The 1,132,851-nt window shown below is 37.4% G+C and overlaps 6 protein-coding genes, 1 long non-coding RNA gene, 2 other non-coding genes and 1 pseudogene across 14 annotated transcripts; 6 read left to right on the top strand and 4 right to left on the bottom strand.

Moving 5' to 3' along the window:
* Positions 1-11,624: 11,624 nt before the first annotated feature.
* On the bottom strand, positions 11,625-21,376 carry ENY2 (ENY2 transcription and export complex 2 subunit). 2 transcript variants are annotated; one of them, XM_019942264.3, is made up of 5 exons: positions 21,264-21,376; positions 19,693-19,769; positions 15,851-15,921; positions 14,462-14,536; positions 11,625-11,888 (listed from the first exon to the last, which is right to left on the bottom strand). In XM_019942264.3, the coding sequence occupies exons 2-5, from the start codon at positions 19,758-19,760 to the stop codon at positions 11,812-11,814; spliced, it is 291 nt and encodes a 96-aa protein (XP_019797823.1). In that variant the 5' UTR covers positions 19,761-19,769; positions 21,264-21,376; the 3' UTR covers positions 11,625-11,811. The 2 variants fall into 2 exon arrangements, with proteins under 2 accessions (XP_019797823.1, XP_004327696.1); XM_004327648.3 differs by having other exon boundaries at positions 21,192-21,347.
* A 178-nt stretch (positions 21,377-21,554) lies between these two features.
* Positions 21,555-115,338, top strand: NUDCD1 (NudC domain containing 1). 2 transcript variants are annotated; one of them, XM_033842677.2, is made up of 10 exons: positions 21,557-21,773; positions 31,689-31,843; positions 55,080-55,265; positions 59,092-59,272; positions 62,692-62,874; positions 66,585-66,789; positions 69,892-70,036; positions 74,632-74,757; positions 112,546-112,705; positions 114,719-115,338. In XM_033842677.2, the coding sequence occupies exons 1-10, from the start codon at positions 21,656-21,658 to the stop codon at positions 115,009-115,011; spliced, it is 1,752 nt and encodes a 583-aa protein (XP_033698568.1). In that variant the 5' UTR covers positions 21,557-21,655; the 3' UTR covers positions 115,012-115,338. The 2 variants fall into 2 exon arrangements, with proteins under 2 accessions (XP_033698569.1, XP_033698568.1); XM_033842678.2 differs by lacking the exon at positions 74,632-74,757 and having other exon boundaries at positions 21,555-21,773.
* An 84,651-nt stretch (positions 115,339-199,989) lies between these two features.
* TRHR (thyrotropin releasing hormone receptor) lies at positions 199,990-762,868 on the bottom strand. The gene is made up of 13 exons (XM_033842840.2): positions 762,749-762,868; positions 728,400-728,482; positions 687,678-687,769; positions 561,543-561,660; positions 452,742-452,838; positions 355,176-355,237; positions 317,615-317,780; positions 289,394-289,508; positions 270,264-270,562; positions 255,089-255,182; positions 248,943-249,164; positions 247,520-248,393; positions 199,990-207,332 (listed from the first exon to the last, which is right to left on the bottom strand). Exons 12-13 carry the CDS (start codon positions 248,306-248,308, stop codon positions 206,925-206,927), a joined length of 1,197 nt encoding a protein of 398 aa, XP_033698731.1. The 5' UTR covers positions 248,309-248,393; positions 248,943-249,164; positions 255,089-255,182; positions 270,264-270,562; positions 289,394-289,508; positions 317,615-317,780; positions 355,176-355,237; positions 452,742-452,838; positions 561,543-561,660; positions 687,678-687,769; positions 728,400-728,482; positions 762,749-762,868; the 3' UTR covers positions 199,990-206,924.
* Positions 474,317-476,244, top strand: TMEM74 (transmembrane protein 74). Its single transcript, XM_004328960.3, has one exon. The coding sequence runs from the start codon at positions 474,735-474,737 to the stop codon at positions 475,650-475,652; it is 918 nt and encodes a 305-aa protein (XP_004329008.1). The 5' UTR covers positions 474,317-474,734; the 3' UTR covers positions 475,653-476,244.
* On the top strand, positions 638,429-638,532 carry LOC117308767 (U6 spliceosomal RNA). The gene has a single exon (XR_004522948.1). It is a non-coding gene; the product is annotated as a U6 spliceosomal RNA (small nuclear RNA).
* A 9,458-nt stretch (positions 762,869-772,326) lies between the features above and the next one.
* Positions 772,327-824,724, bottom strand: EMC2 (ER membrane protein complex subunit 2). Of its 2 annotated transcripts, XM_004327916.3 has the most exons (12): positions 824,624-824,724; positions 814,328-814,441; positions 813,747-813,811; positions 811,444-811,529; positions 804,314-804,371; positions 794,568-794,653; positions 794,358-794,417; positions 788,845-788,926; positions 787,917-788,027; positions 785,344-785,448; positions 776,021-776,108; positions 772,327-772,498 (listed from the first exon to the last, which is right to left on the bottom strand). In XM_004327916.3, the coding sequence occupies exons 1-11, from the start codon at positions 824,661-824,663 to the stop codon at positions 776,022-776,024; spliced, it is 894 nt and encodes a 297-aa protein (XP_004327964.1). In that variant the 5' UTR covers positions 824,664-824,724; the 3' UTR covers positions 772,327-772,498; position 776,021. The 2 variants fall into 2 exon arrangements, with proteins under 2 accessions (XP_004327964.1, XP_019797819.1); XM_019942260.2 differs by lacking the exon at positions 785,344-785,448.
* On the top strand, positions 779,750-779,822 carry TRNAR-UCU (transfer RNA arginine (anticodon UCU)). The gene has a single exon. It is a non-coding gene; the product is annotated as a tRNA-Arg (tRNA).
* A 143-nt stretch (positions 824,725-824,867) lies between the features above and the next one.
* LOC117308697 (uncharacterized) lies at positions 824,868-1,037,439 on the top strand. 3 transcript variants are annotated; one of them, XR_012327317.1, is made up of 7 exons: positions 824,868-824,942; positions 843,336-843,408; positions 845,154-845,238; positions 924,041-924,121; positions 945,962-946,131; positions 1,035,499-1,035,593; positions 1,036,892-1,037,439. It is a non-coding gene; the product is annotated as an uncharacterized lncRNA (long non-coding RNA). The 3 variants fall into 3 exon arrangements; XR_004522841.2 differs by having other exon boundaries at positions 1,036,887-1,037,439; XR_012327318.1 differs by having other exon boundaries at positions 843,336-843,444; positions 1,036,887-1,037,439.
* Positions 966,038-966,614, bottom strand: LOC101317353 (AP-3 complex subunit sigma-1 pseudogene; annotated as a pseudogene).
* Positions 1,037,440-1,041,907: 4,468 nt separating the features above from the next.
* EIF3E (eukaryotic translation initiation factor 3 subunit E) lies at positions 1,041,908-1,092,882 on the top strand. The gene is made up of 13 exons (XM_004324052.4): positions 1,041,908-1,042,058; positions 1,048,153-1,048,267; positions 1,049,874-1,049,991; positions 1,053,773-1,053,815; positions 1,054,883-1,054,987; positions 1,060,112-1,060,237; positions 1,060,913-1,061,037; positions 1,074,336-1,074,462; positions 1,075,291-1,075,392; positions 1,076,695-1,076,804; positions 1,091,082-1,091,184; positions 1,091,476-1,091,610; positions 1,092,690-1,092,882. Exons 1-13 carry the CDS (start codon positions 1,041,969-1,041,971, stop codon positions 1,092,726-1,092,728), a joined length of 1,338 nt encoding a protein of 445 aa, XP_004324100.1. The 5' UTR covers positions 1,041,908-1,041,968; the 3' UTR covers positions 1,092,729-1,092,882.
* Positions 1,092,883-1,132,851: the final 39,969 nt, after the last annotated feature.

Below are 1,132,851 nucleotides of genomic sequence, written 5' to 3'. Positions count from 1 at the left end.
AACATTCCACAGTATTTCCTGATCAAGTAAGTGCTGATGGTTTGTAATTTGTCGCTATTGCCCTCTTCCCTCCCTTTTAAAATAAATAGCAAAGAAGGTTGAGTGAGAAAAAAAACACTAGGAAGGAACAAAAATCCAGTGTAGCTGGTGATAGCAAATTGGGGGAAGGTAGCGCGAGATGAGTTTGGAGAGAGAGGCAGGGGCAAGTCAGAAAAGCTTTTAGGACTCAAGTAAGGAGTTGTCCAACTTGAAGTGGAGGTGGGTGACTTGACTGATTCATGTTTCAGAAAATGCTCTGTTGCTGCTACATGTTAAGGGATTAAATTGGAGACGAGAATGGAAATAAGATCAGTTTAGGATGCTATTGTGGTGGTCTAGACTAGAGATAGTGAAGATGGAACTAGAATGGCAGTACTGGAATTGTTGAAAAAGGGGCAGATTCCTGGATATGGGTTGGAGATAGCACTGCTATTAACTTTTGGAATGGATTCACGGGGTAAGGGAAGCCTGGGATGCTCTAGGTTTTGGGTGTTAATGCCTGGTGGATGGTGGTGCCACTTACTATGATGTGGAAAGGCTGGAGGAGGTTCTGCTCTGGGGTAGAAGGTCCATACTCCTGATTTGCCCAACTTGAGCTCAAGGTGCCAATGAGGAGAAGGGTTGCTTAGAGGCTAAGAGTACGTGTTTGGGAGGCAGAGTGCCTGGGCTCCATTCTTCACTCAGCCACTCAGTAGCCGGGAAACCTTGGACAAGCTATTGAACATTTTTATGTAAAATGAGAATAACAGAACTTACCTGATTAGTGTTGTTTTGAGAAGTAAATGACTTAGTAAGTGTAAAATGTTTAGAATAGTCCCTAGCATATCGTAAGCTCTCAACAAATGCTAACTATTCTTACAAACCAAGTGTAAATGTCAAGTAAGTGAACAAATGTGGGAGTTATTCATCAGCATATAGATGGAATTTAAAAACACAAAAATGGCTGAGATCCCTGAGGGCAGATGTTCATGAACTTAGATGGGAAAAAATTACAGCTTTATTTTCACTTTCCTCTAAGTGAAAATTTCCATTTCCTTTAATTATTAATGTAGACAACAAACCACAGTATTGTTATTCCGTATCTGCAACATCAGTATCACCCAAGGAAAGCACAGATATTTTCATATGATATTACAGTTGTTGGAGGTATCTTAAAACATCATTCACGCTCATCGTTACTTAAGGGAATTATTAGACCCACAATAAGACCACACATGACTACACTGTTCCTGTCTCAGACACTTGTGCATTAGTTAATGTGATGGTACACAAAGGCTACAGTGGTGTTATTTTTTAATAGACTATTTTTAGAGTAGTTTTAAGTTCACAAAATAGAATGGGAGGTACAGAAGTTTCCCATATACCCACTGCCCCTCCATATGCAAAGCCTCCCCCGTTATCAACATTCCCCATCAGAGTGGTACATTTGTTACAACTGATGAATCTACATTGATACATTATCACCTGAAGTCCATAGTTCAGGGTTCACCCTTGTACATTCTATGGGTTTGGACAAATTTATAATGACATGTATACACCACTAAAGTTTCATACAGAGTAGTTTCACTGCCCTAAAAATCCTCTGCACTCCTATTCATCCCTCCCTCCCCCAAATCCGTGACAACCACTGACCATTTTACTGTCTCTATAGTTTTGCCGTTTCCAGAGTATCATTTAGTTTGAATCATACAGTATTCAGTCTTTTCAGATTGTTTTCTCTCACTTAGTAATAGGGATTTAAGTTTCTTCTATGTCTTTTCATGGCTTGATAGCTCATTTCTTTTGAGCACCGAATAATCTTCTGTTGTCTGGATGTACCATGGTTTATTTATCCATTCACCTACTGAAGGACATCATGGTTGCTTCCAAGTTTTGGCAGTTATGAATAAAGTAGCTGTAAACATTGGGTGCAGATTTTTTAAATTAATTAATTAACTTATTTATTTATTTTTGGCTGCGTTGGGTCTTCGTTGTTGCGCGCAGGCTTTCTCTAGTTGCGGCGAGCAGGGGTTACTCTTTGTTGTGGTGCGCGGGCTTCTCCTTGCGGTGGCTTCTCTTGTTGCGGAGCACGGGCTCTAGGCGTGTGGGCTTCAGTAGTTGTGGCTCACGGGCTCTAGAGCACAGGCTCAGTAGTTGTGCTGCACGGGCTTAGTTGCTCCGCGGCATGTGGGATCTTCCCGGACCAGGGCTTAAACCCGTGTACCCTGCATTGGCAGATGGATTCTTAACCACTGCACCACCAGGGAAGCCCTTGTGTGCAGATTTTTATAAGAATATAATTTTCTTCTCCTTGGGTAGATACCAAGGAGTGTGATTGCTGGATCATGTGGTAAGAGTATGTTTGGTTTTGTAGGAAACCATCAGACTATCTTCCAGAGTGGCTCTACCATTTTGCATTCCTACCGGGAATGAGTGAGGGCTCCTGTTGTTGCTCCACACCTTCCCCAGCATTTGGTATTGTCAGTGTTCTGGATTTTGGCCATTCTAATAGGTATGTAATGGTATGTCATTATTGTCTTAATCTGCATTTCCCTGATGACACATGATGTAGAACATCTTTTCACATGTTATTTGCCATCTATAGATCTCTGGTGGGGTGTCTATTAAGGATTTTGGCCCATTTTAAAATCAGGTTGTTTGTTTTCTTATTGTGGAATTTTAGGGGTTCCCTGTATATTTTGGATTATAATCCTTTACTGGAAATATTTTTTTGCAAATATTTTCTCCCAGTCTGTGGCTTAACTTTTCATTCTCTTGACAGTGTCTTTTGCAGGGCAGAAATTTTAAATTTGAATGAAGTCCAGTTTATAATTAGTTCTTTTATGGTTTGTGTGCCAACACAGTGTTTTTATTTTTAAAAATTCTTGCAAACAGCAGGCTTTTTCATGCAAGAAAATCTCAAGACAAAGAGCTAGGATACTCCCCAAACTTGGATTTGCCATTTAACAAATTTCTTTTCTCTAACATCCTATAAACTAAAGAGAGACTTTAGTTCAACCATGTGCACTGAAAATGTTCAAGTTGGTTTTTGGACTGGAACAGAAGAGAAATTGTTGGAAGAGGTCAATGAATCAAGAATATGACCATTGGTTGACCCTCAAGATGGACCCAAGCAATCAGAGGCTCCTCAATCCCACCCCTGTCCTTGGAATATATATTCTGCCCACTGTTCCCACAGTGGGAGCCATTTTCAAGGATGCAGCCTTGAGAAGTAAGGTGTTGTTGAGACCATCTGGACTGAATATGTGACTGCACCCCGTTAAGGCCTCCATATACACTTTAAAAAAAGGAGGCAGGTGCAGAAATCTACTTGTCTTGAAGCCACCCAAAATAAGCCTCACATGTAAAGTTCCCTTATTTATTAAACCTTCCACCTACCAATCTGGAGTCATCTGCCTCTTTTTTCAGTCTCTCCTTGCCCTCCATGTATGGGGGCCAGTTTCAAATTTCACCTGGTTAGCTCCCAAGGTTTCAAACCAACAGAAATCTAGGAAAGGTTCTAATGTCAAATGTTTTGATACATTGTAGAATTATGGAAATATCTTAACATTTTGAAACAAGCAATGGAGGAATTAACAGCCTCACCATTCCCCTTGAGTATGCACCTGGAAGAAGAATTCTTATTTTGTGAGTTTCTTTGGAAACTATCAAGGCTGTTGACATGTTGGAAATGGTGAAAAGTTGTTTTATTGCTCTATTTTTTAAAAATTATTTTTCCAAACAAAACTTCAACTGGAAAAAAAGCATTATACTCCTTACATGACTGGTCCCAGCAATGCTTGGTAATATATCTGGTATTGCTACCTTAATGGAATAGGAAGCACCTCATGATGTCATCACTTCTTGTTGTTTTACACAGACACGCACCAGGAATTAAAACTTTTCTTCTAATCTTGGGAGAAGCTTTGCCAACCATCAGAAAAGTCATCAACATTATCCTCTGATAATTCCTCTGAATCATTGCATTTTTAAGAGTGTCAATAAGAGGACCGGGTTAGGAAGTCCATCTTTACCAAATAGTTCACTGGCTTTCCCAGAGAACGAGACCTAGGGGCTTGTTTGAATTAAAGACAGTTGCTTTAGTTTTTCTGAAAGAAAAGAAATTCCGCACTCAATACCTTGAAAAGAATGATTTATCCTTGTGCTGACTCACCTGGCAGTTTTTAATCAGATGAATGAGATATAGCATTCATTTCAAGCCCATTATGGTTTCTACTTTAAAATAAAAAATTGTAAACTCTCTAGGATTAGCAGCTGATTGGGAACACCAGAACAGAGACTGACATCCTTTCCAAACTTTGAAATGCTGGAGAAGGTGCTTTACCCTGAGATGGCTATCAATTTTTCTAAAAAAAGAAATCTATGGACACCTAGGAACTACTGAGGACTCCTTCAGAAGTTACTTCTATCTTGATTGTATTAAAGCTAAACCACAGATCTATAACCCTTTTCTTCCTGATATAAACTATCAAAGATTTTGGGGCTTCCCTGGTGGCACAGTGGTTGAGGATCTGCCTGCCAATGCAGGGGACACGGGTTCGAGCCCTGGTCTGGGAAGATCCCACAGGCCACGGAGCAGCTAGGCCCGTGAGCCACAACTGCTGAGCCTGTGCGTCTGGAGCTTGTGCTCCGCAACAAGAGAGGCCGCGACAGTGAGAGGCCCGCGCACCGCGATGAAGAGTGGCCCCCGCTCGCCGCCAACTAGAGAAAGCCCTTGCACAGAAACGAAGACCCAACACAGCAAAAATAAATACATTAATTAATTTTTTTAAAAAGATTTTGTCCTAGCTTATGACCTTTGATCTTAGAACCAAATCTTATTAGAGTTAAACACAAAAAGCCTTTGAGAATTCTGGTGTTCTTTGAGATAAGATTTTTGGCCTTGCAGAGTAAGGTAAAGAAGCTTTAACTCCATTTGCAAAAATATATATATCTTAACCAATCAAGAGTTTCAATACTTGCAACCATTAAAACAAAAAATTGAAATTGATGGAATGTCCAACATACCATGTATAGATGATGTATATATGTTGTCCTGTTGAATACCATCTCACAATTTAATGTTCTTATACAAGTTAATAAATAACTTGAATAAGCCTTTACACTGATATTTTAAAATAATAATACATGAAGCTTACCTGTGTTTGAAATACATTGCCTTATTTTTGCGTTAATAAAGAGGAATATCATGCATTTATTTGGAAATATCTTATATTTTAGTATAGTTTTCCTGCATAATTCTAATAATTTTATTTTGTGCATTTAAATATATTATTCTGGGAGAGAATTCATAGGCTTCACTTTACTGCTAAAGTAACACAAAAACAGCTAAGAACCCTTGATTTAGGGAGAGTGCAGATAGAGAAAAAACTAAATCACGTGATTAGGATTTGAGAAACTCTTAACAATTAGAGGTCTAGCCGAAGTCAGCAAACAAGACAGAAAGCAGCTGTGAGTTAGGCGGAAAGTCAGATAGTTTTGTAGCTCAGAAATCAAGGAAAGAATGTGTCTGAGGAAGGAGAGTGGTCACTTGTTACGGTGCTGCCAAGAGGTTGATTAAGGTAGTAAGTCTCTCTTGACCTTGACATGAATAGTTTCACTGGAATGTAATTTCCATGAGTGAATGAGTGGCAGGTGAAGAAGTGGAGACAGTACCTAGAGACAACTCAGTGATGCCGCCTTCCTTGCTTTGAATGGGAGCAGAGAAATGGGGCGGTTCCTTGAGGGAGATCTGTGATCAAGGCATGGTTTTTATAAAAGAGGGACACTACTGCGCTAAGTGACTGTGCTGCTAGAGAGAAACTTCTGACGGAAGAGGGGGACAACCACAGGAGGGCAATCATTGAGAAAGAGAGAAGCACAGAGCACAGGCAGAGGAAAGGCTGGATGTGTGGGTGCAGATTCAGGAAGGCTGGTAGTTTTGGTGATGCTGGGTTCTTGTCTGATTGCAGCTGTCCCTTGATAAAGCATAAGGCAGTGTTGTTAGTACAGGGGAGGAGTGTGAAATAAGCATTTCAGGGGGGTGGGAAAATGTATATATTCAATACTAGAAAAGCGTAGGAGAGTTCTTAAGCAGTGAAAAGTGTTCGTTGAGATTTGTGATCATTTCTTCTTTTCAAAATTTTACTTTGAAAAATTTCAAACCTATCTGAAATAAGCATTTACATCCCCTTCTGTTAGATTCACATGTTCTTTCTCTCTCCATATTAAATATATATACATTTCTGTTGTTGAACCCATTGGAGAGTTAGTTACAATGTGACACTTCACCCCTAAATGCTTCACCGTGGAACAAGGTCATTCTACTTGAATACAAATGTAACATTCAGGAATTTTAAGTGCCACAGTTCATGTTTAAAGTTCTCCAATTACCCTAATAATGTTCTTAATAGTTGTTTTATTTCTTTATTTACACATTGCTTTAAATACTAATGCATCTTCATTCTCTTTTAACATAGAATGGTTCCTGACCTTTGTGTCTTTTTTTTTTTTAGTCTTTCATTCTTTCTTGACATTAACATTTTTGAAAAGTTCATGCAAGTTGTTTTTGAGAATGTCGTTATTTTAGAGTGGAACTTACAGAAGGGTTGTGTGATTTTCCTCAACAGAGTTCAGGTGATCAGGTGCACGCAGCGAGGAAGCGCTCAGGGTAACTAGGTTTAAGCACGACTGTGTGTGAGATTAGAAAAAAAGAAGAGAGAAGTTCAGGGTTATTGTATAGGAGTTCTAATGATAAACCATCAAATCTAAGCGGGTAGGGAGGGAAGAGAGAACATGAGGGAGTGATGGATAATAATGATAAAGGGGTCATTAACTGACGAGGTCTCTACAAAGTCTCTGTAAAGTGAAAGAATTGTATCAGGAACATAGGAAATGCAGCTGATCAGTGAAAGCCTCAGTGCTTTTTCATGAAATAGTCTGCCGAAAGCCCGATGTTTATGGATGGGGTAAAATATGGGAGATAGACTGCATACACAAAACTGTTTTATGAGCACCGTTACAAGGAGAAAAGTACAGCATATATATAAGGACTTGTAAAGTCCTTTACCATAACTTTGACTTTGTGTCACACCTCCGAAGAGGAGTGCCCATAATTCCCATACTTTATTATACTCCCAGCATCCCTAGCAGAAAGGAGATGTGTTATTGATAGGCAACTGCACGTAGAACATTTAAGTGACTAATGAAGTCTTTAAGCACAATAGTGGTAGAACTGAGAAGACCAGAGCACTCACTTACATACTGTACTAGCCACACTGAACACTCCCCAAATGACACGATGTGTATCACTACCTAAATCACCCAGTCACACAGTCTGTGGTTTAATGGACATCTCTATTTCAATTACTCTATTTAGTGCCTCTTACCCTGCCAAAGCCCAACTTTGATGTAACTAGCTGCCTAGGAAGGATAAATTCTCAAAGCTGTGCCCTCCACAAGTAATTTTAGAATACAAAGGTATAAAGTAAATGAACGGCATTTATTATCACTTAATTCTGGTGATCCCAGGCACAAAGCCAAAGCATTTATAGATGTGGTAAGTACCAGCTGCTGTACTTGAAACTATTTTATGAGCAACATTGCACCACGAGTGCAGATTCTGCCTGCCTTCATTTGTTGGCTTTCTTCACCACTGTCATCATGAGCCAACGTTCATTGAATGTCCACAGGGTTTGGAACTATATAATGCTCTATTTATGCACATATGTATATTTTTTAACAAAGTTACATAGTAAGAAAAAGGAAAATATGAATATTATTACCTTTTAAAAGGGCGTTCTGAGAGAGGAGCATGACGGAAGATATACTGGAAATTATTTTATTTACATACTGTGCTTCTTTTTTGATAAAATAGCTGAAATAGAATCATTTCAGTTGTGGTGTATGCTATTTAAATCAGTTTGCTGCCTGAATTACTAAATTGGCTTCAGAAAATGATCCCAGTAAAATAATATCTACATTATTATTATTCTTATCCCAGTAAAATAACATCTCAGTGTAGCTTCATCTTAATTTATAGTAGAAGCACATTCTGAGGTCCTCATATTAAGCTTTAATTCAATTACACTTTCATCTTGAAAAAGCTGACTGGCCTGCTTTTGGGCCTGTTGAAATGAGAACACATTTCAGTGAGCCCCAGAGAGGATCAACATACAGGTTTCAAATGCCCCCTGGTGGCTGATAAGCAGAATAACCAAATAAATGTGAAGTCTGGAATAAACAGGTTTTTTAATTCATTTAAAAGAACATGTCAAGAATTTACTGTTTCACACCGAAGATCAAAAGATAAGTGGGATACAGTTTGTGTCATAGTAAAACGAGGGTAAAAAGATAATTTCAACTCATCCTGCTAAGTGCCATTATAGTGATTTTTTTTCTATTCTGATCAAGTTATGCTGGTCTTTATTTTTGTAGGTATTCTCATGGCAATTAATATTATTTATAAATTCCTGAAAAATAAAAGCAGCTATTTTCCACACAAGTGTAATTCATGTATCTAAATAAATCTAGAAGACACATAGTAAATAATTACATATTTTTAGTTTTTCCTAGGAGTAATGTGAATCCATATTGCTTTTTCTGATTACCCAGATTGCTTTTTATAATTATCCTAATAATATTTACAGTTTTAAAAATTATTTTCATTCTTTCCAGGTCAGCATTATCAGATCTGTTGAGCAGATGAGGAAACTGAGGCAGAAGAGTCAGCCTTACCTGATAATTCAGTATAATAGATGAGACCACAGTTCAAATTGTCTGATTGCACCTCTTAGTTTTCTTGGAAGATTCATCCAATGACTTTTGTGTGGTTTCTAATGGTAAATATGAGGGGTTTTTATGGAGTCACTGAGTAACATGAGATAGCCATTTACAAGAAGGGTTAACATACACACACACACATTGGATCATTTCCAACATCAGCTACTGAGCAGCTGTCACAATTCTCTTGAGTTGGATGGAGTCTTTTTTCAAGTTATGAAATGTCCCATATCCAATTACCAATCCCCAGAAAACCCAGGCCCTGGCTTTGCACTGTGCAACCAAATGATACACTTGTGATGCCAGAGCAAAGCGATTACATAAATAATTTACTTAGGTCTTCTTTAATCCTACACAAGAGGAGCTTATGGTAATCTTAATTAGTATTTTACTCACCCAGCACAGTCATGTAACAGTAATCTTCTATTGAATTTCCAACATTGAGCACGAAAGGGTGCAAGATTTTTAAAGAATGTGTTCCTAGTTTACATAAATCAGTGATGTGAGTCAAAATATACACAAAGTCCGTTTATTTAAAAGGTATCAGTGTTCTAGATGCAAACTGTAATTTCTAAGATGTCAAAAAAAACCCTAGAGGTGGTGGGGGAGTTCTCAGCATTATTATTTTAAATCTAGGCTCTTTAGTATTTTGAATTGCTATTACATATTTTTGATTCAGCTATTTTTGTTCCATTTCAAAATATTTTCATAATAACTTGTTTTCCATTTTCTCATATTTGCTTTTGAGCTATTAAAAGTTATTTCTATGAGCAATTTTTGATTCGCTTTCATATACAGTAGTATGAAATAAAAACTACTCATTTTTAACATTTATGTACCATTTAACATTGTTTCCTTTTTGATAATCGGTAGCAGAATGGTGAATATAACTATCATTACTTTGGATCATTGCTTTACAAGAGATGAGGCGAAACAAAAAATTCTTTGGGGTAGTTTTATGATTTTTTTTGTGTGTATCTTGGACTCAAAATTTACATAATTAAGTCTAGTTGGTTCAATGACTACACTTAAACTATAAATTCATCAGAAATATAAAGTTGTATCTCTAGAACATGAACCAAGAATTAACATAAAGGCTTTCCTCAGCTACACTCAATTGTTACCTTCTTTGGTGCTCCTATAATGTTCATTCACTAGTGCATTCATATATTCCTTTGTCCATTCACCCACAAATGAGTATCATACAAAGTAAAAATTAGTCATGTTTCCTTCCCTCCAGGAGATGCATGTTGAAGTTGGAAAACCAGTGTTGAAATTAGGCACAGGTGCTTCTTACCGAAAAACAGTGGTGGGGAATCTAAACCAGAGCAAGAAACATCAGAATATTTCGGCAATGACTCAAGCTGAATTTTGAAGGGCAAGTAGGAATGCCGTAAGTAGAAAGGCTTTCCATTTTCGTGGATTTTCCAATGTATTACAGGTGTAACAACTTGGTACTTTGGGGGCCTCTTTACCCAGAGAAATAAGTAAATGGCAGATCAAGAAGGGCCTAGGTGGTACGGCAGAGCTTGAATTTTACCTTGCAAACTAAGAAGTTATTGAGATATCTCAAGTAGGGGAATAAAATGACCAGGCTTGAATTTTAGTAAGGTCACTTAGGCAATAATATGGAAGATATATTGGAGGAAACACGGAGCAACTGGAGTGCGGAAACATTAAGAGCCGACTGAAGTAATCTGGGCTTGAACTAAGAGGGCCTAAGTTAAGCAGGCAGGGGGACAATTTAGTCTTGCTACACTCAAAATGGTCTTGATCAGCAGCACGAGCATGTTTGAGAAGCTTGCCTGAAATACAGAATCTTGTGCCGTATCCCTTACCTTCAGAATCAGTATTTTAACAAGCTCCTCAGGTAATCTGTATGTCTGGGAGGCACCACACAGTAGGGGCAGTTACTGGAGGAAAAAGAAAATCACTCTCAGGTGGGGTCAGTTTGAGGTGTTTATGGAACATTCAAGGAAGCTGATCCATAGCAGTTGAGTGTATGGATCTGGAGGCTGGGCTGGAGATGCAATTTAACATTTAGCAACCTGTTAGTATTTGAAGCCATGGTCCGACCCAACTTTCCTGGTATCTGCCCAGGAAATTATATCATTAGGCAGAGGGCCCAGAGGGAGCACTAAGAAACACCATTATTTAAAGTTCCATACAGCAAAAGGTATCCACAAGAAACAGAAGGAGCTTCCAGTGATAGGTATAAACAACGTGAGCAGTGGGAAGAGTTCCAAGTGGCCGGATGGTCAACATTCTTGTTTTCCAGCAGAGGTCACATAAGAATACACAAAAGTCCATGGATTTGCCAATCTTGATGTCAGTAAAGCTATGGGTGGAGATTATTTCCCATTAAGTTCTTTCTTGACCTTAGTAAGTGGGGATGCAATTTAGTTTCTGCTTTCAAAGTTCAGATGAGTAGAGTATGTGAGAGGAGCTTGGTATGGAGCCAGTTTGCAAATGTTCTCTCTTCCAATAAGATGGTAAATTCTTTGAGGAATAAGGAAGGCACATAAAGATGAGTAAGACCCGGTCCTAACCCTCAGCGTTTATAACAAATAAGAAATAAGATATCTGTAGTACAAGGTGGGACATATATTATAAAATATTATAGGAATTCAAAAGAGGCATACACTACAACCAAACAATCAGAAGAGGCTGCTTACCTCTCCTCAACTGTTATTACAGAGATTTGCTTACTTAACATTTACATACTTAACACTTAAACTATATTCACTGCTTGACTTTTTCTCTTAACAAATCTGATGAACTATTAATAAAGTCCCATTTATTCCAAAATCCAAGGAAACTTCAAACTCATTCATGAGATATTTATTAAAATAACACATTTAGGGAAAAAAATCAATACAATTGTATACATCATTACTGAAAACTGTATACCATCATACAAAAAAGGATTTTATTTTGGGAAATCAATTCCTAATTTATGGCAAGTTTTACTTTCAGAAATAAAACCACAAAACAACACAATCTAATTCAATCTTAAAGGCTGGCATGCTGAGCAAGGAATGTTCTTATTCTTTGTAGGAGCTCCTTCTTTACACTGTCAGGTACCAGGGCTGAAATATAAAAATAAAAACATAAGAGTAAAGAAGATCCCAATTAATATACGTCAATTTGAGATTTGGTATTTTATTCAGGACTACCAACAAAATAATTTCAAAAGTAACCCTTATGCTTCAATAAAAAAATAAAGAAATTTGAGAAAATAAAGTATATTTGCAATTCATTATTTGAATGAATTATCCAATACCTAAAAATATATTGCACATGTGAAAATTCTGTAAACTAGGAATAGAAAAGGCCTTTTTTAAACAGAGGCTGTAAAAGATTAATGAATTTGATTCAAATGCAACAACTTAATAAGCTTGGTCAAAATTACCGTAAACCAAAACAAAAACTGAGAAAACACTGCTAATCTCTCTACTACACAATTTCTTCAATTTGATATGAAAAAGAGCAGCAGGCTTACAGAAAAATGAGCAAAGGAGATGAAGAAAAGGAGAGGCATATAGTTCTTGAATGTAAAAGGAGTTTAACCTCACAACAAATGAAAATTAAAACCACATTCAGATAGCATGTTTTACCAATGAGACTGGCTAAAATCCAAAGGTCAGTAATGTATATATTGGCAAGACTGAGGGAAAACTGGCCCTCTCATATTAGCTGGTGGGAGAATAAACTGACAAAACATTTTGGGAAAGGTAATTTGGCAATACTGTATTGAAATAAATGCATATACTTGAATGAGCAAAGATGCAAAAGCTTCAACAGTAGCTGTATTTGTTATAGGCTTATTTTTAAAATTTTGAACCATGTAACGGTATTATCTACTCAGAATATTAAACAAAAAATGGGAAAACGGGAGTTCTCTGGTGGCCTAGTGCCTAGGATCCCAGGCTTTCACTGTTGTGTGGCCCGAGTTCAATCCCTGGTTGGGAAACGGAGATCCTGCAAGCCGTGTTGTGGCATGGGAAAAAAAAAAAAAAAGGAAAAAAAGCCCTGCTCTTTGAAATTTAAATTAATATTAAATGTCAATAAATAAATCTACACTATTTTCCCCCTTTTTGGCTACTAAAAATAAGGACAATAGGGAATTAACTATACAGATACTCCTCTTTATAAATTTACTGTAAGCCTGCCTAGAAATAAAGACTACATAATTAATTCAAGTCCACTGCAAATGTGATCATTATGTATGTTAAATATACTTTTAATCAAAATTATGGTGATGGAGAACAGATCAGCTGCCTTGGGGTTAGAGATGTGGTGTGACTATGAAGGAACAGCTTGAAGGGAGTTTTTTAGAGTGAATCTATACATGTGTATAAAGTTCATAGAACTGACACTAAAAAAGGGTCAATTTTACTGTATGTTAATTTAAAAAATAAAAACAAATACCTCTCTTGACAATAAAAAGAACACTATGAAAATAAAAGAAAAGATTTATTTTTACTTCTCTTTTCTTTTTTGCTCATTCTCTAGCAAGGGAGCTACAACGGATTGAAATGTCCAACACACAAGTATTGAAGGAGAAGCAAAGGATGATTTCTACCCTGTTAACAGATTAAGTTTTTAAATGTTAACAGATTAAGCATAAATTACAGAAGAAAAGTAGAAAAAGAAATTACAGAAATTTATTTTAAAACATAAATCCATGGGGATAACAATAAATACTGCTTTTTCCCCCTCCTTTTCCTGAGACATGATTGACCAAAAAAGTCATGTTGTTTAGCTGTAAACAGCCCTAAAAAGATGGCTGGAAAGGACCACGAGATGTTGTCGCTCTTTCCACATGGTAGCAGTTCAGGGGACTAGTATTCCTTAGTAATAATTTTAAAATCATTTACTTTTCACACTTAAAATTCTTTTTACTATTTCTGTGTGAGGAAATAACTAACGGGTCATCTAATTTACCTGCTTCCACTTACAATACAACTCTCCCTCCCCCCACTGACTTCCTCAAATGAAATGATGAAAATAATCTCGTTACACTTAATTATATGATGTAATTCCTGACTTAATACTTATTACATATAAATATTTTGTTAATAGTTTGTTAATATACTACTTCCTCTCTTTCCTTTGGCTTCTCTAAACAAGGTATTAAAGGGAGAAATTAAGAAGGTAGTTGAAGTATGAGTCTTAAATATGAATTACCCTGACCATGAAGTTATGGAGCTACCAAATTCGTAATTAGACATTCAAGAAGACATTTTTGTTTATTTTTAGTAAGGAAAGAGAGCAATGACTCAGGGGCTGGTGTAAAGCTCTGAATTATTAAATATCAGGCTAAAGTTTACAAATCCTAGCTTCAGGTAATATTTGCCTCTACAAAATCCTGTATTATAAAAATGATCTGTTCTAACAACCACATCAACTTACATTTGTGTACTGTTTTAACAGTGCAAAAACGTTTTACACCTCTTACTTGTTTGTTACTCAAGACCATGCACAAAAGTTGGTGAGGCAACTATAACTCTTCCCAAAGAGGAGATGCAAGTACCCACATAATTTTGGAAAGGGTGCTTTTCCTTGTAAAAAGAAAGAAAAGCTGCACCAGCAAAAGAGAGAAAAAAAAATCATGTCTTAGCCCACAATTCCTTTCACACAATTTGTATTCATTCCTTACCTCTGCCTTTTGGTGTGATTTCAGCCACCAAGTCATCAACAGTAACGTGTTCTAGTCCTTTTTCTTTAATTACCTCTTATGCAAAAGCAAAAAACAAATCATATCATTTAAAATCATTATCTGTAAGAAAGATTTTCATAGAGGAAGGGTTAAGATCATGTTTTTAGAGTACAGACTGGTCTTTAAAAAAAAAAAAGAGGACACTTCTTTTTTTTCTTTTCTAATGAAGGTTTATTTCAACCTTAAACACAGTATGTATTCACCAGATCAAAAACATAAAATAATTATAACACTTAGAATGAATCTGAACTGTAAATTCAAATCTAATATTTGTAAAAAACTGGAAACTTACAACTGCACATATCTTATTTCACGATAATCATATCAGCTCTTGAATGTATGGAGGGGAAAAAACTGTAATTTAAGTCTAACTTGTAATTTCACAGCCCCAAATTAAAATATAGAACAACTCCTTCGCTCCTTTCTCTTCTCTAGGCTGGGCCAAAAGAAGGAGAAAGGAGTTTACACTTATTGGACCCCTATTATGTGCTGGGTGCTTTGCATCATTTAATATTCACGATAAGCTGACAGGCTGGGCATTTTTCCCACTTCAGAGGTGAGGCAAGTGAGGCTTAAAGATTAAATAACTCATTCAAACACGACTTGAAATCCAGCTCTAGTCTTACCAGTGAAGGTCTGTATGACCTCAAAGTCTATGCTTTTATTAATTTGGCAAATTGCCTTCTTCCGGTTAATGATATAAATAGTTTCTATTATCATTTGTAGAAACCAATATGAGAATTCATTATAAATATCCAGAATTCCAGCATACCAAAAGCTGAGCCAGAAAGGAAGGAGGCTCATCTTAGTGACACTTGTAATTATATCTAATGGCATAATCATCCATACCTAATTGCAATTTAACAAGCTCCCATTTTATAATTTTAAAAATACACGTAATTTTCTAAGAGCTTTTATAGATGATTTTTTCAAAAATAACACTGTTAAAGATAGGAGATATAATTCCTGTAAGTCTGCCAACCGTAAAGTGCTCAATGTGTTAAGAAAAACAGACTAGGAATAATTAATGTTTCACTTTGAGTAGGCACAGCAAAAAAGGTGGGATTCCATATTCCATGCCAGAGGAAATCTTGCCTCACTTGTTTTAAGAGAAACACAAAGAAAATTTCTAAAAATTAAGGAATAGGTCTACATATTATCACTGAGAGGAGGTAATCTATTACCATCAAGCTTCAATTTTCTATTTGTTTAAAATTATGCTTGAGCACTCCATATATCTTAAAATACTGACTATAATTTTTCTAATGAATTCCAAACCAACACAGTTGAGAGCTATGGAATTAGCTTATCTTCTAAATGAAAGATTACCTTTACAGTGTGCCTTCAACTGATCCTTCCAGCCACATTCAATTAATTTAGCTCTCAGCAACTCTTTGAGGCTGTTGAAAAAGAAGTGTTTCCAAATTAAACTACGATAGTGTTCAAGTGTACAATATCTTAGATAGGAATGCTTGAAGCAAAGCTTCAACTGTTCAATTAAAAATCCCACCTTCCAGTTATAAAACTTTAACCATGGCCTAATCTTGGTTCTACCACTAAAAAGTTCTTTGGTCTTATGCAAGTCATTTAAATGCTGGGCCTCATTTTTGTCATCAGTAAAATTCAATGAAGTGGATGGGGTACAATTCTTCTTAAGAAACCCTACTCTCTGGCCTTCTTACACACTTTCTACTTCCCTCCACCAACAGGAATATTGTGGGTTTTGTACAACTTCAGAAGGGTATTAGTTGAGTTTGAAGCAGCTGTACTTTTGAAATCTTCAAACTCCAAAATCCATTCTTTAACTACAAATTCTTACCCAATAGCTCTCTTATTGCCCCGTTATATATCTAATCTCAGACTTGCCCTTCCCTTTTTCTCATTATCCTTCTAAATTACACATTAACTATGGTATTTCATTAATTCTAAGACTGTGCTTTCCCACATTTTAACAAGTCAGTAATTGGCATGCCTATCATAATTTAATTGGCAGTATTTTCTTTATTCTTAAAGGTTAAAAAAATATTGGTGGGTATTACAACTAATGGCATCATGGGTGCAATAAAATATTTTATCCTTCTGCAATACCTAGTCTTATAAAACCTCAATCTTCAACCTAAATCACCTCATTTCTCAGCTTAAACATGTCAAGTCCCAAACCAAACTGCTTCTTTTTCAGTATTCCTAACATCCACTATGTGACATTTCCATCTAGATGTTTAAGTCATTTAATCGTAACAGGGACAAAACCCAACTCTTGCTTTTCTTCCATCTCAAGCTGTTCTCCTTGTCAGACTGGCCACTCCATTCTTCCGGATCCTCAGGCTAGAAACCTTGGCAGCATCCTTCACTCAGCAATTATTTTTATTTATTTATTATTATTATTTTTCGCGGTACCCGGGCCTCTCACTGTTGTGGCCTCTCCTGTTGCGGAGCACAGGCTCCGGACACGCAGGCTCAGCGGCCATGGCTCACGGGCCCAGCCGCTCCGTGGCATGTGGGATCCTCCTGGACCGGGGCACGAACCTGCGTCCCCTGCATCGGCAGGCGGACTCTCAACCACTGCGCCACCAGGGAAGCCCCACTCAGCAATTTTGATAACACTAACGTCCAACCCATAAGCACATCCTATTGGTTCCAGTTTTAAAATATATACCTGAAATCCAAATGTTTCTCACCACCTCTGCCATTACTACCTAGTTGAAGCCACCATCTTCTCTTGACTGGACTGTTGCCAAAGCCTCCTAACTCATCCCCCTGCTACTTCCCTTGTACACGTCCTTCTCCTCTCACTGCTCAAAACCCTCCAGTGGCTTCCCAATTTACTCAGAATACAATTTCAAGTCCTTACTACAACCTAAATGACCCTGCATGGTCTGCCCCCTCCGAAGCAATGCCTCTGACTTTACTGTTTCCTACACCCAGCTGACTCAGTCTTATTAGTTTCCATGGGTTCCTCAAAATGCCAGGCAAGGGAACTCCCTGGCTGTCCAGTGGTTAGGACTTGGCGCTTTCACTGCTGGAGCCTCGGTTCCATCCCTGGTCCAGGAACTAAGGTCCCACAAGGCACACAAGGAAAAAAAAACGCCAGGAAAGCTACTGTGTCAGGACCATGGCTCTTAAGAGTCCCCTCACTCCCTCATATCCTTTTGATCTCAGTGAAGACTACTTTTTTTTTCTTATCCAAAATAACACACCTGACTATTCTCTGCTTTATTTTTCCTCTAGAACTCATCACCATCTGACATATTACATATTATTTTCTGTCTCCTCCCATTAGAATGTAAGCTGTGTAAAAGAACAGGCTTCATTTTGTTCACTACTATATCTCCAGCACCTAACAGGACATGGCATATGGTAGAAACTCAGTAACTTTAAGCTGCATGAATGAAAACAGATAAAAAAACAGTAATACATAATACCCTACACCCGTTATTGGCAATACTATCCTCTCAGTTTCCCAAGGCACTGTTCTAGAGGCTTTCTTCTTCCTCATTCCTCATGTCAAGGGTTGTTGATTTTACTTAAAAAAAAAAACCTGTAAGTTCTCCTTTCCATTTTTGCTGTTTTCCACTTTTAACCTATTATCTTCTGCAATTTATCTCTAGCCCTTCAAGTCTATCCTCCATACTGCCAAAATAACATTCCTAAAGTGCAAATATGACCTAGTCAGTCCCTTTCTTAGAATTTTTTAATGACTCCCACCACCCAAGGATAAAATCAACAACAGATGTTTTTGCAAACTACCACCTATTTTCCTGCCATTTCTTTGACAGTAAAAACACTCCACAACTCTCGGTGTAAGAAATCCGGGTAGGGCTCTAGCAATGGAAATGTGACCTAGGCAACACTGATTATGAATGGTCTATTACCTTAAGTAGGATGGTAATCTAGCTAGGTCCTTTGCTGAAACTACTAGGAGAACGGTAGTCTCAGGTGGAGAGATGTAAATTTTGAACCGCTAATTTCTGCCACCTTGTGGGTAGTGCCTTCTTGAGAATAAAGCCAACAGAGAGGAAAGCAGAGATGAGAGTCGGAAAGACAGACATGTTCTTGGCAACAATTTTTGAGTGCCTGAAGCACCTTCAAGCCCTAGACTTTTAGTCACACGATCTTATATGGAAATTGGCTGAGCCAGTTACTGAGTTCAGTTTCCTATCATTGTGAATGGAAAGATTTCTGATTATACAAAAGCCACATTTCTCCTGTCCACTGTCTTTCACATTTTAACTGCACAGTTCCCCAGAATATTATCATATTGTAACAAATCTCTTTGACTTTGCATATTCGGTTCCATTTGCCTAGACTGTCCTTTCTCCTTTACCGGGTTGGGGAACTGCGAATCCTTCTTATCCAGCTGAAGTACCACTTCTACTATTCTGTGAGAGCTTTACTGATTACCTTAATCCCCAGGTAGAACTGAGAGATCCCTCTTGTTCCTTATATATATTTCTCTCATACAATTTATCACCCTGCTCCTGGAAGCCTTTTTTGATTCCTTAGACTCTCCTCTGTACTTCCAAACCTGTTCATTCTTCAAATATTTACCTGGCCAATTATGTGCTAGGCACGATGCTCGGTATACAGTAGTATTTCTGCTGTCAAGGAACTCAGATTCTATTGATACAAACTAGCAAAGGAGGTGATTATAATACAAAGTGATTAAATACTATGATGGAACAAGGTATTTGGGAGTTAACAGATTTCTAGAAGAGATGATACTTAAATTAAGACCTGATAATGAGCTAGAATTAGTTAAAGATGGGGGGAAGGAAGAAGAATGTTTCAGAGAGTAGGAATAGCACACATTGCTCTGAGGTTAAGAGAGCTTGGTAACTGAAACTGGTCCATCATGTTGTCTCCCTGTTAAAAAGTGGGTAACATTTTATCTTCAATTGTAGTTATCTGGGTATGTATTTTTCTTCTCCATTAGATTAGACATTTTTTGAGAGAGAGTCACTTCCTGTTCATCTTTGTACATGATCCACTTCCCTCCAAGTCTTGCAATATTGAACAGACCTAAGCATTTTTAACAGATGTTAGGAATTGCTTTTGATAATCTCAATTTTCTGTAATTATTTCCACTGACATCAGTTTTGTTACTTTTTAGATTCTTATAACTGTAATTTAAAGATGTTAAATGTAATTAATTAACACAATCGATTACTTACCGTTCTCTTTCTCCAGTTTCTATCAACTTTTGGTTAATTGCTGCTCTCATCTGCGCATCTTTGTTCATCTTGCTAACCTGAACATCAACATGTATTTTCAGATATAGAACACTTACAAAGCATTTTCTTCTAAATCCTCTCAAGCACCTCAACACATTTAACATTCTGTCTATCAACTGAAGGGGTGATAAATTTCAACAATGTGTTAACAAGGTCCTTACTCCTAATATTATTTACTGCATCCCAAGAAGTCATGATCATGACTTTACAATTTTCTTCCCCCATGTACCCTTTATTAATAAGTCTCTAGATAATGACAATTACTCTAACATTTATTAAACACTTATGTACCTGGAACTGAGCTAACACACTGAGTTTTTAATCTCATTTAATTCCCAGATCTTATTCTTTTATGCAAGTACTATTAACATAGTTTGTATTTTACAGATGAGGAAACTGAGGCACCGAGATAGAAAAGTGGTGAAGGCAGGACTTGAACTCAGGTTCTGTGACCCCAGAAGCCGCAAAATACTTTAACCACACATAATAACTGACTGCTAATCATTTCTGCATCTTAATTAACTGTATTCAAAATTTGGGGGACGCTATATAACCTAAATATCAATAGAAGAGTAAGCACAGTTTGTGAAAAATGAAATTCCTGGGTAAGGATCTGAAGTGCTTTACTTTACTTTCCACTAGTATGTACCCAGAATTACAACTGCCAAACTAGCTTTAAGTATGTGTGTGTGTATATGCTCTTTATCAAAGCTTGCTGGTTGGGTTAAGGAGAAAACAAATACCAAATTAATTCCTAACTTAGAAAATTCTCAGTTTTCAGTAAAAACGGACAACCAAAACGGTGTAAAAAGGACAGGGAGGATAAACTGTAAAACTTGGAATAAGGTAACGTTACTCCACTTATCTGTCACCAACTTGAGACTACTTTTGTTGTCCCCAACCTCGCTCGCCGCCTCTATGAAGACTCAAGACTGGCAGTGAGTTTTCAGAGTTTTTTTTTTTTTTTTTTTTTTTTAATGGAACAGGAAAAAGGAGAGGTTGAGAAGTGACTAGGATATATTTGCTTTTGCAGTTGGAGGCTAACATTTTCAAAATAATACTAAGGTCTAGTCCGTACCATTAGCAGAATACTGAACTTGATCTTGCCTTGGCCCCCAAAATACGGAGAGTGACCTTGGACAAGTCAGTTCTTAAAGGCCTCAGTTTTCTCACTGGTAAAACAAGGGCGCTAGGGGATCCCTCCCAGTTCAGACAGTCTTTGGGAAAACAGAATAGGGCGGAGACAGCGGGAGAGGCGGGAGGGGAGGAGCCAGAAAACAAAGCGAGGACTGGCTTCAGGCCAACTCCGGTAGCACGCCCTGTCGGAGAGCCCTACAGGCCCGCGAGCGCGGGTCGGGGAAGCTAACGAAAGACAGCACATCGAAAGGAGCCTGGGCTGGGCCCGGGTCCCGGCCCTGAGGACCACGGGCATAGCTCACCACCATCACCGCGGGCGAGGGCCGTCCCTTCCCAGCGACGAAATGACCCTTGCGCTGACGACCGTTACCTACCACACTCTTCGGCTGCCCGGACCTAGACCCTCAGTAGCTCGGGCACCTAAGCACACAGAAAGCTAGCACACGCATTTCCGGGGCGGGGTCTCGCCACCCTGCCTATAATGTGAGAATTTAACCAGCGCGGGCCGCCTCCTGGTCGCTCAGCCCTCTGGGTAAGAGAGTCCAGATCCTGCTGTCACACGGGCATTAAGTTCCCTAAAAACTACATATCCCAATATGCAACAGAGCCAACTTCCCCGTGGGCACTACATTACCCAGAAGGGATGTTACGCCGCAGTGTTTTCTGGGATGGGAAGCACGCCGCCTCCCAGCCACGGTAATATGCGTGAAGCGCGGACCTTTCAACCCGAACTTTATTAATTCTCACGCTAGGCCCCCGGAAGGCGATGGAGGTGGCCGCTAATTGCTCCCTGCGGGTGAAGAGACCTCTGTTGGATCCCCGCTTCGAGGGTTATAAGCTTTCCCTCGAGCCACTGCCCTGTTACCAGCTGGAGCTTGACGCAGGTGGGTAGCGGCGGTGCCCCCTAGCACTCTGTTCCTTTCTCCTTTTGGCTTCCGAAACTCGACGCTTCCCGCATTTTCTTCTTTTCTGACTCCGGGTAGCCAGGCGACCGTGGCCTTCCTCACGGCCTGCCGGGCAGGGGTGGACCAGAGTGGCTGGTTCTGGAGAATGATGCCCATCCCCGGCCCCCAGGGGAGCCGCCTTCGAGTGGCTCTGCCGTAGCGGGACCCTGGGCCGGCTCTAGGCTCCGCTGCCCGTGCTCCGGGGTCCTGCATGCGGGTGCTTTCTGGGCTCCGCCCGCCTGTCGGTCCTGGCCTGGCCCCTGCTGCGGAGAGAGCTCAGGGCAGGCTTTCCTCCTGGAGCATTCCCTGTAAACGTGTGCGTTGAGAAGTCACACCTCTTTGGAGGACCTTCTGCTTCTGTTTCCTCTGGCCGAGACCCAGTTCTTAGAAGAGAAACTCCATTGCAGTTAGGAGCGTTTTCAATTACCTACGGGCCGTCAGATTAAGGACTCTATCGTAGATTACATCTCGAGAAATATTTGAGGAAAAGTTGGTTTAGTACCCACACTTCTACTACTTGCTTTGTTTATCTGTAGGTGGCGGGAATATTCATCCTTGTTTTTACAAGGTAAAGAATGGCATTTTTGTTAATGATAAAGAGCTCAAAGATTGCATTTTTAATACACAGCCCTGCTGATTCTGATGCATGTTGTCAGTGGATCACACTTTGAGAAATAATCTAGAGTTAATAAGTTTTATAGAATCAAATACGTGTTTATTCATTTAATATATAAATTATATAAGTTCAGAAATCTCTGTTGAGAGCCTGTTTTATGTTACATGTTGATACAATCAAGATGAATATGACACAGCCAGTAACATAAAAATGCTGTTGTCTAGTTAGGAAGAAAAGTGTAAGCAAATAATTATAAGACAGTAAGACTGTCTTATAATTAGAGATTATATGGGATTATAAGGGATATGTACAAAACATATTGATAACGTTTCAGTATCTTTCCCAAACCAGCCTGGGACATCTGGGAAAGCTTCCAAAAGAAGTTGATATCTAAGTTGAGCTTTAAAGAATAGGTAGTTGATCAGGGTAAGAGAAAATGAGCTTGATGTTTCTTTTCATTCCCTTCCTTTCTCTCTCCCACCCCATATAAATGAATGATACCACCATGTTAGTTAGCCTTGCATTAAAAAACCACCCCAAAACTCAGTGGCTCAAAACAGTAAGCAGTTATTATTGCTTACAAGTCTACAGGTCAGCTAGGTGGTTCTAGTCATGACTGTACTTTCTCATATGTTTGGAGTTTCTCTGGCTGTAGGCTGATTTAAGATGATTTCAGATGGTCTTTATCCTTCAGCATGCTGGCACAGGGTTATTCCAAGAGTCTTGTCTTGAAGAGTTTTTCAAGCTCTGATTGTAGTAAGTGTGCTATTGTCCCTTTGGCCAAAGCAAGTTGTATAATCAAGCTTAGAGTCAATATGGGAAGCTCAAACCAAAGGGCATAATAGGTCCAGGGAAGCATAAAAAATTGGGACTACTAGTGCAGGTTGACATAATTGCTCATGCGAGAGTCACCTTTGGTGTATTTCTTCTCTTTTATCCCCTATTGTTTCTCAGCAAATCTAGTCAGCTCAAAATCTTGACTTCTCCATGCCTCTACCGTTGTGCAAATCCTTGTTATCTCTTACCTGAACTATAGTACCTTCCTGACTAGGCTTCCTGCCTTCGATTTTGGGCTCCTTCATTCCATTCTTTGGAAGGCAGTACTTACAGTTTTTATCGATAACTCTACATTTGTTTGATATCTGTTTCCTCCACTAGACTGTGAGCTCCATGGATACAGCGGTGTTGCTCTTGTGCTTGGCATAGTGGGTACTCCATACATTGAGTGAATGAAGAAGAGAGGTTGTTGAGGTCATTCCATTCATGGGAAGCATGAGCAAAGGGAAAAAATTAGATTGTGTGCAGGGCACTATTGCTGTATTACCTGAGCAAAAAATCTACTGGGAAAATGAGAGGACTTAGGTGAGGGCACGTTTTGTCTTTTGGACTTTATCCTGTGAGTCAGTGTTTCCCAGACTTTTCCATGGGCAATTACAATAAAAATAAAGCTCAGCTGTCATTGATTTACCAACTTTTTAATTTGCTAAGTGCAGGTGTTTCTTAAGAACTGTCACGTACTCACCCACCCTTTCATAAACAAAAGGATATTTTGACACCAAAAAAGCAGGAAGCAGAATCTCACAATAAATAGTCCTCTTAATCGAATACATTAACTTTATGAAAAACTGAGTTGTTCTTTTTTGCCCCTCATTTCACCAGTGTTGGTCTTAGATTCTGTTTGGGATGCACAGGTGGAGGTGATGAGGTGCCATTTAGGGTTTTAAGTGTGGAAGGGAAGTGGCAGGTTTGAGGATTGAATGGTTCACTCCTAGGCTCTGTGGAGATTGAGTTTGGAAGATGAGGGGAATGGAGATGGGGAGACCAGCTTGGAGGCTTTGCAACAGTTCACATGAGGAGCTTTCATTAAGAATTAATTACTTGAGGAGGAGGATGAAGAAGAGGTTAATTCTTTTAAAAACTGCCATTTCTAGAGATATTGTGAGGTGTGATTGAGCTACTTCTCCTGACAGTTTGATTTCTTTTATAACCAACCTAAGGGGTTCATGTTAATTCAGCAGACTGTTGGTGGGCACCTGTGGTGTGTGAAGCTTCCCAGTTGGGATGTGAGAATGAAGATGTGGTGTCTGGTCTCAAATTGCTTGGAGCTTTGAGTTTTATTCTCTTGTCTTAAATGTTATTAAGTTGTTCTGAAACCCCCTATGCTACATAAACAGTAAATGTCACTTTGTCTTTTTCTTTTCCAAAGAACTAAGCAAAAAAACCTTTTGTATAAAATTGTAACTGCCCTTTGAGCCAGCAGTTCCACTTCTGGACATTTATATTTTTTCCCTAGACTCTTCGTTAAGTAAATGTATATATTTTCCTCCTATATTTCACCTAGCTAACTCATACTCTGTTCTTTCATCTTGGTTTACACGTTACTCAGATTCCTTTCTTGACTATCTAGTAAAAATCTATACTATAGAATCTATACAAATTACAATCTGTACTTTTCCACAGTACCTGATTCTTCATAGACTTTATCACACTTTAGCATTTGGTGTTTCTCTGCTATATCCATTTCTCTGCTAAGACTGCTAGTTCTGTATTGAGGGTCCTGTGTCCGTCTTTTTCAGTGTTTCATCTCTGGAGCTGCAGCATGACTGATGAATAATAGAAGATTTTATATCACAACCTAAACAGCTTTATTGAGCTATAACAATAATCTACACATATCTAAGTGTATAGGTTGATAAGTTTTGACATGTGTTCATATACACTCATGAAGTCATCACCACAATCAAGATATTAAACTTAGGGCTTCCCTGGTGGCGCAGTGGTTGAGAGTCCGCCTGCCGATGCAGGGGACACGGGTTCATGCCCCAGTCCGGGAAGGAAGATTCCACAGGCCGTGGAGCGGCTGGGCCCGTGAGCCATGGCTGCTGAGCCTGCGCGTCCGGAGCCTCGGCTCCGCAAAGGGAGAGGCCATAACAGTGAGAGGCCCACCTACCGCAAAAAAAAAAAAAAAAAAAAGATATTAAACTTAGCTACCATCCCCAAAAGTTCCCTTGTGCCTTTCTGTAACTGGCCCTCTGTTCCTCCCTCTCACCTCTCAGTCCCTAAGCCACAACTGCTCTGTCACTGTAGATTCGTTTGTATTTTCTAAAGTATTATATACATAGAATTACACAGTATGTACTTTTTTGTCTGGCTTCTCTTACTCAGCATAATTACTTTGAATTTATTCTTGTTGAATGAGAGAGAGATTTTTAAATCCCTGGCTATAATTGTGGATTTTTCTCTTCTTCCTTGCAGTTCTGTCAGTTTTTGCTTCATACATTTTATGTTGCATAAACATTATTGATTATTATGTTCTCTTGATAAATTGACCACTTTATCATTATGAAAGAACCTTTATATCCTTGGCGATAGTCTGCCCTGAATTCTCCTGTTTGATAGTAAAATAGTCACTTCAGCTTTCTTCTAATTAATGTTACCATAGTGTATACATATATATCTTCCATTCTTTTAACCTATTTTTGTCTTAGTATTTAACATGCATTTCTTTCTTTTTTTAAAATTTATTTTATTGAAGTATAGTTGATTACAATGTTGTGTTGATAACATACATTTCTTTTTGGCAAAAATAGGTCTTTTTTATTCAAACTGATAGTCTTTATCTTGTGATAAGACTTACATTTAATGTGTTTATTGATTTTGTTAGGTTTGGGTCTTTCATCTTGCTGTTGGTAGTCTGTTGGTCCCATTTAGTCTTTGGGAGAATGGAAGTTTCCTGCTTTTCTGCCTTCTTTTGGATTGAGTATTTTTAAATGAATCCATTTTTATCACATTTGTTGGCTTATTAGCTATAGCTCTTTGTTTTGTTATTTTAGGGTTTATAGTATACATCTTTAAATTATTACATGGTGCATTCAAATGGTATTGTACTGTTTCATGTGTAGTATAAGAACTTTACAAAAGTATACTTCCATTTCCTTTATGCTATTGTTGTGCATTTTACTTTTACATATTACTATAAACTTGTAATACATTGTTATTATTTTTGTTTAAATAGTTAATTATCTCTTAAAGAGAAGTAAGAAGTAGAGAAAAAAAATCTTATATATTTACATTTCTGGTGCTCTTCATTCCTTTATGTAGATCCATATTTTTATCTGTATAATTTTCCTCCGCCTGAAGGACTTTTAATATTTCTTGCAGTGTGGGTCTTCTGGTGATTAAATATTTCAGCTTTTGTATGTCTGAAAACATTTTTATTTTGCCTTGATTTTCAAAAGATACTTTTGCTATGTGCGGAATTCTAGGTTAACAGCTTTTTGCTTTCAGTACTTTAAAGATGTTACCCCTTGTCTTATTACTTGTATTGTTTCTGGTGAGAAATTGTATGTTAGCCTTTGTTCTTTTATGCATAATATCTTTTTCTTCTCTGGCTGCTTTTAAGACTTTTCTCTTTCATATTGGTTTAGAGCGGTTTGATTATGTTGTGTGTTGATGTGGTTTTCCTCATGATACTTGTGCTTGGGGTTTGTTGAACTTCCTAGATCCATGGGTTTATAGTTTTCATCAAGTTTGGAAAGTTTTCAGCCATTATTTCTTCCAGTTTTTTTTTTTTTTCCTCTGTTTTCTCCTTTGAGGAATCTAGTTACCCATTTTTGGATTACTGGAAGTTAACCCCAGCTCATCAATGTTCTTTTTATTTTTTTCTGTTTTTTTTTTTAATCTTTCTTTGGGTTTTTTTGTTTTTTTGGCCCTGCTGCACAGCATGCAGGATCTTAGTTCCCCGACCAGAGATTGAACCTGTGCCCCCTGCAGTGAAAGCATGGGAGTTTTAATCACTGGACTACCAGGGGAGTCCCTTAAATCTGTTTTATTTTGGATAGTTTCTATTTTCATGCCTTTAATTTCACTAATCTTTTTTTTGCAATGTCTATTCTGTCATTAATCCCATCTAGTGTATTTTTCATCTTAGCTATTGTAGTTTTCATCTCTGGAAGTTTGACTTAAATGATTTTTAATACCTTTCATGTCTCTGGTTGTCATTTTGAACATTTGGAATGTACTTTAATAAATATTTTAATTTTTTTAATTTAATGTTTCATTAAACATTTTAATGTTTTAATGTTTTAAAACATTTTAATGTTTTGTTCTGCTAATTATAACTTCTGTGTCAGTTATGTGTTGGCTTCTGTCGATTGGGTATTCTCATTGTGGGTTTTGTTTTCTTTCCTCTTTGCATGCCTGGTAATCTTTGGATGCAAAAAGTTGTGGATTTTACCCTATTGAGTGTAAGACGTTTTCGTATCCTTATAAATCTTCTTGAACTTTGTTCTGTGATGCAGTTGAGTTACTTGGATTAATTAGATTAATTCCACGAGGTCTTGCGTTTATGCTTTTTTAGCCTTGTCTGGAGCAATGCTCAGTCTATGGCTGATTATTCCTCACCACTGAGACAAGACCTTTCTGTGTACTCTGCCTATGAATTCGGAGTTTTCTCTGGTCTGCCTAGTGGGAACAGTGACAGCTCCTAGCCTTGTGTGAGTACCCAACACTGTTCCCTCTAATCCGTTCAGGTGGTTCTTTCCCTAGTCTGGGGTAGTTTGCTCAGGCATATGCCATTAGTTCTCTGCTGAATATTTGAGAGAGACTCTCTGCAGATCTCTGGAGTTCTCTCTCTCTATGGCCCTCTCTTCTCTGGTACTCTGTCCGATGAACTGTAGCTGTCTTGGTCTCCCCAGACTTTCAGCTCAGATTCCTCAACCCAGGGAGCTGGTCAGGTTCTACCTCACTTTCCCCTCTTTGTGCTGTGGGCTGGAAACCCACTCATGGCACTAAGCTGGGGCAGTAGTAGAGCTCACCTCATTTGTTTCTCATCTCTTAACGATCACTATCCTTTGTTGCCTGTTGTCTTGTGTCTTGAAAATTATTGTTTCATGTAATTTTGTCTGGTTCATTTTATTTTGTCTTACTGGTTATTTCTGAGGGAGGGATAAATCTGATTACTATTATTCCATCTTGGCTGCTCAATGCATATTTTTAAGGGAAAAATAATTTTATAGAGTAGTAGAGCTAGAAACAAAATTAAAATGGGTTAATGAGGGTAATGAGAAAATGGGAGTGTAGACTGTTTTCTAGAGAAGTTTGAGAAGTACATGGTGGGAGAGAGCTCTGCTTTGAGTGCAGAGCGAAGAAGAGGAAATCTTTTTCATGTGTTTTGAGAGTGGGGAAGTTTTCAGCATATTTAAGTGGAGGAGAAGGGGCCAGTGGAGAGGAGATAACCTGAGGAGAGGCCTAGAAGAGGCAGGAGAGAATGGAATCATAAACAGCTGTGAGAATTAGCCTTGGAAGGGAGAAGAGGAACCGGGAGATTAACACTTACTCTTTTTCTTAGGTGTCACATAGCAAGTACTTCACATAATTTAAACTTGTCAATAATTTCACAGGATAAGTATTATTAACTTTTATTACAGGTGAGGAATCAGGGTAGAAAGTTAGGTAACTTAACCTTAGCCATCAGTGGCTAACCTGACCCTACAGCTCATGCTTTTTCTAATGCACTTTGTGGTCTCTGGGCTGTTTCTTCAGGGCAGGGAGAATAAAAGCTGGCGAAGGTTTAGGCTATAATTGGAATAAAGGGAGAGCAGAGCCATGTAACTTACTTATGTAAGTTTACTATAAAATTCATGCCTACTCTTCTGGAGGAAAATTTGATAGGTCTCCAAATTTCAACCATCCTTTACCTGGATGACTGCAGTAGCTTCCTGGTGGATCTTCCTGGGCTTACTTTACTTTGCTCTGGTCTGTTTTCCATAGGTAGTTATAAGTAACCTTTTTTTAATTTTTTAATTTTTGGCTGCGTTGGGTCTTCGTTGCTGCGCGTGGGCTTTCTCTAGTTGTGGCAAGCGGGGACTACTCTTCATTGCGGCGCGTGGGCTTCTAATTGCAGTGGCTTCTCTTGTTGCAGAGCATGGGCTCTAGGCACGCGGGCTTCAGTAGTTGTGGCATGCAGGCTCAGTAGTTGTGGCTCGCGGGCTGTAGAGCACAGGCTCAGTAGTTGTGGCGTGTGGGCTTAGTTGCTCCGCGGCATGTGGGATCTTCCTGGACCAGGGCTCGAACCCGTGTCCCCTGCACTGGCAGGTGGATTCTTAACCACTGCGCCACCAGGGAAGTCCCTATAAGCAACCTTTTATACATTCGAATCTGGACTTTACTCTCCCGCTTAAAAGTTCTTAAATGAGCTCTTATTACATTGAGTTTATCAACAATGATAAATAAAGGCAAGGCCTTTTGTGATCCAGCTTCTGCCCAGTTCTCTAGCTTTATTCATCTGTTGCCTTTCCTTGTGCAGTTCTCCATGTTGCTCTGTATTTCAGCCAGTCTGGCTGACTTTTAGTTTTTTGAACACAAGTGTTTCCTTCTACTTTCGCCTGCTCTCATTTTGCCTGTGATAAGTAGTGTGTGTGTGTGTGTGTGTGTGTGTGTGTGTGTGTGTGTGTGTGTGTGTGTGTGTGTGTGTGTGTGTGTGTGTGTAGGGATGTTTCTTAAGTTAACTCTACCTTGTCCTTTGTAGCTTGGCTCAAATTTTTTAAAGCCTTCTTTAATCTCCCCAAGTAGATCAGCTTCCAGTGTTATTTGTTCTCACAGTATCCAATAATTTTCCTTTATAACATTTATTACAGTTTAATTATATATTTATTTATTTGACTAACGTCCATTTCCCCACTGGATCATAAGTGTTAAGAAGGTAGATTCTGTGCTCTTTTCTCATCATTGTATCATTTGTGCCTATTAAAATATTTGCTAAATAAATGAATGAATAAATGTAAGTCAGCCAGGCCTCAAGGCAGGTAATAGAAGTACGAACAGGTGAGCATTTGGGGAAAAAAGATGAAAATACTTGCAATCAGAATACAGTAAGGTGAGCTTCATAATTAAGGTAAAATATTGGCCCAGCATAGTCTACTTATGTATCTCCTGTTGGAGCAGAAATTAATTCTAGGTCACTGGTAGCCCTGAACTATAAGTTTCTCTCTACATAGAAGGGAAGGAGGAGTGGGAGGCAGAGATCAGGCTTGGCAGATTTAAAATTACGGAAGCAGGACTTCCCTGGTGGCGCACTGGTTAAGAATCTGCCAGGGTTTGAGCCCTGGTCCAGGAAGATCCCACATGCCACGGAGCAACTAAGCCCGTGCGCCACGACTACTAAGCCCATGCGCCACGACTCCTGAGCCCGCATGCCACAACTACTGAGGCCTGCGCGCCTAGAGCCCGTGCTCTGCAACAAGAGAAGCCACTGCAGTGAGAAGCCCGTGCACCGCCACGAAGAGTAGCCCCCGCTCACCACAACTAGAGAAAGCCCGTGCGCAGCAACGAAGACCCAATGCAGCCAAAAATAAAATAAATAAGCAAATAAATAAATAAAAAGGAAACATAAAATTATGGAAGCAGCTAAGAGAGTAGATCTTAAAAGTTCTTATAACTAGAAGAACAGTTGTAACTATGAGGTGATGTCCGTGTTAAGTAAACTTATTTTGATGATCATTTCACAATAAATACATATATCAAATCATTATGTTGTGTACCTTAAACTTATACAATGTCATATGCCAACTACATCTCACTAAAGCTAGAACAAGGTAAAATAAAGTTATGGAAGCTTCCAGTGCCCTAGTGGAAAAAACACTGTTCTTTAAATAAGAAACCTTGTTTCTGTTCCAGATATGATCACTGTTTTGTTCTGTACTCTTGGGAAAGATGTAGTATAGCATTAGAGAAGTCACCATTTGCACTTACATTTATTTCCATAATTATTTTATGGGATAATAAAAACATTCTCTTTATTTCTTAATGTGTGGTAAAAAATGAATGAGGTGATAGAGGTAGAGCATTTTAAAAAGCACACACTTTATAAAGTGTACTTAATATTTGCCCAGAAAACAGGAAATCTTTCAATTTTATGATTTCTCTGTTCTTTTTATTTATAATTACAAGGAAGAGGTACCTAAAAGAAAAGAGTGTGGTATGAAGAGCTCTATCTCCTCTGGCCACTGTATTCTGAGTTCTGTAAGGGCAGGGGCCTTGTCAGTTTTACTCTCTGTTTATCCTCTACGCACAGTGCCTAGTAGGGGCCCAGAAATTGTTTTTGAAATGAAAAATGTAGTGAATTGTCCTGAGGCCTTGGTAATTAGTATTCTGTGATTTTTTTGCCTTGTTGGCATTCTGCAGAAAAGAACAATCTGAGGCAGAACTCTTGATGTTTGTTTATTTTTCTTATATTTCAGCTGTGGCAGAAGTAAAACTTCGAGATGATCAGTATACACTGGAACACATGCATGCTTTTGGAATGTATAATTACCTACACTGTGATTCATGGTATCAAGACAGTGTCTACTATGTTGATAACCTTGGAAGAATTATGAATTTAACAGTGATGCTGGTAAGAAAAAAATTTGTAATACTAGGATTTTCCAATAAATTTGTTACTTAATTTTCCCTTTTCATCTAATGTCTAGAGAATTGAGGTACACATACCTTTAATATATGGAATCCTATCATCAGTTTATGTAAGACTTCATTTTGTTTAATTCAATTTTAATTTTTCCCCTTATTCCTGTTACTTAAATTTACTTATTCCCCTACACTCCTACCAATAGGCAACTACTCTGATGTGTTGTATATCTCAATATTGATGTAACTGCTTTTTCTATGTGAGTAGCTAATCCTATGACAGTGGATTTATCTGTTTTTTCCTTTTAGTTAATTTTTGCTTTATGTATTTTTAAGTATGTTAATTGGGTGCAGACATTTTATCAATAGGATTGTTCTGTCTGTTATGCAATGTCCTTATAACATTATAAAATATCCCTCTTTATCTCTGGGCTCTGGGAATAATTTGTCTTGAAGTCTTCTGATATTAATATAGCTGTCCTGGCTTTTTTTGTTTGTTTGTTTAATTAGTATTTGTCTTTTTCTTTCCGTTTTCTTTGAATTTGTCAGTGTTGTTATTTTTAAAGTGTGTCTCTTGTAAAGAGCATATAGTTGGGTCTTGTTTTTTATCCAGAATGACAATCTTTGTCCTTTAATTGGCTTAGTACATTTATATTTAATGTCATTACTGATATGGCTGGGTTTATGTTACCATTTGCTAATTCTTTCCATTTTGTCCCATCTGCTCTTTGTTCCTTTGTGTCTCTCTTCCTATCTGTTTTTTTAATTCATCACAGTTTTTCTTTTTAAAAATTTTCTTTCTTAAAATTCCACTTAATTTTCTCTTTTAGCTTTTTATTTAAACCTGTTTGTATTGTTATTATTTTTAATGGTTAATGTAGAGATTGTAGTACTCATCCTTAATTTATCCTACTTTGCCTCCAATTAATGTTATTCCACTTTTAAAAAAATGTAAAAATCTTATGATATTATAATTCCTTTTACTTTTCCATCCTCTGAGCTATTGTCATACATTTTATACTTCTTCATATGTTGTAAGCTTCACAATACATTGTTAATGTATTTGCTTTAAGTAATCAGTGGTCTGTCAGTAGCTTCCTGACTACTCTGCTCCTTTCAGCTTTCCTTTGTGTTGCATCTACAGAATAATCTATCCAGTTTGCTTGTTTAATCTTATTACTTCTCATTTAAATTCCTTAAATATTTCCTTTATGACAAAATCCACACTTATTAATATGTGATTTTAGAATAGATAATGCATTCATGTGATTTAAAAAACAAGAAATTTAAAAAGGTATTTAGTAAAGTCTCTCTGACCCCAGTTTTATCTGTCCTGTGTTCAGTACCCCTTTTCCCTCTGTAACTTCTTCTTATTAGTTTCTTGTATATTCTTCCAGAGGTGGGGTTTTTTGTGTGTGTGTGTTTGTTTGATTTTGATTTTCCTGGCAAGTATAAGCATAAAGTGATGTATTTGTTTAAAAAATACAAACTACTCACCTTGGCAAATGCAGCTTATAATGCCCTTTTCTCCAGCCTTGTCCTTCACCACTTTGTACACTACATTCTAACAATACTAAACTCTTGCAGTTACTGAAACATGCTCTGTATCCTTTTCCCTCCAGCCCTTTTCCCACATAATTTACTCTACCTGAAACATTCTCTCTTACTTGTGTGTCAGGTTGCTTCCCAGTCTTCACTTGAGTTTCAGCTAACTATTTCATCTAGGAGGCTTGATGACGTCCTCCCTTTGTTCCCCCAGGGATATTCAAACCATTGGCTCTCAGATCTGCATGGACTTTGAATTCCTGCTAGGCCAGGGGTTGGCAAACTTCTTCTGCACGGGGCCAGATAATAAATGTTACAGGGTTTATGGACCAGTCTTATGTCACAGGTGCTCAGTTTTGCTGTAGTAATGTGAAAACAGCAGTTCACGATATGTAAACAGTGATTGTGGCTGTGTTCCAGTAAAACTTCATTTGCAAAACCAACAGGCTAATTTGGCTCATGGGCTATAGTTTGCCAACACTTGGTCTAGGCTGTGGGTCTTTCTTATATTTCTGTAATCCTAGCAGCCAGCAGAAGGCTTAATCAGTATGTTTATACAATGGATAACAGTTGTTTAAAGCTTGTTCTTACTCTTTGGAGTTGGCTTTTCATTCTTTTTTTTTTTTTTCCCCTTTGTGGTACGCGGGCCTCTCACTGTTGTGGCCTCTCCCGTTGCGGAGCACAGGCTCCGGACGCACAGGCTCAGCGGCCATGGCTCACGGGCCTAGCCGCTCCGCGGCATGTGGGATCTTTCCGGACCGGGGCACGAACCTGTGTCCCCTGCATCGGCAGGTGGACTCTCAACCACTGCGCCACCAGGGAAGCCCGGCTTTACATTCTTGATAGGATCTTTTTATTCTTCAGGTACAAGTATGAGTCTGGTTTGTTGAGATAATTTTACTGAATAAGAAAGATTTATTTTTCTTCAACAAACATGTATTGAATACTGCTGCATGCTTTGTAGCCACACACACAAATAAACTGATAATGTCACAGCGGAAGTAAGGATAAGATGCAGAAGTAGTATGGAAGAGGAAATAGTTTACTACTATGCATGGCTAGGAGAAGGATGTGGATAGGGTCACATTTTAGAGCCAGAAGCTTGGTTTTATCAGTTCACTCATTGATAATCATGATTTGGGATACTAATTCCAACTTAAATCAAAAGATTGGAAATCTAGAATTAAAGTTCATGACTGCATTTGCAATACTGTAGATAAGCAGTGTGGACTGGTTAGTATATTTTTCTTCTATTGCAGAGTTTCCATAGAAAATAAAATTATTTTATTTATTTATTTATTTTGAGGAGACTATTTACAGCTTTCTTTTTTTAAAATTTTTTAATTTAATTTTATTTACTTTTTATACAGCAGGTTCTTATTACTCATCAGTTTTATACACATCAGTGTATACATGTCAGTCCCAATCGCCCAATTCATTACCCCCCCAACCCCACCCCCATCCCCCTGCGGCTTCCCCCCTTGGTGTCCATACGTTTATTCTCTATATCTGTGTCTCAACTTCTGCCCTGCAAACCACTTCATCTGTACCATTTTTCTAGGTTCCACATACATGCATTAATATATGATATTTGTTTTTCTCTTTCTGACTTGCTTCACTCTGTATGACGGTCTCTAGATCCATCCACGTCTCAACAAATGACCCAATTTTGTTCCTTTTTATGGCTGAGTAATATTCCATAGTATATATATACCACATCTTCTTTATCCATTCGTCTGTCGATGGGCATTTAGGTTGCTTCCATGACCTGGCTATTGTAAATAGTGCTGCAATGAACATTGGGGTACATGTGTCTTTTTGAATTATGGTTTTATCAGGGTATATGCCTAGTAGTGGGGTTGCTGGATCATATGGTAATTCTATTTTTAGTTTTTTAAGGAACTTCCATACTGTTCTCCATAGTGGCTGTGTCAGTTTACATTCCCACCAACACTACAAGAGGGTTCCCTTTTCTCCACACCCTCTCCAGCATTTGTTGTTTGTAGATTTTCTGATGATGCCCATTCTAACTGGTGTGAGCTGATACCTCATTGTAGTTTTGATTTGCATTTCTCTAATAATTAGTGATGTTGAGCAGCTTTTCATGTGCTTCTTGGCCATCTGTATGTCTTCTTTGGAGAAATGTCTGTTTAGGTCTTCTGCCAATTTTTGGATTGGGTTGTTTGTTTCTTTAAAATTGAGCTGCATGAGCTGTTTATATATTTTGGAGATTAATCCTTTGTCCGTTGATTCGTTTGCAAGTATTTTCTCCCATTCTGTGGGTTGTATTTTTGTCTTGTTTATGGTTTCCTTTGCTGTGCAAAAGCTTTGAAGTTTCATTAGGTCCCATTTGTTTATTTTTGTTTTTATTTCCGTTACTCTAGGAGGCGGATCCAAAAAGATCTTGCTGTGATTTATGTCAAAGAGTGTTCTTCCTATGTTTTCCTCTAAGAGTTTTAGAGCGTCGGTCTTACATTTAGGCCTCTGATCGATTTTGAGTCTATTTTTGTGTATGGTGTTAGGGACTGTCCTAATTTCATTCTTTTACATGTAGCTGTCCAGTTTTCCCAGCACCACTTATTGAAGAGACTGTCTTTTCTCCCTTGTATATCCTTGCCTCCTTTGTCTTAGATTAGTTGACCATAGGTGTGTGGGTTTATCTCTGGGCTTTCTATCTTGTTCCATTGATCTATGTTTCTGTTTTTGTGCTAGTACCATATTGTCTTGATTACTGCCTTGATTACTTGATTACTGTATTACTTGATTACTATATTACTTTGTAATATAGTCTGAAGTCAGGGAGTCTGATTCTTCCAGCTCCGTTTTTTTCCCTCAAGAATGCTTTGGCTATTCAGGGTCTTTTGTGTTTCCATATAAATTTTAAGATTTTTTGTTCTAGTTCCGTAAAAAATGCTATTGGTAATTTGATAGGGATTGCATTGAATTTGTAGATTGCTTTGGGTAGTATAGTCATTTTCACAGTATTGATTCTTCCAATCCAAGAACATGGTATATCTCTCCATCTGTTGGTATCATGTTTAATTTCTTTCATCAGTGTTTATAGTTTTCTGCATACAGGTCTTCTGTCTCCCTAGGTAAGTTTATTCTTATGTATTTTAATTTTTTTGTTGCAATGGTAAATGGGAGTGTTTCCTTAATTTCCCTTTCAGATTTTTCATCATTAGTGTATAGGAATGCAAGAGATTTCTGTGCATTAATTTTGTATCCTGCTACTTTACCAAATTCATTGATTAGCTCTAGTAGTTTTCTGGTGGCATCTTTAGGATTCTCTATATATAGTATCATGTCATCTGCAAACAGTGACAGTTTTACTTCTTCTTTTCCAATTTTATTCCTTTTATTTATTTTTCTTCTCTGATTGCCATGGCTAGGACTTCCACAACTATGTTGAATAATAGTGGTGAGAGTGGACATCCTTGTCTTGTTCCTGATCATAGAGGAAATGCTTTCAGTTTTTCACCATTGAGAATGATGTTTGCTGTGGGTTTGTCGTATATGGCCTTTATTATGTTGAGGTACGTTCCCTCTGTGCCCATTTTCTGGAGAGTTTTTATCATAAATGGGTGTTGAATTTTGTCAAAAGCTTTTCTCTGTATTCATTGAGATGATTATATGGTTTTTCTTCTTCAATTTGTTGATATGGTGTATCACATTGATTGATTTCCGTATATTGAAGAATCCTTGCATCCCTGGGATAAATTCCACTTTGTCATGGTGTATGATCCTTTTTTTTTTTTTTTTTTTGTATGATCCTTTTAATGTGTTGTTGAATTCTGTTTGCTAGTCTTTTGTTGATGATTTTTGCATCTATATTCATCAGTGATACTGGTCCGTAAATTTCTTTTTTTGTAGTAAATTTTCTGGTTTTGGTATCAGGGTGATGGTGGCCTCATAGAATGTGTTTGGGAGTGTTCCTTCCTCTGCAATTTTTTTGATGAGTTTGAGAAGGATGGGTGTTAGCTCTTCTCTAAATGTTTGATAGAATTCACCTGTGAAGCCATTGTTTGTTGGAAGATTTTTAATCACAGTTAATTTCATTACTTGTGATTGGTCTGTTCATATTTTCTATTTCTTCCTGGTTCAGTCTTGGAAGGTTATACCTTTCTAAGAATTTGTCCCTTTCTTCCAGGTTGTCCATTTTATTGGCATAGAGTTGCTTGTAGTAGTCTCTTAGTATGCTTTGTATTTTGACGGTGTCTGTTGTAAGTTCTCCTTTTTCATTTCTAATCTTACTGATTTGAGTCCTCTCCCTCTTTTTCTTGATGAGTCTGGCTAATGGTTTATCAATTTTGTTTATTTTCTCAAAGAACTTTAGTTCTTTGAGAAAATAAAGCTTTTAGTTTTATTGATCTTTGCTATTGTTTTGTTTCTATTTCATTTATTTCTGCTCTGATCTTTATGATTTCTTTCCTTCTGCTAACTTTGGGTTTTGTTTGTTCTTCTTTCTCTAGTTCCTTTAGGTGTAAGTTTAGATTGTTTATCTGAATTTTTTCTTGTTTCTTGAGGTAGGCTTGTATAGCTATAAACTTCCCTCTTAGAACTCCTTTTGCTGCATCCCATAGGTTTTGGATCGTCGTGTTTTCATTGTCATTTGTCTCTAGGTATGTTTTTTTTTTTTTTTTTTGCGGTACGCGGGCCTCTCACTGTTGTGGCCTCTCCCGTTGCGGAGCACAGGCTCTGGACGCGCAGGCTCAGCGGCCATGGCTCACGGGCCCAGCCGCTCCGCGGCACGTGGGATCTTCCCGGACCGGGGTACGAACCCGTGTCCCCTGCATCGGCAGGCGCACTCTCAACCACTGCGCCACCAGGGAAGCCCCTCTAGGTATGTTTTGATTTCCTCTTTGATTTCTTCAGTGATCCTGTTGGTTATTTAGTAACATATTGTTTAGCCTCCACGTCTTTGTGTTTTTTACCATTTTTTCCCTGTAATTCATTTCTAATCTTGTAGAGCTGTGGTCAGAAAAGATGCTTGATATGATTTCAATTTTCTTAAATTTACTGAGGCTTGATTTGTGACCCAAGATGTGATCTATCCTGGAGAACGTTCCGTGCACACTTGAGAAGAAAGTGTAATCTGCTGTTTTTGGATGGAATGTCCTATAAATATCAATTAAATCTATGTGGTCTCTTGTGTCATTTAAAGTTTCTGTTTTCTTATTTATTTTCATTTTGGATGATCTGTTCATTGATGTAAGTGAGGTGTTAAAGTCCCCCACTATTATTGTGTTATTGTCGATTTCCTTTTATAGCTGTTAGCAGTTGCCTTATGTATTGAGGTGCTCCTATGTTGGGTGCATATATATTTATAATTGTTACATCTTCTTGGATTGATCCCTTGATCATTATGTAGTGTCCTTCCTTGTCTCTTGTAACATTCTTTATTTTAAAGTGTATTTTATCTGATATGAGAATTGCTACTCCAGCTTTCTTTTGATTTCCATTTGCATGGAATATCTTTTTCCATTCCCTCACTTTCAGTCTGTACGTGTCCCTAGGTCTGAAGTGGGTCTCTTGTAGACAGCATCTATATGGGTCTTGTTTTTGTATCCATTCAGCAAGCTTGTGTCTTTTGGTTGGAGCATTTAATCCATTTATGTTTAAGGTAATTATCGATATGTATGTTCCTATGACCATGTTCTTAATTGTTTTGAGTTTGTTTTTGTAGGTTCTTTTCTTCTCTTGTGTTTCCCACTTAGAGAAGTTCCTTTATCATTTGTTGTAGAGCTGGTTTAGTGGTGCCGAATTCTCTTAGCTTTTGCTTGTCTGTAAAGCTTTGGATTTCTCCATCAAATCTGAATGAGATCCTTGTAGAGTAATCTTGGTTGTAGGTTCTTTCCTTTCATCACCTTAAGTATATCATGCCACTCCCTTGTGGCTTGTAGAGTTTCTGCTGAAAAATCAGCTGTTGACCTTATGGGAGTTCCCTTATATGTTATTTGTCGTTTTTCCCTTGCTGCTTTCAGTAATTTTTCTTTGTCTTTAATTTTTGCCAATTTGATTACTGTGTGTCTTGGTGTGTTTCTCCTTGGGTTTATTCTGTATGGGACTCGCTGTGCTTCCTGGACTTGGGTGGCTATTTCTTTTCCCCTGTTAGGGAAGTTTTCGACTATAATCTCTTCAAATATTTTCTCAGGTCCTCTCTCTCTCTTCTCCTTCTGGGACCCCTATAATGCGAATGTTGTTGCGTTTAATGTTGTCCCAGAGGTCTTTTAGGCTGTCTTCATTTCTTTTCATTCTTTTTTCTTTATTCTGTTCCGCAGCAGTGTATTCCACCCTTCTGTCTGCCAGGTCACTTATCCGTTCTTCTGCCTCAGTTACTCTGCTATTGATTCCTTCTAGTGTAGTTTTCATTTCAGTTATTGTATTGTTCATCTCTGTTTGTTTGTTCTTTAATTCTTCTAGGTCTTTGTTAAACATTTCTTGCATGTTCTCGATCTTTGCCTCCAGCCCTTTTCTGAGGTCCTGGATCATCTTCACTATCTTTATTCTGAACTCTTTTTCTGGAAGGTTGCCTATCTCCACTTCATTTAGTTGTTTTTCTGGGGTTTTATCTTGTTACTTCATCTGGTACATAGCCCTCTGCCTTTTCACATTGTTTGTCTTTCTGTGAATGTGGTTTTTGTTCCACAGGCTGCATGATTATAGTTCTTGCTTCTGCTGTCTGCCCTCTGGTGGGTGAGGCTATCTCAAAATAATTTTATTTGATAGCTTACTTGACATGAATCAGAGCAAAGACTAATATGTCTTTGATTCCTTTTCCTGTCCTATTGTCTAGCTTCTGTGGACACCTTAGAATAATTTGTTATAGTTCCTTATTTGGTTTAGTCTCTATTTGCCTGTCTGTTGACTCATTAAAGACACTAAATACACACACACTCTATATACACTATACACTGGATAGTGTATGCACACAGCCAGATGCCCTATAGACATACATGTGTGCTATATTGCCCATACATGATCATACACATCCATACTCTGCATATGCATAGTTAGTATTTTATTGTGTGTTTTAAATTTAAGGGATTTTACTTTTTTTTTAAGATTCCGTTATATTTTGTTTAGAAAGACAAATCTAAAATCTGGATATTCTTTAAGAATATTTACTTATGGAGCCTAACTCAGTCACATAGTCTAATTTAATACTATTCATTCAACATTCAAAATGTTTATTGAATACTTGCTATATGTTATGCATTATTGTAGGCACTGGGAATGCTGCAGTATACAAAGTAAAGTCTCTTCCAGCTTATTAATTTACAGTAGAATATGAACAGCTTCCTTCCCTCTCTTCCCCAATTTGAACTTAACATTGAAATAACAACCTCTTTTGTATGTTTGTACATGTTCAAAGCAATGTACATCTTCCTAATTATAGTGTACATTTAAATTTGTTTAGTTTCCTGGTAAAATTGGAGAGTTGTGGTTTTTTTTCCTCTTCGAAAGCAATAAGGAAACTATAATTTAGAATGCATGACTTCTGGGAAAGTTTCTAAAAGGTGCATTCTTTCCTAGTTCTCAGTTGTCATTCTCATCCCTGAATTCTTTTAGCACTTCATATGTATTCTCTTTTTAGCAATTGGATTACAAAGTCCTTGAATTATTTAGTCAAAAAGATATAATACCCACTCTAAAAATAGTTTATTAGACCCTCTATCAAAAAGACCTACCATATACCTATATATACCTTTTTTGTTTTTTTCCCCAACTGTTAAGTGACAACTGTATGTTTGAGTGAGAATCCCCTGACCTGAATGTTAGTTTTTGTAAGTTATATCTCCTGGGCTGGCAGGTGTCCTCAGAGAGGAGTCCTCTGGTTTCTTGTCTGAGAAGCATTAAGGCCTGATTTTGGCTTTCTGGGATCCAAAGGAAAGAAAAGAGCTTGTAGTCTCATCTTTTAATATGTGGGGATTTGCTAATTCCTCTGTTTTCTTTCATTGGTGTCCTTTACCCCTGTGCTTAGCTAGGCCTGATGGCCAGAGTCAGTCTAGTTAAAACTTTCATTAGAGAAATCTCCAGTGTTTTGCTAGAGTGGGTAGTTTGTTTTGTTGGGGAGAATTGGCTTTTTTTTTTTTTTTTTACCCAAGAACATGGTATGTCCTTTCATTTATTTAGATCTTCTTTTATGTCCTTAAGTAAGAGTTTTATAGTTTTCCCTTGATCTTATGCTTATTAAGTTTATTCTTGAATATTTTATGGTTTCTGCCTCTCATTAATATAGTTTTTTGTTTTCTTTCCTAGATGCTTATTGATAAACACAATTTGTTGTATAAGCAGTCACCTTATTTGACAATTGAGTAATTTTTACCTACTCCCATTTAGGTTTTCAAAGTACATAGACAGTTCCATCCTTAGCAAAAGGAAATGGTTTTATCTCTCCTTTTCCAGTATTTATGAAAGTAGAAATAACATTCCTGCGTCATTTTATTTTTGTCTTATTGAGGTTAGTAGACAGAACCTCTGAGACAATGTTGAATAATAATGTGGACTGCAAGTATCCCTGTTTAGCTTTTGATTTTAATTGTAATGGCTTTTAAATTAAGAGAATACTTATTGTCAGTTTTAGATAAATAGCTTTTATTGTTCTAAAGTTGCTTCTTTGAGTTTCTGTTTCTTTTTTGGAGTATAATTGCTTTACAATGGTATGTTAGTTTCAGCTTCACAACAAAATGAATCAGTTATGTATATACATATATTCCCATATCTCTTCCCGCTTGCGTCTCCCTCCCTCCCACCCTCCCTATCCCACCCCTCCAGGCAGTCACAAAGCAACGAGCTGATCTCCCTGTGCTATGCGGCTGCTTCCCCCTAGCTATCTACCTTACGTTTGGTAGTGTATATATGTCCATGCCTCTTTATCGCTTTGTCACCGTTTACCCTTCCCCCTCCCCATAGTCTCAAGTCCATTCTCTAGTAAGTCTGTGTCTTTATTCCTGTTTCACCCCTAGGTTTTTCATGACTTTTTTTTTTTTTTTAAATTCCATATATATGTGTTAGCATACGGTATTTGTCTCTCTCTTTCTGACTTACTTCACTCTGTATGACAGACTCTAGGTCTATCCACCTCATTACAAATAGCTCAATTTCGTCTCTTTTTATGGCTGAGTAATATTCCATTGTATATATGTGCCACACCTTCTTTATCCATTCATCCGATGATGGACACTTAGGTTGTTTCCATCTCTGGGCTATTGTAAATAGAGCTGCAATGAACATTTTGGTACATGACTCTTTTTGAATTATGGTTTTCTCAGGGTATATGCCCAGTAGTGGGATTACTGGGTCATATGGTAGTTCTATTTGTAGCTTTTTAAGGAACCTCCATACTGTTCTCCACAGTGGCTGTATCAATTTACATTCCCACCAACAGTGCAAAAGGGTTCCCTTTTCTCCACACCCTCTCCAGCATTTATTGTTTCTAGATTGTTTGATGATGGCTATTCTGACTGGTGTGAAATGATATCTCACTGTAGTTTTGATTTGCATTTCTCTAATGATTAGTGATGTTGAGCATTCTTTCATGTGTTTGTTGGCACTCTGTATATCTTCTTTGGAGAAATGTCTATTTAGGTCTTCTGCCCATTTTTGGATTGGGTTGTTTGTTTTTCTGTTATTAAGCTGCATGAGCTGCTTATAAATTTTGGAGATTAATCCTTTGTCAGTTGCTTCATTTGCAAATATTTTCTCCCATTCTGAGGGTTGTCTTTTGGTCTTCTTTATGGTTTCCTTTGCTGCGCAAAAGCTTTTAAGTTTCATTAGGTCCCATTTGTTTACTTTTGTTTTTATTTCCATTTCTCTATGAGGTGGGTCAAAAAGGACCTTGCTGTGATTTATGTCATAGAGTGTTCTGCCTATGTTTTCCTCTAAGACTTTGATAGTTTCTGGCCTTACATTTAGGTCTTTAATCCATTTTGAGCTTATTTTTGTGTATGGTGTTAGGGAGTGATCTAATCTCATACTTTTACATGTAGCTGTCCCGTTTTCCCAGCACCACTTACTGAAGAGGCTGTCCTTTCTCCACTGTACATTTCTGCCTCCTTTATCAAAGATAAGGTGACCATATGTGCGTGGGTTTATCTCTGGGCTTTCTATCCTGTTCCATTGATCTATCTTTCTGTTTTTGTGCCAGTACCATACTGTCTTGATTACTGTAGCTTTGTAGTATAGTCTGAAGCCAGGGAGCCTGATTCCTCCAGTTCCTTCTTTCGTTCTCAAGATTGCTTTGGCTATTCGGGGTCTTTTGTGTTTCCATACAAATTGCAAAAGTTTTTGTTCTAGTTCTGTGAAAAATGCCAGTGGTAGTTTGATAGGGATTGCATTGAATCTATAGATTGCTTTGGGTAGTAGAGTCATTTTCACAATGTTGATTCTTCCAATCCAAGAACATGGTATATCTCTCCATATATTTGTATCATCTTTAATTTCTTTCATCAGTGTCTTATAATTTTCTGCATACAGATCTTTTGTCTCCTTAGGTAGGTTTATTCCTAGATATTTTATTCTTTTTGTTGCAATGGTAAATGGGAGTGTTTTCTTGATTTCACTTTCAGATTTTTCATCATTAGTATATAGGAATGCCAGAGATTTCTGTGCATTAATTTTGTATCCTGCCACTTTACCAAATTCATTGATTAGCTCTAGTAGTTTTCTGGTAGCATCTTTAGGGTTCTCTATGTATAGGATCATGTCATCTGCAAACAGTGACAGCTTTACTTCTTCTTTTCCGATTTGGATTCCTTTTATTTCCTTTTCTTCTCTGATTGCTGTGGCTAAAACTTCCAAAACTATGTTGACTAAGAGTGGTGAGAGTGGGCAACCTTGTCTTGTTCCTGATCTTAGTGGAAATGCTTTCAGTTTTTCACCATTGAGGATGATGTTTGCTGTGGGCTTGTCATATATGGCCTTTATTATGTTGAGGAAAGTTCCCTCTATGCCTACTTTCTGCAGGGTTTTTATCATAAATGGGTGTTGAATTTTGTCAAAAGCTTTCTCTGCATCTATTGAGATGATCATATGGTTTTTCTCCTTCAGTTTGTTAATATGGTTTATCACATTGATAGATTTGCGTATATTGAAGAATCCTTGCATTCCTGGAATAAACCCCACTTGATCATGGTGTATGATCCTTTTAATGTGCTGTTGGATTCTGTTTGCTAGTATTTTGTTGAGGATTTTTGCATCTATGTTCATCAGTGATATTGGCCTGTAGTTTTCTTTCTTTGTGACATCCTTGTCTGGTTTTGGTATCAAGGTGATGGTGGCCTCGTAGAAGGAATTTGGGAGTGTTCCTCCCTCTGCTATATTTTGGAAGAGTTTGAGAAGGATAGGTGTTAGCTCTTCTCTAAATGTTTGATAGAATTCGCCTGTGAAGCCATCTGGTCCTGGGCTTTTCTTTCTTGGAAGATTTTTAATCACAGTTTCAATTTCAGTGCTTGTGATTGGTCTGTTCATATTTTCTATTTCTTCCTGATTCAGTCTTGGCAGGTTGTGCATTTCTAAGAATTTGTCCATTTCTTCCAGATTGTCCATTTTATTGGCATAGAGTTGCTTGTAGTAATCTCTCATGATCTCTTTTATTTCTGCAGTGTCAGTTGTTACCTCTCCTTTTTCATTTCTAATTCTATTGATTTGAGTCTTCTCCCTTTTTTTCTTGATCAGTCTGGCTAGTGGTTTATCTATTTTGTTTATCTTCTCAAAGAACCAGCTTTTAGTTTTATTGATCTTTGCTATTGTTTCCTTCATTTCTTTTTCATTTATTTCTGATCTGATTTTTATGATTTCTTTCCTTCTGCTAGCTTTGGGGTTTTTTTGTTCTTCTTTCTCTAATTGCTTGAGGTGCAAGGTTAGGTTGTTTATTCGAGATGTTTCCTGCTTCTTAAGGTGGGCTTGTATTGCTATAAACTTCCCCCTTAGAACTGCTTTTGCTGCATCCCACAGGTTTTGGGTCGTTGTGTCTCCATTGTCATTTGTTTCTAGGTATTTTTTGATTTCCTCTTTGATTTCTTCAGTGATCACTTCATTATTAAGTAGTGTATTGTTTAGCCTCCATGTGTTTGTATTTTTTACAGATCTTTTCCTGTAATTGATATCTAGTCTCATGGCGTTGTGGTCAGAAAAGATACTTGATACAATTTCAATTTTCTTAAATTTACCAAGGCTTGATTTGTGACCCAAGATATGATCTATCCTGGAGAATGTTCCATGAGCACTTGAGAAAAATGTGTATTCTGTTGATTTTGGATGGAGTGTCCTATAAATATCAATTAACTCCATCTCGTTTAATGTATCATTTAAAGCTTGTGTTTCCCTATTTATTTTCATTTTGGATGATCTGTCCATTGGTGAAAGTGGGGTGTTAAAGTCCCCTACTATGAATGTGTTACTGTCGATTTCCCCTTTTATGGTTGTCAGTATTTGCCTTATGTATTGAGGTGCACCTATGTTGGGTGCATAAATATTTACAATTGTTATATCTTCCTCTTGGATCGATCCCTTGATCATTATGTAGTGTCCTTCTTTGTCTCTTCTAATAGTCTTTGTTTTAAAGTCTATTTTGTCTGATATGAGAATTGCTACTCCAGCTTTCTTTTGGTTTCCATTTGCATGAAATACCTTTTTCCATCCCCTTACTTTCAGTCTGTATGTGTCTCTAGGTCTGAAGTGGGTCTCTTGTAGACAGCAAATATATGGGTCTTGTTTTTGTATCCATTCAGCCAATCTGTGTCTTTTGGTGGGAGCATTTAGTCCATTTACATTTAAGGTAATTATCGATATGTGTGTTCCTATTCCCATTTTCTTAATTGTTTTGGGTTCGTTATTGTAGGTCCTTTCCTTCTTTTGTGTTTCTTGCCTAGAGAAGTTCCTTTAGCAGTTGTTGTAGAGCTGGTTTGGTGGTGCTGAAGTCTCTCAGCTTTTGCTTGTCTGTAAAGGTTTTAATTTCTCCATCAAATCTGAATGAGATCCTTGCTGGGTAGAGTAATCTTGGTTGCAGGTTTTTCTCCTTCAACACTTTCAATATGTCCTGCCACTCCCTTCTGGCTTGCAGAGTTTCTGCTGAAAGATCAGCTGTTAACCTTATGGGGATTCCCTTGTGTGTTATTTGTTGTTTTTCCCTTGCTGCTTTTAATATGTTTTCTTTGTATTTAATTTTTGACAGTTTGATTAATATGTGTCTTGGCGTATTTCTCCTTGGATTTATCCTGTATGGGACTCTCTGTGCTTCCTGGACTTGATTAACTATTTCCTTTCCCATATTAGGGAAGTTTTCAACTATAATCTCTTCAAATATTTTCTCAGTCCCTTTCTTTTTCTCTTCTTCTTCTGGAACCCCTATAATTCGAATGTTGGTGCGTTTAATGTTGTCCCACAGGTCTCTGAGACTGTCCTCAGTTCTTTTCATTCTTTTTTCTTTATTCTGCTCTGCAGTAGTTATTTCCACTATTTTATCTTCCAGGTCACTTATCCGTTCTTCTGCCTCAGTTATTCTGCTATTGATCCCATCTAGAGTACTTTTAATTTCATTTATTGTGTTGTTCATCGTTGCTTGTTTCATCTTTAGTTCTTCTAGGTCCTTGTTAACTGATTCTTGCAATTTGTCCATTCTATTGTCCATTCTATCTCCAAGATTTTGGATTAACCTTACTATCATTATTCTGAATTCTTTTTCAGGTAGACTGCCTATTTCCTCTTCATTTGTTAGGTCTGGTGGGTTTTTATCTTGCTCCTTCATCTGCTGTGTGTTTTTCTGTCTTTTCATTTTGCTTATCTTACTGTGTTTGGGGTCTCCTTTTTTGCAGGCTGAAGGTTCGTAGTTCCTGTTGTTTTTTGTGTCTGTCCCCAGTGGCTAAGGTTGGTTCAGTGGGTTGTGTAGGCTTCCTGGTGGAGGGTACTAGTGCCTGTGTTCTGGTGGATGAGGCTGGATCTTGTCTTTCTGGTGGGCAGGTCCACGTCTGGTGGTGTGTTTTGGGGTGTCTGTAGACTTATTATGATTTTGGGCAGCCTCTCTGCTAATGGGTGGGGTTGTGTTCCTGTCCTGCTAGTTGTTTGGCATAGGATGTCCAGCACTGTAGCTTGCTGCTCGTTGAGTGAAGCTGGGTGCTGGCGTTGAGATGGAGATCTCTCGGAGATTTTTGCTGTTTGATATTATGTGCAGCTGGGAGGCCTCTTGTGGACCAGTGTCCTGAAGTTGGCTGTCCCACCTCAGAGGCACAGCACTGACTCCTGGCTGCAGCACCAAGAGCCTTTCATCCACAGGGCTCCTTAATTTGGGATGATTCGTTGTCTATTCAGGTATTCCACAGATGCAGGGTATATCAAGTTGATTGTGGAGCTTTAATCCGCTGCTTCTGAGGCTTCTGGGAGAGATTTCCCTTTCTCTTCTTTGTTCTCACAGTTCCCAGGGGCTCAGCTTTGGATTTGGCCCCGCCTGTGCGTGTAGGTCGCCGGAGGGCGTCTGTTCTTTGCTCAGACAGGACGGGGTTAAAGGAGCCGCTGATTCGGAGGCTCTGGCTCACCCAGGCCGGGGGGTAGGGAGGGTCACGGAGTGCGGGGCGGGCCTGCAGCGGCAGAGGCCGGCGTGACGCTGCAGCCTGAGGCGCGCCGTGCGCTCTCCCGGGGGAGCCGTCCCTGGATCCCGGGACCCTGGCAGTGGCGGGCTGCACAGGCTCCCCGGAAGGGCGTGTGGCTAGTGACCTGCGTTCGCACACAGGCCTCCTGGCGGCGGCAGCAGCGGCCCTAGCGTCCCATGTCCGTCTCTGGGCTCCGCACTCTTAGCCGCGGCTCGCGCCCGTCCCTGGAGCTCTCTCAAGCAGCGTTCTTAATCCCCTCTCCTCGTGCACCAGGAAACAAAGAGGGACGTAAAAGTCTCTTGCCTCTTCGGCAGGTCCAGACCCCTCCCCGGACTCTCTCCCGGCCAGCCGCGGCGCACCAACGCCCCGCAGGCTGTGTTTACGCCGCCAACCTCAGTCCTCTCCCGGCGCTCCGACAAAAGCCGGAGCCTCAGCTCCCAGTCCCGCCCGCCCCAGCGGGCGAGCAGACAAGCCTCTCGGCTGGTGAGTGCCGGTCGGCCCGATCCTCTGCGCTGGAATCTGTCCGCTTTGCCCTCCGCACCCCTGTTGCTGTGCTCTCCTCCGCGGCCCCCAAGCTCCCCCACTCCGCCTCCCGAAGTCTCCACCCGCGAAGGGGCTTCCTAGTGTGTGGACACTTTTCCTCCTTCACAGCTCTCTCCCGCTGGTGCAGGACCCGTCCCTATCCTTTTGTCTCTGTTTAGTTTTTTCTTTTGCCCTAACCAGGTACGTGGGGGGTTCCTTGCCTTTTGGGAGGTCTGAGGTCTTCTGCCAGCGTTCAGTAGGTGCTCCGTAGGAGTTGTTCCACGCGTAGATGTATTTTTGGTGTATCTGTGGAGAGGAAGGTGATCTCCGCGTCTTACTCTTCCGCCATCTTCCCGGAAGTCTGAGTTTCTGTTTCTGTTTAATGTTTTTATTATGCCTGCTGAATTTTATTGCATGCCTTTTCAGAACCCACCTATTAATGATTGTGTGCCTTTTATTAATTTGTCAGTGTAGTGAATTAAATTGATATATTGTAGTTTTAAAATTAATTTCGTAATTCCTTAAGTTCCTGGAATAAATTATTTTTGGTTAGAGTGTGTTATTCTTTTGCTACATTATTGGTTTCTATTTGCTGACATTTGTAATATTTGTATTTGTTTTCACAAGTTATATTGGTGTTTGGTTTTGATTTTGTTGATATCTGTCAGATTTTGATTAAAGTTTTTTTCTGGCTTCCTTGAATTGGAGAGCTTTTTGGAACTGGAATAGTTTCAGATTGGAATAATCTGTTATTATTTTTCTGATCAGCAACAAAGGAAATTGACTTGCTCTTTGAACTGTGGTGGTGGCAGATGGAGAGTATTGGCTGCTAGATACTCATTGACTTTTTTTAAAGCAGAAAACAGTTCTAAGATACATTTTATTGTCTGATTTTTTTTTTTTTTTTGAGTCAAAGGCACACATGCACAAATCCCAGAGAGGTTCTTTTCTTGTGGCTGATTTACAAAAATGACCATCCATGTTAATCTGGGCTAAACACTATTGTGGTCAAGATGAAGGCTGTAGGGCCCAAGAAAGGAAATCCACAAGTTGCTTGACCGTTAGGTTTGTCAGGAGCCAGCAGGTGGCAGCAGTTCAACACACAGGTTTATAGAGGCATTACACTTCTAAGTCAGTCTAACTTGTGGTTTACAATTGTTAATTTTAGAGAAATGTCAATTGGGAGGAAGTACAGTTAGGAAGTAGAAAATTCCTTAGGAAAGAAAAATAAATTGTGTTTTAAAATTTGGTTCTTTATTATTTTGTCATTTTATTATGATATTAGGGCTTATTTTAAAGTAATGTGTTCTGTTTCTTAATATTTACGGAATTAATTTTGTCCTAATTTATTTTTCCGTTTATCTGAAAAACTCATGTTTTTGCTACTAAAGAAGAGCGTCATCTTGTGGTGCCTCTTTAAATTGCATGTAAAGATGGAGAGGAGAGTTACTGGATTCCATTTGAAGCATGCATTTGTGAGGTTGCTTGTTAGTCCAGCTCAGTTGTATGCCAATATGTTCTTATCTAGACCTGAATCTAGCTTATTTTCTACAGCTGAATTTATTAATAGGGAGCCAGTAATTTACCTGGTTAAAGAAAAACGAGTGGAGTAAGTTCTTGGAACTGTGTGTGCTTAATGCATTATTGAAAGCTTTGTGGTACATAAAGATGTTACTCAGTCAAATTGCAATTAATTTAAAACACCCTTCCTTAAAGCTTTAGCAAAAAAAAAAAAAAAAAAAAAGGGTGGGGGCAGAAAAAGGAAGACTTTTTTTTTCTTCCAAATAAAATTAATAGTTATTAGTGATAAAAGCCTTTCTCCAGAAAAAGATCACTCCCTTTTAAAAGGGCAAAATTTTAAATGTCAATGTCTAATAATACTAGTAAATGGCATCCTTATTTAATTTAGCTTGACCAGTTTTTTGAATAGTGTTTTCTGTAAATGTACATGTATTAGAAAAATGCTTTGTTAGTTCAGAGCTTGTCTCCTTGTAGTTGTAACTAAGAGATCCCCAAATGGTTTTGAGATGTTTTCATAAATATGTACAGTTTATGAAAACAGTACTTATTTACTGTTTAGTGTCATTTATATACAATATGTGGACATTGAGATTTTTGTATTATGTTTTGTTGACTCAGAAATCTAATTAAAATACTGAGTAATATATTAGCCTGAAAGAAAAACTGAATATGGTAGTTTCGTTCATATTAGGGTTTTTTTTTTTGGCGGGATGGGGAGTTATTCTATAAGTTGCATTGAGTTCTGGGGTATCATTTGTTTAGAAAAACTTGAGAATTGGTTTCTTCTCAAGAAAGTGTGGAATACAGGAAAGACCAGCTTTTGGAGTGTGGTCAACCAAGATTTGAATATTGGCCCTGCCATTTTCTAGCAGTGGAATTCCAGGCAAATTATTTAATCTTTTTGCACAGAGTTCTTTATCTTCTTAAAGTGGGATAATAATTTCAACTTCATAGGGTTTGGAAATAATTAAATGAGATGGCAACAAGTCAAAGCACTTATTTAATACAATACTGTACATTGTAGTCATTCAATAAGTGCTCCATTTATCAATGAAATTTTAATTCATTTGCAATTCACCTGTGAAATGTTAGAATGATTTTCAACAGGTTTGAACATAGTTACGTTAATTTTTTTTTTGGCTGGAGGAAGAAAATGATTGGGTGGGACCAGGACATTATAGATGCACATTACGTAAAGCTTTATTATTAGGACACTGTAAAACTGTTATTGAAGGTTATTCAGAAATAATTTAGTACTCTAATTTACACAAGAAAATATTTTATTGGTACAGTCCATTTAAAATTAAAATGTACTCTTTGAGAATTAGTTTTCAAAAATCAGGAACATTTAGGTTCTTTCACATAAACTATCATATAACTTTAAGATACTGTATGTTTTCTTTTGAATTTTAATTTAATTTTGGCTTTACATTTATAGACTTGAATATCTTAATCATTCTACTAGATATTGCACTCATTTATCTGATAATTAGGTACCTAGCAATCTCAGTTATGTGGAACCTTGTATTTAAAAGAAGATGGCTTAAAGCCACCTTTATAATTGAATATGAAATGAAGAATAGTGGCTTCCTAATAATGCTTCCCTAGATTAGACATAGTGAAGAGCATGTAATGGAGGAGACCACTAGAAACTTTTACTTTGAAACAACTATTCTGAGGAAGAAGTTCCATTTTATTTTATCTTATTCACATCCTTTAATTATGTATATCACACGTAAAGTATTCAATATGGAAAAAAAAACAGTCAAGCAATGTATTTGAAGCAGTAATGGAAAATTCTTCTTTACCCCCAATCTCCCTTACCACCAGTTGCACTTTGATCTCATTTTCCTAATAGTAAATGCTATTAACAGAATAGCACGTGTCTGTCTACAGCTTACTCTGTGCTGTCATATCGCAGTGTTTGTTTCAACGTACATGGATTTATACATATTCTGCATCTTTTTTCCCAGTTATTATCTTGGTGATCTTTTTGATGTATTGTAAATCTACTTCAGTATATTTAACAGTTATTTGGTATTCCAAAGGATGATTATTCCACAGTTAACCATTCCTCTGCCAGTGCTCTCCAGACAGTGATGCCAGGTACACATCTATAGTTGAACACATTGGATTTATTACTTTTCTCAGCAGAGGAGAATGCATACCATGCGGAACCATAGGGTATCTCAGAAGATGTTAGAAAGGACTTATTGTAGGATTGAGCTTATATTAGATGATTTGAGGGGAGGATTTAAGAGACTGGGGCTTTGCTCTGGATTGGATACTGTTAGGAAACTGGATAATTCCATGATGGATATCTTAATAAGTCTTATCCAGAAGGAGGGAAGAAGACTGGGCCAAGGCTCAAGCTGTGGTTAGTAATAGTGGCATGGATTAGGGTCCTGTTTGTAGCTTTGGCAATGTACATGTTTTATCTGTGTTCAGATACCATTACAGGGTGAAGCTGTTTTTGTCTTGTTCTGTTATGGTGACAGAGGTCACACAGCGGCCTTGTCTGATGACGATGTTCTGTGAAGTTGTTTATGCTCATCAGGAGAACATAGCTGTTAGTGTCACCAGCTCATAGCAAAACCAAGGCCTAGCTGATACTACCAGGCTAGCACTGGGATGCCAAGGGCTGCTATTTTCTTACTTACTGTTGATAAATAGCTAGGTTGTATCTTAGTTTTTATTGACACAGCTTTTCATTTTCATCGTTAAAATAAACATTCTCATTATATGGATCTTAGTGTACATGTGCAAGTATTCTTATAATATAAATTCCTAGAAGTGGAATTATATTAAATGGTATATAATGCATGATAAAATTTGATTTATAATCATTGCTGAAAGCCTATACTTATTTCTGTTCCCACCAACAGGGCACCTTAGCCAAGAATAGACATTAACAGTCTGACATTTTTTTTTTCTGGCTAATAGAGATATCTTATTATTTTAATCATATATTTTTTTTACTAGTGAGTTTGAGCATTTTGCTCATTTTTTTTAAAGCCATAGTTTTCCTGTTCATATTCTTTTCCCATTAAAAAAATTTTAATAACCTTGTCTTTCTTGTTGAGTTTTAAGGGTACTTCGTATGTTATAGATATTAGTACTGCTTTATATTTGTGGCAAGTATTTCTCTCTCTACCTCCTATATGTCTTTTATTTACATAGGAAGGCTTTCTCCACCTTGAGATTATTAAAACATTATTAATCTTCTAGCACAGTTATTTTACTTTTCCCTTAAGACATTTATTTTATTAATCTATCTGGAGTAAGGAATATTTTTGTGTAATTTTTTCCCTAAAGGTCCCTAGTGTTCCACTATCATTTGTTGACCAGTCCATTTCCTTCACAATAATTGGAAATACCACATCATGTTCTAAATGCCTACGTAGACATCAGCCTGCAGTAAAATTTCTCTTACTTGACCTTCACTTAACTAACTGGGTTAACTGATATTCTCTATTCTCTTTGAATAACATACTGACTAAAGACCACTGTAAGCTTAATGTTTATTGCCAGTAGGCTACTCAGTACTATGCTGTTACAATTCTGTTTCTGTTAGTTGAGCTTTACATCACTAATACGCAGATTTTGTCATTCTAAAAACTTTATGCCAGCTGTGTTTGTCGTTGCATTTTCATTATTTAATGCAATATTATGTAAATCAGTAAAATATGAGTACAGAAAGAAGGAAAGTTGCTGTTTTAAAGAAAATTGCATGCTTTAGAAAGAAACAGTGGGTCACTAAAAAACTTGAGGCTAATAAGGACATAGTTTAATTTTTTTTAATATGTACATATATTGATCTAAACAGTTCTAGGAGTAGGGAATGAAATACATGAATCAAGGATTATTTTTGTACTGCAGGAAAACCTGTTAACTAAAAACTAAAGCAACAATAAAAAATTAATTGAGGGCTTCCCTGGTGGCACAGTGGTTGAGAATCTGCCTGCCAATGCAGGGGACACGGGTTCGAGCCCTGGTCTGGGAAGATCCCACATGCCGTGGAGCAACTAGGCCCATGAGCCACAACTACTGAGCCTGCGCGTCTGGAGCCTGTGCTCCACAACGGGAGAGGCCGTGATAGTGAGAGAGCCGCGCACCGCAATGAAGAGTGGCCCCCGCTTGCTACAACTAGAGAAAGCCCTCGCACAGAAACGAAGACCCAGCACAGCCAAAACTAAATGAATTAATTAATTTAAAAAAAATTAATTGAATTGAATACAGTTTGGTGTATGAGAGGAAGTTTATTTTCTCAGTTGTAGCCCTTTTTATATATTTTCTTGTAAAACATTTTAATGATGTGTAATCCATCTTACAACTTTATATTGTAAGGACATATACATGATAAAAATGTGTCAACAAAAACCCAAGCTGTTAATAACATAATACAGCATTTTCATACCACAGGAATGTCCGTGTCGGCATTTAGAACATGATGCAGTATTTCCAATTAGTTAAAAATACTGATCATTAATTTTAAACTTAGAAGAATGAAGACTAGATTACTGCATTGTATTAGTTTTCTGCCATATTGCTGTGTAACAACTTACTTCAGAGCTTAGTGACTTGAAACAAATGTTTGTCATCTCACAGTTTCAGTGAGATATCAGAGTGGCTTAGCTGGGTGGTTCTGTTCCAGGGTTTCTCAGAGAATGTAGCCAAGGTGTCAGCCAAGACTGCAGTGATCTGAAGGCTTTACTAGGGCTAAAGTGTACACTCCCAAAATGATGCACTCACAGGGTGCTGGTTTTTGTCAGGAGCCCTCACTTCCTCCTCATGTGTGTCTGCCATGTGCAATCCAAGAGAAAGCAAGATAGAAGATGTAAAGTCTTTTATGACCGAGTCCAAGAAGTCACATACCATCACTTTTATTTCTTCGAAGTGAGTCAGTGGGACAGCTCACACTGAAAGGCAGGGGAATTAGGCACCTACTCTTGAAGAGGAGCGTAACCAGTGCACTGGAGATATTTATTCTGTGTGTGTATGGGTCACAGAGAGGGCGGGATTCATTTATAATGTTTGGTTTCTTTTTAGGACACTGCCTTAGGAAAACCACGAGAGGTGTTTCGACTTCCTACAGATTTGATAGCATATGACAATCGCCTTTGCGCATCCATGCATTTCACATCTTCTACTTGGGTTACCTTGTCAGATGGAACTGGAAGATTGTATCTCATTGGAACGGGTGAACGTGGAAATAGTGCTTCTGAAAAATGGGAGGTGAGGTTTTTTTTTTTCTTCTTTAGACTTAGCAAAGTCTGGAAAGTATATTCAAATTAGAACTTAATGATTTTGAAATAACACTTTTTTAGGGATAGTTTACATGTGACCTCTTGATTTTTATAATATATAATGTTTTGGATATCTTTTTAAGTTAAATTATAAAATGTATACCTTTTATGAAACTGATATATTAGCTATTCCTGTTTTGATCTGGGGTGCGTGCAGTTGTCAAGAATTGCATTTGCTTTTCAGCAAATACCTATTGAGTGTTTTATAAGTGTAAAGCAGTACACTAAGCAATGATGCTGCCACCTTCTTCTTCTTGAAGAGTTGGCCAGAAAATTGCATTGTCATGTCTTTTCTCCTCTACTCTTGTTTTATTTGCTGGTATGTTTAAGGGCCCAGCACACTGCTGCACCACTCTGCTAACTGTCTGGTATGTTTAAACTGGTCAAATAGTAACTATACCAGAGTATTCCCAACTTAGAAAAATATACTGTAGAATAAATAACTATAGTTACGTACCAGTCTCCAAGATGTCATTTTTACTTCAGTTTTTTAAAAACAATGTAACAGACTTAAATCTGAGGGGCAGGTGTTAGGATTTTAATAGTAATAAATATGGAATTATTTTCTCTAGAGCCACAGTTTTTGAAGGTAGAGAAGAATGACACTGAGTTGTGCTAATAAGTACAATGTGATATTGCTACTGTCTAAATCTCAGCAGGTGGCCTTTTGTTCTGGGTAGCTAAAGCGATATAAATTTAATATTTTACATCTTATAAAATATTTTTATCAGACCAATAGATGCCTACAAAGACCAGGCTTTAATTATTTGAGAAAAACCAAGAAAGCCTTAGTGGTTTACCTTTCTTACTAAGTTATACCAAATGCTATACTTCCAAATTGTAGTATGTTCAAAAAACTAAACAAAAAACACAGTAAATTATCAGAACAACAATAGCCTGTTTATAGGGGGCCTTTGTAGTCACCGTTTCAAATAGTTATTGGACATTGTGACATTTTCTGTTCTGGCCTCCAGTAATAACTTTTTTTTTTTTTTTTTCTTGCTGAGGCAATGTGGTATATAGCACAGCTACCTGAAATAGTTGGAGGGAATTTGGAGAATGATGGGCAGGAGAGATATGAATGAGAATTTATCTGTTATCAAGCCGTGTGGATTCTGTTGGTTTTCAGTAGTAAGAAACACACTGACCTTGTTCACCTTCAGATTAAAAATAACACCACATATTCCACCAGAAGGAAATTCATATGGGTTTATATTTCATTTGGTTTCTGCTGTGTATATCTCCTTGGCACATATTAGGCCTTCAATAATATTTTGTAAATGAATTAAAAATTTAAATTCACTCCACATCCTCTTCAGTATTTGTACTATCATAATGAAATCAACACTCTCTGGGGAGGTTGGGGGAGTGGGAAAGGGATGGGACTTGGGCATTACTGAGGTGGGAGGAATACTGAGGGATATTGGTCGCTTTGAGAGAAATAACTCAGTAGAGTTTCGAGACTTTGGGGGAATTCGTGTAAGAGAGGAGGCTAAAGGTGAGCATGACGGGGGCATGGTAGGGCCTAAGGGGGCCAAGCAAGCGTGGTGGTGATGACTCAAATGTAGAAGGAGAAATAAAAGAAAGCAAGGAAGACTGCCTGTTTCCAAATGTGTGGCCTCTAATGTGATGGGGGTGCTCTATATCAACAATATCACAGTTGATTTGCTAGGTTTGTTCAGAAGACTGGAAACTTCAGCCTAAGAATTTTTAAGAGTCCAGACATCTACCTCTCTGGTCTCATGAGAGAGAAAGAAGAGAAGGAAACAGTAAACTGGCTACTTGTGCTTGGCAGAACTTTCAGTTTTTTCTCCCTGTGGTTTATTTCTTCTTGTCCCCCAAACAAAAGCAGAACCCAGTCAACCAACTATAAAAAACCATGTCTGTCATCTCTGTTTTGAGTATTTGAGGTGTTTTTGGTTTTTTATCCCTGCTTATGGAAGACTTTAGAATGGATTTCAAAGCTCTACTATTCGAATAATTTTGGCAGAGTTGCTCAAACACAAAGAGAAAATGATGACATTAAAGCACACTTTTCTTTTTTTTTATTTTCTTTTACTTTTTATTTTGCGGTACGCGGGCCTCTCACTGCTGTGGCCTCCCCCGCTGCAGAGCACAGGCTCCGGACGTGCAGGCCCAGAGGCCATGGCTCATGGGCCCAGCCGCTCCGCGGCACGTGAGATCCTCCCGGACCGGGGCACGAGCCCGTGTCCCCTGCATTGGCAGGCAGACTCTCAACCACTGCACCACCAGGGAAGCCCTTCTTTTATTTTTTATTGAAATATAGTTAACTTACAATGTTTTGTTAGTTTCTGGTATACAGCAAAGTGATTCAGTTTTACATATATATATTCTTTTTCATATTCTTTTCCATTATCGTTTATTACAAGATACTGAATATGTTCCCTATGCTATACAGTAGGATCTTGTTGTTTATCTGTTTTATATATAGTAGTTTGAATCTGCTAATCCCAAACTCCTAATTTATCCCTCTTCCCCTTTGGTAGCCGTAAGTTTGTTTTCTGTGTCTGAGTCTGTTTCTGTTTTGTAAGTAAGTTCATCTGTATCATATTTTAGATTCCACATATAAGTGATGTCATATGGTATTTGTCTGACTTACTTCACTTAGTATGATATTCTCTAGGTCCATCCATGTTGCTGCAGATGGCATTATTTCATTCTTTTTTATGGCTGAGTAGTATTCCATTGTATGTATACCACATCTTCTTTATCCATTCATCTGTCAGTAGACATTTAGATTGCTTCCATGTCTTGGCTATTGTAAATAGTGCTGCTGTGAACATTGGGGTAAAGCACATTTTTCTTTATAAGGCTTTCAGGTAGGAGCTGATATGAGGGGATTCCAGATAATGGGTTTAAAAAGAATAAAAAAGCTAATTTTTGTCTCAGATTAGTATTCAGCTATTTATTTTTTCATTTATTTGAAAAGCTTGTTTAGAAATTAGTCTTAAAACCTCTCCTATTTGGTATTTAATAAAAATATAATAGTCTTTTAGATTATGTGTTTGTCTTATAAAAAGAATTTGATAAGATTTTGTGTGTCTTTGCATAATGCTTTGATTCGCTTTTTAAAAAGGAGCTTCAGTATTTAAATAGCGTTGGTGGAATTATACCTTTTAAATGTAAGTGGGCTCTTTTGTTTTTGAAGAACAAGAAAGTTTTTGTGATTTGTTCTCTAATTCCTTTGACTCTTACCTTTGTAAATTTCCAGAAAACAAAGAAAAACAAACCAAACCAAAAACAAAAGGAAAAAAAACATACACACACCCACTCACAAATACACACGAACTGTATTCAGAAACTAAGAGGAAGAAAGCAGAAATAAATCAGAGATGAGACAGGGGAAGAGATGCAGTAATGCATGTTGACTTGCTCATGTCCTGTACAGAACATTCTTTAAACTTGACAATTCTTTTCTAGAAGATTGCTTTTAATTCCCTTTCTCCTTTAGATGCTGTTTGGATGCCCTGTTGTTTTCTTTGTTTTTAAGCCATGAGTACTGATCAGTTTTTTCTGTTAAACAATTAGATATTTTCCAAAAGTTCTTTCTTCAAGCAATATGGTTTAAACTTGTAAGCTTTATTTAAGGGCTTTTTTCATTTTTGTATCCTTGTAGTAAATATGGATAGTATCCGAGTTATTTGTTGGATTGTCAGAATTCTGTATTTTTCCTCTGTGCCATATACATTCATCTAATACATTTTTGTGAGTGTCATCTTTTTTCTTTTTTGTAGATTATGTTTAATGAAGAGCTTGGAAATCCTTTTATCATAATTCACAGTATCTCATTGCTGAAAGCTGAAGAACATTCGATAGCTACCCTGCTTCTTCGAATAGAGAAAGAGGAATTGGATATGAAAGGAAGTGGTTTCTATGTTTCCTTGGAGTGGGTCACTATTAATAAGAAAAGTAAAGGTAAAACAACAAAAATCTGATCTCTCTGTAGTGGTTGCCGTAATTTAGTAGGTTTTGAAATGCAAAGAAGTTCCTGTAAATGCTATTTGCTTTTTCTTAGGCACTGTGTTATGATTCTGGTATCTGCCACCTGGTGGAATGAATATTTATAGATAGTTTCTCCTTAGGTATGGATTATAAAAAAATAATAATGTGTTTCCATAGTCAGATGTGCCTTTTTGTGTAAAAGGAGACACTATTACATAATTTTGGAATAATTTAAGTGTATATATTTAATATATACAAAAGTATATGTTAATATGTGTATGTGTATGTATATATACACACACACACATACACACACACACACACACACACATAGACACAAGATTTGTTCTTCGAAATATTTAATGTAATTTGTTTTTTCTTTCCAGTGTTGTAGTTTTACCTCTGGAGGAACACAGTAACTGAAAACTTCAGATTACGTGTTAGAAAGTTTCTGTAAAGGGCTAGATGGTAACCATTTGACTTATGTCATAACTACTCAACTATGATGTTGTGGTGCAAGAGCAACCATAGATGAATACATAAATGAATGAGTAAGGCTGTATTCTGGTGTTTATGGACACTGACATTTGAATTTTATATAATTTTTACATGTTTTTAAATATTCTTTTGATTTTTTTGTGATTTAAAAATATAAAATTCATTTTTTGGCTCACAACTTTCTTTTCTTAATATCTCAGTTCCTCTTGTCCCTGAATTACTAACATAATTGTGTTACTTTTTATTTTCCCTGAACATTACAGAGCAGTGTTATATTTCTAAACTCTTTTGAGTGGAACATTTGATAAGTTATATTTTATGGTCAAGTAAGTTTGAAAATGTGGGCATACGATATCTCCATTTCACATTAAGCATATTCAAGTTTCTAGAAATTTTGAGTAGAAAAAATTTAATTTTGACCCAGCATTTCCCAACTCATTTAGCCATGGAATAATTCACTTGAGACCTACTGTTTTCTGTCCCACACATGTTGGGAAAAACCATCCAATAAAATATACAGTGTCTAAGTTTGGGTCTTTAGAGGAAGGTAGGACTCTTTGCTATGAATGTACCTGTGGAGGAAAAATAGGAGTTATTATTTCATTCATGAAATGAAAAGTCTATTCCTAAATATGTATGAAGTGAATGTGTGAATGTAGGTGAGGATTTAGAGAAAAAACACTGACAGATGTTTTAGAACAAATTGTATTATTATGTATGTATATGTGTTACTATGTGTAACTCATGACATTGAGTTATGATTTTTGACTGTTCATTATGAAGCTTACAAGCACTACCCACTGTAATAAAAATTTGTTACCCACAGTAACAATATAAGTAAAGGTACGGACTCAACTGAAATGTTTGGGTACTTTTTAAAGCAAAAAACAAAGACAAAAACCCCTTATTTTCATAGAATAAATTCAGTTAATTTACCAGAAACTCAGAATACAGTTAATTGTTTATATCTTAAAAATTCCAAGCACAGTTATTTATATTTGGTTATAGTAGGCAGATAGATCTATAACTGAATGTGTATAAAAATCATTTCTACCATAAACATATTTCATTTAAAAAAAAACCCTTATCAGTAGCTAGAATGGGAAGAAAATAGTCCACACCACACTTTTTCTGGTATCATCAGTTTGTAGCTTTTTTCAGAAGACACTTATCATATACTGGCTGAGAAAGTAGACAGGCTGGCTGTAGTGAAGGAACGGGTAGTTTTTTCAGAGGTTGATGTTTCAGGTAAGGCAGTCACTTTTATGATTTAGAGCACTGCTCTCCAACAGAAATTTTTCCAAAATGGACGTGTTTATATGTGAGCCACTCAGTGTGATAGCAGGTAGCCATGTGTGGCTTTTGAGCACTTGAAGTGTGGCTAGTGTGACTGAGGCATTGAATTTCAAATTTTACTTAACTTTAATTAAATAGCTACTCTGGCCAGTGGCTACCACTTGGACACCACAATCTAGAACAAATTTCATCAGACCCAGTATTTTTTTTTAACATCTTTATTGGAGTATAATTGCTTTACAGTGGTGTGTTAATTTCTGCTTTATATCAAAGTGAATCAGCTATACATATACATATATCCCCATATCTCCTCCCTCTTGCATCTCCCTCCCACCCTCTAGGTGGTCACAAAGCACCAAGCTGATCTCCCTGTGCTACACGGCTGCTTCCCACTAGCTATCAGTTTTACATTTGGTATTATATATATGTCCATGCCACTCTCTAACTTCATCCCAGCTTACCCTTCGCCCTCCCCATGTCCTCAAGTCCAGTCTCTATGTCTGCATCTTTATTCCTGTCCTGCCCCTAGGTTCATGAGAACCACTTACTTTTTATTCCATATATATGTGTTAGCATACAATATTTGTTTTTCTCTTTCTGACTTACTTCACTCGGTATGACAGACTTTAGGTCCATCCACCTCACTACAAATAACTCAGTTTCGTTTCTTTTTATGGCTGAGTAATATTCCATTGTATATATGTGCCACATCTTCTTTATCCATTCACCTGTCAGTGGACACTTAGGTTGCTTCCATGTCCTGGCTGTTGTAAACAGAGCTGCAGTGAACATTGTGGTACATGCCTCTTTTTGAATTATGGTTTTCTCAGGGTATATGCCCAGTAGTGGGATTGCTGGGTCGTATGGTAGTTCTATTTTTAGTTTTTTAAGGGACCTCCATACTGTTTTCCATAGTGGCTGTATCAATTTTACAGTCCCACCAGCAGTGCAAGAGTGTTCCCTTTTCTCCACACCCTCTCCAGCATCTATTGCTTGTAGATTTTTTGATGATGGCCATTCTGACTGGTGTGAGGTGATACCTCATTGTAGCTTTGATTTGCATTTCTCTAATGATTAGTGATGTTGAGCATCCTTTCATATGTTTGTTGGCAGTCTGTATATCTTCTTTGGAAAAATGTCTGTTTAGGTCTTCTGCCCATTTTTGGATTGGGTTTTTTGTTTTTTTAATATTGAGCTGCATGAGCTGGTAAATTTTGGAGATTAATCCTTTGTCAGTTGTTTCATTAGCAAATATTTTCTCCCATTCTGAGGGTTGTCTTTTCATCTTGTTGATGGTTTCCTTTGCTGTGCAAAAGCTTTTAAGTTTCATTAGGTCCCATTTGTTTATTTTTGTTTTTATTTCCATTTCTCTAGGAGGTGGAGACACAGTATTTTAAAATAGGGATTTATTTACAGAATATTAGGTTGTAAATTTTTTTTATCCTTTTTAAAAAAGGTACCTAATAGTGTGCTTTTTAATAGTACATTTAAAATATTTAGTTCAAATTAGAATTAATATACAAATATATTCAAATATTTTTATTATATAGTTTTTTATTTGTAATTTTTTTGTTCTAAAATGCTTTATTTTCTTACAGATAAAAAAAAATATGAAATTACTAAGCGTAATATTCTCCGTGGAAAGTCAGTGCCCCATTATGCCGCTATTGAGCCCAATGGGAATGGTCTAATGATTGTCTCTTACAAGTCCTTTACATTTGTTCAAGTTGGTCAAAATCTTGAAGAAAGTAAGGATGAAGACATGTCAGAGAAAATCAAAGGTAATTTTACTTCGAATATCCATAGAGCTCCTGTGTAAAATATATCTGATTTGTCCTCCCAGCTAGGTTATGAGTTTTACCAGGTCAAGATAGGTGCTTAATTTTTCTTTATTTTCCTTTATATTTCCCAGAATGGTCTTTTATAAAATATACCACCTAAGTAGTGTGAACTGTTCAATTTAATACTTTTGTAATTACCAAAAATGTTTTTAAAACCTATATATTATCTTACCTGATTAGATATTTAATAAATACTTAATGAATGAATAAACAAATACTAATGTCTACTTGTTGTTGGTGTTTGAAAATCCAGCATATTAGTACTGTCAGTAATAATTTTTAAAAATTAGCTAACCTCTCTTCATTATAGGTGTCCTAATTACACGTTCTTATCTTTCATACTAAACTGAAAGAAGGTTCCTTGGGGGTAGAATCACTAAGTTTTCTCAGTGTTGCATTCATTCATGAATGCATGAGTGAATGAATGAAGGTAATGTTTTAGAATGAAAAGAGTAAAAAGGTCTTTCAGGAGAAATTTATATTTGTATACAAAGAGTACATATTCTTTAAAAGTATTCCAGAGAACATTTTTCTATAATCATTACTGTTTATATTTGTGGTATTTATAGCCAGGGACTAGTATATTTTACTTAACAGAGATTTTCACAATATTTAACAATTATATATATTACTCTTTGAATCTACCCTTTTTATTACTTTAACAACTTAATTATTTAAAATAAAAACTGGTTTCACTATTTTTATAAGTATATTTTTATATACTTTTCCAGGTTTGTAAACATGTACAACTCCAATTATAAGGGTTGTGCTTGGTAGCGTTTTATTTAGCGTCTTGTGATGTTTTTATGTGAGATCCCTTTCTGAATAAATTCTACTATTTTGTCTTAATTATAATGTTAAACTCTCCTAAAGCTTAGCCAGAGCAGCTATCCATATCTCTAGACCACATGCGCTTTAGAACTCCTTTGGTGAGCGATTGTGGAAGAATGAAAGACTGCCTTAATCCTTAGAACCAGTCTGCCTAGTAGCTAGGACCATGTGGTTCCAAGACAGATTTGCAGGCTAGTTGGGACACATCATGTGTTTAAATCACTAGCCACTAGTCCAGTGTTTCTTTTGTTGACATCTCACACTATATTTTGCGTTCCTCCTGAATTCGTTTTTCCCTTTTAGTGTAAACCACAAGTCCCTTCCATTTTTCTGTTTCTTTTCTAATAAATAGCCCTTTCTTGTACCCACTTTCTCTTGGGAAATTTCTTCTGTATTTATTTTATCATTGGACTTTCACAATAAGAAAGGAAAATTGTTCTAATTTTTAAAAATTATGCATAGTTTGTTAATTAGTATGCTTTCTTTTAAGCACTCTTTTGAGTATGTATACCGGTTTCATTTTCTATAAACTTCAAGAGGACTGATATTATCTATTACCCATTTGGTATTGTCATGATATTATAAATAATGATATTTTCTTTGAAGACCTAATACAGTCTGTAGAGATATAGAAAGGTACTCAAAGCAACCAACAATGGAAAAAATTATTTAGGTGTCTGTATAGTTTTGATGGAGAGGAGAGTAAGAAAATTCTGGCTTTCTCTTTAGTCTATGTCCATGGCCTTAATTTATACTAAAAGCTCATGTGATTTTGCAGGTTCCTCGCATCCCCATATCTGGCAGAAATTCTATATTTCATGATTATTATGTATAAACTGCCTTGTTAATGTTTGTGCGAGACGAGGGATGAGTAAAACATTTCTTAGAGAGCTTATAGTATGTCTTTTAAGCTATATTTCAAGCATTTTCAGTAAGTTTTTATTAAAAGTACTTCGAAAGGCAAAAGATAGAGGATCTGAGACTTAAAGGAATGTGATGCAAGTTAGATATTACCCCGAAGTAACAATTTTATCCTAAAAATTCATGCTTTTTTTTTTTTTTTTTTTTTTTGCGGTACGCGGGCCTCTCACTGTTGTGGCCTTTCCCCTTGTGGAGCACAGGCTCCGGACGCACAGGCTTAGCGGCCATGGCTCACAGGCCCAGCTGCTCCGCGGCATGTGGGATCTTCCCGGACCGGGGCATGAACCTGTGTCCCCTGCATTGGCAGGCGGACTCTCAACCACTGTGCCACCAGGGAAGCCCCCCATGCATTTTTTTTAAAATTTATTTTATTTTTGGCTGCGCTGGGTCTTCTGTTGCTGCGTGTGGGCTTTTCTCTAGTGGCGAGCAGGGGCCTCTTGTCTTTGCGGTGTGCGGGCTTCTCATTGCGGTGCCTTCTCCTGTTGCAGAGCACGGGCTCCAGGCGCGTGAGCTTCAGCCGTTGTGGCTCGCAGGCCTCCAGAGTGCAGGCTCAGCAGCTGCGGTGCCTGGGCCCAGTCGCTCCGCAGCATGGGGGATCCTCCCAGACCAGGGCTCAAACTTGTGTCCCCTGCATTGGCAGGCAGATTCTTAACTGCTGCACCACCAGGGAAGCCTGCATGTTTTATATTTATTTCTATATTATCATATTTGTTAAAAGAAAAATTTTAATTTCAGATAAAAGCGACCCTTCCAGGAGACACACCATGCTTATGCTATATCTTTCAGCATATCAAGTACCCCCCCAAGTTTTAACATAAAACCACACAAAAATAAAAGGAGTAATAACCCACATTTAGTGAGAGTTTATAATATATTTAGCTAACAGAATTGATATTAAATGTTTTACATGCATTAACTCATTTAAGTGTCACCAGTCAGTCCTAAGAGGTGTGCAATATTCTGTTACACTGTTTTACAGATTAGAAAAATGAGGATTAGAGGTATAGTTGTGTATCAGAATTATTAAATGGTTGAACCAGGATTCAGACCGTGGACTAGCCAACTCTGGAGCACTAGTTCCTAACAGCCCTGTTATATTCCTTTCTGATGAGTGGATAGACAGATTAATGTTTATGGATGCCATTAAGCAAATATTTATTCATTTTGCATTTAAGCCCTATTTTCCTACTTCCGTGGTGATAGTATGATGGGTCTCAAAGTGTCTCTTTAGTAGATAGCTTTTTAGGAGACAAGCTGAGGAGTTAAGAGAAGGTGATGAAGGCAGGATTCTTTTATTGGGAACTTAGACAAAATATACTGACAGCCCTTGAATTTGCTATGAAATTGCTTTCATGTTGTGAATGAGGTAGAATAGCCAATACCTTTATAAGGAAAATATCTTTTATTTTTGTGTGGACATGTATCCCACCAAATAACAGTAGTCTCCTGTATCACAGAGTTACTATATTGCTCCAGCATTGGCAAATCAAGGCTGTGGTGAAAGTTTCAGACAGGAGTTTATGACATATTTGGTATTCTTTTGAAATCGGAATCCACTGTGTGTGTGTGTGCATGTGCGTGTATAAGAGGAAGAGGGAGAAGTAGGGAAGTAGGGATACTGAGAGGCAGGGAGAGAAGGAATGGGGATGAAAGAGTTGCTATGATTTGTACTTTATGAATGTGTATCTCTTGGAGCATGAGGTAATCCTGGAACAGGAAAATGTCAAGTAAATTGCTACAACTCTTTAAGTGAAAATTCCCCATGGACATCTCTGTGTGTTTGTTCATAATTATTTTTTTGTGAGACGATCACTAGAAAATATGCTAAGATAGGTTTTCTTTTGTATGACCTAGTCTCAGCTTTTTAATTACATAATGCATTTTTCTTTTCCTAAAAGAACCTCTGTATTACTGGCAACAGACTGAAGATGATTTGACAGTAACAATATCGCTTCCAGAAGACTGTACTAAGGAAGACATTCAAATACAGTTTTTGCCTGATCATGTCAACGTTGTGCTGAAGGGTCAGAGGTTTTTGGAAGGAAATCTCTATTCATCTATTGATCATGAAAGCAGTACATGGATAATTAAAGAGAATAATAGGTATTTTTATAGTTTTATTTATATTTAAAATTTTATTTTTTATTATTTCACTTTTTCCTTGTTTTCTTTTTATACTTTTTGCAGTGGTTACATCATAGGGGAATACTACAATAGGTCCATCAGTATTGCTGATTATTTTTCTTAAGATAGATTAAAAATGAAATTACTGTAGTTAAGATTAAAAATACTATTATAGTTATTGTTTACATTATACTGCGTGCTTTTCATTACCAGCTCTGGGTACAATAATAATAATAACAGAAACAATAATAATAATAAATAGGTGAAAGTGGTCATTTATTTAAATTTGTGCTTTTTAAACTTTTTAATAGAAATAATTTTTTTCTATTAACTTTAATTTGCTAATTAGTGGAATGCTACTCTGCAATATGAACCTCAAAAACGTTACGTGGACTGAAAGAAGCCAGAGACAAAAAGTATGCCCTGTGCAATTCCACATAAGTGAAGTTCTAGAACTGGCAGAACTAATCTATGGTGATACAAATCAGAACTGTGGTTACCTCTAGGGTGCAGGAGGATTGACTGGAAAAATGCACAAGGGAACTTCCTGGATGTTTCACTATCTTTATTGGGTTATACGGGCGTATGCATTTGTCAAACAATGAATTCTACACTTAAAATCCATGAATTGCATCTATAAATTACACCTCAGTAAAAAGAATATGTAAATAAAAGGTAAACAAAGGTTGTGTCTTGTAAGACTATAATCCTCTGTCCCAACTACCGTTCCTCTTTGTAAATCTATTGTTCCAGATACTTCATTCCCTAATCATTTGGATTAATAAAATTAGTCTCTTTCATTTTAGATCAAGTCTTAGTAATTATTGAATTCAGTGATGGTTAATGAATGGTGTTAGGCACTTAATTTTTAAAATGGTCAAATTTTGTCAGAAGTGGGTTAAAATTAAATATTTTTATTAAATATAATTCTTGGTTAGTGGTATTTTACCCATCCATGTGAGTCTTGATGTGACTCTGAATTCTGCTAGTCTAAGAAATATATATCTAGTTCAAAATTGTTTTTAAATTAAGCAGATACCCTGAAATCATTTTATTAATGGAGAGATTTGGTGACTTCGTTATACTTTTTAATGTATTATCTTAAAAACTCAATATCTGAAAGGTTCTTTCAAAAATATTTTATATTTCCATATATTCTATTTAAACATATCTTACTAGTGTGTGTGAGAGATGAGGATAGCATTTTTAAATTGGCAAACCAGCTGGAACATACTGCTAAATATAAGTCATCAAGCAGTAACCCAGCCAAGGTTTAGGAGAAGAGCTGGACCTTATGCAAATAGTTTCAGCATTTAACACATGAATATAGACCAGTATTCTTTTTTCATTAAATTTGAGGTGCTTGATTACTATTTTATGTTACAAAAGATAATTACAGTGCTGTGTTGGTGGTATCATTGGTTTAAAAACACATGATCTTTTTGTACTTGATTATATTATTCGTCTCATTTTCAGTAGTTAATGTTCCTTGTAGTTTTGGAAGGATTTGTTAACTAATCTGTAGTTTATTATGTATGGGGCTGTGTGTTCCTTTTTGCTTGGATGATAGGATGTGATTCTAGTTTTAAAATGTAGAAATGCATTTGTGCTAAAAGTAACATTGACTAGATATGCCAATTTAATGATGGTTCATAAATTCTTTATAACTAAAACTGTACGAATTCTAACTTCTTTAGCTAGCAACTGACTAAGAACAGTATTTATGCATTCTGGTCACTAGGTACAAGTTCTTTAATAGTTATTTACATATATTTTTTCAGAGAGGCAGAATAGTGCAGTAGTGAAGAACATGGACTTGGAGCCAGACTGCTTTACTAGCTTGTGACCTTGGCAAGTTACTTAACCTCTCAGTGCTTTCTTTTCTTACTTGTAAAATGGAGATGATAATAGTGCTTACTTTATTTGTTTGTGGTGAGCAGTAAATGAGTTAAAACATGTAAAGTACTTAAGATAGCACCTAGCTTACGGTAAGCATTAGGTAAGTATAAGCTGCTGTCATTATTTTTATTATCATCATTATCACCATCATCATCATCATTCAAGATTAGCTTTCTCCTTAGAAAATGTAACTAAATCTGGGCATTATTGACCATGGTGGTAGTTTTTAATGCTAATGATAGGAACTCATTACATAAGAAAGATATTATTTTGTATAGTCTCTTAAAATACAAGAAGTTTTAGAAAATTTTAAAGTACTGTAATTAATTCATGAGGTAGTGATAATAGCCTTGAAAAAGAATATCTGATAAGTTTGCATGTTCTATTTGATAATTACGATAATAGTTACTATCGTGTTCTTGCAATTGTTTCCTTGCAATTGTGTTCCAGGGCATGGGTTAGTATGGCCCATGTTTATCAGAGATGGCACATGGAAAAGGTTGCTTTGCTGTGAAACAGCTACCACCAACATCACTTTTCTCTGTATTATAGCAACAGCCAGCTTACCTGGATTTCCTTTCCTATTCAAGAGGCACATGGGCAACTCCCTATCCCATGTCCACAGTCTGCCCTGACTCAGCTCTCTCTCCCTTTTCTGCTGCATCAGTCCTTAATCTTAGTGTTCCCCGATGGGTCCTTTTTTATTGATTTAACTAACCTTCCTGATATTTAGGTTAATAATATATTATGGCTACTAGTTTGTGATAATGAAGGTAATTGTTGGCTCCACACACAAAGAGGTACCTTTAGTTATAGGCCCTTTCCAGTTAACTTTATGTGCCCCCCCGACCATTCCCCAGTGAAATAGCTCATAGATTCATGCTGCTTGCATTTTTCTATTACTGAAGATTGGTAACACACAGCACACCTGAACTGCAGCAGTACTTTCTGAGTGGTGTTACTCTTTCCAATCACTCCAGTGGTGCCTTCTTGTCTATTAGATCTATATTGTTTACCCTTGGATGATAGGTTTTCCATCATATGCAGAATGAAAATGAACATGATTTTTGGTAAAACATCCTCTGGACATCAGAGGGGTAATTTCTGTGGAAGATTCTTCTGTTTGGTATTGGTTGTATAGTTGCTTAATGTAACATTACTTTTCTCATCTTAAACTTCTAGCTTGGAGATTTCCTTGATTAAGAAGAATGAAGGACTGACATGGCCAGAGCTAGTGGTCGGTGATAAACAGGGGGAATTTATTAGAGACTCAGCCCAGTGTGCTGCAATAGCTGAACGTTTGATGCATTTGACCTCTGATGAACTGGTAAGCAATTGCAATAGCAGTGTGACTTCCCAAGGATCCAGAAGTATGTTATGTGAGGATTACACCATGTTTTTCAAACATTATTTTGCTTTTCCTAATGTAAGAGACAGATTAGGTATCACTGACTAGTGTTTGAATATGGCTTAAAATTCTAATATATATTCCTTATACTGTGTGAATATATATATGTGTGTGGGCATGTTGTACATATAGGGTGGGTGTGCATGTATGGTTGTATGTATATATGTATCTTTCGCTCTCTCAATATATGTACAGAGAGAAAAAAAGAGATATATAGTTGACACTTGAACAATGCAGTGGTTAGGGGACCAACCCTTGTGCACTCAAAAATCCAAGTATAACTTTACAGTCGGTCCTCTGTATCTCCTGCTCACATCCTCAGATTCAACCAGTTGGGTATTATATATTTCTGTAGTATGTATTTTAAGTGGACCTTTCCAGTTCAGACCCATGTTGTTCAAGTGTCAACTCTATCTCTGTGTATATCTATATTCTCTTTTAGAAGAATTGACTGACCAAAGCTGACAGGGACAAAAATTATGATTTTACCCCCTACCTTGCTAATAATCTACGTGTAGTCATTGAAATTTTCTGGGTGCTCTTAGAATATCACAAGGGGTGTTTGTGTGTATGTGTGTGTATATACATATAAAACATACAGCTGTGAGATTTTTGTTGAGTATGTTCCTACTCTGATAACATTTAAGATAATGTTAAGAATTTGAACAAATTCAGCAATACACCAGAACTTCAGTTATGTTCCTTTACCAAAACATATCAGCAAATTTAAAATGTCTGATTTATTGCCATCTGGAATTATAGCAATGAGGAAGATTATATAAAGAAGTATTTGTACTGTAAGTTAGTTGCATCCTAAGGTAGAAAGGAAAGATTAGAATATTGAAGGTCAATGTCTCTGACAAAAAAAAACATGACCAAAATGGAGAAACCAAGTTTCACATTTTCTAGCATAATGGAAAATTTCAAGAATCCCTGGAATTCATATGTATGACTCTAGAACTTTGATTTCATAGCCCTCTTGTTACAAGCCATGCAGACTGCATTGCTCTGTGTTCATTCAATATTCAGCAAGTATTTATTGTGATAGGGCTCTGGGGATATAATTATAGTGACAGTAGTGGGGGTTTGTTTTGAGATTGTAGATAATTGCTACTAACTGTCTTTTAAACTTGATGATTTCAAATGAATATTCATATATATGAGTAAGTTATTTATGCCTAAACACTAGTGTGGTTGTTACTTTTAAAATAAAAAACAGAATCTTGTCATCTCTAACTGAAGGCAGTTTTGTGTTTTTCAAATCTTTATACTTTTTCTTGCCTTACTGCATTGATTAGAACCTCTAATGCACTGTAAAATAGGAATGGTGAATAGTGAAAGCAGATATTCTTGCCTTATTCATGATCTTGGGGAGAAGACTGAATTTTCACTATTAAGTATGATGGATTCTTTTTATCACTTTGAGGAAATTTCTTCTATTCCTAGTATGCTAAGAGTATTTATCATGATGGTCATGATGTATTATTATTCTTTTTTACATATCACTGGTTTGGTTTACTAATATGTTATTGAAGAGTTTTACATTTATGTTTGTGAGGAATATTGAGGCCTATGGTTTTTGTTTTGTTTTGACTTTTTACTGTCTTTATCTACTTTTGGTATCTGGGTAATGCTGAGTTCATAAAATGAGTAGCGAAGTGTTGCTATCTTCTATTTCTGGAAGAGATTGTGTAGACTTGGCATTATATGTTCTTTAATGTTTAATAGATGTTGCCAGTGAAACTATCTGGACTGGAGTTTTCTTTTTTGAAGGTTTTAAACCATGAATTTAATTTCTTTAATAGTTATAGGATTATTTGGGGCATCTATTTCTATTGACTTTATTTTTCCTTTTTTTTTTCAGTTTCCAATTTCATCCAGACTGTTATTACATTTATTTCTCTCTTTTGCTTGCTTTAGATTTATTTTGCTCTTTTTTGAAGGTGAAATCTTAGATGATTGATTTTTGACCTTTCTCCTTTTCTAATGAAAGCATGTAATGCTATACACTTCCTTCTAAATACTACATTAGCTGCATCCCCAACATTTTCTGCCTGTTTTCTTAATCCCGTTACTGATTGATTTGATTTGATGCTGGATTTCAGTTTTTTGCATGGCTGGTTTATTCTTTGTTTGTTCTTAGTCCTAGGGTGGAACTTTTCATGAATCTCAACTGAAAGTCTGGAATGTTTACCAGGGTTTCTCCTCCTGTGTGGGCCCTGATCTCTAATTTTTGTCTCCCAAGCACTTTGATAATTATCAGAACTCAGCTTTTTAGCCCCTTATCCTCTGCTTTCCACTTGTCTTTTTCAGCTCAGCTTGAAATAACAGATAACTCTAGGAAAGCAACATAGTCTTGGGTTCTCTTTGCTATTCCCTTTTCTCTATAATCTTGTCCTGTTAAATACTGGCTGCTTTGATAGTCCTTAGCTTTTAATTTTTGCCCTCCCATCTCTAACATATGGGTAATTGAAAGGAGAAGGGAGGGAGGAGTGGGGAGGGTGCTTTCTTTTCTGCTGGATGTATATATCTTCTTGAGACACTGTGACAGAATGGCCCGAGCTAATTGCTGGAATTACCTTCTCAGCCAGCCACTGCAACCAGAATTGTTTCATTGGTACTTAGAAAGGAGAAGACAGCCACAGCTACCTGGGGGCTTTCTTTTCTGCTGGATGTGTATATCTTCTTGAGATACTGTGACAAAATGGCCCCAGCTAATTGCTGGAATTACCTTCTCAGCCAGCCACTGCAACCAGAATTGTTTCCATTGATACTTAGAAAGGAGAAGACAACCACAGCTAGCTGGCTCCATGTCCCAGCTGGAAAATGGACAGATTTGATAATGTGTGTAACTTCCAGACATTTAGTTTCACAGACTCTCTGGTCCTTTCACATTAGGTTCTCAGTAACATGACTGCATTTTGGCAAACTAGTTGTGTGGACATTTTATCAGTTGTTATAGAATTGTATTTCTGTTATATGCATGTGAATGTATAACTTATCTTTTAAGTGATCCTTTTTTACTCTTTGAGGGATATAAGACCAAACAGTGATTTTTTCATTCAAACAGTGAACATATTAAAATTACTTTAATGATTCCATTTATCTCTACTTTGGGCATATTTTTCATGATACCTCTGTGTTTTTGTTTGGGTGGATATTTGTGTGTGTGTTTAGTGGTTGTTCTAGAGTTTATAGTATAACATCTTCATCTTATCACCATCTATCCTCAAAATATTATCACTTAACTCATAACTTAAAAACTTTACAGTATATTTCCATTCCATCCTTTGTATTATTTTTGTCACTTTATTTCTATGTTATAAACTTCATGATATGTTATTATTTTAACTTCAGTCGGTCAGTTTTCTTTTAAAGAGATTAAAAATGCAGGGTGAAAAAGCCTTATATTGATCCAAATATTTGTCATTTCCTCTTTTTTACATTCCTTTGTGTTGATTCAGATTGCCATCTGGTGTCATTTTTTTCCTGGCTGAAGAACTTCTTTTGTCATTTCTTGCAATGTAGTTCTGCTGGATAAATTCTTTCAGCTTTTGTTTGTCTGCAGAAATACATGTCTTCCTTGTCTGCAAAAATACTTGAGTTCCTTCTTTTAAAGCTATTTTTGTTAAGGGTGTAAGTCAGTGCTGACGGTTTTTTTCCCTTTCAGAACTTCAAATATACTCCATTGTTTTCTGGCTTGTGTAGTTTCTGATGAGAAGTCAGCTGTCATTTGTAATTTTGTTCCTCTGTCAGTAATGTGATTTTTCCCTCTTGTAACCACTTTTAAGATTTTCTCTTTATTACTTGGAGAATAATTTCGTTTTTCTCATTTTTAGCAATTTCATTGTAATGTGACTTGCTCTGTGTTTTTTTTTTTCTTAATGTTTGTTATGCTTGGGGTTCTTTGACCTTCTTTAATCTGTAGGATTATAGTTTTCATCAAATTTGAAAAAAACTGCCATCATTTCTTCAAAATTTTTTCCATTCTTCTTGCATTCTTCCAAATACTCATATGTTAGACCATTTGATATTGTTCCACAGGTCACTAGGGTTCTCATCTTTTGTGTGTGTTTTATTTTTGTCTTCTCTGCTTCATTTTTAGATAGACTCTATTACTATTTTAGATAGACTGTTACATTTTAGATAGACTCCAACTCACTGGTTGTCTTTTCTTCTGCAATGTCTAATCGGCTGTCAATCCCATCTAATATTGTGTTTTCCATTTCAGATATTGTATTTTCATATCTAGAATTTCAGTTTAGTTCTTTTTTATATCTTCCATATTTCTCAATGTGTTTGTTTTTCTTTACATCTCTGAGTATATAGAACAAGTTTATAATAGCTGTTTTCATATCTTTCTCTGCTGATTCCATCATTCTCTTTTTTGTGTCTGTTTTTAAGTTTTTATTGGTCATGAGTCTGAAATTTAATATTATTGCTGTAATCTTAACATTGTTGAGTATGAAGAAATTCATTCTCTTGTTGTTATTTATTTTCTTTTATGGTCTAAGAATCCAAATCCAGATAAAGGTAAACCTCCTTGTAATGCTCAAGAGTTAGAAGAATGTGATATTTTCTTTGAAGAGAGCTCCAGTTTATGCAGATTTGATGGCAGTACATTAAAAACTACTCATGTGGTAAGTTCTTGATAATGATATTTCTAAAAATTTGTGAATAAATAAAAGTTATTCAGATGAGATGATAATTGATTGACTAAATACTATTTTGCAAAGACAGGTTGATTGTCAGTTACTGGCTGTGACGTAAATTTCTTCACTCCCTAAAGTAGCCATCATTTTATATCGTCATCCCTAATTAAACAATGTTGTATGTTTGGCAGTATTGCATATTGATATCTTTCAGTGGGCTTTTTTTCTGTGCAGTTTTTCTATGTGTAGTTGTGCCTGTAATATATAACAACTTAATATCTGACTTTCCTCTCACTGTCCTTTCCTAACTTTTTTTGGATACTTAACATTTTTTTAACTAATGGCTGGGTATTACAATACTCAAAGGTGTTATAAAAATGAGCATTTTTTTGATTATACCTATGTAGACAAATGAGGTGGAATGGCATAAGACCAGTGGGTAGAAAGAGGTATCATTCAAGCTTGTACCAAAATTACTTACTCTTCTGATTAATTTCTGCATCTGCTTTGCTCTCCTATAACTAACTAACTCCAATAATTTCTAAAAAGCACAGAGATGACATTTTGCTTACCACAGTGTACCTAACACCCACCAAAGGTTCTGATTCTGATAACTGCTTAAAAACATTTTTAGACTGATCTCTTGGTGAGAGTCATAGAAATAGAAATTGTTTCAGGTGCATCTTGGATCTCAAGAAATTTGCATACACTTTTATATTTCCCTTCCTTGTCAATCACTCCTCTAACTGAAGAGTAAACAAAGTTCTTGGTCATATTATTTTATGCAATCTGGGCATTGATCCAAAGCCCAGATGATCAAAGTCGTTAGATTTTTTTAGGCGTTTTGCTTCTTAGATATTGTTTAGTTCTGACATAATCCCATAGATAACTCCATTAATGGTGAGTGAAGAGCCATTACACAATTACTCTTACTTCCTTGGGTTAGATTTTAGAAAATCATTCTTAAGTGTGACTGATGAAAGACTCTTCAATCTGACTAACTGTAGATTATTTATTCTTGAAGAATCTGGCCTTTCTTCCTAAAGTTATAGTCTTAGGAGCTATAACTTTTAGGTACTGTTTCCTGCCTAACTTTTATAGAGAAGACACCTGATCTTAGATGTCATAAAATGTTATTGTTTAAGCTTAGCTCCTCCAAGAATTTCATTTCATTTTAGTATAGCACTACTAAGTAGTACTGATCAAGTAGTTTAATGTTGGTCATTGAGAGGCATCTAGTTAATAATACCTCTCTTTATTTGCTATGTTTAAGCATACTAAAAATTAAAACCAAGGAGTAACAGAAGGGGACCAAAATAAAACATTTATTATTTACAAATTAGGGTACAAAAGCCCCATCTGCTGACTAAATCCTAGAATTTAGCAATAACCTTAGTCACAGGCAGTGCCAAACCAGATCTGGCTGACCCTGGTGGAGCGGTGTAAACATCTTATTCCCTGAGGCCTCTAGCTCCTTAGAGGAAGAAGTTGATACTACTACTTATATACTTATATAAATATATACTCTCTTCTATTTTTCTAAGCTTTGTTGAAGTTCTCACTTTGTTCATTCTTCTCCCAAGCTCAGTGGGCATCTTTATGACCATTATTTTGAACTCTTTATCAGTTAAATCACTTATCTCTGTTTCATTAAGGTCTCTTTCTGAGGTTTTATCTTATTGCTTCCTTTGAAAGACATTCTTCTGTTTCTTCATTTTCCTTGACTTGCTGTGTTGGTTTCTGTCCGTTAAATAAAATAGCCATCTCTCCCAGTTAAAGATGTGGTCTTATATAGGAGATGAACCTTATTGTTCAACTCTGCCCCTAGTTCTTAGTTGCCTCTCAGACTTTGTGATTGTCTGAGCAGCTTTTTTTTTTTTTTGGCTCCCAGTAATTGAGGGTGTGCCAAGACCTGTTAGTGTCCCAAAACGGACGATCTCGGTCAGCACCTGAATTCAGGCTGGTTGGAAGCCAGACCCTCAGGCATCAGGGTTTGAAGTACACAAATGTGTACAGTCCTGTGGGATCACAAACGTAAGTCAGCCCCACTGTCCACCAGAGCCAGATGGTCTAGAGGTATACCCTGGGTGACAGTCGCAAAAATTGAGGCACCAGATGAGTATGCAAGCTCCTTTCCTGGAGATACCAGTGACTTAGAGTAAGGCAGAGGGAATGTGCGAAGATGGCAGTCACTGGCCTCTGTCCACACAGAGCAGCAGCACCTCAGTAAGCCTCTAGGTGTGTGTCACACCAGAAACCTACCACTACTCTGAAGCTTTAGGACAAGCAGAGAGGGTTTTTACACAGAAAGACTGGGGTTGTGTTTCGGTCTGCCATCTCCGTTGAGCCCTATAGTGGTAGTCAGCCAGGAACTGTCTCTAATTGCTATAGTCCCATGGCACCCGGAATGCGAGCCTTACTGGCTACCAGAACCAGGCAATCAGTGAGCATCCCCTGGGCAGAAACCACAAAAATCAGAGCACCAGATGTGTGTACAAGGTTCCCTCTGGGAGATTACTGGTGCTCTGAAGTGAGGCAGAGGAAGAGTGCAAACGATGGCACTTACTTCCTCTCCCTGAAGTATATTTCAGATGTGTGTTGAACTAGATGCTTGCCCCTCCTTCTTGGGAGGAGGTGAGTTAGTATCTTTCTGTCTTGAACCAGTATCTCAACTGAGTTAAATTTGAGGCCAAAGTTTCTTTTTATAATGGTAAGCACTTTTTCTATCATTAGTCATTTTTTATGAATATAAGGCAAAGATTCAGTGAAGTAAAAATGCATAAACATTGATGTTTGGGAATAAGTGGAATGGTAATAACTGGAACAACAATTAAGTACTAAGTCCATCTTCTTTCTGAAGACAGATCTGGGGACTTCCCTGGAGGTCCAGTGAAGGGGGTGCAGGTTCGATCCCTGGTCGGGGAACTAAGATCCCACGTGCTGTGCGGTGTGGCCAAAAAAATAATAATAATTAAAAAAGTAAAAATAAAAAATAAAGACAGATTTGGTAGGTCAGTGTATTGTATGAAAGTCAAGGTCTGTCTGGTCAAATGTAGCTTGTTCAAAAATAGTTTCTTGGTGTACCTAAGAGGATACCAGTTGGCATGTCATTGGGGAAGGGAATGAAGGAGGCTCCAATATTGTGGATATTCAGTGGTACATCCATTTTAGGCATCAGATAGTACTATATGGGTAATTCGTACTCCTTTCTGCAATGTTTACTTCAGATTTATCTTCTTGATTTCATTTGTCATGACGTTGGACAATTTGAAATTACCTGTACATGGAAAGGTCAGTATATGTCCTTAATTTAGAAGAAAAAAAAATACTGTAACAAAAAGGTCAGAACTTTATATTGTAAATGACAGATTTTCCAAAATATAAAATTCCCTGAAAGAAATGTAAATTAGGGTTAGAATTTGGCATTTGGAAAGTAAAATGTTAAATGAATATATGTAGCAGCAGAATAAAAGAGAAATATTAAATTTCAGAAGCGAAGGAGAAAAGTAATAAGATATGATCACTGGGGTGTAAAGCTCAAATCAGAATTTAGATACAGTTGAAGATGAATTATTTTTGCTTTTTTCTAGAGCTGTGTTATCCAAAATATTAGTCACTAGCCACACAGCTTTTGAGCACTTGAAATGTGGCTAGTTTGTTTGAGATGTGCTGTAAGTGTAAAATACACAACCAGATTTTGAAAACTTAGCATGAAAAAAAGAATGTGAAATATATTATTAATAATGACTTTTATATGAATGTTCATGTTGAAATGATAGTTGGTTATGTTTGGTTAAGTAAAATACATTTATTAAAATGAATATATCCCATTTCTCTTTACTTTTTTTTTTCTTTTAACATCTTTTAACATCTTTTTTTTCTTTTAACATCTCTTTACTTTTTTTTTTCTTTTAACATCTTAATTGCTTTACAATGGTGTGTTAGTTTCTGCTTTATAACAAAGTGAATCAGTTATACATATACATATGTTCCCATATCTCTTCCCTCTTGCGTCTCCCTCCCTCCCACCCTCCCTATCCCACCCCTCCAGGCGGTCACAAAGCACCGAGCCGATATCCCTGTGCCATGCGGCTGCTTCCCACTAGCTATCTACCTTACGTTTGTTAGTGTGTCTATGTCCATGACACTCTCTTGCCCTGTCACAGCTCACCCTTCCCCCTCCCCATATCCACAAGTCTGTTTTCCAGTAGGTCTGTGTCTTTATTCCTGTCTTACCCCTAGGTTCTTCATGACATTTTTTTTTCTTCTTAAATTTCATATATATGTGTTAGCATACGGTATTTGTCTTTTTCTTTCTGACTTACTTCACTCTGTATGACAGACTCTAGGTCTATCCACCTCATTAAAAATAGCTCAATTTCGTTTCTTTTTATGGCTGAGTAATATTCCATTGTATATATGTGCCACATCTTCTTTATCCATTCATCCGATGATGGGCACTTAGGTTGTTTCCATCTCCGGGCTATTGTAAATAGAGCTGCAATACTTAAAATTATATATTTGCCTTGCATTTTATTACTGCCAGACAACACTGATTTATAGAGATCAAATTAAATATAGCCTTGAACAATCAAAAGATGATAGGATGTTTTTAAAAAATTACAGTGAATTTTGCATATCAGGTGGTATTCATCATTTACTGCTTAAAACATGAGAATGAAACAGTTGAAAAGAATATTTGTAACTTATAAACTCACTGAGACAGTAAGCAGAGGAAGTACAAACAGGAAATAATTCTTTTAGATTAATGTCACTAAGAAAGGTAGTAGAAATGGCGTGTATTCAGTATACTAATTCCTTCAAAAAGATATTAAGAATTAATATCAAGGATCAGAGTTTATAGAGGAAGGAAGTACATTTAGAAAGTATCTAAATCAGTGGTTCTCAAGCTTTTAAGCTCCTTGAGGTACTGAATTTATAATTTACTTGATTATATCAAACTTGACTATATTAGAAATGAAGCTATATAATAATTTCCCTGCCTTCATGCTCAGAGTAGGTATATATCTCTGTAACAGTGCCTGAAAGTGAGAGGAGACAAATCCTAGTGCTAGTTGTTACTATGGGATGGACCTGAGGCTCACCATTAAGTTGGTGAGGAGGTATTCTCTTCTGGAAGAGTTAGAAACAACCAGAGCACCATTCAGGCAGCTGTCTATGAACCATCTTCCCTGGAAGCAGTCTGCACCCCTCTCCCCAAGTCTTCCTAATTACCAGGCAGTAAAATAGAGGACCATTTGTTGCCTGATTGGCCATACAATTTGGTCAGAGAATTTGCTACCAGTACCCACAGACTTATATAATTGTATAAATTGAACTTTCAAATTGTATAAATTGAACCATAAGGCCCTCATATTTTTTCTTTAAGAGAGCCATGTCTCTATCAGCATCCCATCTTTCTCTCCAAAATCGCAGTGCATTTGAGATTTTTAACTTTCCCATAAACTAGCAAGTTAGCCTGCCATAGTTTCATAGATGCTGGTAAAAGACATGAGACTCTTGGGTCAGAAACAAAGGACAGTTTATTACAGCAGTAATATTAGCTAGAGTATCAACATTTGGACCAATTCCCAGTGTCCCAGTTCCCACAGTGTAATATGGAGATGACCAGAAAGCTTGGCTGACCTTGCTCAGGAGAGAGAGCTTATGTTCATGCCACTGGACAGTAAAAAAAGCCTGCCTTTTGCTGTGGAGGGAGACAGTTTACCTTCCACAGTTGTTTGCTTTAAAAACACCTTGAAGTAGTAGTCTAGAACACATTAGTGCTTCTGCTAGAAAGATGTGCAGAAATGAAAGAGTCCTTAAGATAATTGTCTCCCTGCAAGTTAATGTTCAGGTATCACAGTAATACTGGTGTCATAATGAGTGTGATTCAACTGAAAGCACTTCAGTTTCTTTCAGGGTTATGAGAATATAATGGATAATGTCAATTATTTGTTGCCAGTGGTTATTATTGACATTACCTGTGACGGACCTATTTGAAGTAGTCTTCAATTCCATTTTTACCTTCTGTTCTCTGAAAGGAAAGATAATTTTAGTTGCATATCACATATTTCTTGATTCTTAAAGTTTCTACACAGTTATCAAGCCCTCAGTCCACTAGAATTTAGCCTTTCCCTTGAGATATCAATGAGATTGTTACTTGACTGACAGAATTTTTTCTTAGAATATGAGTTCATATATACTGAGCATCTCTACAGGAAGAAACTCTTCCTAGAAGTTTTTTTTTTTTTTTTTTTAAGGCTTTTTTTTTTGGATGTTGGGGGTAGGAGTTTATTAATTAATTAATTAATTTTTGCTGTGTTGGGTCTTCGTTTCCGTGCGAGGGCTTTCTCTAGTTGTGGCAAGTGGGGGCCACTCTTCATCGCGGTGCGCGGGCCTCTCACTGTCACGGCCTCTCCTGTTGCGGAGCACAGGCTTCAGATGCACAGGCTCAGTAGTTGTGGCTCACGGGCCTAGTTGCTCTGCGGCATGTGGGATCCTCCCAGACCACGGCTCGAACCCGTGTCCCCTGCATTAGCAGGCAGATTCTCAACCACTGCGCCACCAGGGAAGGCCCAGAAGTTTTTGTTTTAGATAGAATATTTAATAAACTTTCATCTAGAATCTTAAAGGACAAGGATATTTTCAGAAACTATCCTAAGTGACAATCCCAGTTGGAAGACCTTTTATCAGACAACCTATGGCTCTTTTCTTTCTTTATTCAGCAGCCTTTTCCCCAGGATGATTGCCCCTCACACACCAGATAAGGGAAATTCCCTTATCTGGGAATTTATAGATACTTGACAGTAATTTATTATTGTCAATTTATAGATACTTGACAATAAATGTAGTTTGTTTGTTTGTTATTATGGACAATAAGCCTAACACAGGAATACAATTAGCCTGATTTGTGACAAGGATAATACTACAATATAGTGGGGAAAAAGATGGTCAAAATAAATGGCTCTTAGTCTGTTAGATATCCATAGGAAAAATAATTTATTGACATTTACATCACACCATATGCAAAAATCAATTACAGATGGATTGCATGTCTAAACATGAAACAGTAATTTAATAAAGCATATAGAGGAAAACAGACATTTTTGCGGCGCAGGTAGAGATCATTTGAACAGGACATGTAAAACACTAACTGTAAAAAAAAGATGTTCAGTTGGATCAAAATTAAAAACATTAAAAACATCTGTTTATCAAAAGATGCCATTATGAGAGTGAAAAAGGAAACTCTTGCAATGAGAAGATATTTGTAATACACGTGTTTGACAAATGGTTCATATCTGGAACAGGGTCAGTAACCGTACTGGTTACCTACAGCCACCTGATTGGTAAAAAAGTTTTATTGGAACACAACCATAGACATTTATTTGTATATTGTCTGTGGCTTCTAATATACTACATCAAGAGAGTTGAATAGTTTTAACAGAGACCATATGGCCTTTAGGCCTGAAATATTTGCCATCTGGCCCTTTGAGTAAAAGTTTGCTGATCCCTTCTTTAGACAGTACTATACTGGCTTGATTCTGTAGCTATGTAGCGAGTCTTGATTTCAGATAGGGTTAGTCTTGATCTCTTTTTTATTTTCCTAAATTGGTTTTGTTTTTGTAAAAACTTTACAATCGGCTTTTCAATTTGTACAAAAACATCTGCTGGGATTGTCATTGGGATTGTGTTTAATTTGTAGGTCAACTTGAGGAGAATTGATATCTTAATAATACTGAGTTGTGTCACTCATGAACATTGTATGTCTCTGTTTATTTAGGTTTCCCTTAATGTTTCCTAGCAATATTTTGAAGCTTTTAGTGTTAAGTTTAACACCAGTATTTCATATTTTGGAAGCTGTTGTAATTAGTATATTTTTTTAATTCCCAATTTGTTTTGTCTTTTACACAGAAATAAGGTTGAGTGACTTTATATTGTAACTTATAAATTCTTGTTCCAGTGCTTTTTTGTAGATACGTCAGTATGTTTATGTACAGGATAATGCCTGTGAATTAAGATAGTTAACATTTCTTTTCAGTCAGTACACCTTTTATTTCTTTGTCTTGTCTTATTGTACTAGGTAGGACATCAGATGCAGCATTGAATTTCATTGATGGGAGCAGAAATCCTTGTCTTATTCCTAGTCTTAGGAAGAAGGATTGAGTGGTTTACCATCAAATACGACGTTAGTTCTAGGGCTTACGTGTATGTTAGGTTGAGGAACTCACTTATAGTCTAGTTTGCTGAGATTTTTATCTTTTTAATCGTGAATGTGTGTTGAATTTAAGTGCTTTTTGGGGCATTTGCTTGATTATATGGATTTTCTTCTTTCTGTTAATATGTTCAGTTTTATCATTTAATTACAAAATTGTAACATGAGCATTATTTTAAGGATTTTTATTTCTATATTCATAAGGGATATTAATCTATGGTTTTCCTGTAACTTCTTCTTTAGATAACAGTAATGCTGTCCTCATACTATGAATTGAGAGGTTTATTTTCTGAAAGAGTTTGTATAGGGTAGATATTATTTGCTCCTTAAATGTTTGGTAAAATTTATCACTGAAATTACCTGTGCTTGGAGATTTTTTGTGGGAAGGGTTTTAGTTACGAATTTAGCTTTGTTAGTAGATACAGAGCCATTCCGATTTTCTCTTTCTTCTTTAGCTTGTGTTGATCGTTGTTGTCCTTCAGGATATTAATCCATTCCATCCAAGTTGTTGAATTATTGCAGAAGTCCTCCAGAATACTCTCTCATTGTCTTTTTAATGTTTGTAGGATTGTAGTAATGGCCCCTCTATTTACCAATTATGGGTTTAATTTACTCCTCTTTTTCTAGTTTCTTAGGTGGAAACATAGGTAATTGATTTGTAGCACCTCTCCTCTGATAAATGCATCTAGAGCTATAGATTTCCATCAAAGTATCACTTAACCTTCATTCCATATATGTCATTTTATTTCAGCTTAACATATTTTCTAATATCCTTTGAGATTTCTTCTTTGACCCATGCTTATTTATAAGGTGGTGTTTTAATTTCCAATTATGTAGGGATTTTTGTGATGTGTGTGTGTGTATACAGGTTTTTTTTTTTTAACTGATTTCTCCTTTAACTTCATTGTGGTTAGGGATAACCAGTCTTTTAAAATTTATGCACACTTGTTTATAGCCGAGTACATACACGGTCTCTGTAGGTATTTTTTCCATATATACTTGAAAATATGTATATGCTGTGGTTGGGTAACCTCAATTTCTGTTTGGTCAAGTTGTATTAGGTTCAATAGCTGAGGTTTTTTTTTTAAAAATTTTTATTTTATATTGGTGTATAATTGATTTTCAGTGTTTTGTGTTAGTTTCAGGTGTACAGCAAAGTGATTCAGTTACACACATACATGTGTCTATTTTTCAAATTCTTTTCCCATTTAGGTTATTATAGAATATTGAGTACAGTTCCCTGTGCTATACAGTAGGTCCTTGTTGGTTATCTATTTTAAATATAGTAGTGTGTATATGTTAATCCCAAACTTCCAATTTATCCCTCCCCCCCCAACCTTTCCCCTTTGGTAAACATAAGTTTGTGAGTCTGTTTCTGTTTTGTAAATAAGTTCACTTGTATCATTTTTTTAGATTCCACATATAAGTGATATCATATGATATTTGTCTTTCTGTGTCTGACCTACTTCACTTAGTATGATAATCCCCAGGTCCATCCATGTTGCTGCAAATGGCATTTCATTCTTTTTAATGGGTGAGTAATATTCCATTGTATATATGTACCACATTTTCTTTATCCATTCATCTGTCAGTGGACATTTAGGTTGCTTCCATATATTGGCTATTGTAAACAACAGTGCAATGAACATTAGGGTGCACGTATCCTTTCGAACCATGGTTTTCTCTGGATATACCCAGGAAAGTGGGATTGCTGGATCATACGATAGCTCTATTTTTAGTTTTTTAAGGAACTTCCATACTGTTCTTCATAGTGGCTATACCAACTTACATTCCCACCAACAGTGTAGGAGGGCTCCCGTTTCTCCACACCCTCTACAGCATTTATTATTTGTAGACTTTTTGATGATGGCCATTCTGACTGGTGTGAGGTTGACACCTCATTGTAGTTTGATTTGTATTTCTCTAATAACTAGCAATATTGAGCATCTTTTCATGTGCCTCTTAGCCATCTGGATGTCTTTTTTTTTTTTCTTTTCTTTTTTGGCTGTACCGCATGGCTTGTGGGACCTTAGTTTCCTGACCACAGATTGAACCCAGGCCCCCAGCAGTGGAAGTGCCAAGTCCTAACCACTGTACCACCAGGGAATTCTCTGTATGTCTTCTTTGGAGAAATGTCTATTTAGATCTTCTGCCCATTTTTTGATTGGGTTGTTTTTTTGATATTGAGCCACATGAGCTGTTTGTAAATTTTGGAGATTAATCCCTTGTCGGTTGCATCGTTTGCAAATATTTTCTCCCATTCTCTGAGCTGTCTTTTCGTTTTGTTTATGGTTTCCTTTGCTGTGAAAAAGTTTTTGAGTTTAATTAGGTCCCGTTTGTTTATTTTTGTTTTTATTTCCATTACTCTAGGAGATGTATCAAAAAAGATATTGCTGCAATTTATGTCAAAGAGTGTTCTGCCTACGTTTTCCTCTGAGAGTTTTACAGTATCCAGTCTTACATTTAGGTCTTCAATCCATTTTGAGTTTATTTTTGTGTATGGTGTTAAGGAATGTTCTGATTTCATTCTTTTACATGTAGCTGTCCAGTTTTCCCAGCACCACTTTTTGAAGAGACTGTCTTTTCTCCATTGTATATTCTTGTCTCCTTTGTTGTGGATTAATTGACCATAGGTGCGTGGGTTTATTTCTGGGCTTTGGTATATCTTTCCATCTGTTTGTGTCATCTTCAGTTTCTTTCATCAGTGTCATAGTTTTCTGAGTACAGGTCTTTTATCTCCTTAGGTAGGTATATTCCTAGGTATTTTATTCTTTTTGATGCAAAGGTAAGTGGTATTGTTTAATTTCTCTTTCCGATCCTTCTTTGTTAGTGTGTAGAAATGCAACAGATTTCTGTGTATTAATTTTGTATCCTGCAACTTTACCGAATTCATGGATGAGCTCTAGTAGTTTTCTGGTAGCATCTTTAGAATTTTCTATGTATAGTATCATGTCATCTGCAAACAGTGACAATTTTACTTCTTTTCCAATTTGGATTTCTTTTATTTCTTTTTCTTTTCTGATTGCCATGGCTAGGACTTGCAAAACTACGTTGAATAAAAGTGGAAAGAGTGGACATCCTTGTCTTGTTCCTGATCATAGAGGAAATTCTTTCAGCTTTTCACCATTGGGTATTGATATTAACTGTAGGTTTGTCATTTATGGCCTTTATTATGTTGAGGCATGTTCCCTCTGTGCCCACTTTCTGGAGAGATTTTATCATAAATGGGTGTTGAATTTTGTCAAAAGCTTTTTCTGCATCTACAGAGATGATCATATGGTTTTTATTCTTCAATTTGTTATTTTGGTTTATCACACTGATTGATTTGCAGATATTGAAAACTCCTTGCATCCCTGGGATAAATCCCACTTGGTCATGGTGTATTATCCTATTAATGTATTGTTTCTAGTTGTGGCCTTTTCTTTTCCACCTAGAGAAGTTCCTTTAGCATTTGTTGCAAAGCTGGTCTGGTGGTCTTGACTTCTGTTAGCTTTTGCTTGTTTGTAAAGCTTTTGACATCTCTATCAAGTCTGAATGAGAGCCTTGCTGGGTAGAGTGTTCTTGGCTGTATGTTCTTCCCTTTCATCACTTTATCGTGGCACTCCCTTCTGGCCTGCAGAGTTTCTGCTGAGAAATCAGCTGATAACCTTATGGGACTTCTCTTTTACATTATTTGTTGCTTTTCCCTTGTTGCTTTTAATTTTTTTTCTGTTTTTAATTTTTGTCAGTTTGATTATTATGTGTCTCAGTAAGTTCCTTCTTGGGTTTATCCTGCCTGGGACTCTCTGTGCTTCCTGGACTTGGGTGACTGTTTCCTTTCCCATGTTAGTGAAGTTTCCAGATATTATCTCTTCAAATATCTTCTCAGGTTCTTTTTCTCTCTTCTCCTTTTGAGACCCCTATAATGTGAATGTTTGTGAGTTTAATGTTGTCCCATAGTTCTGTTCGACTGTCCTCAGTTTTTCTTTATTCTGGTCTGTGGCAGTGATTACCACTGTTCCGTCTTCAAGCTCACTTATCCGTTCTTCTGCCTCATTTATTCTGCTACAGATTACTTCTATTGTATTTTTAATTTCAGTTATTGTATTGTTCATCTCTGTTCTTTATATTTTTTAGCTCTTTGGTAAACATTTCTTGTATCTTCTTGGTCTGTGCCTCCATTCTTTTTCTGATATTTTGGATCATCTTTACTGTCATTATTCTGAATTCTTTTTGGGGTTGACTGTCTCCACTTCACTTAGTTGTTCTTCTGGGGTTTTATCTTGTTCCTTTGTCTGGGACATATTCCTCTGCCGTCTCATTTTATCTAAATTCTTGTGATTGTGGTTTCCATTCTGTAGGCTGCAGGGTTGTAGTTTTTCTTGCTTCTGCTGTCTGCCCCCATCTCGTTGTGCCTTCTTCTTTGTCTTTGGATGTAGGATATCATTTTTGGTAGGTTCCAGTGGTTTTTTTGTTGATGGTTGTTCAGCAGTTATTTTGGTGTTTTTGTGAGAGGAGGTGAGCTTACATCCTCTACTCCACCATCTTGTCTCCACCCAACATTTGACACTCTTGAGCCTCTGAATTCACAGGGGCAGGTGGTCCTCATGGTTGCTGCCGAGTCAGCAGAGTTTGTGGCTGCAGCTCTGCCTCCTCTCAGTTAGTTGAACTTTTAATATCCCTTTTGTCCTTCTCTCTACTTACTACAGTTTCCAGGTGAGGAGGGTTACAATCTTCAACTGTAATTGTGAATTTTAAAGTTTCTCCTTTTAATTTTTAGTCTTGTCAGTCTTCATTCAAGTATTTTGAAGCTGTATAATATTAGGAGCATACACATTTAAGATTTTTTTGTTCTCTAGATGAACTGACCCTTTTATCATTATGAAATGCCTGTTTTTATCTCTGGCTAATACTCCTTGTCATGAAACATACTCTGTTTGATATTAGTGTAACCACAACAGCTTTCTTGTGATTAGTATTTATAGGATTAAATTTTTTCCATCCTTAACCTGCAACACGTCTTAATATTTAAAACATGTTTATTAGTTATCTGTTGCTATATAACCAGTTATCCCAGAACTTAGTGATTTAAAACAGAAACATTTATTATCTCATACTTTTGTGGGTCGGGAATTTGAAAGGCATTTAGCTTGGTGGTTTGGGTTCAGGATATTTCTTACGGTTGTACTCAAGGTGTTGGCCTGGGCTGTAGTCATCTGAAGCTTGACAGGGGCTTCAGGATCCACTTACAAGCTCACTCACGTGGGTGTCGGCAGGAAACCTCAGCTTCTAGCCATGTGAGCCCCTTCATAAGGTTGCTCATGACATGGCCACTGCCTTCCCTTAGAGTGAGTGATCTGAGGAGGGTTGTGGGGAGAACAGAAGTGACCAAGATGGAAATTGTAATGTTTTCTATAACTAGATCTTGGTAGTGATATACTGTTATTTCTTCTATTCTGTTGGCCACACAGGCCCACCCTAGTACATTGTGAGTGGGGAAGACATAAGGCTGTGAATAAAAGAAGGCAGGGATCAAAGGGTGCCACTTTGGTAGCTGGCTATCATAGCCACTGATATGGGCATTGGGGGCACTGGCATACCCATTGTTGCCAATGATTTATGGCCTTCTCACATGCAAAATAGGTACCCTGCAAAGGTCTCTTAAAGTCATATTCTAATATAGCATTCACTCAAAGGCAAGTATATCATCACCTAAATCTTGTCCAGGTATAGATGAGGATCCTTTAAGGACAGCTCCTTGGGTACAGTTGCTCTTGATCTATAGCCCTGTGAACTAAAAGACTAGTTATCTGCACCAGTATATCCAATATAACATGATGGGATAAGCATAGGATTATCACTGTACACATTTCTGTACAAAAGGGGGAATATGGAAGGTACACAGGGGTGACAGGTCCAAAGCAATTCCAAAATCTAGCCAGGCAAAATGTTGGAAGTTTCTCAAGTAAGACTCAACCCTACTCTTATTTGGAAGTGTTTCTCCCTGGCTCTTGGTTCTTTCTTCTGCCCTCTGGGCTCTTGATTCCACCCTTTAGGTCATCTTTCCTTATTCCTGAGAGATTACAGGCATACCTCGTTTTATTGTGCTTTACTTCATTGCACTTCGCAGATATTGCAGTTTTTACAAATTGAAGGTTTATGGCAACCCTGTGTTGAGAAGTATCCTCTAGTTGACTGTTGGCTCTTTTTTTTAGTAACATGCTTAATTGAGGTGGTATTTTAGAACTGACAACTTAAGATTCAGCGTCTGAATTCCTCAGTTTTGATATGCACATGCTTCTGGCCAGGGCAGTAACTATTCCTGGGTGAAGATTGGTGGTTGGGAAGAAGATGGTAGCTATAGAAACTGGCACCTGGAGCTTCCAACAAGCACTGTACAAGCTACCACTATAGTACAAATCTAACCATGGCTGGTGTTCCAAAAAGCCTAAATTTGTCAATACAAGCATACCTCACTTTATTATGCTTTGCTTTGTTGTTCTCAGATATTGCATGTTTTTGTTTTTACAAATTGTAGGTTTGTCACAAGTGTGTGTCAAGCAAGTCTATCAGCAACTTTTTTCCAACAGCGTTTGCTCACCTTGTCTTTCTTTGTCACATTTTGGTGATTCTCACAGTATTTCAGATTTTTCATTATTACGTTTGTTATGGTGATGTGTGATCAGTGATCTTTAACGTTAGCATTGTAACTGTTTTGGGGCACCCACAAACCATGCCCATATCAGATGGCAAACTTAAGAGATAAAGGTGTGTGTTCTGATTGCTCTGCTGATTAGCAGATTAGTGTTTACTGTTCCCCCATCTCTCCCTCTGCTTGGGCCTCCCTATTCTCTGAGACACAATAATATTGAAATTAGGCCAATTAATAACCCTACAGGAGCATCTAAGTGTTCAAGTGAAAGGAAAAATTGCATGTCTATCACTTTAAATCAAAAGCTCGAAATGATTAAGCTAAGTAAGGAAGGCATGTCGAAAGCCAAGATAATCTAAAAGCTAGGCCTCTTGTGCCAGTTAGCCAAGTTGTGAACACAACAAAATGTTCTTGAAGGAAATTAAAAGTACTACTCCAGTGAACACATGAATGGATGTCTAATTATAGTCTAATGGAAGTCCAATTCTCCAGTCTAATTACATGGAGAAAGTTTTAGTGGTCTGGATAGAAGATAAGACCAGTGACAACATTCCCTTAAACCAAAACCTAATCCAAAGCAAGGCCCTACTTTTCTTCAATTCCATAAAGGCTGAGAAAGATGAGGAAGCTGCAGAAGAAAAGTTTGAAACTAGTAGAGATTAGTTCATTAGGTTTAAGGAAAGAAGCCATCTCCATAACATAAAAATGCAAGGTGAAGAAGCAAGTGCTGATGTAGAAGCTGTAGCAAGTTACCCAGCTAAACATTACACAACAGATTTTCAAGGTGAAACAGCCTTATATGGGAAGAAGATAGCTAGAGAGTAGTCAATGCCTGGCTTCAAAGGATAGGCTGACTCTCTTGTTAGGGTGAATGCAGATGGTGACTTTAAGTTGAAGCCAGTGTTTATTTACCATTCCCAAAATTCTAGGGCCCTTGAGAATTATGCTAGATCTCCTCTGGCTGTAAATGAAGCAACAAAGCCTGGATGACAGCACGTCTGTTTACAGCTTGGTTTACTGAATATTTTAAGCCCACTGTTGAGACCTACTGCTCATTGACATTGTACCTGGTCACTTAAGAGGTCCAGTTGAGATGCATGATGAGGTTTATGTTGTTTTCATGCCTGTTAACATAACATCCATTCTGTAGCCTGTGGATCAAGAAGTTGTTTCAACTTTCAAGTCTTATTTAAGAAATACACTTTTTAAGGCTGTAACTGCCATAGATAGTGATTCCTCTGATGGATCTGGGCAAAGTAAATTGAAAACCTTCTAGAAAGAATGCATCATTCTAGATGCCATTAAAAACATCATTATTTGTGGGAAGAGATCAAAATATGAACATTAACAGGAGTTTGGAAGAAGTTGATTCCAACCCTCATGGATAACTTTGAGGGGTTTAAGAATTCAGTGGAGGAAGTCACTGCAGATATGGTGGAAATAGCAAGAGAACTGGAGCCTGAAGATGTAACTGAATTACTGCAATCTAATGATAAAACTTTAATGGGTGACAAGTCACGTACTCCTGGTGAAGATGCTGTCAAGACTGCTGAAATGGCAACAAAGGATGTAGAATATTACTTAGTTGATAAAGCAGTGGCAGGGTTTAAGAGGATTGATTCCAATTTTGAAAGAAGTTCTGTAGGTAAACTGCTGTCAAACAGCACTGCATGCTACAGAGAAATCAGTCGTCCATGAAAGGAAGAGTCAGTTTTTGGCCAACCCAATATTTTTTAAAGTAGGTACATTTATTTTTTCAGACACAGTCTTACTGTGTGCCTAATAGACTGTAGTATAGTGTAGACATAACTTTTATATTCACTGGGAAACCAAAAAACTCGCTTTATTTTGATATTCACTATGTTGCAGTGGTCTGAAACCGAACCTGCAGTGTCTTCAAGGTAGGCTTATACGTGTTTGCACTTTAATAGTTTTCTCAGCCTGTGTTATGGGCTGAATTGTATACCAGCCAAATTCATATGTTGGAATCCTAGCCCCTAGTCCTATCCTAACCTTGAGAATGTGACTATATTTGGAGATAAGACCTTTAAAAGATAATTAAGTTAAAATGAGGCCATTATGGTGGGTCCTAATCCAGTACGGGTTGGTGTCTTTGTTAGTAGAGAAGATAAGGTCACAGATACACATAGGAAGGACCATGTGAAGATAAAGGGAGAGGAGCGCCATCTATAAGCCAAGGAGAAAAGCTTCAGAAGAAACCAACCATGCTAACACCTTGATCTCAGACTTCTAGCCTCCACAACTGTGAGAAAATAAATTTCTGTTGTTTAAGCCATCCAGTCTATAACTAAGTATAGTTATGGCAATGCTAGCAAACGAATATAGCCTACCTCCTGGAACTTGTAGAAATTGCAAGCGTGGGGGGTGGGGGTGGGAATCTAAGGACCACTTTTCATTTTGTGCTATGTCCATTTCAGTCCAAGCTGTTGTTATTCCTGCTGATTTAATTTTCTTAAAATTTTGTGGAGATTCAGTTAATCTTACTAGGATTTACTCCATTATACAAAAGCCACACCCACAATATCTTGTAGATAAGGCCTTTCTCTACCTTGAGTTTCTGTTGAGATTCAGCTGATGAACAATGTCCTTAAGCTATTTAGAAGCCCGTTGTTGGATTAGTGAGGCATACTCTTTAAGTCTTTAGGGAGCCTTTTGTCTGACTGAGTGGTGCTTTCTTTGCACTTTGAGTTCTTTGAGTAAAGAGTTTTACAGTTATACCCTTGCTTTCATCTTTAGATTATGCTTTCCTGAGAGTACCCTGGATGTGATCTTTGCAGAGAAGCCATTTCTTAATTTTAAATTTAATAGGTAGAACAGTATGTGTGTGTGATGACAGAGTCCACAATACATGTGACTTCCTGTAGTCAGCGTTGAATTCTGAGGTTAAACAATGACCAGTAGAAAAAAGACCTACTGGCAAGTAATATTTGTTTCATTTTTGTTGTTTGTGTAGGATAGGATTGTCCATGTTACATCTCTGAAGGCAGTGAGTATCTGATGGGCAGCAGAAAGATTTGGTATACATTTAACACATGGAAACATCAGTCTTAAACCTTTAACCTTAAATCGTAAACTCTAGAATAGGTGAAATTTCAAATTACTCTGCAAAATAGAGTATGTAACCCAGCCTCTGTCTAGCTAATTTTTCTTAAAGGTGTATCTTAATGTATAACTTATTAATATAAACTGTTCATGTAACACTAGCATTGACACAGCTGCATTTAATCCTTATAATTCAGTCTTGGAAGTTTCCATTTTATTTCCCACTTTACAGAGTGAGTTGGCAATTGATTTTTTTTTTTTTTTTTTTTTTTTCGGTACGCGGGCCTCTCACTGTTGTGGCCTCTCCCGTTGCAGAGCACAGGCTCCGGACGCACAGGCTCAGCGGCCATGGCCCACGGGCCCAGCCGCTCCGCGGCATGTGGGATCTTCCCGGACCGGGGCACGAACCCGTGTCCCCTGCATTGGCAGGCGGACTCTCAACCACCTTGCCACCAGGGAAGCCCCGGCAATTGATTTTTATAAACCAATTTTATATTTTGTAGCCACAGTGACCCATTTTAAAATTTTGACTTTGTGTTTTCAAAAAAATTCAAATTTACAGAAAAGTTACAAAAATAACAAACTACTATGTACCTATATTAGTTTTCTGGGACTTGCCGTAACAAAGTACCACAGACTGGATGGCTACACAACAGAAATTTATTTTCTCACAGCTCTGAGGCTAGAAGTCTGAGCAGGGTTGGCTTCTGGAGCCTCTCTCCTTGGCTTGTTAGATAGCTGTCTTCTGCATTTGTCTTCACATAGCCTTCCATCTGTGTATCTGCGTCCTAATCTCCTCTTCGGACACCAATCCTATTGGAATAGGACCTACCCCAATGACCTCATTTTAAATACCTTTTTGAAGGTCTTCTTTCCAAGTATAGTCACATTCTGAGGTGCTGAGGATTGGAACTTCAACATATGAATTTGGGAGGGGATACACCTCAGCCCATAACAGTATTCTTCACTTAGATCTTAGTAACTATAATACTAACATTTGCCAAATTTTTCTGTTTCTCCATTTCTTTTTGTTTAAACATTTAGGAGTAAGTTGAAGATGCCATGCTCTTTTACCCCCAGTACCTCACAAAAATGAAGATATTTTCTTGTAGAACCACAATATAATTCAGGAAATTTAACGTTAGTATATATCAATACTTTCATCTCATATATAGAGTCCATATTCAAATTTTACCAGTTGCTCAAATAATGTACTTCACAGCAATTTCTTTTCCTGATTCAGGGTCCAATCCCATGTCTCATATTGCATTGAGTTGTGGTGTCTGTAGTCTCCTTTAATTTGGAATATTCAATTATGCAGCCTTACGACATTGACTTTATTTTCTACCTTTTATAGACTATGTCCAGTATTTCCTCAAGATCAGATTCTGATTTTACATTTTTGCCAGGAATAATATTACATAAATGATGTTTCCTTTCCAGTGTATCACATTAGGAGGTACTTGGTTGACATCTACTGTTTTCATACTATTGTGGTGTTAAATTGGATTACGTGGTGTCCACCAGATTTCCCTATTTTAAAGTTATCATCTTCCCCTTTGAATTAGTAAGTACTTTGTGTGAAGTTCAAAGTAATCGTCGTAAAGGGCTTAGATTTTGTCATTCCCGTTTCTTTCCTCCCTTTACTGGCTTTCTGTCACATTTAGAATAATGTCTAGGATCCTCACTGTGGTCTACAAGCAGCCTTATGACTCACTGTATTTTGTATATTTTAAATTGAGAGGTCAGGATACACATATAACATGAACATATCTGAAGCAAAGATTTCACAAAACAGTACTATCCTTATTGTACAAGACATATTTTAGTACTCTACTCCATACTATTGTTAGTGAAGTAAAATAGAAAATTCTTTTCTTGATCTACTAAATTGATTTTGCTACCAATGTTGAAACCCATAGTTAAAAATCACTGCCCTCAAGTACTTATTGCCTCTCATTTTTTACCATGTTTTCCCCAGCTTACTTTTCTTAAACCACACTGGCCTTCATGCTATTCCTTGTACTAAACATGCTTCTCCCTGAGGATGTTTGCATTTGTTATTGTCTGAACCTGAAATGTTCTTCCTTTTCTCATTTGTTCCCATACTTTATTCACACCTCTGTTCACATGTTAGCTTCCATCCTTACTAACCTATAGGAACCACAACCCCATTATCTACTCACCTGTTTGCTCTTTTTTTTTTCTCACGGCACCTTCTATTTTCTGGTATGTGTTTCTGTTATCTGTTACATTTATATGTATATATATATATATCCTCCATTAGAATAGTCAGTGAAATTTGATATTAATTATGATACACACAGATAAAGAGCCAACTTGATAATTTTCAAAATGAAAAAAAAAATCAGCGTTTTTTTCCTCATATTTCTAAGTAATATTTTCCTTCTATGGCTTTTATTTAAAAATGTAAGTGCATTTCCCCCCATTTCATTTTACACCACTTAGCTAAGATCTGACATCTTCCTATGCTACAGTCTCTAGTGAGTATTAGGACGTCTTTAATTATATGGTTAACTTTATGAATGGATATTCAAACAAAAATGTAACTCAGGATTTTATAAGACTTTTCTGTAGTTTTCAGACATCAATTTTAGACATATCACACATGTACAACCTAATCAACACAACTTAACTGACCAAACAGAATATATACATATTATCAGCTTCTTAACCTAAATCTCTTAACCTCTTGAGTTTGAGTTTCTTCTTCCATAAAATGGGAATTCTCAGGTAGTGAAGATTCAATAGGATTAAGTAAGGTAGCTGTGAAAAAGTATATATTGATCTCTGTCCAGTTCCTGATACAGAGGTCCTAAAAACTTTGTAATTTCCTAAGTGATAAGAGCACTAAGACCAGGAGCATATTTTGGTGCTTGGTCTTTGATCCCAGTTCCTGACACAGCTCTTAAGTCCCTTGGGATTTCCTGGGTGATAGGCGTGTCCTTTATGCTAATGAGGCGGTACTCTTGGTAAGCTCCTGGATAGCTTCATGATGGGGGCTGGTCACCAGAAAGACCAAGTCATGATTACAAGATTGGAACTTTCAGCAGCAGCCCTCCTCTAACGTCCAGGAAGGGGAGAGGGACTGGAGACTGAGTTAATGATCATGCCTATGTGATGAAATGTCCATAAAAATCCCAAAAGGACAGAGTTTGTAGAACTTCTGGGTTGCTGAACACATGGAGGTACTAGGAGGGTGGCGTGCCTTGCAAGGGAATGGAAGCTCTGTTCCCCTTCCTCAGAAGCTTGCCCTATGCATCTCTTCCATCTGAATGTTCATAGTTATCCTTTATCATATGCTTTTATGGTAAACTTGTAAATATAAGCATTTCCCTGAATTCTGTGAGCCATTTTAGCAAATTATTGAACCCAAGGAGAGTCGTTGAAATTCTTGATATATAGCAGTCAGTTGGAAGTACAGGTGACAACTTGGGATTTGTGATTGGCATCTGAAGTGGGGTGGTAGGGAGAGCAGGGGAGTGGTACTCAGTCTTGTGGGACTGAGCCCTTAACCTGTGTAATCTGATGCTATCTCCAGGTAGATCGTGTCAGAACTGAATTAATTGTAGGACACCCACCTGGTGTCAGAATTGCTGGATGTGTGGAAAACCTACACATCTGGGGTCAGAAATGTTTTGAGTGTGGTGGTATTGTGAGTAAAGGAGAAACACCAGGGAGTGTTTTTCCTTATACAGTAGTAGATGCAGATCAACTCAATACTTCATGCAGAGTAAGAACAGAGTAAATTTTAGTAATTTATTCTACGTACAGAATATGAATTTGGAGTTAAAGTTTCAACTTTTCAATCTGACCTCCAACAGACATGTTATTTATGAATAGATAAAACCTTTTTCTTAATACTACTTTTCAGTTCAGTTTGGTAATAGCAGTGATTAAAGGTTGTTTAAATGTCTTCACTTTGACATATAATCTTCAGAAGTCTTTAATTGCTAAGTGTTCTACAAAGAGAAGAAAAAGACAATCGACTACTTGAAATTCATGTTCCAAAGTTTTCTCTAGAGAATATTTTACTCTAATTGTGATCTTCACTGGTACTTCAAAGATAAACATGAGAATAGAAGAAATGTGGGGTTATATTTTATTTATCAAAGGGTTTATGAATTTAGGAGGTTTTTTTTAAGGCAATAGGTTTTTTTTTTGTAATATATACATAATCGTTTATTTTTTTAACATCTTTATTGGGGTATAATTGCTTTACAATGGTGTGTTAGTTTCTGCTTTGTAACAAAGTGAATAGGTTATACATATACATATGTTCCCATATCTCTTCCCTCTTGTGTCTCCCTCCCTCCCACCCTCCCTATCCAGGCGGTCACAAAGCACCGAGCTGGTCTCCCTGTGCTATGCGGCTGCTTCCCACTAGCTATCTACCTTACGTTTGGTAGTGTATATATGTCCAGGCCTCTCTCTCGCTTTGTCACAGCTCACCCTTCCCCCTCCCCATATCCTCAAGTCCGTTCTCCAGTAGGTCTGTGTCTTTATTCCTGTCTTACCCCTAGGTTCTTCATGACATTTTTTTCCCCTAAATTCCATATATATGTGTTACCATACGGTATTTGTTTTTCTCTTTCTGACTGACTTCACTCTGTATGACAGACTCTAGGTCCATCCACCTCATTACAAATAGCTCAATTTTGTTTCTTTTTATGGCTGAGTAATATTCCATTGTATATATGTGCCACATCTTCTTTATCCATTCATCCGATGATGGGCACTTAGGTTGTCTCCATCTCCGGGCTATCGTAAATAGAGCTGCAGTGAATATTTTGGTACATGACTCTTTTTGAATTATGGTTTTCTCAGGATATATGCCCAGTAGTGGGATTGCTGGGTCATATAGTAGTTCTATTTTTAGTTTTTTTAAGGAACCTCCATACTGTTCTCCATAGTGGCTGTACCAATTCACATTCCCACCAGCAGTGCAGGAGTGTTCCCTTTTCTCCACACCCTCTCCAGCATTTATTGTTTCTAGATTTTTTGATGATGGCCGTTTTGACTGGTGGGAGATGATATCTCATTGTAGTTTCGATTTGCATTTCTCCAATGATTAATGATGTTGAGCATTCTTTCATGTGTTTGTTGGCAGTCTGTATATCTTCTTTGGAAAAAATGTCTATTTAGGTCTTCTGCCCATTTTTGGATTGGGTTGTTTGTTTTTTTGTTATTGAGCTGCATGAGCTGCTTGTAAATTTTGGAAATTAATCCTTTGTCAGTTTAATCCTTTGTCAGTTGCTTCATTTGCAAATATTTTCTCCCATTCTGAGGGTTGTCTTTTGGTCTTGTTTATGGTTTTCTTTGCTGTGCAAAAGCTTTGAAGTTTCATTAGGTCCCATTTGTTTATTTTTGTTTTTATTTCCATTTCTCTAGGAGGTGGGTCAAAAAGGATCTTGCTGTGATTTATGTCATAGAGTGTTCTGCCTATGTTTTCCTCTAAGCGTTTGATAATTTCTGGCCTTACATTTAGGTCTTTAATCCATTTTGAGCTTATTTTTGTGTATGGTGTTAGGGAATGAGCTAATTTCATACTTTTACATGTAGCTGTCCAGTTTTCCCAGCACCACTTATTGAAGAGGCTGTCCTTTCTCCACTGTACATTCCTGCCTCCTTTATCAAAGATAAGATGACCATATGTGCGTGGGTTTATCTCTGGGCTTTCTATCCTATTCCATTGATCTATCTTTCTGTTTTTGTGCCAGTACCATACTGTCTTGATTACTGTAGCTTTGTAGTATAGTCTGAAGTCAGGGAGCCTGATTCCTGCAGCTCCGTTTTTCGTTCTCAAGATTGCTTTGGCTATTCGGGGCCTTTTGTGTTTCCATACAAATTGTGAAATTTTTTGTTTTAGTTCTGTGAAAAATGCCAGTGGTAGTTTGATAGGGATTGCATTGAATCTGTAGATTGCTTTGGGTTGTAGAGTCATTTTCACAATGTTGATTCTTCCAATCCAAGAACACGGTATATCTATCCATCTGTTTGTATCATCTTTAATTTCTTTCATCAGTGTCTTATAATTTTCTGTATACAGGTCTTTTGTCTCCTTAGGTAGGTTTATTCCTAGATATTTTATTCTTTTTGTTGCAATGGTCAATGTGGTAAATGGGAGTGTTTTCTTGATTTCACTTTCAGATTTTTCATCATTAGTGTATAGGAATGCAAGAGATTTCTGTGCATTAATTTTGTATCCTGCAACTTTACGAAATTCATTGATTAACTCTACTAGTTTTCTGGTAGCATCTATGTATAGTATCATGTCATCTGCAAACAGTGACAGCTTTACTACTTCTTTTCCGATTTGGATTCCTTTTATTTCCTTTTCTTCTCTGATTGCTGTGGCTAAAACTTCCAAAACTATATTGAATAAGAGTGGTGAGAGTGGGCAGCCTTGTCTTGTTCCTGATCTTAGTGGAAATGCTTTGTTTTTCACCATTGAGGATGATGTTGGCTGTGGGTTTGTCATATATGGCCTTTATTATGTTGCGGAAAGTTCCCCCTATGCCTACTTTCTGCAGGGTTTTTATCATAAATGGGTGTTGCATTTTGTCAAAAGTTTTCTCTGCATCTATTGAGATGATCGTATGGTTTTTCTCCTTCAATTTGTTAATATGGTTTATCATGTTGATTGATTTGCATATATTGAAGAATCCTTGAATTCCGGGAATAAACCCCACTTGATCATGGTGTATGATCCTTTTAATGTGCTGTTGAATTCTGTTTGCTAGTATTTTGTTGAGGATTTTTGCATCTATGTTCATCAGTGGTATTGGCCTGTAGTTTTCTTTCTCTGTGACATCCTTGTCTGGTTTTGGTATCAAGGTGATGGTGGCCTTGTAGAAGGAATTTGGGAGTGTTCCTCCCTCTGCTATATTTTGGAAGAGTTTGAGGAGGATAGGTGTTAGCTCTTCTCTCAGTGTTTGATAGAATTCGCCTGTGAAGCCATCTGGCCCTGGGCTTTTGAGTGTTGGAAGATTTTTAATCACAGTTTCAATTACAGTGCTTGTAATTGGTCTGTTCATATTTTCTATTTCGTCCTGATTCAGTCTTGGCAGGTTGTGCATTTCTAAGAATTTGTCCATTCCTTCCAGGTTGTCCATTTTATTGGCATAGAGTTGCTTGTAGTAATCTCTCATGATCTTTTGTATTTCTGCAGTGTCAGTTGTTACTTCTCCTTTTGCTATCGGTTCCTTCATTTCTTTTTCATTTATTTCAGATCTGATTTTTATGATTTCTTTCCTTCTGCTGACTTTGGGTTTTTTTTGTTCTTCTTTCTCTAATTGCTTTAGGTGCAAGGTTAGGTTGTTTATTCGAGATGTTTCCTTGTTTCTGAAGGTGGGCTTGTATTGCTATAAACTTCCCTCTTAGAACTGCTTTTGCTGCATCCCATAGGTTTTGGGTTGTCGTGTCTCCATTGTCATTTGTTTCTAGGTATTTTTTTATTTCCTCTTTGATTTCTTTAGTGATCACTTTGTCATTAAGTAGTGTATTGTTTAGCCTCCATGTGTTTGTATTTTTTACAGATCTTTTAGCCTCCATGTGTTTGTATTTTTTACAGATCTTTTAGCCTCCATGTGTTTGTATTTTTTACAGATCTTTTCCTGTAATTGATATCTATTCTCATGGTGTTGTTGTCGGAAAAGATACTTGATACAATTTCAATTTTCTTAAATTTACCAAGGCTTGATTTGTGACCCAAAATATGATCTCTCCTGGAGAATGTTCCATGAGCACTTGAGAAAAATGTGTATTCTGTTGATTTTGGATGGAGTGTCCTATAAAGTTCAATTAAGTCCATCTTGTTTAATGTATCATTTAAAGCTTGTGTTTCCTTATTTATTTTCATTTTGGATGATCTGTCCATTGGTGAAAGTGGTGTGTTAAAGTCCCCTACTATGAATGTGTTACTGTCGATTTCCCCTTTTATGGCTGTTAGTATTTGCCTTATGTATTGAGGTGCTCCTGTGTTGGGTGCATAAATATTTACAATTGTTATATCTTCTTGGATCGATCTCTTGATCATTATGTAGTGTCCTTCTTTGTCTCTTCTAATAGTCTTTATTTTAAAGTCTATTTTGTCTGATAGGAGAATTGCTACTGCAGCTTTCTTTTGGTTTCCATTTGCATGTAATATCTTTTTCCATCCCCTTACTTTCAGTCTGTATGTGTCTCTAGGTCTGAAGTGGGTCTCTTGTAGACAGCAAATATATGGGTCTTGTTTTTGTATCCATTCAGCCAATCTGTGTCTTTTGGTGGGAGCATTTAGTCCATTTACATTTAAGGTCATTATCGATACGTATGGCAATAGGTTATTTATTTGGCATTAACAAAGAATGAGTTTTCCAAATAAATTGTCTAGTATAAATTACTTCTTCTAAGTGCTAAAACTATATTTAGAGCTTTTTTTTAATGGAATCTTACTAAAATTTATTATTTGCCCCAAATCTAATGTAGAGCATTCTGAAGAGAAAGTAACATTTTATAGATTGTCAAATGTCATCAGAGTGAATATTAATTACAATGCTGTATATGTCTATAGTAAAACCATTAGAAGCATTTGAAGTTAAGTTGGGTTCTTTACTCCCACGCTAAGTAGTCTCAGTGTACTCCATTTAAAGATTTCTTCTCTGGTTCTGCATGGTTTGTTTTTGTTCTTTCCACTGCTAATAAGCTATTGGGTATTATGCTTACTTTTGACAGTGTGTGCCCTAAACAGTCATCCTTTTCCTTCTTTCTTATTTGCTGTCGCATTTTGCTTTTGGCTACCAAGTTGTGAACTCAGTCGGATTTTTGGCATCTGTTCTTTTTTTTTTGAAGCATAGTTGATTTCCAGTGTTGTGTTAATTTCTGCTGTACAACAAAGTGAATCAGTTATATATATATTTTTATATTATTTTCTATTGTGGTTTATCCCAGGATGTTGAATATTTTCCCTGTGCTATACAGTAGAACCTTCTTGTTTACCCATTCTATATGTAACAGTTTGCATCTACTAATCCCAAACTCCCAGTCCATCCCTCCCCCACCTGCCTTCCCTCTTGGCAACCACAAGTCTGTTCTATATGTCTGTGAGTCTGTTTCTCTTTTGTAAATAGGATCATTTGTGCCATTTTTTGATTCCACATATAAGTGATATGGTATTTGTCCGCTTATATGATAATTTCTAGATGCATCCATGTTGCTGCAAATGACATTATTTCGTTTTTTTATCTTTTTTTTGTGGTACGTGGGCCTCTCACTATTGTGGCCTCTCCTGTTGTGGAGCACAGGCTCCAGACGCGCAGGCTCAGCGGCCATGGCTCACTGGGCCAGCCGCTCTGCGGCATGTGGGATCCTCCCGGACCGGGGCAGGAACCCATGTCCCCTGCATCAGCAGGCGGACTCTCAACCACTGCGCCACCGGGGAAGCCCCTATTTCGTTCTTTTTTATAGCTGAGTAGTATTCCATTGTATATATATACCACATCTTCTTTATCCATTCATCTGTTGATGGACATTTAGGTTGTTTGCATGTCTTGGCTATTGTGAATATTGCTTCTGTGAACATAGGGGTGCATGTATCTTTTTGAATTACAGTTTTATCTGGATATATGCCCAGGAGTGGGATTGCTGGATCATATGGTAATTGTACTTTAGTTTCCTGAGGAACCTCCATACTGTTTTCCACAGTGGCTGCACCAACTTACATTCCCACCAACAGTGTAGGAGGGTTCCCTTTTCTCCACACCCTCTCCAGCATTTGTTATTTGTAGACTTTTTAATGATGGCCATTCTGAGAAGCATGTGGTGGTACCTCATTGTGGTTTTGATTTGCATTTCTCTAACTAATTAGCGATGTTGTGCATAATTTCATGTGTCTATTGGCCATCCGTATTTCTTCTTTGGAGAAATGTCTCTTTAGGTCTTCTGCCCGTTTTTCAATTGGATTGTTATCTTGTTGTCAAGTTGTATGAACTGCTTGTATATTTTGGAAATTAAGCGCTTGTCTGTTGCATTGTTTGCAAATATTTTCTCCCATTCTGTAGGTTGTCTTTTCGTTTTGTTTATGGTATCCTTTGTTGTGCAAAAACTTATGTTTGATTAGGTCCCATTTGTTTATTTTTGTTCTTATTTCTATTGCCTTGGGAGTCTGACCTAAGAAAACATTGGTATGATTTATGTCAGAGAATGTTTTGCCCATGATCTCTTCTAGGAGTTTTATGGTGCCTTGTCTTATATTTAAGTCTTTAAGAGTTTACTTTTGTGCATGGTGTAAGCGTTTGTTATAACTTCATTGATTTACATGCAACTGTTGAACTTTCCCAGCACCACTTGCTGAAAAGACTTCTTCCCATTTTATATTTTTGCCTCCTTTGTTGAAGATTAATTGGTCATAGGTATGTGGGTTTATTTCTGGGCTCTCTATTCTGTTCCATTGATCCATAGGTCTGTTTTATGTGCCAGTATCACACTGTTTTGATTACTGTAGCTTTGTAGTATTGTCTGAAGTCTGGGGGGTGGTTTATGCCTCCCGCTTTGTTTTTTTTCCTCAGGATTGCTTTGGCAATTCTGGATATTTTATGGTTCCATATAAATTTTAGGATTATTTGTTCTAGTTGTGTGAAAAATGTCATAGGTAATTTGGATTGCTTTGGGTAGTATGGCCATTTTAACAATACTAATTATTCCAATCCAAGAGCATGGGGTATCTTTCCATTTCTTTGAATAATCTGCAGTTTCCTTTGTTAATGTTTTATAGTTCTCAGCATATAAGTCTTTCACCTCCTTGGTGAGGTTTATTCCTAAGTATTTTATTTTGGGGTTGCTATTTTAAAAGGTTTTTTTTTCTTTTATTTTCCCTTTCTGATATTTCATTGTTGGTGTAAAGAAATGCAACCGATTTCTGTATGTTCATCTTGTATCCTGCTACCTTGCTGAATTCATTTATCAGTTCTATTAATTTTTTGTGTGGCGTCTTTAGGGTTTTCTATATATAGTATCATGTCATCTACATATGCTGACAATTTTCCCTCTTCCAATTTGGATACCTTTTATTTCTCTTGTCTGACTGCTGTGGCTAGAACTTCCAATACTATGTAGAATAGAAACGGTGAGAGTGGGCATCCTTGTCTTCCATATTTTTGTGGAATGCTTTCAGCTTTCACTGTTGAGTATTATTTTGACTGTGGGTTTGTTATAATTTTTATTATGTTGAGATATATTCCCTCTGTACCCACTTTGGTAAGAGTCTTTATCATGAATGGATGTTGAATGAATTTTGTCAAATGCTTTCCCTACATCTATTGAGATGATCATGTGGTTTTTGTCTTTTCTTTTGTCCATGTGGTATATCACATTGATTGACTTACATATGTTGAACATCCTTGTGAACTTGGGATGAATCCCACTTGGTCATGGTGTAAGATCTTTTTTATGTGTTGTTGGATTTGGTTTGCTAGTATTTTTTTGAGAATTTTTGCATCTATATTCATCAAAGAAATTGGCCTGTAATTTTCTTTTTTGGTGGTGTCTTTGCTTTTGCTATCAGAATGATAGTGGCTTTGGGAGTGTTCCCTCCTCTTCAGTCTTTTGGGAGAGTTTGAGAAGGATGGGTAAAAGTTCTTTGTATGTTTGGTAGAGTTCGCCTGTGAAGCCATCTGGTCCTAGACTTTTGTTTGTAGATAATTTTTTTTAATTACAGATTCTATTTCACTTCTAGTGATTGGTCTGTTCAAATTGTCTGTTTCTTCTTGATTCAGTTTTGGTGGGCTGTATGTTTCTAGAAAGTTGTCCATTTCTTCTAGGTTGTCGAATTTGTTGGCATATAATTGTTCATAGTATTCTTTTATGGTTTTTTTGTATTTCTGCGGCATCAGTTGAGATTTCTCCTTTTTCATTTCTTATTTTGTTTACCTTTCAAAGAAGCAGCTCTTGGTTTTATTGATTTTTTTTCTATTGTTTTTTAATCTCTTATTTCCTCTCTGATCTTTATTATTTCTTTCCTTCTACTGACTTTAGGTTTTGTTTGTTCTTTTTCTTTTAGGTGGTAGGTTCGGTTTGAGATTTTCCTAGTATTTTGAGAAAGGCCTGTATTGCTATGAACTGCTCTAAGAACTGCTTTTGCTGCATCCCATAGATTTTGTATGGTTGTGTTTTCATTGTCATTTGTCTCCAGATATTTTTTAATTTCCTCATTGACCCGTTGCTTTTTTAGTATGTTGTTTGGTCTCCATGTAATCTTTTTCTCATTTCTTTTTCCATGGTTGATTTCTAGTTTCATGCCATTGTCAAAGATGCTTGAAATAATTTTTATACCAGATTTTGTTTTGCACCCTATTTGGTCAATCTTAGAGAATGTTCCATGTCCACTTGAAAAGAATGTGTATTCTGTGTTTTTTGGATGTAATCCTGAAAATGTCAATTAACTCTAACTGTTCTGTTGTATCATTTAGGATATCTTTGCCTTCTTGATTTTCTGTCTAGAATATCTGTCCATTGATGCGAGTGGGGTGTTAAAGGCTCCTACTATCATTGTATTCCCATCAGTTTCTCCCTTTATGTCTGTTAGTTTTTGTTTTATATACTTGGGTGCTCCTATATTAGGTACATATATGTTGACGAGTGTAAAGAGTGTAAAATCCTTTTTTTTTTAACATCTTTATTGGCGTATAATTGCTTTACAATGGTGTGTTAGTTTCTGCTTTATAACAAAGTGAATCAGTTATACATATACACGTTCCCATTTCTCTTCCCTCCTGCATCTCCCTCCCTCCCACCCCTCCCTATCCCACCCCTCTAGGTGGTCACAAACCACCTTGCTGATCTCCCTGTGCTATGCGGCTGCTTCCTACTAGCTATCCACTTTACGCTTGGCAGTGTATATATGTCCAAGCCACTCTCTCACCTCGTCACAGCCTACCCCTCCCTCTCCACATAGTCCATGCTCTAGTAGGTCTCTGTCCTCTTCTTGTATTGATCCTTTTATCATTATATAGTGTCCTTCTTTGTTTTTATGGCCTTTGTTTTAAAGTCTGTTTTGTCTCATACGAGTATTGCAACCCCTGCTTTCCTGTCATTTCCGTTTGCGTGAAATATCTTTTTCCATCCCCTCACTTTCAATCTGTGTGTGTCCTTTGCCCTAAAGTGGATCTTATGTGTGCAGCACAATGTACGGCTCTTGTTTATTTATCCAGTCTGCCATACAGTGTCTTTTGATTGGAGCATTCAGTCCATTGACATTTCAGGTAATTATTGATAACTATATTTATTGCCATTTAAACTTTGTTTTCCAGTTGATTCTGTTTCTTCTTTGTTTCTTTTTGTTGTTCTTTTTGTGGTTTGATGATTTCCTTTTATTTTATGCTTGTGTCCTTTATTTGGTTTTTGTGAATCTATTGTTATTGATTTGTGATTACCGTGTTTTTTCCAGTATGTTAACACCTTCCAATAGCTGCTTGCTTTAGACTGATAGTCATATAGGCTCAAACACATTCTAAAAAAAAAAACAATCTACATTTTCTTACTCTCCCCCACATTTTATGATTCTGATGTCCTCTTTTACATCTTTATGTTTATCCTTTTGCTGTCCCTTGTGTTTATCATCACTTTCACAAATAGCTTTTTTTTTTCTTTTTGATCTGTATACTGGCTTATTTAAGTGATTTACTTTCCAATTGTGAGCTTCTCTTTCCTATATCTTCTTGCTTCCATTCTATTTAGAGAAGACCTTTCACTATTTCTTTTAGGATAGGTTTAGTATTGCTTTAGTCTTTTGGTTTTTGCTTGACTGAGAAATTCTTTATCTCCCCTATTCTAAATGATAATGTTGCTGGGTAGAGTATTCTAGGTTGCAGATTTTTCTATTTTAAGACTTTGAATTGAACATCTTGTTCTTGATTCTCACAGGTTGATTCTTACAGGTAATTGCCAGATAATGAATAACATCTTATTTCCCTGTTTTGTCTGCTTCAAATTAATGATGATATGTCTTTGTTGTTCTTCAAACATTTTCTTTGCCTTATATTGAGTTTTTTTGTTTCTATAGCATCATACAAAAAGTGCACTTAATTTGAAATGTACTTTTTAATTTTTGCACTTTATTTTCATTCAGTTAATTAACTTATTAGCAAAACTAGTTTGCTTCAGTTTGTAACCTTAATTCTGATTTTCTTTTTTGGACAAAATCCTTTCATCTGGACTTCCAAAGGTTGCAAAGAGCAGAGAAGACCTCTCATTACCTCAAGTCACAGATATTTAGTGTGAACATATGTGGAGACTATAAGAAATAGTGGAAACAATCTCTTTAGATCTCATAGAGAAATAGAAGGTCATTCTGTAAACAAATGCATTTGCAAGTTCGACCTAAAAGAGAAGGGAAACATTGTTTAGAAAATAGCACATAGTTCTGATGACAAGGTAATCTCCTTGTCTCCTGAGAATCAGTCAAGTGTCCCTTGCTGTCTACTGTAGTGCTGCGCCATTATCATCACATCACCATCTTCTTTACTTGCTTCTGCTGCTCATACCTCTGTGATTCACTTCCTACCTCATGATTTCTGCTTTCTGTAGTCTCTCTGGGTATGTCTTTTGCCTCTCTTTCTTATTGGCTGTATGTTTGTGTTTATTGTTCCTTTTTGGCATTTAAGAAGAGGATTTACTGTTTTTGGCCAGCCACCATCCCCTATGGGAAGCACCTGTTCAAGAAAACACTTCAGTCTAACCATTTCATAAATCAATGGATAAAAGATGTTTGCTTTTAAGTTAGTTATCTACTCTGGTAGAAGCCAGGGCGTGGGATCCTACAGTTTGCCTACTTGGGTATATGGAAGCTCTTGTGGATACTGAACTATCACCAGTCTGCTCATTATAAGTGGCTTGCTTTTTAGGCAAGTTTGTGAACAGTGAGCAGGGGACTTCCAGTTCAGTCTAGGGTCTGGAAAGCTGGAAAGAGTGTCACTCCCAGTGTAACAACAAGAGAAGCCTGGATAATCAGTAGAATCATTACTTAAAAAAAAATTTTCAGCGATCTGAGGTTACAGTGCAATCAACTAGCTTGAAATCCAAGGGAAAAACAGGTACCACCAAGGAGAGACTGGATAGGAGAGCTGGTTCATCTGAACATAGGAAGAAGAAAGGATTGCCATATAAGTGGGTAAGGAAAATCCAACAAACTGCTAAAAGCCTAGTGGGGGCTAACAAGAAAGTATAGAACCCATGGGATTTACAGATCCTCTTTATGGACCTTGACCAGGGCCTGATGCGGAAGACGGGGAGCAGGGGAGGAGCCGGACAGGGGGAAAGCCACCCTGGTGATGCAGCATTGGAGGAGGGAAGTATCTTCTGCCGTGAAAGAAGAATGAAGTCCTGCCTGGTTTATTTTCCTTAAGTAGCAAAAGCCTTAAACTGCTGAGGGAACAGCATTAGATCTTATCCTAAGGGCTCAGAAGAAGACCCACGGCAGCCGGGGGAAAATAAAAATAACTTTAAAACACCACTGCTATGCCTGGGGCAGGGGCAGGAAATCAAGGGTAGATTATCAGAATTCTCCTACCACTGGAGATGAGGCAGTATCACTAAAAAGGCCCAAACCCAAGGACACAAGGCCCACTACTGAAGCTGAACCAAGAGAACCCTCTGCCTATATCCTTCCATCCACCATCATCAAGGCTGAGAAGCACCAAGTAACAGGCAATAATAATCTACCACTAGGGAAGGAGTAAGAGCATAGAGAGACTCTGAAATGCGGATGTATGGTGAAGGCCTAAAGTTAGGGGTGGAACAGTGCAGTTGGGGAAAATCCTCCAGCATCTCAGTCCCCACCAGAGTGCAGTGGTGATGCACTGAAGGTAACCATAGCAACAACAGAATTCAAGCTCAGATCAGCCCTTTCTCAACCTCCCTCTGTCATGACCACCCACACGAATGGCCTAGCAGAAGAAATGTGTCCATCACCAGGCATAAATACTGCTTACCTCAGTCTCTACAGTTTTTTACATCCAGTATTCAGTCAAAGGTTACAAGACACACAAAAAGAAGTAAAACACACAAAAAGAAGTAAAAAATATCCTGCTGTCAAGAAACAAGGGGAAACAAACCAGACTCAGAGATGACCCCTATTTTGGAACTGCCAGACAAAGGATTTAAAATAACTGTGGTTAATATGTTAAAGCCTCTAGTAGAAAAGGTGAATAAATTAATACAGAATTTTAGCAGAGAGAAACTGTAAAAGAGTCGATTAAAAATGCTTGAAGTTTAAAAAAAAAAACCCACAGCAACAAGAATGCCTTCAACAAACTCATCAGTATACTCAATACATCTGAGGGGAAAAAAAAATCAGTAACCTTGAAGACTGATTTCAGTTCTGCTAATTTTTACTAACCTAAGAGGGTGGAAGTGGGGTGGGATTAAAAACAAACAAAAAAACAGAGCATCCAAGAGCTGTGGGGCAATATCAGATGGTCTACTATACATCTAGTTGGAATCCCAGAAGGGACATGGAACATTTGCCAAAATAGACCATATTCTGGGCCATAAAATAAATGTCAATAAATTTAAAAGAATAAGAATCATGAACAGAGTGTTCTCTGGCCATAACAGAATTAAATTAGAAATTAATAATAGAAAAATCTGGAAAATCCACAGGTATTTGGAAATTAAATACATTTCTGAATAACCTACGAGTCATAGTGGAACTCACAAAGGAAGTAGGAAATATTTTGAATCGAACGAAAATGAAACAGCACATATGGGATGCAGCTAAAGCAGTGCTTAGAAGGAAATTTATGGCATTACATGTTATATTACAATAGAAAAAGTGTCTCAATTTTATAATTTAAGCTTCCATCTTAAACCAGGAAAAGAAGAGCAAACCAAGTCTAAAGCAAGTAGGAGGAAGGAAACTTTCAAAGAGCAGAAATGAGTGAAACTGAAAATAATGAAACCAATGAAAAGATCAAAATTGGTAAGTCTCTAGGCAGAGTAACCAAGGAAAAAGAACACAAATTACCATATCAGAAATAAAAATGGACATGTCAGGACAAGTCCAAAAGACAGTAAAGTGTAATAATGGGATGTTATAAACAACTCTATTTTCATATATTTGACAATTTAAGTGAAGCTAATTCCTTGAAAGACAAGCATTACCACAGTTCACTGAAAAAGAAACAGATAACCTTAATAGTCTTATATCTGTTAAAGAGACTGAATTTATTGTTAGGAACCTTCTGACAAATCTCCAGACCTAGGATGCTTCACTGGTGTGCTCTACCAAATGAACAAACAATACCAATTCTATACTTCCAGAAAATAGAAGAGGAAGGAATACCTCCCACCTTGTTTTATAAGGCCAGCATTACCCTGATAGCAAAGACATGACAGAAAGGAAAACAGGAAGAAAATTAAAAACCACACCAGTATCCCTCATGAATATAGATCAAAAGTCCTCAGTAAAATATTAGTAAATGAAATCCAGCAGTAAGTAAAAAGGATAATACATCATGACCAAGTAGTGTTTACCCAGGGAATTCAAGGCTGATTCATCAACATTCAAGTATCAATCAACATAATTCAGTGTATCATCAGACTAAAGAAGAAAAATATTTGACCATTCTAGTAGATGCAGAAAAAGAACTGACAAAACTTCGTATCTGTTTATGATAAAAGTGCTTAGCAAACTAGGAGTTGAAGGTGACTGCCTCCTTGAAAAACCTAGTGTTAACATCGTATTTCATGGTAAAAATACTAGAATGCTTTCCCCTAAGATTGGTAACAGGCGGGCTTCCCTGGTGGCGCAGTGGTTGGGAGTCCGCCTGCCAATGGCAGGGGACATGGGTTCGTGCCCGGTCTGGGAGGATCCCACATGCCGCGGAGCGGCTGGGCCCGTGCGCCGTGGCCGCTGAGCCTGCGCATCCGGAGCCTGTGCAAAAAATAGGCAAGGGTGTTTGCCCTCATTACTCCTAGTCAGCATCATGCTGGAGCTCCTAGCTAGTGCAATGAGGCAAGAAAAAGTAGTAAAAGGTATAAAGAATTATCAAGAGGTTTCAGTAACTACCATGAGAAAGATGAAACCATTTTTAGGTGTTATCTTAAAAGCAGTGTTTATCTGCAGTTCCTTTGTCTACTCTTAGCTTGCAACCTTTGAATGGAATTATAAATTTTCCTAACATGGCTGCTGACCAACCTAATAAGTATCATACATCTTAAGTGGTGTAATCTTTTTTATTTATCTGTATGGAATACTTGATTTTAAAATGAAGAATAGGAAGGCTAGAATTTATTAAATGAATATCACACAGTCTCTTACTACATAAAGAAAAAATTATCTCATTTAAAGGGAGTGTTTTATCTCACAGTAAATTATATTTGCAGTTAGTTAGTTCCATCAGACTAGTGTATTATAATTTGTAAAACTTACAGATAATTAGTTTTGAGTATATTTAAAGCATCCCAATCTTATTTGAGGAATAGTGTGTCCACTTTCTGAGGGGCAGATCCACAAACTATTTGCTGAAACATGCATTAATGGAAAGTATAAAACTGAAAGTAATGAGAACACAGTTGAAACTACAGAAAAACTGAATTTGACAATAAAACTTACTGTAAAATGTAATATAAAAGGCCAGTCAGTTGGCAGTGATTTTGAAAATAAACCTCACTTAGCCAGTGTTTATCAGGAGCAAAGGGAGAGAAGAAATAGTCTGTGAACACTGTGTGCCAGCCTGTTCCCCTTCTGCAGAGAACAAGTACCGGCCCCACCCAAAAGCCCTATCCCTTGGCATTGCTGCAGCAACACAAATTAGGTTGCTCTGTCTCTGGATGCTCCTGTGACCAGTAGCCTGTGTGGGAGAGCCACTTCACAGCTTTCCCTATTGAACACAGGTCAGGTCTCCACCTTTAATTTCAACTCAACATTTTATTCTCCAGTCTGCTCTAAAACTCATGGAAGCAATTCATTGTTTATTAAGTGCTATGCATACTTTATGTTTTCTATATTTGATATGATTTTTGTTGGTTTTTAGGCATTTTTAACTCTGATAAACAGCATTTGTAATGAAGAATGTCACTGCAACCTCTTTCCATTAAAAAAAAGTATTCCTATGGATGGAATCCAGTTATGAGCCTCAACCTAATGAGTCTGTAGTAAAATAAGTTCCTTTAGCCATCAATATTGCAATAAAATTATTAACATAATGAACATTCTTGACATTTTATTGTAAATAGACAATACAAAGTCAATAATTTGTAAACAGATCTGCGTTTGAATCCTAGCATTTTGATTTTTCTGTGTAGCCTAGAATAAGTTACTCAAGCTCTCTCAAGTATATTCTTCCATCTATGAAGATAATAGCCTTGTGGGTTATTGATGTTAATATTTATAACGTGTCTGGCACATAGATTGTGCTCATAAATCATAGTAGCTATCGTTGTTCTTGGTAGTTATTATTACAAGTTAGCATTTGTAAACTTCATATTTGTATTCTGTGGTTTAAAAAATATTCTGCCTATAAAATTGGTGCTTTATAGCATGTTGTAAACGAGTTACGAACAGTTGACAAATACTATAGTGTAGTGGTTAAGAACATAGACTCCGGATTCAAATCTCAGCGGCACAACTTACTACCAGGCTGACCATGGGCAAGTTACTTAAATCCTTTGTGCGTCACTTTCCTCAGCTTTAAGACAGACCTAACAATAGCACATTTCTCCCAGGAGCATTATGAAGATTTATTAATCAGTTTTAGGTGTGTAAAAAGTTTAGAACAGTTGTTGACATGTAGTTCTGTGTGTCAGCTGTCATCCGTATTATTATTAATTTGTTGTTGAGTAAATGATTTTTTGTCACTTTTTATTTCAGGTGAATCTTGGAAGCAACCAGTACCTTTTCTCTGTCATAGTGGATCCTAAAGAAATGCCCTGCTTCTGTCTGCGCCATGATGTTGATGCCCTTCTCTGGCAACCACACTCTGGCAACCAAGACGATATGTGGGAGCATATCGCAACTTTCAATGCTTTAGGTATAAGCAAGCTCTTTGACAACTTTTTCCTTTATATTGAAAATTAGTCAATTCTTTTTAAGTTTTTGGGTTTGTTTAAATTTGAGCTGTCCTAAGTATGCTTGGATTGATTTGTGCTATAATTTGGTTGCTTGCACATAGTTGATGAATGTTAGTACTTTTGGAGCAGTAGGACTAATTTGTTTTTATGCTTGTGCAGAAGATCAGCACAGAATAGAAATCAAAGTGGTTATCTAACTGCATGAATCATTCTAATCAGTTATTTGCTTATTCCAACTAAGCTATACAATATCAGAATATGAACAAGGGGCTTGACAGTACCCTACATGGAACTTGTATTCAGGTTTCTTCAGAGTAGTCTTCGGTAATCATGGAATTGCTCTAAGGTAAAGCACATTATGAGACATCTTTCATGGAACTTATGTGAAAAACAGCCATTATAATGAAAAGACTTAGGGAAGATGATGATAAGCAGAAATGAAATTTATTCTGTAGGATAAAAGGGAAAATACTGGTTTTAAAACTAGAGCTTGAAACATTTTGAGCTACATAATTGTAGACTTACGCAATAATTGATTTAATGATAAAATAATACATTAGTATTGTGTGGGAGAAATTTTTTTATATGAATTGACCACAGCTATTGCTTTACTGAAAGGTTATTTTAAACTGCCAGCAGGAAGTAAAATTATGCATTGTGATTGCTGTATATGTACAACCCTAATTGTAGAGGAGATTTTTTTCAATTATCCCTTATAGTTAATAATATGAGCTGTTAAACTGGTAATTCAGACTCCAAATGGATTTTTGTGACCTGAAATAAAGTTTGATTGAATAATTTAGCCACATAATTTCTAGTTCTACTAAAATTCCTGATTTTTTATTCTATTTTTTTCAGTAAGAGGGAAAGCTTTATCTTAATTTTCAGATATTCCTTTTGTATCCCTAAATCCCCTAGTATAATGGAATTCTATTATGCTTGAGTTTAAGTTAAATCAACATTACATTAGATGTGTAGTCTTGAGATGTTATATACATTATTTCGTCAAGATTAGCCTGGAGAGCTAAATCTAGGCTCTCAAATAGGTGTCTGTGTCCTTTCTAATTTTTCCTCCTCAAGCCCTGGCTTAATATTAAAAAACCAGCATTGATCTGCCTGTGCTCAGTGGTTCCTTTGCTCATTCATTGTTTGATGAGGTCTCAATTTACATTAGTGTTATATTTCCTCTCTCACATGTTATAATGTTCAGTAATCATGTCCCAATCTGAAGATTCTAGTTTTTATTTCAGAACATAAATGCTCTTTTAGACTATAAAGATAATTTTTAAAAAGATTATTTCAAAGTTTAATTAGTTTTCAAGGGATATCCCAATGGAATTTTTTAAAATAGATACTTGAATTTTCTTTGAATTTGTAGTGGTCTCAAGGCTCTGCTTCTTCTGAGAGGTGAAGTACAAATCCTGTTACAGTGTTGGTATTTGTGTATAAAAATACCACTAACATTACAGAAATAATGGGAATGCACTGTGCATATTAGTACCTTTGGGGATGGGGTCTGCATTATAACACACTCCTAAAATAACTTTATAATACATCCTATAAACATTTTCCCATTTATTTGATAAGAAGATGCTGTAATGCCACATCTCTGATTGATGTACTCTATTATTTAAAGATATTTTGGCATGTTTTTAGTGTGTTAGATTTTTAATGTTTTAATTATTCATGGAAATTATATAGGAACTATATTGTGCTTTTTTTTGAAGGGATGAAACACTATTTTGTTCCTTAGGAATTAATGCTTTAATTTTGCACCATTTGGGAGAGATTGATTGTGGCTAGTCATTAATGGCTCAGAATTTAACCACTGTTGAGTATCTATGATATATATTTTTATTTAATCCTTTCAATTTATAATAAGATTTATGAACTATTAAATGTTAAGTCACTGTTTTTCCCCTTCTGTTTAATATATAGTTTTTCTCTTTTTTTTGTCTCATATTTCTTGGCAGGCTACGTCCAAGCATCAAAGAGAGACAAAAAATTTTTTGCCTGTGCTCCAAATTACTCTTACGCAGCCCTTTGCGAGTGCCTTCGACGAGTTTTCATCTATCGTCAGCCCACTCCCATGTCCACTGTACTTTACAATAGGAAGGAAGGCAGGCAAGTAGGGCAGGTTGCTAAGCAGCAAGTAGCAAGCCTAGAAACCAGTGATCCTATTTTAGGCTTTCAAGCAACAAATGAGAGATTATTTGTTCTCACTACCAAAAACCTCTTTTTAATAAAGGTAAATACAGAGAATTAATTACTCCAACATGTTGGCTTCTCTGTACTGGAAAAGTATTCAGTGGTAGCCGGAAGGCTGGGCAGTTGTGCTGTAATCTGTTAAGTTTTTATTGTGTTAAAATTATCTTGTATGAATTTATTTTTTAAAGGATATTGGAAATATATTCGAGATTATGAGTCTATAAAAGCTATGGAATGAAGCTGCAAATTTAGAGAAAATTAGCTTCTGTAAAAAATGTAAAGATAGTATTAGCAAGTATAATTAATTTTTTAAAAACAGGCTAGAATCTCATCTTTTATATGAAAGATGTACAATTCATGTTTAAATAAAAATATTTATCATGTATTCTTTGTTCACTGATACAGTTTCTACTTCTTTACCTATAGAATGTATAGGATAATGGTTAAAGTGTTGATTCTTGTAAATACTTTTTAAATGGACTGAATAGCTGGGGTAGAGGGAGAAATATAACAGGTACAGCAGGTCTAGTACTGTTAAAGTTTGCTGAGAGACCTTAAGTGTTTTTTCATATTAAATATAACTTTATTTAACTTTTATCCATTTGGTCTTCCACAGACATAAATAAAGAGAGATGATAAGGTTCTATACGAAGTGTAGCTCTTATCCATTGCCATATAACAAACCACTCCAAAACTCAGTGAATTAAAACAGGATGTTTTATAATTTTTCATGGTTCATTGACTTGACTGTCTCTGGTCTGCATGGCCTTTCCTCCTCCAGTAGGCTAGACCGTGTTTCTTCCCATGACAGAAAAAAACATTACAAGAGGGCAAGCCCTAATGTACAAGAGTTTATCAAGCCTGCACTTGCATCATATTTGCTCATCTTCCATTGAACAAAGCAATTCTAGAGTCAGTGTGAGAGTGGAGTACACAAGGATACAGATAGCAGGTGGTATGATTCACTGGGAGCCATTTATGTAGCAGTCTACCATACAAATTATAATTCATCCTGGTAGTTCTCCTTACATTTCTACAGTTAAGAAAAAAGTAATCCTGTTTGTTTATACATTAAATATGTTTTGCCATGAATTTTAGCTTCTTATATTATTTCCTTGGATTTCTTTTGGTGTGCATTTACCTGGAAAATTGTTTACTTTTATACCATTTTTGTATACTTCTTATATATACTTCATGTTAAATTTTATATTATAATAGGGGAATTGAGACTTTAATATAAGAGGCAGAAAATGAAGAAAAGAGTACAAGATAGGAAACATTTGTTCCTAACATATCTCTTGCCTATCTAGACAAGGGTTTGGCTGAATTAAATTTTAGTGAAAGAAGGAAAAATAAGTTTGAGAGACAGAAAAGGAGGAAAAAGATGGGGATTACATGCATGTTCTAAACACTATGTCAGAAAGCGGTTTCCTGGAGAGAAGTATTGGGACGCTAGATAAAAAGTTGGGAAAAGTCCTGAGAACTGGTAGTGACAGTGGAGTCCTAATGGAACTCTGTTAGTACTAGGAAAGAGGACTAGAGAGCTATCAAGCATCAAGAGATCATGAACACAGAAAAAAAAAAAAAGTATGGCTGAACCAAAAAACAAAACAGTGATATTTGCAGAACTTTTTAGTGTCATTGTAAAATTTAATGAAACAAGACTATTTTGACAGTGAACTATTAAAAGCCTTTGTTATGTGATAGTACATTTACATTTTCTTTAAAATTTACCTCAGAGATCATAAATACCCTCTTAGGGAATTTAAGAAAAATACAGATTAATGTGGTGCTTAATTAACCATATGACAATATATATATATGCAAATTTACATATGGTAATTTCTTTCCTTTGTATATGTGATTTTTAACATGATTAATGTTGAACTGAAACCTATCAGGATAACTAGTCCTAAATATTTTTGCATATTGATCTATGTTAAGAGAGTAACAGGTCTAGAGCAGTGATTCCAAGTAATGTTTTCTTGAAATGTTTCAAGGATTCCACAAATATTTAACTCAGTTTGAATAATGTTCTGAAGAGGTATATACAAGTACTATGAACGTAGTACCTTGTGTTTTGTTGATTTTTTTATCATAAATTATAAATGGGAATTTATAAAACATTTATGATAGTAATAAATAGTATTTTGTGTTTTTCATATGGAGTCATTTAACAATATTCATTATATCAACGTTTAGTAAGCATCAGCTATGTACCATAACATATTTTCAGGGCTAATGATAATACAGTGTTAAGTTAAAGACAGATATTCTAGTGGTTTCCAGGTGAATTTTCTCTTTGAGTAAAGAAGTAGGTGGGGGGTAGGTGGAGTTGCTCTATTAGACATTTAACCAGGTCTGGAACCCATATGAGAACAAACAAAAGAGTTGCCAGTGGGAAGGGTCAGGAAGAGGATAATAAAGTTCAAAAAGTTAACCAAAGAAAAGTATCATAAGGGACTACTATGAACAATTATATGCTAACAACTTTGTAACACAGAAAATGGATAAATTCCTAGAAACATATAACCTATCAAGACTGAATCATGCAGAAATAGAAAATCTTAATAGACTGATTACTAGTAAGGAGTCATAAAAAACCTCCCAACAAACAAAAGACCAGGACCAGATGGCTTGACTGGTGAATTCTACCAAACATTTAAAGAATTAATACCAATTCTTCCCAAACTCTTCCAAATATACAGAAGAGGGAACCCATCCAAACTCATCTGAGGTGGCCAGCATTACCCTGATACCAAAACTATACCAGGAATGCCACAAGTAAAGAAACTTACAGGCCAATATCCCTGATGAACATAGATATTAAAATTCTCAATAAAATATTAGCAAACCAAATTCACAATATATCAAAAGGATTACACACCATGATCAAGTGGGATTTATTATAGGGATGTAAGGATGATTGAATATTTGCTAATCAATGAACGTGATACATCACATTAATTTAGATACAGAAAAAGCATTTGACAAATTTCAACATCCATTTATGATAAAAAGTCTCAACAAAGTGAGTATAGAGGGAACATACCGCAACATAATAAAGGCCGTATATGACAAGCCTACAGCTAACATTATACTCAATGATGAAAAGTGAAATCTTTCCCTCTAAGGTCAGGAACAAGACAAGGATGCCCACTCTCGGCACTTTTATTCAACATAATATTGGAAGTCCCAGCCATAGCAATTAGATGAAACAAAAGGTGTCCAAGTTGGAAAGGAAGAAGTAAAACTCACTATTCACAGATGACATGACTATATATATTAAACACTAAAGACTCCACCAAAAAAACTTAGATCCAATGAATTAGGTAAAGTTGCAGATAAAAAAATCAATATACAAAAATCTGTTGAGTTCCTATACACTAATAACAAACCATCAGAGAAATAAAGCAATCCCATTTACAATTGCATTAAAAAAGAACAAAATACTTACAAATAAATTTAGTCAAGGAGGTGAAAGAAACTGAAGAAGACAAAATAAATACGAAGGCATCCCATGCTCACGGATTGGGAGCAAATGTTACTCAAAGCTATCTACAGCTCTAATGCAATCCCTGTTAAAATTCTAATGGGATTTTTCACAAAAATAGAACAAACCTGAAATTTATATGCAACCACAAAAGACTATAAAAATCCAAAGCAGTCTCTTAAGAAAAACAATGGTGGAGGCATCATGCTCCCTGATTTCAAACTGTATTACAGAGCTATGGTAATCAAAACAGTATGGTATTGGCATAAAAACAGACACAAAGATCACTGAAACAAAATAGCCCAGAAATAAACCCACCCATATATATGGTCAATTAATTTATGACAAGAGTCAATAATATACCAAGGGGAAAGGAAAATTTCTTCAATAAATGGTTTGGCAAAACTGGACATCCACACACAAACGAATGAAAATAGACCACTGTCTTACACTATACACAGTAACTCAAAATGGATTAAAGTCTTGAATGTAAGACCTGAAACCATAAAACTCCTAGAAGAAAACATAGGCAAGTAAGCTCCTTGACATCAGTCTTAGCAATGATTTTTCTTTTTTTTTCTTTTTCTTTTTTGGATCTGACACCAAAAGCAAAGGCAACAAAAGCAAAAATAAACAAGTGGGATTGCATAAAACTAAAAAGCACAGCAAAAGATACCATCAACACAATGAAAAGGCAACCTACTGAATGGGAGAGAATATCTGCAAATCATATCTGATAAAGGGTTAATATCCCAAATAAATAACTTACACAACTCAAAAGTAAAAAAAAAAATCCAATTAAAAAATGAGATCTGAATATTTTTCAAAAGAAGACACAGAGATGGTCAACAGATACATGAAAAGTAGTGCAACATCACTAATCAACAGGGAAATGCAAATCAAGACCACAATGAGATATCACCTCGCACCTATCAGAATGGCTATTATCAAAAAGACAGGAAATAACAAGTGTTGGTAAGGAAGCAGAGAAAAGGGAACCCTTGTGCACTGTTGGTGGAAATGTAAATTGGTGCAGCCACTATGAAAAACAGTATGGAGGCTCCTCAATTAAAAGCAGAACTACCATATGATCCATCAGTTCTACTTGTGGGTATTTATCTGAAGGAAACAAAAACACTAACTCAAAAAGGTATATGTGACCCCATGTTAACAACAGCCAAGATATAAAAACAACCTAAGTGTTCATTGATGGGTGAATAATGGCATATATATATAATTCAGCAATAAAAAGGAAATCTTGCCATTTATGAAAACATGTATGGATTTTGAGGGCATCATGCTAAGCAATATAAGTCAGACAGAGAAATTCAAATGATCTCACTTTTATGTGGAATCTTAAAAACACACACAAACCAAAACCGAACTCATAGATAAAGAGAACGGAATGGTGGTTACCAGCGGTGGGGGTGGGATGGGGTGGGGTGGGGGATTTGAATGGGTGAAGGGAGTCAAAATGTACAAAATTTCATTTATAAAATACATAAGTCATGGGGATGTAATGTACAGCATGGCAACTATAGTTAATACCACACTGCTTATTTGAAATCTGCTAAGAGTAGAACTTAAAAGTTCTCATTATAAGAAAAAAAAATTGTAACTATAGTAACATGTTAACTATCCTTACTATGGTGATCATTTTGCAATATATATAAATATCAAATCATTATGTTGTACACCTGAAACTAATATAGTGTATGTCAATTTAAAAAATGAGCGTGAAAAATAATTATGAAAACAATCTGCAGAATATTTGAGTCACAATTCAGTTGCCACATTAAGAAAAAAAAACAAAAAGGGCCTGAGGGATGATCCTAGGGCAGGCAGGGATAATGGCTGCTGGGGCAGGGCTCTCCAAGGGGTCTTTTCCAAATGGGATCCAGAGATCCCATTTCTTTCTGGCCCCAGCCCACTAGGAAGACAGGTCAGCAATGCACTGTAGCACACGTAAGAACTGCACTTGGTGGTGTGAAGTAAAGGAAGTTAAAGTGCTTAGGGAGCTACCTGTGGACTGGCAGCATTTGGGTCTAGTTCCCGCCTGCCCACCTCCTCATGGTCATATTCCCGCCTTTCTTCACAGGCTGCTATCTAGTTCTGCCTTGTTCTTCCGGATAACCCCCAAAATTTCAAGTGTTGATTAAGGGATCCCTTTTCACCATTTTATATCCAGGGCCTGATACAGGTCTTAATGTGTAATAAGTATTTAATATATGTGTTAAATAACTGATTTTTAAAAAAAAATTAAGAATGGTTAACAATATTAAATAATGCTTTGAAATAATATACAACTATCACATTTCTACATAGCATGGAAATTACAGGCTAAATTATCATTGCACAGGTATTTCTAACATTTGTGATTATCTAGAGATAAGAACAATGGTAAGTTTATGTGTGGCAAATAATAAATAAAATTGGTATTGTATTAGTCATTGATAATGAAGAATATTTTAATTGCTTAGTACTGTGTCTTACTGAACAAGTGATAGTAGTTGAGCTAGTAAAAATTAGGCCTAATGTTGGGATGTTGGAGTAATAAACGAGTGAGAAGTAAGCCCTTCTAAAATTAGTATGAAAGAAAAATAGGCAAAAACGGCCAAGCCAACTAGATACCAAGATATATTATGAAGCAGTAATTACATGAGGTGGTATCATTGAATGAGTAAACAAATACACATTTAATTTCTATTTACTTACTAGAAGGAAATGTTTATAATCTCAAGGTTGAGAAGGCTTCTTTAAGACCCAGAAAGCAAAAATAAATTAAGGAAAAGATTAATGAATTTGATCATTACAAAATGTAAAATTTCTTTATGCCCTCTTCTACTAACAGTGGTAAAAGATAAGCAACAGACTGCGAGATCTTTGCCAGTGCATAGTATATGAGGGAACTACTATCAAAGAGAACTATTAATAATAAAAAAGGAAACAAATCACACGATAGAAAAGCATGCAAAAGAAAGAAAAGTCAATAGGAAAAGAAATAAAGATGGCCAATACAGTTTTTTTTAAATGCCTGGTCTTCCAGGTAATCAGAGAAATAGGTAAAAAATCTTAAGTTTTATAATAGTAAATATTGGCCAGGATATAGGAAAATGGGAACTCTCCTACCCTCTTGCGGGGGGGGGGGGGGGCGGGTATAAATAGGTATATGTGAAGGACACTTGGCAGTATGTTTTTGTTTTTGTTTTTTTTGTTTTTTTGTTTTTTTTTGCTGTACGCGGGCCTCTCACTGTTGTGGCCTCTCCCGTTGCGAAGCACAGGCTCCGGACGCGCAGGCTCAGCGGCCATGGCTCACGGACCCAGCCGCTCCGCAGCATGTGGGATCTTCCCGGACCGGGGCACGAACCTGTGTCCCCTGCATCGGCAGGCGGACTCTCAACCACTGCGCCACCAGGGAAGCCCGGCAGTATGTTTTTATATTAGAATTCTATGTATTAGTGTTTTTTAGGAGAATAGGTTAAATCCCTCTTAATGGGCCTGAAAACTTCCTGACACTCATATGTAAGTCATATTTTTTTTCCTTTTCTCACTGAAGAAAGATGGAGTTAAATTGTAACATATTGGCAATTTACAACAAGATTTGTGTGCTGTTTTCTAAGAAAATAGATACTCCTGCGAAAAGTCTTGGTTCATAAAAACATGTTTTTCTGCTCTTTAATGCATCTATTAGAAAATAAGAGGGAAACACCCCTTAGTGTCTCAAAGGAAATAAGAAAATTGAGATTGAATATCACCTGGGTTCCAAAGATTCTGCTGTGGGAAGGAAATCAAAGGAGCCACCCTTTCACTTTGCTTTCAGCAAGTATTTTGGGTTTAAAAGCAGGCAAGTCATGTTTCAAGAGAAGCAACTTATGATGGATCCATTGCTAGCCACATCCATCCTGAGATTCTGTTCCACCTGTCTCTTTCTCCAGCAGACTAGCCCAAACATGTATTATGGCTACGTATCAGAATGCGAGAAGGCAAGAGCAACTGCACAAGCATTTTTCAAGCTTCTGCTTGTGTCACATTTTTTGATATCATATTGGCCAAAGCAAATCACAGAGTTTATCCCAGAGTCAGAGTGGAGTACTCTGCAAAGTTATGTGGTAAAGACATGAAAATGGACGAGGTGAAAAATTGGAACCATCTTTGAAATCTACCACACATATCCATACTATTTCCCAGCAATATCATAGATTTCTAACCTTCCCCCACCCCGACTTCATGGCACACAGAAAATTATATGGCAGAGTGGGGCAAAAAAATGAAGCTGCTCTTGGCCAGAAGTGACCTTGGCTATCCAAGGGCCTAAATATCTAGGCAGCTGGTACCCTATTTGCAGCACAATGATGTAAAGTCTATAAAGAGGTGTGTGCATACATTGAAAAGACTGCCAATTATAGTTAAGTGCTGTACTCAATTCTCAAAAAAAAAATCAAAATTATTGAAAAAAATTTAATTTAGAAAAATATACTGGGCCATTTAGATCTAAAATCTATAATTATTAATATTTCAAATGTACATATTATCACTGTATCAACGTTTAAAATAAATTTTATTGAGGTATAATTTGCACACAATAAACTGCCCATTTAACATGTACAATTGGATCAGTTTTAATATATTTAATATATATTTTGATTTAAAAGTATTCATCTGTAATAATATGTACATTGTATGTATATTCATATATATGAAACCACCAGTATAAAATTAGTTGGAGTGGCCATATTAATATCACACAAAGTCAATTTCAGACCAAAGAATACTACCAGGGATAAAGAAGATTATGTCATGATAATACAGGGATTAGTCATTTAAGAGGACATAATTCTAAATGTTTATACACCTAAAATAAAGTTTCAAATACAAAAAGACTGATAAAACTGCAGCAATAAACAGGCAAATCAACAATTATAGCTGGAGATTTGAATACCCTTCTTTCAATTATTGATAAAATAAGTAGACAGAAAGTCAGCAAGGATATAGAAAATTCAACTAACACTATCAACAAAGTTGACCTGATTGACATTTACAGAAAACATTACCCAATAACAACAGAATCTATAGATTCAGTGTGATCAGTCAATCCTAGCAGGGACCAAAAACAACGAACAGGTCTTACACCACCTGACTTTAAGGCTTATTGTAAAGCTACAGTAATCAAGTCAATGGACAATGTGGTACTGGCATCAAGATAGACAAATTGATGATCCACAGAACAGAATAGAGTCGAGATACAGATGCATATATGGACATACACGGTCAATTAATTTAGACAAAAATGTGAAGACAATGCAGTGGAGAAAGGGTATCCATTTTTGCCTCTGGGGTAGACTGAATAATGGTTACCCAAAGATACTAAGTTCTAATCCCTATAACCTGTAAATGTTAACTTGTAAAGAAAAAGGGTCTTTGCAGAAGTGATTACGTTAAGGATCTTTAGCTACATTGAGAGATTATTCTGGACTATCTAGGTAGACCCTAAATCCAATTACAGTATCTTTATAAGTGAGAAAGAGATTATAAACACACAGAAGAAGCCATGTGAAGACAGAGGCAGAGACTGGAGTGATGGGTCCACAACCCAATATGCTGACAGCCACCGGAAGTGAGAAGAAGCAAGGAATGGATCTCTCCCAGAACATGGAGAGAGAGGATTGCCCCACTGACACCTTGATTTTAGATTTTTGTCCTCAGAACTATGAGATAATATATTTCTGTTGTTTTAAGTCACAGATATCATGGTAATTTATTAGAGTAGCCATATGAAACTAATAGCCTTATACCCAAAGGAACTCAAAATGGATCACAGATCTAAATGTAAAGCCTGAAACTGTGACACTTCTAGAAGATAACATAAAAGGAAATCTTTGCAAAGATCTCCTTGCAAAGATTTCTTGCATGTAACAAAAAATGTGAGATCCATTGAAGAGAAAGCTGATAAATTGAACTTTGTCAAAATTAAGAAATTATGTTCTTGGAAAGACAGTCTTAAGGAAATGAGAAACAAGCCACAGGCTGGGAGAAACTTCTGCACGCGTATATCTAATAAAGGACTAGTATCCAGAATAAAGAACCCTCAAAACTCATAAGAAAATAATCAAATGAATAAACTTTTTTAAATGGGCCAAGGTATTAAACCCAACATCACATTAAAGAAGATATATGAACTGTAAGTAAGCCCATGGAAATATGCTCATCATTATTAGTTATTAGGAAATTGCAAAATGAAGGCACGAGATATCACTACCCTTCTATTGAAATGCCTCAAATTTAAGACTGACCATACCAAGCTTTGGCAAGGATGTGGAGCATCTGAAATCTCATACACTGCTAGTGGGAGTGTAAAATGGTAGAACCACTTTGGAAAACGGCAAATAGCATTTTCTAAAATGTTAAACTTACATCTACCATATGACCCAGACTTTCCACTTACCCATATTGCTCCCTCATCTGCCATCTTTATTTTTTTCCAGGAAAAATGTAGTTCAGCATGCAACATTAATTGAGTCACTGGAGTCACAAAATGAAGAACTTTCAAGGAAACTATATTCTCAGGTCCTTTACTAAATAGAAAATATGTATTCAGTGTTTTTCTCTGCCTGCAAATATATACCTTACAAGAGGAAAAATGAGAACGGTGAGGCTATCTTAGTGGAGGAACAGGGTAATAAAAGTATGAAGCATATTATTCTACAATGTTGGTAATAGTATGTTCTGCTGGGAGGTTAATTACTGGTGCTTCAGGAAACCAGTTAGAATCAGGTGTGAGAAAAAATAATTGAGAAATCAAGAGCTATGAACAACACCACAAGCTGCTTTGGAAAACAGTCTGACAGTTCCTCAAAAGGTTAAACATAAAGTTACCATACGACCCAGCAATCCCATGCCTAGGTATATACCCAAAAGAAATAAAAACTTGTACACTTATGTTGATGGTAGCAACATTCATAATAGCCAAAAAGCATAAACAACCCAGATGGATGGATGGATAAATAATACGCAATATATCCAAACAACAGAATATTATTCAGCCATAAAAAGAATGAAATACTGATACATGCTACAACATGTATGAACCTTATGCTAAGTAAAAAAAACCAGTCACAACGGGCTATACATTGTATAATTCCATTTCTATGAATAGGCAGATCTAGAGAGATAAAGGAGATTAGTGGTTGCCAAGGACTGGGGGGAAACAGGGAGTGGCTACTAGTGGGTATACATTTTGGGCAGGGGCGGGGGATGATGAAACTGTTCTAAAATTGATTGGGGTGACTGCACAACTCTGTGAGTACACTAAAAATCACTGACTTATATACTTTAAATAAATGGATTGTGTAGTACATCTCAATAAAAAGCTATTATAGAAACAACAACATGAGAGAAATGAAATAAAAGAAAGTCTGTAGTCATCTTCCATGCTAAATATGGATGGATTTTTAAAACAGTTTTGGTATTTTTGCCTTTGGCTTCTTGAAGTATCTTATTTTTAAAGAAATTTGAAAAGATTTTTGGTAGGGAAATTGTTAGAATCAAATTGTTCATGTAATTTTATGGGGGGAAACTGGTTAGATACAGTGGTGATCCCCTCTTGCCAAAAGCTCTCAGCTGGAATACTTTTCCTGTAAAATTAGGAGGAGTTATTTGGATGAAAGCACCCTCTTTATTTTAGTGTTTTTGTTATATTCTACTGATATTTACATTTTATCTAAAACTAGTGGATCTATAAGAAATAATTTAAACCTATTAGCATTTTTGTTCTTGATAACATATAGAGTCTATGAAAACCCACAAAGAATACTACATTTCTGGTTTAGGATCAGAGTCTCCAAAATTACAAGTATTTAACCCTTTATCCTAGAAACAGAACCTATCTCCTGACTTCAAGACCGCAAAAATCCATGGACCATCTAAGTGGTTTTGTCCTTAGAGTAAACTTTGATATGTAAAGTTTTCCTTAACATGTTATAGTTTAAAAATAATATTTCCATTTACTTTGAGTTTATCATTTATATATTTTTGGTAATGAATGACTTAGACCAATAATGAAAACAATCATTGCTTACATGTCCAGAGTCTAGTTGAAAGTCATTGCAGGGGGCCTAGAAGAAATATCACAAATTATATGCAAGGGTATGAGACCTATGAAGGCCCTTTGGATAAGGGAAAAGCATTAGTGAAAACATCCATGCACTGGAGTTTCTCATGATCTAGAACTTCTGGCTTTCTTTCTCTTTTCTTCCTCCCCCTCTTTCTCTACCTATCTTCCTCCTTCCTTTGCTTCTCCTCTTCCTTCTCATTTCTGTCCCTGTCTCTCTGTCTCTCCCCAACCTTCACCCGCCAATGGCAGCCACAGCCTCAGCAAAGTTTCCTCCCTTCTTCACTCACGTACTCATCTGCTGTACACCTGCCAGGAGAGACCCAATATCTAATAGCAAAATCTATCAGCACTAACACAAAAAAATTAAGAGAATGCATTTGACTGCTGGTGTATTAAGTTGATCTCCTTAATACATAAAGACTTACCAGTTTATACCTCTGTTAACAAAGACACTTCTGTTTTATTAAAACATCCTATGTCAAAACCACTGTAAAAAACTAACACTCCTATAGCAGAGGGTGAAGGTCTTAGATAATGAGAGGTGCCTGACATCTGAGCAGAGTACCTGGAAAACTGTTTGAAAGAAGAGGTTGGTGACAAAAGGGCCTGATCTCATAATCACCTAGTCAGCTTTATTTTACACTATGTATGGGAGGAAACTGCTTTCAGTTGATTTTTGTTGTGCATAATTATGAAGATATCTATATCTATAATCCATCTGTTAGTGGTAACGGCTAGAACCTGGCTGTGTTCAGTATCATAGCTATTCTATGTGGGAGATAATTAAATATTCTCCAAAGAGAGAGCCATTTCCCAAGTGTGAGCAAGCTTCAGGTACATTAGTTCATTGTTCAAATATTTCTTGTGTCGCAATTATATGTTTTCGGGTAATTTTGCTACGTGCTGAGGATGATCAAAATGTAAACAGAGATCTTCAAGGAGTTTTGTTTGGTAAAACGAACATGATTTAGAGAATCAGATTTTCCCCAATACTATGCAAAATGGAGACAATAATACATTCCCCAGAGAGTTGTGGTGAGGGTTATATGTTATGCAGAGTGTCTAGTTTTCAATGTGTGCTAGTTTCCTCAAAAGGTTTTATATCTTAAAGAATATACAAGAGATAAGAAATGACTTTGACAGCTTGATATCTGATGTTTAATGAGATTTTTTTTTCCTGTCATTGACTAATGGAGGAGCTCCCAGAAAGAAAACAAAGGTTGCTTTGCTAAGCACCCTACCTGATAGGCCTGGGGGAGCACCTTCTATGAGAGTAGGAGGGCTTGCTGAGGCGTCAGTGTTCAGCAGAACCTCTGTTACCACCATGCACTTCTACTGTCTTCAGGAAATTGTAGAGGGAACTATAGGAAGTTTGGGGCTGGAGAGTAGTGAGATTCAAGCAGTGCTTACAAGTATGTCTAACATACTTCATCTGTAAAAGTATGTAGACAACGGAGAAACTGGAGGCCTGAGACCAGCATGAGGGCCATTAAACTGCAAGAGCTCATGAGAAACTGATCTGGAGTAATGACAGTGGCAATCAAGAAGAGAGGACAGAGAGACCATATTAGAGGACAAGAAAAAGTAGGAAGAACAGTACACATTTTCCTTTTATCACACATTCAGGATTAGGAGTAAGTTGTAGAAGGAATACACCATCTTTAATTTGGGACATGTTAAAAGTCCAACCTTTTGGAACCCTCCTACACTGTTGGTGGGAATGTAAATTGGTGCAGCCACTATGGAAAACAGTATGGAGGTTCCTCAAAAAACTAAAAATAGAGTTGCCACATGATCCTGCAATCTCACTCCTGGGCATATATCCAGAGAAAACTCTAATTTGAAAAGATACGTGCACCCTAGTGTTCATTGCAGCACTATTCACAATAGCCAAGACATGGAAACAATTTAAATGTCGAATGACAGAAGAATGGATAAAGAAGATGTGTTACATATATATATACAATGGAATACTATTCAGCCATAAAAAAGAATGAAATAATGCCATCTGCAGAGCAACATGGATGGACCTAGAGATTATCATACTAAGTGAAATAAGTCAGAAAGAGACAAATACCATATGATATCACTTATATGTGGACTCTAAAATACAACACAAATGAACATATCTACAAAACAGAAACAGACTCACAGACATAGAGAACAGACTTGTGGTTGCCAAGGAGGTGCGGGGGGCAGGGGAGGGACAGAGTGGGAGTGTGGGATTAGCAGATGCAAACTATTATATAGAGAATAGATAAACAACAAGGTCCTACTCTACAGCACAAGGAACTGTATTCAATATCCTGTGATAAACCATAATGGAAAAGAATATGAAAAAGAATGTATATATGTGTATAACAATCACTTTGCTGTACAGTAGAAATTAACACAACACTGTCAATCAACTGTACTTCAATAAAATACTTAAAAAAACTTTTTTAAGTCCAACCTTTTAAATTTCTTTGAATTTTTTCACAAGTTAAGACAGAATTCTCCCTTCAAAAACAAAAAACAAAACTGTGGAATCTTGAAATAGAAGATAGATTAATAGTACTGTCTTAAACTTACACATTTATCTAAATGACAGGTTGACATCTTTGCCTTAATGTTCATAGGAGCCACAGGCATTTCAAAATCCTACTTCTTAAAGGCATTAACAATTACAACTAGTACATACATAGCACCTACTATGTACCAGCCACTGTTCTAGCACTTTACATATTAACTCTTTTCTCACAACAACCCTATTATTATTTCACAGAAGAGGATACTGGGAACAGAAGTTAAGTAGCCTGCCTTAGTTACACATTAGTTCTTCAGCCAGTAAGTGGCAGAGTCTGGATCTGAAACAAGGAAGTATAAACTCTAGCGAGCTTTTAGCAGCCACTTGTTAAATCTGCTTTGCACACACAGGTAGTGACTTGTCCACATACTTCTTGGTGATGTCTTAAGTCATATATGTCTTAAGTTTCTCAGATTTTAAGCAGATGGAGTTGGGACACAATTTATTTCTCATTGTTTTTCTTTTGCTTTTTTTCTTGCTGTTGTCAGTATTCAATATCTTCAGAGACAGAGGCTTTGGGAAAGTAATTAAAAATATTCAAATCAATGGGAACATTTAGAAACTTGTGATTTCACCCCATGCTTGGTGGGGTGGGTCTAGAGAATTTCCACTGTGGTTTCCATAGCAGTGCTTTTGAACTCCTTCCAAATGCATGCTTTTTAATGGCTTCCCCAGTGATGATGAGTTACTGACCCCAGCTGTATGATAATTCCAAATTAGGCCTAAAAGGATTATTACAGTTTGGTACAATGAGAAGAAAAACTGCTATCCATTTGAACAGCCTTCCTTCAGGCAATGCTGTTTTTCATAGTTTTTTGACTTTCTTTTCTCCAAGTTTTGGCTCCTGGTTTTTTTTTTAATGTCACTTGATGTGTTTTAGTTCTCAAGGTATCACTTCAACCTGTGTTGAATCCTGGGCTAAAAGTACTTGTTTACTTACCCAAAGACTTTGTTTTACAAAGATAGCAGCCAGCTAAGCTCCCCGATCCACCCGGTGTCCATGATTCATTCTAACAAAGCAGGAAAGCCTGTTGACCTATTTGCCAAGTGTCTGCTCTGGAGCCAGTTGCAGTGGCAGATTTTTGAGATGCAAGAACTCCTCTGGTAGGGATTTAACTAGTGGTTTCCACTGCATTCCTAGTAAGACTCTGGAATGATGATTCATAAGAATTGAATCATTATAGAAAATTAAAGAAAGGAGTGGTACAGGCCATCTGTCCCTCAGCAAATGTTCTCACTTTGGTGATAACAAATATTGATTCCAGGTCTGACAGCAGCATGAAGGCAAGTATGCCAACTTTTCAAACTGATGTGAAATTAGAAACCAAAGTCAGTTCGCAATCATCAAACACCAAATATAATGGGATGAGTAGGAAATGTTGCTTTTAATAAACAGGAGAATTCAACATTGCCATAAGCACTTTAAGCTGTTTGAAGAGAAGCTTTTGGCAATTGTATTCCCTAATTTCCTCTAAGAATTGTATTGAAAATCACATTAAAAAAAAACCTATTATGTATTGACACTATTATTCTTTTTTCACCCAGAAGGAAGTAATATGCTAAATGACAGCATTCTCTGACTAGTACTGCCAAGCTGGTTTTACCCATTCTGAACTCCAGAATCTTAATTGCAATAGGAATCCTAAAAAGATTCTTTAACTTGGTATATTTATTGTTGTATTAGGATACTAATTACTAATTATCACAAACTTGGTAGCTTAAAACAATACAAACTTACATTAACAGCTCTGGAGGTCAGAAGTCCCAAATGGGTCTCACTGGGCTAAAATCAAGATGTAGAGGAAGATTTGTTTCCTTGACCCTTCCAGCCTGTTGAGTCTGCCTGCTTTCCTTGACTCAGACCCTGTCTCATCTTTAGAGCCAGAAATGGTGGTGCAGATTTTCTCATGCTGCCTTACTCTGACACTGAGCCTTCTTCTGCCTCTCTCTTCCACTTTTTGGTACCCTTTGGATTACACTGGGTCTACCCAGATAATCCAGGATAATCTCCCTATCTTAAAGTCAGCTGATTAAATAACCTTATTTCCATCTGCAGCCATAATGTCTTTGCCTTGTACTCACATACTCACACATTCTGGAGATTAAGATGTGGACATCTTTGGAGGTGGGAGGGGCGCTAATCTACTGCCTACAGCTGTCTACAGTCTCCTACCTAGAGATATAGATTTTTACATCAATATTTTTATTTTATTATTTATTTTTGTTATCCACACACACACACACACACATATATATATATAAAGCAATCTCTATCTTAAATCCTGTTTGAATGAGGCAATGTATAAACAAAAAAATAAAAATGTAAAACTGGTAAAAATATTTCCTATAATTATGATAAAAATTCATATATAAAATGCTCATACACATGGATAATAGAAACCTAAAGATCACCCTCAAATAAACAGGAAGATAGCGGATTAAGCACATTTTGAAACAATTTCTGGAAAACAGAAATTGGAAGTGGGTTGATGATGAAACAGCTAGAGAAGATGATAATTGTAATACACCATGAGAATCCTGCTGAAGATACAGGAGCCAGTTTACCAAAAGAGAACCGCACTGAGGCTGTGGGATCAGATTGGGCAGATTGGGCAGGTGCGACAGTGAACGAGACAAATCTGAGGGATTAATTACATGTCCCTATATGGGTCAACCGTACCTGTAGGTGTCCCTATTCTCTATCCTGCTCATGGAGCAGAAGCAGATGGTATTTTCCAAGGCAAACCATTTGTTGCCTTTTTTTAAGAAGGAAGAAAAAAAAAACTGATTATCTAGAGACAACTAAGACTTCTGGTGAAGATTCTGGACCTTGCAAGAAAAATATTTCTCATTCTAGAAATTGGGCAGATTTGTAGCCTAACAACTGGTTTTCTGATGGCTCACAATGAGGTGTATCATACTAGCTGACATATGCTGAATTTCCTCACTAGAGTTCCAGTCAAAACTTTTCTGCAGGAGTGAAGACCTGGTCAGAAAAGGGAACAAAGACACCCAATATAGAACATCCACAGTAGCAACCTGCCTATCTGTTTTAAAGAAAAATGGACAACTTGCAGTGGCAAAAGTTGTGGTGAGGCTCCATGGAACAATTATAGGAAAAAATTTTCCAGAACCGAAGGAGTCTTCAGGCCAAAGGACCCACCTGTATCCAGGAAAATAAGTGAAGAAAGACCCACACCTAGAGCGTATCATGAACTTTCAGAATACCCAGATTAGATGATGATCCTAAAAACTTCAACGACAAAAACCCACATCACTTACAAGGAATTAAAAGTCATACAGATACTTCCTCCCCGCCGCCGACTATACTAGAGAATAGAAAATAATGGCAAAACATCAAAAATTCTGTCATAAAGTTATTTTCAATCTAGAAATTTGTATCCAACAAATTGTCCATTCAGTGTGAGGGCTGAATATACACATACTTCCTTGCATGTAAGTTCCCAGAAAGTTGAATATTTGCTCAGTACAAATGTAGTCCCACAAGCTGAGAGAATAAACCAAGAGAGGGAAGCATATGAAATACTGAGAATAGTGGGCCCAACAAATAAAGCAATAAGAAGGGTCTCATGAGGTCAGTGTCCCGCAGAGTAAGAGCAAATAGTCCATTTAGGGAAAAAAAGACAGAGGGCACTGAGAGAAAGAGCTTCCTAAAATAAAATCAGTTTGAACTTAGAAAAGGCTCAGAGTCACAGTATGCTAAATACAAATAATGCAAGAGAAAAACTTATGAATAGAATTCCTGAGCAAAATAAAAATTTGGAGAAGAAAGTCAGGGCTCATATGTGATGGTAAGTGATACGTGGTAGGAAGTTAAGCATGTTAACTTTAATCTCCTCTTCAAGTGGCTTAGGTCAAGCTATTGTACTCATGATGGAGGAAACACAATCCAAACACATTACTTGAGTTTTTAATGACAATGTTTGTATAGAAATGTTGTTTATTGGGTCTCAATTTTTAGAGTCAATCTAAAGACAAAGAAGGCTTGACTGTGGTTGCCAGATACACGTAAATATTAACAACCTTGTTGAAGTGTAGCTGAAAGGGCTTCCCTGGTGGCGCAGTGGTTGAGAGTCCGCCTGCCGATGCAGGGGACACGGGTTCGTGCCCTGGTCCGGGAAGATCCCACATGCCATGGAGCGGCTGGGCCCGTGGGCCATGGCCGCTGAGCCTGCGCGTCTGGAGCCTGTGCTCCGTGACGGGAGAGGCCACAACAGTGAGAGGCCCGCGTACCGCAAAAAAAAAAAAAAAAAAAAAAAAAAAAAAAAAAAAAAAAAAAAAAAAATGTGTAGCTGAAAGAGGGTGGGATAGAGAAAGAGGGAGGAAAAAGTTGAGAAATGGCTGAGCGGGGCATGGTGCTAATCTCCTTATCTCACAAAGCAGGGAGTCCATAAGAGATAATGTCAAAAGTATCCGGAGTGTCTATTTTAAATTATCAAGGTAACCAACAGAACAATCAAAAAATAATTGAAGCATGAATAGCATACTTTAGGAGGAAGAATGTAACGGATGCTGTGGTGTCCTACCCAAATCCCTGTAGCCTACCCTGGAGGCCACCACAGCCAGGTCCTGCACACACTGACCTGGTGGCCTCCTATGTCTCTTTCTCTCTGCTGGGATGGGATTGGCCTGCAAGCTGGACAGGCCAGAAGTGCAGGGAAGATGGCACAGGAATAACCCTCAACCAATGAGGATGAGAATCTGTCTTCAATGAGACACCTTCGAGTGGTCCATTTTTAGAGGGTCCCCTGAGATACTGAGCCCAGTTGCCCAGGTAACTCATTAATCCACCTTTCATTGGTTTTTCTCCCTTCTGGGTTACACTTCTCACTCCTTCACTGTGCTTCCCAGAATTGCCTTCCCAAATGAACTACTTGTACATAAATTCTTGTCTCAGGGTCTGTTGTTAGTGGGAACAAAACTAAACTCTAAAATGTGATTCAAATTCTTTTTTTCATACTCAGGAGCTGATATATATTTTCTACAAGAAATGGCAGTTTGAGCATATTATACAGTTACGGTGAAAACCACCAGAACAAATTCAAACAGTAACATTAAAAGAGTTTTTCTAGAGCTTCCCTGGTGGCGCAGTGGTCAGGAATCCCCCTGCCAATGCAGGAAACATGGGTTTGAGCCCTGGTCCAGGAAGATCCCACATGCCGTGGAGCAACTAAGCCCATGTGCCACAACTACTGAAGCCTGTGCTCTAGAGCCCACGAAGCCACAACTACTGATGCCTGCGTTCTACAGGCCGTGAGCCACAACTACTGAGCCCGTGTGCCACAACTACTGAAGCCCGCGCACCTAGAGCCCGTGCTCTGCAACAAGAGAAGCCACCGCAATGAGAAGCCTGAACACCGCAACGAAGAGTAGCCCCTGGTTGCCGCAACTAGAGAAAGCCCACGCGTAGCAACTAAGACCCAACGCAGCCAAAAATAAATAAATAATAAATAAATTTTTTTTTAAAAGAGTTTTTCTCTGATGGACGGAGAGGTGGGATGGGAGACTCTGCTTTTTATTATGCAAGTGGCAAAGGACATGAACAGACCATTTACAAAAGAAGAAAAAGCTAAAACGTGTATAAAGATTTCTCAGCTTCCCTAGTTAATCAAAGAAATATAATGATGAATTATTTTTCACTTATCAATTAGAAAATCTTTAAACACTTGGTAACCAAGTTTACACAGGTAACAAGGGTGAAGCGAAAGGAACACATTTTTTATACAAGATGAAATGAAACAAACACAAGGTAACAGGGATGAAGTGAAACTAGCACTTTTCATACACTGCCAGAGAGATTTTAAACCTACATAATCTTCCTGAGAAAGCAACTGAGTAATTTGGTTAAGAGCTTTAATATTTTTCATAACCTCTAAGTCTGTAATTTCATTTCTTGGGAACAATTCCAGAAGATGAATAAAAAATACAAACATTCATGCATAAAGATGAACTGTCATTTACAGTAGTGAAAACTAAAGTTACCTAAATACTCAAAATTTAGGGGAATTATAAGTAAATTATCATATATTTATATAATAAAATACCATGAAGACATTAAATATGGTCTTGAAGAGTTTATACTCACATAGGAAAATACATCTGCTCTCAAGTGAAGAAGGTAGAATATAAAATTAGATATACTGATAATTTATCTCAAATATCTAAAACTGTATCTACTTTTTACAAAGACAAGAAAAAATGTTATGTAACATGGTAAAATTCGAGCTGGAATCAGACTTTAAAAGAGGACTTTATGAGGAAATTATCTTAAGACATTTGGGGTTGAACTGAAATATCAAGATGTGTAGGTAACAGATAATGGTTAGTAAATTTCTACATATGAGAAAAATGGACTAAAAATGTTTTTTGTATTGCTGAGAAGAGGCCAAGAGAGAATGAGGCCCTGAGGTATATGACATGGCTGTGCCTCAGGACACAGTCTCCACCAAACCTTTAGTACAGTTTCCTAAACTCACACAATATGATTTTTGTGAAGGCCGTCACATTGTGTGCTTTGTTCACGGTGTGGTACAGGTAATACGCAAGGATGCTAGGTCCCAGTCACTGGTGTGGTGGGGATGATGTACACTTCCCAGGAATTAGCTAATGTCTTTGGAAGGGTCATGTGCAGCTGTGGTTTCCACAGATGATGGGTTTGGAAGGGGGTTTAGGAAATTGCACTTATATGGGAATCACCAGACTTACACCTGCATTACAAACCATAACAAGCAAGGACTTTGGTTGTAAGCGACAGAAGCACTTGTTGGAAGGGTCTGAGCTACAGGAACCAGGGCCTGTCTGGGCCTTGGAGTTTGAACTAGAACTTAAACACCATTTACATACACACCCTCTTGGTCCTCTCTCCTCTTCAGCGTATCAGCTTCATTCTCCTCCAGCTCATTGGATTTCTCCATTTGCTGTAATGTGATTGGCAACGGTTTTACATCCTAACAGCTTCGTGATTAGCTTCCATTGGAAGAATCCCAGCAATGGCCTCAGATGGGCTTGACTTGGTTTGTGTGCCCATCTCTTTGCAATCATTGTGGCAAAAAGAGCAAGTTTCTCCAATGGCTCAGCTGTGGAGTGGGAATTAGGCCTGATGCTAGATTACAGGAGGTCAAACAAAGCCCACGGGAGAATTCTGAACCCAGTTTTGTCTTCACAACCCAAACAAGCAAGCAATAAAAAATCCAAGGTTAACACAAAGAGTACAAAAAAATTGTAAATCAGGGCTTCCCTGGTGGCGCAGTGGTTGAGAGTCCGCTTGCCGATGCAGGGGACACGGGCTCGTGCCCCAGTCCGGGAAGCTCCCACATGCCGCAGAGCGGCTGGGCCTGTGAGCCATGGCCGCTGAGCCTGTGCGTCCGGAGCCTGTGCTCCTCAACGGGAGAGGCCACAACAGTGAGAGGCCCGCGTACCGCAAAAAAAAAAAAAAATTGTAAATCAGAATTTAAAGAACTTTCATTTGGCTCCAGGAAAGATAGTTTGAAACTATGGACTGAGACCTATTAACCCATCGGGTTACGGAGATCAGGATACGTGAACACCTGTTCTACAAGCATCCAAGAAGAGTTGCCCACATTACTTAACCTTATAAACCCATACAAGGTAACTTTCTAACATAGACTGACAACCAGAGGATCATGCAATACACATTAATCAGTACATAGGAAATCTGCTAAACAAACCCAATAAACTTCCCTAGCAATTCCACTATTCTTTTTTTTAATTAGTTTCTGCTTTATAACAAAGTGAATCAGTTATACATATATCCCCATATCTCTTCCCTCTTGTGTCTCCCTCCCTCCCACCCTCCGCCTTTATCTCCCTGTGAGACAGCTCATCTTCCCTCCTCTCTCCCTTACCTCCTGTCATCCTCCACAGAAACCCCTTCTCCTGTGCCCTTCCACTTGTCTTCAGGTTCTGCTCTCTGCTGGCAGCAGCTTATCGCATGAACTCATCTGTGTTAATGTGTTAACATCACCCAGGTAACAGAACCTACTGTTGACTACCAGGGATAAATCTCCCTGTATCTAAACTCTGTCCTCCTGGGCTGAATTAGTTTCCTCTAAAAGCCAATGTATTTTTCATTAAAATGCTTGCAAACCCTTCAGGTTATTAGGTTTACGGCAGCCCCATTAAGCAGAACAATAATGATTTATGTAAGAAGTTAGGCCAGGACCTTTGTTTTTTTCAATAAGAAGGTTCATGGTCTACAGCTGCTCTTTTGGGCCCTGTAGTCTTGCATTACAGGAGTGTTTCTGTGTGGCTTAAATCATTTCCCTATTTTGTTTTCCAGGAGGATATCAGTCCTCCTTGGAATTGTTCAAGATTTACAGCCTGGGAAGTCCAGTTATGATGTTCAACCCTCTGCTGAGAGCAACGGGGGCTTTAGATCAGGACGGACTTTGGTAAAACTTCCAGATTTGCCCCTGATGGGCCTTATGACTTTGGGCAAGTCACTTAATGAGTTAAGTTTCCTCGACTGTAAAGGTGGGTAATAATACCTTACTGAGAGTGTTGTCCAGATTAAATAAATACTGAGTGAACTACCCTGCCCGGCTGTGGGGGGCCACTCCTTGCCTTTCCCCTGCCCTGCATCACAAGTGGGTTGACCCCTAAAGACTGCATTTACCAGGTTCCCAGCTGGGGTCAGTCAAGGGGTTGGGGATTATTCAGTGTCTGGGAACCAAGAAATAATAACCAGGTGAGCAGAAACAGCATAAATACTCTTAATTTAAATATATATTGGTGGTATTAAATATCATCTCCCTGAATGGAACATTTAAGAGTATTTCATTTAGCCATATGATGATCAACATTCTATGGGCTCACGAACAGCTCATACAACTCAACAACAAAAAACCAAACCCAATTGAAAAATGGTCAGAAGACCTAAAGAGACATTTCTCCAAAGAAATACAGATGGCCAGCAGGCACATGAAAAGATGCTCAACATCACTAATTATTAGAGATATGCAAATCAAAACTACAATGAGGTAACACTTCACATTGGTCAGAATGGCCATCATTAAAGAATCTACAAATAACAAATGCTGGAGAGGGTGTGGAGAAAAGGGAACCCTCCTACACTGTTGGTGGGAATGTAAGTTGGTACAGCCACTGTGGAAAACAGTATGGAGGTTCCTCAGAAAAACTAAAAATAGAACTACCATAGTATCCAGCAATCCCACTCCTGGGCATATATACAGACAAATCTACAATTCAAATAGATACATGTACCCCTATATTCATAGCAGCACTATTTACAATAGCCACTAAATTGTAAACAGCACTATTTACAATGGAAGCAGCCTAAATGTCCACTGACAGATGAATGGATAAAGAAGATGTGGTGTGTGTACACACACACACACACACACACACACACACACACACACTGGAATACTACTAAGCCATAAAAAAGAATGAAATAATGCCATTTGCAGCAACATGGATGTGACTAGAGATTATCAAACTAAGTGAAGTAAATCAGAAAGAGGAAGACAAATACCATGTGATATTGCTTATGTGTGGAATCTGAAAGATGACACAAATGAACCTATCTATGAAACAGAATCAGGGACATAGAGAATAGACTGGTGGTTGCCAAGGCGGAGGGAGTGGGAGAGGGCTGGAGTGGGAGAGGGTTGGACTGGGAGTTTGGGATTAGCAGATGCAAACTGGTATATACAGAATGGATAAACAACAAGGTCCTACTGTGTAGCACAGGGAACTACAGTCAATATCCTGTGATAAACCATAATGGAAAAGAATATGAAAAAGAATGTATACATATGTATAACTGAGTCACTTTGCTATACAGCAGTAATTAACACAGCATTGTAGTTCAACTATACTTCAATAAAAAATAAATTAATAAAACACTGTGTGGGCTTCATTCACTACTATTATTCTGATGTAGAGGTTGAAGAACTAACAGTTTTTGTTTCCCTACATGACTGCAGCAAGAGATGATATATAATCAAATAGCATGCAATTTCCCCTTTGGCTGATGACCTACCTTCACTTTGCTGGCAGGTGCATCATAGCAATGGGACATGTGGACAAAGAATGTCACCTGCCATTTCAGTAAGCAAAGAATGCTGACCCTAAAGCCATCAGCCATTGCAGCCTTGGGACAGCATTCCCCTTGCGCCACGGGGAATTCAGGATGGAGAAAAACAGGATACTGGTCCTAGTTAAGGTGCATATCAAAGGAATAATTTCAAAAAGCCCCAACTTTTGCATTTTCCCATACACAGAAAAACACTAAAATCATTAACTTGAAATGTCTAGTTTTTCTGTGATTAGCCGTAATTTTTGATGTTCAACTACATGTTTGTTTGTTTGTTTTTTCAAGCAAAAGCTCCTGTATATTCTGGGTTTTCTCTTGCCTCTTTGGAACAGTCCCTCAGAGCTATCTGAAAGGCTGTATTCTGGGCCATAGCCCTCAGTAAGTCCACCAAATAAAACACTTATTCTCAACTTTTAGGCTGTGGGTTTTTTTTTCAGTTGACAGACAGGAACCTATCCGAATGCGTCATTAGCATCTCCACAAAGCCCTGCTTCACTTGTTCTCAGTTAACTGCTTCAACAGCCACCTAAGCTCCCGGGACAGCTACCTCAGAGTCACGGTGGACCCTTCTCATTGTGTTACTCCTACATCCGACTCACTTTGAAAGCATCTTTACAAACGCGTTACAGTCCCCCAGCCACGATCTCAGGCCAGGGGTGTCTCAGTCTCAGCACTACTGAAATTTTGGACTGGCTAATTCTTCCTTGTGGCAGCTTCCTTGTGCATTGTAGGACGTTTAGCAGCAACCCTGGCGTAGTGCCAGGAACACTCCCCACATCATGTAATACAAAACATCTCCAGATACAGCCAAATGTCTTCTTGGGGGACACAACTGCCCCCAGCTAAGAATCAGTCTTAGGCTAGAATCTGGAGACTATTGAGAGAGCCTTTTATCTGAAACCTCTTTTATCTCCCTGTTGTTGGTAGACTGAGTTTAATCTCCAATACAGCATATGAGAGTCTTGACAGCACATAAAACCTTTTGAAAACTAGCCTCCAACCTCTCTGCACCATTTCAGGCAACCTATGCTCTGATCATATTGAAAACAACTCTGTGGATACTCCAGACCCTTCTAGGCCTCAGCACTTTGGCAGAGGTGGTTCCTTCCGTCAGGATGCTTAGTGTGCCTTTCTTTTGGCAAACTCATGCTCATCCCTAAATGCTTGGGTGAAATGTACCTTTGTTACCATTTCCTGATGTCTTTAGGCATAATTACTAACTGTCCCTACTAGCTGAGCTCTATAATTATTCTTAAATGACCCCATCTCCTGGTGACACCTGATGAGTCACAAGCTGGTTTAAGACCTGAGATTCTTCCCTCATAGTTTTGAACTTGGGAACAGAACACATCAATGTCTTTCTGGTGGCTGAAGCTAGACACTATAAAACTTGGAAGTTTTTGTTAGAAAAAACAGGGAGAGAAAAAAAATGACATTGATATGTAGGAAAGAGAGAAAATATCAGGTCCTAAAGAAATTCAAGACCCAGGTTCTAATATTCCTGAAACCCAATGTGTTGGTGAGATCCCAACATTCTTACCATACATCCTCCTTTTTGCTTTCGTTAGCCTGAGTTCAGCTGCTGGTACTTGAGAGCAAGTGTCCTACATGTGGCCTCAGCAGGGCCACTCCCTGACAGAAGAAAAAAAAGAAGAGGCCATTAGTTACTGGTCTCAAAACAAACAAGATCAGAATTTAAGACAGTGACTAAATAAGGTCCTTTCCTTGTCTCACCACGCATATTCAGGCATAGGAGAAAATCTGGAATTTTACTTCAAACACTCACTCTTATTAAACCAGGAGACTTAAAAAAAAATTTTTTTTTGCAAATTCTCCACTATTTAACCTATGAAGTCTCAAGTCAATTGTAAAGGATTTTGTGAAAATTTAAACATTTATCATGACTGGTTTCTAGCTTCTATCTTACCCTTACTCTCCACCCTTTTTTAATATATAAATCTGGCTTATTTCCCCAAGTTGTAACAAAGATGTTTGAACAAAGAACAAGAACATATATTTTCTAACCTCTTCCCACTTTCGCCAATGATTTGGCAATTATAAAATATTTTAATTACTTGTGTTTTGGTAAGGATAAAAGAATGTATGTCAAGATGAATATAGTTCCAATTTAAAAAACAAACTAAAGAAATAGGACATGTGCCCCAAACAATTAAAACCAGTAAAGAGAAACATAATACAGTGTACCCCTTGACACCGATCTGTGGGTTGCCAAGTGAGACGCTGCCTTAAAAAGCAATTTTGCAGGTACTTAACCCATCTACAGTTGGCTCTTGATAGGCCTTTTCTTTACTGCCCAGATAGCAAGGACGGCATATTTCTTAGCTTTTATTCTCCAAGCCGCGTACGGGGCCTGTCTATTCATAGATGTTCAATACATGTCTGCTGAATGATGAGAAACATCCCTGGCTTCTGCCAGCTATGTGGCTTGGTCTATGCCAAGGTTATAGTCATTATCACTCTATTAGCCAAAGGCCAGTTCAGAAAACAGAAACTGTGTTCGATATTTCAAACAGAGGGGATTTAATACAACTAGGGGATTCTGACGTAAGCCAGAGGTAATGTCTCCGGGAAGAAGCCCTTCCACCATTGCCTCCTGGAGCCAGGGAAAAAACTGGGTCCAGTGGGAGTTAGCTTGCATCTCAGAGCAGAGACCAAGAGGAGTTGATCAGACCTTTGAAGAGGGGCACCACCAGTGTGGCAGCCACTAGTAACTCTGAGGGGCCACGACGGGGTTGATTCGGGTAGTGCCAAAGGAAGCCAGAAACGAGAGCAACTGCTACCACTGAAGAAATGCTGAAGGAAATAGGAACAAAGAACAGAAGTCCTGCTCTATTTGTTCCTCCTTCCAACAAACAACCCAATCCAAAAATGGGCAGAAGACCTAAACAGACATTTCTCCAAAGAAGATATACAGATTGCTAACAAACACATGAAAGGATGCTCAACATCACTAATCATTAGAGAAACGCAAATCAAAACCACAATGAGGTATCACCTCACACTGGTCAGAATGGCCATCATCAAAAAAATCTACAAACAATAAATGCTGGAGAGGGTGCGGAGAAAAGGAAACCCTCTTGCACAGTTGGTGGGGATGTAAATTGATACAGCCACTATGGAGAAGAGTATGGAGGTTCCTTAAAAAACTAAAAATAGAACTACCCTACGACCCAGCAATCGCACTACTGGGCATGTACCCTGAGAAAAGCATAATTCAAAAATAGACATGTACCCCAATGTTCATTGCAGCTCTATTTACAATAGCCAGGACATGGAAGCAACCTATGTGTCCACTGACAGATGAATGGATAAAGAAGATGTGGCACATATATACAATGGAATATTACTCAGCCATATAAAGAAATGAAATTGAGTTATTCGTAGTGAGTTGGATGAACCTAGAGTCTGTCATACTGAGTGAAGTCAGTCAGAAAGAGAAAAATAAATACTGTATGCTAACACATATATATGGAATCAAAAAAAATGGCTCTCATGAACCTAGGGGCAGGACAGGAATAAAGATGCAGATGTAGAGAATGGACTTGAGGACACAGGGAGGGGGAAGGGTAAGCTGGGACAAAGTGAGAGAGTGGCATGGACATATATACACTACCTAAATGTAAAATAGATAGCTAGTGGGAAGCAGCCGCATAGCACAGGGAGATCAGCTTGGTGCTTTCTGACCGCTTAGAGGGGTGGGATAGGGAGGGTGGGAGGGAGGCTCAAGAGGGAGGGGATATGGGGATATATGTATACACACAGCTGATTCACTATGTTATACAGCAGAAACTAACCCACCATTGTAAAGCAATTATACTCCAATAAAGGTGTAAAAAAAAAAAAAGATAGTGCATGATCAGTCAATCAAACAAATTAACCACAGACTTTTGCTAAGGTTTTTTGTGTTTAATTGTGTTTAATGTGGTACTGAAGATGAAATTTTAAAGTGACAGCATTCTAATGACCATATTAAATAAATCTTTGTTATAGTGAAAGCTAACTTCATTATAAATGCATTTCATTTCTAGAGGATTTATTATTGCTCCTACTCAGGAAATTATTCTGGCCAGACTCATTTGTCTCCTTTAATCAGGTAGAGAATAAATGATGGCCTAGAATTTTTAATATCAGTAAATCCAATGAATCCTATGCTTTGACAACCCATTCCTAGTCCAATGAAAATTTATGGCCTCAGTGATGATCCTGATGAATTCAGATTCCCTATGTGTCTTTTGAATTACCAAAGGGAAATTAAATGGTATGCCTTATACTTTCTCACACATAAGAGTTTGAGATTTTATAGTTCTTTAAAAATTATTAATCCATGTATACAGTACATAATCATTCCAGAATAAATGGTTGAATAACTAGATCATTCCATTCTGTTACCATAATATATAACCAAGATCATTGTAAAAACAAGAGGATTAAAAACGAGAGGCTTTTCATGCTATCATCATCATAACAGAAAGCAGAAATGTGCTTTAGTAAGATTTAGAATTGAGGTGTTTTGGAAAAAATATTTTTTAGGGCAAGTATTATTCTTTTTCTTACACTCACTATCTCTGTCAACAATTGTTTCTTTTTTTTCACACAAGCTTATCTGAGCCTCAAAAGTGAAAGAAACGAATTGAGAGAAAGAGAATGAGGCCTACTGTGCTGGCCTTTTATCTACTGGACACACAAAGGGAATCTACACAGTAACGTATTTTTTCCTCGAAGAGCTCTTTCATTCTCCTTGCTTCTCTGACCTTCACTAGGTAAACACTTCCCACTCAACTGCCAGCTCTGAGCTCGCTCCTGGGCTCAGGGCCCCCACTCCCAACTGACCAGTGAACATTTAGCTGTTCAACGACCACATTAAAGCTCAGGTGTCTACAGCTGAATCCCCATCCTTCCAACCTAACACTTCAGTGGTACCATGCTCCAGCTTACCCTGACAGGAAACTGCAAATTCACCCCTGAATTCTTCCTATTTCCTCTCACCTCTATCCATTAGTCAGTTGACAATGTTGCTTCTTTAAAAAGTCTTTGGCAGCTTCCTGTTGATGCTGCTTTCATTCTAGTTGCAGCTCTTACCTTGTATGTGAACAGCAACAATAATTTCCCATCTGACCTCCTCGTATTACATGTTTTCCTTCTCCAGACTGTTGTATTACTTCCACCATAATTAATATCCAAAAATAATGCTGGCAGTTTGAGATCAACCAGGATAAATCAGGACCAGAAGGGGTCTGGTGGATCAATGTTGCAGACAGCCAGTGAGAGGTCAAGTTCAAAGAGGCATAGAGTGGGTAGAAAGATCAGTGGGTTTTATAGGTTAAGCGGGGAAGAATTTGAAGCTCAAAGGATTCTTGAGCCAGAAATGATCCGGTGGTCAAGCACCGTTAAGTTCTAGAAAAGGAGGACCTTGAGTCTCAATGTCAAAAATGGTACAAATGACCAGGAAGAATAGCTATTATATCCCAAATGGGTGGCCAGCTCCATTAAGTCTGGAACTATTTGCTAAAGGTGTTGTCACCGTCCCTTCTTATCTAGAGCATACCTCCCATACACAAAGAGCTGTCATCCCACAGCAGAAGGTGTTTGTCTCAGTCCTGTTCACTTCTCACAGCTGCTACTGGATTACCCTGGACCTACTATAACCAAAGAGTAGTGAGAGAACTGGGCATGAACTTTGACCTTAAACAGATTAATTTTGCTGGTTTTACCTAGAGGTTCCCCTGTAGGTGGTAATTCCTAATTCAGTAGCTCTGACTCCAACCTAATTCTCTAGCTCCATCCTGCTATTACGCATCTTTCTGTCTGAATGCTCTCCTACTCTACTTTGTCTGTCAGAGTCTATCATGTTGATCTGGAGTCAGACTGCATGGGTTGAAATCTTTGTTTTACCATTACCTCGCTGTGTGATATGAGAAAATTACTCAACCTAAATTGTAATATCCTCATGCGTGAGAAAGTACCGTTGACCCTTGGAGAACACCGTTTGAACTGCATGGGTTCACTTACATGTGGATTTTTTTTTTTCACTAAATACGTACTACAACACTACACAGTCTGAGGTTGGTTGAATTCCTGGACACAGAACTGTGGATATGGAGGACTGACCGTAAGGTTTTATGTGGATTTTCCACTAAGGGGAGGGTGGGTGCCCCTAACCCTTGCTTTGTTCAAGGGGTAACTGTAATGATAATAGTACCTGCTTCATAGGGGATTTGTATGCGTTAAATGAGACAATAAATGAAAAGCATTTAGTACCTTTCCTGGGACTTACTGATGATGTACATAATAAATGTTAAGCTGATACTATATGCCCAAACTTCAGCCACCTTTCAAAGTCCAAATTAAAATACTACTAGATAATAGACTGCATCAATTAAGAGTGTGGACTCTGGCTTTGCATCCTAGCTCTGCCACTTAAGCTAGACATGTAACTTTGTGCAAATTTCTTCACCTCTGCAAATGGTGATACTACTTCCCACTTCATATGCTTGTTACTGGGCTCAGGTAGAGGCCGAGGTCTGACCACGCAACACGATGCGACTATGCCTGAGAACTGCACATTACTACATTATTAACTAGTGTTATGTGAATTGCTGAATCATAAAAACTGAAAGGGATCAGCAAGATTCTACTGTAAAATGGGAACTGCTAATAGATATTGGATCTGAGGAGGTCCAGATGCACAAGGAAGCTCCATAAGCAGATGGTTCAGACTCACCTGTTTCTATTGCTTTGCTGCCCCTCTCTCAGCGCATATTTTTAGCCTCACAGAGAATTCCCAGGACTAACTCATGAGGGAGGAAAGACATGCGGGCCTGACTTACTGATATACCTGCCTGGGATATGGGCACCAGGCAGGGGTGGATGCTGTTGCGCTACAGCTGCATTTAAGGGAGGCTCCGAAAGACGGTGGTGAAAGGGTACATACATCAAGCTAATAGGCATAACTTTAGGTGAGACCGATTGCTCACTTTGTCTGGAAAGACAGTGCCGGCATCATAGATCCAAACTGACTTGTGGGCAGGAGCTAATGGGCTGACCAGGTGATCAGGCACTTGGAGACACAACTGGAAAATTGAGGATATGGAAAGATAAGTACATAGACCTCTCAGAAGGGCTTCTTTCTCTTCCTGGAGTGAACATTCCAGGATTCCCCAGGATTTAACATGACTTCTCATCTTTCAAAAGGACTATGTTTAGAACCCTGGCGATTCCCTCAAACGCCTGTTAGCTTTCCTCTGTTGGCAGTTCCGCTCAATGGAAAATAGCAACAACCCCAAGCGACAAAACCACCAAGTACTTGGATCCTAAAGGTTACCCTTTCATGTAAAACTCCTTTTGCAGCTGAAGGGCTTGCAGAGGGTAAAAGAAACATGGACTGTGTAGTGGCAGAAGGCAATTTTTGCCTCTTGACCAGCTCTAGGAGTGGTGACTGAAGCAGCTGTCTTATGTTAATTAATAACTTTTTCATTCTACAACCCAATATGAAAACTAGGGTTTTATATTTCAGGTAGTAGTGTAACCAAATTGATATCGACTTATGATGGAAGTTTACTCACCCGGGTTGAAGATAGCAACTTTTCAATTACATAAATGACAAAAGTAGTAGCCAAAGAGCAAAAGCACTTTCATGGGCATCAGCATTTGTTTTTCCGAATCTACACCCTTGTGCCCCCTGTTCTATATCCGAAGAGGCTGACCTGTCCAGGTTATATTCTCAGTCAGAGCTGTAAGTAAGAGAGTCCAAATCCAGTGTTTTATCCACCATATCATACATAGTTGTATCCGCCTGAAGATGCCTTTGTTTTCTCAGCTGAATGATAAGAGACCTAAGTTATTTGTGGTGGAGCAGCTGAGGGACCCAATGTCACTACCCATTAGCTATGCATGCATCTAGTGGCAGTGATTGCCAGGTTCTGCGAGGGTGTCCAGGGGCAGAACTGGTGTATAGCTGTGTCTGGCGGTGATGGCCTGTATCCTTATTCCTGATGCTTAGTGTTCTTGGCCTCTGGGTTCCAGCCTAATTTCCCAACCCGCTCCTCCAGCTTTCTGTCAATTCTCTGAGCCACTAAGTGTCTTTCAAACTGGATGCAATAAACCAATTTTTGTGTTTTAGACCACCAGATACAGCTTATAATTTAACGGTCGAAGGGCAGTGCCAATAAGCAAACGAATACGCAAAAGGAATATCGAAAAAGTGACAATTGTATATAGAAGATTGAAGCAGGTTTATTGAGAGGTTATTTTATATCAGGTGTGTCCTGGGAAGACCTCACTGAAGAGATGACACTTAAGATGAGATCTGAAACATAAGAAGGAACCAGCCATGTGAAGATTATGGGGAAGAACATTCCATAAGGAAGAAGCAGCCACTCAAAGGCCTCAAGGTGGGGAACGAAATCAGCATGTTAAAGCAACCAAAGATAACAGTAATAGGGTCTGAGGAATGAGAAAGAGGGGAGGCCAGGATTATAGGGCTTTATGGGTCACGGTGAGGAGGTTTTTAAAAAGTGTGATGGGGAAAACACTGGAGGGTTTTAAGTGGGAGAGTGATGTGATTGCATTTCTATTTTAAGAACAACCACTTGGGCTACGGTGTGAAGAAAGGATTAAAGGGGGACAAGAGTGGAAACAGGGAGATAATATGAACTAGCATCATAGCCTAATGATCTCTACTCAGAAGGTTCAAGAAAATATAATGAAGGAATTATTTATCGAGAAATGGGGAAATGGGGGAGGTTCAAGTGTTCCAAGGTTCAAGGATTCAAGAAGAATTAAAGATGACTCAGATATCTGGCTCCACCTGAAGTACTGACTTATCACATTTAAGCATAATTATATTAGTATGTTTGTCTTACTAGCTGATTAAGGGCAGAGACTGGATCTTATTTATCACTTTCTATCTAGTTTCTAACCCATTGTCAGAGTGGACACAGAGTAGGAATGAAATAAATACTGCCAAATGAGCCTGTGTGCACTTTGAATAATAACAATAATTAAACAAGTACTCTCATCTAGTTATAGAGGCAAGTAGTAGAGACTGTTTAAATACCGCTTTCTCTTTTGCTTATTTATGCTTCTCCTTTTTCTTTACCTTCATTTGTGTCATTTATTTTTAGATGTAAAATAATTAAATGTAACAGGAGAAAAGAGAATCAGATATTATATGTAGAGTAGGAGCTTCCTTTATCCTTTGCACAAAAGTTTCTGTATTGCTATTTTGCCTTTTTCTTTAGACTGAGAAGAAAATAAAAAGAGATAAAGATGGGGGGTGGAGAGGGAGAAAGGAGCTGTGGGGCTGAAGTATAATCTGAAGTGAAGACAGGCATATAGGGGAGAAAAGAGGAAGGAAAAGGGGGAGCTGGGATGAAGAGATGAGGGCAAGAATAAAGGCCACACACAAGCCCCGTTATCTAACGGGTCCCTTCTCCCCCCAGCCCTGTCTCCCACTCCTTCCCACGATCCATTGCTACTACTACAGTCTACATTTATACCCACCCCACGAACAGTTTAAACACAAAATCCCTAACACACCAAGAACCTCTTGGGTATGTGCAGGTGGTATATCTGGATGAAATGACTACATTAGAACGAACAGCTTTTCAACTTTGGTTTCACAGCTTCAATTTAAATGCTCCTGTTGTGCTTCGTGAGGTCTAAATATAGTCAGCATAGCTGTTCTACAGCTTCTCCATTATTACGTGTAGATTTATCTCCATGAGGGCCATGCTACCAGCTGTCTCCCCTGGGCACCCTGTGGAGGGTATAGTCATGTATATGGGAACAGAGAGAGTCATGCGAGACTGGTAGAAGTGTGAAGGTCATATACAACTAGAACTCCTACAGACCAGAGATGAATCCTTTGCTCCCTTCCCCCACCATTTTGTTCCACTGTAAAAAAAAAAAAAAAAGAAAAAGAAAAAGAGAAAAGGATATTTATAATCCAGGTAACAACGTTAATGGCTGTATTGCTTGACATTCAGTTGTGGAAAAAATATTCTACTCTAGCTATATAGCTAGAATCTACTCTGGCTGAAAATTTATGTAGGAAGAATTTTATTCTAGGGTATCAAATGGCTTAAGAATTGTTGGGTGGGATAAAGCAACACTTTCTATGTTGTGCTTTTAGGAAAGAATCCCAAAGCCCCACACCAAGCTCGGCTTTTAGAAGAGTTGCTGCCTTACTGTTATTAGAGTATTTTTAAGCTTCTTACCCTATGAGTACAGAGGAATGCTCTTCTACCTTCCTCTTCTTCTGCCAGCTCTGTCCTGTGTGTAACCTCTTTGGGGCTGTGTGGCAAGGTAACGCATAGTGGTTTGTGGCTTTGCCTTTGGCTTAGGAAGCAAAACTCTATTTTAGCAATTATCCCTTTATACTGTAATTACCTATTTGTTTTTTGTTTTGTTTTGTTTCATTTTTGCGGTACGCGGGCCTCTCACTGCTGTGGCCTCTCCCGTTGCGGAGCACAGGCTCCGGACGCGCAGGCTCAGCGGCCATGGCTCACGGGCCCAGTCGCTCCGCGGCATGTGGGATCTTCCTGGACCGGGGCACGAACCTGCATCCCCTGCATCGGCAGACGGACTCTCAACCACTGCGCCACCAGGGAAGCCCCCTATTTGTTTTATATATCTCAAATTCCTCACAGATAGTGAATAAATCTTATTTATTTCCTTATCGTCAGCACCTGGAACATAGTGCTCAATATTTGTAGAACACATGAAGAAAGGAATTTTATTTTTGCCATTATTGAAACTATGCACAAGCCTGACCAATATGAAACTGTACAGGCTTGACTCCCTCTCACTTCCTACCAAATGTGCATAGTTATAGTACTGGGTATGCAACAAAATGTTTGATTGTGATGAATGCTATTATACTTAAGGCATGTTGCTAACATTTGCTGCAATAAACAAGGAATGACTACTTAAAAAAAAAAAAGTGTTGCTGCCTTTTCTGTGATCAGGAAGCTGTTGTTTTCAGCCCAAACCACTATTGCTACAGTCAGGATAGCCTACAGTAGGAAGGTGTTGCCACTGCTGCCGGAGATAGAACAATACCACCTCTTAAAATCTGTACTTGTACCTGGAAAGTGGATGCCCGGTATGTATCACTCATGAAGGTAATGACTGGACACTGAAACCTCTTCTAATATAGCCAATGGAAAAACAAACGTCTCCACAATCTGGGTCGACAGCAAACACAAAAGCAACAGGAGCAGAGGAGGAAAGAAGGACGGCGTGCTCCTTACTCCCAGTTTTAGGCAAGTTCACCTTATTTCCGAAACTAAACCACCTCCAGGTCTTTGCAGTGATTTCTTCTATCTGACACCAAAAGTACAGTCAATAAAAGCGAAAACAGACAAGTGGGATTACATGAAACCAAAAGCTTCTACACAGCAAAAGAAACAATCAGTGGAGTAAAAACGCAACCTACAGAATGGAAGAAAACATAAGGGGTTAATATCCAAAAAACGTAAGGAACTATTGCAACTCAATAACAAAAACAAAAACAACAAACCCAGAACACCAAATAACCCAATTTAAAAATGGGCAAAGGACTTGGATAGATATTTCTCCAAAGAAGACATACAAATGGTCATCAGGTGTATGAAAGAGTGCTCGACATCACTAATCATCAGGGAAGTGCAAATTAAAACCACAGTGAGATATAACCCCACGGCTCTTAGGATGGCTATTATTAAAAAAAAAATCCCCTCCCCCTAACAAAAAATAACCAGTGTTGGTGAGGTTGTGGAGAAATTGGAAACTTTGTGCTCTGTTGGTGGGAATGTAAAATGGTGCAGCTGCTATACAAAAAAGGTATGGAGTTCCTTTAAAAATTAAAAATAATTAAAAAGTAAAAATATGATCCAGCAATCCCATTTTGGGATGTTTATCCAAGAGACTTGAAAGTATACTATTACCTTAAAATAGTAATAGCTTAAGGATAATATGTACCATGCATGTTTACAGTGAGTAGTCAATGTGATAAAGCACATAAAGGGCCTAGGACACTTAACGTGCCAGGCACTTACTAAAATAGTAATTGCCTTTTATCCAAGAAATATAGAATTTTTATTCCTTAGAAACTCAAAGCTTTTTGCATGTATCATGTCATCTATTTTCACAAAATCTTTTAGTGCTTACCCATGGACCTAAGACATATGTCTTGTTCACTTTTGAACTCTAGATGTTTGCTAAACATTCATTGAATTAATAAATGCATTAAAAATTGGATAATCAAGGGGAGTTCCCAAGACGGTGGAGCAGAAAGACCCTGAGCTCACCTCCTCTCATGCGCACACCAAAATTACTATTTACACAACAACTATCGATGAAAAAAACTGGAACCTACAAGAAAAGATCTTCTACAACTAAAGATACCATAAAGGAACCACAATGAGATGGGTAGGAGGGTTGGAGTCATGGTATAGTCAAGACTAACACCCCTGGGTGGGTGACCCACAAATGGGAGAATAATTACAATTGCAGAGGTTCTCCCCAAGGAGTGAGGGGTCTGAGCCCCACATTGGGCTCCCCAGCCTAGGAGTCCTGTGCTGGGAAGACAAGACCCCAGAACACATATCTTCAAAGCCCAGCAGGGCTTACTTTCAGGAGACCAAGAGGACCGAGGGAAATAGAGACTCCACTGTTAAAGGATGCATACAGAATCTCACACGTTCCAGGACCCAGGGCAGAAGCAGTGATTTAAAAGGAGCCTGGACCAGTAGGCACATGAAGAGATGCTCATCACTAATTATTAGACATATGCAAATCAAAACCACAATGAGGTATCACCTCACACCAGTCAGAATGGCCGTCATTGAAAAGTCTACAAATAACAAATGCTGGAGAGGGTGTGGAGAAAAGGGAGCCCTCCTACACTGTTGGTGGGAATGTAAGTTGTTGCAGCCACTGTGGAAAACAGCATGGAGGTGCCTCAGAAAACTAAAAATAGAACTACCATATGATCCAGCAATCCCACCCCTGGGCATATACCTGGATAAAATTATAATTCAAAAAGATACATGCACTCCTATGTTCATAGGAGCACTATTCACAATAGCCAAGACATGGCAACAACCTAAATGTCCATTGACAGATGAATGGATAAAGAAGATGTGGTCCATATATACAACGGAATTTACTCAGCCATAAAAGAGAGCAAAATAATGTTATTTGCAGCAACATGGATGCAACTAGAGATTACCATACTAAGTGAAGTCAGTAAGAGAAAGACAAATATCATATGATATCACTTATATGTGGAATCTAAAATATGGCACAAATGAATCTATCTATAAAACAGAAACAGACTCACAGACAGAGAACAGACACATGGTTGCCAAGCGGGGGCGGGGGGAGAGGGAGGGAGGGAGGGAGAGGGATGGACTGGGAGTTGGAGTTTGGGGTTAGTAGATGCAAACTATTACATTTAGAATGGATAAACCAAAAGGTCCTACTGTATAACACAGGGAATTATATCCAATCTCCTGGGATAAACCATGATGGAAAAGAATGTATAAAAGAAAAAGAAAAGAAAAGGAGCCTGGGTCAGACCTACCCGCTGATCTTGGAAAGTCTTGCAGAGAGGCAGGAGGCAACTGGAGCTCACCCTGGGGACATATACACTGGTGGCAGCAACTTGGAGAAAATTGTTCTACCATGTGGGCACTGATGCTGGGAAGCATCATTGTGGAATCTTCCCTCTAGTCTTGTAGCCTCAGAACCCAGCCCTGTCCCTGTCCACCAGTTTGTAGGCACCAATAACGGGATGCCTCAAGCCACGCAACTAAATGGGAGGGGACACAGTCCCACCTAACAAGACCCCCTGATCCCACATTCACCCCTGGACATGGCCCTGCCCACCAGTGCACAGGCACTAGACCTGGGATGCCCAGGAGCCTGCAGCCAGGGACCCTTTAGCTCTAAATTTTATTCCACTTCCCCTACAGAGTTTCATATTAACATATATTATGCTTAAAATTCTTTTATTGATCCCCTATCATACTTGTTTTAAATAAAACTATGTGTATAAATCTAAATTAAAATATTTTATTGGAAGAACTGACATCTTTACAGTACTGAGTCTTCCTATCTATGAATATGGAATATTTCTCCTTTTATTTAGCTCCACTTTGATTTCTTTCATCAGTTTTGTAGTTTTCTTTATGTGAATCTTGTACATATTTTGTTAGATTGATATGTAAGTATTTCACTTTGGGGGTGCTGATGTAAATGGTATTGTGTTTATAATTTCAAATTCCATTTGTTCATTGCTATATATAGAAAAGCAATTGACTTTTGTATATCAACCTTCTATCCTAAAGCCTTGCTATACTTGCTTATTAGTTCCAGAAGTTTTTTTGTTGATTCTTTTGGATTTTCTACATAGATAACCTTGTTATCTGTGAACAAGGACAGTTTTCTTTTTTCTCAATAAATATCCTTTAATTTATTATTATTTTTGTCTTATTGCATTAGGTAGAATTTCTAGTGTGATAGGAAAGGAGTGTTGAGAGGGGACATCCTTGCCTTGTTCCTGATCCTGGCAGGAAAGCTCCTAGTTTTTCACCATTATGTATGATAATAGGTTTTTAATAGATATACTCAAGATGAAGAAGTAGCCTTCTATTCTTAGTTTACTTAGAGTTTTTATCATGAATGTGTGCTGGATTTTGTCAAATGCTTTTTCTGCACCTGTTAATATGATCATGTGACTTTTCTCCTTTAGCTTGTTGATGTGATGGATTACATTAATTGATTTTTAAAAATTGAAGTATAGATGATTTACAGTGTTGTGACATTAACTGATTTTCGTCAATTCCAGTCTTTCATACCTGGAATAAATTCCACTTGTTCATGATGTATAATTCTTTTTATTCATTGATGGATTTGATTTGCTTTTATTGAGGATATTCGTATTCATTTTCATGAGAGATATTGGTGTGTGGTTCCTTTTCTTATAATGTCCTTATCTGATTTTGGTATTAGGATAATACTGACTGCATAGAATGGGTTAAGAATCATTCCCTCTGTTTCTGTCTTCTGAAAGGGATAAGGAACTGGTATAATTTTTTTCTTCAATATTTGACAGAATTCAACAGTGAACTCATCTGGTCTTGGTGTTTTGTTTTGTAAGTTTATTAATTATTCATTCTACTTCTTTAATAGATATAGGCCTATTCAAATTGTCAATTTGTGTGTGTGTGTGTGTGTGTGTTTTAGCAGGCTGCATCTTTCAAGGAATTGGTCCATTTCATCAAGGTTCTTAAACTTGTGGGCAATGTTGTTCATAGTATTCCTTTTATCATTTTTATATCTATGGGGTCTGCAGTGATCACCTCTTTCATTTCTCACACTAGTAATCTGTGTCCTCTCTCTCTAGCTTTTGCTTGTTTAGCCTGGCTAGAAGCTTCTCAATTTTATTGATTCTTTCAAAGATCTGGCTTTTTGATCTTCTGTTTTCAATTGTATTAATTTCTGCTTTAATATTTATTACTTCTTTTCTTCTCCTAGGAAACTAGAAAAAGAGCAAATTAAATCAAAAGTAAGATCTTTCTTTCTAATATATGCATTCAATGCTATAAATTTCCTCTAAGCACTGCTTTTGAGACATTCCACACATTTTCATAAGTCATGTTTCAAAATATTTTCAATTTGTCTTGAGATTTCTTCTTTGATACATTTGTTATTTGTAAGTGTGTCATTTAGACTCCACGTATTTTAGGATTTTTTAGATATCTTTATATTATTGACATTTCTAATTTAATTCCATTGTGGCCTGAAAGCAAGAAAGTATAGGATTTCTATTTTTAAAAATTTGTTAAGATGTGCTTCATGGCTTGAAATGTGGTCTATCTTCATGAATGTTCCATGTGAACTTGAGAAAAATGTCTACTCTGCTGTTGTGAACTTGAGAAAAATATCTACTCTGCTGCTGTTGGATGAAATAGTCCGTAGATGTCATTATATCTAGTTGATTGATGCTGTTGAGTTCAACTATGTCCTTACTGATTGTTTGCCTTCTGATCTATCCATTTTGGATAGAGGGGTGCTGAAGTATACAACTATAATAGTGGATTCATCTATTTCTCCTCACAGTTCTATCAGTTTTTGCCTCATCTAATTTTCACTTTGTTAGAAGAGTAAATGTTAAGGATTGCTATGTCTTCTTGGAAAATTGGCTCCTTTATTATTATGTAATGTCCCTCTTTATCCTTGATAACTTTTCTTGCTTTGAAGTCTGCTCTGTCTGAAATTAATATAGCTACTCTTGCTTTCTTTCGATTAGTGTTAGCATGGTATAGCTTTCTCTATCCATTTACTTTTAATACTTATATGTCTTTATATTTAAAGTGGGCTTTTTGTAGACAACATAACCTTTGGTCTTATTTTTTGATTCACTCTGACAATCTGCCTCTTTTGATTGAGGCATTTAGATCAGTCATTCAAATTAATTATTGATGTATTTGGATTAATATCTGCCATATTTGCTATTATTTTCTATTTGTAGCCCTTGTTCTTTGTTCCTTTTTTGTCTTACACTTTTTCTGCCTTTTAAATTTTTAATCATATGACTGCCTTTCTTTTCCTAGACCATCAGTTATACTTTTTTTAAAAAACTTTTTTTTAGTGGTTGTCTTTGAGTTTGCAATACGCACTTACAACTAATCCAAGTCCATTTTCAAAAAACACTATGCAATTTTACAGTGTGAGTGGCACAGTAAGTACCTTATAACAACAAAATGATCCTTATTCCTTTCTTTCATCTTTTGTATTATTGCTCATTTCACTTATATATAAACCTACATAAACATATGTATATGATTTATAGGTTTAAGTTTCTGACCTGTATTATTTTTATCCTCACTAAAGAACTTCTTTTAACATTTCTTGCAAGGCATGTCTCCTGGCAACAAATTCCCTCAATTTTTGTTTTTTGGAGAAAGTCTATTTCTCCTTCACTTTTTTTTTTTTCCTCCTTCACTTTTGAAGGATAACTTTACAGGGCACAGAATTCTAGATTGGTGGCTTTCTGTTCTCAGCATTTTAAATGTTTCATTCCATTCTCTTCTTGCTTGGTTTCTGAGGAGAAGTTGGATCTAATTTTTATTTTTGCTTCTATGCAAATAAGGTACGTTTTTCCTTCTGGCAAGATTTTTTCTTTACTTTTCTGTAGTTTGAATATGATATGCCTAGGTGTAGTTTCGGGGGTCATTTTTCTTCTTGGTATCCTCTGAACTTCCTGAATCTGGGGTTTGTTTTCTGATATTCATTCAGAGAAATTCTCAGTCATCATTCTTTCAAATAGTTATTCTGTTTCTTTCTCTTTTTCATCTCCAGGTATTCTCATTAAGCATATGTTACACCTTTTGTAGTTGTCCCACAGTTCCTAGATATCCTGTTCTGGTTTTCCCAGTTTTTGTTCTCTTTGCTTTTCAGTTTTGGGGATTTCTCTTGTTTTGGAGAATCTCAAGCTCAGAGATTCTTTCCTCAGTTGTGTCCTTTCTACTAATAAGTCCATCAAAGGCATTTATTTTTTAACATCTTTATTGGAGTATAATTGCTTTACAATGGTGTGTTAGTTTCTGATTTATAACAAAGTGAACCAGTTATACGTATATGTATGTTCCCATATCTCTTCCCTCTTGCGTCTCCCTCCCTCCCACCCTCCCTATCCCACCCCTCTAGGTGGTCACAAACCACGGAGCTGATCTCCCTGTGCTATGAGGCTGCTTCCCACTAGCTATCTATTTTACGTTTGGTAGTATATATATGTCCATGCCACTCTCTCGCTTTGTCACAGCTTACCCTTCCCCCTCCCCATATCCTCAAGTCCATTCTCTAGTAGGTCTGTGTCTTTATTCCCGTCTTACCCCTAGGTTCTTCATGACCTTTTTTTTTTTCTTAGATTCCATATATATGTGTTAGCATATGGTATTTGTTTTTCTCTTTCTGACTTACTTCACTCTGTATGACAGACTCTAGGTCCATCCACCTCACTACAAATAACTCAATTTCCTTTCTTTTTATGGCTGAGTAATATTCCATTGTATATATGTGCCACATCTTCTTTATCCATTCATCTGTTGATGGACACTTAGGTTGCTTCCATGTCCTGGCTATTGTAAATAGAGCTTCAATGAACATTTTGGTACATGACTCTTTTTGAATTATGGTTTTCTCAGGGTACATGCCCAGTAGTGGGATTGCTGGGTCGTATGGTAATTCTATTTTTAGTTTTTTAGGGAACCTCCATACTGTTCTCCATAGTGGCTGTAAGGATTAATCTCCAAAATTTATAAGTAGCTCATGCTGCTCAATAACAAAAAAACAAACAACCCAATCCAAAAATGGGCAGAAGACCTAAATAGACATTTCTCCAAAGAAGACATACAGATTGCCAACAAACACATGAAAGAATGCTCAACATCATTAATCATTAGAGAAATGCAAATCAAAACTACAATGAGGTATCATCTCACACAGGTCAGAATGGCCATCATCAAAAAATCTAGAAACAATAAATGCTGGAGAGGGTGTGGAGAAAAGGGAACACTCTTGCACTGTTGGTGGGAAGGTAAATTGATACAAAGGCATTTTTTATTTCTGTTGTCGTTTTTGATCTCTAGCATTTCTTTTTGGTTATTTCTTAGGATTTCTATCTGCCTTCTTACATTGTCCATCTATTTTTGGGTACTGTTTATCCATTCGAGCTCTTAGCATTTTAATTAATCATAGTTGTTTTATATTCTTAGTCTGATAATTCCAACATCGCTGCCATGTCTGGTTCTGATGCTTACTCTGTATTTTCAAATTGTGGCATTTGCCTTTTAGTATGCCTTGTAATTTTTTCTTGATAGCCAGACAAAAGGTACTGGGTAAAAGGAACTGCCTTTAGGAATGTGATTGTAAGGTGTCAGGGAAAGGAAATGTTCTGTAGTCCTATGATTAGCTCTCAGTCTTTCATTGCCTCTGGACTGTACACTGCCCGAGTCCTTCTCATTCTACCTCCACCTTCTTAGGTAGAACAGGATGACTAGAGCTGGCTGGAGTTGGGTATTTCCTTTTCCCCAGGTCATTTAGGTTCTGATAAAACCTCAGAAGATTAGGCTTTGGTTAAATAGTTTGTCCTGCCTTCTTCTTGTCATGAAGAACGGTGTTTTAACATATTGCAAAATGGTTCATTCTCCTCTCCCTCCATGAGGGGATTTTTCTCAAATATTTACTGTGAAAACCTGGTCAAACTCCTGCAGGAAAAACTCACAAGTGTGGCAGACTCCTCTATGACTGTGTCTCCCTGGTGATTTTTAACTCTCAGACCATCTACTCTAAGCCTCCAGCAATGTGCAATTACAGTTCTGCTTTTCCTACCCTGGCACTGGCTCCCATGGAGGTTTTGGCTCATATGTTTCTGCTCTGGTAAGTTTTGATTCTCTGTGTTTGCCTGTTGCTCTCAATGATTCTGGGGGCAGCAGTTTGCCCTGTGACCTCACTTCTCTTACAGATGTAAGAAGACTTATTGATTTTTCACTTTGTTCAATTTTTTACTTGTTATTATAAAGGAGTGGTGGCTTCCAAGCTCCCTGCATGGAGAACTAGAAACTGGAAGCTATGTGTTACTTTTTTATTATTTAATTTGTATTAATGCAATGTGATGGATAGCTAAAATAAGTAGTTGGGAGGATTACAATAAATCAGACATGGTGTTTTTTTTTTTTTTTTTTATGGTGTGTTTTTAACCTAAATGGGTTTTTAAGCACATATTGTATCAGTTTTGGGGAAGTGTTAAATAAAGAATCGTATATAAATATTCAGAACTCTTTTGATATGATGATAGCATTTTTCTAGGGACCTTACGAAAGAAAAATATTTTTATTGTTAAATTTACCTGGCAACTAACATATAATTATATATTATGTAATAGGGGATAGAAAATATTAACCACTTTATAAGATGAACTAATATACAATTAGAGTAAGTATTTTACGGTCTGATTTGATAAACTACACTTTAATGACCTCACTGAATATTGCACATTAATCTAAAAGAAATCATAAAATCTTTACTTGTGGATGTACTCTCCATAATAACTAGAAAGAATTGAATACTCTTGGAAAATATTCCAGTTACTCCTAAAAGACTCAGCATCACCAAGCTATACTGCTTTGGCAAAAAGGTGCTTTTCTTTTATAAATATTGTGATATCTGAAAAAATTGTCCCTTTATAAAAGCAATTTTTAGCCTTTAGTGTTTCTTAACAATGCTCTCTTCACTTTGTTCTCAGATTCTGTCTCAGGGAGTAATGTATGCTTTGAAAAGAGTCTGGGGAAGGGAAGAGGTGAAGACTGCTTACTCTATTATACATGTAATTTTGGAAAATTCTTACAAGGGCCAACATACCACTATATCTCTAATGCCATATACTTTAGTTTTATCAGACAAAGGAAAACAGGAAGACAGAGTCTTGATTAACCAACAAAGGACACTTTCTACACTATTTCAATTGTCTTTTGCTGGTGCCCTAGATGTTTTTATGCCCCAGAACAATGACATAATTAGATTCAGGATGAGTCATGGGGATGCCTTTCTTATGTAAAGTGGGAGAAGAAAGGGCTATTTTGAAAAGGGAAGTAGGGGAATGGAATCTACCTGATGATAGGAAAAAGTACCCCTGAAAGTTGAGGATCTGAAAAATAGATCCTCTCAAAATTATACCCCAATTGAAGACCACATCTTATACTTCTGTCCCAACCCCACCTTTGTTTGTACCACGGAAATTTTGTTATCTTGACTTTGCTTTCTCAGTATGATATTCCAAACCTGCTCTATATTCTGCTCTGTATATATTAGCTTCATCTTTGAAAAAACAAGGGACAAAAGAGTTAGTTCTAATAATATTCTTCCTCAACAGATAATGGCCATGACCTCATATTCAGGGTCTCTAGCAACACTGCCATCCTTTCTAGTTGTGCAACATGGTGGTCCTTTAAGGGCACCATAGTAGCAACAGGAAACTGCAATATGACCAAATCAGAGTGCTAAGGCAATGACTATAGATTGAGTACTTCTTCTTTAAAAAAAATCATAAAATACATGCACGGGCTTCCCTGGTGGCGCAGTGGTTAAGAATCCACTTGCCAATGCAGGGGACATGGGTTCAAGCCCTGGTCCAAGAAGATTCCACATGCCACGGAGCAACTGAGCCTGTGTGTAACAACTATAGAGCCTGCACTCTAGAGCCCATGAGCCACAATTACTGAGCCTGAGTGCCACAACTACTGAAGCCTGTGCACCTAGAGTCCGTGCTCTGCAACAAGAGAAGCCACTGCAATGAGAAGCCCACGCACAGCAACTAAGGGTAACCCCCGCTCGCCGCAACTAGAGAAAGCCCGCGCGCAGCAACGCAGACCCAAGGCAACCTAAAATAAATAAATAAATAAATAAAATACACGCACATAATAGCAAAATCAGAAAATACAATAAGAAAGAGATATACTGTCACTCAGAAATAACAATATTTTGAAGTGTATCTTTTTTCTATCTCTCCTTATCTATCTAAATAAATTTATCTCTGAAATTATATAATGCAAGATGTTTTAAAATGTAAGTTTTAGCTCTCCAGCTCATTAATAGCATATTTCCACATTAATAAATTCACCTCTACAACATAATCTTTAATGGCTGCAGAATGTCCCATTGTGTGATTGAATCACAATTTAATCAATCAATATACTATAGTTGGATGTTTAAGTTGTTTTCAGTTTTCCACAATTCCAAACATTATGTGATTAACATCTTTGTAGCTAAATCTTCTCATCCTTCCTTAGTTATTTCCTTGGAAATTACTCCTAGAAGAGATAGTTCTGGGTCAATATTTGAGTCTTTTGATACATAACCTCCAGAAAGGTTGTATCAGTATGCACTCCCACAAGTAACATAAGGAAGTCTCCTTACAAAATTATGTGCTTCACTTGAGGAATGCTAACACATCAAGCTTTGGTAAGGAGTGTATATGAGAGGTAAGAGAGTGTGTAAGTTGCATACTGATTCATGTACATGTAAATAATCTTTTTCTAGATGGAAGACTACAGAGACCTTTGTTTTTTCTGCCTTTCTTAGAAGGCTCTTCATGGCTCCTGTATTCATAGGCTTTATAAATAGAGCTTTAAATATCTACTGATTTGTGGCAAACCAGGCAAGATAATTATTCTGCCACACCTGAAAGCATGTCTTGCTCTCAGCATCTGAGTAGTTTGAAACTTTGATCAGCTATACAATCTGCAGAGTCCTGAAGCCTGGCTTATTTTATTTGAAGAAAGTCTGCCAACTAACTTGAAAGTCAGAAAGTAGCAGAGGCAGATTTAGAGAGACAAACTATTTACACATTGCAGAGGAAAACCTGGTTCTGTATTCTGAATCCAATGAATTATTACTGCCTGAAAAAATTCCTACCAATGATGATAATAGACAGGATACTGAGAGAGATTATGAAATTCCTTTTCCTTAAAAGGCACTGAATGATGACTTGAATTGTCATTAATACAGAATTTATTTCTTCCACTGTTATAAATATGTGAAAGGGGCACTATGAAACAAACAATATGAATTGGTAACAAGACTGTCTGATGACAGAACGAGATCAGGGAGGCATATGTGCCATAGAAGAAAGAAAATTGGAATTGTATCTGAACTTAAGTTATTCATTTTTTCCCCACCCATTTAACAAGTACTTGTTGAGTATTTGCTGTGTACCGGAAGTTGAACTAGGTGCTTAAAGACAATAGTGAGCAACAGACACAATCTTATCTTTACAGGGCTTAGGGTTAGGGAGAAAATGGACAACAAAAAGTAAATAAATTTTTAGCTCCAGCAAGAAAAGAGCTTGAAAGTTTTCACTCCCATCATTACAACAATAAAAAGCTGAACAAACTGAACATTCATGACTTTTCTTGGATCCATCAGAGAAATGAAGTCAAGGGCTAGGCGTCATGCTGACATCTGGAGAGACAGGTGAAACTGGAGAGTCACAGCTGAAATCTGCTTACTGAAGCAGAAGTTAACCGGTATGAATGTTTAAATGGTGATTTCGACAAATCATTTAAGCGCATGCAAATCTTCAGGAAATCATTTAGGAAGTCAGCAGGCGAGAGAGCAGTTGGAGTTAGAATCACAGCTCTAACCCTAACTGGCAGTGACTAGGCGGTTTGGCCATGAGTAAGTCACTGACCTTTCCTGCCTCTTAACTTCCTCTCTTGTTAAAGATGCGACATTCAGAACAGAATTCAATTCATAGTTGTCTCTTACAAATATTAAATTTCTACAAATTAGCAATGTTCGTTGTTTCAGAAAATAACCTTGTTGTTTATGTCATAAAAATTGAGAAGTAATTTTCCTGCTTACTAAAGCATCATGTTCTGTTTTGATCTTCGCATTTTAAAGGACGTTTTTAGTGCTGAGAATCAAAACCAATGAGATCTTAAACAGAACCAGTGAGGAAAGCTTAAATGAATTGAAGTCATTTAGCTTACATAAAAAGGAAGATTAAGTGATGATCTGATGACAATTTTTCAATGAAAGAAAAGTTACAGAAAAGGACATAGCTAATTATTCTCTCCTTTCATGAAGGTTTTAATGAGAAGTGGCTTAAATTGCTAGGAAGGAGTTGGGAAGTGTTGTTGACTGTACCTGTGAGGTGTACTAGCATAGATTATAGAATTTTCCATGACCGAAACGTACAGAACTAGGTCAGACAATGATTTGCCTTAAGTATTCTGAATTTTCCTTTGTAAAGACAGGTGATTGGTCCAAAAGGCACCTGGAGGTCTCTTCCAATCCTTTCATTCCGCAGGAGAAGGGATTAGTACCTATTGACTCTTGCTTGGTGACAGCTGCTTTCATAATGTTCCTTAATCCTTACAATAACACTATGAGTTGGGATAATTACTCCTGCTTTAGAGATAACAGACACTTTTCTCCCCATACCCTGGAAGGAGCATCTTTTTGCAGGTGAAGGGAATAACAACTGGGTCCTCAAAACTGGGCATCTGTTTATGTGCATCACCCATCCCGATGGGTGCCTGGTGGGGTCAGCATCTGCTACTGCTGTATCTGCTGACGGTGTAAATTTCCTCCCCAGCCTTCAGTTATCTGGGTACTACCATCTGTGGTAGCCTTATGTCAGTCCTGAGCTTTCTTTCAGTCTACTGTTAATTTTTATGCCCCTCTTGGGACCGAAGAACTGTTAGATCCTTTGCCTTATGGCTTTAGATCTGGAGGAGACTTGGGGGATGCATCAGGTCTGCTTTCTCTCTCCACCTATCCTATACCCATTGCTCCTCTACTGCCTGGTGCTGTTTGGATGCAGGGCTTCTCTCAGAGGTTTGCAGTCTCTTTGGGCTAAGCCCTGGGCAGAAAGGCCATGTCCCCTGTACCCCATGATTCCTCTAAACTGGTCTGCCGTCTGGGATTAGAACGGGGTGGAGAAGTGTGGCAGAGGCTCGGGTGTTTCACAGGCACATATAACTCTTCTGCTTTACTTTTTGAGTTCTTGCCAAATTCCCTTTTCCCCCACAGCCCATAAAAGGTTCTGATCACCTGTCTGGGTGTTAGGAAAGGTATTCTTGTGCCATCACACATTCTTCCCTGCTCTATGTTTTGACTTTTCCAAGCTTTGCTTTTAATCAATAAAGATATGCTTTTAAAATTCCCCCCCGAAGTCCACCAGCAACTGCCCACAGGAAAACCAAGCCACGTAAAATTTATTTTCTCTTTCAATTGCCTGGCTTTTGTAATGGAAAGTTACTGCTTTCAAGACTATTTTGGAAAAAAATTTCCAAATTTGACACTTTTTTTCTTACTTGTTTGCTTTATCTTCTTTCTCCTTGGGCAATAAACCTCAGGTTTATGATCTATGCGTTTTGTTTTAAGTAATTTTGACATAAAAACCTAACAAACATATAGAAGAGTGCAAAAAAAAAGAAAAAGCATACAGCTTGGTGGCTTACTTCAAAGTGATTACTGGTGATACCACCACCTACATCCAGATATAGAGCATTACCTACACCCCAGGAACACAGCCCCCTTCCAGAGACTAGTCCACCTTCAAAGGTCGCCACTGATCCAAATTCTCATACTCTACCTGTTTTCAAATTTTATATAAACGAAATCATGGAGGATGACTTATTTGTGTCTGACTTGTTAGCTCAAATTTACATCTGTGAGGATCACTTCTATTGCTGTGAACAGCAGCAGTGTGTTCATTTTCATTGCTGAATATTCCACTTTGCATGTATATCCCACAGTATGTGTATCCACTTCATTGCTGATGGATAGATTGTTTCCAGTTTTTTAGCTGTTGAAAACAATACTTCTCAAATCACGCTTGCGAATTTCATGTGGCACATGGTCTGCATTTGTCTGTGAATTCTTTGAAGTGATAGTCTTCACCTTTTAATTACAGTGTTAGATACATTATCATTATTTTAATAGCTTCTTATCTTGTCTTCTTGCCTTTTTCTAATGCCTTCCCTATACTATGTTCTTTCTAAAAATCAACTAGATCCTGTCATTTATATTTTTAAACCACTTCAGTTGTGAACTATTGCTCTGGGGTAAATTACAGACTCTACATGGCCCGTAGGGCCTCCTATGATCTGCCTTCCTGCACCTCTTGCTCTGCTCTAGCCAAACCTTGTTCACCTCTCCTAAATGTGCTCTTTCCTCCGCTTTAATCGTTTTCTGTCACCCCTTGTCCATTTCCCTCCCTACCCCTCACCATGATTTCATCTGGCCAACTCCCGCTTATTTCTTAAGTCACAACTTGTCATTTCTGAGACAACACTGAAGGTTGAATTGTCAAATTTGGAGCAGACAACACTCAAGTGAAACATGGGAAAGTCTGAGCCCATCAACAAAACTATCAAAGTCTGTTCTTCTCATATTGGGATGTATATCAGAACATGTGACGTTCTCAGAGGTGTTTGGTGGATATGCACAAAGGGAGCCGTTTCAGTTACGGAACAGCTCCTTTATATAGCCCGTTAATACACAGTTCCATGACACTTCCTAGTGACCTATAAATACCAAGTATAGCGACAATAAGCAAACTTGACAGACCATCTCTTAGAAACGATTCCTCTACTTCCCCCTAGAAAATACCCTTAGGTCTTCACGTTTACAAAGGGATTTGACTGTGGCAACTCTTGCTAGGCATCCCTTAGAGGAAGAAAATAGATTTCAGACTTGCGGTTAATCTTTTCCTTTCCAACCTCTTAACGGAAGCGTTTCCAACACTCTAAGTCTGGACAAGTGTCTCTATTAACGTTTTCATAGTTTCTTGTGTTTCTCCCATCTAAGTGATTTCTGATGTATTGCCCGTAACCCCCTCAATACTATGAATTCCATTGAAATGGGATTATGTACATTTTATTTACTGTTGTATGTCAAATGCCTGGCACCATTGCTGAGACATAGTAAGGCCTCAACAACATTTGTGAATTGCTAAATTGTTTAAATATATCTGCTCTTTTAAAATAAGGTCTTTTGTTTACTCAGTTTGACGTTGGTTTTTAGGCTTGTCTGAATAGTTTATACATAGTTAACGTTGATGAATGATTCTGGCATAGCAGAAAGAAAAAGATGCATGGGTTTCTTGTATAAACCTTGTCATAATAATTAGATATTATATTATCATTGAATATAAGGCATAATACGTCTTTGACCTTTCCAGAGATGTATTATTTATTTCCAGATTTACTTCTGCTGACTTTCTCTGTATTATTGTCTTCCTTTTTTCCATTTTTTCACTCTTCTCCATTTTTCTCCTATTTTTCCATACTCATCTGTTTGCAATTCGTATTTCCTTTCTATCTTTCTTTAAAATCCATTCCTTTTCTTTAGTTTTTGTCACCTCATAGAATTTAAAAAATCAGATTTCTCTGGCATTTGAATTTAAGATTGAAATAGTAAGCTTCCTGTTTGTAGAATTAGTGGTTTAGATCTACCTTTGCTCCACAAAGGCGACCTCCAATTTATCCATAGGTTGACTGATAAGGTTATGATAAGACTGATAAGACTGAAAAGATTATGGGTTCTGGCTATTTCTAAGTTATGCCAAAGCATCTCAGTGAAAAGGGATATATTCACTCATTTACCTGGATTCAAACAATACTTCACTCTAATATAATTCATAATAATAATATTGAGTTTATGTGACAACTGACATTTTCCTGAAACTAAGGCAGCATTCGTGAAGAGACTATTACACTGACTGCTACTGAGTTCTTTTGAATTTGACCCATATACTTTCTTGTGCCATGGAATGGTTCAACTCTGCCGATCCTTTTGCTCTAGCACATTTTTCTATTCCAATTACTGCTAAATCTCTATTCAAATAGCACTTAGAATTTCATTTGGTCTTCACTGAATAACAATGCACCCTTTATGCATTTAGTCCTTATCCCATTAGCCAGTCTTATTAGCAACAATTAAAGTAATACTGTTTGGTGTAAGATGTAATTATAATCATAAACGCAAATATGGGCACTGACATCATACGACAATAGTTAGCAATAAGGTGGTTATCTGGATGTTTTAAAGTAAGTTGATAATAATTTACCTCAGATAATTATTAAAAAGATACACAAAACTCAAAAATTTTATAGAGGGCTCCTGAGCCCTTGAGCCTGTTTTTTGATCCCCAGATGTCCACATCTTTGAGACATCGTAGCTTCTTCCTTGAATTCTTAGACCAATCATTCTCAAAGTTTGCCCCCAAACCAACAACATCTGCATCACCCCAGAATTCATAGAGATGCAATTTCTGGCCTCACACTGAACCTACTAAATCAGCAATATTGTAAGTGGGGCCCAGAAACCTGTGTTTTAGCCTTCCAGGTGATTCTGATGCACACCAGTTTGAGATCACTGTCTTAGACCATGAGGAGATACTATCTGCCCTGGGCTAGAATATAAAAGTAGGGTAGTGTGCTGCACATATTCTAGAAGATGCACATGACTTGCTGTATACGGCATGAATCATTTAAGGAGCAGTATTCAATCTCAATTCTATAGTGGGGCAAGGGTCTTGTAAGTTTAATGCATGAAGAGGGCAGTAATAAAACTAAAATAAAGTTACTATTCTAAGATGGGAAGACCAGGAGCTACTGCTTATCTATGAAGATCAAACTGAGTCAGGAGACAGCAGAGGTCAGAGAGTCTGGAGAGTGTGTGTCAGAGGGAAAAAATGTGAAATCCAAGGATTAAGAGTTCAAAATCGGTGTCTATGGACAAACCAAACTTAGATTCTAAACCAGTTGGAGACAACAGCTGATTGACTTTCTGCTTCCATGGAGAGTTTGGACCAGATAAGACCCTGTTGCTGTGAAAGGACATACCTCTGTTACCCTTAAGCCTTTGGTGTCCTGACAATCATGGTTTAGAGAGAGAGACACTGAAGGCTATTATATGAAATTATATTTGAGAAAGGAAAAGAATCTTAAGATCAACTGCACCCATGTAGCTAGTACCTTATTCAGGATTCAGTGGGAGCTTCACTTCTCCAGGAAGCTTTTCATGATCCTGTAAGGATAGGGTCCTGAGATAAGTACCATGTACTCCATAGTAGCTGAAGTTCTGCTATCCTAGAAATCTCATACTGTAATGTAAGGGTCTTTTACCAACCTGTCCTCTCTAATCACAGTAGATTACGAACTGCATGAGGGACCGTGTAGGAGTTCCCAAGATTCCCCTACCTTTGGAGATTCCTTAGAAATATACAAGAGACTCTTCATATAGACGTACTCATGGCTAAGATTTATTACAACTGTGTAATAAGGAGACACAAAAAGATGCAGGCAAAGTCTGGAGGAACCCATATATAATACATTGAATGAATGAATGTACATGAATTCCTTATGTTGTCTCTATCCCATCAGGGGTCACACAGAATGTGCTCTTCCCCCAGCAATGAAAATGCAGCAAACTGTGTGTGATGTTTCTGCCCAGGGAAGCCCACTAGAGACATGATACCCAGGATTCCTACTGGGCATTGGTTCCATAGGCATGCTCTGCATAGCACATAACAGAATTCCAGACTCTCAGAAAGAAAACACGTGTGCAGCATAAACTCTCTAGCCATAGTCTAGCCCTTATCAGTTCACTGTTGACTGGGAACGTTTGAAAGCCAAGTTTTCAGAGGCCAGACAAGGGTCAACTTTGCAAGGAGGGCTTTCTAAGGACAGCAGTGTGTCAAACCTACTATTATAGCTCTTTCTGCACAAGGACCATATCTGCCGTATTCCCTGCTGTTTTCCCAGCAACTAGCACATTGCCTGAGAACCAGTAAATCTTCAGGAAATACTTGCTAAAGGAATTTTAGACCCATACAGATAAACAACATATTTCTAGAAGCTTTGGCCTGAGTATGGTTGTGTGTATATGCATACACACATGCCTGCATACACACACACACACACACACACACACGGCAAACACTAAAATATGCTTCACAATTTATTGACTGTAAACCTTTCTCAAGAGTAACTTAAGTGCCACAGTGCTATAGAAGATTTGGTTTCTGGATAGTTCGCTATCTGTTTGAGGGTGCAGGTCACTGAGCTCTCTGCTGAACTGTCAGAGAATCTAGGGCCTGGTCCAAGCCTCAGGGCACCCTTTTGTGAGGCCTAGGGGTGGGGGTGGAGTGGATATGCACGAGCATAGGATGGAAGCCATCCTCTCTTCCAACCTATTTTTAGGGGTAATAGGTCTCTTCCTTCTTTCCTTTCTTCCCTCCTTGCCACCTGCCTGCCTGTTAATCTCTCGCTTTTTCTCTAATGCATATGGACACATCAGCTTTGGAGTAAAGTGAGTATCCACCTTTGTTGACCATTAGTTTAAAGGCATCCCTGCCAGGACTCTCCAGTCAAATACCACCAGGAACATGCCTGAAGTTCAAGTTGGATCTATGACTTATTGACATGAGGGAGAAGACAATCCTTGGGGTGTTGCAGTAAAAGCGTGTTAGGTGAAACTTATTATAGGATTTGGGCTTGTGTTAGGTGATTTGGGGAGGGTTTAAAGAAGCAGAATTTTGCTGTTGATTGGATGCTGTGAGGAATCGGGTAACTCTATGATTTAGTATCTTAAAAAATCTTTTTTAGGAGGAGGAAAAATAGAGAACAAAGCCCTAATTGGTAAAGAAGATGCAGTTACTCATATAAACTGGGAGAGGTAGTTTTTTGTGCCTCGGACAGTATTCATGTTTTGTCTGTCTAGACACGATTACAGAATGGTCCTATTTTTGTCTTGATCCATCCTGGTCACAGGGTGGCCTTGTCTGATATTGACATTCTGTGAAATTGTTTATGTTCAACAGTAGAACACCAAGGCCTGGCTGGGAGCATGAGGCCAGCTCCTGGATATCTGCTTTTCTTTCTCTCACCCCCATGGCTGAGCTGGAATTGACGTACGGGGCAACTGATACACTTTTGGGGATGAGGTGAAGAAGCTGTGCTCCTATCAAAAGATAAAAAGTGATGGGATCTACTTAACAGGCCCATGAACTCAGAGCTTAGGAGGGATAAATGTACCAAAAAGAGAGACTTTATAGACAAAGCAATCAACAATTTGATAAGAAATGCAATAAAACTACACTAATGTTACAGATTATTTTGGAGAAGGTGGGAGTCAAAGTTTTCTTCTGTGTTTCTATGCACATAACTCTGCTTTTCCAATTCAAGAGTAAGTTACAGTTCATTTTCTTGTCACTTAATAGTTTGAAAAGTGCTTTACAGGCTGTCATTAGTTTCATTCTCATAGTAACCTTGAGGCAAGTATTAACTTTTTATTATTATTATTATTATTTACAGATTAATAAACTGAAGCTCAGAGAGGTTTAACAGACTTGCCCCAGAACACAGAATTAACTTACAGGAGTGAGTGACAGAGGATTTGACCTCTGATTCTGAATCTCATGCTCTTTCAAAAGAGACACCCAGCTTCCATTGGGGGGACTTCTTCCTTCTCATATAATTTAAATAAGTAGCATCAACACCCTCTTTGAGTCACAATCATAGTGCCAACTTACATAGCACTTCCTGTGATTCAGACATTTTTCTAAGCACTTTATATAAATTACCTCCTTTAATCCTCAACCCTTTGTGTAGATACAGTTGACCCTTGAACAACAGTGGTTTGAACTGCATGGGTCCACTTATAAGTGGATTTTTTTTTCCAGTAGTAAATGCCACAGTACTACGCAATTCCCAGTTGGTTGAATCCGAGGATATGGAATCTCGCATACAGAAGAAACTTGGATACAGAGGACCACTTATAAGTTATATGTGGATTTTCTACTGGTGGAGGGTCAGCACCCTTAAACCTGCTTTGTTCAATGGTCAACTGCTTTCATGTTCCAAAGGATGAAACTGAAGCAGAGAGGATGAAATTAAGGAAGAAAGAGATAACTTGCACAAGGTCATGCAGCTAATAAGGGGCAATGTCGGAACTTAACCCCAGGTAGATGGTTTCCAATGCTCATGACTTTTAACTACTGTGATTTACAGCCACCTGTGCTCTCTCAATTCTTAGCCGGTGGGTGATTAAGTTGCTCTTGGGGTGCAGAAATTATGGATCTAACTGAAGTCTGTTATCCTCCTTTGGCCATCTCCTGTCTTCTAGGGTTCACGCTCCTCAAGAATACCTGCTGCCTTTATTAGCGCTTTCCCACCCATTATTTCTGATGAGAAATATTTTCAACTTGTTTATCTCAATCCTGGCAGGAGGACAGAGAGAGAGGCAGAGAGGGAGAAAGAGAGGGAGAGATGGGGGTGGGAGGGAGGGAGGCAGAGAGAGAGAGGAGAAAAAGAAAAAGGAGGAAGAGGAGAAGGGGGAGGGGAGGGGAGGGAAAGAAAAGAGATCTCCAGGCCTATTTTTTTTTTTGCGGTACGCGAGCCTCTCACTGCTGTGGCCTCCCCCATTGCGGAGCACAGGCTCCGGACGCGCAGGCTCAGCGGCCATGGCTCATGGGCCCAGCCGCTCCGCGTTATGTGGGATCTTCCCAGACTGGGGCATGAACCCGCGTCCCCTGCATCGGCAGGCGGACTCTCAGCCCCTGCGCCACCAGGGAATCCAGGCCTATTTTTGTAATCTCTTGACCTCTTGCCCTTACCCAACTTTTTGCTGAATTTCACAGTCTTTGGTAGTGTCTCTGTTTCAGCTCCATGTTCATTCCTCCACCTTCATGGTGAACCTGACCTTTCTGGTTTGGACTCTGTTCACTAAGATCTGGGCCTGTACTCACTTCCTGCTTCTGCCCCCCAGCTCCAGACCACAGGGTGCACATCCTGGAAATACATCTTTCAAAGTTTCCCCTCCCAGGAGCTATGAGGAATGATCTAGACCCTGGGCCCAAAGATCACCTGTGCCTCAGCTCCTGTGGGGCCTCCAATGCCTTTTGCCTGCAGCAAATCTACCAGCTCTTCCTCCTCTGCTACTAAACTATTCTGAAGAACAGAGTTTATGCCTCAAAAAAAAGAAGTGGTGCCTTTGTGTCACCAGCATATAATTTTCCTGAAGTTACCTGGAGAGGCAGCTTCAAAGATGCTCTACTGTGATAGAGACGAGTGTGTGTAGAAAATAGAGAACTAAGCACTCTTCCTTGACTCTGCTAGTTGTTCTTGTCCTATCTTTGGTAATCCAGGCACTGGAGTGGGGTTGATCAAGTATATAAAGATCAACTCCGTCCTTCCCTGGACAACAGCCAAGTGAAGACTGTTCTGGAATAAGTTTACATGGTCAGCAGTGGAAGGACCAATCAGTTGTGTTACAATGTATCTTAAGAAAGCAACAGGATTTAAGTCTTTCTGTAATATTTCCTTTCTTTATTTTCTGCTAGATGCTATACTAGGAACCTGTGGAAGATAGATATTATTTGGCCTCTGCCATCAAGGGATTTACACTTGAGTGAGAAAAACAGGCACATAAACAAACAGATTACAATATGATGTGATAAGTACAAAAAGGGAATATTGTATAGTTCTAGAAACAGCATACAGGAAGAAGCTATCAGTTCTCTGTATAGGAAGGCTTCCATATGAGGTTGTTTCTAAACTAGGTTTTGAAGGACGAATAGGAGTTGTCCAAAAAAACAAAGGGAAGATATTGGGTAGGAGGAAAGAATTAAAACCAGGATCCTGTTCACAAGTAAAACCATAGAATGAGGACCTACTTCTAACAGTATTATGGACTAAGGTACTATTAGAGGTCTCTCTGCCACAGCAGAACACTTCCAAAATGACATGTTAAGCTCACAGGAAAGTATGGAAAATCTTAAAGGGCCAGATCATAAGAGTGAATGCTGAAATCACAGAAGCAGATGAACACAGACACGGAAGCTGCTGTTGCTCTGGGGATAAAAAGTCTTATTTATAACCCAGAGTTTTATGTACCAAGGACCACTGCGTGGAAAGACTAAGTTTGGGGTATGTGACTCTATGTTAGACAACATCACAGATTGAAAACTGCTGAGAAAAGCAGATGACTAATTCCAGAGATTGTCTTTATATGCAAATCTCTTTGCAATAAAAGTTTCACTGTATGGATAATCAACATAAAATGAAAATGCTGTGTGACTGTTATGAATGTATATTCAAATTTCTGTCTTATGTGATAGTCGATACTTTTGAAATTATATTGCCAAGTATAAGAACTAGAAAATCTGAGAGAATATGACTAAAAGAGGATGAAAATTAGAAAGGTGAGCTAAAAGTAGCCTAACAGTCTAGTCCCCAGTCGCCATCAGGAACTTGGATGGTAATGAATTTATACTTCCCAAGGCCACAGGGTTTTGCTGGGAGTCCAAATCCTTCCGAAAGCTAAGATAAATAGTAGTTCCCAAGACAACTCTCTGAGGCTGTACAAGTGAACCCTTTGAAGAATTTCCATAAAATACAAATGACAGTGGTTAAAATAAGGAGTTATTTAGAACCCACAGAGGAACATAAGTGAAAATAAATGAAATGTTAAAAAGTTATAGAAAGTTGCTGCAGAAGTCATTAAAAGAGGGGGGAGAATACAGTCTTTGAAGGATTTTTGTATTGTCATTGAATGTATGAGTTTCACAATTAACTCTTTTTGAAGAAAGGTATTTATTTGTGCTTGCATTGATTCACTTAATAAACACTGAAAGCCAAGTATGTGCCAGATACCACGTCAAAAGCTGGAGATACGAAAATGAATAGACCTCACCGCCTGCACTTCTGTAATTCCACGGTCTACAGTAGACTACAGTGTGGCCTTCGTGTAACAAATAATTGCAGGGCTGTGAGATAAGTGCTGTAATAAGATATAGTGGTGACACACAGAGCCCGGGGTGGATAATGAGATGGAACATATATTATCTTTTCATCTGGCATGAGCATCTACTTATGGCCGTGATCTTCCTTGCATTTTTAGAGTGGGGGCTGCACCAAGTCAGGGAAGCCCTGGGGGCTTCTGACTCCCTTTCTGAGCTTTATCAGTGAAATTTTATACAAGTTCTATTCCTACCTGTGTATATTTCACGTCTCTGTATACTCTAGCCAATGCATGCACAATGCAACGGCAAAATAAAAATATAAGGAAACAATAAACAAAGACGCCTTCAGGTGTATCAAGGGAATAAATTAAGTGATATGACTTTTAGGGCATGAATCTGTTTTCATTCATAGTATCTTCCTTTTTCTTTGGGGCTGGGGGCACACAGAGAATTATAAAGAAATTACTTTCTCAAGGAGCTGCAGTGTAGAGTGATGATTGAGAGTGTGGGATACAGAACCTACATGGTCTGGGCTCAACTCAGGCAGGGCCACCGACTACTCAGGGACGTCAGGCACAATCTTTAACTTAGCGGGCTTCCCTGGTGGTGCAGTGGTTGAGAGTCCGCCTGCCGATGCAGGGGACACGGGTTCGTGCCCCGGTCCGGGAAGATCCCACATGCTGCGGAGCGGCTGGCCCCTGAGCCTGCGCGTCCAGAGCCTGTGCTCCGCAACGGGAGAGGCCACGACAGTGAGAGGCCCGCATACCGCAAAAAAATAATAATAATAATAATAATAATAACTTAGCACAGCCTTAGTCTGCTCATCTGAAAAATGGGGATGTAATTACAATTTTTTTTCCTTCATAATGTTACTGTGTGGATGCTTGCAAACAGCTTAATATATGTGATGACCATAATGATGAAAAGCCACCCAAGCTACAGGAGTGGGGTCTGGTCAGGGAAACATTTGGTCCGATGGCTTTCAAAGTTTTTAGCATATTAGCATCATGTGGGGCAGGGCTGGCTTCATGGATGTGAACCTGTATGGGGCCTTGTCCAAAGAGGGGCTCCCCCCGTGATTTAATGCTCTGCTGTTGCCATCTTAACACTCTTAAATTTAAACAAGAGTCCTATATTTTCATTTGAAAATGGGCCCTGCAAGTTATGTAGCTGGTCCTGTCTGGTGAGCATTTAAAAATCCCAATGCCTGAGCCCTACCCTGCATCAATTAAGTCAGAATCTCAGAGGCTGGGACCAGAGATGCTTCTCATTTTTTTAAAAGTTCTATAGATGAGTTTTATATGTAACAAAGTTGAGAAACAGTGCCTTGATTTTCTAGTTGATTGCTGGCAGTCTAGGGCAGTTTTTGCCTCTGTGGCCTATGTCACCTTGGTGGGGGAAACTTGTTTTAGGCATAAATTTCTATTGCAAGAGAATTAACATATGTTCCTCAACTTTGAATCATGTCTATTACTACACTGCACACATTAGAACACCCACCAATATAGCTGAGTGATGACTGGTCCTGGAGTCAGACCACAGGAAACTTTCTTTAATCTGTAAAATGGGGCTTAAAATAACACCTATCAATACATCAGACAGTTGTTATGAGAATCAAATAATTCATATTAAATGCGTAACAGAAAGCCTGACACATAATAGGTATTCAATAAATGTGAGCTACTATTAATGTTATAATAATGTTGTTTTGGCTTTATTAGTAACAGGAAACTTTAATGACCTAAAAGATTCCTGTCATGAGAACATCCTTAAGGTACTTGTTTCAAAGTCCACAGTTATTTATTCTTTAGAGTGTACAAGGCATTTAGTCCAAGGAAGTACAGTGGCTTGGGGCAAGCCACATCACAGCACATAAAGGCAAGCTGTGAATAATTTACTCATCCTGCCAAGCTGTCAAATTACTGAAGTTTTCCAAAGCACCATCTGACCTGATTTCTCAGACCACCAACCCCCACGCCCCCTTTACGGAGGACATGGCTAATTGGAAGAGAAAAGACATCCACAACCCTCATGCCCTTTGCACATCAAAACATGCCATCTGTCACCCCATCCTTAGTCACCACCCCAGCCAACAAAATCTCTCCATCATCAATGACTGTACTTAAATTTGTTCCTTAACTATTGATCGTTATTTTTTGTTTATTCTGATATCCTTCATTTTTGATAGTAAGATGACAAAATGGATGCTGCAATACACTTTTAGAGCCGCAAGCACTGCTAAGACGCAGACGGATAGGTTTTTAAGCCTTATAGGGGGATGAGGACAAAAGGAAATATAAATGATATTTCAAGGCATAAACGAACCATAAACTTGCAGCTTTAATTTTGCAGTTTGAAATTTTGTTTTCCTATTTTCCTCCATTTGAAGGATTACTTGGCATTTTGCTAGTACCGCAGAGGGAAAAAATTTATGAATGCCTTTGGTAGAGAATTACAAAGAACTGTGTAAATACTAATTTAATTAGAATTCAGCATGGAAGCCAAAAGCCAGAAATTATTTATCTGCCTGACACCTGGTTGACGTGCTTACTTGGCACGGTGGTTCTTAACCCAGCAGCACTTCAAGATCACTTGGTGAGCTTCAAGGAAATCATACCTAAACTCTGGCTCTTCTTTCGACCAGTTAAATTTGAATCTTTGGGGATGGGGTCTGGGCATCATTTTTTTTTTTTGTCTTTTAAATAGACAATTTTTAAAAAGCAGTTTCAGATTCACAGCAAAACTGAGCAGAAAGTACAGAGAGTTCCCAGCTACCCCTGCCCACCCCCCAACAGCCATCCCCACTATCAACATCCCATGCCACAGTGGTACGTACATTTGTTATAACCGATGAACCTATACTGACACATTGTTATCAAAGCCCACAGTTTACATTACAGTTCACTCTTGGTGTGGACAAATGTTTAATGACATGCATCCAACATTGCAGAATCATACATCACTGCCCTAAACGTACTCAGTGCTCTGCTTATTAATCCCTCTCTCCCCACTAACCCCTGGCAATCCCTGATCTGCTTACTGTCTCCATAGTTTTGCCTTTTCCAAATGTCATATAGTTGGAATCATACTGTATGTAGCCTTTTCAGATTGTTTTCTTTTACTCAGTAATATGCACTTAAGTTTCCTCTATGTCTTTTCATGGCTTGATGGCTCTTTTCTTTTTAGTGCTGAATGATATTCCATTGGCTAGATGTATAGTTTTTTATCTATGCACCTATTGAAAGACGTCTTAATTGCTTCCAAGTTTTGGCAATTAAGAAAAAAGCTGCTATGAACATCTGTGTACGGGTTTTTGTGTGGATGTAAATTTTCAACTCATTTGGGTAAATATTAAGGAGCAAATCGCTGGATCGTATGGTAAGAGCAGGTTTCGTTTCGAAAGAAACTGTCTGTCTTGCAAAGTGGCTGTACCATTTTGCATTCTCACAAGCAATGAATGAGAGTTCCGGTTGCTCTACATCCTCACCATCATTTGGTGTTGTCAGCGCTCTGGACTTTAGCCATTCTAATAGGCGTGTCGCAGTATCTCATTGTTTTCATTTGTATTTCCCCAATGACATACAATGTGAAGCATCTTTTCTATATGCTTATTTGTCATCTGTGTATCTTTTTTGGTGAGGTGTCTATCTGTTCGAGTATTTTGCCTCTTTTTAGATTAGGGTTTTTTTTTTTTTTTAAATCAGGTTCTTATTGCTGAGTTTTAAGAGTTCTTTGTATGTTTTGATAGTCCTTTATCAGATATGTCCTTTGAAAATATTTTCTCCCAGTCTGTGGTTTCTGTCTTCTCTTTCTCCTGATGGAACATCAATTTAAAAAAATCTCCTCTGGTGATTCTCACATGTAACAGGATTAAGAACATGGAGCTCCAGCTAGAAATGTGAGGGATCCTTATAGAACCCTCAAGGGCTACATGCTTTAAGGGTTGAGAAAGTACAAAAGCAATCTTAAAAAACACCCTATTTGATTCTGGTGGGACTGTACCAGTAAGCAAACAATGTTGATGCCTGGTTAAAGAAAAGCACACACAAACATACCTTCAACCACGTAGGAACAAGAACTTCCTCATGCTAAAAGCAAATTCAGAGCTGCTAGTTCCCTGGCCCTGAGGGCATCACAGCAGCAGAACAAAGTCAGTGCAAAACACAGTGTGGCCTCTTTCCTTTCTCACTTTTAGGTTTTCTCCACTTAGCTCAGGCATTTGGAGTTCCCCTTGCACACTTCAGTTAGACCTGAGCCTCCCTGAAAGGCAGCCACACTAGCTGTTCCCAGCGGAGCATGGGGAGTGTTCTTCACTACTGTGTGCAGTGCAGTCCACCCCCACTCACTGCTGTGTTCAGGTCCCTGAGGGACCAGATACTTCCCCCCACAAAAATGAACGTCATCCCACTTCTGAAAGAGACTTCTGCCTTGAATCCCTATCTTTAGAGAACTTCCTGCCTAATATAGAAGAAATTGTAAAGGTCTCCTTTACTCTAATGCCTGAAAGCCTACATCAGTGTAGGACCTGCTTGCGACCTCTGGGGCCCCATCCTGACTCCTGTTCAATTCTGCAACAAAAGAGCCCCCTAAACTACAACGGCAGCTCTTCTACGCTGATGCTATGTGGGAAGCAACTCTAGAAAGGGAGAGAGGAAAGGGGAAAGGACAGAGGTAGAAAGCATTTAATTATTTGGTAACCACTTAGAGTGAGCTACCCAATATAAATAATCCGGATTATGCCTGTGTGAAGTCTCTTCTTCACCCAGTAACCAGTGATCCTTAGTTATATGAGTCAGATCATGTCACCCCTCTTTTCAGAAATCTCCAGTGGTCTCCCAACTCACTAAGAAGAAAGTCCAAAGTCCTTATCATGGTCTACAAGGCTCTATGGGACCTGCACCCCATTGGTTCTGCAACCCTGTCTCCCACTGCTCACTGAGCTTCAACTGCATTGGCCTCCTGGCTATGCTTGGTATGCACCGAGCATCTCAGTTTGTAATTGCTATTCCCTGGGTCTGCAAGGTTCTTCTTCTGGAGGCTGGCATGATCCCTCCCTTCCTTATGGGAGAGACAAGCTGACCCTCCTATTTAAGACATCACCCCATCCACCTCTGTCACTCTCTCTCCCCTTACCCTGCTTTGTATTTCTTCATAGTATTTACATCCCCTTGACACGTCAGAGAGTTTTTGTTTATTGTCTGTCTTCTCCCACTAGAATGCAACCTCCATCAGAGCAGAGGCTTTGTCTTGTCCGCAACTGCATTCCCAGAGCCTAGATTGGTGATTATTAGACCTACATTGGTGTCAAGTAAAGTTTCAGAACATGTGCGGAGGGATCTTTCAAATGACACCCCTTAGCAGAGCCCTTTCTCCAGGACGCTAAGGACAGCTGTCCAACATTTCCACTTGAATGTCTCAGCATGTTAAAAGACTGTAAGCCACAGCAGAGCAAGGACTCTATTGTTTTGCCCACCAGTTTCGCCCCAGCACCCAAGACAATGTGGGTCTATGGCCTGTGCTCACTGTTTGTTGAATGAATGTTCAGAATTGAACACTTTCCCACCAGCCCAGCCATTAACCTGGGAGACAACCTTGATTTCTCCTCATTCTTCATTTTGTACATCAAATCATATGTCAATCCTTGGGGACTGTATCCCATTTACATCTATGAAATATACAGATTTCTCTCTAATCCTATGGCCACTACTCTAGTCTAGACTTCGTAAATCTCTGATTTCCTCTAATTCATTCTTTAGTTGACAGGTTTAAGAATTTTTCTATTAAAGCAGATCTGATCATGCCTTTTTATTATGCTTAAAACTTGTTAAGGACTTCACATTGTGCTCAAGATACAGTCCAAACTCTTCAATATGACTGGCACAGATTGCATGATTAGATCCCTGCTTTGCTCTTTCATATCAAATTCTATACACCAGACACACTGGCCCAAGGCTCTGTCTTAGCTCTGGACCTTTGCACAGGGTGTTCCTGCTGCCTGAAGAGCCTGGTTCTCTTCTCTCCATCCATACAGCTAACTCCTACTCCTGTCTTCACCCCCCTTCGAGATTGGATCATGTGCCTTTGCTGAAGCACCTCCTCAAAACACATGCATTCATTTGTACCCTTGTGAAGGTAAGGGCAGTGTCTAACTAGTTCTCCATTGTGTCACCAGTACTAATCCATCCCTGATACATAGAAATTTACCAAACTTTTTTAAAAAACAGATCTTTATTGGAGTATAATTACTTCACAACACTGTGTTAGTTTCTGTTGCATAACAAAGTGAATCAGTCATATGCATACATACGTCCCCATATCCCCTCCCTCTTGAGCCTCCCTCCCACCCTCCCTATCCCACCCCTCTAGGTGGTCACAGAGCACGGAGCTGATCTCCCTGTGCTATGCTGCTGTATGTTTCTTGCTCAACTGAATCCTGTGTACGCATAGTGATCAGTGTGTGTGGTGGTGAGAAGAGCATGCTGTGTTGTTTAAGTTTAAACATCTAGTATTTAGAGCAAGCCCTGTATTTCCACAATTGTTAGTTTCTTTATATGGACGGGGTAGGGTTCACATATGTATCCCTGTGGCCTAATACTGTGCCTGGCATGTTGTAAATGCTCAGAAAATGTTTGAAAAATGAAGGTTGCATATATTATTGCAGCAGAATTAAAAAAAACACACACTGCACCTCAACTCTGGTAAAAAGGCAAAATAGTGGAAAGAATGAGAGCTCAGACAAAGAAAAAAATTCAGATAATTTTGGTTGCTTTAATGTGGACTCTATTCCTGACTGTAGCAGAAATGGTCTTAATGCCTTAACCACCAAATAATTTCCAGTTTCACCACATTTTCTAAGATATTTGAACTGTTTAAGGGACATGCAGTATGAGTGTGAATGTGATGTTCACAGGATAACAATTAAATACACACACACACAAATTTTGACTCTTAGGTAATATGGTGTAGTGGTTGAGAACCTGAACTTAAGGGGTCAGACAGACTTGGAATAACATACTGATGTGTCATTCCCTACATGTGGGAACTCAGGTAAATTACTTAATCTCCCAAGTCTCAGTGTATTAGACTGTAAAATGGTAATAGTAATACCTAAATTTTAAAATGATGTATTGACAAGAGGGAGGAGATATGGGGATATACGTATATGTATAGCTGATTCACTTTGTTGTAAAACAGAAACTAATACACCACTGTAAAACAATTATACTCCAATAAAGATGTTAAAAAAATAAAAATAAATAAAATGATGTATTGAGATAAATACTGTATATAGCACTTGATATACCAAGCATAAAGTATTTTAGAAATTGTGCCTGATTATTACTAATTATTATTAAAAGATAATCCAATTACCCTTCATGTAATTGAATTCCTACTGAGCAGTAGTTTATCCTTTGCTTCAACAAAGCCCTGAAGCTCTCTAGCCATCCTTTCATCAACACTAACTCACCATAATACCACCCAAACAGGTCTAATATTTTAAGGTTGCAAATGGAATACTGTAGGCCCACTCTTCACTAGTCAACAGAATTTCTGATACAAAAATATCAAAGATTATGCATTCTGGAAGTAGAACTAGGGAACCTCTAGGTGATCTCTCTAATGGAAATAGTCTAAATTTTCAATATAGGGGACATTATGGTGGGAGTTCTGGCTATTTTAATATAAGCCATGGATTAAGACTTGTTTGGAGGCAGGAGGATCAGGTAGCTATTTTATGAACATTCCCTCTGAAGATGAACAGTTAAGAGTGACGCATTGTGCATGAATGACAGGACGCAACACACCATCCTGAACTTTCAGCCTCTTGAGAAAACTGGGGGAAAAACACGAAAATTTTCCATATAAAAATGGAATGCGTTGAATTTTCTGAATCTTAACAGGACAGAGCAAAGAAGCTGACTTGCCAGAAGACTTTCTCCAAGTTTCGAGTAATGAGTCATTTAGAACAAAACATCTGTTGCATCTAGAAATTGACTATTGGGAGCAAAAACATTCACTGGAAAACAGAGAATTTGAACCTATGTCACAAGCAGTTTCACAAATAGTTTCCAAGACTAAAAAAAGAGAATTAGATTCAGCTCTCATGGCTAACAAACCAATATTGTTGCGTCATGCCAATTTTATTGTTTTTGTTCTATTATGAGCACTGATCTTTAAGATTCTCCTGAGACAAACAATCAGAGTGCAATTCTGAATGTCATTCTCATTTGATTACCTGTCATTCAAAACTCTGTTCTCTAAACTTGGCGTGCACATGTATTTGTTCTTCTAAACTATAGTTACATTGAAAATTAGAAGACCAACCTGTCCAAGATTGATTCTCAGTGGCATTATTATGTGATGAAAAGATAGCAGGCTTTGCAGTAAGGTCTAATTTGAATCCTGGCTTGGCCGTTGATGAGCTGTGGGAATTTGGAGTTACTTACCTTCAACTGAATGCAGTTGCCTCATATGTAACATAGGGAACATAATACCTATCTCACAGATTTGTTGTAAAGGACACATGAGTAACCATTGTGCTCATTACAGAGTCGTTTAAATGTTTTCCCTGTAGCTTCCCAAACTCCAGGGCAACTCTCATACAGTCTCCTTATAAATATCCTGGAATGCAGTACAGGGACAAAAAGTGTTTTTGATGGAAAGGCATCTTGCATTGGTCCTTGGACCCCGTGGGTAGCCACTGTCAAATTCTGTTTTCCGATGAAAGGTGTTTCAGAAGGGATCTCATGTACTCGATAATCAGCTTAGAAAAAACCTAAAGTTTATTTACTGTTTCATGGTTCACAGAAAACCGAATAATAAAACACTAATATGCCAGTTGTTTATTGATTGACTTCTATGATCTTGGCCCGTTTTACACATCATTTCAACCTTAAAACAACTGGATTTAGTTTGTATTTTGATCACCCGAAGTAATAGAGGGAAGCCCTGAGATGCAGAGTTGTGCTCACTGAAAGTAAGTGGCAAATTCAGTGTCCGATTCTAAAACTGGGCACTTTCACTTCATCACTCTGCCTCCCCAAATACTAGCATCTTTGGGATATGTAAGTGGTTCAAGATCCAGGATTACTTAACACACCCTACTCAGTATATTCACATTGTAATTTTAGGAATTTGATTTCCTTTGCTCCCTTCTATGTCCTTTTCCAACAACTATAAATTGTTTTTTATTACTTTGAAAATTTGATTCCAATCTGATGTCTAAATAAGCCAAACTTATACATCTAAATTGTATTTCTCCCTGAATTCCTACCTTCCTCCCTCAGGGCCTTCCCCACCTTTTATTCTCCTTCCTTTGGTCATGTCACTCTATTAAATATTACATATGCATTTACAAATACATACATATAGAAATATATCAAAGAACTCCAGATGTCTAGTCAGAAAATGATGCTAAAACAAACATGGCCTCCTTCCCGTTTTACCTATTAACTAGTCCTGGCCATTCCACAGTCGTTTGTAAAATATGGACATGCATCTCTGAACCTGGATCAATGTTTCTTCCATATCTTCTCCATGGTTGGGGCATGTCTGGTCTAGGCCAAGAGTCAAAACTCCTTCTAATTTTAGATGTATACTCTCTAAATGAAAGAAATGCTATCCAGTAAATTGTTTGGCAGTTCTTTTTCTCCTTTTCTTCCTGAGGAAACAGATTACTACCTAACTTGCTTCTATTTGGAAACATTTCACTAGCCATTGAACTAGAGCCTTTGAGGTTTATTCATAACATACCACATGAAGAGTTGGAAAACATTCTGGTTTGATCACCAGAAAAAGCCCAAAGGTGGAAACACTTGCAGAAAGGAAAAGAATGAAGGGTCAACATATATACAAACTAACTGCACTGAAGTGAAATGAAATGAATTCCAATGAAGAATGGATTCCCATGGATATATATGTTCTGGTTCTGAATTAAGTTTTTTAGAGCAAAGGAAACTAACAACCCCTTTTAATGATAATTAAGGAAACTTTTATATAAAAACTTTAAAAAATTAAGACATTAGTTAAAGGAATTTTCTCTTGCCCTTTTCCATGAGAATTTCTGCCTAAAGTAATTTACTTGGCTTACTGTTTCCAAGGCTTCTGATGCTTTATTTGTGTTTGGTTAGAAATCCCCTAAAATTATACACTAAAGAATAAGTATGCTATAAAAGTATATACCTAAAAGTGAATATTAAAGAATATTCTAAAGGATAGGTACTACTCTAAAGGATAGGTACTACTCTAAAGGATAGGTACTACTCTAAAGGATAGGAGAAGGATGATGCTTTAATTCGTAGCATCAACTTATCCTAAAGATGATGGAGGTCATATATGTTACTAGGGTAAAATCCTCAAACACCATATGACACATATACAGTAATACCCCATATTTCAAAAACAGTCCTCAATCTCCCATCTTCTGCTATTGTATCAGATACCATGTATATGTTATAACCCATGCCTCAAGTTTTGGATTAGGAAATACTACCAAAGCACACATGGACAAAACAACAACTAAAACAAACAAAAAAACCCACAACAATATCCAGCCATTTCTTGTTTACAAGGGACTCAGCCAAAGGAAAAAAAGCAGGACACAGAAAGTCTGGAAATAACAAGATACAAAAAATGTACTAGGAAAATATTAACAAAGTAAAAGAGAATGTGGCAATATTAGTAGAGAAAAAATTATATTTCTATGAATTACTATAATGGATCTTTCTGGGATGAGAGTGTTAGATGAGACAAAGAGATATTGCATATTTTAGAAGTAAAAGATTTTATATTAAACAAGTAAATATGACCTATATACATCTAAATGCATAGCTATAAAATATGTAAGGCAAAATATTAGAAATACAAGAAATGGATATACCTACAACTGTTGCAGAAAAATCTAACAAATTTTTCTTAGAAATTAATTGATAAAGAATAAAAAAGTATATAGCAGATATAAATAATTACCAAACTATATTTTCAGTTCATGGATGCAAAGTTCTCTGCATGTTTATTAGATATACAGTCATTTTTTGTATATATGGATATGGAAAGTCTCACTAAGAAAAGAGACTATATACTAGTCCACTAACTAAATAGAAAAATTATTTAAAAAATGGGTATAATAAGGAGTATTTGATCATAATGCAATCAAATTAAATAAAGAAATTTATAGTAAAACTCTAATCACTTAGAAATTTAATCTTTTCTAAATAAATTTTGGCTTGAAAAGGAAATCAAAAAATTAAAATTTACATTGTAACAGAAGACAAATGAGAACATAATTTGAACATAAGTTTCATATGTTCATAAGTTCCATGGCCCTCCTCTGTGTACTCACAGGACCTGGTACTTCCCCCAGAAGCATATCACATCACACATGTACAGGGAGCCCTTGGTTTACTGTTGTATTTCGGTGCCTGGCTCACTGGCTGGCACATCAATAGTTGCTGAAAAAACAAATGAGTTGAAGCAACTGACAAAGGATTAATCTCCAAAATATACAAGCAGCTCATGCAGCTCAATATCAAAAAAACAAACAACCCAATCCAAAAATGGGCAGAAAACCTTAACAGACAATTCTACAAAGAAGATATACAGATTGCCAACAAACACATGAAAGGATGCTCAACATTACTAATCATTCATTACAGAAATGCAAATCAGAACTAAAATGAGGTATCACCTCACACCAGTCAGAATGGCCATCATCAAAAAATCTACAAACAATAAATGCTGGAGAGGGTGTGGAGAAAAGGGAGCCCTCTTGCACTGTTGGTGGGAATGTAAATTGATACAGCCACTGTGGAGAACAGTATGAAGGTTCCTTAAAAAACTAAAAATAGAACTGCCATATGACCCAGCAATCCCACTACTGGATATATACCCTGAGAAAACCATAATTCAAAAAGAGTCACGTACCACAATGTCCACTGCAGCACTATTTACAATAGCCAGGGCAGGGAAGCAACCTAAGTGTCCATGACAGATGAATGGATAAAAAAGATGTGGCACATATATACAATGGAATATTACTCAGCCCTAAAAAGAAATGAAATTGAGTTATTTGTAATGAGGTGGATGGAACTGGAGTCTGTCACACAGTGACTTAAGTTGAAAAGAGAAAAACAAATACCGTATGCTAACACATATATATTGAATCTAAAGGAAAAAAAGCTTCATGAAGAACCTAGGGGCAGGAAAGGAATAATGACACAGACATAGAGAATGGACTTGAGGACATGGGGAGGCAGAAGGGTAAGCTGGGATGAAGTGAGAGAGTATCAATGACATATATATACTACCAAATATAAAATAGATAGCTAGTGGGAAGCAGCTGCATCACAAGGGGAGATCAGCTCGGTGCCTTGTGACCACCTAGAGGGGTGGGATGGGGAGGGTGGGAGGGAGTATAAGAGGGAGGGTATGTGGGGATATATGTATACATATATGTGATTCATTTTGTTATACAGCAGAAACTAACACAACATTGTAAAGCAATTACACTCCTATAAAGGTGTTAAAAAAAAAAGAAAGGAAAGTGCTCCCTGAGAGAGTTTAATAATATGAGCCAAGGTATCTCAAAACCCACTACAGTTAAAATCCCAGGAACAAATCGAAAGAGAAGATAAGAAGGGTTATATACTCCATGCAAGCCTACCTTTTGTTCTAATATAAAAATTCCACTCTTGAGTATATATACGAAAAAATGAAAACACTAATTTGAAAAACTACATGCACCCCAGTGTTCACATCAGCATTATTTACGTTTGCCAAAACAAGAAAGCAACCTATGTTTCCATTAACAGATGAATGGATAAAGAAGATGTGAGATATATACACATATTCATACAACGGAATACTAGTCAGTCATAGAAAAGAATGAAAATTTGCCATTTGCAACAACGTGGATGTAGATGGAGGGTATTCTGCTAAGAAAAATCAGTCAGACAGAGAAAGAGAAATACTGTATGATATCACTTACATGTAGACTCTAAAGATAAACTAGTGAATATAACAAAACAGAAACAGATTCACAGATATAGAGAACAAACTAGTGGTTACCAGTGGGAAGCGAGGAAGAGGGAGGGGCTAGATAGGGGTAAGGGACTGAGAGGTACAAACTACCATGTATAAAATAAATAAGCTACAAGAATATATTGTACAGCACAGGGAATACAGCCAATATTTTATAATAACTATAAATGGAATATAACCTTTAAAAATTGTGAATCACTATGTTGGACACCCAAACTTATAATGTACACCAATTATACCTCAATAAACCCACCCCACACACAAAATATATATATAAATTCCTAACTTGGAAGGCAAGAATTAATATGTTCATTTTATGGCTGAAAATGAAATTAGAGCACTTCAGTGAATGAATAATCTGTGTTGCTTATCTTGCTAAGTAGCATACTAATTTATGGTTTCTTATTGGTGCCCAAACACCAGGAATCATGGGAAGCAGTGTAATGTATTAAAGAAGGATGCTTTTACGTATCTGAAAAACATTCAGGTCAAATTAAGTGAGTAACAGTTCACATGGTAAGAATTAGGTTGTATCAAGAAGTTAGTCAATTTTTCAGGCAGACAGGGTTAATACTGCTAGTGATGGGGTGGGCAGCTATCAACATGCTATGATGGGTCGGGGACAAAAGACCTGCCTGCCCAAAGAGGCTTTTTCTTCCAGCCTTTCTGAAAATCCTCTTGGAGCCACTTGTACTGTCAGTGTCTCCAAGTGGATCTGGCAAATGAATTAATGCCTCATTGGACAGCACGATACCTTAACCTCCTTTATAAAAATGACAATTTATTTTGACATGAGTGTCCGTCTGGTGGATCTAGGGCAAGGGCTCTCCGTGTTCCCAAGGTGATCAGGGATCATCTTGTGACTCAGTTAAGGTAGAGTAACACTCGTAATCTACCGATGATTGATGGTTAAGTGGGAATAAGGGTTCAGTGTCTTAGAATCTAAGTCCTGTCCTTTATTGATTCCTACACCACTTATCCATTCTTTCCTGAAATCTTAGCAATTTTTCTGTTCATTAACATTCTTTGACATTTTCATGCTTGTTCATATTTTGTGCTTTGCCCATAACATTCCCTTTCCTGAAAAATGTATTTTTCAGTTTTTTTCTCTATCTCAAGATTTTACCTATTTTAAGGACCTTTCTTAAATGCTTCCTCCTTTGTAATGGCTGTCCTGATATCTTCAGGAAGAATTTACCATTTATTATATGTGATTCCAAATACTTTGCTGATCGCTAGGTTAAAAAGCTTATTTCAGTGTAGCTGTGCATGTGTCAATTCACAACGGAGGATGGGGGTGGCCTTGACCTTGCACAGTGCACATTGTAGGTGCTCAATAAAAAATTATTACTTAGTAAATGAGCTTTCATTATATAATTCACTGACTCCAGGTGGCATGGGTCGATGACTCGGAGAATGTGTAATCTAAGCTAACTCTCAGGAACTAACACTTGCAGACAGCTTGTATCTGAAGGATTTATAAACTCAAATCATTGCCTCAGATCGCAAAGTCTGATTTAAAAAAACTGGCCTTTGGAGTTCAACAGGCTATGCTCTAATCAGATCATATTCATTCTTCCATTCGGTGAAATGGATTTTAGCTTGAACAATCATTTATTCAATTCTCTGCAGAGTACAGCTTAGACTTAGATATATGCAGGTTATTCTGTCATTCAGGTTTAATTCTGTTTTTGATGCTGGAGGCTGCTGACATAGTGGAGTCCCGGATGGAAACCTAGGCTGCGCACCCACAGAGGGTTCAGGACCAGGTGCATCCAGCCTTGTCTGAATGGCTGACAGTGGGGAGTCACCAGCAACTAATTTTCTGGAGGTTATTTGAAAGCCTCATTGTGAGGAGCTCACCCACAAAGAAGGAAAAGTTACGGAATGAAACCTTGGTGTGAATACAATGTGGCGTTTTGAATTTAGGAGTGTGATTTATGGCTCAACCCTCTTAGCATCAATTAAGTTATCTGTGAACTCAGACCAGAACCATTTTCCTTTTTCATGCTACTTGCATACTGATGACAGAAATAACTGTAGACCTTTAGAAAGTTGCTCTTCCAAGTTGCTCAAAATAAAGAGAAACGCCTGCAATTTCCGAAATGTGTCCAAGTTGCTCAAAATAAAGAGAAACGCCTGCAATTTGCAAAATGTGTAAGCTACTCCCAGGTGATTCTTGGTCCATAGTTTCTCTTTCCTACAGCCTCTTCCTCAGGAAAACAATCTCCCCACATGACTACTAAACCCAGGACTGCTGGCTGACGGCCCTTCAACACACCTTCTTCCTTCCTGCCCAAATCCTGGTTTTGCTCAGCTATCTGTCCCTGCACCACACAGCGCACATGAGTAAGAGGAAACTGACACCATCTCCAGTACCAAGTGTGGATAATAATTAGCCTAAAGGAATCATCACATGGAATTCTCCTGGCAACTATTACTGATGCAGGAGTGGGCTTCTGACTTTAGTTGGCTCAATGAGCTTAAAGTGAAAGACATATTCCTTCCTTGAGAGCAGTGATTTCTCTCTTTCCCCCCCCTTCCCCCTCCCTCCCTCTCCCCCTCCTTCTAGATGTGAACAAGAGACCACATGGCTATAGTCGCTGCTGGCAGCCATCTTAGGACCAAAACAAGAAGGACCATTAGGATAAAGCAAACACTCTATAGACAGCAGAGCAGAAAGACAGAAAAATCTGGGTCTCTGATATTGTAGCTTGAGCCCATGAATCAAATCACCCTGCAGTTTACTGCCATACTTCGTGTTATGCGAAATAATACAGTTCCTTATTGTTTAAGCGTAGACGAGTCATGGCTTCTGTTACTGCAGTTGAAACCATACCAACAGATATATTATGAAAATAGCTAATTATGAAACTGCGAACACAAAATTTTGTGTTGTACTCAAACAAAACTTAAAGTTAACCTGACTCATTTAGTGGTTTACGTAATTGTTATCACACTGCATAATAATTAGATATAAATTATAAACAATGCACACAAATGACTAATTTCCCAGGGAGACGGTGGGAGAAGGTGACATGGAGCAATGAAGAGCTTACCTTATTCAGAACTATGGATGGAAATGTTCTACCCCACTTACTTCTAAGAAAAGGAGCTCCACATACATTTGTGATCAATAATCAGCTCCCAATTGGAAAGGGACTGTTGCTTATTGAGTACTTACTGGAAGACGAGCAGTCTCCTGGGTGCTTTTTATATAGTTGGAGTCATGCAGTCATTGCGAGCAGTAGATGTGGAAGAGTGGCTTAGAACTTGTTCCATTGGGGCACGTGCTGGATGCAGCCAATTTTGAATTGAAAGAGCAGATGGGGTATACATCTTCTCTACTCTGCTTCACCCAAATTCCACACTTGGATTCCCAAGATGACTGTTCTCTTGGCGAAATCAATCTTTCCCAGAGCACAGCCACTTTGCCCCAAGGGGCTGGTTCCAGAGGAACTTCCCGTATCAGCCACATACAGTGTCAGAATCAGCCCTCCCACATAAAACTCTTAGGCCCTGGTGTTAAGGCTGGATCAACAGCTGAAATAGCTACCCTTTTTTGTCAAGGTAAATTTATTTCAGGTGCTGCATTGCTTGTCGATGAAACCTGACTGGCGCAATCCCAGAAAGCCCCATCGGGTCTCACCAAGTTCTGTTCTCAGGAACAGTGTTGGATCTGTGGTCCCTTATTCCCCAGAAGTCCTCTGGGCTCCTAGGTAACGCTTTTGAGATCCTGACTTGATCAAGTTTAAAAAGCACTAATCTAAGAGTGCCTGCTTTCCTACACTTGAACAACCAAGGGGGCTGCACAAGTGATTCAGCACTTTATAAAGGATTGTTAACATTTATATAAAACAACACATATTCAAATTATACACATGTATATGTATGCAAAATCAGATCATTACACAAATGTTCCATATCTTTTTAAAGGTCTCATGGAATTCCATCTATAAGAATACCATAATTTACTAAATCAATCTTCTAACGATGAACTTTTAGATTGTTTCTTTTTTTTCTCTTCTATAAATATTTCCTCACAACACCAAATGCATAAGTTTAAACGTTCCTGGTAACATTTTAAAAAAACTGTTCAAACTGACCTTGGGGAAATCCAGAATCACTGTAAATGAATATGGGGACTATTGTGGAACGTGTCACTAAGTCTACCAGAGAGATTACGAGCCAGAACCACATAGCTGCTCCTTTTCAGGGCAAACGCTACCCGCGTAATGGACCCTCATTCCTCTTCTTTGACCGTTTCCTTGCTGTGTCCTGTTGGGCCCTATTAGCCTCCCACATCTACTTCCTCAGCTTTTCGTGTTTCCTCTGCTCTCCCCCCAGGTGACTCCTGACCAAGGCCTTGCTCCGATTCCGCCAGCCAGGCACTGGGGTGCTTCAGGGAGCCCAGTCCACGGTTCTCTGCTTTCTTCCTCAGCCTTTTTTGGAACTGACAGCTTGCCCCAGCCCAGCTCTCTGTGACCACACGAGGGTTTTAAATTGTTCTGAGTAAGGCAGGAGTTATGGGAAGGCTGAAGAGCAGTGCTGAGGCCGGGTAGTTGAAAACTTAGGGAAAACCCGCCATTGGGCTGCACCCACCGGCCCTGCAAGGCCTGTACTTGCCCAGCTTTAAGACCCAAGAAGGGGCCTGGAACCAGCAACAGAGACATCAGTGGTTTAATGCGTGGGGGAAACTTACGTGTCTGAAGCAAGGTCCTGGAGCGACACCCCCACCGTGTGCAGCTGACCGCGGACAGGACATGGCGGCGTTCTTGGCGTTCTTCGCCGAAGATTGCTAGTTATAGGGGGAATTGACAGCAGGTGGGCTCATTAGTTACCAGGGAAACCAGCAGAGGGGTACGCCCCTTCCGGCCCCTTTGATGAGAACAATCACCAGCTGGGGCCTGGGGCAAGTACTAGGCAAGTCAGTCAAGTGCCTAGGGCTTAGGTGAAGCAGGCACTGGTCGAGAAGGGGATTACAGAGAGCAAGAGAACAGCCATGTTGAGTGGCCTGACCATACACCCACCTTCAGAGCACAGATCCCACTCTTTCCCGAGGTGCCCTTTAGCGATGATATTTGATATTCTACTTTACTTCCTTTTTGCCCCAGGCTAATGTTTCAGCGACTGCACCTGAGCTGCAAGTTTCATTTATTTTTATCTTCTGTTGGTAAGCATCTGGACCCTACATTTTGAGAGGCACTGGCTTCTGATTCTATTAGTCCTTCTAGCCCTCCTTAGAGCTCCTGGAGACCCAGGTGCTTCCCCTGCCTCTGCTCTCGCGGTAATGAAGAGGCCGTGCTGCGCAGTCATTTAGTCATTCATTCATATTCATAGAAAAGCATAAAGACAATTTGCTTAATTACACGGCTTGATGCTGCCATGTGTCTCCCAATTTTCCGTGTGTGGTTTCATCAGTGTAACAGTCACTCTCCATGAATTTAAGACCTTTAATTGCTGGGGAAATTTCTCCAGGAGAAGTAAGATGCAAAGAGGGAAATTGACTTCCAGGATTCCATTTAAAGGATGCTTATTTGACTCTGGTCTTATTGAGGCTGAGATTTGCATGTACAAACCAAAATTAAACTTCTGGTTTGCATTCTTCATTTGCTAATGAAAGTTTGTATTTACCTGCAGGTGAAGATTTAGACCTCACTCTCTCCTGAGATCACTGTGAAAGAAGGGAATGAATAATTGGATGGTCTCTAAAACATGGAGAGAAAAATGCAGGTTTTCACCATAAAATTGAATTACGGGAATCTATCAGTTAATGTTTACAGGTTGTGAGGAAGTAGAGTGTAGCCTCTGTGACTTTCCTCGGAATGCACTGAACAAATCCAGCCGTTCTAGGTTTGTTGGGTAGAATGCTTTGCGATCTCAGTGCAGAGTCTATAGGATTTCAAAACAACAGCTGGGGGGACTTCCCTGGAGGCCTGGATTATTCTCCATTACCATAATGATCAAAACATTTTTTTTTCTTTTAAAAACTCTATATAAGCCTCAGCATATAAAATGTCCTAAAACAAAATAATCCTTTCAGTTATTCTGTTATAAACTGTATGGGTCACTACTTGTGATCCCAAATTAAAATCTGTCCTGTTACTTGGGATAGATTTTTTTATAATAATACACACACACACACACACACACACACACACACACACAAACACATACACAAGATTTTAATAATTTTTATTGGTTTCTGGGACATTTTTCATTCCTACTTTGGTGGTTAATCAGAATTTTAAAACCCGTAACTAAGAGGTTCTTTCTCTTCCCAATAAACACTTGTATTTAAAATATTTAAAACATTGATGATCAAATTCTTCAGACATGTGCCTGCTTTGCTCTGGGAAATACACAATCAACAGTTGGGGCAGCATGTGTTTCTGCTCATCCCATTCCTGAAAAGACACTGAAATTCCCCTTCATGTGAATAGTAATCACAATGTTCAAGTGAGAACATAGGAGCTTAATGTTGGTCAGGTCTGCCTGGTCTTTGAGTCTCTTCAGTCTCCTTTGTAGGGCTGGGGTCACTTGACCTCACTTTGAAAGCTCAGTCTCATTCCAGGCTCTCAAAGAAGTTGTGACTTCAGCTGGGTCTATGTAAACACTTACAGCTCGTGACTGTACTGCTCCACACAGCACCAAGTCACCCACACTTCAGCATGGCTCTGATTATTTACATTGATATTTGTCCAGTTAGATCTCTGAATATCATTAATTTCTTTCAAGTGCTCTCCTTGTCTAAGTCAATAAACAATTATGATGAACTTCCCAGTATCAAGTATATGTACTGTAAGATGTATGCTACCAGTCATGGTGTTGGCACGTTGTAGATGCTCACTACCCATTTGTTGCCTTAAATTGAATTATGTAGATGCCATTTTTCCTAATAGACTGGACTCCCTCTCTGTTTCCACAGATGGATGGACCCTCACCTCAACTTCCTTCTCACAGTGCCTGCTAAATGCAGGAAGCAGTTTTAGTGCTGGGTTCCAATCTCTTTGGGTCTCCTAAGTGCCACTCTATTGATTATGTCATACCAGTAATAAGACATGGTCATATTAATTTTTATAAAATCCCAAACACATGTAACTGATATAAGAAATTAAAGGACAGCAATTCGTACTCATCGTATCCATTGCCATTTCCGATCAGTGAGCAGAAGTACAGTGTGAGGTATAACCTAGGAGAACAATATGAAATGTGGGTAAACTTAGCAAATGCTCAATTTGAAAGAAGCTGTAGTTCACCATTTGGCTTGAGCGGGTTACCAATATGGAAACTGGGGGCTGGTCAGGCTGAAGACCTTCTAAAGAACCTTTTGAAGATGCTCAGAAAGATGAGCATCTTCCACCAGAAGATGAGAGGCTGGCGCTTTTGTCCACTGGTTTTCATCCCTCACTGTCTTAATGTATTAAGATAGTTTTTTAAATTAGTCAAATGGCAAAATTAGGCAAACCTTCTTAACAAAACCACTAGCAAAGCTCATAACTGTCAAACCATAATTCAAGTGCAGGGATTATTTTTGCAAGGAGCTCTTTGAATGTCTCTCACTTGAATCAGTTAGCTTCGTATTTGTTATATAGTAGTATAAACCAGAAAAGCCCCATCCTAACCCCAAATACACACAAACACACTGCCAGATTACAGAATATAGAGAAGCATAAAATAATTAAAAAACCAAACTGACCATAGACAGCCTTCTTCGTTTCATCCATATAACCATACGTTGACTAAAATATATCATTCATCTACTACATGACTTCACAGGTATTATAAAATGGACACTAGTTGACTTCAAGGAGTTTCTAATGACTCTGCCATTGCCAAGGTACCCTCAGAGAAACTCCATCATTGTTGATTAAAACAGTGTTTCAACTTTTACCTCACACTCCAGACCTTGAAAATCACGTCTTATGTCTTCAGCTATTATGGCAGGTGACATGGTTGTGGCAATTTCCAAGGTCTAAGAAAGACTAACTCTTAAACTGAAAAAAAAAAACCTGAAAAAGAGGTGACAATAGCAACAATTAAAATACTTGTTTGTTTGTTTAGCTTCTTAGTACTATTAGCTATGACTGGACAGATGTGTACAGAAACATCTTTAGACAGTATCCCAACAGTCGAAGGGAAGAAATATAATAACAACAACTAAAAGGAAATAAAACAAGGATTAATGAAAATAACTTTTCCAAGTATCATATTGTGTTGGATTTATTGAAAGAAGTTCTTTCAGAATTTAATAACTTCTAATATAGCACAAAATTTATGAATCACAGAAAAAAAAAGTTGTTTCTCTATACTACTCTATACTACCATAAAGGATCCTGTCATTTCAATTCATCTTTTTTCTTCTCAATTTCTCTTATGTAATTTATAAGTATTTAACTCAGCATATAATCATTGCATTTGTAAAATGGAGATAGAAACATCTAAGTATGACCTAGAATGTTTCCCTATGAGATCCAGAATCACCCAAGGACATTAACTCCCTTGAAGTCTATGCTCAAGCCGAGTGGCTTCCCACAGCTTTGAAGAAAGTTGTGAGGCAGAAAAGCAGTCACCTCGGTTTGCTGGAGCTGCGAGGGAAGAAATGTGCATGGAACTGTCCACCACAGCTGTGCTGAAATCACGGAAGCCAAAGAGGAGACGTGATGCAAGTCTCCACAGGTGGCTGCTACCACTGGTTGATTTGCATAGATTCACCTAATATTATCTCACCTTTTATAACAAATCTATCAGCAGAGGTCACAGTTTTGTGGAGTGGATGGAGTGATCACATTTGGTGGATTTTTATCTTATTTTATTTATTTATTTTTATTTCTTAATTTTTTGACAGCACCGCACAACTTGCAGGATCCTAGTTCCCTGACCAGGGATCGAACCAGGGTCCATGGCATTGGAGGCTCAGAGTCCTAACCACTGGACCTCCAGGGAATTCCCTGGTGGATTTTTATGTCAGAGGAAACAATATTAAATCATGAAGCTGAACATAGTTTAAGGTTAGTATAAATAAGTGGATGGTATTTGAGACTGAGGAGATCTAAGACTTTCAGTGTCCACATGCAACTTATACTCTTAGTAGTTATCTGTGGCATAAAATGCTTTCTGTCCATTAAATTTAAACATTTGCTAAACATATTCATTCACATCCATTAACAGATACTTTTGGTGGGTCCATTATGTGCCAGGTAGTGTGCTAGTTGTTGCACTTTACTGACCATGGTGCATGAAAACGTGTCTTCATTGATTTTTATAGCATTTTTAGGAGATTTGGGAAAGAGGAATATGCTATTTGGTAAAACCCCACTAAACTAATGACCTGGGATGGGGGCTGAGGAAAAGTGACATTGCTGAAGGTGCTACCCATCATGATATAAGAACAAATGTTTTGGAAGATAAATAGGGTTAGTGGTGGCAAGGTTGTTTTATTCTTGAATAAAGAGGATTCAAAGAATCCACTGTTGTTCACTCAATGCTGCAGTGCTTCAAATGTTATTTTTTATTTTTCTCATGTTCTCCAAGTATGAAAGAATAAGGTCATTCCAGCAAAGTTTGAGATTTACTTAAGCAGGCATTTTCTTTTACATGGCAAGATGAACTTTATCAAATAGAGTCTGTATACTAGAGCAGTGGCCCCAGGAATAAGCCAAATCCACTTCTACAAGAGCTGAACTTTACAGTCCACGTATTTTTGCCTTGCTTATTCCAGGTAAGTTGGAGATTACTTGGAACTACAAAGGTAATGGAGCAATCTGCTTTTCAATGATACACACAAGTATCTGGGTTTACTTTGCTATTGTTCAAAAAGGGACAGACACCTGAAACAATTACTTCAGTGCTGTCCACACTTCAGCCACTTGTTTAAACCTCATGATTTTTCGTCTTACCTAATATCAACATCAAGCGAACTCATTAACATCATTGACATCGTGAATTTGATGAGCTAGTCATATTTGCTCCAATACACATTAAAATGACTATTGAAATGGAAAACGTCTATCTCTGTGTTACTTATAATCATCTCAAAAAACCACACTGGTACATGTTGGGTGCCACTGGATTAAAATGATGTTCTTCTGACCAAGTGGTTAAGAGTCAAGTTGCACCAAAATGAAATAATTTGGAAGACAAAGGAAACTAAAGAGCCAGTTCTTTCAGTTTGATGCTTTATTGCTCACAATACACATATTGGTACAGACAGTTTCCCACAGCAGAGCACATGATACTGTACTTTCTTAAAGAAGAGTCCTTGTCCCACAAGGACACAGTGATTAATTCCCAAGTGATGAAATGAGTCAGCATACAACTTTCTAAAACTGATAGAAGGAAGCCAACGCATTCAGGAGCACATCAAAAGCAACATGCAAGTCCACGGTGTCGCAAGTAATCTGAAACTAATCACTACTCGCTTTTCAATACAAAGTTAATCTTAAAGCTTAAGTTCATGAAAGGCCTAGGTCCCTGAGCTAGCTCTGATTTCTATGGTTAACATAATTGGATAAATCCAGGGTTGTTAAGGACCCCTGGATAATATACACAGGTATAAATACTTTAAAATATACGGTGATGATAAGATATAGAAACAAAGATATACATGTATATGTATATATACACATATTTTCCACTTCGAAAATTAAGACTATAAGAGTACTTTTGGAATTATAATGCTTATAAGACACATAGTGTACTATATTTTCTATACATAATAAATGAAATATTTAGAAAGTAAATATAGCTGACCTATATGCTTTTTAACTCTATATTCCAGTGTATGGGTGAATATTTCCTCACCAAATACAAGCACAGGTAGGTTCTTGACTTCCTTTACTTTTTCTTTACTTGGAGTTTTATTGGTGGTGGCAAATATTAAAGGACTAGCTGCCTTCCTTAATCTCTCATGAAATGGACATACTTTGGACCCGTATCCATAATGTCCAGAGCCTTGCTCTAATGTTTATTTGTACCTCCCTGACCTCACTCGTCTTATTTCTCCCACATGTATTGTCTTTTCTTTATCTAAATCAAACGTATCCTTGAAAGAAGTCCTGTGTTCTTGACAACGTTATCCTTAATGACTCCAGGCACCAAAGATGTCCCTTTACCTCTGAAGAGTTCAATTGTTTGTAGTCTGAAATCACACAATTTGGCTTCCAGTTATGCATTCTGTATTTCTTATGTTTCTGTGTTAATATGTTATCACGAGATTGTAATCTCCTTGAGGGCAGAGGCAATGCATTAGTCTTGAATTATTAAATTAGGATGTGGAAGTGCTATTGAAATTGTCAAGCACTACACATATGTAAGGAATTGTTCTGACCCTCATCTAGCACACTTAATGTAGTGCCTTTCACTGAGCTGGGAGAACTGTTTAGAAAAATAAAAACCAGATAGAACTAGTTATCTTATTGTGTAGAAAGATTTAGAGGCAAATTGGACATTAGCAGAAAATTAAAAAATATATTAGCTTGCAATTCATTGATTTATTCATACATTTACCAGATACTTAGGGACATCATCCAAGTTTAGATAATTTGTGGAATACAAAGATGAAATAGACTTACTCTCAAGGAGTTTTTCATGTAGTTTGTTTATTAAGAATTATGATAGTAAAGAGCCTTGAAGGTCTACATTGGGGGCTATGACTCAGTGGTTTTCAAGGTATGGTCAGAGGACTCCAGGGATCAAAATTACCTAATAAGAATCTTGGGGCAACGTCAAATAAAGTGCATTTTAAGATAAGCTTCCAGGGCTTCCATGGTGGCGCAGTGGTTGAGAGTTCACCTGCCGATGCAGGGGATGGGTTCGTGCCCCGGTCCGGGAGAGGCCACAACAGTGAGAGGCCCACGCAAAAAAAAAAAAAAAAAAAAAAGATAAGCTTCCAGATAATTCTTACGTATATTAAAGTGGGAGTGATTTATTATTCTTGGCTAAGGTGTAAACATTTAGCCTCCTTACTGGGGCATTTTGTGCCATTTCAGGAATACAGAAAATGTTCTTAATTGTCTTCTAAATTCAGACCTGTGGTTAAGTTCAATCTTATTCTACTGCCATGTTGTGTTTATTTTTCTGTTCTGGAAAGTCTCCATCTTTATCAATATCAGTTCATAACATTCTTGAGAAAGTTCATTCTCTCTTTCTTACAAGTCAGAGAACGACCATATGCACAAAAATTAAGTCCATTATTCTGTGAGGAATGAAATATTCACTTATGGGTGTTGCTTAGAGGCTCAATAAGTTGCAGGAACTCTAGCCAACTCCATTGTTTTTAATCCCATCCTTTTAACTTGTATAACATTCAAAATGCTTTTATTTCCATTATTTCAGTTGAGAGCCTGTAGTACGGACTTGACCCAGATGCTCCTCCACGAGGATATACAGGTGATCATTGTGTGGATTTGCTGTTTATTGGCCATAAAACTGTCTTTTGTTCTCTTGCGATCCAGATTTGACAGTTCGGACAATGTGCTGTCCCAGCTGAACTATTTCATCCAGCTTAATTTTTCCAGACGTAATCTCTAAAATATAAACCAATCACCTCATGTTGGATTTGCCATAAATGTACTTGGTTTAGAATAATGTAAACAAGCCTGACAACACTGTCTACAAACGTTCTTGGCAATTCTTTTCACAGAGATTACTCGAATATTAAAATCAGAACCATATAGATTTAGTTTATATCAGCGTAGTCCATTTGGTTCTAACCGTCTCAGAAACAAAACTATTCCCCAGTGGGCACTCTCGTAAATGAGCTTTTCTGCTGAGTGACTTGAGATTACAGACTAAACATAAAAACAAAATATTACAGGGCTGTATCTGACCTTTCTCCCCCGTGTGATCAATGAAGTTAAAAATTAATCAATATTTCTAATTATAGTTCATAAAATAGAATCATAATACATGAACGATCTTAATTGCTTCTTTAAAACATTTCTTGTAGGGCGCGGTCAGCTAACTGCTACGCGGCAGGAAGCTGAAATAAGCTGAGTCATCCTTCCTGTGGCCACTGCGCTTGCGTAAAGTAGCGACCTATCCGATGCTGGCTCACAAATCGCACCATCGGCGAAAGCCAATCACAGAGCGACACATGTTCTTAATCCCTATATAAGCAGACTGCTATAGGATTGCGGGGTCTTCCTTCCATCTTTCTTCAACCAAGCTGTGCTCCAATAAGGTGTGATACGAGAAGAATCTTGCGTGTGGCGGCTCGTTATTCTGCCGGTCAGAAACGGCTCGCCGCAAGTGGTGCCGAAACCCGGGAACTTCGCGCCCTGCATGGAGGACCGATTCAGAACTCGACACACGGAGTGAACCGTCGGTGAGTAGTCCAGTCAAGATAGCGTATCAGAGAATGAACAAACAGGGACTACGGTAGACAGGCCTGAAAATATGAAAAAAAAAAAAAAAAAAAAAAAAACAAAAGGAAAAGCAAGAAACAGTGCCAGGATTATATCTAATCCTAGATGAGTTTAAGGAATTATATTTGTTTCAACCTGATATCTAATAGAGGGATAAGACGTAAGTTATAAGGCATGACCGCCCCTATAGGAGCCCGCGGAAATTTAAACCGCCGAGGCTTGGGTTTTTCTCAAGGGTCACTGAGTTTATGATTACATGGAGGACCACAACACCTGTGTGGGTACCTCAGTGGCCTTTGTCAAAGGAAAAGCTGGAGGCGGCATCCAAACTAGTGGATGAGCAGTTACAATTAGGGCATTTAGAACCCTCCTAGTCACCCTGGAATAATTAAGAAAAAATTAGGGAAATGGCGTCTTTTCTATTCCTTTGAATAGTCGAGATAAAGCCTCTTGTATGGAGTTGCTTGAACAGGCCTTAGGCGTTTTGATTAAATATTTAGGGAATGGGGGATTGTTTCTTGCTCCCGAGGGAAATTTTTTAGGAGCCTGATCTTAATTCCCCAAGCCAATTGACCCCAGAAGCCCATCAGGCACTTCAAAAGGTAGAACAAGCTATTACAAATGCACAATTAGAACGCTGTGATGATTCTCAACCTGTTTGGATGTGTCCTTTTAATTTAATTTCCACACGCGCTCTAACAAGCTAGACTCTACGACACAGGCTCAAGAGTTTCATAAGCTATATCATGTGTCATCTACAGTCTTAAGAAAAAAATTTAACATTACCAGAGCTTTGGCTAGGAATATTGTGAAGAGTTGTTACCCAAAAGACTGGGGTTAACCCCAGAGGCATTCCAAAAGCTTTGCTCTTTTTTGTCAAAAAATGCAGGTGATTCATATTACAGGCTTGCCCTATAATCCACAAGGCCATGGCCGACGAAAAGCCCAAGGAAGGAGTCAAGACTGAGAACAACGATCATATTAATTTGAAGGTGGCGGGGCAGGATGGTTCTGTGGTGCAGTTTAAGATTAAGAGGCATACACCACTTAGTAAACTAATGAAAGCCTATTGTGAACGACAGGGTTTGTCAATGAGGCAGATCAGCTTAAAGAACTCTTAATAAAACAAAAAGGGGGAATCGCAGAGAACTGTACCCCTAGACAGAGACTTTCACTTGCCTTATTTACCATAAATTTTTTACATTTAAATGATGATAAAGAAACCTCTGCTGAACGCCATGTGGCAACAAACCATAAAAATTATGGCAAAGTGATGTGGAAAGATGTGTTGTCCAATCAATGGAAGGGCCCGGATCGTGTTATTACTCGATCCAGGGGATCTCTTTGTGTCTCCCCACAGGATCAAGATCCGATCTGGGTGCCATCAAGACTGACGAGAATTGTTGAAGAAAACTTCAGAGAAGATGCTGAGCTGGATGTTCCTGATGATTCTTAATCGAAGTCTTTGTATTAGTTGGAATTCCACAAAGGATTATTCAAATTGTGCTTAATCGAAGTCTTTGTATTAGTTGGAATTCCACAAAGGATTATTCAAATTGTGCAACTGAGTGCTGCCGGGCTGGAGTCCGTTGCCTTTGGAGATTTTGCCTCTTGGCTCTCTTCTGCCTTTTCCTTCTTTGGGGAGTGGGTGGGGGTAGGAATCTTTGGAGTCTGCTGCGTATTTGGGATTATGCTGTGTCTCTGGTTGGTCTGTCGTGTGCGCATCAGGGCACATCGAGATAGGGTCCTGCTCACTCAGGCACTTCTGGCTATTAAGGAAGGAGATTCTCCCGCAGCCTGGCTCTCCGCCCTGAATAATTCGAAATGATTGCCCTTGCACAGAGAGGCCTTGTTGCCATTGCACCTCTATAGGGAGTCATCCATTGTCCTGATTGCCCTTGCACAGAGAGGCCTTGTCGCCATTGCACCTCTATAGGGAGTCATCCATTGTCCTGATTGCCCTTGCACAGAGAGGCCTTGTTGCCATTGCACCTCTATAGGGAGTCAGCCATTGTCCTGATTGCCCTTGCACAGAGAGGCCTTGTTGCCATTGCACCTCTATAGGGAATCAGCCATTATTCTGAGTCAGCCTTTGCACCCTGCAGCCCTTGTTGGCATTGCACGCAGGAAGGTGTCTCAGACATGCCAACGGAAAACTGCCCTCGAACAGTGAGCACATCATGAGGTGAACACTTGTACGGGCTACATTCCGCTTGGTGTTCTAATAAATAAAAAAGGGGGAGATGTAGGGCGCGGTCAGCTAACTGCTACGCGGCAGGAAGCTGAAATAAGCTGAGTCATCCTTCCTGTGGCCACTGCGCTTGCGTAAAGTAGCGACCTATCCGATGCTGGCTCACAAATCGCACCATCGGCGAAAGCCAATCACAGAGCGACACATGTTCTTAATCCCTATATAAGCAGACTGCTATAGGATTGCGGGGTCTTCCTTCCATCTTTCTTCAACCAAGCTGTGCTCCAATAAGGTGTGATACGAGAAGAATCTTGCGTGTGGCGGCTCGTTACTCTGCCGGTCAGAAACGGCTCGCCGCAATTTCTGTTTCTAATTCATGTTCTAAATATTGCCAAAATGTTATATCTTGAGATGATATTATATTGATTTAGTTTTTCCTCATTGGATTGTGAAATCCTTAAGAATGGGGAGAGCCTTTTATTTTCTTAAATTTCTGCAATCGTTTTTCACATATGGAGTATTCTTTTATTGGTTTCTCAGTGAAGCTCTGAAATGCCAGACTTCCACTTATCTGTGAGGGAAAAAACATTGAGCAGCTCAACTCTACACATGACTCCCCACCATGAAAATTGGGAGATAAATAGAAACTTTAGAAGCATCAGTTCTTCCACAATTTGAACATGATTTTATGAAACACACAAGTGTTTAGAGCAACTATATATATATACATATATATATATATATATACACACACACACATACATATCACATATATTTGAGAGTACACTTAAGATAGTTCATGTCCAGGTTTAGTCTTGAATAAAGTCACATAAAACTGGCTGCTCTGAGGAAAACCATGTTTGCGGAGGGAGAAGAGTTTGATAGGGGAGGTGGGGAAGGAGAGAAAAATATATTTATTACTACAGAGTGCTGTAAGGCTTCTTCATGTGCATTACTCTAAAAACTTATATTCGCTCAGCCAAATCTTGGTTTTGATGGTTATTTGCTATGGACAACTACAGATAAACAGAAAACACATTGCTAGAGATGTCCATACTCTGCTTTTTCCAAGGAGAACAAGTGACTCCAAATAGTTTAAATAAATGTCCTTTTAGCCTGGATGGACTGGTTGTCTGTGGCTGTTCCACCATTCACATCCAGTTCCCTTACTCCATGATCAAATAGTCCAACCCCTTTGTGAGCTGCACTTGGGAGACATAAGTAATGTTGCATATATTATTTATAGAATTCATAGAGCCATGGGTAAGCTATTTAAAATCTCCTTTTCCTCCCCAAAGTTAATCTTTTCTCTCATGTTTATAGATTTAACGTAGTTTGGAATGATGTAACTCTTATTCTTTAAGAGTAAGTCCATAACCATGTGGACTCAGCTTTACTATGACATACTGTCATTATTACTCCAACACATTCTTCTGAAAATGAAACAATTCAAGTATCTATTTAAGACTTAGTTACACTAACCTAAGTTTTATGGCTATAGTTTTCTTTGACTTAACTAGCTGTTTAGCACAAATCAGCCATGTGTTTGGGTATATCGTCAAGGTGTACTGTTCCATGCATTTGGCCTGTTTAAGAGTGATTACAGAGTTTTCACTTTTCTCATTTCTCTTTAGCGTTTAGAATATTTGTGTTGGAGTGAAGCTCTAGAACTAAACTCATAATACTGATGGAGAAGTCTTAAGAGGAAATTTATGTCTGCTTGTTTTATTCATGATCTGTGCCCTTTACCTAATTACCTCAGGTCCAAGATCTAACCAAAGACACTCAGCAATTAATGAAATTGGAAGTAATAAAATAGCTCAAGGAATTTTATTAAGGGAGGCCTTAATAACATCACTCCGTCAGCAATTTTTAATCTATTTTTCATTTGATGGTTTGTTAACTTTTGATTATTTATGGCAATATTTTATGATTTAGTACAGTGTGATAAAGAATACCTTAAAAAGTTATATTTCTGCTGTGTAAACCCAAATATCTATTGGATATTGCATGGGAACATTTAATTTCATAATGGCATTTGCTTTAGAGTTGAAACGCTATGAACTGTGTTCTTTTGAATTTCCCACGTGGTCTAAAACTAACAGATTATTAGCAAATAACTTTTTAAACATTAAAACAAAAACTGAGCCCATATATTAAATTTCCAAAGGTGGGAAGAGTATATTGTGCTCTGTGTATAACATATAAAACTAATCATAATTTTTTTCAACATCTGATATTACCACTCTGCAAAGAATATTTTTTAAATTATTTAAGCCATCAGGTCACAAGAATTTTAATCAGCATGCTGGCTTATAAAAAGAAAAAAGAAAGACATTTCTTTATTTTCTTTCCCTAATATCTATACAGTTTAGGGAATTAATTCCTGATCCCTGGTCTTATCATGAGAAAATCACAGCTGTAGTGAGACTGTGATGAAGATAATGTTGATTAAGTACCTACCAGCATGCCTGAGACAGAGTAGATGCTCAATGATATCAGTTCTTTTCCATAATGAAAAAAATCTAATATATTCCAATCCTCATGGATAAGCAATTTACACATCCATGTGTATGTACTTGTATGCAACTGCATACGTGCATGTGTGATTTGGGGTTGGGTCACTCTAGTGCTCTATCTATATGATCCCAAAATTAATATTTAATCCAGGATGAAAAGTCAGTTAAAATAGTTTTCTTAGTGTCGTGCATATAGACCTTTAGTGTATTTCCTGTAAGTGTTTGCTTGCATTTGTTTACGGAAACAGTGACAGGATAAGAACGTTTTCATGGAGTAGATGAGGGCAATTTTCACCAAAGCATGTTCGGGACTGAGGTTCTGGGTGGCAGAGTCTCCATGAAGCAGCATTTAAAAACTGAAGTTTGAAAAATAGAGTGATATATTCTTCGTAAAGAAGGTGTTTATGTGGGTAATTATCATTAGCAATTAGGTTTCAGGGAAAAATCCACAAGATAAGTATATACCCTGGAAAGGGAAAATGCCAGTCTATGGGGCACTTAGAAGTACACAGTCCTTTTTGACCCAGTCATTAAAAGTCAGACACAGACCTACTAGAGAACGGACTTGAAGATATGGGGAGGGGGAAGGGTGAGCTGTGACAAAGCGAGAGAGAGATATGGACATATATACACTACCAAACGTAAGGTAGATAGCTAGTGGGAAGCAGCCGCATAGCACAGGGAGATCAGCTCGGTGCTTTGTGACCGCCTGGAGGGGTGGGATAGGGAGGGTAGGAGGGAGATGCAAGAGGGAGGAGATATGGGAACATATGTATATGTATAACTGATTCACTTTGTTATAAAGCAGAAACTAACACACCATGGTAAAGCAATTATACCCCCAATAAAGATGTTAAAAAAAAAAAAAGTCAGTTATTACTGAACCGACACCAAGGACGATTTTTACACTTGGCCAAATCTTAGTAGGTGAGTCGATTGAAAGGGATTAAAGTAGGACCTGACAGATTCACATTCACAACTCTCTAATAATCACTGGAATAGAAGAGCAGGCCTTAGTCATAACTATAAAGAGATATTAATAATGAGATGAAATTAGTTTTAGCTCTATTGGAAATAAAGCCAACAAAATTTTGCATTGCTTTGATTTAGAATCTGTAAACAAAATGTCACAAGCATTTGGAAAAAAAAAAAAGAGAGAGAACCTACAAATGACAAGCAGGCAGGAAGGAAAGACACTTGCAGACAAGTTGAAATCCATAGGCTACCATGCTCAGTGGGGAGTCTTCAGCTGGAAGTGTAATAGTCAGCCTTTGGCTGACTTAGAATAGCAAGTAAGCTTTTGAGAATGTTTCAGACTTTTAGCTAGATTCAGCTAGAAGGATTTGCTTGACATGGCTCAGTAGTTTATAGGATTTTCTTCTCAAATGCTCAAATAGGATTTTCTTCCTGAAAAGTCTCAGAGGAAGAAGTAAAACCTTATTTTAAATACTTGGTCTTGTCTTGGCTACTTTTCAATATTAATTATATGTTAGTATGTATCTTCACAGTTATTCAATCTTGATATTTCTCCTGTCTCACCCATCGTTTAGACGCCTTGCAGAGTACAGAGCTGGATTTATCTAAATATCAAATCTACATGTCTTCTCAGTGAGTAATTTTGGCTATTTTGGGGTTTGGCTATTTACATTAAAGTTGAATGGTGACTCACCATCTACACTTTGTAAGATATAAAAATCAACTCAGAATTTTATAAGCATTATGACTTTTTTTTCATATGGTGAATATATTTGTCTGAAATCTCATTTTTACTCCTCAAATTTTTTTTCTATTTTCCCCTGTAGTTTCAAATATTCATGAAAATAGCACTGTACTTTATTAAAATGAAATGCTAAATGAAAACATTAAAAATTTTCATGTTGCCAAATTACCACATGTATAAATAATTTGGGAGGGGTGAGAAAATACATTTGATAAAGTTATTTTGAATAAGGTAAACTGATGTCTAGATTTTATCTAAACTTCACAGCCCCAGAAAATAAAGTGTCAAATTAAATGGAAAATTTCCACCATTTGGGTCTTCCACAGATCTGCTCAGTTTTTCTATGATATACATTTTCCTGATACGAGAAGGAAGCTGTGAATCATTCTAACGGGTTAAAGTGTCTTGGGGCAGCAGGTTAGAGCACTGGTGAGGACTTTATCTGCTCTGTCGTCTCATACCAGTATTGGCTGTTTCCTCTCTTGGGTTGATAACTGCACAGATTCTCATTTTCTTTATCATCCATTTCCTTCTACTTCATGAATCAACTTTGGCTAATGGTTATTTCAGAAGCCAAGCAGGTGTCATCAAAAGACACTTTCGTGGCAGACAAGTAAGTGTCAGTGACAGTGATGTCATCAAGCTCTGTGCTGAAATGATCTGACTCCTTGATGACGCTGTAATTGAGGGCCACACTGTAGTTAGCCGGCTTCTCCACCGGCTTCTGCTTACAGTTGCAGAGCTTTCTGAAGGCTGCACGGAATTTCTGGGACATGAGATTGTAAATCACTGGGTTGATGGCACTGTTGAGATAAATGCAAATTCTGCAAAAGAGCAAGAACCAATTTTCTTGGAAAGGGCTGGAGAGAAATGAGTTGACAACCACAAGAGTTCTGTAGGGCATCCATAAAAGGGCAAACAGAATGACAACAACTGCCAGCATCTTGGTGACCTGTGGAGAAACAGAAATGCAAAGCAAACACAAATTAAAACAAAACAGAACCGAAACATGAAAATAAAACGACTCCGCCTCTGCCCTCCTCCAGCATTTAGTTCCCAAGATGTAGTCTGAGACAAGGACTTAAGTGTAGGCAGTTTACAGTATTTGGGAGATGAACCCAGGAAGCAGGATTAAAGGCATAGAAGAGAGTGTGAGAGAGGAGGAAAAGCCAAAATACGGTGTGTTTTTGAGACAACTCCCACTGCGGGCAACTGTGGATCAAGTAATGTGTTTCGGGATCATCTGTCCAGAGACAGGGAAGCTGAGGCATTTATCTACTGGCTGCCATCTCCCCTTTGTTGAGAGGTGCCTTAGGGGCTTTAAATGCATGGTACTTCCAAGTTTCACCTACCTGGAAACTCCTAGGGGCTTTAGACAGAACCTTGAGGCAGAGAAGAGGAGAGACAGTCAGGGGACATTGGATACCTGTAGTGCAGTGTTCTCAGCAAGCAGGAACCATCCACAATAGCCATGAAATCATGGCTGAAACCACAGTCTGTCTCAGAGGATGTGACCCAGGGCACCAAAAGTGTCTGCGGTGAACACTAGGACACCTAGGGTCTAATTCCATCTTTACTCACCTTTCCTTCGACAGCAACACTTTACATATTTTAAAATAAGTTTTTAGTATCTATAGTCTCTTACAGAGTTTGACAAATTTCAGCTTCCTCAGTCCAGACTTTCTAGATGTTCTGAACTTGAAAACTACTGCAAATAGAAGGAACTGATACTTCCTCTTTCATCCTTCCCAACCTCTCAGCTGTTTTCCTAAAGCCCTCTCCCCCAGCCTCTATCTTGTTCTGGCATTGAGAGAGATCCTGTTTTTACACAGGGCTTTTAAAAGTTCTTTAGCGTAGAAATAAGGATTCCACAGCTAGATACTCACTCTGTCATTAGTATCTACTATAAATTCAGCTCCTTGTACTTAATCCTGATAATAGAATCCATCTTGCTCTCCTGTGTTAGAATACCTTCCGTTCCCCTCTTAGCACTCCTTCTGATACTGGGGCTCTGTCCTACCCTTAACCATATCTTGTCCACCCCAGGAACTCCCCATGAATCCCACATCGTGGGGGTAATGCTCCCCTCTTGCTGTTATTCTATAGTAACTGCCTTCTTCCGTGGCTCATATCATTTGCTGTAAGACTTCTCACTTAGGGACACACAGAGCCTTTATCGTTTTTTGAACCACTACTATCTTTTTTTGAACAACTCCTACAACTTCTTTGCAATGGCACCTATGAGCTGTCTATCCACCTACTCTCAAGCTACTGTGTTTGCTCTTCTTCCAGGGCCATTTGATCACTTTCTTGAAGTCCTTCCTACCCTCTAAGGATGCGCCCCACGCCCTCCAGCTCTACCTCACTCACCGTTCCCTGAGTGACCACGGTTCATTGTCCTTCTGACTCACCGCCTGTAGGATAATTACATTTTATATTTGGCTTACTGGGGTAGGGAAGTTGTCCAGTGGGAAGATATGATTTTCACATTGGTTCATATAATACCAAGTAAAACATTTCAGAGATTCCTGACTTCTTTCAGAGATAAAGAGGACCTATTCAGACAAGAGGTTAATGGAAGCCTGCTTTTTCAAAGCTGACTTTTAAGATTATGAGTAAATACGTTAATTGATCCTAGGAAACTAAAGGCTTAATTCAGTGATAAATAGTCTGAGCTTTGGAAGGAGCCATAGTAATTATCATCTTCATCGTCACCATCATCACTCACATCCCTGCCTGATTCCACTGCCTCGTACTCCAGGTTCTCTGATATCAGGTCACTGCTTCACACTTACCAACATCCTCTCACTCCTTGCCAAGGACTAAGCATCTTATATTTGAGCCCCTGGTTTGATTTACAATTGGATTGCTAGCATCACATTTGAGTCTTTATAATGGCCCATCATAAAGATATGTAAACATAATCTTATTTAATGCTTTTAATAACTCCGTGTGTAAGCTAGTATTGGTTCCTTTTTGCCTATGAAGAAATTGAGGTTTAGAGGATATATGTGATTTGTCTAAAGACACCTGGCTAGTAAGTGACAGCCATGATTCGAGCTAAGTCTGCTTAAGCCAAAGCCCATGCTCTTTCCTTTATACTTTGCTCTCCCTGTGAAAGTCTTTTGCATTTTCATTAATGATATTTCTACCATGTTACTCCCACATGGTTGCCAAAAACATTTAATCTATTCTAAGTATAATTTCAACATACTTATTGCTGCTTAATTTCTGAACTTAAAGGTTGAATTTTATCTGTTTATTTTCCCCTACTATTTTCAGATGAAACACTGAATTCACATATAATATCTACCTACCTCTTTTTAATTAATGTAAGGGGGCAACTTTCATTGTCTCAAAGAAAAGCAGTCTGTTTCTAGGTTAGTATCTCTGCCATGCGCTTCCACAGGCCCCCATGCATACATTGGCATCACTCCCCAAACTTTTTATTGCAATGAGTTATATTTGTCCACCTGTCCCATAGATGGTGAGCTTCTTCAGGACATGAGTAAAGTTTATTCATTTCTCTTTCCTCAGGTATTTAATACAGTATGTGACATAAGATAGCCCTCAATTAATGTTGAATAAATTCAGGCATGGAAAGAATTATTTCAAAATATGTAATCATGATCCTTTTCTGTTTTTTTTTTTTCATTCAGTGAACATTTATTAAGCACTTGCCATATCCTAGGGACTTTTCTAGATGTTGGGGATTCGAACAGTAAGGCTCTCTCCTCTTTTCATGTTGCTTATATCAATGCATTGTGAAGTCACTGACTTTATACATTAAAAATAAGCAGACTGTGATATATGCCTTGTGATATATATGAGTCCAGGGTTCTGAGGAAGGATTAACTTACTCCACCTGCAGAGAAGGGGAGGCTTCATGAACCTGGTTCCTTTGGAGCTGACCCCTCTTCACTCCATACTCCATCCTGGAGGAGACACCATTCCTCGAGTATTCCTTTTCTGGGTTTTTAATACTCCAACATATTGTTAGAGGATTTTTGCAAACACTTAATTTTTTAATATTAAAAAATCCCTTTTAAATAGAAATTGGTTAATTAGTAAAATGAGTCCTTAATATACTTCAGCTTTTTGTTTAAAATATACATTTTTTAAATGTTAAGGAGATGTTAAAATAAAATAAATGCAGTGATGTTTCTAAGACTGTCCCGGAGGAACATATGTCTCCAGTGGGATAATAGAGAATACATTCAATCTCACTCATAATTATTTTTAGTTAATTCCAAATATCTTTGATTGAGCTTAATCACTTTCTAAAATGTTCCCAAGTTTTTGGTGTAGCCATAGCTTGGATTTTAATAGTTCTTAATACAGGAGCAAATACCTAGAAAGGAAATGTCCTAGAGATTGTCTTCCATACCCAATTAATTTCACTGTTGGTTGCTGAAGTTTTATTTCTGTTGTGGTTCCAAATAAGTGACAAAAATGCAAAGTTGAAAATATCGTTGGGCCATTGTTTTTAGGCATTGACATTTTTACTGGGGAAGTGCACAGGATACAAAATGAGTTGAAAGATTGCTTATTTACAGACGCCTCTGCCCCAGGACCTAAAGGTCTTTGAGAAACAGCATGAAACAATCTTCAGGGGAAAATGATCTTACCATATATATATGTATATAACCATATATTTTTGATTGGGAAGGAATTAATTTACTCATTTACTCTAGGAGATTCATTGGCATTCCTACTGTGTACCAGTCAATGTCCTGGCTGTTGAGGATTCGACAGTGACCCAGAGACACATTGCCAATAGCTTCATGTATCTTATAATCTGATACAATGTGACAAATGCTAGGACGGGAAAGTTTTGGTTCTATGAGAGCCCCCGATCTGGACTTGAGGTTGAGGACTGGTGAGTGAGGATTTGGTCTCAGTGGTAGTTAAGCCGAAGTCTGAAGATAAGGAGAGGCAGGACAAGTGTTACTGCAGAGACTGGGTGTGTGTGACAGTCTGGAGGCATGAGATAGTGGGGCATAGCATGAAGACCAGAAGTAATTTAGTGTGCAAGTTCTGCAGACCATGGAAAGAAGTGGAGCGATCTCTTTTCTCTAGGAAGCTTGTGGAAATCATAACAAAATCCATCATTTTCTGTGGGGTGCTTGGCATTCCTTCTGCTAGGACAGAAGGGGAGATGCAGCTGCCAAAGGGGATGTAGAGTGTTGAGTCCTAAAAGGGTCAGCTCCATGCAGCTAAAAAGTCAACGAAGAAGTAGGCAGCCATTTTTGCAGAGTATATTGAGGGCAAGGAAAAGAGGTCATAAAAATCAGTTGATTAAAACATAGTGTTCAGCTGGAGAAACTGCTTACAGGGATGGCTGAGAAGAGCAGGGTGGGAACAGGAGGGTCTAAGGTGGGCAGGCCCCGTCCTTGGCCACCATGGTGAAGGGTTATCTTTTTCGTGAGTATCAGCTGGGGTATATATAGGGCTTAGAATCAAGCCCTACTATATATATTTTACTCTTTATGATATTTAATTATGTGGAATAAGTGCCATATAGTTCTCACAAGAGAGTTTAATTCAGTCCTCAAAACATCATTTTGTAATCTATAAAATCTCTAGATAAAGACCCTATTCAAGGATTTCTTTTCTTCTTTTAAAGTTTTCTTTAAAAAAGACATGAACTGGGTAGAAGTCTATCTGACTGTTAAGGTTGAGATTACATTTCCCCGAGTGGACACAAGCTCAGTTTTGCATACGTGTGCTGTCGGTAAAAAACCAGAGGCGAACTAGTTTCTCTATTCTAGGCTGCTGAGGAACCTCATTTTACTAACTACTATCTCTAGTACTAGTACTACGACTTTTACTACAAGTTCTAAAGCTATTAGCTAACGTTTGTATATAACCTTTAAAAAGATAGTGTTAGATTTATAGAAAAGTTGCAAAGTTAATACAGAGAGTTTCCAAATACCCTACACCAAAGTCTCCCTATCACTAAGACCTTACGCTAGCATGGTGCATTTCTTTGTCACAATTAATGACTATTCTTACACAGAATTAGTTAACTCCATACTTTATTCAGATTTCATTAGTTTTTCTCTAGTGCCCTTTTTCTGTTCCAGGATCCTATCCAGGATACCACATTATATTTAGTCATTACATCATCTCAGGTTCCTCTGGGCTGTGACAGTTTCTCTAACTTTCCTTATGTTTGATGGTCTTGATAGTTTTGAGGAGAACTGGTTAGGCATTTTATAGAATGTCTTTCAACTTGAGTTTGGATGATGTTTTCCTCATGGTTACAATGAAGTTATGGACTTTTTGGAGGAAGGCCACAGAGGTGAACTGCCGTTTTCAACACAACGTATCAGGGGCGCAGGATATCAACTTGACTTATGACTAATGATGTTAACCTTGTACATTGCTTTATTGAGATATAATTTACATATAATTAAGTTCACCCACTTAAAGTGTTCAATTCAGGTGTTTTTAGTATATCCACAGAGCTGTGCAACCATTACCACAATCTAATTTTAGGACATTTTCATCATCCTGAATAGAAACCCTATACCCATGAGCAGTCACTGTTCACCTTCCCCAGCCCTAGGCAACCACTAATGTACTTTATGTTTCCATAGATTTGCCTATCTGAATATCTCATATAATTGGGATCATGCAGTCTTTTGTGTATGACTAGTGTCTTTCACTTAGTGTAATGTTTTTAACATTCATCCATGTCGCGGCTTATATCAGTACTTCATTTCTTCTAATTGCTGAATGACGTTCCATCCTATGTATATACCACATTTTATTTATCCACTCATTTGGGTGGTTTCCACTTTTTGCCTATAATGATTAATACTGTTATGAACATTGGTGTACAAGTTTTTGTGTGCCTGTATGTTTTTATTTTTCTTGGGTCTATAAGTAAGAGTGGAATTGCCAGGTTGCATATTTCTTTTTAAGTTACAAAGTATTCAAGAATATTAAACATTTAATATTTGATGTAATTCTGAAATAATTCTGATAATTATTACAATGATGCCTAGTAAAAAGTACTAACTGATTTTACAGATCAAGACTCGAGAAAGATAAAGAGTAAAAGACAAAACTAAAATAGTTGGGACAACCCTCTTAGGCTACTCTTGTAACTTGGAGAACAACTACAAGACAGAATAGCATGAATAAGAGGAAATGAGTAGTTTTGGAGAAAAGCATTATTTATTTATACAAATAAAAACTTTAATTTATCAGGCAAGCCTGTTTAGAGTGGGTTCAAGAGAAGATGGGAAAAGTGGATAGTGATTATAAACATATCTTTTGAGTTTTTCTGGGAAAAGCAGTAGAAAAGCAGAAGGGCTGCCAGAGGGGGATGAAGAGTCTATTTTTATAAAGATGAGAGACATCACAGCATGTTTGTTTGCTTAGGGAACAATCCCCATAGACAGGGGAAATCCTATGATCCAGGAGAAAGAGAAAGAAGACAATTGGAAGAACTATGTTCTTGAATAGGGAAGAGTGTCCAGTGCCCAAGTGGTGTGGTTGGCCTCTTCTCAAGTGTAGACACAAAATTACTTTTTCAATATCTGCTTTTCTTTTCTTTTCTTTTTTTGTTCTTAGCCACACTTGATCTAAGCAATCAAGATAATCTGGGAGAAAATGCCACTTTCTTGTGAATACCCTGAATCCTGAATGGAGTCCTGATAGCAGTTAATTGTTTAATTCCTTGGAATTAACAAAGTACTTTCATTGTCCTTAAACCATCTTCTGTTCATGTCCCAGTGAGATCTGTAGGACAGGTGTTATTATTCCCATCTCATTGATGAATGGAAACAGCTCAGAGAAGCAGAGAAATAAGGTCATACACCTCACATATAAATAGCAAAGCTAGTTATTAAACTAAGGTCTGTCAACTCTAAGTCTAGTTTTCTTTCTAGATAATTACAAAAATCAACATATATGGTAAGCTGAAGCCTTCAAATTTGCTGTAACATATATGCAATGGAATATTACTCAGTCATGAGAAAGAATGAAATAATGCCATTTGCAGCCACATGGATGGACCTAGATATTGTCATACTGAGTGAAGTAAGTCAGACACAGAAAGACAAATATATGATATCACTTATATGTGGAATCTAAAAAAAATGGTACAAATGAAATTATTTATAAAACAGAAATAGAGTCATAGATGTAAAAAACAAACAAACATGGTAACTGGGGGGATGTGGGGGGGAGGGATAAATTGGGAGCTTGGGATTGACATATACACACTACTATATATAAAATAGATAATTAATAAGGACCTACTGTATAGCACAGTGAACTCAGTACTCGGTAATGACCTATATGGGAAAAGAATGTAAAAAAGAGTGGATATATGTATATGTATAATTGATTCACTTTGCTGTACAGCAGAAACTAACACAACATTGTGAATCAACTATACTCCAATAAAAAAATGTTTTTGAAGTATTTGGAAAGGATAACATTATCGGCAGGAATCATTGGTAGCCCTGGAATCACATATGATTTTTTGCCCCAAATTGGAGCATTACATTTAGAAAGTACTGATTAGGGAGAAGAAAATTGTCGTATCAAGGCAAATAGGAATCCTTCATACCAATTTCCTAGGGAAAAAACAAAATTTAAAATGTGAAAGTAATAAAATGGAATAAAAAATAAAATGGAAACTTCTTTTTTGGGTTACAGCTCAGTTAACAGTATGCCATTTATGAGGATCTGCTTACATAGAACCTGAGGACATTTTGATTAATTATCAGAGATTGGTTTATTAGTCTGCCTAGGAGGTCATGGAGAATGGTTGATACCTCAGTACTCTGGGAAATTTAGTTGGAATTCTTGTACTGATTCAGAAAAAAAAATTGAGTTTTGATTCTATGTATGATTCAGAAAAAACCCTGTGCCTGGTCATGGGTCCTGCTATTATCTGGACATTCTCCCCTGGGAGATAAATGCTGTGGCATAGTCCTTCTGTGTGTTAGTGAGGGACAAAGTGCAGTGGGCATAGAAGGAGCTGGAACTGGTGTCCAGCATCTTGGTTTCACAATCTACCTCTGAGTTCTGAGGAGATTGGGCAGGTCACATGACTTATGTCTGAATCTCATATTCCGAGCCAGTAAATACACAATCTGGATTCCTCTCAAAAGTCTCTCCAGTTTGAACATTCTGAGAAAATCGAACTTATATGTTATTAATAGTAACACAATATTCAGACATGTTTGTGATCTTTTTCACATAATGGGATTTTGTTATTTGGGGATTATAAGGCCAGGCAAAGGGAAATAACACCGGGAACATATGTATCCCTCAAGATGCTGATGAACTATAGGAAGAGATTCAGTTCCCAATCACAGTGATTGTTGGTAATCATCTTAATTGCTGCATTCAGAGAGGTGATGCAGTTTCTTGAAGTGTTGAAGACATTACTAGAGTTTATATTAATTTCCTGTGGCTATCTAAGAACACAGTGCATCTCTAGACCCAGGACCCTGGTTTCCAGACCAACTATTGTTTCTTTTTTAAAGTTCATTATAGGGCTTCCCTGGTGGCACAGTGGTCAAGAATCCGCCTGCCAATGCAGCGGACACGGGTTCGAGCCCTGGTCCGGGAAGATCCCACATGCCGCAGAGCAACTAAGCCCGAGCGCCACAACTACTGAGCCTGTGCTTAGAGCCCACGAGCCACAATTACTGAGCCCACATGCCACAACTACTGAAGCCCGCGTGCCTAGAGCCCGTGCTCTGCAACAAGAGAAGCCACCACAATGAGAAGCCCACACACTGCAACGAAGAGTAGCCCCTGCTCGCTGCAATTAGAGAAAGCCCGCGTGCAGCAATGAAGACCCAATGCAGCCAAAAATAAAATAAAAAAAAAATAAAGTTCATTATAACTGAAATATTGTTGAAGACATGGAGCTATAGAAAGATATAGAGGTATCACTTTGAGAAGAAAGCAAATAATTAAATCCTTTTTTAGGGGTACTGTCAATTTAAAAACTGAATTTATAGAAGATTTAAAAAGACTAGCCAGACAAGAATTACTTAATAAAATGTACCAAGGCCCATGCAAACCTTTGGCTGTCATTTAGGGGCAGAATATCTAAATTTCAGGGCAATCTGAAAAAGCTTTCTTAGAACTAAAAAGGCAAAGCCATATTACAGGAAGTGACAACCACGTCAGTAAATGTACTCAAAGAATATTTACCACTTTTTTTGTGTGCAGGCCCAGTGGCCACAGCTCACGGGCCCAGCTGCTCCGCAGCATGTGGGATCCTCCCGGACTGGGGCACGAACCCGTGTCCTCTGCATCGGCAGGCGGACTCTTACCACTTTTATGAGTGATCATCAAGAGCATCTTAGGCTAACTTCAGTTTGTAAAGAGGCTCTTTAGCAATATTGGATCCCACATTCTATAATGCTAAAGCTCTGTTTTTGGCTTCATGAACAAAGTAAATGAACAACTAACTTTTGTAGGATTGCATAACAGGTTGGGAGAAGGCCTTTGTATGCATGCCTGTGATATAATAAGTGTTCAATTAACAGCTGAATTATTATTGAGTAAATACTTATTTTTTGCAAATGTTAAAATGTAATTGTGGAGGTCTGTGTGGGTGCAGGGCTCTTTAAATTAGCGAAGTGCTCTAGTTCTTGCACTTCTGACTGGAATGTCCCCATTTTCAGAAGTGTACATCCTTCTGGACACAGTTTGTTGGTTAATGGATATAAAAGTTAGCCTTTAATCTTCTAATGCCACTTTTTGAAGGGTGACAATACATTCTGTGGTTGGAGACTATCCACGTTCTCCTGCATTGCTGCATATTAGCAAAGTGTTCTGTTACCGGGAATGTTTTGCTCTCAGATGGCCTATGATCAATGTGATCGATGTCCTCTTGCATTTTGTTACATCAGTTGAGCCAACTGAAGGAAAAACTTGACTAGACAATTATATAAATCTGAATTTAGCCAAGCTTCTACACTGATTGGGGTGCTCTGGAATTTTCCACTTTCAGCTTGTTCTGCTTTGTTCTGACTTAGTATCTGCACAGGCAGTTTAAAAAAGACAGTTATAATCAATGTGGGGTGCTTCATATCCTGGTGTGAGATCATTGACGGGATTTAAAAATTAATGATGGGGCCAGAAAAGGCCTTGGAATCAACTCAAAGTCAGTTAAAGTATAATAAAAGTGAATAAAGGCTGAGTGGTGACTCACGGTGGAGAGATTGTGGACTGTCATATCCTGTGTTTTGGATTACTTATAGATTTCTTCACAAGAAGCCACACAGGGATGCTAATGCATGGGTTCTTGACTCCACCTGTCAAGTACTATATCTAAATGTTCTATTCAGAACAGCCATTCTGGCAAGAATTCTGAAGTGTTTTCTGGGCTCTACTCTGATTAAAAAAGTCCATAAAAATGTTAGCAGAGGTTCACAGTAGAGAAACTGTGGTTGTATTTGGTGATGCTGAGGAAGGAGAAGTAGTGATTAAGTGAAAAAAATGGTGATACAAGATTTTTCAAGTATAAATTTGTAAGTGTGGTATATCCAGTGAAATTGAAAAAAAATTTTTTCACAATTCTAGGGGTGTTGAGGAAGGTGGACTTGTCCAGCAGAGCTGTTTCTTGAGTGAGACGATGTGGGGACAGAAACCTGGACTCTGTGTCTCAGGGGGGCTTCGTGTGCCAGTAGAGCCACAAGTGGCCACTGCTGTTGGTAAGACACAAGAGCACAGATGAGAGCTGGAGTAACAGGGTGGCATACTTCTGTGCAGAAGACGATGTGACCCTTCTGTTGTGACACGTCCAGGTCTCCAGAATAATCGCTGAGCGTCACCGAAAATACCAAGTGTGAGTCACTTCTTGTGGGACATGGGCAGAGCTCTGCACCCAACTCTGATGTGGGAGGAACCCTCAAAGCTTGTACTTTCTTTCAAGAGCAAAGACAGGCAGAGGCACAGACACATGAAGCGTTAGAAAAAGTGATGGAATGTTGAGCTGTCCCCGTTAGTAGAGCTAGGGTTCAGGGTAAAATTACACCAACAGCTCTCAGGGTAAGAGAGACCCTGAGTGGCCAGCCGTAAGCCTCACTTTCTGAGAATCTCTGAGAATCTGTGTTAGATGGGGACTGTGCAGTATTTCTTAACATGTTTCAATCTAGAATGAAGAAAACTGGATGAAAATGAAAGGTATTCCAATCTAGCAGTGGGAATTGGTAGATGAAGGAGAGAAAGAGAATTAAGATTTATGAAATACTTACTATGTACCAGACAATGTGCTTGGCATTTTCTTCATGATAGCCCTACTTTATCTGCATTTTACAAAGGGTACGACTGATGCTGAGAAATGTCATACGTTAAGGAATAAAGTCACAGTTTAAAAACACGTATAAACATGTATATTTGACTCCAAAGTCTCCTTATCCTCCTTACTATAATACCTTGAATTTGGGGAAGAAATACTTTTTTCCTGAAGTTTGCAAAACCAAAAAGAAAAAAAAACCCCATAAAATGTGCTGCTTAAAGGTTGGAATTGATGAAGGCTGTATGTGCAGGGGAGCAGGGAGAATGAAAAACTAATTTTTAAGGGAACCTTCCTACACTGTTGGTAGGATTGTAAATTGGTGAAGCCATTATGGAAAACAGTACGGACGTTCCTCAAAAAAATAAAAATAGAGTTACCATATGATCCAGCAATCCCAGAAAAGACGAAAACTCTAATTCCAAAAGATACATGCACCCCACTGATCGTAGCAGCGCTATTTACAATAGCCAAGACATGGAAGCAACCTAAATGTCCAATGACAGATGATTGGATAAAGAAGATGTGCTATATATACACAATGGAATACTAATCAGCCATAAAAAAGGATGAAATAATGCCATTTGCAGGAACATGGATGGACCTAGAGATTATCATACTAAGTGAAGTAAGCCAGACAGAGAAAGACAAACACCATGTGTATCACTTACATGTGGAATCTAAAATATGATACAAATGAACTTATTGACAAAACAGAAATAGACTCACAGACATAAAAAGCAAATTTTATGGTTACCAAAGGGGGAAGGGGTGGGGAGGGATAAATTAGGAGTTTGGGATTCGCAGATACAAACTACTATATATAACATAGATAAACAACAAGGTTCTACTGTATAGCACAGGGAACTATATTCAATATCTTGTAATAAACCATAATGGAATAGAATATGAAAAAGAATATATATATATATTTATCAGAATCACTTTGCTGTACACCAGAACTAACACAACATTGTAAATTACTTCAATTTTTACTCCAATTAAAAAAAAGGGCCAAGATGATGTTAAAAAAAAAAAAGAAAGCCTCATTCTTAGTTCAACACAGTGTTTATGTCTCAGCACCTAACAAAGATATTCCCATTCACACTGCAATACTAAGTCCGGACAGAACATATTTTTGGAATGTTTCTGATTTCAAGTTCTTCTGCTAAGAGTAGAAAGTAGCTGTGTGCTAGGTAACATGTGCAGCTGGACTTGAGGATTAGATGCAAAACTTGCTGCAACACTAGCAACTACTGTAGGGTGGAGGTTTCGGTACTGGTTACAGAGACTGATTATTGTGCATGATGAAAGGCTGGCTTCCTTCCTGTGGCTTGGATGTTTTCTTGTTCACAGGAGGAGGATATTTGGAAACATGCTGGGAAGGGAAAAACTCAGCTGGCATACCTGGGATTCAAATTATAATAACATCTCAATTTAGAAAATGAAATGTCAGTCTGAATTCTTTCATGAGCCACGCTGGAACAATGCTGCCGTGGGTTGAATGTCCTATTTAGTCTTTTCTGAGTGTTCGCTCTTCCAGGTAAATTATTGGAGAATGGCTAAGCATGTGGAAAAGCTTGTCTTAATAAGTCTTCCTTTGGTTTCCTTACCTTTGTACCTAGGGTATGTTTAGTTCCTTTGATCATTTTTCTCATTGGAATGAGACCTTAGAAGTTCTGAATGAGGCATCTTGGCTGGCTCTGAGGTGGGAATCCGGTTACTGGCTATCACACATCTATGAAGATACTGTTCCTTTCTGAGGGAGCTATTTCCCAATCTCATCTCTCCCTTGTGCTTCTCTGGCCTCTTACGGGAGACACTGTAGACTGTAATACAGACAAGTGATCCCTCAGCTGCTCACCCACCAGGGGATGGGAAATCAATGAGAATATTTTAAGATGTAGAATATGAATGATGGAGGGGAAGGGAGGTAATCTCTAAATAGCAGTAAAGCTCTCAGGGCTGCCAAACTTTTAGTGGGCATTTAGTTGTCTTGCTTCTAAAGGTCTTGGACAAAGTCCCTTATCATGGGGCTGAGAGCACTTGGGAGGCAGCCAACTCCTTCTCTACCTGTGTCTGTCCCTGGAGAGACAGCCCGTACCATGCTTGGGTCCATCTGGAGTTACAGAGCTAATTTTCTAGCTGTCCCAAAAGAACCCACAGAGACAGCCAAAAATGGGGGAGATACGTTTCTTTCCTTCAGCGAGCCATAAATTCAGCATTTTCACTGAACTTAACTTTCTGATGTGTTAAACATGGGTCTTAGAAGATCTGGTTTGAAATTTTAGCTTCACTAGTCATTACCATTCAAAGCTTTCTGGAGCCTTGGTGTCTGCATTTAATATAGGAAAATATATGTTTGAAGATTATTTGCGAGGAGGACATGAAAACAATACTCTCTAAAAATAGAGAGTAGTGGGTATAAACCCTTCTCTAAGCTCCTTTCATCTCTTCCTGTTTATTTTTTCTGTACTAATAACCACATTCTGAAGAGATCCTGTTGCTTCATTTGGTTCTTTGTTTAGAGTCTCTTTTTTGTCCCTAGAATGATGAGGCCTCCTTGAGGATCCCTGTTCTACCTTACATGCAAGGAACAACGTGAAGGTCTGGTACCGAGTAGGTGCAATAAATGTTCAGGAAAGAAATGAATGTACAAATGAAGAAACAATTCACTAACGCTATTCTAAGTTTTGCTCCCTCCATGGAATTCCACGTGGTTGTCTGATACTTCCAGCCCTAATTGCAAATATCATTCTTATTTTGGGTCTGTTTTCTTTCCTGGTACATAAGATCTTGATGGTGGGAATAACGTGTAGTGCACATTTTTATCTCTAGCCCCTGAGGCAAGGTTTGGCATCAAAAAATGCTTGAAGTTAAAAATTAAAATCAGTGTGTAAAGATTCAGTGTCCAGAAGGGTCATGATAGATCAGACTGAAATTATGTTGAAGAAAAATTTCTGGGGAATAGTCTGTAGAAATAAAGAATTGTTGGATATATTGTTATGAAGAACTTATGAAATGTAAAGAGTTAAAGAGACGCTAACTCAATATGATTTATGCTGAGTTCATTTCCCATTATTGGATGTTGACTGTACTCTGTTAATATATACCAAAGCTTGCCTCCAAAAGATACAAATCTCACTTTACAGCCATTCTTGTTCTGTTCTTATCTGCTGCTGTCAAATTTAGTCATCTGTGGCTTCTCTGTCACTCATGAAACTGTAGAAAACTATTTTTCTAGATATCACTCTGCATCTTAAATTTGTATTTTTAGAGCCTATTGAAATCAAGGATCCTCCCATGTAACAGGCAAAGCATTTTCTTTAGGAGATACGGAGTCAAGTGAAGGCAGGGGATATACTAGCTGCTAACTTAGCCTGCCTGGGATAAGCTTGAACTTTTCTGTTTTGAGTAATTTTGTGGAATTCAAACATATTTATTTAATATGTACTTATCATTTGTTTTTGAACACTTGTCATTTACCAGTGCCTGTACTAAGTATATAATATTTTTACAAACTCTTTTTTTTTTTTTTTTTTTTGGTGGTACGCGGGCCTCTCACCGTTGTGGCCTCTCCCATTGAGGAGCACAGGCTCTGGACGCGCAGGCTCAGCGGCCATGGCTCACAGGCCCAGCCGCTCCGCGGCATGTGGGATCTTCCCGGGCCGGGCACAAACCCGTGTCCCCTGCATCGGCAGGCGGACTCTCAACCACTGCGCCACCAGGGAAGCCCTACAAACTCTTAAATAGGAATAGTTCAGAGGTCAGCAATCTTTTACTATAAAGGGCGAGATAGTAAATATTTTAGCTTTTTTTGGGCCATATAGTCTTTGTCTCAACTACTTAACCTGGCTATTGTAATGCAAAAGCAGCCATAAACAGCACATAAATGACCAGGCATGGTTCTGTTCCATTAAAACTTTATTTAGAAAAACAAGCAGTTGAACAGGATTTGGCCCATGACTGTAGTTTGCCAACCAACTGAAGAGTTGAACTCTTTAAATAAAACAACAAATGGCATATAATGTATTTCAAACTATTGTTGTATTTTATGACTAATTTTTTTCAAGTTCTTCATTTCATTATCAACAGAGCTTACGAGAAACATAAACCAAATAATGCTGGCTTTTAGCTCCTGAACCAAAGTTTTGATTCAAAATTTGATTTCTCTTATGACAGAGTCATGGTTAGCATTACCTCTCTAAAAAACATCACCTAAAAAATGTAATGTTAACGCTGTACTTTCAATAATCCTGGGAGCTACTTTTCTAGAAGATATGGTGCACTCACGGGTGATTAAGTCAGGAGTGTTGCAGAAACCAGTATAGGAGCCAGTTGGAGAAGGTGCATTTACATGTTGATTGGTAGCTGGTCCTCCTGTCCCTAAGCAAGCCAGTCCTTTGGTTTTTATATCAAACCCTCCTAATTTACTAATGTCAAAGACTCTTCTTTTACAACAGTCACTCTGTGCTGGTATCCTGGTCCCACCACTTACCAATTGTTAGACTTGGGCGCTACTGAAACTACTTCTGAGGCTCAGTTTTCTCTTCAGGGAAATGGTGAAAGAAATGTTACCTCCCTCCCAGGGTTTCTGTGTGGAAACATGAGATGATGTAGATCAAGGGCTTATGCTAGGTCTTGGGACATAGCAAATGCTAGAACGGCGAAAGGTATTTTTGAAACTAATAATAGAAAACACTCATTACTTGCTATGCATCAAGTGCTGTTCTAAGGGCTTCATTTACACATTAGCTCATTTAATCTCTACAATAGTATCGTGAGGAAGGTACTATCATCTCCATTTTACAAATGAGGGAACCCATATACCACTTACAAAGGGTAAAACTGGGATTTGATCCAGGCAGTTTGTCCCAATCTGCTCTTTAAGCACTCCGGCTGCCATCGAAAAAATGGAATTCTCTTATCCTGTCCCTAAAAAGGCAACTGACATAGACATTATTTTGTCAGACTTTCTCTTACAGAAATGAAGAGGCCTAATGCTGTATTTGGGTAAAGGAACATTGGTCACAAACCTCTCTCAACCACTGACCCACCTAGAGGTCCCTATTCCCACCACTGGGAAATATCTCAGTTCTGAATTAGAACGTAAAATTCATTTTCTTTTAGAATAAGTGCTATACAAGTTTATGAAATATAATTAAATAGTATCACTAATGCTATACTTCCTGTGCATAAAAGCCAAATGACTAATGTTAAGCCAGCCTGTTTTAACATTTCATCAATGGGAAAAACCCTGTTGTTTCAGGCATTGATTTATAAATGACATTTACTAATGCCTGCATATAGAATCAAAATAACACTGCACTCTGCAAATGGGCTATTTATTTGATATCTCTGACTATCCTATTTAAAAGCATACCCCTCCTATTTCAAGTTTTCATATCCTCATTATCTGCTTAATTTTCCTCTAAAATCTGATACCCTATGTGTGTTTGTTTATATATTATGTGTATTTATTCCCTGGTTCCCACCTACCACTCCCCCTTTAGAATGTAAGGTCTACGGGACAGGGATTTTTGTCTTATTTTTTCATCTCTGTTTCTCAAGGTCTCAACAGTGCCTGGATCATTCAAGCAGGTGTTCAACACATTTTGTGGAATGAATGAATCAATTTAACTGTCACATATACAAGAAGAAGTTCCCCTTTTCTTAGGCAGATAGGCCCACTCTATACCTAATCTCTCAGATACTAGTACCATGGACAGGTATGTGAGGAAGTAGAGTGTAGCGTTGTTATTAGAGGGCTTAGATCAGATGTTAGGATTAAACTCTTTCCCCTCCTATTTTCGACTGGGGGCCCTGAGCTTAATGTTGCTAAACCTCAGACCCCTCACCTATAAAACTGAGATGAGAAAATAATGTCTATGTCAGAGGCAGAAATGAGATGAGATGTGAAAATCCCTGAGAAACATGCCTGGCTCAATGTAGCAAAAGCTCAATAATATTACCTATCAGAAAGGTTAATAAACAACTGACACCTAGGCAAGGGGGACAGACTGCTTGCTTGGTTACATTGGTGGGAGGAAGACAAGGCAAGTGGCATGGGGCATGATTTTAACTGAAGAATCTAAGGTAGCATATTTAAACAGTGACTCTCCACCTGGGGTGGGGAGGCTTTGAGGAGGGTTGTAAGAATCTCTTGGAAGTTTCAGCCTTTTCCGGTAAGCGGCCCGAGGTGACCGCTAAAAATGGTTCACTATTCATTTGACCGAGAAAACCCCACAAAATCATGCGGGTCAAGAGGTTCAAATCTTTGTGCTCACTTTAAGAACACTCATGAAACTGCCCAGGCCATTAAGGGTATGCATATCCGTAAACGGTTTTGTGAATTTTATCCTTGGTAGTCACCATGCTTCAAGTTGTCTTCATGACAAATTATTGGTGTTTTTGAAAGAATAGTTTATATTCCTCCATGTTACTAAATAACTTGACTCTACCCTTAGTATTGGGATTGTACTGAGTCAGTTTAGTTGAGGCAGGAAGATGGCGTTATTGAATAAATAGAATTCTGGTTATAATACCTTTACTCTGTAACTCTTTAAAAGATAGCAGCAGCATCTGAAGGTGGGTCTGCATTAACATCAGTTTGCAAAAATTATTGTGCCTTCCTTAAATGCTACCAAGAGTTTCATAATGCTCATTAAAGATTATTTGAGAAAATTCATACCATCATAGTCTAGAAACTTCTGTCTTTTGGCTGAGTTTAATAGGACCATGAGTTTTCTTTTGGTGCCTCAGTTTTCATGATTTAAAAAAAAAAAGTTCCAGAGTGCATGGATAATTTTCTATTTTAAAGCATGTTTAGAAGGGGACAAGAAGCCTGGTGTGATTTAATAACCTCTTTTGATTAATTATTCTGAGGAAATAGGTGGAGTTGGGGAGGAGCCAGCAACAGAAGCTGTTGTTCATGAGCTTAAGAGCCACCGTGAATAACAGCAGTTTCCCACCTGTCTGAATTTTGGGTCTGCACTGGATTTCGAGTGGCTGGCACAGACTTCTTGAGATGGGAGAGCTCCCCTGAGGAATAAAGAGATATTCTGCGAGATGCTGAAGTGTGAAGAGTAGCACTGATAGAAGAAAGTGTTACTACGTGGAGCCTCTCTGGCTTTTCCCTTTAGCATCTCAAGAGTCTTGGTGAGGCACGGGAAGCTGGTATGCTTTGCATTTGGACAAGAAGGGTCAAGCACCCTTGATCGTGTGGATCCCTATTTATTAAGGGTGTCTGCACCTCATGATACCCTCTTTCTCTGAGATAGAGTCAAGAGCAAAGTTAAAGTAAAGGACTGTGTGCAAAATGGAGTGTGTTGCTTTTGTCCCAAGGCTAATTGCTTTTACGTGTGTTTCCAAAATCCTCTAAAGATAAAGTGGACAAATATCATGTATCACTTATATGTGGAATCTTAAAAAAAAAGGGTACAAATGAACTTACTTACAAAACAGAAGTAGAGTCACATATGTAGAAGACCAACTTACAGTTACCAGGGAATAAGGGGGGGGTGAGGGATAAATTGGGAGACTGGGATTGACATATACATACTACTATATATAAAATAGATAACTAGTAAGAACCTGCTGTATAGCACAGGGAACTCTACTCAGTACTCTGTAATGACCTATATGGGAAAAGAATCAAAAAAAGAAGAGTGGATATATGTATATGTATAACTGATTCATTTTGCTGTACACCTGAATCTAACACAACATTGTAAATCAACTATACTTCAATAAAAATTAAAAAAAATAAAGTGGAAAGAGCCAAGATGTTTGAGGGGAAGGAAAAACAGACTGAACACTAGGCATGTCAGCTGAGGATGCTGATAAAGGAGAGATCTGGCTCTAGGTGGTGAGGAAGGAGTTACTGCCCATGAGCTGGTCCTATTCATGATATTTTTTGAGTAAGGGGTTTATCCAGGCACCTGCCTCCTCTCCATTTGGAGGCAGGGCTCCCCATGGCAATTTTGGCAAATGTAGAAATCCCTGCCCTGTGGCAATGCATCACATCTGATGTGATCCGGCCCTTTGTCCTAAGATCCTTGCCTCAGTGAAGGGGAATGAAGTGCTAAATGTGAAATTGTACCCATTGTGGATGTGTCACTTGCAACAGAAAAGGAAACAACCTTGAGGACAATGAAATGGCTCATCTAAATAGGGCACCACGCATAAAGACCTCTGATTGTCCGAACAAAGTGATGGATTTTCCTAATTTGATGGAGAAGATGTTTACTGGAATAAGTCCCAGAGGAGGTCCACTGAAAGTACTCAGACGTCACTAAGAAATTAGATCGCCTGTAATTTACTACTGCTCCAGTTCATTTTTTCTAAACAGGAATGCGACTGAACACTGTTACCATTCTACCTGTCATCTACTTTTCCCATTTCCCACAACGAACTGCCATGTCCCCTCCCTCTGCCATTGCCCCTTCATTCTCAATCAATATTGTCCATCTTATCACTGAGAAAATAGAGAACAGCTTGTGAGAACTCACCACTTCCTGCCCCAGAACTTAAAACTGATCTGCAACATAGTCATCCTCATCTCTTTTCCTTGTATCTTATTCATTTCCTCTTTCATTCACTCACTTTTCCATTTATTTAACAAACATTTATTGGGTACCTCTATGTGCCAGGCACTGTGCTAGGTGCTAGGTGATGTAAACGGGTCAGTGATTTAGAGACAAACCCTGCTGACAAGGAAAGCAAGGATGCACCCTTTTCTCTCCAAGGCTGACTGCTTTGCCTACACTCTTCATGGTATCCCTTGTTGCATCCTCAGGAACGGTGCTCTCTCCATACTCAGTCTCACTTGTGTATCTACAAATAATTCCTCCCACTCTACCAGCTCTTTCCCATCAGGATTTATACAGGCTCAGGTTTCTTCATCTTAAGAAATAAAATACAAGTAAAACAAACATAAATACCCTGCCCTGTTTCTCACTGTCATTATTGTTCTCTCTCTCATAATCAAGTTTGTTAAGACAGCTGTTTACTCTCACTCTCTTTCCAGTCTTTTTCTGCTTAGAAATTCATTCACCAACTCCATGAGATCCGATTTATTCCCCCCTACACTTTATGGAAATGCTACTCACAAAGGTTACCAACGCATGTTTTAGGTGCTTTTTCAGTTCTTATCTTTTCCTCTTTATTGATCACTATTGAAAGTCCCTTCCTCTGGCTTTTGGGACTCTACTTCTCCTGTTCTTCCTCCTTCCTCTTTGGCAATTTTTTTTTTGCGGTACGCGGGCCTCACTGTTGTGGCCTCTCCCGTTGCGGAGCACAGGCTCCGGACGCGCAGGCTCAGCGGCCATGGCTCACGGGCCCAGCCGCTCCGCGGCATGTGGGATCTTCCCGGACCGGGGCACGAACTCGCCTCCCCTGCATCGGCAGGCGGACTCTCAACCACTGCGCCACCAGGGAAGCCCGCGGCAATTTCTTCTGTTTATTTCATAGGCTGTTCATCCCAGTCTCCCTACAATTCTAGCTACTCCAGGGTTTCCGTTCCATTCCACAAAATTTCTTCCTGTAATTATACTTAATCCGGAGTCTTGCACAAACCTGATTTGTTCTCAGATCTGTATCTCCAGGCCAGATGTTTCTTCTGGGCTCTAATTCTATATTTCTAACTGCACCCATGTATCCTACTGACACTTCAAATACTGCGAAGGCAGAATTGAGTAACATGCTCACCCCCACCCCGTGAAATATGTTCCTCCACCAATTGTCTTCATTTAGGCAAATTACACTCTCCAATTAATAATAACGTTTATTATTTTCATGTTCCAGGTACTCATATGGGCATGAGATTCCAGAATGCAGACTCTCAACTGTCATACCACTTTTTTTCTCAATGGTGCAGGTGTTTGAGTCCTTTCTCTCCCCCTTTCTACACATCTGCATATATCAAATCTATTGATTCTATTCCAGATGTATCTACTTCTTTCTATCCTCACTGCTATTTACCTCATCATGTTAGGCCTTTGCAGAATTACTCCGATTATCTCGCCCATATGGTTGCAGCACTGTCCTAACTAATGCCCTTGACTTTGATCTAATCCTTTGCCTACTGAAAACAGTGATCTTCCTCAAGCGCAAATGTAATTATAATACACCTTGCCTTGCAGTCTTCCAGGGACTTTTCATAGCCTTTAGAATATTGTCCAAATTCTCAGTATCCTAGATTAAGACTTTATTTCCTGGTTTAGTCTCCTCTATTGTTGCCCAGCCTTGATGACCTACTTGCAGTTCTTTGGACTGATTGTGTTCTTTCTGGACTCCTGGTCTTCAACGGTAGAGTCTCCTTTGCATAAACCATCTTCCTTCCCTTCTTCACCTACAAAGCTTCTATTAATTCGCAAGGCTCAATTTAGGAGTCTTCTTTTCCAGAAGACTTTCTTGATGCCCACCTTTCCCCAAGCCATCTAGGTCAGGTAACACTAATCTGTGCTTTTTCCCATGATAACACTTATTCCTTTATGGCTTTAATGATCAGTTTACTTTCATGTTTTTTCCTGTTAGACTGTGACCTTTTTGTCAGCAGGAACTCAGACTTTTTCATTTTTATACCCTAGTGTCTAATACAGTGCCTGACATATAATAGGTTTTCAATTGACTCATAAATGAGTAGGTACGAATTTGTCCTTACTTCCACTATTTTCCCATTCCGTATAAGAATGCACTGGAAGGGACTGTAATAACTGAACAAGGCCATCTTTAATTCCAGGATCATACCTCCACTGTGCACTACAGTTGGTTTATATAAAAGTAGTGACTCGATTGCTCTTAACTTATTCAGAGACTTGTCTAATTGATTTGTAAAGAAATTCCTGGTGGTCCATTCTAGCACTTTATAATATCTAGTCAAATATTTCTCCTGTAGATTCACCCTGAATCTGAGCTTCTTTCTATCTTTCCCAGTAGAAAAGTGCACACTTTTCTCTCACTCTTCCCACCCAGATTTTTCTATATGCATAATATTTCAAATGTTTGCCAAGTAGAATCACTCACAAAGCTGAACCCTTATCAGAGGAAACACGGCAGTGTGTCAATACTGCACTTGGGTCGCTTGACTTTAAAAATGATCTTTGAAAAGTGATGGGGTGCTCTGCATTTACTCTCTTTCCTCTTTCATTCTCATGATCATGCCACCTCGCTCACTGAGTCACTTCCTTATTTTCAAAGCTAAGAGCTGCTGCCTGAGGAAAGTATGCTGAGTTCTCCCATAGTCATAAATCCACATAAGACTCAAACAACAAAGGCACGGAATGGAGAGGCAGAGGATGCTGTACTTACTTGCAGCTACTATAAAATTATGTTCAGGCAATCTATCCAAGAGAGATAGCTTTTGGCTAAAAGTGTTGTTTACAAAAGGTTGCAATATTTTCTTTTCCAACATAATATTATCTATTTTTATTTCAACTAAATATGGATGTCAGGTGTTTTACATTATTCATCCTATCCCATGTGCACATGTATTTAGCCTTGTTTAATTTTCAGAGCTAATTTAATTTTTAGTTTATTCGAGTTCTTTTCAGGTGCCTCCCATGCAGCTCTGAAGAGCTGTGTTTGACTCTGGTGGCAAGGACACGACGCCCCAGTTTTAGATAAATCCACTTATTCATTTAACCGAACCTCCTCGCTCTCCCTGGCTCATTCTTCTTTCTTTACTTTCCCTCCTAACTGGAATCATCCACTACGGCTATGCCTTTGACACTCTGGCTGTTCGAGGACGGGGAAATTGTGTGTGGTGTTTTTTTTTTTTAAATCTGTAGCAAAGAATCCAGTCATCTTCTAGCCTCCTAAATGCAGACATTCCTCCAGAACTAGGTTTTTGTCAGTCTGTCCTTCTATTTTAAAAAATTCAACTCTAGCCAGAGTCCGGATCAAGATGGTGGAGTAGGAAGACCCTGAGCTCACCTCCTCCCAGGGACACACCCAAACTACAACTATATAGAGAACAAGTGTCTCTGAGAACAACCTGAAGACTAGCAGGACAGCATTTCTACAACTAAGGATATAAAGAAAAGGCCACATCGAGATGGGTAAGAGGGGCAGAGATGTGGTCCAGTCAGAACCCACGACCCCAATTCAGTGATCCACACGTGGGAGGGATATCACAACCATGGAATTCCCCTCTGAGGAGCTAGGGGGCTGAGCCTTACACTGGGCTCCTCAGCCCAGGGGTCCTGCACCGGGAAGATGAGCCCCCATAACAGCTGGCTTTGAAATCCAGAGGGCCTGATGGCCCGGAGAGCTGGAGGGCTGTGGAAAACTGAGATTTCACTCTTAAAGGGCTTGCACATAAACTCGTTCCCTCTGAATCCCAGCACAGAGGCAGCAGCTTGAAAAGAACCTGGGTCATATACAAAGGAGAATCATTGACTAACATAAGGGCAGGCACCGGAGGCACAGGTATCTGGCGGCACTTCCTCCGGGGGCGAAAGCACTGGTAGGTGCCAGTTTTCTTTTACTTCCCTTTCACCTAGCTGGCCCAGTGCCGGCGAGTGCCATTTCTGTCACACTCCATCAACCTAGCTAAAACCGCGCTCCCCACCCTGGTGTTCTCTGGGACCCACCTCACTCAACCCACCTGTCCTGGCTGGCCCCTCTGAAGTGGCTCTTGTCCTCCCCAACCTGTCAGGCTATTCTAGCTGGCAAAGTGCCCCTTCAAAGTGGCTTCAGCCACAGGAAGCCAGCCCTACAAATCGATGTACCAGCAGCAATCGAGGTTGGACCTCCCAGCCAGCTGCACTGAGGGCCAGCCCTCATATCAGCATGCCTGCAGCAGTTGCAGACAGGTTTTGTAGACATTTGGGACAGGGACCAGCCCTGTCCACCAGGGAATCTGCAGCAGTTGTGGCTAAGCCACACAGCTAGCTGGCCTGGGAACCGACTCTGTCCACCAAGAGGTCTGCAGCTATCATGGCTCTATCACAGTAGGAGGACATGCACATCCCACACAGGGGATACCCCTGGAGCACCTGCCTCTTTTGACCAGGTGAGATCGTACCATTGAGCTCCACAGAACACCTTCTACATAAGGCCATCCTTTCAAGACTGGGAGACATAGCTGATATATATAATATACAGAAACAAACGCAGAAAGTTAGGCAAAATGAGGAGACAAAGAAATACCTTCCAAATGAAAGAATAAGAAAAAACCTCAGAAAAAGAACTAAATGAAACAGAGATAAGGAATTTACCAGATAAAGAGTTCAAAGTAATAGTGTTGTAAAGATGATTACAACAGGAGTAGAATGGATGAACTCAGTGAGAACTTCAACAAAGAGGTAGAAACTATAAAAAAAAGAACCAATCAGTATTTTTTAGTAACTAACTAGAACTAAAAAATACACTAGAGGGAATAAACAGCTATTTAGAGGATGCAGAAGAATGGATCAGTGTTCTGAAAGACAGGGTAATGGAAATTACCCAATTAGAAGAGCAAAAAGAAAAAAGAATAGTTTAAAAAATAAGGATAGTTTAGAGACCTTTGGAACAACATTAAGTGTACTAACATTCACATTATAGGGGTCCCAGAAGGAGAAAAGAGAGAGAAAAAGACAGAAACCTACTGGAAGAAATTATGGCTGAAAATTCCCTAACCTGTTAAAGGAAACAGACAATCAAATCCAGGAGGCAGAGACACCCAAATGAGGTGAATTGAATGAGACTCACACCAAGACACATTATAGTTAAATTATCAAAAGTTAAAGATAAAGAAAGAATCTTAAAATCAGTAAGAGAAAAAAACTAGTTATGTACAAGAGACTCCCCATAAGTCTAGCAGCTAAATTTTCAAAAGAAATTTTATGGGCCAGAAGGGATTGGCATGATGTATTCAAAGTACTGAAAGAAAGAAAAACTTATAACCAAGAATATTCCACCTTGCAAGGTTACAATTCAGAATTGAAAGAGAGATAAATAGTTTCCCAGAGAAGCAAAAGTTAAAGGAGTTCATCACTACTAAACCAGTCTTACAAGAAATGTTAAAGTACTTCTTTAAACAGAAAAGAAAAAGCCATAACAAGAAACAAAAAAATTATAAAAGGAAAAATTTTACTAGTAAAGGCAAGCATACAATAAATGCAGTGGATCGACTATCTATAAAGCTAGCATGAAGATTGAAAGACAAAAGTAGTAAAAATAATCTATACATAAAATAATTAGTTAAGCAACAAACAAAATAAAAATAGGTAAAATACAATGTAAAAAACATACAATGTGGGGTAGGGGGAGTAGCAAACTGAATTCAACAGTACATTAAAAGGATCATATACCATGATTAAGAGGGATTTATTATTATAGGGATGCAAGGATGATGGTTCAGTATCCAAAAATCAATCAAAATGATATACCATATAAGCAAATTGAAGAATAAAAATCATATAATCACCTTGATAAATGCAGAAAAAGCATTTAACAAAATTCAACATTCATTTATGCTAAAAGCTCTCAACAAAGTGGAAATAGAGAGAATATTACTCAACATAATAAAGGCCATATATGACAACCCACAGTTAACATTATGGTAAAAATCTGAAAATTTTCTTCTAAGATCAAGAACAAGACAGGGATGTCCTCTATCAATAACTACTTTTATTCAACACAGTATTAGAATTCCTAGCCACAGCTATCAGACAAGAAAAGAGATAAAAGTCATCAAATTAGAAAGAAAGAATTAAAACTGCTGCTGTTTTCAGATTATATGGTACTATATATAGAAAATTCTAAGGACTTTAACCCAAAACTATTAGAACTAATAAATGAATTCAGTAAAGTTGCAGGATATAAAATCAATACAGAAATCTGTTGCATTTCTATACACTAATAACAAACTATCAGAAAGAGAAATAAAAAAAACACTCCCACTTACAATTGCATCAAAAAGAATAAAATACTTAGGAATAAGTTTAACCAAGAAGATGAAAGACCTCTACTCTGAAAACTATAAGACACTGATGAAAGAAAATGAAGATGACACAAACTAATGGAAAGATATATAGTGCTCATGGATTGGAATAATTAATATTGATAAAATATACAAAGTAATCTACAGATTAAATGCAATTCCTATCAAAACATCAGTGGCATTTTTCACAGAACTAAAGCAAATAATCCTAAAATTTGTATGGAACCACAGCAGAATGCAAATAGCCAAAGCAATCTTAAGAAACAAAAAGAAAGCTAGAGGTATCACACTCCCTGATTTCAAACTATACTACAAATCTATAGTAATCAAGACTGTATAGTACTGGCACAAAAACAGACACGTAGACCAGTGGAACAAAATAGACAGCCCAGAAATGCACCCACACTTATGTGGTCAATTAAACTACGACAAAAGAGGCAAGAACAAACAGTGGGGAAAAGAAGACCCCTTCAATAAATGGTGTTGGGAGAACCAGACAGCTACATTCAAAAGAATGAAACTGGACCATTTTCTTATACCACATATATATGTTCTTACAGAACAACCTGATTTAAAAAAATGGACAGAGAAGCTGAATAGACATTTTTCAAGGAAGACATAAAGATGGCCAACAGGCACATGAAAAGAAGCTCAACAGCACTGATATGAGGGAAATGCAAATCAAAACCACATTGAGATATCACCTCATACCTGTCACAATGGCTATTATCAAAAAGGCAACAAATAACAAGTGTTGGTGGGCTTCCCTGGTGGCGCAGTGGTTGAGAGTCTGCCTGACAATGCAGGGGACACGGGTTCGAGCCCTGGTCTGGGAGGATCCCACATGCCGCGGGGCAACTGGGCCCGTGAGCCACAGCTACTTAGCCTGCGCGTCTGGAGCCTGTGCTCCGCAACGAGGGAGGCTGTGACAGTGAGAGGCCCGCGCACCGCGTTGAAGAGTGGCCCCTGCTCGCCGCAACTAGAGAGATCCCTCGCACAGAAATTAAGACCCAACACAGCCAGCATAAATAAGTAAATAAGTAAATAAATAAATTTAAAAAAATAACAAGTGTTGTCAAGGATGTGGAGAAAAAGGAACACTGGTGCACAGTTGGTGGGATTATAAATTAGTTCAGCCAGCTTAGAAGACAGTATGGTGGGTCCTCAAAAAATTAAAAATAGAATTACTGTATGATCCAGCAATTCCACTTCTGGTTCTGGGTATTTATCTGAAGAAAACAAAAACACTAATTCCAAAAGATATATGCACCCCTATGTTCATTGAGGCATTATTTACAATAGCCAAGATATGGAAACATAAATATCCATCCACAGATTAATGGATAGAGAATGTGAGATATATATATATATAAAGTATCTATTATATATAATAGAATATTACTCAGCCTTAAAAAAGAATGATGTCTTGCCATTTGCAACACATGGATGGACCTAGAGGGTATTATGCCAAATGAAATAAGTGGGACAGGGAAAGACAAATACTATATGACTTCACTTATACAGGCATACCTCAGAGCTATTGTAGGCTTGGTTCTAGACCATGGCAATAAAGGGAATATCACAATAAAGCGAGTTACATGTATTTTTTGGTTTCCCAGGGCATATAAAATTTGTTTACACTACACTGTAGTCTATTAAGTGTGCAATAGCATTTTGTCTAAAAGAAACCAATATACATACCTTAATTAATTCTTTACTGCTAAAAAATGCTAACCATCATCCAACAACCCAGGGTTGCCACAAAACTTCAATTTGCAAAAATTGCAATACCTGTGAAGTGCAAAAAATGAAGTATGCTTGTGTGTGAAATCTAAAAAAGAAAACAAACAAACAAAAGAAAACAGAAACAGACTCATAGATACAGAGAACAAACTGGTGGTTAGCAAAGGGTAGGGTGGTGGAGTGTCGGGTGAAATAAGTAAAGAGCATTAAGAGGTATAAATTTCCAGTTATAAAAGAAATAAGTTACAGGGATGTAATGTACAGCATAGGAAATATAGTCTGTAATATTGTAACAACTTTGTATGGTGACTGATGGTTACTAGACTTATAGTGGTAATCAATTAATAATGTATGAAAATGTTGAATAACTATGTTGTACATCTGAAATGAATACAATATTGTATGTCAACTGTAGTTCAATAAAAAGGATAGATAAATAAATAAATTCAGCCCTAGTCATATCTTCTTTCCTTGATTCTACTGGTTCACAAATGCACATATCCGATTCTGACTACTCATCAAATTTTTCCAAATCCTAAATACTTACAATGTAAAATTTCCATATCCTCATCTTAAGCTAAAGATTTCTGACAGTGTTTTTAACATCTTTTCCCTTAACATTTCTTTCAACAATTTTGCCATTTTTGGTCTCCTGAAAAAATCTTTGGAGTCATACTTGATCATTCTACCTTTATATCCAGTCTTTACTAGTTTAGTCATTTATCAGTATGTCCCTAGGTGCCATGACAGGCACTGTGGACACAAAAATGAATGGGATAATGTTTCTGCCCTTGTGGGATATACAATCTGGTGGGAGAGACATTTGAACAAATTACTACAGCAATGCGGTGCGCACAGGCCCTCATTTGACCCTCTCATAGGTCATGACGCAGAGCAGGCTTCCTTTTTCTCCATTGGCAGGGATTGGTGTTTGTCCCTCCCATTTGTAGCATTTTGTTCTTGCATCTGTATGGAATGCTCGTGGCAGGGGGAGTATGTACACTGGCTTGGAGGCAGGAAAGAGTGTGGCCAGATAAGGAAACTGCTTGTAGAATGGTATGTGGGGGACAGAAAGGGGATGAGCTTGAGAAAGTAAGTGGGGAGCAGAACATAAATGTCCCAGTGTGCTATGATTGTGACCTTGGATTTAAACCTATAGGGAAAAAGGATATTGGAAGACTTCAGGCAGCATGATGCTGTTATCAAGTTTGCATTTTAGATGATTCTAGCAGCACCCTGGGGGATGAATTGGAAGAGGGCAAATAAGAGGCAGGGAAGTTGGTTAGAATGCTTATGCAACAGTTTGGCGAGGCAGAGAGACCAGCCTCCTGGTCTACAGTGCAGGGAGGACATGAGACTGGAATTAAGGAAGTAGCAATAGAGAGGAGAGGTTGGATGTTGGGGGCAGATTTCAGAGGGAAAAAAATTCCAGGTGCGACAACTTCAGGAGAGTAGAAAGTTTTGAAATAGGCATGAAAAGAGGGAACCGGTGATGGTCCTGTAAATGGATCGGCAGAGGTTAACGAGGGCCCATTGGAAGGGAAACTCCAAGGCTGGGATAGCTGCGCCCTATAGAATGTGATTTCCCTGGTGTTGGTCACCAGCCTGATGACGGGCTTGGGGAAGCAGGTGGTGGTCCTGTGCTTGGTTTTCTGGTCTCACTGTTCCAGCCCCAGTCTGCATGTCCTCCAAATTTATTTCCCATAAACTTTTGGCCCACATCTGACTAATCTCATTACTATTCCTCAGACAGAAAATGCTTTTTAAAATTCTGGGCTTTTTTCTCCTGTTGATAATACTGTCATATCCTTCCCATCTCCCTCCTTTATCTGGAACGACCTCTTTCCTCTCAGTCTCTTTAACCCGGCCCAAACATCCACCTCCAGGAAACTTACTTTAGCCCTCACCAGTCTCACCTTTATTTGATTTTCTCTTGCCCTGTGGTTGAAATGGAGCAGGTGTGCTGGGTCAAAATCCTGGCTTTGCTACAACCAGCAGGTCACTTTGCATTCATTGGCCTCCAGATTCTCTTCTACAGTTAGTTCCTACTTCTCAGGATTGTTGTGAAGATATATTGAGTTAGTTCATATAAACTTAATGTGCTTAATGTATTTCTCTGGGCACATAGCAGAGCTCAAGAAATATTAATTTGATCTTATGAATATGCTGTTAGATCAGCCTGGAAGATCAACCTCTATTATAACCTCTAAACTTTGTTGTTTTGGGAAATCACCAGTCTGTATTTTTTGCTATTTCATGAATAAAGCGGGGTAAATAATATTTTAACTATAGCATATAATTTAAATGTAATAAATAAGCATTTTTAAATGCTTACTATGTACTAAGCATTTCCTCACAGCATCCCTATGAGTGGGTATCATTAGTATCCCATGTTACATTTGAACAAACAAGTATCAAGAAGTAAAATAACGTATTCAAAGTTACAGAGATAGGAAGTAGAATTGAACTTACATTTTTCTGACTCTAGAGCTCATGCTAGACTCTGCCTTCAGGTAGATGTCCAATGTACGGGACCCCTGGCTCTCACTGCAGCCTGAGCTGGGAACTTGAGCTTTTCAGAGAGGTGGGAGGTATGAAGAGTGGGGAGGGCTTTACAGGTGGGAAAAATTACATGAGCAAGGTTGCAAAATCAAATGAGCTTATTATACATGGGAGAATCTGGTGAGACACGCCCACATCTATGCGGAAGGAGTAAAGTTAAGACTTTAAAAAGAACAGTTAAGACTGTTCTTCCTCTTGTATTCTGTGTCATGCTTGCTAACACCACTGCCTGCCCAGTCACTCCAGGTGAGAATCTGGGACTCACTTTAGGAACTTCTTTTTCATTTGCCAGATTAGTAGTTAAATTCCACTGATTTAACTCTTGTATATCCTTCCTAGACTTCTCTACTCTTACGCCCTAATTCAAGTCTTCTTTGCTTTTTGCTCTGATTGCAAAAGCCTCATTTCTGTTTCCCTGGTTATGGGCTGGCTTCATTGTAAAATTTTATGAGTGAAGTTCCCGAAAGTCAAATCCAGTTTGCCACTGTCCTTATTAGAGTTCTTCAGTGGTTCCCTGGTGCCTTAGAACCAGATTTAGTTGCTTTCAGTGGCACACAGGTACTTCCAAGGTCTTACCCTGGGCTCTGCTTGGCTACGTAAATTCTGCTGCTTTCATGTTGGCCTGGAGAACACCTACTCGTTTTTCTAAAGTGAAGTGACTCTTCTCTGTTGAGGGCCTGCTTTCCAGCCTTATGTATGGTGTTCACTCATTCCTCGTTGCCTCTTCTGCGCACTGTGCAACCTAACTTTGTATTTTCCAAGTGTTTTTTTTAAAAAAAATTATAGTTGATGTACAATATTATATAAGTTACAGGTGTACCATATAGTGATTCACAATTTTTAAAGGTTATACTCTATTTATAGTTATTATAAAATATTGTCTATATCCCCTGTGCTGTACAATATATCTTTGTAGATTATTTTATACCTAATAGTTTGTACCTCTTAATCCCCTAACCCTAACTTTCCCCACTCCCTTTTCCTCCCCCCACTGGTAACCACTAGATTGTTCTCTATATCTGTGAGTCTATGTCTTTTTTGTTATATTCACTGATTTGTTTTACTTTTTAGATTCCACATATAACTGATATCATACAGTATTTATCTTTCTCTGTCTGACATATCACTTGGCATAATACCCTCCAAGTCCATCCATGTTGCTGCAAATTTCATTCTTTTTTATGGCTGAGTACTATTCCATTGTATATATGTACCACATCTTCTTTATCCATTCAACTGTTGATGGATGCTTAGGTTGCTTCCATGTCCTGGCTATTGTAAATAATGCTGCAGTGAACATTGAGGTGTATGTATCTTTTCAAATTAGTGTTTTTGTTTTTTCACACCTGTCAGAACGGCTATCATCAAAAAGACCACAAATAACAAATGTTGGTGAGGACGTAGAGAAAAGGAGACCCTTGTGCACTGCTGGTGGGAATGTAAGTTGCTGCAGCCACAGTGGAAAACAGTATGGAGGTTTCTCAAAAAACTAAAAATAGAGCTACCATATGACCTAGCAATTCCACTCCTGGGTATATATCTGAAAAAAACAAAAATACTACCCCAATACTATCACCATTTTTGAATGATGATCTTTTGTATTTTACAAAAATTTCCCATAAGACAGTAATTATTATTGGTTTTCTGGAGTAATGCCTGACATGAAATTGGTGCTCAATAATTGTCTATTAAATTAAAGAAACAATGGATGAAAAAAGCCAGAAAAATGATGAAAAGGTCAGATTTTAGAGGGCTTTGAAAGCCAGTCAGAGGAGATTGGGGATGTTTCTTTTTGAAAGAAGATGATGTGTGCAAATTGTTTTAGGAAAATTAGCAACATAGGAGTGCTCGGATAGTTTATTCTCATCTTAATACTTCTGCTCACACTGTTTCCTTCCTTAAGTTGCCATCCTTCTGCATCTCTGTGCATTCAGTCCAATGTAGCTGTCTCATTGGGGAGGATATCTGAAAGGCTCTTTGGAAAGCCAACAGGATTCTGTACAAAAAGTAAATTATGATTTGAGTCCGCCATGTTTCTAAGTCAGTCTGTTCTGTCTGGAAGGGGGAAATCTTGCTCAAAAGTCTTATCTAGTAACAAACTCACTATCATACTAGCTGGTTGCTAGTTTTTCTGTTTTGGAATTCAAAAGACATTCAATAAAAGACAATAAATTTTAATTAAAATCAGTGAAAGATATGGAATAAATAAACAATAATTTTTCAGGGAGCAAAATAGAGTGTTGGAATTGACTTAGCTCCAAAGTATTCGTGTATGTACTCTTTTACACTTTCATTTATTATGTATGATACACACACAGAGAGAAGTGCACTGATCAGTATTTAACAACTGGCTCTCCACAAAAAAAGGGAGGCACCCTGAAATGTCATATTTGCTGATTTCTGCAGTGTTGGTACTCCAACCATGACCAATTTTAAGCAACTAGTGTGATGTCACTGAACATAGATTTGGGAAGAAATGCTAGCCACCTGCTGTATTGCAAAGCCTGTACTCTTCGGCTGCAACACATGACTATCTATAAACTCTTCTGGGAGCCTGTGACATGCCAAATTCAGTGCTGAGCGCACTGGGGATACGGGCCCTACTCTTACAGATGTTAGTGGCAATGGGAAGACCAACAGGTAACAATTATGATATATAAGAATTACTAAACCAGAAGTATATGCAATGTACTGTGGACACATAGGTAGAATACCTAACACACATGGTTATAGCTAGGCATCCAGTTACATAGATCTGCCTGAGACATTCAGGGAAGGCTTGATGGGATGCATGGGGGGCACCGTTTGATCTGAGACTTGGATGATAACTGAGAGTTTGCCAGATGAAAGGTATTCTGGCTGAGAGAACATAGCAAGTTCAGAGAACTACAAATAATTCAGTATCACCGGAGCATAAAGTCTGAGTTAGGAAAGCCATAAGTGATGAAGCTAAAAACGTATAAAGGAGCCAGGATCTTACTTGTTATGCTAAGATGTTTAAACTCTAGGCCTCCGGGAACTTTAAAGCATTTTAATAACATATCTGTTTGTTAGAGAAACCCCCTAGTAAGAAATGTGCAGAATGATGTGGGGGGACAGAGGAATGGGAGTCAGAGAGGCTTGGTGAGGTGTGTCCTGAAATAGAGCAGGTGAGAAATAGTGAACTAGGACAATGGTAGTGTGACGGAGTAGGTCAAATAATGAGTTATCAGCTAGAGTCACTAGCACTTGACTATTACTTGGATTTGGGGTGAGTATATAGGACAGAAAAGAACTTAGAAGGACTCCTAGATTTGTGGCTTGGGAATCTAAAATAGGAAAGAAAAAAAGAGGTAGGGGTTTACGAAGGAAAAAAGAATGGATTTAGTTTTAGACATATTGGATTTGATGTAATTACACGATGTCCAAAACTCAATTAGGCGTAGGGGTCAGGAAGATGTCTTTGCTAGAGCTGTGTACTAGACTTTCATAGTTGGGAGTTGTAATCATGGGTGTGGGTGTAAGTAGGTAGAGTGACAAAGGTCAAGGATGGGGAGGAGAGATGGGAGTTAGATATAGCAGACCACAATCTGGTTCAGGCTTCCCTCAGTAGACAGTTCACTTTCATTGCTCCACTTCAATGATACTAGACTACTCTCTCCTTGAACGTGTCCAGTCCCTCCCCTATCTATTCCTCTCTTTCTGTTGAACTTTCTTCCTTTTCTCTCTGTCTCCTTATTGCTGCTTTTAGACATTCTGCCCATCTTTACAGGCCCAGATCAATGCCATGTTCTCCACAGAGCTTTCCTCCATTCTCTGCCATTTTGCTTTTCCCCTCATGGAGGCTTCGTTCTCTATTGTAGAACCTAATGGTCTGCTCAGGATTATTTGTGTACATGGCCAATAGTGAGCCCCTTGAAGATGAAGAGTGTGTCTTTCTATATCCCAGTAGCGCCCCCACCTAGGACAGCACTTGGTGCTTTTAGGGTTGTGAATGAATGTTTCATTAAGTTGAGGAGGACAGTGAATATAAAGTGACCTACTGCAAAATTCTGCTTGATGTTGACCTAGCTCTAGCTTTTTACCTTTCACCCTTCCCCCAACTCATAAAAAAAGTAAAGGAGACTAAGAACATGGTAACAGCCCAGACTTAATCTGTCTGGAACTTGGAATATCTGCAATTTGAAGAATTCACAAGAGGCTACGTAAAGAAATATACTTTGTCATTTTCAAGATTAGCTGATTTTAAGGTGTTTTTTGGTGTGTGGTAAAATCAAGAATTCTGTACGAGTGCAGGTTTTTCCTTTTTGTAGGCATACAGGGAAATTTATATTCCTTTACTGGTGAAATTATGTCTCAAAGCTGCAGGCGTAAAATTGGGAATACACAATGTGCGCTCATCTAACCAAAGGACACAAAACATGTAACTGCAGGGCACTTTCACTGAGGCAATTTATGACATACGTAGTTTTTCCTTATATAGGATGTGAATTGGAAAATGGAAAACTTTTCTTTAATAATAAAATAAGATTGCATACTTAGATAACTCTGTGCTAAGTTACAAAAATTGCACTTTTTTCCCATCTAAGAGATCTTTATACTATTAAGGATATAGTTGAACCCAGAAAAATGGAACAAATAAAACAATTAAAAATGAAAGGTGGACCTGTGAAAACAGTACAAAAACAGTCCCAGTAAACTTGAGGAACCTCTGATTTAGGCCTAATGCTGCAGAGTTTAGTATCATTAATACACCCTTCTTTGTTGTTTTTTGTTTTTTGCCGCACCTGCAGCATGCGGGATCTTAGTTTCCCGACCAGGGATGGAACCCGTGCCCCCTGCAGTGGAAGCACAGATTCTTAACCACTGGACTGCCAGGGAAGTACCAATATGCCTTTTAAGATTAATCGTTGATTAAGCTACCCACACGACTTAAGGGACTTTATGTTTTCAAATGTCAGCCCTACTGCCACCATTATGCCTGCTTTCCTTTGTTTCTTAAGTGTCTTTCCTTGTTCAAAATTTCTTCTTTAAAAAGTAGGTAACACTTGAGGCAGGAGTTGGAGGGAGGCAGGGGGAGAAGAGAAAAGACACATTTAAGCCCTTTCTTTAACTGAATTCTTAATTTTCCATGAGCACATCCTACTTGGTTTACTCAAGAGTCAGAGTCAGGAGGCTGCCTAGGGGAGTGGAAGTCACTGAGAAGTAAAGGACTGATGGAAGGGTAGCTGATGGTACAGGAGGGAGGAGAGACCAAAAAAACCCAAAAAAACTCACAAATTTTGTCTGATGCATCTCATCTGATTTGAGTAACTCCATGAGGAATTGTTAGTATCATTTTATTAATGAGAAAACTGCGGCTGAGAAAAACTGACTCACAATCTTATCCATTTTCTTTTACTCTGTGCTATTCTTGAGAAGGTTAATTTCACATTTTGTGTAAAAACAGCATATAAAATTATATATCTGTATATTGACTATAATGATATAAAAAAGATCAAGTGAAAACATGAAAATAAATATGACTAAATGCTAATAAATTGTGGGTTTTGAGAGATGGGGTAAAGGATGCCTTTTTTCTTATTCCTAGTTTTCTGTGTTTTCCATAATACATGACTGCTTTTCTATCATCAGCAGCAGTAACAGCAACAAAAGGCATATATTGCTTTAAAAGGAAAGCTGCCTTTGTCTCTTGGGCTACCAACATTCCTCTAGGAAGGTAGAAGGCTTTTAAGAAATTTGTGTAAACAAAGACTGTTTGGCATTTCAAAGGCTTTTTAAGCCAAACAAAATCCACAATGAAAATTTTGCCATAAACTTGGACTATGTTGCACAGTTTCCCACCAGTTATACTGTAAAAAACAAACAAAAAAGTATGTTAGTGTGACTCAACTGAAAATGAAACTGATAGCCTGATCTGTAAAATATTCTGCATACCCCGTATCCTGTGGAAATAATATATTTGAATTGAATGTGTTTATCCATAGTGTAGTCCTTTACCAAGATATTTCTGCGTCTCCAAAATACTGAAAGATCCAATCAATTCCTTTGAAATATACAGTCAATGATAAAGATATTTTATCTACACAATGCTGAACACCTGAACTGACTGAACAGAGACATATCTTTTGGGAGTGTGTAGATAGAGCTGAAATGGGAAAAATGTGACCATTTAAACCATGCCTCCATTATCATCACAGCCAATTGTAAAGCAAAAGATTTCATCAATCAGATAATTCTTTTGTCTACACAATTCCAAGCCATTATTCTGAGTAATTTGTTTCACTGAATTTACCAAATATTTAGTTGGTTTCCTAAAACATAATTGAATCTGAATAATAGGAAGAAAAAAGATTCTGGTCTGAATTTTCTGCAGAGGGGATATAAGTTAAAAGCAAACAAATGAACGAACAAAAACCCCACACTTGTCCCTTACATATAAATACTCTCTTATTTCTTCTTAAAAAGTAGTTCTTTTAGGCTATGCACATTTGACCTTCATTACTTGGTTAGAAAGACCTGGTCCAGACAGAATATTTATTAAAATGTACATTAAAATTGCCTGAAAGAAAAAACATGCAGAGAAAATATTAGAATAATAGTCCTTGGGTTATAGGAGGTGGAATTAGAACCTTTGGAAGGTTTAAGAAAAGAACCGTTTCGGAAGAGGAAGAGCCAGATCAAAGGGTCACTGACTCTGGACAAAACTGACTCCCCTTCATGGCTCTCATTCCATTCATTGGAGGCACTACCGTTCTTCCAGACTCGGAACCCTGAAGCCACATTGAATTGTTCCCTCTTCATCCTTTGTATCTGATATGTTCACATCTCACCCTCTCTTTCTTTGAAAGCTCTCTCTGGTTCACACCTTACTTTACATTCTCCTGATAGAGAGTCGTACTACTTCATGCCTGAATTACTACCAACAACTTCCAAAGTGGTCCCTCTGCCACAAGTCTCTCAGCCTCCAATCCTGCCTGGTCCACAGCTGTCAGATTTATTGTCCCCAAACATCACTTTCCTCATTGCTGCCGCCTGCTCACCACTCACTTTCTTCATTGTCCCTGCACTAAGTTCAAACTCCTTGCTCTGCCTGATAGCTGGGACTCTCTACAGCCCTTTCCCCTCATTCTCCTTCTCTCTCTCTCTCTCTCTCTCTCTCTCTCTCTCACACACACACACACACACACACACATCAATCCAATCTTACTTTTTGCTGTTCCCCAAAGACTTCATTTTAGTCAACCAAATCACTACATACTATAAAAATCCCCTTCCTGACCCCTTCTCCAAATCCATACCATTCTCATCCCAGCCATGTCCTCTCTGTGTAAAGTGCTGTCCCTCTTGACTTTTACTTTCCAAATTATCCTCATCCTTCCAGAGCCTTCTAAAATGCCACCTCTTCCACGAAGGCTTCTCTGATCCCTCTAGACCCACAATTTCCTTTCTTTTCTCTGAACTCTCCTCCTATCTATAATCAAGACTGAATTACATGACATATTACTTCAATACACTTCTTTTGATTTATATGGCATCCCTTGTTACTCAAGGAGGGTGTTATTGACATTTGTAACAGGGCACTTCATTGTGCAGGGCTGTCTAGCACATTTCAGGTCATTTGGCATCCCAGGCTCCTGATGCTAAGTGACAGGGACATTATTGTGACAACCCCAAATGCTCTGAATACAATTCCAAATGCCCTAATTATTAAAAAGTTCCTTGGAGAAGTTGCTATATCATATACACACCTGCTCAACAAATGATCTTTGTTTAAATGGTGAATGCATATTTTAAAGAATAAATATTTCCCTTACAGTTGCCAACATACTAAAAAAACTCAGAATGACACTAATTAAACATTCAGATGAACCAACACTCTATTTTAGGTGTTTTTCATAAGGTATTTCATTAAACCCTCACGCCAGCCCTGGTTGTTATTTATCCTTATCCTTAAAGATGAGGAAACTGAGGCTCAGAGAGTTCTGCTTACCCAAGGTCATACATCCAAGCTTGATTAGAGCCCTGGCCTTTTAAAGCCCAGGGTATTTGGAGTCAAATCTTTGGCTTTTTCTCTTACCACTCAGCCTCTATAAGGGCAGCCTATTTGTAACAGCTTTGAAATAAGAGTGTGAACGTGTAACACAATTAGCAATTTGAAGCACATTATTAATGCTGATAGGTGCTAATGACTATAATTGAAAGGGAAGATATTAGACCAGACAAACAATTTTTTAGAATTTAAAACAAGGATCTAAATTAGAGTCTAATGAATGAATCTAGTCCTTGACCTTCTTTGCTACAGACATTACCCCATGTTTAGTCTCTAACTGAGAGGTAGGTATTCTTTACTCTCTTATTGTATTCTTTACTCTCTTAATGTTTGTCTTGGCAGATGGCCAACAGATCTCTCTAAGTTTCCCTTAATCAAGTTTTGGGTAATAGATGCCCAATACAAGGCCCAGTAAATATGCCTTGTATTAGGTAGTACTGCTAGACCCGAGCAACAGAAATCTAAGAGCTGACAATATTTGCTCAACTGTTCCCTAGTTGCTCAAGTCTTTTCTATCACCTGGGCATCTTTAATACTAAATGTTATATAAATCAAGTATCATGGTATCATTTAAAATGTTGTATATATTTCTTTCTAGTGACAGTTCCTTATTCATTTCATGCATGTCTAACACACCTACATTTATTAGTAACTTATTTCACTATGTGCCCAATGTCCAATTACAGTTCTTCATATTTCAGCTGATCTAGAGTTTAGGAAGTGATAGTGTGGATGATTCATGTGCTTACTTTAAAAAGTACACTCATGGGCTTCCCTGGTGGCGCAGTGGTTAAGAATCTGCCTGCCGATGCAGGGGACACGGGTTCGTGCACCGGTCCGGGAGGATCCCACATGCCGCGGAGCGGCTAGGCCCGTGAGCCAGGGCCACTGAGCCTGCGCGTCCGGAGCCTGTGCTCCGCAACGGGAGAGGCCACAACAGTGAGAGGCAAAGGCTAACACCAAGCTCAATTTGTTACAAATAATATTGAATTTTTTTAAAATGGAAGTCCTGGTGTTAGCCTTTTATTAGAACATTTCCTGAGCAAAGTGCATTTTGAACTGCTACATGCTGGGACACTTTGTAGGGAGGTGGAAGAGAAGGTAATAGAATCTTTCTCCACTAAGACTAAAAAAAAGAAAAAAGTCAGTAACCCCTTCAGTTTCATTACTGTTTTGACTCATCTTTTTTCAAACTATCTTGTCAAATATTTGTCAGACAATAGAATCCTTAAAAATATCCAGCTGCTCCCTATAGAAGCCAGAAATGGTCTAAATATTTTGATAACATTTCCCAGAGAGGCGCAAACATTTTAAAGGTGGAATTCTAGGGTTTTTGTTATATCTCCTTATATCCTAATAGCATGTGAACTGGTATCTGCTGAAGTGCTATCAACATTTTCCCATCTATTTTTAGATCTTCAGTTGTTTTAGAGGTGGATTTAATATGTAGAGCAGAAGCTTACACTGTGACACATTTGCATGATTGTATTTTAGTTTTACCATTAGCTAAGTAGGGCAAAGTTGATCCCATCTCACAGGGAACTCTCTCCCACATTTCCTCTGTGGACTTGGAGGTTCAGATTTGCTTACCTGCTTCCTTGAAGATACTGTGCTGTTGAAATATCTACTAGAGGTCTTTGAATTCAAATTCTTGGTCTGATGGGTTGAGTCATTTTTCCATGTCTTAGAGTTTTCTTTAGGATCTGAAGGAATGGGATTTAAGAAGAGGATCCTAGCTATGAATCCATAGAGGACAGTGGCCAGGATCATTGGAACAACATAAAAGACACCAAAGTCCATTAGGTAAATAGGTGAGTAGTAATTCCTGGAGATCTTGTAGCCACAGGACACCACAATAGCATCTTTATAGGTGCTAATATTGAGATCCAGCAAGAAGAACCACAGCATACAGTAAATGGATGTGAAAGCCCAGACAAAGATGATGATCTTTTTGGCTCTGGAAAATGTGCAGAGAAACTGGGCTTTGATGGGGTGACAGATTGCTATGTACCTCTCAATGGTAAATGCTGTGATTGAACAAGAGGATGCATTAATGCCCAAGTACTGGAGGTAAGTGATGCAGAGGCATCCAACGTAGCCATAAACCCAGGAACCATAGATACTGTCCGTTATGTTGGGGAGGCCTGCAGCCACCAGGACCATGAGATCAGCTACTGCTAGACTCACCAGGTAGCAGTTTGTGGGCGTCCTCATGTGCTTGGTTCTCATGACCACCAGGACTACCATGATGTTGCCCACGATGCCCAGACCACAAATAATGAGCACAAGTAAGATGGTGACCACTTGGTATTCTAGGGCCACCACGGCTCGAGGCTGAAGCTGGGTTTGGTTCAGTTCACTTACTGTCTCGTTTTCCATCTTTAGTGGCTTGAGGTTTCTCTGAAACACTTCTCAACACATCTTCTTGCTAGTGCCCTGCCTTTATCACAGTGGTTCTCTCCCCCTGTGAAGAATTACAATTCATATTCATTCACAGCATCACCAATTCTGATCAAGTCACAGTCACTTACAGGTAATTCTCCTCTCCTTTCACCTCCCATTTTTCCGCAGTAATAGGGCTCATATGTACTCCCCGAAACTCCTTTTATTGCAACTCTAGTGTAGGATGGAACAACTGTTTTGACTACCTTACCATAAGAGGGACCGGTTTTTTTCTTAATGGAGAAAAATGCTCAAGAAAAGAGACACAGAAAATGCTCCTTGTTTTGAAAGAGTGCTCAATGGAAAAAAAAAAAGAAACAATATCTGCTACCTGAAAAATAAATACAAAGACATCTCTCAGATGCTTGGGAAAAGTACAATGGAGAAGAAAAAGATACGAGGGGGGAAAAAGCCAAGAGGCTCAATGATCAAGCTTGACAGAAAATTAGCATCTGCCTCCTCTGCTCTCAAAGGGTGAGATCCCTTTGCTACAAAATAGCAAGCCTCTGAACCTACCTCTCCCCATGCCCTCTGCCCTGCAGACCCAACAGAGAACAATTTCTTCTCTTACCTTTTCCTCTGTAGCGTTGCCTGCTTTCCCAGGTAGATGAGGCAGTATTAAGCGTGAGTTTCCAACGCTGCAGAAAACCTCGTCTACTTTGTTTGACAGGGAGACTACTTAGCAGTGCTCTGTCTTCAGAACTGCGGTTCTTCTAAACCCTTGCAGCCTTTCCAACTGATGACAGACCATACAGCCGCAGCAGAAGCAGCAGCAGAAGCAGCAGCAGAGAGCCTGTCAAATCGTAGATCGTCCCCTAATGAGAACATGCTCGCTCTCTGTCTCCCCCCGCCCCCCTCCCACACACGCGCAAACACACACACTCACAATGGCAAATGCCAGTCAGTCCTCACTGATTCATAATCTTCTCCCCTTGAAGGATTTACTTTTAAATGTGCTAGTGATACAGTTCTAATCTGGAAGGCTGAAATCACCAGCAAGGGGTCCAGAGGCAGCTGGTCTTATAGTTGTTTATAGTCTAAGTTCTACAGCAACTCCAGTACCCGAGGCAGCCCTGAAATATATTTACACTCCCTGTTTGATAGGACTTGGGGGCGGCAGATCCTTCTCAGTCCAGACACAGCCCTTGAAGCTTGAGATATGTGACTGAGCTGAAATCAACTTCTTTCCCTACTAGGGAAACCCTTAGACTATTTCTCCAGTGAACCAGTGAAATTGACTCCCTCCTCTCATATTATATGAATGGAAAATGAGTTGAAATGGATTTTAAACCATTTCAGCTGCAATCTTCTGAGGCTTATGAAGATTATTTTTTAAAAACCTGTTGGAGCTAAGAACATCAATTTAAACCCACATATGATCTGTGGACTTTGTTTTTCGCCTCTGGCTCTGCGTCACTTACTAGGATCTCTCTAACTGCTCTGGACGCCTCTCCCCTCTTCACCCACCCTGTGGACTGCCAACCAACACGTAGCACCCAGCAATGTTTTGTGTCAATTTACCTCTAGGTGGAAATCTAAACCAGGGCCACTCTGGTAACCGCCTCTGAAACAAAACTTTATAAACGATCTTTTTTAGGAAAGTGTACTTCGGCTTGATTTTTATTTCTCTGAAGTAGCCCATGGGCAAATCTTTATACTTTTTAATGGGATCTCAGAAAATATGTCTTTCCTCTCCAGGCACCAACTGAATACACCAAATGTTAATGTTTGTCTGCTTTTATTTCAGACTGACAACGAATAACAGCCCTTAACTTAATGCCCTATAGAGTGAACAGGTTGATTCTCTACTCTAAGAAGTTTAGATGTTCTTTTTTCTAGAAGATGTCAATGGAAGAATAGATTCGGTGTAGAGAGGACCATGAAGGAATCAGAGTCACATTCAAGGCTAGGTAACAATGGGATGAAGGCGAAGCTTGGATCGTATTGAGTGAATTCCACCCTCTGAACCATCGAGGGCTCCTTGAGTATCTACTTCTCCTTCTAAATCAACCAGAGTTACAAATTAATGACCCATGACTCAGATTCAGGCTTCAGAAATGTATTGTTTGGCCTGCACAATGTAGGCTCAAAGGTAGATTATCGTCTGTCTACCTTTCAATATTGAGAGATTGTATAGTAAATCTGGATTTCTGCCTCTCATAAACATGGAAAGATCTGGCAACCAAGAGTCCATATTCCTGCTAGAAATAATCATCTGAAGCTGAGTAGTGGTTGTGAGTAGCAGTCTGTGGGGGGACAGGATGTGTCCTCTCCTCTTTTCCTCCCTCTTTTCTGGTCACACAGGCCAGCTTCACTCAGTAATCCTGCACACCTGGCCTCTGTGAGTCTTGACTCTTGTATCACATGCAGTTCCTGAGAGAGACAGTGGAGGGTACCAGCCAAATACAAACTCTTTTACCCTGAATAGGATTTCTGCCCACCTTCTAGTTTGTTCCCTCAACTGGTTTAGCAGATTGGGTGCCAGCTTTACTCCTCTCCCTGCCCTAGAGGACAGAGATTACTCTGAACACCTTGTTTCTGGTCGAGTCCTCTGCATTTTGGAATGAAAAGTGCTTTCTAAGGTGAAAGCATTGCCTCCCTACCCCATCCCAACCCCACCACCTCCAATCTGAAAGGCCTCTTCAAAAGTCACACTTCATAAAGCACATCTTCCCCTCTCATTATCCCCAGGATTGTAGTCAGCTTTCAGGCCTTCTGAAGAGACCTTATTTTAAGTCTTGGGTAGTAAACATGAGGGGAGAGAACGTCTACAGTGCTACCTGCCCTGGCAATTCCACCTCCCCCCAAATCTTAGCACATTCTTCAGCATTTCTATGTAAGGACACCATTCTGAGTCTTCAGTTTCGTTGCCTTGGGGCTGGGAAACCATTTCTCCAGGCTTCTTCTCCCCTCCCCTGCCCCCCTTAGGAACAGGATTGGCCTCAGCTTCTGGGCCTATCTGCTGCCTTCCTTCTACTTCCTATTAGCTCTTCTGCTTTCCTTTGAGCTCTGTTGGGCTTAGGGAATCTTAGTTTTTATTTCCCAGCTCTTCATTTTTTTCTTGTGATTTTTTTTTTTTTTTTTTTTTTTTGCTTCTGAGAGAGCATTTGCCTTTTTTCCCCTTTCTTCCTCTCCCAACATAACAATCGTGGCAACAGAATGTGACTGCTGATTTACCGCTGCAGACTGCTGCAGTCTTCATTCTTTTAGCACTTAATTGTTAAGCTCTCACTATGTACCAGGCATCTAGTATATAACATTTTGTTTTTACCTTCAGATAGGTCACGGTGTATTGGGAGAAGCAGACTTATGAACAGTTACAAATATGCATAGATACGTTGAGAGGGCTTAGGTTGTGAAGGGGAAAGCATTTGTGGGCGTAGGCACAACAGACGGAGGGGCCAGTGAGGGCTTCCGCGGCGAGGTCACATCTGAGAACAGTCTTGAAGAAAAGTATAGTTTCTTTTTGAAGGGTGGGATGAGTGAAGATATTCTGACTGGAGGAGATAGAATATATAAGGCCCAGCTGTGTAAAATGGCAAGGATTGTGGGGGTAATTTTCTGGTTCTGCTTTGGCCGTGAGACGTATGAGCTGGTGACCGCGAGGCAGCTTTCAGAGTAATGAGCGCTCCTTTCTGCTCTGACTCACTCCACCCCTGGCTCCTCCTTCCCTCCCCTTTAGCTAGTTCTTTCCTTTCTGGAGAGTACAAACTTCTGCTTTCACCATCCCAGACTTGCCTGTCCCTTATGGTCCTGTCTGTTTTCAAGCTAATTTATGCTCTTTGCAAAATTATATTTTCAAAGTAACTGTGATTTCATAAGGTAGGTTTTTTATTTGTAAAACTCAATCAGATAATATCTAATAAATGCTCCCTAAGTGTAAAGAGCTGCACAGAAATGGACCTAGAGTCTGTCATACAGAGTGAAGTAGGTCAGAAAGAGAAAAACAAATACCGTATGCTAACACATATATATGGGATCTAAGAAAAAAAAATGTCATGAAGAACCTAGGGGTAAGACAGGAATAAAGACACAGACCTACTAGAGAATGGACTTGAGGATATGGGGAGGGGGCAGGGTAAGCAGTGACAAAGCGAGAGAGAGGCATGGACTTATATACACTACCAAATGTAAGGTAGATAGCTAGTGGGAAGCAGCCGCATAGCACAGGGAGATCAGCTTGGTGCTTTGTGACCGCCTGGAGGGGTGGGATAGGGAGGGTGGGAGGGAGACGCAAGAGGGAGGGGAAATGGGGATATATGTATATGTGTAGCTGATTCACTTTGTTATAAAGCAGAAACTAACACACCATTGTAAAGCAATTATATCCCAATAAAGATGTTAAAAAAAAAAAAGAAATAGTGTACAACTAGATTACACTTTACATTTTGGGTTGAGATTTTTTTTTCTCACAATAATATCTTAAATTCTAACCAACTGTGACTTCTATATCTTTTGAGTAATTCTGACTAGAGAGAAATGCATCCTTTGAAAATAGTTCAGTGGCGTCTGTTTTGAAAAAAGGTTGCTAAGTCATGGTTACAGCATGTAGATGGTGCACGAACTTCTCACTGCCCACTTTCAGTTTTGCTCCATTTCCTCTGCCCTTTAGCCAGGCCTTCTCAGTCGTGTGCCACTTGGCTAGCATCAATAAGAATGAGCACCACACTAACAGGCTCCTTTGTAAGAACGCCCTTGGACTCCAAGCTGGGACTCTTTTTTTTTTTTTTGGCCTGGCCTCAGACTTGACCCTCAAGCTTCAGGAAAGATTTAGCACTTCTGCTTCCCACTCTTGGCATTCCCACCCAGAGAGCTTGCTCTTGGTATCTGGCTTTCCCTTTCTTAGTTACCCCAGGAAATCATCTGCTTGGCCAAGTCTCTGTCCCTGAGACACAGTGGCTGACATGATTTTACACAAGAGGAATTCTACAAGAATTCTACATAAGAGGAATTCAGGAAAGCCCTACCCTGGTCTCTGAAGGTGATCTTAGCTGTCTAGGTAGTAGCTGGCTATCAGCTGGTTGTCATGAACCCTTTAGTAGAAAGATGATTATTTATGCTATCAGCATTTCTCAAACGTTAGCGTGCATCTGGATCTCCAGGAGAGCTTGTAAAAACCGTCCCCAAATTACTGTTTCAGTAGCTCTAGGGTGGGACCTGAGTATACGCATTTCTCATAAACTCCAGGTGATGCTGACGCTGCTTGTCTGTGGACCACACTTCGAATAACCTTGTACTATATGATCTAGCTCAGCGGTTCTGGTGTGGGAGGTGGGAGCAATGATGAATCAGAATCACCTAGAGAAAGTTTTAAAAATTTACATATCAGCTTAGCCCTCCTAAGTATTTTGGGTTTTGGTATATGTCCTCAGATTGGACTAGGACCTGAGAAAGAGAGTGGGGCTCTGGACAAAAGCAATTGACTTGCTCTCCTCGGTATCTATCACTCTTTTTCATCTCTACTATCATACCTGGAGCTTGGCTTGGCAGGTGGGGGATTGCTGCGAAAGAGAATATCTATGGTACTGTGGTCAAGTGGCACTGGGGTCAGAGATACTGTAGAGCATCCAGCTAGGTCAGCGGTTTGCAGGACCCAGACCATGGTCAGGAGAGGGCAAAATTTAAGGGGGTGCCCCAAACCTCAGTAATTTATACCATCAATATTTTAATGCAATATTTTTTAAATTAAAGTTTATGCAAAAAAGTCTATGATGAATACAATATCAACTTTTTAAATAAAGACAGTATCAATATTATGAATTTTCCCTTTCCGTCCCTTGTTGAATTTCAGAATCGTCTGGGGAGTTTTAAAAAATATAGATAGTTAGGTCCCTTTCCCAGATATTCTTATTTAATTAGTCAGGAAGCGAAGCCTAACCTTTGGTATGTACAGTGATGATTAAGAACCACTGAGCTACACCAACCAATGTTGGTCTCTGGAGGTGAGGGAGTGGTGGTATGTGGGCGTCCAGGCTGCGGGAGGGCCAGGGAGGTGAGTAAACTAGGTGCGGGTAACCCACCCAGATTTGGAAAGATGACAACAGAAAATGTTGGCAACAGAACACTAGCACAGACTCTGGTTCCTGAGAAAAATTATATAACTATACAGGTTTCTAGATTTAGAAGAGCAGAGTAAGGTACAGCCTATCGAGTTGAGATTCTGACACAGAAACCACAGAAGACTGGGTCACTGGAACTGGGATAGAAGGTTTGGGTTCTGGAAGTAGTAAACAAAGTCAACTCAGGATTTGATGCTAAGTCACCTAGATACTGAACTAAGTATCCTTCAAAATTTCCCTGTTCAGGTGTAAGCTTGGTCACAGAGCTTTGAGTAAAAGAAAGCATTTGGCAAACATTATAGAAAAGGTGTCAAAATTCACTTTCGCTGAAATTTAAATGTTAGCTAGAGAAAACTGTTGGCTGTTGATCAATAAAGAAAAATACTTTATGAAATGGGATTATGAAGTTGTGTTTGGGCTTATTGGAAAAGGTACAGAACCTGAAAGGTAAATAAGTTGTACAGTAATATTGTATATTTTGGGCAAAAAGTGCCCTTCCTTTCTATTTCTCAACCATATATACTCTTATTTTTCCATTCCCTAGTGTCCACATTTCTGGAGAAAATAAGATCTTAGATTTAAAAATGAAGTACAGTAAAAGTCAACCTAAAAATATTTTAAAATGAGAAAGTAGAAACATATATACATAGCTTCTTACCCTCTGCAGTCTGTAGCATTTGTTATCTGGTTGGGTGAAGCATGTTCAGGAAGTGTTAACACCAGTTACAAAAGTTTCCCCAAAGTGTCATGACCTACACAAAAGATTGAAGAATAAGAATTTTAATCAAAACTTCTGAGCTCATAAATTAACTATACTTCAATTAAAAATAAATAAATAAATAAATAAAAAGAAAAAACTTCTGAGCTTCTGATTATTTTGATTTATTGCATGTTTTATGGAACACTAAAGTTATTTTTTAAAAATTCATATAATATTAAAAAGTTACTGTAATTTAGTTATTATAAAATTCCATTTTGTAAGCTGAACATGGCTGACTCTGGCTGCTAGGAATTTGAAGTCCGAATTTGTATCCTTACATAAATGGTTGTGTAAGACTTTATCAATAAAATGTTTTTTTTGCTTACTAAGTCTATCAACTTTGTATTTGACCTTCAGTTCCTCCTCTGCTCTTATTTATTATGTCAGACACACAGATGCAGACACATAACACTGCTTCCCAGATATGTATATATCATTTAAAAAATCAATTTTATCGAGGTACAATTTACATAAAATAAATTCACTTTAAATATAGAGTTTTGTGAGTTATAGCAAATACATATAACTTTGTAGCCATGACCACAATTAAGATACAGAAAACTTCCATCGTCCTAAAATGTTTCCTGTGTTCCTTCCCATGCAATTCTGTATTCCTCAAACAATTCTATGTTCAGGTAAATGTTGCTCAGCTTTCTATCTCTAGACTATATTTATCTTTTGAAGAGTTTCAAATAAGTGGAATTATACAGTACACACTCTTATGCACACATAAATCAGCATAATTTTTTTATATTGACCCATTTTGTTGCCTGAATCAGTAGTTTGTTCCCTTTTATTGCTGCACAACATTCCATCGTATGGCTATACGGATATATCATATTTTATCCAATCGCCTGTTGGTGGATATCTCACTTGTTTTCAGGTTTTGGTTAATATGAGTGAAACTTCTATAAATATGCATGCAAATACAATGTCTGTAAAAACATTCTGCCATTTTTCTTGGATAAGAATTACCAAATTCCAAGCGTGAAAACTGTTGGGACATAAATTTAGTGTATGCTTACATTTTTAAGAAATCACCAAAATGTTTTCCAAAATGATTGCACCATTTTCATACAAATTTACATAATGTTTTGTTTTCATAGAAACCTACATAATGGCTACATATAAAAAATTCAAAGCAGAAAGTAACTGTATACATTTAGGGTGAAGTCTGCTTTATGTATTTGTTTGTCCCCCAGCATGCAGCAGAGAGAATGCATAGAGTATACAGAAAAGGCAGTTCGTGAACAACATGAATTTGTTGTATGAATGAGTGAATTAATTTTCCCAAATGATTGCCTTAAACTTAATTCATAGAACAGATACGCTGAGTAAATGACATAATATATATCAAGCAGTCAGTCCAGTACTTGGCACATAATTAAAGTTTAGTATATTTATTATTCTATAAACACAATGTGTTCATGGAAAATAAAACTGGTATTATTAAATTTGCTAAAACACCACATACCACCTTTAAAATTTCTAAGTTATAAAATATGTCTTGCTGAATCCAATGGGGTTTTTTAGTGGTTTGGCTAAGATATATCTCTGTGGAGATCCTAGTGCCGTATCTCTCTTATTCTTCTAAAACCCAGTAAATGTGAATTATAACATTAAATGTTTTCATGCCTCCATAATTGTTTATTAATTAATTAACAAAATACAAGCATTTGTTCATTCACCATAATTATGTTCATAATGAATGAGGGAATTTGTAGAATTGAAATTCTTACTGACGCCTTCGAAATTACAATTGTGATAGGAAACGTTGAAAAAAATGGCGTGTTTTAGTTGTCAGGAATTGTTGGCTTACATAGTATGCTAAGACAGAAAGGAGAGCACAGAATACTGAAACTGTACATATTTAAAAAAAAAAGAAAAAGGAAAATGAAGACGGTAAGTAGTTAAGAATAAAATCCGGTCACTTAATTATTAGATTGTAGTGGCAGCTGATTATTTGGTGTTACTGATGAAATCATCCAAGCACTGATGTGCAGAAGGGATGCATCTCCCTGAGGAAATGTTTTCGGATCCCCGCATAGGTGGCCCAAACCCTTGGAGAAGGTGGGTGGGGCTTGTTGGGAGTGACGGTGATAGGCAACAGGGGTTTGTTTGAAGGAGATAAGTAAGATCTGCCCAAATCAAAAGTACAGCATCTTAGAGAATCAAAGGCCACCTCAATACCGAAAATTATTTTTTTAAAAATAAAAAGAGGCATTAATGTGGAACAAATTTTCAGTTTGTGACATCGTCATAGTAATTTCCTCTAAGGTGAGATACTTCTGTAGTATTTTGTTACAATGTTTCTTAAACTTTCAGTCTTCTGGGAAATACTTTTCCAAGAAGAATGGCAAGAAAGAAGTGTGGTGAATGAATTAAGGGACAACATTGCAGAGTGATTTCTCACCTTCAGTGTGGAGGTTCATTTGTCAGTCCACCTGCTCATACATTCACACTTGTTAAATGCTGCCTTATTGAGTGCCAGTTATTTGACAGGCTCTCTGCCAGACTCTATAGATAGAAATGTGAATATGAAAAGCACAGAGGAGTTCCCAGCCTGGCAGGGGTGACTTATACAAACTGCCAATTATAATGCAGTGTGTTAGCTGCTATAATTGAGGTATGTACATATTTTTAAAGCTGTAAGGTGTTAGGAGTGACTAATTCTATGTGAAATGGTATGTAGTAAATTCACAAGACCAAGGAGAAGGACTCCTTGGTCCAGGAGAGAAAAAAAGCAATAAAGAGTTGGACAAATGGCCCCTGACCAATCAGCTGGGGTGTAGGGAAGCTACCATGCATAGAAAATTCTCAGTGGACAGCAGTAGGTGCCACGTTCTCCCTGAGGATGTCCCATGGTGAACGCTACTCTATCACACGTGCAGTGCCTGACTCCTCCACCCTTGGACAAACATAGAGCCCAATGCAAAGGCATATACAAAGCCCATGGTTCTTGACAGACTGACTGGGTCTTTCATCCCGGTTCACTTACTGTCTGTGTGACTTTGGTGAGTCATTTAACTTTTCTGCACGTTAATATCTTCATTTGTAAAGTAAGGATAATAATAGTAGCTATCTTATAGGGTTGTGTGTGGGGTTTTTTTAGGATTAAATGAAGTAACACGAGTTAAAATTATTAGAACTATGCCCACACAAGACTGTACTGAGTAAATGTTAATGGCTACTATATTTAGAGGAGAAGAAAAAGACTGTTTTCTAAATCTGCTGATTTAAAAAAAAAATAAATGTATTTATTTATTTTGGCTGCGTTGGGTCTTTGTTGCTGTGCGCAGGCTTTCTCTAGCCGAGGTGAGCGGGGGTTACTCTTTGTTGCGGTGCGCGGGCTTCTCACGTCGGAGGCTTCTCTTGTTGCAGAGCACAGGCTCTAGGCACGTGGGCTTCAGTAGTTGCGGTACATGGGCTCAGTAGTTGTGGCTTGCGGGATCTAGAGCGCAGGCTCAGTAGTTGTGGCTCATGGGCTTAGTTGCTCCACAGTATGTGGGATCTTCCCACGCCAGGGCTCGAACCCGCGACCCCTGCATTGGCAGGCGGATTCTTAACCACTGCACCACCAGGGAAGCCCAAATCTGCTGATTTTTGAGGCATGGTCCTCTGAAGTTGTACCCAGCTAAATTCTTGTTGATTTCAAGAAGTGGCAGGGCTGTCTACAGAAGCTGGATGCTCATCTGTATTACAAAGAAATGACAAACCAAAGACAGGATTCGAATCTATTTAATGATGAAAGGAGTGGAGAGCGTAGCTCCTTTTTTGCTGAACAAATTCTTTTTTGTTTTTTTCAAGAGACAGTGATATTTTATTTTATTTATTTTTTGCATCTCTATTTATTTATTTATTTATATTTAACATCTTTATTGGAGTGTAATTGCTTTACAATGGTGTGTTAGTTTCTGCTTTATAACAAAGTGAATCAGCTACACATATACATATATCTCCATATCTCCTCCCTCTTGCATCTCCCTCCCACCCTCCCTATCCCACCCCTCTAGGTGGTCACAAAGCACCAAGCTGATCTCCCTGTGCTAAGCGGCTGCTTCCCACTAGCTATCTATTTTCCACTTGGTAGTGTATATATGTCCATGCCACTCTCTCACTTCGTCCCAGCTTACCCTTCCCCCTCCCCGTGTCCTCAAGTCCATTCTCTACGTCTGCATCTTTATTCTTGCTCTGCCCCTAGGTTCTTCAGAACCATTTTTTTTAGATTCCATATATATGCATTAGCATACGGTATTTGCTTTTCTCTTTCTGACTTACTTCACTCTGTATGACAGTCTCTAGGTCCATTCATCTCACTACAAATAACTCAATTTCATTTCTTTTTATTGCTGAGTAACATTCCGTTGTATATATGTGCCACATCTTCTTTATCCATTCATCTGTCAATGGACACTTAGGTTGCTTCCATGTCCTGGTTATTGTAAACAGAGCTGCAATGAACATTGTGGTACATGACTCTTTCTGAATTATGGTTTTCTCAGGGTATATGCCCAGTAGTGGCATTGCTGGGTCGTATGGTAGTTCTATTTGTAGTTTTTTAAGGAATCTCCATACTGTTCTCCATAGTGGCTGTATCAATTTACATTCCCACCAACACTGCAAGAGGGTTCCCTTTTCTCCACACCCTCTCCAGCATTTATTGTTTGTAGGTATTTTGATGATGGCCATTCTGACTGGTGTGAGGTGGTACCTCATTGTGGTTTTGATTTGCATTCCTCTGATGATTAGTGATGTTGAGCATCCTCTCATGTGTTTGTTGGCAATCTGTATATCTTCTTTGGAGAAATGTCTATTTAGGTCTTTTGCCCATTTTGGGATTGGGTTGTGTGTTTTTTTGATGTTGAGCTGCATGAGCTGCTTGTAAATTTTGGAGATTAATCCTTTGTCAGTTGCTTCATTTGCAAATATTTTCTTCCATTCTGAGGGTGTCTTTTCATCTTGTTTATGGTTTCCTTTGCTGTGCAAAAGCTTTTAAGTTTCATTAGGTCCCATTTGTTTATTTTTGTTTTTATTTCCATTTCTCTAGGAGGTGGGTCAAAAAGGATCTTGCTGTGATTTATGTCATAGAGTGTTCTGCCTATGTTTTCCTCTAAGAGTTTTATAGTGTCTGGCCTTACATTTAGGTCTTTAATCTATTTTGAGTTTATTTTTGTATATGGTGTTAGGGAGTGTTCTAATTTCATACTTTTACATGTACCTGTCCAGTTTCCCCAGCACCACTTACTGAAGAGGCTGTCTTTTTTCCGTTGTATATTCTTGCCTCCTTTATCAAAAATAAGGTGACCGTATGTGTGTGGGTTTATCTCTGGGCTTTCTATCCTGCTGAAAAAATTCTCGAAGTAAGTCAGAGAGACTAGGATGCCCATTCTTATGACTCCATCTGACTGAGGCTTTATAGTCCCTCTGCCTGTTCTAAAGGGATTCTCCCAAATGACTGATGTTTACCAAGCTCTATCAAATGAGTATTTAAAAAGAGTATGAAATTGCTAAGCATTGTTATCCTCAAACTGCAAGCTGAGATACAATACTGAGTTGTGAAATCAATTTAAAATTTCAGGACAAATTTTTTTTAGATTGCAAATAATATGGGTATTATTTCATAAACTTCTAGTTTCACTTAATTTATATAAGCAATAATATGATGGCAGACGCTGTTCTAAGAACTTTAATGTATAGTAACTCAGTTAATTCTTATAACAATCCTAGGAGATAAAGCTCATTTCCAACTCCATTTTGCAGGTGAGAAAACCAAGGGGTTAAACAACTTCTCAAGGACAGAGAGTTGATATATTCCAGAGCCAGGGTGCAGACCTGGAAGTCTGGCTCTAGATGGTATGAGGTACCTGGTGATAATATACATCTTACCATGGGTATGGGTCAAATGGTTTTGAAAGCCACTGTGATGCAGAGAAGATAGGCAGCCCGCACCATACCAGCATCCCTGGGCGAATGCACTAGCTCTGTAGAATTTCCAACCTCTTGGCAATCACAGCCAGTGTTAATATTCAGGTTACTTCTGAATCTTAGCCAAATGATTTAATCAATTTAAGAATGAAAGAGGAAGGTAAGTGTATGCAAAAGAGTAAGATGTCCAAGTCGTCAAGGGCATGCTTTTAGGGAGAGAAAATGGTGAACTGCTAAGATGTGCAGATTACAAAAAATTCAGTTAATATCCCACACAAAACATTATTTCAGAAAATAAATGTTAACTGTGCACCTTCTTATTCTAAGGATTGTGGGAAGCAAAGATAAGCAGAACAGGGTCCAATGGGCGAGACAAGCAAGCACAAAATCTGAGTTATACTATGACTTGTAAGTTCAACAATAGAAATGAGAAGAAATGCAGTGAGCTTCTCAGCTGTACATAAGAGTGGCCACCAACTTGGCCTGGAGGATGAAAAAAGCTCATGGAGAAGCCAGTCCTGGACCTGAATCTTGAGAGTAGAAGGAGGAGGGAGGATTTCAGGCTGAGGGAAGAATGTGTGTAATAAACTGAAAGGGTGGGAAGGTGGAGCATGTTTCTAGAACTCTGGGTTGTCCCAACTTACTCACTACCATGTTCCCTAGTAATGAGAATGTCTTTGGGAATAAACATTCTATTTTTTTCTACAACATCCTAATATTTGAAGACGCACTGAACCTTGCCAAAATAGCTGTATTCTCCTAGGCTCTATTGCGTGTGCGTAACTGAATACTAATGCAGCTGGAAAAAGAAAATTTCTACAACATTATGCCTGTCCGTAATAAATTCTAGCTGAATCTGCTTACTTAAGGGCTCAGTGTACTTCAAAGATCGAAACTCGATTGACTGATTGATTGCCTTCCGTGGGAGCTGCTGCAGGCAGCAACTTTCCTTGCTGGTCTCAGATTAGGGCAAGTGTTCGCCACCTCTCCAGGGCAGAACAAGTCATGGGAATACCTTCTCCTCATTCTAGACACATGCTTTTAACAACATTTCAACAAGCAACATTAGCTTTTTGAAAACCAGGTTCAGTGTGAAGCGATCCAATGTCATATGAAAAGATAATTGGCTTCATGCTAGGAAGAGCAGGGAGGCAAGCTGTATGTGTAATGGAAAGGAAAGCCTTGAGTGTCCCATAAAAGACTTGAGTGTCCCATAATGAGCCTGGACAATTTACTTCAATTCTCTGAGCCTCAGTTTCTTCATCTATAAAATGAAGATGTTGGAATAATTGACATGTTCTGGTTTTAAATGTTTGATTTTGAGGTTATTTTAGACTCTTGTTGAGAATCAAAAGAAATTATGTTTAAGGTTCAGGTAGCCCAGAGTCATACTCTATTGCCTCTCCTACACCGACATCTTGAGGGAACCAAAATGGAAAAAGTGGGTTTCCTCTCTAAGCTGGACAAAGCTGTCCTCTGGACCTAGGCAGGGAAGTGGGACCCTCTGATTGTGCCCCTGATATTTTATCACGTCTGTAAAACTGCATTTGCTGGCAGCCTACAAGGCTGCTCTGTTTGGGTCTCCTGTGTTGGTTTACCTCAGTGTGGAAAATGCCCAAGTTCTTGTGCATCATACACGTAAGGCCACTAGCTTGCAGAGACTGCAGAGGCTAAAAGCTGCATAAGGGAACAGAGCAGAACAACCCACGTGATGTCAAAGAATCAAGCTCTTGGGGACCTTTAAACCCACCGTACATATGCAGATAAATCCCCTTGAGAGTACAGGGTAGTATCTCCTCTTTGGAGACAATTATTATATTTACTTCCTTGCTTTCTGTTCTTGTGGAATGCACATTAACACAAGAGAAAGCCAGAGCTCTACTGGTCTAATGATGTATATTTTATGGTTCTTTTGTTGAAAGTTCACCTCTTTTATTGGTTGTCTACTTGACTGTGGTTAAGGAAATGCCAAATCCTGCTCCTGTCCTGTTGCTATAGTGATTCCTGAGAGATAAAAGCCAGGCATGAAATATTCAGGGGCAAGTTTTTTTTTTTTTTTTTTTTTTTTTTTTTTTTTTTTGCAGTATGCGGGCCTCTCACTGTTATGGCCTCTCCCGTTGCAGAGCACAGGCTCTGGACACGCAGACTCAGCGGCCATGGCTCACGGGCCTAGCTGCTCCGCGGCATGTGGGATCTTCCCGGACCGGGGCACGAACCCGTGTCCCCTGCATCGGCAGGTGGACTCTCAACCACTGCGCCACCAGGGAAGCCCCAGGGGCAAGTTTTATTAAACTAATGTTTAAATTAAAAATGGATTTTAATTTATTTATTAAAATATTTGAAATTCGGTAATCATGGAAGCTTTACTTTCCAATTTACTTTCCTCTGCCTTTTCCTCCTTGATTGCTGTTTCATGCAAACAGGTGCTTTCAGTGAGTGACTCACTTGTATTTTCTTATTCTCAGGTGAGAATTGCTGGACCACAGTGAAGGCAGTTGAGTGGCTGGATCAGCTGAAGGGACCAGCAATTTTTTTTGCAACAGTTTAACCATCCATTATTTGATGGGAGCAATATAATTAATTTCAAATAAGAGATTTAAAAATACTTCATTCCCTTCCCACTTGAACACTGGCTCAAATGTTTTTAAAGTCTCAATAATTATATTTTGGAAACTTGGTTTTGTTTCTACAATAGTTCCATTTTGTAGAATGCCCTCATCCAGTTTTGCTGGTGTGCCATGCTTCCATTTCTGTCCATACATTTCAAGACAGAATAAGCTAACCTACTGGTGGTAGGTCAGAAATGTGGTACTGTGTCAGGTTCACACACAAGAGCAAAGATTGGAGAATGAAATATCAATAGATGGCGGTAGGTGGAAAGGAAGGCTTGCTTGGACAGTGGGTTGTCACTTGGGTATGGCAAACTTGGAGAATCCTCCCCAGCCCTTTCTTAGTATCGCATAGACCAGGTGTCGGAAAACTTTTTCTGTAAAAGGCCAGAGAATAGATATTTTTGGCTTTGCAGGCCATACCAACCTCTGTTGTAACTGCTCGCTTCCGCCATTGTAGCATGAGAGCAGTCATAGGCAGTATATAAATGAATGAGTGGCTGTGTTCCAATCAAACTTTTCTTTATGAACAATCAAATTTGAATTTCATGTGACTCATGTGTGAATTTCATGTGTCACAAAATATTATACTTCTTTTGATTTTTTTCCCCAACCATTTAAAAATGTAAAAACTATTCTTTGTTTATGGCCACTAAAATAACAGGCAGTGGGCTGATTTGGCCAGCAGGCTGCTGTTTGCTCTCCTCTAGCATAGAATGTTAACCGGGTGGAATCTGGGGTCAGATTGTCAGTCTTTGAATTCTGCACTCTTCCATTCTACCTGTTTTATCTTTTTTTTTTTTTTTTTTGCGGTACGCGGGCCTCTCACTGTTGCGGCCTCTCCCGTTGCGGAGCACAGGCTCCGGACGCGCAGGCTCAGCGGCCATGGCTCACGGGCCCAGCCGCTCCGCGGCATGTGGGATCCTCCCGGACCGGGGCACGAACCCATGTCCCCTGCATCGGCAGGCGGACTCTCAACCACTGTGCCACCAGGGAAGCCCCCTGTTTTATCTTGAGCAGTTAATTTCTCCTTGTCTTGGTTTCTTCATGTATACAGTGAAGTTGGTAATAATACCTACTCGTGGAGTTTTTAAGTTTTAAATAAGGGGATAGATAAGAGCGATTAGAATTCTTCTTAACACAGTAGGAGCTCACTAATAGGAGTAATTATCATCCACAGAGGACCTCAGGGCACTAGGGGAGATGTTCTGTCATGGTGGGACTGGAACAAAGTCAGTCGTAAGATCTGACATGTGTGGAAAAAGCCAGGGTGACTTACAGTGAGAATACGACCACCCCTCCTTTCCTCCGCAGTCACCAAAGCAATACAGGCTGCCTTTTGCCCACCTACCGCCCACCATCTATGGCCTATTTATGATGAATACTTCCCTGTGGAAATGGCTGCTGGTGCTTTGCATGGCTGGTACCTTCTGTCACACAAAATTTAATCATTTTTATTTGCCTTCCACAGCACTTTCTAAGTGTTGGCACGGTCATTTCAGGACTGGTCTCATCATTTCCAGATCTTATGATGGCCATTTTTTATACCTCATAAATCCAGAGAGGCAGATTTTTGCAGAACATCACACAGCTGTTGGGCAGCAGAGAACTGCCTTTCCAGAGTTGTCCATGAAAATACAAAGTTGTCTTTATGATGTTTACTGTTTTCTCTCCTTGTTTTACTGTTCCCATTTATTTTTGGTTCCTGGTCCTTTAGGGGAGCTTAGAGCTAAGGAATATTTGTTTTGAGGGGGAGGAATTTTTAAAATATCTTGAAGTTATCCTTCTGATGATTTTCTTTTTTGATGATTATTTTCAAACCTTGCAAATCAGTTTTCCCCAGAGGCCAAATCATAATCTTAATTAATTTTATTTTAAAGGCACAAGCCATAAGAAGGAATGATGTACCAAAATATTCTAATTTAGGAAAATCCAGGTGGCAATTTGGAGAATTTCGTAATGGAGACCGCTGACGACACTTTTTATTGTTTCTTAAAAATGGTGTCAGACATTTTCTGAGATTGGTGATTTTCATAGGCTTGTGATTCCTATGAAAAATTTTTTAGGTGGATGATTCCCTACTGAGTTGTGTTGTAATTAGTTCTGTTTTTAAAAAACTTAATTATATTATTCATTCATTCAAATCATAAAAACCTGGGCTCTGGAGTCAGCTCTAATCTTGGCCCCATCATTTACTAACTTTGTAACTTTAAATAAGTTATTTAAGCTCCCTTTGCTCAATTTTCTTCTCTGTAAAAAACAGGAGGGTAATAATCACACGCATCTCATAGAATTGTAAAGAATAAAAGTTATAATTCATAAAAATTTCTTAGAATGGTGCCTAGCACAGAATAAGAATTCAAGAAATGTTAACTCTTTTTATTCTTTAATTATTCATTAGGGAGTTCATTTGTCTCTATTATGCTCAGACCTTGACCCTGTTGACCTGAAACAAATAGACTGCCAGATATTTTTCCAGCAAAGATGGGCTTATTCAGGATCAGCAGAGAATTACAATTCAGGGCAAGGCACATGCAAGTCCCCACACAGCAAGGGAAGGAGAACATTTTTATAGAAGGGGAAAAGAAGTTGGGAGGGTTACAGTAAGCATAGAGCCCATGACTTTTCATTGGCCGAGTTGTTGCCAGAAAAGAAGAGTCTTTCCTCTCTCTGTTGGGCTCTGCTATCCTCACAGGGTGTGGGGGGAGCTCTCCCAACTCTATTTTACAGAGGTTTCTGTTTATTACTTTTTTACAGCCCCTTTCACTTACTAGCTGTGTGACCTTGGGCAATTTGCTTTAACTCATAATGAGCATCTTAAATTTTTTTAAGGAAACTTTCTCAACACATCAGATTAACAATTTGAAATAGAAGAAAGAAAGCAAATAATAGGAAAAAAGGAAAATCAGTAGTTGAAATTCATTCAACTCCAAAAACAGTCTTTCATCTAGGATTTGAAAGAATTCTGCTTGTGCATTAATAAAGGTTTCCCTTCTGTCTGATTCAAGCTCATGATATAAATTACTTTCAGGTACTGCTTCTACAATGCTCACAATCAGAAAGAGGGGTTATACACGATGCATAGGCAGGGATATCCTGCCTGAAAGCAAATGTATCCTTTTGAAGAAGAAGGAAACAGCCATGGCCAAGGCCAGCCACCAGAACATTCTACCTGTGAGCATGAGTCACAGAGTGCTTAAACAGACAAGCAAGAACCTACTTGAACTTTTCAAATCCTGGTAATAAAGAAACATACTTTTGGTCAAAGCTAATTTTTTCCATAGCCAGCCACAAGTCTGAATTCACATACTCCTGCAAAACTCCAAATGCAAATGAACATTTCTAGAGCACGTCGACAGTTTCATGGCCAGCATGCTTGATTGGTCTGCTGTCCTGGGCTCTGAGTGGGTCATGGAGCCCAAGGGATCCATCTGCACTGGGGCTTTGTAGGTAGAGCAGATGGCAGTCCTGTTTCTACATGGCGGTTTGGGGATAACTGCTCCTTCTCAATGGGGAATAAAAATAGATTTAGTTAAGTTCAGTAAAGGCTGCAATTAAACAATTTGAAGATCTTTAAACTATCCAATAACTGATCCTACTTTTCCAATTTGTTCCCTCAAACTAAATTTGACCTGTCAGACTGACACAACTTTATGTACATTGGATTACTGAAGAGAGGAAGTAAAATCATTCCAAAGCATAGAGCTTAGACTTCACAGTCCTGAAGGCAAGCTAATGAGGAACTAGAGACTGCCTTTAACTTCTCAATAACTTTTGTCTTCAAAACAGTAATGCTAATTTAGAAATACCTCGTTCTGCTCTTTCTTTACATTATTATTTTTTAAATTTATTTATTTTTGGCTGCATTGGGTCTTTGTTGCTGTGCACGGGCTTTCTCTAGTTGCAGTGAGCGGGGGCTACTCTTCGTTGCGGTGTGCCGGCTTCTCATTGCGATGCCTTCTCTTGTTGAGGAGCATGGGCTCTAGGCACACAGGCTTCAGTAGTTGTGGTGCACGGGCTCAGTAGTTGTGGCTCGCGGGCTCCAGAGCTCAGGCTCAGTAGTTGTGGCACACGGGCTTAGTTGCTCCGCAGCATGTGGGATCTTCCTGGACCAGGGCTCAAACCCGTGTACCCTGCACTGGCAGATGGATTCTTAACCACTGCACCACCAGGGAAGCCCTTTTACATTATTGAGAATCCGTTATTTTTAAAAGACTTAAGACATTAATTATAAAGGTGTTACATTTTTATTTAAAAAAAACTGTAAGTACTTGGTTGTTCAGATTTAACTTAATTGCTTAAGAATATTTTATGAGGTAAAAATAGAAGTTTAAAGTTCATACTTATTTGTTTACCAATACCATATTCCTCTTCTGGTTACTCCCAGGGATTTTATTCTCACAGCTAAAGTTACTTAAACTCTAACTGAAGCCTCAGCCCTGCCTTAGGCCCTATGATGCAGAGCTGGTTTTAGTTTCCCCACTTTGCTGGTAAGAAAACTGAGGCAAGGAGATGGTAAGAAACTCAACCAGGATTGTCCAGCTCACGTGGAGCAGAGCTGGGATTTGAACTTGGATGCTCTGTTCCTGGAGCCTGTGTTCTTAACCACATGCTCTGGGTCTCCCCAATGCCTACCATAGAGAACAGACTCATTCTTTGGGTCCTCCTTTACCCAAGCGGGATGGAAAAAGAAGAAGCACACACGAGAGTGGCAAAAACCCCCACAAAAACAAGGAACAAAAAAATGCCACAGACTCTGTTGAATTCTAAAACATGAGCCCCCAAAATGTTTGGAACTGTAGCAGCCACCATAACTGCCTTCTTCCCCGCGACACTTTGAAGGAGGTGTGGCATTCCCTGGGTTGCATAAACGCCACCCCGTTTGTGAGACGTTAGTCTCACCACACTGTAGTTACATGTCATATATAGGAATCAGAAGGGCTAAATGATGAGCAAATTTTGACAGATCAACTTTCTCTCTCTCTCTTTTCTTAAAATGCTTGAGGGGGAAGGCAGGAAAAGCAAAGACAGAACATTATATTGGTTTCATTAAGGTTTTGCTTTGTCTGGTGTAACATTCTTAATTATGAAGACAAAAAGTGTTTTGATGAAGTGTTTTTGATCAGGTGGATGAATAACTCTCTTTAGTAGGTGGGTAATTCAGGTTTACATGCAGTGATATTAAATAGACACTAATGCTGTGGCCAAAGTCAAGTCTGCATAGCTTCCTCCACTTCTGCTGGTCCTCAGAATTCTTACTAAATTTTTCTTCTCAGGGCCCCTTCTTTCTCTCACTGGAAAAATGCCCACTGGCATTTAATGAACCCCTGTACTCTCCACAACCTGGTTCATATCATGATGGCTTCATGTGGATCTCAACGTGCCACCCAGCCACAGCCCTCTTTGAATCAGTCTCCAGTTCCTAAGGCTGCTGGGTGCCCATGGTCCGCCTGAGCTCTAGCACTCTGCACAGCTTTCAAGTAGTGAACATGTCATGCATATGACTCAGTATTATCTCTACTGCTTCCGCTTAAGAGTTTGAGGACTTTCTTTGTAACATCCATATTGTACGTGTAGTACTTCCAACGTATTTGTGGACGATGTTAAATGAAGTCACCTCCCACAAAATAACTGCTTTAAAGCCCACCATTATATTTGATGATATCCTCATCCCTAGGGAAGAAAGCACTGTCTCGGCTAGTATGATTTGTGTCAGGAGTATTTCTTCTTGGAAATTGTGGCAGATATTGCTGTTTGCTTCCCAACATTCATTTTCCCTTGAGCAATGTACTCAGCTCTGGGCTATAATTCTCAGCTTCTCTTGAAGCTCTGAGATACAAGTGGAAATTGCTTTTCAGAAGTTCTAGGAAAGCTTCAAGAAAGCTACAAGGGATCTGGGAAGTAAGCTCTTGGAATTTTATTTTTTCCTGGAAAGTAAGTGTGATGGTCAGAGATCTAGCAGGCTTCATGGATCATAAAATAACTTTGAAGATGCTAAGACTTACTGAAAGAAAAAGCCTAGGTTTCTGATGATCATGGACAGACCAGCTCTAGACTTCCTACTTTTTTTTGTGAGAAAGAAATAAATTTTTACTTTACTTAAGGCATGACTTTATTTATTTGTTTGTTTGGGTTCAAATTTGCAGACAAATGCATTTATAACCAACAGAGAAGTTAAATGAATATCCAATTACATTTTAAGTGGCACGGAACAGCAAGAAGTTAATGGGAATTCAGTAATACTATCAGTACCTTTATAAAAGAAGGAAACATTGTTCCTCAAGTTTCTAGTCTAAATTAGGGTAGGATTGTTAACAACTGCCAAAATAGGAATGCAACAAGTTGTCATGACCAATTCATTGGAAGATATATGAGGCAGTTTCGTAATGTGTCAACTTGGCCAGGATGAGCTATATTTCTCAGATTCCCTTTTCTGTATACTTCCAGACAGGGTCGGCCACAAGAAAGAACCTTGTAGGATATGTGAGGGCAGAAGTGAAGCCATAGCCATTTCGTAACTTATACAACGTGTCACATACCTGCTAGCTCACCTCATCACCGTGAAGCAGCGGCCAGGCCTGCAACTACTCCGCCTTCCTTTGGATCCTATTTCAGTGCCTCTGAATCCTGGACCAGGTATGTGTGTTTAATTCCATGATGAAAGGCCTGGATTTCTGCAGATACCCACACCATCAAGGTCAGAAGCAACAGGAAATGACACAGGTTTCAGTTCTTCTTCGTGGATTCCAGGATGTGTTTATGAATTCCAGCTCTTTCTGGCTGTCTCCCACTTTATCTCCGTCTTCCCTTCCTGACTGGCTAATGAGCGAACCTCAAGCTGTAACATCAGACGCAAAGACAATAACCTTACAAAGATCACTTAACCAGCTCCCACGGTTGTAGAAGGTCAAATCCCTGTAACAAATCCCTTCATATTATGGGTTCCTCCAGTGGTTCTGTTTAACTGATTGAAGCTTGACTGATGCAATGATATCAATATCATTAGTATCAGCACATTTCCAAAACAGTTTGAAATTTAAGAGGAATAAATAAATGAAAGGTGGACCAATTAGGGATGAAATGCCAAAAATAAAATATAACTAGGCAGAAGCAGAAAAGGAGTCTTGTATGTCATTCTTGATCTCATTAATTAATTCAACAAATATTTATTGGGTGACACATAAATGCCAGACACTTTGCTATGTTCTAAATGAAAATAATAGGCAACAGATTTGGTCCTTGCCAGCCTGGTGCCTGTTCTAGGAACTAGTGATACAGCAATGAACCTAACAAATACCCTTGTCCTCATGGAGTTTACATTCGAGTTGGCTGATGCAACCAATAAACATGTAAATAAATTAATTAAATATGCATATGTCAGATCATAATAAGTGAGACAGAAAAACCAAGTAGAGGTAATAAGCCCTTCATTGCATGGTGGGAAGTGGCAAGGATTTAGAGATAATGTGGGTAAAGTATCTGACCCACAGTAGACCTTTCATAAACTATAGTTATTGTTGTTGGCCTTATTAGAATTGTGGCATGAAGATAAAATATATATATATATATATATATATATATATATGGAATCTAAATAATACAACAAACTAGTGAATATTACAAAAAGGAAGCAGACCCACAGATATAAAGAACAAACTAGTGGTCACTGGCAGGGAGAGGGAAGGAAGGTGGGGCAAGATAGGGCTACGAGAGTAAGAGGTACAAACTATTAGGTAGAAAATAAGCTACAAGGATGTATTGTACAACATGGGAATATAGCCAATATTTTATAATAACTATAAATGGAGTATAACCTTTAAAAATTGCTAATCACTATATTATACACCTATAACTTATATAATATTGTACAGTAACTATATTTCAATTAAAAAAATAAAAAAAGAAGGGGGAAGATGTGATAAAAATCTATGGAATAGGAATCATTAGAACTCAGTACCTGATTACTCTTGATATCTAAGGGCAGACAGAGTAATGGGATTTGAATCCTGGCCTCCAGAATATGAGGGGTTTAAACAAAATAAAGAAATAGTCCTCTTATTGGTAAGATAGTGAAAGAAAAAACTTCATGAATTAGGAGAACTAAACATGATAAAGCAGTCTGGAATGTGGCAAGGAAGAGTGCATATGGGCATAGGGAGGAATGTGCGACCCTCCATAACATAAACCCAGGGTTCGTTGCCGAACCCGGATCTCTGAAGAGCCCTAACGAGAAATTTAAACAAGATGAAAACTGACTGGTTGAGTCACTTTTGTTTGGAGGGACCCAATTCCAAGCCCGTGTAACTTTATGGTCTTCTGATTCTTGGATGATGCTTCTGCTGGTACCTGGACTGGACCATGAAGGGAATCAGGAAGGCAGCCTGGCTGCTGGTGGGGCTCAGGTGAATGATGGACTGCTGGGGCTAATGGAACAACTGTGTGAGACTGGACATGGGCACCAAGCGTTGCACCTGCCTTGCAAGCTTCCCTGCAGCCACTGCACACTCCTTAGAAATCATCCCCATTTGTCCTTAATAAATAAATATACAAGGTAGAAAAAAGCGAGAAGATCTAATTACCATCTTTAAGACACTTATTTTTCCAATGAAGAAAACTGAGTAGTAGGCGCCATGTTGTTAAGAGAATTAAAGAAAATGTTTAGCAATTAATAAAACCAAATGAGATATGATGGGCTTCATTTCAGCAGGAGATATTATAATAATAATTACACTTTCAATAATTGTACAGAGCAGAAAGTCACTGATCATCCCCTTTGTGTGCTGAAAGCTGACTCTCACTGAAGGATTAGTGAGGGACTGAGGAGAGGGTGGGAAAGCAGTGACAGAAGAGACTGGGTAGAGGTGGGGGGTTCTGTCCCAAACTGTCACCATGACCACAGATGATGACAAAGGATATTGTCCGCTTAACTGTCTGAGTGAGATATCCTCAATTACACTCACATTTTTACTGAATTACGTGGAAACCAATTCTTCAGCTTTCTAATGGAGGAAATATTGATGTTCTGGCAACATTTCCTTGCAGAAGACAAGCTATGAAAAGGTTAGGATGAAAACAAAGAATCTTTTGGTTTGGAGCGCTGAGGAATCAAATTAGTAACTCAAATATTCAAAACAGAAGGCCCTGAGACATAGACAGAAGCTGCTTTCATTGACCCTGGTATGCACTTGAAATGTCAAAAGTCCTGATGTTCAAATTGGGGGGAGAAATTATTGAAGACTAAACACATTTAAAACCTGGAAATGATTTGGAATTAAGGTTTTCAACAGAAGAGTCTACTAAGCTTAGATTAGGCCCCTTTCCTGAGTTAAAGGGAGAGACTAAGCATAGTATTCTCTAGGATAGCCTTGCTTGACACCATGATCCTGGACTGCCTCCCCTAAAGCATTTATAATACTCACATAACGCTCCTTGAGGGCAGTAACCACCTTTATTCAATAGCTTGTTCTTAGTGCCTAGTGCTGTGATCGGCTGAAAGTCATAAGAATGGTAAAATACTTTTGAGAATACTTGCTTTGTGCCAGGTATTGCTCTACACTCTTCTCCTGTATCCAACCATGTGGTCTTCATAACAATCCTAGGTAGGAGGTGTTATTATTACTCCCATTTTACAGATGCAGGGTATAGGCAGAGCGAGGCTACACAACTGGCTCAAAGTCATACAACTCATAAAGGGACGGTCAGAAATCTGTTTTCAGAAGCTTGTTGCATACCAGCATATCATCCAGTTTATGGAAATATGGTCAACCTAGAAAAACATCTTTATAAGTATCTGTGAAATGCTCACTGGCGAGAGCAGTACTTAAAATGATCTCTCCTAACTTATCCTTTTTGAACTGAGAAGATATTTGTACTATAAATGTTAAAAGGAGGGTTTTGGGACTCTCATGACAGAGTATTAGAATACCAGAAGAGATGTGAATTCTTACTATTGACTAAACATAAAATAGAGTTGCTTACAGATATGGCTGGATATGAAATATCTGTATGGAAGAACAAAAACTTCATGTATAATACTTCCTTTTAACTTCTGAATTTTAGTAACCATCGTGAATCCATAGGAGCACCATTTAGTACTAAATTTTAAGATCAGAAAAGATAACATGTAAAACTTTCTTCATCAAGATTCTGTCTTCATGACCATTACTACATTTGACCTTTACAACAGCCCTAGTGTAATGAAGACCAATGTTCCAATTTCATTTTATAAATGACAACCTTGAATGTTTGACTGACTTGCTGAAATCACAGAGTGCAAGACAAAACAGGATATTATCTGAAACCTGCAACTCTGAGTCTAAAATCAAATGCCATTTTTACCGCACTTCATTTTCTAATGGTTTGGAATATTTTAAAGACAACTGCAATACATTTGTTCAATATGAATGATGTAGAAATACCAACTGTCCCAGTTTGTCTGGGATCAAGGAGTTCTCTGGACACAGGACTTTCAGTGCTTAAATCTAGAAAGTCTCCAAAAAACTGGGACTACTGGGTTACCTTCTGTAAATCTAATTGTTTATATAATTCAAAAGAAACCAAAACAACAGTTGTTGATTTTAATGGCCATGTGTATTTATAGGGGAAAAAAAGCCATGGAAAGATTAGCATGCCATTCAGTGGGTTGTGACTAAAAGTGAATTAATAAATAAATGAGAATATTATTCACATTAAAAGCTGGAGGGAATAAATGTGGCAAATTGTGAATGCTCGTCTTTCGACTCATTAGAAACACATAATCATAAATTGTAGAAGCACGGAAGAACTTTGAGTAGAGGGAGGTTAGTGACCAGTGAGGTTTGAAATATTGTTCAGAGACAGATGGGATTTTTCTCCTGAGTATTTAGTGAGAGTCTGATGAAGTCTGGAACAAAAACACGGTTTTTCACAATTAAATTGAAAGTATAAATGGAATTTTTATAATTATATTGGTGTGAAGTTGGAGAATTAAACTCACAACTTCTTCAAAATATTAACAATAGCTAACACTGATTGAAAACGTACTCTTGTTCCAGGTATTGCTATAAATATTTTACGTTTAATCCTCAGCACAACTCTGTGAAGGAGATACTGTTCTTATCCCCATGTTATATATGGGGGACTGAGGTACTGTTCTTATCCCCATGTTATATATGGGGGATTGAGGCATATGCAACATACCCAAGACCATGGCAAAACAGGAAGACAAAAACCGAGCCAAAAGGCTCCAGAGTCCATGTGTTTAACCTCTATGCTGCCTCTAGTAAGGGTGTGGCAGAAAGTGGGGTACTTCTGTTTATTTATAGCTCTCCCTTTGAAATCATTTCCAAATATGTAGGAAGTAAAGTAGTTGGGAAGAGCCACAAGGAGGAGGTGTTATTGGAGGGTTAGAGATGGAGTTTGGGAAGTAATATATTGGTGCCAATAGACTGGTGCCTTATTAATGGGAATCTTAGAGGCATTATTCTCCCCTTCCTGTGTTCTCATTAAGCAGAATCTTCCCTTGGGTGGCATTCTCTGAGCTTCCCTAACTCTTGTGTTTTTAGAATACCTAAATAAGATTAGAAGAAAAGGAAACGTCAAATCCACGTGGTAGTTCTACCCCCCACCCCAGTTTTCCTGAGGAAATCTGTAGTTCATTCTGTACTTTATTCTTTTTTAAATGGAATTTTGTTGAGGTAGATTTTCAATAATTGGAATAAGGGAGGGGATTAATGGTTAATTTATTATAGCAATAGCTACATTCCTGTAGAAAGGTATGATATTCAAGATGATGTTTGATATTCGAGTTGAAGGGGAGAAAATGTTCTCTGCCTTTGTGATTATATTGAGACATAGGTGTAAATTTTTTTCTATAGAGTGATATTTAAATGCAAACCTTTATAAACAGAAAAAAATATATTAATTCTGGGTCTCTTCTCTTCAGAATACTTTACATAAACTTTTCTACAGAAACGGGTTATTTCAGACTATTTCCCCGTGACAATAAAGTATCGCCTTTATGCTGAAGGAAAGAAAACTACCGATGTACGAGTACCAGGAGTAAAGTGACTACGTATTCCCAGCCACTAACTTCACGTTTTAAAAAACTTATATAGGACTGGCACTTTGTGGATATGTAAGATAAAGCAGAGGCTTTGGAGTTCGATAGACTTGAATTCAAATTCTGGTTGCTCCTGGCTGTCATTGGTCAAGTTTTTCACCCTAATTTCCTTTACCAGCAAAATGAAGATGATAAAACCAACCTATCTAACTCAAAGAGGTTTGAGAGTTAAACTAAATCATGGAACTAAAAAATCTAATAGATACTAGGCATATATTCATTCCATAGACCTCTTGTGAAGTTCCCTAAAAATCCTAGACTTTTTTTTTTTTTTTGCGGTTTGCGGGCCTCTCACTGTTGTGGCCTCTCCCGTTGCGAAGCACAGGCTCCGGACGCGCAGGCTCAGCGGCCATGGCTCACGGGGCCCAGCCGCTCCGCGGCATGTGGGATCCTCCCGGACTGGGGCACGAACCCGTGTCGCCTGCATTGGCAGGCGGACTCTCAACCACTGTGCCACCAGGAAAGCCCCCTAGACTTTCTTATGGCAAAAAATAGAGCAAAACTGATTAGTATTATTAGTTCGGACAAGTTTGTCAGTTTCCCCTGACTCTGCGCTTAGAATGTGCTGTTCCATCCTTGGACATATGCTAATTTGCTAAAAGAAAATGTGCTTATAGGTTTCAAATAGACTTTGATTCTATCTAATGCTACTTGTGTGATTACAAGTTCAGCCAGGAACTCTGATTTTTAATTGCTTCTTAAGAGCTAGTCAGGAAATATTCTCACATGTGTGTCACACAAACCCAGATCTGGCAAAGTATTAACTTTGCATTAATTACATTAGTATTAATTACATTAGTATTAGTATTGTATTAATTACATTAGTATTAATTACATTAGTCCTGGTAATTAAGGATTTAGCCTGAGAAATTTAAAATTTTTTTACAGTTAAAATATGTGCTCATAGAGTAAAATGAATAAATGTTGGCCTTGACAATTTATCTTCTTGCAAGTTTTTCACAAGTACACCTGAATAAGGCAACAGGGATATAAGGGCAATGGGGAAGGATTAACCCTTTTTTTCTAGTGTACTTTAAAATTAGTATTATTACCCTTAGGTATTCAGATGGAAATGCATGACCTCATATACACTTGTTTTCCCATTTATGTAAACTACCTGGAAAAACTCCCAAAGTACAACTGTTACTAATACATTATATATAATTCCGATTTCCTTCTTTTAAGGGAGATGGTAAATTCTGAGGTCAATTACAAGGAAGTGAATAATGGGTGCCCTTTAGATCTATCTCTTCAGTGTTCCTGTTTTTTTGCTTTTATTCCTGTCCTTTTATATCTTCATTAAAGGCATTTATTATAATTGGACAAATCTAATTGAAATGAAGCTCTCAGAAGCTTTTGTTGCAAGCACAAGAAAAAAAATGTTAATTTTCAGACTGATTAACAATATTCTGAATTACAGAATGATTTTATGAGCTTCCCAACCATGACAACTCAGATAAAGTTACTAAGTTGGGAAAAACTTAGAATACATAATATGTTTCAAATAATTATATTTGCTTATATTCAAAATGGTAGATCTGTTTGTTGTGATACCCCCCAAAGCTGAAATGACATATAGAAGGTGGTTTAATGTTTCATTAACTAGATATTATGACATGCTAGAGAATGCTAACCCAGTCTATGGAAAGGGAAACAATGTATTCACCAGTGTTTTGAGGCAGAATGTCATCTCTAGCTTTCATTCCTTAATCCCCTTATTCTCAAGTCTTGCTAGACTAGACTATTATCAGTTCCTGGAACTCATCATACTTTCTTGTCCTTTTTTTTCTTTTGCATATACTTTTGCATATGCTATTCTCTCTGCTTAGAATAGTCTTTCCCATCCCTGAAATGTCCACATTCCCAGGCTAATACTTTTGTGCATCTATCATTCAATCATTCATTCACTTATTTGATGTTCACGAACAATCCAGCACCAGTGTGTATGCTGGGTGTGGGAGGGAGGCGGTTACAGCCCTGAACAAGACTCTCATGGCTCCTCCCTTCAGGGGATTTACAGCTCTGGCAGAAGGAGATTTCTCCATCCCATTCCCTTCCCGTGTTTCTTCTCAGCTTTGCCCCTAATGGGGAGAGTCTGTTAGCCTAATAATTTTCACATTAAAAAGAAACCTGCATCTGTTCGCCTTATAGATTAATTTACCTAATAGATTAATTTGCCTAAGAGCTCTATAATGAGCCAATAATTCTAAGAGTCCACCATCACCTTCCTGAAAAGGAACCATTCCTGCCTTGACCATCCGTGCACTAAAACGTTTGTGGAGCAGAAACCCTGGGTTGATGTTGAGGAGTAAAAAGCCAAAGTCGGAGACAGAATAGAGCCAAATCCCAGATATTCATCTACTCTCTGAGTTAGAAGTCTCTCCTAAGCGTTATCATTTTACTCTGCTCTCACTATAATGTACTGCCATTTTCTGTCCCTTTGCCCATTTTCCCCACTAAACTTTAAGACCCCTACTAATCTCTGTGTCTTCAGAACGTAGCCCAGAGCTTAGCACATACCAGACACTCAATAAATATTTGTTTAATTAATGAATGAACCAGAGCAGCCACCAGGTATGGCTGTGAAGGTGCCCTGCTGCACAACTGCAGGGGAACCATTCACGTAGACCATAGTGTGAACAGCGCTGACTGGAGTCCTCCATTGTACAACCATATGCCCTGACTCTGGAATGGACTAATACTGTTACTCTCTGCTAAATAGTAATCCATGCTAGTGTGTCTAACTTCAGATACTAAAAGTATTTCATTTTCATTTTTAGTGCTTGGTCATTCATTTAAGTGTGAGGGAAAATAGGAGGGAAAACTTGTCTGTCCATACCACCCTGTAGTCCATAATCTACTTATTTATTGCTGACTTATTGAAAATAAAATGGAATTGAGACTCAGACTTGGGTTTGAGTTAAGACCCCATCACTTAATGGGTAAATGACCACAAGAACATTAATTCTTCAGTCTAAGACTCGGTTTCTTCATTTGTGACAAGAGGACTAAAATATCTAGCTCCCACATTTGTGGTCTAGAGGTCTATCCAACTTATTGTTCTCATCCAACAATCAGCTTTTGGTTTTACTGATATTCTGTATTAACTTTTCTGTTTTCTATTTCATTGATTTCTATTCTTATCTTTATAATTTTCCTTCTTGTGCTTGATTTAATTTGCTCTTTTTTTTTCTATTTCTCAATGTGGAATAGATCACAGATCATTGACTTTAGACCATTCCTACTTGATAAAATTTAACATTCGACGCTCTAAATTTCCCTCTAAGCACTGCTTTAATAGCACCCCACAAAATTTTTTTTTTTTTTACTATGGGTTTGCAAGCAATGAATTCTCTTCATTTTGGCTTGTCTGATAAAGGGTCTTTATTTCCAGTTAATTTCTGAAATAAATTTCTTCTGGGTAAAGAATTCTAGGTTGCAAGTTCATTCTACCTAGAATAAACTAGAGAGAATTCTAGGTTGAAAGGATTTTGTATTTTAAGGATGTCACTAAATTTTCTTCTGTCTTGGATAGTTTCTGATGAGAAGTTTGTTGTAATTCTTATCTTCCTTCTTCTGTATATAATAAGTTTTTCCTCTGGCTGTTTTTAAGATTTTCTACTTATTACCATGTTTTCTTTATGCATACACTCCTTGGGATTTATTTTCTTGGAAATATAGGTTTATAATTTGTAACACATCTATAAAATTTTTGGTTATTATTTCTTAGACAAATGTTTTTGTCTCACCTTCTTTCTCTTCTTTTTCTGGGACTTCAATTACAATGTGTTAGACTACTTGATGTTGTCCTATGCATCTGTTTGTTTTTCATTCCTGTTTTTCTTTCTCTGCCTCATTTTGGAAGGTTGTGTTATTATATTTTCAAGTTCACTGATTTTTTTCTTCTGCACTGTTTAATCTGCTCTTAATCCCACAAAAATATATATAGATAGATAGATTTAATATTTAAAAATACTTTTCTAATAAGTTTGCTGGGGTATTATTTTGGCTAGATTAAAGACAATTGAATAAACCTTGTCCTCAAATAACTATTTTAAAATGGGTGTCTAGGTACTGAAGAAGTTATAGGAGAGTAAAAAGAATATTGAGCTTCAAAGCAGAAAATCTGAATTTTATTCCAAATTTCCTTACTTATTAGCTAAGTGATCTTGAGCAAGTTGCTAGTGACTTCAAGAGCAAGTTACTAATGTTTTCAGTGTGAAAACTATGGTTCAAGCACCTGCCATCTGTTTTGGGGACACAGTTTTATTGGAACACAGCCACGCCCATTAGTTTAAGTATTGTCTATGGCTGCTTTCACGTTATGGCAGCAGATCTGAGTAGTTGTGACACAGACTTAACGGCCCACAATCTCTAAAGTAACTAATCTCTGTCCCATTTTAGAAAAAGTTTACTGACCTTAGCATTAGAGCCTCAGCTTTTTATCTGTAAAATACAAGTGATAGCACCCACATCACTGGGTTGCTGCTAGGATACTTACTGTGCTATACATGTGTGCAAACCTTTAGTACAGTGCTTAGCACATAGACATTGCACATAGCACATAGACAACAAATGCTTGTTAAATCGGAATTTAAAATTTCCATCCCCTCCCAATGGTTGATTTAAAAACTAAGCTATTTTCTTTTCTTTTTTTTTTTTTTTTTTGCTGTAGGCGGGCCTCTCACTTTTGTGGCCTTTCCCGTTGTGGAGCACAGGCTCCGGACGCGCAGGCTCAGTGGCCATGGCTCACGGGCCCAGCCGCTCCGCGGCATGTGGGATCTTCCCAGACCAGGGCAGGAACCCGTGTCCCCTGCATCGGCAGGCGGACTCTCAACCACTGCGCCACCAGGGAAGCCCCAGCTATTTTCTTTTTAACCTTACTTTTATAAGGTGAAACAGTTATCTATCAAAAAGCAAAATTTCACATTTTCCCTTTTAAAAAACTCTGTTATTTGCTTAGTCATCATGACTTTGTCAAACAATATAATCTTTATGCTTCTTTGTCATAAATAATTACAGTAACAATAGGATATTTAAAATTCTGTGGCTGATGCAGTGCTGAACTCCACAGACTTGATACAAATTGAAAGGAAATAGTAGAATATTTCCCAGTTTTTAAATGGTAAAGACCATAATTTTCTTTAAACAGCCGCAAACATAAAAGCCTATAAGTTAAAATTATTGGTGGTTCTTTCTTGAATGACACTGTTAAAGATACAGGAGTATATTTTATTTCTGTTCTTGATGATTAGAAATATATCGTGTGAAAAATGAAATGATAATTTGGAAACAAAAATAAATAGGAATATTCTACATAAGAGACTGTTCCAGCAACTGCATGCTATGTACACTATAATTCTTCGCTACTCATGCCTATTATGGCAAGTAAGTACATAAGGAGAGTCAAGTCACCAGGAAGTATTCCCTCCTTTTAGAACTGCATTTATTAAATTGTTCTCTACTGCAATCATCAGTACATCCTACACTGAAGTAATATATAAGAACATTATTGAACACAGCCTGTCTGATCTTAGGACAATAATCATTGTACTAATCCTGATAAATTGCTGTTTCTAAGTTATGAACCATGTGCATTGAGGAACTGATCAGGTTTGCATTTTCCCATGAACTTGATAGAATGCTCAGGGTCACATTTATGACTCAATTGTGGCAATCATGAGTCTTCATGATGTACATTTTGCATTTTAGTATTCTTCCTGGTTGCATTTTATGTCCTTTGTTTCTTCCTTTTGCTCTGCTTTTATCTGTGCTAAGTATTTTATGTAACCTTGCAAGCCACATTCAATCTTTTCTGGAACAAGATTGGGTATAAATAGATAGGTTATTGGGAAGTAAGTGGGTAGGTTATTTCCCTAAAGTGCTAATATGTCTATTTGGTTCTCTCCTTGAAATACCTTATAAATAACACAACAAAATAACTCTCAGCTTACCACTTGATATATTTTACAATTTGAAGAGAAAGATTTAGTTATATTAGTTGCTTGGATCCCTACACCATACAAAAAGATTAAAATAATTCTGCAACTGATCCTCTGTCTTCTCTAAAGTAAGCCTGTGATTTCAATACCAAATTTTCTTTTAGATGATGTCAACAAGAAGGAATGCTTATGGTCTGTATTTAAACCATTCAGTCATACTAATTTTATTTGCTTGATAAAGATTATTGGAATTGGTTGCATTTTAAAAAGCTTTGCAAGCAGAACTACAAATATATATATATTTCGAAGTACATGACAAACCTTATTTATTAATTAAATAGGTATGTATTGAGCACTATGTGTCAATTACTGTTTGCAGAACTGTGGATACAGAAGTGAACAAGACAAAACTCTTCCCTCATGATACTTCTAAGAACAGCCATATCATAGTAGGGGAGTCTAAGAGTTGAGAAACAAATGGAGCAAATTTATAGTAACATTATCTTATTGATTCTGATCTATGAAGTTTAATACTAAAAAATGCATGGTATTTTAAAAGAGATTTGTTGCCTACCAGGAGAGAAATCATAGAACCCTCATCTGGTTTTGAAGATAGGGTCAGGTAGATCAAGAAGATGAATTTGACTCATACTGGCTTGATTCCCCTGAAAAGCCATTGGCCTGGAAGTGGCATCATGAACTTTTTCTTTAAGGAGGGGACTCACACTTCTCTGGAGGGTGACTACAAAGACAGAATGGAAAATCAACACTGGTAGAAACAAGTACATCCTAGAGTGGGTCAAGGTTGAGGAAACACCTATAAGCAAGGAGTAAAGATAGAAATTGGGGCTAAAGTTTAGTCTAACAGGAGTTAGAGATTGCCAGAGGTTAAAATAGGGCTGTGGCATCAGAAATTGCCGATTGTTAAAAAACGAAACAAAGCCCTTGCACTTATTCATAGTCTACCTGGTGCTTCATGTCTTCTTCCTTTTATTAAACCTGCTCTTCTGTCAGGAATTCTTTTCTCCTCTATCCTTCTAAACTCAGTGAGGCATCATCTTCTCCAGAACCTTCCGTGGTAATCCAGGTTGAATGAGATGCTCTTTATGGGTTCTCATACCACTCTGTACTTACCTCTATTATTTCTTTCACTATCTTACATATGAAATTCTCCTTTGAAGCGTCTGTAGCCCTCATTAGACTAAGAAGTTCTTTGATGGTCTGGACCATAACTTATTTCACTCTCCTTAGTGCCAACGACTTTAGGTGTTAAAAGATTTACTGAGTTAAACTGAACTGAATCAGGCAAGCAGTAAAAAACCACGGAACATGAGGGCACTATAAATATCATGGATCACATACTCAAATACCCTTAGGGTCCGACAGATAATATAAATAAATAAGTACATGCTCTGTTTAAGGCGAACAACTAGTCCAATCCAGACAGTTGTTACCATGTAGGATTGCAGCCCCATATTGCCAGACTGGAGGTTTTGGAGAAGCCAGAAGTCTCCATTTTTTAATATAAACATCCCTATCTTAGATCCTAGTGGCAATAAATTCAGTTTAAAGATTCTTTGGGGGCCAAAACCCTGGCCGTTTCCAGCATGGGACCACCAATGTGTCTCTGCTGGTGATATCTGGTGATATTTCAACCAGGAATTTTTGCTGCAAACTATAAAAAACAACTTTAGATATCTGATACAAAAAAAGGTAAGGAAAAAATTAAATATATTGGAAGGCTAGAAGAGTAGGGATAGACAAAGAATTGGAGGAATAACTAAATAACCAGATTTGAGGCAGGACAGAGCCTGGGTAGTGCTAGGGAATCTTGGAGGCAAAAACTAATGGATACTGGAGTAGCTGGACTCCATCAGGCTTCTATCTGTAACCATGACTTAAATTACAGGTAGGGTTGCCAGACTTAGCAAATAAAAACACTGGACACAAAGTTAAATTTTAATTTCAGATAAACAACCAATAATTTTTAGTATGTCCCATGCAATATTTTATTTTAACAATCCTAATACCAGTAACCAGAGTCTGACTTGCTTAATTTGGGTCACACATCTATCCTTAGCTCCCTAAGTGAAACACCAAGGAACACTGCAAGTCATGGAAGAGGGATAGATTTCTAAAAGAAAATCTGGGTCTTCAACCACAGGAAAGGGCAAGGAATGTTAGGATGTCAAAATGGACCATTCCCTTCCTTCTCATTCTCTCTCCCTCTTTCATCATGACAATTTATAAAATAATAATATTTTATAGTAAAATAATAATTTATAAAATTAGTAAATACTCATTGAACAATCTGCCCTAGCCACCAGGACAAGCACAATTCTAAGTACTAGGAAAACAGCATGAACAAAACAGACACAGATTTATATATTTTCCAAGTCGATTCTGTCTCCATTCTGTTTCACAGAAAAGAAAATCACACATTCTTTGACCCACCTTAAGAGAAGAGTGTAGTAACTTTCAATAAGCTGCAGAAACCTGCCTTTGTCCCACTGTCAAAACAGGTCCTGGGCCTATTTCTGCTGCCTTCCAGATTTCTAGAGACAAAGGTCAGATCTCAGTCCACTGTGTCCCTAATAACAATGGCTCTCTGAGTGTTCTTGTTGAACCCCTCTCCCCAACCGTCTCTCAATCCCTAGACTTGTTTTGAGGGGGCTGGAGCCACCCATCAATCTTACTGAAGGAAGAGGGGTTGGGGCTCAAAAGATGGATTTTGCCGAAGAAACTTCCTCACAAAATCCTCTTTCTCACCTGCACTCTCTTGCACTCTCTTTCATCACCCTTTTGTAAATAAGACTTTGTTTTTAGTGTTGTAAAAGCAGCTTCTGGCTGGCTGTTTCCTGCAAATCTCTGCATATGGTCAGTCTCTAGAGCTATCTCAGTATTTTATGCAACATTTTTGGCCTGCACTCGAAACCAGAATGCCTGGGTTTACATTGGAATCTGAGACCCATGACAATAGCTGTGAGACATTGAACAAGTTACTTGGCCTTTTTGTGCCTCAGTTTCCTCACCTAAAGAATGGGCTTTATAGAAGTTCCTGCCTCATGTCTTTATCATGAGTTTTATAATATGAAAAGTTCTTAGAACACAGCCTGGCCCATTGTAAGCCATTGTTATTTTATAGCCTTTCTCTGGGTCTCGTTTGAAACTTCCAAATTAGCATCTTGTTGCTTTATTCTATTCCCTCTTAACCTTTTTATTCTCTGTCCTTAGACTGATTGGGATTCAAATCCATCCAAGTCATTCATCCATACCTAGGCTTCTGCCGCTGATGACATTCTCACACATAAAAGATTTTTCCTCTTTTCTGCTCACTATGTACAGTTTACATAATTATGAAAAATGAGGCTTTTCATCAAATTTTTCCTAAGTTGTCTGAAAAATCAACTTCTAAACTATTACCAAGCAAGAAAGAGAGTATGGTAATCATTTTTCTCTTTTAGTGGCAGCTAGAAATTAGAGCTTTCTGGGGGAGGAATTTAGTAGTAACTGTCAATGCTGGTTTCTTTATTTTGTCTTTTAAGCAGGTAATTTTTCAGTGATAGTGAGTGACACTTTTGAAGTTATGGTAATTATTTCCTACTATGTTGATGATGGCTGTGAATAATACTCCATTCTCAATTTGTGGCGTATTCAAGGAAACACATCTTTTTTAAATTGCTTTTCTCTGATTTTTCAAGGGTTATAATAGTTGAACTCTGAGTTCACAATAAGATCGTTGGAATCATAATTCAAATAATGTGAAATTGTACCACTGATTTCTTGATGCAAGACCTCTTAAATGACAACATAACAAAATTCAACATTTTACCTACTTAGTAGATTTTGGTTGCCAGAAGAGTACTTAGCATCTTTCCTTACTGAAGGTCTTGGAATCTTTGAATATTCTCCAGTGGAGATCAAGGCAGCTTGTAATTCACAGACTTTAGGTAGGTTTTGTGAGCAGAAAAATTCCCAGCTATAAAAAAAGCAGGAAAACAAATCCTCTAAGGAATTAGAACCTCATCTATCTCAGCAAAAAGAGATTAAAGCTCTTTTTTTTTTTTTTGCGGTACACAGGCCTCTCACTGTTGTGGCCTCTCCCGTTGCGGAGCAACAGGCTCCGGACGCGCAGGCTCAGCGGCCATGGCTCACGGGCCCAGCCGCTCCGCGGCATGTGGGATCTTCCCGGACCGGGGCACGAACCCGTGTCCCCTGCATCGGCAGTCGGACTCTCAACCACTGTGCCACCAGGGAAGCCCAAAGCTCTTTTTGTGAAACAGTTCTTCACATAGTAAAAAAGATTAGCCAAAAGATTTTTTTCTGGATTGTTTTTTATTAACTAAATAACTAGTTTTATGAATTCTTCTTTTCTTGCTTGTTTGAATTTAGTTGGTTCTTTGACTTAATCAAATCTATCGGCTGTTTTGCATTATGAGAACCAACAATTCCTGAATGTATTCCATTAGATGCTGATCTGATGGGATATTCATTCATTCAGTCTTTATTTATTGAGCACCTGCTATGTGTCAGGGATAGTTATGGGGGGTAAAGATGCAAGCAAAACAGAAAAGATCTATGCTCACATCTAGTAGGGCAGAGGTGAAATAAGCAAATAAACGAATAATTCTACATTTTCACGTAGTGAATAGTACTATGAAAAAAAAATAAGATGAGGTAAGGGTCTGAAGGACAGAGAAGGAGCTTATTGTTTTAGCTGCGATGTTTTATATATTAATAGAAAGGTAAAAACTTTCTGAGAAAGTGATACCTGAGTAGCAATCAGAACAGGGTGAATGTGAAAGGCATAGAAATATCTGGGGAAGAGCAGCACAGGCAGAAGAATAGCAATGGGAAGGGTCCTAAGGCAAAAGAGTGGTTGACATATTCCAGAGACAAGGTGGTCAGTGTGGCCCAGGGAGGCATATGTGAGGCAGGTGTTGGTGGAGGCGAGAGACCAGATTGTGCAGGACTTTGTGGACCTCAGTCAGAACTCTGATTTCCATGCTGAGTTGATGTGAAGCCACTGGAGATATTTGAGTGTGTGTGTGTGTGTGTGTGTGTGTGTGTGTGTGTGACATAATTTGATTTATGCTTTAAAAAAGATCCCTTGATCATTAAATAAAAAACATATGGTAGGTTGGGAGTGAGGGGTAGGATATTAATAGTATTTTTTTTTCTTAAGACTTCTGTGGTCAAAAAAGTTTTGGAAACACTACATTAAACAAAGGTAAGAATGAATGGATTCTTAATTCGTAATTAATGGATTCTTAACTCGTAATTAATGGATTGTTAATTCTTTTGTTTTCGGGGAAAACACAAAGGGAGATTAGATGTACAAAGGAGCAGAGTGAAATAACCCGCATCCTTGGGCCCAGTGAGGCTTCCTGCCTTTGCTCAGGAGGTAGAGTCTGGAGCAAACAAAATGAGCACAATGCCGTGGTGGGAGGGCTTTGGAATCAGGCATGCAGCTGTGGAATCCTGACTTTGCCACTTCCTAGGCGTGGGGCTGCCAGTTGCCTTTTTTTACATTTTGAGCCTCTATTTTCTCTTCTAATAAAGAGCTGGTGCTAGCTCCTTGATGGGGCTGTTGTGCAGACCATTCAAGATGATACATATGCAACTCATTTGTCTCTCTCCCTGGGTGGAATCTTGTTTTCACCAGCGTGCCAACTGTGAAGCAAAACTTCACTCTTTACATTCACTAGAGAGAAACCACTCCAGATGTCAGTGAACAATGTGTATTTTACTAAAGATTTGGGGGTACAGTTGAGGTGGGCATTCATGTGGTACAGGACGTAGCATGTCACTCCAAAACTCGCAGTTACTAGTTATCTTCCGCTGAGTGGGTAGAGACTGCTAACTGTAATATTATATCCATACATCCCTTCTTCCTTTTAGCAACAGAAGCCTCCAACTTTCAGTTGAGAACACAGCTGCCCAGCTAGAGATTGTATAATTTTGGCCTCACTTGCATCCAGGTGTGAGTAAGTAACCAAGCCAAGCCTGTGGGGTATGAACAGCAATGATATGTGCAATACCTGGGTCATCTTCTCAGAGTTAAAGCTGCTTGTCTTGGACTCTCTTTCCTATTTCCTGTGACCTAAAGAATACTGACAACCCAAACCACCTTAGAAACTACAACTATTCATCCCTGAACTATTAAGTGGTAGCAAAATAAACCACCTCATTTAAGCCATTATATTTTGAGGTCTTCTTGTTAGAGCAGCTTAGTCTATATTCTAATTATACATAGACCAGTTCTCAGTCTCAGATCTCTCTCTCTCCTCTTATCCTCCAGGGCCTAACTTGCCAGGCTACAGTCTCTCCCCTCCTGGATCTGATGCTCCCGTCTCACTCCCTTTCACTCCTTCTCATGCAGTTCAATTTAACTTTTTTCTATTCCCTTCAAACATCTGTCCCCTATGCATCATTTTTTTTTCTTTCTTTCTTTCTTTTTTTCTGTATACAAGGGGCTCTCCAGTCACTGGGGTGTATCTTCTTCAGAAAGTAGAAGAGGATTATAAATCACAAATGATATTTTCCCATGTTACACATGGAAAACCCTCAAATAGAACCTGGTAGGTAACAGGTGCTCAGTGATGAGTTGTTCCATTTCCCATTTAGGCCTTTTTCTTCTCCAGGAGTTGACGCTAGTCCTGGGACAAACTGGGAAGATTTAAAGATCTACTGTGGTGCTATAACCCTGCTATAGATGAAAACTGAGCCCTGGGAAAGATCCAGATCAGTGATAACCTAAGCCAGGTTTAGACATTTTAGGAATGCTTTGGGTCAAAGAGAACCTTCTCAGCGAATCCTAAACCTGGCTGATAATCTAAAGCTTAAATAATGTACAGATTCCAGGGTCCCACCACTGGAAAATCTGATTCTGTAGGTTTGCTGAAGGGTCAGGAAATTAGTGTTGTTAGCAACCATATCAGGTAATTTTTTTTTTTTTTTGCGGTACGCAGACCTCTCACTCTTGTGGCCTCTCCCATTGTGGAGCACAGGCTCCGGACGCACAGGCTCAGCAGCCATGGCTCACAGACCCAGCCGCTCCGTGGCATGTGGGATCTTCCCGGACCGGGGCACGAACCCGTGTGCCCTGCATCGGCAGGCGGACCCTCAACCACTGCACCACCAGGGAAGCCCCATATCAGGTAATTTTGATGCAGCCATTTAGCTGGTGCATGGACTAAAACTTTAGATATCATGAATCTAGGTCTTTGCAAAACTTTAGGTAGTTCAGGTAATGCTCATTTCCACTACCTTTTCTCCCCTAACTCTCAGCTTCCCTGATAACACTAGAAAAGATTAAACTGATAATTCAGGCATAGGATAAGGAGCCTTAAATTTTTCCAACCACTTCAAACTATGGGCCAGATTCCACTCTCAAGTTCAGTCACATATGGCCAAGGACTACAATGGGTTTTGAGCACATCCGAGTAAGTATCACAATTTGGCTTGGTACACATATAGAAATTGCCAATGAAAGACAAAGAGAGAAGAACAGGAAATGGGAACACATCTGTTTGGAGGCCCAGCTACCTGATATGTTAGCTTTGGCAAACCTTGCATACTTTGTCCTGCCAAAGAAGCTGCTGACAAGGAAAATTGAAACACTGACCTCATATGGCTGGGATCAGTACCAGTAATGCCACTGTACATATTAGGTCTTCAAAACAGTTCCGGAGGTTGATCTGGGGCTCAGCTTGGCAGCCCTCAGCCACACAGATCATTACCTACAATGGAAATTATTCACGTTTATTATCGAGATGATTTATTTTGAAAATGTTCATGGCCTAGAGCTCTAGAACTTGCATACAGAGAATAAATTCAACATTTAAACTAAATACAGCAACTTCCAAACAGAAAAATGGGTAGTAAAATTTCAGAGTCCAAACATTATGCAGCAGATGCTAAAGGTCAGAAGAATGTATTAAAGGGAAAAGTGCCAGGGATCAGGGAATCAGAGGCAAGGAAAAGGCCTTTGGAAGCCCTCTTTCCCACCCTCTTCAAGGAGAGGGATGCCCTCCAAGTCGTCTCCCATTGCTGACCATCTCCCTCACAGTGAAGAAGATGGGAGAAGCTGGAGGCTGCAGAGACAACGTTTAGGGGCCTTCACCACAAGACCAGGTACATAGGATTTTATTCTCTTTGTATATTTTAGTTTTAAGGAACATCAAGAAACACCATTTATAATGTAGAAAGTCTGGGATTTAATCACATTTAACTTACAGGAAGCACTTATACAACCTTCTGATACTACTTTTGGATGTAGCTGTATTGAACTGTCATGAGAACAAGAGTTATTATTCAAAAGGCTCATCCTCTAGATTAGCACAATGTATTATGCAATTTGCCAAGATGTCAGGCATGAGTAAGAAATTACTTGCTCTTGTTCTGACAGAAATATTTTCAAGCACTCTGGATTACCTTCTGGGCCTCAAGTGTTCAGAGAATCCCAACACTTGTCAAGAGATCCGTGCCAATTCAAATTATCCTGTTAGCATGTTTTTGTGACATAGCAGGAGGTCTCAGTTTGGGCAGGAGGAGGGAAAACATATTTGTGTTCTACATGTCTGATGAGCATTTCTTCTGGACAATTCTATAATGTAGACTTTCTTATCTTTATCCCATTCCCCTTGTTTTTCTTCCCTCCCTCACCCTGGATCATGTAACTCATTCCCTAGCAAATTTCCAGTACTAAGGCTTATTGAACCCCTACTTTGTATCAGGTTTTGTACTTGGAAAGTCACACACGTACATTTATTTAATACTTTAAACACCTCTAAGTAAATGATATTGTTCCCATTTTATAGATGGAAGAAATTATTACTGAGAAAGGATATTAACTTGATCAAAATGATGAAACTAGTCAATGTTAGAGCTGTAATTTGAATCTATGTCTTCTAATTCCAAGCCAGTGGTATTTCCTTTATGTTACACTGCTCTTCCATCATTGAAAACAAAAACTTGGAAGTTAAGCACTTGGACTTTTTTTTTTTTTTTTTTTTTTTTTCGGTACGCGGGCCTCTCACTGTTGTGGCCTCTCCCCTTGTGGAGCACAGGCTCTGGATGCGCAGGCTCAGCGGCCATGGCTCACGGGCCCAGCCACTCCGCGGCACGTGGGATCCTTCCGGACCGGGGCACGAACCCATGTCCCCCGCATCGGCAGGCGGACTCCCAACCACTGTGCCACCAGGGAAGCCTGCACTTGGACTTTTGAAGTAAATGAATTCCAGAGCATATCTGAATTCAACTCGATAGAAATGTCATTTGATGAAAGGATTGATATACACAGACCATAGAGTATGGTACTAAATTCAAGTCTTTTTGTTTCACGTCAATTAAGAAGTTTCAGTGAAAAGAACTGTACGAAGTCTGAACCTGAGAGACCATACTCAACTCCCCAGGGGACAATGACACAAAATAAAAAACTTACCTTTACCAACTGGTACCCATGCTAACATGGTCTTAGAAATCCATGTTATGATGGAGCCTCTCAGGTAAAACAGTATTTCCCCCAGTTATAAATTTATTTTAATGGGGAAAGAAATACATTTGTAGTTGTAACACCTACTATTGAGCTCTTGCTCTGACTCTTAAAAGCTATGTAGTTTTGGCTAATCTCAGCATCTCTAAGCCACTGTTTAGAGTTCCCTGTAAAATGGGCATTTATAACACTAGCCAGGCCAATCCTCCTATCCACATTCAATGCTAGATTATACACTCTTTGGATTAGGGACTGTGTTTCTGTGTGTCTAGAAGAGTACTTGGCACAATGGAGGGATCAATTCTTCATTGAATTTATGAAGTTAGGGTAAGTTAATGAATATGAAAGTAACTTGGAAACTATAAAGAGAGTTCAAAGTAATTAGTTTTTTAAATAAACTACTTATTTTAGGATAGTTTTAGATTTTCTAAAAAAAACTGTGAAGATAGTACATAGAGTTCTCATATACCTCCACCTAGTTTCTTCTACATTTATTACAATTAATGAGCCAATACATTATTATTAACTAAAGTACGCATTTTATTAACATTTTCTTAGTTGTTATGTAATGTCCTTTTTCTTGTTCCTTGTTCTAGGATCTCACCCCATGGTACTGCATAACATTTAGCCATTATGACTCTTTAGACTCCTTTTGACGGTGACAGTTCTCAGACTTTGCTTATTTTTGATGACCTTGCCAGCTTTAGGAAGGACTGGGTGAGTATTTTGCAGAATGTCCCTCATCCGGGATTTGTTATAATTAGATTGCGGTTATGCGTTTCGGGGGAAGACTGAAGAGGTGAAGTGTCATCTTCATCACCTCATAGCAAGGGTACGTACTATCGGCACAACTCATCCCTGTTGGTGTTAACCTCGACCACCTGGCTGATGTAGTGTTTGTCAGGTTTTGCCACTGGAAAGTTACTCTTTTTTATCCCCTTTCCATACCGTGTTCTTCGGAAGGAAGTCACTACGAGCAGCCCATACTTAAGTAGTTGGGTGTTACGTTCCATGTCCTTGAGGGTGGAGTATTGACATAATTTATTTGGAATTCTTCTTCATGGGAGATTTGTCTACTCACCCCCACTTATTTATTTATTCAATCATTTATTTATATCAACATAGACTATGGATATTTATTTTATACTTTGGGCTATGATCCAGTACTATTTTATTGTGTTGCTCAAATGTAATTGTAAATTTTACTATTAATATTATTACCAAGAAAAATCTATAGTGGACTAGTATTCTGCTGAATTTTATTTGGTAGCCAGAAAGCTGATGGTGAAGTTCAAGATTTGTGTCTATTTTGTTCATTTCTGTACCTAGTGCATGGCTCATGTGCCTTATTAATACTTTTTGAATTCATATCTGAAATACAGTACTGAGTTACAGCTGTCACTGATTATAAAGATCATGGGTAAAGAGATTTGTCGTTGCAGGATTTATATCCAGGATCACAAATGTTTGGTAGCCACTGAAACAACTTGCAAATGTATCGCTGGACTCCTGAATGTCCTTTCCTGCCCACACCACACTCTCTCATAATTGCAGCTGGAGCAGAAAATGTTACTCTCAGTGAACACCCACTGTGGGTACCATAGAGAAACATCACATGTAACACTGAGAAGGTTCATATATTCTATGAAATTCTCTGTTAACATACAATGACCAGTATGGTTCTCCCCAGCTAGGCTCCAAAGTGGAGTGCAATCACATGGTTGAAATAGCAAGAAGCCTGTGAGAAGAAAGCAAAGTCCTGCTTCTTATCTGCCTTCAAAGCTCCCTTCATCTATCACTTAGAAGCACTCAGTTTGAGTTTGGAGTGGGCGCCTTTGACTGTGTGCCCTGCTATGCTCTGTTAGAGAACGAATCTTGAAGTTCCAACCAGTGCCCGTAGAACAACACAGGCATCAGGTTAAGCGGACTCCATCCCTCTCGTGCTGCTCCACATGGATATCTGTCCACAGTCAGGGACAAGTCCAAGTGTTGGCTTTAATTTATAGTGTCTGGCGGTTTCTACTGCTGGGCTCTTAGCCAGAGCCAAGCTCTCTCCCTCTGTCTGTCTTTATCCATCTCATTCCTCAGTTAATATTTTGAAGTATTCTTCATGAATCCCTAATATGCCTTTTGGAACTTGACTATGATCCTCCCAACATCTGTACCACATTATTTCTAAATCATGATTTTGCCAAATTCTAGTTCTTTCTGGAGCAGAAAAATATGGAGTTGAGTTCTAATTGCATCATTCTTGGGCCAGTCATTAAAACTCTGTGAGCTAATGTCCTTATCTGCATGGAAGATAAAATAATACCTACTTGAACAAGATGGTATGGTGAGGATTAGAATTGATTATATAAAAGGTATTAGCCTACTGCCGGGGCTAAGTAAGTGGTAAATATTTGTTTATCTACAGGTGCACAGGGGGCTTCCCTGGTGGCGCAGTGGTTGAGAGTCCGCCTGCCGATGCAGCGGATATGGGTTCGTGCCCCGGTCCATGAAGATCCCACTATGCCGCGGAGCAGCTGGGTCCATGAGCTATGGCCGCTGGGCCTGTGCGTCCGGAGCCTGTGCTCCGCAATGGGAGAGGCCACAACAGTGAGAGGCCCGCGTACTGCAAAAAAAAAAAAAAAAAAAAGGTGCACAGGGAACTCTTCTCATAGAATAAATGAAATAATACACTAATAAGAAAACCAAGTGGGAAAATGTATTAGAAAATGATTCTGAAGGAATTATACATATCCCTCATTGATGGGAGGTTGAGCAGGTTATTGTGCTGATTGGGTCAGTTTGTATTTATTACTTGAATGCCATTTGTCTGATCATGGCTGGGAACAGTCCAATTAATGAATTCTCTGGGACAGAGGAAAACTGAAGGAGTTGAGACCAGGAACTCAGCTCACCCCCAAATATGGGTCAATAATGGGAATAATGGATTTGATTTTGGAGTTCACCTTAAACCCTGAAATGAATGGAAACAGGCAGCAGAGGCATTGGGGTGGGGGTAGCGGTTGTGTTCAAGGACAGACAGTGAGCCAAAAAACCAAATCTGGGACTCAGGGATATATAAAGGAATACAGAATACAAGGGAAGGAGCTAGGCAAAGTCAAGAACCAAATCTAGTGGTGGTGGGACTGGTCAGGTGACCAAGAGCAGAACTGGAGTCTTGGTATAAAAAGGATTGACTAAGGATTTGCTTTAATTCTAGCCAGTTTCTAAAATAAGCTATCATTTTTAGGGGGTGTATTTTATCAGTTTCCTTTTTCCATACCACTGCATCTGCAAACCTACTCTATTGGCTTGTTTTTCTCCTGCTCTTGAATGAAATTTAAATAGGTTCCGTGGCTTCCATGCTAGTTCTAAAGTGTAACATGAAGAGTCTTAATTTTTAAGATAATAAGCTGTCCGATCTAACCTAATGTTAGAATTTCAAACCTTCCTTCAATTTAAAACTTCTACACTCCATGCCAACCCACCTGTTGGGCTCAGCTCTGGCTAGTGACCTGCAGTGGAGGAGAGGGCATGGTTAGCTGCTTCTCCATCTTTTCCCAAGACTGCTTGGCTGCTTTCTGCTCTCATTCATAATTCTGTATCGAAGGCTGGAAGGGAAGGGAAGGGCTGCAGCACGGAGGAGAAAAGGAGAGGGAGCTTTGGATAAGTATACTTTCATCCATCACTTACGCCTTCCAGGATGTCAGCTACCTAATCATTCTTTCTCGATTGGTGCTTCAGTGAGTATTTGGACGTGTTCTCCTCCTCTGGGGGTCTCTCCAGCAGTTCTCTTGGTGTAGGCAATTCCTCCACAGGCTGGCTGCTCTGTACTGTACCTGGGATCAACATATCCCCCTGGGAGTTTACAGGCTATTCGAGCCCTGCTCCTGTCATAGGGTCCACATCAGTCACATTGTTAGGGAAGTGTAGACAGCTCCAACGGAAGCCCATTTTACTGCAGACTGTGTATCCCTGGCCAGCCTCCCACATTTAGACTTTGATTTTTCTGGAGATCTGTTGCTAAGTCTTAGAGTGGCTCCTTTGAAATCACCCTCATACGGCTTGAGACGGGCAGTGGCAGTGAAGTCTGGCAACAATCTCACAACTCTCCTCTAAGGAAATCATCTCCATGGCTCTTGAAACCAACTTTATCACACGCTTCCCCTTTATATACCCTGGAGATGAGCTCTGGGCTCAGCATCACAAAATTGGAGTCAGAGTCTCTCGGCAGCTCATGCATAGATGGTCAGGTGCTTATTGCTCATGGTGTCTGGAGGTTGGCCAGCGTTCCCAGACCACAAGAAAAGTCACATCTAACATCTGGTTACCCAACCAGAAGCCTCTCTAAAGAATTTTCTTCTTGTGCTGCAGTCTTAGCTGCTGTTCTTGCATTTCCCTGTGGGGATGTTCAAGGGGCTTCACCGCTTCTCACAGTCTAAACTTCTTCTAAGAAGTCGCTACAGCTTCATGGTTAAAAGTACATGGTTTACTTTGAATGTTCAGTTAATAAAACTCTGCCCTTTATTTCTTGATACAAACTGTTTAGATCTCTCTGTGCCATACGTTCAACATTTTTGAATGGCATGATACTTAATGGATTTTTGTGAAGATTAAACGAAACACTGGTTGTAAAGTACTGACCACAGTTCTTTGGAAAATTTGACTTCATGAAATAGATCAGCCTGTTTAAAGGAAGGCTCTTTTTGTGAGGATCTAGGAAGAATTAAAGCAGGGTTCATTTTATGTACTGGAGGTTTTGGTTCAAGAGTACCCTTCTCTAGTAGAACAGAAGCAAAGTCATATTGATATATGTATGGTTCAGATAGTATGTTCTGGTGAAAAATCAAAATAAAGCAGAGATATTTTGACAAATAAGCTTGCTTTATGATATATATATATATATATATGATATATATACATATATATAAAATTATATAATACAATTATATATAATACTACAACCAAATATATATGGTTTTAAATGATCAAATCTTGTCTCTCTACATTTGATGAAGTGTTTGAAGCAATGATAACTAAATGCTGCAAGGCTGCCCCTCTGGGACCTAGTAGGAAATTATCCTGGGAAAACATGGCCTGTGGTTAAATGCATCTGAGTTGAGAGACTGAGAGAAAAGCTTCAGTGTTCATATTTTCATCACAGTTGCTGTACCAACTGTACTTTTTCTTCAGATTCAGTCTTTATCTCATTTTTAAGAATATTCTATGAGATTTTGCTAAATAGACTGCACAGTTTCACATAATTTCTAAAGAGGCCCCATCAATAAACCCCGTCACCGTAACTTTAATAGTTATGAATGTGGCTTAATAAACTCCATTTTAGGAAGGCTTGCATGCCCAATAGCCCTCTGTACCCTCTTCTCTGTTACCAGCAGATACACCTAAAATAACCTGGCATGGACTTTCGAGTTCTTTTTTAAGAATCCAATTCTCAGCATTCATTATTTTTACTCTCTAGTTTTTGAGGTATTAGTCTAAATGTATGGAAACCAGTTGCATTTAAGAATGGTCTAAAAGACCATTCATTAGACCTGAAGGAGTATTTAGGCACCCACCTATGATCCAGTTGAGAAATTATATAGCTAAAAGGTTAGAATAGAGCTAATGGATCCAAATCAGTTCTTTGAGTGTGGAAACATTGACTATGGAGTTCAATTTGGTATATTACTGTAATCTGTAAGAAAGAATTAACGTAGTAAAATTGGTCCAAAATATTTTTTTAACAGATACATTTTGAGTTACCACCTTCCTTCTTATGAACGGGATTTTCTTAATGGGCAACACCAGTGCTCTAAAAGGAACGCTTAATGGTAGAGACAACTGTGGGACTGAATTCACATTTACATGTGCATGTGATCCAGGCTTTCAACTAAATATTGCAACCCTAGCTTATCCTGTAATATGGTTGAATTCCAATCCTTCTGAGTTATTTAAAACCAGGTAGTTGAAACACTTCTGTTTTTTCAATATTTTCTCTTGACATTAGTTATTTTCTATGAGAGGTCCAGAGATAGTCCTAGAAAAGACAGAGCCTGGAACAAACTACATCTTTGCTCCCTTTCACAACCTCCCTCATAGTATAAACTTGTCTTATACAGGGGCAAGTGGTTAAAACTTTCTTCAGAATCTGAAAAACAGGGAAGAAGTCCAAAAACATGAAGGCTGAGAGAAGTAGAAATCAGGAGAGGAATTCTCATCACCTTGTCTGTGATGGGTATGTGGAAGGGTGAGTTATAGAGTGGATGGATGGATAGATCTGCCTTTCTTCACATCCTCAAGTCTACCCTAACAGGTCAGGTAACATTTAGGATGTGTCCTCTTATCAAAGAGCCTGGACATAACTATTCTAATTAATCAGAAAAACAAAAGGAGCATAACCGTCCTTGGGGAAAAAAAACAAAAGACCTGTCTAAGTTTGAAGTCCTATTTGGCTATTTAGTGACTGTGTGAGCTGTGAGAAAATTCCTCAATATCTCTGAACTTCAATTTCATCCAATATAAAACAGGTACATTAATACATACTCAACATGGTTTTGCTAGAATTCAATGAGAAAATATATACTAGAACTTTACAGATAAAGAGTGAATATTTAGACACATCACATGTTATGTTCTTCACTTCACAGGAGGTTTCTTAAATATAAAAAATACAGTGTAAGTTTCAAAGACAGGGCTAGCTGTCTAGCCCTGTTCAATACCTACCAAAGATGTTAGAAAAATCTACAGGCTCTGATATCTTCTGTGCAAATTTGGCTGAACCAAAAAAGTTCGTCCAGACCTGAAGGCTATCTAAGAGTCAAATAAATTCACTCATTCAAAAAATAAGTATTGATGGACTACTCTGTGCTAGATACTATGCTAAGTTCTGTGCAGTTAATTTTTGCCTGGGGAAAGGTAAACTTAAATATGGGATTTATTCTGTCACAGTTGTTTAAATGATACCAATGAAGACAAGTAGTTCCAGAATTAGAGCTTTGTTTGCACTTCCAAATTAAATATGTGATGCAGCCAGGTATTAAAAAACAGGGATTGGTGGGGACTGTGGCACACTGGAGAGCTCAAATCCAACCCAAAAAGAGTCAAGTTCAAATTTACTAGAAATAAGCTGTCCTTCCCAAATAAAAAGATGGCAGCATGTTGAACTGGCCTGATGGTTCTGAGTTTACGGTTCTCTCTTATACGGTCAGTTATAGACTCTGTTTATGATAGAAAGGAATTTGCAAATTCTAACATGCTATAACATTCTGGAGTTTCTGTTTTGTTTTGCTTTGTTTTTAACTGTTCTCTCTAACATTGATAGATGGCAGAGGTAGCTGAAGATAAGAACTATGTGAGTCACCTCTTTTCAAGTCCTACTTCAGATCAGAGAAGAGAGAAGCAAGGAACAGGTCTGTCTCTAATTGAGGCTAGCAGAATTATACTCTTTTTGATAAAACTCATCAGAAACACAGTAGGGCACCTGCTCTCAGCCACAACATTGGGGCCCCTTGGAAGTAATATAAGGAAACAAATGATAAGTCATTTTTCTGGCCTGAATAACAGCAACATAGGATGGCCACCAGCAGCTACTAAGAACCCACACACTGTGGGCTGTACTAGTTCCCGTGAAAAGCATGTCAAGCACCTTGGTGGACAAAATATTCATTTGGAACCATTTCCTTAGAGGAAAAAATAAGCAGAATTTAATTTCTTGGAGGGGAAGAGATTTTGTGCTAGTTGATAATAGCATAGACAGAGCTAGTAAAGACAAACATGTACATAAACATCAAGGTAATTCAAGGGGTAAATGCATATAATGGGCTGATCAGAGATAGTACACATATTTCTTGGTTTAGGTAAAGTTTCCTACGAGAGGCAGGAATGAGAGAGTATTAGCACAATTCTGCTTGTCATGTTAATAAGATTCTAAAACAACTCAACTTTTTTGATACATTGTGTTTCTATGAAGAAATAGTATGTTTGTGAGTTATATTGCACATTGAGACCAATGTACACCCTGGACCACATACCCTTTCTTGTGTGCCAGGGCTCAGTTTCTCAATGACTTTTGGGAATTTCCACCTAGATATCCTGAAGATATCTCGAATTCTATACTCTAAAACAGAAACTGACATACTTGTCCAAAATCTTATCTCTCACACCTTCTATTCCAGTTAATGTCATTTGTATATTTATCCAGTCTCCCAAGCTACAAACCTTAAACTTAGTCACAGTTTTTTTCCCTTTTCCACATGCATCTAATTGGTCATAAACGTTTACTTCATTGTTACAATTATTATTATTATTATTATTTTTTGCGGTACGCGGGCCTCTCACTGTTGTGGCCTCTCCCGTTGCAGAGCACAGGCTCCGGACGCGCAGGCTCAGCGGCCATGGCTCACGGGCGCAGCCGCTCCACGGCATGTGGGATCTTTCCAAACCGAGGTACAAACCTGTGTCCGCTGCATCGGCAGGCGGACTCGCAACCACTGCGCCACCAAGAAAGCCCGAAAGATTGTGTTTTTAAAGACTATTTGCGTAGTCAATATGGAGACATGATGGTGACGTTTTAAATGAGACTATGCAGGGTTATGCAGATTCAAACTGGTGAAAGAATTTTTCTCAAAAGGTATTAATTTAAAGATGGATAGGGCTTCCCTGGTGGCCATGTGAATGCCATGTGAAAGTCTGTGTGTTTTCAATATGGGAGTTTTCCTGGAAAACAAGTCTACAGAACCCCTGACTGTCATATTATTTTGCATTATGTGTTCTATCATTATAAGGGGTTAGCTTTTAAATGGCTTCAAAAACAAATATTGGACATTAAACCTAAGTAAATGAGCTGTGGATCAAGAAAGAGTGCGCAATTTCCTTTATTTTCAAATAGAATTATTTTTTTTCTTATATTCTGCTCCAGAGTACATTTTGAAGGACTGAACTTACATTTTATTTATAGTTTAATTTTGAACTTTTAATCAAACATCTCCAACAGTAAGATTATACAATGATAGAATCATCTGCCTCTGGAGGTACTGAGTTCCCATCATTATAGAACTTGAAGGACAAGATTGAATTTTCAGCACAGCAGATGTGGTGGTGCAGAATCCTGGTACATAGTGCTCATAAAAAGTAATGGTAAAAATGATGGCAGTGATGGTGATAGCAGTAATATATAGTATTTATCATTATTATTATAGTTAATAATGGGATGATTATATATTTATTATTATAAATAATAATGAGATAGTGTATTGTAAATTCAAACATACGATAGATGGCCAGATTGCATGTAAATTAGGAATATTTCCACACCTTAGATTTACCGGTTCCCTAAGATTTATATCTTTAAATTCTTCTTTCTAGATTACTTTAAATCAATGTTAATTTATGAAGCACTTTAAATAAACTCTTATATTCTAAACAGAGGAATTATCTTTTAAACTAATGTTAATAAATATTATACACAGAACTAGTGCTGCAGTCATTCTGTAAGCGTCAGATTGTCCCATATATCAAGGCTTTGACCTAACTTGAGGAGTGATGGGACAAATTATTTTCCTGGTGCTGTTTGCTGTTCCAGCAATAGGATTGAATTGACTTTGTTCACTATACAATTTGGGTATATAGTCTCAGCATGGGACCCAGGAGGGACCCAGAGGTTTGTAAATATTTTCTTTTAAGGGTATAGATTACTTATTTACATTCTTTCTAACTTGAGGTAAAAGCCACTATTATAAAAGGATTGTGGCACATTAAGAAATGAGCTTCTCAGTTCCAGCAATGCCTGACCCTGACCTGACACTGTCAGCTGCTAAGGGAAAGTATACAATAGATGCTGTATCTGCCCTTGCTCCTAGGGGCCACCTTGTTCCTAATAAGTCCTTTGGGAATTTTATTGTATTGGGAATTTAATTTTACTTAGAGTGGAATGTGTATGTGGCCTCTAGCCACGAATCAATCTATCTATCCTCTACCTACCATATATATATTAGTTTTTAGTTATAAACCCTATTTTATTTTATTATTTTAAAAGTATTATTCTGAGAAAGGGAGTATAGGCTATGTCCAAGGGGATCCAGGAAACAAAACAAAAAAAGAATCAAGAAATCTTGAATGAGACAAAATTTAAAGATCAAGGAACATACAATTTAGCTTCAAATCGGGGCCTCCTTTCTTCTCTTTCAATTATTAAATAGAATTTGAACTGAACCTTCAGAAATTTCTTTGTATTGTTGCAATCTTTTCAAATCTGTTGTCATTCCTGTTCCTAAAATCCCACAGTGTTAAGTTATTCTAGCACTTTGGGACTCAGTCTCTAGAAGAAGCAAAGTTGTCTGAGGACTTCAAAATATTTAAACCCATAGAGATCTGTTATATGTATATTCTTTAAAATAATGTGGTATTGGGGAATTTTAACTTAATTGCTCTATCTTAAAACACAAAAAATAGCATAATATCTTTTTCAGAATAGTACAATAAGAATAGAGGGCTCTCTGCTAGAGAGCATGAAATCAAAAGCATCACATTTTATATTAAAACCCCTAAAAATCTAGTCATTTCCAAAAACCATTTCTGGCAAACCTTTATTGCTTAATTATTCATTAAGGTCTTTGTGTAGTAGATAAACTTCTGAAGCAGAAATTTTAAAATATGATTTAATAGGAAGAGTTAGCAGAGTATCTGAGAATTTCTGTTTTTTATTATAAACCTTTATTTGACTTTTTGTCTGTCCAATGTTTTAAATTGAAAAATAGCACGATGGGAAATCAGTAGCTCAGAGTTATAGGAAAGAGAGAGGCACTTTGTGGTGTGCATCCTATAAAACATAGGTTCTTGGTACTTACTTTTTGCATTGTGCTCTAGCTGTTTCCTACTTTTAGTCTCCTCCTCCTTTTAGTTCAATGATAAGGCATCCCTAAACATAGGGCAAAGTCCTCATTCATCTCCCAGCATGAGATTCTCCTTGCTTGTTGTAAGATCCCGTTTGCCTGGCTTATTGCTGCATATGGGCAATTTAAATGGCAGCTCAATGGCAACTGTCTAACACATTGATGGGATTATGGAGGAAATGAATCCAGCCCTGTGTGCAGTCTGGGACATGGCACTGTATCAGTACCGGCTCATTGATTTGTGGACTGCCATTAGAATAACAAACAATAGAAATTACACTATGAGAAAAACTAGATTTACACTATGAGAAAAAATATGCCTTTCTTGGTAGAAATGTTCCAGCACTGATGAAAAAATCTTCTTAACTATCTTTTCATTTCACAGTTGATAATGTGACTTGAGATAATCACCTAAAACTTGAATTGTGGATCATAATAGTTGTGACTGGATTTCTGTTAACTATTGTTGAATATAACTCTGGTCTTTAAAAAAACAAACAAAACTCAATCAATACTGAAGAAGAATTGCCAAACATTATCCAGACTCCCATTATGATTTTTATGAGCATATCACCGGCGGCCAAGTTGTTTTTAAAAGTTATTTTTCTTTGCCCCAGTGGTCTACAGAGTTTGAGATGTCTCTCATTAGTGATAAATCCATTTTGACCTTGTGCAAAGTTAGTGCCGAAGCATAAAGTAGAGCTCCATGTTTCAAAGTCTATCCTTTGCTCAACAACACAACCACAAAATATATTGCAAATGACAAACTATATGAAATGAAAGTGTCAATAGTTGTCTGGCCATTTTCATTCCAGTCTAGATGGTACAAAACACAGAAATTCATTATTATTGCAGAGAACTCAATTTTTTTAGAAGACCTTCAGGGAACCAAGGTCATGGTATGATTTAAACTGCGTGTATGTGTATCACGGTCTCAACTCATTTAAAAGAAGCTTTGTCTACACGACCTTAGTCAGAAAATAAAAAATTAGAAATTAACAAATGTGCTTCATTTCTCTTTTTTAGGAATTACAACGAAGATCTAACAAGCTGTTCACTGAGTCTAAAACTGTCCCTCAGCAGAGAAACCACTTTTATCAGCAATTATTTTGTTTTAAATGTATCGGTTTATTAAGCTTATCTTATTTAAGAATTAAAATTCTACTGCAGATATTAGCAGGGTATAATTTGATTTTTGCAAACATATTTTGTCAGAGTTAATTGTAGAAATTGATTTTGCAGATAAACCAGTACCAAAGAGAAGCTTCGAGGGAAACTAACAATTAACGCTTCATGTTCCTCTTTATTTTAATACTGTACTTTGAAACCCCATTTTGTTAAAATTAAGCTATTTTCTTTTTGCTCAGAGTAGTGTGGGTAGACTAAAGTTGTAATTTTTGAAGCGTGATGAGATCATTTTTGTTTAGAAAATATGTGAATTAAAAATAGCAAATATTGGGCTTCCCTGGTGGCGCAGTGGTTGAGAGTCCGCCTGCCGATGCAGGGGACATGGGTTCGTGCCCCAGTCCGGGAAGATCCCATATGCCGCGGAGCGGCTGGGCCTGTGAGCCATGGCTGCTGGGCCTGAACGTCCGGAGCCTGTGCTCCGCAACGGGAGAGGCCACAACAGTGAGAGGCCCACGTACTGCAAAAAAAAAGAAAAAAAAAAAAAGCAAATATTCTGCAGCCACCTAAAAGCTAATTTTTCACAAGCTCTTCATTAGGTACATGTTTTAAACTAGGATTTTAATAGCTAGGATTGAAGTTATGATAGGGGGAAAAAAACCAGTGAATTTCATTTACAGACTAATTTTGTGTGTGTGTGTGTGTCTGTGTGTGTTTTCTTATGGCCCTATGACTTTCTTCTGCTAACCATAGGACATAATTTGTCTTGGTAGTCATCGTTCACTTTTTACTAGGTCTAGAATAAGAACATGTTGTGCGTGATTGAGCAATGCTATTATTCTAAAGCAATAAATAAGTTTCAATATGCTACTTACAGTCTGTTTCTACAACTCACATTAATAAAAGGCTGAAGAAGCACAAGGATATTATGAAGTGCTTTGCCATGTAGAATTGCAAATTCAATGTCAAATTTTAATATTTAAAGTTGCTAAACTTTATTTATATATTTAGAACTTGGAGCTTGCTTATACTTTAATAATTAAGTTAAATTTAGGACTAGCTGTAGCTCTATTTTTCAATAGCACAGAGAAACAGTTTACAAAAAAAGAAAAACTTAGTTTTAGTCTTACTAGTCTTACTAATGTTTTTATCACATTTCATTTGAGAAGGGCATGGTGGGAAATTTGTTGGTTATTTCTCAGAAGATGTCTTTGAGGTAGGTGGGGAGGTAAATACTACTTTTTTTGTAAATGGAGAAATGTAGTTTAGCTGACTTTCCAAAGCTCCTTTGGAAGCAGAAGTGCACAGGGCATGAAGCTTGAGTTCCTGACGCATCTACCTTGTAAACAGCACATCTCCACACTCATCAGTCTGCTCACCTTTCACACCAGCTAAGCAGTGAGAACCTTGGTTTCTCAACTGACAAAGGGCCGAGAAGTTCTGCACTGCCGGGTCTCAAGAAGAAGTTTCTAGGACGTTCCCCACCCCCATACTTCTGCCCTTGATCTGCTTACTCTTTTCTTCACACTCATACCATTTGCCTTTGACAAGGGAGAGAAAACCTGTTTGGAAAGGGATTTTAGACACATCAGCACTGATAGCTGTCAATAGTGATAGAGTTTCAGAGTTACCCATTTGCTTATTTCTTAGCATGGGTTTTCAACTAAATAGAAAACGTTGTCTGGGTAGTCATATCTATGTAGTCTGACAAATTCAGCCCACTCTATTATTTATTATTATTATTATTAGTAGTAATTATCCCGGAATAATTCTGTTGTTCTCTTTTCCCTTTATATCTCTATGTACTAAGTAAGAGTGAACGAGCTAAATGGAAGCTACAGGTTCTTACTCCCTGAGGACCAGATAGTAACCAGGTAAAGAGTGAGGTTCATCTACCTTCAGGTCCCGTTTGAGTCAGGTATTTTTGCCTCAGAGAATAGGAACTTATGGTTCTTAATTTGGAACTTTTATGGAAATAATTTCAGTTAAAAATAACAGAAGGAAAACAAAGTAAGGTGCTCATGAAATTTAGGTTAATAGTTCAATTAAAAATATACATTTAATTGCAGAGACCTTTAAAAATAAGTACAGGGGGCTTCCCTGGTGGTGCAGTGGTTAAGAGTCCACCTGCCGATGCAGGGGACACGGGTTTGTGCCCCGGTCCAGGAAGATCCCACATGCCACGGAGCGGCTGGGCCCGTGAGCCATGGCCGCTGAGTCTGCGCGTCCGGAGCCTGTGCTCCGCAACGGGAGAGGCCACAACAGTGGGAGGCACGCGTACCGCAAAAAAAAAAAAAAAAAAAAAAAAAAAAAAGTACATATTTTTGAGTTAGTTTATTCATTGGTCATTGGTCCCAAGGTAGTTCTATTGTTCAGTGGTTTAGAGAGCCAGGTTCCTTCTCACGCTATCTTAAAATCCCTTGGGGCTTAATTTGTTGTGCTCTCTCCATGGGTACCATTTTTCCCTATTGATGCTGCCCTTATACTTGGTTGTCATCTCTTTGAGCATCTCTTGTATGCATTTTAGAAAAAATTTGTTAAGTCTCTGAGTACCTTACAAATCAGGTTTTACTATTACTAGCAGGATTTGTTGCACCTAGTAAAAAGTCTAGTTATTTCCTAATCTTCTCTTTTAAAACCAAGCTACTGATGCTGTTTCTCCCTTAACTGTTACACATCTTACTGCTCTTTATTTGGCTGAGACGCCCTTGCACTAATTATTTCGGTTTTCCATTCTTGGCTTGTTTTCTGGCTCTGTTCCGGGAGTTACTTACATTCCTCTCAATTGGGTGGTAGTATTTGGACTTACAGGTGGTGCCCCCAGAAGGAGGGGCCTTAGGAAACAAAGCAAAATACCTCTTGGTGGCACTTGAGGGCTCTTCTGTTTTGGGGAAATAACTGTACATCAAAACGCGCAATGACAGCAAGTTCCATCACTGCACATAATCCACTGCACATTATATGGGGTTTCATAAATATTTAGCTATATCTAGAAGACGAGAAATGTTACTCATTCTTTCAAAATTCCACCCATTTTCTGCCTGTGGTAAGCAAAACAGTCTGAGACATGTTTTTTGTGGGGATTTATGTATGTGTGTATGTTCTTTTTTCTTATGGTTACAACACTCTACTTTTGCTTCGAGGATCTTTCTTCCTGACCACCTAGAGTGTGGGTAAAACTGCAATCAAGGACACTGGTGTGTCTGTGTGGCCAGTGGGCTTGGAGAGCTTCCCGGAGGACACAATTGACTCAGTGTTTTTCAAAGCTGGTGAGCATAGGTGATAGGATGTCAATAAAAGGGTTTCTCTCCTCAGGCTCCATGGGCTCAGATCTTTTCAGGATTTTCTCCCTAAATCCACCCTGCCTCTCTTGTCTGCCGTTTGTTGGTGAGCCAATGCTTCAGATCTGGTTGCTGCCCTCTACTTGTCTCTTGTGTTTAACTCTTCTCAGTGTTCCTTGTAAGCTTGTGCTTGTCCGCAATTCAACTGTAGTCCCCATTTTCACTCTGCTCCAGAGTCAGTGTTAACTGCCAGTGTATCAGCTGGGCCAGCCCATCCTCTAGTCCCTTGCTTTTTCAAGATAGGTGGTCAGTGCAGGTTATAGTTGAAGAAGAAGGAGCTAGCCAGTTAGAAGTGAAGAGGGGGCCATATTCTGGTTCTTGGAAATGATTTAACCTATTGAATGAGTTCCATATGTTGAACTCCTTTTTTCTGTTTAAAAATTCTCTCTGGACACATGTTTCTCTTCTGGTGTTATGGACTCTGAAGTAAGAACCACAGGGTCACACAAACCTAGGGAACATTGCTTAGTTCCTTCCGACTCATGACTGTGCTGTCACTGCATAATTAATCAAAGGTTGCCCAGTCAACATTCTCTCTTGCCTACTTTGGATACAACACAATCTGACACTTATTAAACGTACTACAAAGAAAAAGGTGTTCTTTGTTTTTTATTGGTCTACCTATAATTCTTTGCACACTATCAAAGACACCTTAATCATATCTCAATCAACAGCTATGCCTTTGATACATATTGTTTTTTTAATGTTTTCTAATTCATTTTATACTTTATTTTTCCTTTATAGTAAAAGGATTTTTCAATGAGTCAACCTATCGACTATTTTGAAAGAACACTTGTGGTAGTTTATTCTTTCTTTTGATCTGTCCAGCCTTTCTTTGGGGAACCACTTTCTTCTTTTATCAGTCCCTGTAGTTCTACTCAGGTTGACACCACCTTTAGCAGCTGGGGTCCAAAATGAGCCAGGTTTGGCCATCAGGGCATCAACTTTCCATTAGCCACAGTGATTGGTTCAGGGATAGGCATATGACAAAAACCAAGCAGATCAGTGTAAATCTGAGGGATTTGGCTTGAGTTTCTAGAGCAAGTCCCACTCCTTTCCAGTTGGTGTTTGCTAAGCTGGTAGGCTATCAGCCTGAAGCTTCTGGTCATCACCTTAGCCATGCCATGCAGTAAACCTAAGAATAAAGCTCACACGTAGAAGAGCAGAGATGTAAGACCTAGAGGGAGAAGTAACTCAAGGACAAAATTTGAGGTCACAATTCAGCTAAGTTTGAAGCCTTATCACTTCCCCATCCCCAGATTTGTAGGCCAATATTTTATTAAGCTAGTAGACAAAAAGAAAATATCATTAACTTTATTGGAGAGGCAATCCAAGAAATTGAGTAAGTATTGCTTCTCCCAAAGAAATGTAGTGTGGGTTTTTTTTTTTCCTTTCAATTTTTTCTGCTGATTGTCTATAGTCTTTTAATTTAATGGGGAAATCACTACACCTTCTTTATTTAGTATTTAGTGCTAGGTTTTCAAATATGTGAAATAGAAAAAATACTATAATCCAGGACTGCCACCTGCTCAACATGATTTTCATATCTTTTCACTCAGATTATCACCTGTGTGTGAGATCTTCCTGACTGTAGCAAAGAGGGTTTCCATCCTCTTATGATAAAGAGAAGAAATTTAGAAGCAAAGAATGTTCCAGATCTGTTGCAGGTTCATGAGACCTTGCTCTGTTGTGCTGTTTTAAGTCATATTATATATTTATTAATGTGAATATATACCATAGGAATCTTCCATCATAATATCCATGCATATCCTGGGTTTATTTACTTATTGTATGATTTTAGGAGTGTGATAAAGGAGTGTTCGCACAAGTGTATAACTCCTTGCCAGCTCTGCCTCAGTATCTAATATTCTAACAAGAGAGGGTCATTCTAGTGGGTTGGAACTCTCTGTCTTCTGCTGTGTCCTAGGAAACATGCAAGGATAGCTGTAATAAATGAACTCACTATTCAGCCATCAATATGGCTTGGATTAATATATGAGATTATTTTTCTACCAGTGTAGAGAGAACCTGATTTTGAGAGGGAGGTCAAAAGACAGGTAGGTTTTGAAAGCGTCAGAGCACCAATTTTATTTTAAGTGGCATAACTGTGTTTCAATGAGTTCAGGACAGAACATCTTGAAAGAGGAAGCTGCTGGGGAGTAGAAGAACTGAAGTTGGACTTTTAAAATTTAGTTTAAATTTTTTGATATGATCTGCCACATACCCATTGTATGACCTTGGGAATATACATAACATTACTGAATCTCAGTTTCTTAATTTATAAAGTGTAAATAACCAGAGTTGTGGTGTGAGGATTAAGGGAGAGCACACTACATTTGGCATATGTAAGCATCTAGGAATTACTGAGAAAAAAAGAAAGAAAGCAAAATTGTACATTACAAAAAGCAAGGCTTATGGAGCTACGTAAAACAGAATTCATGTCCAGCCCCTACTAGCTGAGTGACCTTAGATTTGGGCTTCGGTTTCCACATTTGACTAATGAAGAATGTAACCTTTACCATGAAGGGTTATTGTAATGATCAAATGAGGTGATACACATTTAGCCTCTGGCACAGCGTCTACTTCTTGGTATGACTCCCGCTGAAGCTGAGTCAACTTGAATTCCACTGGAAACCCAGAGCACAAGTGGCTTTTTTTAAAAATCAAAATGTAAATTTCAACTGTCTTCCAGTAATACTGTTAAAGTGAAATTGTGTAGGAAGTAATCAACTATGTGTCTGTGCCTGTGACCCCCTACCATTAATCAGTACATACTTAAATTTACAAAATTGAGTTTATTTGGTTGCCAGGCAACCTGCCGTACACAAGATGTAATTCCAGACAACTTTTCCATTTTGTGTTTTTGCTACCTTGTTTTTGTTTGATCTACTGAAACGTAATGCTAAGTCATACCACTCAGAAGTCACTTTTTTTTTTTTTTTTTTTTGCGGTACGCGGGCCTCTCACTGTTGTGGCCTCTCCCGTTGTGGAGCACAGGCTCTGGATGCAGGCTCAGCGGCCATGGCTCACGGGCCCAGCCGCTCCGCGGCATGTGGGATCTTCCCGGCCCGGGGCACGAAACCATGTCCCCTGCATCGGCAGGCGGACTCTCAACCACTGCACCACCAGGGAAGCCCCAGAAGTCACTTTTAGGAAAAGAATATTCCTTGATTTCTATTTAAGTTAACTCCAAGTTGACACATGGACGTGAAAGGTGGTTTGGAATTCCAAGCACATCTGCCCGTTGAAACAATATTAGCCATGGTGATTAGGTCTCCAGGTCAGCCAGAAGGAAAATAAATAAATAAATTAATGCAACTCACAAGGTCCCTGAGCTGTAGGATTAATAGTAGTAGTCTGAAGGCTGCATTCTAGAAAGAAAGGACCTTGACCCTTGGAGGCAGGGTCAGCTCAGGAACATTTTTAGAACAAGCGAAGTTTGTATTTAGCCCTTTCACATTTTCCATTCAGCACTCCTCAAGACTGCTTAATCTTTCTTTTCCCAGGCCTCATACCACACTACCTTTCAATAAAATACTCCATATAATTCTACTAAATTTCCATCCGCTCTCTGTCCCTCCCACTAAAGCCATCCTGCTTTAGATTAACTCAACTTTCCTTCATCTCCAACTCCAACTCATTCCCTCAGTGCCACTATTTCCAACTAGGGAGAATCAAGAGGTTCTTTACGTCTTTAGAGGACAATTATTCTCCCAAATTAACACCTAATAAGTGGAATTTTAGGACATATAAAGATAAAGGCAAAACAAAAGACAGGCTGTGTGTCTCTGTGTGCAGATCTTCTGCCTAAGGTCATTCAGGTTCAAGGTTGGGGGGACCAGAGGAGTTACAAGTCGGGGATGAAATCCAGTCTCCATTCTCTTGGCCAAGACTTGCACCCAAGTGCTGAGTGACTTCAGATAGGAGACACCTTTTTCTAATTTGTTTGAAGGCGTGGGAAGGTCTAGCAGTGGCCCTATGTGTGGGCAAGCTAATTTGGGACAAAGGATAGACTGTCCGGAGGTCAGCTCCGTACTGGAGAGCATAACCTGGAGGTGCCACTTCTGCTTTAACCAGCTAGTTTCCAATTTATAAAATCTTTAAATGTTCAAATTTCTTTTCCCCTCTGGAATGGATTCTTGGCAGCATAGCACTGAGAGAAAACATGATGAAGATCATGTGTCGGTCTATCCTGCGCAGAGTCCATCAATGATGAGAAAGAGGCGTTTTCTTCGGTGACGTCCTGTGCCCCCCGCGAGCAGACTTTTTTTCTGCTAGCTGCTATTGCCTAAGGCTATTTCCCAAACTCTTTAAACAGATTTTCATGGTTATTTATAAATGACTCTGCATGTACCTTTCCTCTTGTTTCTTGTCTCTGTCACTCTCTCCTTCTCTAGCCATAGTGAAGTACTTTCATTTACCCCCCAAACCAGGCATTCTCTTGCCTCTAGAGTCTAGACCTTTACATCCTATTCCCTTTATTGGGATCCCTTTCACACACTACTTTATCTGGCTAAATTCTGTTTAGTTTTCAGATTAAATGTCACATTGCCACGTCTGGGTTGTCTTGTCCACGTCCTTCATCTGTTATTAACTCCACTCAGGCAGGACGGGGTTAGGTGCTACCACCAGGAGATCTTAGAGCTTTATTACTTTTCATTTTAACGACTTGTTTTCCTAGAAAGACTGGAAGCTCTGTGAGGGAGCGGCCCACTCCCTTCTCACAGCTGTAACCCCAGCACATAATGTATCAGAGGTACTCAATGAATACTTGCTGAATGAATATTCGTATCACAGAAGTTGCACCTTTAGATCTACAAGTCTGTGCAGGAAAAACACCACCATCTGGATATGAGGCAATGTACCTAATCATGATTAGAAAATGGTCTGAATCAGTTATATTAGTGAAAGGCTATGCATGATTCAAGTCATTTCACACTGCATCTCCAAAATCATTTAATTTGACAAACACGTGAAAAGGTAAAAGAATAATTAAGGGTCATTTGGAGATAGCAGTCGATTTGGTCAGGAAGAGGAAAAAAAAATTGTAAGGCATTTGGTAAGGATTGGGGAGGGCGTGAGGGAGAAGAGTATCCCCACTCTCCACTGGTGTTTTTGGTCTGTGAACAACACTTGGGAGTGAGCTGTTGCCAAAGCCCTAATCTCACTTTCACTCTTTTCTTTCTCATCTCTGTTTGCAACAGCGCACCCCAACCTTTTTGGCACCAGGGACCGGTTTCGTGGAAGACAGTTTTCCACGGATGGTGGGGGTGCGGGATGGTTTTGGGATGATTCAAGTGCATTATCTTTATTGTGCACTTTATTTCTATTATTATTACCTTGTAATATATAATGAAATAATTATACAACTCACCATAATGCAGAATCAGTGGGAGCCTTGAGCTCATTTTCACGTGCCACTCACTGATAGGGTTTGCTATGAGTCTGCAAGCACACTCACTGATAGGGTTTGATATGAGTCTGCAAGCATACTCACTGATAGGGTTTGTTTATTATGGTCTCTGTGCAGTCAGACCTCTCTGCTAATGATAATCTGCACTTGCAGCTGCTCCCCAGCGCTAGCATCACCCCCTCAGCTCCACCTCGGATCATTAGGCGTTAGATTCTCATAAGGAGAGTGCAATGCAGATCCCTCGCATGTGCAGTTCACAGTAGGGTTCATGCTCCTATGAGAATCTAATGCCACCGATGATCTGACAGAAAGCGGAGCTCAGGCGGTGATGTGAGTGATGGGGAGGCTATAAATACAGATGAAGCTTCGCTGGCTCACCCGTGGCTCACCTCCTGCTCTGCAGCCCCGGTTCCTAACAGAACACTGACCAGTACTGGTCCGTGGCCCTGGGGGTTGGGACCCCTGGTTTACCACACACTTGGAAATAATAAAATTGTATCAACCCCAAGGCAGAAAGCCAGTCTGTGCCATTCAAAACAAAATTTGATGCATTCATCCTAACAGGAAGCCAGCAATTACAATGAAGCTATTTATAGAAGAGAATGGAATCTGCATATATCTGGAAGCCTAATGTGCCTACCTTTTGCTCTGTGTTCTTCTGCCCTTTAAATGGAGAGACCAGGATCACAGTGTTAAACCTTTTGGCTTTATAATTCCATCAAAGATACATCCAGGAAGGATGTCATTCTATTTAATTCTTTTCTTTTTTAACCCTAAGAAAAGAGGAAACTGTCTGTATAGCTACTTTGGATTGTGAAGAAACCCCAAGGTTCAACAAGAAACATTGAGATTTCACCTAAAGACTTTTCTTTATTTAGGAGTCGGTTGGAAAACTGCTAGGCACCACAAGACAGCTTATCTGCATTCTAGCACGGGCTGTGACTCAAGTGTGTAACTCCAATCATGACTATGTGCATTTCCAGTGGTTGCGTCCCACTGGCGTTTTGTACAGTGCAGTTATATGGTAATTTCCCACGTACTCATGGATGCTGTCACACCAGTGCTCACTTTCCTGGGGCTGAAAGGCAAAGAGGGATTTTCCCCTCAATGCCTCTTGACAGAGGAAATAGATGAAAACAGAACGCTACCTGTTTTCCTTGGTGGCACCAATTTTAAAGCAGCGTTATTTTAAAACAAAGAAACAGATGGAGAAGTTAAAGAAAATGAATCCTACATCTGCTGTTTGGAAAGCACTTATGGGTAACTGCTGGGGTCTGAGTGATTTGAGGTGGGAAATAGGATGCAGATTTAATGAGATCCAGCCTAAGGGACCATTAGCGGAAGCCCAGAATGGCAATAGTAGAGGGTTATTTTCATATCTTTTTTTTTTTTTTTATGGTACGCGGGCCTTTCGCTGTTGCGGCCTCTCCCACTGCGGCGCACAGGCTCCGGACGCGCAGGCTCAGCGGCCATGGCTCACGGGCCCAGCCGCTCCGCGGCATGTGGGATCTTCCTGGATCGGAGCATGAACCCGTGTCCCCTGCATCAGCAGGCGGACTCTCAACCACTGCGCCACCAGGGAAGCCCTTTCATACCTTTTGATTTTGTTTGCTTGACCTCTGTGAAATGACCGAAATTTCTTAGTCTAGTACTAGGCGACGCATCCTGCCCCATTTCAATGGCATCCAGGGACACCAATATGCAAGAGCACAGAGGCAAATCAATGGCTGGGAACCTAATGCCTTTCCAGGACTAAAGGTCAGCCTGTTCCATTACAAAAGGGTTGACTGAGATGGCTGTAATACTCCCCTCAGCTCGGCTAAACTAGATAGACTTCTTCCTACTATAGCCCCCTGACCTTCCTTTTCTTAGAGCGTTTACTTTAGAAAACTTGCAATTATAAATTCTTTCTCTGCCCCTTTGAAATATATGAAAGTCTTCCCCAACTTTTTGCCAGATTTACAACCCAGGAATGTCTCTCTCAAGGACCTGGGAATCAGCTCTTTGAAATGGAAACTCCGAAGGCAACAGCACCCCTAACTCCCAGCTGTGTGGCAGGGTAGGAACCTAACTTCAATGGAGACCAATTAGGAAACACAGATGGCCTAATTACTGAGACATTTGCAAACGCAGGAATAACCTATCATGCTGGACACATCCCACTGATAAACCTTCTTCGCAGTCTTCCAGTAATTTTCCATTCACTCACCCAGGGCTTAAAAACTCTTCTGCCCTTTTTTGACAGAGTTGAGTTCAGTCTCTCTCCCCTCTATCAATAGTCTTGAATAAAGCCTTCCTTGTCTATTTAACTTTGTCCAGTACAATTTTACTTTGAAAAGGGTCTAGTACAAAAATTGTGGTGAGGATCTTGACAAACTGGGTGCATTCGTTTGCTGGGCAGCTGTAAAGAAAATGCCATAATAAAATAACAAAATCTCACAGTTCCAGGGGCTGGAAGTCCAAGATTGAGGTGTCAGAAGGGTTGGTTTTGAGATAGTCTGGGATCTGGGACCCTTTACCAGAGTACTTGGGATCTGGTAAAGTACTAGAGTGCTTGCACCTGGACAAACGTCTCCTGGAGCAACAGAATACAAAGAAACTATAAGGGACTAAAAATAACTGCACGCATGTGCAGTTGGGGCAATTCTATACAATAAGACACGAAAAGGCCACAAACCAACTGGCATTCCTGAGGTGCTGAGAGCAAAAGCAGACACTGAGCCTGATCCCTGTACACAGTACCACCAAGGGGGTGGGCAGACCACCTAAGCTACACCTCCTGCCCAACCCAGGAGCCACCCCTACTGTTACCACGTTTAAGGAACGACCTCATGCCCCCATGCCCAGCAAGGGCACCTGTTACTTGTTCTCCCTCCCGCAGGATGCAGCACGAGTCCCAGTAAAGCCTTGCCTGAATTTCGCCTCTGGCCTCTTATCAGTTTCTGGTGATTAAAGAGTCCAAGGACCTGAGCTGGTAACAGTTTCTCCTGAGACCTCTCTCCTTGCCTTGCAGAGGGCCTCCTCCCTGTGTTTTCAAGTGGCCTTTCCTCTGGGCATGAGCATCCCTCCTGTTTCTTTCTGTGCCTAAATTTCCCATATAAGGATACCAGTCAGATTGGATTAGGATGGCTTCATTTTAACTTAATCACCTCTTAAAATGCCCTGTATCTCCAAATATATTCACATTTTGAAGTACTGGGGATTAGGGCTTTGACATACAAATTTGGGGGGACACAATTCAGCCCCCATAGCACTGGAACTCTATTTCTGTTTCTCCTTCTGAGAGGGAATGACATCTAAAAGCTGCATTTTGTGAAATGGCTCCAATCATTTTGTGAAAACTTTTCTCCAGGATAACAACCATGCATATCATATTAGTTTCCTACCCTCAGTACCAAAAGAATAGTAGGTGAATATTCAATGCTTGCCGAATAAATGATATGGAGAGGGCTGGGGGGAGGGGAAGGCAGGGCTACTCAACAGGGAATATGGTTTCGGAAGATGAAGATATTTGTTAACACAAGCTGAACTTTTGTTCCATTACATTACACATCACCTTGAAGTGCCAATCAGTATATCTCTTTTTTAAAATTCTCTAATTGTGTTGGAACTGACATATTACATTTTTTATTGCAAGTGAGAATCAAACAAATATCAACATTGAATTTAATGACAATTTTGATAACTCCAGTTTGGCGCTTCTCTTTGAATCAGCCATCATCCATCCACACACACATAAACCAACTTCTAAAAGACCCTGCCTAAGGCCACCCAGACAGTGCTTTGAAAGTGTTCCAAAAGACAGAACATAAAGCTGAGAAGAAAAGTTCCTTTTACAAGCCCACAAAAAATCCCCAGTATTATCTCAGACCACATTCTACTTTATCTTGGAAAACGCCAGAAATTGTAAAATCTGAATAGAACAATTCCATTAGTACAAGATATATACTTGTGGAAGGCGTGCTATGTTCTGTGACATTTGACTGCTAATTTAAAGGATTGATAAGAAGATTGCGAGCCAATGCATCTCATTAGTAGCCCACTGCCTGCCCCAAATTCATCGGTGTTCTCTAAAATAAAAATGTATAAATATAAGCAGAGGCATTTATGAATTGGGACTATAAACTTTCAGAATGAGAAAGTTGTCCTTGGGAAAGGTGAGGTTAAAAGCCAATTTTTCTGTCGTCAAGCTGTTGGGTGAGCAAGTAAGTAAGGGAATTGTGTACTTGGCTAGTTACATGGAAGTTTTGCTGTCCCGATTAATTTTTTTTTTTTTGCGGTACGCGGGTCTCTCACCGCCGTGGCCTCTCCCGCCGCGGAACACAGGCTCCGGACGCTCAGGCTCAGCGGCCATGGCTCACGGGCCCAGCCGCTCCGCGGCATGTGGGATCTTCCCGGACTGGGGCACGAATCCGTGTCCCCTGCATCGGCAGGCGGACTCTCAACCACTGCGCCACCAGGGAAGCCCCCAATAAATTTTTGAATAGTATGTGTAAAGCTGTACTTCTTTCCTATCTGAATTTATTCTTATCGTGCACGATTTAAGTATGTCCTTTTGTGGGTTTGTTTTTTTTAGTTTTCTAAATTTACCTGAGACACATTTTTAACCTTAAAGAAAGAGATTTTACAGATAGATTTTTTCCCAGAACTCTACAACTTTGCCCACACATACTCATTACTTAACTTTCCTGACCCCAGTGATTAATGTACTGATTCTGCATATCCATGCGATTCAAGTCACCAGGCCCCTGCTCTTATTCCTTTTTTGTGGTTTTTCTGTGGGTCTTCATTTCTCCCAAAATATTTCCAGCCTCCCAAATCCTAACACAGGTCATTGACTTTTCTTTCCCTTATTATTTTTAGCTTTTATCTCATTCTTTCTTCCTTCTCCACTCATCTACTTTTTAGGGGGATTATTTGCCCACATACCAACAATTAATAATAATAATAATTACAGTGCGATTTACTTGGTATTTACTATGTACCAAGAACTAAGTACAATGTATGGATTAATTCATTTACTCTCCACAAAAAAATTATGAGGTCACTGCCATTGATTGTTATCACATTTTACAGTTTAGGACTCTGAGGCACAGAGAGGTTAAGTAACTTGCTTAAAGACACACAGGCAGTTAGTGGTAAAATCAGGATTTGAACCTAGGTAGTCAGGCTCCAGAGTCTATGACTAGTATGAGTAGTAGGAATATGAGTAGAAATGATGTATGATAACCCCACAGAAACTTTTCTAGCAATCCTCCATGCATTTTTCTTTCTTAGTCTATCTCTGGGTGATGAAGATCCAGGATAAGGATGCATAGCCCCAAGACTTGCATTAAACGGTTACACGAGTGAGATATTGGGGGTGAGAGATACTAAAAAAAATACAATGCTTTTAGCTTCCAAAACAAGTAAAACAGCTTGTTTAGTAGTTATTCAAGGAAGGACCCTAGATTTGAAATCATAAACCTGTTTGGTGGCAAATGGTGTTAATAAGAAGAAAATTTGGATGGCAAGGCTATTTTTTAAAATAAATACCCATCTCCAGAAATTCTTAGCCATATTTTCCTTTGAGACCGGGTTCTCAAAGTAGACCTACCTTAAGGTCATCGCAGGCAACCTCCTTTAAGCACACAGATGCCACTCTCCTCCTTTCAGAGACATAAAGGAGGGGTCCAGAGGTGATTCAGAGAGGAAGAGCTGGAGCTGCTGTAAGTTGAATTGTCTGCACACATTGGATCAGTTAGAACCATAAATGCAGTGAACTGCAAAAAACAAAGAACAAATGCAGGGGAAACTAAGATCAGATTGTTAGCATTATGTATGTTTGGATTTAACTTTTAACAAGGTCTTTGGCACTTTCATTGCTATACAAACTATGTTTTTATAAATTTATTTTAAATTAATTTTAAAAAATTTCTTATACATACACACACCTATGCAGTTTTACATGAATGTTTAAATACGATCCTTACGTATCCTTTTATTTTTTGCTTTGTTGTCTTTTCTGAGTGCCAGCATTTTTCTTTCCCTCTTTGTCCCCGTCATTTCTCCTACTCGACCCAAACTCTTACCCTTCCATTTTCTCCATGATTTAAAAATAATATGTAAATACACACATTCATATACTAGACAAATATATGTACATAATGATAAATCTACATATAAACTCATGTATAAATATATACACATATTATGCATATACAGTCAAACATATGCACATATATACATCTATAAATACATAAATACACACATATGTGTATTTATAGATGTATATATGTATATCACTTTCCTCCCGTCAAAGTCTGCCTCTTAGGTCATCAGTGCTAATTCCACCACTCTCTTATCCCTCTTTAATGGGTAGCCACCCATTACCCAAAGATCCCAGGTTCATCTCAGTCTCTCAGCTCCATATTCTCTGCAATTCTGTTCTCCCACTTGCCCTGTGCTCTCTGGAACTTAAGGTCCATCATCAACAAAGTCCACTCTCTTCCCATTCTTTTCTTTGACTCTTTCCTTCACCTGTATATCAGTTTCCTATGTAACAAACTTCTACAAACTCAGTAACCTAAACAACAGAAATTTACTCTCTCAATTCTTGAGCCCAGAAATTTGAAATCAGTATCACTGGGCTGAAATTAAAGTGTTAGCAGGACTGTGTTCACTCCAGAGGTTCTAGGGGAGAATCAATTCCTTGCCTCTTAAAGGTTCTGGTGGCTGCTGGCATTACTTGTCTTCTCACACCACTCCAAATTTCAAAGTAAGCATCTTCCAATCTCTCTGATCCATCTCCACACCACCTTCTCTTGGGATCTTCTCTTCTATTTGTGTTAAATCTCCCTCTGCCACTGTCTCTTATAAGGATACCTGTGATTGCAATTAGGAGCCACGTGGATAATCCAGGATCATCGCCCACCTCAAGATCCCTAACTTAATCACATTTGCAGAGACCTTTTTTTTTCTGAATGATTAGGTAACATTTACAGGTTCCAGTATTAGGAACCGATCTCTTTGCAACCACAAAAGCCAACCACAATCTGCTTTCTGTATCTCAAACCTGATTCTTCCCTGTGAAAACTGCTTCTTCTGCAGCACCCTCAGAGGGGGCTGGGTTTTGTTTATTTTTAATCTCCCATAGGCCAGAAGTAACTGTCTTCCTCGTTCCTGTCAATAGCACTGTCCCTCTCTCCTTCCAAAGGAATGCTAACCTTAAAGCTCATTCTTTCATACTAAACCATTCACTCCCACCCTGCCCCTTCAGCAGTCTTCTACAGACCCTCAAGCTACTCCTCATGATTTTGTTACACAGCGTGCTCTCACTCCTCCCACGTGATTTCAATATCCATGTAAAGTGAGCTTGTTTTGCAGTCTTTTAACCGCCTCTCCTTTAATGATCTTGAAATTTCATTCTCTCTCAGTTTTTCAGTTCTATGACTGTCTACTAGATCCTGTCAATAATAATAAAAAACTACATCCCTTTCACAATCTTGAATTTTAAGCGCTCCACTCTCTGACCATTGCCTTCAATCTCTTCAGCTCATTCCCTTTAATACTCAAACTCCAAAAGAGCTTTGGTCTGTCTGGGACCTATAATTTCTTGAGCCTATCACCTGTCTTTATCCATCATCCCTTTTATGTCATACTTCCTCCCCCGCTTCACTCAGGGCCAATCTTTGTGTCACCCTACCCTGTTTATATTCAACACTACCTACTCCAGATGTGTCCCTAGGCTGCTGAATGTGGCTGGAGAAAAATCCTGGTTGTGCTCCCCTTAAATGTATAACCTCAACAAGAACATTAGTGCTGACAGGAAATCCTGCTGCATTTCTGTACTCATTCACTCTACCGCTCTCCTAGATGTTTATTCCTTACTTTTTCCTCTCTCTTCAAACTTCCAGTACTTCCTTCCATGTTCACCCTCACACATCACCTCTGTGCCAACACCCAGAATCTGTACCATATACTCTGCTTTCCTCTTTGTTTATGATACTGGAAACATTATGCACCTTCTAAGACCATTCCCTTCATCTGTGTACTAAAATCCATTTCCACTTATTCACTTTAGAACATCAGTCTAGCAACTGTCTCCTTATTCTTCCATCAACAATTTTCCTCTACCAGATTGTTTTCATCAGCATACAACCATTCTGAAATATCTACCATCTTAAAAGTCAACACGAAACAAAGCACCCCCATCAGCTACTACTATATTACTGCATTATCATTTCTTTTCTTAAATCAAAACTCCCTTGCAAGATTTGACCGTAGTTGTCTCTTATTTCCCCCATTTTCCCCTTCTGTCTTGAACACTCTCCAATCAGGTTTCCATCCCCATTACAATAAAAAAATCTTGAAAAGATTACAAATGCATAAATTATTTCCATGTTACTAAAGCCAATGGCCTACTCTATCCAGCAGTAACTGTTGCCACTCCTCTTCTTGAACCACTTTCTTTATCTGGCTTCCTGGAACTTGCTCCCTTGTTTCTCTTCCTACTGCACTTACTAATCATTCTTCTTCAGTCACCCTTGTTGGCTGCTCCCCTACCCCTAAGGTTTGGCCTTTGTTTGGTCACTATTCTATAACCAATGCAGAGAATCAAATACAATGAATAAATATACGGGATACTTTTTGTTTTTGTTCTATTAAAATAGGGCCATATCATTCACAGTTTTCTATATATTGTTATTTTAATGCAACAACCCTTCATGGAAATTCCTCTAAGTCAACTGGTATAGCTCTAATTCATTCTTCCTAATGTCTGGATCATATTCTGTGGAGTAGATATGCATAATTTATTAAACCATTTCCATCTTATGGGCACTTCTTTGTATGCAGTTCCCTTATACCTCATTTCCTCATTTCTTCATCTCCTCTTTTAAAATGAGAATAATAATATTTTTTATCTCACTAGGTGGTTGTGAAGATTAAATGAATTAGTGCATTAAAATAACATAGAAGAATGCCTAGCACAGAGCATGACTTGATAAGTATTATCTGTGTTCTTAATGGTAGTAGTAAATATTTGTTAAAATTGAGTTCTCAAGTCATTCTATGAAGCTACCACCACCCTGATAACAAAACCAGACAAAGACACTACCAAGAAACAAAATTACAGGCCAATATCTTTGATGAATAGAGATGCAAAAATCCTCAACAAAATACTATCAAACTGAATCCAACAACACATAAAAAGGATCATACACCATCATTAAGTTGGATTCATCCCAGGGTCACAAGAATGATTCAACATATGCAAATCAACCAATGTGATACACCACATCAACAAAAGAAAAGACAAAACCCACATGATCATCTCAATAGATGCCGAAAAAGTATCTGAAAAAATTCAACACCCATTCATCATAAAAACTCTCACCAGAGTGGGTATAGAGAGAACACATCTCAACATAATAAAAGCCATTTATGACAAACCCACAGTCAACATAATACTCAACAGTGAAAAAGGTAAAAGGCTTCCTGCTAAAATCTGGAACAAGACAGGATGCCTACTCTCACAACTTCTATTCAACATAGTATTGGAAGTCCTAGCCACAGAAGTCACATGAGAAAAAGAAATAAAATGTATAAAATGTAAATGAAATAAAATAAAATTGGAAGGGAAGTGGTAAAATTGTCATTATGTGTAGATGGCATGATACTCTATATAGAAAACCCTAAAGACTCCACACAAAAACTATTAGAACTGATAAATGAATTCAGCAAGGTAGCAGGATACAAGATTAACATACAGAAATCTGCTGCATTTCTTTACATTAACAGTGAAATATCAGAAAGAGAAAGTAAAAAAACAATGCCTTTTAAAATCATGTAAAAAAAAAAAAAAACCTGACCAATGAGGTGAAAGACTTATATGCCAAGGACTATAAAACACTGATAAAGAAAATTGAAGATGATTCAAAGAACTGGAAAGATATCCCATGCTCTTGAATTGAAAGAATTAATATTGTTAAAATTGCCATGATACCCAAAGCAATCTACAGAGTTAATATGATCACTATCAAATTACCAATGACATATTCCACAGAACTAGAACAAATAATCCTAAAATTTATATGGAAACATAAAAGACCCAGAATTGGCAAAGCAATCCTGAAGAAAAAGAACAAAGCTGGAGGCATAAACCTCCCAAACTTCAGACAATACTACAAAGCTACAGTAATCAAAACAGCCTAGGGGCTTCCCTGGTGGCGCAGTGGTTGAGAGTCTGCCTGCTGATGCAGGGGACACGGGTTCGTGCCCGGTGCGGGAAGATCCCACATGCCGCAGAGCGGCTGGGCTCGTGAGCCATGGTCACTGAGCCTGCACGTCCGGAGCCTGTGCTCCGCAACGGGAGAGGCCGCAACAATGAGAGGCCCGCGTACCGCTAAAAAACAAAACAAAACAAAAAAAACAGCATAGTATTGGCACAAAAACAGACATATGGATCACAGGAACAGAATAGACAGCCCAGAAATAAACCCACACACCTACACTCAATTAATCTTCATTAAAGAAGACAAGAATTTACAATGGGGAAAAGACAGTCTCTTCAATAAGTGGTGCTCGGAAAACGGGACAGCTACATGTAAAAGAATGAAATTAGAACATTCCCTAACATTATGCACAAAAATAAACTCAAAATGGATTGAAGACCTAAATGTAAGACTGGATGCTATAAAACTCCTAGAGGAAAATATAAGCAGCACACTCTTTGACATAAATAGCAACAATATCTTTTTGGATCTGTCTCCTAGAGTAATGGAAATAAAAGCAAAAATAAAAAAATGGGACCTAATTAAACTTAAAAGCTTTTGCACAGCAAAGGAAACCATAAACAAAATGAAAAGACAACCTATGAACTGGGAGAAAATATTTGTAAATGATGTGACTGACAAGGGATTAATTTCCAAAATATACAAACAGCTTATATAGCTCAATATAAAAAAAACAACCCAATAAAATATGGGCAGAAGACCTAAATAGACATTTCTCCAAAGAAGACATACAGATGGCCAATAGGCCAGGAAAAGATGTTCAACATTGCTAATTATTAGAGAAATGCAAATTAAAACTACAATGAGGTACCACCTCACACCAGTCAGAATGGCCATAATCAAAGTCTACAAATAATAAATGCTGGAGAGGGTGTGGAGAAAAGGGAACCTCCTACATTGTTGGTGGGAATGTAAATTGGTACAGCCACTAGGGAGAATAGTATGGAGGTTCCTTAAAAAACTATAAATAGAGTTGCCATATGATCCAGCAATCCCAGTCCTGGGCATATGTCCAGAAAAAATGAAAACTCTTATTTGAAAAGATACATGTACCCCAATGTTCATAGCAGCACCACTTACAATAGCCAAGACATGGAAGCAACCTAAATATCCATCAACAGATGAGTGGCTAAAGAAGATTTGGTATGTATACACACACACACACACACACACACACACACACACAAAGGAATATTACTGAGCCTTAAAAAAGAGTGAAATAATGCCATTTGCAGCAACATGGATGGACCTAGAGATTATCACATTGGGTGGGCCAAAAGGTTTGAACGTTTTTTTCCATAAGATGGCTCTGGTAGCACTTAGTTGTCTTTAAGTTCATTTGAAACAATTTTGTTAGATTGTATGTGACAGCTGTCATATCAGCGTGCATTTAAAAAAAGACTTATCAAAATTGGTGAATTTTTGTGTAGACATTTTAATATTGAAGATGACGGAAAAAAGCAACGTTTTTGGCATATTATGCTTTATTATTTCAAGAAAGGTAAAAACGCAACTAAAATGCACAAAAAAATTTGTGCAGTGTATGGAGAAGGTGCTGTGACTGATTGAATGTGTCAAAAGTGGTTTGTGAAGTTTCATGCTCGAGATTTCTCGCTTGGACGATGCTCCACGGTCGGGTAGACCAGTTGAAGTTGATAGTGATCAAATCGAGACATCAGTTGAGAACAATCAATGTTACACCATGCAGGAGATAGCTGACATACTCAAAATATCCAAATCAAGTGTTGAAAATCATTTGCACCAGCTTGTTTATGTTCATCACTTTGATGTTTGGGTTCTGCATAAGTTAAGTGAAAAAAGCCTTTTTGACCATATTTCCACATGTGATTCTCTACTTAAACGTAATGAAAACGTTCCATTTTTAAGACAAATTCTGATGGGTGATGAAAAGTGGATACTGTACAATAATGTGGAATGGAAGAGATCATGGGGCGAGAGAAATGAACCACCACCAACCACACCACAGGCCGGTCTTCAGCCAAAGAAGGTGATGTGTATATGGTGGGATTGGAAGGCAGTCCTCTATTATGAGCTACTTCTGGAAAACTAAACGATTAATTCCAATTACTGCTCCCAATTAGAACAACTGAAAGCAGCACTCAATGAAAAGCGTCCAGAATTAGTCAACAGAAAAAACACAATCTTCCATCAGGATAACGCAAAACCACATGTTTCTTTGATGACAAGGCAAAAACTGTTACAGCTTGGCTGAGAAGTTCTGATTCATCCACCGTATTCACCAGACATTGAACCTTCGGATTTCCATTTACTTCGGTCTTTACAAAATTCTCTTAATGGAAAAAATTTCAATTCCCTGGAAGACTGTAAAAGGCACCTGAAACAGTTCTTTGTTCAAAGAGATAAAAAGTTTTGGGAAGATGGAATTATGAAGTTGCCTGAAAAATGGCAGAAGGTAGTGGGAAAAAAAGGGTGAATATGTTGTTCAATAAAGTTCTTGGTGAAAATGAAAAATGTGTCTTTTATTTTTACTTAAAATACCGAAGGCACTTTTTGGCCCACCCTATACTAAGTGAAGTAAGTCAGACAGAGAAAGACATATCATATCAAATATCGTATCACTTAGATGTGGAATCTAAAAAAAAATCATACAAATGAATTTATTTATAAAACAGAAATAGACTCACAGACATAGAAAACAAATTTATGGTTACCAAAGGGGAAAGGGTAGGGAAGGAATAAATTAGGAGTTTGGGATTAGGAGATAGACACTACTACATATAAAATAGATAACCAACAAGGACCTACTGTATAGCACAGGGAACTGTATTCAATATCTTGTAATAACCTATAATGGAAAAGAATCTGAAAAAGAATATATATATTCTTTGCCGAATCACTTTGCTGTACACCTGAAACTAACACAACATTGTAAATCAATAAAATACTTCAATAAAAAAAGAAAAATAATTTAGTTCTCATTATTTACATCTGCTTCAAATATAATTATCTTCTTTATTAAGGAAGAAAAATTAAAGGAATGGTTTGTTATTTATATTTAACAAAGTAAAGTTATATCTAAGAGGGATTTATAAATACGGAATCATTTTGGTCATTAGCTATCACTATAAAAAATGCTGAATTTCTTTTTACCATTGCTTCTTAGTAATTCTGATAATGCCCAATGCAAATATGTTTCTGTTCCCAGTGAAATTTTAATAATTTTTCAAGGAATTGTTGTTGAAAATATTTAACAATAGTAAATTAACTAAAGGTATATTTTTCTTTTCTTTTTTTAGAGAAACAAATAGTTATTTATCTTTCTGTTAAGTTTTTAATACTAGCAGTCAAGAAAAGGCATGAAGTTTTGGCCTTACACTCTTTCTCCTATAAATCTACTGCTCTGTATCGGGATTACTGGATGGAGTGTTAATTAGCCTCAAGTATCTGAACTGTTTGGGGCAGTACCAAGAACTGTCCATCAATATTCATTGCAGACACAACCCCTGAGCACAAAGGAAGGTCAGGTGTATCTGAAGAAAGGGAAATTATAGAAAAATGTTTATTTCTTCTCCCCACCACTCCCATGTTTGTTGTCATGGTTCAGGGAAATTTACATGACATCAGGGAAATTTTCCTTTTATCTGTTTTAGAGCCTACCCAGCAGTCATGACATTCATTAATCCATCTCTTTAGTCATTCATTTATTTATTCAACAAGTATTTATGGAGTGCCTGGTGTGTTCTAGCCATTGTTCTAAGAACTGGGGAAAGAACATAAGAAAAACAAACAAAAGCAAAAAACATCGCCCAAAAACAAAGCTCCTGCCTTTCTTGCTTTTGAGGAATGTACATCCTGGTGGGGATTTCAAACAATAAGCAAGTAGGTAAATAAATCTATAATATACCCAGGAGTCATAGATGCTATGTCTATACGGAAAAGGCCACACTGATGAGGTATCTCATTTGGGCAGGGACTTACAGGAAGCCAAGGAGCCACTGCCGCGGAGGCCTGCAGGAAGAGTTCAGAGTACAGACAGAAGACACCAAGATTACAAACGTGCTTGAAATGTTTGAAACCTGGCAAGAAGGCCAGTGAGTCTGAGCACTGAGCACGGGGAAGAGCTCTGAGAGATATGGTCAGAAGGAAGCTGGGAGGGGGGTGGCAGGCAGATCATGTGGGACTTTGCAGATCAGAGTAAGAACTTTGGACTTTACATGTGAAAGGAAGACATGTATCAGGGAGGTGAGGATAGGCAGAGGTTTATACTTACATTTTAAAAGGATATTATTTTTATTCTTTCCTTTGCCAAAATCGTTATCTCTTCAATCGCTGCATTTACCATACCTCTACCAGAACTTGGGTAAAGTTGAAAACTTGCTCCACTCACTAGTGTGGTACCCTGATGGTGTTAAACATCTCCATCTATGGGGTGTAATTGGCTAGATGCCTCTGGAGCCACTTCTAATGCCCCATAAAAAGACCAGCTGGGTCTTGTGGAGTTCTCTCCAAGAAAATGAAAATTAGAATCTCTGGCCTCAACTTGAGTGAAGATTTAAGCCACAATTGTAAGCAAGGCTTTATTCATTCTTTTCTCTTTTCATTCACTAATTCCATAAATGTACATTGAATGTCTATTCTGTGCCATCACTATGCTGAGCATTGAAGATACAACCATACGTGAGATTGACAAAGTTTTTATCCTCACAGAGCTTTTAGTCTACTGATTTACATATGACTAGGGCATGCTGTTCCAGGACAAAAGTCATGCATTTGCCAGGCATCTATATTTATAACAATGAGATGTCTGGATTTATAGTTATCATTGAATAAATACTTTGTGACATGTTCTTGGTAGTAGTACCATCTTCAGGCAAAAGGCAGTTTCAAGCTTCTAAGTGAAGGCACTTGGCCTTTGCACACTGGCTATTAACTTATTATGTCTTTAATTATCTAAGACTTTAAAATAACTTATTAAATTTAAGCATTAAAGACAAAATTCAATCATGTCTTATGAAATGAAATATATACAACGGGACTAAAATCTCACTCTCTTCTAAGAAGAGAGCCAACAGAGAAGTAACTCGAGATTTGGGATGTGAAATCAAATCATCTGCTCTCTACTTGAGGGAACTGACTATTTTAAGGGTTTATGAAGAGGCTAAAAAATATCTCTCATAGCTTTATGTAGGCATAAATGGATTCAAAATGTGACCAAATCATGTTATTTAGTAAATGAAACTGTTAATAAACCCTCAAGCATTTGCTGAGAATCTATATAGAGAACTGAGACTGTTCTTTGATTTTTTCTGAGGATGCCTGGGTGCCTGACTTTGGCTCTTGGCCAAGATAAGGGCAGTGAGATTTATGATGTGCTGTTTAAAGTTCAAAACTCCCCTGAGGACAGCTAAGCTGGCTTGTTTACTGATGGCTTTCCCCTGTGTGATGGTAAATTTTAAGTGTTAACTTGACTGAGCCAAAGGATGCCCAGATAAGCTAGTAAAATATTATTTCTGGATTTGTCTGTAAGGGTGTTTTGGGGAGGGATTGGCATTTGGAGCAGTAGACTGAGTAAAGATTTGCCCTCACCAATGCCAGTGGCATCATCTTTTATAATCTAATTCTTTGAGGGCTTGAGTAGAACAAGTCAATTTGTACCATCAGAAAAGATCAGGCTGGGTGATCAGGAGTCTGAGGGGAGTTGTCTCAAAAAAGAATAATAATCTCTAACCCAGTTTCTAGACCTTAGGCTGTTTTCCATTCAGAACTCACTGACTGAAAAAAGGCTGGGTTCCTAGGAAGAAGGAACCACAGCAAATGCACATGATAATGATTAACCCAGTTCTTCCCCAAAGGCACTTAGTGCCATTTACTTAGATAAGTACACACTGGAAAAGGGAAATAAGCAAACATTTTCAAGACTGTTAGGTACACAGTGATACCAGGAGATCCAAAGCATCATCATGTTCCCATCCTACCCTCTGGTTATAGTGACAGCATATAGTAGCCATGTGATAAATGAGATTTTAGCTGAAGTTTTCTCACCTGGGATCACAGGTGCACCTGGTGATCATTTCCCCAGTTCCATAATATTTATTTGGGATGGAAACACTTGGGAGTTGGCACAATCTCCATATTGGATATTTGACCTGTGGATTATATCATAGTGGGTAAGGCTAAGTAGAAGCATCTAATGCTTTATCTCTTGTAACCAACATAATAAATACTACATCCGGGGGAGGAGAAGGATGGCATAAATGAGTCCCATCTCTTAGAGTGGTGTTCCCTATCATATCTCCACTTAATTCTCCGGTCTGACCCACGCAGAAACTAGAATAAATATAGACTACTGAAAGCTCAACCAATTAATAAACCTGCCTACAGCTGTTGTGACTTGGTATTTTGCTAGAGCAGGTTTACATGGCCTGAGGTACTTGCAGCATTCCTATGAAAGAAGAGGATCAGAAACAGTTGGTATTCCAATGGAACAGAAAATAGTACACAGCTAAGGTTTTGAACTTGGACTAGCTTAACTTTTCTGCTCTCTGTCATCAGGGGAATCTAAAGAGATCTGGATCATCTAGATATCCTGCCAGAACATCCCAGTGTGGAATATGCTTCCACCAGAATCTGAAGGACCCCATCAGGTTTTGTTTTATTCCCCATGGTAGGAAGTGCACAGTGCAAACTTTGTCCTTTAATTTGGATAGGATGTCTCAAAATGCCCCTGACCACTGAACCCCCGAAAACTTTTACTGATGTGTCAGGCCTCCAGATTTCTGTAAAGTTCATCCCTCCAGCAACTGGATCTCATGTGTTTTAACAATCACTCTAAAGCACTAGCCACTTCTTGTGTATCTGGCCTAGTGAGCATGGTGACTTTAATACAGTCAGGTCTGTACGGCACACATGGCAGGATTTCTTCCACCTCAACCTGAACCTCCTGCAGAACGCTTTCCTATAGGCCACCACTCAAAACTGGCAGACATCCATGAGGACCAACTGGGCTTAGCACATGACATCACATTGATCAACTATGTAGACAACGTCATGCTAAGTCATAAGGTTGAGCAGGCCTAGCAACAATTCACTGTAAGATGGAAGTGATACATCCAGGATTGAGCATAAGTGGGATGAGGGGGCACAAACAAACTACACGAGCAGGTAGCCCTGACTCTCATGTTCAACACTGTTGCACCAGCACCCCTCTTTCAACTCATGCTTAAGATCTTATAGGGTATCTCTTATGACCTGCTAATGGAGAAAGAAAACCTGAGTTCTTGACAGATGAGTCACTTTGGTATTTGGATGCAAGCCTAAAATGGACAGTGACTGTACTCAAGGCTTAATTAGGGGGTGGCCCTGAAAGATAGAGATGAGAGGATAACCCTTTCAATGGATAGTGCAGAGGTCATCCACTTTGTTGGACAGAGAACTTACCCAACATTAGAAGACTAACAGAAAGTGGATCATGGACAGTGGAGAATGTCATTGCTGGTTGATCATACGTATGGAAGGAGAAAGATTGGAAATTTGAAGATAAGGAGGTCTGAGATAGAGGCATGTAGATGGCCGTATGGGCATGGGCACAAAATGAATCGATATGTCTGTCACATGTTAATGCTCACCAGAAAGTAACTACCATAGAAGGTGTACTAAACAACCAAGCCAACAAAATGACTTAGGCAGGGCTGAAACTAGCACAGGGCAAGTGAGGCACCTAGGGTACAAAAATACAAGGAGGCACTCACTCTTAGCCGTGACTCTGCACTGCACAGCCCTAGAGTGAGTGCCTCCTTAAATTCTGTGCCCCGGGCACTTCTCTTACCTCCCCCTAGTCAGTGGATGTAAGTTAGGCTTTGCCATTGTTTGCATGAATGGATTAGTCATGGTAGCTATAAACGAACTGGACAACATGGGCTCCAATTTACCAAGGCTGATCTAGCCTCTGCTGCTGTGTTTCTAACCTACTAGCCACAGAGACCAACGTTAAGTCTCTGATATGACATCATCCCTCAAGTAGAACAATGCGCCTCTTGGTGGTGACTATGTTGAGCTCCTTCCACCTTGGAAGAGCCAATGATTCATTCAAGCAGGAATCAGCACACATCCTAGGTAGAGGTTTGCCTTTTCAGCCTGAAGAGCCTCAACCAACCCTACTCTCTGATGCTTTATGGCGTGTCTGACCTACCAGCAAAGGATCTTATCAGAATAGGAATTCACTTTAGAGAAAAAGAGGTATGGGAGTGGACCCATGACAATACAATCTACTGGTCATAAAACATACCACACCACCAAGAAGCTGCTACCTGATAGAGTGTTGGAAACAGTCTTATAGAGGCATAACTTAAGTGCTAGTTTAGAGGTGATACTTTTACTAGCATGGGGCATCATCCTCCAGGTCACTGTAGATACCTTAAGTTAAAGAACTTTATATGGAAGTGTGTCTTCCATAGGAAGAAAATGATGGTTCAGGAATTAAGGCGTAGAAGCAGGAGTGGCTCTACTTATCATCATTCCCACATTCTCAATGACCAACTGCAGGAATTTGTGCCTTCTGTCACAGCAATGCTGGGTCTTTCAGGGTTATAATTCTGGTCCCTTAAGGGAGAATACTTTGGCAAGGGGGCAGAGAAAAAGTTATGATTGATGTCTGGGTATTTTATACTCCTCATGTCCAAAGGTCATCAAACAAGAAGAGGAGTCACCATCTTGGCAAAGATGTTTGACTCTGATCATCAGCAGGAGGAAGGGCTGCTATTACACTATGGAGGAATGTTATTGACACCCAGATGATCCATTTGGGCACACTTGGTACTCCCTTGCTCAATTTTGATGGAAAATGACAGTTCTCAGGCAACCAACCTCAGTCTGAAAAGTACATTGTAGCGAGCCCAAGACTGCCAGAGGTGCTTTCTGAGGATAAGGGGAATTTGGAATGGGCAGTAAAAGAAAAAGACAGTGAGTCACAGTTGTGACACTCAGATCAGCCACAGCTGCAGGGTTTATAGCCAGTACCATTAACCTTCCTTTTCTAAGTCTTCGCTAGGTAGAGAGGCCCCCCAGAATCCTGGAGGAGCTGCTTTCTGAACATGTATGAAGAAGTGGATGAGCAGAACATGGTGATGCAATTCCTGGGTTCCCCTTCAAGGAAGGACTTGTTAATTCAGCTACTGAAAGGGCAGCTGGAAGACAGTTTACAGTTGTCAGTCCCTTTGGGGATTGCTTCAGCTACAAAGAGCTGCTTGGGCAAGGTCGCACATGTCCCAGGAGTGCTGATCAAGGCTGTGGTGTAAAGGACCAGCCATTCTGGCCCAAGGCAGAATAAGTCTGAGGAGGTGGCAGAGGCTATCTCTGGGCCAACTTGACTTCGTCATTTGCCCAGTCCTGCTTCTTTCCTGTCTCGGCCACAGGAGTTGATCCCAAGGGTACACTTTGGTAAGCCTCCCAACCACTGAAATTGTCTAAGTCTACTTCTGACAGTTACATACTGCTTTAAATAGAAAAATTAGTTAATTCCAATAACCAGTTGACTTTTTTCCATCTATTTCATGGAATCAATGTTAAACTCCTGGAAGATCATTCTGTCATATTGTGAATGCTGTTGTACATTCAGTTAAGAAGTTTACCATTAAAGATAAAGTTATTTGTTTTGTGGGGGAAAATATGAATACGAATTTTGGTAGAGTATAGCATCGTTGTAAAAAATATTAATACTCAATTCAGAAACTCATAACACAGAAATATACTTGGAATTCATTATATTGTTCGCTTAATTGAGGAGTTGGCAAATTTATGTCTTGTAAAATTGCCAGATAGTAAATATTTTAGACTTTGTAGGCTGTACAGTTTTTGACACAACTACTCAACTCTGCTGCTTATTGCAAAAGCAGCCATAGAAAATCCATAAACAAAAGAGCATGGCTACGTTCCAATAAAATTATATTTATAAAAATAGGCAGAGTTCCAGACTTGGTCAGAGGGCTGTAGTTTGCCAGCCTCTGCCTTAATTCATTAGCATCCAAATGAGCTCTAAAATTTTATCAATCAAAATAGAATCTATGCTTAAAATTTAAAAATACATTTGTACAAACCAGTAAGAGTAATGAAGCTAAAAATTTTATTTTAATGAAAACAATGTCTACTATAAAATGTATAAGAGCATGGCTTATAGTATTCTCTCCTTGTACCTAATATCAATCATATTTTATGTTTGAACATCTGAATAACTTTTTGCACAATAATTTATGTCCTACAATGACTTTTCTAAATTCTGACTGCATTTTGTTCCAAATTAGTTAGAAAATTTTAAGCAACATGTTCATAAATGGAGTGCCAAAAAAGTCCAGTGTCTGAAGCTCTCAGCATATTACAATTATTGAAAACAAAGCTTGCAAGCAGTAAGATAGTGAAATTTACCCTTGAAAAAGAGAGAAATGATAAGTTAACTTGTTAGAGCTCAATGTGCAAGATTTAATTTTGAATTTCAAAAATTGCACTTTTGAGTGTCTCAACTTAGAAGAATCTTTTGATGGAGCTCCTATTTTTAATCAGATATATGTATATTTTGCATCAAAATGAAATGAAATTGAGAAGGCCTGTTATTTTACATCATATATGTTTTGTGAAATATTCAAGAGAATCATAAATAGTAACAATTTACTTCTCAGGTTTTACCCTGTAAGAATATTTGTTGAAGAAAGATACTCTAAATGGAGGAAAAAAGATACTATCTATGAAAATGTTTGGGCTAAAATATTTACACATTAAAAAAAATAACAGAATTTTTTTCCATTCAGTAGAATTTTTCCAAGCTTATTAGGTAATGGAGCAATAATAGAGAAAGATTTTCCTCAATTAAAACTATGTTTTACAGAGAAGAAACAAGAATATCAAATTTATTAATCCTAAAGTGCAAATTTAAAAAATGTTGCAGGCAATTAAAAATGAAAATAATTTACCATATAGAAAAAATATAATTTTCAGAAAATACCAGTAACAATATTAAAAATGGACACAGATAAGAAACTGATTAAAGTGCATGAATATGTACACAATTATTCTGCTTATATTCTATTCATAAGATAATCACTGTAAAAGAAATTAAAAAAATTTTTGCTTTATTTTACATTTTATGTACATTTTAAAAATTCTTACTTTAAAGAGAATTTAAAATTCTTATTTTAGAAAAAATTTAATTTTGAAAATAGTTTTGAATAGAACTATTTTATAGGGCAGTTAAAATAATAAGCCAATATATATTTTTTTAATTATATAATTTTAATTGATTTTAGTGTCCCTTCTTATTCTCGAAACTATCCTGTTTGGAATATAAATTATTTGCATCTTTGTGATACAGATCAACAAAACCAAAGAATCTTCAGAATTCATGCTCTTTTCATGGCAAAGAATGAGAGAATGCTAATAATTCTAATATTCTAATAATTTTCATTAAATACCTCTGATCACGTCACACACATAATTTCAACTAATTCTCACAAAAACCCTGCTCTAGATATTATTTTCTCCATTTAAAATACAAAGGAAAGGAAAAATGCTGAAGATCACACAGCTATTAATTTGCAAGGACAGAATTAAAACTTTGCTTTGCCTGCCTCTGAAGTCCAAGTTCTCAATTATTATGCTATATATTGGAGGCCAGATATTTATTATTAAAATCATATTTGATGTAATGTGATTAGGAAATTGAAAATACAGAAAAAAAAATTTTAATCTGTGGTAAAACCCAGAAATAACTTTGTTAGTACTTGGGGTATTTCCTCAATTATTTTTCTATGCATGACTGTTTGTATTTAAGTGACTGAGATCATACATTCCTTTAGTCTGAGAGGGGAAACAATGTGATAAAAATTGACAATAACCATCCAAATCTCTTTGGGATGTTGTCCTTATGGCAATTTAGTCTTATCCCATTAAGTGCTGACTTTTGCACCACAAAAACAAACAAACAAACAAAAACAAAACCCATTCTGGATATCTGAACTCTTTTTACTCTGGCTAGAACTTCCAATACTATGTTAAATAGAAGTGGTGAAAGCAGGGATCCTTTCCTTGCTCCTGATCTTAGAGAAAAAGCTTTCAAGCCTTTCACCATTGAGTATAATGATCACTGTGGATTTTTTAATACATGGCTTTTATTATGTTGAAGTTTTTTTCCTTCTATCCTCGTTTGTTGAGTGTTTTTCTTTTTGTTATCAAAAAAGGGTGTTCAATTTTGTTAAATGCTTTCACTGCATACTGATATTATTATGGGTTTTTCCCCTCTATTTTCTTAATGTCGTACATTACAGTGATTGATTTCCACATTCTGCACCTTCTTGGTATCACAGAAATAAATCCCACTTAGTCATGGTATATAATCCCTTTAATACACTGCTGAATTCAGTTTGCTAGAATTTCGTTGAGGATTTTCTGTCTATGTTCATAAGGGACACTGATTCATAGTTTTATTATAGTGTCTTTTTCTGGCTTTATCAGTGATTTTAATATCCTTTTTTGTGAAGTACCTGTTCAGGTCTTATGCCCATTTTTAAAAAATTGTGCATCTTTCCTATTTGTGTTGTATTGTATGCATTATTTATGTATCCTGTATATAAGTCCTTTGACAAATACAGTTTTATGAATCTCTGCTCCTAATCAGTGGCTTTCCTCTTTAGTATAGTAAGTGGTGTGATTCAATGAACAAAACGATTATTCTTTCATAGTGATTTTTGTGTGCCACTTAAAAAATTTTGCCTATTCTAGAGAGACCTTAAAGATGGCAGAGGAGTAAGACATGGAGATCACCTTCCTCCCCACAAATACATCAAAAATACATCTACATGAGGAACAAAACCTACAGAATACCTACTGAATGCTGGCAGAAGACCCCAAACTTCCCAAAAGGCAAGAAACTCCCCACATACCTGGCCGTGTGGCTAACAAGGTCTTGGTACTCCGGCCTGATGTCAGGCCTGAGACTCTGAGGTGGGAGGGTTGAGCTCAGGACACTGAACCACCAGAGACCGCCTGGCCCCATGTAATATCAATCAGCGAGAGCTATCCCAGAGATCTCCGTCTCAACGCTAAGACCCAGTTCCCCCCAATGGCCAGCCAGCTCCAGTGCTGGATGCCCCATGCCAAACAACTAGCAAGACAGGAACACAACCCCACCCATTAGCAGAGAGGCTGATTAAAATCATACTAAGTTCACAGACACCTCAAAAAACACCACCAGACGCAGTCCTGCCCACCAGAAAGAAAAGATCCAACCCCACTCACCAGAACACAGGCACCAGTCCCCTCTACCAGGAAGCCTACACAAGCCACTGAACCAACCTTACCCACTGGGGGCAGAAACCAAAAACAACAGGAACTACACCTCCAGCCTGTTAAAAGAAGACCCCAAACACAGTAAGTTAAGCAAAATGGGAAAACAGAGAAATATGCAGCAGATGCAGGAGCAAGGTAAAAACCAACCAGACCAAACAAATGACAAGGAAACAGGCAGTCTCCCTGAAAAAAAAATTCAGAGTAATGATAGTAAAGATGATCCAAAATCTTGGACATAGAATGGAGAAAATACAAGAAACATTTAACAAGGACCTAGAAGAATTAAAGAGCAAACAAACAATGATGAACAACACAATAAATGAAATTTTAAATTCTCTAGAAGGAATCAATAACAGAATAACAGGCAGAAGAACAGATAAATGACCTGGAAGATAAAATAGTGGAAATAACTACTGCAGACCAGAATAAAGAAAAAAAAATGAAAAGAATTGAGGACAGTCTCAGAGACCTCTGGGACAACATTAAATGAACCAAGATTCGAATTATAGGGGTCCCAGAAGAAGAAGAGAAAAACAAAGTGTCTGACAAAATATTTGAAGAGATTATAGTTGAAAACTTCCCTAACATGGGAAAGGAAATAGTCAATCAAGTCCAGGAAGTGCAGAGAGTCACATACAGGATAAATCCAAGGAGAAACATGAAGACACATATTAATCAAACTATCAAAAATTAAATACAAAGAAAAAATATTAAAAGCAACAAGGGAAAAGCAACAAATAACATACAAGGGAACCTCCATAAGGTTAACAGCTGATCTTTCAGCAGAAAATCTGCAAGCCATAAGGGAGTGGCAGGACATATTTAAAGTGATGAAAGGGAAAAAACTACAACCAAGATTACTCTACCCAGCAAGGATCTCATTCAGATTCAGTGGAGAAATTAAAACCTTTACAAAAAAGCAAAGGTTAAGTGAATTCAGCACCACCAAACCAGCTTTACAACAAATGCTAAAGGAACTTCTGTAGGCAGAAAACACAAGAGAAGGAAAAGACCCCCAAAATTAAGAAAATGGTAATAGGAACATACATATTGATATTACCTTAAATGTAAATGGATTAAATGCTCCAACCAAAAGACACAGACTGGCTGAATGGTTACAAAAACAAGACCTGTATATATGCTATCTACGAGAGATGCCCTTCAGACCTAAGGACACATACAGATGGAAAGTGAGGGGATGGAAAAAGATAATGCATGAAATATGAAAGAAAGCTGGAGTACCAATTCTTATACCAGACAAAATAGACTTTAAAATAAAGACTATTACAAGAGACAAAGAAGGACATTACATAATGATCAAGGGATCAATCCAAGAAGAAGATATAACAATTGTAATTATTTATGCACCCAACATAGGACCACCACAATACATAAGGAAAATGCTAACAGCCAAAAAAGGGGAAATCGACAGTAACACAATCATAGTAGGGGACTTTAACACCCCACTTTCACCAATGGATAGATCATCCAAAATGAAAATAAATAAGGAAACACAAGTTTTAAATGACACATTAAACACGATGAACTTAATTGATATATATAGGACATTCCATCCAAAAACAAAGGAATACACTTTCTTCTCAAGTGCTCATGGAACATTCTCCAGGATATTATATTTTGGGTCACAAATCAAGCCTTAGTAAATTTAAGAAAATTGAAATCGTATCAAGTATCTTTCCCAACCACAACACTATGAGATTAGATATCAATTACAGGAAAAAAAGCTGTAAAAAATACAAACACATGGAGACTAAAAAATACAGTACTTAATAACCAAGAGATCACTGAAGAAATCAAAGAGGAAACAAAAATTCCTAGAAACAAATGCCATTGTAAAAACGACAACCCAAAACCTATGGGACACAGCAAAAACAGTTCTAAGAGGGAAGTTTATAGCAATACAATCCTATCTCAAGAAACAAGAAACATCTCAAATAAACAACCTAAACTTACACTTAAAGCAATTAGAGAAAGAAGAACACAAAAACCCCAAAGTTAGCAGAAGGAAAGAAATCATAAAGATCAGATCAGAAATAAAAGAAAAAGAAATGAAGGAAACAATAGCAAAGATCAAGAAAACTAAAAGCTGGTTCTTTGAGAAGATAAACAAAATTGATAAACCATTAGCCAGACTCATCAGAAAAAAAGGTGGAAGACTCAAATCAACAGAATTAGAAATGTAAAAGGAGAAATAACAACTGACCCTGCAGAAATACAAAGAATCATGAGGGATTACTACAAGCAACTATATGCCAATAAAATGGACAACCTGGAAGAAGTGGACAAATTCTGAGAAAAGCAAAAGTTCTGAGACTGAACTAGGAAGAAACAGAAAATATAAACAGACCAATCACAAGCACTGAAATCGAAACTGTGATTAAAAATCTTCCAACAAATGAAAGCCCAGGACCAGATGTCTTCACAGGTGAATTCTATCAAACATTTAGAGAGGAGTTAACACCTATCCTTCCCTAACTCTTCCAAAATATAGCAGATGGAGGAACACTCCCAAACTCATGCTACAAGGCCACCATCACCAGAAACCAAAACCAGACAAAGAGGTCACAAAAGAAGAATACAACAGACCAATATCACTGATGAATATAGATACAAAAATCCTCAACAAAATACTAGCAAACAGAATCTAACAGCACATTAAAAGGATCATAAACCATGATCGCGTGGGGTTTATTCCAGGAATGCAAGGATTCTTCAATATATATAAATCAATCAATGTGATACACCATATTAACAAACTTCAGGATAGAAACCATAAGATAATCTCAGTAGATGCAGAAAAACTTTTGACAAAATTCAACACCCATTTATGATAAAAACCCTCCAGAAAGGAGGCATAGAGGGAAATTTCCTCAACATAATAAAGGCCATATATGACAAACCCACAGCCAACATCATTCTCAATGGTGAAAAACTGAAACCATTTCCTCTAAAGTCAGGAAAAAGACAAGGATACCCACTCTCACCACTATTATTCAACACAGTTTTGGAAGTTTTAACCACAGCAATCAGAGAAGAAAAAAATAAAAGGAATCCAAATTGGAAAGGAAGAAGTAAAGCTGTCACTGTCTGCAGATGACATGATACTATACATACAGAATCCTAAAGATGCTACCAGAAAACTACTAGAGCTAATCAGTGAATTTGGTAAAGTAGCAGGATACAAAATTAATGCACAGAAATCTTTTGCATTCCTATACACTAATGATGAAAAATCTGAAAGAGAAATTAAGGAAACACTCACATTTACCACTGCAACAAAATGAATAAAATACCTAGGAATAAACCTACCTAAGGAGACAAAAGACCTGTATGCAGAAAACTATAACACACTGATGACATAAATTAAAGATGACACAAACAGATGGAGAGATATATCATGTTCTTGGATTGGAAGAAAAAAATTGTGAAAATGACTCTACTACCCAAAGCAATCTACAGATTCAATGCAATCCCTATCAAACTACCAATGGCATTTTTCACAGAACTAGAACAAAAAATTTCACAATTTGTATGGAAACACAAAAGACCCCGAATAGCCAAAGCAATTTGAGCAAGAAAAACGGAGCTGGAGGAATCAGGCTCCCTGACTACAGACTATACAACAAAGCTACAGTAATCAAGACAGTATTATACTGGCACAAAAACAGAAATAAAGATCAATGGAACAGGATAGAAAGCCTAGAAATAAACCCACACACATATGGTCACCTTATCTTTGATAAAGGAGGCAAGAATATACAATGGAGAAAAGACAGCCTCTTCAATAAATGGTGCTTGGAAAACTGGACAGCTGCATGTAAAAGAATGAAATTAGAACACTCCCTAAAACCATACACAAAAATAAACTAAAAATGGATTAAAGACCTAAATGTAAGGCCAGACACTATAAAACTCTTAGAGGAAAACACAGGCAGAACACTCTACGGCATAAATCACAGTAAGATCCTTTTTGACCCACTTCCTAGAGAAATGGAAATAAAACAAAAATAAACAAATGGCACCTAATGAAACTTGAAAGCTTTTGCACAGCAAAGGAAACCATAAACAAGACCAAACGATAACGCTCAGAATGGGAGAAAACATTTGCAAATGAAGCAACTGACAAAGGATTAATCTCCAAAATATACAAGCAACTCATGCAGCTCAATATCAAAATAACACACTACCCAATCCAAAAATGGGCAGAAGATTTAAATACACATTTCTCCAAAGAAGATATACAGATTGCCAAGAAACACATGAAAGGATTCTCAACGTCACTAATCACTAGAGAAATGCAAATCAAACTACAGTGAGGTATCACCTCACACTGGTCAGAATGGCCATCATCAAAAAATCTACAAAGAATAAATACTGGAGAGGGTGTGGATAAAAGGGAACCCTCTTGCAGTGTTGGTGGGAATGTAAATTGATACAGCACTATGGAGAACAATATGGAGGTTCCTTAAAAATCTAAAAATAGAACTAACATATGACCCAGCAATCCCACTACTGGGCATATACCCTGAGAAAATCATAATTCAAAAAGAGTCATGTACCACAATGTTCACTGCAGCTTTATTTACAATAGCCAGGACATGGAAGCAACATAAATATCCATCAACGCATGAATGGATAAAGAAGATGTGGCACATATATACAATGAAATATTAGTCAGCCACAAAAAGAAACAAAACTGAGTTATTTGTAGTGAGGTGGATGGACCTAGAGTCTGTCATACAGAGTGAAGTAAGTCAGAAAGAGAAAAACAAATACCGTATGCCAGCACATATATATGGAATCTAAAAAAAAAAAAAAAATTTCTGAAGAAACTAGGGGCAGAACAAGAATAAAGATGCAGACGTAGAGAATGGACTTGAGGACACAGGGAGGGGGAAGGGTAAGCTGGGACGAAGCGAGAGGGTGGCATGGACTTATATATACTACCAAATGGATAATAGATAGCTAGTGGGAAGCAGACGCATATCACAGGGAGATCGGCTTGGTGCTTTGTGACCACCTAGAGGGGTGGGATAGGGAGGGTGGGAGGGAGACGCAAGAGGGAGGGGATATTGGGATACATGTATATGTATAGCTGATTCACTTTGTTATACAGCAGAAACTAACACAACATTGTAAAGCAATTATACTCCAATAAAGATGTTAGAAAAATTGCCTATTCCAATGTCATAAAGATATTCTCCTATATTTTTCAAGAATACTGATTATTTTATCTTTTACATTATGATCTGTATTCAATTTTGAATTAGTTTCTGTGTTTGGTGTCAAGGAGGGGTCAATTTCTTATTTTTCTATATAGATATGCAATTGACTCAGTGTACTTTTTTGAAAATACCACTCTTTCCCCATGATTGGTATGGAATCTTTGTTTTAAATCATGTAACAAAGCAGGTCAAAAGTTTGTTTCAGAATACTATTTTTTTCCATTATTCTTTTTGTCTATTCTTGTACCATTGAGACTGAATTAATCCTTGTATCAACCTGACTGAATTAATTAATTTAGTTTAAAAATAGCCTCAATATAATGTAGAGTAAATATTCCAAATTTTCTTCCTCTTTGAGATTATCTTGGATAAAGCCTCACATTTTCTTAAACATTTTAGAAACTGTTAATTTTCAACAAAGAAAAAAACAAAACACCCCAGTTTGGATTATGATTAAAGCAGCATTGACTATTGGTCAATTTGGAACAAAATAGACATCTTAAAATGTATTGAATATTACAATCTATGAACATAGTGTACAACTCCATTTATCTGTGTCTTTTATATTTCTTACAGAAATATCTTATAGTTTTTTGTAGAAATGTTTAATTAGATTTATTCTTAGACATTTAATACTATTTAACACTATTGTAAATGGCAGTTTAAAATGTTATTTTTCTACTTGTTTACTATGAGTATAGAAAAAAAAGATCCTTTAATATTGACTTTGTATGCAGGAATCCTGAAAGACAACAAATGTAATTTCTTCTTTTCCACTCTTGACTTTTTTTCTTGCCTTTATTACTTTTTCTTGCACTTGCTGGGATGATGTTGAATGAAAATATATTAGACGTTATTGCCTTTTCCCATAATCAGGTCAGAATTGTTCAACATTTCATCATTAAGTATCATGTTATTTGTAGATTTCTTAAAAGTAAACTTAGTCAGAATAAGAATTTCCTATCTGGTCCTATTTTTCTGAGGATTTTTATCATGATTTAATATTGAATTTTATCATGTACATTTCTGCATTTATTTTTGTGATATTTTCTCTTTTAATCAGTGAGTGTGAAAAAGTACATTGATTTGTTAAAATATTAACCACTGAGCCCTCCACAGAGCCAGAACTACCACACCCCAGCCAGCCAGCACCCTTGCACCCACCCAGAAATGAAGGTCTTTCCCCACCAGAGCCAACATGTAAGGTCTGAAAGAGGTGACTGTTCCATCAAATGCACAGGTATCAACAGAAGGATACAAAAAACATGGAAAAACAAAGAAACATGACATCACTAAAAGAAATAAATAATTTTCCAGTAACTGACCCCAAAGAAATGGAGATCTATGAATTGCCTGACATAGAATTCAAAATAATTTATTTACATAAGCTCACTGAGCTACAAGAGAACACAGATAGGCAAGTAACAAAATCAGGAAAAAATTACATGAACAAAATGAGAAGTTCAATAGAGAGATTCATGAGAAAGAACTAAGTAGAAATTCTGGGACTGAAAAATACAACGAATGAAATTTTAAAAATGTAGTAGAGAGCCTAAATAGAAAACTTGATCAAACAGAAGAAAGAATCTGTGTGTGTGAAAATAGGTAATTTGAGATTATTAAGACGGAGAAGGAAAAAGAATAAAAGATTGAGTAAAGACTACTTAATTTATAGAACATCATTCATTGAAACAATATTCACATTATGGGAGTACCAGAAGGAAAAGAGAGAGAGAAAAGGGGAGAAAGCTTGTTTAAAGAAATAACAGCTGAAAATTTCCCAAAGCTGGGGGAAGATATGGATAGTCACGTACATGAATTCATAGAACTTGGGGACAAATCAAATTCAAAACTGACTTCTTTCTCTATCATTTAGATGAGTAAATATTATTATTTTTTAATCTCTGGGGTCTTTTCTGGCAATGTAAGCCTACTTTTCACGTTTGTCATTATACTAATCATACTTACACATGAGAGAATCTTTGTTCTTCTAACTCTCTTGTGGTAGATGAGCCTTGATTCAGCTGCTGAACCTCACAATGAATTCATTATATATTTAGGGTCTGGATTTAACAGAATAGCTTCTCCAATGCCCTCCCTGATCCTTACAGGCAGAAGTAGACCCTCTGTTCTCTTTTCTGTACCATCTTGTATGTATTTCTCTTTTGTAATTATCTGTTGACTTTACTTATTTTTTTCTTTCCTTCTAAATTGTGAGATTCTTAAAAGCAAGTGAACTTATCTTGTTAATATTTGTATCTCTATGACCTATCCTAGTCCCAGTCACGTACATAGGCATCCAACATGTGTTTGCTCCATGAAGAATAGAATTAATGGATGAATAAATGAATGAATAGTTGACTCCACACAAGTTCAAAGACTGTAAAATCATGGGAACCTTTAAACATCTAATATCCAGTTAGAAGAGTCTCAAAAGACTGCACTTATTACTAAAATCATATATCATCATCATAGGCAAGGGCCAAACAATATTGCTTTTAACAAAGGAATAAACAATGTAAACCTTCCTTTAGAGTAAATTCATGAGTAAACATTTAGTGATCTATAAAACACACAGACAGACACACACACACACACACACACACACACACACACACACACACACACACACTGGAAGGGATTTTTTAATCCTTACTATGGATTTCTTGAGAAGCCTGACAAAGAAAGTAATTTTCCCTCTGACATTGGGGTAAGGTGTGTGTGAGAGAGGGGTGAGTGAGATGGTGGTGAAAGAGGGGAGAAAGAGACAGAAACAGAGATAGATAGAACCAGAGGAAGAGACAATGCATAGGTTTTTTCTTCTTACACATGTAATCCTAATAAATCAATCGTTACTAAAACCCAAGTTTGTGGAAAAACCTTAAACAAACAAACAAACAAAAAAACCATATTTTCTATTTTCTCCAAAGTAATAAGACAAAAAACAGGTGCAGTTTTACTATTCTAAGAGGCAAACATTATCTTCAAAACATCTCTCTTACTAATCATAAGAGGTAATTAAATTCCCATAATGATATCCACTCCTTGTATTGTTCTGGGTAAAAATGGATCATAAAATAAATATAATTTACAATGTAGGACAATAGGGTTGACTGTTCAGTTTAACAAGCATCAAGTTAATGAAACCAAGGGCATGAATGTCACCCCCTTGAAAGCCCAGTAGAATTGCTTTTTTGATGGTTTGAAGTTGCTGTTCCCTGTGCTGTAGTCAAACCATACCTGCATATATTAAACTCATTTATTTCCTCCCAGCACTAATCTCTCACATCCTCCTTCTCTTCTTCCTGCTCTTCTTTCTGTCTCTCCATTTTTCTCTTCCTTTTCTCTATCACTCATTCTCTATTATAAGCTGGGTACATTTTTAGACCCAGGGCTTATAACAAAAAATAGGTCAGTTTTTGTTTACAATATGCTCAGAGTCTAGCTAAAGAGAATTACAATGAACTGTCCTTACAATACAGGTTGAAATACTCCTATAGTGGTATATCCAGAGGAGTAAACAACCAATTGATCTGAGGGTAGGATTAAGAAGGACTCACAAAGGGAATTCTCCTTAACATTTGTCTAATAAGAGGACTTTGAGGGATTGACACTTCTCTAGATACTTTACTACCTTCCTAGCGTGTATTACAGGGCCCTCAATAAATATATGCCAAACAACTGAATGAATTAATTTTTAGTTAGAGAATATGGTAAATGCATAATGAGCCAAAAATGACAAAGAAAAAATAAAAACATTTGATCTTTCAAAGGTGATGAGATTATAAGTAGTTTTCCTGTGGGTTTTTTTAAAAATGAAATTTATGAATTACATCATTTGTGGGAGCAAAATATTTTGCTTTCTTTTTAAAAATCTTACCTGTTTATTAATTTTTTATTCTATTTTTACTTGTAGTTGTATATCAAAAATATTTTCCAAGTTGCTACAAGTCTTCACAGTTATTTTACAAATGGATGTATAATTGCTTTAAGTTCCCTCATTATTTACCTAACCATTATTTTTATCAGTATTATAACTGAATCATAAGAAAAGCCATTATCAGTAGCTCTCCATTTCTGGGATGGGGGCAAGGAGAAGTAGTACAGTTGGCCCTCCATATCTGGGGTTTCACGCCTGCAAATTCAACCAATTGTGGATTGAATATATTTGAAAAAAAAAATTCCAGAAATTTTCAAAATGCAAAACTTGAATTTGCCACGTACCAGTAACTATTATTTACATAGCATTTATCTTGTACTTACAACTATTTATATAGCATTTACATTGAATTATAAGATATCTAGAGATGATTTAAAGTATACAGGAGGATGTGCATAGGTTACATGCAAATACTATGCCATTTTATATAAGGGACTTAAGCATTCATGGATTTTAGAATCCATGGGGGGTCCTGGAACAAATCCCCTGTGAATACCAAGGGATGACTGTATGTGTATAGTTCAGTGTGGGCTGCACTTACACAGTGCTCAGGAAGCCATGTCGGGTTTGCACTCTCCCAATTTCCCTGAGGCTCACTAGGTGTATGAAAAGCTTTGAAAAAAATATATATTATGTACCTTGAATAATATCCCCAACCCAAATCACATTTGGGTCAAGAGTTCTTTAACTGGGAGCAACAGTAGCACCATAATAAACATTGAAATTGTAAAAAATTAACAAACACAAACATCTATTAAATAGAGTCGGGAGACCAGAAAGGGGAGCTTTTATGCCCTGTGATGACAGCAGAGCCCAACAGGAAAGAAGGAAGATTCCTCTTCTTTCCTGGCAGAGACAACCATTGAAAAGTCATGGACTCTGCTTACTATAGCCCTCCCAACTTCTTCTTCTCTTCTGTAAAAGAGTTCTTTTTCCCTGGCTGTTCAGAGACTTGCACGTGGCTCTCCACAGTTGTAGACCCCAAAATGCAATTCTTTGCTGATTGCTAATAAACCCATTTTTTGTTGGAGAAATATCTGTCAGTCTGTTTGTTTTAGGTCAACATTTTGGTGCCTATACAGTGATCCAAAGATAATGGTGAGTATATAAGTGTGGTACCCACATTGACCTCATTGTCTCTCACTGCTTTTCTTGCCAACCCTGGAGTTTGAAGGTATGTCTTTCTTCTGGATTTGAGCTTCTGCCCTTTTTATATTTTGAAGCTCCCCAGGATTTACTCAGAATTTATTTTAATGTTTCACTCTGTCTGGTTAAAGCCTTGTTCTGTATGGGACTACTTGTTTGGCACTTCAGTCTAATTAGAAATCAGACTGTTCCAACTGGAACTGGTTCAGCCTTTGGCCCATTCCTTTGGGAATAGGGGCTGTTTCATTGGAACTGTGCCAGTTCAGCCTTCAGCTTATTCCTTAGGAATAGCAGCTCTTCTATGGAAACTGAGTTGAGAAGCTTTTGACTCGACTCCTTTAGGACCAAGCTGTTTTCTTAGAACTGCCTGGTATTAGGCCTGCAGGCTGGTTGAGATATTTGAAGTGTTTAAGCTATCTGAATTACAAGCTATTTGAGCTGTTCAGGTTGTTTGAGTTTGAGCTGTAAGCCTTTTCAGCTGTTTAGGTTGTTAAAAAATTATTCTTTTATTCTAGAGAAAAACTTCTGAGAAATGGGATCCCAGCTACCTAAATATTTTGAGGGCACCATCCCTACAGAGACCCCAGCCATTTTATGTTTACAAACTACAGTCCTTCCTCATGTGCCTTTCTGACTAAACAGACTGACCTGATCAAAGGCAATTTAGAATATCAATGGCCATTATGGAGAACTTTTGAAATACTCAAACTTACTTTTCTTAAAACTGAATTGGACCACCACAGTTCTAAAATTTCCAAAGCTGAATGAAATGCCTATTTTGATTAGTATTTTGAGCTTCCAATGTTATTAGGACCCTAAAACTGCCTCTCTGCAAAATAAGATTTTAAGATTAACTGAGGCAAACAATTAGAGAAGTATAAAATGGATTCTGAAGCCTTGTGCTCCTCTTCCTTGGCTTTTCGTCTCAGGCCCCGCCTCTGGTGCTATATTCCTTTTTCCATCTATGCAGCCTATGCAACTATACCCTCAGTTCCCCATACTAATTCTCTCACTGAACATCTCTTTTTCTCCGAAACTCTCCTCACTCCCTTTTCCTCTGAACTTATCAGAACCTGTCCCTTTAAAATTAAGTTTCTGAGGATCCAGAGGCTAAACCCTTAATTTCTTATAATCCCTGAACTAAAACAAGCAATAGTCAAAGATTTTCCCAAAGTAACTGAAGATTCTCACTGATTTGCTGAGGAATTTAATGTAGTCATTCAAACTTATCAACCTGGTTTCTCTGACTTGTATCAGCTAGCTCATATGCTTGTGAAGGCCAGGCCCAGCATTGAATGAAAACTGCTAGCTGGGAAAATCCTGAAAAGTCTCTAGAATTACAACTGGGAGACCAGCTTGCTAACTTATTATTTGATCAGGATCTGTAATTGCTAGGTGATGTCATCAAGCAATTCCTGGGGCTTTTCCAAAGTCTGCTGATTGGAAAAAAATTCATGCTTTAATAAAAATCTGATATACCTGTTCATGACTATTACAATTAACTTCAGATTGCTTTTAAAGAAAATTCTGGTCTTCCTCTATATGTTTTTTCCACCCAGGTAGCTCTTAACTCTGTGTTTATTAATGGGCTGAACCAGGACTTTTTCCTTCTAGTAAAAAGGATCGGGATGGAATGGGAAACCATGTCTACTCCAGATTCAGTCAATCTGGAAAACCAACTCTCTCGCTTTCTAGATAAGTCACCTAAAAGAAAGACTGCTAAAATTCTTAATCTTCAACTCCAGCTAATGAAGACCCCTAACAAAACGAAAATCTTCCTAGTTTCTGCTATTACTGCAAAGAGCTAAGGCGTTGGAAAAGACGTTGTTACAAATTTAAGCACTTCAGGCAGCTTCAGCCCTCTAACCAGTCCTTCTAACGTCCTCCCAATTCCCAATGATGGGGATCTGAGGAACTACAGGGGCTCTTCCTAATCCCCCCTCTTAATCAGCTTGGAGAAACATTCTCTTCCAGTACTAACTGACACTGAAGCCACACTCTTGGTGTTCAGACCCACTACTATAAGGCAGCCCCTGCCTCAAAGTATCAAAACAGTACGAATAGGGGGGATCTCTAAGGAACCTCAGGAGGTTCCCGTCTCTGCACTGATTTCCTTTTGTTTAGGCCCTATTCCCTTTTGTGTTCACGGCTTATTCTCCTTGGTTCCTTTGACCCTATCCATTTATTAAGCCAAGACTTCTTAGAGTAGTATCATGCTGGAATTTCTCCTAAAAGAGAGAATTCTAGAATTCAGATAGTAGTCATCAAAGTAACCAACAAAGGAAATTAAATGACCTTTTGACATTTTTTATTTGTTTCATTTCTGACAGTACTAGAGCTGATTCTGAAAACACTGATTATTTGTCCCTATTGAATCAGCTACCACCCTTCTTATGGGCAAAATCTCCAACTGATATTGATAAAATTCACAGCACAACTCCCATTAAGTTTCTGATAGATCCCTCAAAATCTCTTTCCAGAATTAATCAATATTTTATACATAAAGCAGCCCTTAGAGGTATAAAGCCCATAATAGAAGATTACAAGGCTCAAGGCCTCATTATCCTTTGTAACAATCCCTGTAATACTATTTTACCAGTCAGAAAATCTACAGCTGAAGGTAAAATTTTGTCTAGGACCTCTGAGCAATAAACATTGTTTTCCCTCGACACTCTTTTTTTCCTAACCCTCATATGTCACTAAAATCCATTCCCACTGGAAGCAAATGTTTTACTGTAATTGATTTATGCAGTGCATTCTTTAATATTCCAGCTGATAAAGATAGCCAATGTCTTTTTGCTTTCATTGGGGAATAAAAACAATTCACCTGGACAGTAACGCCGCAGGGTTTTACTGACAGTCATTCTCATATCTCACAAATCCTGAAAGCTGGTCTGGGTGATATAAAGTTCCCTAGGGGTTCTACTTTGTTGCAAAATGTGGATCATTTGCTTCTTTGCTCTTTTTTACAAGCCTCCTCACAGGACGACAGCATCTACTTGCTAAAGCTTTTAGCCTTACAGGGGCTTAAGGTTGCCAAGGAAAAATTGCAGTTTGATCTGATTATCAGAACAAGGGCTACACTTGGATCCAGACAGACTTCAGGGTGTCCTAAGTCTCCCAAAGCCCAAAACTAAGCACCAACTGAGAGGTTTTCTTGAGCTAGTTGGTTATTGCTGAAAATGATTCCAAATTTCTCTCTTATGGCCAAACCAATGTATGTTTTACTAAACAGTAACACTGCTGACCCAATTTTATGGGATGAACAGAATGGCATAGTTTTCAAGGCCTTGAAGGAGAGTTTGATGAACCCTTCTGCCCTTGGACATCCCAATTATCAGATTCCCTTTTTCCTTTTTGTATATGAAAAGGAAGAGAATGCCCTTGGGGTACTGTCTCAAAAACATGGGGACCACCTTTGACCCATAGATTATAACAGCCAGTAATTGGACCCTGTGACAGGAGGGTACCCCTGCTGCCTTAGAGACATTACTGCTACTGCCCCTTTGGTTAAGGCCACTGAGGAAAATCATTGTGGGGTCTCCTTTAAGCAATTTTGTACCTCACACAGTAGAAGTCTTTCTGAATTCTCATCACACTCAACATTTCTCAGTCTGCTGCCTCACTTACTATGAAGTCTTTTTGTTAACTGCTCCTCACGTAACACTTTCACAGTATAGTAACCTTAACCCTGGTACTCTCCTCCCTTCTGTCACCAATGAAGCTCCTCACGACTACTTAACACTGATGGATCACCTCCTGACTCCTCCATATTATGATCTGCAGGAAATCTCTTTGGGTAATGCTGACTTCATGGTTCGCTGATGCCTCTTATTTAAAAGGTAACAATGGCAAATATTGTGCTGGATATGCTTGCAACTCCTTTTGATGTTGTTGAGGAGGCATCTTCACCTACGGCTACTTTAGTCCTACAGGCTGAATTATACAGTCTTACATGAGCTTGTACTTTAGCCAAGGACAAAACTGCCAATGTTTATACTGATAGTAGATATGCTTTCAGAGTAGCTCATAATTTTGGAATGTTGTAGAAACAATATGGCTTCCTTACTTCCAGTGGAAATAAAATTAAAAATGGCCCCTATGTTCAGGGATTGTTGGATACAATACTTTTACCTGATGCTTTAGTTATTAAGATTCTGGGGCATTCTAAACTTGACACCCTGGAAGCTAAGGGAAATCATCTTGCTGACATTTTTGCAAGGAATGCTGCCCTTTAGGGAACCAACAGCAGCCAGGCCTCTGTCATGGTCCAAAGGGATATTTCCCCAAATGATAACTTAGAAAAATTGGCTAGAAAAGACCAACAATTGGCCTCAGAAAAGAAAAAAAAATTTGAAAATTCACCAATTGTTGGTTTGATAAAAAGAGGAAGCTCTAATTTAGACAAAACACCAGCCCAGTCATACCAGAGACTCTAAAATGGCCATTCCTCACCACTGTACATGTATTAAACTATTGGTCTACTGACAACAGGATAGAATTTATGAATCAGTGTTTGTGGGAAAACATCACAAGGCTGCAAAAGAGCCTACCTCAGTTGTCCCACTTGTCCAAAATACAACCCAGGGAAGTCTGTACTGCTCCCAGACATTTTAAAGTGCCTAAAGAACCATTTTAGGCATGACAAATGGATTTCACACAATTTTTCAGTCTGATATAAATGTTTTAGTCATGGTCTGTATGTTGTCACACTGAACTGAAGCCTTCCCTTATAGACAGGCTACCCCCCCTTCTGAGGCTAAAGCCCTTTTGGAAAAGATTGTCCCTCCATGGGGAACTCCTCTTGAAATTCACAGTGATCAAGGGACCCATATTACTGGTCAGGTCTGGTCGACAAGTCTGTGCTGTTTGGCCAATTTTACAACATTTTCCATCCTAAATCTTCTGGTTTAGTCTAACCCACTTAATGCATTATTAATACTCATTTGCAAAATTTGCAGAGGCCCTCCAAGTACCTTGACCAAAAGCATTGCTATTGGTCCTTCTAAATCTTATATCCACCCCTTTTGAAACTCATAAACTCTTTGAGATAGTCACAGAATTCCCAATGCACTTGGCTTCTGCCTCTTTTGACCCTCAACTGATAAAAGGAGAGATACTCCAATATTGCAAAGGCCTAACTGCTTTAAAATAAACATGTTTTGGTAAAGCAATCTTTTCACAGTGCACCCTTGGGAGACAAAGACCTTAAGTATCATGCCTTGCAACCTGGAGATTTTGCCTATTGGAAAAGATACCTCCAGAAAGACTCTTTAACCTTGTTGGAAAGGTCCCTACCAAGTACTGCTAACCAACTCTAGTGCTTCCAAACTCCAGGGAATAGACTCTTGGATTCACATGATACACCTAAAGAAAACACCAGACACTGCCTGGACCTGTACATCATCTGGTGACCTGAAAGTAAAGATTTCCTGGAATTGAAGCAGAAGACATCTGATGAGATAGACCAGGATATCCAGACCAGGCCTATTGGAAGTTTAGCACCAAACCTTTGATGATGACATAACGTTTCCAATCATCTCCAATACCTATGATCTTGATAACATATGGACTTTACATAAAACACCTGAGAGTTCTCTCTCCTACCTCTCCTAGTTATTTGAACGTGATCTCAATAGATTTCCAATCTGCACTCTTTTCCTCTGACAGGAGTCACTACATCCAGGAAAAGTATTTCCTGTCATTTAGGGACAAAAAGCCAATGAAACTGGAAAAACCTGACTCTTGATCAGTGATGCTTCAGAGAAAGGTCTTTTTCAAAAGGGAGAATTGTAAAGAATTAATAAATGGAAACCTCAATTAAATAGAGTTGAGATTCATATCTAATAATATTTTGATTGTTGACCAAAGTTTTGAGCTGAGCAAAGAAGGACTATAGGTAGGTGAGAGAGTTAGGTGCTTTTCTCCATTTATAAAATGGCTCTACTGCTTCATAGTATCAGTAATTTACTTGGGTATGTCTTTGACATCTCTTTTGTTTGTTGGTTTTTGGAATAGGGGTCACTTCCTTCAGAAATCTGATCTGCTGATCTCCTCTGATGGGTATTTCTCTCATATTTTCCCATCATATCCCGTACTTCAATTGTAATAGCATTTATTACAATGTATTAGATTTACCTGTTTGTATTGTATCATCTTTTTATGGGTGCATTAGATTCCTAGGGCTGTCATAACAAAGTACTACGAACTAAGTGGCTTAAAACAACAGAAATGTATTATCTCATAATAAATAAACCTCCGGAGGCTAGAGGTTTAAAATCAAGGTGTCAGCTGGGTTCTCTGAAACATACATAGGGGAGAATCTTTCCTTGCCACTTCTAGCTTCTGCTGTTTGTCAGAAATCCTTTGCGTTCCTTCGCTTAGAGATGCAACACCCCAATCTTGTCTTCTGTTGTCACATGACCATCTTTTCCCTGTGTGTCTCTCTCCTTTTCTTATAAGGACACCAGTCATATTGCATTAAGTGCCCATCTTACTTCAGTATGATCTCATCTTCTTAACTAGTTACGTCTGCAATGACTCTATTTCCAAATAGGTTCACATTCTAAGGTATTGGGGGACTTCCTCTTTGTGAGTAAGGGCACAAGTCAACCCATAACAGAGGACAAGGGTTGTGTCTACTTCATCTTTTTTACATTTGGATCCTTAGCAAATTATTCCATTGCCAAGCATATAGAATATGTTCTATTAAAAAAACTGATGAATAAATGAATGTATGAATAGGGGAATGTGTTTATACTAAGAAATCACATTCCATTCTAGAATAAAAGAAATTCATGTAGAGAGGGCAGAAAGTGCTAAGGCCCTTCCAACTTCACAGTTCTGTGATTCTTTAGTCTCAACACTGGTTTGGTTTCAGCTGTAGAAAAGGCCTGTGAATAGAAATTGCCTACCAATTACATATCTGTAAATCCCAAATAGGCAAGATACATTCAAGTGCCATAAAGGATATCCTAGTGCATAGACTTGCATGTCTGTTATTTGGATCTTTAGGGCATTTCAAGGGTTTTTGCCTTGGTATCTGAAGTTGACGTGTTTTTCGGCTATTTAGGAGAGGGACAAAGAATCGATTTCAGTTGTAAGACTGACATCTTCTGGCTAGCACAGGAGAGGGCAGAAAGGTTGAAGCATCAGAAAGGGAAATAAATGGAGTCGTTCTGGATTTAACAGTTAAACATTGGAAAGGGAAAGAGAAAAAGAAATATATATGGAAATAATAGAAAGCTATTCACAGGTACACAGATGCATTTTTTAGAAAGAGTGAGCATACAGTCTAGTATATATTCTGTGTAGTTCACCAGAATTGATTTTGGTCTTGAAGAAGAAAGTGAGGGAAATATAAGACATAAATGAAAAGATCATTCAGGAGTTGAACATGAGGAAATGGATTGAACAAAAATGTTCCTGATGAAAGACTAATGCTCTGGAGTTCTTATAGAGAGGTTGGAAAACTATGAAAGAGTTTCTTGGATACTTTGTCAATTGGACTCTGTTTTGCTGTGGTCCAGGAGCAGAGCTATGGCTGGATATGAAATGTCTTGGTAGGAGTTTCCATTTGTACCTTCTGCTATTTATGACTGGCTCACTTGCCCCAATTTCAGGAATACCATTGAGATAATTATTCTTTCATTTATGAGAAATGTGCACCCTTTCTTACCTTCTAACTTGTTCCCCAGTTTGTTATTATCCATCTCTCTAAACTGTTTCATTTTTCCTTTCATAACGCTGCAGTGCAGGGTGCATTTCAGAGCACAGAAGTGTCCTGAGTACTCCTGATGCCTCTGTGCTAGCCACATCATTCCTTGTTTCTATCAATTCCAAAAGGAGGACAGGAGGAAAAAGAGAAAGCAAGTGAAATTCATCAATTGAGCTATTGAGAGTTGCTCACATGTTGGGAGTGAGAGAGTGGAGGGGTTACAAAGTGGTAAGCATGATGGACTGGGTTTCTATCCTTGGAGAAGTGGAAATGGATTCAAGCAAAAAAATTAAAAGAATTAATAATTAATTGTCTAATCATTATCATGGTAAGTGCTTCTAAGGATATACAAGGTACTAGAAAATTATATATAACAGGGAGTCCTGATCTAACTTAAATGAAAGGAAATGTTTTCTAGACACAGAACTTTTCTTTCTTTCTTTCTTTCTTTTTGCGGGCCTCTCACTGTTGTGGCTTCTCCCGTTGCGGAGCACAGGCTCCGGACGCGCAGGCCCAGTGGCCATAGCTCACGGGCCCAGCCGCTCCGCGGCATGTGGGATCCCCCCGGACGGGGGCACGAACCCGCGTCCCCTGCATCGGCAGGCGGACTCTCAACCACTGCGCTACCAGGGAAGCCCTAGACACAGAACATTTAAGCTGATATAAAATGAATAAATGTACTTTAGCTAAAGGAAAGGATCATAAGGAGGCATTACAGAGACAAAATCATGTATTAAGGCACTTAGGCAAGAATAGCAAATAAGAGGAATCCTCAATTATAGCTCTGTCTGTGTGACAGGCACAAATTGATATTTTCATATATATTATTTGATCCTCATAATAACAAAAATGTCAAGTGGGTACCATTCTTACTTCCATTTTACAGATGAGTAACTGAGGCACAGATATATTAAGTAACTTGTCTAAGATCACAGAGCTAGTAAGTGGCCAACTGAGAACCGAAACATAGGCAGTCCAGCTCCAGAATCTGGAAGCATAAAGAATGCAGGAAGTTCAGAGTGGCTGGACCTTGGAGAAGGAGGCAAAGGGGAACCTGAAGCTGGAAAGGCAGGAAGGGACTAGAGCCTGTTGGGCCTTATGACCATTTAAAAGAATTTGGTTTTTATTCTAATAGTGATTGGATGCTGTTGACAGATACTAAGCAGAGATGTAGCAAGGTGAATTTTGCTTTTTATAAAAGTCTGTTTGGCTGCAGTATGGACAGAGACCTTGATTGGCCCCCTCTGAGATTAGTAGGAGGAAAATATCTTTTCTAAATTGCCTCCGTGTTTGCTATACTCTGTAAAAACAGCATGGTTGTTTAACAGTCAACACTATAGCATAAGAGAACAAAGCAATCTGTTCTTATACATTCCTGACAAGGGAAAAGTTATATGGTGTTATTTGTTGTTGGGCTGTGCCCCGTAGGCCTACGAGGCCTGTACTTGCCCAGTTTCAAGACCGAAGAAAGAGCCCAGAGTGAGCGACAGAGACATCAATGGTTTAATGGTTGGAAAACTTACACGTCTGAAGCAAGGTCCTGGCGAAGGTCCTGGCGATGCAGGACATGGTGGCAGTCTTCGATCTGGGGAAAAGCGAGACTACCAGTTATAGGGGAATTGACATCAGGTGGGCTCATTAGTTACCAGGGAAACCAGCAGAGGGGCACACCCCTCCCGGCCCCTTTGATGAGAACAATCACCAGGTGGGGCCTGGGCAAGTACTAGGCAGGTCAGTCATGTGTGAAGGGCTTAGGTGAAGCAGGCACTGGTTGGGCAAGGGATTACAGAGAGCGAGAGAACAGCCATGTTGAGTGGCCTGACCATACATTTGTGCAAAAGATATTGCATATTAGATGTAGAAGGAATAGAAAAGAATATGTCAAGGCATGCCCATGGCCTTGGAACACAATACTGACACATATAATGCAATAACACATGGTAGGGTCACACGACACAACACACATAAGAAAAAATTTATTTGTGATTGTGGATAGTTTCCTGATAATTCATTTTTGTGTATGTAAGGCAAATAATCTGAGACACAATTTGCAAGGAAAGATGGATGTGCTGATATCCAAGGACACTTAATGAACTTGACAGTTCTGAGCCTCATTTCCTCAATCCCTGAAGTTGATTGCATGTTGCAGGTGACGTTATCCCCATATACAAACCTTTCAAAAAAATTTAGTGGGATCTCTGTAACAGCTCTCGAACTATCACCTAGTTGAAGGTTTGGTCAGGCACAGTTATCCTAGCAGAAACATGAACTTCTTAAAAGCAGGTACCATGTCATATAACTCTTCTTTTCACGATCCTATCTAATTTAATACTTTGCTCTTGTACGTGAAAAAAATCAGTGTTGAATGAATGAATGATGAATTAACAAATGAATAAAGAATGTTGCCAGATGATTGAAGCTGCACTTCTATTTTCTTTAGGTATGCTGCCTGACTTCTATGGGTATTCAGCAAACATAGCCTGAGCCCTGTTAGTTCACAGTGAATATAAACTCCTGCTATACTTACAATCCATTTCACAGAGGCCTAGAGGAGGTAAAAATACAAAACCCACTTTCTACAGAAGGAGGTCTGAATGCTTTAGTACAAAAAGGATGTGCAGGAATCAAGTTTGCTGGGTATTGCAAATCAGTAGGTAATTCCTAACAGGCATTTCCGAAAATTTGATTTCATTTGTGAGACATTTTATTAAGGTTAAATTTAATGGGCAGGAACCCACTGTGTATAGCTGGAAGACCAATGAGAACCAAGAGGATTACAGACCTGGCATCTTATAAGTAGCTCTAACCTAATCAAATATCTTTAAAAAGATATATTTAGCAGCCTTAGGTTTCTTTTTGAAAATATTGGTGTAGAAAAATTTCTATTTTATAATTATTGTAATAGAATAAAGCATCTGTTTATTCGTCAGTGTGTTAAAAAACAACCTGGTGTTTGGGTCATTAAAATAACCTTTTTATGCATTGTAGCTGAGTTTGTTTCTTATTTTTTTCTTTTTCTTCCTCACAATTTGAAGTTTTTCATTTTTTTATCATAGTTGTACTGATTCTTCAACTTAAATTTTCTTGTGGCATCTAGCATGAAGTCTCATAAACAAGGTCATACACCACTAATAAAAAATGAGAAATATTATTTGCTTATTACCCAGAAGGCCTTGGTCTGTGATTCTACGTGCAATTTGTTTAATAAGTTTAATAAGTAACCCAATAGTAGAAAAGTTCAGGAGGGGGTCCAGTGAACAGAGGAAGAACTAGTTGCCTCCATGACCTCACTCCATGTGGACACATTTCTGGCCCTCCCTGTGCAGATTATGCAGTGATCTGGAACAACCCAAACCCTCAGAATAGGAATTCTCCACTTCCTGGGTCCTCTGGGAACATGGAGCTACGCCTGCCACCAACCACCTGCTCCCATGTTAAGTACAATAAAATGGAAAAGAAGTGTGATGTTAAGGGAAGAGAGAGCTGCAGTTACAGTTTTTACAAATGTCAAATGTTTTTGTTTGGTGCTTTGCAGTGTGTGATGGTTAATTTTATGTGTCAAAGTGACAGACCTAAGGGAAACCCAGATAGCTGGTAAAACATTATTTCTGGGTTTGTTTGTGAGGGTGATTCCAGAAGAGATTAGCATTTGAATTGGTAAACTGAGTAAAGAAGATACTGCTGTTTCTAAAGTTATAATTAATTACTGTGTGCCAGAACCTATACAGTGTGCTACATACATGGTCTTTAAATTACACGTTAATCCTAAAAAATAGGCATCACAATTCCTTTTTATTAGATGAAATTGAGGCTCAGTGAAATTAACTTAGTCACCAACACAATGTTTTCGTTTGATTCTAAAGTTTATGATTTTCTCGCTACAAAGGGAGATCTATGGAATTCTGGGATGTTTCTCTTCCCCCACTAAAACTATCTGCTCATCTAGGATGGGGAATTAGCATAAGGCTTTTTGCTTATGATTGTATTCCCAGTGCCTACAACACTGTCTAGGTGATTAATTTTTATTTTTCTCACCATTTGAATGATGATGGGGACAAGATGATGAACATTCCTCAGTAGAAAAGAAAAGTATCTCTAGATAGATTGAAAATAATAATAAAATCTCTGTGCTGGATAATTTGAGATTGCCTCTCTAGATCTGCTCTCCACTTGACCCTTTGGAGGTTGGCCTGGGAGGACTGCGTCAAGGAGGCTCCCTTGCCATCTGGTTTTGGGTTGGTTTCAGCCAGTGGGAGGCACTGGCAGAAGATCAACAGGCTAGTGGAAAGAGAAATCAGAGTCATTACTCCACTGCTCCCTCCTTTGAGGGCATCTTCATTTGGTTGCGTCTTTCCAACTTGGGTCACAACTCCTATAAGGGACTCCACTACACATGTCCTGAATTTCAGTAACTGCTTTTCCCCCTGTCTCTTCAGCCCTGGGGGTGGCAATAGCTCCCCAATGTTGTCATACCTTGTTTGTTTGGTTTTTTTTTAACCCCACTCGCATATTTATAAATAGTTATTTTATTAAACTCTCTTCAGTTTCCTATTGGAGCATGGCATCTGTTCTATTCCAGGAACCTGAATTATTTATTAATGTTCATTCATCCACTTAAATATTTATTGAACTCCAGTTATATATGTGTTACATGTGTTGTTGGGAGAGGAGTGGCTCTCAGGAAGCTGATTTATCCTTTCTAGTTATAGATAATATTTTTTCCCCTTCTCCAACATGTCACCATCCAGGTAAACAAATATGGGTGGTTAAAAAGTTTTTTCTTTTACTTTTTTTGGTTTGTTTTGTTTTCTGCTTGGCTAGGGATAGCTTTTTTTACATGCTATGTAACACTGGATGGAAGATAAGCCCCTTCCCCTAAAAGCCATTTTTTTTTCATACTCTTGGAAAACTGGTATCTATTTTACAGTACATAATTCGGACTAGTCACATTTCAAGTGTTCAGAATCCATTTTGACTAGTGACTGCTGAATGGATCATGTAGCTCTGCAGCCTTCATGGAGTGCTCTCTGTCATCTGTTTTGTTCAAGACTCTGCCCTTATTGTCTTTATCTGTTTATGTACTCCCTGCCTCAGAGATCTAATTTATTCCAGAGTAATTAGCTATATTGATGATTGCAAATATTATATCTCTATCTAGAATGTTTATGGGCACCATAAAGTCAATGTAACTCAAAGTAGTCTTCCACTGTACCCAAGAAAGTGGCTTCTGCCATCTACAGATTTAACCTAATCCTTATCAAATTACCCATGACATTTTTCACAGAACTAGAACAAATAATACTAAAATGTATATTGAACCACAAAAGACCCAGAATTGCCAAGGCAATTCTGAGGAAAAAGAACAAAGCTAGAGGTATAACCCTCCCAGACTTCAGACAATTACTACAAAGCTACAGTATTCAAAACAGCATGGTATTGGCACAAAAATAGACATACGGATCAATGGAACAGAATAGAGAGCCCAGAAATAAGTCCATACACCTATGCTCAATTAATTTTGTACAAAGGAAGCAAGGATATATAATGGAGAAAAGACAGTTTCTTTAATAAGTGGTGCTGAGAAAACTGGACAGCTACATGTAAAAGAATGAAATTAAAACATTCTCTAACACTATGTACAAAAATAAACTCAAAATGGATTAAAGACCTAAATGTAAGACCAGATGTTATAAGACTCCTAGAGGAAAACACAGGCAGAACACTCTCTGACACAAACTGCAGCAACATTTTTTGGATCTGTCTCCTAGAGTAATGGAAATAAAAGCAAAAATAGACAAATGGGACCTAATTAAACTTAAAAGTTTTGCACAGCAAAGGAAACCATAAACAAAATGAAAAGACAACCTATGGAATGGGAGAAGATATTTGTAAATGATGTGACTGACAAGGGATTAATTTCCAAGATATACAAACAGCTTATATAGCTCAGTATTAAAAAACAAACAACCCAATCAAAAAATGGGCAGAAGACCTAAATACACATTTCTTCAAAGAAGAGATATAGGTGGCCAACAGGCACATGAAAAGATGCTCAACACTACTAATTATTAGAGAAATGCAAATCAAAACTATAATGAGGTATCATCTCCCTCTGGTCAGAATGGCCATCATCAAAATGTCTACAAATAACAAATGCTGGAGAGGGTGTGGAGAAAAAGGAACCCTACATTGTTGGTGGGGATGTAAATTGGTGCAGCCACTAAGAAGAACAGAAAGTATGTTCCTTAAAAAACTAAAAATAGAGTTACCATATGATCCAGCAATCCCACTCCTGGGCATATAACTGAAAATGATGAGAACTCTAATTCGAAAAGGTACATGTACTCCAGTGTTCATAGGAGCACTATTTACAATAGTCAAGACATGGAAGCAACCTAAATATCCATCAACAGATGAATGGATAAAGAAGGTGTGGAATATATCTACTGTGGAATATTACTCAACCATAAAAAAGAATGAAGTAATGCCATTTGCAGCAACATGGATGGACTTGGAGATTATCATACTAAGTGAAGTAAGTCAGACAAAGACAAATATCATATGATATCACTTATATGTGGAATCAAATAAGTTCACTTGTAACAGTTTTTTAGATTATTACAAAACAGAAATAGATTCACAGACGTAGAAAACAAACTTATGGCTACCAAAAGGGAAAGGGGGAGGCATTAAAAAAATGAAATAAAGCAAGTGGCTTCCTCTTCACTTTATCATTTCGAGTACTGACATAGTATCAACCATTCAGTCACCAAGGCTTAAAAGTTTAGATTCTCCCTTTCTATCTCTTACCTCTTCATAGTCAACCAATGGTTTCTCTATCCTACGGCTATGCTCCTAGAATAAAATCCTCCTTGTACAGTTGACCCTTGAACAACCTGTGTTTGAACTGCACAAGTCCAGTTATAAGGGGGTATTTTTCAATAGTAAATATTACAGTACTACAAGACCCCATCAGTGGTTGGTTTAATCTGAGGATGCAGAGGAACTGCAGATAAGAGGGCCAACTGTAAACTATACTCGGATTAACCTTGTAGTTGTTCAAGGGTCAATGGTATTGCTATTTTGGGCCCTTTAAGGATGGTGCTATTTAATTTTTTAAGGTACAGTCCTGATCTTGTTACACATTCTTCAGAAATATTCTAAGGCTCCATATTTCCTACCAAAGGAGACTAGAGATGTTTTAGTTTGGAATTCAAGGTACTTTACAATATCATCTCTATATCCCTATTCTTACCTCGTAGTAATTTTGTGTGTGACCTGTGTTCCAGGAAAACAAAAACATGTTCCCTGAACATTCTTTGCAGTTTTTCTCCCTTTATGTCTTTTTACTATTTGATTCTCTACCTAGAATACTTTCCTCCTTTGCCACATGGCTCAATCCTGCCCATGCTCCTAGGCCCAGTACAAGACACTCTTGTATCAACCATCACTATACTCTTTGTCTATTCTCTTAGAAGAAAAAAGTGAATGTGTTCTCTCCCTCCTTGGAACATACAGTTGACTTTGTTTTACCTCTCTTATAGCACTAGCTGACTTTTGCCTTGTAGTATGTTTATTGTATTATTTGTTCCCTTCTCCTACTTTGTAAGTTTCTTTGGGGGTTATGTTACACATGGGAAGCCATGGAAATAGATAAGATAACCCTCATTCAGACTGAGGGTTTTGGAGAGCAAAGAGGTCCAAGTAGGCACCTTAAGATATAACATTTGAGGATTAGGTGAAGAATTCTTAGTTGTGGAAAAAATAACTGTCTTCCTTCTGCTAGCATCTTCGGATCTAGGCAAACTTGGCATTCCCCTGGTGTGCCCATTAGTGTAATTAAATCAGACTTTTAGTTTTTGTCTAAATAGATGCTAGGACAAGAATTTCTAATATACTTTTACCTTGCTATGGCAGATACATACCGCTAGACAATATGTTTTAATTAGTTTTATCATTTATGTTCATTTTCTCCCACTTCAATGAAATACATAGAGGTTTAAAAGGACATTTACCCAAGTTTTGAAGTAGGTGATCTCAGTGATATGAAGGGAACTTTTCTTTTCTCTTTATATGTTTCTGTATTTTCAGCTTCATTTTAATTTATTTTTACAATAAGCCTTTATATATTTCTAATCATAAATATCAAGTTAAAAATAAAGAACATATCATGAAACTTTTTGGTTGAGCTTCCTCTTATTTTCTTTCCAAAACTTTGCTTTTATGCCAAGTTGCATACCTCTTAAGATCAAGGTAAAAAACAAAAGATAAAAATGGACTTCAGCCAAAGGAGGCTGTCAGAAAGCACTATAGTTGCTCTGATTAAAACCAAACTGAACCAAACTTTCTTGCAAACTGAGGTTTAAAAAGTAACTAAAAAGTGATAGCATATGACACAGTAATCCCACTACTGGGCATATACCCAGAGAAAACCATAATTCAAAAAGACACATGCACCCAAATATTCATTGCAGGACTATTTACAATAGCCAAGACATGGAAGCAACCTACATGTCCATCACCAGAGGAATGGATAAAGAAGATGTAGTACATATATACAGTGGGATATTACTCAGCCATAAAAAAGGAACGAAATTAGGTCATTTGTAGAGATGTGGATGGACCTAGAGACTGTCATACAGAGTGAAGTAAGTCAGAAAGAGAACAAATATCGCATATTAACATATATATGTGGAATCTAGAAAAATGGTATAGATGATCTTATTTGCAGAAATAGAGACACAGACGTTGAGAACAAATGTATGGATATCAAGGGGGAAAGGAGGGGGGTGGGATGAATTGGGAGACTGGGATTGACATATATACACTATTGATACTATGTAGAAAATAGATAACTAATGAGAACCTACTGTGTAGCACAGGGAACTCTACTTAATGCTCTATAATGACCTAAGAGGGAAGGAAATCCAGAAAAGATGGGATATATGTATATATATAGCTGATTCACTTTGCTGTACAGTAGAAACTAAAACAACATTGTAAAGCAACTATACTCCAATAAAAATTAATTTTTAAAAAAGTAATAGCATACAATTTGTATTGAGGGCAGTTGATAGGGTTCTGGAGGAGTCCACTCATATAGTAAAGAGAACTAGAAGTTTGCAGAGTGAGTTTACAGACTATGGGGATGCTTTTAGAGGGTTCTGTGGGGTGTCAAATGGGAATTTTTCATAAAGAAGGTCTAGATTTCTACCCTTTACTCCTAATAAGCATAAGAATAACCTGTTTAATAATAACAAAGGATGCCTCCTCCTTAAAAATCACTAGAGACCAAACTTGTATGTCTCTGTTTATAAGTTTATCTCTTATTTACACTGTTTATCTTTGTTATAAAACACAATTTTGAGAACCTAAAATTAGAATATCAGTTGATTTTATATTACATTCAAAAATAATCACTATCGGGACTCCCCTCGTGGTACTGTGGTTAAATACACTGTGCCTCCACTGCAGGGGGCACAGGTTCAATCCCTGGTCGGGGAACTAAGATCCCACAAGCCGCGCCATGCAGCCAAAAAAACAGAAACAAAACAAAACAAAACGCCGAAAGAATCACTGTTGAACTTTCCTCATCTTATGCCAAGTGCTTGAGGATCATCTTCACTCTCTGTGTGGCAGGTGAGGAAGGAGGGGGATTACAAAAAGTCACGTGGATAAAACTCCTGAACAGGAGGAGGAAGCAGAAGGTATGAGAAGATCTGCACCTAAGATGCGGTCATTGAGGAAATTACTGATGTTTCCTACCTCTGATGGAAGCAAGAATTTCAACCACTCCCACACCCTATGGATAAAGTGCTAGGACACAGGTCTAATGACCTGTCACATAAGCAGCCACATTGTGTAATGAGGACTCACTGGGAGAGGCAGCTGGTCAGAGCAATCAGCACTGCAGCAGAAAGACCTTTGACTTTGAAGTTAGAAACTTGGGTTAATTCAGCTCTTCTACTTACGAGCTGGATGACACTGGGAAAATGGTTGAACTCCTGTTAAATGGTATTCTTATTCTTCAAATGAGGGAAAATACCTTTGTTTCTCAGAGAAGTAAATGGGACAGAGTACATATAGAACATGACCACGGTGGATCCATAATTAGTTTCACTTGAGCCAGATGAGGCTAATCCAAGTTTGTTCATCTCTGTTTCTCCAGTACCTGCCATTTAGAATGTACCCAGGGCTACTACATCAATGAATGAATAAAGCAAGGGAAATCCTCGAGTCTTCATGAAGAAAGAGGGACCTGAAGATGTCTTCTCACAAGGCACCTTCTGGGGGGGGGGCGGTCATAGCAGAGGGGGGAAGTTGAAGATAACAATATAATGATAAGTAAGGTAATAAGGGGAAAAAAGAGGAAAGTGTGGAAAGTGGAAGGAGATGGAAAAAGGTCAGAAAGGGGAAAGATGGAATACTCAATTTTTCTAAGCTGGGAAAATTGTGTTGGAGGATGTGTGTGTGTGTTTGTGTGTGTGCACACATGCATCTTGGTTATGTGCACAAGAGAAGTATCAGTACACTGCTACTTACTGAGGAGTCGTCTTCCTTTCTTTTTACATTTGTCCCTAAGGTGGGCATGGTTAGCTTGGAGCACATAAATAAGCCAGGGTTATCCCCTAGAATTGTACAACAAGACAAACCAAGTAGAATTAGAGTGGTCTTCTGGAGTTCTTCTTTCTAAAAAAATCATGTTTTGTTTTGTTTTTTAACTTTTGGTAATGACAGTTATTTTATTCTCTTTATTATGTCATGTTTTCAAATCAATTTTTAATGGGTCTCTTACTCAAAATATGAAGTATATTTTTAAACTGATAAAGTGAGTTTGGCTCTATTCCTGGCAAATATTTCTGGTTATAAACGGAGGTATTTGGTAGGGGCAGACTTTGAAACTACTGGTAAATTAGAAACTGATATCAAAGGAAGAATGCAATTTATTTTGGAGCCAAAAAGCTAATGAAACACTTTTGCAAATCAGTTGTTAAATAAATGCTTCCTTTAAAAATAAAAATCTAGAAAGACAACATTTGGTCTGTGCACAACATGTGTAATCTTTTCAAATGTTTTCAGGATGTCTTCGTGCAATCTAGTTTTTAAGCCTTCTTAGAAGGAAAAATGTGTTTAGCTGAAAAGATAAGTATTTTTTAAGCTACTGTGTTTAGTGTATAATTTAACTTAAATGGAAAATGTTTAAATGCATTTAATTATATCTTTTAACAAATGTACAACTGCAATATAATTATCCTTCCTACTTGTAAAGATTAAAGAAAATGAAATTCAATATTAAATACTTTAAGAAGTATGGTTATAGTGGGAGGTCATTATGTTAAATTCTCATAATAAGCAAATCTTAAAATTCTGTACATCTACCAAATACAGAATGCAATTAAATTTACAATATCTGTGTGTGTAGTTGATGGAAATTTATTTTTAGCTGGAGAAGTGAAATAGGCAAATAGAGTAGAGCCCCAGAACTCCCACTTTACTTGAATAAATCCTCCTGAAAGGTGTTATCCAAGCAAGACGAAATATCAAAAACAAAAAGAAACAAAAAACAAACAGAAGCAAATTGGAAGAAGTTAAATCAGTAGGAATAGGTAAATGGGGAAAAACAAAAAGCTCACATGTATTGAATGCCAACTGGGAGCTGATACTGTGATGGGTGCTTTGCATATGCTGTTATATTTAACCTTCAGAACAATCCATTGAAGTAAGTATCAATATATACATTTACAGACAAGATCATATAGCTGCTATGTAATGTTCCTGGGATTCAAACTTTGGAATATCTCACTCCAAAGCCTGTACTGGAACTGTTAGATAGACTTAAGAGATGCATGAGGTGATTAAAATTATATGAAGAATATTTTGAGGAGGTACAAAAATTTTCCAAGTCAATAGAGCAAGAGACATGTTCTGCTATTAAATAATTTCTTATAGCCCTATAAAAACTCTAGTTACATGTATGATTATATTTGTGTGTATTAATTAACATATCCATACATGCTATGTTCAATGTTTACAGAACACATACTGTGTTTGACACTATATTAGTAGCAAGTAAGGAATACCCCAAAGAACCCTCAGGGAACATAAGTTCTAGTAGGGGAAACAAACAACATAATAGCAGATTTTGATAATTAGTAGGTAGAACCATACGAAACTGCCATAACGGTTGAATATCAGAATTTCATGTGGCCCAAACTAAAAATCTAAATATTAAAGTATGTTTTGGGAGTGTGTCTACAGACACTCAGGATATATATTTCTATTATTTGTACATTCTTATACATGCTTCCTTTAGTATCAGGTGTGCACTGAGTATCCATAGAGAGCAGTCAGTCTGTGGAGGATTTTTATTTATCACAATAAATCCAATCAACTTCGTGGAATTATCCAACCTTAGGTTTAGCTCTCTGCTAAACTCTCAGGAGACGTTTGGCAACGTTTGGAGACATTTTTGGTTGTAACAACTAGGGGAGTAGTGCTACTGGCGTTGAGTACATCCCTGAGTAGAGACCAGGAACGCTGCTAAACATTCTAAAATGTCCAAGATAGCCACTGCCCACCCCCATGCCCCACATACGCACAAGAGTTATCCACTCAAAAATGTCAGTAGAAATTCCTGAGAAATCCTGCACTGAACACAGGAAGAACAGGGCAAAGGTAACTGGGAGAACACTGTACAGTTATATTTCCCAAATCTTAAAGAGTAGCGTTCCCAAAACACCCATTGTGGATGTCTCTGTTGAGATACTCAAAGCTTATGGTGAAAAATATGGAGAAGAGTAAAAGTTGCAATGAACCTTAAAAAAAAAAGCCTTAAGTTGACTAGACTAGAACAATAAACATGACACACCAAACAAATGTATTATCAATCACTTCTCACGAATCACAAATTAGTAATAATGGATACTGTAGAAGTAATTTCTGTTCATCCTTCTTTGCTTACTGGAAAACCTGCAGGATATCCCATCTCTGAAATTTCCAGCAGTTGATTATAAACTTATTCTTCTTTCTATAAGTAATACCTACACTGAAGTATTTTATCTTCTGTATCTGGTCTTGTTTTTATTGTTGTTGTTTGGAGGGCCTTGGATATGCAATGGATTAACCACAGTTATTGCAAATTGTTATTGATTTGTGCCAGCTCTTATTTATATTTTACTTTCAATATTTGTCTCCATCTCCCATCCTGACTTTTCTTCCCCCTAGCTAGGTCAGCTTTAATACATGTGTATCAAAGAATAATATGCAGTATTCTCGTGTGTTTTAATTTATAGAAATTGAATTGTATTATACTTCTCATTCTGCTTCTTCCTCTTTAGACTCGGAGGTATGTCTTAGACATCTAGCCTTAGTGATATATGTAGAATTCATGCATTTTTTTGACTGCTGACTGCGTTTTTGACATTTTATCTACCCATTGCCCAATTCATGGCCACATTTCTAATGTGGACCAATGCAGAGATGCAGATTCTTGCCCATATCTCTTTCTGTGTCTGTGTAAAAGATCTTTGGAGCACACCGCCAAGAATGTAATAGCTGTTTTGTTTAATGCTGCCAAATAGCTATCCAAAATAGCTGCATTACTTACACTTTCAGCAGTGCAAGAAGGTTCTTATTTTTTTGACATTTCTTTAATTGTTTGCTTTCCCACAATCTAAATAGCCACTTTACACCTTTTTTTTCTCTCCTCAAAACTCCAGCTTCCTGCCCTTAGGTAGGAAGGGAGGGAGTAAAGCTGAAAAACCCTAGCGATGAGTTGAGACCGAGCACTGGAGCTAGAGTGGCTGGGGTGGAGGGGAAAGATAGACAGTGACAGATGAAGAGGTCAGAGGGGTACTGGCTGCCACACCTGTGGGGCCCTGTGGGTCACTGTGGTAGACGCTTTGGGGCCTGTTCATAGCCCCCATGCACTGCTATGGGTCCTCAGCACCCAGGAGCCACATTTGGTGGGAGGTCACCCCCTTGCACACTGCCAAGGTACAATGTATTGATCGATATGAGTATTTTAAAAGCTGATCTCCTTGCCTCAAGAGGGACTAGCTCTGTGATCCATTTGTGCACCAGAGCCCTATTGCTGTGGATCAGGCCAAGGCAGACTTTGCCCAAGATTACATTGTTTCTCTGCTCTTTCCCTTCCTCTATCCTGCTTCACTCTCTCCCAGGTTGCACCTGGGATTACCCCTTCATTACACCACTTTTACAGGAATCCTCCTCTCAGGCTCTGCTTTTAGAGAGCCCAAACTAAGTCAGTCATTGTAGGGACTTTGGCTTTTAGTCTGTAAGTGAAATGGGAGCCATGACAGGGTTTGGGAAGTGACTTCATCCGGCTTATATTTGAATCACTCTTCTACACTCGTGTTGAGGTGAGACTATGAGAGAGAAAAGGTGGAAAAGCAGAGAATAGGAGGCTATGACAGCAATCCACATAAGAGATGATGGTGACTTGGTAGCAATAAATGTGGTGAGAGGCAACTGGTTTCTGGGGATAATCTGAAGCAATATCATACAGAATATCCTGATGGATCATATAAAATACCAACATTAACTGTAAAGTATAATAGTGCACTCAGAGGGCTGGTTCATTAAGTGGTCTGTTTCCTGAAAATCAGTCTTTGAATTCCATTCCCCATAGCAACTGTACTTAATTAGTCATCTGTTTGATTCTGATTCATTTTTTCTTCACTATAAAGTTATGGCAACTTTAAAAAGAGTTATATTGGGATCAATTTCCTTTTATTGAGAACAGCTGCAAAATATTTGTAAATTTTAAAAACCTGTACTAAATAATATAAAGACCTAATTACAGCTCACTGTGAGGAAACATTAGGCCAAACATCTTGCCAAAGAATCTATCTAAACCGCTGATGTTTTCTGTGCTTGTTTGGAAATAGATCTGCACCTCAGTGGGTATTTTACCTTCCATGTTCTTTATCCCCCAGATATTTCTCCAGAGATATTGTCTACTTTTGTCCAGATCCCTTGGCTTCTACTATAGATCTAGTTTGACATGAAGAAGCTTGAGTCTGATAACCTCCAGTTATAAACTATTGGGAGAATTGTGAGAGTTTAGATTCTATCAAAGAGAACATTAGTAACTTGAGTGTTTAATTTCCTGCATTGCATACAGAAGAAAGTTAGGCACAAATCCTGCCTGCATCTATAGACAGATAGTTTCTGTTATTCTATCAAGGCCCGAGGTAGACAACAAATCCCTTCTTTTTTTTAACATCTTTATTGGAGTATAATTGCTTTACAATGGTGTGTTAGTTTCTGCTGTATAACAAAGTGAATCAGCTATACATATACATATACCCCCATATCTCCTCCCTCTTGTGTCTCCCTCCCACCCTCCCTATCCCACCCCTCTAGGTGGTCACAAAGCACCAAGCTGATCTCCCTGTGCTATGTGGCTGCTTCCCACTAGTTATCTATTTTACATTTGGTAGTATATATATGTCCATGCCACTCTCTCACTTCGTCCCAGCTTCCCCTTCCCCTTCCCTGTGTCCTCAAGTCCATTCTCTACGTCTGCGTCTTTATTCCTGTCCTGCCCTAGGTTCTTCAGAACCTTTTTTTTTTTTTAGATTCCATATATATGTGTTAGCATACGGTATTTGTTTTTCTCTTTCTGACTTACTTCACTCTGTATGACAGACTCTCTAGGTCCATCCACCTCATTACAACTAACTCAATTTCATTTCTTTTTATGGCTGAGTAATATTCCATTGTATATATGTGCCACATCTTCTTTATCCATTCATCTGTCGATGGACACTTAGGTTGCTTCCATGTCCTGGCTATTGTAAACAGTGCTGCAGTGAACATTTTGGTACATGACTCTTTTTGAATTATGGTTTTCTCAGGGTATATGCCCAGTAGTGGGATTGCTGGGTCGTATGGTAGTTCTATTTTTAGTTTTTTAAGGAACCTCCATACTGTTCTCCATCGTGGCTGTCTCCCTCCCTTACTCTTCATTCAACTCTTCACTACCCCACTGAATGCAAGAAATCAAGATTTAGGATGAATTTTTATGCTTCTAAAAGTACAACCACTTAATATCAGATCCCCATCTGTCTTGTAAAGGGCGTAAAGAAACAGGAAGTTAACTCAAAGAATATCACATAAGGGAAAGGAATGTATATTTTTCTTGATCACATGTTCTCAGGTAAGTTGAGAGGATGAAACCTTTGTAACTGAACTTGCAGAAGCCTGCATTTTCTTAGGATACTACCCCTTCCATTTTGCAACCTGTCTCACCAAAAAATTCAAACTAACTTCTAAGAAAGTATCTCATATCATTACATCTAAATTTTGTTATTTTCACAGGGTTAATGCAATTTAATTTCAGTAACTGAATTGCCATAGCTGTTAATAAAATATGTTTACTATTAAAATAATAAATTTTATTGTATATCCTTAGAATTCTACTGAGATCTCTGAAGGAATTATTAATCAGATATAAAAATTCAATGAATGCTGTGGTTTCAGATTAAGCCCATATCTGGTTTATTAAGTGTGTAAATAATAGTCACCACTTCATGACTCACAAGTGGGCACTTAATATATTTTTCTAATTGGTGATACATGTTTTGAGGAAATTTAGATTACCCTAGTAACAGTTATTCTCTGTTCCCAGCTTAACCACTTCTTGAGAAAAGTCTTACAATTCTATCTCTTCTTTAAGCCTAGTTTCTTCTCTTATTAATTTCAAACTGCTCAATATGTGATTTGGTGTCTACCTTGGGGCTAGACAGAATAATAGAATCTGTCTCTCTGTAGACACAAGCGGCATTTATGGCTAACGTCTTTCTCTACACAATACAGGAAGTTAAACTCTGAGGTTACCAATGTTCTCTTTTATAGAGTCTAAACCTACACAATACCTCCAATAGTTTATAATCCTGATGCTATCAGACTCCTCCCTCCTTTATTATGTCTCCTTATTTCTTTATTTATCTCAAATATGCCTACAAGAGTGCTAGCGTCTGATTACGTTGTCTCTCTCCCACACTTCTTCTGTGATTCTTGGCTTAACAAGTTGCCCTGAGTAATAAATTCCCCTTAGCTGCTGTTTTTCTAATGAAAGGTAGGGATATGTTACAAAACTTTCCTTGAACAATGTAGCAGAGGAGAAAGTTCGCTGAGAGAATTATACAAGTCAGACTAGAATAAGTTCTATACTTTGAACGTAAACAAAGAACTTGTGAGGTTTCAGAGGTGAGAACAATTAATTTTGATCAAGGGAATTAAGAAGGCTATGCAGAAAGCATTTCAACTGTACAAAGAAAACTAGCATTTTAACATGCAGGAAAGTGAAGAAGGGCATTATAGGCAGAAAACATCATAAGCAAAAATTGGGAAGAGCCATTATTCTTCGTAACTGGAGGCAGAGGCAGAAGGTGAAACTACAAAGCTGTTGGGCCCAGGCTGTTAAAGGCCTTAAATGACAGGCTGAGGGGTCTGGATGGTAGTTTGGAAAATTCTTAGCAACTATCTCTTCATATTGTATTAGTTTAGGAAATTACAGCTGCACAAAGTTTTACCTAACTTCATTTTAATACAAAGATCTGAATCTTTGCTTGGATTAAAGTATCCTCTGTCTCCCACATTTTGATTTTTGTGAAAACTGATGTTTTCAAAGACAGATTTTACTTACTTTAAAGATTCAATGTTTACCAAAAAAGAAAGTTAATTAAAAGGTAATTTAAATTTTTCTAATTAAAATAATCGAGTACAGAAATACCCAGAAATATAATTTTTATTTTATTAGGTCATGTATATATTAAAACTCTTTGAAACAAAGCATTTAATAAAAATATTTCTCAAGTAGGTAGCATTTTAAATTTATAACAGTGAACCTTCCATGGCAGTAGCAAATACATACATGAATAAACACATATGGTTAGTTCATAAAAATGAAGAGTCAAAAGAACATTTTACATAAAAGCATGAAAAATGTGAGAAGATAAGTATAGTTTGGGACACGGTTTATGATTTTTGGGGAATGGCAAGTTGGGAGCAGTACTAATATTAATAGTTAATATTATTTGAGTACTTACAACATGTCAAAAATTGTACTAAGGGTTTTATATGCATTATTCTTCAAAAATAAAACAAAATATTTTTAAGTAAATATTAGCATTATACCCATTTTTCAAGATGAGGAAATTGGGATAACAAGAAGTTAATTAACTGGTCTGAAGTAGAAGAGCCTGGATTCTAATTCAGTTGGTCCATTTCCAGAGCTCATATAGATCTCTATTCATTACTACCTCGCTTGGCTAAGGTAGGACACAGAAGCTAGAGATACATACACAGGACACTTAGAAGTCATTTTCCAAACAGAATTGGAATAAGGAAAATTTAAATCAGTCTTTGGACTGAGATGCCCTCAAGAAAGCAGGAACCAACTGTTGTCAGAAAGCTTCACGAGATGATTATATTCACCAGAATCCAGCATCTAGTTGTCAGATATGCAAGTTGAAATTTTAGATCTGATGGTGTTGCCACTGTTAATTTAGCTTAGGGAAGTTGACTCACTCATAAGAGACTAAATTATCAAATTCAGGATGCCAATTGACTCATCTGAAATGAGAAAGTTAACTGAAGGTGGGATAAACATCCGTACCAGGCAAGGAGTGTTCAGAAAAGGTCCTTATAATAAAATAAGAACAAGGGAAGTTAGCCGAAATATGTGAATGCTGGAAGGCACTAGGATCTTCTGTTACATTTCAATAGTGATAGACCTGCCAGGTGGATCTGACTGAGCACCTTGATCTATGAATGGGCAAGGCCACTTTCTGCATCTTTCACCCATTTGCATGCTTGCTATGCTGTCTGATTTGAATCCTTTTGGTTGAATCCTTCTGGTTTGAATCCTTCCTTCTTTAGACGTCAGTCAAAACTTGCTAACATGACTATTTTTACCCTAGTAGATGTGTTTATTTATGGTTAAGTCTGAAAGGGCAAACTTATTTGTTTCTCCAAGTTGTTTGTCTCTTCCTACCTCCCCTTCACCTATACAACTCACTGACTATCATCTGTTTCTTTTTAGTCACAGTTCAGGAGACAGTATACAAAACATGTTACCTCTACTTTAAGACTAACACCTCCATCTGTCCCTTTGTTTCCCATCCCTTCTTTTACTTCCAGGACCCTGATTATTTTCTGTTGCCTGTCCTCTCTTCTGCAGTTTCACCCTCAGCTTCACCAACTCATAAACATGATCAACTTTTTATCATAAAGAAGCCCTCAATTCCACGTTCCCTTTATTTATTTTTATTTTTTTATTTTTATTTTTTTTTGCGGTATGCGGGCCTCTCACTGTTGTGGCCTCTCCCGTTGCGGAGCACAGGCTCCAGACGCGCAGGCTCAGCGGCCATGGCTCATGGGCCCAGCCGCTCCGCGGCATGTGGGATCTTCCCGGACCGGGGCACGAACCCATATCCGCTGCATCGGCAGGCGGACTCTCAACCATTGCGCCACCAGGGAAGCCCCCACGTCCCCTTTAAAAAAGAGCAGGGAGCTCTCCTTCAATCCCATGCTTCCTTTAAATATTTCCACACCTCCTCTAATCCACAGCCAATCTCCTTGACAGATCTGCATTTACTATTTCCACTTACTTCTGTGAGTTGCCAATTCACAGAAATCTGACTTTGGCTCCCACTGCTTCAATAAATATACTTTGGCACACATCCCCTATAGCATTCCACTTGTCAAATTCAGTGACCTTTTTTTACATTACATCTTACTTGACCTCATCAACATCTGGCATTCTTGAACACTTCCTTTGTGAAGCTCTCATCTCTGTTGCCCCATGACACCATTTCTCCTAGTTTTCTTTCTACATTTCTTCCTAGTTTATTTTATTATTTTTTTATTACCTAATCTGCTTACTTTATTCAAATTTCACCGCTTGTCCCGAGTGTCCTTTATAAAGTAGAAGAAAATTTAGGCTCATGCACTGTATTCCGTTGTCATATCCCTTTAGTCTTCTTTAAGCTGGAATAGTTCCTGAGCCATCTCTTGTGCTTCATGACATTGCTGCCATTGATACTTTTAGAATACAGTTCTTTTTTTTTCCTTTTTTTAAAGAAAGTCCCTCAATTTGGATTTGTCTGTTTCCTCATGATCAGACTCAGGTTATGAAATTTTGGCAGAAGTGTCATGGAAGTGCTACAGGGCTCTTAATGCAGCATATTAGGGGGCACATGGTGTGTGTTTGTCCCATTCTATGATGTTCACTTTGAACATTTGGTGAAGATGCTGCCTGTCTGTCATTTTTCTCCGAACAGTGCTGGTTCTTTTCCTCTGCATTACAAGGAGTCTTTTCTTTAGGCTCATTCAGAAGAGCACTACATGACAGCGTGTTATCTTCCTAGTTTATTTTGTTTGTTCTTTTTCCTTTATCTCGCCCTTAAATGCATGTGTTCCTCAAGGCTTCATCATTGGCCCTTTGCAATCCACTATCTACACATTCTATCTCCATGATTATTCCCATTTCTGTGGCTTCAACTACCAATCATATCTCTCAAGCAGATTCTCTTTTAGGTTCCAAATGCATATATTCAACTGCACGGTGGACATATTCATCAAAGGACATCTCAATATTCCCCTTTCTCTTCTTGCTCACAATATCATTTGTCCAAACAAACTAGAAACCTGTGAATCATTGTGAACTTTTCTTCTATCTCCCCACTCCTCATTAAATTAGTGACAACAGCCAATCCTTTTAATTCTATTGCTATACTTTGGTAGGCTTGACTTTCTATTAGTCATAGGCAGCGAGGGAAATCCTGTTAAGTTTTCATTTTCATCTTATGACACCTTCTCTTAATGTTGTTGCAAAATCTCACATAAGAGATTTTTAATATTTAATAGTATAGTTTGTCCATAGACTTTCTCTATTGACAGTAAATATCTTCCCTATCTTCTTTTGCTGGGAATGGGTATACCTCCTCTTCGGTACTCTAAAGAAAATGCTGGGTAGAGCCAGGCAGAACTCACTATAGTCATTTCTTACTAACAAACAAACACATTAATATAAGAACTTCAGTACGGTTGCAAGATGAAATACAGTACACCAGCTAAATTTGACTTTCAGATAAACAACAAAAATATTTTATTGTAAGAATATTCCATGCAGTATTAGGACACATTTATACTAAAAAAAATTCATTGTTTATCTGAAATTCAAATTTAACTGGGAATTAACTAAATCTGACAACTCTAAGCTCCTTGACTTCCAAATCTATACCCTCTGGGATGCAGGATAAAGTAAAGTCTGGAGGCCTAAAGCCACTAGGTGGTCATTATTGTCACAACCAAAGAAATACTGACAGCGTCTCCAATCTCTACCATCTTGGGACTTATATCACTTACCCTGGGGCCTGTGAGACCCCCAGCTATTCATTATGACCATACCACATTTCCCATTTCCACTGCAGGAATGTGTCCAGATCAGGATCGTGATCTGTTTTTCCTGCCAAAGAATTGCCACCTTGTGGAATTAAACCCTACCTCTCAATATCTCAAGTTTCATTAGGTATTCCTCCCCCGCAATTAAGATTTTTGAACTTTTTCATTGACATAGTGGTGCCTAAGTCTAGTTCTTCAACTGGATAATTTAGTCCCAAAATCTTTCTCTCAAAAAGTATAATTCCAATTTAACAAGTATCCACATTATCATCTCAGCTATCACTCCAAGAGCTATCATGATTAATTCTGGACCCATTTTTACCATTATCCCAAAATTTGTACAGTCCTGCTAAAATTGCATTGTGGGGTCAGATATAATATACCACTATTAATCTATAGTAAACTGGGTTGTGTGCAGGAGAGACCAAATCTGAACAAGTCTCCCAGTCACACCTCTGTCCCAAAAAGTTGTGCTTAAAAGTTGTGACCTTCAAGAGAATTACAGCCTAATGTTTGCTTAGGTGTCTCAAACATTTATGAAAATTCAAGCCTGCGATTCATGAAACTAATTAAAATAATTGATCTTTTTCCTCTTCTTTACATTCTTGAATACCTTCCTACCCTACCTTCCCAGAATAATTTTCTCTTCTATTATCACAGTCCCAAATTCCCACTATATATATATATTTTTTTATATTCTTGCCTCCTTTATTTTATTATTATTATTTTTAACATCTTTATTGGGGTAAAATTGCTTTACAATGGTGTGTTAGTTTCTGCTTTATAACAAAGTGAATCAGTTATACATATACATATGTTCCCATATGTCTTCCCTCTTGCGTCTCCCTCCCTCCCACCCTCCCTATCCCACCCCTCCAGGCTGTCACAAAGCACCGAGCCAATATCCCTGTGTCATGCGGCTGCTTCCCACTAGCTATCTACCTTACTACGTTTGTTAGTGTGTATATGTCCATGACTCTCTCTCGCCCTGTCACAGCTCACCCTTCCCCCTCCCCATAACCTCTAGTTCGTTCTCTAGTAGGTCTGCGTCTTTATTCCTGCCTTACCCCTAGGTTCTTCATGACATTTTTTTTCCTTAAATTCCATATATATGTGTTAGCATACAATATTTGTCTTTTTCTTTCTGACTTACTTCACTCTGTATGACACACTCTAGGTCTATCCACCTCATTACAAATAGCTCAATTTCGTTTCTTTTTATGGCTAAGTAATATTCCATTGTATATATGTGCCACATCTTCTTTATCCATTCATCCGATGATGGGCACTTAGGTTGTTTCCATCTCCGGGCTATTGTAAATAGAGCTGCAATGAACATTTTGGTACATGACTCTTTCTGCCAAATTCCCACTATATTAATACTTCTCATCTCTATGCTTTTCTACTGTTTGAACTATGCCTTCCCTCCCCACCACTCAACACACAGCCTTGGGAGAAGAGCTCTTCTTTCACTGTGATTGCTTTTCCACAGTGAGAACATGTATGGAGAGATGCTTGCTTCAGACATCAGGGGATGAAGATGAAGCTAAGTGGGTGGTGTCCAAATGCTCTGCTGGTAATTGTAGGGGGAGGCTGAGAAGCTCCATATGTTAAAATTTTGTACCTTCAGTCAGCTCTTAATCCTGGCTTTCCAGTAAGTGCTAACTGAATCATAAATCTGAATGTTCAGGAAAATAGAAGGGACCCAGGCTGGGAGAACTCTGTGGGGTCTTGTAGGGCTGATGAAGGATCTTTTTTGAAAGATTATAAGTGAAGAAGAATCTAGGCCTTATTATTCATGTCTCACCAGAGGCAATTATATGAGGAATTGGAGATCTAGAATCATGCAAAGCTTAGGAAATGAAGGTCCAGGATAAGGACACATTCAGGCTGTGTCAGGAAGGGAAGATCAGATGGTCTCCAAAATGGAACTTTGGCCATAAACTGGGGCAAAGGTTTTGTTTATTTATTTATTTAGTTAGTTAGCTAGTTAATTCTAAATATAGACCAGGTACCTTACTGAGAGATTGACATATAATTTCTCATCTAGTCATTACATCACTGTATGTATTCCTATTATGTACTAAGGCTCAGAGAGAATTAGTACATTGAACTGGGTATCACAGTGAGAAAATGGCAACACAGGTATTTGAACTTACATCTGTCTGATTGCAAGACCAAGCTAAACCTTGTCTACTTGGGAATACATTGTTCCATCATTGCCCCACCTAGGATACTTTCTTGCCTATCAGGATGGAGTGACAAGGGTAAAAGCCTAACTTAGATACACTCTCTCATTTCCCTACCGTCAGAATTTCTGGTATAACGTTTCTTTCTTTCTTTTTTTATTTTGGGAATTATTTTCCTTTTTTGGATCATGAAAAAATAAAAATGGTATAAATTTAAGGACAAAGTAAAAATATTGAAGTACTGAGATTTATAAGGTTGGAAGATATGACATACAAAAGAAAAAAATGAGTCAAAAATCTATAAATAACTCCTAATATTAATATATTATATTGTATTGATGAAAGGGTATAAAAGAGGATTCAATTTGTTTCTAATTTTCCAAAATAATTTTGCAAGCTGAAATAATAATGTAATAAAATTAGCAACAGATATTGATATATTTTGATTCCTCATTGAATTGGATTTAACAAAGATTGAAGAAAATCATAGAAAATTCTAGATACCTGAATCACAGAAGGTTCAGGTAGGCATATCTACATGGTATCTAACTTACTGTAAAATAATATTAGATGCAGTTTGCTGAGGGCCCACTCTGTGCCTGACACCAGGTTGGGACACAACATGTATTGATTATATCAGTTAATCAATACAGTAATTCTGTTAAGGTGGGTATTATTACCCTCATTTGTCAAATGATGAAACAGGAACTCAAGTTACTTATCTAAGATCACACAGGTAAATATTGGCTGGACTGTTAAGCTAGGGTTGCTTGACTCCAAAGCTCCTTTCTTTTCTACTATACCTTACTCTTTCTAGACCAACCCTGTCATGGTGTAGAGGAGGACATATACTCAAGTATCTTTAGAGTGGTTATTTACTACATCTAACTCCACAAACAGACCAACAGAAATTTTAAATTAATATGAAGCATAGATTTATTAAACATTTTAACATTAAATTCAGAACAGTTCTAATTATGAACATCTTGAGCCAAATTCTTGGGAATTGTATTATAATGCTGAGTAGTCAAAGCATCAAAGTCAGAGAAAATTAATAAGGCAAATCATTTAAAAATACTCTGTTTCTTTTTCTTAAAAATAAATACATTTATCTATCTATCTATTTATTTATTTATTTATGGCTGCATTGGGTCTTCATTGCTGCACGTGGGCTTTCTCTAGTTGCAGCGAGCAGGGGCTACTCTTCGTTGTGGTGTGTGGGCTTCTCATTGCAGTGGCTTCTCTTGTTGTGGAGCACGGGCTCTAGTGCACAGGCTTCAGTAGTTGTGGCGCACGGGCTTAACTGCTCCACGGCATATGGGATCTTCCTGGACCAGGGCTCGAACCCATGTTTCTTTTCAAGACTGAAAAGAAACAAAATCTGGTTCCTTTATAACAGTTAGTAGCTCCTGATACCAAGTGGTCACTCTATGTACTGCTCTTAACAATTTTTCCTATCAGGAGAAAGACTGCCCTATCAGGAGGAAAACAAAAAACAAAAAAATGATAAAATGAATGCATTTTGTGAGATGCCTTATTTCATTTGTTGCCATTAAACTATTTAAGAACTGGAGATTGTGGGTAGAGATACCAGTGGGTGATTATCAAGTTCTTCATGTCTGGGACTTCCCTGGTGGAGCAGTGGTTAGGAATCTGCTGCCAATGAAGGGGACATGGGTTCGATCCCTGGTCCAGGAAGATCGCACATGCTGCAGAGCAACTAAGCCCCATGCACCACAACTACTGATCCTGTGCTCTAGAACCCATGAGCCACAACTACTGAAGCCTGCATGCCTAGAGCCCGTGCTCCGCAACAAGAGAAGCCACCGTGATGAGAAGCCCACACATCACAACGAAGAATAGCCCCCACTCATCGCAACTAGAGAAAGCCCGTGCGCAGCAATGAAGACCCAATGCAGACAAAAATCAGGAAAAAAAAAAAGTTCTTCACGTCTATACTTTAAACATTTATTCCCAGTTTTGTTGCTGGTGTGCATATGTGTGTTAGATTCTTGACAGCGAGCCAAGGGTTTGTACCATCTCTACTGAGCAAGCTAACAAGCATTATAGCATAGATAGCATGGCAGTTAAGAAAAACTGGCTCAGATGAACTTGGGCCCATCCACCTTCTTCAGCCTCTACCAACTGGATGGCTGAGATCTCTTCTATCTGCAGTCTACCACTTATAGCAGCATATACAGGACATCACTGGTGTCATCTCAGCCACTAGCTGATGCTCCCACAGCTGGGCACTGTCAATGCCTCCACAACCACAGCTAATGCCTTGAAACCTTCCTAGTGCCAACAAACCCCCTGTTCTTGAGCTACAGATGCAGCAGAAGCTATGATTTCTTACCCATAAAAGCTGGAAGCATGTTCTTCTTTTTTATGCAACACTCTCTCTCATGAACAACAAAGTGCTGTCCTCTACTCCAATATCTAACAGAACTTTGGATGAAACAAGCCCTTGAAGTCCATCACCATACATGCCTACCTTCCAGCAGATGTCACTTAGCTGTAAGTTGATGTCTCTCTTAAATTCTTAACCTGTATTCTAGGTTTCAAAACTTAATCATTTGCTGTTGTAATTTGTGTAATTTGCAATTACACAACTATTGTACAGATGCAAGACATGGCTCTATGTTTTCCTGGGGCGCTAATCAAAATATAAGGTAAAGATCCTTACATTATTATTATGAGTCTAATATTATGAGTATAAATTTAATGTTCCAATTATTTGATCTTGTTTCTGTCAGGTGTGAGCCATGTCTGTAAACATTCTCTTCAGCCTTAGAGGTTCAGGAAGTACACAGATACAGCTCAGGTTGACAAACCTTGACCTAGATGACCATTAGGGGAAGGGAAAAGATGTAAACATTTTCATTTTAAAAATTATGTCACAGATAATGTTTTATTGCATACACAATTTTTCACTGACAAGAGGAAGTTTTTGGAGTTATATATAATTTTAAATGAAATTATGCTTTTATATTCTTCCCTCTGACTGAAGTAAATCAGAACTCATCATATATATATTTCAGATATATTTCTTGTGCTAAAACTTTTCAAAAATGTCATATAAATATATTACGATGCTTTTCTGTATAAAGGCGGGGTATTTCTGGGTGCTTTCTTGATTGATTTATGTCATAAAGACTATCCATATAAGTGAGCTTTTATAAGTTCCAGGAAACCCAGTCAATCAATGACAAGAGTAACTCAAGTGCATTACAATTATGAGTCATAATATTGATGTAAATGTTCTATATGGAATAGTCAGCACTGGGTTGAGTTATATTTTAATATTTCAAAAATATTTGTTGAAAAGATGACTTTGGATTATGTTATATTCCAGGAAGAAATTCAAATAAGTTTGCATTTCCCCTTTTCCTGGAAAAGGTGTTATGTGTTACAGAATTATAAAAGAGAAAAGTAAGCAAATAAAAGTTTGTTAGAAAACCTGAGACTTTTAAAAATAAAAATGCATTCATGGTAGAGTATGGAAATGAAAAATAGTAACTTTACAGTGGAAACCATAGCAGACACCACCTTAACCAAATGATGAAGTGTAACATTAATATCATGTTGCATGGATATCATGTCTCCCCTGCTAGTACATGAGAAAAGCACTTCACTTCTGTGGCATTTTTTCCAAAACCCAAAGCCCAAGTATAATCATGAGAAAAATATCAGACAAACACAAATTGAGGGACATTATAAAATATCTGACCACGTCCTCAAAACTGTCAAGGTTGTGAAAGATAGGGAAAGGTTGAGCAACTGTCACAGAACAGAAGAGACTATGAAGATATGACAACTAAATGCATGTGGTACCTTGGATTAGATCCTGGAACAGAGAGAGGAAAACTATTGAAAAATCAAATCTGGAATTCAGTTAGTAGTTAAAAAAAAGCATCCCTGAGCCACAGAGCAAATGAACAACATGCTCGAAGTGGCTTTTTCAATCGCAATAGGTTATACTGCATTATTCACACTCTGTATCAAAACACTGCAGAGAATTGTGACAACGTAGCTCAAATCAAAGGACTTTCTTAAAATAGGTAATTAGATCTTCTCTGCTGCAATCTTACTCCTCTGCCATTGTCCATTTATATGAGTGCTGGAATATGGACATTTTCACATATTCAAGCATTCCTGGGAAGCAATAAGAGATTTCAGTTCTGTGTTAACTGTCTGAATAGCACATCATTAATCTAAGACATAAGTGGGGGGCGGTGCGGCTCGTATGATTTGGTAATGAAAATAGTGCATTTAATTTTTGAACATGATGAGGTTTAGGGACCTAGGACACCAGTTACAGTTGTGGCCTGGAGCTCAAGGGACAGAGCTGCCAGGTGATAGAGATGACATATTTGAGAGTCATCAGCCAGGAGTGTGGGAGGGTCTCCCAGGGCAAGTGAGGGCAGAGAGAAGAGAAGACAACAGAGAGAATCCCTTTCAATCAACCCGTTTCTCTCATCAATGTCATGTGCACACAGTCACAAAACTCAACCAAGTAAGTTAGCTGACATCATTTTTCTAGCTTATATGTCTACGATAATTTCAGCTTCAAGGAACACTCTGCACAATACTGATACCTGTAGTCACATGGAAATTTTAAGCAATCATACAGACTACTAACTCTTTCAACAAGCTAGAGATATTCCAGTCTAAATTTTATTTCACTCTTTGGCTGCAGTGCTCAATTTGACATCTGTTGGTACAGGTGAAATTAAAAGGCAAAAAATTATCCACAGATTCACACAGGCCTTGAAATCGACCTGAGAGGGCCAAAATGAGAGAAGTTTTTCTGGCATTTATATCTGGAAGAAATCCTTTTTTTTTTTTACTGTTTGGTATTTGTCAAATTACAAATTGTTACAGTTCTGTATAAAATAGACTCATGTTCAAATCCATCCTAAAGAAGAAAGAGGATCCTTAAAGTCACAAGTGTTTGTCCACATAAATTTTCCAAGCTTTCAAAAAGACTTTCATGTAAATCATTTTAGATTTTTACAGGGGCCTGGACGCTTTAAACAAAACTTAATGGTGCCTTACTAAAAGTCCAGATATGGGTTTTGGTGTTTGCAGTGCATTCTTTTCTATGATCTCACTTTGTTTACATCCAGCAAGTTTCCTGTAAGAGCTCTTTGAGGTGGCTCTGCATTGTCTAGCTTGGAGGCCAGAGTGACCAGTCAATTGCTAGGAAGCTGGACTTTTGCCAAGAGTATTTAGGTTGGGAATTGCTGTAATTTCCCAGCAGGTAGAATCTCCCGAAGGTGAAGGTGAATTTAATATCAGGAAATGGAAGAGGTACACAGAAAGACGTGGAAGAGGAGGCAGCCTACCTGAAAACTACTTATCTTGATGAGATTACAAGAACTAAGGGGAAATTTGGCAGCAGGTTAGTATTTCCCACCTCCTTTGCGCTGGGCTCTCAAATCTAATAACCATTTCTGAAGTGTTGAAAAGAGCATCTGGAAAAATACTGCCTTGGGCATTTGGGAAAGAGAGATCTAGGAAAAGAAAATATCTTAGGAGAGGTCTAATGTGACTTGGAAAATAATTCAGGCACCAGCGTTTGGCCTAAAATGAGAGAAAGGATGGCCTTAGATGGCAAAGCTGGTCTCAAGAAACTTACAGCTATTCCTCCCTGCAGCCGATCACCATCCTAAAACTCCTGCCTAGGGCCCAGAATCCACCACTCTTGGGATCTCACTTTCTCCCAGTCCTCATAGTGATGCTGCTGACTGTTATTATTGCTTTTCTGTATAGTATGACAAATATCTATTTTGGTGGTTAGTTCCCACATTAGACTATGAGCTCCTCTCATCCTGGCAACTTTCATTCCTAGAGCATTTACGGATTCTCACCGTCACCCTAGGAGGTAGCTAAAACTATCTCTTTTATTTATTTTTTTACATGTTTCCTCCTCTCCTCTCTTCACCTTATTGTACATTCTACTAGTGCCAAGATCACACCTCTTTAGTTCACTGCTGTATTCCCAGGGCCTAGAATAGTTTAACATTCAGTAAGTGTCCAGTAAACACTGATTAAATGAAGAATGGACATAGAATCATTAACCCCATTTCTTACAAGATCTTATGACAGATAAGTGGCAAAGAAAGATTTGAACCCAGTTCTGCCTGACTTCAAACGTCATCTGTGCTTAACTTCTGTATTGATTAATGACTAAAACCTACTCACTATCCCAAAGCCATCAACCAATCAATCAAATAATCAAAATCAATCAACCTCATATAATGCACAGGCACATAGGCAGAAGAAGAAGTTGTAACTGGCACAGCACACATTGGTATAACTTCTGTATCTCCACTCTGACAAGTCCCAAGATCTGAAATGCTGAGACTGCTTAGGGCCTCCTCTTAATAACCAATATTTTTTGAATGCTTAATATGTACCAGAGTTATTTTAAGAGTTTGAGGTATTTTCTTATATAATTCTTACTACACAATCTGAGGAAAATGCTATTATTATTATAGATGATACATCTGAACACAGAGAGTTTAAATAATTGTACTACCTCACATACTGAGAGGGGTATAGCTAACATCTGAACCCACACAATGTCTTGTGATCATGCCTTTAACCATGATATACCGCCTTTCTAAGAACTTGACATATTGATAGGGTCAGGGGGAATAGTTAGCAAAGTAGCCAGCTGTGTCTTTGCAAGCACTAGTTTTTGTTTTCAGTGCCAAAAACAATCCTGAAATTGTAGGTGCTTGTTAAATATTTATGGAATTAATGGGTGAGTAAATCTGATTAGCTAATGCTTCTAAGATCACTAACCTAAGAGGATGGGATTCAGTGGAAAAGTGGGAAGTCTTGAGCTTTGAACAATACTCAAGATAGTGAGAGCTAAAGGAAGACATGTTAGAAGAGGGCATGGGAGGATGAGGGAGGCCCTTAAAAAGGATAAATGGGTAAATAAACGAGGTCAGAAAGATGGCTACAATATACAGCTTTACTAATGATGTTCCTGTAATGAACATTTATAAATGCATCTAAGAGCAGCCTGGTGGTAAAAACATCACCAATGAATCCAACATGCTTTAGTTCTCCAGCCCATGACAGATGTGACAACTGATCTCCTTCAAGGCAACTTCACTACTTCATGGCAACTTCCCATCCTTTCAAAAAGTATGCTGAACATATAATTTACTGTTCACACATGACATATAGTCATCCATTAGTAAGCATCCTTTGAGTGTCTCTGAGTCACCATGTTAGGTGTCTATAGCAATAGCCCAGATTTGAGAAGATGCATACCTTCAGTCCGGCTGTTAATTTGAGAAAAGAAAGGAAAGGATGGCAGCAGGAAATATTAGTAAAAAAATCTCCTCAATAGAATTTGATGACTGACAAGATATAAGTTGAGAGAAAACAAAGTCAATGAGTTAGAATTGACTCAAAACAATGATGGTTAAACATCAATAAAAAGTCAAAAAGGAGATCTGGCTGAGGGAAGGGCAGTAGTGAGAAAAGATGATGAATTCAGTTTTCAAAATATTAGATATTTGGAGATGAAATGACATCCAGATAGAAATATCTAAATACTATGTAAATTGTGAAAATGACTATACTACAGATTCAATGCAATCCCTATCAAACTACCAATGGCATTTTTCACAGAACTAGAACAAAAAATTTCACAATTTGTATGGAAACACAAAAGACCCCGAATAGCCAAAGCATTCTTGAGAAAGAAAAACGGAGCTGGAGGAATCAGGTTCCCTGACTTCAGACTATACTACAAAGCTACAGTAATCAAGACAGTATGGTACTGGCACAAAAACAGAAATATAGACCAATGGAACAGGATAGAAAGCCCAGAGATAAACCCACGCACATATGGTCACGTTATTTTTGAAAAAGGAGGGAAGAATATACAGTGGAGAAAAGACAGCCTCTTCAATAAGTGCTGCTTGGAAAACTGGACAGCTACATGTAAAAGAATGAAATTAGAATACTCCCTAACACCATACACAAAAATAAACTCAAAATGGATTAAAGACTTAAATGTAAGGCCAGACACCATCAAACTCTTAGAGGAAAACATAGGCAGAACACTCTATGACATAAATCACAGCAAGATCCTTTTTGACCCACCTCCTAGAGAAATGGAAATAAAAACAAAAATAAACAAATGGCACCTAATGAAACTTAAAAGCTTTTGCACAGCAAAGGAAAGCATAAGCAAGACCAAAAGACAACCCTCAGAATGGGAGAAAATATTTGCAAATGAAGCAACTGACAAAGGATTAATCTCCAAAATATATAAGCAGCTCATGCAGCTCAATATCAAAAAAACAAACAAATCAAAAAATGGGCAGAAGACCTAAATAGACATTTCTCCAAAGAAGATATACAGATTGCCAACAAACACATGAAAGAATGCTCAACGTCATTAATCGTTAGAGAAATGCAAATCATTAGAGAAATGCCCCAATACTGGGCATATACCCTGAGAAAACCATAGTTCAAAAAGAGACATGCACCACAATGTTCATTGCAGCACTCTTTACAATAGCCAGGATATGGAAGCAACCCAAGTGTCCACTGACAGATGAATGAATAAAGAAGATGTGGCACATATATACAATGGAATATTACTCAGCCATAAAAAGAAATGAAATTAAGTTATTTGTAGTGAGGTAGATGGACCTAGAGTCTGTCATACAGAGTGAAGTAAGTCAGAAAGAGAAAAACAAATACCGTATGATAACACATATATATGGAATCTAAAAAAAACAAACAAAAAATGGTCATGAAGAACCTAGGGGCAGGACGGGAATAAAGACACAGACCTACTAGAGAATGGACTTGAGGACATGAGGAGGGGGAAGGGTAAGCTGTGACAAAGTGAGAGAGTGGCATGGACATATATACACTACCAAATGTAAAACCGATAGCTAGTGGGAAGCAGCCGCATAGCACAGGGAGATCAGCTCGGTGCTTTGTGACCACCTAGAGGGGTGGGATAGGGAGGGTGGGAGGGACTGCAAGAGGGAGGAGATATGGGGATATATGTATATGTATAGCTGATTCACTTTGTTATAAAGCAGAAACTAACACACCATTGTAAAGCAATTATACTCCAATAAAGATGTTTAAAAATAAACAAACAAACAAATAAATAAATACTACTTAAAATAATGTAGAGTCCTCTCCATGGAGGGATTGGGGAAATTTTGTGAGAATTCATTCATCTATCCCTTATTTATGGATTCCAATGTTCCTTGCACTAGGCTGGAAACTGAGGACACAAAAAGAATGATTAGATTTACACTCTCCCAAGGAAAGCCCTGATGAACCCAAATAGCTGTAGAAAAAGACTTGGAAAAAATTATGGCACAATGAAGAAATTAATGTTCAAAGCTCAATAGAAGAAGAAGAAAGGAGGAAGTTTCAGAGACATCATGAATAACATGACCATCGAAGGATGGAAGTCATTGTGTTAAGACAATTGTGCCACACTAGAGGTAATTCAGAGAAAAGATGATGGCAAAAAGGAAGTGGTAATCAACCTCATCTGTGGACAGCAGGAGAGACTCTGGCAATGCTACATAGAGGATGAGTTAATTAAAATTTTATTCATAGACTTTTTCTATTTTGTTCATCACAGTATTCTCTGCCGTGAATATTATGCAAATATATGATTGAATTTTTATGTGTTGACCTAGAAATATGACCACGATCTTAAATGGGAAAAGCAAGGGATTGAATGTGTCAAGAACCATCAACAAATTCTTTAAAGGATGGATTAGGGGCTTTGTTGGCCATTTGCCATGTTACAATGTTTTCTTCATCTGTGAAGATATAGACTTGCTAAACTGTCACTGGAAGAGCATGATATAGTAAGATACAGGCTGTTCTACTTCCAAATGGTAATTCATGTATAATATAACAAGCAGAATGAAATGGAACATGGGAACTTCTCTAGCTTTTATATCTATCTTGCGTTAAGTCATGAGGCATTTGTACATGCTTGCTACTTAATGCTAATCTTTATTACAGATTAAAGGGAAACCCATTGCTCAATGCTCTCATGAGAAATTTTGTGATTGGCTAATATCACCATCAATTATCTGGGAATAAAGAGGGAGACAGTCACCTCAAAAGAGGGAACAGGTTCGATTCACAGGTTTAATTATAGCAAAACGATATCTTCTTGTATCATAGACTTCGGGGGTTAGGAGTAAAGAATGATCCTCAAATCATTGATTATGGTTTTGAGATGCTGATTCTAAAATTTTTATGAAGGACAAAAGTCCAAGAAAAGCCAAGGCCCTCTTAAAGGGCCATTAGTGGAGGGGGATTTTCTCTTTAGATATTGAGTTTGTATAAAGCTGTAATAACTAGGAGAGTGCAATTTTGGCACAGAAAAAAGCAAATTCTATTACCAAGGTAAGAGAATAGAGAGTTTAGAAATAGACCAACATCTGTGGAAACTTGATAAATGCAGAGGTAGCATTGCAGACTCTGAGAAAAGGAGGATCTACCTAATAAATAATACTGGAAAAACTTATTAGGCACAAAAAAGATTACTTTAAGGTATTTTTAATTTTACATACAATGTAAGACTTAATTATTCCTCTAAAAAATATAACAGAACTAAAATTTCCTTTGACCCTTCTATCCCCAGTGCTAGCACTTATGCTCCCTATCCTTAGGCAATAATAATAACTAACATTTGTTTAATTTAAAGTGGAAATTTGACTGAGACATCATGAGACAAAAGGTATCACATGGCAAAGGAGGTGCTGGACCATATGCAAAATTTGCAAACAAGGTATCAAGAAACAAGTTACATGACTCTTATCCCTTCATTCACATCAATGGCATAACAGTATTCAGAGTTAGAAATTAGAATGGGGACGTTTCTTTGGAGAATGCTGCATATTGAGTACTAAGGAAGAGGGTTGAAGGGTACTGTCCCCTGAAGTCCAAGAAAAGGGGTCTGAGAATCTTAATATGTGTCACATGCAATGCAGAGACCACAGTGGACAGCGGTCTGAGTGACACCTGGAAAATCCAATGGCAATGGCTGTCTAGCTGCTTTGACAATGAAAGGAAAAGAGATCAGACAGGACTCCCAGAATTTTCTGAGGGTAGGAAATATGTGTTTCCTAAGGACCCAATATGTGTCACATTCCTATCAGATTAACAGACTTCATAGAAAGAAGCAAGAAGTATCTTTGGGCTGAAAAAAAGTAAGCAACCAGCAAGAAAAGGGATGCTTTTGTTCTTGTCAAGCAGGATTCTTTTAGGAGATTCCCAGCAAGGGTGTTCTCTGGAGAACAAAAGAGAAAGATTCCGCTTTAAACACCTGCCAAGTCCAGCATGCACTGATACTGGACTAATATGACAGTACCCTCCAAGTGGGAACTTCTTTGTGCCTTGTTCGTCTTCTCCCTTCCCCCATTGCTGTTAGCAAGAAGAGATTAAAGTTGAAGGTTAATTGAGGAAAGGAATAAAAAAAAACCTGACCAAATGATTACCATCTCAACCACAGCCTTCCTTTCTGCCATGGAAATGAACTGAGAAAGGGAAGAGGGGGAGATATTTTAACTTTAAAGGAAGATTGAAGTTTTGGCTATCATGTGGACTGAACGTGTTGATATGAACCTAAGATTGCATTTTATCATTAGAGAACTGTTTGTGTTACCTAAACATTACTAGAAAAATCATGGTGCCTGATGCAAGTTCCATGCAGAGACAGAAGAAAACTAGACCCACAGAATGGATGTAATGGGATAGTGGGAGAGACAAACAGTATAGCTGTATGATTACATCCCACAAGTGATGTTATTAAATGTAATGGTTGGAACTGATTTAATCCTGAAAATAATCTTATAGGAGAGGTCTTATTATTATTCTCACTTAGCAGAAGAGTCAGACTCATAAAGAGGTTAAACAACTTATTTAAGTAGATTCTAGAAGTAATTAATGGAGCAGGATTACTTCTTTACTCTTACAACAGGGGATGAAAGTGGCTACAGGATAAAGAGAGAGTAGAAAGTTTGGAGAGTATGTGATAAAGGAGCATTCCCTCTCTTGAAGGAAGGTGGTGTACTTGAGAGTAGAAAGAAGGCAGAGTCTCTTCAGCATGGGAGAAAATACCCCCACTCTTAGTTGCCTAGAAAATCAAGCCAAGCACTAAGAGGATTACTATGTTTCCTTGAGGCCGGAATTAGCCAAAAATACAAGAAGAGGCATATATGCATGGTTCTTTTTCTGAACTTTCTTATAGGTACCACTGAATTATTCACTTATTCCTACATTATATTGTGTTTTAATTAACATAGCTTTAGCATATGTTTTCTGATCAGATGGGGCAATTTCAGTCTCTTTGATCTCCTGTTTCTAACTTGGTATGGCTGTTGTTATACATGTATTCTTCCATGTAAATTTTAGAATTAATTTGCCATGGTCCATTAAAAATCCTGGTGGGATTTTAATTGTGATTATAGATTAATTTGAGAGTGAATTGACATCTTTAGAATATTAGTTCTACCTACCCATGAACAGACATCATTTTTATTAGTACCTCTTGACTGGCCTTCAGTTAAGTCTTACAGTTTTTCCCATAAAGGTCTTGCAAATTCCTTGATCGATTAATTACTAAGTTTCTATAGTCTTAGTTAATACCATCTTCTAATACGTCTTCCAGTACATTATGTTTGTAATGAAAGAACTACTGATTTTCATTTTGATACTGTAGTCTATATTTTATACATTATTTTATATCTTATTCAGTTATCTAATGATTATCTTATTAGTACTAATGGTCTTTCATGACTCTCTCTGTTTATCTATGGAGATAGATATTCATTGGTGAAAAGGAGAGAAATGTGAACATAGCTTTTTATCATGGCAAAGATGTGGAAATTTTCAGATGGGCAACTTCTAAATATTGAATCAGTATTTTAATATTACATTAATATTTTTACTATTTTCTAAGTTGTTTTATTTATTGGGGTATATGTGGGAAATGTGAAATAGATATTTGCTAAGTTTCTGGCATTACCCACTTACTGGGCTAGACATGTTATATTCATGAGCTCGAAATCTTCATATTAATTCCCCCAATTAAATATCACTAACCACATTTTACAGCTGTAGAAAGTGAGTTTTAAACAATTTAATTAATATGACCTATTGATTTGGTGTAGCTGAGCTGATGTTCTTTATTTTTACTGAAATGAAGAAAAAAATGAAATTAAAAAGATTTATATTAAAAACAAATTTAGCATATGAATTGCATTTTTCAAAAGATTTGAAATATTAATAGATTTGAAATATGCTTTGATTAACCCAAAGAACCCATTTACACACAGAGACTACACTTAATGAATAAAATAGATGGTACTCTGGTTCAGGAGAAGAAAATTAATTTAATAAGCCTGGACCAACGTTACATAGAAACTTGTCTTCTAGACCATGAATGGAATCAAGTTGGTTCAAAAGACTAGTTCAGTTGCCATATAAACATATGCCCTCCAGGTTATAGAGAAGATCTGAGTGTTGCACGTTGTGGCAGAGACTGCTAGATGCCTACTTGGTTTTCTCCTTCCTTACAGAACCCTGAGGAAAGTGTCCTGCTGACAAATGACATTTCCCAGCCTCCTAGCATACAGGAGAATTAAAGGAAAGTCTTTAGGTGGGGCTTGCAGGAAGCTCACATCGCCCTCCCTTTTTCCTGCTTCTAGTCTGTAGCTCAGTTGGGGTGGTTGGACCTCAAGCAGAAATCTAGGTCAATGAGGAAAATTAAAAATGGAAACACAAGCTAAGATTGCTAGAGCAGAAGGTAGATAAAATAGGGGGCCCTGGTGACTGTTGGAGCTGCCGTACAGCCCCAGACCACCTACCTCTGTACTTCTTTTACACAAGAGAAAAATGAACTTCTATCATGTGTATGCCACTGTTATTCTGAATTTCTAATACAGCAGCTGAATGCAAATCCTAACTGACACATACATGTTATAAAAAAAAAGATACTTTGAGGCAAATGTCATATATACATATACATACACATACAGTATATATCTCACACATATACACATATGTACATTTATACACATGTATATATTGTACACATATAAATGTGTATATGTACATATAGTGTGTGTATATTCAGTATATATATCTTATGTGCACACACAGACACACACACATCCAATTCTATATGTCCCTTGAAGTTGTTACCTTGGACAAACTCGACTTAGTTATTCTATTATGATTGCTGTGGATATTTACTGTGGTGATTTGATAAGAGCAGTCCAAGTTGTTGGTCATGCCACCAGCAATGCTCATTAAAAAAGGAAGAAGAAGAAGAAGAAACAAAGAAATCAATTTTATTTTCCATATGTGCAGCCTTGGGCACAGCATTGGTGGAAGTGGGGAATCACTAATGTTTGTTCGGTGGAAAACTGAAGATTGCCATTCATTTCTTTCTGTTTTTAAATAAGTGAACTAGAGATTTCAAATTATAATTTTTATAGAAGTGTAAACTAAGGGGAAAAGTCAGCATTTAAGTAAGGACTAATGATAAACCAAGTCTTTGGCTGGTAACACTTTATTTTGTAAGGGTGGTATTAAAACTACCTTCCCTTCTTCTTCCTTCTGTCAGGCTATATTTAGGATTATATCAGTACAATTATATCTTTAATAAAAAGCTCCTTCAAAGAAAATTGCATTTAGTTAGAAAAGGAATGAAGGAGGCATGTCACACTTGGTGATATAAGGTCACTTCAGTCATCAGAGTGTGAAAATCATTTCTCCAGATGGCAGCTTCCTGCTTAGCTGAGCTCATGATTCCCAACAGTAGGGTTTTTTTTTTTTCCTTTTTGAAGCATATTTACTATCATGTATATGTGTATGGTTAACTTTTAATCATATGACTTTTTGGCAAAAACAAACACCAATATATATATTTCCAAAGTATTTTTCAAAGCAAAGTATCATGCTTTTGATCTTCACCTATTTTTAGGATGAAAAAATGATGCTTAGCTACGTTAAAAACATAGTTCCATGTAATACAATTTGCCAGTTTAGCAGGGCTTAACTGTTGGTAGAAATGATATACTAGGTCTGCTGAGTCTTAATAAGCAATTCTCTTAGGTTAATAAGCAATAGATACCTTCCATGCATGTAGGAGAAATAAATAAGATCATACTGGTAGTTAAAAAGTATTGCTTTATTTTTAGCCTTTAAAAATAACCTCTAAGTGGCAGGAATTATGTTGTGTGCTAGGGCAGTAATGTTGAACAAAAGAGAGAGATTCCTGCCCTCAAACAGACAATACAGACAATCATATATGGTCATATATTTATAGTCCTATTACTCTTTGAAACAAAGCAGATGGTTATAAGAGCATGTCTTAGAAAGATCTGATATATTCCAAGGGGACAGAGAAGATTTCATCTGAAGAATAATACGGAAATGAGATCTCAAGAATGACTGGAAGTTAACTGGGCAAAAGTGTGGAAAAACAAAAAAGAAGTCAATGTGTCAGGAAGTCAGTGTGTCTGAAAGTCAGAGGGCAAAGGGGAAAAAGGTCCAGGATGTCTGGAGAGATCACTTAGGGAGGGCCTTTTAGATCTTGTTTAGAATTTTGGTCTTTATTCTAGGAACACAGGAAAGTCTTTAATATTTTAAGCAGGAAAGTGACATAATCAGATTTATATTTTAAACGATTACCATAGCTATAGTGTAGACCCTGTACTGTAAAGAAATGAGTGGTAGTGGTTAAAGGCAGACCTAGTGAAAACATTGAGGATGACATTGAGGTAATCCTTGTGAATTAAAGGAAATTAGTCCCCAATATTACATTTTAGCCAGACAGACTTCCTGTCTCCTTAGATATAAAAATAAAGCTGTGTATAGATGTAGACACACTATGGTGTAGACAGAGAGGATATAATCAAAGGAAATAGAGGACAACAGTATATATAAAGAAAGATAATTAGATCTCACAACAGACTTCTCATCACAGCACAGAGGTGTGAAGATAATGGAATATTTTTAAACTGCTGAGCCAAAATAGTGATTAATGTAGAGCTCTATGGGATGTTGAACTGTTGTTCAAGAATGAGTGTAGGGCTTCCCTGGTGGTGCAGTGGTTGAGAGTCCGCCTGCCGATGCAGGGGACATGGGTTTGTGCCCCGGTCCGGGAAGATCCCACATGCTGCGGAGCGGCTGGGCCCATGAGCCATGGCCGCTGAGCCTGCGCGTCCGGAGCCTGTGCTCCGCAATGGGAGAGGCCACAACAGTGAGAGGCCCGCGTACCAAAAAAAAAAAAAAAAAAGTGTAAATTAAAGATATTTTCAGATATACTGAGAGATTTTACTACTCGCATGTACTTAGTGAAAGAGATAATAAATAAGATACATTACAGGAAGAAATAATGAGCCAAGAATGAAGGAGTTGGATGCAAAAAGTAATGATAAGTAAAGTAATTGAGAAAGATATGAGTAAATCCAAATAGTCTAAAAAAGAAGTAATATTTAAAAATTTAAATACAAAATAATCAACAATAATAGTTTTTTAGGACAGAGAGGGATGATCATATTTACAGCAGTTTAAGGTCCCTTTAAAGGAGAAAGGTAGAATTGTAGACAAAATTAAGACATTGTTAAGTGAAGTTTATGTATTAAAAATTTAAGGATCACCACTATAATAACAGAAATAACATGGATAACTTCCCAAATGGTTTTAAGACAAAAGGAGGAAAAACAAACCTTGATAAATCTAACAGAAAGGTGAAAAGAAGATTCTAAAAAAATTTAGTAAATAGGAAACACAATACAAAATGAAAAAATTAAATATACAAATAATCACAAAATATATAACTAGAAGATTATATACAGATCATTAACATCTTTTCTCACTCTTTCTCCAACACTTCCACCCAAACTCACGTGATAGGTTTACCACTGGAATGAGCGGTTTTAGTGGGAGGCCAGGCTCAACCTTGTGGAGCTGGCATTTTATTCTTTAGAGAGAGAATTTAGGAAGCCTTGGATATGCCTCTAGTTAAAGGGCTTCCATACTTCACTGGCAGAGAGTGAAATGTGTATTTTTTGCTTATAATTTAGATTTAAATGGGATGTCACTTTCCTATAATTTCCTACAGAGTACATCATACTTTAAAACTTATAGGCATAATTTCACAGTTGCTTATCATTGGTGAGACTTCTTTGCAGAACAGATATAATTGACCTGATCTTACAGGTATTCTAAATATATCAGAGTGGAGTCAGCATGCAAGGCTTTTACATCCCCTGAGGTTCTATATCTGCTACAAGTGGCTCCTGCAGCAGATGGATGAGTGTGCAGAAATCCATAGTGGCTTCGTGGCACCTTTGTTTACAAACTGTACTTCCTATTCATCTCAGTCTAATCAGTCAGAAAGTTAATAAACCCCAAAGTACTTGCTCATTTACATTGCTCCATTTTGAGGTAAGAGACCCCCAAATTCTCTTTTGGCTCACATGATATGACCGGGTCCATAGGTCAATTGAAATCAATCTTGCTACCCAGGCTCTAGCTGACTGGCCAGATTTTGGTACCTTACCTGAAAGTATGTTCATGTCTGAACACAAGACAGGTCAGGTGCCTCTGAGACTCAAGTTAGGTCGCAACAACCTGGCATAATCATATCACCTTTTCTTGTTAGTGTAAAGTTAATAGAAAAAGAAATAAGAGGAGGAAAAAGAGTAGTTGTTTTGAACAGTGCCCGGTTATGTTCTGGTACGCGTGATGGCTGTTGTAGTTCTCAGTCTTGCATGCTCTGGGTACAGTGTAACTTTGCTGTCCATGCTACCCTATGGGGAGAACTCCTTCCATAAACCAAACCATTACTGAAGGTAATCTGTGCATAATCTGTCTTTGTGATCCTGAAAATTACAGTCAAGAAAGAATCCCAGGGTAGGGATATCAGTCAGGGAAATTCCAGGGAGGGAGACTTGAATATTGTAAACCCAGGTTAAAGCAGATTTTAAAATGCCAAGTGCTGGCACAGATGTCTCCAGGTCACCAATGTCAGAGCAAGACAATCTTAAGGTGGAACTAAAGATCTAACCTCTCTCTCCTGCCTCCAGCCAAGATGGACCTAGGGAAACCTCATAATGGGATTGGTTCAGGAACCAATGGAGTTTGGAAGTAAAGAGCTAATGTAGTAGCACAGGGAGATCAGCTCCATGCTTTGTGACCACCTAGAGGGATGGGATAGGGAGGGTGGGAAGGAGACGCAAGAGGGAGGAGATATGGGGATATATGTATATGTATAGCTGATTCACTTGTTATACAGCAGAAACTAACACACCATTGTAAAGCAATTATACTCCAATAAAGATGTTAAAAAAAGAGCTAATGTAGAATATATCTAGAACATACTTTTAGATGTGGTTTTCTCTAATGTTCTATTGAGAGAATTTCAATATTCTTCTACATTACTTTGCCTCTTTTCATAGCACTGACACAGCTTCTAAACAAATTTTCTCTCAAGTTGTTAAAAATGTGTCATAAAATAAATGACTTGTGTTTGACTTTCAAGTTATTTCTAGCACCAAGCATTAGCACTAAATGAAATCCTTCTAATATTTTCTATGGCGGGGGGAATGTGTCAGATGCCTACAGCTTTTAGATAAGAGTCAATTTAAATTTGGTATGTTTCATCACACATAAAGGAAGTTTATTCAGAAACTATCAAGAATGTGTCAAGGTGTTATCTGATAGAAAATTCACCCTGTGCTTCAGAAATAAATACAGGTGAATCACTTCCCTCCTATATCTCTTCAAAACAAATTTATTTTGTTAAATGTCTTGGGAATTCAGCCCAGAATGAAAGAACACAGAATGTTTTAACTGAAAAAGAGAAAAAAACCTGAAGAGATCAGCTAGGCTAATCCTTTAGTTTTACAAAGGAAGAAACCAAGACCCAGATGATAAGTTTCTCTCTTGGGGTCACACAAAAAGCGAGTAGCCTAAAATACTGATTTCATGGCAAGCACTCCAGTGGTCTTTGGACCATAAAATGATCCTTCTGCTGTCAATAGCATTAAAAGTTTTCTCTCCACTCTCACTGAGGATGTATATTCCCCATAAAAAGAGAATTACTGTGATACTTTCTTTGCTTCAGAAATGTTTTCCAGGTTTCTTCTCCCACTTAACTCCTTCATATCAGGTCTCCTTCTATGGATTTCTAGGAATCTGTCTGGCTGATTCATTTGGATGGCCTGTCCTGGCTTTGGGTTAGGTCTCTTCCTAAATGCTACCTCCCCCTTGGATTCTCTCACCTCAGCCTCATTCATTTCAGCACTGAATCCCTGCACCAAACAGTGCACATTCTCAGGAACTTGAATTTTGTGCTTGCTCCTAGACTCAGATCAGCCTAAAATCCCAGGATAATCTGAGAAGTCTTAGCCATCTCCACATTAGTACTTGATGAGCCATCTAAAGCAAATATTCTTTCCTTAGTAGAACAGTAATACAAGTTTGCTGTAGAAAATTTAGAATATGAAGAACTTCAAACAGAAAATCTGTATTTTTCATCACCCACTCATAAACATTTTTGGTTTATTTATTCATTCATTTATGCATGTATTCATTCATATATTCATTGATTAATATGTTTTTACTGAGCACTCACTGTATGTCAGGACCTGTTCTAGAGCTTCAAGATATATAGCAGGGAAAGAAAAGTCCCTGCTTGTGGAATTTATAGTGTAGAGATCCAGACAGTAAACAGGAAATTACAACACAGGGTAGTGAATAAAAGGGGAAGAAGAGTGATATAAGATTACCTAAGAAGAGCACCTGCTCAAACTTGGAGGAGTCAAGGAAGTCTTCCTCAATGAAATAATGTCTTAGGTGAGACCTGAAGGAAGTAAACGATTTAATCAAATAAAGAGGGGCAGGGTGGATGGAGGAATGTTTCAGGCAGAAGGTACAGCCTTGACAAAGGCTACAAGGTGAAAGAGAATAGTATGTGTGAATAAATAAAATAAGTTCAATACGGTTGAAGTCTAGAATAGAAGGTGGTTAGTGGAAAAGGGCAAGGTGAGTGAAAAATGCTGGAGCGAGTTCCTGCAGAGCCTTACAAACCCAGGGTGGAGTTTGGTCTCAGTTCCAGAGTGAAGGTATGCTCTTGAAAGTTTTAAGCCTGGGAGTAACATGATCCAATCTGTTCCAAAAGAATCATTTTGGCTACAATGTGGAGGATGGATGGGATGGGGAGAAACCCAGAATCAGAGATGCCACTTTAGAGATATTTGGATAACTCAGGCAAAAGATAATGGTGGTCTAGAAAGAAGTCAGGGTTGTGGGGATGGAAAGAAAAGCACAGATTTAAGAAACGTTTAGATGGTAAAATCAATTTCACTCTGTATTTCAACCCAGGGGTCTTTTGTTTTTCTTTCCTTTACCAGTAATTTTCTCTTCCATGCCACACTGCCTTTCTCATGGCTGAAAACTTCAGGTCTCAACTTAATGTCATCTTCCTGACCATCCTATTTAAAATGTCTCCCATCATCATTATGTCAGAGCATCTATTTTATTTCTTTACAGAACTATAAAAATATGTAACAACTTTATTTTTAATGACATAATTAGTGTCTGTTTCCCATTAGACAAGAAGAAGCTACATGGATGCAGGTACCATTTCTATTTTAGATCCATATGGAGTGCCCTTTGGACCTTCCACTTAGGTGGTGGGGGTCTGGATTCAAATATATGTCAGTGCATTTTTCCCCATTGTACTCCATTTTATAATTTCTTAATTATTAAGTAGGACCAACTAGTGATAATCGCACATTCTCTTATAACAGGATCACATTTTATATTCTCCCTTTATCAGGTTAATGTGTAGGATTTGTGTAATCATTGTATCTGTCTGATCTACTTCTGCTAGATATAGAACAGGATATAAGCTGAGATGTGAAGTTGAGTACAATCTATTTGAAAACATGTTCATGTTTATGGACAGATGCTATACATCATAACATACCAAGAGCCCTCCAAAAGCTGAAATAATATCTGCAGAGTCAAATTAAGTAACTTGGGGGTGGCAGTTGCCCTGGCTGTCTCTTTAAGTTCATCTTCTTGGACCATGGGTTGCTATGATGAGAGGTGATGCTTATACATAAGAATAGTATTCAATTTTCCAATGAGAAAAGTGTGTGTGTGTGTGTGTGTGTGCGCGCGCGCACACATGTGCATGTTTAAACAAGCCTTGGTCAAAAAATGTATTCTTTGGAGCTAGACTTGAGGGAGCCATGGCTTTGTTCTTAATACCAGGGCAGGCATGAGTTCAATAAAGTTTTACAAGGTTCTTAAGCCAAGCTGGTCTCTGCTCTTATATGACCCTCAGGACTCCAAAAGGGTATGGTTTTTGGACCCATAAATAAAGTCCCCAAATAAAGGGGACTCTTGATACTAGTAAAATTTTTCTTCCAAGTTGCTGTATTTGTGCCAAGTTTTTCATTCACTCTGATTTTAAAAATAACTGGAGATGTACAAATATTTTACCTATCAAAGTCAATCTAAGTGTAAATGAATCTTTGAGATCATTAGAATCTGGAAGCAGTGTGGGAGTGAGATGGAGTCCAGTACCAACCCACCTCACAACCCAGAACATTGCTGCCACTGTCCCTAACAGTTGGAATAAAGCTGTGACACCAGCTGCCTCGTTTGGGAAGTGAGAGAGGAGGATTTTGAATTCTCTGTGGTAAACCTTAAAGCTTTCGTGCTAAAATCCTCCTCTCCTCCCACTCTTTTCCCTTTTTAGGAAGCTTGTGGCTGACCACCTGGTGTTCTGAATCATTAATTCATGGAAGACATTCTATCAGGAATTACATGGCACAGGCAGCCTGACAAGTGTCATCGAAACCCTTCAAGCTCCTCATTCACTTTAATTCACTTCAGTAATTATTTATTGGACACCTACTGTCATACCCAGCCTGGTGATAGGCAATGAAGCTTTCAAATGAAGAGAACATATAATTCTTACCCTGGAGATTTAAAAAATTTATTTAATGTTGGATTCATTTTTGGAAGAGCAGATGAAATATTACATGAAACAAAAAATTTTCCAAAATTTACATAAGTATTTCAAAGCACTGTAGCAGTGACAAAATGGAGGAAAACTAGCTTCAGTGCTTGAGTTCTTGCTAAGCAAGAGGTGCTATACATGTATAGGCACTGGGTACTTTTCACATGTCATCTCACTGAATTCTCAAAGCTACCTTAGGAGAAAGACAGGAAAACTCCCACATTAAACATGGAGAAATAGAGGTCTGGGGTAAGACTGGTTAACTAATCTTCCTCAATAGTTGATTCTTCAATCAAGGAATTGTGAGTCCGAAGTTTACTAAGACAAGGTGTAAACTTCCACATGACTGTAATAGGTAAGACAATTGAGTGAGTTTGAGAAACCACAAGGGACTCCAGGTAGAACAGGCTGTCAGGTGACTGAATCTGAAGCATGTGTTAAGAGTGGCAAGAAAGATGAAGAATATCAAAAGGCAGATGAGATGGGTACAGAAAATCAAGTGACAAAAAAAGGGTAGCAGATGTCTGAAATTCAGGTTAAATGATTAAAATGACAGATTCTTTAGGAATTGAGGGAGCACAGCGACAATGAGCATAAAGCAAATCACCACTGAGAAGACTTTACCAGCAACATAGTTCTGGTTTTTTTTTTTTTTTTTTTTTTTTTGCTGTACGCGGGCTTCTCACTGTTGTGGCCTCTCCTGTTGCGGAGCACAGGCTCCGGACGCGCAGGCTCAGCGGCCATGGCTCACGGGCCCAGCCGCTCCATGGCATGTGGGATCTTCCCGGACCGGGGCACGAACCCGTGTCCCCTGCAACGGCAGGCAGACTCTCAACCACTGCGCCACCAGGGAAGCCCCCATAGTTCTGGTTTTTGATGGTTCCTAGGTGGTAGAAACTTATCCCAGGCATTAGGGGGCAGATGAGTCAGGGATGGGGCTTCTGGAATTAGGAATATTAACATCTTTGATGGACCAATTTTTTTCCCATTTGAGATGTCTATAATTATAAGAATATTTTTTAGTTTATATTTTCTTCATGAAGCCTTGAAATAAATCATTTTCATTACATTTCTCAATTATAAAGCTTAGTTAATTGGCAAAAATCAACTGATATTCTCCTTAGGTTATCATAGCTAAATATTTTGTGTTTTCACTTTGTGCAGACATCCTGGGACTAATAACTGGGTTTTCAAAATGTAATGGTTACCAAACAAGAAAATCAGTAGCACAATTGGTTAGCTCCACAGAGACCAACATGATTAGGAATTCCTCCTTGCTTAAATCTTCTAGATAATACATTTGAAGTTTTATGGTTATTTTCCTAATATAATTTTCCTTGTGTTCTTGCATGCATTTAGAACATGAGCTCCAATCTGGCAAAAATCTCTCCATCAAAAAGTGATGTCTCGGGCTTCCCTGGTGGCGCAGTGGTTGAGAGTCTGCCGGCCGATGCAGGGGACACGGGTTCGTGCCCCGGTCCAGGAAGATCCCACATGCCGCGGAGCGGCTGGGCCCGTGAGCCATGGCCACTGAGCCTGTGCGTCCGGAGCCTGTGCTCCGCAACGGCAGAGGCCACAGCAGTGAGAGGCCCGTGTACCGCAAAAAAAGAAAAATAAATAAATAAAAAATTTCATCCTCTTCATGGGATGTTTTATGGTGTGGTAGAAATAGCACTGTGTTTAGACCTAAACCAAGGTTCAATTTACGTCATCATCTACGAGTTAAATGACTCATGAAACATTTGTTTCACCTTTAAAATGAAGTTGCATGGTTTGTAAAATGAAAAAATAAAGCAACAATCTATGTTGTGAGAGTAAACAAGATAACAGTTGTGAGTCACCTAATGCCTGTCATACAAACGGTACTCAATAAATGCTTTATTTCTCTTTTTCTTGATTTAGTTTTTTGCTTAAGTCATTTTGCTTCATTTTTTTATCATAGTACCATAGCGATACTAAGGGACTGACATCTTTCCATACATTCTGTGCAACTCTCACTGCTTCCCTGGGAGAGGCAGGACATCTCAGCACAAATTGTAACCAGGTGAGCTGGGTTGTCTCTTACTGACTCAGCACCATCATTACTCCCTTCCAAGGCTGGAAACTACATTTCCCTAAACCCTTTCCCTGTGTGGTTCTAGCTCAGAGGCTGCTAATGAGAGAAACTGTGATGTTTTGAAGGCAAAAGTGAAGAGGAAGCCATATTCTCAAAAGGCATGGGTGGCTTTCTACAGATATTTCTGTGGGTCATAGTGGCCAGAAGCAGTGGTTTCTCAGATTCCTGTGTGAGCTCCAACTTCTCCACCCTCTCTAGTGCTATAGGCTGAAGTCGTCAGTGACTGTGTTCCAATCCTCCAGCCTGCCACATTGTGTAAACCTAATTCCTCTATTAATTTTCTCATTCCAGTGATACTTATAGTGGTTCTATTTTTCTACCCAAACTGACAGATTATACCTGTACCCTGACACTTATTCTGCTGTTATACTTCCCAGCTAATATGTTTTCTAACAAATACTTATTCGATATAGGATACCCCCAAAGCACTTTCCAATTCTCTTTAAGTATCCCCAGGGAAATGCATCTACTTTGGAAAAGCCTGGTTGTGTTTCATCTTTAACATGTAGGTCTCCACCATTACTTTTCATGAAAGCTTAGTTGGGTGTGCCAGGTTAATGATCTCTGAGCCATATTAAAAGTGCAGTCCAGGCCAGAATGAGCTTAAGGAGTCTTCTGTACTAAAATTATAAGTGGAGGTGTTCAAAGAACAATTAACACAGGCATTTAAACTAACTATTGGATGTTTGATTCTATTATTTCAATCAAATTTTACAATATCATCTCATCAGTTTCTTATCTTATTTGCGAGATAGTACAGGACTTTGTTTTCAAGGCTAGCTTTAAAATAAAATTTAAATAAATCCAAACTTTATTTCCCAAATGGTGAATTCTTTGTCTTACAAAAACTTCCTGAAGGTAGACTGAGTAAGGCTCCGGTCCACCAGCTGGAGTGATTAATTGTACTCTAGTCAATGCTAGATCTGACCGTAAGAGACATAGCTCATTTCAAATCATAAAAATGCTACACTTTGTCAAACAGGAGTTATGATATGACCTATTTTCAAATTAGGTAAAAGAATTTTACAGTCTGGTAACAACCATCATAGACACAAAATTGATAGCTCTTTTTCAGTGTTCTTCTGCTTTTGTTATTTGCTTATTTACTTTGTTTTCATTTTAGTCTAGAAGACATCTAACTTATAGAATACCTATTATGAGCCAGGAACATTACAAGATTAATCATTTGAGTTAGATATTTTTATCCTCATGTTATAGATGAGCAAACTGAAGCTGAGGCAGATTAATAAAGTTATTCAAGGTAATCAGTTAGGAAGTAGCAGAACTAGTATCCAATCCTTGGTCTGTTTGATTCCATAATGGGTGTACGTCTTACTCTTCCAGTCTGCTTCACATTATAGATCTTATTACTTTCTAAGAAAAAATTATCCAGAAAGAAGCATTTCTTGTGACCCACCAAGCTGAATAAAGAATAAAACTTAGTGTTCAGTTGCTGCTCTCTTTTATCTCCTTAGGAGACTATTGAAATTGAAGACCTATGTGACCAGGACCCTTGATTCCAGGCACATCTGGCACAGCAGAGTCACAATATTATTTTTTCTGCCAATCTATAGAAAGTTTGAACATTGCATGCCAGAGGGCATTCTTTGTGAGACATTAGATGATTCCTGATGCCAATGGGACATTTGTCTGTGTTTCAGCTAGACTATACTCATTTCACAAAGTTCCTCTCCATGCCTTAGTTTTGGGTCCCTTTAAAAAAATTAAATAAAATATCATTAAAAGCTCTCTGTAAATTGGAAGGTTTACATTGTGCAATGGTTTGGATAGACAATACAGAGAGTTGTAATCCAGTATCTATGAATGAATACCTTTGTAGGAATGGCCTTATGACCACATGGGATGTGAAAAACTCTCTATCTCACCTCTGCTCTCTTCCAGTAGAGAAATGGAGGATTGGGGTGGGGGGTAGTGGTGGTATGGGTCAAGGTCAAGCACCACAACACTTCTGAGGGAGAGATTCAATATGAAGAGCCCATTTCTCATTTGAGGATCATAGTCTCTTGGCTCCACTTATGAAGGGTTTCCTACCACTGTGTCATGCAGTAGGATAGGTCAGGGACTTCCTCTTACTGGTAGGCCTGGAAAGCCTCGGAGTGGGCAACTGAGCATGGTTATGCTATGCCGCTTGCCTCCTGAGTGGCGCAATCTCAAAGGCTAAGATAAGGGGTGAGATTTGGGTAAAGGGCCTAAAGAGTCCAGAGTTTACTCTAAGCTAAAGTTCTGAACTCTGTTCCACTGCATTTTTACATAGATATTAATGGGAATTCCAGAGTTAAATGTGTCTAAAATGAAAGCCAGCATAATATATCAGCTTTTAATATTTACAATATACAATAGCATCTTAATGCTTTTGGAAAACTTAAGGAAGTCTCCTTACCTTTGTTTAATAGTTTCTCAAGCTTATTTGAGCCCTGAACATTATTTTTCATGTTTTTTCTTGCTTAATAGTGTTCCACGGGACACTAAGTTTGGGAAACTCTGGTCTGGGTATTAGACTAAAAGGGCAACAGGGGGCCTCAAGACTTATGCCAGGGCCAAGGATTCCACATAGAGATCTGGGGTCAATATCCTGCTGTAACCACTGCCCCCGCCCCCCACACGCAGCAGGCCAGTTATACTCCATCTTTTCTCACAATACTGATCATGGTTACAGATCTTTCATTACAAAAGAGCAAATTCTTTCCATTTGTATCAGTGAATTGGCATCCTGGGTTGTAGAGGCTTGTCTAATGCCAGAGGAATACAACAAAAGTGGTATATCTATCATCTAGCTGCTGATTCTATTTTGAAGATAAATCAATTCTAACTGGATTGAATGTATTTTATGCTTTCAATCCTGTTCATTTGCTATCTTTTGTTATATTCAGTCACATCTTGGCAAAACATTGATTTGTTTTGTCTAGCTTTCTTGTCTCCTGCAATATTAGCCTAGAAAAAATTTTTGAGAGGCCAGGAACTAGAGAGTATTTTCTCTTGAAATAGCTACCCATCTGAAGCACACAGCATTTGGCCAACTGCTCTCCATTGCATGAATTGTTCATCCTGGGTATAACTGATTGATCTTTTCTGACAACTGGTAGTATAGTTTTCTTGGACTGAGAATGTTCTATTATGGATAAGGATGAATAGATGACTAAAAATCATACACAGGGCTTCCCTGGTGGCACAGTGGTTGAGAATCTGCCTGCAAATGCAGGGGACATGGGTTCGAGCCCTGGTCTGGGAAGATCCCACATGCCGCAGAGCAACTGGGCCCGTGAGCCACAATTACTGAGCCTGTGTGTCTGAAGCCTGTGCTCCGCAACAATAGAGGTCGCGATAGTGAGAGGCCCGCACACCGCGATGAAGAGTGGCCCCTGCTTGCCAGAACTAGAGAAAGCCCACACACAGAAACGAAGACCCAACACAGCCATAAATAAATATAAATAAATAAATAAGAAAATAACAAATAAAAAAAAATCATACACAGATATTAGATGCTTGGGTAAGCCCATATCAAAATGTCTTTTTCTAAAAAATGGAGAGGGCTATTAATTAAACAATATAGATTTAAATATAAATCTTCTTTACAAAAACATAACTATAGTTATTTAAATAAATTAGTTTTCTTTGTTTTATGAAAAGTGAATAATGTGTCAAGGTTTTGGTAAGAGTGTAGTCAAATTAAACCTGTTATATATTGGAATAGACAGTAAAGTGCATTTTCTCACATGAAGAGAGCAAAACAGCAAAGAACTATTGGTGGCCCTAAAGTGAAATATCTTCAAAACTGAGAGAAAAAAATGTGTTCTCTGCAAGCTTAATTAGTAAAGCACATGCACAATCTAAGTGACCTGACAATGTAAGGGTTGAGGAAATGGACAATATTAAAGTTTCTTGGTACCAGACCCTCATATGAACCTCTATAACCAAAGGGAACTGCAGCCTGATCAGATACAGGAAGCATGATGCTTTCAGACTGGAGCAACATAAATTCAATTGCAAATGGTTTTATATGTGAGTAGATGCTATATATTGCTACCCAGGGAAGACTGAGTCTTGAAAAAAAGAAGCAAGAAACAATCTCCATGCAGGGAAAGGGTCTTGGTTGATGAACTGAAGCCCTGTGTCTCCTTGACAGGTTGTCCCTGTGGTGGGAAGGAGTGCTTCATGTTACCTCAGCTCTGAGAGACTTTTAAAGATCCCTAAATCCCTTTGTTCTGCTTCTGTACTGTCCAGGCAAAACTTTGATTTTACACTGGCTGCCCACTTGGCCCACCTGCAGTAAGAGTGCACATATTTGCAGACAGGAAAACTCCTGTCAATTTAGAATGAGCTGTCTTTCTTATGGCAAATCATCCTTGGGTAATAGGAAAAAACTCTAGTTCCTATATTTGCAAACTGGAGGTCCCCTCTTCCTCAAATGTGGTGAATCCAACCTAGTATTGTTTCTAAAACCACTAAGTGAATAGGAGTTAGAACTTCATGGAGCTACAATGTGTTCTGCAAAATTATCTTTTTAAATCTCCTGAATATTGTACATTTCTCCTTCCAAACAAACAGACAACAATAATTTTCATTATAAGTTAGCTGTCTTTCAACCGTTTAATGTATTAATCATTGTCATTAGGTCTGATCATCCAACACAATTCCTTTTCCATAGGCAACATTACCCTATACCAGTAAAATTCTTCACCTTTGCAAAAATCCCCTTTACCAAAAATTAATTATAAGTCAAGGCCCCCAAATTACTTTACATATTCCCAGCATTTTTTCTGTCCTATGATTTCTAATTTTCACAAGTATTTGAAACTATTGTATATTTTCATTCCAAAAAATTATACGTATATGTGTGTAGAGAAATATATTTTGCTAATTCTTGAACTATTAAAGAAGCAAACTGAACAAGAAATTTGGTTACTTCGAAATGAGTAATGAGACAGAGGAAAGAAAATGATGCCCTTGTACAAGATCAAAAATGTTAAGTTATGTTAGATGATCGCTATAGTTCCCCCATTTGGCTTGAAATGCATCAATATGAAATAACAACATGAGTACAAAAAAGAAAGAAGGAAAGGAAGAAAGGAGGGAGGAAGGAAGGGAGGAAGGGAGGGAGAAAGAAAGGCCACAAACAAAGAAGAGGGATGGGCAAGATGGCGGAGGAGTAGGAGGACGTGGAGTTCATCTCTCTCTACGGATGCATCAGGTGTACATCTATAGATGCAACAATTCTCACACAACACTGCTGAACACTAGCAGAAGACCTTGGACACCAGAAAGGACCATAAAGATCCCTGCATAACTGGGTAGGACGAAAAAAAAAAAGGGAGAAGGAGGAGAAGAGGAAGCGGGACGGCACCTGCACCCTGGGGCAGGGGAGCTGAAGCAGAGGAGAGATTCCCGAATTCGGAGAAACCCCCTCTCTGATGGGGAAACCCCCCCTCTGACAGGGAAATCAATTACGACAGAAGGGAAGCATTTGAGGGTGTCTGAAGAGGGTGAAGTCACTGATCTGTGGCAAATGGGACAGAGTGAGAAATACACGGATGGTCAGTACCACGGCCTTATGAGTCCTGGACTGGGACGTGTGTTCACAGGTGTTTAAGCGGCTGGGATCTGGAACGTGGGGATTGGAGAATAGGCCTGGAGCGAGAACTGCTACTGGTTGTGGGGAGAAGACCGAGGGGATGGGAGGGAGGAAATCTGCAGCAGGGAATGCCTACAGAGGTAGACTGGACTGCCATGGAAGCAGGTGCTACTGCTGAGTCACACGCAGTGGGAGGAGCCACTATTGAAGCCTCTCTCTCCCCACATGTCAGTGTCTGCTGACAGACAATAAAAGAATTCCCCTCAGGGCTGGCCCTCACACGCTGGTTGCAGGGCAATTAAAAAAAGGCCCAGGCTTCCCTGGTGGCGCAGTGGTTGAGTCCACCTGCCAATGCAGGGGACACGGGTTCATGCCCCAGTCCGGGAAGAACCCATGTGCTGCGGAGCGGCTAGGCCCGTGAGCCATGGCCGCTGAGCCTGCGCGTCCAGAGCCTGTGCTCCGCAACGGGAGAGGCCACAACAGTGACAGGCCTGCGTACCGCAAAAATAAATAAATAAATAAATCCCTTGCATGTCTGCTGCCAGGCACCAGAAAAAGCCCAGCCAGGGCTGGCCCTCACGTGCCTTATGCTGGGTGCCAGAAAAGGCCCTCACTAGGGCCATATTTCTTGTGCCCGAGGCCACCGGCTTCCCTGCACATTTGGCGCCTCTGGGGCTCCCTTGATCCAAGGAGTCATCTCACCTCTGTGCCCTATCCTCACTGAGGCAGACCCAAGAGCTCCAAGGCAGCCTCAGGACCAGACACCTGTGGGTGGACCACATGCAGAGGTGGGGATAATATCAAAGCTGAACCCCAGGGATGAGGACTAAGGAAGAAGATCGAAAATCTTTCCATCAACTGTACAAGCTGCAGATTAAATCCCTGCGATCAGCTAGGTAGACCCTGTGTCTATGGAATATCTGAGCAGACAATGAATGTTCCTACAAATGAAAACAGTATAGCTCTGGCAGCTGTGGACTTTGGAAAAAAGCACACGCAGGAACTGGGCCAGATGAGAGTCTAAGCTGTCCCCACAGGGCCCACAGCAGGTCCAGAGATCAGCCAAGAGGCAGAGGATGGCCTCTTGGGGAGGCAGAGGTGCGCTGTGGCTCATGGCATGTGCAAGGACACTTACAGCTCAGACCCCAGGGGAACATAATTATTGCTATTAATTTTATTATGCTTTGATTCATTCTTTTGTTGGTTTTGGCTTGTTTTTGTTTTTTCTTTCTTCTTTGGTTTGTTTTTCTTGTTTTAGTTTTTTTTGTTCTTTTACTCTTTTGGGTCTTCGTGTTTTATAACATTTTTTATTTATATATATATATATATATATATTTCTATTTTTAATTTGTTTTCTGTTCTGTGTTCTTTTCCCTTAGTTTTTCTTCTTCTTTAATATATTTTTAATTTTTAAAATATTTCCATTTCTACATTGCTTTTCTGTTGTCCTGTGTTTTTTCCCTTTTTATTTTATTTTATTGTTATTTTTAAATCATTTTTATCGGTTTGTTCTTTTTCCTTGCTTTGGTTTAGTTTTTAGGTTTTGTGTTTTTGTTAGTTTTGATCCTAATTGTTTGATTTCATTTTTGAGTTCTTCTATTTGTCTGGTTGTTCCCTTGCTTTTTGTTTTATTTGGTTCTGTTTTTGTTTCTTTTGTGTGTGTATCCTTGTTTCTGTTTGTTTGATTTTGTTTTTACCATTTCTCTGGTGTTTTGTTTGTCTTTTTTTTCTTTAATATATTTTCTATTTTTTTTAATATTTCTATTTCTGCATTGCTTTTCTGTTGTTCTGTCTTCTTTCCCCTTTTTTTCCTTTCTTCTTTTTTTAATCATTTTTGTCCGTTTGTTTTGTTTCTTTTCTTCATTCTTCAGTTGGCACTCTGCTTTGGTTTTGTATTTTGGTTTTGTGTTTTTGTCAGTTTTTTTTTAATTGTTTGATTTTGTTCTTGGGTTCTTTTGTTTGCTTGTTCTCTTGCTTTTTGTTTCATTTAGTTCTGGTTTTGTTTCTTTTGTGTGTGTGCATGCATTTCCTTGTTTCTGTTTTTGTTTGTTTGATTTTACTTTTTACCATTTGCCTGGGGTTTAGTTAGGTGTTTTTTTTTTTTAATCCCCTTTATTGCTGGGAAGAGCGACTTGTGGTCTTGGTTCCTCAAATGAGAGTCGGGCCTGAGGCTCTGGGGTGGGAGCACCAAGTCCAGAATGCTGGACCAATAGAGAATTCCTGGTCCCAGGGAAGATTAATCACTGAGAGCTCTCACGGAGGCCTCTATCTGAACCCAGGACCTGGCTCCACCCAACTGCCACAGCTCCCAGCACTGGAGGCCTCATACCAAAAAACAAACCAGACAGGAACACAAACCCACCCATCAGCACACAGACGAACTACAGTCATACCAAGCTCACAGACACCCCAAAACACACCACCTAACATGGCCCTGCTCATCAGAAGGAAAAGACTCAGCTCCACCCACAAGAACGCAGGCACCAGTCCCTCCCATCAGGAAGCATATGCAAGACACTGGACCAACCTCACCACCAGGAGCAGAGAACAGAAGCAAGAGGAACTATGATGCTGCAGCCTAGGGAAAGGAAACCTCAAATACTGTAAATTAGACAAACTGAGAAGACAGAGAAATATCTTGCAGGCAAAAGAGGAAGATAAAAACCCACAAGACCAAATAAATGAAGAGGAAATAGGCAAACTACCTGAAAAAGAATTCAGACTAATGAGAGTAAAGATGATCCAAAATCTTGGAAAAAGAATACACAAAATACAAGAAACATTTAACAAGAACCTAGAAGAAATAAAGAGCAAACAAACAGCAATGAACAATGCAATAACTGAAATTAAAAATACTCTAGAAGGAATCAATAGCAGAATAACTGAGGCAGAAGAAAGGATAAGTGAGCTGGAAGATAAAATGGTGGAAATAATGGCCACAGAGGAGAAAAAAGAAAAAAAGAATGAAAAGAACTGAGGACAGTCTCAGAGACCTCTGGGACAACATTAAATGAACCAACATCCAAATTACAGAGGTCCCAGAAGAATAGAAAAAAAAAAAGGGACTGAGAAAATATTTGAAGAGATTATAGTTGAAAACTGCCCTAATATGGGAAAGAAAATAGTCAAGTCCTGAAGCGCAGAGAGTCCCATACAGGACAAACCCAAGGAGAAACAGGCTGAGACATACTAATCAAAGTAACAAAAATTAAACACAAAGAAAAAGTATTAAAAGGAGCAAGGGGAAAGTAACAAATAACATACAAGCGAATCCCCATAAGGTTAACAGCTGATCTTTCAGGATAAACTCTACAGGCCAGAAGGGAGTGGCAGGACATATTTAAAGTGATGAAAGGGAAAAACCTAAAACCAAGATTACTCTAGCCAGCAAGGATCTCATTCAGATTCGATGGAGAAATTAAAACCTTTAAAGACAAGCAGAAGCCAAGAGAATTCAGCACCACCAAACCAGCTTTACAACAAATGCTAAAAGAACTTCTCTAGGCAGGAAACACAAGAGAAGGAAAAGACCTACAATAACAAATCCAAAACAATTAAGAAAATGGTAATAGGAACATACATATTGATAACTACCTTAAATGCAAATGGATCAAATGCTCCAACCAAAAGACACAGACTGGCTGAATGGATACACAAACAAGACCCATATATACGTTGTCTACAAGAGACCACTTCATACCTAGAGACACATACAGACTGAAAGTGAGGGGATGGAAAAAGATATTCCATGGAATTGGAAATAAAAAGAAAGTTGGAGTAGCAATTCTCATATCAGACAAAATAGACTTTAAAATAAAAACTATTACAAGAGACAAAGAAGGACACTACATAATGATCAAGGGATCAATCCAAGAAGATATAACAATTGTAAACATCTATGCACCCAACATAGCACCTCAATACATAAGGCAAATGCTAACAGCCATAAAAGGGGAAATCGAGAGTAACACATAATAGTAGGGGATTTTAGCACCCCACTTACACCAATGGGCAGCTCATCCAAACAGAAAATAAATAAGGAAACACGAGCTTTAAATGACACAGTAGACCAGATTGACTTAAATGACATTTGTAGGACATTCCATCCAAAAGCAACATAATACATTTTATTCTCAAGTGAACATGGAACATTCTCCAGGATAGACAATATCTTGGGTCACAAATCAAGCCTCGGTAAATTTAAGAAAATTGAAATCGTATCAAGCATCTTTTCTAACCACAACGCTCTGAGGCTAGATATCAATTACAAGAAAAAAAACTGTGAAAATACAAGCGCATGGAGGCTAAACAATATGCTACTAAACAAGAGATCACTGAAGAAATCAAAGAGGAAATCAAAAAATACCTAGAAACAAATGCAAAGTAAACATGACAACCCAAAACCTATGGGATGCAGCAAAAGCAGTTCTAAGAGGGAAGTTTAGAGCAATACAATCCTACCTCAAGAAACAAGAAAAATCTCAAATAAACAACCTAACCTTACACTTAAAGCAATTAAAGAAAGAAGAAGAAGAACAACAACAACAAAAAAACCCCCCCAAAGTTAGCAGAAGGAAAGAAATCATAAAGATCAGATAAGAAATAAATGAAAAAGAAATGAAGGAAACAATAACAAAAATCAATAAAACTAAAAGCTGGTTCTTTGAGAAGATCAACAAAATTGATAAACCATTAGCTAGAATGGTTTATCAATTCTAGCTAATGGAAAGGAAAAAAAGGGAGAAGACTCAAACCAACAGAATTAGAAATGAAAAAGGAGAAGTAACAACTGATGCTGCACAAATACAAAGGATCATGAGAGATTAATACAAGCAACTATATGCCAATAAAATGGACAACCTGGAAGAAATGGACAAATTCTCAGAAAAGTTCAATCTTCCAAGACTGAAGGAGGAAGAAATACAAAATATGAAACCAATCACAAGTATTGAAATTGAAACTGTGATTAAAAATCTTCCAACACTCAAAAGCCCAGGGCCAGATGGCTTCACAGACGAATTCTATCAAACATTCAGAGAAGAGCTAACACCTATCCTTCTCACACTCTTCCAAAATATAGCAGAGGGAGGAACACTCCAAAACTCATTCTACAAGGCCACCATCACCCTGATACCAAAACCAGACAAAGATGTCACAAAGAAAGAAAACTACTGGCCAATATCATGGATGAATATAGATGCAAAAATCCTCAACAAAATACTAGCAAACAGAACCCAACAGAACATTAAAAGGATCATACATCATGATCAAGTGGAGTTTATTTCAGGAATGCAAGGTTTCTTCAATATATGCAAATAAATCAATGTGATACACCATACTAACAAAGTGAAGGATAAAAGCCATATGATAATCTCAATAGATGCAGAAAAAGCTTTTGACAAAATTCAACACCCATTTATGGTAAAAACTCTCCAGAAGGTGGGCATAGAGGGAACCTACCTCGACATAATAAAAGCTATATATGAGAAACCCACAGACAACATTATTCTCAATGGTGAGAAACTGAAAGCATTTCCTCTAAGATCAGGAACAAGACAACAGTGCCCACTCTCACCACTATTATTTAACATAGTTTTGGAAGTTTTAGCCATGGCAATCAGAGAAGAAAAGGAAATAAAAGGAATCCAAATTGGAAAAGAAAAGTAAAACTGTCACTGTTTGCAGATGACATGATACTATACATAGAAAATCCTAAAGATGCCACCAGAAAACCACTAGAGCTAATCAATGAAGTTGGTAAAGTAGCAGGATACCAAATTAATGCACAGAAATCTCTTGCATTCCTATACACTAACAATGAAAAATCTGAAAGAGAAGTTAAGGAAACAGCCCCATTTACCACTTCAACAAAAGGAATAAAATACCTAGGAAAAACCTGCCTCGGAAGACAAAAGACCTGTATGCAGAAAACTATAACACACTGATGAAAGAAATCAAAGACCATACAAACAGATGGAGAGATATACCATGTTCTTGGATTGTGAAAATGCCTATACTACCCAAAGCAATCTACAGATTCAATTAAATCCCTATCAAACTACCAAAGGCATTTTTCACAGAACTAGAACAAAAAAGTTCACGATTTGTATGGAAACACAAAAGACTCCGAATAGCCAAAGCAATCTTGAGAAAGAAAAACGGAGCTGGAGGAATCAGGCTCCCTGACTTCAGACTATTCTGCAAATCTACAGTCATCAAGACAGTATGGTACTGGCACAAAAACAGAAATATAGATCAATGGTACAGGATAGAAAGCCCAGACATAAACCCATGCACATATGGTCATCTTATTTTTGACAAAGGCGGCAAAAATATACAATGGAGAAAAGACAGTCTCTTCAATAAGTGGTGCTGGGAAAACTGGATAGCTACATGTAAAAGAATGAAATTAGCACACTTCCTAACACAATACACAAAAATAAACTAAAAATGGATTAAAGACCTAAATGTAAGGCCAGACACTCTAAAACTCTTAGAGGAAAACATAAGCAGAACACTCTATGACATAAATCACAGCAGGATCCTTCTGACCCACCTCCTAGAGAAATGGAAATAAAAACAAAAATAAACAAATGGCACCTAATGAAACTTAAAAGCTTTAGCACAGCAAAGGAAACCATAAACAAGACCAAAAGACAACCCTCAGAATGGGAGAAAATATTTGCAAATGAAGCAACTGACAAAGGATTAATCTCTAAAATATACAAGCAGTCCATGCAGCTCACTATCAAAAAAAACAAACAACCCAATCCAAAAATGGGCAGAAGACCTAAATAGACATTTCCTCAAAGAAGACATACAGATTGCCAACAAACACAGGAAAAGAAGCTCAACATCACTAATCATTAGAGAAATGCAAAGTAAAACCACAAGAGGTAACACCTCACACCGGGTTGGTCAGAATGGCCATCATCAAAAAATCTAGAAACAATAAATGCTGGAGAGGGTGTGGAGAAAGGGGAACCCTCTTGCACTGTTGGTGGGAATGTAAATTGATAAAGTCACTATGGAGAACAGTATGGAGGTTCCTTAAAAAACTAGAAATAGAACTACCATATGACCCAGCAATCCCACTATGGGGCATATACCCTGAGAAAACCATAATTCAAAAAGAGTCATGTACCACAGTGTTTATTGCAGCACTATCTACAATAGCCAGGTCATGGAAGCAACCTAAATTTCCATCAACAGATGAATGGATAAAGAAGATGTGGCACATATTTACAATGGAATATCACTCAGCCATAAAAAGGAACAAAATTGAGTTATTTGTAATGAGGCGGATGGACCTAGAGTCTGTCATACAGAGTGAAGTAAGTCAGAAAGAGAAAAACAAACACTGTATGCTAACGCATATATATGGAATCTAAAAAAACGGTACTGATGAATCTAGTGGCTGTGCAGGAGTAAACATGCAGACATAGAGAACGGACCAGAGGACATTGGAAGGGGAAGCTGGGACAAAGTGAGAGAGGAGCAATGACATATATACACTACCAAATGTAAAATGGATGGGTAGTTGGAAGCTGCTGCGTAGCACAGGGACATCAGCTCGATGCTTTATGACAACCTAGAGGGTTGGGATAGGGAGGGTGGGAGGGAGGCCCAAGAGGGAGGGATATGGGGATATATATATATACATATAGCTGACTCACTTTGTTGTACAGCAGAGACTAACACAGCATTGTAAAGCAATTATACTCCAGTAAAGGTGTAAAAAAGAAATTTTCTAAAAAAGGAATCATTCTTATCAGTAAACGCCAAACAGACGATGACCACCCCCCAGAAAAAAAAGAGATATTGGACATGGTACAACATACACTAAAGCATGATAAACTAATCATTTAATGTTTTTAAATGCTTTATGTATGCAGATCATAGAATTTTCAAACTAATAAAACAAGATTAAACTAGAAAAATCGAAAACAAGAAAATGAAGGAGAGATGTAGAGATGGGAGTAGAACCCTGACATTATTACTGTTGTCTAAAACATTTCAAGCAAAGCAACAAAATAAAATGAAAGAAGTTACTGGAATACAGGTAAATGTATCCATCAATCCAGTGAAGGATTTCAAATATAAAATTGTCAGAAGTACCAGAAGGAAGAAGAATAAAATAAGAGCTAAAATGTTTCAAGATTTCAAGATGCAAAAACCATTACATTTTACTTTTTTAAAATTTAAGATTTTCAAGTGTAAAAAATATTACAAGATTGACAAATGTTATTGAATTTGACGATTAGAAAGACACTGGTGCATTCTGCCAGAGGGGTGTCCTGTGGGTGGTAAAATGAGATTGCAGATGGTGGATTTACATGGAAGTGGAGTTGAGGGGTGTAAACTGTTAGGAGTTTGGAGTGAGGAGGGTACTAAGCCTACCACTTATCTCTGACTCTCCAAGATTCTGGCCATTGCTGTATATGCACAAAGACCAGGCATCAAGATGGAGATCACAGTGTAAGCGTCATTCAGGGCTCACTGGAAATGGCTGGGTTGGAAAACTCAGTCGGTCTCTGACCTTTTCCACTTGCAACCAGGTCCATGAACAGTAGTCTGTCCTGATTTATCCCATCTAGCATAAGCTGAGGAGCTGGCTGAGGGCACAGACCTGGCTGGGCCTACCAGTGGTAGACCTTGCCTGATCTGCTTACACTGTGAGAGTAGGAATGAGAGGAGTCTCAGGCCTTCTTAAAAATCCATGCGAACTGCAGTGAGAAATGCGGTGGAGTCAACTGCTTCTTTTTGGAACATAGCAATTGCATGCATAATTAATGTGGATCAAAACAAGTCAGATTTGGCATTTCACTAGAGAGAAGTGAGTAAGGGGAGGGTAAAGACTAAAGTGAAGTTGTCAATGAAGAGGCAGATTCTGAAAACTCAAACAAGTGGAAGTAACAGGAGGCCTAAGCTCCTGCAGAAGATGGGTAGGGATTTAGATAATTTTTATATGGGGAATCAGGAGACTTACGGCCTCAATTTTCTCAAGAGAGAGCAAGTAAGGCTATATGCTGGGAGGGAGAGTGCGGAGGTGGGCTGGCAACTGGAGGGTGGAGAATGTTACTGCCTGTGAAGTTCAACACATACACTGGAGATTGGCATGACAAGATAAGCCTTGCTCCATGCTCCTTGGTGCCACTGACAGGATAGAGTTTTCGGCTGTATAGACCATTGGCCTTGACTAGAATAAAACTTCATATATTTTATATTCACTTTTATTTTCCTAGTGTACCTTTGAGAAGAGGGTTTCAAATACGTATGTGTTTGTGGAACAACATATGCAATGTCAACAGGCTAATAAAATGAATAAAGACAATGCAATTGATATTTTATAGGACTCTTCAAATTAAAGAATGTCTTCCATTTTAAAATTGTCCTTCCTACTTTTGGAGGACAAAATGTCCATTCTTTAATAAAACTAGAAAAATGGGTGATTATTTTTAATTTTTGTCCTTACTTAGCAACAATGACAGCAAACATATATTAGTTTCTCTAAGATTTAATTTTTTTAGTCTGTAAAATCCCAAAGTCTGATCATCAGCGCTCTTGAGAATATTTTCTGAACTGTGAGTATAATTGAAGCAAATGAAGGAGGAGGATAAAATAATTATTTAGCAACTGGAATATTAGGTCCTGAATAATAAAAGGAATTAACGTAAGGCAAACCTCATTCTCACAGGCACATGCACATCAAGGTTCAGGTTAGGGGGTGTTTAGGAATCCATAATGACAATATCTCACTGTGGAACACTACAGGGTAACTCTCAGATAGCTGCCACGGCAGAGACCACAGCTTATAATGCCATAGTCTATGTTGCCAAGGCAACAACACAGCCAGCAACAGAGGCTGACATTTTGAAACACACATATGATTTCATTATTTACAAGTTATAGAGAGGATAGCAGAGCCACTGTGGTGGCTTAGAAACATCTGTTCTAATACTGCCTACTTACATTTAAAAAATAGTGCATCATTGCATGTACCCACACTCATAAAGAGGCATATGCAGACTCGTTCATTCATTCATTCAACAAGCACTTACCTACTGAGCACCTGCTATGTGCCTAACACTGGAAATGGACGTAGTCTTGCTATTTTTGCTATATGCCTGATATATGATAGAATGAAACTATCATGGAGATCAATGTACAGGTCTTAATCTAAGGGGGAAAGTTAATCCTCAAACAAGGAAAAAGTTGTGATTCTTTCTCCCCCATCTGTCATCATGAACTTTTGGATAATGATAATCTATGCTACTATTTGTTTTCATTCTTCCTTCAGATAGAAATTCTAGTGACGCATTCACCCTTCAAGATATTTCGTGAAAGGGGAACTCCTAATTAAATAATTTTGAAAAATGCAGGGCTTCCCTGGTGGTGCAGTGGTTAAGAATCCGTCTGCCAATGCAGGGGACACGGGTTCAAGCCCTGGTCTAGGAAGATCCCACATGCTGTGAAGCAACTAAGCCTGTGCGCCGCAACTACTGAGCCTGAGCTCTAGAGCCCACGAGCCACAACTACTGAAGCCCGTGTGCCTAGAGCCCATGCTCTGCAGCAAGAGAAGCCACCGCAATGAGAAGCTTGCGCACCGCAACGAAGAGTAGCCCCCGCTCGCAGCAACTAGAGAAAGACCATGCACAGCAACAAAGACCCAACGCAGCCAAAAATGAATAAATAAATTTATAAAAAAAAAAAAATGCAACAAAGCATATATGTTCCTACACGTTCACAGGAACACTTCTTGGCAGGGTGTCTCCATAGAACTCTATTAAGCAGTATTAGTCTTCCAAGGAATGCACTTTGGGAAAACTATCTTAGTGTCTATTATAAATTAAGATGATGGTGATGACACTGGCAATAAATGCATTAGTCATGGGCAATTGAAAGGCGGTAAGCAGCATACACACCACGGCCTCAACAGAAGACTGCATTCATAATTTATGAATCCCAAAGAATTATGCGACCTTTTATTACATCTTCCTGTCAGAAACAAGCAGCAGGATTCCTGTGATACGAAAATGTTTCTCACAACATGCCTCATTTATATGTCCTTTATGTACCTGCCTGATGAGCTTGAATTTAGTCATCTGAAAGCCAACCCTACTGGCTGTACTTAGGAGTATTTGAATAGGTGAATGCAGCATTCTAATTTAAGGAGGTTATTTATTAAAGCATAGGTGCAAAGCTAAATATGAGGTAGGATGGTGACCATACAGATATGCAAGAGGACAAGGGCGGCATGGCTTGCCTGCTGATGGACCTGCCTTAAGTTTGGTTGGCTGTTAGCAAGTGATGTCTACTCTGTGCCACTTCTGGCTTTAGATTTAGTGAGCAGCACCAGGGTGCTTGCATGACCCTCAGGCTCATGCCCTGTGAGTTATGCTTTTGAAATAAAATCTCTCTCCCTCGAACATAGTTGAGGACATTGGAATTCTTCTGTCTGCTTCTGTCATCAGTTTTATTCTTCTGGCACTGCCCTGTTGCTACCTGGTAGTACAATTTAATTTGTGAAGGGAAGAGAAATCATAGTCCTTATTGCCTACAGAGGGTGAGAAGATTAAAAGAGCCACACAGAGCCCCTGCGTGGAGAGGCTGCAAAGGTGTTATTAGATGGAGACAGTGCATAATTCTGATGCTCCTTGCAGCATCAGTGAGCAGACTGTATTCGTGGGCAGGTGCTTCTGAATAGCAGCATTGCCATGACTATGTGTGGAGGACGCAGTCTGCGGGAGGGTTTGGCTCGAAGCCTTCCTCTGAGACAGCTTGGTGCAGGCACAGATGTCCCAAGTAGTAGTGTGACAGAGCAGCCCTCATGCTGAGAAACACTGTATTGTCTGACTCTTTTCAACACCCTCTGCACATGTTCTTGTATTTTTATACCCATTTAGCTCTCACACTTCACTGATCTTTTAAATTTGTAAATTAACAAAAGAGATGACTGTTTCAAGTGAAACTAAACTGAATTACCTACTTAAAAAAGAGAAGACTGCTATCTAAAGGGTGCATATGTGGGAAGAAGACCACCAGTTTTTTTTTAATGCACATGAATAATCTTTGCTATGATATTAGAAAGTCACTGAAATCTAGTATTTAGGAGAAAGCAAAAAGCAAATGTTTGGGGGCCTTCTGTTTTGAAGTGAGGCATTTCCAAACAGTTTCAGTCATTCTCGTTTCATTCATTCCTTCTTTGCTACCTGAATCAGACCCTTTGACATTGGCTAGGATTACACCTAAAAAGGGGCAAGACTAGATTACAGTACATGGCATCTGATATAACTGGGTTTGAAACCAAGCCTTTCAGTGTGATAGTAATATGCAAGTTCCTAACACCTCTAAACACCAGTTTCCTCAACGATGTAATGGGGATAACAGTGGAACCTTCTAAAATGAGAATATTCTAAACATAAGAATGTTGTGAAGAACAAGCTATATATGTAAATGCTTTATATAGTGTTTGGCATAGTACCTGCTTATTAAATAATATCTATTATGATTATTTTTCTCTAAAAATGAATAATCTGTCAAGAACTTAAAAAGATGAAGTACTGGCCTTATTCCCATGTACATGTATGTGTACTTGTGTGCTTGTATCTGTATATTTTGTTTTTCAGCTGAAGGTGTGTAAGGGAAATCATTATGATACTTGTTTGAGCTAGAATTTCTACCCCTCTGCTCCATTAGAGATGATTTAGAGTAAATGTGAACTTGGTTTTCAATAGTGTTTGGAAGTCACTAAAATGATGTGGAAAGCAGTGAGGAAGAACTCTGGATTTATAACTTTACTTTTGCCACCAAGTTACTTTGAAGTGAGAATATTCTAAATAATGCAGACTTTTTAGAGAGTAACCAGAAAGTGCAAGTAACCCAGAAGCTTGGTGTGTAGAGTCATTCATATTTATTTATTCATGCATTCATTCACTAAATAAATATTAATAACACATCTACCATGTTGCCTATGAGAGTTACTAGGTGTAAAAAATAGATGAGTAAGAGGTAAAAATCCTTCCTCTTAAGGAACTTGCAGCCTTAGAGGACAAACAAGTAAAGAAATAACATCAATGTAATATGAAAGGAATTATAATAAGCACAAATTAGGCTATTTGATTTGCAGAGCAAGTTAACATCTCTCCCCTGTTCAAAGGAACTGGAGGTCTTAATTCATAAATATATAGCAACATTTTTGAAATTCTTGGATAATTTTATCTCAACTGACTTTTACTTTTGCTTTATATATATTCTCTCTCTTGAGCATACCCAACCTGGGATATATCTTTAAGTTTATCTTAACTTTTCATATTTTTTCTTTTAGAACAATTTGCAGTTCAGTTTATTAAATGTCATCACACACACAGGAGAGAATGCATAGAATTTAAAAGTAAATAATCAAAATCCATTTTAAAGAAGTTATCATCAAGTGTTTATTTCCTATATGGTATTAAGTAAAAGTAAGTTTTATATTTTAACGGTTTAATGTAAAAAATGGATTTGAGGCCCTCAGCCCCAAATGTAGTCATATTGATCAAAACAGTTTTCTTTCTCTTTTCTCCCTTATGTCTCTCTCGTTTCCTTCATTTTTCTTCCATCCTTTCTCCTCCCTTTACATTCCTCTGTCTCTCTTTTAATTCTTTTTTATGTCAATTTTCCCCCAAACTTGCTTGATTAATCAAATTTATAAAAATAGCCAAGTATTTCTATTCTCTGAAACAGCAAATAGTCTTACATAAAAATTAGGTCTAAACTTGGAAGTTTCACTCATTTATTAATTAGCTTTAAAACTGAAAAAAAAAAAAAAAAGAAAGAAAACCTATAAACATTTTCAGACAGGAGCTGTTTCCATAAATTCTGTGGAGGGAAAGAGCCCCACTTGAGTAGAAAGGACACTGGTGCCTGGCTCTGCCTCTAAGATGATATTTTCTCGGTGAAGTTTCTTTACATCATGGATTCCTACAATTATTATTGGTAAAACGAGGGGGTACAGTCACTATCTCACAATTTTTAGTAGCAGAATTCTTTTTTTCCAAGTCAAAACTTACAAGTTATACCATTACATAAAACAGTACAAAAATATAATTGGGTTAGCCAGAGTGAAGGTGAGCAGCTGCGTGGGCAGACCCCTGGTGGATCTGAGGGGCCCAGGGCACCAAAGAATGTCATTTGAAAACTTTTGAGCTGGGAAATCTCTAAGGGCCTTTCTAGTGCTAACAGCATATGACCATAGGTACTAAATAATTCACACTTTTTAAAATAAATGAATGTCTTCCATTTTCAAGGAAGAAATAACAAAGGTTCTCTTTGTGCTTGCAACACTTACTTCCTTTTTTATCAACAAAACTCAGTAACCTAGAATTAATCTTCCTGAAAGTTACTCGTGACCAGGAAGAAATTTAGGCCAAAAATAGACAACTATTATTAGATTCACAGATGAGGACTATTGAAAACAATATCAATATTTTCACATACCATGAAATATAATAATCTAACTTCATAATTCTTTAAGTACTTGATTACAGTATGATTTCCCTTCATACAACCGCTATTGACCTACAGTGCAGTTGACTGTACTATTACTTACATTTTCTACCTATATATGATAATTAATATCTATACATCAGAAAGGATATATAGCATTAGAAACTTAATAAGTCAATACTTGGTCTTAGCATTATTATTTAAGGGAAGCTTCACACGTTTATTTTACTAACATCATATACTACTCAATTACTCACTTTGTAAATGTTTTATTCATCTATTCACATTAAAGATAGAGAGAATTCCATTTAAAGTTTATAATAGGATATATGTTTCCCTCTTTACATCTCTCCCATACAATCAGAGCTGCTTCTTTTTTGCAGTGGCAGCTCATTATATTTCAGGAAGTATGCTTGGGTGGTGGATAACCTGGGAGATTTCCATTTCACGGAGGAGATCCTCCCACAGTATCATCAGATGAAAAATGATAAGTTGATGTAGGAAGGATTTCATCCTGTTGTTACTTTTGTTACAATTGTAGATGGAGTTTTTCCTTTACCAGTCATATTTCCAAGAATTCTAAGTGTCAATGCCACACTAACCTGTACTCAAGATGTGGGAAAGGTTGAGAGTGGGGGAAGTTGGGCTGGGGGTTGTGGAAATGCTCTCCAGAATGGGAAGTACGCTGTGTCATGCCAGCCTTCTTTTTATTAATGAAATGATAGGTATTATAAGGCTTGGTCGGCACTTACATCTATTGTTATTGGTCTTGTCTTTCAGGCAAAGGGATTCATTATGGTAAAGAATCTTCCTTTACCTTTCTGTACCCCATATATCAACACTTTTTATACTGTGATAAAATTTACCTCTTCATGGGTCTTAGATATCTTAGTCACATTGGAAATATCACTCTATTTTCACACATTATTTGTTTTCAGTATTGAACATAGTGAACAAATTCTACCTTGTGTCCCAAGAGTAGTCTGAAGAAGTTGTGAAATCTGTGGTCCATTTACCATGAGTGAGAAGAGCTAAATATTTATTATTCTCAGTCCAAAATCACTTTTGACATGCATGTTTTCTCATCCAGATGGTTAACACATACACATAATAATCAATAGCATTCAACTCATCTGTAGTTTCTAATTCTTTTCAGTGTCTGGAGTGTTGTGTTAGGAAGTTCGGAGGCTGCCTCCAAGACCAAGGGGAAAGAATGCCATAATCAATAGGAATACCTGCCAGAAGTACAGGAGGAAGTGGTGACATATTCAATAAATTGGTCATATTTGCATGATTAGGAAATGTTGTTTAACGTGTTAATTTAGTTATTTGAGAGTGCTTAGGCGTCTTATCTTGCTCAAAGTTCATTAGGATGCAGTTTTGCCCAAAATTTGCCATTATTTTGATTCTACTATACAGTTTAGGTAAGTGCTGATCTCTGAATTATTTTTCAGGTAACAGTTATTTCTTTCATGCTCCAATAAGTTGGCATTTGAGCAGATTTTTGTGCATTTTTAACAACCCCAAACTGCTATTTTAAGACATTTCTAGCATTTTAGATATTATATCTTTGGCATTGATGAAAAACTAATATATGAAGCAGCCTCATGGAATTCCTCTGTAATTTTCATTATAACTGTTATTAAGAACCCCGTTCATTACATTTGCAATGTCTCATCTATTAAAAAAAATGTTTTGTAGTGAAGTGGATGGACCTAGAGACTGTCATACAGAGTGAAGTAAGTCAGAAAGAGAAAAACAAATACCGTATGATAACACATATATATGGAATCCAAAAAAAAAGAAAAGAAAAGAAAAAAAATGGTCAGAAGAACATAGGGGCAAGACGGGAATAAAGATGCAGACCTACTAGAGAATGGACTTGAGGACACGAGGAGGGGGAAGGGTAAGCTGTGACAAAGCGAGAGAGAGGCATGGACATATATACACTACCAAATGTAAGGTAGATAGCTGGTGGGAAGCAGCCACATAGCACAGGGAGATCAGCTCGGTGCTTTGTGACCACCTAGAGGGGTGGGATAGGGAGGGTGGGAGGGAAGGAGATGCAAGAGGGAAGAGATATGGGGACATATGTATATGTATAACTGACTCACTTTGTTATAAAGCAGAAACTAACACACCATTGTAAAGCAATTATACTCCAATAAAGATGTTAAAAAAAAAGTTGATACAATTTCTCCTGGAGTCCAGTATGTGGAACACATTTACATCTACTGTCCAATTGGTTTGCTCCCAACCACTAAACACTAAGAACTACATTTCCATTTTTGCCCTGGCTGCTAGGAAACCTCAATATAAATATTTCATTCAATTGCTGCAATTTTATCCAAACTTAGAAACTTGACGTAAATTTATTCTCATTTACAATGCAGTTTTGCCTTTTTGATTGTACTAATAATGCTTTTTGGTTTACTACCCCATTCCATTATCATAAATTGTCCCAAATTCTATTTTGGATAAATTTTAAGGTAAGGTAAATAATCTATACCTTTATCATCTTATTCACACTCTTTTTCCAACTTTTCAGTTTTTCTGTTTATGCTTTTGTGTGAGCCTGAGGTGCTCTTGAAAGCAGAAACTGAGACAAGGGCTTTCATGCAGATGGTTGAGGGAAGCGAGATGAGAGAAAAGGAAGGACTAGAGAGAGTGAAACAGAAAAGGAGGGGGAGCCAATCCCCTGGTAATATGCCACATTGATTTCTGTGATGGACAAGTGAAGCTCTATCCAGCCAAGACCTTCTGATGTGTTATAGAGGATACACCTCAGAAAGTCTTCTTTTGCGAGAGAAAGGATCAGATTCCCTCTACCATCAGTCAAAACGTGCCTCGAAGAAAGTTAAGTGCTCACATCCATCTCATGATGCTGCATGCAAGAATCCCCAAGCCACAAATGACAGATATATCGTGCTATCAGGTTACACCTGTGAAAACTCATTGCTGCAGCAGTGCTCAGAAAAAAAAGTGAGCCCAATGAATATGAAGCAGGGGACAAGAGATGTCCTATACACTTTTCAACTTGGGGGGACACCCCTAGGGCATCACCTGAGTTTTCCTTCTCACTAAGACCTGACCCCACTGTCTGCTGTGATCAGTACTGGGACAGCATATACCACACCCCTTCCTTATCTTCCTTTATTTATCGAGCAGCTCTTTTTTTGGGGGGGGGGAAGAAATTGATTTAATGAAAGATAATAGGGATATAATCAAGGAGTTCTAAAGGATTTTCCAGAGGTGGAAAGTTGGAATTACCCTCAGTAGTTTTACTGAGATTTCTGGGGTGGTGAAAATGATTCTTTTTCTCACCCGACACCTGTCATATACACCTGGGGTCTGTGTGACTAGGAGTTAGTTTGTAATAGACTTTGAATTATAGGAGCTGCCAATTAAGTAGAAAGGAAAATGCAAAATCTTGGTTATTGTTTACTCTATTTTCCTTTGTTTGTCTTCTTCCCCTTCCCAACCCTCAATCTCCAGTAATTGGCCCCCTTTCTCCATCTGAAGAGCTCCTACCAAATACCAAAAAAATAGCACAAAGGTATATTTTATTCTCTTTCAGTTCTCACAGAACAATTTGATATTTCCACTGGTAAATAGGTTTTAGATCTGTTGTCAGCCATGGGATCAGCTTACTGGATCCTTCATAGAATGTGGAAACATATGACAACAGTTTCTACTACTGGTGGAGAAAACTCTGATAGGTGTTCAAAGATGGAAAGCTGGAGGTCATTGTCTAGGCAGTAGCATTTAGTGTTTAGAGGCAAAGGCTCCAGGTTGCTGATCTGGCTCCAACACATACTGGCTGTGTGGCCTTTGAAAAATTTATTTATCCTCTCTGGGCCTCAGTTCCCTCAATCAGTAAAAGATATAAAATGATATAAGTCATATAGGGCTGTCCTGAGGATCAAATGAGGTTATTTATGAAAATTGCTTAATATAGTGCCATGCACAGAGAAAGTGATTAACAGTGCTAGCCAGCAGTGTACACTAATAGAAAGAAAATGGAGAAGATAGAGCCAGAGACCCAAGGGATCCAGAAGTGAAGAAAATTAAGACGTGGTGGATTCTGTGGCAAACACAAATCAACAAACAGGAGAAATCACATAATCTTGCAGCCCAAACAACTCACTGTCCCCCCTTTCATGAGACATGGTTTCCCCTCTTAATGGCTATACCAATCCTCTTAGTTCCAGTAGCTAGAACATCCCAGCAGCCTCAAATGAATTTCTCTCATTAATTTGGTTCTTCCTCTTACCTACTTTAGTTCTTCCAGCTGCCATCTTAATACAGACGGACTAAAATGTCACTGCAGCGAGGGCAGTGCAAAACAGATACTCCACACACTTGTCAAAGCAAATCAAATTTCTGATTCCTCCAACAGCAGAGAAATGGCTTACCAGAGTGTAGAAACCAAGAAGAGGGGAAAATATTATGTTGATCTCAATAATTAAAAGCTATTAGGTAAATACTCATTGACCAGAGATTTTCACTTCATCCACTATAGAACTGATTTTTTGTTCAATAACTTTACTCTCTTGAGTCCATAAAAATGCATCACCTTTAGTTTGGAAACTATTTACAAGATTGTTTAAAAAAGTATATAAAACTATTTAGACTGTATATAAAACTAAACTCAAAGTAGATGAGGTCATCTCCTGTGCAACTATCAGTGTTTGAGAATAGTTGCTAAATGAATGGAAAGTCATCCTTTTGCAGAGGATGGGGTTTTAAACCAGCGCTAATCTCCATCTTAATATCACATTTAAAATTAGATATCCTTTTTTTTTTTTTTTACTGTTGCATGGATCACGGGCCCAGCCGCTCCACGGCATGTAGGATCCTCCTGGACCTGGGCACAAACCCGTGTCCCCTGCATCGGCAGGTGGACTCTCAACCACTGTGCCACCAGGGAAGCCTTAAAATTAGATATCTTTTTAATCTAGCTACTTCTCTGTTCTGTGCGTGTACAGCCACATTGTCATAAATGTTAAGGAGCAATGGAAACATATTATTCCATATCTTCATCATATTCTTTGATATAATAATGATATTATTTTCTATTGTCGATTTAAGAGGACTCCCTATTGACTAAATGCCAAGGATACAGACAAAAGAACTAATAATCTTCTCTGAGAATGTAGAATGCTTTATATTCTCTAGATAAAGTGTTACTCTTTTTTTCCCACATAGGATTAAGCTGTAGGGTAAGCTAAAATTGAACTTTACATATCATCAAGTACTGTACTCAGGTAACCATTGAATGGAAAATTTCAGAAGTCAACATTATTTGGGTTATGTTAAGATCAAGTAGACATAAATGATTTTCAGGGGAAAAAAAAGAATACCTGGCTTGACTGTGATGAGACTGTCAGGGTGAGTAAGATGTCAACAGTCTCTTCAAAGTAGCTAAATTGTTTGATCAATTGAAGTGTTTCCCACATTGAGGGATGTGTGTCATAGGTAGTCCACAGATTCAGAGCTAAAATACATTGACTCTGTTAAGAAGAAAATTATGCATTTTCGATTATTTTCTAATTCTTCTGATTATGTTAGTGAGATAGCCTCAGTTTGATGCTGTCTTGTCTTTGCAACATTTACTACTTTCCTTTCTTAATATATGAGGCGCAGGACTTAGGCTTATTGTTTTTTGTAGGCAAGAACGTCAATAACAACACAAAAATAATAGCTAAGGATTTTTAGAGCTCTACATACCAGGTACACTTATAAGAACTTCACATATGTAATCCCATTCACATATGTAAACCCACAGAGAAGTTTAATGTATCTATACGGAAAAGTGCGTAAGTCATATGTTTAGAGTGATGATTTTTAAAAAACTGAACTCATCCTTTTAACTTGCAACCTAGTCAAGAAACAGACTATAACAAGACCCCTCTGTGACCTCTTCTATTCCTACCTACTCAAGGATAATTGTATCCTGACTTCTAACAGCTCAGATTAATTTTGCCTGTTAAGGTACTATATAAATAAACACATCTGTATGTACTGCTTGTGCTCAATGTTTTGTTTGTGAGATTCATCTATAACATTGTTTGGAACTATGAATTAGTTATTTTTACGGCTGAATAGTATTCCATTGTGTAAGGATATCACCATTCATTTATCCGTTCCATTATCATTCATTACATCATTGTCCATTTGTACAGTTTCCAATTTGGGGCTACAAAGAACAGTGTTGCTATGAATATTCTAGTATATGTCTTTTGATAAATATATAAGCATATTTCTATTGTGTATATGCCTATGAGAGTAATTGCTGAGTCATAGGTAGGTCTATAATCAACTTCAGTTGAAGAGTTTTCCAAAGTTGTTATATCAATTTACATTTACACCTATAGTGTGTGAATATTCCAGTTACTCCACATCCTTTTCAATACTTGCTACTTTTCAACTTTTTCATTTTAGTCATTCCAAAAGAGCCAAAGGAACATATTACATACTCTAGACTGAGCTTCTAGGAATTTAGTCATCCTAAAGAACTGGATTGACTATTGAGCTATGTCTTTGTAATGACCCATACCAACAAAATGAATACCCTTTCTCTATTTCTCTTTTCTTTTCTCAACTTTTAAAAAACTGTGAAATATAGCATAGCATATATATGGAAAATGTGTAAAGCTTAATAAATAACTACAGAGTGAACATTATCCAGCAGCGTCCAGGTTAAGAAAGAGAACATTGCCGCCAGCTCCCAGAAGACCCTGGCTGTCTCTTCTGATCTTAAATTTCTACCTCCAAAGAGTAATTGCCAACCTGACTTTTGTGATGACAGTTCTGTAACAATTTCCTTATATTTCTTAATAGTCCTACCACATACCTGTAAACATGTTAGTTTACTTTCTTTTTTGGTTTTGAAGAAAATCGTGCTTATCTATTCTTTTATTTCATGCTTCTTTGTGAGGTTCTTACATGTTGCATGTAGTATAGTTCATTTTCATTGCTTTATGGGACCCCTTTGCAAAAATATACCAAAAATTATTTATCCATTCTACTGTTAAAAGACTTTTGGCTTGTTGCCAACTGTTAGCCATCCTAAACAATACTGCTATGAGAATTCATATGTGTCCTTTGTAGATGTGGTTAGGTTTATGGTACATACCTAACATCTTTTCACTTTTAATAGATAATGCCTAAATATTTTCAGAAGTGGTTGCACTAATTTAAACTATTACAGGATGTTTACAATAATAGATATTGTTCTAAATTTTTACCCGCACATGTTATTGGTAGACTTTATTATGTCGTAATATTTCATTGTGGTTTTTAATTTGTATTTCGCTGATGATGCAGGAAGTTGAACACCTTTATTGGTTTATTGGTTCTCTGGATTTTCTTCTTTGTGAAAAGCCTGTTCAAGTCTTTTGCCCATTTTTCTATTGGGTAGTCTGTCTTACGGATTTGATTTTCAGAAATACTTTATTATATTCTGGGTACTAGTTTTGTGCGATGCAACTATATTACAAATATATCATCTTCCATTGTGGGTGTTTTTTTTTGTTTTTTTTTTTTGCGGTACGCGGGCCTCTCACTGTTGTGGCCTCTCCCGTTGTGGAGCACAGGCTCTGGACGCACAGGCTCAGCAGCCATGGCTCACAGGCCTAACCACTGCACGGCACGTGGGATCTTCCCGGACAGGGGCACGAACCCGTGTCCCCTGCATCAGCAGGCGGACTCTCAACCACTGCGCCACCAGGGAAGCCCCATTGTGGGTGTTTTAATTTTCATTTCCTTTGTGGCTCATGAAGTTCAACATCTTTTTATGTTTATTAGGCATTTGGACATTCTCCTGTGAGAAGGGTTCAACTCTTTTTGTACAGTTTTTTATGTGTTGTGTAATTTGCAAGAGATTATTGATTTGTACGAGTTTTTTAAAATATATCATGGGTATAAGTTGTCAGATAAATATATTATAAATATTTTTTTCTGCCCATGAGTTGCTTTTAGACACTATTATTATTGCCTTGATGAACATAAATTCTTAATAAAATTCCATTATAATTTTAAAAAAAAATGGCTTGTGATTGTTTTCTGCCTAAGAAATCTTTGTTTATGCCTAAGTCATGAAGATGGTCTCTTGTAAGCTTTTTCTCTTTCACATTTACATCTTCAATTCATTTGGAATTGACTTTTTTTTTTTGTATAGTGTGAAATAGGGGTCAAGATACATATTTTTTCCACATAGATATCCAATTGATGCAGCACTATTGAATAAGAACTGCACTGTACTGCCATCGTCTTTGTATTTCAGGTGACTGAATATATGTGGCACTGAATACATCTGATTCTGGCACTGTATTTCGTCTCATTGATCAGTTTGTCTATCATTGATCCTATCTACCAATATCTTGATTAATATAGCTTTCTAATAGTCAGTGAAATGCTTTCAACTTTGTTCTGCTTCTTCAAAATTGCCTTGGCTATTTTCCATATAAATTGCCTGTACTTCATATAAAACTTAAAATCAGGTTATAAATTTTCTCAAAAGAAAAAAATCTGTAGAGAATCTGATTAGGAAAACATAACATCTTTAAATCAGTTTGAAGAGACTTGACACTTTTATTTCATTTAATTTTCACTAAAGTCCTCTGAGATAGGAATTATTATTATCCACATTTGATCAGTGATATAACTGATGAAAAGGTCTCTTGAGAAACTTATTGTACATCATCCAGATAGTTAGCAGTTTACTTTGAATTCCTACCCAGAGTGCCCAGAGAAGAACATAGGTAAAATTTAATGTGTTTTATTTATATAATATTTAATTTTACAATTACTTTATACTTATGTCCTATGATAAAATTTCCAAATAAATAGTAATATCAAGTTTATATTTGAAATTAAAAATGAGGTTATTTAATGAAAACCTTAAACATATAGTTTAGGTGCTAGGCAGACAGTAGAAATTGAGAAATTTGTACATGAAAAGTTGACTGTGTTTCATGAAACTCTGACCAATTGACTTTCAATTGCTTGCTTGGTGGTTATGAAATTAATGCTGAGCTGGTCTGAAGCAATAACTAGTCAAAGATATCTAGTTCATGTCATTGACATTGATGGAGGTAGTTTTCTTGATTTTACTCCTGCTAGCTGGATGACACATAACTCTAAAACCATTAGCTACACCAAAATATTTAGGAAATGAGAAAGGAAACTAGGACACAGCCCCACTTCAAACTGTTTAGAATTGATATCTCATCCATCAGAAAGCTATTTTCAACCATTCCCATTCTGGTAATAATATTAATTTTTGAAAAGTGATTAACTTGAGATTTACAATAAAATTAGTGTGCTCTGGGAACAGACATTCAGTTATGAAGGAACTGAGCACATAACCCTGAAGTTTTCCCCAAGGTATAAAATTCTATTATTCTGTGAAATCAAAGAACTGGAAAAAGTTGTTAAATACTGCAAAAAAATTTTGTTATCCTATACTATTTTCTTGGTGAAAATGAAACAGAGGTTATTCCATGGTAGCTGTGACTTTAACATGAACAATTAACAACTGCTTTCTACACTACAGGCACAGTTGTAGGTATTGTGCATATACCACTAAACCAAATACATTTCTGCCTGTATGAAGCTTATAGTCTAAGAAATTAGTCCCCATGGAATATTACAATGAAAATTAAATCTTGAAATCTGTTAAGACATTGAGAAAATTTCTTAACCCTACCAGGCCTCATGTTCTAGTGTTTGTTTTTTTTAATGGGATAATATATAAAACCAACTCATTTGTTTTTGCTAGAATCAAACATAGGTTGTATTGGGAGTTGGCATTAAATTTTACAGTGAAGGTGAGTAGATTAATAGGTTTATAATTTGAGTATAAGAAGTGTTTCTACCTTTTTGAAGATGGGGTAGACTTTATACCTATCTGGATAGAGCTATGCTCAATGTATTAACTAAGATAAAGAGTAAGGATTTGAGTCTACCACTAAGGATAAATTTCATACTTCTGATATAACAAGCTACTAGTGGGTCTTTTAAACTTTTAGCTAACTATTACTATACTGAAAAATAAATAGAATTACTTTTACCTAATATATAAAACATTACCATCTATGAATTGAGGAATACATTGGGGTAAACATCCTATGTGGTCATCAAAAGGGATTTGTTTTTATTCATAGTACGTGGGTAACTCTATTGCCTAATCTTAATTTTATATTAACCTTTATATTGGAAGCAAATTTTCTTTAGACTTCTAGTGAAGTCATTTAGTCAATAATAAGATGTTGATTCTAATTTTATCTGAGATTGTGTCTTAGGTCTGATCCACAAACTTACTAGTATTTTTTTTTCTTTCTGTTCTGTCTTTGAGCCCTTGGTTGCCTATATTGTGCTCTTCTATATGTTGTATATATTGGTATGTATTTAGAGGGAAAACCCTCTCTCAGAATAATCATGAGCAGAATACTGGGCATTTTTTTGAACCTCCTAAGGTCACTCATGTAATTCTAAAGAGCCTCATTTTGTTTTCACTGTTCCAGTTAATATGCTTTATCAGATCAAGTGCAATATTGAAGGTCAGAGTAAAGTTAAGGGGGGAATGATGTTTCTCACCTGAATCCAAAATATCTTCTTTAAGGAAGGAGGGAAAAGAGTGTTGATCATTTATTAATTCTAATAAATACTTTGATAACCTGCTCTTAATGAATATAACTAAGAATTAATCAAAATTATATTTTTACTTTGGTTTTCAGAGTAGGATATGTATAAATAATCAAATTTTTTCATTCTCAACTAGAATCTTTCTTAGCATTTTCACTAAATAACTTTACTGATGTTCCCCCTGAAACACACAAGGTTTTTAAGGACCACTGATTACAGGTGAGATATTTTGAGTTTCTCTCTGTTTCTACCTCTTGTAGATTGGGAAAGCATCTCGGTTTGCCCTAAAATTAAACTCTTCAGCAATCACAGTCTGAGCTTTTCATTTAGCTATTTAGTACTTATTCTTCCAATGCACTGTTGTCACCCATATGGGAGAGAAGCAGCAGATTGCCTATCTGTTTCTTTTGAATTTCCTGCTAAACTGTAAAACATAGTGTTTTCTTTCTAGCTTCTTGTCACTATTCTCTACAATCAAGAGAAATTGTGAAGCAGAGAAGGAATATCTCAGTCTCTTGTGGAAAAGTCTTGATGTACCTGTCCAGACACATTTGGGAATGTAGGGCTTACCTACATAAAACAATGTGTGTGTTAATTAAAAATCTCAGGACAATAAAAGCTAGCAGGCAAATTGTTGTCTGAAGGTCACTGATGGTCAATGACCTGTATATACATTCCTAGATATGTGTATATAAACTTGAATTACAGCAATAGTGAAGTAGTATCACTTCATGATACTCGGGGGTAAAGGTATCAATTTGGAAATATTAAAACTGTTTTAGGTAATTTTTTTGTTTATTGTTGATAACAAACAAGTTCTTAACTCAGTCATATAGGTGCAGTTATTTATCATTCAAAGTCCAGGCAGGAAGGAGAAGGCTCACACAGATGGTATTTTAAAGAAAATGTAATAAAAGGGCTATCTACAAAGGAGTGGACAGAGATAAGGGAACAATCACAGGGTGTAGAAGCACTCACATACTACCAAAAAGTGAAAGGCATTACCAGTGCTAAGCCTGAAGGAGCAAATAGTATTACTGGAGCCAAGTGAGAAAAGGAAGGGACATGAAGAGGGGCAAGCAGGATGGGAACAGAAATTCCTTGGCCTCTCTACTCCTGCCCTCCAATCTCCTTCCATTGCCTTAGCCAGAGGTTGGATGGGGCAAGGAGATGGGGATTGGGGTGCAAAGTGAGAAGTAAACTTGCTAAATAAAAAAATCTCGAAAGGAGTATAACCCAAGACTGTTGTAAAATTCTATTTTATTTCATTAGCCTTTTGTTGTTATTGTTCAGGCCAATCCCATGGAGATAAAGATAATATAAATTTCAAGCATCTAGGACATAGTGAGCACTGAATAAATATCTGCTGAATGAAAAAATGAATAAGTGAATGGGAAATTTGGTTGAATCATCTATTTGAAATGTTTCAAATTTATATTAATAAATGCCTTTGTTTTATTTTCATAATAATTTTAAGATTTAAATATTCTTTATAAAAGCATTCTTCTTTTTATCCCCACTGCCCAATTCTAACCTTGAAGCTTATCAATATATTTCTCTAAGCTCATTGAGATAGATGTGTCTTATATTTTCCACTGTCAAACCAGAATGCATATTTCAAATCAACCAGGTGCCCCTTAATAGAGGGGAGGAACCAGTCCCGGTCCTTGCATTCCAAAGCAAGAGGATGAAATATTATTAACCTAAATTGAGCATTTATGTAATATTTTTCCCTCAGTTTTACTGCAGTAAGTCATCAAATACTTTAAATTAGAAAACGGTCCCTGTCAAGGTGAGATAGTCATTTTCTGTGCTTTAAATTAGAAAACGGTCCCTGTCAAGGTGAGATAGTCATTTTCTGTGCTTGAAATATAGTTGTGTGCCAGGAGGGAGCTGAGGTGCTTTAAATAAGCTTTCTCCCCCACCATGTAAGCCCTGAAATTGTTGACCATATTAAATGATAACAACAATATCAATAAAAATAATAGCCACCATCTAGAAGGTACCTACTAGGCTTAAACCTCATTTCCATCCTCTAACTCAACTATCCAATTTTATGAAGTTGGAATGATTATAATATTTTATAAAGCAGATAACCTTGCCCAGGGCCATGCAGTCTGAGCAGTAGAGAACATAGTGAGTAAGCAGTAGAGTGTACTTGGAGCCCAGGTTGTCTCATACCAAAACCGTCGCTCTTAACCAATACAGTGACAACACTTTTTTTTTTTTTTACATCTATTAGAGTATAATTGCTTTAAAATGGTGTGTTAGTTTCTGCTTTATAACAAAGTGAATCAGTTATACACACACATATGTTCCCATATCTCTTCCCTCTTGCGTCTCCCTCCCTCCCACCCTCGCTATCCCACCCCTCCAGGCGGTCACAAAGCACTGAGCTGATATCCCTGTGCTATGTGGCTGCTTCCCACTAGCTATCTACCTTACGTTTGGTAGTGTATATGTGTCCATGCCTCTCTCTCGCTTTGTCACAGCTTACCCTTACCCCTCCCCGTATCCTCAAGTCCATTCTCTAGTAGCTCTGTGTCTTTATTCCTGTCTTACCCCTAGGTTCTTCATGACATTTTTTTTCTTAAATTCCATGTATATGTGTTAGCATACGGTATTTGTCTTTCTCTTTCTGACTTACTTCACTCTGTATGACAGACTCTTGGTCTATCCACCTCATTACAAATAACTCAATTTCGTTTCTTTTTATGGCTGAGTAATATTCCATTGTATATATGTGCCACAACCCTCTTTTGACTCTCACTTGATTTAATATATTTTTGGCTGAAATCAGAAAAGCTCATGTCTCCCACTTGGTTCTGCAGTGTTCTGTGGAGCTGTCTGAGAGCAGAAAGACAGAAATTTCATTTCTGCCTTTTGTGCTATAGGGGAGGAAAACTAAGATAACATTATTGAGAGTGACTGTAATGAGAGAAGAGAAATCAATAAAACGTACAATGAGAAAAGTGAATTTTTGAAGGAAAAACTATCACAGTTGACTAAAGGAGAGTATGTTGTCATACTACTCTGTGTTCTCCTTCCATTGGTATATATTATCAAAATGTCTCTGTTATCCGAAACATTCAACTTGACCCATCGCTGCCCTTTATACAGAGTTAGCTCTCCCAAGCAACTCTGAGCAGCAGATGCCACATAGAAGAATTTGTGATAACCCTGAGTGGCCTAGGTAATTTCTGCTTACCTTGACTGCTCTTTCTTGCTAATCATTTAACACTAGACTTTAGCTTTCCATATTAGTTTTTGGTCTCTTGGCTGGTGGCCCAGGTGGCCTTCCTTCTCTGGCTTAGTGGCATGAATCTCACTCTTAACCTTTGGCTGTGCCTCACCTTCTCATGTCATCACTGGCAACAGCTTTAAGGGAAGACACTCCCTTTAAAGTCTTGATCCACTGAAACACTTCCAACCAAGCCAACCTCCAGCATACCCACTTAGAGAGGGAAAGTTAAGCCTACCTTTTTAAAAAGGAAAAGTTAAAAACCTTTATGAAATTAGACATATTTAAGTATGGCAGTTCTCACCCACTCTCTTCAAACAACATTTAATATGTGTATTTGTGTGTTAAGCTCTGCAATAAGTTCTTCAATTCCTAAGTTTCTATCTAGGGTTCCATCTTTACGTATATAAAAGAACAACACTTTTTATAGAGTGCTTCATAGTAAAGAAGTTTTTTTGGAGTCAATTAATTTTCAGTGCTGCTAAAAATGACATTTTATTATTTTTAATATAGGCAAAGTGAGGAGGGTCTCAAGAAAGATCTCATCTGCATTACTGACTTTAGGAATGCTAGAATGTTAGAGCACGTGAGATGTATATGCCCAAAACCCAAAGAGCCACTCAGAAAAATAGAAAAGAGGACACAGGATTTACAGAAAAGAGAGACAGCATAGTACAGACTATAGAGTTAAATCTCCTAGGCTCAAATCCCACCTGTAATACCTACTAGTGGTACAGCTTTAGACAAATATCTTAACTTTCTTTCTCTGCTTCTGTTTTATCTATAAAATGTGAATTATTCCATCCCCTTACTTTCAGTCTGTATGTGTCTCTAGGTCTGAAGTGGGTCTCTTGTAGACAGCAAATATATGGGTCTTGTTTTTGTATCCATTCAGCCAATCTGTGTCTTTTGGTGGGAGCATTTAGTCCATTTACATTTAAGGTAATTATCGATATGTGTGTTCCTATTCCCATTTTCTTAATTGTTTTGGGTTCGTTATTGTAGGTCCTTTCCTTCTTTTGTGTTTCTTGCCTAGAGAAGTTCCTTTAGCAGTTGTTGTAGAGCTGGTTTGGTGGTGCTGAACTCTCTTAGCTTTTGCTTGTCTGTAAAGGTTTTAATTTCTCCATCAAATCTGAATGAGATCCTTGCTGGGTAGAGGAATCTTGGTTGCAGGTTTTTCTCCTTCAACACTTTCAATATGTCCTGCCACTCCCTTCTGGCTTGCAGAGTTTCTGCTGAAAGATCAGCTGTTAACCTTATGGGGATTCCCTTGTGTGTTATTTGTTGTTTTTCCCTTGCTGCTTTTAATATGTTTTCTTTGTATTTAATTTTTGACAATTTGATTAATATGTGTCTTGGCGTATTTCTCCTTGGATTTATCCTGTATGGGACTCTCTGTGCTTCCTGGACTTGATTAACGATTTCTTTTCCCATATTAGGGAAGTTTTCAACTATAATCTCTTCAAATATTTTCTCAGTCCCTTTCTTTTTCTCTTCTTCTTCTGGAACCCCTATAATTCGAATGTTGGTGCGTTTCATACAGAGTGAAGTAAGTCAGAAAGAGAGAGACAAATACCGTATGCTAACACATATATATGGAATTTAAAAAAAAAATGTCATGAAAATCCTAGGGGTGAAACAGGAATAAAGACACAGACTTACTAGAGAATGGACTTGAGGCTATGGGGAGGGGGAAGTGTAAACGGTGACAAAGCGATAAAGAGGCATGGACATATATACACTACCAAACGTAAGGTAGATAGCTAGTGGGAAGCAGCCGCATAGCACAGGGAGATCAGCTCGGTGCTTTGTGACCGCCTGGAGGGGTGGGATAGGGAGGGTGGGAGGGAGGGAGACGCAAGCGGGAAGAGATATGGGAATATATGTATATATATAACTGATTCATTTTGTTGTGAAGCTGAAACTAACATACCATTGTAAAGCAATTATACTCCAATAAAGATGTTAAAAAAAAATGTGAATTATTATAATTATAGCACCTAGTATTATATGGGGTTTTATGAGAATTGAATTATCCCTTATTAAAGCATGGGGAGTTCTAAGAGCAGTGCCTAGTATAGGAAGTACTTGATGATGATGAATGGCAGCTTTCATTATAACCAGCAACTAGCCATGTGACAATTGCCAAGTCACAGACCTCAGGAGCTCACTGTCTTCCTCCTTAAACAGCATTGGCCATTGATGAAAGTTGGGTGTTAAAGTCCCCTACTATTAATGTGTTACTGTCGATTTCTCCTTTTATGGCTGTTAGTATTTGCCTTATGTATTGAGGTGCTCCTATGTTGGGTGCATAAATATTTACAATTGTTATATCGTCTTCTTGGAATGATCCCTTGATCATTATGTAGTGTCCTTCTTTGTCTCTTCTAATAGTCTTTATTTTAGAGTCTATTTTGTCTGATATGAGAATTGCTACTCCAGCTTTCTTTTGGTTTCCATTTGCATGCAGGATACAAAATTAATGCACAGAAATCTCTGCATTCCTATACACTAATGATTAAAAATCTGAAAGTGAAATCAAGAAAACACTCTCATTTACCATTGCAACAGAAAGAATAAAATATCTAGGAATAAACCTACCTAAGGAGACAAAAGAGCTGTATGCAGAAAATTATGACACTGATTAAAGAAATTAAAGATGATACAAATAGATGGAGAGATATACCATGTTCTTGGATTGGAAGAATCAACATTGTGAAAATGACTCTACTACCCAAAGCAATCTATAGATTCAATGCAATCCCTATCAAACTACCACTGGCATTTTTCACAGAACTAGAACAAAAATTTTACAATTCGTATGGAAACACAAAAGACTCCGAATAGCCAAAGCAATCTTGAGAATGAAAAACGGAGCTGGAGGAATTAGGCTCCCTGACTTCAGACTATACTACAAAGCTACAGTAATCAAGACAGTATGGTACTGGCACAAAAACAGAAATATAGATCAATGGAACAGGATAGAAAGCCCACAGATAAACCCATACACATATGGTCACCTTATCTGTGATAAAGGAGGCAGGCATGTACAGTGGAGAAAGGACAGCCTCTTCAATAAGTGGTGCTGGGAAAACTGGACAGGTACATGTAAAAGTATGAGATTAGATCACTCCCTAACACCATACACAAAAATAAGCTCAAAATGGATTAAAGACCTAAATGTAAGGCCGGAAACTATCAAACTCTTAGAGGAAAACATAGGCAGAACACTCTATGACATAAATCACAGCAAGATCCTTTTTGACCCACCTCCTAGAGAAATGGAAATAAAAACAAAAATAAACAAATGGGACCTAATGAAACTTCATAGCTTTTGCACAGCAAAGGAAACCATAAAGAAGACCAAAAGACAACCCTCAGAATGGGAGAAAATATTTGCAAATGAAGCAACTGACAAAGGATTAATCTCCAAAATTTATAACCAGCTCATACAGCTGAATAACAAAAAAACAAACAACCCAATCCAAAAATGGGCAGAAGAACTAAATAGACATTTCTCCAAAGAAGATATACAGACTGCCAACAAACACATGAAAGAATGCTCAACATCACTAATCATTAGAGAAATGCAAATCAAAACTACAATGAGATATCATCTCACACCAGTCATAATGGCCATCATCAATAGAAACAATAAATGCTGAAGAGGGTGTGGAGAAAAGGGAACCCTCTTGCACTGCTGGGGGGAATGTGAATTGGTACAGCCACTATGGAGAACAGTATGGAGGTTCCTTAAAAAACTAGAAATAGAACTACCATATGACCCAGCAATCCCACTACTGGGCATATACCCTGAGAAAAAGAGTCATGTACCAAAATGTTCATTGCAGCTCTATTTACAACAGCCAGGAGATGGAAACAACCTAAGTGTCCATCATCGGATGAATGGATAAAGAAGATGTGGCACATATATACAATGGAATATTACTCAGCCATAAAACAAAACGAAATTGAGCTATTTGTAATGAGGTGGATAGACCTAGAGTCTGTCATACAGAGTGAAGTAAGTCAGAAAGAGAGACAAATACCGTATGCTAACACATATATATGGAATTTAAGGGAAAAAAATGTCATGAAGAACCTAGGGGTAAGACAGGAATAAAGACACAGACCTACTAGGGAATGGACTTAAGGATATGGGGAGGGGGAAGGGTAAGCTGTGACAAAGCGCGAGAGAGGCATGGACATATATACACTACCAAACGTAAAATAGATAGCTAGTGGGAAGCAGCTGCATAGCACAGGGAGATCAGCTGGTTGCTTTGTGACAGCCTGGAGGGGTGGGATAGGGAGGGTGGGAGGGAGGGAGACACAAGAGGGAAGAGATATGGGAACATATGTATATGTATATGTATAACGGATTCACTTTGTTATAAAGCAGAAACGAACACACCATTGTAAAGCAATTATACTCCAATAAAGAATAAAAACAAACAAACAAACAGCATTGGCCTTTGATCTAGAAGTTTCTTATCTTTCTGTTAATGTATTCTTTTACTAGAAATAGGCTCCCTTGACCAAATGTCAACCAGTTAAATTCTGACTGCTGGCATCTCACACATTTTAATATTTCTAAGCTCTAATGTAAATCCCCTCCCAACCCCACACAAGTGTCAAACTAAAGAAGGAGACAGTCAGAACAGAAATCTCATCACTCTTATTATTCCCCATGTGATTCAAATGTACTATTGTTTGTCTGTTATCTGCAGTAACTCCTGAAAAACCTCATTCTGTCACTAGAGATACAGCCTTTTAGGATTTGCCTGTACAGTTTGTCAAGCTTTGCAGCCTTCACTTTAATCTCTCAGCCAGAGTGGCTGTCTTCTAAAGAGAGGTCATTCTAAAGCCTATTCAGGTATCGTATTTTCCTCTTTTCTTCTGTTCTCTCTTTTATGCGCTTCCCTCCCCTTTAGGATTAGAGAGAAGAATCACAGAGAGGATTCATTCAAAATCCACTCCCCTCTCCTCCTCTTTGTGTCAGGAGAATATAGTATTTGAGTTCAACATTGAAGGTAGACAGACATAATTCCTGACTCTACCACTTATTAACTGGGTAATGCAAGGCGATTTTCTTGTTATCTTTGATCCTTGGTAAATAAATGTTATTGTGAGAGTGAATTAAACAAGATGACACAATTGCATACAGCATATAGTAACCTTTCAGTAGTGGTATCAATTACTGTTGTACTTTCCACTCTCTAACATCTGACATGTTTTTCCATGTTTCTTCTCTGCAGCTATGTCAAGGTCTTTATACTTTATTCATCAGTTTATTCTCCTCTCCTTTCCCCCCACCAAAGCATATCCTCTTAGTTATCTACCTGAATCTTTATTCTCCACATGATGTCATTCAAATTTGAGACCCTGCTCCTCTGATTAAAACACTTCTGGTTTGGTGATCTTCCACAGTCCTTTCAAAACAGTTATTCTAATTCCTCTGCTTGATTATCTGTAGCACCATACAATATATAGCAATTACCATTCCACTTTTCCTAATGTGCGCAGGTAAAGCTTCAATAATTCCTCTTACTTTCTCTAAAGACCACTTTTCTGAAACAGTAGAGCCCTCTGGAGGAGAGCTCCTAGAGCTGCTAGTGATACTGATATTGGGGTAGATTTAAAGTTGACTGCAGCTGCCTCATACAGAGATACTCCTGGCACAGCTCTGTCCCCATGGTCACTCCAAAGTCTGAGGGTTTGGAAGTTTAAAGGAATCCCTGGTACCAGTGCAGAGGGATAGCATGTAGACATATTATCTAGATCAGATGGTAAGCACAGAATAGAATAATGCTTAAGGATATGGGTTTTAGAATCAAGACAGATATAAAGTCAGATCCCAGCAATACTACTTTCTACCTGTTTGACCTTGAGCAAGTTATTTTAACTTTTCTGACTTTTATTTTAAAAAAGGATTAAGAAAGTAGTATCTGCTTTTTAAAGAGGTTCTAAGCATTAAATGGTATAATGCATTTTGAAAGGGCTTAATAAATTGCTTGGCATATTATATTATTATTATCATCATAATCACTGTAAATATGAAATGCAGCTGAATATATACACATATATGAAGATGTATAGATACACCTTCAGCTGCATTTCATATTTACAATAATTATGATTGTAATAATATAATAATATGCTAGGCAATTTATATATAAAATATTCGTTCATCTCTTTCTCCACTGCCATGATGCTTCCTTAAGCTGTTATTATACTCTCCCTGGAATACTACCGTAGCTTTTAACTGGTCATCATTCTTTTCTGCTCCTGTATCTTTCTTCTCATTATTCACAAAGCTATCCAAGTGCTTTTTAAAACATGCAAAATAGATCATGTCACTCTTCTATTCAAAATGACTTTAGTCTTTAATAAGTCCAGTCTAGACCCTGTCTACTTCTCCCTCTTTGTATAGTACCACTTCTCCCCAACCCTCAACTAATTTCAGCCCCAGTAGTCTTCCTGCAGTTCTTCAGGTGCACACATTTCTTCCCTCTGCCTGGAGTGCACTTCACTAAACTATTTGCCTGTTATCACATTCTATTTCTTCAGGTCTCAGCAATGTTTCTTCAAAGAGGCCCTTCTTCACACCCCTCTGTCTTCATTCCCCTTTTATATTCTCCCATAGTACTGTGAATTTTTCTTTATAAAGCTTATACTTATTTGCATTTCTATATTTATGTTTATGATTTTCAGTTTATTATTTGCCTCATGACTCCTCCACAAGCACAATGAACGCAGGAGTCATATCTATTTTGTTTATAATTTTTACACCAGGTGTCTAACTCAGAGTCAGACCCATGGCTTCACGAATATTTGCAGAAACAATGTTGAGTGAATATGACAAATACAGGACGAATGCTCTTTCTGCTCTTGCCTAGCATACCTATCCCCATCAGCAGCATCAGCAGGATCTTCACAACAGCAGTAGCTATGATTTAGTGAACAGCTGCTGTGGGCCAGGGCCTGTATTAAACTTTTCCATGTATATGCTCACTTAATCTTCACTATCATCCTACCATACTTTTCAGATAAGAAAAAAATGCATACTCGAGGCCATACAGCTATGGTGAGACCAGAATCAAACCCATACCTAGCTGACTCAAGACCTTGATCTTGCCACAGGAGAGAGAACTGAGCAGGTTACCACTTATCCAGAGGAATAAAGTAATGCTTTCTTTTTCTTAAAAAATCCTAATTTTTAAACTCTTCCTCAAAAGATACATTCCAACGCTTAAAATTTCCAAATGACCAAGAAATCAAGCATGAATCAAAATGGTCTTCTTTCAATGATAACTGAAAATTAATAATAAATTGCCTGTGTTCTAAGCTCAGTAAATCTTTTCATGACGTTTCTATTCTTTCAGTCTGTCATGTAGAAAGTAATATTGGTCAGGCATCAGTGGACCACTGCATTGATCCTGGTAGGGTCATTTGTCTCGTCACTCTGTATAGCTACCTCATCACCAACAGTGCCTTTTTCAACTAGCAAATAAAGACAGAGTCCACCTTAGTTTATAAAGAAAAAAGAAACATTGTAATATAATGGAATTTTATTTGTGACTTCCCACAGCAGAAGTATTATATCATCTTAAATGCTCATAGGTAATGCGCTTTAGTTATTTAATCAACCCAGAATTTAATTACAAACCATTGACTTCAATAGATTTTCATTCCACTTTCCATTCCTTTAAGAATAAGGAAAAAGAAGACATTTACAAAAATTGTCGTGCATGAATGTTATCTCAGAGACATGTGGGTTCTTAAAAATAACTCCAGAACTTTGTACGGGCAATATTCAGACCACAAGGAAAATCTACTTTTTTCTGGTTGGCCTTTTAAAATGTCATAATCGTTAGCTTAAGGTAACAGATGGCCAACTGTACCCAATATTAAGCTGACCTTGAGTAACAAGGTCACCAGCACTCAGAATTTTTCTTTAAATTCTTATTTCTGTTTGGCTTCCATGTGAGTGTGAACAATATAAATATTCCTGGTTTTATGCTTGTGTTATTGTATATTGTATTGTATATTATATTGTATTGTATTTGTTCTCATTAAACTTGACCCTATACCTCTTACCAAGGGGAAAAAAAAGTTCTTCTCATTATTTTGATGAGACTGTTACGACCTATTTCATCAGCTTGGAGTACAAATGTGTCACGGTACTAGTCAGCTCAGCTGCCATAACAAAATATCATTGACTAGGTGGCTTAAGTAACAGAAATTTATTTTCTCACAATTCTGAAGATTAGAAGGCCAAGATCAAGATTCTAGTCAATTTGCTTCTTGGTGAGAGCTCCTTTCTGACTTGCAGATGGCCACTTTCTCCCTATGTTCTCACATGGTGGACAGAGAGAAAGAGGTCCCTCTGGTGTCTCTTCTTATAAGTACACTGATCCTATTAGATGAGGACCCAACCATCATGACCTCATTTAACCTTCATTACCTCCAAAAAGCTCCATCTCCAAATATAGTCACACTGGAAGTCAGGGCCACAACATATGAATGTTGGGGACACACAAACATTCAGTCCATAATAGTCACCTTAATTTTATTTTTCAATTAATTAATCCAGTCTCCACATAGTCAAACAAACAGGAAGCTAAGAATCTTTTTGAGGCTACATTCTTTCCCTAAATTATTTAAGAATACTTTTTCTTTAATGATTGCAAAAGAGTCCATTCTACTTTCAAACACTAAGCATAGAAAATGTAAAAGTCAGATTAGATTGCCAGTGGAGTCCAGCTTTCTCCCTATATTGCTTCTGCCTCTATAATGATGCAATTAACACTGGTCCTGCAAAGTCCTATGCTTCAGTGAGTCCCTAACTCCTCCCAGTTTTGAACAGGTCATAGTAGCGCCCATGATCTGGGTCCCAAGATGACAATTCAACCACTAGAACATCAAACTGAACACAGCCCTTACCATCACCACTTAAGTCTAGGTATTGAAACTGGGTTACCAATCCAGACTTCTCCTCCACTCCTGAATTTTTTTCCAGGGCCTTGATTTCCTTTCCAGCCATAAAACATTAGTAAGACCATATCTCTCCCTCAGAGCAGTGCTTGGACTTTGAAAGAAAGGGTCCCTATGCATGTTTATTTACCTCTTCCCTAGCAACCACAGCTGCATATCCAGGGCTGTTATTCAGAGGAACATCCTTTCTCAAGTTCACAAACATCCTGTAATATCATTCCCCTAGGACTATGGGTGCCTAAGACCCTTATAGTTGCAAAACTGGAAAAATCCATTAGAATGATTCTTCTGGAGGAAAAATTATATATATATATATATATATATATATATATATATATATATATATATATATATATATATATACAAGGAAGTGGCCAGAAAAGGCACATTTAAAAAAATTTTTAATAGATCTTTATTGGAGTATAATTTCTCATTTTTATTCTTCATTCACCATCTTTATTTATACCATCAGCTACCAATCCACCGAACATTCAAGGGTATCTTCCTTAGGACCCGACCAACTTAGAAAGTGAGAGAGTTGGGAATTATAAATATTTTAAATTGTCTTCAATCAATTGATATTTTCTATAATTTTTAAGGAAATAGAAATCATAGGAGAATCTGGGCAGCAACACATAAAAAAGTGTGACAAATAGAAAGGAGACACAGAGTTAGTGAAACCTGGACAAGAGGATAATGACACTGGGATTATGGCCATGGAAATGTTTTCAGATGATGTGAGGGCTTGGATATATGGGCAGACTTCTTGAGAGCACATGGCAGAGACACTTCATATAAACCATCGTGCATGGCTGTGTATATGCAGGGATACAAAGGAGTCACAGGGGCACTGAATAAGCAGCAGATCAAGAAAGGATTTGCCTAGGATGGGAACATGGATGGGCCTTTTGTTAGGAAGATACCAAAATTAGAATTAAATCTGTGTCCTGGTTCCCATAGAGGAAGCTCCAATTTTCAGAACAGGGTGTAGGTTCTAAATAAGGATGTTGGAAGTGTGGATTCTTGAATATACTCACTTACAAGATAGCAATTAAGATCATGTCTTACGTTTTTTGCAATACTCAGAAAGCTTAAGGATACTCAGCGATAGGCCTCAGTAGTATTACTTTGCATTTACTTAAACATTCTCATCTGTTTATACCTTAGCTAAGGAGACTTTTTAAAATATTTTGAAGAAACTAGTCTCACATGGTTGGTGATAACAGTAAGGCTGAGTCCTCCAGATTCCCATTCAGAGAAGCCCTTTCTATCCTGATAGGATAAAAAAGTAGGCAGGTAGGGCTGTGAAAGACAGTTGTCAGCCTCTTCAGAGATTGCTTTAGCTCAAAAGAGCTGCTTCACCCAAGATTATATGCTTCCTAGAGTAACTCTCTTCTAATGATTGACAGAGGCAGGGATGTAAGGGTCCAACTATTCTGACCCCAAAGGGACATCTCTGATGAGCTATTTTAGCTTCTGAGCTTCCTCTGGGGTTGGTCAAGGATGTCATCCAAGCTGCCTCAGAGTGTGACTTCTTCCCCAGCCCATTCCTGGTTCCCCGCCACACACACAATGAGGCAGATTATGGCAGATGTGGTAAAATCCATTTGGTAAAATCCAAAATCCATTATACACTTGGTACTTGATAATAGAATTCCAAAATTTAGATAGGAATATTGCAGCTCAGATAAAAGAATTTATTTCCCAAAAGAATTATTTCCTTGCAAGTTAATATAGCTAAGGAACTATGTTTGGGCCAAGAAAATATAGGAAAAATTTTTTTAAAGGAGAAAATGTACCTTTTTCACCCTTCCTTCTTGATACTGGTTGTAATAAAGACATGATGGCTGGAGACTGAGCAACTCTTCTGGACCATGAGGCAGCCTGGTAAATATAGTAGAGGGGCAAAATAGAACCCTGGGTACTTGATACTTGTGAAGCCATGACACCAGCCCAGACTATCTACTACTAGATTCTTTTTACATGAAAAGAAATAAATTTCTATTATCTAAGAAAATTTTGAGGAGTTTTTTTTAAATTTTAGTTTTTGTTAGCTTTTTTTTTTTAAACTTATAGCTGAATCTAAACTAATATACAAGAGATTTGGGGGGTAGGGGTGGGGGAAAAATCAGCAAAGAGTAGAAGCAAAGGCAATTTCCAAGATGAAAGTAAACAACAATTCCAGGAAAAAACAAAAACAAAAACAAAAACATGTTTATCTGTCTTAGAGAGCAAACTGCTCAGGTCAAAGCATGAAAGCTGTTTCTAGGAAAAATATCTGAAACTAATAACTCATCTGACATGTTTGACTGTCAAGAAAATTGTACTGAGAGGCATTTTAAAGAGTTATGGGAGAGTGTAGGAGACTTAGATCTTCAAAGAAATGAAAGACAACAAATAAGCAAAGTTTTAGGGCTTTAGTAACTACAGCGGAAATAAATTGTGTAAGAAATCAAAAGCATCATAGCATTCTACTTGGTTCAGCATGAACAATATTTATGTAGTCACAATAGTGAAAACATTGGATATTCTTTTAATTAAAAATTGAAATATGCTGAGATGATGTGAAGGGTAAGACAGGAGAAGAGGAATTTTGAGTTAAATCCTCAAATACCATAATAGAACATTTTTGTTGATGAAGAAGTATATGCATATATTTTTAAATTATGAAGATAAATATCTAGAAAACAAGCTAAATAAGTTGAAAGCAGTTGTCCCTATGGACTAGGACAAGGGGATCAAGTGAACGTCATATTTATCACTATTTACATTTAATTTTTTGCAAATATTTCTCAATAAAAATAAAATATTTTCAAAAAATCAGGAACAAAACTGAAAAGAGGTTAGAGGAAGGCCCAAAGAAATGTGAGAAACAGATAGCAAGAAAGACTGAAGTAAGTTGAAAACCTGGGAGTGCTTCAAACATCTTTGCAATGTCATTTCTTACCACATGGTATGAATACAATCTGAGCTATGACAATTATAATTACTGCCAATATACTAAAATTTCCTCAGAGAACATTAACTTTCTGCCAATTCACATAGGCTAAATGCCCTTAACTTTCATTCTCAGAATGAATTTTCTTGCCAGGAGGAAAGATCCACGCTACATTCATTTCTAGAATTTGCCATATTGTGAGCTACTTCAAAAGACATTTAAGATCCAGGATTGCCAACAGGAGGTTCTTTTCAGTATCTAGTAATTACCACAAACTTCACATGAAACTGCTATATAATAAAAAAGGAAAAACCTCAGCTATTCTTAAGACAATTTGAAGACTTTGTGGGGTTCATTAGGTTCCCCTTTTGAAACTTAACTTTTTCTTTCTTTCCAACCATATGTGACCTCTTTTAAAATATTTAACCCTGGTGGTGCAGTGGTTGAGAGTCCGCCTGCCAATGCAGGGGACACGGTTCGTGCCCTGGTCCAGGAGGATCCCGCATGCTGCGGAGCAACTAAGCCCGTGAGCCATGGCCACTGAGCCTGCGTGTCGCACCGCGAGAGGCCACAACAGCGAGAGGTCCGTGTACCGCAAAAAAAAAAAAAAAAAAAAAAATATATATATATATATATATATATATATGTATTTAACCCTAAATTATGCCTTAATGAATATCTTCAGGAATCCCTGTTTTGTGTTACTTATATACTCTCTGCTTACAGAAGAAATAGCATTTTTATTCAGTTTTGTCTAAAATATTACCTAGTTTTTTGTTCAGTGGGTTTTTCCTGTCTTTTCCCCCTTATGTATCCATCACACATACCTCAGCTATAACTGTTAGTACAAGGCTTACAAATGTTTAAAGATGAGATGTGTACTTTAGTGGGGCTAACCAAAAGTTTATCCAAGTTTGCTTTCTAAATCAATAAACTCTGCCAAATACTCAACTATTTCAAGTTTTTTAAAATGATGTGTATGTGACTAATATTCTCCTGTATTCAGCTATTTTCCTTCACTAATTAAAACAATTTAGATTCAATTTCTTCAAAAAATTTAAGAGAAAGTTCTTTTACATTTTTTTTTTTTTTTTTTTTTTTGCAGTACGCGGGTCTCTCACTGTTGTGGCCTCTTGCGTTGCGACGCGCAGGCTCAGCGGCCATGGCTCACGGGCCCAGCCGCTCCACGGCATGCGGGATGCAGGATCCTCCTGGACCGGGGCACGAACCCGTGTCCCCTGCATCCATAGGTGGACTCCCAACCACTGCGCCACCAGGGAAGCCCAAGGGAAAGTTTTTTTAAACTTGCTTTTTGTATCAGAAAAATGTTATTAAACAGGCTGGACCTGACCTCCCAACTGCTTTAAGTAGGTCTTGATTAGAGGTTCCATAAACAGAAGGATTTTGGCTAATTTTGCTGTGTAACAAGTTACTCTAAAACATTAGTAAATAAAACAACTATTTTATTTTGTTCACAATTTTCTGGTCAAAAATTCAGGAAGAGCTCAGCTGGCCATTTCTTCCTGGGCGTCCAAGCAGTTACAGTCAATTAATGGCTGGGCTGCATTTATATGAAGGCTCAATGAGGCAGATTGTCCCAGATAGCTCATTCACAGGGAAGACAGTTGATGGAAGCTGTTTGCTGGGAAGTCAGCTGGGATGTCCACTGAGCACTTCCACACAGCCTTTCCGTACATTGGTCTCAGAGTAGTCCGACCACCAACATGGAGGCTCAGGACTGCGAGTGTTCCAGTAAACAAGATGGAAGCTGCATAGCCATTTTCGGCCTTGCTTAGAAAGTCACTCGAAGTCACTCCTTCTGCATTCTAGCAGTCAGTAATGAGAAACAGCCCCACTGAGATCCAAGGCGAGAGGAAGTAGATCCCACCTCTTGGTCAAATCAAAAAACTTGTGACTATTTGTCTTAAACAGCCACATGAAGTATAAATGTTGAGGTCAAGTTGTTATAGCCCAAGTTCATATTGTTATTTTTGTGGTATTTTTGAGACTTCATAGTAAATAGTTATTTTGGGTCCCTGTGCTTTTAAAGAGTTTACTAAAGTTAGCCCCATCCTGTTGCATATTTGAAGTCATTTTCTACCCCTGAGTGTTTCTTTCTCTTTGACAAATCTTCCACATTTAGCTTTTAACAAACATGATGTTTTTGCCAAGTAGATGTTACAATGGAGAGTTTCTAACCACCTCCTACCACATTATTAAAATACTTTTCCACTTGTTGATTGTCACGTTCCTCTCTTCCATATTTCCTTACTTTCATTCCTCTCTTCTCTCTGTCCCCACACCCTCTTCCTTCCTTTCTTATCCAATATGCTTTGACTTTTTGGTTCCACACTCTGCTAGGCACTGGAGATATTGAGATAAATAACAATATTCCCTCCTCTACAGGAGTTGCCTTTTGGTGGCGAAGATGGGAACTGAAACTGACAGTGTGGTAAATATGATTGCAGAGATATGTGCAGAGGATTATGGGAGCACTGAGGCAAGACTGAAGTGCCTCAACATCTAAGTTACTGAAGAGAGCGCGGTACAAATTCATATTCAAAGAGAGAGAGAACAGATTCAAGGTCTGAGATACATGACTATGACACCCACACATTTCTGGATCATGGGTTTTGAAATATAAATCATTTTATCTCCTAAAAATAAGATTCTTTTAAAAATAATATTATCCACATTTACACAAACATCTGAAAATATGCATTAATTTGAAATCAACTTCTCCCTCCTTCCAATAATCAAACTATCGAAAGTCAGCTTCTTTGGGGTAGCAGAGATAGCAGGAAAATCCCTTGAGATTGTCAGAACTGCTAACCCCCTCCAGTGATTGGATTCTCACATCTCAATTAAAAGAGAAATAGCAAGCACAGCTGGTCACGAAATTTAAAATATTTATGAGGATAAAAGGCCCTTAACGGTGTTTTTTACTATTAATTCATAGCTAGATGGAAGGGGAATACTTTGGAGTCTTTTACTTCATTATACTTTCTATGACAAAACATACCAACTATTTCCCTTTTGGTTTAGCTTGAGAATCAAATGAATGCTTGATTTTTCTGATAATTTTAAGGTAGTTTCTTCCTATTTTTCCCTCAGGAGAACTTGGATCTTCACTGTTGTTGAGAGAAGGCAGTGAAAAAAAATTTCCCAGTTTATGAAATATCATCAGCACATTCTACTCAGTAGAATGCCAGGTATCTAAAGTGATTCAGTTGAACAACTGGTTAAGTTGGGAGACGTTTAAAGCATCTCGTAAGTAGGTAAATGGGTTGCAAGATGTTTAATACACAGGAACAACTGCTTGCAGACTAAACCACTGGGACTTCTCGGCATTTTTAGGAAGAAGGAAAAGATTGGGAAATGTTCCTTCTACAGGCTAGCCTGTATTACATTGGGAAACACTTGCAAGTAGAGATGTTAGTCATATGTCCCTCTGTCTCTGAATTCCCAGCATCTAGCATAGTGCCTGACCAGAGTGTGTGCTCAATAAATTTCACTAAATGTGTGAAGCAATAAATGTGATGTACAGACTGCAACATAATAAAATATAATTACCAACTATTGCTAGGTAAAGGGTGGATAAATTAAGTTGCCTTGTATTTGAAATGTTGAATTTCATTTTACTTGGTATTATTCTAAGATAGCATCTATTTTTATCAATATCATCCTAATCATAAATCTTGAAGAAAGACATGCCATATTCTCATCTGACATGACTATAAGGAATATATAAGACTTTAATAAGTGCATAAAAATAGAAATGAGGACTCCAATGGGTTAAGAGAATTTGGTAATAAGGTACTTAGTCTGCCTGCACAGTGAGGGGGAGATAGAGTAATACAGTAATGATCCACTTAATTATTTCTAAAGTATTTTTGATAGATGCATGTCATAGCTTAGCAGATGTGACAGTGACATTGATTCTGCACAGTGACAGACTCTTTTATTACATATTTTACAGTTCATTACAGTGTTTTTTCCCCCAATATTTAGCCTTCATTTCTATTGCTACTTAAAGTTACTTTGTCTTGATTTTTAAAAGGGTGGGTTTTATCTTGCAGGCTGAGACATACATTATGTTCTAATTCCCATTAAGATCAAAGAAACATGTAATTCTTACCATGCAAGAGCTCTGGTTCCATCTCACAGAACTAACATTCCACATTGCTATTTGGTTCTCATTTTAGAAAAGCATCCATTTTAGTTAATTTTTGCAAAAACCATTGCCAGATAACCGAATTCCCTTTTTCTAGGAGCACTAAAATCAAAATGTTAATAAGGACTAGGGAATCAGGCTTAGCTTGCTTATACATTTGCAAAATAAGGATGCTGTTTGTAGAAGTGCCATGCTCCTGACATTTCACTATGAACTTATTCTTCAGTTCTTCTGTTGCTTATTTTCCTTTTCTTCTCCTTATTTGAAACCCACTATCCATAAAAAAAATGATTGGATTGGATTGTTTCTTCTGGAATATTTCTTTCCTTTTGATTAGGGACTTTTATTTTTTATTTTTTTTGTGTTGAGGTGTTTGTTTGGTTTTTTTTTAAACCAAAGGCCTTTATTTGTACCTGTTTGTTTTAGCTATCATTGTAGCAAAATAGGAGAATTATATGAAATGATAGATTTCAGTTTTAAATGCTTCACTTATCAGTTGATTTACACATTCATTTACAAATATGAACTGAGCCCTATGAGTTGGGCGTCTACTCACTGCATTTTGTTTTCTTATTTACAGATATTGCTTCTATTTTATTCATTCTGGAGAACTATGTTACAGCAGGCTTCAGATTATATAGGGTTCTTGACCAAACACTTATTTTAGACTTATGATGAGATAGACACTATGCTCAAACTGGGGAGTTGGAAATAAATTAAACCTGGTGTCTACTTCAAGGAGTCTAATGAGATAGAAAATGTATGAAAATATATCATATTTGGATGCTCAAAGGTAAGAGAAAATTCAGCACAGTCTAACCTTAACTTTCATTCTGTTTCTTTGTGATTCTTTAACCTCTTGCCTTCTCCTGTATGTCAGTTTATCCTCAGGCTAACTTACCTTGTAGTTCTAAACAGAAGCAGGGACTATGTACTTCCTCCATTCTCAACCATTGATCAAAATTATGCACTTTGGGCTTCCCTGGTGGCGCAGTGGTTGAGACTCCGCCTGCCGATGCAGGGGACACGGGTTCGTGCCCCGATCCGGGAAGATCCCACATGCCGTGGAGCGGCTGGGCCCGTGAGCCATGGCCGCTGAGCCTGCGCGTCCGAAGCCTGTGCTCCACAACGGGAGAGGCCACAACAGTGAGAGGCCCGCGTACCGCAAAAAAAAAAAAAAATTATGCACTTTACCTTGATTGGAATATTTCTGCGTCAAGTGTGGCTAGGGGAGTCCCGTGTTTTGGGCTTGAGACGGGTTCCTTCCTTTGTCTTGACCAATTGCTGTAGCCTGAGGAATGTGATAAGGCTTATTAGTTTGCACCCTTGAGCAGAGGGTAGAGTAGTCAATATCCCCCAAACCACAGTTCTACTACACAAAAGCGAAAGATGGTTACTTAGAGGGAGATTCAAGTAGTGTTACAAAAGAGAATGGTGGGAAATTGGTATTGGTAAGGCAACCAAAGACTGGATCTGGACAGCATCAGTTTTCCACCCACTCCCACTTTATGTTCAGACTCAGCATTTTATTACTATGGTAGCTTGATTACAAAATTGTCCAAATTGTTCTACACGCTAAGCAATTTGACTTTGTAGGTCCTCGCATCAAGAGAAAGTCTGTTCTCCTATTTCTTGAATTTGGGCTAAGCTGGTGATTTCACTTAACAAAATAATGCCTTGGAAATGATCCTCTTTTGAGCTTGGCTCCCAAAAGGTTTTATGTGCCTCCACTCACTGTTGGAACCCTGCTGCCACCCTGTAAACTAGCCTGATCTAGTTGGCTGAAGACTGGGAGACCACATAGAATAGAGACAAGCAGGCATTCCAGCTCAGGCCATCCCAGACCAGTCAGTGACCCAGGATTTGACCACAGACCCGTAAGTGAGCCTAGTCAAGACCAGAAGGATCTGCTAGGGAGGTGAAGGCAAGGGCTTACACAGGGCCACCATTGTTTAGTTATGATTCTGAAATCCAATAAACTCTTAAAATCAAAAGCATTTTTATTAATTTGCAGGAAATCCATTTGGCAGCAAAACCAAATGTGAACTTAATGAAAGGCTACTTACACTCTTTCTTTACCCAAACTAGTGTGAATATCCACTTTTTGCTGAAAAATATATTAATGCGTTTGATAACAGTGTGCTGCCCCAGATCCTACTGGGGATTTTACAAAATATATTATACATGCAAAGTTCTGGCTTTTTAAATTACGTAAAGAAAAACCCAAATCAAACAAGAACCAAAACAAACAAACAAATCACTTGACTTTTGAAACATATCAGGCTCAAGAATTTGGGGACCCCAAAATTATTTTGCACAGAATGTCATCCCCTTTCTTTTTCCTCTTCCCATTCTTCTCACAAAGAATCTTCCCTAATCTTCTTACACTTTTTTTTTTTCCCTTCCCTCCTCCTCCAAAATCCTCTTCTAGCCTCTCAGGGTCTGACTTCATCCTCCTTCCCACTCTGGGATTTTCCTCCACCACCTCTTTCCTTAAATAGTACAACTTAAGTCTTTCTCAGCTTCCCAGTTTGCACCTTCATATACCACCCAGCTCAGCAAATTGAAAGATATTCCTTGACATTTGCCATCTTTTGAAGGCAAGTGAAGGTTGGAGATCAAGGGTTAAAAATGATGACTAATGTTCTCCCCTTTCACGCATATAAACAAATATAATGATATATTACTGATGCTCTGATAGGAGTGTAAGAGCTAAATTAGGCTGAGGTACAAAGAAAGTAGTGGTCAATTCTACCCAGGATGGAGAAGGGTTATTAAAAGAACTTTATAGAGAAAACCATGTTCTAGAAGAGTTGACCTGTACTGACACATTGGGGGAATGAAATTCAGAATCAGCTAGTCTAAGTAGGGGAGGCAGCTTTAGAAAAGGAAAACTGTGGGTACAGCAGGGAATATCAGTGAATCGCATACAGTTTATGAAGCTGGAACATATGGTGGGAGATGAGGAAGAAGAGTTAGGCAAAGGCCAAGTCATAAAAAAACTTTCTCTGAAATAAGCTTCTTTCAAAAATCTGTAAGATTGTCAGTGGGGAAGAAGTCAAGAGAAATCTCTAAAATATGAAAAGCAGGATAAGGTGTGATGGATGAAATATGAGACCACTAAAAGGAAGCTATCAATACAGATGGAGCAGCAAGTCCAACACGAAATGTCCATTGTGGAGAGCAGCATAATAAAAAAATGATAAAATATCTGAGGAAAGACATTCCATGAAAGAGAGACAAAACTGAAGACCTTACACCCAATAAGTAGTTAAAAGAACAATCAAAATTGATATGGTTATAAATTTGAATATATTGTATAATTAATATCCATGGAGAGTTATGTCAGGACATCATATTTAGAAAATAAGAAATAGCATAGATGATTACAAATAAGAAAACAATAAAATGGTTAAGAAGTGAAAAACGTAATTGTTGAAATTAAATAATTAATAGATGGACTGAACAACATAATGGAAGCAGCTGAAAAGCAAATTAATAGCTAAAAAAAATAATATACTAATACTTATTGGATCACTTATATGCCAAGCATTGTTCTAAGTGCTTTGCATACATTTTATTTACTTCTTCCTCACAGTAGTCAAATAAGCAATGCTATTATGATCCTTATTTTACAGATAAGAAAATTAAACTACAGGAGTTTTATAAAACTCACTCAAAGTCACATGTGTCAACTCCAGATAACACCTACTAAACCACTGTATAACATATAGAAGATTGAACCTAAGAATCACTTTAGAATGCAATACAAGAAGATAAAAATATGGGTATAAAGAAATAAAGGTTAAGGGTAAGGAGAATAGAGCTAGAAGTTGCAGCATCTACGAGCTTAGTGATAATGAAAAGGGAGCAATATTTAAATGTATGATAGTCGAGAATTTCTTACAACTGAAGAAAGATAAGATTATTCATTTGAAAGAAGCCATTAAGCCATTAGACAATGGAGATTAGGTACAGGATTTTAAGAAGAGGATTGCCATAGTCAGATTTTTTCTTTCATAAGGATCAATTCATGGGCAGTGTTAAGTATAAATTTGAGGCTCAAGATTATAGGCAAGGTACAACCTATCAGATAATTGCAGTAGTCCAGACTAGAGATGATAAGAGCTTACACTGAGGAAGGAGACATAAGGAAGAAGAACCAAGCACAGAGTCAGAAAACTGACGCTAATACTAACAATAATGGTGAGATACCAAAATGTCAAATCACATACCATAAAGTTTAATGACATAAAAAAAATTTTTTTTAAAAATGAAGCACAGCCACCACCGAAGACACTTGCTAATCTAGGGTCTCCAACAGTAGCATGGCAGACTTGAATCATAAAGGGTCTTGAAAAATATGAATCAAAATACGAAATATTATCTGATATGACTGTTGAAAATAAAATAATAATTTCTTCATAACAGTGTTTCCCAAAGTTTATTTTATATAACAGTAGTTCTACAAGATGCTTTGTGGAAAATTAAAGATTCATAATCCTATAAGTTTGGGAAAACTTTAAAAACAGGTCTTACCCTTAGAGTCTCAAATCATGCCTTAACAAATTAAAGAGTCTCAGAAGTATTATAATAATGAAACCTGCTGAATTTTTAAAGAGTGGAATATTCTTCAGGAATATTTAGTTATACCCCATGACACTAATTTATATGTGTGTATATATATATGGAGGTACATATATTTAGGAAAATACTATTTTAGAGGCATATGTTTATGCATTTATAGGAATTCAATTTTTATTATTCCTCTGACGTACATTCATAAGTATGAAATATAGCTTTACAGTGTTATTATGCCTTTCAAATATTTTATAGAAAAGGAGAATGTGAGAAAAAATGAGGAAGATTCAAGTAGAAAGATAACTTAGTTTAAGTATTAATAATATCACTCAAAAGATTAGCATTAATAATAATTATGATATGAAAAAGTCTAAAATAAAACCTTTACTCTCTTTAATGTAAAAGGAAAGCAAAATATAATAATTGCTTAAACCACTGTCTAGTGGTAGATAACCAGATCCCTTCTGTCCCCCTTCTGAGCTCCTTTTTGGCTCAGGAGGGGCTGCAGTTAAGGAAAGAAGGCTAACTTCTGTCAAACAAGTTCAAAACCTCACGGCCACAATAGAAGTTTGTTTTACGCTCGCATCTGAGTCTGATATGGATCAGGTAACTCTCTTCTAAGCTGTGATTCAGCAGCCCAGGCTGCTTTCATATTGTGGCTTCAGGGTCATTTTAGCATCATTCAGATAGCACATGGCAGGAAGAGTAAATGGGCAGCCACATCAGACCCTTAACTACCTTATCCTGGAAATTAACTCACATCATTTCCACACACATTCCATTCCCCAGAACCAGAAATGTAGCCCCACAGAGATGCAGGGAGTACATTCATAGTTTGGATTGGTGTATCTTCTTCATGAATTGACCCTTTATCATTATTATTTCCCTCCATACCTGGTAATATTCAACATCCTAAAGCCCACTTTAATACAGCCACTTCAGCTTCCTTCTGATTAATGTTTGCATGATATACATTTTTATCCTGTAACTTATCTATATCTTTATATCTAAATTTCACTGTCATTAGCTCTTGCTTGAAGATGGTTTTTATAAGCTCTTTGATTACACTAAGCTAGCTCTTCAATCTATTCCCCAGCATGGTCTTTTAAAAATTCAAGTATGATCTTATTCTCCTGCTTAAAAACCACCATTGACATTTTTTTTTTTTAGAATTAAATCCACACACCTTAGCCTTGATTACAAGTCCAAAGATGATCTGTCCTCTACTGAAACTTCCAGTATCATTACTGACATTCTTCCCCTCACATTTCATACTGTATATATACTGAACTTTTTTCAATTCCAGTAATTCCACTTCTGAATTGCCATCCATATGCTACCTCATTCTTCTAAGGACTAACTTCTGTCTGGATATTATATCATCTAGAAATCTACTTTGACCTGTCAATTCTGAATTAAGTACTCTTCCTTTATGTTCCCGCTGTACCATTTATTCCTTTATCACAGCACTGATGAAATGGCATTACACTTGCCTGTTAAACTGGCACACCCCCCATCAGATTGTAAACTCCCTGAAAGTTAGGATGTATCCATTCAGTTCACTGCTGTACATCTGAAACTTAGCATAGAATCTTTTGACATTTAATTAATACTTGTTGAGTGAGTGGCTGAATTATTGAATATTATTAATGACTTTAATAAGAAATTTCAGTGCAGTGATAGACCCATAAACTGGAACATATCTCGAAAAAGAGATGTGATAAAGGACAGGGAAAGAGTTGAAGTCAGTTGAGATATTTCTTGAATAAATAACAGGAGACCATGGTGGTATGGTATCAGGAGTACTGAATGATTTTATACTCTCCCACTCTCCATGCATAACAGTATGTTGGATGAAGCCAAGCTAGAGAAAACTGTCTTTTAGTTCTTCTTAAGATGAGAGAACAAAATCCTTACACTATGATACAAACTCTTAAAGCAGAGATTCAGATCAGGTGCTTGAAACCTGAATTCTCTCCAAAAGCATATTGCTCTTTTATAATGAACTACTACATACAGTACGGTGCATGAAATTAAGAGTCAACTCCGATACCTAACTCAAAGAGAATGCTCATATAAGCATATCTAGGTCAACGTGCCAGTGTCCCAAAGCCTCTCCTTTTGCTTTCTGCAAATCACTATTCCCTCCCTCCCTTGCATATGTAGCCTCTATCTTGAAATTTATGGCAACCACATTCTTGCTTTTCTCATTGTTTCACCAATATCCCAAAGTACTCTGATATAGTTTTGCCTCTTTAGCTAACAATATAAATGGACTTGCACAGTTACACATTAGTATTTTTTAGTGGCTAGCTTCTTTTCTTCATTCTTACTGTTGGGTTTTAAAATATTCATAATTATTAATTTTTATCCAGAATGTACTCATGGTATTTGGATCAGAGACCTTACCATTATTCACTTAAAAAGCAAATAATGACCATGTGGTTCCCAACACTCCACTTTTACCCCTGGGACAACACAAGAAAAGCCAAGTCAAATGTCTTATGCATACAAACTTCAAAGTCTTTATCAGAGGTGAGAAACAGAGAAAAAATTGATTTTGTCTGCTTATACACAGAAGCCAGAAAAAGCTGCCTTTTCCTCCCCTCCCAAAAGAAGAGAGAAAAACTTCACTCTTTGGACACAAGAATCTCTGACTGAAACCTGACTGTTTATCCTCTATATCTTTTTATCCTCACTTTTGTCTTTTTCATCATTTTGTCTCTTTGCGCTTTCTTTGAGATGTTTTATTCTGATCTACCTCCAGTTTACTAATTCTCTCTTCACTATGTCTAATCTCTTAATCTGTCCACTGAGTTCTTAATTTTGATTCTGGCAATTTTCATTTTTTATTCCCAGTTCTCTGACAAAATTCTAAATTTTGTCTTATTTCATTGAGCACAGTAAATATAGTTATTTAAAATTCTCTAGGGACTTCCCTGGTGGTCCAGTGGTTAAGAATCTGCCTTCCAATGCAGGAGATGTGGGTTCCATCCCTGGTCGGGAACTAAGATCCCACAGGGCACGGGACAACTAAGCCCATGTGCCAAAACTACTGAGCCCGCGCACTCTAGAGCCCACACGCCACAGCTAGAGAGAAGCCCACGTGCCACAACGAAGATCCCACATGCTGCAACTAAGATCCGACGCAGCCAAATAAATAAATAAATATTTTTTTAAAAATGAAATAAAATTCTTTAATATCTGAAGTCTCCTATTGGTCATTTTCTATTGTTTTATGTTTCTGTTTGTTTTCATACATGTGATATAATCTTCTGATGTGCTTGGGTTTTTTCTTTGTTTTACTTTTAATTTTAAAATAATTATAGATTCTTGGAACGTTGCAATGATATTACAGAAAGATCGTGTGTACCCTTCATTCGGTTTCCCTCAATGGTTACATTTTGTGTAACTATATATAATATCAATCCAGAAAACTGCTAGTTTACCACATGCGTAGATTTGTGTAGCCACCACCCCAATCAAGATACAGAACTACTCCATCACCACAAAGATCTCCCTCATGCTAACCCTTATAGTTATGATCACAGCCACTCCTATACCACCCACAATCCTTAACCCTAGGAAACCACTAATGTGTTCTCCATCTCTATAACTTTGTCATTATGAAAATGTTATAGATATATAACGTTATATATATGCTATATATAATGTTATATACATTATATATATATATATATATATATATATATATGAGAGAGAGAATTATACAGTATGTGACCTTTAGAAATTGGCTTTTTTTTATTGTTATTTTTTATTCTGAGTTAATGTATTTGCAAAATTGTTTGTAAAACTGGTTTGAGATGATGCAGTATTTTTTTTTCCTTTTTCAAAGATTGCTTCTTATGCCAAGTACCTGGTGTTCTAGCACTCTGAAATTACCGTGGTTAAATTTTAGGGATTGACATCTTAACAAAGTGAGGTGCACTCCCTGTGAGGTCCCATCTAACTGCTTCACACTGCTAGGATGCAACCTTTTAGGATTTTTAACCCAAAGTTTAAGGAGTGGAGCAGATTCACTATAATTCCTTCCCTTGGTGGGCTCAGAACCCCAGTCTCCACTCTCCTTAGCTTCTTGGACTCTCAACTATTTCCTCTTGAATCACCTAACATCCCCAAGTAAAAGGAAACTCCAAGCTCCTGACTTGCCTCACGGACTCTCTCTCCTTTTCTGGATTGTAGCCCAGTAATTTTTCTCTATCTTGTTAAATTTACATGTCTTCAAGCAAGTGATTTTTGTACATTTTGTCCAGATTTCTTTTTTTTTTTGGTTCCCCCTTTTACTTTATTTATCTATTTAGCATCTTTACTGGAGTATAACTGCTTTACAATGGTGTGTTAATTTCTGCTGTATAAAAAAGTGAATCAGATATACGTGTACATATATCCCAATATCTCCTCCCTCTTGCGTCTCCCTCCCACCCTCTCTATCCCACCCCTCTAGGTGAACACAAAGTACTGAGCTGATCTCCCTGTGCTATGCATCTGCTTCCCACTAGCTATTTTACGTTTGATAATGTATATATGTCCATGCCACTCTCTCAGCTTACCCTTTCCCTTGTCCCAGCTTACCCTTACCCTTCCCCGTGTCCTCAAGTCCGTTCTCTACATATGCGTCTTTATTCCTATCCTGCCCCTAGGTTCTTCAGAACAATTTTTTTTTTTAGATTCCATATATATGTGTTAGCGTATGGTATCTGTTCTTTATTTCTGACTTACTTTACTCTGTATGATACACTCTAGGTCCATCCAGCTCACTATGAAATAACTCAATTTCATTTTGTTTTATGGCTGAGTAATATTCCATTGTATATATGTGCCACATCTTCTCTATCCATTCATCTGTCAATGGACACTTAGGTTGCTTCCATGTCCTGGCTATTGTAAATAGAGATTCAATGCACATTGTGGTACATGACTCTTTTTGAATTATGGTTTCCTCAGGGTATATGCCCAGTAGTGGGATTGCTGGGTCATATGGTAATTCTATTTTTAGTTTTTAAAGGAACCTCCATAATGTTCTCCATAGTGGCTGTATCAATTTACATTCCCACCAACAGTGTAAGAGGGTTCCCTTTTCTCCACACCCTCTCCAGCATTTATTGTTTATAGATTTTTTGATGATGGTCATTCCGACTGGTGTGAGGTGATACCTCATTGTAGCTTTGATTTGCATTTCTCTAATGATTAGTGATGTTGAACATTCTTTCATGTGTTTCTTGGCAATCTGTGTATCTTCTTTGGAGAAATATCTGTTTAGATATTCTGTCCATTTTTGGATTGGGTTGCTTGATTTTTTGATATTGAGCTGCATGAGCTGCTTTTATATTTTGGAGATTAATCCTTTGTCAGGTGCTTCATTTGCAAATATTTTCTCCCATTCTGAGGGTTGTCTTTTCGTCTTGTTTATGCTTTCCTTTGATGTGCAAAAGCTTTTAAGCTTCATTAGGTCACATTTGTTTATTTTTATTTCCATTTCTCTAGGAGGTGGGTCAAAAAGGATCTTGCTGTGATTTATGTCGAAGAGTGTTCTTCCTATGTTTTCCTCTAAGAGTTTTATAGTGTGTGGCCTTACATTTAGGTCTTTAATCCATTTTGAGTTTATTTTTGTGTATGGTGTTAGGAAGTGTTCTAATTTCATTCTTTTACGTGTAGTTGTCCACTTTTCCCAGCACCACTTATTGAGGAAGCTGTCTTTTCTCCATTGTATATTCTTGCCTCCTTTGTCAAAGATAAGGTGACCATATGTGCATGGGTTTATCTCGGGACATTCTATACTGTTCCATTGATCTATAGTTCTGTTTTTGTGCCAGTACCATACTGTCTTAATTACTGTAGCTTTGTAGTGTAGTCTGAGGTCAGGGAGCCTGATTCCTCCAGCTCCGTTTTTCTTTCTCAAGATTGCTTTGGCTATTTGGGGTCTTTTATGTTTCCATACAAATTGGGAAATTTTTTGTTCTAGTTCTGTGAAAAATGTCAGTGGTAGTTTGATAGGGATTGCATTGAATCTGTAGATTGCTTTGGGTAGTATAGTCATTTTCACAATGTTGATTCTTCCAATCCAAGAACATGGTATATCTCTCCATCTATTTGTATCATCTTTAATTTCTTTCATCAGTGTCTTATAGTTTTCTGCATACAGGTCTTTTGTCTCCATAGGTAGATTTATTCCTAGGCATTTTATTCTTTTTGTTGCAATGGTAAATGGTAATGTTTCCTTAATTTCTCTTTCAGATTTTTCATCATTAGTGTATAGTAATGCAAGAGATGTCTGTGCATTAATTTTGTAACCTACTACTTTACGAATGTCATTGATTAGCTTTAGTAGCTTTCTGGTAGCATCTATAGGATTCTCTATGTATGGTATCATGTCATTTGCAAACAGTGACATTTTTACTTCTTCTTTTCCAATTTGGATTCCTTTTATTTCTTTTTCTTCTCTGACTGCCATGGCTAAAACTTCCAAAACTACGTTGAATAATAGTGGTGAGAGTGGGCACCCTTGTCTTGTTCCTGATCTTAGTGGAAATGGTTTCAGTTTTTCACCACTGAGAATGATGCTGGCTGTGGGTTTGTCATGTATGGCCTCCATTATATTGAGGTAAGTTCCCTCTGTGCCCACCTTCTGGAGGGTTATCACAAATGGGTGTTGAACTTTGTCAAAAGTTTTTCTGCAGCTATTGAGATGATCATATGGTTTTTAGCCTTCAATTTGTTAATATGGTCTATCACATTGACTGATTTGTGTACCTTGAAGAATCTTTGCATTCCTGGGATAAACCCCACTTGATCATAGTGTATGATCCTTTTAATGTTCTGTTGGGTTCTGTTTGCTAGTATTTTGTTGAGGATTTTTGCATCTATGTTCGTCAGTGATATTGGCCTGTAGTTTTCTTATTTTTTGATATCTTTGTCTGGTTTTGGTATCAGGGTGATAGTGGCCTTGTATAATGAGTTTGGGAGTGTTCCTCCCTCTGCTATATTTTGGAAGAGTTTGAGAAGATTAGGTGTTAGCTCTTGTCCAAATGTTTGGTAGAATTTGCCTGTGAAGCCATCTGGTCCTGGGCTTTTGTTTGTTGAAAAATTTTTAATCACAGTTTCAATTTCAGTGCTTGTGATTCATCAGTTTATATTTCTTATTTCTTCCTGATTCAGTCTTGGATGGTTGTGCTTTTCTAAGAATTTGTCCATTTCTTCCAGGATGTCCATTTTTTTGGCATATGGTTGCTGTAGTAATCACTCATGATCCTTTGTATTTCTGCAGTTTCAGTTGTTTCTTCTCCTTTTTCATTTCTAATTCTATTGATTTGAGTCTTCTCCCTTTTTTTCTTGATGAGTCTGGCTAACGGTTTATCAATTTTGTTTATCTTCTCAAAGAACCAGCTTTTAGTTTTCTTGATCTTTGCCATCATTTCCTTCATTTCTTTTTCATTTATTTCGGATCTGATCTTTATAATTTTTTCCTTCTGCTAACTTTGGGGGTTTTTTGTTCTTCTTTCTCTAATTGCCTTAAGTGTAAGGTTAGGATGTTTATTTGAGATGTTTCTTGTTTCTTGAGGTAGGATTATGTTGGTATAAACTTCCCTCTTAGAACTGCTTTTGCTGCATCCCATAGGTTTTGGGTCGTCGTGTTTTCATTGTCATTTGTTTCTAGGTATTTTTTTATTTCCTCTTTGATTTCTTCAGTGACCTCTAGGTTATTTAGTAGTGTATTTTTTAGCTTCTATACGTTTATATTTTTTACAGATTTTTTCTTGTAATTGATATCTAGTCTCATCTTATTGTGGCTGGAAAAGACACTTGATACAATTTCAATTTTCTTAAATTTACCAAGGCTTGATTTGTGACCCAAGATATGATCTATCCTGGAGAATGTTCCATGAGCGCTTGAGAGGAAAGTGTATTCTCTTGTTTTTGGATGGAATGTCCTATAAATATCAATTAAGTCCATCTTGTTTAATGTATCATTTAAAGCCTGTGTTTTCTTATTTATTTTCATTTTGGATGATCTGTCCATTGGTGAAAGTGGGGTGTTAAAATCTCTTACTATTATTGTGTTACTGTCAATTTCCCCTTTTATGGCTGTTGGCTTTTGCCTAATGTATTGAGGTGCTCCCACGTTGGGTGCATCAATATTTACAATTTTTATATCTTCTTCTTGGATTGATCCCTTGATCATTATGTAGTGTCCTACTGTGCCTCTTGTAATAGTCTTTAAAGTCTATTTTGTGTGATATGAGAATTGCTACTGCAGCTTTCTTTTCATTTCCATTTGCGTGAAATACCTTTTTCCATCCCCTCACTTTCAGTCTGTATGCGTCCATAGATCTAAAGTTGATCTCATGTAGACAGCATATCTACAGGTCTTGTTTTTGTATCCATTTAGCCAGTCTATGTCTTTTGGTTGGTGCATTTAATCCATTTACATTTAAGGTAATTATCGATATGTATGTTCCTATTACCATTTTCTTAATTGTTTTGATTTTGTTATTGTAGGTCTTTTCCTTCTCTTGTGTTTCCTGCCTAGAGAAGTTCCTTTAGCATTTGTTGTAAAGCTGGTTTGGTGGTGCTGAGTTCTCTTAGCTTTTGCTTGTCTGTAAAGTTTTAAATTTTTCTATCAAGTCTGAATGAGATCCTTGCTGGGTAGAGTAATCTTGGTTGTAGGTTTTTCCCTTTCATCACTTTAAATATGTCCTGCCACACCCTTCTGGCTTGTAGAATTTCTGCTGATGAATCAGCCACTAACCTTATGGGGATCCCCTTATATGTTATTTGTTGCTTTTCCCTTCTGCTTTTAATACTTTTTGTTTGTATTTAAATTTTGATAGTTTGATTAATATGTGTTTTGGCATGTTTCTCCTTGGATTTATCCTCTATGGGACTCTGCACTTCCTGGACTTGATTGACTATTTCCTTTTCCATATAACGGAAGTTTTCAACTATAATCTCTTCAAATATTTTCTCAGTCCCTTTCTTTTTCTCTTCTTCTTCTGGGACCCCTATAATTCAAAGGTTGGTGCGTTTAATGTTGTCCCAGACGTCTCTGAGACTGTCCTCAATTCTTTTCATTCTTTTTTCCTTATTCTGCTCTGTGGTAGTTATTTCCACTATTTTATCTTCCAGGTCACTTATCCATTCTTCTGCCTCAGTTATTCTGCTATTGATTCCTTCTAGAGAATTTTTAATTTCATTTATTGTGTTGTTCATCATTATTTGTTTGCTCTTTAGTTCTTCTAGGTCCTTGTTAAATGTTTCTTGTATTTTCTGCATTCTATATCCAAGATTTTGGATCACCTTTACTATCATTACTCTGAGTTCTTTTTCAGGTAGACTGCCTATTTCCTATTCATTTGTTTGGTCTTGGGGGTTTTTACCTTGCTCCTTCATCTGCTGTGTATTTCTCTGTCTTCTCATTTTGCTTAACTTACTGTGTTTGGGGTCTCCTTTTTGCAGGCTGCAGGTTCATAGTTCCTGTTGCTTTTGGCATCTGCCCCCAGTGGGTTAGGTTTGTTCAGTGGGTTGTGTAGGCTTCCTGGTGGAGGGGACTGGAGCCTGTGTTCTGGTGGAGGAGGCTGGATCTTGTCTTTCTGATGGGCAGGACTGTGTCCAGTTGCATGTTTTGGGGTGTCTGTGAACTTATTATGATTTTAGGCAGTCTCTCTGCTAATGGGTGGGGTTGTGTTCCTGTCCTGCTAGTTGTTTGGTATGTGGTGTCCAGCACTGTAGCTTGCTGGTGGTTGAGTGGATGTGGGTCTTAGCATTGAGATGGAGGTCTCTGGGAGAGCTTTCGCCATTTGATGTTACATGGGGCCGGGAGGTGTCTGGTGGTCCAATGTCCTGAACTCGGCTCTCCTGCCTAAGAGGCTCAGGCCTGACACGTGGCCGGAGCACCAAGACCCTGTCAGCCACATGGCTCAGAAGAAAAGGGAGGGGAAAAAAGGAAAGAAAAATAAAATAAAATAAAGTTATTAAAATAAAAAAATATATTAAAAAATAAAAAAATTTAGAAAAGAAGGAAAGAAGAGAGCAACCAGACCAACAAACAAATCCAGCAGTGATAACAAGCACTAAAAACTATACTAAAAAAGAAAAAAAAAATGGACAGACAGAACCGTAGGACAAATGGTAAGAGCAAAGCCATATAGATAAAATCACACAAAAGAAGCATATACATATACACTTACAAAAAGGGCAAATGCAATATATATATATATATATATATAAAGAAGAGAGCAAAATCAGTAAATCTACCAATGATAATAAGCTCTAAATACTAAACCAAGATAAACATAAAAACAGAAACAAATTAGATGCAGAAAGGAAACCCCAAGTCTACAGTTGCTCCCAAAGTCCACTACCTCAATTCTGGGATGATTCGTTGTCTACTCAGGTATTCCACAGATGCAGGGTACATCAAATTGAATATGGAGATTTAATCCGCTGCTCCTGAGGCTGCTGGGAGAGATTTCCCTTTCTCTTCTTTGTTTGCACAGCTCCTGGGGTTCAGCTGTGGATTTGGCCCCGCTTCTGCATGTAGGTCGCTTGAGGGTGTCTGTTCCTGCCCAGACAGGATGGGGTTAAAGTAGCAGCTGATTAGGGGGCTCTGGTTCACTCAGGATGGGGGGAGGGAGGAGTACGGAATGCGGGATGAGCCTGCGGCGGCAGAGGTTGCAACAGCCTGAGGCGCACTGTGTGTTCTCCTGGGAAAGTTGTCCTTGGATCACGGGACCCTGGCAGTGGCGGGCTGGACAGGCTCCTGGGAGGGGAGGTGTGGATAGTGACCTGTTCTTGCACACAGGCTTCTTGGTGGCTGCAGCAGCGGCCTTAGCATCTCATGCCCGTCTCTCGTGTCCAGGTTGATAGCTGCAGTTCACGCCCGTCTCTGGAGCTCATCTAGGAGGTGCTCTGAATCTCCTCTCCTTGCGCACCCCGAAACAATGGTCTCTTGCCCCTTAGGCAGGGCCAGAGTTTTTCCAGGACTCCCTTCTGGCTAGCTGTGGAGCACTAGCCCCCTTCAGGCTGTTTTAACGCAGCCAACCCCAGTCTTCTCCCTGGGATCTGACCTCCAAAGCCCGAGCCTCAGCTCCCAGCCCCGCCCGCCCCGTTGGGTGAGTAGACAAGCCTCTCGGGCTGGTGAGTGCTGGTCGGCACTGATCCTCTGTGCAGGAATCCCTCCCCTTTGCCCTCTGCACCCCTGTTGCTACACTCTCCTCCATGGCTCTGAAGCTTCCCCCCAACCCCCCCCCCCCGGTCTCCACCAGTGAAGGGGCTTCCTAGTGTGTGGAAACCTTTCCTCCTTCACAGCTCCCTCCCAGAAGTGCAGGTCCCATCCCCATTGTTTTGTCTCTGTTTTTTCTTTTTTTTTTTCCCTACCCAGGTACGTGGGGAGTTTCTTGCCTTTTGGGAAGTCTGTGGTCTTCTGCCAGCGTTCAGTAGGTGTTCTGTACGAGTTGTTCCATGTGTAGATATATTTCTGATGTATTTGTGGGGAGGAAGGTGATCTCCACATCTTACTCCTCCGCTATCTTGAAGGTCCTCTGTCCAGATTTTTTAATTATCCTCAGCAATGGGTGGGTCTAAATCACTTTGTCTGCTGTTACCAGAAACAAACGTTTCCTATAGTTATGTTTTCTTTGATCCATACAAATTTAAAATTTTTTTCATTTAAATTTTAAAGATTTTAAATTTTTAAATAAAAATTGGGATATCTGACTTTTATTGATGTATGAATTCACTCAAGACAAACATCTGGTAAAGCAGTTAGGGGACACTGACCCCTTAGGAAAAGCACTTGCTCTCAATTTGGCTACAGTCTTCCCTCCTCCCTAGTGTCTGTATCTGTCCACTTTATTTATTTAAATAACTTGCTATCCTGGCCGCTATAGCATTTTTATTTAAAGAAGACTTTAAAACTTAATGTGACTTTTTTGTTGTTCCTAGAATTTTGTTAGTAAATGAGATCTTCATTACTATAAAAGTTGGTCATTTTTATCCTTTTCTTCCACCATTTAGAAGTGTCAGCTTGGACATAAAGTAAATCATATTCCTTGTACTATTCCCATGAAGTCACTGAGCCTCTATCCAGCCAATGTCTTTCTTACCACCCTACAACCTAGCCTCTCCTATTAACTCTAAATCCACTAAGGATATTTATTTATAATCAGTCCTTTTTATTATTGCTGAAGAGAGAAAACTGGAAAGTATCCTCAGTCATCATTACAAGAGACTATTTGTTAAAAGTCCCTGTACTACCTTTCTGGCCACTTGGCGAGGCTTGTGAGATCTTAGTTCCCTGACCAGGGATCGAAACTGGGCCCTAGACATTGAAAGCGTGGAGTCCTAACCACTGGACCACCAGGGAATTCCAAAGTCCCTGCACTACCTTTGGTTCACATGGTAAATTTACTTCTCAGAGTCTATATTTCCAGTTGGTGTAATCATGATTGTGCCTCTCATACCTCATGGAGTATAAGTAAACAGGAAAATATGAACCATATTAAAAATTATGTAAGATCAAAATCATTACTTAGACTTTAGTATCATTTTTTTTATTGGTGTCAATCATTTTGTAAGCATACAGTGAAGAACCATTGTTGGCCATGTATTTCTGCTGTTTCATGCCCAAGTGTATCTTCAAAGTTATAGAAAGAATATATTGGTTCTCAAAGAGCTTAAATTTTACCTGGGAAGAGAGACAGCAGTCTAAAGAAAGCAGTATAAAATATATATGAAATACTTCTATAGATGTAACATGATAGTATAAAAGGAAGTGTATTATGCCACTAGAATGCCAATTAGAAGAGCAATAAGAATTTGGGGGTTGTGAACAAGAAAGCCTCTTGAAAAAGGTTCCTGGGTGAGATTTTGAGGGAATTTTAGACATGAACTTATAGGAGAGAGAGGTGAAATTATTCTAGCAAATGGTATTTTTCGCAAAGCTTTTCTTTCCAGAAGCTTATTAAGTTCACATTTATTCTTTTTCTGCAGAATTTTGAAGGAGATTTTGTACCATGTTGGCACAGAGTTGATTTTATTTTAATGCTCAAGAATATGTAGACAGTCAAGTGTACTATATTCAGAAATAGGAAATGAGAGAGAATAATGTGAATAGATAATCATCTCCAGTCTCAGTTCAGTCTTGGCATTTTCCTTCACTCTACTCAGTAGAAATATTTTACTTCTGTAGGAGATAATAAGACATTTAATATGTGGATACTGACCTTAAGGAGCTTACAATTGCTATTAGAGGTTTAGGCACCTAAGTGAGAAGTTAAACGATATGCAGTAGTTACCTAGACATTCTAGAAATGTCACAAGGTAGTGGCTGATAAATATTAAAAAATGTCAGTGCTGACAAGTCCTAGTATAGTTCATAGGAGGTAGAAGCTTTGGGAGCTGGCTTGGAGGAAAAGGGCTTCATGAAGGAGATGTAACTTAGAATCATTTCAGCAGGAAACCGTAGAGGTCCTCTAACCCAACTAGATGAATCCCTTCTGCCACATCACTAATCAATGGTTCTTTTTTTTTTTTATCCTCTCCAGTAATAACAGAATTCACTTTCATGAGACATCCTGCTTCAAGCCCTTAAAGAGAATGTTCTTCCTTATGCTCAGCCTCAAATTAGCCTCCTTATTAAGTCTGATAGTGTTATCCAGAGCTTCCCAGCCCCTGTATCCATCATCCTCAGGTGCCCCAGTATACTACAGATGTGCCGGTTTATCTCTTCCCTTGGGCCCCCTAGCTGTCTTGCAGGGCCTGAAGTACCCATAGCACCAGGATGATGGCCATGAGAAACCTCCTGTGTTTATCCCAGTGCAATACTATGATCACTTCTTATTTATGCTCTGCTGTGAAAATGATTGTGAAGCATTGCTCAGTATAGTGTAGTGGTGAAGATAGACACGAGTTGGAATCTTGGCTCTACCAGCTACTTATTACTTCTAATACCTTGGGAAAAAGACAGTTTCAATACTCAATTTCTACATTGTAAAATGGGTATAATAATACTGGCTCCCTTATAGAGTTGGTCTAAAAATTAAAGATAACACATTAGGACAAATAAATACTATTATTGTCATTGGTTCTGCTTTTCCCTTTTTTAACCACAATATAGAATTCCTCTTCTATTCATAAACTTCAAATAATTTAAAGTTAGTTTTTGTTTCCTTTGAGTCTCCTCCTCTGGCTAAATATCCCAAGTTCCTTTAGCATCTCCTTGTCCAACGTGAGTTTAAGTTTCTTCAACTTCTTAATTGCTCTCTTCTGGACACTGCATGGTGTCTTTGGGCTCCCTTTTAAATATATAGTACTAAGAACAGAATGCACCCCAGCAAATGTGGCTTGATGAGCTAATCCTTGAAGCGTGGAGGGAATAGGGGAATGAGGAAAGGATATTCTCACTGGAAAACAGTGTAATTAATGAGCAAAGGAGAAAAAGCCATAATAGATATGTCATGTTTAGCAACAGATGGGCTTAACTGGCTAAAAGAGAGTCATAGTGAGAAAAGATTTAGAAGTGTTATATTACGAAGTCCCTGGAACTATGAGACTATGAATTCTATCAATATAAAGGAAAACCAACAAAATCATCATTATAGGAGGTTGATCTATTATTTGAAAGCAAGCAACCACAGAATTTATGTGAGCTACTCACAAGCAGGAAGACGTTATATTATAACCCTTCTCTTGCTCCCCTTTGATAAAAACAATCAATAACCCTAGAATCACCCCAAAGGAGATGCTGAAAACTTGGAGACGATTCACAAACCGCACATTCTGTTTGGCTGTTGGCTGTCGCAGTGTTGGCTGTGGTTAAAAAGAGGCTGGTGACCCAAAGAAGTTACTTTGTCCTGTCCTAGGAATCACATCTCAGTAGCTTCAACCTCCAGATTTCCTTTATTCCTAACCCTTTCTTTTCTTGCCTTCTGGTCCTTTTTCCATTCTTTCAATTTGCATAATGCTTAGGACCTTTGGGGGTTCATGCCACCTCTACCGAGTACTAGCTGTATGACTTAGGGCAAATTACTCAGCTTCTTTGTTATTCAGTTTCCTCTTTTGTAAAACCCCATCTTTACAAAAGTGGATTTTTACAGGACTTTAAAAATTAACTGTGGGGCTTCCCTGGTGGCGCAGTGGTTGAGAGTCCGCCTGCCGATGCAGGGGACACGGGTTCGTGCCCCGGTCCGGGAAGATCCCACATGCCGAGGAGCGGCTGGGCCCGTGAGCCATGGCCGCTGAGCCTGCGCGTCCGGAGCCTGTGCTCCGCAACGGGAGAGGCCACAACAGTGAGAGGCCTGCGTACCGCAAAAAAAAAAAAAAAAAATTAACTGTGACCATTAAATGAGTTAATGTATCCAACGTGATTAGCAGAGAGCCTGGCAATAGTAAGTGCTATGTATGTTAATTATTGTTATTTTGGGTCATTATTATTCAAACACTCTGCTAGGCACAGGGGATGCAGAGGAGAACAGGACAATCCCTTACCCTCAATGTTCACATTTCTCCTGATTTTGTGACCAAGGCAATGACTTTGGAAGCAGATTCTTGGATACAATTTATTAGCAATCATTAATTGTCTTTGTAACCCTGGATGAGGCACTTAATTCCTCTGAGCCTCTTTCCTTATCTGTAAAATGAGGATTAATAAAATCTACGTGGAGGATTTGTTCTGACTTTTAAACAAAACGAAATATGCATATTGCCTGGCACATAGTTGTAACTAAATATACACTCCTTCCCTCATAATCCTGTGGCCACACCTGAGGCTAGGGGACCTAAGCCTGAGTTTAAGAGCCAGCGATTTCTTCTAACGTGCCAGGCCGGAGCACGGAGGTATAGCGGGAACTCGTCTTCAGGAAGGGCAAAAACGAGAAGGTAGGACAGAAGAGAGACAGGAGGGAGGCAGGGAGGCCGAACCGCACTACATCTCCCGGGATGCTCAGCAAGAGGGAGAGCCGAGCCCCGCCCCGGCCCGCCCAACCGGCACAGCAGGCGCTGCCCACCCCACGGAGCCCGGCGGCGCGCAGAGGCTACAAGTGCTGCGGCTTGTGAGCGGGGTACTTTCCCGAGGAGCCGCGCAGGGACAAGCGCGCGGTGCTCGAGCATCGCTGGGTGGCCAAGGCAGGAGGTGAGTGGCGGAGAGAGGGACGGGGAGGAGGCGCTGGGGCGAGGGAGAGACCCCGAGAGCCTGGCCGAGCGTCCCCAGTCCTTGCCCAAGGTGCCTGCCTTGCCTTAGGGTATTTGGCGAACGCAGCCCAACACTGGGTACCTCGGCGGACGCGGAGTTCACCCGGAATGGATTGACTGATTCCGCGAAGGACACCGCTGCCCGGAGCTCGCGGCGCGCCCTTCCCGCACAGCGCGCGCAGGACGGATCCCGAGGTCGCCTCCCCCAGACCAGCCTCGCCTGTGTCAGTTAGTTCCAATGCAAATATTAATGTCCTTAATTGCTGGCAGACGGACAAGGGAGAGTGCTGACCCCTCGTTTTGCGGTGCAGTTTTATTAACCGCGCTCTTAAACCAGAGACGAGAGGGAGTAGACTGAAGGAAAGAGCCTTTAGCTGGTCCCCTGGGATTATCCATTCTCTCCTGAGAATGGAAGCCCCGGATAACGGAGCTGCAAAGGAAATCGACTGTGCGGCTTGTTCCGATGGAACAAGCAGTCTCCCTTTTAAGAGAAAAAGAAGCAGGAGAAGGGAATTAAGTGGAGATTTCTCTCCCTCTTTGTTATAAATTGGAAGTCCCATAAGGGACTCTGCCGATTTTTATCTAAAGTAATCCAATTTGATGGGTTATTTGTGCCAAGGGTTAATCACAGCGCCTAATGTTTGAGGGAACTGCGAGATGATTTCTCATTTCAGTAATTGGTCAAACCCGTTATCATCGCTTCCTTCACTGAGGGATCCTGCAGTGGGGGTCTGTCCACCTACTAAAGGAAAGCTCTGGTTCAGTTGTGTTTTTCCTGCACCTGATTTTGTTTGCTTTTGTTTTGGGTTTGGTTTTTATCTGTTTTAGCCCCAGAGAAACGCCGATAATAGGAGAGAAGTGAGTGAGTGTGTGTGTGTGTGTGTGTGTTTTAAACAAACTCTAATGTAGAACAGAAAACATGTAAATTTCCTCTCCCATATTTTAAGTGAGTTGCCAGGTGGACTTTAGGTTAGCCTACCTGCGTTTCTGTGTGGGTTTACCAGCTGCTGGGATGTGGATTTTGAAGCATAATAAGCCTCCAAGACATGAGTTAAATCAGTTATTACCCTGAACTTGGAAGCAAAATAAAAAGGGCCCTTGCTTGAAACCTCTGTACTTGGTGATAGTGGAAAGTACATTTTTATTCCTCAGAAAGATGGCAGAGGCAGAGAAAGATGGGCAACTGGTTTTCTGCTCAACACAAACTTCTATCCCATAAATGTGCCTTGCTGTGGTGGGGCTGAGGGCATGTGACGGATACAGAGTTCCAGAGGTAACTTTGGAAATAGCTTTCCACCTATTTGCCTCAACAAAACTGTGACTCTGTGGGTTGATGATTTGTCTTTTATTGTCAGTTTACTTCTAGATTGGATTTGTGAAAACTTCTAGACAGTTGATTTCCTGTACACATTTGTTAGCAAACCATGCCGAGGTAGAGGAACTCATACCCACTCAGACCCAGTGAGTGGGAGTAGCAGACCTATACCTGGAGCAGGCAGCTGTGTGTGTGTGTGTGTGTGTGTGTGTGTGTGTGTGTGTGTGTGTGTAGGAGTGGGCTAGCCCATTGTGTTTTGCAGAGATCACACAATGAGGTGTGTCGTCCACATACTTTTGGGTCCAGAACATGCTACCACCATCTGGCAGTAAGCTGAGAATGGAAGCACTGTGAACAAGGCTGTGTGACTAGGGTCTCTGGATATACAAAGTGTAAGGTTAGGAGGGGTGGCTGATCAAGCTTGCCATCTTTCACCCATTTCAGAGCTACCCAGTCAAAATGCTGAGCCCCAGCTCCAACAGAGCCCAACTGATAGTGACATACTGATTGGTTCACCCATGGTGACGCTCTAACACTAATCTGTCTTAGAATCTGTTCTGAACTACAGAGAGTCTAAACACTTATAATTTAACTGAATTGTTGAGAAGTCTGTGCTTCCCTAGATTCTTCAGAAAATCAGCAGCTCTGCTAAAAAAGGTCCCTGCTTTTCTCATTTGTATCTCTATGCAGGAAACCTGCCTTCTCGTTTGAGGGATCCTGTCACCGAAATGTGTGAGTCCTTGGATAAATTTGGCTTGGTGACGGCAATGCTTTCTTCAGAGACACTGCCACTTCCTCCATGTTCCTTTTCTACCCTGGCCTAAATTTCTCAGTGTTAATCCATGTGATAAGACAGAGGATTTGCCCTTCTCACACTTTCCCACCACTAGGTAGCCTCTCCTTTCTCTTACCTCTTTTAGGAGGAATTGGGGCTGAAGTGTCAAGACCTGTGGCTACAAAGGAGATGAGGGCCTCAGGAGCAATACTGCTGGTGGTGCGGTCTTAGCTCCTGTTGGGTTCTTATCTAACTGTGTTGCTATTGGCAGACTTTCTGGAAGCTGCTGGGGGATGTCTGACTAGCTCCAATGGAGCTCCACTATCTTGCTAAGAAGAGCAGCCAGGCAGCCCTGTGTGATGCTGTGGACTGGAGTTCAGGAGGGCTTCCCAGGGACCAGGCAGATGCAGCAGCCACTAAAGCTGCTCTCTGCTGCCAGAGACATTGTACGTCGACACCAAGAGCACCAGAGAGGGAAGGGTCTAAACTTAGCCCTTCTCCAGCATCCCCTTCCCCCTCACTGCAAGACAGTGCTATTCAGCTAGACTTCTTGCCACCAGGGCTTCTCAACTCAGGGAACAACCAAATAACAGCAGAACAGAAAGTCTGTGACTGCTGTAGCCAGGAATTAGAAACTTCTTTTACCTATGTGGATGAGAATATCAACCTGGAGCAAAGGAACCGGTGCTCCCCTTCAGCAAAAGGGAGTAAGCACCTGGGAGACCTTGGCTGGGGAAATCCAAATGAGTGGTCCCCCGAGGCTGCCATATCGCTGATATCCGAAGATGAAGATGATGCAAGCTCGGAAGCCACCTCTTCAGGGAAGTCAGTAGACTATGGTTTCATAAGCGCCATCTTGTTCTTGGTCACTGGCATCTTGCTGGTGATCATCTCTTACGTTGTCCCACGGGATGTGACTGTGGATCCCAACACTGTGCCGGCCCGGGAGATGGAACGTCTGGAGAAGGAGAGCGCGAGGCTGGGGGCTCACCTAGACCGCTGTGTGATTGCCGGCCTCTGCCTTCTCACGCTTGGGGGGGTCGTTCTTTCCTGTTTGCTAATGATGTCCATGTGGAAGGGGGAGCTATATCGGCGTGACAGGTTTGCCTCTTCCAAAGAGTCTGCGAAACTTTACGGTTCCTTCAACTTCAGGATGAAAACCAGCACTAATGAAAACACCCTGGAGCTGTCCTTGGTAGAGGAAGATGCTCTCGCTGTACAGAGTTAATTCTGGTTGTGAACTTCTTGAGAGTCTGCCTTGGCATTTTATATGAACAGAACAAAGCAAAGCAAAACAAAACACAACACATTTCTTAAAAGTAACAGTGCAGTTTATTTGCCTGGCGAGGAAAGTCTATTTCCCAAACGAACAGCCAGTGAGTGTTTTTGTTCTCTATGTACTTTTGTGTAGAAGAAAAGCCATGTAAGATGCATGAAGAAACCACAACCAGCTTCACCAGTCCTCAAGAGCTGAGAGTAATTAATCTGTAATGGCCATCAGCTTCTACTTCTATAGCAAAATACTTCTAACAATCCAGTGTGCAAACGATTTCTTTTACATGATATGGGATATTATTCTTTGGACACTAGGAGGTGTAGGATCAATTAGCAACCTATTTTGTGAAAAAGAATGTAAGCGCTAATCACATAATAAGGCTTACATTTAATTCTCAAAGGTGCTTATCCATTTTCTTGCTAAATTTATTCTTCCTGTAATTTGGCTAAACACTAAAATATGGGGTTTTGACTTTGAATATTTCGAAGCTTGAGGATACTGATTATTTAAAAATGCAAAAACACATATGTTATATTCAAAACTATTCCAGTACACAGAAGTGGTAACTAAGTCATAAGAATAAACTTTCTAGTAAAATAAAATTATATAAATCAAACAATCTGAATTTAACCCAGAATGGTAGTGTCAGATATTAGGCAGTGTCACATGCCCATTTTCTAGATGAAGTAAAATTAATTGCTGATATAAATTTCATTTTCTGTTTGTGATTTAGCTATCATACTGGTTATGCGCACTCTTGAAGTCTTTCCTGGTTCTCACACCAGAGAGGCAAGAATAAGATGTTTTTATCCTATTTCCAGATATCTAAGCATCTAGGCAGGTTGACTCATGATTGGCTCAGGCACACTCCCAGGTGACATTTTGTTGTTGTTTGGAGAAAACCTCCAATACAAGTGCAGCTAGACTCTTGGGGACCGTGCCTAGAAACTGGTGTCATTTACTCAGGCCAAGCAACAAGTCATTGCGCCAGGATCCAGCAGTCCTTAAGCTCACAGCCAAAAATATTAAAATGAGAAGAGAGAGAGACAGACTAAACACACTGACTCAGTGGGAACTGCACTCCTCACCAGAATCCACCTGCCCCTAACAATGGTCTAGGCATCATTCTGAGCACCTAATATCCAGGCCCTGAGTACCTGTGAGATCTTGCCTCATGAATTCAAACTTGCTTGATTAGAAGCACCATGAGCAAAACAGTAAATACTTTGTAAAACACACACCTAGCATCCATGCTAACTCAGTGTCTTGGTACGGTTATGGTTCAAGAAGGGGATGGGGAATGCAGCCTCAGAAATATCTTGCATTTTAGAATTCTTCTCTGAGGTGTTTCCAACTTCCCACTTCAAGAGTTGTTTTAGTTTCCATTACTGTGTTACCAGGATCAGTGGGGCCATTTTTAAAGAGGACTGGAGCTGGGAATTGGGGTGGGAGGGCAGGAAAGGGGAGGTGAGAAAGTGATTTCTTTGTAGATTCTAAAGCCTAATTCTAATGTCTGAAGTTTTTGTTGTTATTGAAGACTGTGGAATATGTGGGTGACTTGGCTGGCAGAGTGTGTGAGTCAGGATATTTATGTGAGTGAGCTCTTGTGGGTGTCAGATTGATTTGATGAGTTAGGTACACTATGTGTTAGTAAGGGTTAAAGCGAAATGTAAAAAGAGAAGATCAGAGGATAATAAAAATAGTGAGGACAGGTGTGTGAAAGAATTATTAGGTTAAAATGGTAAATTATATGGACATCAGAGGAAGCTGGATGTAGCTGGATTACCTTATCCTATGTAACAGACTATTGCTGATTTGGAAATAGTTGGTATAATATAGACATGATTTCTGTTTTCTACTGCTTTTTGAAGAAACTTTTGTTTTACCGTGACTCTCATGTGTTGAGGCCGGCTTAACAGCAGTATAAATTTCATATTCTGAGGTTTATATATAAATTTTCAGATTCTAGCCTGCTTGAGGATCTACTTTGCGTGACGTTGAGGCAATAAGGGAATAATCTCCTTGGCTTCGTGAGTAGGTCTGAGCTGTGTGTTTTTTTAAAATATACTTTTAAAAAATACATGTTTATTCAGAGATGCTAAATGGCATCAGCTGAGTTTTGTTTTTATTTATTGATGAAACAGGATTAATTAGTCAAATTGCAGACAAACAATTAATGAGAAGCCTGATTTTTCAGCTTCTGAAGTAAGACAAATTTGAGAATCAGGTGTTAGGACGTTTTTTCAGTTCTGTAAAACTGATGCTAAAGGAGAAAAAGCCAAAGCTCTTCATTTGGAAGCAATTAATGAATGTTGTAGTGCTACCAAACTACATATAGTTCTGATGTGATCTAAAGGATATATATTCCTACATATATATTCATATAAATATATGTATATATCCCAATTAGGAAAAAATATTCAGGGAAAAAAAGACTTAGAATATATTTCTTCCTTTTCTTCCTTAAACTTTTAAAATTGAAATATAGTAAGTATATGCTTACTTATGTCAACATTATTTAAATCGAGCGTATATAGGGCAGATATATAGGGCATATCTCTTTTAACTTCTCCTTTTATGTGGGCAGACCATTACTCCAAAAGGAACCAATTCAGAACATCATCTGGGTGTCTCCTCTAGTGCTGTGTTGACAGGATTTAGACAACTGCCTTAATCAGTTATGATTTCCCCAGGTATTCAGCTGTGTAGCTGTAGTTCATCCTGTCAGTGCCTAAATTCAAGAAAAAGATTAACTGAATTTAAAGTGATGGTAACACAGGTAACAAAAAACCCTGAACTTTAGACACTGTTTTTTCCAATCTGATAAAGAGGGTCTGGGGCTCTAAATATATTTATTTAGAAGTACTTTGGCAACATCAGGTGATACTGTTATAGTCACTGAACAGACCATAGCTATGGTGCTGGTCTTGGAGTCTTCCTGGAGATTTGTGACTTTACGCCTATCTCTTTAACATGGTGCTGGTTGTTATCTATGAGAGCTTTTATTGCTAGACCTGGAGAAGCAGAACTCTTTTTGCAGAGGTCCATAGTTTAGGTCTTTAACTTTTTACCAGGTTTTAGAAAACTAAACTTAGAGTCACCTTCCTAATCTTAAAAGAAGACAGCTCATTGTTCAGCGTTGAGACCCAAAGCGGTGAGTACCACAAAGAAAGCTGCCTTTCTCTATTACTACCGGGATCTACAGGCTGCTAACGAACAGTTTAATTGTCTTAATGACTTTAAAAGAAACTGTTCCTTTTTAGTTCACCTTAAACTGTTTGTGGCAGAGCTGCCGTGATTTCTTTGTAATGTTGTGTGTCCTTTTTAGCCATCTGGAGCTCCTAAAGCAGACCATCTCATATGATGTACTGGCTCCCTCATAAGAAGAATGTCTTTCCTCCAGGCTCCCCATTTCATAGCTGGTTTGTAGTTTAGAGGATTACAGGACTGCTTGGAACCATGAAATTCTTGGTGGCTGTGGGTGTTTTTACCCACAAAATTGCCATGCCCCTTGATGCTATACTACCTAGCTACTTGCCTTGCTATCAGTCTCACATGCTTTACTGTCTGCTTAAAATATGAGTCCATCCCTCTCATACTTAATTGTTTTAGGGACCCAACTGGACCAGTACTGGCACATGTCCTTCGAGGTGCAAATTTAGACAAAGAGACTGCCCTACCAAATTCCTTTGTGCCTTCCCTTTGCTGCTGGGCATAAGGATAAATGAGTGAGTGAGAATTATGTCAGTTGAATATCAGGAATTAAAGGTGTGAATCCAAGTGGCTCTACTTTTTGTTACTTCTTTGTGAGAGGCAAAAATTCTGGGCAAGAAGATTTGAACATTTTAGGCTTCATCTTTCACACGTGCAATGACAGGCACATGCAAAACCTGTATTATTCATATAAAGTTAAACAACAAATGTTCTATGTATATATTAGGAGAAGGTTTTCCAATCTGAAGGCCAGATTCCATTGCAGCAATAACTGCTACCACAAAAATGTGGTCTGACAAAAGAGATTCACAACCTTCACCAATGGTTCACCTGTTCAGCAAGATTTAATACCACCAACTATATTCCACTGTGACAAAGGAATAAGACAGATCCTTATAGTTCTCTGTAATGGGGTTTACCCTTTCCCAGAATTGGGCATAAAGAATGACTACAATAAAAAGAATTACGATGAAATCTCACTGGCTTTTCTCAGTATAAAATGATTTGTAAAGAGAATTGACATATCGGCTTTCAGCTGATTTTCAGCCATATCATTTTATGGTTCATAGTACTCTATAATATTCTTTCCTTCCAACTTTCATATGGACATAAGCCTTGGGAAGTAATTGGCCTGACTTGTGCACTAGCACTTTACAGTGATGTAAAGTAAGATGTTATTTTAAACATAAAAAACTGAGTTCAAAAATCCATGGGTTACTTTTAAGAGTGCACCTATCATTTCTGTTTGCTAGTGTGCAAGTTTATGTACACTCAAGTCTATGTATCTACTAGGAGAATATTTTATAATTATAGAACTGTAACATTTAAAGCTATCATTAGAATAATTTTCTTATAGGAGACTTGGCATGCCTTAATGTTGACTTTAAGGACAAGAGAAGTCTTTCACAGGTCGTGAATGAAGAATTTGCCATCAACCTCAGAATGAGATGCCATAATTATATGGATTGTTTTGGTTATTCAGCTTCCTGCAGATGCTTAATTTACATTTTTAACCTCCCAATTTTAGGCTCATTAAAGTGTGGCATATTTAGAAATCATTTTACCATGATTATTATTTTATTTCAGGGAAATATGAGTAGCAGACAGTGTTTTCCTCTGCTTTATTAATTCTCCTGTGTTTCAGGAAGAGCCAGCCTTGTTTTCGCACTACCATCTTCATGCTTCCTAGCCAGGCTCCAAACAAATGTCATACAAGAAAGCAAAGATAGGTTATTCTATATAGTGTATTGAGAGTTTTAGTTTTATGGTTCTCATCGTGCTTTAAATTTTACTGTTCTTGCCAAACAAGAAAAATAATTTGATGTTGATTATTTGTTTTTGATATTCTAAAAGGGCAGTTATTAAGGTTCTTGGCTTTTTATTAGGGCATTTGATGCCATACATGTTAATAGCAAGTGTGTCATATCATTTTAAAATAAAACTATTTATTAAGATGTTTTATTGTGTTTGTTAACTTTCATGTAAATCTGAATCTTTAATGCTGATTTGATCTTTTAAAATTATATTTCAAATTATCTATCGAAAAAAATTAGAAGTAATATTTACCCCTGATTCAAGCATAACATTCTTCTTGGTACCATATAATTGGACAATGTAAACTATGCCTTTTGTTTTTACTTTATATGAAATAATGAAAGCTATTTGGGTTTCTCTAAATTCTTCAAAAAATACAGGAATAGATATTTTAAAAACACTTACCTAAAAAATCTAGAAAGCTTTTAGGTGAGAAACAAATAACTGGATTAGCTTGTGCCCCTGTTCTTAATCATTTTTAAATCTAATTTTGATCTCTATTTTCATTTGAGAGATGGATAAGAATTTATATAATTAAGTGGAACTTTATCCTTATTTTGTATAACTGCTGTCAAGGTTGAGAATCCTAAAGCGGCAATTTGAAGTGAAGCCCCATATATTGCTCCACTCATTTAAAACAAAAATTGGATCAAGATTCTTATCTATTATAAAGAAAGAAAATCTAGACTTTTTTCATATGTATTTTTTGCTAGAAGACCTTTTTTAAGTTAACTACCTCTGGTCATTCAGGATGAGCTACACGATGCTGCTACAACTCCATAGTCTCTTGCTACCTGACCCTGACAGGTCAACAGGGAGGCTCTCAGGGACCCAATATGATGCAACTACCTTTTCAAATGTTACTGGTTGTCCAGCTAGAGGGAAAAAGAATCTGAAAGGTCTCAACAGGCATTGTCCCGCCTCACAACTTGTTAGCCAGGACTAGTTACATAGTCCGACTCATGCCAGGAAATACATTTCTAACATGTGCCCTGAAATGGCACACATCTGAGCCATGGTTTTTTCATCTGTAAAACAGGAATAATACTGTTTACTTTGCAGGACTCTGATGAAACTTAAGATAAGTGAGACAAAGGCTGAGAGAGAAATCCTGTTTGGTGTTCTATCATTAGATACACATTATCTTTAGCGGGCTGCTTTGTAACAGCAGAACTTGGGTTTTTGGAAGTACTTGGGAACCATGATCATGTTGATTAAGTACTGCTGACAAATTACTGTATTGGGTCATCACCAGGATCCAAAATAATCTCTTCCTCTTCTTTCTTCTTTTCCTTTCCTCCTTCTTCTTCTCTTTTCCTCTTCTTATCCTCCTCTTCCTTTTCTCTCCTCTCTCGTCCTTCACCAGCATCATCAACTATGTGGAAACCATTAATTTGCAGGTCTTTTATTTCTACCATCGTAGATATGTCCAAGAAAGAAAATTATATTTCCCTTCATGAGACAGAAAATAATCTGGAAGACTGTCTTTTGCTTAATTGTGAAGCCAACTGTGTGCTAATATCTTGTACCATAGTCTTCCATACCTTGAATAGCCATAGTTCCAATCATCAGCATGCTACATGGCAGAAAACTCAGTTATTTTTTTGAATAGAACAGTTTTGCCACAGAAAAGTCCAACAAAATCCTTTTATTTGGTTGAAAAAATATATATTTTTACATTCATAATGTTAAAACTTAAATGATTCTATTCCGTGAGCACTCTGGCAAAAGGCTGTTCTTCACTGCTATTTATCTAGACCTGAGTGTTTGTGTGCTTATATTAAATCTACCTTTGAATTCTATTTGAATTGCCCACACTCTGCCAAATTAGGAAAATTAACTGTTCTGGAATACAGATGACATTTAGAACAATTGCCAAAAATTAAACTCATTTTCCCTTGATGCTTAAATGGCATAGGCAGCAATGCCCCTGCTGCTGAGTGGATGCATAGCAGAGAAACCAGGGTCACCAGAGAAGGAAGAGGGCAAAGGCAGGACCTGGTTGCAAACAGAATAAAAGGTGTTGCTAGATTTTAAACCGTAATAGGTGAGGCTGAGAGAGACTTCGAGAGAAAAAGTTTCTTTAATGACACAACCTTATATCAAAGATCATATTAAGGGCATAGCTGTTTTGGATAACCTCAAAAGAGCCATCATTAAGCTGAGAAAGAGAAGCCGGGGTCAAGAAGCTAGGAAACTATTCGGGCTGGAGGTAGGAAAATCTTGAGTATGGTTAATGGCACATGAAACTAATGGAAGCAAGTAGCAGAGAAGTCTAAGTTGCTGAAGGCATTTTATTGCCAAAGAAGCCCTTAAATATTTGAGCCTTAAAAAACAACACTTGGGCCCCAATACCTGTACTAGCAGGAAGCAGTCCTGAACATTTGTACAGGACCTAAGGAGGGCATACTCCTGAATATCCATTTTAGATGTGGCCAGAAAAGGCAAGGAAGAAACAAACTCCTGGAAGCTTGAACAGGAGCTTTGGGGAATAGCAGACAAGTGAATTTCTTCCAGAAATCAGAACAAAGCCTAATCAAGGAATTTACCCACCCCCTAGGACAAAAGGACTGTATAATAACCTGACAGAGTTTCAGCATTTCTATGGATCAATGATATGATTATCATGTCCCTGTTACTACCATCATTTTCTATTGTATATGAAGGATAACTTGTCTTCCTAGTTTCCAGTTTTTTAGAACCCAAGAAGAGACATCCAGGTCTTATGCAGAAGACTGTGCACATCCTGGAGGTGCTGGACCTGGAGCTGGAGGCAATATCTAGATGGACCTTTTAGTCATCCCCCTTGGGAGTTGAGTATGCTCTGTGTGTAAGGAGAAGGGATAGACCATGGCAGGTTAACCAAAGATCATACCCCATTTCCTTTGTGTAGAGTTGTTGCTAGAGAGCAGTGGCCCAATGGGGTACTACACTTCCCAGCTTGTTTTTCATTTAGGTGAGGCCAAATGACTAATTTGCACCAATGGAATGTGAGCAAAGTGATGTGTATCACTTCCTGGATGAGGTAGTTAAGAAAGCTGCATACTTTTGTTCATTTCCCTCCCCAATCTGGTGGCTGAATTAAGCAGGTGGTTAATTTTATGTGTCAACTTTACTGAACTAAATGATGCCCAGATAGTTGGTAAAACATTATTTCTGGATGTGTCTGTAGGATGTTTCTAGAAGAGACTAACTTTTGAATGGGAAGTCTGAGTAAAGAAGATTGCCCTCACCAATGTGGGTGGGCATCATCCAATCTGTTGAGGACCTGGATAAAACAAAATGGTAGAGGAGGGGTGAATTTGTTCTCTACTTATGCTGGGACATCCATTTTCTCCTGCCCTCCAACATTGGTGCCCCTGGTTCTTGGGCCTTCAGACTCAGACTGGGACTTACATCATTGGATCCCCTGGTTCTTGGGCCTTTGGGTGTGTACTGGAACAACACTATCAGCTTTTCTGGGCCTCCAGTTTAAGTCAGCACACTGTGGGACTTCTCAGCTTCTGTAAGTGCGTGAGCTAATCCCTCATGATAAGTCTCTTTCTAAATATCTATGTCTATACTAATTTATCTATCATCTATTGGTTCTGTTTCTCTGGAAAACACTGACTAATACACTGCCCAAGAAGAACTTTGAAGCCACAATGAAGATGACAAATCCTCCATTAGCAAGGTTTGGGATGAGTGTGGGCGGTGCGGGGTGCTGTCTGCTCCACAGTTATCAGGAACCTATGCTAATAGGGGCTCTGTCATCTTCAGCATATGACTTCCGAGATCACCCTGGTTGTCAAGATTTAGCCAGCAGACAGAAAAAGAGACAGCATGGAGGCTTTCATTTCAGTTGGTTAGCACTCAACCTTATTGCCACATCTAACTGCATTTCCCAGCAGTTAGATGTGAAATGTCATCCAGCAGTAATATCCAGGAAAAAGAAGAAATGGCTTTGATGGACAGCTAGCTAGTCTCTGCCAAAATGTGTGACCTGGTTGTAGTCAATTTCCTGATTGATATTTTCCAATTATTTTCTTCAATTTTGCTTAACAAAATTTTCCTCTAATTAACTATGAGTATTTGACTTGTTTTTTTCTCAAGTGAATTAGGTTAAGTATCTCATTGTATATCATGTTCAATTATCCCCGAACTTAATGACTTAAAAGTAAACTTTTATTATTTGGGAGGAGGTTAGCTGTGTGGGTTTGGCTTGGGTCTCTCATAAGGTTGCAGTCAAGATATTGGCTGGGGCTGCAGCATTTTAAGGCTTGACTGGGACTGGAGGAGTCAATTCCAAGATGGCTCATTCACAATGCTGGCAAGTTTGTGCTGGCTGTTGGTGGGAGACCTTGAGTTCTTAACACGTGGACCTCTCCATAGGGCCTCTTGAGGTTCCTTAAAACATGACTGCTGGGTTCCCCTAAAGAGTGTGATACTAAATAGAAGGAGGATGCTGCAAAGTTTCCTATGGCCAAGTTTTAGAAGTCAAACACTGTCCCTTCCATCACATTCTATATAGTCACTAAATCCAGCCCACATTCAATGAAAGGGGAACTAGGCTCCATCTTATGAAGGGAGGAGTGTCAAAAAAAAAAAGTGTGTCTATATTTTAAAACCTTCACACTTAGAGTTTTGATTTTTCTAAATCCTTTCATCCTCTTTAGTGTTGCTAATATAATACTTCTTTACCTACTAGGTACTTTAATTAACTCCTTTACTTAATTACTTTTTTAATTAACATTCCCATTTTTAGGAATGTTAATTACATCTTTTATTTAGGATGTATTAATGGGAGCACTGAATTTGATCTTTAAAAAGTCAACTGACTTTGGGTCTTGCAGAGAAAAATTAGGCTCTCAAGCCCAAATGGAGAGAGACATAGGTCAGTGGATGTGGGCTATAATTAACAGTAAACTGACCTTGAGAGAAGAGCCAAGCATTCCACTTCAAAATATAAGATGTGCATCATGATTTGGGGAAAAACCTCCAGTTCCAGTTTCTTTTTCTCCTTTGCAGTAACAAATCTGTCCAATTCTCTCTATCAAAACACCAATGGTTATCTATTATGGTGGAAAGTCATTATTACATCATAAAAACAAGTGATTTACTAAATTGATGCTTAAAGAGGTTAATGATGAAAACTAACACTATTGAGTGCTTATAATGTGCCAGGCCCCTGTTTTCATATTTAATCCCCACAACAATGCTATGAGGTAGGTACTCTGATTACCCTGATGTTATCCATGAGCAAAGTTAGATTTACCATTACCAAGAAATTATTAGTTTGCCCCAATGATTAGCTTTGACACAAAGTTCATAAATGGCAGGGTTGGGGTTCAAACCGAGAGTTTGGTTAATAAACTTGCTTAAGGTTAAAGCTAGTAAATGGTGGAGCTGAGACTTCCCACCCAAGTCTGACACAAAAATCCATGCTCTTTGTATCTATACTAAGCTGCCATTTACTTCTGTAGTTCTTTTCACCTGAACCGCCTGTCCTTCCCTCTGCCAAGGCCAACCTCATTGATGATTACTCACATCATCATTGATCTCTCCTTTCTTTAAATGACCATAGCACTTAGTATCTATATCTGTATTACACAATTCACCCAGTGTAGGCTGCCTTGTATCGATCACTAATTGTTTCATGGCTTAGACGTTTCTCTCCAGTTAGACTTTAAACTCTGGGAGGGCAAGCACCTCTCTTACCTCCTAGTACCTAGATTAATACTTACTCATACCAGTCACTTGATGATTATTCATGACTTGCATAAATAGGAACATGATAAATTCTCCTGATTTATAAATTCTTGCCAAAACAAGTAGTCTGGCCCCAATACTAAGTAGCCCCTTATCTTGGAAACCAGGGTAAGAAAAGAACCCAAGGAAGCAAAAAAACCCTAGAGGAGAGCCACAGAGTGGATTAAAGTTAGAAAGCATGACACAAGGGAAAATGTAAAAGAACAATAACTTCCAATTATACAGCCAAAGACTAAGGCATAACTTAATAAAAATTCACTAATTTTGATATTCAGAAACATTCACTTCCACCAGGAATCAAAACATTCAAATTAGCATCTTAAACATGATTTTTATCATTAAATTGGGAAGTTTTTCCTTTTTTAAAAGTAATATTTAGGGCTTCCCTGGTGGCGCAGTGGTTGAGAATCTGCCTGCTAATGCAGGGGACACGGGTTCGAGCCCTGGTCTAGAAGGAGCCCACATGCCACGGAGCAACTAGGCCCATAAGCCACAACTATTGAGCCTGTGCTCCGCAACAAGAGAGGCTGCGATAGAGGCCAGTGCACCACGATGAAGAGTGACCCCCGCTTGCCACAACTAGAGAAAGCCCTCGCACAGAAACGAAGACGCAACACAGCAAAAATAAATAAATTAATAAATTCCTACCCCCAACGTCTTCTTAAAATAAAAAAAGTAATATTTAATGTTGCCATGAGAGATGCTGTCTCATACACTGCTTCATAGGAGCATCAATTAATACATTTCTTTCTGGAACACAAATTAACAGTTTGTACCTGAAGTCTTCAAAATATCCTTTCAAGAAAACTTAGAGTAGAAATATTCAAGGAGGTAGATAAAAAATTATTTACCAAGATATTTATCACTGCATTAGCTAAAACAAGGAAATACTGAAAACAATCTCATAGCTCAATAATAGGGGGATTGCTGAGATGGGGTAAGCCCATAAAATGAATTGCTGTAAAACACCTAAATATGATTTTCAAAGATTTTTAAGGACATTGAGATATTTTCAAAGATATTTAAAGATATTTTATGGATATGCCCATAAAATAACATTAAGTGAAGAAGTTCATGATGTAGACCCTTTTCTCAAATAGAGCATCATCCCAATCATATGCAATCTGTGTGATTTATATATACATAGGACAGAAGGAAACATCAAAATGCAAACAGTTATCTCCAGAGTGAGGTTATTGGTGATTTGTTTCTTTTGTTGTTTTTCCTAAATTTTCTTTCCTTTTTATTTTTTAAAGTGCTTTCAATTTTTAACAAATATTTTTATAATACTATATGCCAATATTTATTCAAGAGATTTACAGATATTAACTCATTTAATTTAATCCTCATAAGAACCCTATGAAGTAGGTACTGTTTGATGATGAAACTGAGGCACGGAGAGGTTTAAAAATTTCCCCAAGGTCACACAGATAGTAAGCTGTGGAAGCAGGATTTGAGCCCATGCACTTAACTATACTCTGATTGTGAAAATCTTTTGAAACCAGAAAATAAAATAAAATAATTTTTAGTTGGAGAAAATTATGAGTTAATTATACAGACTCTTCTGGGCTAATATAAGAAGGTAAGAAAGCAACATGAAGAATTCAGTTATTCATTAGGAAAGACTATTCTGATATCCAGGCAATGAGTTATAAGGCAAAATGTGGGAAGTTCTCAGTGAGGCAATAAAAATGGGATTGGTGGTCGTCTGGTATATGTAATGTCTTCTTGCTGAGATTGGTGGTGTGACTCTCAAGGTCCCTGCCAGGCCTATGATTCAGTGATTCATGAAATAATAAAGCAGAGTTGGATGACCCAGTTTGTCCCCTAATTACATTTATACTCTCATCCTTTAAAGGAGTCACATAGATGAGACTCTCCTTCCTGTAAATATAATAATTTAATTTTTTAAATCTAAACTTAGAATAACATACATAATCTAAGTACTTTCTAAGAAGAGAGAGAGAATCCACTGTTTTCTCACCTTTCTTCTCAGACTTGAATAAGTCGACTGAGGAAAATATAGTAGAAAGAAGAATTCGTCAGCACATTGTCAGGTAAGTATAAGGATTACACCATATAAATAGCTACGATGAATAATTTATTTGATAGCTAGATGGCATCATTTGGTCTGAACTGTACTTCATCAGTTTTCCTTCCTCTTCTTTTAGGGCTTTTATGAGTTTAGGTTTTGTGTCAGAATATACGTCAGCGGAAAAAGAAATACCTGTTTAACAATTAAAAACTATTCTTATTTGCCAAGAGGCCTATAGTTATTCTGAGAAGTTGGTTTTATTGTTGTTGATTTCTATCCAATTGCAAAAGAAAAATAGATTAGTAGGAAAATTACTAATTTATTTTCTCACTGTGCTAAACCATCCTGGTTTTAGAAAAGGAATGGCCCACTTTGTAGCTTGTTACTCACAGACTGAACTTCTTCCTGCTCAGGGAGAGTGAGTGGAAAGTAAAACTACTCTATATGATAAATACAAGGAACTTTAGAGTTGGATATAGGCATCTAGGGAGAAAAGAGAAGGACAGAGGGAGAAAAGAACAGAGGGAGAGGGCCCGAGAAAGTGGTTAGAGGCTTCAGAAGGAAAAGTCTACTTGTTGACAAATTCCCAGTTGCAAAGATGGCAGAAGGGTTTTGAAAATCAGCGATGTTGCATATTTAATATTAAGCTGGTCCCTAGTCCTAATTATTCCGTATGTTCTCTCTCAATGTCTTTAAGCCTTTCATACAAGTCAGCCATATATAACAGCCTCATATTAGTGGAGCCATGGGGAATTTAAGGGTAGGACATAGAAGAGAAGGGCAGACCCCTTGGCATTACTCCTCTGCTGATGCCCACATGGTGGAGGCACCAGCAGTCGAGGGGGCTGGTTGTTCCAGAATTGTTCCAGAATTCCATGATCTTTAGCGAAGCAAGTGAAGATTTGAACTAGACCTAAGAGCAGCAGGTAGATGCTAGCATTAGTAGAAAAGTAGGCTCTGGTATGCACTGACGTACTTTTAATTTCTCCCAAACTGGCTAGAGGAAGGGGGTCCTTGAAAAGAGTTGTGATGAGGGTGGGGGAGGGAAGTGGTTGTGGATGAAAGCTACAAACACTTGTGTTATGGGAGTAAATGGTAGAAATTGAGATAGGAAACAACAACTACATGTCATGGTTATGTAAACTGAAGTTTATTCTACCAATAATGGAGGAAATACTGAGATTTTCTTAAAAAGAAAAATGGCATAATCAGAATTTAGTTTTAGAAAGAAAACTCAGATAGTGGGGTAGAGATCAGATTGGAAAAGTGGGTAAGGACTGTTGGGAAACAATAGAAAGGGGCCAAGGAGAAATGATGAACTTGAAGAGTGAAGGAAGAAACTGAGAGGAGGTAATATATTAGGCATTTCAAAGATCAGATAAAGTTAATGACTGATTTGAATAGGGTGGGGCCATTGAGAGAAATCACTTGGATAATTTGTCACTGACCAAGTTAGGAAAAGCATAGGAAAAAGCACTATGTTTGGTGGAAAAAAGATATGCTGAGTTTGAGGTACGTGGGGGACATCCAAGTGAACGTGTCTAACCGTCAGTGGAAATATGAGTCTGGAGTACTAGAATGAGGTTGGGTGTATTTATGATATAAAGCTATGTGACAATATTCTCTTAACCCAAAATTAGGGCCCAGGGTCTTTCAAATTTTCAATGGTGAGTGAATTTATTTTCATGAAAAAATTTTATGAATATGAGAATGTGGAAGTATATTGTTAGATTTTAATTAGTTACCATCAAGTAAAAAAATAAAGCCACTGAAATCAAAACATCCCTGGAAAATCCAGGATATATGGTCACTATACTTTCATCTCATCTATTTCAAAGAGGGTCAATACAATTGTGATGTAAACCAAAGCTTAATAATATTCAAAATCAATCAGAAGGAAAGCAAGGGAATACCTGAAGTTAGTCAATAGCCACAATAAAAGTTTAAAAGTTAACCTTGAGGTTCTATTAAACAAAGTGAAAAATAGAGTGAAGAATATTGGATCACAGTTATGAAGTACCTGATAAAAAGAAAGTCTAGATATTAATTTAGACAGAGAAACATTTCCTTGTGCAAAATTTTAGGAGGTATTATCATGTGGCTCTTTAGATAAAGGCCAATGAGTAACATAATGGAAAATCATTTTAGCAAGGCTAAGAAATGTTCTTCATATCATTAAGTCCAAAAGGAAGATAGGTTTTTCAGAAAACTAGGATACTACAGGATACTACTAGGATACTACAGCCCAAGTTGCTTTCTGATGATAACTTAATTAAGGAATGGAGCCAGAATTATCTTGAGGATTGAATAGTTAGCATGCTTCTCCGGCTGACTCTTAAATATTGAATTTTTTCAAGTAAGCTTCTTACAAAATTTCTGATCTTTTGTTGAATTATCTGATGGGTGTCTAGAAAGTATGTTTCAAATGCTTCAGGTGTCAGTTATAGGGGAAGAGTTGAGATTCTACAGTGAAAATTTCAGAGGCTCCTTTTTATGTTGGTCCGTATGGAAGTTCTTACCATGTGTCCGTGAATGGGGTCCACTAGGGACCAGGCAAAAGTCCATCTAATTTAAAAAATTATTTTGAATTTTTTCAATCACTAAGAGAATTTTCATTCCATGAAAGGTGCAGAATATGATTTTGGCTTGAAAACTTTGAAGGTCTATGTTTATAATGTGTTACCTTGGCCAAAAAAAAATAACCTCTTTATTGTCTCTGTAGAGGACATCTTGGTGAGTCTACGAGGTCCAAATGAAACCTCAGTAATAGTTACCCTTCATTACTGCTTTCACTGAGCACCTTCAAATATTATCTCTTTTAAAATCCTGCTAGATAAGGTCATTTAGGGTCTCCTGCTTACATATTAGGATATGCCAGTCAATGCAAATGTTTTCACTGTTAATTAGATTATGCTAATCCTACTGAAAATAATCTGCCAATGTGCTTCCTGCTTTTCCTAATACCCTGATATTAGGGAACAGGCTGGTTCTTACAAATTCTTCCAAAACAAATTCCATAGAGACAAAGCCTGCCCCAAAAGATTTGGTCAGAATGCTAGGAGCACTTTAGACTTTAGAAGAAGATACCCCATTCCAATTATTGTATGTCAAGTATCAGAGTTTAGGGCAGAAATATAGAGGGTCAATATGTTTAAAAGTTCACCTCTAGGAATAGTGACGTATTCAATAAATCATGGGCTTTTCTTAGTGAAAAAGACTATCATTTACAATAATAAATGAGTTTGATAAGGTATTTTCTGTTTTGATACAGGAGGCTATGAAGAAATGGCTTAGAAAGAAACAATTTTTCCAATGCAGGTTTCCTGTTGAGTGATGTTTCATAGTAGAACCAAAGCAGAACCACTGCGAATCATGGTATTCAAATCTTATCTGAGATCGCCCGTACATGGATCCTAGCAATGTTCAGAAAGTGTCAATTGAAGAATAGCATCTTGCAGGCTTTCTCTACTTGTATTAATAGGACCCTTCCAGGTGGGTCTCAACCTCAAACTGGGCCATGCTTCTAAGAAACACATTCTTAAATATACCATATCAGGTTAAAAATTGAATGTCAGTATGAAATTGTTCTGGCTGATCCACTTATATGTGTTTATCAAGCTTTTTTTTTTTTTTTTTTACTGGAAAATTAGCTAAGAAAGAATTCCATAACATCTAACATGGAGAAACTGACTTTCTAAAAGCAGGTCCATTCTTTCTCTTCCATCATCTCTGTTTCCTCTACTAGATGTTTCTATTCATGTCCTAGTCTTTGAAATCAATCAACTGATGCAAACTGCTAAGACCTTAGCAAGGTTGTATTGTGTATGGGGTCACCAAGCTCATAACCACTTCTTAAAGTCCTGGATAATAAAGGCCCTTGAGAATTGTGACTTAAAATCGAAGGATTACACGTAGCTGGAGAAGAGAGTACCCCAGAAAAGGCAGATATGTCAGACATGACCCTCTGTTCTCAGGACTGGCTAAGCTCTGATCTCCAGTTCAAACTTGAAGCTGAGGGTCAAGGATGATATTAGTGTAGGAACAGCAAATGTGCCCTATACAATCTTCACCTCTTACACCTAATTCCAACCACAGGCAAATCCAGTACCAGAGGCTGTGTAGGTTGAGGCTGTGTACCTGAAATTGATAACCACATTGACTTGATATGATGAAAACTCAAGAGGAAGAGACTGGAGGGCCCAGACACATTGGAGCCCTAAAATGATATAGCAGGGAGATGAATACTTGGATCAACTCAGCTTGATTGAGTTCTTACAGCTTTTCTGCAGCTGAGGGAATGAGTTCATCTCTGACAAAACTAGGACGAATCTTACTCTTACAGGTGCCTAGGACAGTACAGAATGTCTTTAAATGTCAGATACATGCATTTTTAGCAGGCAGTAAATTGGAAGCAGGGATCAAACTAGAGTGAGATGAGCTGAAAGAAGAGGCACAACCCCTCCAGCAGCAGTTCAAGCTCAGATCCTCTGTGTCATTGTCCAGACATGACCTCCCCCATCTTAGCCTAAAGGGCAAGCATAGCAGAGGGAAATATTCTGTATCTTTAAATGGCATCAGCAGGATGAGGCAGCCACAAGACCTTTGTCTTTAACTTCATCATGCACACAGATAGGGTAAGGATTTTTTTCATCTTAAACTCAAAGCAAACCCTATTTCAGAGCTGGAAAAAATGTGAATGGCATCTAGAAATTCACTTTTTTATTCAACCTCCATTCTCCTGCTGCTCAGGCATAGCCAGAATTTTATTCTCTCCCTTTTATTAACCCTTATATTCCCTTTATCACTCTAGGAAGGTAATGGTATTTTTTTTAGTCAAGCCAAATATTTGAGAGTTGTATTTGTGTATGTTTTTGTTTTGTTTAGTCTTGGTTGTAGAAAGTGCCAAGTCTATTGAAATTCCAAAAAACCACTGTGGCTTATGGACGCCATCTGTACTGTTGAATTGGTCTCCTCTCTCCCATTGCTTGCAGTTGGTTTGTCATGTTGTTGTTACCCAGACTTAACCTGCCATTTGGACATCCTCTCTTTTATCTTGGTTGTATTGTGGAGGCAAGAGAGAAATGGGATATCCTATAAAATGCTATCATATTTTCCCCCTGGGAAATGGCAATTTCTGAAGGCTCACTTATTCTCACACCTTCTACCTTCCTAAGGTGACACAAAAAAGAAAAAGGAAAAAGTAGGAAAATTTCATGTCTTACCAATTGTTTTCCCCCAAGTACTTTTTCAATAACTCTTCCACCTTTTTTCCTAAGTACTGCCATGTTAAACTGTGTGCATAAAAGAATGTTTAAATAATAAGAAACCTGTAATGTTCCTAGATGGAAGAATTATTGTTTAATTCTGAGACTATGCAAATAGTCAGTAGACCTACACCTGCCTGTGGAATAACTCTGAAGATCATCATAGTTTCAAGGATTCAGATACAGATTTCATTAATTGAAATAAAGATACTGGTCAGAGAATTAGACCTTTTACTAGAGAAGAACCTTGCATACCTGCTTTGAGTGCTAGGTGTTGGTATATATTTGTTTATTTCTCAAAACACCATTAAGGGTAGACATTCTTACCCAAGTTATAAATGAATACATTCTGGTGACCTTCATGGTCATCCCCAAGTAATCTAAACCACAAATTCAAAGCTCAATAATCTATTGTTTCTTTTGTATTACTTATAAAATCTCTAAAAGTAGTGAATATTGGAATTTATGTTTTAAAACAGTCTAATACTATGCAAACCATCTTATGCCTAGATTTGTGTTTATTTAGCTAAATTCCAGGGCAGAATTTTTAGCACTTTAGAAGTACAATTAGCTTTTTTCAGAATTTATCTAAAATGCAGCTCTTTGCCTTTAACTTGCTTGGGGTTTGTGTTTATTGTGGCTGACTCATAACACCTACTTTATCTGGGCTGATTTGAGACAAAACACAGGGGAGTATTACGATGGGGAAAAGTTTGGTTTCTTAGACTTATCAATGGGAGGAGAAGAAAGGTTTAATTACGATTCAGCCAGATAAATGGGACAATTTAATTCCATGAGAAATATGAACTAGGAAATATCTGGAAGACTGTAGTAAGGCAAAATAGAAGAAAATAATTTGGAGGAAATGAATTCTTTCATTTGTTCAGTAATTTACTGGTTAACTGTAATATTCTAGGAATTTTGCTAGGCAAATAGAATATAAAGGAAAGAAAAACCAAACCAGAAGCTACCTATCCTCAAGGAATTTTAATCTAGTAGAGAAGACAGGTGTGAATCAAATAATCACATATGAAAATAGTTCAGTTGATGATAACTAAAACAAAGGGAAAAGGACAGGGAGAGATGAAACTATAATATGGGGAAGGAAGTGACTCTTGGACTGAGACCTGAAGTTTGATGATGGTGGGAAGATAAATGCTGTAGCTCGGGTCATTGAAAGTGTCACCAAGGTAGGTTCTACCCACATGGTTGAATTGAAAAATTTCTAAATACTCATGAGTGAGTCTGAAAGGAGGAACAGATTAAGAACTTAGAGAAAATGTGGAGCCTACAATAAGCCCTGACCTTGTGCATTATATACTAAGTTTGCTTTGAAGGGTTTTCAGTCTGTTCATGAGAATCAGCTGTTTGTCCTTAGGAAAATGTATAAAATAATGCTGGATATTTTCCTTCATGTTGGAGGTAATCCAGCATCATGAAGGTTGAAACCCATCATGTCAGGGTGTATTATGTACTTTTATTCTTTGAATCTCTGAAATTTTAGTCAGGTGTGCTTGGAGAGATGAAGGAGATTATTGTCTATGCCAGGTTTATTTGTGTGCAAAGAGGCTTACTTTTCACGAAGCACAGCTAGTTCCTTCCTCAAACCCTGTTTAAAATGCTGCCCATTCTATCAACTTTCATCTTTGGTGTTAATAGCAAAAAGAATGAAACACTGCCGAATCATTTGCAAACATTACTGCATTGAATTGTAGTTAATTAATTGTAGGAGGGATTACATTAGGTCGAGAAGGATTCTTTGTTGGCCTTTCTTCCCAAAAGCTGTACAGAAAGGCACCAAGCCCTTTGGCTAGGTCTCTTTTGTGTTGTGATTTGATGGGAATCGAATCAGCAGTGGTCCAGGAGAAAGGGCAAGTAGGTGGGTCATTTATCTGCAGAGCTGGGAACTGCGATTATGCATTCTTGGCTCTGGCTCGGGAGCTGAGTCCCCACAGAAGCACTGGTGTAAGCCCCTGGGACAAGAAAATGAAAATGCTCGTAGATAGAACCTGGGCCAGAAAGGGAATTTCTTAGATTCCAGCTCTAAAGGGACTGGGGAGACAGATTATAGAGGCCAGAGCTGGAGGGTCAGGATCCCACCTCTGGCTTTTGCCATTTCTGACCTGGACCTTTTAAGAACTGAGTGTAGACACAGCCTTTTTCCATGGTGATACCTAAAACCAAACCGATTTGAAAAACTGTTAGGATGAATTCATTAGTTTGTTTATTGCAATATTAGAGGCTTATGAGGGTATAAAATCATTTAAAATCTGTATTTTAAATAGCACATTTAAAAAAATATTGAAATACAACAATGATGATACATTAAAAAAAAAGGCTGACTAGGCTGACTAATTTTTTTGGAAGTGGGAGTTCTTTGTATATTTTTTTAGAATGAGCCCTTGAAATAAATATATTTCATAAAGGAATTGCCTAACCTTTAGAAGGTTTGGTTGATGTTATGAATATCCTCATGTAAGGACTAAATAGGAAAAAAAGAACTCAATTACTCCACCAGGAAGAGTGTTAGGACTGCATATAATTTGGATAGATAGGGAAATAGGAAGAGGGTACAATCATATGGAAAAGGCATCTTTGCTTCGGGCATGGCCTAGCTGTAGAACTATTCCTGTGGCTCTCATTTAAAAGGATAAGGGATAAAATAAACAATTTTATTTAATTCATTATTAATAAGAGTTCACATTTATTGAATCCAGCTTCTGTGCAGATCTCTTTATATTGATTATCTCATTTAATACTTACAACTCTTTGAGGTAGGTTCTATTTAGATGATGAAAAAAAATAAGGAGCAGTGAGATTAGAAAACCCAAAGTAATATCTAGTAAGTAGATGATCCTGGACTGGAGCCCAGGTTTCTGACTCCAGAAACCATGTTCTTAACTGCTATAGCATACAGAACCTAATATTGTATCAGCTATACTGAAGATGTTTATTGTATTAATGGAGGAATGGTTTCACGAATGAATAGAAACAAAAATAAGGTAAATAAAGGCAATGAGATTCTCTTGCAAAGGAAAAAATTTAATAAAGATTTTGGCTGTCGTGAAATTTTAAACACACACACAGAGCAAAACGACTCACAAAGGACCCTATACAAGTAAAGAGTTGCTAAAAACCTTCTAGGACAGGTGCTAGGTAGGTGGATTTCTTCTCAAAGAAGGGTCTCATAGTATTCAGAGGGAGGAAGAGAGAGAAAAACAGAAAGGTAGAGAGACAGAGAGAAAGACAGAGAGAGAAACAGAGAGACAGAGTGAGACAGAGCCCTAGTTTTTATTGTAATTTAGGAATTCAGGAGCTGGTGTATCAGAGCTGCAATAAGAGGAGAATCCTTTAGTTGACATAGTCCAGCCAGCTCTGACCCAATCCCAGAGCAAACAAATCACCTCCTTTCCCTTCTGCACTGCAGTTTGGCTTGAGTGTTGAACCAGTAAAAGCTTTGGGGGTTGTAGCACTTAGAGTATAGTTCACTATAGATTATCATATAGAGTTACATCACTGTGCCCTCTCCAGTTAATGACATCCTTGGCTAGGGCTCATATCAGACACCAGCCATCAGGTATGACATTGCTGCAGCCCAACTACAAAGTGACATAGAGAGAATTTTGAAAAAGGGCAAGGGGATAATTGCATCTCTTCTAAGGAGAGCTTCAGGCACTCAGCCAAGTAAAGGTTAAGACAAGTTAATGTTTCAGTCAGAGCAGAAACAAGCCACAAGCATTTGCTGCCTCTCACACTCCTGCCAACGGATGCATTCTGTCAAAACTGCACTCAGAGTAGGCTTGCTACTAATCGTCTAGCTCTGCTACTGGCAACTCATCTCCTAAGATAGGATCTGTGACCAACAAGGGCCGTGAGAGCCAGCATTGCTTCCCTGGTGCACTTGGCTTTTCAACCCAGATCGCCAATCCCAAGATGCTAGCTTGACCCTTGTTCTGCTTTCTCTAAGCTTCTTGGGGGTATCACTTGGAATCATCAGATCCATTATGGGGTCTGTATGTCAATGTGCTCTGAAAACTTTCTAAGCAGTACTCTGCATCAGGTATATTAGGTGATCAAGCCATATCAAATCATTCTTGTTATAGACCAAAATATATAATGGTTCAACTTAACATATTTATCATACCCCATTTTTTGACTGTACAAATATATGTATATATTCGGAATAGTATCAGTGACTTTGTTCACAATTCCACCTGCTAAGTGCCTAGCTCAAAGTAAGTGTAAGATGGGGAAAGGGTATTTGTATTTCCTATTGTCTTAATTTGGTTTTCCTCCATTACTAAGGTGATTACACATCTTTTCATAAGCTTATTGGCCATTTGCATTTCCTGCTTTGTGAATTGTCTCTTCACGTGTCAGTCCTTCCCCTGACTCAGGTCAAGAGAGTTAAGCCTGGGTGGAGTTTTTCTAATACCTCCCTTCATGGAGGATGTAAACCTTATGGATCCTGCATGCATGCGGAGAGCTCAGTTTGCATGCTCACTTACTGGTTCTCAACACTCCCTTTGTTTCTGCTACACATTTAAAAGTATACTTGTACTGGGCTTCCGTGGTGACGGAGTGGTTGAGAGTCCGCCTGCCGATGCAGGGGACACGGGTTCGTGCCCCGGTCCGGGAGGATCCCACATGCCGCGGAGCGGCTGGGCCCGTGAGACATGGCCGCTGAGCCTGCGCGTCCGGAGCCTGTGCTCCGCAGCGGGAGAGGCCACAACAGTGAGAGGCCCGCGTACAGCAAAAAAAAAAAAAAAAAAAAAAAGTATACTTGTTCCGTTTTTACTTTGTGATGTTTTTTCTTTTAATAAAGGGATTATTATGGTAATTTGTCCAAACTATTCCTGGAACTGGAAATTTTCTGTTAAATTTACTTTTGGGTTATTATAAAATTCTTATAGAATTCATCAAATGATATATCCTAGTTACATCATCAAAGATGTTCTGCTTTTAAAAATGTCATTTTTAAATTCTCAGAGAGAAAAAAAGAGTTTAACTTCTCTCTTGATGACACAAGAAGAAAAGCACAATTCAACAGGAAAGTGAAAGACGCAGAGTTCAGTACATAAATGATTCAGTGCTAAACAAGTAATGGTATAGACTCCAGAGTAAGTTGCAAAGCATTTACTAAGGGGAAATTGCTCCTGATTTGATGAGGGGAAAATAAAAGACCTGACAAAGGAAGTCATAGGGAAATTGAGCACATAAATGTACTGTTGATTCTGGCACCATTAGGCTCATTTTCTCTGTAACAACTACATAAAATTTAAAAGTACATACATGGGGGCTTCTTGAAGGCATTAAAAGCAATTTATTGGTTTAAAAAAATAGAAGAGAAGGAATTTATAGCAGCAAGCACTTAAATCAACTTTGTTAAGGCCCTTTCTCTGATAAAAGTAATTAATTAATTCACCCTATATGTAAGCTTAAGAATACCCTTAAGAGGACAGCAAAAGAAAAAATCTTCAGAATATTATAATATTTGAAAACCATTCACCATTTTATTTTTCTTATTATGAATAGTCTGTGCTGAGGTAAATACTGATATATCCAATCTGGTGGAACATAGTAACACAAAAAGAATGTTATATACTTCTTTCAAGGGAATTTCACTAAATTAAGGCTACATATTTGTTATCTTTAAGTTATCCACATCAAGGATGATCCTAACCATTTAGTTTGCATAATCCTAATCAGGCATCACTGTCTCCTACTGCTAGCAGTAAGAAATACCTGGCTTCTTAAATGCTAAACTTGTAGACCCCAAATTAGGAAATGAATGAACAGTCTATAATCGTATCCTTTTCTAGTATTGCTCCTTTGGGTATAGTCTCCTAGTTCTTAAGGGAACAAAAATGATTAATGGAACTTCTGAGGTCTGTGATCAAAGCAGAGGTCTGCTGGGAATAATAAGCAGTGTTGGCGCCATAAGCTTGGAACTTAGGCTATTACCAGGTAAAGAATCCTTTCCCCAATTTAGCATCATTCTTCGAGTTCCTACAACAGGTACTGACCCAGCCATTTTGAACATAGCTACAAAGAGATGTTAGATGTATCCTTATGAAGAAAAACTGATTTTATTTCATGCAGTGATCTCACTCTGTTCCTCTAAATTTGCAGGTATGTATCTTAGGTTGTAAGAAATGAACATGTTGATTTGATAAGGTTCAGGAGCAAAGACACTGAAGTTAAATGTCTCAAGAATATACTGTAACAGATGCAGAATTTTAGTCCCTTCCATCTATTTTTAAGTCAGGAAGGGAAACAAAGAGATGAAGTGATTTCCCATGTGCTATTTACTGAAACAGACAGGTGAGGGGGACCCAAGAATTCTGTAAACGTAAACACTTTATATCATATGCTAAAAGAGTTCCCCGATTTCTGAACATAGTAAAATTTTATTTCTGTATCATCAGGTACATTTATGACCCCAACTTCTGGAATGTTGCCTTCCATTTAGTTGGAGGATAAAACCCAAGTGTTTTGAAAATTTAATAATATAATAAAATAACTTTAAAAGTTCAGAAACAAATTCAAACTCTTTAGTTTTCAGTTATACCTTACTTTCTTATTACAAAGTATTTTGTTGTTGCTTTCAAGTGATTAGAATATAATCTAGGGTCACTTTTAAGCACTAATTGAATGACAAACACCAAAAAAGAAAAAAATATATTTTTATTCCCTCTCATTCCTATATTCCCCAATTCCTGATAATATACTTTTTCCTGTTCTTTTTTCTCTTTTTGTCTGTTCATACTCTCATCTAAACCTTAAGTTCACTTTAATTTGGTAATAAATTTATGTTGCTATTAATATTCAACTTCCACTCTGACCTTAGTTCTAATATGAGTTTTAGAAAATACAGTACTTACTTTTCTTGTGTGCATCTCCTATCTTAAATATATTTATTTATTTGTCATTTATTTGCTAATTAAGCAAATCATTAGCAGAATTCAAAATGATTTCTTAAACTTCTGTTAAAAAGCAAACCATGAGGGTATAGAATGCAAAAGTGAGATTGTTTTTTTATTAGCTTAAAACAGAAATCTTAGTTAGGCTTGGATACTTGAGAAATAAAATCAATGATGCCAATTTACTATTTTATTGTAGTGTAAAATGTCCTCTTCAGAATTAATTTTGAAAGTCATATTTTTAAGTGGGACTTCCAACCTTATTTTCTTGCACTATATTTAAAAAAAATATTTTATAGTAATGCCTACTCTTTGATTGATACTTGATTTCTCATTCGAAACAGTGGTTGCCAAAAGACAATGAGTATCTTTAAAATGCTGAAGGAAAAAAATATTGTTAACCTATAAGTCTATAACCGATGAAAATATCCTCCAAAAATAAAACCTCAATAAAAACATTTTCAAATGGACAAAAATAGAGGTTTTTATCACCAACCATGCTGCACTACAAGAAATGTTAAAGGAAGTTCTGGCAGAAGGAAAATGATATCAGCGGGAAGCCTGGATCAGTAGGAAGGAAAGAAAAGCATCATGAAGGGTAAGTATGGAAGTTGTATTAGTTTTCTATTCTATGTAACATACCACAAATTATGCAGCTCAGAACAATGCACATTTATTATTTCACAGTTTCTGTGAGTTAGGCATCCAGGTACAGTTTAACTGCATTGTCTGCTCAGGCTCTCATAAGGCTGCAACCAAGGTGTCAGCCAGTCTGCTTTCTCATTTGGTAATGACTGAGGAGGAATATGGTTCCAGAATCACTTAGGTTGCTAGCAGAATTCATTTCCTTGAGGTTACAAGACTAAGGGCCCTGGTTTCCTGTTGGTTATTGGTCACAGTTCTGAGAGGCTACCAGTAGTTTTTAGAGGCAGCTTCCAGTTCCTTGCTACATGTCCACTAACTTCATACCAGCAAGGGGAGTCTCTAGAATGAGTCTGCTAAAAAGACAGAGTCTTATATAATGGAACATAATCACAGGCGTGACATCCTATCATATTTGCCATATTCTATTGGTTAGAAGCAGGTCAGAGTTTCTGCCTACTCTAAAGTGGAGGAGATTATACAAAGGCATGAAGACCAGGAGGCAGGGATCATGGTAGGGGGCACGCTTGGGCCTGCCTACCACACAGGTAAATATAAAAAATGTTTTTATTATCTGTAATATATTATAAAATTAATTTTAAAACCTGTCAACAGTTTAAAACAAAAGTAATAACTATATAGTGTAATTTTAACATATGTAGAAGTAAAATGCATGTCAACAAGAACACAAGGGGAATAAAGGATAAAATGAATTTTTCTGTTTTCAGTTTTTTTACAGCACTTATGAGGTAGATCATTTGATAGTAGACTGTGGTAAGTTAAAGATGCATAATATATTCTCTAGAAAACTGGTTCTTGAAGTGTTGTCCTGGAACTTAAAAATATAAATTCTCAGGTCTTACCTCCTACTTTTGAATCAAAATCCCTGAGACTGGTACTAGCAATATGTGTTTTAGTAAGCTCTCCATACAATTTTCATGATTCTAAAGTCTGAGAACACTAAAAAAAAATAACACAATGAGGCATAGCTACAAACATAGCTCAGTAGAAGGGATCAGATAGAATACCAAAATATACTTGATTCACACAAATGAGTGCTGTAAAGAGAAATGGAGGAACGTAGAACAGATGGAACACATTCCATGATGAAAAACTCATACATAAATTAAAAACAGTATAAAACAGAGTAGACATGTCTGAAAATTGAAGTGCTAATATAAATAAAGATTTGGAGTAACCTCACTTCCAAAAATGCAGATGAAAAGGACAAAGAGATTAAAGCAGTCAGAATAAAGCTGATAGCTATAATAGGCAAACAGTCTTCCCAGTAAGCATAACTGGTGCCCCTGAAGTGTGGAACTCAACAAATGAAAGAAAAAATATAAGAAAATTCCCCCAAATGAAGCAACACCTGAAACTGCCATTCAAAGGGCACATAGGTTCCAGAAAAATTTGATTCCAAACATTCAATGCTAAGGATAGCATGAAAATTTGAAGGCAAATGTTCAACGTATCATGAAGTTATTTAATTTCAGGCATCCACACACAAAACCAAAAATGTCTACAAGGGAGAAAAATTAGGCTGGCATCAATTTCTGTACACAAACATTCAATGCCAGAAAACAATGGAGCTATATTCATTAAGTTCTGAAGGTAAGAACCTAAGAATATTATATCCAGCCAAGATAGTTTTCAAATAGAAGTAGACATTCTCAAACATGAAAGAATTCAGAAAATATAATGCCTATAAGTCCTTCTTGAAAAAAATACTTGACCACAAACTCCAGCAAATTAAGAAATGGATCAAAATGTTTAAGAAAATTTGAGAAATGGAGAAGCTTAGAATAATTAACACAACCTGAAACATGTGAGGGATTGGAGAAGGATGTGTTAAAGGTGTGACTGTGTGCTACCAAAAGGCAAACTGAGGCTGGAGACCCAATGAATCTATGGTGACACTAAGATTTCCGCCCTTCAGCTGCCCAGTTATAGGATTTTCATGACAGTGCCAAGAGAAATAGAGAGGAAAATAAACTGGTTGTACTGACAAGAAAGACATTATGTCTAAGCCAGATAAGGAAGAAGCAAATTCGTGAGGTGGTAAGGGACTGAGAGAAAGGAAGAGATTTAAGGTGCTTGGAAAAGTGCAAGAACAGTTGGAGTGGGGATAAAAGAGTGAACATGGTGAAAGACTATAAGGTTATGGACAGGAATTAATACATCTGAGTGGATGGAAATAGTTATATAAGGTTCCAGAGAGAACTACTTTGAAGTGACAATAAGGTTTCGGTTGAGACCATGCAAGTAGGTTGGTAAAGTGGTTTATGGGTGCATAGTTGGAATGAAAGACAGTTAAAGAACTTTGAGACTGGTTTGTTAGGTAGTCATTCACATGAAAGCAGATGTTTAGATTTACGATGCCATATCATTGACCTTTGAGAAAGGCTACATTTATAAATTTCCATCCTTCACTTTTTCATTCAACAATTATTGCCTGAGAGCTATTCTGTGCTAGGCCTCCTTCACAGGCTTTAGTTGGATAACAAATTTACTCTCAACAACTGTATGAGGTAAGTACAGTTGCCATCCCTATTTTAGAGGTGAGGAAACTGAGACACCAAGGGGTTAAGGAATTCAACTAAGGCCACTCAGCTGGCAAGTAATGGAGGCAGGATTCAAACCCAGAAAGTTCATCTTCAGAGTCAGTGCTCCTTATGACTGCTACCTTGTTTCATATTGTCCCATCCTCTGTACCACTTGAAAATGAGGGATTATCAATATTTGCACATAAAGAAGCTTTGTCATTCCTTCAACGATTCATTCAACAAAAACATTACTTGACTGCCCAGGCACTGTTCTGTGTGTAGCAGCGAACATGACAAACAAGAGTCTACAACAGTGGACCTTCTCCTTTCTCTCCTAATAAGTGAAGTTTTCTAATAGCATAGAGAAGAGCAAGATTTCCCTCTTTTCTCTTACTTTTCAAAATTTTCCTGGCTGTTTTCACATGTTTATTCATTCTAACTAATTTTAGAATCATTTTGTATGTTCTCCAGAATCCTGTTAAGACTTTGATTGGCAGTATATCATATATAGCCACGAATTAGGTAAAATAAACATATTTACAGTGTTTGTTTCCTATTTAGAGCAATGTATTTCATTCAATTTAGTTGTTTTTGTAATATACCACATAGGAAGATTTTTTTGTTTTTCATTTTTAAATTTTGGTTCTGAACATTTTGTGCTACATTTATTATTTTATGTTTTTTGTTGCTGTTATAAAGGAAAACTTTTCCCCCGTTAAATTTTCTAACCAGTTATTGTCAGTATATAGTAAAGCTATTGATTTCTACATATAAATTTTGTAACCAGTGACCATCCTGAATTCTTTCATAGTTTCTAGTAGTTTTGAATGTACTCTCTTGTGTTTTCTAAACATATAATCATGCCATTGTTTTGCTCCAGGACAAAAAGAATGTGTGACGGAACCAGGATTCAAATTTATATCTCCTGATCGCAAGTTCTATGCCATTTCCACAATGCTGCAAATTGTATTTGTAAGTATATGGAATAAGCTGCATGCTGCATGGTATGGTCCAAGAAACAATGATCCTGGACACCTCCCTAAAAATACCTTCTCCTTCTTGCTGCTTGTCATGAAACCCCAAATGTTTCCACCCTAAATAATCATTCCTTTGGGTCTTGAAAGCGGTTTAATCTCAAAAACAATTTGTTCACATGCTATAAGGAATAATGTTGTAAGGCATCTGTTCTCAAAGTGGGTCATTCCTTGCTAGACTATAAGCTCCAAGAAGGGAAGAATCACTGCTCTCACTTATGAAGACTTCAGTGCACCAAGTATGTTCTCTAAATGTATTTGTTCAATACAAGTTAATTGAAATATATGGAAAACTAATTCATAAGATGTTAATAGGGATTATCTGAAAAAATCCATAATCAAATACACTTGATCAATGTTAGGTCAAACAACCTTTATACAGGTCTATTTACTGGGGAATTCCCAGAAGGTTTATAAATCTGCAATTATCTATTGTGATTCTCAGAGAAGGAACTAGATTTTCGAAGTTTGCAAACTTATTTTGCCATGGAGCCTTTTCATTTCCCTCAGAGCATTTTATGATTTTGAAAGTACTGCTAAAAGTGATGCTGACCTAATGGATATCAATAGTAATTAGCTAACAGAGAGCTAAGATCAAAGTCCTGTGGGGCACGGCATAGGGTAGAAACCTGTGCGGAAGGGTGATGAAAGAAGCAGCAGGGAAACTCAAAAGATAAACTATGCCTACTGTTCAAAATTTTCCCTAATTCTCACTTCTGAACCCATAACATAATCTTTTAAGGGCAGAGAATATAAATATGTAGTCACTAATCTGGCACAATTTCCCAAATGCTGTGACCACTTTCTCCCTTACAATAACATCTGGAGGCCAGTCACGGTCCTCCACACCTATCTGCAGATCAGGGCAATCTGCTGCTGCTGGAAATCCTAGGGGCAAGTTAGCTGGCTACACCTAGCAACCGTACAGACCATGTGGATCACACTTCTCTGTGATACTCTTACCTCACCTTTATAAGTTTAACTCCCAAATTTCTCTTTTATCCTGATTTCCCCATCTATTTTATCTGGTCTTTTTTTTCTGTAAGTATTTTTGCAAGCTCTTTTGAGTCTTTATTTGCTGGACAGGAATATAAATAAACACGTGAATAATATCGCCAGACAGTTTAGGAGGTACTGGGGCCCAGTCTCTACTTTTACAAAGCTCCTAATCCATCAGGAGACCAACACCTAAACAGACCATTACAACGCAATGTGACAGGGTTCTATATTGGGACATGCACAAGGTGTAAAATAAACAAACATCATCTAGGGAAATCCAGGATGCTTCACTTTGAGACAATTCAGTAGTTCATCTAATTTCAAATGCCAAGTAACTCTACAACTATTTCTCTCTGGATGGGAAATGCATATTAGAACTTTTTCAAGCAAAAGATCCTCCCCTCTTAAATGATTTTCCTCAGGACAACATTGAAATATTGCAGAGATGGCAAACAGGAATCTCACCAAGTTTAGGATGACAGAGGGAAATCAATCTGGAGTTAAAATATATCTCAAATATTCCACAGTGATCTTACACATCTTAGTAACTACTTATATATATGGAAGTTTGTTAAGTGCTTTAATAAATACGAAGCTTAGCAAATTACAACTGTGGACCAAATCTAGCCCAGCACTTGTTTTTGTATGGCCAGAAACTAAAACTGACTTTTACATTTTTAAATGTCTGGAGAGAAAAAAAGCAGAATGGAATATTTTGAAATGTGAAATCTCTATAAAATATAAATTTTAATGTTTATAAATAAAGTTTTTTATTGTTTTTTAACACAGACATGTTCCTTAATGTATTGTCCATGGCTACTTTGCCCTACAACAGTAGAGTTGAGTAGTTGCAGTAGAGACAATAATGACCCACAAAACGTAGAATATTTACCCTCTGGTCCTTTACAAAGAAAATTTACTGACCCCCGAGACACGCCATTGTTCAATCTGCACATGAACTATAAAGAAGTTAGGCAAGTAGCCGCTACAATTGAACAAATGAAGAAAGACACTAAGGAGTCTTAAGATCACATCTCCTGTGAGTACTTATTCTAGGCAATTAAATGCAGATTCCTGACCTCACATGGAATCTCTTTCCATTACAGTAAACATACATTTTGGCCATTTTGCTTCAGTTGTTGTTACTGATATTGTTTGAAATTTTGTCTTGGTTTTGTTTATTTTAGATAGGGTACAATTTCTGGTTCCTTCTGCTGAAGTGGGAAAACTCTCTGGCCTATAAATACTCAAAAAATCTGAAGTGAGGTCAGGTTGACTCAAAAACCCACACTCAGAATTTGCTGCCCAGAGAAAGCTTTTGACAAAATTCAACACCCATTTATGATAAAAACCCTCCAGAAAGTAGGCATGCAGGGAGCTTTCCTCAACATAATAAAGGCCATATATGACAAACCCACAGCCAACAACGTCCTCAATCTCAATGGTGAAAAACTGAAAGCATTTCCACTAAGATCAGGAACAAGACAAGGTTGCCCACTCTCACTACTCTTAGTCAACATAGTTTTGGAAGCTTTAGCCACAGCAAGCAGAGAAGAAAAGGAAATAAAAGGAATCCAAATTGGAAAAGAAGTAAAGCTGTCACTGTTTGCAGATGACATGATACTATACATAGAGAATCCTAAAGATGCTACCAGAAAACTACTAGAGCTAATCAATGAATTTGGTAAAGTAGCAGGATACAAAATGAATGCACAGAAATCTCTGGCATTCCTATACACTAATGATGAAAAATATGAAAGTGAAATTAAGAAAACACTCCCATTTACCATCACAACAAAAAGAATAAAATATCTAGGAATAAACCTACCTAAGGAGACAAAAGACCTGTATGCAGAAAATTATAGGACACTGATGAAAGAAATTAAAGATGATACAAATAGATGGAGAGATATACCATGTTCTTGGATTGGAAGAATCAACACTGTGAAAATGACTCTACTACCCAAAGCAATCTACAGATTCAATGCAATCCCAAACAAACTACCACAGGCATTTTTCACAGAACTAGAACAAAAATTTTCACAATTTATATGGAAACACAAAAGACCCCGAATAGCCAAAGCAATCTTGAGAGCGAAAAACAGAGCTGGAGGAATCAGGCTCCCTGACTTCAGACTATACTACAAAGCTACAGTAATCAAGACAGTATGGTACTGGTACAAAAACAGAAAGATAGATCAATGGAATAGGATAGAAAGCCCAGAGATAAACCCACGCACATATGGTCACCTTATCTTTGATAAAGGAGGCAGGAATGTACAGTGGAGAAAGGACAGCCTCTTCAATAAGTGGTACTGGGAAAACTGGACAGGGACATGTAAAAGTATGAGATTAGATCACTCCCTAACACCATACACAAAAATAAGCTCAAAATGGATTAAAGACCTAAATGTAAGGCCGGAAACTATCAAACTCTTAGAGGAAAACATAGGCAGAACACTCTATGACATAAATCACAGCAAGATCCTAGAGAAATGGAAATAAAACCAAAAATAAACAAATGGGACCTAATGAAACTTCAAAGCTTTTGCACAGCAAAGGAAACCATAAACAAGACCAAAAGACAACCCTCAGAATGGGAGAAAATATTTGCAAATGAAGCAACTGACAAAGGATTAATCTCCAAAATTTATAAGCAGCTCATGCAGCTTAATAACAAAAAAACAAACAATCCAACCCACAAATGGGCAGAAGACCTAAACAGACATTTCTCCAAAGAAGATATACAGCCTGCCAAGAAACACATGAAAGAATGCTCAACATCATTAATCATTAGAGAAATGCAAATCAAAACTACAATGAGATATCATCTCACACCAGTCAGAATGGCCATCATCAAAAAATCTAGAAACAATAAATGCTGGAGAGGGTGTGGAGAAAAGGGAACACTCTTGCACTGCTGGTGGGAATGTGAATTGGTACAGCCACTGTGGAGAACAGTATGGAAGTTCCTTAAGAAACTATAAATAGAACTACCATATGATCCAGCAATCCCACTACTGGGCATATACCCTGAGAAAACCATAATTCAAAAAGAGTCATGTACCAAAATGTTCATTGCAGCTCTATTTACAGTAGCCAGGAGATGGAAACAACCTAAGTGTCCATCATCGGATGAATGGATAAAGAAGGTGTGGCACATATATACAATGGAATATTACTCAGCCATGAAAAGAAACGAAATTGAGCTATTTGTAATGAGGTGGATGGACCTAGAGTCTGTCATACAGAGTGAAGTAAGTCAGAAAGAGAAAGACAAATACCGTATGCTAACACATATATATGGAATTTAAGAAAAAAAAGTGTCACGGAGAACCTAGGGGTAAGACAGGAATAAAGACACAGACCTACTAGAGAATGGACTTGAGGATATGGAGAGGGGGAAGGGTAAGCTGTGACAAAGTGAGAGAGGGGCATGGACATATATACACTACCAAACGGAAAATAGATAGCTAGTGGGAAGCAGCTGCATAGCACAGGGAGATCAGCTCAGTGCTTTGTGACCACCTAGAGGGGTGGGATAGGGAGGGTGTGAGGGAGGGAGACGCAAGAGGGAAGAGACATGGGGACATATGTATATGTATAACTGATTCACTTTGTTATAAAGCAGAAACTAACACACCATTGTAAAGCAATTATACTCCAATAAAGATGTAAAAAAGAGAATTTGCTGCCCAGAAAGGTCTTGCCTACTGATTCTGTAAGCTCTGGATAGAGAATAGTTAAATAATAACTCACTAAATAAGAGGAAATGTTGAATTCCAACTGGGGTTCAGGTGTACTAAGCATTGTCCACCTTCTTGCTTTATTCTTCTGCTGAGAAAATAGGATTGAGTACCTTGGTTGGCATTTTTTAAATCTCTGGATAAAAATGATATAAATAAAAATTTTCCTGTGGGTTGCAGTTCACATCTTCCCCCACATTTTCAAACATTCCTTCTCCCCCTGGAAAGCTGCTCAGCAGAGTGCCACTGCAGAGAGGTAAAAGGCTCCATGGAGGAGAGGGGGGATAGGACATTACTGAAAGAAAAATAAAATTTCTATGCAACAATAAACTGAGCTGTGGGAGCCTACTGGTATTATGAATTTTTTAATCACCAATGAGATAAAGGTCTCTAGAAGATTTTTCTGGATTTCAACTATTAGAAGAGCAAAGAAAAACTAAAATAAAGCAAATCATAGGCAAGTCTGCCAGGTAACTTTACAAAGCTGTAAAAACAACTAAGCTATATATTTTGCCTTTCCTCTCATTTCTCTAACAATTCCATTATTATATATGACATTTTGAAAGATTTTTTGATAAACCCTCTAGAACACTGCATATATTTTTACAGATGCTATTTTTAAATAAAATAAAATTCTTCTACTTTTTTTTCTGTTTAATTTCTGGTAAGACTTTTTTTGTCGTTGTTATTTTGCAGTACTTTACACAGTTGTTTGCTCCTGAAAAGAAGACTAAGAAGGAGGTGGCGGTGGGGGAGAGAAGGAGGAAGAGAGTCTGCTCCCAAATTATGCAAAAGGAAAGAGAGTGAAGCTAAATAAATACTGTGCAATATTTCCAAGGCTTTCTTAAGAGAAAAAGCCACACATTTAACCTTTCTTACCATTTATCATCAAATGTTGAATTTATTATGTACAGTAAACGACATGAGGTCATTTGCTTTCTTTTCAACTGAGAAAACCACCTCCTGAATTAATCGAGGCTTAGCTCATAACAATAGACATAGATCATTTAACATTTCCTGCTTAAGTATGTTCATATGTACTTGCTGATCTGTTTCAAAGCTGTTGCTATGCATAAAACTATCGACTATATAAGGCAACCAGCAATGAGGAAAGGCCACGTGCTGAAAGTGAAAATGGTCTTCAAATTATTTTCAGTTACATCTCTATTGATTTATGGCTTTCTGACAGAAGTGTTACACTACGTCATTAATAACAATAGTAACTCATATTCCCATGCTGCATTCTGGTTTCCAGCCTACCTCCACTTGAATGCCTTCATTTGATCCTCACAGTAAGCCTGTAAAATGAGAAGGCACCTTGTTTCCATTCTACAGTGAAAACTCTTTCTCAGAAAGTGACTCACTGAGGTTAGAATAGGTAGTAAGTAGTTGGGCAAGAAAAAGGGCTCAGGACTTCAAATCCAGAACACTTCCTACTATAGCCACTAACTTAGCAAACATTCAACATTTAACATATGTGGTATCACGGAACGAGCAGGAATAAGAACAATATAAGTAGGATAGAATAAGAATAGTTTTACAGAAGAAATCAGGCAACTTTTCTGAATCACACAGCTAATAGCAGTGCTACTCACCTCTTAGGTCTGATGTGAGAATTAATGAATCTAATGTATGTACAGTGGTTAGAACTGTGCCTTGTAGAATAAGAACCCAACAAATGGAAGCTAGTATGGTGATAGCTATCATGGCATGACTCACATTACATTGAAAATAAATTTTGTTGTTTTAAATTGCTCTTTCAAAAAGGTAATACATGGATAAGGCACAAAATTCTAACAGGGCAAATGGGTTTATAGAGAAAAGTAAGTCTCCCACCTCTGTCTTCCAACCATCTGATTCTGCTCCACTGTTATCCATTTGTAGAGTATCCTATTTCCCAAGTATTTTGTTTCCACAAGTTCTCCCTTTTCCCAAAATGTTGGCCATAACTTTTATTTTTCTCTAAATTTAAATTTATGTGTTTTTGAATAGGTCATATTATACAAACTGAAGGATGATTAAACACTATTCTGCATCTTGCATTTTGTTACTTAACAATAGGATAAACATATAATTTATCATTTCAATCAGCCAATTTAAGGATGAAAATGACATAATTAGTAATTATACTAGGACCACAGGTATAAACCATGACTGTCCCATGCAAAGCAGGACATAGCTACCCTACTAGAGGGTCTATGTTAGACATCATTTAATACCAGTACATAAAGTGAGTCTTCACTATTATGTAATTTAAATTTAAAACAGCCTCTGTTTGGATGGCAGCAGTATTAATCCCATCTTTGCCTTAAAATTCAAAACCTTTGTTTGATAGAGGACTCTTAAGAAAAGTTGCTTGGGTCAGTCTTTGCTCTTGCTAAGGCGGCCACATGGAATTTGTTTAGAATGTAAAAACATTTCTTTTTAACAGTCTTTCAGTATCTAAATTCAGCATGCAATTTAGATTTCAGGACACAGGCCTAAAGCAACTCTCTCAACAGATTTGTATTCTGTTTCCAAAGAAAGCACTCCAACCCTTATGAAGCATGCTTCCTGGGATTCCCAAACTTGTGTAGTCGCCACTCTTTGGATCTACTTTGGCCCTTTAACTCACCTTTGACCACAGAATGTGACAGAAGCGATGCGTTATGCTTTCCAAGGGTAGATTGTAAGAAGTCTAGGGGCTTCCCTGGTGGCGCAGTGGTTGAGAGTCCGCCTGCCGATGCAGGGGATACGGGTTTGTGCCCTGGTCCGGGAAGATCCCACATGCCGCGGAGCGGCTGGGCCCATGAGCCATGGCCACTGAGCCTGCGCGTCCGGAGCCCGTGCTCCGCAACAGGAGAGGCCACAACAGTGAGAGGCCCGCGTACCGCTAAAAATAAAAAAATAAAATAAATAAGTCTAGTAGCTTCTAGCTAGGTCTGTCATATACTCATTCTGGGGATAGCCAACAGCAATGTAAGAAGCATGACCACCTTGAGATTGTCATGCTGTGAGGAAGTCTAATTTAGCCATGAGAAGAGGCTGCATGGTGAGAGAGAGAGATCCATAGCCTCCGGCTATCCTAGCTAAAGCATCAGACATGTAAAGAAAAAAGCCTTCTTGGATGTCCAGACCAGTCAGCACATCAGATATTTTCAGTCGCATTTACTATCTGACATGAAATTACATGAGAGACACTATAGGAAAATCACCTAGCTGAGCCCAGTCATCCCATAAGAACCATAGCAATAATAATTGCTGTTTTGAACCATTTAGTGTTGGAGTAGTTTATTACACAGCAACAGATGATTAAAGCAACTCCCATCTTTGTTTGTAGAATGGTCTGATGATAGTGGCAACAAGTAACCCCTACCTCCCAATAGTCTGAATTGCCCTACCATTTTTCCTAACACTGTAGCCTGGGGATTCATACGGTCTACCTCCTAAAATGCAACCCACACCAGTTTGACCTGATTCCACAGAGGGATCATCACGTTTCCTGGCATGCAGTATATGAGTCCTTATTGTCCAGTGCACCACTTTCTTCCTTTGGTCAATTCCATATTTTATCTTCTGTTACTATTAGCGGCCTCATTTAGGATCCAGATTCTGAATTAAGGATTGCATTTGGCTTCATATAACTGAATCTTAAGTTTAATCAAATGGGGAATTTTTTTTGACATAACAAGAAGTCACAGATGGGGGGCTTCCAGGAAGATGGCAGAAGAGTAAGACGTGGAGATCACCTTCCTCCCCACAGATACACCAGAAATACATCTACACGTGGAACAACTCCTACAGAACACCTACTGAACGCTGGCAGAAGACCTCAGACCTCCCAAAAGGCAAGAAACCCCCCACGTACCTGGGTAGGGCAAAAGAAAAAAGAATAAACAGAGACAAAAGGATTGGGATGGGACCTGCACCAGTGGGAGGGAGCTGTGAAGGAGGAAATGTTTCCACACACTAGGAAGCCCCTTCGCGGGCGGAAGCTGCGGGTGGCGGAGGGGGAAAGCTTCGGAGCCGCGGAGGAGAGCACAGCAACAGGAGTGCGGGCAGCAAAGTGGAGAGATTCCCGCACAGAGGATCAGGGCCGACCTGCACTCACCAGCCGAAAGGCTTGTCTGCTCACTCGCCGGGGCGGGCGGGGCTGCAAGCTGAGGCTCGGGCTTCGGTCGGAGCACAAGGAGAAGACTGGGGTTGGCGGCGTGAACACAGCCTGAAGTGGGTGAGTGCACCACGGCTGGCCGGGAGGGAGTCCGGGGAAAAGTCCGGACCTGACGAAGAGGCAAGAGACTTTTTCTTCCCTCTTTGTTTCCTGGTGCGCAAGGAGAGGGGATTAAGAGCGCTGCTTAAAGGAGCTCCAGAGACAGGCACGAGACGCTAAGGCTGCTGCTGCCGCCACCAGAAAGCCTGTGTGCGAGCACAGGTCAGGATCCACACCTCCCTTCTGGGGAGCCTGTGCAGTCCGCCACTGCCAGGGTCCCGCCAGGAGAACGCATGGCACGCCTCACGCTGGTGCAACGTCACGCCGGCCTCTGCCGCCGCAGGGTTGCCCCGCCCTCCAGGCCCCTTCCCCCCCCCCCCCCCCCCCCCCCCCCCGCCTCCGGCCTGAGTGAGCTAGAGCTCCCGAATCAGCTGCTCCTTTAACCCCATCCTGTCTGAGCGAAAAACAGACGCCCTCCGGTGACCTACATGCAGAGGCGGGGCCAAATCCAAAGCTCAGCCCCTTGGAGCTGTGAGAACAAAGAAGAGAAAGGGAAATCTCTACCAGCAGCCTCAGAAGCAGCGGATTAAAGCTCCACAATCAACTTGATGTACCCTTCATCTGTGGAATACCTGAATAGACAACGAATCATCCCAAATTGAGGAGGTGGACTTTGAGAGCAAGATTTATTATATTTTCCCCTTTTCCTTTTTTTGTGAGTGTATATGTGTATGCTTCTGTTGAGATTTTGTCTGTATAGCTTTGCTTCCACCATTTGTCCTAGGGCTCTACCCATCCGCTTTTTTTTCTCTCAATAATTATTTTTTTATTTTAATAACTTTATTATATTTTATCTTACTTTATTTTATTTTATCTTTTCTTTCTTTTTTTCCTTTCTTCCCTCCTTCCTTCCTACCTCCCTCCCTCCTTCTCTCCCTCCTTTCTTTCTTTCTCTTTCTTTCTTTCTTTCTTTCTACTTCTACTAATTCTTTCTTTCTACTTTTTCTCCCTTTTATTCTGAGCCGTGTGGATGAAGGGCTCTTGGTGCTGCAGCCAGGAGTCAGTGCTGTGCCTCTGAGGTGGGAGAGCCAACTTCAGGAAACTGGTCCACAAGAGACCTCCCAGCTCCACATAATATCAAACGGTGAAAATCTCCCAGAGATCTCCATCTCAACACCAGCACCCAGCTTCACTCAACGACCAGCAAGCTACAGTGCTGAACATCCTATGCCAAACAACCAGCAAGACAGGAACACAACCCCACCCATTAGCAGAGAGTCTGCCTAAAATCATAATAAGCCCACAGACACCCCAAAACACACCACCAGACATGGACCTGCCCACCAGAAAGACAAGATCCAGCCTCACCCACCAGAACACAGGCACTAGTCCCCTCCACCAGGAAGCCTACACAACCCACTGAAAAAACCTTAGCCACTGGGGACAGACACCAAAAACAACGAGAACTACGAACCTGCAGCCTGCAAAAAGGAGACCCCAAACACAGTAAGATAAGCAAAATGAGAAGACAGAAAAACACACAGCAGATGAAGGAGCAAGATAAAAACCCACCAGACCTAACAAGTGAAGAGGAAATAGGCAGTCTATCTGAAAAAGAATTCAGAATAATGATAGTAAAGATGATCCGAAATATTGGAAATAGAATAGACAAAATGCAAGAAACATTTAACAAGGACCTAGAAAAACAAAAGATGAAACAAACAATGATGAACACAATAAATGAAATGAAAAATACTCTAGATGAGATCAATAGCAGAATAACTGAGGCAGAAGAACGGATAAGTGACCTGGAAGATAAAATAGTGGAAATAACTACTGCAGAGCAGAATAAAGAAAAAAGAATGAAAAGAACTGAGGACAGTCTCAGAGGCCTCTGGGACAACATTAAATGCACCAACATTCGAATTATAGGGGTTCCAGAAGAAGAAGAGAAAAAGAAAGGGACTGAGAAAATACTTGAAGAGATTATAGTTGAAAACTTCCCTAATATGGGAAAGGAAATAGTTAATCAAGTCCAAGAAGCACAGAGAGTCCCATACAGGATAAATCCAAGGAGAAATATGCCAAGACACATATTAATCAAACTGTCAAAAATTAAATACAAAGAAAACATATTAAAAGCAGCAAGGGAAAACCAACAAATAACACACAAGGGAATCCCCATAAGGTTAACAGCTGATCTTTCAGCAGAAACTCTGCAAGCCAGAAGGGACTGGCAGGACATATTTAAAGTGATGAAGGAGAAAAACCTGCAACCAAGATTCCTCTACCCAGCAAGGATCTCATTCAGATTTGATGGAGAAATTAAAACCTTTACAGACAAGAAAAAGATAAGAGAATTCAGCACTACCAAACCAGCTCTACAACAACTGCTAAAGGAACTTCTCTAGGCAAGAAACACAAGAGAAGGAAAAGACCTACAATAACGAACCCAAAACAATTAAGAAAACGGGAATAGGAACATACATATCGATAATTACCTTAAATGTAAATGGACTAAATGCTCCCACCAAAAGACACAGATTGGCTGAATGGATACAAAAACAAGACCCATATATTTGCTGTCTACAAGAGACCCACTTCAGACCTAGAGACACATACAGACTGAAAGTAAGGAGATGGAAAAAGATATTTCATGCAAATGGAAACCTAAAGAAAGCTGGAGTAGCAATTTACATATCAGACAAAATAGACTTTAAAATAAAGACTATTAGAAGAGACAAAGAAGGACACTACATAATGATCAAGGGATTGATCCAAGAAGAAGATATAACAATTGTAAATATTTATGCACCCAACATAGGAGCACCTCAATACATAAGGTAAATACTAACAGCCATAAAAGGGGAATCGACAGTAACACATTCATAGTAGGGGACTTTAACACCCCACTTTCACCCATGGACACATCATCCAAAATGAAAATAAATAAGGAAACACAAGCTTTAAATGATACATTAAACAGGATGGACTTAATTGATATTTATAGGACATTCCATCCAAAAACAACAGAATACACATTATTCTCTACTGCTCATGGAACATTCTCCAGGATAGATCATATCTTGGGTCACAAATCAAGCCTTGGTAAATTTAAGAAAATCGAAATCATATCAAGTATATTTTCCGACCACAACGCCATGAGACTAGATATCAATTACAGGAAAAGATCTGTAAAAATTACAAACACAGGGAGGCTAAACAATACACTACTTAATAAAGAAGTGATCACTGAAGAAATCAAAGAGGGAATTAAAAAATACCTAGAAACAAATGACAATGGAGACACAATGACCCGAAACCTATGGGACGCAGCAAAAGCAGTTCTAAGAGGGAAGTTTATAGCAATACAAGCCCACCTTAAGAAGCAGGAAACCTCGAATAAACAACCTAACCTTGCACCTAAAGCAATTAGAGAAAGATGAACAAAAAAACCCCAAACTTAGCAGAAGGAAAGAAATCATAAAAATCAGATCTGAAATAAATGAAAAAGAAATGAAGGAAATAATAGCAAAGATCAATAAAACTAAAAGCTGGTTCTTTGAGAAGATAAACAAAATTGATAAACCATTAGCCAGACTCATCAAGAAAAAAAGGAAGAAGACTCAAATCAATAGAATTAGAAATGAAAAAGGAGAAATAACAACTGACACTGCAGAACTACAAAAGATCATGAGAGATTACTACAAGCAGCTCTATGCCAATAAAATGGACAACCTGGAAGAAATGGACAAATTCTTAGAAATGCACAACCTGCCAAGACTGAATCAGGACGAAATAGAAAATATGAACAGACCACTTACAAGCACGGTAATTGAAACTGTGATTAAAAATCTTCCAACACTCAAAAGCCCAGGGCCAGATGGCTTCACAGGCGAATTCTATCAAACATTTAGAGAAGAGCTAACACCTATCCTTCTCAAACTCTTCCAAAATATAGCAGAGGGAGGAACACTCCCAAACTCATTCTACGAGGCCACCATCACCCTGATACCAAAAACTACAGGCCAATATCACTGATGAACATAGATGCAAAAATCCTCAACAAAATACTAGCAAACAGAATCCAACAGCACATTAAACGGATCATACACCATGATCAAGTGGGGTTTATTCCAGGAATGCAAGGATTCTTCAATATATGCAAATCAATCAATGTGATACACCATATTAACAAACTGAAGGAGAAAAACCGTATGATCATCTCAACAGATGCAGAGAAAGCTTTTGACAAAATTCAACACCCATGTATGATAAACACCCTCCAGAAAGTAGGCATAGAGGGAACTTTCCTCAACATAATAAAGGCCATATATGACAAACCCACAGCCAACATCATCCTCAATGGTGAAAAACTGAAAGCATTTCCACTAAGATCAGGAACAAGAAAAGGTTGCCCACTCTCACCACCCTTAGTCAACATAGTTTTGGAAGTTTTAGCCACAGCAAGCAGAGAAGAAAAGGAAATAAAAGGAATCCAAATCAGAAAAGAAGAAGTAAAGCTGTCACTGTCTGCAGATGACATGATACTATACATAGAGAATCCTAAAGATGCTACCAGAAAACTGCTAGAGCTAATCAATGAATTTGGTAAAGTAGCAGTATACAAAATTAATGCACAGAAATCTCTGGCATTCCTATACACTAATGATGAAAAATCTGAAAGTGAAATCAAGAAAACACTCCCATTTACCATCGCAACAAAAAGAATAAAATATCTAGGAATAAACCTACCTAAGGAGACAAAAGACCTGTATGCAGAAAATTATAGGACACTGATGAAAGAAATTAAAGATGATACAAAACGATGGAGAGATATACCATGTTCTTGGATTGGAAGAATCAACATTGTGAAAATGACTCTACTACCCAAAGCAATCTACAGATTCAATGCAATCCCTATCAAAGTACCACGGGCATTTTTCACAGAACTAGAACAAAAATTTTCACAATTTGTATGGAAACGCAAAAGACCCCGAATAGCCAACGCAATCTTGAGAGGGAATAACAGAGCTGGAGGAATCAGGCTCCCTGACTTCAGACTATACTACAAAGCTACAGTAATGAAGACAGTATGGTACTGGCACAAAAACAGAAATATAGATGAATGGAACAGGATAGAACGCCCAGAGATAAACCCACACACATATGGTCACCTTATCTTTGATAAAGGAGGCAGGAATGTACAGTGGAGAAAGGACAGCCTCTTCAATAAGTGGTGCTGGGAAAACTGGACAGCTACATGTAAAAGTATGAGATTAGATCACTCCCTAACACCATACACAAAAATAAGCTCAAAATGGATTAAAGACCTAAATGTAAGGCCAGAAACTATCAAACTCTTAGAGGAAAACCTAGGCAGAACACTCTATGACATAAATCACAGCAAGATCCTTTTTGACCCACCTCCTAGAGAAATGGAAATAAAAACAAAAATAAACAAGTAGGACCTAATGAAACTTCAAAGCTTTTGCACAGCAAAAGAAACCATAAACAAGACCAAAAGACAACCCTCAGAATGGAAGAAAATATTTGCAAATGAAGCAACTGACAAAGGATTAATCTCCAAAATTTATAAGCAGCTCATGCAGCTTAATAACAAAAAAACAAACAACCCAATCCAAAAATGGGCAGAAGACCTAAATAGACATTTCTCCAAAGAAGATATACAGACTGCCAACAAACACATGAAAGAATGCTCAACATCACTAATCATTAGAGAAATGCAAATCAAAACTACAATGAGATATCATCTCACACCAGTCAGAATGGCCATCATCAAAAAATCTAGAAACGATAAATGCTGGAGAGGGTGTGGAGAAAAGGGAACCCTCTTGCACTGTTGTTGGGAATGTAAATTGATACAGCCACTGTGGAGAACAGTATGGAAGTTCCTTAAGAAACTATAAATAGAACTACCATATGACCCAGCAATCCCACTACTGGGCATATACCCTGAGAAAACGATAATTCTAAAAGAGTCATGTACCAAGATGTTCATTGCAGCTCTATTTACAGTAGGCAGGAGATGGAAACAACCTAAGTGTCCATCATCGGATGAATGGATAAAGAAGGTGTGGCACATATATACAATGGAATATTACTCAGCCATGAAAAGAAACGAAATTGAGCTATTTGTAATGAGGTGGATGGACCTAGAGTCTGTCATACAGAGTGAAGTAAGTCAGAAAGAGAAAGACAAATACCGTATGCTAACACATATATATGGAATTTAAGGAAAAAAATGTCATGAAGAACCTAGAGGTAAGACAGGAATAAAGACACAGACCTACTAGAGAATGGACTTGAGGATATGGAGAGGGGGAAGGGTAAGCTGTGACAAAGTGAGAGAGAGGCATGGACATATATACACTACCAAACATAAGGTAGATAGCTAGTGGGAAGCAGCCGCATAGCACAGGGAGATCAGCTCGGTGCTTTGTGATCGCCTGGAGGGGTGGGATAGGCAGGGTGGGAGGGAGGGAGACGCAAGAGGGAAGAGATATGGGAACATATGTGTATATATAAATGATTCATTTTGTTGTAAAACAGAAACTAACACACCATTGTAAAGCAATTATACCCCAATAAAGATGTTAAAAAAAAAAAGTCACAGATGGGCAACTGGGGAAGAAAAACCTAGTTACTGACCCCAATTTCCATCACCTTTTTGCTTTGCCATAGCATTCATGATTTTTAGCTGAACACATGGCTACTTTGTAGTTACTGAGTAATTAATTTCTGGCTGTGGGATCCAAATAGAAGTGTCCTATGTGACTTCTGAAAAGTATTTTTAACAGGAGACATCATGTCCTTCTTTTGTCCTCTTTCTTGCTCATGAATTAAATGTGGATTTAGTAACTGGGTTATTCGCCCTAGCACCCTTCTTATTCCCAAAGTCATAAGCAACAAAATGCAAGGAGTCTCTGTGCCTAATGATTAATGGATCACTATATGAGCCCCTCTCAATCCCTTGACTTCATTTATACCAAAAAGAAATGAAATTATATCCTGTTATGCCACTGTTATTCTGAGATTTTATTTTGCTCACAACTGAAATTACTCTAATACAGTCAAGGCTGGCACAGAAGCTGTAAAGTGTCTACGGCATCCCAGGCTGCTTCCGTCTTTCTGATCTACCACGCTTTGTGGCTCTCATCCTTAGGCTACCTCATTGTAGCTAAATAGCTCTTCGTCCTTCAGCTTTCAATTACATTTCAGGTAGAAAGAAAAAGAAGGAAGCAGCAAGGTGGGAGAGGTGATTCAAAAGTTTCTAGAATCCTTAGAAGGCTTCACTTATGTCACAGTGGCCACGTTTTGACAATTAATTTAGTAGCTGGGCACATTGATACCCTAAGTAAAATGCAAGTTCTATTAGTAAGATAGAACAAGAAGTGGAGATTAAGGAGACTTACAAGCAGAGTATACCACAATAGTATGTCACGAGTAGTGCTCAGAAAGGATGTTCTGAACTCGGCAGAAACGCCAATGAGTGTTTAAAATAGGCCCTTAACCTGCATCCTAAGTGGAGATGTACAATTAAGACATTTTCGGGGCTTCCCTGGTGGCGCAGTGGTTGAGAATCTGCCTGCCAATGCAGGGGACACGGGTTCGAGCCCTGGTCTGGGAAGATCCCACATGCCGCGGAGCAACTAGGCCCGTGAGCCACAATTACTGAGCCTGCGCATCTGGAGCCTGTGCTCTGCAACAAGAGAGGCCGCGATAGTGAGAGGCCCGCACACCATGATGAAGAGTGGCCCCCACTTGCCACAACTAGAGAAAGCCCTCGCACAGAAACGAAGACCCAACACAGCCAAAAATAAAATAAATAAATAAACAAAATGACGGAGGAATTATGTTTAAAAAAAAAAGACATTTTCAAACGTTTATTAAACTTCAGTAGGGAGGTAGGACTGGATACATCAACAGGGTGGTCCCATAGGCCACAGTTCAAACTAGAGTCATCTCAAGAAACAGCACATACATTTAGAAGAATAGTGGGCTTAAAATGAAACCCCGAGGGAAAATTAATGAAAAGAAGCTGAGTATAGGGGAGAGAGACTTTGAAACACATCAAAAGAGTTAAAGTGATAGTAAAAACCAGAGAGAGAAGTTTATGAAAGTTATGATTAAAGATTTCACATATTACATATAGTTTGAAATGCAGCTGGTGGGTACAATACACTAAAGGCTTTCAGTGTAGTGGAGACTATGTGCTACATTCAAGAATGGTTTCACTAAAATAAAGGGTACCAAAACCAGTTTGCAGGAAATTGAGGACTGAAGGGAGAATAAGAAAGTGGAGGTATAGGGTAGACTACACTACACTAGCCTTCTCTATTCAAGCTTGGCTTCCATATACGTCCATATCTTTTTATAAATATGAAGAACAAAGGTTTTAAGTACTTGGAGGACAGGAAAGGGTAATGGAAGATAAATGTATTGCTTTGAACAAACTATTCAGAAAGTTCCTCCTTTATTGAATTTGTATTGTTTGTTTTATGCTGGATTGCACTGAAGTTTTATTGATTTGTAGCTACAAAGATCCAAGGATATCCTTAGCCCAGACAGGTGATACCTGCCTCTACTGGTCCCAAAGAGGTGAGTGTCTCTCTGCCAATGCTAGAAGACAGTTTCAACATCAGACTGCCTTTGATATTAAATGGTAAATTTGAATATATTTTAATATTTAGATTACACACATTTGATTTGATCAACAAATTATGCTTGCTTTTTAAATAATGAATGAACCAGATCCAAAGGACAAATGTTCTGAGTGATATTGTGTCTGGAGCACATGACAATTCTACCAAGTTGATTTGATATGCAAGTCATTGAGAAATCATGTTAATGCAATCAAGAAGAATCAAGCTAGAGCCAAAGGGAATAAAGGAACAAGAAGGAACTGTATACCAGGCACTTCATACATATTAGCTCCTCATCAGTGCCCTAAGAGGTTTTCATTTTGAGATTGAGAAAAAATAAGGTTTAGAGTGGTCACTAGTTTACTCAGCAGTCCCTATATAGCAAGTAGCAGAGGCAGGATATGAACCCACAGCTTCCTGACATTCAGATCAGCACGTTTTCTGCTCTACCCTCTGCGTTCTAGAGTGAATACTTTAAAGAAACAGAAAGTCAAGGGGGCTTTTAATAAATTACTGATAAAACTGTTCTACTTTTATAAAATTAAGCATTTGTTTTTAGAGGAAAGCTCTGAAATAATCTGACCCAAGGACATCTGTAATGAAGTAAAATATTGAATTCTATAAAAAGGAAATTGGCTGATGCTAAATGAGGACATCTACAAATTTATGTAGATAAATTTACTCTATCGAGGTAGAGTTATCATTTCTTCTAGAGAAAGTAACGCAAGGTTCTACTCACGTAGCCCAGTAGAGTGACCTACCTGCATTACAAACTCTATATATGGTAAAGAGAGGTCTGGTGAAAGTTTTGCAAGGCCCAAAATTTCAAGGTTATTTAATCTGCCTGAAAAGAGACCTTGCCAGGATTACTGGGAACATTGTAGCTATTTCTGTATTTTTGCTTACCATGTGCTCTGGTTCTGAATTGAGGAAGAAAAGAAGTACTTATGATACATAGTAGTTTGTGTGCAATATATGTTGATGATGTTTTATATAAAGGGGTATCTTTTTCTCTGAAAAAAAAAAAAAAGCCACAATGAAGACATCTGTCCTGCGTAAAGATCTCTTTTGATAGCTACTCAGATCGTTTTGCTCATCAACTTGTTATTTTTCTTAAAGGTTACCTGTGTATGTTTTGCATCCCTCTGGCATTGAAAATTGTAGCTTCTATGATACTAACAGGAAAGAAGAAATGCCATTCCAAGAGTGGCATGCAGACTAATAATATCTAACTATCATTAGAGTCGTCATATCTACAAATTTATGTAGGAGTACCATCAGGGAGAGAACAGGCTATCTATAACGTTAATTCCAAGAATCACTAATTTCCCATTTTGAAAATAATTTACAAACCACGCTTCAAGTAAAGAGAAAAAAGAAGCCAAAAAAACCCCTGTATAATTTAAGGTAAGCAAACTGATGTAACTAGTAGATCTCAAATACAAAATGGCTCAAACACAATAGATATTACTTTCTTATGTAACAGTCCACTGGTGGTGCCAGCTTGCTGGTGGATGGTAGAGTCGGGTGGTATGCAGTTCTTTCCACGAAGTCTTTTGGAGACCCAGGCTGATGGAAGCACTACTACTCAACTCATAGCTCCAAGGCCTCCCTAGCTGTCAACATCCGGATGGTGAAAAGGAAAAGCTCATGGAGGATCACACATGGTAGACTTGAATTGGCCAGGCGTGGGAGTGGCTTACATGGACATGCTGATTCTTTTCAGGATGCACACTCACTACCCCTCATTGCCTCCAGGTCCAACACTGCACAGTTGGAAAACTTCAAGGCCTGAGGAGTGGCAGATTCATGTAAGCAGAATTATGGACAGCATGTACAGGACTAGCTTCTAAGTAGTTTAGACCAAGGTGGTCAAGTCACAAGATGACATTAGTTTTATTTATTGACATGGGAGTACATTCAGGATTCAGAATTTAATGTGTTAACTCATGCATGTGTAAATGCCATGTACCTTCTTCAACTAGATTGATTAACTGAAGCCTGGCCTGCAGCAAGTGGTGAGGAAATGCGGGAAGTACTGGAATTTCCCCAGCACATTTTAGATAAAGGGAGTCTAAAAACATCAGAAGGATGTAAGTTAACCTATTATATGCCAACTGTGTAGCCACCCTTAACCATATCCCCTAGGATATGGGCTCAGAAGATAATTCCCTCATCCACACAATAAGAAATTGTAATACTAGTATCTTTGAAAAACTCTGTGTTAATTGTAAGCCAGAGATAGTATCAGGGAATGCCTCAAAGATGTTGGGCTCTTGGATTTTAATAGGAATATTGGGATCCTGAACTGGTAGAGTCAAAGTCATGATCACTTAATAATCAGATAAAGTGGGTGAAAGTATCACAATAAACCTCAGGGGTAGAGTAGCATCAGAGTGTTTGGAACACAGAGTTCTATGACAATGACAGTATTTCTTCATGTGGCAGGAACTACAGTAGACTTCATTATCTTGATCTCAGGGTTATGTCATTATTCCTGCTCTATGTTATATGTCATCCAGATGCCACTTCATCATCTTAGTGCCCCCCAGAATATCATTCTGGTCCATTATATAATATGATGCTACTTGGACATGTTGAGCAGAAAATAGTAAGCATCTCTACATGCCTACTAAAACATATGCCCAGCAGAATATGGGAAATAAGTGCAGGACTTCAGGGGCCTCCTCATTAGAAAAATATCTAGGTCTAGTGGTCTGTGGGCACATCTATCTATGTCCTCCAGTGTGAGTGGAGGACAAGTTGTAAGTTGCCCTCATATATCTTACCACCAAGAAAAAGGCACATTGCTTGGACTCTTTGGATTTAGGAGGCCACAGTTAACATATTTGGGTGTGCTTTTCAAAGCCACTTATTAGATGACACATAAGACTGCAACTTTGGGTGAGACTTGGACCAAAAAAAGGCTTTCCAGCAGGTACTAGCCACGTTACAAACTGCCCCTGCCACTTACATCTTATGAGCAGTAGACCCAATGGTATCAGAATTATCTATGGTACAAGAGACCCTGAATGGAACCTCTAGCAATACCTAGAAGAATAATCAAAACACCAACCTCTACAACCTGGGGTTAAGAGCAAACCTGCTTCTAAGCACCATTTTCCATTTGAAAAGTCACCCTAGATTTGCTACTGAGCCCTAGAAGACTGAAAACCTAATAATGGAACACCAAGTGACTATGTGACCCACAATGTTCATCAGAATGTTATCTAATCTGTTGAAGCATAAAGTTGAACATGCTCAGTAGTATGTGGAAGGCACAAGTCAACTTCATGAGTAGGTGACTCAGACTCCCATGGTGTCATGGTGTCATGGTATTGTACTGTCATGGGGAGTTTCCTCTAGGCAAAAAACAAAGAAAAAAAATCTGTGGACCTAGTTATGAATGGGTCTGCATGGTATGCTGACCTCTCTATCTTCCACCTCAGTGCTTACTCAATGGGCCCATGTGCAGAGATGCCATGATGGCAATTGTGGCTCTTCAGAGCTTTAAAAACTTGGGCCTCCCCCAACAAAGGTGAGTACTGGACCAAAAACAGCAAAGGCCAGTGCTGAGTTCTGCTTGGCCCATTCCCTAAGGTACCATCCAGGCACCTAGTGCCACATAGACTATTTTGGAGAGCCCTTCTATCATCAGGTGGTGAGCAAGGCAAACTTATCTGCCCTCTTAGGAATAGGTATGTTTAGGTGCAGATTATTCTTTTCTGATTGCAGTTCTTCTGTCAACACCATCACCTGTGGACATGCTGATCTTAATAAAAAGTCTTATTCAACACCACATAATTTAGACTAGGACACCATCTCAGATCAAAGAACTCATTTGCTGGCAAAAGAAATGCTGTAGTCAGTGCACAGCCACAGAATTCACTGGTCTTACAGTCCTTGTAACCTAGAAGTAGCCGACTTGATAGGATAGGTGCAATAGCCTGTGGAAAACTCATTTATGGTGATAGCTTGGAGCCAACATTCTGCGAGGCTGAGCTGATGTCCTACAGGATTTGTTATGTGCCGGTGGTCAATATATGGTGCCATCTTACCAAAGCCAGAATGCAGGGTCTGGGGAAAGAATGCAGGTGGGAGAGGATCATCTCTATAACCTTGAGAACTGGAGTTGGAGATTTTAGTACCTCGTGGAGGAGTGTTTCCACTAAGGAGTACAGTCATTATTCCACTAAATTGTAATTTAAGACTGCCACCTGATCATTTTGTGTTTTTCCTACCCTGAACCAACATACAAAGAAGGAGAACATTGATAATTGATCCTTATTATCTGGGAAAACTGGGTCACTGCTACACAGTGAGGGCAAAGAAGACTGGTATCCAGGGATTTACAGGTTCTTTCTCAGTACTCGCTTGCCCAATAGTACTCGTCAAAGGAAAACTGCACCAATCAATGAGGACTTGAATTCTGGGAATAATGATCATCCCAAAGGAAGAAATAAAAACAGCCATGGTGCCAATAGCCAGGGGAACATAGACAGATTGATGGAGGAAGAAATATATGAATACGTAGCCCTTGTGACTAGTTACAGAAACAGGGACTGTAGGGCTAATTTTATTTTAATTGATTCTCTCCACCCTGTTTACTCTGCTGCTGTTTCATGCTGGTCTCAGCCTATTGATAACCAATATTGTGGCTGGACCTGGACCTGTGGTCTAATTACGACTGCAAGATGCTCTCAGCAATAACCACCAGGAAACTTTGGGAAAAAAAGTTTATTACTCACAGGTCCTGAAAAGCACAGGACACACCTAGGACCACACATTGAGGTCACAGGTAGGGGGAGAGAGAAAGAGAGACAGAGAAAGAGACGGTGGGGGAGGAAGGCCCGGGACTCCGCTTTTATTGAGGTACAGGGTGGGGGCCTCAGGTTTCCAAGGCTCACTCTTTAATGATGTGCTTAAAACACAAGAGCAGTAATTTAAAGCATGGAAAGGGAAAAAGAACAAGCGGCCCAAATGGTCAGTTATCAAAATCAGCCAAGACTTCGAAAACAAAGCCTGGGTGGGGGGAAGGGGAGCTGGCTCTTTATCTAGTCATGTGGCTGGGAATGTGCTTATTCAAGATATATAAGGTAGCCATCTTTGAAGTGGATGCTTCTTTGAAGTGGATGCCTGAGAAATCAAAGTTTAAGTCAGGTACTTGCATTACAGAAAGAAAAGCCAACTGTCAGGGCTTACACTATAGCTACCTCAAATAAAATACACTGGTGCTAATATTTTAACTTTCAGGTAAGACTGACTGAATTGACACCAATCTAAAAGGACATGCTAACTGATAAGAGTTTTTATTCCCCTGTGTGGGAACAAGGTGTTTCATCTTGACAAAGGACAGCAGTGGTTGCTGAAGGAGAAAAGGGATAAACTGAGTATTCACTGCTGGCCCCTCCAATTCTACTCTCCATCCTTCTCAACCTTGGGGGATGACTATATAGGCAACATCAACCAGGCTCCCTTGTCCTCTGGCTTCCAATAGGGTCAGCCAATTAGAGAGTGGGAGAAAGCAGAGGGCAAAGTATTTTGTCTTCCTGCTTGACCATGGTTTGTCAGCGGCTGCATTCCTAAAGGACACAGATTCTGCTAGGCAGCCCTCTTTTATGGCTATAACTACCACCTGGTACTGGTAGCCTTTCTTTGATGTCCAACTTCCTGCTGTTGCCAATCCCAGAGTGCTTTATCATCCCTTGTAAATTTCCCTTAATCTTACCCAAACCTTTATAAATACTTTTATTAAAATTCTTTAATTATTCCCTTTTTAGTATGGCATGTTTCCTATGAGGATCCTGATAGATATAGTCACACAGAAAGTGAGACTTACGAATAAGAAGGACAAAAAAGAAGTGTTTTAGGCAGAGAAGACAGCAAATATAAAAGCTGCAGGGAAGAGATAAGTTGGTGTTTTTTGCAATAGAAAGAAGGCTAGTGTGGCTGGACAGAGTGAAGGTTGCATCTGGAACTCTGAGAAACATCAACATTTAAAGGACAAGTTGAGGAAGGTGAGCCTCTGTTAGAGAATAAGAAAACAAAAAAATCAGAAAGATAGCAGGAAAAAAAAAAGTATCACAATAGCAGAGGAAAGTGTGTATCAAGAAAATGGACATGCTCAATAGGTCAGCTGCCCCAGAAGGGCCCTTAGGATAGGGAAACACACTGTCTATTGACTTTGACATTATGAAGATCATGGTAAATCTTAACATAAAAATAATCTTGGTAGAGTAGGTAGAGAAGAATTCAGGATACTGTAGATTGAGGAATGACATGAGCAATGAGAATGTAGAAATAATATAAATAGAACTCGTTCTCACGAAGCTTGGCTGTGAATGGAAGTATGCATACATATAGATATAGCTATATAGAAAAAGCAGCACAACAGGGGAATGTGGGTTCTAGGGATTTTTGTTTGTTTGTTTTTTGATTTTAGGTAGAACAAACTCAAGTGTGCTTATCGGCTCCAGGAAAAGAGGTAGTAAACCTGTCTGCAGAGGAACGGTTAAGGATATAGGAAAAATCGGGAATAAATTATGAAATTTTCCAGGTTAAAAGGCAAAGATGAGAAAAAGAACAGACAGGATTCTCTTTGAAGGAGCGGGGCATTTATTCACTGAGATGGGTAAGAAGAAAGTACAGGTGCATGTGGAAAAGACTGAGTGGATACTGAGAGTAGAGGGAGACAGTAACCTTCTGAGAAAACAAGAAAGTGGCATAAATATTACACTCATTTATTCCACAAAATTTATTGAGTCCTTCTTATATCCAAGTTTTTCTCAGTACTAAAATACATGAGTGACCATAAGCAGATGAATGCCTTGATCTCATGGAATTTACATCCTAGCAGGGGAAGGCAGACAATAAACAGATAAATAAATAATAAGCCAGGTGAAGATGAGCGCTAAAAAGAAAAATAAAGCAGGTAATAGAACAGAGAGTAATGACAAAAAGGTTGTTGGAAGACAGTTCAGTTAGGTTAGAAAAACAGGCCTCTCTCACGAGGTGACATTTGAGAAGACAACAGAATGAAGTTAGGGAATAAGAATACAAATAACAAGTAGAGGTTCCTGGTCATATGGAACAGCAAGAACAAAGGTCCTGAAGTGGGAATGTTTTTGAGTGTCTGGACACAAGGAGGGAGCTGATATGGAGCAGAGTAAGTGTGGGGAGAGGGTAAGAAAATGAATCAAAGAGGTTGGAGGGGTGAGCAGGGGTTGATAATATAGGCTTTTGAGAAAAGATGACAAAGTTTGAAATACTGTTATGGGAAATGAAATAACAAGTTGGCTTAGGACAAATGAAAACATTGACAGATAGCACCAAAAGCCTAGCTGAGGTTAGAGACAGGGAATTTTTAGTGATGCCAAACTAGGATGATTTTTAAGAGCAGAAAATGCTTGGATTAACCCCAAATTAGGTCTTTACACTGTGCAATAACAGAAAGAAAAGAAGGCAAAAGATTCGAGAATTGTGTCAAGTGAGTAATTCAAGTGATAGACCATCGGGTATGTAGGCGAGAGTATAAAGTTAGAAGGAATCACATAGTTTGTGGGAAAATGAAATTGGATTTGTATACAGTTGTAAAGTAGGTGTGTAGAGTAGAGAAAAATGAGAACCTGATTTGTGGTCAGAGTGAGATATTGAATATTAAGATGTATGCAAGATATAAAGATATCACATGACCCAGCATTGTGCTCCTAGATAGATACCCAAGAGAAATGAAAACATATCCATACAGAAATTTGTGCATGAATGCTTACAGCAGCACTATTCATAATAGTCAAAAGGAGGAAACAACTCAAATGTCCATCAATGGATGAATGTATAAAGAAAATGTGGTGTATCTATACAATAGAATATTATTTGGCCATAAAAAGGAATGAAGTACTGACACACGCTACAACATGTATGAACCTTGAAAACATTATGCTAAAAGAAAGAAGCCAGGCACAAAAGATCATATACTATGTGATTCCATTCATAGCAAAGTCCAGAATAAGTAAATCTATAGACACAAAAAGTAGATCAGTGGTTTTTCAGGGTTTCAGGGTTGAGGAATGGGGTATAGAAGGATGATAGCTAAAGGATATGGGATTGCTTCTTAAAGTGACAAAAATTATCTAAAATTGACTATGGTGATTGTTGCACATACCCGTGAATATACCAAAAGTGTACCAAAAGTACACTTTAAGGTGTACCAAAAGTACACCTTAAATAGGTAAATTTTATGTCATGTGAATTACATCACAATAAAGCTGTTGATAAAATGAAGTAGGCAATGGACGAGTCCATCCTGAAGACATGGATATGAGCTGCTAAAGTGGGATGGAAATGAAGGTCAAGGAACTAAAAAAGTAAGATACTGAATGAGATATCTTGACCTAGGATGATGATGGGATTAGAAGTAGAGCAGTATACTGAGTCTGATGCCAGAGTCCTTAGTGAATGTACGGGAGTCAGTCACTAGGATATTAGCAGATGTCAGTGGTAAGCAGAAAAGGTGGTGGTTAACTATATGTCATTGAACTACAAGTAGGTGCTGTTTGTTGTATGTATCTTTGTTAAAAATTTCTTTTAAGGCAAATGGTTTGGATAGATCAATGTCTATCAGAATGCCTAGTGCCCTACACATGCCTGAGGGTGTGATAGTAAACAGCCTCTGCTTGAGAAAGCTGCAAGGTCTCAAATGTCCCCTGTGTCTATTAATGCAAGGATGAACCTAGGGCATTTTTTGAAAAATTCAGTCTTCTTCAGGAGGATTTTTTCTTTTCTTTCCTCAATTTTTTATCCTATTCTTTCTTTTTTGAACCAAAAAAAAGTTCCAAAATCCATAAAGAATTGAGCTCAGAGGAAAATAATGGAAAGATGATATAAAGTGGGAGGAGAAGAGGACACACTGAACTTAATAGAGGTGATGATAGAGAAGACAAATAATTGAAGTAACTTGTGTTTTGAATGGCACCAAATGAGGACATGAATGAGATGAATGAAAAGATTCACTGGTTTTGAAATAGCTTGAAGTTCTAGAATGAACAGACTAGATGATGCTTGATGTCTGTGGAATGGCTAAGCTACAGCTACATTTCAGCAACTGGCTTGTACCTGGACGTCTGGTTAGAGAACAAAATGTGCTCCACACCGGGCCATTCACTGGGATATGAATATAAATAAAACAGTCCTGTACTTAAAGAATTCCCTCATTATTACAACAAAATAAATGTGGAATATTTATATCCTGTATTAAGGTAACAAGCAGTGATGGACAAAATCTGGCAGGTATTTTCAAAAAAAATTTAAGTACTATTTTATGTTCAATGAAATGCACAGATCTTAAGTGGATAGGCTGTTCAGTTTGACAAATGAGTACACTAATGTAACCCACATCCTTATCATCAAAATATTCCCATCACCTCAGAAAATTCCCTCCCACCTCTTTCTAGTAACTCCTCTTTATTTTTCCCCAGAAGCAATCACTCATCTGATTTCTATTATCATAGATTATTTTTGCTTATTCTAAACTTTTTATAAATGGAATTATAAATTATATGCTACTTTGTTTTTGGCTTCTTTTACTCAACGTTTTTGAGATTTATCCACGTTGTTATGTGTATCAGTAGTTCACTTCTTTTTATTGTTATTCCATTGTATAAATATACCATAGATTATTTAACCATTGTTCTCCTGTTGATGGACACCTGGGTTTTTTTCCAGTTTGGGGCTACTACAAATAAAGTAGTTCTAAATATTCTAGAACAAGGCTTTTGTGGATAGATGTTTCTAGTTCTCTTAGATAAATACCTAGGAGTGTAACTGCTGAGTCATAGGATGTACATATGTATGTTTAAATTTTGAAGGAACTGCCAAACTATTTTCCAAAGTGGTTGTACCATTTTATATCTTTACAGCTGTGTACGAGATTTCCAGATGCTCTACATCCTCTAAAGCATTTGGTATTTTCAATCTTTTATCAATTTGTTTTAATTTGCATTTCCTTAAGAATCAGTGATGTTGAACACTTTTTAATGTGCTTGTTAGTAATTTATATGTCATTTTTGTGAAGTGTTTCCTTAAATATTTTGTCCATTTTGTATACAATTATATATTATTATTGAGCTGTAGGAATTCTCTGCATATTCTATATATATTATAAGACCTTTCTCAAATGTATTTTGACATTTATATTATGAATACAATAATTTGTATTATGAATATTTTCTCCCAGCCTGTTGTTTACCTATTTGTTTTCTTAACAGTGTCTTTTGATGAACAGAAGTTTTTGATTATAATAAAGTCTAATTTATGGTTTCATTGTCTTAAGAAATCTTAGCCTACTCCAAGTTCATGAAAATATTCTCCTGTGCATTGTTCTAGAAGCAGTATATTTAACTTCAGCTGTTATTTATAGGTCTATGATCCATTTCAAATAATTTTTGAGTGTGGAGTGAGGTAGAAGTTGAAGTGTTTTTTTTTTATTTGAATACCCAGTTTTTCTAGCACCATTTGTGAAAAGATTTTCCCCTTCTCAATGAATCCCTTTGATGCCTTTGTTGAAAATTACTTAATCATCATAGATGCATATGTAAGTCTATTTTGAGATTCTGTATTTTAATCTATTTATCTATTATTATTTTAATATATTTGTCTACTGTCTTTATTACTGTAGCTTTGTAACACATCTTGAAGTCAGGTATTGCTAACTTTGTTAAAAGACATTTTTTTTTTTTTTTTTTGCTATTCTAGGTCCTTTGCATCTCCAAATATACTTTAAAATCATTTTGTCTATATTCTTTAAAAACCCACAGGGAATTTAGACAATTTGTGATTACACTGAACACACACACACACACACACACACACACACACACACACACACACATACAAAACTGGGGGGAGATTGGACATCTTAACAGTAGTGCCTTCCAATCAATAAATATAGTAGCTCCTTCTATTTACTTAGGTCTTTTAACATTTCTCTCAGCACTCTTCTGTAGTTTTCAGTGAAGCAATTTTGTGCACCTTTTTAAAAATTAATTCCTTAGTATTTTATGGTTTCAACACAATTATACATGGTATTTACAATTCTTTAATTTCCAATTTTTCTTTGTCTAAGATATTTGAAAGGAAGAATTGGGTTTTACAACTGCTGTGTAGGACTGCTGGAGTTGGGAATGGGAAGCAACTGGGAAGAGAGGATCAAATACTGAGTCCAAGCATGTACGTACTGGGGATCAGAAAAATATGCTGTTAAACTGTGAAATAAAGAAGCTGACTGAGGAGAAAAAATATGGTGTTCTTTTTTAAAATATTTCCCTTCATCTGTTTTTGTGTGTTGTAGATTCTTAGGAATAATTATAGATCCCTTTGTAAAAATTGAGAGGAACAGTTCCTCCTGTAGGAAATAATGATTAAACTAAAAGTCTTCTACAAAACAACACTCCAAAATTGAGATAATATTCAGACATGATTCGACTAAGAACAGTTTTTGTATAACAGACCAAACTGACCTGGTTGCTCCCATTACCCAGAACGTAAGGCTGGCTACCTGTGTTAAGTATATAGTAATGCTCAGAGGTTTAACATAAGGGCAGAAACTTATTATCAAGCAGAGTCTAACAGATGCCATGTCCTGTTTTGAGGGTGTATTTGTGCTCACTATTACCTAGTACTCCCAGTGACTTAATGCATCCTACAGAAGACATTTTTATTTGAAAACTCAGCACCATCCTTATAAACAAGTAGGGCTGCATTAAATGTTTGGCAGGCAGAAATGAGTGTAGAAATTTTATGCTCCTGAGTGTGTAATTTTTGCTAAATATAAATTGCTATGTTAAATCAATATGCTGTTTCCAACTACTGAGAACATGTATCCTATTAATTGATCATGAGATTATACATTTTCCCAGAAAATTCTGATCATCCTTTTTGAAAACTCTGCGGTCTACAATTTTAATGAACTTTCACTGTGTCCATTTTCTTCAGACAGTGATGTAAGACAGCAATTTATTTAACGCCCTAAATCTGGGTAGAAAAGAAAGGAATATAGGGTTAACAGATAAGCTGTAGGACACACCAAAAAAAGGGTTTATAATAAGGCAAATATATTTAGAGAAAGAATGAAAAAGGTGTGAAAATAAAAAAGGATGAGGAGAGCAAGGTAAGATGTTTTCCAAATGAAGAGAAATTTCTAGGTCACAAAATTTTGCCATGCATGGCCATGCTGGTTGAACAAAGATCTTTATAATAATACATAATTATGTTATTATCCTCACCCTCCTTTCTCTAGTAAATTAGTTCTGACTCTGGCTGAACAAAGAGATCACATCAGAACTTTTTGAAAATTCAGATTCCCAAGTCCAGCACAGATTTCCTGAATCAGACTATAGCAAGGAGCATCCTGGTAATCTGTATATTTTTAAAAGGCTCTCTAACTAAATGAATGCTACTTAAAATTGTTAAGAATCACATATGTAAAACTATTGTGTTTAGTTGAGGAAGCAAGCACTGGAAGAACTAAATACTGTAATAGTCAAAAGTGAATTCTTCTGGGATATGATTCTGTAAAGCAGAAGAAACGTAGGACAAGAGATTTGACTTAAAAAAAAAAAAACTAGCAAGATGTAAGATAAAGCTCATCAGTTAACTCTTAAGAAGAGGAAGATGTGGGAAACACTGCTCTAAGGTACAGTTGTAGAGGAGTGAATGGGTCAAAATAAATAAACAACAGAAAGATTCTGCCCACAGCAAACTCATCTACTAATTCATAAAAATACTCTTCCTCAAGACTGATATTTAGCTCTCATGACCAGTATGACCATACCAAGTGTTAAAATACCTAAATATTTTCCTACCTATTGGGAATATATCCTCTCCTCAAACACCTAGCACCCTCTGAATCTACCCACATTCCCAAAACTAAAATGTTAATGCCATACCAGGTATAGCAAGGGGTCTTTAGGACACTGCCCAAGACCTCTGCTGACATCTATTTGGACTGGTCAGTGCCTTATGGGATGGTCAAAAATATGAATGGTACCCCTGCTTTCCTCTTATCCCTGAAGAATAATAGTTAACTTAATTGTACATGCTAAGGTAAACTAAGTGTTTCATTACCTTAGAAAAACAGTGGTCAGAATGGCCATCATCAAAACAATCTACAAACAATAAATGCTGGAGAGGGTGTGGAGAAAAGGGAACCCTCTTGCACTGTTGGCGGGAATGTAAATTGATACAACCACTACGGAGAACAGTATGGAGGTTCCTTAAAAACCTAAAAGTAGGGGCTTCCCTGGTGGCGCAGTGGTTGAGAGTCCGCCTGCCTATGCAGGGGACACGGGTTCGTGCCCTGGTCTGGGAAGATCCCACATGCCGCGGAACGGCTGGGCCCGTGAGCCATGGCTGCTGGGCTTGCACATCCAGAGCCTGTGCTCTGCAACAGGAGAGGCCACAACAGTGAGAGGCCCGCGTACCACAAAAAAAAAAAAAAAAACAACTAAAAGTAGAACTACCATATGACCCAACAATCCCACTACTGGGCATATACCCTGAGAAAACTATAATTCAAAAAGATACATGCACCCCAATGTTCATTGCAGCACTATTTACAACAACCAGGACATGGACGCAACCTCCATCAACAGATGAATGGATAAAGAAGATGTGGCACATATATACAATGGAATATTACTTAGTCATAAAAAGGAATGAAATTAGGTCATTTGTAGAGATGTGGATGGACCTAGAGTCTGTCATACAGAGTGGAGCAAGTCAGAGAAAAACAAATATCGTATATTAACACATACATGTGGAACCTAGAAAAATGGTACAGATGAACCCATTTGCAGGGCAGAAATAGAGACACAGACGTAGAGAGCGGACATGGTGGGGTAGGGGGGTGGGATGAATTGGGAGATTGGCATTGACATATATATCACTACCATGTGTAAAACAGATAGCTAGTAGGAACCTGCTGTATAGCACAGAGAGCTCAGCTCGGTGCTCTGTGGTGACCTAGATGGGTGGGATGAGGGGTGGGGGTGGGAGGGAGGTCCAAGAGGGACGGGATATATGTATACATATAGCTGGTTCACTTCATCGTACAGCAGAAACTAACATAACATTGTAAAGCAGCTATAGTCTAATTTTTAAAAAAAAACAAAAAACAGTGGGAAGTTTGCATACATTTAAAGCTAAAACTTATACAGTTTTATATTCTGGATATACACAATGAAATGAAGGAATAAATGAACATATGAATAAATTATTTAATGAGCAATGTAAAAGAACTTTATCTGAGGGGGAAACCATATTTTCTCTGAAATATTGGTATCCAAAAGTGCAACAAAAAGCAAGACAGTGGTGGAGCCAGTTGTCTTGATTGTGCTGATAAAAGCTTGAAACCTCATTTTGTCTGTGAAGGACAGTGCCAGGGTCTATATAAAAAATCGCTACTGTTTTAAATCTTCAGAGCCCTGCCAATGAGTGCTTCAGCAGTCTTCTACAACGTACATACAGCAAGAGTAATTGCCAAAGGGTCAGACAGAGAGTATTCCAAGGGGATTTAGACATATGCAGGCCTCAGCCCAGCCTGCCAGCTTGACACCCCACCCCTACTCTATTGATCATGATGGGAACCTTGATTTTTATAGGCTTTTATTTGACCTTATAAAGTTAAGTTATAGAAAGACCAGCAGGCTCATGCCAACTCTGAAATGTTTTCCTTTTTAGTCACAAGGCAATACTCCAAAAGATTTTTATTCAGGCAGTTGAAGATACAGGTGGAGGAGAAAACTGTTTTCTAGAGACTGCCAGGGCTTCTTGAAAATCTAGTTACTTTGGAAATATTCCTGTGGTCCAATAAAGCATTAGGGACTCTAGGGTGTACAAGTAGTTCTAACTCAATTTCTTTGTCCACTAATGTTTATTTGCTACACCATGTTCTGCAAATTATGTTTGTAAGGTTTTCCCAACTAAGTTGTGAAATTCTTAACAGCTAAAAAATGTCTTCCATCTTTATATCCATTGCAACTAGCACTGGTGTCTGGCATATGGAAGTTGTTCAACTAAAGTTCTAGAATGGAATGGAATGGAATAGAATGGGATCAAATGGATGAAAGGGGAGAGAAGGAAAGAAATGATATTTAGGAAATTAATTAAATTTAGGAAATTACAATTAATTTTTTGCTTCTCTTCTTCATTCTCTAAATGGAGTAATATCCATCATCTCTTATCTCATGGACAAAGCTTAACTTTATAAGAATACCTTTTGAACAATGCCTTGAACCTTTAGAGGAAAGATTTGGGAAGCAGAATGCTCCCTTTCCCAAAGATGTCCATGCCCTAATCCCTAGAACTTGTGAATAAATTACATGGCAAAAGGACTTTTCAGATGTGATTAAGGTAACAGAGGGTATACTAAATTATCTCCATTGGCTGAACCTAATCACATGAGCCCTTAAAAGCAAACTTTATTTGGCTGAAGTCAGAGAGATTCAAAGTGTTAGAGCGACTCATTCCACCATTGCTGGAGGAGGCCACATGGAAAGCATAGTGAAGACATGTGGGCAGCTTCTAGGAGCAAAAACCAGCCCCTGTCTGACAGCCATAAAGAAACAGAAACCTCAGTCTTATAAACACAAGGAACTAAATTAAGCCAATGACCTGAGTGAGCTTGGAAATGGTTTCTTCCACAGAGCCTTTAGTAAGGAATGCAGCATGCCTGCTGACAACTTGATTTTAGCCTGGTGAGATATATGTCAGACTTATGACACAAAAAAACTTTGAGATAATAAATAGGTCTTGTTTTAAGCTGCTAAAATTTTAGAAATGTGTTACAGCAGCAACAGAAAATTAATATAATGATTCAGTGACTGTATAATTCTCACATTTCTAAATAATTGGGGACTTAAATTTTGATTGCTCTTAATATAATTAGTGAAATAAGTGAATTGTCATATCTGGGCCTCCTGTTTTGTTTGGAAAAAACACATGATTTATTAATGCATCATTCATTCAACAAATATTTATTGAGAGTCTATATGTATCAGGTACTGAGTAATGGTCTGTGAGTTATGACATCAATACAGTTTACACCAATGACTCTAGGTGGAGAATTGGAAGTGTTTAGATTATTTAGTACTTGATTAGTTTATCTATGAAAAATGGAAGTGTTACTAACATTAACCACATATGTAAGCTAGAACTAGCCATTTTATCTTTCTGGATATAGTTCATACCTTGCTAAAGTGAATGGTGTGTCAATAAACCAGTGTTCCCAGTGTTCTATGGCATACCCAACCTGGGTATATTAGTTGTATTGTGTTGGAGCTGGGGAGGGAGAAAAAAGGTTTTACGATCAGAAGAGAACTTTCTTAGACTCCCACTACCCCTCTCAATTACCTACCAATATCTGCCTCCACAAATTCTACCTTCCCACCTGCTACCACAAATAAACTCTTTGTGCTGATATCTAAAGCCAGAATATTGCTTATGCCTATAGGAAAATGCTGTAGCAAGTCCCCCACCCTCCTACATCAATATTTCATTGTCTTCTGGATCACTGCCATAAGCATACAGCATATGACTTTTTACCACCTTTCAGTTGGAAAAAAAATTCCCTTGGCCCTACTTTCCTCCCACCTTCTCTTTGATCCCAGTTACAGCAGAATTCCTTGAAAGAGTTGCTACACTTATCATCTCCAATTATCCCTCTTATTTTCTCCCAAAGCTATTTCATAAGCGTTTTGACGGCACCATTCTTCCAAAATTACACTTGCCAAGGTCACCAATGATTCCACATTGCTAAATCCAATGTTTAATTCTCAGTCTCACCTTACTTGACCTGTCAGGAACATTTGGCACAGTTGTCATTCCCACCTCCTTGATCCAGTGTCATCATTCATCTGCCAGGACACCATATTCTCCTGGTTTACCTCATATCTTGTTGTCTATTCCTCAGTCTCTGTTGCTGGTTCTTCCCCTTCTCCCAAGGCTCTTGATGTGGGAGGCTCCAAAGCTTATTTTTCCATCCATTTCTATTTTTTATTGACACACTCTTGGTGACCTCTTAAATTTCAGGTCTTTAAATACAATTGACATGTTGATATCTTCCAAATTTTTATCTCCAGCTTAAATCTCCCTCCTGAACTTCTGACTCATATATCTAACTGCCTTCCCAGCATCCTCACATCTATGTCTGTGCAAGATCACAAACTCAAAACTGAACTTTTTTTCTTTCTTCCAAAAGCTAGCTCCCCACACAGACTTCCCACTGAAGTTGATGGAAACTCCATCTTTTAAGTTCCTAGAGCTGAAAGCCTGAAAGGTATCTTTGACACCTCTCTTTCTTTTATATTCCACATGTAATCTGAAAATTCTCCTGGATCTACATGCAGAAATCGCACCATTTTCACTATCTCCACTGCTATCCTCCTAGTCAAGATCATAAGTATCTCTCACATGGATTACTGCAATGGACCCCTAATGGGTTTCCTTGCTTCTGACCTTGCAAATATATTCTCGTCTATTCTTTTATTTTTTGGTGGGGGGGGCGTTGAAGGAAAGATAGCTTTATTAGGAAGCCAACAATTCTGGGGAGAAGGTGGACTCATGTCCCAAAGAACCAATTCCTGACTCCCCAGGTTTTGCCCAGAGATAATATGGGAAAAGAGGAAGGGGTTACATGCTGGGGAAAGGGTAGTCTTCTATTTTCAGAGATGATTATCATGATCACTGGCACTAAAATTTCATCATGTCTTGCCTGCGGTTGGAATGTTATCAGGCCATGAGTCTCTGGTTAGTTATTTCTGCTAGTGTTGGAAGGTCTCCTGCAGAGGTGGGTGGTGGCTGTGGGGATGAGGACACTGGCCTATAGTCTATTCTTAATATAGCAGCTGAAACAACCTTTTTAGAACTTAAACAAATTTGAGTTATTTATCTGGTCAATGCCTTACAGTGGCTCCCCATTTCACTCAGAGAAAAAGCCAAAAGCCTTAAATAGCCCACAGAAATCTTCATGAGCAATCCTTTCCATCTCTTCTCCTGTGACTCTCCCTCTTGCTCATTTTGCTTCAGCCACAGTGGCCCCCTCACTTTTGCTTGAATATCAAACCTGCTCTTGCCTTAGCATTTGTGGCTGGTACATAGTAGGCATGTAATAAATATTTGTTGAATGAATGAAATGTATGTTCAAAGTTAGTTGGTCTTCTTCACTGATGAATTTCTAGGACCTTTAATACACTGATTATATTTGAGAATCTTCCAGTCAAATACAGTGTGCAATGTTTTCCATATTTATTTGAACACAGAACTAATTTGTCATATAATACCTGTTAACATACCATATTACTTGCATCCCACAGTTAAAAAAAAGCTACATCAAATCATTTTTTAGGTCCTTTCTATATACAAAATGTATAATTCCACCAGAAAAAGTTTTGCAATCTTCAGTTGCTAGGCATGGCCTATCAGTGCTATTTGTCCATTGATTGACTCTACTTTGAAAGAGGTAATGCACTTTCCAAGTGGCACGCAAGGCCATCCAGTCAGAGATTTGGAACAGATAAGTTTACCTTCACTGATCTCATTTGTTTACTTTCCTCTGCTTTCAGTGTATTTTGCTTCTGAAACCTGTAACATTCCAACTCGTTACAGAGTTTTTGGACCCGTTAGAGACCTTAGAGATGATGACACATATTGTCATTTTAAAAATAAAGAAACCCACTCAGCAATGGGATTTTCCCCAGGCTCTGATTACCGGAGCCCCACTGAAGCAGGCCCCATCAATATGGCCCAATATGTCCAGAATAAATGGAGTAGTGAATTACGTATTACACTCCAAACTTACTTATTATCACATGGTATACAAAAATGTTTTTCTGATCCCTCCCTCCTTAAATATCTAACAACTTCCCCTCAATTATGACACTAATTACATATTAGCTTCTTCCCCCGGAGATATGATTTTTCTCTGAGTAACTTACAGCAACTTAGATATGAAAAAATAAATCTCGTATGTCTATCATAACACATGTCCTAATTAATTAATATGATCTTTGGCACTATACCATTTTTTAGAGACGTAATTCTTTCTTCTGTTTTAGAAAGAAAAATAAAAACTTCTCTTGGCCCTAATTCCATCTCACTTTTTCTTTGGTTGCATTTTCAGCAAAACTTGGAAGAGCTGCTACAGTCTCTGAGTCTGCTTGGTTCTAGCAGAATCTGTAAGCTGCCTTTGGATATCTCAAAACCAAGGGTATTTTCAACATTTACTTCTCAAGATGCTGATCCTTTCAATTAAACTACTAATTTTTAAACATTTAAGATATTTTAGATGAATGTGTTCTTAACATCAACTTTCTCAGGAAATATTTTCAGAGAATACCAGGGGAAAAGATAAAGAATAAATTTGATTCCCTATAGAACATTAATTTGTTTTAGAAATGCTTTTGAGCCCCTATTTGCCTTTTTGGAGATCTGGGCCACAGAGATGAACAAAGTATCTGTTTTTAAAGACTGTACCATCTAGTGGAGAGGGACAGAAAACTAAACAAATATCAAGAAGAAATCAGGTAGTGCTAAATGCTATAATAAAGATAAAACAAGATGATATGCTTGAAAGATTTGAGGAGCTATTTAGATTAGGCAATCAGGGAAAGCTAAGTGTTTTTAATGTGGATCTAAACCATGAGATAGCAAGTCTCTTAAAAGAGGTGAGGGAAAAGCTCTCCAGGAGAGAAGAATTCTCGTCAAAGGCTAAAAGTGGTACTTAACTTGGTGCCTTCAAATAAAAGAAGACAGGAGAGTGTGACTGTAGCTTGTGAATGAAACAGAATACAGTGAGAAATGACAAGAGCGGTCAGCAGAAGGCAGACCACATAGGGCCTGTGGGCCGAAGAAAAGGGTTTCAGTTTTATTCTAAGTGGATTGAGACGCCATCAGAGAGTCTTAAGCAGGTACGGTTTGATTTCTTCTTTTTAAAAAAGAAATTGCTCTGGGTTCTGCATAGAGACTGGCTAGCAAAGGGAAGAGATAAGAGGAAATTTTAGCAAATGGAATCTGTCCAGTACACCTCAAAGTATACTGTGAAGGTGTATTTTCTCTACACCTAAGACTCCTGAGTTTGCCACATGAGAGGCTTGAGTCCGGGTAAAAGTAATTTTAACTTGTTCTGCTTTTGTCCAAAACATTAAAAACTCATTTTGAAAAAAAAATTGGAAATTTTTGTAATGAGGAAAGTAACGAGTAACTTTTTACTTCTGAAAAGAGAAGAAAGGATATGGAGGTCTCTTAATTTTGTGTAGTAGTTTCACCATGTACTTAAATCACCACTCTTATCACTACTGACCTCATCTCACAGACTCAAAGTTGCCTGTGGATACTTGGCACTGTGGGTACCTAGCCCTACAAAAATCCAACTTAATTCTATAACACGTTCTGAGTTCCCTGGAAGGTTCCAAGGATACTGAAATAAATAAGGCACATTCTCTGCTCACACAGAGTTCGGAATTCAGTCATGGACACAAGACCATAAATCAGTAGCTGGAATAGGAAATGTGTTTTGGGAAATATGATGAGGAAATAAATAACACTGCACAGGGTGGGGAGGGGTGTAAAGATTATTCAGGGAGAATTATTGAGAAGATGGGATAACTGAGCTATACCCAAAGAGCAGAAAACAAGGGTGGAAAGAATGCAATCTTCACCAGAAGAAATCAAAAAGCAAATCATAGATACTTTGAAAGTGCAAAGTACGTTAGGGAAACAGCAAGTCCTACTGTGGGGCTCAGGCTCAGGCCCACGCTTTGTCAAGCTAAAGAAAATTAACCGAACTGTTGAAAATGTAAATTCACAGTGAAATAAAGTTTCACAGTATCTAAGATAGGAGATTATTTCCTCCCTTCCCTTTAGGATAGTTCATATATAGTTGCTTTAAAAATTGAATTGAACAGTTTCTTAAGAGAAATGCTTTAAACTACATTATCTTATCTCTTGCCATGTGAGGGGTAAAACTTCACATTAATCTTCCCGTTAATGTATCTTCTTTTAAACTTATTAATATTGCATTCTGGTCTTAGTGTTGAGTGTGACATCTTTCTTGTTTTATATTTAATTTTTTCAATAAGCCAAAAATAAGTTTAGAGCCACTCTGGGTTATCTGGACTGTTGATGTTAAAATTATAACTCTCTTCTTTTTGGATTTGCTTCCATAAAAGCCATTTATAGTTTATTGCCTCAACAATCTTTGTCACAGGAAGAATTAATTTCTTTGAAAGGTTATGGTTTGAAAGATTGAAAATGATCACTGCCTTGCCTATTTTAGTGTAATCATTATATGTGTATATATATACATATGCACTAAAAATATATTTTATGAATTATGGGATTTACATCTTGGTCAGCCACTGAAGGACACTCTAGCATGTAAGATTATTTAAATTTTCTGATCTTACCAAGGAATTGAGCATTTTGCAAAATAACTCAAATTATTGTTAATCTAGATGAACCTCAATTAATGCTCTGCTTCAAAAATTTAAGAATGCATATATAATGTCACATAGTTGTGAATCTGCGTGGTTTAAATCACCTCTTAATCAATTTTGCTAAAAACAGAATCCCAGGAAAGAAGCACCATATAGCTCATCTGCTTCACAGGATTCTCACTCACATGGAGCTCCCTCTAAGGGCCAAATTAATTACTGCGCCACAGTCCTGTGATAAGTACTTTATATGCGCCTCCATTGTCCCCACAGCAACACCATGAGACAGGTAGGTCCTATTACTCTCATTGAGGAGATAAGAACACTGAGATGTAAACAAATGACCTGATCTCACACAGCTAACACAAACTGACATCAAGATTTAGAACCAGGCACCTCTAATTCTTAACCTCTTTACTAATGTGCCCTTAGCCATGATATTAATTTGAAGATGAATGACTTCAGTGCACACAAACTAATTGCATAAGTATCTGGGATAAATAAGGCACATTCTTTGTTCAGGAAAATAGAGCCTCATGGAAGCAAAGCTTTCTGGAAAAAATGTAAATTACTATACCTTTTATGTGCTGTCTAGGCATTTACATTATCTTTTTAGTCCTCAAAATAACCCTATAACATAAGCATTATTATCCTATTATTAAATGAGAAACCTAAACATATAAATTAACTTGTCTAAGGCCACAGAGTGAATAATGGAAAAATTAGGGATTCAAATCCAGTTCCTAGTTACTCTGAAGCCCATACTCTTTCCACTGCAAATTGGGTGAGCTTTTGGTGGTAAAGCTTTGTTCAGTGTTCAGTCTTTCCACTCCCATCTCCAAGTTGTTCACCCTATTAATCTATTGTAGAGCAACATGGAAGTCACTTGTATAATATGGAAAACCCATGGATATTTGCTTACAGGAATCCATCTGTGGTAGACGGAATAATACGTCTCCCCACCAAAAGATGTACATATTCTAATTCCTGGAACCTGTGAATATTTTGTCTTACAAGCCAGGGGGGAGTTTGCAGATGTGATTAAAGTAATGATCTTGAGATAGGGAGATTATCTTGGATTATCCAGGTAGGCCCAATACAATCACAAAGGTCCACCATAACTCAAAATTGGTCATAGACCTAAAAGTGAAATCTAAAACTATAATACATCTAGCAACATATTTGACCTACGTAAAGATTTCTTAGATTCAATGTCCAAAGCATAATTCATAACAATAAATTTTTACATTCTATACATTGAAGAATCTCAAAATAAGTGTGCTGAGTGAAAGATATCAGACAAAAATTAGTGCGTACTATATGCTTCCATTTGTATAAAATTCTAGGAAATGAAACTAATGTATGGTAGGAGAAAGCTGACCAGTGTTTGACTGGGGATCACAGTAGGAGATGGGAAAGAAGAATTACAGTTGGGCCACCAAGAAACTTTTGGAAGCAATAGATATGTTCAGTATTTTGATCACAGTGATGATTTTACAGGTATATACCAATGTCATAACTTATCAAATTGCATACTTTTAATATGTGAAGTTTATTGTACGTCAATTATACCTCAATAAATCTGTAAGAAAATCAAGCAATGTAATTCATCATCTTAGGAGAATTAAAGAGAAAAACAAATCAGTTCAATAGTTGCAGAAAGAGTACTTCATGAAATTTAACACTCATTCATAATAAAAGGTCTCAGCAAACTTGGAATAGTAGGAAACTTCTTGAATGTGATAAAATGTATCAAAGAAAACCTACAGCCAACATCACATTTAAAGTTGAAATATTAAGGCAAGGATGCCTCATCTTACTGCTTCTATTCAACACTGAACTAGAATGTTCTAACCTGTGTAAGAGGAAAGAAAAAGAAATAACATAAAGATTGGAGAGGAACATGGTAAACTGTAATTGTTCAGAGATGACATGACTGGGAATACTGAAAACTCTGGAATAAACAAAATAAAATTCTTAGAAATGATAAGTGAATTTAGCAAGGAGGATCTAGTATAAGGGGATCTTGTTCAAGAGTTTGGGGGTTTTTAATTTCTTTCCTAGAAGAAGTTTTGGTTAATGGAAATAGATAGACTGAATTATTGCTCAGTAGTTACTTCCTTTTCCTCAGTCCATGAGAGAAATATAATTTCCTGTCCCTTTGATATTACACCTGACCATGTGACTTGTTTCAGTTAATGAAGTTGGCAGACATGACACAGAGGAAGCTTGAAATGTGTTTATGCAGGTAGGCTTGTTACCTGGAGTTTCCATTATCACCATGAGAAAAGCATGCTCAGTTTGGGACACTAGTCCCAGACAGAAAATGGGAGACACTTGCAGAAGAATTGCCCTACCCCAGCTGTGACAGTCAGATCCAATCTACCTCAGCCAACTCCGAAATGCATAAGCTAAATACATGTTCATGCCACTACGACTTTGTGGTTGTTTGTTATGCAGCAATAGCTAACTGATTCTGAGATCGTCTGCCTGGCAAATGTTATGAAAAATTTTAGTATTCTCCAGAAATTAATCAGACATTATCTCTTATGTTCAGGCAAAGAGATAAATGTATATTGTGGAGTAAAGAATAAAACTGAGTCAGTAGGATCTATGGTCAACAGATTTTCAACAAGGGTGTCAAAAACATTCACTGAGGAAAGGGTAGTCTTTTCAACAAATGGTGCCGGGACAACTGGATAGCCACACATAAAACAATTAAGTAGGACCCTTACCTCATACCATATACAAAAAGATTAACTTGAAATGCAGCAATGATCTAAATATAAGAGCTTAAACTATAAAACTCTTAGCAGAAACTGTAGAGGTAAATCTTCATGAGCCTAGATTTGGAAAAGAATTCTAGATATGACACCAAAAGCACAAGCAACAGAAGAAAAAAGTAGACAAACTGGTCTTTATGAAAATTTAAAACTTTTGTGTTTCAAAGATACCATTAAGAAAGTAAAAAACAGAATGGGGGGAAATAATTGCAAATCATAAGGGACTTGTACCTAGAATATATAAAGAACTCTTTATAAAAAGACAACCCAATTTAAAAATGGGCAAAGATCTGAATAGACATTTCTCCAAGGAAGGTAATACAAACGACCGATATGCACATGAAAAGCTACGCACATCATTAGTTATGGGGAATGCAAATCAAAAGCACAGTGGGATACCACTTCACACAGAGTAGGATGCTTAGAATCAAAAGATCAGGTATCAACAAGTGTTGGCAAGGATATGGAAAAATTAGAACATTGATATGCTGCTAGTGAGAATGTAAAATGGTACAGCTGCTTTGGAAAACAATTTGACAGTTCCTCAAACAACTAAAAATAAAGATACCATGTGACCCAGCAGTTCAATTCCTAGAGAAATGAAAATAATGTCCATACAAACACTTGTACATGAATGTTTATAGCAGCATTATTCATAATAACCAAAAGGTAGAAACGATAAAAATGCCTATCAGGGCTTCCCTGGTGGCACTGAGGTTGAGAGTCTGCCTGCCGATGCACGGGACATGGGTTCGTGCCCCGGTCCGGGAAGATCCCACAGGCCGTGGAGTGGCTGGGCCCGTGAGCCATAGCCGCTGAGCCTGTACGTCCGGAGCCTGTGCTCTGCAGCGGGAGAGGCCACAACAGTGAAAGGCCCGCGTACAGAAAAAAAAAAAAAAAAAAAAGCCTATCAATGGATGAATGGATAATCAAAATGTAAAATATACAGACAACGGACCATTATTTGACCACAAATGGGAATGAAGTACTGATATACGCTACAACTTGGATGTACCTTGAAAACATTATGCTAAGTGAAAGAAGACAGTCACAAAAGTCCACATGTTATATGATTCCATTCATATGAAATTTCAGAATAGGAAACTGTATAGAGACAGAAAGTAGATTAGTGCTTGCTTAGGGATGGTGGCGGAAGGAATGAGAGAATAGGAAAGTGATGGCTGAAGGGTACAGAGTTTCTTTTTGAGTGATAAAAATATTCTAAAATTGACTGTGACAACCGCCACATAATTTTCTGAATATACTAAAAGCCACGGAATTGTAACACCTTAATGGGTGAATTGTATGTGAATTATACCTCATTAAAACTGTTTTAAAAAAGGATAAAGCAGAAATTATCCTTGTCATGATAAGAAAATTTTAACTTTTTCTAATTAACTAAGGAAATCTTTATGAAGAGTTTGGGATTTCAGATGAGACTTGAGAAGCTGAAACCAGAGGTCTTAAGAGATGAAAGACTAGAAAATAAGAATACTTTAATTAGCAGAGGAAAAATAGTGTTCTGGACATGCCTCAAAGGCAAAGAAACTTTGAGCATTTGTGGCAGTGAAGAAGCGAAAGACAGAAAAGGCAATTCTCTGGCTTTATCATAGCACTAACCACACAACTGTGTGATTATCTCTTTATAATTCCGCCCAAATTCTGTCTTTCAGAAAGTTATCATTTGTTTCAACAAGGATTAGGCTATTATTAATTGACAAAGCAGGAGGTCTTACCACATTATAACTACATTTCTGTTCCTGTGAAGCTTGAGGGAAGGCTCAGGGACCACGTAAAAGGTATGTGTTGAACATAACATTTACTAATTTAAATAATGGCAAATTGAATGATTTTGATGTGGATTGTATACAAATAGTCCAACATTAAAACTACTCTTCAAAACCATGCATCTAACTGTCACGTGCTAATGTCTGGTTCAGTATGGCAGACTGAGCACATGTGTTTGCCTCTCATTGTTCTCAAGACTACCCTGAAATTTTAGTAAAAAGTATATTGAAACTAATAAATCCATGTCAGCACTGAAAATGAGAGAGTATGTCATGTGCACAGTAGAGATTTTGATACATTTCTGGGAGACAGAATTTGAATGGGTCATTCTAATGGAAACACAAGAGCAAAGGAAATTACAGGGCTACAGTACTCGATTCTAGGCTCTAAGTTCTATTTGAACTTTGAATCACTTATCAACGTGTTTAACTAAGAACACTTTGGACCATTTGGCCTCTCTCCCTTCCAGTCTAGCAGTTAGCTGGAACATTTGCCTCCAGTTAGAACCTCAAAAATTTTCCTAGGTAGGCTCCAAGTTGCTGGCCTTGGAGTTGGGAAAAGAGTTAGAGCAGATCCTAAGATAAATTTAGGTCTCACAAAAGATCTAGACAAGGGTTGTTTTTGTTTGCTTGTTTTTGGTTAATTGTGAGGGCCTCAAACCAATTTGCTTGCTCCTTACAAAATCCTTATAATAAGAGTTCCAAAAGGCATGGGGATGAGGACAGAGATAATGAATGGTAGGAAATGATAAAAGAAAAATTTCCTGATTAAAGAAAGGCAGGACAGGAATAAAGATGCAGATGTAGAGAATGTATTTGAGGACACAGGGAGGGGGAAGGGTAAGCTGGGACAAAGTGAGAGAGTGGCATTGACATATATACACTACCAAATGTAAAATAGATAGCTAGGGGGAAGCAGCTGCATCGAACGGGGAAATCAGCTCTGTGCTCTGTGACCACCTAGAGGGGTGGGATAGGGAGGGTGGGAGGGATATGCAAGAGGGTGGGGATATGGGAATATATGTATACATATAGGTGATTCGCTTTGTTATACAGCAGAAACTAACACAACATTGTAAAGCAATTATACTGCAATAAAGATGTTAAAACAAACAAACAAAAAAAGCATTATCCTTAGAGGAACACATGGATAGCAGCATTGGTTTAGGGTTTCTCCTCTATCCAAGCGTACTACGTATTTGAGAAAATTCACACAACAATAATTTCACAAATGGTGGTTAAAGTACTCGTTAAAGTATTAGAATCAAACTATGGACTATAAATAATGTAACTCTGCCAATGAAGAAGCAATGACAAAAATTTTGAACAGAATAGGTGAGAAGAAAATATCAAGAAACTGTAGGAGAGCTAACTGCCCAATTTTTGATAATTATCATAATTAGATAATATCTAGATGGGTTAATCAAGAGATTTAAATATGTTGTTAAACACTGAGAAGGTAACCATGAGTATTAAAATAATAATACCAAGAAATGGGACATAAAGAAGGAGATGCAGAGAAAGTGGCCCTTTGTATCCATGAGTTCTAAATATATCTAAGGATTCAACCAATCAGAGATAAAAAATATTCCAGAAAAACAATTCCAGAACGTTCCAAAAGAGCAAAACTTGAATTTGTCTTACGCTCAGCAAAGTATAAGTAATCTAGAGATGATTTAAAATATTTGGGAGGATGTGCATAAAATACATGCAAATAGTACATCATTTCATATAAGGGAATTCAGCCTAGGCAGATTTCGGTGTGCATGAGGTGGTCCTGGAACCACTGCCCCAGGGATTGGGGACAATCGTACACCAATTCCTCGTCTTCTACAGTGAGATACTGTCTAACCATGATAAATCAAGAAATGTAATATGTTACTACTGGAGTTGCAGTAGTAACCACTGAAAGCATTTAAAACAGAAATGTCTGAAAATTAAAGGTTAAATTTCTGGGGAGCACAACTGAGGCTAAGAGTGGGAAAAAAAGAGAGACTTTTACTTTTCTTTCCATACCTTTCTCTACTGTTTGAACTTGTTTTAATTCTTTATTTTCTTAATACAAAAATAATAGTGTTTTGTCCCCTTGGAGTCTGTATTTCCAGTGTCAGTCATATAGCTGTCATTCAAAATGGAAAAAAAAATTGTTTTCTTAACCTAATTGTATAGATAAAATTGGCAGGTTGTTCTTTTATGCACTGGAATATAGTGGTGAACAAGACAAATTTGCTTTCATGGAAAGTCTTTGCTTTCTTAGAATTTACTCTGCCCTTTTTTTTTTTTTTTCGGTCGTGCCATGTAGCATGTGGGATCTTAGTTCCAGAACCAGGGATTGAACCTGAGCCCCCTGCAGTGGAAGCACAGAGTCTTAACGACTGGACTGTCAGAGAAGTCCCTGCTATTTTAGAACTTATATTCCATGTGGAGGAAATAATAAATAAACAGATAAATAGACAATATAATTTCAAAAATGTCTCATTGCTAGGAAGAAAATGAAATGGTTTAATGTGATAGAGTGATGGAGTGGAGATGACCAGCTGAGGTTAGGGTGAGGGGAACAGGAAAGACCTCTCTAAGGAGACCATACTCAACCCAAATTCTGAGCGAGAAGATGTGAGGCAGACTGTTCCAATTACATGGAAGAGCAAAGACAGCATCCCTAAGAATGGAAAGTGCTTAGGGAATCCAAGGACAGAAAGATGACCAGTATCATTAGAGCAAAGAGAAGGAGGAAGTATAGGATGGAGTTGTAATTACTAATTTTTAGTATAATTCTATGTTGGTGTGTCCCAGTTGTGATTTAAGAAAATTCCAGTGAGACAGATTGCCTTTCTTGATAGAGAGGACAAGATGGGATTTGGGGAGCATGCTCGTCTCCTTAGCAACACGAATACTATGTTGCTTAGATACAGGGATTGGAGACCCTGTCTGGTTTGTTCACCACAATATCTCCAGTACCTGGCTCATAGCAGACATTCAATTACATTGATTAAATCAGGGGAATCATCTCTGAAGTGGACATTTTAATTTTATATCATAATTTTGGGGCTATGTACTACATTTCACCTATTCAGGAACCTTTTATTGGGTTTCTTTTTTATGCCAGATACTGTGCTGAGCACTAGAGATACAAAGATAAGAGTCTGTTCTACTCACAAAGATTTTATAATCTACCTAATTTATTAGAGTTTATAACATAATTGTAGCTTAACATTTGTACAATGACTACAGGTATCATTAAACCTTATTCATGAAGTACAAAAAGTTATACTGACATGAAAATGCACTTCAGTGAATTACAAATATGAGGGTCTCATAACCAGTACAATACTTGTGTCCTTTCTATTTCAAGAGTGAATTTTGGCCATTATTTAATCATTTCCACAGTACTGCACACTCAATAGTTCTCATTGCTATGCTCAAAAAACAATACTTATTTCCAACTATGGTTGGGCTGACAGCTGTCTGAAAAGCTAGAACAGATTTTTTTTCTTAATCAAAGTCAATGCAGAATGTGATGATTGCATTTTAAAATAAATTTGGATACCCATAAATAGTTTTTCTTTTTAATTTGGGTACAGCCGGTCTGACCACCCTCATACAGTGATTTTGAAAATCACTTTAATTCTTGTCTATTTATAAAGTCAGAGAAGGAAGAACAAAATTTGTATTCACTGAAAATTAGCTATGGCTTCAAAGAGGTTATGTATATGAACATCTCAAGATGGTGACATAAGTAGGATGAGAAGAAAGCAATGTTAAAATAATAGACATTTGTGCCCATGATGTTTTTCTTTTTAAACTATACCTTTAAATATCATAATGAATGGAAGATTATACCACCTTCCAACAAATTGACGCAGTTTTTAATAGATATAGGGCAAAGTGATGAGAAACATTTGCCAGGTGGAAAAAAATCATAAAAATGGAAGTGCCATTTGATCTAGAAATTAGTTTAGAGCTATCCTAAATGCTTCTCAAACTTCTCCGTTAAAGAAACTCTGATGATACAAGTAAATGTGATTCCTCCCACTTCCACACACCCTTCCACTTACCCTCACCTGCTAGCCTCCGCACTCTCAAAGTGGCCTGATAACAGCTTGAAATTTCTTTGAAATTCCAGTTTTATACCTAACATGTATGCATGTTTTACATTCTACTCCACTACAAAACTACATATATCAAACATAAAAACAATAAGTTTATTCTATAACTTTCTGTAAAATTAAAGACACCTGGAAACATGTACCTTCCCTTTGATTAGAAACAGAATAAGAATACAATTAGGCAAGTGCACAAAGATATGCCAACGAGGATAGAAATGTCAGCACTCTTATAATCAAGCTAAATCTTAAATAATGCAAATCTGCCAAAATGGAAGATTGGTCTAATGAATAATCATATTGTGGATTACTACACTCCTATTAAAAACTTAGTGAGAATGTATATTAATTAAGAGAAATAGGCAGATGATCATGACATAGTCCCTAGATAAAAAATAATAAAAACAAAACAATTTAGAGAGCTGATACCATTTAAAAAATATATGTGCCTGCGTGTGTTTATCTGTGTATTTCCTCAATTTAAAAAATGTATTTATCCCCATTATAATATTTCAGTAGAACCCATATCAAGAGAATCAGAGTAAAAACATTTTAAAGTAATATATTTAAATATTAGAGGACAAACTTAAGGTAACAAACTAACTGCTTATCTATACACTGATGTATTTTCAAAATATGCATTAATAATTTGTGTGATTTTCATTGGGACATTTTGCATATATGATTACAAGGATATACGTATATATACAAAATGTTATCAATAGCTATCTTTGTAGCATGCTGTAATAGGTACATTTCATTCATTATCTCTTTTTTGATTGTTTATTTTCTGATTATTTCTAAAAATATATAAATTATATATGTAAATAAGAATGAAAATGTACTTTTTCACATTGATACCACATTATTAAATGTTGAATTGCCCCAATGTTGTTTTAAAAGTCCATAAGAATACAGAACTACAACAACAAGCTTTCATTTTCCCTCTCATACTTTTCCATTTCAAAAAGCTCCCAGACAATGGAACCTTAGATTCTATGCTCTCCTCTCCCTCTCAATGACTTCAGCCATGGTGTCTCCCTAAGAGAGGACGTTTTCTAAGGTAATATTACTGTTCTGTACCTATAAAATCATCAAGATTGTGTTCTTCAGTACAAAATAGTAATTAAAGAGGTCTGATTGACTACCTGGCAGTTTATAACTGTTAACATTTTGTGACAGTGAGGGAGTAATCCATTTTAACAATGCAGTTGGCTGGTAGTAGAGAAAAACTTATTAGGGAAAATGAACGGTAAATGTGAACATGATTAAAGATACCGTACCCTCTCTGAGCAAAGAAATAAGATATCCTCAAAACCAAGCCTAGTGTCTGGGGGGCTATACCCACCCAGAGTGCAGGTGCCATTTCTAATCTGCATAAAGGCAGCATATGGGCTAGAGGTAGCCCTGTATCTGCATCTTGGAGGGAATAAACAACTTGACCAAGATCCATTCAGAAATTAACTACCTCTCTTTCTCTCCTAATCAAATTTCTTTTAATTAAATGTGCATTCCCTTATAATACACTAAAACAGGTTTCAAGGCATTGTTAACACAGATAAATAGCCTTTATTCCCAGAACACTTTGCAAGCGTAAGTTCATTGATTTCCACTCCCACTTTTAGATCTTTTCTAGTTTTATTTTGGCTTTTTCTTTATTGAACAGCCTACAGAGTTTGCTAATCACAAGTTAGTACAGATCTTCAATAAAGCAAAGGGCTTCACAAACCATGAAGCTACTTTAAGCCATATAAATATGTGAATATCAATTACAGAAGTAGATGGAAAAAAATTAAATACTATCACAATTTTATTAAAAGTGATGTTTCTGAATGATTTATTTGTAAAATTTGGTCACATATATTTTATCAGATATTTATATCCTTGATCTTCAGTGATCACTCAGACAATACTTTTACTTTGAGATCTGCAAATCCCTGAGGCCTCTCGAGTGGTGAAGAATTGAATTGAATACGGATGTCTATGAAACTTTGCTTACAGTTTGACATTTGTACTCACACTTCATTTTACATGGAATCCTCAAAAAGCTGGAAGGTAAGACACCACTACCTCTAAGCAACTTCCACCTTCCTTCTGGCTAAGTTAGATGCCTCCTTCCATTCTCTGGGACTTCCTCTTTTAGGGCTCTCATCATGCTGCTGCCTCTGATAATTTGTTTATTTTTCTGTCATCCCCCAAAATAAGTCCTGGAGAACAGAGAGCTTGTCTTTTTAATTTTTTGTATTCACAACATCTAACATGTACGGGGTAGGCAATAAATTTTCACTAAATAATTATCTGAGTGGAAGAGAAGACAATGTGTCATTTGTTCTTATAGATCTAAATTCATAAATGGGTGGACTTTAAATTCCCTTACCCAGAAATCTATAGAAGATATCAGACAGTCAGACAGACAAAAATTCAGAAGACACAAAGATACACAGACAGAGACGGGTTGAGACAGCTCTTAACCTGCTTTGATTCCTTAAGGTGAATCTGTCCATCACAACCATATGGAAAAGGAAATAGGGAAGAGACGAAAGCATGGACTGAATGTGATGGAAAATGAAGGGGAAACGTATAGGCAAATACATACATAGGAGCAACAAAAACATCTATAACCATGTCTCCAGTCTAGTAAACTTGAAAGGAGGGACCATGAACTGAAAGTCTGAAAGCATAGGTTTCAGTCCCCTCTTTCATTCGCTGTTGTTACTAACTCTCCTCTCCCAAGATATAGACAGACAAGTTGACCTTCCCACACATCAAATTCCCCATTGATAATCCAGTGAGATTTAACCAAAGTTAAGCCTAAACTTTCCACGAACTATAAAAACTTTCACTGCTAGAAGTCAGTCTTTCATACTGTCAACATTCCAGAAGGGGGCAGCATTTATTCATAATAGAGAAACCAAGAAAAAGTTTTACTTTAGCTAGCTTTCAAAGTAGTAAAGGTTGAGAAGTTGGATGAAAGGAACACTTAAACTCTTTCTTGAATTTAGTGTGAGTACATAAGGATGTCAGGAGTAGGAAAGTGGGTGGAAGCCTGGTGTCTGCTCTGCTGTGTAGGAATTTAAAAAGGAACAAGTCAAATGGCTCTGTGAGAAAGAGATCATCCCTCTGGCTCACTCATCATTGAATCCCTAATGCTAAGTGCTGTTTCTGGCACACGGTAGTTGCTTACTAAATGAATGATTGATAAAGAATGGGGATGGAATGGGTTCGTTCCCAGGGCAAGTCTCACGCATGAGTGTGAAGTAGGCAAATCTATCTTTGGAGCGTCTCTCCTTATACAGCATTCTAGGTCTCATCCCTCTTTCCATGACCCTAACCCAGTCCTGCACCTCTGCAGCTCCACTTACCCCGGCACCCCTCTTCTTTACAATTACTGATTCATCCATCCGTTTACTTAACAAATATATTGAACACCTGATATATACCAGATTTTGTTCTGATGCCCCTGTCCTGACAAAATACATACTAATTAACTTTATGCCTTAAGATATAATAGTTCCTAAGGGTAGCTACAGTAGGGAGCAAGGTTAGGGCTGAGATTATTCTGCTTTAAATACGTGCAGGGAGATGGACTTAAACAAGTGAGTCTCTAATGAAGGACACATCAGGCAGAGAAGGTGACAATTTGGGGTAAGAGGACCTGTTCAGCTCCTGAGGAATCCCATCACTTATGTGAACTCTCCAAAAGTAGACTTAATTGCTTTGTTCCAAAACTGAGCAAATGGGAGTGGCAAAGAAACCTTAGAGAACACTTTTTCCACCTGCTTCTTTTTTCATACGAGAAAGTAAAGCTTAGAGAAGGTGTTATTTTCCCAAGGTACTGCTGACTAGTTGCAGAGCAGGGTCTAGAAGCAATTCTCCATGGTCCCGTCTAGTGCTCTCTCTAGGTGTCTACTACTCTTTTAACAAAACTTATCCCCACACACTCACTGTCTGTTGCAGTTTTTTTGTTTTTTAACAGACTTTATTTTTTTAGGGCAGTTTTAGACTCACAGAAAAGTTGTACTTAGAAATTAATTTAGTTCTTTCATGGATCATGTCTTTGATATTGTATCTAAAAAGTCATGGCTAAACCCAAGATCTATATTCCTATGTTATCTTCTAGGAGTTTTATAGTTTTTCATTTTACATTTAAGTCTATTATCCACTTTGAGTTAACTTTTGTGAAGTGTATAAACTCTATGTCTACATTCATTTTTTTTTTTTTTTTGCATGTGAGGGCCCAGTTGTTTTAGCATCATTTGTTGAAAATACGATCTTTGCTACATTGTATTGCCTTTGCTCCTTTGTCAAAGATCAGTCACCTATATTTGTGTGGGGGCTTATTTCTGAGCTCTCTATTCTGTTCCATTGATCTGACTATTCTTTCACCAATACCACATTATTTTGATTCGTGCAGATTTATAGCAAGTCTTGCATTTGAGTAGTGTCATTCCTCCAACTTTGTTTTCCTTCTTCAATATTGTGTTGGCTCTTCTGGGTCTTCTGCCTCCACATATAAACACTAGAGTCTGCAAAATAACTTTCTGGGTTTTTCATTGGGATTGTATTGAATCTATAGATCGAGTTAGGAAGAACAAACATCGTGATGATATTGAGTCTTTCTATCCATGAACATAGACCAACTCTTCATTTATTTATTTATTTGATTTCTCTTATCAGTTTTGTAGTTTTCCTCTAAAAATCTTGTACGTATTTTGTTTGATTTATACCTACATATTTCATTGGGGTGTCAATATAAATGTTATTGTTTTTAATTTCAAATTCCACTTGTTCATTGCTGGTATATAGGAAAGCAACTGACTTTTGTAGGTTAACTTGGTATGCTGCAAACTTGTTATAATTGCTTATTAATTCCAGGCAATTTTTGGTCAATTCTTTCGGATTTTCTACATGAACAATAAAGTCACCTGCAAACAAAGACATTTTATTTCCTCCTTCACAGTCTGTATACGTTTTATTTCCTTTTTTTGTCTTAATGCATTAGCTAGGACTTTTAGTACAATGTTAAAAGCAAGTGGTAAGAGGGGACATCTTTGCCTTATTCCTAATCTTTGTGGGGAATCTTCAAGTTTCTCTCCATTAAATATGAAGTTTACTATAGGCTTCTGCAGATGTTATTTAACAAGTTGAAGAAGTTCCCCTCTATTCCTAGTTTGCTGAGAGTTTTTTTTCACTATGAATGAGTGTTGTATTTCTTCAAATATTATTTTCTACATCTATTATGATCATTTGATTTTTGAATGTTGAACTAACCTTGCATGCATGGAATAAATCCCAGTTGGTCAAGGTATAAAATTCTTTTTTTTTTTTTTTTGGTCGCACCTCATGGCTTGCAGCATCTTAGTTCCCTGACCAGGGATCAAACCCGAGGCCCCAGCAGTGAAAGCACTGAATCCTAGCCACTGGACTGCCAGGGAATTCCCTATAAAATTCTTTTTATACACTGTTGGATTCAATTTGCTAGTTTGTTTTTAGACAGATTACTAAGCTCGCCAGTACTTTTATTTCCTCTTTCTCTAAAACTGGAATAATAATCTTTGTCCCAGATATTTTTCTAAAAGCCCTGTGCTGCCAATCTGCAGGAATGGTGAAAACCCATTAGCTCGGGAGCTAAGCCTGATTTTAAATACAGCTCTGCCACTTCTCAACTACATAGACCTGGGCCAGTCATTCACCCTCTTGAGGACTTCACTCACTTATTTACCATGGAATCACTAAGGACATCCAAAAATGGCATTTAAAAGCAGCTTCTCAAAATTTTAATTAGATCACTCACTTTTAAAATTTCTGTCAAGATGAGTAAATGCACTATGTATGTGAAAGCACTTCTTTTTTCCTCTCTTTTTTGCTATCCTGAGATTGCACTTCCCAATAAAGCATGATCAATCAAGCTTTGCTGTGTATTCTGTTTTCTAAAAAACTTGAGCCATGGTATTCATTTAAAGTACCATTATTATTAGGAACATCATCAAAGCATTTTTTCTTTTCATTCATTTCCTGTTTTAAGTTGTTGACTATTCATCAAGGCTATCCTTATGAAACAATTTCATTCAGGTGAAATCAGATTAAAAAGGACACCAAGTGCAGCTCAGAGGAAGAAAATATATCCCAAGAGAGAAATGAGAATATTAAAGATTTGTCTGTAAGGATGGAATAGGTGCCCCTTCTGTTTCAGGAACTCCTCTGCTTTAGCAACCATCTGACTGGTGATAACAGGTCCCATGAGTCCCCCATTAGAAACCTCCTTTAAAAGACTGTCCAGTCACATGGTCCCTTGAGGTGGGTACCTGGCCATAAACACACACACACACATACATGTGCACATACCATGTGTTGCCTAGAGCAGTTCTCCATTTCACATATCCCAGAGTCTAAGGCCATGGTTCCCTGATTTTCCTCTTTTGCCAATCTTTTCATAAAGTAAAGACCTCTTTGTCACAAAAATATAGGAGTTACATAATCTCAGAGTAAATTGCTTTTCTTTCAATTAAATAAATTTAGCCATAAGAAAAAGTCCCTACATTATCCTTATTTTTCTCATTTTACCTCATACTGGTGAAATCTTGTCACAGACTGGTGTTTGGAAATCACTGGCAGAGGGGCAACTCAGTTAATGAGCCAAATAGAGAACTGGGAAAGGCTGACTCACCTCACCAAAGTGAGGAATGTTCCAGTATAGAAAAACACTAGGAAATACCCGATCCAAGAAGGACAGTTTAGGATCAACCTCAATATTTTAAGTGGTTAAAACCACTGTGCATTTAATAGATGTTGTACAACAAATCAGATGCGAGAGTGTTGGTCCAGGCACCCAGGCCTTCTCTTTCTTTTGCAGAGATCATCCTTACAACCAAAATCAAAAGCCCAATTTTTCATTACTTTTATAGATATTACTTCAACAAAATTTTTCTTCAAATATATCTGAGGTATTATGGCCAATGTCTTAGAACACTGAGTAAGATTAACATTCATGAATATATGTTTGTTTTGAGAACATGACCCTGACAGAGTGTGAAGTTCTGTTTTTTTTAGGAATCGTTCAGGGCAGGACCAGACAAAGTCCCTGCCCTTGAAGTCCTAACTTTCCAAGTTTATATACACATAGCACACATAGTATGAAAGACACAGGGCATATGAAAGGGTTAGTTTTGTATTTGGTTTTGATATCTGCTTTAATTCCCTAATAGAAGAAAAGAAAGGAAGGAAAGAGGATGGGAGGGAGCGAGCAAAGGAGGGAGGAAGGGAGGGAAAATGGAAACCAATAATGGTGGTTCCCAGAAAGAAGGACAATGGCCGGTGGGAGATTTATGGGAAGTGAAAGTCCTGATCCTGCCCAGCTTGTCCGGGAACTCTTCCTGCTGAGGGGTGATTTGTGAACTGCTGTCTGGTCAGCAGTTCCAGGGAGTCAGTTCTGGACTCTAATCCTCACATTTAGAATCACTAAACCCAAGCCAAGGTTGTTTCCCAGGAATAGGGCTTTATAGGGTAAGGCTACTTCATGCATTGTGTGGTAATTAGTGAATAGTCCACTTCACATTTAAGAACAGAGTCAGGACAGAAAAAAAAAATGTAGTAATATTACCAAAGCTTGGAAAGCAGTAATTTAAAAAAAAAATCATTTCTTTCCAGAATAGATATGGCCCCACATGACAGTGGGTATGAAATGGTTAAATACTCAAACCTCTGAACTGATAAATCATGAAGGACTTTCATTGATGCTTCCAAGTAAACGTCATGACACCAATAGTTCTGTTTAATAAACCAATTTTCAGTTCAACAGTAACAGCAGCTAGCATGTATTGAACTCTTCCCACATGCCAGCCACTGTCCTAAACACTGATGTCACCTGCAATATTGCATTTAGTCCTCACAATAGTCCAGAAAGTTAATTAATATACTTATGTCCATTCTACAGATGAGGAAACTATGTCTAAGAAAGTTCAAGTAACTTATTCAAAGTTAGTTTGATAATAAAGGTGGAGCCAGGGTTTGAGGCCAAACAGTCCAGCCGCAGAGCCCCATGCCTCCATTATACAGTTACTTCCATTCTAATAGTTACTTTTCTCACTCAAAGTCACTCTGAGCTTTAAAGTCACATAGATATAGATTTAAATCCTGATGTGTGACCCTAGAAAAGTCGTTGAATTTCTTAGAGTCTTAGTTTTTTATCTGTAAAACAGAGTAATCATACCACTCTGCAAGATTACTGTGAAAGTGAGAGGCAGTACATGGAAGCCATTCAATACATGGGAAGTATTACCACAGCACAGACAGGACATCAAGATTAAAAAGGGAAAATAAGCAGACAAAAGACACAGAGACCAGGCACTCAGGACCTATCTCCAGGATAAGGGATAATTGGTAGTAGATCACCTTCACAAAGACTGAAGGAAGTAACTTCCCTTTAAGCAATTCAGCTGATAAAGTAAAATTTGAGTATACTTGCAAACAGGATTTCAGGTAATAACATTTAAAACAAAACAAACAAACAAACAAAAACCAACAAGAAAGAGGAGTAGATCCTGTACAAAGAAAGAAAACAAAACCCATTACAAAAGATTATGCTCTGAGCCACACCAAGCCAAATTTACTCACATGGTAAAGGAGGAATTGATGTTTGTATCAGAACCCATCTGCGTGTCATAGATAATGCAATATCTACAAAAGCATGTTAAACCAGACATAGTTCTTTATCCTATGTTGTGGAGGAGTCATCTCTGTGACTCTATTGTCTCAGAGAAGCTCTAGGTTAAAGAATAACTCTGGTAGAACCCTAGACAGTGGATATCCACTGGCAATTGCTGTCGAGAATCTAACGTGTAGTGTGGGAAAACAAATAGATAACAGACCTTAGAGAAGATCACGTTAGCTAGGTCTCCAGCATTCTTGCGCTCTGCATTCTCTAAGTAAGTAATTTCCCAGTCCAGTAGAGGTTCATAGCTTTTCCACCGTGGAAACACTAAAGATCTAACATGAAAAGGAAAAGAAAAAATTAGGAAAGAGTGAGTGGAAATGATAGCACAAATAGCAAGGGTACAATCTAAAGGAGTCTGAGAGGGGATCTGCTGTGCTAGCACAGAAATATCCATGAGCATTTTGCTCCCAATGTTGGAGTCTTCCATTCTATAGGTCCCTATCCTCACAGTGCACTGCAACAAAAACGTAAAATTTATGAAAATAAAACCTATTTTTTGCTAGTTTGTCTTTTGTACATAAATTTTGCAGACAAAAGCTTGAATTTAAAAAATTCAGTCAGAAACTTGCAGTTTTAAGATTTACTTAATTCCTATCTACTAAAACAAAATCAATCTTTTGGAGAGATCCTTCAAAAAGGTTTTCATTCATTAAATGTTACTATGTTTTTCAGAAACTGACTTTAAAGACTGCTATTAGAATACAAAAAAATATGCTTATGACTATATTTCTCATTTTACCCCATGCTATGGTGTTTTAATCTGCTATTATTACTTGAATACCTAGTAGGCACTCAGTGGATATTTGTTAGATAAGAGGAAGAATTTGTTAAGGAGTTTTAAATCCTTTCATGATTTCATAATTTATCATTTCACGATAATTAAGACCAAGAGCTCTGAGATCAAATGGACCTAATTCACTATCTGTGGCCTTAAGCAAGTTTTTATAACTTCTTTAAGCCTCAGATTGTTCATTAAAAAAATATCAATATATAATTACTTCTTCCATTGGGTGGTCACTTAGATTAATAAGATAATTAATATAAAACTCTTAGCTCAGAACCATGCTCATGGTTCTAAAGTGCTAAAAAACATTAGCTACTAACAATTTTACACCTCATCTTAGCAAATAATGTACACAATTCTTTAATCTGCCTTTAATCTTGCATTCCTATACACTAAAAATGAAAAATCAGAAAGAGAAATTAAGGAAACAATCCCATTTACCATGGTGACAAAAAGAATAAAGTACCTAGGAATAAACCTACATAAGGATGCAAAAGACCTGTACTCAGAAAACTATAAAACACTGATGAAATAAATCAAAGACAACATAAACAGATGGAGAAATGTACCATGTTCTTAGATTGGAAGAATCAATATTGTGAAAATGACTATACTTCTCAAAGCAATCTGCAGATTCAATGCAATCCCTATCAAATTACCAATGGCATTCTTCACAGAATTAGAACAAAAAGTTACATAATTTGTATGGAAACACAAAAGACCCCGAAAAGCCAAAGCAATCTTGAGAAAGAAAAATGGAGCTGGAGGAATCAGGCTCCCCGACTTCAAAGTATACTACAAAGCTACAGTAATCAAGACAGTATGGTACTGGCACAAAAAATAGAAATATAGATCAATGGTACAGGATAGAAAGCCCAGAGATAAACCCACACACATATGGTCACCTAATTTATGACAAAGGAGGCAAGAATATACAATGGAGAAAAGACAGCCTCTTCAATAAGTGGTGCTGGGAAAACTGGACAGCTACATGTAACACAATACACAAAAATAAACTCCAAATGGATGAAATATTTAAATGTAAGACCAGACATTATAAAACTTTTAGAGGAAAACATAGGAAAAACACTCTTTGACATAAACCACAGCAATATCTTTTTTGACCCACTTCCTAGAGTAATGAAAATAAAAAAATAAATAAACAAATGGGACCTAATGAAACTTCAAAGCTTTTGCACAGCAAAGGAAACCATAAACAAGACGAAAAGACAACCCTCAGAATGGGAGAAAATATTTGCAAACAAAGCAACTGACAAAGGATTAATCTCCAAAATATACAAACAGCTCATGGAGCTCAATATTAAAAAAATAAACAACCCAATTAAAAAGGAAGACCTAAATAGACATTTCACCAAGGAAGACCTACAGATCCAAGAGGCACATGAAAAGATGCTCAACATCACTAATTATTAGAGAAATGCAAATCAAAACTACAATGAGGTATCACCTCACACTGGTCAGAATGTCCACAAACAATAAATGCTGGAGAGGGTGTGGAGAAAAGAGAATCCTTTTGCACTGTTGGTGGGAATGTAAATTGATACAGCCACTGTGGAGAACAGTATGGACGTTCCTTAAAAAAACTAAAAATAGAACTACCATATGACCCAGCAATCCCACTAATGGGCATATACCCTGAGAAAACCTTAATTCAAAAGGACACATGTACCCCAATGTTCATTGCAGCACTATTTACAATAGCCAGGACATGGAAACAATCAAACGTCCAACAACAGATGAATGGATAAAGAGGATGTGATACATATTTACAATGGAATATCACTCAGCCATAAAAAGGAAAGAAATTGGGTCATTTGTAGAGATGTGGATGGATCTAGAATCTGTCATGCAGAATGAAGTAAAACAGAAGGAGAAAACAAATATTGTATATTAGTGCATATATGTAGAATCTAGAAAAATGGTATGGATGAACCTATTAGTAGGGCAGGAATAGAGATGAAGACATAGAGAACACACACATGGACATGGTGGGGAAGGGGAGGGTGGGACAAATTGGGAGATTAGGATGGACATATATACACAACCATGTGTAAAATAGAAAGCTAGTGGGAACAAGCTTTAAACACAGAAAGCTTAGCTCCGTGCTCTGTGATGACCTAGATGGGTGGGATGCGGGGGGAGTAGGAGGGAGGTCCAAGAGGGAGGGGATATAGGTATACATATAGCTGATTCACTTCATTGTACAGCAGAAACTAACACAACATTGTAAAGCAATTATACTCCAATTTTTAAAAAATCTCAATATACAATTACTTCTTCAATTGGGTTGTCACATAGATTAATAAGATAATGAATACAAAACTCTTAGCTCAGAACCATGCTCATGGTTTTAAAGTGATAAAAAACATTAGCTACTAACAATTTTACACCTCATCTTAGGCAAATAATGTATACAAATCTTTAATCTGCCTTTTTGGCCATATAAGGTATATATTAAGCCTTTTTGTGAGAGTATTAAGTATGTGGTCATTGCAAAATGACATACTTTTTTGTGGGGATTCGTGAGACTCATCGACAAACAGATGAACAAAAAATGTCTCAGAATCTGACTTGTTCATGACTTCATGGTAGCTTATTGGTAGCAGGAGATGGAAGTGGATTCAGTAACAGAGGCAAGAGCACAGAGACCAGGAGAGAGAGAATAGTACACTAAGAGGAAAAAGGGAAGGCCCATTTTCTGATGCTGAGCCTCATACCATGTTTGACAGGCACCACTGAAAAAGCTGGGTCATCTATAATAACAATTACCTGGGAAGAAAAGGATGCCCCTCCCTTTTTTTGGGAGGGGAGGGGCAGGGAGGGAGATGGAAAGAGAAGAAAGAAGCAGAAAACTTCACTACACACAAAATGGAGATCAAGGTGGGCCTGCGGGGGGCAGTGCGGTATAGTGGACAGAGCATGGGCTGTATAATGAGATAGATCTAAATTTGGTTTTGTAGCTGGATTATTTGCTCCCTAGGCTAAGTACCTATTGCTCTTCAACAATTTGTGCCACTCTCACTTTACCTTTGTAATGGTAATAAAAATTATAACTATAAAATATATAAATATAAAAATTATAATTATGTCATAGGGATGTTGTGAAGATATAATGAAACAACAATGCTGGTTGAGTGCCCAATCCATTTTCTGGTCTTAGGGAATACTTCTCACACACTCTGCAGGCAAGGAAGGTACAAAAATCCTTGCTGAAGCATTGTTTCTTGCACTGGTTTAGTCATTTCTTCCATAAGCATTCCCGGTAATTGTGGGAGATTTGTGTTGTGTCAATTTAGCTAAACTGGGACTACATTTCCCAGAATCCACATTTCCCTCATGTGATCAGTTCTCAGCTAGCTTCTGGTGCTGAGAAGGTTGGTGCAGCACAAGGCACTGCTGCAGCTCCTGCCTGGTGGTGCTGACCCCCTGGCTTCTTGGCTGGAGGGTGTCAGCAGCCAGATGCTTAACTCCTCCAGATCCTACTGCATCTCCTGCTCTGAGTTCTCCAACTCCTGGCCCAGATGTGTGTTTAGCAATGTGACAAAGGGGCACCAGCTTCTCCTGAAGAAAACCCTCATCATCAAAGTTTGAAACTTGGAGGCAGTAAGGAACCCATACAGGTTCCAGTTCATTCTTAAGGGTTCCAGCTCAGACTTGCAGGTTCCAGTTTGGCCTTTTTTTCCCCCACTCCACAACCATCCTCCCTTCTCAACCATCTGCCTGTGGACATCAGGTTCCAGCACTAGACTCAGACACTAAACTTCACATACACTGTTTCTCCTGTTTCCATAACTGTGTAAGGTCAAAACTTTATGATAAATGCCTATTAAAAATATATATCTATATAGTTATAGATATATTCATATATTTATCCTGGTCATCTTCTCTGATAATCTGATAAGAACCTTAACTGATACAGTGGGTTCTCTCTCCTTGTTCCAAGAACTGTGTTATGGACTGACAAAACTGATGAATAAGGTACTGACCCTATAGTTACAAAATTATCACAATTCTTAAAGGAAAAATCAGCCTTTGCTCACCATACAAGAAATTATAAAGTTTCTATGGATTTGCCTACCTTGGACAGATCATATAAATGAAATTATGTAATATGTGACCTATTGTGTCTTTTTTTTTTTTCACTTAGCATGCTTACTAAGTTTATCCACATTGCTGGATGTATCAGTACTTCACACTTTTATGACTGAATAATATTCAATTGTATGGATGTATCACATTTTGTGTATTCATTTATCCATTGGTGGACATTTAGGTTGTTTTCACTTTTTGGAACTATAGAGTTCCAAACTAGATAGTGATAGTTACACAACATTGTGAACATACTAAGTGCCACTGAATTACACACTTTAAAATTGTTAATTTTATATTATATAAATTTCACTTCAATAAAAAATTTTAGGGTTATGAAGTTATAAGGTTGGTTTCCTTTAGTTTAAAGAAATTTACATGTATCTATAATTGTTCAGAGTGAAATTGAAGAGACTCCATTAGAGTTTATGGGTGCCGAACCAGTAAAAATTATGTTCATTAAACTAGATATTTTCAGTGATAAGGTCAGATGTTTTCCACATTTGACTCCAATCTTCTACGTATATTATTTTTTGCTCTGCTATTTTGCTACAAGCTTGCCACTGATTGGCTTCTTGACATGCACATAAAATCAATTAGCATTCAGTCTCTGAGAATAATTCTCTTAATAGATTACTGCTTTCACCATTTAGCCAACAGAAGAACATTTCTTTCCACACCACCCCACACTTATATAGGAAGGCATTTGGTAACACTTATCAGCTTGCACATGCCAGCAATTAGATGTCAATAGAATTCCTATGTTCAATCCCTGTATACGAGGAACATGTTAGCCAAAATTTCCAGTCCTCTCACAATTATCTGAACTCATCAATTTTTGTCCTTTATATCGGTTAAAGGCCCACATCTGCCTCCAAACATCCCCTAAAAAGGGGAGAGTATGAAAGTAGACTTCAAGATTGAGGATATGCCAAGCCAGTTCTCTTTCCCTCATGTTTCAGGAGTACAATAAAAAGCCAGTATTTTCCTTCAACTGCTAACTCCGCTTTCTTTTTTTTGTTGTTGTTTTACTTCTTTTTTACTCCAAAGATCTAATATGAATATCATTGTCTTACAGATATTTCCGACCCCATCTCCCTCCATTATCCCTCTCTTACACTATAGTACAGCCACACTGGTTTACATTTGGCTCCTAGAACATGTAAAACTCATCTCCGGCTCAAGACCTTTACAGTTGGTCCTCCCTCTGCTTGAATATTCTTCTCAACAAGGTAATTTTTTCATCATTCAAGTTTCAAATCATTTAGTACCTTTTCACAGTGGGCTCCCCTAGCTATAGCAGCCCTTTCAGTCACACTCACCACATTACCCTATTTATTTTTTATTTCCTGTTTCCCAAAAGTATATCATATATCCTTAATATAGGGGGGACTCTGTCTGTCTAGTTGACAGCTGTTTTCCCAGAGTTTTGAACAATGCTGGAGCAGACAGGAGATGTACAATTAATATCTTGACTGACTGACTAATAAACTAACAGGTACTAATCATGCTAATAAATGTAAAATTGCAGTTTGATTCATAGTGGTACCATCCTTGTGACAGAGGATGCTGGAAAAGATTGGGTATTTGTTTCTATATGCATGTATGCATGTATGTATGTATGTTGGTTGGTTGGTTAGTGTTTTTTTGAGGCGGGGAAGGAGCAGGTTATAAGTTCAGTTTTGACATTTTCATTTAGAAGTATTATTGATGCCACAAGAAGTGATATCAAATAATTTTGTAGATTAAACTGAACTTACAAATTAGAGGTGTGTAAAAGGATAAATTCATGAGACATCTGCTTCTCAGTGCCTATTAAATGTGGGCATGGATAAGATCATTCAGGAAGAGCAAGAAGAATAGGAAGAGAGGACTGGAAATAGGAATGGATAACAACGGAAAGGAAACGGAACAGGAGTGGTCAGTGAGGAAGGAGGATAACCATGCAAGTGTGGCACGCTGAAGAAGGGAGTTGTTATGGACTGACTATGTCCTCCAAAAATCCATAGGTTGAAGTCCGAATCCCCAGTGTAATGATATTTGGAGGTGGGGTCTGTGGGAGGTAATCAGATTTAGATGAGGTCATGAAGGTGGAGCCCCTGATGGGATTAGTACTCTTATATGATGAGAAAGAGACACCAGAGCTTTCTCTCTCTCTCTCTCTCTGTTTAAACAAAGAAGAGGTCATGTGAACACACAGCAAGATGGGGACCTCTAAACGCCAGGAAGAGGGTTCTCACCAGGAACCAAAACTACCAGGACCTTGATCTTGGACTCTCAGCTTCCAAAACTGTAAGAAAATACATTTTTGTTGTTTAAGCCTATTAATCTGTGGTATTTCATTACAGAGCCCAAGTTGACTAAGACAGGGGTGTTTCAAGAAGGAGAGAATCAGAAACATGTATAACTGATTCACTTTGCTGTACAGCAGAAACTAACACAACATTGTAAATCAACTATACTCCAATAAAAATTAATTTTTTAATTAAAGGAGATAACTGTGCAATGTGTTGAGATGCTGCTGAGCCTGAAGTAAAATAAAGACTGAAAAGTATTCACTGAATTTAGTCACATAGAAGTATGGAATACATATATGGGACTTCCATATATATATGTAATATATCCTAAAACCATTTGGTGATATGCCTTACTACAACTTCACAACACTGTGAATTTATGTCCTATTTATATTTCATCCTAACTTTAAGATTTTTATTGGAGACTCTACTACCTAACTAGCTTATTCCTCTTTTTGTTCCCTATTTACTATGTTTTCTACAGGAACCATTTTACATGTCTCTTTATGTAAGATTCTTTACATGACTCTCTCTCATGTAAAGATCATTTGTCAAGATTTCAGTGACCTTGAATCGTTCAAAATGTCCATGGATCACTTCTCCAGTTTATAACACTTACCAGTTCAGACCTGCTGTATTGCAAACTTTAGATCCTTATTTTAGATTTCAACTCTATAGGAATGCTGAGCACAAATGACCATATATTCTGTTTTGAAAATCTTGTTTTGACAAGTTCTGGGGGTTCCAGGCATATGCCGAACAGTTGAGAAACTGTAGCCTCTCCAGCAGTTTTCATTCACATATTCCATTTAGGTGCTCATCTTCTGAGTGTAGAGGACATTTGTTACATAGGGCAGTTCCCCACCAACACCCCTTTCCTTATTGGGAGAAACCAGAGGTCGTTGGATTACCATCCAATGATCTTTCTTTTTTCTTTGGAGCACCATCAGCCAGAATAGAAGCAAATGTTCCAGTCTCAGTCAACCAGAGGCTCCAACATGGGACAGTGACTCTTTAGCAAGGGACACAAAACAAAAGGGACCATTTCAATTCATTCACAGCACCAGCAGCTCTACAAGATTCTGCTTGGGCTAAAGACTTGACTTCCTCCCTCTTGGCATAAAAGAACAGAAGTGTCTTGGTTCACACCCAGTCTCTATTCCTGGTTTTCTGTCCTCCCATTGATTTTGTGTGATGTCCTTGGTATCCTTGCAAATTTATACACTTGTTTCTTTTTCTTTTTTCCTAACATTAGCCAGGTAGTTTTTGATACCTGCAATCAAAACATTCCAGCGCCTCCCTGGTGGTGCGGTGGTTGGGAGTCCGCCTGCCGGTGCAGGGCACGTGGGTTCGTGCCCTGGTCCGGGAAGATCCCACATGCTGCGGAGCGGCTGGGCCCGTGAGCCATGGCTGCTGAGCCTGCGCTCCGCAACGGGAGAGGCCACAACGGTGAGAGGCCCGCGTACCGCAAAAAGAAAAAAAAAAAAAAAACAAAAAAACATTCCAAACTAACAGAGAGGGAGGTCTTCACATGATGGACCCAAGTAAGAACTTAGTAACCATGGTTAGTGGCTGAGCTGGCACTTCCTGACAGAATTATTTGTTACTCTTGGCAGATCTCAAGGGGGAAAAAAACCCACTGCTTTGCCAGAGCTTCTGTTGCCAGTGACTATCACTCTGGGGGTATTCTCCACAGAAAGAGAACACTGGGGGAAAAAAACCCAGCACTGCAATTTAGATTGCCACTCCATTTAATAAATAGGGAAATGGTGTTACTTTACCGGTAATTAATTTTTTTTAAAAGCCCACGTAAAATGTCAGCTGGACTCTGTTTATTGGAACATAACAACACATTAGACAAACTTAACCTTGTTGATTTATCTGAGACAGCTAGGCTGACAAATTTCAATTGAGCCTGTTACAAAGCTGGCTCTGACTTGTAAAAATGTCTATTTTGAGTCAAGACTAAGTAGGACTATACACGTATATATGTATTTTCCTGCCTCTAATGAGAGAAACAGACATATGAAAAAGTTGTTTATCCTTTGAGCACCAAACATCATACTGAGTCCCTTTGAAATGTTAAAATTTGGAGCCATTGGTCTGTTATCTACAGAGAGAAAAACAATACTGTGGGTTCAGGAGAAATGGATAGGAGGGTTTGAAATGGGAAGAAAAACACCAATAGGAATGATAAACTGGGTTTTAATGACAAAGTCACTTTGCCAACTGTAACTCGGGTGCTGGGTAAGCTGATCTGACTTCATTAGGTGATAGTCAGCCTCCCAAAGCCATCATCAGGCTGGAAGAAAGCCATATGTGTTAGTCGCACAAATGGACATTGATTTTTCAATAAACTGGAACCCAAAGCCAACATCACTCCAATGATATCTTTTCTCAGGAGAGAGGATTTCTCGCTCACGCCTGGCACCATGTCTCAGCTCTTATATTACAAGAATTACATGGGTGAAGCAGAGTAGAAAACATCAGCTCACTTAAGTCATGTGATAAATGAGGCAATTAAGTCAATTAGATGCACAGTTACTGAGTTATATCTGTTTTGCTTTGTAAAATATAATTTTAAATAGGATCATCTGTCTTACCATACTTGACAGCATTAGAATTCTGTGGGGCAGAAAAAAATGTGGTTCATTACTCTATAAAAACAGTGCCTACTCTCTCAACTGGATAACGTAACCTTGCTCTTTAAGTTAGAGGTTGTTATCCCTTAACTCTTTCTCTGTAAGAAGGGAGGACACATTTTGTATTTGCTAGTTGTCTGCATTTCTTTAAATGAATGGCTTTTCTACCAGTCATCATGTGTTTGGGGGATTAGTAGACAGAATGTTAAGTTTTTCAATGCATCATTTACCAGATGCATCTCTTTCTGGAGGAAGAGAGAGAAGGTAGTTGAAGAAGATTTACGTTATTCTGGGAAGTGTCATTTGAGTGACTTTGTAGTGAAAAGATGAGCAGCCACCCTTGTCTAAGAGAATAGTGCCAGGACCTTTAAGTGGCTTAACTAAAGGTGCTCCCCACCACTGTCTCCCCTTGGTATGCAGAACTTGTCACTGGGGAAGAGGTGTATACATCTACAGAGGAGACAAGGAGGTCTTTCCGGTGACCATAATAAGACCATTTGCTTTTGGAGGAACACTTCTAGAGCTTCTGACAGATTGTGATGGTCCTGCCTAAAGTGTGTGGAAAGGTTAGGACACCAGGAACCACCATGGGAAACTAACCATGAATGAAGGTAATACTGGACTGGTGGACAAGGCTAGATTAGAGGCTTAACAAGAAATTGCTTATGAGCCAAATTATGTTCCCTTTGTTTTAAAGTAGTGAACCAACTAAACTCAATGAGCCATTTAAAAGTTAGAGGACTTCCCTGGTGGTGCAGTGGTTAAGAATCCGCCTGCCAATGCAGGGGACACAGGTTTGAGCCCTGGTCCGGGAAGATCCCACATGTCACGGAGCAACTAAGCCCGTGGGCCAAAACTACTGAGCCTGTACTCTAGAGCCCGTGAGCCAAAACTACTGAGCCTGCTGAAGCCCGCACACCTAGAGCCCACGCTCCGCAACAAGAGAAGCCACCACAATGAGAAGCCCGCACACCACAAGGAGGAGTAGCCCCCACTCGCCACAACTAGAGAAAGCCTGCGCACAGCAATGAAGTCCCAACGCAGCCAATAAATAAATAAAAAGATAAATTTATTTTAAAAGTTAGAATATTTCACATATAAATATGAATTACTTTGGCCAGGACACATGCTCTGCAATTTGCTCAAAAACCTACCACTTACATATATATTCTTACTCTCCCTGCTTCACTCATTTCTTTAACTTTCTGGAACACAGAAGGCAGTTGAGTTCTTCATCTTTTACCAAGATGGTTGTGGGGAGAGGCTACCAATTCTGTCACAGAATGGAACTGAGACTGGAAGCCCCTTTAACCCCGCCACATGGGAGTACGGTTGAGAAACTTTGGCTGAACATGTGGAGAGAAACTGAGTTGTAGCCTTGGGAACATCCTTAGTTGAACTGGGCATGTGAGTTGTTACCTCACACACAAGGGGTGGGGACCTAGCAAAAGCGCTATTGCAGGAGAGGACAAGGACATTAAACATGGATTTTTAAGGTATAATTCCTGGTCAAAAAATATGTAAATCCTAAGTTTGAAAAATATTGTCAAGTTGGCCTCAGAAAGATTGAACCAGGTTACATACAAACCAACAGTTCATGAGAACACCAGTTTGCATACTGGTCAGCAATGGCTATTATTGATCTTTTTAAGACTTGCTAACCTGATTGGGAAAAATTGCTGCTTTGATTTGAATTTTCCTGAATACTGGTGAGCTTAAGCATATTTTCCGATGTATGCTGGCCATTTTTATTTTTTCTAAGAACTAACAGTCTATAACTATTGTTCCTTTTCCTTTTTTGGTTATTTGCTTTTCCTTATTGAACTGCTGGAACCCTGAGATGCTTCTCTTTTCTCTGTCATATTTGGTACATTGTTTTCTTCCAGTCAGTTAATTGCCTTTTAACTTTGCTGTTGCATCCTTCATTGTGCAGAAATTGCTAATTTTTATTTAGAAAATCCATTAATTTTTTTAAAATGATTTTTGTGTTTAATGTCTTTCACAGATCCCCTCAGCTCCACGACTGCCAAAATAATCTCCTAATTTCCTTTAATAAAGCTGTTGGTGTTTTACATTTGTATTTGATTATTTAATCATCTGAAAGTTGTTTTATGTTTGCTATGAATAGAAATATAACTTTTTAAAATAAATAGATATCAGATTACCTCAACACCATTTTCTCATTATTTGAAATTCTAATTGTATCTTAAATTAACAGGTATCTTCTTGCTTTGGGGTTCATTCTGAAATTCCATAAGGCAACTTCCTTACTGGAGATAGGGGGTTGCTGATTACTCACCATTCTTCTCTCTGATTTCTCAAAAAATGATAATAGACACTTAGCGTCTGATAAGGATGAAAATGTATAGCATCTGGTTTACATTGGCTGGGTACTGTTAAGTAACCTCTTGAAAATATAGAACTTCTAAAATATTGTATAAGAGGATGTAGGCTGGTCTGGAGCCAAAGTGAGGCTTTCTTTTTCTTCCCTACAGATCTAGATCTTAGGATCTAACTGTGAGGAGGATAAGATCTGCAAAGCAATTACTCAACTAGCTTAAGGAGGAGAATGCCAGCATCCCAAACCCATTTTCTCAGAGTATTTACCCCAATAATATCTCCCCCTACAAGGAGAAGCAGAAATTCTCTCTTCTCTAAGGAAAAATACAAAACAAAGGAATGACCATCCTTCCCAACATACACTCTCATTGTTTATCTTTCTCTATTTTTTCCTTTTAGGATATCTTTGCATGTTTTCTCTTTGAGATGAATTTTAAAAGAAACTCATGACTTTGATTTTAAAAATCTTGTTGGGATTTTACTTAGAATTGCATTTAATTTACATGTTTATTTGGGTATAATTATCTTTACAGTATTGAGTTTTTTTGTCCTGATGTTTATTTATTTATTTATTTTACCATACGCGGGCCTCTCACTGTTGTGGCCTCTCCCGTTGCGGAGCACAGGCTCCGGACACGCAGGCCCAGTGGCCATGGCTCACGGGCCCAGCCGCTCCGCGGCATGTGGGATCCTCCCGGACCGGGGCACGAACCCGTGTCCCCTGCATCGGCAGGCAGGCTGTCAACCACTGCGCCACCAGGGAAGCCCCTGATGCTTATTTAAACTTTGCTATATATACTTCAGCATAATCATATAATTTTCTCTATACAGGTCATGTGCATTCTACTAAGTTTGCTCAGGGGTTTTAAATACTTTTTATTGCTATTGAGTCCGATTTTTTCTCTTTCATTTTTCTAATTAGGTTTTTACTTGTAAAGTGATTGATTTTGTATGTTGACATTTTATCAACCTGCTTTGCTAAAATTATTGTTACATTCCATCTCTCAGACAATTCTATTATATGAAGTAATAAAAGTTTGAGGCTCTTATGCTAAAATTTCTGTTTTCTTTTATTGCCTTGTTGCATTGGTAGATGTCCAGTTTCAGCAGCCATGATGGTATTAGGCATTCTTATTTTGGTCAAAACTTAAGTGGGAATGTTTTTAATGTTTCACCATTATGATGTTTGCTAAGTTTTTCTGACAATTTTCTTAACTAAATCAGGGAGGAACCTCTTTATTCCTAGTTTGACTCTATTAATAATGGTATTGATTCATGAGAAATTCCTTTTTTGTAATGAGATAAGTGTATAATATCTCTAAATGTGTTAATCTGGTTGAATTATATAAACAGATTTACCAATGTGAAACCATTATTACACTTCCAGAATAAATCCTGGTCATTTATATTATTCTCTGAAAAAGTTGCTGGCTATAATTTGTGAATATTTAAGTTGAGATGTTTGTACTTAATGTTTGTAAATGAAATTACTCTATAGTTTTTCCCATTTTTTTTGTTCTTTTGTTTTCTGTTTTCGTAATAAGAGTTATTCAGATTAATTAAATGAGTTTTAAAGTTTTTAAAACATTTTTAATTCTTTGGTAAGTTTATTTAACAGAGTAATTTTCTTTAAAAGTTGAATAGAACTGGCTTATAAATTCATTTTGAACTAGTGTCTTTTATAGGGATAGATTTTTAATATGGTTATTGATGTATTCAATTTTTACCTCTTCAGTCATTTAAAGTAATTTATACTTTCTTAGAGAATCATTTACTTTTTTGTTTTTATTATGGTTTTTTTGAGCAAAAAGTTATTCATAGAATTCTGTCAAGATTTCTTGACACTCCATACCCCTAGTTATCTTTTTCCTTGTTTCAAATTACTTTATCTTCTCTCTTTTTTCTCTAATACACTTACCAAAGAGAACAAAAAACTCATTTTATTGATTAAATCTATTATATACTCTATTTTATTAATGCCCACTTCTTTCTTCATTAATTGAGTCCTGCTCCCACTTCAGCAGGAGTTCGTCCTTAGTGTGTGCTTTATTGGTAGTTTTTGAGAGCCACACTACAGCACTGTGAGATTATTTATGTGAGATTCTATCAGTTTATGAGAGCCTTTAAGCAATCATTGAAATTAAGGAAAATCATGTAAATTTAATTAGAAATCACATTATCTCTGGGTGGATAGAGCTTGTGAAATCTTCTAGTCTAACTGTATTTTTTGTTTATTTATTCAAATAATATTTTTGAACAAAAAATATTCGATTCCCTATGTGCTGTCTGCTATGTTATGCGCTGAAGATATAGCAGTTAACCAAATAAACATGGTTCCTACCTTCATAGGGTTTCAGTCTGATGGAGGAAACACATTAAACAGACCCATAGTTCACGATAAACAGACAAATATAAATAAATAAGTGAATTTTAATTTTTCTATGCATTTGGAAGAAAGAAAAAGGTGCTATGAAAGAGAATAATTTAGATGGAGAAATCAGAGAACGTCTCTATGAGGAAATGACATTTAAGTTGAGATAAGAATGATGATAGGTCTTAGGTAGGCAAAGAATGATGGGAGGGCAATGGGGGTGAGAAGAATGGCACATGCAAAAGCCTGGAGATGAGAATAATTCTGGCTTGCTCAAAAATTAAGAATGAGATCACACCAAATTAAGCTGTGGAAGAGAAACAAAGCTAAGATGTAGGCCAAGATCTGAACTTGATGGGTCTGTAGCTACAATCCAAAGTTTTGGATTTTATTCTAAATAAGATGAGAAATCACTAAAATGTTTTCATCTGGGGAGTGTTACAATATAATATACCTTTCCAAAGACCCATCTGGCTTCAGGGCAGAGAACAAATTGGAGCAGAGTAAGGGTGGAAATGAGAAGAGTAGTTAGAAATTGCTGACATAACATGCAAGAAATAATGGTGGCTTGGACTAGAATGGTAAAGTCAGGATGGCAAATGCACACTGATTCAAGGCATTTTACAAGATAAAATCAGTATGACTAAGTGACGACTTCTTTCACTGTGGTAAGATACACACAACATAAAATTCACCATTTTAACCATTTTAAGTGTACAATTCAGTGGCATTTAGTACATTCACAATGCTTGCAACCGTCACCACTATCAAGTTCCAGAATATTTTCATCATCCTAAAAGAAAGAGTCACGCCCATTAGGCAGTCATTCCCTGTTATGGGCTGAATTACGTCCCCCCAAATTCATATGTTGAAGTCCCAACCCCCAGTACCTCAGAAGATGACTGCATTTGGAGATAGGATCTTTAAAGAGGAAATTAAGGTAAAATGAGGTCATACAGTAGGTTGTAATCCAATATGACTGGTATTCTTTTTTTTTTTTACATCTTTATTGGAGTATAATTGCTTTACAATGGTGTGTTAGATGAAGACAGAGTGAGAAAACATCCATCTACAAGCAAGGGGATAGGGCTCAGATGAAATCAACACTGCTAAAACCTTGATCTCAGATGACTAGCCTCCAGAATTGTGAGAAAATACACTTCTGTTGTTTAAGCCACCCAGTTTATGGTACTTTGTTATGGCAGGCCTAGCAAACTAATGCACTTTCCATTCCTTCCTCCCCTCAGCTCATGGCAACCACTTATTTGCTTTTTATCACTATGGATTTGCCTATTTTCGATATTTCCTATAAAGAGAACCTTACAATATGTGGCCTTTTGTGTCCAGCTTCCTTCACTTAGCATACTGTTTGCAAACTTCATCCATGCTGTAACATGTATCATTACTTTGTTCCTTTTTATGGCTGAATAATATTTCATTACATAAATATATCACTTTTTTATTCTTCAGTTGATGCTTGATGATGACTTTGATGTAAGGAATGAGAGAGAAGAAGGCGTCAAGAATGACTTCTAGATTTCTAGCTGGAGAACCTCAATGAATGGATGACATTTATTGAGCTGGGAATGAAAGTAGGAAGAGTATATTAGAGGGAAGATTTGGAAAGCTTATGCCTACAAAGGGTTAATGACTAGTCACATGGCCAAGGCAGGTCTGTGTCCTCCCATTCTATTACCCTCTCTCTTCCTCTAACAAATCAGCATGGGTGAAATAATCTAAACCATTTTACTGGTTTCACCTTTTCCTATCTATCAAGTGAAATTATTCCTGGTCATTTCTAGCCCTGTACATGCCCTCTGGCCAAACAAAACGTTCCTGAAACCAACTAACTAAAACTATGAGCAAAGACTTGCAATATATGGACACATAACTGGGTTTAAGTACTAAGCCAGCCACAGTATTAAAATTCAATCAACTAACCAAGTGATCCTTTCTCTTGGTCTCCCGGAAAGTCTAGTTCATTTTAAACAGTACTTTTTCTAATTATGAAAATAGTATGTACACCTCGTTTTAAAATTTGGAATATACAGAAAGGAACATAAAAATAAAGTGAAAGCTGCTTATGATCTCTCCGCTTATAGATAAGCACTATTAACATTTCTGAATTTTTTTTCTATAAATTTTACAGAAATATCTCTCTAAATTCAGGGGTTGTATTTCTAAAAGAATTGTGGTTGGCAAAACAGCAACTGGCATTCTCAAGGTGCTGTAGGAAATATAGATTTAGGGAGAAGTGCTAAACTGTAATGAATTAGTTTTAAACATAGCAAACAGAAATTCTAGAACAGGTGTGCTTTAAAAAAAAAAAATCTTAAATACTTGTTAGAAAGCCCAGGAAATATTGTTCCAGTGTCATGACCTGACAGGGCTTTTACATGCAGACTCTATCACTTTTTATATGCAGACTCTATTATTGTTTAAACAAGTTTTTCTTGCCTTGATATGTCTTTTGCATTCCTCGCTCTGCATCATTTGTTTTTGCAATTAGTGACAAAATGTTTGAGTGCTTTATCACCCTTATCCCTTGCCTTGTCCTAGCCTCCTCACAATTTATCACTGGGCTTAAGAACACATTTCTTTGAATGTAGCCTTCAATTTCTCCTATGAGAGGGTGTGTTCTCTTTTCTTTGGAGTATCCCATAGACTGGCTTACATGATATATAGGAGGAGCTAACAATAATAGTGGTTTTCTTTTGTTTAAGAGAATCTAACAAAAATGGGAATGATAATCATCTTGATCATCATCAACAGCAAGAACAGAAGCAGCAGCATAGAATGACATTTTCCAGATATTTAATTGATATGCTAATATAAAACTAAGTTACCTAAAAGTCAAAATTTTCTAATTTTTTTATGTTTATACAACTGAAATCTATTGTTTTTGTCATCTGTAGTCTTCACTTAATATCCTAGAAGAATTTCTCCTGTATGATGAAAAGTTATGAGAAGATATAGTCTTTCTTTGAACAGTGTAAAGAAGGATTGATGCATTTCATAGTCTAATGCTTTGTTTTTGCAGTAAAAATATAAATGGCTGTTAAGGAACATCCTCTCCAGGAGAAAGGCAGCAGGAAAACTGGCTTCCTTATTGAAAACTACATGTGGCCAGGGTCAAAGAACTATCTACTATGATCTCTTTCAAGGCTATGGTGAATTTCCGGTGCCACTGCAAGCTGGTGATAGAAAGAATAAAATGTCTAAACTTGGATCACTGTAGCTTGTCGCAACTCATCTATATGAATGTACCCTTAAGTGCAAGTCTTATTAAAAAGGAAGGACCTAAGAAGGACTAGGCTGATCCAATCCCATGGCTCCAAAGCCAATTAGCCATATTTGGTCTCACGGCCAAGTGAAAATAAAATGCTGATCAGCACAGAATGACAGATTTTGTGGCAAAAACACAAAGTCAAAGTAACTGTCATTACTTGTCAAAATCCCCTCTTGCCACGAGGTAATGGTGGAAATATGGCTAGAGTTTGAGCCATTTCTGGAAAAAAGTCATCTGGTCAGATTGCACATGATTCATTTGTTTCAGAAAAGGTTAAAATACCAAGGTTGCTGGGCTCCCCTGGTGGCCCAGTGATTGAGAATCTACCTGCCAATGGAGGGGACATGGGTTCGAGCCCTGGTCTGGGAAGATCCCACATGCCACGGAGCAACTGGGCCCGTGAGCCACAACTACTGAGCCTGCGCATCTGGAGCCTGTGCTCCGCAACAAGAGAGGCCATGATAGTGAGAGGCCTGCGCACAGCAATGAAGAGTGGCCCTGGCTCGCCACAACTAGAGAAAGCCCTCGCACAAAAACGAAGACCCAACACAGCCAAAAATAAATAAATTAATTAATTAAAAAAACATACCAAGGTTGTTTCAAAACTGACTTCAGCCAAAAATCAATTTTTTCACATTAAATTTAAGCTACTATATTTTCAAATATTTTTTAGAATATTTTATAACATAGTACTTCTAGATTACTGATATGCATAATGCATTTTATATATTAATTTTCCTTATTTAGAAATAATCTGTTTTATTTCGGAAGATTAATATTTTTATGTTCATGGTCAGTATCTATACACTGTGTTTAAGTATTTAAAATTTTATGAAAATAAAGATTTGAGTGACTGTTTGGAATCACTGAGATGGAAAGAAGAGAAACTATATTATATTCTCTTCCCTCCAGGCTGGGTCACCCTAAACCATACCACGCATTGTCTCCTAGAAACTGTATTCATCTCACAAATTTTACCTAAGGAAATTTCTTATCTTCTAGCCTAGGAAAGTGAGATTTTGGATTCAAGAGATTTATGATGATATATTTCACAGCTAAAAATTAAACTATAAATCCCAGTAGCTGGAAGGAATAATTAGTTGGCCTTTGAACAATGTTTTAATTTACATTTTGGTATTAACTTGAAATTTTATCTCAACAGCTGTAAGATTTTTCTAGTCAAGCACATGAAGGTTCATTGCTCCTTTTATTCAGTTATTCAACAACTATCTTGTGCCAGCTGTTGGTGTTAGCAGAGCAAGCAACATCATCATTCATTCATTCCATAAATATTCACTGGGTACCTACTGTGTCAGGCATTGTTTTAGATGATTGAGATATATCAATGAAAAAAACTGAGACAAAATTCCAGCCCTCAACGTGCTTACATTCTGGTTGGGGGGAGGAGGGGAGTTAAATAAAAGATAAACATAGCATGTAAGTATATTCTGCATTTTGTTAGAAGGTGAAAAATACTATTTGAAAAAATATATAGCAAGGCGGTCAGGGAAAGGATTGAAATTTTAAATAGAATAATCATAGAAGGCCTCGTTGAGAAGGTGACATGTGAGCAAAGACTTGAAGGAGAAGAGGGAGTGAGCCATGTGCATATCTCCATGGGCAAAGGGAATAGCCTATACATAGACTCTGGGATAGGACAGACTGGGCCTGGCATGTTTGAGGCCCTGAATAGAGGCCAGAATATCTAGAAATGAGTGAACAAGAGGAAAAGTCAGCGGAGATAAGGATAGAGAAATAAGTGGAAAGATCATGTACAAGCCCATTGGAGGATTTTGCCTTTTATTCTGAAAGAGATGGGCAGCCATCGGAGGGTTTTGACTCAGGGAGTGACATGAGCTGATTTAAAGTCCGTGAAAGTACTCCTACAAAGGGTTTTGGTATCCTGTACATGTTCTCCAAATTTACTGACCTCCCGCATTCCATTTCTGCTGTCCAGTTCTGATATCTTTCCCTTCTCCTCAATGCTAATTCTCCCTTTGAATACCCTCCCCTTTCAGTATTTCACATTCAATATTCCTCCACCTTTCACATGAGTCCTTTATAACTTGTATCTCCTTTTCAAAAGTCAGTTTATCATTTTCTCTACCTATTTTTTTGTTTTTATCCTTCTTTCAAATTATCTTGCTACTACAATACAACCAAAATGGAGAATGCTACCTCATTGTCATAACTCCCCATACTAAACTATATTCAGTATCACATGTTCCCACCCATTTCCAAATGAGTGACATTCTTTGGAATGAGTATCTTAACAACTGTGGATAGCACTGTCCTAGGTAATGGAGCAAAGACCTAGGCATATTCATCATTTCCTAATGTATTTTTAACGGCTGTGTCACAGCCTCTGAGTTTCTGTGTAACCTCTTCTAAATTTAAAACTTTCTGCTCTTTAGCTCCCTGAATGGCTAATAGAAAAAAATGTGGGTTTTTTTTTTTTTCCATTTCATTTCCATGTACTCTGAAAAGAGAATAAGGTTGTGACGAGAGTTACTTTAAAGAACTTGTAATATTGGGTAGAAACAGAAACAACGTTCATTTGAGCACTTTGTGACTTGTTATGGTCCTTTAATTGTGATTTCAAATTGTTTATTCAATTTAGATGGCAGCGGGAGATTACATTTTGCAGGAATGTCTATTGTACTTTGGCAGCTGTTCAGCACCAACATTCCAACTTCAGTAGACAAGGAAGAGGCCTTCTGCAAAGGGACCAGAATTGCAACCACATTCTGGAAATTTTTGAGCAGATCCAGGTTGCACCTTGTTTTAGTTTCAGATTGCCCAGAAGATCCTGGGATAATAATTCAAATTCGAGTAATTTATTTGGCAAGTAGAGGCAATACCGCAAGAAAAGTGGGGCGGTAACACAAGAGATGGAAGGCAATCAATAAAGGATATACTATTCCAGCCACCACAGTGGGCAACTGAAGCTTATTCCCACAAGGGGACTCTGGGAAATGTTATAAAACACATGCCTCAGAATTATCCCACCCAAGATGCAAGGGGGCTGTGTATATATATATATATATATATATATATATATATATATATATATATATATATATATATATATATAAACTTCCAGATTCATTGGTCAAGAGCTGTTCTGTGGGTATTATTAATTCAGTGCTTCTAGTATGCCACTTTTCAAAGTTGGAGGTAAGAAGTTGAAGAAGAGAAGTCCTTGGGCTCATCTGGAAGTTAGAAGTCTGGCAGAGCAAATTGAAACATCTGAGTGATCTGACAGCATCTGCTACACATCTGGATCCACCTCCCCTCCAGGGTTGCATATATTAACTCACAAATTGTCTGCTTCACAATTCCATGGAACACAATGCACACAGATGACAAGGTGAGTGGTGCCCCTCTGGAGTCATGCAGCTTGACCATGCCTATCTGGGGCCCAGTTCAGTCCATACAACTAATAGCTGTTTTGGTACTTATGACATTAAACAGTCAACTTCTCTCATAAACTTCTCCCACAATTAGTTCTCATCATAATCTACAGATAAGGCCTGACTTCAGCCACCATGATTCAATTATAGAAATTTCTGAATAACTTCCACTGAGATTGAAACTGAATCTTCAGAGTTATTAACCCTTGTCTCTTTAGTATTATTACTTTTCACTAACTGGCCTGATCAATCAGACATATACAATCCATTACAATTAGTAGGATGCTCCTGGAACCAAAGTGAAGACTGAAGGGTTACAAAAGGCAAGATGAAAAGCTAAGAAAAGTTGTTCCCAGTATAATGCTCTTTGTATCTTGGGCCATGCTCTCCTTCTCTACTAATATGGGAAGAAACACATACCATTATTTAACAAATTCATGAAGCACAAACAATAACCGCTCTTTGATGTTGGGTATAGTCACATGAATAAGGCACACTCTCAGCCCACATTAAGTTCATGGTATACGAAAAACACAGCCATGAAAACAATTGTAGTACAACAGCTGGTAACATCCGTATTGAAACAACAGTCGTTAATGAGGAGTGTTAATATAATTTTTCAAATTCCAGGCATCAGTATTTAACTGTAATAGTCAAGCTGGATTCACATAGCCCAGGCATCCATGTTTAATAAAGTCTTTAACTTGGGACTTTGTGAAAACAATACGAAAATCTGAATATGTTTGAACTTATTCATTGACATGGGAACTATACAGTTTGCCACACCTGAACTTAAACCAAGGTATTAATAATAAGCCAAATACCATCCAGTAGGGTTCTGATATCAGTGTTTGGCTATTCCTCACTTAAGGAATGACCAGAAGAGTGGCCAAGACAATAATGTCTATTCTGATCTCAACTGGATTCTTCTTCTTCTAGGTTTGCTGATTTTCTGTGTCTCCCAAATTTTCTTTTTGTCCCATACAATCTACCCTGGGATTGTGTCACTCTGAGAAGTTACGTGAAGTGTGTTTGAAGTAGAATCTTTATCACTTAGTTGCTTTTGTGTTTTGGTTCCCTCTAATGTTTTCTATAAAATGCCTGTTCCTGTTGCTTGGCTGTCTCACTAAGCTGACTGCTCTCTGGCTATGTTCTCCTGCCCATAGTGAAGGATGACTACATTCAGTTCCAGCTGTTCTGAAGATTTGCTTCCTACTTAGAGCCTGTGCTCAAAATGAGCCCCCCATTTCACAGTGTCAAGGCTCTTCCAATATACAATATTATTCAGCAGCTTACCACTTGAGGCTCAATTTTCTGAGGTCATGTGATTAAAAAAAAGCAGGAACTAGAATTTCCAGTAGATACTGAGTACTCCAAGTGTATACTGACTCTACCAGGTAGGTCCTGGTACAACAGAGAGTCTTATTTGATCTGTGTTTGAGAATAATAGAGACGGCGTTATAGGACTTTTAGATAGACTAGTTAATTCTCCAAATACTAGAATTTCTTGGATTAGCCATAGCATTAGCTCTCTGGCATTCCTTTCATGGAGTAAGGAGGATCCTGCTGTGTGATTTCTTTTTTCAAAAATTAGCGACTTCAATAGTAGATCTTATAGCACTATGTAGATACCCCATGAGTTTTGAAAAACTTGTTAAAATCAATATAAAGTATACTCATCACCATAAATTGGTCAATTATTGCCAATACTCCTCTGAATGCACTGCTCATTGCTGTCTATTCCACCTAGTGACATGATCATAGAAAATAAATATGGAGTGGATCACTAGAATTGACTTTCTCCAAAAGATCTGTCTCAGAATTTTCCTTTTATTCCTTCACATGCTAAGCATCTATGCCTGGAACTAAAGTCAGGCTTACGGAGAGGGTTAAAACAACAACTGGGGAGAGAGAACTTATACTTATTGTGCACCTACTATGATTTATGTATAGCTCCTTATAACTGTCTGATTTGATCTTCATAAAATTCTTATAGGCTATAAATTTTCTCTTATAGTTGAGGAAACAAAGAGTATGAATGACTTTCTTAGGATTTGAATATATGTCCTTCAGACTACTGAGGTCATGCTTTTCCATTTATGTTTCTGCTACATAAGATAAGTGAAGTTGAAAAGTTGTATTTAATTAAATCTTGATCTTCATGTCAAAACCATTTCTATTTGAAATATTCCAATTCATTCATTCAATAGCCAATATTTCGAGCATCTGCTTTGTGGGAAGTGTTGTATTAAACCTATCCCTACCCTGCCCATTCTCTATCATCTTGTTTTGAGCACATGCTCAAGGACATGACACTTTTACAGATTTGAAAGTTTTTAAACTTCAGAAGGATCCTTGTTGGTTGATCTCTTTCAGATATATTTGAGGTACAGGGAGGAAAGTTAATGCCACTGCTTTGTACATTTTAATTCTTTGACTTGAAACTACCAGGACAATAAACTCGACTGGCTCATTCCAATGAACCAAAAACAAACTGGGTTCCACCCCTCTGTGAACTTTGCGCACAACAAACAGTCCTCCACAGATAAAAGAGTGGTCCTAGCAGTGTACGGACACCCCAGAAAGTGGCTGTGCTTGTCCAGGATGAATCCATGACATAGTCTTAAATAGATCTACCAGCCAACCAGAAAAATACTGAGACCGTGTCTCACAATGCCAGAAAAAAAAAAAAAATCTCATCTTCCCCTGATTTCATCTACAATGAAATCAAAGCTTGGATTTCTGGAAATATTTGGATGACTGAGTAGAATTTTATGCAGCTTCATCTCAATATTTGGTAACATTTAGACACAGCCTGAGGTTGCTAAACTCAAGCCACTCCCTACAGTTAAAAACACTTTTTTTCTCCTCTCCGTCCCCCCCCCATAAAAATGGTCTCATTGTTCTTTATTTAGTCTAACAGAAGGATCCATGTACCAGTACTGCCTTAGCTTTGCTTGGCTTCAATTATACAAACTAACCACACTCAGTTGGATGGTAACTGCCGTAGCAGTGTGCCTGCCCTATCCAATTCATGAGTGGAGTTTTTCCACCCTCAATGTCAGGTACAGGATATGAATCGAGGATCAGAATTCTCCAGTGCAAATGGGGGGAAGTTCCAATGAAATGATACTGCTTCTAAGATTAAGGTATACTAATCTGCTCCCTCATACATAATAATAATAAAAACAGCCAGATTTTAAATTGATTAATCACTATGATCCTGGCACTATACTAACTTCCTTACATATATTATCTCATTTAACAATATGGAATTTATCTATATTTTGTCAAATTCTTGAATACTTGAATATGTTTCTCTCTTTTTTAAAATCACAGTTTGTTTTAATTCAGTTGAGCTGTTCGTCCTCTCCTGTTTGCGGTCCCTGAGGGCTGTCAACTCCCTGCTGCCATGGAATACCAATTACATATTTTCAGACCACTAATCTCTCTCCACCCCACCAGCTTTCCTGGTCCTGACCACAGAGTGACAACATCAGCTGCACCATGCCACGGAAAAGAGGACTCAACATTTCAGGAGAACCAGCTCAGCTAAGAGAGTTTCCCGAGTTGTGAAAACCTCTTAGCACTTCAGTGTTGTATTAACCTCAGCTTCACCTGCTTTTCTTTGGGTAACAGGGATCATTAGCCTTGTGAACACCTTCCATCCAACCACAAACAGAAACAGGATGATTGCTCTTGAACCAGGGGGAGCTTCTCAGCCTGGCAACAAGGTAATACAGCTCAGTGGGCAGTGTGGCTGAGTAGAAACCCTGTTTTCATGAAAGCCAGAAAACCAAGATACTGTGTGACTCTGAGCTAGTATTTAGCCTTTGGCTCTACCTGAGCCCAGTTGGAGGGGGCTTTTATTTATTTATTTATTTATTTTTGGAAGGGGCCTTTTAAATTAGATAACTCCTAGCCAAATATAAAAGAAACTACTTCCAAGAATGAGCACAGGTCATCACCTGTCTCTGCCAGTAATTCAGGTCATATATTTTGACCATATTCAACCAAGGCTCCTGTGGACCCTTATCAGGCCCCAGGATCCTTTCCTGTTTCAAAAAACACAGCTTTGACAGGATTAATGAAAAGTTTTATCTTATTATTCCAACTTTACACTCACTTTAAAAACATCATCACTAAGCATAGGTATGGTATTTTCTTAATTTCTCCAGTGTTCTTTATTGTTAATTGGTCATTCTCTGGAACTTTGATCCAGAACTTGTATGGATTTTGAAGTTTAAAATAGTTATTACAGGATCAAAGCCAATTACATTATGATTATTTTCTTATTTCTTTTCATTTTCCCCTCCTTTATTTTTAATCTAAAAGTATTTACTTTTCAAATATAATTTTCTCCAAATTGCTGGGTCTTAATTCTAGAGGGAACATGGAATGCAAAAGAAGTTTCCTGGTAATATCTCACAAACCACTGAATTCATCCATCTTTCACAGATTTCTGTCTTCAGACCTTCCACAAAAGTGTAGAACAGTTGCACTTATACTTTGTTGGATATAACTATTTTCAAGGCTCCTTAATCTGTTTCTGAAAGATTGAACCAGTTTTATTAAAGGTCTTGTGGGTTGTTGAGGACACAATTAAAGGAAGGGAATTAAGTTTAAAGTATCAAAATAAATTACTATGATATTCGTTTGACTTACAAATGGGGAAGTGATATCATAGGCTACATTAAGACTCAGCCACAACCACACAGCATATGGGAGACTCAGAAACAAAATGCTATTAATAATCTAAAGTTTTCATATATTGTGCTACATGATGCCTGATATTAGACTAAACTAAGACACTCTTTTTTCCCAAAGACTTTGCAGGGTAAATCATTATGTAAGCAGATGGTGCTTCTTGACCCAATACTTAGTCTGTGTTCTGAAGTAAATGTTGAACACAGCACCAGAATGACCTTAGCCATTGGCCATTTGTTCATAGAGGAGTTAAACAGGAATGAAAGTACCGTATATTTTGTCATAGAGCAATGAAAGGAATTTTTATAACAAATCAAATACTTTATCCAAATTCAGAGTGAATAGTTTATTTGTAATTTCATTGTCAGCATTTTTTTGAGTGCAGGAAAAATTGACATGAGGAAGGGGCACGGGCCTTCTCACTTCTTCTGGAGAATGCTCCAGTCTTTCATTTTGGAGGTAACTGGCACTTCCATCTGATTTGTGGATATTAATGATCAGCTGACAATATAAAAAGCATACAAGTGGATATATTTCCTCTGCTTTTGAAAATCTTACATTGAATCTTATTAAAGTTAGAAAAAAATAAAACTAATACATGATTGCTCCAAATAAGAGTATTCCCAGATCACAGGTTATTTCCACTTACTACCAAGAATTGGAGGATAGATGATTTCCTTCTACTCCTTCCCATGGCCATTGCAAATATCACCAGCCAAATATTCTCTACATTTCAGTCCAGAATAGAAAGTGAAAGCATTGTGGCTCAGTAAAATTTTCAAATTACTAAAGGGACCAATGATGATTAACTTTTATGGTAATTTGTTTGGCAGGATAACATGTGTTTGTCCTCCCTATATCCACTCCTTCTCAAGCAGACCGTCAACATTTTGTAACTCCAGCCTCAGAGACTTTGACAAGGTGAGAAACAGAAAGAAAGGAAATGATGTTTTGAGGTTCAGGAAGTCAAGTCCAGGAAGAAAGGAGAGATGATGCCTTTTGAAAAGCTGGAACACAGCTGGAAAAGGAAAAGAGATCTATAAGTCCTCTGAGCAATATCCACATATACTCTGTGACAGCAATCTCAGAAGGTGGCAAGACTTTAGAGGGGGATGGTTGCATGGTATGTATAAGGAGCCAGGATCATAGACACCAAGATTCCAAGGTCATAAAAATTCTTCCCTGCACCCAAGTATAGCACAAAAAAGCAGAGCTCCAGACCTGAAGTGACAATGTAAACTGGATTAATGTTGCAATGCAGAATATTGATTGACATCCATATAAATTTCTCCAGTGCTTTAGCACCAAGTAGGATCACAAAGTTTGGGAGGATAGGGAAAGCCAGTCACATTGACCAAGAAGTTTGGATTCTCAGGATTGATGTAAAAAAATTTTAATGTGATATTTTTGTATAAATGTGTTTATTTTACTTTGATGAAAGGTAAACTTCCTTGATATATAAGATGCTATCAATGTAACAAAATACCCAATACCAAGATAGGTATTCTTTTTTTTTTAATATTTATTTATTTGGTTGCACTGGGTCTTAGTTGTGTCAGGTAGGCTCCTTAGTTGTGGCAGGCAGGCTCCTTTAGTTGCAGCTCAAGGGCTCCTTAGTTGCAGCATGCATGTGGGATCTAGTTCCCTGACCAGGGATTGAAACCAGGCCCCCTGCATTTGGAGCACGGAGCCTTAACCACTGCTCCATCAGAGAAGTCCCCAAGATACGTATTCTTGAAAGTCATAAAAACTGGTTTCTTTCCCTGCTTCTGCTTTAGGTATCTCCTTTGACCTTGAACTACTCCTTGAAATATGCTCAGCTCCATGTTCCTTATTTAAGATGGGAACAAGTATAGCTGTCAGGTTTACCTCATAGAGCTAGTAGACACAGAATTACCAAGAGTAGTAAGTAGTAGTACCAATAGAGTTGGTGCTAGGATTTGGCTCAAGATGGCGGAGTAGAAGGACGTGTGCTCACTCCCTCTTGCGAGAGCACCAGAATCACAACTAACTGCTGAACAATCATTGACAGGAAGACACCAGGACTCACCAAAAAAGATATCCCACATCCAAAGACAAAGGAGAAGCCACAGTGAGGTGGTAGGAGGGGTGCAATCACAATAAAATCAAATCCCATATCTGTTGGGTGGGTGACTCACAAACTGGAGAACACTTATACCACAGAAGTCCACCCCCTGGAGTGAAGGTTCTGAGTCCCACGTCAGGCTTCCCAACCTGGGGATCAGGCAATGGGAGGAGGAATTCCCAGAGAATCAGACTTTGAAGGCTAGCGGGATTTGATTGCAGGACTTCGACCGGACTGGGGGAAACAGAGACTCCACTCTTGGAGGGCACACACAAAGTAGTGTGTGCATCGGGACCCAGGGGAAGGAGCAGTGATCCCACAGGAGACTGAACCAGACCTATCTGCTAGGGTTGGAGGGTCTCCTGCAGAGGCGGGGGTGGCTGGGGCTTACCGTGGGGACAAGGACACTGACAGCAGAAGTTCTGGGAAGTACTCCTTGGCATGAGCCCTCCAGGAGTCTGCCATTAGTCCCAGCAAAGAGCCTGTAGCCTACAGTGCTGGGGCGCCTCAGGCCAAACAACCAACAGGGAGGGAACCCAGACCCACCCATCAGCAGACAAGAGGATTAAAGTTTTACTGAGCTCTGCTCTCCAGAGCAACACCCAGATCTACCCACCACCGGTCTCTCCCATCAGGAATCTTTCACAAGCCTCCTAGATAGCCTCATCCACCAGATGGCAGACAGCAAAAGCAAGAAGAACTACAATCCTGCAGCCTGTGGAACAAAAACCACATTCACAGAAATATAGACAAGATGAAAAGGCAGAGGACTATGTACCAAATGAAGGAACAACATAAAACCCCAGAAAAATGACTAAATGTAGTGGATATAGGCAACCTTCTAGAAAAAGAATTCAGAATAATGATAGTGAAGATGATCCAGGACCTCGGAAAAAGAACGGAGGCAAAGATGGAGAAGATGTGAGAAATGTTTAACAAAGACCTAGAAGAATTAAAGAACAAACAAACAGAGATGAACAATACAATAGCTGAAATGAAAAATACACTAGAGGGAATCAACAGCAGAATAACTGAGGCAGAAGAACGGACAAGTGACCTGGAAGACAGAATGGTGGAAATCATTGCCATGGAACAGAATGAAGAAAGAAGAATGAAAAGAGCTGGTGCTACAGGGACATCAGCTCGGTGCCTTGTGACCACCTCAAAGGGTGGGATAGGGAGGGTGGGAGGGAGAGAGATGCAAGAGGGAAGACATATGGGAACATATGTATATGTATAACTGATTCACTTTGTTATAAAGCAGAAACTAACACACCACTGTAAAGGAATTATACTCCAATAAAGATGTTAAAAAAAAAAGGAGTTGGTGTTATTGTTGCTATTGTTATTTATTAGTGTTGCTATGATGTGTCTTGAAAATAGAATAGCTTCTGTAATAAGACCTACCAATGATTATTGTCAATACAGCAATTAACAGGCATCATAGTTTCTCTAGCTGACAAATGTAAATGCTGTGGGTAATATGAACATACATTTACATATTTGTACATACTTTGATAAATTTATTACACAAAAACTAGAAATCAACTTGCAGATTATATTTCTAAAAGCAGTACAATTATAAAGAGTTCTTTGAAAAGCCACTTATTAAATTCATGAACTGACTGAGAAGGTGTCCTGGTTCGTTTTTGGTCATGTGAGTAATACTCAAATATGGATAATTTGTCTTTTAAATGATATTTCAATAACCAAATGTTGGTGGCAAACTTACTTGAAATAGAGCATGGTGTCTTAACCAAGCAATATTTTTGCTTTGGGTCAGGCAAACCAGAGCTGCAGAACCAGGAAATGCGGAGGGAGCATGGAAAATATTTAATCAACACTTATCCCTCTAGAGGAAAATCACTAGTATCTATAAAATGAAGCAGATGACAGCGTTGTTCTGCTTCTTAGTATGAAGAGAGGAGGTACTAGGCATGTCGTTTCTTTCAATTTAAAGAGGGAAAAGTAAATATGCAGAAATCTGGGGGAGGGGAAAGACGTGGAGAGGCAGACTCTACGTTGCACAATTCAAAGATGAACAAAAGCTAGGAATACTACTTTTATAAATTATGTATACGAAGGGGAAATGAATTAAACCATTAAAAATATCTAAGGGATCTGAAATTTACTAGTCTATAACTTGATACTTTCTTTATCATAACCAGATTATTATGGAAACAGCTAGTCAGTAAGTGGTTTCTGTCTACTTAAGCACTACCTACCCAATAAGTTACCTATTATAACAATAATTTAGAAATCTGTTTAAATATAGCAGTGAGATACTTCCATAATCGTTGAAGTTCTTATTTCTAATTAGCGAAAAAGAGTGACATTAAAAATTGCTTAGTAATCAATGGTCATTCTAATTAAGGCCAGAGGTAACATTTTTTCCTTGCTTACTTGTTACATTGAATGAAAGGCTGCTTTTGTAAAACCACACATTTTTTGAGAGAAAGATGGTCTATAGCAACTTAGTGTTTACATATTATACATTTCCTTTCCTCTCAAGGTTCAGATATTGGTTTCAGCACCCTACATGCAAGAGAATGACTGAGTTGAGGCTGAATTGAGATTGACCACACTCAACCTCAGAGAGGAGAGATGCGGGGCAAAACTCAGGAGAAATTTGGATAGTCAGTGGTCTTTTCTCATACCATCCTCATTTAACCTTGATAAGGCCACTCTGGTAGAAGAGTTGCTTTTTTAAAGTTGAAATATAAAGAAATGAGGTCAAGTTATCTATGGAAATCCTACTTCTTGATTTTATGCTCTAAGTGAGGATAAAAGCAGCATGCAAGTGAAATAAATATACTTAAATACAGTACTGGTGAAGAGACAGCCAAGGGAAATGATGTTTCAACACGCATGGCACAGGGGGTTCAGCTCCAGAGTCAACTTGTGTTTCCTCCAAGTCAACAATATAAGGGCAAAAATGGGACCAGAGTTTAATGACAAATCAAGGTTTTTCTGTCTTGGTACCAACAATCGCAGTGGAGAACTCTAGTTCCAGATGAAATCTCCCCAACTAATTCAAGAAGACCCCAAATAGTGCTCTTATTTATTCTCTTGTACATCTTATAGTCCCCTATTTCCTCTTCTCCTGATTCAGCAGCTTCTAATGCCCCTTCTAAGAGTGAAATACTCTGCTTTGTTTCCTTTTTGTGGTATTCAGTTGTTATTTTTGCCACCAATCTCCATTTCTCCATCTTCTAGCAATGGCAACCAAAGTTTTCCTTTGTGGGAATTTTTCCTCCTCCTCCTTTCTCAGTCCTGTTGCTTAAGTGGGATTGCCCCCACCCCAATTAGCCAACTGTATAGCCTCTTGTCCTGGTTACAGTGACCTATTCAGGAATGGACATGTAACCCACTCAAGGTGAATGAGATATGAGATATTCGCTCTGTCTTCTACGGCAGCAATCATAAGAGCCTGTCTCAGGCCCTAGACGGTTCAGTATATGTGAAATCTGACTGTCTCTGCCACTTCCTTACTCTAAGACACGCCTGCTGATGCCCCCTGTCATGCCACCTACTAGCTATGTGGCCTTGGACTAGTTGTTTAACTTCTGTGTGCCTCTGTTTCCTTACTACAATGGGTTGTTATGGGAATTAAATCAGTTAATGTGTATGCAGTACTTAGAACAGTTCCAGGCATGTCATAAGCACTCCTTTCGTCACTCAGGTTTCAAACATTGCAGTTGTCTTGGACTCATCCTCTTTCAGTGCATCTGCCATTCACTGAAAATTCTCTGTTCTGTACCACCAGCCCCTTCTTTTCCAATTTGTTATACTCCACTGACTAAGTCCATATTCTTCATACCTGTGGACTCTTTTGTTTACCTATGTATACTTTTAATGGACACCTATAGGATTTCCTATTCCAGCACTTTTGTCTAGGTAGGAACTGCTCAGCCCTCTACTCCTTTCCAAGTGGCTCTGTAGGAACTGCCTCCTTAGTATAGCCTGAGTCACAACCACTAGCACCAGACAGAACTTACTGGTCAGCAAGTGAGCCACAGAGTCCCTTGTCTGGAATGTGGAACTTGCAGCCCAATAAGAAGGTGGCAAAATTTCTCTCCAGAGGCTAAATCTCTAAAATGTAAAACTGCTGTGGTAGCCAAGTTTTCTGCCATGTAGAAATATCTGATTAACCTTGTTTCTTTTTCACTTTGAACTTCTCAGAAACTTTAATATGGTAATACAGTAAGTCATATATCTAGTTACCCTAGGTACCTCTGTTGAGGGCTAACTCTGACTTCCATGCTTCCTCTCTGCAAAGTGGCTCAATTTCATCACATCCACTGATTTTATTTTTTTTATTTTTTTATTTTTTTGTGGTACGCGGGCCTCTCACTGCTGTGGCCTCTCCCCTTGTGGAGCACAGGTTCCAGACGCGCAGGCTCAGCAGCCACGGCTCACAGGCCCAGCCGCTCTGCGGCATGTGGGATCTTCCCGGACCGGGGCACGAACCTGTGTCCTCTGCATCGGCAGGCGGACTCTCAACCACTGCGCCACCAGGGAAGCCCATCATCCACTGATTTTAATTGGAGGTAATCATTAGCCTGAGATTTGTCCATAGGGCTGAAGAACTGACTGCAGCATATTAACAAATTAGACTCTACCTCAGAAGCCTGGATCTTTCTGTTTTTAATTTAATCAGCCCCATTTAGCCTCTTTAGCTTTGCTTGAGCCATTCTAGAACAGTACACGATTCTCTTGAGGACATTTTGAAGTGTGTCATATTATCTCCTTTTTTACAGATGTGGAAATGGAGGCTCATTTAAACAACTGACTTAGTTCAGGATGTTGGTTACATGGGTAATGGAAGAGATATAAAGCAAGAAACCTCTGTGGCCCCTAGGGTAGGAGAGCAGAGGAGAGGTAGTTTTCCTACAGCCCAGAATCCAGGGTCACCCAGTGAAAGCTGGAAACACAGAAGGCCTACCTGTCTTGCCAGAATTTTGTACTAAAGAGGGTAGAGATGTCCAGTGGGAGTCAGAGCGAGTAAGGAGATACCGGAGACCCGTCCACAGCAGGAAAGACAGGGAAAAGACTCTGGCTTCCATCTTCCTTTTGCCCTCCAGTATACCTGAAGCTGGTTGACAAAGTAGTCTAGGAAACGTAGTTCACTGTTATATAGAAGAGAGGAAGAGAAAGGCAAATAGGGAAACGACTACACACACTCCCCTGCTTAAAAGATTGCAACCCATACCTGAGCTTTGTAATTTTTTGCAGGGGAGTAAGTCTAAAGTTCAAGAAATGTCCATTGACAGATGAATGGGTAAAGAAGATGTGGCACATATATACAATGGAATATTCCTTAGCCATAGAGAGGAATGAAATTGGGTCAGTTGTAGAGATGTGGATGGGCCTAGAAACTGTCATACAGACTGAAGTAAGTCAGAAAGAGAAAAACAAGTATTGTATGTTAACGCATATATGTGGAATCTAGAAAAATGGTACAGATGAGCCTATTTATAAGCAGAAATAGAGACACAGATGCAGCGAACAAACGTATGAACACCAAGGGAGGGAAGGGGGTGTGGGATGAATTGGGAGATTGGGATTGACATATATACACCACTATGTATAAAATAGGCAACTAACGGGAACCTGCTGTATAGCACAGGGAACTCCACTCAGTGCTCTGTGGTGACCTAAATGTGATGAAAATCCAAAAAAGAGGGGATATATGTATACATATAGCTGATTCACTCCGCTGCAGAGCAGAAACTAACACAACATTATAAAGCAACTATACCCTAATAATAATAATAAAAAAGAACTCAGAACATAGAATGAGAGTCTATACATTTATTAATATTGAGATGTATGCTACTGTGGTTTAAAATCTAGGAGCACCGTTTTTTTTTTTTTTCCTTGTTAGAACAGAAACTGACTCCAATTTAAAACAGACATTTCAGAACTTCTCTGCATAAAATCTCTAGTTATGCTTTTACTATTGCTATTGTCATAAAGACAGATACTAACTCAAATTATTTTACTTAATAGGCGCTTTATTGTACATAAATAAGGAAGCAAGCCCCTTTTCATACAGACCATCTTCCCAGAAGCCAAGGGAAGCCACAGAACCAGATATCAGGAAGGGCAGAAATCAGAATAGAACTCATGGAGGTTGGAATCAAAAGGTCATTCAGAATCTAAGGCAGCTCTAGCAGCAAAAGCCCATGGATATTCAGTCCAGACCTACACCTTTTAACTGACTCAGCTATCCTCTGCATACCTCTTATTTTCTGTCTACTTCTCTTCCTGATACCCTCTGGTTTATTCTTTTCATACTTGGCAGTGCAGAGTCTAAGAGAAGTAATCTAACTGGCTCAACTAATAACACTTCATCTTTTTTGGAACAGAGTTTTGGGACAATATCACATAGGCTGTTGTCCATGCTATGGATCTGCTAACCTTGGCTCAGTTACCCACTGAGTCTCATCACCTGCTGCAATGGATCACATGGCACAGGGCATGGATTATACAACCTGGCTGCCTGAAACTACCTTCTCAGCAGGACAGTTTTCCTTAGAAAATCTGTTGTGTGACTGCATCTTTGACCTTGGAGAAGAAAAAGAATAAAGAAGAGAAAGGAAGAGAAAATCCTCCTCCAGAATGAACAACTAATGGATCTAACTGAAACAAATTGAATCATTTAATCCATCTTCATCATCAGATATCATGAAAGGAAAACATATCATTTTACTATAATATTCTATCTTGACAAAAAGTGCTTAACAATCTTATGTTAATTTATTCTTTCTGCATCCCAGACAGATTGGTCAGTTTTGTTTGCCTACTCACAAAAGTAGATTTGTCACATAGTTAGAATTTGTATTCAGCATTCCAGGACATGAGCCTGTTTTTAATCTAGACCAACTAGCTTCCAGCCACTGTGACACTGGCTGCTATGAAAAACACACAGATCTTTTTTACTGCACCAAAAAAAAAAAAAAAAAAAAATCAATCCATATTGGGAAATTAGACCTCTCCTTGCAACTATCAATTTGAGAAACAGCCATTTGTTTCTGTGGGAGTGCAGAATGAACCTGGCTGTTTTAAATAGATGACCTAAGAAGCCCATTACAGATGAATCAAGATTGGATTAGAAAATAAATGTGAACAAAATCATCAGAGTTAATGCTGTGAAATGGCCTAAGTTCATTTTCACTAGAAGTGCCAATTAGGCTGAATTATTGATAATGCTGCAAAATGTGGTAAATGTAATGCAGTGTTTGGGTAGGATTCTCTTTAGCTGGTTTTTGGTTTTAAGCCACCGAATTTTTAAAACCCTAATGCCCTTAAATCTGAGATGGGATGTGACCACAACATGTCTTATAAAGTCTGTATTATTCTCTTCCTTCTGTTGTCTAATCTCCCATCTCTCAGTACTGAGATGATGAAGAATAGAAGTAGCCATAGTGTAAGGTCAGACAGGGGTCCATTAGCACAAATTTATGTAGCATCTCAGACGGGCAAAAGAAAGTCTTCCTCTACATCTACTCCTTGTCCAAAAGCTACGGTTCAATTTGACTACAGCCTTAAAAGGGGTAGTGAGTAGAATAGGGATGACCCAGCAAGGCTAATACTCAAACTATACTCCTGAAAATAATTACCAGTTCCTTCAGACCTAATTCATGACTACAATGCTTTTAAATTCTTTTAGGAATCATTGCCAGCATGTGCACTGATACTCAAGTTTTTGTAGTCACCAGGGCTCCTACATGGTGATTTAGCTATTAAGCACATAATGTCCATCAGGTTAATCTTAGGTAAACAGCTGTGTTGCCATCTGATTAATAATACATGGAATCTGTTTCTGAGCATGTGGCTCTTTTTAAAAATTTTTATTGGAGTATGGCTGCTTTACAATGTTGTGTTAGCCTCCACTGCACAACAAAATGAATCGGCCATACACATACAGACATCCCCTTCCTTTTGGACTTCCCTCTCATTTAGGTTACCACAGTGCTGAACATGGGGCTCTTTGAAAGAATGTATAACCAGCTTCCCCCTTAAAAGAGCTTTCAACTGGGAAGTTTGGATTCATACAGTCCAAAGAATAAAATCTGTGTCTAAGGACTTGGTTGTTTTCATTATTTTAATGTTTTGTTATGTGGTGAGTTTCTTCTCCCTTCACAGTCTTCTATTCAACACCAAGGCAATAAAAACAAACATTTTTTTGCAAATGCAAGTAAAACGTTTACTTATTCCTTATGCATAGTCCTAATTGAATGATATATTCGTAGCATTACCCCTGATATTTCACATCTTAATAGACATTTTACATTATTGTTTTTGTGCTGCAAGCAATATTGTTTTGAACCAAGTATCCTTTAGAGCACCTTTTTCATCTGGCTACACATCTCTGCATCAGCACCTGAGTCAGATGCTCCAAGATAGTACTGCTATCTATTCAATAAACAAGTATTGAGCCTTTGTTATTCCTTAGATCCTGCAACCCCCCTCTGTCTCTTTACATACTGACTCCGAACTGCACACAACCACATTTAGACAGCCACATTTTCTCGGGCCAATCTCAAGTTCAGGCAAACACCATTAGGAATCGAGTTTAGGCATCTCCATTCACCATTCTTTGACTTGATCTCATTATTCTTTCTGCTAGTGTAGCCTTCCTACATATTTAGTATCTGAGTTCCTAGCCTATTAATGCACTCAGAAATCTTTGGGACTAAAACCTTTCCTGCATCGTTTAGTCCTCTACTGTTCTCTTGACCCAGGATGTCTCAACCTTGTACTCCACGGGTGGGACTTTGCTTCCTGCTACTCTTTTCCCACTCCCATACCCAGGATTCCAGAAGATCACTTGCTCTCACACCCATTACCACAATGATATTCCCCTAGTTGAAACAATTGCCCTGCTACACCCCTCCCACCTCATCCCTACCATTCCAGGCTACTAGCCTAGCTACTTTTATATAATAATTCACTCACTGACTTCCGTATTCCAACTGCTGAATTGGAGTTTTTTCTCTGCCTGTAAATGGGACATGTGGGAAAAACAGTGGGAGAAACCAGTTCCAAGTCCTGGACTCTCTCAACTTGGCCTGTCCACAGTTAGTTTTCCTAACATAAGGAAGAAAACAAGGATGCCAAGGTATCTGATCTTTAGCAGGAGAGAGAATCTGCATAGTCTATCAGGAAAAAGAATGCTATTAAGGTGGATCCAACCATCTACAACGGCTACTTGGCCTCCTGATAATCTCTAGACAGGATAAGTGTGTGGACTGTGCTTGTTGAGGCAGCTATATTCTGCTTCCAAGTTACTGAATTTCTCTTAAGTGGGAAGCAATATTGTAGAGTAGAAATAGCAGAGAGATAAACAGAAAAATCTATGATCTCGATCTTGATTTTCCATTTACTATTATCCTTACTTTGAGCAGTCTCTAACATCTCCTAGCTATTTCTCCTAGGTAATGTGGGAATAATAACATTCATTAGCAGGTGACTGTAAACCATCAAATCTTTAAGACTTGACTTTAGTAAACTACAAAAGCAAAAAAATAAAGAAGAATTTGTCCCAGCTTGGCCTGGTTGAGGTGAATAACTCTGAAGGTTTCTCTCCATTTGGGCTATGCTCTAGGATATGTTTGTGCAAAAGCATGTCCATGAATTAAGGGCTAGTTTCCTGCATATATATTGTACCCATTCACCATAAAAAGTCAGAATCAAGTGTTTCTACAGATATCAAGTTTCATGATGCCTATTTAAAAAAAAAAAAACATGGAGCAACCGGCCCCACAGACATGCTTGACTCCTATGGCCCTGTCCCTCTGCCACCCCTATTGGGTCCACATATGGACCTGGCTTCAGATGGTCTTGCTCAGAGGAGAAGCTGGCCTGGATTAATCCAGAACATGCAGTTGGCACAGTCTCTACCATGAGCCTCCTGCTTGACTCTTTTCTTGCCCTTACTTCCCTTTAGGAAGTGACATGTTTTCAGCACAAAGGAAAAAGAAAATCCTGGTCTTGAAACTTATTAAACTGCAGAAAAAAATTTTTTCTAAAGCTGAAAAAAAAACCCATGAAGATGGAAGATATGTGGCCCCATGTGACTAGAGTTCACCTATGTTCTACCTGTGGTAAATGAGGTTAGGTTAGGTTTCGTGGGAACAAAGAAGGGCACCTAACCAGATCTGAGAGGATCGGGAAGACTTCCCAGGTGAGGTGATGCCCAATTGCTCTTCCTGAGATGAAGCTAGATTTCCCAGAGCTCTCTAGGCACGAGTCCTGGAGTCGAAACTGAGAGAAGTCACTTTGACCGCAATAAGGCCCAATAGGCGATTCCAACCCCCTAATGGGGCACACAGCCCTTCCCTGCTCTCATCACTGTTCACCTCTAGGGTATGTAACTGGGCATCTGTGGGGCCAGTCTGACCATGTTCATACATCTTAAAGCAAAAACTCTTAATTCTAAAAATGCTGATAAACAGGACAGTTTTAATAAACTTTCTGTGGAGAAACAAAGAACATTACATAACATAGTACACTGACGGGGCTTCCCTGGTGGCGCAGTGGTGGAGAGTCCGCTTGCCACTGCAAGGTATACGGGTTCGAGCCCTGGTCCGGGAGGACCCCGTGTGCCGCGGAGCACCTAGGCCCGTGCGCCACAACTGCTAAGCCTGCGCTTTGGAGTCCGTGAGCCACAACTGCTGAGCTCACACGCCTGGAGCCCGTGCTCCGCAACGGGAGAGGCCACCGCAATGAGAAGCCCGCGCACCACAACGAAGAGTGGCCCCTGCTCGCCGCAACTGGAGAAGGCCTGCACACAGCAACGAAGACCCAACACAGCCAAAAATAAAATAAATAAGTTTATATAAATAAATAAATAAATAAAGCCATGAAAATGGTTGAAGTAACCTAGGGAGCTAGTAGACAAAATTTTAAAAAAACAAAAAACAAAAAAAACATAGTACATTGACAGTACAGGAAACCCTTCTTAAAAACCTCTATAAGCAGTCCTTTTTCCCCAAAGTTCTAGTAACTGTGGTAGCTGCTACGTCTCTTGCTCTCTATTGCTCCATTTGATGTCTGTCTTTTTATATGTATCTCTATCTTTGTCTCTCTGTTCTCTCACTGCCACTATCTCTGTCTGGGTGTATATTCTTTTTTTATTGATATATAATTGACATATAACATAAGTTTAAGGTGTACAATGTGTTGGTTTGATACATTTATATATTGCAATATGATTACCACCATAGCATTAGGTAACACTTTTATCATGCTATATAATTATTTCTTTTTTGTGGTGAGGACAGTTAAGATCTAGTCTCTTGGCAACTTTAAATTTTATAATACAGTATTGTGAACTGTAATCACTATGCTCTGCATTAGATCTCCAGGACCTATTTATCTGTTAGTTGCAAATTTGTACCCTTAAGCAACATCTCCTCAATTCCCCCATCCCCCAGCCCTGGTGATCACCATTCTACTTTCTGTTTTTATTAGTTGGCTTTTTTAGATTCCAAATATGAGTGAAATCATATAGTATGTGTTTTTCTCTGTCTGACTTATCTCACTTAGCATAATGCCCTCATGGTTCATCAATGCTGTCACAATTGGCACGATTTCCTTCTTTCTCATGGTTGAGTAGTATTCCATTGTGTGTGTGTGTGTGTGATATCATCTTACCCATTCATCCACTGACAACTGTGTGTTCTTTTCTTTCTCTCTCAGCTATATGTTTCTCACTGTTTGTGTCTGACACGTGTTTGTATATGTGTATGTCTTTCTCTGTCTTTCTTAATCTCTCCCTTTCCCTCTATCTCCACCACTATCTCTTCAACTTGTCCACCTGCTTCTTCCTCCATCCAGACTGTCTGAGATTCTAGGCTCTATCTCCCAAATTCTTTGCTGTCCCCATATTTTTTAATATATGAAGCAATTCTTAGCCTCTTTCATTTTCTATCACCATTTCTCACCCTACTCAGAAAATAAGGATTATTATCTTTGGTATCTATATTTCATAGAATATTTGAGATGAAAGATGGTAAATCTTTTTTTTTTTTTTTAAAGAATTTTATTTATTTATTTATTCATGGCTGTGTTGGGTCTTTGTTTCTGTGCGAGGGCTTTCTCTAGTTGTGGCAAGCGGGGACCACTCTTCATCGCGGTGCGCGGGCCTCTCACTACTGCGGACTCTCCTGTTGCGGAGCACAGGCTCCAGAGGCGCAGGCTCAGTAGTTGTGGCTCACGGGCCCAGTCACTCCGCGGCATGTGGGGTCCTCCCAGACCCGGGCGCGAACCCGCGTCCCCTGCATTGGCAGGCAGACTCCCAAACACTGCGCCACGAGGGAAGCCCCGAAAGATGGTAAATCTTATAATTTAATCATATTCTCTTCACCAGTCTCATCTCTTATTACTCCATTCTTTGCACTCTCCTTATAAGCTAGACAGAACTTCTTGCAGTTTCATAAACTCCTTAATGGCCTGTCCATCTTATCTGTCTTACTACTCCCTCCTCTTCCTTGGATAACTCCCACACTTCTTCTAAGGACGGGGTTACCCACCCAGAAAGGAAGCTACTCCCTTCAGTGTGGAATTAGACATGCCTCAGTGCTTTGGAAGCCCCTTCTTCTTACTCTTACATCACTCATCACACAGATCAGGAAATGTTAACAGGCTTGAAAGTCTTCCCCACAAGACATGGCTCCTTAGACATATGAACACATATGTACCTCCAGTGTTTGACTTCCAGCCAGCACTCCATAAATGTTTGTTGAATGAATATGGAAATTCTAAGCAATAAGCAGTGATTTATGACAATCTCTATTTTCTTTGAAAGAGTCAAACCTAAAACTGAAAACAAAGAAAACAATGTGCAAATACCTATAAGCCTCTCCACCTTTCTCTAATAACTTCAGCAAAGAGAAAAGACAGGGTTGCAAGAAAAAGAGTGAAAAGCCCAGGTTCAGTGGCAAAAATCACGAAACTGTTCTTGCACAATCTCAAACTAAAACCATCTTGACCACAAAGAGCCACTTTTAAATGGGAGTCACATAATTTAAAAGGAACATTTGTATAAGGGCGGCATTAACTTTAGCCAACAATTCTCTTGCCACTGAGTTAAGAATCTTGGAATGGGTAATTTCAAGGGAAAGGCTTAAAGTAATGGAAAATGTATCCAAATCATGAAAATGCTGCAGAGGAGGTCATTGTGTGGAATTCTTTTAGGGCCTTACATTTAACCCTATGGAATTCTTTTCAAAGTATCATCCTAGTCAGTCTTTGGGAATAAAGGATTTTCTTAATACTAAACTACACTTCATCACAGAGATGGACCCTAACTCCCTTTATTTAGTTATTCCTCTTGACCACAGACAATGGTCTGTTTCCATTTTCCATATGTAGCATATAAGGAAGTCAATAATTGTAGCTTCTCTTTAACATGGCAAACTGAGCTACATATACATGAAACAAGCAACAGTTAAAATCTGTTTTCCTCTCCCAATAAACTGAGTTACCTACACTAAATACTCTCAGTGGGGATATCACAGCTAACTGTTTCACAATGCAATATAAAAAAGGGATTAAAAGGGGGCAGCTTTATGATGTGTGAATGATGTGCTTAAATCATTTCATAAACAAGTGCACTTTAATAGAGGCACAACTATTTAACTGTAGGTTTAAATGATACGTGACACACTAGGCATTGTTTAAATCTTACTTACCTGGGTTATACTCATTTATTAATTACCCAAATATTTATAGAGTTTCTCTAAGTGTGAGTTTCCTACTATGGAGTTAAGGGTGTGTGTGAAGTTTTGGGGATTGTATACCAAGATGAATAAGACTTGGCTTCTAGCCTGGAGGGGCTCATAGTTAAACAAAGGAGAGACACTTGTAAGCTTCCAATTCAGCAAGGAGGAGGACAATAATTCTTCTGGGTCCATTCGATAGATGAAACCTTAACTTTCAAGTTTATTAAGACAGGACTATCTTTCAGATGTCCTGGTATAAAAATCAATTGGCCAGATACTAATCTTCTTTTTTTAATATTGATTTATTTCATTTATTTATTCTCCTTATTTTTTTTGGTTGTGTCAGGTCTTAGTTGCGGCACACGGTATCCTTGTTGAAGCATGTGGGCTCTTTTCATTATGGTGTGTGGTCTGCTCGGGCTTGTCTCTAGTTGCAGTGCGCGGGCCTCTTTCTAGTTGTGGTGTGTGGGTTTTCTCTCTCTAGTTGTGGCGCGTGGGTTCCAGGGCCCATGGGCTCTATAGTTGTGGCGCACAGGCTCCAGAGCGTGTGGGCTCTGTAGTTTGCGGCTCGCAGACTCTCTCGTTGAGGCGCACGAGCTCAGTAGTTGTGGCGCATGGTCTTAGTTGCCCTGTAGCATGTGGAATCTTAGTTTCCCAACCAGGGATCAAACCCACGTCCCCTGCACTGGAAGGCGGATTCTTTACCACTGGACCATCAGGGAAGTCCCCAGATACTAGTCTTCTTAGTTGAATTACCCAAGAGATTAAAGTTAATAGTAGTAGTGTTGTTTTTAGGAGAAAAAGAAAGCAATTCTTGTGCTCATTCATATATTCATTCATTCAAGTAACATTTAGTGAGTAGGTAATATAGGTTAAGAAATGTACTTGGCACTGAAGATATAGATACTGCAACATGATAGACACATATAAATTGACCTTCACATTACAATGTGGAAAGTGCTATGGTGGGAAGTATGTCAGGGACAGTGGGGGCCAGAGGGAGAAACAACTGGGCCTAGCTGGATGCATCAAGGAGAAACTTACAAAAGAATTAATACTTGAGATGGCCTGTGAAGAGGCCGTCGTCTTATCCATATCTTTAGTTTTGGAAGAGAAGTGGTCTTTTCCTCACATTAAACTTTGAATGACCTGTTGATTTCTTTCATTTCTCTCCTTTCCCTATTATCTTTTCCTCAGTTAGCTATGCCTACCAAGCCTTCTTATTTTCACAAATCTGCCCTATCTTGGGGTGGGGAGAGGATGGATGGTTAAATAGGTTTAACTTGATGTCATGTTCTAGCTACCATCTGTTCTCCATCGTATTTCACTTGATTACATTTCTTGTATTTGACCTATACAGGTATTACTTTTATTTCCTCTCCATTCATTGTTTTGGCTTGAATTTCCCGCCACTGAAATGACTATTTTCTTGAAGATTGTTAATAGCAATAACTACCTATGTACTGAGGGGTTTTCTAATCCTCTTCTTCAAGTTATTAACTATGAGTCAGAATTTTGACTTTACTATTGAGACTCAGAGAGATTATTTGACTTGACAGAGATTACAAAATTATTAAGTAGCTGAGCCAAGATACAGATTGGCATTTGCTTAGCTGCAAAATTCAGAGGTATTCTTTCCTCCTAGTAATTCTTGTCTTCTGTCGCATTTGATATTTTAACTTTCCTCTTTGTGGACATCTGTTTTTGCTGATTTGAAATCTGTTCCTCTTAAATTTTGAAACAACATTCCAATATTCCCTTTAGAGAGCAACCTACCCTTCTCATTACTAATGGTTTGAAGTGGGGCTGGTCTCACTTACCCCAAGAACTAGAGGTAAGCACATGACATAAAAGAAAGCAAATATAGGAAGTCCAAAAAAATGTATGGATATGACAATGTTCCTGCTTATTTTGGGTATCCCACCTCTACATAACCCTGCTTCTTCTAGGGAGAGCCCCATGCATCAGTTTTAAAAACTGAACTTGGTGAAAATAACAACTAACTTGTATGATTTGCTGAAATCCCTGTCCCCCTTCTACTACACTATGATGATCTAGTGCTTGGCTGGTGTTTTCCCAACTCAGGCCTTAGCTCACAATTTACATGGCCAGAAGCCACCAGAAATGAATCACAGGTTGGCTAGCCTGTTCTCTGCAATGATTTTGGATCTTCTCATTTTCCTTCTGCCTGTTCCCATTCTCTACTTGGTCCTGGTGTCTACCAGACTCCTGGTATTTTAGATTTTAATTTATGGTGACTAAATTTCATTCTTGAAAGCCTGAAAGTGATAGACTTTAGAATTCTCCAAGGACATGTTTTTTGTTGTTTTGTTTTTGTTTTCTTATTTATCAACTAGTTCCACCCACTCGTGGATATTTCAGAGCAATTATTAACCCAAGATGCAGCTTTCAGGTACCCAGACCTAGCCCTAATTCATTTGGCCAAAACCCAGCCTGGCAATCCTGGTGCCTCAGAAGAGGAGAAGTAGATAGTCAATAGGTTGAATTCACATCTGTTTCTCCCATTTATGAGCTAAAATCTCAGGGAAAACGACCAGGTCCAGTTAATCTTTGGAGTTCCCAGTTTCTAATACCATGCTTCATACATGGTAGTTTACTCTGTAAATCATTGCTAGATTAAGCTGATTAGACCTCATACATCTCAGGGTTATAACCTCAGAGTTTCAGTTTGTAACTGTGCCAGGCCTTCTCCCTCTAACCTGGAATGACTCAAGGTTTCCCTTACATATAAATTTGGGAGGCTGATTGAAACTGTGTATAAAAGGCTGTAACATTTTAATACCTTCAAGTGAATACTGTAAAATGCATTTTATGACTATTATATAGCAGATAAAACCCAAAAGAAAAAAGCTTTCATTTGTCATGGATTCTGAGCCTAATTTCAAAGTTTATCTTTTATATAACAATGGTTGCAGAAAAAAAATTCTAGAGTGTGGAGAAAATCGGTTTTTATTCAGATTGGTGGTAAGAAAATCCTAGAAAACTGGAGAGCTATATGATATTAGACAATATTTAATTTTCCAATGAAGAAGGCAAGATTTCTCTTGCACCTGTTTCTAGTACTTTCCTATTTTGTTGGGTGGTAGAATCTTCTTTGTTTTGTTAGCTCCATGACAAAAATAGGGAACAAAAATATGTGACAATAAGAATTGTGCTGAATCCACTATTGTGAGATGGATATTATGAACATATCAAAGAGGGATGTATTTTGGTCTCTTTGAGATGATTAAATCATCCTAACAGTAGTTATGTCTTGCATTAAGAAAATCATAGAAAGATTTCTGTCTGTATCTACTGCCAGGTAGAACAATATGTCTGTGAAATGATCATTTTCTCTGATGCATGCTATTACAAAGTGGTGAGTAATTCCCTATGAAAGTTAATATTGGACTTTGAGGGAACTAGTAAACAACTCCCCTGTTTTCCTCTCCTGAATTCTGAATCAATGAGATGGACAAAAGAATGAGGCAGATGGAGACCAAAATAGGGCTCTTGGAGAACATGTGGCCAGAACGGACTTCCTGATTCTGAATCCTAGAATTAAGCAAATGTTATCACCCACTCACTCTGAATAAAAAGCAAGCTTGAGACCTTTACCACTAAGCTTTCCACATGATCCACCAGTGCAGAGTCTCTGCAGGCAGGCAGACCCTAAAAACTAAAAGGACAGGAAGGATCTACACATGCCAGGTCCTCCTCTCAAACTCATCCAGCTTTAAATAGCTCTACTCTGCCAGAGAAACAGAAAGTAAAAAAACTGAGAGGAAAAAAATCCTTTCTAAAGGAAAAGAGGAGTGGAGAATAAGAGCAGTCCTTACTCCTACCAGTACCACCAGATGATGTACAGTTGGTGCACTCCTGAAAGTATCTGCTCTTCAGAAAAGCATTCGTGGGAGCAAAGGAGAATGAAAGAGAACTTCTGTGGAGGTTAGTTCTCTAAGAACTGATTAAAATTTTTTTGTAGTGAGGTTTTGGCTTTGTAAGGTCACTTTTTAAGTGCTCTTTTTAATTTTACCTCTGTACACCAAAATAATTGTTGTTTAACTTTCTCACAGAATTTTTTTCCACAACTTTGGGTGCTCAAAACCATGTTATTATCTCAATAATGATCTTTTCCCTAGAATGTATTATTTGATATGTTACATTATTCTACAATGTTTAAATTCTTAATAATATTCCCCAATAATATGGCATTAACCCTCCTTACCATCCAATTTTTAATATTATGTTAACCAGCTGTGGAATGAAAGGTCTGCAAAAGGTCTTCTTACATACTGATGCCTATGAAGAAGACTGAGAGAAGGAATGGTCAGAGGTGAGGGGTGAGTTGGGAAGGACTCTTCTGGAATCCAACAGAGAAGATTCCAGAAGTTTTAAGAGGATTCAAAGTTCAAGAAGTGGTCAAGATGTTGATGTTGAATGGTTAAGCAAAATAAGGACTGAAATAAATAATTGCCCCTGGCAACTAAGAAGTCAGTGCACACCCCAGTGAGAGTAGTTTGAGCAGAGCAGAGGGATTAAAGAAACTTGTAGAGGGTTAAGGAGTAAATGAGCTATGGAAATGGAAACCACACTACTATAAATGCAGGCTTCCATTTCTAAAGGTTTGGTTATAAAAAGAAGAAAGTACAAGGTCTTACAGGAAAGGTTAGGTCAAGGGAAAATCAATGTTCTTTCATAAAAATTGCTACAATAAATAAACATACTCTATAATCCTATAGTAATTAGTAAAATATGTTCTACTTAATGGTATCATATAATAAAGAACTAATATCTGTCCCTATAATTAAGACTATACAATATAAAATGGGGCTAAATGCAATGAACAACTAACATATGCAAGAGATAAAGAGACTTCTGAGTGGGCCAGGGATTTTACAAAAGGCTCTGTGGAGGGAGTAAGTCTTGTTTTTTCCTTAAAATTAGTTACGATACCAAGAAATGGATAAAAGGGACAAAAGGAATATTGATCAAGGCATGCTACAAGTTGCATTTTTTAAACATCCAGTCAAATTAAAATTTCCCCCATTCCCTGCTCCTCCTTTGGAAATCCCAAACAATTGCTCAGACTCAACCCTTATTCTTCTCCCTCAATAGACCACCAAACCCAGTTATTAGTACAATAAGACATGGGCCAATTTAGAGTAAATAAAACAGACTGAACTGGTTCATGATTTCTTTTTTCTTTTTCCTTTCCCAGGCACATAATTATAATATATCACATATATAAGACACTGGTTCAAGTACTTTATCTACATTAACTAATTTCATCCTCACAGCGACCCAATAAGGAAAACACCCCTATTACGTCCTTTTTACAAATAGGAAAACTGAGGCACAGACAAACTAAGTAAATTACCTAAGGTTATCCAGCTAGTAAGTAGCACATCTGGGATTCAGACTCAGGCAGTCTGGTGCCTGGGCTGATGCTCTCAAGTGCTACTCTACCCTGTCTTTTTCTCTGCTGCCTTTAATCATTTTTCCATCTTAATCTTTTTTAGACCTAAGTCAAAATAATATATACTCATGATCTGAAACATGCCACACTATTTCTTGGCATACTCACTGGCTCTGCAGTGAACAGCTGTGTGTATAACAGTGGGGAGAGGATATGGGTGAACAGATCGATAAAGCTTTCCATAAACACATGTCAAAAAGTTTCTTCCTTTTGGCTTCACTTCTCATTCCTGCCCTTGTTCCCTGTCAGTTAGGGTTCCATATTCTCTCTGGGGATCACCAAGAAGATTAGCTGACAGTGCCCCAACCACACACACACACACACACACACACACACACACACACACACGTACTAAACCTCTTTCCTCCATGTTTTCTGGGCTACAGCTGCCCTCAGATTCTATTTCATCTTTCAACTTGCTCCCATTTTCTTTCCTATTTCTAGGTATATGAAATTCACTTTTGACTTCTAGCCCAACCCTCATTTCTTATAATGTGTTTATTCCCTTTTGTGTTCCTTGCATTTTTCACAAAATCTCAGCCTGAACTTGAAAACACAGGAAAGATTTTAAAAAAAATATTAGTGAAGTTTAACCGTATTTACTGGCTGTAAACATTAATTTAGATGAGAAGGGGAGAGGAAAAATACAGGAAAATTTGAGAATTGCTGAGGAAACAATTTCTAAACACGCAGTAGAGATTGGATTCAGTGTATAAACAAAGAAGTTACTGAGGAAGAAGAAAACATCATTCATTCATTCATTCAACAAACATTTTTTGAACTTCAACCGTGTGCCAGGGAATGTCATAAGCACTAGGAGATATAGCAGTAAAGAAAACAAACAAACATCTCTTTCTTTTATGCATCTTACATTCTGGTGGGAGGAGACAGACAATGAAAAAAAGAGGTGAATATACAAAATGTTTGATCGTGGTAGGCACTACAGAGAAAAATAAGACATGAAAGGGAGATAGATAGTGGTCAGTAGGATTAGGTGGGTGGAAATTTTAATTAAGGTGATCAGAAAGGACCCACTAAGAAGAAAATGTTTGAACAACAACCTGGAATAAGTAAACGGAAAGGCAGACAAATAACCTGGGGAAAACTGTTGCAGGCAGAGAACAACAATGCAGAGGCCTAAGGCCAAAGCAAGTCCATCATATTCAAGGAAGAGCAAGGAGGCAGATGAGTGAGAAGAGTAGTCAACCATAAGGGCAATAGTGAGCCTGTTGGTATAGAGCCTTATAGGCCATTGCAGAGACTTAGGCTTTTCTTTGGGGTGAAATAGGAAGACAGTGGAAAGGTTGGGGCAGAGAATGTGATCTGATTTACAATTTTGGCAGAAGGACTCCAGATGTTGTGCTGAGAATAGATTGTAGGGCTACAAGAGCAGAAGAAAAAAGGAAAAATTAGGAGATTATTACAATAATCCAAACAAGAGATGATAATGACTTAGCTGGCAAGGATGACTCCAAAATTTGGGGCCTGAACAACTAGAAGGATGGAGTCATCATTAACTGGCAAGGGGCATACCCTGGAGCAGCAGAACTTGGCAGGGAAGATCAGGAGTTTTGTTTTCAACATCTTAAGTTTGAGAAGCTTAGCGGAGATGTTCAGCAGGCAATAAACAATGCGAGTCTGGAGTATAGGAGAGAGGTTTGGCTGGAGATATACAGCACATCACTGATGAATATCAACTCATTTTCCCTTAATACAAAAAAGAAGGATGGACACTACTATGGACAGTTTTATAATGTAGGGAAGAGGAATTATTAGCATCTGAGGGCCTCTATTTTTCTCTGTCCAGGCTGAGGTAAAGTTATGTACTAAAAGAGAAAGAGCTTATGCTATTAACCAGAATCAACTAAAGGTTTGCCAAGTGGCACTGGGAGACCAGCTGGACTTGAAAATCCTAAATTTGTAGTAGTTTCAGTTTGTGGTCATATAACTTTACTTCCACAATGTTCAGTAGCCTATGTGGTAAAGCACGGAAGATATGTCTTGAATCCATTCAGGGTTAGGGAATGATTGGTGGGTGTGGAGGAAGGAATAAATGATTCTGGTGATGGTGTCATAGAATTGATGACCATAGAACCCAAACTGAACAAGAGGCATATATAATAGTGGTGGTGAAAAAATATATATACATAATGCAAGAAATTGATATAATGCTGGGACTCAAAGGAGCTAGATGCCATGTAATAGAAGTTACGTTTTACTACAACTAGATCCTTATTCACCCTCTAAAAAGTACAACACTGTATATACAACTTATAGGACATTTAAAGAAGGAAAATTTTGCAGTAAAATTGGCACTTTTAATAGTTGTGAAATTTATTTTACTGCTCAAATTATCTTTGCTTTTTCATTCCAAACTGGTTTCATTTGATTCAAGCCAAAATCCCATGCGATTCTTTCTAACTTTCCCTGGAATTTTTCAACAGATATAGGCATAATAATATAATTGTGGTCAGTCAGTCCCTTAACAAAGGATAGAATGTCTTCTCATGGCATTCCGAAGAGATGACTTAGTTTAAGCTGAGTAAAGAGCAAGACAAGTAATGGTCTTAGGCATGGAGGCTCTCTTTAAGTAGCTCTCAGCTTATGTTGACATGTTTCAATAAAATAATAATCAATATAGAAGCTTTCCTTTAAGAGTCTTCAAAACTCCAAAATTTAAAAGATAAATCTAGGGCTTCCCTGGTGGCACAGTGGTTGAGAATCTGCCTGCTAATGCAGGGGACACAGGTTCGAGCCCTGGTCTGGGAAGATCCCACATGCCGCGGAGCAACTAGGCCCATGAGCCCCAGCTACTAAGCCTGCGCGTCCGGAGGCTGTGCTCAGCAACGAGAGAGGCCACGACAGTGAGAGACCCGCGCACCGCGATGAAGAGTGGCCCCCGCTTGCCACAACTAGAGAAAGCCCTTGCACAGAAACGAAGACCCAACACAGCCAAAAAATAAAAATAAATAAATTAAAAGAAGGCTCAACATTAAAAAAAAAAAAAGATAAATCTAGAAATGAGTGAATATCTTTCCTATCATGCTTGTAAAATATCAGGGTATCTAAGAGATTTATAACAGCTGGGCAATGTGAAGATATTCTCAAATTACATCACGGAGCTCACAGTCTAACAGTAACAGAAACCAGCTCTGGCTAGTTTAAGTCAAAAGGGGACTGTATTTGAAGGAGGTCCAAGGAAATTAGAAACCCAAAGAAGAGGTGAACAACCAGTCTTAGGGAGGGTAGGAACGAGTGTTGGCTGGGGACTAGGAGGCAGGAGTTCATGAGTCTTTGCTTTAGAGAGCCGCCATTGACATGGCTCGGTTCCAGTTCCCCTGAGGCTCTACATCTCTTTGTTCAAAATTCCAAATTCTTGGCAGAATGAAACCGGATTATCAGCCTAAGTTAGATGCTCACCCCTGGATCAAGGGCAGGATGAAGGGGTATAATTAAGTTTAGAAATGGTTCTGAGAGACCATTCCTATGTCCTGGGGACAGTTCCCAGAGAAAGGGAACTCTTGGACCAAAGAGCCACCAGAGATTTCTACTACCAAGAAAGATGGGCAATAATTCAAGGAACTTCAAAGACGAAGGATAGGAAAGAAAAGAAGAAAATTTTAAAGAAAAACAGATAACAAAGAGCAATGTAAGTATCAGGGAAGAAGATGGTACCTAAGCTGAGATGAGAAGGATATGGGAGAGCTGAGTCCAAGAGGAAAGAGAGCATTCCAGGAAGGACATCAGTGTGTATGAAGAGCCTGGAAGTTGGAGCGAGCATGACACTTTTACCTGCTGGTGGATGTCAGTATAACCAGAGCACAGGGAAGCAATATGATGTGGGAAAGTTAGATAGTGAAAAGCAATTTGGATCACGTTAAGGATTTTGGACTTGATTCTATAAGCAATGGGGAGCTGTAAGAGTAGCTGACAGGATCAGATACACTTTTTAAAAAGATAACCCTAGCTCCAGCTGATTTAGTTACAACCACCTGTGGGCCACCAGGCACGAAATGATGAAGGGCTTTAGAATCAGATAGTGTGGGGTTACATAATGAATGGACTTGAGGACACGGGGAAGGGGAAGGGGAAGCTGGGATGAAGTGAGAGAGTGGCATGGACATACATACACTACCAAATGTAAATTAGATAGCTAGTGGGAAGCAGCCACGTAGCACAGGGAGATCAGCTCAGTCCTTTGTGTTCACACAAAGAGGGGTGGGATAGGGGTGGGCTAGGGAGGGTGAGAGGGAGATGCAACAGGGAGGGGATATGGGGATATATGTATATGTATAGCTGATTCACTTTGTTATACAGCAGAAAGTAACACACCATTGTAAAGAAATTATACTCCAATAAAAATGTTAAAAATAAAAAAGTGTGGGGTTAGAGGCATGGTGCTGCTGGCTGCTTATATGATGTTAAACAAGATACTTAACCTTCTGAATCTTAATTTTGTCATCTGGAAAATGCAAATACCAACCTCTACCTCGCAGGGTTAGAGTAACTATTAATAAACATAAAGTTTCCAGAACATATAAGCAGTAAGTAGTATTCTCATATTGTCTTTTCTTTTTATTGCCACTTAGTTTTCCCTCATCTTCTGATTTGGCTGACATTTATTGCATACTTACTGTATGTCATGCAAAGCTGAATGCTTTACAAGCATTTTCTCATCTAATCCTCAAAACACCCCTCTAGGCCAAGTATTATTGTTATCCCTTTTTTGAAGATACAGATACTAAAATCTACAGACTTGAACAACCTGCTCAAGATGAGACTTCTAGGAAAAGAACTGTGTGCTCCTTGAGGGCAGAAACAAGTTTCAAATGTCTACCATACAGTCTAGCCTAGTACTATATAGGCAGTGGATAATCATTTTGTATTGTATTAAAGAGTGGATGAAATTCTCATTTAGAATTGCAGACAATGTAAAGAACCCACATAAAAGTCCATAAGAGAGTTAGAGAAATGACTTTAAAAAAAATTTTTTATTGGAGTATAGTTGATTTACAATGTTGTGTTAGTTTCAGGTATACAGCAAGAAACAACTTTTGAAGTAACTTAATATAAATATATTTTGCTTTATTTTTTTCATTTTGAATATATGGACCAGTGTATCAGTTAGCTGTTCCTGTGTAAGATATCACTCCAAAATTTACTAACTTAAAACAACAACTGTTTATTATCATTCATGAGCCTGTGGGTAGTCTTGGTGGTTCTTCTGGTCAATACCAGCTTGACTGATCTCTGCTGGCCTCTGCCATGCAGTTGTGGTCAGCTGGTAAGTTGGCTGGCAGTTAGATAATCAAGCACAGTGTATTAGTTTCCTTTGCTGCTCTAAATATTGCCACAAACTTAGCAGCTTAAAACAAAACAAATTTACTCTCTTGTAGTTCTGAAGTCAGAAGTTTTGACTGGACTAAAATCAAGGTATCAGCAGGACTGTATTCCTTCTGGGCTTTAGAGGGGAATCTGTTTCCTTGCCTTTTCTAGACTCTGGAGGCCACCTGCGTTCCTTTTCACTTGGCCAGCAGAAAAGTATCTTCAGTCTCTCTCTGACTTTCACCCTTGTTCTATTCTCAAGTCCCCTCTCTAGCTCTGACCTTCCTGTTTCTCTCCTAGAAGGACCTTTGTGATTACAATGAGCCCACCAGAGATAATTCAGGATAATCTCTTCACTTCAAAATCCTTAATTTAATCACATCTTCAAAGTCTCTTTTGCCTTGTAAAGTAACATGTCCCGTAGGTTCTGGGGATTAGGATGTGGATATCTTTGTGGGGAGGGGGCTTATTTTGCTTCCCACAGATGGCTTTCCTCACATTTCTGGCAGTTGTCAGCCTGTCAGTCAGGATGCCTTGGTTCTCTTCCCCCCCTGCAGGATAGCTCAGGCTCATAATACATGATGGCTCAGGGCTCTAGCTCAGCAAGAGGTCAGGCTCCTACATACAAGCACTTGTCAGGTCTCTGCTAGTATCACATTTGCTTATGTCCCTTTGGCCAAAGCAAGTCACACGGCCTACCCAGATTCAAAAGGTAGAGAAATATACTCCAACTCTTTATTGGGGGGACCTGTAACGTCACATTCAAAAGACTTGGATGCAAAAAGGGGAAGAATTTGTGGCAATTGTTACAATCTACCAAAACTAGCATAATATGTGAGAGAAACCTTCTAAGACAAGTCCATCACTAGTCAGAAAAATCCAAATCTTTGTACAGTTGTTTCCTCTGCCTAGAATGCTCAAAATGCTTTCCTCTCTTCCTGGATAAATTATTCTCCTCCTTGTTATCATAGCTGAGATATAACCTCCTCCAGGAGGCCTTCTCTTTGTGCTCTCATCATACACAATACTTATCCCTGATATAGCACTTAACACACTGTATTGAAATTACCCATTTATTTTTCTGCCCTTCAACCTAGACTGTAAACTCCTTGAGGACAGCAAATGGGTCTTAGTAGCTCTTGCTTTCCCAGTGACTTAGTAATGTATCTGACTTAGTACTAATGTACATGACTTAGTAATGTACTTAGTAATGCATGAAGTAGGTTAATAAGAATTTATTGAAAAATGTATGAACAAATAATCTATGAACTCCAGCCTTCAAATACTACTACTGTTTCCTTAAAATATATTTATATTTAATGAATCTTTAATCCTTTATTTTTTTTTCTACTATGGAATCCAGACTTTCATTGATAAACTAAATAGGAAAGAAAGGAATTAGTAGTACTAAATATTGGTTGCAGAAAAAGTTTCCCTTGGAATAAAAAGTTAAATTATGATTTTCAAAGCTTGGTATCACAAATTGATTGTGTGACATTTAGGAAATCCACAGATTCTCACCAAGGGTACTGATTTGCCAAATAAGAGATCTCTGAAGCTGTCTTCAGTTGGATGGCCAGTCAAAATTAGGAACCCAAGGCTAACCTAACTGGAATTCCTTCAAACTAAATACAAAATAAAAACCGAGGTATTTTGGAATATTTCCAGAAAGGTCTTAAGGGGCTGCCTGATTGCTGTTAATACATAAGGCAGAAAGCAAAGATTTCCGAAATTACATGACTCAAGGGCTAAGATTCCAGAGCTGCAGGTACAACATGAATAAGCAGGCTGCTCCGAATTGCCAGTGGAATTAGGAAATCAAAAAGAAGATGGTGAGTTACAAGAAACAGAGCTTGTCTGGGGGAAAATATATTCTGTAGGACTGTAACCAAGAGTGCCAGCTGTAATATAAGTTAAAGTAAAATGTACAGATGTTTAATATGATGAAATAACCGAGAAGAACCCATCCCTACGTTATTCTCCAATGCAATGTTACAATGGGCCACACCTGGAATATGTGTGGGTGCCCTGTATTTTTTTATCTCAGGTAATGAATATTTTTATAACCTGAGTTATGAAGGACAAAAATGAATAAAAACAACATTGAAGTCCAAAGACAATCAAGTTAATGTTTAAATATCTTGAAAGCGTTTCTATCCCAATGTTAAAACTGTCATTGTTAATCCACTGAATATTTTACAAAAGCTCAGTTAACCATGCCTTAAAATAGATAACAGTGTAACAACAGTAACAATGAACTCTAGGCTTTTTGAGTTTCTTAATACTAAGTCTCCAAAGAGACTATACCCTAAAAGGCACATTCATGTTTATTTGAAACTCATTCGTGAAATACAACCCATGCAAACTGATACAGCCAATAAATTATCATTAATGTTGAATTCTTATATTTAAAAACCCAAAGACTTAGTTCATTTAATCTCCATAACAACCATGAGAGGTTTATTATTATACTTATTTTTCAAATGCAAAACTCAGAGCAGAACATTTAGCTAACCTGTCCAAGGTCATATAATTATCATATGGTATACCTAAATCTAAGCAGGTGATTCCGGAACCTATTTTCCTAACCACAGCACTAACCATATAGTAGAGGAACTATGTCCCTCATCCTAAACTGAATATTTAGCATGGATACACTTGGATGATTTAGAAACATCCTAATAGCGTCATTTCAACCTAACAAATATTTCTTGAGATTATGTTAAGTATGAAGTTTTTTATTAACCTTTTCCCTGAAAACTCATGGAAAATGTATATAAAGTGGTGGTTTTCTGGTTTCACAATTTCTCTTAAAATAATTTTACAATTGTCATATTAACCAAAAGAGGCAAGTATAAATCTGAGCCCACAAACTCAGATGTGTAAGGAATATCATTTATTCATTGTCATTATTTTTATTTAAATCCTTGTTTAAGCCTCTCTTGTGTTTAGCTGTCAAGAGATCCATTCTGTTATTATGGTACTTCCCTCCTCCCGGGTTGTTAGAGGACCAAAGTCTTACATAGTACCAGATTATTGGGGGTGGAAGTGATGGGAGTCCTTTAGTCATTACTCAGAATCTCCCTATTCCATTTCCAAAGCTTCCCGTAAGTCTGATCGCTCTGCTGCTTCTATGGCACATGTGAGGGTATGAGAATAATGAGCAAGGTTGGGAGGCCCCATACCAGGATGATTCTTTCCTGGTGCTTCAGTTTTGTAGATTTGCCATATCTCCAGGACATGGTTATACAATGGGCAAGCTTCCTCTCTGATCACACACCTCTAATCATAGGCTTCAGATTTCTCCAGCGTAACCAAACTATCTCTTTTCTTCTAGGTCTTAAAGGAACATCTTTTTCCCCCCACCTCTTTCAAGGACACCTAGCATGAACTCTTTAAAATTGAGTATAGGTGTTTATAAAAGGCTCCTGAATTTGAAGAACTTCTTCCTTACACTTTGAAAAAAATCCATGTGGCAAGAAATTGCTAAAGGTCAACCTCTTTCCTCAAAAAGGCAGGAGGGAATAAATGTATCTATACAAATTAATATTTCAATGAATCATCCTTCCCTCAAGTTATAATTGAAATGATGAGGTCACAGAGTTTCCCCACCCTTGGCAGTGGCTCACTAGGAACGTTCAAACCATTAAAGAAGAGTAGGTAATGTGTCACTCAGCTAGTTAAACACTTTTATATCTTTAAAAATCTGTTCATTTATTTCCAACTGTATAGTGAACACAGTCACTTGGATGATACATGGATCTTCCAACTTAAAATTTCTACTCCTAATTGTATTTGCTAACATTCATTGAGTTTGAGTTTTCACTGTGCCAGGTGCAGTGTCAAGTACAAACTATTCATTATCCTCATAACATATCATATCATAACAGTATTCCCTGAGAGCAGCTGAATTCTCTGTCAAAGACCTAGGAAGCTAAGAGGTCCCATGGAAACTAAAGATGAAGCGAAGTTTGTGAAATCCCTTAATGATCAGATCTTCCCCAACTAGAAGTAAAAGAGAAGGCGTGCAAAGAAGACTACTGGCCTGGGCTGCAGATTAATTGGTTTCGTGCTATTTTATACCCTAATGGACCATCCAGCCTGGTGGGCCCAAGAAACCACCTGTCACACAAGACTGCTCACTTTGCAGAAATGCTCACTGTAGTCCAAAGATCTCAGGGAGGGATACACAGAGGAGGACAGAAGACAAGTCCCAGGCAGGATTATGAACAAAACCAAATTGTGGATGAGTTCACATAATGGATGAGCCCTCACAGTCATCAACCTTGAGTACAGTGGCAACTGAAATACAGGAGAGCAGGAGAGAGGAAAACACACCAGTTCAGACTGGCAGCAGTATTGACACAGGACTAACAGAACAGTATTTGGACAGTGGCAGTAGCATGTTATCCCTGAAAATGACAAGTAAACAAATAGCCTTAAAATAAAAATTAGGAGAGTGGACTCTGTCAATAAGACATCATTCTCTAATTTTTACTATTTTTCTTTGTACTTTGTGTTTTCTCCCGGTCTTCTATAATGAATATGCATTGCTATTATAATCAGAAAGCTTCATACCTTCCCTATTATTCTGTAAACTGATATTCTAAAATCATCCTGACTTGAAGTACAGAATTAAGAAAAAAGCATCCTAATCTGTAGCATCATGGTCCCATGTAATGACTAGGCTTTGATTTTTTCCTAATTTTGGAGGAGAAGGTCATGAAACAGCAACTGGACAGAGAGAAAGTATTGAAGCAAAAGCATTTCTACATCATTCTTGATTGAAAAAGTACTATATTAATGGTTAAAGTGATGATACCATTCTTGAGCAGGTATGGGTGGAATAGAGCTACTGTTAATAGCTTCCGTGGAAGCAGTCAAGGCCTATTGTTTGAGAAATAATTATTAACCTCACTGTTTAACACAGTATTTTCCTTGGCCATGATGCTAATTGAAGAAAGCAGTGGGGTCATTATCTCAAGACACAACTGTGCCGAAATGACAATATGTTTCTGAACCAATGCACAGTACTGACAGACTGAATAAACTGTACAAAGGTTGATTATATAAATGATATTACCATAGTTTTTTTTCCAAACAAAAAGTGTGTTCATCTCACATATTTACTGCCTCAGGGCTGAAATAATTAAAGATCCAAGGTTCTTCAACAAATAAATTATAAGAAAAAGAAAGTGATGGAGAAGATACATTTAGATTAAAAGAGACTGACAAGGTATATTTAGAAAAAAAGTATGGTCAAAACAAAACAATAGTGACTAGGGACACACATCTGGGTGATGAAACTACAAAAAAAGATAAATTTAAGAAGTGATTATTATAAAATCCAGGAAAGTAGTTACTTTTGAGGGGATAGAAGGGGTTGCAGTTGAGACAAAGAACATAGGAGGGATGTCTGCAAAGACTGACAAAATACTTCTTCTTTACCTAAGTGTGATGTCAAGGATGTTTGTCTTATAATAACTTATTTATCCTTAATGACTAAATTATTTCTTAAAATTAGTGCATCTACACCAAAAAACAGATATATTTAGTATTAAATCTAGTGTTTTGTAAATTCCAACAGTGGTTCTCAACTAGAACCAATTTTCCCAGCCCTTTTCCCCATCTAGGGAGGGTTAGAAATTTGGGGTAATGGATATATGCCAAAATTAGTAGTCAGAATTACTATGAGGTCATTTTTAGTGGTCATTGTTACTGGAGCAGAGCGGAAGGGGCATTAGTAACATTATAGGGGCAGGGTCCATAAACATGTTGCAGCCCAAAGAAGTCCCATACAATAGGAAACTTATCCCTCCCAGAATGTCAAAAGTGTCATCTATGTGAAATTAAAAGATAAACAATGATCATCTACTGCCCCATTATATCACATCTATTTCATAATGCTTGTTTCTGTCCTGTAAGAATGGAAACACCATCTGTGTGTGTATGTGTGTGTGTAAAAGAATTAGTCTAACCATTTTTAGGCTGAAGAATTCACTTCACAGTTTTACAAATTGTGGTTTGATTGTATATGGGCTTTATAATCAGTCTTGAGCAAGTTACTCAATCCTTCTAGAATTCAGTTTAACCATACATAAAATGAGCATATTAGTATTTACATGTATCAATAATTAGCTATTGATAAATAGCCAACCACCTCAAAACTTATAGCTTAAACCAATCAGCACTTATTATTGCTCAATATTTGGGCTGGGCTGTGCTGTGCTAACCTTAACTAGGCTCACTCAGGCTTCTACAATCACCTGGCTGGGGCTGGATAGGTTAGGAAGGCTTTGCTTGGGATATCTTGGCTCTTCTCCAATATACCTCTTTTCTCTCCAGAAAGCTAGGCCAGCCTGTTCACTGGTGGTGGCAGAAGTCCAAGAGACAGAAGAGTAACGTGCAAGCATCTTTTCAAGTCTTTGTTTGCGGCAAGTTTGCCTTAGCCTAGTTGGACCAGAGCAAGTCACATGGTCAAACCCTGAGTCAGTGTTGAAAGAAATCATTAAAGGGTATGGATTCAGGGATGCTCTGGTTAGGAATATGTCCCCCCCAAAAATTCATACCCAAAGATGATGGTATTAAGGTAGGGCCTTTGGAAACCCTCATGAATGGGATTAGTGCCTTATAAATGAGGGTCCAGGGTCCCTTCCACCACATGAGAAGACAGAGAGAAAGCACCAGCTATGAATCAGGAAGAGAGCCCTCAGCAGACAATGTGACCATGTCTGCCAGAGCCTTGATCTTGGACTTCCAATCTATAGAACTATGAGAAATAAATTTCTGTTGTTTATAACCTACTCAGTCTGTGGCATTTTGTTAGCAGCCCAAATGGACTAAGAGAAGGGATATGTGAAAAAAATGTACCTATTAATACAATCAACCCACCACACTATATCACAGAGCTGTTTTGAGAATCACACATGCCAATAAATGTAAAATACTTAGTTTAGAGCCTGACATGACACTTACATTAAGTAAGTGCCTAATAATTGTTAGCAATTATGAGTGGTAAGAGGCTACACATAACATTTAAAACTTCCTACCTGGTATAGTTGAATATAACATGTTATGGAATTACAGCAATGTCTGAATTCAAGACTGCTTATTTCTTGAGAAATTTTTTTAATGGTAGAAACTTTGGAAACTTCACCAAGTTACTGAAAGTTTATTACTTATATCAGGGTTGATTTAGTTTGAACCTCTTAAAAAACTGCAAAACAAACAATGAGGAAAACAGTATGAAGAACATGAGTTTTCCTAGAATCTTATTAACAATGAAATAGGCTCTTAGTAAAAAAAAATTAGAGTGAAGGTTATTTCTCTCCAATGAAGTTCAACAGACAACCCTGAAAACTCTGAACTTGAACCCCTGGAAGTTGAAAAGTATGTAGAGGTTTCTGAGCAGAGTTCTCCATTTGGTCATAAAAGCATATTCTCACTTTTAATTAAAAATTATGAAATGACATGATATTACTGGACTTTGAAAAAGCTTTAAGGAAGCAAAAGTTTTCACTGAACTTCAGAACATGCACTGGCCCTACCCACAGTTCTATTTCCATGAGTAAGCAGGAAATGTGCAGACATGTCCACACAGAAGTATATTCAGTTAGGCTGCATTAGCTGAATGTGTCTGCAAAGAGAGAAGTTGGTGATACATGGACACTAGGAATACAATGATCCGCTCAGGTTAAGTGAACACCAAATAATTCCCTTCCCATTAATTATTTTACAAACTTTGCTTTCCATCAAGAAATACACAGGCAGTAAAATAGATTACTTTATCAGTTTTGTTGCTAAACTAATTTGTCTTAACAAATTATGACAAATGTTTAAAACAACATAAACGTATTATCTTACAATTCTGGATGTCTGAAGTCCTAAAATGAAGGTGTCGGCAGGACTGCCTTCCTTCTGGAGGCTTAGAAGAGAATGTTTCCTTGCCTTCACTCAGCTTCTAGATACCACCTGCATTCCTTGGCTCATGGCCCCTTCTTCCATTTTCAAAGCCACTAGCATAGCATTTTCAAATCTCTCTCTCTCTCTCTCTCTCTCTCTCTCTTTCTTTCTCTCCCTTTCTCTTTTCCTCTCTCTCCATCTGCTTCTGTGATCACATCTCCTCTCTGACTCTGACCTTCCTCTTATAAGGATCTTTGTGATTATATTGTGCTCAACCAGATAATCCAGGATAATCTCCCCATCTCAAGATATTTAATCACATCTGCAAAGTCTCTTTGAAATGTAAAATAACACATTCACAGTTTCCAAGGATTAGGAAGTAGATATTTCCAAGGGCCATTATTTTGCCTACCACTCCTGGTTAAGAAGGAGATTAGATATTTTAGATTATACAATCAATAAGCATTTCTTGACTACCAGCTACAAAGGGCTGACATTGCAAATGGGGAAAGTAATATTTGGCCTTTCTAATTTACAAGTTTATTGTAAAGATTAACATAATATGGAACCCTCTTTACACTCGGCACGCATGTAGAATGAAGAATATGCCTCAATCAAATCCTAAAATATAATTATGCTTGAACTTTCACTTGTCAGGAGTAGCAAGAGGTTTGGTCTTTATTTCTTCAAGGCCTTAACCCTCTCCAAATATTCATTCCAAGGAAGCTCTTGTGCTTAATAGTATCCAGGAAAGAAAAGTATTTACTGTGGTGGAGAGCTACTGAGTAGAAGCTGGGTTTGACTTTGGTCATGGCCAAAGCACAGAAGCTTAGACAAATTTTCTTTTGCTTTCATTTCCATTCTTTGAGAAAGGGCAGATCCACTCCTCAGTGGAATAGTCATTAAAGAGGGCTGGGGCTCCCAAGATCAAAGCAGTTTCACTTCTCTCACTCAATCACTTCCATAGGATATACTGTATCAGGCATGAGGCCTGAGTGAAATTCGGGCAGTGTTGGTCCTAGGCAAAGAGGTTTCCAACCATTTTACCCAGAGATGTAATGGGGAATAAAATCCCTGATATAGATGCTGCCCACTGCTGTCTTCAGGGTTTCTTTACAGAAGTATTATGCTGGGCCTCAGTGTAGGCCTGACCCCCAAGTGTTACGGCCTTTGTCTTCAGATCTTTTGGGTCTTTTGTTCCCCCAGATAGGTCATCCCCAAGAAGTGCTCAATTAAAGCTGATTCCAGTGTTTGCTGCCTCAGACACAGAAAACAGTGCTCACTCTTTTCTTCCTTCTAAGTGTCATCTTTCTTTGAACTTGTGTTAACTTTACTTAACGGCTCTTGTTGCCCTCTCTCAGCAGTGGCGTTGGGTCAGGACCACCGTTGGGTCAGGCCCACCTCAAATAAGCAAGGCTCCCTGCTTCTGAATCTCAGGGAGTGGGAGCTGAGGGAAATAAGTTGCTTCTCTCCCATATAACTCTCTGGGCTCTTCATGCAGGCGAACCCACTCCCATTAAAAGTTCTTCATGCTGACAGAAGATGTGATGAATAAAACAGAAGCTCTCCTTGCAAGGTTTTGTCACTGGAGTGCTCTATCTGACATATATATTTGCTCACTCAAATATGTACCAAGGCCTTTTCCAGGATGACCTTGCAACTCTACAGAGTGTGGTTGGCAGCTATGTTCTCTGATTGAAAATACAAATTAATTAAATTCTGGTAGGCTTTCTGGCTTAATGAAAGGACTCCACAGATTTCAAACAGCTATTTAAGTAGGAATGGTAGAAAATTTTATCTTTTATCAAGGAGTGAGGGACGGACATCACAAAAATTAGCCTCTAATCCTTGATGAGTTTATACTTTAATTATAAATAGAAGGCTAATTATTATTAAAGTATTCAAGAAAAATAACAAGACAATATTCAGTCAGAAGAGGGAGACTAACAGAAATTCAGAGAAGTAAAAAATCAGTCAAGGTTGCAGGCCAGAGTGGCCAAAAAAACCTTCATGAAGAAGAGATTTGAATTTTAATGAGTAGGACTTGTACAAACAGAAAGTATTTTTAAAAACCTTCTAAGTAAGGAGAGATATGAAAGTTAAAAATAAACCCAGTGCTGGTGAGGTGAATGAGAACTGTCTTTAATATAGAGATGTGCTTAAGGGAGTAGTGGGAAATGAGGTTTTGGTAAATTTGGAGAAGTTTCTACAGCGTCTTAAAAATTAGCAAAGCATTTAGGGCCAATTCGGGGGATCCTAGATCCTGCTTCAGGCTTCTGAACAGAGGAGACACCCAAGGACAACACTGTCTTGAGAAAAGTGTAACTATATGATAAGCAGAAAAGATCGGAGGGAAAAAAAGACTACAGACTAGAGCTGTATTAACTAGGACATGATTACAGTTTCTTGGGTGTAAAGGCTAGGAGAGCATCAGTGGCAAAACAAACAAACAAAAACCTGATATGAGATATACTGTGGAGGGTGAAGCAATAAATTTTGTCTTTTTTTTCAATGCAGTTGATATTGAGAAGAGAGAGAGGGAGAGGAATTTGAAGGAGAAATCAAAGATTACTCTTTTTTAAAAAAACAGACATGGGAGAGATTCAGCAAGAGGCCAGCCAGTTGAGTGGGAAAGGTGAAGGACTTGGTTTGGTCATGATATCTTTGCAGCTGTGAAGTGACATAACAGGGGTTGGCAATACAGGACTGCAAGCCTATAGAATCAGGGCTGAAGGTAAAGATGAATATGTACAAAAGACCAGCTACAATGGTGACTGAGAATAAGAAGGAAGAGAATCTTCTGACATCCCCTCAGGCCAGAGTGAAAAGACATACTTCGGGGCAGGCAGAACTCCCAGATCACCTCTACTGCTCAGACTCTAAGGTTAGTTAATCCTGGGGACCCTTGGTGCTATGAATATACTGTGAATATACTATGCAGACCCACTGACATCACCAAGATTCTAGGGCTTGAGTTGGGTGCCCAGGTCAGCTGCAATGTCAAGTTGAGAGAAATTCTCTCCCTGTATGCTTTAAGAAGAGCAGTGGCCCTGGTTTTCTTAGAATGGAGAATCCCCTGAAAATCGCCGTATTGCCAAAATAAAGAAGGAAAACAGAATGGCTGACCATAAAAAAGGAACAGGTTTGGTGAAGCTGAATATTCTTTCAACTGGTGTGGGTAGCCTTATCCTGCAGAACATCTTCAAAAGTTACAACAAACCCACAAGACAGCTGCTTCTTTCCAAAACAGTTAATGGATTTTAGGCTAATGTACAATATTGAGAGACGGGAGGGACAAGTTATAAGTGGAAAATAAGAATAATATTTGGCTGAACATAGCTAACTGATGCTAGAGCACGCTAAGCAACTCATTCTACAAGCGCCAAAACATGATTTTCTCTTGTTTTTAGGCTTGTTTCATCAGCTGTCATTTGTTAAATACTATTTTGTTCGGAGTGGGGGCAGGGAGGAGAGCTTATTCTTGTGGTCTCTCCAGTTATTTTGTTTCTGTTCTGATTCCTCCACCAGAATGTTAAGTCATATGGCCATGAAAATTCTCCTGGCTGACTGCTGTGTTCTGTGCCCACACACTTCCTTTTCTCTCAAAGGCCACATGAAATGTCAATGAGGAGCCTCAACTTATCACTGTTTTTTCGTCATCTTCTACTTGGTAAATTCTTTTTCTCCCTTTGGCTTATAGTCACTTCCCATAAAGAAAGATACTTGTCTTCAAGACTTAGGCAAAGTAATCCTCCTATTAAAACCAAATAAAATAAAATACCACTCACTCACTCAATCTAAATAATGTTTAATTGCTTCAAAAATTCACATGTTGGAAGGTTTATGCCTAAGGTTATGGCAGAAGAAAAAAGAGGTTTGGTTCCCCCAAACTTACATGTGACTGTGGTAAACACTGAAGCAGGGTAAGGAGCGTGCCCATGCTCCATGAGAGAGCATGAACTATTGTTTAGAAAGCAGTATTGACGGGCTTCCCTGGTGGCGCAGTGGTTGGGAGTCCGCCTGCCGATTCAGAGGACATGGGCTCGTGCCCCGGTCTGGGAGGATCCCACATGCCGCGGAGCGGCTGGGCCCATGGGCCGTGGCCGCTGAGCCTGCACGTCCGGAGCCTGTGCTCCGCAACGGGAGACGCCACAGCAGTGAGAGGCCCGTGTACCGCAAAAAAAAAAAAAAAAAAAAGAGAAAGCAGTATTGATACAACAACTACCAAACTGACACCTACAACAAGCATGCTCATTGAGGACCAGCTAACTATTCCAGAGGGAGGGAGTGCAGGAGAAAAGGTGGTGGGGGAAAGAGAGAGAGAGAATGAAAAAGAATAAGAACCAGTGGGAAACCAGACCTGGGTTCCAATCCCAGCTCTAGCGCTTACTAGTTATATAATCTTGGGAAAGTTGTATCTGAGTCTCAGTTTCCTTACCTGTGAAAAGGGGATAGTGCTGCCTTCTTCATGGATGATTACAAGGAATACAAGAGATCATTTTCTTAAGCACATAATTAGTGGCTGATAAGCGTCAGTCATTCATTAGTTACTAATCTAAATGAGAAGACAGGTTGAGATGAGCGTAGAGGAATAATGGAGGGGTACTTAGCACGGTCAGGGAGGGAAAGGGCTACCAGCACATATTCTACTTGCTTGAGCTATTTCTCCAGGACCAGCCATGTTTCTCTCCTCTCAACACTTAATATTTTCACAATGGAGTCATAATTGCTCATGAACTAAGATGTAAAAATCCCATTGTTTCTTGGAGAAAGAACGAGTATTAAAAAAAAGTCTATGGTTATTACAGTAACCCTCTGAGTGATAAAAAACCAGTTTCCACGGAGACACGATAGATTTTTCAGAGAAACAGCAAAAGCTCACAGTTTTTATTTCATACAAGTCATAAACGTGTGACTTTTATTACTCTGGGAGAAGGGGATTGCTGCCTAATGGGACTGTTATTTGAACAATCTGCTTCCCAATATGGAATTACTAAGTCAGTATACTCGGGCTCAGGGATGGTGGGGAAATGAACCAATCCTACCCATGTCAACTAGGAGAACACGTTCTTCTTACTGTTCATGGCAGGATCATTTTGGAACTAAGAACAACCTTGGTCCAGCTCTCTCACTTTGCCAACAAGGGAATTAAGTACAGAGTCTCTCAATCTAGTCTGGTGACTTGTTCAGAACCCATGCAAAAAGGAAATGACATGGCCAAGAGGCAAACATAGGTCTTTTCCATGAGGTCAAAATGACTATTCTATCCCTTAATACTAACACATTTAGAACTTTGATAAATACTTAATGAATGGGTGAATGAACTCTAACTTTCAAATTAGGTCATTTTCCACTTCATGTGGCTACTGCGCCTCTTCTTTCTTAAGGATAAACTTTCCTCTCTCCTACCCAACGCTCTGGTAACTGCCCATCCTTCCCCCTTCCCTCTGCACCTAACCCCTTCTTGAAAAAAATCATTTGCACTTACGGTAGATATGCCATGTTCTCTCAATCCCCTATGACACAGCCTTCGTTATGCCCACTCTCTGGACTGTCTCTCTTTTTGCTCCACCTCTATTCATCTAGTGAGGAGGGCTTATTAGACTTGGTTTGAGCATCTTCTATTCCTGGAAACTTTTCCTAGACTCCCTAATCACCTCCAGGCTGGGATAATGCCCTTCCTATGTGCTCTCATAGCATCCCTGAGTTACTCAGTCACAGTCTGCTGCAGCCTTCTGTTTACTCAACTGCACTCCTCTCTAGACTGTAAGTCCCCTGAGGACAGGAACCAAGTGTTATCTGCCATTGAAGCCCTAATGTCAGTGAAGCCCAGCATATAGTAAGTGCTCAATAAATGTCTGACAAAAGACTAGATGAGGGCTTCCCTGGTGGCACACTGGTTGAGAGTCAGCCTGCCGATGCAGGGGACATGGGTTCGTGCCCTGGTCCGGGAAGATTCCACATGCCGCGGAGCGGCTGGGCCCGTGAGCCATGGCCGCTGAGCCAGCGCGTCCGGAGCCTGTGCTCCGCAGCGGGAGAGGCCACAACAGTGAAAGGCCCGCGTACCGCAAAAAAAAAAAAAAAAGACTAGATGAATGCTACTAATTAATTTCATACAACTATCTATAACTCCAGTAGCCTGTATCACTCAAAACAAAAGTAGAAATATTTCTATTTGATGTTTCCTATCATCTGAGTTTGATTTATAAAAGTGGAGGAGTTAAGAAGTAAGGTTCATACCTTCCCTTTCCCAGTGGTCTCAAACCAAATACAAGTCCCTACCTAAATGCGCTGAGTTCTTTGAGCATGCTTTTAACACTAAGTAGAAAGCAAATGGGAGGGTTATTCCCACTGTGGTCTAAAAACTTTTGGAAAACTAAAGGTGGGGAAGGTCCCAGCATCCTATTTTTCCCAACTGATTTAACGGGATTAAACCATATCCAAACTGGCAACTCCCTTAAGGTGCCTTTCCTACCATGGCTTTGTAACCTAGGAGGCCTAGCTTTTTTCATATGCCACTACCTGTACCTCTAATATCCTCACCAACTCCACTTTGGGACATTTTTATTAAGTATCCATGCTAGTTCTCTAGGACTGCCATAAAAAATACCACAAACAGGGAGGCTTAAATAACAGAAAATTTATTGTCTCACGTTCCAAAATCCAAGGCATCAGCAGGACAGGTTACTTGTGAGGGCTGTAAGGGAAAGATCTGCTCCAGGCCTCTCTCCTTGGCTTATAGATGGCTGTCTTCTCCCTATGACTCTCCAAATGGCATTCTCCCTCTATTCATATCTCTATGTCCAAATTTCCCCTTTCTATAAGGATACCAGTCATATTGGAGAAGGGCCCACACTAATGACATCATATTAACTTGATTACTTCTGTAAAGACCCTATCTCCAAATAAAGTCACATTCTGAGGTACTGAGGGGACACAATTCTTCCTGTAACAGTACTCAGTGTCATAGACAAAGGAGTTTTGCTGGGCTGACAGACAATGTCTCATCACTCTACTGAGAATTCAAGGTATCTACACATTGTTTGATTTGCTGGTTTTCTTAGACACTATAACTTATTGCCACTACTCTTTCAGCCCAAAGTGCTGGCTAGGGTATGCTCTTCCACGTTCTTAGTTCTCTGGTTCCCTAAGGATCCCACTGCTACTATATTTAATTCAAAGAAAATTGTATCTCACTAGATTAGCTTTCTGATATGGACCCAACAGTGCCCCAAACAAAAACCCTAATTTGTTGAGCACTTAACGTTCCAATAAATGTGTTAAGTTCTTTACTTTCATTATCTGATTTTATCCACAAAAAACCCTATGAGGTAGGTATCATTTTGGAGATAAAGAAATTAGAGTTAAGAGGCTAAAAGATTTTCCAAGGTCACCAGGCATAAACATGGCTGAGGTAGACTTTAAATCCAGGAGGTCTGACTTCAGATAGAGAATGCTTAACCAACTTACCAGGCTATACTACTTCCCTGATTATTTTCTTTGATGCTGTAGGAACTAACCCCAAAGAGGAATTTCTAAGCCAAAAGTGATAGAATCTGGAAATGCCAAGTTCTTTCCCAGGCATTATTCTCCTCATACATGGAAGGTCCTTCACTGTGATAGTCTCTCCCTTTGCCCAACCTCTCCAATAGGCTTGCTAAGCGTAACTAGTCTAATGGACACTACATGGCGGTCTGCTAGTAGAAGCACACCTGTCTGTACGTTCCTAATCAAATCTGGGAAAGTGGAAAGGCTTCTATTACACAGATTCTCCTAAAGACACCCCCCTATTCCCATTATGCCAACCTCCCATGGTGAATGCGGAAAGCATTTAGACAAACCTCTTCATCATGCCTGTTGTGCTTAAACATAGTTAGGAGGATAAAAATTCCCAGCTTTTATGGACTGCAATAGATGGTATCTTCAAAAGGTCCTTTTGCTGTGTTTATAACTCTAAATGATGACAAATTGGTTTGAATTAGCTCTACAGTTTTGAAATAGGGGTGTTGCAACTTTGGAGTTTATTGGAGGCAGAAATTTCCACTTTTGACCAGACTGTCTGCTAATGTACTAAGTTATACTGAGCATAACTCAAAAAACAAAACTGCAAAGCATTCTAACGAGCCTTTATTTGCATAATTGCTTGTGACCCCAATCAACAGCACCATTCCCCACCCTGTGGGCCTTGATGAAAATTCTGATCTCTCATTTTGGGAATTTGTTTTTCACTTTTTTGCTGTATTCCTATAGTGACCGTATCTCACAGGGCTCCTCCCCTTTAAGTGTGAGAAGTCTTTTTCAGTGTACTTCCTTGGGCACAGAAGTGGGAATAAGAGTAACGATTAACCTTATAGAGTACTTACTGACTAACAGAAACTGTGCTAGGAGTTTTTACTCATTATCCATTAATTCTTTAACAACCATATAAAGTCAGTATTAGCATCCACCCTACTTTACAGGAGTTTTGCCCAAAGCACACAGCTAGGATATGGTGGAGCCAGGATTTGAACTCCATCTGAATTATACTAAATCCCCTGTTTATGGGTTATATTGTATCCCACAAAATTATAGTTCATTCCTCAGATGGCACAGGTGCCCACAGGAGCTGGAAACCATATCTCAACTCAGTATTACTAAGCGCTTTGTCTATAGCTGCTGTTACTCAAGGAACCAACAGAAGTGTGTGTGGAGAGGGGTTGAGGGGAGAAAAATCAGAAGGATTCCTTACCTTCTTTGTAACTTATAGCAGTTTTGGAACTTCCTTATTTTAGCATCCAACATATTGTAATAATGGAGAGTGAAAATGGAATTTGCCCATTTATTATACTGGTTTTACTAAGTGGTAAAAATTTTGAATCATTTTTAGATACTCAAAAGGGAAATGATAGTATTAAAAAGAGAATAAGAGAATTCCCATATTAATTTTTTTTAAAGTCTCCATACAATAACTTCTAGCCCGTCCAAGATTGCTTAATACCGATTAGTAATGACAATGAAAAATCATTTATGGATTTTTTTGTGAGTGTTCAGAGATACTAATGGGTTTTAGAGTTACTTGGGAATCTTCCTGAGGTCAAAGGAAGAAAATAAAGTATGAAGTGATAATAAAATGTATAAAGCGACTAATGGACAGGTTGTATACATATAATGGTTCCAGCAAAGAAAAAACATTCAATTTTTACAGCATACATTTAAACAAATGGAAATCTCACTGCCATAGCCTCTTGTCTTCACTCAAGAGCTAGTAAGGATGATAACATTGTGTATCACCACTGTCCATATCAGATTCTCAACAATTTCTCAGCCATCAGGTCACTGGCCTCAACCACCTCCACAGCCACTCCCACCCTCAGCTGCCAAAAATCTTATAAAAAGTAGTGGGAAAATAATGCCGCATTTAATGAGGCACCAATAAAATGACTTGATCTTACACAGCACAAATAACTAACTAACTCAAGTATGGCTTTTACATGGCAAACATTAATGCTGCAAACAGCTCCCCACAGCCCATGGAGGGATCATGTATCTCTCCAAGCTTTTGCTATATGTGTAAGCCAACAAAATGACAACAAATCAAATGAAATAAAAAGGTGTATGATATCATAAAATTTTGAATTGTAGGAGGGAAATTCAGAGTAAAATTTAATTTGAGGATTTCATTTTAAATCACACAATAGCACTCTTGATTTCCCCAATATAGAGACAAACACAAATAATGTTTTATCAAAAATAAATGTATTAGAGATATGCAATAATGTAAATAATGTAGAAAAACGATGTAACAGATATACTAGAATAATGGATGCTATCATTTCAAAAGAATTTTGTCTGGAGTCATCAGTGGAGCTAATGAAGGAGGATGGATGAGATGTTTAATTGTTGTCCAATAAAACCATCTTGATTCTGGCTCACAGTAAAGTAGGTCTTAATATCTAAGGTCATCAAGTCAACTTTGAGTGATCAAGTCAACATTATTGAGTGATTCCATTATACGCTGATTATTCTTCTGGGGTTTAGAGTGTACATAAAGTTTATATTAAGTATGCTTGATCTACTACGTAACTCTTACATACTATTCCTGTATTTGAAGAATGCATTTGTTTGAAGTAGGATGTAATTGGTATTTTCCAAATATAAAATCTCTCTTTTAGATATATCAGACTTCATAACTACAACATCCCTATAGTAAAATTAAGCTTGTTTCCAGGTTAATATTGAGCAGAGAGTCTTAAAAATGAATAGATTTCCTCATGAGCAAAATAATTCAACAAGAATTATTTTGTATAGTGGGCAACAGACTAAGCACATCGGGAATATTAAGTGATACATAATTGATAAAGTATACCCTACAAACATTCAACTGCTATACCTTATCTTTAAACCTTAAACTGTGATCCTATTTTTAATCTGAAGAATTCACATCTGCAATATATAATTTTAGGTTTTGTTTGGAAAAGAAAATTTGAACAGTCCGAAAGAATTTTTAGTACTGAGAGGGGAAGAGTAAAGCTACTTGTGAACTGGAAAGTAATAGAAGAAAACACTTTCAAGGGAATACTGGAAAGAAATATGTTAGTATTTAACCGTGATCTCATCGCATAACTATATAGAGTATCTACCTCATCATATTTTGATTTGTTCTTTATGGTACGAACATAGTTAGGGAAAATTTTTAAAACACAAATGCAGAATTACAAAACTTGGTTCCCTGCTTTCATGTTTCATTGCTACCTTCTCACATATGTGGTTTTTGTTGCAGTTAACAGTTTAAAATTTGTGTGCTCCCTCTTCCAAATGATTCACAAGTATGTGAGATAAGCTCTAGGCATCCAAGTCAAAGTCACACCACTTGCTGCCCTGTGAGAAACACACATCTAAATTCTTATCTGTCCTCACCTCTCACCCTCCACCTCTCTCCCTCCAGAGTTTTCACTAACAAGAAAGAACATTCTGTGGGAAATGTTTGTAGAAACTCTAAATGCTTTAAAATATACCAAACTAAACAGGATAATTCATGTTACTGTGGCTCTCTGTCTTTCCAGCATTAGCTGATAAATTATCTTTTTTCTGGTACTTTAAAACATTGTGAAATAAATCTGGATGAGAGTATTTGAGAGATAACCAAAGTAAGGAGGAATAATAAGTAATTTCCTTTAGCATGTTACAGACACACAGTCCCTCCACAATAAGAAATGTTATTTTGGTAATACCTTTATCTTTACTATGGTTTACAACTCCAGGGTTTTCAAATGCAAATATTCTTTTGAATCTTTTGAATGCCAATTAAGTGCATGCTCAGTGGATAGATATTATGAGAGAAATGAAAGATATAAAATAGAGTGGCTTATCTTTAAAATGTAAAATATTTAAAATTCAGTTGACGATGCTATATTTTTTAATAAGATACACAGATTTATAAATACATATGTATAAGTTTTTTGACAGAGGACCACAGAAAGAGTGCTGGAATCCATGAAATTCATATAAGAAAGAAGCAATCACTTTTTTGTGGGCTGGTCCAGAAAGGTTTTACAGAGTTGGACCTTGAAGTATGGATAGAATTTCAATAGTTAGGAAAGAGTGGAATAGTGTGAGCAAAGGTCTAAAAGTTAGAAAACCCTAAGCAGATTCTGGAAAAAGTGGAAATAATTCACAATGGTCACCCAAATTCTGGTGTTTTAACAAGAGATGGTTTCATTAATTATTCTTCACCTTTCTTCCTGATTAGAGATTTTAGACACTGAGAAGATTATGGTGGTGTTCCCATTCATACTCACACATATATATTTAAAATAAAAGGAAGAGAGCCTTTAAAATGAGTTAAAGGAAGTCAAAAGTCTGATTTGTTTCATTTTGGAATAATAAAATCTATTGGGTGCGGTGTTGTTGGTTCCCCTACTTTGCTGATGAATTAAGTTTACAAGACTGTGTTTATCCTTAGCACACTTAGCACTTACCCCCTCAGTAGTAACCATTGCCATATTTCATCCCCAATCCAAAGGAATCTATGTCATAGTGGATACTGTTTATGTGGAGTTCTGAAGGTATCCAGACCATTTATGGCAACACCAGCACTTTCTGCTTTTCAGAACCTCTTGTCACTATGCCCTTTTATAAACTTTTACTCCGTAAAAGTTGAATTTTCTGATTACTCAAAATTTGAATACATTACATGTTAAGATATATGTGAAGTCCTAGGTCTGGGTAAGTAGAATTTGATGGTGGAACGTAAAAGAAAGCTTTCTAGTTAAAGAATTCACTAGGAAGATTTTTGAAAGTTCAGTTCTACATTTGTAAAGTTTAGGAGGCAATATAGGTCTCTTGCATGAATAAAAATAAAGAGTGCTTCTCTGCTTATTTGGGGATTGACACTGTTGTAAGTGCTATAAATATATTAGCTCATTTCAACCTGACACCAACATACATGAGGTAGGATTTATCATCACCATCCTCATTATATACAGATGGGGGAACAAGTACTGAGAAGTTAAATAACTTGACCAAGTCAACCCAGCTAGTAAGTAACGAGATGATTTGAATCCAGAGTTGCTGCCAGAGTCCATGCTCATATGCACTGTACTGTACTGCCCCTCTCCAGAGTATCCTATCACTAATCAATCACACATTCACAAGGACTCTACAGAATGGTGCAATCACCCCTGTACATTTCACATCAAGCCTTCTGTCAGTTCACAGAGACGTCTGTAGCACATGCTGTTGATATCCTGCTCCACACTTTGACTCCCCAGTTCACTTACAGCTACAGTAAAATTCATGACAAATGGACAACTTCTTACCTGGGTTTCTCTTGACCCTGCCTGTCTAAAGGCTTTTTCAGGGACTATGGAAGCAGGACCTACCAAAGACAGGCACAACCTACAAGTATAGGAGAATTAAAGACCCTAGGGGCAAACTTCAATTAATGCAAAATAGGAATTAATAAATGCCCAGCTTCCTCATCCCATTCACTTTCTCAAAGGGCCCCTAGTGGAACTGAGTCCAGTTGGCCCACAGCAGTAAACTGTTCATTAAAATATCTGGTATTGGTTCTCTCCACCTCCTTGTCTCACTTTCCACACACCCTCACTTATGTTTTCTGGGATCACCTTTTTGTTTTTTGTTTTTTGTTTTGTTTTTTTTTTGCGATACACGGGCCTTTCGCTGTTGTGGCCTCTCCCGTTGCGGAGCACAGGCTCCGGACGCGCAGGCTCAGCGGCCATGGCTCACGGGCCCAGCCGCTCTGCGGCATGTGGGATCTTCCCGGACCGGGGCAGGAACTCGTATCCCCTGCATCGGCAGGCGGACTCTCAACCACTGCGCCACCAGGGAAGCCCCCTCACCTTTTAAATAGGCTACCTGCACCCATGGCCTTTTCTCAAGTTCTGCTTTGGAACAACCCGAATAAAAGTAAATCAGCTGGGCATCCAGAAGTTGCTTGCTGTCTACAATCCCACGATCCCCTTGACCCCAGCTCCATCTACGTCAGCTTGCCAAGGACCAGGCTTCATGGGAGGAGCATAGTGGAATGATGAGGGGCTTCAGAAAGAGGCTTTGATTCTTTGGATTCTTCAAATTGAAACAAAAACAAACACTTCCTCTTGCTGATGTCGACCATTCTCATAATATTGCTTCAATAGGTTGTGATGCTAACCAAATTTCTTTCTCTCTACTTTTACTAAGGACTTCCTACCAAGAAGAAAGAGTAGGGGTAGAGAAGGGGTAAGAAGAGAAGAAAACACCATACCACCAGACAAGGATCACAAAAATCAAAAAAGTTATTAGTGTATCTAAAAAGATTGCTATGAATGTGCTGTGTGTGTCATTAGGAAGCTGAATGATCCTATGAAGTGATATCCTTCTGAGATATGGGATTCGGTGGAAAGAGTATGCACAAACCTTGAGACATACATACCTGAGTTTGAACTTCAACTTTATCAAAAAGAGTATGAAATTAGGGAAATTAACTTCCTGAAGCCCTATTTTTCATACATATACAATGGTGTGGAAATATCTGCCTCTCAAAATTGTTAAAGATTTAAATGAGATAAGGTATGTGGAACTTGCTGGCAAGTGTTTAATAAAATTGGTTTCCTTTCCCTGTCTACCCATGCCCCATCCCGATCTGCCACCCCACAGAGAAAATACCATGGAAAATTTTCTTAATGATCTTCAATCTTACACATGTAGCGATCTCTGTTGCTCTATTGTATTAACTTCCTGGAAATTCTTCTACATTTTTATGGTTAAAAAAACTAATTCAGTGAGCATTTCTTTTGTGGGCATTATGTGCCAGATTCTGCAGGCTAACTAAGGAAAAGTAAAGAATCAGGGAAAGTCAGGAAAGATGAAAATAAACATCAGATATTGAAACTACAGAGCCAAAGATGTGGGAAGTAAATTTAAGACAAGTGAATAATAGCTTCTATTATGTGCCACTGAAATAGCAAGGAAAATAGATAAGCCTCCCTATCCCTATGACAAATGGACTAGTTTTCAACAAACTACTTTTTTTAAAAGAAGCAGCAGCAGCAGCAGCAGCAGCAAAGGGCATAGACTACCTTTTTTTTTTTTTAACATCTTTTTTTGGGGTAAAATTGCTTTACAATGGTGTGTTAGTTTCTGCTTTATAACAAAGTGAATCAGCTATACATATACATATATCTCCATATCTCCCCCCTCTTGCATCTCCCTCCCACCCTCCCTATCCCACCCCTCTAGGTGGTCACAGAGCACTGAGCTGATCTCCCTGTGCTATGCGGCTGCTTCCCACTAGCTATCTACCTTACATTTGGTAGTGTATATATGTCCATGTCACTCTCTCACTTCATCCCAGCTGACCCTTCCCCTCCCCGTGTCCTCAAGTCCATTCTTTACGTCTGTGTCTTTATTCCTGTCCTGCCCCTAGGTTCTTCAGAACCATGTTTTTTTTTTTTTTTTTTTAGATTTCATATATATGTGTTAGCATATGGTATTTGTTTTTCTCTTTCTGACTTACTTCACTCTGTATGACAGACTCTAGGTCCATCCACCTCACTACAAATAACTAAATTTTGTTTCTTTAGATGGCTAATATTCCATTGTATATATGTGCCACATCTTATTTATCCATTCATCTGTCGATGGACACTTAGGTTGCTTCAGTGATAGACTACCTTTTATCTCTGATTCCAGCATAGACTCTTCTACCTTTCACATTTCTCCCATGGAGTTATGTGGCCCCTAATTAAGAGGATCAACAAAAGCAAGTTTTGTACATAAGTGTACTTCATAATGTTTTGAATAACTTTGCAAAATAATCTAACTTTAAATCAGAGGAGCATGCATGTCTGTGAATAACTCCTCTTTCAGAACCTGAAACCTCCTTTAACTCTTAGAGCTTAAGCCTTCTCAGGGCAGGACCCACATTTAAGATCTGACTAGAAAGCTGGAGAGGATGCCCACCCACAGTTACATCCATTCCATAGAGAGAGAGAAAAAGCACAGGGAGCTATGGCCTGGGGTCACCCAAGATCCAGCTTGCACTAAAATTTATTACATATATTGCGGTGGCCCATTCACTTCTTTGGTGACTGGAAATTGTGGATGGTGGACAGGTCTCAGCCCTCATGCTGAGTCACAGGATCAATGCAACATCCGTACATGCGTGTGGGATTCAGAGAAGTCCAGAACCTTCAGCAGGCCAATACTCCCATATCTCCAAACTTCAATAACTACTTATTTTGTAAATTACTCTCCATATTTTTAGAAGATTTTTAAAATTATTACTCAGAGTTCCTAATTTCTCTTCCTAGTTTCTATTCCTGGGAAGCAGTATTTCATAGAGGTAACAATATTTCTTAACTAGAAATATAACTTCTTGACTTGAATACTTACTCTGCCACTTAATAGCCATATAAGCTCTCTGTGCCTCAATTTCCTCACCAACAGAATTAGGATTGATAATAACACTTATATGATAAAGTTGTTCTTGGGATTAAATAAAGGTTTAAAACTGTGCTGTAGGGCTTCCCTGGTGGTGCAGCGGTTGAGAGTCCGCCTGCCGATGCAGGGGACACGAGTTCGTGCCCCGGTCCGGGAAGATCCCACATGGCGCGGAGCGGCTGGGCCCGTGAGCCATGGCCGCTGAGCCTGTGTGTCCGGAGCCTGTGCTCCGCAATGGGAGAGGCCGCAACAGTGAGAGGCCCGTGTACCGCAAAAAAGAAAAAACAAAAAAACAAACAAACAAAAAACTGTGCTGTAAGCTATTATGTCTGGTACAAATATATAATAATTTTCTTTCTTAGAAATGAATACTTACAGAAAGGAGACAATGATTTACCAGGTTCTTTGATATGGCCCTGGCCTGCCCATAGCATTATCAACCTTATAAATACTGGACAATGGTGCAAACAATGATGATCCACTATCATGGCTTATATTTTGCTGCCTGGGTGAAATTGTTTGGGTGGTTACTAAAACTTCTCTATTATGTCTGTTTTGTCACATTAATCCATCTAAAAATCAAACCAGTGCATAAGGTCACTGAACCATTCTTTTCTATTTCAACAAAAAACAGTAAATGTGTGCTCGCTTCAGCAGCACATATACTAAAATTGGAACGATACAGAGATTAGCATGGCCCCTGCGCAAGGATGACACACCAATTTGTGAAGCGTTCCATATGTTTAACTGACAAAGGATTAATCTCCAAAATTTATAAGCAGCTCATGCAGCTCAATAACAAAAAAAACAAACAATCCAATCCCAAAATGGGCAGAAGACCTAAATAGACATTTCTCCAAAAAAGATATACAGACTGCCAACAAACACATGAAAGAATGCTCAACATCATTAATCATTAGAGAAATGCAAATCAAAACTACAATGAGATATCATCTCACACCAGTCAGAATAGCCATCATCAAAAAATCTAGAAACAATAAATGCTGGAGAGGGTGTGGAGAAAAGGGAACACTCTTGCACTGCTGGTGGGAATGTGAATTGGTACAGCCACTATGGAGAACAGTATGGAGGTTCCTTAAAAAACTACAAATAGAACTACCATATGACCCAGCAATCCCACTACTGGGCATATACCCTGAGAAAACGATAATTCAAAAAGAGTCATGTACCAAAATGTTCATTGCAGCTCTATTTACAATAGCCCAGAGATGGAAACAACCTAAGTGTCCATCATCAGATGAATGGATAAAGAAGACGTGGCACATATATACAATGGAATATTACTCAGCCATAAAAAGAAACGAAATTGAGCTATTTGTAATGAGGTCGATAGACCTAGAGTCTGTCATACAGCGTGAAGTAAGTCAGAAAGAGAAAGACAAATACCATATGCTAATACATATATATGGAATTTAAGAAAAAAATGTCATGAAGAACCCAGGGGTAAGACAGGAATAAAGACACAGACCTACTAGAGAATGGACTTGAGGATACGGGGAGTGGGAAGGGGAAGCTGGGACGAAGTGAGAGAGTGGCATGGACATATATACACTACCAAACGTAAAATAAATAGCTAGTGGGAAGCAGCTGCATAGCACAGGGAGATCAGCTCGGTGCTTTGTGACCACCTAGAGGAATGGGATAGGGAGGGTGGGAGGGAGGGAGACGCAAGAGGGAAGAGATATGGGAACATATGTATATGTATAACTGATTCACTTTGTTATAAAGCAGAAACTAACACACCATTGTAAAGCAATTATACTCCAATAAAGATGTAAAAAAAGAATAGTAAATGTAAGTAACTCCTCTCAGAGCTGAGAAGGTGAGTGGCATTTCAATTACCACACTTCCTAGGCTGTCTGCTTCAGTGAATATGTAGTATTTTCAGTGCATTTTCAGCCTGTAGGGACAGGCTTCATGGTAGTGGAAAAGATTCATTGAGCAACTTCAAACACAATCAGACCTTTACTGAAGCACTCCAACAAGTACTGATAACCAGTGACAGAACAACCATGGTACAGTATGAACAGCCATGATACGTTCAAGTTCATGATACGTTCAACCAAAATCCTTTGGTTATTTAGGTCACAGATGATGAAACTTAGGATCAGAGAGACCAAGCTGTAGTGAAATTGACTTCCCATTAACAAAGTTGAGTTTCAAAACCATGATCAAGCAAAGATCTAAAAGGGGAATTATGTCCATAAGAATATATAAAATCTAGCAACTGGTCTAGAGCTCCACCATCAAATCCTTTTCACCTATTACAACTCTTCCAAAGTATTCAAACAATGAAAGGCATCATATATATTATAAACAATATATGACTTACTTTAAAAATACAGACTCTACAGTTGATGAAAGAATCATGGAACATATGAAGGACAAAAGGCACGAGAGACTTTGGGTTGTTGTGAGTTAGGCAGTGGGGGAGAGTAAAGTGAGTGCCTTCCATCAATTCTGGAAGCTCAAGTACAGAGGACAGAGCTTGCTGTTTGATGCAGGTTCCTCTTTAGCCTTTTTCGAGGCAATAAAGACAGGAATGGAGTGGGCATTCCTTTCACTGCACTATAAATCTTGGCATCACGACACATACAATGATATGCCTGCAGTCTCTCCCAGGAACATGACTGTGAAGTTCACTCATAAAGACTGCATATTCCTGAGACTCTCTCTCCCGCCCCTCCATACTAATGCTCCCAATACCAGAGCTGGGAGAACCAGGGCAGGAAAGGCTTTAGGAATCAGCAGTGAAATTTTCCTTGTAATTAAGGGAGTCCTGAGGCTGAATTAACAAGTAAGTAAAATTTTTCTTTTACACCTTTTCATTCTCTCCCTGAGGCTTTGGTTCCCCACCTCCTCTTCCTCCCTCCCTCCAGGGCTCCTTGTATCCATTTTCATGAGATCATCTGTAAGAAAATTAAATTCCTGCTAAATTATTATGCCCCTTAGGATACCTGCTTTTTAAGTGATGATTCCCTATAAAACCAAGAGGTCATCAAAAGCCAACCAGCTGAATTCTAGGCAATCTAATAAATGGATAGCAGGTCCCTTTCACACAGTATCGGGTAGGGGGCTTTCCTACACTCCCTAATCAAAATCACATGTGGGAGCAGCTGCTTCTATGTTGGCTTCCCCATTTGCAGGACGCATTTTAAAACAAAAAGGACCTCAATAATATCAATATTAGCACTGAATCCATCAAAATTAAAGGACATACTGAAGATAATACATAGGCCTTGGTGCCATTTATGCTCTGAACTAGTTAAGCCACATGAGACCAAAGGGCCAGACTAAAGAAAGAAGAAAATAAACCTCACCTTCATCTGCTCCTTCCTATCTCAGGTCCTTTACATATGTCTGCCTTTGCCTGGAATGCTCTTCTAAAGGTTCCCTATTAGTCACTACGTTTGCCTGATTGATTGCTTCTTTCCTTTCAGTGCTCAGGTGATAGTGAATCAGGGAAGAGTTCCCAGATGCCCAGAAGAGAACATCTCCTCCTTCTACTCTAAATCACTCTATTCTATCACTCTATATAAATATATATAGTCAGATGAATTTACAATAGTCATTTGAGGGGGATCATTAACTCAGGACCCAAATTCACTCTTATATACCAAGTCCCAGGATTACTGAGGAGCTTTCCTTCTCCTTAGGGTCACCTGCAAAACGCTGACAGCCTGGTTGCTACTAAAGCTCTGTTCTGCATTTCTAACAAAAACCTCCATAATTATACAACTCATATATCAGCAGGAGCCATGTGAATTCTACTAAAACTTTGGCACCTAGTTTACTAGCACTCAGGTGTTAGGTAGATTTGATACCTCCTCCCTCTTTCTTACAAGAATTTTTATAATTGGACTTTCTAGCTCATTATTTTTGGCATCTCTGGACCTATTCTTCCTTCTTTCCTCTTGCCTTCTTATCTTTGCAAATTGCATTCCTATTTACTTTTAATCTCTGGCCATTATTAGTGGACTTTATCCAGAAAATATTCTTAAAATCAAACTAAGATAATGCCAAATGCACTTGGTATATACTCAGGGGTATGGAGACCAAGGAAAATAAGAGGGCAATATTGATTTGGGTTTAGCGAAAATGAGAAAAGACTTTGTTTTGGGCTTAAGCATTAAAGAGAAAGAGAGGAAAATAATGGGTAGCAGTATTGCAATATGTTGGACAGAAATTGTTATATAAGTAATACCCATTTAAGATATTTAAAAATTATTTTTTAAAACTAACAATCTGTAACATTGTATAATTCATTATTTAGTTTCCTTTATTAATAAGGAATTCATTTTAATTTATTTATTTATTTATTTATTTTTGGTTGTGTTGGGTCTTTGTTGTTGCGCGTGAGCTTTCTCTAGTTGCGGTGAGCGGGGGCTACTCTTTGTTGCGGTGCACGGACTTCTCACTGTGGTGGCTTCTCTTGTTGTGGAGCACAGGTTCTAGGCACGCAGGCTTCAGTAGTTATGGCACTTGGGCTCAGTAGTTGTGGCTCACGGGCTCTAGAGCACAGTCTCGGTAGTTGTGGTGTGTGGGCTCAGTAGTTGTGGCTCACGGGCTCTAGAGCACAGTCTCAGTTGTTGCGGTGTGTGGGCTCAGTAGCTGTGGCACATGGGCTTAGTTGCTCTGCAGCATGTGGGATCTTCCCGGACCAGGGCTCAAACCCATGTCCCCTGCGTTGGCAGGCAGATTCTTAACCACTGCGCCACGAGGGAAGCCCTCATTTCAATTTATTTACATGAAAAGGAAATGCCCAAATGTAAATAAGCCTTACCAAAAAGTTAGTTCTCCCCAATCTTCTCATAAATTACTTACTGTGTGTCAGGTTCCCAAATGCTCAGTGTACAGTATTACAAGGAAGTCGGTACTTTTACTACCCCATTGGAAGATGAAGTAAACAGGCTAAGTAAGATGAGGCAATTTCCTTGAAGGTACATTCAAGGGACTTGAATTCAGGTAATCTGCTCCATAGTATGCACTCTTCATTATGACATCATCCTGTCCCATTTGATGTAAGGTCTGGAGGATAATTTGGCCAAATATAGAAGCCAGTGAGTGTGGGTTTGGACTTTCAAAGTGAACTCAGACCGTTTGGCATTTGCATTCTCTATGTGGTAGACAAAATGAAAACTTCTATTTGAGAAGGGAGAAAGAACGTGGTCTAAATGACTTCAAAGTCATGAACATCAAATAGTTTTTACCAAAAAACAGTACAATCACTGAAGTGTATCTGAATCAAAAAATACATGGATTTGACAGCAATCTGATTCACAAAACACCAAGAGCCATTTCGCGGTTATCATGGTTCCAAGTTAAATAGAAAGCTCTGTCTTGCCTTCTTCTCTCCATTAATTAATTCCTGATTGGGCATTCCTGCTCTTCCAAGGGCATGTTGGGGGACACACTTCGGGGAGCTTCATCATTCAGGAAATGATGTTGGCAAAACTGAGGGTTTGGCAGGGTGGGTGGCTTTGGGGCAGGCCTGGCTGGCGCTGTCTCCTCATACGGCCCAAATCATCAGCAGCAACAACTACAGGCACTTTTAGCCTGGATGTTCAACAATGGATGTTTTTTCCATGTCCTTCAAAGTCTGTGGATGGAGGGATGGGCAAGTAATTGTGCCTACAACTTGGTAGTGTGGGCAGCTAAGATCAAAGCAAGGGAAATTGTACAAATTGTCCACTTGAATACTAAAGAAGCAAAGAAAGCCAAGCCAATTCAACCAAGTATTGCTTCTTTTTCTTTGAATTCCTTATTTTTCTGATCCAAAAGTTTATATTCTAAATGGCTGGTTAGCAAAGCGGCAGAAGTGGCACGCAGTCAAGATTTTGAGATTGCTACCAGAAAACCTGACTTTAAAAAAAAAAAGAAGAAGAAGACCTGGACTTTTTTATTTTGCTGCCAATGAAGATAATAAGCTGGCATAATTCAAATAATCATGTCAGGCAAATCTAAGCTGTAATGATTTACAGAAGAGCACTGAGTTAGAAAATAGTATCAGCTTGAAGAAGAAATGAAATAGAGCCAGGATGCAGCTGGAGCATGCAAATCTCACAGAACACATTTGTTATCTAAACCATGAGAGAGTCGGACTATCTTCTCCACTGTGCCTTCCCATTCTAACATTCCATGACCCTATTTTATGTTAAATGCATACATGGAGCTGGACAGATCACTTTATCTTGAGTAGCAGCTTTCAGTAATGAATCATAGATAGCATCCACCAATTCTTAGACAATTCTTGTTAGAATTAACTCTAATCTTGTAGAACATTCCAGAGCCTAATGCTGAGAGTGAGATAAAATGGGATTGACCTAGCTCTAACATTGGTTAGCTATGTGAAATTGGGCGAGCCAACTAGCTTCATTTCCTCATCTGGAAAATGAGACTAATCCTTATACTTCTAATATTTGATTCTCAAATATTCACTATTCATTATTCTTGTGACCCTTTGTAAAATTTTATTAAATATTTTAAAATTATTTTAATATTTCTTGAGCTAGAATAATGTTAAGTAGGTCCAGTATCTTTAACATCCAGGAAGCTATGAAATATGGACTGTATCTTTAATCCCATTTTCTTTAACACAGAAATAGTATGGACTTAAAGATTCTAAGATTCAGTGCCCAGGAAATAATATCTATCAGTCACGAACAAATATTTGAAGACATGTCTTTCTGGTAATAGATGACAGAAAAATTTGGTCATACTGGTTACTTGGCATTGCTAATTAATTAGAAGGCAGAAGAGATCAAAGATGTTGCCGAGGAAGAATGAAATCAGGCAACTACATACACAAGAACCCTCACATAGCCAAACTCTGTCGCCCATTCTTATTTGAGTATTGAGTCTCATTCCAACAGGAGCACTATCTATTCATTTGAAGCATCAGCATGTTTCTTATGAGCCCAGCTGCATCTTAGTAACCTGGAAAATAAACACCCCTTGGCTCTATAATCTGAAATATCAACTATAATTTACTAGTGACTGAACAGTCATTATGTTGAAGAGGTCAGGACCACTTTGTTATTCCCAGATATTCTACATGACTTGTTTGTATCTTCTTAGGTTCCCTAATTTAGGAAATTTAGTGATTCTCATTTATTTTTCTTAATGTTCTCTCTTAGTTATTACGTTTATTTAAAGCCCTAGGTCCTTGGAAATGGAAATGAAAGATGTCACTAACCACAGATATATACACTCTACTTTAATCCACGGATTTCAAATAACTTTCCAATGTGATCAAATTCTCATTTACTTCATGCTTAAATGAAAATACTCCATATTTTATGTGCTGAAGAGAATCCTAAAAATTGAGGCAAATATTGACTAGTTTGGACAATAACTGTTCAGGGACTAAGTGATTTATAAAATCCCCATGTATATTGTAATATAATTTAAGGACGGGGTCGGGTTTCCAACAACCATCCATCCAAACATCCCCACAACACAAATACTGCACACTACTAGCTCCATAGGCACTACAGAGAGAATAAGGAAATGGGCACTTTATTTCCACTTCATTTAGAGTGAAAACATTTTGTGTTGGTTTTGCCTTTGCTCAAACCCTTTAATGTCATCCCATACTACTCAGAGAAGCCAAAGTCTTCTTTAAACCCCCTTCCTATTTACATTCTCTCACTTCTTTGCTTTCTACTCTCCTGGACCATTCCATTCCAGCTACACCAGCCATGCTTCCACTTCAAGGCCTTTGCAATTGCTGTTCCCTTAGCATGGAAGCTTTCCTTGTAGGGTATTCCAGTGACTGTTCCCTGTTCCCTTGCCTCCTTTAAGTTTCACTCAAATATCACCTTCTTAACAAGAACTTTTCTCTCCATTCTTCCTAAAATTTCAACCCCCGCCCCACTTTTTTTTCTCCTTGACACTTATCACTACCTGATATACAAGCTATTTATTTATTTCTTTTTTATAGAATGTGTCCCCCAACTAGAATGTAAAATTCATGAAGGCATGGATTTGTGTTTTTATTTTTTAAAGAACTTATCTGTCCATTTAATAAATATTTATTAAACAAACATGCATTTCTGGAAATTCATAATTATAGTCTAAAAATAACATCTACTCAAACTGGTACTGATTAGGTGATATAACTGTCCTTGTCTTCATGTGTCTTGAGGTAGAATTTCCTTAGTGCTTCTTCCCAATAGCAACCTCAAGTTTTCTCTTCTTCTAAATGCATGTTTGTACTACTTGGATAATCTTCATTAGAATCAACTTAGATCCTTGATGAAAATGAAGATTCCTGACCCTTGATTCAGTCAAAACCTCTGGGCCAGGGAGGAGGCCTTTGCAACCTGTATTTTTAATAATCTCTCCAGGTGATAATTATTCATACTTAAGTGTGAGGGCCACTGACAGAAATATTTTGTGTACCGTTTATTTCTTAATATCTTTCTTCTGTTGTACTAAGGTATACATATCCGTGTCTATCTAATCACCAGAGACCATATCCACGTGGTTCTCCTTAAATTGTGCTGGGTACAGGGACATAGACGCTTAACTGATTATTTGACGCTTTTGATGAAGAGGATGGAAGAATGATAGGGACCATTACAATGAAATTTATTTTGAACCTAACACACTTTTTTTTACTAAGTAGGATTTGTAAACTAAACTAGTTTCAGATTTCTTGTTTGAATGATAATGGCATATTTTCTTTTCACATATGTCATGTCAAAATTTTTGAACAGTTTCAGTTGAACAAGTCAGCTGCTTCTCTTATGAAGTAATCTATTCTAGATAAAATCTTCAGTTGGCATTCGGAAATCAAATCTCACAACTACATCTTAACATCACTCAATCCACTGAAATATATTGAGAAACATCAGCATTGCTTACTTGCTTTCTCAGGAACATTCATCTATATAGCTGTTTGCCTCCAATGATGAGGCAAAGTAGAAAACCACAGACTTTTCAAAAACTTTTATAAAACCTGGCTGAAAGCTGACCTGAGATTTTTACAGTGAGTGTGATGTTTTACAAGGCAAGAGGGAAATAAAACTTGTTTGTTTGTTTATCTAACCAGCACACACATTTTTCAAACAATGTGGGTTTGGCATCACCCACAATGCATCTGGCCAAACACTTTTTCCCCTTAATTTTTATAACCAAAGAAATTTTCAGGGAAATTTAATCCACATGTTTCTGATTCATTCCATATCCAGTAATTTTTCAGTAAAGGGTATTTAATTTTAAGAATTTTGGAAAAGATTCTATTATCAGCAGTTCCTAAGACTGCAGGTAAGTCAGTATAAATAATAGGGAAGCTCAAGTGGGTAGTTCTCTACGTAGCCTATATCAGCAAACTCACTCAAATCCTAAAACACATAAATATAAACAGACACACAGGATTGTAAACCTAAAAATCAGAAATTAAGATCTTATTCCATTCAATATAACCAAAATTCATCTTTTATCCTGCATGGTACACAAAGCATTTTAAACATAGTACATGTTTAAAACATATTTAAAAAATAATAAAGTTAATAAATAAATATAATTTTTTCTTGCTTGTTTTATATGTTAATCTGAGGAACCAAAAAGAATACTGTAAGATTGGAATTGATGACACTTGAGACTAGAGAGCTAAGCTGGAAAAGCCATGAATGCCTTTTTAATAAGTTAGATTTCAAACTAAATTCCAGCCCATTTACAGAGAAAATACCATGGCCATGCCATTACTACACTTGACACAGCAAGAGCTGCTGTGATAAAAGTAGTGATTACTACATTCAGCCTAATCAAAGAACAGAGTCTACCATACCACCAACAGCACATCATTTTCTAGTCATGAGTTAGGTCACAGTACCTCAGAGCAGAACCAAATTGTGCAGATCCTCTTAATAAAATTTTGGTCTATATGTTTGTTTTTTATTGATTGGTTGACCTAAAATAGCATTCATTTGACATTCTAAATTTTGACTTTCCAATTCATATATTATACATTTTACTCAAATGCATTTCCACAATAAAACCACTGAATTTACTCTGCAGAGTCAGATGACTCCCATCCTGCATACGCTCCTGCAACGTTACCTTGTCACATTCCCATCAGGAACTGCAGTTCATTTCTCCAACCCTCTTGAATCTGGAAGGCCTTGTGACTGCTTTGACAAATAGAAGAATAGGGCTAAAGTGTCACTGTGCCAGTTCTAGGCACATCTCTTAAGTGGCCTGACAGCTTCTGACTTCTTCCTCTTGGAAACCAACCATGATGCAAGAAGTGTGATACCTCGGAACAACAGTGCCTTGAGAAGCCCAAGCCATATGGAGAGGCCTTGGAGGATGAGACACCATGCAGAGAGAGCCAGGGCAAGGAACACCAAGGTACCTAACAGTATGTGAATGAAGAAGTCGTCATGGAAGTAGGTTTCCAGTCCCAGCTTTCCCACCTGACATCAGAGGGATGCGAGACAAACCACTAGCCAAACCATTCCAACTTCTTTACGCCCCAAACCATGAGTAAAATAAAATGGTTGTTTTAAGCACAGAGTTTTGGAGCTGTTTGTTATGAAGCAATAGACAACTGACACACAGACTATTAGGGAGTTTCCTTCTCGCTACCCAAACCTGTACTAATACGTGAAAAGAAAGGTCTAAAGGATCTAGAAAACAAATCAGTACCCTCAAGAAGTATGCAATGCAGTGAGTGCCAAAAAGTACATTATTATAGGAGAATGACTAGCAAAGAAACCATCGAAAACTACAAATAATAAATTATTAACGGTAATAAACAGGATTATCTGGAATCACAGAGAAAATTCGTGTTCTGACTGAAAGAAAGCAGCCAAAGAAGGTTTCTCGTAGGTAAATTGCATCTTTAATGACGATGAGTTAGGATTGTTAGAAAGAAGGAGGAAGGCCTTTTTTAAGAAAAATAATCTGAGTCAAAGTGATTAGGAGAAAGTAAGCTGAAAGAAAGAGAAAGAAAGAGAGGGAGAAAGAAAGAAAGAAAGAAAGAAAGAAAGAAAGAAAGAAAGAAAGAAAGAAAGAGAGAGAGAGAGAGAGAGAAAGGAAGGAAGGAAGGAAGGAAGAAAGAAAGAAAGAAAGAAAGAAAGAAAAAGGGAGGGAGGGAAGGAGGAAGGAAGGAAAGATGGAAGGAAGGAAGGAAGGGAGGGAGGGAGGGAGGAAGACACAAATGAAAAGTCTCAAGAAAAGAAAAAGCGAGATTAAAGATATTGTAGGAAACCTATCTTGGCTGGAATAAAGGGCTGCCTGGGGTTGGGAAAGTGTATTTTGAGACAAAAAACTTGTATTTGAGGTAAAGGAATAAACACAAATACTTGCACAAATATATATATATACAGTGAGCTCTAATGCAATGAGCTAGAAAAACCACACAAAGGCTTGTTATAAACTTTAAGGCATCACACCACTAATTTGGATGTGGATTTGATTTCAAATACATAGAATAAATACAAACTGGGTGTCACACTCAGTTTTATCCAAACAATACACATTTGCATACATTACCACTGAGAGTGCCAACTGAGCCAAACGTCACTGATTAGCAACCAGCCCTGGGAAACCTTGCCCCACTTAACGAGGTTACTAAATCTGGCTGTCCTTGGAAATCTAAGAATCAGATTAGCATATCTGGTAGGCTCCCTTGTCCTGCTGATACTCTCAAGTTGCTTTTTAGTTGAATGGATGTTGAAAAATGGGAAACTTCTGCAGTGTCACTGGACTTATTTGGCTCTAAAATGGACCTTAGGAATTATCTAGTTCAACTGCCTTCTGCAAGCCAAAAAAGTTATACTCAGATTCTGCCTGCTTAGCAGCAGAATCAGGATTTGAACTCAGACTCCTACTAGTACAACACTCTTTCTCAGAAAAATCCTGATATCCACCATGAGGATTCTATCAATATGTCTAGGAGGAGGCATAGAATAGTGAAAAGAACAATAGTGTGGAGTTCAAATACCTGGGTTAAATTCTGCTACTCTGATATTGAGAAAGTAAGTTACTTTCTCTAAGGATAGTATTCTCTTCTAAGAATGGGTGTTCATGTGTTCAGTCACAAGCACAGAATATATACCAGGCACTGTTCTAGGAGCTTTTAGAAATATAATACGATAATAATAAAGAGTGACATGATTTGACTTCCATGTTAAAGGATTACTCTGGTTGTTGTGTTGAAAGTAGCTTGTAAAGGGGGCAAGGGTGGCAGCAGGGAGACAAGGGCTATTGCAATTATCCAGTGGGAGATAAGTATGGCTTGGACCAGGGTGGTGATAGACGAAAGTGGTTAAATTCTGGATATATTTTGAATGTAAAGCCAAAAGGTTTCCTGATGAATTAAGTATAATAAGGAGTAAAGAGACTCCTAAATTTGGGATGTGAGCAACTGGAAAGATGCAATTATCAACTAAGATAAGGAAGGTTCTGGATGAAAGAGGTGTGGGAGCAAGATCAGGAGATCATTTTTGACACTTTGAAATTAGAATGTCTAACAGACAGCCAAGTGGGAGATGGTGAGTAGAAAATTGGATATACAAATTTAGAGTTTTATCTGGCTGAAGATGTTAACGTGGGAGTTGTCAGCAGATAGATGGCAGAATCTATTTGTTTGCTGAAATTATGTTGTGTAGCATCTCCAGAGGGAGAGAAAAGCCTTGTTAAAATATTTTCTGAAGAGTACAAATGACCTGATTTTATTCCATTTTGGATTCAAGAATCCTGCTTTAAGAGAGGGAAGTATCCTTCAGTTTTTTACTTAATGAATGGTAACAATAACAACAAAAAATAATTTTAAATGACTAAAAGCACATTATATACTGAATATTACATACATTTTACTACAATGTTGACTCAAACACAGATTTCAAAGCTAATTTTACATTATTTACAGTGGGTTTCTGATGTCAGTTTCTAGTTTCTCCTTCAATGTTTGTGAAAACTTTTATCTAGTTATGTCTAAGAAGGTAGATTACAATGTGTATTTCTCCTTGTTTCAGTTTCTGAAAACCTGCTTCTTTATCTCCTCAATCTTCTTTTCCCTACTAATATGCACTTGGAATTGTCATATCATGGCCTTTGAAATTCAGATACATCTTAGGTTTTGTCTGGGCTCTGGACCCAAGTTCACTCTTACATACCAAGTCCCAGGATTACGAGGAGCTTTCCTTCTCTTTAGGGTCCTCTGCAAAATGCTGACAGACTGGCTGCTGCTAAACCTCTGTTCTACATTTCTATAATCTTGGCACTCCTCTGGTGTCCTCCACTTCTCTGCTTTTAATCAATTACCTGATGATTTAGTTTTTTATTTCCTGCCTCCTTCCACAAAGATTTTAAGGTTGATTTCAATCATTCATACAGTTTGAAAGGATATCATATAACTGTATGCTACAGAACAGAGATTTCTCAATGGCATGCCATGAATGGTTTTCTGGTGTGTAAACATACTGAACTCTGGGCCCTCAGGGAAGCCAGGGGTAGTTGGATGACCCAACCCTAGGCTGGCTACTTCTGGCCATTAGCAGCCTCCTCTCTTTTCCTCAGCATGCCATACAAATTTTAGCATTTGCTATCTGTGTACGACCTGACAAAGGTTTAGAAAGATAGTACCTTAAAAGTTGCTAGAATCAATGAGATTCCTAGTGACGAAAGCAAATAAGGACCCAGAATAAGATTTTTTTAAAAAGATTTGTTATAATGGAGGAATCATAATTTTCTCTGTGAAACCTGAGAATAATTTTTCTTGTGCTCTCCTTTATGGAGTGTATAATGTCTTTAGCAATGCACCTACAGTAGACATGTGATGAATTTAGTGAAACACTCTTCAATAAAATCAGTTTTATAATGACACCAAACAATATAGTGTTAGTGCTCTTCTTGGTGTTATTGCTTGATCTAAGAGGAAAATGTGGCATATCTTGAAGACTTCATGTCCTTTGGCTAAATTTTCATAAATATTATCACAAAGGAATTTTTTGAATAATAGTTGGTCATCAAAAAGTTCAAAGAACATTCCCCAGAGGAAGCGTTCAGTGAAAATATTCTGTTACATATTTAACAACCAACTAGGCAGAAAGTAAGATTAACATTTTCTTATGAAAAATCTAATCAAGACACATATCTGAATGAAGGGCCACTTGACTTGGATGGCCAAGAGTTTACTTACATGCAATGCCAACATTTTCCCCTGATAGCAGGCCTGGTTGCAAGCCACAGATGGATGAATGGCCAATAAAAGCCTCAAACCTCTAGATCTATATGGCATACCATAAGAATTTTAGCTTGGAAATTTCTAGGTAGGAATTGCCAATCATCTCCCAAAACAACAGTCAATTCTAATGATTCATTATAAAGATGGTATCTAATTTTGGAAAATACAGTATATGCATGTAGTTTTTGAGATAAGGTTTCTGTACCCCAAGGGTAAATAAATGACTTAACTTGCTGTACTGAACTACTGGATATAAACCAATTAAATATCACTTGACATCTCTTAGTTTAGATGCTTTGGATATAAGGATGCTGAACTTAAACTATCCTTTCTGGCAATAATATACAGCAAGACTAACTGAATATGGGGGTTACTTCTAGGACACAATAATAAAATCCAACCATCAGTAATCAGTCAAAACAACTAGGCTTGCTGAGGGCTTACAATGTGCCAGGCTCTGCTGTGATTGCTTTACATATTTTAACTCATTCCTCACAACTCTTTGAGGTAAATACATTACTATACCCATGTTACACATAAGGAAACTCAAGTATTATGAGATTATCTCACTTGCTTAAGGTCACATCATTAAAAAGCACAGGAACTGGATTCCAACCATTGCAGTCTGTCTTTAGAGCTCATATTTTCATTATTCTCTTATACTTCCTCTCAGTATAGAGAATTATCTTTCTATTCTCATTACTAGGAAACACTAGTCCATCTCATCTAAGCAGTATCATATCATTAACCTACAATTTCAAAGGCAGAAAGAGTAAAAACAAACAAACAAAAAAACTCCACTAAAAATTACCATTATTTCTACCATCTCTGTAGTCTACACTTAATGTTTTCTCCAAACTACAGTGGTTTTGTCAGTTTTTGGATTTTTCTTGTTGTTGTTGTTTTTGTTTTGTTTGACAAAGAAGTACAACTTCCTAATTGAAATCTAACCTATTTAGCCTTTTTCTTAACTGGGCAAAAACCTGAATACCAGGGCATTCCTGTATAGCTCTATTAAATTTTCTCTGAATGAAGAAATTCCAGGTAATTAATGTTTTATCAAATTTCATGCTCAAAATTATGCAAGCTATACTTTAAAATAAATTCTGCAAGAAAGCTTTTAGAAACCTAGGTAGTGCTTCGGAAACATTCTTTGGTGGCTTAGATTTTTGAAGATCCTTCTCACATTTGATAAAAAGCAAAAGACTGTCCTTGAATTTACCACTCCTGCTTCTAAATGAAGTCTTGGTTTTCTAAAAATTACACTTAGAATTAAGCACTTTAAGTAGGAAACTATTACTTAACAAGATATCTTATCACAGGTTGATGTGGAATTCTGTCCCCTGCCCAGTCGTTTCCATTCTTTCTATCAGAAAAGAGATAACAACGGAGGTGAAAGAGAAATCACTAATAAGTGGCACTGAAAAATGGTTTCCTGACATGGCAGGAAAGTTTTGTTGACTGTACAGAAACATCTACGAGAGATTCATCTTCTACATGTGGAAACTATTTCCTAATCCATAGAAGAATCATGTCATAGTGCAAACATGTTTTTGTTACATTTTAAAATTTTTATTTTTTTTAAGTCTTTATTGAATTTGTTACAATATTGCTTCTGTTTTATGTTTTGGTTTTGGGATCTTAGCTCCCTGACCAGAGATCGAACCTGTAGCCCCTGCACTGGAAGGCAAAGTCTTAACCACTGGACTGCCAGGGAAGTCCCACAAACATGTTTTTATAAGAGCCTTTACAACACTGAATTATTATATTTACTGTACTTTCCTTTTGTCAGAGCCCTTTTTCTAGTATGCGGTTTTTTCTTTTGACTCCTTTTCCAGCTCTGCATTTCTCTGTTAAGTTTTTATAAAAAGAGAGAGGGATGAGCCATGGACGTGACTCTCACCTGCAAAAAATAGACTGGCAAAGATACAGGGTGAAAAAAAAAGAAGTATCAGAGAAATTATCACAGAAGCTCACTTGCTATCATGAAAAGTGAGGCTAGACCCAGTCTCAGATGAAAAGGAACTAGAGAGCTGAAAATTTCATTAAGTGGTAGCAATTTTATTTACTAGGATAGAGGACAACTAACCAATTCACAAATTAAAAGTTTTATTTCTTTCATATTAATTTAATACAATATCTGCTTCCTCAATTTTTACCCTGTTTCAGGCAATTTTATTAGGTCCCAGGGATAAAATCATCCATTGAAATTGGGTTCTGCCCTCAAATTGTTCTCAGTTTAGTGGGCAAGTATACATGTATAAATGGATTTTAATTTCACAGTCATAGACTCAGTTGTGCAAAACTGGATCCAGTTCAGCAGTAGAAAGCTTAATCTTGCCCATTTGAGATATTTCTATTTTAGAACTTAGTATTATTGTTGTTAACAAGTCGTTTAATTCAGGAATCTTACTCTCTGCTTATCCTTCCCTTTTTCTTGGGTGGTGACTGGTTTTGAAGGAGGCTCAGAACACCTTGGTATCCTAGAAGTTGGGGGGTTCGGGGGGCAGAGGGAGTGGCCCATGTCCAGTCCGTAGTAATCACCTGACCTCTCTGCGGAGATTTAATGTTTCCTGCTTGATCTTGGCCACTGGCCCCTGGACCCACTGTTTCCGAAAGCTGCTGATACTTATGGGCCTGCATGGCATCCAGTATTCAGGGCCACAGGGTCTATGTTCTACAAGGTCTCTTCTGGACCATTTGCCACTCTTCCCTCTCATGACCATGGGAAAATGTTGAATGTTGTCCCATTTCACTAGAGTTCAGGGGCTAAAAACAGGTCTTATTTCTGACATCCCCTGCCTTTTTGCTTTACTGTTCCAACCTCTGCTCTATCCTGGATATGGGATCTCTGAAAGGTATACAGCATTTCCTGTGGTCATCCTGTAGAGCAAGACACAAATCTCTGCTTTTGGGTCCCCAAAGCCTACCTATGGTTTCTCTCCTAACCCAGATTTGGATAGAGAGAGTCATGTGATCCCCTCACCTTCTCCCAAACCTCCATTTTTCTGTCTCCCTTTCTTATGTAGTTTCTCTCCCTTGCCTCTCTGCATGGTGGGAAAATCATTTTATATCAACAGGCACTTACCCACAATTTGGTAAATGATATAAAAGGCTGAAACCTTCAAAAGGCTTTTGAAACTCCAAGCAGAGCAATGACTCTTTCTTTCTCTCTTCATTTCTACAGTAACATCTAATCCTGAGGACAATGCAGGCAGAAAGTCCTCACTGATGGGGCCATTAGAATTAAAAATATATGGTAAAGAATCTAACCAGTACTGTTGTATGTATACAATGAGTCTGCCTCTCTGCTAAGTCACCAGCTACATTTGATGCAAGATTTATCTTCTTCCAGCTAATATATGCTATCAGTCATATAAAGATCAAAAGGATTATTTATACATGTAATAGGGGGTTACAAAGGGACTCCTCCTCTCTTGTTTTTGGTTAGGCCACCTACTCACATTCCAGAGTAAGTTGCTACACTATACTAAAGACTTGTATAGTGGTAGAAAACCACTTTGTGACCTTCCCATTAACCTCCACCCCATAAAATAGGCTGAGGAGTCTGGGACAAGTTAGTAGAAAATTATAGTCATTCTTTGGAGAGAACTGTTAATGTGCTATGAGACCCACCAGGTGTGAAGCTAATCCAGAAAGACTCAAGAATACTTGAATAGTTTAGGGAATATGGTAGACTGTGGTATGACTCACACCCAAGAGATTTAAAGGGCAAGAAGCAGCAGTGTAGAGGGCTATGCTTTGGGAAAGCAAGTGATTTTCCTGTGGACTATATGTATATGTGAAGAGAGAGAGAGGAAGAGGGTGAGGGAGAATGAGAGAGAGAGAGAGAGAGAGAGAGAGAGAGAATGCCCTGGCCTACAATAATCTTAAATGAATTTTGCCCCCAAAAGCCACTGGGACACGTGTTGGAAGCCCAACACTAAGAGTTTATGTGGAGGTGTTGCATCATCAGTGTCATGGAACTGTTGGTGAGTATCTGAAAACCCTACAAATAAGAAAGGTCAGTTTAGCTTTAAATATTTGTTAAGTCTAGGGCCAATGTTAACTCACAACAGTGCCAGCCAAGTTAATACTTTTCCTGACCCTTAGCTCTTCTCCACATTTCCAACTCTACCCTTCAGTCCTGTGGAAGTCAAAGGTGTCTAGTGAGTGGAGGAAAAAAAAGAAGTGTCAGTAGGTAAAACAGAGAAAATGACAACTCTGTTTCCTTGCTCCTATAGGACCCTGGTCTGGAGCAGCCCCAGGGGAAAAGATTCAACTTTAAAATAAGGCTGAAGTTCTAATTATTATGTGGGGACATATATGATAATTCTTGAATTGAAATGATTTGACATAATAAAATGACTGGAGGACTATTTTTTTAATCTAAGAGGAACCAGATAACAAAGGAGGCCTGCCCAAGATTTGATTGCAAGACAAGGAAAGAATTAGCCACTCTGAGTGTGTCTGTTTGGCATTAAGTGGTAAGAAGAGAAAGATATTTTACACCTGTATCCTATAATCTCACTTGTCTTAAATATTGAGATATAAAACATAAAGCCCTACCCTTCAACAAACACACAGAGAAAGGAATGCAAAGGGGACAAAAAAATTTCCAAAGTACTCTATTTTACTTTAAAACATTAAAACATTTTCCCCCTAAAATTCCTGTAAAAATTACTCCCAAAATTTGAAGGGAAAAAGCATGTCTAGAAACAGAAAAAAGAATCTCTTATTTTTAAAAACATAAAATGATTCTGGTTCCAGGACAGCACACTCTATCCTGTCTCTTCCACTGAATGCGGCTATAAAACCTGGACAGCACACTTGGAGCAATTATTTGAGAACTCGGAAAAGAATACAGGAGTTTGGGGAAAAACACCAGAATTCAAAGTATCATGAAACTAGTGGTGAGTTCACAATTTTATTTTCTTCTGCTATCACCTTGCTTGGACACATGGCAGTTACCTTGCCTGGAAGTAGCATTAGAGTGGAAAGAGAGAGCTAGAAGAGAAGCCCTCTAGTTCTGTATCAAGGAGCACGAAAGGGGTTCCCTAACACTCAGAACAGGGAAGACTCCCTCATAAGACTGGAAACAAGACAAGGATGTCAACTCTCCCCACTCGTATTCAACATCACACTGGAAGTCCTAGCTAGTACAATAAGGTAAGACTATGTAAAAGCATACAGATTGGAAAGTAAAAAAAGCATCCCTATTCTGACAACATGTTTTTCTACATAGAAAATCACAAGAAGTCTACCAAAAAAAAAAAAACTTCTTGAACTCGTGAGTTTAGCAAGTTCACAGCATAAAAAGTCAACAAATCAATGGTATTCCAATATAGTGTACAAGAAATGAACAACTGGAAACCAAAATTAAAATACAAGATCATTTACAATAGCTCCCCAAAATGAAATACTTCGGTATAAATTTAACAAAATATACAAGATGTTTTCCAAAACTACAAACACTGATTAAAGAAATAAAAAATAATTTTAAAAATAAATGACTAAAGACCTAATAAATAGAGATTCCATATTCATGGATTATAGGACTCAACAATAGTAAAGGTGTTAATTCTTCCTAAATTGATCTACAGATTTAGTGCAATTCTAATTAAATCCCAGCAGTTTTCTGTAGCTATAGACAAATTTATTTTAAAACTTATATTTAAACAAAGAACTGAAATAGGAATAAAATGTAAGTTATCTCACCACTCAATCTTAAAATTTCTGTAAAGCTACCGTATCAAGACAGTGTGGTACTGATAACAAGATAGACACATATGTCAATGTACAGAAGGAAGTCCAGAAATAGACCTTCACAAATACAACCAGTTGATTTTTGCAAAGATGCAAAGATAGTCATTTCCATAAGTGGTGTTAGGAAATTTGGAAATACATATGCAAAAATAAAAATAATGAACTTTGCCCTAAACTTCACTCCTTATACAAAAATTACCTCTAAATGGATCATTGATATGAATGTAAAACATAAAACTATAAATGTCCTAGACAAAAACAGACAAGAAAGTCTTTTTGGTCTTGGGTTAAACAGAGTTCTTAGATTTAACACCAAAAGCCCAGTTCATAAAATAAAAATTAATAAATTGGCCTTTATCAATATTAAAAACTTTTGCTCTGAAGACACTCTTAAGAAAGTGAAAAGAGAAACTACAGACTGGAGAAAACATTTAAAATATTTGTAAATCACATATTTAACAAATGACTTGTATCCAGAATATATAAAAGAACTCTCAAGTACCGAAAAATCAAATAGCTCAATTTGAAAAATATGCAAAAGATTTGAACAAAAGCTTCACCAAAGAGCATATAAGGAAGGCAAATAAGCATGTAAAAATATGTTCAACATCACTAGCCATTAAGGAAATGTGAATTAAAATCAAAATGAGGGGCTTCCCTGGTGGCGCAGTGGCTGAGAGTCCGCCTGCCGAGGCAGGGTACACGGGTTCGTGCCCTGGTCCGGGAGGATCCCACATGCCGTGGAGCGGCTGGGCCCGTGAGCCATGGCCGCTGAGCCTGCGCGTCCGGAGCCTGTGCTCCGCAACGGGAGAGGCCACAGCAGTGAGAGGCCCGCGTACCGCAAAAAAAAAAAAAAAAAAAAAAAAAGAAAAAATCAAAATGAGATACCACTACATATCTATTTGAATGACTAAAATTAGAAATATGGATATATATACAAAGTGATGACCAGATTACAGGACAGATGGACTCACACATAGGAATATAAATAACACACACTTTTACATGACCCAGCAAACCCACTCCTCACTATTTATCCTAGTGAAATGAAATTTATATTAACACAAAAGGCTATATATTAATGTTTATAGCAAATTAATAACTGGCAAAAACTGGAAGGAAATTAAGTGTCCTTCAATGGATAAAACATCCTGTGGCACATCCATACAATGGAATACTACTCAGTAATAAAAAGAAATAAACTACTGCTACATGCAACTTGAATGAATCTCAGAGGCATTACACTAAGTGAAAGGAGACAATCTGAAAAGGGAGCATATTATATGATTCCATTTATAAAACATTCTTGAAAAGATAAAACTATAATGATAGAGAACAGATCAGTGGCTGCCAGGAGTTAGGGATGAGATGAAAGTGACTATGGGGGGATATAGTACAAAGGAGTTTGGGGAACAATGGTACAATTCTGTATCCTGATTGTGGTGGTGGTTATAGAAATTTATGCATATATTAAAATTCACAGAATTGCTCACCAAAAGGTCCATTTTACTTTGTTAATTCAAAAATTAAAATAAAATAGATGGGGGTGCAGTGGGAGGAACTAGTTGGGAAATTTCTTGTTCACTCCCTTTACTTTCTCGTAATAGACAACAGTTTGCCAACAACTTCTAGCCAGGCTAGATTGTCCTACCAGACATGCATTAAATTGTCTAGCCGTGATGTGTCTCTTAATCATACAGGAACATTACTGAAGGTGTTCTCCAAGAATTACAAAAGAACTTCCAAAACGTTTGCCAGAATAAGAACTGCCAAAAAAAAAAAAAAAAAAAAAACCACTCAGGGAAGCCAGGTTCTGTTACTCTTGGCAAGCTTAATTGCCAAACCAAACCCTGTCAATTACAAGATAGCATTTACGTGGGATTGGGACGATTTCCCTTCCTACCAAGGGACTGGGACACTTACCTATTGCTGATTTAAATACGTCAAACTGAACATTGTCTCTGTTGGGAAATAAAGACTTCAATTTATTGCTCAATTCTGATTTCAAAGTTAACTTCACCATTATAAAGACCATAAAACTGAGCCTCTTTTAAGATACATCATGATCACATAAAGGGCAAATTTCGGGGGAGGAATGCTCAGAAAACCTATATTTTAGTCATGTATATGGGTTGGTGATACTATAACATTTCTTTGCTAAAATAATACATAAAGTTTCAACAAAAATATAAATATATATGTTAATTTGTTCTTAAAATGAAAATACTCAACAATCCTAGGAAAAATTTGTTGTTTATTAAAGTAAAAATAATGAAAGAACAGACTATTTCTCCAACGGCTGGTAGAAACGCACACCCTCACAAAAGCTGGGTATTTAGGAGTGGTTTGGCATGAAGAAAAAATGTCAATGAGTAGGTCAAAGAGTGGAGGACCTCATGCAGCCCATGTGGTTCCTTCTAATTACAAATGCAGTCTCATTTCAGTAACTATTCATAGTCAAATTTGTATCCACTAAAGCAATTAAACACTCCAGATTTGAACCTCCTCTTTTGCTTTGCTAATAAAGATACAACAAAAGTGAACACACATTCTTATAACAACGGTCACGCATGACAGAATATTCAACCCCTCCCCGCACCCCCCACCCCTTATTTTACAACTGATGAGTTTCAGCAGGGTGATGTCTGAGGACATGACACTTATACTGAGCAGGTATTTGGATACCTATTCAAGGCTTAGCAGTCTCAACAAATGCTGTTTTTTAAAAGTGCTGCCTGGGTGGTTTGAAAGAATGAATCATAAAGCAATTATACCCCAATAAAGATGTTAAAAAAAATGTACTAAGAAATAAAGTAGAAACAAACAATGAAAAAAAAAAGAATGAATCAAAAGTAAGTATTTGTGAACATAAATATTAATATGCTTAAGAAGAGAATACGGAAAATGAGCTTGAATTTTTAAACATGAGATATAATCAGCTAAAGAATAAAAATAGCATGTATAATGCTTAAACATTTGTCTATTCAATAACAAAAAATGGAATAAAATTTGAAATTAAAAAAAGTATCTGTGTATGTATGTGTGTGCTTATTTATCTATAAATGTAAAGCTTTCTTCCTACTGGTATGAGAGGTGGGCAAAGGAGGGGATTGCTACTCTCCTCCTTAACAGGAAGCTCCAGAACCTGCATGGCCATTTATATCCATGCCTTCTAGAGAAAGGGAAGCAATTAATCCCAAATTTTTACAGTTGAGCTCTCCTAACCTGTGAAAATTCACTGCCAGCACCCCACACATGGGGCAATCATTCTTCCCCCAAACACATCTCTTCTCTCTTGATCCCTGATCTATCCATAGTTTTTTTAGATTAGCATGTTATTAATTAGATTAAAAAACAATATAACAATAATATAACCAGCAAAATACTTAATAAAGTTGGTTAACAAAGTCCAAAATTAACAGCAACCAGCATAAGATGCTGGTAAATGTCCTTCTCTCTCCCACGTCCCATGTTCCAAGTTTTGTAATGGTGAAGTCAGGGAAAGGGGAGATTCTTTCCCTTTGGGAGATTTACTTGTATTCTCAGGTCCTTTCCATTCAGGCTTTCTGTATGCCTTATGCACTTAAAATAACAATCCCTATTTTCTGCACACCAGCTTGTACCAAGTACTTTAGATGTATGACTTTGATCCTTAGTACAGCCCTTAGGCATAGCTTTCATTAACCCTCTTTCATGAATAAATAAGTTGAGGCTCATAACTGATCACGGTATGTCTAACCACCCACGGGGATTCTGGCTGAGGTGTGTGTGACACCCCACTGCTTGAAGTCCATGGGACTCCTATAGACAAGGAGACCGTAGATCCTGGTTTGCTCTGGACAGTCCACATGTATGTCTGTTCTCCAAGCAACCCATCTGATACGGGATTTTTCCCCTGTCCTTTTTCACATTCAAAAGCATCCCAGTTTTATCAATAAAAGATAGGATGGCCCTGCCTTTGGAACACTGACTGATATCACAAAGGAGAACGATGTGTGTCTTGGTTTCTTTCTCTCTCTCTGCAACGTTGCCCTTGATTGATTTTCTTTTTGTTCTCAGATGAGACCTATAGCCTTTCTTGGGGCTTCCCTTCCAAGTTGGTCCTCTGACAGCTTCTCTCTGTTAGAATTTTATAATCAATTTGAGATATGCCCACCAAGGGACCCAACTGTAAGAGAGTGATTTATTGGGTATGGAAAAAAAAAAAAGGATAGTTAATGAGAGCTTCCAAAATCATGTCCCCACTGGTTTATTTTGACAGGAATTAAGAAGGAAAACTGGACTAACATTTACAGAGTGCCCATAATGCAACAAGTACTATGGCAAGACTTTTACATGAGCAAATTTCTCCTTTTGCCAATGAGAAAACTGAGATTCAAAAAGATTAAGTAACCTTTCCAGGGCCTGAATAAGGATCCTAACCTTAATGGGTCTGACTCACATGTCTTACTTTCCTTTCAACATGCTGCCTCCTAAATAAATGTAAATATAACACATTCATACATTAATATAAAAATGCTGCTGACTGGATTAAGTAAGACCTACATATTCTATATTTAAAGAATCTGTATTTTTCCAAAGCATTTTGACCTATATGCTGATTTCTATGTCACAAAGCCATGTGTTGACATGAGATGAACTTGCGGTACCCAGACCTATATTTATTCCTCCTTTTGCTTCCTATAAAGAATTACCAGTGATGTATGTGCCTTTGTGATCAGCTTTGGTTGTTTTGGTTTGGGGTGAGAGCTCTTTCATTGTTAGAGACAATTCTATGAATTGGTATGTTTTTAAAATGAAGTTATAAAGAATGAACAAAGTAAAGCTTCCCTTTAAAATATAACAACACCAATATTTACTTACCACCTACTTATAATCAAACGTGTAGGTTATTTAAAATCAGTTCTTGAATGGTTTCTTTCACATATACATTCTACCTGAAAAGTCCATGAAAGAAGAACTTTTAGTTTGCTGTATATACTAAAATAACCTACAAAAGGCACTGAGCTGAAGTAGAGAATTACAAGCCAGAAAAGTCATATTTCTGTCAATTGTCCAGATTGCTCAGTGCCAGCTCAAATGTAGCCTGGGCTACTTTTCTTCACAGTTTACTGTCACCAGCCTTGAGGCTGACTGGGGACCCCTGCCAGAAACAAAAGGTATTTTATTTCTTCTTATATTGTGTTTGAGAACACAACTCCTATGTGAATTTGGTGGTAGCCCTCAATACAACCCTCTTCATTCTTCCCAACCCTCCATATATACAAAGGTTATTTTTCATAGTCCCTGTGGCACTTTTGTGAATCTGGGAACACTCCAAGTAGTGACGCAGAATGTTTCAACAGCCAAAATCAGGGCATCGAGCATCTCTGGCCCAGATGCAGTGACAGCCTGCTGTTAGACAGGTTACCTCTTTTGCCCCCAGACAAACAAAAAGGAAACATAAAAATTTCACATCAGAACTTGTGACCAAGGAACATTGTGAAGTAGATCAAGTCTCCCCCTGTAACTCCTGCAACAGCAGAATTCCAATCTCCTTGACCTCAGGATGGAAATAGAACTTTGGAAAGAGTTTGATATAGTAGGAAGAACACTGGTCAGGAGACTAGGCTCTGTTGCTAGTTCTGCCACCACCTTGCCCTGTGACCTTGGGGAAACCACTGTGACTCTCAGATGTTTAGCAGTTTCATTTGTCAAAGTAAGATGGACTCAATGTTTTCTGAGTTTCCTCTAGCTCAAGAATTAGAGAATTTTCTAGTTTTGTGATTAACCAGTGCTTGCTAATGTACCAGTGAGATAGGAATAAGTGTGGTGTGGCTTTCTTCACTATTTCCCACTTCTAATGACCTCTTTCCCACCACTGATCACATGTGAACACCAAGCACAGCTATTTGTTGTGTCTGTCTCCCATGAAATGGAAAGCTCCTGGAGGACAATGTGTGCCTTATCCATTTCTACATTCCCTTTGGATCAGGCATGATGTCTGACACATAGCAGGTACTCAGCAAAAGGGGCACACCTATTTCTTGGCTAGCCAATGGCTGTAACTGAAGAGCATTTAAGAAGGTAAGATGGCCCCACAGGATCAAGATGGTGGAGTAGGAAGATCCTGAGCACATCTTCTCCCAGGAACATGCCAAAACTACAACTACATATAGAACAACCCTCTGAGAATGACCTGAAGACTAGCAGAACAGCTCCTCTACAATTAAGTCTGGTTTTTAAAACCACACTGAGATGGGTAGCAGGGTCAGAGAAGTGATCTAGACTGGACCTATACCCACAGCACAGTGACCCACAAACAGGAAGGGATATCACAAACTTAAAGGTCCTCCCTAAGAAGCAAAGGGTTCTGCCTCATACTGGGCACCCCATCCCTAGGTCTGGTACCAGGAAGATGAGGCCCATAACTGACTTTGAAACCAGCAAGGCTTAAGTCCCAAAGAGCTGTAGGAAACCAAGATTCTGCTCTTAAAGGGGTCGAATGCAAACTCACTTGCTCCAAGTTCTAGTACAGAAGCAGCAGACTGAATAGCACCTGACACTCTAGCCATCCTGCCAAGACTGCATCAGCAGCCCCCTGGCCCACACCTGGGTCTGGCTCCAGCAAACCCACCAAGGCAGCAGCCCCATCACACTGTAGAAAATCCCCAGCCCATGACAAGCTACAGCTCCAGCCCACCCACAAAGATGCAGTCCCTGCTGTGCCCTGGCCTACGCTCACTTCAGCCCTCCCACTAAAGCACATACAGGCTGCATATGAATGTGCCTATACAAAGCCCTACCTTCAAGACCAGTAGAGATAACTGTATTACCCAACTCATTGAAACAAACAGAAAAATCAAACAAAATAAGAAGACAAAGAAGTTAGTTTCAAATGAAAGAGCAAGATAAAACCTAAGAAAAAATCCTAATGAAATGGAGATAAGTAATATACCCGATATAGTTCAAAGTTACGGTCCTAAAGATGCACACTAAACTCAGCAAAAGAGAAAGACAGTGAGAACTTCAACAGATTTAGAAAATATAAAAAAAGAACCAATCAGAGTGGAAGAATAGAATAACTGAAATGAGAAATACATTAGATACAGCAGATTAGATGATACTGCAGAATGTATAAGTGATCTGGAAGACAGAATAGTGGAAATGACCCAATCAGAAGAGCATAAAGAAAAAAGTACTTTTAAAAATTGAGGATAGTTTAAGGGACCTCTGGAACAACACCAAGTATACTAACATTTGCATTATAGAGGTCCCAGAAGGAGAAGAGAGAGAGAAAGGGCCAGAAAATGCATTTGATGAAATAATGGCTGAAAACCTCCCTAACCGGGGAAAGGAAAGAGATATCCAGGTCCAGGATATCCAGGTCTAAAAGTTAAAAATAAAGAAAGAATTTTTAAAGGCAGCAAGAGAAAAACAAGTCACATGCAAGGGAATCCCCATAAGGCTATCAGCTGACTTTTTGGCAGAAACTTTGCAGGCCAGAAAGAAGTGGCATGATATATTTAAAGTGCTGAAAGGAAAAAGCCTATAACCAAGGATACTCTACCAAGCAAGTTTATCATTCAGAATTGAAGGAGAGATAAAGAGTTTCCCAAACAAGAAAAAACTAAGAGTTCATCACCACTAAACCAGACTTACAAGAAATGTTAAAGGGTCTTCATTTAAAAAAAAGGAAATGACATAACTGGAAATAAAAAATATATGGGTAAAAAATAAAGACCTCAGTGGTAAAGTCAAATGTATATAGAGGCAGTGGATCAACCACTTAAAAAGCTAGTATGGAAAAAAGTTTAAAGGACAAAAAACATAAAACCAACTACAACTACAATAAATAGTTAAGGGATACACAAAATAAAAATATGTAAAATATGCTGTCAAAACATAAAACGTTGACCAGGGGAGAGGGGGGAGGGATAAATTGGGAGATTGGGATTGACATATACACACTACCATATATAAAATAGATAACTATTCAATAATAAGGGCCTACTGTATAGCCCAGAGAACTCTACTCAGTACTCTGTAATAACCTATATGGGAAAAGAATCTAAAAAAGAGTGGATATATGTATATGTATAACTGATTCACTTTGTTGTACACCTGAAACTAACACAACATTGTAAATCAACTATACATCAATAAAAATTTATAAAACATTGAAGGGGAGGATTTTAAAAATGTAGAGCTTTTAGAACGTGTTTGAACTTAAGTGACCAACAACTTAAAACAAATCGCTATTTATAATTCATCATACATGAACTTCATGAAAACCACAAACCAAAAACCTACATGAGACACACAAAAAATAAAGACAAAGGAAACCAAACACAACACTAAAGGAAATTATCAAACAACAAGGGAATAGACTAAAAGAAGAAGAAAGGAACAGGCAAGAACTGCAAAAAAAACCCCTGAAAACAATTAACAAAATGGCAATAAGTACATCCCTATCAATAATCACTTTAAATGTAAATGGATGAAATGCTCCAATCAAAAGACAAAGAGTGGCTGAATGGATAAAAATACAAGACGTATATTAATATATATGCTGCCTACAAGAGACTCACTTCAGAGCTAAAGACATGCAATGACTGAAAGTGAAAAGACGGAAAAATATATTTATGCAAATGGAAACAAACAAACAAAAAAGCTCAGGTAGCAATACTTGTATTAGAAAAAATAGGCTTAAAACAAAGGCTATTAAAAACAACAAAAAAGGGCATTACATAACGATAAAGGGGTCAATCCAGGAAGACAATAAAATATTTGTAAATATATATGCACCCAACATAGAAGCACCTAAATATATAAAGCAAATATAAATAGACATAAAGGGAGAAGTTGATGGTGATACAATAATAATAAGGGACTTTAATACCCCCCCACTTACATCAATAGACAGATCATCTAGAAAGAAAATCAATAAGGAAACAGTGGCTTTAAATGACACATTAGAGCAGATGAACCTCATAGATATCTATAGAACATTCCAATCAAAGACAGCAGAATACACATTTTTTTTCAAGTGCACATGGAACATTCTCCAGGATAGACCACATGCTAAAATCATAAAACAAGTCTCAATAAATTTAAGAAGATTGAAATCATAGCAAGCATCTTTACCAAGCACAAATGTATAAAACTAGAAATCAATTCTAGGAAGAAAAATTTTAGGAAAAAACACTAACACATGGAGTGTAAACAACATCCATACCATCCAACAATTCCACTTTTGGATATTTATCCAAAGAAAATGAAAACACTAATTTGAAAAGATAGCCCTCCAGGAATTCCCTGGAGGCCCAGTGGTTAAGACTCTGTGCTTTCACTGCCAAGGGCCTGGGTGCAATCCGTGGTCAGGGAACTAAGATACCACAAGCCAGACAGCACAGCCAAAAAAGAAAAATAACGAAAAGATATATGCACTCCGATATTCACTGCAACATTATTTACAATAGCCAAGATATGGAAGCAACCTAAGTGTCCATCAATAGATGAATGGATAAAGAAGGTAAAGAAGATTTTGTGTGTGTGTGTGTGTATGTATGTGTGTGTGTGCACGTGTGTGTGTGTGTGTGTGGAATGGAATATTACTCAGCCACAAAAAGGAATGAAATCTTGCCATTTTCAACAACATGGATGGACCTAGAGGGTACTATGTTTAGTGAAATAAGTCAGACAGAGAAAGACACATACTGTATATTTTCACTTACATGTGGAATATGAAAAATGAAACAAGTGAATAAATACAACAAAAGAGAAACAGACTCATGGATACAGAGAACAAACTAGTTGTTGCCAAAGGGGAGGGGGATGGGAGGATGAATGAAATAATTGAAGGTGATTAAGAGGTACAAACTACCAGTTAGAAAATAAGTAAGTCATGGTGATGCAATGTACAGCAGAGAAAATAGCCAATAATATTGTAATAACTTTGTATGGTGTGTAATGTATAAAAATATCAAATCACTATATTGTATACCTGAAACTAAAATTGTAAGTCAACTTATACTTCAATAAAGTATAGGATGGCACAACTGATTGTCAGCAGGAAAGTTACTACAGAATAGGAAGTACCCTGAATTGCCTTTCAAATCTTATCCTTCTGTACCATTTTAAGGACATGCCACCATGTACCATGCCACCTTCTGTACCATTTTAAGGATAACTTTTATTCATCACGTAACAGTCTAATCAATGTAGTCATAGGCTGTTTGTTTTATTTTTAATTTACCCAACACACTGTGTGTGTGTGTGTGTTTGTGTCCATATGGAGAGAGAGAATGCACTTTCCCTAATCTGTTAACATTTCAACTTGGTAATACTTTTCTTGCTGAGTCATTCATATAGGTTTCACCCCCACAGAATTAAAACTGGTGACAGATCTTATTCTCAATTCCCTAGCTCTTCACTACTACCCACGACTACAGTTATCAAATGAGCTCATTAATTAATTTGTTAATAAACAATGGAAGAATTCAAATTTCAAAGAATAAGACTTCAGAAAGTGAGGGAAAGTGTTGAATCAATAACATGGGTGGGTCACTAAATAATATTCTGTTCAAATTTGATAATAACTGCCCAAACTTCTTATGAGTAAACTGTGACAGTCAACATACCAGATTCCCCAAATTAAGCATACTTCTCTATAATTAAATATCACAGCTTCATTGTTCCGATAACAAAATTGAAATATTTTCCACCATCATAATATCCTTAGCAGATAATGTCATTGGAATAGAATGATGTTACCACATGATAATAGGCTCTCAACGCCAAAGTCAAGTTATACTGTTTATTTTCAAAGCAGATCATTACACTGACTTTTTTTTCCATTACCAAGATTGATGTAGCTTTAAAGGTGACCAACAAAAATTTCAAAAAAGAAAAAAATATGACCTAACAGTGAGGTTATGTGCTGAATAATTCAAATACTGAGGGAGATGCCACATATAGCAGCATAGAATCCATTTAAAAATTAACCTTTGCCAAACCTTCAGCAGCAGTTTACTCTGAAAAATGAAAGCAGCTGTCAGAGGCCCCAGAGTGCCTCAAAACACAATAAAACTTTGTGTTAACATGGTCCATTTCTCGATAACTATGGAATTCTTGAAAAGAACACCCGCCAACAGAAGAACCTGGTGTGCAGTTAACAGACATGAGCCAGCTCATCTTGAAAAGCAGCCTGAAGAAAGGTTGTGCTACAAATACCAGGCCCTGCAAACAGGCTCTCACCACAAACCAAAGAAAAACCTTCCCACACGCCTCTGAGACCATAGCCATTTCAGTCACTTGGAGATACAACCCTATCGGTGAGGTCATCTTCAAATACTAGAGACGAACAATGACTACCTTTCTCTGAGACTCAAAGCACCTACACAAAGGCCTTTCAGCTGGAACATGCTCAGTACAAATGACTGCATTATCACATTTCATCTCACCCCTCCGGAAGAAGGCAAAGGGACAGGGGTACTATCTCTAAAATAAAAAAAGCTAGGTGATTCAACTTTCAAAATCAGATATGGCATTGGAAAGATATACCAAGTTCCATATACTTTTCATTTTAAAAAATATGAGTAAGGCACTCATAACTAAGGCACGGTGCTAAGGGCTGCTGGAGGTAGAAAAAGAAAAAACAAAAAAAAGTCTACTCTACTCAGATCAAGCTGCCTGCTCACTGGTATTTATTTTCTCTGCATGAAATCATTTGAACTGGGTGGGTTCCAGTTGTAAGTACTTTGCACAGTCAGTGCTTACTGCTTGCATGAGATGTGTGACATGCACAATATTTTTGATGATGATGTTAATTGGTGTTGAAAATAACTTATTTATAATCCTAGAGAATTATGCATGTGTTAGGGATGCCTGAGGCTGCAAGGGCCTGAGTTAAATATTAAAGATTAAAAAGGACAGATTTCTCGACTGGACAGTCCAATAGGCTGACACTAACTGATTATTTGCAAGGATGGTAGCCATAGTATCTGAGAGGAAGTGTTAGTAAAAGAGAAAAAATTTTAATGACAGCACGTTCATGAGAGAAAGCACAGTAATCCAGAGCTCCTCAAACATATTCCAAGAAAGTATTTCTCAATGTCACATATTATCCTAGGAAAGATCTTGTCCAGGCAGGGCTAACCAAGAGCTCTTCAGCCCTGGTTGATGTAGCAGTCCCACAAAATCCATAGCCATGCCCCCAAGCATGCTTCTTCTACATTTGATTTTTCTGTAATGCCCTGTCTCAGTCTCTTGCTCCCAGTCTTTGTGCTAGTTTCTTAGCACCCTGTACATCTTCTTAGTAGCACTTACCACATTTGTTATAGGTTTAATGTCTGTCTCTTTCATTAGACATTAAACACTGTGGTCTAGAAATTAGCATCTGATTGTTTGCTACTGTACTCCCAGTACTTAGCACAGTCCCTGGCACACAGTAGGTACCTACTAAATATATGTTGACTGTCTTGATCCCCACAGGCTCTGGAACCTGTTTTTGATCAAAGGGGAAACTGAATTCTGGCTTAAAACTCATGGGACTCATAAATAAGTCAAATTTGCTACCAAGGCCAGCTTTTATTGTGTGCTAGCTTGTACTAATTCAGCAACTGACTTACTGCTCAGAAAAAAGCCCTGATCCTAAACCCCAGTTTTGGTTCTCTAGGGCTGCGGCCATGACTTGCTTTTGCCAGTTCTCTCATGGTGTGGGAGGAAAGCTGACTGCTTGTTGACAACCTTCCTTGGTGGCTAATATTACCTAGTCTCCACCCCTACGCTCTACCTATCTTTTAGACCTCTCAGAGGCTTTCTCTTGAACTTCCCTAATGCTGTTTTTTTTTTTTTTCCATCTTTATTGGAGTATAATTGCTTCACAATGTTGTGTTAGTCTCTGCTGTACAACAAAGTGAATCAGCTAAATGTATACATATATCCTGATATCCCTACCCTCTTGAGCCTCCCTCCCACCGTCCCTATCCCACACCTCTAGGTCATCACAAAGCATCGAGCTGATGTCCCTGTGCTATGCAGCAGCTTCCCACTAGCCATCCATTTTACATTTGGTAGTGTATGTATGTCAATGCTACTCTCTCACTTTGTCCCAGCTTCCCTTTCCCCTTGTAGTCCTCAAGTCCATTCTCTACATCTGCATCTTTATTCCTGCCATGCCACTAGGTTCATGAGTACTGTTTCTTTAGATTCCATATGTATGCATTAGCATACAGTATTTGTTTTTCGCTTTCTGACTAACTTCACTTTGTATGACAGACTCTAGGTCCATCCACCTCATTAAAATAACTCAATTTTGTTCCTTTTTATGGCTGAGTAATATTCCATTGTACATATGTGCCACATCCTCTTTATCCATTAATCTTTTGGTGCACATTTAGGTTGTTTCCATGTCCTGGATATTGTAGATAGTGCTGCAATGAACATTATGGTACATGTATTTTTTTTGAATTATGGTTTTCTCAGGGTAAGCACCCAGTAGTGGGATTGCTGGGTCATATGGTAATTCTATTTTTAGTTTTTTAGGGAACTTCCATACTGTTCTCCATAGTGGCTGAAGCAATTTACATTCCCACCAACAGTGCTGGAGGGTTCCCGTTTCTCAACACCCTCTCCAGCATTTATTGTTTCTAGATTTCTTTAATGATGGCCATTCTGACTGGTGTGAGGTGATACCTCATTGTGGTTTTGATTTGCATTTCCCTAATAATTAGTGATGTTGAGCATCTTTTCATGTGTTTGTGGGCAATCTGTATGTCTACTTGGAGAAATGTCTATTTAGGTCTTCTGCCCATTTTTGGATTAGGTTGTTTGTTTTTTTGATATTGAGCTGCATGAGCTGCTTGTATATTTTAGAGATTAATCATTTGTCAGTTGCCTCGTTTGCAAATATTTTTCTCCCATTCTGAGGGGTTGTATTTTCATCTTGTTTATGGTTTCCTCTGCTGTGCAAAAGCTTATAAGTTTCATTAGGTCCCATTTGTTTATTTTTGTTTTCATTTTCATTACTCTAGGAAGTGGGTCAAGAAGGATCTTGTGCTTTATGTCATAGAGTGTTCTGCCTACGTTTTCCTCTAAGAGTTTTATAGTTTCCAGCCTTACATTTAGGTCTTTAGTCCATTTTATTTTTGTGTATGGTGTTAGGAAGTGTTCTACTTTCATTCTTTTACACGCAGCTGTCCAGTTTTCCCAGCACCACTTATTGAAGAGGCTGTCTTTTTCCATTGTATATTCTTGCCTCCTTTGTCAAAGATGAGGTGACCATATGTCCATGGGTTTATCTCTGTGCTCTCTATCCTGTTCCATTGATCTATATTTCTGTTTTTGTGTACTACCATATTGTCTTGATTACTGTAGCTTTGCAGTACAGTCTGAAGTCAGGGAGTCTAATTCTTCCAGCTCTATTTTTCTTTCTCAAGATTGTTTGGCTATTCGGCATCTTTTTTTTTTTTTAACATCTTTATTGGGGTATAATTGCTTTACAATGGTGTGTTAGTTTCTGCTTTATAACAAAGTGAATCAGCTATACATATACATATGTTCCCATATCTCTTCCCTCTTGCGTCTCCCTCCCTCCCACCCCCCCATCCCACCCCTCCAGGCAGTCACAAAGCACCGAGCCGATATCCCTGTGCCATGCGGCTGCTTCCCACTAGCTATCTACCTTACGTTTGGTAGTGTATATATGTCCATGCCTCTCTCTTGCCCTGTCACAGCTCACCCTTCCCCATCCCCATATCCTCAAGTCCATTCTCCAGTAGGTCTGTGTCTTTATTCCTGTCTTACCCCTAGGTTCTTCATGACATTTTTTCTTTCTTAAATTCCATATATATGTGTTAGCATACAGTATTTGTCTTTCTCTTTCTGACTTACTTCACGCTGTATGACAGACTCTAGGTCTATCCACCTCATTACAAATAACTCAATTTCATTTCTTTTTATGGCTGAGTAATATTCCATTGTATATATGTGCCACACCTTCTTTATCCATTCATCCGACGATGGGCACTTACATTGTTTCCATCTCCGGGCTATTGTAAATAGAGCTGCAATGAACATTTTGGTACATGACTCTTTTTGAATTATGGTTTTCTCAGGGTATATGCCCAGTAGTGGGATTGCTGGGTCATATGGTAGTTCTATTTGTAGTTTTTTAAGGAACCTCCATACTGTTCTCCATAGTGGCTGAACCAATTCACATTCCCACCAGCAGTGCAAGAGTGTTCCCTTTTCTCCACACCTTCTCCAGCATTTATTGTTTCTAGATTTTTTGATGATGGCCATTCTGACTGGTGTGAGATGATACCTCATTGTAGTTTTGATTTGCATTTCTCTAATGATTAATGATGTTGAGCATTCTTTCATGTGTTTGTTGGCAGTCTGTATATCTTTTTTGGAGAAATGTCTATTTAGCTCTTCTGCCCATTTTTGGATTGGGTTGTTTGTTTTTTTTGATGTTGAGCTGCATGAGCTGCTTGTAAATTTTGGAGATTAGTCCTTTGTCAGTTGATTCATTTGCAAATATTTTCTCCCATTCTGAGGGCAGTCTTTTGGTCTTGTTTATGGTTTCTTTTGCTGTGCAAAAGCTTTGAAGTTTCATTAGGTCCCGTTTGTTTATTTTTGTTTTTATTTCCATTTCTCTAGGAGGTGGGTCAAAAAGGATCTTGCTGTGATTTATGTCATAGAGTGTTCTGCCTAGGTTTTCCTCTAAGAGTTTGATAGTTTCTGGCCTTACATTTAGGTCTTTAATCCATTTTGAGCTTATTTTTGTGTATGGTGTTAGGGAGTGATATAATCTCATACTTTTACATGTACCTTTCCAGTTTTCCCAGCACCACTTATTGAAGAGGCTGTCCTTTCTCCACTGTACAGTCCTGCCACCTTTATCAAAGATAAGGTGTCCATATGTGTGTGGGTTTATCTCTGGGCTTTCTATCCTGTTCCATTGATCTATCTTTCTCTTTTTGTGCCAGTACCATACTGTCTTCATTACTGTAGCTTTGTAGTATAGTCTGAAGTGAGGGAGCCTGATTCCACCAGCTCTGTTTTTCATTCTCAAGATTGCTTTGCCTATTCGGGATCTTTTCTGTTTCCATACAAATTGTGAAATTTTTTGTTCTAGTTCTGTGAAAAATGCCAGTGGTAGTTTGATAGGGATTGCATTGAATCTGTAGATTGCTTTGGGTAGTAGAGTCATTTTCACAATGTTGATTCTTCCAATCCAAGAACATGGTATATCTCTCCATCGATTTGTATCATCTTTAATTTCTTTCATCAGTGTCCTATAATTTTCTGCATACAGGTCTTTTGTCTCCTTAGGTAGGTTTATTCCTAGATATTTTATTCTTTTTGTTGCAATGGTAAATGGGAGTGTTTTCTTGATTTCACTTTCAGATTTTTCATCATTAGTGTATAGGAATGCCAGAGATTTCTGTGCATTAATTTTGTATCCTGCTACTTTACCAAATTCATTGATTAGCTCTAGCAGTTTTCTGGTAGCATCTTTAGGATTCTCTATGTATAGTATCATGTCATCTGCAGACAGTGACAGCTTTACTTCTTCTTTTCCGATTTGGATTCCTTTTATTTCCTTTTCTTCTCTGCTTGCTGTGGCTAAAACTTCCAAAACTATGTTGACTAAGGGTGGTGAGAGTGGGCAACCTTTTCTTGTTCCTGATCTTAGTGGAAATGCTTTCAGTTTTTCACCATTGAGGATGATGTTGGCTGTGGGTTTGTCATATATGGCCTTTATTATGTTGAGGAAAGTTCCCTCTATGCCTACTTTCTGGAGGGTGTTTATCATAAATGGGTGTTGAATTTTGTCAAAAGCTTTCTCTGCATCTGTTGAGATGATCATACGGTTTTTCTCCTTCAGTTTGTTAATATGGTGTATCACATTGATTGATTTGCGTATATTGAAGAATCCTTGCATTCCTGGAATAAACCCCACTTGATCATGGTGTATGATCCTTTTAATGTGCTGTTGGATTCTGTTTGCTAGTATTTTGTTGAGGATTTTTGCATCTATGTTCATCAGTGATATTGGCCTGTAGTTTTCTTTCTTTGTGACATCCTTGTCTGGTTTTGGTATCAGGGTGATGGTAGCCTCGTACAATGAGTTTGGGAGTGTTCCTCCCTCTGCTATATTTTGGAAGAGTTTGAGAAGGATAGGTGTTAGCTCTTCTCTAAATGTTTGACAGAATTTGCCTGTGAAGCCATCTGGCCCTGGGCTTTTGTTTGTTGGAAGATCGTTAATCACAGTTTCATTTCAGTGTTTGTGATTGGTCTGTTCATATTTTTTATTTCTTCCTGGTTCAGTCTTGGAAGATTTTACTTTTCTAAGAATTTGTCCATTTTTTCCAGGTTGTCCATTTTATTGGCATATAGTTGCTTGTAGTAGTCTCTCATGATTCTTTGTATTTTTGAGGTGTCAGTTGTTACTTCTCTTTCATTTCTAATTCTGTTGATTTGAGTCTTCTCACATTTTTTCCTGATGATTCTGGCTAATGGTTTATCAATTTTATTTATCTTCTCAAAGAACCAGCTTTTAGTTTTATTGACCTTTGCTATTGTTTCCTTCATTTCTTCTGCATTTATTTCTGAACTGATCTTTATGATTTCTTTCCTACTGCTAACTTTGAGAGTTTCTTGTTCTTCTTTCTCTAATTGCTTTAGGTGTAAGGTTAGGTTGTTTATTTGAGATGTTTCTTATTTCTTGAGTTAGTACTGTATTGTTATAAACTTCCCTCTTAGAACTGCTTTTGCTGTATCCCATAGCTTTGGGGTCATAGTGTTTTCCTTGTCTTTTGTTTCTAGGTATTTTCTGATTTTCTCTTTGATTTTTTCAGTGATCTCTTGGTTGTTTAGTAGCATATTGTTCAGCCCCATGTTATTTGTATTTTTTACAGTTTTTTCCCTGTAACTGCTATCTAGTCTCATAGCACTGCGGTGAGAAAAGATGCGTGATAAATTTCAATTTTCTTAAATTTACCGAGGCTTGATTTGTGACTGAAGAAGTGATCTATCCTAGAGAATGTTCCATGTGCACTTGAGAAGAAAGTGTATTCTGTTGTTTTTGCATGGAATGTCCTATAAATATCAATTAAGTCCATCTTGTTTAATGTGTCATTTAAAGCTTGTGTTTCCTTATTTATTTTCATTTTGGATGATCTGTCCATTGGTGTAAGTGTGGTGTAAAAGTCCCTTACTATGACTGTGTTACTGTCAATTTCCCCTTTTATGCCTGTTAGCATTTGCCTTATCTGCTGAGGTGCTCCTATGCTGGGTGCATAGATATTTACAATTGTTATATCTTCTTCTTGGATTGATCTCTTGATCATTATATAGTGTCCTTCCTTGTCTCTTGTAATAGTCTTTATTTTAAAGTCGATTTTATCTGATATGAGTATTGCTATTCCAGCTCATTTGATTTCCATTTGCATGGAATAATTTTTTCCATCCCCTCACTTCCAGTCTGTATGTGTCCCTAGGTCTGAAATGGGTCTCTTGTAGACAGCATATATATGGGTCTTGTTTTTGTATGCATTCAGCCAGTCTGTGTCTTTTGGTTGGGGCATTTAATCCATTTACATTTAAGGCAATTATTGATATGTTTGTTCCTATTACCATTTTCTTAATTGTTTTGGGTTTGTTTGTGTAGGTTTTTTCCTTCTCTTGTGTTTCCTGCCTAGAGAAGTTCCTTTAGCATTTGTTGTAAAGCTGCTTTGGTGGTGCTGAATTCTCTTAGTTTTTGCTTGTCTGTAAAGGTTTTAATTTCTCCATCGAATCTGAATGAGATCCTTGCTGGGTAGAGTAATCTTGGTTGTAGGTTCTTCCCTTTCATCACTTTAAATATGTCCTGCCACTCCCTTCAGGCTTGCAGAGTTTCTGCTGAAAGTTCAGCTATTGACCTTATGGGGATTCCCTTGTATGTTATTTGTTGCTTTTCCCATGCTGCTTTTAATATTTTTTCTTTTGTTAGTTTGATTAATATATGTATTGGTGTGTTTCTCCTTGATTTAATCCTGTTTCCTGAAGCTGTTTATATGGACATCTTTTCTGTTGCTTATCATCAAATTGTCATTCAAGTTACTTTAGCCTTGGGCAGTGATACTACTGTGTCAAATATATTAAAATTCTTCTATGGCCCTTGTTAGATATAATTAATATAACATTTTTCTGCAACATGTTTGAAAGAGTTTTATAATTTTGTTTTAGACATTATATGGTACACATAAATTCTCTGTAGTCAACACTCATCTTGAGAATTGTGGCAAGGTAAAAAAATTCAATCTCCAAATTGTTTCCAAATAAAATCAACTTTTAATTAAGAAGAAATTTAACAAGTAATAGAATAAATGATGTTATACTTTGTACAAATTGAATTAAAAATTTATTTTAATTTTGCTGTTGTTTTTTCATATTTGAAGCCAACATTTTTTTTTCAGCCCTCAAATATTTTTATGGGCCCCTGAAAATCTCAAAGTCCCTAGGCAATATTTACCATGCCAAAGGCACAAGGGTGCCTTGTCCTAAGAAAGCTTCTATTCCTCATTTTCCTGAACTAGTGCAGAGGCCTGGCCCTTGCCAACCTGCTAAGACCTACACAGTTGAACTCTTTAATGGGCAGCTATGTCATGGGCAACAAACTCCAATAAATTCTTAGGTTAGTGAAATCTCCAATATTTCCCTACCATTGTTAAACACTGCATAGTTTTCATAAAGACTTGGGAACCTAAATGATGATTTTCTCTGAAGGCTTGTCTCTGCCTATAAAAGCCCCACTTATACACCATGTTGTCAAACAAGTGATTCTTGAGGCTGTATCACATACGTTTAGAACTCCTCCCCCAGACAGCTGGTTACAACCCAGAAATAGGTTACTTTTGCCTCACATAGGACACATTCCATTCCCCAAACCAGCTTTAGTGCCAAGTTTGATCAAGTCACTTTCAAAAGTACTCTCAGAAGGGTGTCTAGTTCTTCTTCCCAGAATTGCTGCTGTCTCCCAACCTCCTTAGAGTGGGGTTGACTGACTGACTTTTTCATTCATTCAATAAATAGTTATTGAACATTTACTATGCATGAATGAGTGAGTGGACAATAAAGATGTGAGTTAGAGAGTCTGAGAGGTGCTGTGACCCACTTGGGGTCCCGTAGTCACTCAGTAATGCAAGCCTCCAAGAGGCTCAGAAAAAGCACTGCCTCCTGCATAACACAGAGCCCAGGGCAGACTTTCTCCTGGTAACCAGGCAGACACACAAGGACAAACATGCCATAACAACTGCAATTGGATATGGGTCACAAAATAGACACTTCTGATTATAATATTAATTTACTTCAAATTACATATGCATCTCTGAAGTATTACTAAATAATATGTTTTACAGATATTGTTGATAGGAAAACCCCACTAAATCATGCAAGTCTCTTTTTTCCTCTGGTAAATAAATGAGTTCTCTAGTACCCTATGATTAGTGGGATTTGGTTATGACCAAACTGTCAACCGTTTGGAAGCACTTACTTAATCATGTTAGCAAGGGACAGGTAAATATGTAAACTTAACTGAGTCTGTAATGTTTGCTGTTCTTTGGGCTTTATTTCTACCCACTGTGTTATACCTGACAAACAGAGGTTACTTCATTCTGTTTCAATACATAATATACTGTTAATGAGTCTTTCTAATCTAGTTAAGTCTTCTAAATATCTGAACATGGTTGATTATAGTTTATTTTAACTCTCTGGGAAATTGCTCCTCCATTCTTCCAAGGAGCCATCTGCTCATTTGCAGATTTATCAGTGAAACACAAGTGAACTGAATTGGCCCACCAAAGGCTCACAGTTCCTTTGGACCAGACTGCTGGATTTCCATGTGGCTGACTGCCATCTTCTTTGGGCAGGTGACTGATCAATAAGAGCAATTTTCTGAGTCTGAGAAACACAGAGGTTGAGAGTCTGGCATCTGCAGACTAGCTCAATTCAAATTCTGGATCTACTATTTACTATTTGTGAGACATTGGAATATTACTTAACCTCTCTCTGCCTCTCATCCTCATCTATAAAATAGGCCTGTAATAGAATGAGCCATAGGGTTGATTATAAGGATTAGATGAATTAGAGCAGAAAGCTGGTACATAATAAATGCTCAATAAGTGAAAACTGAATTTATAAAAAGGTAATGAGAATTTCTCAAGCTTTCTCAAGTTTACTTTTTTGAAAATCCTTACTGAAATCCTAAGAGCAGAAGTTAGTATTTTCAATTTTTAGTGGAGGAAACCAAGCTTCACAATCATTAATCAATCATTTTTTCTAATATAATAACATTAGCAAGAACTAGAACCAGAATTTGACCTAAAGTTTCCTTGAAGGTAAAGTTTGAGTTCTTGACATTATACCAATAATAACAGTACAAACTAGAACATAGAAAACTCAATGTTCTTTTGTATTCCCTTATCCATTCAGCATTACTTGGTACATTCCATGTGTCAAAAGTAAAAAGACATGTCTGTCCTCAAGGATGAAAAAAAGTTAAAAAAAATCACTTCTAGCTAAAAATGAGGGAAGACTTCATGAAGAAAATGTCATTAAGCTGAGCTGAGAAAATTAATAAGACTTCTCCAAATCAAACAATCCAGAGTTGGCTTGGATGGAGGCTGAGAGTTCATCTAGTTCAGGTCATAGCTAAGACTTAAATTCTCTCCATTTTTAGTCCCTCTTATTTGACACATGGCTTCTGCTTGGATAGCTCCAGAGAGGAGAAAGATGGTTCACTGGTGACCCCTAAAGAGTCTTTCAATTCTCGGATTCTATGGTTCTATCATTTAATACCTTTGTTGAATTTCTTTCCAAAATGAGGATTGTATTATAAAGCAATATAAAGCTAGACTTTAGGTAAGAAAAAGTACAAATCTAAAGAAGTCAATTATGGGGAATGATCAAAGCAAGATATTAATATGGTCAGATTTGCATTTTAAAAGACCTCTCCAGCAGAAATGTGGAAGATGGAAGGGGTCGGGGGAGAAATGAAGATGAGATAAGAATTAAGTTAGGGTAGAGCTATAGGAATGGAGAGAAGGAAACCCAAAATATTATTGGGACATAAAACTGGCAATATCAGGGATTGATTAATAATAAAAAGGGATTAGTCAAAGATGACCTGAGTATCTGGCTTGGGAGATGGGATGAATAATGAAATGGGGAATTAAAAAGGATGAGCAAATTTTTTTATATAAATTTACTTATTTTATTTATTTTTGGCTGTGTTGGGTCTTCGTTGCTGCGCGGGCTTTCTCTAGTTGCGGCGAGTGGGGACTACTCTTCTCTGTGATGCATGGGCTTCTCATTGCAGTGGCTTCTCTTGTCATGGAGCACAGGCTCTAGGCGAACGGGCTTCAGTAGTTGTGGCACGCAGGCTCAGTAGATGTGGCTTGTGGGCTCTAGAGTGCAGGCTCAGTAGTTGTGGTGCATGGGCTTAGTTGCTCCACAGCATGTGGGATCTTCCCAGACCAGGGCTTGAACCCATGTCCCCTGTGTTGGCAGGCAGATTCTTAACCACTGTGCCACCAGGGAAGCCCAAGGATGAGCAAATTTGTAGAGCAATGGTAGTTAGTTTATTTCCATAACTAAGGCATTTGAGGTGGCCATATGATGTACAAGTGAAATATTACTAGTCTAAGAGAAATGAAATAAGGTGTGGAAAGAGAGAGAGTGGGATGTCATCACCATTTAGGTGACAACGAAAGCCCTGTTAATGGGCAAGATTATCCAAGGAAGGGAGCTAGAGGAAGGAGAGCAGTAAACAAAGGAAAGAAGCCTAAGCAACACCAACATTAAGGGCAGGGAGAGGGGACTTCCCTGGTGGCACAGTGGTTAAGAATCCACCTGCCAATGCAGGGAACACATGTTCAAGCCCTGGTCCGGGAAGATCCCACATGCCGCGGAGCAACTAAGACTATGAGCCACAACTACTGAGCCTGTGCTCTAGGGCCCACAAGCCACAACTACTGAGCCTGCGTGCCACAACTACTGAAGCCCACGCGCCTAGAGCCCATGCTCCGCAACAAGAGAAGCCACCGCAATGACAAGCCCACACACCACAACGAAAAGTAGCCCAAGCTTGCTGCAACTAGAGAAAGCCCACGTGCAGCAACGAAGACCCAACGAGACCAAAAATAAAGTATAAATAAATAAGTAAATTTATTTTTAAAAAAGAGCAGGGAGAGGAAGGGAACTGGGAAAGGAAATAGAACTGTAGGAGAAGCAGGAAGAACACCAGGAAAATTTAACATATCTATTCCTCCCCAACTACGGTATGTATAAACAAACACAAGTTAAGAAAAATAATTGAGACATTATTTCCCTTATTTAATCATCCCCACCTAATTGAAGATTTTTTTCCCTAGTTTTGAAACAGTGTACCACTCACTGGATTAGGAAAAGCAGAGAAAACTGGTTAGTACTTATTTCTGTTTTCTGAGTCACCAGCACCAATTCCCTCTCCAGTTTTACACAGTAAAAGGGTTTCCAAACTGTTGCCCTCTCCTGTGAATGTCCAATACATGGATATATGAGCTGAGGCCCTGGCGGCTAGAGATCCTTTCTGCATCTTACTTTTTCTCCTACACACAGCCTTGATTAAACACTTTTTTTGCTTCCTAGTAAGGAAATCGGTTCTTGAAAATGAAATGCAAACTCTAGATTTAAATTAACTAGTGATTGCCATGCCAATGGGTGAATTGTGCCTTTTTGATAAATGAGATTCTGAAAGAAAAATGAAGGTAATGAGGGTGGCAGCCAGGGCAAACTATCCTTCCTTATATTACCCTCTGCCACAATTTTACACTGTTCACATCAGGAGGAAGAAAAAAATTTTGGAAGGATTATATTTGGTAATCCTTCTTCATTAGCAAAAGTTAAATCAAGAAGGGCATCTGCGTCATTGACTCAGTTCCAGGATATTTAGTTTTCCTCACTTTCAAATCCTTGGTTTCACCACCCCAACACCCACCCCTGCCCCCTCCCCCCCACACACAGAACCTGTAACTGCCTACATTTCCTCTCCTCCTTTCCTGCTTGAATTTTTAGCACTAGCACAAACCATTATATATTTCACTTATGTATAAGTTTAGAATCTAGCTTCCACCACAGGAATGCAAAGTCCATGAAGGTTGGGATTTTCTTCTACTCTATTTTTCAGCTTAATTCCCAGTATTCAGAATAATTATTGACACAGAGTATATGCTTAATAAATGTGTTCAATAAATGAATTAATGTTGTCGTATCACTATCAGATTTAACTCTTGTTATTATATAATGCCTTAATAAAAAAATAATTTAGGATATAAAGTATCATAAATAATAACAATGATATTAACAAATGTGAGAGGCATATGTAGTACAAGTACTTCTAGTAATGTTCCTATATAGCTATGTAGCCTTGAATGTATCATTATATATTCTTCATTATATTTACCTATAAAAGAAGAGGGTGAGGTTAGATTCCTTATTGCTCCAGAAACTAATGGTTCTAGATTTAGGTTAAGTCAATGAAATCAAAGAAGAGAAGGGAAAGGTCAATATCTAAGAAAGCTTTTTATAATGGAATTGTGACCTAAAAAGTGGGATGAGTAAGGCCTAATAGTGAGGACAGGGTGAGGGTAAGTAGAAAAAGTTGGCAGTCAACTCTAATAAGAGTAGGTCCAAGCAGGAAAGAAAATGTGAGTTCAAGAAGAGACAGTTCAGGACTTCCCTGGTGGCGTAGTGGTTAAGAATCCACCTGCCAGTGCAGGGGCCACGGTTCAAGCCTTGGTCCGGGAAGATCCCACATGCTGCGGAGCAACTAGGCCCGTGCGCACACTATGGAGCCTGCGCTCTAGAGCCCTTGTGCCACAACTACTGAAGCCTGTGCGCCTAGAGCCCACACAACAAGAGAAGCCACCGCAATGAAAAGCCCACACACTGCAACAAAGAGTAGCCCCCACGCACCACAACTAGAGAAAGCAGTGAAGACCTGATGCAACCAAATAAATAAATAAATAAGAGACAGTTCATGAGGTATTGCATATAGATTTATATTTATATATATTGATAATATGTATATATATAATTATATATATTATTATATATGTAATTAGAGAGAAAGAACTATGCCGGAACAAAGATTCTGTTGGAATCGGTATGGCCACCAACCACTGAGCACCCTCAGTTTCATGGCTGAGTCCATACTGCTGATTAGCTTCTTTGGTTCTCAACTATGGAGGTAGATGAGCTGACAGTATGACCCAGATATATTCTTATACTTAACTGAAAAGTCCAAAGGGAATTCTAAGTGGGCCCTTATGGAAAATCTTAGGAAATGGTTCATCTATTCCAAGGCCTTTCCCCTCTGTCTTGCCTCTGCTCACCACCACAAATAAAATAATGTTTTTCTGAATACTTACATTGTTTACTTAGAGTTTTGCAAGGCCCTAACCTCAAAATGATATGCAGTCAAAACATAGAAATTGGAGGGGTTTTTCCTAGAGAAATTCAACTTTCTCAATAAGCACACATTTGTGCAACATTAAAAATGCCTTTAAATAAATATTTAGTTTCATTTTTACTATTCTTAAAAAAAACTCTCAACTAACACCATGACGTCCTTAAAATTTTATTACAGAAAAAAATCACTAACATCCAATATAATCAAATAAAACATACCCATTCCCCTAGCTTGTATAGCTATCCACAGTTCCAGTAAGTTTCCTAATTAAAACCAAAAAGGAAATAAACTCACTAAATCCCACTGGAATCCACTAACACAGCTATAAATTTAAAAAATACAAAACAATGTTATGAGGCATCTTTTTTGAATAAGTATCTGCGTATTTTCCCTTGCTTATTTAAACTATAATTGCTGTGTTGAAATATTACTAAGAAAATAAACATACCCTTAATTGAAAAGAGTAAAAATAATTTTAAGTGACCCAATTAGCTCTACCAATACATTCAGCTACTGCTTTTTAGCCAGTACCAGTAGGAAACTATGACCTCCTGGATTTGAAATGATACACAACCTGAATGCGCTTATACAATATTGCTGCCTACTGTTTCCATCCAAATGAAACAACATTATCATTATCCATTTTGTCTGAAACAAAATGTTGCATACCATCTCAATTTTTTTCAGTGATTTCTAGTAATATTTGAAAGAATATTCCAGGCATGTTTTAGGGGGCAGGAGTAGAAGGTAGACCTACTGGTTTTATTTCCATGAGAACTTTATGGACCTTACGGTAAAAAACATGGCTGGGCCTCTTGGCACTGAGGAGTAGACTCAGAACAGCCTGAGAATAATGGCTCCCGCTTAGCTTCCCAGGCAGTGTACTACATTGGAAAGGAATTTATTTGAAAGGAAAGAGAGTAAAGGCACTTCCTTGGTCCATTAGCTAGGGTGTTTGTGAAGGTGAATGGTTTTGAGTACAGTACAGTATAGTATCACTGAAATTGTAGTTTGTCCAAGTTGTACAAAGAATGGGCCATGGAAGGGAGAGGAGGAACTGTAATTAAGATTTATCAAATGAAACCACACTTTACTAGACGTGCTGTAGAGTACATAGAACACACTGCTACTCTAATAAAGAATTTTATTCAGAGACAAAGAGAGTAATTTTTGCCCCACTGCTTCCCCTCACCTACCATCACCAGCAGTGGAGGACAAGTCATGGTTTCTAAGCATTTCACAAGTGAGCCAATTCTTCCTTCCATAAAAGTGGCATATTATGCAGATATAAGACAGATCAAAGGAAACTTACTGTATTAGTTTCCTAGGACCACCACAACAAAATACCACAAATTGAGAAGCCTAAAACAGCAATTTATCCTTTCAAAGTTCTGGAGACTAGAATTCCAAAATCCAGGTTGGCAGGTCATTCCTTTAGGAGCTCTGAGTGAGAATCTATTACATGCTGCTCTCCTAGCTTCTCGTGGTTGCCATTAGACCTTGGCATCCTTGGGTTGCAGACACATCACTTCAATCTCTGCCTCCACTTCAATCTCTGCTTACCATTTTCAGATGGTATTCACCCCCTGTGTGTCTCCTCTCTATGTTGAAATTTTTCTCTTATAAGGATCCATCATAGGATTAGGGCCCACCCTAAATCAACTTGACCTCATTTTAACTTGATCACATCTGCACAGATCCTATCTTCAAATAAAGTCACATTCACAGGTACCACGGGTTAGGAATTCAACATATCATTTTTTCGGGGGTGGGGGGTGTCACAACTGAACCTACAACAGCTACTGTGGTTAAAAGGTTGTCTCAAGGAGGAGCAGGGTCCCACCCATTAGGTATCTGACATCCCTGAGGTGCATAGTGAAGCATTTTCAAGGAATCCTAAAGTTCTGCAGAGAAGTTTGAAAGGAGAGAAGCATTAGAGTAATTATAACTATGTGTATTAATAGCAGGAACATCTCCAGGCAACCTCCAGAGTAGCTGTGACTATAAAGAATAATAGCATCATGCCCAGAAAATGATGATTATAGACTCAGTAATTAAGGAGGGGATTTAGTAGGTCTGGGATAAGGCATGAGATCTTCCATTTCTAACAAGTTCCTTTCATGCTGCTGATACTACCAGACCTTATTAGGGTCAGGCTTTGAATAACATATGTTTAGGGGAAGATGACTGTCCAGTATGAAGAAAACCAATAAGAAGGAGGTTGGCACACACTCTGATATTATCCAAGGCTTGTTGGAGCCATAGAGACATGTGCGTGCACACACATACACAAACACACACACACTTAATTGATATCACAGTTTCTGAACTAAAGAGTTATTGAACTGCTCTCTCATCATTACCACCTTCCTTTCATAGAAAGGTAGGAAAATGCTAAAAAGGGATTTTATGTTTGCTGTTGTTGTTCTTTTTTTTTTTCTTTAATGTGAAAGGTGGTTGGGAGGGAAGGATATTAAGTAAACATTGGTAACACTGGGAAAAATCCACTGAATTAAGGGAAAAAGTATCAAAGTTAATTAGCAAACCTCTGGCCTAAGGAACCCAGAAGAGGGCAGAAATGGCCCGGACCTGGAGGTTATATGGCCACTCACAGGGGAGTATTTGCCACTTTGCTGAATTCCCTAGACTGTCACCTGAAGGAGGCCCTGCGAGGAATGAGGGAGAAAGTCAGATAAGACCTGGTGAAAGAGAAGGCGTGTTCCCAGCTATGAGGACAAAATGACAGTCCCAGACAAGAGAGAGGAGGAGGTGGCTTCAGTGAGAAATTCTCAGAATGCCTTCTACAAGGGAGATTGAAAGTGAACCCAAAATGTCCCATAATACCAGTAGTCCTTTATGAACCTGACAGCAAAATGACCTCAGGTTGGGTTTCTCCTGCTTACATGCAAGCATTAATGAGTCATGCAAAGTTTCAACCTTTAGTATCACTGGTTCCCCAGAAAACTGTTAATCTGAAGAAGTTAAATTCCTGGGAATCCCTTGAACAGTTCATAAAGAATGAATTGCTGGCTCTGGATCCAACCAGTATAAGTAAGACGTCCCAGAATCTGATCATCTGTTTGAATTTTGGCAAAAGCATTTCCCACATTTGATGATTTTCTTAGTTACTCTCCATCAAGTTACCCATACTAAAAGTGGCTGTGTTTCATCTATGTGGTAATTACTCACAATACAAAATGGTGATAAAGACATGGCAATAATTTGAACATTTGCCCTAACTTTTTCTATAATTGATTCACATTAAATTTTCTGTTTTTGTTTTATATAGGAATAAAAGGTCTGAAGATAGGCCAAAGATGACAAGAAGTAACTTGTATATGGTTTGTGATCTACCTAAATATATTTACAAATATAAAATTATACACTATATAAGATATTTATATACTTATAAATATAAAATATAAAAGTATAAGTAAAATGTGTTATGATCCAATGCACTGATTTTCTGTCTTTTAAAAATTTATTCCTGTGGACCCCAGTCACTGTTGTGAATATAGGAACCCATACAAGTTTTTCCTCTTAAATATTGTGGATGAAGTTTTTAAAGTCTCCGGCATTTCTTGTTTTTACTCTCATTAAATTATCTGACAGGGGCTTCCCTGGTGGCACAGTGGTTGAGAGTTCGCCTGCCGATGCAGGGGACATGGGTTTGTGCCCCAGTCCGGGAAAATCCCACATGCCGCGGAGCGGCTGGGCCCGTGAGCCATGGCTGCTGAGCCCGCGTGTCCAGAGCCTGTGCTCCGCAACGGGAGAGGCCACAACAGTGAGAGGCCCGCGTAACGCAAAAAAAAAAAAAAAAAAAAAAAAAATTATCTGACATATTTATTTGACTTTTAAAATTATAGACAAGTATCTGTATTTATCTAACTATTAAGAAAACAAATGCTTAACATTAAGTTTCCTAAACTACAAGTAAATAAAGACACTGGTGCCCATAAATAAAGAGATAAAAGAAATTTTGGCAAAAATCTCAAAAGAACATATGTTTTGGTCTTTTAAACTAGCCCTTAATTATTTTAAAAAATAATTCATTTTTACAAAAGACAGAGAAAATACAATTTCATGTTTGGGCAGAAAAAATCATAATAAACCTGGGACATTTTGTTACCAAAATACAAGATGCATTCAAAGATACCTGATAGTAATATACAAAATGATTAAAAAGTTCAACCTGCAGAGAAGACCACAAGTGAACAAGTAGTGACAACTTGAATATAAAAAAAAGATTACACATCACTATAACTAGATCATTTATTCATTCATGGATTCATTCATTCAACAAATGTTGAGTATATACTGTGTCCCAGGCACTGCTTTATGCTGAAGATAAAACATAAATAAAACAGATGAAAATTTGTGGTGGGTGAAGCTTACTTTTTTTTTTAATTTATTTAATTTATTTTACCTTTGGCTGTGTTGGGTCTTCATTGCTGCATGCGGGCTTATTCTAGTTGCTGTGAGCAGGGGCTACTCCTCCTTGTGAAGCTTATTTCTAGTCTTAAGAGACAGAAAATAAATACATAAACACATGAATAGATAATAAATCATGTTCTGACATGAAGAGCACAGGACAAAAAAACGAATGACAGTGAGGGATCCTATTTTATATCGAACTGTCAGGGAGGGCTTCTCTGAAGACGTGGCACTGTAGTCACTTAAAGGGTAAAGGATTGCACCATAAATATCTGGAAGGAGCTTGACCCATGCAGAGGAGCCTGAAAGGTAAATCTCCAAGGTGGGAGGATGTTGGACAAGTTGGAGGAACATAGCTACTGTGGCTGCAGAAGAGAGGGAGGGAGAGATATGAAATGAATTCAGAGAGGTAGAGAGGGTCAGGACATGTGATGCCTGATAGGCCAAGGAAGGGATTTTGGAATTTCCTCTGAAAGGGTTAGAGGGTTTAACCGAAGGACTGACAAGTTCTGGCTCATGTTTTAGAAGGATCACTCTAGCTGCTGTGTTGACAGCAGCAGGGAAACCAGTCACGAGACTATCAGTACAGTTTAAGGCTAAGGTGGAAGTGGTAAAACTGGTAAGGAGTGACTGGATTTAGGATATATTTTGCAAGTAGAGTTGACATAATTTGCTGAAAAATTGCTATAAGAAATGACTTCATTAGATGTTCATGTGGTAAAATATATATAACTATATATAGTTCTTTAGGTTGAATCATTGAATCATTTCAAATTACCATCTTTATATATCAAAAAGAGGTCAAGTTTCAGAAATTTTATATGGTTCAACCAAAAAAATATATTCAGGAGTAATTACCATACAGCTGCTATTTAAAATGATAGAACTTAATGACATTGTATAGGAAGTAGAGAAAATAGAGAATAATTACAAGAATTGAGCTCCGGGATACTACAACATTTATGTCAGGAAGATGAGGAGGAAGCAACAAATGAATGAGTATCTAAGAATGTAGGAGGAAAATAGGAAGAAAATTATCTCTTGGAAATCAATTGAAGACAGCATTCCAAGAAGGAGGGGTTATTCAACTTTGTCAAATTCTTTAGGTAGGTTAAGTGACATGAAGACTCAGAAATGACAACACAAGTGAAACCAGTTATGTCTACAAAAGGCTATTTACCAATATTGTTGTAATATATTTCAAATTGAATGACAAGGAAAGAACTAAATGTCAAAATTTGAGACAAAGGTTAAACTGCACTTAGAAGAATATTTAGAGCTTTCAGTAAATCTATTTAAAATATGAAAGATATAAAAAAAACTGAAGTAATCATCCCACCATAAATTAGAAAGACGGCAACATAATAAACCAGAGGGAAATGAAGGAGAAAAACAAGGATAAGGCCAGAAATTAATTACATATAGCTTATTTATAATAAAGATGGTTAATAAAGCCGAAAAACAACTCCTTGAATAGATTAATAAAACAGAAAAGTCCCTGGAAATACTGCTTTTAAAAATGTAAAAAAAGATAGCCTCATTCGCCAAGGGCAGACAGCAGAAACAAGAAGAACTACAATCCTGCAGCCTGCAGAAAGAAAACCACATTCACAGATAGACAGACAAAATGAAAAGGCAGAGGGCTATTAACCAGATGAAGGAACAAGATAAAACCCTAGAAAAACAATTAAATGAGGTGGAGATAGGCAGCCTTCCAGAAAAAGAATTCAGAATAATGATAGTGAAGATAATCCAGGACCTCAGAAAAAGAATGGAGACAAAGATGGAGGAGATGCAAGAAATATTTAACAAACACCTAGAAGAATTAAAGAACAAACACCTAGAAGACTTAAAGAACAAACAGAACAATATGACCCAGGAATCCCACTACTGGGCATATACCCTGAGAAAACCAAAATTCAAAAAGAGTCATGTACCAAAATGTTCATTGCAGCTCTATTTACAATAGCCCAGAGATGGAAACAACCTAAGTGCCCATCATCGGATGAATGGATAAATAAGATGTAGCACATATATACAATGGAATATTACTCAGCCATAAAAAGAAACGAAATTGAGCTATTTGTAATGAGGTGGATAGACCTAGAGTCTGTCATACAGCATGAAGTAAGTCAGAAAGAGAAAGACAAATACTGTATGCTAACACATATATATGGAATTTAAGAAAGAAAAAATGTCATGAAGAACCTAGGGGTAAGACAGGAATAAAGACACAGACCTGCTGGAGAACGGACTTGAGGATATGGGGAGGGGGAAGGGTGAGGTGTAATAAAGCGAGAGAGAGGCACGGACATATATATACTACCAAACGTAAGGTAGATAGCTAGTGGGAAGCAGCCGCATAGCACAGGGAGATCAGCTCCATGCTTTGTGACCGCCTGGAGGGGTGGGATAGGGAGGGTGGGAGGGAGGGAGACGCAAGAGGGAAGAGATATGGGAACATATGTATATGTATAGCTGATTTACTTCGTTATAAAGCAGAAACTAACACACCATTGTAAAGCAATTATACTGCAATAAAGATGTTAAAAAAAAAAAGAACAAACAGTGATGAACCATACAATAACTAAAATGAAAAATATACCAGAAGGAATCAATAGCAGAGTATCTGACGCAGAAGAACAGATAAGTGACCAGGAAGACAGAATGGTGGAATTCACTGCCACAGAACAGAATAAAGAGAAAACAATGAAAAGAAATGAAGAAAGCCTAAGGCACTTCTGGGTCAACATTAAATACACAACATTCTCATTATAGAGGTCCCAGAAGGAGAAGAGAGAGAAAGGACCCGAGAAAATATTTGAAGTGATTATAGTCGAAAAATTCCCTAACATGGGAAAGGAAATAGCCAACCAAGAGGCAGGATAAACCCGAGGAGAAACACGCCGAGACACATAGTAATCAAATTGACAAAAATCAAAGACAAAGAAAAATTATTAAAAGCAACAAGGAGGGCTTCCTTGGTGGCGCAGTGGTTGAGAGTCCGCCTGCTGATGCAGGGGACACGGGTTCGTGCGCCAGTCCAGGAAGATCCCACATGCCGCGGAGCGGCTGGGCCCGTGAGCCATTGCCGCTGAGCCTGCGCGTCCGGAGGCTGTGCTCCGCAACAGGAGAGGCCACACAACAGTGAGAGGCCCGTGTACCACACACACACACAAAAAAGCAACAAGGGAAAAACAAATAACATACAGGGTAACTCCAATAAGGTTGACGGCTGATTTCTCAGCAGAAACTCTACAAGCCAGAAGGGAGTGGCAAGATATATTTAAAGTGATGAAAGGGAAGAGCCTACAATCAAGATTACTCTACCTGCAAGGATGTCATTCAGATTCAACGGAGAAATCAAACGCTTTAGAGATAAGCAAAAGCTAAGAGAATTCAGCACCACCAAACCAGCTCTAAAACAAATGCTAAAGGAACTTCTCTAAGCAGGAAATACAGGAGAAGAAAGGGACCTACACAAACAAACCTAAAACAATTAAGAAAATGGTCATAGGAAATATATATATCGATAATTACCTTAAATGTGAATGGATTAAATGCTCCAACCAAAAGACACAGGCTTGCTGAATGGATACAAAAACAAGACCCATATATATGCTGTCTACAAGAAACTCACTTCAGACCTAGGGACACATACACACTGAAAGTGAGGGGATGGAAAAGCATATTCCATGCAAATGGAAATCAAATGAGCTGGAATAGCAATACTCATATCAGATAAAATCGACTTTAAAATAAAGACTATTATAAGAGACAAGGAAGGTCACTACATAATGATTAAGGGATCAACCCAAGAGGAAGATATAACAATTATAAATATATATGCACCCAACATAGGAGCACCTCAATACATAAGGCAAATTCTAACAGCTATAAAAGACGAAATCAACAGTAACACAATAATTGTGGGAGACTTTAAAACCTCACTTACCCCAATGGACAGATCATCCGGACAGAAAATTAATAAGGAAACACAAGCTTTAAATGACACAATAGACCAGATAGATTTAATTGATATTTATAGGACATTCCATCCAAAAACAGCAGATTACACATTCTTCTCAAGTGCACATGGAACATTCTCCAGCATAGATTACACTTTGGGTCATAAATCAAGCCTCGGTAAATTTAAGAAAATTGAAATCATTCCGAGCATCTTTTCTGACCACATGCTATTAGATTAGAAATAAATTACCGGGGAAAAAACGTAAAACACACAGACATATGGAGGCTAAACAATACGTTACTAGATAACCAAGAGATCACTGAAGAAATCAAAGAGGAAATCAAAAAATACCTAGAGACAAATGACATTGAAACACGACGATCCAAAACCTATGGGACACAGCAAAAGTAGTTCTAAGATGGAAGTTTATAGCAATACAATCCTACCTCAAGAAACAAGAAAAATCTCAAATAAACAATCTAACCTTACACCTAAAGGAACTAGAGAATGAAGAACAAACAAAACCCAAAGTTAGCAGAAGGAAAGAAATCATAAAGATCAGAGTAGAAATAAATGAAATAGAAACAAAGAAAACAATAGCAAAGATCAATAAAACTAAATGCTCGTGCTTTGAGAAGATAAACAAACTTGATAAACCTTTAGTCAGACTCATCAAGAAAAAGAGGGAGAGGACTCAAATCAATAAAATTAGAAATGAAAAAGAAGTTACAATGGACACTACAGAAATACAAAGCATCATAAGAGACTACTACAAGCAACTCTATGCCAATAAAATGGACAATTTGGAGGAAATGGACAAATTCTTAGAAAAGTATAACCTTCCAAGACTGAACCAGGAAGACATAGAAAATATGAACAGACCAATCGCAAGTAATGAAATTGAAACTGTGATTAAAAATTTCCAACAAACTAAAGTCTAGGACCAGATGGCTTCACAGTTGAATTCTATCAAACATTCAGAGAAGAGCTAACATGCATCCTTCTCAAACTCTTCCAAAAAATTTCACAGGAAAGAACACTCCCAAACTCATTCTACAAAGCCACCATCACCCTGATAGCAAAACCAGACGAGATACTACAGAAAAAGAAACTTACAGACCAATATCACTGATGAATATAGATGCAAAAGTCCTCAACAAAATACTAGCAAACAGAATCCAACAACCCATTAAAAGCATCATACACCATGATCAAGTAGGATTTATCTCAAGGATGCAAGGATTCTTCAATATATGCAAATCAATCGATGTGATACACTATATAAACAAACTGAAGAATAAAAACTATATGATGATCTCAGTAGATGCAGAAAATGCTTTTGACAAAATTCAACACCCAATTATGATAAAAATTTTCCAGAAAGTGGGCATAAAGGGAACCTGCCTCAACATAATAAAGGCCATATACAACAAACCCACAGCAAACATCATTCTCACTGGTGAAAAACTGAAAGCATTTCCTCTAAGATCAGGAACAAGACAAGGATGTCCACTCTCGCCACTATTATTCAACATAGTGTGGAAGTCCTAGCCACGGCAATCAGAGAAGAAAAAGAAATAAAAGGAATACAAATTGGAAAAGAAGAAGTAAAACTGTCACTGTTTGCAGATACATGATACTATACATAGATAACCGTAAAGATGCCACCAGAAAACCTCTTGAGCTAATCAATGAATTTGTAAAGTTGCAGGATACAAAATTAATGCACAGAAATCTCTTGTATTCCTATACACTAACAACAAAAGATCAGAAAGAGAAATTAAGGAAACAATCCCATTCACCATTGCAACAAAAAGAATAGAATATTTAGGAATAAATGTACCTAAGGAGACAAAAGACCTGTATGCAGAAACTATAAGACACTGATGAAAGAAATCAAAGATGACACAAACAGATGGAGAGACATACCATGTTCTTGGATTGGAAGAATCAATATTGTGAAAATGACTATACTACCCAAAACAATCTACAGATTCAATGCAATCCCTATCAAACTACCAATGGCATTTTTTACAGAACTAGAACAAAGAATCTAAAAATTTGTATGGAGACACAAAAGACCCCGAATAGCCAAAGCCATCTTGAGAAAATAAAATGGAGCTGGAGGCATCAGATTCCCTGACTTCAGACTGTACTACAAAGCTATGGTAATCAAGACAATATGGTACTGGCACAAAAGCAGAAATATACGTCAGTGGAACAGGAGAGAAAGCCCAGAGATAAACCCACACACCTATGGTCAAATAATCTATCACAAAGGAGACAAGGATATACAATAGAGAAAATAAGTCCCTTCAATAAGTGGTGCTGGGACAACTGGACAGCTACATGTACAAGAATGAAATTAGAACACTCCCAACACCATACACAAAAATATGCTCAAAATGGATTAAAGACCTAAATGTAAGACCTGACACTATAAAATTCTTACAGGAAAACATAGGAAGAACACTCTTTGACATAAATCACAGCAAGATCTTTTTTGATCCACCTCCTAGAGTAATGGAAATAAAAACAAAAATAAACAAATGGGACCTAATTAAACTTAAAAACTTTTGCAGAGCACAGGAAACTATAAACAACACAAAAAGACAACACTCAGAATGGGATAAAATATTTGCCAATGAATCAATGGACAAAGGATTAATCTCCAAAATATGTAAACAGCTCATGCAGCTCAATATTAAAAAAACAAACAACCCAATCCAAAAATGGGCAGAAGATCTAAATAGACATTTCTCCAAAGAAGACATACCAATTGCCAACAAACAGATGAAAGGATGCTCAACATCACTAATCATTAGAGAAATGCAAATCAAAACTACAATGAGGTAGCACTTTACACCACTTAGAATGGGTATCATCAGAAAATCTACAGACATCAAATGCTGGAGAGGGTGTGGAGAAAAGGGAACCCTCTTGCACTGTTGGTGGAAATGTAAATTGATACAGCCACTATGGAGAATAGCATGGAGGTTCCTAAAAAAACTGAAAATAGAATTACCATATGACCCAGTAATCCCACTACTGGGCATATACCCTGAGAAAACCATAATTCAAAAAGACATATGCACCCCAATGTTTACTGCAGCACTATTTACAATAGCCAGGTCATGGAAGCAACCTAAATGCCCATCGACAGATGAATGGATAAAGAAGATGTGGTACATATATACAATGGAATATTACTCAACCATAAAAAGGAACGAAATTGGGTCATTTGTAGAGGCGTGGATGGACCTAGAGATTGTCATACAAAGTGAAGTAAGTCAGAAAGAGAGAAACAAATATCGTATTAACACACATATGTGGAATCTAGGAAAATGGTACAGATGAACCACTTTGCAGGGCAGAAATTGAGACACAGATGTAGAGAACAAATGTATGGACAGCAAGGGGGGAAAGCAGGGGTGGTGGTGGTGGTGGTGGTGGTGGGATGAACTGGGAGATTGGGATTGACATATATACAGTAATATGTATAAAATAGATAACTAATAAGCACCTGCTGTATAAAAGTAAATAAATAAAAATAAAATTCAAAATAATCCCCCCCCCCCAAAAAAACTAGTAATAAGCTATAGATGTAACAGAGACTTTTTAAATAATAGACTATTAACAACTATATGCCAAGACATTTGAAAACCTAGCTTAAATGGATACATTTCTGGAAAAATGTAAGATTCCAAGATAAACCCAAGAAGAAATATAATACTTGAACAGATGAATCACCATTGAAGACTGGATATCAGAATCAAGAACACCACCCTCCAAAAATGACCAAACTTTGGTCCTACATGGTTTTTGCAGTTGAGTGCTACCAAGCATTCAAGAACAGATCATCCCTTTCTCATACAAGTTGTTTCAGAAAAACAGAAGAAAGGAGAAAGCTGCCCAATTCATTTTATGAATCTAATGTAACCTTGAGTTTAAAAATGGATGAACAGGGAATTCCCTGGCAGTCCAGTGGTTAGGACTCCACACTTTCACTGCCAAGGGGTCTGGGTTTGATCCCTTGCTGGGGAACTAAAACCCCACAAGCTGTGTTAAAAAAAACACAAAAAAACAAAGATGAACAAAGCATGGAAAAACAGAGACAACAAAAACAAAATGATATTGTTTTCATACCCATGAGAGTAATTGATGGGGGCATCCACCTCTCCCATAGATTTTGGATCTGACCTCTAAGATCAGTTTCAAGTTATGTGACATTACACTCCCAGTGGTTGTGCAAGAGAAGACAGGAATAGAAAAGTACTGAAAGAAATAATGGCTGAAAACTTTTCAAGTTTATCAGAAGACAAAAACTGACAGATTCAAGAGGCTACGTGAACACCAAACAAAGAAATCCACACCAAGATTCATCATAGTCAAACTATGAAAGTGAAACTTAAAAGCAGAGAGAGGGAGAGAGGAATAATGAATAGGGAAAAAATTCAAATAGCAGACTTCTCATCAGAAAATATGGAGGCCAGAGGAAGTGGAACAATATTTTTCAAGTGCTGAAAGAACTGTCAATCCAGAATCCTACACCCAGTGAAAATATCTTTCAGGAATGAAGGGAAATCAGACATTCTCAGATGAAAGAAATCTAAGACAATTGGTTACTGGAAGGCTTACCCTAAAAGAATAGCTAAAAATAGTACTCTAAACAGAAAGAAAAAGGGTTTGTTTTTTTTTAGTCAAGAAGGAAGAAAGAATATGGTAAGCAAAAATATGGGTAAATACAATAGGTCTTCCTTCTCCTCTTGAGTTTTCTGAATTGTCTTTGAGAGTTGAAGCAAAAATAACACTGTCTGACGTAGTTCTACATGTATGTAGAGGAAACATTTAAGATAATGGAGGAGAGTAAAGGGACACAAAGGGAAGGAACGTTTTTATACTTCATTCTCACAGGTCAAACGATGACATCAGTAGACTGTTAAGTTAGGTAAATGTAATACCTACAAACCCACTAAGAAATGTTATACAAAGACATATTCAAAAACACAAGAGATGCATCAAATGGAATCCTAAAAAACACTCAATCCTCAAGTACCCACAGAAGGTAGGAAAAGAGAAACACAGAGATAAAAACAGAGACAACAAAAACAAAATGATATTGTTTTCATACCCATGAGAGTAATTGATGGGGGCATCCACCTCTCCCATAGATTTTGGATCTGACCTCTAAGATCAGTTTCAAGTTATGTGACATTACACTCCCAGTGGTTGTGCACTATAACATCAGACTGCTACATAAAGGCAGGGATTTGGGCCAGCTTCTGGGCATTAAACACAACTCACTAAGGCCAGCTTCGTTCATCCTGGACTCCCTCCTGCACATTTAGCACGGGAAGACGAAACTGCGCTGAACCAAGGTTCCTCTGCCCTCAAACAATTCATTATCCCTTGGACACATCCTGGAAGGTACTTTGTCCTGGATTTATTTCACAGTCTGGGGAGGGTCTGAAAAGTATCTCTTTTTCTCAAACTGTATAGCCGTGACGGAGTAGACATACACTGATTACAGATAAGATACTAAGTCCATGCTGTGAAATACCTACAATAATAAGAAATCAGATCAACCATGTAGGAAAACCCAGAGTTTTAAGTATGGTGTTTCTAGAATCCGAATTCTCAAAATGGTTCAATATTTTCATTAAAAAAATTAAATAAAAATGCTTTTAGAATTTTGATACTGCAAAATTGATCTTGTTGACAGAAAACATGAGTGAAATAACCCCTAGTGACATTCGTGCTGTTCCCTAGGATTTGCAGTGAGGACAGGCACAAATGCTTGGTTTTGTTGAGGAAGTTGGTAGATGGGATTTGGCAGGTTTACAGAGCACTTAACTATATAGATAATAGCCCAGGGCCCCTCTAAATTATAAAAACATGTTCAGAATCATAATCTCAGTTTGGGTGGTCTAGTAAGATTATCACATCATTATTTCTTAAGATCCCTTAAAACTAGTGGCTACTTACTCCCTTGGTCACCTATGATTTTGAGTATCTTGATAACTGGTTATTTATATCACTTATAGGTTATTAACATCACTATGATGGAACTTGAATTCTGTTCTTCAAAGATGTCATACTGACTTTAAGCAGATATTTGCAATGTCAGACTGAAATTCACATACTTTGCCTCTACAGTTCAAAGATATTGACAGGAGATTTGAAGTTAGGTTAAGAACACTTTAAACTGACTTTTTATAATCAGGCACACCAATTGTAAAATTTGATCCCAATTTTTTAAAATCTAAAGTTTTCTGTTTTTTTCTACAGTCCTATTGAAACTAATTACAACTAAGCAGTATGGAAATATTAAAAATAAAAACGTGAGGTGAGTGGAGCTTGGGAACAGACATTTCCTTCCATCTAGTTGAGTTCCCAGACTCTTAATTCTCAGTATGATTTTTCAGGTAGGACATAGAGGTCAAAAGCTAGACCTAAGATCTCAAAATGGGCTGTGATGCAGGACTAAATATTTCTAGTGTTTTACAGAAAGAAAACTTTTAAAAAATGAAAGAACCCTGTTTCCCAAATGGCAAGTCAAAAATATTTGGGTTTCTTCTAAGGAATTTTAGGTGTTTCCATGCCCTACTTTTACTCCCTCTTCTTTGCCTCCCTTTTCTTTCACTTTTATCTAGGAAGGGGGTGGCAGAAGTGTTAATTCTTTGGTAGACTGAGGAGAGTAGAATTCATGGACATGCATACGCCCACATAACCAACATATACAGATCCAGAGCTCCCACCCCTTGCACACCTGCTTTGTCTACTTATTTCCTTCTCTCCCTACTCCTCCAATACCATCCAAGGAAAAAGTGATGTGACTGGATTGTTGAGAAAAGCATTCATTATGGAAGAAATGTTCCACTCCTCACAGCTACTGGTCATGACAGAGAAGACATAATCTGTTAGGACATAATCTGCATGACTTCACATTGTCCAGGACAGAATGGCATGGATAACAGCTGTTTGTTACAGATGAAGACAAGGCTCCCAGGATTTGAGGGATAACAGATACTAGAGAGGATACAATGTTTTAATATAACTGTGGTAGTTTATCTTCTTAGACTCCCATAAATTTTTGTGAGAGATGCAAGGAAAGATTGAATTTCCTGTCTATACTCTGTTTATTGAAACTCCAACCTTGCCCTTGGGGTGGAGGGAAAGGTTATATATAAGATACTGAGTGAAAGCCAATGGAGGTAACTGTGAAAGAGATGAGGAAATGCCAAAGCTTCAGAGAGTTTTGTTATGTCAGAGAGACATTTAAAATATATAATTTAATATAATGTAAACAAAATTAAACTTTTTAGATGTTTTTATTCACTGAAACTTTATCCATCTCTATGCTGGAATCTTGAATCCTCATGAGTACCTAGTTTATTCCAATTGATTGAGAGCTAGAGAAGAATTTATGGATTTCTAGGTACTTTTCTTATTCTTAGACTCTGTGTCACTAGAGAGTACCTTATTGCTTCTTTCCAGAATTCATATTCAGGAAGCAACCTGACATTTAGCTAATATGCCTCAAGAGTTTCCATGGAGGTATGGCTCAATACTCTGTGTCAAAATTCCCTTTTTCAGCACTCTTTCTCATCTGCTTCCAATAGTATACGGTGTTTTCAGATGGCAAGCTCTACTCTGATGTGGCATCAGGCAGTCCATCACTTCTTTCTTTACATTCTTCCTGTAATGTAATAGTTAACAATTCTTGGTGAAGCAAATTTGTTTCTCCTATCAGGTACTGAATACAGGAAATGGGAAAACTCAAATTAAAAATGAACATCCTGAATCAGTAAGAGAGTTCAAGAAATTTAGTTTTAGATTCATATTAGGAAGAGAGTCAGCACCCACCTGATACCAGTGACTAGAAATATTAGATTGTACTATAGGTTTCTTTAAAAAAAAAAAAGGAAACAATTCATCCAGAGGTTATTTTTTAATGTATGGTTTAAAGTAAGAACTTAATTTTATTTTTCTGCTTCAGAGTCAATGTAGCTGAGACAGCTGTGTAGTATAGTGGCTAAGATCATAGACACTGAATCCAAACTGCCTGGGTTGGAATCTCTGTTTGGGAATTGTCAAGTTATCTAATCTTTCTGTGCTTGTGCCTCAATTTTCTCATCTGTAAAGCAAAACTATTGCCTACTTCATATGGTTATGAGATTGAGTGTGTATGCCAACATTTGAAGCAGGGCTGGAACATAGTATGTGTCTAATAAATATTGATTGTTGTTGTTCTTATTATTATATGTCAATGTTACTTTTTAAATAATCCATTATTTCATAATTGATTTAAGTAGCTAATCTATCCTTATCAGTTTCCCTGTGTACATAGGAATGGTTTTGGAATCTCTATTCTATTATAACAGTTTATTTGTCTGTTCCTGGGCCAGTGCTAGAGTAATTTAATTATTACATATTTGTAATAAACCTTTATAACTTATGGGTAAGTCTCTCATCTTCGCTTTACTTTTCCAAAAACATAATGCTGAATGAAAAGAGTAACAATGTATCAAATAAGACCATTTCTGTAAATTAAAAGCACATACGTAATACTTAATATTGCCTATGGACACATATTTGCAAATATATATATATGATGGCTTGGAAGGACTCACATTAAATACATTAAGAATAGGGACTTCCCTGATGGTCCAGTGGTTAAGACTCTATGCTCCCAATGCAGGGGGACTGGGTTTGATCCCTTGTCAAGGAACTAGATACCTCATGCGGCAACTAAGAGCCCACATGCCACAACTAAAGATCCCGCATGTCACAACTAAAGATGCTGCACGTGGCAATGAAGATCCCATGTACTGCAACTAAGACCTGGCACAGCCAAATAAATAAATAAAATAAAATATATATTTTTCTAAAATAAATTTTAAAATACATAAGAATTGGTGTCTACAGGAGGGAAAATGGATTTGGAAATGGGCAATACAGCAAATAATAAAATTAGATGAAGAAATTAAATATAAAAGGGAAGTTGAGCATGGATCAATGATGACACTTGACTATATACTGAGAATCATGACAAAACAATTCTATGAATGTAAGATCAAAAAACTTGAAAGGGAACAAGCGAGAAAGGAAGGAAAGAATAAGTGAAAAAAGAAATGAATAGCTATATTGAAGGCTCTGAATAATGCCAAGAAGCCAAAAAAAAAAAAAAAAAAAGGAAAGAAAGAAAGAAAAGAAAACATGAGCTTCAGCTCTCAACCAGAGAGTGGGTTCTGTTAAGTAAACTTAAAGGATCTAATAGAACTGTCCACAGAAGATCTAAAGAACTGTTGGAAACTTAGGCACATACATCTCCTACCCCCAACTATAGCTAGCTTGCCAACTCTGAAAATATGGAGGTCTTCTGCCTAAGGAAATCTTTGGAGACTCTTTCAACTGTTTTTTTTAATGGATAAATAATACATGTAGTACTGTACTTCAGACAATGATTCAAGTTTGCTGAATCACAGTGATTTTCTAATTTCAGTCATCAGTAGCATTGTTTAGTGGAATATGCACTAATGTGACTGATGTTTTCCCAGGAGGATGTTGTCCAACCCTATGGAAGCTCCCCTGAATCCTTCCTACTCTTGAAAAGAAAATCTGGTTGACTAAATTATCTTATTTCCCTACAGTCAGCTTTAGGCTCATAACAGGAAAAATATTTATGCAACTGTGGTTAAGCTTTTGGAAAACACACATATGTGCAGAGAAAAAAAAAAGGGCTGGGTGAAAGTACCCTTGGCTAGAGGGATAGGAAGAAGTTATGCTGGCTTTGTTAGGAGTCATGAAGAGACAAAATGCAGAGACTGGTAATGGCTTAATTTGATGCAGTCCTGAGAAATTAAAAGTTTTCAAGTCAGTAAGAGTGGCAGTCTCCCAAATGAGGAGCATTCATGTAATCTTGTTTGGCCTTTGTGAGACCTACAATGATTATCTCTAAATGAGCAAGACTGAATAAAAGCCACAAAATGTTCTTGCCTGTCCTGACCCATGTCATGTCCATACAGTAGGAACTCACAAGGATGAAGAACCTGTATCGTCTCTTTTGATACGACACAATGCATAGTAAACCTTTCATTCACCAACATTTACTTCAAGGTCCAGTTCCAAAGCCAGGGCCTTGACTTATAGACTCTGTATCCTCCTCCCCTTCACTCCGCATGCACACAAACACTCAAATGGAAAAAATTAAGGTTATATGAGGCAGTGTGTGCCCTAGATCTCAAGTGTCAGGTATCCTATGGCTTTTAAAGGAACTGATAAGGACTGGGAAAGAAAGGACCTAAAATTTTTTGAGAGAGCCTCTCAACTTTGCCATTTCCCAAGCTCCACATTATCTCAGTGGATCCTTACAACCACAACAACTCTGTATACTATGTGTCATCATTATCACCCCATCGTAGCATATGAGGAACCAAAGCTCAGAGAGGAAATGCTCACAATCAGAAAGCAAGTAGCCAGGCCCAGCACTTCCACCCTCTTTCTGGTTTCACATGCTGTGCTATTTCTGCTGTAAAATGCAAAAAAAGTTTCAATGGAGCAGCAGACACAAAAGTAAAATCCCTTCTCCAGAAGAAGTAAATTGAAATTATAGATTGCAAGTTAACAATCTCTGGCTATTCCTTCTTTGATGGGTCACCAAATGACACAAGTGTTCCTTGGGCAGTAGTGATCCTGAATTGGTATTTTGTTCACCAATAAAATGAGAAGTTTTTGCAGAAAATGTTTAAAGTTTTTCTAGATCTAACCCAATTTGTTGTGTTTCCTTCCCAAAGGACACCCTCTTTCCCATTCTCAATTAAGACTCATGCATTGTGGCTGCTGAATAATGGCCTTTACAGGGTGGCTTATTAAACAACAGACTTTGCCTTGTTTCAGGACCAAATAAAACAGCTGTCCACTGCCTTTATTCCCCAGGAAATCTTCCCCAAATTGCCTGGTTTAATTTAATTCATAGTTTCTGAAATGTCTCCAACTATTGATTCTTTGGGGGTAATCAGACTCTTCTTAAAATGCCAACATTCTAGAAGTAATAAGAAGTTATCAATTATTCATACTTAAATGTGAATTAGTTCAGCCAGCAGGCTGTTCTCTTAAAATTCACTTGAAATTTCTCTGAGAGGAAAGTAGGGGAGGCATGACTGGAGGGGAAGAGATACTATTTGGGAATAGTAGAAGGCAGAAATCATCATAACTAGGGTTTTAAGTATCTGGAGAGCAATAAGAGGTATTACCCCTCTAGAACTATAGTGGAAAGTATGCCAGTAGGTAGCAAAATAGAATGATAAACAGGTAGATGAAGAGATGAAAAAGACACAGGGTAGTTTTTGCCTCCATGCCAACTCTGCCTATTGAAGTGAACAACCCAGATCTTGAGATTTTCCATGAAGGCCATGAAATCCATTCCCTACTTCTCAGGAGCTACTCCTTTGCAGAGGCACAGACTACAAACCAGGACACCATTCCTAGCCTGTTCCTGTCCAGCTGACCAGGGAGGGAATCTTCTGTACTCAAGTTGCAAAGTAATTGTTCCAAAGGACTGTGGCTCCTATTCTTCCTATCTAATGATAAAACAAAAGACACTGGAATCAAACTGCAGCACATCTGAAATTGGTTAATGTAGGAATGAATTATTGATGACTAGACGTTCACCTTTATAGCTCCATATCTCTAGTTTGAGTGGAGAGGTTTCTGCTTTGTGTCTTACAGGAAGCATATTATGGGAGGGGATGTTTTCCATGATTGTGGATTTAGGGTTGAGCTTTTATCACTGTTAATTGCAATAGAGAGAAGAGGAGGGGAGGGGAGGGGAAGGGAGATCAAAATGTTTTTGATATGTCCTCACACAATATTTCTGTTCTAATAAATGAAAATGGGAAAAAGAGGTGAGTGTTCCCCCACCCTATTGAAGTCTTTGCAAATCCTTTCAGAGTCTTAGCAAGTGGGTAACAGCTTAATTCTTTCCTTTTACCCTCCCTTTGGTTACCAAGAATAACAGGCAATGGAAACGTATTAGAGTGTTTGTGGAAACACTGTGCAGGGTGTGTTCATTAGCATTCTCCTATAAGCTTCTAATAAATGTGTGTGGTTACAGAGAGATGATATAATCAGTTTGTGGGGAGTGCTGCTCTGAATGCATCACAGCTGGATCACGCCCAGCAGTGCGTTATGCTACCTCTAAGAAGTATGAGACTCCAAATAGCCTGAGGATTATTAACGATAGTGAGTTTGTTGGCACAAAGGAAAAATGCAGAATTTTGTCTCAGAATAAGATGGTTTTTTGTAATGCTCATTCCCTAGACAGAGATCAAACAAGTGCCTTGAACATAGATGATACTGGTAAAAATTATACTCTACAGGGTCTTATCAGAATTAAATAAATGAGATCATTTTAGAGGGGTAGGAAGTATAGTTGCAATTTTGGGGAAGAAAATCCTACAAAATTCAGACCTTGACTCTTGTCACAGCAAACCCAGCTATAATTTTTCTTTCATATTCAAAGCAGGCTGAACAGTCTGCCTCTTACTTGCATAGACCAAACAACAGTGGGGATCTTTAGAAAAGATAAGGTCCAAAACAGCTGTTCACATGTATGTGACAGGAGTTTTGGAAATATTCCTACGCCAGGTCCTCTTTAGAATCTGACGCTTCATGGGTTTGTGGAAATGTAAAAGCTTTGTCATTGGTCCTACTTTGCTTTCTTCTTCTGCCTACTTTTTCAGTCATCTACACAGGGCAGTGTTTGTTTGCAGGATCTGGAAATGAGAGAACTAGTAGGGAGCAGATAATCTGTGGGATGGGTGACAGGAACAAGCCATGGGATGATATCCAAACAGAATCTTCCAGCCTTTGCTTCCTTCAATGATCCATTTGTGTAGGGGCATTATAGTTTGTGCAGGGCCAAACCCTTAGGAGGGACTCTTCCAGGAAATCTGGGTTTCACGCATAAGAATAAAACCTCAGGACACTCTATCTTCATTGCTAAAGATCTCCTTTTGGGTAAATTTTTCTTTTTTCACCAGCGTGGTCTTCTTGGCCTCATTCATGCCTGTTTCTTATCCCATCTTGAGGAAGCAGTTCTCGTCATCCAATTATTACATTCACTGAATTGTAGATTGTTATGAGATGAAAACTCTTCCAACTTGTACTGAGTTCCAATGAGTTAAACAATAGTTTGTGATTCTTATAAGAGAATACAGAAGAAGGAGGCAGATAATTAAGTAATTATGGAAACAGAGCCCAGAGAACCTCTCAAGGTCCTCCAATTGACACTGAATATCTTTTTAGTAAACACAAACTAAGCCCTCTATGTTTCAGAATTAATGAAGTAAAGTAGCATTTTTGCTACTCACTCCAAGATGAAAATAATACCATACTAACAGCTGAAGATACACAAACCCCAGATTTCAAATACCAGCTCTGAGTCACAAAAATAATTAACAACTAAGAAAGCATCTGCAGAATCATAGGTTTCACATATTTCAATCACCCAAATATAATGAATAAACAAATACTGAGATCCTATAACATATTCAGCACTGTGGGGACAGGGGAAAGAGAATTAGTTAATACTATGTATGCCTTTGGAGTGACAAGAACTTCTATGAAACCACTACAAAGGATACCTCCAACACTTTGTGTAGAAGAGGTCATGGATACTCTAAAGAAAATAATCAACACTGTGGCAAAATTTTCAAGAAAGGAGACAGGAACTTAGCTGAACCTTGAAGAATAGACAGAAGAAGCGTCTTTTGTTTTTGATGAGAGGAAAAAAGGCAAGTTCAGGCAAAACCAAATTGAATTCAATTATTCAGGAAGTATGCATTGAGCACATTATTACCAAGAATTGTGGAAGTCTAAAACATCAACCTATCTTTCCTTTGTCCTAGGGGTTTGTCAGAAGAAGCCAATGCTCAATCCTTTCTTTTCTTTTTTTTTTTTTTAATAGCTATGCTTGTTGCTTATCTATTTTTTAAATTAATTTATTTATTTATTTTTGGCTGTGTTGGGTCTTCGCTGCTGCATGTGGGCTTTCTCTAGTTGTGGCGAGTGGGGGCTACTCTTTGTAGCGGTGTGCAGGCTTCTTCTCATTGCGATGGCTTCTCTTGCTGCGGAGCATGGGCTCTAGGCATGTGGGCTTCAGTAGTTGTGGCACATGGGCTCAGTAGTTGTGGTTCGTGGGCTCTAGAGTGCAGGCTCAGTAGTTGTGGTGCACAAGCTTAGTTGCTCCACGGCATGTGAGATCTTCCCAGAGCATGGCTCAAACCTGTGTCTCCTGCATTGGCAGGCAGATTCTTAACCACGGCACCACCAGGGAAATCCCTCAATCCTTTCTTGATGACTTTCACACTTAAACATGGAACTCTTGCTTAAACTTCTCTTTCTGCCCCACTACCTTGGTGTACATAACAAAAATATAGCTGAAATGCTGATTGCCAGATTCAACAACACAAATAGAAGTCAATTCAAAAGATTCAAACTAAATTCAAAGATATTTTTATTTTAAGTCTTCCATCTGAAGGTATAATAGTCTCAGTGAAGTGAGATAAATATTCTGATTCTGGAGTAGGCAGTTAAATGGACTGGTACTAAATTTTCTATATGAATCTTTATTAAAGGGACAAAGGGTCAACATAATTCAGTGTTTTCAACCTGAGTTAAGAAACCAGAGAGTCCATGGTCATATTTCCCAGTTTCTGTAAATGTATGAATAGAAATTAATTTTATAAATATAATTTAAATAACTTTTAAAATTATAGTAAAAATCCGTTTATTATACACCAGGTTATGAAACATGAAAGACCAGCAATCCCAAACTTGCTGGACTAAATTGTATATTGAAGAATTCTTTCATAGGACATTTTTCATGGAAAGAGCTTTCACTGAGTTACTTGTTCTATAGAATTGCAATGTCATTGTAATAGCTAACATTTATAGAGCGTTTACTAAATACTTATGCTAATATTATGCTAAGCATTTTATATGAGATGCAAATCATTTTAATGTTCACATCAACCCTATGAAATAGACACTATTAATCCCATTTTGTGATGGGATAAACGAAGCTTAGGAAATAGCAAATAATGGGCCTAAAGTCACAAACTAGAAAACAGTGAAGCCAGGATTGGCCCCTAGAGAGTCTGACAGCAGAGCCCAAACTCTTGGTAGGTATCACAATACTGCCCCTAAAGATAACTCTATGGCAAAATTTAGCAAATTTGGCACAAACTAAATAACTATCATAAATTATTACAGTCAGTGGCAATAGAACAATGTCTCCCACCAGCCCCCACCACACCAACTATGTATCTGTAACTAGATCGGCTACAAGTAGTTTTGTTATTTTTCACATAACAAATTACTTTTTCATCCTCAGAGATGTTCAGAGCACTTTGCCTCTCACATACACTGCTTATCATGCACACTGATTATGAAGAAAGTAGAGGAATTAAGATGCACCTTGCTTATAATTCTCCATTTTTTACCTAAACGTTATTAATTTTCATGTTATTTATGATCAAGTCATTTTTTTTCCACACTGCTGAAAAGATGAGCCATTTTGCGTGTGTACCAAACTTCAAGTTCCCCAATAAGGAAAATTCTTGATATAATAGCAAGGTGGAAGTTATATTTTAAAAGATAAAATAACAGAACGCTGTGTCAATAGCTTCTAGGTTGCCTAGACTAATAAAAATGCCTTGATTTTAGTCCAGCCAGGATGTATCACTGGCAGCTTCAGAAGTCGTTTAACTTTTTCCTCAGAAGCTTTGACCTATCTTATCATCTTCCAAAATCTACTGTCTGGAGAGTCAAGAATGCATACTGCATCTCATATCCCTTACACCTCAAGTTTACCTCCTCTGTTTAGATGATGTGATATTCTGCCAAAATTGTAAGACTTGCTAAATGCATTTGGCAGCCCAGGTTCAAGTAGCTAATTTTCTCTAAGAGGTTTTTTTGTTTTTTCTTACATCAGACATCAGTAGGACATCATTGCATAAATATAAACTGTTAAAGAGAGTTTTCAGATTTCAATGACATCATTTTTATGCACCACTTGGAAGGTTTTGTTTATTTTTGAAAATCATTTTATTTTTAGTCTGATAACCAGTCACATGGTTTTAAGTTTCCAGTTCAGAGTAAAAAATTGGACAATATTTATTAAACATTTCACTCTTATGAAACTAGATGTTTAAAGGATTTATACATCCTTGAATAGGATTCCTTTGTATCCTTACCTTGGAAAGGTGGTAAGAGTATAGCTGAAAGTCCTGGCTTTCATTTATTTTGAGTTCCACAGACCTCCCAAGAACATCAAAATGTAATTTTTGAATTATTAACCTACTATGGGCAGAAATGTGGTTTTGAATAGACATAAGCCTATAAAAGGGAAGCCATTACAGAACTTGCAATTTATAACCTCAAAAGACCTAAGAGAACTCAAAGATACATGAATCTACCTTTTTTTCAGGGATGGTGGTATAGGTTCAACTTCAACATTAGACCAGCATGGCAGAGCCAGTACCTATTAGATGCACTATTCATTTCTTTCTTGTATTCTTCTCTTTGTACTTCCTTTTGTCTTACCCTCATCTTATAGTTAATTTCAGATTTCTTATCCTACAAGGCATTCCCCTAGTACATGGTACTTACCTAAGACTATTGTACCCACAATTTGCTTCCTATGCTTTGTACCAGATAGAGTACAGGCTGTGATTCAAATGAGAAAAGTGTAAGGTTTTAGCAAAATGACTTCTTTAAAATTCATTCATTTAAAAAAAAACATAAAAGTTTGTCATGCTAGAGGGAAAATGTATTTTAGAGTTAAGAAGTAAGGAAAGTCAGACTTGGAGAGGGTGGGACAAAACCCCAATGCTCTTTTCTCTATGGCTCCTATAACCAGTGGGCCCCAGATGCAAGTACAGTCAATGGGAAGTGAGCAGGGCAGCAAAGCAAGTTAAATAAAGTCCCAGATTTCTAGCCAGAAAATCAACAATGGGAACACCAGGAAACTGGAAAATTCTGAGGACAGGAAGGAGCTTGGGAAAGTAACACCATAAAATTTTTTTTTAATACCTGAGCTCACACCCTAAGTTGCACGTGAATGGATCATATCTTAAACAGCATAACAAAGACTGTGGGAACTTAACTGAGAGACAAGTCTCAGACTGGACACTGAATGGTGTGTACATGGGACATATATGAGTAATATGGCAAAGGCTTTGAAAATGGAACTGACATTGAAACCACAACCCACAGAAGACTGGACAGAACTTGTGACATACACTAACTGGGTCAGTTCCCTGCTAACACAAAAATATCGACATTCTCCATAGGATTTAAATAAGACAAAGAGTCTCATAACATTCAAAATATCCAGGACAAAATCTAAAATTATTTGGCATATAAAGAACTAGTAAAATCTCAACTTGCATGGAAAAAGACAAGCAATAGGCATGAACACTGAAATGACACAGATATTGGAATTATGTGGCAAGGACTTTGTATCAGCTATTATTAAAATGCTCCAACAAGAAAGGGAGGATATGCTAGAAATGAAGGGATTTAAAATAAAGAAAAGATATTCAAAGTCTCAGCAAAAAAAAGAAGGTATAAAGAAGAGCTAAATGGAAATTTTAAAACTGCAAAAACCAATAACCAAAATTAAAAACTTACCGTGAAGGCTCAATAGCAGATTAGAGATGACAAAGAAAACACTAAGTGTACTTGAAGATAGATCCATTGATATTTTCCTAACTCAAAAACAAGTTGGGGGAAAAAAAGTAACAAAGCCTCAAGGATTTATGGTAATGTATCAAAAGATCTAACATTTTTGTCAATTGGAGTCCCAGAAGAAGAGAAAGCCCAGTTACTCAAAAAGCTTTGAAGATGTAATGGCTGAAAACTTCCAAAATATGGTAAAAAATATATACCTACAGATTCAAGTAGCCCAGTGTACCCCAAACAGGAGAAACTCAAAGAAATCCATGCTTAGAAACATCATAATTAAACTGCTGAAAATTAAGACAAAGAAATTTTTTGAAAGTAACCAGAGTAAATAACAAATTATTTATAGGAAAACAACAATTCAAATTCATCAGAAAACATGTAAGCCAGAAGCAAATTGAACATTTTTAAAGAGCTGAAAGAAAAAAATTGTCAATCCAGCACACTGCACACAGTGAAAATACCCTTCAGGAATAAAAAAGTGAAATAAATACTTTCTTAGAAGAAGGGAGACTAAGAGAATACATAATCAGGAGATATGCTCTGAAATAGTAAGATAAGGAATTTTTTCACAGAAGGAAAATGATAGCAGAAGGAAATGCAGAACATCAAGAATATAGGAAGAACAATAGAAATGGTAAATATCTGTGCAAATATAATATTCTTCTCTGTAAATATGTTGCCCTTTCCTTTAAATTACTGTTTTAGGCAGCATTCCAACAACTCCAAATGTGATCCCTTCTCCCTGATATTCACAGCCTTGTGGAATTCCCTCCCCTTGAGTGTGAGCTATACTTAGTAACTTGATTCTAAGAAACAGAATACAGCAAAGTGATGAAATGCCATTTCCATGATTAGATTATCAAAGAGTATGACCCTCCCCCCACCTTTTTTCATTCAGCTGTACTATTCTGCATTCCCATCAACGATGTATGAGAGTTCTACTTTCTCCACATCCTTGTCAGCACTTGAAATTGCCAGAATTTAAAATTTTAGTCATTCTAATACTAATATGTAACTAATTTTGGTTTTAAAACCAAGATACAAAATGGTATGGCTAGAAGGTGATTTTCCAGTGTCTCTTAAAGTTAAATACAATTTATAATATGGCCCAGTAATGCTACTCCTGGCTAACTACATTAGGGAAAGGAAATTTATGTTCACACAAAAACCTGTACACAAACGTTTATAGCAGCATTAGTCATAATTGCCAACAATTATAATCAATTGTTGTCATTGAACAGGTAAATGGATAAGCATATTGTGGTATATTTATATAATGGAATATTACTCAGAAATAAAAGGCATGAATTATTGACATATGGAACAACTTGGATGAATTTCAAAGGCACTATTCTCAGGTAAAATACAGCAGCCTCAAAAAGTTACACACTCCATTTATACAGCAGCCTCAAAAAAATAAAACTATAGGGACAGAGAACAGATCAGTAGTTTCCAGGGGCTAGGCAGGAAAAGTGTGCAAGTAGCAAGGAGGAGATTCTTGAAGTGATGAAATGGTTCTGCATCCTGACAGCAGTGGTAGTTACTGAATCTACACACGTGTTAAAATTCATATAACTGCATAGCAAAAGAAAGTCAATATTACTATATGTTAATTTAAAAAATAATTTTTTAATTTAAAAAAATGTATAGTCCTTGTCTCAAAATGCTTATAAGCGTACCTATCAATAATTACTTTGAACATCAATAGACTAAATGCTCCAATCAAAAAATATACAGTGGCTGATCGGATTAAAAAAACAAGAACCTGCAGTATGCTGCTTACAAGAGACTCACTTCAGGGTGAAAGACACATACAGACTAAAAGTGAGGGGATGGAAAATATATATTTCATACAAATGGAAATGACAAGAAAGCAGGGGTAGAAATACTGATACCAGAAAAAAATAGACTTTAAAACAAAGGCCATAAAGAAAGACAAAGAAGGGCATTATATTATAAATTTCGGATCAATACAAGAAAAGGATATTATACTCATTAACATATACACACCAATACAGGAGCACCTAAATATATAAATACTAATAGACATAAAGGGAGAAACTGACAATCATACAACAGTAGCAGACTTTAACAGCCCACTGACATCAATTGACAGATCTTCCAGATAGAAAATCAATAAGGCAAGAGAGGTTCTAAATGACACAATAGACTAGTTGCACTTAATTGATATCTACAGGACAGTACATCCAAAGAAAGCAGAATACGCATTGTTTTCAACTGTACATAGAACGTTCTCTAGGACAGACCACCAACTAGGTCACAAAATAAGGCTCAACAAATGTAAGAGCCTAGAAATTCTATTAAGCATCTTTTCTGACGACAATGTTATGAAACTAGAAATCAACTACAGAAAGAAAATCAGGAAAAGAAGGAAAACGTGGAGAATGACCAACATGCTACTAAAAAACCAATGGGTCAATGATGAAATCAAAGAAGAAATCAGAAAATACCTCAATACAAACAGAAATGAAAACACAACTTTACAAAATCTATGAGATGCAGCAGTTCTAAGAGGGAAGTTCATAGCCATATAGGCTTTCCTCAAGAAACAAGAAAGATCTCAAATAAATAACTTAACCTACCACCTAAAAGAATTAGAAAAAGAAGAACAAGCAAAGTGCAAAGTCAGGAGAAGGAAGGAAATAATAGAGATTAGAGAGGAAATAAATAAAAGAGATTAAAAAATAGAAAAAAATTAATAAATCAAAAAGCTGGTTTTCTGAAAAGATAAACAAAATTGACAAACCTCTAGCCAGACTCACCAAGAAGAAAAGAGAGAGGACTCAAACAAAATAAGAAAAGAAAGAGGAGACATAACAACCAATACCACAGAAATACAAAAAAAATCATAAAAGAATACTATGAACAGTTATATGTGAACAAATTGGACAACCTTGAAGAAATGGACAAATTTCTAGAAACTTACAGCCTGACAAGACTGAGGTAAAAAGAAACAGACAATTTGAACAGACTGATCACTAGACATGAAATAGAATTTTCAATTAAAAAAAAAAAATAACCAAAAAAACTCCCTACAAACAAAAGTCCAGGACTGGATGGCTTCTCTGTGGAATTCTACCAAACATATAAAGAATTTATACCTATCTTTCACAAATTATTCCAAAAACCTGAGGATAAGGGAACACTCCCAAATTCATTCTAGGAGGCCACCATTACTCTAATACCAAACCTGACAAAGATACTACAAAACAAGAAAATTACAGGCCAATATATTTGATGAATATAGATCCAATAATCCCCAACAAAATGTTAGCAAACTGAATCCAACAATACATAAAAAAGATCATACACCATGATCAAATTGGATTCATTCCAGGGTTGCAAAGATGGTTCAACATACACAAACCAATCAATGTGACACACCACATTAACAAAAGGAAAGATAAAAACCACATGATCATCTCAATAGACACAGAAAAGCATTTGACAATATTCAACATCCATTCATAATAAAAACGCTTATCAGGGCTTCCCTGGTGGCGCAGTGGTTGAGAGTCCACCTGCTGATGCAGGGGACGCGGGTTCGTGCCCCGGTCCGGGAAGATCCCACATGCCGTGGAGCAGCTGGGCCCATGAGCCATGGCCGCTGAGCCTGTGAGTCCGGAGCCTGTGCTCCGCAACGGGAGAGGCCACAACAGTGAGAGGCCCGCGTACCGCAAAGAAACAAAACGCTTATCAAAGTGGGTATAGAGGGAACACATCTCAACATAATAAAGTCCATTTACAATAAACCCCCAGCCAACATAATACTCAACAGTGAAAAGCTGAAAGCCTTGCCACTAAATTCAGGAACAAGACAAGGATGCCTACTCTCACTGCTTTTACTTAACATAGTATTGAAAGTCCCAGCCCCAGCAATCAGATAAGAAAAAAAAAAATAAAATATATTCACATCAGAAGGGAACAGGTAAAACTTACTATTTTTTTTCACATCTTTATTGGAGTATAATTGCTTTACAATGGTGTGTTAGTTTCTGCTGTACAACAAAGTGAATTGGCTATATGTATACATATATCCCCATATCCCCTCCCTGTAAAACTCACTATTTTTAGATGACTTAATACTTTGTATAGAGAACTCTAACGTCTCCACACAAAACTATTAGAACTGATCAATGATTTCAGCAAGGTAGCAGGATACAAGATTAATATACAGAAGTCTGCTATATCTCTATACACTAATAGTGAAATATCAGAAAGAGAAAGTAAAAAAACAATCCCATTTAAAATCGCATCAAAAAGAATAAAATACCTAGGAATAAACTTAACCAAGGAGGTAAAATACCTATACTATGAAAATTATAAAACATGGATGAAGGAAACTGAAGATTACACAAAGAAGTGGACAGATATCCCATGCTCTTGGATTGGAAGAATTAATATTGTTAAAATGGCCATACTACTCAAAGCAATCTTCAGATTTAATGCACCTATCAAAATACCCATGACATTTTTCACAGAACTGGAACAAATAATCCTAAAATGTACATGGAACCACAAATGACCCAGAATTGCCATGGCAATTCTGAGAAAAAAAGAACAAAGTTGGAGGTAAAACCCTTTCAAACTTCAGACTATACTACAAATCTACAGTAATCAAAACAGCATGGTATTGGTACAAAAATAGACACATAGATCAATGGAACAAAGCCAGAAACAAATCCATACACCTATGGTCAATTAATCTATGACAAAGGAGGTAAGAATATACAATGGAGAAAAGACAGTCTCTTCAACAAGTGGTGTGGGGAAAGGTGGACAGATACATACAAAACAATGACATCAGACCATTCCTTCACACCACATACAAAAAATAACTCAAAATACTTTAAAGACCTAAATGTAAGACTTGACACCATAAAACTCCTAGAAGAGAACATAAGTGAAACATCCTTTGACATAAATCATAGCAATATTTTTAGATCAGTCTTCCAAGGCAAAAGAAATAAAAGCAATAATAAACAAACGGGGCCTATTCAAACTTAAAACCTTCTGCACAGCAAAGGAAACCAGCAACAAAATGAAAAGACAACCTACAGAAAGGGAGAAAATATTTGCAAACAATGTGAAAAAAAGGGGCTAATATTCAAAATATATAAATAGCTCACACAACTCACTATCAAAAAGACAAACAACTCAATCAAAACATGGGCAGAAGACCTAAATAGACATTTCTCCAAAGAGGACATACAGACGGCTAACAGGCACATGAGAAGATGCTCAACATTGCTAATTATTAGAGAAATGTAAATCAAAACTACAATGAGGTATCACCTCAAACCAGTCAAAATGGCTATCACCAAAACGTCTACAAATAATAAATGCTGAAGAGGACGTGGAAAAAGGGAACCTTCCTATACTGTTGGTGGGAATGTAAATTGGTGCAGCCACTGTGGAAAAGAGTATGGACGTTCCTCAGAAAACTAAAACTAGAACTACCATATGATCCAGCAATCCCACTCCTGGGTATCTACTTGGAAAAAACAAAAACTCTAATTTGAAAAGATATATGCACCCTAATGTTCATAGCAGCACCATTTACAATAGCCAAGACATGGAAGCAACCCAAGTGCCCATCAAGAGATGATTGGCTTAAGAACATGTGAGATAGAGATATATATATACACATAATGAAATATTGTCATTTGTAGCAACATGGACGGACCTAGATAGTATAATGCTTAGTGAAATAAGTCAGACAAAGACAAATACCACATAATATCACTTACATGAAGAATCTAAAAAATAATACAAACGAATCTATATACAAAATAGAAACAGACTCACAGATACAGAAAACAAATTTGGGTTACCAAAGGGTAAAGGGAAGGAGGGAGGGATAAATTAGAAATATGGGGTTAACAGATATAAGTTACTATACATAAAATAGGCAAGCAACAAGGATTTACTGTAGAGTACAGGGAATTATATCCAATATCTTTTAACAACCTATAATGGAATATAATCTGCAAAAAAATTGAATTACTATGCTCTATACCTGAAACTAATACAATAGTATAAATCAACTATACTTCAATAAAAAAATAAAATACTTAAGAAAAAAACCAAGCACTTATAGGCAGATAGATTTTGAAGAGTACCCTAAACACCGATAGAATGCTTTCTACCAAGTTGGTGCTGAAAAACTAATCAAGTGGAATTACACATGCCTTTAACTTAAAATCATTTACTCCTACTTTGATATGACAGAGAAGTTTTATGCTGTCAGGGATCTTCCTCCCCTTAACTTCACTTCCTCTACATTCTTAAAACTAGACATTGGTCTCTGCTGCCCCCAAAGAAAAGTGAAATCTCATCAGAAATACAAAGAGAAACAAAATAATATTGACTTGGGAACATCAAGAACTCAAGCTCATCAATGAGGATATTTCTGGGATAATTTAGCTTAACTGGATTTCTGCTTTACCCAACTAGAGTACCCACCCCCATCATAGCTACACTCCTGCCCCTTCCCTATCCGTCCCCAAATAAGAAGATTCCTCTGTATTGGCCTGGAATAGTCTCTATGTTCCACATTCCAGCTCCCCATCTCTAGGTGGAAGAATTAGACTACCTCTAACATACTTATGAAGATTTCCCTTTGGCTTTAATTTGGTTCTCTTTCTTTTCTTTTATCTTCTTTTGTTTTTTTTTTTTTTCTTTTTGGTTGGGGTATAAGAAAAAAATTACCATAAAAATGGCAACATTTTGCTTTTCTTAAATAGGCAGAAAAAAGAAAAGAGAAAGCCTAACTGATTTTCACAGCTTCTAAAAACATAACCAAACTCAGGCTTTATTTTTCCTCTATACTATACCAATTTCACACCTCAGTTCACTGTTCAACCTCTGCAATTCGGTTCCTAAAAGAGATCTTAAGGTCACTAATTCATTCCATGTTACAAAATCTATGAATATGTTTCAGTCCTCATCTATGATCATATGTGTTAGTCTCTCCTTTTGAAATCCTTTCTTACAACAGTCACTTCTGTTTTACTCTTTGAGCTCTGGTCATTCCTGTATATCCTTTTGCAGGCTCATCTTCATCCACCCACCCAACAGATGGGGGACTTCCAAAAGCCTGGGTAGTAGACAACTTTTCAGTCTCACCCTCTGTATTTTTCTGAGAAAAATCACATCCACTGCTTTAATCATCATATATACTATGATCATCCCCTCCCCCATATTTATATCTCTCATCCAGGACTATTCTCTGAGATTTATTTCTTTATTTTCAACTTTTTATCCTACATTTCCATTTGGAAGTCTCAAACTCAGCATATTCAAGTCCAGCATATACAAAAAGCAAGGTTTTGATCTTTCCCCTAAAATATGATTCTACTTCTGTTTCCCTATTTTAGTGACCCTTACAGAACTAAGAGCTCTACTTGAACCTTTCTCACTTAACCACTCACATCCAGTCCATCACAAAGTCCCATTGATTTAAATTCTAACTCAAAGCCATTGACCATTCACCCTCTAGATTATTACTAATCTACTGTAAGAATCACCATCTTTCACCTGGATTACTGCAGTAGCCTCCTAACTGATCTCCCTACATTCATCTAGCTTTTCTCTAACCTGTTCTCCATACTGCAGCCAGTGTGATATTTTCAAAATGCAAATGTAGTTATTTCCCACCTACCATTCCCAACCACCCTCAAAGCATCTGAGTCCAAGATTGTCAATAGACACAAACTAATCCAGGCAAGTGTGAATGCATGTATGTGTAGGTGGAAATAAAAAAGAAAGATCTACAGAAGCAAGTCTGAGAATATGTCTGATTGTGTATGCCTAATTATGTTTCAAAGCCTCCCCCAAAATTTCTAGGCTTGTCCACCATTTGAATTCATGTATGCCTTTTCACAGGAAATGCCAAGTTTTCTGTATGGTAAAAATTTTCATCACTTTCCATTTTTATTTTTCTCTCTTCATGGCACACAGAAGTCATATAACATGGCTGAATTTCAGGAGCTTTGCTTTTTTGAGAGGCAGCATGGTGAAGCAGTAAGAGCTTGGATTAGAAAGTCGAACAGATGTGGATTTAAATCACAGCTCTGCAACTTATTATAATTTGAGCTTAGTTCCTTATTTATTTTTATTTTTTAGTTCCTTATTTTGAAATGAGAATCTCTCATAGGTTTTTTTGTTGTTGTTGTTTTCTGGGGGTGGGTAAGAATTTGATGAGTTCCTCTATGCAAATATTCTAACATATTATCTGATGTGCAATAGGTGGCCAGTGAATGTTTGTTCCTTCCTACCAGGATGGGTGGTGCCAAAATATTCTCATTCAAAGAAAATCCCCAGATCATTTGCAAATTTCTCCACAGCCTAAGTTTGCTTCAGAGACACTTGGAAGTGAGTGTTGAGTTGAAATTTTATTTTTGTTGATTCATTTTAGCTAACATATTAAGCATTACCTACATGCTAAGCTTCATGCTATGCAATTTACATTCATTATTTAATATCCACAAATTCTCTGTGATGTATCATACTATCCAACTTTATGGCTAAAAAGTGCCAGAGCTCAAATTTGAACTCAGGTCAACTGACTCCAGAGCTTCTGATTTTATCTATAGGATTCTGACATCTCTCACAGAGAGAACAAATCCAGAAAACTCAGAGGAGAAATAATGCCTTTATCTAAGTTTCAGCAAGGACCTATAGAACCCTTCATTTTGCTAAAATCCAGAGCCAGAAACTCAAACATATGAACTTCTTTACATGAAGCAATTTTACTTCATTACATTACATGGCAATTCTAAGATTACAGACCTAAAATGTACTTAATCTTTCCATGCTCGATATTACACAAATAATCTTTCTGGAGTTATCACATTTAATACCTCTTTCTGGCTGTATTGAATATAGATACCTTAAAGGATTATTCATGCAGCATTAAAGATAGGAATTTGGCAAGGAGAGAGAATTTTAACTGTGATCTTTATAGAATCAAGAATAGATTAGGAGCCTGATTTTGACAGCACTGTGTATGAAAGAATGTAAGCCTCTATCTTTAAAAAAACTGGTATGTTTTCAAACAAACTTTCTCTGAAAGGAAAGTTCAAACCCTAGAAAGTATTCCAAATATACAGGGCTGTGCACCCAAAATAGTTATGCAACATGATATGTAATAAGTTCATATATAAGGAAATATTTTTTTCCCCAAGGCTGACTAAGGGTTGAAATTTATCCCATAAGGGAGTTCTATGGCAGTACCCAAAGAAAAACACATGTCTGTCTGATAGTCCACAAAGAAATCCATAGGAAAATATGAGAGATGTGTCTGGAATATTAGTTCACAAATCTGACTGCATTCGTAGTATTTGTGGAAGTTTGGATTCAAAAACCAACGTGAAAACCACAGAGTACCTATAGCTAATAGAGTCATTGCTTTACTTTGTTGGTTCCTGCTAACCCTGAACTGCTGTTCTGTAAAATCTAATAAATATGACGGAATCTACTAATGTTTTGTGTAAGTATATACTACATAGAGGAATCTAAGGGCAAAGACTTTGCTGGCTGACAAGTCTCAGCTTGCCTTTGTCCATGTCATTTTATCATTTGAAATAGTGAAGATGTACTAAGGTATACTTAACAATCTTGTACAATGCTCTGAGTATATGATAGAGTTGCAATGGTATATTAATCAACTGAACAATATCTCTAAGAGCACTAATGATTTTTGTTTTGTTTACTCATTTCGCTATCTCTTAGGAGTCACAAAGGGACTTTTTTTTAACATCTTTATTGGAGTATAATTGATTTAAAAGGTGTGTTAGTTTCTGCTGTATCACAAAGTGAATTAGCTATACATATACATATGTCTCCATATCTCCTCCCTCTTTCTTCTCCCTCCCACACTCCCTACTCCAACCCTCTAGGTCGTCACAAAGCACAGAGCTGATCTCCCTGTGCTATGTGGTGGCTTCCCACTAGCTATCTATTTTACATTTGGTAGTGTATATATGTCCATGCCACTCTCTCACTTCGTCCCAGCTTATCATTCCCCCTCCCATTTCCTCAAGCCCATTCTCTACGTCTGCTTCTTTACTCCTGTCCTGCTCCTAGATTCTTCAGAACCATTTTGTTGTTGTTGTTGTTTTTTAGATTCCTTATATATGTGTTAGCATACGGTATTTGTTTATCTCTTTTTGACTTACTTCACTCTATGAAAATCTCTAGGTCCATCCACCTCACTAAAAGTAACTCAATTTCGTTTCTTTTTATGGCTGAGTAATATTCCATTGTATATATGTGCCACATCTTCTTTATCCATTCATCTGTCAATGGACATTTAGTTGCTTCCATGTCCTGGCTATGTAAATAGTGCTGCAATGAACGTTGTGGTACATGTCTCTTTTTGAATTATGATTTTCTCAGGGTATATGCCCAGTAGTGGGATTGCTGGGTCATATGGTAGTTCGGTATTTAGTTTTTTAAGGAAACTCCATACTGTTCTCCATAGTGGCTGTATCAATTTACATTCCCACCAACAGTGCAAGTGGGGTCCCTTTTTTCCACATCCTCTTCAGCATTTATTGTTTGTAGATTTTTTGATGATGGCCATTCTGACTGGTGTGAGGGGATACCTCATTGTAGTTTTGATCTGCATTTCTCTAATAATTAGTGATGGTGAGCATTCTTTCATGTGTTTGTTCGCAATCTGTATATATTCTTCGGAGAAATTTCTATTTAGGTCTTCTGCCATTTTTGGATTGAGTTGTTTGTTGTTCTGATATCGAGCTGCATGAACTGCTTGTATATTCTGGAGATTAATCCTTTGTCAGGTACTTCATTTGCAAATATTTTTTCCCATTCTGAGGGTTGTCTTTTCATCTTGTTTATGATTTCCTTTTCTGTGCAAAAGCTTTGAAGTTTCATTAGGTTCCATTTATTTATTTGTGTTTTTATATCCATTTCTCTAGGAGGTGGGCCAAAAAGGATCTTGCTGTGATTTATGTCATAGAGTGTTCTGCCTACATTTTCCTCTAAGTTTTATATTGTCTGACCTTACATTTATGTCTTTAATCCATTTTGAGCTTATTTTTGTGTAGGGAGTTAGGGAGTGTTCTAATTTCATTCTTTTACATGTAGCTGTCCAGTTTTGCCAGCAGCACTTACTGAAGTGGATATCTTTTCTCCATTGTATACTCTTGCCTCCTTTATCAAAGATAAGGTGACCATATGTGCATAGGTTTATCTCTGGGCTTGCTATCCTGTTCCATTGATCTATATTCTGTTTTTGTGCCAGTACCATACTGTCTTGATTACTGTAACTTTGTAGTATAGTCTGAAGTCAGGGAGCCTGGTTCCTCCAACTCTGTTTTTCTTTCTTAAGATTGCTTTGCTATTCGGAGTCTTTTGTTTTTCCATACAAATTGTGAAATTTTTTGTTCTGCTTCTGTGGAAAATGTCATTGGTAGTTCAATAGGGATTGCATTGAATCTGTAGATTGCTTTCAGTAGTACAGTCATTTTCACAATGTTGATTATTCCAATCCATGAATATGTTATATCTCTCCATCTGTTTGTATCTTCTTTGATTTCTTTCATCAGTGTCTTATAGTTTTCTGCATACAGGGGTATTTTGCCTCCTTAGGTAGGTTTATACCTAGGTTATTTTATTCTTTTTGTTGAAATGGTATATGGGAGTGTTTCCTTTATTTCCCTTTCAGATTTTTATTCATTAATGTATAGGAATGAAAGAGATTTCTGTGCATTAATTTTGTATCCTCCTACTTTACCAAATTCATTTATTAGCTCTAGTAGTTTTCTGGTGGCATCTTTAGGATTTTCTATATATAATAACAAGCCATCTGCAAACAGTGACAGTTTTACATCTTTTCCAATTTGGATTCCTTTTATTTCTATTTCTTCTCTGACTGCTGTGGCTAAAACTTCCAAAACTATGTTGAATAATAGTGGTGAGAGTGGGCAACCTTATCTTACTGGAAATGGTTTCAGTTTTTCACCACTGAGGACGATGCTGGCCTTAGGTTTGTCATATATGGCCTTTATTATATTGAGGTAAGTTCCCTTTATGCCTACTTTCTGGAGGGTGTTTATCATAAATGCGTGTTGAATTTTGTCAAAAGCTTTTTCTGCATCTATTGAGATGATCATATGTTTTTTCTCCTTCAATTTGTTAATATGGTTTATCACATTGATTGATTTGCGTATATTGAAGAATCCTTGCATTCCTGGGATGAATCCCACTTGATCACGGTGTATGATCCTTGTAATGAGCTGTTGGATTCTGTTTGCTAGTATTTTTTTGAGGATATTTGCATCTATGTTCATCAGTGATACTGGCCTGTAGTTTTCTTTTTTTGTGACATCTTTTTCTGCTTTTGGTATCGGGGTGATGGTGGCCTCGTTCAGGAGAGTTCTTCCCTCTGCTATATTTTGGAAGAGTTTGAGAAGGATAGGTGTTAGCTCTTCTCTAAATGTTTGACAGAATTCGACTGTGAAGCCATCTGGCCCTGGGCTTTTGATTGTTGGAAGATTTTTAATCACAGCTTCAATTTCAGTGCTTGAGATTCGTCTGTTCATATTTTCTATTTCTTCCTGGTTCATTCTTGGAAGGTTGTACTTTTCTAAGAATTTGTCCATTTCTTCCAGGTTGTCCATTTTATTGGCATATAGCTGCTTGTAGTACTCTCTCATGATCCTTTGAATTTCTGCAGTGTCAGTTGTTACATCTTTTTCTTTTCTAATTCTGTTGATTTGAGTCTTCTCGCATTTTTTCCTGATGATTCTGGCTAATGGTTTATCAATATTGTTTATCTTCTCAAAGAACGAGCTTTTAGTTTTATTGATCTTTGCTATTCTTTCCTTCATTTCTTTTTCATTTACTTCTGAACTGATCTTTATGATATCTTTCCTTCTGCTAACTTTGGGGTCTTTTTGTTGTTCTTTCTCTAATTGCTTTAGGTGTAAGGTTAGGATGTTTATTTGAGATGTTTCTTGTTTCTTGAGGTAGGATTGTATTGCTATAAACTTTCCTTTTAGAACTGCTTTTGTGGCACCCCATAGGTTTTGGGTCATCATGTTTTCATTGTCATTTGTTTCTAGGTATTTTTTGATTTCCTCTTTGATTTCTTCAGTGATCTCTTGGTTATTTAGTAGTGTATTGTTTAGCTTCCATGTGTTTGTATTTTTTACAGACTTTTTCCTGTAATTGATACCTAGTCTCACAGCGTTATGGTCAGAAAAGATACTTGATATGATTTCAATTTTCTTAAATTTACCAAGGCTTGATTTGTGACCCAAGATATGATCTATCCTGGAGAATGTTCCATGAACACTTGAAAAGAAAGTGTATTCTGTTGTTTTTGCATGGAATGTCCTATAAATATCAATTAAGTCCATCTTGTTAAAGTATCATTAAAAGCTTGTGTTTCCTTACTTATTTTCATTTTGGATGATCTGTCCATTGGTGAAAGTGGGGTGTTAAGGTTCCCCACTCTTATTGTGTTACTGTCAATTTCCCCTTTTATGGCTATTAGCATTTGCCTTATGTATTGAGGTGCTTCTATGTTGGGTGCATAAATATTTACAATTGTTAAATCTTCTTCTTGGATTGATCCCTTGATCATTATATAGTGTCCTTCTTTGTCTCCTTTAATAGTCTTTATTTTAAAGTCTATTTTGTCTGATATGAGAATTGCTCCTTCACCTTTCTTTTGATTTCCATTTGCATGGAATATCTTTTTCCATCCCCTCACTTTCAGTCTGTATGTGTCCCTAGGTCTGAAATGGGTCTCTTGTAGACAGCATATATACGGGTCTTGTTTTTGTATCCATTCAGCCAGTCTATGTCTTTTGGTTGGATCATTTAATTCATTTACATTTAAGGTAATTACCAATATGTATGTTCCTATTACCATTTTCTTAATTGTTTTGGGTTCGTTTCTGTAGGTCTTTTCCTTGTCTTGTGTTTCCTGCCTAGAGAAGTTCCTTTTGTTGTAAAGCTGGTTTAGTAGTGCTGAATTCTCTTAGCTTTTCCTTGTCTGTAAAGGTTTTAATTTCTCCATCAAATCTGAATGAGATCCTTTCTGGGTAATCTTGGTTGTAGGTTTTTCCCTTTCATCACTTTAAATATGTACTGCCACACCCTTCTGGCTTGCCGAGTTTTTGCTGAGAAATCAGCTGTTAACCTTATAGGGATTCCCTTGTATGTTATTTGTTGCTTTTCCCTTGCTGCTTTTAATATTTTTTCTTTGTATTTAATTTTTGATAGTTTGATTAGTATGTGTCTTGGCATGTTTCTCGTTGGATTTATATTGTATGGGACTCTCTGCACTTCCTGAAGTTGATTGACTACTTCCTTTCCCATATTAGGGAAGTTCAACTGTAATCTATTCAAATATTTTCTCAGTCCCTTTCTTTTTCTCTTCTTCTTCTGAGACCCCTATATTTCAAATGTTGGTGCATTTAATGTTGTCCCAGAGGTGTCTAAGACTGTCCTCAATTCTTTTCATTCTTCTTTCTTTATTCTGCTCTGTGGTAGTTATTTCCCCTATTTTATCTTCCAGGTCACTTATCCGTTCTTTTGCCTCAGTTATTCTGCTACTGACTCCTTCTAGAGAATTTTAAATTTCATTTACTGTTCATTATTGTTTGTGTGTGCTTTAGTTCTTCTAGATCCTTGTTAAACGTTTCTTGTATTTTCTCCATTCTATTCCCAAGATTCTGGAGCATCTTTACTATCATTATTGTGAATGATACTTTAAATCATTACTGTGAATTTCTTTTCAGGTAGACTGCTTATTTCTTCTTCATTTGTTTGGTCTGGTGGGTTTTTACCTTGCTCTTTTATCTACTGCATATTTCTCTGTCTTCTCTTTTTGCTTAACTTACTGCACTTGGGGTCTCCTTTTTGCAGGCTGCAGGTTCATAGTTCCCATTGTTTTTGGTGTCTGCCCCCAGTGACTAAGTTTGGTTTAGTGGGTTGTGTAGGCTTCCTGGTGGAGGGGACTGGTGCCTGTGTTCTGGTGGATGAGGCTCTATCTTGTCTTTCTGGTGTGCAGGACCGTGTCTGGTGGTGTGTTTTGGGGTGTCTGTCAAGTTATTATGATTTTAGGCAGCCTCTCTGCTAATGGGTGTGGTTGTGTTCCTGTCCTGCTAGTTGTTTGGTATGGGGTGTCCAGCACTGTAGCTTGCTGGTCATTGAGTGGAGCTGGGTCTTAGTGTTGAGATGGAGATTTCTGTGAGAGCTTTCACTGTTTGACATTATGTGGGGCTGGGAGGTCTCTGGTGGACCAATGTTGTGAACTCAGCTCTTGTACCTAACAGGCTCAGGCCTGACACCCAGCTGGAGTACCAAGACACTGTCAGCCACATGGCTCAGAAGAAAAGGGAGGGGAAAAAAGAAAGAAAGAAAGAAAGAAAATTAAATTACAATGAAGTTATTAAAATAAAATTTAAAATTATTAAAAAATAAAAAAAAGAGAGAAACCAAAGCAATAAACAAATCCACCAATGATAACATGCACTAAAACCTATACTAAAAACAAACAAACAAAAGACAGACAGAACTCTAGGATAGATGGCTAAAGCAAAGCTCTACAGACAAAAATCACACAAAGAAGTGTACACATACACACAAAAAGAGAAAAAGGAAAAAATATATATACATATTTAAAAAAAAGAAAGAGAGCAACCAAATCAATGACAAGAAGCTCTAAATTCTAAACTAAGATAAACATAAAACCAGAAACAAATTAGATACAGAAAGCAAACCCCAAGTCTACAGTTTCTCCCAAAGTCCACTGCCTCAATTTTGGGATGATCTGTTTTCTCTTCAGGTATTCCAGAGATGCAGGGTACATCAAGTTGATTGTGGAGATTTAATCTGCTGCTCCTGAGGCTGCTGGGAGAAATTTCCCTTTCTCTTCTTTGTTCGCACAGCTCCTGGGGTTCAGCTTTGGATTTGGCCCCGCCTCTGCATGTAGGTCACCTGAGGACGTCTGTTCCACACCCATACAGGATGGGGTTAAAGTAGCAGCTGATTAGGGGGCTCTGTCTCACTCACGCCGTGGGGAAGGAGCCTGCAGCAGGTGGAGGCTGGTGTGACATTGTAACAGCCTGAGGCATGCCGTGTGTTCTCCCAGGGATGTTGTCCTTGGATCATGGGGCCCTGGCAGTGGCAGGCTGCACAGGCTCCTTGGAGGGGAAGTGTGGATAGTGACCTGTGCTTGCACACAGGTTTCTTGGTGGCCGCAGCAGCAGCCTTAGCGTTTCATGCCTGTCTCTGGTGTCCGCGCTGATAGCCACGGCTTGACCCATCTCTGGAGCTTGTTTAGGCGATGCTCTGAATCCCCGCTCCTCATGCACCCCGCAACAATGGTCTCTTGCCTCTTAGGCAGGTCCAACCTTTTTCCCGGACTCCCTCCAGGCTAGCTGTGGTGCGCTAGCCCACTTCAGGCTGCGTTCACACAGCCAACCCCAGTCCTCTCCCTGGGATCTGAACTCCAAAGCCCGAGCCTCAGCTCCCAGCCCCACCCCACCCCAGTGGTTGAGCAGACAAGCCTCTCAGGCTGGTGAGTGCTGGTCGGAACAGATCGTCTGTGCAGGAATCTCTCCGCTTTGCCCTCTGCACCCCTGCTGCTGCACTCTCCTCCGTGGCTCTGAAGCTTCCCCCCTGTGCACCCCCTGTCTCCACCAGTGAAGGGGCTTCCGAGTGTGTGGAAACTTTTCCTCCTTCACAGCTCCCTCCCAGAGGTGCAGATCCCATCCCTATTCTTTTGTCACTGTTTTTCTTTTTTCTTTTGCCCTACCCAGGTACATGGGGAGTTTCTTGTCTTTTGGGAAGTGTGAGGTCTTCTGCCAGCATTCAGTAGGTGTTCTGTAGGAGTTGTTCCACATGTAGATGTATTTTTGAGGTATTTTGGGGGAGGAAGGTGATCTCCACGTCTTACTCCTCTGCCATCTTGAAGGTCCTCCCCATTAATGATGTTTTTAAGAGGGCAGTGTTTAGCTAATAAATGTCTCTGTTTCTCTTTTTTATACTTTCAAAGGATTGACTAACTTTCATCTTCAGAACAACTTGTAGCCAAAGTATCAACAAATCCATTTAAAAAAAACAATTAAGAGCATAGAAAATATTGAGTGGTAGACTTTAAAGAGCCATCATTAAAAAAATATTAGGCACAATGAATCTTTTTATTAAAATATCTTTTCAGATAATTTTAAAATAATTAGAAATGGTAAAGAAAGTTAGATAGGGCTGCTTAATTCAACTCCTACATAATAGAAGGGTCCATTCTCACAAAATAAGATAAACTTGCATTGATGTGGCAGGTACATCCTAAGGTGATCCCAGTGAGTTACCTTGTATAATCCTTTCCCCTTCAGTGTAGGAGGAATTTGTGACTCGCTTCCAACCAACAGAAACAGCAAAGATGATAGAATGTCAGTCACTTCCTTGAGTTGGTTATGTTATATAGAAATGGTAATGTGATATTGTTATTCTTGTGATTATATAATGTTATTGTATTAGTTTTCTAGGGCTGCCATAATAAAGTCCCACAAATTTGGTGGCTCAGCAAATAGCAGAAATGTATTTTCTCACAGTTTTGGAGGCTAAAAGTCTGCAATCAAGGTGTCTGTAGGCTGAAGGCTCTAGGGGAGGACTCTTTTCTTGCCTCTTCTAGCTTCAGTGGTTACCAGAAATCCTTAGGGTTCCTTGGCTTATAGCAGCCAAACCCCAATCTTTGGCTCTGCTGCCATATGACTGTCTTCCCTCTGTTTGTCTGTATGCCTCTATTTTCTTGCAAGGACAAGTTATTAGCTTAGGACCTACTCTACTCCAGTATGACCTCATGTTAACTTGACTAATTATATCTGCAAAGACCCATTTCCAAATATGGTCACTTTGTAAGGTTTCAGGTAGACATGAATTTGAGGGGACACTATTCAACATAGTATGGTTATATAAGACTTAGTCTTAGCAGACAGGAGGGACAAACTCCTTCCCATTGGCTTGAAGAAGTAAGCTTCCAGGTTTTGAAAGGGCTTATGAGGGAGCCACAGAGCAAGAAACTGCCAGCAACCTCTAGAAGCTGAGAGCTGCCCCTGGCTGACAGCCAAAAAGAAAATGGGGACCTCCATTCTACAACCATAAGAAAAGGAATTCTGCCAACAACCAGAGCTTAGAAAAAGACCAAGCCCCAGAAATGAATTAGCCTTGACTGCAGCCTTGTGAGACCCTGAGCAGAAGACCCAGCTAAACCATGCTGAGACTCCTAACCCATGGAAACTGTGAGATAACAAATACGTATTATTCTAAGCCACAAAATCTGTTGTACTTCATTATACAGCAATAGAAAACTAATACAACTGGCATAGTGCTTTAAAGGTTTCATTCACTGTACCTCACTTATACTTCCCAAAGACAAATCCAAAGGCATTTCTTTCAGACATCACATGGATCATTGTGAATGACCTACAATACTTGAGGATGTTTAGAATATCAGTACTCAGAAGAACCTCAGAGATCAGACATTTCATTCCTCTCATTATGCAAATGAAAAAAACAGAGCCAGGACATAGAAATTGACTCTTGACCACCAGAGTACCAAGTACAAAAACAAACACGAATTCACAGTTCCCTTGGGATCAAGTCCAACATTTTTTCACCAACTCACTGGGATCCCTTGAGATCCCTAATGTCAAACAACAGAAGAGTTAAAAATAAATCAGACTTTTAGAAGATGTAAATAAGTTATACAACTTAATAAATGTCAATATTCACAATTAGCACAATTAACTCCTAGAAAAGTGCCAGTCATATTACAGCACTCAATAAATATTTGATAAATTAAAAAATTAATATATGTTTTTATATTCTGAATCATAAAAGACACAAGCCCATCCCCACATATCTTAATCTAGAGGCAGAACACCTTTGTGGGCAAAAGTCATGTTGCAATGTTGATGTCAGACCCACCTGAGTTTGAATGTGAGCTCTAAGTAATATTCATTTGTAAACTTAGGAGATTTCCTCAAAGTCTCAGCTTCCAGTTTCCTCATCTGCAAAATGAAGGTAATAACAATGACCTCTCACGGTTGTGCTCAGGTTCAAACAAAATAATAAATGAGAATGCTTGGCATTTACAGAGTACTCGATAAACGTCACTCTCTTTCCATGCACTGACGAATTTTGTTTTAAATGAAGAACAATTTTTCCACTTACCTTCAGATAATTCTCTGAACCATAATCTGTGTCAGAGGCATTTAATACAAATGTACTTTTAATTCTATATTAGGAGACATTTGCTTTGAAAACAATTTTCTGTTGTATGGATTTATTACTCTTTTTGGTTCTAACCACCTATCTTTTGTCTCCTCAACAAACTCAGTAGAAAATAAAGGTCTAAAAGTCTAGGGAAGAAAAAAATTTTATTTGACTAGGCCTGAATTTATTGACACTTAGGAACCACATAAAAAAAGAAAAAAGGCAGCAGCCTGAAGATTCTTAAATTAATCATTGATTAGTAGTTTACATAACTTAGAGGTAGTAATCCAAAACCTGTTTCAAATTAGATGACAGCAAAAAAGTGATGTGGAAGTAGTTACTGTTAAACTGGAATTCTTCTGATTGCACTATTTATCAGGTAGTATTTCAGATAATTAAATAGAACTATGAGTAACATGAAAGATTATAGTTATGGTTCATTTTTGCACAGGTCTGTTGAGGCTTAGAAATTATGTGCAGGCAGAGTTGGAAAAATTCCAAAATGGACCATATTAAATTAGGCAACAGCTGGTGAAGAAGGTTTAGTTTAGGGACTGTCCTGACAGCTGGAAAAAAAGTGATATGTGGTCCATACTGAATGTCATATTAAAAATTAGCAGTAAATAATTACAAGTTAACTAGAAATGTACTGTCTTGATTTCAAAGCTTAAACAATCTTCCTTGGGCTATATTAAGACCATTTTAAAGTTCTTTAATCTCTGCTCAAGAGAATTTATTTTCTAGCAGGTGTGCCTTAAAACTAAAAATGTAGACATGACTTAAAATCATTTCCATGAGCTTCAAGCACTTCCACATGTTTAAAAAAATAGTCATTTCAATGTTGCTTGAAACTCAGGGAAGGTCATGGGGAGAGGAAGCTGTGAAAACCTTAATCCTGCAAATCCCATGACACACGGCATGATGCAATGGGGTATGGAGCCAGAAGGGTTGGGTTCAAGCCTCTGCTCTGCTAATTACTAAGTAGGAGGTTTGGGGTAAATTCATGCCCTTTTCAGATCTTAGTTTTCTCGTTCAACTTGGCAATAATAACATCTACCTTCCAAACTATTGTGAGGAGTAAGTGATCTATATATAGTACCTAGGACAATAGGCCCATCGTTCCCAAACTGTGCACTGAGGTACCCCTGGGGACTGCAGCACATTTATAGAGGCAGTATGGGATATTTTAAATTTTCAAGGAAACTACAGCAATATTTGAAATCTGTCAGCCACTGTGTGAACTACTAGCTCCAGGTAGTTCACAGTTTCAACATTAGATCATACTACATTCCTTTCAGTGACATCATATCTTTGTGAAGCTGAGTTTTGTTGGTTGCTGGACAAAAAGTAAATAAGCATGAAAATCAACGTAGAACAGGAAATGAAGGTAGTGGTATCTAATCTGATTTCAATGTCTGAGAGGTACGCAGTGCCCAAGAGGCCCACACATGTTGCTGGTAAGTGACTTGGTTAAAACTAAAAATTTTTTTCCTTCAACTATGTGTATTATTTTTTTTTCAAAAAACTACTAAGTTGTTAGTATATAAATACATTTTAAGTTGTTTGGACCTAACCACTCAAATCGACAGTACAGTTATTTACTTTGGTCTAGGAATTCTGAGGATGTCATAAATCAAAAAAATTGGGGGACTTCTGCAGTAGGTACCTAGTTAATATTCATTTCCTCTCAAACTTGATGTACTTTCACATGATTGAACCCTTTCTCTCAAAATTTAGATAAATTTACTTCTGTTCTCATTAGTAATGATTACCAGTATTCTCTGCCTTTGTAGTTTGATGGGGCCCTGTGATTACCTCTGGCCAGTGGGATTTGAAGAAGTTATGAACTCTCCATTCACTCGTCCCCTGTTGATACATTCTACTATGATGAGGAGAAAAGAGAGCCTCAAGATCTAAGTAGGTTCAAATGTCAAGTTACTGTATGGAAGATAAGTTTTCCTGGAGAGTCACCTGGACCCACTGAGTCAAGCCAGTGATATTTGGTGGTTTGTGTGCTATGAAGCATAGGCTTGTACTATCATGACTAATACTCAAACTTGTTTCTTTCTATTGCCCTGTCCACCATTCTCCTACATATGGTTTTCTGACTCTTTTTATGGCAAATTCTAAAAGATAATTAGGTAAAAACCTGTACTGTAGAAAATGTTGCCTGAATAATAGAAGACTAGATGGAGGAAAACTCAAGAGAATAGTTACTAACAGTTTCAACTAAACAGCCTGATGACAATGTGATGCCCCAGATCACGAATAAGAGTCAAGAAGACATTCAGTTAATGTCAAGCTGTGGTTTATAACATCTTAAGGGTTAAAAAGAAAAATGCAAACATTTTAACAAAAGAGTACCAATTAGGTACAAGGAAATATACAGTAAGATAAAGCCACTTTTATATAAAGTATTGGAACCAAGGATGTTCAATAAGAAGTTATTTTCTCTATTCTTGGGAAATTGGCCTTATATCACAACTGGAGAAGCAATTCAAACAAGCACACATTTCTAGAGTGGGGAAATTTCTAATTGGGCTAGAGGGTATAGAAGTCATCTTTTCCAGTGGTTACATAATGCAAGTAGGAGGATGCTGCTTTGAAAGGAAAATTTAAACAAGTTCCCCAGTACCTCAGATATTAGAAAGAAGATGAGAATGGCTAGGATGAAATCAGGAAAAGAAAGAAAATTATATCCATTGATTCATCAGTATTTACTGAATATATTAATATGCATTCCATAGATGCAGGTAACTGGGACTTAGTACCTGATTCTAAAGGGCTATTAATCTAGCAAGGAGACAGACTTGGAAAGCATAGTCACAACATGGTGTGTCAATTACTCTAAAGGGCAATGCTCTGGAAAATCACAGATCTGCAAAAATGTTTTCCTGGAAGAATCAGCACAGTTTTCATCAAAGAGGAAATATTTAAGCTGGATCTTGAAAGACAAATAGTGTCAAGAACTGTGAAGTGTTGAGATTTTATCCTATTAGCAAACTAACAAATTATCCTGCAACAGTTTCATAGAAGCTGGCAAAAAACATGAAATGCCTTAATCAAACAGAAAGATCTTTACTACTCACAGCTATCATAGCCAGACTATTAGCACTTTCTTATACCAATGCCTGGGTCCCAGTTCCCACGAGTGACGCAACAAGGGCCAGGTAACACTTGCACATACAGTGGGCTGCATTACAGGGGAGAAACCCCAAGCTTATGGAGCCCAACTTTTTTTTACAACAGGCCATAAACATGCTGGCCCTTTGCTCCAGAGGAAGACACTATCCAGTCTTCCAAGACTGCTTGCCATACAAACATCCTGGAAAAGATAATCCAGAACAAAGGCAGTGAGTACCTCTGCTCAGAAGAAATGCAAAAATGTAAGTGATCCATGGAGAATTGTCCCTCAACAAGCAGAAGTCATCAGGATAATATAGCATGATATCTTAGCAGGATGTATAATATATCTGAATAGCTGGAGTACAGAATACCTTTTAAAGAATGAACCAGTGGGAGATATAGACATGGGGGGAGGGTGTGTTGGGAAGAAAAAAGTTAATCCATAGAATTACATTAGAATTAGATTATTAAGTAGAGGAAAAACATAGAGAATATTATACTTCATTAACCAATATTTATTCACTGTCAGCCTCATGGTAGGTATTCACTATATTAATTGAATGAATGAATGAAAAACCTGCTTTGTCTCATAAGCATAGGAAGCCATCATAACTTTAAATGAAGAAGCAAATGATCACATCTGGCAGCACTGTGACAAAAGCATCATTGTTGAAAGAGAACAACTGAGGCACTTTGCCTATATTTAGTAGGTTTTTGCAATAAGATGGATTAGGGGAGGTGAAGGTTTAAACTAAAAGATAACGTGTGGAAACAGTGGGGAAATGGGAAGGTGGGATGAATTGGGAGATTAGGTTTGACAAAAGTACACTACCATGTGTAAAAGAGATAGCTAGTGGGAACCTGCTGTATAGCACACAGAGCTCAGTGCAGTGCTCTGTGTTAGCCTAGTTGGGTGGGATGGGGGGGAGGTCCAAGAGGGAGGGGATGTGTGTATGCATATGGCTGATTCACTTTGCTGTGTGGCAGAAATTAACACAACATTGTAAAGCAATTATACTCCAATAATAAATAAATAAATAAATAAATGTGGCCCTTGTGGGGGGGGGGGGAAGAAATGAGGATTGAGAGAAGTTGTTGAATTAATTTTAGGAGAACCAGCAACATCCAGTCAACTGGATGTGGAAGTGAGAGTTCAAGGATAAATGAGTTATCAGGCAGGTTTAGGAGTGGAAGGTTGTTGAATAAATGGTGATGTCACTAACTGAGATAGAAAATGCAAGAGAAGATTCAAGTAGGAGATAATGAGGGAGTGGTAGGCATTGAGATAATAGCTAAAGACAAAAGAGTGGAGGAAATAAAAAGGAGAAACTCCATAACTTATACAAAAGAGGCTTGCTTATATATGAGAAGTATCAACATTACTGTGTGAGAAGAAGAGAAAAAGCTCGAAAAAATGGGAAAAAAAAAGTATTGGGAGATGGGGAAAGGGAATCAAGAGAAGAACACGTTGAAACCAAGGAAAGGCAGTTTCATAAGGGAAAGATTAGCAAGGAGGTGTCAAATTGGATGGGTGCTAACAAGTACCCATTGGATTCAGCTTTTGGATCATCACAGATTTTAAGAAAATAATAGGCAGAGGCAGATTATACGAAGAAGCCTTAATTCAGAGAGGGGAGAGATCGGTTCAATTAAGTTGGCATCAACTTATCTGCTGTGATAAGCTGTGAAAAGAAAGTATTTTTCCAAATATACACCTTAAAAAGAACTTTCCAAATAGCACTTATAGGTCATCACCTAAAATCCCCTCCATTATACATTGCTACTTTGAGTTATAAAGATTTATTCCTTTTCAAACATCCCCCTAATAAAATGCAATTACTCCTGAAAATATTAATGCCTTAAACTCTTGCTTTGAAGTGTTAGTTGACAAGGCTTTAACAGAGAAAATGTTCTTCACTAATGACACATCAGAGTGGTCTTAGTATTCTAGAAGCAGAATGACAGAGGAAAGGGCCTATTAAAAGGGGAACTGTGAGATTGGTTAAAGATGGTGGAGAAGAAGGACATGCTCTCACTCGCTCCTGTGAGAACACAGGAATCACAGCTACCTGCTGAACAATCATCAACAGGAAGACACTGGAACTCACCAAGAAAGATACCACACATCCAAAGACAAACAAGAAGGCACAATTACATGGTAGGAGGGGCGCAGTCACAATAAAATCAATACCGATAACTGCTGGGTGGGTGACTCACAAACTGGAGAACACTTATAGCACAGAAGTCCACCCACTGGAGTGAAGGTTCTGAGCCCCATGTCAGGCTTCCCAACCTGGGGGGCCGGCAACAGGAGGAAGAATTCCAAGAGAATAAGACTTTGAAGGCTAGTGGGATTAGATTGCAGGACTTCGACAGGATTAGGGGAAACAGAATCTCCACACTTGGAGGGCACACACAAAGTAGTGTGTGCATCGGGACCTAGAGGAAGGAGCAGTGACCCCATAGGAGACTGAATCAGACCTACTTGCTAGTGTTGGAGGGTCTCCTGCAGAGGCGGGGGGTGGCTCTGTCTCACTGTGAGGACAAGGACACTGGCAGCAGAAGTTCTGGGAAGTACTCCTTGGCGTGAGCCCTCCCAGAGTCAGCCATTAGCCCCACCGAAGAGCCTGGGTAGGCTCCAGTGTTGGGTCGCCTCAGGCCAAACAACCAACAGGGAGGGTACCCAGACCCAACCATCACCAGTCACGTGGATTAAAGTTTTACTGAGCTCTGCCCACCAGAGCAACAGCCAGCTCTACCCACCACCAGTCCCTCCCATCATGAAACCTGCACAAGCCTCATAGATAGCCTCATCCACCAGATGGCAGACAGCAGAAGCAAGAAGAACTACAATCCTGCAGCATGTGGAACAAAAACCATATTCACAGAAAGACAGACAAGATGAAAAGGCAGAGGGCTATGTACTACATGAAGGAACAAGATGAAACCCCAGAAAAACAACTAAATGAAGTGGAGATAGGCAATCTTCCAGAAAAAGAATTCAGAATAATGATAGTGAAGATGATCCAGGACCTCAGAAAAAGAATGGAGGCAAAGATCGAGACGATGCAAGAAATGTTTAACAAAGACCTAGAAGAATTAAAGAACAAACAAAAAGAGATAACAATACAATAACTGAAATGAAAAATACACTAGAAGGAATCAATAGCAGAATAACTGAGGCAGAAGACCAGATAAGTGACCTGGAAGACAGAATGGTGGAATTCACTGCTGTGGAACAGAACAAAGAAAAAAGAATGAAAAGAAATGAAGATAGCCTAAGGGATCTCTGGGACAACATTAAATTCAACAACATTCGCATTATAGGGGTCCCACAAGGAGAAGAGAGAGAGAAAGGACCTGAGAAAATATTTGAAAAGATTGTAGTCGAAAACTTCCCTAACATGGGAAAGGAAATAGCCACCCAAGTCCAGGAAGCACAGAGAGTCCTTTACAGGATAAACCCAAGGAGAAATACGCCGAGACACATAGTAACCAAATTGGCAAAAATTAAAGACAAAGAAAAATTATTGAAAGCAGCAAGGGAAAAACGACAAATAACATACAAGGGAACTCCCATGAGGTTAACAGCTGATTTCTCAGCAGAAACTCCACAAGCCAGAAGGGAGTGGCATGATATACTTAAAGTCATGAAAGGGAAGAACCTACAACCAAGATTACTCTACCCTGCAAGGATCTCATTCAGATCTGATAGAGAAATCAAAAACTTTACAGACAAGCAAAATCTAAGAGAATTCAGCACCACCAAACCAGCTCTACAACAAATGCTAAAGGAACTTCTCTAAGTGGGAAACACAAGAGAAGAAAAGGACCTACAAAAACAAGCCCAAAACAGTTAAGAAAATAGTAATAGGAACATACATATCAATAATTACCTTAAACGTGAATGGGTTAAATGCTCCAACCAAAAGACACAGGCTTGCTGAATGGATACAAAAACAAGACCCATCTATATGCTGTCTACAAGAGACCCACTTCAGACCTAGGGACACATACAGACTTAAAGTGAAGGAATGGAAAAAGATATTCCATGCAAATGGAAATCAAAAGAAAGCTAGAGTAGCAATATTCATTTCAGATAAAATAGACTTTAAAATAAAGAAGGTTACAAGAGACAAGGAAGGGCACTACATAATGATCAAGGGACCAATCCAAGAAGAAGATACAACAATTATAAATATATATGCACCCAACATAGGAGCACTTCAATACATAAGGCAACTGCTAACAGCTATAAAAGAGGAAATTGATAGTAACACAGTAATAGTGGGGGACTTTAACACCTCATGCACACCAACTGACAGATGATCCAAACAGAAAATTAACACGGAAACACAAGTTTTAAATGACAATATAGACCAGATAGATTTAATTGATATTTATAAGACATTCCATCCTAAAACAGCAGATTACACTTTCTTCTCAAGTGCACACGGAATGTTCTCCAGGATAGATCACGTCTTGGGTCACAAATCAAGCCTCAGTAAATTTAAGAAAACTGAAGTCATATCAAGCATCTTTTCTGACAAGAACGCTATGAGATTAGAAATGAATTACAGGGAAAATAACATAAAAAACACAAACACATGGAGGCTAAACAATACGTTACTAAATAACCAAGAGATCACTGAAGAAATCAAACAGGGAATCAAAAAATACATAGAGACAAATGACAATGCAAACATGATGAACCAAAACCTATGGGATGCAGCAAAAGCAGTTCTAAGAGGGAAGTTTACAGCTATACAAGCCTACCTCAAGAAACAAGAAAAATCTCAAATAAACAATCTAATCTTACACCTAAAGGAACTAGAGAAAGAAGAACAAACAAAACCCAAAGTTAGCAGAAGGAAAGAAATCATAAATATCAGAGTAGAAATAAATAAAATAGAAACAGAGAAAATAAAAGCAAAGATCAATAAAACTAAAAGCTGGTTCTTTGAGAAGATACACAAAATTGATAAACCATTAGCCAGACTCATCAACAAAAAGAGGGAGAGGACTCAAATCAATAAAATTAGAAATGAAAAAGGAGAAATTACAACAGACACTGCAGAAATACAAAGGATCCTAAGAGACTACTATAAGCAACTCTATGCCAATAAAATGGACAACCTGGAAGAAATGGACAAATTCTTAGAAAGGTATAACCTTCCAAGAGTGAACCAGGAAGACACAGAAAATATGAACAGACCAATCACAAGTAATGAAATTGAAACCGTGATTAAAAATCTTCCCACGAACAAAAGACCAGGACCAGATGGCTTCACAGTTGAATTCTATCAAACATTTAGAGAAGAGCTAACACCCATCCTTCTCAAAACTCTTCCAAAAATTTGCAGACGAAGAAACATTCCCAATCTCATTCTATGAGCCCACTATCACCCTGATAGCAAAACCAGACAAAGATACTACAAAAAAGGAAACTTACAGACCAATATAACTGATGAATATAGATGCAAAATTCCTCAACAAAATACTAGCAAACAGAATCCAACAACATATTAAAAGGATCATACACCATGTTCAAGTGGGATTTACCCCAGGGATGCAAGGATTCTTCAATATACACAAATCAATGTGATATACCATATTAACAAACTGAAGAAGAAAAACCATATGATCATCTCAGTAGATGCAGAAAAAGCTTTTGACAAAATTCAACACCCATTTATGATAAAAACTTTCCAGAGTGTGGGCATAGAGGGAACCTACCTCAACATAATAAAGGCCATATATGACAAACCCACAGCAAACATCATTCTCAATGGTGAAAAACTGAAAGCATTTCCTCTAAGATCAGGAACAAGACAAGGATGTCCACTCTCACCACTACTATTCAACATAGTTTTAGAAGTCCTAGCCACAGCAATCAGAGAAGGAAAAGAAATAAAAGGAATACAAATTGGAAAAGTAGAAGTAAAATTTTCAGTCTCTGCAGAGGACATGATAATATACATAGAAAATCCTAAAGTGCCACCAGAAAACTACTAGAGCTAATCAATGAATTTGGTAAAGTTGCAGGATACAAAATTAATGCACAGAAATCTTTGCATTCCTCCATACTAATGATGAAAAATCTGAAAGAGAGATTAAGGAAACAATCCCATTTACCATTGCAAGAAAAAGAAAAAAATGCCTAGGAATAAACCTACCTAGGGACACAAAAGACCTGTATGCAGAAAATTAAAAGACACTGATGAAAGAAATTAAAGATGATACCAACAGATGGAGAGATATACCATGTTCTTGGATTGGAGGAATCAATATTGTGAAAATGACTAACCTACCCAAAGCAATCTACAGATTCAATGCAGTCCCTATCAAATTACGAAAGGCACTTTTAACAGAACTAGAACAAAAAATCTTAAAATTTGTATGGAGACACAAAAGACCCCAAATAGCCAAAGCAGTCTTGAGGGAAAAAAGCAGATCTGGAGGAATCAGACTCCCTGACTTCAGACTATACTACAAAGCCACAATCAACAAGACAATATGGTACCGGCACAAAAAGAAAAATATAGATCAATGGAAGAAGATAGAAAGCCTAGAGATAAATCCACACAACTATGGTCAACCAGTCTATGACAAAGGAGGCAAGGATATACAATGGAGAAAAGACAGTCTCTTCAATAAGTGGTGCTGGGAAAACTGGACAGCTACATGTAAAAGAATGAAATTAGAACACTCCCTAACACCATACACAAAAATAAACTCAAAATGGATTAGAGACCTAAATGTAAGACCAGACACTATAAAACTCTTAGAGGAAAACATAGGAAGAACACTCTTTGACATAAATCATAGCAAGATCTTTTTTGATCCACCTCCTAGAGTAATAGAAATAAAAACAAAAGTAAACAAGTGGGACCTAATGAAACTTCAAAGCTTTTGCACAGCAAAGGAAACCATAAACAACACGAAAAGACAACCCTCAGAACGGGAGAAAATATTTGCCAATGAATCAACGGACAAAGGATTACTCTCCAAAATATATAAACAGCACATGCAGCTCAATATTAAAGAAACAAACAACCCAATCCAAAAATGGGCAGAAGACCTAAATAGACGTTTCTCCAAAGAAGACATACAGATGGCCAAGAAGCTCATGAAAAGCTGCTCAGCATCACTGATTATTAGAGAAATGCAAATCAAAACTACAATGAGGTATCACCTCACACCAGTTAGAATGGGCATCATCAGAAAATCTACAAACAATAAATGTTGGAGAGGGTGTGGAGAAAAGGGAACCCTCTTGCACTGTTGGTGGGAATGTAAATTGATACAGCCACTATGGAGAACAGTATGGAGGTTCCTTAAAAAACTAAAAATAGAATTACCATATGACCGAGCAACCCCACTACTGGATGCGCATATACTCAGAGAAAACCCTAATCCAAAAAGACACATGCACCCCAATGTTCATTGCAGCACTATTTACAACAGCCAGGTCATGGAAGCAACCTAAATGCCCATCGACAGTCGAATGGATAGAGAAGATGTGGTATATATATGCAATGGAATACTACTCAGCCATAAAAAGGAACGAAATTTGGACATTTGTAGAGACCTGGATGGATCTAGAGACTGTCATACAGAGTGAAGTTAGTCAGAAAGTGAAAAACAAATATCGTATATTAATGAATATATGTGGAACCCAGAAAAATGGTACAGATGACTGGTTTCCAGGGCAGAAGTTGAGACACAGATGTAGAGAACAAATGTATGGACACCAAGGGGGGAAAGTGGCAGGGAGTGGGGGTGGTGGTGTGATGAATTGGGTGATTGGGATTGACATGTATACACTGATGTGTATAAAGTGGATGACTAATAAGAACCTGCTGCATAAAAATTAAATTAAATTTTAAAATTTAAAAAATAAAGGGCGGGGGGGACCTTTGAGGTCCTAAACAAACACAGCTTCTATTTGATGATTTGGTTAGAATCTGGCTAGGCTATTCTTTTTGCTGGCATGCTCTGCCAAACATTTTTTTTTTCTTTTTTTTTAAACTATTTGAGAACACAGAGCAGTTGAGAAAATGTAAGTACAAGTAGATTTCTGAAAGCACATAGTCAACTGGTGAAAAGTTACTGAGGTGTTAACAGTTGCTGTTGGGACCCAGAATATCAGTTAAGATTTTAAGCTATTGCACTCCCTTTGATTACATTAAATATGCTTTTCTGGTACCAACAAAGAGTATTTTGCTACTAATCTTCACAGCAAGTAAGATTCCATAATAAGAATCTTCAACTTATTAACAGCTACTTTCCAGATTAATGAATTAATCAAGCATTTACTAAGCATCTACTATGTACCTAGCATTTATCAAGATAGTGTTTGAAGTAAGTAAAAAAAGAAGTGGAGTTGGGAATTATTTTAATTGAAAGGTAAGTTTGTGGCATGTAAACCTGTAACAATGAATTGTATTAAACAAAACTGAGAGTTCCAAGTTGGCCATAATGCTCATCTTATTAGAAATGTAAATGCCACTGTGGGAATAAGAATTCTCTGGTAGCCAGTATGTTCAAGATCTCTTCCACTAAGCAAATTCTCATGAATATTTAATTCTCATGAAAGAAGAGACGGGGAGAAGAGAATAGAGGAGAGGGGAGGGAAGGGGAGGAAAGCACGAAATAATAGAATAAATACATCACCTTTTCTACTTTGTCGTCTAGTTTCGTTTAGCTTCACCATGATTTAAGTTTCAAAAGCTAATGAGAATATGCTTATGTTTTAGGCTACTATGAAATGATAGATCCTTGATGTAAGCAGTCCCAAATGTTAACCAATTATAATATTACCTTCTAATAGATTAAAAGGAAAAAAATAATCATTCTCTTTCACTTCAAAAATATACATCTATTTATGTCCCGATTTTCCTTTTTCTTTTCTTGTTTCCTTTTTGTTGTAATTATAAAATGCTTAAAGTTTTCTGTAAACCTAAAACTACCCAAAAAATTGAAGTCTATTAAAATTTTTTTAAATGCTTGAGGGCCAGGTATTATGCTTTTCATGTCTAATATGGATAAAATTTTGTCTGTTCTTTCACTTTATGAATTGAAAAATCGATACATTTGGATCTACCAGTGATTTTAAAAATGGATTCTTAACACAAATTTCACAAGACCTTTCCAATTCCAAATTTTAACTCTAGTGTCTAGAATAAGAGAGGTAACTGGTACATTGATTATTTACAAGGTACTTTTACACCATAAGGAAGAATCACAACTAACAAATTTGGGAAGAGGAGCACACCCAGTGTGGAGATCTTGCATACAACTCACATGCAGCTTCCTGAGTATCACCTGTATTGCAAAAGGAACTTGAATTGTGGCCATGTACAATTTAGCAACACCCTACAAAATTTAAGGCTTTTGAATACTCTATGTACCAAAGAGTTTCTAGGAAGTTATCCAAATGAAATAGTCATGGATGTGAGCAAAGATGTATTTACAAAGATAGTCATAACAGTCATGGCTATTGAAAAACTGAAAACTCAAATATCCATCAATAGGGGATGATTCGGTAAACTACTATATTATTCCCCCATGAAGGAATATTATGTGGCCATTAAAATTTAAATGAATGGTAAAAAATGTTCACAATAGATTGTGAAGTTAAAAAATCAGAGTTTAAACAGTATATATGGTATAATCAATTTTATAAATATACGTATTTACATACAGCTATAGTTATAGGTAGATACAGATATAAATAGAACGAAGACCTGAAGAACCATGCTAGTCAAAGTTATCATTCACCTGGTCTACTACAATAACCTCCTAACTGTTTTTCATCTACTCCTGTCTTCTAATAATCCTACTTCTTCTTCTAGACTGCAGCCATATTGTTTCAAAATGCAAATACTATCATATCATTCCCAGTTAGAAATACTTAAAAGTGTTCCTTCTACTTTTAGGATAAAGAACAATCTCCTTCTTGTAATTTGCAATGATTGTTCCCTGCCTGGTTCTCTGTCTCTGTCTCTGTCTCTCTCTTTCACCTCTTGCCACTCTCCTCCAGGTCCCTCTTAACTACACTGTCTACATGGACAACTGTACCCCAAAATTCAGTTCAAGCAGACACATGTGAGGTATTCTTATCCTCCTGGAACTAAGCATTGTTTTCATCCTCCCTAATTTGTACAGTACAAGAAACTTCAAATACCCATTCCTAAAGAGGAATTAATATTTCCTATCATACCGAAAAATAGGCAGAAGGGTTTTCAATCAGTCCTGAAGCAAGGTCTTGGCTAGAGAATAAACAAAAATGCACAAAGGCTGTTGGCCTCTCTCTGAAGGGTTTCTCTGGCAAGCCATTCAGTTTACCAGAACAAGAGCAGGGCTGCCATCATTTGGGTATAGAAAGTGGAGGATCTACCTTTTTGTCTTTGTCTCTGAATCATGGTCATAGAAGAATATTGATACATTAGCAACACACACATCCTTCCTCATCACATCTACCTCTCACACCAGCTGTGTGTCTTTAGGAAAATCCTTTAACTTCTCAGCACCTCAGTTTCCTACACCACAAAATGGGAGCTGAACTCAGTCATAAGTCTATTGCTACAATTTTGTCCTGATAGCTGTAACTGTAAGATTTGCTGGCTTTGGTGTTCACCTTGTATACAAAATTAGACATGAAGAACATATATAGCTTTTCCTGGCCCTATAAAGCCCTGGGAATCGATTTGGCCAATAGATGCCACAAAGAAAAGATTGCTGGAGATAGCACGTGGCATTGGAAGACAAGCCAAAGCTTTTAGCCACATACATTCAAATCCATAGATCAAACCTGGGCAGCCCAAATGCTTCATGAATTTCAGCAGCTGGATGAACCTCTGAACTTGTACTGTGTGTGTGTGTGTGTGTGTGTGTGTGTGTGTGTGTGTGTGGGAGAGACAGAGAGAGAGAGAGAGAGAGAGAGAGAGGGACTTTCTTGCAAAGGAAACCCCCCAAAACTGCAAACAATCCTCCTTGTGTGCCTGAGGTCTAGATTGTTCATGGCTACACTGAGATAAATTCAACAACAGGTTGTGTAGTGGGGCACCTCAGGAGGCTGATAGGCTTATAGACCCTAATCGTCACAGTACTCCACATTAAAATTCCTTTGAAAACGGCATTCATGAAAGGGAAATAGCACGTCCTGCAAGAAGAAACCAAGGTAGACAGTGAACTCTTTCCCTCATAATTTTTCTTACTAGTCTTTCTGATTTTACAGCATGATATGTTCTGAAACTTTTAGTAAAATGGAGGTTTCTCATTTCAGCCTAACTGCTGTTAATCTGTTCCAAATGTTAAAGTTGCAAGTAAGGTCTGGTAACCATCGCTGCATTGAATTGATAATAGGAATAGAGCTGATCACCATCTGGTTTGGTTCAGAGTACAACTTGCTGCCTAATATTGCAGAATTTGAGCTGGAAGTCCCTTGTATTTCATGAATGCCACAAAAAAAGAATTTAAACAAATAGCACTCCTCAATAGTCATATGTCCTTATTTATTGCTCTATAGGTTTGCTAAATATGGAATATCATATTACTAATTTTGGCAAATTCCAGGGTACATAAACAGGCCAAAACCTCTTAACATAAATTATGCCAGAGCTGCCTAATGATAATTTGAAAAATTCATGGTGTTGGTTTTCCAGAGTTATGACAGAAAACAATTTCAGAAATAGGAAACAAAATTTGAAATTGGTTTCTTATTGCATGCCTCCCTTACCAATCCTGCTGTTGCAGATCTATGAAAATATACTTGATTCTACCACTTTATGAATAAATTAGAAAATCTGATTTATATAGAACTACCAGTGATTTCTAAAATGGATTTTTGACTCAAAAGGAAACATTTTACAAGTCCTTTCCAATTTTAAAATTCTCTGTTGTAAATATTGCAATAATTCTGGCAAAAATCTGGCTTTATAAAAAGGAAACTTTCTTCTAATTACATAAAGTTATTACTGGGTATGATATTCTCTGAAGAGTTTGAGTGTCCAGACAATGAATATTTAATGACAAGGACTACATCAAGCTACTCCCATTGTATTCCCAATGTTTTGAATTACACCTGGCACAAAGGAGTCTACTTAATGAATGGAGCCCAAGAGACCAATATGGGAGGGAACAAGTCTTTGAATAACAACTTCCTATTCGCTTCAAATTTCTACACTTTAATGAGGAGATTTTGCAAAATATAATCAGAATGTAACGTCTCCATAAACAATGCAATAGCACGCAATGCCCCTTTCAGGTATAACATCTATACTGGCAGGAGACCCCCATTTCCTAAAGGCTCATTGCTCATTTATTTAGGAATGCATGCCCCAAAATACAAAAGCAAGGCAGAGACACAGGAAGGGACATAGCCCTCCTTGACAGACTTTTTTCTTTATATGGTTGTTATAAATACAGAATATCTCAAGGCACTCCCTCTACTGCAAGGAAACAAGATTTATTTAGACATGACTTTCTCAATTAACAAAGGCTTTAGGAATTCCTTCTGAAACTTCTGCCCAATTTTTAAACTGTATTAATAATTGTGTCATTTCATTTTGATAAGATAGACCTTCTAATATGTCCCAGTTAAATACTTACAAGTATCTAATGGCCAATGGTTAAATGACTTGAATGTAATCAAAGATTTGCAAGGCAGGAGTAGAGGTCATCTAGTCCAGCTGTGTACATCCATTTGTAGGCAGAATCATATGAAAAAGTATCAAAGAAGATATGAATGTGCCACTCCTGTTTTTAGAGACCTTCCAAGTAGATTTTAACATCCATTGAATGACCTTCCAAGAATCCTCCTAGAATCAGGCAGTTCTTTAAACTTCACTTTCCTTCGACACCTTCTGGCTTACCTGTGTGCTAAAAGAATAGCTCTCATCTACTTGCCAAAAGCTAATGTCTATGAACTATGGACTGTTTTGTTCTTTTAACAGTATGATTTCCATAATAAGAGCAAGGTTGAGGTAAAAGAGCAAATTTATCTTCCTGTTCTTTTTCTCCTTCCTTTCCAATCTCGAAACTCCTTTCTTTTCAGGTTCTGCACATCATACCTCTGAAGCCTACTGTGTATTTGCTTTGTCACCCATCAGACATAACTCTACAGAGAGAAAAAGTGCCTCTGTGGCACATTATAACTTGTGCCAATAAATCCCCACAATATCAAGAAAATTCCTTTGTACCGTGATAAAGATGTCTTCTAACAGCCAAGAAAGGAAACACCAGTCCACATGTGCACCTTAAAAGAAACTTCATGTACTTTGTTTATCCTGTCCATCTGACAGCCCTGCAATCTGGGAAGCTAAGCAGAATTGGGTCTGCTTAGTACTTGGAAAGGAGACAGTTTGAGAATACCCAGTACTAGAGGCTTTCTCTCTTCCCACCCCCATTACCCATACCCTATCTGCCCAGAGCAGTGTGGTGGTGCAGAAAGCAAACTGAATCCCAGATAAGCAATAAAGTGATTCAATAACTTTCTATGAATTACAAATCTTCACTGTGCCCAAATTCTCAGGACAAGTTTTTAAAATTTCTTTCAGCTCTAAAAGTCTAAAACCAATTTTCCTAGTAAAAGTCTATTTAGTTAGGAATGGGGTATGCTGATGGGGTACTAAACTTGAAGAAGAAATATAAAGTTAAATGTGTGCAACACTGAAAATATTCTGAACTTACACTCTGCTTTTCCCCCTGCATTAGTTTGCTCTGACTTTTCCTCCATGACTGAATTGCATTTTCCCTCCACTCTGCCTATGCAAGTTCCATTTCATCCTCAAGACCTAGTTCAAGTCTAACATTCTGCTTGAAGCCTAATTGCTAAAATCCTCGTTAAACTCTATCCTCTGAATATTATACCCACAGTCTTGACCATATGGTTCTGGGTTTAATTATTCTCTATTTTTAAAAATATTTCTATTTTTTCTTATCTGCCCATCCAGATTGCCAACTCCTTGAGGAAAGTTAAACTACTGTGAGCTTTGGTACTACTTCTCCTTTCAACACTTTCTAAGCAAAACCTCGAGCAGGATCTTGAAACTGTGCCTGAGTTTCCTCATCTCTAAGACAGAGCTAGCCATACTAAGCATACTTGGTTGTTGAGACATAGTAATAAATAAATACTTGCTGATAATCAATAAATACTTGATCATTAAGGAAATCAATGTTTCCTTAATGATTTGGAAAATTTTTTTTAATGTATTTCAGGATCATCATTATAAAAATCAGTTTCCATTGGACAGCATTTTAGACCTCATGATAGGATGGTCAGGTGACTCATTGCTTTAGATGTTGATGTTTGAAAAAACATCCCTCTTAATAGTTATACTTGCTTTGTCTCTTCCTCTATCAAAAAATAAAAATAGTGGGCCAAAGAGACATCTGAGCTTTGGTGAATGTTTCTATTCAAAATAAAGATCCTCTGCTTATTCACTGGATATGTCTGCTGAAACTCCATAAGAGGCAAGAAAAGCATGTTGAGAAAATCTGTTATAGGCAAGGGTTTAGATACCCCAAGCTTTTGATACACCACTCAAAGGAGAGGTGAGTGTAAACATCGCCAAATGAACATGATTAGGCCAGGCCAAAAAAATCACTCATCTCAGCTGTCCTTTCCCCTGGTATAGTACAGAATAGCCTCTTGGGGATAACGGATTTAGCTCACTAGAAAATATATTATATTATATATATAAGATGGAAGTTGGGCTTCCCTGGTGGCGCAGTGGTTGTTATATATATGAGAAGGAAGTTGGGCTTCCCTGGTGGCGCAGTGGTTGAGGGTCCGCCTCCCGATGCAGGAGACACGGGTTCGTACCCCGGTCCGGGAAGATCCCACGTGCCGCGGAGCGGCTGGGCACGTGAGCCATGGCCGCTGGGCCTGCGCTTCCGGAGCCTGTGCTCCGCAACGGGAGAGGCCACAACAGTGAGAGGCCCTTGAACCGCAAAAAAATAAATAAATTAATTAATTAAAAAATAAATCATTTTGAAATAATGAAAATTCACTGTTAACGTTCTTTTCTTTTCTTTTCTTTTTTGCGGTACGCGGGCCTTTCACTGTTGTGGCCTCTCCCGTTGCGGAGCTCAGGCTCCGGACGCGCAGGCCCAGCGGCCATGGCTCACGTGCCCAGCCGCTCCGCGGCACGTGGGATCTTCCCGGACCGGGGTACGAACCCGTGTCTCCTGCATCGGGAGGCGGACCCTCAACCACTGCGCCACCAGGGAAGCCCAATGTTATTTTCTTAATAAGCAAAACTAAAAAAATTTCCACGTTTAAAGCAATTATTTCAAATTTTAAAATATGCCCAATGTTTGATAACTTAAAAATAATCTCATATTTTCCCAGCTATACCTGAAGTTTAAACAAGCAAACAAAATAGCTCAACTAGCAAAGGGAGAGATTTAGTTTAGTTCTTTGTGCAATGATGGTCATTTTTTTACTTGAGATTTCCAAAAAGTCTAATGTAATAGAGACATCTTTAATTGGACAACTTCAAATGCCTTCTGTGTATGTCAAGGAAATGAAAATGCCAAATGATCCATCAGAAATCCCTATATGTCAGGCACAATTAGGAATAAGAATAGCCTTATTAGGAATAAGAACAGCCTTGTTAGGAATTGTTGACTGTGGACCCCTCTACTATTGAAGATTTTTCTTTGCTGACTGAAGGGCTCTTTTGTGGCAGCCCTGAGTCAACCTGCTTTAATACATTATTTCAAAAGCCAACATAAAACAGAATTTCTAAAAAGTCTTCTTGGAGAAAAATCTTGAGGAGGAATGAAGGAATAATTGAAAAATAGTACAATCAGCTATGGAGCATTTAAGAATCAAGTCTATATGCTCCCAGAAATTTTGCACACCACTGGGAGACTTTCTTCCTTCTCTTTCTTACTTGCCTGAAACTTAGACCAATTAATATAATATCATTTAAGCATCTATAATTCATGAAGCCAAATATAAAAAATGCAGAGAAAAAGTACAAAATACAGAAAGCAGTTATTTCACATGGCATTTTAAAAGCCTATGAAATAAAGAGATGAGGATAATAAATATGAAATAGTTAAATAAAGCTAAGTATGTAATAAATTTTTAAGTCTGGTAGTTATATGCTTTGATACAGAGTTTTACCAAAACTGAGACAGGACTTAAGTTGTCCCTGAGGCAAAGTATTTAGAGAATAGGAAAGGCATCCCAAACCCCTCAAATAGTAGGCCAAGAAAAACAGTCAAAGGAATTCTTATGAAAGATTTTGAAATAGTGAAAACTTTTCTCCAACTCTTTCTTTTGATGAGAAATCACTTGAAATCCCTAAGGAAATTTATAATAAGGACCCATGTTTCATCATTAGTAGTAGAATAGTAGTAGTAGTATAAAACCATTATTTTAACTCAGTACCTGCCACCCATTCTGTGCTTCATAAGTGCCAATTACTGTTTATAATTATTATATGATTAATCCTGACAACAACCTTAGAAGTAGAAATTCTTATTCCCACTTTGTAGATTAGGAAATTGAAGCTTCTCCAAATCATGCAAAATCTGAAATGACCCACATTTTAGTTCTTCTCAGAAGAAATAAACTAGAAATATATTTATGTTGCTCAGTTTGTAACACTTCAGTTAATTCACCAATAAATGTTTATTGATAACCTAACATATGAAAGTACAATGCTAGGAATTTACATTCTATGAAAGACTTCTTCAGGATGATGGAACTGATCGAATGCATGATGTATCGAAATGTCTTGAGATAAGAACTGGGCAACTGGGAAGAGTTTGGATTTGAATTAATAATAATGGCAAGAAAATAAAAGAGCAAGATAGAGAACACAAAATTTTTCCAGTAAAGTAAAATCAATTTAATTTAATATTTGGACCAGCTGTAACAGTATTTTCATAGTCAAAATTATGTAAAATACTAAATGTTAATATGATCAAAATTACAATGTTAACTGTAGTAGGAAGAGAGGGATGTGGGAAGGGTGTTCATATGTGGTAGGGATGGAGAAAGAGAGCTAAATCCTCATCTTCCATAAAGGAAAATCAATGATTAAAATTGAAAAATCAAGAAGAAACAACACAAACCTGTTAAGTAAAGACATCAATATACTGACAAAAGTTAAATGGACGTAAGTTAAAAGGATGAAGAAGTGACCTTATAGAACTACTTGACTCCTTAAGCTATGTGTATGTATAATTTGATAAAAATGAACATCCATGATTTATAGAGCATGGTGAATTTTTGAGTGGAAGAATAACAAAACTTGCTCTAAATGTATTAAGCAATACAATGTATTAAGAGAGAGAGGGAAATCAGTTGGAAATCTATTCCCCTAGGTTAAAGGGAATGTAATAAAGACTTGAACCAAGTTATTGTCAGTGAAGCCAGAAGGAAAGGGGACTATTTAGAAGACAGTTCAGACAGAATCACAAGGACTTGGGAGATATTGGATATAGATACACAGGGGGGATGTTTAGGATAATTCAGAGGCATGTTTAAGATAATTTGGAAGTTTATAACCTGAATTACTAGATGGAGCTGCTCTCTGTGTAGTTTTCTGATTAATTCACAATAACATGTATTATTCTCTACTATATAAACATATTATAATTTTTATTTTTATTATACATACTAGTATATACATGTTATATATGTATTCTGGAGAGATACTAATCCCTTGTTGGTTATATGGATTGCAAGTATTGGCTCCCAGTAACTTATCTTTCGATTTCTTTATGGTGATTTTTGATGAAGAGAAATTCTTAATTTAATCTTGGTATTTATTTGGTTTTCTTGATTTGAGTGAGGATTACTGTCTTTCAATAATTCTGAGGAATTCTTTTTGAATACTCTTTCCCATTGACTCTATAATCTCCTTCTAGAACTCTGATAAAAAGTATATTCTTCCTTAATTCTCCACAGCTATTAACTTCTCTATCATGTTTTTCACTTCTCTCTGGACTGTAGTTTAGATAAGTTCTTCAGAAATTACTTCACCAATTCTCTTTTCTGCTGCGTCTAATCTGATGGTTAATCTTTTCACTGTTTTTAATTATTATGTTAATAATTTCTAGAATTTCTATTTAGTTATTTTCAAATCTACTTGTTACCTATTTATGTTTTCAAGCTTCTATCTCTTTAATCATATTAACCATGATTGTACATTCTGTCTCATAATTCCAGTGTTTATAGTTTTGGGAGGTCTATTGTTTTGATTGTTTTGGTAGATTCTCATTTATGATGTCTTGTCTCCTTGGGTGCTTTATGATTTTTTTACCATGAAAGTTCATTTTCCTTGGTGGTTGAGGCCTAAACTGAAGTTGGAATTCCTCCAAATAATTTTCATTTGTTTCCGCCAGTCATCTGGGGGCATTACCAGCTGGAAACATTCTAAGCTAAGCTCTCCACTAAACTCCTTGAGGCTTTTCAGAGCCATTGAGGGGCCAGTTTGTACTTATATATTCTCAAGGAAATGTTTACTTATTCTTCACTTACCTAGCATTACTGGAGAATTTCCTTGGTGTTTCCATCTTTATTTCACTCCTATACATCTCAGCTTTGTGTAGGGGTATCCTATTAGGTAGGTTTCCTTCCATAGGTGGATCTTCAGTTTTAACTAGTATCCCCCATGGCCCAAGAAGCTGTCAAATGGAAACCCAGTATTTCAGGATTCAGCAGAAATCCTCAGAACAAAACTAGGTTTGGCACTTATCTTTTATGGTTCCTGGTTTACTCTGTTTTTGGATTTGGCTGCTTTGCCAGGTCATCAATGCAAAAAAAAAGTATATACATAATACATGTAATATATATAAAAAATATACATAAGATTTTATTTTATCCAACTTTTAAAAATCTGTTCAAAGGGTGGTTTAGAGTAACTAATCTCCAGAAATATACATCCAGGTCTCCATCTTCCTTTAATGGTAAACTCAACTTTCTTGCTTTCCACGTTGTAGAATACATCCTGTTTTAACTCTGTTCCACTGCTTATAGATCTGTGATGTTGAGTCTGCAGTTCTATACTGTGTATGACTATGCTCCTTTGCTACAGTGAAAGGCTAAACTGATTTAGTCAGTACATGTTGCTAAACCAGGCCTACACTGCTTATCTGGCAGTACATTGGTACAGGTACACTGTCTCAAGCTTCTGAAAACCAACAAACGAACAAACAAAACCAGTAAATGGCCTCTAATAAACCAAGGGTTGCTATATCTAGCGTAGAACAAAAGGACTGTCAGGGAATCACTGAAGTACACAATGCTTTTATTTATCTCCTCTGTCAGTGTTTTTTTAGATGTTGTTAGAAGGCTGATTTTTTGAGAGGTAAAGCTGTATTGTACATAAGAAGCAATTTCAATAACTAGGGTTCTGCTTAGTTATCGTAACAAGTCTCATCTATTTGAAATCAAATGTATTGATTTAATAATAACTGATTTTATAAGTAAACACACATGTGAATGTCCAAAGGTGACTGTTTCTGATGACTGTTATTTCACTAAAGGAACAAAGTTCTGACAAAAAGCACATTGCTGATTCCTATAATTAAGGAAAGGTTAACAATTAGAAGAGATAAGCAGCTGGGAGAGAATTAAAATCAGAAAAACGAAAAGTGAGGAGAGACCTGCCACTTGAGAGGAAAAATAGACTGTGGTTTTTCGTGCTACCAAAAGCAACAGTAATTCATCATGAGTGTGATAATAGATCTAGCATCATGGGCATGGAGAAGCTTTATTTTTTGTGCAGAGTAAAGCTGGATGATTTTCCCAGCTATAGGGTATTACAGTAAAGAATTACTTTAAACGTCACTAGGTAGAGGCCCCATATTGAAATAGAATCATTGGCAAATTGAGAAAATCAAAATCAAATCAATAATTTGCATGCCTAACGTAAAATTTTATGTCACAAAAATGTGCCACTGAGGTCTATCCTTAGCACAGACTTTGGGTTGAGCCATAGCTTTTTTTCCCCTGAATCAATCTTTCTCCCTTAATCATAAGAAAAAAAGAAACTATAAGAGCTAGCCAGATGCTTCAATCCTGAAGGAAATTGTTTTAGTGTAATCCAAAAAGAGGAAAAAAAGCCAGGAAATTTGGAAAGCTCAGGCCATTTTATACCACACCCAGTCTGTTGCACGTAGGCTGTGTGACTTGTTTGGCAACTTCCAAAACAGCTATATGTACCATAAAGGTTCAGTATTTAAGTCTTAAATACAGTATGTGTGGCCTGATTGGCTTCCACCAGCTGACTATCTTATTTCATGCAATACAAATCAACCACAATGCTAAATATCCTTTTAACTAAATCATACTGTGCATAAAACTGTCAGGCAAGCAAATGACAGGAGAACAGAACTCTTAGATTTGAAGATGCAAGAACCAGTTACTGACTCATCAAAGAAGAAGCTGTATTTGTAGTTAAGTCCTCAACTGATTAAAGTGAAACTAAATAATCCTAAAAATTCAGCTAACACCATAGCAAATCAGAGATGTGTTTAGAGATTTAGCAAGAGAAAAATAATCAGTGACACTTAAAACACCTGATAAGCTAAGGAGGCCATCTTCACCGTAGGTACAATCAGATTCTACCTCTTACCTCAGGTTCAAAGGATTTTAGTACTGTTGAGTTCCTTTCCTACTAATATCTTTGTTCATTGGGAATTTAAACTATTAAAAAGATAGAGCTTTGTGGTGCAGAATGTTTTCTATAAGCAATACAATTTGTTACAAAACAAAATTTTATTTTTACCATATTGGGAAGTAAGGTTGTCCCTGAATGAGTTTTTTACTTTGTTCACTTTGTAGCCTTAACCTACAAAACTTTCTGCTCTGCTATTTTGAAACAATAATATGCAGTTTTTGGTGTATGTAAAAGTGGAAGATTACTACATTTGAAATATAATATGATAACGTAGGTCCTAAATGACATTAGTCTGTTCCAGATTTACCTTTGATGTAATTTGTTAGTTTAGGCTGGCCTACCCGAACTTTAAACGCAAAATGAAACAATCCTAGATTATTGAGAGACTTTCCAAACTTAAAATGGAAAGGGAGCAGTAGCTCCTATTCCCACTCTATAAAAATCCAGATCCTATTTTTGTCATTTGTTCTTTAGAAATGAAGGTCTAATAAGTATAACACTTAAATGGCAATATATTTACTTCTTTTATTCATTTTCAAAACCAAGACTCTGATGGAACATTTGTGTTTCTAATTTTTTTCCCTCCCTGGCATATCGCCAGCTTGCTATTTTCCAAATGACATTTTGTTTCAGGGCTTTGTTACAATGCTAATAATTTTCTTTATTTCCTTGCTACCCAGATTCAATAACTTACTTTGAGCCATAGCAATGTTTTAAGTGTTGTACCAAAATCTAAAATTAAATGAAGCTGTTTGTTAATCTTGTAATATAATGTCATCATTTATATTTGTGCCACAAATTGGTGTTCTTTTTCTTCTTTTATTCAGTCTCCTCTATTTTATAATATTCTAAATCAAGTCAAATTTGAATGTGCACAAATAGAATTTCTATGAATTACCTTTCTATCAGATCTGGGTAAGTGGCAATGCCTAAGCAGAAGACACTGATCATAATTCAGTATATATTTTCATGTTTAATGAATTTTTCAAAATGTTTTACAGACTGAAAGCATTTCCATGTATCATAAAAACTGAATTTTAAAATTTTTTACATAGAAAATTCTATATTAATCTGCAATGAGCTTCTTTATCTTCTATGGTTAACATGAACTTCTACACAGAGGAAAGATACTATGTTACAATAAAGAACCTCTAACTCAAAAATTGCATTACCTGATACAAAAGGGAAATATTAAATGACACCTGACCCCTTCTAACCTTTTTATGTGAAATTAATAAAAGTATTTTTTTATTTTAAACATCAACCAGAACTAAATCTAATGGCCAGAATCTTAACAACTGTATTTTCAATCACACTTCAGGGAAATATCTTTCCATATCTATTTCTGATATGACTATAGTATTAATAAACATGCAGTCTTACAAGCAATTTTGAAATTTTTATCCAAGTTTTATCTTATTTGTGATTCTAGTTTGGAGAATGGATGGCATTACACATACAACTAATTGACTAACATAAAAATTCATAACTCCATATACCTCCAAATTAAAAAAATAAAACATTCTGGAAAAAGGAAAAACAATGGAGACAAAAAATCAGTGGTTGCCAGGGGTCAGAGGAAGGGGGTGATAAATAGGCAGAGCACAGAGGATTTTCAGGGCAGAGAAAATATTCTATATGATATTACAATGATGGATATATGTCATAATATTTTTATCTAAACCCATAGAATCTACAACACCAAGACTGAACCCTAAGGTAAACTATGGACTTTGGGTGATTATGATGTCAATGTAGGTTCATTCTTGGTAATGAGTGTACCATTCTGGTGAGAGATGAGGGATGGCTATGCATATGTAGGGACAACGGGCATATGGGAAATCTCTATACCTTCCTCTCAATTTTGTTGTAAACCTAAAAGTGCTCTAAAAAACTTTTTTAAAGTCCTTAATAAAAAATATTTAAAATTATATTTAAAAGAAGCTTTTCAATTTCAAAAATTTATAATAAACACGTTATACCCTGTTTACTTCCTATCAAGCATTTTATCATCAAGCTAGTCACACAAGTTATTGAGAAAAATAGAATTTTTCCTAGACTCCCTGTTATCCCTTACCTTCTACCATATTCATTTCATCAGGTCTTACTATGTTTAAAACAAACAAACAAACTCAGAAAAAAGAGATCAAATTTGTGGTTACCAGAAGCGGTAGGAAGGGGGAATTGGATGAAGGTGGTCAAAAGGTACAAACGTCTAGTGGTAAGATAAATAAGTACTAGGGATATAATTTGCAACATGAGAAATATAATGAACACAGCTGTATCTTATATATGAAAGCTGCTAAGAGAGTAAATCCTAAGAGCTATCATCACAAGGAAAAAACATTTTTTCTATTTCTTTAATTTTGTATCTATATAAGATGATGGATATTCACTAAACTTATTGTGGTAACCATTTCATGATGCTTGTTAAGTCAAATCATTATGCAGTACACTTTAACCTTACACAGTGCTATATGTCAATTATAGCTCAATAAAACTGGAAGAAAAAAAGTTTATTTAGAAAACAAGTTTTAATATTTCATAAATCTGTCCATTTTCTCTCATTCCTTTTATCCTTACCATAGTTTCATTTTTTTTCTCACTTGAGCTACTCTGCCTACCTCCTTTCTCCACTAGCTCAAGTCTGTTTTGAGTACATTAACTACAGTGCTAATAAAATAGTTACTTCAATGTGGACACACTTTAGTAGACTCAAACCATCTACAGGATAAATTCCATGCTCCAAAGTATGACATACAAAGCTCTTGGTAATCAAGCTACTTGTTTTTTCTCCTTCTTATGGTATAAATCTAATTCTACCATAGCCTACTTTTTATTCAATAAATATTTATTGAACTGTATTTTGCTAAGTACCTCCTTCTTTAAATGACGAGTTCATGTACTTTGCCCAATTTTCATTGATTTTTTTAAATTCATAAATGTGTATGTTATTATACTAAATGTTTTTTCTTCACCTATTGTAAAAACGTTTATCATCGTTAGTACATTTTTATATAACAAGTTCTTTAAAATTTTAAGTTGTCATCAATTTAAAATAGACCAAAAATAAAAAAATAAAAAAAATAAAATAGACCAAAATTTCTGTGACACGCCCCCCCCAACTTCATCCAAACTTGTGGGTTTTGGTGGTATTACTGATTCACAGTGGCTAGGAAGAGACAGAGTAAGGGAGAGGCACAACCTTCTTGGTCCCCAGAAGCAGGTCCCAATGATTTGTATACCACCCATCTTTGTTTTTCACCATTTAACATCATATTATGTTCATTTACCATCATCTTCAAATCATCAGTCCTTCTGTGGATCGCCCTTCAGAGTGCCATCACCCTTTGGATCTTCAACATCCACCAGACTGTTTCAAGACCTTTTAGACCTATAACCTACATCAGTCATACATTTGCAAGATCTTAGCCTGGTGCCTACTGTAGGCAAAATGCTATGCTAAGCCTTAGGGATACCAGGAAAAATGAGCAAGATACCACACTAGTAGCATAAAGCACAAGTCTTGTGTTAACAGAGAAAGTCCCCTTAACTCCATAGAATATGGCTTTGCCTTTTCTGGATGTTAGACCTGGCCCTTCAAGGCCTCTGCCAGTTCCAGTGATCTTTTCTGAGATCTCTTTTTGCCTGACACCCCTGCCACATCTAATGCAGAATACTTTCTTGTTAAAATTCTTCCTTTAATTTTTATTGTATCATCCTTCTTCTGATTCTCTTCTGACATATCTGAATGAGAGAGATGGAATGCTGAGGAGGATAAAGCATGAACTTTATTACAGATCTTGCTTTGAATCATCATTGCTCTACCATTTATTGGGTGACTGGGGGAAAATTATTCATCTTTCGTAGTTGTAACTTTCTCATTTAAACTGAGTATGAAATGAGATAAAGTATGTAATGTCATTCATTCAATGGTTATTCCTCTGTAATTGTATTTCCTTAGTTCTCTATCCTCTACTATTTTTTCTTCTTCCACTCCCCAAATTTTAGTAAGCCTTAAACTTTAATACCTAACTTTCTACTCTCCTTTCTAAATTCTCTCTTTTCCTTAAGAATTACATGGAAGCCTATGCCTATATCAGTTTCTGTATGGCCATTTCCCAAATAGTAATCATCATGGGTTCACAAAGGTCTTATAAGGAATCATGATGTTAAATTAACAATGTTATCTGTTTCAGTATCTACTTAATACGTTAATAATTTTTAAAAAATATCCATGTAAAATGAAATCTGGAGAGCCTAGGAGTGCAAGTGCTGTAAGAATGTACAGTGAGTATTGGAAATCAGAGGAAGGGCCTCCATACATAGACACTGTCAGTTTATAACTCAGCAAAGCATTACCAGTCATCACGAAGGTATTAATCATTGCTTAGTTTTAAATCATCTGTTTTTGGTCCCTTATTACCTAGTTTATACCCATAATCAGTCATTGGTTGAAGAAAGATAACACAAGAAAATAATAAAATACACATTAATGAGTAAAAACATGATAAATGTGCAAATTTGCCTCAAAATGATCTTCAGACCCATTAGTTTAATCTGTCTGATCAAAATTCTTTAAAAGTGCACCAGTATTTCTTGTACCTCAAAAAGCACTGCTAATAAAATAAATGACTGTGATGATTATATCCAATCTGGCCTTATTTTAACTGGTAATGAAAACCACTATCATCATGACTTCCCTGGTGGCGCAGTGGTTGAGAGTCCACCTGCCGATGCAGGGGTCACAGGTTCGTGCCCCGGTCTGGGAAGATCCCACATGCCGTGGAGCGGCTGGGGCCGTGGGCCATGGCCGCTGGGACTGCGCGTCCGGAGCCTGTGCTCCACAGCGGGAGAGGCCACAACAGTGAGAGACCCACATACCGCAAAAAAAAAAAAAAACCACTATCATCAATGCTATATTTGTGAAGACATACTAATAGGTAGCAACATTTTCTCTTATGTCATCATGAGAATAAAATAAAATAATTATGAAAACTTTTTGCTAAATTACTTTGTTACATGCCATAGGAAAATCAGAAAATAATTTTTTAAATTCCTGAGTTGGCAAAATCATATATTATTGTGAAAGAGATCATTCATCCAAAAAGGTTAGGAAATAATTATCTACATCAGTGATTCCCAAAGTATATTCCTCAGAACAGCACTTGTATGGAATTTTTAAATTTTAAGAATAAAGCCTTTAATGTTTTAGAAAAAAAAAATGATGCATATTTGGTTCAGAAAGTACACTGAAAAGTGCCAGGAAGAAACTAAAAAATCTACTACTATTCCATCATCCCAAAATAATCATTGCCAACTTTTATTGAACATTCTTACGCACATGTACAGCTTGCAAAGGAGTCCTTCAGAAGGGCAAATATAAATAACTTCAGGAAAAAATGGTGGAATCATGATTATTTTTAAATTTAATTTTTTTTAAATAAATAGAAGGCAATACTGAAATTCATAAAAATTTAATCTTCACAGAAGATATGGTTACTAAGTAAAAGATCTCTCTAAAGGTAAGAAAAAAAATTATAAAAATCTTTGATGTCACTTTTGAAACTATATGTTTTACCTTTAAACCATCTCCTTACAATGAAAGATTAACAATTTTTTCCACTCTAACCTAATTTTTGTTATATTTTCTCTTTAGACTATCAAAGCTTACATTTATATTTTGTTCATTTTTATTTTGTAACAATAATTCCCAGTTGCCTTAGTTCTAGATTTATTTTAAAAATAGAAGTAATAAAGATACTACATCACAGGTATTTAAGATTAAATGAGAATTACATAGAAATCCCTTATAAATTGTAAAGTGCTAGAGAAACATTTGTTCTAATAATTAATACTTCCCCCCATTCTTTCTCTATACTTACTTCTCTAAACTCTCATCCTAGCAAAAAAGGCCTAGCCACTGTGCCTCTAGAAGGTGGTTTTCTCCTCTCTAATACTGATGCATAAATTGTTACCCCAACCTAGAATGCCAACACTTGATCTAAAACTACCCATCTTTCAGTATCAAGGCCAAGTCTCTCCCCTTCCCTCAAGTTTTTACAGAACCTTCTGAACTGCAATGACATCTTCATCTGAAGCTGTAGGCACTAACATATTAAGTCACTAGGCAATAAGAATTACTCACATATTATTCTACTGGACAGTTATTTCCTGTGTACACTAATAGAATTTTCATTCTTATTCACTGTCTTTCAAACTAAACTGTAAGCATCTTGAGGGCAAGATCTAAATATTATATTTTTGTCGCCATATTCACTTCTGTTTTATGCATAATGGTACCACCAGTGTATCCATTTCATAAGCTTCCAGAGAACAGGGAATATAATTGTGCAACACAGTTGGGGTAAACACAAAGTTAAAAGTTAACTTAATAGATATTTAACTAAACTATGACTCAGAGACTGCCAGTGTTTAAAAAATAAAATGAATTACATAAATTAAAATGAACACAATTCACAAACCTAGAAATTATAACGAATATAATTTCATATGTCAACATTAAGGAGTTAATTCTCGGTTGTGTATATTAAGAATCAATGCTAAGAAGATGTTTCTAGGTTCTTAATATTAAAAAGGTAGTTCTTGGGATATCTGAAGATAACCTTTACGAACATCAAATATTACAGGTTAATGTGGTAGATGTATATGGGTTTGGGATATTGGCTTGAGATAAATGTACACTAACTCTAAAATATACTAGTTGTTTTTAAAAAGAAATTCTACATATTAATAAGTTCACTTTTATTTTCTGTTCTGTTTCTCTCATAAAAGTTGAGGAAAACCTTTTTTAATTAGTTCATTTAGATTTTCACTTAGTTTAAGTAAATGAAAGCTTACAAAATGATATTGATGATAATGACAATTTTTCTTTGACCAGGAAAAAATAAGCATCATTCTAATAGCTAATTTCCCATATTAAAATTCTGCTTGAAAAGTGCATGTCAACTGACAAGACATAATATTTTAGTTTTTAACTTTTTGGTTTTAATATTATTATACAAGTTTATTACAATGCAAATGTAGTCAATTATAGGTAGAGTAACTATGGCACACAACTGCAGTTACATTTGGTGTTCTTGGAATATATGGGTCCAAGTAATAAGAAGCTACTACTTCATTGCCAAGAAGTCAGGTTTAATTTACTTTCTTTTTCCCTCCCTCTTCAACTGGCTGAAATACAAGTTCCACTGCAAATGCAACAACCAGCAAACACAGATGCCATCATAAATACATAATGCTGCCAAGTAGGAAACCCTACATTGACGAATAACAGAACTCCCTATAGCAACTGGAAGATATTCTGGGCAGCATATTTAAAGTCTTGAAGCTATATTATAAATAAAATGCATGTGTCCCTTGTAACTAAAAAATAAGTTAGTTTTTTTTTTAAACACTGACATTTACTATTACTCAATGGGTAATTTTTCTGTCTGGTTTATATTTTTAGTGGGTTGAGAGATTTTATAAATCTTTCATTCTGAACTTCTGTAATACATAACTGCTATCAGGGAGGCTTTGCTATGCCTTAAATAAAATTTGCCATACTAAATTTAAAAAAAAAAAACCATGGAGAGTTTTCAAACTTTGCTAATTAAATTCATAGTCTGATAACCTAATTTGACTGTTAAAGTTTAGCAATTGAATGACTCTCCTCACTGACTTCAGTTAGCTTGGAGATAAAATATGATATCAACAAATATTTATAAGCATTCCCTGTGGCAAAAGTATGTGTTAGATAATGTAAGGAAATGAAACTGAAGACAAGACCTCTACTCTGCAGGAATTTTTCCTCTGGATAAGTGTAGAAATCACCTATACAAGGACACAAATAAATCAAAGCGATATTTCATTAGAAAATCTGATCCCTTGTGGGATGTTACAAGAAGCATCGTTTGCCCACAACTGTTTCAAATTTTGAACTCCCAAAGCAAAAATTCCAAGCATTACCTATCAACAGACACAAAAACTAGAAGAGAAAATGATCTTTTAAAGCAGAGATAAGATAGAGTCTCAGAGATAAGATAGAACTCTCCAAATAGCCTTGGTTTCAAATCTAAAATATTTTGTACTCAATTTCATGATACCTTCCCCCATCACATTCACTATGAAATGTCAATTCTGAGGAGTGACATCACCACGATGGCAAAGTAGGAGACCTCAGACTCCATCTCCCCACAAGGATCAACAATTAGACCGCTATCCATGAACAAAGCCAGCTCTGGGAGAACTCAGGAGTCCACTTAAGAAACTTTAGCAACACAGTGGAACAAAAACCCTGAGAATAAACACACAAAAAGGATAGGAAGAACAGCTTCATTTTGCCTCCCTCATCTCCCTAGGCCAGGAAGGAACTCCCCAGCTAGAAAGAGTTCCCCTCACTGGGAAAGAGAGAGCAGGGTGAGTCATCAGCTTCCCCAGCCTTTCAGTTCACTATAAGAAGAATCCACTTCAGTTTCAGCCCACCAAGAGACTGGCGAAGCTGAGACATAGATACAGCTAGGAATAAGGAAGAAGGGCAAGGGCTACCAGTATCAGCCACACGGTGGAAGTGACCATGATCCCCAGCAAACTCCTCTACAGAAGACCCGAGCAGATTTTGCTACTGAAGAAACCAGCACAACCACAACAGAACCCCTACAGATTTATCTGGCTTGTGCCCCACAGGTTTTCATGTTTACAGATGCCAAATGCCTGAGTATCTCTCCTCACTCCCCACTTCCCTCCCTATCAGAACCTGGGATCTGCACTGGCATCCCGGCTCTGTGGCTGCATGAGTGCAAAACACAGCCTTAGACCCCCATGGCTGACCCCCAATGCCATGTGCATGCTTGGGGCTAGCTCCTCCAGCTGTGCACTTGTACACCTCCAGTTTGATTCCTGTCACCAAACTTTGCTGCATTGAATGCACCCATGGCAAGACCTTGCAGTCACAGGAGTGTATGCTGACAGCCAGGGCCCCCCAACTGCCAGTATGCCCAGTTGACCTTGGCATGCGCTGCTTGCCCTGGCCGCTATCACTATGTGTGTACCTGCAACCAGCCCCTATCGTTACACAGGAACCTGCAGCTGGCCCCCAGATCCACATACCCCTGACTCCAGCCACCACCACTGGCTTGGTCCCTAGCCACTGGACCTGGAAGCACAGCTGAAGAACCAATAACCCTCGCAGCCACTGAAGATCCCCCACAGTGCTCACCAAGGACCACATAATTTCTGATATTATGTACTCCAGTTGGCCAAGCAATTGAGATGGTACACCCCTCCACAGGACCCAGAGCCACCACATGCACGCACACTTGGTGCCCTGAACCACTAGACCCAGGGTCACATCATGTTCCAGCAGGCCCCACACAGGTGAAGGTCTTTTCTTACTGAAGTCAGTCCATAAAGTCTGGCAGAGGTGACTGCTTCTTCAAAAGTGCAGACACCTATGCAAGACTACTGGCATCATAAAGAATCAGGTAAATATGATACCACCACAGGAACACAGTAAATTTTCAGTAAATGATGCCAAAGAAATGGAGATCCAGGAATTGCCCAATAAAGAATTCAAAATAATTGTTATAAAGATTCTCAGAGAGTTGTAAGAGAACACAAATAATTATTGAAGTCAGGAAAATAATATAAGAAAAAAATAAGAAGTTCAACAAACAGAAAACATGAAAAAGAGCCAAAGAAAAATTTTGGAACTGGAGAACACAATGACTGCACTGAAAAAGTCAATAAGAACTTTAAGAGCAGATGGCACAAACAAAGCAGAAGAAAGAAATAGTGAGTCCAAACACAGATCATTTGAAATTATCCAGTGAGAAGCAAAAAAAAAAAAAAAAAAAAAAAAAAAAAAAGAGAATGAAAAGGCATGAAGAAAACCTACAGGACTAATGGTAAAAGATTAAGAGAAACAACGTAGGCATAATTGAAGTCCCAGAGGGAGAAAGGGGTAGAAAGCTTATTTAAAGAAATAATGTCTGAGAATTTCTTAAACCTGGGGACAGATTTGGACATCCAAATTCATTAAGTTAACAGGTCACCCCAAAATTTCAATCCAAAACAATCTTCTCCAAGACACACTATAATAAAACTGTCTAAAATCAAAGAGGGAATTGTAAAAGCAGCCAGAAGGAAAAAATATTTTTCTCTCATAAAAGGGGACCCCCATAAGGTTATCAGTGGACTTCTCAAACCTTGCAGGGTGGGAGAGAGTGAGATGATACATTCAAAGTGCTGAAAGAAAAAAACTGCCAACCACAAATACTTTACCTGGCAAAGTTGTCCATCAGAAATGAAGGTGAGATAAACACTTTCCTAACAAACAACAGCTGAGGGAGTTAATCACCACTAGATGTGCCTTATAAGAAATGCTGAAAGGAGTTCTTCAACCTGAAATGAAAGGATGCTAATTAGTAACATGAAAACATATTAAAATATACAACATACTGGTAACGTTTAGTATATAGTCAGATTCAAAGTACTCTAATACTATGGTATGGTTGTGTGCTAACCACTTAACTCTACAATAAAGGTTAAAGGAAAAAGTAGTAAATATAGTTATAGTTACTATAATTTGTTAATAGATACACAATATAAAGATATAAATTGTGACATCAAAAACATAAAATGTGGGGAGAGGAGTAAAAGGGTAGAGTTTTGTACACAATCAAAGTTAAGTTGTTATCAGCTTAAAACAGACTGCTATATCCATTAAGATGCTCTATGTAAGCCTCAGGATAAATGCAAAACAAAAAACTATACTAGATACACACAACATAAAAAGAAAGGAATCAAAGTATACTGCTATGGAAAATAATCAACTTACAAAGGAAGACAGAAAGGAAGAAATGAACAAAAAAACTACAAAAGAGCCAGAAAACAATTAAAAAGATGACAGTAGTAAGTCCCTATCAATAATTTCTTTAAATGTAAATGGATTAAATCTCCAATCAAAAGGTGTAGAGTGACTAAATGAATTTTTAAAAACCCAGACCCAACTATATGATACCTAAATGAGACACATTTCAACTTCAAGGACACACATAGTCTCAAAGAGAAGGAATGAAAAAATATATATCATGTAACTGAAACCCAAGCGAGAGCAGGGTAGCTATATTTATATCAGACAAAATAGACTTTAAGTTAAAAACTGTAACAGGAAACTAAGGTTATTATATAATGATAAAGGGGTCAATTCATCAAGAGGCTATAACAATTATAAATATATATGAACCCAACACAGAGTACCTAAATATATTAAGCAGATGCTAACATATGTGAAAGAAATAATAGCCAGCAATACAATAATAGGAGGAGACTTCAATACCTCACTTTCAACAATGGATATATCATGGAGACAGAATATCTATAAGGAAATGTGGAACTTAAACTGTACTCTAAACCAAAAGGACCTAAAAACATATATGGAACATTCCATTCAACAGCAGCAAAATATACATTCTCAAGTGCATGTGGAACATTTTCCAGAATAGATCATATGTTAGGTCACAAAAGTTTCAGCAAATTTAAAACAATGAAACCACACTGAGTATCTTTTTTGGTCACAATGATACGAAACTAGAAATCAATAACATGTGGAAAGCTGGAAATTTTACAAACACGTGGAAATTAAACAATACACTCCTGAAAAACTAATGAGTCAAAGATGAAATCAAAGATAAGTTAGAAAATGTATCAAAACATATGATATTGGAAACACCACATTCCAAAATGTATGTGATGCAGTAAATGCTATGCAAAAGAAAAGTTCATAACAATAAATGCTTACATTACAAAAAGAAAGATTTTAAATAAATATCCTAACTTTACACCTCAAGGAACTAGAAAAAGAAAAATAATTAAGCCCAAAGTTAGCAGAAGTAAGCAGATAATAAAGATCTGTGCAGAAAACAATGAAATAGAGAATAAGGAAACAATAGAAAAATAAATCAGTGAAACTAAGAGTTGGCTTTGTAAAAAGATAAAATTCAGAAACTTTTAGCTAGGTTTTCCAAGAAAAAAGAAGAGTGGACTTAAATAAATAAAATTATAAATGAAAGAGGAGACATTACTACTGATACCAAAGAAATACAAAGGGTCCTAAGAAACTACTATGAACAATCATACACCAACAATTGGACAACCTAAAAGAAATGGACAAATTCCTAGAAACATACAACCTACCAAAATTAAATTGGGAAGAAACAGAAAATCTGAACAGACCAAATACTAGTCAGGAGATTAAATCAGTAATCAAAAATCTCCTAATGAAGAAAAGCTCAGGAACTAATGACTTTACTGGTGAATTCTACCAAACATTTAAAGAATAATTAATGCCAACTTTTCTCAAACTCTTCCCAAAAACGGAAGAGGAGAAAACACTCCCAAACTTATTTTAGAAGGCCAGCATTATCCTGATACCAAGTCAGATGAGAACAAATAAATTCAGTAAAATCTGCATATAAAAATCAGTTGTTTCTATACACTATCAATGAACTATCTTAATAAGAAATAAAGATAACAATCCCATTTACAATGGCATCAAAAATAATAAAATACTTAGGAATAAATTTAACCAAGAAAGTGAAAGATTTGTACACTGAAAATTATAAGACATTGATGAAAAAAATTAAAGATACAAATAAATGGGAGATATTCCATGTTTATGGATCAGAAGACTTAATATTGTTAAAATGTCTATACTACCCAAAGCCATCTATAGATTCAGTGTAATCCCTATGAAAATTCCAATGAAAACTTTTACAGAAACAAAAAACAATCCTAAAATTCCTATCGAACCACAAAAGACCCTGATTAATCAAATCAATCTTGAGAAAGAACAAAGTTGGAAGCATAACACGTCCTGATTCCAAACTATATCACAAAGCTGTAGTAATGAAAACAGTATGGCACTGGCATAAAAACAGACACATAGACCAATAAATCAGAATAGAGAGCTCTCAGAAATAAATCCATGCACAAAAGCTCAACAAATATTTAACAAGGAACCAAGAATACTCAATGGGGAAAGAATAGTTTCTTCAATAAATGATGCTGGGGAAACTGGATATCCACATGTAAAGAATGAAACTGGATGCCTATCTTACACTTCTCACAAAAATTACCTTGAAATGGACTAAGGCCTTAAACACAGAAAATACCTAGAAGAAAACACTGAGAAAGCTCCTTGGCATCAGTCTTGGCAATAATTTTTTGGATATGACACCAAAAACACAAGCAACTAAAGCAAAAATCAACAAGTAAGACTATATCAAACTAAAAAACTTCTGCACAGCAAAAGAAACAATCAACAAAATGAAAAGGCAACCTAAGAAATATAAGGAACTCACACACCTCAATAGCAAAAAAAGAAAGAAAGAAAACCCAATTTAAAAATGGGCAAAAACTCTTTTTCCAAAGAAGACATACATACAGTGGCCACCAAGTTTAAGAGTGCTCAATATCAATAGTCAACAGGGAAATGCAAATCAGAACCACAATAAGATACCACCTCACACCTGTTAGAATGTCTATCATTAGAAAGACCAGAGATAACACATGCTGGAGAGGATGTGGAGAAATAGGAATCCTGGTACACTGTTGGTAGGAAATGTAAATTGAAACAGTCAATGGAAAACAGTGTGGAGATTCCTTTAAAAAATTAAAAACAGAACTACCATATGACCCAGCAATCCCACTTCTGAATATATATCTAGAGGAAATGAAATTACTACCTTGAAAAGATATCTGCACTCCCATGTTCAGTGCAGCATTATTCATAATAGCCAGGACATGGAAACAATCCAAGTGTCCATCAATGGATGAATAAAGAAAATGTATATATATATATATATATATATATATATATGCAATGGAATATATATATATATATGTAATGGAATATAATTCAGCCATAAAAAAGAAGGAAATCCTGCCATTTGTGACAAGATGGATGGCTTTTGAGGGCATTAAGCTAAGTGAAATAAGTCAGAGAAAGACAAATACCATATGATCTCACTATATGTGGAATCTAAAAACGTCAAACTCATAGAAACAGAGAATAGATTGATGGCTACCAGAGGCTGGAGATCAGAAGAAACGGTGAGATGCTGGACAAAGGGCACAAACTTTTAATTCTAAAATGAATAATTTCTGGGGATCTAATGTATAGTGTGAATTATAGTTAACAATACCGTATTGCATACTTGAAGGTTGTTGTGAGAGTAAACCTTAAGTGTTCTCACTGTAACAACAACAAAATAGTAATTATATGAGGTTAAGGATGTGTTACTTAACCTTATTGTGGTAAATAATTTGCAATACATATGTGTATCTGATCATTACTTTGTACATCTTAAACTTACACAATGTTATATGTCATTTATATTTCAATAAAGTTGGGGGAAAAAAGAAAATAAAGTCAATGATTTTTAACATTGCCTAGTGTACTGTGTGTGTACTTATGTATATATCCAAAACTCATTATTTATATTCTCTCTCAAATATTTCCATAGTTATTTTAGTTGGTAATAGCATGTTAAGATTACCTAATGTCACTGAATCAGGTTTCAAAAATGATAACTCCTGAACTTGATTTGTTAACCATCTCGAGAGGGCACATTGTGTAAATTGCTTAATCTGGAACTACTGAAAAACAGTCTATTTTATATACAGTAATATTAAGAAAGTCACATCAAAACAGAAAATATATGAAAAATTCCACATTATAATATTTAGCTTGATTTTGATTAAAATGTGCCTACTTTTTGTAGTTTAGAATAAAACCAGCCCAGCAGTTTTTATACTTTAAAAATTACAAAATTTACTCTAGGTGGCGTACTTCTATAAGATTGTAGAAGGAAAAGAATACAATTGAAAATCATTTTTTGTTACTTCTAATCAATGACTGTTAATTCAAAAACTAGTCTAATGATATTTGAGATTTGTTAATAGAAAATTAAGTTTAAAGCTGCTAAGCTAAATTGGGATATAATTAACAGAAAATACTGTATTATGATTCTCTTTAGACTAGTAAATAGTGTCTTGTGGGAAAAACTTTAGAGAAATCACACGCAGAAAAATGAAATATTTAGCAGTAACTCCCACCCCATGGAAAAAAAATATTGTATTTAACTATTTTTACATCTTTAAAACTTGTTTTTTAGAACTCCCTCTCATTCTAATATTAAGATTGCATTTGTGCAAGCATCAGAGTTCTGACTCTTGGGTGCCATTTGTGATGCAAACTTTTGCACCATGTCTATTTCCCAAAAGTCATTAGTTTTTTTTAAAATCAGCATATATATCATGTTACTTGAAGCTCTTTTTAGCAAGACAGTTTTCTTCAATTGTTTTTATCTGGAACCACACAACTTTGATTCCCCTCACAAGAACTGTAGTCATATTTATTCCCGTATTTTTTAAAGTCAGACTAGGGGGGACATTGGGGAATTATCAACCAGTGGAGCTGTGTTGTGTCCAGTTCTCTCTGTCATACCGAGTATGACACGTAGACCAGTATAGTGAAACTGGATCCAAAATCAGCTGTCATTTGAGGCCAAGTCTTGAAACCACTCTACAGTTACCACTCTGGAGAGCTTCAAATTGATTTTAAATTGATGTGATATTTTGGTACACATTGTTACCTAGAGTTTTTAAAGAACATGCTTTTTGATCAACTTCAACTTTTTGGGTCATTCATCTGATACAATCACATTTTCACATAATTCGTATCCATGTTTTCATGTAATATTTAAGTTGCCTAAAAAGGAACTGAATTTGCAATTAGGGATTCTTTAGTAGTGTATCTCTCAAGTTTGTTAGGCATAAACTCAGGTTTCCTCGAAGTTACTGTCCATTCACTGTTTGGAGATGTTCATGATTACTTGGACATCTGCAAGTACATATTTCCTTATTAGTGACTTATTTGTCAAATTAATGTCTCTAAGTTTGTTTTGCTGGCAGCAGTTTGTTGAGATAGAGGAATTTTTCCAGGACTTAGACTTGAAAATTAGCTGTGCATTCTTATAATGTTTGTGTTTTTATGTTAAATAGTAGAGATGCAATTGACCTTATTGGAATTCGGTCATTTGTGGATTAAATGGTCTGTTGCAATGTTTCTAATTTAACTTTGGGCATCAAGATCTTTCTAATTATTAATTATATTTTTATGCTAAGAAACAATAAGTATAGAAGACTTGATTTATTCTTGCTTTCTACTATGTCTACTGTAATGCAACGTTCATACCTTCTACACCTCATTATGATTATTACAATTGGGTGCAAAAATAAATACAAATATATAAATGGAGAGAGATGAGTATATGAACGTGTGTGTGTGTGTGTGTGTGTGTGTGTGTGTGTAGCTTCCATGCTAAAAACTGGAATGACAATAGTGGGCAAAAACAGATATGGTCTCTGACCTCACATAATTAAAGAATCTACAGCAGGGGGGTGGGGTGGGGGTGGGGTGGGAATCACCTGAAAATGATTAAAATGATAAGTGCTTCAAATGAAAGGTATGTGATAATATAAAAGTATATGAAAAACCAGAGAAGCTAAACATTTGACATTTCCAAATTGTTTTGCATAATCATCAGCACAGAGTTGTTTTATTTTAGCCATTCTAATAGGTTTTCAGTGGTATCTCATTATAGCTGCAACTTGCACTTCCCTAATAATAGCTAATTATGTTGAACATCTTTTCATGTGCCACCACCACAGCCTCTTTGTTGAAATGTCTGTTCAAGTCTTCTGCCTATTTTCTAATTGGATTGTCTTCTATTAAATCTTAAAAGTTCTTTATATATTCTGGACACAAGTCCTTTATTGAATATGTTTGCAAGTATTTTCTGTCCATGGCTTGTCTTTCCACTTCTTTAACAGGGTCTTTCTCAGAACAAAAAATTTTTTTTACAGAGTTCAATTTATTCATATTTTAAATAAAGATTACACCTTGTTACCTGAAGAATTTTGGCCTAACCCTAGGTCAAAGGGGCTTCTTCATGTTTTTTTCCTAAAAATTTTAGTTTTACACAATGCATTAAGATCCATGACCCATTCTGAATATTTTTTTAAGGTGTGAGGTCTAGGTTTAGGGGTTTTTTTGCTATAGATTCCCAACTGTTCCAACACCATTTGTTGAATATTCAATCGTCCCAGCACAATTCCTCCACTGAATAAATTAGTTTGCCAAACTGGTGTGAGTCTATTCTGGACTCTATATTCTGTTCCATGTTCTATGTGTCTATCACTCTGGCAAAACCACACAATCAGTAACAATACCATACTTTCCTGACTGCTGTAGTAGCTACATAGTAAGTCTTGGTATCTTGCAGTCTAATTCCTTCAACTTTATCTTCATTCTCAAAATTGTGTACGCTATTCTTGTTCCTCTACCTTTTCATATAAATTTTAGAAAGTCTATCTGCAAAGAATCCTTCAGGATAGAAATTGTATTAAACCCACAGATCATCTGGAGTACAATTGGTGTCTTTACTATGTTGCCTCCCAATCCATGAATATGGTATGTCTCTCCATGTATTGAGCTCTTCTTTCATTAGCATTTGTAGTTTTCAGCAAACATATCCCACAGATTTTCTTAAATTTATACTTAATACTGTATTTTTTAGCAACTTGTAAGTGAAAATGTCTTCATTGCTAGCATAAAAATTTTTGTTGACCTTGTATTATTCTGTGATCTTGCTAAACTCACTTATTAGTTCCAAGATGTTCTTGGAGACTTCCTGGGATTTTACATGTTGACCATCAGGTTATCTGTAAACAGAGAGTTTTACTTCTTCCTTTCCAATCTGTATGCTTTTTATTCCTTTATCTTACTGCACCAGCGAAGTCATCAAGTACTATAACAAACAGATGTGGTAAGTGCATATCCTTGTCTTCTTCCCATCTTAATGTATTTAGTCTTTCATTGAGTAGCATGCTAGGTGTAAGTTTTGTAGATGCTTTTTATCAAATTGAGGTAGTTTCCTTCTATTGCTGAGTTGTTTTTTTCATCATAAATGGGTATTGAATTTTTTCAAATGCTTTTTTCTGATCAGTTGACATGATCATGTACTTTTTCTTATTTTCTTCTTAATATGATAAATTACATTGACCAATTTTCAAATATTAAAGCAAGAGTCTTGCATATCTGGAATAAAGCCCACTTCATTGTGTAAACAACTCAAATGTCTTTCCATGGTGAATGCATTACCAGACTGTGATAAATCTATACAATGGAATATTATTTAGCAATACAAAGGAACAAATTATTGACACATACAACAACACTCATAGAGCTAAAGGGCAACATGTTGAGTTAAAGAAGTCAGTCTCAAAAGGTTACAAATTGTATGACTCCACTGATATAACATTTTTACAGTGAGAAAATTATAGCAACAGAGAAACAAATCAGTGGACAGCAGGCATTAGAGTTAGATGAGGATGTAACATGTAACCTAATAAGGAGCAGCAAGAAGAAGTTCCTTTGTGATATACATTCTATATCCTGATTGTGGTGATGGTAAAATGAATCTACATATGTAACACTTCATAAACAGAAAAGAAAAAAAAGGCATGTAAAAATTGTGAAATCTGAATACAGTCTGTACCTGAGTTAATAATACTGCTGCAATGTCAATTTCCTGGTTTAACAATGTACTAAGGTTACATAAGATAATAGGGAGTTTACCAGTACATGGGAATTCTCTGTATTGCTTTTGCAACTTCTTGTGAGTCTTAAAGTATTTTAAAATAAGACATTGTCTTTAAAATACAGTAGGAAAAAAAAAAGAGGGGTGTGACCTCTGAAAGATGAGTTAAGGAAGGCTTTGTTTTATAGAGAGGGAACAACAAGTACCAAGTTTGTAGAAGGAAGCATAACAAGGCCACTGAATTTAAGCGTAGCTAAATTCAGAAACAAAGGGGAAGAGTAGAGGACGACAGTTTACAGTTAAGAAAATCTGAATCTTCCTTCCTGGTTCTGACAGCATATAGAACCTCAAAGGTCATATTTAAGGCAACAAATGGGAAACAACTGAAGAGTTTTAAAGAGGGGGAGGGTAAAAAGGCATTATTAGCGATGTTTTGTCACATTCTAATTGTAGTGAAGAATGGAGCAGGGGAAGTGAAGATGCTCTCTAGCCACTGTTGTAGTCTAGGAGTCAGTAATGGTAGCTTGGTGTAGGGTAGTGGTGGCAATAGAAATGGAGAAGCGTGGATAGATTTGAGGTATGGAACATGGCATGACTTAAAAGACTGAACATGTCCATTAGATTGGTGACATGGAACTAAACTATTTCAAAGGAACAATGCAGGGGGTGAAGGGAATGCCAGACTGGAGCAATTTAAAGAATGGGAAAACAGACATGAGTTTAGACAAGTGAGGAAATTTGGCTGTAAAAAGAGAAAAATGGGTAGTGGCTGGAGTGGGACTGTGGAAATGAAGGAAGATGTTTTAAAAAGTGGTAGCAAACTGAGCATATTTTAGTGTTAACAGGAATAATCTAGTTGAAATAAAAAAGAGAAGAGGTAATGAAGAAAAAAATAGTTTAAGGACAAATGTGAAGAAAAGACAAAGTTTTGGGAAGTCAGGAAGGGAGTGTGGCAAATTCATGAAGCTAAAGTATGTCTAAAGCATAAAAAATGAGGAAGACAGTGGTGGGAAATAGCTCAGAAAAGGGTAGGGCCAATTTCTTTTACTCTAAGAGGAAAAGAGGTGAATTTGGGCACAAGAATGTCATACTGGGTATGTTTTTATCTCATAACTTCTCTTTTTCTCTGTGAAACAGTAAGAGAGCCTTGTTAGTTAACTAGGGCTGCCTTAATAAAGTACACAGAGGACTGGGTGTCTTAAAACAACAGAAATTTATTTCATCACAGTTCTAAAGGCCAGAAGTCCAAGATCAAGGTGTCAGCAGGGTTGGTTTCTTCTGAGGAAACTCTCCTTATCTTGTAGATGGACATCTTCTCTTCATCTTCTCATGGTCCTTCCGCTGTATGTCTGTGTCCTAATCTCTCCTTATAAAGATATCAATCATATTGAATTAGGGCTCACCAATATGACCTAATTTTACTTAATGACCACTTTAAAGACTCAATCTCCAAATAAAGTCACATTCAGAGGCACCAGGGCTTAGAACTTCAAATATGAAATTTTGGGGAAGACACAATTCAGCCTATAAAAGAGGTTACTTGCCAAGAATGAGAAGAGAGATAGGATAAATTACAGGTTCAAAGTGAAAGAGGTTTGAAATAGTTCTAAATAGTTTGAAATACTTCTATTAACTATAAAAGAAGTAACATCTTTAATGGGTAATTTTGTTTAAATTCAATTTAATTAAAACTGAAATTCTGACTTCATTATTCCATTAAAAAATTCTTTTACAAGCCAGAAAATCTGAATTCTAGTCCTTGCTCTGCTAACAAGCAATGTCCCTTAGATATATCTGGCTCTCATTTTTGTCAAGGAACAACCTATCAGAGACTAGACATATGCCTTAGAATATGCTAGAAGGAGCACTGACTTGGGAATGCCTGACATCCTGGTCCAATTACCTGCTCTGTCACAGAAGAGCTTAATTTCTCAGAACCTCACTTCCTCATCCTAAAATGCAGAACAACTAAATCTCTCTAAAGTCCCTCCTACACTCCTACTATAGTTCTTTGAATTTAAATGTTACTTTGAGAATAAAGGGATTATAGAATTAAAGAAAAAAAATTCTTCTAAATATCTGATAATAAAAATTGTATGCTTCCAACATATTGAAACATTGATTTTCCATTTCAACTTTTTCTACGTCCTCCTCTGTTCCCAAGTCAATATTATCCTCATGATTAAAGACACTCTAAATATGCCTTTTTCTCACCTCTGTTGGCTTAAATACTAGGTGCTGAGTTGGAACAAGATACTACTTCTTTTGTTACATGTAATTATCTACTTAATTTTAAATCATTAAATTCTAAAATAGCATCCCTAGCGTGTCTAAGATAAGAGTTTTGCATCTTAAAAAAAAAGCTGAATGATGGATATATTAGTCAGAAACATATATGGCTAAAGTAACAAAAAATAAAAACAATGGCTTAACAATCAAGAGTTTATTTTTCTCATTTAGTTAGTGCGGAAGCTAGCAATTGCTCTTGTTGGTTCAAGTGTTGAGCCAATCAGGGACCCAGGCTCCCAGTAATCTTTCTACGGAACCATCTCTGAAATACAGCTTTAATTCTCATATTTGCTATTTCATGCTTGTAAGATGGCTATTATACCTCCAGGCTTGTTGTTGGCATTCATGGCCAGAAGAAGCAAAAAGCCTCAGCTCACAAAACTTTGACTTTTTAATTTGAAAGAAAGGCCCTTCCCCACAGCTTCTGTTCATTTCATTAGCCCTAATTAGGCCACATGCCCAGATTTTGGATATCTGCACTTTCAAATATGGTGGCCATGAGTCACATGCAGCTATTAAAATTAAAATTAAATAAAAAATTCCATTTCTCGGTTGTCCTGGCTACATTTCAAGTGCTTAATAGCCACATACAGCTAGTGGCTACCACATTAGGTAGCACAAATATGGAATATTTCCTTCAATGCAAAAAGTTCTGCCTTGGCATATCACGGACCATATGGAATGAAACCACTTCTCTTTCAGATCAATCATGATACTTCCCTTGGGGCTGAGGGTAAGGTCCAAACCTCGTGGAATAACAGGGATCTGTGCTCCTATCTGAACAATATAGGATACAGTCAACAAGGAAGAAGGTAAAAGCAGTTGGGTGGGCAACTGTCTGCCACAATGAGATTATCATTATATATAATTGAATTTTATAAATTATTACACATTAACAATGTACTTAATAAATAAAAGATTCCTGGCAAGGAGGTATTAAAATTAGAAAAAATAAAGTGAAACTAAAGGCTGACAGTTATAAGGGACACTAAATTACTTATTACAAAAATACTGCTAAAGTAAACACTACGCTAGTGACTCATGGGAGGAGATTAAAGGGAAGAAAGGTAGTGGAATAATATGTGGGCACTATTTTCTTTATAGCAAACAAATCTGGAATGTCTGATTGTGTTGAAAATGGTCACTAAATTCATGGGCAAAAACAGTGTATCTTGTGATAACAATTATTAATTTATAAGAATTATCTTCATATGGGAAGAGTTATTTCACATCTGCCCATTACTCAGGGCAAAATAAAATGAAAAAAACTGCAAAATGAAAGAATTAGACTAGATGTGGAGAATAATTTACTAACAGAATAACTCAAAAGGTTAAAAAGCTGATACTGACAATAGTTTTCTTCCTTAAGACTTCCAGGTTGTCAATTCTTCCATGATCTCCAATTTGTGCAAATAAAGCAATAACGAGCATGCTGGAGTCTCTGTATTATGTTGGTAATTAATTAATTAAAATGTATATATGTAGTTCTATATGTAATATATAAGTTATGTATATAAATTACAAACTAATATTAACAATATTTGCTCTGAATGAACAACTGCCTATTTTAAAAACTGATTTGTGTCTGAATAAAGTGGTTAACTCTCAAAGTTCTTTCTATTCTATTGCGAAACATGCAAAATACTGCTAAAGGTAGTGTAATGGTTGTTCACTATGAAAAGAGAAAAAAAGGAAAAAGAAATTCTAATTATTATTACTGAGGAGTAATGAGATATGAGAATTGTAAAAAATTTGCTTCTAAAGATAGTTTAGATATTCTTATTTTTCCCTAAAGTAAAAATAACTAAGCCACTGAAACCCCTTCATTCCTATTATCTATGCTCTCTAAAAATTATGCCTTTTACATAGAGTTGAAAGTTGGATAAATATTACTTTCATAAGGGTTAAATTTGAATATCATAACATACATGAACCTTAAACCATTTTATAGGTAAAAAAAAATCTCAGTTATGTCCCATAGCAAAACAAAATTTTATAAAAAGATAGTGCTGAACTTTGGAGAATGATATATATTTTAATCAAGATTATCAGAATAACATTACAGCATATAAAATAATAGCCCACTGGAATACAGAGCGAAACCCAACCTGACGCTATAAAAAGAATGAAAATAATTTGCCAGCATGTTGCTTCTGTCACCTATATATGCTATGTATTTCCTATCACAAATAAAAAGGAGTTAACTAGAAATCGAGTTCTAAAACAATATAGTCACTCACTATTTGACTATAACAAAAAGAATCTAGAATTTTCATATGCAAGTTTAATAAATCATCAGTTTATTTAACAAGGTTATTTCTATATCAGATTGTGGTTTAAAAGCAGTTATATATGTATGATATGGAAAGAATGATGTACAATCAGTAAGAATCTTGTCAAATCTCTCTTCCATCGGCTTTTCCCATCTTCCTGCTTAGCAGTAAATGGCATTTTTAGGTTTATATAAACACATTCTTTACAACTGCCTTCTTAGCAGAAAATCAGTATATAAATAGCACTGGGCATCTAGTAAATAGGTCACAAACCAGTGAGCTCAATTTTACAGTTGTGAAATGTAATGTGAAAGAGTTTTTGAAACCTTAAGACTGGGTGATCTGCAGTGTTTCCAGCATGTCTTCGACTGCCTTGAGAGAGTATTTGGTTTCCTTCTTACTTCGACCTGCAAACTAATTTTTAGAAAATGCAATTAGGCTCAATTTCAGTGGCAGGTTCAAAATCACAGTCTTACTTTCAAATTGTTAGAGAGTTAACATTATCTATTTTATCACTAGCATGAAATCTGATATGTTCTTTTTCTTCAATAAAAAACAAAATTTGGGTTTTAAGGACATTTTCATTAAGGTTTCATCTTCAACTGACGTATATAAAAATTTCCGTGTGAAATTGGCCAGTTTAAATGTTTAAGTAGTATGATAACCTATAAAAACATTAACATGATTTTCAAACTGTACTCCCTCTTCAGACCAGAAAAGCTTTATGAAATAAAAAGCATAATTTAGAAATGAAATTTAGCTTATATTTATGTAGGAATGTGGACTACTTGTGTGGCCTCTAATCAACTTTTTACAATTTCAAACAAAGGTAAAATACAAATGTAAAGAAGTGTTATCAAACATTTTAGAGTTGCAAGAATTCTCCAAAACTACTTAGAGTGGGCTGCAATTTTTAATAATTTCCCAGATTTATTAGTTGACTAGATAATATCATGTTTCTGCAGCAAAAACCTATCAAATAAAACTCTATGCTACATATTAAAGTAAATGTTTTAAAATATGCATTTTTAGTTTATTAAGTCATAATTTATTTTATAATACCAAATTGGGATTGGATTTTACAATAAAAACAAAATATAGTATATTAAATACTATCTTTGTACATTTAAAAGCAAATTCATGTGTATTAAATTCAATATAGTGCATGATAAGTGGGGAAAACACTGTTGAATACCCCATGCTGATTTCAAAATGAATTTTCTAACTAGACTGCCAATTCCCATCATTTATCAGTTTGACTTAACACTACAGATTTACTAGATAACTATATATTCCTTGTTAAGGAAGGGGAAGGTTTATTATAACTATATTACCTGTTTTTCCCCTGGTTAAAGTATTAACATTTTCTATTAGCAACATACAGTATTTTCAAGTTAACATCTAAGCACTCAGTATACTTTCAAGTGACTGATCTTTCCTTCAAATATCAATGCTGTCTTAGGTACTTAGTACTTGATTTATGATGTGTTCCTTCTCTTTTGTAATTAACTTAATTTGGCAAACTTCTTGTGACCTGTTGAGAAAGATTAAGTGATCAAGCACAGGTAACATCGTAGAAGCAATAGGCTTCAGGAATTGGTAACCTGCCTCTGACCTCTCTGGCTGCAGCTTAACATTATGATTCTCCTATTTCCTAAACCATTAGCTTCTGTGGTTGAATCTTGATTTGATAGAGTAACTAAACGGGATTTCTAGAGGAAATGCCAGGGAAAGAGAAAAAGCTTCTTGTAAGAATCAAGATCACTTTGCCTTTCATAAGACATTATTAACTTAAGGAATTCAAATGCTGAATATACAGGCCATAATTTAAAAATATGGCAATAGCAACACCACATTTAAAACTCTGCCCTTTCATAATTTCCCTTGGTGAGTAAAGGATGTGGAGTGTGCTTATTACTCCTATTACCCAGTTGATAGAGTCACTTTCACAAGGACTTACCAAGAACAGAAAGCCTTTTCTTTTACTACTGCCTACCCAAAGTAAACAGGAATTGTCCTAATCAGATATTTAAAGGTCTAATTCTAAGAAAAAGCTTTTGATGGGTTGGGGGAAGGGGTACAAAATAGGACACCTAATTTTTTAAATGGAAAATAAAAATGAAAAATTTGTGTAGCGCTGAAATCATAGTATTTTAAAATATAGCATTTTTCTTGATTTGTATTTAAATGTAATAAAATAATAAATACAAATTTGTGATTTTTAAAATTAGCTAATTTTAGAAAACCACCTAAGATTGTATATCAACACTACTGACAACCAGTGCAATTTAGAATAAACCAAACGAACTTGTGTCAGAACAAATAAAAAGAAAGTTGGAAATATAAATCTATCACTTCAAATTTTACCTGACATGCAATTATTTTGTCTATTCTAGAATTATACGGCAATTTAACTGATTAAGCCGGAATCCTATTTTTCCCTCAAATCATGATTTAATTTTCTATTTCCCAAAAGGATAGTAATAGAATCACCTCTGCAATCACAAATAACATATGGATCACTAGCACAGACGAATTTAACAGAGTACCAAAGAAGCATTTATCTGGAAAATTACTGTGAGTAGGTTCACATTAAAGTTTTTCATGAGCATTAATCAAACTTGCCTGCCTCTACTGAACATGCTAAACCAATTACCTAATTGAAAAGCAAGTAGTAGCCATATTTTGTTTCATTAAGTAGAAACAAAGACAGAAAGCAGTTCTTAAAATCTCATTTTCTCTAATTTTTAAATGCCTAGAAAAACATTACAATAAGGAATACTTACTATACACTTTATACTTGTTTATATGCCTAGATATATAAAGTTCTCAATTAGATCCCAGAGATTTATTACTAAAATGTCAGTCTCTGAAAATTATACTTTTCCACGTTAATCACAAATTCTGCATTTTTATTTTTCACACAGATTTTGCTTAAGTAAACTTTTTTCATAATTTCCTGATGGATCTTAAAGAAAACTAACCAGAAAACCACTCAAATAATAAAAAATTGCTTATCAAATTCAAAGGTCAATGATTTACCCATTGTGATAACTGGAGTAAGTTGGGTTAAAATTCACAAATTTACAGTTTGTGGAAAATAATATGGGTGGACAAAGTAATAAGATAAATAAAATGGAGAAGTGGATTGATGAATCTCAGAAACATGCTGAGTGAAAGAAGCAATGCACAAAAGGGTACATAATCTATGATCTCATTTATATATAAAGTTCTAGTACAGGCAAAACTAATTTATAGTGATGAAAATCAAATCAGTGCTAGTCTGCAGTGTGGAATGGGGCTGACTACAAAGTGGCAGAGGGGACCTTTCTGGGCTGATGGAAACTGTATGTCTTGAATGGGATAGTGGTGAGAGAGGAGTATACATTTGTCAAAACTCAACTATACACTTAAAATGTGTGCATGTTATTGTATGTAAACTATACCTCAATAAAGTGGATAAAAAGAAAAATAAACAGAAACAGAAGGATGGAACTATGGAGTTATACAAAAGTGTAATAAACTGCCAAATGACCACATATTTCTCTTCCGATTGAGAGGTGAAATATTATATCCCCTGTATCTGGGTTCACCATGTGACTTGTTTTGCTCAATGGAATATTAGCCATAAGTGACACAACCAGAGGCTCTGGAGTTTGCCTGTTTGCTGCTCCTGGAACCCTGAAACCATCATGTGAATAAGTCCAAATTAGCTTGCCAAATGGGAAATACAAGGCCCAGCACCCCCAGCTGACAGAGAGCCAACCATCAGACATTTAAGTGAGGCCATCAACCACTAGCATAGAGGAGAAAAGAAAATAAGTCCACTATAGACCTGTAGAATTACTCAACTGAGCACAAGCCTACATGACACCTACAGATTCATAAGCAAATAAGTCGTTATTTTAAACCACTATGTTAGCAAAAGGCAATAGATACAAATATTTATGAAATCTGATTCACCTGAAGAAAATCACCAACTTCTGTAGAAAAAGAATAGAGATGAAAATTTCAAAAGCAACAAAAGATTTTATTTAAAACCCATTACGGGGACTTCCCTGGTGGTCCAGTGGTTAAGACTCTGTGCTTCTACTGCAGGCGGCACAGGTTCGATCCCTGGTTAGGGAACTAAGATCCTGCATGCCGCGCAGCGCAGCCAAACAAAAACAAAAATAAACAAAAAAAATGTTACTAGTGTCTAGAAGCAAAAATAAATTTTGCATGATGGGTGATTCCTAATTGAGAGGTATTTTAGGCTGCTATACAGAAACCTGACATTATCAACTGAGAGATGTTATCTTTTTGGAGTGGTATCCAAGATGACAGAAACTTACAAAAATTCCTTATACTATCCTTTCCCCTAGAGTCAAGAAAAGGCAAATCATACCGTCAGGAAAGATGTGTAAAACATCACTGGGTACTATGGAGTTTATGGTGCCAAAGTCAAAGACTGAAGAGCACAGATGATATTCTCAGAGCTCTTTCCAAAAACACTGAGACTTTACAAAATAAGTCTATGAAAAGAGAATGGATCTAATAAGACAATTTAAAAAAATTTGTTTAAAGAGAATGGCAGGGAGGGAAAATATTACTAACGAATAGGGTTTGGATATATGAGCAATGACTTAAAATATCGAAATGATGGATTCATGTCTAATGGTAAAGTGCATCTCATATGGCAGGGAAGGGCATGCTTGCCTGGTCTTGCATTACTGAAGAGACAGTGAAAACGAGGAAAAACAAACAAACAAACAAAATGAAACCCTAAATTTAGTTACTACGGAGAGCTTTGGGTCTGAAATGAAAAAGGAAACAAGTGAGGGTAGGATATCACTTGTTCACATGAGAAAATAACTAAGAAGGGAGTTGGAAACTATAATTACAGTTTTAGAAACATTTATACCTGACATCTCTTTATAAAGGCAGTATATTGTGGCCATTAAGAGCATCAAACTTGGAGTCAGGCTGCCTAGGTTTGAAAATCGCTCCTGTTCATATCCAGTTATATCACCTTGGAGAAAGTTATTTAATCTTTCATGCCTTAATTTCCTCATTTGTAAAACAAGAAAAGTACCTACCTTATAATAAATTTTGTTTGCTATTATAACTGTTATTGTTGTTACTGCTATTGTAATTGCAATAAAAATAGCAGACATAATAAAGTGAACTTACAGCATGCAATTAGTAAACACAATATAAGGTGTATTACTGTGATATGGTAAAAAGTATGTATCAACTCCTTTAATACTCAGAAAACTTTTATTATGTCCATCTTGCAAATGAAAAGCCAGGCCCAGAGATGGTATGTAATTTGTCCATGGCCACATGTCAGAGCCAAACTTGGAAGCCAGATGATACAGGCTCGCGCATCTGTGTTCTCTCTCAACTATTATAAGGTAGCAGCTTTCACAGAATGGGACTCTTGACAGAATACAGAGATAGAAACACTGGAAAGCTATGCAGGGGGGAACAGACCTCTATTTTCACATAATACATAAAAATTAGTTCCAAATGGATTGTGGATCTAAATGTGAAAAGTAGAAGAAAAAAAACTCCAAAGACACACAAGATTATCTTTATGACCATCAGTAGCAAATGATTTCTTAAGCAGAACATAAAAGACAAACCATAAAGGAAATGAACGATTAGGGTGAAGATAATCTTCAAAACTTTCTTCATCAAAATCATTTGAGAGTGATTGCAACTAAGGAGTTAAAAAGATCTGCTACACATATAATGAACAAAGGGCCCATAATCAAAAAACTAAAAAACAAAATAAAAAGTCATAAACCAATGAAAAACATAGACTTCATGAAAGAAGATATCCAAACAGCCAATAAACATATGAAAAAGTGTTCAACCTCACTGGTCATCAGGGAGATACAAAACAAAACCATGAAGACACCACTACACATACACCAGAATGACTATAATTACAAAAACTGACAGAAGGATGTGTTGGTGAAAATGTGGAACTATGAGAACGCTCAAACACTGCTGGTGGGACTATAAACAAGTAGTCTGGAAAACCAGCTTTATCTACTTCAGTTAGATATATATACATCCTATGACACAGTATTTCCACTCAAAGGTATACACCCCTAAGAAGTACATGTACATATACACCAAGAGACTTGTACAGCAATATCAGTGTAGTATTATTCATAATAGCCCCAAACAGGAAATAATCCAAACGCCTATCAACAACTGAATAAAGGGGCTTCCCTGGTGGCACAGTGGCTGAGAATCCGCCTGCCAATGCAGGGGACACAGGTTCGAGCCCCAGTCCAGGAAGATCCCATATGCTGTGGAGCAACTAAGCCCATGCGCCACAACTACTGAGCCTGTGCTCTAAAGCCCGCGAGCCACAACTACTGAGCCTGCGTGCTGCAACTACTGAAGCCCGTGTGCCTGGAGCCTGTGCTCCGCAACAAGAAAAGCCACCACAATGAGAAGCCCGCACACTGCAAAGAAGAGTAGCCCCCGCCTGCCACAATTAGAGAAAGCCCGTGAGCAGCGACGAAGATGCAACACAGCCAAATATAAATAAGTAAATAAAATAAATTTTAAAAAACTGAATAAATAAATTATAGTATGTTCATATAATAGACTACAGTACAATGAAAATGAATGAACTACAAACTTAAAGATAAAACTCATAAATCATGCAATAGGCCAGACAAAAATAAATACATACTGTATGATTCTATAAATTTCAAAAAAAAGCCAAAACTATGGGATTATAAATTTGTACTTTTGAGGAGAATACAAGGAGTAGAATTTGAAAGAAGGTACCAGGAAGGTTTTGGGGTGCTGTAATGTTTCTATTTATTGACCTGGATACATTTACTTGTATAATTCATTGGAATGTATCTTTGTGACTTGGGTTCATTTTTCCATGTATGTTATAATTTAATAAAAATTGATTTTAGGAATATAGTCATGCCAGGTCAAAAAAAGCACTCTCTGAGCAGCTAGTTGTTTCTCAAAAATATCTTAAAAACAATGATGTAGTTTGCACACTATTATTTTCATATTATCCAAGTCTTATTTATTTATTTATTTATTTTGCGGTACGTGGGCTTCTCACTGTTGTGGCCTCTCCCGTTGCGGAGCACAGGCTCCGGACGCGCAGGCTCAGCGGCCATGGCTCACGGGCCCAGCTGCTCCGCAGCATGTGGGATCTTCCCGGACCGGGGCACGAACCCATGTCCCCTGCATCGGCAGGCGGACTCTCAACCACTGCGTAACCAGGGAAGCCCCCAAGTCTTATTTTTAAATCACAAACTATCCCTCCCTCCCTCGCAACCCCCAACCCCCAAGCCTACTCTGTGTGGAACCCCTCGAGCCATCTCAAACTCCATTTGAAGAAGCATAGCTTAGCTAATATTTATAGATATTCTGACTTGCAATATGCCAACAGAACCAACATTCTCTATTATATATAATAAAACTACACAAAAGTGACTAAATGGTGTGATCACAGGGCACTGAATTGTTTTAATCTCCCCAACCAGGAGTACAAAAACAAAGAAATAAACAGCACCAAAACCAAGACCAAAATAAGAGGAAACAAACCCAACAAAGACATCTTTCAAAAAAAACTATATTGCAGGCAATCCTTCAAAACCCTAGAAGGTTGTTATACCACCAACAGTAGCAGGACCTACAAAAGCTCAACAGCTATGTGGTAGGCACTACAGGGTGGAAAAGAGGACAACCTACTACTCTATAAGCCACCGAAGTAAAAAAAAAGTATGAACTGATGCAATGGCTTGCAAAACTAGGACAGTCTCATAGGCTCCAAATCAAAGTATAAGAAACTGCATGCAGGGCTTCCCTGGTGGCGCAGTGGTTGAGAATCTGCCCACTAATGCAGGGGACACGGGTTCGAGCCCTGGTCTGGGAGGATCCCACATGCCGCGGAGCAACTAAGCCCGTGAGCCACAACTACTGAGCCTGCGCATCTGGAGCCTGTGCTCCGCACCAGGAGAGGCTGCGATAGTGAGAGGCCCCGTGCACCGCAATGAAGAGTGACCCTCGCTTGCCACAACTAGAGAAAGCCCACGCACAGAAACAAAGACACAACACAGCAAAAATAAATAAATAAAATAAATTAATAAACTCCTACCCCCAACATCTTCAAAAAAAAAAAAAAAAACACTGCATGCAAACGTGACCTTAAACAAATCTAATAGTCTAAAACCTCAAAATCTCTGAATTATCCAACAAATACCCTCTTCCAAAAGGAAAAAAACCTCAAACTGAAAGAAAACTACAGAAACTGAAACCAAATTTAACAGGGCAGAAACACTGGGGTTAAGAGGGAGAGATGGTTCAGATAAGGGGAGAAGGGGAGGGTGGGAGGTAGTGATGCCCAGAGGCAGAAAATCCCAGAAGAAAAAATAACAACAACAAAATATAACATTTAAAACTGAGAACACCACCTCAAAATTCAAGATCTGTAGACCGGTAGGGGTAGAACACAGGGAGGCCTGCAGCCAGAAAAATCATTCTGAACCTGACCTAGTTCTAAGAAAGACTAGATATATAGAGAGGTCATATTTGAGTTCTCTGTAACAAAGAAGAGGAAACATATAAATTACCAGAAAAAAAAGAAGAGAATAAAATACAGAAAATGACAGACAGATTTGAAAAAAAAATGAATGATAAAAGGAAGTGTGAAAGGAGATCCAATAAACTTATAGTTAGAGACCTGAAAAAGAAAGCTTAAGGAATCAAGCAAAAAAAATTCAAAATCATAATTCTAAAAGCAACTTTCCTCAAATTAAAAGAGGACTGAATCCAAATATTAAAAAGGTCTATAGTGTATTTGGGAAGACCGACCCAAGAATATCAACAAACCATTATCATAGTGAAACTATTGGATTTTAAAGATAAAGAAAAAAATTCCTTTGGGCAACCTGACAAAAAGTGCAAGTCACTTATTAGAGAAAGAAAATCAGGATGGCATGAAACTTGTTGACAGCAATATTTTATCCTAAAAAAAAAGGAACAATATGCTTAATACTTAGGTAAATGTATTTAATAGCAAAGGATGTATAAAAAGTCAAATTGTCCTTCAGATATAAAGACTATAGACGGATAAGTTACAAACATGAAAGATGTAAGATGAGTTTTTCCATGAGTCTTTCCTGAAGAATCTCCTTAGGGATGAGCTTCAGTAAACTAAAATATGAGGGGAGATGTTTCAGATAAGATCTGACTGTAAACAGAGTACATAAACTTTGTTATATAGTCTTGTTAGTTTACGTTTAGGATTTTCTTCCTCTTTTTTTATTATTTGAGATATCTCTGATTAATAATACACTCACAGACCCAATCTGCCTGTGAAATACATCATGAAATTTATCCTTTCTGGATTTTTACAATTACTTTTTTTTATTTGCCAAATGTAGAACTACTGAGATGATAATGCTCATTATGGGATCATAATAGTAACAGACTCCTGTTACTATTTTACTAAAGTAAAACTACTATTTTACTAAAGTAAAAAACATTTGATAAAGACCCAAAAGCACAAAAGTTCAATGATAGACATCTAGCTTTGTAGTTTGTAGAAACATAAACAACAACTAAGAAATACATTAACTGATCTTTGTCATAATATAAAATTATCGATACTAACCTGATAAGCTCTGTTTATTTGACTAGCTGCCCAACTAGCATATTTCATGTTGTCCTTTTTTGTTTTTGCACTTGCTTTTGGATTAGAAGCAATATGACTTGCAGACTAAGAACAAAAAAGAAACATCAAAAACAATACTCCTTTGATGTAGCCAAGACAATCAAAAACATGTAAGGGTCATAATTGCAATGGGCTGATAATAAAGTTTTTCAAAACTGTATCAACACAATTTTTAAAATAAAATAGAGCTGAATGAAATTAGTGAAATGAAATGAAAATATATTTTAAAATGGAGAATAATCCAAGATAGTAGGAAGAGAAAGGATACCTTAAATAATATCTAAAATTATTTTATTACCTGTCTACCACAGCCCTTGAAGGTAAAATTCCATCATCACTTAAATACTGTAGGATATTACTGGTGCTATTTCTTATTACTGAATTACTTCAACTTTTCTATGTCAGAATTATAGAATTACTGAATATTAATATAAGGAACCTCAAAAATAATTTAGTCTAACTTCCTACATTAACAGGTGAAAAAAAAATTAAGTCCAATAGGAGTGAACTGACTTAACCAAAGTAAGTTAACAAAAGTCTTACAAGTAGAAAGAGATCATCACTTCCAACCTATTTCTCTTTTCACTACACTGAGAGTTTCCAAACTATGTTCCAAAGAACCAATTAGAGCCATCATCTCCTTTTTAAAGATGTATTTAAACAAGGGATTGTTAAACTGGGATCCATGCAAGAATCTGTAGACCCTCAAAATCATATTCTTATTTTTAATTGTATGTATTTCTGGGGAGAGAAAGATACAAATTTTATCTTATGCTTAAATATATCTTAAGAAGCTCTGTCCATGTGGTTTCTTTAATGCCTAGCCTGTGTTATATGCTTTTTCCTTCTGTCTCCTTCTCTGCCACTAAGGAATTTATATGCCAAAATCTGATTGCAGTAGTTAAGAGAATGATTCTGGAGTCAACTGCCTGAGCATCATTTAGCAGCTCTGTGTCCATCCTGGGGCAAATTAATCAGGACTCTCTGTGCCTTGGTTTCATTTTCTGTGAAATGGTAGTAGTAATAGTACCTTCTCAAATAGTTGATATAAAGATGTAATGATTTAAAATAAAAAAGAGAGCTCATAACAACACCTGACACATAAAGTGTTATGTATTTTTACTATTATTAATAATTTATTTATTTTAAAAAATAGTATTTATTTGGTAAAAGAGACACTGCTACCATACTGTACCTACAAGCTGTTACAACTGGCACTAGTAGAATCCAGAAAAAATTTTTTGAAATCCCTTTAATCTGTTTTCTAATTATATTTTGCCATTTCTTTGCTAAAAATTATTTCATTTACGTTTCTTCCTGCCTCCATTTCTGCAATCAATCCTTTTCACTGAGCTCCAACAAAATATTCATCCGAAAGTCCATGAAAAGACTAGGATAAATTAAAATTTCAAAGGACTGGCCTATTAAAGAAGTTTATTTTTCTAGTCATTCTGACTGTAGAAAGGAGCTCATTTTATATAAATTTGAAGTTCATTAAATTCTTCCTCTATTTCCCATAGCTCTTGTTAACTGACTTTTTCTAAGCTCATCATTTAGCATACATAAACAAAAGAAATATTTAATTACATGCGTACCACACTGTTTTTCTATACCATAAAAAAAGTTTTAGTTTGGCATCAGAGATTTTATTTCTAATATGTCTTTTATAAACATAGTTTAAAAATATCTCATACAATTATAATTTAAGGTAAGAAATAAAATGTTGGGCATGAACCCAAGAATAACAAAACAATCAAGAAATACAACGGGCTTCCCTGGTGGCGCAGTGGTTGAATGTCCGCCTGCCGATGCAGGGGACACCAGTTCATGTCCCGGTCCAGGAAGATCCCACGTGCAGCGGCGCTCGGCTGGGCCCGTGAGCCATGGCCACTAAGCCTGCGCGTCCGGAGCCTGTGCTCCGCAACGGGAGAGGCCACAACAGTGAGAGGCCCACGTACCGCAAAAAAAAACAAAAAAGAATAAAACAAAAAAGAAGGAAATCACTTTGGGCTTCCCTGGTGGCGCAGTGGTTGAGAGTCCACCTGCCGATGCAGGGGACACGGATTCGTGCCCCGGTCCAGGAAGATCCCACATGCCGCGGAGCGGCTGGGCCCGTGAGCCATAGCCACTGAGCCTGAGCATCCGGAGCCTGTGCTCCGCAACGGGAGAGGCCACAACAGTGAGAGGCCCACGTACCGCAAAAAAAAAAAAAAAAAAAGAAATACATAATATAGTTTTGTATCTGTTACTATTTAATTTCATAAAGGCAGATTTAAATTCTGATATAGTAAAAGATAATTGACAATAAAATGTCAAATAGCTGGGACATATTAACATTTAAAAATATAACTGCCTTACAACCTATTGCTCATAATTAACTAGAGGATAGAGGAAAAAAATCATATGCTTATCAATGAAATACAAAAAAAAAAGAGGGAAGTGATTAACTGGGACGGTTAACGGACTTTAAATGACATTTCATAAAATAACATTAAACATGCACCTCAACTCACCATGTAAAGTCCAAACAAAGCTCTCATATTTCTGTTGTTCAGTTTCAATGCCTGTGCAAAATACTTTCTTGAAAGTTCAAGATTTTCAAGTCCACCTTGGGTATATTTAACCTGTTAAAAATTACGGAGTGCTGAAACCTGTTTATTTTACTACTTTGAAATATAGCATGTTTCATCATACCATAGGCATTAGTAATTGAAACAGATATTCTGTAAACAAATGCAAGATGTTAAAAAGAATTCATCTTAAAGTTGTTAAAGCTAATCTAAACTTTAAAGCATAACCTACCCTCCAGAATCATTATATTCTATGAACATTAAGATCACTGAGCTTTTAAAATAAAAAAATGCTGCCAATATAAAAAAGGCAGTATAATTTCTATTTCAACTGCCTTCGAAATGCTTCACAACTTTATTTTCTATTACTAGTATTATAAAACTAGACTTCATAGTGAATTGTCCTTTCCTAGTTGCACTGACATTCCTTAATGATGAAGTCCTTTTAACCTTATAGAATTCAATTGTATTGCTATTCTTAACAGTTAATCAAATAAGATAAATACTTCCTACTTTCCAAAATACTGACCTTAATATGAATTTCCTAGAATATGGATGTAAAAACTGTAATCACTGTAAAATGCCTTAAAGTCCATTAAATGGCGATAATTGTGATATAATTCATAATTAAGAAAGAATACAGTATGCAATTAGAAAAATACAAAGAATTTCACTATTTTAAATAAGTGCATTTAACTGAAAAGTCAGTATTTCCATTATAGTATTAAAAATTTTACTCCCATAAATCAATTTTCATCACATCTTACATATTTATATACTTGCCTAACATTAACGACATATTCTTAGTTCCATAATAATACCCACACCAACAAAAATAAAATCACATACAATTGTTTTTGAAAATACTTACTTCAGCATACTGCTGACAGTATAAGTGGTTGTGTGGATTAGTCATCATAAGCTCCTCTAAACAAAACGCCGCTTTAGCGTAGCTGAAAAACATCAAGGAGTTAATTTTAAAAGTCATAAATTTTATGTCAGTTACACCTTAAAATAATTTAAAAACAATTTTAGTGATATTACACATTTTATTCCCAAAATACTTTAAATACCTTTATTAATAAAGTACCTATCTTGAATTCATAAATATGAATATCATATTTTTTAATGAAATGAATACACAGAAGCTTAAATCCTAAAGCAGCCTGTGAACTATCAAGAGATATTACATTTTTCTTTTTTTCTTATTTTTTTATGTATGTATGTATGTATGTATGTATGGCTGCGTTGGGTCTTCATTGCAGTGCGCGGGGCTTTCTCTATTTGCACCAAGCAAGGGTTACACAGTGCGCGGGCTTCTCATTGCCGTGGCTTCTCTTGTTGCAGAGCATGGGCTCTAGGCGCGCAGCCTTCAGCAGCTGTGCCACATGGCCTCAGTAGTTGTGGCTTGCGGGCTCTAGAGCACAGGCTCAGTAGTTGTGGCGAACAGGCTTAGTTGCTCCACGGCATGTGGGATCTTCCCGGTCCAGGGCTCGAACCTGTGTCCCCTGCATTGGCAGGCAGATTCTTAACCACTGTGCCACCAGGGAAGTCCCGAGATATTAAATTTTTAAAACTGGGTCACTAGGATGACATCCAAACATAATTAACAACACAGGCTTCAAGATCTTGGATCAGGTTACATATAAAATAGGTTCTACAAGTCCACTGATCATCTAATAAAATATTCAAATGGTTAAAGTGTAATGAGGAAATAAACACTAAATATTCTCTATTCACTAAAAATCCTTTACAGACATATCCCACATATTCTATTACAAAGACTTTTCGTTATTTAAGGTTACTGTCAAATACAAAGTTATTAAGTTATGAATTTCTAAACCCATGAAAAACAGATCAAGTTAGTGGTTTTGATATGCACTCTACTACTATTTAATCATGTGGTAGAGAAACAAAATCTTTACTGAAAACCTAAGGAGAAAACTGCTGCAAAGGGTTCTGGAAAAATAGTTTTATACCACATGACTATAATTCTCCTTAATGTATTTTATATGTTTAAGCCCTGTGAATATCCTTCCTATTTACAGGAAATCCTAAAGAACACAGGTCTTGTAAGATTCAGTCCCAGTGAGGAGGTTATGACATTACAACAGAAAAAGGCTACCTACAGTTATTTTTGACATCTGTCACCAATATACAAAGGTATCTATTTTACACTAATGTCTGATATACTTAGTTTTCAAAATATATACGTTGCAGTTTCAAACATGTGAAATACTGACTAATAATAGCTAACTTTTATTAGGTACTCATTATGTATCATGCACTTCTCTAGGTGTGTTACAAATATTAATTCATTTAATCCCACCAAAACCCTAGGAAGTAGGCAGACAGCCTACACTCTTAACCACAATGCATACTACCTATATACACTACACATCAGGATGAAAAATCGAGGTGGTGATGGTAGTGATGAATATGTCAACGGTAACATAAGAACAGGTACAGCAATCAAACCCAAAGGGCCAAAGGAACCAAAAACACCCTGCAGATTAGCCCCAAATCACAGCATTTTAAACTTATGAAGGACCTTATATATAATTCTCATCAAAGATCATGCTGCTATTTAGCCCTTTTCATATTTATGCCCAAAACCTAGTATTGGTTCTTGACATATGATAGCTATATAATGAATGACTGAACAAATGACAATAAATGTGTAGAACAAAAGTACTGTGACTACCTATCTGATATTTATTCATCATTGTGTAGAAGGGGAAGTCGTCTCTACCTTAAACACCAGCTTCATCAGAAAGATAGTTCCCTTCTAAATGTGTTCCTTTACGGTAACGCCAAAAATTCATATTAATGCTAAGAATAAATGTTCTTAGAGATTTAAATGGGTTGAGCAGAACAGTGACTCTGATTCTTATATAACATAATGTAAGATAAAATGGGCAGAGAGGAGTTTCTAATGAAAAATGAATGCCAAGATACTTTTCTCAAAAATTATTTAGTATCACATACGAGGGGATACCTTCCCCCAATTTTACAAAATATAAAATCAAATTAATTTTGTGGATAAAGTATAGAATCAAATAAACTTAGAGCTGGAAGGAGTGAGAAATGGTCTAATCCAGTTTTTCTCAGCCAGGGGTACACAAGAGTATTAAGCCATACAAAAGTGATTTGAGTGATGACTATTTTCTCAGTTCTCCCAAGATGGTACATAGCCAATACCAATGCAGATATATAAAGAAATTAATTCATTACATACAACTCATAAGACTAAGATTTAGAGAAGTCAAAATAATTGGAATCCATTTAAAATAGAATAACCACTATTATTACTACATTAGAGTCAGTAACTAAAGCTTTTGAAGTTCTTCTGTTCCTCACAAAAGCATATGTATAGGTTATAATATTTGTTCCTTGACTGCTTTATCAACATTGTGATTTTTCCTTACAGGATTCTGATAATTCCCTTTGTTATAGAATTTTATAGTAAGGCTGTACCTACAATAATCACAATCATAATCAATCTTTACTAAACTGCTCCCTGCTGATATAACATCTATTTTTAACTACAAATCAAGTACAAAAAAATTCAGTATCTTTGTTTAAAATACATATTTTTGTTTATAATATGTACTGTGGGTTAAGGCATAAATCATGACAAATTTTTTATACTTAGAGCAAGTGTCTCAATGTGATCAACTGGTGTGACATATACCACTAGAATAACTGTATCTAGAATTTATAAATCAGAAGCAAATTTAAATAAAAATAACTTAAAGACATAAAAAAAGTATGTGGCAGAATTCTATATCCCCTTTTCTCTCTATAAAATCACTGAATAGACTTATATGAACAGTCTACTGTGGAAATTTATTTGGAGTAAAAAAGTCTACATCTAGATTCGCAATGCTGCCTGTGACTTACTATAACTATTAATATGAAGAAAAGAATGTCAAAATATTAAATATATCAAGCAATTCCTAAATTGGTTCATTTTTGCCACCAGGTCCACAAAACTGTGGTAAACTGACATTCCACAGTAACTTACTACTTGTACCAACAATACCCTACCGAAGACAATGACTTGCTCAAACAAGTTAAATGAATTAAGTGAACATTCTAATTTTCATACAGTTTCAAAAAATCTGAAGACATTTATTTCCACTCACTGTAAATCTGAATATCCCTTCTAAGTGTTCAATTAGAAAAAATAAACAGACATTGTGTAAGTAACTAGCTTCAAGACCAAAAAGAGTTTTGTAATACAAGATAAAAGGGTAGGCAGAATGTAAGTATCATTTCCCATGAAAAGAAACTATTTTTCAGGTGCTTTTCTGTCTTTGTATCTCTTGATTTCTTGTGATTCTTCAGTTCATTTCTCTTAAATGTACATCCAACTCTATCTCAATAAACTCTTTAGAGATGCAAAACAAAGCAAAACTGAATGTGGCTATTACAAGGTGAGGCAAATAATAAATTTAATGATAGGTTAAAAATAAAGTATAACCTATTTGAGAACTAAATATAGAAATATTACAAATACATGTAAAAAGGTAAAATTGATAAAGAAGTAGAAGAAAAAAACAGATATATATTTATATAGTTCTTAGAGGACAGAAAACCTGAAAGCAATATAAATTGATATATCTGACCATCTAAAAATATAAAGTTTCTATAAGTTAAAAAAATCAATATTAAAAAGACATAATAAACAAGGATATATTCTTGACAGGACAAAGGCTCATATCATTTACATAAAGAGCTCTTAAAAAACGTGTAACCAATTTTCACTTATCAAAATTTGCAAAGATTAGAAAGAATAGTAGCACCTGGTGTTGTTAAGTGGACATTCTAATAATTGCTAATGTGAGAGTAAACTGACACTACCTTTCTAGTGCACATCTAGGAATGATTTATCAAAACCACTGAAAATGTGCATATCATTTAATCAAGTAATTCTACTTCTAAGAATTTAGCCCAAGGAAAAATTTAAATAAAGATAATCATTATATGTATGTGTAACTGAATCACTTTGCTGTATACCTGAAACTAACACAACATTGTAAATCAACTATACTTCAATAAAAACAAAAACAAAAACAAAACCCTAAAAAACAAACAAAACAATACTGAGCCTCCAATCTATGAATTTGGTATTATTTAGGTGTTCTTTAATTTCATTAATTAATATTTTATAGTTTCCAGCATACAAATAATTTACATTTTAATAAAATACTTTATAAATGTTGACTTTAAAACAATGAAAAATAGAAACATTACCACTTAACCAAATACACTACCACTCTTACATACGTAAGAGAAAGCTAAGTATATTTACAAATATGATCATACAAGCATCCAAACATGGTTCAGGAAATAACTTCCAAACAAAAAACAAAGAGAATCTGATAGCCAGCATATATAATAGAGAAATGAAAAATGGTTCCCAGAATACAGTACACATTCATTAAGTGACATTTTATTTTCGCCGCCACTTTTATTAGAATTACACAGATAATACATTAACTCTATTTCACATACATATATACCCCTGAGAAAAGGCAAGAGACAAGTATCTTCATTCGATATTATTTCCTATGTCAGCTATTTGTACTATGAGGATGAGGTTAAGTATTCTAAGTATTCGTGCACAGTAAGAATATGTGCATGAGAATCTGATTCTGTTCTCTGAAAAGGAAGGAAAGAAACAATGTGATATACTTCAGACTCCTCACTAAGAAAAAAGGGGAAAAAAAGCCTGCCTCTAGATAGAGGTTAGCGTTAATGCTGTGATATTAGAAAACTTGCGCTAAGACTGGGCTAATCCTCTCACACTGGGATTTCCTCCTGTCACTGCAATAAAAAAAAGCTAACAAAAACATTAAATATCCAATAAGCAAGTTCCTACAGCATTCAACATTCTTGATTATTCTTGGTTTTTTACCCAGGCAACAGAATGCTTCTACTTTGGAAGAGTTGATTCTCTTAGCACTAAGGCTAATAAATGCATACAATTGACAGAATTTTTAAACAGCAGGGAGTATAATACTCTTTGTATGTAAGAACAATTTAAATTCTAAAAATTCACAATTTTGATTCACTAAAAATAACCTTAGCTCAGCACATACATGCCTTTCTAACTCCAAAGAATGCCATCTGTATTTGAAAGAAAACTCATTTCCCAAACAAAAATAATTTAGCAAAACACAAATGACCTACTTAAAGCAATTCACATATTATAACCAACAAACTGTCGATTTGTTTTTCTTCATTTATTTATTTTGCTAATTTAAAATGACGTGATTCATACCTCTCACCAATCCTTTAGAAACTACTATGCCTTCTGAACTTATATAGTGATGAAAATTGCACTCCTTAACGAAATTTTATGTGTTAACGACTTACTCATGTTCATTGATATAAAGTTCTGCAAGTTCATGCCAGGCTTCTTGGTCTCCAACAAATCTGGTGAGAGGAAAGGGAAAAAAAGTAAGTGTGTAGATATTCTATAAATGAACAGCATGGAGGCAAAAAGGAAAATCAAATGCAAATTCCATTTTAATTAAAAAAGATTTATCAGAATAACAAAACACAATCCTCTTGTAAGACACTCACTGTTCCAGATACTCATTCAGTTCCCGAATGGCCTCCACATTTTTCCCCTGGGCTTTTCGAATGGCAATCTTACGCTTTCTTGCAGCCTGTGGGTTGACATTAATAAAGGATTAGACCCTCATGATTCCCTGGGTTTTTGTAAAGAGGTAATTTGACTGTGCAAATTATTATCTCAATGCCAGTGAAATTCCATTGTAAAACTACTGCTTAGTGGGAGTTTATAAACATACCCCATGACATCCCACTGGGGAGTTCAAACATTCCTCTAACAATCACATGTGCTTTACTTTTGATGTACACAATGTATGCATCATTTCATTCAAATAAATAACCATCCAGATTCTGATAATTACAAGCCAGCAGGGAATCCTAATCTTTATCCAGCCTAAAGTCCTTTACTCTGTCTCATTCATAAGATCTGTATCTTAAGAGATAGAGGGATAGTGGAGATTAGAAAATAATCTTACTGTGGCCACTTGAATGTCATTATACAAATATGGCTTCAAATAACTTTTTTCACAATTTCAAGAGAAAAATCTACCTAAGAGTCTTTCAAAACAATAATATAGGTGCTGAAAGAAATATTTTATAATAGACAACACATTTAAAACCTGCAACTTAAAGCTTTTTAAATATATAAAAATCAATGCCATTTATTTATACATTCATCAAATATGTAACAAACATCTGTTGTTTGCCAGGTACTGTGCTGGACAATGAAAATATAAGGATAAAAAAAAGGAAAAGATAATTCCTTGCAGGAGCTCAGTCTGATAAGAGAAAGAGACATCAAATAAAAAGACAATAATAGAGATATCTAAGATGTTGTGGCAACACAGAGGTGATCCTAACAAGGCTGTGGCAGATGGGAGGAAGTGGAAGCACAGGAAGCAAAGAGCGTCCCAGATGTGATACCTGGGCTGAAAGAGAAAGTGCAAGTAGACATTAAGAAAGCAGAAAAGAAAGTTGTGTGGAGGGACGATACTGCACAGTAGGAGAACACAGGAGCAAAGGCATAGGAGACAGCAGCATTGTGTATAATCAAGACTGTATGTTTGGGGCTGAAGTGACTGGAGGGCTCTGTGTGAATTATTAAATTTATATCCCCTCCATCTCTGTTTAATTCAATGCAGAAGACTAAACAATAAAACACTATAATTAGGGCTAGGTTAGGCTTATTAATTATGAACATGATTGTCATTGTTTTATGTAAAACACACTCCACAAGATACAGACAAGGGAAGTACTGTAAAATGAATGGGGCCTCTTTAGACCAAAGGAGCTATCTGTCCTGGGGTGGAAAAGGTGGGTTTTTGCTCTGAAAAACTGAAAGTCAAAATATCAGAGTGAATCAAGAGACTCCCAATAAATATAACCAAAAGCAATATTTATAATAATAGTGATAACAATATTTCAGTAATGAAAGAATGACACATTTGTTAAAAATGTATACCCCTGATTATATGGTTCATGCTGAATGCCTACCAGAACACCTGCCACACAGCAGGAACTCAAATATTTTTGGAATAATTTCACTATGCACAACAATGAAAGTGCCATAATAAATGTAAAGTTTAAGTCTCAAGAATTCAGAAGGAAAGGAAAAGTAAAGCTCTAAAAGTAACTCAATCCTAAAGCCTTTAGGAAGAATATTAGACTTCAAATGTACGCCTTATTCCAAAGTCCTTCTGAAAATAGGTGAGGATTAAATTAACACAATTAAGAAACTAATTTCTTTGGGGCATATATTATCTAATTTCACCAGTTCAACAGAATTTGAAACATTTTTGTTTATTCATTTCATTTTTGATGACACTACTTCTTCCACAGGCAATATGTTAGAGCGGAGAGTCTAGGTTTTGAAATAAAAAAAAACAAGGAACTGAATCCCAACTCTTGTCACTTACGAGCTTTCTAACCAAGACCAAAACATCCGACCTGCCCAAACTTCAATAATACCACCAATCTCCAAGTATCAAAGTGAAGTATCTAACACAGTACACAGCATATAACAGTACTGAATAAATGTTATCTTCCTTCTTTTTTACCTTTGGTCTATGCTTAATATATATGTGTTAAACCTTGCCAAAAGCTCTGCCTATGAGATCTTTAAAGAACTGGCACAGGCTTGCTTAGTTTAATATTGATATATTGCCCCAATCCTTACAGGATTTGTATTAGCTGAAATGAGATATTGTATAGATGCAGTGAAACTTGTTGAAAATACTGCATTCAAATGCCACAAATAAGAGACAAAAAGTCAAAGTATAAACATGAATAGCAACTAATACCTCTACAGTAAGAGATGTGGTATGAACACTGTAATGGACACCATTATTCACAAAATGAGTTTCGTTTTTTTAAAAACACCTGTCTAATATTAACTCATTTTCTCATTGATTTGACAAGAGAATCATGTCTCTACTGTTGAACAAACACCAAAATTTTTAGGTCAGCAGCATTTTGCAGAATACAGTTTATAAAGCACTGCTAGTGTTTCAAAGATAATTAATCTTTAAAAATGCCTTTTTAAAACACAATCCTTTTGTAAATAATGAAAAACAGAGGTTTAAACAAACTAAATGCATCAAAAGAGGTAGGATGAGAAGTAGGATCTCAAATTTCTGATTCCCATTCTAGATTTATTGATAAGAGTTCCTGAAACTGAAATATTACAGATTAATTTGTTACTATTATTTTGAATTATGTATATTTATAGTAGGTGGAATGCCATAATTTTATAACGTAAAACAGAAATTCAGTATTAACTTTGTAATAGCCTATTTTAAAAACTAAGAGTTTTCCACCTAACAAACACTTCAGTGAAGTATAAGCAAAGATTTTAAACATAAGGTTTTACTAATCAATTTGTGAAACATGCCCCAAAATCTCTACTATAATAAGCAATACACTGCTTAACCATGTAAGGCCTAAGATAATAGTAACTTATCTCCTAATATTATAAGGTTTAAAACACACTTTTAAGAGGTAACTATTCAACTATGCAAAGCCAGTCTTCCTAATGAAACTATACATGACAGCTTAAAGAAAAACCTATATGGCAATCACTATCATACAGGCAACAATGGATCATTAAGTCACATACAACAGCCCTCTACAGAAAAAGACTACCACATTCTGGCACAAAAACCATGATCATTTAAAATAAGCATTAAGCAGGGATTTCATTTCTGGCCAAGATGGAGTAACAGGGAGCGGTTGTACCCTCTTGCCTGAGACCATGAAAGAACTGTACTATATATATAAAACAACCACTTTTAAGGCATAGGACGACAGGCAAAACAGGAGAGTTGATCCCTGACAGGCAGAAACAACTGAGGTGGGCCCTGACTGACTGCTTTGAGAGAGTTTCAAGGGTGCTGGGCAAGAAAAGAAAATCAGGTTGAGCTGTGAGTTCATAAGGAGCTCAGAGTCCAAGAAGATCAAAGAGGCTACAGTTCATGGGACAGAGTACAGGAGAAGAGAGAAAAATACAGAATGGAGACTCTAAAGAGATTCGCCTTGAATCTCAAGGGTTTCCCTCGAGTACTCAGGTTCGCACTGATCAGTGCATGTGTATGTGGAAACCACTACAGCCAAGGAAAGATCTACCAGAAAAGTTTAGGAGAAAATGTGCCCAGAGCTCACACAGGGCTGGGAATAGTGCCCCTTCCTACCAGCCAGACTGGAAAATGCCATGATTCCTGGGGCAGTGAACAGACTACCCAGAAGAACATAATGGAGAATTAATTAGTCCCAGTATAAACACTGTTCTGGTCCTGTCTAACAAAGACCCAAAAGGATGAAATTGTTTGCAAGTAACTTAATGATATCTCACAAGAAAGCTCAAACAATATATATAAGAATACAAAAATCAAAAGGAGCAAAGAGAACTTTAGAGCATGATGGTTTTGTTCATTATGATTGTGGTGATGGTTTCACAAGTGTATACAAATGTCCAAACTTATCAAATTATACACCTTAAATATGTGCAGTCTACTCTACATCAATTATATGCCAAAACAGTTTTTAAAATAGCACTAATTAGACATTAAGTAGAGTCTTGACTATCAATTTCCATTTATATTTCTTTCTTATACTTTTTATCTTATAAAATATGCCAATATTCTGAATTTTTATATATTTCTTGTTTAGATCAACCTTTGTAAAAGTCAGTTTAAGTCAAAAATGAAAACTGTTCCACATTTTACAAGCGATTTTAATAATGGAGTCAGAATTTCTATTATAAACTATGCAACTTCAAAACATTCTTATGACCATAAATTTCTTACATACCTCTGTATATGTACAAGGAGCTAGCTAGCAATTTTTCCTGAAAGACATATCACATCTTAAAAAAAAATGAGGCCACGTAGGGAGAGAACCTAGAAAATGATTAAAGGGTTAAGGTCTACCAGCAAAATACAACCTAGAAAGCCCCCTACCCCAGATGTTGGGACACAGAAACAGACCACGCCAACAAAGGGAAAGCAGAGTTCCAAGTTCTTCTGCCTCCGAGGCTTATGCCGTGACCCTGGGAAATATGGCATTCTAAAAGCATTTTCAGGGCCTTCCCTGGTGGTGCAGTGGTTGGGAATCTGCCTGCCAATGTGGGGGACACGGGTTCGAGCATGGGAAGATCCCACGTGCCGCAGAGCAACTGGGCCCACGCATCACAGCTACTGAGCCTGTGCTCTGGAGCCCGCGGGTCACAACTACTGAGCCCACGTGCCACGGCTGCTGAAGCCTGCGCACCTAGAGCCTGTGCTCTGCACACAACAAAAGAAGCCACTGCAATGAGAGGTCCACGCACCTCAACGAAGAGTGGCCCTCGCTTGCCGCAACCGGAGAAAGCCCGCGCACAGCAACGAAGACCCAACACAGCCAAAAATAAATAAGTAAAATTTATTAAAAAAAAAATAAACCATCTTCACTCTTGGCACAGAGGCAATTACATCTAATTCCAAAATAAGACTTCAAATATTTGATATATCATAACAGGCAGTTCACAATTGGAGGCAAAATCTGATCTTTCTGAAATATGAAATATAACTAAAAAGATAAGAATTATTGTACTTTCTTTCTGAAAGGCATTCATTCATTCAACAAGTATTTACTGAAGGCATATATGCTAGGCATTGTTGCATGCAATGGACATAATTTTTCCCTCAAAGAGCTTTCAAAGGATGAAAAGCCTACTTTTACTTTAAAAGCAGGCAAACAAAAAACTGACCGGTGTTGGGGTAATCTAAAGGATAAAAAGCTCACAGTGAGCCTAATTCAATACTTGATTTTGATGAGCTGGTGACGAAAATTTTCATACTTCAGAGTTATCCTTCTAAAATAACATTCATATCTAAGTTTGCATCATTTGTATATTTTTATTGCAAAATATACTTTCATCCAACCCCCATCCTCTTCAATTCTACTTATCCTAGGTTTAGATCCCCATAATCTCTAGCCTAAGACAGAACAGCCTCCAAATTACTATTTCATCTCTTTTCACCTCTTTCAAACCAACTCCCGTATTACTGACAAAGTTATCTCTAAAAAAAAATCTGGTGGAATTTCACTAATCAAAATTTGACTTCATTCTCCATTTTCTAAGAATAAAAATTAAAATTCTGGGGCTTCCCTGGTGGCGCAGTGGTTGAGGGTCCGCCTGGAGATGCAGGGGACGCGGGTTCGTGCCCCGGTCCGGGAAGATCCCACGTGCCGCGGAGTGGCTGGGCCCGTGAGCCATGGCCGCTGAGCCTGCGCGTCCGGAGCCTGTGCTCCGCAGCGGGAGAGGCCACGGCAGTGAGAGGCCCGCGTACCGCAAAAAAAAAAAAAAAAAATTAAAATTCTGTTACACCCAATATCTTGTAATAACTTATAATGGAATCTAATCTGCAAAAAGGCCCAAATCACTATGCTGTATACCTGAAACTAACAGAATATTGTAAATCAACTATACTTCAATTAAAAACAAAAAAAGAAATAAAAATGTATTGATAATGCAGAAAAAAATTAAAATTCTAAAGTGTAACATACCAGGAGGTTCACAAATGTAGACTTTCTTGTATCGCTAGTCACTCTGAACAATGAACCAACTAAAAGGTATAAAATATTGTTCCTTAGAGCCCTAGTTTTCCTCAGCAGTAAATCAGTCAGGAAGAAGGGGGAGGTTAAAACTTACAAAGAGCACCAGAACCATGCCCTCTCTTCAACAAGAATAGAAATGAAATTTCATGCGAAAATCGTGTTAAAGGAGGCAGTTCAAAAAGAGAAATACACCTGGCCCTTTAAGCCCTTTAGAAGATATTAAACATCACTCATAATGCAAATTAAAACAAAGTAACATTTTTAACTAATTAGACTGGCAAAGGTTAAACACAAAAAAAGCTGATAATATACCACCTGGGAGGATACAGGGCAAGAAGCACTCTCATATACCAAATAAATGAGTATAGACAGCTAAAAAGCTTCTGTGGAGGGAAATCTGGTAACAACTATCAAATTTTAAAATACATGGACCTCCAGACTAGGAGACTTCACTTCTAGGAATCTATCCTACAAATGACATGTACTGCAACACTGCTTCTGGGAAGAATATATCAGATACCAAGGGGACTTAATTAAAAGAAAGTTTTCCATCAAGACAGGGATTATATATCCATGCATTACAATGCTATGCAGGTACCTAAAGAATGAGGTAAAGGATGTGCTGACAGCACACGAACTTTAAAAGATATTGCTAGGTAGAGTATGCTACCATTTGCATTTCCAACCACTCTCCCTGTCAAAAGTGACACACATGCACACACACCTATTTGTGTGTGCATGAGAAAAAATTTCTGGAAGAGTTCTTAAGAAATTGTTAACAACGTTTGCCTAAGTGAAGGAGGACTTGAGATCAGGGGTGGGAGGACTTATTTTTCACCATATACTCTGTACTGTTTGTAATTTTTTAACATGGGTACATGTTACTTTTTTCAAAAGAATATTTTACAGCTTTTTAAAAATAGATGAGATGTCCCATTTAAGCAATCTCCCAAAATCTGAAAACTTCCATTTTAATCACTTTATTCTTTTTTCCCTAGGTAGGCCATGTACTTTAATAATGCTAAGGCTTACTCACGTCATTCATGGGATACAATGTCTTTCCCCAGCCTACCACCTTTGTCTTATTTAAGCCATACTCATCCTTCAAGGCCTACAAGGCTCAAAAGTAATGCAGCAAATCACCAGAGTCAGGATTCAATAAGTCTATTTCAAAGTCCATAATGTGTTCATTATATCATGCTATCTCTCTAAAAACAAAGTCAAGGATGGTGTCTAATTCATCCTGATAGTCTCCACACAAGCATGTTGCAAGCACTCAACAAACATTTTTTGAAAAAATAATGAATGAATGTGAGAGGGAAAGAGAGCTCCTTAAAGCTTTAATGAACAGCCTCATTTCTATACTGGATATATAGGAACACAGAAGCAGATAAAAGAGTCACATGATCAGCTTTAGACTATGCAAAGCTCTACAGTATAAAAGCTTGAATTATAACTATCGTGTCTTCTACATAGTAACTTTACTGTTTAATGTAAGTAAAGTCTTCCCCTACTAGACTTTATTAGTTCTAGGTCTTATATGCCTTTGTTTTTCTCCCTTAATGTCTAACACAGTGCTTTCTATGGATACAGTAACAGAAATACTGTCTTTATTCTTAGTAACACCAACATTTTCGTGGCTCTTCACAGGTACTCAATAAACATTTACAGAAGGACAGAAGGGACTGAGGGGAGACTAGATAAAAATAACATTTGACATCTAGCAAAGCTGAATTTAGTTACCTTGTTCAAAAATGTTTACCTAACAACTAAATAATTTAGTTATTACCCCCTCATACATAGTCTATGAGGGGAGCCAAACCATAAAACATGGAAAGTACTACAAAGATAGAATAATATTTAGTTACATATTATCTGAGAATCTGAAGTAGTGAAATACTTTATTTAAAATATGCCCAACTTAAACTGAGAGAAGTAAAATATGACTCCTAATTCAAAAAAATAAATTACAAACTATTAATCTTTTAAACTAGTATGAGAAAACTACATGAAACAACTTTTCAGAAATCTGATGTCATATTTCATATTACACAGAAATATCGCTGTGTAAAAAATGAATACCTTTGAAACTGTGGTAAAGTCTTAGAGCTGAAATAAGTACATGAGAAAATCTCTAGGAAAAGAAAAATGGGGCTTTTTATAAGGGACTGTTTTATTAAGACAGATGGTAAGCTATTAGGATAAATAAGATTTAAGGATTATTCAGAACTTCTCAATTTTAACTCTCTTTTTATTTGGGATATCTAAATTAACTGGGTTTTTTTAATAACAGGTAGGCTTGCAGCTCTGTCAAAATTTTCCCTGAACTTTCTATATTTTGAGAATCCTCACAAAATGATGAATCCTTACCACTCAAATATCTACAAAACACAACACCTAGAAAGTTTCCAGAGAAAATATCCCTGGGGTGAGACTGTATTAAAAGCAATAATCTAAACCATTCCACAATATATATATACACATATCAAATCAGCAAGTTGTGTAACTTACACAATGTTAATTATATCTCAATAAAGCTGGGAAAAAATATTATTCAAGCAAAAAAAAATACATATTCCTACAGGTAACAAAAGGGGCAAGGAGAGATCAGGGATTTATGACCAATAAATGCCTGGTATAAATGCTATCTAAAAATTGCATACTTCAATATTAACTTCCAAACATAGCATAAATAATTTAAAATGAATCAAGTTACCAATGTTCAATCAGTATTTCTGCATCTTTTAATCCACAATCATACATTATATGACTTTTTAAAATGTATATTTTTAATAAACTACTTGGCAAATAAGAGAAAACCTTCACGTAGTTGTATTATGTGTTAACATAACAATCTGTCTCTATAAAGGGAAAAAACAAACTCAAACTGATTATTATTTAAAAACTCTAAAAATATTTACTTTACTTTAGCAGGCATATGTGTGTATGGATAGAATAATATGAAACACTGAAACGCCTGATACGTTATCTAGCATCTCTGACTTTTCATTTAGTAAAAGGTAAGTCTGAGGGAAGCCATTATGCCAATATAGTAAACTAAAATGTTCTCAATATTAAAAAAAAAATTTTCACCAGGGTGTTTTTAAAACAGATAAACTACATAAGTATATTTGAAACAAATCTTCTGCCCAATAAACTGAGATAAATATTTGTTCAAAATCAGAATTAAAGATGTTATATTAAGGAAAACATATACATATATATATCCCTATTCAGGTATAAGGAAGAAAGCAAAACTGAAAAAAAAAAGCCTTCATTAATCAATTCCATATACTAATTACTGAGGTGACGTCTTTCATTTTTGATGAAGACAACTAAAATATAACTACCCAAACCAGAGAAGTTAGTATTCCATAAACTTCAAAGTATTACAAAAACAATAAGCTCTGCTAGGTGTTTTTTTTTTGCAAGCACATAAAATTCATTCTTTCTAAATTTCAACTAGCTTCTTTCTAATAAGAGATATTGTAAATCAAATTTTACTGAAGAATTTTAAACCTATTTTTTTTACATGGCCCATCATGAAATATTTAAAATAACAAAATAGAACATGGTTCCATGTGTTTTTTTCCATTATTTCCAAAATAAATTAATTTCACTTCTTAAAACGAATTGATCTTCAGCACAACCAGCTAACTTACAGTGTTAGTTGGATCTTCTTGTAAAATTCGATCATATAGCTGTATAGCATCATCATATCTATTTAAAAAGAAAAACAAATATCAAGAATCATTACCTTAAAATTTAGTGACAAATAGTAAATACAGAAAATAATTAAACTGGCAGGACTTTATATGCATTTACAATTGCTACTAAGCCTCTTCTGATCTTCACATGACAGCAAGTTTGCTACAATGTCATTTTCTAAGCAAAAAAAAAAAAAAATGTATAAAGTATTTATAGAAAAACTTACTTCAAAAACATACTGATTCAATTTGGCCTAAATACAAAGGTAAAAACTAGCAGCTCAAAGAGACACCTTTGTGGTCCTAGTTATACATAGAATTACAGCTAATAAACCATGAAAAAAAGTTTAATTTTAACAAATATATTCACAAGGAAATGATCTAAGTATTAGTTCTCCTTTAATAAATATTTATGACAGCTTTTCTTAGTTGAGCTAGTGAAGTTCAATTCATTAAGTACCTATTAAGTATGCACACATAATACACTTTGCTGGGTTAGTCTCATATGGGAAATAGTTAACAAGTTTATCAAATGAAAAAATAATCAAATATGGCAGGATATAACTAAGAAGCCAAAATTAACATTATATGATACTCAATCAAAGGGAGGAATACATCAGAAATCACATAAAGAACTTTACCTAACAATATGCTCCTATACACCGTGATCTTATTTGGAATACAAGGACATAGTCGAGTGATTCTGAAATTCCCTCCTAACCATATCCACAACCCCCAACTCCCTTCCAATCAATTTCTCCACTTCCGGATATAGATCTTTAGAGAAAGCAAAAAACGATGTTTAAACACTTTTACAGCAGTATTTATAAAACTAGGGATGGCAGATATACTCTTGTGATCTATTCTTAAGTTCCCTATGATAATTTTTTTATTTTTCTCTTAATGTTATTCAACACATGAATATTCTATATCATCATGGTGACACATCTTTTAATCAAACACCAGCCCACAATTTTAGTGACCAAGCCTGTATCTGTGGTTGTGGTCATGCCAGTAGCTAAGAATATTTGACTACTGTAGCAGACTACTGAGAAAAATAAAATCAGACTTAATTTGTAAATATGTCCATACCATGCAAAGTCCAAATAACATCACTGTACACTAAGTTAATCAGACTTAGCAATAGCTCAAAAAAAGAAAATTAGTTTGGACACCAAACACATGATTATATAGTAGGTATGCTAGCCTCGTAAGAACCTGCAACTATATGGAGAAAGAGAAAATAGTATCATTAAACAAGTATAAAATAAAGTATATAAACAGTATATAAACAAGGGCAAAATTAATGCCATAGAGCACGGGTTCTCACAAGACACAGTACATGAGAATCACTTGGGGATCTTTTCCCAACTATATAACTTCTAGGAAATATATTGGAAATGACAGAGGAAACTATTCATTCACTTCATTAATAGAATGATAATTTGAATTTTAGTACTTTCTAGTTTTTTTGGTATTTTATTAGAAACCATACATTGTTTTCACAGTTATATGAAAATATACATGTAAGGCACTAATACTGGTTTTATATTTGAACATATTTAAGTTATATTATAATAAAAAAAGTAATTTATGTAAAAACTGGGTGTGATGATTAGTTTTATGTGTCAACCACAGGGTGCCGAGATCAAATATTATTTCCGGGTATGTCTCAGGGTGTTTCAGATGAGATTAGCATTTGAATCCATGGACTCAGTAAAACAGATTACCTTCCCTAATATGGGTGGACACCATCCAATCCCTCAAGGGCCTGAATAGAACAAAGGCAGAAGGAAGAATTTACCTCTTTTTACTGCCTTACGCTGTTGGAGCTGGGACATCTCATCTCACTTTCTCTTGCCTTCAGACCTGGTCTCAGACTGAATTACAGCACCAGCTTTCCTGGGTCTCCAGGTCACAGAGAGCAGATCCTGGGACTTCTTAGCCTCCATAACTGCCTCATAATAAATCTCCATTATATATATATGTATATGTATACACACACATATACACACATAAATATACATACATCCCACTGGTTCTGTTTCTCTAGAGAGTCTTGCCTAATACACTGAAGGTCCATAAAAATTTACCTTTAGTCAGCAACGTTCTCAAATCTGCCTGTCTATTCTCCTGCATTACACCCCTAACAGACTGATTTCAGTAGTGAGGACTAGGCAACTACATATTTTTTAAATGCCACAGATAATTCTAATTCACACAATCATGTATGAGAATCAATGGTTAAAGGTCCTGTGTCACAAAAACATATAACAGCCACTCTTTCAGAAAAAAACAGTAAAACCTTACTAGGTAAAATGATGATATGAGTTTCAATTAAAGAATAAAAGCTTAAAGAAATTAAAGTTCACTAGGTTTCTTAGAAACCTGAGTTAATACTTAAAAATAAATTATTGTTACCATATCAATTTTTTGTATGGCTGGAAAGAGGGTAGAATGATAACTATTAAAATGTGTTAAAAGATAATTTGAAAAATCATTCATCTTGGACTCTGGGATGTGCTTTGCTATTCACATATTTTAAGAACGGGCTAGGAACTCATACTACTTGAAGTAAAACAAAAAGTGGTATTAGAGTAGAATACTGATTCAGGAGCAATCCTTTGCAGATTTCTTCCATTCTGTCCTCTGATTCAAAACTATTTTCTGCTAACCTATAATAATACTATTTTATTTATTTTTATTTATCCATGCCCTTTGCTGAGAAGATCCAAAGATATTAAAATATACATATACATAAACACATAAGCCAAAAGCCAAGAAATAAAAGGGTTAAGAAAAACTATATCTATAGATCTTATGTGAAAAAAGCTGCTACAATTGAGGTACAAGTTAACCCTGTCTCACCTAAAACACCAAGTTAAAAAGGTAAGAAACAACAAGCTGACTCTAAAATGAATATAAAAATTTAAGAGACTCAGTCAAAATAATCTTGAAAAAAAAAACCCACAAAGTTGAAGGACTCACACTTCCCAATTTTAGAACTTACTACAAAGCTACAATATCAATATTGGGATCGATACAGTGTGGTATATAATAAACATATACATCGATGGAACAGAATTGAAAGCCCAGAAATAAAACATTGCATTTACATTCAATTGATTTAATTGCCCAAGACAGTTAAATGGGGAAAGCAGTCTTTTCAACAAATGGTGCTGGAACAACGGGATATCCACAAAAGAAAGAATAAAGTTGGACACCTTCTTCATACTATATTAACTCAAAAGTGTCAACGACCTAAATGCAAAAACTGAAACGATAAAACTATTAGAAGCAAAGAGGTGTAATCTTTGTGACCTTGAATTAGGCAATGGTTTCTAGAAATAACACCACAATGACAAGCAACAAAAGAAAAAATGAACTGAACTTCATAAAAAAATCAAAATCCTTTGTAATCAAAGACACCATTAAGCAAGTGAAAGACAACTCACATAATGTAAGAAAATTTTTGCAAATCATATATATGATAAAAAACTTGTATCTAGACTATATATAAAGAACTCTTACAACTAAATAATAAAAAGATGTAAATAAATAAAGTAACCCAATTTAAAAACAGACAATGTGAACAAACATTTCTCCAAAGAACATACATAAATGGCCAATTATTGCATGAAAAGATACTCAAGATTTCTGGTTCCTGGTCTGGCACATAAAGACCTTGGAAGTCATCACTACCATCCTCACAAGAAAAAAGCTGACCCAACAACTCTTCTTAGATCCATCAGACAATTAAAGTTACAGGGCAAACCACTGCATCCAAAATTGCGAGACAGGTGAATACAATCACAGCTTACTTGTGCAAAGGACTCCATCAAAAACTGTTACAACTAATAAATTCAATAAAGTTGCAGATATAAAATTAATATACAAAAATCTGTTGTGTTTCAATACACTAATAAGAATCTATCAGAAAGAGAAATTAAGAAAACAATCCCATTTATAACTGCATCAAGAAGAATAAAATACCTAGAAATAAATTTAATCAAAGAGCTGAAAGCCCTATATACTACAAACTGTAAGATACTAATGAAAGAAACTGAAGACACAAATAAATGAGATGATTATCTCATGCTCAAGGACTGGAAAAATTAAGATTAGTCAAATGTCCATAGTACCCAAAGCAATCTACAGATTCAGTGCAATTCTTAAAATTCCAATGCCATTTCCCACAGAAATAGAATAATCTTAAAATCTGTATGGAATCACAGAAGATCTTGAGTAGCCAAAGCAATCTTGAGCAAGAAAAACAAAGCTGGAGGGATTAGGCTCCCTGATTTCAGACTATATTACAAACCTATAGTAATCAAAACAGTAAGGTACTGACATAAAAACAGACACATAGATCAATGGGACAGAACAGACAGCCCAGACATAAACCCACACATATATGGTCAATTAATTTATGACAAAGGAGCTAAGAATATATCATGGGGAAAAAACAGTCTCTTCAATAAACAGTGTTGGGAAAACTAGACAGCCTGAATGAAACTGGACCTCTATCTTTACACCATACAGAAAAACAACTCAAATGGATTAAAGACCTGAACATAAGACCTGAAACCATAAAACCCCTAGAAGAAAATGTAGGTGGTAAGCTCCTTGACATCAATCTTGGTGATGATTTTTTGGATTCAACACAAAAAGCAAAGTCAACCAAAGCAAAAATAAACAGGTGGGACTACATCAAACTAAAAAAGCTTCTGCACAGCAAAGAAAAACATCAACAGAATCAAAAGGCAACTTATGGAATTAGAGAAAATATTTGCAAATCATACCTGATAAGGGGCTAATAACCAAAATATTATAAGAAATTATATAATTTAATAACAAAAAAACAAACAATCCAAGTAAAAGGGGTCAGAGCAACTGAATATACATTTTTCTAAAGAAGACACACAAATAGCCAACAAGTCCATGAAAAGGTGCTCAACATCACTAATCATCAGGGAAATGAAAATTAAAACCACAATGTGATATCACCTCATACTTATTAGAATGGCTATTATCAAAGAGACAAAACATACCAAGTGTTGGAAGGATGTGGAGAAAAGGGAACCCTTGTGCACTGTCGATGGGAATGTAAATTGGCACAGTCACTATGGAAAACAGTATAAAAGTTCCTCAAAAAATTAAACACAGAACTACCATTTGATCTAGTCAATTCTACTTCTGGGTATTTATCCAAAGGAAATAAAATTACTAACTTGAAAAGATATTTGAACCCCCATGTTCATTGCAGCATTATTTATAACAGCCAAGATATGGAAACAACCTAAGTGTCCATCGACAGATAAATGGCTAAAACAGTTTGGTGTAAGTACAGCTGACCCTTGAACAACGTGTGGGTTAGGAGCACCAAACCTACGGCACAGTGGAAAATCTATACATAGGGGACTTCCCTAGTGGTCCAGTGGTTAAGAATCCGCCTTCCAATGCAGGGGATGAAGGTTCAATTCCTAGTTGGGGAACTAAGATCCCACATGCCACAGGGCAACCAAGCCCACGTGCCGCAACTACTGAGCCCACATGCTCTAGAGCCCGCATGCCACAACTAGAGAGCCCACACATCACAACTACTGAGCCCGTGCACCACAACTAGAGAAGCCCGCGTGCTGCAACGAGAAGCCCATGTGCCACAATGAAGAGCCTGCATGCCACGACAAACACCCAGCACAGCCAAAAGTAAAAATTTAAATTAAAAAAAGGAAAATCCATATATAACTTAAAATCGGCCCTTCCATATCCAAGGTTCTACATCCACAGATTCAACCAACTACAGACTGTGTAGCACTGTAGTATTTACTATTGAAAAAAATCCACGTACTAAGTGGACCCACACAATTCAAACCCATGTTACTCAAGGGTCAACTGTATATACAATGGAATATTACTGAGCCATAAAAAAGGAAAGAAATTCTGCCATTTATGACAACCTGGATGGACCTTAAGGGCATTATGCTAAGTGTAATAAGTCAGACAGAGAAAGATAAATACTGTATGATCTCACTTACATGTGGAATCAAAGAGAACCTGAGCTCACAGATACATAGAACAGATTAGTGGTTGCCAGACAAGGGAATGGGGAGTGGAAGAAGTGGGTGAAGGTGGTCAAAAGGTATAAACATCCAGTTATAAGATAAATTAAGTCCTGGGGATATAAATACAGCATGGTTTACTATAGTTAACAATACTGTGTTGTACATTTTAAAGTTGCTAACAGAGTAAACCTTAAACATTCTTATCATAAGAAAAAAGAAATTTATAACTATGATGATGGATGTTAACTAAACTTATTGCAGTAATCATTTCACAAAGTACACATTTAACAAATCATTATGTTATACACCTGAAACTAATACAATGTTATATATCAATTATATCTCAATTAAAAAAATAATAATAGGGCTTCCCTGGTGGCACAGTGGTTGACAGTCCACCTGCCAATGCAGGGGACACGGGTGCGTGCCCTGGTCTGGGAAGATCCCACATGCCGCAGAGCAGCTGGGCCCGTGAGCCATGGCCGCTGAGCCTGCACGTCCGGGGCCTGTGCTCCGTAACAGGAGAGGCCACAACAGTGAGAGGCCTGCGTACCGCAAAAAATAAATAAATAAATAAAATAATAATAATAATAGCTTCTGTACCTTGAGTGCCTGTGAGGGCACTACACATATATCATTATTAATTCCCAAAACAACCCTGACAAGTTGGTAATATTCTTGTTTTACAGAGGAGTAAGGCTGAAAATCTTAAATAATTTGCCAGGTCAATAGCTAATAAATCCTTAGAAACAGGATAGGAAGCCTATTTTACTCCAAAGCATGATCCCAATTCCACTAGGCCAAAGATGGTAAATGGATTACACTCTTATGTCAAATTCTATTTAAGGAGAGTAACTTGGCAGGATTTAGGCTGAGAAGCACTCTGACACTATTCTGAAGCTCACTAGCAAAAGATCTTGCACAATTAACGATGTTGCCACGGGTATAGAAGGACCTAAATGTAAGAACCCATGTTTGCCATTTTAAAACAGGATCACACTATTTACAAGATTCAGTTACCTCTCCATGGCTTCAAATCTCATGCCAGTTAGTCGCTTGACTCTGTGACTGCCAGGGAACTGTCTTCTCAACTCCTGAAGACAAAACTAAAAAAAAATACTGGTAAAAAAGACTTGAAGAGTAGTAATTACACTACATATACTAAATGGGTTACAAGGAACGGCTTACATAGTCTTCAATGTTTTTCTTAAATAATTTCATTACTGAGATCTAATGACATAAGTGAAATTAATCAGTAATGAATAATGCGGTAAAAGAACTCTGAACTTACAGTGAGGACAACAATCAGTTCTCAGAAACTGATCAAGCTCTTAACTAAGAAAATGAGCAGATTATGAGGTCCACTAATAACTCTTCAAATACTACTACCATATCACTTAAAAACTGCTTCCATAATGTGTCAGGCACCACTTAAATAACTACAACTGCTTCCTGGCCTTTTCTTCCTAAGTATTGCACAAACATTCTCTTGATAAAAATTAAGTTTTTTGGTAGTAACCTCAAGTCCCTAGCAAATACTGTTAACACTTTGTTTAATTTTGCCCTGTTGAAGTCATATTCTAATCAATCACCTTGTCAGTACACATGTGATTTGGGGTCATAAAATACAGACACCATATCAATGGAGTACCAATCTCCTTTTGGCAGATATCCATAATTTACCCATCAACTCAACTATACAAATAATCAAATATTTATTGAGCACCTACTATGTTCTCAGCAACCTATAAGGGATTATAAGAGTCTTGGAAGTGCTAGAAATATTAAGCATGATAAAAATGGTCCACTCTAGTTCCCCCAACCATAACTGATTAAAAATGCCTTTAACTAATGAAGAAACTATTAACCAATAATAAAGTAAATTTTAATATGATCTGGAAATATAGCTTCAAAGTCTGTGGCTCTAAGTTCTATAATAAGAAAAATATTCAAGTTAGTCAAAACTGAAAATGATGGTCATTTATTTCTCTGACATCATGCAAAACTCATAGTACTTGTTCAATCAAGCTAGCTGTGCTGAACTTCTGAACCATTAAAAAGAAAAATACTGTGTTACAAAAGAAGTTATTACCTATTCACTTAATCTCCTACTTTACCAAATGGCATTTTGCTATACAAAAAAAAAAAACTTCAAAATTTCCCTCAAGATATAAGCTGCCACCTCTGTTGGTATTCAAAAGACTATGTCTCATAGGTTCTAAATGTAATACAACGGTTTCATGGAATATTTTTTATCACTGGTAGCTCCACTGGAGTTATGTGTATAGTCAACATGACATAATTACCTTGAAAAGGACAAAGCTAATTAGACATGCATATGTTCTTGGGTATTTCTACTTTCTGTTTTTTTTGTATTTCTTTTGGGCTTAAATGAGGAAGCAGTGTGAAGGAGCACTTAAGAGCTCAGAAATACAGAACAAAAGAACAGAAACCACTGCTTCCTGATTTATATAATGAATATAGTGATAGTATCAACACAAATCAAATTAAGAAATAATTATAAAGATTAAATAAACCATGATGTAAAGCTTCTAGCATAGCACCTAGCACATGAGTGTTTAAAAATATAGCTATCATTCTTTTATTTTAAAATTAAATTAAAAATTACTTCCATAATATGTCAGGCCCCACTTAAATACCTGATATTAATATTTTAAGTCATGTTCTGTACATGTCAGGATTTTCTACTAATTTAACATATACATTTAAAACACTGTAAAACAGTACTTAACATTATATATTAAGTCATTTAACAACCCCCAAAATAAATGTTTTAAACTATATGCTTCTTATTTTTAACTCTATAATATGGCATAATTCACCTATTAAGTGGATAACCTTCACCAACTAATTTAACCTCTTCAGTGAAACTGGGATACTAAACATCTACTTCTCAGGATTGTTAAAAAGATATAAAAAAATATACTGTGTCCCAAAGTACCTAGCTAGTCCCAGCTACTCAAGAGTAGCACTGAGGGCTTCCCTGGTGGCGCAGTGGTTGAGAGTCTGCCTGCCGATGCAGGGGACACGGGTTCGTGCCTCGGTCTGGGAGGATCCCACATGCCGCGGAGCGCCTGGGCCCATGAGCCATGGCCGCTGGGCCTGCGCGTCCGGAGCCTGTACTCCGCGATGGGAGAGGCCACGACAGTGAGAGGCCCGCGTACCGCAAAAAAAAAAAAAAAAAAAAAAGAGTAGCACTGAAAACCACCTACAGAAAGCATTCAATACAGCCATATACTAACTGCTTACACATAATTTATGAAGCAAATTAAATATAAAATAAAACAAGTTTAAATACCTACCAATGACAAGTCATCCCGACCGTAGTCAAGGGCCGCAATCATCACCTGTTCATATATGATCCAAACTAGATACACAGAGGAAAAAACTGAATTTAATATAAAAATCTCAGAACAGAAATTAGATAATAAATTCTTCCTGTTTCTGATATTTTAAAGAACATTACTCATAACTGAAAATTGATTTATTGTATTACATCTGGAATTAAGGAAAGAAAGCAACCTTATGTTTTCAGCAATGCAAAATATTTTAATATAAGGTAAAAAAAAATCTCTAATTATTTAATACTTTTACTGTTTCAAAAGATCATTATAAAATACATTTTGACCTGACCAGGACTACAGCCTTGTGAGCTTTAAAACAAAAATGCCTATTTGATAGCTTCACTACTACCAACAATTATAAGTCCTTCTCAAAATAAAATTGTCATTAAGACTTCCTAAGAAGTTTTTTAAAAACTAACAGATCATAGAGAGATTAATATGAACAGCAGAAAAACATAATAATAATTTTTTTAAAAAAAAACTAAGAACTGTAAATGAAACATGTGCTGAGCATGAACACAATAAATTTAAAAACTTACTATCATCTCCAAGCTTAGAAGCATATTCATTAATTAATTCCTCTCCAACTTCCACAATTTGCTCACTGTTTCGTGAGTTTTCTTCTCTCCATTTTCTCATTTTATCTCGCATTTCTGAAAAAAAAATGCTTGCGATTACATATATATATACATTTGATTAATGTCAAACAGTTGACAAGATGAAATCAGCTTTTTAAGAAAATACACTCACACTAATGTAAAAGTCTATGGTATCTCAAATTTCATAAAGCAGAAAATCATTTTAGCAAGAGCAACAGATCCTTTAGAACAGCGCTCCCCAACCTCTTTGGCATCAGGGAGTGGTTTCGTGGAAGACAACTTTTCCACAGACGGGGGAGGGGCATGTTTCAGGCAGTAGTGCGAGCAATGGTTCAGGCGGTAATATGAGTGATGGGGAGCAGCCGATGAAGCTTTGCTCACTCACCCACCGTTCACCTCCTGCTGTGTGGCCTGGTTCCTAACAGGCTGAGGACAGGGGATTGGGGACCCCTGCTTTAGAAGACTGAAAATGCATTACAACTGATATTACAACTATCTTTAAAAGTAGTGTACGGCATGGGTCTGCTACAAATATCCTCTATCCCTTTAAGCAACTATGGATCATAGCTTTTTTGGGTTACAATGTTCAGAATTTGATAAAAGCTAAGGATTATTTTCTCAGAAATAAAATTATACATTGAAATCTCAAAAATTCAAGGTGCTCCTGAAGTTTACCCATTGACTCAAGAATATAAAATTTTCGTAATCAGGGTATCATATTAGGCTATCAGCACTGAAGAAACATTCATCACAAAACTCTCTTAATAACAACATTACTACAACAGTCCATATAAAGATACACAATTACACAGGGAAATAAACAGAAGAAAAAATTAGGACAAAGGAAATTTTTTGATTATATATAAAGATAAAAATGAATAATGTAAAGTAAGGTCAAAGGCACTAGCAAACAACAAAAGTTGAGAGAACACCTTTGCATATTAATACAATAGGGAACTGGAGTTTCAAAGAACAGCATTCTGACAATAGCAGAAATAATAACTGGGGTGGGGGAGTACCTAACCCAGAAAAAAGATCCCTTTTTTAATATGGCTAAGGTAGAATTAACTGTCCAGTTCACCAATTACATACATGCTTTCTTACTCTTACCTCTTGAAAATCTTACATATTCATCTGAAGTACTACCTTCTTCCTTCTATTGACATACATGTTGTACAGATTTAAATAGTTGAATTAAGTTGTTGTTGAACACATGAGTTAAATAAACAATATGCTATGCTTCTATAGAATATATCTAAGAGAAGCATATAGGATTTTCACTACCTTTATATGCATTACCTGAGTCCCTACAGTTCGAACTCTACAAAAGAAAACAAAAATCATCATAAGATGAAAATGGACCCTAAGTGAATTTACAAAAACGGTCTTAGAAAATCATTACAAATTAACATAGTTAATTTCTTCTACTGAAACCTAGAAATCACCTTGACTCTCACACTGCACAGGAAGTAACTTGAACTCAATCTTAAAGGTTGAAGAGGAATTGAGCAGGCAAACAAAAAGTAGGTTACACATACCCCACAGGTTAAGGACTCAGTCTCACAAGACTGCCCCCACTTCAGAAACCAACACAAGTCAGGGATACCCATACTTCTGAGCAACTCGTTACAAAATCAGGGGTTCCTTTCTACAACTCCCTCATCCAGTTTGATACTTGCTAGAGTGGCTGAAAGAACTCAGGAAAGTGCTTCACTTACTATTACTGGTTTTTTATAAAGGATACAACTCAGGAAACAACCAAATGGAAGAGATACACAGAGCAAAGAGCTGGGGGTGGGAGGGGGTTTTCGGGGGCATAGGAGTACCCTCTCTGAGTGAGTCACCATCCCAGCACCTTGATGTATCCACCAACCTAGAAGTTCTACAAACCCTGAAGTTTAGGGGCTTTTATGAAGGTTTCAGTCTGTAGGCATGACTGATTAGATCCTTAGACACTGGTTATTAAGTCAATCTCCAGATCCTCTCCCCTCCCAGCAGGTTGAGGGGTAGGGTTGAAAGTTCCAACCCTTCACTCAAGTCTTGGTCTTACCAGTGACCAGCCCCCATCCCGAAGCTATCCAGCCACCAGTTATTCAATGGTATATAAAAAGACATGTATCACTATAAATCTTAGAAGATGTTGTATGTGGAACCCAGGACTAAGACCAAATATTATAACAGAAGATGTTCCTATCAACCCTACCACTAAGGAAATTACAAGGGTTTAGGAGCTCTGTGCCAGAAATTGGGGATGAAGACCAAATATACATTATACCTTATTACATCACAATATAACATATATCCACAAGATAACATGCATATAACATATATCCACAAGGTCCACGACCTGGGTTCTCAGAACTCATTCAAACCACATCCCCTACACCATAGTTATACTGTCTGAAGTTGACATTCTCTGTCAACCTGGCAGACTATTTTAAAATAGGAAGACCCTCGGGAATATAAATCTATTTAGTGTTTTACAGATCTGTTCCACAAAACTGCACCCCTTGCCTGTACCCTGACACCCAAATTAAGAAATGCTAGCCCAGGTGAATTAATAAAATATGCAGTTTGAATTTAAGAAATATCTTTTAATCTATTAGATTATTTCTTAACTTGCTTTAGAATGCCCTTTAAGAAACTGTAGAATTCCTTCCCATAAACTAGAGACTAAAAGAGAAAAACTGGTCCCATCTCCTTTTTTGTCAAATTTCTCATTTACCAACAGTACTCAATTTTCCATCAGTCTCCTCCTACTTATTCATAATCAAAGTATATTACTGGAAAATCTCTGACTTTTAAAACATTCCCTTTCACCCACTGTCATGTCCCCCATGACTTCTAATTAGTCATTCAAAAATATATTAATACATACTTTTTATAACATGCTATAAACGTAATGATGAAAAAGAATCATCCAGTGTGCCTAAGAAATTGACAAGTTAACAGAAAAACTGTAAACAGCAGCAAAATAATGTGATAAAAGGTAAGATAGTGGTTATGTTCAGAGCACTAAGAAAGCAAGGTGAGGGAAAGATTAATTTCACCTGGCAGGGAGAAAGGGTTAAAGAAGACATCTGTGATATGTGAATTAAGCCCTAAGGATCAAAGGGAGTTTGTTAGATGAATTTTACAACAAAGAGCATAAACTATGGTAGAGGAATAAAAGTATCTCATTTGGTAAGGCAAGGGTCTCCAACCTCCAGGCCATGGACCAGTACCGGTCCGTGGCCTGTCAGGAACCAGGCCGCATAGCAGGAGCTGAGTGCAGCGGGCAAGTGAACAAACCTTCATCTGTATTTACAGCCACTCCTCCTCATTCTCATTACTGCCTGAGCTCCACCGCCTGTCAGCATTATGGTGAGTTTTATAATTATTTCACTACATATTACAATGTAATAACAATAGAAATAAAGTGCACAACAAATGTAATGTGCTGGAATCATCCCCAAACCATCCACTCCACCCTGGTCTGTGGAAAAATTGTCTTCCGTGAAACCAGTCCCTGGTACCAAAAAGGTTGGGGACCAACCTTTTCCCAGGGACTGGGAAAGTGCCCAACCCACCTATTGGGGGAGAGAGAGAAGGCAGGCAAAGCAGTTCCTTCAGGCCATTGCAAAATGGAGCTCAGGTTAATTCTTAGTTTATGTAACCCACAGCAGGGGTGGGGAACATGTTTCTCTGTCAAAGACTACTCCCAGAGACCCTTAAAAAAAAAAACAAAAAAAAAAACCTGAAGGATCACTCACCAGAAGAAGGAAAATTAGGAGAGCAAAGTATAATAGGAAAGAACAAATCTGACTCCATATTGTATCTTTTTCTTTTACTTTAACCTTTGTATTCTATTGCTTTTGCTACAAGTTAAGAGTGTTGCCTAATGGCCTGAAATATACAGGCCAGCCCTTTCTCAAGACTCCAACCTTTAAAGGTATAACACTTTTCTACTCATACAGAGATAAGAAGTTGCAAACAGAGTATAAAGTTTGTCTTGTTGGAGGTTTTCAGGAACATCATGACCTGACCTACATGAACAGATGCAAGAACAAAGGATTTTGACACCAAGAAGTTCGCAGCAATCAACCATACCCCCTCCCCTCTTTTAGTTATAAAAGAGCCTGAATTCTAACTGGGGTAAGATGGTTCTTTGGGACACCAGTCCACCATCTTCTCAGCTGGCTGGCTTTCTGAATAAAGTCACTATTCCTTGTCCCAACAACTCACCTCTTGATTTATTAGCCTGTTGCTCGTTGAGCAGAATGATCTTGGACTTGGTAACAAAAGCACTTTTTCTAAAGATCAACTAGGAAAAACAATGAGCCCGTTCACACAAATATTTCCCTATTTACCCAAGTTCTAAATTTTAAAAGAAAACCAAATTGAGTATAACATGTACTTCAAGATATTTTTAAAGCAAAGTAAAAAGTATTATCTATGCACTGTTATGACTCCCTCAAAGATATATTTAAAGTGTTACATACACTTCAATTTTGCCTCACAATTCTTTTCACTATCCAAAGGTTTTTCCTGTGTTTCAAAACTCCCATAAGCTTTAAATTTTTATCTTCTTTCTTCAGATATCTCTTCTACTATCCAAAGGCACTAGTGTGTAGTGTGGTTAAAAGTGAAGATGCAAAATTCAAACTGCTGGAGTTCAAATGCCAGTTCTACCACTTTCTATCTGTGTGATATTGGATAGTTAACACTTTTCACTTTAATGTTCTCATCTAAAAAGTGGAGATGAAAAATAATAATACCTGTATCATATAGTTGTTGTGGTAAGCACTGTGAGATAATTTATGTGTTTAGAACAGAGTATGGTACAAAATGTGCTCAAAAAAATTTAAGCTATTAATGTTCTACCCTGTTTCCTTACGTGTTCTCATACCCACTTTTAATTCTCTTTTGTTTCTGAACCAAAAGGCTTTGAAACTTCTCTGCAAGCCAACAGTACATTCTCTAAAACCAAATGCTATTTATCTTTTCCTAATCCTTCCATCTTTGGCTTTGGTCTTCATATTTCATTTAAAGCAGGAGATTGAAAGCAGGGGTCAATAAAGTCCCAGGACCAAATTTTGCAGCCACTTGTTTTATGGATAAAGTTTTACCAGCACACAGGGACCCCTCACCCCCCCAAAAAAAACCCAAAACAAAAAAACCCACAGGTACTCTTATTCATTTCGGTACTGTCTGACTGTTTCTGTGCTACAATGGTAGAGCTGAATAGTTGAGACAGACCATATGTCACACAAAGCTGAAAATATTTACTACCTGGCCCTTTACAGAAAATAATGCCAATTCCAGATTTAGAGCATGAAGTGGCATAAAGACATAGGAGCTACAGTCAGAGGACTTTGGTTTAAATCCCAATGCTGCTACTTAGCACAGTCATCTTGGACCTGTTATGTAACATTTCTAACCTCAGCTATAAAATACAGAAGATCACAAGCCTATCTGCAATGAACATTACATAAAGCAAAACCTAGACCCCTCAAATGTCTTAGCCAGTACAATGTTGGGGGTTGGGGTGGGGGGTAATCTGTTTTTAATCTGATTCTGATTACCTTTAGATAAGGCACGCACTCACCAGTTCTTCATAGGCACCACTATCATCTTTCACGTAATTTCACACATTATCCTCATCTTCTTGGCATCTGAGTTTAGAACTCCTAATATCAGATAATTTATGTAAAGCACTTCATAAAATATAAAGTGCTACAAAAATTTTAATTAGCATTTACTGACAGCTATTTTTTGACTCTCACCACTATGCTGGTCATTGGAAGCACTGAGAAGATTTGTGTGTGTACAGAATGTAAACAAGTAATTAAAATATGAGGGGTGTTTGTAAATTAACTATACTTCAATGAAAAAAATATGATGGGTGACATTAATAAGGTTCATTAAAAACTCTAACTATCCTCCAGTTATAATCAAAGAATTTCTTCCTGCAAAAAATACTAATGATGCCCCTAGCATTTGAGAAGCTCTTAGCCAACAGGCTCTTGGTTGTTTCCATTATTTGTTACATTTTAAAAAGTCAGTTGCATGCAAACCAGTTCATGGCAGTTAAACTTAATGTAATTATATACTGTAATTAAATATTACAAAAGCTAAAAAAAACTTGAGTGCAAAAGATAGACTTTTTCTACAAAACAAAGCTGGATGCTTTAAAAAGACTCCACAAAGGTAAAGAGCTTTCAAAAACTGCTGTTATGTTAAGGTGACTCAATTAAAAATAAGAGGAAAATAATAAAAATCTACAGGACTTGTGCACTGAAGCTGCTATACAAGGGTCTTTATGTTCTTGTTCCATGTTACAGAAAGCAAAGTTGAAAATGGTTTATTAAAGATGACAAGGAATTTCAATCAGGAGATCCCTATCAAAGAAAAAGCCCTGCCCTATATCAAAAGTCCATTTAAAATTTTAAGTTTACCAAAAGGAGTCACTGATCTTTTTTTTTTTTTTTTTAAATAGGAAAGTGGCTCCCAACTATCTACAAAATAAAGTCCAAACTCCTTAGGCTAGTATTCAAGGCACCAACCTACCTCTCCAGCTCTTACCTTGCAAAAATGACCTTCACTAAATATTTACATATCCATAAATATGAACTTTTAGTGCAGAAGTGAAATCTCAGGGTACGTGCCATGAGACCTGGGACCCTGCCTGTCTTTTTCAGCACTGTATCCTCAAGAACTGGAACAGCAGCTGGCACAAAGTACTCAAATATATGTTTAACTAACATGTCATTTAGCATATAGGCTAATAATTAAAGCTAGGTGTGGATGATTACCCACAGAAGACATTCAACCTTTTTAGAGCTCTTTGAAGCTGATGGGACCTTTGAACCAACTTTCCCCCAGAAATATGTACATGTTTAAAAACACACTCAATTTTGCATATAATTTCAGGAAAGTCACAGACCACATAACACCTATGCCTGCATCAGTTGGAAGTCTGTTGAACTCAGGATTAATCACCACCAATAACAGATTAAGAAGAGGGCTAAGGAAAGAACCACTGGGGACATCAAAAATTAAGGAGCAAATGGATGTAGAGAACACAGCAAAGTTCTGAAAAGTAAAAAGAGAGCCTTAATGCTATTAAGAAACCAACGAAAGAATTTTTCATAGAGGGAATGACCTGCAATGACAAATGTAGTATAGATGTACAAAACAGATACATTAGACCCAGCATTAGATCTCCCTAGAAATCTTACTGGACTAATAGAGCATGGAAACCACATTGTGGTTGTTTAAAGGACTGAATAAAAAGAGAAGTAGAGACAGTGAGCATACACAACTAAAATCCCCTCAAACATTTTAAATAAATATTTTTTCAACAAATATTCATTTAATGCCTATTATAGGCCAGGCACTGTGTGAGGCATCCTATCCATATTCTGCCCAAATACCCTATTCTCAACAAACTTGACTATACCCTCCTTCAACTCTTTCCCACCTCCAAATTCCTCTATATAATAAACATCAATAACCTTCAACTGGCTGATAAATAAACCATATACCTACTTTTTTATAGAGCCCAAGAGAAACTAAGAGAGCGTTAAACTTAGTATATACGTCTTTTATAAATATGTGATAAACTTTCCTATCACAAGAAATCACACTACTCTTTGAACTAACCATTTCCAGTACTTTAATTCATGATGCTATTCAATGGAATTCTTTTTTTTTTTGGCAGTACGCGGGCCTCTCACTGCTGTGGCCTCTCCCGTTGCGGAGCACAGGCTCTGGACGCGCAGGCTCAGCGGCCATGGCCCACGGTCCCAGCCGCTCCGCGGCACATGGGATCCTCCCGGACCAGGGCACGAACCCGTGTCCCCTGCATCGGCAGGCGGACTCCCAACCACTGCGCCACCAGGGAAGCCCTATTCAATGGAATTCTTAAAGGACACAGGTCAACTGACACTCCCGCCCCCCCCAAATCTAAACAAAAAAACTACCCCGAGGGTCCTCCCATTACCCTCTTGTTACCAAAAGTCTCTGAAAGAAAAATCTACAATACTCTTTTCCTAAAAGTCTCCTAAAATAGAATTTTAATTCTACTTATTAATTACATTAATTAAAATGAGCAAACTATATTCTATTTGCTAAGTGAGTTGCCTAAGTCTAAGATACTAAAAAAATCACTCCAATACTAAGAAAATTACTTATAGTATTTTTTGTGATGATCTTTTAATCCTACTAACAATTCATTTAGTCAACAGATCACTAAGTTCCTCCAATATGTCATGCACTAGAACAAGATAGGCCTGGTCCCTCTTCATTCGAGGAGAGACATTTTTAAACTTAACACAATTGGGTAAGTACTTCAGTACTATGAGGACACATAGTTAAAGGACCAGGGGTAAGTTTTGTTGCTTGTTTTTGTTGTCTTTTCTCTTTTAAATTTTGGTGGCGGGATGGAGAATGGGCGGGGGTAGGGTGGTCAAGGAAGGCTCTCTGAGTTTGTGAACTCTGAGGGGAATGCCGAGAAATGATAAAAGTATAGTCAGTAGAGCAGAGTATAAGAGTAGAACCAGGAGGGAAGAACACTCCTATCAGAAGGAATAGCTTGTATCCAGTCTTAAGACTAGAGGAGCATCGCACATTTAGGGAATTCAACAAAAGCCAGCGTGGCCAGCTCACAGAGCAAGGGTAAGAGTAGCTTAAGATAAAGCTGGAGACACAGACAGGAGCCAGATCATCTTTTTATATGTATTTAATAGTTTAAAAGCACTTTAACATATGTTTTCCCTTTTGTTCCTCAACAAACTTGTGAAGTAGTTATTATTGATTAATCTAAATCTAATTATGTCACTCATCTTTAGAATGTCCACAGGGTAAGGTCCAAGTTACTTAAATTACCTTGTCTGCTGGTAGTTAACACACCCACTCATTCCCTACCATTCTACACAACACTATCATCTAAGAAACTTATATTGAACATACCTTCAAAATAGCACCTTCAAAAAACCATGAAATATTTGAAAATTTCTTAAAAGCATTAAAAATAACAGCCACGTATCTACTGAAGGAATATACCCTGACACAAGCCTTTTAAAACCATGTTACAAGTCTATCTTTCTCCTTTTGACTATGAACTCCCTGAAGGTAGGGACTGTGTCACTTAATTTGCTGTCTCCAAGTACTGAGAATTTAATACTTTTAATATAATGGATTCCCCAGTACACGTAGAAACACTGCGGTTCACAGTGTGCTACAAGCCACAAAAGCAATAATAAATCACTGAATTCACTTCCAGTATAAAAGAATTTTACCTTTTCTCATTATTGTTTTCAACTTTGTAATACTGGAAAGATTTACTCACCACTGAACAATCAATATAGTTTTCAGTCCACGTGTTATCAGGCCATTATTTAAATATCCGAACAAATAAGCTACTGAAGTCTACTGTGAAATGTTGGGAATATAAATTTCGATTACACAAATTCCATGCCTGAGAGAAACTCAAGGCTCTTCTCTTAAGCATGCATGCCTCCCACGAAAGTTTTTAAGAAAGGAAAATCTCTTACAGAACTCGTCCAAAGTTTGGCTGCTTCCAAATTTAAACACAAACTCCACCTCAGATTAAACCAGAGGTACTTCCCCTTCAGAAAAGGAATTACTTACTGGTAGGGAATAAGAAGGAAGTTGTGTGTGTAAATGTGTTTTGAGGGGGAATGGGACAGGGAATAATTAACAAGGGGAGAAATCAGAAACCCAGTTTTGAAGAGAGAATGAAATGTAAACTGGCATGTAAAAGAATCAGATATGTTCACGGGTTTTCCACACACCTTTACTACACAGAATTGTAACCCTTACAGAGCACTTCAAAGGCCCGTACAGGCCGTGTATTTCTCGGCTGCAAAGACGCTTCTGCAGGCAACTATCCCGCCTCCTCCGCGCCGCCCAGCAGCCACAGGAAACGTATGACAACCCTAGCCCCAGGTCCCGGTCGCCTTTCAATGGAAGCTACCCTGGGCCGTTGGACTGGCGCGGAGGTAGGACGGTCGGTCAGCCTACTGGCGCAAGAGGTGGGAAACACCGCAGACCCCAGTCGGTGGCCGGGCCAAGGAAGGGGTCAGCCTCAACCTCCACCTCAGCCACCACCACAGCTCTGCCGGTCCAATGCCGAAGGGGGACCGGAAAATCCAGCTCTCCGAGGGCAGCAGGTACTCCCGAACGGCTTCCCACGGCTTCTGGTCTTTCCGCGCCCGCCCCGGCAGCAGTTACCTTCCCAGGTGACATCGTAAAGCTCTGAGACCTTCGCCATCTTCTCAGAACCTGGAGGCAACCGGGCGAGAGGGCGGGGAAATGCGGTCACACGACCCGAGACTAGGCGGTGGCGAATTACGACATCATTTCTCATTGGCCAAGAGCGCGGAGGGGGCGGGATCCGCCTCACACGTGCACGCGGCTCTGCCGAGGGGCAGTCGGGAAAGGGGGCGGGACGAGCTGGGCGGTGCGCGGCGCGTTAAGGTCTGTGAGGGCGCGGGGGCGGAGCCGCTGGAGCCGGAGCTGCTGGAGCGGGAGCCGCCGAAGCCGGTTTGGGGTGAGATGTCTATTTTACCGTGGATTCTTAACAAATTCTGGGTCTTTAATGTGTGCCACTCCCGGCTTTTCACTTTTTTCTGCATAGGTGTATTCATTCTCTTCCCACTTCCTAATCGGTACCTTGTTCTCTTCATGACCTGCTGCAATGCAAAGTTCTGCGCGAACCCGTTATCTGTCCCCAACTTTCCTCCTTCCATGATGGGATTCGCCTTCGATTTTCTTTTTAATGTTCGGCTGACCTGATACACTTCAAAAATTTCTGGTTAAATCTTTTTGAGGAACTAAGCATAATTCTGCTTTGCAAGTTATGTTCCTGTGGCCGAGGACTTCTTTATGTTCACATGAATGGCTTCGTGCCAATCCAAACCCTTAGTTAACGCTCCCCGTGGATCACTGTCTGCTTGCCAGTCTATTTTTTAAACTCCATAAAGGCAGCCGATATGTAAATGATTATAAGTAGATGAATTAATCACAGCCCCTACACTTCGCTCCTCTTTATTCGCACGGGGGAGCCTCCAGGCTAATTGCTTTCAGAAACCTTTGGACCTGGTTGGATAGAGCTAGGGAAAAAATGTCTGGAGTGGAAGCAAAAAATTTGAGGGTCATAAGGGTATATTTAGTATTTGAAGCAATGAGAACATAAAAATGTAAAGGGGGAATATGTAAAGTTAAGAAAGAAGGCTAAAAATTCCTGCATAACACGTATACTTAAGGGTCAGTGAAGAAAAGAAAATCAACATATGAGGAGAAAGGAAAACAGAGAGTCATATTCCACATGCCAAAGGAGTAGAGTTAAAAAGAAAAAAAGGAACTATCAGTGGCACCTGCCCAAGGGAAGTTGCATAAGGATAAAAAAGACTACTGAATTTATAAACTTGGATTAGATTCTGAATGAAGTTCATTCTCTCTAGACTAGACAGACCTTTTTTTAAAAAAAAAACAACCTTCATTCAAAAAAATTTAAAATCCTCCACTCAGAAATTCACATATTCTAATACTTCAGTAAAACAACCAGGTGTAATGGAAAGAACAAGAACTCTGTCAGACAAATCTGAATTCAGGCTCCACCATTTAGTAGCTCCTTGACAGGTAGCCTATGTATCTCTGAGCATAGGAGTCGATCAGATATAGAAAGAAGCTAATCATATCGATATAAAAAGAAAATATCTCCCTTGAATTGTTATCAAGACTAAAAGAGACACTGCATGACACTCTTATGGAAGTAGCAGTCCTGTGGCTATAAATACTGTTTATATGTTGATGATGCCCAAATGCATAAAATCCAGCAGTCCTTACTTCTCCCATGAAACCCAGTTCTACTTTCTTGACATGTTCATTTAGATGCCTAAAATGTATCTCAAAGTTAACATCTCCCAAACAGAAATCTGGATTCCTGCCACCATGCCCCCCAACTTGCTCTTCCCCATCACAACTAAAATTCTAGGAACTATCATTGATTCCCTTCTTTGCCAAGCCCCCTATATCCAGTCTATTAGCAAATTCTGTATTGTATGCTTCCAAAACTTCCCCAAATCCATCTATTTTTTTTCATCTCCACTGCTACTACCTTAATAGAAGCCACAACCATCTCTCACCTGAATGACTGTCATAGTCTTTTAACCTTCTTAGTTTCATTCTTGCTGTGTAAAAATCTATTTTCTATACAGCGATCCTACTGGTCTTAAAAAGGCCACAGAAGTCCTCTGCTTACAGTTTTCAAATGGCTCCTCTGGCAGTAAAAATATACTCTAAACACTTTACCATGATTTACTTCATCTCCTACCATTGTCTCTTTTCACTAGATACCTACCATTCTCACCTATTTCTATTTCTCAAACATGGCAAACTCCTATCTGCCTTAGGTCTGGCATTTACCCAGAGTGTGTGAAAGCCCAAGAAGTTGTCTTTTAATGACTTACAGTGGCTATAACGAGTACAACTAATTGAGGGAGTAAATATTTTTCACTCACTTTAACTAAATGCCCTTGTATTGGGTTGGCCAAAAGGTTCGTTCATTTTTTTCCATAAGATGGCTCTAGTAGCACTTAGTTGTCTTTAACTTCATTGAAAGAATTTTGTTAGATTGCACATGACAGCTGTCACATCAGCATGCATTTTAAAAAAGACTTATCAAAATAGGTGAATTTTTTTGTAGCCATTTTAACATTGAAGATGGAAGGAAAAAAGCAACATTTTCGGCATATTATTTCTAAAAGGTAAAAACGCAACTGAAATGCAAAAAAAGATTCGTGCAGTGTACAGAGAAGGTACTGTGAGTGATTGAACATGTCAAAAGTGTTCGCGAAGTTTCATGCTGGAGATTTCTCACTGGATGATGTTCCACGGGCAGGTAGACCCGTTGTAGTTGATAGCGATCAAATTGAGACATTAATTGAGAACCATCAGTGTTATACCACGGCGGAGATAGCCAACATACTCAAAATATCCAAATCAAGTGTTGAAAATCATTTGCACCTGCCTAGTTATGTTCATCGCTTTGATGGTTGGGTTCCACGTAAGTTAAGCGAAAAAAAGCTTCTTGACCATATTTCTGCATGTGATTCTCTACTTAAATGTAATGAAAATGTTCCGTTTTAAGACAAATTGTGACAGGCGATGAAAAATGGATACTGTACAAGAGCGTGGAACAGAAGAGATTGTGAGGCAAGCGAAATGAACCACCACCAACCACACCAAAGGCCGGTCTTCATCCAATGAAGGTGATGTTGTGTATATAGTGGGATTGGAAGGGAGTCCTCTATTATGAGCTCCTTCCTGAAAACCAAATGATTAATTCCAAAAAGTACTGCTCTCAGTTAGACCAACTGAAATCAGCACTAGAAAAAAGCATTCGGAATTAGTCAACAGAAAACGCATAACCTTCCATCAGGATAACACAAGACTGCATGTTTCTTTGATCACCAGGCAAAAACTTAGCTTGGCTGGGAAGTTCTCATTCATCTGCCATATTCACCAGACATAGTACCTTCAGATTTCCATTTATTTTGGTCTTTACAAAATTCTTTTAAAGGAAAAAATTTCAATTCCCTGGAAGACTGTAAAAGGTACCTGGAACAGTTCTTTGCTCAAAAAGATAAAAAAGTATTGGGAAGATGAAATTATGAAGTTGCCTGAAAAATGGCAGAAGGTAGTGGAACAAAAGGGTGAATACTTTTTTCAATAAAAGTCTTGGTGAAAATGAAAAATGTGTTTTTTATTTTTACTTAAAAATCGAAGGCACTTTTTGGCCAACCCAATAGCTGGCTACTGTTGTCTGTCAGGCAATAAACCATATGACATAAGGTTAAAAGAGGTCAATATCAGAGTTTTTGAGCTGGAAACTAGAATAATTTCATTTTAGACTTAGAAGGAACTTATGATTCTTTAGAACAGTATTTGTCAAACTTTTTTGCCTACATCTTATATTAAGGAATACACTTTATATCACACTGTGCATACAGATATTTAAAACTAAAACAAAATTTGCAAACAAGCCTTTTACTGTGTCTTGTTCTCTATATTTTCTATTCAAATTGAGTCAATTCCATTTTATTTTATAAAAATATTAGTTGTGACCCACAAATGGGGTAATGACCCATGTTTTGAAAAACACTAATGAACATTGTATGCATTTCCTAATGAGGCCCTGAAATGAAATTATTTGCTCAAGTTCTTACTACTAGTAGGTAAAAAAGATGGGAAATTCATAGGGTGGAGATGAGATGTTTAGTTCATAGGTGAAAGATGAAATATTTACAGGAAAAATGTTTTGTCACCAGTAGTACTCTCTGAAGCGAGGACAGTGACTGTTCATATTTTATAACATTTCAATTGTCCAGTAAAACTTGCTTTCCTCAGACACACTCAGGAAAAAACTGGCATGTCAGTGACAAAACTTCTGTATTCTTCTTTAACATTTTATAATGTAATTATAAAGTAAATTTAAAAATACCTTCTATAGATAAAACCATAACCTTGGCAACATAAACATCAAGCATACTTTCTGTAAATCCACCTTTACAGATGTTCTCAAAGTTTTACCTCTCACCTTCTCATTCCTTTGAAAAAGAGAGTTTTCATTCGTACACATTAAAAATATTTAATCCACTTTATCTGATTGAACAACTGCCCAATATTGGTGACAAATATCAGGAAACTATCCCAGCAGCCAAATAGTAGATTATGCCATGTCCAACACCATGGGAATTACTATTTCATTAATGATCTCAACAGCAGAATGAAAAAGGCACGTGAATGTGATCTATTATATGCTTTTTTTTAATGTGAAGCTATCTTATGATTTCCATTTTTTGTCCTACAAAATCATGTTTGAGAAGTTAGAATAATAATACATCAGAATGAATTATGGTCAAAAATGAATAACTTTGAATAATCCCACATTTTCTTTGAGATGGGATAAGCTTTGATTATTTATCAAGCCAGATTGGCCCACAAAGCGCTTTAGAATGCTTCTTTTTTATGCTCGTGGTTTACTTAATGTCTTCAGACATTATGAAAGACTAAAGCAACTTCTTAAATTTAATAAGCCTTATGGCTTTTATAAAATGGACATTATTTAACAGGACAAAGCATAATACCATGTTAATTGATTTTTGCAATATTCAACATAGTCATCAAATCATTTATTTAGAATCTACTGGCTGCTTTGTTCTGTCATAATCATAGTGAATTCAAATATCCTACATTATGTAGCACAGTTTATAACCTCAATTTACTACTCTGACAATTATCCATCAAAATAAATTGGTCTACTACAACTCTCATATAAAATTCATCATAGCTTTTAAATCATGTTATTGTTTCTAATTAGTGAATCATAACTATAATCCCTTTGTGTTTAAGGGAAAATATTACTTATTTCATCTTCATTCCTTCCATGTCAATATATTTTTACTGTGACACGTTCACATTTGGAAGGAAGTTTTCCTTAGAGTTTTATTTACCAAAAGCCAGATTAATATAGAGTTGTTTTAGGAACCTTATGAACATTGTTTTTTATTACATTTTTAAAAGGTTCTGAAATTCAATACATTCCCACAAAACCCAAGAGCCTATGCCTCCGTTACTGGCACAACCATAGCATTTAGGCACTTCTAGTTCTTTCAAGTCTACCGTCATTTGCAATATATATGTTATAAAATGTGCCAGCCATTCATTTCACATCCAATTATATTATTTTAAAAAGCAAAGGAAAGTCTCTGGGAAAGATTTGCAGTGAAATCACTTAGGTCCTTTCACAGTAGAATTCACAAACTGATAATTACTCCCCTGTGCCATAGTTGTAAGAATGAAGAGGAAAGTACATCCAGAAAGAGTACACCCAGAATTTCTCCTAGATGGGCAATAAATTAGAGCTATTTCTTTTTGAGATTTATAACCATACTTAAAAGTCCACTTTTTCAAACAATAGTTATTTAATTTCCCCAAAGTGCATTTTCTGTTCTGATACACACATACATCTGTGCAAATGTAACAGTCCTTTTGCAAAAATGTGTTTTTGTAAACATCCCTTTTGGGTACCAAACATCTGGGAGTCTCTATGTACTATTACTGTGACTTGATGGTCTCTAGAGCTCATCTAGACTCCATTTTCTACAATAGAACTATAACTGAATTCTTTACTTGAAAAACGTTAAGAGTATTTATTTACAATAAACAAAACACACAAAAATATACTGAATGTTAACTTATGCATTTATTATTACATATTATTCTGTTGCAGATGTAATTTTCATTCTTCAACTATCCCTCTCTTTGGTGGTTTGATTTACTCAGGTCTGTAGTTCTGAGGTATATTACCCTTGCCACCAGGCCACGAGGTCATCTTTACTGGTCATCTTTTTCTTTGTAAGGTGATGCTGACCACTCTTGGCTAAAGTTGGCTTAAAGGCCAATAATACGGCCACATGAGGCATAATGTAGCCATATTACCCTTCAGATGGTAAATCATGTGCTTTTTTACATATAGGAGGGCTTATTTAATCAACCTCATGGATTTTTTTGGGAAAGAGACTGATTTCCTGGCAGCATGTCTCTAAGAAAACTGCCCACCCCCTAAATCCATTCCACCAACGACATCCAGCACCACCTCATTCCTGAGGAAACAGCATAATACCAACTTTTTGAAAACGTTATGTACCATAATTTTTAAAATTGTACTTGGAATTTTTTATCTTAAAACTATGAAGTAAGGAATAATATAGGTATGCTGCAAAAGCTGCCATTTGGTTCAGATTGCTGCCACCTTACTAGAAATTCTTTCGGCATTATAATGTTTTACCTTCATCTGCTCATGATGTTTCTATTATTATTTCTTTTGCATCTTTTGATAATGGGCTTGAACATTGGTCATGTGGATGGGGTGGGAGCAGGGACAGGCAGAGGGGGAGTGATTTCAGTTGATGTAATTTTTCTAGCAATAGCAAGATTATGGAATATTAAACATAACCTCAATCTAATCATGAAAAAAACATCAATCAAACCCAAATTGGGAGCCATTCTACAAAAATAACTGATTAGAGTTCAGGCTTTTTGAGCACTAGCTCTCCTGAATTCCTCGCTTGGCTCCCTATAATAAACACTGCACTTACCTTCACCACAACTCACTGTCATTAGACTGGCTTTACTGCACATGGCTGAGCAGACTCAAGTTTGGTTCAGTAACAAGAGGACTTAGTGATGCAATCAGTCAGCTTCCCAGTGTTGGGAGGAAAAGCGTTGGCATCAGCAGTTGATAGTGATTCATTCAAGATGGCAGAGTAGAAAGATGTGCGCTCACTCCCTCTTGCAAGAGCACCGGAATCACAACTAACTGCTGAACAATCATCAACAGGAAGACACTGGAACTCACCAAAAAAGGTACCCCACATCCAAAGACAATGGAGAAGCGCAATGAGATGGTACAAGGGGGCGCAATCACAATAAAATCAAACCCCATAACTGCTCTGTGGGTGACTCACAAACTGGAGAACAATTATACCACAGAAATCCACCCACTGGTGTGAAGGTTCTGAGCCCCATGTCAGGCTTCCCAACCTGTGGGTCCGGCAATGGGAGGAGGAATTCCCAGAGAATCAGACTTCGAAGGATAGCGGGAATTGACTGCAGCACTTCGACAGGACTGGGGGAAACAGAGACTCCACTCTTGGAGGGCACACACAAAGTAGTGTGCACAACAGGACCAAGAGGGAAGGAGCAGGGACCCCATAGGAGATTGAACCAGACCTACCTGCTAGTGTTGGAGGGTTTCCTGCAGAGGCCGTGGCGGGGGGGTGGTGTGTGTGTGCTGTGGCTCACCGTGGGGACAAGGACACTGACAGCAGAAGTTCTGGGAAGTATTCCTTGGCATGAGCCTTCCAAGAGTCTGCCACAAGTCCCAGCAAAGAGCCTGTAGCCTGCAGTACTGGATCACCTCAGCCCAAACAACCAACATGGAGGGAACTCAGCCCCACCCATCAGCAGACAAGTGGATTAAAGTTTTATTGAGCTCTGCCCACCAGAACAACACCCAGCTTTACCCACCACCAGTCCCTCCCATCAGGAAGCTTGCACAAGCCTCTTAGATAGCATCATCCACCAGAGGGCAGACAGCAGAAACAAGAAGAACTACAGTCCTGCAGCCTGTGAAACGGAAACCACATTCACAGAAAGGTAGACAAAATGAAAAGGCAGAAGACTATGTACCAGATGAAGGAACAAGAAAAAAACCCAGAAAAACAACTAAGTGAAGTGGACATAGGGAGTCTTCCAGAAAAAGAATTCAGAATAATGATAGTGAAGATGATCCAGGACCTCAGAAAAAGAATGAAGGCAAAGATCAAGAAGAGGTAAGAAATGTTTAATAAAGACCTACAAAAATTAAAGAACAAACACCTAGAATTAAAGAACAAACAGAGATGAACAATACAATAACTGAAATGAAAAATACACTAGAAGGAATCAATAGCAGAGTAACAGAGGCAGAAGAATGGATAAGTGACCTGGAAAATACAATGGTGTAATTCACTGCAGTGGAACAGAATAAAGAAAAAAGAATGAAAAGAAATGAAGACAGCCTAAGAGACCTCTGGGACAACATCAAATGCACCACAAATCCATTATAGGGGTCCCAGAAGAACAAGAGAGAGAGGAAGGACTAGAGAAAATATTTGAAGAAATTATAGTCAGAAACTTCACTAATATGGGAAAGAATATAACCACCCAAGTCCAAGCAGGACAGAGAGTCCCAAGCAGGATAAACCCAAGGAGAAACACGCCAAGACTCATACTAATCAAATTGACAAAAATTAAAGACAAAAATTATTAAAAGCAACAAGGGAAAAATGACAAATAACATACAAGGGAACTCCCATAAGGTTAACAGCTGATTTCTCAGCAGAAACTCTACAAGCCAGAAGGGAGTGACACAATATATTTAAAGTGATGAAAAGGAAGAGGCTACAACCAATATTACTCTACCTGGCAAGGATCTCACTCAGATTCGATGGAGAAATTAAAACTTTTACAGACAAGCAAAACCTAAGAGAATTCAGCACCACCAAACTACCTCAGACCTACGGACACATACAGACTGAAAGTGAGGGGATGGAAAAAGATATTCCATGCAAATGGAAATGAAATGAAATCTGGAAGAGCAATACTCATAGCAGATAAAATAGACTTTAAAATAAAGAATGTTACAAGAGACAAGGAAGGACACTACATACTGATCAAAGGATCAATCCAAGAAGAAGATATAACAATTATAAATATATATGCACCCAACATAGGAGCACCTCAATACATAAGGGAAATGCTAACACCTATAAAAGTGGAAATCGGGGCTTCCCTGTTGGCACAGTGGTTGAGAGTCCGCCTGATGATGCAGGAGACACGGGTTCATGCCCCGGTCCGGGAAGATCCCACATGATGTGCAACGGCTAGGCCCATGAGCCACGGCCACTGAGCCTGCACATCCGGAGCCTGTGCTCCGCAAGGGGAGAGGCCACAACAGTGAGAGGCCCGTGTACCACAAAAAAAAAAAAAAAAACCGAAGATGACACAAACAGATGGAGAGATATACCGTGTTCTTGGATTGAAGAATCAATATTGTGACAATGACTATACGACCCAAAGCAATATACAGATTCAGTGCAATCCCTATCAAATTAGCAATGACATTTTATAAATTTTTTAATTTAATTTAATTTTTTTTATAGAGCAGGTTCTTATTAGTCATCAATTTTATACACATCAGTGTATACATGACAATCCCAATCACCCAATTCATCACACCACCATCGCCATCCCTCTGCTGTTTCCCCCCTTGGTTTCCATACATTTGTTCTCTACATCTGTGTCTCAACTTCTGCCCTGCAAACCGGTTCATCTATACCATTTATCTAGGTTCCACATACATCTGTTAATATACGATATTAGTTTTTCTCTTTCTGACTTACTTCACTCTGTGTGACAGTCTCTAGATCCATCCACGTCTCAACAAATGACCCAATTTCGTTCCTTTTTATGGCTGAGTAATATTCCATTGTATATATGTACCACAACTTCTTTATCCATTCATCTGTCGATGGGCATTTAGGTAGCTTCGATGATGTGGCTATTGTAAACACTGCTGCAGTGCACATTGGGGTGCATGTGTCTTTTTGAATTATTGTTTTCTCAGGGTATATGCCTAGTAGTGGGATTGCTGGATCATATGGTAATTCTATTTTTATTTTTTAAGGAACCTCCATACTGTTCTCCATAGTGGCTGTATCAATTTACATTCCCAACAACAGTGCAAGAGGGTTCCCTTTTCTCCACACCCTCTCCAGCATTTGCTGTTTGTACAGTTTCTGATGATGCCCATTCTAACTGGTGTGAGCTGATACCTCATTGTAGTTTTGATTTGCATTTCTCTAATAAATAGTGATGTTGAGCAGCTTTTCATATGCTTCTTGGCCAACTGTATGTCTTCTTTGGAGAAATGTCTATTTAGGTTTCCTGCCTATTTTTGGATTGGGTTGTTTGTTTATTTAATATTGAGCTGCATGAGCTGTTTATATATTTCGGAGATTAATCCTTTGTCTGTTGATTCGTTTCCAAATATTTTCTACCATTCTGAGGGTTGTCTTTTCGTCTTGTTTATGGTTTCCGTTGCTGTGCAAAAGCTTTGAAGTTTCATTAGTTCCTACTTGTTTACTTTTGTTTTTATTTCCATTACTCTACGAGGTGGATCAAAAAAGATCTTGCTGTGATTTATGTCAAAGAGTGTTCTTCCTATGTTTTCCTCTGAGAGTTTTATAGTGTCCGGTCTTACATTTAGGTCTCAAATCCATTTGGAGTTTGTTTTTGTGTATAGTATTAGGGAGTGTTCTAATTTCATTCTTTTACATGTAGCTGTCGAGTTTTCCCAGCACCACTTATTGAAGAGAATGTCTTTTCTCCAATGTATATCCTTGCCTCTTTTGTCATAGGTTAGTTGACCATAGGTGCATGGGTTTATCTTTGGGCTTTCTATCTTGTTCCATTGATCTATGCTTCTGTTTTTGTGCCAGTACCATATTGTCTTGATGATTGTAGCTTTGTAGTATAGTCTGAAGTCAGGGAGTCTGATTCCTCCTGCTTCTTTTTTTTCCCTCAAGACTGCTTTGGCTATTCAGGGTCTTTTGTGTCTCCATACAAATTTTAAGACTTTTTGTTCTAGTTCCGTAAAAAATGCCATTGGTAATTTGATAAGGATGGCATTGAATCTGTAGATTGCTTTGGGTAGGTTAGTAATTTTCACAACATTGATTCTTCCAGTCCAAGAACATGGTATATCTCTCCATCTGTTGGTATCATCTTTAATTTCTTTCATCAGTGTCTTATAGTTTTCTGCATACAGGTCTTTTGTGTCCCTAGGTAGGTTTATTCCTAGGTATTTTATTCTTTTTGTTGCACTGGGAAATGGGAGTGTTTCCTTAATATCTCTGTCATATTTTTCATTTTTAGTGTATAGGAATGCAAGAGATTTCTGTGCATTAATTTTGTATCCTGCAACTTTACAAAATTCATTGATTAGCTCTAGTAGTTTTCTGGTGGCATCTTTAGGATTCTTTATGTATAATATCATGTCATCTGCAAACAGTGACAGTTTTACTCTTCTTTTCCAATTTGTACTCCTTTTATTTCTTTTTCATCTCTGATTGCCATGGCTAGGACTTCCAAAACTATGTTGAATAATAGTGGTGAGAGTGGACATCCTTGTCTTGTTCCTGATCTTAGAAGAAATGCTTTCAGTTTTTCAACATTGAGAATGATGTTTGCTTTGGGTTTGTCATATATGGCCTTTATCATGTTGAGATAGGTTCCGTCTATGCCCACTTTCTGGTGAGTTTTTATCATAGGTGGGTGTTGAATTTTGTCAAAAGCTTTTTCTGCATCTATTGAGATGATCATATGGTTTTTATTCTTCAATTTGTTAATATGGTATATCACATTGATTGATTTACGTATATTGAAGAATCCTTGCATTCCTGGGATAAACCCCACTTGATCATGGTGTATGATCCTTTTAATATGCTGTTGGATTCTGTTTCCTAGTATTCTGTTGAGGAGTTTTGCATCTATATTCATCAGTGATGTTGGTCTGTAATTTTCTTTTTTTCTAGTACCTTTGTCTGGTTTTGGTATCAGGTTGATGGTGGCCTCATACAATGTGTTTGGGAGTGTTCCATCCTCTGCAACTTTTTGGAAGAGTTTAAGGATGAGTGTTAGCTGTTCTCTAAATGTTTGATAGAATTCATCTGTAAGCCAACTGGTCCTGGACTTTTGTTTGTTGGAAGATTTTTAATCACAGTTTCAATTTCATTACTTGCAATTCGTCTGTTCATATTTTCTATTTCTTCCTGCTTCAGTCTTGGAAGGTTTTACCTTTCTACGAATTTGTCCATTTCTTCCAGGTTGTCCATATTATTGGCATAGAGTTGCTTGTAGTAGGCTCTTAGGATCCTTTGTATTTCTGCAGTGTCCGTTGTAACTTCTCCTTTTCCATTTCTGTGTTTATCGATTTGAGTCCTCTCCCTCTTTTTCTTGATGAGTCTATCATCAAATTTTATCAAGTTTGTTTATCTTCTCAAAGAACCAGCTTTTAGTTTTATTGATCTTTGCTATTGTTTTCTTTGTTTCTATTTCATTTATTTCTGCTCTGATCTTTATGATTTCTTTCCTTCTGCTAACTTTGGGTTTTGTTTGTTCTTCTTTCTCTAGTTCCTTTAGGTGTAAGGTTAGATTGTTTATTTGAGATTTTTCTTGTTTCTTGAGGTAGGCTTGTATAGCCATAAAGTTCCCTCTTAGAACTGCTTTTGCTGCATCCCATAGGTATTGGATCATCGTGTTTTCATTGTCATTTGTCTCTAGGGATTTTTTGATTTCCTCTTTGCTTTCTTCAGTGATCTCTTGGTTATTTAGTAACGTATTGTTTAGCCTCCATGTGTTTGTGTTTTTTACGTTTTTTTCCGTGTAATTCATTTCTAATCTCATAGCGTTGTGGTCAGAAAAGATGCTTGATATGATTTCAATTTCCTTAAATTTACTGAGGCTTGATTTTTGACCCAAGATGTGATCTATCCTGGAGAATGTTCTGTGCGCACTTCAGAATAAAGTGTAATCTGCTGTTTTTGGATGGAATGTCCTATAAATATCAATTAAATCTATCTGGTCTATTGTGTCATTTAAAGCTTCTGTTTCCTTATTTATTTTCATTTTGGATGATCTGTCCATTGATGTAAGGGAGATGTTAAAGTCCCCCACTATTATTGTGTTACTGTCGATTTCCTCTTTTATGGCTGTTAGCAGTTGCCTCATGTACTGAGGTGCTCCTATGTTGGGTGCATATATACTTATAATTGTTATATCTTCTTCTTGGATTGGTCCCTTGATCATTATGTAGTGTCCTTCCTTGTCTCTTGTAACATTCTTTATTTTAAAGTCTATTTTACCTGATATGAGTATTGCTACTCCAGCTTTCTTTTGATTTCCATTTGCATGGAATATCTTTTTCCATCCCATCACTTTCAGTCTGTATGTGTCCCTAGGTCTGAAGTGGGTCTCTTGTAGACAGCATATATATGGGTCTTGTTTTTGTATCCATTCAGCAAGGCTGTGTCTTTTGGTTGGAGCATTTAATCCATTCACGTTTAAGGTAATTATCTATATGTATGTTCCTATTACCATTTTCTTAACTGTTTTGGGTTTGTTTTTGTAGGTTCTTTCCTTCTCTTGTGTTTCCCACTTAGAGAGGTTCCTTTAGCATTTGTTGTAGAGCTGGTTTGGTGGTGTTCTCTTAGCTGTTGCTTGTCTGTAAAGCTTTTGATTTCTCCATCGTATCTGAATGAGATCCTTGTTGGGTAGAGTAATCTTGGTTGTTGGTTCTTCCCTTTCATCACTTTAAGTATATCATGCCACTCCCTTCTGGCTTGTAGAGTTTCTGCTGAGAAATCAGCTGTTAACCTTATGGGAGTTCCCTTGTATGTTATTTGTCGTTTTTCCCTTGCTGCTTTCAATATTTTTCTTTGTCTTTAATTTTTGACAATTTGATTACTATGTGTCTTGGCATGTTTCTCCTTGGGTTTATCCTGTATGGGACTCACTGCGCTTCCTGGACTTGGGTGCCTATTTCCTTTCCCATGTTAGGGAGGTTTTTGACTATAATCTCTTCAAATATTCTCTCTGGTCCTTTCTCTCTCTCTTTTCCTTCTGAGGCCCCTATAATGAGAATGTTGTTGCATTTAATATTGTCCCAGAAGTCTCTTAGGCTGTCTTCATTTCTTTTCATTCTTTTTTCTTTATTCAGTTCCACAGTAGTGAATTCCACCATTCTGTCTTGCAGGTCACTTATCTGTTCTTCTGCCTCAGTTACTCTGCTACTGATTCCTTCTAGTGTAGTTTTCATTTTGGTTATTGTATTGTTCATCTCTGTTTGCTTGTTCTTTAATTCTTCTAGGTCTTTATTAAACATTTCTTGCATCTACTCGATCTTTGCCTGCATTCTTTTTCCGAGATCCTGGATCATCTTCACTGTCATTATTCTGAATTCTTTCTCTGGAAGGTTGCCTATCTCCACTTCATTTAGTTGTTTTTTGGGGAGTTTATCATGTTCCTTCATGTGGTACATAGCCCTCTGCCTTTTCATCTTGTCTGTCTTTCTGTGAATGTGGTTTTTGTTCCACAAGCTGCAGGATTGTATGTCTTCTTGCCTCTGCTGTCTGCCTCTGGTGGATGAGACTATCTAAGAGGCTTGTGCAAGCTTCCTGATGGGAGGGACTGGTAGTGTGTCGAGCTGACTCCCCAATGGCATTTTTTACAGAAGTAGAGCAAAAAAATTAAAAATTTGTATGGAGACAGAAAAGACCCCGAATAGCCAAAGCAATATTGAGAGAAAAAACTGAGCTGGAGGAATCAGACTCCCTGACTTCAGAGTATACTACAAAGCTACAGGCATCAAGACAATATGGTACTGGCACCAAAGCAGAAATATAGATCAATGGAACAGGATAGAAAGCCCAGAGATAAACCCATGCACCTATGGTCAACTAATCTATAACAAAGGAGGCAAGGATATACAATGGAGAAAAGGCAGTCTCTTCAGTAAGTGGTGCTGGAAAACTGCACAGCTATATGTAAAAGAATGAAAGTAGAACACTCCTTAACACCATGCACAAAAATAAAGTCAAAATGGATTAAAGACCTAAATGTAAGGCCAGACACTATAAAACTCTTAGAGGAAAACCTAAGAAGAGCACTCTTTGACATAAATTACAGCAAGATCTTTTTTGACCCACCTCCTAGAGTAATGGAAGTAAAAACAAATGGGACCTAATGAAATTTAATAGCTTTTGCACAGCAAAGAAAGCTATAAACAAGATGAAAACCCAACCCTCTGAATGGGAGAGCGTATTTGCAAATGAATCAATGGACCAAGGATTAATCTCCAAAATATATAAACAGCTCCTTTACCTTAATATTAAAAAAATAAACAAGCCAATGAAAAAATGGGCAGAAGACCTAAATAGACATTTCTCCAAAGAAGGAGTAGAGATGGCCAAGAGGAACATGAAAAGATGCTCAACATCACTAATTATTAGAGAAATGCAAATCGAAACTGCAATGAGGTATGACCTCACACTGGTTAGAATGGGCATTATCAGAAAATCTACAAACAGCAAATGCTGCAGAGGGTGTGGAGAAAAGGGAACCCTCTTGCACTGTTGTTGGGAATGTAAATTGATACAGCCACTATGGAGAAGAGTATGGAGGTTTTTTAAAGTAACTGAAAATAGAATTACCATATGACCCAGCAGTCCCATGACTGGGCATGTACCCAGATAAAACCATAAATCAAAAAGACGCATGCACCCCAGTGTTCATTGCGGCACTATTTACAATAGCCGGGTCATAGAAGCAACCTAAATGCTCATCGAGAGACGAATGGATAAGGAAGATGTGGTTCATATATACAATGGGAATATTACTCAGCCATAAAAAGGAACTTAATTGGGTCATTTGTAGAGACGTGGATGGACCTAGAGATTGTCATACAGAATGAAGTAAGTCAGAAAGAGAAAAATAAATATTGTATATTAATGCATATATGTGGAACTTAGAAAAATGGTACAGATGAACCGGTTTTCAAGGCAGAAATAGAAACATAGATGTAGAGAACAAACGTTTGGACACCAAGGGGGGAAAGCAGGCACAGGGGGGATGAATTAGGAGATTGGGATTGACATATATACACTAATATGTATAAAATAGGTAACTAATAAGAACCTTCTGTATAAAAAATAATATAAAATTCAAAAAATTAAAATAAAATGCAAAAAATAAAATAACTGATCATTATTCATCAGGCAGTGGCAGTGGCATTATATATTGCTATTCTGAGCTTTTTGACCAATTCTTGGTTTAAGCACCCTTTGTTAGAGTCTAATGTCATATACATGGTGGAATTAAGAGTAGACTTAAAGTTATGAATGAATCCCCAACGTAGTTTTTATTAATTACAGATTGTACATACCATGCCATAGAGGGTGTGGAACTCCTTTACATTCTAGATAACAGCAGTGGATTCTTTGCTAGCATACGTGTGCATTGCTGTCTTCTACAGAACTTGCTGCGTTTGAATCCCAGGTTGAAGTATATAAAGTAATTTGAACAAGTTATTTTAACTTCAGTGAACACTAGTTACTTCATATGTTAAATAAGCACAATAATATTTGATATTTAACAAGAATTACAAGTAATAAAAAATTTCTCACACAGACTCTAGCATATGGTATAATAATACTTTTAGTGTTACATACCAGTTATTGAGTACTTGCTGTATCCCAGGGCCTGTACAAATTACTCTTTGTAGATTATTTCATTTAATTTTTACAACAACCCCACTTTATAGATGAGAGAACAGTTAGGAGAGGTTAAATAGCTTCCCCAAACACACTATGATATACTCCTTCACACAGTAGGTTCTTAGTAAATAGTAGCTGTGTCATTTTGGGCCTCTGAGAAGCAGATGTTGAGATGGGAATGCAAGAGTTTTACTAGGGGACACTCCATGTGAAGAAAGCGAGATTGGGTAGGGAATGCTTGCAGACCATGATGCATATATGATACATGTGAAAGGAGAGTAAGAAGCAGGATTGGACAGAACAAGTCTCATGCCATGATTTAGATCTGACCAAGTGTCAGCCAACTCAATAAGAAAAGCTTCTGAGCAAAGATTACCAATTAGAACAGTCTTACTACAGTGGGCAGAAGTATCCAGGCCTTAGGACCCCGACATGTTCAGTCATTGACTGAGGTCTGCCTTGAAGGGTGTTGCCTCAGCTCAGAAGCTGAGATAAATCCTGAAGCCTTTAGCAGCTAAAGGCTGTCAGCTCCCTGCCCCCCTTGCAGCTGAATAGCAAGTTCTTTCTTGAAGAGAGATTCTAACTGGACCACCATAACTGCCACAGTAGCCATTATTATTCTTTCATTCTGGGTGTGAGCTTCCATTTTTGATGAGAGGTAGGGCTGTGTGTTCTCCTGAAGTAATAGCTAGACTCAGAAGCTATTTGACATACATAGCTCAGAAGCTATTAAACATAGCTATATTTCATATGGAAATTATATTTCAACTCCACAGAATGTCTTTTTCTAGTATATGATTAATGGCTCAGCAATGGTTGACTTGTGTTGAAGAGGAGACATGGTAAAATATATCCAGCCCACAGAGGCTTGAAATTTTGCTTGTTTTTTATGAGACACAAATGGGGAATTATTCATTCTTTTCTTGGGTTGGGAACTAATGCTGCTTCCATTGATAAATTACCTAGAACTTCATATTTCTTTCTCTTTTCACCCAGATTCCAAATGTATCCAAGTAACTTAGAATTTTTAAACATCTTTCCAAGAATAACAGTATAACTCTCAAAATGGGCAGCGTTTCTAAAATTCTGCAACTCAGGATCTCCATGAAGTCCTAGAAAATTCCAAAGGCATGGACTCAGACATGCCCCTTGATAATTCACTGGGTAACTGCCATACTATATCATTGATGATTCTTTGTTAATAAACTTAAGCAATGTCATATTTTATCAATGGTTGTCCCCAAAACAGATAATAAATGTGAATGGTGCATAAATCCAATGACCCTCACTGTCAACCTGCCCTTCTTTCTTCTGAACGCCAAGGCAGCACTAATTAGCATTTGCCTTGCTGCACAGATGCCCTTCTAGGAAGGACATTATACGTGCTCCACATTCTGGGCTTCCAGAAGGAATGATATGATGAAATCACTATTAATGGGAAGAGGCAGAGTGCTTCCCAGATTCACATTCTAAATAGCAAAGTTATTGAAGGATTGTACCTTTGAAGGAAAGAATTAAAGCGATAGAAGAGGAATGGTGAACAAAGAAAACTTTGGCAGTTATTTTCAGGGAGCAGTTACATGGAACACAGTAGCCATGAATCTCAGTACACAAATTCAGGTGTGCAAGAAGAAAATTTACATTTTTATAAAACCCAGCTTCTGTTTGAGGTACCATTCTTGGAGGAAGACAAAAATTTAATCTCAGTCAGGTTGGACTTTGCCCTGCACTTCTGCCTCCTCCTTTTTCAAGGCTACTCTGACTTGTGTGAAAGTGACATTCCAAATATTTAACAACCCATAGGACAAGGTCACCGACTGTGGTAGGAGCCTTAAAGTTGACCCCCAATTATTTTCACCTCCTAGTTATTATACCCTGTGTAGTCTCTCTCCCAATGAATAGGGATTACCTGTGTCATCAGTAGGATACTTCAGGAATGATGGAGTGTGTCTTTGAAGGCTAAGTAATAAAAGACACTATAGCTCTGCCTTGCTCTCTCTTAGGTCACTCATTCTGGGGAAGGCAGATGCCATGTCACCGAAGACATCCAAGCAGCTTCACAGAGAGCTCCACAAGGTGAGGAACTGAGGCCTCCTCCAGCTTGCCAGCTATGTGAGTGACACATCTTAGGATTGGTCCCCCTGTGCCAGTCAAGACTGCAGACCCAGCTGACCTCGTGACTACAAACTCATGATATACCATGAGCCAGAATAGCCCAGCTAAGCTGCTCCCAAATTCCTAACCCACAGAAACTCTGTGAGACAACAAGTAGTTATTACTGCTTTAAGCTGCCGATTTTTGGAGTAAAGTGCCATGCACCGTGAGGTAACTAATATACCAACCAGTCAGAAAGGATGCAGATGCCAGGTTTAGTGCTTATGTGGCATCCTGGAGGTTCCTCTGCCATCCCAGGCATTAATCCTTTAGTTTGGGGAGGGTAGGTCATTCTGGGTAAATGCCTATCAACAAATATAAAGTACTTTGATAATTTATCAACCACTACAGCCATACCAGTTATATATGAGTCACGCTTATGTAGTCTCAAGGCATTGGGAAGCCTGCCTAGTCTCCCAGTTAGCAATACAGCCCTTGTTTCTCTCCACAAGCGCCTCCAGGTCCTGTGGCTCTCCTGACTACCTTTGGATCACATGCGAATTTGAGATTCCCTCCCTAGGCATACCTTCCAACCTTTTTTTTACTGGGTGCTCTCACCTCCTTGAGGTTCTGACTGGATATATGGCTCTGTCCTTGGGAACCACCAAATTCTGCTTTTATCCGCTCCCCTTGAGTATTCTCTTCCTCTCTATCCCTCCTGCCTCAACTCCCCAGCCCTGTGAGAACAATATTTTAGTCTCAGGGAAAGTTCCCCCACATCCCCAGTGCTTTATTCCCTGGGCGCTGTCTTATTTGTGATTTATCCAGAGGCACCTACTTGTATCCTCTTTGGTGGGTTTTGGAAAACAAACCCAGAAAGATGAGGTTCCTGCCCTCCCAGTTTTCTCCCCAGATAACTCTCTTCTTCTGAGACAAAGATTCAGGATCTGGAGGAGGATAAGGAAAGTTTCACTCTCAGAAAGACAGACAGAAACAGAGAGAGACACATGGAGAAAGAGAATATCACTTCTTACCTCAAAAATTTTATCCCACTACCTTGCCTCTAGAGAAATTAATACCTGGCCACTGTTGTACTGGCTGGGACATGATTATTTCATCAAAGTTTAACAGGCTCTAATTATAGCCATTTGCTCTAATTCCATGGTGATAAAGCAGCCCCTTGGTTTGCTTTTCTAAGTACCTAGTTACCTCAAGGGAAATGCTTTGCTCACAAAGCCAATAGGTACTAGTCATGTTTTATATCTTTTTCCTAGAGAAATCCTTGCCTGACTTCCCCAAATCAGGATTAGGTGGCCTGCTCATATGCTCCAGTATTCCCTGCACTTCCGTTTCCCTAAAAGCACTTATTCCACTGTATTACAATCATTACTTACTTGTCTATCTTGAGACTCTACGTTTTATTTGACACCTGTGTGTCATGTTCATGATCTGTCCCCAGAGACTAAGTATTTGTGGAAAGACAGAAGCTCTATTAGAAAAGTGCTCACCAATCTGGGGCTTTATGAACCAGTAAACTTTCAAGGGCAAAGGTAAGGGGACTGATATACAGTTGCCAACTTTTTATTTTGCTAAGTGAGTACATTAGAAGTAACAACCACAATTTAGCTTCACATCATTCCATCTTAAAACTGCTATTTTAACACTGAAAGAATATTAAGGATTCACTAAAGAACAGTTCCTGAGAAGTAAATTTAACTTTTTACCAGGGACCAGTGACAACTTCTACCTGAGTGACAGATACATTTGAGAACTGCTGCTAACTTCTTAAACCCCTTCCTACTCTCAGATAAGGTAAGGCAGTTCGAAATGGTAATTCACTTATTTTCAAGGTGGAACTTCTAGTTGCTTTTTTTAAAGAAGCACTCCCTAATAGCTAAAAATTATTTCCTATCCTTATTATCTATGTCTTTAAAGAAAAAAAAAGTCATTGAGCATCTTGGCACATGATTCTCAGCTGGGACTCATTACCCTCTTCAAGAGTTTTTACTCTTTCCCAGTGAATCTCGGAAGGAGTGAACATATTAGAAAGTAAAACTACCGTAATTTTGTTTATTTTAAAAATATGTTTGTGGAAGGGTTGCTCCAGTCTGATGTAAGAAAAAAAAATAAAATTATAGTTGAATTATCACATGCTGCAAAACATTTCATCCAAATTTATTTTGGATATATCTCTTGTCTCATAAATTCAGCAAAATTCATTATGGTTAAATTTTACAGTAAAGCAGAGTAAATGTATTATTTGTGTCTTATTTCACAAATCACAAAAATTCTTCATCTCATTGATAAAACTGAATATATAAAGAGCATTTTCATTGGAACTGGAGAAGAAGGTACTGTTATCTCTGCAAATAGATGTGGTATCAAAAAAAGGCAAAGACAATAAAGACAACACAGAAGCAGTGTTTCTATTTTAAATTTCGCTTATTTTGAGAACCCATGGGATAAATTACAGCAGCCTTTGGGAAAGCAGAGCCATTAAAATTAGGAGATGGAGAAGATGAAATCAATGATGATGTAATCTAGACCCTTGATGACACAGGGCAGACTCCCTTAAAGATCTCTCCTGCATGCTTTGTGTGTTGTAATGCTTCAGGCCAAGAGAAGTTTCTGAATCTGATTTGTGCCTTCACAAATCTATGCTTTCTCTCTATTTTTATTTTACTTTGTATAGTGACTTCCTTGCTGTCCTTAGGAAGAAAAAAAAGGAGGCCTTAATAATCTGGTTTTAGTCTGTTTTTTTCTTACAATAGTAATACTGAAAGCAAAAGCATGTTATTTTCTATTATAAAACAATTTTGCAGGTAAATTTCACAGCTAAAATCCAGCCTCTCAATAAAATAGTAGATCAAACAATATCCCTGTGCAGGAATTAAAATTAGTAATCTCATGAATTACAGATCTCCATACTCTAAATTCTCAGAGGAATTATGCTTTTTGTTTGTGTTTTTTGCCTCATTGGAATTCGTTGAAAATAAAAGAGTCTACGGCATTTAACTGTAGTTTGAGATATATAACATGTTAAGTCAAACTTGTGAAAACTAATCTATCTTAATGTATTGGTTGCCCCAATTATGATACCACCTAACATAAAATGTAAGGAATAAATTTATTTAGTAGCTAGAAATGGTATTTATGATTATTATCCTTAATCTAGCCTGATTCAATATGAGTAGAGGACATAAGACGTCGGATTTGCACTATATATTTGAAACAATGGAAAATAGTCTTGCAGGTTTTCACTTAGTTCATAAATAGCTAGTAAAACCTTTAACCATTAATTCTGAACAAAAGTTTTCCCATTCTAAAATGCTAGAAAATTAGAAACAAAATAAAATTATGTTGATATTTTTTGAGAAGTGTTGATGATAACAGTTAGATATTTTTGAACTATCAAGAGCTAAATTTAGATTATCACTTATGAAAATAGTTATAATTGGCAGCATAACATCAATAAGTAGATACTTTAGTGTCAACACAGACAAGATTATCAACCTGAGCTGCATGCTAAGCACAATTAACTAAAAAACAAAAGTTCAACCAGAGTACATTGGTCTGATTTTGAGAGTTCTTTTCCAAAAAATTACAGTCACATAAGAGCAGTTATATGAAATTAACTTAGATAGGCAATTTTTTTCTAATTAGAAAAGATGAAGAATTTTTAATTTAAGGAAGAAAAAGTATGTATTACTCAATAAAATATAAAAACTTTTTGCTGCAAGACTCAGGTACCTGAGTTTCTGAAATGTATCTGAGTTACCAGTGGCCAAACCTATGAGAAGACATAGATTTTGTTTGTTTGTTTGTTTGTTTTTAAAATATTTATTTATTTATTTTTGACTTCATTGGGTCTTCATTGCTGCACGTGGGCTTTCTCTCGTTGTGGTGAGCTGGGGCTACTCTTTGTTGCAGTGCACAGGCTTCTCATTGTGGTGGCTTCTCTTGTTGCGGAGCACGGGTTCTAGGCACACAGGCTCAGTAGTTGTGGCTTGCAGTCTCTAGAGCACTGGCTCAGCAGTTGTGGCACGTGGGCTTAGTTGCTCCATGGCATGTGGGATCTTCCTGGATCAGGGATCGAACCGGTGTCCCCTGCATTGGCAGGCGGATTCTTAACCACTGTACCACCAGGGAAGTCCCTGTTTGTTTTTTGAGAGTAATGGATATGTTTATTATCTTGATTGCAGTGATGATTTCGCAACTGTGAATGTCAAAACTATTCAAATGGTATTTTATATACATTCAGTTTATTGTATTATAAATGAATTATACCTCAGGCTGTCTGAAAATGGAATAAGAACTACATGAAATTCTTTAGATTCTTCCTGAGGAGACATAAGTTTTTGAAGAAATTGTCACTAAAGGAATAAAAGCCAAGTGAATTGTAGCTATGCAAATAAAGATCTGAATAAATATATGACACAAATATAAGGACATGACATTTCTCACAGTTACTGCCCCCAAAAAAGAACTCTACTAAATAGTTGTTTTTTTCAATTGCAGTCAATATACTAAAACACTGATATTCCTTGGAATTCTAAAACTTCGACTTCATTTCTGGCTTTACAAATTATTAATAATATAACTTTATGTAAGTCCCTGATATCTCATTTGATAGAAAATAATAATACCTACCTCAGAGGTTATTTAGAAAATTAAATGTGATAATTGCTGTGAAAGCATAGCACAATACCTGACACATGAATACAATAAATTTTAAGTGGTTAAAAATAATCACTCTGCTAGTGGGAAGCAGCCGCATAGCACAGGAAGATCAGCTCGGTGCTTTGTGACCACCTAGAGGGGTGGGATAGGGAGGGTGGGAGGGAGGGAGATGCAACAGGGAAGAGATATGGAGACGTATGTGTATGTATAACTGATTCACTTTGTTATAAAGCAGAAACTGACACACCATTGTAAAGCAATTTTACTCTAATAAAGATGTTAAAAAAATTTTTAAAAATAGGGCTTCCCTGGTGAAGCAGTGGTTGAGAGTCTGCCTGCTGATGCAGGGGACATGGGTTTGTGCCCCGGTCCGGGAAGATCCCACATGCCGCGGAGCGGCTGGGCCCGTGAGCCGTGGCCGCTGAGCCTGTGGGTCCAGAGCCTGTGCTCCGCAACGGGAGAGGCCACAGCAGTGAGAGGCCCGCGTACCGCAAAAAAAAATAATAATAAAAAATAAATAAATAAAAAATAAAATAATCACTCTGATGAAGTCATCATTTCATAGACTAGTTCTATTTTCTTTTCCATTCATCATTCAGTTCTAGTACAGGATAATGTAGCAAACTGTGTAATATTCCCTTAATGACAGTTAAATGGAAACCTGATATAGATTTGAAAATATTATCTTGGAGGAAGCAAAGGTAATTTTTATTTTTCACATTTTTATGCACACTTTACTAATCCATCTACTTTAAATTTGTAAAATCTGCAGGCAATTGTCTTGAATTTTTAACAAGATATCCAAGAAGCCCAAATGGTTTCTTAAATTTATAAAATAAGCAACTACCTACTCGAAACCAACTTATGAAGATGTGGAATGCAATGAGATTATAATCACACCTGTCTCACATCTTTTCCCACACATAACCTAAAACTGAACCTCTTTAACCCATAAAAACACTGCTGATAAACCCTGCTAACATACAGTATTTCTTTTTCTCTTCTCTTTGGAATTTCTCCTTGATATCCTTAGGGAAAAAGCTAAGATATGAGTATCATTTAACATAATTTTAATTTTGTTTTATTTTTTTCAGCTTTAAAAGGAAATGAAAGCAATTTTCAAGAAATGAACATATGGGATATTTTTATGGGGGCTAATATAATGCTAGTTCAAATAGCTTGTGTTTTAAAAATCTAACGTATTTCTTCCAGCCTATCACTCATCATCCTAACCCTATTCCTCATTACTTACCTACATAGGATATAAAGTAGATGGGGATATAAGAATTGGTTTCCCATAGTTGGAAATAAAAATGTAATTTTTAATCCTTTAATAATAAGTGAAGCACCAATAGCTTGAACAATAACTTCTGGAAATTCTGGAAAACTTTCCTGTGACACAGGTCTATTCTCATACCACTAACAGCCATAATGAAAATCTTCAAATAACAACTTACATCACAAGGTAATCATATTGACCAAAAATACAGGTCAGTTGTGGGAATGTCTGAAAGAGGGAAAATAGGACTAAGAAAGTTTCCTATAACTCCCCTGATTTAGAATTCTAACATATACATGTGAAATAAAAATTATTCAAGAATGAGAAGAGAGACATACATTTCTCTTTACACATTTTTTAAAAATAAATTTATTTATTTATTTATATTTTGGCCGCGTGGGTCTTGGTTGCTGTGCGCGGGCTTTCTCTAGTTGTGGCAAGCAGGGGCTACTCTTCATTGTGGTGCACAGGCTTCTCATTGCGGTGGCTTCTCTTGTTGCGTGGCACCAGCTCTAGGCGCGTGGGCTTCAGTAGTTGTGGCTCATGGGCTCTAGAGTGCAAGCTCAGTATTTGCGGTGCATGGGCTTAGTTTCTCTGTGGAATGTGGGATCTTCCCAGACCAGGGGTCGAAACTGTGTCTCCTGAATTGGCAGGCATATTTTTTTTTTTTTTTTTTTTGCGGTACGCGGGGCCCTCACTGCAGTGGCCTCTCCCGTTGCGGAGCACAGGCTCCAGACGCGCAGGCTCAGCGGCCATGGCTCACAGGCCCAGCCACTCCACGGCATGTGGGATCTTCCCGGACCGGGGCACGAACCCGTGTCCCCTGCATCGGCAGGTGGACTCTCAACCACTGCACCACCAGGGAAGTTCTCTTTTTACACTTTTCACATTTCACTACGTCATTTGGGATACCTGTCATTCACTCGAATTTACTGAGTAGACACCCCTACTGAGTAGACAGTTTTGTTTGGAGAAACTAGGATAGGGATTGAAAGAAACCTTTTGAGTTCTTATCAAGAGAGCTGAAAAGATAAAGCAAACCTGTTAGTTTGCCTGTTTGTCATCTCTTCTCTCTTCCCACAATCCTTGCTGAGTGAGCATGGTGTCACATGACAACTCCCACACACACACACACATCATTCACCCCACCAGATAAACACAGCCGAGACTGATTGGATAAATTGTAGGCACCTGACTCAAGCTGAGCCAGTCAGATTCATCTTCCAGGCATTTGGAATTAGAACTTAGGAATTCTTGTCACAACTTTGGAACATTTAGAGAGATCACCCAAAGCTGACCCTAGTGGCCATGTTTGGGCTAGTATAAGTGAAACAGGGAGATGTGCTCCATAGAGAAAAAGTAGTGATTGAGGTGCATATAAGGATGAAGAAATAAGAGTCCCTGTGGCCCTGGAGAGAGAGAATAGAGAGAATGAAGTCAGCAGCCCTGGATTTTGATGGCATTCTCTTTCCTTGTTCCATTCTCTCATAAAACTTGCCCTTGAGTTTTTAAATAGTGTTTTACCCTTTAAATAAGTTCCCCATCATTACTTAGCTAGTTTGAGTGAGTCTCTGTTCCTCACAACCAATGACTAAGGTAGGAAATGAGCTGTTCCCTACCCTCACTTTGGAAACAAAGTTTTGCAGAGATATACTGTTACAGAGTTACTCTTATTAACTTGGTAGAATGCTGTGTGTGACAGTTTGGATCTTTTGTTCTTGTTTTCAAAAAATTAGTATATATTTTATGTAAACTTAAAGATACCAAACAAAAGCATAAATTTCATAAATCAAGGCACTAACATAATGTGAAAATAAGAGAAGTATCATTTGACTGTATTTTTAAAATATGATTACAAATAGGGTCCGGCTTTACACTTAAAAGTTTTTTTACAATATTTAAATTTTGCATATATATGAAATGTCTAAGTCTTGACTGTTCATTTTCCAGTCTCTCTTACCTTTTATTATAATCTTGGTTTTTCCCTTTTGTATTAATTTTACTTTTCTTTTTTTAATTAACTTATTTATTTTTTTGGCTGGATTGGGTCTTCGTTGCTGCATGTGGGCTTTCTCTAGTTGTGGCGAGTGGGGGCTACCCTTCATTGCGGTGGCTTCTCTTGTTGCGGAGCACGGGTTCTAGGCATGCGGGCTTCAGTAGTTGTGGCACATGGGCTCAGTAGTTGTGGCTTGCAGGCTGTAGAGCACAGGCTCAGTAGTTGTGGCACACAGGCTTAGTTGCTCCACAGCATGTGGGATCTTCCTGGGCCAGGGCTTGAACCCATGTCCCCTGCATTGGCAGGCGGATTCTTAACCACTGTGCCACCAGGGAAGTCCCTGTATTAATTTTAGTTAGATTTTTATTTTTATCAAATGTACGTACATAGATTTTATTAAGGCAAATTTTACTGAAAGAATTATAATAATGCCAATCCTCCTCTCCCAAACCAAACACTGAATTTTTCTAAAAATTTGTTTTCTCTAGTATTTTCATATTTCTAAATAACATATTTTACTGCTATCTCTGTGTAGCAATGTTATTTTTCCCACTGCCTCCATTCCCCTTCCCCAGTCCTTCCTATACAGGGTTTACTTTATTCTGATTGTCTAAATATATTTTGTCACTCTAGGTCAAGTAGAACAAAAAAGGATATTTTGCACAAGTAGGACACTGCAACTACTCATTCCTTCCTGTACAAGCCTTTATTTTTTCCTGGAATTAGTAACTGCCTAAAGTTTTCATTTTTTTTTCATTTGCCTAAATTTACTGTAGTTTTTCAGTACTGTTTTTCAAGTGTTGAATTATCAATTTCTTCCTTTGCTTTTATTTTTCTTATATCTCCCTGTTCCAATCTGGACTGGTATCTACACATTTTAGTTCTGGGGAATTTTCTTGTGTAATTCTATAGATGATTTCATTCTCTCCATTTTCTTGTTTGGAAATTGGATCTTTTGTGGGATCCTCTAAGTTCTTTACTTTTCATCTCTTGTTTCCCATCTGCTTGATCTTTTTGTTCTACCAGCTGGGAAATTTCTTCAACATTATCTTCCAAATCTCCTATTGAATTGTTAATTTTACCTATCTTATTTTTTATTTCCAATAATTTTTCTTATTCTCTGTTCTGTTTTTATAGCATGTTTGTTCTTGTTTTATGCTTGTAATAATCATCTGTTATTTCTTTGAGAATATTCCTTAAAGTATGTTTTACCCCTTTTACTGTGTCTGTTTTCTTTATGTAATTTATTTTCTCTTTATCTAGTCCAATGTCTGTATTTCTTGTTGAGGACTGTCCTCAAATGTCTTATGATGCTTAATTGTCTGTTTCATATTTAAGCATAAGAGCCTAGAATGCCATAGGGAAGCACAATATGTTTGTGAATAGGGTGCCTCATCTGTATAATGATTGGTAATGAACCTGCTTTTCTTTTTTCATTGGAATCTCTCAGTCATCTGTTTCAATAGGTGTTTTCTTTGGGGTCATTTGCTTCTCCAGAGAAGTATTCTCTTTTTTCTTTTTTTTTTTTTTTGCGGTACGCGGGCCTCTCACTGTTGTGGCCTCTCCCGTTGCGGAGCACAGGCTCTGGACGCGCAGGCTCAGCGGCCATGGCTCACGGGCCTAGCCGCTCCATGGCATGTGGGATCTTCCTGGACTGGGGCACGAACCCGTGTCCCCTGCATTGGCAGGCAGACTCTCAACCACTGTGCCACCAGGGAAGCCCGAGAAGTATTCTCTTATTCTCCCACATGGGAGGGTACATACCTCAATCCTATGTTCCAGGAACAGGTAGAGAAGGGTAGCTAGAGTCTTACCAATCAGTACAAAAATTTGGACTTAGTCATTTTGGCTTCAGCCCCATTTCCCATACTGACTAGTGTCCAGAGCCTCTTAGATGTGGTATTTCATCTAGAAGCTAAAATATTGGTACTCTTCAAGTTAGAAGGTGGGAAGAAAATAAAGAAAGATTTACTTAGAGGTGTGGGGAGTAGATGAAATCCAAGGGTCTAGCCACTTTCAACCACTCTCCTTGTTCTCAGCATTGAGCTTCACTACCACCTCCCCCAGTGCCTTATGCTTCCATGTCCTAAACCTTTCCAGGTTTCTGTAGGGAAAATTAGACTAAAAAGAGAACAGGGAGAAGGAGAAAGAGGAGAAGAGGAGGAAGAAAAAGAGAAAGAAGAAGGAGATGAAGGAGAAGAAATGTGTTTCTCATGGATAACCGTCTGTCTAGGCACCCAGGTTATAGCTTCCTTTATTGAACACCACTATCCATCTGCTTTTCATCTCCCAAAGAAATCTGTTGAAATCCCTCATCATATCTTCCTTCTTTTTTTTTCTTATATATTTTTTGTCTCTTTTTACTCCTTTACTTACTTTATTGGGGCTTCAGGAGAATGAGGAAATAGAGGCATGTTCAATCACAAGTTTTCTCCTTACTTCATGTAGAATAAATTCAGATTCCCTTCTAAAAGATGCTTCTGCTCATTGCTCTTGCCAGGTCCTGAGTTTATCCCCAGGGCATAATACTTTAGGGATTTCAACCTGAAAAAAATAGCCTGAAGAATTTTCCTGAATTTACATAGAGAAACTTCAACTATAATGTCCTATAGCTTCTCACCCAAAAGCATGGTATTAGCCAACAGGAAAAAAACACACCATAATAGTGGAAGCCACAGTTAGCAGAGTTGTGAATTTTGAGGCAGTGAACTGCAGGCTCAATGAGTGGAACAGTGATTCAGTTAATTTGATCAATCTGAGTGGTGGAACTCTAGGGACATCCCCAGAGGAGGAGAATGCCATGTGTTTGCCACTGATCTTATGAAATGTGGGTCTGCTCTTTAAACTGCAACCTTAAAAATACAGTACAGAATTTTAGTTTACTAAAGTTACTCTCTACCACTGGGAGCCACCTGGACTTCTACACATTGGCCAAAGCTTTCAAATTACTTTATCAGAGTCTGAGAAAAGTATGATTGTAAATTATTTGCTAATGTAAGTATTCAGATTAGTTAGGAAGATAGCTTAGTTTAATTTACCAAAGCCTGTCCTTTCTTCTTAATTTCACCCTGCTTCTGCCACCGTATTGTAGATGCAGGCAAACATTCTTATGGTACTTGAAAAAGCATTGTGCAACTTTAGGCTTAGGTCGTTCTTTTAGAAAAACTTATACTGACTTTTTAAGTCTCCAAAATCCTCATACACATGAATTTCCACCTGCTATTTTCTTTTTTAGATGTCACATAGTGTAGTTTAATGGCCATTGAATGAAGAATAAGAAAAGTTTTAGATATAGCCATAGTTTCTAATTTCTATGAGTATGAATTTCCCAGGAAAAAATATGTGAAAGTGCTTTGTAAATTATAAAGAAATTTGTATAATCCATTCCACCATTTTTAGTTTTTCAAAGAACACTGAGTGATGATTCTGTTTAAAATGATAAGGAATAAACATTTAATCATTATAATAAAAAGAATTTCAGTGGATTAATTTGATGGGCCTACCTTTTAATTATTATGACTACATAAAAGAAAAATACCCTAAGGCCTTCTCCAAGTTACACATTTTCCCTGTAACTAAGTATAGTGTTTGTTATATGCTGAATTATGCCCCCCACCCCAAATTTATATTCTGAAGCTCAATCCAGTACCTCAGAATTGACTGTATATGGAGATAGGACCTTTAAGGAGGTAATTAAGTTAAAATGGGTTTGTTAGGGTGGACCCTAATCCAATAGGACTGGTGTCCTTACAAGAAGAAGAGATTAAGACACAGAGGGAAAACCAGGTGAAGACAGGGAGAAGGTCACAACCCACAAGCCAAGGAGAGAGGCCTCAGAAGAAACAACCCTGCAGCCAACTTGATCTTGGACTTCTAGCATCCAGAATTGTGACAGAGTAATTTTCTGTTGTTTAAGCCACTCAGTCTGTGACATTTTGTTATATCAGCACTAGAAAACAAATATACTGTTTAAGGCAAAAAAAAAAGAGAAATGTAAGGCCACAGCACATGTTGTCCCAGGATAATATATAGTCCTTCTTAGAAATTTTACTAATATACAGAAGGCAGTTTTTCTAGAAACATGAAAAGTGTGGTAATTTTATTAATTTAATGTTGTTTTTCACATTATTCTTAATTGTGTTTATTTTAGTTTAAATTCTACTAACAGGTAAGTTGGCAGTGTTTCGTATTGCACTGGCCAAAAAGTTTGTTCGGTTTTAAATAAAAATAAAAAACATTTTTCATTTTCACCAAGAATTTTACTGAACAATGTATTCACTAACCGAACAAACTTTTTGGCTAACCCAATACCTCAGGAATAAAACTGCTACATAGTCATACATTCAGTAGCAGCATCAAAACACATGTGAGATTTGCTTTGGGTTTTTTTTTTCTGTCGTACCAAATAAATTTACTGGACGAAAAGCTCAAATATAGCTAGTATGCAAGCCATTCTGTTGGCTTGCATATATATTTCATTTTATATTTAAATATATATATTTTTATATATATATACATATATAGTCAATAAATTACAAATGTAAATAATAGAGAGTAACACGAATGGTATCTTGGCATATCCCATTAATAGAATGCCCTTATGAAGTATGATGGTTACTTTTTTCTTAGTTAAGAAAAACAGTAAAGAGACTTGGAATGTCTACAAAGGACTAGGTAGGAGTTACAAACTTAGAAGTCACTGTTTTTGAAAAACAAGGTAGTTTCTCATTTATATTTAAGACAACTTGAATTTTTGAAACTGTATTGTAGTTCTGATATTTTCATTATTAATAATATTTAGCTTATTATTTATTGATAAGTCAATGAAAATATTTGTAACGTCTAAATAATTTACTAATATCCTCTTACTTGTTCCACATTATGAATCATAAGAAAGAGGACAAGTGTATTTTATTTAACCTAAATATAACAAATGCTAAATACTGTCTCCCTGAATATTGAAATACAATCTCCCTGCATATTCTTTACCCCAGGGTGTTACCAGAGTAGTACCCTAGGGTAAAGGGTATGAAGGGAGATGATATTTTACGTAAATAGTATGGAGTAAAAAGAATATTATCTTGGCATACCCCTGTTAATGGAATGTCCTTATGAGGTATCCTAATTACTTTTTTCTTGGTTAAGGAAAACAGTAAAGAAGGCTTGGAATGTCATATATGAATCTGCAGCACAGTGGAATTGCTTGAGCTGCAAGCAAGTTTTTTGGATTGAAAGGAGATATTCTCAAATCTAGAAAGTACTGTTTAGTATGTATAAAAATAAAATATGTACAAAAATAAAAAGGAGTTAACTTACTTTTAAAATAATGAACTCATAAGTCAAATATAAAATATGAACCTAAGAAAAGTAATAGTAATAAATGAGCAAAAGCTGTTTTCTGGAAACAGTGTATATTCTGATTTCTCTCTTTTTCCTATTTGTGAGTTGTTCGTGCTCCTAAAGGCAACCCCCGCACTTGATCACTAGATTCCCTGCCCTTTCTTCAAGTCAGCTTGTCATTCCAGCAATTCTTCCTTCTCCATCGTTATTTCTCTTTTTTATGGATTGTAAGTACAAAACATGTTGTAGTTTCTCCCATCAGACTTTTGTAAACCTCTTTCCCCTGATATCTCTTATCAAGGACACAAATGACCTTCACCTTTCTAAAGCCAGTGGTTCATTTTCAGTCCTCATTTTATTTGAGCAGCATTTTAAACTGTGGCTTCCAGGGCATTCACTCTCTTGGTTTTCCTCCTACCCTACTGGCTGCTTTTTCTGAAACTCCTTTATTTGATCCTTCATATCTTTTTGACAAAGCAGTGTTCGAATGCCCCAAAGCTACGTCATTGAACATCTTCTCTATAATCTCATCCAGATACATAGCTTTAGATGCCATATATCTGCTGGTGACTTCTTAGTTTGTATCTCCCCTCCTAGATCTGCCTTCTGACTTCAGACTCATATATCTAACTACCTACTTGACATCCTTAACTGGATGTCTAAAAATCATCTCATACTTGACATGACTAAAGTGAACTCCTGATATTACATTCTTCAATCTCCATCTAAGACAGCATCTCCCATAGTTTCTCCTTTATCAGTAATAGCAACTCCATCCTTTCAGGTGTTCAAACCAAAAAACCTTATAGTCTTTCATATCTCACATCCAACCTGTCAGCAAATCCTGTTGACTTTGCCTTTGAAATACATCCAGACTTTAACCACTTCTCACCACATCTGTGTCTCACCTGGATTATTGCAACTGCCTTCTCACTGGTTCCTGCTTAACCCCTTGCTCTCTTATAGTCAATATAAAAGTCCAAATGGGCCTTTTAAAAGATAAGTTAGATCACATCATTTTACTCAAACATCTTGCAACAGCTTCTGTTTCATTATAAAGATAAGACCTTACAGCAAGCTGCTCTTCTAATACCTTCCTATTCTATTGCATGTTAATCCTCCATCCCCCTCCTCTAGCCCCATTGGCCTTCTTGTTCTGGCCTTTTGTTTATGAAACCTGCTAGAAATGGTACCACCTCAAGCTTTTGTACTTGCTTTTCATTCTGCCTAAAAAGATCGCTTTCCTGCATCCCCCTACCTTCCCACCATGTCCCTGTCCCCCACTCCCCAATCATTACGTGGATTATTCTTTCTGTTTCAAATCTTTGCTCCAATGTCACCTTCCTAGTGAGACCTTCCCCAATGACCCTATTTAGGGTAACTCTCCTTCTACCCAACTCTTGGCAATTAGCATACTTCTCTGTTATTCCATACCACTTCTCATCATCTGATGTGATGCATAGTTTTGCTTATTTCATTTTGTATTCTCTGTCACCCTTCACTAGAATGTGAGCCCAGAAAGGAGGAATTATTGTCTGTTTTGTATTGCTTGTATCCCCACAGCCTAGAAGAGTTCCTGGTAGACCGTTAATAATTTTTTTAAATAAATTAATATACACTGATATACTCTTTATTTTTTGCCTCTTCATAACTAGATTTTAAATAACCATAGTCTGCTTTTATTTTGATAAATTACAGCCAATTTATTTTGTATGTTTCTCTCTATTACCCATAAACTAGTCATAGATTTTCTTTTTAATCATAGGATAATAGATTTTTAGAACTAGAACAGACCTTTTAAGGTGAAGAAAATTATTTGGTCACAGTGGACTGTTATTGAACCTCTTTGGGCCTTAGTTTCTTTATCTGTAATTGAATAAGTCAAAGTCAGGTTGTAAATCCAGCTCAAGTTTTAAATCAATATTCAACTCGTATATCACAACACTAGGAAGGTTCATATTTAGTTTTTTTTGTGTGTGCAATATACCTGAAAGTCAATCACTTTTCACTAGAAATCATTTTCCATGAAGGAAAAATTCCTTCCAGTAGTTTGGGAGGGACAGAGGAGAGTGAGGGAGTTCAGGCTGGATGTCTTTATTTCGTTGGTAAATTGGGAAGTGAGATCTTCAACTAAGAATAAGAAGGATAAGAATAGGAATGGGCATTTGAACAGAATGGAAAAGATCAATGAGTGTGAACAGTAAGGTGGAGAATTTACTGAGTTACTTTTGTTAAATGTATATAAATCATGCAAATGCTTTTTCAAGGGAAAATCTATTGAGAGTGGCATGGACATAAATACACTACCAGATGTAAAATAGATAGCTAGTGGGAAGCAGCCGCATAGCACAGGGAGATCAGCTCAGTGCTTTGTGACCACCTAGAGGGGTGGGATAGGGAGGGTGGGAGGGAGACCAAGAGGAAGGAGATATGGGGCTATATGTATACATATAGCTGATTCACTTTGTTATACAGCAGAAACTAACACAATATTATAAAGCAATTATACTCCAATAAAGATGTTAAAAATAGCAATAGGAAATTACAGCAGTTCTTTATCAGAAAAATACAAATTAAAATATTTTTAAAGATTTAAAGAGGGCTTCCCTGGTGGCGCAGTGGTTGAGAGTCCTACTGCCGATGCAGGGGACACGGGTTCGTGCCCCGGTCCGGGAAGATCCCACATGCCACGGAGCAGCTAGGCCCGTGAGCCATGGCCGCTGAGCCTGCGCGTCCGGAGCCTGTGCTCCGCAACGGGAGAGGCCACAACAGTGAGAGGCCCGCGTACCACAAAAAAAAAAAAAAAAAAAAAAATGGAGATACTATTCTGGATCAGTTGATATAGTTGTTAATCACTTACCATCCGTGTAACCTTGTACTAGCTGTTTTCAAGGATTTGGGAGTATGATATGATCTCTGCCATAGTGTCATTACAGTATTGTTGGGAAAGCAAGGCTGAATTTCCATGAAGCAAAGAATAAGTGGTGGTATAGGCTGCTGTATTGTAGGGGATAGTCGCGATAATCATGCCGCGGAGTAGTTGGGCCCGTGAGCCATGGCCGCTGGACCTGCGCGTCCGGAGCCTGTGGTCCGCAACGGGAGAGGCCACAACAGTGAGAGGCCCGCGTACCGCAAAAAAAAAAAAAAAAAAAAAAAAAAAAAAAAGATTTAAAGAAATAGTACACCTAAGTAACTTTGATATCACTAAAAGAGCTTCATATTTTTTATTATTAACTATCTTCAATTTTTTAACATACTTTGGGTATCAAAAGTAAGATACTGAGCTTTTAATCTTACAAAATCTTTCATATGTTTTGACAATTACAGCTTTGGAGGGAATTGTATTTTCTGGGCCTTGGAAACAATTACAGTTTCTTGAAATTCTATTTAAAAAATTCTCTCATCTGCCTATTCCCCAAAATCTGAAATTATGAACATTTAATTCTCTACTATTCGAATTCTTTCATTGGTTAAGCAGTTTTTGAGAATCTCCTGCCTTTTTCATACTGCAGGGGATTGTAAGAAATAATAATGTATAAATATTGTTTTATGTGTCATGCTAGTAATTTGAGAAGGATTCTTATCTGGAACAACACTTAAATGTTTTCTTAACAAAACCCAGAAAGAATCTCTCCTTCAATCTCTCCTCACTCTCAATGTCCACTCAGTCTTCAAATAATATCAAATCTACCTTCTAAATATTTCTATCATATGTCTTCTCTTTTCCATGTCCATTACCACTACCAAGTTTACACCCTATTTATTTCCCACCTCAGAGACCACAAGGGCCTCCTAACTGGTTTCTCTGTTTTAGTCTTACCTCTTCAGTAACCTCCACATTGCAATTAGAATTTCCTTGTAAAACTTAAATCTGACATCATTCCCCTGATTAAAATCTCCACAAACTCTTTGTATCCAAACAATACTGAACCACTTGAATATTCTCTCAAAGATATCGATAATATAATCTCATGCTTCTGCTGCTGCAGTGCTCCTCCCTCCCCCTGTCCCACATTCTATGCCCAGCTAAATTCAACCCAGGCATCACCAAGAAACCCTTCCTTGAGCTATTCCATGACTGCCCCTCTCTGAATTAGAACTGTATGAGCCTCTTAAGTGCTTCCTTATCACTGTGTAAACACCTATAACACTCTATGTATCATGCTGAATTTTCAATAACAGTTGACTTGGCTATCTCCCACATTTACTTCTGAGCAACCTATGGGCAAGAATCTGTCTTTGAACTTTGTATTCTCAACAGCTATTGCAGTATCTAATAATAGACATTATTTAAATGTGAAACACTTTTCTTCTGGGAACTCTTCTATACTGCTTCTCTGAGGGGTAGTACTCAAACACATGGACGTTTGAGTCTCCATTAGGATTTGAGTCCTATTAGTCTCTCTAATACAATGTTTTGTCTCTGTTATGTCTATGGTCCTCAAAATTAACTTTAAGAAAGTTTCCTTCATTTCTATAACTATAAATATAAAAGGACATAACTATTTATAAAATATAAATATATTTAAAATACATTATAAGATATAAATATATATCTCATATATAGTGTAGAGCATAATAAAGACTTCTATAGGATGAGAAAAGAAGTTGCAAAATATTTTCAGTAAAAAATAATCTTAGAAAACTTTAAGTTAAAAAATATGTAAACCATAAAGATGCAGACGTGGAGAATGAGGATACGGGGAGGGGGAAGGGTAAGCTGGGACGAAATGAGAGAGTGGCATGGACATATATACACTACCAAATGTAAAATAGATAGCTAGTGGGAAGCAGCCACATAGCACAGGGAGATCAGCTCTGTGCTTTGTGACTACCTACAGGGGTGGGATAGGGAGGGTGGGAGGGAGACGCAAGAGGGAGGAGATATGGGGATATATGTATACATATAGCTGATTCACTTTGTTATACAGCAGAAACTAACACAATATTATAAAGCAATTATACTACAATAAAGATGTTAAAAATATATATATTTAAACCAGTTTCTTACTAAAGTAATTCTGAGAGACCTTTTTTTGCTTGAGTTAGATTCATTAAGGTTTAATTTACCTGCAGTAAAATTTACCCTTTTTAAATGTATAGTTCTACCATTTTTGACAAATGTACGCAGTTGTCTAACCACTCCGTGACCAAGATATAGGACATTTTCCAGAATAGCTATCATCAAAGAGACCACAAATAACAAATGTTGGTGAGAAAAGGGAACCCTAGTACACTGTTTGTGGGAATGTAAATTGGTGCAGCCACTATGGAAAACAGTATGGAGAGTCCTCAAAAAACTAAAAATAGAACTACATTGTGATCCAGCAATTCCACTCCTAGGTATATATTCGAAGAAAATGAGAACACTAACTCAAAAAGATACATGCACCCCAGTGTTCATAGCAGCATTATTTACAATACCCAACATATAGAAAAACCTAAGTGTCCATTAACAGATGAATGGGTAAAGAAGATAGGTGATATGTATACACACACACATACACACACACACACACACACACACACACACACACACTTTGGAATATTACTCAGCTGTAAAAAACGAATGAAATTTTACCATTTGTAACATTGATACCCTAGAGGGTGTTATGCTTAGTGAAATAAGAGGGAGAAAGACAAATACTGTATGATATCACTTACATGTGGAATCTAAAAAATAAAACAAACAGATAAAACAGACTTACAGATATAGGGAACAAACTAATGATTACCAGTGGAAAGACGGAAAGGGGATTAAGAGGTACAAACTACCATTTATAAAATAAATACATAAGCTATAAGGACACATGGTACAGCACAGGGAATATAGTCAATATTTTATAACAATTTTAAATGGAGTATAATCTGTAAAAACATTGAATCAGGGCTTCCCTGGTGGCGCAGTGGTTGAGAGTCTGCCTGCCGATGCAGGGGACACAGGTTCATGCCCCGGTCTGGGAAGATCCCACATGCCGCGGGGCGGCTGGGCCCGTGAGCCATGGCCGCTGGGCCTGCGCGTCTGGAGCCTGTGCTCCGCAACGGGAGAGGCCACAGCAGTGAGAGGCCCGCGTACCGCAAAACACAAACAAACAAACAAAAAAACATTGAATCACTGTGGTTTATACCTGAAACTAATATAGTATTGTAAAGCAACTATACTTCAATTTAAAAAAAATTTTTTAAGATATAGAACATTCTTATAACTCCAAAAAGTTCTTCATCTGTATTGCAGTCATTCCCTTCCCCCCAGCCTCAGCCCATGGCAAACACTAATCTGATTTCTGTCTCTATAATTTTGTCCTTTTCAAGATGGCATATAATCATACAGTTTGTAGCATTTTGTGTCTGATTTCTTTTACCTAACATAATGTTTTTAGATTCATCTTGATGTTGCATGTATCATGCATGTAATTAATTCCTTTTTATTGCTGAGTGGTATTAAATTGCATACATGTACCACAACTTGTTTATCCTTTCAGTGATTGGTGGGTTGTTTACAGTTTTTATAGCATTAGGAACAACACTGCTATGAATATTTGTGAACAGGTCTTTGTGTGGACTTATATTTTCATTCCTCTTTGAGAGACATTGCTTGGTCATATGGTAATTGTTTGAAAAGACTATATAGCCTTTTCAAGCAGTTGAAAACAGTTGAAAATTAAATTTCCCCATTGGATTGCTTTTGTCAAAAATCAACTAGACTATCCTGTTCTATTTATTTATGTGTTTATCTGTAGGCCAATGCCACACTGATTACTATAGCTTTATAGCTTTATGATCTTGAAATCAAGTCGTTGAGTCCCCCAGTTTTGTTCTTTTCCAGAATGATTTTGGCTACTCTGGATCCTTTGCATTTCCATAAAAATTTTAAAATCAGCTTGTTATTTCTAAAGAAAAGTCTGTTGGGATTTAGTTGGGATTTTGTTTAATCTAGAGGTAAATTTTGGGAGAATTGACATCTTAACAATATTGAGCTTCCAATCCATGAATTTGGTATTATTTGGGTGTTCTTTAACTTCTTTAATGTCTTGTAGTTTTCAGCATACAAATAAGTTACATTTTTAAAAGATATGTCCCAAAGTTTTTTATGTTTTTATGCTATTGTAAATGACTTCTTTTAATTTAAAATTGCAATTGTTTGTTACTAGTATTTAGAAATATAGTTGATATCCTATCTGCAGGTCTACTGTACTCACTTATTAGTTCTAGTGACTTTTTTGTAGACTCTGTAGGATTTTCTAAATTGGCAATCATGTCATCTATGAATAAAGAAAGTTTTACTTCTTACTTTCTGATCTGGATTAATTGTATTTGTTTTTCCTGTTTTGTTTCACTGGCTGGAATCTCCAGGACAGTGCTGAACAGAAGTAGTGAAGGGAACATCCTTACCTTGTGGTGATCTTAGGGAGAGAACATTCATTCTTTCACCATTAAATATGATAGGTAACTCCAGGTTTTTTGTAAATTCCCTTTATCAGGTTGAAGGAGTCCCCTTCTATTCTTAGTTTGCTGAGAGATTTTATCATGACTGGATGTTGAATTTTGTCAAATTATTTTTTCATAGCTATTGAAAAGATCATATTGGTTTTCTTTTTCAGTCCATTAATGTTGTTAACTCTCATATCCTTTATAAGGTATGTGTTAAATCCCCAAGAGGAGCAATGATACAGATTTCAACCACAGAGCCCTCTTTTTCATTGAATATTTTTTAGAACTAATGGCCTATGGAACATACTGGGAAATGCTAATATAGAAAATAAATGTATAACATGGACGTAATCCTTTTTAGACCCATAGAATTATTAATAAGAGGTAACCAAGATAATGTAGAGAAAGCACTTAGCTTAATGCCAAGCACATAATAAATGCTCAAGAAATATTCAAAACTAAAAACTAATTCATATATTAATTTGAACATGAATTCTACATTTATCGTATGCTTACTCTTTCAAAGTCTCTGTTAGTGATATTACAAATATTAACATGAAAATTAAGATGACTTGTTTAAAACATGATTAAGTTACTTTGGGTTTTTTTTTTACCTGATAAGGAAAATGATGTACATTCTGTCAGAATTATAAAGAACAGTTGTTTTCATAGCTCAGATTCACCAGATTTTAACCTTACCCTGCAGAGAAGCCTGACTGAATTAAAAGGTGTTCCTCAACACCAACATGCTTAGTATTTTAAATGATTTTACAGGTTAGAAATAGCTTTTATGAAATTCCTTCCATGTGCCCATTATGCACGTAGGAAGGCTTCAATGGTGTGAGAAATCGTGGAGATCAATATCTGGGTTTAAGGGTCACTTGTTCCAAAGGGAGTACAAACATTTCTGTGGACTCATGGAAAGCAGGTTATAATTGTTGAAAACACATACACACACACAATTGTCAATGCAGCCTTACCTTATATTTTATTTTGACTTGGAGAGTCCCAAACTTATTGTCTGTGCTAGTGTTATGTAGCCACAGATAATTTATTGATCTATCACAGACTGAGTTTTAATTTGCCTGGTGTGAAGGGCTTGTTCGTTTTAGTATAAGAATTCTCAGGAGAGAAGAAGAACAAGACAATTGGAAGTGACACACCAAATATCTCTTTCCTGTTACATGTTTTGCTTTACAACTAAGTAATTACAGGGATCTAATGATTTGCTGTCCCTAGGACAATAGTTTCCTGACCTTTCAGATAGCAGTTTATAATAATGCTTATATGTGGGTTTGATATTGCATGTTATTAAAAGAATCAGCAGGTCTAGACTGGAGTTTATTTTTTAAGTATATGGTAATGATGTGCTGTATCCCAAACAGAAGGGCATGCATGCCTACCTCAAAGCAGGAATAATTGGGTACCAGGAAGGAGCCATACTGCCTTTGCTATTCGGAAGGGAGGGAGGGTAGTGATGAAGAGAAAAGATTTGTCAGGGCTTCATCCCCTAGTTCTGGGAATGCATAAAGTAAACGTTATTTGGATCAATAAACATCTATGTACTTATTCTGATTCTGCCTCAGAGTGATCATAAAGGCCAGGAGACCAGCCTTAAAATCAGGAAACCTAGGTTCAAGTCCCACTAATGCCACTTATTTTAGAAAATTTACTAATTTCTCTAAGCTTTCTCATTTGTAAAATTCTCATCTTCATCAATCTTAACTCATAGTTTTATGGTAAAACTACAAAGGTGACCCGCAAAATATTTTATAAGCTACAAAGCACTATAACATTGCTATCTCTTGCTCAAATGCAAGAACTTAGAAATAATTGCTGTGGTCATTTTTAATAACATTCAAAGAAAGAAAAAGAGCCAAATTGTCTTTTTGTTTTGAGGTGTTTTTTTTTAATCCATGGTCTGTAAATGACTATAAATCTATTTCTTTGAAATATGTATCAATATTTTCTGAGTTATGTAGTTGATGTTATGAATCTATAGCTTCTTTTTTTTGAATTTTTGAATTTTATTTTTTTTTTATACAGCAGGTTCTTATTAGTCATCAATTTTATACACATCAGTGGATACATGTCAATCCCAATCGCCCAATTCAGCACACCACCACCACCACCCCCCGCTGCTTTCTCCCCTTGGTGTCCATATGTTTCTTCTCTACATCTGTGTCTCAACTTCTGCCCTGCAGACTGGTTCATCTGTACCATTTTACTAGGTTCCACATACATGCATTAATATACGATATTTGTTTTTGTCTTTCTGACTTACTTCACTCTGTATGACAGTCTCTAGATCCATGCACGTCTCAACAATTGACGTCTCAACAAATGACTCAATAACATTGTTATTTTCCATCCTTGTAGTTATTTGCACTTATAATCTAGCCCATTGGTATCTGGCAAGTCTCCCCGGGTCTTGAAAATAGTTATTATTTAGTGGCTTGTGATCACGACTTCAGTTAATTCCTTAAGAAACGTAGAAGAAAGAAGTGGAATTTATAAATTAGAAACCTCTCAGTTTAAAAAAATATCTATTTCCTCATATATTTCAATGTCATCTTTGGTCTTTCATCCTTGTAGCTACCTAAATGATCAGGTCACAAATGAGTTTATCTAAAACAGAGGTTAAAAGTAAGTATTAACACTTCAATCTAATCATTAGTATAGTTGCAATATTCTTTTTATTTCTCATACTTAATATGTTTAATCAACATCTTTCTATGTCTTTTATTTTTCTGTGTAATTTTAGTGTATTTCTTTTGGCATCTCATTTGTTTTTGTGTTTTTTTTGCTGCGCCATGTGGCATGCAGCATGTGGGATCTTAGTTCCCTAACCAGGGATCAAACCCGTGTCCCCTGCATTGGGAGCGCGGAGTCTTATCCACTGGACCACCAGGGAAGTCCCTGGCATCTCATTTGAATCCTACAAGAATATCCTAATATACATTCAGTAGTCTTTAAAAACATTATTCCCTATGGACATCTTAGGGACAGAGCCTTTTGAGTCTCTTTTAATGTTAGCTTCCAAGTACCATTATACTCCATGCCTGATTTCATGTATGAATATAAAATTCATAATTCTGTGTTCATCTGATTTCTAAGTAAATGCTTTTAAAGTGTTGCTATATTTTTAAAAGTACTGTCATCAGAGCATTTCTATTGACCTCATGAAGCATTGACCCTTTTCATTGAATTAAGAACTCTTTAAGTAGGGTTCTCCTGAATTTATAAATATTATCTTAAGAAGATGCTTTACCAATCTCTTAAAACAGAGAACTACTTTTTGACTACCATGTTATTACATACTGGGCATACAAAATTTTATATTTTTATTGCATAGTCGTGGATTTTAAAATTTAATAGTGAAATTTAATTAAATGACAGTGCATGGTTTCTATTAATGTTTTGGATAACTCATCTAATCAGTGAGATATTCTTAGACAAATGTTTTTATTTTTATTATGCCATATTAAAATGGTTAATGGTTAACTATAAGACGTATGCCAAAGGTTTCATCTAATAAATGTCTCACATAATTTCATTTGCTTTTGGTAAATGTGGCCACTCTTTCACTCTGTGTAATCTTTTAGTTTTATTTCCTATTTCATCAACATTATGATCATAGTCAGTTTCAGGATTCTTACATTTTTTTCTGCATTGTTTCATTCTCCACATAGAAATTACAAGGTAAAGAAAGGATGCTTTACTCTTAAGTTTTTCCATTTAGAAAGATATTGGTCACAAATATTAAACAATCTAATCAAAATCACCATGAAATGGGGACTTCCCTGCTGGGCAGTGGTTAGGAATCCGCCTGCCAAAGCAGGAAACATGGGTTCGAGCCCCGGTCCGGGAAGATCCCACATGCTGCAGAGCAACTAAGCCCATGAACCACAACTAAGCCCGTGAGCCCGCGTGCCACAACTATTGAGCCCGTGCGCCCAGAGGCCATGCTCTGCAGCCAGAGAAACCACTGCAATGAGAAACCCGCGCACCACAACGAAGAGTAGCTGCCGCTCGCCGCAACTAGAAAAAGCCCAGGCACAGCAACGAAGACCCAAGGCAGCCAAAAATAAATAAATTTATATTAAAAAAAACCACCATGAAATGGTAATAACAGAAGAGATGTTGCAGGTATTACACAGGCTTAGAAATTTCAAGTAATAATTAATGTAGCCAATAAATAGCAGAACTGGTACTCAAATCCGGGTTATTAAACTCCAAGACCTAAGCTTGAATTCTCTCCTTGACTTCTCAAAAAGGAACCCTTATTCTTTTCTCATCACATATGTAATATATATTCACTTGAAACCTTAGAAATTAAAAAGGCAAAAGAAAGAAAATAACAGTAAATCATAACCACTGTTAGTGTCATGGTATATACCCTTCCTGATCTGTGCTGCCCAGTATGGTAGACACTAGCCACATGTGGTATTTAAAATTAAATAAAGTTAAAAATTCAGTTCCTCGGTTGCCCTAGCCACACTTCAAGCGCTTAGCAGCCACAAGCAGCTAGAGACTATTGTACTGGTCAGCAGAGATTCAGAACGTTTTCTTCATCATGGGACATTCATACACAGTGCTGTAAATGTAGACATTTTTCATGCATGAGAAAGTGCATACACACACGTACACAGAGGTTCACATATAAATTCATATTTTTAAAATACATATTGGTTATACTATATATAATATTTATAATCTGACTTTTTTCACTGAACACATGTAAATATTTCCCATGTTAATATATGTAACCTGCATAATAATTTTAAAGTATGAATTGTTCATTGTAGCTATATACCATAATATATTTAATCAAGTTCTTCTTCTTATACTTTTAGATGATTAGCATTATTTTAATACGATATACAGTGCTACAGTGAACTTTCCTGTATATGCAAATTTATACTTTTTTCTAATTATTTCTTTAGGATAAATCTCTAGAAGGGGGAATTTTTAGATAGAAAAGGTGTGTACAGTTTTAAGCATTTGCTCTGAAGACCAAATTGACCTCCAGAAAAAAAAAAAGCAATGTACATCTTCCCTAGTAGCGTGAGAAGGCACCTGTTACTGCTTACACTTACTAACGTAGCTGTTAGTTTATTTGCTTTTTAAGTTCATGAAGACTTCATTTATCTTATTTTTGGTCCATCAGTCTCCTCAGAAGTTTTATATTTAAGAAGGAGGACACCAATTAAATAAGTTACATGGAGAAAAATGTATGAACTAAAGCCGGAAAAAGTTGAGATGAGTTTTAAATTATATATACATATATAATTATATATAAAATCATATAAATTAATAAAGTATATTAAATTATATGTTTTATATATATAAATATATATAATTAATATATATTAAATTATATGTTTTGTATATATATATAAATCCTCACATATGTTAACACTTGCACTTAGGAAAATTTTCACTTAATACTTTAATAGGCACGTTATTATTTTCTGCAAAACGTCTTAATTATGACAAATTTGCCACTATACAGACCATTTTAAAACCACAATAATACATTCCAGGGTGTGTTATGCTGGGAAATTGCCATTCTAGGAAGAATGAAGTCACTTGGCCTTTAGGTTGGTGCGTCAGAATACGCTCAAAGAAAGTAATATCTAATGAGAAGGCATGTATTACAATGGCCACTTAATTATAATTCATTAAATTTTAGTTCCAATAACACCTATTTATTCCATGAGATTTTTTTTTTTTTGGCCGCGCCGCGCAACATGCAGAACTTTCCCAACCAGGGTTCGAACCTGTGCCCCCTGCATTGGAAGTGTGGAGTCTTGACCACCAGGGAAGTCCTCCATGAGATTTTTTTAAACATTGTGTTCTCTAACTGAAGGATTTTACTAGTCATTAAATTTATTTTCTTTAAAGTACCAAAACTTAAAATATATACCATAAGCTATAAAACAAACCAGAAACAAAGTTTTTTCCTAATCGTGGTAGAATCTGACCAGCTGGTTCCAGTTCCCATGCCTGGTAACTGATGATCTGTGCCTTCTGAGCTCATATATACTCAGATTCTGTGTTTTATATCCATCCTATCATATGACCATAGTCAGTACTACTTCAATACATTACATTAACTCAAATTAGTTTCTCAGATGATCTAATCATCACTCTAAAGCCCTGAGGGAATGGAACGCAAGACAGGTAAAGGTTGATGAGAAAATAGAGGCTAAAGACCATTAAAGGACAGACCTCTATAGCAGGAGTGGGCATTGTCAGGGTGGAGGAGGGGGATGGGTAAAAAAAGACAAATTAACATTTTTACATTAAACTGGCCCACTTTGTGAGAACTAAATTGAAAAGCATTATAGTTTTGTTGACATTTAGTTTGGGAAGTTTGGGGCATAAGGTTAGATTTAGGGGAGCTTTGATGCAGAAAGGAAACACCAAGGTGGGAAAGAGAAAGTGTTTCTTAAACAAAGACAAAAGATCCTAATTATATTAATAAAACTATTTAGATCATTGATATGTTAACTTCTAGGACTAAAGATGAAATTCGTCATTTTACCAAAATAGATTTATTGTTTGGAGATTTAAATTACAGCTGAATCACTCTCATTGATGATTAGAAGCTTAATCTCCAGAGTTGTTTTCTGATATATATCAATAGCAATCTGTTAGACAAATTATAAAGGATTCCAGAAATAGTAGTTATTGATTCAACATGTATTTTTAAAAGCCTCTATACAATAAATGATTAGTAGCAATCTTGTAAGGTAGAAGGTATGTAGGGCACAGGTTTATAATTTATCATTTCTTTGACTTCTGGTTTATTTTACTGTTCTTGCTCCATTTGTGCTAATCTGTTACCTAAGTATAGCCTATGAAGCAACCCTGGAATGCTAACTAATTTTTCCATGTGCACTTAATTAGTGTGATTTCTAGAAGTTCCCACAGTGAATGTGATATACTTTTAAGTCACGCAATCTCTCAGAGGGAAGAAGTCATGGCAACATGCAATTGAGAATAATTGGAATATGATTTCATGTTCTTATAATAATAATGCCATAAATATGATGAGGACATTAACATTAGATTCAGAATGTAAGAAGGGTATACTGCCTCTCCCAGTAATAAATCACTTAGAGAAATTTTTAGTTTATAAAAGTTTAATGCTTGAGAATAGCATATAAATTCTCCTCTGAGCTCTTTTTTTAAAACTTAAGTTAACAGTGTGCCTGATAAAGTTCCTCTGGGAAAATAAACTACCTGTAATTTAAAATTCTACAAATCCACAATTTTATTTAAATATATTTCTAAGAAATTACCACTACAGAAACCTTTGTTCCTTTAAAAGGAATTGGAAGTAATTGAGAAAAATTTAACCTATCTTTATCTAGTTAACCAATTTTGGATAGGCAGTAAATTTCTTCATGAGACTGAGTAATTCAAGTAGTTACAAAGAACAGAGGTGCAAATACTTTGAGTACGTTATTAGGGGAGGAGGGGTTAGAAAGGGGATAACCTTAAAGTCTTCAGAGAGAAGATGAGGCCTAAACAATTTTAAACAATGAATGAGAGGTTGTTATATAGATGTTAATGAAAACTAGTTCTAATTGCTCTATATGTATTAACTACTACTTTAATCCTCAAGAGTCTATGAGGTAAGAAATATTATTATCTTAATTTTATGGAAAAGATAACTAGGGCATCTGGCTCAAAGACTCTCAGCTAGTAGACAGGAAAGCTAAAAGTCAATCCCAGAAAGTCTCTGAGTCTCTATTAGAGGCTGGGGGAGTGGCCTTCAGTCTGTGAGAATGGTCGAATTAATTAAAGCTCCTCACCTCTACCCCACTTAATCCTCATTTATACTTTCCACAATGCTTCATTTTCTACAACAACCAATACTTTTCAATCTACTTTCTTTTAAAACTATCATGTATGGATAAACTGAAACTCCTTCAGAACTTTAGGAAAAGAAATTTTCCTCCTCAAAAACACTTTTCTTTTTTTATTATTACTATTTTTTTAACTTTTAAATTTTTATACAATTTTAAAGGTTACTTTCCATTTACAGTTATTACAAAATATTGGCTACATCCCCATGTTGTACAATATATCCTTGAGCCTATCTTACACCCAATAGTTTGTACCTCCCACTCTCCCACTATGTTGCCCCTCCCCCACGCTGGTAACCACTAATTTGTTCTCTGTATCTGTGAGTCTGCTTCCTTTTTGTTATGTTCGCTAGTTTGTTGTATTTTTTTAGATTCCACATATAAGTGATATCATACAGTATTTGTTTTCCTCTGTCTGACTCATTTCACTTAGCATAATGCCTTCCAACTCCATCCATGTTGCTGCAAATGGCAAATTTTCATTCTTTTTTATGGCTGAGTAGTATTCCAGTGTGTGTGTGTGTGTGTGTGTGTGTGTGTGTGTGTGTGTACACCACATCTTTATCCATTCATCTTTTGATGGACATTTAGGTTGCTTCCATATCTTGGCTATGAAGTAATGCTGCTATTAACACTGGGGTGCATGTATATTTTTGAATTTGTGTTCTTTGTTTTTTCAGATATATACCCAGGAGTGGAATTGCCAGGTCATATGGTAGTTCTGTTTTTAGTTTTTTGAGAAAACTTCATACTGTTTTCTACAGTGGCTGTACCAATTTACATTCCCACCAACAGTGTAGGAAAGTTCCCTTTTCTCCACATCCTGGCCAACATTTGTTATTTGTGTTCTTTTTGATGATAGCCTTTCTGACAGTTGTGAGGTTATATCTCATTGTGGTTTTGATTCACATTTTCCTGATGGTTAGCGATGTTGAGCATCTTTTCATGTGTTGGCCATCTGCATTTCCTCTTTGGAAAAAATGTCTATTCAGTTCTTCTGCTCATTTTTTAATCAGGTGGTTTATTTTTTTGATGTTGAGTTGCATGAGCTATTATATATGTTGGATATTAATCCTTTATCAATCATATCATTTGCAAATATTTTCTCCCATTCAGTAGGTTGTATTTTTGAAAAACCCTTTTCTTTTTAAAAAGCTCTTATAAAATCAAAAGGCTTCGTGTTTCCTAACTGCTGTCACTGAAATAGGCAGAACCCTGATTCTGTCTTTTCCTCGCATTCATGCTGTAGCAACCCTAATCCTTCCTGAGACAGTGGAGGCCGCTAGCTGAAGAGGGAGTAGGACACAACTAGGAAGGGTGGGAAAACAAAAGTGCATTTATAGAAGTCAAAACATTTCAAAATGAAGATAGTTTCAGATTGTCATTAGTACTAAGATGAAAAATAGCTGGGTGAGGAGGAGAGCAAATGGGAAAAGACACTTTAGGGAGGTGGTCAAAGAAAGCCTCTGAGAGGGTGGTCTTTGGTCCTTGACTTGAGGATAAGCAGCACAGGGGAACAGCTGCAGGAAAAGCAGAGCAGTCCAGGAGCTAGTGTAAAGGCCTGAAAAGAGTAAAGATTTAGTTCCTGCAAGGAAAAGAAAGAAAACCAGAACAGCTATGAGAGAGGACATGAAGAATTAGAAAGAAATCATCAGGCAGGGCCTTTTAGACCTTGGTAAAGAATTTGAATTTTATTCTAAGAGAAATGGAAGTCACTAAAGAAATTTAACCAGAAAATAAGTATGATCTCATTCGTATTTTTGAAATATGACTCTGTTGAGAATAGATTCTAAAATGGACATGTAACATCCAAGTGAAGTTGTGAAAGGCAGTTGTAGATTGGGTGAGTGGTCTGTGCTGTAGAAGTTTTGTAGAGCCCTGTATGGGGGTAAGATTACCTAGGGGGAGAGCCTAGACAAAGAAAAGAAGATGATCCCTGACCAATTTCTGAAGCTATCTAAACTCAAGGGCTTGGGTAGAAAAGGAGAGGCTAGGGAGGTCCAAGCAAAACTTAGAATCTCTCCGGCCAGCTAATTGTCATAGAGCATGGAGTGTTGATGCCTATAACTTTTGAACTTTCATGCTTATCTAGTCTATTATTATTAAATGTGACTTTGCCAATATGAGATTTTTGAATTTGTCTTGTAAAAAAACTGAACAAACATGGATTGGATTGAATTAATGATATTAGCAATCAGATTTTGGCCAATACAAATCAGTATATATTATGGAATATAATTATTAAAGAAGTAGGGCTACAGTAAGTATTCAATGCCTTTTTAAATGTCCAAATCTTGAACATGATGATTCTAACATTAAAGACATCCATTATATCAGACTGAAGTTAATGAGTTCAATTATTCTTGCTATTATATAATAATATTTTATATTTTAGGAGAAGATATAAACTATCCACAATACAACTACAGTCTTTCTAGAAAGAGACTGTGTAATATGTCTGGTTGTCCAATTAGCCCAGTCCAGCCAAAGTTTAACTGACAGTTTTTCCCTCAAGCTAAATTTTATTACTTTCAAAAAGTTTATTGTTTTAAAGTTAATCTTTTTATTTTTAGATATGCTTGTTCCTTATCTATTTTTTAAAATTAATTAATTTATTTACTTATTTTTGGTTGCATTGGGTCTTTGCTGCTGTGCGTGGGCTCTCTCTAGTTTCAGCAAGCGGGGGCTACTCTTCATTGTGGTGCACAGGCTTCTCATTGTGGTTGCTTCTCTTGCTGTGGAGCACGGGCTCTAGGTGCACAGGCTTCAATAGTTGTGGCATGCAGGCTCAGTAGTTGTGGCTCATGGGCTCTAGAGTGCAGATTCAGTAATTGTGGCGCACGGGCTTAGTTGCTCTGCAGCATGTGGGATCTTACCAGACCAGGGATCGAACCTGTGTCCCCTGCATTGGCAGGCAGATTCTTAACCACTGCACCACCAGGGAAATCCCTAAAGTTAATCTTAATATGAGATAAATTGTACACAGAAAACACAAGGACACAAACAGCAAAAGTAGTTTCATTTGATGCCTTAATGTCAGCATAGAAAAAGCAATATATTTATCCTGCCTCATTTTTTGAATTTCAATATCAAATTAAGCTGGATAAAAAGATCCAAATTTTCTTCAGGCAAAATTTTTTTGTTTTCTTAAGCAGCAGTTTTCACTTAACACAAAATAACTTTGTGGCAAATGCCCAGATTTTATATTAGCACACATAATTTTCCAGAAGAAATGTCAAATCCTATTGCTGGCCCTTTAATATGGATTGATTGGATGCAGTGTCAGAGTTCTATTAAGAACATCTGAAATGAAGAATGCCTAGAAAAGTGGGTGCATCAGTGGTAACATTAATATTTTGTTTCAAGGAAGGGAGTGATTTTTGCTAAAGCTGCACATTTCTCTGGGCTTGAATGAATTGGATAGAATTTCAGACTGAGTGATGAAGTACAAACACTTGCATTCAGATTCTTTGTTATTTTACACATGTATACATGGCTGTCAAGGGAGTTTCTGGTTGTTTGTAATATTCATTAGCTTTGGGGTTTCCTAAGTCATCTAGCTGTAACATAGAGCAATAGATATGTACATCCAATTCCAACACCTCCAGGTCATCCTACATCTCCCGTGGGTCACATTTGTCGAAGTTAGTCTGTGAGGCTTTTGGACCTGGAGTCTTGTCTTCTTCAGGGCTGAATTAACAACTGTATTGTTTTTACTGTTCCTGATTACATTTTAATTTTTTCCTGGAAGATTCTTTCTCCTTTTCGTGTAAAATTTTCCAAAACTGGATCCTAAATATAAAACAACCAATGGTATTTACCTTTTTAAGTCATAAACTAAATAAAATGACAACTATTTTCACTGTAAATTGACCTTGAATCTGATTTCTAGCCACTATGGCCACAATTTAAAGTTTAATATATATACTCACCTACAACTTAGAATTTCTTTATCTCTTCTCTTTTTCATCAGGGTCAGATGGAGAAGTTGGTTTCCCAATTTTTAGACATGAAGCATTGGGACATTTTTTAAAAATGTGCCTGCCTCTGTGCTGCACTGCCTCTCTTCTTTTTTTTCACGTACAAAATTCCTTGTATTTACCTATCATCTTCCATATGGAGGTACAGTGTTTTCTATGGTACTAGCTTAATTATTTACTTAATATCAAGTATTTGTTGAGCATCTACTGTGTGCCAAACACTGCACTAGACCCTGGGGATTGTAACCAGAACTGTAAACAAGTTAGACTGACTTCCTTTTGGAGCTTGTGAATTCATGAGGGAAACAGACAGATGGTCAATTACATTCCAGGATGGTAAGTGCTATGATAGTGGGAGTACAGGTTCTAGATGAACACATGGAGGGAGTTCTCTCTTAAACAATCTCTTCTCTTTCCTGTGGGATCACATTCCCTCTGTATAATTCTACTTTATTTTTTAGGAGCTTTCAGTAGGTGTACTAAATCATTTTCTAAATACCCAGCATTTCTTTTCTGTAATAACTTTGCTTTTATACATAAGTTTACTTTCATGATACCCAAAAGTAGCATGTCAGTCTTTTAAAGTCCTCTTCTCCTGTAAGCATACTGAGTTTTTCCGTGTGCAGATTCAGTAACGTGGAACAGTTTTGCTCTGAACCAACAGCCAAGTGACCCGATGCTCTGTCATTTTTCAAATGTCTTCATAAGGAGCTGATGCTTATAAGAGTTTTTCCTTGAACTCTGAGCAGGCTTTTCCAAAATGCCATGAGATAGCAGTGTTCCAGAGGTGAATATAAAGATCAGGCTCACCAAGGAATCACTCTACATTCTGAACCATTATGTTTGATGTTCCTTGTTATTTACCATCAGTATATCCCCATTTGTGGCCCAGTAGGCAGAGGCACGCTACTCATTTATCCTTATGACCTCTTTATCTCAGAGTACTTGGGAAATGAATAGGTATTTAAGGTTGTATAAAAGTCCTTCAGGGTAACAATTTATATAAGTTCCAGACTATTTTTGCTAATGACATCATTACTTTTTTTTAATCATTACTTTTTGTTTTAAAGCTGCCATTTAACAAATCATTTTCTATATCAAGCACTTTTACATTGTCCTAGCAACCATGCTATTTAGGTATATTTGTATCCACATATTTTAGAAAAAGAAAGTGAGGTTCAGAGAGGTTTATAACTTGTCCTCCAGCTAGTAAGTGGCAGAGAGAACCCAGGCGGTGAGTCTAGGTCCCTGGGCTCTTTTGCATGAGAAGACACCACCTCCCTACATTAAGCAGTCTCAGGGGACTTCCCTGGCGGTCCAGTGGTTAAGACTTCATTTTCCAAAGCAGGGGATGCAGGCTCGATCCCTGGTCTCCCTAGTCGGCGAGTTAACATCCCACATGCCTCAGGGCCAAAAAACCAAAACATAAAAAACAGAAGCAATATTTTAACAAACTCAATAAAGACTTTAAAAATGGTCCACATCAAAAAAATCTTTAAAAAAAAAAAAAAAAAAAAGCAGTCTCAGATTTTCCCAGGCCCAGAGACCATTGGAACCAAGGCTTGCAGTGTGTTATGTGTCCCCTTTCCCCAATGGTTGGGATATTTAATTAGCATTTTACCTACTTGCAGTCAGAATACCCAAAATGCAAGCTTGGGTACTTGTATTATGACCGAGTGTGTTAAATTCCTTAACTTCCATCATGGATTTTAATTAATGACCCAGCCTGCCAGTGTTCCTTCTTTCTGGTGCCTCCCCTTCATTCCCACCCACTTAGGACCACATATCTGACTCTAACACTGCTGACTAATGATTATATCAGAACATACATGACATCAGCCATCATACCCCACCTTCCATATTAAGCTCACTGAATACCACTGAATCATATCCAAGCTCAAGTTGCCATGTTCAGTGTGATTTTGATTCTTGTCACCTTCCCTTGGGTCTCCTCCTACAGCTAACCCTAGTTCCAGCTGCATTTATCCTGGTCTTGCTCTCTATTTCTCCCTGGCCTGATAATCAGAGAATAACACAACCATTGCCAGGTTTATCTAAGTTTTAACTGGAACTAAAATAGGAAATGTATATTCTACTTCAGACTGTATTTTGTTGCTCAGATTTTTCATATTACTTTTTTTTTTACTTCTTTCTCTACTTTAAAATGGATCCTCTCTTCACATTTCCACCAAATTCGTGTTTCTGAAGATTTATTTCCATTACATCATGCATATGACATTTTTAGAGTCTCCTATTACCTAAATGTTTCTCGTCTGATGTGCAGAGTCCATTACAGTTTGATCAGAACTTAATATACCTCAGTCAGGTGGGCATACTCCCTATCTTCTCCCACTCCAGCCCCCTCAAAGCCTTTGCTCATTTCATTGCACTTACCATGAATGCCCTTTTCTTATTCTCTCCCCTGCTTATCTAATTTTACCCACCATTTAAAGTCCTCATTTTATCTCCACTCAGAAGTCCCCCTCTCTATGATCAGTACACACTAATCTCTAATTAATTCTAATAAATATGGAATTTATTATCTGTGCTACTTCTTAAAGCATATAGCTTCTTAAAACATGAACTGGGCCAAATTATTTTACAAGCTAACACTTTTTGATGGATTTCCACTGTATTAAATCAAAATTCAGTCTCCAAGTCATTGGCTTCAAGTCCAGGTATATTCAGGCCCCTGTCCACATACTCTTTGTCAAGTCCTAATTGATTGGTTCTTTCATTAAGAAGTGAAATGGGGATTTAAAACTCCGAGAGAAAGAAGTCAGTGAAAATATTTTTACCAAAAGTCCATTTATTGTTTTTATCCAACTTAATACTGAGTGATGAGATTTTACCCATACAGTTCATCAGACCTCAGCTGGTAAGCTTTCTTTCTTTATTTCAGAAGTCTGGACAGTTGCAATTGCTCTTCCTGTCCCACTCCACCTCTATCGAGGGGAAGATAAAATAAGTTTCATCTGTTAAGGTTAAGGTCAGTGGGGTAACTTCTCCCAAAGATGGGGCGGAGTACAGCCTTACTCATTCTTTTATAACCCAGATGAATGATAGCATTGGTATACAATTACAATATTTCTTATGTGGGACACTAAGAGGTAGGTTTTCACCATTTTCTAACTTAATAAATACACAAGCCAGCAAAGATACATACTTTTATTTAGAGAGAGAGAACAGAATATAAGAACTTTATATAACAATACATACTTAATTTTTCTTCTTTTATACTAACTTTTATAAACGATCTCTTGGAATGCAATGGTTGGATCTTGTGCTACTTGTACTACTGTGGTCTAAGAACCAAGGTCAGTTTTCCAATCCCATCACTTCCCAAGTTACAAAGGAAATGTAATACAGCAAATACTCAAAAGTCTCCATCTGCAAGCAGAATATACCAAGGATCTTTTTCCTCATCTCGTCTCTGGCCCCGTACTGTATTTACCCACAATAGCTTCCCTTCTGTTGCTTAATAAGGCCAAGCTATTTCCTACCTCAGGTCTTTACATGTCTGCCCAGAACGTATTTCCTTTCATCTCCTTTCCTGGCTGATAATTCTCTCTTTTAGATGTGTCACTTTCTCAAAGAGACCTTCACTGACTACCCAATCTAAAAGAGGTTTCTTCTTTAATTTCTGTTTCAGCAACCTGATGGGTTTTTTTTTACAGAAATTTTCACGATTTTAAAAAATTTCTTTCATTCATTTATTCATTTATTTGCTTCTTAAATGTTTCTTTCCTACTGGACTGTAGGCTCCATGAAGGCTGATCATGTCTGTTTTAATAAATATTGGCTACCCAGTATCTAGTGCAGTGCCTGGCACAGAGTTCATAATTAATAAACATTAGTTAAATGAATAATTCCCATTTTCAGGTTTTTTTTTTTTTGGTTTTTTGGGGATTTTTTTGTTTTTTTTTTTGCATTACGCGGGCCTCTCACTGTTGTGGCCTCTCCCGTTGCAGAGCACAGGCTCCGGACGCGCAGGCTCAGCGGCCATGGCTCATGGGCCATGGCTCACGGGCCCAGCCGCCCCCCGGCATGTGGGATCTTCCCAGACCGGGGCATGAACCTGTGTCCCCTGCATCGGCAGGCGGACTCTCAACCACTGCGCCACCAGGGAAGCCCCCATTTTCAGTTTTAATTGCAATAGTTATTTTTATGTGCCTATGTCTTGATTTCTCAATTACATACAATACATTTAAAGAGACAGCATCTTAAACCTCTTGATCAGGGTTTATAAGTGCCTGTTTAATTATATGGTTCATTTATCTGTTTATTTGTTTGTTTGTCCGAATTTCAGTCCTTCACACTCTCTTTTAAACTGGTATTTAATTACAATGTTGGTTGATATCTTTTGGGAGCCCCTTAAAAATTAAATTTAACTGGCAGGGAGAGATGTAGGTGTTTTAGAGCTCGGAGCTCATATAATTTGGGGAGACCTTTTGAAAAAAAAAATGAATGTAAATTAAGTACTGGTCCTTAGGAGGGACTTGTATAGGTGAAAGGAGCCTAAAACTTAAGCTTTATTTAGTTCCACAATAAGTCTGTCTCTGTTAACGGAATTGAAATCTTGATTGCAACATGTTTCTTCTTGCACTATGTCCAGCATTTGCAAGACATAAGGGTAATATTTGAGCCACACTCATCTTGCAGATTATTCTATCTGACCCTTGATGCAGCCCCACACTTTCTCCCCACTTTCATTGCTCCTGTTTACTGCAGCCAACTAAATGCCAACTGGATATCAGTTTGAGAAGCCAACTTCACCATGACAGCTGTTAATACACTGATTCTAATCCAGTGATGTCAGTAGTTATGTTGGCATTGCTCTAGCTTCACATTGGCCTGAAAATCTCATTCTTCCTCTCTTTCTCAAATTTTGCCCAAAGATCCAAGTTTTCTATTTTTTCTCCTTTTAACTGTCACTCTCCATCAGAAATTAGCATCTATTTTATTGACAACAGTAACTATTATTTTGTTTATTTTTTTCTCATAAGACTTGAATTACTAAAGAGGAAGGAGAAGACAAATACATAGCAACCACTACACTATCCATATGACTTTCATTTCCTAGCTACTCTCTTTCAATTTTTGAAGGCAGTTTCAGTTTTACTGATGAGGCAGTAAAGTTAAGGAAAAAAATGGGAATATACTAAATATGTCACTAAGAATTAGAGTTTCTCAAATAAAATTTCCTTGCAGCAGCAGAAGGGCAGCCCTCTGCCCTGCTGCCCATATTTTAGGCCAGTGAATTATTGGCTTTCATAGTGAGCTGGAGTTCAGTGGGTCTGGACAGGATCTGCCAGCTGTGAGGCAATGTTTAGGTTAAAAGATCTGTCTTGGAGATTGGGAATGCTGAAATATGGGTAAAGAAAATAAATGTCTTGAGGGACATTCACTTATAGAGAGCATATTTATCCCATATGAATACCTTGCTAGCCTAGAGAAATTCAGAGATTAAACCTCAGAGGCAGCAGCTGAATCAGAGATTAATAGAAGTGATGAAAACCAAAGGGAGAAGGAAGGGGCATGACTGGGGTGCACAAAGGATTGTGATATTTTGGTTTTTGAGAGGAGTCCCCAGGTAAGAAACCACATAGTGGACTCTGTCAATGTATTCAACATTTAGTCAGTATGTACTATGTGCCGGGCACCTATGCTCAACAATACGAATGTAGCAATGACTAGGACAGTGTAGAAGGAAATAAACACACTTAAAGTGTGCTATAGTAGGGGGTTATACAATATAGTGGTCATACAAAGGAATAAGTAACTTTTTATTGGAGACCAGGTAAGACATCACAGAAGAGCAGCTCCTGAGCTGACAGGAGACATTGTTGACTGCTGACCTGGTTGAGTTCTTACAAAAGCAGAACAAAGACAGTGATTTGGGTGTGACCCCTGTGAAGAAGTGAGACACTGAAAGGAGGAAAGTCAATGAGGTACATGAATGAGTGTATTACCACTGTGGACAAGTGGGGCACCATTCCACTGGTGAGTCTTTGGGAGATCGTGTGGAATATGCTCCGTTAATCGAGGGAGGCTGGGGTATTTACCCATCACCTTCTGTCTTCATTAGTTGAGGATTCCTGTTGGCAGAGCAAGCTCTCATAGGCAAAAAGCACTTTCAAGTGGAGTGAAACAAGTGTGTGAGAGTCCTTCAGAGTAGATCTATGTGGTATGGTTGGGACACGAACAGTGTCTGCTAAAACTGTCTATTCAACAGCTATTCTTGCTTCTATTCCTTGTTAATAGAATTCTGATTTTGTTCAGGTATTTGAAAGCTTAAAAACCAACGGGCCCCCTGCAACCCCAGAGAGTGAATGTTGACTGGTGTAAACCAGTCATAATTATTTCATTTCTCTCATCAGTGATCTTTTTAAGCATGAAACACTGGCCAATAAGATGTAATGGGATGTTTGCTGGGAGCCTTCTGGGAAATTTTTTCTCAACTTTAACATGGACAGAAGCAGGTGTTCACCTCTCTTCTGCTGCTTGATATGTATTGGTGAGAATGTGATGCTTACAGCCATCTTGCAGCGATGATTAAAAAAAAAATTTTTTAAAAAAACCTGACAAGATCAACATATAAAGGATGGCAGCAGAGGGGAAAGAAGAAAAAATCCCAGGCCCTTGACAATTGCTTTGAGCTGCTAAATTTATAACTTTGGAACCACCTGCTTCTGGATGTCTTAAAAACTGAAATAATAAGGCTGAGTTTACTGCCCAAATGAAGGGCACATGACAGAGGAAGGAGTTGAGGCTCACTTGTTGAACTGGTTGGATGTGCATGGTATATGATAGCTTCTCAACTTTTCCTGTTGAGAAATTTCCTATTACCTGTTCTCTTGACAACCTTAATTAATGACCTCTACATGAATAGACATAATGGAAACATTTGACTGACTTCAAGTGTTGATTGTCTCCTGAAGCTGCCCCCTCCCCATTTCTAGAGTTGTAACATAGGACAAAATGGCTTCCTGGACCACAGTGGACTTAATATGTTGTTTAGACCTGCCTTCAGACCTCTCTGTTGAGTTAGTTTCTCTGGTTTCAGCCTCCACCCCAATCCTTACTTCTTCTTCTCCCATGCTAGCTTACGTATTTGAGGTCATAGCATAATTTGCTCCAACTCTTGCCCGGTGGAAATAAGGATGCATTTGGAGCAGGATATGAAGTCTCCAGAGAGGGAGTGAATGTCACCATGTTTTTAGGGTCTAGACTTTCTGGGGTCTGAAAGTAGTATACAAGTTTTAGGTTGTAAAGGGCTGGGATTCTAAACTACTATCTTTTTGAGAACCATTATTTTCTAGAAGTGAAATAAACTTGAATATTTGTGGGAGAAAGCCTATAGAAGGTAGAGGAATTTCTTGAGGGAAGACATTGAAAGGGAAGAGGCAATAAAACATGAAACAACTTTCATGTCCTGAAAGTAAGATACTAGGGCCCCATATCCCACAATTATTCATAGTCAAGAAAGGACCTAGACTTATGGGACAGTGGTAGAACCACTGTGAGAGGCATAGTTCTATTGCCAAGAAGTCATGTTACCCTAGAGAACCTAGGTTAGACTAGAACCTGAGGGCCAACTCACCTGGAAGTTCTGTCCATCCAGTAGAAATGCATTTGCTTAGCTTCCTAAATTTAGGAAAGAATGATACACCTTTTAAAATAGCTGTCTATAAAAGTTTGAACTTTATTCTTATTCTTGATAAATTTTCCAACATCTGATAATTTTCTTCCTTGGAATCAAGGCAGAGTCAGACAATACAGAGCTAATATGTGGAATAATTATGGGACAGAAGGAAGAATAACTATTTTTCATTTATTCGTTCAAAAAGTATTTAATAACACCAACTATGTACCAAGTATTAGTCTAAGTGCTGGAGATACTAGCATGAACCACACAGAGAAGTGCTGTGCCTTCATGAAACTTATACTCTAGTTGAAGACAATAAACAACTAAGCAAATAAACAAAATAATTTCAGAATGTGAAATGTGCTAGAATAGAAAATAAACAGGATGTGTTTTAAAGAGAAACTGTAGTAGGAGGGCAGAGTGGAGGGACTATTTTAAATTGAGTGGTCAGGGAAGGTTCTCAATAGAGGTAAAATCTCCAGCCTTGGTAAGACCCAGGGATAAGAACTGAGACTGGAGATTAAGCATTAGAAGAAGTTCATATTTTACTGTATAATACAGTGGAATGTCATTGAAGAATTTTAGACAGGGGAGTGTTGTGATCTTACTTGCATTTTTAAAAAGTCACTTATGTGGGGACAAGAGCTGAAGTAAGAAGATTTGTTAGGATGCTATTGTAGTCGTCTGAGTAGCAAATGTCTCTTAAGGTAATTAATTAGTTAAACTGAAATAATTGAGAGAGGTTGAAAAATACCAGAAAAGTTTATTCCTTCATCTTAATAAGTCTTAGCTCAAGTAAAATTTCAAAATTGCATGTATGTTAAAAAGGTAAGAATACCTACTAATGCTAGTTCTATAGAACTAGTTCTGTAGTTCAATAGAACCAAAAGTTTGAGACTAGAAAAAGGAGAAATAAGCTTCTTATCATACAAAGATGATTTGATTATCTTAATAGGAAATCCAAGGACTCTATAAACAAACTATAATGACTGATAATAAAAATCAGGAAGGTTGCTAGATTCAAGATCAATTCCCCAAAATTGGTTGAGAATCCTTTTGTCTACCCCCCAGAAAAGAGTAGAAATAAGTTATAGAGGGCTTCCCTGGTGACACAGTGGTTAAGAATCCACCTGCCAGTGCAGGGGACATAGGTTTGAGCCCTGGTCCGGGAAGATCCCACATGCTGTGGAGCAACTAAGCCTGTGAGCCACAACTACTGAGCCTGTGCTCTAGAGCCCTCATGCCACAACTACTGAAGCCCACGCATCTAGAGCCCGTGCTCCACAAGAGAAGCCACCGCAATGAGAAGCCTGCAACCAAGAGTAGCCCCTGCTCGCCACAACTAGAGAAAGCCCATGCACAGCAATGAAGACCCAATGCAGCCAAAAATAAATAAATAAATTTATAAAAAGAAGAAGTCATAGTAATTTTTTAAATGTATATTTAAAATAGATTAAATTTTATAAGGAATCTAGGCATTAAAGTTTTAAAGATGTGCAAAATTTTATGGAGAAAATTGTAAAACTTTATTGACAATTTCTTATATAAATGGAGAATATACCATGTTCATGAATAAGACCCTCTTTTGTAAACATTTCCATTCTCCCCAAATACATCTTGAATATTCATTGCAATTCTTATCAAGATGCAAACAGGGTTTTGTTTGTTTGTTTTAGAAAATTGAAAAGGTAATTTATGTAGAAAAGCAAAACTAAAGAATGATCAAGATAATTTTAAAGGAGGAGTGGTAGGAGAAAGGAAAGGAGAGACTTTTTCTACAAAGTATTAAAACTTATCTTAAAAGTACAGTAATTAGGACAGTGTGATACTGTCACAGAAACAGACAAATAGACCAATGGAACAGAACTGATAGCCCCAAAATTCTATATATTCATCCGTGGAGAAAACTTGGAGAAAGTGTGGATTATTCAGTAAATTGTGCTGGGACAAATGGATATTCACTTGGAAAAATAAAATAAGATTAGATTCTTATGTTCAAAGATAAATTCTAAGTTGATTAAAGACCTAAATATGAAAAGCAAAACTTTTAGAAGAAAATACTTAAGAGTATTTCACGACTCAGGCTGAGATAAAGATTTCTTATGCAAGACCCCAAAAGCACAGATCTAGAGAATGAATTGACAGTTTTTACATTATAATGGAAATTTGCTGTACAAATAAAAGGCATCAAAAGTGAAAGATGAGCTAAAGCCTGTAATAAGATATTTTCAATGCATATAATCAACAAAAGATTTGGTATCCAAAATGTGTGAGGAATTCCTCCAAATCAATGAGCAAAAAAAGAAAAAAAAATTAAAAATGAACAGAGAGAGCCAAGTAAATCTCAGATAGATTGAAAGGCCAATAAATTTATGAAAAGATGCTCAGTCTCACTAGTCATCAAGAAAATACAAATTGAAACAATAACAAAATACCATTTACTTCCATTAAATTGGCAAAAAAATAAAAGGGACAAGTATTAGTGTGGAAGAGGAGTATCAGGAACTCTCATAGACTGCTGATAGGGTAAATTATATAAAATAATATTGGAGAGAAATTTGGTGATATCTGAGAAAATTGAGGATATGTACACCTCAAGGCTCAGCAATTCCTTGTTAGGTATGTCGTAAAGAAACTCTTGTACATGTGCAAAGGAAAGTGTGCACAGGAATGTTCACAGCAAAATTGTCTGAAATAGTGAAAAATTGCAAATGACATAAATTTTAGCAATAGAAAAATGGATAAACAGGTATACTGTCAGCCCTTTGTATCCACAGCAGTTTGAATATATTTGGGGAAAAATTTTTCAGAAAGTTCCAAAAAAGCAAAACTTGAATTTGCGGTGTGCTAGCAGCCATTTATGTAGCATTTACATTGTATTTACAACTATTTATATAGTACTTACATTGTATCAGGTATTGCAAGTAATCTAGACATGATTTAAAGTATGTGGGAGCGTGTAGGCAGGTTATATGCAAATACTAAGACATTTTATATAAAGGACTTGAGCATCCTCAAATAGTGGTTTTAAATATATAGCTGGAGAAAGAGGGTTGAAATTTGGAAGGATAAACAGGGAGCTTGAACTTATATGTTATGTTTTACTTCTTTTAAAAAAATATCTTAAGCAAAATAGGAAAATGTTGCTTAAGCAAGCTAAGAGGTGGTTATGTTCTGTGTAATATTTGTGAGTGAAAAATGTTGCCTGCCGTATCAGTAAACAAAGGATGTTGCAGCCATCAAGCCCTACAGCCGCCCCAGTGGTGAGCCCTGAGGGAATTCATGTGGGAAACAAACAGGCTGTCCACTACCAAGCCCTCAGCCACTGCAGCCACCCAAAATGGTGCACCCTGAGGGGACTCAGGATGGGAAAGAACAAGGTACTTGCCCTAGGTAGCTAAGGTGCACATCAAAGGAATGATGTCAATGAGCCGAGACTCTTGCATCTTCCCATACATGGAAAAGTGCTAAATTTATTAACTTAAGATATCTGGTTTCCTTTAATTAACGGTAATTTTTTGATGTTCCAACTACCTGGTCTTTGTTGCAAAAACCCCTGTATATCCTGGCTCCTCCTTTACCTCCTTGGAGCAGTCCCTCAGAGCTATATCTGAGAAGCTGTCTCCCGGGCTTGAAGTCCTCAGAAAGTCTGCCAAATAAAACATAATTCTCACTTTGTTGACATATTATTCCTAATTGTTCTTTATTGTTTGTAATCTGTGTTTTAAAGGCATGTTCTTTTTAGAGTGGTTGCTAATTCTAGTGCCTAGTAGTGCCACTCAGGGAATGTGAATGCAAGAGGCCTTTCAGAGGGGCTCTGGCATTTAAGACCCATATCCCCTCCAAAGAGGGTGGCTGCTACCCAGCCCCATTTATCTGTTGCCAAATGGGAACTTAGACCTTGTGTTGCCATATCTGACTTTTCCAGAGAAATCAATAATCTGAAAAAAAATTTTTTAAACATCTGATTTTTAAAAGTTGGCAACTGATTCAAATTAACTAAACAAAGTAAAATGAAACACTATGAGGATCCAAACCAAGGGGAAAAAAATGCCTGTGCATTGGATTCAGCCCACAGGTTTCTAGTCTGCCGCCACCTCTGCTGTGCAGTCTTATATCGTAATCTATTTGTGTGGCAAATGTAGGCAAAATATTGTAAAGTCTTTTATTTTGGAAGACGTTATTCATGTGAAGAAGGTGAGAATGTTCCAGGGCTCTGCAGAAAAAGTGTACTAACCAGACTCCCTGGAGCCCTGCAGAGAAGAGCTTTGGCTGTGCTAAGGATGATTCTTAGCTTCTTGTATACTTTACAGTCTGCAAATCCTTCACTATGAGGACCTCAAAAGAGAAGCCAGACTTTTCCATTGATTCCAAGGCTGTGTCAGCAAATGCCAGACCCAGCAGGCCCTTTGTATTGTATGTTAAGGCTCCAAACAGCTGTAAATAGTTTGTGCCAAGATCTCTAAGAGTGTGACACACACACAGCATTTTACATACCCCAGGAGGCCAATTAAAGCTAGGAGACCGAAGATCACAGTCTTTGAATACAGTCACCACACCTCTCAGGGCTGATGGCCATGACGCTTTTTTTCTATTCTCTCATCAGAAATGAAGACTTGGATTGAAGGTTATTTATCCATAGGTTTTGGTTTAATTTTTAGCAGAGCATAAGAAACCAATGCGTAGATGTCTAGTCCACATATTTTCTTATCGACATGTTCTCATGTGAGTGAATTATATACCTTCTTCTTATAGGTTACCCATTCTGTTGAAGAATTGGGTCAGTATATTCTTTGAACAGAAACTGCTGATCTTAAAACCTCCTCAAAAGTGCTGAAAAATCCTTATGTTGTAGAAATCGTTTGTGAAACCTTTTATGGGAATAAATCATGCATCTTAATTTACCAGAAAATCATTCCCTCCTAAAGGAACTTGATTCTGTTTCGGTATTGACAAATCTCTAATATTTTTCAATTCTTTATCACAGTATTCTTTTGTCTTTGGACCAGGTTCATATAGTAACATATTGTAATATAGTATTAGCTACATGGGTTGGAACAGCCAGGTGGGGATAAAATGAACTAATGATCATATGATGTTCTCATGAACTTTTGTATCACTGACAGCTGCTCTGATACCTTAGAAACAGTTGGTGTAAAGGGACATCCACAACAAACTAGGGGTGCATTATGCCAAAAGCAGCAGTGGGTAAAATAAAGAATACTGATGTAGAACTCCTGCCTAATGGAAAATAAATACAAAACCTAAGGGTGAATCTAACAATTTTTACTCTGTGAATAGAAATTTTTATTTTTGGCTATTATTCACAATGAAAGATAATCAAATTCTTTGCATTTTTTAAAGAACTAAGTCCTCAAATTGACTACTTGCATTATTTCCAAATTGGTACAGTTTTTCATTCTTTTGTTTTACATACAATTTTTACCTACATTTTCATCCATTTAACATTCATTGCTGAGTAAGTCTCTTGGAGATCAGCTGTATGCAGAGCTTCAAAAATGAGAGTTGGAAGATATCTTACATGGTTAGAAAAAAATTTTTTTTGTCTCAGATATGTACGTAATTTATACTAGGTGGGAATTGTTGACCAACCTATTTTTTTAGAACACAAACATAATAAACAAAAAACTGTTGAGAGACTGTGGATAAACATGTAGAATATAGTTAGAAATGGAAACATTAACCTGGATCATTCAGGGAAAATGAACAAACCACCACTGAGGAAAAGGACATATCAACACACAGTAAATTTCCTTATACAATTTTATAGACCTGTTCTTTACTCTGTTGTTTAGAAGAAAAAGCAAATAATAAGTCCTGGCCTCCTTTTGCTATTTTTTGAAATAACAAAGAACTTCAGACAGGTAATAATTCAGCTCTCCGTTGTTAGTCAAGCTTTATCACAAAAGAGCCTTGGAAGGAAGCTCAGTCACCCTATCCTTTGTCTTGTTAATACCTTTCCACTCTTCTGCCTTGCAAACAAAACTACAATTTTGTTTGAGTAGCAATCCCCCAGCACCAGGCCCAGGGGATAATTTCTTATTAGTCTCTATCAGTCATAGGAATCTCATTTTTTATTGGCCTGCAAGTGAGCATGCACCCCATTTCGGGAAAATGAGACATAAAGAGAATCTCCTTGGGGAAAAACGTTTCTTTTGCTGCCTGTTGCCTTCCTTTCTGCTTTGAATACTCTCATGTAATGGTGTAGCCATGTGATTGTGGACAGGGGTTGGGGGTACAGAAACCAAAAGAATTCCAGAAACATTGACTAACACCCTGACATTGCTGAGCCTCTGAGGAAACTGCCTAATCTCCAGATTTCTTATTAAGTGAGAACACAAACTTCTGTGTGTTTAGACCACTCTAACTTGGCCTAAAACTTACAGCTAAAAACATAATACATTCAGCATGAATAATTACGCTATTAAACAAAAACCCAGAAACAATAAATAACAAATGTTGACTATGCGCCAAGCCCTATTTTCACCATTCAGTTTCTCATTTATACCTTACAATAATCCTATGAGGTTTACTGTCATTATTTTCATTTATCAGTAGGGATAGTGAGATATAAAAAAGTTAGAGATATGACTGGTAAGTGGTAGAATTAGGTGCTTATACTCCAGCAGTCTTGTTTGATGGGATTGCCATTTTGAGATTTTTATACATCAACTTTTAAAAAATTACTTGTATTCGAATTCAGGTAAATAAAATGACTATAGATGAAATTGTCAGAGAAGAATATTCTCAGGTAGTGAAATCTAATGGAAGAATCACAATGTGTTCTGTAGTTGTTGCTCACTCCAGTCTGTGTTTGTTCTACATTGTTGCTAATATGTTGCTGTGATTGTATGTACAGGTTTTGGGCTCCATTGTTACATAATTTTTGGCATAACTTTTTTAGCAGAATGGTACTTTGTATTCAGTAGCACTAAATATTAATAAAGCACAGGTACAAAGAATCTTTCACACCATTTAAGCAGAGAAAGCTATTATTTTAACATAAAATGATACCAGATTATCTCAAATACAATTTAATGGAAAGACTGACAGAACAGGCAAAACACTAAGATTACCATCACCAGTGTTCAATCAATGGATTTTCATTTTTATTATGACTAGAAACCAGGAAGCAAGGAAAAGTTGGCTTTTTCAACACCAAGCATATGAATAGCAACCACCACCAATGGGGGGAAAAATTGCATACTTGGGAAATAGAAATTTAGTACCCAAATTGTCTCAGATATGTATGTAATTCATACTAGATAGGGATTCCAGTGGGTCATCATAAGAAAACCAAAATTTAAAGACATGATGCAGAACCACATATTGGGCACTCATTCATGCATAGTCTTTTGAATGCATCAGCCAATATATTTCTATCATGAACATAAAATTTATAAACTGTAGTTGTCTCTTTTCTTTAATGGTTCACTTGCTAAGTTCAGTTTATTCTGGCTTTCCGCAGAGTATTTGCTTTTAAACTGCATTAAATTCCTGCCCCATTCTTGTGTTTAGACCCCATACTTCCATCAGTACTTTGATAATAAGATGGTATATTTCCAGACTAGCTTTTATTTCATTTTGGCTTAAAGATTTCCTCTTTATGGAACTGGACTTATTAAAATAATTTTTCTTTTAATAAAAGATCATGGGGAAAAAGAGAGAAACAAGATGGAAGGGAATGTGGTTCCTTATAAAAATATTGATAAAAACAATCAAGCTCAAGGGTAATGTTGACTGAAAAAAAAAAAAAAAAGCACAATGTAAGAGCTATGAGTTGAGTTTTATTCAGTGTCTTACTGAGGACCATATCCCGGGAGACAACCTCTCAAGTTGCTCTGACGAACTTTTCCGAAAAGATGCAGGGGAAGCCAGTATATATGTGATTTTGGCTAAGGAGTACATAAAATCCAACTTATGTCTTGGTAGATAGTTAGTGCTAGTCATGAGGAACAGATATCTCAGTTAATAATTTTATTACTAAGTAAGGGAAGATGCAAGAATCTGGGTTCATAAAAATTTTTCCTGAATATGTGTAACTAACTATCTAAGGGCCTATTTTCCCAAAGCTCAGAGTGCCTCATCCTGTTCTTCATCCTGAATTCAGGGACTGCAGTAGCCAGTGACTTAATCCTTGTAGAACTGGGTGGTGAGTGACAGTCTCTGTTTTACAGTAACTTCTTTTAGAATGTACATTAATTTTTGGAAAAATTTTAAAAACATCCTGGAGTACCAAAACCACACTCATTAATATCTTAAAATGGTAGCTGCAATAATACTAAACATATAATCAATTTTTAAGGTGATTTATCTGTTCAGAAGGGGTATGGGCAAAATTTGAACTAGGTCAAATTTGTCTTCTCTCTTTCCCTCTATGGTTTGGATTTTTTGTAGTGTAATGGAAAGCCTATACTCACTGTGGTCCTTTGGACAAGTTCCTTAACATATCTGAGTCTACTTTTCTCATTAAAAATAAAAAGGGGTTCTGCAGTCTCAGAGTTTTTGTGATAATTGCTTAAGCTAATGTTGTGAAACAATTTTATAAACATTAAACATTCTAAACTTTTTTATCCATTCCCCCTACATCATTAAAACTTACTCATCACGTGTCATTGTTTAGTGAACCACAGTGGCTAGTTATCATCTCTCATAGTTATTTGTGTTTTAAGTTATTTTAGCTAAATGAAAGAAGAGCAGCTGATTTAATCCTAAAAAGCCCGAATTCTCCAGCCTACTAGGATAATCTTAACAAGTTTTCTCAACTCCCTACTCTGTAGACACTGGAAATTCAGGCCCCTCCACAATTCCCAGGTGTTTCTTGGGATGGTGTAGGGATGTGAGAGGCTTGCACGATCCAGACATCTCTCACTCCCAGGCCCAATCTCCACTCACTGCCTTGCCTCTGTGACGTTTTTTTTTTTGTCTGTATCCTTATCTGCCTGTTCATTTCCCAAAGCTCCACTAACAAAAGACTGTTGGGTAAATAGCAGTTTTTTTATTAAACAGAACATGTGGGGAGGAGGAATATGCCCAACATAGAAAAGGAAAAAATAAAATTAATCATTAGACGATTGTTTTAAACTGTGTGTCTCCCATCTTTGGATATTTCCCACTGTCTTTCCTCTTCTGCTGTACTCCTCTCCTCCCTGTCCAGAACCCCTGAAACCTCCAGTCTTTAGCCCCATGCCCAACTAGTTGAAAGTTCCTGTTAGTATATTATGCAGAGCAATTATTCTTCCTTTTTTCTCCCCCTTCAATTTTTTCCTTCCAGACTATGCCTAAGGACCCTGCCATCACTTAAACATATTAAGGTAATTTTCTAAACAGAAGAACAGTATAGAGAACTAAGCAGAAGCATTGAAATTAGAGTTTACCTTTAAAATGTTTTCAAGGGCTATGCAAATTGCTTCCCTGCACTATTGCATTTAACCTTCACAACAACCTTATGAGATGGGTACTATTATCCTACTTTTACAGAAGAGGAAACCTGAGGCCAAATCCATATCTACTCACTTGTTTCTGTTCTTTTAATATTTTGTTAAGGAAGAAAGGTTTCATGTACACTAGATTTAAATGATATTTTGATCTAAAAACATGAGCTGAGGTCCCATCCAATCAAAAACAGAAATAATCAGTCCGAGTAATGGAAATAATTGGAATAAAATTTTGGTGTGTGTGTGTGTGTGTGTGTGTGTGTTTAGCTTTCTCTACCCTTTGTTAATTTCACAGCATACTATAATTAGCCTTGAACCATATTTACCCACATTATATACTTGATCTTATCACTCATTCTGCTACTTATACTTATTCATTGTGTTGCCAAGTCTAAACTCGTACTACTCACTGCAGGACAGGCCAATAATCAAGAGATCAGCTGTTGGGGCAGGGAAAAACGACTTTATTCAGAAAGCCTGCAAACCGAGAAGATGGTGAGCTCATGCCCCAAAGAACCATCTTGCCTGAATTAGAATTCAGGCTTCCTTTATACTAAAAGGGGAGGCCATTATGTATAATTTAAGCTTATAGGCAACATCCCTTTAGTGATTAACTTGTAATAGAATACAAAAGGTTCTTCCCTAGTACAATTATATTCTTTATTCAGCTGTGGATTGCCACAGCTTTGGAGGAAATTGATTTCTCTACTTTTGAATCTGACAAGGAATTCATGAGTCTTTGTCGAATATGCATAATTAGCTTACAGTGGTGCCAGCATTGTTACTTCTTTTTTCTTTTTGGCATTCTCAAATTATTCGGGTTTTTTGTTTATTATTTTTAAAATATTTGGGAAAATTCAACATGATTTTGTGGCATGATGACAGAGAATTGGGAATATTGTGTTCTGATCTTGTTACTCTCCCAAAATTCCTAAGGGATCTTGGGCAGTTTAAAAATTTTTTCTCAGTCTCTGAAACTTCACTTTAAACTGGGGAAAATGCCTAGCTCCATAAGTATACAGAATCCATTAAGTAAGAGATGATTTTAAAGGGATTTTAAAGATGGTTTAACAGGATTTTACAATATGCAAAATTAAAAGATATTTTATATATAACAATAGTATGTGTTCTACTTATGAATTGCTACATGTAAATGCTCTTAATTACACAATGTAAGAGGACTTTACACTCCAAGTAAGCTTAGTCACAAGAAAATTCTAATAATCAAAAGTGAAGGATTTTTTTTTCAGTTATTCATACACATAATAAAAGAGCTAAATTATTCTGCAATGACCATGGAAAATTTATTATGAAAAACAGTACTTTTAGAGAATATATTTGTTACTTACTTCCATATGTACTTATGAAAATACATCGTTTTGATGCTACTTTTGCTTTTTTCAGTATTAGGCATCATCTACTGACATCCTACTGGGGCTGAGGATGTGGCTCTCTTTTCTCCACCCATCGCATCATACATACACTTGCTTCCAGTCCCTTACCCTTCCAATATAGTTAAAGTACAATGTTAGTTATGTCATTGTTCACTATTCACATTAGTATATCTTTCTACATGCTATTCAAATCTGTGTCATTGAAAAGACTAGGATTACTTTGACTTTATTGCTAATCTTTACATTTTTCCTTGAGGTTAATATTGCCTTATTGTTTAAAATTTTAATTTTTAACATGTTTGTCATAAATTTAAATTCAAACCTTGAACTCGCTGCCAACTGTCTGAATCTCTGCTTAAGAGTTCAGATACATCAGATATTATGTTAATTTTGTCTCCTCAAAAAAAATCACTCCTGGAGCCTCTGGCCTACACTTACATGGACCGTTTACACCCCTGGAATTGATTTCCTTCACCTCACCTCTTTCCAAGTCTCCTCTTTTTTCTTCACTCTCATAAAGTTTTTCTCCAATAGCTTCCTGACTAAGGTACATGAAAGGAAATTTTTTTGAGAACTTGCATGTCTTACAATGCCTTTATTTCGTTCTCACTGTATTAATATATTATATAATATATATTAATATATATAATATATTAATATAATATATAATATATTAATATATAATATATTATATAATATATAATATTAATATATATATAATAATATAATTCTCCATTTGAAGTCATTTTTGCCTTAGAATTTTGCAGACATTGTTCTATTATCTATATCCTGGTGTTTATGTCAAGAATTCTAGTGCCTTTCTGATGCCTGCTCTTCGGTTTGTGACCTGTTCTTTTGTCTTTGGAGATTGTTGGATCTTCCCTTTATCTCTAGTTTTGTGAATTTCACTGAGATTTGCCTTGGTAGGTGTGTCTTTTCATTTGTTGAGCTGGATGATTTATAACTTTTTTATAACTTTTTTCTGAGAAGAATGTTTTCTTCACCTGTTTTCCTATGCTTTCTTTCTTGAATTTTGGAAAGGCTAAGTGGTAAAATCCCCAGGATCTGAAGTCAGACTGCCTGGGATTGAATCCTAGACTTTCTACTTATCAACAGTGTGACAATTTTTTTGTCTCAATTTTCCCACTAGGATAATTGTATTTGATCTCCTGGACTGTTGTTTGTTCTTTTTCTCCCCACCTGCCAATTCTTTGGTTTTTTGCTACACTCTGAAGGAGATTTTCTCAACTGTATCTTCCGCCTATTTTTTTTTACCTACTATCATGTCTTTAACTTCCAGGAGCTCTTGCTTGTCTCATTTTGCACTATCTTCTTATCCCCAGAGGATATTAATGATTGTTTATTGTTTTCTTCTTATTGTATAGCCTCTGTTTCCTCCAAATTGTTGCTTTTCCCCCTCTTTTTTTTTTTCTATGTTAAAGCCTTTCCTCAAATGGCCAGTAATCATGATTATCTGTTCAAATGTAAGGATAGGGGAATGAGACATTGATTTGAAGATATGAGCATGAAGGATAATGATCAAGCATGGACCTCACAGAAAGATCATTTGGCTAGGACATTTTGTTGATTTTCTCCCAATTTCAGATTCTTTACATATTTAGATGTCTTTGGGAACAATTTCCCCTGAAGAGACTCCTCCAGTGTCCTTCTTGGAGGATAAAGGCCCGGCTTCTGGTACTCCAGGAGTCAAATGGGCAGAAAGGACTAGACATCTCAGAATCCTACTTTCAGTAAAGTACCCCTTAATCAACAGCTATCCAGCATCTGCATCTACCAGTCCTGTTGTATTGTCCCTTCCAAGCAATAAACCTCTGGTCTTCTATTGGAATGAAGAGGGGCAGTCTAGCACCTGCATAGAGAGAATGCACTATGTGTCACTAATTCCTGACATTTTAGAGGATTTTGTGAAATAAACTAAATTCATTCTTTACTGCTCCCACTGCAGACAAGATATAACTTTCTCAAGTATGCTAAACCAGTACCACTTTTCCATCTGCTTTCCAGCTCTCCCAAAATTTTGTGTATTTTCCCTCTTCTGTTTTCCCCATCCTTTTGGGTTTATTTCTTTTAAAAAATCCATTTTCTACACTAATTAGAAAAGATACATGCACCTCAATGTTCATAGCAGCATTATTTACAATTGCCAGGATATGGAAGCAACCTCTGTCCATCAACAGAAGAATGGATGAAAAAGATGTGGTATATATATACAATGGAATACTACTTGGCTATAAAAAAGAATGAAATTTTGCCATTTGTAGCAACATGGATAGACTTGGAGGGCATTATGCTAAGTGAAATAAGTCAGACAGAGAAAGACAAATACTGGATCATATCACTTATATGTGGAATCTAAAAAATACAATAAACTAGTGAATATAACGAAAAGAAGCAGGCTCATAGATATAGAGAACAAACTAGTGGTTGCCAGTTGTGGGGGGTGATATAGGGGTGGGGGAGAGGGAGGTACAAACTATTGGGTGTAAGATAGGCTCAAGGCCATATTGTACAATATGGGGAATATAGCCAATATTTTGTAATAACTATGAATGGAAAGTAACCTTTAAAATTTTATTAAAAATTAAATGCAAAAAAAAATTTTTAAAAACTAAAAATAAAATTTAAATTAAAAACATTAAAAATCCACTTTCTGATTTTTCTTGGTGGGGCTGTGAAGGGAGTAAAATTGGATGTGTGGGAGTAAAATTAGATTTTTACCTGGAAGCTACAAAGCAAAGGTTTCAATGGGTCTTTGAGATTGCCGATCTATCTAGAGCCACTAGAGACAGATTTTTCCTCAACTCCTCAGAGAAACCTCATGAAAATTAGGGAATTTGATAGAGATTTGTTCCCTTACCAATATGGTACTGCCATCTACACAAGTAGATTGAATAATTGCTGTGACTCTTCAGCCTTAGAAAATTATTTCTTGACATCTAAGCTTTTTGTACTGCAGAAGCTTATACACTTAGTGAATGGGAGGAAAGAAGAGGCAACTTAATCATCATCCCATCTTCTCTACGCCTTATGGACCTTTTATTTTGCAACAAAACAAATGAGAGAGTGGAGATTCTGGTTGTGGGAAGTGAAAAAAAAATCAATTAAGCACAGACAAGTAGAGAGATGAACAGAATCCTAATGGCAGTGAATCCCATCTCCAATTCGTTCTTCCTTGATTTGTGACTTATCTTTATATCCTTTCTAGTTACGTGTATCAATAAGATATAATTTGTTTCCTCAAAATCATTTGGTGTATGATTCCGTTTCTTACTACTGAAAAAGTCCTGATTAATTCACTAAAGAATCAACAAAATTTCCCAGTACTAGGAACATGGGAGTGATTTTCATCAATATAACTAGCACAGAATTTCTAAATTGCCTAAGGAATTATGGAGAGATTTTATTTCTACTTCAATATTTTGCTCCTAGAAAAAAACCAGACCCTAAATACAATAAATAGTTACTGGGCATGTCTAAAAAAAAATACACATGAAGAAAGATACTTTCTATCTCAACTTTTCTTCCCTTATTCAAATCCCAGTGAATTTAATTTAGTGAATGGAGTTTCTCAAGGTTAAGTTTTTCTAGAACACTTTCTTAAAGTTTTTGGTGCCTGCTTCTCCTTGTCTTCTGGCAGATATCAATATAATTTGACACAAAATAATTAAATTCAGAATTATTACTCAACCAGTAAAGCTCATCCTTCATATTACATTGAGTGAGTAGATGGATAGATAATATCCATCCTTCTAAACACATAATTTTTAAATAAATTTTATGTACTATTATTTTTAAGATTCAGAAGCTCTTATACCTAAAATACAGTCCCAGTTTCTGACAATAAAATTGTTCCTAGTCATATAATGGCATAAACGTGTAACTATTTGGGGATAGAAGGACAGAGTACCAAGGGTTATGGCTGCTTGATTAGCTGAACAAATTGAAAATCACTGTCTTGAAGACGCTTTCTGTTTTCAGTTTTTTAGAACTTAGCACTCAACTATAACTTAATAGCCACAGCGCACATACCTGCCTATGCAGTACCATCTCAGGCTACATCATTGCTTATCTTCCCTTATCTTTACCTTTTCAACTTTCAAAATATAGACTGTTACTTTGTCCTTTCTCATATTTGTCTCTTTTCTCTCCTTATGCTCCTGGTTCTTATGAAAAGCTTTCCATTTATAACTGGTTTCAAGATCCCCTAAACCTGTGGGATAGGGAGGGTGGGAGGGAGGGAGACGCAAGAGGGAAGAGATATGGGGATATATGTATATGTATAGCTGATTCACTTTGTTATAAAGCATAAACTAACACACCATTGTAAAGCAACTATACTCCAATAAAAATGTTAAAAAAAAAAGATCCCCTAAACCTGGATAGTGATCATTTACAGTTTCACCAAAATTAGTCATTAAAATTTTTGTAAGTTATTTAATATAGCACCCTCAAAGAGTACTAAATCTTCAATAGAAACCAAACTAAAATATTAAATATAACCAAATCACCAATTTAATTCTTCCCTCACAGTTTCACAATGAATGTAAGAGCCACTTGCGTTCACCTGGAAAAATAGAATTAACTAGTTGGAGAACTCCCTAATCTTCAAGCAATCATAATTTGGTTTTATTTAACCTCCAACATGCATCACTTTCACCTTCTTACCTGCCTCTCTGCTGATGCTCCAGGCCCCAGTATTTCGATATATAGGAAAAGGGCCATGATACACATAAGCACACCAGAGGGGTTACTTTTTATCTCATGCCAAAAAAAAAGATGTTCACAGACATTTGGGTATCCTTAGGTATTTTCACTTCCACTCCCCTCACTATTAGAGAAGGGAGGGGGATCAGTGGTTTAAGTAATTAGTTTCTGTGTGTTACTCCTATTCATGTCCTATAGCTGCCCTACAGCACCTCAGCTGAGAAGCCTGAGTTGGTGTTTTTTAGGTGGAGTGAAGCTCACTTTTAAGTTTCTCAAGTTGATCTTCAAGGGAGTCAGAAGATCCCTTGAAGATCATCGGAAGTCCATCGATGTCTTCAACTTCATGCTTCGAAAAGTTATCAACCTCATAACAAATGGTATTCAATAAGCACCACTATGTCATTGACCCTTCAGCTTCTGGAACAGGAGCAAAGGGAATAGGAGTGTATATATAGCAACCTGTCCAGCAAAGCTGCTGTTGTATAAACATGATTTAACACAGGCAAAAAAAAAAAAGACCTCTTGGATTGCTAAGGTACATGTTTTTTCACTTTACACTGATTGTAACAACTGGCTTTTCTGTCTCTGAAAAGAAATAAACTAGTAAGAACTTGTCAAATGCTATCATTTATTGTGCGTGCCACTTGTAGAATGTGTTTGTACAGGAGAATTTGCTCTTTCCATATGGTTTAAGTTATTGGCAATGTAAAGCTAAACAAGTGCATTTTGAAAGCATGGTGTAAATGACTTCCATTTTGGTTATTTACAGCTGTCCACAGCTATCAATGTTTTTATATTAAAATTATTAGAGGGACTTCCCTGGTGGCACAGTGGTTAAGAATCCGCCTGCCAATGCAGGGGACACGGGTTCGATCCTGGTTCAGGAAGATCCCACATGCCGCGAAGCAACTAAGCCCACACATCACAACTACTGAAGCCCCGGCGCCCTAGATCCTGTGCTCCACAAAAAGAGAAGCAATGGCAATGAGAAGCCCGTGCACTGCAATGAAGAGTAGCCCCTGCTTGCTGCAACTACAGAAAGCCCATGTGCAGCAACGAAGACCCAACACAGTCCAAAAAAATAAATTAAAAAAACAATTATTTGGGCAATTATTGGGCTAGAGGTGTGCACTGAGCTTGAAAATATGACCAAGAACTTCTAATTCACATAGTGAAGACTGTATACAAAAGTAGCTTCCTTGAACAAGAAGAGTTATCCTTAGCATTTCATTTTATCCAAGGATCTTGATATAGCTTGTCCCTGGAGAAATTCCCCATCTTTTTCTTATTACTTGGGTGTTTTTCCTATTTTAAAAAATGAAATTAGATGAGAAAATTAAATAAAAGGTACAAATATTGTAAGAGAGGAGGCAGTATTTGCAAGTAGTGTAGTGGCTGTCTAGAAAACCCAATAAAAGCAAGTTAAAATAATGGGAAACAATTAAAATTCACTAAGCATACTAGTTAAAAAAAAATAAATCATTAATTTTCCTAACACACCAAAACATTAGCTTGAGATTATACAGAAAGAAAAGATCCAATTTACAATAGAAATCAATAATCAAAAATCTAGAAATAGGGGGCTTCCCTGGTGGCGCAGTGGTTGAGAGTCCGCCTGCTGATGCAGGGGACATGGGTTTGTGCCCCAGTCCGGGAAGATCCCACATGCCGCGGAGCGGCTGGGCCCGTGAGCCATGGAGGCTGAGCCTGCGCGTCCAGAGACTGTGCTCCGCAATGGGAGAGGCCACAACAGTGAGAGGCCCACGTACTGCAAAAAAAAAAAAAAAAAAAAAAAATCTAGGAATAGGAACTTCCCTGGTGGCGCAGTGGTTAAGAATCTGCCTGTTAATGCAGGGGACACGGGTTCGAGCCCTGCTCCAGGAAGATCCCACATGCTGCAGAGCAACTAAGTCCGTGCGCCACAACTACTGAGCCTGCGCTCTGGAGCCCGCGAGCCACAACTACTGAGTGCACGTGCCACAACTACCGAAGCCAACGCCTAGAGCCAGTGCTCTGCAACAAGAGAAGCCACCGCAATGAAAAGCCTGTGCACTGCAATGAAGAGCAGCCCCCGCTTGCCACAACTAGAGAAGGACTTTGCACAGCAACTAAGACCCAACACAGCCCCCAAATTAATTAATTTTTAAAAATCTAACAATAAACTTTATTAAAAAACAAAGAAAAAATTAAAATTCTACTGAAGATGTCAATATATAAGAGGGCATAACATTTTCTTTTATAGAAATATTCATTATTATATCAATTTTCTAATTTAATTTATGAATTCACTCTGATTCCAATTAGAAAATGATTTTGTGAAATGTAAATAAATAATTCAAAAATTTTTATGGCAGGTGATTGGATGCATCAAATTACTTAGAAAAATCTGAAAGAAAAGAGTAACAAAATGAGACATACCTGCTAAATATTAAAACATATTATAAAGTAATTAAAATAATATGATACTAGAACAAGAATAAAAAGATCAGTGGAACTGATCAGAAAGTCTAAAAATGGATGCAAGTACATTTGAGAATTTAGTATAATCTATGGAAGAAAGACTGATTAGTCAATAAATAGTGGGATGACTGGCTAGCCATTTGGAAAATAATTAAGCTAGAGTCCTACCTCACTCATTACACTAAAATAAATTCCAGATGGATCCAAAAAATTTAAAGTAAAACCATAAAAGTAGTTTTTTTAAAAACTCAGATGAGTGTTTTTAATAAAATTGGAATAGGAAAGACTTTTAAAAAGTGACACAAGACCCAGAATTCAGAAGGAAAAGGCTGATAATTTTGACTACATAGAAATGAAAGTTTTCTCTGTATTTAAAAACATCAATAAAGCCAAAAGATACAAACTGGAAAAAATGAGCATGACAAATATGGTAGAAAAAGGACTAATTTATTTAATATATATTTTTAAAACTCTTAATTTGAAGGTCCATAAAAAACAAATAAAAACTCAATAGCAGAATGGACAAAGGACTCAAAATGGCAGGCCTCAGAAAATGAAACACTAATCATACAAACATGTGAGAAGACACTGAACCTCACTCATAATTTTTAAAACTGCAAAATAAAGGAGAGCAATACAGATTTCTGTAAATAGGTAATAAACAAGGATTAGAATTTGATAATATTAAGTATTAAAATTTCCATGTGCATATAAACAAAGGTGAAAAAATTATATTGTTAATGAAGTTTTCTTAGAAGAAGAATAAATTACAGTACTTTTTTGAAAGGCAATTTGGCATTATTTATCTGAATATAAATTTCCATTGACCTGGCAATTGCATTCTAGCTATTGAGACAATAGGTAGACTCACATACATGTTAAGCTTTATGTATAAGAAGAACTTACATTCAACCAGCAGGCAAAGTTATAGCTATACTGGTTGTTAAAACAACAGAAGCCCTTTTGCAAATGGTTGCTGCACTAAGCTCCTTGAGCTCCTCACCCAATACCTCAGCCATCCTACCCTCTGCAGTGGAGTTCTTTGTGACCCAGCAACAAAGGATTAATGCCTAGTTTAGCAGGGGACCACTACAGTCTCCATCCAGCACTAAAGTTGGGATCCATTTTTATTGGTCAGTGTCCATGACATAAGGATTATTAAATATTTTCAATATCACCTCTGTGAATAGGATGTTCATTGTAATTTGTTTGAGAATATATAAATACCCATTAATAGAAGACCAATTAAATAATTTGTGGTATTACAGTAGCATGAAATATTATGACACAATTAAAAAATAATGAGGTAAATTTATATGTAATGATATGGAGAAATATCCACAACATATTGTTAAATTTAAAAGCCATGTTGTTGAACATTTTGTATGTTCTTATTCTGTTTATACATTTTAAAAGACTCTATAATGAGATATTTGTAATATGCATAGAAAATGTCAGGAAGGATACACACCAACGGTGAACTGGTTGGTAGGAGTCTGAAGGTAACAAGGTACGTCTGCTTTTTACTTACACGCTTCTATACTATTTGGTATTTTTTTCTCTTCTTTTAAAAATTATTTGATAGTTTGAGTCTCCTTAGTCAGGTACCTTGAAATTTCATTCCATGGACCCTCTTTCAGTCTAGTGAAGCCAATGAAACATTTCTCACAATAATGTTTTTAGATGCCTAATGTAAAATATATAGTAGTACAAAGGAAACCAATTACATTGGAGTAAAGTTATCAAAATATTAAAAAGAAAAGAAATTTTTGATATAGTAATATAAAATCTTATTTATTGACACAATAACAATATCCAGGAGCAGGTCTAATAACTGATGTAATTTCAAAGATGTAATAAGCATAAATGATAGTTTTAGATATATGCAACAATTATAATGTGATAGAAATATGAGTTCCTGACACTACTGTGGTTTATTGTTTGCATTCATAATTAGAGAAAATGCTAAATTTTAGTTGGCTGTTAATAAAAATAAAGATATAATCTTTCCTATCCAAGTTTACAGATCCTCAGAATTCTATCCATGGACCACTCACATCCTTTAATGTAGCTATGTAGCCTCATTGGTTAAAGAGAGCCATTTACATTTGTGTGGTAAAGAGAATGGGATCCTCTAGATCACTGTCGTTTAAAATAGAGCCTTAGTATGATAGTTTATTTGAAGTTAGCTCAACTTTTCAAAGTACAGTGCATCTACAATATTTCATTTCTCTTTTCTCTCTCTATTTTCCTATTCCCTTCATCCTTTGTCTGGATACTGGCTTTCTTTTCTAACTCTTTTCTTCATACTAGCTTTTCCCTACCAGCTGCTCTGTTCTCTAGTCTTTCCACATTTTTAGATTGTCTTTTAGCTTGTTTCCATTCCAGTTCTTGATCTTGTTTTCAATGGTGGTTATAATTAACTCTCTATAAATCAAGATGTTAACCGTTACCCACTATAGGGCATGCAATTTGAGATAGTATTTCAGTAATAGGAGCGGATTTACATTGATCCATTCACACTACATCAGAGTCCCCACTGTGACTAATGATACAAAGGGTCAAGGTGACTGGGATTAGTGGTTATAGCATCAGTGGTTAAAGAATAGATCAAATTTTTTTTTTTTGGTTTTCTTAATACTACTCCATCCTTTTCCCTCAATTTTACAGCAATTCTTAAATTTACTTATTTTTAATTAATTTATTTATTTTTGGCTGCATTGGGTCTTCAGTGCTGCACACGGGCTTTCTCTAGTTGCAGACAGTGGGAGCTACTCTTTGTTGTGGAGCGCCAGCCTCTCACTACAGTGGCCTCTCCTGCTGTGGAGCATGGGCTCCAGGCACGCGGGCCTCAGTAGTTGTGGCACGTGGGCTCAGTAGTTGTGTCTCACAGGCTCAGCAGTTGTGGTTCGCGGGCTCCAGAGCGCAGGCTCAGTAGCTGTGGCTCACGGGCTTAGTTGCTCCGCGGCATGTGGGATCCTCCCACACCAGGGCTCGAACCCGTGTCCCCTGCATTGGCAGGCAGATTCTTAACCACTGCACCACCAGGGAAGCCCAAATCAAATTTAACAATCCTATATAGGAATGTTGGATTGACCCTATATTTTGACATAATGCTTTCTAATCTGATATTTTAAAAATATTGCTGTCGAAAGTTACACTTTTTCTGAAATTATACCAAATTTAGTTAGTTCTACTTTTCTTTGCCAGTTGTTTAAATGGTTAGTGTGTGTGCATGAGTGTGTGTGCGGATGTATTTGGTGTGAATACAAAGTTGGCTGTGACTGCTCAAGGTAGAGGATATATATAGATTTTGTATTTTGATTTCAGAAAATACATGTTCTAAAATCAAAGAGATTGGGAAACAGAAAAGTAATGGTCATGTGGAGTGTAGCTGAGTCATATTTATAGTAAAATACTGGAATGTAGCCTAAGTGGGTTCCCAAATTAGTGGAGTTCTATATTAATGATTCAGTCTCTGGCTGCTGAGGTCCCCAGTGATCTCATCCATTCAGAGACTTGGTTGTGTAGCTTTTTCTTGTTTGCTATAATATCTGTCATATGTTAGCTCTTTACTTGAGCTAGTTTTTGTTTCTTGCTACAAAATGTGCTCTGGTTAAGGTAATTGTTTTGAGAAAAATTCCTAAATACAAGTTTGTTTTGTGATGATTCTGTTTGTGAATCCTTACTAATTTTATTCAGTTTGTCAGGGTACGTATGTAGTCAGTACATAAAGGACTGTGGTGAGACGTCCCCAAAAGTTGAAAACAAATTTTTCTTTGAATGAAAGAGTAATAATCATACATAATCATGGAAGTATAGAAGTAGTCCACTCTGAAAAGATAGTTTGTAAATACGTGACTTCCAAATGAGGACATTTTGGAAACCCTCCAAAAAAGGTAAATCCATAGATTTAATCCAGTTATAGAAAGAATGACTTAAGAGAGTGACTATTAAGTGCAGAATAATATATTGAATAAGAATGCTAACATATCTTCTCCACTATCCTGGGTGAGATGGGAGTGCCCCAAAAGGCTTTCCTAATATATTATATCCTGACAGTGAACATGGGTACATTGGCCCTCATAGAATATTTTCCTTCACTTTAACTCATATTTACAAAGCAACAACTTTCTTATTATGATTATGTTTCTTTTGTAGATTTTCCATTGGGGAAAAATAGCAATACAGTGGTCAGATGATAAACAGCGTTCAGGGCACTTGATCATTATATTTATCATTAAAAATTAATGAAATGGACTTCTGGGTTGTGCATAATTCTTTTGTGAGCCTGGTTAGCAGGAGATTTGCTGAGCCTAATCTTTTCCTTCTTAATTTACTCTCTTGTTTTCTGGAAATTACCCCAGAGTAATTTCCTGGAAAGGGTGCATTGAAATTTTTATATCTTGCATATCTGAAGGTGTCTCTATTATGTGCTCATGCTTGATTGAAAGATTGGTCAGGTACAAAATTCTTGACTGAAAATAATTTTTACTCATGATTTTCGATGCCTATTATATTGTCTTTTAGCTTTCAGTATTGCTATTGAGAAGTCTGATGCCATTCTGATTCCTGATCTTTGGATGAGAACTGTTTTGTTTGATGTTTTTCTTAGTGGAAGCTTTTGGATCTTTCTGGGCACTGCATAGTCATTCGATAGCTTTTCAAGAGAAGTATTTAATTTTTAAGACCCATCTTATTAATTAGAAAACTGAGACTCAAGGAAATTAAATAAGTTGCTCAATCATAGAAGAACTAGAAAGTGCCAGAACCAAGATTCAAACACAGTCTAACTCAAGAGTTTATATGCTTTTTATATGCTTTACATTACACTAAAACAGTTAATACCTTAAGGTTTTAAAGAAACTGAGAGTTCAGTTAGTCCAAACACTTGCCTTTTTTTTTTTCCTTTTTTTCCCTAATGTAATTGTTTTTCTGAAGAATTACACTGATTCACAGTATGTGTGCCAAAACACTACTTTTTATTCTTGTGGAAGATAAATCCAAATTATTATAGATAAAATAATTTTATTAGTTACTTAAGGAGTCTCTTGTCACATTCAAAATATCAAGGACTATGTACATCAAGATAAACAATCCAATTTCAAATTTCTTATGTATTTCAAAATCTCAGTCAATACACATTTAATGCAGCTATCTATTCCAGTTTAATTCTCTTTAACACATGTTCTAATTTCTTCTCACACAAAACAGCCTTCTTATTTTAATGTGCTCCAGGATGATTAACATCTTAACATCAGTTGTCTGTCTCCTAAAGTATTGCAAATGTAACTTGTCTTTTATGAGGTGTGCTAAATATATCTTCCATTTCTTTGGGCTATTTGTGTTAAATCTGTGATTACTTCTCTAAAGGCATCATTCTGAAAAACAACTGGTTCAGTGACTGTTACATTAACACATAAAGAAGTATTATCTTAGCAAAATGTAATACAATACTTTTACAGATGGCAAAGCATTAAGGTTGAATTTTATTTGCAACAAGTGTGCTTAAATAACATGCTGACTACATTTTACTGGAGGCTGCTATTATCACCAAATTACGTACATTATGCTCTTATGTACTATGCAAAATAAATATGAATTGAAATCCCTTTCCTCTATAATGCTTAGGTCAGAAAAAGCAAAGGTATAGACAAAAGATAATATATAAAATATGTTAAATATGATATTCAAGGTGAATGTAAATCAGTATGCAAATCCAAACCTAACAAGTGGTATCCATTCATCCTTATCTTTTACCACCATAGTTCCACAACATTCATTTCATCTTTTTATATTTGATTCATTATAGACACCAAGTATACTTTAAAATAAACAAGCAAAAGGAGAACTGGGACTTCTATATTACCCATTATAGGTTACCTATGTCTCTATCTTGCTTCCCCCCCCCCAGAATCTGTCATGTAGCACAAAAAAAAAAAAAAAAAAAGCAAACCTAAAAAATTTATTACTTCTGCTCTGTCTTGCCTGGTTGTCAGAAAAAAATAACTCCAGAATTGGTTTCTTTGGGGAAAAAGTACTTTAATAAATCATATTCCAAAGGGTGCTTTATGGGATGGTAATAGATATCAGAAGAAACTAATAAGTCGGTGAAGCATTCCATAGCCAAATTGGTTAAAATCTGGGGCTTTTTTTCATTGCAGAACTTTTTTTTTTTTTGCGGTATGCAGGCCTCTCACTGTTGTGGCCTCTCCCATTGCGGAGCACAGGCTCCGGACGCGCAGGCTCAGCGGCCATGGCTCACGGGCGCAGCCACTCCGTGGCATGTGGGATCTTCCCGGACTAGGGCACGAACCCGTGTCCCCTGCATCGGCAGGCAGACTCTCAACCACTGCGCCACCAGGGAAGCCCCATTGCAGAACTTTTAAGACTTTAATATGCTATAATATATTCATTATACTCTCTATAACAGGAATGACCTATCGTATAAAAAGTTCCAAGACTAATTTGACTGGAGAAGCTCTTTTAAAAGTCATCTTTTCATATAAAGATCAAGTGGTACACTTTGGAAAACACTGTTTTGACTCTTATAACACATCAATTATAGCCTTTTAAAAATGCAGTAGCAAGTTGTAGTGGAGAATAACCCCTCTTCCTATTGTTAATGACATATTCATCTTATAAACAAACTTTTACAACAGGTTTCAAACTTACATATGTGGGTGTGAATAACTAATCGCTAGAAAACACTGGATGTATGGAGAATGGTTCTATAGAGAAAAAAAATTATGAAGCCAAATGGTTTTGCATAAAGGGTCCAGGAAAAAAGTGCTTCTCAAGTGACCTGCTTTATAATGATAACTTCATTTGCTCTCTCCCTGGTGGTCTAGTTGTTAGATTTTGGCATGCTGTCTCTCTCATTTACTCTAAATTCTTTATAAAAGTTTTCTATGTGAACATATATTCTTCCTTTTCCTCAAATGAATTGTTACTATCTCCTCACTACCGGACATCCCAATAGGAGATGTAGAATTCCTGTTGAGATAATTTGAAGCTAATTTAATACTCAAACACTATTCAGTTTTTCAAGAAGCTCAGTGCATTTTAAGAAAAGGATTTTAGGTCATTATAAATTACACTGAAGCTGTCCTGTTTGGATATTTAAAAGCTAGTGCTCTCACTCCCTCTTTCGAGAGCACAGGAATCATAACTAACTGCTGAACAATCATTGACAGGAAGACACTGGAACTCACCAAAAAAAGATACCCCACATCCAAAGACAAAGGAGAGGCCACAATGACATGGTAGGAAGGGCACAATCACAATAAAATCAAATCGCATAACTGCTGGGTGGGTGACTCATAAACTGGAGAATACTTATGCCACAGAACTCCACCCACTAGATTGAAACTTCTGAGCCCCACTTCAGGCTTCCCAACCTGGGGGTCTTGCAACGGGAGGAGGAAATCCTAGAGAATCAAACTTTGAAGCCTAGTGGGATTTGATTGCAGGACTTTGACAGGACTAGGGGAAACAGAGACTCCACTCTTGGAGAGCACACACAGAGTAGTGTGCGTGTCGGGACCCAGGGGAAGGAGCAGTGACCCCATAGGAGACTGAATCAGACCTACCTGCTAGTAGTGTTGGAGGGTCTCCTGCAGACGTGGTAGGTGGCTGTGCCTCACTGGGAGGACAAGGACACTGGCAGCAGGAGTTCTGGGAAGTATTCCTTGGCATGAGCCCTCCCAGAGTCAGCCATTAACCCCAACGAGAGCCTGGGTAGGCTCCAGTGTTGGGTCACCTCAGACCAAACAACCAACAGGGAGGGAACCCAGACCCACCCATCAGCAGTCAAGTGGATTAAAGATTTACTGAGCTCTACCCACCAGAGCAACAGCCAGCTCTACTCACCCCCAGTCCCTCCCATCAGGAAACTTGCACAAGCCTCTTAGAGAGCCTCATCTACAAGAGGGCAGACAGCAGAAGCAAGAAGAACTACAATCCTGCAGCATGTGGAACAAAAACCACATTCACAGAAAGATAGACAATATGAAAAGGCAGAGGGCTATGTACCAGATGAAGGAACAAGATAAAACCCCCAAAAAACAACTAAATGAAGTGGAGATAGGCAATCTTCCAGAAAAAGAATTCAGAATAATGATAGTGAAGATGATCCAGGACCTCAGAAAGAGAATGGACACAAAGACTGAGAAGATGCAAGAAGTGTTTAACAAAGACCTAGAAGAATTAAAGAACAAACAAACAGAGATGAACAATACAATAACTAAAATGAAATCTACACTAGAAGGAATCAATAGCAGAATAACTGAGGCAGAAGAACGGATAAGTGACCTGGAAGACAGAATGGTGGAATTCACTGCTGTGGAACAGAATAAAGAAAACAGAATGAAAAGACAGCCTAAGAAGACAGCCTAAGAAGACAGCCTAATGAAGACAGCCTAAGAGACCTCTGGGACAACATTAAACACAACAACATTCGTATTATAGGGGTCCCAAAAGGAGAAGAGAGAGAGAAAGGACCCGAGAAAATATTTGAAGAGATTATAGTCGAAAACTTCCCTAACATGGGAAAGGAAATAGCCACCCAAGTCCAGGAAGTGCAGACAGTCCCATACAGGACAAATCCAAGGAGAAACACGCCGAGACACATAGTAATCAAATTGGCAAAAACTAAAGACAAAGAAAAATTATTGCAAGCAGCAAGGGAAAACGACAAATAATGTGCAAAGGAACTCCCATAAGGTTCACAGCTGATTTCTCAGCAGAAACTCTACAAGCCAGAAGGGAGTGGCATGATAAAGTGATGAAAGGGAAGAACCAACAATCAAGATTACTCTACCCAGCAAGGATCTCATTCAGATTCAATGGAAAAATCAAAAGCTTTACAGACAAGCAAAAGCTAAGAGAATTCAGCACCACCAAACCAGCTCTACAACAAATGCTAAAGGAACTTCTCTAAGTGGGAAACACAAGAGAAGGAAAGGACCTACAAAAACAAACCCAAAACAGTTAAAAAAATGATAATAGGAACATACATATCGATAATTACCTTAAAGGTGAATGCATTAAATGCTCCAACCAAAAGACACAGGCTTGCTAAATGGATAGAAAAAGAAGACATATATATGCTGTCTACAAGAGACCCACTTCAGACCTAGGGTCACATACAGACTGAAAATGAAGAGATGGAAAAAGATATTCCATGCAAATGGAAATCAAAAGAAAGCTGGAGTAGCAATACTCATTTCAGATAAAATAGACTTTAAAATAAAGAACGTTATAAGAGACAAGGAAGGACACTACATAATGATCAAGGGATCAATCCAAGAAGAAGATATAACAATTATAAATGTATATGCACCCAACATAGGAGCACCTCAATACATAAGGCAACTGCTAACAGATATAAAAGAGGAAATCGGGCTTCCCTGGTGGTGCAGAGGTTGAGAGTTCACCTGCCAATGCAGGGGACACGGGTTCATGCCCTGGTCCGGGAGGATCCCACATGCTGCGGAGTGGCTGGGCCCGTGGGTCATGGCGCTGGGCCTCCGCGTCCAGAGCCTGTGCTCCGCAAGGGGAGAGGCCACAGCAGTAAGAGGCCTGTGTACCGCCAAAAAAAAAAGAAACATTCACAGAAGAGCTAACACCCATCCTTCTCAAACTCTTCCAAAAAATTGCAGAGGAAGGAAAACTCCCAAACTCATTCTATGAGGCCACCATCACCCAGATAGCAAAACCAGAAAAAGATACTACAAAAAAAGAAAATTACAGACCAATATCACTGATGAATACAGATGCAAAAATCCTCAACAAAATACTAGCAAACAAAAGTCAACAGCACATTAAAAGTATCATACACCATGTTCAAGTGGAATTTATCCCAGGGTTGCAAGGATTCTTCAATATATGCAAATCAATCAATGTGATACACCATATTAACAAATTGAAGAATAAAAACCATATGATCATCTCAATAGATGCAGAAAAAGCTTTTGACAAAATTCAGCACACATTTATGATAACAACTGTCCAGAAAGTGGGCATAGAGGGAACCCACCTCAACATAATAAAGGCCATATGTGACAAACCCACAGCAAACATCATTCTCAATGGTGAAAAACTGAAAGCATTTCCTCTAAGATCAGGAACAAGACAAGGATGTCCACTCTCACCACTATTATTCAACATAGTTTTGGAAGTCCTAGCCACGACAATCAGAGAAGAGAAAGAAATAAAAGCAATACAAATTGGAAAAGAAGAGTAAAACTGTCACTGTTTGCAGATGACATGATACTATACATAGGGAATCCTAAAGATGCCACCAGAAAACTACTAGAGCTAATCAATGAATTTGGTAAAGTTGCAGGATACAAAATTAATGCACAGAAATCTCTTGCATTGCTATACACTAATGATGAAAAATCTGAAAGAGAAATTTAGGAAACACTCCCATTTACCATTGCAACAAAAAGAATAAAATACCTAGGAATAAACCTACCTAGGGAGACAAAAGACCTGTATGCAGAAAACTATAAGACATTGATGAAAGAAATTAAAGGTGATACCAAAGATACCAACAGATGGAGAGATATACCATATTCTCGGATTGGAAGAATCAATATTGTGAAAATGACTATCCTACCCAAAGCAATCTACAGATTCAATGCAATCCCTATCAATTTACCAATGTCATTTTTTTGTAGAATTAGAACAAAAAATCTTAAAATTTGTGTAGAGACACAAAAGACCCCAAGTAGCGAAAGCAGTCTTGAGGGAAAAAATAGAAACAGGAGGAATCAGACTCCCTGACTTCAGACTATGCTACAAAGCTACAGTAATCAAGACAATATGGTACTGGCACAAAAACAGAAACATAGATCAATGGAACAAGATAGAAAGCCCAGAGATAAACCCGTACACCTATGGTCAACTAATCTATGACAAAGGAGGCAAGGATAAACATTGGAGAAAAGACAGTCTCTTCTATAAGTGGTGCTGGGAAAACTTGACAGCTACATGTAAAAGAGTGAAATTAGAACACTCCCTAACACCGTACACAAAAGTAAACTCAAAATGGATTAGAGACCTAAATGTAAGACTGGACACTATAAAACCCTTACAGGAAAACATAGGATGAACACTCTTTGAGATAAATCACAGAAAGATCTTTTTTGATCCACCTCCTAGAGTAATGGAAATTTTAAAAAAAATAAATGGGACCTAATGAAACTTAAAATCTTTCGTACAGCAAAGGAAACCATAAACAAGATGAAAAGACAACCCTCAGAATGGGAGAAAATATTTGCAAATGAATCATTGGACAAAGGATTAATCTCCAAAATATATAAACAGCTCATGCAGCTCAATATTAAAAAAACAAACAGCCCAATCCAAAAATGGGCATAAGACCTAAATAGACATTTCTCCAAAGAAGACATACAGATGGCCAAGAGGCACATGAAAAGCTACCCAACATCACTAATTATTAGAGAAATGCAAATCAAAACTACAATGAGGTACCACGTCACAATGGTTAGAATGGGCATCATCAGAAAATCTACAAACAACAAATGCTGGAGAGGGTGTGGAGAAAAGGGAACCCTCTTGCACTGTTGGTGGGAATGTAAATTGATTCAGCTACTATGGAGAACAGTATGGAGGTTCCTTAAAAAACTAAAACTAGAATTACCATATGACCCAGCAATCCCACTACTGGGCATATACCCAGAGGAAACCATAATTCAAAAAGACACATACACCCCAGTGTTCATTGCAGCACTATTTACAATAGTCAGGTCATGGAAGCAACCTAAAGGTCCATCGACAGACAAATGAATAAAGAAGATGTGGTACATATATACAATGGACTATTACTCAGCCATAAAAAGGAACGAAATTGGGTCATTTGTAGAGACGTGGATGCCTCTAGATACTGTCATACAGAGTGAAGTAACTCAGAAAGAGAAAACAAATATCGTATATTAACGCATATATGTGGAACGTAGGAAATGGTACAGATGAAACCGGTTTGCAGGGCAGAATTTGAGACATAGTAGTAAAGAGAAAACATATGGACACTAAGGGGGGAAAGCGGGGGGTGGTGGTAGTGGTGGTGTGATGAATTGGGCGATTGGGATTGACATGTATGCACTGATGTGTATAAAATGGATGACTAATAAGAACCTGCTGTATAAAAAAAAAAAGCTAGTGTTACTAATATTAAAAGTTCAATCTTAAATATTAAAAAAAAGAAAAAAATTAAAGGATTTTTAAAATAGCCATTCATCTGTGATTAGGTTTTCCTATGCTTGGAATAAGCTTTTGGTCAGCAATAGGAATGCCTAAAGGAAAGTGCACCTAATTTTCTTATTTGTTCATTCAATTGATTCTACTTTGTGCCTATTACTGTGCTAATACTAGGATGAGGGTGAAAAGAGAATGACAAGACAAGCCACAACCTGGAAGAAAATCTTTGCAAAACTCATATCCAATAGAAGACTGGTGTACAAAATATATGAAGGACACTTAGAACTCAGCAATAAGAAACCAAGCAACCCAGTTCGAAAGTGTGCAAAAGATCTGAACAGGCATGTCACCGAAGAAGATATACTTACAAATAATTATGTGAGATGATGCTCAAACTCATGTCATTAAGAAACGGCAAATTAAAACAACAATGAGATACCACCATACAACTATTAATGGTTAAATCCAAAACACTGATAACACCAAATACTGGCAAGGGTATGGAGCAACAGGAATTCTCAGTCATTTCTGTTGGAAATGCAAAATGGTATAGCCACTTTGGAAATCTGACAGGGTCTTACAAAACTAAATGTAATCTTACCATAAGATCCAGCAATTGCACTCCTTCGTATTTATCTAGATGAGTTGAAAACTTATGTCCATGCAAAATCCTGCACAAAAATGTTTATAACAGCTTTATTTATAATTGCCAAAACTTGGAAGCAATCAAGATGTCCTTCAACAGATGAATGGATAAATAAACCATGGTACATACATTGAAGGGAGTATTATTCAGCAATAAGTAGAAAAGAGCTATCAAGCCATGGAAGGACGTGAAGTGATCCTAACTGCATATTGCTAAAGTAAAGAAGCCAATCTGAATAGGTTACTTACTATATGAGCTTAACTGTAAGACATTCTGGGAAAGGGAAAACTATAGAGACTATAAAAAGATCAGTGGTTGCCAGGGCTTTGGAGGAAGAAATGGAGGGATGAATAGATGGAAAATAGAAGTTTATTAGTATAATGAAACTATTATATGTAATACTGCAATGATGGATACATAACATTATGCATTTTTAAAAACCCATAGAACTATACAATACAAAGAATGAACCTTAATATAAATTATGGCCTTTAGTTAATAATAATGTATCAGTATTGGTTCATCAATTATAGCAAATGTATCACTGTTATGCAAGATGTTAATAATAGGGGAAACTGTATACAGAGTAGGGGGTGGGGAGAGGAGGTAGATGCAAACTATACTTTTTGCTCAAGTTTTCTCTAAACCAAAACTGCTCTAAAAAGTAGAATCAATTGAAGTTTGAAGACCACTAACTTTTAGAATTGCGTTTTGGCAAGGACCAGTCATTCCTGGGCCATTTCTTTAAAAAAAAAGGACATAGTTTGAGTTAAGCCTCTGTGAGAGACAATAATAGTTTATGTCACAGGTCTGTCATAGTATAATACACTATTTATTTTCTATATCATTCATTTTCTATACAGAAGGCCCTTCCTGAATGGACCATGAATATGACTTTGATATGGACTCCTTTATGTTAATAGTAACTCTACAACTTCTTTTAAATTACCTTTTCTTTCCACAGTTTCTTTTAAATCACTTCAAATATAAAAATAATGGGAAATGCTTTCATGTTTTTGTCAAGATTAATGCACCCTTTGCCCCCCTTTATGAGGCTTTCGACTGGTACTTTAATTCTAAGGGAATGTACCCACCAGTTCTGGGATGTCTGCCCTGGGAGATTAGCTGGTGGTTGACTCCTTATTATACATACTCAGTCAGTCTATGATTGGCCAGAAAATTTCACATTATTTTTTACCACTTGAAAGCAAAAGGGGAGAAAAAATCCCCCAAACTCCTCAAATTGCTATTTCCAAGTGTCCAAGTGAAATTTCAAGTAACAATTGAGTTTGACCAGTTTAGTGCAACCCTGAAGCTCAAGCTGACTCTAAACCTGTCTTTAATCAAGTTAACCACAACATGCAGTCAGGGGTGAAATAGGCATTTGCTGTTATGTCCCTCCTTATCAATACAAAATGCTACTCAATTTCATAACTTTCCACAGCACTCAGCAGCCCCAACTTCCTCTTTTGCACCTCCCAACCCACTGCCAATGTAAATTATTGTGTAGTACCTGTATTTTTCAGGATAAATCATGAGAACAGAATTTTTTAGTGAGAACTTTTTTTCAGAACAACATGGAATTATTTTAAGGTGTGTTTCCAGCCGATAGTAAAAACAACTAACTAGAAACTTAGCTAAGTGGATGCTATGTTCCAAGAATTCAAGTCCTGAAGAAGGTTATTTTAATATCAAAAGAATGTTGACAGCATCTCTTAGTGACACAGATTCCATTCAAATCTCCCCTTTGCCGTGGGTTTGAAGTTGAGCCTCTGGTGACATTGAGATTTGTAATATCAAAGTTCTTTTAAACGACTAAGCAGGTATTATAATTTTCTTTTTTCCCCCCCGAAGGAGATGGTAAAAAGTTCCCCATCAGAAAAAAAAAAAAAAAAAAAAAAAAAAAGTTCCCCATCAGCTCATTTATAAAAAAGCCATTAGGAGAAGGAGGAAAGGAAGAATGGGGATAAAGCCCTTTAAAAAGAGGTAATAAATGATCACATTAGAACAGTAAGATATAAAATAAGGTCTCCGAATTTCTATTTTTAAAATAGCTTTATTTTTAAAAATTAAAAAATAAGTAGCTTTATTAAGATATAATTCACATTCAATACAATTCACCCATTTAAAGTATACAAGTCAATGTTTTTTGGCATGTTCACAGGATTGTTCAACCATCACCACAATCTAGTTTTAGAATATTTTCATCCTCACTAAAAGAAACCCCACACTCTTTAGCAGTATATCCCCATTCTCCTCTCTGCTTCCCCCCCACCCCACCCCATTCAATTCTAAGCAACCGCTAGTCTACTTTCTTTATAAATTTGCCTGTTCTGGACACTTTATATGAAAGTAATCATACAATATGTGGCCTTTTGTGACCGTTTTTCATCACTTAGCATATTGTAACATGTATCAGTACTTAATTTCACTTTATAGATGGATAATATTGCATGTTACGGAATATCAAATTTTATTTATCGTTTCATCAGGTGATGGACATTTAGGTTATTTGAACTATTTGGCTATTAAAACTAATGCTGCTTTGAACATTTGTATACAAGTTTTTGTGGGAATGTATGTTAATTTTAGGGGGGTAAATATTTAGGAGTAGAATCACTACATCATATGGTAATTCTGTGTTTATTTAAGGAAATGACGAATTGTTTTCCAAAGAAGCTGCACCATTTTACATTTCCATCAGCAATGAATGAGGGCTCCAATGTCTCCACATTCAATCTCTTTTATAAATTAACTTTCTCAAAAACAGAAAGAAATGAAGGAAGGGAGGGAGGGAGGGATGGAAGGAGGAAATAAGTCAGCTGATGCTTTCCTGCTGATAAGGTCATTCTAATGATGGACTAGACCTTTTGGAGTCAAATATTATAAAAATAAAGGCAGAATTGCACTGACCATTTTTTTCCTACATTATCAGCCATGTTGCCTATGAAATCATAGGTAAATGATTCTAAATACTTTTTATGATATATGAAGAAACATAAAAATGCAAGAAAAAAAACAGTGTTTACATATTCACACATATTTTCACACAGGCATGCACAGTAAAGAATATGGAAGAAAATATACCAGGGTTTTAATAATTGCTATATCTAGAAAACAAGGTTGCACATGGATTTCTTTCCCCTTCCTTTTGCTTATCTATAGGTATCTTTGTAAAAACAATAAGCATGTGTAGCTTTTTTGTTTTAAGGAAGAAGTATGATCCTTCTACCAGTGGGTCCCATAGCACCAGGTTCTCAACCTGGCTGAACATTAGAATCACCAAAGGAGCTTTTAAGAAAAATACCAATGTCTTGACCCCCTTCCTTACAAATTCATATTCAGTTGATCTGGGATGATTCCAGTGTACAAGCAGAGTGAGAACTACACCCTTCAGTTCTCTGCTATCGCATTTGTTGAGTTTTGCTAGAAGGAAAAAAGCTTTCCTACAGGCTGACGGTCTCCTGTTGTGAGCTTAGTTGAGGCCATTTTATTTATGGTTTGCAAGGTATTATCTTTACTGGGTTACATCTGGAGAGGCTCCTTTAGTATCAAGAGGCTACTTCAAGAAACATGTGAAGAGGTGTCCCAAACTTTCTTCTGGCAAGTGTCATGGGAAGATCAGTAACTTAAATGTTGAAATGAAACCATCTGGCACTTAAGGAGTTTTATACACAGAGTAAGGTGCAGTTTTTAAACCAAAATAAAGCTGTCTTTGGCTTAATGAATAGTAATATTTAGACAATGATTTGTCATGCAATCCTCTGCTGCATGGTAATGAGAGATGCATAGAAGTGGTCTGGGGATGGGAGAGAGAAGATGAAAGTAAACACTGAAGGCCTCAGTAAGGATATGCATCACTGAATACTCTATATCTATTGCCTTTTCCTTTTTTTGTACAGTAGGTAGTTGGAGAGAAACTGGGTCCATTAAAATTCTTGATACTTGTATCTAGTGTGAAGTAACATACTTCTTGAATGAAGAACAAAGTAGTTAGCTTTCCGGCTGAATAATGGGGCAGTGTGACTTTATGTGTCTGATACCTTCAGAACTAGGGATATTTGATGTTCCTGTCAGAAGGATCTACTCCTGAAGCATCTGAAGGCTTTTAACTTAAAATATTGGAAGCATACATCCTTTGACAAATCTCACTCTTAGCTCCTGTCTGGTCTCTGTTTGGTGGGGCAAGAAAACGGGTAAAGAGAATGGTTGTCTTAAATGGATAACCAGCAACGACCTACTGTATAGAACAGGGAGCTCTGCTCATTGTTATGTGGCAGCCTGGATGGGAGGGCAGTTTGCGGGGAGAATGCATACATGTATATGTTTTGCTTTTGCTGTGCACCTGAAACTATCACAACATTGTTAATTGGCTATACTCCAATATAAAATTAAAAGTTAAAAGCCCACCCCCCCCCCAAAAAAAAGAGAATGATTGTCTTTCTCTATGACAAGGGGAGAAAGTAGTACTGAATTAAGCAGCTCTTTTCACAAATGTCAGTTATTTTTAGAAGAATTATTTTCACCTTTTCATCCACAAACCAATTTTAATGAGTTTCAAGGTACCTGGTAGGTATGTGGGGAAAGCCAGTGATAAATGACATTATTCAGGCCTTTAAATTCTTATGATCCAGAAAAAAAATTCAAGTCCTTAAAAAATTAATAAACAAAGTAGAATTCATGAAAATGACATACAGTTCTGTAAAATTTCGAAGAATGAAGAGAGCACCTTTGGATGTTGAAGAGGTTTAATGTTTTTCTACTGTAATGTCAAAGCTGAGTTTCCCCCCACCTTTTAGAAAGTGGTGCCGGCTTTCAGATGAACCTGCAGTCCCTTCAGATTCAATTGCAAGACTTTGGTATATTCCTTTTTCTCACTGCATTGTTTACCATTACTATTTCTATATGATAAATGTCAGAAGTGTTTTGTTGTTTTGACCTTCTGGCTTCTGCTAAAAATAGCCAAATTACCAGTAAATTTAGAATGTTAATTCATAATCACATTGGATATTAATATCAAAGAAGATGCAAGATTCTTATCCTGGATAACTTCGAAAGTTTAAACTTTTTTTTTTAATGTTTTCCATATTAATGACTGTCAATCATGCTTTATCCATGGTTTATTTATTTATTTTGTATTGAAGTATATAATTAACTTACTATATTAGTTTCAGGTGTACAACACAGTAATTCAATATTTTTATACATTACAAAATGTTCACAATAAGTCTAGTTACCATCTGTCACCATACAGTTATTACCATATTATTGACTATATTCCCTAGGCTGTATGTTACTGAAGTTTAAACTTCTTAATGTTTAAACATAGTAATAATGATGTCTATCATTTATTGAGCTCTTTCACTTTGTTCCTTCCTCTGTGTTTATCTTGCTATAAGTGTATTACTTCATTTAATATTTAAAAACGTCCTATGTATAATTCTTCTAGCTTCATCTTCATTATAATTCCTGAAAATGCACGTAATACCTTGTTTTTATTGACATACTTTTGTAAGCTACAACAACCGATGAAAAAACCCAGACAGGAAAGTGGTTGTTTCAGGAAGTCTCCTCCTCTCAGGAAGTTTGTTTCCTTGAGTGCTTCAAATTTTAGACTGACTCTATCTTCCGACTGTTTTTGAAGGATGTGTCATGGTTCAGGGTTGTGAAGTCATTATTGTGGGTGGTTTTATTATGTCTACCTCTTTCAATCCCATGGGTCTCACAACCAGTTTTAACGATGATTTCTTGACTTCAAATTCTTTGGCCAAACATAATATGTGAATTCAACCCCTACCCCCATATAGTTATCAGTTTTGATTTCTCCCAGATGATTAATTTTCAACCATGACCTAGGACAGGCAATCCATTTTTCTTGCCAAATTTCCAGTCCAGTGGAAGAAACTTTTCTAGTCCCTTCTAGGCTTTTGGTTTTATGCTGAGAGTGCACCTATAGCTTTCCACACCCCCAGGCCTGAAAATTCCTGTCTTTTTCCCCAACTCTCTACTCTTAGGTTAAAACCTCAGTGACTTAGAATATCCAGGTCCAGTGGCCTCATGGCCCATTTGGCTTTAGCGCCCATTCATTGCTCTGGCTTCAGATTGACTGTTCATTTCACGTGGTTTTTCTTTTTTGTTTTCAAGCATATATATGGATACGTATGTTTTCATGGCTGTTATATCCCATTCAGCAGTGCTGTGTTTGGAGCAAAGGGGAGGGAGAGGCTGATCAGTCGTAATGATCAAAGACCTCAACTTCATCTATATGGTACCACAAGCTAATTGGACTTTCTCTGTATTTTCAGCCTGCTTACTTTTTTCCCATTAAAGAAACCAGCAGGTCACATAGTCTGTCTTGAAAATGTAGCCTTATACCTGTTGCTCTTTATATGTCATGGTTGTCAGAGATGGTAAACTCGTGGTAAACAAGCTGCAGTTGCTTGACTTAATAGTTGGTCAAATGTCACTCTCAAGCCAGAAATATAATAATGGGAATTTTTGTGTGTGTGTGGGGAGGAGGGGTAAAATTATGAACTATAAAACCAGAGTGACAGGAAGGTGCTAGGAGAAATGTTCAAAACACTGATGTGATTTATGAACATGTGGCAAACAGATGTGGTGCAGTAATAGGGACCCCCATCTCCTTTTATAAATTTGGATCATATTTGCGTCTTTCCCGAATCCCCCCACCCCTAGGTTCATAATATGCTTTATTAAAATTCTCTCCAGGGCATATGGATGATTAATAATTGTTGATGACAGAAATTTGGTTTTGGTAAGCTGCACAGTGAAAGATAAATACAACGAGGCTATTTTAACCTCTGTATATTAAGCTTATTAGAGTGAGGCTTCTCTGTAAGATGGCCTGTGTTGAGATTGTGTGTGATTTATGGAAATGTCACCAATGACCCTGGTTCTGGAAAAACTCTTAAAATCTCTTTTGTTGTAATCATCACTTGGGTTTCAGTTGTCACTAGGGAAAATCATTTGGGGAAAAAAACATAATCAAGAGTAGTTAAAATACGCTTCAAATAAAATAAATATTGGGTAGCTATCTAGGAATAAAAATACAAAGAACCTCTGAGATGAATGTTAGAAATAGAAATTTATTTGTAACTAATCCTAAATGTGGTGTGGAAGAGAAGCAAATGGATAGGGAAACACTGGAATATTGGCTTCTGATTCTCTTCCCAAAAGCCAATGACATGTCTGAAACCTTTAGATAAGTCTTTTAATTCTTTAAAACTTTGTTAAGAGAGCAAGTGTTCTGCATTTAGTATCTGTAATACAGTTTGAAAAAAATGTTTTAATAAAACAAAAAATTTTAAGACATTGCATCTGTGTGGCAAGAAATTCAAGCAGTACAAATGTGTTTATAGTGAAGAATTAATTTTTCTTTCATCCTTCTCAAGTCCTCAATTTTGCTTGTCTAGAAGCAACTGCTATTAGTTTGAACTTATTTAATAAAAGTCCTAATGTTATAAGTCAATCTTCCAAATAGGAATACTGAAATTTACCACAAATTGCATTTAGCATCCTGTACTATTCACACTGAGTTACTAGTCATTTGTAAAGCTAATATTTATAGCAAGATCATATAATTCCTACTTCACTCAAGTGATATGTTGAGGAAACTTAAAGTGGATAAAGGAAACAAAATTCAAAATAATGAGAATAATGTTAGAGGCCTGATGTTACTGATTTGGTGAATTTTTGCTGTGGGCCGGGACTTTGTCAGGCAGAACTAAAAGATCATACAGCTGAAACTCTTGATTTGCAATTTCCAAAACCCCTCCATTTCTCCCATCCAAGAGTATGGCCAGTAGTTGTCTGGAAGTTACAAAGACTGATGGCTAGATCAGGGCCTTCTACAAAGTGTTATAAGAATCAGCCTGGGCAAGTCTGTGCTTACCTTGTTGGGCTAAAGGAGAAGAAGAATCAAGAACCCCCATGCTTTACTTCATCCCGTCATTTTTTATTCAATTAGGATAAATTATAAAAACAGTAACAAAAACTAAAACACACAGGGTAATAATATCCTAATGTGTTTGAGAAATAATGCAGAAGATGGACTTAACCACCTCAAAAAAATTTGGGAAACTATTCAGGGGTCTAAATGGAAGTCTGGTACTTTGATTACCTAGACAAGTTTCCTTCAACTCTGTTCACATCATCAGCTTCCTTCTCACCTCTATCAGTAATGACTAGTAACTCAGTTTTATACCTGTTTCTTAGAAAATGTATAAGAAAGATTCTGTCACACAAAAAAAAAAAGAAAGAAAAGAAAAAGAAAAAACATTAGTGCTGTTGCATTCTTTGTGTCTTCAGAGGGTTTTGTCCTCAGTCTGAAACTAGGTTAAGACATTTATACTTGAATAGCTGGAAAGTGTCTTGATTCTTTTCTAAATTGAAGTGCCTTGGTGGTTGACAATTGAAGAATGATTTACAATTCCTGGAGTACTTTGTGGGTTTGGTTTTTAAAACCAGTTCTTAATATTCAAGCTACTTGGAAGTTAGAGGTTGAATAATAACTGGTTATCTCTAAAATGTGGAATTTGTACAGTTTTGAGTAAATGCCCAAACTGTGTTCTCAAAAATGTAAATTACCATATTCAATTGTCCTGGGAACTAATGGAGAAGCAGTAGGGTTTTTTCTCTAAATTATAAACTAGTTCAATATTAGAAAATTAAAACCTAAAGAAAGCAGATTTCCCTATGCAGATGTTATAGTCCTGATACAGTCCCCATTTGCTATAGTGTGGCCCTATGATAACACCATACACCTCCAGGTTTTACCAATGCATATCTTGAGAATAAGGGAGGGAGCCACAGCATCTCGTGTATCTTTTCAGAACAAAAGCTAATGTTACATTAATCCAGACTTTCAAAAATAAATTCAAATATCCTGGTATTCCGTCAGTATAACAGTTTTGAATTATCCTAGCAATAAGACCAGCTGAATTCTTTACTGCGCTTAGCTAACATAAACAAAATAATGCCTGCCTCTCTTTATCTTTCCTGAAATCAGTCAATAAGTGTTGTATAAGCTGAAATAGCATTTTAATTAATGAGCATAAGCAGCCAGATAACTGAGAACTTGAAAACTGAGTTTATGTCTCACCTGATGTTCTATTCTTATCACCTACAACACTGCTAAATAAAACCTCTACTCATTCTTCCGTTGATTCTACAAATAATTATTTACACCCGCTATGTGTTAAATGTCTTGGTAGGAGCTGGGTGTTCAAAGACTTAAAAACAAACAAACAGATACACAAAATGAAATAAAACACCACTATCCCTGACTTTTAGTAGTTCCTATTGTGGAAACAAAAATATAACTACGTAATAAAAATATGACGCTATTACAGAGGTATGTACAAAATTGTATAGAAATACATCATAAAGCTACCTCTAGAGAAGCTAGAAAGAAATCACATAGACTGTGTCTCATGTTGATGTTTTCCAGGTGTCAGAAAAGGATGCGCATAATGAAGGATGTGAGCAAGAATACAGAACTGTGAACTGAAATATTTGGGAACAGATATTGGTAAGGAGGCTTGGGTTCATATTACAGAGTGTCCTCTATATTATGTTAAGAAATGTACTTACATTCACTCTAAATAATGAAGAGTCTTTTAAGGCTTATGAGTAGAGGAGCTGAGAAGATCAGATTTGGATGTGTACAAACCACTCAGAGTTATAAACAATAAATTCCGGGCAACAAGACTTTAACAAGGAGAAACAAACAGGGCGCTACTGAAAAGATGAAAACCTGAACCAAGAAAACTGCAGTGGGGATGAAGAGGAAGGGGATGGAGATTAAGTTCCTCAGCCCTGAGACACGACAGTATTTATCCATGCCTGTGTCCATCCATGCCCCTCCCTCAGCAAGCTCTCCTCTAAACTGTTCCCATATTCTACAAGTTTACCATTTACCCCTATAAAAATTATGATGTATTTCAGGCATACAGAGGCAATAAGGACTAATGTAATAAAACACCTGTGAAACCACTACCCTGTTTAGGAAATAAAGCATTAATACCGATGAAGGCTTCTGTGTGGCTGTCCATGTTGCTACATGCAGCTTTTGTTCTTTGATTTTTATTGCTTAGTAGTGTTTTACTGTATAAACCTACCAAGATTTATTCATTCATCTCTTGTAAATACCTTTAGAATGTTTCCAGTTTTTTGCTGTTACATGCAATGCTGCTATAAAAATTATTGTTTTGTCACTTTCTATACATGTGTGAGGTTTTCTAGGTATGAACACAGGAACAGAATCCCTGTTCGAGTCTGCATTTTCACTTTCATTAGGTATCAACACATTGTTCTCCAAAGTAATTATACCCATTACACTCTCACCAGCAAATTTTAAAAATTAAATTAAATTTTAAAATAAATAAAACAAAAACTCTTGGTGTTTTGCAACTTCACCAATACTCAGTATTGTCAGACTTTCAAGTTGTTGCCAGATTGTGTCAGGACTTTTAAGCCGCTGAGGGTTCTTTGGCTTTTGCTCTAAGTAAGATGGGAAGCCACTGGAGGATTTTGAATAGAAGGATGAAATGATCTGACTAAGCAGGATCATTCTGGCCACCGGGTTGAAAAGAGACTCTACGGAGGTAAAGGGATAGAACCTGTGAGACTAGTTAAGTGGCTGTTGCACTAATCTATTCAAAATATGATGGAGGATTAAACCAAGGTAGTGGCAGTGGGGGAGTGAGAACTGAAAACATATCCAGACTCTAGATACATTTAGAATGTGGCAACATTTTGAAAGTAAAGACAGTGGATTTGCTGTTAGTGTGTGAGAGACTCCAAGGTTTTAGCATGAGTAACTGAAAGAATCCAGTTGCTGTCTACTAAGATGCGGAGGAATGCAGAAGGAACAGGTTTGGAGGAAAGATCAGGAATCAGCTTTGGGCTTGATACGTTTGAGAAGAATATTAGATCTCCACTTGAATATAGAGAAGTTTAGAATTAAGATGATAGTTCAGAACTAGAGTGTAAATTTTGGGGACTTTATCATATAGACAGTATTTAAAGTCCTGAGACTAGTAGAGGTCACCAAAAGAGTATTGTAGTCAGAGAAGGTCCGTGAACTGAGCCCCATATTTATTTATTTATTTATTTGCGGTACGCGGGCCTCTCACTGCTGTGGCCTCTCCCGTTGCGGAGCACAGGCTCTGGACGCGCAGGCTCGGCGGCCATGGCTCACGGGCCCAGCCGCTCTACGGCATGTGGGATCTTCCCGGACCGGGTCACGAACCCGTGTCCCCTGCATCGGCAGGCGGACTCTCAACCACTGCGCCACCAGGGAAGCCCTGAGCCCCATAATTAATGGGAGATAAGAGAAACCAGCAAAAGAAACAGGAAACAGAGGAGGAAAGCTAAGACAGTGGCTGTGCCAGAAGTCACAGAAAATGTGTCCCCTGTTGCTGGTAGATCAAGTGGGTTGAGAACTGAGATATGATCGTTAGATTTAGCAGCATGAAAGTTATCGCTGATTTCTCAGCAGAAGTTTTAGAGTTGTGGTGTGGGTGAAAGCTCAACTAGAGCATTTTATGAGAGAACAAGGAGAGGAATTAATTATTCTTTGTATTATTTTTGCTGTAAAGGGGAGTAGGGAAATAGGGCTCCAGCTGAATGGTGGATTGGGGATAAAAGAGTTTTTTTTTTTAATATTGGGAATGTATTTAGCATATTTATGTGCTGTGGGATGATCCAAAAAAGAAGTAAAAAATGATGATGCAATAGCGAGACGAGACATTCTGGAGGGATGTCCTTGAGTAGGTGGAAGGAGATGGGACTAGTGGACAAGTAAAAGGAGTATGGATAGTTATTTCATCAGTTGTGGCCAAAGGGAAGGCAGAATAAACGGGCATGGATGTGGGCTGAGGGATAGAAGTGATGGTGGGAGTGTGTAGAGTTGATGGTTTCTCAGTGAAATAGGAAATAAGCATCAGCTGAGAGTGTGGAAGAGGGAGAGGTGTTAGAAGTTTTAGTAGCGAGGATAAGGTATGGAGTAGTGACCTAGGAGAAACACACTGGGAATTATTCTTTCTGATATTTAATATGTCTTTGATTATTTCAGTAAACTGGTCTCCTACTTTCTGTCCTTGCCCCAAATTGATTCTTTTTTAACAAGATTATGTCACTCTACTCAAAACCTTCCAATAGGTACACATCTTGCTCAGAGTCAAAGTTCCTCATATCTCCTACAAGGCTCTACACTATCTGTACCCAAATTGCCTCTCTAAACTCACCTACAACTGCTTTTTCCCTCACTCACATCATCAAGGCAGGAAACTGTGTCTATTTTGTTCACTACTATATCCCCAGCAATTAGAACAGCGCCTAGAACATAATATGAGTAGGTACTCTAAATATTAGTTCGGTAAATGAAGTGGCAGAATTTTAGTGGTAAACTAAGAAGAATATAAGCAAAGTCATCCAAATTACAGCCTTTTTCTAAACTTGTTGGCTTTGTTGGGACATATGGGTAATGATGTCTTTTTTTGTTATTAACTGGGACAATTTGGGGCCAGACAAGTATTGTGTTATTTAAATGCTGCTGAAACTTGCATATATCTTTGACTCAAAAAATTTAAGAGATGGCAGTTCAGGATATTTTTTGTCCTGCATGTTGAGGTACATAAAGTTTATACTTCATGTATGTTTATATTTAGGCATGGGCTAACATAATCTAATGTCATTCAATGCAACAAACAGCCAAGGTGGATAAAAGTATGAAATTTGCTGTTAGGGATGTTGTTGAATAGGTTATGGTTGTTGTTCTTTTTACATTTCATTATCCTCCCATTATGAGACTAAAAGGAGAAAATTCTTCATAGTCCTAGACTGAGGAATAGTGCTTCTTTTATCATTATTTTATGAATATTGCAAATCATGTTAACTGATTCTGTTCCTTTCTTTTCCTTGGCTGTTAGGACATGTAGACACAGGGAGAAGTTAACTACCAATGCATTGCAGTTCTCGAGGATTTATACTGCCCACATTCAGACACTCTCCTTACTTTCTCCCCACCACCCACCCCACACCAATCTGCTAAGCCAGTTAGCACTCTGGGATCTGCAGAACCCTTCCCTTTCTAATTTCTGTTTGTTTGGTTTTTTTTCTCCCAATGCTGCTAGTATGAAATTGATGGTGAACGCTTATCAGATTAAATTTATGTGAAAGAGTGATAGTAGTGAAATAAGGATAATAGAAGAGACAAGAGCCTCAGAAACAGAAAAATGAAAGAGTAATATCTCACCCTGGTCATCTTAATGAATGTTAAGAATGAGGAAGGGGCAGATATAAGAAGAACAAAGGAAAAGGTAGACTAGAAAAAAGAAACAAGAAAGAACAAGAACCTCAAAGAGGGTAGGATAATTGCACATTTATCTTCTTTTAGAGTCCAAAAACAGATTGTGTCAGAGGTGGGAAGCACCTGCTCATCTATGTCTCCTGTCACCACACACCTTCCTTTCCCACCCCATTTTGAGCCAAAGCTATCAGGGTCAGCAGAATTAAACTAGCACGAGAACACCAGTCTCTACTTCTTGTCATTTTTTATTCTGTTCTTTTTTCTACTTTTACTTAAGAAGTTAAATGTTTTAGCTCAGACTCTGATATAAATTTTTTCTGTGTCATGCCACTAGGCTGCAGAACATGATTGTTCTGGAGAAGATTCTCTCAGTAAGTTGATATTTTAGCAATATTCACCTCCTATTTCACCAAGGTTCTTCTTAGGAACAAGGACTATAGCAGGTGTATTCTCTGTAATTTCAGAGCTAAAACTCATTTTAGGAGAACTTTAAGGTGAATATGTTTTTCAAAGGAATTTGTCTCTCCTTAGAAGAAGACTTAAATTGATTAAGCATAGAGACTATAATAATCACAAAAACACATATAAAGCATTTATATGTATCAGGTGCTGCTCTCAGCATTTCACATGAATTAATTAATTCAATCCTTACAACAATCCTGTAAGGCAAGTACTATTACTATCCCCAATTTAGCGATGAGGAAACTATGACATGCCCAAGGTCCTGCAACCTGTAACCGGAGTACCCAGGACTCACACCAAGGGAGTCTGGCTCTACAGCTTGGGCTCTTAACTACTCCATTAGACTCAGATAAACTTTTGTTGGATGAATAAATGGGTGAATTAAAAATGAAAGGATAGTTAAATTCAGGTTTTTTAGATACATTTCTTGATACATATTTTGTTGAACTAGGAGCCTTGGTGTATGTGAGTTTTAAATTAATATCTAGAGATCCAGAAAAACACAAAAAAACTCTATACCTGCGTGAGTGAATGTGTGTAAGTATGTGTGTGTTGTTTAATATTGGAAGGTTTGCACACTAGATATCTTTTGAGGACTCTTGGAGAATTGGGACCAAAATTGGACCTAGCAATCATAAGACAGCTTAGAAGAAGAATCGGGGCTAACAATTTAAGAACCTCCAGAAAGTAAACAGAGAATGTGGATTGAAAACAAATTATTTTATTTTGGTAACTGATTGAATGTTTTTGGAAATAAGACTTAGTAGCCCTTTCTTTCTTATCTTTCTTTGGTCTGGCCAAGGAGAGGGTAATGATACATAAGCCCAGAAAATATTGAGAGAAGGATTATGTATGATTTTGGTGAATTTGTACCTTGCTAGAAGACTTTGTCTGTGTATAAGGCTGCTCTATCAGAGTTCATAGAACCATTTGCAGAAGGAATCTGATAGTACACGGCACTGGGCTCATACAGTTCTTTGGATTCTATAAGGCAACACCACCATTGTGATAGGTATGTTTTTGAACAATTAAAGTGATGGATTTGATATTTTGAAAAGCTGAGAAGTCAGTTGGGCTCTTTTGTTTTTAACTAACAGTGCTTTCCAAGTTGAGAGGGAGGTAGATTTTTTTTCAATATGTGATGTATGTGTCTTCTTAAAAGCCATTATCAATGTAGAATGGAACTGTACCCTTGTAGGGCAGCACAAGTTAGATATAATAGTATTCTTTGTTAAGTTTCAAGTTAGTCACCATGAACTGTAAACTTGCTAGGGTGGATATCCTGGGATATTTAACCCACATATTGCTGCTCAACATTATCTTCTTAGTCTTTTGCTGGTGCAGTAATTTTCATAGGACCTAGAAATATGATCCATCCCCATTGCTTCCATCGTGTTAGATATGACCCTTCCCCCAACCTTTCTAGATTGTGACATCAGATAGATTGTTTTCTTTTCAGCTTTATGTCATCTATAAATTTGATGAGCTTGCCTTTTCCACGTTATAGAGACATACATCAAATAAGGAAGAGTTATGGGCAGAACATTATAGTTCTTTGGCAATAATAAGCAAAAGCTACAACTTATTAAGAAATTTTTAAGCTAAACAACTAATTTTTGGACTGACCTACTCATCTTAAATGTGGTGATTATTTTTAATGCCAGCTAGGAGATTAATAAAAGACATATTAGAGACAGTAGAATGCATTAAGATATGTTATGGTTATGTGAGATGAAAATTAATATTTTGAAAGAAAATGAAACTTCAAAATTGAATTTTAATACATCTAAAAGAAATTACATTAAACCATCTTTGCAAATTATTGCATCCTTTACAGTGTATAAATAACAAAGAACAGGTACTCAATAAGCATTAGATGACTGAATAAAAATAATAAAATGAAGGCTACCTTCCTTGAAATTAGTTTATTAGTAAGATAGGTATTCTTTAAAACGTACCTAGAGGGCTGCATTTTTTGCATAATGCTTTCACTTTAAAACTGTTCTTATTGTGTCACTCTCATACACACAACCTTTCAGTGGCTTTCTGTTCCCTACCCAATTATTTGCATGGATTCTAAGCCTTTCTATAATTTGACTTCAACCTGTGTGCCCTGTCTCCATGCCCACTAACTTGCTTCTTCCTTTATAATTAAGACAGTCTCCTCATTGTACCCCAGACACACCACGTGCCCAGTCTTGTTAACTTGGTTCAAGTCCTCCAGGCCTAATGCTTTTTGCTTTCCGGTAAATTTATCCAAATCTTGTCCATTCTTCAAAGCCCAGCTCAATTCCCACCCTCTCCCTAGCAAGTTTTCCACTATAGCTCCAGTCTTCATCTGTCTCCCTCTTCTCTGACATCGTTCAATTATTCATTCAATGACTATTTGGATGCTAAGTGCCCAACATTGTGCCAGCATCAGGTATAAAAGACATTGTGCCTGCTTTTGTAGTCAGACTGTCTGCATTTGAATTCTTACTATGAAATGTAGTAGCTTTTTGACCTTAGCAATATCTTAACCTCCTTACACCTCTATTTCCTCATTTTTAAAATGGGGTAATAATAATACCTATGTGGTTGTTGTTACTGCAGAAGATAATTATTTAAAGCTTTAAGAGCAGTGCTTTATTCAGCAAAATGTTTAATGAATGCTTGTTGTTTTGTTATTGGAGACAGAATAATAGTAAACAGTCAATTGCAATTGAGAGTAATGAGTGCATTGATAGAATTGGGCACAGGATTCTGTGAAACCTGGGGCATGTAACCTAACCTTAGAGATCAGGACAAGTTTCCTGGAGGAAGTGATTCCTAAGCTGAGGTCTGAAGCATGAGTAAAACACCTACAGCCCTCAACTGTCTGTACCAATCAGCAACTGTATGCTCAACTTTATATGTAACAGCTTACTTTCATAAGTTTCCAAGGACTGTTCTTCATGGAATTGGTCTTAGTGAACCCATTCTTTATTCATAATGCTGCACACACAATTCTTTCCCCCAAACAGAACCCATACCCCCACCCACACCCAGCATTCTTGGGAAAATTTAAATATAAGATAGGTGTTTTCACCATGGAATTAGGAATTAGCAATGTGATTTAAAAACAAATAAAATGTAATTTCAAGTCAGTAATTTCACATTGAAACTGAAATTTTCCTGATGGCTAAAACCCAATCTCATCGAATGACTAAAGGTCATAGTCTCTTCTTGGCTCATTTTTTATTTTTACCAGGGCCTCAATTACTAGAGTCACTAACCTCCATGCTTCTCAATGCCCACAGGCAACTCAGTTATACAGAGTATGGCCTCTTGCTCTATGCTCGGCTACCCAAGTTATTTTGGAATCTGTCCATTATTACCTAATGAGGGGAAAAGAAACAAACTGCATCCCATGTCTTTGGCATCTGCCATCTTAATTTTTTTCCTCCCTTCTTTCTCATCATATTGTTATACATACTTTCTTGCTACTATTGTTTCATGCATCTCAATGTTGTCTTCAACCCTGCCTGCTTCCTCCCCTTACTCAGATAGATTGTAAACTAGTTGAGGACAGGAACAATGAACTGCTGCTACACCCAGCCCTGCAGGATGGATGTGCCCTCTTAATTCCAGGGTACCATCCTCACAAACCAAATCTGAATGTCCCCCTGGAACTGAGCAATGTGGCAACCCCAGGACTCCGTGCGAGAGTCCTTTTGTATTTTCCCAGTGTATCCAAGGTAGTCAATCAATAAATATAGATTGTTTAACTGATTATTGATTGTTTAACGCTACAAGCTCATGTTTTATGTTTCTATAATCAATAAGCATTTTAAATCTTCCATAAGCTTTTCATCTCTAATATTTTAAATATTTTTCTAATAATCTGTAATCCATTTTAAACAATCAGAATAAATGTTAGCCCAGTATTAAAACATTTAAACAAATCTATTTTTTAAGGACCTAGATATTTATGTCAGTGTAAAATATCTATTTTTAATTAATAAATGTATTTGGATCTGTCTCAGTAATAAATCCATTAGATTAAATAAGATTTGGATATTAATAGCACAAATTTACGAGATTTTAATTTTTACTTGTAACACTTCACAAAATATTCTTTGGGTATTTATAAAACAGTAATGAAGGCAAAACACTTCTTTGAATATATATCTCATTTAAAAATGAAAAATTTAACCAGTATGTCTTGGACTAACACCAAAATGGGTAATTCTGGAAATAACCGCAAAATGATAAAATATACAACTGCTTGGTGGTTTCCCTCTTTTGTATAATTTCATAATTTACTGCATTTTCTCCACAACTGACCAAATGGAGATTTTTCTCTGAATTTTAAAGAGTAAGCAGACAATTATATTCAAGTAAAGATGTTAAAAAAAAATAAAAATAAAGAGGAAGCAGAATGCGAAAATCACAAAATTCAGAACTTAAACATTTTAAATAAGTGACCTCAGAGTTCACAGATCCACTTATAAAGTGTATTCGCTATAAATTATTTTATAAGGAAGCAAATGCTATAATGACCCTACATTTGGCATCAATTGAAATGCACAAGTGCTTTTAGGTTGACTTTTGAACTCCTCTGATTTGTGACACAGATAAGAGTAAATGATGGACTGATGAATTTGTGCAGTTTCTTGGCAAGTTAAGGAATATGGTAAAGTAAATAGTTGATTTCAGGCTACTTTAAGTGTATTAAGCACTTTAAACTCTTTGTTCAGATATGAAGGCCTGTCCCTGGTACTTGAGGAATGTTTTCAGCTTCTTAGTTTTCCTTGAACTTGTGTCCCAAGTCAGGGAGTCTTTGATTGTCCATCTTGATATAAACTTTGCCTCTTGTTTATGTCCTCTAACCTTGACTGTTTGCAGGACTGTGGCCTTGTCTTAATTGCTGCTACCTACAAGTGAGTTTTAAGTTTGCCATTCTGATCAAGAGATCAATTTACTTGTCCTAGAGCTGCTCCACCCCAGGTTGACTGTCAAGTGTGCATGTATGCACATACATATGTAATTTTGTTTGTGTGTTTGTCGTCATGAATGGTAGAGAAAAAGAATAAAGCTAAAATGCATCATCTGCTCCCTATATGTACTTCCTATAAGGTGCTTCCCTTATTTTCTTTAATCTTCACAGTTTATGAACAGAAAATATACTTGCCCAATTAAAGCATATGTAAGGAATATACATAAGGAAACAAATGAGACAGAGGCCAAGTATGTTAGTTAAAGTTACACAAATCAAAAGTGTGGAGCCAGAATTTATACACAGGACTCTATACTGTTTTCTGAAGAATGTTTCTCAAAGTCTACTTGCAGCAGAATCTCCTCAGGCACTTGTTTAAAATGCACATTTATGGTTCCCGCCCCTCCCTGCCTCATGGAAACCTAGGGATAGATCCCAGAAACACTGCCCTAGTGTGTCCAGAAAATTCAAGGAACGATAGACTTTTTTTTTTTAACGATAGACATTTAAATGATCAAGAAATACTGGAATAAAGGATCTGAAAACTCAAATGACTTTTCCACTTGAAAAGTATTTTATGAAAGTGCCAGGCACCTGAAAATAAGGGTTTATAGTGACAAATGTCCTTTCGGGGATGATTATGGCTTTATGCAAAGTTGATGCCAATAAATCTTTTCTACAAAGCTCTAGTCTCAGTCCAGCCTGGCAGTAAATCATTTTACCTGGCACTGCAATTCCAAAAGGAAAGCCAGTGAGGACAATTTTATGAATGTTGCTTTCCTGGCACTAGCTATCCGAAGATTAGTTGCATTGGCATAATTTTTTTCTCATAACCTGTTTTTAAATTGAGAATAGAAAAATATAGTCATTCATCTATGTAGAAAATTATAAAGACTGGAAATGAGGAAATAAACCAGAGTCTAAGACATCCAAAAGGAAATCATCATTCTATGCATTAAATGAGCAAGGTTGTTGTTGTTGTTGTTGTCGTTGTTTTTCCTGTATGCGGGCCTCTCACTGTTGTGGCCTCTCCTGTTGCGGAGCACAGGCTCCGGACGCGCAGGCTCAGCGGCCATGGCTCACGGGCCCAGCCGCTCCACGGCATGTGGGATCCTCCCGGACCAGGGCACGAACCCGTGTCCCCTGCATTGGCAGGCGGACCCTCAACCACTGCGCCACCAGGGAAGCCCTGTTGTTGTTGTTTTGATGAATAAAGTGAAGGTATATCACATTAACATTCAATGAGACACCAAAAGAAAAGAATGTTAATTTACAAAAAGGACCTTATTAACCTACTAGGTTATCAAGAACTTCTAAAGCATTTTTTTCAAAGAGAGGTGATCTGATCTTCTTTTTTCTCACTATTTCACCTTAAAACTGGTTTTAAATAAGGCCTACTGTTCTTTAAAAATTCTAATATTGCCAGAATCTCAATATATGTTAAGTTTCTAGACTAAATTCACCATTAAGGAAAGAGTTGGGAATTCCTTGTCAATCCAGGGATTAGGACTCAGCGCGTTCACTGCTGTGGCCTGGGTTCAATCCCTGTTCAGGGAACTAAGGTCCCAGAACTAAAATCACAAACTGTGCAGCACAGCCAAAAAACCAAAACACAACAAAACAACAACAACAAAAAAGAAAAAAAAAGGAAAGAGTGCTTCTGCAAAGGCATTTAGTTTTCAAAAAAAAGAAAAAGTCAAGTTTAAAAACAGCTGGTAGCAAAGAAAAGTATCAGAATGCCAAGTAATAGCTGACCAGAACTAATATTAATAATTCGTAACTAATATTAATAAGAAATGGAGGGAGGAAGGAAGCTGGTCCATTGACTATAGAAAGGAAAGAATATGAATTAACAGATGCACACTACTATTTATAAGATAGATAAACAACAAGGACCTACTGTATAGCACAGGGAACTATATTCAGTATCTTGTAATAACCTATAATGGAAAAGAATCTGAAAAAATATATATTTACATATATATATACATATATATATATATATAAAACTGAATCACTTTGCTGTACACCTGAAACATCATAAATCAACTAAACTTCAATTTTTAAAAAAAGACTATGTTTGAATTCAAATGTTACTAATTTGGGGAGGAGGGGAAAGCCTGATATCAAGATTGGCTCAGCATCCGAAAAAGTCATGAAATAATCATATCAAGTCTTGTGTGAATCGGGCACACAAACCTAAGAGGTAAAGGAGGTTTCCTGATTCAGGCTGATTGGAGCCAGAAAATGAATGGTCTAACTTAGAGACTTTTCTAATTTTCTTTTTTTTTTTTAAACGTCTTTATTGGAGTATAATTGCTTTACAATGTTGTGTTAGTTTCTACTGTATAACAAAGTGAATCAGCTATATGTATATATATATCCCCATATCCCCTCCCTCTTGCGTCTCCCTCCCGCCCTCCCTATCCCACCCCTCTAGGTGGTCACAAAGCACCGAGCTGAGAGAGTAGCACTGACATATATACACTACCAAATGTAAAACAGATAGCTAGTGGGAAGCAGCTGCATAGCACAAGGAAATCAGCTCGGTGCTTTGAGACTTTCCTAATTTTCTGATTATGGATGCATAGGAATGAGTGAAATTATAATTTTTTTTTTCACTTTTCAACAATCTTTCAAAAAGTATAACAAGATAATTTCATCCCATCCTGACAAGTTGGAAGTGTATGAGAGGGAGAGAGGCCGACATCCTTTCTTGGCTCACCTTGGAGTTTCTCTGGCTGGGCTTATTCAGTCAGAATGGGAGGGGCAGGCAAAAAACTACCAAGAGCTGAATGCAATAGTTTATTTTGATTAAAGGCTTTATTCATGAAGCAGGTGATAAGAAGGATGGAAACACTCAAAGAGCCAGGTTGCCTGCCTGGTCATACCAATCCAGCCACATAGGCATAAAGGCAGTGTATGAGTCAAAGATGAAAACAGATCAAGCCTGTCAGCCTCCACTCATTCACCTGGCCACCTTGAGTATTGGTTATTATTCTAGCTCCTCTGTATTCTCTCTTTGTGGTCGCTTTCCATATTTCTGTTGATTAGATACTGCCTATCAGAGAAACTCTGGGGAAATAGGAAAAAAAGCAACTTGACTGTTGCTTGTATTTTTAAAATATGAAGACTTTCCAAATATTCTATTTGCAGAATCAATTTATAACCCCCGCAATCACCAGGGCAAGGCAATTAAACTTTCCTTCTTCACAAGTATCAATCTGCCCTTTTGTTACTTCATTTCACCTTCAGTGCTGCTTGTGATGCTCCTTTTCGTGTAATTTTCTCTGAGGAAGATGCTAGAGAAGTGGGACATCATGGGATCTTCCAGAGGATCTGATGATGTGGTGATGATGGTCTCTGGCCCTGCTGGTGGTAGTCAAAACTCAACACAGGAGTATGACATCCCAAGCAGGAAGCCACACTTGTCAAGGGACCAGCCACTAATGATTAATCCAGATTTGCTCTTGGCACCACAAGATTCCTCTTCTGGTCTTGTTTTGCATGCAGGACAGCCCAGAGGAGCCTGATATTTTCTGTGGAAAATCACATGATTGAATTTTCCTCAAGGCTAATTGGTAATTGGCTAATTTCCTTTCCTTCATTCAGGCAATTGTTCTTCATCACTAAGAAGTTTCCTGCTGAGTTAATGTGCCCACTTTTATATTTTAATATTTAGAATCAGTACATGTTCACTTGCTTTACCATCTTGAAAACTATGTTTTATAATCTTAATGTAAATTATGCTTTATGAATCCTAAACAAAACTGACAGAAGTCTGTAATTGATTAAACCCATCTTTTGGAAGATGGGTTAAATAAATATTGGACTTCCCTGGTGGTGCAGTGGTTGGGAATCCGCTTGCCAATGCAGGGGACATGGGTTTGATCCCTGGTCCGGGAAGATCCCACATGCTGTGGAGCGACTAAGCCCGTGCGCCACAACTACCAAGCCTGCACTCTAGAGCCCGTGAGCCAGGGGCTCTAGATGGGTTTCAACACCCATCTTTTGAAAGTCCCACACTTTCGAGTTTTTAAAAAATGTTACTGATCTAATACCTGATTTTCAAAAATGAAGTTAACTAAGATAATATGATTGACACTTTTTTCAGCTTACTTAATATTTTAAGCATTTATTTGCACAACTGTCCATTCTGATAACAATTCATTATGGTTGCCCTGATGCCACATGAATATTTGAACCAGTCATAATAAATCATATTAAATATTATTTATGATTAATTAATTTGAATATTTGCTTCTATTTAGTATGAAACTGAATTAAAATATGCTAATAAAAGGTAAGAGATAAAAAATTAGAAATGTTTATGAATATGTGCATGAAAATCAATATTACCATTTTTCAAAGAGAAACAAATACATAAAATATAATGCCTTTAAGCGTGGCCTTTAGCATCAAACTGATCTCACTACCTGTTCTGAGTACTAGCTGTGTGTCCCCAGGCCCTTTTAAATTCTCAGTTTTTCTCATCTGGAAAATAGGAGGAAATAATAGTGTTTGTAGGGATTAGATAACATTTGTAAAGCAGTTAATGCTCAACACATAATGATAACAATAATTGGTAGTTACTGAACAGTATGTTGATACTTACATTTTTATTTTTCAAAGTAGTTATCTCAAAAAAATTTTGTGCACTATTGGAACTTATGAAAAGCCGAATTATTAAGAGCAAAATCTCTCCCTTGTGTCTGTTTGAGTTGAGGAGTATTATACTCTGGAAACTGAAGGACTTAATCAAAATAAGTCTGTGGGAAAAGACTCAAGCTGCTTAAGATAGTGGAATGAAACTTCAAACTTATCATGTACCCAAGCAAACTCTTCTCCACACTCCTGCCCTGTACCTGTTCCTTCCATGGTTTTCCCCATTTCAATCCATGGTAAATTCATTCTTCTAGGTGCTCAAACTAAAAACATCAAGAGTTATCCTTGACTCCTTTTTTCTTTTACTTGCCACATCCAATCCATCTACAAATCCTGATGGCTCTCCCTTCAAAAATATTGATACTTGACTACTTATCTCCACATCCTCTGCTATTCTACCCTGCTCTAACCTGAAGCACAAAAAATTAAATCCTGTCTTAATTTGCATTTATGTAAATATACATAAGTATTAAAATATTCATTACTACTTTTTCCATTTTATGCATTGAAAATTATCTTCAAAAATTTATCTATAGGTATCTTAAAGTAAGAACCTCAAAATAAATAATACTAATTATTTTATGGCATAGCCTTGCTCTTCATAAATAATGCAGTTAAAAATATCATATAACTTTTATTCAAATAAGTCATAGTGTAAAAATGTAGTAATTGCAAACCTCTAAATTACCATTTAATGATCAGTATTTATCAGTACAAAATGTACTGCATCAAACTAGCTTTTTTTTCTGTCATTAACTATGGGATGACTCTTTACTTTGTTAAGATCATTTCTCTATCTTGTTTCATTGCTTGCTTTTCTTCTGTTGGGAAATTATTAGGACCATGAAAATGAAGAGCTAAAGAGGAGGAAGAAAACATGTGTTACTTGGCCTTTCACACTGATCTTCACTAACCCATGTTTTCATGAGCACCAGATTCACCAAGTTTTCAAAGAGGAATAGCAAGTGTTTGATGATGAAGGAAGTTTGGATTTAATTTTCACTTTGAGACACATGGATACTATTCCCTGAAAAAATATTGGCATTCTGAAGATGTTCAAGCACTCTTACTCCAGCAGCTACCAATAGCTCCAACTGCATGTGAGGCTCTGGTGGCTCTGAGGGCTGTCAAAGCAGAGATGTTAGAAACCAGCTGCCTCCTTCATTCATCCTTTGAGATCAGCAAAGGTGGGGGTGGACTTTCCTGCCATCAAATCCTTAGAGCAGCAACTTGCACACAGAATTTGCTCTTACAGAAAAATGATTCAAATAATATGAGCAAAATAGCAGCAGTAATAAGAAAGATAACTTGTCCTGCAGCTTATTGAGCACTTTCCAGGTATCCAGGACTATTTCAATCGCATCTCATATATTATTTCATTTCATCTCTAGAACATAAGCAAGCAGACAGTTGTGGGCTATCCCCAGAGGAATGGCTTCAAGTAGAGTTATGAAGAACACCCTAAATCTTTAGAGCAGTTCAAAACCACCTTACAGACAAATATTTTAAAAGGTTGAGGTAGGACTTTTATAAGCGCAATGAATTCTATATGGGAAATCCTTCATTGATATATCATAGCAGTCCTTTGAATAAACATTAAGTTCAAGACACTGTATAGGTATGACCCAGAACTAGCAATAATCTTGTCCTCATCATTGATAAAATTGTTTCTTAACCATCCTAAAGTATATATCATGCATCAGAAATTTTAGATGTATGGGATTTTTTTATTCAGAATTCTTGTATTATTTAACATTTTTCCTTCTCCACTTCTTACATATATTAAAAAAATTTTTTTAATCAAGAAAAAATTTTCTGGGTAACTCTTCCTCCACTGTCATGACCAACATTTTACTGTTTTTCTCCCCTAGAACTGGAACAGAGACTGATGTACCAGCAGATGTTTCTAATTCAGAATGTCTTACTCTTTCCAGGAAAGGAAAAAGTTTAAACTTAAGTAGCTGCTGTTTATCAGCAGACCAGGTGGAAGAAGAAGACTATCACCTTTTACAAAATATCTCTTCTTCATCTTTCCTTCTTTATTCTGGAAATTTTCTCAGTTCAGTCTTTGAGGTATATCTACTAATAGAGAGTTCAGATCATGGCTGTTGCCTGATCCTTCTTCCTAAGATCAAAGTAGACTAAACCACAAACTTGAACTTAAATAAGAAATCTAAAAGCATGCTATTCTGTGTTGAACATTTGCTGATTCAGGCAGACTTTTATCACCTTATTTTGGTTCTAGCACCCCAATTGTGCTTTAGGTAACCACCATCACCCCTATAAGCAGCTCATGTGCTTCAGAGAAGTATCTCCATGAGCAGCACATGTGGCTCAGGCCTAAACTAATTAGCGTTATGTGGGTCTGTGACTGGTTCAGAGATGGTAACATGATCTAATTAATAAGTTAGTGCAACTAGAAAAAAGCCTAAGACTTTAAATCAAAGGTTGAGGGAACAGGACAAATGCAGTACATTAATGGGGAATCATGTAGCCTGAGAGCTCCTGGAAGAAATTTTGGAACAACCAGGGAGAATCTCCTGAGACTGGAGCTGCGATTTTGGGGTATGTTTGTTACACACCATTATCACAATACCTTTGGTGTATTTGGCTAATACACCAAAGAAGGTAATAGGTCAGGTTCCAGATATTTGAGGTATATCCTCCTGACTTACCCTCAAATTAGAATATTACCAGCAAAACGTAAGATAGAGTAATCCAAGGCAGGATGATAACATTTTTAAACACTAGAAGAAACATGTTGTCTTTCTGTTAAGGTTGCTAAGCTTGGAGATTTTGAACCTGGCACCAGTGCCTGTCTTCCCTGACACAATGAGGAGTCTGTTGCAGAATGAAGCTAATCAGAGACAGTGATGAAAGGCAGATAGAGAAAGAAAGAGCAAAAAGGCAAAAGCAAAAGAGAGCATGAGTGCAAGAGAAAGCAGGAATGAGTGAGCAAATAAAAGAGGAAGATATCATAAAAGAGAATAAAAAAAAATAGAAGAATCAGTTTCATATAGATAAAATTTAAACTTTTGCAGAAACACATTTTAGGTTACATCAACCCTGTGACTGGCATTTTTCAAATATGAAATACAGATACAGAAATTATATGTTTATTTAACCAGTAATCAATCAGTGATTTCCATCTAACACTGTTAGATGTTCTCATTAAACATCTATAAGTCAATGTCGACTCTAAATTTTTTTAAGTAAAAAAAGCTTAACATGTAAAAAATTACAATGTGTTGTGTAGGAACTGTCATATGGAGAAAGATAATAAGTGCTTAGGGAACACAAAAGAAAGAGATATTAACCCTGTAAGTAAATGAAAATGGGGAAGATATGGAAAAAGAATTCACATAAGGGACTTCCCTGGTGGTCCAGTGGTTAGACTCCATGCTTCCCCTGCAGGGGGTGCAGGTTTGATCCCTGGTGGGGGAACTAAGATCTCTTATGCTGCACAGCGCTGCCAAAAAAAAAAAAAAAAAAGAATTCACATAAGCTGTAGCTAAAAACCAAAGGATAAATAGAAGTTGGTAAATAAATAAATCGTGAATGAGGACAAGCGGAAGGCTTGCATTTGTACTGGAGACTTAAAATTCATGTAAACTGTATCAATTTAATAGCTTCTATTACCAGTATCCTGTGCACTCAAAAAGAGAAATAAAAATCTGCCTTCAAATGTCTATTATTATTATTATTATTTTTGAAGATGTTGGGGGTAGGAGTTTATCAATTAATTAATTTATTTTTTGGCTGTGCTGGGTCTTCGTTTCTGTGCGAGGGCTATCTCTAGTTGTGGCAAGCGGGGGCCACTCTTCATCGCGGTGTGCAGGCCTCTCACTGTCACGGCCTCTCTTGTTGCGGAGCACAGGCTCCGGACGCACAGGCTCAGTAGTTGTGGCTCACGGGCCCAGTTGCTCCGCGGCATGTGGGATCCTCCCAGACCAGGGCTCGAACCCGTGTCCCCTGCATTGGCAGGCAGATTCTCAACCACTGTGCCACCAGGGAAGCCCAAATGTCTGTTATTAATACACCTCACAGATTTTCTTCAATCTTTTCTTCTTTAGTTAAAGCTTTAAATTATACTAAATATTTTCAAGAGAGGAGGTGAGCAAGGCTGACTTGATGTATGAGCCTGTGATATTAGACCTGCTCCAAAAGAAAACATCAGCCAAAAGAGATTGCACTAGCAACTACATGGCACTACTCAAAGGGCACCTGAATGGCTCCTGTTCCTCTTTCCTATTTCCAAATACTTCCTCAACCTGCTAACATGTTTTATTTCCTTTTGTCACCTTGCATTATATCAGTCTAATTAAAGATTCATTTGAATGGTAGTGTTCATTTTTCACAGTGGAAAAAAAAAAGATAAAAGGTGTAGGGGTGTGGGTAAGGGGGATGGGTTGTAGTCATTCACACCTTAGTTTAAACAGTTTGCTTTCCTCTTAACCACAACTTACAGTGTATAAGAAACCAATCCAAGTGCACATGGCAGTGTGTGGTTGGAATTATGAATTTTCTTACAGTCAAAAAGAGCTGGTTTGAATCTTGCCTCTATCACTTTGCTAGCTTTATGAGCTTGAGAAAATTGTTTAATGTTTGGGGTGTCTCAGTTTTCTTGTCTCTAAGATGAGAGAAACATGGTTACTACTATTGTTATATAATATACATACTTGACCAGCACAGTGTCCAGAGCTTGGTTAAGCAACCAATAAATGGTAGTTATTGATACTAGGGTGGAGAAAAAGAGGTAATTTTTTAGCAAGAGAAGTGAGATCCTGGGTGAACGGAAGACCACAAAGGCATACTTTGCCGTTTCAGTACTTTTGCCTGTGACAGGATCAGAGGTGCAGATTCAACAACGATGTGACAATCAAGGTGGAGTTGATGCAAATGTATTCAGTATTATCATGTGTTCCCGATTTTGGTGATAGAAATGTCACATGTAGTTCATTAATATTGCATCAACATTTGATCTCAAATTTGATGGTTCTGGATTTTTGTTTTCACTATAACCTTCCTTCTTATGACTGTTCCTTACAGAGTTAGGCAGCAGAGCAGCACTACACGGGTGCTTAAGGGAAGTGCAAAGAGTGTCTTAAACAAAGGTGAATATTTAAAATGTCTGTTTCCTGGACCGCTTTGCCAAGGTGTATTGGGTGGGCCAAAAAGACCAAAAAGACGTTTGGGTTTTTTCGTAACATCTTACCGAACTTTTTGGCCAACCCAGTATTTTACCAGATCCTGTTTTCAAAGCAGCTTATAACTGATACCTACAAGATTCCTCCTTTTAAAATACGTGCACATTGAGTACAAACTGAGCCTAAAATGTTATTTTCTTTTTATGCTTGTCATGAGCATGTTAACATTCCCCAGTTGTCCATTTCAAAAGGACAGTGGGCCTATCCATGTTGTAAGCTTGCTGGACTCTTCCACAGGGCAGTCACTGTGCTAAGAGACAAAGTAGGGATGCTCTTCAGCGAACTTCACGCTGCTTAGACCAAACTCAAAGCCACACCCTTGAAAAGTGATAGAGTAAAACTGCATTTTAATTTCTGTTTTTCCAAAACCTGCCTAATGTAGTTAATTGACAAAAGCAACTGTATTTTCTGATCAGAGACATAAACTGTAAACCTCAAGGCAATTCTTCTCTTGCCAGTGGTTGCCCTTGATAATAAAATAATTACCACATTGACAGCATTCACTCAATTTCAACACTGAGAATTTCTCCCACAAAGCATGCTGGAGAAAAGTGCCAGGCCACAAGACAGTTAAATCGAATTATTTCTGCATTTCGCCCTGGCTTGGTTTAAGTATAAATGCCCATACTCTCTCGGTTATTCCACCTCTGAAAAGCACAGGGATTTTTTTTTTTTCTTTTTCAGTTTCAGTGTATAGCAGTATTGTTTATGGGACTTGCGACGCCACAGTTTTAAACCCAATATTTATCTTTTTAATATGAAATATTCAACCATTGTTTTATGTGTTTGACAGGGTTGGTCTCTGCCCTGAGACCATACCGAAATGTTTTTGTTTCTCTATGCTTTCTCTTGACCTCAGGCCTTGCTCATTCTGAGCTGCTGAGAACTCTCTCCCTGCCCACTGCTGCTCAGCTCATTTCACCCTCTAACTCCTGTTCACCATCCAGGTATTGGTTTAGTTATTACTTCCTCCAGGAAACCTTCCCTAATACTTTAATTCTGGGTTAAATGGCATGAGTTCTGTACACTTTTCGCGTTACATTTCAATTGTCTCTTCACTTAGTTGAATTCTCCACTAGACTGAGTTTTCTGAGATCAGAGACACTACTTTGTTTATAGAATGTTTTTAGCAGCTGGAAGGAACACAGTTTGTCATTTAGCAAATATTTTTTAAAGTATATTTGATTTTTTGTTCTTTTATAGCTATTCTTTTCCTCCTATCCTATGGTCAGTCAGCATTTGCTCCCCTCACCCATTAACTTTGGTTAACTTTGGTGGCTGTGTGGTTTGCTTTAACCAATGGGATGTGAGCAGATATAACATATAACACATTTGGGCCAAAGCTTTAAACGCACTTGCATGATTGACACTCCTCTTCTTCCTGCCTTCCACGGTCAGAAAATCATCTTTCATATAGTGGCTACTCCTCAGGCTTGATTCAAAGAGAGAAGACACTTGATGCAAGCTGAACCCAAAAGAGCCCAGCAGAACCCAGTAACATGAATGATAAATGACTGTTTGTTGTTGCAAGTTGCTAAGATTTGGGATTATTTGTCACCACAACAAAAGTTGATTAATAAAGAAATTGATACCTAGAAGCAAGGCATCAGTGTAACAACAATAAACTAAAATATGTAGTATTTGCACTGTGCCTGTTATGGGAGCCCCTGATATTAGAGGAGGCTGGAAAAATGACAACCTATTGTATGCAATGGTGAAAATTTTGGTAGTACTTTACCTGAGATAACTTGAAAGGCAGAAAATATACCTATAAACTTTGCAAAGAATTTTCAAGATGGCATGTTGGTAGCCCAAAATTGCTTTTTAGGCTTTATAAGGAAGAATAAACTCAGAAAATAATTGGACTCTTTTCAATGGAATGGAAGAGAAAAGAAGAATGCAGAAGTCCAGAGACAGAGTTGAAAGATGTTACTGTTTCTCATCTCCAGCCAGTAAATTATTTGCAAATTAAAACAAGGCCTCAATGCAAAACCAAGTCAAGGGCATGGATAGTTGTTTTCTAGTTGTGTGTACATATTATTACACTGAATAATTTTAATTATTTTTAGTGAATTTAAAGCACATCAGAAGTTTAGCAACTTGAGCAAATTCTGAATGCGAAATTACCATAGTAACATGTAGGCAATTTTAAAGGTAATATCAAAGAGATTTTTAAGTGGATAAATAGGAGGAGCAAATTATATTATCGATTATCTTTTAGAAGCCTATTATACAGATCAGAAGGCAAAAGCAGTCTTCAAAAATCAGTATTGTAGAGTGCCTATAAAGAGTTTTTGTCATCATAAATATGAAAGGTTAATATTTTCATCCTACTAAGTAAAAGTATGCCTAATTAATAATAATAAGATGATGAGGAGGAGGATGATTATGATTCAGGCTTGGGAGTAAAGATCAAATCAAGACTGTTGTCACCACACCATTTGTTAAGACCTCTGATCCCTTTAAAGTGATCCCCAGTAAGTCATTTCACTTGTACAAAATGGTTCTGGGTAAAGAAATCATAGATTGGCCTAATGGAAGCCTAAAGAGTACAAATTATCTGTAATTAAGCCTAGAAGTATGTCTGCTAATTATGGATCTGGCTATTGGCAGGAGGCACTAACCGGAAACAAAGATATCAAAGAAACTAACAATGTTTTTTTTTGTTTTAAGTTGTAGTGCCAAAATTGCTACCAGCCTGAATTAAAAGAGGTTGTGATTGTTTGAACAGTAAAACTACCCTTGAGCTCTCGACTTTTTTGACAGGATAAGGAAGCTGTTTGGCATCCAAAAACAGAAGTTTCTCCCAAACAGGATATTGGAAAAGGAAGGACTTCCCAGAAGGTGAAGTCAAGAGTCATGAAGAACAATAGACTATGAAGCTACCTCCAGGAGACAAAATTGAAGATTGGTTAAACACAGTTCCTTACACTCAGGTTAGCAGACTTTATATAACAATTTCTCCATGGGATTTCAGAACTTCTGTGAATCAGTGACTGCTGGGTTCTCACCTTCTTCCCCTTCCTAAATGAGAGTGTTTACTGTGGTTACACTATTTTATTATGGATGTGTAGGTATGTATTTTATCATGGGTGGGTACAAATAACAAGTCTTTTAGGTCATAGGACTTTGGCTCAGTAGAGCTACATTTGGGCATGATACAAACTCAAGATCCTGGATTTCAAGCTAGAGGTTTTGATTAGATCAGACCTTGGAGTATCTTTAGGATGGGGTGATTACATTTTTTTTACAGCAAGGAAGTGAACATTTGTGAACTTGTTCACAAGCAGGCTGTGGTAGATTACATTATGTCACAAATATTTATTCCCTCCATACCCTTGCCATGCTTCTCTGTGAGCACAGTCTATTTTCCTTTCCACTGACTTTGACCTGGGTCATATTACTTCCGTTGACAAATAGATTGTCTTAGAAGTTTTAAATGTGTTTGAAAATGTGCTTATACATTGTGCATGACTTGGTACCCAATCTTGATGTTTCCCTCCAAAATGAGAATAGCATGTCCAAGATACTAGCTTAATCCTTCAGCCTGGGCTATGGAATGAAAACATAATTGTCATGGAGCCAAGGTCTAGCTCAACCAAAGTCAGCTAAACCCAGAAAAGCCCTCACCCTCATGAACTTAGGCAATCAATACAAATTTGTTGTTATAACCCACAGAGATATTGGGATTGTTTGTTACAGCAAAAGCTGGCTAACACAAGTTTTGAATGAATTTGTTGTTGAAAATAAAGAAGGAAGAATTATATTGTCTATAAAAATGCTTGGTTTATGTAGGAAAACCATGTAAGAGTCTGAATGTACATAAATAAATGAACTCAATCAGAATTACTCACACGTGGAACTAATAGAGATACTATTAGGTTGACCAAAAGGTTCGTTCAGGTTTTTCTGTAAGATGTTATGGAAAAACCCGAATGAACTTTTCGGCCAACCCAATAGTTGAGTTGCTTGGTTATTTGCTACTTGGACAGTAGTTTATTTATTTATTTATTTATTTTTGGCTGCGTTGGGTCCTCGTTGCTGCACACGGGCTTTCTCTAGTTGCAGCGAGTGGGGGCTACTTTTCCTTGCGGTGAGCAGGCTTCTCATTGTGGTGGCTTCTCTTGTTGCGGAGCACAGGCTCTAGGCACGCGGGCTTCAGTAGTTGTGGCATGCAGGCTCAGTAGTTGTGACTCACGGGCCCTAGACTATGGGCTCAGTAGCTGTGGCGCGCAGGCTTAGTTGTGCCGCGGCATATGGGATCTTCCCGGACCAGGGCTCGAACCCGTGTCCCCTGCATTGGCAGGAGGCTTCTTAATCACTTCACCACCAGGGAAGTCCTGGACGGTAGTTTTGAAGTCAAAAGTAGTGACCCTAGATTCAGAGGCCTAGAGGGGATTTTTTTTTTTTTTTTTTTTTTTTTTTTGCGGTACGCGGGCCTCTCACTGCTGTGGCCTCTCCCGCCGCGGAGCACAGGCTCCGGACGCGCAGGCCCAGCGGCCAAGGCTCACTGGCCCAGCCGCTCCGCGGCACGTGAGATTCTCCCAGACCGGGGCGCGAACCCACGTCCCCCGCATCGGCAGGTGGACTCCCAACCACTGCACCACCAGGGAAGCCCGTAGAGGGGATTTTGATAGGCTTTTTAGACATCTTCTTTTTAAAAAACTAATCAAGAGGTATCTATAGACCCAGAAGTCTGAAAGAAATTCCAGTATATATTAGAAGATGGGTCAGTGTTTCCAAGGATGTTGATATTTAAAGAAGAGCCTGCAGATTTAAAAAAGGGAATGCCAATGTTGAATGTTTAAGACACTGATTTTTAAATATTTATTTATTTATTTTTGGCTGCATTGGGTCTTTTTGCTGAGCACAGGCTTTCTCTAGTTGCAGAGAGCGGGGGCTACTCTTCGTTGCGGTGCAAGAGCTTCTCATTGCAGTGGCTTCTCTTGTTGCAGAGTACGGGCTCTAGGCCACATGGGCTTCAGTAGTTGTGGCTCGCGGGCTCTAGAGAGCAGGCTCAGTAGTTGTGGTGCACAGGCTTAGTTGCTCTGCGGCATGTGGGATCTTCCCGGACCAGGGATCGAACCCATGTCCCCTGCACTGGCAGGCCACTGCGCCACCAGGGAAGTCCCGAGACATTGATTGTTTAATGCCGTATATACATGCCAACTTGAGTAATGAGATTTTGTACCTGGAATGTAAAAATTATGTAGCTTGTTTTTGAATTTTCATCATCCTATAGTAGAGAGTACTTTTTAGATGGAAAAAAAAAAAGACAAGGGAGTTTTACTTAGAAGTATGTTCTGAATGACATGAATGTGTCACTGAGAAAAGAACCAAATTGATGAATGTTGTGGCAAAACCCCAGGGATTTAGGAGTTCACGACTTAATTAGAAGTTCCGCATGTAGAAGGAAGTATCTAAATAGGCTTACTTAAGAAGGTCTATCATCTGCCTACAGGACTGACTAACCCCTTTATTCATCTTTTTAAATGCTCTTGCAGCTGTGAGAGTTAGCATCATCAGTATAATTTTTAAATTCTAGAAAGATACTTTTACAAGAACTTGTCCCATCTCATGGATTGCTAGTTTTCTGAACTTTTAGATACTGTATCATATTCATAAAAATAACAGAAATGAAAAGATGTTTATATATATATATATATATATATATATATATCCACAAGTATCCTTCTTAAAGGAGAATTCATGTATTGAGTCGTTCATGAATCCATTATTTATTTATTTATTTTTAACATCTTTATTGGGGTATAATTGCTTTACAATGGTGTGTTTGTTTCTGCTTTATAACAAAGTGAATCAGTTATACATATACATATGTTCCCATATCTCTTCCCTCTTGCGTCTCCCTCCCTACCACCCTCCCTATCCCACCCCTTCAGGCGGTCACAAAGCACCGAGCCGATATCCCTGTGCCATGCGACTGCTTCCCACTAGCTATCTACCTTACGTTTGTTAGTGTGTATATGTCCATGACTCTCTCTCTCCCTGTCACAGCTCACCCTTCCCCCTCCCCATATCCTCAAGTCCGTTCTCCAGTAGGTCTGTGTCTTTATTCCTGTCTTACCCCTAGGTTCTTCATTACATTTTTTTTCTTAAATTCCATATATATGTGTTAGCGTATGGTATTTGTCTTTTTCTTTCTGAGTTACTTCACTCTGTATGAGAGACTCTAGGTCTATCCACCTCATTACAAATAGCTCAGTTTCGTTTCTTTTTATGGCTGAGTAATATTCCATTGTATATATGTGCCACATCTTCTTTATCCATTCATCCGATGATGGGCACTTAGGTTGTTTCCATCTCCGGGCTATTGTAAATAGAGCTGCAATGAACATTTTGGTACATGACTCTTTTTGAATTTTGGTTTTCTCAGGGTATATGCCCAGTAGTGGGATTGCTGGGTCATATGGTAGTTCTATTTGTAGTTTTTTAAGGAACCTCCATACTGTTCTCCATAGTGGCTGAACCAATTCACATTCCGACCAGCAGTGCAAGAGTGTTCCCTTTTCTCCACACCCTCTCCAGCATTTATTGTTTCTAGATTTTTTGATGATGGCCATTCTGACTGGTATGAGATGATATCTCATTGTAGTTTTGATTTGTATTTCTCTAATGATTAATGATGTTGAGCATTCTTTCATGTGTTTGTTGGCAGTCTGTATATCTTCTTTGGAGAAATGTCTATTTAGCTCTTCTGCCCATTTTTGGATTGGGTTGTTTGTTTTTTTGTTATTGAGCTGCATGAGCTGCTTGTAAGTTTTGGAGATTAATCCTTTGTCAGTTGCTTCATTTGCAAATATTTTCTCCCATTCTGAGGGTTGTCTTTTGGTCTTGTTTATGGTTTCCTTTGCTGTGCAAAAGCTTTGAAGTTTCATTAGGTCCCATTTGTTTATTTTTGTTTTTATTTCCATTACTCTAGGAGGTGGGTCAGAAAGGATCTTGCTGTGATTTATGTCATAGAGTGTTCTGCCTATGTTTTCCTCTAAGAATTTGATAGTTTCTGGCCTTACATTTAGGTCTTTAATCCATTTTGAGCTTATTTTTGTGTATGGTGTTAGGGAGTGATATAATCTCATACTTTTACATGTACCTGTCCAGTTTTCCCAGCACCACTTATTGAAGAGGCTGTCCTTTCTCCACTGTACATTACTGCCACCTTTATCAAAGATAAGGTGTCCATATGTGTGTGAGTTTATCTCTGGGCTTCCTATCCTGTTCCATTGATCTATCTTTCTGTTTTTGTGCCAGTACCATACTGTCTTCATTACTGTAGCTTTGTAGTATAGTCTGAAGTCAGGGAGCCTGATTCCTCCAGCTCCTTTTTTCATTCTCAAGACTGCTTTGGCTATTCGGGGTCTTTTGTGTTTCCATACAAATTGTGAAAGTTTTTGTTCTAGTTCTGTGAAAAATGCCAGTGGTAGTTTGATAGTGATTGCATTGAATCTATAGATTGCTTTGGGTAGTAGAGTCATTTTCACAATGTTGATTCTTCCAATCCAAGAACATGGTATATCTCTCCATCGATTTGTATCATCTTTAATTTCTTTCATCAGTGTCTTATAATTTTCTGCATACAGGTCTTTTGTCTCCTTAGGTAGGTTTATTCCTAGATATTTTATTCTTTTTGTTGCAGTGGTAAATGGGAGTGTTTTCTTGATTTCACTTTCAGAATTTTCATCATTAGTGTATAGGAATGCCAGAGATTTCTGTGCATTGATTTTGTATCCTGCTACTTTACCAAATTCATTGATTAGCTCTAGTAGTTCTCTGGTACCATCTTTAGGATTCTCTATGTATAGTATCATGTCATCTGCAAACAGTGACAGCTTTACTTCTCCTTTTCCGATTTGGATTCCTTTTATTTCCTTTTCTTCTCTGATTGCTGTGGCTAAAACTTCCAAAACTATGTTGACTAAGAGTGGTGAGAGTGGGCAACCTTGTGTTGTTCCTGATCTTAGTGGAAATGCTTTCAGTTTTTCACCATTGAGGATGATGTTGGCTGTGGGTTTGTCATATATTGCCTTTATTATGTTGAGGAAAGTTCCCTCTATGCCTACTTTCTTCAGGGTTTTTATCATACATGGGTGTTGAATTTTGTCAAAAGCTTTCTCTGCATCTATTGAGATGATCATATGGTTTTTCTCCTTCAATTTGTTAATATGATTTATCACATTGATAGATTAGCGTATATTGAAGAATCCTTGCATTCCTGGAATAAACCCCACTTGATCCTGGTGTATGATCCTTTTAATGTGCTGTTGGATTCTGTTTGCTAGTATTTTGTTGAGGATTTTTGCATCTATGTTCATCAGTGATATTGGCCTGTAGTTTTCTTTCTTTGTGACATCCTTGTCTGGTTTTGGTATCAAGGTGATGGTGGCCTCGTAGAAGGAATTTGGGAGTGTTCCTCCCTCTGCTATATTTTGGAAGAGTTTGAGAAGGATAGGTGTTAGCTCTTCTCTAAATGTTTGATAGAATTCGCCTGTGAAGCCATCTGGTCCTGGGCTTTTGTTTGTTGGAAGATTTTTAATCACAGTTTCAATTTCAGTGCTTGTGATTGGTCTGTTCATATTTTCTATTTCTTCCTGATTCAGTCTTGGCAGGTTGTGCCTTTTTAAGAATTTGTCCATTTCTTCCAGGTTGTCCATTTTATTGGCATAGAGTTGCTTGTAGTAATCTCTCATGATCTTTTGTATTTCTGCAGTGTCAGTTGTTATTTCTCCTTTTTCATTTCTAGTTCTATTGATTTGAGTCTTCTGCCTTTTTTCCTTGATGAGTATCTTCTTAAAGGAGAATTGATATATTGAGTCGTTCATGAATCCATTATTGACTAAGCATTTACTGAGTACCTGCTACATGCCAACCTTTCTTTTTTTTTTTTTTTAATTGGAGTATAGTTGATTTACAATGTTGTTTTAGTTTCTGGTATACAACAAAGTGATTCAGTTTTATATATATATATATATATATATATATATATATATATATATATATATATGTATATGTTTTTTCCATTATTTATTACAGGATATTTAATGTAGGTTCCTGTGCTATACAGTAGGACGTTGTTGTTTATCTATTTTATATATAGTAATGTGTATCTCCTAATCCCATACTCCTAATTTATCTCTCCCACACCCCCTTTCCCCTTGGTAACCATTAATTTATTTTCTATGTCTGTGAGTCTGTTTCTGTTTCATAAATAAGTTCATTTGTGTCTTATTTTAGATTCCACATATAAGTGATATCATATGGTATTTGTCTTTCTCTGTATGACTTCCTTCACTTATTATGATAATCTCTAAGTCCATCCATGTTGCTGCAAATGGCGTTATTTCATTCTTTTTTATGGTTAAGTAGTATATACCACATCTTCTTTATCCATTCATCTGTGGATCGACATTTAGGTTGCTTCCATGTCTTGGCTATTGCAGTAGTGCTGCAGTGAACACTGGGGTGCATGTACATTTTCGAATTGTGGTTTTCTCCAGATATGTGCCCGGGAGTGGGATTGCTGGATCATACGGCATCTCTATTTTTAGTTTTTAAAGGAACCTCCATATTGTTTTCCATAATGGCTGCACCAATTTACATTCCTACTAACAGTGTAGGTAGGTGTTCACTTTTCTCCACACCCTCTCCAGCATTTGTTATTTGTAGACTTTTTAATGATGGCCATTCTGACCAGTGTGAGGTGGAGCATGCCCACCTCTTGATCAACTGAGATGGAGTATAAAAGAAATGACCATCTACTCCAGGAGCTTATAATTTAACAAGTGTGTCAAGATTTATATGTATGAAATAATTAAGTAATAAACTCATGGTGATAAATGGTTTTTGTTTTAAAAACAATGGTTCAGGAAATAAATTCTTTGGACTGTTAGAGACTGGGATAAATAAAAGGAAGGCCAGGGCAGTTTCATAGAGGAGTGAGACAGATCAAAGAGAAGTCTGATCTTACGGTTGGGTGAGATTTGTTTAGGTGAGTTCTAACAGCAAGAATAAAGATGTAAACATAGGAAGCAGTAAAGAGAGTACAGCAGTATCTTAAGGAAACTAAATTACTGAGAGGCTTAGGCCTAAAGGAAATATGTTGTGTGCCATATTTATACTTGAAAATGTCTGCTTGCTTCACAGACAACAATGTTGCAAATGGAGACTATGACTGGCACAAGTAAGATGAGGGTAAGCATGCCTGTCAGGGTCCCGGGGCCTCTAGCTTCTTTGGCATCTTTTACCAGCTCAGTAGGTATCCCAATTAGCTAAGAGAGAAGCATTTCTAGGACACAGAACTTTTCCTATGAAGAGTTAGAGTTAGTTCTAGTTGAGAAGTACCAGTTTGTGTGATCCCCATCGTATTAATGAAAATAACAAAACACCGTTCGTGAACATACATTGCCCATGTCTTCACTGAGCTGTTGCTGCTTGGAATGGGAGAAACTCTTTATTGTACTTGAATGGGGAATAAGTGCATAGGTACTAGTATTATTTCGTTCTGTAGAGAGCACAGTCAAGAGATTCCTTATGCCAAGTGATTTCAGCTTTTTTTTTTTTTTTTGCGATACGCAGGCCTCTCACTGTTGTGGCCTCTCCTGTTGCGGAGCACAGGCTCCGGACACGCAGGCTCAGCGGCCATGGCTCACGGGCCCAGCCGCTCCGCGGCATGTGCGATCTTCCCGGACCGGGGCACGAACCCGTGTCCCCTGCATCGGCAGGCAGACTCTCAACCACTGCGCCACCAGGGAAGCCCGATCTCAGCTTTTTTGACTGTGGTCCTCAGTAAGAAATACATTTTAAATCACAATCCAATACACACATTCATAACTATGTCTATATTGATATACGTTAAACATACAAATTATTTTAAGACATTATATACTTTATGTTCATCTGGATAAGAATAGGCTGTGTTTACTGTTTACTGTAGTTGTGCTGTGAGAGGCTATAAATTTCCTTTAGTGTCTTGCTTTTGTCTCCTCTTTAGTCTTTGGGTTTTTCACAGAAACTTCTTTTTTTTTTAAGATTTATTTATTTTATTTATTTTTGGCTGCGTTGGGTCTCAGTTGTGGCACTCAGGATCTTCCTTGAGGCATGTGGGCTCTTTCGTTGTGGTTCGCAGTCTTCTCTCTAGTTACGGCATGAGGGTTTTCTCTTCTCTGGTTGTTTCACGCAGGCTCCAGAGCATGTGGGCTCTGTAGTTTGTAGCATGTGGGCTCCAGTTAAGGCGCTTGCGAGCTGAGTAGTTATGGCACATGGGCTTAGTTGCCCTGTGGCATGTAGGATCTTAGTTCCCTGACCAGGGATGGTACCCACATCCCCTGCATTGTAAGGCAGATTCTTTACCACTGGACCACCAGAAAAGTCCCGAGAGTTCTTAAATAGGATTTGAGCCTTGTAGTTCTTTTAGCTGTAATCTCCTGATATTATACAGGAATCCTATGGATGTTGTGGTAAGATGCAGGGGAGGGAAAGTATTCTATAGTTCTATGATTAGGTCTCAGTCTTTTAGTGAGCCTGGATTGGGTGTTGCCCTTCCTCCAGATCAGTTAGGCTTTTGTGAAATCCCAGTTAGGCTCTGGTCAAATAGTTTCCTTTAAGGGTAGACCTTGTTAAGAAGAACAGAGAGTTCTGGGTATATTTCAAAATGGTTACTTTCCCCCTTTTCCTGCTGAAAGCACTAGGGGATTTGTCTCTCATCTACACAGTGAGAAGATGATAGAGCTCCTAGAGGTAAAGCTCAGAAAAGCCTGAGAATCCCTTTAAAATTGGGCCCTATGGAGTTTTTAACTCTCAAGTTTTGGGAGTTATAATTTTCAAACATTGAGGCACTTAGCAATTCATCAATTACAGTTTAAAGAATTCCTACCAGTCCTGGCTCCTGCTGCTGGCTTCTGCTCCTGGGCTTCTGTTCCTGGTAGACTGTGATTCTCTGTATCTTCCTGTCTGTCTCTCAAGTTTGGGGAGTAACAATTTATCCTTTGGCCTCAGATCTCTGATATATCTAAGAATTGAAGACTGTCAGTTTGTTCAGCTTTTTTCTTGTGAGGATTGGAGTGGCAACTTCTAAGCTCTTTCAATACTTCATTATATACAATGAATACTATTTTTTCTGTTCTACTTAATTGTATCTCTTTTTAAAAATTGCTTGTTACAACCCACTAAACTGGGTTACCTTTATGGTTATACAAGTTTTAAAGGAAACACAATTGAATTCTTCTATAACCTGAAAGGGGAAAAACTATGACTCCAGAAGCGATAAAAATGATGAAGTTGATCAGATAAAATTTAAAACGTGATAATAAAAACAGCCAGATTTTTAAAAAAATGATTAACTGGGGAAAAGTATATGTTACAGACAAAAGGCTAATGTCTCTAATATATATAAAAGCTTCTAAAACTAAAGGAAGAAGACAACCCTATAGTAAAATGGGCTAGAAATATGAGCAGAGCTCTTTGGAAAAAGAAATGCACGTGGATCTTAAACCTAAAAAATGGTTTCAACCACGTTCATAACAATAAAAGTATAATTTAGAACTTCACTGAGTTGCTATTTCTTTCTTATCAGTTTGGGAAAAATCCAAAAGTTTGACAGCATACTCTGTAGATGAGGCTGTGAAGATATAGGCACCCTAATACATTGTTATAGAAATACAAGATGTTGTAACTCCTATAGAGAGAGGAATTGGTCAATATATATCAAAATTATACAAATGCTTACCCTTTAACCTAGCAATCCATTCCTAGGAATTGACCACAAAGATACATTGGGAAAAGTACAAAAAGGTAAGTTTACAAGGAATTCATTGAAGTACTATTTGTAAAAACAAAAACTGGAAACAACCCAAGTGTCTATTAATAGGGGATGGGTTAAATAAAACCGTGCTATATCGATACAATGGCATACTTTGCAGCTGTAAGAAGGAATGAGTAATAGCTATAAATACAACTATAGCATGATCTCTGAGATATACTCTATGATATGAAGTTTAAAAAGGAGTGTTTATAGTATACTGCCATTTATCTATAAAAGTGGGAAATAACATTCCCTTATATTAAAAATAAAGGAAAAAACAACAAATGCTGGACAGGATATAAAGCAACAGGAACTCATTCATTGCTGGTGGGAATGTAAAATGGTACAGCCATATTGGAAGACAGTTTGGTAGTTTCTTACAAAACTAAACATACTCTTACTGTATGATCCAGCAATCACACTTCTTGGTATTTACCCAAATAAGTTGAAAATTTATGTCCACACAAAAACCTGCACACAAATATTTATATCAGCTTTATTCATGATTGGCAAAACTTAGAAGCAACCAAGATGTCTTTCAGCAGGTGTAATGATTTGAATGTATCTTCCTTCAATTAATTTATATGTTGAAACCTAACCACCAAGGTGATGGTATTAGGAGGCAGAGCCTTTGGGGAGTGATTAGGTCATGGGGGCAGAGCCATCATGAATGGGATCAGTGCCCTTACAAAAGAGCCTGAGAAAGCTCCCTTGCTCCTTCTACCATGTGAGGTTACATTGGGAAGTCAGCAGTCTGCAACCCAGAAGAGGGTCTTCACCAGAACCCAACCATGCTGGTACCCAATCTTGGACTTCCAGCCTCCAGAATGATGAGAAATAAATTTCTCTTATTTATAAGCCACTCAGTCTGTGGTATTTTGTTATGGCATTTCTAATGGACTATGAAATGTAGGTAGATGGATAATCTGTGATGCATCCACACAATGGAATTTTATTCAGTATTAGAAAGAAATGAGCTATCAAGCCATGATAAGTCATGGAAGAAACCTAAATGCATATTACTAAGTGAAAGGAGCTAATCTGAAAAGACTACACACTGTATGATTCCAACTATATGACATCCTGGAAAAAGAAAAACTATGGAGATAATAAAAGGATCAGTGGTTGTCAGCCATTAGAGAGGAGGGAAGGATGAGTAGGTGGAGCACACAGGATTTTTAGGGCAGTGAAACCCTTTGAATAATACTATAATTGGGGATATATGTCATTATATATTTTTCAAAACCCACAGAATATACCAATAGTGAACCCTAATGTAAACTATGGACTTTGAGTGACAGTGATATGTCCATGTGTCCCTGTAGGTTCACTGATTGTAATAAATGTACCATCTGGTGCAGGATTTTGATAGTGGGGGAGGCTGTGTGTATGTGGGGGTAGGGGGTATGTAGAGAATCTCTATACCTTCTCAATTTTGCTGTGAACCTAAAACGTCTCTAAAAAATAAAGTATATTTATTTATTTTTTAATAAAGAAAACAAACCATACAAATGGTTGCCAACAAGAGAAAAAAGAGAATAGGCTGCAGGACACAGAAATAGAAGTTGAATTTTTTTAAAAATTTCTTGTTATATAGAGTTGACTTTGGAATTATGTAAGTATTTTACATAATCATAAGAAAAAATAAAGTTGGAGTGGGACTCAGTTTCTAAAAGTAAAAAGTGAAGTGAAAGAAACAAATGAACCTAACTTATATCCACTTTAATTCTATAAACATAGAGGAACAATTCTAACTGATTTAAAACACAGTAATTTGACTTTATATCCCTAGTGTAGGATAACCTAAGGATAAAGAAACTGCAAATAAAAGAATCTTGCTTTGTTTTTAGTAATCATTATACTTGTGGTAGTGTTTATGTTAATATTCTGAGACTACGTGTAGTACAGAAAAGCAAATGAGTAAGTTGAATTCACTGAGAACTGAGATTTTTTTGGCATAGGAGAAGACACAAGTATAGACTACATGAAGTTAAGGCAAATCTCTCTAGCCTAGTACCTAAATTGGAAGTATTAATATAGACTCATCTTATCTTTTTAAAAATGCACACTTTCTAATTGTGTCTACTAAAAAGTTCTAGAAATAATGAACCTAGTATCAATGAGTACTCTTAAAACACAGACTGTGTTCTCTAAATACCATTTCCCACTAAAAAGAATTAGTGATTCTTAGACAGATGGCTGATTCCAGTGCCATAACAGGAAATGTACTGAGGATCTTTGAACATTTTGTTAACCAGAAAGCAAGAAAATTATCAAAAACTACTGGGGTCTTGTCAAAAAGATAAGTACAATGGATTGATACAAATCCAATATATTTAAATTTATAAGTTCAAAATGATACTTTTAAAAAACTCTATTGATTGTCAATATCTTTTAAATGGACTATACATCAGGGAAAGCAAATAATTGATGTCAAGAAGTTTTACTTTACGGAAGTATACCAGCTAATAAACAAAAAAGGAATGGTGGAATTATAATATCACTATTTACAGTCCCTAATAATTTAATAGATCTAGGCAATAATCACAGTGGCTGCTAACATCACTGAAGGTGAGACAAACAGACATTATGTAATTCCTGGGGAAGTACAGAACATCACCCAAGAAGAATTCTTGCTAAAAAATCAAGCCCAAATCTGTCAACACCTCTAAATCTAACTACCAATTTATAGGAAATAATGGGGATGGATGAACACATTAAATGACACCATGAGAATACAAGCAGAATGCGGGGAGTAGCGACTCCACAGAAAAAACCAACTACTGGCTTTCTTCAATAACCATACTGAAGAGAAAGAGAGAGGGAGAGAAAAGAGAGAGAGAAGGAAAGAGGGAGGGAGAGAGATAGGGAAAAAGAAAAATTGCAAGTAATAAAAGAGATGGAAAAGAAACCTATATATAAAAAGAAAATAAAAAGATATAACAACTAGTTACAATGTATAGACATCACCTGGATCTTAATTCAAATAATAAACCATTAAAAAAAACACTCCAAGAGATAACTGGAAATATTTCAACATTGTCTGGATATTTATGATATTAAAAAATTCATTTGCTGAGGTAATGATATTGTGGTTATAGTTGAAAAAAAAAGTATACGTACATATACAAATACATACACTCAGAAATAGTCACAGATTAAATTATACGGTGTCCAGAATTTGCCTAAGTATTTTAGAGGTGGGGTGGTGAAGAGTATGGGTATAGAGAGGAAGCAGTACTGGCTGTGAGTTGATAACTGCTGAATTGTTGAACTGGGTGATGCATGCTCTCCCATTTATACTCACAGGATTTTAATTTATGAAGGCGAATCATTGCCAACACAGAGCTAATGCCATTGAAAGAAGATTTTTATTACTTACATTTTCTAAGAGGAGGGGCACACTGTGCTACACAAGAGAAGCATCAGATGGTCAGAAGACAGAAGACAGGAACAAGGGGAAGAGCCTGTAGTGGGGTTTACATGAGGAAGGCGAGGGAGGGTAGGGTAAACAGCTTGGGATTGGCCAGTTTGAATAATTCTGGCAGGCTTTGTACTATAGGGATGGTGTCTAGTTACTTGATAGCTGGCCCTGGGATGATTTAGGGCAGGAGAAATACTGGCTTCATATGTGAGAGTTAGATAAGGAGGTGGTTGGCTTGTGTATGAGAAGGGGCTCCCAAGTAAATTATTTACTATCTTTAGGAATTAGCTAGCTCTGGAAGGGGCAGTCTGTCCCCAGGTCTGTAAGACCCCCAAATGCCAGCATATCAATACAGAAAAGAAAATATAGTTAAAGTAATTGGTCCCATGGTGAACAGATGCCAATAGACAAATACAGAATCTAAGAAAATACATACATGGGGTACATTACATTGCTTTCTCTATAATTATATATGTTTAAAATTTTTCTTAAAAAATTTGACTTAAAAAAAAAAAAAAACTAGAAAGGGGACTTCCCCAGCGGTCCAGTGGTTAAGACTCCGCACTTCCACTGCAGGGGGAATGGGTTTGATCCCTGGTCGGGGAACTAAGATCCCACATGCCATGCAGTGCAGCCAAAAAAAATTAATTAATTAATTAAAAAAAATAAAAGAACTAGAACATGATAGTGTAAACAGGTTTTTTTTTTTCCAAAGAGAGCTACAACAATATCACCCATTTCACATGTTCTTTAGCAATGTGGCCTTGCTACTTTCCTATCAGGAGGTAGAGTCTATTTCCTCTACCATTGAATTTGGACTAGCCTTGGTACCTATTATGACCAATGGGAGATGTAATGCTTTGACTTCTGAGCCTGGGCCTCAAAAGTTATACATCTTCTATCTTTGCTTCTTATAATGCATCTTCTGGGAATTCAGCCATTATGCTGTGAGGAAGCCCAAGCAGCCACATGGAGAGACCTATGTGGAGAAATACCAAGGTCCCTGACTACAACCTCAGCTGAGTCCCCAGTCAGGAGCCAGAAATAACTTGCTAGCCATGTGAGTGAGACCATATTAGACCTTTAGTCATTTCAGCACCCGCACTGACAACAAGACCCCTGACAAAGAAGAGAACCTATTTAGCCAGTCACTGCTCGAATTCCTGATGCATAGAATCATGAATAAATAAACCATTTTTGTTTTAAGCAATTAAGTTTGAGGTACTGTGTTACATAGTGATGAATAACTGGTTTAAAAATATAAGGACATCTTGCAGAGGTCATTACTTGCTTATGAGTAGAAAATAAAGAACTATAATATGGATGTGATCTTTAAGGAAATGAATAAAAATAAAGGTGAATTTAATTTAAACACCAAAAAAATTGATTTCATGATCCATGAAATTAAAAAAAAATACTGCCTGAAGTAATGCAAGGCAGATGGTCAGTAAGTGGTTCAGAGCTGGAAATATCTTTACATTTTTAGAACAGTGAGGTCTACTTAGCTGGAATAAATAACAAAATTAGCAAAGTAGCAAGGAACTAGATGGGGGAAGGTCAATAGAGGCATTAACCTTAAATGTCTCAGTTAATAGTGCAGACTTTACTCAAGAGGCAACAGGAAGTTGGCTGAAGATTCTGAGCAGGACAGTGACATAATTTAATCAGTATATTAACAAAATTATTGAATAGTTGTTTTAGAATGGATTGGTTTAAGAAAAAACTCGACACAGCAGGGCCAGTTAGGATGATTTCCAGATATGAGGTTATGAGAATTTAGACTACAGAGATATTAAGTACATACAAATTCAAGAAACAATCTAATAAATAATTAAGAGATGACTGAAAGGGTAAAGGAAATGAAGAAGGAAAATCCAGAGATGATGCTGAGATTTTGAGTTGGGATGAATGAGAAAACTGTGGTGACACTGATAGAAAAAAATTGAAAAGAGATATTGGGTTGAAAGATGATGAAAATGTGGTTCTAGACCTACTGAGTTAGTAGAATATCCAAGTAGAAATACTCCATGCCCAGTTTCTGGCACAAAACTGAATTAAGGTGTGACATTATCAATCACAATATTAATCAGTATTTCCCAAAATGTGTTTCTCAAATTCCCCATTCAAAGAGTTTGAGACCAAATAAATTGGGAAAATGTTTGCTCCTTCTTGGATATCCATAGTGCACATTACGGTAATGAACACTCAAAATGATCCTTCTGTAAGGAAACCTATATAATTTTGCTAAAGCAAAGCATTCCAAACTGTGGTCAACCTTTGACATACTTTATATCATGACATACTTGGAAAATGCAAGAGGAGACTCATCAAGAATAAACCTATTAGCTAAAGTCAGAACACAGAGTCAGTCAAAAATGGAAAAGAAGATTGAGAGCGATGGCCAGGGGGTTAAGAACTGAACTATGACAGAGGAGAGGCTGGAGAAGGGACTGTCTGACAAATGGAAGATGATCGTGGAAGTTCAGTGCCAGAGAAGATCACAGGAGCCAACCTTTACGTGGGTTTCAGAAGGACAAGGTGGTCATGTGCTGCAGAAATGTTAAGAAGGCCAAAGCCAAAAAAAGAGGATTAGAAAAGGTAATTGGATTTAGTAAGAGGTCAGTTGTCACCTTGAAAGAGTTTTAATGGAATGGTTTGAAGTAAAATGTATAATAGAGGCCAAAGAAGAAGTATGTTGTGAGGGAAATGAATATGAATAATAGATAATGATTGAAAGGAGAAGAGTGACTCCATGAGTTGTCTGTGTCAGTTGAAAAATTACCAATAGTAAGAAATCTGTGCCCATGCAAAGGCTGATGAGAATATGCCAATGAGGCAGTCCAGGAATGATGCTGGAGAGTGGGAATAATTTATCTGGGGAGTAAGGAACATTTTTAGGGTAATGCCAAAAGAGGGCTGAATAGATGAAATGAAAGAGAAGAACTACTAAGGGTCAGAATTGTTGGGTAAAGGAGGCAGATAACAAGGGAGAAGGCTGTACTCAGAGAAAGAAAACCAAATGCATGCCCCCTTGGAAGAGGAGCAATGCCAGGCTATGTTAAGGACAATAAAATCTGGGAGACTGAGAAAGTCATTTAGGTAAATGTTGAATATAAAATGGAAAGGAATATAAATGTATATTCTTTAATAAAACATTTTCTTTAGTACATATAAGAGGAAAAGTTTGGAAAGGATGGTATGATCTGTCCCCTTATTGTTTACTTATTAGTTTATTTCAGTTGCTTATTAAAGATAAGTCCTTCCCATTGAACTCTAAGTTCTGTAAGGCAGACCTTGGTCTGTCTTATATGTTTTTGGGCCACTTATGTCTAATAGTGCCTGGCACATAATAGGTGATTGGTAGATATTGGTTCAGAATTTATAAGGTGTGCCTTGGTCCAGGAGACAGAGTGGAAGTGTGGGGTACAAATGATAGCAATCAATATTTGATTATAACAGAAGAGGAAGTCTAGGTCTGTGAGTGGGGAAACTTGCCTAATTAATAAACATTTTTGAGTTGTGAAGCTGGGCATTACCTCTCAGATCATCTGATCTTGATTTCTGTTTCTAAGGAAGGTTCATTTAATTTCCTAGTCTTAAGAAGCAAACTCAACCAAGAAAGACTCATAACACCAAAAGAAAAGCGTATATTTTATTTCATCATCTGGGTTTTTACCGTTACCCAAATACAAAGAATATGAATATATTTTCCCCCTTCACAGGTCATTTCCATTTCCTACTAGTTGCTGCATCATCAGTCTTTTCAAGTCATCAATCCAATAGTGCGTGATCTCTCACCCTCCACTCCCAATGTCAGCTCCAGATACACCCAAAAATACAAGGCCACTGTGAGAATTTTAAGCTTTTTTTTTTTGAGAATTTTAAGCTTTAAAACACCTGATGAACATGAAATGTGGTAGAGAGCAGAGGCATTTATGTAACACTTTTCAGTTGTACCAATAGGTCTTACTGTTTCTGACTTAAGAGGTTGACTCTTTTAAGACCAACAAATCATGTAGGACAAAGCATCAACTTTGGGTCAATGATTCAGACTTAGTTTTGAATCCCCAAACCACTGACTTGCTTGCTAATGACTCTAGTTAAATTATTCAACTATATGCAGTGGGGATGATAATAACTTATAGTTTCGGGTTGTTTAGAAAGTTGCAGATAACATCTGTAATGTACCTGGTACAAAGCAGACACTCAGTAGAGAAAAGCTACAAAAGTTTTTATCCAAATTCTCTGTTTAGATAGCCAAAATACCACAATTAGGGCCACAGTAAAACACTGTTAAGTCTCTGGCCATGGCAAATGAAAAAGTGCAAATGAAGATGAGTCTAAATACAGAAAACTATTTGAAAATCTGTTTACGAAACAGTTAGATCTCACATCGCTCACTCCACTGTAAACTGCATGACAACTGCAGTCTTCATCTTTAGTAGAGGACTGAACGTATTTCTCTGGAAAGAGTAAAACAGAAGGTCTCTGGAGCAGGTGATACCAGAGATACTAGTATCCCTAATATCACACTAAAAATATGGAGATTAAATCAATGTTTACATACCAAATGTAGAGCTATCCTTCCTTCTTCCCTCATTCAGATCCCAGAACTCTGAAAGACAGGTCTCTATCCTGCAGGCAAGGGATTGGAATTTTCTTTGGGCAAAGTGACCAGCCCAAAAGAAGAGACTAAAGACGCTGAACATCAGAAATTTAGTGAAAAGGCTAGACCACCAGTAGTGAGGTCCACAATTGACAAGCACCATCCAAACACTCACACTTGGTCTGGTTTTCAATGCCCCCTTTAAAAAAAAAAACCAAAGCAACTAAGGATTACCAGACAAACAAACAAACAAACAGCATAGAAGAAAAGTTCTCTTTAAAAAATCATCATAAGATGATGAATATTATAACCATGAGGCAAGGTCAGTATGCTATTAAAAAAGGGGGGGGGAGCATTCATAATTTTTCTTAAAGAGCTTTTAGAATTTAAAAAAGATGCTAGCAGAAATTTAAAAAAAAAATAGAAAGGCTGGAAAATAAAAATACAGAAACTTTTCAGATAATAGAGTAAAAAGACAGAAAATAGGAGAGAAAAGATAAGTAATTTAAGAAGTCCAATACCCAAATAAAAAATTTTCCAAAGAGAGAAAATGGAAAATACAGTAGAAGAAATCAACAAAGGATAATCCAAAATAATTTCCCATAACTGAAGGATATGAATTTACAGATGCAGAGGGCCTGCTGGATGTACAATGCCTTAGCACACTGGAAAAAACAGATCCATACTAATGTCTATTATCATGCATTTTCTGAACACTGGGAGCAGGAGAAAATTCCACTCATTTTCAAAGAGAAGGTACCTAGAAGAGTCAGGTATCAGAATGGCTTTGGACTTCTCAACAGCAGCCCTGGAATCTAGAAAACACTGAAGCAATGACTTTAAAATACTGAGATTGCTAATCTAAGTATTTAGACAAACTAGTAGTTTGACATACTAGTAGTATGACAAACTACCAATCAACTGTGAGGGAAACTAAGTATATTTCAGACATCTAAACTCTCCAAAATTGATCTTCTATGAACCCTTCAGTAAATTGTTAGAGGTTACATTTCACTAAATGAGAGCATAAACCAAGAAAGAAAAGATATAGGATATTAGGAAAGAAAAGATACAGGCTATAGAAAAAATATAGAATATTGGAAAAAGTCAAACTAATCTAGGAAAGATTTCTTTAAGAAAGATGAAATTGGTAGAATACTTAATATGTGTGGATGTATTTAGAGGGATATAAACAACTAAAAGTGATTGAAATTGAATTATATATTTGAGTATACATATATATTAACCAAAGGATTATGTATATAAAATCACTAATCAAAGAAAAAAAAGACAATGAACTCTAATGAAAGGAAAGTAAAATTAATCCTATATATTATGTGGCTCAGCAGGAAATGTTGTTTACCTAGGTATAACAATGCAAACCTTGAATGTTAATCTAACTTAACATGATGTAACTATATTGGAGGAAGAGAGCACAGGGAGCAAATATATAGGTGGGGGAATAGAGATACAGGCAGTAGGGTGAATGGTTTTATTTATTTATTTTTTTTTTCCAGTTACCTTGGAGTTTATTTAAACTAAGAGAAAAAGGTCATAATGTTTTCATGCAATACATACTTCATTCTTTAAATAACAATTGTGAAAAATAACAGAAAGAATTAAGGAATGCTGTATTTGTGATCCATGCAAAACACCAACATTTTGGGTTATACATAATTTAAAGAAATGTCCCAAACACTTTTCAAAATACTGTAGTAGCCAATAGATAGAGGCATGCCTTAGGTGGCCATAGGAATGCAGTTTAGAAAATAAAGAAAAAAATCACACTGTAACCTACTCAATTTCTTCAAAATCACTGAGCAAGAAAAGCAACAATGAACTTCCATACCGCCTTTACATAACTTCTTTACAGTACCTTGACTTAAATCCAAGAGCGAAAGTTGACTCTCCTCCTCTATTTTTGGTAAACAACTGCATGGTAAACTTAGACAACTTTTTCCCGGGATTTTACCTGGGAGTGGCCTTTTAAATTTTTTATTTAAAAGAGGGCAGGTTTGGCACTTTTATGCTGATGTCACAAATGTTAATATTTCTTGGGATCTCAGGAAGATTCATATTCTTTACAGCTGATACAGCACTGGCTGGAGCTCCCGCTAAGCCAGCCTCAGATTTCTCTAGTTTATTTTGTGCATCAATTTGTTTAACAGTCTCATTCATGTTGGTCTCCAATACCATTCCCCCCACATCACCATGTCTGCAAGAATATTGTGAACCTTGTCTACATGGAAAATCCAGTTCACAGACGTTTTCAAAACACTTGTCTAATGTTTCCACAAATACTTGAATAGATCTAAAATGCCAAGTTCACTTTCTGAAGAATCCACACAGAAGACAAAATATAATGTTGCATAATGTCTATAAATCAGTTTGTTGTCAGATCCTGCAATTAATAATCCTTCTTCTAGGAAATTACAGCATTTTCATCTCTCTTAGATACCAAATGGAATGTCTCCCTGATGATTTGCTGTTGTGTATCTTCACTGTAGGGCTGGTAGAACTTGGAGAGCCGCGGCTTCCCTTGTTTGTTAAGGATGAGGATCGCCTTGATCATGGCTGAGCAGGGCCGACCGGGTGGGAGCTGGGGGCCAGGGTGGGGGCAGGCGCGCGCGAGCCTCGCCTCGGGATCTCGCTGGCGATCCTTCCCCACCGGGTGAACGGTTTTAAACAAAAACATATGCTAAATACTCATCTGGACAGAGATCACACGAGATAAAATCTACACGATGTAGCGATAAAACCAAGTTATTTAGAACTATTCAGGTAAATTTTAAATACTGAAAAGAAATAAAATGATTGCTTCTGGGAATTAGAAAATAGAGGAGCAGTAAGGGAGAGGAAAGTGTTGCTTCAAAGAATCACTTAACTCTTTAAGTTTACTATGTGCATGCGTATCTTATATAAAAATTTTAAATATAAAGAAATTAAGAACGGAAAAAGAAACAGCTAGCTAGCTAGCTTAAGATTCTTCATAATTATAATTTTGATATTGTCTATGGCCACACCACCCTGAATGTGCCCAATCTTGTCTAATAATTTTGATGTTATCCTCTTCTCTGATGAAAAGCAAGAGGAAGGCAGTTGGCTTTTACAAAGAGCTTACCATTTTGAACAAATGATGTAAATGGTACTCTAAAGCGAGGTGAAGAATGAACGTATAGATGCATTGAAATTGTCTGCATCTGTGTGTGGAGAGGGAGGGCAAAAGCCCTAGGGACATGGACTGTCTAACTAAAAGTGTAATATTCCTATCAGTAGTTCCTGATGAAATAGATTAAAAAGATAGACACAAAGTGAGGTAATATTTAATAATTTACAGGGTTCCTAGAAACATTGTTCAATATTAATTTTTAAGTCTACACTGCCACATATTTCCTTGATATTTAGCTTGAATTGAGTTGAATCCAGTGAAATGTCAAATATGTGAGTCCCATTATTTTGTTTGGTCACACATTGATAAGACAGTATTTCTGTACAAATTTGTTTACAAATTTTGTGATATTATTATGATTTTCCTTAAAATCAAGCAAGTTGTAAAAAATGATTTATAGATGTTTATAATAGAGCTTCCTACTAAAGACAGCACTTGGCTTTTCTGGCATATTTTTCAAAACTTTAATGATTAAATAGTTCTTAAAAATGAAATATATATATATCCCAATTCTCAATAAAAAAGTAGAAAATATTTATATATGATACCCTCAATTCACAATAAAAAAGAAAATATTTCATTTTTAGGAACTATATATATATAAAATCATTTTAAGAAGTTATCAAACACCATTCACATTTATCATTTAAAAAGAATGATTATTTTGCCTACTGTAGCCTTAAAAGATCCAGGGGGAAAATACAAAAAATGTTCTTATATTTTGGCAATTTTCTTACTTAAGTAAGGTGTTACTTATATTGGTGGTGTGATATATTGATTAATAAGATATTAAAAAATCTTTTTTTAAAAAAATTTAGAGTTCTTTTGAAATTCAGAGAACTTCACAATAATTTGTCTATGTTATATATGTGTGTGTGTATGTATATAGACTCTGATTAGAATTGTCTTTTGATGTTAGTTAGTTCATTCTTAGCTTTTGTTCAGATAGGAAATTGAAGAACAGAATGGTTTAATGGCTCCCTAATTCTAATATGACACAGCTGATTGGTGAAAAAGCAGTGGTCTCCTGATCCTCCATCCCATTCTACTTCTATGACACCAGTAGTAAAGGAGATCCAATTTTTGATAATTATGAATATAAATGAAGAATTTAAGAAGCATGATCTAGTTATGATGATGAGAACAGAAAGGAAAAATAAAAGACTTACAAATTATTTGATCAGATTTGGGAGAGAAAAGATTCATTGAGGAAATGGGAAAAGTTTGGTAAACTTTGTAAAGGTTGGAAATATATTCCCATCAGATTTCCTATATATATATATTTAATTATAAATAGAGTAGTATCTATAAAAATAGCGCTCCTCACTCTTCAGTCTGTGCAGCATGGGAAGACAGAACTGTAAAAGAAAGCCACAATCCTACTGGTCTAAGAATTTAGAGAACTGAGTTTGGGACTGCCTGAACAACTAAAAATTTAGGGGGAAATCCCCAAAAGGAAGGAGCTTCTGGGTGAGAAGACACAAAATCTGTATCTAAGCTCCCCTCAAAACGTTGGCTTACTGCCTCAACTATGAACGTGCCAGTGAGAATCTAAGGAACCTAGCTGAAAGTAACATCTGGGGAAGGCTCCAAGAACTAAGCAGAGATTTTAGCTGCTATCTACCACAGGTAAGACACACTTTGGAGATTAAATCCAACTAAGTTAGAAGGGCTTGATAAACACCTTGGGCTTTCCATAAAGTTAGGAATAAAGACTACATCACAAAACTAAAACTTAGAGCTGCCCTAACAAAATAAAAACCAAGCCTCCCCAAGTTGAAGGCAACCTGTCTGTAATTTAACTACTTGCTAGAACAACACTTTTCAGAGGAAGATTCAGAGATTCTGCAATGTATTACGCTCAGCATAACAATAAAAAATTACTAGAAATGGGAAAATGTGACTTATAGTCAATAGAAAGAGACCAACAAAGGACATAGGTGTTAGATTTGGCAGAGAAAGACTTTAAAATAACTGTGATAAATATGTTGAAAAGTCTACAAGAAAAGATGGATATAACATATAAAGAAATGGGTAATGGGGAATAAATATTGGAAAAGGTAAAATGAAACTGTCTTTATTCACAGACAACATGATTCTACACGGTTCTTCAAAAATCTATTAGGGTCAATAAGTAAATTCAGCAAAGTTGTAGGATATAAAGTCAGTATTCCTATATTGTTTCAACAGACAATTGGAAGGTAACATTTAAAAATAAATATCTTTTATAATAGTGTCAAAAAACATTAAATACCTAAGAATAAATTTAAGGAAACGTGTAAAATATCTCTACTTTGAAAGTCACAAAATTGTAGAAAGAAAGACAGACCTAAATGAATAAGATACACCATACTTTGTTGCAAGACAATATTATAAAAATGTCATTTCAGCCGAAATTGATCTATAGAATCAATGTACTTCCAACTCTTAATGCTTTTTTGTTGTTGTTGTTGTAAATTGATAGTGTAACATGAAATGTTATATGGATATACAAAGGACTAGAATGGCCAAGATAATCTTGAAAAAGAAAACAAGTTTTTGGTTTTTTTTAATTGGGGTATAATTGCTTTACAATGTTGTGTTAGTTTCTGCTATACAATGAAGTGAATCAGCTATTAAAAAAAAAGAAAACAACTTGGAAGACTTAGATTACCTGATTTTAAGACTTAATATAAAACTACAGCAACTAGGACAGTGCATTATTGGTGTAAGAAAAGACAAATAGATTGAACAGAGGAGAGAATCGAGAATTAGGCCCACCTCCATAACTTCAGCTAACTGAAAAGGATGCCAGAAATTCAATGGGGAAAAGAAAATATTTTCAAAAAATGGTGCTAGATGTATCCTGACATGTACATCACAACATATTTAAAAATTAACCTGAGTTGGACTGAAAATCTAAAAATAAAAGCCGAAACTATAAAATCCGTAGAAGGAAGCATAAAGGATATCTTTGTAATCATGCAGTAGGCAGAGATTTCTTGGTGTCTAAAAAAGCAATAACCATAAAAGAAAAAAAATGATATACTGGACTTTATCAAAATTAGAAACCTGTTCATCAAAAGGCACCTTTAAGGAAAATGAAAAAGTCACATACTCGCCACTGAGGCCTAGTGAAATTATATTATATAGCTTATATATAATAGAAATATGATTTAACCCAGGTCTCTTGAATTTGAATCCTTGCAGAACAAAATATAAATATGATAAAGCTTGACACTGCAAAAATACAGAAATTGAGGCTTAAAAAATGGGCAGGAGAGCTGGAAGTGTGAATAGTAATGTTAGTGTCATCTTATTAACACAAAAAGTGAAAAGAGAGTTGGCAGTTGATGCAATAGACAATAGAAATTTCAGTACTAATAAGAACCTACTATATAGCACAGGGAACTCTGCTCAGTACTCTGTAATGGCCTACATGGGAACAGAATCTAACAAAAGAATATATATATATACGTATATATATGTATATATATACGTATATATACATATATATATGTATATATACATATATATATATATAAAACTGATTCACTTTGCTGTACACCTGAAACTAACACAAAATTGTAAATCAACTATATGCCAATAAAAATTAAAAAAAAAAAAAAGATAGCACATACTTTTTCCCTACCTTGGGAATGATGGTTCTCTTTGCTTGTACTGTCCACAGAATAGGATGATAGCCTCATCTTCCTGCAATAGTACCATAGAAATTATAGTTCTTTTAAGATACATTTCACAGAGGAGACCACAGTTAATTTGTACTTTATGACTTTTTTCACCAATTTGAAATAATTAGTGTTTATCATGAATGTGATGTTTATGTCTTTTTTATTCAACTAGGAGCCAAGTACTTTGTCAACAGCTTTAAGGTGATGGATGTGATAATTAACTAAATGGGGGAAATCTTTTCATAATATATACATATATCAAATCATCACAATGTACACTTTAAATATATTACAAATTTGTCAATTATACCTCAAAGCTGAAAAAAAATAACAAATAAAAAAACAAAAAAATAAGTCAGTAAGTAACCATTAGAAATGAAAGTAATAATAGGATTATTAAAACTGGTAGGAAGAAAAGACAAGTAGCAAGTAACATGGGTGGACTAAATTCTTACCTTTATAGCTGGGAATCAACAGATAATATCCAAAGTCGATAAATCAAAATATAGCAGTGAAACATAAACAATTTAACCTCTGAAAAACTGATTTAAGGATGGGAGGAAGGAATTTGCTTTACATGTTGTGTCCATTCTCTAATATATGATTTTTCCATAATGTGTATTTATTGCATTATTTTTAGATAGAGAGATAAATAGAAAGATAAGAGAAAAAGAGGGAGGGAGGGAGGGAAACCAACATACCTAGAGGTTATCACTGCATAGTGAGATTTCAGATGATTTCTTTCTTCACTACACCAGTCAGTATGGCTAACAATATTTTTATAACTGTAAAAAGAAAATAAAGTTGTTTTCCCTTTGAAAAACAGAAAATCTCAAATAAAAATCAACCTTGTTGAGGTACTTTGTTGCCTACTGGAAAATAACATCTGGTAGTGTTGGAACTATCTGATGGGAAAACACTTTTCAGAATGTCAAAGTGTTATTAACTTCTTGGTTTGCATCACGATATTACACTGAATGCAAACCACTGTTGTTTCAGTTGATAAAGTCTGGAGACTCCTTAGCCTCAAAGTGCCAGGTAGACTGAAGAACAGTTGCCTACTAGTCAAGCAGAAAGTTCTCACAATGATATTGATAGAATTACTGTCAAATGACATTGAGTTCTTTGCAATTACTGAGGGAGTAAAGAAATCCTAAAAATACTGCTATGGCAGTGTCTTTACAATTTGTACTGACATAAGCTCTTTTGGAATTCTTCTCTAAGATTAAGTCTACACCCATAATTATGTCATCCTGTATGCAGAAATGTCATTTTTGCTCAGTTCTTATAACTTGTTTACAGGCGTGGAAGAGCAAGAGCTAATGGTGATGTCCAGAGCCATCTGTCACTTAGATACCAAAACCTGTTGTAGTGCTCCCACTAGAGCTTTGATGCTGGTTCATCGATGTCCTAAATTAGGTGTGTAGAGAAAAAATTACATGCCATAGGAATGCGTTTTATAGCAAACAGTATTGTTTTAGAAACTAGTCATCAGGTTATCTTGACCATTGTACATGTAGCACATCTGGGAATTATTCTTGGGAAAACATTGGGTAGAAGCTCTTGCTTACTAGTAGCTTGGACTTTATCTGACTACTGCAAAGACTGGAAAAAAATAAAGCACATGTCAAGATCCAGTGTATTATTTACCAAAATTAATTCCATGATAGATAATGTCAAAACCTTGATCAAGAATCCCTATTGATTTTTTAAGATTATATTAATAGGTTATGGTAGACTTTTTCACAAATGCCACCAAACTGTTTCCAATTTCCCTACTGCTTTATTCATAACTATGGGTCAGATATTTGCAATAAATCTTCTGCTGTATGTGTGTGCAATTTTTTTAGTTAAATTTAGGATTATCTAGGATCTTGCTTAAATAAATATAGTGAAGTAGTTAAAAGCAAGGATTTTGAAGTCAGACAGACCTGGGGTCTGAATCCTTTAAGCTGGATTTGCTACATGACCCTCATCAACATATTCAGTGTGAACCTCAATTTTCTCATGTATAAAAAGGAATGAAAGCACAACTCAGAGAGTTATTGTAAAATTAAATACGAAAATTTATATGTCATCTACTGCAGTTGTCTGCACATTGGACTCTCGTGGGGAGCTTTGAAAAGTCCTCCTGGTCCCTGTGTCCCATTCCAAGAGATTGTGATTTAATTGGTCATGGGTGTGGCCTGAACTTTGAAATTTTTTAAAGGTCTCTAGGTGATGCTAATATACAGATAAGTTAAGAAACCACTGACTTAGAGCATAACAATATCTACATAAAGTTCATATGGCCTAAGTGTTTTATAAACATTATGAAACTTAATATTTATAATAATCCTAAGAGGCAGACACCATATTATCCCCAATTTCTAGACAGGGTTTAGAGATATTTGATAACATAAGGCCAGATAACTAGTACAAAGCAGAATCAGTATTTAAACCCTGTTTGCCTAAATTCAAGGTCCAAGCACTCAGTTATAACACAACCTAGCCCTAAGCAAGTTTCCTATTCATAAATTTCCCAATGCAAGTGAGGTATAGCATATTGACAATCTCAGTTTTGAAAAAAAAAAAAAGAAGAAAAACAAAACAAAAATCTCTTCAGAGTTGTATTAGTAAGTACCCAATAAATCATAGAAGCAACTGTTTTATCACATCTCCCAATGGTCTCAAGCAAATGGTCAGGCTGAAAGGATGGTAAAGACCACTGAAAATTGTTGCAGGAAATTGGACAATAAGATTAGATGTGTTTCTCATCATTCCACATCAGACAGTAGATGTTAGTCCTGTCTAACTTTTTAATAGGAATTTGCATGAAAACTCACTCCAGCTTCCTTCTAAATGCATCAAGATTTCAAAATACAAAGATGTCTTTTGGAAGTTATACTCCGCACTTAATTTTCACTTATCTATACAATAGTTAATACTTGTAAAGAACTGAACTAATGTAGCTTTCAGCCACATAATTGAAACATGGTCTGTGTTCAACAAAACTAAGATACAAGCAAAGTGATAAAGCATCAAATGTATTAACTGTGAGCATATCCCTCATGCATCAGTTCTGAACTGGAGTTTTTACTCCATCTTCTCAGACCAGAATTAGTGAAAAGCATCTTTAAACATGACTATTCTCTGCCATAACATTACTTGGTTGTCTGAGTAACCAACTGAAAAAGAGGAACAAAGTTAGAAGACAAATGCTATCTGACTTCAAAATTTATTATAAAACTACAGTGATTAAGACAGTGCAATATTGGCATAGGCAGGCAAATAGATCAATGGAAAAGAGTAAAGAGCCCCTTTGTGACCACCTAGAGGGGTGGGATAGGGAGCGTGGTAGGGAGATGCAAGAGGGAGGGGATATGGGGATGTGGGGATATGGGGATATATGTATACATATAGCTGATTCACTTTGTTATACAGCAAAAACTAACACAACATTGTAAAGCAATTATACTCCAATAAAGATGTTAAAAAAAAAAGAAGAGCAAGCCCAGAAATAGACCCACACATGTATAGACAACTGATTTTTGACAAAGGTGTAAAGGCAATTCAGTGGAGAAAAAAATAAACTTCTCAATAAATGATGCTGAAACATTTGAAAATACGTATGCAAAAAACAGAGAACTTCTTTCCATACCCCTTACAATACACAAAAACTAACTCAAAATGGATCTTAGATATAATGTAAAAATCTAAAACTATAGAACTTCTAAAAAAACAACATAGGAGAAAATCTTTGAGACCTTGGGTTTAGACAAATATTTCTTAAATACAACACCAAAAGTAGAATCCATAAAAAAAAAAACAATAAATTGGACTTCATCAAAATTTTAAATTTCTGTTCTTCAAAAGATACTGTTAAGAGTGTGAAAAGGTAATCCACAGACCAGGAGAAAATATCTGCAAATCGTATATAGAACATGGTGCTTATATCCAGAATATTAATGAACTCTTAAAACTCAACAATTGGGCTTCCCTGGTGGCGCAGTGGTTGAGAGTCCGCCTGCTGATGCAGGGGACACGGGTTCGTGCCCTGGTCTGGGAGGATCCCACATGCCGCGGAGTGGCTGGGCCCGTGGGCCATGGCTGCTGAGCCTGCATGTCTGGAGCCTGTGCTCTGCAACGGGAGAGGCCACAACAGTGAGAGGCCCGCATACCGCAAAAAAAACAAAAACAAATAAAACCCTCAACAATAAGAAAACAGCACAATTTTTTAGAAAGGGAGCAAAGTATTTGAACACACTTCATCAAAGAGCTATATGAATAACAAATGAGCAAATGAAAACATGCTCATTATCATTAGTCATTAGGTAAGTGCAAATTAAAACCACAAGAGGATACCGCTACACACCTAACACAATGGCTAAAATTAAAACTGACCATACCAAGTGTTGGTGAGGATGTGAAACAACTGAAATTCTCATTCACTGCTGGTAGAAACTGAAGTGGTTCAGCCACTCTGGAAAAAGGTTGGACAGCTTCTTAAAGAGTTAAACACGATCTACTATGTGATCCAACCATTCAACATCTACATATTCATCCAAGAGAAATGAAAACATAGGTCCATACAAAGATTTGCATACAAATATTTGTAGCAGTTTTACTTGTACTAGCCAAAATCTGGAAACAATACAAATGCCCTTCGACAGGTGAATGGATAAACAAATTGTGGTATATCCATACTTCAGGAATAAAAACTAATGAACTAGGGCTTCCCTGGTGGCGCAGTGGTTGAGAGTCCGCCTGCCGATGCAGGGGACACGGGTTCGTGCCCCGGTCTGGGAAGATCCCACATGCCGCGGAGCAGCTGGGCCCGTGAGCCATGGCCGCTGAGCTTGCGCGCCCGGAGCCTGTGCTCCGCAACAGGAGAGGCCACAACAGTGAGAGGCCCGCGTACCACAAAAAAAAAAAAAACTAATGAACTATTTTACATGCAGCAACATGGATGAATCTCGGAATAATTATGCTGAGAAAGAAGCCAAACAAAATAGAATATATGCTGTATGATTCCATTTATATAAAATTCTCGAAAATGCAAACTAATATATAGTGACAGAAAGCAAATCACTGGTTGCCTAGGTTGGGGTAGGAGAAGTAGAAAGGGTTATAAAAAAGGCACAAAAAAACGTTTGAGGGTGATAAGTATGTTTATTATCTTGCTTCTGGTGGTGGCTTCACAGGGTTGCATGTGTCAAAACTTACATATTTTTTAGTACACTTCAAATATGTGCAGTTTGCTTTAAGTCAATTATATCTCAACGAAACTGTGGAAGATTTTTTAAAATGTTAAAGCTCTTCTCTTTTTGTTTAAAGACTTTGTTAGCTAAATAGAAAAGCACTGCATATGGTGGGGACATTTTTATTTTATATTTATTTATTTTGATTATATGCTGCAGTGATTTCTAATATGGCTTGACTTTTCATTTTTCAGTGATAAAAGAATACCTCGTTAAAAGCCTGTTTTATTGCTTAAAGATAGCACAAATATTTTAATCAATTTTCTGGGAGAAAACAAAAACTCCTCCCTCAAAAAGAAATTGGGAGTACAATGGATTAGACGGTTGCATAAACTTTTATAATGCTGATTGTTTTGAAATTCAGTATTTGGCAAGTTTATTCAATAGTTTGCAGATTTATCTTATGTATTCTGACCCATTTGTTAAAACAGGCAATTATGAGAGAGCACTGCTGGTGAGTATACATTCTCAGGGCTAAAAATATATCTACACACTTAAGTACTTTTAATATCTGAGCATCAGTTTGCTGAAGATTCTGTTTGTCTTTTTCACCTTTCTCCGAAGGTAAATGGCACAGCAGATTCTTTAAAGACAAAATTGCATTTTAACAAGCTGGTTTTAGGATTTGTTCGTATTCTGTGCTTGCAGTTATTTATTGCTTTATAAAGGTTATATAGGTAGGTAAATATGACTAAAGGTCGATAAAACAGAACAGTTTTACAGAACACCCCATTGGTTTAATGTGGTAAAACTTCTGGCATTTAAAATCATTTTAAATAATGAATATCTTAGAATTATTAGACCTGAAATGTTTATGACATATCTAGATAGGAGTAGATGGTTTTTAAATACCTACAGAGAAGATTCCATAACTTGCTTTTGTAATCTATTTTACTGTAATTTACCTTAAAGTAAGTATTAAAAGCAGAGTAAATTCTTGCTTATTTGGAATTTTGATGAATGAGTTATTAATAATTAATGTTCTTGTTAATAGGAATGCCATATACAGTATGCCGGGTTTCTAATTTTTCAAAGAAAAAGTATTATGAAAGACACTAAAATGAGGCCTTAGAATACCTAAAGCAATCTTGAAATAGAAGAATAAACTGTGAGGAATCACTCTTCCCATATTAGGGCCCATTGTATAACTACAGTGGTCAAAACAGTATGGTATTGATGGAGGAAAAGATGGATAGATCAAGGAAGGGAACAGAACAGAGGACCCAGAAATGGACCTACACTCTATCAATATCCTGGTTGTTAAATATAACTGTGGTTTTGCAAGATGTTACCACAGAGAGGAACTGGGAAAGTGTACAAGGGATTTCTCTGTGTTAATTCTTACACATGCATGTGAATCTACAGTTACCTCAAAATAAAATTTCAATTTAAAAAATTTGCTAAAATAGTAGCAAATGAAATAGAATTTTTCTGGTTTGCTTTTAAATTAAATACAAAATTTCACTTTTCTTGGTGGCTTTCATTAAAAAGATGAGTTATCACACATAAGGACTATAAAAAAAACTCATTATTTGAAATGTCTAGTTAAGTGAATTTTCAATGAATAAGCATTGACTCTTCACAAGAGTTGCAGTAAAAAGACCTCAGATAGTTCTAGAAATTACCCAGTAACCTTTTCCAGGGGTTAGAAAGGTGAAACTTAGCAATTTGTCAACCTAAAAAGTTGCTGGTGCCTCCATGAATTACCTATGTCTTGGTCATCTGACCATTTCTCATGTAATGCAATAAGAAAAGGATGTTCTTCATTAGCACACCAGAAGACATATTTTTGCCTTTAAGTATCTATTTCACAATCTTGAAATGTATAAGATTGTCAAGAATATACAAAATTGGAACACAACATTAAAATATTTGATGAGATTATTTTTGCATAATATATTCAAAAGTAATCTAACCTGGGATGTTATAATGGATGTTATATTTGTTTTGTTTTGTTTTTCCCTGAAGTATGAGCTTTTCTATGTTTTAGAAGAGACTAACATTAAACGGTGAGATGGTAAAATGCAATTCATTTTGAATTAGATAAAAAGTTTTCAAACATCATCTCATAAATTTTTAGGGTTTTAGAAGTATATAGATTATTGGAAACGCTTCATAAAATGCTTTATCAAAACAAAGTTGGAAAAGTAAAAAGAAATCATCATTTGTGAGATAATAGAAAATATATATCAATCTCTGCCCCTGGTTCCTCACCGAGATCTCCTGAAACCCTTCTAATTTCTTAGTGATAAGAGCATTAGGATCATCTCTTGTTCTAATATTTGTCTTTGACCCCATCTCTGACATAGGGTTCCTAAAACCCTTGTGAATTCCTAAGTGATTAGAGTACTAGGGGTATCTTTTGTTCTATTGAGGTGACTCTGGGTGGGCTCTGGGATGGTGTCTGGATGGGGGCTGGTCACCAGAAAGACCAAGCCATGATTAGAAGCTTGGAATTTTCAGCCGCACACCCCCTCCTCCAGAGAGGGGAGAGGGGCTGACAGTGAGGTTAATAATTGATCATGCCTACGTAAGGAAGCCTCCCTAAAACCTCAGTAGTATAGGGTTCGGAGCACTTCCAGGTTGGCAAACACATTCACACTGGGATAATGACATACTCCAACTCCACAGGGACAGAAGTCCCCATGCTTGGGGACTCTCCCAGACCTAGCCCTAGGTATCTCTTCATCTGGCTGTTCATCTGTGTTCTTCATCACCTCCTTTAATAAACGGGTAAATGTAAGTAAGTGTTTCCCTGAGGTGTGTGAACTGCTCTAACAAATTAATCTAACCCGAGGATGGGGGTACTGGGAAACTCCAAGTTGTAGCCAAATCAGATAGAGGTTGTGAGTAAACTGGACTCCTATTATTTGGTATTGGCATTTGAAGTGGGATGGGAACAGTCTTATGGGACTGAGCCCTTAACCTGTGGGATCTGACACTATGTCCAGGTAGATAGTGTTAGAATAGAGTTAAATTATAGGACACCCAACTGGTGTCACAGAGAATTGGTTGGTGTGGAGAAAAACCTTCACACACTTGGTGACCAGGAGAAATGAAGTGTTCTCTGTGAGTATTAAAAGAGATACACAGAGAAAAAGTGCACAGTAGAGAAGAACTGGGTTTTTCCCTACATTAGAAAGAAAGAACTGCATTTTCCCAATACATCGTTGTTTTTTTCTGCCCCTTTATCCCACTGGAATCATCTGATTCAAGCTCTTGCCTTACATGACTTGTCTGAACAATTCAGGTAGACTACAGGTGTCCCCAACTTACAATGGTTGGACTTAACAATTTTTTGACTTTACGGTGATGTGAAAGTGATACACACTCAGTAGAAACCATACTTTGAATTTTGATCTTTTCCCAGGCTAGCGATATGCAGTACAATGCACTCTCATGATCCTGGGCAGCAGCAGGGAGCCACATCTCCCAGTCAGCTAGGCAATCACAAGGGTAAACCACGGATACACTTACAACCATTCTGTACCCATACAACCATTCTGTTTTTCACTTTTAGTACCGTACTGAACAAATTACATAAGCTATTCAGCACTTCATTATACAATAGGCTTTGTGATAGATGATTTTGCCCAAATGCAGGCTAATGGAAGTATTTCGAGCACATTTGAGGTAGGCTAGAGTAAACTATAATGTTCAGTAGGTTAGGTGTATTAAATGCATTTTCAATTTACAATATTTTCAACTTACAATGGGTTTATTGGAAAGTCAAGGAAGATCTGTAGTGATTTCTTTGCTCTGACCTGTTTCTCACCTCCCACCCATAGTCCATCTTCCATACTGTCCCCAGAGTGATCTTTCTAATGAGGAATCTGCTCACCTACTCTCTATTTGAAATTGAATCATTGCTTTTGATTGCCTAAAATATAAAGTCTAAATTTTGCTGGCCATAAAAAGCTATCAAAAATATAGGCCCAATACCTGCCAATCCTAAATACACATCCCACAGTCCAGATGGACCACTTCATTTTCTCAGAACACACCACGCTTTTTCTCAGATGGCTCCTTTAACCTAGAGTGCCCATCTTGGTCTTTGCCGGTTAATGATCTCACTTCCTCTCTGAAGCTGTCCTCAGTATCTTGAGACAGCCCATCACTCCTTCTTTTTGCTCTCACAGGATTTTACATGGAAGAATAGTTACTATTTATTGAGCGCTTACTAGGTACCAGGCACTGTGCCTAACTAAGCATTTTACAGACGTGATCTCATTTAATATTCCCAGCAGCCCTATGAGGTAATGTGACACTTTTCGCACTATCTTCTCATTCATTGTTTTCACATCCATATCCTCATTAGAAGAGATTGGTATTATTCATCTTATCTGAACCACCTCCTCCTATAGTATCTGATCAAATCAGGTGCTCAATAAATGTTTGTTAAGTGAGTGAATGATGGAATGAATAAAGTGAAATAAATAAACAATAGGGTGCTTTAAAGACTAACTTGTTAGAGAGAACTGGCTTTACCATATTTTACATGGCCAGAGCACTGGGAATATGCTTCCTAATCCAAATATCTCCCTTCTTGCTCCTGGCATGATGCCCGAAATCCCCAGGATTCACAAGAATGCCCTGTCTTTATTTTTTATTCTTATTGCCATCAACCAAAATTAGACCATGTCTTGCCTTTTATTTGATCTACTTTCAGATCTTCTCCTCTTTAATTATTACTAGACACCATGGAAGAGATCAATTTTCCTAAAATACTAATCTGATTATATATTTCCCCTGCTCAAAAATCTTACAGTTTTTTAAAAGGAATCCTTTCTCCCTAGCCTGACTTTCAAGAATCTCCACAATTTGGTCTCAACTATTTCCTACTACATTTTAAATGCTCTGGTCCAATCAAGCTGAAATAGTTGCCATTCTCACTTCCATGTCTTTGTTGATTGTAATCCCTCTGCCTGTCTGGGCTGGCCTGTTTCCCTGTACCGTCTAGATGCTTTCCTAGAACACACCAGTCAGAAATGACCTCTTATTTTTCCTCTATGCTTATTCCTCTGATAGAAGACTTATAAGAGATATTTGAATTTTAGATTTTTCTCCTATATTCAAAAGTTAGCTCTTTGGGCTTCCCTGGTGGCGCAGTGGTTGAGAGTCCACCTGCCGATGCAGGGGACACGGGTTCGTGCCCCAGTCCGGGAAGATCCCACATGCCGCGGAGTGGCTGGACCCGTGAGCCATGGCCGCTGAGCCTGTGTGTCCGGAGCCTGTGCTCCGCAACAGGGGCCATAACAGTGAGAGGCCTGCGTACGGCAAAAAAAAAAAAAAAAAAAAGTTAGCTCTTTGAGGGATCAAGTAGACCTTTTCAGTTAACTGCCCACCGCATAGAAAATTCCCTTTTCAAATAAGTGCCCCCTTCCCCATATGAGGGTGAATCCTCCACAGCTGTGCATCTGCCACATTAGTCGGTTTCTCAGAACATGCGTGAGTAGATTAGGGAGGAGACCTAACCATGCTGGGCCAGCTAGATTCTCCTCTCGGAGACTATGCACTTGTAACAAAAAAACCTCTTAGCCTGGATCTGTCTCCTAAATGGAGGAGCTGGGAACTAGAGAATTGTGAAGCATTACCGGTGTACTCGTAAGGCTGTGTCCCTCCATGGGGACCATTTTGTTCCCATAAGAAAAGGGCAGCCCTCTAGGTAGATGCAGCTTCAGATGCAGGGCACAAATATATGTAGTGACCTTGGGCAGCCATAGCATTTTTCTTCATAGCTGGGGAGGCAGAAAAATTTGGGTTTCAGAAAGAGCAAAATGAACCAAAAACGAAAGAGAGAAAGAAAGAGAGAGAGAGAGAGAGAGAGAGAGAAAGACAAAGCCACTGCCTGGTTCCTGTCAGCTTTCCAGAAACTGGGTATAGTCCCTATTGAGATACCTTTGCATATGCCTGAGAAAATCCAGTATTCTTCCCCAAAACTCCTTTTTCACTCAAGGCAAAATGAGTTGTGCTTTAGTCATGTAATCCCACAAGGCTGAGAGTAGTTTTTCAGAGTAACTTGCAATGTCAGGCACCTGCTATATATATTTTGAATGTGGGTTGGACTCCTTGTCCTTAATGTTGGTTGTACATCAGAAACACCCAAGATGCTTTTAAACCTACCAATGCACGCATCCCACTGCAGACCAGTTAAATTCAAACTGGCTTGGATGGGAGGGCTCATGCATTTGATATTCTTTTAAAGCTTCTCTGATGATTCTAAAATGTAGTCAGGAATTATAACTGGGTTAGATGTTATGAAAATACAAACACTGAGGAAGAACTGCTAAAACATTAAGCCATTTTTATATGTTAACTCATCTATGTTGAATCATTTAATAGATTATACAGTTTGGGGAAAGTTTTCAACAGTATGGTAGGGTCAGGGTAGCTTCAGAAGCAGTAAAGAAAAATGTATAAAAAGACAGAGAGGATTCACAGAAAGATAGACAAGATGAAAAGGCAGAGGGCTGTGCACCAGATGAAGGAACAAGATAAACACCCAGAAAAACAACTAAATGAACTGGAGATAGGCAACCTTCCAGAAAAAGAATCCAAAATAATGATAGTGAAGATGATCCAGGACCTCAGAAAAAGAATGGAGGCAAAAATCGAGAAGATGCAACAAATGTTTAACAAAGATCTAGAAGAATTAAAGAACAAACAAACAGAGATGAACTATACAATAACTGAAATGAAAACTACACTAGAAGGAATCAATAGCAGAATAACTGAGGCAGGAGAACGGATTAGTGACCTGGAAGACAGAATGGTGGAATTCACTGCTGCGGAACAGAATAAAGAAAAAAGAATGAAAAGAAATGAAGACAGCCAATGAGACATCTGGGACAACATTGAACACAATAACATTTGCATTATAGGGGTCCCAGAAGGAGAAGAGACAGAGAAAGGATCCAAGAAAATATTTGAAATGATTATAGTCGAAAACTTCCCTAACATGGGAAAGGAAATAGCCACCCAAGTTCAGGAAGCACGGAGACTCCCATACAGGATAAACACAAGTAGAAAAAGGCCGAGACACATAGTAATCCAATTGACAAAAATTAAAGACAAAGAAAAATTATTGAAAGCAGCAAGGGAAAAACAACAAATAACATATAAGGGAACTCCCATAAGGTTAACAGCTGATTTCTCAGAGGAAACTCTACAAGCCAGAAGGAAGTGGCATGACATACTTAAAGTGATGAAAGGGAAGAACCTACAACCAAGATTACTCTAACTGGCAAGGATCTCATTCAGATTCGATGGAGAAATCAAAAGCTTTACAGACAATCAAAAGTTAAGAGAATTCAGCACCACCAAACCAGCTCTACAACAAATGCTAAAGGAACTTCTCTAAAGGGGGACACACAAGAGAAGAAAAGGACCTACAAAAACAAACCCAAAACAATTAAGAAAATGGTCATAGGAACATATGTATCGATAATTACCTTAAACGTGAATGGAATAAATGCTCCAACCAAAAGACACAAGCTCTCTGAATGGATACAAAAAAAGACCCAGGGATTCCTTAGTGGCGCAGTGGTTAAGAATCTGCCTGCCAATGCAAGGGACACGGGTTCGAGCCCTAGCCCGGGAAGATCACACATGCCGCGGAGGAACTAAGCCCGTGTGCCGCAACTACTGAGCCTGTGCTCAAGACCCCACAAGCCACAACTACTGAGCCCACGTGCCACAACTACTGAAGCCTGCGTGCCTAGAGCCCATGCTCCGCAACAAGAGAAGCCACCGCAATGAGAAGCCCGCAAACCACAACGAAGAGTAGCCCCCTCTTGCCACAACTAGAGAAAGCCTGTGCGCAGCAACGAAGACCCAACATGACCAAAAATAAAAACAAACAAATAAATAAAAACAAAACCCATATATATATTGTCTACGAGAGACCCACTTCAGACCTAGGGACACATACAGACTGAAAGTGAGGGGATGGAAAAAGATATTCCATGAAAATGGAAAGCAAAAGAAAGTTGGAGTAGCACTACTCATATAAGATAAACTAGGCTTTAAAATAAAGAATGTTACAAGAGAAAAGGAAGGAAACTACATAATGATCAAGGGAGAGAAAAGGAAGGAAACTACATAATGATCAAGGGTTCAACCCAGAAGAAAATATAACAATTATAAATATATATGCACCCAATATAGGAGCACCTCAATACATAAAGCAACTGCTGACAGATATAAAAGAGGAAATTGACCATTAACACAATAATAGTGAGGGACTTTAACACCTCACTTACACCAATGGACAGATCATCCAAACAGAATATTAGTAAGGGAACACAAGCTTTAAATGACACAATAGACCAGATAGATTTAATTGATATTTTAAGACATGCCCTCAAACAACAGCAGATTAGACTTTCTTCTCAAGTGCACATGGAACATTCTTCAGTATAGATCATATCTTGGGTCACAAATCAAGCCTCAGTAAATTTAAGAAAATTGAAATCATATCAAGCATCTTTTCTGACCACAACACTATGAGATTAGAAATCAATTACAGGGAAAAAAAACATAAAAACACAAACAAATGGAGGCTAAACAATACGTTACTAAATAGCCAAGAGATCACTGAAGAAATCAAAGAGGAAATCAAAAAATACCTAGAGACAAATGACGATGAAAACACGACAATCCAAAACCTATGGGATGCAGCAAAAGCAGTTCTAAAAGAGAAGTTTATAGCAATACAATCCTACCTCAAGAAACAACAAACATCTCAAATAAACAACCTAACATTACACATAAAGGAACTAGAGAAAGAAGAACAAACAAAACCCAAAGTTAGCAGAAGGAAAGAAATCATAAAGATCAGAGCAGAAATAAATGAAATAGAAACAAAGAAGACAATAGCAAAAATCAATAAAACTAAAAGCTGGTTCTTTGAGAAGATAAACAAAATTGATAAACTGTTAACCAGACTTATCAAGAAAAAGAGGGAGAGGACTCAAATCAATAAAACTAGAAATGAAAAAGAAGTTACAACAGACACCGCAGAAATACGAAGCATCCTAAGAGACTACTGCAAGCAACTCTATGCCAATAAAATGGACAACGTGGAAGAAATGGATAAATTCTTAGAAAGGTATAACCTTCCAAGACTGAACCAGGAAGAAACAGAAAATATGAACAGACCAATCACAAGTAATGAAATTGAAACTGTGATTAAAAATCTTCCAACAAACAAAAGTCCAGGACCAGATGGCTTCACAGGTGAATTCTATCAAACATTTAGAGAAGAGCTAACACCCATCCTTCTCAAACTCTTCCAAACAATTGCAGAGGAAGGAACACACCCAAACTCATTCTATGAGGCCACCATCACCCTGATACCAAAACCAGACAAGGATACTTCAAAAAAAGAAAATTACAGAGCAATATGACTGATGAATATAGATGCAAAAATCCTCAACAAAATACTAGCAAACAGAATCCAACAACACATTAAAAGGGTCATACACCAGGATCAAGTGGGATTTATCCCAGGGATGCAAGGATTCTTCAATATACGCAAATCAATCAATGTGATACACCATATTAACAAACTGAATAATAAAAACCATATGATTATCTCAATAGATGCAGAAAAAGCTTTTGACAAAATTCAACACCGATGTATGGTAAAAACTCTCCAGAAAGTGGGCATAGAGGGAAACTACCTCAACATAATAAAGGCCATATATGACAAACCCACAGCAAACATCATTCTCAATGGTGAAAAACTGAAAGCATTTCCTCTAAGATCAGGAACAAGACAAGGATGTCCACTCTCACCACTATTATTCAACATAGCTTTGGAAGTCCTAGCCATGGCAGTCAGAGAAGAGAAAGAAATAAAAGGAATACAAATTAGAAACGAAGAAGTAAAACTGTCACTGCAGATGACATGATACTATACACAGAGAATCCTAAAGATGCCACCAGAAAACTACTAGAGCTAATCAATGATTTTGGTAAGCTGCTGGATACAAAATGCATAGAAATCTCTTGCATTGCTATACACTAATGATGAAAAATCTGAAAGAGAAATTAAGGAAACACTCCCATTTACCATTGCAACAAAAAGAATAAAATACCTAGGAATAGGGGCTTCCCTGGTGGCGCAGTGGTTGAGAGTCCGCCTGCCGATGCAGGGGATACGGGTTTGTGCCCCGGTCCGGGAAGATCCCACATGCCATGGAGCGGCTAGCCCCATGAGCCATAGCCACTGAGCCTGTGCGTCCAGAGCCTGTGCTCTGCAACGGGAAAGGCAACAACAGTGAGAGGCCCACATACCGCCAAAAAAAAAAAAAAAAAAAAAAAAAAAAAACCAAAACCTAGGAATAAACCTACCTAGGGAGACAAAAGAACTGTATTCAGAAAACTATAAGACAGTGATGAAAGAAATTAAAGATGATACCAACAGATGGAGAGATATACCGTGTTCTTGGACTGGAAGAATCAATATTGTGAAAATGACTATACTATCCAAAGCAATCTACAGGTTCAATGCAATCCCTATCAAATTGCCAGTGGCATTTTTTTTATAGAACTAGAACAAAAAATCTTAAAATTTGTATTTATCCACAAAAGACCCTGAACAGCCAAAGCAGTCATGAGGGAAAAAAACTGAGATGGAGGAATCAGACACCCTGACTTCAGACTATACTACAAAGCTACAGTAATCAAGACAATATGGTACGGGCACAAAAAGAGAACTATAGATCAATGGAACAAGGTAGAAAGCCCAGAGATAAACCCACGCACCTATGGTCAACTAATCTATGACAAAGGAGGCAAGGATATACAATGGAGAAAAGGCAGTCTCTTCAATAAGCTAGTAAGAACCTGCTTATTTAAAAGGTAAATTAAATTAAATTTTTTAAAAATGGAGTTTAAATTTTTTTATGGGCACAGGGAGGGGAAATATCTAATTTAAAAAAAAATAGAGGACAGGCATTGAGTTTAGTTCATATTTTTTCAAACAGCAAATTATTAGGGCACTAGGAGTGGTTGCATAAACCAGTAGCTGATCAAACAGAAGGAAATGGGTTATGATAGTCATTTTCATTCCAAAAATATGGAATTCTTTTGAAAGGATATCTTAGAAAACAATATTTTGCTAAAATATTAGATAATATTTTAGGAGGCAGCATAAACTTCCAAGAATACTTGGAAGTTTTTTATTTTATCCCTCCCCTCCTTTCTCCACTGCTAATCATAAGATTGTTTTGTACATCTGTCACTCTATTTCTGTTTTGTAAATAAAACAGAATTTGTACCATTTTTTAGATTCCACATATTAAAATATGTATTTTTAAAGCTCTATTCCTGATTCCCCCACACTGTTCCCTGAACTCAAGTATGACTTCATTCTGCTTAAGACATGGTTGGTGCTGTACTTCTTCTTAATGCATTCTATCTGGTACTGCGGCTATTTCAGCGCTTGTCTTTGCCTTCTACTTAATTAGAAGTGCCTTGAGAGAAGCTTCTCACAGAACCTTCTTCAATTAGAGCATGTTAGTTTTATTTGTTGAGTTAGGCTGTATCATTTAGGCATAAATTCTACTGAAAATAAGGTAAACCATACCGCAATGGCTTAAACCATGGGTTTATTTTTCTCCTGTAGCAAGAAATCCAGACCCACGCTCCTATGGTCAACTAATCTATGACAAAGGGGGCAAAGATATACAATGGAGAAAAGACAATCTCTTCAATAAGCGGTGCTGGGAAAACTGGACAGCTACATGTAAAAGAATAAAATTAGAACACTCCCTAACACCATACACAAAAATAAACTCAAAATGGATTAGAGACCTAAATGTAAGACTGGACACTATAAAACTCGTAGAGGAAAACATAGGAAGAACACTCTTTGACATAAATCACGGCAAGATCTCTTTTGATCCACCTCATAGAGTAATGGAAATAAAAACAAAAATAAACAAATGGGACCTAATGAAACTTAAAAACTTTTGCAAAGCAAAGGAAACTACAAACAACAAAAAGACAACCCTTAGAATGGGAGAAAATATTTGTAAACGAATCAACCAACAAAGGATTAATCTCCAAAATATATAAACAGCTCATGCAGCTTAATATTAAAAAAACAAACAACCCAATCCAAAAGTGGTCAGAAGACCTAAATAAACATTTCTCCAAAGAAGACATACAGATGGCCAAGAAGCACATGAAAAGCTGCTCAACATCACTAATTATTAGAGAAATGCAAATCAAATCTACAATGAGGTATCACCTCACACCCATTAGAATGGGCATCATCAGAAAATCTACAAACAACAAATGCTGGAGAGGGTGTGGAGAAAAGGGAACTCTCTTGCACTGTTGGTGGGAATGTAAATTGATACAGCCACTATGGAGAACAGTATAGAGGTTCCTTAAAAAACTGAAACTAGAATTACCATATTACCCAGCAATCCCACGACTGGGCATATACCCAGAGAAAACGATAGTTCAAAAAGACACATGCACCCCAATGTTCATTGCAGCACTATTTACAATAGTCAAGTCATGGAAGCAACCTAAATGCCCATCAACAGAAGAATGGATAAAGAAGATGTGGTACATATGTACAATGGAATATTATTCAACCATAAAAAGGAACGGGGCTTCCCTGGTGGCGCAGTGGTTGAGAGTCCACCTGCCGATGCAGTGGACACGGGTTCATGCCCCGATCCGGGAAGATCCCACATGCCGCGGAGCGGATAGGCCCGTGAGCCATGGCCGCTGCGCCTGCACGTCTGGAGCCTGTGCTCCGCAACGGGAGAGGCAACAACAGTTAGAGGCCCGTGTAACGCAAAAAAAAAAAAAAAAAAAAAGGAACGAAATTGGGTCATTTGTAGAGACGTGGATGGATCTAGATACTGTCATACATAATGAAGTAAGTCAGAAAGAGAAAAACAAATATCATATATTAACGCACATATGTGGAACCTAGAAAAATGGTACAGATGAAACAGTTCGCAGGGCAGAAATAAAGACACAGATGTAGAGAACAAACTTATGGACACCAAGGAAGGAAAGTGGCGGGGGTGGTGCTGGTGGTGAGATGAATTGGGAGATTGGGATTGACATATATACACTAATATGTATAAAATGGATAACTAATTAGACCCTGCTGTACAAAAAATAAAATAAAATTCAAAAAAAAAAAAAAAAGAAATCCAGATACAGGCAGACCAAGGTTGGCACAGTTTCTCAAGGAAGCAATACATTCTTTCCATCTCTCTGATTCTGTTGTCGTTACTATTTAGCATGTCACCTCATGGTCATAAGATGGCTGGTATACCTCTAGGCATTGCATTTTTTTGCAGGCAAGAAGGGGACATGTTCAAAATGTCCAAAGGAACATTCCAACCCAATCATTCCTTTTAAAAATCTTTCCTGGAATCTTAGCCAGCAACTGCTTATTGGTTAGAATTGGACACATGGTTACCCCTGGACCAATACTGAAAAGATGATTAGGGAAAAAAGAATTATGCATAGGGGTTGAGCCAGCCAGAAACATTGTACCATAAGGTTTTATTCTAATTAGACTTGAAATGAGTATTACAGATTATTTGGCACCCCCTACCGAGATCTGACAGCCAAGATAATCTTGGGCCAGAAATGTCTGAGATCCATAGCCAGGTAATGGCAGAACAGAGACTAGATTAAGATCCAGCTATTACCATTCCTAAGCCATCAAGTGTTACATACATCTGCACGTGGACATTTAGAAGGTCCTACTTTAGAAGCTATGCATCATTTCCAAAGACAGAATTTAGAATGTTGGAACTTCGCTTTAGCCATCTCCCAAAGAACCTTCCCCTTCCTATAAATCATCAGAGCAACAAATAGGAAAATAGAACTTTCAGTCCCACTTTGGTTTAAAAGATGGCAAAATTAACTGTTCAAAATTTCCGTGGGATATGTCCTCCATAAGTTGTCCTCTTGCTTTGGGTAACTGGGAAGTTGTTTTTAAAAATCTCTAATGCAGAACTAATTCATTATACAGTGAAAATCCAAAAGCGTTTACATGCAATCCCAATCTTTGTTACTTTCCCTTAGTATACACTACCATTGATTATTTTTGCTAGGAAACTTTTTTATAAATTATTGTTGCTATCAAATGACTTTGACCCTTGGCTCCCCAAAATAAGGTTTTGCTAAATGTATACCACCTAAATAATTATCATTCCATAATTTTTGTTTCCCCAAATGACTAATTTTTGGCTCCCTAGGTATGATATTCACACTTCAGGAAAAAAACAGTATACCTCCATTTCAACCAACTAATGCTCTGAAAGAGTGTTGATTATTACTTCTCCACATCTATGATTTTTATCATTATGAATAAATGCTAAGTGGTAGTTATTATTAAGTTCCGGTTGCTATAAGTTCAACAAGACAGTGGATACACATCTTTGAATGTTAAAATAGAAATCAGTTGTATTCTTATGTTCAAACACGTTTGGGCCTGAATTTTTAGGACTCTTTTTTTCATAACTATATTATTACCCTTATACATATATGCATAGCACATACATAATTTAACCATTCAGCCATCTGCTGTCATGTTTCCTTTTTTCTTAACCACTTTAAGGATTATTCAGCAATAATCTTGCTACCACCACAAACTGTGTTAGGGAGAATAATTCTATGAAAATTCAACCTCATAAGCTAGCATTTTAAATAGGGAAGTACAGTAAAGAAATGTATACAAAATGTTTTACATACATTTTGTAATAGCCCTCCGTAGTTTTTCTAAATCAATTTTAATCTGTTTGGGATGTGTAGTTTATCGGTTATATTTCAATTTCTATGGCAACAGATGCAGTCATTGCATACACATTCTGCAGCTGGGTAGACAGACAGTCTCCTCTGAGACTTTAACTTGCAAATAAAGCAGTGTGTGAGTAAGAGGCAAGCGTTCCTCTCCTCCAGGAGACTGAGTACATTATACTTGCAGGATACCAGGCTGAGGCCATAGCCAAAGAAAGTCTTCCAAATGCAACCCTTTCTCCCGGTTTTCATGGAACGATTGAGACATCTTTGCACAAGGCATAAAGATACTTCCACTGCTGCTTTTCGAATTTGGGACTTAGGCTAAATAAAACACAATGGAAAAATGTTCACTAAGTACCTGGTTCTCATCCATTTCTTAAGACTTCCTGTGTTTCTGAAGTGGAAATTTATAAAAACACAGTTCAGATGTTCTGAAAATAAAACTTAGATGATGATGAAAATAAAGTAATAGAAGTCACTGCACACACACACACAAAAGTAGGAACCAAAGAAATCTCTGTAACAAAAATTCCTTAAAAGTCTTTCATGATGCCCTGAAACTGAGATTGTGCATTCATTTGAGCTAGTTCTTCTGAGCAAGTGAATGTTTTATACATAGTTGACTCAATTAAAGGAAAGATGCTTTCATTTTTTTTGTTACAGAGAATTTCAAATATAAACAAAAATGGAAAATACTGTACAATGAACTTTTATGTACTCATCTCCCAGATTCAGTTATTATCAATACTTTTACATGTGTTTTATCTATAAACCCACACAAACTTCTTTTGACAAATTATATTAAAGTAAATCATGTCCTTTCAGTCATATACCTACTACATCTCTAATTGGTAAGGATTCTCTAAATGTAACAATTGTGCTGTTATCTATGACACTTAAAATGAGCAATTATTTAATATCAGAAATATTCTATTTTAAATTAATAATGTGAAAAGAGGTTGATGTTAACAAATGAATTACTTGCATAAAAAATGTAAATTATTTATTTTTCCCATGGAGAACAAAATACGTTTTAAAAATCACTTTTTATTTTGTCCCTAAATTTTGTTTTTCTTTTCTAGAGGAGGTATGATCATGAAGTTATTTCCTATCCTACAATAGTGTAGGGACTACCCATTGAAGAATTTAATTTTAATTAACTGAAATAATGTTTAGGTATCTCTGTCTTCAATTTCCCTTCAGTTGGCCCAGAGGTAAATACCAAGAGGTTATCATCCGCCATATACCCATCATTGCTTAACACTAATGTTTATTAAATGTTTCAGTAAATGTTATTGATTAAGCTATTTCTCCATGAAAACCTTTCTCTTAGAATGACCCATGTTCCATTTGTTGAGTGTCTGTCTCTTTGCCTTTCCACTTAACTCCTATGAGAGTCTTTCTGATACATTTCCTTGTCTCTTTATTCTTGATTTGTCCACCTATTTATGTCTGTGAGTATCTTTATCTTTTTTTTTCTTTTTCTCATTTTTCTTTTTCTCCATTTCCACCTTCTGTTGCCTCTAATCTCTGCCTCTCCTTCCTGGTTGTTATATTTACTGAGCATATGGCAATATTCCGTGTTCTTAATTTTAAAAATAGATAAAAGAAACATTTGGGGCTTCTCTAAAGGAAAATAAAATGGCTTTTCACTTGATTTGTTTTCTTCCTTCAAAGTAGTAACTATCTTAGCCTCTTTGTTTAGAATACATATTTAGGCATTCTAAGAGGTATTGGATGTTTACTGAAGATGATTTCCAAAGAATTTTTTTTCAAAGAATAATTCAGTTTATTTAAACAAAAACAAAAACAGTTCACCCATTACTCCCACTTCCCCACTGCTCCCATCCCGCCCCTACTGCCCCCCAGCCTCTGGCAACCACCAGTCCATTCTCTCTATGAGCTTGGATTCATTGATTGCTATACCTTTCTTTCTTTCTTTCTTCCTTTCTTTCTTTCTTTCTTTCTCTTTCTTCTTTCTTTCTTTCTTTCTTTCTTTCTCTTTCTTTCCTTCCTCCTTCCTTCCTTCTTTTGTTTTTTCCTTTCCTTCTTTCCTCTCTTCCCTCCTTCCTTCCCTCCTCCCCTCCTTCCTATCCATTCATCCATCAATAAGCACTTAGGTTGTTTCCATATCTTGGGTATTACAAATAATGCTGTAATGAACATGGGTACTCATATATCTTTCTTTTGGGGTTAGTTTTTGTTTTCTTTGGATAAATACCCCAAAGTGGAATTCCAGGATCATATCATAGTCCTATTTTTATTTTTTAAAGGAACCTCCATACTTTTTTCCATAGTGACTGCACCAATTTACATTCCCACCAACAATGCACAGTGTTCCCTTTTCTCCACATCCTATCTAATACTTGTTATTTCTTGCATTTTTGATAATAGCCATTCTAACAGGTATGAGGTGATATCTCACTGTAGTTTTGATTTGCATTTACCTGATGATTAGTGATGTTGAGCACCTTTTCATGTACCTATTAGCCATCTCTATGTCTTCTTTGGAAAAATGTCTATTCAGATTTTCTGCCTAATTTTTAAACTGAATTGTTGGTTTTTGCTATTGAGTTGCATGAGTTTTTTATATATTTTGGATATTAACCCCTCGACAGATATATGATTTGCACACATTTTCTCCCATTCGGTAGGTTGTCTTTTCATTCTGTTGATGTGCAGAAGCTTTTTAGTTGATGTAGTCCCACTTGTTTATTTTTGCTTTTGTTGCTTTTGTTTGGTGTCAGATTTAAAAAATCATGGCCAAAACCTATGTCAAGAAGATTACCACCTATGTTTTCTTCTAGGAGTGTTATGGTTTCAGGTCTTACGTTCAAGGCCAATGTTTCCTTATTGATTTTATTTCTGAATTACCTATCCATTGATGTAAGTGGGGTATTAAAAGTCCCCTACTATTATTGTATTGCTGTCTATTTCTCCTTTTAGGTCTGTTAATATTTGCTTTGTATATTTAGGTGCTCCTATGTTGGGTGCATAACTACTTACAAATGTTATATCTCGCAGGTTTGACCCCTTTATCGTTATGTAATACCTTTCTTTGTCTCTTATTACAGTCTTTGTTTTAAAATCTATTTTGTCTGATATAATTATAGTTATTCCAGCTTTCTTTTGGTGTTCATTTGCATGGAATATCCTTTTCCATACCTTCACTTTTAGTCTGTGTGTGTCGTTATATCTAAAGAGCCTCTTTTAGGCACCATATAGATGGATCTAATTTTTTTTTTAATCCATTTAGGCACTTTATGTCTTTTGACTGGAAAATTTAGTCCATTTACATTTAAAGTAACTATTTATGTGCTTATTGCCATTTTGTTCATTGTTTTCTGGCTTTTTTTGTAGTTTCTCTCTGTTCCTTGTTTCTTCTTTTGCTCTCTTCCTTTGTGGTTTGATGACTTTCTTCAGTGGTAACTATAGATTTTTCCTTTGTGGTTACCATGAGGCTTACAAATAACAGCTTATATCTATAACAGTCTATTTTAAGTTGATAACATCTTAAGTTTGATCACATTGTAAAGCTCAACATTATTACTCTACCCCCATCATGGTTTATGATTTTGGTGTCACATTTTACATCTTTTTAGCTTGACCATCCCTTAACTAATTATTATAATCATAGTTATTTTCACTGCTCTTGCCTTTTAACCTTCATACTAGCTGTATAAGTGATTAATCCATTGCCTTTACTATACATTTACTTTCCAATGCAATTTAACCTGTCATATGTGTGCTTGTTACTAATTAGCACCTTTTCTATTCAGCTTAAAGAAGATCCTTTAACATTTCTTGTAAGGTCAATTTCCAAAGAATTGTAAGCATTTTTGTAACTAGGAATTTCACTCCTTCTTGTGGCTTCTATGCTAATAGTATAAAGGGAATTGTGTAATGCTCTGATTTTTAGAAAGGGTCACTCAGTTTAGAGAGTTTCAAAACATCACTCAGCAAATGAGTGCAGACCCCTCATAGTGCTCAGTGTTTTACTTAGTAAATTTATAGTTATTCCAATTGGATTCTGTACTAAGTACAGATTTTTGTGGGCTTTGTGAAAGTCTTAAACCTGGAGGACATCTTAGAGACAATATACCCTAAAAGTCCTTCATTTTACCAGTTGGAAAACAGAGACCAGGGGAGGCTAGGTGACTTCCAAGTATCTCCTCATAAGTACGAAATAGAGGTAGAACTAGAACCTCAGTTTAATGACTATCAGCGTACTTCCCCTACAATTTTTGGAAATAGGAGATGATTATATGTTACATGGTGTGAGAGGACATAATACTTGCTTACATCAGTATAACATGCACTGTGAGTTGTTTTTTGAGGGTGCCTAACCCTCCCACTCTTTGATCCAGTGGGTCTAGAACGTTGAAACACATTAGAAGGACAGCTGGCCAGATAGATAAAGAGGTATGGAAAGTTTAATCTGCTTTCATTAGCATCATGCTAAGATGCAGCTAATGGTAAATTTACTAAAAATAAGTCAGGATACCCTTGCCTGGGAATTTCAAAATGGGAAACTACCCCCAGTGAAGAAAAAATATATACATTGGAATGAATTTATAAAACAGTATTAGTTTTCATCTGTGAAAGAGAAAGGATATCGATTATTTTCTCTACCTTAAATGATCCAATGTATTTGTTGGCTTAATAATATAGTTCCTGTCATTTTTGTTCCATTTCATTACTAAGTTCCCAAAAAGCATGTTACTTGCTTTAATTATATGATAAGCATAAATGGGTACACATGCCACATTCTTGCTGTGAATAAAGTGCCTTGATAATAATGATAATGGGGAAGATAATAACACACATGCCCTAAATACTCATTTAAGTGATTTAAACCCAATGCCTTTTGCTCTCCAAAAGCAACTTTAGGAAATTCAACCCCCAGTGGATAAGCTATATTTTAAGATGTTATTAACTTTACTTAATATTAGATATTTGTCTCATGTATTTTAAAAATTATTAGGTTTATTTCTATTATGTTTTTAAAAAACTCCCTTTTATGACACACAATTTTATTAAAAGGATACATTATCAACAATTCACTGTTTTTCAGTAGGTTTAGAACTACTGCTAAAAAAACCACTCTTCTTCATTCTGTGTTTCCAATGAGAAAATAAATAACTACTAGAAATGTCACTTCGGTGAGGTTATTAACAACCTTAAATTATAGGGAGGTTCCCCTGAAGGGGAAAAAAGGATGATAAAACACATCTACTTGAAATGGCTTCATAGTTTAAGCAAACAGCATAGCCCCCAAAAAAAGTTCCACCCAGCAGGAAATGGTAAGAACAGCCATAAAATATTCCAGAGAAATAGACTACTTCAACAAAAAATTAGGGGAAAAAAGTCAGCCCACGACATCAATTGAATTTTGACTGAGACTGTCAAAGACTTGGGCTGGAAAAACACAACACTAGAGAATCTAAAATTTTTAAACATCACTGGAAAGTGCAGCCCCTAGGAAAAATAATGGAGGCTAATGCATAAAAATAAGGTATAGATACTGATCATATGTTGTAATTCAGTCTCTTTTTTTCACATTAAGCTTTAAGAATAAAATCGAACATTGTCACAGCATAGCTAATTAATCTATTATAATATTATTAAAATGCACTCACTAAAAACACACAATTCCATATCGCTATACTTCACATCTAATTCATGCTGTGAACTATTAAAATTATTTCTATAAAAGTTTCTGCTGATATCCCAAAAAAAGTTCTTAACTTGCAGTAGCTTTCCCCTAACTTTAGTATCAAATAACAACCAAGAAACATAAATAGAATCTAGTCATAGGAGTTGACATAATGGGAAAAACTGGGGCCTTCAAAGTTAGTTTAAATGTTTACACTAGTTGCTAGTCAATGACCTTGGATAGGTTGCTTAACTTCTCTAAGCCTCCATTTTCTTTATATATACAGTGGAACTAATGATATTTATCTTATTGGGTCTCCTTTACCACTTAAGCAAGATTGCATATATCTTGGCTTAGAGCATGGTAGATGCTCAATTAATGCTTATTTCTTACATTTTTATGATTAGGATAGAGCTTGAATTAAAACCTGGATTTCTTTAAATGCAGGCCAGTGCTCTTTTCCTGTAGATTACACAAACTGTTGCAGTCAGCTGGAGGGCCACCCTGAGAAGAAGGCTGGAGAGTAAATATTTGTCTAAAGAAAACAGAAACCACCAAATGTAAAATAGATAGCTAGTGGGAAGCAGCCTCATAGCACAGGGAGATCAGCTCGGTGCTTTGTGACCACCTAGAGGGGTGGGATAGGGAGAGTGGGAGGGAGACACAAGGGGGAGGAGTTATGGGGATAGATGTATATGTGTAGCTGATTCACTTTGTTATAAAGCAGAAACTAACATACCATTGTAAAGCAATTATACTCCAATAAAGATGTTAAAAAAAGAAAAGAAAACAGAAACCTTCATCAAGCTTAAAGTGTTCAGATAGACAGTATAGTAAGCAAGAAGACTGTATGAATCAAGTATGGAAGTGATGCTTCAGGTTTCTGTATCTCCAATATCTAGTGCATCATAGGAACCTTTGTGGAAACACAAGTACCCTAACACATTGTGTTGTGTTCTGCCTTTATTTTGAAGGTGTTTTCTTGTAAATCTCAAATTTTCTCAATGAAGCCTGGTATTTTTGTTTTCTGATTCTTAATAATTTGATTCTTATAATGTATGCATAGAGATATTTTATTTTACAAGTTGTACAGGTAATAGTTAAGGGATTGGTGAGCATTTGTATAGAACATTGCCACCTTTGGTTAGATTTTAATGAAAAAGCATATGTTTTAAGCGAGCTGTCTGGAAATACATCTTTACAAAACTCAGAAAAGGCTATGCAAGAGCTATCTCAAATATATTTACTTTTATTTAACAACTCCATTAGTGGTTGTGTAAGCAGATAGAGTAGGGGTCCCGGGAGAAAGAGAACCAGGCATGGCTTTCTTGACAAAATGGAAGCCATTTTTGACCTAAGCCATTTTGTGATCTAAAACTGGCCACATGCTTGCCTTTGAACAGGTCTCAGTAATTAATGATCTTGAACAAAGAATGAAGACTGTTATCAGGCAAGAGAAGTAACAATAGCAAAGATAATATATCAGTTGTGAAGACTCCCATTTCTGTTTCAATGGAAAGATTAACCTGAAGGACTTAACCACCAGAACAGTGGAATCTAAGGTATGATGATGTTGACCTTTTCTGACCCTCATGACTTCAATCAACTAAAGCTTGGACTCAGTCTACCACCCAAGCCCCTTCATGAATATGCATATACGCTTACCTTAAAATTTCCCCAATTTTGCTATTCAGGGAGACACTGCTTTGGAAAAGCCCCCTGTATTCTCCTTACTTGCTGCAAATAATAACTCCTTCCTTCTCCCAATCTTTGGCTTGGTGGTGTTCTTTTGGCTGGACACTCACCAAGGGGTGAACCCAGTTTTAGGTAGCAGTCTGATCTGATCAACTCAAAAGGATTTTCCCTCTTATTTCTACTTAGTTCCTGGAGAATGCTCTGAAAAATGCCACTATTTTGGCATCAACTAGGTAAGTTTAAATTCTCAGTCTTTGTCCTATGATATGGAAGGGCATAGTCGCTGAAGATGATGACTTCTGCTTAGGAGGCCATGTTTAGTAAAGCAGAAATAGCTTTAGCAGCAAACTAAAGTTTCACCATACTTACTAGATGTCATTACTCATTGATTCCCATGAGATATGTATTATAGTTTTCTTTCTAGACACCTTTTTAAGAACTTGGCTCTACTTTTATTATCTCCTTTTAACAGATCAAGGAAATTTAACTTAGTGAAGTTATATACATAAAAATTCACAGCTTGATTGGGACAAAGGTGAAATGGAAACCCCAACTAATAACTCCAGAACCATGCTCATAAGAGCAACACCATATTCCTGAAATAGTTAATAAATATTTTTTCCCCTAATGGCAACACATCTTCCAGGGTAGAAAACAAGAATTGCCAGGCCAAATCAGGAGGAGGCTGACTCTGTTTTCCATTCTTTCACCTACCCACCCTTAGAAATTCCATGTGTTCCAATGACCTTAATTTGCCCATGTATTCAACATGCACTTCCTACCTCAACCTCTGTCTTGAATTCAAATTCCAAACCCACATTGCTGACCTTTGGCTGGGTGTTTCCTTTTGGATGTTCTACCATTACAGAGACTCAACTTGACCAAACTGAATGCGTCTTTTCCTGAAATAACTTTCCCTTCCAAACTGTCCCCAAATCACTCTTGTTTTTGATTTTTCCTTCTTCCTCTTTCCTTACATCCTATCAGTCACATAATCTTGTTAATTGGTTAATTGATTCAGTCTTTACATAGGTCCTGGGTATACATTGTGCCCCCAAGCACAGGCCTGGGAGCTAAGAATATCAAGATAAGTCTCTTCCCTCTAGGCTCACAGTGAATGGATTTCAGAGTCTTATTTAATGTCTTTCACATTCAATACTTTCTTTCCATCTCCACTACCAGTATTTTAAATCCAATTCATAATCTTGTCAGGATCAGACTTTTGCAAGCGTTTCCTAACTGGTGGTCTGTGGCTTCTATTCTCTCTGCTCATCCCTAGTCTGAGCCCCCATTCCTTGTGCTCCATCTAACCATTCTATTCACTATCAACAGCAGACTCTTCCTGAACCCTGCTTTGCAGTGTTGCTTCTTTGCCCATATATGCCTTTAATGCCTGCTATTGCTGGCAGAATTATGTTCAAACACATTAAGCTAATTTTCAAGGATCTCTACAACCTGCTCCTCTTTTTTTTTTCAACCTGCTCCTCTTGTTCAGCTTTAGTTCCTACCAAAGGAGTGTTTCGGAAAGTTTGGTACTCAGATTCCCTCAATCAGAACCACACAGGCATTTTTTCAGGAATACAGATTTCTTGTTACCAGTGAATCAGTTTCTCACGCTCATTTGAGAAACTGAAAAGCAGTCACTGACATCCAGGATCTGGTCTGGCCCTCACAGCTGGGCACTGTGTTTTCTTGTTGAACATGAGCCATGTCACAGAACACCAACATCAGACAAGGCTCCACAGTGGCCGTGACAACCAACCTGCAGTCAAGCATCAGCACAGACAAGAACAGGAACATTGTCTGTTTTCCCGTAAACGAGTCATATGCATTATTACTTATCTGAATCCTTTCTATCCTGCAAAGCTAACTTACATTCCCCTTCATCACTGAGGGCCCCCTGACCCTGCCATTGCACATCATTTCCTCCTTCACTGAACTCATACCAGTGTGCGCATTTGGAACTAAGTACAAAACATTGCATTGCTCCCTCATCCCTTAACATTGCATGGACCTCCTCTCCTTAAAAACTGTGGCTTTTCAACATCAGACTCTCCAGAGGAAAAACAATTCTAATTGATATCAACAGAAAAATCTTCCTGAATCCTACTTTGTAATGCTGCTTCTTTGCCGGTACACCTTTAATGTTGCTATTGCTGGCCAGAATTAATTTCAAATATTTCAGCCTGTTAGGAATGCACAAACTAGGCTGTTCAATATCAGACCCTTAAAAGCAAAAGATAGGAAAGAGAGGGCATTCTGGGAGTGTCAGGTCTCTGCCAGGACCACATCTAGGAAGAGGCCCCCAGGAAGGCTCCAGAGGACAAACAGGAGAGGCAAAATCTGGCATTGTTGAGTATCAAGGAGGAAGGTAATAAGTACATGAAGAATTAAATGAAAAATAATTAATGAATGCTTGTGTTCCTAGCAAATTTATCATCAGACATGCTTGAATACCCCTACGTGTTGATTTCATGTCTTTCTGATATTTTTCTTTTTTTTTTGAAGAAAGCATGAATATGATAACTGGTCTTTTTTTTTTTTTTTAACCCTCTTTTACCTCCATTTATTTATTCCTTTTTTCACTACACAAATGTTTTGAGAGCACTTTCCATATGTAAGGCACTGTGCTAGGGACTGGTGGCACAAAATTAATTAAGAAAGACAGGTCCCTGCTCTCACTGAAAGCCCACAATATACTGAATGGAAAGGGAAAATTAAATATCAGATTGCTCTAAATTATGCTAAGTACAGAACAAGGGACTATTGGACTACATAGGAAGGATTCTTGGAAGGAACAACTTTAAATGGACACCTAAGGGATTAGAAAGAGTTAGTCATTTTATAGAATTGTAGCGAATCATTTAATATATGTGTTAAGGTCTTTTTAAAATAGCTTTATATCTACTGGCTCAAATAAAAAGTTTTAGATACCAAGGTTTAAGAAGTTATTTTCTAAGGACTTACCTCCCTCAATATGCTCTTGACAATTGCTAGCTACCTGCTTTTAAAATACTTCACTTTTCTGTCTCTCCAACATTTGTGTTCTTTGTATCTTATTATGTGAGTATATCTTTCTGTCCTGAAAAGCATTCTGTGTTGCAAGATCTTATAAGGTTTGCTTTGGTAAGAAATATCACTATGGCATAATGTCAGATCAAAAAATGGATCCGGGCTTCCCTGGTGGCACAGTGGTTGAGAATCTGCCTGCTAATGCAGGGGACACGGGTTTGAGCCCTGGTCTGGGAAGATCCCACATGCCGCGGAGCAACTAGGCCCTTGAGCCACAGCTACTGAGCCTGCGCGTCTGGAGCCTGTGCTCCGCAACAAGAGAGGCCACGACAGTGAGAGGCCCGTGCACCGCGATGAAGAGTGGCCCCCGCTTGCCACAACTAGAGAAAGCCCTCGCACAGAAACGAAGACCCAACACAGCCAAAAGTAAATTAATTAATTAATTAAAAAAAATTTAACAACATAAACATACAAGTTTAAAAATGAAAATAAAACTGACTGGCCAAAATATTTTTTTTAAAAAATGGATCCTCCATTGGGGAGTATCATGACATACCACAAGTGTTGCCTTCAAACATTCCTGGGAGCTGCTGCAGTTTATGTGTATTATTGATCAATTACTTTTTTCCCCCAATATTGTACAGACTACTTGGGTAGCAAATAACAGGAAGGCAGGGTCCATGTCTATCTTATCTATAGCAGAATGTCCTCCCAACACCTAGTACCATTTCTTACACCACATCATAATGCCCATAATATAAAGAAAATGATAATACACCTTTGCAAAAATTGGAGAGGATGTAACCAATAGTATAGGGAAGCAGAAGAGGGTAGAAACAAATAAACCAAGGAATTTGAATTTTACTGGAGATAAAATGGTGGCAACTTGAAATGCATAGTGATCCAAAATTCTTGTGGTTTCAGAGAAGGTATACAGAAATAAGTCCACATACACTCACATTTCAAATGAGAAGAACTTGTGGTTAGAAGAGGATTACTGAATGAGACATGATCCTTTACTTCAGCAGCCTACAGTCTAGCTGAGGAGACAAGGCTCAAGAACAAGAAACAACCTGGTAGCAATTAAGTTCTAGGCGTGAGGTGCTGAGAGGCTGAGATATGAAAGAAGCAGAGAGAATGAGGAGAAGGAAGAAGAACGTGCATTTTGAATTTAGTGTCACATCCTTTTATATGCTTGTCTATGTCAATTTGTTCATTTAAAAATGTAAGTTCCTAGAGGGTAGCAACCATGTCTATTCGATTGACTAAACTCTGATAGCTAGGACAACTTACACATCAAATGTCTTACAGAGTCTCCTAATCTATAAAGTAATTCTAGCTTCTCTGTAACTGCCTCCTTTAGGTCATTTCACCTGTGTCCTCTACTGACCTTTGGAGTTAAAGTCTTAGGTGCCAACTTTCCCAAAGTGTGCCAATTTTGCTGGCTCTCCAATCCTCCAGCCTCGACATGGTGATGGACGAGACCTACGGCATATATTTGCTTCTCTTAACTGACCTACTTAAACATGATATAGTCCTGTTTAGTCCTCTTGCTGAAATGAATTCCTGCCTGTCCTTTCCAGGCTAGACTGTGTGTTATCACTCCTGCCCCTCTGTGCAAGTTATCTGTTGCTGTACAACAAATTACCCCAACATTTAGTGGCTTAAAACAATGAACATTTATTATCTTATACAGTTTCTCAGGATCAGGAATCTGGGAGCAGCTTAGCTGAGTGGTTCTGATTCAGTCTCTCATGAGGCTGCAGTCACACTGTCAGCTGGGGCTGCAGTTATCTAAAGACTGGAATGGGGCTGCAGGATTCACTTCCCAGCTCACTCACATGACTGTTGGCAAGAGGCCTCAGGTCCTCACACAAGGGCCTCATTATAGGGTTGTTCATGGTACTGCAGCTGGCTTCCTCCAGAGTGAATGATGAGAGAGAGAGAGAGAGAGGAAGAGAGAGAGAGAAACACTGCTTCTTAGGACATGCACTATTAATTCCACCTTTTTCTGTTCATTAAGAGCAAGTTCCTAAGTCTGGCCAATATTCAATGGGAGGGGATTACACAAGGATGTGAATACCAAGAGGCATAAGGGGTTGGGGTTTTTTTTGTTTTTCTTTTGGCTGTTCCACACAGCATGTGGGATCTTAGTTCCCCGACCAGGTATCGAACCTGTGCCCCAGCAGTGGAAGCGTGGAGTTTGAACCACTGGACCACCAGGGAAGTCCTATAAGGGGTTGTTTTATTACTTTTTTTTGTACTTTTATTTTATTTATTTATTTATTTATTTAACATCTTTATTGGAGTATAATTGCTTTACAATGGTGTGTTAGTTTCTGCTTTATAACAAAGTGAATCAGTTATACATATACATATGTTCCCACCTCTCTTCTCTCTTGCATCTCCCTCCCTCCCACCCTCCCTATCCCACCCCTCTAGGTGGTCACAAAGCACCGAGCTGGTCTCCCTGTGCTATGCAGCTGCTTCCCACTAGCTATCTATTTTACGTTTGGTAGTGTATATATGTCCATGCCACTGTCTCACTTTGTCACAGCTTACCCTTCCCCCTCCCCATATCCTCAAGTCCATTCTCTAGTAGGTCTGTGTCTTCATTCCCGTCTTGCCCCTAGGTTCTTCATGACCTTTTTTGTTTTCTTAGATTCCATATATATGTGTTAGCATACGGTATTTGTTTTTCTCTTTCTGACTTACTTCACTCTGTATGACAGACTCTAGGTCCATCCACCTCACTACAAATAACTCAATTTTGTTTCTTTTTATGGCTGAGTAATATTCCATTGTATATATGTGCCACATCTTCTTTATCCATTCATCTGTCGATGGACACTTAGGTTGCTTCCATGTCCTGGCTATTGTAAATAGAGCAGCAATGAACATTTTGGTACATGACTCTTTGAATTATGATTTTCTCAGGATATATGCCCAGTAGTGGGATTTCTGGGTCGTATGGTAGTTCTATTTTTAGTTTTTTAAGGAACCTCCACACTTCTCCATAGTGGCTTTATCAATTTACATTCCCACCAACAGTGCAAGAGGGTTCTAAGGGGTTGTTTTATAAAGTCACCCCTTTATAAGGTGACTTCTCCATTCTTCATTTGAAGTAGTTACCTTAGTTTTCTCATATATTTATTAACTTCCTCATGGAATTAAAGTGAATTCTAATCTGTTTGCCTGTGAAACTATGTGAAGTCAATATTTTATCTGGTAGCCTCAAAATAAGAGTTCCCCTTCCTCCTACTGACAAATTTTACCTTTTTGAGAATGAAAACATACTTGTGTTTCCACCCAATATTGTCTTCCTCTGAAAGCTGTAGGTTACCTCTTCTTGCTTATTTTGATTTGTAAGTCTGTCAGGATAACAGCACAAAACATTCTTTAAACTGACAATGTCAAAAAGCAAACAGAGAATTCCTTCTCCTCCTTGCTGCCAACTGAAAATATTCATATCCAAGTCCTTCGCCATTCAGTCAGCAGGCCAAACCCAATTCACTGTAAAAGCTAGCATTTGCCAAATGTTTTTTTTTTGGTTTACTTACATCGAATAAATAAAGAACTCTATTAATGTGAGCATTTGTTCATTTCATAAATAATTGAGATAATTCAGGGCTTGAGTCTTCAGTGTTTAGAGGAAGCAAGAATTCAGCAACTCAAACATAACCTACTGTTGCCATGATTTGACTTGGGGCAAGATTCTTTTAAGCCAGGTATAAATTGGAAATTGGAAGTCAAGGTCATGGCCTCTGTCATTCAGGAATTTACAGCTGGTAATACGTTAGAGCTTTGGTTCCTGAAACCATCCCTATTGTCACTAAGAAAGCAAAGACTGGTCTGATAACTCCCTTCTTGCTTTTAAGGCAGCAGTAAAGATTTTCCTTTCTTAAATGCATGCCTACTTGGACAGCACTGAAAGGATTGTCCTAAGAAGGAATAATACTAAAATACCCCTGATGGATGCTTGAGCAGAAGTCATTTGCATTCATAGATTTGGTCCTCGGTCAAGTGCATGAACAGAATGTAGACAGGATTATATTCCAGTCTCAATTCCACCACAGCTGTATTAACCTCAGCAGTATCTCTGAGCTTAGTTTCCTTAAAAGTGAAATGGGAATAATGAATAAATATACTTGCAGATTTGTTTTGATGACAAAATGTGTCAAAATACTAGTAAAAGGGTTGACACATAGTAGGCATTCAGGAAGTGCTGATTCTTCTTCCTTTTGTGTCCCATTAAAATGTGCTGGAAATAACTCTACCAGGAAGCTTTTTCATAGCTGTTGCCTCATTTTCTGGCCTGGATGGCGAATCTGGTGTGGAGGGAAGCTTTTCTACCTTCTTCATGCAGGACATTATATTGTTAACTGTATTCCAGAGACTTAAGAGTGAATTAACTGAATATTTAAGTACTCCCTGAAGTCAATGCATGATTTAGGAAATTATGTATATTAGAATGTTATGCTGCAACATGATACATTAAGTCCCAATGAAGCTATGGTTCCTAGTTCAGACTGTATTAAGTTTCTCTGCTTAAATTTTATTATAATGGAGATCATCGATATCAAGTGAATCAAGCCAACTATGAAAACATCACTAATAAGAGAAAAACATTTTAATGTATCAAAAAACCGCTCTATGAAGTTTTACACAAAATACACCACTTATTTCAGAGACATTTGCTAGAAAGTTGCTAATGTTGAGTTTTATACTAACTTATGTTTACCAAATGCTTTGCAGTCACCTTTATTTCCCACCTCCAAAGACTTCTGATAATGGATCAAATCAAACCACCACCTTGGAGAAATGATTTTGTTGAGATAGAAGGCACCATTACACCACACGCCAACTGAAAATTTAGGATAATTTGGTCTACAATATTTTGTAGAACCCCTTCTACTGTCAAAATAGCCAAACAATAGTGTTGAACTTTTTCTCAAATAATTGAAAACTATATTGTCTCCCAAACTCCCTTCACTTTGCCCGCAGAGCAGGGAAGAAGAATCAGAATCTTTTTCTTACTAGAACTTAATATACTCAACCCTGTCGTATCATCTTGGTTTCCTTGTCACATTCATGCTTGATGTATTTTTGAACAATATCCCGCCCATGCTCAGTCTTCTCCATCTCACACCATCCAAGTTCACAAAGGACTGCTATATAAACCATGGTTCAATTTTTAAACATATAGTGATAAATATGACTGTGAAGAGAATGCAACTACTCATGTTGAAAATGAGTCCATCCTATCCCTGGAGACCAGGAATTTATGAGGAAGCCTTGGCAGAATCAGAGGCTATTTAGTGAACATGGAAGCAGAGTAGATAATGTTAGATGATATTCCAAGTTAATGCCTTTAAGCTATGACTGCCTGTTGCTCCCCTTCACTAAAGAAATGCTGCTAAACAGACTAGATATTTGACCAGTTCACAGGAGACAATATAGACAATAACTATATTGAAGGCATGCAAAACTTCTATAGTACTTTTTGCCTTCCTCTTAATAGGTCCCGTGCAGACTTGAAAACATGGGATATATTTGTTAACTATAGCCTATCTTTTCTTTACTTAAACACAATGTAAATGTTTGGACTCAGGCATTCTTACTTGTAGTCACCTTGATAAATCTTGGGTATTCCCGTATTACCTTAACTATGCATTTGCAAGTAAGCACATCTATTGATAGTTACACCATGTTATTTTTCCAAAATTCATCTTGAGAGGCTGTTCAAACCTCTTGTGCCCCACCTCACATTCTCTTAACATACTTCTAGCCTGGGTGTTATTATAACAACCAGGCATACACAAGCATAATGTGACAGCACTTACCTCCACTGCAATTCCTTGCTTTCTGCATCAGGAAATTTTTGCTGTAGCGCCTGTGGGAATCTGTTCAGCTAAATTTTGACTCACACACAAACCTGGAACTGGGAACTGTGAGGGAATTAACAAAATGTAGGACAAGAGTCAGTAGAGAAATAATTCCCTCTTCCACCCCTTGGGTGGAGAACTCTAAGGCATGTTCCACACAGCTTCTCAGACTGTTCCCGTATGATAAGATCACATTGGTTGATTTGCTATGTTTCTTAAACGGAATTTGTTCCCCCTCAATTGAAAAATGTGAGATTTAGGAATATTTTAGTTATGCCCATTTTTACATTGGCAAGTAGATATGCCATCATGACTTTAAGAAGTATTTTATCAGCTCCCAAATCAATATGCATATTTTCCAGAATATTTAAACAAATCAAAATATTTGGACTATTAAAAAAGTAAACACAGCATGAGAAAATTTTTAATGAGAAATGTGAGTAAATCAAATGTTAAATTGCATGATTCTCTCTGTTCAATGTTTTAGCATAAAAAGTGAAAAATTGGGAATTTCCTGGTGGTCCAGTGGTGAAGACTCTGCACTTTCACTGCCCAGGGTCTGGGTTCGATCCCTTGGTCGGAGGATCCTGCAAGCTGCCTGGCACGGCCAAAAAAAAAAAAAAAAAAAGGAAAGTGAAATAGTGGATATTTGCCCTTGGAAACATATTGTTTTTCTCTTTTTAAATAATGGAAACTAGTAACAAAATAAAATTACTGCAGTATAAATATAAAAAGTGTAAAAGCCCTAGTATATGACATGATCTTTGAATTTGCCTCAAAATGATTTCCCATTTAATACCTTCCCTTAAATATTGATACAGAATCAGAGGTCAGCCAAACATCTTGGCAATGCTTAAGAAATTATACTTTAAATGAAGTATGCAAATACTTATTTTTGTTTTCTAATCTTAATTCAGAGAAGATGGAAAATACAAGTATTCTCTCCCTAAAGAAATATTAACTCATCAAACTGGGCTGCTTTGGAATAAAAAGTCCTACATGTGTGCCCTGTGAACTTATTTAATATAACTATGAGTACTGTAATTTCTGCATTTCCTGATTGGTACTAAAATTGCAAGTATATTAGTTTAATATTTTATAGGGGTTTTGGAAGACTGCTCTTGAAATTTTCAAGGTATAGGGTTGTTTTTCCTCTGGAAGGAAAATCCCAGCATCTGACAATAATTCTCTGTAATCTTTTACTTGGACAAAAGCTCTGATTGGTTATAGTCATGGCTTTTCCTCACACACAAATTGAACAATTTCACAAGTAAAGAGGCTTCACTTTTTTTCCCTTTCATTCAAAATAACAAAAACTCTACATCATACTCTCCCTTTTCCTCTGTCCTAGAGTCACCAAAGTATTAGGTCTAATCCCAGACACCCTGATTAGTTACCCAGTCTCCATAGTTACTTTTTTAATTTTTAAAAAAATTTTTGGCCATGCCCCGCAGCTTGCAGGATATTAGTTCCCCAATCAGGGACCGAACCCAGGCCCTAGCAGTGAAAGTGCTGAGTCCTAACCACTGGACCACCAAGGAATTCCCCATAGCTACTTTTAAAAAGGGAGAGTTTTGATCTGAGTACTCAGAGTGTGCTTCATGGTTTGCAACAGTTCCATTGACATTATCCTTTGTTCTGTGTGATGTTGTTTGTTATTTATATCTCTCTGTTTTTGTGACCCTACACATCCACAGAGCACTCTGTTATTGACTATAGACAAAAATCTTCTCAAATAATAAACCTTATCATAATTGTGAACTATTTTGTGGAAATAACAGGCTTATGTTCAGATGCATAGTCTAGCCTACATAAACCTCTCCCTCCCCAAAAATGTAGGTAATTTTATTTTCATGTGGTCATAAGAAACAGTAAACTTCTTGTTTATTATTTTTCACAGCAATATTCATGGAGTTTACATTTTTGGTATATTGGTTACATTACCTAGAAACTTCCTAGAAATCAAAAATTCACTTAAAAATTCAAGAAAGTAGGCAGATGATTTTATAATTATCAAGGGCTCATTTTAAAAGTAGTACAAAACAGAGCTTCCCTGGTGGCGCAGTTGTTGAGAGTCCGCCTGCCGATGCAGGGGACAGGGGCTCGTGCCCCGGTCCGGGAAGATCCCACATGCGGTGGAGCGGCTGGGCCCGTGAGCCATGGCCGCTGAGCCTGCGCATCCGGAGCCTGTGCTCTGCAACGGGAGAGGCCACAACAGTGAGAGGCCTGAGTACCGCAAAAAAAAAAAGTAGTACAAAACAAAGTAGCTAGCGCTTACTAAACACTTCTTTTTAGGCATCTGTGACAAATAATAATTAGGTCTCAATCATTCCCTCTGTCTTGGGTCATTTTCATCAACATGCTGGAATGTCTGCCTCCTTTAAAAAACATGCTTTGTGCAGTTTCCCTCAAGTTACTTTCTTTTCCTCTACTTTCCTAAAAACATCTTTTTTTTTTTAATTATTTTTATTGGAGTATAGTTGATTTACAGTGTTGTGTTAGTTTCAGGTGTACAGCAAAGTGAATCAGTTATACATATAAATATATGCACTCTTTTGGAGATTCTTTTCCCAGATAGGCCATTACAGAGTACTGAGTAGAGTTCCCTGTGCTATACAGTAGCTCCATAGTACTTATCTAGTTTACATGTAGTAGTGTGTATATGTCAATCCCAATCTTCCAATTTATCCCTTAAAAGCATCTACACTCACCATCTTCACTTGCTCTCCTCCTATTCCTATTTTTAAACCCCTCTAGTCAGGCTTTCATTCCTCCACTCCACTGAAAATACGCTCTTCAGGGTCATTATTCTTGCTGAATCCAGTGGTTTATCCTCAATCTTCATCTTATTGTACCTTTCCTAGAGCAGGATTTGACAATAATTGATCAAGCCTACTTTTTGAAAAACATTCTTCTTTTGATTTCAGAGACATCATACACCTGTTTTCCCTTCTACAAAACTGACCTTTTTTCTGTTTTTTCTTACTCTTCCTGGCCTCTAATTTTTTTTTTTTTGGCCTCTAAATTTTTAAGAGCCCCAAAGTTATCTTCACTGAAATTGTAAGGTTTCTTTGTTACTGTTTGCATCGAGCTGAGGACTCTGTGGATAGAGATCCTGCTTCCCAGAGGGAGAACATTTCAACCAGGGGACATAGCAAGAGTCCAGTTGAACTACAAAGTATGGCCGCTTTTTGGGCACTTCTAGCTCCTAGTGTCCAGGGACCAGTCAGCAGGATAAGGAGTCACCATTTTTGAAGGGGAAATTGACCCTGATCATCAAGAGGAGGTAGGACTGGTTAGAATATGTGTGAAGCCCAGGTGATCCACTTGGGTGACCCTTGGTACTCCTTGACCAATTCTGATGGTAAATTGAATTTACCAACTGTAGTAACTCTGGCCAGAGAAGGGCATGGTAAGCAGTGCTCAGACCTCAGAAGAAAGGGTCTGGGTCATGCCAGGTAAACCACTGAGACCAGAAGAGTTGATAGCTGAGGGTGAGGGGATCTAGAACGTATAGTAGAGGAGGGAGACAGCCAGTGTTAGTTGTGGCCCCATGACCAGCTGCAGCAGTGAGCACTCCAGCTTGTCCCACTAACCTTCCTTTTCCAAATTTCCCTCAGGAAGAAAGGCGCATGGGGAGCTGCTTCTGGAAAGTATGCAAAGATTGAGGGACACATGGGGTAGATTGTGGTAGCCATTGTGACATTTCCCCAGCTTCTGGGAAGGCTGCTGGAAGGTGATCCTCAGCTGTCAGCCTTCTATAGGGATTCCCTCAGCTGAAGAAAACTGCCTTGCCCAAGGTCACGACTCCTTTCCAGGATAGCTGGTATCCAGTGACTTATCAGCATGGGAGTATAAAGGTCTGATCCCAGTGTTCCAACCTGAGACAGCTCTGAAGGGCTGTCCCAGTTGCACACCTACACATGGGGTCAGCTGAGGATTCACTTTGACTGCATTTCACCTCAGTTTCTACCTCTGCCTGATCCGACTTCATTCTCTTCTCTTCCACGAGTGTTGATCCTGAAAGCATTCCTCAATAAACTTCTTATACACTAATCTCCATCTCAAGGTCTGCTTCTGAGGAAACCCAAGTGGAGACAACAGGATATTGTCTCCAATATCCTGAACTCACTATGTGGCTGTAACCAGGAGTATAACTAACTATAATTCCTGAACATACCAAAAGGGTCTGTACATGCTTAGTATGTGTTTTCCCTGCCTCGAGTACCCAGGCTGTTTTTGTCAGGCCAACTCACATTGATCTTCTAAGACTCAGCTCAAGACTCAGTTTCACTACCTCCTTGAAGCCTCCTCTCAACATGTGTTCACCTCCATTCCCAACATGTGTTCCTTCAGAAGCCTGTGCTTCCCTCTATCACATATCTTACTGTACCAATCTGTAATTATATATTTACTTGCCTGTGCAAGACTGAGACTTTCTTAAGGGCAAGATTTGCCTGGTCTTTCATCTTTGTATTTTAATGCTAATACAGGGCATCTGACACAATAAGCAATCAATAAATTTATTTATTTATTTATTTATTTATTTTGCGGTACGCGGGCCTCTCACTGCTGTGGCCTCTCCCGTTGCGGAGCACAGGCTCCGGACGCGCAGGCTCAGCGGCCATGGCTCACGGGCCCAGCCGCTCCGCAGCATGTGGGGTCTTCCGGGACCGGGGCACGAATCCGTGTCCCCTGCATCGGCAGGCGGACTCTCAACCACTGCGCCACCAGGGAAGCCCAATAAATGTTTTTTAAAAGAATGAATGGAATAGAGATTTTTCTCTATGTCACAGGCAAATGTTTAGGCAATATAGATTTGAAGATACAGATTTTGGAGCCAGACTGGCTTGTAATGGAGACCTAGCTCTATATTTAATTAGAGGTTTGTTGAAATAACCTTGGGAAAATTGCTTAACCACCTCATTTCCCTTATTTATAAAATGGAAATTATAATAACACCAATTTTATAAGATTGTTACAAGAATTAAAACAATAATCATAATGGGCATGATATTATTAAATATCATTCTCATTTGTTGCACCCTACCATACAGCAGAGCACTAAAGCTTTTCACCTGTAATTCTCATTCAGTCTTCCAAACAAATCTACAAAGTTGATGGCAACTCCATAAAGATTAAAAAACAAGAACAGCAGGGAATTCCCTGGCGGTCCAGTGCTCAGGACTCTGTACTCTCACTGCTGCCGTGCGGTATGGCCAAAAAAAAAAAAAATTAACCGTTATTTTAATCTGAAATTTTAATTTTTATTTGTTAAATCTGGCAACCTTACCCAAAATCCATAGGTTTCATACATGACTAAAACCTGTTGCTAATTTCAAGTGGCGAATTACTTCCTCACCTAAAGTTATTTAAAAATTTCTAGCCAATACAAACACATCTGCAGGTTGAAATTTGTTAGCCACTTGCCAATTCACAACTTAAGCTGCACCATATTACAGTTAAAAAAAAATAAAGCCGTAAAATCGAATTTTAAATCTTGTATCTACCTAAACTCCATCACCAACCAGGGATGTAGCTAGCCTTCTGCAATTTAAGTTGCCTGAATCTCACCTTTCCTTATTTGTAAAATTAAGAGGTTTGACTAGAAAATCTTGAGTGCCTTCTTCCTCTTAAAATCTAGTGTCCTATAACTCTACTGTGTTTCTTCTGTAGCAGGGTGTCAGGATATTAATGAAAACATATCACAAATGACACTTCTCTCACAAATAACATGTTTTCTCTCTCTCCCAAAGTGTACTCCTCAGGAGGCCATATACTTATTTTGATGATAGTGCTGTTGCTTAAATCATTTTTGGAGAGCATAGCAACATATTGAATATCCTTTCTGGTGGCAAATTATTTTTCCATGAAAGTGGATTTGATTTTTGGAACTAGACCAAAAGTTATTCAGACCCAAATCCAATGGATGGTACAACTGAAAAATATATAGAAATTTTAAACAAAATACGAGATGGGTTTATCAAATAAATGAAACTGTTTTATTTTTGGGAATCTTTTTTATTTTATTTTATTATTTTTTTGCTTTTGTTTTAATTTTTGAATCTTATTTTATTTACATTTTTATACAGCAGGTTCTTATTAGTCATCAGTTTTATACACATCAGTGTATACATGTCAATCCCAATCGCCCAATTCATCACACCACCATCCCCACCCCCACGTGGCTTTCCCCCCTTGGTGTCCATACGTTTGTTCTCTACATCTGTGTCTCTATTTCTGCCCTGAAAACCGGCTCATCTGTACCATTTTTCTAGGTTACACATTCTTGCGTTAATATACGATATTTGTTTTTCTGTTTCTGACTTACCTCACTCTGTATGACAGTCTCTAGATCCATCCACCTCTCTACAAATGACCCAATTTCGTCCCTCTTTATGGCTGAGTAATATTCCATTGTATATATGTACCACATCTTCTTTATCCATTCACCTGTCGATGGGCAATTAGGTTGCTTCCATGACTTGACTATGTAAATACTGCTGCAATGAACATTGGGGTGCATGCATCTTTTTGAATTACGGTTTTCTCTGGGTATATGCCCAGTATTGGGATTGCTGGGTCATATGGTAATTCTATTTTTAGTTTTTTGAGGAACCTCCATACTGTTCTCCATAGTGGCTGTATCAATTTACATTCCCACCAACAGTGCAAGAGGGTTCCCTTTTCTCCACACCCTCTCCAGCATTTGTTGTTTGTAGATTTTCTGATGATGCCCATTCTAACAAGTGTGAGGTGATACCTCATTGAAGTTTTGATTTGCATTTCTCTAATAATTAGTGATGTTGAGCAGCTTTTCATGTGCTTCTTGTCCATCTGTATGTCTTCTTTGGAGAAAAGTCTATTTAGGTCTTCTGCCCATTTTTGGATTGGGTTGTTTGTTTCTTTAATATTGAGCTGCATGAGCTGTTTATATATTTTGGAGATTAATCCTTTGTTCATTGATTCATTTGCAAATATTTTCTCCCATTCTGAGGGTTGTCTTTTCATCTTGTTTATGGTTTCATTTGCTGTGCAAAAGCATTGAAGTTTCACTAGGTCCCATTTGTTTATTTTTGTTTTTATTTCCATTACTCTAGGAGGTGGATCAAAAAAGATCTTGCTGTGATTTATGTCAAAGAGTGTTCTTTCTATGTTTTCCTCTAAGAGTTTTATAGTGTCCGGACTTACACTTAGTTCTCAAATCCATTTTGATTTTATTTTTGTGTATGGTGTTAGGGAGTGGTCTAATTTCATTCTTTTACATGTAACTGTCAAGTTTTCCCAGCACCACTTATTGAAGAGACTGTCTTTTCTCCATTGGATATCCTTGCCTCCTTTGTCATACATTAGTTGACCGTAGGTGTGTGGGTTGATCTCTGGGCTTTCTATCTTGTTCTATTGATCTATGTTTCTGTTTTTGTGCCAGTACCATACTGTCTTGATTACTGTAGCTTTGTAGTATAGTCTGAAGTCAGGGAGTCTGATTCCTCTTGCTCCGTCTTTTTCCCTCAAGACTGCTTTTGCTACTCGGGGTCTTTGTGTCTCCATACAAATTTTAAGATTTTTTGTTCTAGTTCCATAAAAATTGCCATTGGTAATTTGATAGAGATTGCATTGTATCTGCAGATTGCTTTGCGTAAGATGGTCATTTTCACAATATTGATTCTTCCAATCCAAGAACATGATATATCTCTCCATCTGTTAGTATCATCTTTAATTTCTTTCATCAGTGTCTTATATCTTATATCTGTTATCTGCATACAGGTCTTTTGTCTCCCTAGGTACGTTTATTCCTAGATATTTTATTCTTTTTATTGCAGTGGTAAATGGGAGTGTTTCCTTAATTTCTCTTTCAGATTTTTCATCATTAGTGTATAGGAATGCAAGGGATTTCTGTGCATTAATTTTGTATCCTGCAACTTTATCAAATTCATTGATTAGCTCTAGTAGTTTTCTGGTGGCATTTTTAGGATTCTCTATGTATAGTACCATGTCATCTGCAAACACTGACAGTTTCACCTCTTCTTTTCCAGTTTGTATTCCTTTTATTTCTTTTTCTTCTCTGATTGCCATGACTAGGACTTCCAAAACTATACTGAATGACAGTGGTGAGAGTGGACATCCTTGTCTTATTCCTGGTCTTAGAGGAAATGCTTTCAGTTTTTCACCATTGAGAATGATGTTTGCTGTGGGTTTGTCATATATGGCCTTTATTATGTTGAGGTAGTTTCCCTCTATGCCCACTTTCTGGAGAGTTTTTATCATACATGGGTGTCGAATTTTGTCAAAAGCTTTTTCTGCATCTATTGAGTTGATCATATGGTTTTTATTTGTCAATTTGTTAATATGGTGTATCACATTGATTGATTTGTGTATATTGAAGAAGCCTTGTATCCCTGGGATAAATCCCACTTGATCCTGGTGTATGATCCTTTTATTATGTTGTTGGATTCTGTTTGCTAGTATTTTGTTGAGGATTTTTGCATCTATATTCATCAGTCATATTGGTCTGTAGTTTTCTTTTTTTGTAGTATCTTTGTCTGTTCTTGGTATCAGGGTGATGGTGGCCTCATAGAATGAGTTTGGGTGTGTTCCTTCCTCTGCAATTGTTTGGAAGACTTTGAGAAGGATGGGTGTTAGCTCTTCTCTAAATGTTTGATAGAATTCACCTGTGAAGCCATCTGGTCCTGGACTTTTATTTGTTGGAAGATTTTTAATCACAGTTTCAATTTCATTACTTGTGATTGGTCTATTCATATTTTCTGTTTCTTCTTGGTTCTGTCTTGGAAGGTTATACCTTTCTAAGAATTTGTCCATTTCTTCCAGGTTGTCCATTTTATTGGCATACAGTTGCTTGTAGTAGTCTCTTAGGATACTTTGTATTTCTGCGATGTCTGTTGTAACTTCTCCTTTTTCATTTCTAATTTTATTGATTTGAGTCCTCTCCCTCTTTTTCGTGATGAGTCTGGCTAATGGTTTATCAATTTTGTTTATCTTCTCAAAGAACCAACTTTTAGTTTTATTGATCTTTGCTATTGTTTTCTTTGTTTCTATTTCATTTATTTCTGCTCTGATCTTTATGATTTCTTTCCTTCTGCTAACTTTGGGTTTTGTTTGTTCTTCTTTCTCTAGTTCCTTTAGGTGTAAGGTTAAATTGTTTATTTGAGATTTTTCTTGTTTCTTGAGGTAGGCTTGTATAGCTATAAACTTCCCTCTTAGAACTGCTTTTGCTGCATCCCATAGGTTTTGGATCGTCGTGTTTTCATCGTCATTTGTCTCTAGGTATTTTTTGATTTCCTCTTTGATTTCTTCAGTGATCTCTTGGTTATTTAGTACTGTATTGTTTAGCCTCCATGTGTTTGCATTTTTTATGTTTTTGTCCTGCAATTCATTTCTAATCTCATAGCGGTGTGGTCAGAAAAGATGCTGGATATGATTTCAATTTTCTTAAATTTTCTGAGACTTGATTTGTGACACAGACGTGATCTATCCTGGAGAACGTTCTGTGTGCACTTGAGAAGAAAGTGTAATCTGCTGTTTTAGGATGGAATGTCTTATAAATATCAATTAAATCTGTCTGGTCTATTGTGTCATTTAAAACGTGTGTTTCCTTATTAATTTTCTGTGTGGATGATCTGTCGATTGGTGTACGTGAGGTGTTAAAGTCCCCCACTCTTACTGTGTTACTATCGACTTCCTCTTTTATAGCTGTTAGCAGTTGCCTTATGTATTGAAGTGCTCCTATGCTGGGTGCGTATATAATTGTTATATCTTCTTCTTGTATTGATCCCTTTATCATTATGTAGTGTCCTTCCTTGTCTCTTGTAACATTCTTTATTTTAATGTCCATTTTGTCTGATATGAGAATTGCTACTCCAGCTTTCTTTTGATTTCCATTTGCATGGAATATCTTTTTCCATCCCCTCACTTTCAGTCTGTATGTTTCCCTAGGTCTGAAGTGGGTCTCTTGTAGACAGCATATATATGGATCTTGTTTTTGTATCCATTCAGCAAGCCTGTGTTTTTTGGTTGGAGCATTTAATGCAGTCACCTTTAAGGTAATTATTGATATGTATGTTCCTATGACCATTTTCTTAATTGTTTTGGGTTTGTTTTTGTAGGTCCTTTTCTTCTCTTGTGTTTCCCACTTATCGAAGTTCCTTTAGCATTTGTTGTAGAGCTGGTTTGTTGGTGCTGAATAATCTTAGCTTTTGCTTTTCTGTAAAGCTTTTGATTTCTCCATCGAATCTGAATGAGATCCTTTCCGGGTAGAGTAATCTTGTTTGTAGGTTCTCTCCTTTCATCACTTTAAGTATATCATGCCACTCCCTTCTGGCTTGTAGAGTTTCTGCTGAGAAATCTGCTGTTAACCTTATGGGAGTTCCCTTGTATGTTATTTGTCATTTTTCCCTTTCTGCTTTCAATAATTTGTTTTTAATTTTTGCCAGTTTGATTACTATGTGTCTCGGCGTGATTCTCCTTGGGTTTATCCTGTATGGGACTCCCTGTGCTTCCTGGAGTTGGGTGGCTATTTCCTTTCCCATGTTAGGGAAGTTTTTGACTATAATCTCTTCAAATATTTTCTCGGGTCCTTTCTCTCTTCTCCTTGTGGGACCCCTATAATGCGAATGTTGTTGCATTTAATGTTGGTGTCTTAGGCTGTCTTCATTTCTTTTCATTCTTTTTTCTTTATTCTGTTCCACAGCAGTGAATTCAACCATTCTGTCTTCCAGGTCACTTATCCGTCCTTCTGCCTCAGTTTTTCTGCTATTGATTCCTTCTAGTGTAGTTTTCATTTCAGTTATTGTATTTTTCATCTCTGTTTGTTTGTTCTTTAATTCTTCTAGGTCTTTGTTAAACATTTCTTGCACATTCTCCATCTTTGCCTCCATTCTTTTTTCGAGGTTCTGGATCATCTTCACTATCATTATTCTGAATTCTTTTTTGGAAGGTTGCCTATCTCCACTTCATTTAGTTGTTTTTCTGGGGTTTTATCTTGTTCCTTCATCTGGTACATAGCCCTCTGCCTTTTCATCTTCTCTGTCTTTTTGTGAATGTGGTTTTTGTTCCACAGGCTGCAGGATTGTAGTTCTTCTTGCTTCTTCTCTCTGCCCTCTATTTTGGGGAATCTTAAGCCACAAGTTTAAAGCAGTTAGGAGAGACCTCTAAAACCTATTTTCGAGCAACAGTTGCATCCCTGGAATAAGTGCATTGCCTCCAACTTCAAGGGGCTCACACTCAACAGGGTGTGTAGGTTCTGCCAGTTGGTTACACAAAGTCACCCTCTATCAAGAAGCTAGTGATTCATTGCTATTCATGATAAAGTATTGAAAATACAATTCCACATGATTTATTACCCAAATGCTCTTTTATCCTGAGACATAGTTCCTTTTTGGTGAAATTTTCAACTATGTTTAAGAAAAGAAATGCCAAATCCTGATGGTTTTTTACCTCCCATCAACACACACATACATATATACATATAAAGCTTTTCTTAGCTCATTCATCTAATGATTTTAAAAGTAGCAGTACTTATACTCTACAGTGTAAAGATTATGTGACAATGGAAGAAAACAGAAAAAGTGTTTCTTTCAAAGGGAAAATGTAACATGTCATAATTGAAGATGATTCTACATAAAATGCAAATATTTAAAAATAAAACATATTTCTAGACAGAAACAAAACAGGGATAATCAAATAAATAAATCGAAAGCACACAAATTTGGCTGTATTTCTAGGCCTAGACCAATAAGGTATGTTTTATTGATACAACTATGGACAGACAAATTATAAAGGAGTAGAGTTGAAAGCCCCCTCCCAATTCTTTTTCTGTTTTCTCTCCACTTCCAATTTTCTCTTCTCTTTTCTTTCCTTTTTAAATTTTTATGGAGTACACATACGTTTTTGCATGGTGTGTATACAAGCACACGCATATGTTTAAGAACATTAAAAACACAATTCAAAGTCACTCTAAAGCACGATTTGGAAATATCTATCTCAAAACATTTAAATTTTACCTAACCTGAACTAATAATTCTGGTTTTAGAAATTTATCTTAATAAAACTGTAGTGGGTTGAATGGTGCCCCCCCTTCCAAAAGGTATAATTCATGTCCTAATGCCCAGAACTTGTTAACATTACAAGGAAAAAGAGTCTTTGCAGTTGTAATTTAGTTAATGATCTAGTGATGATAAAATCATTCTTGGTGGGCCTTAAATCCAATGACAAGTGTCCTTGTAAGATTAAGGCAAAAGGAGATTGCAAAGACAGCTGAGGAGGAGACAATGTGAACGCAGAGGCAGATAATGAAATGATGCAGCCACAAGTTAAGCAATGCCAAGAACCACCAGAAGCCAGAAAATGCAAGGAACATTATCTCCCTTAGAAGCCTAGGATCAGTGTGGCTCTGCCACATTTCTGATTTTTAGCCCCTAGAACTATAAGAGAATAATTTCTGTTGTTTATACCCACCACGTTTGTGGTAATTTGTTAACTGAACTCTGGAAACTAATACAAAAACTACCATAAAATCAATAAATATGATAAGTGTAGTTTAATATATAATAGCAAGATGAAAATGGCATCTTATGAAATAGCATATCTATAATAGAGGGATCATTAAAAATTATACCATAGGGGGCTTCCCTGGTGGCGCAGTGGTTGAGAGTCCGCCTGCCGATGCAGAGGACACGGGTTCGTGCCCCGGTCCGGGAAGATCCCACATGCCGTGGAGCGGATAGGCCTGTGAGCCATGGCCGCTGAGCCTGTGCGTCCGGAGCCTGTGCTCCGCAACAGGAGAGGCCACAACAGTGAGAGGCCCGCGTACCGCAAAAAAAAAAAAAAAAAAAAAATTATACTATAGGGCTTCCCTGGTGGTGCAGTGGTTGGGAGTCCGCCTGCCAATGCAGGGGACACGGATTCGAGCCCTGGTCCGGGAAGATCCCACATGCTGCGGAGCAACGAACCCAGGCACCACAGCTGCTGAGCCTGAGCTCTAGAGCCCACCTACCACAACTACTGAAGCCCACATGACTAGAGCCCGTGCTCCGCAACAAGAGAAACCACCCCAATAAGAAGCCCTCACAGCACAATGAAGAGTAGACCCCGCTTGCCACAACTGGAGAAAGCCCACGCGCAAAAATGAAGACCCAATGCTGCCAAAAATTAATTAATTAATTAATTTAAAAAATTATACTATAAACATATGACATAATATAAATCTTATAGCAAAATAATGTTAAATAATATATTCAAAGTACATAAAATGAAATGAAAAGACACATTGAAAAACAGCCTGTAGTGTATAAGTATTATTCCATGTTTATTTAAAAACATATATTGGGTATTAATACCCAGAATATATAAAGAATTCCTTCAACTCAACAACAGAAAAACCAAAACACCTGATTTTAAAATGGACAAAGGAGGGAATTCCCTGATGGTCCCGTGGTTAGGACTCTGCACTCTCACTGCCAAGGGCCGGAGTTCAACCACTGGTGAGCGAACTAAGATCCTACAAGGCGCGTGGCTCAGCCAAAAAAAAGAGACGAAAGACTTGGCGTTTCTCCAAAGATGATATACAAATGACAAAAAAAATACCAAAAGATTCTCAACATCACTAATCATTAGAGAAATGCAAATCAAAATCACAAGATATCACCTCATACCTGTTAGAATGTCTGCTATCAAAAAAGAAACAAACATAAAATAGCAAGTGTTAGCAAGGACATGGAGAAATTGGAATCTTTGTGCACTATTGGCGGGAATATAAAATGGTTCAGCTGCCTGAAGAAATTAAAAGTAGAATTACCATATGATCCAGCAATCTCACTTCTGGGTTTATATCTAAAAGAACTGAAAACAGGATCTCAGAGATATTTGCACAGGCATGTTCATAGCAGCATTATTGACAACAGTCAAGAGGTGAAAGCAGGGCATATGTCATTGACAGATAAGTGGATAAACAAAATTTGGTGCATACATACAATAGAATAGTATTTAGCCTTAAAAAGGAAGAGAAGGAAGGAGTACTTGTCATATGCTGTAACATAGATGAATCTTGAGGACATTATGCTAAGTGGAATAAGCTAGTCACAAAAAGACAAATACTGTATGGCTCCATACATATAAGTTACCTAAAGTGGTCAAATCCATAGAAACAGAAAGTAGAACAGTGATCACCAAAGGCTGGGAGGGAGGGGAAATGGAGAGCTGTTGTCTAATGGTTAGAGAGTTTTGGTTTTGCAAGGTGAAAAGTTCTGGAGATCTGTCACACAACAATGTAAATATACTGAACACTGCTGAACTGACACTTAGAAATAGTTAAGCTGGTTAAAAAAAAACCAAACTGTGTTTTTTAAAAATTTGCAGTTTATTGTATATATAAATCAATAAAGCTGTTTAAAGAATATATTGGTGAACTATTTTAGCTAAGAAAATAACTAAGAAAATAAGACTCCAAAGTCAGACTACCTGGCCTCAAATCCCAGCTCTGCCACCTACTAGTGATGTGATCTTGGGCAAGTCATTTAATAAAGCTGTTCCTCAGCTTTCTTTGTAAAAGAGAGTTTATAATAGTATACTGCCTTATAGAACTGTTTTTTGAATTAGATGAGCTAATATTCATAAAACAAGGTCTAGTACATTGTGCTAAATAAATATGGTGACCTATCAATCTCACTCTTGATAGAAGAGTGAGATTGAGATTGTGAGATGAGATTCTCTACATAGAAATATTTACAGATTATTTCTAAGTAGATGTCCTACCAGAGATTTTAATCATTTTCTTCTCAGCTTATCTGAGGGTTCTTTTTAATATATATTTATTTATTTATTATTTTTGACCATGTTAGGTCTTCCTTGCTGCACGCGGGCCTTCTCTAGCTGCAGCGAGTGGGGGCTGCTCTTCATTGTGGTGCTCAGGCTTCTCATTGAGGTGGCTTCTCTTGTTGCGGAGCACGGGCTCTAGGCACACGGGCTTCAGCAGTTGTGGCGCACGGGCTTAGTTGCTCCACAGCACGTGGGATCTTCCCTGACCAGGGATCGAACCTGTGTCCCCTGCATTGGCAGGTGGATTTTTAAGCGCTGCACCACCAGGGAAGTCCCTTATCTGAGTTTTTAAATCTTTTTATTACATATATGTATGATTTTCATAATAAAAGCAATAGAAGGTTTTTTTATGAATACAAAATAAGTCAGATGGTCCATCTAGTTTACAAGTTTGTCTCTTGGTAACACTAAGGTAATAATTTCTGGGCAAACATGGATTATTTATTATATTTCAAAAACCTTTCTAATATTTTTAGCACTGTCATTGACAAAAAGAAAGATACTGTTATATGCGAATGAAAATAACAGAGTCTACAATAACAGCCTGTAACTGTTGTTATGAAAATTATGGTCTATAATCCTTTAAATTTTTATAGTTATATTATTAACTATTAGAGTAATTTCCTGTTTGTAGGCTGGGTGACAATAACACAATTTAAATGCGAGACTGCAGAGGTATTCCATATGGATGTCTTCCTGACCCAGTATTTTTGCAACGCTGGGAAAAGCCATGGTAGATTTGGTGTTGATCCTGCTTTTCCTCTGGACAGAGTCAGTTCTGGCCTGCTCTGTCTCTCATTACTGTGATGACGGCCCTATCCAGATGCTAAATACTCAAGAGACACTCCAGTACAGTGTTAAAGACTCTGAACACTTCATCCGCAAAGAATGTAGCATTCCAAGAGAAAACAGGCCTCCTTCTGACACTAGTAAAATTGTGAAGGTGTGTGATAAATCAGGCATCAAAATGAGAGGCCACAAATTCTTAAATATACTCTGCCTCTTACAGTGAGTCCCTGCTCCTCTCTTTCCAACACAGAAATAGTCATATATTCTAAATAATGATAATAAAGCTTGCAAATACACATCAGTAGAAACAACTATAAAATATGTTCAACTATAAAGTGTTACAATAACCTATTATGCAGTTAAGAAGGCTGGTCTAGTTGGGAATCAATAAATAGAGGTGTAACTAACAATGAAAACGTGTGAAATGTCTTAAGCTCTTTGAGGTGACTTACGTTGAGAAGATCGGCAGGAATATTTTGTTTTAAAAGCACTGGTTTCTTCCATTTTCCTTCTCTCTCTCTCCCTTCCCTTCCCTTCCCTTTTCTTTCTTTTCCTCCCTCCCTCTATTCCTTCTTTTCTTCCTCCCTCTTTCATACAGATGTTTTCACTCTTTCATATTCAAAAAACAAAAACTACAGGGGTTTAAAGGTACCATTTACTTGAAACATCAACTTTCTAAAGAAATACAAAATTTTTAAAATCTAAAATAATGACTTATCTATCTCAAAGAAAACAAAATGATGGCTTGTTTTTCAAACAAATAGATTTGGCTATAAACTAGAATTATTTTTCCATTGAAAAATAAAACTATTTTAACCAGAAATATGTAAAAGATTGTTTCTAAAATGACCAGTGCTTAGTTTTCTAACAAAAATGCAAAATAATCTGCCTGAGAACAATGGAAATATATAAATTATGACTACTGGTGCTAACTAAAATTTACTAAATATTAGATTTACTTATTATGCTAAAGCAATATGGAATTCCTAGTATTTTTTGTTCCTTTTTACTTTTTACTAAGATATAACTTAATATGAAGTAGAAAAGTTAAGTGTATACCTTGATGAATTGTTACATGTTACAGCCATGATCCACCAGCCAGATCAAGATAGAGAACACTTAAAAGATCATGTTTCCTTCAATTTTAGGTGTATAAATCTCTCCCTTAGGATGTAGTTTAAAATGTAGATTCCTAGACTACATTCCCAGAGATTCAATAATAATACGTCTGGGATAGGGTCCCTGAGACTGAATATTAAATAAACACCTCCACTTGGAGAAACTTCGCCCTCAAAGGAGGCCTAACTTGACTTATGACTCTAAAAGTTCCATTACTCTCAGCTTTAAAGATAATTTTATTAGGAAATCTAGGTGGTTTTCTACCAACATACATAAGACATTTGGTGTCCTTGTGTAATTCTAAGTTTTAGTGTGATTTTTTCTTTTTTTGAGGCAGCATCTTCCATATGAAGTTTCTACTAGTCCATGGCAAAATGAAAAATTTTAAGTCCCTAGTGAATATATCCTAGTAATATATCCTTTCTGTAGAAAACTTTCAAAGAATGGGAAAACTTAAATCAAGACAACCAAACCATTGTTAATATATTGATTTATTTATTCCAGTGTTTTTCTATGTACAGTTTTTTTTAACAAGAATATATATATATATGTATTAATATATATTGTTCCTGCCATTACCACCCGATTTTTCTTCAGCATTTTCCAATGTCCTTAAAAACCCTTTCAATGTAGTTTTGTCTGTAGAATGTTCTGTCTTATGAAAGCATCATAATTTATTTTACTACTCTGTATTTAAAATTTTAAACATAGAAGTTGTTTCCACTTTAAAAAATGTAAAGAACACTATGATGAACATTTTTGTACACATTTTAAAACTTCATTTTAAAATATTTCTTTAAGATAGATTGTTAAAGAAATTGATATGGAGGGTATAAGCATTTTTAAGGCTTTTGATATATATTGTGATTCAGTTACCTATTGCTGTATAACAAAATCTCCACAACTTAGTGGCTTAATAGAACAACTATTTATTAACAATCATTTTTCAATACATAGTATTGACTGGGTTCACGCATGCAGCTGCATTCAGCTGAAAGCTTGACTGAGGCTGGAATGTCTAAAATGGCTTCACTCATGTGTCTGGGACCTTAGCTGGGGGTAGTTGGAATAGGTGGGAGCTGGCTTGACCTCTTTCTACATAGTCTCTCGTTATTCAGTAGTCTAATCTGAGCTTGTTTATATCACAGCTGTATCCCATGAGAATAAAAGTGGAAATGTCAGGGTTCTTAAGACCTAGAGCTAGAAGCCAAAGCAAGTCATGGCGTCAGCCCAGATTTGGGGGGAAGAGAAAAAGACTCCACCTTTTACTGGAAGAGCTCCAAAATCATGTTGCAGAAGGGTATGTGGGGTTGGAGGTATTGCTAAGGCCCTATCTGGAAACAAATGACCACATACTACCATATTATTATTTTATAAAGCATAGATTTATTATAAAGATTATATGCAAAATGTACTTCCATCAGATTGGCATGAGTTAAAAAGTGTCAGCAAGAATGTGTAGCAACAACTCTCATATACTCCTGGTGTAGGTGTAATCTTGATGCTCATTTTACAAAACAATTTGTCATTAATTGCCAAAGGTCATAGGTATATACCCCCATGAAATGGGTGCACAGGTAGACCAGGATATATGTTCAATGAGGTTCATAGCCTCATCATTCATTACAGCCTCAATCTGAAAACAACCTAAAGTTCATTGACTCTAGAACATTATATTGTAGAATAGAATATATGGAAAATATAGAACAATGAAAATAAACAAACTATACACTCAGCATTATAGATGAATCCTTCAAACATAATGTTGAATATAAAATACAAGTCCTGGGAATTCCCTGGCGGTCCAGTTGTTAGGACTCCCCTCTCTCACTGCCGAGGGCCCGGGGTTCAATCCCTGATCAGGGAACTAAGATCCCACAAGCTGCGCAGCGTGACCAAAAAATAAAACAAGTCATAAAATGATTCATAGAATTTGATTTTATTTACTTGAAGTTCAAAAACAAGCAAAAGTAAACTATGTTGTTTAGGGATGCATACATAAGTAATTGAACTATAAAGAACAGCAGAGAAATGTTTACTATATTAAAGCCAAAGTATGTGTTTGGCCTGGTAAGGGGGAAGGAGGATGGAGAGGAGCATCCAGGCAGAGGAAAAAGAATAACTGGGCAATAGGAAGGAGATGACGGAATTTGAGGAGTTTAAAGGAAGCCAGTGAGCAAAAGGAAGAACAGGAACTTAGAGGCCAATGTAAGGATTTTCAGACTTCGTGCTAAGAGCAATGAAAAGCCACTGATTGGTTGTAAGCAATATGATTAGATTTTCATTTTCAAAGAGTAATTTTGTCTGTTATATATAAAACAGATTAGGGAAAGTCAAGAGTGGATAGAGGAGTATAGTTAGTAATCTATTTTAAATGGCTTCAAGTGGTACAGTGAGAGTGGTTAAGAAAAGGATGGATCTGAGATGGGCTTGGAAGATGGAATCAATAAGACGTGTTGCTTAGGGAGTTTAGAAAACAGAATGAGTCATCATGATTCCTATTTTCTGGCATGATCAACAAGGTGCCATTAATCAAGAAAGGGAACACTAGTGGGGAACTGGATCTTGATTTGGACTCCTGGAAAAGATGTGTGTACTAGATTCACTGTTTTAAATGTACTATTTAAAACCCACAAGTGCAGATGTTACCCAAGCAGTTGAATAAATGATCCGGAGCTCAGAAGACGTACTGATCTAGCGAGAGAAATTTGATATTTTTTTCTTTTAATGTACCATGGCAGTAAATGATACAGAGCATACCTGAAGTACTAAGGGCAGATAAAATGACTCAGAAAGGACAGATAGAAGCAAAACACAGTGAAAATGTTAATATTATCTATGTCCAAGGCACTATACATGATGCAGGTCACAAAGGTAAGTAAGATATGGTCCCTAGTTTACTGCGAAGTGGAGGAAACACTTAGATTATATAGATCTTACCTGGTAAATGACAAGAACTAAAAGATGCTTTGAGATCCCAGAGGGGTGCAGTTAATGCTGGAAACTTGAATAAGAATCAGTAATAAGGCGAAAGGTGGAAAAGGCATTCCAGGCAGAAGCAATAAGATGCACAAAAGCACTGAGTCTTGAAACAGTGTGGACGTGAGTAATCACAAGCAGTCCAGTAGCATTAACACGCAGGGTTTGAAGGTTGTGCAACAGGAGGTCAGACTAAAGAGAGAGAAAGGCCCCGGTTATGGACTGTCTCGCTTGCCCTTCTCAGGAGTTTAGGATTTATTGGGTAGGAAAGAGGAGTGTGTATTTCTACGTTAGGGAGATTACGTAGACCAAACATGGAGGGTGAAGGCAAAGCTGAACACAGCAAAGCTGCCTAGGAAAGAAAGAAGCTGCTACATGTATGGGAAGTGGTGATAGGGGTAAAGAGGGGACATCACATTTGATAAATATTTAAGATTACCCTTTAATTCAAAGGGCCTGTGTGAAGTCTTATCCGCTTAGTCCCAGGTTTCTCCCAGCTTTAAATGCAGTTGACGGGTACTTGGGAGAGATGGCAGAAGCCCAGGTTTTAAATCTCTGAATTTCTACAAAACAGAAAGGAAAAACAAGCAAACCACAACCACTACATAAACAGAGCAAATACATGGCGAAGCCCAAACGCCTGGGCAACATATACCACAAAGCTAGGGGACCCCAAAATACACGTGGGTGCGGCCAAACCCCCAACAGTCAGATTCTCAGGGCCTGTACGGGAGGAAGGAAGCTAGCGGGCGACGGCTGCTAAGCAGGTGCGGGCAGGTGCCCTTGGCCGCCAGGAGCGCTTGGCTCCCGGCTCAGCAGCGGGCAATGCGCAGCCGGCGAGGGAGCGAGCGCTTTGTCGGCTCCCGCCCCGGCGGCGCTCGAGTCCGCAAGACTGCAGGGGTCGGAGCAGCTGGGCCACCCTGTGACTCATCGGTGCTCCGATGTGAGACACGGCCCAACACTGAAGAAGGAGAAGCCGCTGAGAGTAGAATAAATCTCAGCAGCACCTGAACAACCAGGACAAAGTAAAGGAAGTTTCAGGGGGCAGGAAACAGGGCCAGGGAACTCCAGAGAGAAAGCCACCAAGGTTTTGACTGCTACACAAAAGCAACAGAAGAGGGAGCATGCTAGAGTCAGAAAACATTTTCTCCACCAGCCTCACTGTAAAAGTTCAAGGGGGAAAAAAAAAAAGACACCGAAAAACAAAAAAACCCCACAACCCCCCCCCCCCCAATTTCCCATAGAAATGAGCATGAGGAAAATATCCAGGGGAAATCCCATACAGAATTTATTATAAGAAAAAATAAGGAGCAAACTAACATCCTTACAGACAAGGAAAGCAGGCCAGGAAGATGTGCCCACAAAAGAGCTCAAAACTGTAACCTACCATTTCAAAACAAACATAAAACACATTAAGAAAATGATTCAAGATGTGAAAGAACATCATGAATCAGAATTAGAAAAGCTCAGCATTGAGGTGACAGACCTCAGTGAAGAATTAGACTAATTAATTTATTAATTAAAAAGAATTAGATTAATGAATGCCTTAAAAGAAATAGAAAGTGCCAAGGGAAAGTTTTTCATTTTAAAAGAGACATTAGGGAATTCCCTGGTGGTCCAGTGGTTAGGACTTGGCACTTCCACTGCAGTGGCCCAGGTTCAATCCCTGGTCCAGGAACTAAGATCCTGAAAGCCACATGTAGCCAAAAAAGAAAAAAATAAGAGAAATTATTTTAAAAATATAAAAGAAATGAAGAGATAAAAACAGTGAATCTAGTACACACATCTTTTCCAGCATCTACAGACTGGGAGCTCTGCTTTTTACCTGTTGCTGCTTCACAGTCTTCCTCCTGGGCATCTTTGTATCTCGTGGGCCCCCTCAGCTCTTGTCACATGGCAAGTATAGAATACCTTTGTTAAATAAGTGGTTCTTAACTCCTGTGACAACTCCCTTATTCCCAATCTCCAGGACTCAGAGGAGTCTTCAAAGATAGGAATACCACTAACCCACTTCCCTTCCTCCATGGCACTGAGTTAATTTCCTATTGCCACTTAGGAGAATAAAAAAGGGGAGACCTCCCTTTCAGAGATCAATTACCAGGACTTAAGGCACTTTTCATGTTCTTTCCTTTTTCAATAGTTGTACTTCCCCCTGTGCCCACTGTATCCTGGTATGTAAGCAAGCTTTTCCTATCATGTAAGAAATTTTCAGAATACAAACATATTCTTTTGCCCTAAATCAGACATATTAATTCATTCAAAACTTCATTCAGCAAATAGTTGTCAAGTAACAAATAGTTATTGGGCAGTAATGAACAAGACCAAAGATTAGGTTCCTGCCTTCATGGAATTACCATGAGCTGAGAAAGATGTAAACCAGTCAACATGTAAACAAGATCATTATAGGTTGTGATAAGCAATGGGAGGGAAATTAACAAAGTGAGGTAATGTTGGGGGAAGCTATTCTAAATAAGAAAGTCAGGGAAGATCACTCTAACCACATCCTAGTCTTAAATCATCTGGTTAGTTGAATAATATTAAGATATTTAAGTGCTTTCATATGAATCCCAGTTGTTATTCCCCTTTGGGACGACCTACAGGCCTTCTTGCCCGTGACTTCATTTCCTCCAAAAGGTACATGGATATAGAGGTACATAAATATGCCTCATTCCTGACCTTGAGAACCTACAGTGTAGTAGAAGGAACAGACATGCAAACAGATAAGAAAATACAACATGGCAAAGGGGATACCACAAGCACGAACAAGGTTACTGTTCTTCCTGGTTAACTCTTCGGTCTTGGGCCTCTGGTGTCCCTGGAAAACCCTGTTTACCTGTTTGGGTTTTAGGCTGAAAATTCTTCCTGGCTCCCTACATCATCTTAATATTTACTTTTAAGTTTTTGGCTATATCAGAAGTAACTTGACTTGCATGCATTACTAGCTTAATTCCCTCATAGCCGGTAGATCCCAACATTGGCTTGAGATACATAACAAAGTACTGGGGAAAATATTTTTAAAAATTACTTTCTTAAAGAGCCCATATTGTTCATGTCAAATTTTTCAAATAAATGCTAAATAAGATGTCTGGCCAGATAATTGAAGCTGGCTGTTATCACACAAGAGAATGTATTCAAATAATAATTGTCATGATTAGAAGCCTGTACTGCATTTCAGTGTCACCGTTTTCCTGTCAGTAACCATGTTAGTCTGGTAACCAGGCAGTGAACATTTATTTGGACTGCAGGAATTTTTAAAGACAGATAACACAGGCACAGAATATGCTATAAAAGACACACAGAATTAGAAGTATTTGAATAGATACATAGGTATTTTAATTATGTTCTGAAGTGGCTAGTGGTTTATTTAGCTTGTCAGCTCTTAAGATTCATCACAACTCTTTCAGATTCCTCTGAGATACTTCCAACTACTGGGAATTGCTACCTTCCCCCAAATAATGGGGTAGCTGCATTCCAGGTGCTAGCATCAGGGACAGATGAGAAAGAGCAGTGATGTTTCCCTTTGCCCGATATCCTTCACTTCCCATATTACAACGTCTCCAAGTGAAGTAGATTTAGCTGTCAATCCTAGCTTTATATGAGGTGGTAAGTGAAGAAAGAAGGAGATTTAAGTCCTCCAAAGGCACCTTCTCTCTGTGTGATTCTTTAATGAGGATGACAGCAGGACTGAGGCTTCTGGAAATTCTCACACAGGAATTAGGTGGAATCAGTACATAAAGAGTTCCAATAAGGTCCCCCAGAGCAAGGGAATAAGGTCAGGAAAAAGTCAGCTTCTGAAGATACACACTCCCAGAAGCAATAATTATTTTGGAAAGAAAGACTGAAAACACCTAGCTGTACGATGTGTCCATGCTTTCAATCTAATTAAAGCACTACATTAATATCCCATGCACACCTCTATCATTGCACTTACCACACTGAAATATAAATTGTTAGTTTAGGTATCTGTCCCTTCTGCCTAATCATGAGTTCCTTCATGTAGGAACAGCATTTTAGTTATTTTCTCACTCTCAGAATCTAGCACTGTGTCTGGCTAGAATAGGGACTGAATAAATGTGTGTTGAATAAATGAGTGGGAAATATAGTTAAAGAAGGCATGCTGCAATAGGCATCTGCATGCAGTACGTAAAAAGGGTAATTGGATTAAATATAATATTATTTAGTGTTATTTAGAAATATCTAAGAGAGCTATTGAATCAGAAGGCAGGAGCATTCTGAAAGTGTCCACTACAGTAGTGACAGGTATTCATTAGGCTATTCCAAGATATGGATGAGGGACTTCCCTAGCAGTCCAATAGTTAAGACTCCATGCTTCCACTGCAGGGGTCATGGGTTCGATCCCTGGTCGGGGAACTAATATCCCACATACTGCATGGTGCGGCCAAAAAACAAAAACAAAATATGAAAGAATTTCTTTCAAGAACATGTAGGTCTGGATATCCAGGCTCTATGCACATTTATTCATTTCCATAGCATTTGTTGAGTACTTGGTATATGTCAGGTACTGAGACAGGAACTAGGACTACAAAGACAGATATTCATAGTCCTTACACTCAAGATGTTTACAGCCTAATAGGGGGAAACAAACATTAAAAAATAATAAAAGAGGGCTTCCCTGGTGGCACAGTGGTTGAGAGTCCGCCTGCCGATGCAGGGACGCGGGTTCGTGCCCCGGTCCAGGAAGATCCCACATGCCGCAGGGCGGCTGGGCCTGTGAGCCATGGCCGCTGGGCCTGCACATCCGGAACCTGTGCTCCACAACGGGAGAGACCACAACGGTGAGAGGCCTGCGTACCGAAAAAAAAAAAAAAAAAAAAAGTGGGCTAAAATGTTATAGACTCTGTGATAAAAGTTTGTTACTGGTAGTGAGAGGCTGGAGGGATTGCTTCAGATATGCTCTGCTAATGGGAGACACAGAATAAAGAAGATGATGCTTAATCCAAGTCTTAAAAAGTGAAGAGGTTGGGACTTCCCTGGTGGCGCAGTGGTTACAAATTTGCCTGCCAATGCAGGGGACACAGGTTCGAGCCCTGGCCCGGGAAGATCCCATATGCTGCATAGCAGCTAAGCCCCTGTGCCACAACTGCTGAGCAACCCCCGCTCGTCATAACTAGAGAAAGCCTGCATACAGCAACGAAGACCCAGTGCAGCCAAAAATAAATAAATAAAAATAAATTTTATTTTTAAAAAAAAGTGAAGAGGTGGTCAACAGGGTGGGAGAGGGCAAAAGGGCATTTTAGTCTGAAGGACCTGCTAGAGAGCAAGCGAAGAAATCATAAACTTGTGACTCCGTATAAATTTCAGAAGTGTTTTTTTCTACTTCTGTAAAACATAGCAGTGGAATCTTGACAGGGATTGCACTGAATCTATAGATGCCTTTTGGTAGTATTGTTGTCTTAACAATATTAATTCTTTCAATCCATAAACACAGTATGCTTTTACATTTATTTGTGTCTTCTTCAATTTCTTTCGTCAATGTCTTGTAGTTTTCGGAGTAGAGATCTTTCACATCTTCACTAAATTTATTCCTAAGTATTTTATTATCTTTTATGCTATTGTAAATGGGATCAATTTCTTTATTTCTTTTTCAGAAATTACGTTATTAGTGTATAGAAACACTACTAATTTTTGTGTGTTAATTTTGTATCCTGCAACTTTACTGGACTCATTGATAAAATCTAACAGTCTTTTGATTGAGTCTTTAGGATTTTCTGTCTATAAAATCACTGTCATCTGCGTATAGAGACAATTTTACTTCTTCCTTTCCAATTCTTATACCTTTTATTTCTTTTTCTTGCCCAATTGCTCTAGCTAGGACTTCCACTACTATGTTGAATAGGCGTGGTAAAAGTGGGCACCCTTGTCTTATTCCTGATCTTAGAGGAAAAGCTTTCAACCTTTTGCCATTGAGCTATGGGCTTATCATACATGGCCTTTATTATGTTAAGATATGTTCTTTCTATGCCTAACTTGTTAAAAAGTGTTTATCATGAATGGATGTTGAATTTGCCAAATGCTTTTCCTGCATCTATTTAGATGATCATATCATTCTTTCCTTTAATTCTATTAACATAATGTCACACATTAACTGAGTTGCATATGCTGAACCATCCTTGCATCCCATGGATTAATCCCACTTGATCATGGTGAATGGCTCTTTTAATGTGTGGCTAAGTTTGGTTTGCTAGTATTTTATTGAGAATTTTTGCATCTACATTCATCAGGGATATTGGCCTGTGGTTTTCTTTTCTAGTGGTGTCCCTTGCAGTTTTGGTATCAGGATAATGCTGATCTCATAAAATGAGTTTGAGAGTGCCCTCCCCTTCATTTTTTGTTAGCGTTTGAGAAGGTTTGATGTTAATTTCCTATTAAATTTTTGTTAAAATTCACCAGTGGAGCCATCTGGTCCTGGGATTTTCTTTGTTGCAGATTTTTTTTAAAATAAATTTATTTATTTTTGGCTGCGTTGGGTCTTTGTTGCTGTGCACGGGCTTTCTCTAGTTGTGGCGAGTGGGGGCTACTCTTCGTTGCGGTGTACAGGCTTCCCATTGCGGTGGCTTCTCTTGTTGTGGAGCACGGGTTCTAGGCACGTGGGCTTCAGTAGTTGTAGCTTGCGGGCTCTAGAGCGCAGGCTCAGTAGTTGTGGCACATGGGCTTAGTTGCTCCACAGCATGTGGGATCTTCCTGCACCAGGACTCAAACCTGTGTCCCCTGCATTGGCAGGTGGATTCTTAACCCCTGCGCCACCAGGGAAGCCCCTGTGTGAGTTTTTTGATTATGGTTTTAATATCTTTACTAGTAATTGGTCTATCAGATTTTCTATTTCTCCCTTGGTAAGTTGTATATTTATGAGAATTTTTCATCTGTTCTAGGTTGTCCAATTTGTTGGCATATAGTCATTCATAGTAGCCTCTTATGATCCTTTGTATTTCTGTGGTATCAGTTGTAATGTCTCTTTTTTCAATTATAATTTTGTTGATATGGAACTTCTCTTTTTCCCTTGGTTATTCTAGCTAAGTGTTTGTCAATTTTGTTTATCTTTTCAGAGAACCAACTCTCAGTTTGGTTAACCTTTTCTATTGTTTTTCTATTCTCTATTTATTTCTGCTCTAATCTTTATTATTTCCTTTCTTCTGCTAATTTTGAGCTCAGTTTCTAGTTCCTTAAGGTGTAGAATTAGGTTGCTTTTTGGGGCTATTTCTCACTTCTTAATGTAGAGAAGCAAAAAAACTTGATGGCTTATTCGAGCAGAAGTTAGCATGGAAGGGGTGTACAGCTCTGGAGAGATAAAGTTCTAAAGAACATCCTACAGTGTGCTAAGATGTTTTTATGTTACACTATATGAAATTAGAAGTGCAGAGTGTATTAGTTTGCTAGGGCTGCCAAAATAAAGTACCACAGATTAGGTGGCTTAAACAACAGAAATTTTTTGTCTCAATTCTGGAGGCTAGAAGTTCAAGATCAATATGTTGGCAGGGTTGTTTCTTCTAAGGCTTCTCTCCTTGGCTTGTAGATGGCTATCTTTTCCCTGTGTCTTCACAAGGTCTTTCCTCTGTACATGTTTCTATCCTAATCTCTTCTTCTTATTAGGACACAGTCTATTGGATTAGGGCTCACCACAATGACCTCATTTTAACTTAATTACCTCTTTAAAGACCCTATCGACAAATACAGTTTCATTCTAAGGTACTGGAGGCTAGGGCTTCAACATATGAATTTCAGGAGAGGGGGGCACGATTCAGTTCATAACAAGGTTAGATGTACATTTAGGTCACCAGGACAGCAGGGCGGAGGACAGGCTAGATGGGTGCAGGGCTAGGGACAGGGAGACCCTTTGGATGACTATTGCAATAGTCCGTCTGTGTGAGGGATGATCAGAGCCTGAACTAGAAAGACAGAGGAAGGTGTGTCAAAGACAGATGATAAAAGAGTTACCAGGAGAAAGGGCCTGCAGGATAGAATCTAAACTCCTCAGCATAGTTCACAGAGCCCTTGACAATTCAGCCCTGACCCCTCAACTCAGACTCATGTCCTGCCACTTGCCATCACACATGCTACCCTCTAGGCATAAAGACCTTCTCAATGTCTCTGATCACACTATGCTTTTACTCAAGGTCAAGTCTGTGTGCCTGCTCTTCCCTCTGCCTAAAACATTCTTTTCCCTTTTTTTTTTTTGTGGTACGCGGGCCTCTCACTGTTGTGGCCTCTCCCGTTGCAGAGCACAGGCTCCAGACGCGTAGGCTCAGTGGCCATGGCTCACGGGCCCAGCCGCTCCGTGGCATGTGGGAACTTCCCAGACCAGGGCACGAACCCGTGTCCCCTGCATCGGCAGGCGGACTCTCAACCACTGCGCCACCAGGGAAGCCCCTTTTCCCTTTTCTTAGTCAGTTAAACATCTATTCAGGTAGAGGTAGTCCAGTGTTACCTTCCCCATGAAACTCCAGCTTTCTCTGGCAGCAAATCACTTCCTCCCCCGGACACTCTGTGCATAGACTCTCTCACATGGTGCTATGATTATTTTATATTTTACATGCTTGTCACCTCCACTAAACTGTCAATTCCTTTTAGGCTAGGATTGGTTTCCTTTCTTTGTTTCCCCAGAGCCTGACATGGTGATCAGCAAATGAAAAGTGTTGCATCAATATCTGATGAGTGTATGAGAAAGTCTTCACCTGATACCACCTAGATCCTACCAGGTGAGGCCTTGCCTGTCTTTCTTCTGTAATATCTCTTTTTAACTAAAACACTAGGAAGAGACTAAAGCAAGAAAGTCAGATTTTCCATATTTGGGGCTAAATCTCTCTTATAAAAAGAAATAAGATATTTTCACAAACCAGCAAGGAAAATTCCAGGGGAAAAGCCAGGCAAATCAGCAGAGTTTCCAATCTGTCACCACTTTAATCCTTCTTGTAAATCACTTCCAGTTTAATTGTAAAGGACAAAACACCACTGTCTTCATGTCTTTTTCTATTTAAGAACTTAATGAGTGGCTCCCATTGCCTATCTGGTCAAATCCAAGTTTCCCAGTCTGGTTTTGAAGATCTTCCACAGCCTGGCTGCATTTCACCTAACCAATTCACTGTCCACACGACAGTCAGAACTACCTTCCTGAAACACTCTCACACTCAAAAATATTTTAAGGCTCCTCATGACTTCAGATGAATTTCAAATTCCTCACATAAGCTTTCTACTGTTTGGCCCTTGTCTTGTGTTTTCTGGCATATCCTCTTCTATAGTCTTCAGTCTTCAGTCAACTTCCCAAGTTGTCTTTCCCAGATATTTCTTATATTCTTCTGTTTTTGTGTCTCTCTACTGTTCAAATCGTTCCTGAACCACCTGTAATGCTCTCTCCCACATCTGTTTTAAAAGTCAGCAGTTCCAATACAAAAGACATCCAATCCACCAAGCTTTCTCCATTTTCTCTACCCTCATGGAGAATCAATCTCCGTTTGGAGCCAGTTGCCTAGGACCACATGCTCTTCTCATATTCCCTACAGCTTGTCATAATACTCTATCCTTCCATGATAGCTATTTATGTAAGTACTGTAGCATGTCTATCAGCATACACACATCTTTTAAAACACGCTCCCTAGACCCAACATCTATCGTTCCATTTTACTGCTTCCCTTTCTAGTAAAATTCCTCAAAAGATCTGTTTATATATGGTGTTTCACTTTCTCTCCTCCCATCTTTTGAGCTCACATCAAACAGACTTTCATCCACCACTCACTGAAATTGCTTTTATCAAAGTCATCAATAACCTGCATATCTTAGAAAGTCAAAGAGCAACACAGTAAGTGCCCTACGTATAAACCTTCAAGTTGCGAGCTTTCAAAGATGTGAATGTGCATTCAAATGTCCAATCACATAAGTTAGTTCACATGTCTGGTGTACATTGTCACATGCATCCTCTACACGTGCTTGTGCTTTTGTGTACTTTACTGTACAGTACTATATAGAGTACAGTAGTACAGTATCTTTATTTCAAGCCCAGGATGTCTGGAAGCAAGCGTAAAAGCGGCGGTGATGTAGCTGGTACTGCTAAGAAGCACCAGGAATTGGAGGCCCAGAGAAAGGACAAAGAGAGACAAGAGGAAGAAGAAGTAACTGAAGAACTGAAGAAATTCATGACGCAGGAAGTGGCAAGAGGATTTTCTTTATTTGAGGAGGCACTATTAGTTTTTGAGGCACAGGACCGTGTAGAATGGTACATGAAGGAAGGTTGCAGCAGCTGTTCAGAGTGCAATCCAGTGCTACCGTGTCATCTAAGATGAGAAAAAAAGAGCTATTACTCAGACGTCACTGGATCGCTTTTTTTAAGAGGGTAGATAGAATTAAATCCAGAAAGGAACCAGAACCTGTGCCATCAGCGTCAGCCATGAGTGAAATTGCAGCTTGCCCTCCGTCTCCTATTGCTGAGGATCCTTCAGCTCTACCATCTCCCACCTCCTCTCCCTCCTCCAGTCGGTAACTCTTCTTGCCTGTTCACTCGATGCCAGCCCCTGTATGCCACCTATTGTACTGTACTACTGTACTTTTCAAGGTACCGTACTATAAGATTAAAAATGTTTTCTTTATTTTTTGCGTCTGTTTGCTTTTTATGTATTATTTGTGTGAAAGCTATTAGAGTACAGTGCTATATAGCTGATTGTGTTAGGTGGGTACCTAGGCTAACTTTGTTGGACTTACAAACAAACTGGACTTATGAACGTGCTTTCGGAATGGAACTCGTCCCTATGGAGGGGACTTACTGTATTCAGTTGTCATCTTGAACAAACCATACCATTTGACACAGTTAATTGCTCCTTGGTGCTTGGACCAATCTCCTTCTTTGGTGCCTGGAACACCACTTTCTCTTGTTCCTCCACATTCCTCCTCCACTTCCTGGCCAGTCTTTCTCTGGTGTCTTTACTTGATCTGAATTATCCCAACCTCTACAAGTTGAAGTGCCTAAGACTTAGCCCTCCTCATCTCTTTTCCTAACATACTCACAGTCTGATCTCATCCAGTGCCATGGTTCTAAATTTCATCAGGAGGTTGACAAGATCTAGTCTTCTGTCTCCAGCTCTTACCTTTCTCCCGAATTCCAGATTCATATGTACCACTGCTTAATCAGTATTTCAACTTAGGTGTCTAATAGGCATCCCAAACATAATATGTCCAAAACTTAACTCTTGATTTCTCTCCTCTAAACATGCATCTATCACACCCTTCCTCATCTTAGCAAAGGGCCTCTCATTTCTTCTAGACCTTAGAGTCATCTTGGCCCCTTCTCCTTCTCATCTAATGCATCTAATGCACAAATTTTGCTAGCTATGCATTTGGAATATATTCAGAATTTCACTACTGTCCATAACTCTTTCAATGCTACCTAAGCCACCAATGCTGATCTAAGCCACCATCATCTCTTGCTTGAGTTATTTCAATAGTCCCTTAACTGGTCTCTCTGTGAATGAGCTTCTTCCCCCACCCCCTTCCAAACCCTCAAAGTGGCCTTTTTTAAAAGCATAAACACTGATTATATGCCTTCTCTGCTCAAAACCCTCCAGTACCTTCCCACCTCCTTCAGAATGCAACCCAAAGTCTTTACTGTGGCCAACAAAGCATTATGTCATCTGTCCCACCACTCCCTCTCTGAACTCATCTTCTTCCACACTTCCCCTTGCTCAATCAGTTCCATACATTGATACTTAATGTTCCTTCACCTGGCTTTTTCTCCTCTAGGCAGCCACAGGCACCCTCACTTCCTTCATATCTCTTTTCAAATTCTACTTTATTAGAGACGCCTTCTCTGACCACTTTATATAAATTAGCAACTTTTTCCCATCATTCTCACCCTGCCTATTGTTCTTCATAGCACTTATCACCACTGGACAAATTATGTATTTGTTAATATGTTTTTATCTGTCTCCCCCAACTTGAATATAAGCTTCTTTAGAGAAGGCAATTTGTTTTCTTTACTGCTATATTCCCAGGACCTAGACCAGTGCTTAGCATATTGCAGGTGTTCAATTTATATTGGATGAATGAACAAATAATTGCTACCTATTAGATTGAAAGCTCCTGGGCCAGAGACTAGCTCTTACGGATTATATAGTCCCATTAACACCTAGCTTAGTACCTGGCATATTAAAAGTTCAAAATGTTAATCAAATTGAATTGCATCTTATTTCTCACTGCTTCTCAAAGATGCTCTCTGTTCCTTTTTGGCAAGTTTCCGTACTTCTACCTGCTTCCTTCCTTCCTCTGCTGCGGCTCACTTCTGCTGGAAGCCTCAGTTCCTGCTTTTTCTCTCTTTAACTTCCTCTTTTCCTGTCTATATTCTATTACAGCTTTGGTCTCTGGGCTTACAGGAAACTTCATATTACAGCTATCACCTCTTAGAGGCTACAAAGACTATCCCCTACAATACAGCAGCCTATACCACCACTTATTCTTTGCTTCATGGAAATTCAGCCTTGCTTTCCCAACAATACTGTAATGACACTATGGCAGAGATCATATCATACTCCCAAATCCTTGAAAACAGCTAGTACAAGGTTACACGGATGGTAAGTGATTAACAACTATATCAACTGATCCAGAATAGTATCTCCATTTTTTTTTTTTTTTTTTTTTTTTGTGGTACGCGGGCCTCTCACTGTTGTGGCCTCTCCCGTTGCGGAGCACAGGCTCCGGACGCGCAGGCTCAGCGGCCATGGCTCACGGGCCTAGCTGCTCCGTGGCATGTGGGATCTTCCCGGACCGGGGCACGAACCCGTGTCCCCTGCATCAGCAGGCGGACTCTCAACCACTGTGCCACCAGGGAAGCCCAGTATCTCCATTTGCATACTAGACAGCATCACTTGGGTAGCTAATAGGAATGTTATTCTGTCTGAAACAGAATTTCTGATTTTAGCACTCATACATATTCCTTTGCCATTGCCCCACCCACCTTTTACTGTCACCAGTAGGTATCCAGTTTTTTAAGCCCAAAGTCTAGGAGTCACTGTTTTTTTTAATTAGACTTTTATTCTGATTGTGGATTCACATGCAGTTGTAAGAAATAATACATGAAGATCCCGTGTACCCTTTACTCAGTTTCTTCCAGTGGTAACATCGTACAAACTTATAGTATACTCTGATGGTTCCTCAAATAATTAAACGTAGAGTTACCGTATAACACAGCAATTCCACCTCTGAATATATATGTAAGAGAACTGAAAACATATGTCCACATAAACATGTGTACACGAATGTTTATAGCAGCATTATTCATAGTAGCCAGAAAGTAGAAAAAAACCAAATGTCCATCAGTGGATGGATGGGTAAATAATATGTGGTATGTCCATATAATGGAATATTAATCAGACCTAAAAAGGAATGAAGTACTGATACATGCTACAACTTGGATGAACCTTGAAAACATTAAGTAAAGTGAAAAAAGTCAGACCCCAAAGGCCATATATCATGTTATTCCATTCATTTGAAAGTCCTGAATGGGAAAATCTACAGAGTGGTTCCTTAGGGCTGTGGTAGAATGAGCAAGAGGAGGAGATAGAGAAGATGAGGTAAGAGAGGTAACGGGTCCAGATGGTGCAGGGCTTTTTAGGCTATTTTGAGACATATGTTTTTCTCTGAGTGAGATTACAAGGCCTGCAGGGTTTTGAGCATAATCTGACTTTTAAAAGTCACTCTGGCTTATATATGGAGAATAAACCACAGGAGGAAAAGAGGGGAAGCAAGGTGATTTGTGAAAAGACTATTTCAAAAACCAAAGCAAGTGATAATGGTGTTTTGGAGTAGGGATTAACTTTGTAGGTGCTGTGAACTGATTGATCAGGACATGCTTTAAAGGTAGAACCAGAGGATTTGTTGGTGAAGTCAATGTAGAGTATAAGAGAAAGAGAAAAGTCAAGGACGACTCCAAGGTTTTGGGTCTGAACAACTGGACAGATGGAGTGGGCATTCACTGAGGTGGAGAAGAGTGTAAAAGGAGCAGGTTTTGACGAGCTACATGGGGAATTTGCTTTTGGACACGTTAATGTGGAGATGTTGGATATATGGAGTATTAGCTGTTAACTAATATGTGGACTATTAGCTGTTAACTAATGGTTTGTGCTGGGGCTCTAATTTGGGAGTTGTCAATGTGTGGATTGCATTTAAAGCCCTTAGGTTGAATGACATCACTTAGGGCATTGGCCTAGAGAGTGAAAAGGTCCAAGACACTCCAAAGGCACTCCAAAATGCAGAGGTCTGAAAGACGACAAGGAGACAAGAGTACTTAGAATAAAATACTCACATTCCCTACCTTAATGGAGACCTGGCCCTTCTCCATGTCTGTAACCTCACTCTCCAGTCTGGTAGGATACTCAGTTTTTGAAGGACACCAAGCCCTTTCCTGTCTCATGGACTTTGTCTTTGCTGTGCTTCCACCAGGCATGTTTCCACCCAGCCTCTAATTTTGGTCACCTGCTTCTCTTACCACAACCTCGACTAAATTGTAACCCTGAGTTTTATCTAAACACCCTAATTGAAAAGCCCCAAACTGGCACCGCGTCCCTCACCTCCCTGCCCCCCTGACACCAAGTTATGGCTTTTACTATAATCTGAAATTATTTCACTGTTTTTTGTCTAGAAGACCATCCCATCTTAATTTAACAAATGCTTACAAAACGATTACTATACACCAAATAAAAGCTCAGCTATTCCTCCTTGTACTTAATTTTCTGGAGAGCAGGGGCCTCATTATCTTGTCCTTTGCCGCATCTCCAATACAAATGACATTGCCTCAGCAATCAATTCTGAGTTTTCAGTATTTGTTAACGGAACGGATTGCGGGACACCTACAAACTTGCAAACAAAAGGAATTTTGCCCGCCCATCCACCCCGTCCCAGAGTTGCCGGGAAGGAGGAAGGGAGGGAGGACCTCGCGCATGCGCTATTGTTCCCTGAGCGCTCGAGGCTGAACCCCGCCCCTTTCCTTTGGCTGGTTTAACCACTGCACATGCGCAGTAAGGGTCTTGTCCGTTCGTTTGTCGGCGCTATCAATAAAGTTTTAGCGACCGCACACTTCTCTTTTCCTTGGCAAGATGGCGGAGTACGACTTGACTACTCGCATCGCGCACTTTTTGGATCGGCATCTAGTCTTTCCGTTGCTTGAGTTTCTCTCCGTAAAGGAGGTGAGTGGGTTTTTGAGCGCGAGGAAGGCGTGGGAGCGCGTGAGATGCGGGGCAAGGCCGAAAGGCGGTGGCGGTAGCCTTAGGCCTTACCCACGTGTGAGGCGGCCCTGAGTTTGGTCCCGAGTCGGGCAATAAGGATCTGCTGGTAGTTAAGCGTCGTCCCTGTTGATTAGCACCGCGGAATTCGGCCGTGAGTAGGGGTGAGGTGACAATATGAAACTCAGGGGAGAAAGGGAGGGGTCTCTGCTTCACTTCTTGAGGTGCCAGTGCCGCTGGGACTTCCGCATCGTTCCTCTTGGAAGTTGGCGATTGGCTGGCTTCCCTGTATTAATGCTTGAGCTTAACATAAAGCTGGCTTCGAGAAGCAAATTGGACTGTTAGAGATTTAAATTTTTCTTTTGGGCACAGTAGGAGGGGTGACCGTGGCTTTGTGTTTTTGCTTGCCGGATCGTTTGGAATGATTTTCTTACACTTAAATATCTAGCCCTTTGGTTTCCGTAAAGTTGGGAGTTCTTTGCGAGGAGTTTAACTGGTGTTTCGGTAAATAGCCACTTCCTAGAAGCGTAGCTTTTTTTTTTTTTTTTTTGCGGTACGCGGGCCTCTCACTGCTGTGGCCTCTCCCGTTGCGGAGCACAGGCCCCGGACGCGCAGGCTCAGCAGCCATGGCTCACGGGCCCAGCCGCTCCGTGGCATGTGGGATTCTCCCGGACCAGGGCACGAACCTGTGTCCCCTGCATCGGCAGGCGGACTCTCAACTACTGCGCCACCAGGGAAGCCCAAGCGTAGCAAATTTTGTCTAGTGGGGAGGGGACCCCAAAAAATAATCCGACAGTAATTTTATCTTAAGAGTTGTTTTTCGGTGTATAGATGTACAGACTTCGAGTGATTTAAATTGGTTGTTAATGTTCATTGAGCTATTCCGGATATCTTGAAAAAGTATTTGGTCCTAGTACCTCATTTAAAAATATCTCAGTCCTAAAAGTTTGGAGATATTAGGCTTAGTTATACCGTAGTTTATTGGGAAATTGATATATTTTAATAGTTACAATAAAGTAATATTACTGTGATGAAGGAATTAGAATATTGGTCAGAAAAATGCATTCTATTTCTAGAAGCAGATTAAACCGCAAGTCTACTTAGGGCACTCTAGATTTGGGGAGTAGATTTTGTGTGTTCCAACAGCAATAAAACAAAAAAGCCCTACAAATAAACATTAAATTTTTCTGATAAGTTTTCAAATTTTCCCATGGTTCATTGGATAGGTATAACCCTCAAATTCATATGAACCTTTTCTAAACACCTACACACAACTTAAAGTTAATATTAGGGAACAGCAAAGTTTACTTTCAATAAATATTCAAGAATGCCTTGCCATATAAAGCTTTATCTTGAAATGCTTTTGTCTTGATTTTTCTTTTATAGGATGTACTTAACCTGTATTGTAGAACTTGCATAAAACAGCCCAGTCTGCCTTCTGTTTCTCTTTTGGATAATTTAGGATAATTTACCAAAGATCAAGGAATAGAAAAATATCCTCTATGCTTCTGAACTAGCCAAACTTCATATTTTTGTAATGTGTCTTTACACTTTTGTTTTTCAATGCAGACAGATGAAAGGGAGGAATACATAAGTGTAAATTAGTTTTTCATAGGGCAAGACCAAAACTGTGAACGGCAGCTGAGAATCAGTGGAAAATAACTGCTCAAAACCTGTTTCCTTGGAGAGAATGTTGGTAAGATGGCTGTGATACACCAAGGGGAAGACAGATGCTGGAGTATTTGTTTATCAATTACTAAGTATAGGACTACCGTGGAATTGTGAGAAATCCAAGATAAAATCCAGACATCTCATCACTAAAAAACTCATCCTTTCGTGGAGATAGAGGTCTGTAATTATAAGGCTAAGAGTAATAAATGTCAGAAGTAGTGGCAGAGTGCTATCAAAATTGAAGAGGTACAGAAAGGATTCTGAGGAAGAGAGGCTTGAAGTTGAGTTTTGAAGGCTAGATGGTTAGGATAGTCAATGATCATGACACGTGAGGGTATCAATTGAATATATTTATAGTATCAATATGTTGGAAAATATAAACTCCATTGGAGCAGGAGCTTTGTTTTATTTCCTTGCTGTGTTCTCAGCAGATAGAGTCTGGCATAAGGGCTTCTCATGACTATTTAATAAATGAGTGAATATATATTTGAACCTTAGTGTTCTTTATTCTCAAGTGAAGTGGAAGGCCAGATAGTGTTTAGCAGCCTGGGTACTGAATTGGGACCTGGATTAGGATCCTGGCTCTGTCACTTAATACCTTTGTGCACTTGAGAACAGTTTCTTTCCCATCTTTTTTTTTTTTTGCGCGGTACGCGGACCTCTCACTGTTGTGGCCTCTCCCGTTGCGGAGCCCAGGTTCTGGATGCGCAGGCTCAGCGGCCATGGCTCATGGACCCAGCCACAACGCGGCATGTGGGATCTTCCCGGACCGGGGCACGAACCCGTGTCCCGTGCATCGGCAGGCGGACTCTCAACCACTGCGCCACCAGGGAAGCCCCTCCTTCCCATCTTAACTAAGCCTTTTCTCATGCATAAAGTGTTGGTACTACCACCAGCCTCATAGGGTTGTTAGAAAAATTACATGAAATAGTACATATAAAGTATTTAGCCTTCTGGGACAGAGTAGGTACTCCTAAGTGTTTTCTATTAGGAGGCTAGGCCATCCTATATGAGAGGCATTCAGTTGGCTTTGTTTTTTTAAGTTTTGTTTGTTTGGGGCTGCATTGGGTCTTCGATGCTGTGTGCAGGCTTTTTCTCTAGTTGCGGTGAGCAGGGGCTACTCTTCTTTGCTGTGCGTTGGCTTCTCATTGCGGTGATTTCTCTTGTTGCGGAGCACAGGCTCTAAGTGCGCGGGCTTCAGTAGTTTGCAGCACGTGGGCTCAGTAGTTGCGGCCCGTGGGCTGGAGCGCAGGCTCAGTAGTTGTGGTGCACAAGCCCAGTTGCTCCACGGCATGTGCGATCATCCCGGACCAGGGATCGAACCCATGTCCCCCGCATTGGCAGGCGGATTCTCAACCACTGTGCCACCAGGGAATTCCTCAACTGGGGTTTTGAGGAGGGAAATAAAGACTGGAAATGGTGACTGAGGAAACTGACCAAAGACAAATGCAAGGATTGGTAAGTTTGGAGGGCCCAACTGAGATTGGAAATCACACATTTATAAGTGGTCATTCTTGGAGTGAGAGAAATGGTAGTTTATTTGAGTAGTATAGAAATATGTGGAGGTAGGCTGGTGATAAATAAATGCCATCTAGAGACTGATGAAAAGGTTTGCTGATTAGAGAAAAGCACAGATGTGATTGAATAACATTATTGCCTAGTTCTGAAACATTTTATAGGTGACCTTAGCCATAACATAGAAAAGAGGGAACTTTTTTCCAGTGCTAGAGATAGACATTGATTGTATTTGGTTGGAGAAAATGAATGGAATAAATGTTAACCGCTAAAGAGAAGGGCTTTGAAATAGCCAAAAACAATATCCAAACTAATGTAGAAAGTGACAACCAAATAGGGTGATGTAAAAATTAGAAAGAACAGAGGGTATGTTGAGGGTGATGAACCATTTTAGAGGTAATAGTGGAAGAGGTGATGAATGTAAGTTAAAAGTCTTAGAGATGAGCTGATGAAAGTTGTTATGATTTGTGGGATAAAGGAATTTTAAGGCTTGAGGTTTTAAAGAATCATCAGTATGGATGTTGGATTTGTGGAGGATGATAGCAGGAGATGTCAAAAGAAGATTTTTAATCTATTAAAAAGTAGGAGTTGTTTTCAAGAGGTTGATAGACTGTGTTGGCAGACTATAACCTGTGAGCCAGATACAACCCTCTCTGCCTGTTTTGTATAGTCTCAGCTAAAAAAAATTTTTAACAGGTGCAAGATTTGCAACCTTTCTCAATTATAGAACAATAACTGTACACAGGTTAAGTGAAACATTTCCTGCCCAAAAAGAATTCCATTCTTCTCATTAGTAGAACTGTATTACAGAAAATTTTATAACATATTATATTTTTTATTTCAAAAAGAAAATTGAAGCTTTTCTCTCTTATGGTACTTATATATAGTATCCTTGATTTTTGCTTTTTGGCTCACAAAATGTTACTGTCTTTTCTTTACAGAATAAATGTGCCTATGAGATAAAATTTAGAGAGGATGGTATAAGCAGATATAGATTTAAGAAGAGCCCAGTGAGGTCTGATGGCAGAGGAGAAATGCTTTGGATCTGCAGTTGGGAGAAACATTACAAATTAAAAGCTATTGATGAAGTGGTGAGGAGAGGTGGCATGCCAGGAAGAGGATGTTTTCACCTAAGATTAGGGTTTCTATGGGGCAAACTGAAAGGAAATTTCTTTTTTTTTTTTTTAAAGTAAACTTTTTATCAAGTATAATATGTGAACAGAAAAGTGAGCTGGGCTTCCCTGGTGGTGCAGTGGTTGAGAGTCCGCCTGCCGATGCAGGGGACGCGGGTTCGTGCCCCGGTCCGGAAGGATCCCACATGCCCAGGCGGCTGGGCCCGTGAGCCATGGCCGCTGAGCCTGCGCCTCCAGAGCCTGTGCTCCGCAACAGGAGAGGCCACGGCAGTGAGAGGCCCGCGTACCGCAAAAAAAAAAAAGAAAAGTGAGCAACTATAAATGCTTTTTTTCCCCAAAGGAAAAACACTTATGTGTAACCACCATCCAGATCAATAAATAAAACGTTGCCAACATCCTAAATAACTGCAATTTATTTATCCAGTCTAAAGTTGATAGGACTTGGCTGTTACAAATAGTTCTGCTGGGAACATTCTTGGTAATGTCCTTTGAGTATACGTACCCATTTCTGTTGGGTACTTAGGAGTAGAATTGCTGGGTTAAAGAATATTTTAGCTTTAGAAGATAAAAACAGTTTTCCAAAGTGGTTGTAGTTCTGCCAGCAGAGAAGGTGTTCAGTTACTCTGCAACTATACCAACACTGGTATTGTCCAGTTTTTTTAGTGCGATTTTAATTTACATTTTCTTTATGACTGATGCGGTTGAGGGCTTTTTCTGGTGTTTGTTGGCCATTTGGTTGTGCTCTTGTGGAGTGCCTATTTAAAATCTTTTAGCCATGTTCAATTGGATTGTCTATTTTTTCTTACTGTTTTGTAGGAGTTCTTTATGTAGTTTGGAAGGTTCAGGTTTGATCTCATGGCTATACCGTTTGACCACCTTTATCTTTTCTTTTCATGGGTAGTAAAATGTTGTATAATCTTCCTTCATTTTTCTTTGCTTGACAAAATTAGATTTAGTACAAAAATCTTTTCTTTTGCTGAAACCTTATCTTGACTATTTGATTAAAAATTGTTTTGAATTATGTTACTGTCTCTCTCCTTGAATGCTATTGTGTAGAATCCTTAACATATTGCTCAGTACACTTCATGTTTATGTGAGTTTGCTTATGTATCTATTTGGTTCCTGAACTGTGGGTTAAATTACGTTTCTTGAACTCTTTGCAAAAGCTAAAACCTGATATGACAAGGTTGACTGAAAGAATGGGTGCCAATTTGTTTCAGGGGTGTGGATGGGAAGCATTATAAAGGATTTTAACTATTTAGTGGAAAAGTATGTGGGGGAAAAAGGAGAGGCCACCTCAACGAGAAATGGGTAGGCATCATGTGGATGTGAGAGAGACTAAGAAGGTAAAACATTTAAGGGTTGATTCTTAGTTACCTGAATGTGGAGAGGAGTCAACAATACTATGTGCTTATCAGGGGAGTTGGTGTGGTTTATTTACTCACAGCCTTGTTCTAGAAAGACTAAGAGATGACATGTAGGGACACATTAAAAAATGAAGTTGGTGGGAATGGCTTTGTGGTATGTAATTGCCTTTATTTTAAAGTTGCTAGGTAAACAAAATATTTTATGTCTCTGTAGGCTGATTGCTTGCCTTGTTGTAGGAGGGTGAATTAATAGTATATATTTTATTAAAAAAATAGTTCAGGACATATGTTTCCAGGTACACTATCTTAATATTAACCACTTTACTTGAGGGAACTTCAATTTATTCATTAGAAAGTAATTTTCTCTTGCAGATATATAATGAAAAAGAATTGTTACAAGGGAAATTGGATCTTCTTAGTGATACCAACATGGTAGACTTTGCTATGGATGTATACAAAAACCTTTATTCTGATGATATTCCTCATGGTAAGTTTTGTCATTACATCTGAAGCTTGACTTGTGAGCTGAGGCCACGTGTATTAAAAGTTTTGTGATTTATAAAAGTGCTTTAGCCAGAAGTCTTAATAAGTATTTGAATGATTTAAAAGTTCTTTGCATGAAAGGTAGTATGAAGGTTACAGGTCTTCTAAAGCAGTGGTCCCCACCCTTTTTGGCACCAGGGACCGGTTTTGTGGAGGACAGTTTTTCCATGGTCTGGGGGTGGCAAGGGGATGGTTCAGGGGGCAGTGCGAGCGATGGGGAGCTGCAGATGAAGCTTTGCTCCCTTGCCCGCTGCTTCCCTCCTGCTGTGCAGCTGGATTCCTAACCAACTGGTCTGCAGCCCGGGGGTTGGGGACCCTGTAAAATGTGTGAAACTACTTTAAAACATGGTCATCAAATGTCTGCAGTTCATAGTATGCAGCATCAAAGTTGTACTTATTAATCAGATTGCTTCCTTAGAATTATCTGGGAATTTTGCAGTTTTTGACTTTTTCAGTTGGCATCTTGGGTGCCTTAGAGATTTCTTTTTTGTCTTGAAGCATCTGGGTTCTCAAAAGCATGGTCCCCAGAACCAGCATCCTCAGCTCACCTGGGAGAACTTGTTAGAAATGCAAATTCTTGTGCCATACCACAGATCTACTTAACCAGAAAATGTTGGCTGAAGACCAGCACTCAAATTAGGGAACTGCTGTGGTATATTTCGAAATCCTTGTTTTCTGTAGTAATAGATGTTCTTAAAACAAGCAAACAGAAAAACCCACTATGCACATAGTATTTTAAAAGATTATAAGAACTCAGTAGAGAAATACAGTTTACTTTGTTTAAATTGACATTTCTCAAAATTTGATCACAGATCCCATCTGTGTTTGAGAAACACTCTCCTAGTATTAGTACTTTCTAATATATAATGTAGAAATTATTACATAAAACATAATCACTATTTTGACTTCTATTATAGTTCCCTGCAAGAACAGTAGCTCTTTAAATTTTAGTTTGTGGTAAAAAAATAAACTATTTCTTAGTGAAACTTTAAAACATGCTAACAGGGTAAATTATGTGCAAGTTTTCTCTGACTTCATGATGTGGTAAAAAGAAACTATAGAATTGGTTTTGAGAGATTACAGAACTAGATTTAAAGTGAAAAGAGAAATTATTGACTGGATTTAAATTCCATTCAACCTAGTTGAAAACCTGTAGTAATATGTAAACCCCTCTGAGCCTCTTCAGAAACTGTGGGATAATCTCCTGAAAGAATTCAATGAAAACAAATATAAAAACACTGAGGATGAAGTGTCTGAAATGTAGAGTTAGATAATTGTTTCCTCAACAGCTCCTTCTCCTAGGCTGTATCTGTATATTCCTCAGTTTCTTCTAAGAGTAAGAAGAGGATTCACTGTTCCTTTATGTGCCTTTGCAGTGCTAGAAAGAAGAAATTGGATCTGAGGAAGTTACTGAGTTGGTGGCTCCTGGCATATGCATATATTGGGGATAAATAAATGCACAATTTAGATAGACTGAAAAATTTCCAGAGACATCCTCATAGTGAGCAATATAGTTTAACATTATAGTACTCCTTTGCATTTTTAATTAGCTTTGAGAGAAAAAAGAACCACCGTTGTTGCACAACTGAAACAGCTTCAGGCAGAAACTGAACCTATTGTGAAGATGTTTGAAGATCCAGAAACTACAAGGCAAATGCAGTCAACCAGGTAACCTCTTTTTTTTAAAATTATTTTATTGAAGTATAGTTGATTTACAGTGTTGATTAATTTCTGCTGTACAGCAAAGTGATTCAGTTATACATATATATACATATTATTTTTCGTATTCTTTTCCATATGGTTTATCACAGGATATTGAAAATAGTTCCTTGTGCTATACACTAGGTCCTTGTTGGTTATCCATTCTGTATATAATCGTTTGCATCTGCTAATCCCAAACTCCCAATCCATCCCTCCACCACCCCCTCCCCCTTGGCAGCCTCAAGTCTGTTGTTCTCTGTGTCTGTGAGTCTGTTTCTGTTTTGTAGTTCATTTGTGTCATATTTTAGATTCCACATTTAAGTGATATCACATGGTATTTGTCTTTCTCTTTCTGACTTACTTCACTTAGTATGATAATCTTTGGGTCTGTCTTTGTTGCTGCAAATGGCATTATTTCTTTCTTTTTTATGGCTCAGCAGTATTCCATTGTTTATATGTACCACATCTTCTTTATCCATTCATCTGTCATTGGACATTTAGGTTGTTTCCATGTCTCGGCTATCGTGAATAGTGCTGCTATGAACATAGGGTTTCATGTGTCTTTTTGAATTATGGTTTTATCCAGGTATATGCCCAGGAGTGGGATTGCTGGATCATATGGTAACTCTATTTTTAGTTTTTTAAGGAACCTCCATACTGTTTTCTACAGTGGCTGTATCAATTTACATTCCCACCAACAGTGTAGGAGGGTTTCCTTTTCTCCACACCCTCTCCAGCATTTGTTTGTAGACATTTAATGATGGCCCTTCTGACTGGTGTGAGGTGGTACCTCACTGTAGTTTTGATTTGCATTTCTCTAATGATTAGCAATGTTGAGCATCTTTTCATGTGCCTGTTGGCCATCTGTATGCCTTCTTTGGAGAAATGTTTATTTAGGTCTTCTGCCCATTTTTCGATTGGGTTGTTTTTTTGTTGTTGAGTTGTACGAGCTGTTTGTTGTGTTTTTGTTTGTTTGTTTTTGCCACAGCATGCGGGATTTTAGTTCCCTGACCAGGGATTGAGCCCTTGCCCTTGCAGTGGAAGTGCAGAGTCCTAACCACTGGACTGCCAGGGAATTCCCTGTATGAGCTGTTTGTGTATTTTGGAAGTTAAGCCCTTGTTGGTTGCATCATTTGCAAATGTTTTTTCCCAGTCAGTAGGTTGTCTTTTTGTTTTGTTTATGGTTTCTTTTGCTGTACAAAAGCTTGTAATTTTGACTAGGTCCTATTTGTTTATTTTTGCTTTTATTTCTGTTGCCTTCAGGTAACCTCTCCTTAATTTGAATTCTAAAAATTCTGTTTTCTGGATTAATACAAATGTTAATTCATACTTTAGTAACCCAGTCTAAAAGTTCACAGTTTAAGAGATAGCTTTATCTGCTTTTTTCATTTATCTTTATTGTGTAGGGACGAGGAAGTCCTTAATTATAAATGTTAATAACTAAATTTTTTTTAGAACTTCTTTACCAATTAATCCAAATCTGATTATGCTGAGCCGCTTCCCCCTCCTCCCCCCTTCCCAGGGGACATTTGGAATGTCTGGAGACATTTTTGGTTGTCACAGCTGGAGAGGTGCTACCAGCATGTAAAGAGGAGAGGCCAGGGATGCTGCTATACATCCTACAGTGCATCAGGCAGTACCCTCACTTCCCCCAAAAGAATTACCCAGCTCAAAATGTCATTAGTCCTGAGGTTGAGAAACTGTGCCTGGGCAATACCTAGAGTACATGGGTTGCTCAATGTATGGGAAAACTGAGCTCACTCTATCACTTTGCTACGTTGTCTCATATCCTTCCATGCTCAGCCCAAGGAGGGTAGTATAGAGCTGATATGGTTATATTTTATTCCTGATTTCCTCTTAGCTAGAAATAGACTTATTGTTTAGTTTACAAAGAAAGCATGTTACCCTACTCTGGCTTTACTAATTGAAGCCCTTTGGGTCATTAAAAATGTTTAAAAATAGTCTTCTACTAAAACTGAATATTGCCATTGTGGTAAATCTTTTCTATCAATATATTCACCTGAGGAATTGTTTAGGATTTTACCATGTTGCACCTTGAGTTCTTAGGATATGTCATCAAACCAAATTTTTAGAGCGATTGGCTCTAAGTTTTCATTTGTGATTTGAGAAAGTGTTACCAGATATGTTTTAGAAAAGCAGCAAATACTATACAATTACTATACCTTACTATAATGTGCCATGTTATATAGTATGTATATATATACAGAGATAACTATATCTTAACAAAGCTATTATATATATGTATTTTCATATATATGTATATAGCCTGTATATAGCTATCTCTGTGTGTCTGTGTATACTAGTATACACTTAGAATATCATGAGTAATTGTAGCCCTTCAAGTCACGTGTAAGTGCCCACAAAGGGACAGCTGAAATAATCCAGATGTTAGGGTACGACAGAAAATTTAGGATTTTAATTCTAAGTTTAGTCTAGTCACTTAAATACTGGGAAGTAATTGGATTAAGGTATGAATAAGATGAATATAGATTTGTTCACTAAATATTAGAAAAAGATAACTCCTTTTAGCTTAATAGGCAATAAATTGGAGATAAATGAAAGGATGGAAATGGGGTAAAAACTTGTAATCTAATTTATAACCTATTCATTTTCAAAGTAATAACCACCTCTCCCTGCCGATTCCCCATTTTAAAATTTCATTGAATATGTAGTTTTGTACTTCTCATACTTTCCCAGAAATACCGTATCAGCCAGAGGACAGTGATTATATACCTGAGGTGTAAGGCGTATAACACAAAGTTATTCACTATGACCTACAGGAAGTGTTAAGGGTTTTTTTTTGAGATCTCTTTATGTTAAAATTTCATGCATGTTTTTATTTAGTATTATAATATGTTCATGTTAATTTTAGTGGTAACATATCCCCTCCCCATTAAACCTTCAAGTAAAATTATGCTCCCAAAAGACATGCCACGGTATTCATTCTTACAATGAGCATAAGAAAATGGTTTCATTTTTGCAAATGCCCAGAAGGCGGGCAACTCTGCCACCTGTCACTTGTTCCTTGGTGTCTTTGTCATCAATTTGTCTTTTACAAGGCTGCCAACATCTCAAGTTATGCAAAGCTAATTTTAAAAATGTTACATTGGGTTATTTGACACTTTGGTATGAATAATGATCATATAGAGTATGTAGCATAGATAGCATGTGAGTTAGGCATGATTTATTAGTCTTGTAAATTTGCCAAATCACTGTCTGTATGAGAAATACTAACATTGTGGAGGGGGACAAAATTTATGTACAGGATTAATTCCTCCTTGTTTGTATAGTACATTATTTCCATCTCTATCCTATTTTAAGAATATATTACCTATTAGAAAAGTATCCTCAAGAGAGCAGATTCCATTCTCAGTAGGTTAACACCTAAGTAGACCTCACTGACCTCACTATAAGAATAGTCAGAATGTTCTGGTTTTATTACCTAAAAAACTTAGATCATGTGGTGAATCAGAACACATGATTTTCAATTACAGCTAAAGAAATCTGAAAGTGAAATGTTAAGTTTGCAGTTGTCCTTGAGTTCCTATTCCTTATGTTCAAAACATGTAATGTTCTGTTTATTTTATTCCGGAAGTTTTATTTTTAGTGTTTAAGTATTAATATAATTAAATTGGCTTTATGTGAGTAATAAGATAGAAGTTGAATAGGCTTGTTTTGTTTTCTGTGGTCTATAAATTACAATAATTTTTGTTTTTTTATTATTAAGGGATGGTCGGATGCTGTTTGACTACCTCGCAGACAAGCATGGTGTAAGTGGTCTTTTAAAAAATTGTTTAGTTGTCATGTTGTAGTAAGGTTAATTAAAGAATAGTGCAGTATAGATAGATTCATGGCTTGACAAGAGTATAATTTCCAGATTAAGTTATTAGACATAATACCTGGTATGTTTTTGAAACTTTAGTTTTTAAAAATTGGTCCTGATTGGAAAATAATATCCTTATACTTACCTTTTTAGATAACAGAAATTCTCAAATTGTTTGTTCCAGAATGATCATGTAATTGTTAGCATTTTATATTTCTGATGGATAAACAAGTGGGTAAAAACAGAACTAAATTTGAATTAGAATACCTTGAGCAATAGCATTAAGCTGCCTTGTGGAATACAGTAGCCCTTGACATTACCAAGACCTTCATAAACCCCCATATAAAGGAATGTTGTTATAGGCTTTCCTAGTCATCTCCCAGTCTCCTTCCCCTTGTGTTAACTCAAAGTGTGAGGCTATGTATATAATCAGTTCTTTAACTTGCATTCAAGTTTTATCATTCATTTAACAATTATTGTAACAAGAGACATGCTGACCACTGCAAAATTACTCTTTCTGGTTTCCATATAGAATGTTTGGTATATTTGTTAATGTTCTGGTTCAGAGCCCTTCTCTTGATTTTTTGTCTTTCACTTTGCTTGCATCATTAACTGTAAAAGTTGGTGTAATTTGGGGGCCAGATTTTTCAGAGAACTAAAGTTTACTATACACATTATTTGTACAGAATCACAAAATCCTCACAGGGATGCATATGCTTGGTAGTTGTCTAAGCTCATTCACCAGCTAAGGGACTCACACATCAGACCTTCAGCTGTAATTCAAGTTTGTATCACAACAAAGTAGGTATTGTTACAGTTCAGAACTATGAAAGTTAAATCCAACAATTCCTAATATGTATTTTAACGGTCATGTGCTTTTCTGATTTTTGGGGGCGGGGAGAGGGTAGTAACTTTTGAAAGAATTGATATCTGGGGATATTTGAAAGAGTAAATGGTTTGAATTTTAAAACTCAAAATTAAAAAATAGAATTTAAGCTTTTTTCCTTTTTTTAGTTTAGGCAGGAATATTTAGATACACTCTACAGGTATGCAAAATTCCAATATGAATGTGGAAATTACTCTGGAGCAGCAGAATATCTTTACTTCTTTAGAGTGTTGGTAAGTAATTTTTTTTTCTTTTTCTTCTCTTTTGTAGGTTGCCTTGGTTCCTTAAAACATGTCTGTAGATTTGATCTGTCCATTAAGTTTTCAACAGTTATTGGCAAAAGGAGGAAAAAATAAACTTTCAACAAAACCAAATAGAAATAGGAAACCTTATTTCAGGGCCTCAAAATTTGGAGGGAGATTTAACTTGTCCTTGAAATCCAAAAGTAGGAACCACTAATTTTTCATTTTATATATAATTGTATGATTTTAGCATTAGAATTCTATCATGTAGTGAATTTGTTATAGTATTACTGTACAGCACAGTGAGTGGCACATTGTGGGTGCTTAATATTTACTGAATAAATATATTATTCCTAATTTTAATTCAATATTTTATGCTGCATATATTCCTTGAATTTGTTCTAAACAGCTGTGGAATTCTAATGATATCTGAAAAGATTTTATGCTTTAATAGTAACTTTTTTTCTATTTACTTCTGCCCTCAGGTATTAGACTACAAAGCTCAATTTCTTTTCATTATGTAGGGAGTAGATGAGTTTAAATAGTACTGCTAGAAAAAATCCCTAACCTTTTTTTCTTCATTTGTTTACTTGACAAGTTTCCTAGATTCATTGTGTTTGTTAGGGAAGGAGAGTTGCATGAAGCCAAAGGAAAAATCAGGATTTCACATTGACAGATTTCTTTCTTATTCTGCCTTCTGTTTAGGTAATTATATTAATAAATGCCTTCTAAAGTTACCAAAATTCTCTTGTTTTAACTAGCGTCTCATTTGAGAAATTATAATTTGTTACTTTGGATTAGTAAGCAAGTACCTACATCTCTGATATCTCTAGTTAACTCTAGAAGTTGGGAAATGACCTCTTTAAGACAGGGACTTTTTGTCTTCCAACTTTGGAAGAGTCCGTTCTTTCTGTCTCTGTTTTCTGGTGCCTTTTTTCTTTTAGCCCCGCAAGTCACAAAGAAAAGACTCAATGGCTGCTATCTTTGGTTGTTCTCTAGGAAATTAAATTTTCCTTTTTTGCAAGTGAGGAAAGAGTTCAGTATTATTAAATCGAATAAATCCTACACTTAAAAAAAGTGCTTAGACAACTTCATCTTTTAAAGTACCATCCTTCCTTCAAAGAAATAAAGATTTCAGTTTATTTCCAAGTTTGATTTGAAAAAAAAATTATCCCATTTGTAAACGAATTCTTAATTTACAGTTTAGCTGTGGTTAGCTTGCAAGTGCATTGAAGGTAATGGGTGATGCTAAATTTGTAGCAGCTTATCAGAAAATTCCATCAGTTTTACTTTGAATATTATGAAGGATTTAGGAGAGCAAAAGTTGATTACTTTGGAAATGTAAACAGCTTAGACGAGGATTGTAAAATCAGAAGCCTGATATGATTACAGGTACATGAAAAGAGTTGGTTATTCATATCATTTGTTAATGCTGGGAGTGAATTTTGAGAATGAAGATTTAGTGTCATGTTAGAGTTCTAGCACAGTAAATTTATTGTTGCTGGTCAGTGAGTGAATGTGCCATTTTGCTAAGACATGGAAACTTAAGGTAACTGCTGGAAATCCAGATATTGAAACTCTTCTAGCATATCCACCCTTGAAAGCAGATTGGTATGAAGAGCCAACTGTAATGACATGGACTTGAGCCAGAGTAGTATGCGTGAATCTTTTGGGGATTAAAAAACTTGCTACACTGCTGCAAAAAGCTTTTATCCTAACACATGTAACATATTTTAGTTTTAATAGTATTATTATGTTTATGTAGTATGGTTTCATAATTAGTCTGAAAATTTCTGCATGTGATACGTATATACTTAAAAGTTTGCAGAGTTTTTATATTTACTTTTGTAAAATACAAAGATCTAATTAAGTTTCCTGTCTTAAAAAATTCTGGGTTGATCTTAAGCTTTTACATTGCCTAGCAGATCTTATGATGGAACTCAAATGATGTTTAAGTGATTGAATACCATGGTCTGGATACAAAATTAATGTTTTACGTTAAGAGCAGTCAAAATGTAGTGATTGGATAGTGTTCAGAAATTAGGTGCAGTTCATTTTAGTTTTTGTCCCATCTTGTGCCACAGAACAATTGAGTTACGTGGGAGTTGGTTACTTCATGTTGGCATATTGATAAAGGCTAACTAAGCTAAGTTTAAAAATGGATTATTTACTTTTGATTAAGATAGACACCACTAATGAAATCTTGTTAATAGCAAAGATAAAAATCCTGTTTTGGATTTGGGATAAATAATGTCAACGTTTTTGCTTATTAGTTATTTAATTTTACTTTTTTGCAAATGGCCTGTTTTCATTTCTTTTCTGGTGGTTGATTATTCTTTTAAATCTATGGTTAGGGAAACATAAGCTATGAAAGAACCATTGTAACTATGATCTGAGATTAGAATTTGACTCTCTGAGTGACCTATTGTAGGTTAGTGTTGTATAAATTAAAGCTGTATGACCCTAGAATCTACTTTTATTTTTAAAAGACTTCATGGCTTTTAGAATACACCAAGTGCTTAAATGCACCCTATTTGATTGTGAAGCTTCTTTGAATCATGCTCTAAGAAATGCATTAATTTGAATTGAAATGGTGGGGCAGATTTGTTAGGAATTTTTGAACACTTTTGTTTTAAAAGTTATTAATTTATAACTGTATTGTAATTAATCACTGTATTGTAATTATTTTGTTAAAATTTGCCCTCACTGTGGCCTTTGGTCTGGCTCCAAAATATAACCCCTCTCCTCATCCAGCAGCTATTTGAAATAAAAGTGATTTTAAGATGCTAGGACTGTTGGTGATCATATTTGTGTGTGTGTGTTTCACTCAGAATTTAAAGTTTATCTACTGTAAGTACTTGCCATTCGATTTAAAGGTACTTTCCCTTGACTCAAGAAAGCTTGAGTAATGATGATTTGGTGAAGTTTTAGGTTCTTGACTGAAGGTTTGGATCTGATGTACTCTGAAAATGTCACTGTAAAAGACATCTATTTCATATCGATTCTCAGATATATTTTTATCCCACTTTAACATCTAAAATTAGGACGTGTCCTGAATTGACCTAAAATAATATACCATAAAATTGATGACATCTTAGATTCAATGAAATATTAGTACTTAGATTTCTTTGTAAGGATAAAACGTTTTATCCTTTGTAATTTGAACAATAATTTTATAGATTTTTATATAAGGTTTTTTTGATTTCGGTGAGTTTTGACAAATGCACATACCTGTACAACTACCACCAAATCAAGATAAAGAATATTTCTGTTACCCAGAAAGACCCCTTGTTCCCCTTTGCAGTCATACCTCATCTCTGGTTCATCCATTGGTCTGCTTTCCATCCCTGTAGATTAGTTTTGTCTGTTCTAGAATTTCATGTAAGTGGAATGATATATGTAAGCTTATGCCTGGCTTATTTTGACTAGCAAGTTTTTTGAGATTCGTTTATATTATTGTATGTATCAGAAGTTTGATTCTTTCCATTGCTGACCAGTATTCCATTCTATGAATATACTGCAGTTTATTCATCTATTGATAAACATTTGGATTACTTCTGGGTTTTGTCTATTTCAAATAAAGACATGAATATTCATATACAAGTTTCTTGTGGACACACATTGTAATAATAATAAGAACTAGTGATTTCATGGTTATGTTACAAATTTTAATTTGCAAATTTAGTCTCTACTATTTGCCTGTTCTGAGAGTTTGCTAAAGTGTTTTCCTGTACATTTGAATTAATTACTGACATCAAAGGAAGAATTTCAGTATAGGCAGAGTCTGACTTAGGTATGATTTTGATCCTCATAGTTTAGGCAACCTATAATACTCTGATATAATCATTTCTATTCTCATTATCATTGTGGTAATGACTCACATTTCCCAAGTTTTTATCATGTGTCAGATGATGTTGTAATCTTTTTACATGTATTATGTAATTTAAGTCATACAACAACTGAGGTGGCTTCTGTTACTAGCCCCATTTTATAGATGAGGAAGCTAAAGCACAGATGGTTCAGCTGCTTATAGTAAGTGATAGAGCCAGAATTATTGGTGGTTGGATTTCCAGTCCTGCCCATATGATTTTATTTAACTTGTAATTATAATATGTACCAATAGTACTTTACAATTAATAGTACCATGTAAGTGCTTCCGTGAAAAATTCAAAATTTCAGCTTGGGGTATAGAAATGTTTTCTCCCTCCAGTACCCTCACTTGCTTCTGCTGCTTTAGGACAGTTCAGAGTCATTATATCCACTTTCTTTGCCTTGTTTTGAGAGTCCTGCTTTACTTGTTTTTGTTATTAGCCTAGTCCTTATAGGTGTTTGGGTTTATGACCCACTTGCATCAATGGCAAGAAGAGATAGAGTGACCCTCATTCTTCCTTTTTTGTAGGGTTAAGACTGCAGTATGAAATTTTATAGCTTTTATGATTAGAAGTATAATTTTCAACAAATTATGCTCTCCGTGCATCAGTTCCCCTCTTTAAAATAGGGATAAAAATCATTATTTACCTTCCAGGGTTTTAGGGTTATATAAGAAAATGAACTTCTGTTTCTCAGTACATATTCCTTTGATAATTATTAATGTTATTAACCAGTAGACCTGCTTTTTTTTCTCTCTATGACCTCTTCCATTTATATCATAATTTGGAAGTTTTTTTGTTCTGGAAATAATTTTTCTAAATTTTAGATGAGACACTCAATTCTTGATTTTCACATCTTCACTCCAGGAATTTTTAGCAGCAAATTGCCTCTGAATCTAACTTTGTTTGCAAAGTTTTGAGTCCCTAAAATTTGATTAATTGTGTATAAATGGTCTGAAATGGGTTACACGAAAACACTGGTGCTGTATCCTAGTTTTAAGTTATTTATCTTCTGATCTAGACTGACTATCAAAGACCTGAGTATTTTTAGTAAATCAAGTTAAATGAAATCTATTTGAATCAGCTTAACCAGTGTGATCCAAATAAGGGCTTATATAACTGGAGTTTGGGGAAGAGTGCTATAGACCTTTTAGTAGGCCCGAGGGATATGTAGGGTATAAAATATACATTATCTTTTTTTCCTCCAGAGTATTCAGAATATAATTAATTATGATTGCTTAAACAGGTTCCAGCAACAGATAGAAATGCTTTGAGTTCACTCTGGGGAAAACTGGCCTCTGAAATCTTAATGCAGAATTGGGATGCAGCCATGGAAGACCTTACACGGCTAAAAGAGACCATAGATAATAATGTGAGTTACACTTTTTCAGGGTGATTTTCTGAAATTTCTATGTATCCTTCATACTTCCTGATAAGGAGAACACTGTGTACTTTAAAAAGGAAGGAGGAAAAGGAGGGAGACTAAACTAAAATGTTGACCTGATATAAAAATCACAGTGGATTAGTGGCTTGATTAGTTTTACTGAATCTCCTTGAAGGAAGCTGTCACACTTCTTTTGGCTCTTAGAGAAAATAACTCAGTTTTCATTTTTCTTAGAGCTGTGGTGCCTCTTTGATCTGTTCCAGTGGAAATGACATAATACTCTTAGTGCCACCCATTATTGAAAGTCTAATGCAGAAGATGACAGTTTTCATCTACTATTAATGTCTAATAAAACTTATTATGAAGTGTTTAATTTAGTCCTTGCTTATGAAATGTTTTCTGAAATATGTATAACTTGGAGCCTCTGTAAAAATGGCTTAGTGGACATTGTTGAATCTGTCTCTGAGAACAGGGAAATTTCGAATGTCAGGGGTCATGCAGAGAGTAGAGTGGTCTGGGGGATTGGACTTTGATCATAATGATCACTGTGCATGCTTTAGAAGGTTCTCATTTAAAATAAAATTCTGAGATCAGGCATGTTTATTCCCTTTCATCTTTTTCATATATTAATATTTCCTATGTATACCTTTTTTAATCCTTTAGTCTGTGAGTTCTCCACTTCAGTCTCTTCAGCAGCGAACATGGCTCATTCATTGGTCTCTGTTTGTTTTCTTCAATCACCCTAAAGGGCGTGATAACATTATTGATCTCTTCCTTTACCAGCCACAGTAAGTTATTTCACTGTATAGTTTTGACTTTAATTATATGAAATCAAATAGGATTTTTAAAATTTAAAATGTACTTCTCTCTAACATTTGAATTTGTTGTCACATTTTTTCCCCTCTTCATGTGGTAGATTTGCTTGTTAATTGAAAAAGCTTACATGTAACTCTTAAGTAAATTATTTGATAAAAGTATACTCTTAAGCCCTTTAAAGTGCTATTTAAGTTTGGTCCCTGGGCCAGCAGCATCAGTATAATGCAGAGTCTCAGGCCTTATTCTAGAAGAACTAAATCAGAATCTTCAACGTAAGAAGAACCCAGGTAATTCATGTATACATTAAAGCTTTAGAATTAAGGCTCTAGGCCATATTATTTGGAAGGAAGATACACATTCCAAGAGAATTCCTTTTATATCTTCTTTATTCCATCATCCAGCTTTTGGTGATAAGAAATTCACTGCTTTATGAACTAGACTGTTCTACTGTTAGCTAGAAATCATTTTTTAAAATTTATTCTTCCATTTGAGGTCAATGCCTCTGAATATTCTATTATTTCTTATTTGGTTGGAGCAACAGAAAACTAGACTGCTTTATGAAAATACTTCAGATACTTGAAGATAATTTTCCTTATTTTTCTTTCCTTCGGGCTAAATATCTCTAGTTTTATTAAGTAATGTAGTTTGTCACATTCTTTAGTATTTTGGCTGCTGTTCTTAGGTAACCACCAGTTTATCCACAGCTTTTTAAAAATCTGGATCTTTAAAATTGAAAGCTTATTCTAGGATTGTTATCTAAGCTTTATAGATTACAGTGGCAATATTAGCTCCTATGACCAGTACATATACTTATATTAATTTAGCCCAAAATTGCATTCTTGGTATGACTTATTGACTGCATTGTTGGTTAAGTCTCACATAACACTTTGAGCCATATTTTTGTTATTTTTAACTCAATTTAAGATGGAGATCCTAATACATTTCAGTTGATATCTGCTTATTGTCTGTCAAATTAAGATTTTAACATTTTTTTCTAAAATGCATATTTAATTTACAGAAGTATAGTTTAGGAATAGATGGTGTAATACCCATCTAATAGAAAATCAATGAACATTGAACAGTGTATTTTTAAATTTCTTTGTAATTTTTTAAGTCTTGAAAATAAGGTAATAATACGTTAGCGATATTTTTATATAAGTTGATGAAATATAATCATCTAAACTGAGTCACATGAATAAACATGTTCTTTAAATACTCCGTGTAGTAAGATTTTTGAGACTATAAAATGTTTGACCTATTCAGTTAAGTTGTTAACATAATCATCTGAACTTTAAATTTAAGAGGAATGAAATTATTGGTGGGGATACAGATGAAAAATATTTGCCAAGCAAGAATTGCCAGTGATTTTTAAATGTAGAAATGGAGGGGTTTTGTGTTTTTTTTTGATGTGGACCATTTTTTAAAGTCTTTATTGAATTTGTTACAATACTTTTGTGTTTTTGGCCACGAGGCATGTGGGATCTTAGCTCCCCAACCAGGGATTGAACCCACACCCCTGCATTGGAAGTCTTAGCTACTGGATCACCAGGGAAGTCCCAGGGAGCCATTTTTAAATGGTTTAAATTGTGTTTTCTGCATTAAATGCTAAATGTTTGCCTGAGTCTGTCAAATAGAAGCACTTTTATCAGAAATATGCTTGGCTTATTTTTTGTATTAACATTACAACTTCAGTATTAATGTATTTAGTTAGTATTTGCATGACACGCAGGTCCAATTTGTTAAAACTGAACACAGGCAAAGAAGTTTTCGTAATAGGAAATTATTTCGGTCTTCCCTTGAAAAAACAAAACTACATGGCATTAAGTGAGGTAGAAGATGGTGATTCCAGCATTAAATTTTAAATGTAAATTATAAGAGATAAGATTTTGTAATTTACATGGTATTATAGTTATTTCTTTTATTAGAGATGTTCAAGTATGCCTTCTAGATTCACATTATTCACTAATGTGAACATAAAAGCTTCATTCTGTCTGAGCTGTTGTTCCTCCTTTATTGAAGAAACCCTATTTTGTGGGAAATCTAAAAATTTTAAAGCTATATGTTTTACTGTTTGCTGGATGCTATGATAGATTGTAATCTGGAAAGTTATATATAAGTTGTAGTCCATATGTTGCATTAAGTAAAAAGCTCTTGGGAAAGGTTAAAAAAGAAAAGCCACTGTGTACTAAAGTAAGATCCTACAAGGGTGGTATTATTTTGTTCTGGCTTTTGGTATAGGAAGCATGCAACTTTATTTTTACAGTATCTAGGGGTTGATTTGTGAAGAACAAAGCTGAACCAACCTCAAAAAGACTGAGTATAAAACCAGAATGCCATCATTATTTGCAATGAGAAGTGCTTAGAGGACTAAGTACATGAAACATGACCAGATTGTTCTGACCCTATAGGTTTAATACATAGGAAGCTGTAGAATACAGAAGATTCCTTTATGAATATTTGGAATCAGAACAGAAAATTAATTTATGTGACTGGAATGTTTCATGGCACCATCAGATTAAGCATCGGGTTAACATTTCCATTTCCACAATAGGAATATCCTTGTCATAAGGACCAGATCATGAACATTTTTTGACATGTTATGTCACCCTAAACATTTGGATGGGCATTTCCAAGATTTGCTTTTTACTTCTCTTTTTATGATTCCATTTCATATCAGTATCTCTCACTTTGTTCCTATCTTCCTTCCCTGTCCCCCTATGTTGATTTAAATATGTTAGTATTTTGTATCAAGTTCTTCTCAAGTCTTCCTGATCTGGTAGTTTTCTCATACTAAATTGATTAATCTCTCTCTGCTCTGGTGCATTGTTTATTTAATCCTCTGAGGGCCGTCTTATTTCTGTTACACTCTGATTCTTGAGAAGTACCTTTTTCATGCACCCTTTGGGCAATCATTATATTTTAGAAGAGGCTTTTTTATTTGTGATACTGACAGTTGCAATCTTATGCAGTAGTTGAGACATACCAATAATGGATGAATCTGGAGTACCCAGAAAAATGATTGGTAAAACATTGCAAGAAATTTGGGGATGTTGGTGAATATAAAATAGTTACATACCTATCTTTAATGTTAAACTATCCGTGCATCTTATGAAAAGAGATGTTTGATGAGAATTTCAAACTCAAGAATTAAGGGTATATTTCTCAATATTTATGGAGATTAATCAAACATGCATTCAGGAGATTAAAAGTAACATTATTATGTAGTATTTTGCCTCCCTCCTGAATAATACAGCCTGTACGATTGCCTTATGAGTTGATTGATATCCCTAGAATCATGGCTGGGAGTAAGAGCCTTCCCTGAATGAGCAGATTTGACTCAAACATTGGATACTGTAATAGTTGGCTCTAATCTTGATATCTAGTAGGTGGGTTAAGGATCGATAAGGACAGCTCTTCTTGAACTCAGTCATAGGAATCCCTAGGCATTGGCTTTCCATGCTACTGCTTACAGGTAGACTCACTCTGCTGAAATTTTTTTTTTGATAAATTTATTTATTTATTTATGGCTGCATTGGGTCTTTGTTGCTGCGTGCAGGCTTTCTCTAGTCGCGACGAGCGGGGGCTATTCTTCATTGTGGTGCATGGGCTTCTCATTGCGGTGGCTTCTCTTGCTGCGGAGCATGGGCTATAGGCACGCAGGCTCAGTAGTTGTGGCTCGCGGACTCTAGAGCACAGGCTCAGCAGTTGTGGCTCACAGGCTTAGTTGCTCCACGGCATGTGGGATCTTCCCGCACCAGGGCTCTAATCCGTGTCCCCTGCATTGACAGGCAGATTCTTAACCACTGCGCCACCAGGGAAGCCTTCTGCTGTAGTTTTTGCAGTTACATATGTATCCAGAAAGGAATATTAAATTCAACTGATTTTTTAAAAATATTTTTAAATAATGAAAGGAAGTGTACAAACAAGGAAAGTGAAAATATTCAAGCCCACTGTAAAAATTCTATAATACAAATAAGGGGGAAACAGTATGGATTAATCCCTGACAACCTTATGGCTTATATGAAATCAAAACAATATATTTAATTCGTTAGTAGAATCATTTATTATAGATATTAGAAATAGAAAGGTAGTTCAGTTGAGATTGCAGAAAATTTTGTTAAAGATAAAAAATCAAACTTTTATAAAGGAAAACAATGCAAAAAAGTAGATTTGTTTTTTAAATTTTAAAGTAAGATAAAGGTTCATGGTCATAGAAATATAATTAAAATAACAACTTAGAATTAAGACAGTTAATTATCAAGCTGTATTCCACAAGTAGGCTTAATGCCTTCATTTGCATTTCCATGGTTCATATGCAAAAAAGACAATACCTTATGCCATTAAAAATCTCTGAATAAATTTTTAAAACTAGAAATTTTATAGCATGTACTTTCCGGACACAAAACAGTAAAACTAGGAGTTATTAAAAGTTTTATAAGTAACTGAATCAAAGAAGAGATTAAATGTTGATAATTATGAAATACCTGCCAAAGCAGCACTCAGAAATTAATTCATAGCTTTGAGTACTTGTTCAACTTTTAAAACCTTGAGTAAAAAGTACAGAAAAATGGAACAAAGGCACTGAAAATAAAATTAGTAATATATTAGTAAATGTTGAAATTACTAATTTTGGAGCATTAAAAGAACTAGGTGTACATGGGGAGATATTCTGCATCCAATTTTGTGAGGCAAATAGGACTAGCCCTATTAGAACATTCAGTAAGATCCTCTTACCCCCTCCAAGACCCAAATCAGATATACACAGTGAGGAGAAAAAACATTGGATGTTGAGAAGAAAATAATACTGACATCAGAATTATCTTTGGCAATATTATTGTTACTGGTGAATGGTTCTTAAACTTTTTAGTCTTGAAACTCTTACACTATCAAGAGTTTTTGAGTGTAGTTTTGTATGTGTTGGCTAAATTTATTGATATATATACTGTATTAGAAATTAAGAAATTCTAAAATATATTTATTAATTGACAAATAGTAAATTGATTATAGTTATATATATTCTTATGAAAAATAACTTTAAAAAACCAAATTTAGTGATGAGTGGCATTGTTTTACATTTTTGCAGACCTTTACATTTCTGGCTTAATTGACAGCTAGATTTTCGTGTTTTTTTTTCATATCTGATTTTCATTCAGTCTGTTGTGATATGTCATTTTGTTTGAAGGATAAGAAGAAAACCAAGCCTCACACATACATGTAGTTGGGAAAGAGAGGTGTTTTACTAGCCTTTTCAGATAATTGTGAATATCCTTTTTTGATCATACACCAGAACTCAACAAGTAGTAATTTCTTAAAAGGTACTGAAATGTGGGATTTGAAACCATATCATTCAGTTTTTTGGATTCTAAACTATACTAGAATTCTAAACTATATTGGTTGATTTTGCAATTTAAATGGATCTTTTACCCATGCATGATTTTTTGACCGTATGCATTGATTGTTTGGAAAATACTGGTTCAGGAAGTTATGCAGGTATTCCAACATATACAGCACCATTATACAACACCAAAAAAATCACATTCATTAATTTCACTACTAAACCCATTAGAAAAGGCTTTTCAAAAAGTATTGGATAATAGTCAAACTCTTGATGACAGATACAGATTTTCCAAAATTTTACCCTTTTTTTGAAAACTGATTTTTATCATTTGTTTTTATTGAAGGATAGGCTCAACTTTATTATCTGGAAAATGTCTGCCAAATACTCAAGTCTGAATGGCTTTGGTTTGACTGTCACTCCTTCAAGTAAAAATAGTGTTCTATGAGAAAAGCAGCTGGTTCACCTTGCAACTCAATCATTGAACATGTACTTTTCCTTAAGACAACCATGACACTGTAGTGTACAGCAGAAGATCTTTTACACACTTCCCATTTTAGTCATACAGAATATTAAAAAGATAAGTATGCACGGGTTGAAATTTTTGAAAGTTAATAATTTGTACTGCCTAATCAAAGATATAGTTGAAATTGGCTTTTTTTTTAACTGTAAGAGTTTGGTTATTAATAACAGTGACTATTATAGTATGATGTCACTACCGTGGTTTGTGCTAAGGTACCAGATGATTTCATTTTTTGTTTACAGTTCAGTGATTTTTAGTTACTTTACCAAGTGGTGCAGCCATCACCATAAGTCAATTTTTGAACATTTTCATCCTCACAATAAGAACCCTGATGCCATTTGGACTATTTTTTTTTAAACAGAAGTAGCTTGTTCGCAAAATGTGAAAAAGAAAACTCAGTAGTATTACAGTTTTAAAATTTCACCAAAATACGGTGCTTACCATTTTCACTTGCCATAGGGTCAGGTTGCCATCGTATTTTCTTCCTCATTAGTAATGTCTTAATGACTTACTCTGGTTTTTGCTTGATTCTAACTTTTTTCGCGTGAGAATACACCCAGTTGGCTTGACAGATCATTGTTTCAGCCATTTTCCTAGGTTGCATATTCTTTAAGTAGAATAGCTTCTAGTAAGTGTGTAATTTGCATTTGTATGTCTACAGTCAGTATGCATTTTTCAGTTGTCTCTGATAGGTAGTAGGTATTAATGGAGAAAGTATCATATTTTTCTGTTTTTAATTTCCAGTAGCACAGGAATACAATTTAATGTGGTTCATTGAGTGTATGTTAAATTGATAGTTTATATAGATTGTGATTTCAGGCTTTTTTTAAAATACGAAAGTACTGTTGAGATAATTTATACTTTTGTCCTTGAAGTGAAAGTTTAGATGCCAGTGCAGGTTAAGTCTCTTACATCATATATATTATCATTTCTGCCATAATTTATTCTGAATCCAAAATGGAGATGATTTACACATTTGAAAAATGTTGAACTTTTAAATGTAATATAATATGTAAGATAAAGTATCAAGTGTAAGCTAGAACAGTGTTCGTAGGCTATTAGAGATGAGGCTTTGCCACCAAATGTAGATGCTATTAAGGAGAAGAATGCATTTGTAATACAATGCCCTAGTTACTCTCCAGTTGTAAAAAGAAAGATTCAAAGTTCAGTTAGCAAAAGAATGTTTAATTTGTTTTCTAAATAAAGATATCATAAATATCCTAAGAAATTTCAGGTTTTACTGTTAACAGTCAACTAGATCGTGTCTAGAATTTGTCCTGATTTACCCTCTGCCTTTATTTTTCCTAAATTTTCTAATTGTTCCTGATAAGAAAACTTTTTCATGCAGGTGTTTTACCTGCTTTAGCTCAGGATGATCTCTAAAAATCCATCCTCTGCAGTTCTACTAAGTCTTGCCTTTTTGATTTTTTAAGCCTTTCTGGAAGTACCTTTCCCTTTTTTGTACCAATTCAAAGCCTGCCTGTTTTTCAAGCTCCAGCTCAGGTTTACTTCTACATGAGGTCCTGTATATTGTGCCTACCTTATATTGATAATTTGGAATTTAATTATTTACTGTCTTTTTTAAAAAACTTATAATTGCCTTATCTCCCCAACTAGATTATAAGCATATTTGAGAGCAGAATTTTTATTCTTTATGTCCTTATAGTATCCCCCATATAATACTTAAATATTTTTTATTTGGTGGCATATTTTGTCTTATCCTTTGATTTCTAAATGTTCTGACTTACCATTAGAAAATATTGTAGAAAAAACTTCCATAAAATTGTACAATTAGAGCAGGGCTGTGCTAGAGGAAAAATAAACATTTTTACTTAACCATCATGAAATTACACTTCCAGACACAGTAAATACTGAAGCTCTTGTTTAAAGGAAAAATTAATTTTAAGTTAGATTTCAAAAATAGGGGAGGTATAGCCTCCTTTCTTGCCTAATTTATAATCCAAACAAATAACATAACAAGTAGTTTAAGAACCTACTTAGCTAAATACAGATGTATTATGCATGCTAAACACACTGTAAATATATAACACTTACCAGTGAGACCTCGAGAAGTTAGAGTCCAGTGAAGATGAAAATTGATTTGACTTTTAAATTTTGATTGTTAGAGATGAAAGGAGATGGATGATAACAAAGAGAAGTAGAACAAAAGAGTACAATGGTTATGTACAGGCTGTTAAATAACTATATCTATGGTTTTGCTTTTGTTCGAACTAAATATATAATTACGGATCCTACAAGAGTGTGAAGTAAGGTAACGTCCCCAGAATCACCCTTAATCCCCACTCCCTTCCTTTATATATTGATCTATATACATAACATACATACATACATACATAGGAAGGATCACTTCTGCCCTAGCATGTTTCGAAGTCAGCCATGGTAATGCTGTATACCAGGAGTCTGCAAACTATGGACCATGGGCTAAAACGTCTTGTGGCCCACTGCCTTTTTTCTTATGGCCTGCAATCTAAGAATGGCTTTTACATTTTAAATGTTTGGGGAAAATAATGAAAAGAAAAATATTTTGCAATGTGATAATTATATGCCATTACAGTTTTAGTGTCCATAAATTTTTATTGGAACACACATTTATATATGGATATATCTACACACACGCACACACACACATCTTTGGCTGCTTTTGGATTGTAATGGCAGAGTTGAATTGTTGTGACAGAGATCATATATTATTGCACTCTCCCTGCCTCACTCTGCTACTCAGTGCTCTTTGAATCCCAGTGACGCTGCCCTTGTACCTGGACAAAGTTTCAAGTGCCATGTGTATCACTATACTGCAACATTTTACTTCTTTTAGAAAAGTGGACTCAAATGTGCTTAAATGTTTTTTTTAATAAATGTATTAATTTATTTATTTTTGGCTGCGTTGGGTCTTTGTTGCTGTGCGCAGGCTTTCTCTAGTTGCAGCAAGTGGAGGCTACCCTTGCAGTGCACGGACTTCTCATTGTGGTGACTTCTCTTGTTGCATGGTACGGGCTCTAGGTGCGTGGGCTTCAGTAGTTGTAGCTCATGGGCTCTAGAGCGCAGAATTTTTTAATTCTTTGTGTTGAGTGCCTGATTCTCTAATTGAGTAGTGTTTTTTTGCACATAGGTTGTGGTCACTGGCTTAGTTGCTCCGTGGCATGTGGGATCTTCCCTGACCAGGGCTCAAACTTGTGTCCCCTGCATTGGCAGGAGGATTCTTAACCACTGTGCTACCAGCGAAGTACCAAATGTGCATAAATTTTAAGGCACAGTGCAGTGGGAATTATTTTGTTTCAAATTAGAAAGCAAAGCATTGAACTGACAATGTAGATATGCTAAGAGAATACAGTATACATCTACATAACCAGACTGTAAGCACTCATTACAATATTCCCAACTGATTACAAAGCAACTGTCAGAAAAATTAGGAAATTTAAAACAGAAGATCTCATCACAGCAGAATTTCCTCACAAAAATTAATGAAAATGAGGCTTCAACCAAAGTAAGTTTCTGAGTGGCTCTTTTGTTAACCAGGTAAGGAAAGCCATTTACCAGTGGTGATTTTGTTAAATTCTGTTCAGTTGCAGTAGCCAAAGAAATATGTCCAGAAAAAATGAACTTGTTTAAAACTTTTAGCCTTTTGGTGAGAACAGCTCCTCAGAATTGAAAATGTTGGGAGCAGCATCAGTAGTCAATTAAAATATAAAGTATATGATTTTTAGTGGTTTTCCTGGGCTTTTGATGAGTTGAGAGATGTTTACCAATATGGCTAGTTGTTGGCTTGAGGAGTCAGTGATGGATTTGAAGTGACTGAAGAACATGCCTCTATGAATAGTCTGGAACAACTACAGGTGAAAATGTTTTCAAAATTGAGGAAACACTAATTTAGTACAGCCTGAAGTGGAATCTGCTAAGATGTGTTAAAACTTTTGGTGGCAAATATGTGTGGAGGAGAAAAATGCTTATTAGTTGAACAGATTTACAAAGGTTGTGAAAATGTGAGGTGTTCAAAGCCTATAGTTACCCATTGCATTGTTCATTTCCAGGTACTTTGTGGGGAAAATTCTTGAATCCATGGTGTATTACTGAACCATTCGTGTCAACAGTGAACTTCATTTGCTATTGTGGACTTAACTGTTCTCAGTCCATGAATTTTTGTCAGATCAATAGAATATCTTGATTTTTCCTGCTACCACAGTGATAGGATGGCTTTGCAGTGGCAAAGTTTTGTTGTGACTTTTTTGAGGTTGGAGCAAGACTGAAATTTTCCTGAACAAAAAATTGCCCTCAACCACTATTATCAAGCCATGAATGGCTCTGGACGTTAAGCTATAGACTTGATGATGTTTCTGAATTCAACCTAAAATTACAAATCAGAACAGTACTTATATGCAAAACTTATACTCTGGTAGTCACTTTGATAATGCCTAACATAGCATAAATCCTATGTCCAGCTGCTTTATACATTTTCCATTCTTTCAAAAGTTAAAAGAAGAAATGAGACTCTCATTCCCACACGTTTGTAGTGGACACGTTTTTTGGGCTCAAGTTACAATTCCAGAAAGTTTTAGACCTCATTGTAAGCATTGGGTTGGCCAAGAAGTTCATTCGAGTTTTTTTGTAAGATCTTACAGAAAAACTGAACCTTTTTGCCAACCCAATACAAAGGAAATTTCTGTATTTGAAAATTCATTTAACTGTGCAATTGAAACAGAAGCAATTTATCTGTAGTGTAATGATATGCTAAAAGGCAGTATCAAAAGAACTTAACAATTCTGTAAAAGCCTTCCATAAAAGCCTTCCAAGTGATAAATATGCTCAATTAAAATCTTATCAATTGATATCAGAGGTCAAATATGTAAAATCTCGTTACAGATCAGCATTAACAGATAAACATTTGCAATAAATTTTAGTGATAGGGATCTCTAACTTTGAACACAGTTAAGCAAAGTTACCCTATTAAAGGAATTTTATTCTTCTCATTAGTAGACCTGAATTATAAAAAATTATAGTCAACTATTATATTTTGCATTTCGTCAGTAAAATATTTTGGAAATTTGTTTTCTTGTTACTAAAGTTATTTAGGTACCTGATTAATATTCTCAGTCTTGCCTCTCAACCTGCGAACCTAAAATATTCATTATCTGCTCTTTACAAAAATTTTGCTAACCCCTACCATATACTCACATAAGAGAGATGATTTTTTAAGGAAGTCATTCTCCAATAAAAACAGTGAAGTTGGGGCTTCCCTGGTGGCGCAGTGGTTGAGAGTCCGCCTGCCGATGCGGGGGACGCGGGTTCATGCCCCGGTCCGGGAGGATCCCACATGCCGCGGAGCGGCTGGGCCCGTGAGCCATGGCCGCTGGGCCTGCGCGTCCGGAGCCTGTGCTCCGCAACGGAACAGTGAGAGGCCCACGTACCGCAAAAAAAAAAAAAAACAGTGAAGTTACACGTGGTGCAATGATACAGAGAAAGGATAAGTAAAAATAAATGTTTAACATCATATAAAATAAACTTACAATTTTTTATTTTGTATGGAAAAATCTATGAATGAGTTTCATAAATGCCTACTAAAATTACCTACTTCAAAACTGATGAAGAACACCAGTCATGCTCTGCTGTACATGATGTCTCTGATAAGAGTATTGAGGCAATCACTTGTACTGAGTGAACATTGCATTTAAAATTTTCTGCCTAAAACTCAGGCTTAATTTTTCAGATAATGAAACTTTTAGCTGATTTGTGTAGTTATCTTTTCTTAGAAATTGTTTTATTCTTAAGTGAGTGTTGATTATTTTTATACCTTACCTTTTTTAGAGGAAATTTAGGGAGGGCTAAGTGGGACTAGATTTTATTTGTTAGGTTACTATCAGATTCTAGGGTCCTCTAAAGAGTTCAGACAGCATTTTATGGGGAATCTGCAATATGACAAAGTATAAAGATTTATTAACATTACAGTCTGGGAGAACTTGGAAGATAAGGTATCTGAGCTGGACCTTGAAGGATGGCTAGAATTTAGGCCTTTAGAGGGATGTGTTTGGAAGGGCAGTCCATATGGAGTGAGTTTTAAGAAGTGAGGGAAGCAAGAGGCAGTCGGTGGTGTGGTGGGAGATGCATCTGGATGGGTACTTTGGGACTTGAAGATTTAACTAAGAGAAATGGACTTTATTGACAAATGTTTCCAAGCTTGGCATAGTACCTGGTGCTCAGAGGTTCTTACTGGATAAAAATTGGGGAGCTATATAAGGAAATTGAGCAGGAGAAATACAGGATAAACACTGAATGACAGAGGGTAACCAGCTGGGGATCATCAAAATAGTTTCCAGTCTTTCATCTCCTGAAATTATTTTTTTAATTCTTTGTGTTGAGTGCCTGATTCTCTAATTGAGTAGTGTTTTTTTGCACATAGGTTTTCACACATTTGTTCTTCTAGGGAAATGAAATCTTTTGAAACAGAATGACAGCATGTATAAGGGCCTTGCAAAATCCTCTTATTCAACAATGGTAATAGGATTATTTACCTCTTAAGTGAGTCTGTCATCTCACTCCAAATTGGGAAATACCAGCTGGCATTCTCATCATTTAGACTTTTTCTTGGAGGAGATGGCCCTTATAGCAGGGGTCTCCAACTCCCAGTCTGCAGACTGGTACCCGTCCTCGGCCTGTTAGGAACCGGGCTGCACAGCAGGCGGTGAGCGGTGGGCAAGCAAGCAAAGCTTCATCTGCCACTCCCCATCACTCCCGATCGCTTGCACGCTCGCATTACCGCCTGAACCCTCCCCACCATCGAGCACATTACTACCTGAACCACACCAACTCCCCCCCCGCCGCCCTCCCATGGAAAAATTGTCTTCCACAGAACTGGTCCCTGGTGCCAAAAAGGTTGTGAACCGCTGCTTTATAGTATTCATTCTTAAGTTTTTGCAATCCTAGTTTTCTGAAACAGTGCAATCTAATGGGCTGCTCAAGTGTTTTATTTTTATTCTTTTATAACTTAATTTTTTTAATATTTGGCTGCATTGAGTCTTCTTTGTTGCGCACGGGCTTTCTCTAGTTGCGGCGAGTGGGGGCTACTCTTCGTTGCAGTGCGCGGGCTTCTCATTGTGGTGGCTTCTCTAGTTGTGGAGCACGGGCTCTGGGCGCGCAGGCTTCAGTAGTTGTGGCACATGGGCTCACTAGTTGTGGCTCACAGGCTCAGTAGTTGTGGCACATGGGCTTAGTTGCTCCACAGCATGTGGGATCTTCCCAGCCAGGGCTCGAACCTGTGTCCCCTGCATTGGCAGGCGGATTCTTAACCACTGCAGCACCAGGGGAGCCCCAAGTGTTTTTTTTTAAATCACAGGTGATTATAGATCTAAAAAAACTGGGTAAGTGATTAATATTAAGTAACTTTTATATTTTTACCTTAGGTATCTTAATGCAATTCAGACAATGTGTCCACATATTCTCCGCTATTTGACCACAGCAGTCATAACAAACAAAGATGTCCGAAAACGCCGGCAAGTGCTAAAAGATCTGGTCAAAGTTATTCAACAGGTAAAAACTAAAATCTGTTGATTTTTAAAATGTGCCTAAACTTTAAGTCTAACCTCTTTTTCTGAAAAAGTAGGACTCTTAGTTCTTAAGGTAAAAATGTTTAAAAATAGGAGGGAAGTATACATGAAGAGAAAAGAGCCCAAGAACCCCAAATGGGCATATACTACTTTTAAGTTCATGATATACTTACGGTAGATGTGGTATGAATGAATACTACTCTCTGCTAGTTAGATACTTACTATGCATTGTGTATTAGTGTTGCTCTTATTGCAAAGGGTGAAGGAGATCTGGAGCTTGGAACTTTTTGTTGGAAGGTCATTACCTACATAGTTCCAGAGTAGTGATCTTTACATAGAATATAATTTTAATAGTCCCCAAGTTGTACAAAAGCTATAGCCCTACTGATTGATTTTTAGTGAATTTCTTAGCAGTAACTATGGGTTAAAAAAGAACTTAAACATTTATTTGATCTAAGAATAATTTAAGTACAAAAAGACAGTTTTATCCTGAAAGATATGAATACCCTTTTACTTGGAGAAGTTCATCACTGTTTATTAACTAAGGGAGACTTTTGGCAGTAGAGGAATTTGAAAGCTTTTGGAATGGTTCTAGGATGAGAATTTAGAGAACTTGGTCTGGAAGGCATTATAAGGTTAAGGTGTGGCCTGCAATCAGGATATGAGCAATTGCTTTGAGAAGATAATACTAGGTAATTTGTTAGAAATTAATGGTAAGGGAGGAGAAAATAGGAAGATTGGGCTATTCTGGGGACGGTCTACTAAACAGTGTTGAATCAGATCCAACTTAACCTTTGACTTAATTTTACAGGAGTCTTACACATATAAAGACCCAATTACAGAGTTTGTTGAATGCTTATATGTTAACTTTGACTTTGATGGGGCTCAGAAAAAGCTAAGGGAATGTGAATCAGTAAGTACAAATTTTTACTTACAAATTAATAATATTCTTAAAATTTTGAATATTATAAAAGTTAACCTTGCAGGGTTTTATTAAAGTGATTATATCAGAAATGTTTATTAATCTTAATATGCAGATTATTTAGAAATGTGCTGGGTTGAAGACATTTTCAATCTTATTGCCTGAGTCTATCCCTTTTGTTAGGACAGTTGGTTAAAACATGGGGGCTTTATAAATTCACACATGTCTTATCCTGAATGAGTAAATATGTGAAATATTTTATATGTATGGGCAAGATTATATGGAATTTTCCATCACAGCTGTAATTCCAGTGTGTTACGTAAGCAGGCCTATCTTCAGAATTTTTCTCATGATTGTATTTATCATTTGCTATAAATCAGTCAAGCTAAGAGTGTGAATTTTTTAACTACAACGTCTTCTGTTAGTTGGTAGAAACTAAAGTTCTGTGAGAGCAACTGAAAGAGTTAGATTTACGGGTTTTTTTTGAATAACTTAGTTTGCAAGTTTTGAGAAACTAAGAATTTACCTGTTTAAGGCATTTACCAAATCTACAAGTTACTAGCTGTCAGTTTCATTTTTGAACCCAGATATTAGCACAAAAATTGGAAGAGTTTGTTGAAGGACTTAAGATCTTATTTGTCTAAGGAAAAGGAAATTATGTAAGTATACCTTTAGAGGTGATTTTCAAACATTGGACAAAATTAGAATCCAGTTTAATAACTTGTGTACTTGCAGTGAAATGTGACATTGTTATTTAAATATTGGTGTATATTGTAATACTAAGTATCTAGGCCTTGCCAAGGCAGTGGGGCACTTGGTTGCTATTCTTGAAGTTAGAATATTCCCTTCTAAGTATAATACCATCTGTGGAATAGGTGCCACCCTTTGAATTTTTTTCTTTTGTAGATTTTCAAGTCTACTTACTATCACAAAAATATGCATATCTTTAGTCCATTTGTAACTATCTTAAATAGCTGGAAATATGTTATCTACAGAACATTTATGTAGGATAGAGACAGGACAAAGCTGCTTTGTCACAAGATTGCTCAAGTCATCAATGGAACAAGGAAACAGTGCAGTTCTTAGCTCTTTTTCCTGTAGCATTCGTTTACTTCTTGGTTAAATTGTTAGAGACTTGAATATAGTGTTCTAGAAAGTGCTGTGGTGTACAACTTGTGATAGATGAGAGAATTATAGTGAATGGAATAATGAGTAAAGCACAAAGAAAGTATTTGTGACAAATTTTTCAAAATTGCTTGTCAGCACCGTTTTTTCTTTTTCTTACATGCATAGGTGCTAGTGAATGATTTCTTCTTGGTGGCTTGTCTTGAGGATTTCATTGAAAATGCCCGTCTCTTCATATTTGAGACTTTTTGTCGCATCCATCAATGTATCAGCATTAAGTAAGAGCACTCTGATTTGATTTGTATTTTCTACTTCTAAATTCCTGTAAATTTTCATTTATTGTAAAGTTATACTTAATAGGATTCCAGTTAATTGGATTTTTATTTTATTTCTCTTTGCTTTAGAAGAAAAAGGAAACATTGTCCTAGTAAGTTATTAAAAATCCTAGCTTTTGTTTGAATTCCGGGGTGCTACAGTCCTTCTTTATCTTTTTTAGTTTCCGTGTGTGGGAAAGCATGAATTTTGAAAATGATAACTTCAAGGCAGTATTATGATTGTCAGTTACCTTTTTAAAGAGTTACCTTTTAAAATAATACTATTATACCATTACGTAGGGAGAAAAGAGCAGTGACCAGTTTTAGAATGGTTTTTAACAGGGGTTCAAATAAGGAGTTAGTCCTTAGTAAATTGGAAATGCTGTTGAAAAGACCACATTTGGTAATCATTTCAGTTAATTGAATTTGTTTTATTTAATTATATATTTGAATTCTCATATAGTAAACTCTTGTGACATTCTAAAATGTTGAAACATGGAAAAATTATGGTGAATTTCAGTTGGAATTTTCTCTTGTGTGAGGAAATTATTAGGAAAAAATTGTGAAACTTACATAACCTATTAGAAACTAATTTTACATATTAGAATTTGAAAAATAACAGTGCCCTTTGGCCACAGATGAAGTCGAACGGTAAATGCTCCTTAATGTTTAAAAACTAAGCTACTTTAATGTTTGCCTCTTAGGAATTGTATGTAGACCAAAGTTTTTCTTTAGTGCCATTCGTTTTTGCTAAGGCATCCATACTTGCTTGCCTAATTTTAGTGGATTGTCATTGAAGTGGTTACTCAGAGTTAGAATTACAGTGTGAGTGTGAGGCTTTTTCTATGGTAGTTGAAGCCTTGACCTGTTTTAGTAGTACTTTAGCTAGCAGACATATAATTTTACAAATCTGATTCTCTTAAAGAATAGATGGCAATTCCTAAAATGTCATTCGTTGTGAAATGCAATATTATGTATATGAGTATACATATTTATGTATACATATATGCAGATAAAATAAGAGCCCCTTCACCTTGTTTAGCCTGTACCTCTATTCAGCTTTCCTCCTGACTCTATGGAATCATACGACTCTGACTCTGGAAACCCAATTTTACAAAACACTGATTCAGTACAACTCCTTTGTTTTGTAACTCCCTGTTTATAGCTGAGAAACTGAAGGCTCAGAGACATTAAGCAGCTTAGGGCTTATTTAATGAAAGAGGCTGAGCTAATAGCTCTCTGACATTCATTGTCTTCACCCTCATTATAAATTCTTTCTTTTTCATTGTAAGCAATTGATATTTTTAGAAACAGCAGATTTAGACTAATTTGTCATTAGTTTATCACTTGAGCCAGAGGATAAAGATGGAAACCATAAGACAGTGTTTAATTTTTTTGTGCAAAATCTGTAGAATTTTGATTTTTATTTTACAAAGAGATTCCCTGAAGCAACTGTGAACTTTCTGAGTCAGATTTTCTGTGTATGCTATGCTATGCTGTGTAATAAATAGGGCTACTATGCTGTTCCATTTAGGGTGATAATTCCAAAGCACATCAGGATTGAGAACCATTGCATCAGGTCACCAGTTTTTCTTAGGCACATAATTACAGCCTGCTAGGGTAATGAAGTGAAAAACCAGTGATTTAATATTTTTAGTATATAATGAATTAAGAAGGTAGAGGCAGAGCATAAAGTATAGCTTCATGTGAACAAAGAAATAATTCTTTTTAGAGTAACAGTGAGATCTCAGGTTGTAAGGTTTACGGGGTGATAGTGGAGAGTATGTGGCCAATAGGCTCAGTCCAGGGGGCTATGCTTCTTCATGTTTTTTTAAAATTATTTATTTATTTATTTATTTATGGCTGTGTTGGATCTTCGTTTCTGTGAGAGGGCTTTCTCTAGTTGCGGCGAGCGGGGGCCACTCTTCATCGCGGTGCGCGGGCCTCTCACTGTAGTGGCCTCTCTTGTTGCGGAGCACAAGCTCCAGACGCTCAGGCTCAGTAGTTGTGGCTCACGGGGCTAGTTGATCCGCGGCATGTGGGATCTTCCCAGACCAGGGCTCGAACCCGTGTCCCCTGCATTGGCAGGCAGGTTCTCAACCACTGCCCCTCCAGGGAAGCCCCCTTCATGTTTTTAGAGCTGCTTTAATGGGTTAGGAATATGGCTGAAAATTATGTTAAGCATCTAAGTTGGGCTTTTATAAGTACAACAAATGTCTTAATTCAGACCCCAAGGACTTGGAATCCATAATAATGACCAAAATAGCTAATGTTTACCTTCAAACAATCCATAGAAAAAATTATTGTTCTCTAGTCCAGAGGTTTTTAAACCTAGCTGTACATCAGAATCATCTGGAGAACTTAAAAAACCACCAACAACTTAAACTTAAGAAGAATAGATTTTCTGGCTTTACCCCAGACCTTCTGAATCAGAATCTCTGGGATCAAGGCTTGAGAATTTGGTTTAAAACTTCCCAGGTCCAACCCCCCAAAAATGAAGCATTCTCAGAGTGGGGAGGGGGAGATCTCAGCATCTGTATTTTTCAAAGCTCCTCTAAGTAACTCTGATGCAAAACTTCTTTTTTTAAATTACGCTTCTTATTTTGAGATGATAATAGATTCACCTTGAGTTGTAAGAAATAATGAAGAGATCCCCTATGCCCTTTACACAGTTTCCTTCAATGGTAACATTTTGTAAGCCATAGTAAAATATCACAGCCATCATTATTGTTGTTGATATATTCAGATACAGAACATTTCTGTCACCACAAGGATTCCTCAAATTGCTCTTTTATAGCCATACCCACTTCCCTCCCACCTCTCTTTAACCCCTGGCAACCACTCATCTGTTCTCCATTTCTGTAATTTTGTCATTTCAAGAATGTGCAAAATTTTTAAAAGATAGTGTTCAGTTTTCTTTTTTTTAATATGATTTGCTTTTATTTATTTTTATTTATTTTTGGCTGCGTTGGGTCTTTATTTAAATTTATTTATTTAAAGATTTAATTTAAATTTAAATAAATTTATTTATTTATTTAAATAATAAACATTATTTATTTATTTAAATAATAAATATCATTTATTTATTTTTGGCTCTGTTGCTGTATGCGGGGGCTTTCTCTAATTGTGGCGAGCAAGGGCTACTCTTCGTTGCGATGCGCAGGCTTCTCATTGCGGTGGGGCTTCTCTTGTTGCAGAGCACAGGCTCTAGGTGCACGGGCTTCAGTAGTTGTGGCACATGGGCTCAGTAGTTGTGGCCCGCGGGGCTCTAGAGCGCAGACTCAGTAGTTGTGGCGCATGGGCTTTGTTGCTCCGCGGCATGTGGGATCTTCCCAGATCAGGGCTCGAACCCGTGTCCCCTGCATTGGCAGGCAGATTTTTAACCACTGTGCCACCAGGGAAGCCCAGTGTTCAGCTTTCTAAAGAGGATAAATACATATGATATACATTAAGATATAATTAGTTAAGAGCAGTGTAACTAGTACAGTTGTTGAAGAAGAAAATATTACAGATGTGAATGAGTGCCTCTTGGAGCATAGCCTTAGAGCTTAAAATCCAGAGGAAGAAACAGATATTAAATAAAGGTAAGATTACAAATTATGATAGGCATTTTGAAGAAAAATACAAAGTAATTAGAATGACATGGACATTATTTGTATATTGAAAAATCAGAGAATAATTTGGATTGAAGGTTCAGTGAACTCTCATAATTCTCCAAATGGGATATATTTAAGTAGACTCTTCCACCATATATTAATTATGACAAATTACTCCATTCTCTAGTTTATGCTGGCCTATCTCTGCTGCTAATTAATTTAAAGTTATTTGATATTCGATCTTTTCTAGGGTTGGGCGGGGAAGATTTGTCTCTGTCTTCCTTTCTGTCCCCCAGCAGACGCATATCAAATGCTATTCAGTATTATAAAACGCATGGTTGTTTATTAAATAACTCTTTCCATTTGTGATTTGGAACATTCTCTGTTAATAGGATTCTTCACTAAGTGGCTGTAAGCACATGTGATAGTCTTATCTTTGTAAAAATGCATATTAAGAATGTTTTTATCGGTTTATATACAACCCTATAGATTTGTAGGATAAGTTTCGAATCTGTTTACCATAAAGTATACAACATCTGTCAAAAAAGATTACTGTGGTGGGATTTAATTTAGTATAGCTGAATAGTTTATCAGATATGGTGTGTGTCTGAAATTTAAAAGCTGTTCTAGAATAAGTCTTGGACCAGTTTTCAATTGTAGATAAAAGCAAAGTATGGAAGTAATATTTTGAATGTGTATGATAAACATTTTGGAGCATACATTAATATAATTTCCCTATGGGGATTAGTTTTGGCTTTTCACAAAAGTATGTATTTGCCAACTGCTCTTGCATTTAAGTTATGAAGTCATTCTACTTTGCTTATTTTATTAAGTAACACTTTAGATCTTAATATTTTTCTTAAAGTTTTTATTACCATGTAGCAATTTGTATTCTTAATTATACTTCCTGATGTTAGAAATAAAAAGGTGTGTTTCCAGATGGAGATTAAATCATTTTAACAGCCATTATCACTGTATTTCTGTGTTAACTATAAAGTAATATACTGTCTTTTTTTTATCAGAAGTTTCTTTTTTAAAAAATTTATTTATTTTTATTTTGGGCTGCGTTGGGTCTTCATTGTTGAACATGGGCTTTTTTCTGGTTGCGGTGAGCAGGGGCTACTCTTCGTTGTAGTGCGCAGGCTTCTCATTGTGGTGGCTTCTCTTGTTGGGAGCACGGGCTCTAGGCTCGTGGGCTTCAGTAGTTGTGGTGCACGGTCTTAGTTGCTCCGCGGCATGTGGGATCTTCCCGGACCAGGGCTCAAACCCGTGTCTCCTGCATTGGCAGGCGTATTCTTAACCACTGCACCACCAGGGAAGCTCTATACTCTCATTTTTGACTAATGCGATGTTGCAAAATTCAGTGAGAATTTTCATTTGTCACACACAGAATTTAGCATTTTCTCAGTTTTCTCCTGGTTTCTTTCTATTTCCTCCTAATCTTACAGTTAAACACAGTTTACACTTAACGCTTATTCTTCAATTAGTTGTCATAGCATACAGTTATAAAAGACTGCTGCTCTTTGGATATGCTAAATAGCCACAGTCTTCAGTGAAAAGCAGGCCAGAGTTTCCATAGTTTAATGCTAAAGTCAATACTATTTGAAATAAATTGTGCTTATCAAATAAAATTTGGAAAGCCAGGTTATTTAAACAGGTAATTCATATGCCTGTGAAATGCTGGACCCCAAATCCTTATTTGTTAAATACTAATATTAGGGCAGGGGCTATGGGAGGGTTCAGAAAAGGGAGACTGTCTAAAAGATTAGTCATTGAAAACCTGATAAACAATCAGCCTAGAGTTGATGAAAGCCTAATTGGTTCTCTAGATTTAGATTTATATATTTTATGTGCTTAAGTGGGACCACTGGTCTTAATTACTTCCCAGAAAGAAGAAAAGTATCTGGTTTTGTGCTAAGAGTCTTGAATATGTTTTATTAATGAAATTGAATAGAGAATGAAATACTTATTTTTTCTATGCCTTGAAATAGCACTTAGGATTCTATCTTTTTCCCCCAAAGGAATGATTTATATTTTTATTTAGTCAAAGTTACTAACCTTTTCCTTTATGGTACTGGATTTTGTATTTTATTAAAAAGTTCTTTCTCATAATAGGTTTATATGCTATTTATATGTTTTTTTCTAGGACCTTAATGGCTTTATTTCTTCTACTTGAATCCATCAATGATTATTTGGGAATAGAGAATAGTTTCCCCCCACCCCCAATAGCTAGCCAACATGAGTTACTGAAAAACTATCCTTCCCCCGACCTATTTGAAATGCCACCCATATCACATTTTAAATTCTCATTTATATATGGGACTTTTTCTGAACTTTTTAATCTTTTATAAATTGTGTGTTGATTTCTGAACTTAGCACCAAATACGTGCTAAGTTAACTTAGTACCTTTTTTCAGATAAGGTAGATCTGTAGTATGTTTTAGTATTCAGTATTTATTTTCCATGTAATTGATAATTGCCACTTTTCCCTCATTTGCTTCATTGTTCTTCCTAATGTCTTTTTCATTAATTCTACTTCAGGTTCTTTGCCAGTTTATAAATCTCTTCTGAAAATTGATTATTTTATTAGTTTTATCTTCTTCAAAAAAATGTGAACTCGTTGCTCTTTCTGCCAGGTGCATATTTATCTCTCTTTGTCATTTGTTCTGGGGATTTCCTTAGCTTGTCTACTATGATAGTGCTCCAGTTTCGTGGACATTATGCCTTCCTTTTTCTTGGTTTATTATCATATTTGGTAATTATCATATTCTTCAGCGGCTTTATAAGGAAGGGTACTTTGGAGGTAAATTTTTTCACATCTAAAATTGTGTATTTGACTCTCATACTTGAGTAGTGGTATTGCTCAAGGCATGGTATTCTCATTTGAAAACTACTCCAGAATTTTGAAGATGTGATTCTCTTGCTTTCTAGCTTTTGTTGTAGAAGTCAGAAGCCATTTTTATTCCTCATCTTTTATACAGGTGTTTTGTTCTCCTGTCTAGAAATGTGGGGGGAAGAAGCTTTTTTTTTTTTTGGTCCCCATTGCTCTGAAATTTTACAATGATATGCCTTAGTTTAGGTCTGTTTTAATTCTTTATGTAGGACCTTTTTAATTTGGAAGCTCATGCTCTCCAGTTCTGGGAAATTTTCTTGAATTATTTCTTTCTTCTTTATGTTCACTGTTTATTCTTTCTGGAACTTCTATTGTTCAGGTATTAGACCTGCTGGACCAGGCTTCCAATTTTCTTATCATTTCTCTATTTTCCATCACTTTGTCTTTGTGTTCTACACTCTGGGATATTTTCTCAACATCTTTCAAATCTTCTGTAGATTAAAAACAACAAATCTCTAATGTTATTCTTTAATTTCCAAGAGCCCTCTGTCACTCTTTTCTCTGAATATTTTTCCTTTATAGCATTCTGTTCTTATTTTATGAATGCAATACTACAGTGGTTTTTAATTTTGCTAAGGATATTAATGATAGTTTTTGTTGTAGTTTTCTTTTTATAAATTGAGATATAATTAACATATAACAAAACATTACATTAGTTTCAGGTGTACAATATAATGATTTCATATTGTATATATTATGAAATGATCACCATAATAACTGTAGTCAGCATTCATCGCCACACATAGTTGCAAATTTTTTTTTCTTGTGATGAGATTTACTCTAAACTATAGTCACCATGCTGTACATTATATCCCATGACTTATTTTGTAACTGTAAGTTTGTACCTTTTGACCCTTCACCCAGTCCCCACTGCCCTCCCCAATCTCTTCTCTGTATCTATGAGCATTTTTTGTTTGTTTTAGATTCCACATATAAATGAGATCATATGGTATTTGTCTTTTTCTATCTGACCTAATTCACTTGGCATAATGCCCTCAAGTTCTTTCCATGTTGTCACAAATGGCAAGGTTTCATTCTTTTAATGGTTGAATAATATTCCTCTGTGTGTGTGTGTGTGTGTGTGTGTGTGTATCACATTTTCTTCATTCATCCATTGATGGTCACTTAGGTTGCTTTTGTGTCTTGGCTGTTGTAAATAATACTGCAGTGAACATGAGTTTAGGTATATCTTCTCAAGTTAGTGTTTTCATTTCCTTCTGATAAATATTCATAAGTGGAATTGCTGGATCATATGATAGTTCTATTTTTAATTGTTTGAGGAACTAACATACTGTCTTCCATAGTGGCTATACCAATTTACTTTACCACCAGCAGTGCACAAGTGTTCCCCTTTCTCCACATTCATGCTAACACTTATTTCTTATCTTTTTGGTAATAGCCATTCTAACAGGTGTGAGAGATCTCATTATAGTTTTGATTTGCATTTCTCTGATGATTAGTGATGCTGAGCACCTTTTCACGTTCCTTGGAAAAATATTCAGATCCTCTCCCCATTTTTAAATTAAATTACTTGTTGTTTTGATATTGAGTTATATGTGTTCCTTCTGTGTTTTGGGTATTAACCCCTTAAATACATGGTTTGCAATATTTTGCAATATTTCTCCCATTTGGTAGGTTGCCTTTTCTTCTCATTGATGGTTTCCTTTACTGTGCAGGGGTTTTTTAGTTTGATGTTAATTTTTGCTTTTGTTGCCTTTGTTTTGGGGTTTGTTTTTGGTATCAGGTCCAAAAAATCATCACCAAGACTTATGTCAAGGAACTTACTACCTGTGTTTTTTTTTTTATGGTTTCAGGTCTTTTTTTTTTTTTTTTTTTTGGTATGCGGGCCTCTCACTGTTGTGGCCTCTCCCGTTGCGGAGCACAGGCTCCAGACACGCAGGCTCAGCGGCCATGGCTTACGGGCCCAGCCGCTCCGCAGCATGTGGGATCTTCCCAGACCGGGGCACGAACCCGTGTCCCCTGCATCGGCAGGCGAACTCTCAACCACTGTGCCACCAGGGAAGCCCTGGTTTCAGGTCTTAATGTTCAAGTCTTTAATTCATTTTGAGTTAATTTTTGTACATGGTGTGAGGTAGTGGTCCAGTTTCATTTGTTTGCATGTAGCTGTCCAGTTTTCCCAACACCGTTTGTTGAAGAGACTGTTCTTTTCCCATCGTGTATTCTTGCCTCCTTTGTCATAAATAAATTAATGCTTGGGTTTGAGCTCTCTATTGTGTTCCATGGATCTTTATGTCTGTTTTTATGCCAGTAGCATACTGTTTTGATTACTGTATCTTTGTGATATAGTTTGAAGTCAAGGTGTGTGATGCCTCCGGCTTTGTTCTTCTTTCTCAAGATTGCTTGGGCTACTTTCGGTCTTATGTATTACTGACTTAACGTATTCAATATCATGTTGTTGTGTCATTTGAGGAGGAGAGCTCTTCAACTAAAAGATGGGAATAAGGAATTTACACAAAATATTTTAAATGTCTTTTTAATTTATCTTATTGAAGTATAGTTGACTTACAGTGTTGTGTTAATTTCTGCTGTATAGCAAAGTGATTCAGTTATATGTATATATATTCTTTTTTTATTTCTTTCCATTATGGTTTATTACAGGATATTGGATATAGTTCCCTGTGCTATACAGTAGGACCTTGTTGTTTATCCATTCTATATATAGTAGTTTGCATCTGCTAATCCCAAACTACCAGTCCATCCCTCCCCCAGCCCTCCTCTACCTCAGCAGCCACAAGTCTGTTCCCTGTCCTTGAGTCTGTTTCTGTTTTGTAGATAAGTTCATTTGTGTCATACTTTACATTTCACATATAAGTGGTATCATGTGGTATTTGTCTTTCTCTGTCTGACTTCACTTAGTATGATATCTCCAGGTCCATCCATGTTGCTGCAAATGGCATTATTTCATTCTTTTTTATGGCTGAGTAGTATTCCTTTGTGTATATATACCACATCTTCTTTATCCATTCATCTGTCATTGGACATTTGGGTTGTTTCCATGTTTTGGCTATTGTCAATAGTATTGCTGCTGTGAACATAGGGGTGCATGTATCTTTTTGAATTATGGTTTTGTCTGGATATATACCCAGGAGTGGGATTGCTGGATCATATGGCAACTCTTTTTCGTTTTTTGAGGAACCTCCATACTGTTTTCTCTAGTAGCTGCACCAATTTACATTCCCACCAACAATGTAGGAGGGTTCCCTTTTCTCCACACCCTCTCCAGCATTTGTTATTTGTAGACTTTTTACTGATGGCCATTCTGACTGATGTGAGGTGGTACCTCATTGCAGTTTTGATTTGCATTTCTCTAATAATTAGCAATGTTGAGCATCTTTTCATAGGCCTATTGGCCATCTCTGTATGTCTTCTTTGGAGAAATGTCTGTTTAGGTCTTCTGCCCTTTTTTTCGGACTAGGTTGTTTTGTTGGTGTTGTTGAGTTGTATGAGCTGTTTGTATATTTTGGAAATTAATCCCTTGTTGGTCGCATCATTTGCAAATACTTTCTCCCAGTCAGTAGGTTGTCTTTCTGTTTTGTTTATGGTTTCCTTTGCTGTGCAAAAGCTTACGTTTGATTAGGTTCCATTTGGTTATTTTTTGTTTGTTTGTTTTTTGCTTTTATTTCTATTGCCTTGGGAGACTGACCTAAGAAAACAGTGGTATGATTTATGTCAGAGAATGTTTTGCCTATGTTATCTTCTGGGAGTTTTATGGTGTCATGTCTTAAATATAAGTCTTTAAGCCTAAAATATCTTCTTTAAGCTGCCTACTGACAGGGTTGAGATTTTTAGTGTAATCTAAATAATCTGGAAGTTATTTTTGAGTTTGAAACCTAGATTGAATTAGGTATTTTTCTCAGAAATTCTGCCTTTTGATACATTTTGTCTTTTAATTTATTGATAAACTAAATTATTTTAAAAACACAAAATTAACATGGTGTAGGATAGCTTAAGGCAAGTTTGTTTTTTTAAGCTTTAATAGGATATTAAATTTTTATTTTTAAACCTTTACTAATATTTTCATAAAATCAGTAGAATGTAAGAGAATTGTGGACTTTGAGGATTTCTATTATTTACTTTTACTGTGTATATTTTCCTGTTACTTGAAAGAAACTGGATTATTGCCACGTTCTCTTACTTATTCTCAGAGTGATTGGTAGCCTAGATAACCTGCGATACCATCAATAATTTACTGATACTTCTCGGACCTTATTTCAAGTTTTTCTTTGACTTGATTTAAAAGTAAAGGATCAACAAGCACATTGCAAAACAGTAAATCCCCGAAGTGGGATTATGGGTCAGAGTATGCAGACATTTGTGGGTCTTGCTGCATGTTGCCAGATTGCTCTAACCATGATGGAATATGAGACTTAGAATATGTATGTAAAGAAAAAAGAGGGATGGAAAATTCTAGGTAGAGTTATACAGCATAGAATTTTCTTTCTTTTATCTTAAAATTTGACCTTAAATATTCCTTTACTTAAACCGTCCTCAAACTTCCAGACTGGAACTGGTTAAACCCTTTTGCACTCACATAGCTCCTTTCACTTTTTTATCCTTACACTAAAAATAGTTTATATATTTGGGGTATTAGGTGATTGTCCCCTATTTCCCAGTCTCCAGCTTTAAACTTTATGAAAGTGGGGAGCAGACTGTATGTTGTCACAAACATCTAACATAGTTCATATTTTGTTGAATGAATGATTTGGTTGGTGTGTGGTATTCATGAGGAAGAATAAGAGAAGGCTGGAAAGGTAGATTGTAGCTAAATTGTAGAGAACCATGAAAGAGAAACTTGGAAGTTTGAATTTTATTGTTTTGGTAGAAGGGCTCTATTAAAGATTTGAAAGGAATTTAGGAATAAACTGGTAGTTGGGTTTTAGGACTAAGCTGACAACTATGTAAAATAGATTAAGGAGAGACTCGAGGTAGATTAATTAGAAAATTAGGAAATAGTAATGGAGCCCTAGGGTAGTGACTAGGGTAGGAATCAGACAATAAGTATTTATTTAATTGCCTCCTGTAGACTGTGCTAATTGCTGGATATATAGCAGTGAACAAAGAAGCTATGATGCATGCTCTTGGGGTACATATACAGTCTACCATGAAAGCAGATACTCAGTAAAACAACTACAGCTCTATGAATGCTCTGAAAAAAATAGGGGGCCTTGAAAGCATCAAACAGATCTGTCATGATTGGCAGAGGTGTCTTGGAAGGCTGATGAGGGTGCTGTTTTAACTGATAGCCATGTAACACATAGCTTAGTGAAGAAAAAGGTGGATTAGCCTTTTAAGCAGAAGGCACAGCATGTGCAAAGGTCCTGAAGTGGTTAAAAACATGGTATGTTTAATGAACAGAGAGGTTTAGTCTGGTTGGTGAAGAGGAGAGTCTTTCAAGATGAGAGTAGTTTGGTAGGGAACTTAGATTAGAGGCAGTGGTTAAAGAGATAATTGATAGGACTTCTCAGTTTGTTATAGGCAGCAAGAAGAGGAATCTGATCAGTAACTTAGGCTTGATACTGAATGTTTCATTATAATTTTAATTATGTAAACAGCCTGGATAAACAGGTTCTATATTATAATTTTTAAAAATCTGTATAAAACCAACTATACACAATTAGTAGCTACTAGGAATAACGTCTATTTTGAAAAGCAGTATATAGAGATCTTGAAGATTGGAGTTTTAATATATTCAGTATAAATTATTTTCATTTGTGCTTTTCAGAGTAAAATGGTCTTGACCTCACTTTAAAGAGTTGTATTTTGGGGGAATGCAGGAGACATACAAAAGAGAAATTGTTACAAGAGTCGATAAAGTAATATCTTTTGGAAAATATGTTCTTTACCTTTAGAGTAGCAGCTTCAGATAAAAGTATTAGGCAGTTGGTTACTTTAGCAGCACAGAAGAGAATGAAATTTATTTATTTATTTATTTTTGGCTGCGTTGGGTCTTCCTTGCTGTGTGCGTGCTTTCTCTGGTTGCGGAGAGCAGGGGCTACTCTTCGTTGTGGTGCATGGGCTTCTCATTGCGTTGGCTTCTCGTTGCGGAGCACGGGCTCTAGGCACGCGGGCGTCCGTAGTTGTGGCTCGCAGACTCAGTAGTTGTGGCGCACAGGCTTCATTGCTCCACGGCATGTGGGAACTTACCGGACCAGGGCTTGAACCCTTGTCCCCTGCATTGGCAGGCGGATTCTTAACCACTGCGCCACCAGGGAAGCCCAGGAGAATGAAATTTACACATCTCTAAGTCAAGTACCTGCAGGAAACACAAAGAGTTTATTGGGAAGCCCCAGGAAACACCAGCTGCAGGAATTTTTCCTAGTCAAAAAAAAGCCTGGTTCTTTCAGTAAAATGACACACTTCCCTACTTCTAGTAGCTTAAGTAAAATAAGGTTTGGTTAGAGAGCAGTAACAAAGAGACTAAGATGAAACCTGATCATGAAATTGAAGTAGTAGTCATGGACTAATTGTTCTTCGTGTTTGCTGAGAATGTGTACTTACAGCAAAATTAACCATAAAAAGACAGACAACAGAATTTGACATGTAAATCCAGGGAGTTTTATGGTTGAGTTGGCTCATACTCATCATGATGTTTTTAACATCAAGCATATTTTAGGGATAAATTTTAAATGATTGTCTTCATAGCTTTAGTTTGTAATTTAGTGTGTAATGATTTTATTGATAGTCTAACTTAATTTTTACATTTTGAATGAAATTCTTCTCTTTGACAATAAACATATAAAATAAGGATAGCACAGATTATATTATTCCCATAAAGGTATTTTTATTAACTTGATTGGTTACTTTTAGGTTGGGAGCTCCGGAATTACATAATTATATGATTGGCAATGTCTTGGATATTTATGTTATAAAATTGGGAATGCAATCAAATCAGGAATTCTAGTTTATAATATTCTAAGGAATTATTTTGTTACTGATATTCTAGGTTTTTTTTTTCCATTAAACCAGTGATAACATTAGAAGGCCTAGCAAGTGTGCAATATCTTCAGTGAAGACAAGTAAAAGGGGACAGTTAATGTTTGTGTCTAACACCTGTGTATATGCATATATGTATACCATCCTTCCAAATACTATACATGCATATGTAGATACTCTTTCATCAGGTGACTGACTGGCTTACCTACTAGCAAGGCTTGTGTTTGTGTTAGTCCTGATAAATTAAGCTCTGCAGTGGCCTCTTTTTCAACCTGACCATAAATTAGAAAATGCAGATTGGTTGATGACATCAAAGGCTTTAGATCAGGGTCTTGGTGTCTGTCATCTTTTTCCCTCCCCCTCTCCTTTCGGGTTTTCTGTGTATGTGTGTCTGTTTCTTTTCCCTTAAATTCAGTGGTCATTTAGGTTATATAGTGTTCTAGTTCTAGGGAGTGTCCTTAGAATTTATAACAAACATATGTAGCGGCCCTGAGTTTTAGTTACGTGTTACATTTTATTATTCTTACTACTGATGTTCCTTGTAATAGGATTTCTGTAATACAGAATATGGGGCCCTACCTTCAAGGATCTTACAGTCTGGTTGGTGAAATGAGATAGATTGTGAATGGTACAAGATAATAGCACAAACATCAATAGTGCACTTTTAAGACTCATAATATTTAAGAGAAGGTGACCCATAAGTACCTAAAAGTTTCTATTCAGAGCATAGGTCAAAGACTATGTATGTGAAACTAAGTTTTTAGACCCAGTTAATGTCATTTTTTTCTTTTTTCATTAGCATGTTGGCAGATAAACTGAACATGACTCCAGAAGAAGCTGAAAGGTGGATTGTAAATTTGATTAGAAATGCAAGACTGGATGCCAAGATTGATTCTAAATTAGTGAGTATTATGTTATCTGTGCAAAATACTAGATATCAGTTGCTGATTATTTGATACTTTGGGGAGAAGTTTTTATTAGGACATTTATTCTATTAAGAATTTTTGTTTTAATTATAATAATTTTCTGAAGGCAACAGCAACCTCCTATTTTGTGTTGTTGGATGAATATTGTCATCTCTGTGCATAAAAATATTTGCAACAGACATGTAGGTTGTGATGTCATCCTCATGACTTACCTGAGAAACTTGGTTGTTAACATTACAGGATCAGTTTCCCTCTGTCTCATTGTAGGGTCATGTGGTTATGGGTAACAATGCAGTCTCACCCTATCAGCAAGTGATTGAAAAGACCAAAAGCCTTTCATTTAGAAGCCAGATGTTGGCCATGAATATTGAGAAGAAACTTAATCAGAACAGTAGATCAGAGGTAAGAACCACACATCTTCTCTTCTGTCTGGGATTTAGCAATAATGTAATATAATTGTTATATGGACTTCATTTGAGAACAAATTAATTTTGGTTGTATCTGATTCTGTATTTTTGGGGCTATAAACATTTTATTTAAGAAATTACTAAATGGAAAAGGTTTCTCTTAGATGTATTATGCATTAGTTAAGGCAGCAAAAAAAATTAAGTGTTCCTAGTTTTAACCATAATTGGGTTATTTTTCTTTTACCCTTCCTGTGTGCCTTCATTATCTCATTTCCTCAGTGTTTTTAACACATCATTTTGATACTGGCAGATGATAACTTACATGTGTTATCTCTCAAGTGTTTGAAATTCATTTTCCTTTTATTCAGTAAATCTAAAGAACTACTTCTGTAAAAATGTTGATCTTATATATATTGATTTTATAAAATTTTATTTTATCTGAAAGTCATATTTAATTTTCAGAAAAATATATCCCCCTTTTTGGTAGAAATCCTGCGTATTAGATACTAAATGAATTTGTATGGCCTTGTAATTTTGGGATTCCAAACTACCTCTAATGCTCTTTAGTCATTATGATTATGTATAACTGGAGGGTAGGACATTTTTAGGAAACTGTTGAGGCACATTCAAAGATCTCATTTGATTGAAGTTTCAGTATCAGATTTTGTCCTTAGCATAGTCCTTCAGTTGTAAAAGAGAAGGAAGAATTAGGAAATTATTGTCCTTGCCTTTTCCATCCAAGTCCAGAATAACTGAGCCTGAAAAATAACTTTTATGTAATGGTTGTTTCCGTATGCTTAAGGATCAATTTGTATTGATTTTAGTTATAATATTGGTGATATTGTCCTTGTCATACTTTATAATTGGTGAGAAACTGTATCAGATGGTATTTTGGTGTGTTTTGTTGTTGTTCTGAGACACCTCGCATTTAGTAATTGAAGAGGTTGTTAAAATCTTAGAGAATGGTTTGGGAGGAGTATTGCTAAAAAACTTTGCTAGTATCACTTTTTTTTGAAACTGGCTTTTCAGAAAGTATTTCTTTTCACCCTGTTGATTTCTCTTTGTGTATTTTAGGCTCCTAACTGGGCAACTCAGGACTCTGGCTTCTACTGAAGAACTGTACAGAAAAAATGAAAAAACTATAAAAGAAAGGTGAAATAATAAAACCATTATACAAAGGTGAAACATTTTATAAACAATTAACATATTTAGCATAAGTTTTGGAGAATTTGAATAAAATTGGCTATGTTTCATTTATGTCATTATATTTCCTTGTGTATGTAAGTGTGTGATTTTTTTTTAACTTTTTATTTTGGAATAATTATAGATTCACAGGAAGTTGCAGAAATAGTACAGAGAGGTCCTATGCAGCCTTAATCTAGTTTCTCCCAATTTTTTCCTCATGTGTTACTATAATACAGTATCAAAACCAGGGTATTGACATTGGTACAATGGTGTGAATAGCTCTGTACCATTTTATCACTTTTTTGGTAACCATCGCTGCAGTCAAGATACAGAGCTATCATCATCATGAAGATCTCCCTCATGCTACCCCTTTGGAGTCACACCTACTCCAACCAGCCCTAACCTCTGGCAACCACTCGTCTGTTCTCTGTCTCTATAATTTTGTCATGAGGATCTTACAGCAATGGAATTATACAATATGTGACTTTTTTGAGATTAGCTTTTTCTACTCATAATGCCCTTGAGATCTCTTTATCCAAGTTACCATATATATCAGTAGTTTGTGTTTTTTTTTATTGCTAAGTTGTATTCCATGGCATTGATGTACCAGATTGTTTAACCATGTACCTATTTTAGGATATTTTGGTGGTTTCCAGTTTGGGGCTATTAACAAATAAGGCTGCTATTTCTTAATTCCTTAAAGTGACTCTTTAGTCACTCACTAGGCAGCTACAGAGACTTAAATAGGAATATAAGTTGAATTTTATAAATACCTCCTTGAATATTTTGTGCATGTGCGCACATGCACACACACAAACACAGAGTTAAATAGACACCTAAGATATTCAAGAAGTATATAAAGCCCTGGTTGGGTCTCCTTTACCTAGAAGTGGTTTGATGTTTCATTTTGATTGTTGAACTAAAACCCAGTCACAACAGAAGTTTCTGTTTCTGCTCTCAACAAATGGTACAAAGATAAAAGATACATGCATACTGTTCTTTTATTTGACACCTGGTCAGGCCACCCTCAACATACAGTTAAATTTGGAGAATACAGGCCAGATTTGGCCCTTGTGCTGTGGTTTGTGGTATTGGTTCTTCTAAACCGTAATCCAAAGGTGTTGAAGCTAGGAGGATTCCTGGTCAAGGTAAGCCAAATGCTAATTTTTGATTCATCTATAACCAGTGTTGTGAAAATGCCAAGTTTAGAGGATCACTTGTAATACAAAATGATCAAGGTTCATAGAGAAAGTACCATAAAGTGGCATATCGGTAACTGGATAGAAGCAGACCCTCATTACCTCATGTGTAGGAGCTAATTCCATGGCTCAAAAGTACAGAGCTATAAGAAATGGAGCAGTAGTTATATAAAGTTGCATGTATTACTCAGGCTATGTAGAAATGGGAAGAATGTTTAAGATGCTTATGTTTCCATCCTCACCAGTGACCCAAGGGCAAAACATTCTTAAAGGCATCATTAATATTCACTTTTTATCTTAAGATAGCTCAACCAAGCCATGTTAATAGGAAAGATTTCTAGGTGATTATATCACTAGCAATTAAAAGCAAGTCTGACAGTTATTTAATACGTCTTAGTGGACCTGTAAAAACTGCCGGGAGGAAAGATAGTATGTGACTATTAAGCATTTACTATGTGTCAGGCATTTTTACACCTATATATCTAAATAACCCTAAGGAAAAGAAAAGGAATCTAACATTTGAGTGCCTCACTTATGCCTGGAAACACTGAAATTTTTGTGCAAATATTTATATATTGTTGATGAGGAAATATACACAGATGGTTACTCAGGGTCATACCTAGTAAATGTTAAAGGAAGGAATTGAAAACAGGCTTTTTCAGTTATGTCACACTGTCTCTCCTTACATCATTATTGCTTTATAAATCCTTCCAGACTAAGTTTACATAGGTTATGGGATGTATGTTTAGTAGGTTGTAAATGAGAATCTTGATCCACAAAACCATTTAAGTCTCTTGGCACTATTATCTTCAAATGAGAGCAATAGGGTGTTTAGTTTAGTTTTGTTTTTTAAGCCAGTATAATCATCTCATGCTATTGGCCTCACAAAAGAACCTGTTGGAACATACAAAACTTTAATGAATATCTCTGATTTTTTTTTTCTATTTATGTACCACTCCTTCAAGATTATACATTATATGAATAGTTAATGTTCACATTTTCTACCACTTTTTGCTATTCAAATATTGCTGCCCTTTGAAGAAAGATGATGCCACTATGGATTACCAGTATCAATCAGAAAAATAATAAAACTGTATATAACTAATGGCCATTTTTACACATTACCAAACTTTGTTCATTGTTGAAGTGCACATTTGAGGTTTGCATAAAAACAAATTACTTGGTTCTGGATTTAACCTTAAGTTTTGATAACAGGCAAACTGTCCCAGTAAGATGTTGAGCACAAATTACATACTGATTAATTTTTTTGTGCTCTTTATTTTTTTCCATTCAATAATAGACCCTTCTATGTGTCAGCAGTTTTTACAGGCACTGGGAACACGTCAGAGAAAAAGAGTTCATGAAGCTTAAATAGTTGCTTGTGTATCTTTTTTTAAAGTAACTATATATTCACAAGCAGTGTGTTTATGCTTTTTAACATATGAAATATACAAAAGAATATATATAAATAATATCTCCAGTTTAAAGAAAAATAAAATACCCATTTACCAGTGTCTCCTACCTACTACTCAGCTTAAGAAATTGAATGGTTCTAGTAACTTTGAAGAGCTTGTGAGCCCCTCACTAATTGTATTTTCCTCTTTGCCCCTGAGAAGTAACCATTACCATGACCTTTGTGTTAATTTCTTTATATGTACATCCCTAGCAAAAATGCCTGGTTTTGCATGTTTTTGACATGTATTTAATTGAAATCATGCTTTGTATTCTGTGGCTTGCTTTGTAAACACCGAAACTTATCCATATTGATTTATTCATGTTGCTGTATTCAGCTGTAGTCTATTCTTTTTCACTGCTTTGTAATATTCCATTGTCTGAATATACCATAATTAATTCATTCAAGGATTGATGAACACAGGGTGTTTCCAGCTTCTTATCTGGAGTTTTTGGAACCAGCCTGACAGTCATGTGCCTGTTAACTGGAATGTTAAATCCATTCATTTTATTATGATTACTAACATATATGGGTTTATTTCTACCATCTTATTATAAGCTTTCTATATGTTCCACTTTGTCTTTTTTCCACTCTATTTCTTGCCTTCTTATGGTTCCATTTTTCTTTGATCTTCTACTAGTTGGGTAGCTAAACATTCTATTTTTATAGTGGTCACCCGAGAAATTTTAACTTGTATTTTTTAACTTAATGTCTTAAAATTAATATCTTTGCCCCCTGCCAACAATATGAAGAAAGCTTCGACTGCAGTCATCTTTCTCTCAGCTTGTTATTTGTGTCCATAGTCTGTCCTTTTCATTGTAACCGCATAAATAAGACATTATTTTGTACAGTAGTACCCTTTTTCTTGTTCATTCTTTTTGTAATTACATTTTTTTCCCCTCAGGTTGCTTTTAGCATTTCCTTTTCATTGGTGTTCTACAGTTTTACAATGAGATGTCTAAGTGAATTTTCTTCTATTTATACTGAAAAGTTTTCACTGGGCCTCCTGATGCTGAAAATGGCTTTTGTGTTGCATTAGTTCTGGAAAATTATCTCTTTGGGTATTTCCTTTTCTTGGGTCCTCAAGTTTTTGAGTTCTCACTCCAGAAGAACCTCCCTCCCTTTCATATTTTTTTACCTCTGTCATCTGTGCTGCATTGCTTTTTGGGTAATTTCTTCAGATCTGTTTTCTAATTCATAACAACCTCTTCAACTGTGTCTAATTTGCTGTTAAACATCCATTCAGTTTCTTATTTCAGTTATTTTCTGCATCTTTGGTAGTCTCTTATCGTACTTTCAATGCCCACTTGTATTCTTTACATTTATTTTATATTTTATGTTTTGAATCTATTTCTCTGCCACTACTCTTGCCCAAGCTAGCATCTGTCACTTAATGAACACAATAACTTCTGAGTTACTCTCCCTGTAACTATTCTTGACACCCCCCCAATCCCACCCGTTTTCCATATTATAGAGTTCGAGTAATTTTTTCAAATTTAAATCTGAGTGTTTTTCTTCACTGAAATTCTTCAGTGGCTCCCCATTGTTAGCCTGAAGACTGAATCCTTAACCTGGCTCTCATTATCTGGCATCTGCTTGCTGCATCAGCCTCATTCATTATATGCCAGCCTCAAGCCCTACTGACCTCAGTCCTTAAAGCAGTAGCTTCAAGCTATTTTGACTGCTGCAGAGTAAGGAAAACATTTTACATCATGACCCAATACTATAAAAATAAACATATTTGATGCAAAAGTTTTATAAAACAATACCCACCTTTTTGATATGTGGTGATCTCTTTTTATTCTGTTCTGTTCTATTGCTTTCATAATCTACTGTTTGATATTAATTCACATTTGAAAAATACTTCTCTAAAGAACAACAGTCCTTCCCTATGCTTTAATGTTTGTAATGCTGTTCCCTCTGCTTGGGAATAAATTTTCTCTGCTTCCACTTCCCACTTCCCAGAAGCACACGTGTACTTTTTTTGTTGTTTTTTAATATTCATTCATTTATTGATTTGGCTGTATCAGGTCTTAGTTGCAGCGCGCAGGCTCTTCGTTACGGTGCGCGGGCTTCTCTCTAGTTGTGGCACGCAGGCTCAGTTGCCCCGCGGCATGTGGGATCTTAGTTCCCTGACCAGGGATTGAACCCGAGTCCCCTGCATTGGAAGGCAGATTCTTAACCATTGGACCACCAGGGAAGTCCCCACACATGTGTACTTTTAGTTTATGTTTTATTTTTCCTCCAGGACTCAACTCACATCAAAGAAAACTTGACATTTCCTTTCTCAAGGAAGATTTTCCTTACCCGCAGACTAGGCTAGATTCTTCTGTCACAATCTCGGTCTCATTTGTATTATTTACCCCACTATAATTATATTTAATATTTTATAATTAATTGGTTCATTTCTGTCTTAGGCTGTCATTTTCATTTGTTTATGGATAATACGTGTCTTTTTCATTGCTGAATCCCTAATGCCTGGCTTATAGTAGGCCCTTGATAAATTATTGAATGAATGAATGAGTCTTGTTCAGAATTGTACAGTGGAAAAAATGTGGACTTAGAGGGGGAAAGGTTGATAAATGTACCTGTTCAAAAACTTTTAAAGACTTCCACAGCCCTTCTTTCCATGAATTTAGAGTTGATGTCTGAGACACACAAACATAATACAATTTGGTAAGTACTATTATATGTGGAAACACTTAGACTGATGAATTGTTGTTATAGGATACGTTTTTATTTTATGGTTAAGGTTAGTTGAAAAGTTGTTAAAATCAACATGATAACTGCAATTTAAGAAAAGTTTCCAAACTTGTCTTTCTCTGGGTCTTGGCTCTTTCTTGGTAATGATAGAAGGAAAATAGAGGCAGATATTCTAATGATCTCAGATGTTTTCCTTCCTCTCTACTTCCCAGTAGTCAGGAAAACAGCTGAACAACATATAAAACTATTGACTTCTAAAATCACAATATTCTGAACTCAGAATTCTGTTTGTCAGCCTACTGTTGATCCCCACATCTAACCACTGTTTTGTTTTCCATCTGGTAGATGTGTGAACAAAGGAAGAGGTACAGGTATCCTCAAAAATCCTGAAGCATCTTGAAGAGGTCACTTGGGAAGAAACCTTTTTGTTCTAGTATCACTGCTAACACTGGAGCAGTTGAAGCCCTAAATCAGATTTACCTCAGCAGTAGACGTCAGTAGTAAAATACTGAGTAGTAACAACCATCAGTAAGAGAAGTAACCAAGGTCAGGTCCAAACTATCTGCTAGAGTGAAATGTTTAAAACTTTCAATGAGTCTTTAATTAGACTCTTAGAAAATGGCCTGCTGTTAAACTGTTTTAAGTGTTTTCCATGCATAATTTACTCCCATGCATTTTAATTCTCTCAGAGAACAAGCCATCCTCTGGAAAAGTGTTAACTTGCTGGAGAGGTAGCACAAACACTGTTAAGTTTTGTTAATTTTTCATCTCATGTATTTAATAAACTGTTGAATTATTAGAATCTGCAAGAAATAACATTAATCTAAGGCATCTCCTGTTTTGGTTCTAAAACTGATTCTTGTGCTGACTTCCATTTAGTCTGCTGAGATTGGGAAAACAATGCCAGACTGATTCATTTAGTATTTAAGTATTGTGAGGACAATTGAGGAGAAGTTGACATTTTGAACTGGGAAACAGCATGGGTACTTAGGCACAATTCCAGGTAAATAAACGAAGTATTGCTTATGTGCATGTGTAAGTCTGATGGCTTAAACGTATACATCGAAGATTCCATGTGGATCTAGACAGCAGCTGTTTTGAGGACCCAGAGGTATGGCTTATGTGCACAATGGCATGGAAAAAGCAATTGGATCGCAGAAACACTTTCATTTAATCAGGACTTGAAATCTGGTGCTCTTCTGAGGGAATAAAATATAGTATTGGATTGCTTTTATTTGTGGACCTTTTTTTTTCTTGCCTTCTACATTGCCCTTTAAGCATAATAACCATAATTTCTTCATCTTTGTACTCCCCAAACAGTAGGCATAATAGTAGATGCTTAGATATTTACTCCACTACCTATCTGTTTATTCAGGTACACAGGTGATGTTTGGTAAATATTAAAGCAGCAGTCTAGCAGAGAGGGCATTGCTGTGATTCCCTCTGGTTTCCTCAACTTAGGGAGTATGCAGCTTTTCATTTTATTTTAAAGACAAATGGTTTGCATAGAGAGGAAGCACTGATTAGTTGTGTCTTTGTTCAGTTGGCTAATTAGGACAGAGCTGTTGGACCTTCTGTGCATAAGCCAGTTAGTGTTTCTCCACTCCTAGCCACAGATTTGCACCTTGAAACTTTGCCAGCTGTTTCCTAAGTGCATGCTATGAGATGCCAGGAGACCAGAAAACAGTGCACGTAGATCTGCTTAAAATCATCACAACTTTTAAAAACAAAGCAAACAAAGCATAAAGCATGAATCCCATAATGGCAAATCAGAAGCTTTATCTTTGTATATTGAAAGGTCAGTAAATCGGTGTTATATGTGCTGCTGTCATTGTAAACACTACGTTGAGAGGGACAAAACTTAAGAAGCTATGACAGGTATTGGAACTTTTGTTCCAATCATTCTTACTTAAAATTTTAAATTTCTGCTGGTGAGTTAGAATAACCAGGCCTAGAAAATACTGGGCAGACTGTGGATGGTTTCCTTGATTCAGAAATCATCCAGAGTTCTACATGATCAGTATGTTTTAATAGATGACATAATTAGAGAACATTCTTGGTTGTCTAGGCATAACTAGACACAGTTATGGGACTTTGGGCCTTGTTCTTTGAAGATTTGTAGGACTCAAATGCGGTTTCACAGTCAGTAATAATGCCTCATATTTGCTTCATTTTCACTTTTTGTTAACATTCATCTGTAATGATTTACATCGTCTCAAATGAGTCTCAAAACAGTCTTGTAACTTGGACATTATTGTTCAGGTTTATCATTTGATCACCTGGCAGCCTTTTCTTATCTGACCATTAGTGACTTAAGGAACTCTGGGAAGAACAGTTGACTATATAGTTTAAAAAAAAAAAGTCCCATACTGACAAAATTTTTTCTTATAAGATGCTATTACATTCTCTTATTAGAAAACAGAATGAAATTTAAGTTCATCATTCATCAAAGTTAAAAACAATACTAAAACAGTTTGCTCCCTTCTAGAGCATCTAAAGAAAAAATGAGAGAATTCCCTTTGGCATCTCTGGATATTTGAATAGACAACAAGGAAGAACTGTAGCTTTTTTTTCCTTTTTCTTTTTCTTTTTTTCAGCTAAATTATCCTAAGAACACTCTGCTCCGACATAGGAATGCCAGTGGAATAGGAGATGGTAACACAAGATGCACCAGGAGACTCGAGGTTTTGTGTGTTTGAAACTTATATTCTACTATAATGACTAAATTGTAGAGAAGCAAAACTAATGTGTGTGTGTTTTTTTTTAATTTACCCAATGTTTTTTGGGTTTTGTCTTCTAGGAGCAGACAAACTTCTTTTGTTTTTTGTTTGCTTGTTTGTTTTTAAAAGTTCACTCTTAAATTTTATAAAACAATGTAAGACAAGGAAAATTAAAAAGTTGTCCTACATTAGAACAATATATTTGCTCAAAATAGAAATGCCAAAGACATATAAAGGTATAAAGTGGTATGCAGTGTTTTTTCACATAATTTATTTACATTGGTAAGACTTTTTTGTCTTTCAACTTTTAATTTCACTATAAACAAAAGTGAAGTAAATACACTTCACTGAATTTATCAACTGAATACTAGATGGGGCCTCAGTATTTAAAAGAGCGTAACTCTCTTTTTAATTCAAGAATAATTATGCTGGGTTCTTATGTATGACTGGACAAAAAAACATGCGGTTGTATGTTTTGGCATATGTTCTTCCAGATTTTTCAGTGATAGTCATGATAACCAACAAAGGAAATTTAGATTGGAAGGCCTTTTTCTGTACAAGAGTCTAATAATCACCCTAAAAATAATTCCAGCACCTATTGGTTACTTTTACTTGAAGTCCTTCAGTATGACATAGAATCAATGACATTAAGTGGTGGAGAATAGGGATGTGGAATTGAGAAGAATTAACTTTTGGAACAGATACCTGTACAATACCATGCTCCTTTCCAGCTACACTGTTGTTACCAGAAAAAGATTTGGGTAAGTAATTATGAAATTAGTAAAAATATAATGTTTTTATAGCAGACTTTTTTTTCTATCAAGCTTTTTCCCCCTATCATTCATGTTTAAAGCTTTCCCAAGCAAGCAGAATGAAAATTGTAAATCTTAGCTTTAACGTATATTATTACCATAAAGGAAAGGAATCTGTACACACATACACAAACACACACACACGTAGAACAGCGATGTGGGTGTTGTGCAATCAACAAAACTTGTGCAATAATTAAAGAATTTTTAAACTGAAGATTAAATTGGAATGTTGTTATAAACATAAGGGAAATGGCCAACATTTTTCGTTGTATCAAAAGAAAACTCATTTCTAAAAATAAGCACCCTCTTTGTGATGACCCTTTAAAATAGTTTTAAGTGATTCCATTCACAGATGAGCTTTTGGGTCTGCAGCCCGTTGCTGTAAGTGGTTTGCTCTTTGATCCTGTAGCCTTTAATCAGGTGTGTATAGAGAAGAAGAAAGCACTGGCATGGCGATATCACCCTCCAGACACTGCATCTCTCTGAAAGTGAACATGCCATGACTAAAACAGCCTGCTGGGTCCTGAAAGGTTTCCTTTGGTGTATGAATTTAAGAAAACATTGCTAAGCTTTATTTTACCAAATTGAGGCAAACATGGACCTTTCTAAAGTTACCAAATTTAAAAATCACCTTTACCAAAAAGAGAAAGAAAAGTGTTTTTATCTTCCATGTTTCATTTTAAGTTCCCAGAAATTAGAATTAAATAAAAGGATTGAGAATGTTACCTAGTCTTAACTCTTGACCTTCAGTGTTCAATTCCTTTGCAATGCAAAACTGATTTGGTGTAATCCTTTTTTTTTTTTTTTTTTACTTAGAGTGTCTTGGATAGTGCCGTCAGAAATGCAAAAACCAAGAAATTATTCTTTTTATTCCACTTCCCACCCCACTCAGATCCACACTTCTTATCACTACTGATTCTGTTGTTTAGATACCAGACCTTCATCCTTTCTTCCAGGTCCTTTTTCTCTTCCTATGGAAACAGTTTTTTCCCTGATAACTTAGTGACTTAAGAACTAGGTTTGAGTTCTTCTTTACCAGACATAAATTGTTATAATTTGGCCTTGGACAAGTTACTTAACCTCTCTAAAGACTTTTTCCAATACATACTTCGTAGGGTTATGGGGTTAAATGAAGCAATTCATGCACAGTAATTAACACAGTGCCTGCCCTCAGTAGCTGCTAGCAAGCACTCACTATTTCCCTGTTTGCCCTTCCCCTCCTTGCTTCCCTCACCTGCTCTCCTCACCCTCCTTTATCCTTCTCCCTCCCTGCCGTTCGTCCTCTTCCTCCCCCAATTTGAGTGAATGCTTGGCACAGGGTAACTACTCAATGAAGTGGTAGTTTTCATTGTTATGAAACTACATTCTCCTCTCCAAGAAGCAAGCCCTCATTATTTCTCTTCTGGAACACTGAATTTAGTTAATTGGTCCACATGCCCTATTTATTTATGTCCTTCACAATAAAGTTCTGTATCCATTGATTTAAACTTCTAAAATTCAGTTTTTAAATAAAATCATGTGAAATAAATTCAGGACCATGAAATTATTGCAAAAACCACTGTTAATAACTTAACGCTTTTGCTTTCTGTTCATATCCTGTCTTCATGTAGATGCTCCATACAATTGCTATCTTCATATAGACTTATTCTGAGGATTTTTAAATTACTCTGAGAACATGTATAAAGTTTTACTTAAAGACACTTTACCATGTGCCAGGCACTGTGATTTAAGTGCTTTACATACATTATCTTATTTAATTCTCAGTAACCCATGAGACGTTTAGTATTATTGCCATCCATTTTACAGGGAAGGAAGTAAACACAGAGAGTCATTCTCAGGGTCATACAGCTATAAATGGTATAGAAGGATTTGAACCCAGATGCTCTGATTCCAGAGCCTATGCCCCTAAACACTAGTCTATACTGCCACGCTGCTTCCAGAAATAATTAAATAATTTAATAAAGTGCATCCTTAGCCTAGTATTTTCTGAGTACTTGAGTTATAATGAAGAACACTTCCTGGAAATTAACTTTTAAAAGGAAAAAATTATTTTCTAATAAAACTGAAAGATAAATCTGAAAATAAACCTTAATTTGACTTTTCATATTTTTCATGGCTAGTCCATAAGGTTTTCTCATTCACTAATTGTCTGAAAAAAGGGAATATGTCTGAAGGATGGCATCTGTTGAAGAGACAAAATCATGACCTATGAGAAATAGTTGAAGAATCTGGAGGTATTTAGCCTTAGGAAGACCCAGGGGGGATGAAAACTTTTCAAATATTTGAAGAGCTTGCATGTGAAGGAAAGATTAGACATACTCTGTGTGGCCCAAGAGGATAGAATTAGAACCATTTGTTGGAAGCAATTAGATGAGAGCTTTCTAACAATTAGAGCTATTGCACCATTGAAAATCCCATTCTGAAATACAGTGATAAGACCTTTACCAATCACAGTTTATTTCTACTCATTTTCTAGCTCACACTTTCAGGAAAAGGAAAGGCAGCTCATTTTTTGCAAGAACCCTCAGAGAAGTGTGCTCACTTGGCACATTAAAGTGTGCTCACTTGGCACATTAAAAAATTGGAATTTCATAAAACCAGAAACCTCCTAATCCCACAATCTAGGGACAATAATTTGGTATATTAATAGCATCTTTTTTTGTGATTGTAAAATGAATATCGTAGAAAATTTAAATACAGAAAAGCATAAAGAAATACAAATATAGGAAAAAGACAGAAGTAAAAACAATTCCATAATCTACATAATCACTTTTATTTTTCTTCTAGTCCTTTATTTTGCTATTTTTATGTTAAATTTAAATTATAATTTTTAATGAGAGTTACGCTTTACAAATTTTTGTAGGCCATTCTTTTCACATAGCCTTATATTATAGACATTGCCTCATTTTTTTAATATTTCAAGTATGTAATTGTTAATGGAGACTTACGGCTCTATCTTATGAATGTACTGTGATATATTTAACCAGTTTCCTATCACAAATAATTATGTATGCAGTGGTTTGTTAGCATAGTGATGTTGCAATGAATATCTTTGTATATTATTAATTATCCAAATGCTAATTGTGCTCTTAAGTTAGATTTCTAGGAGAGGAATTAATTCCTCCAAGGTTCTTGATATTTCTGACCAAACTGACCTCTGAAAACCATGTATCACTTTACTTTCTCACTATCAGTAAGTTATATTAGACTTCTTAAAATAAACTTTTATTAAATTATAGTTGTAGATTATGCAGGAAATTTTAATTTTAATTTCTTTAAATAAAATTAATAATCCATATTGATTTCATATGACTAATGACCAATTACAATTTTTCTTTAACATAATTCATATTTTCCCCCATTTTTCAGCTGTATTTTTTTTTTCATTTTAACATCTTTATTGGAGTATAATTGCTTTACAATGGTATGTTAGTTTCAGCTTCACAACAAAATGAATCAGTTATATATATACATATGTTCCCATATCTCTTCCCGCTTGCGTCTCCCTCCCTCCCACCCTCCCTATCCCACCCCTCCAGGCGGTCACAAAGCACCAAGCTGATCTCCCTGTGCTATGCGGCTGCTTCCCACTAGCTATCTACCTTACGTTTGGTAGTGTATATATGTCCATGCCTCTCTCTCGCTTTGTCACAGTTTACCCTTCCCCTTCCCCATAGCCTCAAGTCCATTCTCTAGTAAATCTGTGTCTTTATTCCTGTTTCACCCCTAGGTTTTTCATGACATTTTTTTTTTCTTAAATTCCATATATATGTGTTAGCATACGGTATTTGTCTCTCTCTTTCTGACTTACTTCACTCTGTATGACAGACTCTAGGTCTATCCACCTCATTACAAATAGCTCAATTTCGTTTCTTTTTATGGCTGAGTAATATTCCATTGTATATATGTGCCACATCTTCTTTATCCATTCATCCGATGATGGACACTTAGGTTGTTTCCATCTCTGGGCTATTGTAAATAGAGCTGCAATGAACATTTTGGTACATGACTCTTTGAATTATGATTTTCTCAGGGTATATGCCCAGTACTGGGATTGCTGGATCATATGGTAGTTCTATTTGTAGTTTTTTAAGGAACCTCCATACTGTTCTCCACAGTGGCTGTATCAATTTACATTCCCACCAACAGTGTAAGAGGGTTCCCTTTTCTCCACACCCTCTCCAGCATTTATTGTTTCTAGATTTTTTGATGATGGCCATTCTGACTGGTGTGAGATGATATCTCATTGTAGTTTTGATTTGCATTTCTCTAATGATTAGTGATGTTGAGCATTCTTTCATGTGTTTGTTGGCAGTCTGTATATCTTCTTTGGAGAAATGTCTGTTTAGGTCTTCTGCCCATTTTGGGATTGGGTTGTTTGTTTTTTTGTTATTGAGCTGCATGAGCTGCTTATAAATCTTGGAGATTAATCCTTTGTCAATTGATTCATTTGCAAATATTTTCTCCCATTCTGAGGGTTGTCTTTTGGTCTTCTTTATGGTTTCCTTTGCTGCGCAAAAGCTTTGAAGTTTCATTAGGTCCCATTTGTTTATTCTTGTTTTTATATCCATTTCTCTAGGAGGTGGGTCAAAAAGGACCTTGCTGTGATTTATGTCATAGAGTGTCCTGCCTATGTTTTCCTCTAAGAGTTTGATAGTTTCTGGCCTTATATTTAGGTCTTTAATCCATTTTGAGCTTATTTTTGTGTATGGTGTTAGGGAGTGATCTAATCTCATTCTTTTACATGTAGCTGTCCAGTTTTCCCAGCACCACTTATTGAAGAGGCTGTCCTTTCTCACTGTACTTTCAGCTGTATTTTAAGAATTTATTCATAGGAACACTATACATCAAAGACATTAAAACTATCATGTGTTTTGTTTTGTCTTGAATGTATTTATGTATTTTTAACACTCAGAAGTTTTAATTTGTAAGTGATCATACTTCTCAGTATTTGTGATTTCTTCCATTGCTATTACGCTTTTAAAAATCCTTTACATCAGTCCTTCCAAGTTAGGCACCTTGTATCAGTAACAGTTCAGAGAAGCAGAACCACTAGGAGATAGACACACACACACACACACACACACACAGGTTTGTTCTTATGCAATTGTAGGAACTGGTTAAGTAGTGTCTGCAAGGTTGCTTGTCTTTGATGCTGTAGCTTGAAGTTCAAAGGGCAAGCAATTGGGAAGGAAAGATGGAGGTAAAGTGGGAAGAGCAAGGACAAGGTGGAACCACAAGCATGATCTGGGCCCCACAGGGATGGAGTAACACCAGTGCCTGTTCTTGTTGCCTCTGCCCTTGGTGTTATGGCATGTGTGTCTGCCTTTGGTCATGGGTCCATATACATACCTAGTCCAGGAGTTAGAGCAACTGAAAGAGGATCTAGGGGAAGGCAGAGGATTGTATGTAGGCCTGGCTGCTACATCACACCAAGAGATGAAACTGCAGATCAGTGACAATGTGTACAAGGTACAAAATGCCTGCTGCCTTGCTCCCACTCCAAACCTCCCATAAAAATCTCTCTCGTTCACTCTTATGAGAAATAGAAAGTAACAAAAGAGAGTTGACACATGACAAAGCACCCCACACCTAAATTTTTTCTAGTTTTATTAAATTAACTTGGAAAGAACTGATATCTGCAAAATTAGCCTGTCCATTCAGGACCATGGTATGATTCTATGTGAGGAAAGTGCCATAATTTGGTCATATGAACCCTACATAATTTCTCTTACAGTTATTTTGTATTTCTTGTTTTAAGAGCAAATGGAATTCGTTCCAATTACTTTTAGCTAATTGAAAAGAAAGTTATTACTTTTAGCTATTACTTTTCTATTCTGCTACTTTGCTGAAAACCTGTTAATTTTAGAGCTTTGTTAAGTTGATTTTCACTAGTTTTCTAAGCATGTAATTGTATTATCTACAAACCATAGCATTAATCCTTCTTTCTATCATCTCATTGTTTTGGAATTACTAATAGGTGCAGTGTTAACCAATAGTGATGATAGTGGGTATCCATTCAGTTTCCTGATTTTACCAGATGTTTTAAAAACCTTGAACAGCTACTTCTGTTTTTGCTTGTTTGGTCATTTCTAAAATCAGGAATCTCTGTGAATGCCATTTGACATCTACTGGCATATGGGGTAGAATACATTAATAAATTTCTCAAAAGTGGAATATCTGCATTCCTGGAATAAACCCTGCATTGTGCTGGTGAAAGATTTACTTTTTAATGTACTTTTGAAATGTGTTGCTAATAATTTATTCTTTAAAGTCAGTATTTCTAAGTGAAATTGATTCAGTTCTTTATCTGGTCTCAGTTTCCGAGTTATGCTAATTTCATAAAATTAACTCAGTAGCTTTACTTCCAAACTGTGTGGCAGTTTGGTTTTTGAAAATATGAAAGACCTTGCCAGTAAAACTGGTACCAGGCATTTTTGTGGTAGTTTTTAAAAATTAACTTTTTATTTGAGGTAAAACATACATATGGTAGAGTGCACAAGCGTAATGAAATTTTAGATACAGATAGACACACATACACACCTCTGTAAACAGCACCTAAATCCAGATATAAATCATTTCCAACACCCTAGTCAAAATTCCTACAAAGCTAATTACTATTCTGACTTGAAAATACTTTTTATTCCCATTTTTTTCTTATGGGAGTAGTTCCAGTGAACACATGCCCTCCTCCTTCACCACTGTATTAGTTTGCTAAAGCTGCTCTAACAAAATAAGACTAGGTTGCTTAACCAACAGAAATTAATTTTCTCACAGTTCGGGGGACTAGACATCCAAAATCAAGGCATCAGTATGTTTGGTTTCTGCTGAGACTTGTCTCCTTGATTTGCAGATGTTCTCCTTCTTACTGTGTCTTCACATGGTCTTTCCTCTGTGAGTGCACATCGCTGGTGTCTCTTGGTATGTCCAAATTTCCTCTTATGAGGACATAAATCAGATTGGATTAGGTCCCATCCTAAGGTCCTTATTTTAATTTAATCATATTTAAAGGCCTTATCTCTAAATACTGTCTGCTGGGGGCTAAGCCTTTAACATAAGAATTTGGGGGGAAGCACAGTTCAGTCCATAAGAGCCACCTAACAATTTCTAAGACCTTCACTGTATTTGGGGAGTTTCCCACTTCAGTAGTATACACTTTAGAAGCTAGAATCCAGAAACTCATTTTTCAAGCAGGTGCCAGGTCTTCTGCAAACTCCTATGATTATACTGCACAGCTTAAGGAGATGGTATTCACATAACTCCATTGAGAATGATTCTTCACAGTTTTGCCGTGTTCAACTTCTTTATCATATGACTTAGGCCGATTATTTTCCAACATTTTGAAACTACTGTCACAAAGGAGCTGGTATCTCAGAAATCAATTCCAGTGCTGATGAGAGCAGGGCCATGAAACTTCCAGAGACAGAGAATCTAGTGACAATGCCCACTGCCCAGTGTGTGCAGCTGCAGTATGTACCTTGAAACTACTGAAGTGGCAGTTCCACAGGGACCATCCAGCAGAGTAACTTGGGCATCATTTCTGTCTGTATGGTTTCCATGTTGGAATAGCTGATTTTAATAGAGATTCAGTGACCACATAATATACTTTACAAAATTGATTTTTTGCTTGAGCTCTTTTCAAGTTGATTCTTTTGCTTGCAACTAAGCCCTACTGGATACATTAGTTTATTCAGGGTTTTTGCTTTTTAGAAAACAGAAGGGTTTCTTGGTGTGTGTTTGTAAAATATAGCACATATCCAAGCAAGAAGAAGAATATAAAAGTGTATATGTGCAGTTTAAAAATAATAACAGATTTCTATGAACTCATTACTCAGGTCAAGAAATAGACCATTGTCTTTACATGTTCCTGCCGTTTGTACCTCTCCCCATTTTGACATTTGTGTCAACCATCCCCTTGCTTTTCTTTAAAGTTTTTACCACCAACATATGCACCAGTAAAGAATACATTATGAGGTTGTGCCTGTTTGTGAAATTTTATATAAATGAATCAATGTTGTATGCATTTTTCTATGGCTGTTTCCTTTTGCTCAACACAATATTTTTGAGATTTGTCCACATGGATGCACATAGCTATAGCTTACTCATATCACTCTGTGTCATGATCTGTTGTGTGATCCCATAACTTATTTATCCCTTCCATCAGTGATGGACTTTTATTTTCAGGTTTTTACTATTATGTAAAATGGCACTATAAATATTTTTATACATGTCTTCTGGTGCACATGTGCAAGAGACACCCTTAGGGTATACCTAGTAGGGCATCTGGTGGGTTATAGTCTTTGTGTATACTCTCATTTACTGGATAACACCAAAATTTTTCCTGAGTGATTGTATCAGTTTTTAATTCTAATAGCGGTGGATGAAAGTTCTTTTTGTTCTGCATTCTCATTAGCACTTGATATTGTCAAACATTTAAATTTGTGGATACAATCTAGTATAAATGTCATCTCACTATGATTTTCATTTGCATTTTCCTGATTTATCAATTAGATCAAATATCTTTTATTATACGTGTATTTTTGTTTCTGCTGTGAAACTTATTTTTTCCCTTTTTCCTATTAAGTTATCTTTCTAAAACTGAAGCATAATATTCTTTATATTTTATTTATATGTGATCCTTCATTGGTTATATATTTTACAGATATTTGCCTTTCACTTTCTGTGTAGAGTCATTTGATAAGCACAAGTTCTTAATTTTAGCAGTCATTTAATAGTGTGTTCCTTTGATTTGTCTTTTTTGTGCTTTAAGAAATCCTTTTGTACCATGAGGTCTTCAAAATATTCTCCTACATTGTTTTCTAAAAGTTTTATAGTTTTGCCTTACACACGTGTCTGTGAAATCCTTCTGGAATGAGCTTTGTGTATGGTGTGAGGTATGCGTGCTCTGCAACACTATCTGTGTCATACAGCTAATGACCAATAGAAAGGTGTTTGTTTTTAAGGTCTTTATTCTCTTACCATGCTAGTATTGATTTTTGACTTAATCACACTGTAGTTGGAGAATAAGGTCTGTGATCCCAGTTCTTTCAAGTTGGTTGTAAATTGTTTTATGTATGTGGTCACTTGTGGTAAATATTTCATTTGTGCTTGATAAAAAATAGTGCATTCTACAGTTGGGTGCATTCTCTAGACTAACATTGAATAATATTATTCAAATTGTCTCTGTCCTTAACTTTTTTCTACTAATTCGGCCAATTACTGAGAGAGTTGTGTTAAAATCTTCTATTATTATGGTAGATTTGTTTGTATCTCACTGAAGTCTGTTAATTGTTGTTATATATGATTTGAAGCCATAGTATTAGGAATATACAAGTCTAGAACTCGTAACTTCCTATTCATCAGTATGTAGTGAACCTCTTTATTTTAATAATGTTTTTTGTCACAAAATCTATTGTGTCTGATATTAGTATACAGACCCTAATTTTCTTTTGGTTCAATATTCCATGCTATTTTTTCCAACTTTTTCCTTTTAAGCTTTTTATAGTTAAGTTTTAGATGTACATTTTTCTTTTCTTAAATGTATTCTGCTGATCTTTGCCTTTTAATGGGCTTACTTAATCCATTAAAACTTACTTTAATTACTATCTGTAGATATAATTACTGTGTATGTATGTGTAAATATATATGATATATAAATATATGTTATAATAAATGTTAATATATAAATTCTGTTTATATAAATATGTATATTTTAAATTACTATACACACATACTTGGATTTTTTTTCTAACATTTATTTTGCACTTCCTTTTTGTTCTATCTTTTCAAATTTCTCTCCTCTTATTTTTCCAAGTGTTACTTTTCTCTACTATTTTGGATCAGTCTTATTAATAGCTACCATATCTATCAAATAATAAAAGAGGTATTATTTCAAGAATTTTCCTAGAAATTTTAACATGCATTAGTTAATTAATTAATTTTACATTATTAACCTGTAGATTTAATAAAAAATATTTATTCCCACCTGAACAATATACAAGCTTTAGCACAGTTGATTTCAATCACCTGTCCCCCATTTGCATCCTATTGTCATGTATTTTAATTCTAACTTATCTTGTTTTTATTTTAATCTAGAAAGATGTTAGTATTGTTTTATATCATCAATATTTGTTTGAATTTATCCATATAACCCTTTCCTTCTTGAACTTTAAACTTTTCATCACAGATCCTAATCCATGTGTCTGAAACACATATTTTGGGATTTCCTTTAGTAATATTTTATTGATAGCAAACTCACTGTTTATCCTTCTCTGAATACAATTTTTATTTCACCTTTAGTTGTAATGACTTTCTGGTTATATTCCTTCTGGGTATAGAATTCTGATAGTTTCTTTCTCTTAGCAAAATTGAGTGCATTTCATAGACTTCTGGGTTCCATTGCTACTATTGAAAATTCTGCTGTCAGTCTAAATTTTGCTCTTTTGAAGATCGTTTATCTTTTTCTCTTAGGCTTTCCTGAAGATCTCTATCTTTGAAGTTCTGTAGTTTCATTATGATGTCTAGCTGTTTTTTTTTTTTTTCTTTTAATTTTACTTAGAATTCATGGAACTGTTTAAGTGAGTAGAAGATGATAGAAGATGACTTCCATCAGTTCTGGAAAATTTTTCAGTCAATATCTCTATTTTTCTCTATACTTATTTTTTTGACATGTTCCTCCTAACATCTCTTTCACATGTCTGTCAAAACAGTGCATTAGTAACCTAATAAATAAATCAGTCTAAAACAACAATAATAATTTATTATCTCCCATAGTCTCTGTTGGTCACATTCAGGATATACTCAGTCAATTAGTCATTGTTTGGAGTCATGAGATTACAGTCCTGTGTTGGCTGGGGCTGTAGTTATCTGAAGGCTTAGAGGGTCCTGGAGTACGCATTACCAAGGTGGCAAATAGGGGCCTTATTTCCTTTCTATGCGGATAACTCCACAGGGCTAATGGACTGTCCTTATGGCATGGCACTCATATTCAGCTTTTTTCTCATCATAAAGATGGGAGAGATGACTTCCAAACTCTTTTCATGTTAGAGCAGGAACTGGAAGTGCTGATTTTGTCTTTTGAACTTTTGTTTGAAATTTTTATTCTATCTGTTCTGTTTTGGATTTTAAAATCTTCATCATCTTTAGTAACATTAGTTTCATAACTGTAGTAACTTATCTTTCTCTTTTCCATCTGAACAAGATTTTTATAAGGTTTTTTTTTTTTAATTTCTTCTGCTCTTTGATTTTTCTCTCTTTTGGGGGAGATGATTTCCATTCTTCTGAGTTTTTAAAAAATTTCATTTCACTTGCCATATAAATGTCAAATGGAACTGTGGGAATGGATGAAATTGCCTCACAACAGAATGGGAAGAGAATCTAGCCCTGGGAAACTCCAACATGTAAAAGGTAGAGAATGAAGCATATTATTTTTATAGCTTGTTGAATGTTAGTTTTTAAATTTTCATTTGCTATTTTTTAAAACAGTAATAAGGATTGTGAATTTTTGCCTTTGGACAACTATGACTATATTCCATAACATGTAATCCAGTAGGAGAAACACTTTAACACTTTTAATTTTGAAGGAGTAGGTTTGTCGGTTTAAATTTCCGTTATTAATTTATAATTTTATTGCTTTGCAATCTATAAAGTAGCCTGCTATAATTTAGTTTTGCAGAGTTTATTTATATATATTTTTGGTCTAATGGATGTTACCATGTTAATTTTACTTAGATGCTTTAAAAATTATGTGAAAGTGTTTTCAGAGTGAATCATTAATTGATTATTAATTACTTTTTCAAATCTCTCTTATTTTTTTTTCTATCTGATATGACAGAATTTATGGTGGCATGTTGAAATTTTCTATCTAAAGTGTATTTCTAAATACTTCACAGATATTTTAATGATTCTTTTTACAGTTTAGTGCTATGTAATTTGATACATAGACTTTTATACAGTTGTTATTAATTTTTATAATGTATTATTATAAACACGTGTGTATCTTTTTTCCCACTTAATGTTTTCTTCCTTGAATTCTCCTTTTTATGAAATCAGTCTTTTGACACCTGTTTTATTTCTGTTTGCCTAATATGTTTTAAGGTATCTGTTTATTTTTAAACTGATCTATTCTTTTGTTAGTTTCTTCTCTTGTCTGAACATTTGCCTTTTATTTTTACCTACTCTGATGTCTTTATCTTTAAATTGAGGCAGTTCCAGTGCTAGTTCTATGTCTATTTTTATATAGTTGAATGCATACTGAATACATAATTTTTATTATACATTTCTGATTTTGCAGTGTGACAAAGCAGTTTTCCTTATCAAAAATCTTCTCACAGTTATAGTGAATAATGTTGGTGTACTATAGTTTTACTATAAATTTTCTATTATTAGGTATTAGGTTGTTCCTTTTATTTTTGTAATTGTTTCAAGTAATATTTCAATAAGCTTCTGTATTTTGATTTAGGATAGATTCTCAGAAGTGGAATTAATGAGTCAAAGTGCACAAATATTTATAATAAGTCTTTTGATACATAGTTCCATTTTTAAAATAAATTTATTCTTTTCCCATCAGTGACTGACACTGAATCCAAACAAATATGCTAGAACTTATATATCCCAAAGTCTCATCCTCCTTAAAGTGGACATTCTGCACAGATAAGTGTTTATGTAACATGCAGCAAATACTGAAACTCCTCTTTATGAGTTGCCCTCAAAGCTTAACACACAACTTTTTAGTGATTTTTCACGCGATAATCTTAATTTTTTAGAATAAATTTGATTTTTAGAAATGGATGTCTTTCAAATTCATGTCTTATGACTCAGAAGGAAGAACAAACCCTTTGATGAAAGTCTTGTATATAGATACCTGGATAAGGCAAGCTTTTGGCCCAAGTCTGTCTGACTTCCAAGCCTAAGCACGTAATTAGACTTACAGTCAGCAGAAAAATATTTATTGAGCACCCATTTTATTCTAGGCATTATGCTAGGTGCCAAGAATACAGTAGGAACCATAGCAGACATGTTTTTGGTTCTTCTGCTGCTAAGAGTTTACTTTATACTCAACTTTCTTCTTTCAGTTATACTCTTTTAAACATACAAGTAATGGTACTGGTAAGTAGTGCTTGTACTCACCACCTTATGAAAATGTCATTTCTTTAAAAGCAGAAGGCATTCTTTTTATCTCTCAACTGCTATGCATTAAGGTTGGTCAGTTAGTACTTGCTCTAGTGAATGTCTGATTGTATATTGATAGCTTTGACTCAAACTCATTTTAGGTAGGGTGACCTTATAATTTATCATCTAAGCTGGAGTATATGATTGCCCTAACTTTATGTAGTGTATTAGAGAAAGAGTTTTACAGGGCAGCAGACAGGTGCTTTGAGGATTTTTTTAAATGTGCTAAGAGGATAGAAAAATGAATCTGATTTTAGAGGACTTCAAGATAAATTTCTGTTGTGAAAAAAACACTCTTCATTTAAATAAAAAGTGGAAGTTTAATAAATATTTCTTAGGACCTCTTTTATTCCAATATCTTTATTTTATTAAGTCAGATTTTGAAAATTACAACCATAGCTTAAAATATAGATCACTCTTTTTAAAGTCCAGTGCAGCGGCATAATTGTTTAAGCATTCTGGGAACAGCAACGATTGGTCCTAAACTTATAGAAAATAACTTAGGCATAAATTTTGCAACCTCCAGAAAGAAGATGGGCACGGGGCATTTTCCAACTCATTTCTCTTGGCATTTAGCTTGTAGGGTCAAAAAGCATCTGAATTTTAATAACTTATATGCTTGAATCATTTCTTGAGCCCTATTTTGTTTTCCTCAAGTCAGCAAGAGTATATGAAGCAATAATTTTAAAGGACATCTGGAAAATACTTGATATCATCTCCTGCAATTCCCATAATTTTATTTTTAATTCAGGGTCACATGAACCATAGTAACTTCTTTTGACTAAGAAAAATTAGTAATTAAGATATTTAATATATTACTCTGAAAAATGTCCATAATTATTTGAAACATAGAGATTTAGGAATGTGTGTTTGGGGAAGATGAAAACCCACCATTTACTCATTTGAAGTGTCTCGTGAGTTTCCTAGATAAAGTTGGTTCTAATAAGTGACTTTTAAATTAACACAGCAAAATTATGTCATAGGTGATGAGACAGGTTAGAGTTAGGTAAATCATAAAAGCTCTATTTAAACATAAACCTTATTTTGGATTTGCTTCTTCTTACTAATGGTGAGTACCTTGTATGCCATAGGTTGAGATCTCCTAAAGACCCATCTAGAGCCATTAGTATCAGAATCTTTGGGGATTCGTGTTTAAAATGCAGCCAGTTTGAAAACATCATTTTAACTGATCAATCTTTAGCAAACCTGTCCAGGAAAAAGAGAGGAAACCCAATTTACCAATATCAAGAATGAAAAAGGAGATATTTCTACAGACCCTAAAGAAATTAAAAGGGTAAAAATACTGTGATCACCTCTATGCTTATAAATCCTGTAACAGATTAAATTGACAAATTCCTCAGAAGACACAAATTACCAAAACTCACTCAGAAATAGATAACCTGAATTGTTTTATACCTATTAAAGAAATTGAATTTATATGTTAAATACCTTCCCACAAAGAAAACTGGTTCCACTGGCAAATTATACAAAACATTTAAGGAAGAAGTAATATGAATTCTGTACAACTGTTTCAGAAGATAGAAGAGGAAGAAACACTTCCCACCTCTTTTTAAGAGGCCAGCATTATTCTGATACCAAAACTAGACAAAGACATTACAAGAAAAGAACACAACAGACCAATATACCTCATGAATACAATGACAAAAATCCTCAACAGCATATTATCAAATGCAGCAACATATAAAACAATAATACATCATGACAAAGTGGAGCTTATCTCAGAAATGGAAAGCCAGGTCAACATAGAATAATCAATCAATATAATTTACAATATTAACAGATGAAAGAAAGCCACCTAACCCTTTAAGTAGATACAGAAAATGTACTTGAAAAAATTCAACAACCATTCATGATAAAAATTCACAGCAAACTAGGAATGAAAGGAAATTTCCTTAATCTGACAAAGGGTATATACGAAAAACTACAGGTAACATCACAACTGAACATCTATATGTAAAAATAAGGCACCTTGACCTATACCCCATACCTTATACCAAATTTACCTTTAAGTGTACCATAGGTATAAATGTAAATGGTAAAACTATAAAATTTTTGGAAGAAAACAGGAAAAAATCTTTGTGACCTTACATTAGAGCAAGAATTCTTAGATACAACATCAAAACCATAATCTATAGAAGAAAAATATTGACTAATTGAACTTCATAAAAACATTTTTACTCTGAAAATGACACTGTTAAGAAAATGAAAATGCAAACCATAGACTTGGAGAAAATGTTTGAAGACCCCATATTTGTAAAGGACTTGGATCCAGATATATAATGAAAACTCAGAAATAAGAAAACAACCTAATTTTAAAATGGACAAAAGATTTGAAGAGACAGTTCACCAAAGAAGGTATACAAATGGCAAATATGCACGTGAAAATATACTCAACATCATTGGTCTTAGGGATATGCAAATTAGAACTACAATGTGATACCACTACTCGTAGATTAGAATGGTTGAAAACAAAGACTGACATGCAGCACAGGAGGGTGTGCAGCAACTGGAACTCTTCTTTGCTGGTGAGAATACAAAGTGGCATTTTGGAAAACAGTTTTACAGTTATTTATAAAGTTAAACATGCAATTAAAATACAACCCTACAATTCCATTCATAGTCATTTACTAAGTGAAATAAAACCTGTGTTACATAAAAACTTGTATGTGAATGTTATGACAACTTTATTCCTAATTACAAAAACCTACAAATAATCTAAATGTCTTTCAACTGGGGACTGGACATACATATAATGGAATATTACTCCTCAATAAAAAGTAATGCACTATTGACACATGCAACAACATGAATTAATCTCAAGTGCATTATGCTAAGTGAAAGAAGCCAGAGTCAAAAGGCTATATACCAGAAGGTGTGGCCAAGACGGTAGAATAGGAAGACCTGGAGTTTACCTCTGCCATGGGCACACCAAAAGTACAACTATTTACAGAGAAACTATCAATGAGATGGTATAAAGAATGAATTTTTTTTTTTTAGAAAAACATTCATTTTATTACCATATGGTACACTGGATATTAATACAATGACACCTACACCAATACCAATCTCTATTTTTCAGCATTGTGTATTAATATAAATGCTGATAATTTATACTAATAAAACCCTATTATTTTTATTAATTTACTCACACTGAATGAGTGTTGTGAATAGTCAAAATTTAGAATTAAATGTACCCCAGTAATTTAGCAATGACATGGTAGAGAGCTCAGAAGTTTCTTTTGTTCTTCTTTAAGCTATTTTGGGCTTCAAAAGATACTTTGTGAAGAGAGCACAAATCCTCTATAAAATTACATTACGTTGTAGTAACATCTGTAAACAATGGTTAAGGTAAATTGCTAAATCTTCACTAATCAAAGAAGAGTATAGGCATTTTCTATAGTTTATACCTTTCCACACTAAAGGTATAAAGAAAGAACTACATATAGAGACATGTAGTCAAGACCCACACTCCCAGGGAGGTGATCTACAAGTAGGAAGATAATCACAATTGCAGAAGTTCTCCCCAAGGAGCAAATGTTCTTAGCTCCACATCAGGCTCCCTAGCCCAGGGGTCCTGTACTGGAAAGGTGAGCCCCCAGAATGACTGGCTTCGAAGGCCAGAAAGGCCTCCACATGAGAGAACTGGAAGGCTGTAGGAAACAAAGATTTTGCCCTTAAAGAGTGTGTGCAAAATCTCATGCTCCAAGTCCCAGCACAGAGACAGCAAATTGAAAAAAGCCTGGATCATGCCCACGTACTGAACTTGTAGAGCCTCATGGAAAGAAAGGAGACAACTGGGACTCCCCCTGGGGCCATAGATGCTGGCAGCAGTCATTTTCAGGAGCTCTTTCTACCACAAGGATACTGGTGCTGGCAAATGCCATTTTGGAGTCCTCTCTCTAGCCTATTAGTCCTGGGCATCCCTAACCCTGTAGCCAGCCAGCCAGAATCTGACCCCGTTCACCAATGGACCAGCACTAGCTGAAGTGGACCCTCCAGAGAGCCATGCTGAGACCCTGCCCCTCCCACCAGTGGATGGCACAAGTCTCAGGATGGCACCAACCACAGGATTCCCTGGGACTTGGCCCCACCCACTTGCAAGCTGACACTAGCCCTAGGGCACCCAAGGCCTTGTAGCTAGCTGAGCTAAGACTCAGCCCCCCCACCAGTGAGCCAGCAGCTACTACACAAGACAGGGCCTGGCAGCCAACTAAGCCAGAGAACATGCCCACAGTAGTTGGTCCCACCAGAAGAGAATGACCCATGCAGCCCACATAGGGGGCACTTGTAGAGCATATAGCTCAGGTGACCAGAGGGGAGTGTGCTGCTGGGCTCCACAGGACATCTCCTATATAAAGCCACTTCTTCAAGATTGGGAAACGTAACCGACATACCAAATACATGGAAATAAACACATAATTAGGCAAGATGAGACAGAGGAATATGTTCTTAACAAAGGAACAAGACAAAACCCTAGGAGAAGAACAAAGTGAAGTGGATATAAGCAATCTAACTGATAAAGAGTTCAAGGTAATGGTCATAAAGATGCTCAATGAACTTGGGAGAAGAATCGATGAACACAGTGAGAAGTTTAACAAAGAGAAGATATAAAGGAGAACCAAATAGAGCTGAAGAATACAATAACTGAAGTAAAAAATACACTAAAAGGAATCAGCAGTAGATTAGATGATACAGAGGACTGGATCCATGAACTGAAAGACAATAGTGGAAATTACCAAGATGAACAGGAAAAAAAAAAAAGTTTTTTTAATTGAGGATGGTTTAAGAGACCTCTGGGACAACATCAAGCATACTAACATTCTCATTATAGGGGTCCCAGAAGGAGAAGAGACAGAGAGAAAGGTGCAGAGAAATTATTCGAAGAAATAAGAGGTAAAAACTTCCCTAACCTGGGAAAAGAAACAGACAGCCAGGTCCAGGAATCACAGAGAGTCCCAAAGAAAGATCCACACCAAGGCACATCATAATTAAATGCCAAAAGTCAGAAACATGAATTTTAAAGGCAGCAAGAGAAAAAAGTCACATGCAAATGAATCCTCGTAAGGCTGTCAGCTGATATTTTCAGCAGAAAATTTTCAGGCTAGAAGAGAGTGGCATGGTATATTCAAAGGGATGAAAGGCAAAAACCTACAATCAAGAATTCTACCTGGCAAGGTTATCATTCAGATTTAAAGGAGAGATAAATGGTTTTACAGCCAGCAAAAGCTAAAAGAGTTCAGCACCACTAAACTGGCTTTATAAGAAATGTTAGGGACCTCTCCAAGTGAAAAAGAAAAGACAACTAGAAATATGAAAATTATGAAAGAAAAAAATCTCATTAGTAAAGGCAAACATACAGTCAAGGAAGTAGATCAATCACCTATAAAGCTAGTAGGAAGGTTAAAAGACAAAAGTAGTAAAATAATTTATAGCCACAATAAGTAAAGGATACACAAAACAAAAGGTTGTAAAATATATGTTAAAAATAGTAATCATGGGAGGAGGGGAATAAAAGTGTAGGGTTGTTCAAATGTATTTGTCATTAAGAGATCGGCAACTTAATCAGAGATGATACATAGATGATGATAGATGATGATGATGATAGATAGATAGATAGATCACTATATATAAACTTAATGGTAGCCACAAGCCAAAAACCTATAATAGATACACAAAAGAGAAAGGAATCCATAAATAATACTAAAGATAGCCATCAAATCACATGGGAAGAGAGCAAAAGAAGAAGAAATGAACAAAAATGAACTATGAAAGCAACCTGAAAACAATTAACAAACTGTCAATAAGTACATACCTATCAATAATTACTTTAAATGTAAATGTACTAAGTGCTCCAATCAAGACTGAGAGTGGCTGACTGGATAAAAAAATAAGACACATGTACGCTTGCCTATGAGAGACTCAGTTCAGATTTAAAGACACACACAGACTGAAAGCGAGGAGATGGAAAAAAGGTATTCCATGCAAACTGAAATCAAAAGAAAGCTGGAGTCACAATACTTGTATCAGACAAAATAGACTTTAAAACAAAGACTGTAACAAGAGACAAAATGCTAAAGGGATAGATCCAACAAGAAGTTGTAACAATTTTAAATAAATATGACCCAACATTGAAGCACCTAAATACATAAAGCAAATATTAACAGACATAAAGGGAGAACTTAACAGTAACACAATAGTGGTAGGAAACTTTAACACTCCACTTACATCAATGGACAGATCATCCAGACAGAAAATCAGTAAGGAAACACTGGCCTTAAATGACACATTAGACCAGATGGACTTAATAGCTGTATATAGAGCATTCCACCTAAAAGCAGGAGAATACACATTATTTTCAAGAGCACATAAAACATTCTTCAGCATAGAGCACGTGCTAGGCCACAAAAAAGTCTCAGTAAATTTGAGAAGATTGAAATCATATCAAGCATTTGTTCGACCACAATACTATGAGACTAGAAATCAACTACAAGAAAAAAACTGCCAAAAACACAAACATATGGAGACTAAACAATATGCTGCTAAACAATCAATGGGTCACTGAAGAAATCAAAGAGGAAATCAAAAAATATCTGGAGACAAATGAAAATGTCTCCATTTTGGACCAAAATCTATGGGACTTAGGAAAAGCGTTCTAAGAGAGAAGTTTATAGTAATACAAGCCTTCCTCAGAAAATAAGAAAAATCTCAAATACCACATTAGCAAACTGAAGAATAAAAATTATATTATCGTCTCAATAGGTGCAGAAAAAGTTTTTGACAAAATCCAACATCCATTTATATAAAACTCAACAAAAGAAGTATAGAGCAAACATACCTCACATAATAAAGGCTATATATCAGAGACTTAGAGCCAACATCATATTCAATGGTGAAAAGCTGAAAGCATTTCATCTAAGATCAGGGACAAGACAAGGATGCCTACTCTCACCATTTTTATTCAACATAGTATTGAAATTTGTAACCATAGCAATCGAATAAGAAAATGAAATTTAAAAATTCCAAGTTGGGAAGAAAGAGTGAAACTGTCACTGTTTGTCGATAACATGATGCTATATATAAGAAATCCTAAAGATGACACCAAAAAACTATTAGACTAATAGACAAATTTAGTAAAGCTGCAGGATACAAATTAATATACAGAAATCTGTTGCATTTCTATACACTAAAAATGAACTATCAGGGAAAGAAATTAATAATACAATTATATTTACAATTGCATCAAAAAGAATAAAATACCTAGAAATAAATCTAACCAAGGAGGTAAAAGACTTACACTAAAAAAACTGTAAGGCACTGATTAAAGAAATTGTGGGTGACACAAACAAGTGAAAAGGTATGCTATGCTAATTGATTGCAAGAATTAATATTGTTAAAATGACCATACTACCCAAGGCAATCTACAGATTCAATGCAATCCTTTTCAAAATACCCATGACATTTTTCAGAGCAATATAACAAATATTTCTAAATTTTTTAAGGAAAAACAAAAGACCCTGAATAACCAAAACAATCTTTAGAAAGGAGAAGAGAGCTGGAGTTATCACAGGCCTTGACTTAAAACTACACTGTAAAGTTACAGTAATTAAAATAGTATGATACTGGCACAAAAACAGACACACATTCATCAATGCAACAGAGTGGATTGCTCAGAAATAAACCCACACTTACTTGGTCAATTAATCTATGACAAATGAGACAAGAATATGCAATGGGAAAAACTGGACAGCTGCATGCAAAAGAATCAAACTGGACTAGTTTCTCACAACATATACAAAAGTAAACTCAGAATAGATTAAACACTTAAATGTTAAGACTTGAAGTCATAAAACTCCTAGAAAAAAAAATAGGCAATGCAATATTTAACATCAGTCTTAGAAGTACTTTTTTGGATATGTGTCCTCAGGTGACAGAGACAAAAGCAAAAATAAACAAATTGGACTACATCAAACTACACAGCTTTTGCACATTGAAGGAAACTATCAACAAAATGAAAAGGCACTTACCGAATGAGAGAAGATATTTGCAAACATATATCCAATAAGGGGTTAATATCCAAAATATACAAAAAATTCATACAACTCAACATCAAAAACAAACAACTGAATTAAAAATTGGGCAGAGGAGCTGAATAGACATTGTCCTAAAGAAGACATGCAGATGGCCAACGGACACATGAAAAGATGCTCCACATCATTACCCATCAGGGAAATGCAAATCAAAACCACAGTAAGATACCACCTCACACCTCTCAGAATGGCTATCGCCAAAAGGACAAGAAATAACAAATGCTAGCAAGGATATGGAGAAAAGGGAACCATTGTGTACTATTGACGGGAATGTAAATTGGTACAACCACTATGGAAAACAGTATGGAGGGTCCTCAAAAAATTAGAAATAGAACTGCCATATGATCCAACAATTTCACTTCTGGTTATCTACTCAAAGAAAACAATAACACTAATTCAATAAGACATATGCATTCCAATGCTCATGCAGCATTATTTACAATAGGCAGGATGTGGAAGCAACCTAAATGTCTATTGATAGACAAGTGGATAAAGAATATGTGGCATAAGGGCTTTCCTGGTGGCTCAGTGGTTAAGAATCTGCCTGCCAATGCAGGGGACATGGGTTCGAGCCCTGGTCTGGGAAGATCTCACATGCCGTGGAGCAACTAAACTTGTGTGCCACAACTACTGAGCCTGTGCTCTAGAGCCTGCAAGCCACAACTACTGAGCCCATGCACCACAACTACTGAAGCCTCTGCGCCTAGACCCCATGCTCTGCAACAAGAGAAAACAACGCAATGAGAAGCCCAGGCACTGCAATGAAGAGTAGCCCCCTGCTCACCACAACTAGAGAAAGCCCACATGCAGCAACAAAGACCCAACACAGCCAAAAATAAATTAATAAAAAAAAATTAAAAAATAAGAATATGTGGCATATATATATGTATATATACACACACACAGTGGAATGTTACTCAGACATTTTTAAAAAATGAAATTTTGACATTTGCAATAATATGGATGGATCTAGAGGATATGATACTAAGTAAAATGAATCAGACAATGACAAATATCACATGATCTCACTTATATGTGGAATGTAGAAAAAAAAAAAAAACGGACTCGTAGATATAGAGAAAAAACTGGTGGTTGCCAGAGTGGAGGGAGGTTCAGTGCGGGGAAATAGGTGAAGGGGATTAAGAGGTACTAACCTGAAGTTATATAATAAATAAGTCACAGAGATATAATATACAGAATAAGGAATATGGTCAATAATATTGTAATAACTTGGTATGGGGACAGATGTTTACTAGGCTTATGGTGATAATTTCCTAATTATGCAAATGTCAAATCATTATGTAGTACATCTGAAACTAACATAATATTGTACAACTAATTTCAATTAATAAAAACTTGAGAATTTAAATTATGTTTTAAAAATTGTTCTCTTTAATTACTGACTGCTAATTACTGAGTGCTAAAATATAAGGTGCTATTTGACATAAGTCCAAGTACTCAATCTGTGTTCTTTTTCTATTATAAAACTATTGAGTTATCTTAAAATTAAAAATTTTTTAAGAAGTTACAATTTGTATATTAAAAAGTGCTGAAATTTCAGAGTTGGGCCATATTCAACTGAAAATTCATGATGGTAACTTATGTAGAAAAAAAATAGACTATATACCATGTGATTTCATTTATATGATGTAAAACTATAGAGATAGAATACATATCTAAAACTATAGAGATAGAATACATATCAGTGGTAGCCAGGAACTAAGGGTAGGGGGAAAGTCTGAGTCCCAGAGGGTAACCAAAGAGATCTGGGGGAGGTTGATGGAACTGTGGTGTGTCTTGTTTGTGGTAATGGTTATACAACTATGTGCATTTGTCAAAACGCATAGAACTGTACACTGTAAAGAGTGAATTTTACTGTTTGTAAATTAATATAAAAATCCATCTACATCTCTGATTTTTTTCACTTGTACCATCTCTCAGTCATTTCTGTGCATACTAGCTTTTTAAATTCCTCCCTGGTTAATATAAAAATCCATTTACATTGTTGATTTTTTTCACTTGTATCATCTCAGTCATTTGTGTGCATACTAGTTTTTATTTTTTGATTTTTTGGCTGTGTTGGGTCTTCATTGCTGCATGTAGGCTTTTTCTAGTTGCAGCGAGAGGGGGGCTACTCTTCGTTGAGGTGTGCAGGCTTCTTATTGTGGTGGCTTCTCTTGTTGCAGAGCACGGGCTCTAGGCATGCAGGCTTCAGTAGTTGCAGCATGTGGGCTCACTAGTTGCGGCACATGGGCCCTAGAGCACACGGGCTTCAATAGTTGTGGCATGCGTGGGCTCAGTAGTTGTGGTGCACAGACTTAGTTGCTCCGTGGCATGTGGGATCTTCCCAGTCCAGGGCTCCAACCCACGTCCCCTGCATTGGCAGGTGGATTCTTAACCACTGCGCCACCAGGGAAGTCCCCCATGATAGTTTTTTAAATTCCACCCTGGTGATTCAGAAAGTAGCTTTGCAAGGGGCATCTCTACACTTTTCAGTTTACAAATTGCTTTGCAGTTATATAAGCAAAAAGTTAACTAAATGCCATTTGGGTGCCCAAGATTTAGCTACATATGGTAACTCATACTAAAACTGTAAAGTTTTAACTATTATTTAATTAAATGATATTATAAACTGTAAAGTAATACTTACTGATGGTCATAATTGTACTTTCCCCACAATGGTTCTGAAAGCATTATGTGGTGCTTACTTTTCACTAGTTAGAGCAACAGATGCAGCAGAGAATACAGAGAGGGATCCAGCTGGTAACTTCTACTCTCAGGAAACAAGGAGGAAGTGAATAATCTGAAGGATTGGTGGGAGAAGAGACTGTCTTGATATTCACCAGAGTCCTACTAGCAGGGTCCATGGTCACACTCACTTTTTCTTCCTGTACTACACCCAATCACTTATGGTGACATACACAGAGAGCAGAATAGTATGGATAAAAAATTTCTATGGAGCATACAGTACTGTCACTCCAACCAGTGATGACCTCTCTTTCCTTGATGTCATTGCACATTGGAAGGTTGAACTTGATAGGTCTTATTTCCCATCACATCCTGTAATGAAAGGCAGTAAAAAGAAGAAGCAGGAGGAGGGGGAAGAGGAAGAGAGGGAGGGGAGTAGGAGAAAAATTAGGATTTAACAAGGAAAAGCATCAATGCCAAAGGGCTGGTGAAATCTACAGGGAAGTAACAGGGTGTTATGGCAGAGCATAGATGTTGAGGTCAGACGTATTTAGGTTCATACCTCAGCCTGCCACTTATAATCTATTTAGGCAAGTTGGTTAACCTCTATGTGCCTCAGTTTCCTTGCTTTTAAGTTGGAAATATAGTACCCAGCATAACAAATTATTGTGAGAATTAATGAGATCATGTAAGGGGGCCGAGTTTAGCTTTTGGTACAGTGAGGATACTCAACAAGTGATACTTGTTACTATTAATGTTATGATTATACCTTTATAAATCAGCATGGAAAAACTAAATTGATCATATTTAAGTTGCTATTATTCCTTCTCTTCTAACACTCACTAGCTCTGTGACTTTGGGCACACGACATACTTTCTCTGATCTTAGTTTTCTCATCTATAAAATGAGGATAAGCATATTTCATAGTGGTGTTGTGAGGATCAACTAAGTTAATACTTGTAATGCTCTTAGAACAGTGGCTTGCACATAGTAAGTACACAATAAATGTCAGCTATTACTACTACTACTAATATAACTATTGTTATTGCTATTATTCTCAACCAAGGATGAACACATACTAATTGAGCACTATTATGAGTCCAACAGTGTTGGTAAAAGATTTGTGAGCAATACTGAATATTAAACTGTGTAGTATTGAGGCTAAGTTTCTAGCACTAAGTACTCAAAGTATTTGATTAATTAATGAAGGCATGCATTAGTAACCCAGAGAACAGACAGTGAATTGGTGAGGAAGAATCAGGAAAAACAATACTCATATTTTTGAGAGAATTGAATACATGAGCAGGGAAAAAGGAGAGTGTCTTAGACTGGGACAAAGGCATGAAGGCATAAGTGGAACAAAGTGCGTATGGAGAAGTGAATGTCCACCAGCAGTGGCATGCATACAAGAAACTGCAATATAGTAAAGTAATACAATGGATTACTATACAGCAGAGAATATTAACTAATTGTACCTATATATCAGTGTGGATGAATCTCACAAACTATGGAGTAACATAAGCAAGTCACAAAATAAAAGCTATTATTATTCTATTTATATAAAATTCTAAGCTAGGCAAAACTAAATTACATTGTTACAGATAACATATGTAAATTATAAAGCTATTAACAATTATTATTGCAAAAGTTAAAATAGTGGTTACATCTGGGGAAAGGAAGGGAAGGTCTCATGAAGTATTAATGTTCTATCATTTCATAATGGGGGTGTGTATGAGAACTTGGGTATTTGCTTTACAAATTTTATTTATTTATTTTTGGCTGCATTGTGTCTTCGTTGCTGCACGCGGGCATCAGTAGTTGTGGTGTTTGGGCTCAGCTGCTCTGTGGTACGTGGGATCCCCCGGACCAGGGATCGAACCGGCGTCCCCCTCACCAGCAAGTGGATTCCCAGCCACTGCCACCAGGGAAGTCCCCAGGTTTGTTTTTTTTTTTAGTGTACATGTATGCTTTATATATTCTTTTTTATGGATGACATATTTCATAATAAAAAGTAAAATCACTTAAAAGTAAGAGTGAATGGGGTCCAGGAAGTTAGCAAGCTCAACCAGAGGATATTGTATGTTGTGGAGTAGCAGGAATTAAAACAAATAAGGTGATATTCAATCCATTTCTTTTTCAGTGCTAAACGGCATCCAATTGGTTACTTTTTCCTCCTATAAGCTTAAAAATCTCACCTTCCTCAATATATAAAAACAAATAATAATGAAAAACAAAAACAAAAAAAACAAACAAATAATGGAAGTCATGAAGCTGAGTCAAGGGGTCATGACGAAGGGTATTGAAACCTGGGAGAGGAATGTTACCTCTGACACCTAGCTAGCTGGGCTGGGGTATCAGGCACAAGGCAAGAGTGAGGCATTGATAGTCGGCAGTTGTCTATCGATATTCAGGGCTTCCTCATCACAATTGAGGCCCTTATTCCAGTTGACAAATGACACCCCACCAAAAGAGACGATGGAATTCATTCTGCTATCGAGGATATGGTTAAAGCAGAGTCTGGTCAGTCCTCAGTGGGAAAATGGAAGAGATCAAGTGAGGATAAACCAAAGGAATGTACTCCTACTAGGAAGATCAGAAAGAGATATAGGCTGATATATATGCAAGTTTAGACACCTGGAGTTTATCTCTTGTGCCCGAAATCTGCCCCAGACATTCCATTACTCATGGCTCTTTCTCTTTTAATCCTGCTGTCGAGGAAATAAGATGCAAGCCGAGCAGGTGGGGACTAAAATCAATAAGTTTAACATTCTATTTGAATGCTTCTATCAATAGAATTTAGCCAGCAGCGAAAAGGTTTATTCTGAGCTCCTTATTATTTTTTTAAATGGCTAGCCAGCTGAGAGCTAGATAGCTGGATATTTGGAAGTATTTCTGTGTTATTTGGGTTCAATTAAAATGTCTCTGTCTCTCTCTCAGAAATTATTCTGGGAACAGGTAAATGTCCAAGGCTAAATAAGAATACTAGAATACCATAGCAGATAAATCTTGCCTTGTTATAATAATTATTTTACTGTTGTTTTTGTATATAAAGTGGTAGACACTTTACATAATCCCTCAACAACCTTGCAAAATTGCTTTTTTTCCAGATAAGAAAACTGAGGCTCTGCAAGTTTAAATAATCTGACCAAAAACGTATAGTGAAGCTAGGATGCCAACTCAGTACTGTCTGAACACAAAGCAAAAGCGGTAGTTAGGTAATCACTAGTGTCTTAAAAAGCAGAATACTTTAAAGGAATCTTCTCAGAGCTAGTCATAGAGGTGGGAAGATTGTTCTCAGAAAGACTGGTATATCTAGTGGAAGTCTTTCTAAACTAATGAAAGACTGGGTGGTGAGGGGACCATGTGAAGTAGAAAAGGTGTAAGTCACCTAAGGTGGTCAGTGGCTCCTCACTTCCCACTGATTGTTGTAATGTGGGATTTAGGCCTAGTATTGCTAAATTTATTATTTTTCAAAAGAGGCCAGAAATCAAACATTTAAATAAAAAATCTCCTGATTAAAAAAAAGACTGTACTGTGTCTGAGTTTTTACAAAACTCTATAATGGCCTAACAAAGTCTGCCATCAGCCTGAATTTGCCCTGTAGGCAACTAATTTGCAAGCCTAAACTTATTCCAATACTGCAAACCTGGGCTTGCAGGTGGTTTTCCTTTTAGCCTCCAGAGAATTAACTAGCTGTCTCTTCCTCAGGAAAGCCTTCCCTGGCCAGATTGGCTCTTCCAGTTGGACTTTCTCTAATTCTCTATAGATCCCCTATCCTTCCTCTCTACATACATTTTTTGGAATTACATGTTTGATGTTTTTCTTTCCTCCTAGACGGTAAGTTCATGAAGCAAGGAGCCATTTCTGTGCTGGTCATTGTCATTGGCTTCCCCAGAATCGGACTTTGGCTGACAGGAAGTTATGTGAAGGAGGTTTACTGAAGCGTGATCTAGGGAGCACCAGGTGGTTAAGGGAACCGGATTGGTCTGGGAGAGAATTAAGGTGAACAACTTAGTAGAGCTCCCACCTGGGAGATAGTTATCTATAGTATATGATAAATAATTTATATGTTATTACTTTAAAATAAAGATATGAAAAATGGGTGTTTATTTGAAATTATATTAAATTCTGTATTATTTACTTTTCTGTTATATAAATGCTATTGTTTCAACCAAAGCAATATAACTAGTTAATAGTGACAATTAGTAGTAATTAATAGTAAGACCAATTAATTGTATGTGTGAGGAAGATTTAACAATATTTCGATATTTCTTCCCTCTGATGCAATGATTTAACTCTCTTAATTGGATATTAAATAATTCCAGGATATAGTAATGTGTATTTTTAAGATCCATACTAATTAAACAGATATTGCCTATATCTAATAAAAAAGTAACAATGAGATGTTTCTTTCTATCTTACGATACGGTAGAATAGTTTTACTCTTTCAGTTTCCTTTTCCAATAATACTTCTCTGAATGCCTGAAGCCTTTGCCTTAGGACATCCTTTTTTTCTTTTATGTAGTGGTAAAAGTAAATATAGTTGAATGTAAAATTCATTTTGATTTGCAGCTCTGCTCTTTCTTTTAAATCTTTTCCTTCTAATTTTATTGAGATACAATTAACATAGAGCACTGTATAAGTTTAAGGTGTACAGCATAATGGTTTGACTTATGTATGTCGTGAAATGATTATCACAGTAAGTTTAGAGAGCATCCATCTAGTCATATAGATATAAAATTAAGGAAATAGAAAAAAAAATTTTTCTTGTGATGAGAACTCAGGATTTACTCTCTTAACAACTTTCACTTATAACATTAGCAGTGGTGATTATATTTATCATGTTGTACATTATGTCCTTAGTACTTACTTATAACTGGAAGTTTGTACGTTTGCCTTCATCCAATTCTCCCTTCCACAACCTCCATAACCACAAATCTGATCTCTTTTTCTAAGAGTTTGTTTGTTTGTTTGTTTCTGAAGTATAATTGATCTACAGCTAGGCTCTACTATTAGAGCATGTTACACACCATAGTGATTCAATATTTCTATACATTTCAGAATGATCACCATGATAAGTCTAATTACCATTCAAAGATATTAAATATTATAGCTATAAGCCCACGGATTTCTGATGTCAATCCAATGTGACGACATTGATCCCAATATCTTCTCAACAAGTTGGGCATTGAATACTTGGGATTTTACTCTGTAGTAACAGCAGGTTTTTAGACTTTTAAGAATTAGTTTCTGGCTCTCCCAAAATGTCCATTCATGTTGTATCTATACACTTGTTTTGGTAGACCAGCTGCTTATCAATCAGATCCTTTGCATGTAGAAGTCAATCAGGTAGGTTATCCATAACTAAATTGTTCACCATTTTTTTTCATTTTTTTAAACTTTTTTGGGGGTTTGTTTTGTTTTTTTAATTGTTCATCATTTTTAAACAATCAAGCACATAGGATGTCATCATAAGTTAAATGTCCTTTTCAGCATTTAAGGCATAGAGGTAATTTGAACTTGTGAACTTGAAGTTGGATTCCAAATAAGGTAGTTTTAGTAAAGAAATGAGAAAGTCCTATTTAACTTGGCTACCATTTTCTGAGTTTAAAGGCAGTCTTATTTCTCCAAAAAAAAAAGAGTCATTTTGTTTTTCACTGTATGAGTTTTGTTGAAGCCCACACATAACATTGAATGATTCATGTGCACCCAGTCCATCCTTTTCCAGTTTCCTTATGGCCTCTTCAAAGATCATTGAACAATTTCAGAGAAACAGCATATACAATTCTGTTTTACTGTAATCTTTTATCCATTCTCCCTCTGGATGCATTTTCATATTAGAGAAGGACATTCTTCTTGTCTCACAGTTTGAAAATATAATTTTACAGTAAGCTAACATTTTAGCATCTTTTCTATGGCTAGTAGCAATGATACCCATCTTGTGGGCACATGTCTAAGGACACAATCTCTTTCCATTTCTATAAAGTCAATCTTATTAAGTGCTTCTGTGCATTTTAAGGAAATTGAAAAGTGACCAATGTTTTCACTATGAAAGCCTCAATATTACGGGCAAGAAAATCACACTCCTTTTTTTTCCCCAATACTGCTGTGTACAGGTGTGTAGAACATAGCAGGTAAGACCTTTCTATTTTGTTTGATAAGAAGTTTCTAGATTGGAATTTTCCAAAATTTATATTTGTATAGTACATCTGCTGAATATACAGATAGATAAGCAAAGTCCACTTCTGTTTGAACAAAATATCAACGATCTTTCGTATTTTCTGTAGTTTGATTAAAATCTTCATAGAAATCAGGAAGATGATTTGATTTTCAAATCAAAATACCTACGAGCCAGGGGGAATTTTTTTTTCTTGCCATGATTCAATTTATCACTTGTACTATAGAAAGTATGGTCATTGGTAATATCTGACATCATCGGCTCTAAGGGACCAACGCATCGGTTATCAAAATTCTCCCGTTTGTTTGGACCACAGGACTTTTTAGTTGGGACTCTAAATCAGAAGAAATAGCTTTACTCAGCGTCACAGAGCAATTAAGGGACTGATAGATAATGTTTTATGTGGTGTGTCTAAATTAATTCAATGGCCACTATTTTCAACTGAGCCTTGGTGTTTTTGGGGGAATATGAAAAAACTGTTGGTTGATTTAAAGTACTTGCCTGCTTCATTTCCTAACTTGTGAGATTTAATCTTCTTATGTGCTTTTACCTCCCCTTCTCCAACCCCAAGTTCTTTTTTGCATATTACACCAATATTGTACCAACGGTATTTTTTGTTTTAGTTTGGCCCTGTGTCCATTATCTAATAAAGTACTTCTAACAGTATGAAAGACCAAGCCTTGAGCTATATCTTATACGCGGGAGCTCTGACTCAACGTCTCATCTTCAACTCTTTAATGGAGTTCGTCCTAATATTTAGAAAACTTCAATTTTCCTACATGCTACAGGGATGGGAGGCTGTACTTAAAGGGAGAGGCGCTGATAGGAAATTGCAGTAAGCCCTGGAGTTTCTTAGTACAGCACAATGGAAATAAAAGCCACCTCCCTTCTGCTGGTCCATTTTCCCTTTTGGATGAGCAAATGGGAATCATCTTTAGGGCATTACGTATTCATTGAGGGGCTGTGACCTTAATCCATAAAGCCCTATGGAGTTTATGCTTTGATTACCTTAAAGCTCGC

Source organism: Tursiops truncatus, chromosome 17 (genome assembly GCF_011762595.2).
Source record: "Tursiops truncatus isolate mTurTru1 chromosome 17, mTurTru1.mat.Y, whole genome shotgun sequence".
Taxonomy (NCBI): domain Eukaryota; kingdom Metazoa; phylum Chordata; class Mammalia; order Artiodactyla; family Delphinidae; genus Tursiops; species Tursiops truncatus.
The sequence above is the reverse complement of the archived record's forward strand: the minus strand, read 5'-3'. Positions and strand labels throughout refer to the sequence as shown.

What these genes read in the sequence shown, in the direction of transcription:
- EIF3E (XM_004324052.4), top strand. Translation starts at nt 1,041,969, where the DNA reads ATGGCGGAGTACGACTTGACTACTCGCATCGCGCACTTTTTGGATCGG. An exon ending in AAGAGACCATAGATAATAAT is followed by an intron (nt 1,060,238 to 1,060,912) that starts GTGAGTTACACT and finishes TTAATCCTTTAG; the next exon opens with TCTGTGAGTTCTCCACTTCA. An exon ending in TGGTCAAAGTTATTCAACAG is followed by an intron (nt 1,074,463 to 1,075,290) that starts GTAAAAACTAAA and finishes TTAATTTTACAG; the next exon opens with GAGTCTTACACATATAAAGA.
- NUDCD1 (XM_033842677.2), top strand. Translation starts at nt 21,656, where the DNA reads ATGGAGGTGGCCGCTAATTGCTCCCTGCGGGTGAAGAGACCTCTGTTG. An exon ending in TGAATTTAACAGTGATGCTG is followed by an intron (nt 31,844 to 55,079) that starts GTAAGAAAAAAA and finishes GTTTCTTTTTAG; the next exon opens with GACACTGCCTTAGGAAAACC. An exon ending in CATTAAAAACTACTCATGTG is followed by an intron (nt 74,758 to 112,545) that starts GTAAGTTCTTGA and finishes TTTTTATTTCAG; the next exon opens with GTGAATCTTGGAAGCAACCA.
- TMEM74 (XM_004328960.3), top strand. Translation starts at nt 474,735, where the DNA reads ATGGAGCTCCACTATCTTGCTAAGAAGAGCAGCCAGGCAGCCCTGTGT.
- TRHR (XM_033842840.2), bottom strand. Translation starts at nt 248,308, where the DNA reads ATGGAAAACGAGACAGTAAGTGAACTGAACCAAACCCAGCTTCAGCCT. An exon ending in CAGTATCTTCAAGGAAGCAG is followed by an intron (nt 207,333 to 247,519) that starts GTAAGCAAATCT and finishes GTTTCTCCACAG; the next exon opens with GTCACCAAGATGCTGGCAGT.
- EMC2 (XM_004327916.3), bottom strand. Translation starts at nt 824,663, where the DNA reads ATGGCGAAGGTCTCAGAGCTTTACGATGTCACCTGGGAAG. An exon ending in AAGAAGATCCAACTAACACT is followed by an intron (nt 794,654 to 804,313) that starts GTAAGTTAGCTG and finishes GTCAACCCACAG; the next exon opens with GCTGCAAGAAAGCGTAAGAT. An exon ending in ACTGTCAGCAGTATGCTGAA is followed by an intron (nt 788,028 to 788,844) that starts GTAAGTATTTTC and finishes AATTTTTAACAG; the next exon opens with GTTAAATATACCCAAGGTGG.
- ENY2 (XM_004327648.3), bottom strand. An exon ending in GAAACTGGAGAAAGAGAACG is followed by an intron (nt 15,922 to 19,692) that starts GTAAGTAATCGA and finishes CTTTTTCAACAG; the next exon opens with CCTCAAAGAGTTGCTGAGAG. An exon ending in AATCACACCAAAAGGCAGAG is followed by an intron (nt 11,889 to 14,461) that starts GTAAGGAATGAA and finishes TTTATATTTCAG; the next exon opens with CCCTGGTACCTGACAGTGTA.